At 43.1% G+C, this 1,146,212-nt stretch overlaps 13 protein-coding genes, 3 long non-coding RNA genes, 2 other non-coding genes and 4 pseudogenes across 63 annotated transcripts; 11 read left to right on the plus strand and 11 right to left on the minus strand.

Moving 5' to 3' along the window:
• Window positions 1-1,118: 1,118 nt before the first annotated feature.
• Window positions 1,119-82,900, minus strand: FAM107B (family with sequence similarity 107 member B). Of its 7 annotated transcripts, XM_078329524.1 has the most exons (5): window positions 34,802-34,942; window positions 32,913-32,946; window positions 8,593-8,776; window positions 4,444-4,594; window positions 1,119-3,879 (listed from the first exon to the last, which is right to left on the minus strand). In XM_078329524.1, the coding sequence occupies exons 3-5, from the start codon at window positions 8,718-8,720 to the stop codon at window positions 3,763-3,765; spliced, it is 396 nt and encodes a 131-aa protein (XP_078185650.1). In that variant the 5' UTR covers window positions 8,721-8,776; window positions 32,913-32,946; window positions 34,802-34,942; the 3' UTR covers window positions 1,119-3,762. The 7 variants fall into 7 exon arrangements, with proteins under 7 accessions (XP_078185650.1, XP_035162712.3, XP_008998213.3 ...); XM_035306821.3 differs by lacking the exons at window positions 32,913-32,946; window positions 34,802-34,942 and adding an exon at window positions 82,735-82,900; XM_008999965.5 differs by lacking the exons at window positions 32,913-32,946; window positions 34,802-34,942 and adding an exon at window positions 51,723-51,832.
• A 97-nt stretch (window positions 82,901-82,997) lies between these two features.
• LOC118155260 (uncharacterized) lies at window positions 82,998-121,101 on the plus strand. 3 transcript variants are annotated; one of them, XR_013519546.1, is made up of 4 exons: window positions 82,998-83,865; window positions 84,768-88,895; window positions 98,049-98,203; window positions 120,915-121,085. It is a non-coding gene; the product is annotated as an uncharacterized LOC118155260 (long non-coding RNA). The 3 variants fall into 3 exon arrangements; XR_013519545.1 differs by having other exon boundaries at window positions 84,768-98,203; window positions 120,915-121,101; XR_004745492.3 differs by lacking the exon at window positions 98,049-98,203.
• CDNF (cerebral dopamine neurotrophic factor) lies at window positions 90,895-301,588 on the minus strand. 5 transcript variants are annotated; one of them, XR_013519543.1, is made up of 8 exons: window positions 301,373-301,588; window positions 290,631-290,758; window positions 288,452-288,593; window positions 283,391-283,535; window positions 245,416-246,181; window positions 146,045-146,102; window positions 102,725-102,818; window positions 90,958-91,219 (listed from the first exon to the last, which is right to left on the minus strand). XR_013519543.1 is itself a non-coding variant. In XM_078329523.1 (5 exons), the coding sequence occupies exons 2-4, from the start codon at window positions 245,824-245,826 to the stop codon at window positions 102,730-102,732; spliced, it is 558 nt and encodes a 185-aa protein (XP_078185649.1). In that variant the 5' UTR covers window positions 245,827-246,181; window positions 283,391-283,528; the 3' UTR covers window positions 90,895-91,219; window positions 102,725-102,729. The 5 variants fall into 5 exon arrangements, 3 of the variants coding, with proteins under 3 accessions (XP_078185649.1, XP_035162720.2, XP_035162718.2); XR_013519544.1 differs by lacking the exon at window positions 283,391-283,535 and having other exon boundaries at window positions 90,944-91,219; XM_078329523.1 differs by lacking the exons at window positions 288,452-288,593; window positions 290,631-290,758; window positions 301,373-301,588 and having other exon boundaries at window positions 90,895-91,219; window positions 283,391-283,528.
• Window positions 295,090-295,205, plus strand: LOC118143312 (U5 spliceosomal RNA). The gene has a single exon (XR_004727540.1). It is a non-coding gene; the product is annotated as a U5 spliceosomal RNA (small nuclear RNA).
• Window positions 301,589-301,892: 304 nt separating the features above from the next.
• HSPA14 (heat shock protein family A (Hsp70) member 14) lies at window positions 301,893-333,214 on the plus strand. Its single transcript, XM_002750050.6, has 14 exons — window positions 301,893-302,045; window positions 303,492-303,572; window positions 303,667-303,749; window positions 312,584-312,632; window positions 312,761-312,866; window positions 313,679-313,769; window positions 315,165-315,269; window positions 316,330-316,491; window positions 318,051-318,206; window positions 319,763-319,865; window positions 328,653-328,865; window positions 329,288-329,461; window positions 332,071-332,141; window positions 333,002-333,214. Exons 1-14 carry the CDS (start codon window positions 301,989-301,991, stop codon window positions 333,078-333,080), a joined length of 1,530 nt encoding a protein of 509 aa, XP_002750096.2. The 5' UTR covers window positions 301,893-301,988; the 3' UTR covers window positions 333,081-333,214.
• MSANTD7 (Myb/SANT DNA binding domain containing 7) lies at window positions 303,490-334,673 on the plus strand. 6 transcript variants are annotated; one of them, XR_013519542.1, is made up of 14 exons: window positions 303,490-303,572; window positions 303,667-303,749; window positions 306,982-307,938; window positions 312,584-312,632; window positions 312,761-312,866; window positions 313,679-313,769; window positions 315,165-315,269; window positions 316,330-316,491; window positions 318,051-318,206; window positions 319,763-319,865; window positions 328,653-328,865; window positions 329,288-329,461; window positions 332,071-332,141; window positions 333,002-334,673. XR_013519542.1 is itself a non-coding variant. In XM_054258470.2 (2 exons), the coding sequence occupies exons 1-2, from the start codon at window positions 305,901-305,903 to the stop codon at window positions 307,503-307,505; spliced, it is 1,086 nt and encodes a 361-aa protein (XP_054114445.1). In that variant the 5' UTR covers window positions 305,738-305,900; the 3' UTR covers window positions 307,506-310,513. The 6 variants fall into 6 exon arrangements, 1 of the variants encoding a protein (XP_054114445.1); XR_013519539.1 differs by lacking the exons at window positions 303,490-303,572; window positions 303,667-303,749 and adding an exon at window positions 305,738-306,462 and having other exon boundaries at window positions 329,181-329,461; XR_013519538.1 differs by lacking the exons at window positions 303,490-303,572; window positions 303,667-303,749 and adding an exon at window positions 305,738-306,462.
• A 4,807-nt stretch (window positions 334,674-339,480) lies between these two features.
• On the plus strand, window positions 339,481-380,572 carry SUV39H2 (SUV39H2 histone lysine methyltransferase). Of its 15 annotated transcripts, XR_013519536.1 has the most exons (9): window positions 339,481-339,534; window positions 342,039-342,184; window positions 356,619-357,290; window positions 359,375-359,521; window positions 363,944-364,073; window positions 365,224-365,285; window positions 371,658-371,865; window positions 371,953-372,178; window positions 372,403-380,572. XR_013519536.1 is itself a non-coding variant. In XM_035306832.3 (8 exons), exons 4-8 carry the CDS (start codon window positions 356,622-356,624, stop codon window positions 371,730-371,732), a joined length of 1,083 nt encoding a protein of 360 aa, XP_035162723.2. In that variant the 5' UTR covers window positions 339,481-340,106; window positions 342,039-342,184; window positions 352,060-352,289; window positions 356,619-356,621; the 3' UTR covers window positions 371,733-380,572. The 15 variants fall into 15 exon arrangements, 11 of the variants coding, with proteins under 11 accessions (XP_035162723.2, XP_008998217.2, XP_054114442.1 ...); XR_013519534.1 differs by having other exon boundaries at window positions 371,658-372,178; XR_013519535.1 differs by having other exon boundaries at window positions 371,953-380,572.
• DCLRE1C (DNA cross-link repair 1C) lies at window positions 370,681-410,275 on the minus strand. 3 transcript variants are annotated; one of them, XM_002750054.6, is made up of 14 exons: window positions 409,849-410,275; window positions 405,485-405,536; window positions 401,793-401,877; window positions 395,038-395,097; window positions 391,536-391,591; window positions 390,408-390,509; window positions 389,096-389,168; window positions 388,773-388,913; window positions 387,238-387,339; window positions 382,258-382,394; window positions 381,291-381,345; window positions 377,523-377,611; window positions 374,638-374,732; window positions 370,681-373,230 (listed from the first exon to the last, which is right to left on the minus strand). In XM_002750054.6, the coding sequence occupies exons 1-14, from the start codon at window positions 409,955-409,957 to the stop codon at window positions 372,308-372,310; spliced, it is 2,079 nt and encodes a 692-aa protein (XP_002750100.4). In that variant the 5' UTR covers window positions 409,958-410,275; the 3' UTR covers window positions 370,681-372,307. The 3 variants fall into 3 exon arrangements, with proteins under 3 accessions (XP_002750100.4, XP_035162724.3, XP_078185644.1); XM_035306833.3 differs by lacking the exon at window positions 405,485-405,536; XM_078329518.1 differs by lacking the exon at window positions 391,536-391,591.
• On the plus strand, window positions 408,723-411,311 carry LOC144576881 (uncharacterized). Its single transcript, XR_013519547.1, has 2 exons — window positions 408,723-409,430; window positions 409,531-411,311. It is a non-coding gene; the product is annotated as an uncharacterized LOC144576881 (long non-coding RNA).
• A 4,333-nt stretch (window positions 411,312-415,644) lies between these two features.
• On the plus strand, window positions 415,645-426,983 carry MEIG1 (meiosis/spermiogenesis associated 1). Its single transcript, XM_008999974.5, has 3 exons — window positions 415,645-415,819; window positions 420,408-420,574; window positions 426,643-426,983. Exons 2-3 carry the CDS (start codon window positions 420,437-420,439, stop codon window positions 426,769-426,771), a joined length of 267 nt encoding a protein of 88 aa, XP_008998222.1. The 5' UTR covers window positions 415,645-415,819; window positions 420,408-420,436; the 3' UTR covers window positions 426,772-426,983.
• OLAH (oleoyl-ACP hydrolase) lies at window positions 426,643-472,084 on the plus strand. 2 transcript variants are annotated; one of them, XM_035306848.3, is made up of 8 exons: window positions 426,643-426,758; window positions 449,484-449,610; window positions 452,910-453,040; window positions 458,298-458,436; window positions 460,969-461,068; window positions 462,152-462,321; window positions 470,100-470,188; window positions 471,641-472,084. In XM_035306848.3, exons 2-8 carry the CDS (start codon window positions 449,531-449,533, stop codon window positions 471,781-471,783), a joined length of 852 nt encoding a protein of 283 aa, XP_035162739.1. In that variant the 5' UTR covers window positions 426,643-426,758; window positions 449,484-449,530; the 3' UTR covers window positions 471,784-472,084. The 2 variants fall into 2 exon arrangements, with proteins under 2 accessions (XP_035162739.1, XP_002750102.2); XM_002750056.6 differs by lacking the exon at window positions 426,643-426,758 and adding an exon at window positions 445,490-445,648.
• Window positions 472,085-473,761: 1,677 nt separating this feature from the next.
• On the minus strand, window positions 473,762-486,215 carry ACBD7 (acyl-CoA binding domain containing 7). Its single transcript, XM_002750057.6, has 4 exons — window positions 486,161-486,215; window positions 477,444-477,561; window positions 477,212-477,274; window positions 473,762-477,124 (listed from the first exon to the last, which is right to left on the minus strand). The coding sequence occupies exons 1-4, from the start codon at window positions 486,170-486,172 to the stop codon at window positions 477,051-477,053; spliced, it is 267 nt and encodes an 88-aa protein (XP_002750103.5). The 5' UTR covers window positions 486,173-486,215; the 3' UTR covers window positions 473,762-477,050.
• An 8,400-nt stretch (window positions 486,216-494,615) lies between these two features.
• RPP38 (ribonuclease P/MRP subunit p38) lies at window positions 494,616-498,739 on the plus strand. 2 transcript variants are annotated; one of them, XM_035306847.3, is made up of 2 exons: window positions 494,616-495,019; window positions 497,797-498,739. In XM_035306847.3, the coding sequence occupies exon 2, from the start codon at window positions 497,807-497,809 to the stop codon at window positions 498,653-498,655; it is 849 nt and encodes a 282-aa protein (XP_035162738.3). In that variant the 5' UTR covers window positions 494,616-495,019; window positions 497,797-497,806; the 3' UTR covers window positions 498,656-498,739. The 2 variants fall into 2 exon arrangements, with proteins under 2 accessions (XP_035162738.3, XP_002750106.4); XM_002750060.8 differs by having other exon boundaries at window positions 494,616-494,986.
• Window positions 498,740-502,227: 3,488 nt separating this feature from the next.
• Window positions 502,228-565,341, minus strand: NMT2 (N-myristoyltransferase 2). Of its 5 annotated transcripts, XM_035306841.3 has the most exons (13): window positions 565,132-565,341; window positions 538,583-538,718; window positions 538,147-538,189; window positions 532,180-532,324; window positions 528,826-528,944; window positions 528,632-528,723; window positions 528,396-528,512; window positions 524,549-524,719; window positions 522,410-522,518; window positions 515,074-515,244; window positions 506,663-506,830; window positions 503,558-503,695; window positions 502,228-503,072 (listed from the first exon to the last, which is right to left on the minus strand). In XM_035306841.3, the coding sequence occupies exons 1-13, from the start codon at window positions 565,157-565,159 to the stop codon at window positions 503,052-503,054; spliced, it is 1,458 nt and encodes a 485-aa protein (XP_035162732.1). In that variant the 5' UTR covers window positions 565,160-565,341; the 3' UTR covers window positions 502,228-503,051. The 5 variants fall into 5 exon arrangements, with proteins under 5 accessions (XP_035162732.1, XP_035162731.1, XP_078185645.1 ...); XM_035306840.3 differs by lacking the exon at window positions 538,147-538,189; XM_078329519.1 differs by lacking the exon at window positions 515,074-515,244.
• Window positions 531,982-532,102, minus strand: LOC118143497 (small nucleolar RNA SNORA26). The gene has a single exon (XR_004727704.1). It is a non-coding gene; the product is annotated as a small nucleolar RNA SNORA26 (small nucleolar RNA).
• LOC128932542 (uncharacterized) lies at window positions 533,478-536,235 on the plus strand. Its single transcript, XR_008482465.2, has 2 exons — window positions 533,478-533,677; window positions 534,718-536,235. It is a non-coding gene; the product is annotated as an uncharacterized LOC128932542 (long non-coding RNA).
• A 2,621-nt stretch (window positions 565,342-567,962) lies between the features above and the next one.
• On the minus strand, window positions 567,963-569,545 carry LOC144577182 (cytochrome c oxidase subunit NDUFA4 pseudogene; annotated as a pseudogene).
• A 42,121-nt stretch (window positions 569,546-611,666) lies between these two features.
• On the minus strand, window positions 611,667-767,371 carry FAM171A1 (family with sequence similarity 171 member A1). 6 transcript variants are annotated; one of them, XM_035306852.3, is made up of 9 exons: window positions 767,042-767,371; window positions 680,194-680,421; window positions 671,518-671,610; window positions 654,073-654,231; window positions 647,764-647,940; window positions 620,608-620,724; window positions 615,993-616,107; window positions 614,415-614,607; window positions 611,667-614,090 (listed from the first exon to the last, which is right to left on the minus strand). In XM_035306852.3, exons 1-9 carry the CDS (start codon window positions 767,136-767,138, stop codon window positions 612,921-612,923), a joined length of 2,349 nt encoding a protein of 782 aa, XP_035162743.2. In that variant the 5' UTR covers window positions 767,139-767,371; the 3' UTR covers window positions 611,667-612,920. The 6 variants fall into 6 exon arrangements, with proteins under 6 accessions (XP_035162743.2, XP_078185653.1, XP_078185654.1 ...); XM_078329527.1 differs by lacking the exon at window positions 767,042-767,371 and adding an exon at window positions 755,167-755,283; XM_078329528.1 differs by lacking the exon at window positions 671,518-671,610.
• LOC118143313 (5S ribosomal RNA) lies at window positions 631,292-631,410 on the plus strand (annotated as a pseudogene).
• On the minus strand, window positions 691,967-695,460 carry LOC108592461 (10 kDa heat shock protein, mitochondrial pseudogene; annotated as a pseudogene). Its single transcript, XR_013519548.1, has one exon. The product of XR_013519548.1 is annotated as a 10 kDa heat shock protein, mitochondrial pseudogene (transcript).
• Window positions 767,372-885,516: 118,145 nt separating the features above from the next.
• LOC100396558 (transcription factor E2-alpha-like) lies at window positions 885,517-888,004 on the minus strand (annotated as a pseudogene).
• Window positions 888,005-901,655: 13,651 nt separating this feature from the next.
• Window positions 901,656-1,095,772, minus strand: ITGA8 (integrin subunit alpha 8). The gene is made up of 30 exons (XM_002750061.6): window positions 1,095,416-1,095,772; window positions 1,094,619-1,094,752; window positions 1,061,172-1,061,272; window positions 1,057,308-1,057,431; window positions 1,053,128-1,053,189; window positions 1,052,000-1,052,045; window positions 1,048,115-1,048,240; window positions 1,046,432-1,046,476; window positions 1,041,530-1,041,573; window positions 1,038,952-1,039,008; window positions 1,035,342-1,035,394; window positions 1,018,159-1,018,364; window positions 1,016,348-1,016,539; window positions 992,274-992,319; window positions 989,489-989,596; window positions 983,564-983,619; window positions 983,007-983,161; window positions 981,616-981,753; window positions 981,061-981,128; window positions 978,691-978,838; window positions 971,749-971,841; window positions 966,149-966,228; window positions 960,683-960,763; window positions 952,927-953,032; window positions 949,417-949,575; window positions 939,594-939,722; window positions 930,057-930,170; window positions 918,455-918,556; window positions 906,951-907,073; window positions 901,656-904,909 (listed from the first exon to the last, which is right to left on the minus strand). The coding sequence occupies exons 1-30, from the start codon at window positions 1,095,622-1,095,624 to the stop codon at window positions 904,823-904,825; spliced, it is 3,192 nt and encodes a 1,063-aa protein (XP_002750107.1). The 5' UTR covers window positions 1,095,625-1,095,772; the 3' UTR covers window positions 901,656-904,822.
• Between the last annotated feature and the right edge of the window lie 50,440 nt (window positions 1,095,773-1,146,212).

Below are 1,146,212 nucleotides of genomic sequence, written 5' to 3' on the forward strand. Positions count from 1 at the left end.
GAATAAGCGAGTGCTCTTGGTACCACGATGAGGGGTAATTATCATTTTGCTAGAAAATCTAGGAGCAACTAGGAAGACGTTCAAAGGATCCCCGACTGACAATGAGACTGATAATGTTTTCTCATGAGACAAAACAAAAGCAGAAACTGTGATTGTTAGGCTAGCTCATAAAGATTTTATTTATCCGAAGACCCTGGAAGTAAAATACTTCATTTCTTATTATACTAGAAATGTATGTGGGGTAGTATTATTTTAATACTTCTAGTATTTTAAATCTTACTGAACACTTTAATTGCCCTGTCTTCTTTCAAACTATTACCAATACTATAAAACACACACACACACACACACACACACACTAGTGGTCCAATTAAATGGATTGACAGCCTCAACACGGTCACCGGGCAAACTGCCTAGTTATTAGGATGCAGCTACTGCTCAGATCATGTTTGTAATCTATCTTCTGCACTGGCTTTGGAGTTCACTGTATAACCTTAGAGATAGTAAATTTTTACTCTCCTGAGTAGATACAATGTTTTAAAAGAGTCCAAAGACCAAGAAGTTGGGTGATGAAGCTGGGTAATAATTTGTAGTTGAAAAATAAAGGCATAATTATAAAGAGGCTTGAACCTCCCTAGCATTTTAACCAGTAGTATAATACAATCAGGTGTATACCTTTCCAAAGTCTCTTCTTTGAGGAATAACATTAATTTAGTTGAATAAGCAAAAAAACCTCATAAGCACACTTCAGACAGGCCATAGGTACTGGGGTCAAATGCACTCAACAACGGCCCTTCCCAAACCAGGTCCTCCACTGTCCTACCAAACTACCTACAGTTCAGAATACTTTGAGCTGAGGACTGAGGCTGCTGCTAACAGGCCATATGGGCTTTTGCAAAGTGTAATTGACAGTGCCATAAATACCTGAGGATGACTCTGTTTGATATGATGAACTGTCAGCTTGACTCCCACAGGCATCGGACATAAGCAATTTGGGGGCAAGGTTGTCAGTTAGGACAATCATCAAAGGGAGACTCTGGACCCACCTCTCATCTTTGAATTGAACCCTGCCCCGTTCTGTTCCAGATGCCCACCTTCAATAGATCAGACAAACATGGTTGCATGGTCCAAGCATGTGGTGATTTTTATTAAGAATAACTTTGGTTCTAAGAATTCCACCCTCAATTCTTTAATACTTTCCGTTAAAAACAATTATACAAGAGCAAATACAAAAAATATTAAATTATGAAAAGCAATCCATTAAGGCTCCCTTTATATATATTATATACACTCAAACAAGTCAAGATTTTTCAGAGTAGAAGAATAAAGTTGACTGTTATAGCTTAGAAAGCAACACTACTATTGTGAGACTATAAAACACAACTATTTTAAGAAAACCACACTGTGGAAAAATGGAGCCATTTTTGTCAAAAAGTGGCTCAAAGCACAAAACTGCTCGGATGTTCAAGAGTCCTAGGGGTTTGCGCTGCACAGTATTAAGGGGTGAGAGGAGGCTGACAGCCTGTGTCAATCAGGCTTGTGAGCCCAGCTGATCTGACAACTTCAAAGAGCTTCCCTTCCTATACATTCCACCATTCAGCATAAGACACCACTTCATGCTATTTACAAGTCTCCTTTTGGCCAGATTTTATATTATGAATTACAAATAATTCTGCAGATTTGAGTGATATTAGCAAAAAAAAAAAAGCTTCTTAAATTAACTTTTTTCTTTTTCAGTGAAGAATGAATTCTAGTTAAGTTCTAGGAACAGAATTGGTCCTTCTAAAGAAGCCTGTCAGGGCCCCTTGTGAATTTGATCACGTGGCAGAATTGCTTCAAGAATACATATCTCAAGATCTGACATCTAGTTAGATAAAAAGATATGAGCCAGTCTCAAATTTGCATTTTACAAACAGCATCACTAGTCCACAGACAGAGCAACTGTAGTCAGTGTGCAATCAGAAGTGGACTTCTCAACACGATCTGTCATCACTTTCTTCTCTCAAAAGGAAGAACGGTAGAAAAAAATAGTTATCATTCCATTCTTCAAAACCAAATTACTATAGAGCAACAATTTTTCTTAAGCATCTCTTATTTTATTCAAATAATACTTGCTGATGAGATAAATAATCCATTTCAGGTGTAATCAACTAACACGTTTCTCTAACTAGCAGTATATTGTCATTGCATTTACTTTTGTTCCCATTCGGATTGAATACGGGCCTAATTGTCCACGGCTAACATTAAAGCATTGCCACAGAAAGCTCATTTCTACTATGCTATTGAAGGATTCCAAAGCTCTGGATCCAGCTTTCTGTGAGTTTTCAAAAGAAGTATGAGAAGAGTCTCCAATGCAGAAATGACTGGCTGAATTGTCTCTACAGAGAGAATATGAAATCCCCCCAAACTCTTCCGTATCATCAGGCGGAAGGTACCGTTGCCCACACCAGCAGTTTGAAACTAATTCTGCATGAGAATGCTGCTGCTGCTGCCTGCAACTCGGCCCCCTGTGAGGAGCGCGCTGTTAGCTGGAACCAGGGAACTCAGCAGCCCCTCCCTTCCTGCCGGCTGCTCCTGAGAGATGCAATGTAGTAGTCATCAACATCATCTGTGTCAACAGCGCCATCGCTGAGACAGTGGCAAAACAGTCTTTCTTCACAAGAGAAAAAAAAAAAACAAAGAAATAATGAGCATTAGTCAGAAACTTTCAAAGCTTGGATTCTAATGATATTATCATCAGACATCCAAATGCTGTATCTTCTGATGAAGCCTCCTTGAGACCAATCTACACTTATTTCACATTCAAATACCTAGAGAAATCCTCACTGGCCAGCTGGTCATGGGAACCTTCCCCACACTCCTCTGGGAAGAATGAAAGGACGTGGGGCCTTTTACTTTTGATACTGAAGCTGGGTTATAGGGGCTAGTTCCACTCTCTAAAGGACTGGAAGATTATTCCATCTAAATGAACTCGCTCAGCAAGAGATTTCAAAATAAAACTGAACAAAGACCCTCCTAGTAACCAAAGCAATAAATGAACGGACAGGATGTACCTTCTGGGAACTAGAATGTCACTATGTAGCCTACTGTTATCACACAGAGAACCAAAAGGAATCGAAGTCAAATCCAGATGGGTGTTTACAGGCTTTTAAACCTGCTCACCCTGTTTCTAAATTGAGTGCCAATGAGGGTAGTGGCTGTGCCCAACATAAACAACCCTGCTCTGCTGTGTTAACTTAGCACGGGTGAAACCACAAATTCAACAAGAAGATTCTAGATGCTCAAAATAAAATGACAAACAGTGGGTGCACAGATTAAACGCATTTCTACCTAAGAGATAACAAAAAGAGGAATTAAACTCTTTTTTTTTTAGCTTTTAAAAGAAAAAAGGCTCTGTGTCCCACTGAACTTGGACTAGAAGAAAAACCAAGTAGTGCAACTCTCAAGAACTGAGTCCAGTGTCTGCTTCCTTCTCTCACTTGTTTGCTTTGTTGGTTCTGGTATGTCTCTAATGGACACAGGTCCATCGTTCCAACTTGTGTGCGGGGCGCTGCCCTTCATTTGGCGAACAGGAACGGCAACTGTCACAGCAGGGCACCCACCCAGAGAGTGGGAAAATCAAACCAAATCCTTCGGAAAGTCAAGATTCTCTGCTGGCTGGAATGTTCTCCAGGGGCTTTTGCCCTGAGATTGAGGCGGCACCCACAGACAGCTCTGCGGGGTGACAAGCAGGGACATGCGGGGTCTTGGTGCAGCCTCGGCCTAGGACTCCTGGGCTTGGGCGACTTCTTGGCCTGTTCTCCTGAGATTGCCTTTCACCTTCACAAACTCAGGGGCATTTTCTTGTTCTTCTTGCAGTTTCTGCTTCTCAAGTTCAAGCTAAATGAAATTCAGAAAAGGAAAAATTACTGACAAACCAAGCAGCCTTTCAAAATGCTCCTCTCTCTTTTCAAAGTCCCTGACAACTTTTTACTTCCCTGTGGATGAAATTCTCTCCTAGTCCCCCACTTTTAAAGAAAAATGAATGAATAGAGTCTGGGTAATTCTGCACAGAAACAGAAGCCACTTGGTTGCCACTGCAAATAGGACCACGGGATGACAAGAGCTGAAAAGACAGCGCTAAGGAAACAAATCCTCAGGTCAACACACAGCTGCTCTGGAGTCTTCGTAAAGATGAATCTTGTTCAATTACTCCAGCAAACTGCGTGAATTCAGTGCCACGTCCCTGTTTCGCTTTTGCCTCTGGGATCTCTTTTAGGTCCTCAGTAGGATTCTTGTCACTGCCTTGAATGTATTTGACCCCATTTGCTGACATTTGTCTCCGATATTTCTTTCATGGTCTAAATGTACACACGAACATGTCTGGTAAATCCTGCCTGCTCCAACACTCCAACATTGGTCAGGACAAAAAAAAAAAGACAGCTTCCAGCCAGTCCCCCTTACCTGCTCCAACTTCTGCTGCCGTTTTAATAGCTCTATTTCCAAGTCTGATTTCTTCTTCTGTGCTTCTTCTTCCTTCTGCTTTATTACTTGGTCTCGCTTTCTTTTTTCCATCACCTTTTGCAACTCTGGTTTGTTCTGAGGAGCAAGACCCCTGCAAAAAAGCATTAACAACAACAACAAAAATTAATCTAATGGCTACATGTTTTATGAGCAGAAATTTAACCCACAATATCAACCACAGAAAAGAGGTCTACAGAATTAGCGTGATACCTTCACTAGGTTGCAGGAGGCAACACGGTGATCTCAGAAATTCACCAGGATGAAAGAAAAGCAAGAGGAGATCTCCAAACAGTACATAAAATCCATTCATTCAAGAGAAATGTACTGGCCACCTGCTGTGTGCAAGACACTAGGCTACGTGAAGGAGGGCAGTGAGGGTGGGGATGCTTGTATGATGACGGTGGTGGGTGCCATGACGGAGATGGAGACTGAGAAGCTCAAGAAATGAGGGGACTGGCTCTGCATGGAGGGGAGGCTTTCCCAAATCTAGCCCCTGATTTTTTTTTTTTTTTTTTTTTTTTTTTTTTTTTTTGAGACAGAGTCTCACTCTTTTGTCCAGGCTGGAGTACAGTAGCATGATCTGGGCTCACTGCAACCTCCACATCCCAGGTTTAAGCAATTCTCCTGCCTCAGCCTCCCAAGTAGCTGAGATTGCACGCATGTGCCACCACACCCAGCTAATTTTTGTTATTTTTAGTAGAGACGGGGTTTCACCATGTTGGCCAGGCTGGTCTCAAACTCCTGACCTCGTGATCTGCTCACCTTGGCCTCCCAAAGTGCTGGGATTACAGGTGTGAGCCACCATGCCTGGCCTCTAGCCCCTGATCTTAGGCACTAAAGACAGCCTCAAGACCAGCTAGCACAGAAATTTAGACAGTAAAATGGCCCTGGAAACATTCCCACCCTTCACTTTTCAGATCTGAAAGAGGGTTCTTGTACATTTAAAGGCACATCCAAGGTTATATCGTTACTGAAGGATATGGCCATGGAGAGCCTTGATCCCCTAACTCCCAGTCCGGTGCTCCTCCACCGAAACCCTTTCAGGTATCTAGTTTATTATTTACAGTGCAAGCAAGTCAGACTTGATATACGGCCAGGCAAGGTGGTTCACACCTGTAATCCCAGCACTTTGGGAGGCCAAGGTGGTAGATCACGAGGTCAGGAGTTCAAGACCAACCTGGCCAAATTGATGAAACCCTATCTCTACTAAAAATGCAAAAATCAGCCAGGCACGGTGACAGGTGCCCATAATCCCAGCTACTTGGGAGGCTGAGACAGAATTGCTTGAACCCGGGAGGCGGAGGTTGTAGTGAGCCAAGATCACGCTATTGCACTCTAGCCTGGGCAACAGAGCAAGACTCGGTCTCAAAAAAAAAAAAAAAAAAAACCCATCTTGATATAACACTACAGACAGAATTAAGGGATTTAAATTTTAGGATTAAGAATTTAAGAATTAAGCTATCTGAATAATTTAAATTTCAAGCATTTTTCTTTCCTTACATTTCACTGGCAAAATTAACTTCAACTATTGCTAAATTCTTCTGGATTATGCAAAAGCTGCTGAACATGTGACGTATGGCACATTCGGCGGACACTCTGTCGCAACCTGTGAGTGGGTTTCAGTACCGTACAGTATTCATTTCCCTAGCAAAGGTTTTATACAATAGTGACAGTAAGATAAAATATGTAGCAACAAAAAATTTAGGTAAATGCTGCTTGTATGATAAATACTCTCTACTTAGAGCAGTCAAGATGTCATAGAAGTTTAGTTAATATTTTATCACAGCGGATTACTTAACTTTCTGCGCTGAATGGAAAAAGTCAGGCATTGCCCACATAATTCTCTAAGTCTAAACGGAGCAGAGGTAGTGTCGACAGACAGAGATGAGCTTCTCTAAATTCTGTAATTAACCATGATACCATCCCTTGCATGAGAATAGTTGGTTCTCTTTAATCGATTCTGACATAACAGCTAACAAGCACTTTCAACCCCCTTATGACAGTATCACCCAAGAGCAATAGTAAGTTCCAAGTCGGCTTCTTGCTCAGGGAACTACCTGTGACTACTAAAGTGGGCAAAGCCAATTTTAAAAATGATAAAATGAGTAAGTACTCTTTGCAGAAAAAGGAAGGTAATATATCCATATGTTAAATAAAAAGCAAAAGCTCCATTAAACAAATCAGAGGAGCACCATCTCTACTGCAAATGTCCCATGTGAACAGTGGCCCCAAAATGAGACAAAGTAGGGGCCCTGTACCCACCAACCCCTACCTATTCCTACATCCAGAGATAAGCATCACCAACAGTGTGGTCTATGTTCCTCCACACTCTCTATGCCTGTGAATGTCTTAACATCTGCACAACACGTCGTAGTACAGGAGCGCCACAAGTCTGCCACACCCCACTGACAAACATCTACCTGGTTTCCAATTGTTCACTATTAAAAACAATGAGGCACTGAGCCTCTGTGGACACTTATAGCTGCACCCTTCTACGAGTATTTCTGCTGGCTAGAGTCATACGAGTGCAATTGCTGGCTAAGCCTCTGCACGTTGCATATTTTGATGAGTACTGCCAAAGCGCCCTACGAAAAGAAAAGGCTGGAATGATTTATATTCCCACCACCAGAGTATGAAACATACGGACACTTATTCTGCAAATATAGGTTTTACTCTGACCTCTATTTTGACTTGGAGCCCTGTCATAGGTTTCCTAGAAGAAAAAGTTTGAGCTAAAATGTTTCTTACAGAACAGCTAAGTCCCCTTCCTTATACTTTATAGAGAAGGGACCTGAGACCAAAGAGGCGAAGGTAATCTAAAAATCTGTGCGTGAGAACTGCTACTCTGTTCTGAAGTCTACTAGACTTGACCTTTCCACCAAAATGAAGACATGCCTTCCCAGACAGGATAGGATGGCTTCTCCATTCTGTGGTCTATTTTAGGAACTTGATAGTCTTATTTTGCTTTGGGCATAATAATACCAAATTCATGTATTCTTTCTTCTATTGTGTGACAAAGACAGATGGCAGCTAAACACTTATTAAAAATGATCACATTTGCATTCAATTTAATAAACATTAATCCAACAACTTCCTAGTACATGCTGGGGATAAAACAGGAGCGAGCCACATTCCCACACTCTAGAGGGAGAAAAGTATTTACAAAGAATTCTTGGGATACGAGTCATTAGTTCTAGCTGGAGTGTACCCTCAGGAGAGAGAACTGCCATAAAAATGCCCCCTTGATCCTCTTTCAAACATGTTGTTTAAGTTTAACCAGGCCTCCCTCCAAAAAATGACCCTAATGCTGAACTTGATCTGCATATCTTTCAGTTCAACAGTAGACCTTTCTTCACCAGGGCTCAGCAGAGTGGGAAAATGAGCCATCCATTACGAGATCTGAAAATAATCCTAAATGAAGCTTCCTGGTTCTTAAATTGAAAAGTAGCTTCGCATCCTCATTTCTCCTAGTCTCCTGTCCCGCCCAAATTACTTAAAAAGCAGAGCACACCAGCCCAACATCCAAAGTTATTTATGGCACAGATGGTCTGCAGAGTAGAAAGTAAATGTTCTCCTATCTTCCAAAATAGTTAATAATAAGAATTATGACAATAATCATTTAAAATGCTACTCAAAAACAAAAACATGAGTGGTGTCCTATCTACTAAGTCTAATATGGTTCTAGAGACTTCTCCCATCATTGACAAATGCCTGATCAGGCAATAGTTACGTGATTCTTACACTTCCCCCAATGGAAGGAGAAAATTCAGAGATTGTAAATTTAAGCATATCTTTCCCTTCTACTTGGGACATTCTCTCCTATTCTTAATCCAGCCTCTTCCATCGGGATTTTGCAATATGCATCCACTCTGGAAGGGCTTCAGGAGTCTGGAAGCACTGCCGGCCACTGCAGTGACAGCTGCCTCAGGGAGGGATAACCTGGTTCGAGGAGGTGAGAAGGAATAAGGAAGCTTTAACAAAAGGCAAGAAATCAAACACTCTTTGAAGTCTCTATAAATAAAACTAAAATTAAATATCATTATCTTAAAAGTCCCCTTAAAAAAGACTATGCTCAAGAAACCATTTTACCTTTTTTGATTCATAAGAAGTTCTCTGTGAAGATCTTGATGGTTCCGGGAGGTTTTGACAGGATTGACCAGTTTCTGAGGCCTAATGAGTTCAGGATTGTCATCTTCAATGTAGTCTGGCTCGGCCATGATGTTTCTCGGAATGAGATAGGAGTCCTTAGGGTCTGAATCCTCAGGTGGGCCGTCTGCAAGAGAAAGATGAGAAATACTCATTTGTGGTCTTTTCTGCCAGGGTTTCTCCCTCACATTCAGAGCTCCGCAGATCTGTGCTCACCATCTAACACACCCTCCTCACTGATACATCTTCTAAACCACTTGGAATGTAACTAGAGGGGATCGGGAAGAGAATGGTGGCCTGGTCTTGTCTTGCCCATGAATAAGGCCAAGGAGCCCTGTGGCCTGACTTCTATCACTGCCACTGATATGTCTTAAGTTCCAGTCACACAGGATGCTTCCTCCCACCCTGTCTCCATATCACTTCAGAGCAAGTACTTGAGTATGTCAGAAAAAAAGAAAGTTCAACCAGGTGCGGTGGCTCACACCTGTAGTCCCAGCACTTTGAGAGGCGGAGGTGGATTCATCACAAGGTTAACAGATCCAGAACATCCTGGCCAACATGGTGAAACCCCATCTCTACTATAAATACAAAAATTAGCCGGGCGTGGTGGCATATGCCTGTAGTCCCAGCTACTCGGGAGGCAGAGGCAGGAGAATACCTTGAACTCGGGAGGCGGAGGTTGCAGTGGGCCAAGATTGTGCCACGGCACTCCAACCTGGTGACAGAACAAGACTCCGCCCCTACCCCTCAAAAAACACAAGCAAAGTTCAAATGAAAATTCTAATGTTGGCCCACAATGGCTGCAGTTACATGCGTCAGGAAAGCGAGGCCTATAAACTAAAGCCAACCTCTTGCCTGTCTAACTGGAGTTTGTTAACTATTTCACTGACAGTCATTGGTTATAAACCTATTTAACAGATACAGAACAAAGACAGGATGGAATCGATCACCCTCCTCCAGACCCTAAGAGGCCTAAGCTTTCTCCTACCCACTCAGCTGCATATTTCCCTTACCTTATGCATAGCATTGCTGAGCGCCAATCACAATCACAGGACCTAAACTGCGGCTTCACTACGCTTCTCCCACCTCTGCGCCAAATGTATTCCTAATAGAAAATACCAGGCCGGGCATGGTGGCTCATGCCTGTAATCCCAGCAGTTTGGGAGGCTGATGTGGGAGGAGTGCTGAGGCCTGGAGCTCAAGACCAGCCTGGGCAACATGGTGAGGCCCCATATGTAAAAAAAAAAAAAAGGTTTGAAATTTCCTGGGCATTCTGGTGCATGCCTGTAGTCTCAGCTACTCAGGAGGCTGAGGTGGGATGATTGCTTGAGTCCAGGAGTTGGAGGCTGCAGTGGGTTATGACTGCGCCACTGCACTCCAGCCTGGGTGACACAGCAAGAGCAGGACCTCATATTACTAAAAGATTTTTTTTTTTTTAATGAAGAAGTTGGGCACAGTGGCTCATGTCTGTAACCCTAGCACTTTGGGAGGCTAAGGCGGACAGTTCACTCGAGGCCAACAGTTCAAGACCAGCCTGGCCAATACGGTGAAACCCTCTCTCTACTAAAAATACAAAAATTAGCCAGATGTGGTGGTGCATGCCTGTAATCCTAGCTTCTCAGGAGGCTGAGGCAGGAGAACTGCTTGAACCTGGAGGCAGAGGTTGCAGTGAGCTAAGATTGCACCACTACACTGCAGCCTGGGCAGCAGACCGAGACTCTTTCTCAAACAAAACAAAACAGAAAAGGAAAGGAAACGTGTATCTATTGTGCCTCCCATAACTTACTTTGAGACACATTCTCAGTGTACACTGAGTCTGTATTCCCAGGCTTAAGTAAGTCCTCAAAGCCGCCCCAGAATGAATCTGTGATCCTCTAAGTTTTAGTGCTTGTTTCACTTGCTGGTCAACAGGCACCAGACCCAGGTCCTTTACTGCTTCCTTCAGCCTCAGCAAATCAACCTATGCTACAAACATCTCAATGCTGACCCTGCACCAATGGCAGAGGTTTCTCGTGCCCGGCACGGTGCTTGCTGGCCTGTGACACTGCTGTCTCCTTCCTTAAGCACTGTGTGGGCTTCCACCTGCTCTTTTCCTTCCAGGTCTTTCCCCAAGCATCACCTTCTCAGAGAGGCCTGCCCTGCTCGCCGCGCGGCTGAAAAGTACGACCCTGCCCCCAGCACTTCCTGGTGGTACCTTCTGTCCACCAAACTACAGCAACATCTTTAGAAAGCTGACGTGAAAATAAAGAGAATGAGAATCCAAAGACTAAGTCAAGTAAAAAATAATGTAGCTGCAACATTTGTTTAAATATCTTAAGTATCACTGCATGATTAAGTCTCAAAATTATCAAACCATAAGGCATAGATAATAAATTACACCAAACGCTCCTCAGACACTATCTGCATTGATCTTCTAAAAACAAGAATGCCCGAAACCTGAAAATAATTGACAATTACAAACCTCGCAGAGGGTGACTGAGGGAACCCATCACAGCCAGCCTGACTTCAACACACAGTCCCATGGAAAAACGTGCTCCAAGGCTGAAATCCTAAATGCACACTACACACACCTCCATGCAGCCGCAGGAGTCTGAAAAACCAACCACAGTTTCACTCTAGTTAATCACAGATAAGAAGGCTGCACTCTTCCATAAAAGGCTCTGTATCTCTGCCCTACGCCATGGATAATCTCCATGATGTCACGGCCAAACAGACAAGTGCCTCTGACCTTGACCTAGCTATTATAGTTGGGGAAGAGACGGAGGGAATGTGACAGAAGAGCAGGCTGGTGATCAGCAGCGAGGGAAGAGGGCGTGCAAAGGCCATGGGGCAGGAGGGTGACTGGTGGGGATGAGGAATGGCAAAGCAGTCTGGGTGTTTGCAGGGGAGGGCGGGATGCTGAAGACAGAGAGTATGGGTACTTGAAGGCCAGTGCCGGCTGTGCTAGCATTGCCAGCACTGTGGTCGTCATGCTGAGGGCCATGGGGAGCCATTTCCAGGTTTTAAGCAGAAAAATGACAAGATCTGACTCACAGGTCCAAAGATTACTCCAGCTCCTAGGTTTAGAATGGGCTGAAGGCAGGCAGGCAGGGAATCAGGGTGATAGCTGCAAGGGTCATCCAGGCGAGAGATGCTTTAGACCTGCACAACCCTAGCACAGGTGGGGCTTGAATCACAGCCTGATTCAAGATGTATTTTAAAGGTGAAGTCTCTGGGACTTCCTGAAGGACTGGACACAAGGCGTGAAAAGCACAGAGGCATCAAGCATGACTCGGAGGTTTCTGGAACAACCAGAAGGCTCGAGTTGCCATGACGGGCAGCTGAAAGAACAAGTCCATCTGGATAGTGTTGAGTCTGAGATGCCTGATTGACATGGAAGTGGTGACAGCAAGAAGGCAGGCGCACTCAGTGCTCAAGCCCAGGCGACTCGCTCTCCTTTACCCGACTGACTGGCCCCCATGGTCTCAGGCTTTGCCCGCCCTCCTCTTTCCATCCCGTCATCCTCTGTCCCTCCACTCCCACTACTCCCACAACTAGAGATAGTGTAAGATGCCCAATCCCAGGCTTTCCTAAAAGTCAGGGTTGGTATACAAACATGCTGTGGGCCATGCCGTGGGAGGCTGGGCTTCCAGCATGCAGCACAGAACGGCTCTAGTTCTAAGTCCAGGAAACAGGCCCTCTCTTGGGACTTTTTTCTGACTTCTCTTTAGATTTAGTTACTTGGAAGTCTTTCTTCTCCCATAGGACCAGTGGGGCAAGGGGTGGTCGAGCCTGTCTCCTATTAGAGAGACACAGGCACTGGGAGCAGGTGCAGAAGTGGAGGGCTGTGGTAGACTTTTCAACCACAGAGGTGCCCTGCACAGAGGTGTGTGTAAGGCATTTAGCATTTCAGCCCAGGAGCAGCACGTTTTTCCATGGGATAGCATGTTTAAGTATATGTAAATGCTGTCAACACGGGCAAACATCTTCCTTCTTTTTCCCTGGTTTGTCCTTCTTCACAGCTGGAGCTGGGAAAGGGGGCACAGAAGCCCCTCAGTCTGAGTTAAGCATGGAGACCTAAGCCTGGCCTTGGAACAGGCAGCAGGGTCCCTGCAGCTCCTCATGCACAGGCCGCACTGGGGGCTGGGAAATGATCATTTAGTAACAAGGGGGCGAACGGGCCTGGAACAATCGATCCCAGAGTCTCTGTATTCAGGGCAGTGGCAGCGGCAGGAGAACCACGTGGGATCTGGGTTCCAGCTGCATCTCAGTGATACTCCACCATGGAGCTGTGACAAGCACACAATAATCACCCCGGTGACTTTCTCCACAACGCTCTTCCCTCTGCCAGCCATCTAGCTCACTGCTACCAACACTGGAAAATACAACTCTGGTATAAGGGAACGCTTGCATCTCACGAATCCTATCTTCAAATCAAACTGAAACAAATACTCTTCCTCCCCCGACATGCTCACAGCAGCAGGGCTCCCTCAGAAGGGAAGCTGAGCCTTTTCCCACCACAGCCCTAGATCTCCACGAAGCCAAACTCACGCATCCTGCAGATCCGAGTAAATGCCACATCTGCCTGATGCCTTCCCAAATTCTATGGAATGTTCTTTGTTCTCTTTTCCTAAGCATTCGTCGATCACCACCTCGTATTACAGCAATGTAGATATAAACCTTACCCTCTCTTCCCTGCAAAGAGCATGTCTGCTTTACATTCCTATTCCTTTGACCCCTTGGACCTGTTCAGTAAATATGACTTAAATGAAGTAACAAAGCCATGGGCTAATGACAGAGGGTGCCCCTGAGCCCTCTGGATTCCACAGCCACAGGCATAGTGCAGAAAGCGGGGCTGAGTGGCCAGGTAGATTCCACACTGAGCATCAAGGAACCCAGGACCCTGAGAGTAAAGACGCGGTGGAAATGTCTGGAGGTGCAAGTACTTTGCAAGCAAATGTTACGATTGACACGAGGCACGGTTTCTAGAAATAAACACAATGATAATCTTGCCACAGTCACTTCACTGGTCAAGTAACTTATTCAAAGTAATTTATTTTAAACGTATCAAGTCAATTAGGGAAAACCAGGGCCAGCTCAGTGACGGAGAAATAAAACTGGTTTGAGATCTTGGACAAAGCTTCTCTTCCCGGACCGCAGTTCTCCCATGTGTAAAATAAATGTTGTAAGGATTGAGTAAAACGTGTATGCAAGGGCTCTCTAAAACCCCTGGCACAAACATGAGAACTCAACAAAAAGAAGCTATTTGAAGCCTAACTATGTGACCAACAACATTACATATTTTGTTTAGGGGCCTGGGGAACTCTGTACAGGACGCTCTGCATCTCTGGGCTTTGCTTTATTCAAAAATGTCAGTTCAATTGAGTGACCCACAGATTTTCTCACTGATAACATTCAATGGTTCTTGGACCCATTCATGCAACTACCATAAGAAGCTTCTGGAAAGTATAAAAAGCTCTGTCCATCACCCTGCCAAGGTGCCACATGAAGTCCTGAATGGCTCCAGTCATTCAGAGTAGGGCAAGAAGCAGGCCTGATGACAAGGGCCTCTCATGCTGTTCTGAATGGAGCGAGATTTTTAAGCTGTTGAATAATAACAGAGAATCGTGTTTTAGACAGACACACCATGCACTGAAAAACGCTGCCTGATGAGAATTCTACATTTAATTTCCACTAAGCAACACATGGAAGTCATTATTCAACTCTACTACCCCAGAGGGGAAGAAGTCCCCTCCTTACGGATTGATTTCGAGTCTGCTTTTCATGTTTTTCCCTTTCCAAATTTCACTCCGGGCCCAGCTCTCTGGCCATCCCAGGTACTTCTGCTGACTGCTTTCCAGAGGTGAATTACCATTCGCTCGGAAACCTTTCACGACTGGGCTGATAAAACGAACAGACCGCGGCTGGCTTGCCCCGGCAGACTGCTCTGGCTCCACACCTGCGTCTTTCTACACCAAACAGATAAAATAAATTCAAAACCTAATCCTATAAGATTCAAATGTCAGAATTTAGAGATTATGCTAATTTTCATGTTTACCTAAATATTTAAGACCTAATTCTATCTAGAAGCGCTAATACTGAAATCCTTTTTTAAAACAATCTCTTGGCACATGACGACACGTACAGTTTACAGGTGTGCTACCACCAACCAAAGAGAAACAAACTTTTAAACGGCCACAACTTCCAGAAAGTCAGAAGTAATTCCAAGACATTTTTGGAGAATCTGTTTCCTAAGCTGTCTCTACAATTCTGGCAAGGCACTGTCTATTCCCTGAGAAACCCATGTTATATAAGGTGGAGGCAGCAGACTTCAGGCTGGGTCAGCTTGAAAAGGGAAAGACGCCTCTTGGATCCAAAGCAACTCTCTCAGCACCCACAGTTCCCAGACAGGCAGGAGCCTGAGTTCCAGTAAGAATTTTTTCCAAAGGGCAGTTGGGTTCAGCTGACAAACTCCTGACTTGCCTGGCACTAAGGCAAACCTAAAAATTCCACCTTAGACCAGGAGACAGTGGCATCAAAGTACTCAAAGGTAACAGACAAGTGCCCAGAAGACTCCTGTGACCACCTACGCTTAAAAACAACATCCCACCAGAGTCATCTGCGTAAGTGCAGAAATGTTACTGTTTCATACTCTGCCAAGCTCCACCACGGCTGCAGGACAGTCCCCTGTGGCTTCCCAGGACGGTCATTTAAAACAAGAACGAACTCAAGAACTTTGCCGCCAATATGCTGTTGGACAAATGCCCAACAGTGATGCTCTTGGGAAAGTATTAAATTCATTTTCTCATCAGTTTTTTGGTCCCCCAAAAATGTATTTCTACAAATCAGGCACATATTTTATATTTAGAAAATGGCAGAGGAGGAGGGAGTGAGTACTAAGGAGGGCAAGAAACAGCTGACAGACAGGACATCTGCCAAGATCAACCAGAAGCTGGCCCAAGTGAGGGGGGAGTGACCAGCAGGTGGCGACGGCTCCTCAACGAATGAGGCGTCCAGAGCCAGAATGGCAGGTCGGCTTTCCTTAGGACAGCCAGAGCAGAGCAGCCACGCCCACCCTGCCCTCCTGCACTGTGGTCAAAGCACACCCCAAAAGTCATTCAGAGAGATGCAGCAAAAGGCATCCATCTTGGAGTTGGTGCACATGTGACCTGGGTGATATATGTAAGCTTCCCCGGTCATTTGATCCTCATGTGGCCCATGAGGTAGGGGTCATGACTTCCCAGTCTCCGAATGAGGCTGACAGCTTCAAGAGCATAGGTTTGGGTGGGGCTGCCTGCATCTGCATTCCAGTTTCTTAACTTACTCTAAGTGTGATCTTGGGTAAGAGCCCTCGCCAGTTCAACAACCACAGCCAAAAAACAGGAGTGGCAGATCTCACTGCTATGAAGAGTAAATAAGAAACGCAGCCCACGCAGTGCCTGCACTACAGTAAGCCTGCAACACGTCACCTGCTATTAGCACTGTTACTGGCAACGAATGAGAATCAATAGTAACAGTAACACTGCCACCGCTGCCCGAAGGTTACCCAGCCAAAGGGCAGGACCAAGATCTGACCTTGAGTCTGTGTGATTCCAAAAGGAAGCTCTTAAGCATTCCATGGGCTGGGACGACAGATGGAGGAACCAGGCTTGAGTTTAACAGAATGACTTCCTGTCTCTAACAGGACTTCAGAAGCCTGCTAATATCACAGCTTAATCATCTCAGAAAACGTTTTGCAAAGGACGACACTAAAGTAAGATGGGAGGCAGGAAAGACATTTCACAAAAACATATTAACATAAATGTTTCTGTAAGAATGTTCATGGCAGTGCCATTCATGATAGTCCCAAACTGGAGGCAACTCAAATGTCCACCAACAGTAATTGGTGACGTAAATCACGGTGTGCCGATACAGTGAAATACCATGCAGTCATGAAAATGGACCGACAATTCTGCAAGCAAACCATAGCCGAATCTCACCAACACAATGTGGAGCAAATGAGGCCAGAGGCAGAAGAGTATATATTGCAAGAATCCATGTACATAATGTGCAAAACCAGCCTTTGAAAACCAACCTTTGATATTAGGTGTCAGGATGATGGTTATTTGGGGAGTGAATAGATGGCAATAAAAATGGGGCTTCCAGGGTCTGGATAAGATTGTTTCTGGAAAACACAGATTTTGTGACACAGGTGTGTTCCCTATGAAAATTCACCCTCCATTAGCACACTTTTTTGCATGCCTACAAACAGTACATGTTCCATAGCTATTAAAATTACTGTCCAGAGTCACTAGGTTGCGGCTGCATTCTGACAATTCTGTTATTTCATCCATCTTTAACTGTGTGCCGTCCATGGGAAGTCATACAGCATAGTGAAAAAAAGCGTCAGGCCTGAAGACCACCCATCTTGGATTAGAATCCCTGGTTAGGTCACTCATCGGTTATGTGATTTTATAAAATAGTTTAACCTGAGTCTTCATTTCCTCAACTGGACATGACAGCCAGTACATGTGCATGTGCACAGTTGTCTAAGCATTCATGAAAGCTCATAGAAAATATGTACCATCCACAGTACTTAGCCACATGGCAGATGCCCAACAAACTAATTCATGACTAACTCTCCGTTACCTAATGCTGCAGCAACATAAAAGTGAATGACCGTAGATCACAATTAACACTAGTTTAAGACGAGAAAGAATAAGGATGAATCCAATCTTGGCCTGTGTTCATTTTTCCAATGTGGACCGGGAAGGATGACAAAGAGGGGACAGGGAGGGAGAAAGTGTTGTGGAAGAAAGACAATGACTGGAGCTGGATCTCCGAGAGGCTTGTGCCAAAGCTGGGCACCCAAGACCCAGCTGCTGTCAGAAGAAAGTAAGGCTAATGGTCAACCAGTGAGTTTGGCTTGCTTTCCATGGAAACTAGTAAATCCCTCCTGCAACCAAATTTCTTCTGCCTTCCACCTCGCAAAGCCTGAATCTTGGTTAAAAAGAGGCCTTTTCTATACTGTCCAAATACATCGTGATCAAAGCCAAAGTTAAAAAAACAAAGCAGTTCTTGCATCATCTAGTTCTGCCAGAAAGTTGGACAGTCAAACAAACTTAGAAAAGACTGAAGACAAAACAAAGAGAGAAAATGAAAACATAACCAAACACTCTAGGGTGTGAGAACAGAAGTCTCTAGATAGAGGAAAACTAATATAAAATAAAGAAAGATTCATTAAATCCCTGGCTCAGGGGAGGAGGTAAAAATGGTTTAAGAGGTGAATAAAATCCTTCAAGGGCCCACAGCCAACTGCAACAGCCCCTTGTCTCAGCCAGAGGCTGATCCTTGGTGATTTTCTTCACTCGCTTGAAAGTGCTAGGTAAGACATAACCCTGCACACTCTTCCTCCACTCCTGCGCAGACTCTACAATTCCCTGGCAGGCTGCAGCATTACCCTCATCCCGTGAGTAGTTCGTGACGGGAGGGAAAATGTCCCCTAGGCTCAGCTGACAGCAGCACATCTATGTGAGAAATGAGGGCAACCAGATGCCCACCATCTCCACCATATGGAGGTGACACACAGCCAGAGCCAGCTCTACTCTGCAGTTCTGGATGTCCCAGCCTAGTCAGTCCCATCTGAAGCCCAAAAACAGAATGTTTATCAACCAAACAAGTGCATTTGGGCTTATTCCCAGGACAATGGCTGGGCCTGAGAACTATTCTAGTGAAATTTCACTCTGAGAAGGGCCTTGGCTAATGCTCCCCAGACCAACTGCTACCTAGGGGCTGGCAGTGTCACTTGGCCTGGCAGGTGCTTTTTCCAGTAAGAAGTACCTGTGCTTCTGGTCCTCAAGGCCTATCTCAACAGCTGTGATCCATGGTCACTTACATAAAACAAATGGCATTCTTTAACTATTCACAGCAAGCAGCATGTTCCTATCTGCCTGACAGTCCAATACGGGGGGCTTCCCTCAGGCCACCCAGGGCTCCCTCCTTCGGTGACACTCTCCTGGGCCTCTTCTGGGTCTGGGGCTGATGTCCATCTCCTTGCTGATGCAGAGGCAGCCCTGGACCACCCTCCCTCTGTCCGCCCCAGCTTTCTGCCCACGCTTCCTCTTCCCTCCCTTTAGTGCCACCAGCAGTCCAGGCAGAGGGCCACAGCCCTGTCCTCGTCTCTCAATCATGCCTCTGGAGACCCCACACACCTTTACCCCTTCTGCTACATGAGCTGTTTCTAAAGCGTGTATGAAGATCGTTCCCATCTTCCCGAGCTCTGGCTCTGAAATTCCAACTTCAATCTGGAATGTTCACCTCAGGATCAACAAGCGTCAAGTTGAGCTCCACCAGACTCGCCATTTACCGAAGGCTCCGAGGTGCCACACACTGCCCAGATGCTGGAGAGGACACTCAGAGGGCACAGCCGACGCCGCCCCCGCCCCCGCCCCCGCAGGGCTTACACTGTAGCAGAAGTCATCTAAGGCAAATTTGAGTTGGAGCTATTGTTTTTCAAAAGCAACAAAGAAGATACCACACACACTGTTCTTCCGCTGAGAAATAATCCCTCGCCATCTTCCCTTAACTTCCTTACTTTTCCCAAAGGTCCTACCACACAGGTTTCAACCCTGAGCACAGGATCGATCGTCAGTTCCCTTCCGTAGATGCATCTGAAAATCGTCCCTATCGCCAGTCATTCTTCTCTCATCCTGGGAATTGTGCACTTGGCTTCTCCATGGCCTCCATCCCCCCGGCTGCCTCTCCCCCTAATCCAGTCAAATCCAATGAGCTAACTCATTTAATCAGATCAGGGCCGCCAAGCCGAGCATCAGTTGTCACCTCAGGAGAGGATGCTAAACTGCTTGGCCTTCCGTGGCCTCAAACTTCTCGAGAGCAAGTCCTCAATTACCTTTTCACATGTGTGGTTCTTAACTTTCTGGCATCAACTCCAGTCAGCCAGTACACACTGAGCCCATGCGCATTCCCATCTCCACCGCTGCTCCCAATTTCCTCTTGGGCAGAAATCCCTGCCCCCAGCCAGTAAAACTCCAGGCACCTTGCAAAGACCAGCTCACAACCTGCCTCCCCCATCTTCCCCAGGCCTCTCCTCCGGGGAGATCTCCTCTGGTTTGAACTGCTATGGAACACCCCACTGGACGCCCCTTGCCCCTGGCACTTCCCTGGCCTGTGAGCTAATTTCCCACGTGTTTCCATGTTGTCTCCCCTTGAAGGGCACAGAAGTGAATCTCTGCAGAAGGGAAAAGACCTCTGAGTGACTTCCATCCTCTCCCCTCTGCTCTGGCATGATGACTTGTACATAAACCATACAAAGTAGCAGTGGCCACACAGTGACTAGCAAACACAGAAGAGCTAGGAGAAAGCTGGAGCCGCCGACTCCTTATGCCTCTGGCTGACCTCCAGAGGCCCTCGAATCTCTGGCCATTGCCTCCCCCCAGCCCCAGGCTATATGTCACACTATGCACCTTATTAAAATGTACTGAATGGGCCAGGCATGGTGGCTCACACCTGTAATCCCAGCACTTTGGGAGGCTGAGGCAGGCCGATCACTTGAGTTCAGGAGCTTGAGACCAGCCTGGCTGGTAAAAGGTAAAACTCTGTCTCAAATAAATAAATTAAATAAATAAATAAATAAGTATAAGCCAGGCATGGACCACCCTCTCCCTGTCCCAGCTGTAGTCCCAGCTACTCGGGAGAGGCTGAGGCATGAGAATTGCTTGCACTCAGGAGGCAGAAGTTGCAGTGAGCTGAGATTACACCGCTTCACTCCAGCCTGGGCAATGCAGCGAGACTCCATCTCAAAAAAAAAAAAAAATGTAGTCCCAGCTACTCAGGAGGCTGAGGCACAAGACTCACCAGAACCCAGGAGGCAGAGGTTGCAGGGAGCTGAGATCGCACCATTTCACTCCAGCCTGGGCAATACAACAAGACTCCATTGCAAAAAAAAAAAAAAGTATCAAATGAAAAGGATAGCATGGGTGGCTTAAAGTATCAAACGGGGGGCTCCCTCCACCAAATCTCCCCTGGCTCCTCCTCAGTGTCCCCCTTTACATTCCTGCAGGACTCCGTTAATGCCTCTCCAGGGACACCAAAGTCTGCTTCTGTTAAAATGAAATTTAAAGTTGTCTTCTTTCTCATGGTAAGCCCACAAAGGGAAGGCCTCACTCGCACTCATTTCTTATCCTCAGAAGCATATTGATCACACTTAGTGGTCAGCTAAAATTGACCAGATAATGCTCAAGTTATGCTCAGAAGGGCGGACATCAGATTTCCAAAAGGAGCCAAAACAGAGTCAACCCATGCTTTGCACCAATTCTCTGTCTGATTTTGAAAGACATCGGAACTAGTGAGACATTCATTCTTCTTAACACATACCAGTACAGAAAACCAAACACCCGTCTCTCTAACCAACAGACTTGCTTTCTCTTCAATAAGATGGCTCAAAAAAATCCTCACTAAAAGTCTGTAACATTAATTGCTATGTATGAACAGTGAGTCTTTTGCCAAAGAAAGGTAACTTAGACTTTTGTCTGGTGGGGATGGATACATGAGTACACTGGGTTACATAAACAGTCCCACGAAATAATCAGTGGTTCTTTAATACGCAGCACGGGAATCTTCAAAAACTTTTAGACAATTGAAATCCTGCCCAATTAATGGATTTATTTAATAACTGATTACCTTAAACTCATTGGCCTTAAAACTGATAAATTACACTTATCAAATAACATTTGATAGATGACTATTAAGTGATTTGGAGTTTCTCTCTCCTATGTAAAGTAGCTTGATGAAATCTGAAATTCAAGAACTCTTGATTTTACCAGTGAAGAATGTTTTGTGGTCTAACAGTGTCACCCAGTGGTAAAAGGCACAGCTTATATTCAGGGGAGCTGTTGCTTTTTAAAAGGAATAACTCTCATATGTGTTTCTTTACTAAAAGGAAAAGAAGAAAACACTTTTTTTTGAATTCCAAGAAGAAACCAGTTCAGGAGCAGTGCAGAAAGAGTTGAAATCAGCCCGCTCCCCAGGCCGAATGAGAGACCGCACTGTGTCCTTCCCGCTTCTCCTGTCCACCATGCAGCCACAACTCTCCAAAGTTCAGCTCTTCCAGAAAAAGGAAATAAAAAGCAGCCAATTCTGTTCACTAACTGATCCTAAAAATTTTTTTAAAAACTTATTATATGGTAAAGTTTAACTGAAATTATAAATTCTTAGCTTCCTTATCTGCAAAAAGAGAAGGCTGTGCCAGATGACCCTTGAGATCCCTTATTAGTGAAATGTTCTGATAATAAAGAGTTTGGCTTATCTGCTGGTCTCCACCACACAGGCTTATAACCAAGGGCTCTACAGCTCTTGTCCCACCTTGAGGGCCTGACCGACCTGTGCAGGGCCCCACCTTGGCCTCTACTCCCACTTACCCCTGTTCGCAAGAATCAGACTTCTCTACATGAAGCCTACTTTATCTTTTTAGGTACTGATGCTGAATTTCCCAAGCTGCATCCACCCTTACTCCAAGCACCCCAAGGAAAGCCTCAACTCCTTGGCCCAGGGTTAGAGGCCCACACAGGAAGGCAGAGTGGAGCAGATGTTATTTAATCAAAAGTCTCAATCCTGGGGCTCCCAGCTACCACAGTCAAGAAACACTAAAAAAATCAAGACCCTTGAACTAGCAGCAATAGCCACCCATACCATATGTAATAAATAAAAAGCAGCCAATGTTTATTCTTCTTTGCATAAAATCACCGATATCAAGTACACATTGGAGCACCATTCAGTTAATTCAAGTCTGAATCCCAGAAACTCCCCTGAAATTGAGCCACAGTTCAGCCCTATTATTCCTCTCTAGTTTTTCCTGCATACCTTTGCTTACTCTATAAATCCACGGATATTTTTCTTGCCTACTCCCACCAAAGCCCAAATACACATGAAAAAAGTTAACGATGAAGTTTTCTCCTTATTCCCTTACATTTAGAAAACCAGCATCTACTCTCATAGACTACTTGTAAGAAGATAAATTTCTGCTACTCTCTCGTTCTGAAGAATTTGTTGGCAGTATGTAGCAAAAGCCCTTATCATGAACACACCCTTGACCCTGGTAATTCCACTTTTTTATCCTAAAAAGACCAACAGAGATGTAGATAAGTGTATACAGAATAATATTTTTTCCAGCACAATCTATCATACTGGAAAAAAATGGAAACCATTTAAATATCTAATAAGGAATACAATGCAGCTTAAAATCATCTATTATTAGAATAAATAATGAAAGGGAAAATATTCACAATGCACTAAATAGGAGAAAAACATCAGGTTCCAAACAGCATGTGCTTTATTTAGTAAACTAAATGCCTACATGTGTCTGTGTGTACAAACGCACAGCATGCGATCCTCAGTGTCATCCCAGGGTCCGAAGCATGAGCACCACCCATGGAATTGGTTAAACGCAAATACCTGAGATGCAGTGAATCAGGGTCTCTAGGGGATGGGCCCAGCAACCTGTGTTTTCATGTTTGCTAAGTGTCATATAAACTTTGTGGTAGACATTGAATTTATTCCATTGGACAGATGGGGAAATTAAGGCCCAGAGAGGCTAGGTGACTTGCCTAAATCCACAAAGCTAATTAATTAAGTGTCAGCATCACGCAGCTAGCTCCAGAGTCCACGCTCTGAATCACTTTGCTACAGCGCCTCTCTATATTAACCCTCCGATTTGGATGCGTGCTCTGTGCTCTTTCTGCTAAATTAATGGCAGGATGCATCCCACTGTTGTGTGACCACCTTCATAGTGGTTCAGCACTTCTGTCACAAAGCTACTGATCTGGGGGCATCTTGGGCACTGTCACCAACAGCACCATTAACATACCTCTTGATGAATACCTGGTTGACATCTTTGAAGGGTAAAAAAAGATATTTAGATCTAAGTGCACATTAAATACCAGCGAATGTAAGCAAAAATTCGAATGCCCTCAGCAACAGCATGCAGCATGATACTGACTAAACACACAAGGCATTTGTTGCCTGCTGGAGTGGAGGAATCCCATACACAGTTTCCAAACCACCTGGTCACCAGCTTTGAAATGATAACAACTTCTGACTGACTTATTGTCCTTTTTTGGTTTTGACATGATTTCAAAATTTGCATTTAACAGAATCCTTAAATATTTATATTACATCATTGTATGGTCCCAAAATTAAAATCAGCAAAATAAAGTTATGGCACTTAATTCCTAAACGGCAAGTTCCTGAATAAAAAGTCTCCCTTGGTATTTTTCTCCTGTGTTATTTTCTGAGGAGAAAACACCGCAGTCATTCATCTCAGGAAACTACAAAGGGGATGGACTAAGAAGATGGTTGATTTAGGCCTAATCATGCCTGAGAGGAAGGAAAATTTCCTGCTGGACTAGCGTTCAAAGCCCTCGGACATTCCTGTCTTCATGAGCTGAATAATAATTCCATAATGTTTATGACCCGGCCCAACTGGCCAAACAAACTAAAGAACAGACTCTATCTTCAAACAGACTTAATGACAGAAGCTTTCGAAGGAACACAGAGACCATGTGTTCAACTTCCTCATTATGACAGATGAGGAAACTGAGGCCCAGAGAGATGAAATGACTAAGTTCAGAGAGTGGCAAAGACATTCTGGACCACACGGTGGCAGAGCTCGGACTAGGGCCAAGATCAGAACCCAGGCCACTCCACTGTCCAACGCTGCCTCAAGCTTCTGACTGCTCTTGTAAATTTCCTAAATTCCTTGTCCGCATTTTCCACTGATCTGGGGGTGTTTTGGCACTGTGAGTAACATCACCATTCACATTACCTCTTGATCAATAACTGGACAGCATATGTGAAGACTATAAAAATATATTCTAATTATAAGTACACTTTAATAACAGCTCGACAGTTTTTATCTGCTTCTACAGCCTATCAAAATTCAGCACAAAATCATTACGATGATTTTTAAAGCTTCTTGAGGTAGGAGAAAACTAACCATTTGTCTGTTTAAATTTGCAGTATTACCATTGAGCAGCTACAATGTTTAAAAAACAGTGACTGCTCAGATGCAGTTATTGAGATATCCTCTAGATCTCTATTTACCACTTTATCTTGCTCCTATTAAAACCTACAATTCCTCCCGCATCTGCATTCAGAATGAAATTAAGTTGGTGAACAAATTAAATTCAACCCTTCTGACCACCAAACCGACCCCAATATTCCCATCAGAACATAACAAATGCTCAAAAAACGACACAGACATGCGCACATTACTACCACGAAAATAACCAGATGCCCCCTTTTCTCACCAACATGTATGACCACAAATTCTTACTGAAGAGGACACTGTAACTCCACTTTAATCCCCTACCTCCTAGATAAAAATTGTTAGGATACCCAATCACTGAATCATCTCTGCCTACTGGCCACCTTCAACCCAGATCTGGCCCCAGTTCTCTAATTCTGCCTTCAAATCACTCAGTACAAGCACAACCCCAAGTCTGCCTTTCCAAAATAATCCCAGAAGTTTTGTGGGTACATTGGGCCTGGCTGACCAACTTCCATATAACCACACCTTGTGTTCCCAGTGGTTTCTGGCTGATGAAATTCGACACTGTTGTTAGAAGTAACTAGGAAGGTATGGCAGAGTATAAAGGTCCACAAACCTAAATCCTGACTTCACTTCTCTGGGTTTGTTTCCTTGCTAGTAAAATCACAGCCAGTCATCCTATCATTTTGTAAGCTTTTCAAATCAAATCCCTGTACGTTGGCCAAACTGTGGGTAGAATAGGTTTGTTTCTACGATGAATACGTTCTAACTTCCAACCACTCACTCAGGACAAGCTGAGCATCCCTTATCCGAAACACCAGAAGCGTCTCAGATTTCAAAGCTTTTCCGATTTTAGAATATTTCCAAATGTCTGGAATATTTCTGAATGTCTACAGTCTAAATGCTTCAGTAAGCATTTCCTCTGAGCAGCATGTCAGAGCTCAAAAAGCTTTGGATTTGGGATATTCCGCCTGTATTTTTCACTTCTAAAATACTGACTTAGTTAAGTGTTTGTCTGGAAAACTTCATTTTTCACTCTTAAAAAGAGAAAAGAGACCTTAATGCCAGAAACAATGGTGACAATGATGTGTTTTTTCTGGTTGCTTAGAATGTTCCATAATTAAAAGAATTTAAGTTGGCTCTTATTTGATTTCTGCTTCCGCAATGAAAACTGAGCGTGGGGATTGGGACGCATCTCTGTCTGTGTCTTTGGAGGATTGTCTGTCTCTAACCAAAACCTAGAGAACAGCTATTTCCATGGCCCAGGCCCTTTTAATTATAGTCTGTTTTCCCACTTCCCTTTCTTCCCGCCACCTCATGGGCTTTCTGTAAACGACCAAATAGGTAGGCTTCTTAGGGCACCAAAATCAAGAGAGGAGCAAACCAACCGCTGTCAGCAAGACCAGGACCCGGAGCACTGGCTGGGTGACTGAACCGGTCACTAGGTCACCATGTTTCCTACGGGGGAGCACAGGGTGGGCCTGAAGATAGAGAGGGAAACGAGACATGGTCCAGGCACTCCCAGCCTGGAGAAGAAGAGAGCAGACGCGAAAGACGCACCCAAGGGTCAACAACTGCAAATAGGGACACCCCGGGGTCCAGGGGGAGGCACAGGGAGGCCTCAGGGACCATATGCTCTTCCGACTGCACCTCCTGCCAGCTGGAGTGAAGGCACTTGTGCCCTGTGGACAGGTCCCTGAGGCTGCGTGGGGCACAGGTAACAGCACCTGGCTGAGAGTAGCAGGAAGCGCAGGGCTCCTCAGCAGCTCTGGAGAGTGCTGGAGTTAGCCCAGGGCGGCTCCAGCGCTTAGCAGGAGGGACCTGGGCTGTTCTCCTTGCCTTGCCTCGACCGCCCCAGGCACACAAGGGAGCGAGGGAAGGCACTCCCAGAAGCCCCCGGGACTTCCTCCTCCACCTCATTGGCCAGAACAGGGTCAGATGACCACTCTGCGCAAAGGGTGGGGGGAATGCAAATTTGCACCGAGCAGGGAAGAGAGGATGGCAATGGCTGTCAGGTGGACTCTGATCAACCCTGATCTACACATACACACGCACACGCAATGCACACACACTGTTACCAACTGAATGCTGAGTCCCCCCAAAATTCATATGTTCAAACCCTAACCCCCAAAGTGACATATTTGGAGGTAGGACCTTTGGAAGATAATTAGGTTTAGATGAGGTCATGAGGCTACAGCCCACATGATGGGATCAGTGTCCTTATAAAAAAAAGAGACCAGAGCTTTCTTTCTCAATCTCTCTCCCTGCACTCTCCAGCCCCAATGCCATGTGAGGGCCCAGTGAGAAGATGGCTGTCTGCAAACCAGGAACCCAACCTGCTGGCACCATGATCTGGGACTTCCAGCCTCCACAAGTGTGAGGAAATAACCATCTATTGTTTAAGCCACTATCTATGACATCTGTTACGGCGGCCTGAAAAGACTAAGACACATACAAAATTCAGCTGCCTTCAAAGGCAGGCCATCCTCCCGACAAAGGGAAAGCCAGGCGCCTCATTTAGCTACTCTGGATCCCAGCTCCAAGCTGAAAGGGAAACAAGAGCAATGGGAGTTTCTTAGAAATGCTGAGTAACACAGCATCTATAATGAAAGCTTCAAAAAGTAACGAAGAGGAGAGAAGTTTAGACCTTTTAGCCTCAGCTTTTCCATTTACATGAAGCCTCCCTTTTAAACTAAGGGGACTTTGGCAAACGTTGAAATGTAAACACATTTGTAGTGAGCGTGGGCAGTGGAATAACGCAATAAACGACACCAACTCTGAACCTTCTCTGATTCAACTCTGTACATTAATTCAACGCCCTCTGGAGGCTTGTGGTTCCAAGACACCAGGCCTTGCCATTTTGCCACAGGCTGCCTTGCCGAGTCACGAGTAAACAAAGCAAGGCAACCCTGGCTGCAGGAGACGCTCACTCACCATCACCAGTGAGCTCGGTCACCCCATCATAGCACACCCAAATCCAGAAACTCATCTCCCCACAGGACTCTGCTGAAGCCTTTCACTACCTGTACTGACAGTAACAGACACAGGAAAACTTAAAAGCAGCATGGGAAAATGACAGCATCCTCCTTGGCAAACAAGGAACACAGAACGATGAAAGCCTAAAAACAAGAGCTCACCGGTAAATGCCCAGACAGACATCGGGTGCCTCAAGGTCTACAGAGCATAACAGCCTTTTTTCTTATGGGAATGGAAAGGAAGCTGTTTAGAAAATATTCAACATTTCAAAAATTCATGTAATTCTAGAGTTAAAAGAGGCCTTGGAGAAATATCACTTCATTTTAGTGATGAGGATCAGGGACATCAGTCATAATCCAGATCCTACAGAAGTGAAGTGATCCGATTCATCTTGACTCAAACAGGATGCTTTTAAGGATCTTTTAAGAGACTGCAATCATCTCGTGTTTACTTTGTAGCTTCCATCCTCAAGTCAATTCTCTCTCTGTCTCTCTCAAAACAAAGCCTTAAGAGTCACTCCTCCTCCCACTACACAGGTCTGTGAGAACCACCACCATCTACCCCCGACTCTGCCACTCTAGTCCTCAGTTGTCTGGTATGAGGTCTTTTGCCCCGAGAACCAATACATCCTCCAAATTACTCATGCTGGCAATTCATTGCATTGCAATCAAGTCTGTTACTATCTAATAATTTTATGGTCAAGTAATGTTTCCCCAGTGTCTCAACACATCATCGAGAGATTTCTATTTTATTTATTTTTTGAGACAGAGTCTTGCTCAGCTGCCAAGGCTGGAATGCAATGGTGTGATCTCCGCTCATTGCAACCACCGTCTCCCGGGTTCAAGTGATTCACCTGTCTCAGCCTCCCAAGTAACTGGAATTACAGGCACCCACCATCATGCCTGGCTAATTTTTATCTTTTAGTAGAGATGGGTTTCACCATGTTGGCCAGGCTTGGTCTTGAACTCCTGGCCTCGGGTGATGTGCCCACCTCAGCCTCCCAAAGTGCTAGGATTAGAGGCATGAGTCACTGCACCCAGCCCATTATCGACAGATTTAAATCCTACAGCAGCAATAATGACTCGGGGAAAGAACAGAATAGGGGGGCATGGGAACCCTTAAGTAAATGCGCTACCTGATCCTAAGTCCACACAAGTGGAGAACTCTGCTGCTTTCCCTGAAGTGACCCAAGCTGTCAGGCTTTCGTTTCTTTTGTTGCAACAGAATTCATTACCCAAGAACCCAGCGTGCCATCAGCTTTGACCTCGCTCACAGCTCTTATCACAACGGTCAGAACTTTTTTAACAGTATCTTTGTAACATTTACATAAATAGCAGCTACTGGTTACTTTAAATGAAAAGGACAAGGACAAAGGACATGTCAACATATTCATAAAGAAAACTTTTACCGACAGCTGGATGTAAAGGAAATCATTAAACATTTCTGCAGGAACAATTACAAAATAATTTTCTAACAAGAAACCACAGATGTATCATAGCTAACTACTTCCTTTATGCTTTAAAAAAACTAACCTGAAAAGCTTAATTACAGTAGAATAGTTTTACCTTCTTAAATGGATTGAGTACTTAAAATGCAGCACAAAGGCTGTGAAAAATGAGAAATTCTTTTAAAATTTTCCCAAGCAACTCAGAGTTGACAGAACAAAATCCAAAAGTAACTCTCTAAATTTTGGTTTATAATCTTTTTTTGAGATGAGTCTTGCTCTGTCAGCCAGGCTGCAGTGCAGTGGCGCAATCTCGGCTCACTACAACCTCTGCCTCCCAGGTTCAAGCAATTCTCCTGCCTTAGCCTCCTGAGTAGCTGGGACTACAGGCACCCACCATGCCCGGTTAATTTTTCTATTTTATCAAGAGATGGGGTTTCACCATATCGGCCAGGCTGGTCTTGAACTCCTGAGGTCAGGTGATTGTCTGCCTTGACCTCCCAAAGTGCTGGGATTACAGGCATGAGCCACCATGCCCAGCCGATAACCTTACAAATGCCAAACTGAGTAAGATTTGAAGTATTTGTGAGTATACTTTATCCAAGATTTTAAAATTCAGTTTATAGTAGAAAAAACATAAACACAATGGTACACAGGACATGTTAATTAGGAAGGACATTATTTTCCTAATTTCATCTACAAATCTTTAGAATTGAAGACATAAACCTTATTTTTCACTTACAAAATACATTAGCTCTGGAAAAAAAAATCTCTGTATCACTATTACTAAAAACTGTTATACTTGATAACTATATTATCACCAATGTTAAGGGGTCTCTTTTCTCCTGCTATAGCTTCATCTACTGAAATGCCAGTCTCCACAATAGTCCCTATGTGTACCTTTCTGGCTTTATCAAATTCTCCCCAATTCTATGTTCAAGTAATGTTATTTATTTATTTATGAGACAGAGTCTCACTCAGCCTCCCACTGCAACCACCGTCTCCCAGGTGGCAGTGCCTTCTTGGCGGCAAGTAACGTTTGGGTAAACGTTACTTAACCTTTGGAGCCTTCTTTGTGGCCTGTGACACTAATTTTTCATATTTCAACCCTACAGAGGTTGGACTGTGCCTCCTGTCTACTTTTGACACACATTTAGCCTCTCACAGACCTGCCCTCCATGCCATACAGTGCAGTTCTATTGTAAAGAATCTTGAACTATTGTATTTAGTGTAGAGAAAAGAAAAATGACAGCCTTAGAGAAACAACATTTTTAATTTGAAAAGGACAGTTTGTGTGGTCACATCTACTCTGTGTAATTGTGCCTGTGACAACTGGCTTGGCTATGTGTGACTCTCCCACCCAGAAATGATGCTTGGGAAGATCTTAGTGGGAACCACAGAAGGAAGGAAAAACATTGTCGGCCGGGCGCGGTGGCTCACACCTGTAATCTCAGCATTTTGGGAGGCTGAGGCGGGCAGATCACGAGGTCAAGAGATCGAGACCATCCTGGTCGGCATGGTGAAACCCCGTCTCTACTAAAAGTACAAAAAATTAGCTGGGCACGGTGGCGCGTGCCTGTGATCCCAGCTACTCAGGAGGCTGAGGCAGGAGAATTGCCTGAACCCAGGAGGCAGAGGTTGTGGTGAGCCGAGATCACGCCATTGCACTCCAGCCTGGGTAACAAGAGTGAAACTCCACCTCCAAAAAAAAAAAGGGAAAACATTGTCACTGTGATGACCAAAGTCCTAAACCCTAAAAAGGGTCAGGATGAATCCACTCAATGGTGATGGAAATACAGCTAAGACAGACTCGGCTATAAGCACTTCCTCCTATACACAATTGGACTTGCTCCAAAAAACTCTGGGCCAGGCACAGTGGCTCACACCTGTAATCCCAGCACTTTGGGAGGCTGAGGTGGGCAGATCATGAGATTAGGAGATCGAGACCATCCTGGTTAACACGGTGAAACTCTATCTCTACTAAAAATACAAAAACTTAGCCAGGTGTGGTGGCACATTCCTGTAGTCCCAGCTACTCAGGAGACTGTGGCAGAAGAATTGCTTGAACCCAGGAGGCGGAGGTTGCAGTGAGCCGAGACTGCACCACTGCCCTCCAGCCTGGGCAATAGAAGAAGACTCGGTCTCAAAAAAAAAAAAGTCTGATAAACTTTCTAAAATATTCCAGATCAGAGGCTTTTAAATTTTTCTGTCTGTAACCCACTTTATTTATATACAATGGCCCAATACCCACACACACCCCACAATGGAAAAAAAAAATGAAGTCAAGCTTTGCAGGAGAAATACTTGCCTTCATGACATGTTGTGTACTCTGGTAAATTCATTATTTTGGCCAGGCGTGGTAGCTCACACCTGTAATCCCAGCATTTTGGGAAGCCGAGAACTTCCTTCTACCCATTGTTAATTTAAGCTAAGGGTTTGGAATTCTGTTCAGCTGCTTAGAAAATTATACAGGTAGAATTATTGTTTTGGCATTAAGAAACCTATTAACTGACTTTCACTGTGTTTTTTTTTAAATGAAGGAAAATGCATTTGAAGCTAATTTCATTTTACTTGTGGACAAACTGTTGGACCTGCCTTACAGAGTATGTTAGTAAGTGGGGGGAAACCGACTGTTTCAGTCCCGTTTATTCCCCAGCTTTCATCATGATGTAGGGGAAAAACATACTCACTGTGAACAAATATAATGAGTGAAGTCATCTTAAATTTGTATTCCCTTCCTTGTCCACATACAGGTAAAAGGATTTGAGATTATTTTTTAACAACTGGAGAAGGGTAGGTTAGAGATTAGGTGGAAGAGAAGACGATGTCTTACTATCAGTAATACTAACCCAAATCCAGCTGTTTAAATGTTTCCCATTTGGAAGGGATCCTGAAAGGTGGTGTACAGCAGCTTACCCAAATGTACATTTCTGTTGGACGTTTTCATGTGCTTTCACTAGTCTTAAGAGAGCTGCCAATTTATTGTGGCAAGCTTAAGAAGTGAATTAGGGCAGGATTTTTCAAGCTGCTGGGCAGTCTGTTAGTGGGTCATAAAATTAGTTTAGTGGGTCACAACAAGCATTACAACAAACTGAAATAATGAACTTTTTTTTTAAATAGAGTCTTACTCTGTCATCCAGGCTGGAGTACAGTGGCAAGAATTTGGCTCACTGCTACCCACCCATCCACCCCCCGAGTTCAAGCGATTCTCGTGCCTCAGCCTCCTGAGTAGCTGGGATTATGAGTTCTCCAGTCCCTGCTACCAGGAACCAGAGAGTCAAGGGCCATTTAACCCCACCACACAGGAAACTGGGCAAAAACAGCAGGGGAGACACTAAGAATTGAGGTACTTTTCTTCCTGACCAAAAGAGATAAGGCAACAGTTAATAGTATGACTCAAACAAGGAGCCTGAGCTTTAGAGTCTGAGAAACTCAGCCCAGCTCTGTCCCGTATCAGCTGCTCCTAGTTCAGCAACAAAAACAAGGAAAATAATTACTCAACTAATACTAGCTTTGAGCTGGGCAGTCCTAACTGCCATTATCTCAGTGAATTTTTACAACACTCTCAGGTAGGTTCTGAGGGCCAGACAGGCTAAGAAACTTGCTGAAATTCATACACTTAATAATGGGAAGGCCAGGCTTCAAATGCAGGCTGACTCATCATAAAGCCATTTGGAGGGGGTCAGGTGGCTTTCTGAGCTCGTTTTTCCTTGTGTTCATCTCCCAGGCTTGCTGCATGGATTGACGCCTCTGGCCCATCCTCAGAGGCTCAATATCATACATATATCATATGTAATTAATGTATAGTACACATGGACTCACCTTATCACAGGCATCTTAGGTTAGCTGGCCTCGCCTGTTTAGAGAGTTAGAAACAGGGTTTTTTCTTTATCTCTTTTTCCTCTACCCTCCCACTGCCCCACCCCACAAACATACCTCCCCCATGAATACTTTCCACCAACCTTACCATAGCAGGACCTAGTTCACAGCACTGCAGACGTGAGAAATTGACACCCATCATGAGTATGTTTACTAAAGGAAGGGAGGTGGGTGCTAGCATTGCGCAGACAGGGCAAAGGTACCAGGCTTAATTCAAAGCCAAGACAATGGCAGGCAGAGAGCCATAAGGGCCAGGCAGGAGGAATGTGCTGGAACAGTCACTAGATGAAACGTATTCACCCAACAAGGTCTTTACCACCCAACAGAAGGGAGGCAGGAGAGGAATGAAGGCTGATACTGCTGGTGTGGAATGGATTGGGCCACTTGTGACCTGGAGATGTCGCATAAATGAGAGGGACGGGGTCTCCATGCCAGGAGTTCTGCTTAAGACAATAAACAATCTCACAATGGAGTGTGGCACTGCATAAATACTGGTTTTGGAAACAGGAAGTACCAGTACTAAGCAGCTAGTAAGTTTCAACAGAATTTTTCAAAACAGGGTTACATGGTCCCTTTCTTTCCTGTGTACAGCAGTTGACAAATGCGATCCCCTCCAATTCTCTACTGAAAAAGCGGGTCAACACGAAGCAGTGACGGGCGGTCACTGAAGTTAACTGAAGTACATCAACTAACAGTTCATTTAACCAAGTGGATGAACGACAGGCCAATAATGCACCTTCACCTGAGGACTGAATCAGGCATTCTCTGAAGCAAGCGGAGAACAACTGTGAGTGTGCAAGCTCCGATAGTGTAACAAGTCACCTGTAATTGTCAGGCCTACATCATTTTCACAGCACAGTACACAACACTGCCTGCTCAGATCAGTCATAAGCAGTCCAGCTCCTTGTTTGACATTATAAATATACAACTAATTATTATAGAAACTATTTCCCAGGTATTAAGAAATCACTACCTTTTCAAACCAAAGGAATTTATAACCAAAGTCATAATCTTGACGTGGAGAAAAGTACCAATAAGCCTAAATGATGGAATTTATAAATGTTTGGGAAACAGGACATGGTTATTTTAAGGTTGTTTAATAATTTGAAGAGATACAATGTTTTTTTACCTCAAGAAAAAAACAGTGATTATAAAACTACTGGAATAAATAATATTATCTAACAAAGAAGGACTTATATCTAGTATTTTAATTAAGCTGTGATGACATTATGAACTTGGAATCATACCCCCACTGACATAATTTAATGCCTGATTACCAAAGTATTCTAAACATTTTACTTTTGTTTTTACTCTACTTTTATTTTGCTCACTCTTAGTTTCTTTAAATAAGTTGTTTCCACCCGATTAGCAAGAAACAAATTTTGTTTTCTCTTAAAATGTTCACTGCAGAGAAAAAAGATTCGCTTCAGTGACTTGGAAAAACTGGGCATTATCTGTTTCCTCACTGCATCTGCTGCTGCTCCATTTTCTCTGCAATTAAACATCATGGCTTTGTCAATGAGCACAGATCTAAACATCAGAAATTTCAGGCCCAGTCCTTGCTCTGCCACCCAAGAGGCTCTGTGCCTTCAGAAAGCAAGTTCACCCCTCTGCGTCAAAGTGTCCTCACCTGAGCCCCAGCCTAGGTGATGAAAGGTCCTCACTAGTTAGGACAGGCCAACGCTAAACTTGCAGACTTCCTTCACACACACACACACGCACGCGCACGTGTACCCACCACACTGGGCAGTGTAGTCAGGCCAAGCACGACAGGCCTTTCAGACCCACACACCCAACCCCCAAAAGGGGAGACATGAGAAATCTGATTTTACCTGTCTGCAGGTGTAATGCAGAATAACCAGACCTCTGATCCAGAGGAATCCCTGTGGAAGCTTGTGCGCTGCTGTCTGGGGCCCTCGGGACTGGCAGGTGACCCAGCACAGAGAGAAGGCAAACTGCGGTCACACAGCATTACATTCTCTTCTCGATACTCAATATAAATAGTGGCACTATTTGATTAATAATGATTAGCTCAAAGTGACTTTCCAGAGCCCTGGTCCTTCCTGTCATCAGAACTGACTGACTGAAAGGCCAGTAATTTGATATCAGAAATTTTCAATTGATAAAGTCATCGAAGGTGACTCCTCCCAAATGCATAGAAGATCTAGAAATGCTGATCTTAGGGTTTCTGGACTGTTCGGGGCTTGGCCAGGATTCTCTGGTTGAAAAAGGAAATATACCAGTCAGCACTCAACAGGCCAGATATCAGGCCAGGCCGTAATATTCACATTTGTCACAGACCCAACCTAAGGAGAGCTCTGCTCTAGACAAAACAAAGCCATGTGCAACCTCTAGACTTGACTAACACCTACCGTGTGCCCCACGCTGCTGTCCCTCACTTGAGGTCTCCCTGGCCCATCTGGGCCACAGGCCATACCTCGCTTCACAAGGCATCCTGCAATGGAATAGCAGGCGAAGATTTAGGTCACCTTGGCTGGGCACAGTGGCTCACGCCTGTAATCCCAGCACTTTGGGAGGCTGAGGCAGGTGAATCATGAGGTCAGGAGATCGATACCATCCTGGCCAACATGGTGAAACCCTGTCTCTACTAAAAATACAAAAATTAGCTGGGCGTGGTGGCGCATCCCTGTAATCCCAGCTACTTGGGAGGCTGAGGCAGGAGAATGGCTTGAACCCGAGAGGCGGAGGTTGCGATAAGCTGAGATCATGCCACTGCACTCCAACCTGGCAACAGAACGAGACTCAGTCTCAAAAAAAACAAAAAGAAGAAGGCCACCTCGGCAGAGTTTCTGACGTTTAGACCTCTGCTCACTTCTCAAAGATACACAGATAGTTTTGTGGCTAAAATAAATACAGTACCCATGTCTTCGTTATTGAATAGAAAAGGGTCAAAGCAGGAAACATGTACTAAGAATGGACTTTCTCCCCATGGGATTGTCAGGGCCTCTCAATCGCTTCTCCGATGCCCTGGCAGCGGCCCGCACTCCCCACCTGATCTCATGCCTTGTGCCAGTCTCTCCCCGACCTTGCTCCCTGCGCCTTAGCCACACAGGCCTGCCTTCATTCCTGGAATGCACCAAAGTCTTCCTGCGCTGCCTGTCTTGGTGCACACGATGTCCCTACCTGGAGCATGCCCCCGCAAGCCAGCCCCCTTCCCACACTTCTCCCGACCCCCAGCTCTTCCTCCCCTTCTCCATCTGTATTTGAATGTCATCTTCCTGGATCACCAATCCAACATGGGTCCCTCCACGGTCAATCTCTGTCCTAAGCTTGTTTCCCAGCTCTCACCATCTGTAATTGTTTAATTTATTGCCAGACCCATGTGTGCTATTTGGCCTTCTCCCCTCTAGATACTTAGCTGCCTGAGGGCCAGGGACATTTCCGGTTTGTACCTCACTGGATCTTCTCAGGGCTGGGAATACTAAATGTTCGATTATCATTTGTTAAAGTGATGAAATACCTCAATAAATTATGCATGGAGAAAAGACACAGCCTGTAAGCATGTTTATTTGTACTAAACTGGTCACGGTGCAAAAACATCTCTTCACTGGTAGGGAGCATGAGTCTTCATTTCTAGCCTCTATTTCTCCCTACTAAGTACCCACGCCGGTTGGGTCTGTGCTCTGCTGTAATCTCGGTTTAAATGGGATTCTTTGTTATTTAACTGTTTGAAACTGGTAATAGAAATGATATCACCAATGATGGTTTGGTTTCTCAGGTAATCCACAAAAATAAGCATGCTACTACTGGCTAGCATGCGAGTACTCACTGTACGCCAGGCCCTGCCGTAAACACTCGTGTATCATCTCAACTTCATGACAGTTCTATGAGAGAGGCATCATCATCCTTCTTGACAGAGGAGTAGCTGAGGCCAGAGGGATTAGCAACCTGCCCACGGTGACGTCATTGGAGGGGCCTAGCCAGGGCCCAGCTAGGTAGACCAGATGCCAGAGTGCGAGCTCTTATTCGACAGTTCATCCCTTGCTAAGGGAGCCCACAGGCTAGGAGGAAGAAGAGATGGGGTACAGCTGTCTCTTCCTGATTTGGAGTCAGGCAAACCACTTTTTAAAGTGTTTTTAGACTGAATTCATCTTTTGAGCCCCTCTCCCTGAGTCCAGGCAATTCCCTCCTAATCCCTCAAGCCTGCCCTCCCTGTTTCTCAGTTTCCTCTCGCTTCCCTGGACACCCCCATTAAATGCATTGCTAGGCTTGGGAATTCATGACACGGCCCATAATCATTAGCCTTCCCTACGTGTGTGTTTGTGTGTGTGCGTGTGTGGCTGCACACACGCACACACACACATACACATGCACGCACACACAGACTCAAAAGCTCCAATTTGCTCCCTCTAGTTTTTCAGAAGACACAGGGTAAATAAGTCGCCTAATTAAATTTTTTCACCCTGAAGTGTAAAAGGAAAATAATTCCTTGACCTTCCTAGAGATGCTAAAATGCATACCTTTTTTTTTTTTCTTTTTTTCTTTTTTTTTTTTGAGGCGGAGTTTCATCTGGTTGCCCAGGCTTGAGTGCAATGGCGCGATCTCGGCTCACCGCAACCTCCGCCTCCTGGGTTCAAGCAATTTTCCTGCCTCAGCCTCCTGAGTAGCTGGGATTACAGGCACCCACCACCATGCCCAGCTAATTTTATATTTTTAGTAGAGACAGGGTTTCACCATGTTGATCAGGATGGTCTCGATCTCTTGACCTCGTGATTCACCCACCTCGGCCTCCCAAAGTGCTGGGATTACAGGCGTGAGCCACCGCACCCGACTAAACACATAACTTTTAAAAGGTAACTTACTCACAAAGCACCGTTTGAATTATTATACAGCCAAAAAAATGACCAAAATTGGATGGCAGTTTCCAGAAGCATCCAGAAAGAGACTTAAATGGAGAAGCCATCTGGCCACTGCTCACCTGAGCTTGATTTTTTTTTTCACTGTATTCCTTCTCCATTTCTGAATTCAGCATCTAAGGTGCTCCTGACTGTGCCTCTGGTGAACCCAAGAAGGCCTGGAAAATGGTTGGGTGGGGAGTTGAGAGGGGCTTGCTAAATGTGTGGAGCTGAAGACCACCTATAGTTTGTGGCCAGATTTTTTAAAAAAACATAACACCTTAATATACTCTGCCAGGTGTAATGAAAATGTGCCTGATGAGTCTGAATTCTCATTTGCTTCCAAAAGCTCTATGTGAAAGGGAGCCCAAATTAGGAGAAGAAATGCAGGAGAAAAAAAAACAAACTTCAATTGCTGAGTTGTGTGGGCCCAACAGAGTAAGGGAATTATACATTCCCCAAAGCCACGCTGGTTTTGTGGAACCAACTGGCCGAAGGTGTCCTCCATTTCCCTTCCAAGGCCATCCAGCTGTGACTTTCAACCCTGGCTCACACATCAAAATCACCTGTGGAACTTCAAAAAAAAAAACTGGTGTCTAGCTGCAGCACAGGGAGCAGAGAAGGAGAATTGATCAAGATCAGCCACAAGGACAGCATGGCCTGTGCCACAACACAGCCATGTCCAGAGATCAATCAGGCTGGGGAGAAGGGAAAAAACCATTTGGTGGACTCATCTCTTCTCGCCCATCTCCAGGACCAAGTGCAGGAGCCAGCCACCCACCCATGCAGCCAGCCTTCATCAGCACAGCTTTGCCGGCGCTGCGATCTGAGTACCAGGGACATGGTGATGAATGGTCCTGGCAGACCAGCCAGAGCTTCCATTCTAGTGGAAACCACACCAGGGAGATGTAAATGACCCTGTTCTCTTTGGAGAAAAAAAAAAGGCAACTGAAAAGGGCTCCCTAACCAATTTCAACACCGAACTTCAGTCCTATGAGCCCCTGGCTTCTCACTGCGTTCTCAGAGGACTTTCTTTGCTTTTTTGTGTAGCATTGGATTAAAGGAAGTATAAGAGCCTTCTCTAAATGTGGAGATAATTATTCTAGTATAAACCTCAACCTCCTCCTCCTAATTTTTTCAATTTTCATACAAGCGCTGGATTAACAAACGCATAACCCTTGCTTCCTGCGTACCAGACACTATACAACCCGCCACTCTACTCAGCAGCCTGATCCAGACAATCAAACCGCCTTAGTTCAGTGGCCCTCACAAGCCCCACACTCTCAGCCTGGGTGACCGCCGCGCTAAGACCAACAGTTGCCCAACTGCATCCTGGGTGGCTTAATTTTTGTTTTCTTCTTTCCCATTTGGGACAAACACCCATCACAGGCTTAGGAGATATAAAAGATGTACAAGAACAGCTCCAAGATCCCTTTCAGAGTCTTTCATCTTTCTGTAAAAACTAAACCAAGATATATAACATATGAGTGTCCCATAATATCACATACTAATTCAGAAGCAAGCTATATGGCTTAGGAAAAACAGAGTGGCTGGCCTGGGAAAGCCCCAGGAGGCACGGGTCAGCAATGACACTACAGGGTATTTTTTTGTTCTTTTTGAAACAGAGTCTCTCTCTGTCACTCAGGTTGTGGTGCAGTGGCACAATCTGGTCTCACTGCAACCTCCACCCTCTGGGTTCAAGTGATTCTTCCACCTTAGCCTCCCAAGTAGCTGGGACTGCAGGCATAGCAGAGATGGGGTTTCACCATATTGGCCGTGCTGGTCTCGAACTTCTGACCTGGTGATCCATCCTCCTCAGCTTCCCAAAGTGCTGGGATTATAGGTGGGAGCCACCAGGCCAGGCCCACCGCAGGGTATTTTAAGGAGCACCAATGACCCGCAGCAGGGACAACATGGAGGAACCAGCCTGAGTCAAGGGGGACTCACCAAGTAAGGGCAGGAAATAGGGTTGAAGAGTTAGAATCAGCAGTTGATGTAGGGCTCAGAGGTCAGACATGGCTCATCTGCGACACAGGCCTCAGCAAGAGACAGGCATGAGGGACACTGTTTTAGGCACATGGATTAAAAACACAGCTGCCATCAACACTGATTGAGCCAATGTAAATGTCTGACGCACCAGTTTATTCTCAAAAAGAACTCAATCAGGTGGCTCTTACCTCCATTCCTATCATCAGAATGGTTCCAAGTATGCCGAAGTCCCAGAGTTTACAAACTAGAAATTTCACTCTGCTTCCTGACAGCATTCCTGGGCTTTTCATGTCCCTGTTTCTTCCCCTACAGAGCAGATGACTGTTCTGAGACACAGCCGGCAGGGATGAGTATCAGCAGCTGACTGTGTGGCCATCCCATTGTAATTCTGTTCCCGACACATCTGATTGTCAACTGGGTGGCAGGTGCAGGGTGCACCACTGAGATGAGCTGCAACGAAACCAGCCATCACTCTCTGTCTTTTGAAGGCAGCAGACACCTGGAGAACAAATGCCATCTTGTGCAGAGTCACCCACAAGAGGGAATCTGGAGAATTCATACTCCCATGAACTCATCAAGTATTTAGTCTGTGTCTGTTGAGTGCCAGGGGCACTGCTCCCAACAACATGGGCTTAGCAGCAAAGGACACAAAGCCACTGCCGCCTTGGAGCCTGCATTCAGGGGCAGGCAGGCAACTGACAAACCAAGGGAAATGTAATATCAGGCCATGGAAAGTGACATGTGGGGCATACAGGTAAGGCAACAACAGAGTGGCAGGCCGCACTACTGTGGATGTTCATGAAAGACCATGCTGAGAAGAGAGCAGACACTGAAGGAAGTGAGGGACGGAGCCACGGACTAACAAGGAGAAGAGCTTCGGGCAGACTGAGCCACAAACACAGAGGCCTGGGGCAGGTGGGGACAGCAAGAAGCCCGACCAGGACAGCGGCAGGGAGGCAGCATGATCAGGAACCAGGTTATAGTAAGGCTTCCAGATTTTACCCTCAAAACCATGGGGCAGGGGCAAGGGCAAGAGGTCCTGCGGTGGTGATGGCAATACAACACTAATAATAAGGTTCCTCGTTCCTTAGATCTGCAAACCTTCCCGGTCCAGTCTAATACATAAAAGAAAGAAATAAACGTAAATAGTGGTTTCGACAATAAAATGTATTTTCATTCCTTTTTTCCTTTTTTTTGAGGCAGAGGCTCACTCTGTCGCCCAGGATGGAATGCTCACTACAACCTCCGCCTCCTGGGTGCAAGGGATTCTCTTCCCTCAGCCTCTCAAGGAGCTGGGACTACGGGCATGTGCCATCACACCGGCTAATTTTTTGTATTTTTAGTAGTGGCAGGGTTTTGCCATGTTGGCCAGGCTGGTCTGGGACCCCTGACCTCAAGCGATCCACCCACCTTGGCCTCTCAAATTGGTAGGATTATAGACATGAGCCACTGTGCCCGGCCTTAGAGTGCATTTTCTACGCCAAAATGTTCAACTCATACTTACCGATGGAAAGTAAATTCAAATATTTTTAAATGTAATGATGATGTTAAGCATTAGGGATTCCCTCAAACATAATATCCTCAATTGCTTTAAGAAGAGGACAGAATGGCCTTTTAATCTAACAATATTAGAATATGCAATTAACTAGTCTTCCATCACAGTCTACACTTCAAACGGTGATGTACCTTCCTAAACAGTCTTGGGAGAGATTCTGAGAGTCACTGGCACATTTAATTAAAGCCACAGAACTAAACATTCCACTGGAGAAGCTGAAGTGATCACGTCCTCAAGCTTTACTACAAGTGGTAGAGACAAAGTTGTGAATTTCCTGCTCTGTGGGTGCTTTTTAGCTTCTGTAGATGTCTTAATAATCAATTAGATCATATCATAAGACATGTAAAACGAATAAATACAAACATGATGAAATCCTCCATTTGCAGGAAAACAGGCCATCATCACATCTGGAGTCCTGTCCACAGAGGAGAAAAGTCTGGAAGTAGCGATCCTTTACAACAATACCACGTCAGTCACATTACTAGTTGCAAACATCCTTTCTAAATTCAGGGGTAAGCAGGGAACTAATCCCCAGATGTGAGCTGCCCTTTGCATTTCTGAAGCCATGTGAACTTCCAGCCATAAAACTATAACACTCACACCACTGGCAAACAGCTCAGACACAATAATTCAGAAGCTGACTGTATGCTAATTTCCATGTTATTTCTCAACAATAAGAGTAGCTCTATTATCCCTGTCGGACAAGATGTCCTTTTGCCATTTCACTTGGATAAGAAAGAAATAGAGCTTGCCTGAGCTATAACAGACATGAGAAAAAGCAAATAATGTCTTCTATATGTGAAAGTTTATGCAGCTTTTCTTGAAAAAGTCAAAGTTTCTCTCTTGAATCAATGAATTGCTACTGAAATAAAGTAGAAAAATTGTGAAGCGTAAAACAGCCACAGAAAGGTTACAGTAGTCTGTTAAATAAATAAAAACTTGAAGGGGGAAAACAGACCCTTGTTACCCACTCAAACTGAAAAGACTGGGGTTTTACACAAAGAAGGCAACCTACAGATGAGGGAAACAGTTTAACAGACATTCAGAGAAATTTCTCTCACAATGAAAAATACTCATTTTTTTTCCTTCTGATTTGAGAAGCAATGTGCTGGTCACACAAAATTTGGAAAATACAGAAAAGTAACAAGAAAATTTCCCCCATGAATCAATAATTTAAAATATTTATATTTAGGTACATTTTCTTTTAACACAAATACACGCCTCTTTGCATTTTTTAGCAAAATTGGGATATTAAATACATAATTACATTTATAAGCAATTCACCTGTAATAACATTTTCAATATATGGCAGCAAAATATGCCATTACATGAATGTATTATAGCTGACCTAACTATTCCTCTATTGTCCTATTCAAAACACAACAGACTAATTTGAATGTAACAGAGTAGGGAAGATTATTGCTATGGCTTCAGGATACTGTAACCTTTCAGACACCACCACTTGTCAGGTTTGGGTGTGGTATCAAGGAAGAATGTCCATAATTATCTGAAAAGGCTATTTCAATTCTCTGACCTTTCCCAGTGGTATATCTGTGTGAGCCTGATTTTCTGCATAAACGGCCCCCAAAACCACCTATCCCAACAGACCGATTACAGAAGCAGATATGAGAACCCACCTATTTTCTATCAAAGCCGGTTATGAAACAGATTCATGAAAATGGAAAACAATGTCACTCTTCTCACTACATTTTTCATTTTCATTTTAAAAATCACTAAAGAGATATAAATAAATAAAACAACGTCAAACATTTGTCTCATACTTTTTTGTTTTAGGGAGGTTATTCTTCCTTATAAATGGCTTTTTTATTAGTATGTAACAACAGGTTTATTATTATGTTGTTACTGTTAACTGAACTTTTAAAATTCCTCAGTTTTAAATTTTAACATAGCAAAATATCAATAAATATAACCAAAAAAAGCTTTTTAAGATTCTCAAGTACTTTCTAAAACAGTGTAAAAAGACCCTGAAGTCAAAAAGATTGAGACCCAGTAGGTAACAGAATAAAGAGTTTCTGTAACAGACAAATAAATCCATTGACTACTGTATTTGCTTGTTACTGACTTCTGCTTAAAATGAGACTGCTCCGAGACCTTGAGAAGATCAACAGCTTTCCTGGGTAGAATTTTTCCTCTTCCAGCCACATTTAGTCTCTGAATAAATACTTAGGGCCCCAAATACCTGATCCATTTCACCATCTGTATCAGAATACTTTTTCAAAGCAGACATTGCAGGCCTGTGAGGAAACAGAGCCCCCAAGAACCAGAGATGCAGATCTCTTGCCACAACTACCTCACCACTTATGTTAGAAAAAAAAAATTGGATAAAATATTATGAAAATATTTTTGCTACAGTAAGAGCAAACTGACTCAGCAGACGGTATCAGCAATACACTAACCTTCACGGTTTATTAGCATCCACCTTTACTTCCTCCTGCCCAAACTGCACAAGTTTCCTTCCATCTGTTAGTACCCAGATCTCAACAGAAATAAGAAAATACCCGTTTATTTCCTGTTACAGCTTTACTTTCTAATCACTAACAATCCAACTGAAAGGCCTAAACTATTTCAACATTACAGATATTTCTAATATCTCAAGAACAGGACTCCTACTATACCAGCATCCTATTCTTCCATATATAGTATTTTCTACACTTTTGTTCTAGAAGAGCAAAATGGTCACACTTTAAAAATTGGGCTGGGCTGGGCTGGGCTGGGCATGGTGGCTCACGCCTGTAATCCCAGCTAACCAGAAGTCCGAGGCAGAAGGATCGCCTGAGCCCAAGAGTTCAGAACTAGCCTGGGCAACACAGCAAGACCCTGTCTCTAAAAATATCAATGTATTTATTTATTTATTTTGAGCGAGACAGAGTCTCGCTCTATCACCCAGGCTGGAGTGCAGTGGTGCAAACTCGGCTCACTGCAACCTCCACCTCCTGGGTTCAAACGATTCTCCCCCGTCAACCTCCAGAGTGGCTGGGATCACAGGCGCCCGCCACCGCTCCCAGCTAATTTTTGTATTTTTTAGTAGAGACAGGGTTTCACCATGTTGGCCAGGGTGGTCTCAAACTGCTGACCTCAAGTGATCCGCCCGCCTCAGCCTCCCAAAGTGCTGGGATTACAGGCACAAGCCACCACGCCCGGCCAATTTAATTTAATTATTTTTAAAACTGGGCTGAAAGTTAAAACAAACTCGTTCATTAAAACACATATTAACTGAGTGTATAGCATGTGCCAGGTGTATGTCTTGACACTGAGGATAAAATAGCAAAGCTCCTTCTTTCATGGACTAATTTATCATAGCTTATTTTCTGATGGGGGAAGCAGGCATCTGACAAAGGAGTAGCAATAAAGTGTGCTGGGTTTTGACAGAGGAAGCCCAGGTCACCATGAGACTAGACCGCGATAGTCCAGGGAAAGCATCCTGATGAAATGCAGTCCAAGGGGAGAACCCTCAGCAAACAGATGGCACATGGACTTGTAGCACAAGATGAGCCAGAAGAAGAAAGATGCGGCTGAGGCCTGGGGTTAGGGCACGGATACAAACCCAGACTCCCTGGATGAAGAGTGAGACCATGTGCAAAAATGGAGGACACTGAGGAAGAATCAGTTCAATGGATCAGAGAAAACAAGGAAATCTGTCAGAGACTCACTCCATTTTAGATACCTGCAAAGCATGCGGGCGAACTTACAAAGGATGCACCAACTCAAGTGCTTGAGCTAGGACGTTAGTGCAGGCTGGATACGTAGATGTGAGAGCCAAAATCCTACAACAAACAAAGCAGCTTGAAACTGCTGATATTCCTCAGCAGGGTGACAGAGGTGTCCTCAAAATGCCCAACTATAAAGGGGTGGCGAGAGGAAAAGGAGGCTGCCAGGAGGCTGCAGGGGATAATCGAGAGGGAGAAGAAAACCCAGGGGAGGGTGTCTCCGGTGCTCAGACACAGGGGATGTTTCACGGAGGAGGATGCGCTCCACAGGGGTAAATCCTGGCTGGTAAATGCTGCTGAGAGGGCAAGCAGGAGCACATCGGAAGGGCCCTGTGGAACCAGCAGCAGGGCGGACACAAGGCCTCTCTGCAGGGCTGGCTTTATAGGCGTGGGACCTTCACAGCCCCCATGCCCGAGGGCCCCACACTTCATCTAATGCTTTGCTGCTACCATCTTAAAATTCTTAATTTGGGAAAAAAGAACCCTGTATTTTCACTTTGCACTGGGCCCAAAAAATTCTGTAGCCAAGCCTGATCCTCTGGTCAGTTTCACTAAAGTAGCAGAGATAAAAATCTGAATATAGTGGATTGAGGAGTAAATGGGAAGTGAAAAAATAAGTAGGTGGCAGAGTGACTTGAAGGTGACCCCACATTCCTCTCCTCTTGTTCACCTGTCACCTGCTTCTAACAACAGAAGATGGCAAAGGTGATGAGATGTCACTCATGTGATGCCATCATGCCGGAATCTTCCACCCTGGCCAGCTCTGAGGAACCCACACGGTAGGGAAACACAGGCAACCAAGTCTCACACTGCAGGGAAATGAATTGTCAATAACCTGAGCAAGCCCAGAAGCAGATTCTTCCTCAGTTGAGCCCCTGATGAGACCACAGCCCTGGCACCTGCCTGGCAGCAGCCTGGTGACAACCTGAAGCATAGAAACCAGCTAAGCTGTGCCCAGACTCCTGACTCACGGAACTGGTGAGGGAACCAACACCAGGAAGAAGTGGAAAGGCGAGCAGCAGTGAGCAAAGGGAGCACATGGCTACAGAGAAGCCTCCCCTTGGAAGTCAGGTAGAATCTGAGGGATGTGCTATCCAGGCTCCGAGACTGCACCCTGAATGAGAAGAAAACAGGTGCACTAAGCACTTTGCGTGCGCCCAGTGCTCTTCCATCCTTAATACACATCACCACTGAACCTCCCCACACAGATGAGGAAACTGAGGCTCAGAGTTGTTTATGCCACAGAGTGTGGAATCATTTGCTGTGTGGCAATAGGTAATAGGACAAGGCAGAAAGCAGAACATGCTCTCAAAACGTTTTATCGAGGGAAGGAGAGAGAAAGTGGTCGCTGAAAGAGGAGAGTTCCAAGAAGGGCTGTTTTTGTCTAAAGACAGGAGAGACCTGAGCAGTCACAAACGTTCACGAGAAGGAAACAGCAAGAGAGAGGTTAAAATCAGATGTGGGAGAGAATGGTGGTGCAGAAATCAATTTTTAGAGAATACATGGGATTCCTCTTTCACTATACACAGAAAAATGAGAAAAGGACCAGTCTAGGAGCCGGCAGATTTGCAAAGGGGCGGTGGGAAGGTCAGAGAATGGCCTTGGCATAACTGTCCCATGAGCTGTGGAAAGATCATCTGCTGAGAGGGAAAAGCGAGGAGGAGGGATGAGCTGAGTATGAACCTGGAGACTGAAAAAGTATGGAGGAGGATGGAAAAGTCATTATGGAGGGGAAGAGGGTTGATGAGGAAAATGTTTGATTTCCAGGCAGTGCTGAGCCCTGGCGAGGTGGAGATTGGCATCACAGAGAGGCAACTGTGTAACTTTCTCTGGCAGAATTCAGAAGTCCAGGGACAGGGATGGGTGGGTGTCCAATCCTCCAGGACAGTGAAGGACGGGACTCCAGCCTGTGGACAAGCGCATCGCTGAAATGCCGGAATTCAAAAGCAGAGCCAAAGTCCAGCAGGAGCAGAGGGGTTGGAAAGGGACATGGAGTGGGAAAACTCTGATGCTCTTATGGTAATCTGTCAGCTGAGCTGAAGGACAGACGCTTCTGGCGAGTGGGATCTCTCGATTTCAGCTCAGAAGCAGTTCCTGGTATTAAGATCCACAATGGGCTGGGCGCAGTGGCTCATGCCTGTAATCCCAGCACTTTGGGAGGCCGAAGCGGGCAAATCACCTGAGGTCAGGAGTTCAAGACCCACCTGACCAACATGGAGAAACCCCATCTCTACTAAAAATACAAAATTAGCCAGGTGTGGTGGCGCATGCCTGTAATCCCAGCTACTCCGAAGACTGAAGCAGGAGAATCACGTGAACCTGGGAGGCGGAGGTTGTGGCGAGCCAAGATCACACCACTGCACTGCAGCCTGGGCAACGAGAGCAAAATTCTGTCTCAAAATAAGAAATTTAAAAAAAAAATACCCACAATGGTGACTCTTTAGGGTAACCCCCTCCTCCTAGTTTGAGCACTGAAAGTCCTGCATCCTGTGAAACTCCCTGGTCCTCAGACTGAACATCCCCATCCTGTAAAGCTCCAGCCGCCACTCCAATCTCAGGCAAACCAGGCTGCTGGCCACCCAGCTGCCATGGACTCCCCGGTGGGCTTTAACAAATGCTAACCCCTGCAGCAGATGACCATGAGCAGCCCTGCCTCTAGATCGCACAGTACATATGGGGTGGGAGAAGGTGCACTCCCATTCCCAAGGGAGCCAAGGCAGCAGTGAACTCAGAGCCCGGCTCTTGGTTAGATTAGGAAGTGAAGATACTGGGGGAGGAGGCTGGTTGATGATCCCAGGGTTAGACCAGGAGGTGAAGATACTCGGGTAGGAGGAGGCTGGCTGATCTCAGGATTACACCAGGAGGTGAAGATACTCAGGTAGGAGGAGGCTGGCTGATCTCAGGATTACACCACAAGGTGAAGATACTCAGGTAGGAGGAGGCTGGCTGATCCCTGGGTTAGACCAGGAGGTGAAGATACTCGGGTAGGAGGAGGCTGGCTGATCCCTGCATTAGACCAGGAGGTGAAGATACTCGGGTAGGAGGAGGCTGGCTGATCCCTGCATTAGACCAGGAGGTGAAGATACTCGGGTAGGAGGAGGCTGGCTGATCCCTGCATTAGACCAGGAGGTGAAGATACTCGGGTAGGAGGAAGCTGGCTGATCCCTGCATTAGACCAGGAGGTAAAGATACTCTGGTAGGAGGAGGCTGGCTGATCCCTGCATTAGACCAGGAGGTGAAGATACTCGAGTAGGAGGAGGCTGGCTGATCCCTGGGCTAGACCAGGAGGTGAAGATACAGGGGAAGGAGGTGGCTGGTTGATCCCTGGGTTAGACCAGAAGGTGAAGATACAGGGGAAGGAGGTGGCTGGCTGATCCCTGGGTTAGAACAGGAGGTGAAGATACAGGGAAGGAGGTGGCATGAGAGCTGGCTGATCCCAAGGCAGGAGCACAGCACCTGGCAGAAGAGGCTGGAAGGGAAGGGAGTGGGGGTGGGAGCCAGAGGGGGAGGCACAGAGCAGTCCCAGGAGCCTGGAAAGAGCCGGCGGGACAGGGTGTGAGGGTAGGAGCTACACCCCATGTGATTTGTGGGATCCTAAATCCCACAGTCGTCAGCGACATAATAAACGGTAACTCCAGGGGAGCTGGCGTCTGCCAATGTCTGTGGGACACAGTGCATAGGTGGATTTTAACACACTGAGATTGCTATTTGGTATAATGAGATGTTTAGCCTGAAGAAATGAAGTTAGAATTTTCTGAGCTACAGAATGAACTCCTTTTGGTCCTCGTCGGAAAGTCCTTTGCTCTTGGAACTCAATTCTCAGATGTCTGTTTCACAAATCATCATCCTCGTTCTGATACTTATTCAAATCTTTGCCCACCCTCGAGTCTATTTATTTTTCATATTCCACACATGATGTGTGTTTGTTATCTGAATCTAGAAAACCCTCACGGGTTTGCAGATATAACTGCCAGTAACTGATACAGAAATACAGAGTGTAGAAATTATTTCTTGACAATAAAAGCCAGAAGGAAGATTCCAGTTCTCCTATTCCCATGAAAGGAAGGGAAGGGTACATGCTGTGTTGTGGTGAGCTGTAGTCTGCACTGTACACGTGTTGTGTGCACGCATGCACACATGTGTTATGTTAAGATCATAACATCTGGTGATTTAAGTCCTAGGGATGCTAGAGAGACTCAACATATTGTTCCAGCAAAAACTTCCGCATCATTTAGAACAAAATACAGCAGAGAAAAAAATCGCTCAAGTAAGAACAATGCAGCTACTTCTGTTCAGCGTATCTAACCTTCCTCTAACGTCAGGAAGACGGAAATAAGCCAGGACTGGGGGTATGGAGCCCTAACACAGCTCACAGGTCAGCAGAAGAGACAGGTACTCCACACTTGAGACCTTGAGGGAAACTGAGGTTCCTCTGTTCCTTCTCCGACATAGAACTGAGTTCTTTCTTTCCTTCTCCCTCCTCAATGGAAGGCCGCACTTCCCCAAACAAGAACAGGGACTCTCATGCCTACTGAGACAGGCAGAGAGTCTCACAGTTGTCAACAGTTTCAAGAATCTTGCCCAGCCTCAGCCAACAACCAACCAGGCAGGCTGGGCAAGCCCAGAGGCTCCTGGAAACCAGAAACTAGGGCAGAAACACCCAGCAACTCAGTCCCTTTTCTAAAACACAGCTACCGATAAATATATATTCATAAATCACTGTTGTGAGCCATAGAAAGGGGATGCTTTTATAAATTAAAGCATCCAAATGTTAAACCAATATTACTTAGGACAGCATTTGCCATTGCTACAGAAAAACATTTTATGTAAATAAATATGAATGCATACAAGGTAAATAAGAGTCTTATGTTAATGTAAGAGTAACCTGTATTTTTTCTGACATGAAAAGACAATGAAAACACACCTACCAAAAAAATGTGGTATGTGTGTATGTAATCTGTTTGTCTAGGTCAACATTAGATTTTCACCCAATATCTGTGTACACCGAGGCCCAGCAGGGCAGGATGGTTACTCAGTTTATGTAGCAAGACAAGCCACAGCCGCTCTGAGAACGATTGCACAGGAGGAAGGAGATTGTTGAAATCTCCTTAGATAGGTACTGACAGGGACTGGAAATGATATTTTCACAGTGGACACCCAAGACACTCTCTCCCTAATCCTAACCAAGGAATAAGAAGCAAACTAAAGGCCAGGTATGGTGCCTGATGCCTATAATCCCAGTCCTTTGAGAGGCCAAGGTGGGCACATTGCTTGAGGTCAAGAGTTCGAGATCAGCCTGGGCAACATGGTGAAACCTCATCTCTACTAAAAATATAAAAATTGGCCTGGCGTGGTGGCGGTTCTTGTAATCCCAGCTACTCAGAAGGCTGAGGCAGGAGAACAGCTTAAACCTGGAAGGTGGAGGTTGCAGTGAGCTGAGATCGCACCACCACACTTTAGCCTCGGCGACAGAGTGAGACTTCATCTCAAAAAACAAAAAAGCAAATTAGACTCAGCACATATCAGTGTTCTGTTGTGGTCAGGGGTTTGGTCTTTTTTAAAGAAAATTTATACCTACAAGGGAGGAGGTGAAGGCAATGAGCGAACGCCTTCAAATCAAGCGCTATTTTACTAAAATCAAGTATGTCTTAGTCAGCTCAGGCTGCTCTAACAAGCTGCCATAGGCTGGGGGCCCTAAACAATACAGTCAATTTCTCATAATTCTAGAGGCTGGGAGGTCCAAGATCGAGGTGCCGGCAGGTCAGACATCTGGTGAGGGCTCCATTCCTGACTGGTCCACGTCCACCTTCTGGCTGTGTCCTCACAAGGTAGACAGAATAGAGAGAGAGAAAAAAAAGCTCTCCTGTCTCTTCTCGTGGAAGCACCAATCCCTTCTCAGGGACTCTGCCCTCGTGACCTAATCACCTCCCAAAGGCCCCTCGTCTTAAAACCATAACATAAGGGGTTGAGATTTCAACATATGCCTTTTGGGGCTGACTCAGACCATAGCAAGTACTTCAAAATGTTTTTATCAGGCCTACAATCTTCACTGCATAGTCACATTTTACCGGAAATAGACATCTTCAGAGAGAATGCATAATTTAATTATCAGGGTCCTAGACACTTAATAGAGCATGGATAAAATAATGCAGATAAAAGTTAGTGAATCCAAAAAGATTTCTTAAAAGGCTAAGCAAAGGGCGACTCATCTAGAGTTTGACAGACATGGTTGGCATCTGAAGAAACTTTAGGGAAAAAAAAACAGTTCACGACTGCACGAGACACAGGCTGTTAAAAAACTATCTTCCTGGCAAAGACACCTATTCAATACCACTCACTAGAACAACACGTAATTTTTATTTAGTCTCACACAGGTATGCTATTCTCTTAACAAGTCTAAATTCACACAACATTTTCTAGAGGACTCCATTATTCAACAGCCATAGAAAGATCCCAGTGTTTATTCTTACCTTAGATACCTATTTTACTGTTTATGTTTTAATCATGAGCATTCAAGGTGGTGAAAAATCATCCTTCAGCAAGAGAAGAGTTAGCCCAGGAAGTCATCCCCATCCCTGTCACCCATCAAGGCCTAAGTGACAAAAGTTACAGTGACTGACCTCACCTCAGTAGCTATCGGCAGGCTTTTCACACCCAAGGTGGCAAATAAAACAGTAGGAATGCACCTGCTGACTGTGGTCGTTTCTTACAGCAGTGAAGAAGAGAGTCCAAAACAAGAATTAACCATCCCCCCAAAGAGCTCTTTCTGAAAATCAAAAAAGCCACAGTTCAAGTTCAAAGAGAAAGGCTTTAGCAACTTCTGAAAGCAGGAACTGTGTGCAAGTGAATGACCTCATCCAACATAGAAGCCAGAGCAAACAATGAAAAGCAACCCGTACCAACTCTCGTACCAGTCAGCGACCTTCCAGACCAAAGGAACATGCTGGCGGCACTGACAAAATGTGCTTGTACATAACAAATCAGCTCCTCTACGTGTAAGCAAACATGCAGGCAGACCTCTACAGCCCAGGATGGGCACCATCCCCATTTCAACACTCACACAACCTGCCTGCAGGAAGCACGAGTGAGTTAACCTCCAATCGGAGGAGGCCAAGTTCTCACACTTGTGAGGGCCTCACCACAAGCCCCACAGCATGGAGGCCTGAGAGCAACCAGAATGGCCCTCCTGAGGCTGGGAATCAATGCATCAAAGCCCGCTTTATAAAATGTGCTGAGACTTTTCGATGGGGAAAGGCTGTGTTTAATACAGCAGAAGCCAGGTACGGTGGTGCGTGCCTGTGGTCCTCACTACCCCAGAGGACCACTTGAGCCCAGGAGTCACATGTAAACAGCCACTGCATTCCAACCTGGACAACAGAAAGAGCCCAACTCTTAAAAAAAAAAAAAAAAAAAGGAGAAAAACACATATTAGAGAGAGAGAGATAGACAGTGAGAGAGAGTGTGTGAGCGTGTGTGTATGTGTATTAGAGTAGAAAAAAATTACAAGCAGAAGGGTCTTGAGTTCCAATCCCAATTCTGTCCAACTATATCTGTATGACCTCTGGGCTAAAGGATCAAATCCCCTCTAAAACAAGGAGGTTCCTTCCAGTCCAGATTGTTATTACTAAATTATTAGGAAACAGCAAATATACATCAAAGCAAAAGTGTGAAATTACCATTGCAGAGGCACATACAGATGCCCATTTGGTGACATCTGGCCCATAAGTACATTTCAACTCCTGCACCAAGCCCAATGCAGGGCAGACGCCAGCCACCTCCCAGAGCCACAGGCCTGCTCAGTCAGTGCACTATGGAGAGAGACAGGCTTGGTGGAAAGCTCTGAGAACTGTCTGCTGTGGTTTGACTATGTCTCCCAAAGTTCACATGTTGAAACTTAATCCTCCTTGCAACAGTGCTGAGGTCATGCGGGCTCCACCTCATGAACGGATTAATGCCGTTATCATGGACATGGGTTAAAATGGACGAATTCAGCCCCCTTTCCTCCTCATGAACGGATTAATGTTGTTATCATGGAAGTGGGTTAAAATGGACGAGTTCAGCCCCCTTTCCTCTGTTGCCCTTCCACCTTCCACCATGCGATGATGCAGCAAGAAGGCCCTTGCCAGATGCAGGCCCTCAACCTTGGACTTCCCAGCCTCCAGAAACTATAAGACATACATTGTTGGCTGGAGGCAGTGGTTCACACCTATAATCCCAGCACTTTGGGAGACCAAGGCTGGAGGATCACTTGAGGTCAGGAGTTCAAGACCAGCCTGGACAACCAACATGGTGAAACCCCATCTCTACTAAAAATAAAACAACAAAAATTACCAGGGCATGGTGGAGCATGCCTATAGTCCCAGCTACTTGGGAGGTAGAGGCAGGAAAATCACTTGGACCCCAGAGGCAAAGGGGACAGTAAGTCAAGATCACACCACTGCACTCCAGCCTGGGCAACTCCATTTGAAAATAAATAAATTAATAAATGAGTTTCTTTTCTTTGTAAATTACCCAGTCTGTGGTATTCCCTTACAGCAGCACAGAACAGACTACGGCAGTGTCTACAAACAATGCTGTTTGACTCACACTTGGTTCACTTGTATTCTTTCCAAATGATCATCATTGTGAATATGTGACATTAAAATAAATAAATAAAATAAAATAAACTAGGGCCCAGGCGTTTATCTGCTCTTTATGCTCCTTCTCTCATAATCTATCCTTGCCATGACACAGGAAATATTTTGGCACTCTCAACATGAAATGCCACAAGACCAGGGTAGATATTTAAAGGTTCAGCTCCTCTCTGCTTATAAAAAATGTAAAATATCAGTCCAGTAAGAACAGAGTTTAGTACAATACACAAACACTACTGAATGTGCATGCCACCCTGACAAAAAATCTTGAATTAGTATTTAATAAACAGATAACAAGGTGATACTTCCCCAGGCATCCTAACACAGTTATTCCCAACTGAATCTGTAAGAGTGAACTGTTATTCTTTAAATTCTGTGCCCTGAGACATTACTCTATGCATGCATGGTGGATATAATCTATGCAATATCTCAAAACTGAACCATGGTTTTGTTGTTGTTTTAACCTATACGTTGTTAAGAGGGATCTTCAGTAGGACATTTTGCAGATGGGTATAAATGCCGGTCGAGGTCCTGCATCTGGCGAGGGCCTTCTTGCTGCATCAGCCCATGGTAGAATCCCTGGGCCAACAGCATTTGGGAAACATTGCTCCCACCTACACTTGCAGAGTTCCTGCCAATCAGGAGTTTCCACTGCCACCCAAGTCTCAGAACAAAGCCATTGTGGATGATCACAACCGTCCACCTCTTGGTAGCCAATCAGACTAGCAGGCCAGACATACTGTTTTTATCCATGGACAACAACCGGCCAAGAGAGAAGACTGAGAAAAAACAGCACACAGACCTCTCACAGATTATTAGGACATTTTAGTCAATTCCTAGAAAAATAATTAGGAAATCATATTGCTAGTATGAAGTGTAGGAAATAAAATTACATGATTTTTAATAACATTACATCACACTTTTCCCCAATGCATCTCCACCCACAACACAAGTCATACATGCCCCTGTAAATTCTGTATGAAGATGGTGAAATCTCTTCATAATTCGTGTCTAACCGGCCACAGCAAGCAAGTAACAGGATGCCTGAATCCAGGTCTGTTTTATTCCAAAAATCCTATTACCCTAGGCTATAGTGCACCCATCAGATAACACACCAGGAAAAGAAATATGACCTCCTTTTATTAAGTCTTTCATACTGACCTTCAATAAAAACACTGACTTTGCTGACCTTTGGGAAAGTAGCTCATAAACTACATTATCTGTATGAATCAATAATCAATAATAAGCAGTAAAGGGGATGAGCTTCTTGCATTGAAGAAAGCAGGTGGCATATTTTCTTGAATTTCTAGTTTAAGTACCTTTACTTCCCTGTACCTGGGAAGAAGCTTTTCTTTTCTACTTTTTTTTTTTTTTTTTTTTTGAGATGGAGTCTCACTCTGTCTACCAGGCTGGAGTGCAGTGGTGCGATCTTGACTTACTGTAGCCTCCACCTACTGGGTTTAAGCAATTTTCCTGCATCAGCCTCCTAAATAACTGGGATTACAAGCACATGCCACCACACTTGCTAATTTTTGTATTTTTAGTAGAGATGGGATTTCACCATGTTGGCCAGGCTGGTCTTGAACTCCTGACCTCAAGTGATCCACCCGCCTCAACCTCCCCAAGTGCTAGGATTACAGGTGTGAGCCACTGTGCCTGGCCAAGAAGCTTTTCAATGGAGAACAATAAAAACGCAGCAAAGAAAAAGCACTGTGTGATGGCCTGGACACTAAGGTAACACCACACATGTCACAAAGGAGCTCACAGCCACAGGGGCCTGGGGAAACCCCAACATCTAAAGAATCTTTAGGTAATGCCTTCCAAACTTTTCTGACAGCCACTGACAATCAGAAAAACATTTTACGTCACCATGCAGACAGACACCGTGTATACGGGCTTCACAAAACAATACGAATGCCTTGTGTGGACACACATTCCCTATTCTACTTTACATTTCAAAACGCAGGCTGTGACCCTCAGTGTAAACCCGATGAGTTAGATCCAGCAAGGGACAAATGGATAGGCAATGTGGTCTATCCACACAATTTAGGTATTTTTCAGCCTTAAAAAGGAAGGAAATTGTCACTTATGCTACCAAATGAATGAACCTTGAACACATCACACTAAGTGAAATAAATCAGTCATAAAAAGACAAGTACTATGTGGTTCCATTTATATGAGGTCTCTAGACGAGTCAAACTCGTAGAAAGTAGAGTGCTGGTTCCCAGAAGGTGGGGGGAGAAAGAAATGGGGAGGAATTGTACTATGGGTATGGAGTTTTGGTTTGGGAGGATGGAAAAGTTCTAAAGATGAACGGCAGAGATGGCGCCACAGCAATGTGGTTAAAATCATCTACTTTGTTACGTACATTTCACAATTGTTTTAAAAGCCACTAAGTTGGCCGGGTGCAGTGGCTCACACCTGTAATCTCAGCAGTTCAAAAGGCAAAGGCGGGCAGATCATGAGGTCAGGAGTTCGAGACCAGCATGGCCAACATGGTGAAACTCCGTCTCTACTAAAAATACAAAAATTAGCTGGGTGTGGTGACGCACACCTATAATCCCAGCTACTCAGGAGGCTCAGGCAGGAGAATTGTTTGAACTAGGAGGTGGAGGTTGCAGTGACCCAAGATCGTGCCACTGCACTCCAGCCTGGGCTATAGTGTAAGACTACATCTTTTAAAAAAAAAAAAAAAAAAAAAAGCCACTGAGTTACAAAGCAGTGAACAGTGGGAAAACTCTCCCAAATTTATGGCTTTCTGTACTATGTGATATTAGTAAAACTGGCACAATTGGAAAGAAACACAGTCGTATCCTGTGCTATTAGAATCCTAACAATGCAAACACATCTTTGTACTTCATCTCTTCCTATCTACAAAACAGGAATAAGGATATTTACTACAAAATTAAAGAAGATCGCAATGCCAAAAAGCATTTTGTTAGGGAAGTTGAGAATACCGTGAAAACCTAGTTCAGAACAGAAATGATCAGATCCCTAAACAGAGAAGGGATATTTTATTAGATTAAATCTTCCCAGAGTATTTGCAATTAGTAATGTGTTGCCTCTACTAAACACAATGAACAAAACAGAAACACTGATTTCAAGCAGATCTGAAAAAATATATAATCATGCACTGCTTTTTTGGATCAATGGTTACTTCTTCATATTGTCAAAGTATGCTTACAAAGAAGTCTCTCTACCAAACGCTTCCAATCACTGACAGAACACTGCTTATGATGAAATCTTACAGAAACATGCAAATGCCTTTCATGGTTAGATATGCCTCCCTGCCTTGTAGCGTCCAACTGTGAAAACATTCTAATTGCATATTCTCAATGTGTACTTACAAAGGTGTTTCTCTGTCAAACCCTTCCATTCCCTGACAAAAAACAGTTTATGATACATCTTAAAGAAAGGATGCTCACATTTGCATTTTATTGCTAGGTTTTTCTGCTTTGTCTCATGGGGCCCAACGAAGAAAGAAATTTGTTCTAATAATGTATTCTCGATGTGGGCTTACAAAGGTGTTTCTCTGTCAAATGCTTCCATTCACGGAAAGAAAACAGCATCACGTGAATCTTCAAGAAAGCAACCTTACATGTGCCTTTCACAGCTACATATGTAAACCTGCATAATACAAATTTTAAAAAGTTCTAGTTTTAAAAATTGTTTCTTTTAAAAAACTGTATTTCCAAAAGTACACAGATCGATATCAAAGGGTTAGCCCTTGATTTTCAGGTTGAGATCCTAGGATTTCAGCTCCCAGGAGGGCAGGAGAGGCCTTGTTCTTCAACTCTAATCTCAGGTCAGTTCCAAGCGCCAGACCTTGAAACTTAGATCTGTAAACCTCTGCTTATACACACAACGACACAAGTGCACATTAATAACCCTAATTAAGCAGCCCCAATGTTTTCAACCCCCAACGTGAACAAAAGTACTTATAATCTACAGTTTTTCTGTGCATTCTCCAATATTAAAGTCATTTTTTTCTCTAAAATAAACATTTTTGGACAGTTAATATTTCTGTAACTGCAGCCAGCCAGGAAACACCTTGAGTTACATGAGGGTTTTTTTATTATTATTATTCAAGGTAGTATAACTAATGCCACCTAAAAATGACTTCTTTCCCCAGTTCTTCCCAGTGGAACTTAGTCCTAAAGTTGACACCCATTTTCACGTTTAAATAAGAGCTTCACAGGCTCTCAACCTCTACATCCAGAGCCAGTGCATGTGGGTACAAAGCTTATTTTCCATTTGGAAAAGTTCATTAACTGAAATGGTAATGACTTTGCTTCCAAGCAGAATGACAACTACTCTGACATTTCTGTGAACTGCAAGCAGGTGCCAGCCTCCCTAATGATACGGAAGTTTCCTTAGGGCAAATATCCTGCACTTATCTGTGCCCTGGATGCCAGATCCTACATTTGGAATTGAATGAACATCAGCTGAATTAACACATTGCACAAACTCAATCCAGTCTCACTCATCTGTCTTCACTCTGCCAAAACTCTTTGAGTAATTTCCTCAACATTAGAAATAAAGTGAAGAAAAACCTATAATAAACAAGTTGCTTCCCTATTACAGATGCACATTTCCTTTGGAGATTCTGAAATAACATCACTGGCTTATGAATATGACAAGTCTTCACTGGGGGAGAAAACTCCATCAGACTTGCTGAGAGAGAGGATCTTGCCAAATTGCTCACTTTCTGGTCCTGTTGACAGAGTGAGTGAGAGCAGTCTTCATTTAAGACATTTTTTCTGGAGTCAGGAAGCAGCTAAAGGCCATTCAGAAGTCAAAAAGATCTCACCAACTGCACCCTCGGTCACGAGAAAAAATTATTAACTTGGGAATTCCTGTTCAACAAAAGAAAAACAGAACTATTTTAGAAGAGATTAGGAGGAGGAAGAATGAGGCAGAACATGAGTAAACACACCACGCCTGGCAAATCCCCGCTGGGAGCAAGCAATGACACAATCAAATTTTAATCTAAAGAATGCAGCTAGTTGGCTGGGCGCGGTAGCAATCCTAGCACTTTGGGAGGCTGAGGTGGGCGGATCACCTGAGGTCAGGAGTTTGAGACCAGCCTGGCCAACATGATGGAACCCTATCTCTACTAAAAACACAAAATATCAGCCAGGCATATTGGCTCGCACCTGTAATCCCAGCTACTAAGGAGGCTGAGGCAGGAGAATCGCTTAAACCGGGGAGGCGGAGGTTGCAGTGAGCTGAGCTTGCACTATTGCACTTCAGCCTAGGAAACAAGGGCAAAACTCCTTCTCAAAAAAAAAAAAAAAAAAAGAATGTGGCAAGTTTGCTCACCTGTGCTTCATCATTACCCCAAGTACTAATTACTCAATCACAGTCTCCAAAAAGTATAGCATGTTCTTGGTCAAATGCAGACTAAAAATGACAGCCTTGTTCACATTTCACTGTAACACTTTACCAAAATTATAACAGAAAAAAAAAAGCTACACTCCTTTTCTATTAATATATACAGGCCTTTCAGGAACGCTCCCCACCCCCACCCCACCCCGTGACAAACACCTAGAAAAGACTCATCTGTTGTATGAAGCACTAAGTTCAAGTCCATAAATTGATTTTCTAAGATGTTATCTTAATTTGCTTCTGAAACAGTTACCAATTTGACATACCAACTGTGAAAACTAGTTTCTTAAAATGCCAGCTTTTCCAAAGCAGGTTCAGCCATTTAAACATCATTTGGAAACACCCATAGGTTCAGCCATTTAAGCATCATTTGGAAACACCCATACCAATGAGTAGAATTCCTTGAATAGAGGAAGGCACTGAGTCAGTGAATGAAAACAAACTATACTCTTCTGGAAACGGCAAGGCTGAAGAAACCGAATTTGAATCTTCAGAAGCCAGTTAACCAGCTGCTGTAAAGCAGTGCGTATTTAAAGCCTCTACTGTAGAGTATCCAAAATCTCACGATTGGAATGAACAGCGGAGACCAGTGAGAGGGTTATCTCAAAACTGTTCCTGCCTCTCTACCCAGCTGGCAACTGCCCTAAAAGTACAACCCTGGGCTTTATCAAGCAAAGAAATGAAAATTCTATTTAAGCAAATCCAGAAATTTCTGTTAGTTTCATTACCCAAGTGAAAACACACAAGGGCAACCGAATTTCAAAACCAAGTTGGTTACTCAATACCCCATATTAGGAGATAAGAGGAGGATACAACTGTTCTGTCATTCACTAGTTCCTTCGGAAGAAGGTGTGGAGTATGTTAAAAGTCATGCACGTCTCATGCCTAACATCCTAGCACTTTGGGAGGCTGAGGCAGACAGATCACTTGAGGTCAGGAGTTCAAGACCAGCCTGGCAAAGGTGGGGAAATCTCATCTCTACCAAAATTACAAAAATTAGCCAGGCATGCAGGCGGGTGCCTATAGTCTCAGCTACTCGGGATGCTGAGGCAGGAGAATCGCTTGAACTCAGGAAGGAGCAGTTGTAGTGAGCTGAGATCACACCACTGCACTCCAGCCTGGGCACTGCAGCAAGACTCTGTCTCAATAAATAAATAAATAAATAAAAAGCCATACATGCAATTAGGTAAATAGAATTAGAAAGTCAAAGCTACTTTACAAAAGAAATAGAAAAAGTGTTATACACGAGAGCTAATATAATTGCTAGATCTCTGTATTGTGTTGTTTTGACCTTTCTGGGGGTCAGGACCAGAAATTTCTGGCCAGGACCAGAAATCTCTGTATTAAGTGTTGTTTTGACCTTTCTAGGGGCCAGGACCAAAAATAAAAAGATATATACTATACATTCTTAGAAAAAAATAAGTGTCCATCTTCTCAAGAAAAGAAAAAAATATGGCATCATTGTCTAAAAGTTTTCGATGTAGACTCTTACACAAGGAACAATGCACGATGGCATGAACAAAAAGCCTTTATTCATTCATGCCAAATAAAAGCACACTGAACACATGGCTGCTTATTTTTAAATAAAAATTGTTAAAGGCCAAAGGCATAGGATTATGCCTAGCCTTTAATTCACCGGTCTTTAAATCATTTTAATTCACTGAAAGAAAATGCTAACAGATCCTCACCCTGGGCCTCCCAGGATCCTAACTTCATTCTGTGATGGGGCTTAATGTATTCTGCAGAACGTTCTTCCCAGAGATCATTTCCTTCTGCCGGCTTATTGAGAAGATGGTGATTAAAACCTCCAGAACTCTTACTCTGTTGTTTTGGGAAGTTCAATAAGCAATCTCACCTGGCTGAGTGCGCCTGAAGTTACAGCAAATCAGAGCAAGAACTAAAGCAAGTCTCTGCTGCTGGAAACAGCAAGTACAAAACCCTAAGTCCAAGGAATGCAGGTTCTAGCGTCTGGGCCGGGGAGGAGGGGGCTGGGCAAATGCAAATGAGCACGCACGTATCTGCAATGAGTCTGGTGCAGTGTTCAGAAGAAAAACAACAGAGCTGAGTAAGACAGCACGCGGGTCAGACACTGCATTTACAAAGAGAGCGCGAGGATCAGACGCTGCATTTATAAAGACAGCACGCGGGTCAGACACTGCATTTACAAAGAGAGCGCGAGGATCAGACGCTGCATTTATAAAGAGAGCACGCGGGTCAGACACTGCATTTACAAAGGTGGCCTGGAGGCCTCTGCAGCACATCAGGTGCAAGCTTTCCAGAGACAGATGAGAAACCCAGAGGCCCTGGACAAGCACGTGAGTCAGTGCTCAGGGAAAACAGCAAAGAGGCCAGTGTGGCTGCGGCAGGGTGCCAGGAGGGAAGCGGCTGGAACCTGGGTCAGGCTCAGCTTCAGATGCATTCCACAACTCAAGAAGCAGTTAATTCAAGTCTCAGAGTTCCAGGCCACGGAATGCAGTGGAAAAATCAACTGGCCTGAAAGATGTTCGTTCAGAGCCATCCCTGCCACAGCCTCACCCGGCCATCAGGATGTTCCCAGGGACATCTAACTCTGGTTGCCATCACCAGCAGGTGTCCACACCAGAAGCAGTTTTAAAATCTATGCCCTGCTGGGCCCGGTGGCTTACACCTGTACTCCCAGCTCTTTGGTAAGCCAACACAGGATGACTATGTGAAGTCACAAGTTGGAGAACAGCCTGGGCACCATAGCAAGACCCCGTTTCTACAAAAAACATATTAAAACTCAGGTGAGCGTGGTGGTGCGCACTCAGTCTCAGCTACTTGGAAGGCCGGGGTGGGAGGATCACTTAGGTCCAGGAGTCAGAGGCTGCAGTGACCAGTGATCACATCACTGTATTCCAGCCTGGGAAACAGAGCAAGACCCTACCCCCCAAAAATACAATAAATACAAATAAAATCAATGCCCATTTACCATAAGGAGATTCTGCTGTACAAAATTTTTATTGTTTAAAATTGTACAGGATGCTTGCCCAAGATGACAGTTTCAATTCTGGTATATTGTTGACATATGCTTTGTGACAAAAGTTAACACTCCCAGTTACGGCATATTAGAATAAAACCCTGTCTTCAACCATAGAGAGCATCGGCAGCAGCCTGTTTGCCATGGGTTACCAATGGGATCCAAGGTTGCTACGACCCTTCAATTTCTTTCCTTTTTTTTTTTTGAAACAGTCTCACTCTGTCGCCTAGGCTGGAGTACAGTGGTGCAATCTTGGCTCACTGCAATCTCTGTCACCCGGGTTCAAGCGATTCTCCTGCCTAAGCCTCCCGAGTAGCTGGGATTACAGGCACCCGCCACCACACCTGGCTAATTTTTGGAGTTTTAGTAAAGATGGGGTTTCACCATCTTAGCCAGCCTGGTCTTGAACTGCTGACCTCGTGATCTACCCACCTTGGCCTCCCAAAGTGCTGGGATTACAGGCATGAGCCACCACGCCCAGCCAACTCTTCAATTTCAAATCTTTCTTTGCTATCCCTGTAAATGCACACGTATTCTCAAACAATTCACTCTGACCCAGATTAGAGAATAAAGTGTTACCACACCTCTAAGAGACAGATAATGGTCCTTCTAAAAACAGCACCAGAGTATGGAAATGTAAGTTATTGCCACCACATACCCACATGTTTTAACGCTGTACTGTACTGAGTGCTTATTCCCTGGAGGCACACCACTCATGCACCAACTTTATTACTGTATAACTTTATGAAGGAGGCACATTATTATCCCCATTTTATTGATAAGAAAGCCAAAACGCACGGTGGCTCCCGCCTGTAATATGAGCACTTTGGGAGGCCAGGGCCTATTACAGGCGGTCATGAGTTCGAGACCAGCCTGGCCAACATGGTGAAACCCCATCTCTACTAAAAATATAAAAATTAGCCGGGTGTAGTGGCATGCACCTATAATCCCAGCTACTGGGGAGGCTAAGGCAAGAGAATCGCTTGAAACTGGGGGGCAGAAGTTGCAGTGAGCCAAGATCACGCCACCTCACTCCAGCCTGGGCAAAAGAGCAAGACTCTGTCTCACAAAAAAAAAAAAAAAAAAAAAAAAACAGCAAGCCAAAACTCAAGCAGATGAGTCCCTTGCCAAAGATCACAAACCTGGTAAACAGCAGAGCTGTTACGTAGGCCCTACAGTCTCATTCCAGAGCATGGCAAATCAAACTATCATTATTCCTCCATTTAAAGAAACCAGAAAGAGAAAAATTCACCTGGCAGAAGTTACCCAGGGAGAGAGGAGAGGACACATCCCTTTCACTTGGCTAATAGGACAGTCTATGTCTTATTTAAGAGTCAGGGCTGGCCGAGCGCAGTGGCTCACACCTGTAATCCCAGCACTTTGCGAGGCTGAGGCAGGCAGATCACCTGAAGTCAGGAATTCGAGGCCAGCAGGGCCAACGTGATAAAACCCTATCTCTACTAAAAATACAAAAATTAGCCAGGCATGGTGGCGCATGCTTGTAATCCCAGCTACTCGGGAGGCTGAGGCAGGAGAATCACTTGAACCCGGAAGGCAGAGGTTGCAGTGAGCCAAGATTGCGCCACTGCACTCCAGCCTAGGCAACAAGAGCAAAATTCTGTCTCAAAAAAAAAAAAAAGTCAGGGTCCTGGCGGGGTAGAGTCAGAGATGCATACACTGCAGGGAAATTTGCTGCTGCTGCTCCTCAGTGACAGGTGACATAAAGCGCAGGACCGCAGCACAGACCACAAAATTCTGAAAACAGGACCCAAGCTCACCTCCGCGGGAAGTCTCCACCCACTCACCACCACCCTTCTCCTAGAGCTGAGTATTTTTTCACCTGTGCAAGTCACAAGCACGTGGCGTGGCTCAACATTCTTAATGTTTTTAAAAAGGAGACACGAAAGTTGTGGCCAGACACATCACCTCGCCCCAGTCATAAAGAGGGTGAGTGGGGATGGAGGAAAAAGAACAGGCTCGGCCTAACTAACCTGGGCACATCCTCACCAACATCTACTGCCATGAAGGAGGGGGAGAAGTTGACAGTGGAAGGAAGCTACAGGGAAAAAGGAAAAGAAACGACCGCACAAGGCCACAAGTTCATCCACTCACTGGAAGAATCTTCCTTACACAAACACTGCTGGCCACTCTCCTGGATGTCCCAAGGCCACCCCTCAGGACCCAGGGCCTGGGACGCCACACAGAGTACAAATCGACACCCTCCCTGAAAGAGATTCGTGGTCGCCGTTGTTTATGGGAGTGTTTCCTGGCAAGTCTTAGGAAAGAGGGTTTTGAGTTCAGGAAACATGGGACTAAAATGATACGAACACAGAAAGAAATGCTGCCTTTCTGCAGACAAAGTGTCAGCGGAAAACTTCTTTTAGACAATCATGCCATGATATTTTTTTCTTTTCTTTGAGAAGATGGATACTTACTTTTTTCTAAGAATGTATAGTGTATGTACCTTTTTATTTTTGGTCCTGGCCTCCAGGAAGCTCAAAACCACACTTAATACAGAGATCTGGAAATTATATTAGCTCTTGTGTAGAACACTTTTGCTGTTTCTTTTATAGGGTGGCCTTGACTTTCTAATTCTATTTTATTTACCTAGTTGCAGAATGACTTTTTTTTTTTCCTGCAACACCCATGCTGAAGTGCAATGGTGTGACCTCAGCTTCTCCTGGATTAGCTACTCCTGCAGATCCAGATGCGGAGGCATGCTGAGTCTGAAACCAAGACTGACGCAAGGGCCAAGCCAGACAGGCTTATGATGCCCAGCCCCGCCTAGGGCAGCAGCAGCACTCCAGGTCTGATCTGGGTAGCTTGTCGGTGTCTGAGCAGCGCAGCAGCAACGACTCGGGAAGCAGCACTTACTCCCTGTAGGACCTTAAGAAGACACAGAGATGAGGACCCCAGGGTCCCTGTCCTCAGAGCTGCCAACTAGATATGGAAAAACGCAGCGTATAACCAAGCGACCAGGGGAAAACCCAAAGGTGGAAAAGCGCTTCCCACGTCCAGCCGCAGATGAGAATTACACTTCCATTCTGCAGAATGTTCTTCCCAGAGATCATTGCCTTCTGCCGGCTTGTTGAGAAGACAGTGATTAAAACCTCCAGGACTCTTCCTCTGTTGCTTTGGGAAGTTCAATGAGTAATCTCACCTGGCTGAGTGCACCTGAAGTTACAGCAAATCAGAGCAAGAACTAAAGCAAGTCTCTGCTGCTGGAAACAGCAAGTACAAAACCCTAAGTCCAAGGAATGCAGGTTCTGGGGGCCCATGGCCCTCAGCACTCAGCGTACACTCATGTATAAATGCTCATGGATTTATGTACCAAAATATATTCTCATATATTTATTTAGAAAGAACTCCCATATTTATCCAATCACAGGAAGTTGCTCAGACCTAGAAGCCAAAATGCGGACAACAGACACAGTCGACAAAGATAGTTCTCATCCATTTAAATAAATGCCTGGGCTTTTGTTCACAGTATGATAACTATTTTCATGCTTCATGTTTTTAAGACTTTCTGTTAGTATGAATAAGAATTTGTGTTACACAAACATCCAAAAAAAAGAGTTTTTTTAGGATGACATATTTTAAACATTATTTTTTCTGCTATAAAATCGGCACCATGACCCTAGTAACTAGGAGGTTTTGTTTCCTGCCCTTGTTTTTATTCTTTTGTGGTGTCAAGTGCCAGCACGTGGGGTAGGCAGGGTGAGGCAAGGTGGGTGACAGCATAGGACACTGTGCTCAATTTGAAGCTATGGGAGGAGAGAGCTCTAGTCTCAGATTTGCACCGAGGAGCTTTCTGCTCTGAGTAATTCAGCGCCCTAGGCTGTCATTTCATCTATAAAATAAGACCGCTGGGTGTTCTCTGCCACCTCCTCCTGCATTCAGTCCTATGATAACTGTTGAAAACTCCAGCTTGGGCCAATTACTAGTGTGACACACTGGAGAGAAATGGTGGGCTGTGTATGTAAAGAAGACTACCTGATGACTCATCCGTGAGTAAAAAGTCCTTTACTTCCATTTTACAATCCTCATCAATTGACGTGACGTTAGCAGAGACAGCACCACATGTCTGACAGCGATTCGTAAGAGGATATAAATAGGCGGTTTCTGAAATTAGTCAGCTATGTGCTATGGTCCACCAAGAAGCACACGCAGGCAACATGCTCCAGGCTGTGCGTGCAAGCTGTTCTGTTTCCAGCACAAATGGAGAAAAACGGAAAAAACAGTTCTGGTAGATTCAGTCATCACATATTTCAGCTGTAAGTATGAAACAGGAAGCTCACAAAGAATCGTAATTTAGAAGCATTTCAAACAAAACAAACCTACTCCCGGCAAAAATACCAGATAGCTGCAGAGCCAACTGTGCTATTTAATTGTTTAAAGTCATTAGTGGGTCAAAGTACAAACCACGCCCACATGCAAGTCTCCCTGGATGCTACCAGGGTCTACCCATTCTCCCCTCCCTGTGAGCCTGCTTCCCACAGGTAAGTACGTCCCATAAACCCTCGGACGCACCCACATCCGGCTCTTTGTGGGCAGCGCAAATAGAGAAAAGGACAGTTGACCAACCATCCCAAGAACAAGAGGCTGACACTCAAAAAATGAACACCAAACACCCTCTCCCACTGCCACAGGGTGACTTCTCACCTCCTCTCCTCCCCGTCCATTAGCCCACACAGCTATCTCCCAAAAACACAGTGATCTTTATGAAATCTCAGCTTCAGGACTGCCCAGGATGTTACTGAAGGGGAGTGAAAAGGAGGAAGAAGACAGAGAATGAGGGCTCCAAACCCATCCCAAGTCGATTCCCCCATGATGTTTTCAAGAATTTAAAGAATAAGTGGTAAGACTGGACACAGTGGCTCATGCCTGTAATCCCAGAACTTTGGGATGCCAAGGCAGGCAGGCCACTTGAGGTCAGGAGTTCAAGACCAGCCTGGTCAATATGGTGAAACCCCATCCCTACTAAAAATACAAAAATTAGCTGGGCATGGTGGTGCGTGCCTGTGGTCCCAACTACTTGGGAGGCTTAGGAAGGAGAATCACTTAAGCCTAGGAGGCAGAGGTTGCAGTGAGCTGAGACTGAGCCACCGCACTCCAGCCCGGGCGACACAGAGAGACTGTCTCAAAAAAAAAAAAAAAGGAATAAGTGGTGACTTTCTTAAAGAATGGTCAGAGAAATTATTTTTAAAGCTGTGGGTTGGCACAGGACATTTATTTAAAGAAAAAAACTACCAGTTCAAACTTACCTAAATATATTTTAAGAGTCCTAAACCATCTATAATCTGAAAGCTTTTTCAAATACTAACAAGCCAAGCACAATGACCAATTATTAAGATAGTATTCATGATAGTTAGTGCATAACTTTCCATTGACTGTATGTGCAATAATTAGAGCTGGTGGGTTTTTAAAAATATAGATTTTAAGCGTATACAGAAAGTCCTTGAAAGGCAGTGTTTATAGGCTGTTAGGAATAAGGTACTCCTTTAACACGAAATAATGAATTTTAAATAGTGATAATAATAAAAAAGAAGAATGAATGAACAAATGAATTGAAAGACAGTACCAGAGGGTGAATAACAGTACATTCTCAGAGGATGGGGGGTAAGGGGAGAGAGAGCAGTAGGACAAATACCTAATGTATTCGGGGCTTAAAACCTAGATGATGGGTTGATAGATGCAGCAAACCACCGTGGCACATGTATACCTATGTAACAATCCTGCATGTTCTGCACATGTATCACCGAACATAAAGTAAAATTAAAATTTTTTTTTTTTGGGACAGAGTTTCGCTCTCGTTACCCAGGCTGGAGTGCAGTGGCGCGAGCTCGGCTCACCGCAACCTCTGCCTCCCAGGCTCAGGCAATTCTCCTGCCTCAGCCTCCCAAGTAGCTGGAACTACAGGCACACGCCACCTAGCCCAGACGATTTTTTGCATTTTTTAGTAGAGACGGGGTTTCACCATGTTGACCAGGATGGTCTCGATCTCTTGACCTCATGATCCACCTGCCTCGGCCTCCCAAAGTGCTGGGATTACAGGCTTGAGCCACGGTGCTCTGCCTAAATTTTTTTTTTTAAGTACATTCTCTGTAATGAATATATCTGAGTCCTGAGTGATCCTGGACAAGCTACTGAATGTCTCTATGCCTCAATATCCTCCTCAGAAAATAAAGCCAATTGCAGTCCTAAATCCCAGGGTTGTCGTGAGCATCCAAAAGTGATGCATGTAAAAAGCATGTAGCATGTTCAAAAGACATGCTTAAGTATTAATGGTCCTTGTTCCAGGATGAGTTTTGGTTCCAACTCTACAAATTATTAGCTGTGTGGTCTTGGGCAAGTGATTTAACATATCGAAGCATTGGTTTATTCACCAAAAATGAAGAGTCTTGATTAGACGACCTCTTTATTTCTATGGCTTCTCCAAGCTCCCGACCTCTCTGACAACAAAAGCATCATTTGTGATTTCCAGCTCTTTCAGGTTTCCAGTTTTCACATCTTTCTTTTAGTACTTACTGGTCACAGCCATGATTTACATAAAACCAAGTGTTCACTCAACAGCATGACTCTTCAGCATGAGACTGTGACTGTGAGAATCCTAGAACCTACATCATAATGATCCTTTTTATACTCGGCTTTCAAGGAACACATTGTGGCAAACGACAGTCTTGCCCGTGGTAGTTAGAATCAATATATTTCCACTCCGGCGGCCTTCAAATATGGAAATTGTCCCCAAATCAAACTGCAGGTGTAGGATGTCACCGTGCAGCCTGGTGCTGATGGAGCACATATAAACTAAATTCATTTGCTACAACCATGCTCCTTTCAAAACTCTCCATTTCTTTGTAACGGAAACAATGCAAGCATCTACCCTTTCCAGACAATCTTAACAATGAAGTCGAGAGTTGCCATTAAAAGATCTACTTCTCTGGTATTTTTGCGGAAGAAAACACACAACTAGTTCAGATGTAACATGCTCCTCTAGTGATTTTAAACTCATCAATGACTGATCTTTTATAAGAAAAGACTGAGCATGACTGTCTCCTTATATGTCAGAAAATTTTAAATGACAATTGCAAAAAATACTCTCTATCATGATTCTGCACCATCACGGGGATTCTATCTCCCAAACCTAGGTCTTTATCTCCTAACTAAGGTGAACAGGCACCCCAGTTATGTACACAACAGAGTCAGCACATATGCACAGAATATTGCTGTTACTCAGGACTTAAATAACAAAAGTAACCTGACATGGTAGCATCCATAGAAGACCGTGCAAATGGTAATCAGCGTTAATAACAAGAGGCTCTCACAAGGACTGCAAGAGCCAAGCCAATTTGCTTTTTTCTGTTAATTCTTTAGATGCCCCCAAGCTGTATCAATGTTGTCAGTTTTCCCTGATGCCCTGGTCAGTTTAAATCTCATCTCATGCTCACTGCCATCTCATTAAGAGAGAAGAACAGACTCTAATGAAATAATTAATTCAAACAACAGTCATCAATGAATGCTAAAGGCACTGGGAGAAAGATCGATGAGGAAATGAAAGGGTCAGGCTGCCACACACGACGGGACCCCAACGCTCAGTTTTAGAATCACTACACGTGAGACAGTCAGACCCTTTCCTAAGCTGATGCAACGTTAAGCCAGATGACACCACCAACAAATTAATCCTGCCAAAAACATTGTACATGAATCTGATGACGTTTTCATGCTAACTTCTAGTTTATAGAAATACTGGGACTAGTGGGATGAGTTTAAAAGAAAACTAGCACCCAAATCCAGAATGTGGAACATTCTACCAAACAAGTGACCTGATTCCTTCAACAAGTCAGTAGCATGGGGGGAAGGGGCAGGGGGAAAAGAACTGTTCTAGATGCATCCAGCTTTCAGAGGCATCACCATCAAATGCAATTTACAGACTTTGTGCACATCCTGGTCCTTAAGAAAAGCGATTTTTAAGTGAATAAGCGATGAAATCAATGCAGGGGAGGTAGGAAGTTCAACAGATCCCTGGGCTTCGCCCATCCCTTGCCAGCTGATTCCCCAAACTGCATGTCCAGCCACCCCTGAGTTGAGAAACCAGGGTGAAACTAGGCTACGAATGGCTGGGCCACACCCAGCTCAGGACCAGGAAGCCCTCAGGGAAGACCACTCAGGTTTGACAAAGAAAGAGGCAGTTCCTCAGGTTATTAGAGAGGAAATGTACAGGTTTCTCTGCTGGCAATTTTTGCCAATAGGTTCGTAGCAACCCTGCGGCTTCATGTAAAAGAGATTTACCTCAAAAGCATAAAATCACAGGTCTGTGCAGAGTGATTTTATCACATGAATCAAAGCAAGGCACCTCTGACAGGAGAGGGGAGAAAGAGAGACAACAGCCAAGGGGTGACTTAGACTTGGCATCTTTAACAGTGTCTACTCCAGGGTTTCTACCCCTGGGTTTTGTGGTTTGGCTTTGTTTTTGTAGATCTTTAAAAAATATATGTAATCAAGGCATAACCTGCATAAAATACACGCATTACATGTACAGCTCAATTTTTAGTTGCTGCAATTTCAATTTTACTTGGATCGGTTTTGCAGTATCTCCTCTCTTCAAGGCATGTGCCAATCATAAGTGATTCTGGAATGGAAAAAGAAACAGGCTGGGGCCTGCTTCCTTCCAACTCCTGCGCCTGCACACTGGTAGCCTGGGCGGCTGACATGCACCATCCAGCCAGGGCGCAGATTAAAGCTGAACAGAGTCCTGTAGCAATGGAAGAGAACAGCTTCTCCAATGCACCATTCCAGCCTCTACCGCTGCCCCCACATCCTCCCTTCCACCAGGTTTCTAGCTCAAGTCATGAAAATTTTTAAACTGCCACTGCACTGCCTGGAATTGCCCAAAAAATATGGAACAATAGTTGACCTCTTTCACTCATTTCCAAGGCCTACCATTCTACAGGTTAATCTTCTTTTAAAAAATGGCAGGCTTCCCTGCAATCCTAACCATATAAAGAGATTAACAAAGATTTGAAGAAAGTCTTTTTACATTAAAATTTAATATTATTAATTCTCAATTTTTATTCTAAAAACTAGGTATTCTAACATAAAAAGCTTTTTCATTTGCTACTTTGAACTGGTAAACTAGAATTACAATTAAAAATCCCTAAAAGTGAAAAACGTACTGAATGTGAAAAACTGGTTTAACGATATGCCGTAACTCCGTTTGAGAAAGTTTGGTAAGATGTGACACTGGTAAGAAGTGTTCTGCCAGAAACCAGGGTAGAACCCGGTGTCACATTAGTGCTTATTCCAAAAAATACATTGCTGGCCAGACGAGGTGGTACTTTGGGAGGCTAAGGTGGGTGGATCACTTGAGGCTAGGAGTTCGAGACCAGCCTGGCCAACATGGTAAAACCCCATCTCTACTAAAAATAAAAATTAACGACAGCAACAAAAAAATTAGCCAGGCATGGTGGTGGGCACCTATAATCCCAGTTACTTTGGAGGCGGAGGCAGGAGAATCACTTGAACCTGGGAAGCAGAGGTTGCAGTGAGCTGAGATCACACCACTCCAGGCTGGGTGAAAAGTGTGAGACCCCGTCTCAAAAAAAAAAAAAAGTATTGCTTATCATGACTAAAATTATGTAACCAGCTCTTACCAAACTACTTGTGTGTATAAGGTGTCTAAAATCTTTTCCAAAATTTCGGAATTCTTGTGATATACAAAGAACTCCTCTGCAATATGAAACATGCGATCTTCCAATATAGACTCTCTATGGGTAGGAAAAAATATTGTTTAGATACAGAATTGTCTGAGAGTAAAATGTATTAATATATGATACAATTAGATAAACATCTTGAAAAATGCATGATGCCTAATTAAATTCCATTCATTAATAGGATAACAGCCCTGGCATGCATTGAACAAAAATGGCATTTCTGGTAGACACAACCTTTAAAACACAACTCAGACACACAGGCTCTGCCTCGTCACATAATTACATGTTTTTAATTTGGAGCCAACCTGACACTATACCTAAGAAAACTGCTTCACAAATGGATCACCTTAAGATGCTATCTTCTCCATATGGTAACACCAAAATAAAAATTCAGTGCAAATATTCTCCTTAAAACTACAATTTTCAGCCTGGCACGGTGGCTCACACCCATACTCTGGGAGGCCAACACAAGAAGACTGCTTGAGGCCAGGAGTTCAAGACCAACCAGGCAACAAAGTAAGGCTCCATCTCCATAAAACGTCAAATTTAAAAGGCAGAGAGGTGAAGCACTCGGTAGTCCTAGCTACTCAGGAGGCTGAGGTCAGAAGATCCCTTGAGCCTAGGAGTTCAAGGCTGCAGTCAGTTATGATGGTGACACTACACTCCAGCCTGCATGACAGAGCAAGACTCTGCCAAAAAATAAAACCAAACCCCAAAAACTGGTAAATGCATTCTCCAACTGGAATCCCAATCCCTCTGGGAGGCTCCAAAGTCACAAGCCTGAAATACATAGTGAAGGGAGTGTGAAGGAGCAGGGGAGATGCAGCTCTGTGAAGGCAAGACCGGAGCCTGATCTCAGCTCTTCGAACCCTGAGCGAGCTTTCAAGCTCTCCATGCTTTGGTTTCCTCACTTGTAAAACACTGATCGTGGTACCTCTCATGGAATTACATTGGTTGGTGCCTCTCAAAGTGATTTCTAGAAATCACAGAAAATAATGGACATAACTGTGCCTGACATATAACAAATGCTCAGGAAATGCTGGCCACTGTTATTTTTATTCTCATCTTCCGGCGCATCTCAGGGGATATTCTTCTCATCAGCAGAGAACCTCTTATGAAATATGACAAACGCCAAGAAGGTTCCTTAAAGGCAGATGTCCAGGCAACAATGGATGGATCTGAAAAACACTATGCTAAATGAATGAGACCAGACACAAGAGGCCACGCTGCGATTCTAGCTGTACAAAGGCAAAACGTTAGACAGAGAAACGACCACTGATTAGCGAAGGCTGGGGGTGGGAGGGGGAGCTGACGGCAAAGTCTAAGACCGGAGGAGGCTGCCCACCCTTACCAATTTACTAAAGATAAATTTACTAAAAATTACAGAACTGTACACGTACAATGGGTGAATTATACCAAATATAAATTACCTGCAATAAAGCTATACTAAAAACAAAACAGATGCATCTCCCAAGCGTTTCTGCAGGTGCTTTCATACCAGTCTGGCCATGAAAGTAAATGCAGACATTACAGATACAGCAAAAATGACTGAAAATGCAAGGCTTGGGCATAGATCAGACTTGGATCCTAATCCTGGCTCAGCTTCTTCCTAGCACAACCTTTTTCTTTTTTTTTTCTTTTCTTTTTTTTTTGAGAGGGAGTCTTGCTCTGTCACCCAGGCTGGAGTGCAGTGGTATCATCTCGGCTCACTATACAACCTCCACCTCTTGAGTTTGAGCGATTCTCCTGCCTTGGCCTCCCAAGTAGCAGGGACCACAGGCATGCCTCACCACGCCCAGTTAATTTTTGTCATTTTAGTAGAGATGGGGTTTCACCATGTTGTTCAGGCTCAAGGGCTAACTTTTTACTTCTCTCCCCCTTGGTTTCCACATCTGTAAACTGGGAATCAAACAATACTAAGTCCAGAGGCCGACGTGAATATCATAAAGCTCCTCCTCCACCAGCCTCCCCAAATCAATCAATGGCAACAAAGCCAAAAGAGCAGGTGTCACTCGCAATGCCTTTCACTCTTGTATCAACTCCAATCCAACTCCCCAGCGGGACCCCGGCAGGTCTCCCTGCTTCCATTCCTGGCCATCTGCAGTCCCCGCTGCCCTCCACAGCCACAGGGACACACTCACAAAATGCAAGGCCAATCTCCTGCACGCCCTGCTCAGAACCCTCCTGTGGCTTCCTCATCAGCCACGTCCTGACCGTGGTCTGCAAGGCCTCCTCCGACCCCATGCATTTCTCTTCCTGCCATGCCCACTGGCTCCCACACGGGTCCTCTGGCCATTCCTTCTACAGCAAGATCCTGCCAGCCACTGGACTGCTATTTGCACCGGTTTCTGCAAGGCTGATCCCCCTACCTCACTCAGATCTCAAATTCTCCTCCTCGGAGGGGCCTCATCCTAATCAAAACACCCCCTGCTCTCCCACCAGACTCCAGCCACCTGACCTGAGCTAGTTTTCTTTACAGCACTGACCACGGGAATCACCTCATCCGCATGTCTATTTACTTTCTGTCACCCACTAGCATCTAAACTCCATGTAGGCAGGGATTCCGTCTGTCCCATCCACCATCCTAGCCAGGGATCCCACTGACCCCCAGAGCCTGGAACAATGGCTAGCATAGGTCAGCATTCATTAAATAGTGCTGAATGTATGAAGAAATGTCATGAAGCACTGAACAGCATACCTGGCCACATAGGAGGTGATCAAGAACTGCTCGCTGACGATAATAGTATTACCAGTATTATTACTGCATTTCACAGGTCAGAATATGGGAGCCCCAAGAGGGCAACTGACTCACCCAGGTCAAACTCTACGTCTGATGTCGATGACTTCTATGGTGCCTCCCATTCCACAGGCACAAAATAACAGAATTCACCCACCATGGCAGGAAACTAAAAGGTGATGTATCTGATTCTCTTGTGCACCCCGGGCCCTGCCTCCTCCCACCTTCCAAGAGTCACCTACCCTAAGGAGTGTTCCAATTCCAGAGCATTACCTAGAAGGACAAGCAGGCATAAAGAATGCCAACTTTTGACCTCATGTCAAGGCGGGCAGATCACCTGAGGTCAGGATTTCAAGACCAGCCTGGCCAACATGGTCAAACTCCATCTCTACTAAAAGTAAAAAATTAGCCAGGTGTGGTAGCATGTGCCTGTAGTCCCAACTACTTGGGAGGCTGAGACAGGAGAATTGCTTGAACCTGAGAGGTGGAGGTTGCAGTGAGCCAAGATCACGCCACTGTGCACCAGCTTGGGTGACAGAGTCTCTATCTGAAGAAAAAAAATAAAAAGAATGCAGGCTTTCCATCCCACCCTAAGCCAACTCTATGAGGTGGGTGACTGTGACTATTTCCATTTCACAGAAGATAACATTGGAAAACAGAAATAAAGGCCTGCTCAAAAGTTATATACTAATTCACGGCAAGCTTAGGCTTAAGATTCAGAAAACTTTTAAAGTCTAGACCTCTCTCTTTCCAATACACTACTTTACCCTGTACATCCAGTGACAAAAGAAACAACAAAAAAGAACCCTGACCAGTTTAACACGTTTCAAATAACATCAAGTTACAAGGGAAAGAATATTATAAAGCCCCCTCTACATGCGCATATGCACGCATGGCATTCTCAACGTCCTCCACGACATGGAGATTTTGATATACCTACACTCGATACTCATAAACCACTCGTTATTATTTATACTGTAGATTTCATGATGGGGCTATACTGTTTTTGTAAACTCATTAGCTTCCACCAGGCCCAGATACCTTAAAACCTGGATAAAGCGTGAGTTTTAACTTTCACAAAGTATGCTCTGTCTCATCTATTAATAATGACACAGAAAAGCTTATGCCGCAATCTGACAGCTCGCTTTCCTATACACTTCATTATGACACTTTAGGAACGGTATCAAAACTCATGTCCAGGAATAGAATAAAATATGCTATTTCTAATATGAAAACCCAGTTATCTTCAGAACTCTCCTGAAGGCATGAAGAGATACTGAGGAGCAGGTGGGGACAGGGACAAAGCTCCCATCCTCCCTCCCAAGTTTCCCTGTGTCCACATCTTGACATCACCACCGGCTGCGTTACTAACACTCTGAGGGGAGGTCAGGCGCGGTTGCCCACACCTGTTATCCCAGCACTTTGGGAGGCCGAGGCAGGCAGATCATGAGGTCAGGAGTTCAAGCCTGGCCAACATGGTGAAACCTCATCTCTACTAAAATTACAAGTTAGCCAGATGTGGTGGCACATGTAATCCCAGCTACTTGGGAGGCTGAGGCAGGAGAATCGCTTGAACCCAGGAGGCGGAGGTTGCAGTGAGCCGAGATGGCCCTACTGTACTCCAGCCTGGGCACCAGAGTAAGACTCCACGTCAAATAAAAATAAAACTCTGAGTTGAAATGTTGAAGTCCTTAGCATATTTTTGAGCTGGGTTCTTTGTTTTGTTACTGTTGATTTGTGGGAATCCCTTACACTTTTTAGATATTATCCGCTAATCAGATATGTAGTTCGCCAGTATTTTCCCCCAGTCCACAGGTTGCCTTTTCACTCTGCTGACTGTTTCTGCTGCTGTGCAGAAGCTTTTGACTTCCATGCAATCCTGTTTATTCCTGGGTTTGTTGCCTGTGCTTTTAGTGTCACAGCCACGTAATCACTGCCAAGACCAGGATCCTGAATGTCGTCCCCTGTTTTCTTCCTGGAGTTTTGTGGAACCTACTTCACCATTAAGGACAGAAGAATGGGTAAAGAAATGTGGTAATATACATACGGTGGAATACCAGGCAGCCTTCGAAAAGAAGTAGCTCCGCCACAAGCACCAGCATGCATGAACCTGGGGGACTAAGTGAAAGAAGCCGGGCACAGAAGGACAAATACCATGAGACCCCTGTTAGATTAAGTATCTAAGTAGCTAAATTCACTAACTCGAAGTGTGGAATGGTGGTTGTCAGGGACTGGGGTGGAGGAAAATGGGGAGGTACCAATCAATGGGCGTAAGGTTTCAGTTCAGCAAGAAGAATACGCTCTAGAAAGCTGCCCTACAACTCTGCACCTGTAGTCAGCAATAAAACATTGTACACTTAAAAATCTGTTAAGAGGGTAGATCTCGGCCAGGCGCAGTGGCTCACGCCTGTAATCCCAGCACTTTGGGAGACTGAGGCAGGCGGATCACGAGGTCAGGAGTTCAAAACAAGCCTGGCTAACATAGCAAAACCCCGTCTCTACTAAAAATACAAAAATTAGCCAGGCACCTGTAATCTCAGCTACTGAGGAGGCTGAGGCAGGAGAATCTCTTGAACCCGGGAGGTGGAGCTTGCAGTGAGCAGAGATCCCACCACTGCACTTCAGCCTGGTCTTGCTCGAGAGCAAGACTCTGTGGGGGCTGAGGCGAAGAGGGTAGATCTCAAGTTAACAGTAACATTTTGCAAAGACCATTTTTTTAAAGGCTGCAGACATGGACAACAGCATAAACGCCCCTCATTTGCCAAATTTCAGGGACCACATGTCCCTACCATGCAAAGGAGGTGCATATAACCCAGGCAACCTCACAGATGAGAATGCTAGAGCTCAAAGTGGTTCTGGGACTTGCTGTAGGTCACAGAGCCGTGCCTGGATCCTCACCCTGCCAGGCCTGGCTGGGACTCCAAACCTTTCCCCCACACCACATGAAGTGCCTTACTCCATTCAGCAACTCCACTCCTCCCACCCAGGGCTGTGGCAGAGCAGGGCTCTCCTGCAGATGCTCCAGAATCATCAAGTCAGCACTGACAACAGAAAGGACAGCAGAGAAGAAGGAGAGAAAACCCTCTAGCCACCTACACCAACCAGCCATGGTGGGAAGAGCCAGTCTGCAACCTCCATTTCTTCGACCTTATTTCTGCAGGAGACTTAACAACATATACATAACCTGAGGGTTCCTGGGGCTCAGTGCCTCCCAGGAAGAACTTCAAGACTTCTTAGTCTCCTGACTGCTATGGACTTGAGCAGCCCCACGAGGAAGAGCCCTGCTGAGCAGCCCAGAGTCCCCTGCCCTCTCACAGCCTCTAAAGGGGTGCTCTCCTTAGACCCCAGACTCTCTGCCACAGCAGGAACCCCAAGACTTTGCTGTGTGGAGAGAACATTACCGTCACCAAACCATGTGATCTAAACACAGACGCCCAACACCACTACAGACCACAGAGCCTGTTTTAGGACTATTAAGGTGCACTTAACTCACATACCTGGTAGGCCAGGCCTGGTGGCTCACACCTGTATTCCTACCACTTCAGGAGGCCAAGGCAGGACCCATCACTACATTTTTTTAAAAAGGTAGGCTTAACTCACATCTTTGGCAAAACAACTTTGATAGCGGAAAATAAAAGAATGTAGAATCTGCAGCTGAATAATGATTTTTGTTTCCACAGAACATACACACTCAAAACAATTCACTCCTCTCGGGGAAGCCTCTCTTATTTAACCCTCTCAGTGCCAGCATGTACCCTGCTGTGGGATCACTGCTAAAAAAAAAAAAAAAGATCTCTTTTCTATCACATACATCTCAGGAACCTCAGAATTCAATTTTACTCTTTAAATATTTTTAAAGCTGAAAGATTTATTTTCACTTAATAAAAGAAAGCCAGTCCCAAAGTCAAGAGTTCATCCAGTGTCAAAGCCACTGTCCTTCCTTTTTCTGCATTTCTCTCCCCGTTTCCTTCCTACAGCTCATCTGAGTCTGAATAATGTTCTTAAATAAGTCTTTTCACTCTTTCCCCACAAATCCCTCTTATCATTTCATCTGCAACAAAACCTCTGTGGGCACAGGTGTAGTTGGTGCCCCTTTCGTGACACAAGTCCTCCCTGCTGGAATCCAGGCCAGCTCAGGTCACCATGTCCCACCACAGCTGGCTTCCCAGGGCCACTGACCATGAGGTTTACCTTCAACCAGGACCCTGCAACAGAGCCATATGGTTTCCCGATCCACCTCAATTCCAACGACAAAGCATCCCAACCCCTCAGCCAAATCCCAGACAGAACTGAACAATCCACCTCATCTGTTCGGCCAAGGCCCTACGGCAGGCCCTGAATTGATGGGTCCTGAGCAAATCCACATGCAGCTCCATGGCCCGGCCCGCCCCACCCACCCACCCTGAAGTTTCCACCATCAGACACCCAACCCCATTCTTCACTGCCACTGACATCATTCTTTCTGAGCACCTTAATTCACAAAGCACTGCTTTCCCTTTCCAGCTGTTAACTGCAGTTAAACAATTTTTGTGTAATTTTGTATAATTCTTTTTTAAATTCTTTTATATATTTTTTTTAATGAGAGGCTCTCACTCTGTTGCCAGGCTGGAGTGCAGTGGTGTGATCACAGTTCACTGCAGCCTCGAACTCCTGGGTTCAAGTGATCCACCCGCCTCGGCCTCCAGAGCAGCTGGGTCTACTGGCACGCACTGGCAATCCCGGCTAATTTTTTAAAATTTGTTGTGGAGATGGGGGTCACTACGTTGCCCAGCCTGGTCTCAAACTCTTGGCGCAAACAATCTGCCTGCCTCAGCCTCCCGAGCACCTTCAACTACAAGAGCACGCCACCACACCCCACTAATTTTTTGTAGAGATGAGGGTCACTGTGTTGCCCAGGCTGGTCTCAAACTCATGGCCCCAAGCGATCCTCCTGCCTCAGCCTCCCAAAGCACTGGAATTACAGGCAGGAGCCACTGTACCCTGCCCAGTTCTTTAAGTATCTTCCTCACCTGCCTTGCAGTCTTGTTAACAGCAGTAAGCCCAGTGCCTGGCACAAGACAGGCACTAAATGTCTGGTGAATGGAGAGTAAATGACAAGCAAAGCCTCCCCGTTAACCTTAAAATAGCCCCTTGTCCATGCACCATGACTAAATGGCAATCTAAGCCAGCTTGCCAAATAATCTTATTTCTTTCACTGATGGGGGTACTGGCATAAGTGATAGGAGATAGGTAAGCCTGTCCAGTCCTCTTCAGCATGTTCCCTAAGTATTTATTGTGAGGGAACGGTCAGATGGATTAGGCTCAGTCCTTCTTGAACTAGAAAGGAAAAGGGGAGAAAAATGGTTTGCTTCAAGAAGGAAAAGCAAAAATAGGCCATCATTAGACAAGGGAACTATACAAGGAAATGCAGTAAGATCTCATAAGGTCATCCCAAGGCCACACTCAACCCCATGATGCACACGGAAGACATCCACTCCACAGCAGCTTTCCCACCCCCGAGTGTGCCTCGCAGCATGCTGGCACCCACAGCCACCTTCTCTAGGCTGAAAGAAGAGCAACGACTCCCCCAGATAGCTGGGGACTTCTACAAATGCTCAAAATCTAGATCTCAGGTACCCAAACTCCCCAACTCATTTTCTCAAAACACCTGCACACAGAATTCTGGAGGGAGGGGGCAGAAGTAAGTTAGAAATAGCATTAAGCCATATCCCTCATCTACTATGTTCCCTCTTTCCATCAGGAGAGAAGTCTTCTACCCCTCCACCATGCCCAAAGAAAATCAGTAAAAATCTTTTCCACCTTTACTTGTGACATTTTAAACAATTAAGAGTCAAAGGAATGAATCAATGATGCCCCGTCCTCCCACATCAGAACATGATTTCTCATGTCAATTTCTCAGAAGCGCAAACCAAGTCCACTTTTAACCATCCAAGGAATGGTATCTCCAGTCCCCTGGGGTAGGAGGTTGTGACATTTCTTATTGGACTTTTGTTTGACTTTTGCACGTAGAAAGGCATCATGACTCCTGAAGAAATGCCGATCCTTAGAGAGGACTGCGTGTATGACTCATTCACTCACAGGCCACTACTACACTACTACACTCCCTTAATTTGAGTGCAAATTAAGGAGCCCCAAGTGTTAGGAAGTGCAACAAATATGCACCTGAGTGTACATAACCCACAACTTCCTTCCTGTAAACTCTTCTAACTTCAAAAAGTATTGCATCATCCTAAGATCAACCTACTTCTAAACGGTTGTCTCAAGTCCTCTTTTTGTTTTGCATATTAGAGAATTCAAAAGTCCAAAAATGTTACAAGGGGAAAATAAAAGTATGTAATGACAGAAGCGTCCTGTGTCCAAATCTGTGGCTTAATAACGATTTTTTTTAAAAGAACATACGCACTCAACACAACTCACGACTCTCAGGGAAACCCTTCTTTTACTTTCTCAGTGTGAGGTCTTTAAGAAGCCAGCATGCATCCAGTTGTACAATCACAGCTATTCCCTGTTCCATAAACAAGAATTCCTTTCCATCACATATGTCTCATGAATCTCAACACAGTTTTACTTTTTAAATATTTTTAATGAAAGACTTAAATATTTAAATGAAAGATTTCATTTAAAGACAAAAAAGTCAATCCCAAATGACTCCTAAATTCAAAAATAGAGTCCATAAAACTTTTTTGTCAGCCCATTCTTCCAAATAAAGTGGAAATTTACATTGTCTTCCTGTATCTTTCTTCTCGCTTCTGTACAGGTGGTTATGTGCAAGTCTGTAAGAAAATGTATTTCCAAACAACTTGTCCGTATTAATCTTGGATGTAAGTGGTATACCAACATTGCAGAATTATCATGATTCAATGTATTTTAGGCTGATGTGGCTGGCCAGTAATGCTCTCATTTACCCACCCTCTCTCTCTCCCTCTCTCTTTCTCTTTCCCTCCGTCTTTCTCTAACACACACACACACACACACACACACACACACACAGTGGCTGCCAAGTGATAAATTAAGCAAAGATGCTTTCATCTTTAGAGTGTGTTTGGGTGGTGAGCTCATGAGTGATTTTTTTCTATATTTTTTCTATTAATTAACATATAAAATTTTCTAATGAAAAGTTTTAAGACAGAAACTACCAGCGCTAAGACACCTTCTCTGGACAGGCGGCCCAAACACTCTTTCAACTAAAAGCTATTTAGAATTTCCAAAGTGATGTTAGGAAAACGTGGCTGGAGGAGAAAACCGATGTACTTGATAGCAAGAAATCTCAAGTTTAAGAATGTGAAGTCGAACAGGCCTCGTTTCCTTTTTCTTTACGTCCTCTCAAAATCGCACCCATACTATCAAGTAACTCTGCTCCGCTGTCACTGAGGAAAATCTTTGGGAGGAAGGAAGGGGAGGCTTGGTACCTCGCAGCAGAGAATGAGATCTGCAATTCACCCTCTCAAACGTAATTCCTCTTGCAGATCTCACAAGCGGTGGACACCATCCCCTACACAACACTAACACTTGGCCATACGCATCGGTGCCACCTCCAAGTTCCTAAAGATGCCTGGAGGGAATTATGGGAACCCAATTTTAGGACCCCTCGTGTGTGTCACACCACCCCCTATGCTGGGTTCACTGGAACAGTGGAGAAAGAGAAGAGGCAAAAGGGGAAAAGTTACTTGCGGACTGGAGTCAGTGTCACGGCCACCTTCGGATCAGGGTATACCCCGCACGGCCCCGGCTTTGTCTGCCTGGCGGGGGCTGGCGTCGGGGCGCGACCCGGTCCACGCCGGGCGGCGCGGGGCGAGGGGTGCCGAGGGGCGAGGGGCGCCGAGGGCGGGCATCTGGCGCACCTAGCCGGGCAGCGCACCCCGCGGCCGCGCGGAGGAGGCAACAATGAGCCGGCCGGCAGCCGGGCCCCTTCCCCGCAGCGGCCCCCGCCTCCCCGGCGCCCCTCGCCCGTCCCCGCCGCCCGCCGGCCCTGCGCCCAGGCACCTCCCGGGCGCCACGCGGGGTGACCCGCGGTCCTCGCACGTCCCCCGCCCTCCGGCACACGGGGACCCCAGCCCGCCCGGCCGCCTGCCGAGAGGGTCCCCGGGGCCCGGGTCGGGCCGGGGCGCCGCCCGCCTCCCGGCGCCCCTCTTCTTTGTGTGCAAAGTAAGTGCGGGAGGCGGTGAACCTACCTCAGCGCGCACAAAGGCGCGCGGCTCCCTCCCGGCTCGCTCCGGGCGCCCGCGGCGGCGCCCAGAGACCCGACTGCTTGGCGGCGGCCCGAGGCGGCGCGAGGGCGGCTCAAGCTGCGGCGGCGGCGGCTCAGCCCTCAAGCCCGTCCGGCTCTGGGCGGCTCTTGCTCCCCGCGGCTCGGTGCGTCCGAATTAAGTGGAGGGGCGGGGCGTGGGGGAGGGGCGGGGACATCTAGGCCACGCCCCAGGCACGCCCCTCCCCCGCCTTCCTGCTCCGACTCGCGCGCGCCTGGCGGCGACCGCCAGCCGTCGGGCATCCGGGCCGGGAGGGGCGCCTGCCAGGCTTCAACGCTCGCTCGGCCTTGGGGACGCGGGGCAGCGAGAGCTGGAGGGGAAGCGCGGCGGCCCAGGACGACTGCGAAAGAGAGAAGGAGGCCGCGCTGGTCACAGCCACAAAGCGCCGGCGCGCTCTCTGCCCTCTCTCTTCTCACTGCCTCGTTCCCTCGCTCTCTCTCCCTCCCTCACCTCCCTCTCTCTCACATTCTCCCTTCTTATCTCCTTCTCTCTCCCTTAATCGCTTTCTCTCTCGTTCTCTCTCTCTCCCATTCTTTTTCACTCCCTCATTCTCTCATTTTCTTTCATTCTTTCTCTCTCTGTCCGCCTCCCCCCTCGCCCGCCATTCTCTCACACACACAAGTACCCAAGAGCGTCTGGCTCCTGGGTGTCCCGGCTCCTGTCCCCCGCAAGCCTGCGCTGCTCAGAGGCCGTCGCCAGAGAAATCCTGTCGATTCCTCTTGGAAGAAAGCGCAGACAGAATCAGGGAGGAAAAGGAGACATTTGCTATAATTGCACAATTTATAGTCAAGCAGGGCCCAAAACCCACTGACCTGGGGATTCACCCATTTTCCTCCCCTCCCTTCATCAAAGGGTAATTGGAGATTTAAATATGCAAAAAAAGAAAGGGCTTATTCTGCCTCTCCTTTGCCCTCTGATCTCCGTTTCTTCAGCTCTCTTCCAAGAGCTTCTCTGGCCAGCCCTAAGTATCTGAGATTACCATCTACTTGAATCACAGCAGGTACAAAACTAGGGACTCCGGCAGTGTCTGTTTCAGTGTAGCCAAAAGGACAACAGGTTCGTGGATTTTAGATGAGAAGTTTTTTAATTGTCTTGGCAACAGATGACTAAGGGCTTATTTACTGGGAAATTTTTCTGACTAAGACAGTTTGGGTCATAGTCACACAGAAAAGTTACATCAGTTAAGGATTTTGGTAAACAAATGACTTATTCTGAAGATATCTATCACATGCCATGCTCTAAGCCATAGCCCCCCAGCCGTGTAAGGGCCTGGCCAATCCCTGGGTCCCTGGAGCCCACTGTGGGGTGGAATCACAGCCAGAGAACTTTAAGAAGATCCTTCCCAGCTGAGCGTGGTGGCTCACGCCTGTAATCCCAGCGCTTTGGGAGGCTGAGGCGGGCGGATCACGCGGTCAAGAGATTGAGACCATCCTGGCCAACATGGTGAAACCCTGTCTCCACTAAAAATTAGCTGGGCCTGGTGGCGCAAGCCTGCATTCCCAGCTACTCAGGAGGCTGAGTCAGGAGAATTGCTTGAACCCAAGAGGCAGAGGTTTCAGTGAGCCAAGAAGGCGTCACGGCTCTCCAGCCTGGGTGACAGAGTGAGACTCTGTCTCCAAAAAAGAAAAAAAAAGCTCCTTCCCAGCTCAGGAAGCTGAACTGCATGAACTTTAAGCATGGTGTTTCCTGTGGTTCCTGTCCTTGAGTTGTGTTTCTGTTCTTGACAATGGCAACACCAGTCACCAAACCAGAACCTAGGATCCAGCCTAAACTGTCTCCCTCCCTCCCCACATTCGCACCAACTCCAACACCCATGCAATATGCACAATTCCTGGCTACGTCACTCCCCTCCGCTGGCATTGCCACTTTTGCCTTTGGGCTCTGTTACAACATGGTGGCAGGGGTTTCCTAAGTGGCCCAGTCTCTGATCTAACACGTGCTTTTCCTCTCAACTCCAGGTGCCAGTTGCTCAGTTTCCTCCTCTACTTGAAACACATCAATGGATGCCTGCTTCCTGCTACATGACCAAGTCCAAGCTCCCCCGCAAACACTCAAGACTCTGCTCAGCCAGACTGCCGTATTTGCTAAGTGGCCCTGCTCTCTGTGATGAAGACTGGGTGGAGTAATGAACACAGGGCCTTGTTTTGCTCTGCCATGGCTTCCCCTCTGCCTACCAGACCTTCACCAATCCCCAAGAGCTCCTCTCCTCTCTGAGAATCAGCCTTCTCTGGAAAGCCTTTCCTGACCTGCTCACACGAAATAGATCTTTTCTGCTCCTCCCATACCTGGCATGGCATTGTCATAATTGTACTATATCATAAATATGTGCCTCTGTGAGCCCAGAGTTTGTGCTTAACATATATGCATATCTTTATATCCACTTGCCTAATGTAATGTCTGGCATATGAGAAGTGTTATGGACTAAACTGTGTACCATGTACCCCCATAATTCATATGTTGAAGCCCTAACCCCAAATATGACTATATTTGGAGACAGGACCTATAGGGAGGTGATTAAGGTTAAATGAGGTCATAGTGTGTGACCTAAACTCATAGGTCTGGTGGCCTTATATAAAGAGGAAGAGACACCAAATACCTCCTTTCTTGTCTCTCCCTCTCTCCTTCCCCACTGTCCCTTTCCCCACTTGCCCTTTCTCTCTGCCCAAACACAGAGAAGAGGCCACATGAAGACACAATGACAACTACAAGCCAGAAAGAGAGGCCTCACCAGAAACCAACCCTGCTGCCTTCTTGATCTTGGACTTCCAGCCTTCAGAACTATGGGAAAATGAAACATCTTGTTTAAGCCATTCAGTCAGGGGTATTGTTATGGCAGCTCCATCAGATGAATACGAGAAGCATGCATTGGATTCTAGATTCTAACCTTTGTAAACCCCAACTCAACAGTGAGCCCGACTTCTCCATACAAAGTAGCCTGGACGATCATCTGTGATACAAGGCCATGTGCAGAGTGTCTCAATGTGAGAAGTGACCACGGTCATTTACCTCCCCCATGAGAGAAATGGAAACAAAGGCTCGTTACATACTCTGGGGTATAAATGCCTACAGGCTCAAAGTCACAATGCTACCTTTTGCACCAGGTACCATAATTTTTAAACAAAAACAAGTAAAGAGCAAATATTTACTTTGAATTTATTAATTCAAACAAAAGACAGGAGGCCAGTACCAATATATTAAAGCTGCTGTTTTGGGCTGAATATTTCATATCCCTAGGGAATCTTAGTGGGATTCTAATACAGGTAAGATCAAGTACCCAACTTGGTTTGGGACGCCTGGAGCCACTGCGGGTGGATCCCAGGAAATAAGACCTTGCAGGTTATGAGCTATGGTGATATTTCCGTTTGTATCCACACCATCCACTGCAGTGTCTGCAACATGGCACACTGTGTGTGATAGATGTTTGTTGAATGAATAAGCCTGGTACTTCCCAGGTTACACCAGGCAACACCAGACCTTTAGCACGAGTCTGATATACTGTAGATTTTACATTCTGAATGCAGACAGGTCTCTGGAAAAAGTCAGGGGAACTAGTGGCCTACATAGCCTGCTGGGCTGTATTTAAGATTTTGTTCGGGGCTGACACAGTGTCTCAGGTGGCTTAGAGGGTCTTTACTGATTTACTTTCAATACAAATACTGATTCCCTTACAATACAAAGGGAACACTCCTCTGAATGGTTTCTGAGTCATTTGGCCCATCACTGGTGATAGATTCTCTGATCTCGCATTACTGGAAAACATACATAATAATTTCCCGTTTCACAGCAGCAACCTACAGGGTCACCCATACACTCTGCTATGACCTCATCCTTTTGCTTCAACATCTGAGGACCTCGGAAATTCAGCCCTAAGGAAAACTGAAGAAAGCAGAAATGAATATTTGGGGATATAAAATGGTACAAAGCAAATCAACTTGGAATAAGACGTGTTGCTTTTATATCTTCTCCTTTCGTCATTCTCCTCATGCATAATCTTAAAATTGTTACTTTACACCCTAACCGCCAGGCTGAAGAGCTCCAGAGAGATGAGAAAAACTTAATACCCTAGAGGAGGGAAATGAGTTTTGATATGTACACCCTTTTGTATCTTAAGTTTTGCACTGTGCACATGGACATTCGAATTGTCATTCCATTCAAAAAGAAATAAAATATTGATTTTAAAATCCTATTTTTAAGCCATGCCCTCTGATTCTGGGTCAATTATTGATTGCTGTGTAACACGTCACCTCAAAACTTTAGTGGCTTAAAATAAGAATACACGATTTGCTCGCAATACTGTGGGTTGGCAATTTGGACATACTCAGCTGGGAAATCTTATTTCTGCCCCATGTGGTATTAGCTTGGCTCCGTCACGCGTTTCCAGTCAACTGGGAGGTTGGCCAGGAGCTGGCTTGTCCTGGGTGGCCTCAAAGTCCAAAAGTTGACTGCAGCCGTCAGCTCAGGCATCTCAGATCCCTTTCCATGGCCTCTCAGCGGGCTAGCTGGGACTTCCTCACAGAGCAGCCCTGTCCAGGAGGGCGAAAGAGGAAGTGGTCAGGCCCCTGGAGCTCTGGCCTTGCAGGTATAGCAGAATGATAGAATTCCGCTGCACTCTGTCATTAAAAATGTCACAAAGTCAGCCCAAATCCAAGGTTTGGGGAAACAGACCCCCATTGATGACAGAAGCAGTAGTCATATTGCAACAGGGCCTGCGTGCAGTAGTAGGAGAGGAAGGATTCTTGTGGCCATCCTTGCAAATAATCTTCCTCTGAAGAACTACAGACGTGAAGAACTACAGAATGGAGGGTAAAGTAACAGGTGCTAACAATAGTCTCAAGGGAAATCTTTCTGATGATAAGACAAAAGCACTTTGTCATTCAACATAAGACCCACAAGAACAGGTACTGGCCTCCTGTCCTCAATGGACAGGTCAAAGAAAGAGTTAATTTCTGCTTATTTGTTTTTGGTTTAAAAAAGAAAAAGATGGGGGCAAGGAAAAACAAAGGCTTTGGGACTCTAATGCAAGTAAGGTTGGCTGGGTTCTAAATCAGTGTTTTCGATTACCTACTGCTGCACAACATCTTACCATAGACTTCGTGGCTTATAATACCCATATACTGGTGCATCTTTCGTTCTTAATCCAGAAATGGCATGGCTCGGGTCTCTACTGAAGGCCTCCCAAAGCCAAAATGAAGATCTTGGCAGGGCTCATCGTTCATCTCGTCTGGAGCTCAAGGTCCTCTTCTAAGGTCATTCAGATTGCTGGCGGAATTCAGTTCTTTGTGGTTATAGGACTGAGGACCCGGTTTTTTTGCTGGCTGTCATCTGGGAGCCACTCTCCACTGACAAAGGCTGCCCAGAAACCTCATCCTGTGGCCTTCGCCATCTTCCAGTCGGCAGTGTCTCAACAAATCCTTCTATGCTTCCAATCTCTGACTCAACCGTCTTGGGTTCTAGACTCAGATTTAAAGTGCTCATGTGATTAGATCAGGCATACCCAGATCATCTTTCTATCTTGATAGGCAACTGACTTGAGACCTTCCTCACACCTGCAATCCCCAGATTAGTGTATGATTGAATAACGGGAGATGTGTGTACACCAGGGGCCAGGAATTGTGGAGGCTATCTGAGAATTCTACGATAGATGTAAGGATAGGCAGACAGAGGCTCTTCAATATAAACATGGAATGTGAGAGTGGACAGAAGGTAGAAGCCTTGGAGAGGAATCGGATGCAGCGCTTAGCAGTAAACCAGGAACCAGGCCTAAGAAGGAATTCTTACTGAGCAATAACTCAGCTGCCACGGGGTTAAATGGTTACTAAGTCTTCATTGAACCCTGATGACCTGAATACTGAAAAAAACAGGGAGAGGAAAACAAAGTGAAGAATATGGCATCCTAATCCTATCACGTAAACAGCATAATCCTGTGAATACAGTAGTATTTCCTTTATTTTGCACGATTTGTTTCATAACATTAACGCAATGTTCCATAACCCAGCAAGATAATGCTTTTCAATAAGGAGACTTAAGAACTCATTTGCGGAAACATTTTGTGAAAAGCTGTGTGGTCTGCCAAGCAAATACAGCACGTGAGTACCGTTTTTAATTAATAGTATTTAGCAAGGATCAAAATGATATGCCCAAATCTGAAAGAATGTGCTAGACACCAGATGATAAGCTGTTTCATTAAAAGAGCCTCCATGCATGAGCATTTGTGAGCAGAGGAATGAAATTACTTCATTAAATATGCTAACAGCACCAATAGTAAAGATGAATATTGTCCCCTGCGGTAGTTACCCGCTACAAAAGCATTTTGCAATCTCCAAAACAGAGCTGTATTTCACAACGTAACTGAGTACTTTGCCAATTCTAGAGAGTTTAAAAATTCAGGAGAGTTTTAATTTCCAAACATTTAATACATGTATTGATTGCCTAAAATACTTAATTTCATTTTTAAAGAACACTTGCTTTTCATTCTTCACAATTTTAAAATCAAAGGGACTCTGTGAAATGCTGGCTCTAATTTGTAACTGAACATCACTAAGAATCAGGAGAAACAGCTGTCACTCACATAAACAACTACTGAATATGCAAAGATCTGCATTGGATGTCTTTTTTTTTTTTCTTTACATGAATCCAAAACCAGAAAAAAGGATTTCCTGAGCGTCTTCCTGTGTATTAAAACTAAAATCTCTAAAAAGTTAAGAGAGGGGAAAAATCCTTAAGTGCTCATCCTGTCAAAAATATTAAGATACCTTAATGATTAGTGAGTAAATAAATCACCTCCGCATTTAAGCAATATAAAGGTAATTCCTGTAAATTTTCTAATTCAACTAACACATCATACAAATGGCCAAATTTCTGTGAACATTCTATAATTTGCTCCAACTTCTTCTTCTTCTTTCTGATATTCACTCTAGATACACACATTTCCATCAGCAGGAAGTATCCTTTGGAATGCTTCTATTAGTAATTACTAGTTGAATGCCAGTTATACGTATATTCACCTAACTTCCATTAACTGTAATAAAACAAGTTCATGGAAGAATGGAAGGGAGGCTAGGCTAGGACTAAATAGACCTTCCTGGTGACCTTGGATAAGAAACTTATCCAAAGCTTCAGTTTCCTCTGGATTTAACAGTAAATGAATTCGCAGTTATTTCTATAATCCAGAAATGCCATGGCTGGATTCTCTGCTCAAGGCCTCCCAAAACCAAAATCAAGATTGAGGCAGGGCTCTGAGTGCATCTCGTCTGGAGCTCAAGGTCCTCTCCTACGCTCATCCATTTATAAATAGATATAAAAATATAGATGTATATATTTTTCCTTGCTAGTTATTAGTTGGGAGTCATTCTCAGTCCCTAAATACATGTATTTATATATTTATAATCTCATACATATAAAACATTTATATGTGTGTATATGTATACGTGTGTGAGTAAAAATATACATATAAGTGTTTTATATATAAGTCCTTATACATATAAAAAGTTCAGCTTTAGTTGTGTTGCTGCCCAAATTCGGCTTACATGGGGGCTGTGTGATCCCCTCCAAGCTTAGAGGTAAAGTCCAAACCGCAGCTAATGTTACATTGTGCCAGAGAAGGTTTGCTTATTAAGTCTGCTAAGAGAAGTGCGTCACCCACACTTTTGAACTGCTAATGATTACTGGACTTTTTTTTTTTTTTTTGAGACCGAGTTTCGCTCTTGTTACTAGGCTGTAGTGTGATGGCGCGATCTCGGCTCACAGCAATCTCCGCCTCCTGGGTTCAGGCAATTCTCCTGCCTCAGCCTCCTGAGTAGCTGGGATTACAGGCACGTGCCACCATGCCCAGCTAATTTTTCGTATTTTTAGTAGAGACGGGGTTTCACCATGTTGACCAGGATAGTCTCAATCTCTTGACCTCGTGATCCACCCGCCTCGGCCTCCCAAAGTGATGGGATTACAGACATGAGCCACCGCGCCCGGCTGATTACTGGACTTTTTAAACTGCTTTTCAAGTGATAACATTCGTCTATTCCACCAAATTTAACACGAACTAAAATTCTAACGAATGTTAGTGTTAGGTGGATGCTGTTCATTTTAATAAAAATTTGACCTTTATAAGGAAAAAGAGAGAACAAATGAATGATGAAAGACAGAGTCCTTCTTGGGTAGCTGAGGGCAGATTCCGGAGAGGTTTTGCCATTCTCCTCATTCATCTCATGGCTGCCATCAGTACTCAGAACAAGCAGCCTCGTCCTTCCTTGCTTACCCTGTGCAAGATTCCAGCTCATTCTGGTGGCCTTCCTTTTCTAAGTCAGCAGCTGACACGACACACATCACAGGAAACCATACTTTCACAGGCACCTGCTTTTCTCAGCTCATTTCTCTTTGCAACAACTGCTTCAGCCATTTGCTGTCGTTTGGATCGCTTCATACACAATTATATGGATAAAAGAAAGAAATACAAAAACACGATAGAATGATCTTTGTCTTTGACAGACCAGAGAAAATAACAGACCTTTGTCCAAAATGTTCAGTGACGGACAGGCTGAGAGACAGACACACAGAGAAAGAACAAGGAAAAGAGATGGGGAATAAAAATATAGACATAACTGCAAATACCCCAAAACTAAAAAGAGCATACAAAAATACTATAAGCGACTTTGTCTGGAAATGTAGATGAAATAAAAATTCCTAGAAAAATACAACTTGCTACAAGTGACTCAGATGAAATAGGCAAACTGGAGAGTCTCATAAACTTTCATTCATTCAGTCATTCATCCATTCATTTATTTTGAGATGGAGTCTCGCTCTGTCGCTCAGGCTGGAGTGCAGTGGCTCGATCTCTGCTCAGTACAACCTCCACCTCCTAGATTCAAGCAATTCTCCTGCCTCAGCCCCTTGAGTAACTAGGATTATAGGTGTGCACCACCACGGCCAGCTAATTTTTTAATTTTTAGGAGAGACGGAGTTTCACCATCTTGGCAAGGCTGGTCTTGAATTCCTGACCTCAAGTGATCCGCCTACCTCGGCCTCCCAAAGTGTTGGGATTACTGGTGTGAACCACTGCACCAGCTTATAAACTTTCAATGAGTTGAATTGGTAGTTAAAATGTTCTCATAGAACAGGAGGAACCAGCCGGGCACGGTGGCTCACTCCTGTAATCCCAGCACTTTGGGAGGCTGAAGTGGGTGGATCATGAGGTCAAGAGATCGAGACCATCCTGGTCAACACGGTGAAACCCCGTCTCTACTAAAAATACAAAAATTAGCTGGGCATGGTGGTGGGTGCCTGTAGTCCCAGCTACTCGGGAGGCTGAGGCAGGAGAATTGCTTGAACCCAGGAGGCGGAGGTGAGCCGAGATCGTGCCATTGCACTCCAGGCTGGGTAACATAGTGAAACACCATCTAAAAAAAAACAAAAAACCAAAGAAACCCAGGAGGAACCTAATTCTATGGAAATTGATTTTCAGAATGATTTGCTCATGATCATTCTTAGCTTGATTGGAGAGATTCAGAATCTTTTAAGGGACAGTTTATCCATGTGACTAATGAAAAGCAGAACTTCGCTTTTTATTCGGAACTTCCTCACCCCTGTGCCCCCTTATTAACACTGACAGTTTCTTCACTGCACAAACTTCAAGATAATCTTAATTTCCTCACTTAAGCCCAACATCTACTTTGGTGACAAAACCAAAATATCGCGTTTTCTATCATTTCTCTCAAATCTACATTTTTCTCTCCATCTCTATCAAATTCTGCCTGGTCCACAGACACACAGTCCTCAGAATGCATTGCCGCTATTACTGTCTCCTTCCATCTACCCCCACACAAGTATATACATTATGACTCAAGTTGTCTCACAAGCAGGCCACATGAGCTAGGCTAATCTAGTAAAACAAATTATATAATCGTTTACCCACAAAGCTGGACCATTGGCTTTTCTTTTATTAAAATTCGAAGTCGGCTTGGGGCGGTGGCTGACACCTGTTACCCCAGCACTTTGGGAGGGCAAGGTGGGTGGATCACTTGAGGTCAAGAGTTCAAGACCAGCCTGGGCAACATGGTAAAATCCCATCTCTACTAAAAATACAAAAATTAGCCAGGTGTGGTGGGAGGTGCCTGTAGTCCGAGATACTCGGGAGGCTGAGGCAGGAGCATCACGTGAACTTGGGAGGCAGAGGTTGTAGTGAGCCGAGATCACACTATTGCACTCCAGCCTGGGTGACAAAGGGAGATTCCATCTCAATAAAGAAATAAATAAAATTCAAAGTCAGTTGTTTTTCCCCCCAAATAGTTAGTGACAGAGACTCCATCTCAATAAATAAATAAATAAAATTTAAAGTCACTTCTTTTCCCTAAATAGTTGTTGTCCCAAGGAACGAATGCAAATTGGTTCAGCTGAGCTGATGATTAAGAAACTACACAGAGGCAGAGGAAGTTCACTGTCATAGAATAATGTATTTTCTCATGAATTAACAGCCACGGATCAGAATGAAAGAAGAACTTCACACATCTTCAGAAAGAGTAGCTTCTTAAGGACTTAGAAAGACCTAGGTTTTAAGTATCATTATTTATCAAAACATGTCTAGATAATTGTTTCCAGATTAGCCATTTTCTTGATTTGTTTAGGATGAAATAGACAAAGCAAGTCATGAGGACTCTGAACATTTCTTCTTTTATAAAATTTTTCAGATGCTATATTACTTTGGATATTAAATTTAATTTAATTCCTGTTTCTTGTCTCTCAAAATAGAAATGAATCCCAGAATAAAACCACTAGTGTTCTATAAAATAAAATGTGGATTTGTAATTAATGTTATTTCACCACCCTTACTTAGTTTTGAGCAAGTTACAACTCTCAGTAATGGGAAAAAAATCATAAATTTTTTTCATTAAGAGAAGGCATCAAATAATATAATTTAAAATGCCTTAGAGAACACCACCATATCTATTTAAGATAAAGTGAAGAATGTTTGCTTTGCCTGTCAGAAGGGTCAGATATCATGGTAATTAGATCCACAGATCAACCAACAGATGTGAGTTTTTGCCCTATGTCCCCCAGCCTTATTGGCTGAATAACCTTTGCTAAGTTATTCCATTTCTCTAAGACTCAGTTTCCTCATCCATAAAATGGGGATCTACTCATTTATTTATTCACTCAACAAATCCTAGCCAGGCACAGTAGCCCATGCCTGTAAACCCAGCACTTCGGGAGGTTGAGGAAGGTGGATCACTTGAACCCAGGAGTTCAAGGCTTATGGGCTCAAGCGATCTGGCTTCACCCATCAGCATCATCTGACCTCCTCACCTGCCACCCTGTTTTGCTCACACTCTCAGCCATGCTGGAAAACATAATAAAACCCTATCTCTGGAAAAAAAAATACAAAAATAGCTGGGTGTGGTGGTGTGCACCTGTGTTCTCAGCTATGTGGGAGGCTGAGGTACAAACATGGCTTGAGCCCAGGAGGCAGAGGTTACAGTGAGATTTGCAGCTGAAATTTTGTGCTGAAACTGTACCACTGCCCTCCAGCCTGGGTAACAGAGCCAGACCCTGTCTCAAAACAAACAAAACAAACAAACAAACAAACATACAACCCCACCACCACAAATCCTTTTTAGTGAGCACATACTTTGTGCCAGGCATTGTTCTAATCTCTGAGAATACAGCAGTGAACAAAACAGAAAAAAATCTCTACCAATAAGGAATGTGTACTCTAGAAGAGTGAGTCAAAGAGAATAGAAAAGAAAAATCAGAAGGGAAGAAAACAAATAACAGAAATAGAAAGGCATATGGTAGTCAGAGAGCCTGCACTATTGTAAGCTCAAGGGAAAAATAAAAAGCTGGGAAGAGAACAGGAAGTGATAGGAGTGTGTCATTTTAAATAGGGTGACAAGGGACAGTTTCTTTCTTTGGAAAAATGGCTGTTGAGAGAACACCGGAAGAAGTCGGTTTCTTTGGAAAAATGGCTGTTGAGAGAACACCGGAAGAAGTCAAGGGCTGTTTGTGCAGGTACCTGGAGGAAAAGCTTTCCACACAGCTGGAATAGCAGGTGCAGAGGGGTTGAGCCAAGCACACGCTGCAAGTTCAAGGTCAGCATGACTGAGAGCGGGAGCAAGACGGCATGGCAGGTGATGAGGCCAGAAAAAGAATGGGGCAAGGGCCACAGATCGCATGAGGCCCTGTGGGATCTTAGAGGGTCTGAGCACAATCAGAAGCCACTGGAGGGTTTTGAGTGGAGGAAAGACCTGGTCTGATGGACATTTTCAGAGGATCATCTGGTAACTGTATTGAAAATAGACTTTACGAACACACAAAGATGGAAACAGAAAGACCCGTCAGGAGGCCACTGCACTTGTCCAGCAGAGGGAAGGAGGGGTCTGAACCAAGGTGATGAGAAATGGTTGCATAGTGGATATTTTGAAAGGAGAGCCAGAAGAATTTGCTAATGGACTCAATGTGCAATGGGAATAAAGAAGAGTTGGGGCCTGGCAACCTGGCTCACACCTATAATCCCAGCACTTTGGGAGGCCAGGGTGAGAGTATTGCTTGAGCCTAGTAATTCAAGACCAGGCTGGGCAACATAGTGAGACCTCATCTCTACTAAAAACTTTAAAATTTGGGAGTAAAGAGCTGGGCGCGGTGGCTCACACCTAAAATCCCAGCAAGTTGGGAGGCTGAGGTGGGCGGATCATGAGGTCAAGAAATTGAGACCATCCTGGCCAACATGGCGAAACCCCATCTCTACTAAAAATACAAAAATTAGCTGGGCATGGTGGCACGTGCCTGTAATCCCAGCTACTCGGGAGGCTGAGGCAGGAGAATCGCTTGAACCTGGGAGGTAGAGGTTGCAGTGAGCCAAGATAGTGCCACTTCACTCCAGCCTGGTTGACAGAGTGAGACTTTGTCTTAAAAAAAAAAAAAAAAAAAGAAAGAAAAGAAAAAAAATTGGGAGGGAAAAATAGAGTCCAGGGCAACTCCAACCATTTGGGCCTGAGGGATTGAAAGAATGAAGTGTTCTCTTCTGAGAAGGTGGAGGCTATGAGAGGAGCTGCCTTTGGAGAGAACATCAGGAATCCAGTTTTAGGTATATTGAGTCTGAGATGCCACCAGTCATTCAACTGAAGATACCAAGTAAGCAGTGGGATATAGGTTAAAAGTGAAGAAGGAGATCCAGGCTGGAGCTACAGACTCAGGACCCATCATCAGTGTGTGTGATACTGAAAGCCAGGAGCCTGTGTTCACCACCAAGGGAGAAACTGAGGCCTGTGCCCAGGACACCTTGGCATTTAGCAGTCAGAAAGATGCTGGGAACTGGCAAAAGAGATAGAGAAGGGGCCGGGTATGGTGGCTCACGCCTGTAATCCCAGTACTTTGGGAGGCTGAGGCAGGTGGATCACCTGAGGTCAGGAGTTCCAGACCAGCCTGACCAACATGGTGAAACCTGTCTCTACTAAAAATACAAAAAGCAGCCAAACGAGGTGGCGCGTGCCTGTAATCCCAGCTACTTGGGAGGCTGAGACAGGAGAATTGCTTGAACCCAGGAAGCAGAGTTACAGTGAGCCGAGATCGCGCCATTGCACTCCAGCCTAGGTGACACAGTGAGACTCTGTCTCAAAAAAAAGAAAAGAAAAGAGACAGAGAAGGAATGGCCAGTGAAAGTGAATGGGACCCAAGGGAGCTGTGAAACCTGGAAACCAAGGGTTTCAAGCAGGAGAGGATGGGCACCTTTGTCAAATGCTTCAGGTTGCATGAGGCAAGGGCTCTTTACCAACCCGAGTATCCCTCGGGGAGCAGAGCAGATGGAGACCTGCCTGCAGTGGCTTCAAGACATAATGGGAGGAGAGGAGACAGCTAGTATAGGCAGCTTTGTCAAGGGCAGTAGATGGAGAGAATGCAGGGCCAAGAAAGGTTTTGTTTCACTGTTTTGCTTGTTTTTAAAAATGACAGAAACTGCTGGGCATGGTGGCTCACGCCTGTCATTCCAGCACTTTAGGAGGCTGAGGCAGACAGATCACCTGAGGTCAGGAGTTAGAGACCAGCCTGGCCAACATGGTGAAACCCTGTCTCTACTAAAAATGCAAAAATTCGCTGGGCATTTTGGCATGCACCTGTAGTCCCAGCTACTCGGGAGGCTGAGGCAGAAGGATCACTTGAACCTGGGAGGTGGAGGTTGCAGTGAGCCGAGATTGCCAGACTGCACTCCAGCCTGGGTGACAGAGCCAGACTCCATTAAAAAAAAAAAAAAAAAGGCAGAAACAAATAGTTTTCTATAAGCTAATAGGGATGATCTTGTAGGGAGAGAATAAAAGGATATTTTTTGGTCTTCGGGACATTAAACCTAGCCTATACTGAAGTGAACTCTCTACTCCAGCCATTTTTCCCATGAGGCATAAACACAATCACCTCCACCTCCCCATCTTCATTCACAATGTTCCCTCTGGCAGAAATGCTCTTCCTCCCCTCTGTTAGCAGATCCAAATTTTGCCTGTGCATGAAGCTTCTGTTCAAATCTTACGTCTGCCATGAGACCTTCCTTAACTTTCACAACCTAGACTAAGTACTTCTTTAATTATTTTATAGCACTTAGTATTTATAAATTACTTATTATGTGTCTCTGTGTGGAAACAAGTGAGCTAGATTTGGAAACAGAGTAAGTTAAATAAAAATCACCATTCTATCTTCAAGAAGCTAACAAACTTCTCGTTCTATGTAATATTTCTTTGTACGTGTTCCCTAATTACCCTGTCAACCTTAAAGGCAGGTAAGAATCAATGTTTTAATCTTTTTCTAGGGTCTAGCACAATAAGAACTTCATAATCAGAGCCGGATAGATATTTATGAAATTAAATTTAAAATCAGTATGATGGAATGACTTAGGCATCATTGTATTACCCCCAATTACATAAAATAATCACAAAAACTTTCCTTAATAGCTTATTTCTTCAAACATTTTATGACAATTATTTTAAAACTTTCTAAAAAGAGGTAAGATATTTCCCTGCTGTGTTAAATAAAGAGCCTTAAGGACAGTGGTTTTCTTTAAAAATCATAATAATATTGATCTGCTTGTGGATGGCAGAACTGAGTATCTTTACTGGAAGTTTTGATAAAAGCTGAACGAAGGGCATGTTGCACATTTGTTGGAATGACTATTCTTAAGACTCAGTTTTATATACAGGAAAAAATCTGATGAGCAGTTCTACAGAGCTATTGGAAACTCCAGCTTCAATTTTCCTGGAAACTTTCATTTCCAGGACCACGGAAATGAAAAGACAAGGGGCATTGTTTTTATGGAGATTTCCATAATCCTCACTCCTCTCCTGATGTCATCAAGCAAACCCAGGGGACCATTAATGAGGGTGAAAATGAATATGAATGAGCTGGAGTCACACCAAGAAGCTGATAAAAGGTATTGTTCCATTGCCTAGGTCAGCCTGGTATTAAAAAATGGAAAGACCCAGTGGGTGTGTTATTGACAAGTTTGTGCAGACTTTCTTCTAAGTGTATTGGAGAACACAAAACTTCCCTGAACAAGAACAGCAATAATGAAAGGTACACTCGAAAGAGTAAGGAGGTGGGGCTCAGTGGCTCATGCCTGCAATCCCAGCACTGTGGGAGGCCAAGCCAAGCAGATCGCTTGAGCCCAGAAATTGGAGACCAGCCTGGACAACATGGGGAAACCCTGTCCCTACATAAAAAATACAAAAATTAGCTGGTTGTGATGGCACATATCTGTGGTCCCAGCTATTTGGGAGGCCGAAGTGGGAGGATGCCTTGATCTCTGGGAGGTCAAGGATGCAGTGAGCCATGATTGCACCAATGCACTCCAGCCTGGATGACAGAGGGAGACCATGTCTCAAAAAAAAAAAAAAAAATGAGGGCTGGACGTAGTGGCTCACACCTATAATCCCAGCACTTTGGGAGGCTGAGGTGGGCAGATCATGAGGTCAGGAGTTCAAGACAAGCCTGACCAAGATGGTGAAACCCCGTCTCTACTAAAAATACAAAAATTAGCTAGGAATGCACCTGTAATCCCAGCTACTCAGGAGGCTGAGGCACAAGAATCACTTGAACCCAGGAGGCAGAGGTTGCAGTGAGCCGAGATCGTGCCACTGCACACCAGCTTGGGCGACAGAGAGAGACTTCGTCTCAAAAAAACATTGAGAGAGAGAGTAAGGAAAGTAAAAATAAAAATAAGGCAGACAGGCGGGTGAATACGGGAAGGATGAGGAAGAGAAGAAAAAGGAGAAGGAGCAATAGGAGAAAAGAGAGAGGAGAAGGAGGACCAAGAGGAAGAACTAATCACAGACAAGAATGGGGTCGGAGCGAAGAAAAGGAAATAAAGAGGCTGGGAAGGAAAAGGAAATTGACCGACTTGAGATATTTTCAGTTTTTTTGAAGGTCACGCCCCAGTTTTCGCTGTAAATTAAAGACTCAGGAAACAAGCCTTTCCTGTTGAGATCTGTGTATAATTCCTGCTCTGTACCTTGCTAGCGATTGTTGTGTATTAAGATAAAAGGATCTGCAGAGAGAAGGGGCTTGCACCTGAAGGCGAGGGGCCTTACAGGTTTAAACCCCTGGGGACGACACATGTCTCTCAAACTTGCAACAGGAAGTGAGGGAGAGCCTGGGTCTTGCTCACAAGGCATCAAGCCACTCAGGAGACAGTCTTTTTAAAAATGGTCTAAACTGAATATGATTTAACATAAAATTGGACGTTCTGGCATCTGAAGCTTAAGACATCCTAATTTCATAATTGATGGCTGCTTAGAAGTGATGACACACAGAAGTGGCTATCTATATTTGAGCAGACACAAAAGTAAAACTGTGTGCTCAGAGCTTGACCAGATGTAAACCGAGAGAGCTGTCCTGTAGGGAAGGAAGGACACCACGACGTCCAGGAAGGTGCTGTCTTGTCAGGAGTAAAGAATTAGAACTAGGGACAGGCATGGTGACTCACACCTGTAATCCCAGTACTTTGGGAGGCTGAGGTAGGTGGATAATGAGGTCAGGAGTTCGAGACCAGCCTGGCCAACATGGCAAAACCCCATCTCCACTAAAAATACAAACATTAGCAGGAGTGGTGGTGCACACCTGTCATCTCAGCTACTCAGGAGGCGGAGGCAGAAGAGTCCCTTGAACCCAGGAGGTGGAGGTTGCAGTGAGCCAAGATAGTGCCATTGCACACTAGCCCAGGCAACAGAGTAAGACTCTGTCTCAAAAAAGAAAAAGTCATTGCAGATGACGTGATTAATTAAGATGAGGTCATACAGTAGTAGGGTGGCCCTTAGTCTGGTAGGTATCCTCATAGGAAGAGGAGAAGAGACACAGAAACAGACACACAGGAAGAAGATGGACATGTAACAAAAGGGGCAGAGATGCGAGTGATGCATCTATAAAGGGTGCCAAGGATTGCCAGCAAGCACCAGAGGTTAGAAGACGTGAGGAAGGACACTCTCCTATAAGCTTCAGAGGGAGCACCGTCTGCAGACCCCTTCATTCCACACTGTAGCCACCAGAAGTGTGACACGTAAATTGCTGTTGTTCTAAGCCACTCACTTTGTAATACTTTGTTACAGCAACCCTAGGAAAGTAAGGCAGCATGGTCAGTGTGTGTTTCACTCAACAGGCACTTTTTTCCAAAGTGCCCGTATTGACCTTCCCACCAGCAATGCATGAGAGTTCTGCTTGCTCTACCATCCATCAGCACTTGACACTAGCAGTGTTTTTCATTGTAGCCATTCCAGTAGGTGAATAGTGGTTTTGATTTGTATTTTTCTAATGGCTTCTAATGTTGAGCATCTTTTCATGCACTGTCTGCCCTCCATGTATCTTCCTTAGTGAAGTGTCTGTTCCAGCCTTTTATCCAGTTTTTATTGGTTGTGTGTGTTTTCTTAATTGTAAAGAGTCGTAAGAGTTCTTTTATCCTATATCAGGTATGTTTTCTAAGTATTTTCTCCATGTCTATGATTTCTATTTCCTTAACAATGCCTTTCTTTTCTTTCTTTCTTTTTTTTTTTTTCTGAGACGGAGTTTCGCTCTTGTTTACCCAGGCTGGAGTGCAATGGCGCAATCTCGGCTCACCGCAACCTCCACCTCCTGGATTCAGGCAATTCTCCTGCCTCAGCCTCCTGAATAGCTGGGATTACAGGCATGCGCCACCATACCCAGCTAATTTTTTATGTTTTTAGCAGAGATGGGGTTTCACCATGTTGATCAGGATGGTCTCGATCTCTTGACCTCCTGATCCACCCGCTTCAGCCTCCCAAAGTGCTGGGATTACAGGCTTGAGCCACCGCGCCCGGCCAACAATGCCTTTCAAAAAAGATAATTCTTTGAATTCGAAGGCTGATTCATCCATGTTTTCTGTTCTAATGTGTGTTCGTGTCCTAGCAAAAACAAAACAAAACAGAACAAAATTGCCCAAGCGAAGCTCCCAATTACTTTCTCTTATGTTTTCTTAAAAGTTTTATAGTTTTTGCTTTTGCATTTAGGTCTATGATATATTTCAAATTAATATTTTCATATAGTGCTAGGTAATGGTGTAAAGGTTGAACTTTTTTCATTAGCATATGGAAGTTCCATTGTTCTGTTTGTTGAAAGGCCCATGTTTTAGACATGGATGACCTTGGTAGCTTTGTTGGAAATCAACCGACTGTGTAAGTTTACATTTCTGGATTTTTTTATCCTGTTCCACGTGTCTATATATCTAACCTTTCATCAACACCACCCTGTCTTATATGTATTGCTTTATAGTAAGTCTAAAAATCAAGTTTCGTGAGTCATCTAACTTTGTTGTTCTCCAAAATTATTTTGGTTGTACTAGGCCCTTTGCTTTCATATACATTTTAGAATAACACTGATTTTTTTCAAAATGCTTACTGCATTTTTTATTATACTTTAAATTCTGGGATACATGTGCAGGTTTGTTACATAGGTATACATGTGCCATGGTGGTTTGCTGCACCCATCAAACCATCATCTACATTAAGTATTTCCCCTAATGCTATCCCTCCTCTAGTCCCCCACCCCCCAGCAGGCCCCAGTGTGTGATGTTCCCCTCCCTGTGTCCATGTGTTCTCACAGTTCAACTCCCACTTATGAGTAAGAACATGTGGTGTTTAATTGATGTCTTAATATATACTCTTCTGATGCATGAACACAGTATATCTTTCCATTTATTTATATCTTCTTAGATTTCCTCACCAATGTTTTGTACTTTCTAGCACACAAACCTTACATATATTTTGTTAAAGTCATCCCTAAGTATTTCTCGGGATATTATTGTAAGTTATACATTTTTAGAATTTCAATTTCTAATTATTTTTTGCTAGTATATAAAAATACAGTTGATTCCCACAGACCTTGTATCTTATAAACTTGACAAACTCACAGATTATAGTCATTTTCTAAATAATTCCTTAGGATTTTTAATGTAGATAATCATGTTATTTGCAATAAAGACTATTTTATTTCTTAGGTTCTCTGTTTTTTGTTTTTTGTTTTTTTTTTAATTGGGCCTTCTTTTCAGGGAATTCCAGAACAGGCATGTCCACAGCCAGTGAGGAGAATGAGATGTGGTTTCACATTTTGATGTTTTGAAAGCAGCATTAGACTGCTGTTTATATCACACAGATTTATTTCTCAATTTTTCTGTTAAATTGTGCCCCTGTTATTTGTGCTCTGTGACTGATTCCTACTGCAGACTCTTGGATTCTAAGATCTTAAGCGTTCAAACTATAATGTCCCCTTTGGATAAAATGTTTCCTCCTGTGGTCCACTTTTTAGAACATATATGAAATGGGACATTTCGTGGCTACGCATAAGCCGTTGCCACAGGGCAAGGAAAAATTAAAACAAGACTTTTGATTAAAGAGTGAAGACAAGGAATTAAAGAATATGAAAAGGACAGAAAGGAGCTAATTCTTACCTTAGTTAAGCTGCGGCTCTATTCAAAGAAACAGGATACATGGCCTTGAGAACTCCCATAGATTCCCAGACTAGAAGCATCTGTTGATTTGAAGCTGGGGAAGAGAGGAAGGAACATAAACAAGATTTGAAACAGGATTTAGATTTTCTGAGGCCTTCTCAGATAACGTGGGTGGCACCAGCCCCATTCCACAGCTCGCTTATTAGTTGCTGAAAGTGGGACATAACACTTGGAGAGCAAAAAGAAGGGGAAGGAAAAATTGTTCAGGGTAAAAACAGATGTACAAAAGTACCTTGCAGTTAAGAGAGGACCTGCCAAGTCAACAAACACTAACAATGAAATACATTCAAGTTGCTCTGTGATTCCAGGTCTTTTCTCTTTCACCTGGTCACATACATCTTAAACACCCCCGAAAAGGACCCCCTTATACCAACAAAGCTTTTCCACCATCTCTCCGTAAAGTAATATGCCTGCCTTTTCATCTTAGCTTTTCCATCAACACATTTAATAAAGTCCATCTTTCAACATTCATTCAATAAACATCGATGCATCCAACTGGGGCCAGGCAATACATCAGGACCTAAGAATATGAGGATGAAAAATGAGGTCACTGCCCTCATCAGGCTCACAGCCCAGCAGAGGAGACAGACAATGGAGCAAACATAATACAGTAAATGCTGTGATGGACAAGCACCTGGGAGCCAGGATGAGAGATTCATTTCTTTTTTTTGTTTGTTTGTTTTTGAGACAGAGTCTCACTCTGTCGCCCAGGCTGGAGTGCAGTGCTGTGATCTCAGCTCACTGCAACCTCCACCTACTGGGTGCAAGTGATTCTCCTGCCTCAGCCTCCCCAGTAGCTGGGATTACAGGCATGTGCCACCACACATGACTAACGTTTTTGTATTTTTAGTAAAGACAGGGTTTCACCATGTTAGCCAGGATGGTCTCAACCTCCTGAGCTCGTGATCTGCCTGCCTCAGCCTCCCAAAGTGCATAAGCCGCCAAGTCTGGCCAAGAGATTCTTAAACCAAGCCAGAGAGACAGTCTGAAAGCTTCCTAGAGGAGAAGGCATCTCAGCGGCACGTTAAAGCTTCTGTACACTAGAAACTCTCTTATTGGCTATTTTTGTTCAAGTACATGGTCAGTTACTCAGAACCGGAAATTATAGAAACATAATGTATGCCTTAAACACCTAATTTAACATAAACATATGTGGAGCATTTATGTCCCAGTTTATTTGACTGTGGGTGCAACATTTTCCTTTAAGCATAAACCTTTATTTAGAGTTTCCTGTAGAAATCACACTTTCAAGGCATTCATTAACTACATGATTTCTAGTTTTCCTCTTCAAAGGGGAGCAGGGATGTGGAGAGAATTGCAAAGCAAACTGAGTACAGCATCCTTCTTGACTGATAGTTTTGTTGATCAGAATGTTGCATGTGGCCGAGTGCAGTGGCTCATGCCCCTAATCCCAGCACTTTCGGAGATCTAGGCAGGTAGATCACTTGAGGTTAGGAGTGCGAGACCAGCCTGGCCAACAGGGTGAAACCCTATCTCTACTAAAAATACAAAAATTACCCAGGCGTCGTGGCAAACGCCTGTAATTCCAGCTACTCGGGAGGCTGAGGCAGGAGAATTGCTTGAACCCGGGAAACAGAGGTTACAGTGAGCTGAGATGGCACCACTGCACTACAGCCTGGGCGACAGAGTGAGATTGTCTCAAAAAAAAAAAAAAAGGAGTGTTGTGTGTGTGTGTATGTGTGTGTGTGTCTGTTCTGTGTCTGTGTACATGTGTGTGTGTGTTCTGTGTCTGTGTACATGTGTGTGTGTCTGTTCTGTCTGTGTACTACGTGTGTGTGTGTTCAGTGTCTGTGTGTGTGTTCAGTGTCTGTGTACATGTGTGTGTGTTCTGTGTCTGTGTACATGTGTGTGTGTCTGTTCTGTCTGTGTACTATGTGTGTGTGTGTGTTCAGTGTCTGTGTACATGTGTGTGTGTGTCTGTTCTGTGTCTGTGTACTACGTGTGTGTGTGTATGTGTGTGTGTCTGTTCTCTGTGTGTGTGTGTGTGTCTGTTCTGTGTCTGTGTACGTGTGTGTATGTGTGTGTGTGTTCTGTGTCTGTGTACATGTGTGTGTGTCTGTTCTGTCTGTGTACTACGTGTGTGTGTGTTCAGTGTCTGTGCACATGTGTGTGTGTGTCTGTTCTGTGTCTGTGTACTACGTGTGTGTGTGTATGTGTGTGTGTGTCTGTTCTCTGTGTGTGTGTGTGTGTCTGTTCTGTGTCTGTGTACGTGTGTGTGTGTGTGTGTGTCTGTTCTGTGTCTGTGTACATGTGTGTGTGTGTCTGTTCTGTCTGTGTACTACGTGTGTGTGTTCAGTGTCTGTGCACATGTGTGTGTGTGTCTGTTCTGTGTCTGTGTACTACGTGTGTGTGTATGTGTGTGTGTGTCTGTTCTCTGTGTGTGTGTGTGTCTGTTCTGTGTCTGTGTACGTGTGTGTATGTATGTGTGTGTGTCTGTTGTGTCTGTGTACATGTGTGTGTGTGTTCTGTGTCTGTGTACATGTGTGTGTGTGTGTCTGTTCTGTCTGTGTACTACGTGTGTGTGTGTGTTCAGTGTCTATGTACATGTGTGTGTGTGTCTGTTCTGTGTACTACGTGTGTGTGTTCAGTGTCTGTGCACATGTGTGTGTGTGTCTGTTCTGTGTCTGTGTACTACGTGTGTGTGTGTGTGTCTGTTCTCTGTGTGTGTGTGTGTGTCTGTTCTCTGTGTGTGTGTGTGTGTGTGTGTGTGTGTGTCTGTTCTCTGTGTGTGTGTGTGTGTGAATCCCTCCCAGCCCTGGGAATTTTTCAACCTGGCGTTAAATCTCTGTTTGGTTTCAGAGTCATCCTTTGTTTCTTCTTTGACTCTGTGATGGCACCTCATCTAGTCGCAAACAGTGAGCAGAGCTTGGTCCCTGCTCTGAGATGAAGCCTTTGTAACTGCTCCAGCCAGGGCCTGACAGCCATGAGTACCGCTGTCCTGGCAGCTCTGCAGGGAGCTCATAAGACAGGGAAACAGGAGGGACCAGCTCTGCCTGGCAGCTGTGACATGGTGTGCCAAATAGGCATTAATGTCGCGTGCAAGAGAAACAGGCGGAAGGGACAGAAGGATTTATCTCTTGTTAGAACTGAGCTGCGTTTTACAATCCAGATCAAATTTCTTGGTCACTTTTATGGTGAAATTCTCGTGGTTTCAGAATCCAGTGCTATTGCTTGGAAGGAAAAAAAATGGCATAGAATATTAAATAAATATTCAAGAGTGCTTTGGCCCAGACACACTCAGTATAATACAACAAGCAAAACCATCTGACCTTCATGCAGCTGCTCATGGATTAAAAAAAAAAAATCAACTAATTTCAACAGGGCTGCTGAATAATCAAGGCTTAAAAGGAGAGGTCCTAATGGAATCTGATCTGTTGCCTACATCGTTAGGGAGCATACAGCTTTGTACATGAAAGCAAAGCACACCCTCCTTCCTCATTACAGCCAAGGGGAGGCTTGGGACACTGGGTTCCCCCGGTACACTTGGGACTCTTTTAAGACCGTGGTTGTTTTGAAGCTGGCAAAGCAGAGAAGAGAAAAGCCATCTTCTCTTATGGTAATGATTTTATTTACTCTGCTTCGGGCTGGTCACTGCTGGTCACTGCCAGCCCCTGAGTCGCCTGGGATTTATAGAAGACTCCATACAGCATGAGTTCACCGAGATCACTCCCTGCTCCTCTGTCTTCAATATACACTTCATTACATAAACAATAAAAAACAATGCTGGTCTATATGTGAAGGGAATCGTACAGTTTTCAATCAGATGGTATAATTGTCTAAGAGCTGGAAATCTTGGAATTTAGGTGCAAAAGAGCATATTCTTCCACAACACTTCTGCTATTCAGTTTCTCATGCGGGTTGTTAGTTATCACAGGACCTGACTTTCATGGAAACAAAGTGTGTAATTTGAGATGGGTCATTTCATAGTATTAGTGATCTTGTGCTGCGTCGTTCCTTTAAGAGTCTCCAGATATCTCAGCAAAGCTCTTTGGCCGTGCATAAATAGAACTACAAAGCGCATCCTTGATGGCCTCTGATTTAGTGTTTGATGTGCACCTGAATGATCTGATTGTACCTCTTTCTATCTTTTGCGCACCTGGATATAAATCCGCATTTATTATCCGGATTTGCTTCTGCACCAAATGCCTATGTTCCCTCTTCTCATCAACATCTCTTCCCTCTCCGGATGCTCTGAATTAGATATGACCATAGCCTGAAGGTGAGCTTCAAACAGGATATTTACAAGACAGACACTGGTGTGCCTAGTCCCCGCCAAGCACCAATGACCACAGGGCCATTTAGGTAAATTACTATGTTTAAACAGCAGTCTAAATTGTGGTCATAAGATTAAAAAAGGAAAATTCCCTAAATGGATGTTATTAATTCTAAAGTATTGCAATCTGATTCTACCAAAACATACTTTCATCACAGTCCTCATTTTCTTTATCTCAAGCTGTTTAATACTATATTCAGAATATTATCACTAGAGTGACCATAGTAATGGACCATATGGATAAACAGGCAAAAGGACACATGTAAAATGTAGAGGATGTCATGTAAATACCTGTTAAAATCCTGCAAATGTCCATTAAAATAGCAGCTCCGCTAGATAGGAAGACAGAACGTAAAAAGAATGCAGAGCTGAGGCTGGGTGCAGTGGCTCACACCTGTCATCTCAACATTTGGGGAGGCCAAGGTAAGAGGATCACTTGAGGCCAGCAGTTTGAGACCAGCCTGGACAACATAGTGACACCTCATCTCTACAAAGAGATTTTACAAATGAGCTGTGATGGAGCACACCTGTACTTCTAGCTACTTTGGAGGCTGAGGCAGGCAGATCACTTGAGACCGCGAGTTCAAGGCTGCAGTGAGCTGGGATGACACATCTGCAACCTCACCTGGGGAACAGAGTGAAACCCTGTCTCTATAAAAAGAAAACAAATTCAGAGTAGAAATGAGCGTTTAACAGATTGTTTGTGCAAAGAGAGAGATCAGAACTGGGGTTTGGAAGGAAGGTCACAGGATGTCATTCACCTTAACCAGCAGATAAAACTGGGAGAAACTACCAAGGATCAGCGTGAACTCAAGGGCTTAGAGTAGAAGACATGGACTTGGAGTTCAGTTAGTATAAGCCACAGTTAATTATAAAAAAGTCAATACAGTGGTCTGTTGGTGAGAAAAGTATCCTGGAGGTCCATAGCTCTTTTCTTTTTTTTTTTTTTTTTGAGATGGAGTTTCGCTCTTGTTGCCCAGGCTGCAGTGTGGTGGCATGATCTCGGCTTACTGCAACCTCCACCTCCAGGGTTCAAGTGATTCTCCTGCCTCAGCCTCCTGAGTAGAGTAGCTGGGATTACAGGTGCCTGCCACCACACCTGGCTAATTTTTGTATTTTTAGTAGAGATGGGATTTTGCCATGTTGGCCTAGGCTGGTCTCGAACTCCTGACCTCAGGTGATCTACCCACCTTAATCTCCCAAAGTGTTGGGATTACAGGTGTGAGCCACCATGCCCGGCCCATAGCTCTATCTTTCCTACCCAGATGGCCTTTCTAGTTTATGTGCTGCTCAGTCTCTGAGAAGGTAACCCCAATGCACTAGGAATGGAAACCCCGCTTCCTTGGGGAAGTATTTTTAAATTTCTTAGAAAGATAAATTAAATGAATGTGGGATACTGTAATCGGTTATTTGGTGGGTAAATATATTTCAACCCCAGGCAAGATTAGATCCAAGTCAAGTCTAAAGATGATTAAATAAATCAAATGCACAGTAGTATTTGTGTGTTAATCCAGGGAATCGTTTTTATATGCCTTATATTTTAAATGTTTGTATTGTATAAAATAGTTTGGGAACTGGGTGTGGTGGCTTACACCTGTAATCCCAGCACTTTGGGAGGCTGAGGTGGAAGACTTGCTTGAGCCTGGGAGTTTGAGACCAGCCTGGGCAACACAGCAAGAGCCCATCTCTACAAAATAAAATAACTTGATATGACTAATAGATTTAGACTTATGCCTTTAGGTTCACAATAAAACCAAATCTGTAAACAGTACTGAAAATCTTAGGAGAATTAAAGTGTACACAAATACATATAAATATATTACATATATTAGCTTTATAATACAAGTCTCAGGAAAGCTGTGGTATCAAAAACTTGAAGGATTTAGAAAGAAAATTCAATATATAAAATCTATAAATATAAATGTAATTTAAGATGTTTAAAGGAGTTTAACATCTTAAGGTGAGCAAATCACTTGAGGTGGGCAGTGGAAGCAAATATTAACCAAGGACATAAAAGTGGAACCAAATATTCACCAAGGATGTCAACATGATTTTTAAAAAATTATACCTGGTACAATATAACATAAATATAAGAAAGATATCATAATTTTTACATTTACTTTAAAAAAAACAAGTATTAATACTAAAAAAAACATGTAAATCACAAAAGTGCAAACACACTTTCGACTTAAGATACGTGAAAATGGATATCTCTTCTTTGATGTGACACAATGAGCAATGTTGATCACATGCAACCTTGGCAGGGCTTATCCTCTTCCACAGGATGCTGGGTGTAAGTAGGAGTTTCCCTCACTGAACAATTTCCTGTTCTCTGTACTTCCATCTCAGTGCAAGAATCAAGAGTTTTAAGAAAACATGCAAAATGTCTTTCTCTTGCTTACTTGAGTAGTTTCACCTAAATTTAGGAAGCGCTTTAAGTCCCACACACAAGGTTAAGGCATGTTTATGCAGTTCACTATGCCTCACTTCTCTCCTGATGCTTAAAAAAAAAAAAAAGGAAACAGAATTGTAGAAAAAATAGCTGAATTGCAGGATTTACCCATGTGATCATTAACAAAGTATAGAATTGCCTACAAATGCCCACTGCTCCCAAAGAATCACGACAAACAAGAAAAAATAATGCACTTAGGCAGAGTTGAATGTTACATACGTAAGTTAAATATTTCTTAGTTTTCCTTTTCAAAACTATGTTTTGAAGTTAATTCTCTTTTAGTGCAGTCAGTTTTGCGTATTTGTTTTTTTTTAAATAATACTGGGCTGGCTCACACCTATACTGCCAGCATTTTAGGAGGCTGAGGCGGGAGGATCGCTTGAGCCCAGGAGTTAGAGGCCAGTCTAGGCAACACAGTGAGACGTTGTCTCTAAATCAAAAATACTCCCCAAAGTAGCCAAGCATGGTGGCATTAGCCTGAGTCCCAGCTACCTGGGAGGCCTAGGCAGGAGGATTCCTTAAGCCCAGGAGGTTGAAGCTGTGGTGAGCCATGATTGTGCCACTGCACTCCAGCTTCGGCGACAGAGGGAAATCTTGTCTCAAAAAATAACAATAACAATAAACAAAAATTTTAAAATAAAATAAAATAGAACATCAGTAAAGGACCTTCAAACGCTATCATGTGAATTCTATGAATATAAAGGGATCTAGTCAGTTTGAAATGACTTAACATTAGAGAAGTCCATTAGGACTTTAACTATTTTACATTTATTGAGAGCCAGCAAAACGATGAATAAAAAGGAAACAGAAAGGTATGAATTTGTCATCTAAGCCCTGCATCCCTTTCTATTGTACTGATTATTACAAAAACCTTCCTGGCCGGGTGAGGTGGCTCATGCCTGTAATCCCAGCACTTTGGGAGGCTGAGGCAGGTGGATCACCTGAGGTCAGGAGTTCAAGACCAGCCTGGCCAACATGATAAAAACCCATCTGTACTAAAAATACAAAAATTAGCCAGGCATGGTGGTGTGTGCCTGTAATCCCAGCTACTCAAGAGGTTGGTGCAGGAGAATCACAGGAACCCCAGAGGTGTAGGGTACAGTGAGCCAAGATCGTACCATTGTACTCCAGCCTGGGGGACAAGAGCGAAAAAAACCCAACCAAACCAAAAAAAAAAAAAAAAAAAAAAAAACCTTCCTACTGGGATAAACAGACACTCAGACACTTTTCTCCCCGGGACAGTTTGTAATGACCTCCTGTCTTCCTTCTCACAGATGAGTCTCAGAGTGCATCCACTGACTGGGCCAGGGCACCACCCTATCATACCTCCACTAGAGCGACATCACAGTTCTCTTTCTATTTCACTCTTCCGGGTTTTTTTTGTGAACCAGCACCATGACACCTCCTTACAAGTAACATCCATATAAAGTACCATGTCAGGACAAGATTTGCCGTGGCTGTCTTGGGGTAATCTTGTCTATCCTTTTCTATTGGGTTATCTGTTTAAACAGAAGAGATGAACCAGTGTGTAAATTCTATAGCACAACTTTTAGAATCCATCTATTTTTAGAGACAGATTGCTTTTCTGGAATTTGGCAGAAATTCCTTAAGAGATCAGAATTGACTGTGACCATTTGATCATTTTCCTGAATGATTTTTTAGAATTCTACCACCACGTCCTACCCCAAACTGAGCCCTGCAATTCAAGGAGATTTCCTGGAGAAAACTGAGCACACTAACGATGACCCCACTTTTCTCCTTCTCTAACCTCCGGGGCCCCACCCCAGTGACTTCATCATCAGCGCGGATTCTGCCCTTTTGCTCCACAGTGAATCGCACCCTCCTGACCCCATGAGTATTTCTCTCAAATGCCAGGCTGGCTACCTAGGTTGTGAGTTCCAGTGCAAAATGGAAATCTGCAACCCTTTGTCACCAAACAAGTAAGCATTTCAAGAGGGTGAAAGCAGACTGTTAAGCCAAGTGACAGCTTTTGTAAAGCAGGTTGCTGTACGACTGTTCAGGTTGTAGCCCATTAAAAAACATGCAGGTTCCTGAGCCATTAGGATCATTGGGATCCTGTGATAGAATTCAGAAATCTGGCTGGGCGCCTTGACCATGGCTGTAATCCTAACACTCTGGGAGGCCAAGACAGGTAGGTCACCTGAGGTTCAGGAGTTCGAGACCAGCCTGACCAACACCGGCAAAACTCTGTATTTGCTAAAAATATAAACATTAGCTAGGCGTGGTGGCACACACCTATAATTCCAGCAACCTGGAAGGCTGAGGCAGGAGAATCACTTGAACCCAGAAGGCAGAGGTTGCAGTGAGCTGAGATTGCACCACTGCACTTCAGACTCCAGCCTGGGTGATGGAGCAAGACTCTGTCTCAAAAAAAAGAAAAAAAAATTTCATAAAACTGCATCTAAGCATTGGGTAAAGAAAACCCAAAAGAGAGTTTTTCTCAGGGAAAGAGCGAGTACCAAGAAAGGGTGGGAGAGAATAGTTAGCCTCTGAAGTAGGGAAGGGGAGGGAGAGACACAAGATGTCACAAAGGGATTGACAGTCCTGACTAGCAAATGACAGAGACAGGGGGTACAGGGCAAGAAATGCCAACTAGGGAAGGGGCTCAAAGATGAGGCTGGACACCCATTTGCAGAAATAAACAATGATTCAAAATCATACAGCTGGAGGCCAGGCACAGTGGCTCACATCTGTAATTCCAGCACTTTTGGAAGCTGACATGGCAGATCATTTGAGGTCAGGAGTTCAAGACCAGCCTGGCCAAAATGGTGAAACCCCATCTCTATGAAAAATACAAAAATTAGCCAGGCATGGTGGTGCACACCTGTAATCCCAGCTACTCCAGAGGCTGAGACAGGAGAATCGCTTAAACCCAGGAGCAGAGGTTTCAGTGAGGCAAGATCATGCCACTGCACTCCAGCCTGAGTGATAGAGCGAGACTCTATCTCACCAAAAAAAAAAATTATACGGCTGGTCAGAGACACCTCGCTGAGTGATGGTCCCCTTGGAGAGATTATGTGTAATTTACATAAGTCTTTAATTGTGAAACAAACTAATGAAAAAGAGAATCTACATAATTCCTTAAGGGAAACAATACATATACAAACAAACTCCTGGTCTTCAAATACTACTACAAGGAGATATAATTGATGTTAAAACTATTCTGAGAAAACTTAATCAACCTAATACTGCAGAAGGCGTTCCAAGGTCTTGTAGTACCTTCTAACAGCCAGTAGGAATTTAATGATGGATTAAATCATTTCATTGATTCATTCCTGCATTAACTTAATTACATTCATAAACGATATTAATTTATTGATGAATGAAAGCATAATATACAAGCTAACCTATAATCCACAGAATACTAAATTAGCTTTCATTAGATAAACTCAATTAAATAATATTCAGTGGGGGTCTAATAAATTTTTGTTGAGGCAGTCAATAAAACATAAAGAAATCCCTTGTTAACCCCAAATCTCAGAATTATAATCTTCCAATCTGTAACTTTACAACTTTTTTTCATAAGACTGCTAGAGAAGATATTGATTCAATAGACACCTGATTTGCAAAATTAATCTCATTTCTTCACTACCTTCACCAATTAATCTGAGCGTCCTCATCCCCATACACCATGGGGGCATCCTATGCCCAATCAGAGTAGGGTGGATAAGCGCCGGATTTTGCCATAGTGTGACTCTTTTTAAAAGGAAGAAAACAAAAGCCAACGTTGATCCCAGGACTGTGTGTGAGAGAGAGCAAGGGAGAGAGAGCGAAACATCTACCTCTATGTGCCCGTAGAACTAAATATATGCATTCTGCCTGTTCTCTATAAACCTCTAGCTCTTGTTTGGGGGTAGTGTGTATGAACTGTTTAATAACTCCAAGTGATGATGTTGCATTTTAGAATAAGAACCAAGAAGTCAGATTTCAGTAGAAAAGCAAAGCATTCAACACGGTATCTCTTGAGTGTCCAAATATTCTCTCCTTCTCAGGACACCAGTCATATTGGATGGTGGTCCACTCTAACAGCCTCATTTTAACTCCGTTACTTCTCTAAAGGTCCAGCCCCAAACACAATTACATGGTGAGGCGCTGGGGTTAGGGCTTAGCATGTGAATTTTAGTAGGCGCAGTGGGTACAAAGAGAATTCAGCTCATAACACATATTGCTCTCTACTGAGTAAAGTTTTCGGAGGTCGAATCCCGCTGCTATAGCCTTGAACTCCAGCTCATTGTGGCTCGGCTCCTTGCAGGGTTTATAATTTGGAATTGCTTGAGTGGATGGCTCATGCAGCTTTTTCTGCTGGTATCCTTCCAAAGGATTGTGGGCATATCTTTCCAAAGAGGTTTTGAATTTGTTTTTGCCAGGTGTCCTGGAGGATTTACTGATCTAGGATGTTTTGTATGGTCACTTTTCAACTTAGAAAGTCATTATACTCTACAGGTGAACTTAAAGCTCAAACCCATGCACCAGATAACTTGTGATTATGAATTCTCAAGGGAGACTTTGTTCCTGCTCAGTGCTCATGCCGAGACAGACAAGCTTCATCACATCTCCCCACTGTTTTTTTTTTTTTGAGACATTGCCTAGGCTGGAGTGCAGTGGCGTGATCTCAGCTCACTGCAACCTTTGCCTCCCGGGTTCAAGCGATTCTCCTGCCTTAGGGATTACAAGCATGTGCCAGCACACCCAGCTGTTTTGTTTTGTTTTGTTTGGTTTGGTTTGGTTTGGTTTGGTTTGGTTTGGTTTGGTTTGGTTTTAGTAGAGACAGGGTTTCACCATGTTGGTCAGGCTGGTCTTGAACTCCTGACCTGATCATCCGCCCACCTCAGCCTCCCAAAGTGCTGGGATTACAGGCATGAGCCACCACACCTTTTAAAAAGGGTATCGTTCCTCAAGGTCTTGGCTTCACAAGGGTCTTATTTCTAAAACCATACCTCCCCTAGCACCCAGGCCTTTCCCTGTGGCAGTCAGATTTTTGGGGTGGCCCCCACAATCCCTACCTCCTGGTGTTCGTGTCCCTGTATAATACCCTCCTCTTGAGCATAGGCAGGACCTATAACTTGACTGTAACCAAAAGAATATGAGATCAGCTGCGGTGACTCACACCTGTAATCCCAACACTTTGGAAGGCTGAGGCAGGTGGATCACTTGAGCCTAGGAGTTCGAGACCAGCCTGGGCAAGATGGCGAAACCCGTTCCTAATTTAAAAAATACAAAAATTAGCCAGGTGCAGTGGCTAACTTTTTGTGGTGCCTGTAGTCCCAGCTACTCCAGAGGCTGAGGTCAGAGGATGGCTTTAGCCTGTGAGGCTGAGGCTGCAGTGAGTTGTGATCATGACACTGCACTCCAGCCCGGGCAGCACAGCAAGACCCTGTCTCCAAAAAACAAACAAAGACGTCAAGAGTGACAGGATGGGTGTGGTTCCAGCCTTGACTCCTCTTGCTGGAGCGGCTCACTCTCTTCCTGGCTCTGACAAAGGAAGCTGACATGTTGGGGTGGTCTGTAGTAAGATGCTCATGTGGCACTAACGGTGGTCTCCTAGCTGGCAACCAGGAAAAAACCAGAAGCTTTCAATCCTACCTACACCTGCAAAGCACTGAATTCTGCCAACAGGAATGGATTCCTCCCCAGTGGAGACCTCAGCCCAGCAGGCAGACACCTTGATCGCCATAGCAGACAACTAGCCATGCCGTACTCAGCCTCTTGACCGCAGAAACTGGAACATCATAAATACATGGTTTTTTTGTCACTAAGTTTGTGGTAATTTGTTATGTAGCTAAAGACAACGAACATACTCTCCCAACTCAGATGGTCACCAAAGGCCAAAGATGGCTGAGATCTGCCTCAAAGGCAGCGATAACAGCAATTTACAAAATTACTACTCTGGTTTTCAGTTTCTTCCTTGTTTTTGGTCCCTGGGAATTTCTACTATTTTCTTTAACAATTAGCTGTGTATTTACAAAAAGCTTACGCTGTATACAGCCTACTCAGGGGTTTTTTTTCCTCCTTAAACTGGATATGTTTCATGTTATAAAGTCCTCCATGTTGCTAGAAATGGAAGAATGCCTACATGGTTTCCAATCCTAGTGGAAGCATTATGCTGTCTTCTCTTTGAAGGAATTTTCTGTTCTCCGGAAAATCCATCTACTCCCATTGTTGGCATGTAACCTTTACGTTTGAGACTCTACTTTATCTCAAATGCTAACGTTTTCTCAAAATGTCAGTCCATATTTTTAGCTGCCTCTTAGAAATAGTTTTCTTTTGGAGGTCTTATGCTGACATTAAGCACCTTACCTTTCAAACTCCCCGCTACCTATTTTTGCCTGCCTTTCATGGAGATTATTTCCTAATCATTTCCCAATGTTCACCTTCACTCACCCCTTATCCAGTTAGTGACCAACAACTCTTTTTTCTCCCTTGTAATTCTTCTCGCAGCAGCTTCTCCTCTGGCCATGCTGCAGCCCATACCCCCGTGGTTTAGGCTCTCACCATCTCATGTCTAGATGTTGCACTATTTTCTCTTTAGTGCCCTTTCTTTTGCATTCATATTTTTTCAACTTTGCTCATGTGGTTTCTTTCTCCTAGAGAATTTGGCAGGCATAGTGCCGTGCACCTGTAGTTCAAGCTATTTAGGGGGCTCAAGTGGGAAGATTGCTTGAGCCTGAGAGGTCGAGATGCAGTGAGCAGTGATGGCACCACTGCACTGCAGCCTGGGACAGAACAAGATCCTGTCTCTAAAAAATAGAATTTTACCTACCTTTAAACATCCAGCTCAAAGACAGCTTCCTCCAGGCAGCTCTCTCTGACTAACAAAAAGCCAAAGACTTTTTCCTTCTAACTCAAACAAGACCAGCAACCTCAGTGTTAGGTACCACCATGCTTTACATCTTTATATCTGCTCTGAGTATAGCGCTTTCCATATAGCAAGTGTCAAATCCAAGTTAAAAGATCGTGACTCTGATTTGAAAATTTCCTGATTTTTGGTTCAGGAAAGGTGGGACTAGTCAGGAAATCCAGTATAAAGAAGTGACATGGAGCTGGGAAGCATGAGGTAAGCGACAATTAACAAGATTTCTCATTCCTCCCAAGACTACCTCCAGGATCCACCAGACCCTGGATTTGAGTTCAATCCCATTCCTTGACTTCCCTTCTCATTCCAATTCCAGCCTTGATCCAAACCTGATGGTTTCCTGGTTATGCCATTGTCCAGCTTAAAACACCTTCGATGGCTTCCATGGAGCATAGACTGCCCCCATCTTGGAGCCCTCCGTGACCTCACCTACTCTTCCAGCCTCGTCTCCCACCTTGCTTTCCCCTTCTCCTATACTCCAGCCACACTCAGCGCAGGCATCTGAATTTAAGCATGACTTGCACCTTCCTCCTTCAGCTAATGCTGCCGCTACTACCTGCAGTGACCTTCTCTCTTTGTCTAACAACAGCTTATCTTAACTTTAAGTTTCAGCGGAAATTGCCTCCGACATGAAATTCACCGTGACTGCCACCCCCTTCCTTCTGTGTATGCTGATGCTGATCTTGTCCATAGTGACATCTCTCAGAGATCCCATCTGTATCTATTAATAATACACAGCTTGGCCATGGTTACCCATGACCATCACTGAATACTCACAGTAAGCGTCAGTTACATGAATGGGTGCACAACTGAATGATTTCTCCAGAATGATAGAAGGTGATCAGCTGTTCTTTCCCATATGCCTTCATTGCTCACTTCAGCATACCCAGAGTAAACTCTGGATCCACATCTCTCAAGGAAGGTTCCCATCTGCTTGAGTTCTCTTGGAAACAAAGCAGATAACTGGTCAACCCTGGACCAATTCAGCTCTGAGATGAGCCCAACGTGACTAGCTGAGTGGCAAATACCGGATAATAAAGAGATGGTTTCCTGCAAGTGAAATAAAACCAGTGGATTTTCTTTCTGTCTGCTGGATTCCCTAAGATAGCACCTTGTATAAATCCTAGTTAATATCACAGAAATTGACAACTGGCATGACAGATGGTGCATCTCAACCCTTTAATTTAATGATAAGGAAACTGAGGCTCAGATAAGCAAAATGGTCAAATTGTTCACGGTCACACAGCTAATAATGATTCCTGGGCTAGAAGAGACAAAATACTCTCAAAGGATATTGGCACATTCCTTTTCTTCAAGGAGACTGCCCAATTCTCACATTTTTCCCTTTCTTTTTAATTAAAAAAAAATTGCTTTGAAAATGTTTTCACCTAGATTTAATTGTTTCCTTCTTAACGTAGCATAAATATCTATGGTTTCCACTTCCAAGTTGGCTTGGACTCAAATGAGTTATGGTGGCTCTATAATGTCCTGCTAGGTGAATGTTCTTTTGTCTCATAAACGAAGAGATTACTTTGCTTATCTTACTAGCAGCTTTAGCAGAAAGAGAAAATGTGCTTTCACCAAATGCGTTGGCTTAAATAATATAATTGATTATCAACAAAGCCCTACACCTCCTGTAGTTTCCTCTTAGGTGGATATGATAACCAAGCTGGTACTTTTCATTCCTAACAGCTACAATTTCCAAGCTATATATTAACTACCAATTTTGACAGATAAACAGATAAAATACAATTTGGTGTCCTCTGGCACATGAGAATTCTGATTAATTTGAGCCAATGTTCCTTTGCTGCATTGAGCTCTGTAATTGGACATCTACTAGAATAGATGGAAAACCAAGTTAGGCTAGTTTCAGATGATGGGCTCTCTTAGTTCAGGCTTCCATAACAAAATCCCATAGTCTGGGTGGCTTAAACAGCAGAAATTCTTTTTCTCAGAGTTCTAGAGGTTGGAAGTGCAAGATCTGCTTACCATTATGGTTGGGTTATGGTGAGGACTCACTTCTTGGCTTGTAGATGGCCACCTTCTTGTTGTGTTGTCACATGACAAAGAGAGAAAGAGAGAGGAAGCTCTCTGTTGTCTCTTCTTCTGAGGTTGCTACTCACATCATGAGGGCCCCCAACATCACCACCTCATCTGAACTTGATCATCTTCCAAATGCCCTATCTCCAAATACCATCACATCAAGGGTTAGGGCTTCAACATATGAATTTGCGGCAGGGTGGGATAGGGGAGACACAATTCAGTCCATAGCATTATAACCCTGGTCCCCCAAATTCATATCCTTCTTGTATGTGAAATATATTCATTTCATCTCAACAGCTCCAAGAATCTTAACTTGTTCCAGCATCAACTGTAATGTCTAAAGTCCAAAGTCTCCTTTAAATATCACCTCAATCAGATATGAGTGAAATTTGAGGTAAAATTTATCCTGAGGCAAAATTCCTCTCCTCACCAGATGTGAACTTGTGGAACCAGATAAATTATGCACTGCCAAAATACAACATTGGGACAGGCATAAGATAGTTGTTCCCACTCCAAAAGGGAGAAATAGAAGAAAGAAAGGGGTGGCAGATCCCAAGCAAGTCCAAAACCTAGCCAGGCAAATCCTATTAGATCTTAAGGCTTGGGAATTATCCTCTGGCCCAATGTCCCATCTGCCAGGCTCACTGGGGTGGCAGCATCACCCCAATGGCTCCAGGTAGGGGTTCTGACCCTGTGGCTCTTGCAGGCCCTGGGTCTTGTTAGAAAGTTGCATCCCCAGGGCTCCACTGGGTGGTCCTCCTGCAAAGCTCCAGGTAGGGGCTGTCCAGTGGTTGAAACTGAGGCCCTGGCCCTGATGAGCTCTGAATCAACTTCAGCATCATTTTTTTCTCCTCTGGGAGAACAGTGCATGTTCCAAGTAGCTCTACTTTCTCATCCAGTGAAATCGAAGAATTTCAATACCCTCACTTCATTTTGTCACATCTCCATCCCCTTCTGTTCAAACTGGCAGTGTTTCTGCTCATATAACCCTATAAACACTATTAAGCGATAGTTTGGCCATGCCCTTGGTGTTCTCTTCAGGACATGATTTCTCACTTTTTTGCAATGAAGTATTTTCCAAGTCTGCAAGTTCTTGTTTTTTTTGGCTTAATAATTCTTTCTTCAATTAATGTTTTTCTCCCACATTTCCCTATAAGCAATCAGGAGGAACCAAGCCATTCCTTCAACACTTTGCTTAGAAACCGCCTCAGCTAAATATCCAATTTTATCACTCACACATTCTGTCTTTCACAAAACACTAGAACACAGTTCACAAAACTTCTTTATTACTTTATGAAAAGAATCATTTTTCCTCCAATTTCCAGTAACACAATCCTCATTTCTGAGACCTTGCCAGAATTTTCCTTAATGTTCATATTTCTAGTGTGCACTCCCAAATTCTTCCAGCCTCTACCCATTACCCAATTCCAAAGCCTTTTCAACATTTTTAAGTATTTGTTACAGCTGCATTCCACTACTTGGTTCCAAAATTTGTATTAGGTTTCTCCAGAGGAACAGAACTAATTGGACATAGGTAGGTAGGTAGATGATAGATAGATAGATAGATAGATAGATAGATAGATAGACAGACAGATAGATGATAGATAGACAGATAGTTTTATTATAAGGAATTAGCTCATGTGATTATAGAGGATGAGAACCACGCCGGCTGATTATTTTTGTATTTCAGTAAAGACAAGGTTTCACCATGTTGGCCAAGCTGGTCTTCAACTCCTGTCCTCAAGTGATCTGCTATCTTCAACCTCTCAAAGTGCTGGGATTATAGGCATGAGCTACTGTGTCTGGCTGTCAGTCTGTTTTATGTGGCAAACGGACTCAAACATTAACCTCATCCAGAAACATCCTCACAGACACACCCAAAATAATGTTTGACCAAATGTCTTGGCACCCCAGAGCCCAGTCAAGTTGATGCATAAAACTTATCATCACACAGACCTTCAGGTACATTATTTTAGTACTCCGCAACCACTGCAGGCTTCTAGGAAATAATTCCTCCAGAAAGCAATTTTGACAACATCACTTTGGGCAAAGACATAAGAAAACAGCTGTCCAGTTTAAGAATTTTTATAGCTGCTATTGTATTACTTAGAAATTGTCTAATGATACCAATAATGAGAAGGAGAGATTGAGGGTAAGAATGAAAGATGTTTTCTCTCCCAGTTTGTATTCTTATTCTCTCTCACTCTGTATAAGTAATCCAGCTATTACAGTAAGATAGTAGAATCATGGAGGAAGAGACCAACATTTATTGAAAATTTACAATAATACGATAGTAATGATGACTAGCATTTACCAAACACTTACTATGTTCCAGGCAATCTTCTCATTTAATTCTCTATTCCACCCTTTACGATACCCAGCGTTTGTACATTTTGTATATTATATTGTGTTATCTTCACACCTGGCTGATGAAGTTGGTCATTTACCTATTTCCCTTATTTTACAGATAAAGATCTTTCCCAAAGTCAAACAACAAACCAGAGGTTGAGCTGGGATTTGCTTTCCGCACGGCCCATGTTGTTCTTTCATGCGTATGCTGCCTGCCCTGCTAAGACCCATGAGCATCACGTACATTTGTATGTTCGCAGAAATAAACAATACAGATACGTCCAGTGCTCCCCTCTGCACTGGAACTCAGAAAATGTGAAAATCTCATCTTGGTTTTGCTCCTCATTTGCCACATGACGTTAAGCATATCACTTAATTTCTCTACGACTCAATTTCTTTACACAGAAAGTGAATATTCTTTCTGTCCCATCCTATGTCAAGGCATTTTAATGACAGGTCTAAACTAAATGATTGTGAAAGGATTATGAAAAATGCTATACACAAATGCGGATATTGGTATGAGTGTGTTTACTACAAAACCACGAACACTTTTCCCCTTTTTGTGCGTCAGACAGAAGAGGTCTTTCTTAGATGCTTTCTCTACCCTATTATCTTTGTGGCCAACAGCACAAAGCAGGGAATAAATTGCCTCCTAATTATAAGAAGGGATATAGATAACATGCTTAGTCTAGTAGGTGCACAATAAATATTAATTTCCTACTTTGTGTGAATGGGCATAGGAGTCAAAGCCTGGTGCCTACCTGCTCACCAAGTGTCATGGGGAATCCATTTCCAGGATTCTAAAAATAATCAACCATTAATCTTTCTTATATGTGATTCAATCCAAAATTGAAAATACTGAGTGTGGTGGGGAGAGGGAACAGTTACAACAGGGCCCCCGCCTTGTGATTCAGGACACGTTGCTGGGGCTATCTGGTTCTTTTCATGAGTGGGACCTGACTCTCCTTTCTGCCCAAGGGTGCGCATCACTTATTTGGCTACAAAAAGCTCCTTTATTGCCTGTCTTGCATTCTCCACTTCATAAATCTTCCAGAGGTGTCAACTGCACAGAAGGCAGCGTCGATTTTCGTAAGTTTGCAACGATCCCCAAAGGCTTGTTGCCTGTATACATCAAGAATGGCTTTTAGGTTTCTGCTTCCCATTGTCTAAGCAACCCTGAGAAAGAACACACCATGGCTGTCTGATTTTGGTAGTCCTTTCTCACCCCCACGTCTCCATTCATTTGTAAGTCAGTCTTTCTTGTTCACCGAGACTGTGGTTGTAACTGAGCACAGGACCCTGGAGGGACTCAGCTTGTGGGGGATGTGGCTGTTAGAGAGAAAACCTCGCTCCCAGAGGGCTTGGCTACTGAAATGTATTTTTCTTCCTTTCTCATTTAGGAGTGGAAAATAACGCCTGGGAGGAAAATGAGACAAACAGTGGCAATTCAAGTTTCCCCTAAGCTAGGGTTTATTTTGTTATTATTCCCAGCTCCCAGATAAATTCTCTTCCTGATTTCTGTTATACATCACTTTGGCTGACATATGTCCAGTTTTTAACATTGATTTAAAAAAACCCATTGGGTGGAAATGAATATCATGATGCAGAGGGGATTTTACTGTTTTGTTATTTTAATGAATGAAAGGTTAACAACAAGAATTGGACTAATAGTCTTGGAAACAAGCCCTCAATTTATCTGCAGAACAGACGCCAGCTTCTCAGTTCTCCTCCATCCTCACCAATTGATCACCCTGCACGGTGGGTGACCCTAAAACTCCCACTGCCCTCGGGGGAAGAGGTGATTAAACAGATTGTAATACATGGCTTATATTTCTTTAGGCTTGATAGTCTCTGGTCACGTGTGTACCTATTTTACCCACTGTTTTAAAAATTGTTTTAATTTCAGTAGCTCTAGAGGTACAGGTGGTTTTCGGTTACATGGATGAATTATATAGTGGTGGTGTCTGGGCTTTTAGTGTACCTGTCACCTGAACACTGTACATTGTACCTAACAGGGAATTTTTCATCCCTCACCCCCTTCCCCTCTCCCTCCTTCTGAGCCTCCAGTGTCCACTATACCACTCTGTGTGCCCCTGTGTACCTATCGCTTAGCTTCCACTTAGTAGTTGAGAACATGCAGTATTTGGGTTTCCATTGCTGAGTTACTTCACTGAGAATAATGGCCTCCGGCTCCATCAAAGTTGCTGCAAAGACATTTTATTCCTTTTTATAGCTGAGTAGTATTCCACAGTATATATAAGCCACATTTTCTTTATCCACTCACTGGTCGATGGGTACTCAGGCTGGCTGTCTGTGATAAACATATGAGTGCGAGATGTCTTTTCGATATAACAATTTCTTTTCCTTCGGGTGGGTACCCAGCAGTGGAATTGCTGGGTCAAATGGTAGATGTACTCTTGGTTCCTTGAGGGCTCTCCATACTCTTTTCTATAGAGGTTCTACTGATTTACATTCCATTTGCTCCTCTTTTAAATGGAGATCTTCCTAAGAAAGGCCATTCATGTTTTTCCCACAAGACAAAACACAATGTCTTCCACATAGCAGACACTCAATTACAATTACAAATATCTGTTGGTTGAATGAATGAAGTAAATAAAATATTTTAAAAGGTACAGGGCCGGGCGCAGTGGCTCACGCCTGTAATCCCAGCACTTCCGGAGGCCGAAGCGGGTGGATCACGAGGTCAAGAGATCGAGACCATCCTGGTCAACATGGTGAAACCCCGTCTCTACTAAAAATACAAAAAATTAGCTGGGCACGGTGGCACACGCCTGTAATCCCAGCTACTCAGGAGGCCGAGGCAGGAAAATTGCCTGAACCCAGGAGGCAGAGGTTGCGGTGAGCCGAGATCGCGCCATTGCACTCCAGCCTGGGTAACAAGAGCAAAACTCTGTCTCAAAAAAAAAGGTACAGACAAGAGAATTCTGGGAGCTGTTATGTTCAATTATAATTTAGCTGTATGCTGTCACTCATCACCACAGTCTTGGCCAGATTTTCAGCGCTACAGATTGATACCAGCCAACTGGTAGGCAGAAACGTATAACCATCTTCTGTAAGATTGCTAATTCAAGCCAGGCACAGTGGCTCATGCCTGTAATCCCAGCACTTGGGAGGCAGAAGCAGGCAGATCACTTGAGGTCAGGAGTTCAAGACCAGCCTGACCAACATGGTGAAACCTTGTTTCTACCAAAAAAAAAAAAAAAAAAAAAAATTAGCCAGGCATGGTGGCAGGCACCTGAAAGCGCAGCTACTCAGGAGGCTTAGGCAGGAGAATCACTTGAACCTGGGAGGTGGAGGTTGCAGTGAGCCAAGATGGCACCATTGCACTCCAGCCTGGGTGACAAAGTTAGACTCCGTCTCAAAAAAAAAAAAAAAGATTGTTAATTCAAATAGCAATATAGATTGCAGTTTGAACGTGGAAAAAGACATTTGTAGTCAACAATTCCAGACTCATCTCAGAGTTGTATACCAAGGTCTGTACCAACGACCAGTGCCTCCAGCAAGGGCTGTCTCTAGACCCCAAGGGAACTCGGTAAACACCCTCTAATATTGCCCCAACCAAATCACATATTCAAATATATATTGAGATGCTGACATAGTTAAGGAAGGCAGAATATGTTTTATTTTCTGCAGAAAAACTGAAAGTAAGAATGAAGTGAGAATCCATTTTTTGGCAGAAAAAAAAGGCGATCTAAAATATTTTCTTAAGAGATTTAGCACATTTGAGCCGGGCGCGGTGGCTCACACCTATAATCCTAGCACTTTGGGAGGCCGAGGTGGGTGGATCACCTGAGGTCAGGAGTTCAAGATCAGCCTGGCCATCATGGTGAAACCCCATCTTTATTAAAAAAAAAGAAGAAGAAGAAGAAGAAGAAGAGATTTAGCACTTTTGAAAAGATGTGCCAAAAAAAATTCTTTTATTAATTCAATTAAAATGATCTCAGTCACTTCAGTCTTTTTCATTTCTGGTCAAAATCTAGACGACTAAGAAAGTGTGATCTGAGGTAATTATAGTCTAACCAGGAGCAAAACAGGCGCCAGACCTCACGCGGAGGCTTGACCAAAAGAGGAACAGAGCCCTTTGACTTAGTGAAACTGAACTGCGGGGGTCGAACTGACCCGCCCTAATTCGGAGCAGGTGCCATCACTCTGGCCGTTTGCCGACGGGCAGCGTGGACGACGGGAAACAAAAAGCCCGGAGAAGTACTGAGTGCTAAGAGGCTTTCAGAGGCGCCTGTTGCTAGGGAACCACTTCCTCCGTGTTCATACCCAGCGAACTCAAGCTATTCAGATATCACTGGAATAATCTCAGGCTCTGAGGGGAAAAGAAACAGCTCTCAAAACTCAGACGTCATGGTAACACTGGGAAAAGCCCAGCTTTTCCAGCAGACACCACCAAAGAGCCAGTGACGCCAGGCGAGAACCAGAAGTGAATGGGTGTCTTGTGTTTTATTGAGACACAGAGGACTGGACACCTTCTGCATGGCTCTACCCAGGTGTGTCGGTGGCAAACAGTGACACAGCCACATGCAATGTTATTATCAGTTCTTTGAGCATGAGATACTGTTCTCTTCATCTTCAGAACCCACACCATCAAGCCCAGTGCTTTCTACACTCTTCTCCAAGTTGGTTCAATTCAACTTCTTCATTCCACAAAGATTCATCGAGGACTTGGTTCTGTGTGCACTGCATGGGTGCTATGATAGAGATAAAAAGACACAGAGACAATCCTTCTAAAGAAGCTTCCATGTCTTAGAAACACACATGAGGATGAGGTTTGTCTTCAAATAATGGTAACACAAATAACAGCGGTATAAACAACATGGCAGGTTTTGTTCATAAACCAAATATAAACTTCTAAGCCACACAGCCAACTGAATGGACACCCTCCTATTGGCCAAGGGAATTCTAAAGTAAGCCTGAAACGCCAGTTCAGGCACCATGATGGGAATGTGTGATCAGACATGGTTCAGGTTACGTTGGAATTCCGGCACAGCTGACAAGCATTAGCATTAAAACAGAGACATACGACTGACCAGACGGACTCTTCATAAGATACCAACATGATAGACAGTAGGACCTGAAAGGAACCAAAGTATTTTATCCCAAAATATATTTCCTTGACACAGTTTGAAATGGCACTGCAAAGCCATCTCTTGTGGGGAAAACCTATATTTTATAGAGAATCCTCTTCCATTTGCAGGTCTTTTTCCTGATCCTGGCACCTTTTCAAGTCTGTTGAGAAATATTTACCATCTAGTCTCTCTGAAACCTGCTACTCCGAGGCTTCATCTACAGCAGTCTCTGGTACAATAGAAGGGAGTGTCTGCGTTGAGATAAGTAGTCTCCACAACTCCTTATCTTAACCCAGACACTCCCTTCTATCCTGCCTTTAGATAATAACACTTTCAATCAATTGCCAATCAGAAAATCTTTGAATTTACCTATGACCTAGAAACTCCCCTACTTCCACTTGTCCCACCTTTTTCAGGCTGAACCAATGTACTTGTTGCAAGTATTAATTTATGTCTTACGATTTTTTTTTTAAATGTATAAAACCAAGCTGTAGTCTGACCACCTGGGCACATGCTCTTAGGATTTACTGGAGCTGTGTCACAGGCCATGGTCACTCATATTTGGCTCGGAATACATCTCTTCAAATGTTTTATAGAGTTGATTCTTTTCATCGGCACATTGCTTGGCTGCTACACATCATGAGGGCCAGCGGGCAGGCAATGCAGAGGCGGTATTGCTGCTCTAGTCATCAGAGCTGCAGGCATCCCCTGTGCTTTTCCTCCGGTATCCTTAACCCACGTTTCATCTCTTGGGTCACAGCCAGGTCTGAGGTGGCTGCCATAATATCCTGTCAATGTTCCAGACAGGAAGAAGGAGGAAGGACATGCTCCCTGGAGGAAGCTTTCCAGAAGCCTTACTGTTGTCAATGCCACATTGGAAGTCTTCCTAGCAACAGCATGAAAGCCTCTTCACCTGCATTATTGTTTCAGGTTGTAAAACCAGAAATTGGTCTAATTTGTACATAGTTGTTTTTTTTTCATTAGTAAGGTTGTAGAAGCTAATTACAGAAAATTTGGAAAATAAATAAATTCATTCTTAACTCCAATACTTTTTTATTTTTGAGACAGAGTCTCGCTCTGTTGCCCAAGCTAGAGTGCAGTGGCACGAACTCAGCTCACCACAACCTCCGCCTCCTGGGTTCAAGCGATTCTCCTGCCTCAGCCTCCTGAGTAGCTGGGATTACAGGCATGTGCCACCATGCACAGCTCATTTTTGTATTTTTACTAGAGACAGGGTTTTACTGTGTTGGTCAGGCTGGTCTCAAACTCCTGACCTGAGGTGATCCTCCCACCTTGGCCTCCCAAAGTGCTGGGATTACAGACATGAGCCACTGCACCTGGCCTCTCGATACTAATTTAAGAGTAACAAATGCTTATTGCATACGTATTGTGCTAGGAGCCAGGACTGCAAAGGGGAGCAACTGCTGTGAGCACTCTGGTCTAGTTTCTCCATTGCATAAAGCTATGCATCAGTTGTTGTGTTCTGTACGTGCCGTTATGGTAAACCATTTTACATCCTACTTCCTTCTACACAGCGTTAAATCATTAGCCTTTTTTCCTATTTTGTTATATCACTAAACTTCAAGAAGTCATATATGCTCGTAGTAAAAGTGAAAATAATACTTTTTAAAACTCAGGCATATTCCCTTGTTCTTACCCTTACAGTGCACTCTACTCCGATTTTAGGATAAACTTGGAGTTAAGTGTTAATGATAGTGAAGGAAACTTCTAGCGTCTGAGCTACATCCCAGAGTTTCCCCAGTATGATGAAACTCCAGTCACCAAAGTGATTTTGTTCCTAAGAAGCAATGCTTTATTGACCTCCTTCTACTACTGATGCTTCCTGAGACAACCTCCAAATTAAGCAAGCTGTACTAGAATCCTTATCTCAGGGACTACTTCCGGGGGAACCAAATTAAGACACCGCTTGACAACTTCAGCTTGTATATCATTGGCCAGCTGTATCTCTAAGGAGGCTGGGAAATGTAGTTTTAGAGCTTGGGCAATTACTGCACTTGACAATATTAGGATTCTCTGGCTAAAGAAAAGAATATGAATATTCGATAAACATCTGGCCATCTCTGCCATGGGAGATAAAATATATCCACACATAGTCATAAATTATGAGCCATAAGAAAGGTACTGGAGAGATTACTCTTTTGTAGGTACTTAATGACTTCCTTCAGACAGTAGAATTTGACTTGCACCCTCAAGTCTAGGTTGGACTTTAATAGGTGAACAGATACTCTGACAGTGAGTGGTGTGTAGTGTTTATAAGAACAGGTAAAGCTGGGACACAGAAAGAAAGTTAGGAGACGATGAACATGGTTTGGGTATAAGAGAACAATAACCCAAACTAGAGTGTGATACAAGATTGGACAATTTGGAATAGGTATGAGAAATACAGCAAAGGAGCTCCATACAATTCATGTGGTGGTTAAGTAGAAAGAAGGTATCCAACATGACCTTGAAGCTTGAAGCCAGGATGGAAGGTAGCACCATAAACAGAAGTTGTACAATCAGAGAGAACAGCCAAGTAAGTTCAAGGGATATTTGTTGTCTTTGATTCTACCAGAGTTAAACATAATGTTATGATGGGGTGGAGACAGATTTAAAACATAGATATTCAACTTCAAATGTTAAAAAAAAAAAAAAAAAAAAAAGCAGTGATTTTCATTTCTCTACTTCATCTCAACCAAAACATGACTTTCTATGAGCAGGGAAAATTCCAAGAGCTCACCCTCCTGCAGAGCTCCTTCCTGACAGAAACCAGGAGGGTTAGGCTTTCCAAAGAGCACCAGATCCCAGGTCCCTGCTGATAAACTCACTAAGTCAGGACAAAATCAACCCTCTAACTCTAGAGAGAAATTCTCAACTCTGTCCAGAGACATACTGGTTTTCGCAGAGCTGCTGAAATGACAGGAAGTATAGGGCTTTGTACTCAACCAGGTCTGGACTGAGTCCTGGCTCCAGCTCTTTCTTGCCATGTGACCTTGGTTTAATTAACTTTTAAAGCTTGAGTTTTCTTATCAGCAAAGGGGAGATAACATAGAACTACTTTCTAGGGCTAAGAGGATTAAGTAAACAATCCATGTAAAGCACTTAGCATGGTGCTTACGCAATGCAAGCACACTACTTAGAAAACGTCAGCTATTGTTACTGCTGTAGTATCAAGGCTAGCATGGATACCAGACGTTTTGTGTTCCGTTGTGAAAACAGACCAATTAAGATAATATGTCCCTGAATGTGCTAAAATCAAATGTGACAGCTGGACTAGATTAACTCAGAATACCACCGAAGGATTAGAATTGGTAGGAAGCTGAGAAAGTTAAGTCACCTGAAGGAATTAATGCAATCACCCATTTTCCTTAAGCCTTCTCAGGTTGGGAGACACTCCATTCTGTAAGCCCACTTGGAGCAGGGCAGTCATGAAATCAGAAAGAATTGTGACATATCGACTTCTAGCCATCAGGGTTGAAGGCTATAACTGGCCTTGGCTGAACCCAAAACCAAGCAGGCAAAACTCACAATCCCTGAGCAGAGGGAAGGCTCCATAAATGCCTCATGAACACAGGGACCAATTAAACTTGTGACCAAATACTAAGGCCAAATACTAGAATGAGGCCTTTGCAAAATGTGCCCTAAGTTCTAAGACGTTTTGAGTCTTAGAACTGTTTTGTTTCCATAGCTCAGAAAAAGCCAAGGGCAGTTTGTTCCTGTTATCAGTTTCTCCCTGAACAGGAAAGCTGAACATTTCCATGACTACGATGCACACGGGAGTCAGTTTGATCAGTGTCTATCTAAAAGTTGCCAGGCCCATAGCCAGGCAGGCAAATGCTCTCAAAGGCCATTTCGCATCACCAGCCTTGCTGAGCAGAAGCAGGAGCTGTTCTCTCCAGCCTCTCAGGAGCACACAGTGGTCTCTCAGTTCTCCCCTTTGAAGGAAGAGCTCTGGGAGAAAAGCCCGTGGTTCTGGAACTTTTCCTGAGACCTCCAGGAAACCTGTGTCAGGTCATCATGGTACAAGCTAGAATTGACATTTCTAGCTGTGCAGCCACAGCCGTCCATGTGGTTCCACTTCCTGGTGGCAGTCTTCATACTTGCACAATATTTTGTAAGTATTCATTACTGAAATCACACAGAAAAGCCCCTAAACAGTATCGCATTAGCCTCTTACACACAGTAAAATGTAACTGCAGGAAACTTCAGGGAACTGAGTCAAGATCGCTGGGTGAGGTAACGCCCACCAGCTTGATGCCAGTGTTTCTCTCGTTTCCATAGCAGTGACCCCACACAATCCTACCTGCTCCTCAGACCACAGCCGAAGAAGAGATTTCTGATAAAGAAGCAAAAACACAACACCGTCCACACAACTATAAGTATGCAAGGAAGAGTTTCTTCTTGCCTGAAAACCGTAAAGTTTATTATTTGTTTGTGATTCTTCCTTTTATCTCTCATTTCTTCTAACGTCATAAGCCTGGCATTTAAACCCCAAATGCCTGCAGGGGCCAGGCAGGATGGGGAGGGACCAGCTAAAAAGGCAACTCCAGCTGATTTTTTTTCATTGCTTAGGAATGCAGGCCTGGTTTGGCTGGTTCTTACAACTTCTCAAGAGAAATTGGAACCTAGATTTTTACACGAAATTTTCCAGTTTTTAAACATTGGCAACCAATTTTCAAAAAATTGGCAGGCCACAAAAACACATCTACATCTGAGTGTGCTCTGTTTGTAGCATCAGTCTGAAATCACCTTTCTGGGTCTCCAGAATTCTTTCTATTTTCTGAATATCTGTGTCGAATGTAGACTGCAAATTAACCCTAATTAGGAATTATAGCTACAATGCACCACTTCCTTAATGGGAAAGCCATAATTCCTTGGAGAAAGGTCTTTATTAACATGTTGCTGCTATATTTCATTGTCTCTTGCTCTCATCATCTCTCTGTAATGAAGGAGAAGAAACCAGAGGTGATCTTAGCTGGGTTCAGTGAAGACTCAGCTGTTGTTTTTTTTAAAGGCTCAAAACAAAATATGTGATTATAGGGCTGGGCGTGGTGGCTCACGCCTGTAATCCCAGCACTTTGGGAGGCCAAGGTGGGTGGATCACGAGGTCAAGAGATCGAGACCATCCTGGTCAACATGGTGAAACCCCGTCTCTACTAAAAATACAAAAAATTAGCTGGGCATGGTGGCGTGTGCCTGTAATCCCAGCTACTCAGGAGGCTGAGGCAGGAGAATTGCCTGAACCCAGGAGGTGGAGGTTGCGGTGAGCCAAGATCATGCCATTGCACTTTAGTCTGGGCAACAACAGCGAAACTCCGTCTCAAAAGAAAAAAAAGTGATTATATATTCTAGTTTATACAAAACCAAACAGCAATTAACCCAAATATTTTGGCCCGCATTGGGGAATTCAAAAATAAATGATATTATGATTTAAATCCACTTTTAAGTTCAAGGTGAGTTCAAACACGGCAGTAACTACGTAGATAATGCTTTGTGACAGTCAACTTCAAGATGGAAAAATCTCGTTCCCTTTTCCTAATCATTAAATGTCCCTTAATGGATACATAGAATAGAACACTGTTCAGAAAAGGTCAGAAAACTGTGTTCAGAAAAGGATTTTAAGAAGCTTGAGAAAGCTACCATTTTGACCAGTCAGTGGGGTCGTGTCTTAGTCCATTTTGCATTGCTATAAAGAAATACCTGGCTGGGCGCGGTGGCTCACGCCTGTAATCCCAACACTTGGGGAGGCCAAGGTGGGTGGATCATGAGGTCGGGAGTTCGAGACCAGCCTGACCAACATGGTGAAACCCCATCTCTACTAAAAATACCAAAAATTAGCCTGGCATGGTGGCACGTGCTTATAATCCCAGCTACTCAGGTGGCTGAAGCAGGAGAATTGCTTGAACCCCAAAGGCAGAGGTTGCAGTGAGCCGAGATCTCACCACTGCACTCCAGCCTGGGCGACAGAGAGACTCCGTCTCAAAAATAAAAAATAGAAAGAAAAACAGAAATACCTGAGGCTGGGTAATTCATAAAGGAAAGAGGTTTATTTGACTCATGGTTCTGCAGGCTGTACAAGCATGGCACCAGCATCTGAGGGAAAGGGGGAGCTGGCATGTGCAGAGATTACGTGGTGAGAGGGGGTGCAAGAGAGAGAAGGAGGTGCCAGATTCTTTAACAATCAGAGCTCATGGGAACTAAGTGTGAGAGCTCCCTCAATCCATCAAGATTGGCACTAAGCCATTCATGAAGAAAGATCTGCACTTATCACCAAAACTCCCTTTAGGCCCCACCTCCAACACTGGGATCAAATTTCAATGTAAGTTTTTTGGGGGGGACAAATATCCAAACCATAGCAGATAGTAAGTAGTCAAAAAGAAAGTTTGCATTTAGTGTTTTAATGATTTTTGACAGGGTTTTATTTGTGATCAAGTCAGGCTCACAAATGTTTGTTTGTTTGTTTGTTTGTTTGTTTTGAGACGGAGTTCTTGCTCTGCCACTCTGTCGCCCAGGCTGGAGTGCAGTGACACAATCTCAGCTCACTGCAACCTCCGCCTCCTGGGTTCAGGCAATTCTTCCGCCTCAGCCTCCTGAGTAGCTGGGACTACAGGGGCCCCACCACCACACCCAGCTAATTTTTGTATTTTTAGTAGAGATGAGGTTTCGCCATGATGGCCAGGATGGTCTCGATCTCTTGACCTCATTATCCGCCTGCCTCAGCCTCCCTCAAAAATATTTTAAAATATGTTACAGTTGTGTTCAATATAGTGACTGTGCCAAGGGACCCTCTGTTAGTTCAGGTTCCCTCAGAAACAGACCCTGAGACAGGGATTCAGGGCAAAGCAGTTCACATGGGAGGTGAAGGAAGCAGGAGAGGTGGGGAGCTGGGATAGAATTTATACAGCTGGCTACTCCTGTGGGGACTGGGGCTTAACCCTGCTGGGGAGCCCTGGGAGCCAGCTCCACAGCTACCTACCCTACGGCAAGTGAGCTGTGGTATTTTTCACAAAGTTCCGTCAGGGATTAGGTGACAACTACTCCTCAGGGGACTGACGCAGGTTCTACGGTAAGAGGATGCCTTTAGGGAGAATCATGCAGGTGCCAGAAGTGGGGTCACAGGCACTGACGTGAAGGGCAAGGGGAGAAGGGCTGGGTGCTGAGTGTTGGCCATGCACCCAGCTTCATCAGCCCCTCCTCCTCCTCCTTGATTTAAACAATTGACATTATCTTATGTTCCATAAAGTGCTGTGCAGGGACGACTTTAGGACAAGTGCCTTAATGTCTTTTCAATCTGTTCTTGCCCCGTGCTCCTCCTAGATACAAATTCTGGAGCAGCAACTGATTTACCAGGAAACACTGAGATGTAGAGCAAGGTATGGTGCTCCCACCCAACCCAGAACCAGAAAGGGGGCCTGGGGGAAATAAACAGGCTGACTTCATGGGGAACTTCCAGGGCCAAAATTTCTCTTCATTTAAAGGTTTTCAGGAAAACATGGGTAAATAGCAAAAACAACCCAAATAACAACCATCTTTGAGATTTGTACACTTGGATATTCTCTCTTGGGAGCCTTTGTGACCATCGGTGGAAATTTCTAGATGACAGTTTCCACCTTCCACATCATCAGAATGGGAGGAGAGGTGCTCTCCAAGGAGACAGGAGATTGGGCATTGAGGTCCCTGGCACGCAATACAAGTTCATCTTTTTATTCCTACATGGGGGAAGGAACTGAGAAGTAAGAAGTGGGTAGAGTGATTCCTTCAGGAGGGAACCATTTAAAGACCATCACTTTACTTCCGATTTTGGATTTTAATGTCACCTTTAGACTTCCTCCTCCTCTCAGGAATTTTTACAAAGGGCCAACATTAAATTTTAAACAAGCAAATAAGAAAATATTAAAAGAAACTGAAATAGTATAGAAACACATCATGTGCCACACACAAAAAATTGGGCAATTCTGCCCCAATTTGTGCACACTGAAAATTTGATTCCTGGTAACTGGTTCACTTTACAACCTGGGGAAGCTTCTGGAAAGTTCCATGCCTCCATTCCCAGTGTGTTAAGAGGACATAGGATTGGTTGGAGCAGAATAAGTAATACTAAATGGACTACTGGGATGCCCCAGGGCATGTGGGCACAGCGTCAAGGCTAAACACCTTGCTGCACAGGTGCCGTTCAGCCCCACTTTAAGGCACATGTGCCCAGTCCATCAGCAACACATCAGGCTTACCTTGAATACAGAGGACTATATCAAATCCTCATTTTCGTATTTTTGTATTTTCCTGTCTATGAACAATAAATGGTCGGTTACATTTTCGAAATAGAAAAATCTGGAAACAATTCGCTCTCTGCGCACGGAGAGAGGGGAAAGCACAGATTGCTCTCCAGTGACCTTAAGAAGTCTGAATGCCTCCAAACCCTGGGTAGTGATACCACTTAACAGAGTCGGCCTAGGAAGGTGCTGAGTACTTGGAAACCCTATCTCGTTAGCCTGACACCTTCTCAAGGCAAAATGCTGAGGACTGGACACAGATTGGAACACCTTGAATAGGCAGGCCAGGAAGTCTCCCTTCACTTCGGACCCAGAGCATACCATTGCTGGCCTTCCCCTCCCAAAGACAGACACCTCCAGCCTCAAACCCCCACCCTACTTCTGGTCACTAGAGAAACAACTCCTTGGATTCTAGGGTGATTTCAATGGACTTAACAGGTGGGGAAAAAAACTTAGAACCTAAACAGAAAGCCAACCAACTTTCTCCTACTTAGACTTAATAACATAAGATCTACAAATGAGTTCTAGAAACATTTTCTCTCTGTGAATATATATTAGAGCCCGTGGCCTCTTGTTCACTGGTGTTTTCAGTTCTTAGAACAGGGAACATATCACCTTCATGTCTATATTCCTCTAGCAAATCTCCAGCAACAAGCATGTTGCCACCTTCACTTTTTTTTTTTTTTTTTTTTTTTTTTGAGTCAGGGTCTCACTTTGTCACCCAGGCTGGAGCGCAGTGGCATGATCCCAGCTCACCGCAGCCTCAGCAGCGCAGACTCAAGAGATCCTCTCACCTCAGTCTCCCAAGTAGCTGGGACTGCAGTGCACACCTGGCTAATGTTTTCTATTTTTTTATAGGTTAGGGTTTTGTCATGTCGCTCAAGCTGCTCTCCAGCTCCTGGGCTCAAGCAGTCTGCTCCCCAAGTGCTGGGATTACAGGTGTGAACCACTGCACCTGGCTAACATTCACTTCTTGGGAAGAATTTATATGACAGTGAATGGTGAGATTCTTCAGACTGAAATACAAGCTATGATAGTTGTCCTATAAAAGAGTTTAGAGACCAGGTCTTCACTGAGAGTCATGATTTCCAACCCCAAGGAGCATTTTCCCTAAGAAAAGCCTTCCTGTGACCCCACAGACTGTGTGTCCTAGGGTTAAGGGAGCAGAAAGAAAGTAAACTCAGGACAAATGAAGTACGTTTAGCATCCTGAAGACAAGACTCAGGTCTGACTCATCTTTGACTCTCGGTGGCTTACCATGGTTTGCTTTCTGTTTGTTAAGCATTCAAATTAACAACCGTTTTTATATCAAATGTTGTGTTGTAAACCAGACTCAGTCATCCATTCACACATCCATACTTTGGCCAAACAACCATTAATTTTCAGCTTTTACATCGTCCAAGCATCGCGCAAGGAGCTGGGGGTAGAAAACAAAGAGAAAAAGGTGCACTGTTCAGTTTGATTCATCTACTTCACTTGATCTTAGCCAAAAGGCCAAGAAGCGATCGATTCATCTACTTCCTTCAGCAAGTTTTTGAAAAGCAAGTATTCATTCCTCATTTAACAAATATTCACTGAGCGCCTGCTGTATGTCAGGCTCCCTCCTCGGCATTCATTATGTTTGCAGCAGGACACAGAATGGTCAAACAGCCCTGCCTTCGGGATGCTTACCTTCTAGAAGGGGAAGACAGACAAAAAGCAAGTGAATTATATAATGTATGGATAGTGGCAAGGAGCTTCAAAAACAACAGCAACTAAGGAGGTAAGAGTTGAAGGAAAGGTGCAGTTTTGCAGAAAGTGGTCAAGGAATCTCTCACTGGAACCAAAGACCTGACGGGAGGAGCTGTGCCGACCAGAAAGTCCCATGAAGGGTTTGGGGACCGACCAGGTGCCACCACACCCATAATCTCAGCACTATGGGAGGCCAAGGCAGGTAGATCACCTGAGGTCAGGAGTTCAAGACCAGCCTGGACAACATGGTGAAACCCTGTCTCTAGTAAAAACACAAAAATTAGCTGGGGGTGGTGGTGGGCACCTAGGTACTCGGGAGGCTGAGGCTGGGGAGCAGAGGTTGCAGTGAGCCAAGACTGCACTATTGCACTCCAGCCTGGGCAACAAGAGTGAAACTCCATCTCAAAAAAAAAAAAAAAGAAAGAAAAAAGTTTGAGGACCATATCTTCACTAAAAGTCATCTCCTACTCCTAGTAGCATTTTCCATAATAAAAGGCCTCCCATGAACCCTCAAACTGTCTTCCCTGGCTGGGCATGATGGCTCAAACCTATAATCCCAGCCTTTGGGAGGTCAAGGTGGGTGGATCCCCTGAGGTCAGGAGTTCTAGACCAGCCTGGTCAACATGGCAAAACCCCATCTGTACTAAAAATGCAAAAATTAGCCAGGCATGGTGGCATGCACCTGTAGTCCCAGCTACTCCAGAGGCTGAGGCAGGAGAATCACTTGAATCCAAGGGTGGGGCAGAGGTTGCAGTGAGCCGAGACTGCCCCACTTCACCGCAGCCTAGGTGAAAGAGCAAAACTACATCTAAAAAAAAAAAAAAAGAAAAAACACCAAAAACAAAAAACTGTCTGCCCGATATGGTTAAGGGAATGGAAAGAAAGCAAACTCAGGATAAGTTCCCCTTCTTTTTTTTCTCACTTTCCTACCTGAACAGTTTCCTGTTCATCTGTGGCCAGAGACTCAGCCAAGTCTGTATGGAAGATAAGCAACCCTTGCGTGAAATCAGAGGGTGTGTGACTGAGATACAGCGGGTTCTGGTGGAAACTGCGCTGTTGACTGTCCTCCCACGACATGAAAGCAAAAGCAGACATTTTATTTGTCTGAATTGTCAGAAAATGGGTCTGGTTTTTGTCACCTCCTGAGATGCCCAGCCAGAAGATCTGAACTCCAGGGTCATGGACCTTCCCGCAGAGGGGCTGGTCTTGTGAGTGCAGCAACAAGGCGCTGCCCAGTGGAACCCCAGTCTCACTTCCCCACAGAGGTTACAAAAATACATGTATGTTTTCCTCATTGCATCATTTTTAGGTAAAGAATTTTAACCGTTTGGGGTGTTTGTTACTTCAAACTTAAGAAATCTACAAACCACAGGAAATGAAACTTGACTAAACGCAGATGATACAGACAGCCAACTCCCAAAATATGCTGGGTGCCACTCAGTTCTAGACGACCTTTAGCAAAAAAAGGTGTTCTGAGGAAACCCTCTGACTGTAACCAACTGCCTCCCACTTACAGGATACTCCCCTCGTGTGACCAAGTGGTGTCAGCCTTGAGGCCCTGACAGCACAGGTTGAGTGAAACCTAAAAGAGAACAGGGATTCCACAAGGTCTTCTGGAATGGTCCACATGTTGGAAAGTTGTTTCAGCATTTGGAAAGACTTGGCCTATTTCTAAAGCAATGCATGGTTTAAGAAGAATGGCAAAATTCAGCCAACTTTTTTCAAACACATTTCACCTTTTTTTTTTAATAACCACTAGAAAGAATGTAAATTATTTTCAAAAAGAATTCTCTCAAGAAAGCGTAGTTGGCCCATTCATCTATCTCCCCGCTCACAAGGGAATGAATGAAAGAAGACAACATGTGCCACCTCTGAAAGACTGTTATTCTCCTTCTCTGTATAAAAGTGGTCCTTTTAATTGTAAAAAAAGTGGTCATGTAATTTCTACTCATTTGGTTACAGATGAAATTAGCAAAGGAAGGCTCTGTTGTTTCAGTATGTCACCTATAAACCTGAATCCTTTGTGCTAAAATTGTTCAAATGTTCAATTGAATCTTATTCAATACCAGTGCCTTTGTGTATTGTGTGTCGTATATACGCATGGTCCTTGGCTTGTTCTGAGAGGCATTTAGTGGAATAAGAAGAAATTACATGAAGCCTCATTCTAGCACATTCTTTCTGAAATAAAAAGGCAGAGCACCCATAGAAGGTTCTGGAAAAGGAACAGATACCATGTAAAGGCAAAAACGAAAGAGGTGCTACGCTACCCAGGTCATATGGTTTGGATTTGTGTCCCTGCCCAAATCTCATGTCAAATTGTAATCCCGAACATTGGAGGAGGGGCCTGGTGGGAGGCGACTGGATTGTGTGAGTATATTTTCCCCTATTTTTGTGATAGTGAGTTTAGAACTGGTTGTTTAAAGGCATGTAGCACCTCCCACTTCTCCCTATTCCTCCTTCTCCAGTCATGTAGGGCATGCCTACTTCCCCTTCACCTTCCGCCATCATTGTAAGCTTTCCAAGGCCTCCCCAGCCATGCTTCCTGTACAGCCTGCAGAACTGTGTGCCAATTAAACCTCTGTTCTTTATCAATTATCCAGTCTCAGTTAGTTCTTTACAGAAATGCTAGAACAGACTAATTCACCAGGGAAGTGTGATGGTTCATTCTCTGTGTCAAATTGCCTGGGCTATTCAGTGCCCAGATGTGCCCATGACAGTGTGTCCACATGAGATGAACATCTAAATCAGTAAACTCGATGAAGCTGATCACCCTCCTCAATGTAGGTGGGTATTACCTAATCTGTGGAGGGTCTGGATAGAATAAAAGGGGAAAGGGGGAGGAATTCACTCCTTCTACTTTCTATTTGACTGCTTGAGCTGGGGTATCAGTCTTCTCTGCCTTGTTCTGGGACTGACACCATTGGCTCTCCTGGTTCTCAGACCTTTGGACGTGAACTAGAATTTTACCACTGGTGCTCTCGGATCTCCACTCTGAAGAGGGCAGATCGTGGAACTTCTCAGTCTCCATGATCATGCAAGCCAATTCCTCATAATGAATCTCCTTCTATACTTATGTTCCAGTGGTTCTGTTTTTCTGGAGAACTCTGACTAGTTCAGGAAGAGAGTGATTTGGGGTTAGCAGCTGTTGAGAAGTGAGGCATACGCCCAGGTGAGAACAGGTAAACCAGCCACTGTCCCTGTCCTCAGCAACTTTGAATCACTGGCTCATCCTCAGAGAGTCATGTAGTGAGGTTTCAAGTTCTGCCTTTGTGCTGACATGCAGTTAGTTCTCTCTGCCTGTGGTGTTATGGCCTTTTCCTTGTCACTATGAGTCAAGGATATTTGTTCTATTATCAGAACAGCATCCTGGCCAAATCAAAGGAACTCTCAGGTGTGGAAAACTTTCCTCTGCAGAGTCTCCACCCTGTAACATATCACCATTTCCCCATTACCTCATTCTTCCTTCTCCCTGTGAGGTACAAACATAGCCCAAGTTCAGTTCTTTATCTTATTCTTTGTTTTCGCATTGAATAGGATATAGAAGGGATTGCAAATAACCTTGAAAATAGCGCCTTTCAATAAAGGACCTCACTTCACCTTTAAACAGAATAATCCCTGCTTTGGGGGAGCACACAGTCTAACGGAGTCTTCACTGACTGCTCCCATCATTCAGGGTCTTCTATGCCCAGGTGGAGAAAGTTACTAACCATGCAGGGTCACTGCTGCTGGAAGCAATTCTCCCTACATCTGTCTGGTTTTTTTTTTTTTTTTTTTTTTTTGAGACAGGGTCTCACTCTGTCACCCAGGCTGGAGTGCAGAGGCACAATCATGGCTCATTGCAGCCTCGACTACCTGGGTTTAAGTGATCCTCCCACATCAGCCTCCCAAATTGTTGGGACCACAGACATGCACCACCATGCCCAGCTAATTTTTTAATTTTTTGTAGAGATTGGGTCTCACCATGATGCCCAGGTTGGTCACTGTCCTTCTTTACCTGTTTGCTAATGTTTAAAATCCTTTTTTTTTTTTTTTTTTTTTAAGACGGGATTTCACCATGTTGGTCAGGCTGGTCTTGACCTCCCGACCTCAGGTGATCCACCTGCCTTGGCCTCCAAAGTGTTTGGATTACAGGCGTGAGCCACCACGCCCGTCCTTAAAACCCTTTCATAAGCACCACATCTTTTCATTCCATAAGTAGATAACTGAGGCTTAACATACCAATAGGCTGAGAGAGGTGACACAGTGCACAATGCCCTTCTGATGACAGAGAAACTGGGAAGTGAAAGTGTAGAGGAGGGAACCCCACTGTAATGGTTAATACTGAGTGTCAACTTGATTGGATTGAATTGAGTATCAACTTGATTGGATTGAACTGAGTATCAACTTGATTGGATTGAAGAATGCAAAGTATTGTTTCTGGGTATGTTAGTGAGAGGGGCACCAAAGGAGATTTACATTTCTGTCAGTGGATTGGGAGAGGTAGATCCACCCTCAGTCTGGGTGAGCATCATCTAGGCAGCTGCCAGCGTGGCTAGAATAAAAGCAGGAAAAAGACAGTGGCAAGAGCAGACTTGCTGAGTCTTCCATTTTCATCTTTCTCCTGTGCTGGAGGCTCCCTGCCCTTGGGCATCGGACTCCAAGTTCTTCAGCTTTTGGACTCTTGGACTTACACCAGTGGTTTGCCAGGGGCTCTCAGGCCTTTGGCCACAGAATGAAGGCTACACTGTCGGCTTCCTTACTTTTGAGATTTGGCGTTTGGACTGTCTTCCTTGCTCCTCAGCTTGCAGAAGGTCTACTGTGTGACTTCACCTTGTGATCGTGTGAGTCAATACTTCTTAGTCAATCCCCCTTCATATATACATCTCTCCTGTTAGTTGTGTCCCTCTAGAGAACCCTGACTAATCACTCACGGAGGAGGCTTGGGACACAGAAAGGGCAGGTGTGAGAAAAAGGCAAACTTCATCTCCCTGGAGAACCTGCCTGGCACTTCTCTTGCTGAAATGGGGCACCCATTAACAGCAAACCACAATGTATCACATTAAAAGGAACTTCTTATAAATGGGCTAATGTATCCATGAAGCTAGTATATCCACAGAGTGATGAAGAAATGCTACCTGATTCTGGGAAAGGCACTAAGGTTCTATCTTTCAATCACCTACTAAGAAAGGTCTCAAATGTACATAGGCACAATTATCTGAGGGCAGAAGACAGGTAACAATGGTGGGAAAGGCAGAGCACACTCCTAATTGGTCTGTCATTGTCACATGCATGGCTCCTGTAAGTATTAATACAAATTATAGACCTCAGGATAAAGTGTCAGATGCCCAATTAGATCATCAGCCAAAATGTGGGCTGAAAACTCCAAGTAGGTATCACCTGGAATTCTATTTACAGTATTTGGGTTTTGCTTTCTAAATACTCTGGCTGATGTGTCTTCCTTCACAAGTGAATTTCATCTCCGTCCTTCCAGGCCCAGCTCTTATAGTGCATTCTCTTGAAAAACTTCCTGGATTCCTTCAGCTGGGGTTCTTTCACCTCTTTAGTGCTCCCCAGCCCCCTACTCATGTCTCTGTTTTAGCGCATGCTGTATTCTATCTTTTTTTGTTTTGTTTTGTTTGTTTTTTAAATGCTTTACTAGAGGCATAATAAAACATTATAGGTAAAATGAAAGAAGTACATATATATGTAAGTTATACATGTTTTCAAAATACATTCGAATATACAAAAAAGTAGAAAAAAATTATTCAGTCTTACTACCCCAACACATCATGATTGGCATTCTGTTTTATTCCCTAGTGGTCTTTTTCCATTCATTGTTTTCCTCATGCATGCTCCTACCCTTACCAAAATACGATTCCTGGTATACTGTCCTCCCAATTCCTTCTTTGTATTTCAGATAGTGTTTGCCTCTTAAATCTTAAAAAGGAACTTTTTTGTTTTTTTACCAGATATTTAAGAGCCATAAAACCCAAATAGAATGTGTGTAACTTGTTTTGATCCCAATTCAGACAAATCAATGGGAGAAAGCAGGGAAATGTACTCTGTGGTTTTTTTTTTTAAAATACTTTAACAAAGAAAAATGATTGATAGTAGCTGAATCTGGGAGGTGAGGATGATGGGTTGATTGTGCTATTTACTTTCATGTATGTTTGAAATTTTTCACAATAGAAATAAAAATATTAAAGTAAAAAAAAAAAAGACCTGGACAAATGCTCTTAAGTACAGGTGACTAGTAACTTTGGAAATCATACTATTGAGCTAGGTAAAAATAATTCCAGGACTAATCAAAGGGCTGATACATTCATAAAGATTGCTAACCCAACATCAAGCAAAACAAGAATTGCATGGAACTGAACTGATGATGGACTAAAGTGATTTTTTTATTATTTTATTTTTAAATGTTAATCTATTTACTTGTTTATTTATTTTGAGACTGGCTAATTTTTGTATTTTTGGTAAAGATGGGGTTTCACTATGTTGCCTAGGCTGGTCTTGAACTCCTGGGCTCAAAAGATTCACCCACCTCAGTCTCCCAAAGTGCTGGGATTACAGGTGTGAGCCACAGTACCCGGCCTAAAATAATTTTTTTATGACTTTTTATTTAAAACATGGCTGATTCTTTCTGTTTTTTTTCCAGAGCCAAGAAAATTTTTTCTTCTAAGCTATTCATAACTTACAACAATTAGTATTCTATCTTTTATCCTAGAGCTCTGTATGGTCATGTTTTAAAGGCTCTATTTGACTTAAGTTCTATGAAGGCAAGACTTCCACAGTACTCTGCTTTCTCTAAAACTTACATTTTACCAATTTAAAGGCTACCATTTCGCTATAACTCACATTCTATCTGTCTAATGGTTGTGTTTCTCACTTTCCATAGGTTCTAAGCGGCATGGAGCCATGTATGTTGTATTTACCACTCTAAATACAGTCATGTGTCATGTAACAATGTTTTGCTTAACAGCAAACCACATGTGGAACAGTGGAACCATAAGATTCTACTATTGTACTTTTTATTGTACCTCTTTTATGGTGAGATATGTTTATATACACAAATACTTGCCACTGTTATAACTGCCTACAATTTTCAGTGTGATAACATGCTGTACAGGTTTATAGCCTAGAAGCAATAGGCTACACCAGCTGGCCTCAGGGTGTAGTAGGCTATACCATCTAGGTTTGTGTAAGTTCCCTCTGTGATATTTACACAGTGACAAAATTGCTAGTGACACATTTCTCAGAATGTATCCTCCTCCTCATTCTCAGATTCATGACTATATAGCATAATTCCTATTATAATATCTGGTATATAGAGGACATTCAGTAAAAGTTTTTTGAATGAATATAGTGTATATTCACACTTTTCAAATAATTCAGCAGACACAACTTATACCTAACAGGATTTTAGAGAATGGCTAATCAATATGGGAGATCTGGTAGAATGAACTAGAACCAGAGACAAGTATACCCAAAGCAAGATGCAATGCAGAGACACACATTTAGGAATAAATCCTGAATTAAGAAGAAGAGGCACTCTACAGCAAGCCCCAAAGTCAGTGGACCCAAGCATTTTAAAGAAATCATGAGAAACTGCATTTTCTGCTAGAAATTTCCATTTAGACAACAGCATTGTTAGGTGTTTTTGAAGAAAGTAAAGTAATAAGCCTTTAGTTCTTGTGTCAAAAATCTAAAACCTTACTGGATGATTACAGAGAAATTGGGATTCTATATGTCTACCTACACTTCGTGCATTCTTTTCTGCAGAATTATTTTCAAGGAGATGTTCAATTTCAAATGCATTTGCTGAGAGAAATCTTTACCACTTTGCTGCATCACTAGTAACACACACTGAGGGCCTGAGGAGCTGGGAACCCTAGCAGAATTTTTCAGAATGGGATGTCTAATTTCTCACCCTGAGGTGTCACAAAAGAACTCAGTAAAGTCATCTCATTTCCTAGAAAGTCTTCAGTGATTAGTGATGCCCTCCCAACATGTGTGAACAAATGTTCTCAAAATAGAGTGGGCACCATGCCAAGGGAACAAATAAAAGCATTTGTAACAGCAGCTGGGAATTTCATATCCTCTAAGTTGGATGAATTTGCATTGATGCAGCAATGATCATCCTCCCAGCCTTCTTCTCTAGCTGAGAAATGAAAGATCAAGGGCAAATGTGCAAAAGTGGTACTCAGAGCCATTTTCAAAGGTATAATATGTAAGTTCCACTGCTGCCCCTACTATGCCCCTATTATGAAAGTCACAGTAGGCTTTCAAACTCCAATCTTCATTACAAGTATCATCAACCGCAAGATACCTTCTTTGATCCTGCCTCCCAATGCAAATTGAATTGTTCCTTCCTCAGTGCTCCCAGCAGCACTTTGATTATACAGACATTTTCACATTATTTTCATATTGCAAACATAATTTGTTGTCTTGAGGGCAAGAGCCATGTCATATTCTTTTTTATATCCCAGAAATCTAAAATAGGCAGTGTTGGCCTACATCAAACCTACCCCACTGTACCCCCACTACAGACAGTAAGAGAGTGCCTTGCCCATAATGGACATGAGGGAGGCATTTCACAAGAATTTACTGAATTACTACTATGTACCAGGCACTGTCCAAGGTGCTAGGGATACCATTAAAGAAGACTGGTAATGTCCCCACTCTCTAAGAGACAATACTTTAATAAACCACAGATTAACAGAAATATAATTTTGGATTATGTATTAGGCCATTCTCATGCTGCTATAAAGAACTGCCAGAGACTGAGTAATTTATAAAGGAAAGAGGTTTAATTGACTCACAGTTCTGCAAGACTTAGGGAGGCCTCAGGAAACTTACAATCATCGCAGAAGCAGATGCAAACATGTCCTTCCTCACATGACAGCAGCAAAGAGAAGTGCAGACTGAAGGGGGAACAGCCCTTTATAAAACCATCAGATTTTGGAGAACTTACTATCATGAGAATAGCATGAGGGTAACTGCCCCCATGATTAAATTACCTCCCACTGGGTCCTTCCCACAACACATGGGGATTATGGGAACTACAATCCAAGGTGAGATTTAGATGGGGACACAGAGCCAAACCATATCATATTGGAATGAGCATAATGAAAAAAATCAAAATGTGAAATGGGATGAAGAGTGTTTTGGAAGAATGCCAAGATGCTTGGGAAAGTTTTCTCTGGGACAGGACATTTGAAAGGAGCCATCTGTACAAGGATCTGCAAGAGGAGAGTGTCCTAGGAGAAGGCACTAAACTAAAGCAATGTTGGTAATTGATGGGGATACAGGCAACTTGGGATGGGACAGGTGTAGAGGGAAAGGGTGGAGCTGATTAATTGCTCGCTCTGCCTCCTCCATCTGTGCAGGGTGCTACTTCTCCTCTCACTCTGCATGCTCTTTTCATTACCACTTCCAATTTCTTAATTCTTCTCCTCAATTACTATTAAATTACAAGAACATCAGCCTTTCCCAGCAGCAAACACATCTGGAGTCATCTTCTAACACTGAATCATATAAAACACCAAACTAAAAGCCGTTGGTAAATAGAGGCTGAGAGTATTAAGATTTAGCTTTCATTATTATTAGGCCCATTCAACTAATGTTTATTTTATGGCAATTACATCTCATTATCATTACAAACCTTAGTCATAAACTAAGTTATAAATTCACTCCTCATTTATTTCTTTCCACATTAGCTCCTAGGGTGTCCTATTGTGACATAAATCACTTTAGCAAAGCTGCATACTTGACCATATATGAACATAAAAAAAAAACCAGCGAACTTATCTAAATAATGTTTTCCAAGATAATCATACATATTTCAGGAAATAATGATACTTCTTAGTTTAGCATTACTGAATTGAAATTTTTTCATCATTATCATCATCTACTTCTTTGCAAGTATTTGTTCATCAAGAACTGTAATCAACAAAAGAAAGAAGAAAAGAAGAGAACAAGCTATTTTCTGCATGACGACCAGATTGCCCAGATGTGGCGCCTGGAACACATCACACATGACACTTCTAGTCATGTTTCCAATCATTTGGAACATACAGGTTTGCCTGTGCAATCTGCAAAGCTTCTGGATGCTCCAGGCACTGCTGTCAGCAACAGCAGCCAGAAAAGGAACCACACAGAATGTACTCTACCTGATGTCATCTTCTGCTCCAACTCGAGGCATTTAGATTCTTCTCGAAATTCTTCTTCCTAAGTACCAGCCCCCACAAACCAGAGAAGCAGGGAGAAAGTAAAAATAATGCATTAATGTAAGGCAATACTTTTTGCAAGCCTACTAATTAGTATCAGATCAAGACTTGAAAAAATTAAACCATTCCTTAAAGAACTGAGGCTTTGCACAAGCTACTACAAATCAACAATAGATGCTAAGTAGAGTAACTCCAGGGGTGTTGGGCTACACAACCCAGGGTGCCATTCACACGGTAGTATCTATGCATGTTGTCCCTGGAGTGGTACAGCTGAGGGGCCCCCTGTGACCGATACATTTAAAGGCACCCATGACTTAGAAATGATGGTGATTGGTTTTTCATAAGATTAAATGTCACCGGCATGTTTGAACAAAGAGAATGATGTTTTGTTTTTCATCATTTAGGGAACTCATTTGATGTAATGTTGAAAGCGACATCACTATTCAGTTATATCTTTATCTCTAAGAAGGTAGGTGTACACATTAGTCCGAGTGTGCACTGATATGATATTCTTTAATGCCAATGGCTGCCACTGTGGTAACACTGATAAAAGTAGACCCCATTCGAAATGAGGGAGATAAGAGGAATATCTAAATTATCCTTTTCTAATTTTGCCTGCAAGATGACTTTATACCAATTCATTTATTTATTTTTCATTTCATTAAACAAATATTTGTTGAGTGTCTTCTATGGGCTATTTCTGTGGGATCTTAAATCTTTAGGTAGGATACCTTCTGACATCTCTTGAATTATACGGCAGGAAGTTACCTACTCAGCTTCCTTCTTAGCCTGGCAGGAAGGCTACTGTGCTGACTTTGTTCTTTCCAAGAATTTAGCCCAATAGAAGATAGGCTAGACCTAGTAAAGTATACTGGTGTAGGTTTCCAGTAATAAAAACTGGGGCTATTCTATAACCAGAGTGGAAAAATGGAATTCAAAAACTGATATTATTCATTATAGGAAGACTCTCTCAAATTTGCCCTAAGTTTGCCACTTCTAGGTAATATCTCATCCAATTCAGAACCCACCCGACTCTAGAGCTCAGTTAGTAACATAATGTTCAGTCTGGGCGCAGTGGCTTATGCCTGTAATCCTAGCACTTAGGGAGGCCGAGGCAGGTGGATTCAAGACCAGAAGTTCAAGCTCAGGAGTTCAAGACCAGTCTGGGCCACATGGAAAAACCCCATCTCTACAGAAAATACAAGAAAATTAGCCGGGTGTGGTTTTGCCTGCCTAGTAATCCCAGCTACTCAGGAGGCTGTGGCAGGGGAACCACTTGAGCCTGGGACGCAGAGGTTACAGTGAACTGAGATTGCACCACTGTACTCCAGCTTGGTCAACTTGAGACTCTGTCAAAAAAAAAAAAAGGAAGAAAGAAATGTCTTTTTCAAAGGAAATTAGTATATCAAAAGGATATCTGCACTCCCATTATTCTTCCTAAGTGACAGCCCCACAAACCAGAAAAGCAGGGAGAAACTAAAAATAGTGCATTAGTGCATTACTTTTATTCAGCACTAGTCACAATAGCAAAGATATGGAATCCACCTGAGCATTCATCACCAGACAAATGGATTTTTTTAAATGCAGTAAATATACACAACAGAATACTATTCAACCATAAAAAGAATGAAATTCTGTCATTTGCGGCAACACGAATGGAACTGGAGGTCATTAAATGAATAAGCCAGGCGTGGAAAGATAAAGATCTGTTTGCCCTTCTCATATGTTCTTATTCTCGTTGCATGTTCTTACACGTGGGAACTAAAAAAGTTGATCTCATGGAAACCGAGAGTAGAATGATAGTTACCAGAGGCTGGGAAGGGTGTGCTGTGGGGAATGAAGAGAGGTTTGTTAAGGGCTACAAACATACGGCTAGATGGAAGCAATATATTCGAATGTTCACAGCAGAGCAGCGTGACAAACGACAATGGATTGCATGCTTCAAAGGAGCTACAAGAGAGGACTTGAAATGTCCCAATACATAGAAATCATAAACACACAATGAATACCCTAAATGCCTTGACTTGATCACACATTCTATGCATATAACAAAATATCACAAGTACCCCATAAATATGTAAAATATTATGTATCAATAAAAATGTTTTTAAAAAGAAATGTCCTTCCCGATTCATAAAAAGTGGTTTCATTAAATTGCCATAAGTATCAACTTATAAGTAAATTGATTTCACCTGTGTTGGGAACAAATGTTTTTCCAGAGATTAAAAATCATCTCCGAATACTCATCATCAGAGACCATTTCCAAAAATGTGCCCTACTTTTAAAATTCAAGGAATAGTACTGGCATAAGCAATTTGGATAAACAAGGCCTCAGTTCAATTTTCTCCAATGTATGTGTTATAAGAAATTTTAATGAAAATTGCCTCCAGAACTACATAATTGAAGGGGGTATGAATTAATAGAATACCAAAGAATGTGTAATCAACAGAAAAGCTCCATCACACAGCAAATAAATGCAGCAAGTCATTTCTTGTTTCACAGGGCCCAACAGAACAGTATATAATGAAAACATGAGTTATTTTATGACACAGTCACAGGAAAAGTCTCTTGAGATGCCAAAATATTCCAAATAAAGTTGTTTCCAAGATGAAAAGACTCTCCCCCTTGAGCCAATAAGACTGTTTACTTTTTCATTGCTCTGAATTCCAGAACTGTGAAATAACATAGTCCTTTAGCTCTTCTTCAAACAAATTTATGACTCTATCTTAAATAGCCCCTCCCCAAGGTTTCCCTTTGACTAGGGAGAGTTGCAAAGTCCCACCACAATCTGCAGAGGGAAGGATGAAATGCTCTTGGCTGGAGAGCTCTCAGCACAGAATAAATAAGCATCTGTCCTCAGTAGTATAAACTATGCTCTATTTAGAGAAAAGAACCTGAGCTCCTTCAATTCTTGTGTCTCTTCTATTCAGCGCAAGTCTGCAATTTGCTGAATGTGTTCATAGTGGCTTTTTCCCAGTAAAGCTAGAATAAAATGACAACAGTCCAATCGTAGTAGACAACAGTTGATTTTGCTGCTTGCTGTTCATTCACCATCTAGAAAGTGTGTCCTGACTTCCTCTTTATAGCCATCTTATCCCATTCTTAAGGAATTGTGGTTTTCTGTGCTCCATGATACTGATGCCTTCCCCACCACCCCACTCCAGGGGTGTAACATGTGAACCATCAGTCTGTGGCATTTCCCTCTAATTGGTAGAGTGGTCATGTTGTTGTAAGACTTTTCCTTAGTTCAGCTAAAGACAGGGTTCTTTGTCCCATGGCCATGAAAATTAAGACCATTTGAAAAGGCTTGACCACAATTTGAATGGTGAGCAAGATAGGGTTTTACCGGGTGAAAAGGAAGAAAAGGGGGAAACAGGGACTCTCACTAGGCCAGAGTCCCCACTAGAGCCCTTCCCCCCTGGCCATTGGGATCCCAGGTTACACATAAGAAGAGGGGCCAGGCTCCTCCCTGATGGAAAACGTGAACTTCCCAAGGCTCCACCCCAAGTGGGCAGGCTGGTTGGAGGTTTTCTGGGGACCCCTTCCCACCTCACTGTCACAATGTGACCTACTTAGGGTTAATGAGACATAATGAGGTTTTCTCTGGACTTCTGGGAGAATGAGCCCTGTTCTTACACACTGGCCCTGAACCCAGAGACAGGGGTTGCAGCTGCTACTGTAGCCACTACCTTGTTATCTTGCGCAGCTGAAACTGAAGCCCACACAAAGGAAGGCGGAGCCAAGAGATGGTCCCAGGCTTTCTTCTGTTGATATCAACTAAGCCTCCAATTCAGCCATGCCTGAAGCCAGCTTAACCCTGGACTCTTCCACATAAGCCAGTTAATACACTCACTTTTACTTAAAAAAAAAATCTATTTCTTTTTTAAACTAATTCCTATCAGGTTTTCTGTCACTTCTAAAACAATGAGTCCTAGCTCTGATCGACCAATATAAGAACCCTAGCTCTGGGAAGCCAGAAGTCAAGTGTGCTGATCATTGGTTCTGTACCTCACCTGCCATCGTGAGTTTTTTCTTTCTTTTTTGAGACTGAGTCTTCCTCTATTGCTCAGGCTGGTGTGCAATGGCATGATCTCAGCTCACTGTAACCTCCGTCTCCCAGGTTCAAGTGATTCTCCTGCCTCAGCCTCCCGAGTCGCTGGAATTACAGGGACCTGCCACCACGCCCAATTAATCTTTGGGTTTTTAGTAGAGACGGGGCACCATAGTGGTCAGGCTGGTCTCAGACTCCTGACTTCAGGTGATCCACCCTTGTCAGCCTCCCAAAGTGCTTAGATTACAGGTGTGATACACTGTGCCCCACCCCATCATAAGTTTTACAATGTTAAGTAAATTGAATGTGGCCATGATGATGTACCAAGAAGATGCTATTAAAATTTCTCAAACAAATGGACTTTTCACTTAGTCATGTGTTGCCACTTAATATGAATATATCCAGAAATGCATCATTCGGTGATTTCATCATTGTGAGAACATCACAGATTGTCCTTACACAAACCTAGGTGGTCTAGGCCTACTACGCATCTGGGTTAAATGGATTAACCTATTTTTCCTGGGCTGCAAACCTGTCTGGCACGTCAATGTACCAAATACTACAGGTGACTGTAACACACTGGTAAGTATTTGTGTTTCTAAACGTAGGAAAGGTACAGTAAAAAGACAGTTTATCGGGGCAGGCATGGTGGCTCACACCTGTCCTGTAATCCCAGCACTTTGGGAGGCTGAGGCAGGCAGATCACGAGGTCAAGAGATCAAGACTATCCTGGCTAACACGATAGTCTGTCTAAAAATATAAAAATTAGCTGGGCATGGCAGCACGCACCTATAATCCCCTCTACTTGGGAGGCTGAGGCAGGAGAATTGCTTGAATCTGGAGGCCAGGGTTGTAGTGAGCCAAGATTGCGCCACTGCACTCAAGCCTGGTAACAGAGTAAGACTCTGTCTCAAAAAAAAAGACAGTTTATAACCTGAGGGGACCACCATTCTCTAGGGAGTCTGCTGCTGACTGAAACATAGCTATATGGCTCGTGACTGTATTTCCCTTGAGGACTAATCCCAACGTGCCTCACTGAAATCAAACACTAGGTTTATACTTAGTGAGTTCAAGGTAAGATTTTGGTACAAATTAGAGTCTTTTCCTAAGATTCACCTGACTGAACATTAGTAGAAATAAAGAAAGAAGAAAGGGAAAAAACGGAAAAACATGAACCAAATACCTTCACAACACACGTCAAGTCACTTTCCTTTGGCCTCACAGTTTGGCAGCTCCAGGATTTAACATTTCACTCTACGGCAGTGAGTTTAGAAGCAAAAGGGCAGTTTGTTTGAAACAGAAATAGAATTCCTGACCAAGAATTAAAGAAGCCTGGTTCCATTCTTTTAAATTGACACAAAATAATTATACATATTTATGGGCACATGTGATATTTCAATACATGTATACACGTGGAATGACCAAAGCGGGGTGATTAGCCTATGTGTCACCTCAAACATTTATCATTTCTTTGTGTTGAGAACATTCAGTATCTGTGCTTCCAGCTATTTGAAAATATACAATAAATGATTGTTAACTACAGTCACAGCCGGGCATGGTGGCTCACGCCTATAATCCCAGCACTTTGGGAAGCTGGGGCAGGCAGATCACCTGAGGTCGGAGTCCTGACCAACATGGAGAAACCCCATCTCTACTAAAAATACAAACATTAGCCAGGTGTGGTGGCACCCGCCAGTAATCCCAGCTACTTGGGAGGCTGAGGCAGGAGAATCGCTTGAACCCAGGAGGCAGAGGTTGCGGTGAGCCAAGATCCCACCATTGCACTCCAGCCTGGGCAACAAGAGTGAAACTGTCTCAAAACAAACAAAACAACAACCAAAACCACAGTCACTCTGCAGTGCTGCAGAACACTAGAACCTACTCCTTCTATCTGGCTGTAATTTCGTTCTTCCTTCCCCCTACACTTCTCACCCTCCGGTAACCACTGTTCTCCTCTCTACTTCCAGGATACCAACTTTTTCAGCTCTCCCATATGAGTCAGAACATGTGGTATTTTTCTTTCTGTGTCTGGCTTATTTCACATAAGATAATGTCCTCCGGGCTCATGTATATTGCGGCAAATAACAGGATTTTATTCTTTTTTAAAATGTCTGAATAGTATTCTGTTGTATAAGTACCTCATTTTCTTTATGCGGTCATCTGCTCATGGACACTCAGGCTGATTCTATATCTTTGCTATTGTGAATAGTGCTGCACTCAACACAGGGGGTGGAGATCCCTGCCACCTCCCCTTCCCTTCAGATGCATACCCAGCAGTGGGATTGCTGGATCATATGGTCATTCTATTTTAGCTTTTGGAGAAAACTTCATACTGTTTTTCATAATGGCTGGACTGTAGAAGCTCCCCTTTCTCCACATCCTTTCCGGAGTTTATTTTTTGTCCCTGATAATCGCCATTTGAACTCGGCTGAGATGATACCGCACTTCGGTTTTGATTTGCATTTCCCTGATGATTAGTGATGGGGAGCGTTTTTTTCATCTACTTGGCCATTTGTATGTCTTCTTTTGAGGAATGTCTATTCCAATCTTTTGCCCATGTTTTAATCAGATTATTTTTTGTTTTTGTGTTGTTTGTTGTTGAGTTATTTGCATTCTAAGAGTCTCTAGGAAAAGGGGGTATCCACATGCAGAAGAATGAAAATAGACTCCTATCTCTCACCAGACACAAAAATCAACTCAAAATGCACCAAAGATTTAAACGTAAGACCCGAAGCTATGAAACTAGTAGAAGAAAACGTAAGGAAAGCACTTCAGCAGATTGGTCTAGGCAAACATTTTACGGATAATATCTCAAAAACAGCCAACAAAAGCAAAAATAGATAAATGAGATTATATCAGTCTCCAAGGCTCGTGCACAGCAAAGGAAGCAATCAACAGAGTGAAGCGACAACCTGCTATTCGGGAGAAAATATTTGCAAACTATTCATTGGACAATGGAGTCACATCCAGAATATACAGCAGCTGTGTTTTTAAACCCCTTCTCAGCACTGCTCCCTGGGATGGAGTCCTTCAGATTGCTTACGCGCCCTTTATAATATCAAACCACCACTTTTTTTCTCTGGAGTCTGGAGAGACATGTGTTTGCCAGTCCTTTCCTCTCCCTGAACTAGGAGATTTAGGACACAGATCCTTAGGTGGGTGTTCCAAGGGCTGTAGTGCTCAGTGTGAGCACAAACTCCTCTCAGGCTGGTGGCAGGTTAATAATTGACTGTCTCATTAACTCCCCAAGCAAGTTAGTTAAAAGCCAGGCCACCAGGTAGCAGCTACAGGTATGTTTTGTCAACTCCTTCCAAGGGGAAACAGAGTTGTTTGTTTTGTTTTGTTGAGACAGGGTCTTGCTCTCGCTCTGTTGCCCAGGCTGGAGTGCACTGGTGCAATCTTTGCCCACTCCCGCTTTGACCTCCTGGGCTCAAGTGACCCTCCCACCTCAGCATCCCAAGAAGCTGGGGCTATAGGCATGTACCACCACACCTGGCTAACTTTTGTAATTTTTTTTTGGAGACACAGGGTTTTATCATGTTGTCCAGGCTGGTCTCAAACTCCTGGGCTCAAGTGATCTGCCCACCTCAGCTTTCCAAAGTGCTGGGATTACAGGCATGAGCCATCTTGCTTGGCCATGTGTGTTTTTAAGACTGTTCTCTGCACTGATCCCAGTGGTATAAAGTCTCTGAAAATACTTACATGCCCATATTAAACTCCTAGTTTCTTTTGCTACACACGTGTATCTAATCCCCTCTGTTCTTGTGGTCGGTGCCTTAAGTGTTACACTGTGGGAAACATGGGATTAGGGCCCTTCATGTGGGGCTCAGACCATCCTCCCCCCAGGAATAAGTGGGGTGTTGGGAACTCCTTTCCCAGTGTTACAGCACAGTGGTCAGGGTGCGTACGGTGCCCAAGTGTGCCTCAGCTTTTCCTGTCCGTCTGATACCAACCTTTCTTCAGCTGTGTGGTGGGTAGGAGTCTCTCAACTGGTCTCTAACTTTCAGAGGAAATAGATCTGTGAGTCAATCCTTATTTGGTGTATCTGTACACAGAGGGAGGTCAGTAGTTTTCTGTTCCATTACATTCCCAATGTCACCCAAGGCCTGGTTCTGTTTGTCCACACCTGTCGCAACAAGTCTATGACCGATTAATGGCCTCAACTTCTTTCTTTTGGAAAATGGGTCCCAAATGAAACCCAACCCTTTCAAAGAAAATTGAATTTTAATTTTAAATAAATGTTTCTCTATCATGAAACACTGAAGGAGTTTTCAGATTCTTTCTATTAGGCGCCACATAACAAAGAAAACATCTTTCAGTGGTTAGCTTTTTATTTTATTTATTTTGAGACCAAGTGTCACTCTGTAGCCCAGGCTGGAGTGCAGTGGTGCGATCTCAGCTCACTGCAACCTCCACCTCCTGGGTCCCAGTTCAAGCAATTCTCCTGCCTCAGCCTCTCAAGTAGTGGGGATTACAGGCACAAGTCACCGTGCCCAGCTAATTTTTGTATTTTTAATAGAGATGGGGTTTCACCATGTTGGCCAGGCTGGTCTTGAACTCCTGACCTTGTGATCAACCTACCTTGGCCTCCCAAAGTGCTGGGATGACAGGAGTGAGCCACCACACCTGGCCACTTTTAATTTTTTCTCATTTCAAATAATTCTGGATTAGGGTCTCAAGGGTAGGATTCTGTTTCAAAGGACACAGGTGTTTTTGAGGCCCTTGACGTAGATTAAAAATTGCCCCCACAAATGTTCCAGCAAGCTAACGTGTTAAAGTACAGAGTTCCGTTACAACTTCTCCCGCAGCCGGTGCAGTGAATCATGCCTGGAATCCCAGTACTTTGGGAGGCCGAGGTGAAAGGATCGCTTGAGCCCAGGAGTTCAAGACCAGCCTAGGCAACGCAGTGAAACCCTGTCTCTACAAATAATAGAAAGAAAATACCCAGATGTGGTGGTGCATGCCTGTAGTCCCAGCTACTTGGAAGTCTGAAGTGGAAGGATGACTTAAGCCTGGGGATGTGAAGGCTTCAGTGAGCTGAGATCATGCCACTACATTCCAGCCTGGGTGACAGAGCAAGACCCTGTCTCAGAAAAAACAAAAATAAATAACATATCTAGTAGCAGCATCTAATTCCACATTTTGATGGATATGAAGAGTCTCTTATTGCAGGTGATTTAGAACCCAGTATCCAACACCCACCAGATTCCAGTACTGAGAGTCTTCCATACTGCCTTGCATTGCTACTAATAAAAATGTGTTTAGGCCGGGCGCGGTGGCTCACGCCTGTAATCCCAGCACTGTGGGAGGCCGAGGTGGGTGGATCATGAGGTCAAGAGATTGAGACCATCCTGGTCAATATGGTAAAACCCCATCTCTACTAAAAATACAAAAAGTTAGCTGGGCATGGTGGCGCCTGCCTGTAGTCCCAGCTACTCGGGAGGCTGAGGCAGGAGAATTGCCTGAACCCAGGAGGTGGAGGTTGCGGTGAGCCGAGATCGCGCCATTGCACTCCAGCCTGGGTAACAAGAGTGAAACTCCGTCTCAAAAAAAAAATGTGTTTAATTTTCCATGGAATTTATTATAGAAGCCAGCTGTAGCCCACTACATTCTAGGTTCTTCCACAACAAAAACTGTGCTTCCTTTTTCAAGCTTCATTCAGAGTCTGTACTCTCTCAACAGGTATTTATTAAACAATTGTAAAACGAATTCACTTGTTTACCCACTTGATTTCTTTTGCTTCATGCCCAACGTAGTAACATATCCCACAATAAAAATGCAAACATTGTTGTTTCTAGTAACATAGATAAGTCAGACATTCCTCCAAGAAAGCTTTCTGAAGCAGCCCCACCTCCATCTCAAAGTCTACCCCCTTCTATCTTTGAAGTATTACATTAGCTAAAATGACTTGCGTGCTGGCAGCGTGTCAGAGAGACCGCACCGTATGTATGCACTTAATCCTTAACAATCCTCTGTGCAGGTAATCTTATTATTCTTGGAGGAGTTGAGGAACTCACCCTGCAGTGGATGCTGTGATGTGGTACTTGAAAAAGTTGTCCCCTGCAAGATTGATTCTCAAAGCTATAAGAAATGCTGTTGACAGACAGCCCTCAGCTGTCAGCCTCCCAGGAGATTGCTGACTTGGTTGACATGGATGAAAGGCCTGGTCCCCTCACTCCAACTCAGGACAACCCTAATGGCCCTCCTCTCTCCCGAGCTTTCTGTGAGGTTGGCTGAAGCCTTCATCAAGACTTCACTGTAGCCTGATGCCTCCCCGTGCCCAGCCTTGCCCCTTTTTCTTCTCTTTCCATCTACAAGGGTTGTTCTCAGGAGCACTCCCAAATCAACATTATACCCGCTACTCTCCATTTCCCAGTGGCTTCCCAGGAGCTCATCAACACAGCCAAAGTGACGCTTCTCAAAAACGACAAAAACGAGATTCAAACCCAGATCTACTTGGCTCTCAAACCCATGATATAAACCACCACACGAAACGCTCTCCCTAATAATACCAATGCCTCTCTCTTGTTAAAGCTACTGGTGCCTGAACCCCACATCCAGAGATTCTGATCCAGGTAGTACGAGGTGGTCGGTGACTAACCGTCATGCTCAGGACTGAGGCGCTCCCCAGGACACAGGACTAACTGTCGTGCTCAGGACTGAGGCGCTCCCCAGGACACAGGACTAACTGTCGTGCTCAGGACTGAGGCACTCCCCAGGACACAGGACTAACCGTCGTGCTCAGGACAGAGATGCTCCCCAGGAGGCAGGACTAACCCTCTCAGGACTGAGGTGCTCCCCAGGACACAGGACTAACTGTCGTGCTCAGGACAGAGATGCTCCCCAGGACACAGGACTTTCAGTGCTAAAACCGGGAAAGTCCTGGGAAAACTGGGGCAAACTGGTCACCCTAATGGGGCTGTGTCCCTGGTATCTGCAATTTCAACAAGCTCCTTGGATGTTTCTGGTACACGCAAAAGCTTTAAAAAAGTGGTAATTGATAAAAATAAGTCCTAATGATGGGCGAGTGTTTTTCCACTACCATCGTCAAACTCTATTCCGTGTTACGCACTGTCTTGACAGGACAATCTGTTTACTAGATATTATCATCCCCATTTTACAGATGAGGAAACTAAGATCAGAGAAATCACGGAACTTGCCCAAGACCACACAGGCAAGTAAGTGATGGAGCCTGAAGACAAACTAGCTGGTCTGGGCCTATGCAGGTCAACCCTACCCCATGCTGAATCCAAAACGACTTATCCTGTCTACATTTCCTCCTCTGGAGATGGAGAGGATAATACCTCTGCCCATGGGTTGTCGTTAGGGTAAAATAAGGTAACATATATAAAGCACCCCCTTCACACCTCCCAGAGTGAGCACATATGTGTTCCCTCCCTTTGTTCCTTGGTGGGATGGTGGGTCCGTGTTTTCTGTCCTTTGGACACTAAGAAGAGGATTATATACAGAACTGTCCTGACTGAATACACAACTGTCAGCAGAACTGCCTCAAGGCAAAACTCACTTTAAGTCACCACACATTGACTGAGAAACAACGTGTTCATGGCATTCTGCTAGGAAAAGTGGGGACACCACAGAGAACAGATCGAATCCTGGGTCTCCAGGAACTCATCAACGAAAGGGAGAGATGGATTGCATGCACCTCAATCTTCCCAGGAAAAGAAAAACCCTAACACTAACAAATAGCTTCCTCTCCTCTCCTCTCTCTGTTCGCCTCTCTTTTCTTCTCCTCTTCTTCATATAGTGTGTAGAATATGCAGGATAAAAAGGAAAAGGAACTTCAATATGAGAACCTCAGAGAAAGAGAGTCTGACTAGCATGTTGGAAAGAGAGAAGGTGATAGAAATAAAATCAGCTCTTCTGTGTCCTCAGCCTTCATTTTCTGGGTGACTCCCTGGTGAACACAAGCATCCCCAGGTCTCAGCACACAGAGCAGCTTAGGTGGCAGACACATCCAGTCAATTCTAAAACGTGCTGAGTGATTCTTGTTTTAAGGAATTAACACAGCAGATACGGCTGTTGTGAAAAGTACCAAGAACTCCACAGAGCAGAGAGGGAAGCAAAGCCCGCTGGCATCCCACAGGGTGCTGGAAAGGACGTGGGCCTTGGAGTTAGGAAGATCAAGGTTCAAATCCTGGTCCTGCTGTGCAGAAACTGTGTGAACCTCAGTTTCCTCATCAAAAAGTCAAAGTACATTGTTTTCCTTTTTTTTGGAGACAGGGTCTCACTGTATTGCCCAGGCTGGAGTGCAGTGATGTGATCATAGCTCACTGTAGCTTCCACCTGCTGCGCTCAAGAGATCCTCCCACCCCAGCCTCCCGAGTATGTGGGACTACAAGCACACACCACCAAGCCTGGCTAATATTTTTATTTTTTGTAGAAACAGGGTCTCACTATATTGTACAGGCTGGTCTTGAACTCCTAGCCTTAGCCTCCCAAATTGCTGGGAAACAGGCATGAGCCACTGGACCTGGCAAAAAATGTTGAGGTAATTGTTAATGTCCTCGAAGGATTTCTGTGCAGATGAAATGAGGTGATGGACGTAAAAGTGCCTCCCTAGTCAATGTCACTGTGAGATAGGAGGACTCTCATCTGCCTGACTAACAGCCTTTCACCCTCTTCTGGTCAAAGTTGCTACCCCTTGGACACAAGGATGAACCCAGGCAAGATGGTATAACCTAATTCAAGCTAGGGGGTTGTGATGGTTTGTTGGTTAATATCGAGTGTCTACTTGATCGGATTGAAGGGTGCAAGGTATTGTTCCGGGGTGTGTCTGTGAGGGTGTTGCCAAAGGAGATTCATATTTGAGTCAGTGGACGGGGAAAGGCAGAGCCACCCTGAATCTGGTGGGCACCATCTAATCAGCTGCCAGTGCAGCCAGAATAAAAGGCAGAAGAACGAGGAAAGACCAGACTGGCTGAGTCTCGTGGCCTCCATCTTTCCCCTGTGCTGGACACTTCCTGCTCTTGAACATTGATTCCAAGATCTTCAGCTTTGGGACTGGGACGGGCTTCCTTGTTCCTCACCTTGCAGATGGCCTATTGTGGCACCTCACCTTGTGATCCTGTGTCAGTACTTTTTAATAAGCTCCCCTTTATATATCCAGCAATCCTATTAGTTCTGTCCCTCTAGAGAACTTTGATTAATACAGATTTTGGTGCCAGGAGTGGCTCTAATACAGATGACTTGGCTGGGACTCTTAGCTGGGCTGGTGAAGAAGTCTTATATTCTTGAGTTCCCAGGATGGAACCCTGAGCTGGCAACAGCCACAACCTATGAGAAAGTTATTAAGAGGATGAACCCAGGACCTAATGAGGAGACCAGACAAAAGGCAAAGAGCGGCCAGGCATGGTGGCTTTCACCTGCAATCCTAGCACTTTGGGAGGCCGAGGCAGGCGGATCAGCTGAGGTTAGGAGTTCAAGACCAGCCAGGCCAACATGGCAAGGCCCGTCTCTACTAAAAATACAAAAGTTAGCCGGGCATGGTGGCATATGCCTGTAATCCCAGCTACTGGGGAGGCTGAGGCAGGAGAATCACTTGAACTCAGGAGGTAGAGGTTGCAGTGAGCTGAGATCATGCCACTGCATTCCAGCCTGGGTGACTGAGAGAGACTACATCTCATAGAGGTTACATGTAATGTGGGATGATGGCATTCAAAACACTAAACAGCATGAATGGCATGGGATACCAGCTAAGCAAACAGGATGGGCCCCAGAGTCCTACGGTACAGGCTTAACCCTTTAGTTCCTGGACCATGCAGAGTTCAGAGGTCCACAAAGGGGATGATGAGGAAAATGGACACCACTAACCATATCAGAATCTCTGGGTGTGGGGTCCAGGTGCCTGTAGCTTTAACAAGGGAGAGGCACTGGTATTAGGGAGAGAGTTTAGTGTAGTGGCTTATATCATGGCTTTGAAAGCCAAGGGGGGGCACCTACACACCAGTCAAAACAAATAGGTTTCAATATTGTAACAGCCCAGTGTTCTCACAGATGCATACCTGTGGAATATTTTCAGCCCTGAGTGTCCTCTTAACAACCAGCCTTCTAGAACATCAGTGTGTACTGTGTAGGATGTTGGAGTCCTGCAAAAGCCTCTTTCTGGAGCACTTATTTTACTCAAATATTTGGGAGGGAAAACATCATTTACATATTAAAACAAATCGGATTACATTGCCCAAACAGTATGCAGAACAGACACAAATGTTTAGGATGAACATAAAATGTCAAGGAAGCCCAGACTGGGTGCGGTGGCTCACACTTGTAATCCCAGCACTTTGGGAGGCTGAGGCAGGTGGATCACTTGAGGCCAGGAGTTCGAGACCAGCCTGACCATCTCTACTAAAAATACAAAAATTAGCTGGGTATGGCAGCGCACACGTGTAGTCCCAGCTACTCGGGAGGCTCAAGCAGGAGAATTGCTTGAACCAAGGAGGAGGAAGCGGCAGTGAGTTGAGATCATGCCACTCCAGTCCAGTCCGGGTGACAGAGCAACACTCCGTCTCAAAAAATAGAAATAATATCGAGGAAACTTGAGTGTGGAATCCCTGATATAATGGGTAGTCCTGCAGCAAAGACTGCAGAGAACTGTCAGAGAAACTGCCAGGTAGACAGCGTTTATGTCCCCAGTACACAGTGTGGGACTGGCCGGGTGAAGGTGTGGTCTAAAGAAGCAATGTGTACTTTTAAGGGGAGCAGGAATCCACACCATCCTCCCACTCAGAGCACCTGCCCTCTCACCAATGTCGTGCTGCCTTCCTGAACCCTAGCTCCCTGCAGGTCTTGCTGGTGTTAGTTTGATTTTGGGGAAATCTAATCTTCAGTTGAAAGAAACGTTACTGAACAGCTCTCCTTAGTGAAAGAACTCACTGAGGAGAACTTTGAGGTAAGGAAGTGGGTGGGTGGTACAGTTCTGCAGTGGAATGAGCAATTGTTCCACACAGTTAGGGAAAGCCTTTGCAGAGACAAACCATTGTGTGTTTCAAGGTTTAGAGAGCCACAGGCCAAGAAAACCGCAGGAACAAACCAACATGCCTTGCAGGGTGGAAATTTCAGAACCAGTTGCATAGGAAAGTTTGACACAATCTTCTGGCTGCAATTCAACCTGCTGGTCCAAAGTTCAGAGTTGTAGGATGATTGCACAAAGATTTGCATTAAAGTAAACACTTATCAGACTCCTGGAAGATGGAGGGATAAGACTGGTTGTCTATACCGATGAGCTGAGAATCATTAGAAACTTCGAATGGAGATAGGGTTACAGATCCTAAGTGAGTGCCAACAGAATCACGACTCCCCAGCTACTTAGAGCATCGAACTTTACTCCACAAGTCCTCTATAAACACTTGTGGAATGAATGCATAAATGAGTGAATACACCACCTTTTTTTAAAGAAAAATGTTTCTTCCAAAAATCATTTTGCATGTAACGGAAGCTCCAGGAGGCTACACATGCATGTCCTCTGGCCTTAAGCTCTCCGGGCACTGTTATATATCTCTGGAAGACAATGCCCAGTTAAAGAGAGATGTCTGTCTTAGTCCATTTGGGCTGCTACAGCAAAATATTGCAGACTACCTGGCTTATAAACAATAGCAATTTATTTCTTTCAGTTCTAGGGGCTGCAAAGTCCAAGATCAAGGCAGTGGCAGACTTGGTGTTTGATGAAGGCATGGTTCCTTGTTTATAGATAGTGCCTTCTCAGCTGTGTCTTCATGTGCTGAAAGTTAACTAAAGAATTGCAGAGACGGGGCAGGGGGAGCCAATGGCTTCTTCTCCAGCTATCTCCTGAGCTCCACCAATGCACAGGGCACTTGCTATTCATAACTGTTGATGCAACTGTTTTTTTTTTGAGATGGAGTCTCACTCTGTAGCTCAGGCTGGAGTGCAATGGCATGATCTTGGCTCATTGCAACCTTCGCCTCCCAGGTTCAAGCAATTCTCCTGTCTCAGCCTCCCGAGTAGCTGGGATTACAGGCGCCCACCACTACGCCTGGCTAATTTTTGCATTTTTAGTAGAGATGGGGTTTCACCATGTTGGTTAGGTCGGTCTCAAACTCCCGACCTCAGATGATCTGCCCCCCTCGGCCTCCCAAAGTGCTGGGATTACAGGCGTGAGCCACCGTGCCCAGCAAATGCAACTTTTAAAGCAATATTGTTTTTGAATATATTTGTGCAAGTTCATTTAATTACAGTCATGTCATGTAACTCATTGCTTTTCAGGAATTTCAGGAAATGTTATGCTCAAAAAGCCTGGTCAAGAGAGGCTGAACTATTTCCTTGTTTCAGTAAAATAGCTCTCATCTTTCAGGCTGCCCCCAACACAACAATTATTTTCTAAATAATGTGCTTCGTACTAATTCTCGTTAACCTCATTCTAGAAAAGCAATGTCGTCTAATGGAAAACAAGAGTCAGGAGACCACGTTCCGGTACAACGTAATTATGTGAACCTGACCAAATTCACGCTTCCCTGGGCTTCACTTTCTTCTTAACACAACGGAGAGGACAACAGCTGTTTGCAACCTCATGGTCAAACAAACCTACAGATCAAATAAGGGAGGAACCTGAAAAGCATCCTGAGCTCTTTAGATGAACAGGAAGTTCAACACTCTCCTTATTTGGAAAGAGATTAATTATAAAGGTCAGTATGTATCTTGAGAATTTTCTTAATAGAACCCAGGCATTCGTGTGCAAATGAAAAACCAACACAATGCTTGGAACTCTGTCACCTTGTACGCAGTGATCACTGAGAAAATATTTGTTGTTTGTGGAGTGCTCTCACCCTGCAGACCATTTCAAGTCTGCATGGAGAATCCAGGAAAACACAGCAAAAGAAGAGATGGGTGGGCGGGGGAAGAGTGGGAGGGCTGGGGTCGGGGGGCAGGTGATAATGAAAAGTGCTCCCATGAGTTATTTTCTTCCATTCTTATTCCATTTCTGCCTCTAAATGTTTCTCTGCCCAGTTCTTTTTCCTAGATAGAGCCTGATAGAACCACTTCTAGACCATAAAGACTGGGTTAGCCTCTGCACACACACACAAACATGCATGGGTCCACAATCACACACACACACAAACAGCCACACACATGCACTGTGATGGTTAATACTATCAAGTTGATTGGATTGAAGGAGGCAAAGTATTGATGTTGGGTGTGTCTGTGAGGGTGCTGCCAAGGGAGATGAACATTTGGGTCAGTGGACTGGGAAAGGCAGACCCATCCTCAGCTGCCAGCGTGGCTAGAGTAAAGCAGGCAGAAGTTGGGAGGTGACTTGCTTTGTCTTCTGGCCTTCATTTCTCTCCTGTGCTGGATACTTCCTGCCCTTGAACATCAGACTTCAGGTTCTTCCGCTTTTGGATTCTCACGCTTACACCAGTGGTTGGCCACAGACCAAAGGCTTTACTGTCAGCTTCCCTACTTTTGAGGTTTTGGGACTCAGACTGGCTTCCTTGCTCCTCGGCTCCTGCATACGGCCTATTGTGGGACTTCACCTTGTGATCCTATGAGTCGAACCTCCTTCATATATCCATCGATGCTATGAGTCCCGTCCCTCTGGAGAACTCTAATACACACACACACATACACACACACATACACACACACAGGCATGCATACACACACATGCATGTACACACATAAATACACGCACACACAACTGACCAAAAGCGAACCAACAACAACAAACAGTAAACCCACTAAAAAGATTTCCCATCGTCCAGCCTTCCCAAGCCTCCTGTCCATGCTGCTGATCTTCGGAATGGGACGCACACCATTTGTTTTAGTGTCTTTTGTCAGAGCCTCCAGAAAGCAAAGGGATGTTGCCCAGCATGAGTGTGAATTTAAGTGGTGCTCAAGCTTTCTTTACAAGGAATTAGGAAACAGAGTTTTCATTTTCCAGACATGGTTCCACAGTCTGACCACCCTCTCCACCCACACCTTCCTGCTGATTTGCTGCTTCCCACAGCTGCTGCTAATGCAATCCAGATGTTCAAATCCATCAATGCCCTTTGACCTCTTTCTGAACATGCCTGCCACTCTAATGGAGAAAAAAGATATTTGCTGGGGCAAGGGGTTGATTCTGGGCTAGAAAACCAAGGGAGGACTTTATTGTCATTTAAGGGCAAGCATTCTTTCATTTCATGGGAAACATTTTGTTTCATTTATTCAACAAACATTGACTGAGATCCTACTATGTGCATGTCACTGGGCTAGAGTGGGAGATACGAGGAGAACTAACACATGGACCTTGTCCTCAGGAAGCTCCTGGTGGCCAGGTGTGGTGGCTCATGCCTGTAACAGCGGACAGACCACTTGAGCTCAGGCGTTTGAGACCAGCCTGGGCCACACAACCAAACCTCATCTCTACAAAAAATACAAAAATCACCTAGGCATGGTAGTATGCACCTGAAGTCCCAGCTCCTCAGGAGGGTGAGGTGGGAGGATTGCTTGAGTTCAGGAGATCGAGGCTGCAGGGAGTCGAGATCGAATCACTGCACTCCAGCCTGAGCAATAGAGTAAGACCCTGTCTCAAAAAGGAAGAAGAGGGAGAAGAAGAAGAAGAAGGAGAAGGAGAAGGAGAAGGAGAAGAAGGAAGAAGAAGCTCCTAGAGAAGGAAATTGATCATTGCAAACTTGGCAGTGCTAGGGTAGAGTTTAGAGCAATGCACTCAGGAGTCCTAAGAAGGACACCTCCTAGGCTGAAGGTAATGAGAGGTAAGTACAAGGAAGGCATCTCAGGGAAGAGGGCACACACCAGGAAGGTGGAGGTGGTGGCATCCACGTTGGGAACTACTTAAGGGAACAAAGCCTCTGATCATATTTTTCACTTTTAATTTTTGTTTAAGAAAAGATACCTTGACCAGGCGCAGTGCCTCACACCTGTAATCCCAGAACTTTGGAAAGCTGAGGCAGGAGGATGACTTAAGCCCAGGAGTTTGAGACCAGCCTGGGCAATATAGCAAAAGCCCATCTCTACATATTTTTTTTTTAATTAGCTGGGTGTGGTAGTGAATTCCTATAATCCCAGCTACTCAGGAAGCTGAGGCAGGATGATTACTTGAGCCTGGAGAGGTCGAGGCTGCAGTGAGCTGAGCTTGTACCACAGCACTCCAGTCTGGGTAACAGAGCAGGACTCTGTCTCAAAAAAAGAAATAAAGAAAAAGAGGAGAAAGAAGGACAGAAGGAAGGAAGGAAAGAAGGAAGGAAGGAAGGAAGGAAGGAAGGAAGGAAGGAAGGAAGGAAGGAAGGAAGGAAGGAGGGAGGGAGGGAAGGAGGGAAGGAGGGAAGGAGGGAGGGAGGGAAGGAGGGAGGGAGGGAAGGAGGGAGGGAGGGAAGGAGGGAAGGAAGGAAGGAGGGAAGGAAAAGGAAGGAAGGAAGAAGGAGGGAAAGAAGAAAGGAAGATAGGAAAGGAGGAAGAAGGGGAAGGAAGGAGGGAAGGAAGGAAAGAAAGAAGGGAGGGAGGGAAGAGGGAGGAAGGAAGGAGAGAGATACCTGGTATCTCATAGACAGCACATGTATCCAGCATCCTCCATGTGACCCATCCTTCTCCTCCTGGCTGTTGATTGATCATAGTTGGCAATGGGTTCCCTTGGCCTCTGGCTTCTCACTGAGTTTAGCTGATGGCGATCACTAGCAGAACTGAGCGAGGGAGGAGAGTGAGGTCAAGACACTTACTCCACCAGCTGTCACCTTCATGTCACTAAAGGTCAAGGCTCCCTTCAAGGCAGTCTTTCCTATGAAAGGCTCTGCTTCCAGTTCCTGTTTCTGCTTCCGGTTCCTGTTCCTGCTTCCTCCTGTCAGCCCTCTGGGTGTAGGAGTGCAGCTCTTTCACCATTACTAGTATCCCTGGTGGGTGTTCTGCATCTCACCCACACTTTCATAATTAGCCCCTTTATGAAGCTCTCCTTGAATTATTCTAATTTGAGGGCCATCTGTTTCCTGCTGGAACCTTAACTGATATAGACCAGGGAGAACAGGATACAAAAGCCATATATATCCTATGATGGTAATGATGATGTCTGACTGATCCATTCATAATTTCATGGGCATTTGTTGATTGATTGATTGATGGCCAACAAAGTACAAAACACAATGGCTAAGAAAACCATACTTCCTGGATTGTATGACACAGTGTTAGTGACAATATTACTTGTTATGATCAACCTTATTTTTAGAGACAAGGTCTAGCTTCCATGAAGCCTTGGTCTCCTGGGTTCAAGTGATCCTCTCACCTTGGCCTCCCAAAGTGCTAGGATTAGAGGCACGAGCCCCTGTGCCCAGCCCTAGGCTAGGTACTTTAATTTGGGGTTCAGAAAATATAATTGTGGCCAGGTGCCGTGCCTCATGCCAGTAATCCCAGCACTTTGGGAGGCCGAGGCAGGCAGATCACCTGAGGTCAAGAGTTTGAGACCAGCCTGGCCAACATGGTGAAACCCTGTCTCTACTAAAATTACAAAAATCAGCTGGGTGTAGTGGCATGCACCTGTAATCCCAGCTACTCAGGAGGCTGAGGCAGGAGAATTGCTTTAACCTGGGAGGTGGAGGTTGCAGTGAGCCGATATCATGCCACTGCACTCCAGTCTGCGTGACAGAGTAAGACTCTGTCTCAAAAAAAAAAAAAAAGTGATCTCAGTAGCTATGGGTAAGGGAAGAATGAGAAACATGGGATCTGAACTCTCCGAGTGCATAGGTTAGCTCAGTTCTGCAGAGTCCATGTTGCTAAAAGAAAAGAGCAAGTGGAGAAAGTCTGAGACGTGATCAAGTACCAGTCCTGCACGCTGCAGGTTGCTCTGTGGGCCAAGCTTTCTGCCTGCTGAGTGGTGACGCTGCTGCTTTGGGGTCAACGCTTCCATAATCACAAAGGCCCAGTATAAGCCAGGCGGTGAGCTGAAAGCTTTACACGCAATATTGAATTTATCTTTATAAGAACCCTATAAAACAGGCCTTGTCTTCCTCATTCAACAGAAGAGAAAAGTGAGGGTTAAAACATTAAACTTGGCTGGGTGTTGTGGCTCATGCCTGTAATCCTAGCCCCTTTGGGAGGCCGAGGTGGGTGGATGGCTTGAGGTCAGAAGTTCGAGACCAGCCTGGCCAACATGGTGAAACCCCATGTCCACTAAAAATATAAAAAATTAGCCAGGCGTGGTGGTGGGTGCCCGTAATCACAGCTACTCGGGAGACTGAGGCAGAAGAATCACTTGAACCTGGGAGGTGGAGGTTGCAGTGAACTGAGATCGTGCCACTGCACTCCAGTCTGGGCAACACAGTGAGACTCCATAGCAAATAAATAAATAAACTAGGAGTAGGCAGCATCTGGACTTGCACCTGCATCTGGAGCGAAGACCCTGCTCCTACCTACACCACTGCATCATCCTGGGAATAGACAGTCCTTGGCCAAGGCCAAAGGTGTTTGGTGAAGAAGGGACAATTACAGGTTTGGAGGCAAGGGCTATCCTGCAATTGTGGTTTAATCTCTGTTATTCCACCCACACAGTAAGAACCAGGCTGGGAAGGCAATCGAGGGGAGCCCTGTTTGCATTCTGCAGGGTACAGTCAGACATCCACCCACCATGTGCTCTGGGTGGAAAGAAGGGACAGAGGTCAAGCAAAACAAGGTATACCCCTGGGGCACACCAAAGAAAGCTCCCATGGAGGCTCTGCTCACTTGGAACCATCTAATCGTTATCGCTTTATTGGAGATTGGGGTATTCATAGGAGGGGTACTAAACCCATTTGGAATTTGAGGCTGTTATACTTGTGACTGGGGCTGAGGGTGGGGCGACTTCATCATGTACTTCCTTTAGGGGCAAGGGCAGACAACCTAGCCACACAGGAGGGTTTATATGAGTGGCAAGCAATACAAATGGTTGTAAATGTAAAGGACCCCATAAATTCTGTAGAATTCATATTTAAGACCCATTGATGCCCTCATAAAAATCTACTTTACTCTCCCTCTCTGCCGAACACGCCCGTATGTCATGGTTTACACCTGTCGTCTCAGTGTGACTATTAATGGTGTCTCCCATGTACTCTCAACAGTGTTGATTTGGATGATAAATTATCACTCTTCCTACATTATATGCAATTGATCAACAAAGAAAGGTGGGTGAGGCAGTGGGCTCTGAGCTTTGAATAGCCCGTGTGGTTGCAGAATGAATGCTGTCTTGCTGTGGGGCCAGGGTTATTCAATTAACCTCTCTGATCCTTTATGTGCCAAGCGAGAATAAAATATGTGGCCAGTGACTTTTACAAGCCATAATAAATCGAGGTGGTTCATAGAGTCATAGATCGTAGAGCTGGAAACAACCTCAAGAGGTGATTCAGTGCACGGGGCTAGGACGAGCCATGCAAAAGCCCCAGGGATGCACTCAGCCTTCACTAGGGTCCTCTGTTACCGTTTTGAAGAAATTACCAAGTCAATCCAGCCATCATAAATGACATCACAGAGAGCTGATGACTTGGTGACTTACTCTTTTATCAAGTGGAATTCTAACTTCCAACTAGTCTACATCTGTGTGTGTGTTTTCAAATATAACTTTTATTGTATATATTTAAGGTATGCAACAGGACACTACCGGGTACCTATGGACAGTCAAATGGTTACTATAGTGAAGCAAATTAACACATCTATTATCTCACATAATTACGCTTTTGTTTAATTTTGTGTGGCAAGAGCAGCTAAAATCTACTCATCTAGCAGGAACTGCAAATACAGTACAATTTTATTAGTGACAGTCTTCATGTCGTACATAATATTCCTAGACATGTTCATCCTATGTATCTGCTGCTTTGTATCCTCTGACCTCCATCTCCCCATCTCTTCTCCCCATCTACCCTTCCCAACCCTGGTAACCGCTGTTTTATTCTCTACCTCTGTGGGAAGTATCTGATTTTTTTTCCCCCACATGTGAGTGATCACGTAATATTGTAAACAGTATTAGATTTTCCACATGTAGGTGAGATAAGTGAGATGGTGTGTCTATATACAGTATTTGATATATTTTTTTAGATTCCACATGAAAATTAGATCACACAATATTTTTCTTTCTGAGTCTGGTCTATTTCACTTAGTGTATTGCCCTCCGGGTTCATCTGTGTTGAGGTAAATAGCTGGATCATCTTTTTAAAGGTTGAATAATATTCCACTATATGTATATACTACAGTTTCCTTATCTAGTCATCCACTGATGGACACTTGGTTGTTTCCATATCTTGGCTGGTAGGAATAATGCTTCATTGAACCTGAGAGTAAAGATATCTTCATGAAGTGGGGATTTCATTTCCTTTGGATATATGCCCAAAGAGGGATTGCTGGGGCACATGGTAGTTGATTTTTAATTTCTTTAGCACCTCCATATTGTTTTCCATAATGGCTGCACCAACCTACATTCCCTCAGTCCCTGAAAGGGGAGCTAGAAAGAGCTGCCTCGTTGCCCTGGCTGCTTCATCAGCTCATGGACGACAACTCTTTTTTCCTCCTCTCCTGAGACCCCCCCAGCCCAGCCTTCTCCCAATCTGACTGGGTCCCAGAAAAGGCAACAGAACAGTTCCTTCAGATTTTCCATGGCCTGGAATCCAGAATCATTTTCAGAGAAACGACCATGTGTTTTGGAAATAACGCAGGGCTCTGCGTTTATGTAATTGGAAAGTTTGCCATGCTAGCCCAGGAATTAATCGTAGGCCAAATTCTAATTTGGCTGCAAACAATTTGTAAACTACTGTGTCCCAGAATCTGTTTTTCTTCCTCTTACAATAGCCTTGAAGGAACAGGGATGGGAGAAGTAGAAACGGCCACTTTCTAAAGACTTTACTTCTAGGACAAACACAGAGGTGTTCTTGAAAGCTGTTTTATTCCTCTGCAAAATGCATTCATTGCCTGGTGCTCAGGCCTGTGCAGCTGCTGTCCTCATGCACAGGGAGTTCCTGATGTCTGTCTTTTATTTTTTGAGATGGAGTTTCGCTCTTGTTACCCAGGCTGGAGGGCAATGGCGCGATCTCGGCTCACCGCAACCTCTGCCTCCTGGGTTCAGGCAATTCTCCTGCCTCAGCCTCCTGAGTAGCTGGGATTACAGGCACGCGCCACCATGCCCAGCTAAATTTTTTTGTATTTCTAGTAGAGACAGGGTTTCACCATGTTGACCAGGATGGTCTCGATCTCTTGACCTCGTGATCCACCCGCCTCAGCCTCCCAAAGTGCTGGGATTACAGGCTTGAGCCACCGCGCCTGGCCCTTAACGTCTGTCTTGAAGGGGCTCTCCCTAGACTGTTTCTACAATTTTGTACCTTTATTGCTGTGAGGCCACTTGCCACATGGTGACCCAGCCCTACTTCAACTTTTGTTCTCGAAATACAGATACCAAGGGCTGGGCACGGTGGCTCAGGCTTGTAATCTCAGCACTTTTGGAGGCCAAGGTGGGTGGATCACTTGAGTCAGGAGTTTGAGACCAGCCTGGCCAACATGGCAAAACCCCGTCTTTATGAAAAATACAAAAATTAGATGGGCAAGGTGGTGTGTGCCTGTAGTCCCAGCTACTCAGAAGGCTGAGGCACAAGAATTGTTTGAACCCAGGAGGCAGAGGTTGCAATGAGCCGAGATCATGCCACTGCACTCCAGCATGGGAGACAGAGTGAAACTTCATCCCCAAAAAAATAAAAAAGGAAAGAAAGAAAGAAAAAGAAATACGAACACCAAGACTTAAAATAATGTGTGCTCAGAGTCATATTTATTTGCACGAAAACAAATCATTCATGCAGTAGTACTCCAAAGCCCACGAAAACAAATCATTCATGCAGTAGTACTGCAAAGCCCACGAAAACAAATCATTCATGCAGTAGTACTCCAAAGCCCACGAAACAAATCATTCATGCAGTAGTACTCCAAAGCCCACGAAAACAAATCATTCATGCCGTAGTACTCCAAAGCCCACGAAAACAAATCATTCATGCAGTAGTACTCCAAAGCCCACGAAAACAAATCATTCATGCCGTAGTACTCCAAAGCCCACGAAAACAAATCATTCATGCCGTAGTACTCCAAAGCCCACGAAAACAAATCATTCAGGCAGTAGTACTCCAAAGCCCACGAAAACAAATCATTCATGCAGTAGTACTCCAAAGCCCACGAAAACAAATCATTCATGCAGTAGTACTCCAAAGCCCACGGAAACAAATCATTCAGGCAGTAGTACTCCAAAGCCCACGGAAACAAATCATTCAGGCAGTAGTACTCCAAAGCCCACGAAAACAAATCATTCAGGCAGTAGTACTCCAAAGCCCACGAAAACAAATCATTCAGGCAGTAGTACTCCAAAGCCCACGAAAACAAATCATTCATGCAGTAGTACTCCAAAGCCCACGAAAACAAATCATTCATGCAGTAGTACTCCAAAGCCCACGGAAACAAATCATTCAGGCAGTAGTACTCCAAAGCCCACGAAAACAAATCATTCAGGCAGTAGTACTCCAAAGCCCACGAAAACAAATCATTCATGCAGTAGTACTCCAAAGCCCACGAAAACAAATCATTCAGGCAGTAGTACTCCAAAGCCCACGAAAACAAATCATTCAGGCAGTAGTACTCCAAAGCCCACGAAAACAAATCATTCATGCAGTAGTACTCCAAAGCCCACGAAAACAAATCATTCATGCAGTAGTACTCCAAAGCCCACTTAAATCATGGTGGCTTTGCTAGGAGAGAGGTCAGCGAGGTCAAAATCTGCTGAGGTCAGTTCTCTGTGTCTTTTTTTTTTTTTGAGACAGTTTCACTCTTGTTGCCCAGGCTGGAGTGCAATGGCAAGATCTTCACTCTGCGGCCCAGGTCCAAGCAATTCTCCTGCCTCAGCCTCCCAGATAGCTGGGATTACAGGTGGCCACCACCTCATCTGCCTAATTTTTGTATTTTAATAGAGATGAGGTTTCATCATGTTTGCCAGACTGGTTTCAAACTCCGGACTTCAGGTGATCTGCCTGCCTCAACCTCCCAAAGTGCTGGGATTACAGGCGTGAGCCACCGTGCCCAGCCAATAGTCCCTTTTAAAAAAGCAGCAGTGACAATTACGGTGCAGGCAGAGTGGCGGACTAAATAAGGACAAGCAAAGGCCAGGGGAGAATCAGCAAAGCACTGAGAAGTAACCCCTGGCTGGGAGAACTATTCTTTGAATTCTCTGGGCAATTTGTGCAGCTCCAGGAAATCGTTGTCACCATGAACAGCCATTATGCCTGTCATCGTCTGGGGAATGTTGAGGGTTGAGAGAACTCCTGGACCCCCAGCTTGTAACTTTCTGAACTCAAAAGGAATGCAGTGGGAGGTTTGCTTCCACATGGAAGCCTTACGGGTATTTCAGTGCTCGCATCGAATTTAACGCAGGGATAGTCATTAGTGACAGTATCAGGATTATCTCATATAATTCCCTCTAACAAATTTATTTTTTAAAAGCTTAATGCCGGGCAAAAACTCTTTATTTTATTCATTTATTATTGTATTTGGAGATAGAGTCTTGCTCTGTTACCCAGGCTGGAGTGCAGTGGGGCCACCTTGGCTCACTGCAACTTCCACCTCCTGGGTTCAAGCGATTCTCCAGCCTCAATCTCTTGAGAAGCTGGGATCACAGGCTTGCGCCACCACACCAGGTAATTTTTGTATTTTAGTAGAGATGGGGTTTCGCCATGTTGGCCAGGCTGGTCTTGAACTCCTGACCTCAGGTGATCTACCCACCTCAACCTCAGCCTCCCGAGTAGCTGGGACTACAGGCATGCACCACCACACCCAACTAATTTTGTATTTTTAGTAGAGACGGGGTTTCTCCATGTTGGTCTGCCTGGTCTCAAACTCCCGACCTCAGGTGATCCACCTGTCTCAGCCTCCTGAAGTGTTAGGATTACAGGGGTGAGCCACCGCACTCGAATGAAGTGTATTATTTTTAAAATTTAGTAGAAAGGCATGCATTTGGTGCTTTGCAACAGGAAGACCAGCTCTCCCTTTGCAGAATAAGTTTTGAGTTGAAGGAGCTCAGCAAATTCCACACGGAAACATGGCTCCCTTGTAAAATGTGTATTTGGCCCTTCAAGACCAACAGAAACCGGAAGAGACTTCTCCCTACCTACAGAAAGACCAGACAGACCCAAAAGGAATCGCTTTTCCTTCTCTCCCTGTTATCTCATTATCTATTGCAGTCAAAAGGACCAAGAATGTCACCAGACCTGACTGGACCCTGTTACAAAATCATGTTTGTCTCTCAGGCTCATTCAATTTCCTAAAATAACTATTTACAAGTTAATCTCTATACCCCCATCCATTTGTTCTCCCAAGTAATCATTTATTGCCCTTCAACCAAAGTACCTATATTCTGCATCTCTCACCTTCCTCTGAGGTGAGGCCATATAGGCACTTGGGCCGCACTGGGATATGGGGTCATCACTGTGACTCTCCCCATGTACGTGCTAATGAATGTGCATGCCTTTTCTCCTAATCATCAGTCTTTGTCAACCGATTTTTCAAGGAACCCTCTAAGAGCAAAGAGAAAGTTTTCCCTTTGCCTCTATGGGGTTTTCTTTTTCTTTCTTTCCTTTTTTTTTTTTTTTTTTGAGAAGGATTCTCTCTCTGTCCCCCAGGCTAGAGTGCAGTGGCATGATCTCGGCTCACTGCAACCTTAGCCTCCTGGATTCAAGTGATTCTTGCGCCTCAGCCTCCCAAGTAGCTGGGATTACAGGCGTGCACCATCACGCCCGGCGAATTTCCGTATATTTAGTAAAGATGTGGTCTCAACATGTTGGCCAGGCTGGTCTTGAACTCCTGGCCTCAAGTGATCCACTTGCCTTGGCCTCCCCAAGTGCTGGGATTACAGGCGTGAGCCACTGTGCCCAGCCCAGGTCTTCCTAAGTTTGAACAAAACACAAAACAAAAACTAATCTCTTAAAAGTGACACTGACTCATTTTTAAGTCTCCTTTGAATCAAAATGAAATGTGGTATCCAATTGTGCTTTAGCAATCAGTCAGGAAAAGTTTCCAGTTTTCACATTTACATCAGGACTTGATGTCAAACATGGTTTGAAAATCTTTTTTGTTGTTGTTCAGAAATGCTGTCTCAATTTTTTTTAAGGTTGCCATTTCTGAGAAGCTGAACCTAATAGACGACAATTTCTCCCCCAGTTCGGCAGTGGCTGAAGTGCTTGAGTAGAGAGCCAGGTATAATGACTGTAAAACAAACAAGTTTAAAGAAGGAGCGGAAAAGAAGGAGGAACATGCTAAAACGTTGGGACAGAAAACTCAGTTCCCCTCCCAGTGGGTATTAAGTGAACTTTGTGGGTTTTGCACAAACGTTTTGAGAGAAGCAGCAATTATGGTTCCCATTCTACAGACGGTAGGAGCCACCTGCTACGCCCAGTGACAATACACTCAGGTGGTCCATCTGCACATCCTCGAACAATGTGAAATGCCCTAGAGATTTTGAGGCTGAGAAGGAGAAATCCAATCACTTCATTTTCTCCTAAATTTGTAAATTATCAAAGAGGCTAATTGTAAAGGTTTAGGTAAACTGCGCGCTGCGCGCGCTCTCTCTCTCTCTACTATAAATAAAATAAATACAATAAATGAGTCATCCAAACACTCAGGAACAGGTTTTAACTAATAGCCAACAAAACGCTAAGTGCCATGGAAGAGTCCAATAACAAGTTGTTTCCAACCGTTTACTCCAAAAATGCCGTGTGCTTGCAGCGTATCTTCAAAAAGATGAGTCTACCCAGAGAGAGGCCCCTGACAAAATCTACAAAGTATAGAGGGGAGGCCTGGCCAAGACTGGGCAGCCTTCTAAGTTCAAGATGGTTAAAAATTAAACTGAATATGTCATTGAATCTGAGGTGAAATCAAAACAATATAACACACACAATGAAAGAAAATATTTGTAAATAATGTATCTGATATGGGTTTAATATACAGAATATTTAGAGAATGCCTGCAACTCAATAAGAACAAAACAAACAATCCAATTCAAAATAGGCAAAGGGGCCAGGCACCGTGGCTCACGCCTGTATTCCCAGCACTTTGGAAGGCCAAGGCAGGTGGATCATTTGAGGTCAGGAGTTCGAGACCAGCCTGGACAACATGATGAAAGCCCACCTCTACTAAAAATCCAAAAATTAGCTGAGCATGGTGGTGTGCACCTGTAATCCCAGCTACTCAGGAGGCTAAGGCAGGAGAATCACTTATACCTTGGAGGTACAGTTTGCCGTGAGCCAAGATGGCACCACTGCACTCCAGCCTTGGGCAATAGAGTGAGACGCCATCTTAAAAAATAAAACACACAGATAACTTCAATAAACATTTCTCCAAAGAAGAGACACAAATGCTAATAAGCACATGGATTACTGCTCCGAATCACTAATCATCAGGGAAATGTAAATCAAAACCACGATGAGATACGACTTTCACACCCATTAGAATGACTAATATTTAAAAAAAGAAAGAAAAAAATAATAATAAGCAGTGGTGAGAATGTAGAGAAACTGGAACCCTTGTACATTTCTGGAGGAAAGGTAACGGTGCAGCTGTTTTAGAAAACAGTACTCAGTCCTAAAACATAACTACACTTAGAACTACTCTAGGAGCCAGCAATTATACTTCTGCATATTTACCCAAAAGAATTGAAAGCAGAGTCTAGAACAGACATTTGCACACCCATGCTCATAGCAGCATTATTTGCAGTAGCAAAGGTGTGAACAACCCAAATTTTCCCTGATAGAAAGATGGCTGAACCAAGTGCGGTCTGGCCATACCATGGAATGGGCTTCCGCTTTAAAAAGGAAGGAAATCCTGACACATGCCACAACATGACTGGATCTTGAAGACATTATAATCACTGAAATAAGCTAGCCACAGAAAGACAAATACTATATGATCCCACTCCTACAAGGTCCCTAGCCTAGTCAAATGCATAGAGAGAACAAGCAGAATGGTGGTTGCCAAGGGCTGGAGGGAGAGGAGAGAACGGGGAGTTGTTTCATGGGTATGAAGACTCAGTGTTGCAAGATGGAAGATGGTGTCGGCTTCTGGAGATGGATGGTGGTGTCGGCTGCACCACAACGCAAATGTATGTGATGCCACTTGTCATCTGAGACACCAAAACAGACGCCCTTTTGTCAACTCAGAGAAAGCCTAAGGTTAAGGAAACAGAAGTTACCTAGAGGTCAAGGGTTTAGGACCCAGCTGGCAGGGCGAATTTCTAAATTCCCATGGCTATAAGAAAAACCACACTCTTGCTAAACTCCTTTGCACTAGGAGCTCTCGGGCGAATTATCCTACTCTTCCTAATTCTGGTTTACAGCCCAGACCACTACAACTCTGTGGGACAGAGGACTGGAGGGACAAACATTCTTTCCTGATGAACAACTGTAGACCTTACGCCAGTTTCAGCCCCTCATGGAGTCTGTGCACAAACTGTCTTTGTGTTCTATACATCACTTTTTGATATGTATTACCAAATTCCACCTTATTTTTTTATTTTATTTTAAGAGACACAGTCTCACTCTGTCACCCGGGTGGAAGTGCAGTGGTGCAATCGCAACTCACTGCAGCCTCAAATTCCAAATTTTGTTTTTTTCCAGACAGCTCAAGTGTCCCTCTTGCCTCAGCCGCCCAAGCAGCTGGCACCACAGGCACATACCACCACACAAGGCTAATTTTAATTTTTTTGTAGAGATATATTCTCATTATGTTTCCTGGGCTGATCTTGAACTCCTGGCTTCAAGTGATCCTCCCACCTTTGCCTTCCAAAGTGCTGGAATATCTGCCTCATTTTAATGCTAAAACCTCACCCCAAAGTGAACTGGGATGTATGTTACATGTATGTTTATCTATTGCATATGTGCTCAACCTCATCCTTATAAATACATATAGCTTTTCCCCAAATCTGCTGAATATGGATGACTGTTGTGTAATATAGACATCGTAAGGCATAAAACCCCACCTGCCTTTCCCCTCTTCAGAGAGTGAGCAGCTTCAGTCCATGCAGGAGTCTATCTTTTCCTGATTTGCAAATTGATATTGCCAATAACACTCTCCCCTCTGCTCTTCAGCCATCATGGTGGTCTTTTGGATGATGCACTGAACTATACAATTATAAAAATGGTTACAGTGGTAAATTTCTTTTTTTTTTTTTTGAGACGGAGTTTCGCTCTTGTTATCCAGGCTGGAGTGCAATGGCTCCATCTCGGCTCACCGCAACCTCTGCCTCCTGGGTTCAGACAATTCTCCTGCCTCAGCCTCCTGAGTAGCTGGGATTACAGGCACACGCCACTGTGCCCAGCTAATTTTTTGTATTTTTAGTAGAGACGGGGTTTCACCATGTTGTTCAGGATGGTCTTGATCTCTTGACCTCGTGATCCACCTGCCTCGGCCTCCCAAAGTGCTGGGATTACAGGCGTGAGCCACGGCGCCCGGCCTACAGTGGTAAATTTCATGTTATGTGTACTTTATCATCACCCTAACAAAAGAAAATTGAGGAAAGCTGATTTTAAGTGGTCTAGCTCTGATTCAATCAGCACCACCTCCTATGTGAGTCCAGGGGCTGTCTAACCTTCTTTCAACTACCCACCAATTGCGTTCCCACAGTGAAATTCTCAAAGATACAAAGAGAGACTACATCATTTCTCCAGCAGTTCAGAGAATTTGCGTTCCCAGGTACCTCCCTGAGATCTCTAATAAGATCTGAGGCAACAGGACAAAAAGAATAAGGATCATCCAGCGGGATGTCCCAACACTGAAGAGAGGTGAATCCGTGACTGCAGAGGAAAAGACCCTTCTCCCACTTTGCGATTTCTGTGGGCATTTATTGCAACTCAGAGCATGCTGGTCTCGCGGGACAGATTCTCCACTCCCTGCTGAGCTCTGTGACAACTGGGATAGATTAAGGAACCACATGGCTGCCTTGAGTGGGAGGGCCCAATTATGTATTCTCATTTTCTTTTGTATTCTTCATTCTGTTAAAATCACTTTGCTTTTTGCATCATAAACATGACTCCCAGCTCCATCATGCAAGTGAAATGTGCATATATTTAAAAAACCATGAGTCTTTCAATGAATCCCAGCTTGTGAAGGAGACACAAGCTTAGGAAGAAAAAAAAGAAAAATACAAATTCAGACCAGGCTGTGGAAGGCACAGCACAGGCTAAAACAGCTACGACTGGCTCTGTCTTCAGCCCCAAACTGTCTTAACAACTGTGTCCAACCCAGTGCTCTGTCTTCACCCTCTCCTTTCCATTTCCAACCCTGTCCGTTCTTTTTGTCTTAGGAGCACTTTTTTTTTTTGAGATAGGGTCTCACTCTGTCACCCAGGCTAGAGTGCAGTGGTGTGATCTTGGCTCACTGCAACCTCCACCTCCCAGGTTCAAGAGATTCTCCTGTCTCAGCCTCTTGAGTAGCTGGGATTATAGGTGCCCACCACCACACCTGGCTAATTTTTTTTTTTTAATAGAGATGGGGTTTTGCCATGTTAGCCAGGCTGGTGTTGAACTCCTGACTTTAAGTTATCCACCTGCTGAGGCCTCCCTAAGTGCTGGGATTGTAGGCGTGAGCCACCACACCTGGCCCACCTTAGGAGGACTGAACCCCAGATCACCCTGACCATTTCCCTGTCTCATGACTATGTGTCCATTTCAGACAGTCATCTGCTGTGAGGACACAACAGGGTATTTCCCAGTCAGGATCCAAAAAAATGAATTTCCCAGGGAAATACTTTGAGGCCAATGGTAAAGCAAATGTGCAGCCAGGCCATATTTACTCTTTGAGCATGGGATCTTCAGCCATATGTTTGAAGAAAAAAACAATTGCTAAGTTGGACTTCATTGAAATTAAAAATTTCTGATCTGTAAAAGTCACCATTAAGAGAATGAAAAGACAAGACTGGGAGAAGATATTTGCAGAGCACATAGCTGATAAAGACTTGGTACCCCAAATACTCAAAGAAAGAATGCTTCAAACTCAACAATAAGAAAACAAATAACCCAACTTAAAAATGAGCAAAAGATCTGAACAGACACTTCACCAAAGAAAATATACAGGTGGAAAATAAGCATATGAGAAGATGCTCAACATAGACATCATTAGGGAATTGCAAATTAAAACAATGAGATACCACTACACACCTATTAGAAAGGCTGGATTCCAAGACACTGATATCAACAGATGCTGTCCAGGATGTGGAGCAGTAGGAACTCTCATTCATTACTGCTGAAATGCAACATGGTGCAGCCACTTAGGAAGACAGTTTGGTAGCTTCTCACAAAGCTAAACATACTCTTACAATATGATCCAGCAATTCCACTCCTAGGTATGTAGGAAATGTAGGTTCACACAAAGAAACCTGCACAGGGATGTTTATAAAAGTTTTATTCACAATTGCTTATATTAGTTCATTTTCACACTGCCAATAAAGACATATCTGAGACTGGGCAATTTACAAAAGAAAAACGTTTAACAAACTTAGAGTTCCACATGGCTGGGCAAGCCTCACAATCATGGCAGAGGGCAAGGAGGAGCAAGCCACGTTTTACATGGATGGCAGCAGGCAAAGAGAGAGAGCTGCAGGGAAAGTCCAGTTTTTATAACCATCAGATCCTGTGAGACTTATTCACTATCATGAGAACAGCATGGGAAAGACCAGCTCCCATGATTGAATTACCTCCCATGGGGTCCCTCCCAGAACACGTGGGAATTGTGGGAGTTACAATTCAAAATGAGATTTGGGTGGGGACACAGCCAAACCATATCATCACTAAAATTTACAAGCAACCAAGATGTGCTTCAATAGGTGAATGGCAAAACAAACTATGGCACATCTAGACAATGGGATATTATTCAGCAATAAAAAGAAATGTGCCACCAAGTCATGAAAAGACATAGAGGAACATTAAATGCATATTGCTAAACGAAATAAGCCAATCTGAAAAGGCTATATACTATATGATTCCGAATATATGACATTCTGGAAAATGCAAAACTGTGGAGATAGTAAAAAGATAGCAGTTGCCTGGGACATGGGGGAGAGGAGAGAGAAAAGAATACAATAGAGCACAGGAGATTTTTCAGGACAGGGAAAGTACTCTGTATGATACTACAATGGTAGATACATATCATTAGACATTTGTCCAAACCCACTGAATGTGCAGCACCAAGAGTGACCCTAATGTAAACTATAAACCTTAGTGTATAATAAATAATGTTTCCATAACGACTCAGTAATTACTTCAAATGTATCACACTAATACAAGATGTCAATAACAGGGGAAATTAGGAGGACAGATGGATAGGAACTCTCTACTTGATGCTAGGTTTTCTTGTAAACCAAAAACTACTAAAAAATAATAAAGTCTACTAATGAAAAAACATAGTCAGATACCATCTCTACAAAAAAATGAAAAAATTAGCCAAGCGGAGGCAGGAAGATCTCTTGAGCCCAGGAGGTTGATGCTATTGTGAGCTACAATTGTATCACAGCACTCCAGCGTGGGATTAAAAAAACATGTATTTTTCTCAAGCCTGTAATCCCAGCACTTTGGGAGGCCGAGGTGGGTGGATCACGAGGTCAAGACATCGAGACCATCCTGGTCAACATGGTGAAACCCCGCCTCTACTAAAAATACAAAAAATTAGCTGGGCATGGTGGCGCATGCCTGTAATCCCAGCTACTCGGGAGGCTGAGGCAGGAGAATTGCCTGAACCCAGGAGGCGGAGGTTGCGGTGAGCCGAGATCGCGCCATTGCACTCCAGCCTGGGTAACAAGAGCGAAACTCAGTCTCAAAAAAAAAAAAAAAATGTATTTTTTTGCTGTTTCTAAAAATACACACACACACACACACACACACACACATGTTTAAAAATACCAATGCTTAGGACCCACCCCAGCGATTCTGATTTATAGATATTTATCTCATGATGACATTTCGGTCAGTGATGGGCGTCATTCACAACAGCGATCCCATAAAAGAATAATCGAGCTGAAAAATTCCTATCTCCTGGTGACATCCTGATGATCCTAACCCTGTGTCAGCCTAGACTAATAATGTGTGAGCTTGTCTCTTCGTTTTTAACAAAAAAGTTTCAAAAATTAAAAATATGTTTTAAAAAGAAACAAGATTATAGAAAACGGATATAAAGAAACAAAAAATATTTGCATAGAGCTGAACAATGTGTTTGTATTTTAAGCTAAGTGTTGTTATAAAACAGTAAAAAGTCTGAAAAAGTAAAAGGTTTATAAGGTAAAAGTTACAGTAAACTAAGGTTTTGTTGTCATTTTGTTATTTACATGGATTTACACACACGTACACACACAAACATATTCGTAACAAAATAAAGAGGAAATACTCAGAATAACTACAATTCTTGTTTTTGTAGTTGGTCATGTGGTCATAGATGGTACTGATAACTACGTTCTTCTATCACCCATTCCGTATTCCCTTTGCCTCCAGCAATCACATAGCTGATTACCTTTCTTTCCCTGGTAGAGTGACTTAAACCTTCATTGCTGAAGATCTAGGCTGTTAGCAGTCCTGCCTGGTTTTCCATTGCCATTAATTACAGGGCATGGTAGACTAAGAGACACGCTGGGAGAGCCCCTGTATGCCATACCTACTCCTCCTTATCTTCACTGTAGAATAGCAGCTCAATTTCCCCTTGCTAGCCAGGGTCAATCACCCCAGCCAGCACAGTAACTCCCTTCTTTGCCTGTTGATTCAGAGAAATGAGGAGTCCAAAGTGGCCAGGGAGCAATCTGAATTTTCATTTCATTGTTGTGTCTCCTGATAGAAGCATTCTTCCTTGGAGAGCTGAGACCTCTAGACCAGCAGAGCATGAGGTCATGGGAACAGGAAGCAAACATTTTGCTAGTGGGTCACTAAGGGTAATAGTGAGTGGCACCACTTCCATTTTTACCCTTGATTCCTAGACCCATAAATTTGGGCTATGAGAGAAATAGTACTATATGTTTAACAGGGATTCAGAGGATACAGAGTCTTTTGGAGAACCTTACCTTAGCCTTGCAAGGCATTCCCACCTGAGGTGGCACTGGAACTGAGGCTTCGAAAGGTCTTTCCACCATCTTTCAAGCCAACAGCTTCAAAATGTTGGGGAACATTGTAAGGCCAATGAATTCTGGGACATGGGACTTCTGCCTCACTTCTTTTGCTATAAAGTGAGTTCTGATCAGAAATAATGCTGTGTGTATGCTGTAAGGGTAGATGAGACTTTCTCTAAGTCCATGGATGGTAGTTTAGCAAAAACATTACATACAGGAAAGACAAATTCATATCTCCAGTGTCTGTTCCAGTAAGAACAAAACGCTTCACCATCTATGATGGAAGAAGCCCGATGTAATCAACCTGCCACCAGGTAGCTGGCTGATCATCCTGGAGAATAGTGCCATATCAAGGACTAAGTGCTGGTCTCTGCTGCTGTCAGTGGGTATAGCCAGGTCATCCTTGGAGAGTGGAAGTCCACATTGGGTTGGTTCCCAGTCTTTGCTATTGTGAACAGTGTTGCAATAAACATACGTGTGCATGTGTCCTTATAATACAGTGATTTATAATCCTTTGGGTATATACCCAGTAATGAGATTGCTGGGTCAAATGGCATTCCTATTTCTAGATCCTTGAGGAATCATCACACTGTCTTCCACAATGGTTGAGTGCATAGACAGGTGTATTATTTTTATCTCATGCTGTATTTTTACTATACCTTTTCTTATGTTTAAATATACAAGTACTTACCACTGTGTTACAATTGCCTACGGTATTCAGTACAGTCACATGCTATACAGGTAGCCTAGGAGCAATAGGCTATACTGTCTAGCCTAGGTGTGTAGTAGACGAGACCATCTCAGTGTTAGTACACTCTATGATGTTCACGTAACGATGAAATTGCCTAATGAGGCATTTCTGAAAATATATCCCTGGTTGTTTTTTTTTTTTTGAGACAGTGTCTCGCTCTGTTGCCCAGGCTGGCATGCAGTGGTATGATCTCAGCTCACTACAACCTCCACCTCCCAGGTTCAAGTGATTCTCCTGCCTCAGCCTTATAAGTAGCTGGGATCACAGGCACACACCACCATGCCCAGCTAATGTTTGCATTTGCAGTAGCGACTGGGTTTCACCGTGTTGGCCAGGCTGGTCTCAACCTCCTGACTTCAAGTGATCTGCCTGCCTTGGCTTCCCAAATTGCTAGGATTATAGGCATGAGCCACCATGCACAGCCTCAAGGTGTATCCCTGTTGTTAAATGATGCATGACTTTAATGACTGTTCAGTGGTATACATGGGCTTCCCTGTAGTAGCCTAAGGCCTAAACTCACAGGTTCTTGCCAAAGAGCAAGAAATCCCACAAGGTTACAAAGTCAAGAAGACAGGACTTTCAACCCTAACCAGTCAGCATCACTTAAGAAAAACACACAGATTTATTGATATGGTTTGAAGGTACAGAAGTTAGGATATTCAATTTTCCATGATGTGATTATTACACATTTCATGCCTGTACCAAAATATCTCATATACCCCATAAACATATACATCTACTTTATACCCATGAATATTAAAAAATACATTTTTTTTAAAACTTGGGGCAGGGCACGGTGACTCAAGCCTGTAATCCCAATACTTTGGGAGGCTGAGGTGGGAGGATCATTTGAGATCAGGAGTTCAAGACCAGCCTGGCCAACATAGTAAAACTGTCTCTAGTAAAAATAATAAAAAGTTAGCCAGCTGTGGTGACAGGCACCTATAATCCCAGCTACTCGGGAGGCTGAGATAGGAGAATCACTTGAACCCGGGAGGTAGAGGTTGCAGTGAGCCGAGATTGCATCACTGCACTGCAGCCTGGGCTACAGAGTGAAATTACATCCCTCCCGCCCCACCCCCATCAGAAAAAAAAAAAAAAACGGATAAAATGAATAATGAATAGAAGCCAAGAGCTTTGATGCAGTGAGTCTAAGCCTCAGTGAGTTACAAACCATTGCTGGGAAAAGGTTTCAAAAAACAACATGGTCAGAGGTTGAGATGAGAAGTGTTGTTGTTTTTTTCTTTGTTTCTTAAATTTCTTTTTCTTGGAACTACCCAGGAAGGGCTTTGTTTTAGAACATGAGTCCAAATTTTATATTTGCCTTGGGCTCTAGTTTCCAGCAATTTCCTTGATGGCGACTAAGACTAAAAGTGTGCTCACTTTTCACCCTAAGGCTTCTTGATTCCTTCCTGGGTCCTTCTTCCCACACTCGAAGCTTCTGCTGCAGCCCAGTCCTTGGTTACTGAGCCTTCAGGGTGACCCTGATCCTCCCCTCCCCTCTCCCAGGACTGAACTCCCTGATATGATTTGCTCTACTGTACGGGTTTAGAATCACACTCAAATTCAGGCTCTCTCTGGCTAATCAGATTAAGTAAACCGCATTGTTGCAATGGAGGATACCGGGTTATTATGTTACCTCTCTCGACAATGGACAATACGCGTCAAAAGCCTGCATGTCGTTCCTCACCCTTGACCCAGCAATTCCATAAATGCCAGCAAAGCTTTATCTAGAATGTTCATATTACAGCGGAGATAATGTTACATAGAAAACATTCTGAAAATATTTGACAAGTGACTATGCCTCAAACACAAACTTCCCTGTAACCATTCACCATGATGGCCCAAGACTGGAAAATTTGAGGAGAGGGAATGACATCAAGACATGGAGGAATCTGTGACCCAGGGATAGTCTTTCAGGAGGAAGAACTGGCACAAATCTCTTGCCATTCCTGGAAGAGGGGAAAGAGCGGAAAACTGAGCTGAAGGGGAAACAGACACTGGTATCCTCTTTTCCCTATTCTGCACCAAAGTTCTGGAAGAGGTAATAAGTGAATTGAGGGGAAAAAAAGATCAGGGTTCATGGTTTCTTAGCTTGTGGGCTCCTGCAAACATCCAGGAGAAGAAAATCATAATTTGATGTCTTTTGAAATAAAGCCGAATGTCAGCCTTGAAAACAACAGACACGTGCACATGTACGTTCATTGTAGCACTATTCACAATGGCAAAGACATGAAATCAGCCTTAATGCCCATCAACAGTGGACTGGATTAGGAAAATGTGGTACATATATACCATGGAATACTAAAGAATAAGATCATGTTCTTTGCAGCAATGTAGATGAATCTAGAGGTCATTATTCTAGGTGAATTAACATAGGCACAGAAAACCAAATACTACATGTTCTCACTTATAAATGGGAGCTAAACATTGAGTACTCACAGACACAAAGAAGGAAAAAAGAGGCCAGGCATGGTGGCTCACGCCTATAATACCAGCACTTTGGAAGGCTGAGGGGGGTTGATCACGAGGTCAAGAGATCTAGACCATCTTGGCCATCATGGTGAAACCCTGTCTCTACTAAAAATACAAAAATTAGCCAGGTGTGGTGGTGTGCATTTGTAATCCCAGCTACTTGGGAGGCTGAGGCAGGAGAATTGCTTGAATCCAGGAGGCAGAGGTTGCAGTGAGCCAAGATCATGCCACTGCACTCAAGCCTGGGCAACACAGCGAGATGTCATTTCAAAAAAAGAAAAGAAGGGAAAGAGATACAGAGGCCTACTTGAGGGTGGAGAGTGGGAGGAGGATGAGGATTAAAAACAACCTATCGGGTACTAGGCTTATTACCTAGATGACAGAATAATCTGTACACCATACCCCTGTGATATACAATTTACCTATTAACAAACCTGCGTATGTACCCCTGAGCCTAAAATAAAAGTTAAAAAAAATCTAGGAGAAGGCTCTTACTCAGCTTCATTCAACCTGGGGTTGGAATAGCATCGCTGTTAGGAGGGGGCTGGGCAGAGGACTCCCAGGCCATGTTCCTGGACCCCCACAGCCTCTGTTAGCTCAGCTCAGGGACTTTACAAGTTTCCCTGTACCTCAGCGTGGGCACAGAGGATTTGTGGACTGGCAGATGCCTTGGCTCAGGACATGGGGCAACAGTGTACCAAGACTTGAAAATAAGATGCAAATGGCTGGAACTATGACATCCAGTAGCAGGAGCCACCGGCAAGTTCAGAACGCTCTAAGATGCGGCCACACCCCAGTAGACAGCAGGCCGGGGACAAATCCAGATCTTCACCCTTCGTTAGCAGGCAACGAGAGTGCAGATGGCAGCACACCCACCCGAAGACGTTAATCAACACCACCGACCCCTTATATGTCCAGACTCAATCTTAGGGAGGAGCTGAGGGAGGGAGCAGAACCCTGAAAAACTGAGCATTTGTCCAGAGAAACCGCCCTGAAAAGGATGACTTCACCTGGAAATAAAGCTGCAAGAATTTTTATTTACTTCTCAAAATAGTGGCAGAGACCAGAGAAGAACGAGCAGATCAATGGAAGACAAATTATATATTTAAAGAGAGAAAGAGAGACAGAGTTTCACTCTTGTTGCCCAGGCTGGAGTGCAATGGCCCGATCTCAGCTGGGTGCTTGTGCAGTGGCTCATGCCTGTAATCTCAAAACTTTGGGAGGCCAAAACTGGCAGATCACCTGAGGTCAGGAGTTTGAGACTAGCCTGGCCAATATGGTGAAACCCCGTCTCTACTAAAAATACAAAAATTATCTGTGTATGGTGGCAGGCACCTGTAATCCCAGCTACTAGGGAGGCTAAGGCAGGAGAATCCCTGGAACCCGGGAGGTGGAGGTTGCAGTGAGCTGAGATCTCGCCACTGCACTCCAGCCTGAGTGACAGAGTGAGACTCCGTCTCAAAAAAATAAAAAAATAAAGTGACTGGTACATGGTAAGCACCCAATAAAGCAGAGTTATTATTATGAATATTGAGATGCCATTGGGTAAGGTAGTGAACATGTGGTTTATTCTGAAGTCCTGGCTTAGGCCCAAACAAAAACCCAGAAATCCAGCCAGAGCCCCTCTGCGTCAGTCAGGGTGCTCTAGAGGGCCAGAACCAGTCAGATCTATGTATGCATAAAAGTGAGTGTACTAGGGAGAACTGGCTTGCAGGATTGCAAGGTGAGGTCCACAATAGGCCATCAGCAAGCTGGGGAAAGAGAGAAGCCAGTAGCGTGGCTCAGTCCCAGTTCGAGAGTCTCAAAACCGGGGAAGCCAACAGTGCAGCCCTAAGTCTGAGAGCTCCTGGGAGGCCACTGATGTGAAGCCCAGAGTCCAAAGGCTGAAGAACCTAGAGTCTGATGTCCAAGGGCAGAGGAGGGGAAACAAGCATCCTGGCCCAGGAAGAGAGAGTGCGAGAGAGACTCAGCAAGCTGCTTCTCCCTCGTCTTCCGCCTGCCTCGTTCCAGGCATGCCAGCAGCCGACTGGTTGGTGTCCACACACATCAAGGTGGGTCTGCCTTTCCCAGTCCGTGGACCCAAAGGTCAGTCTCCTCTGGCAACCCCCTCCCAGACACACCCAGGAACAATGCTTCATAGCCATGTAGGCATCCCTGAATCGAATCAAGTTGACACCTAATATTAACCATTATACCCTCTCAACTGTCTCAGAAACAGATGGCTGAACAACTGGAATGCACCACTCTATCATTTTTGAATGATGACAGGGATTCTGCTTACTGCCCAGAGAAATCTGGAATATGGGTTTTATGAATTTGGAGGAAACTTATTAGCTAACAAAAGGTCATGTTGGTTCTTGGTTCCTGGCAGGTACAGGAGAAGAAATATATTTGAATCTTACTGGGCATGGGAGCTCATGCCCTGTAATCTCAGCACTTTGGGAGACCAAAGCAAATCACCTGAGGTCAGAAGTTCGAGACCAGCCTGGCCAACATGGTGAAACCCCATCTCTACTAAAACTACAAAACGTAGCTGAGCATGGTGGCACATGCCTGTAGTCCCAGCTACTTGGGAGACTGATGTGAGAGAATAGCTTAAACCTGGGAGGTGGAGGTTGCAGTGAGCCAAAGTTTCATCACTGCTTTCCAACCTGGGCAATAGAGCAAGACTCTGTATAAGGAAGAGAGAAAGAGGAAGAGAAAGAGAAAGGGAAAGAAAGAGAAGAAAAGAGAAAGGAAGAAAGGAGGGAGGAAGAAAGGAAGGAAGAGAGAAAGAAAAAGAAAGAAGGAAGGAAGGAAAAAAGAGAAAGAAGGAAAGAAGGAGAGAAAGAAAGAAAGAAATTTTGAATCTCCAACATCACAGTCTGAGTTAGGTGAGCAATAGGAAGAATGCATCAACCATCTGAAGACGAGACCATCTTCCAGACAAGGCTGGCATCCAAGGGTAACTAGAAGTCTAATTGGTTTTCCATTTACACTTCCATAGAAGAAACACATCTCTATAACCTGCCTGGCCTTTGTGAAATAGATTATGCAAGACACGGAAAAGCAGTACAGCCTTGTGTGGCAATGCTGGTTCCTGTCACGGCGGCTGATGAACATTATGAGGAATGCTAACTTGGCGTTGAGTGTGCCTCTTCATGTTGCACTGCCATGATTGCTTTTGACCCTCAACAACCTTGAGAGGTGGGAAAAGTCTACATTTCTATTCCCAGTTCTACAGATGAGGAAAGAAGATACTCAAAGAGATAATAGGACAGTCCTGAGATTTTACTGGTGCAGAACTAAGACTAGAGTTCAGGCCTTCTCCGGGTCTAGGGCCATTCCTATTATCAGCCCATCAAATGCATTTAGCTCGTGATAGGAGGGATGTGCCTCTGCAGTCAGACAGGCTTCAGCTGTCAGACCATGGGCTCAGAGCGGGACCTGAGACTCACTGATTTTCAGTTCACTGGACTAAGCCTGCCCAAGTAACACACACCCGTGCCTAGGCTCAGGCATCAGAGCTCCAGCCAGGGACTCATTCTCTCTTGGCCCTGTTTTCTTGCCTCTAAAATAAGAATCCTGACCTACTTCATTGGCCTGTCCTCAGGGACGAGATAACCATTTTTTAAATTGAACTAGAAATGGGTCTGTAAGTGACCCTAATACAACAAAATTAATACTTTGCCTTTAATGATGCTTTTTTTCATCTTGAGAATCAAAATGAAATCCATTCCTGTTCCTTCAACGAACATAAATATTTTGCGGAGAGTAAAAGATACAAACGGGCTAGTCATTTGTTCCGGGGAACACACGCCAGTCATTTGCCAATTTGTTCTCAGACTCATCCTGTTCCCCCACAGCGGACATTTCCCGTGCTCCCTTGCCTACTGCCTTCCTGCCAAGTAAGCCCAATGGGAGGCACTAGGGGATTGGAGGCGGAGAGAAAGGAGAAGCCAGGTTCTACGGTCCTGTCCCTCTCTGCTCCAGGCAGCGCTCCCTGCAGTGGCTGTGTCTCCGCTGTGGTTCCTCCTCCAGCCAGGTGACCTTGGCTCGTGGGCTCGCTCACACCATCTCTATCTTCTCTCTCTCCCGCTCCAAGGGTGGGAGCTGCTTCCTGCTGTTACTGATCTCTGTGTTGCTTTACCATGACCTGCAGGCTGTTCGGCTCTCTTATATGCCTTTGTCTCCAGTTCTTTGTGTTAGATTCTCTCTGTTAAATGCCATGGTGTGCGCTCTTTTCCTCCCTGGGCCCTGATGGACTTGGTACCCCACAGATAAAGTGTGTTGGGAAAATGCCTTCTCCTAGAAGGAAAGAGATCTGGGCCTGAGTTGGCACTTTCTCCAAGGAGTTGGTGACCTCAGGCAAGCCACACCCTCTTTGGGCTTTGGTTTCCTTTCCTGCAAAATGAAAGAGCTACACTAGATGATTCTTCCCATCCGTTTCACAGTTATCAAGTAGGTAGATGATTCCCTGACGGTGCCAGAACCCCTTCCAACCTGTTTCCAGTAAAAAGATATATGTTTTTGGTATCTTTTTTTCTTTGAGAAGGAATCCTGTGCTGCCGCCCAGGCTGGAGTGCAACGGCTCACTGCAACCTCTGCCTCCCACATTCAAGTGATTCTCCTGCCTCAGCCTCACAATTAGCTGGGATTACAAGCATGCACCACAATGTCTGGCTAATTTTTGTATTTTAGGTAGAGACCGGGTTTCACCATGTTGGCCAGGCTGGTCTTAAACTCCCAATTTCAGGTGATCTACCTGCCTCAACCTCCCAAAGTGCTGGGATTACAGGAGTGAGCCACCACACCTGGCCTGTTTTTGGTCTTTTTAAAGTAAATTTTAAAACTTGTAGTGCTTTATCAGCTCCATTTAATCAATCAGCTGAATGGTCATTTTGGAAATAGAAGAAAATTATAAGGAACAGAAGAGTTCCCTCAGAATCCTACCAGACACCATTGTCTTAAATTCTAGAAGTCCCAGGCACACATTTGAAGAACCAAAGTAATCCAAAGGACCTAGAATTCACTGAAAAACACTGCTTTCATCACCTTTCCCCTCCCTGTAGAAAATCACTTTTTTTTTTTTTTTTTGGAGACAGAGTCTTGCTCTGTCACCAGGTGTCAGTGGCACATCTCGGCTCACTGCAACCTCCACTTCCTGGGTTCAAGCAATTCTCCTGCCTCAGCCTCCCGAGTAGCTGGGACTACAGGCGCGCGCCACCATGCCCAGCTAATTTTTGTATTTTTTTAGTAGAGACGGGGTTTCACCATATTGGCCAGGATGGTCTCGATCTCTTGACCTCGTGATCCACCCGCCCAGGCCTCCCAAAGTGCTGGGATTACAGGTGTGAGCCACCGTGCCCAGCCAGAAAATCACATAATTTTAAAGAAACAGACTTTTTTATGGTTTTATTTTCTAAGTGTACAATTCAGAATTTTGTTACTGTAGTCACAAAATTGTGCAAACATCACTACTAATTCCAGAATATTTTCATTACTCTAAAAATAACCCTCACACCTATTAGCAGTCATTCCCTGTTCCTTCCTCTCATACAATCCCTCACAAACACTATTCGATTTTCTGTCCCTATAGGCTTGCCAATTTTGCACATTTCATAAAAATGAAATCACATGATATATGGCATTTGTGAACAGCTTCTTTCACTTAGCACAATGTTTTCAGGGTGTAGCCTGTTGCAGCCTGTATTCATACTTCATCCCGTTCATCTGCCAAATAATATTTCATTGTATAGATACAGCCCATGCTGCTTATCCATTCCTCAGTCGATGAATATTGGGTCGTTCTCTGCATCCTTGTCAAGAGCTGTTATTATCTGTCTTTCATTTATCACAGCCATCCTAATGGGTGTAAAGTTGTATTCTCTGCTGTTTTGATTTGCATTTCCCTGATGACTAATATTGGGAATCTTTTCATGTAATTCTTGACCATTTATGTGTCTTCTTTGAATAAATATCAACTCCCAAACACCTTCACACAAGTTCCCAGGAACCGAGGAATAGTGAGGGCAGGAAAAAGACTGAAGGAAATGACAGAAGCTCATCTGCATGGAAGAGTGGAGACATCCCCAGGCCCCAACACACCGGTCCTAAAGCACTGGACTCTAGTGTCTTCTCTTCCAGGGCCACTGGCTGTGAGGAAATGAAGCAGGGACATTTCTAGAGTTCATTTGAGAATGAAGGCTCAAAAGTAAACATTTGCAGAAAAATCCATAAGGCTTCCATAACCTCAAAAGGCTGCAAGGAAACAACATTGCTTTGAATGTAATGTAAATGAAATAGAAGCACATGATTTGGATTTTCACAAAAATAAATCCAGCTTTGCAGGGAGTAGAGAAGCAGCACCTGAAGACCAGATGCCTTTGGATAAGACTTTGTGTTTGTAGATCCACAAGCCTGCAGGAAAAGCTGAGACTCTCAGACCATCAGCATCCTCCTACCTCCCTGCAGAGCCAGGCTCATGGGGCTGGTTTATGGAGCTTGGCCGAGTTTTCTAGGTGCTAGAAACTGTACTTGCAACTAGAGACACTTAGCGGTCCCTTATAGAGAAAGGGTGGGAGAAGAAAAGGGAAGGGAATGGAGAAAGAGATTGAGACGTCTCCACAAAGGCAAGGTTCGTGAACCACAGAATGTCTTTTACTCTGCATTTTTTGTTCAATCAAAGTGCCTGTCTTAGTTGGTTTGGACTGCTATATCAAATATGCCATAGGCTGAAGGGCTTAAGCAACAAACTTATTTCTTAGAGTGCTGGAAGCTGGGAAGTCCGAGATTAAGGCTCTGGCAGATCAAGCGTCTAGTTCAGACTGCCTTTCTGGTTTGCACATGGCTGCCTTGTGGTCGCATCCTCACATGGTAGGGGGAGGCAGGGCGGGGAAGCTCTCTGTGTCTCTTCTTGTAATTTTCTGGTGTCTCTAATCCAATTATGGGGTTTCTACCTTCATTATGTCATCTAAACCTAATTATCTTCCTAAGTCCCTACCTCCTGATTTCATCATATTAGAGGTTAAGGCTTCAACATATATATTTCTAGGAAACCAAAGAGGTCAAATCCTTTTTGTTTTCACCCAAGCTGGAGTGCAATGGCACGCTCTCAGCTCACTGCGACCTCCACCTCTCAGGTTCAAGCAATTCTCCTGCCTCAGCCTCCCAAGTAGCTGGGATTACAGGCACGCACCACCACACCCAGCTAATTTTGTATTTTCCGTAGAGATGGAGTTTCTCCATTTTGGCCAGGCTGGTCTTGAACTCCTGACCTCAAGTGATCTGCCTGCCTCGGCCTCCCAAAGTGCTGGGATTACAGGCGTGAACCACCGTGCCTGGCCAAAAGCAGTCACATCTGGGGGAAATGAACACATAAGAATGCTATGCAGGAAGCATCTCATGTTACAAATTAGGGACAATGGTGTTGTATACCTGCCTCAGAGCCGAGCAGAACAGGTGCAGCAGGACAGGACGTCTGCACCAGGCTTGAGAAAAGAAAGAACCAAAGCCATAGCACAGCACAGCACGGAGCCAAACTTGAAACACAGTCAAGCATTTGTCAGGTTCCCCAAGGTTAAATGTGGGGGGGTAACATTGCAAGATAAAGATCAATAATGTCATGCTTCCCCCTGGAAGCCACGTCTAGCCACACAGCAGCTAGAAATCTATACAGCCAAATGTCTGCAAATGGCTTGATCCTATGCAGGAAGTATTGCCCAAAAGCACCAGGGAAGATTGAATGACTTTTCCACATTTCCCAAATTATCAGCTGCTTTCTTGTGCCTTCCCCGCCCTCCCCGAAGAGTCCTTTAAACCAGAGGTCCCCAATTTGTTTGGCATCAGGGGCCAGTTTCATGGAAGACAATTTTTCCACAGACTGGGGTGTGGGGATGGTTTTAGGATGATTCAAGTGCATTACATTTATTGTGCACTTTATTTCTATTATTATTACAGTGTCATATCTAATGAAATAATTATACAATTCAATTCAACATAATGTAGAATTAGTGGGAACCCTGAGCTTGTTTTCTTGCAACTTGATGGTCCCATTTGGGGGTGATGGGAGGCAGTAACAGATAAATGAGGATTTAGATTCTCATAAAGAGCAGACACCCTAGATCCCTTGCACGTGCAGTACACAATAGGGCTCATGCTCCTGTGAGAATCTAATGCCACACTGATCTGACAGGAGGTGGAGTCCACGTGCCAATGCAAGTAATGGGGAGCAGCCGTAAATACAGGTAAAGCTTCACTCATTTGCCCACTGCTCACTCTTGCTGTACAGCTCAGTTCCTAACAGGCCACAGACCAGTTCTGGTCCATGGTCCAGGAGTTCAGGACCCCCTGCTTTAAACTGTGACTTTGCCCTAATCTTCAAAAAGAGGTGCGTATTGTTCTAGAAATAGCACCATCATACTTGGGTTTTTGGCACACTGCCTGAGCCACGTCTCTGGATCTTAACCATTACAATGTGTTCCAGCCCGGACTTGCAACTGTCAGCAGCTGCATGTCTGTGCTATGACGAATCTTCTAAAGCCAAGGAAGACGACAGCCTGGACCTCCACTGGCTGGAAGTGACAAGCAATGAATACCTCCCAGGAGCAGCACTCAACTGATGCCTCCTGGGAATTGGTGCATAAATACCCCAGCTCCCTCACCCTCTGGGACAGTTCTGAGGCATATGTTTTACATGCTTTTCAGAGGTTCCCTATGGTATTAACCTCCAGTTGTCCACTGTGGCAGCTGACACAATAACAGACTTCCCTCCCTTGAATCACTTCCGCACTCTCCCACCAGGGCTTCTGGGGAAACCCACACTAAAACAGACATCAAGATGCTTCGCTAAATTTCCATTTTTTAATAGCTCACCTCACTTCCTAATTTTAAGTAAGAAACTTTAAAAAGTGATTTTAGGGAGTTTGGGATATATAGAAAAGTTCTATGCAGATGGAAAAAATGATTAAAATACATTTGAACAGCAAACTCCTAGATCCCAAACAAAGGAAAAGGGACTGGGCTACGTACGTGAGTAACCCTAACACCATATTCTCTTCTCTTCTCTCTCTCTCTCCCTCTGTCTCTTTTTTACTGCCACCCTCCTCCCCCCATATATTTATGGAGTAAGGAAGCCTCTTGAATAATCTAAAAAGTAAAATGAAATGTCCAGCCAACACAGTGTTTGTGAGCTTGTGGGTGGCCTGAGAGCTAGGCTGAAAGCCACGGCTTGGATCATGACTTACATTTTTAATATCAACTGCATTTGCATCATTTTTTTTTTAGTCAAAGTTTTTCCATTGATCAAAACTCACTCTAATCCATAAACTCTCTTGAAAAATAGCCAACAATGATCTTTCTCCCATTTTGATTATTTCTTTCTTTATATAAGGTTATATATTGGTATAAGGGTTATCGTGTGTGTGTGTGTGTGTGTGTGTGCGCGCGCGCACACACTTCCTTTTTAATTGCCAGTGATAGAAATTACAGTCTTTGAAAAATAAAGTCAGTGAGAGATATAAAGACAGAAGACATTAAATAGAAGTCAAGGGGAAAGGAAATAAGAACTACCCCCGGGGTGTCCATTCCAAGTGGCTATAGAAGTCAAGCTGGACCAGCAGGGGTAATTTTTGTGGGTTATCCATCACTGACGGCCTAAAGAAACACATCCTTCTCTTTGTCAACAGCTTCCCCACTCCAATATCTCCCTATAGATGAGAATACTGGGTTGGGGGTCATATTGTTTCCCTCTTACTGCATGGTGATTTATTTGCAAAACTGTAAGTCACAGATGGGCTTGCAAAGCACGTGCTTCCCGTATCCAGCCGCCAGCAAAACACTATATGCATTCACCTCCAGCCACCTCTGAACACTTTAAAGTCATGATCTTATTCAGCCTTCCTGGCTTATGAGATAAAGAGTATGTGGGCATTCATTCAGGTAGATTTTTCTCTCTAATTTCTGACAAGAGTAGGCTTTAGATTCAGACCTGATGAGGAAATGGCAGAATGTTCTTCCCTATTGATCTACCTCGTAATGAATAGCAAGTAAAATACAAGCCAGGCACTTTATGTCAGTTGTTCAAGTCTCAACTCTTCAATTTAGATAGGGGTATGTGTGTGTGTGTGTGTGTGTGTGTGTGTGTGTGTTTAAGTAGGGTCTTCCTCTGTGATCCAGGCTGGAGTACAGTGGTGCATTCTTAACTCACTGCAGCCTTGACATTCTGAGATCAAGCAATCCTCCCACCTCAGCCTCCCAAGTAGCTAGGACCACAAGTGTGCACCATCATACCTGGCTATTTTTTTTTTCATTTTTGTAGAGATGAGATTTAAGTTTGTTTCCCAGGCTGGTTTCAAATTGCTGACCTCAAGCAATCCTCCTGCCTCGACCTCCTAAAGCATGTAGATTACAAATGCAAGCTACCACACCTAGTCAAGTTAAATATTTTATCTCCATTTTATGAAAAACAAAAATAGGTCCAGAAAGGATAGGTAAGCTGCCCAAGGTCATTGCTGGATGCAACTGACATTAATTAAGCTTTTGCTATGTGCCAAACCTGGTCCAGGGTAGTAAGAATGCTAACAAGAATTAGCCAGGGTTTCTACCCTTGAGGAGTAGTGTGATGAGTGTCAGGGGAGTGTAGATATGGAGCAGACAAAGGGAGGGATCAACACAGTGATATGGGCAGTAAAAATTGTCATAAGGTCAAGGAAGCTTCACTGTAGACCAGTGGTCCTTAATCTTGGGTGCACCAGAATCACCTGCGGAGCTTAACAATATCTGAGGTCAAAATAGCATTTGACCCAGCAATCCCACTACTGGGTATAAAAAATATAAATCCTTCTACTGTAAAGACACATGCACGTGTATGTTTATTGCAACACTATTTACACTAGCAAAGACTTGGAACCAACCCAAATGCCCATCAATGATAGACTGGATAAAGAAAATGTGGCATATACACACCATGGAATAGTATGTAGCCATAAAAAAGAATGAGTTCATGTCCTTTGCAGGGACATGGATGAAGCTGGAAACCATCATTCTCAGCAAACTAACACAGGAACAGAAAACCAAACACCGCATGTTCTCACTCATAAGTGGGAGTTGAACAAGGAGAACACATGGACACAGGGAGGGGAACATCACACACTGGGGCCTATTGGAGGAGTGTGGGGGAATGGGAGGGAGAGCATTAGGACCAATACCTAATGTGTGCAGCGCTTAAAACCTAGATGACGGGTTGATAGGTGCAGCAAACCACCATGGCACATGTATACCTATGTAACAAACCTGCACGTTCTGCACATGTATCCCAGAACTGAAAGTAAGATAAATTAAAAAAAAAATCTCTGAGGTCTGATTCCATATTCAGAGATGGGAATTGGTCTGAGATGTGGTGTGGGCGTCAGGATATTTTTAAGTTCTCCCAGGTGAGTTTAATGTGAAACCAAAGCTGAGAACCACTGATCTATGGTGAAGGTGCCCTGACCCAACTATGGCCTGAGATGATACTGTTGGGCTGGGTTTTGAAGGCTAGAATCAGAGTTGTATGTAGATAAAAGTGTCAGGGCAATTCACATAGAAGCAAGAGCATGATGAAGCCCAGGTAGGGAAGGTAGAGAATATGTGTTTGGGGAACCAGAGAAGCTGAGAGAATCCAGAGATGAGGTTGTGGGGTGAGTGGAAGCCTGATCAACCCAGTGGTGTATTGAAGATTTGTAGAGACCCTGAAGGATTTTCACCAATGGCTCGTGTTTACAAAGATTTTTTCTGGCAATAGTGCAAGAATGGATTGTAGGTGAGAAAGCAGACTGTGCAGAGTCTACTGCAATAGACCAGGTGAGAAATTATGTGACCTAGACCTATGGTGACCAACCTCCCCAGTTTGTCCAGGAGTGTTCTGATTTTAGCACTGAAATTTCCATGTCCTGGGTCACTCCTCAGTCCCAGGCAAACCGGGACAGTTGGTTACCCATCTAGACCACACCAGTAGCAGCATGAATGGAGAGTGGACAGATCTTAGAGACGTAAGCGGGGGAGTTGACTTGAGGGGCAAGGGAGTGGAGGCAGAAAATCAAAGCTGACTGCCTGGTTTCTGGCTTGAGCACCTGATAGAAGGGTGTTGTCACCATGACTGGAGGCAGGGAGCGGGCTTAGTGGGCATAGGTACGTATTAGAGACTTTGTTTTGAACCTGCTTAAGTTGGTGTGTCTAAACCAAAATCCAAAATTTGGATAATGGTACCCAACTATCCAACAATCCACTGGTCCATTTATTGATCACCTACTAGGTGTCAGGTACTAAAAAAACAAGACAGAAAAGGTGTTTATCCTGTGGAGCTCTCAGTCCAGTGAGGGAGTAGGATTAAATCAATGAGTTTAAGGCCAGGCGCAGTGGCTCGCGCTTGTAATCCCAGCAGTTTGGGAGGCTGAGGCGGGCAGATCACCTGAGTTCAGGAGTTCAAGACCAGCTTGACCAACATGGTGAAGCCCCGTCTCTCCTAAAAATACAAAAATTAGCCAGGTGTAGTGTAATCCCAGCTACTTAGGAGGCTGAGGCAGGAGAATCATTTGAACGCAGGAGATTGATATTTCAGTGAGCCAAGATCGTGCCACTGCACTCCAGCCTGACTCTAGCGAGACTGAGAAACTGTCTCAAAAAATCACTCAATCAATCAATGAATGAGTTTACAAGAAGTTTTTTAAAATTTCTCAATGCACGCACAGTCCTGTTGTGCATAACGACGTTTGGGTCAACAAAAGACCTCATATATGACAGTGGTCCTATAAGCATGTAATGCCATATTTTTACTGTACCTTTTCTGTGTTTAGCTACACAAGTGTCATTGTGTTCCAACTGCCTTCAGTCTTCGGTACCATCATATGCTGTACAGGTTTGCTGCCTAGGAGCAATAGGCTACAGCATCTAGCCCAGGTGTGCAGTGGGCTACCCCATCGAGGTTTATGCGAGTACACCCTGTGCTGTTCACACATTGGCAAAATCACCTAACAATGCATTTCTCAGAACAGATCCCCACTGTTAAGCAGTGCATGACGGTACTTCTCTGATTCACCATTTGCCCTCCTGTAATGCTACTGTTTCTGAGATGACCGAACGTCTGCTTCCTCTGGAAAAGTAACAATTTCCACCTGCGATCCCTATGTCATTATTAATAACAACACCTTGCACTCTCAGAAGTGCCCCAGTTTCTATGGTGAAGTAGATAATGACCTAACTCTACTCCCTACCCCACCTCAATCACACTATTGATTTTCTGTGTTCATTTTCTTACAACGGCGATCTCTCCGCACAGACATCATCGTTCAGCAGGTATTGACTAATTCCAAACCCACGAGCAAGTGCGAGGACATGAAGTAGACCTATTTCTTCACTCTATAAGTCAGTCTCTCCCAGAGCTCAGCAATTGATCAGCTCCTCAGGGAGGCAGTGCCATGGGGTGGGGAAATATTGATTTGTCCAGGATTTCCAAGAGCTTTTTTTAATGGTGGCTTTGTCATTTGCTAGATGCCAGTTCATTTCCTGGCTCTCCAGTATGTGGCCTTATCTTCAAACGGAATAAGTATGTCTGCCTGGACTATCTTAGAGGCCTGTTTTGAGAAGCAAATGTATGTAAAAATATTTCTGAACTGTGAAGTGCTATATCAATGTTAAGTATTCTAAATATGAAACTCTAGGCTGGGCGCAGTGGCTCAAGTCAGTAATCCCAGCACTTTGGGAGGCCGAGGCAGGTGGATCACGAGGTCAAGATATCGAGACCATCCTGGTCAACATGGTGAAACCCCGTCTCTACTAAAAATGCAAAAAAAATTAGCTGGGCACGGTGGCGCGTGCCTGTAATCGCAGCTACTCAGGAGGCTGAGGCAGGAGAATTGCCTGAACCCAGGAGGCAGAGGTTGCGGTGAGCCAAGGTCACGCCATTGCACTCAAGCCTGGGTAACAAGAGTGAAACTCCATCTCAAAAAAAAAAAAAAAAGAAAAGAAACTCTATATTGCAATTGACATAGTTAATCCACAATAGAATTCTTGCTGATGGGAACGCAGAATGTCTGTGTGCAAAGTAGAAGTGTTTAGAAGGCATGTATAATAATAATATCATATAATTAACAATATTCTTTGATAACATCGTTAAACATGTAACAATATATTCTATAGAATACATTATACAGAATGTGTAATATATAATTCTATATACTACCTATATTATGTATAATGCATTCTATAGACTATACTATATCTAATTATATACTATAATATAGATTATGTATTATATATCTATATATCATAGATATATGTAATTATATCTAATACTTATTAGATACAATGTGGTCTATAGAATCCATTATACATAATATATAGCATATCTTTATATATATAAAATACTAGGTATTAAGAAACCAAATACATTATTCAAATTGCATACAGCATTTGAACTTCCTTGGCTGTCACTATAACTTCTGCCACAGAAAAGAACATAAGCTATACAGCACATGCAACCAACTTCACCTGCCTTTTCAAAATCAAACAGCCATAGAGTTGATCTAATGTGCCTCATTCAATTTTGCATCAATGGATCACATTTTATTTCAATTTTGTCAGCGTCATGCAAAGATCACTGAGATTTTTTTTAACAAAATGCCGTCAAGTTTCATACAAACCTGACTAAAATGATGTTAAGCAGAAATGACATCCAACAAGATAGGCTTGTTTTACCCATGATGATAAACCAGTTCCTAAATGCAGCTAGAGTGACACCAGTCTGTCTGTCTGAACCAGGAAATTAGACTGGCAAACGATATATCATGGGGCTCTTCAATATTAGAATAAATACCCTTAGCATTGGAGAAAGGTCATCCAAAATAATGACAAGAGAAACTATGGTTAATTCAGCTCCTATTAGCTAACTTACTTCTCTCACAACCCGGAGAGGCAGGTTTTATCGTTTTCCTTTAACAAAGAGAAATCGGCAGCTCAGAGAGACTACGCAACTTGCCGAAGATCAAAGAGTGAGCAAATAGCCGAGACTCGGGTCCAAGTCTGTCTGACTGCAGACCTCATATTCTTCCCGGCAAGCCACGTGGCTCCTCCACATGTCCTCTCTGAACAGGTTTTTCATTTGGCCGTATTAACTGCATAAACCCTTTGGAAGGATTTTCAATGAACGTCCTTGAAAAGAGTTTCTGGGCACCTGGTATTTAGAGAGGACTTTGGGAGGTGAAATGGTACCAAACCAATGTGTTCAACCCTTGAGCCACTGAATTAATAAGTGGGCAGCTAAATGCACCTACATAATCTTTAGATATGTTCAGGCTCATACATTTGGACTTCCTTTAACAGAAAAAAAAAAAAAAATTTCTGGTTCTGAAGCCGGGCGCAATGGCTCACACCTGTAATCCCAGCACTTCGGGAGGCTGAGGTGGGCGGATCAGGAGGTCAGGGTTTCAAGACTAGCCTGGCTAACATGGTGAAACCTGGTCTCTATTAAAAATACAAAAATTAGCTGGGCAAGGTGGTGGGCGCCTGTAGACCTAGCTACTCGGGAGGCTGAGGCAGGAGAATCATTTGAAGCCAGGAGGCAGAGGTTGCGGTGAGCCGGGATCTCACCAATGCACTTTAGTCTGGGAGACAGGGAGAGACTCTGTCTCAAAAAAAAAAAAAAAAAAAAAAGAACTTCTTGTTCTGAAAACAATGCCAATCAATTTGTAATGAGATTACAATGTTGCGATAATGAGGGAAATAAATGTCCTGCCACACACAGAATCAAACATCCATGGGATCATGGCTTAACAAGCCACTGAGGGGAAAGTGCATGGTTTCCGTGATCATGAGTGGGGCACTCATCCACACCAAAACTGTCCCAAGTCAACTACAGCCCAGTTGTATTTCCCTTACATTGGCCCGTCCTGACCTACAGGGGGTTAGAAGCATCTACTATCAAGCTTGTCCAACCTGCAGCCCACAGGCCACATGTGCCCAAGGCGGCTTCAGAGGCAGCCCAACTAACACACATTCATAAACTTTCTTGAAACATAATGAAATTTTTTTGCAATTTTTTTTTTTTTTTTTTTTTGCTCATCAGCTATCGTTACCGTTCATGTATTTTATGGATGACACAAGATAATTCTTCTTCTAATGTGGCCCAGGGAAGCCAAAAGATTGGACACCTTTGAATTATACTAGTGATTGCTAAGAATGAGCAGGACCTGTGCTCCAGAACTCAGGACACGCCTCCATTGCTCAAGCCGAGCGACAGTTTGGGTCCTTCAATGTATCCCTGACCCTGGCATTACTTTACAGCTTTGCGCTTTTAAATAGTTTATCTGTCAAGTACCTTGGCAGTGAAATGCAGTGGACACAGTTGTATGAATCCCTTGAAGAAAACAAATTGATATACGCAAACTCCTCCCCTGGCACACAGAAGCCCATCTGTTCTAGCTAAATCTGCCAGGTCAGCAGAGTGAGTCTCGAGCCAGCCTGCATCGGCTGCCACACATGCAGGCATCCAGCAAGATGTTGTGCACCTGCCGTCTCCAGGCTTCTCTTGCAAAGGTAGGTTATTGTTCGGTGTTCATTCCGAGGTCCTGTCCATTCCACCAGATAAAATAAGTAGAATGTATTCCTTAAGAGCCAATGGCCTTTTGTGATAGGATAGATCAAGCATGTCCAACCCATGGCCCGTAGGCTGCATGGGGCCCAGAACAGCTTTCAAGGCAGCTCAACACAAATTTGCAAACTTTTTAAAAACATTACAAGATTTTTTTTTGCAATTTTTTTTTTTAGCCCATCAGCTATCATTCGTGTTAGTGTATTTTATGTGTGGCCCAAGACAATTCTGCTTCTCCCATTGAGGACCCAGGGAAGCCAAAAGATTGGACACCTGTGGTAGATACTCAGCTGTTGGCGCTATTTGGGGGTGGCTTTTACTCAAAGCCAATTGCTGGCCTCCAAGATGACTCACAGGATGTCTGCCCACCCAGTAGAGGAGAAGGCGCTTGGGTTTCAGGTCCATTTTGGGGAAATGCATCATTAAAAGATAAGCAAGAACCTTTGGGGCAAAAGATAGTGTGCTTTAGAATGACTCTAGGAAAAATTCTCCAACTGCAAGGGAATAAAGCATTGGACTGCACTGTTCAGGGAGACCGGGAAAATGCCTTCCCCTAGAATTTAAAGAAGAAGTGTAGCCTCTCTGAGCCAGGGCATACACTGAAACGCCCTTTGTAGTCAACTCCCAGGGATCTGTGATTGTCCAGCTTTACTAAGTGGATTCTACAGTTCATCTCTAGGAAATGTAGCAACGGTCACACCTAAGATGTGAGGTCAGCATGACTACATTTCTCAAGGACGTTACTACCTTTCTACATTATTAAAATGTCCCAAAGGGCTATTATCTATCTATTATGTTTTATTATTACAAGAAATCTAAGAGGAAGGTAAGGCATGATTATATGTTAAATGCAATAAAATATCATGAAAGGTTTTATCTATGGCGCCTGTGAAAGGGGGAAAGAAGACAGGGAGGGAGCAGATAACAAAGATGGCAGTCCTCAAAGATGGCAGTCCTCAAAGATGGCAGTCCCCCTGTGTGGCAAACCCTCTAAAACAGCATGTACTTCCAGAATATATTACGGTGGCCACCCTTAAACTGGACAAGCTGAAAGGGAACTGAGAGATCTCCAGTTTTTTCTCTAGTTTTCAAGACACAAGCCCATAGTCAGGAAGTGATTAGGGCAAAGTCACATGTTGGGAGAGAGGCAGAGCTAAGGAAAAACAGGCAGAATCCAAAATTCATATTCTACCGGGTTGCCTAAGAAAGCTAACAGAGACAATATGTTAATATCAACCTCTCAGTCTATTTACAGCAGACCTCTGGTGATTTGAGTAGGTCACCCCAATCTAAGGGACAAGCACACCTGTGTGGGATGGCTTCCTTACGGACTCACAATGAAGACTCTATCCTTGGTATATTCTTTATCCTATGGCACGAAAGTGAATAATACTTTATATGAAAACAGTAAGTCTACTACCAAAAAATAAAAACAAGAAAAACACATTATCAATCAATCTCCTTCACTGGTTCTACAAATCAATGCTATTTTCTGAGTCCAAGGTCCATGAAAAACCTTCACTAAGTATAAACATCATAAATCATTAACTGATCATTTCCAAAAACCTACTTTAACTCTGGCCAGGGGTAAATATTCCTGGGATTAATGTCCAATCACAAGCATCCAAAATTATTTCAGCACTCTCAACACTAGAATTTTGAAAGGGTCATCTGAAAATAGATTCTCAATGACTGCAATATGAAATTGCGCCCACAGAACAACAGTTGAATGTTGTGGTTTAGCACCGCAGAGGGGCCCACTGCAGCCTTGATAATGTTGGCCTCCAGCACTCAGATAGGAAGCCGGCACCAGGCGGCCCTGTTGGCAGTCCTGGTAAGGCCACACACCAGACCTCACTGCCTGAGGAAGAGGGGGAGTGTGAAGGCTTGAGAGCCCAGAGACAGACAAGGAAAAGGGAAGGGGAAACGAAGGAAGCAAAAACAAGGGAGCTAAGAGGAGTTCTCAGAGCACCACGGGGACAGAGATCTCATCAGGGCTCTGAGAAAAAGCAGAGACTCTATTCATCTCTGCCTTACAGTGGGCTCTTTTGTTAGGCTTGTAGGGTTTCTCTTTTATTCGTATATTACAGAAGGGGAGTTGGAATGATATGGGGAGAAAGGGGAAGTGAGAGGGAAAGAGAGGAGAGGAGAAGAGGGGGGAAAAGCATTTCCTCTCTATAGAAAAAGCATTTTAGGCCAGGCGCAGTGGCTCATGGGGGCATTTTGGCAGGTCGAGGTGGGTGGATTGCCTGAACTGAGGAGTTGGGGACCAGCCTGAGCAATACGGTGAGGCCCTCTCTCTACTAAAAATACAAAAAGTTAGCCTGGCATGGTGGCAGGCACCTGTAATCCTGACTACTTGGAAGGCTGAGGCAGGAGAATGACTTGAACCTGGGAGACAGAGGTTGCTGTGAGCTGGGATCAAGCCACCATACTCCAGCCTGGGCGACAGAGAGACTCAGCCTCAAAAAAAAAAAAAAGGCATTTTATTTTCACAAGGAAATGCCATAAGAAAAACTTATCTTCCCCAACCAAGAGGCTCTGCTGAAAAAGTTTCCCAGGCTGGCCCGGCCCATGCAATGCTGTGCACTCACACTCTCTCACTCCCTCTCCTCTCTCTCCTTCCTCTTCCCCTCTCTCTCTCTCTCTCTCTCTCTCTCTCTCTCTCTCTCTCTCTCTCTCTCTCTCTCTCTCTCTCTCTCTCTCTCTTTCTCTCCTTCATAGGCTAAACTTGGACCAGCCACCAGCACTGTGCCTCAGTTCATTTATTTTTTTCTCCGTCTGAAAATGCAGTTCATCCCCCTGCCTGGTGATGATGTTATAAAATGTGCTGAACATCTTGGAACAACATGTATTCATGGTTAAAAGCTCTGTCTCTAGACGTTTCATTCCCCCCAGCACAGCAGTCACTAATGCCACCACTGTAGAGTATTTGCCACATGCCAGCACTGTGAGGACCAATTTACACACATGGTCTCATTGGAATTTACCATATTTACACATACGAATGTGCAGCAACCAGGGAGGAAGATTTCTCTATTCTACAATGAAGGAAGCTTAAATCCCAAAAAGTTAAGTAACTTGCCCGACACCCCTAAGGTAATAAGTGACCAGATTGGAACCCGAATCCATATGTGACTCCAGAGTGCAGGTTATCTTAAAATACTCCTAAATCAGATAAGATAAAGCTATCAGCATAGCAAATCTGTTAGGAGTGGGAGTTAGGGAAAAGATAAGGGGTAGTTCAGAGAAAACATGGTGCTATCCAGGTGACCACTGAGCTCATCCACTTATCTAGAGAATCAGTTATTGACTAGAAAGTGATGTAATTGGTGGTTGTCTTGAGTGGCAGGCCAGGCTTCCTCCTGACCACAGCCTCCTCGCTGAACCTCCTTAGGGCTCTTTAAATCTTAGCTCTAAAATGAGATAGTCTCTCAGGACCCTTTCAGATCCAAAAGATTCCCTTAGGATTCCCAGTGGCAACCTATTTCTGGGTACCCTGAAGCATGTCACACGCCACCTAAGAAAGGAGGTTAGAGGAGTGATTGCAAAATGAGGTCAACATCACCTGCAGGACTTCCTGCAGGCCTTGGGAAGGCCACGTATCCTCACATCACCACTAACACATGGACGGGCCCTTTGGGTCGGTGTGCTTCGTTTCCACTGATTATATGTGATACTAGTTGCTGTCTTTTTGGACATTGTTGCTGGATAGCAAGCAACCCCGAAACCAGCAGTTTAGAGCAAAGATTTTCTTTTGCTCACAATTTTGTGGGTCAAGAATTTGGAAAGGACTCAGCTGGGCTGTCTGACTCTCACCTGTGTGCACCAGCTGGGGCGGCTTGGGTTGAAGGGAACCCTTTCACCATGGCTTCCTTCTCCATGTACCTGGAGCCCTGTGTTTTCCACCTTTCCCAGCTTGGTGGTCTCAGGATATCCAGACTTCTAACATGGCTTCAAAGGGCGAGGGTAAAAGATGCCAGTCCTTTTAAAGGATAGGTCCAGAAATAGAACAAGTTTCATCATGCACATCCCATTGTGTAAAGCAATCACAGGGTGGCCCAGATTCAAAAGGAGGAGAAGCAGCCTCCATCTCTCATTGGCAGGAGTGCTAATCTGCCAACATGTCCCACCTTGGGATCTGACCAGAAAGGGTCAAGCCAACTGCTGGATTTGGAGAAATTAGAATAATCCAGTAATGGGAAACTGGAATGATACACAGAACTATACTCACCCGCAATGAGCAGGGCAGGCTCTGTGGACAGATTCCACAGTTGTAGATGGAGGACAAGGTATTTTTACCTGCCAGGCATCCATCCAGCTTTCTTCTGATAACAGCACCTTAGGGAAACTGACTGCCTCAGCTCTCAGGCCATGGGGTTTGGGTGAGGACCAATTTTACCCCTGGAATGTGTGACTTGGGCCTCAATCATCATCAGTGCCTGGCATATGGTAGGTGTTCATGATGAATGAATGAATGAATGAATGAAAAATATTTCATTCCCCAGGCCACAAGGATTGTTTTAGGGATAGAGACGTAATTTAAATTCTACAACTTGTGCTAGAAAGAGGTATTCTCTTTATGCTGAACTCTTAGTCATGGGCGTGTATTCCTAGAGCCACTGAGAGACACCATGAAGTGAATCCCTGCAGGAAACTGCAGCTGGCACAGGGGAAAGAAAAGCCAAGAGATAGAAGGAGCAAGATAGAGTCTTGATGACATCGTTTGACATCCAACTACGTCTAGTTGGTCTATCCCCTGAATTATTCATGTGAATGGCTGAAATGTATGCACTGACAACATCAAATGGTGGAGAAGATATGGAGCAACAGAAATGCTCATTCACTGCTTGTGGGAATGCAGAATGGTACAGCTACTTTGGAAGACAGTGTAGCAGTTTCTCGCAAAGCTAGACACAGGCTTACCCTATGATCCAGAAATTATGGTCCTTGATATTTACCTAAATGAGTTGAAAACTTGAAATCACACAGAAACCTACATATGAATGTTTATAGCAGCGATATTCATATTCGCCAAAACATGGAACCAACCAAGATGTCCTTCAATAGGTGAATGAATAAACACACTGTGGAACATCCAGACAATGGACTATTATTCAGGTATAAAAGTAAATGAGCTATCAAGGCACAAAAAGACATGGAGGAACCCTAAATGCATATTGCTAAGTGAAAAGCCAGTCTGAAGAGGATACATACTATATGATTCCAACTTAATGACACATTGGAAAATGCAAAACTATACAGACAATAAAATAATCAGTGGTGGCCAGAAGTCTGGGGTTGGGGGGAAGGAGAACAACTTTCAATCTCTGTTCTCTGGGTGGAGAACAGAAGATTTAGGGCAGCGAAACTATTGTATATGATACTGTCATGGTAGAAAAGTAACTTTATGCATTTTTTAAAACCCATGCAACTACACAACACAAAGAGCTAACCCTAATGTATACATGGGCTTTAGTTAATAAGAATGAACCAATATTGCTTTCTCAATTGTGATCAATACATGACATCAACACAAGATGTTAAAATTAGGGAAAATTGTGTGCGTGGGGAGGGGACAGTAAGAGGGGGTTATGGAGGCACTCTGTACCTCCCTTCAATTTTTCTATAGACCCAAAACTGCTCTAAAAAAATATCTGTTTTTAAAAGGAGCTAGACAGAGCCCTGATGATATCATTTGTTATGCAGCTGTGCCTAAAAATAGTCTAGCCACTGCACTCTTCAGCTGCAAGTCAATACATCCTCTTTTTGGCTTAAGCAAGTGTGGGTTCATTTTCTGTCACTTGTGATCAAAAATGTTCTGTTAAGTGCTCAGAAGAAATCCAGTTTGGTGGCCAGGAAACAATGTGTGAAGACTCCAGCAGGACCTGACTGGCCGCAAGAACAATCAACAGGTGACATTAGGATTTTCCAATAAGCAGGCAGCACTGGGATGGGGCTCCTTATGGCTCTGGGAGTCAGAGGCGTGGCTGGCAATTTGACAGCCAGAATCATGGTACCAGGTGAGGGTTTGGGGGCAGGTACCTGGGCTAGAGAAAGAGGAATGAAAAGAGCCAGGTAGGAGCTAACATACTGAACAGATTTGCTCAGGAAACAGCAAAACAAGAGTGGAGTAAGGATTGGAGCATCGGACTAGTGATGCCTAAAGCCGGGCACTTGAAAGAAGAGGGAGAGTGAGCCTAAGTGGGCTTGTTTGCCCCGCCTGAGAGCAAGAAGAGAGGAAGGCTGGAGAGGAGCCCCGTGTTTCAGGCCAGACAGAGAGCATCCACAAAGATCACCGCATCAGCCTACAAAGAAGTATTTGAAGGAAAGCAGCACTGAGTGGAGAAAGCTGTGAATCTCTGCAACTCCAGGAGGGATGGAGGATACCCTCTGCCCAGCCAAACACTAACCCCGGATCTCAGCCCCAAGGAGAGTCTGTTTTAAACACATTTATTGAAAATTCATCAATTCCTTCAAATCCAGTCACCAGCGCTGATTTTTTTTCTCATGTTACATGTGACAAAATGGTGTTATTCTTCCTCTTCTGTTCTTTCCATGCACAACTTTCTAAATAAATTCTGCCCCTGAATTAAGTGCTACAGAATTACCTGCAGGTAACATTTTCACATGTGTTTCTTGTTTGTTTGAGAAAGAGTCTTGCTCTGTGGCCCAGACTGGAGTGCAGTGGCACAATCATGACTCAACTCACTGCAGCCTCGACCTCCTGGGCTCAAGCAATCCTCCTACCTTGGCCTCCTGAGTAGCTAGAACTACAGTTGCATGCTGCCACACCAGCTCCTTTTTTTTTTTTTTTTTTTTTTTTTTTTTTTTTTTTCTGTAGAGGCAGAGGTCTCACTATGTTGCCCAGGCTGCTGTCAAACTTCTGGTCTCAAACAATCCTCCCACCTCTACTTCCCAAAGTGCTGGGATTACAGGTGTGAGCCACCACTCCCAGCTCAGTGCGTATTTTGACGTCAGATTATGCTAACAAAGTACATAATTAATGCTGCTTGCAATGGGCTTTCTGAGATCAGCAATCACTGTTTGTTCACTAACGAACTAAAAGCAGTGTCTGGGACAGGGTAGCTACTCACTAAATATTCATGAAATGCTAGATGAGTTATTTCTCTTTACCTCCTTGGCTGAGATGAAGGGAGAGAAACACAAGGGTGACAGTGGATTGAAAGCATCCAAAGACCAGTGTCTTCTTGGCAATAAGATACTGGAGAGGTAGTAATGGCCATGTTTTAGCAATTCTGCTGTGGACTCGATATCCCCCTTACCAACTAACTCCTGCCCTATCTTGTTTCTTCTTTTTCATAATCGAACTTCCTGAAGAATATGCTGCACTTCTGATCTCCTCTATTTGACTTTCCTTCTCTCCTTTACTTACTGTACTCTTTCTGGTCACCACTCTACTGAGACAGCTCTCACAGAGGTCACCAGTGACGTCTTTCCACGAAAACCAAATGCACACTTTTTAATCTGTGCTTCTTGATCTTCCTACTTCCTCTTTCTTAAAGTTCTCTCTTCTGTCGGCTTTCACTCTTCTGGCTTTCTTCCCGCCTCTGTTTGTTTACCATTCTCAGTTCCTTCACTATCTCCCTTTACTCTGTTTATTGTTGTTGTTTTTTTTTTCTTAAGACGGGGTTTCACCATGATGTTGGTCAGGCTGGTCTTGAACTCCCGACCTCAGGTGATCCGCCCGCCTTAGCCTCCGAAGTGCTTGGATTACAGGTGGTTAGGGAGTTAGGGCAACAGAGAAATACACAGAGGGAGGAGATTCAAGGAGCCCAAAGGGCATGGGTTATTAGCATTTAAAGTGGCTCTCCCTGCCTATTCTGTTCTTTAAATGTTAATGACCCATGCACTTTGGGCTCCTTGAATCTCTTCCCTCTGTTTATTCCTCAGCTGCCCTAACTCCCTAACCAGCCACTTTCATAGACTCCCAAGATGTTGATTCTACAACCCCTATCTCCAGCTTAGCCCACTTGCCTGAAATTCAGATTTGCATGTCCCTCTGGCCACCAGTTATCTTATCTCTACTCCACTGCCTCACAGGCATCTCAAATTCACTATTTCCAAAACCAAACACAACCTCTTTCCTCCAAAATTGTGAAGTCGCTTTCCACATAACTGCCCAAGCCATTAAGCTAGAAGTCATTTGTGACTTCTCTCCCTCTCATAAATCTCGTATTTAATCAGTTATCAGGTGCCACACTGTCTTCCGCACGGTTGAACTAGTTTGCATTCCCACAGCCTTGCTAGCAACCCTTGTTTCTTGACTTTTTAGCAAAAGAGAAACCATCCAACACCATTCTGACTGGTGTCGGATGGTCTCTCATCACGGTTATGATTTACATTTCTCTAATGATTGGTGATGCTGAGCTTTTTTTCATATGTTTATTGGCTGCATGTAGTCTTTTTTTTTTTTTTTTTTTGATAAGTATCTGTTCGTGTCCTTTGCCCACATTTTAAAGTTCTTTTTCTCGTAAATTTGTTTAAGCTCCTTGTATATTCTGGATATTATACCTTTGTCAGATTGATAGATTGCAAAAATTTTCTCCCATTCTGAGGTCGTCTGTTCACTCTGCTAACAGTTTCTATTGCTGTATAAAAGCTCTTTAGTTTAATTGGATCCCATTTGTTAATGTTCGCTTTTGTTGCAATTGCTTTTGACATATTTATCATGAAATCTTTGCCCATGCCTATGTCCTGCATGGTATTGCCTAAATTTTCTTCTAGGGTTTTCATAGTTGTGGGTTTTACATTTAAGTCTTTAATACTACCTTGAGTTAATTTTTGTATACGGTGTAAGGAAGGAGTCTAGTTTCAGTTTTCTGCATTTGGCTAGCCAGTTCTCCCTGCACCACTTATTAAACAAGAAATCACTTCTCCATTGCTTGTTTGTTGAAGATCACATGGTTGTAGATGTGTGGTCTTATTTCTGAGGTCTCTGTTGTGTTCCATTGGTCTGTGTGTCTGTTTTTGTACCAGTACCATGACATTTTGGTTACTCTAAGCCTTGTAGTATAGTTTGAAGTCAGCTAGGCATGGTGGCTCACACCTATAATCCCAGCATTTTGGGAGGCTGAGGCAGGTGGATCAAGGGGTCAAGAGATAAAGACCATCCTGGTCAACAAGGTGAAACCCCCTCTCTACTAAAAATACAAAAATTAGCTGGGCATGGTGGTGCACACCTATAGTCCCAGCTACTTGGGAGGCTGAGGCAGAAGAATTGCTTCAACCCAGGAGGCGGAGGTTGCGGTGAGCCGAGATCGTGCCATTGCACTCCGGTCTGGGTAACAACAGTGAGACTCCGTCTCAAAAAAAAAAGTATAGTTTGAAGTCAGGTAGCATGATGCCTTCAGCTTTGTTCTTTTCACTTATAACTGTCTTGGCTATATGGGCTCCTTTTTAGTTCCATACAAAATTTAAAGTAGTTTTTTCTAAGTCTGTGAAGAATGTCAATGCTAGTTTAATGGGAATAGCATTGAATCTATAAATTACTTTGGGCAGTATGGTCATTTTCACAATATGGATTCTTTCTATCCATGAATATGGAATGTTTTTCCATTTGTTTGTGTCCTCTCTGATTTCCCTAAGTGGTGGTTTGTACTTCTCCTTGAAGAGGTCCTTCTCTTGTTAGCTGTATTTCTAGGTATTTTATTCTTTTTGTAGTAATTTTGAATGGGAGTTCATACATGATTTGGCTCTCTGCTTGTCTATTATTGGTGTATAGGAAAGCTTGTGATTTATTTGCACACTGATTTTGTATCCTGAGACTTTGCTAAAGTTGCTTATCAGCTTGAGGAGCATTTGGGCTGAGATGATGGGGTTTTCTAGATATAGGATCATGTCATCTGCAGAGACAGTTTGATTTCCTCTCTTCCTATTTTAATACCTTTATTTCTTTCTCTTGCCTGATTGCCCTGGCCAGAACTTGCAATACTATGTTGAATAGGAGTGTTGTCATAGGACATCCTTGTCTCTGGCCAGTTTTCAAGGGGAATGCTTCCAGCTATTGCCCATTCAGTATAACATTAGCTGTGGGTCTGTCATACATGGCTCTTAGTATTTTGTGGCATGTTCCATTAATAGCTAGTTTATTGAGAGATTTTAACATGAAGGGATGCTGAATTTTATTGAAGGCTTTTCTGTAGCTATTGAGATAATCATGTTGTTTTTGTCTTTAGTTCTGTTTTTGTGATTAATTACATTTATTGATTTGTGTATGTTGAACCAGCCTTGCATCCCAAGGATAAAGCCAACTTGATCATTGTGGATAAGCTTTTTGATGTGCTGCTGTATTTGGTTTGCCAGTATTTTATTGAGAATTTTTGCACTGATGTTCACCAGGGATATTGGCCTGAAGTTTTCAATTGTTTGGAATTGTTTCAGAAGAAATGGTAAGAGCTCCCCTCTTTGTACCTCTGGTAGAATTCAGCTGTGAATCTGTCTGGTCCTGGTTTTTTGTTGTTGTTGTTGTTGGTGGTGGTGGTGGTAGTAGGCTATTTATTACTGCTTTAATTTGAGAACTTGATCGATTCAGGGATTCACCTTCTTCTTGGTTCAGTCTTGCGAGGATGTATGTGTCCAGAAATTTATCCATTTCTTTTAGATTTTCCAGTTCACTTGCATACAGGTATTTATAGCATTCTCTCATGGTTGTTTGTATTTCTGTGGGGTCAGTGGTGATATCCCCTTTATCACTTTTTATTGTGTCTATTTGATTCTTCTCACTTTTCTTCTTTATTGGTCTAGCTAGGGGTCCATTATATTAATTTTTTCAAAAACAAGCTCCTGGATTTACTAATTTCTGAAGGATTTTTTTTGTGTGTCTGTCTCCTTCAGTTATACTCTGATCTTGGTTATTTCTTGTCTTTTGCTAGTTTTGGGGTTTGTTTACACTTGGTTCTCTAGTTCTTTTAGTTGTGATGTTAGGGTGTCAATTTGAGATCTTTCTAGCTTTTGTATGTGGGCATTTAGTGATATAAATTTCTCTCTTAACACTACTTTAGCTGCATTTCAGAGATTCCAGTATGTTGTCTCATTTCATTATTTACCAAGGAGTCATTCAGAAGCAGGTTGTTCAATTTCCACGTAGTTGTGTGGTTTTGAGTGAGTTTCTTAATTTTGAGTTCTAATTTGTTTGTTCTGTGGTCTGAGAGACTGTTTGTTATGATTTCAGTTCTTTTGCATTTGCTGAGGAGCGTTTTACTTTCAATTATGTGATTGATTTTAGAGTAAGTGCCATTGTTACTGCGAAGAATGTATATTCTGTTCTTTTTGAGTGGAGAGTTCTATAAATATATATAAAATCCACTTGATCCAGAGCTGCGTTCAGGTCCTGAACATCCCTGTTAATTTTCTGTCTCAATGATAGTCTAATATTGACAGTGGGGTATTAATGTCTCCCATTATTATTGTGAAGGAGTCTAAGTCTCTTTGTAAGTCACTGAGGACTTGTTTTATGAATCTGGGTGCTCCTGGGTGCTCCTGTATTGGATGCATATATATTTAGGATAGTTAGCTCTTCTTCTTAAGTTGATCCCTTTACCACCATTATGAATGCCATTCTTTGTCTTTTTTTATCTTTGTTAAAGTCTGTTTTGCCAGAAACTAGAATTGCAACCCTGCTTTTTTCTGCTTTCCATATGTTTGGTAAATTTTTCTGCATCCCTTTATTTTAAGCCTATGTGTATCTTTGCACATCAGATGGGTCTCTTGAATCAGACACTGATGGGTCTTGACTCTATCCAGCTTGCCATTCTGTGTCTTTTAATTGGGGCATTTAGCCCATTTACAATTAAGGTGAATATGGTATGTGTGAATTTCATCTTGTCGTCATCATGCTACCTGGTTATTCTGCAGACTTGTTGAGTAGTTGCTTCATAGTGTCACTGTTCTTTGTATTTCAGTGTGTTTTTGCAGTGGCTGGTAATGGTTTTTCCTTTCCATATGTAGTGCTTCCTTCTGGAGCCCTTGCAAGGCAGGCCTGGTGGTGATGAATTACCTCAGCATTTGCTCGTCTGAAAAGGATTTTATTTCTCCTTTGCTTATGAAACTTAGTTTTGCCAAATATAAAATTCTGGGTTGGAAATTATTTTAAGTATGTCAAATATTGGCCCCCAATCTCTTCTGCCATGTTGAGTTTCTGCTGAGAGGTCCACTGTCAGTATGATGGACTTCCTTTGTAGGTGACCTGGCCTTTCTCTCCAGCTGTCCTTAACATTTTTCCTTTCATTTTGACCTTGGAAAATCTGATGACTGTGTCTTAGGGTTATCTTCTCATGGAGTATTTTACTGGGGTTCTCTGAATTTCCTGAACTTGAATGTTGACCTGTCTTGTTAGGTTGGGGACGTTCTGGATGATATCCTGAAGTATGTTTTCCAACCTGGTTCCATTCTCCCTGTCTCTTTCAGGTATCCCAGTCAGTCATAGGTCGGTCTTTTTATGTAATCCCATCACTCTTGGAGGTTATGTTCAGTCCTTTTCATTCTTTTGTCTCTAATCACGTCTGCCAGTTTTATTTCAGCAAGATAGCCTTGAAGCTCTGAATTTCTTTCCTCTGCTTGATCAATGTGGCTATTGATATTTGTGGTTGCATCGTGAAGTTCTTGTGTTGTGTTTCTCAACTCCATCAGGTCATTTATGTTCCACTCTAAACTGGTTATTCTGGTTAACAGCTTCTGTTTTGTTTTATCTTGATTCTTAGCTTCTTTACATTGGATTAGAACATGCTCCTTTAGCTCAATGAAGTTCATTATTACTCACCTTCTGAAGCTGACTTCTGTCAATTCACCCATCTCAGCCTCCACCCAGCTCTGTGCTCTTGCAGCAGATGTGTTGTGATCCTTTGAAGGAAAAGAACCACTCTGATTTTTGAGTTTTCAGCATTTTTTCATTGATTCTTTCTCATCTTTGTGAGTTTATCTAGCTTCAATCTTTGAGGCTGCTGGTCTTTGAATGGAGTTTTTGTAAGGTTTTTGTAAAAGTTTTTTTGTTGATGCTGTTGTTGCTTTCTGTTTGTTTTCTTTCACCAGTCAGGCTCCTCTTCCATAGGGCTGCTGCAGTTTGCTGGGGGTCCACTCCAGACCCTATGCACTTAGGTCCCTCCCACACCTGGAGGTGTCACCAGTGGAGGCTGCAGAACCACAAAGATGGCTGCCTGCTCCTTCCTCTGGGATCTCTGTCTCAGAGAGGCACCAACCTGATGCCAGCAGGGACACTCCTATATAAGGTATCTGTCAACCCCTGTTTGGGGGTCTCACCCAGTTAGGAGGCACAGGATCTGGAACCTGATTAATGAAGCACTATTGGCTGCCCCTTGGCAGAGGGGGTGCACTGTACCCCAATGATTCTTCACAATATTCAGAATAAAATTCAAATTCCTCAGCAAGACATGCAAAGCCCTTAGGATCTGTCTTTGCCTGTCCCCATCTTTCCTGTATCTGTGTCACTGGCTCTGACCTGACTTCTTCCAATCCAAGGTATGTCCCCTTCCCAAGACTGAATGGGAAGATGGCAGCTTAAAGCAGAGGAGCTGGAAACAGGGGGCACTAAGCAAATTTGAATTCCTGGCCCAATAACAGTGGTCTAGTGTAGCCAGCCAGCAGAATCAGAGGACCAGACTGCCACTTCTGAGGTCAAAGCTGCAGCAGAGCTGTCACCAGGCTAAGTCTGCAGCAGTCTGGGGTGTTGTCCAAGGATGTCAGCCCAGAGCCTAATTCTCCAGCGTCCTGGTGACTCCATTTCTATTGCTTGCAACTACAAACCCTGATACCCAGAGGTTCTGAAGGTACAGCTTGTCACCAAGATGTAGCATAATGAAAACCAGGTAAAATTCCAGAGTCCTCAAAGCCTGAGCAATCCCCAGAGAGACCATGTGGCCTCCTTGCTCAAGTGCCCAACTGGCCTGGATTTTACCCCCTTCTTCCTCAAAGCAGGGTACAAGAATAGATCTGATTATACCTTTGGGATCTAGAATAACTTTCCTTTAATACAAGAAAAAGAGCTAGAATGCTTGTCGTAGGGCCCAAGCCTGTGTGTTCTATCCTACGCTCAGAGTTCAGCACCGGATGAGAAAATCCAAGGGCGGCAAGATGGCTGGAGCTTAGTGCCAGCCACACTCTCTGTTAGGGATGAACTGCCAAGGTGGAAAGGATATGTTTGTAAGCCAGGAAACAATGCCACTCAGAAGAAACAAAAGCCCAGACTGTGTGATCTGCCAGACTCTTAAAAATCAGCTTGTCTGAGGACGCAGGGCCTGACTGAGACGCTGAGGGGTGGCTGGTGGGTGGAATGCTATGCCCTCCATGTAACCTAATGTGTCATGTGCCATCAGCTCAGTCCCACCACTGAGGTCCTCCTCCCCCCACCCCCAATCAATCTGGCTTCTGAAACACCAGTGCTTCATCCCTTCTTCCTGACTAAAATCTACTCAGCATATCAAAGCTAGACTGTGAGTTCATCCATTTACTAAAACACACAGTTCATTATATAACAATTTCCCCTGGCCCTAGCACCCTTTCTCCCTAGTCAAATGAATAATGTAACAGTCTTACTAGAACCAAGTCATGACCAAAGGTCACATCCCAGCCACAGAGAAGCCTTCACAGAGATGGGAACCGAGCCAGGAGCCCAGAAGCTGCTTATTCCATATCCCTCTATCTGGACCAAGTCTCCCATTGCCTTCTTCCATGCCAGGGAGCAGGGGTACCAAGAGCCCACCCATCCCAACATACCCTCCCTACTGTCCTGCTGAAGTCCCTAAAATTGCCAGCATCCATGTATTTTGAGAGAAGGCACGATTCCAAAAACACATTTTGCCATCACAAATGTGTTATGGCAGGGTCATGAGAACCACTAGCACATCCACGGAGAGTTCTTGAGAGAATGAAACCTAAGGTCAGAAGCAGGGAAGGAAGGAAAGGCCTAATCCCATCTGAGAATGCCAGGAAGGCTGGCATAGGCAAGGCACCTCAGAGGCCATCCTGAAGAGCCAGGGTGTGGGGCTTAAGGCATCTGGGAACTCTGGGAGATGGACAAGAACAGCTCCAGTGAGGAGGACACCCAGGAAGAAACCACCTAGGACCAGAACAAGCTGGAGGCAAAGCCAGGATGAAAACCCACTGGTAGCATCCTCAAGTCTTTCTTATGGAAGCAGAATTGCTCTCATCTGCAAGTGTCTTCTAACGGTATCCCCTTTAGACAACTGCCTGTGGCCACAGCCAAGACTTGGGGCATAAGGTATCTTTGGAAACTGGGGAGCCACATCATAATGGAAAGACATAAACACGAAACTCCCTGGAAAAGCATTTTTTTAAAACACTGCAGGCCGGGCATGATGGCTCAACCTGTAATCCCAGCACTTTAGGAGAACAAGGTGGGCAGATCACTTGAGGTCAGGAGTTTGAGACGAGCCTGGCCAACATGGCAAAACCCTGTCTCTATTAAAAACACAAAAAATTTTGGGTCTGATGGTGTACGCCTGTAATCCTAGCTACTCGGGAGGCTGAGACAGGAGAATCACTTGAACCCGGGAGGAAGAGGTTGCAGTGAGCTGAGATCATGCCACGGCACTCCAGCCTGGGCAACAGAGTGAGACTCTGTCTCAAAATAAAAACAAAATAGGCTGGGCGCGGTGGCTCAAGCCTGTAATCCCAGCACTTTGGAAGGCCAAGGCGGGTGGATCACGAGGTCACTTTGGAAGGCCAAGGCGGGTGGATCACGAGGTCAAGAGATCGAGACCATCCTGGTCAACATGGTGAAACCCCGTCTTTACTAAAAATACAACAAATTAGCTGGGCATGGTGGCGCGTGCCTGTAATCCCAGCTACTCAGGAGGCCGAGGCAGGAGAATTGCCTGAATCCAGGAGGTGGAGGTTGCAGTAAGCCGAGATCGCGCCATTGCACTCCAGCCTGGGTAACAAGCATGAAACTCTGTCTCAAAAATAAAAATATAAAAAGTAAAATAAAATAGCACTGTAAAGCTATCAGAGGCAAAACCATTTGAGTCTCAGTTGGATGTGTGATCTGCCAGATCTCCTAGTGCTCTGGGAGGCTGAGGTGGAAGAATTGTTTGAGCCTAGAAGTTTGAGACCAGCCTGGGTAACATAGTGAGATGCTGTCTCTACAAAAAAATGTTTTAATTCCCCGGGTGAGGCTGGGTGCGGTGGCTCATGCAGGCAGATCACCTGAGGTCAGGAGTTTGAGACCAGCCTGGCCAACATAGCAGAGCTCCATCTCTACTAAAAAAACAAAAATTAGCCAGGTGTGGTGGCAGGTGCCTGTAATTCCAGCTACTCAGGAGGCTGTGGCAGGAGAATCGCTTGAACCTGGAGATGGAGGTTGCAGTGAGCTGAGACTGCTCCACTGCACTCTAGCTGGGACAACAAAGCAACTCAAAAAAAGCAAAATTATCTGGGCAATGTGGTTCACACCTGCAGTCCCAGCTACTCAGGAGTCCGAGCCAGAAGGATGGAGTCAACCGGGCCTTTGAAAACCTGTAGTCCTGTAGTCGGGAGGATGGAGTCAAGCTGGTGCTCTAATGGCACCACTGGAGTGCAGTGGCACAATTATAGGTCACTCCTGGCTCCTCGATCCCAGGAGCTCAAGGCTGTAGTGAGCTATAATTGCATCGCTGCACTCCAGCCTGAGTGACAGAGCAAGACTTTGTCTCTATTTTAAAAATAAATAAATAAATGAAAAATACGTGGATCTATGAAAAGTACAAACACAGCATGCTACTTTTACTGATATTGTACAGGGGACACCACAGAGCTGTAAGACCTCCAATCCAGCCCTTAGACCCAGGCAACCAGGGCCTCCTCCCAGAGTGCTTAGCAAGAAAGAACCCCACTCAGAGTCCTCAGGGCCAGCAGACATGCCCACCCTGCACCTGCACCCCTTCTAAACCATGCTCCAGATAGTTGGGGCCCAGGAATTCCCTGACCAAACCACCCCACGTGGGCTCTCTTCCTCAGATGGGCTTCAGGCTCTTAGTGGACCTCACGCCAAGGGCACATGCTTCTAGAGGGGAAAGGGGCTCTGAGGGTGGCTCTTTGGAGAGGGATGGGACACTGGGGACCTGCAGGCTGTGGGGTACATGGGCAGGTGCTGGACATACTCACAGTGCCATAAGAATCAGGGGTGGGCATGATGAGGGAGCTTGGCCTCGGGCTTTTTCTCTCTCCCCCCAGTTCTGCAAACATCAGAAGCAGACCTGCCCAAGGCCTGGTTTCCATGACGGCACATCTGGGAGGGGCTGGCCCCATGTGCTGTTGACATCCGCAGGTAACGGGGAGGAGGAAGCGCATAGGCCCCAGCTGAGCAGATGGGCTCTGCACATCTGCTGTCTCCCTTCCTCATTAGGGTCCCAGGGGAGAGGTGGAAACCAGACACAAAGATCCCACCCCAGCCTCCCCGAGGAGGATGTGCCAGCACAGACCCTCACACATGGGTTTCCAACGGAACTCTCTTTGCTATTAAAATGAGAGAATGTTTTGGGAAAATGTTTGATGCTTGTACAATTTCTGATATACAGCCCTTGTCCTGCAAGGGGCTGAGAATGCTTGGACCACGCAGCATGGCCTGGGCTTGCTTTTGTGAGCTGAACAGTCAAGCTGACAAGAGGAGTCTGAAAACCTGAGCTGAGCAGCACTGCGCAGAGCTCCCAGGGAAGGCAGGTTGAATGGAGTGACCTTAAAAGGGTTTTTTTTTTTTCTTAGAGACAAGGTCCAGCTCTGTCACCCAGGCTGGTATGATCAAAGCTAATCACAGCCTTTATTGACCTCCTGCGTTCAAGTGATCCTCCCAACTCGGCTTCCCAAAGTGATGGAATTACAGGTGTGAGCCACCGCTCCCAGCCTCCTTATATGGAAATAATTTGAAAAAGTGTGAGGAGTCTTGGGATGTCCAGAGATCTCTAGACCCTGCACAGCTGCTTCTAGAGTTGTCTCTGAGCTCCATGTGCCTGGTCTATGGCTCTGAGAGCTGCAAGGTCAAGAGCACGAGTAAGTGCCAGACTGCTGAGAAGGCTGTGATGTACCTAGACTGAAGCTCAGGCCTGGGCTTCCACCTCTATCTCCACAGGAGGTAAAGGGCTGGGAATAAAACCGATGAGTTTCTCACATGGCTGAGAAGATGAGGAGGTTGCAGAATGAATGAAAGGAATCAGAAAAGAGGTTGATCTGGGTTTCCAGTGTTTTTGAAATACCCACTGTTTTCCCTATTGTGATATTTACTAAGCCATGGAGGATTTTTTTCCATTTCAGACTGATGTCACTCCCAGCTTGTAAGTTTCCCAATATCCCATCTGCTGAGGCAGCAGACCCCCTGCAGGGAGCCTGAGCTGCGGGCTCTGGCCAGAGAGGCAGGATATCCATCCTTCCTGTTTTTGTTCAGCCTGGAAAAAAGGACTCAATGAATGTCCCTGACTTCAGGGCTTCTTTGCTTTCACTCCTCGCTCACCTCTTCAAGGTGCAATCACCTCTGAGCCACCCTCCCAGGGAGGAAGGACGGGGTGCCTGGGGGATACAGGTTTGCTGCTTCTCAGTCCTGTTCCTGAGAGGTTTCCCTCTCCCATTCCACTGGCAAAACATTCAGCTGAGAGTTTTGTTTACTCTCCAGGGCCTAGGAGAGATACAAAGACATACAGGTTCTAGTAAACCCTGGTTGTGAATGAGAAGAGTTTTGGTATAGGACACAAGCTGCCGATTCTGATGGAGGTAAACCGTGCTGTGCGGTTTAATCACACTGTGTACAGGGGACCTCTGTGTAGGAGAGAAACTCTTGGCGACTGGAAAATGAATGCATCAGACTCATAAAAGCTGGCCAGGTTTGGTGGTTCACACCTGTAATCCCAGCACTTTGGGAGATGGAGCCAGGTGGCTTGCTTGAGCCATAGGAGTTCAAGATCGGGCTGGGTGATGTGATGAAACCCCATCTCTACAAAAAATAGCAAAGTTACCTGTGGTCACAACTACTTTGGAGGCTGAGGCTGGGTGACTGCTTCAGCCAAGGAGGTTGAGACTGCTGTGAGCTGTGATCATGTCACGGTACTCCAGCCTGGGCAACAGAGCAAGACCCTGTCTCAAGAAAAGAAAAGACTCGTAAAAGCTTAGCCATGCAAATAGCATATTGTGTAAGAGAAATGCCGAGAATGGGTCATTTTTATCCACCAAGTATAACTGTAATAAAACATAAGTGTTCCCAAAGTACAAAGCTGACACAGGCATAGCACACACACATGTTCACACCTGCACACACAGGTGCACACTCAGAAACACACACACATAAAAAGCTTTTAGGACCACCCTTTTCCCAACAACCCAAGCTCTACCACCAGCTCCTAGCAAGGATAGCAATGGCGACAAGGAGTGACGAATGGGAGCACAAAACCCCTTTCTATCAAAGCTGTGAGGATTAGACTGAGAAGCAGGTTCTCCCTCTCTATCCTGACACCTTCATTGGGGCAGGTCTTCCTCGAACTTTGGATGCTCAGGTGAAATTGACAATATGCAGGAAGAACTTCTAGATTTTACCAGAGAGCACCATCGTCATTATTCAGTGCTTATTAACTCCCAAAGCGAAATCAAGCTCATATTTTTCAGTTTTCCTCAGATCTGTTATTTATTTATTTATTTATTTATTTATTTAGAGACGGAGTTTCGCTCTTGTTACCCAGGCTGGAGTGCAATGGCGCAATCTCGGCTCGCTGCAACCTCCGCCTCCTGGGATCATGCAATTCTCCTGCCTCAGCCTCCTGAGTAGCTGGGATTACAGGTGCACACCACCATGCCCAGCTAATTTTTTGTATTTTTAGTAGAGACGGGGTTTCACCATGCTGACCAGGATGGTCTCGATCTCTTGACCTCGTGATCCATCCGCCTCGGCCTCCAAAGTGCTGGGATTACAGGCGTGAGCCACCGCGCCCGGCCCAGATCTGTTATATTTGTTGCATGTAGAGAGGTGGGAAGAAAATGAGGGGAAAGGAACAAAATAAAAAATTAAGGATAAATGTTTCCATGACTGACTTTTGTTTAATTTTTCTACTTCACATCTATTCTTCCATGAGAATAATAAATTTTACTGTTTCTCAAAGAAGAGAAGAAAATATGCTTCACATTTCCATTTTAGTAGCCAGAAAAAGTATTTTATGATTTGTTTCCCCAAATTTCAACATTCTCTTCCCCCATATAAAAGATAACAAATACAATGGCTAAAAAAAATCACCTTGAATTCGACTAACCAATTTTTTGTATCACAGATAAAAATTCTTTTTTTTTCTTTTTCTTGAGATGAAGTCTTGCCGTCACTCAGGCTGGAGTAAAGTGGCACTATCTCAGCTCATTGCAACTTCTGACTACTGTGTTCAGGAGATTCTCCTGCCTTAGCCTCCCAAGCAGCTGGGATTACAGGTGCCTGCGACCACGCCCAGCTAATTTTTGTATTTTTAGTAGAGACAAGGTTTTACCATGTTGGCCAGGCTGGTCTCACTCCTGACCTCAGGTAATCCACCCACCTTAGCCTCCCAAAGTGCTGGGATTACATACAGGCAGGAGCTGCCACACCCAGCCACCAGTGAAAATTCTTGAAGGGAAAATGAATGCAAATAATTTGTTAAATGCATCTGTCGGGGTCATTGAGCCTCCTCTGAGTCCACGGTGCCCCTGTCCTGCTGAATGGCAATGTGCTGTGGGAAAGACCTCATCACTTCCAGCTCCAGAGGTGACATCTGACTTGACTAATCCAAGCAGAGTGGTCTTATCCCTTAACCACGAGGACAGTAGAAGAAAGCCCATGACTTTTTCTATGGTTGGAAAAGAAATGCGCCCTCTCACTGCTAATCTGTCTCCTCCAGCTGAACGAGGATGTGAAGACACCCAAAACCCTAAGAACTACTGTCACCCACATGGCCACCACGAAGGGAGGGAGTCAGCTTCTAAAAGGAGCTGACATTGTGAAAAGCGGAGGCCACATGGAAGGAGCCGGTCTTCAGTGCCACCTTTAAGCCACCGTATCAAGCCACTGTGATGGCTGCCCTGACTCTGGACTTTTCAGTGGCAAAAGCTATAATTGCCTTACTCGCTTAAGCTGTGATTTCTGCCACTAAGATGCAAATGCACCTTGACAGGAACAGTGCGTCTGCTGTGTCTGCAACCATATGGGTCATTTTATTTTTCTTATTGCAATCCATTCACAAACTTCTTTCCTTTTAAAGTTACCGAGGCAAAGATGAAATACAGATCTGGGGAAAATGAAAAATGGTTCTTAACACCAAGCTTGGATTTGATTCCTAACTATATATCTGAGGTCATCTCTGCTTACCAGGGCCAGGACTTGCGTCAAGAGCTGCTTTAGTGGCAGTATAATTTATCTGACAACATTTTCACTGCCAGAGAAAAGCATACTTTAGATGAATAGAAACTTAAAAACCAACCATTTGAGCCAACTCAGCAAATATATTGGTTTCATCACTTGACACTACTAGGGAGTATTTAACACCAATCGTGGTCTAAATGAAACTTAAAATAATTCAGTGGTCCTGGAGAAATCTATTCTGAGCATGAACAAGTCACATTAGATAGCAAGCCAGGGTTGGGTCTGGGAGAGTAGAGCTACCAGCCATGGAATTGAAAGTAAGATTCCCTACCCGGGGTCAGGAGTTCAAGACCAGCCTGGCCAATATGGTGAAACCTCATCTCTACAAAGATACAAAAATTAGCCGAGCATGACGGCAGGTGCCTGTAATCCCAGCTACTCGGGAGGCTGAGGTGGGAGAATTGCTTGAACCCAGGGTGCCTGCAATCCCAGCTACTCGGGAGGCTGAGGTGGGAGAATTGCTTGAACCCAGGAGGTGAAGGTTGCATGAAACTCCATCTCAAAAACAAAGAAAAAAAAAGAAAGAAAGTAAGATTCCCCCAAGCAAAGGCTCTGTAACCACCATGCAACACCATCATTAATTTAATCCTGCCAATCAATTCCCTTGTAACTATTCTCTCTAAAAATCCACCCCTCAATTCCTTTTTCATCCATCCTTTCCAGAGAACACCTTTTCACTCACTGAAATGAAACTCTAGCACAAAATCCATAACCACAGGTGTTTATATTTGTAAGATGTTGAGGAAAGTATTCAGGATCCTGAATTATCTTGAAAGATTCCAAATTTCAGAGACAAATTACACATCATGGCCTATCTACACCCCATCCCCCAATTTTCAGAAGAGCAAATTTTGCTCTGAAAATTTAAGAGATGAGCTCAATATTCATTTAGAAAGTTGGTGCAGGGCTAAAGCTCAGGTTTTTCTGACTCCAAAACCCAGTAAGTACATACTATTATTATTTGTTTATGTGTCTAACTCTTTCACTAGACTAAAAATTTAAGGGCAGGGCTCCTTTTTTTTCTTTTTATCTATTATGACTAGCACCAAGAGCAAATACCTGGCACATAGAAAGTGCTTAATAAATGTTGATTGACCAAATTAAAGGATGGATCAATAACATCAAAATCAGGGGAAGCTTGATCGTACAGTGCCCTCATATATTCTTCTCATTTAATCTTTGTTTAGTATTGTGAATATTTTTGTGGCTCGTTCATTATTCTAGAAATTGATGAAAATATAATTATCCTCACATACTCTTTGTGATAGTTAGTCTTGGGTATCAACTTGGCTAGGATACAGTACCTAGGTATTTGATCAAATACTAATTCAGGTGGAGCTGTGAAAGCATTTTGTAGATACGGTTAACATCTACAATCAGTTGACTTTAAATAAAGCCTTGATCATGTGGGTGGGCCTCATCCAATCAATCAAGGGCTTTAAGAAGAAAGACTGGGGTTTCCCAACACAAAAGGATTCTGCCTCAAGACTGAAGCATCCAGCAAGGTTGTGGAGAAAAGGGAACATTTATCCACTGATGGTAGGTGTGTAATTTAGTTCAGCCATTGTGGAAGACAGTGTGGTGATTCTTCAAAGACCTAAAGACAGAAATACCATTCTACCCAGCAATCCCATTACTGGGTATACATCCAAAGGAATACAAATTGTTCTACCATAAAGACACTCATACGTATGTTCATTGCAGCACTACTCACAATAGCAAAGACATGGAATCAGCCTAAATGCCCATTAATGATAGACTGGATAAAGAAAATGTGGTACATATGCACCATGGATTACTACGCAACCATAAAAAGAAATGAGATCATGTCCTTTGCAAGGACATGGATGGAGCTGGAGGCCATTATCCTTAGCAAACTAACACAGGAACAGAAAACCAAATACCACATGTTCTCACTAATAGTGGGAGCTAAATGATGAGAACACATGGACACACAGAGGGGAACTACACCCACTGGGGCCTTTTGGAGGGTGGAGGAGGGAGAGGATCAGGAAGAATAACTAATGGGCACCAGGCTTAACACCTGGGTGATGAAATAATCTCTACAATGAACCCTAACCCATGACACAGGTTACCTATGTAACATCAAACCTGCGTTTGTAACCCTAAACTTAAAAGTGAAAATAAATAAATAATAAAGCATTTTTAAAAACCAACCAAACGAAAACCATGCAAGTCCCTCTGGGGTTGGGAGTTTTGTTTAATGCATCCTATGTACCCAATATAGTCCATGTTTCTTAGCAAATAATAGATTCACAACAAATATTTTTGCTGACTGGAAAACAACAGACTGTAGTGTCCAGTCCTGCCTGAGTCTCCAGGCTGCCAACCTCTCCTGTGAACACTGGACTTGCCAGCCCCTACAACTGCACGAGTCAACTCCTTAAAATTGATCTCTCTCTCTCTCTTTCTCTTCTCTCTCTCTCTTTCTCTCTCAGTTCTGTTTCTTGAAAGAACCCTGGCTAATAAACTATTCAGTGAGCCAGATGAAGCAAATCCAAAATTTCCCTGCAGAGAGTTGAGAGATCGAGAGGGCAGTCTGTGCAATGCAAGACACTACTGCCTAATGACTTCTGCAGGGAGATGGAGAGGTGAGAACGAGACCTCCAGGCTGCAATGTCACATGGTAAAGGCCAAGCGGGAAATCTCTAGCAGCTAAAGAAAAGGCGTTACCTTTGAGGATTTCTTAAAGTAGGCAGAGTCGTTTTTTTCCTAATGTCCAAGGTAAAAGAGAAACAAGATCTCCCATTGAAATCATTTGGTTGATATCTGTTCTGAAGAAGGAAGGATAAAACCCTTCTGCCATTTTTCTTCTTCATTCTCTTCACAAAACCATCTGCTTGGGTGTGTTTTTTTTTTCTTGGAGGGGACAAGTCATAGAGCTTGAAGTTAAGTTTTGAAAAATCTCCAATTAGTCACCAAGTATATAATTATGCTTTTGAGACTGATATTTGAAGGATGCCATTGATTCTCTTTGCAAGACAGGAGGGGAAATAGGTCTACATGCAGCACTCATAAGCAGAGCAATTTTTGTTTTAAGTTTCAAAGGAGATTTGACAGGGCATGACTTACAGATTGTGAAAGAGTCATTTAAAAACACTGAGCACTTAGGGAGGCCGAGGCGGGTGGATCATGAGGTCAAGAGATCAAGACCATCCTGGTCAACATGGTGAAACCCTGTCTCTACTAAAAACACACAAAAAAGAAATTAGCTGGGCATGGTGGTGCGTGCCTCTAATCCCAGCTACTCAGGAGGCTGAGGCAGGAGAATTGCCTGAACCCAGGAGGCGGAGGTTGCAGTGAGCTGAGATCGCGCCATTGCACTCCAGCCCGGGTAACAAGAGCGAAACTCTGTCTCAAAAAAAAAAAAAAAAACAACCAAACACTGAATACATTATAGAAACTTCCTTTTTTCCCTTCCTATTTTGTTCTGCCCTTGACTTGACAAAGGAATGGCCAGGAATCTTTCACACCTGGTAACAGGAACTGTTTTCCTTAAGGAACTTAGAAAATTGTGAGGATAGCAGAAGCCACTGCCTAGGATTTTTCATTGCCCATTTCACAGAAACCCTGCCAGCCACTTCTCAGAGCCTGGCTTTCACAAATCCTCGATCTCTAGGAGGTAGATCCGTGGTTCACAATTTTGGCTGCATGTTAGAATCACTAGAGGGAGCTCTTTAAAAATACGAATACCATAGTTCCACCTCTGAACAATTAAATACTAGTAAGTTCTGGGGTGTTAGCATTAGTATTAGTAACTTTTTCTTTCTTTCTTTCTTTTTTGAAATGGAGTCTCACTCTGTTGCCCAGGCTGGAGTGCAGCAATGCAATCTCTGCTCACTGCAACCTCTACCTCCCAGGTTCAAGCAATTCCCCTGCCTCAGCCTCCCAAGTAGCTGTGACTACAGGCATACACCACCACACCCAGCTAATTTTGGTATTTTTGGTGTCACCATATTGGCCAGGCTGGTCTCGAACTCCTGACCTCTTGATCCACCCACCTCAGCCTCCCAAAGTGCTGATGTGAACCACCACGCCCAGCTAGAATTAGTATTAGTAACTTTAAAAAAATTCTTCCAAGTGATTTTGAGCATCCAAGAGCAGGGCAGGGCCTGAGAGCCTTTGCAGGGGGTGGGAGTAGAGCATGGCACAGACAGCCCTAGATGGCCAGCATGGCTCCCCATCTGGGGCAAGTGCCATCAGGCCATCCCCTGAGAAATCCAGGAGCGTGAAATGTTCATCTTAAAAGTCTGGGGCTGGAAGTGCTCGCGCACCTGGAATCCCAGGACTTTGGGAGGCTGAGGTGAGAAGATCACTTGAGGTCAGCAGTTGCAGGCTCCAGTGAGCTAGGATCACCACTGTACCCCAGCCTCGGCAACAGAGCAAGACCCTGTCTCTGGGCTGCTGACATGCATTCTCATGAAGGTGAAAGAAGTATAGAAGAAACAGTTCCGGCAGATCGATTATGTTTTTTAAAATCTTTGTTCTTTAAGAGTTTTCATTTCAACACTGTCTGCTCATATAGCTACTGTTCTGGCCCCTTCTCTGCCATTCTTTTCTGACATCATCCCCAACATCCATTTCTGGTCTGACGCCCTCTCCTGGGCTGCCAGGCACTTGGTGCTTACCTCAGTTGAAGCACTTACTAAATGACACTGCTGTTTATTTTTTTCCTGTGTCTGACTCTCCCACTATCCGATGAAGAAATTAAGGATGGGGGCTCTGTCATTTTGTCTTTTTATATATTAAGATTAGCACCTAGAACTATGCCTGGCACCTAGAGGGCATTTAATAAATGTTTATGGAATATATTAAAGAATAAAACAATAAAATAAAAATCGGGGAGAAGTTCATGGTATGGGGCCCTCATCTTTTTTTTTTTTTTTTTGAGATGGAGTCTCACCTCTGTTGCCCAGGATGGAGTGCAGTGGTGCGATCTTGATTCACTGCAACCTCTACCTCCCAGGTACAAGCAATTCTCGTGTCTCAGCCTCCCGAGGACCTGGGACTACAGGTGCCCAGCTAACTTTTGTATTTTTAGCAAAGCCAGGGTTTTGCCATGCTGGCCAGGCTGGTCTCAAACTCCTGACCTCGGGTGATCCACCTGCTTCAGCCTCTCCAAGTGCTGGGATTATAGGTGTGAGCTAATACACCTGGCCAAGCCTTCATCTATTCTTATCATTTCATCTTCGTTTAGCATTGCTAATATTTTTGTGATTCATTCATTATTTGGGAACTTGATAGAAATAATTTAAGGCCATGTGGAAGAATAGGATCCAAGAAAAGTTTTTCCCTTGAAGAAGGAACTCTGTATTATTCAGATTTGAATCAAAATACTCAGAAAACTTTATTTTCAAGTGGATGGTTAAAGGAAATTGTTTCCTTGTGACTGTCCTCTTCTCCCATTTCCCAGCCCCTCACTGAAATTTCTTTCATGGCAAAGAACTAACCTCTTGATGCTCCAGTTTGCCTGTTTACAAAATGAGGATAATAGCTTTTATGACTGTAGCACTATATTAGAAAGAGCAACTGCTTATACAGAACTTTAAGCATTACAGGAGAAAATACAGAATACCAATAACATAAATAATGTTACCACTGAAACAGGAACAGAAGAAAACAAAGAGACGCATTCACCTGATTATTCTCTGTGACATTAACAGCACATGGAGAAGCATATAAATAATATTGGTCACATTAATGAGACACCTAACTATATTAAGCATATTGACAAGAAGAGATTTATGTTTTTTCACAATTCTAGCTTTACAATGCTTTTGGTTGAGGTTTTTTTTCTGATTTGCAGAGAGCTCAATATCTAAAAGATGTTTTTAGTTCATCTGATTTAAGTATGAAGGATGCAATCTTGTACTTAATGGGTTACTTTCTAAATAGGAGAGCAAAGCCAAAGCCATATATTATAGTTTGAGATAGGCAGATCACTTGAGGTCAGGAGTTCGAGACCAGCCTGGCCAACATGGTAAAACTCTGTCTCTACTAAAAATACAAAAATTAGCCAGACATGGTGGCACATCCCTGTAATTCCAGCTATTCTGGAGGCTGAGGCAGGAGAATCACTTGAACCTGGGAGACAGAGCTTGCAGTGAGCTGAGATTGTGCCACTGCACTCCAGCCTGGGTGAGAGAGCAAGACTCCATCTCAAAAAAAAAAAAAAAAAAAAAAAAAAAAAAAAAAAAAGACATATTATAGTTATGCTAGAGGGTGTTTCATGAGGAAAAAAAAAGAATTCTGATTTAATCAAATAATTTCAAATAGAATTTTGAGCAGGTTATTTCTTTTGTGCTTCCTCAGTGACTGGTGTGAAATCTAACTGAAGTGTTGAAGTCTTCACTCCTTCTCAGGGTAACAAACTGTGATGGGACCTAATATGCACTGAAGATGCTACGAAGAATCAAGCATTGGTTTCCCCTTTGAGTCACTTGTTAGGCAAGATGCCAGCCAAATCAGCATTTACAATATAAGATAATAAATGCTGGCTGGGCGCGGTGGCTCACGCCTGTAATACCAGCACTTTGGGAGGCCAAGGCGGGTGGATCACGAAGTCAAGAGATTGAGACCATCCTGGTTAACACGGTGAAACCCTGTCTCTACTAAAAATACAAAAAATTAGCTGGTCATGGTGGCGCGTGCCTGTAATCCCAGCTACACAGGAGGCTGAGGCAGGAGAATTGCCTGAACCCAGGAGGCGGAGGTTGCGGTGAGCTGAGATCACGCCATTGCACTCCAGCCTGGGTAACAACAGCGAAACTCCATCTCAAAAAAAAAAAAGATAATAAATGCTAAAATGGCACTTAATATTCATCTCATTTCTGTGGCTTATTGTTAAAAGTACTCATACAATTACACACACATTTTCTCTACATTGGAGCTTTTTATATGTGAGATAATACATCTGCATAGTATTTAGTTTGAGTAAGATTTTCTGGGTTTCGCCATGAAAAGCATGATAAGTAATACAAGGAGGAAGTTTAGGAAGGAAGTGTTTTTTTTCCTTTTCGAGACAGAGTCGATTTGTCACCCAGGCTGGAGTGTAGTGGTGTGATCTCAGCTCACTGCAACCTCCACCTCCCAGGTTCAAGTGACTCTCCCATCTTCCTCCCAAGTAGATGGGAGCACAGACGTGCTCCACCACGCCAGGCTAATTTTTGTATTTTTAGTAGAGACGGGGTTTCACAATGTTGGCCAGGCTGGTCTCGGACTCCTGGCCTCAAATGATCCACCCACCTCAGCCTCCCAAAGTGCTGAGATTACAGGCATGAGCCACTGCACCCAGCTGATGGCTCATTTTTGAACACATTGAGTTTGAGATGGATGTGAGGCCACCTAGAGATTTCCCAGGAGTAGTTAGGACTATCTGTGGAAAACAAAAACGTGTTATAACAGTTTTGGACTATTTTAAAATCCTTTAGCATAAGCACTATGAGTATCTCTACCCCAAGGACAGGCAGTGGTGCTTGAAGTGGTTACACGGCATCATGGAGGACCCAGGTTCTTTCTTGTCTTCTGCCATCCTACCTCAATTGTTTGCTTTTCCTTGCAGGCTTGTACTCTCATGCTCACGAGATGGTGACAGCAACATTGGGCTTCCCCTCCTCACCTAACAATGATCAAAAGGCAAATTCATGCACCACCTTCTTCCTCATTTTCCTACCTGATACCAAAGTCAGTTTTGGCATCTACACTCAGATGGTTAGTTAGTGATTGAAGAACCGTGTTCTAGAACCTGCACCCAGAAGGGACTACAGCAAGTGTTCCATGGGAGGCTATCTGAACCTGAACCGGAGGGTTTGTGAATTAGCATAAGAGATCTGGGACACCATTTTTCACTTGTGAGAAGAACAGTATTCAAGAGTCGTGACTGACTCACATCTTTGCCTTTGCAAAATGAAGTTTAAGATCCAAGGTGGGTGGATCACCAGAGGCTGGGAGTTCAAGATCGGCCTGACCAACATGGTGCAACCATGTCACAACTGAAAAATACAAAAATTAGCCAGGTATGGTGGTGCACGCCCGTAATCCCAGCTACTCAGGAGGCTGAGGCAGGAGAATCGCTAGAACCCAGGAGGAGGGTTGCAGTGAGCTGAGATAGTGCCACTGCACTCCAGCCTGGGTGACAGAGCAAAACTCCATCACCAAAAAGAAAAAAAAAGGCACATTCAGATGTCCAACTCCTCTAAAGAAGCATCCTGGATCTTGAACTTCATTTGGTCCTTTATCCCTGTTTGACTAGAAGCCTTGATGGTTTTGCCATTCGAATATTGTTGTATTCCTATATGTTAATTTGTTCATGCAATGAGCTACTATTTTAAAGAATGGGGGCCACGTGCGGTGGCTCATGCCTATAATCCTAGCACTTTGGGAGGCTGAGGGAGGTAGATCACCTGAGGTCAGGAGTTCAAGACCAGCCTGGACAAAATGGCAAAACCTCATCTCTACTAAAATATAGAAAATTAGCTGAGCATGGTGGCAGGCACCTGTAATCTCAGCTACTTGGGAGGCTGGGCAGGAGAATAGCTTGAACCTGGGAAGCAGAGGTTGCAGTGAACCAAGACGGCACCACTGCACTCCAGCCTGGGCAACAGAACAAGATTCCATCTCAGAATAAATAAATAATAAAAGGGCCGGGCGTGGCGGCTCACGCCTGTAATCTCAGTACTTTGGGAGGCTGAGGCGGGAGGATCACCTGAGGTCAGGAGTTCAAGACCAGCCTGGCCAACATGGTGAAACCCTGTCTTTAAAAAAAGAAGAAGAAGAAAAAGAAAAATAATAATAAATAAATAATAAAAGGACAGGATCTGGCGACTTTGTTCAGCATACAGGATCAGGAACTAGAACCCTTTTTGTGCCTGCCTGCCAGCAGATGTTTGTACCAGTGGCAGAATTCACAAGAGACATTCTTTATTGCAACATATCACCAGGGAGCAAGCTACAGGAAGGCAGACACGTAGCCCCCACGTGCCTCTAATTTTTGGTGGCTACCAATGTTTGCTGCATGGTTTTGAATGGTGGAAATACTTCAGGTGTTTGCAACATCACTGCACCAAATCACTTCTACCTATAGAGACACAACACCTACGCAGCCAGGTCAGATGGGTTCCGGCAGAAACTCCGTCAAAAGGGCCGTCCTCCAGAACCCTCAGAAAAGGCCTGGGGAGAGAGCCATCTGGGAGATCCATCACCTTCCCAAGTACCAGGATCTAAGCCGCTGGTCTCCTTGCTCTATGACTATCTCAAGTCTGTCCCCATCTGAAGTGCCTGAAGCGTCCAGCTCCATCACAAAGGAAAACGATTCCCAGATAGAGAGGAATTATTACTATTCAAGAATATATACATTGCTGCTGCTGAGGGTATACACTGCTTAAGGACATACACATTGCTATCCCCACTCAAGAGCCTCCTAAGACAGGGTTCCACCCTTCATTCAGCCTCTGTGCCCATGATTTTCTTTTCTATTCACAGTCAGAGCATGGTCAGGAACTCCTGGTGACCAGCAACTTCCCATCTCTCCTGCTGCCTATCTTCCCACCTTGAGTTGCTATGTCCGAAAGCAGACGGGTGAGAGTGGTTTTACGAAAGGGGTCACTTTGAATCAACACTAGGTGTTCATAAAGAGTTGGCACTTTGACACGATCATGCATTGTTTTATATCAAAAATTTCTTAAGTTTTCAAAGTCAGTTTCTCATTCGCATATTGCACTGCACTAATTATACTTAATAAGCGATGTGAGGCACATCTTACTACCCTCTTCTTTTTGTTGAGAATTGATGTTTTAAGTTACAGGACTGTGCAAGTAACTCATTTGCTGGGAAGTTTCTCTTTTTTTTTTGAGATGGAGTCTAGCTCTGCCACCCAGGCTAGAGTGCAGTGGCATGATCTTGGCTCACTGCAACCTCCACCTCCCAAGTTCAAGCGCTTCTTCTGCCTCAGCCTCCCAAGTAGCTGGGACTAAAGGTGCACACCACCATACCCAGCTAATTTTTGTATTTTTAGAAGACACGGGGGTGTCACCATATTGGCCAGGCTGGTCTCAAACTCCTGATCTCATGATCTGCCTACCTCAGCCTCCCAAAGTGCTGGAATTACAGGCATGAGCCACCACGCCTGACCAAGTTTCTCCTTTACAATAGGCAGTCAAATCCTGCCTACGTGCTTAGCTTCCAACAGTTGCCTCAGTTGTCATTTTCCATTTAACTAAACATGGAACACACACAAACCAGCTTTTCAGAACAAGAACATAAACACCTCCCACAGCATTCTGACACCCTCTGTGGAGGATTCCCCTTTCCTCTAATTGCCTAAAATTTCCAACCTCCAGCCTCCCCTGGTGCAGAATTACAAAACTAAGTGTGTCAACCTCATATTGGAAAAAGTGTTAACTTGATGAGCCATATTTTCTTTGGAAAGGAGGAGCTGCAAGTGGAACACTACAGGCAGTTCAGATCAGGTTAACCACATCTGTGGCTGGAAAAAAAATCTCTAGTTTCCCATAATTGATATAGCACATCCATTCAACCAGCCCCTGTGGTTCCCGAGCCATAAGACATTTTCAAGTTTCCAATATACCCAGTGAGTGGACTCGTGAAATTATTATTTTTTCACTGATGTACAATTGCAAGTTATTTCATCAAGAGACTAGAAATTTCAGCTATACACACATAGGTATTTTAGAAAAACAGGTCTTGTCAATAAATTAAAATCTCCCTCATGACTCTTTGGGTAGGCCCTCTAGGCCATTGCTGGTGAACAACATCAACCCTGAACTTGTATCTTCTACCTGTAAAAAATGGGGGCAAAGGAACAACCAGGTCATGGGCAGATTGGTAGATGTTTCTCTGACAAGCTGGAAATATAAGTGCTCCTCAAAAATCCGGGTCAACCTCTTCCCTTTGCCTCTCTCTCCCCACAACATAAAGACACCCACTTAGAGAACAGTCCCTATTTCTAACTGAATTGTAAATACAATGGTAACCTTGCTTGAAAATAGTGCTTTAAAATTTGATTAAATTATCCCCTCATCTTTTATTTCTTAGTCTGGGATATAAGTGTATGCCTTTCATCTCTGAATTGTCTGAAAATTTTGCATTCTTGCCACTCTCTGCAGACTTTTATGGAGAGTTGCCAATAACCAAATCTGCACCATGTAAATGTTCATGGTTTATGAGAGCTATTCATTTTCTGCATTCTAAGAGAAGCCAAGAAGTTGGCTCCCTCTTTTCCAGTTGGGATGCAACTGAATATCCAGATTGGAAAATTCCTGACTGGGTATATCATTCACGATCATGGCACTGTGTTTAACCTCTTTTGAAAGTAGAAACCTGGCATAGGAAAGGATCAGGGCTTAAATGGAATGCAATGGGATTCTCACCAGGTCATTCAAACATCTTCCGTGTTTGAGGAGGGAGGGACAGTTAGCAATTCTGCTCAGGAGAATTAAAAAAAAAAAAAAGAAACTAGAAAACTAATGTTTGATTGCAATAATCTATTATTTGCCATATATTTTAAAATGCTGATGTCAAATAACATGTTTAACAGAAACCTTCGCTAATAGGGCATTTGTTTTTGTAGGTAGGTTAGAATTCTCTCATCTTCTGTTCAGGCCCATAGGGAAAGGTAAGGCAAGTTTTATTGCAAAGAAATGCAGAAAAATTGGTTTGTATCAGAAAATGGAAATTTAGCCCAGCAGAGCTCTTCTAAGTGATGCTATTAGATAAGGGGGATGCAGAGCACAGGCGGGATGAGGGGGATGCAGAGCGCAGGCGGGTGAGGGGGATGCAGAGCGCAGGCGGGATGAGGGGGATACAGAGTGCAGGCGGGTGAGGGGGATGCAGAGCGCAGGCGGGATGGGGGGATGCACAGTGCAGGTGGGATGGGGGGATGCGGAGCACAGGCAGGATGAGGGGGATGCACAGTGCAGGTGGGATGAGGGGGACGCACAGCGCAGTTGGGATGAGGGGGACGCACAGTGCAGGTGGGATGAGGGGGACGCAGAGCGCAGGTGGGATGTGGGGGATGCAGAGCGCAGGTGGGATGAGGGGGATGCACAGTGCAGGTGGGATGAGGGGGATGCACAGTGCAGGTGGGATGAGGGGGATGCACAGTGCAGGCGGGATGAGGGGGATGCAGAGTGCAGGTGGGATGAAGTTGATGCAGAGTGCAGGTGGGATGAGGGGGATGCAAAGTGCAGGTGAGATGAGGGGTGATGGGTGATTACACATGAATTTACAGTAGGCTTCCAAGCAGCACTGACATCTACAGATGGTACCCCAAGTCTTGGTTTCCAGACAGCTCAAGACATTGAAATAAAAATCAATATATTGAGTATTAGTCACCGATATATATAGAGGTGAACAAGAGTTCCAAGAGCTTTTCTGTTAATAGATATCCAAGGAATCTCTCAAATACCAAATTTCAGTTAAGATGGCTTCAGGAGAACATGGTTTGAGTCTGCTTCTAACCAAGGAAGCTGAAACTGATTTAATGAAATGATCCCAGGTATTAGAAAAGACTGTGCCAAGAAAAGAGGAAGGACGGGCCTGGAGCCTAGACAAGGAGAGCAAATGAAAGGTTATTTAGTTATTTGCAGCATGAGTTCTGCACAGCCCACAGAAGTTGTGTGTGACCTGTTGACCTGAGTTTCCCATGTTGCTGGGAGGGTTATTGTTAGAGTGGAAATGGAGCAGACGCTTAGCCTCACTGAGTTCCAGTTTCCCTGTCAAGTAGAACAGCAGGAGGTGAGTTCAGAGACGTACTTTGTATTGGATCTATGGACTATCATAAGGACTTGATTTTCACCCTGAGGGAAATAGGGAGACTTTGAAGGGTTTTGAGCAGAGGAGTGAGTGGGATTATCATGAACTAATATTGCAAGAGGACTAGCAGGATCAAATGAGCTAAGCCATGTAAAGGTAAGGTACTTAGCACCATGCCTTGTCTATTAATAGTGCTCAATGGGTGGTACTTGTAATTGCCATAGCTCAGTGATGCTATCAAAGTAGCCCCTCTTCGCCAAAACTGATTCAGGAAGATACAGAAAATCTGAATAGTCCTACAACTGGTAAGGAGATTGGATCCGTAACCAAATACTGTATGACAATAACAACAGAAAGCCTTGGACTATACGGTTTCACTGATGAATTCTACCAAACATGGAAAGAATCTTTCTCAAACTCTTCCAAAGAACAACACTTCCTAATTCATTCTATAAAGCCAGCACTAACCTGAACCAAAAGTAGACAAAGATACTACAGGAAAAGAAAACTACAAAACAATATCCCTGATACAAAAAAAAATTTTTTTTGAGATGAGTCTGCTTCTGTCGCCCAGGCTGGAGTGCAGTGGCATGATCTCAGCTGACTGCAATCTCTGCCTCTCAGGGTCAAGTGATTCTCCTGCCTCAGCCTCCTGAGTAGCTGGGATTACAGGCCCTCTTCTATGCCTGGCTAATTTTTGTATTTTTAGTAGAGAGAGCATTTCACCATGCTGGCCAGGCTGGTCTCAAACTCCTGACCTCATGTGATCCACCCATCTCAGTCTCCCAAAGTGCTGGGATTATAGGCATGACCCACAGCACCCAGCCCCTGATGAATATTAATAGAAAGATCCTCAACAAAATACTAGCAAACAGAAGTTTACAGCATATTAAAAAGATTACACCATGACTAAGTGGGATTTGTTCCTGGAGTGCAATGATGGTTCAACATAGAAAAATCAATCAATGTAACATACCACATTAACAGAATGAAGGAAAGAAAGCACATGTGATCATCTCAACTGATGCAAAAACTTTTACAAAATTCAACACCCTTTCATAATAAAAAAATACTCAAAAAGTTAGGAATAGAAGGAAACTACCTCAACACAATAAAGTTCATATAAGAAAAACCCACCACTAGCCTCATGTTTAATAGTGAAAGACTGAAAGCTTTTAAACTAAAATCAGGAACAAAACAAGGATGCTTACTTTGCCATTTCTATTTAATGCAGTACTGTGTTTCCACCAGAGTAATTAAGCAAGAAAAAGAAACAGGTGGGGTGCAGTGGCTCACACCTGTAATCCCAGCACTTTGGGAGGCCAAGAGGGGAGGATCACCTGAGGTTGGGAGTTTGAGACCAATCTGACCAACATGGAGAAACCCCGTCTCTACTAAAAATACAAAATTAGCCAGGCATGGTGGCGCATGCCCATAATCCCAGCTACTCAGGAGGCTGAGGCAGGAGAATCACTTAAACCCAGGAGGTGGAGGTTGTGGTGAGCTGAGATCATGCCATTGCACTTTAGCCTGGGCAATAAGACTGAAGCTCTGTCTCAAAAAAGAAAGAGGGAGAGGGAGAGGGAGAGGGAGAGGGAGAGGGAGAGGGAGAGGGAGAGGCAGAGGCAGAGGCAGAGGCAGAGGCAGAGGCAGAGGCAGAGGCAGAGGCAGAGGCAGAGGGAGAGGGAGAGAGGGAGAGAGAGAGAGAGAGAGAGAGAAAGAGAGAGAGAGAGAGAGAGAGAGAGAGACAGAGAAGGCATCCAAATTTGAAATGAAGAAGTAAAATTATCTGTATCTTGATGACATCATCTTGTGTATAGAAAATAAAAAATATAGAGAGCTAAAAATAAATTTAGCTAATTATAGTATAAAGACCCTTGCATAAAAATCAGTTGCATTTCTATACACTAGCAATGAACGCTCTGAAAAGGAAATTAAACAATGTCATTTACAGTAACGTCAAAAATAATAAAATATTTAGGAATTAGCTTAATCTAGGAGGAAAAAGAAGCGTACATTGAAAACTACAAAATGTTCCTGAAATAAATTAAAGAAGACATAAATATAATAAATGGAAAGATATCCCATGTTCATGGATTAGATATAAGATGTCAATACTGTTCAAAGATATCTATATATTTAATGCAACCCCTATCAAAATCCCAATAATGTTTTTTGCAAAAATAGAAAAATTCATCCTAAAATTTATACAGAATCTCAAGAGACCCCAAACGATGAAAACCATCTTGAAATGGGAGAACAACATTGGAAGTCTCACATTTTGAGATTTCCAAGTTCACTACAAAACTACAGTAATCAAAACAATGTGATACTGGCACAGGCATATAGACCAATGGAACAGAATAAAAGCTCAGAGATAAACCCTCACATATATATGGTCAAATGATTTCAACAAGGGTGCCAAGACCATTCAATGGGGAAAAGACAGTGTTTTCAACAAATGGTGCTGAGAAATTTGCAAAAGAATGATGGTTGCACTACAATGTGAATTATATGCTTTAAAATAGTTACAATGGCAAAATTTATATTATGTGTATTTTATGACAATAAAATGAATCACTTTCCTTCCTCTGAGTCCATGCTTTCCAACAAAATTTTGGCTATCATTTCTCTTAACTTATGATTTTCCAATGGGGAGAATACCTGACTCAGTCAGCCCAGCCTTGCCCATTATTGCTCAAAGCTTACGACTAAATGGGCATTCTGACTTACACTTCAGGTTCATCTTCCTGCTGTCCCTATTAGGTTTATTACAATGGCCTTGATGCTCCAACCTTCCTGACTCTAATTCATTCTACACCTACCCATGGCTTTGCCCTGCTAAATGAACAGTAACTATAGATGTTGTCCCCACTGTGTGTTATCGGTTCTATTCTAATGCACCTGCTTGCCTTGAGCCCCTGCGTCCCATGTGTGACTAAAACAGAAAGATAAAATCAAATTGACCCTGCCATATCCAGCAACATAGGGTATCTCTATTCTCTAGAGAAAGCTGATTGACAAAACTGTGTTAGAGACAGCAATGCTGACGCTCAGACTCTAGAAATCAGCAACTGCCAGAGCCTGTGAATCTTCATCCAGGCCACTGCTGGGGTGCTAGGAAGTCTTGGTTACCACTTCTCTGCCTAGATGCTAAATCAAACTGCTCCAGAAATCAATGCAGTTGTCAACACCAAGATGGGCCCTGTTTCCCTTCGCTTTTGTACAAGCGTATTTTTCTTTTCTTCTTCTTCTTCTTTTTTTTTTTTTTTTTGAGACAAAGTCTTATACTATCACCAGGGACTGGAGTGCAATGGCATGATCTCAGCTCACTGCAACCTCCACCTCCTGGGTTCAAGTGATTCTCCTGCCTCAGCCTCCCAAGTAGCTGGGATCACAGTCACCCACCACCATGCCCAGCTAATTTTTTTGTATTTTTAGTAGAGACAGGGTTTCACCATGTTGGCCAGGCTGGTCTCAAACTCCTGACTTCATGATTCATCTGCCTCAGCCTCCCAAGGTGCTGAGATTACAGGTGTGAGCCACCGCACCTGGCCACAATTGACTTTTTATTTAAAAACCCAGAAATAATTTCCCAAACCACAATTAACGACTCTTCCTACGTGAGGCTGGCTACTCCCAGTTCAAGTACAAACTATATGGAACTTACAACTGCTATGGGAGACATTCTCAAAATACCAAAATACTCTGAAACTTTTAGTTGCTTAGTGTATAAACTCTCCCTTTCTCACCCTGCCTACATCATCAGGAGAGAAAAAAGTGAAACAACACCATTCAACTAGACAGGGCGCAACTAAACGTTGGATGCGCAATTCGAACAGAATATGATTGAAGCCCTTATATTCTAGTCTCCCCTGTCTTCTTCCCAAGGCTAAGCATGGAGCCCCTTCCTGTGTTACCATCCAGGGCTCATAAGCCCTCTCATACTGCACTGATTCTACCTGTTTACCCAACTGAACTTCCCATTCAAACATCAGCAACCCCGGAGACTGAGTCACTGTCGTCAGTGTTTCCCCAGGGCTAATGCCATCCTCACAGTGAGTAATAGCACAAAAATTTGGGCTAAAAAAATAAACAGCAGTATTGCTGAATTTCATTGAGTCTACAATTCCACCAGTGATAGACACTTCAACTACAAGACCACTAAGAAGGGAAAAAGTTATCATTAAAAGGTACCAGCGGCTGGGGGCAGTGGCTCAGGTTTCTAATTCCAGCACTCTAGGAGGCTGAGGAGGGTAGATCACGAGGTCAGGAGTTCAAGACCAGCCTGGCCAACACAGTGAAACCCTGTCTCTACTAAAAATACAAAAATTAGCTGGGCATGGTGGCATGCGGCTGTAATCCCAGCTGCTCGGGAGGCTGAGGCAGGAGAATCGCTTGAACCTGGGAGGTGGAGGTTGCAGTGAGTTGAGACTACACCACTGCACTCCAGCCTGGGCGACAGAGCTAGAATCCATCTATTAAAAAAAAAAAAAAAAAAGGTACTAGCAATTATAAGACACATTCCCATTTTATGGTTGTTATCACTTTGGTTTCAGGTTTGGAACAAGAAAGAGATAATGGATTCTACTTCTTCAATGCAGACACATGCACCAATAATTACACCAAACAAAAATGTTTCCTATTTGCTTAGCTTGCTTAGCTTCATTACCTCAAGCTTTTTCTCTTGAGCCAGATATTGTTTCAAATATAAATGAGCCAGCCTCCTGTCTGAACATCAAGTAATTAAAGATGGATTGAAGGACTTGTCCCCATTTCTTACCTATCATTATGTCAGAGGCCGAAATAAAAAAAGCAAAAAGTATTATTTGTGGCCTCTACCAAGGCAGCTTAAATAATGAGGATCAGAGCATCCAAAAAGGAAATATTTTTGCTGCCAGGCAAGATTGTAACAAAAGCATCTCATTCATCATCTGCTAAGGGAAAACAAGCTACTGCAAAATCACTTGGTAATGAAAATTCCGGCAGTTCTAAGCCACTTTTAATCAGATCTCAAAGCAATCCCCCACACTGTTAGCAACAAAGCTTTGTCACTAGCAGGATGCAAAATGGACAGGATCCCCTTCTGTGGCATTATACAGCATGAAGCTATGGTAGAAAAGCAAAGCATTAGCAAATGAATAAAAACAAATAATTTTTTGAATATAATTAAGAGGAGTTGGTTATTGAATACAAAAGTACAGTTAGAATAAATTCAAAGGCCGGGCGCGGTGGCTCAAGCCTGTAATCCCAGCACTTTGGGAGGCCGAGGCGGGTGGATCACGAGGTCAAGAGATCGAGACCATCCTGGTCAACATGGTGAAACCCCGTCTCTACTAAAAATACAAAAAATTAGCTGGGCATGGTGGCGTGTGCCTGTAATCCCAGCTACTCAGGAGGCTGAGGCAGGAGAATTGCTTGAACCCAGGAGGCAGAGGCTGTGGTGAGCCGAGATGGCGCCATTGCACTCCAGCCTGGGTAACAAGAGCAAAACTCCACCTCAAAAAAAAAAAAAAAAAAAAAGAATAAATTCAAGTATTTGATAGTACCACGGGGAAATTACACTTAACAATAATTTACTGTGTATTTCCAAATAGCTAGAAGAGAGGAACTGTAATGTTCCCAACACAAAGAAAAGGTAAGTATTTAAGCTGGCGGATATCTCAGTTACCCTGATTTGATTACACATTCATACATGTATCAAAATATCACATATACCCAAAAAAATGTACAACTGTGATATATCAATTTAAAATAACGACAAATAAAAATAAATTAAAAACAAACAGGCCAGGTGTGTTGGCTTACACCTGTAATCCCAGCACTTTGGGAGGCTGAGGAGGGTGGATCACAAGGTCAAGAGATCGAGACCATCCTGGTTAACATGGTGAAACCCCGTCTCTACTAAAAATACAAACAATTAGCCGGGCGTGTTCGCAACGCACCTATAGTCCCAGCTACTTGGGAGGATGAAGCAGGAGAATTGCTTGAACACAGGAGGCAGAGGCTGCGGTGAGCCAAGATGGCACCACTGCACTCCAGCCTGGGTGACAAAGCAAGACTCCGTCTTGAAAAAATAAATAAATAAAAACAAATAATTATATAGGCATCTACATATAAATATATGGAAGTAATTCATTTATTTTTGTAGAGATGAGGTTTTGTTATGTTGCCCAGACTGGTCTCAAACTTCTGGCCTCAAGTGATCTTCCCGCCTTGGGTTTCCAAAGCCCTGGGTGACAAGCATGAGCCACCATGCCTAGCCAATATGTATGATATTTAAATGCAATTGCAGGTCAAGTGAGATCACGTATGAATATTTGATCTTAAATCCTCAAACACTACACAATTAATTAGTAGTAGAAGCACATTATAATTCAGAGGATGGACTTTGGAGTCAAACAGAACTGGGTTCTGGGCTCCCGTCCTGTCTCTGACACATTCTCTCTTTGTGGCCTTGGGCAAATGTCTTACCCTCTCTAAGCCCCAATGTTCTCCTCTGTAAAATGGGCATCATAAGAATACGCACCTCACTGTCACCAGGGTTGGCTGAGACACCCCGCGTAAAGCACTTAGAAGAATGGCTAGCGGACTGCAAGTGCTGTGCACAGCTTAGCTCCTGAACTAGAATAGATGCCCATTTGCCCACAGCGCACCTTCTTCCTGCACTTCCTGGCACTGGATTTCTGTGTTTGCCTTCCATCACTCCCTGTCTGCTCTCACTCCTGCCACAGTCAAATGCTGCGTGTGCTGCCTCACGGAGTCTCCCCCACTTTATCTTCCTGTTGTTCCTCTCTGAATTATTACAATGCTCTGCTCCAGTCTTCCCAACTCTAATCCATCCTACACCTGCCCATGGCTTTGCCTTGCTAAGTGAACGGTAACTACAGATGTTGTCCCCAGTGTGTGTTGTTGGTTCTGTTCTAATGCATCTGCTTGCCTTGAGCCCCTGCATCCCCTGTCTCACTAAAACAGATAAAACCAAATTGACCTTACCGTATCCAGCAACATTGGGTGTCTCTATTCCCTCAGAGAAAGCTAACTGATGAAACTGTGTTTAGAGACAGCAATGCTGAGGCTCAGAACCCAAAAATCAGCAACCACCAGAGCCTGTGAATCTTTATGCAGGTCACTGTTGGAGGAAGCTAGGATGGCTTGGTTAGCATTTCTCTGCCTAGTTGCTAAACGAACCTGTTCCAAAAATCAATGCAGTTGTCAATTCCAAGATGGGCCCTGTTTCCCGTCACTTTTGTGCAACTGAATTTATTTGTTTATTTTTTTTTTCGAGATGGAGTCTCATACTGTCGCCCGGGCTGGAGTGCAGTGGCGCGGTACTCCCAACTGTAATACATCCTATGCTGTAGACTACCCATGGCTTTGCTCCTGCCAAGTGAGCACTAAACTCAGATCACTTTGTGTTATTGGTTCTATTTGAATTCACATGCTTGTCTTGAGCCCCTGAGTCCCACATGCAACTAAAACAAAGATAAAATCAGAGTAACCCTTTGTTCTTGCTGCTGTCTTCAGTAATATAGGGTGGTACTGCCTGGCTGGAATCTCTGCTCAACAGAAAGTCTTCCAGTTCATTAAAACTGTACGTCATTAGTTCCATGAATAGCCAACAAATGCAAACTTGGCTGTGAATTCTAATCAGCTACCTACAGTACCACCGAAAATATCTTAATCCGGATGCTGCTACAGGCTGAAAATTTTGGGTTTTGATTTAGCGTTGCTAGATAAAAACAATGTAGTTATTGCTGTAACAGAGGATTTGGTAAAACTTTCTGTCCAATTTCAGAATGCAGGCAACAGGGCCGAGCTTTAGTCATTTCATATAAACCTGCAGGGTGTCAAATGAAACTATTTTTAAAATGATGTTTTAACCCTATCTTTGCTGCTTGGCTGTGTTCATTGCTAACGAGGCTTCTTAGACTCAGTTAAGTAAGTCAGGCCAATAATTTGTTAAATGGATGTGGAAAAACAATTTTAAAAATCAGAATACTTTAGTAATGGATCCCCAAAGAATTCTCAATTTTTTAAGTCTGGTCCCAAGCTACTTGGCTAGGAAATGACCAAAAGTGCTCAAGAGATATCTTTGGAGTGTACCCTTTAGAAAACCTTTCCTCTACACTGAGTCTCCAAATTGGGATTACCAGGAACTTTGAAATAATCGTGCAGCTCAATCTAATCAGAATATTCAATAATTAAAATTCGCTGACGCCAAAAATGGAAAGAAAATAAGTAAATAACTCTTAAGAGCAGTGACACCATTTTTTCTCAAATAACTTTCTCCTCCTGCCTTCAACACTCCGAAGATTGTCACAGAAACACCCACATTATGAACAGTTTTCTAGGTCAGTTTCCCTCCACACCACTAGGCATGCGCTGATGATCATTTCCAAATTTTCCCAGACTGTTTTGATAGCATGTGATTCATTTTAAGTAGAGGCAGTTTTGTGAATTCCCTAGCCAAACTTTTTAGACTATGGATTTTCATATAAATAAATTTACAGAGCAGTTAGGGGAAATACAAAAAAGAAAATAATGTTTTTGCAAACTATCCTACTCCTAACGTTTTACTGAGTGAGCCATTGTTGGCTCAAAGGCACCCAAGCCCGTTAATTCAAGGTCATTTCAGCCATGGCTCCAGAGCTTGTTATCATTGCCTCATCCACATCTTTTTTTTTTTTTTTTTTTTTTTTAGACGGTGCCTAGCTCTGTCGGCCAGGCTTGAGTGCAATGGCTGGATCATGGCTTACTGCAACCTCTGCCTCCCCAGTTCAAGCGATTCTCCCGCCTTAGGCTCCTGAGTAGGGGAATTACAGGCGCGCGCAACCAGACTCAGCTAATCTTTGTGTTTTTACTAGAGACGGGTTTTCACCATGTTGGTCAGGCTGGTCTCGAACTCCTGACCTCATGATCCGCTCGCCTCGGCCTCCCAAAGTGCTGGGATTACAGGCGTGAGCTACCACGCCCAGCCTTGCCTCATCCACATCTTTTGAGAACACTCTGAGAATCTATGGCTTTAACACACTTCCGCTCACTAGTGAGAGTACCCCGCAATGCCTTATTCAGCAAGAAGGTTAAACGAGTTTGTTTGCTAATCATTTGCCAAACGATCCCAACGCTCCCTCCAGCTCCATTCCTCCTGTAATCGCGCAGCGAACACTCACTCACCTTGGGCGAGTCAATAATTGATGGTCTGGGGATGGAAGCCTGAAACGCCACTGCTTCACAGTCTGCCTCTTCATCCAGGGACCCGGGCACATCCTCGGGCGTCGCTGCAGGCTGGACAGCAGTGTGATGACTTGAATTCCGATTCGCACTGCCATTTCTCTCTGCATGACTGCCCGAATCTTGCCTTTTTCCTGGAGTTCCTTCTGCGCTTGGGTGACTTGGCTGTCTGCCTGCTTTGGCCACCGGCTGCGCACAGACGGTGGGATGAGTATCAGCTACGCCGGACTGGTTGAAGGAAGCACTCTCCCTCGTGTTCCCAAAACAAGTGAGCAGAGCTGAGCATGGAAACGGATGCATGCTTCTAGAGGGAGACTTCAGTCGTTTGGTGAGTCTTGCTTTCCACGTGGACATAACTTGCAGTGAAACATTGCAAAGTTCAAACGGGGCAAGGAAAGTTTCCAGGGGTCCACATCACCTCCACTTCCCTTACGGGAACTCCTTTCTTGCCCGAAAAGAGCTTGCTGGTGGTTGCCACTAAATAGAAGTCGAGATGGTAAAGCCACCTTCCCTGAGAGTCACTTAGCAGCTGAGCCCCCTTTGAAAGCGTCCATCCTGGGCAATTTCGCGCTCTTCCTTTTCTGATACTGTCAGTGGCTAAAGAAAGTTGTTGGGGAGGCATGTGAGTGGCTCGGGTTACAGTCCCTAGGCAGGGCAGAGGCTTCAGGGTAGGGTAGTGCCAAGTCAATAGACAATTGCTTCAGGTTACCTAGGAGGCATAAAGATAATGTAGCCTGATAGCATCTGCCATTATAGCGTCAGCCTGTGTATCAATAACATCATAACAGCAGCAAAACCTTCTTTGGTTACCCCCCTTCAAATATTTATTCCCCCAAACAAAACAAAAACGACCCAATTGTCCATTACACATGCAGACCCCTAGAGGGGCCACGACCCTAGCAGCTGTTTCATAATTAAAATAGGAGGTAGACTCAGTCTTTCACCTGAAGAGATCCATGTTTGGGGTGTAATGTGTTTTCTGAATCTTTCTGGATTTTTCGGGATCTTTCTGGAATCTTCCCCCACTCTCAAAACAAGCTTCCTGGTTTCCAGATCCATATTGCCCTTTCTGATAACTGTAAATGGGTCTTTGGTAATTTGATTTTTTTTTTTTTTTTTTTTTACTACTTAGGCTAAGTTCTTGGTTAGTTTCCAACAACACCAAATAAGAAAAAAAGAGAGAGCCTCACATTAACAATTATCCTTATGTTTTATGTTATTATGTGTGAAGAAAGTATTAGGTACATGTGAAGAAATACTCTACCTGTGGAATTAGCATATCACCTAAATTAGTGTATCACCTAATTTCAGAAAGTAACTCCCTTTTGAACATAGATCTTCCATTTCTCAACACATTAATATGTGAATGGTGAAAAAATAATAAATTATAAACATATTCTGAGACAATTCAAAAGCAAGACTTTTCCTTAGCCAACCATCTGCTAGGAATGTTATAAAAATGTAATACTGTAAGCTTGTACCATTAATAGTACCTTTGGGGTCAAGGTTTCGTGGCATGGTACCCACTCTTAATTTATTTGTTTGCACTGTCTTTTAATTTAATGTCAAGATGTGCTCTTCAGCCCAGACAGGTGGTAGTTATATTACAGCCATGATTTCCATTCTACAGAGGCAGAAACCAATTCTTTGAAATTTCAGGTGACTAAGGCAAGTTTACGCTGCTAAAAAGGGCTTGTTGGAAACCCAAGATCCTTGCCCTCCTATCTGGACTCTGAGTCTCATTCTATCTGACAATCATTTTACAGACGTAATGGTCACACTGGAAATACTGTTCTAAATGGACAGTCATATTCATAATACAAAAAGGCAGATACGGCTTAAAAAAGAGGGGATAAGGCAGGCTGGGCGTGGTGGCTTATGCCTGCAATCCCAGCACTTTGGGAGGCCAACCTGGGCGGATCAGGAGGTCAGGAGCTCCAGACCAGTCTGGCCAACATAGTGAAACCCCATCTTAACTAAAAATACAAAACATTAGCCATGTCTGGCTAATGTTTTTGTCTCAAAAAAAAAAAAAAAAGAAAGAAAGAAAGAAAAAGAAAGAGTGGATAAGGCATCAAATGCACATTTTATCTTAGTCTCTACCAAAAATTAGAAATAGAATTTAGAAAGCTGCCGTTTATTAGCGGTTACCACGTGGCAGGTCCCTTGCTATCCAAGCCGGTCCAGGCACCCCAGGGGTGTGAGCTCATTCTTCTTTCATTGTGTCCCAAGTCCATGCAGTCCAAAACCCCCACCCACAAGAAGTCAGGGGGTCCAGGCTTCTACCAGGATGCCCTCCAAGTATCCTGGGGATCCCTGAGACCTTCACTGTGTCTCCCATTTGGCTTGGTTGTTAGAGTACACTCAGGTAGGGTCATGCCCTGCTGTGCCTCTTCAAACACGCTTATAGTAAGGGGGGCTGTGATGGAGCACAAGACATTTTTGAAGCCTTGGAGGTCAGGAAGGGATTTAAAAAAGAAAAATCCACTTTTACACCTGGTTTCATTCACTCATTCATGTATTCATTCAATTATGTGCCAAGCCCCTTCTGGAACTGGAGAGACAGTGGTTCACAGTGCAGCTTTCGAGGGGCTACACTCAGGAGATCCCTGAGTAAGAAAGCTAAGAGCCACTTTCTAGGTCTGCTGAGGCCCTGGGCTTGCACCCCTGCTCTGAGAACCACCTCTCCGCCCTCCACAGGTGTGTTCGGAGGCATGCCTGAACTCATCAGAGTTCCGGCACCGACCCACTGAGAACGGTAGACTTTCTGATTAGTGTGGTTGCTAAGTCTGACCTAGAATAACACTCAATAACAGGCCATGGTTATTGAGTGTCTGGTATCAGACATAAATCTCAGCAAATTAACTCACTTAATCCTCACGACCCTAGGAGAAAGGTGATATTATTATTCTCATTTTTACTCATGAGAAAACCAAGACACAGAAACTTAAGTCACTTGCCCAAGGTCACAGCACTGCTTAAGGAAATGAGAAAAGGTTATGAGTCCAGCAACCTGGCCCCAGAGCTCATACTTTTCTCAGTAAGCAATCCGGCTTTCCAAATACACACACACCTGCACACACACACAGACGCACACTCCAAAGAGGAAATTTCCAATGACCTTGATCCAACACTCTTCCTCTAAGAATTTAGTCTGTAGATATACTTGTGCATAAAGGTATGTCCAAGAATGTTCACAGCACAGAGTTTGTAATCACATAAATGTTAATTAATAGAAGACAAGTTCATATATAAGAAAACAGGCCAGGCGCAGTGGCTCATCCCTGTAATCCCAGCACTTTGGGAGACCGAGGCGGGTGGATCGCCTGAGGTGGGGAGTTCGAGACCAGCCTGACCAACATGGAGAAACCCAATCTCTACTAAAAACACAAAATTAGCTGGGCAGAGTGGTGCATGCGTGTAGTCCCAGCTACTCAGGAGACTGAGGCAGGAGAATCGATTTTACCCAGGAGGTGGAGGTTACGGTGAGCCGAGATTATGCCATTGCACTCCAGCCTGGGCAATAAGAGCGAAACTCTGTCAGAGAAAAAAGAAAGAAAGAAAGCGGGGGTGGAGAGGGAGGGAGGGAGGGAGGGAGGGAAGGAAAGCAAAGTAAAGCAAAGGAAAGGAAAGGAAGGAAAAGAAAAGAGAGAGAGAGAAAGAAAAAGGGAGGGAAGGGAAGGGGAGGGGAGGGGAGGGAAGGGGAGGGAAGGGAAGACAAGACCATCAGCTGGGTGTAATGGCTCACACCTGTAATCCCAACACTTTGGGAGGACCTTTGAAGCTAGGAGTTCAAGACCCATCTGGGCAACATAATGAGGGCCCATCTCTACAAAAAAAGTTTTAAAAGTCAGCTGCACATGCTGGTAAGTGACTTTAGTCCCAGCTACTTGAGAGGCTGAAGTGAGAGGATCGCTTGAGCGCAGGAGGTGGAGGTTGCAGTGAGCCAAGATCGCCTCACTACACTTTAGAACCTCGGTGACAGAGTGAGATTCTGTCTTAAAAATTAAAAATAAAAAAAAATGCAGAGAGATCACAAAGCATCAGTAGGCATTTGAGAAGAACTGTTACCAGAAGGGAGTCCTGATCCAGACCCCAAGGGAGGGTTCTTGGATCTTGCACAAGAAGTTCAGGGTGAGTCCACAGAGAAAAGTGAAAGCAAGTTTATTAAGAAAGCAGAAGAATGAAAGAATGGCTGCTCCACAGACAGAGCAGGGCATTCCTGAAAGCAAGAGGAGGAACCACCTTAGGTGCAATGCTTGTTCATATAAGCCAGAATCATGAGGGAGATGTGCTCTGCTACAAGGCTTAATCTCTGTGTAATTACTGTCTTCCGCAAGAATCTGTATTGTTATCTTTAACTCAAAACTTATTCTTAAACCAAGAATGCTTTTGTTCTTAAGATATGGGGACATCACGACATTTCCTGGCTCTGTTAAGTCCTGGATCTCTTCAGTGAACATTATTAACTTGTTCCATTAACTGTAAATATTCTGTGGACTAAGAATGCCTAACCTCCTGGAAAGCAGCCCAGCAGGTCTCAGCCTCATTTTACCCAATCACTTTCGAACCAAAGTGACTCCATCTTGAATAGGAGCTGAGTAAAATGAGGCTGAGACCTGCTGGGCTGTATGCCCACTCCATCTTGAACAGTACGGCCTGTGACAGAACTGCAACATAATGACAACAGCCAAGGTAAACAAAAGAAAAGATCTCAGCCAGGAAGAAAGAGGAAATGGTAGCTGGACAGGCAACAGAATCTGTCACTCAGAGGATGGTGCAGGTGTGCAGTGAGTCACAGTGCAGACTGATTCCGAGCACAGATCCTGGGGAGTGTAAGGGGGAGAGAATCTTAGCAACTTGATACCAGGAACGTTCTCGTTGAGTGCCACATGACAGAATTCCTAGAGAATTTTAAAACATTAACTCACTCTGCCCTAAAAAACTGTTTACATAGCTGTAATCATATAAATGCTATCTACATTTTTTCAACTTTCAGAAAGAATATACAGGCCAACAGTTGCATAGGATGACTCTCAAAAACAATTTGGCCACCAGATGGATTTTGTTTGGCTTATGACATTTTTAAAAAATGACTGCACAGCTGTTAGGCCACAGAAACCATTATTCTCTGTATCTCTCACCACGTCAGTTCACAAATTTTTGTCATTAGGACCCTGAAGGCATTCAAGTTTGATGTCTTGGGTGGGCAATGCCTGCCCTTAGTCCCTGTTTAGGGACTGGAATGAAAACATGTGGTTCCAATCAGAATAAATCCCGAAACAGGCTGGGCACGGTGAGTCATGCCTGTAATCCCAGCACTTTGGGAGGCCAAGGCTGGCAGATCATGAGGTCAGGAGATCGAGACCAGCCTGACCAACGTGGTAAAACCCTATCTCTACCAAAAATACAAAAAGTAGCCAGGCATGGTGGCACGCACCTGTAATCCCAGCTACTCAGGAGGTTGAGGCGGGAGAATCGCTTGCACCCAGGAGGCGGAGGTTGCAGTGAACTGAGACCATGCCATTGCACTCCAGCCTGGGTGAGACTCCGCCTAAAAATAAAACCAAAAACCCAAACAGGACTACTTGGAAGAAACTTTCTCTTCCTCCCACTGGACTCACTGGATTTAAACCTGAGGAAGGGAACGGAAAAGCAGCTGCCAACATCTTGGCTATTTGGAGGACACTCACCGGAGCTGCCGCCAACACAAGCAGAATGTAAGAGCTGGAGAAAGAGAACCTGCGTCCTGATAACATTTTTGAATGAATCTTTACCTGAGGCCAAATCTATCCCTACATATTGCTGCTTGTGTTGTAAAGCAAACAAATTTCTTTTTCTGCTTCACTCACTTCAAGCTGAATTTTCTGTCACTTTCTACTAAGAGTCCTAATCAATATATGACTCAGGTGTACCAGCAAATCATGGAAATCTTCACTGTGGTTGCAGAAGAGAATGAAAATTGTATCAACCTTGCCAGTGGCAAAATAAAGGAAAAGCTGAAAGGTTTTGAAAGATAGGAAGGTTGCTGTGGAGGGGCGATATGAGCAAAGGGAAGGTTGAGTTGCTGATATTCTTATATTTCAAAGTCAAACGATGCTTCCTATGATTGACATGAAAAGCAATTGAGTTTTAAGTCTGGCGTCTGAGGTTGCCGAGGTGACAAGGGGAGGAACTGAAAATAAAGATGTATTCCCAGTACTGGGAAGAGATGGGGTGTAGTAAGTAGCTAAATGCTCATCTATCTTATTAGAAAATCAGTAGATAATGTCTAAAGTCGACAGATAAATAAATGGAGACATAAGCATATTTAGTTAGTGGGAGAGATCTCCATCTATCACAGTCAAATGTCAATAAATAATACTTTAAGTCAATGAATTAAGAAATGGAAATAGAAACATATTATTTATATTATAGGGCTATCTATAAAAAAACACTAAAGACAAACAATTATGAGAGGTTTCCTTTAGGAAGAATAGAATGGAAATGAGACAGAAGATGATTCCTTCTACGATAACCTCTTAGGTATATTTTATGTTTAAATCATATAAAAGTATTACTTAATACAATTTTTTAATTTAAAAGGAATAAAGTCAGTTTACATGGGGTAATATGGAAAATTACCAGGAAATACTTTGAACGACAAAAGCAAATTGAAAAGTTAAGCACATGTGGATATCTAAAAATACACCCATATAAATATTTACATGTATGTGCTTACTTTTATGTAGAAAAGCTTCAGAGGGACCGGGTGCAGTGGCTCACGCCTGTAATCCCAGAATTTTGGGAGGCCGAGGCAGGCGGATCACCTGAGGTCAGGAGTTTGAGATCAGCCTGGCCAACATGGAGAAACCCATCTTTTCTAAAAATACAAAATTTGCCAAGTGTTTTGGCACGTGCCTGTAATCCCAGCTACTTAGGAGGTTGAGGCAGGAAAATCTCTTGGAGGCAGGAGAATCTCTTTGAACCCAGGAGGCGAAGGCTGCTGTGGGCTAAAATGGCCCCATTGCACTCCAGCCTGGGCAACAAGTGCCAAACTCCGTCTCAAAAGGAAAAAGAAAGAAAAGCTTCAGAGGAATTACCAAGAAATCTTCTACCTCCGGAGAGGGGACACTAAAGGTCTGATCTGGGAGAAAGACACTTTCATGGTACACCCTGTTGTACGGTTTGACTTTTATTTTTAACCATGTGCAAACATTAACTTTTCTATTGGAAAAAATAGCATGGAAACCCTCCAAGGTGACAGTGCACCAACATGCTTGTTTCTAGGCGAGGTCTCAGATGAAAGTCAAACATGTGGCACCAATGATCTCTCCGAAGGGGAGACCAGCAGAGCAGATCTCAGCCATTCAGTGCCACTGTCAGGATGCCTTAAGAGGATTCGACGTTTTCCATAGAGAACTCAGAGAGAAAGCACTAACACCGGGACCCACGTCTTCAACATCATTGATTGCGAACCCACTACAGAGTAGGTTCTGAGTCAGGTACTGCTGTGGTGGGCCTTCGAGTGAAATAAGCCAGGATCCTGCGCTCTTGGAGCCCAAAGGCCAGTAGAGCACATGAGTGAGTGTGGAACCCGCTGGCTCCTGGAAATGAAATAATGACCCAAGTCAGGAAGCCTGGCTGACCCTGAAGCCCCCGGCCTTGTTCCCTGAGTCTCACTTTCCCTGTGGGGATCCCGTTCATCTCCCCCATGGCAGTGGCCTCGGGAGGCATGGCCCTCTGCCTTAAAAATCCAGCCCAAGGAAAGGGCAACTGTCCCTTCTCCCGCACAGTTCAGCAGATAATCATCTTTGCTGCATGACCAGATTCTGGTGATTACAAAAGGGAGTTATACCTCTCTAAAAATAAGTTTTCTTTTTTTTTTCTGAAATGTAGTCTCACTCTATCGCCCAGGCTGGAGTGTAGTGGCGCGATCTCAGCTCACTGCAAACCCTGCCACCCAGGTTCAAGCCATTCTCCTGCCTCAGCCTCCCGAGTAGCTGGGATTACAGGTGGCAGCCACAGTGCCTGGCTGATTTTTGTTTTTTAGTAGAGACGGGGTTTCATCATGTTGACCAGGCTGGTCTTGAACTCCTGATGTCGTGATCCACCGCCCCCCTCAGCCTCCCAAAGTGCTGGGATTACAGGCATGAGCCACCACACCGGCCAAAGTTTTCTTTTTGACTGTCTGCTGGGTAACATCATTGTCAGTGCCCCAAAGCCCCCAGATTATCCTTGCAGGGTCTCCCACGACTTCCTGTCTGTGGAGTTCCTGTCCAGTATCTGAGTGGCATAGAACATATTACCCCTCCAAGCTCACCTAGACTCCTAATCTAGGCTGAAGAGATAAGGCCCTGGGTTCCCTCTCCCTCCTAACAGGCACCTTGCTAGTCATTTCCTGCCCCAGGATGATTCATGCTGAGAACATCCTCTGCTCCAAGGGAAGAACTCCTTTTGTCCCCAGGCCTCAGCTTTGGTCCCAACAAGACAGTTTGCATCTTAGAATTCAGGAGTCAAACAGCAGCCCCCGAAAGTAACAGAAAGCATCATTGCTTTGTCAGAGTGGAGGAAGGAAGGTCGCCTAACCAAGACAGGAGGGGATGAGGAAGGGGCAAGAAACAGAGGATCTGGGGTATAAGACCCAGAAACACAGCAGTGGTTGTAGATAAGGCCAGGATGGGTGCCGCTGTCTGATTTCACGTCCTCTCCCTTTCCCCATATTTACACTCAGGCACCGCCTAATACTGTTCCTGGTCGACAAGGGACCTCATGCATGGCAGTGGTCCCATAAGATAATAATACTGAATTTTTACTGTTGCTTTTCTAGGTTTAGATACACAAACACTTACCTGTGTTACAGTTGCCTACAGGATGCAGTACAGTCACGTGCTGTCCAGGTTTGTAGCGGAGGAGTGACAGGCTATACCTAACGCCCGGGTGTGCCGTGGACTCTACCATCTATGCTTGTGGTGTTTGTACAATGAAATTGCCTAAGTTTACATTTCTCAAAATGTATTCCCATCGTTCACAATACATGACTGTATTTTTAAATCAAAGTGAATTTAAAATGGGGATACATTTCCATTTTTTTTGGTAAAAATTTCTTTTTTTGAGGTGGTGTCTCACTCTATCACCCAGGCTGGAGTGCAGTGGCGCAGTCTCGGCTCACTGCAACCTCCGCCTCCCAGGTTCAAGCCATTCTCCTGCTTCAGCCTCCTGAGTTGATGGGATTACAGGCACCTGCCACCATGCCTTGCTAATTATTGTGTTTTTAGTAGAAATGGGGTTTCACCATGTTGGCCAGGCTGGTCTTGAACTCCTGATCTCAAGTGATCTACCCACCTTGGCCTCCCAAAGTGTTGGGATTACAGGCATGAGCCACCACACCCAGCCTTTGGTAAGAATTTCGCAAACATTTTGAGATCGTTGTAAATGCCCTAATTTGTTGCAAAACTAGATTTGACTGTCATGGGATTTGCCTGGAAGCAAGACTACCCTGCCTTCACAATCTGGAATTCTCTTTCCTCCTCTGTTTAATCCTCACAGTGAATTCCCAGCTGATTACAATATCATCTTCCTTCAGGAAAAAGAATATCAAAAGCCTTTCCACTTTCTACCCAAAAGTGCCGCTGAAATGCAAACACCTGGTGAATCAGGTGGCCTGAGAAAAACACACCTCTCCTGTTTGATGCTCAGCAATGCCCCGACCTTCAGGAGTCTATTGACTTACATCAGTATCACTTTTTTTTTTTGAGGTGGAGTCTTGCTTTGGTGCTCAGGCTGGAGTGCAATGGTATAGTCTTGGCCCACTGCAACCTCCGCCTCCCAGGCTCAAGCAAGTCTCCTGCCTCAGCCTCCCGAGTAGCTGGGATCACAGGTCCCTACCACCATGCCTGACTAATTTTTGTATTTTTATTAGAGATGGGGTTTCACCATGTTGGCCAGGCTGGTTTTGAACTTCTGACCTCAAATGATCTGCCCACCTTGGTCTCCCAAAGTGCTGGGATTACAGGTGTGAGCCACCACACCCGGCTGTCAACAACATTACCACTTCTATGAATACTTCAGAGGAAATACTGATCAGGTTGATATTTAGCTTCCTTCAATGGACCTTTGTCCTTTGGGTGGATTCAGAGACCCCCAGATGTGCCCACTCCTCATCTCCTGTCACCATTCTTCTTGGCCCAGGGCCTGCATTCAGGGGGTAATTTAGCCCCCTGGGGTGCCCAGAAGAACAGGCAGGGGAAGTCAAGGCCAGCCCTGGGGTGTTAATAAAGGCAGATAGAATCCTATCCTTGGGACGGTGGCTAGGCCATCTCACTGCACAATCAGCACGATGTCTTATCTGCAGATAGTGTCCAGCTATCTATAAATTTTTGCTCCAGTCATTTCAGAGTGAAAAAGCATCTGCCTTAAGCCACATGCCCTGTATCCTTTCCCAATGGCTGTCCCTTGGCAAAGTGTTGTCCTGTATTCACATCCCACCTGCCCTAGGACTTCCAGCCCGTTGCACTCTTCATCCTCCCAGGGCCAAGTGTGCTGACCATGCCTGCCTTCCTGTGTGGCACACTATGAGCAAGTGGTGGTGAAGGAATGAAGAGAGCAGGCCCCATGGCAAGTTGGTCACAAATGAAAAATCTTCATACTGTATTAATTTTTAAAAGCAGATTATAAAGCATTATATATGATCTCATTTGTTAAAGAGCCATTAAAGTTTAAAGAAAAAGTGAATATCATTCCCGATATGGTTCAAAGCACTAATGCAAGTTCTAAATGACTAAAGGGTAAGATAATTCCACTGAAATAACAGTGCAATTTTTTTTTTTTTTGAGACAGAGTTTCGCTCTTGTTGCCCAGGCTGGAGTGCAATGGTATGATCCCAGCACACTGTAACCTCCGCCTCCTGGGTTCAAGAGATTCTCCTGCCTCAGCCTCCTGAGTAGCTGGGATTACAGGCATGCACCACTGTGCCCAGCTAATTTTGTATTTTTAGTAGAGATGGGGTTTCTCCATGTTGGTCAGACTGGTCTCGAACTCCCTACCGCAAGTAATTCGCCCACCTTGGCCTCCCAAAACAGTACAATAATTTAAAGGGTTTCAAATGATAATGATAAAGAGGGCAGAGGAAGAGGCAATAGATGACAAGAGACATAAATGGAAACTGGAAAAAGAGCAATAACAGACTTAGCTGAATGCAACCTATGCATCTGCAAAGAATACAAGGTGAGAAGCACATCACTGAACGCTACACACTCTCCCACTCCTACTCTTTCCCAGAGCCTTAGAAATCAGGGGCACCAGGTGATCTGGAGGTCCCGAGGGGTGGGGGATTACTTGAAAATTCACCAGAGTAACAGTTAGACACTGCTACAGTTGGAATGTTCATGTATGTTTGTTAGGTGCATACATGTTCATGATGATTATGTCCTCTTGCCCTTTCTGTTCTTTCTGATGATATATGAGCAGTCTTATATACTGTTTCTTATTTTGTTGAGTATTAAAATTGCTTTTCAAGTTAAAAGTTTGATGTCTTTGATTACTTGCACTAGATACATTTAAGATGGTATATACTTCTTTTTTGTTTTGTTTTGTTTTTGAAACAGGGTCTCACTCTCTGACCCAGCCTGGAGTGCAATGGCTTAATGACAGCTCACTGCAGCCACAGCCTCTCGGGCTTAGGTGGTCCTCCCACAGCCTCACAAGTAGCTGGGACTACAGGCATGTGCCACTATGCCTGGCTACTTTTTGTATTTTTGTATTTTTATTTTTCTTGTAGAGATGGGGTTTTACCATGTTGCCCAGGCTGATCTTGAACTCCTGGGCTCAAGTGATCTGCCTGCCTCAGCCTCTCAAAAGACTGGGATTACAGACATGGGTAAATACCGTGGTTTCCAAATACCATTCTTCAGTAAAAGAAAACAGGGCACTTTGGAGAAGTAGTTGGGGCAAAGAAAACATAAGATGAACCTGGAGACGTACTGTGGCACCAGAAAGTAAGGAAGTGCTGAGAAAAAAAAGAACGGGAATAGTGCCATGTCGAAATCCAACCCGAAAGAGTTCCCGGCGACCAAAGCTGAAACAAATTAAGCAACAAAACAAATTTTCTAAAGTACGATCATATAGAATTGGCCAGGTGTAGTGGCTCATGCCTGTAATTCCAGCACTTTGGGAGGCCAAGGTAGGTGGATCACTTGAGGCCAGGAGTTCGGGAGGAAGGCCAACATGGTGAAACCCCGTCTCTATTAAAAACACAAAAATTACCCAGGCATGGTGGCAGGTGCCTGCAGTCCCAGCTACTTGGGATTTGAGGCAGGAGGATGACTTGAGCCCAGGAAGCAGAGGTTGCAGTGGGCTGAGACCATGCCACTGCACTGCAGCCTGGGTGACAGAGTAAGACCTTGTCTCAAAAATAATAATAATAATAATAATAATAATGTAGAATTATAAACCAAAGAATGAAATCAATACCCACAATCCTAGCACTTTAGAAGGCCGAGGTGAGTGGATCACAAGGTCAGGAGTTCGAGACCAGCCTGGCCAATATGGTGAAACCCTGTCTCTACTAAAAAAATACAAAAAAAATTTAGCCAGGTGTGGTGGTGCAAGCCTGTAATCTCAGCTACTCAGTAGGCTGAGGCAGAAGAATTGCTTGAACCTGGGAGGCAGAGGTTACAGTGAGCCAAGATTGCATCACTGCACTTCAGCCTGGGCAACAGAGCAAGACTCTGTCTCAAAAAAAGAAAAAAGAAATCAATATTCACAAGAGCATATTGATTTAAATAAATACATGGGGAAAAAGCCTTTTATTACAGAAGAACGCAAATTAATAAAGATAGAAATAAGGAAAATAGAAAATCGACATTAAAACACCACATGGACTAAGGAAAATTACTATGGATGAATTATAATTCCCCAAAGGAACGGATTGTCCTCTATAACATTCACATTTTCCTAAGGCACTATAATTTTGTTATTATGTCAGTCAGGGTCTAAGTGTCGGTTGGGGTCTCAGCAGGCAACAAATGGTAGCTTCGAAGCATTATATTGAAAAGAATTTAATGAAGGACTCTGTACAGAGAGGTGGGCGGATTAAGGGAACCCACAAGAGAAGGCAAAACATCACAACCCGTGGGTCTGAAAGGTCAAGGGGCGGGAACCTGGAACCCAGAAAGAACTGGAGCTCATCAGCATCTAACAGAAGCAGATGAGACACATTGTAGAGAAATGTACTGCTGGAATTTCAGCCACATAAGCAGAGAATGGGGAAAATAAGTACCCTACCTTTCTCCCCTGCCCGCTGATCTGTTGATACCTCTCATTGGTCAAACCCAAGAAAAAGACAGAGACAGAGGAATCCACTCACAGAGTCCACAGAGGTCAGCCTCTGGGATACAGAGCAGGGCAAGAAGTGCAAAGAATGATTTCAGAGGGGCAAATGAAAATATGTTCACATGTATCAGGGGAAACCACCACGAATTTTAATTTTATGTATAGTGCTTATGTAAGTCGGGGGGAAATTTTAATTTTGATTTCTGTCACATGGGGAAAAAAATTGACTCAGTGAAACCCACAATTGTCCTGATGGTCTTTATATTTCACTTTTGGGACAGCAGCATTTAAAAATATATATATATTTCAAGGACTTATTTTTAAACCATATTACTTCCTAGGCTTTTTAATGTACCTCATCCATACTGCACAATGAGAATTGATATTGGCATAGGCATAGAAGGTTACAGAATCCTTTGCAACTCAGAGCAAATGATGCTGCATATACTTCATTTGTGCAGGAAATGGACTGATAATACATTATATATTTTGACAGTGAAGACTGGAATAGAATAGCTTGTTATATTTGCTCACAGTAAACCAAAAAACTAAAATTTTAAAACAATTTCTTAAGCAGAAATTTTTTGTTTGTTTGTTTGCTTCTAGAGACAGGGTCTTGCTCTGCTACCCAGGCTGGAGTGCAGTGAGTCAGTCATAGCTCGTTGCACTCTTGAACCCCTGGGCTGAAGCAACCCTCCTGCTGTAGCCCCCCAGTGCACTGGAATTCCAGGCATAAGCCACTGCACTCAGCTAAGCAGAAGTTTATTATCTTTATTACCTGAAGTTGTCCTAATTCTTTATCTCATGAGATGTTACTTTTACTATCCCCAGCATCCTATGTTCCTGATAGGGTGGCTGAAAAAGAAAGTCATTTGTAGAGTGAACCGGTGCAATAGCTGACTTCATACCCTATGGAGAGTAGCAAGCTAAATCCAAAAAGGAATCAAAAATGTTTTTGAGATTCCTCAATAGATTGCCCTCTGCTGGCTGATCACATTTCTGTATAAGCTTGTTTCTCTGACTACACCTCTGAATGATAAAACAATTGTGTTTGGGGCCATGAGGATGCATTTCAAAGAGTAGTGGGCTCTAAGTCACAAGTCTCATATTCTAGTCCCAACCCTGTCACCATGGTGCTGTGGGACCTTGAACAAATCATGGCTCTCTCTTTGCTTCCATTTCTTCCGATGGAAAATAAAAGTCCAGGGCTACACTCTTGCTATGGGGCCACTCTGAGAGGGTTTCTCTGTCACGTATTGGTGAGTTATGTATATTACTAAATAATCTGTAATTAACAAAATGATATTCAAATATTTGATCTGCAAACACAGCCTTCAATTGCTGTGATCCATGAGAAACTTGGGGAATTTGGACATGTGTGGATCATCAGATACTTAAGAAAGGCTTCAGAAGTAACCAACGGACCATGCCGTGCATGGAGGGTCACAGAAGGGTGCGTTGTCAAGAATAGTTCTGGGTTTGTCCAGGAGCTTCCCCTCTAGGAAGCTTTGCCTTCAGAGGCTCCTACTCCCCTTGCCTAGGAAGAGGCTCCCAGCTGCTCTGTTGGCTTCCCTAAGACCAGTTCATTCCACCTTAAGATTTGAGCCCAGAATGCAGCATCAGAAGCCCTCTTGCTTCTTTGCCTATCAATAGCCTTGGCTTTCTCTCCTTCGGCCTGAATTAATCATACTAACCAGAAGCATATTTAGGGGCCTTTAAGACTCAAGCAGACTTAGGCCAGCTAACAGACATAGGCTGTCGGTGGATGCAACTGACGCCTATTAGATATTCTCCCAGTTCCTCTTCCTGTGTTCAAAAACCCTTTTATTCGCTGCCCTCCTAAAAGTGATTTTCTCTGCATGTTGGAGGATGATTGCATCAGTTTCCTAACCATTAGTTATATTGGTGGTGGATGCCTGTAATCCCAGCTACTCAGGAAGCTGGGGCACAAGAATTGTTTGAACCCGGGAGGCGGAGATTGCAGTGAGCCAAGATCACGCCCCTGCCCTCCAGCCTGGGTGACAGAGTGAGACTCCATCTCAAAAAAAAAAAAAAAAGTGCTACTAGCTAGGCCTTTTGACATTTTTAGAGAAGTGGATGGCCCTGGCAGGGTGCAATGGCTCACAGCTATAATCTCAGCACTTTGGGAGGCTGAGGCAGGTAGACCACAAGGTCAGGAGTTCAAGACCAGCCTGGCCAATATGGTGAAACCCTGTCTCTACTAAAAATACAAAAATTAGCCGGGTGTGGTGGCATGCGCCAGTAGTCCCAGCTATTCAGGAGGCTGAGGCAGGAGAATCGCTTGAACCCAGGAGGCAGAGGTTGCAGTGAGCTGAGATCACACCACTGAACTCCAGCCTGGGCGATAAGAGCAAAACTCTGTCTCAAAATAAAAAGAAAAAATAAACAAACACTCTTCTTGCCATCCCCATGAATGAATAAACTCAAAATCTTACTCTTTTAAGTTCTTAGTAGTAATGCACCTTTTTCTAAATTTGTCTCAGGATTTAAATATATCTCTGTGTCTGAAAATGATGAAGTGCTCCATTGGTTTAGCCTTTTTGGATCTTGGTCAGCATCTCAGTCAGGTTACTTATTTACCTTTACTCACACATTAACAGACCCAGTTTCAGATGTTACCCATTATGACCAAGGTCATAACGAAGTCCATGCACTTGAAACTATTACCAAGAGAGGAAAGAAAAATACAATCAAAGGAAGGCTAGCAAATCCCAACTCTACTCTCATCCATACTAAGAAATTATTCTTCAAATATGCAAATAAACTCTTTAGCAGATAATGTGAGTCAAAGTCAATAACTAGTCACTCTAATTTTTGTTCCTAAAATATTAAAATTAACCTAATTTAAAATATCTGTTTTTTAGAGATTTATTAATTGTTTATTTTATTTTCATTTTCGCATACAATATGACTGTCTTCCAAATCAGCAAGAGAGCCCTTACCAGACACCAAACCTGCCAGCACCATGATGATGGAACGCCTGCCTCCAGAACTATGAAAACCTAATGTTTGTTGTTAAGTCACCCAGTCAATACTTGAAATACTTGAAAACAAGACATTTCAGACATCAGATAAGTTACCAAAGTTCCCTTAAACTGTGTCTATTCCTTTGTGACATCATGTTGCTTAAGACGATAACAGGGTGACAGCTCAAAATAAAACCATGAACACTCCCCACTCAAATATAACGGTAAATGGTTTTTTTTTTTTTTTTTTTTGAGATGGAATCTCACTTCATCACTCAGGCTGGAATGTAGTGGTGCGATCTCAGTTTACTGCAACCTCTGTCTTCCAGGTTTAAGTGATTCTCCTGCCTTAGCCTCCCAAGTAGCTGGAACTATGGGCATGTGCCACGACATGTGGCTGATTTTTGTATTTTTAGTCAAGACGGAGGTTTCACCATGTTGGCCAGACTGGTCTCTAAGTCCTGACCTCAGGTGATCCACCCGCTCCGGCCTCCCAAAGTACTGGGATTACAGGCATGAGCCACCACACCTGGCCCTACTTTCTTAAAGTATTAGATATATCTAGTCAGTTTAAAAGTTATTTATTATATACTTAACCATACACAGTCTTGGAAAATGGATATTAAAAATTTCTAAAGCTCAGGCCCAGTGGCTCATGCTTGTAATCCCAACACTTTGGGAGGCCAAGGTGGGCAGATCACTTAAGCCCAGGAGTTCAAGACCAATCTGGGTAACATGGCAAAACCCCGCCTCTACAAAAAAAATACAAAAACTTAGCCAGGTGTGCTAGCATACTCCTGTGGTCGGTCCCAGCTATATAGGAGGCTGAAGTGGGAGGATCTCCTGAGCCTGACAGGTCAAGGCTGCAGAGAGCTGAGATCGTGCCACCGCACTCCAGCCTGGGCAACAGAGTGAGACCTTGTCTCAAAAAAAGCAACAACCTGTAATTACACCATCCTAGGACTAACATAATTTCTAGTCTACATGAGAGAGTACTGTATATACGACACCGTCATCCTGTTTTCCTCGCTTATTATGGCATATTTTAGGCCGCGACCCAGTCCTCACATCACTGTGTTCAGTGGCTGCCTGGTGTGTGCTGTATGGCTATTCTCTGCTTTTCACTGGAATGGAGAAAGAATTTTTATGAATACAGGCTTTTCCCTATAGGAGAAAGAGAATCTTCATGATTCCCCCTTTCCCCGTATTTTAGATTATTCAATCAAGATATCAGCACAAAGAAGATAAAACTTTTCAAGTCTCCTAAAATTGCCAAATCTTTTCCTGAAAGAGTAAATCTTATCTCTCTTCAACAGTAGTCCCTGGACCTACCAGATAAGAAAGAAACACTGAGTAGAAGGTTGCAATGCAAGAGTCTGTTAGCCAATAACGCTTTTTTTTTTTTTAATGTGACTCAAATTCTAGGTTTTTGTGGATTGGAATTTTGTTAAAATGTCCGTATAACCCAAAGCAATCTACGAACTCAATACAATCCTCATCACAATCCCATAGGCATTTTTTTTTAAAGAAAAACAAATCTTAAAATTTATCTGGAACTGCAACATATCCCCAATTTGAGGAATAAAACAAAGCTGGAGACATCATACTTCCTACAAAATGTAATACCAAACTGTGGTAATTAAAACACTGTGATACTGGCATAAAGACAGACGCAGAGACCAATGGAACAGAATAGAGAGCCCACATATCTATGGTCAACTCATCATCAACGAGGATGCCGTGAATACACAATGGGAAAACGATGGTCTCTTTTACAAATGGCATCGAATATCCATCTGGATAAAACCAAATATCCAGATGCAGAAGAATGAGAATGGACGCATGCCGCACTTAAAAATCAACTCAAAATGTTTTAAAGATTTAAATGTAAGACCCAAAACTGTAAAACTCCTGGAAGCAAACATAGGAGGAAAGCTTTTGACATCGGTCTTCGCAATGATTTCTGGATGTGATAACAAAACCACCGGGAACAAAGGCAAAAAATAGACACGTAGGATTACATCAAACTAAACTGTTTCTCCACAGCAAAGGAAACAGCCAACAAAATAAAACGGCAGCCCACGAAATGGGAAAAGTGTTTGCAAACCATCCATCTGATAAGGGGTTATATAAATATATAAAGAACTCATACAACTCAATAGGGAAAAAATTAATGAAAAAGGATTTTAATATTTAAATAGACACTTCCCCAAAGCCATATGCATGGCCAACAGGTATATGTAAGGAGTTCAACATAACTAATGATAGGGAAATGCAAATCAAAGCCACAATGAGATACCACTTCACATCTGTTAGGAGGGCTATTATAAAAAGACAAAAGACAAATGTTGTCAAGAATGCAGAGAAAAGGGAACCCTCACACTCTTGGGAATGTAAAATGGTGCAGCTACTATTTTAAAAGTCTGGTGGCTCCTCAAAGAATTAAAAATAGAACTACCACATGATCCTGTAATCCCATTTCTGGGTATATAAACAAAAGAACTGAAATCAGGATCTTAAAGAGGTCTCTGCACTCCTGTGTTCAATGAAGCATTATTCACAAAAGCAAGATACGGAAACAACATACATGTCCATCACTGAATGAATGGGCAAAGCCACTGTGGTATATACATACAATGGGAAGTTATTCAGCTTTTTAAAAGGAGGAAATCCTGCCAGATGTGACAACATGGGTGAATCTAGAGGACAGTATGTTTAGTGAAATAAGCCAGTCACAAACACTGTGTGATTCCACTTACATGGGGGTATTTAAAAGATTATCATAGAAGCAGAGAGCAGAAAAGTGGTTGCTGGAGACTGGGGAGAGAAAGAAATGGAGAATCGCCATTTAGCGGGTATAACATTTCAGTTACATATTTTATTTAAAAAAAACATTTATTAGGTTTTTAATTTAGAGAAATAAAAAGGAAAAATAAACAAGCAAAATTGGCCCATCATTTACACGCTGAGATTACTGTCGTCAGCATGTTTTAATGAAAACAATAGATGTACTCAGAAAATGGAACTGCATAGGAAACAAGGCCACATAAAAAGTAAAAACCGAGACGGGTGGATCACGAGGTCAAGAGATCGGGACCATCCTGGTCACCATGGTGAAACCCCGTCTCTACTAAAAATGCAAAAAATTAGCTGGGCATGGTGGTGCGTGCCTGTAATCCCAGCTACTCGGGAGGCTGAGGCAGGAGAATTGCCTGAACTCAGGAGGCGGAGGTTGCGGTGCGCCGAGATCGCGCCATTGCACTCCAGCCTGGGTAACAAGAGCAAAACTCCGTCTCAAAAAACCAAAACAAAACAAAACAAAAAGTAAAAACCTCTGTATTCTGCCATCTTTCTCCATGAAGCTATTTACAGCTCAAATTTTAGTTCAAAATATAAAATCTATCATTTCTGTAAGCAAAGGGGAGAATTTGAAGCTCACAGAAGAATATAAAGCAAAGGGCTTCTTGCCTACATTTTAGAAAATAATGTATGTAGATGAGACGTTATTATCCCATAGAGTAGAAAATTGTGGCCAGGCACAGTAGGTCATACCTATAATCCTAGCACTTTGGGAGGCCAAGGCAGAAAGACTGCTTCAGACCAGGAGTTTGGGAACAGCCTGGGCAATATAGTGAGACCCTGTCTTTACACAAAATTTAAAAAAAAATTAGCTGGGGGTGGTGGTGCCAGCCTGTAGGCCTGGCTACTCTGGAGGCTGAGGCCAGAGGATCCCTTGAGCCTGGGCGGCCAAGGCTGTAGTGAGCCATGATCAAGCCACTGCACTCCAGCCTCTCACAACAAAGCAAGACCCTATCTCAAAAAAAAAAAAAAGAAGAAAAGAGAGAGAGAGAAAATGGAAGTAAAGAGCTAGAGACAATTCTTTCAAGATATGCTGCTATTAAGGAGAGCAGAGATACGGGGTAATAGTGGGGTTTGGGGAGATTACCGATTTGGGTTTTTGTTTGTGGGAAATAATACAACATCTTTGGTGTTAATGGGAATATCCAAATCAAGGAAGGAAGTCAAGGGTAGAGGAGAGAGAGGGAGGCAGGAACAAAGTTCCAGAGGCGGTGAGAAGGAATGAGCATTAGGAAGTCATTGCCTAACAGGAGAGAGAGAGAAGTCTAAGGGCCCAATGGCAAGGAGGTTGGTAGATTTTGTGGGGAAAGGCGGGGATGTTCTCTCATAATCACTTCTATTGTCTTAGTTGCACTGAGGGTCATCAGCTGAGAGGAAGGACCAGGGTAAGTGTCATCGGGAAAGGACAGAACATGTGAAGTGGTCCCTCTAAGTACAGAAGAGTCGATTGACTAGAGAAATGATGTAAGTCTACCAGAGGTAGTGAGGGCTCCTGGGGTTGAGAGCCTGTGGATGATGTGAGATAGTCTTCATGTTTTTCTCCAGACATGTTCAGCTGCTCAGGGTCAGGGGCAGAGCAGGCCAGAGATAGATTTCATTAGAGTTTGCCAGGAGAGTACTGGGCAGGGGTAAAGTAGTTGAGAATTTATATGCAAAGCAGTGATTATAGCATTGCTAATGGTAAGAAGGTAAGTAAGGAAATGGTGCAGGGTAGAGAGGGGCGATAGACTTAAACGGAAGAAATGAGCTATGCCTGAATGCTCGTCATAGGATGAAACTGGCAAACTCTGCAAAGTCACTGAGATGAAACATGGTTTCATCACTGGAAACTTTCCACATCCCCTTTAGTGGCCTCCACTCCATGTAGGCATTTAACCCTGATCCAGTATCAACTAATACACAGCAAGACACTCACAGACAAAGCCCAAGGGTCATTCGTGGGGGGTTTGTCTTGTTTTAATTTAATTTTATTTTTTTAGAGACCTGGTCTTGCTGTGTCTTCCAGGCTGCCATGCAGTGATGTGACCACGGCTCACTGCAGCCTCTAACTTCCAGGCTCAAGTGACCCTCCCACCTCAGCCTCCAGAGTAGCTGGGGCCACAGGCACGCGCCACCACACCTGGCTCTCATCTGTGTTTCAATCAGACACTTCCTTTTCGATGAATAAAACTTTCCAGACACAAAAACCTCGCATCGCTTAAAGTGGTGTTTCAAATCATTGACAGGCACTACATTTGGGCAAAACACCTACCACATATTAACATGTTTATTAAATGAATGAACATATGAAGATGACAGTACCAGAACAGGGGCCTGGACTGGTGAGTGGCAATGGACGTGCATGAGGAGAACATCCATAAATCCTCAGAGGAAATAGTCAGAGATGCAAAGTAAACTTGAACTTGGATGGGCATCCTTGCATTGGTTGGGTGATGAAAATGTTGAGAAAAAGCAGCTTTTATATACCACCCCCACGACCTTTTTCTCCCCAGGCACTCATACATGTTTTGTAATCTTTGAGAATACAGAAAAATATTTACAAAATGATCAAGCATGTAGTCAGCGGACCAGGTGACAAGCTGGGTCAACGTCAAAGAAAGGGCAAAGGGATGGGATGTCCATGAGCTAATGCGTGTACATTTCCTAGAGCTGTGATCTCCACCCAGATTTCACACCTACACACCCCCACATCCTCTGAATCTATTCTAGAGCCACGTTTGCCAGAGAAGCTTCAATGAGTAGCACTGGAATAGGAAAGGTCTGTACTGCTGTTTCCTTTAGGGTCTGGGCTCCAGCCAGCTTCCTCGGTAAACGACTCATTAAGATCAAAGAGTGAGGAAACCTGCTCCCTGGCCTTCTGCACCTGGGAAGGAAGAAGGGCCTCCTGTGAAGGAGGAGTTGCAGACAGAGGTGCCCACCAGAAGGAGTGCATGGTGCATCATCCACACGGTGCACACGTGGGCCCAGCCTGCCTGCCAACTGTGTTGTGAGGATATTGTACGGCTGGAGCCAGCCAGTGAGAGGTTCAAGAGAGTCAGGTAATGGCATCTGGAGGGAATCTGGTCCTCACTTTGCACAGAAAGAGAAGAGAGTGGGAACTCAACAGGATTAAGGAATTATAGCTGATATGCATAGAAACAAGACTGAAAGAATCTATTTCAAAATGGAAGCCACTGTTATTTTTATGCTGGGAGACTACCAGTGATGGCTATGTCTATTATCTTACTTTTGCTTATCTGGGTTTTCCTTTTTTTTTTTTAATTAAAAAAAAATTCTTTTTAGAGCCAGAGTCTTGCTCTATGGCCCAGGCTGGCGTACAGTGGCGTGATCATAGCTCACTGCGGTCTTGAACCCCAGGACTAAAACAATCCTCCAGGCACATGCCACCATGCCTGGCCAATTTTATTATTTTTTAATTTTTTGTAAAGACAGGTTACCGCTGTGCTACCCAGGCTGGTCTCAAATTCGTGGCCTCAAATGAGCCTCCCATCTGGGCCTCCCAAAGGGCTGGGATTACTGGCATGGATTACTAGTGGGCTTTCTACAGGGAATATGTATTATTTTTTAAAAGGGGCTGTAGGCGGGAGTGGGAAGTATTATTTAAATATTTCCCACTTCACGCACTGAGGAAGCTTTGATCTTCATACAATTCTCTGAGGTAGGGAAGCCCACATGAACATTCTCAGTTTGCAAACAAAGAAACTGAGGCCCCAGATGTACATTATTCTGCAGTGGGTGAGAATTATCCCAAGTGGATTGATGTGTGGGCAAGCCCCTTTAATACTTCCCTCCCCGCCAGCTGGTGCAGCCACATGCTACCTAAAGCCTCTTCAATGCTCCCACTGAAAGTTGCCACTCATTGCTCATCCAATGGATATTTGACAGGAGAGGGCAGAATCCTTCATTCTGAGACTCAAGATCTATGCCCCAGTTTGTCCAGGGTTGCATGGCTAGCAGGTGGCACAGCTATTATATAAACTTGACCTTCTGACTGCAGACACCTGGCACTCCACCATAATGTTTTTAATGAATCTTGATTATTTTCCTGAAGGGGCGTTTACTCCTGGTTAAGTGGCAGCTGGCACTTAACCACAAGTAAACGCCCCTTCAGTAAAATAGTCAAGAAACATTAGCTCCTGCTCTGCACTGGCCAGTAAGAGTCAGAAGCTCTGGGGTCTAAGACAACCACAATGAATGGGAGGTTGGTTGCATCCCAAAGAAAACTAATTGAGTAAATGGAGGATAAAGGCAGCCAGCTTTCTCACTGTTGAAGGGAGGTACAAATATGGAGAAACAAAGACTAGAATAACTTATGTGATGTTGGACTGTCATTGGAGGCAATAGTGTAAATGCAGCATTTCCAAAATATGTAGATATGGATAATATATGCATGGGTGTGTATGTGTGTATATAGCTGTGCCCACTCAGAGGGTCTGGGATCAATGACACCCTTGTAGCACTGAGCACTTTCAATACCTAAACATTGGTTTCTAAATACCATTCTCAACTAAAAGAAACTAGGACTCCTTGAAGGGATGACTGACTCCATGGCTAGGGCAGGAAAAATACAAGATAAGCTTGGAATTTCTTGGGGCAGGAAGTTGTCCAAGAATGATGAGGACTGAAAAGTTGCAGACATCAGCTTGAAAGGCTCTCACTGGCCAAATCTGGGTCAGTTTGATCTTCAAAGTAAAGAATGCTAGTAATTATGCTGAACTATAATTTATTCAATAAAATAGGAATCTATGACTTCCTACTGATTTAAATAAATAATAAGGGAATGTTGTGCCTTATAGTAGAATGCTAAACAATAATTGTAGAAGGGATGGCAGCATTATATATTTAATCAAGCATCTTAATATTTTTTTTCCAGTAAGAAGCCTCTGTGGGTGCCAAAATTAATGAGTGGAGGTTTAATAAACAACCAGATATTTATACAGTCTGAAACTGTCTCTTCACAAAACACTTATTAACATCTTAGTGTATACTTAACAACTCTTACCAATACCAAATACTTATTAAAATCCCTTCACTAAATACTTATTAACTTTTCTGTGGAAGAAACCTGACAGACATCATCTTAACCAAATGATAAAAGTTAACATTACCAGTAATAGGTTAAATGAACATCGTGTGCCTTTTGATAATATGGGCTGGGAAGAACACACCATCGTTTCTGAGATAGTCCTGAAATACACCTGAATCTAATCATGGCAAGATAGACAACCTCAACTTGAGGACATTCTTCAAAGTAACAGGCCTGTACTTCAAAAATGTCAAAGCCACAAAAGACAGACTGAATAACTTTTCCAGATTGACGATACCTAGACACATGCTAACTGTATGCAGTGCATGATCCTGGATTGAATCTTGGACCTCAAAGACCATTATCAGGATAATCAGCGAAATTTGGCTGGGGGCAGTGGCTCACACCTGTAATCCTAGCACTTTGAGAGGCCAAGGTGGGAAGATCACTTGAGCCCAGGTGTTTAAAGACCACCCTGGGCAACATAGTGAGACTCCATCGCTATGAAAATAAAAATAAAAATTTTAATTAAAACTGTTTTTTAAATTAGTGAAATTTGAGTAGGGCTCTGTGGATTAGGAGATAGTATTGTATCAATGTTAATTTCCTGCTTTTGATAGGTGTCTGGTGGCTATGCAGGGACTGTCCTTGTTTTAAGAAAATACACACTGAGGTATCTAGAGGTAATGGAGCATCATGTTTTTTGCAACGTTTTCTCAAATGGTTGAGGAAAGAAAATGTATCACAGAAAAAGAGCTTGGAAATTAAGAGGGACTGATAATGATCGGTGAATCTCCGGGAGGGTATACAGGACTTCTATGTACTGTTCTTGAAATTTCAAACGTTGTGTAAATTTAAAATGATTTTAAATAAAAGTTACTCAAGGCTGGGTGTGGCTCACACCTATAATCCCAGCACTTTGGGATGCTGAGTTGGGAGGATTGCTTGCATCCAGAAGTTCAAGACCAGCCTGAGCAACATAATAAAACCCCATTTCTACTAAAATATAAAAAATTATTCGGGCCTGGTGGGATGCCCTATAGTCCCAGCTACTTGGAAGTTTAAGATGTGAGGATCACTTGAGCCCAGGAGGTTGAGGCTGCAGTGAGCCGTGATCATGACACTGCACTCAGCCTGGGTGACAAAGTGAGACCCTGTCACAAAAAAGAACGTGTGTGTGTGTGTGTGTGTGTGTATAAATCAATGTTTCTTGGCCTCTTGGCTAAGGTCAAGTATAGTAAAAATATTAAATCATCATTCTTAGAGGTGTAAAAAAGTCCCCTGAGTTAACTGCAATGATTATTAAAACCACTTAAGAGGCCTTTTGTTTTTTCAATATGGTATTTACTCACGAAGGCCTAGGTTTCATTAAGGCAGTAAGTAGGCTTTTAGCCAAAACACATCCATAGATACCATTGATTTTTCCAACAATGTACTACACATTTTCCCTCCCTCCAGAAGAGAGATATATAACTTAGGGTGTGTACCAGTAAATGTATAGGTTAGAGGAAAATCAGTGATACTACTGTGCAAACAGGAAAAGAAAACAACCCTTATATTTTCTAACCTTTTAAACAAGTGGAAAAAAAATCTTAAAAATAGAATAGAGTATCACATTCTAATGTATTGTATTTTTCCCTAATAGGAAAAAATGTATATAGGAAAATGACTAACAGTAAAACTAGTTAAAAAACAAAAAATTAAAGCCCAGCTGGGCACAGTGGCTCACACCTGTAATCTCAGCACTTAGGGAGGCCAAGGTGGACAGATCACCTGAGGTCAGGAGTTTGAGACCAGCCTGGCCAACATGGTGAAACCCCATCTCTACTAAAAATACAAAAATTAGCTGGGTTGGTGGTAGATGCCTATAATCCCAGCTACTCAGGAGGCTGAGACAGGAGAATCACTTGAACCCAGGGGGCAGAGGTTGCAATGAGTCAAGATTGTGCCATTGCATTCCAGCCTGGGCGACAAAAGTGAAACTCTGTCTCAATTAAAAAAAAAAAAAAAAAAGCGCAACTCACAAAACGCTTTACTTTAGGTTACCAAGTTGCAAGAGTTTTAATAAGAAGTCCAGAGACATAGGCCGATGAGTCAATGCCTCAGGTGTTTCCAGAGAACTGGTTTATGTGGCTGTAATTAAAAGGTCCCTGAAGACATTCATTACTCTTTCTGTTGCTGGACACAACAGTTGACCTAAATTGTCCTGGATCTCACATGATGTAATAACATCATGGAGATGTGAAAAATTAAAGGGTGCTAAGAATTACTGAGTCACCCCAAATAAATGAGACGGTCCTTCACTGATCACAGCTGCCATTCCAGAACACGTCATGTTCACTACTTATTTATTTAATATTTTTAGGGTTACAAGTGGCTTTGGGTTACATGGGTGAATTGGATAGTGGTGAAGTCTGGGCTTTTAGTGTGCCTGGTAAGTATCCAATAAGTAATTTTTGTATCCCTCTCTCACCCTTCTCCCTCCGAGTCTCCAATACCACTCTGTATGCCCCTCGATTCCACCCATCTCCCACTTATAAATGAGAACATGCGGTATTTGGTTTTTCCTTGCTGAGTTACTTCACCGAGACTAATGGCCTCTGATTCCCTCCAGGTTGCTGCAAAATACATTATTTTGTTCTTTTTTTATGGCTGCAGTCACATTCCAATGTGTGTGTCACACACACACACACACACACACACATACATATATCATTTTATTTATTCACTCATCAGTTGGTGGGCACTCAGGTTGATTCTGTATCTTTGCAATTGTTAATTGTTCTGTGATAAACATCCGAGTGCACGGGTGAAAAACATAACGACTTCTTTTCCTTTGGGTGTAGTGGAATTGCTGGATTGAATGGCAGATCCACTTTCAGTGCTGTGAGAAATCCCCATACAAAAACTTCCATGGAGTTTTGCTAATTTACATTTCCACCACAGTGTCTAAGTGCTCCCTTTTCACCACATACATACCAACATATATTGTTTTTTGACTTTTTGGTAATGGCCATTCTGGCTGGGGTAAGGTAATATTTCATTGTGGTGTTAACTTATACTATATTTACTATGTATTTAATTCCAATTGCGTTAGGTCATTTTTATTTAACTGTTTCTTGCAATCCCTTTAAGAACTCAAAGGCTCGAAGTGTGACAATGTCTGCTTCCCGAAGAGCAATCACTTTAAAGTCCTAGCCTCCAAATCATCCAAGTGTTATCCTGAATTTCTCAGTCTTAAAGTTACAAAAATTCAAGTCAGGATACCTGAATTCATTTCCTGGCCTCGGTGGGCATATTACTGAATGTCACCTCTGCCTCACTTCGTCAGCTATGAAATGAGCCAATACTCATCTTTGCCTTCACGTAGAATGCTGTGAGAATCAATGAAGTCTTTGAAAGAAAAGCACCATTCAGATTCAGCTCATATTACTGAGGCGTCTGCCCCATGCTAGGTACTCTGTTACATATGTTACTTGTACTTTTCCATTTAATCCTCTCAATGACCCTATTAGGTAGACATCAATAACTGCATTCTAAGATGAAACACCTGGTAAGTATCCAGTAAGTGATTTTTGATTTTGATTTTTGTTCAAAGTGATTTTTGAACAACTCTTCACCTCACTCAGCACAACTACCCACAGTCAACCTAGGATTCAAATTCTAATTCAGTGCTCTCTCTTCGCCTCATTATTTCTCCTTCTATCTGTGTATATTCAGGATAATATTACAGTAATAATATTTTCCAGTAGAATGAACCTTTAGGAACAGGACACAGTGGCTCACACCTGTAATCCCAGCACTTTGGGAGATCAAGGCAGGCAGATTACTTGAGGTCAGGAGTTCAAGACCAGGCTGGCCAACATAAGAAACTCTGTCTCTACTAAAAATATAAAAATTATCTGGGCATGGTGATACGTGCCTATAATCGCAGCTAATTGAGAGGTTGAGGCAAGAGAATCACTTGAACCTGCGAGGCAGAGGCTGCAGTGAGCCAAGATCTCACTTTTGCACTCCAGCAGAGTGAGACCCTGTCTCAAAAAAAAAAAAAAAAAATCACCAACTAACTGTTAGAGAAAGCAGACTACAGAGCTCATGTTCAAAGTCTGTGTCTGAACCAGAATTTTGAGTACTCATTGCCCAAGGTCAAGGTGCTGTGACACTACAAACTTTCTGGAGAGGCAAAAGCATATAAGTATCTGGCAAGGAATAAAGTCTGCATTCCTTTCTGTAAGCAACAAGGAAACTCCTATTAACTTAGGATTGAAGAAGAATGGACATTTATAAGTAAATATTTAGCTGACAGGGGAAGTGTTTAGAAGTGAGGGGAACATGTGAATTCCTGGGATACACACACACATTCTTAAAAAAAAAAAAAAAAAAAAAAGATACTATATAGCAGGTAAGCAAGTTCACCGCCTACTAGAAACTGTTCAGCCCAAGGTCCCTCAGAATGTATTTATAGCTGCTCCGCCACTAAGGAGCCAACATCTGATCCGTTCTTTCCAAAATAGGTCTTAAAAGATTCAAAAGGAAACAAGGCTAGAGCCCTGTAAACAACGGCTTCTACAGTCGATGTAAACACTGCAGGTAGAGAAACTTAGCAGACAATTGTTTGCAAAGTCTGAACAAGGACGTTTTTTCCAGTCTGGTGAGAAACGAGTCGTGAGGGTGGGGGTGGCAGAAAAGAGAAGCAGCTGCTTATTTCAGCTTCTTAGCTCCCGCCACCTGAAGAAGAAAAACCACAGCTGACGTGCCTGAGTGGGGAAAGAAGCAACACGACGAGCACATTTCCCGGGCGCATAGGTCATGTTACCCTGCTCCATGCTCCGGGAAGGGAAATGGCCCAAATAAAGAAGTGAGGCACCTCAAGTCCTGGTTCCTGAGGCTGCGGGTGTTTTCCGACTTCTACAAGTCTATAGAATGATGGAAGGCAGAGGTTTTGCAAAAGAGCCCAAAGTCTCAATTAGTGATTACACCCAGACTGGTGTCACCGCAACCTCTCGTTCAAATCCTGAAATCTAGAAAACTCTGAAAATCAAAACTTCTTTTATGTAACTAAATAAGTGGCCCGAATTCTTCTGGCCACAAAACCTGACCTGGATTCTCGGGAGGGTGTCGCAGGGTGTTGCCCCGGCCTCATGGTGGGAGAGAGAGGGTATGTGATATGGGTATATGCCCCATACTCCCCTTCTGAAATACAAAAAACTATTAAGTCCAAGAACATCTAACTCCAAGGATTATGGTAATCGGATTGTGGGCCCATCTTCTGTCTTTATGTACTCTTTTTCTTTCTTCTTTTTGTTTTTTTTGAGATGGATCTTGCTCTGTCACCCAGGCCGGAATGCAGTGTGGCACAATTTCAGCTCACAGCAATCTTTGCAGCCCAGGTCCAAGCAATTCTTCTGCCTCAGCTTCCCAAATAGCTGGGATTATAGGTGCCCACCACCTTACCTGGCTAATTTTTGTATTTTAGTAGAGATGGGTTTTCATTGTGTTGGCCAGACTGGTCTCAAACTCCTGACTTCAGGTGATCTGCCTGCCTCGACCTCCCAAAGTGCTGTGATTACAGGCATGAGCCAATTTGCCCAGCCATTCTTTGGTTCTAAATATGGGTTAATCCATCCACTACTCAGCAGAGAGAGCCAATTAACAGTAACTTAATAAGCAGGTATATGTTCACAGAAGATGCACCACTTACCAGACCATGTATGTAACTTGCAAGGTCAACCATCAAACCTTGGGAGATCAAAACTGCAGAGATTGAGCTTCATATACCAAGTCACCACCAGGACTGTGGTTCTCAAACTTGGCTTCACACTAAAATCACCTGGGAAGCTTTAAAAAAAACACTGACCCCTGGACTCTCTCACTCCTCTTGACCACCACACACAAATGGAAGTTCTTGGTCTGGGGAGCAGCCTGGCCCTTGAGACATTTGAACATTCCCCAGGTGACTCTGCTACACAGCCCAGATTGAAAGCCCTGGGCCAGGAGGTTAACATCCACATTCAAAATGTGTGCTTTCAAACAGATCCATTTCACTCACAATGAACTGCCTGACCTCTGCCAACTACCACACTTAAAATTTTAGTTTGTCCATTTCACACAGCCCACTGGTGAATGTTAGAAATTCAGCCCCAGGTCTGCCTGTTCAATCCCAATTCTTAAAACTTATGCCAGTGAAAAACATACCAAAAACAAACTGCTAGCACATAATACATGCTACTCATTTCTTTTTCTGTCGATCTTTGTTTTGTGTTACCAGAAAATAATTATTATCAAGGGAAAAATAACTTCATGCACTTCAATTTTAAGTATAATCCCTTGTTGAAACTACAAACTTAAGATTTCCATATTAAAACAAAAAGGGAAGACACTAAAATAAACCATAGAGACTAATCAAAAAGTTTCTAAATTCATAATGATGGCGCACCCAAGAAGATTTCCCTTTGGCTATTCTACTTTAAACACACAGTGGAAGAATGGCTACCTGAGAATCATTTCTTTTGGATGAGACTCGAGATCAAAATGCACATCTGTCTGCTTAGAAATGACACCGATCAAGAGGTATTCCAACCCATAGATGGGGCCTTTGGATCATAAAATTCTCTCCTGTTTAGGGATCCACTCATTAATATTTTCTTGTCCTATATGCCAAGCTAATTTGGTCTAAATTTAAAACATTTTTTGGTGGAATGTGTATGACAGATTATCCACACCCAAATGAAAAACTACAAGTTTTAGATTGTGCTCCAAATGTTATATCTGCTCTGCCATGTTTATTTAAGAGCCAAAGTAAAGGGTCTTCTGCTTGGAATTTTTGAAATTGAGACTAGATCTGAAATAATGCCTGTCCCAGACTACTACTGTTAAGACAGGAGAATAGGGTCTGGAGACAGGCAACCTAAGGCCAATTCATGCTGATTTCTTAGAACTAAATCAAAAGGAAAACCCCAACTTTCCAAACCTAAGTAACAAAAAGACCAGAGGCTACTCCTTCTGCAACCACCCCCCATCCCCCCACCCCATTTCTGGGTGGCAGATGAAAAATTGGAAGTACCCCTGATTGGTTGCTTCCCACAACCAACCAGACATTTGCATAGCAGTGTAACTTTGTAACTTCACTTCAGCCTCTGATTGGTTACTTTCCACAGCCAATCAAACTGATTTGCAGGACAGTCTTCATTTCCATAGGAATGTAACTTTGTAACTTCACTTCAGCCTCTGATTAGTTGCTTTCTGCAACCAATCAGGCTGATCGTGGGCCACTACTTCATTTGCATGGGGTATATACCAAGTGGCCAATGGAAAACCTCTAGAGTATTTGGAGCCCAGAAGATCCTGTAACTGGGCCTCTTAAGCCTCTTGCTCTGGCTGTTCCCACTCTGTGAAGTGTACTTCCATTTTCAATAAATCTCTGCTTTTTTTGCTTCATTCTTTCCTTACGTTGTTGTGTGTTTTGTCCAATTCTTTATTCGAAACGCCAAAAACCTGGACACCTTGCAGTCAGAAGACCCTCTACTGGTAACACTGTTTAGATGAAAGGTTTTTGTTCTTTGGTTTTGTTTTGTTTGAAATGGGGTCTCGCTCTGTCGCCTAGGCTGGAGTGCAGTGGCGCGATGACAGCTCACTGCACTTTGATCTCCTGGGCTCAAGTGATCCTCCCACTTCAGCCTCCCAAGTAGCTGGGACTGCAGGTGTGCACCACAACTCACTCCCAGGTAATTTTTTATTTTTTGTAGAGACCGGGTTTCAGTATGTTGCACAGGCTGATCTTAAACTCCTGGGCTCAAGCAGTCCTTCCACCTCAGCCTCCCAAAGTGCTGGGATTGAGCCCCCACACCTGGGCTGGATGAAAGTTTTTTAGCCTAGAGTTTTGACACTTTTGTCAGAATGTCCGACTCCTAAATCTTGATTACTTAATGGATTGGGGGGGCGGAATACACATAAAAAATACATATACACACAAACACATGCACAATGAGAGGAGTAATGATTAAAAATTCAAATGGAAAAACAGTATGTACTTCTCATCAAACCAAAAAAGAAGGAAATGCGTAATTGCCTATATCTATGGAAGATGCAAAGAGCAAGGAGAGGCAAGAGTTATTGAGGGTATGCTAACCGGGCATTAGCACTGAGAGGCAGGGTTAGGAAATATTTGTGCTGTGTGGCAGAGATGGTTCGTGGCCACAGACAGTTTCCTCCTTCTTCCTCAGTAACAACAACAACAAAAATCTGATTTTATTTGGGTAGCAACAAACTCAACCAAAAGATGTTATTTCCTGAACTCCTTTGCAGCCACGTTGGACATGTGATTAAGTTCTGGTCAGTGACTTAACCTAGCAATCCCATTACTGGGTAGATACTCAAAGGAATATAAATCATTCTATCACAAAGACACAGGCAGCTAGGCACAGTGGTTCACCCCTGTAATCCCAGCACTTTGGGAGACTTGAGGCAGGTGAATCACTTGAGGTCAGGAGTTCAAGACCTAGTCTGGCCAACATGGTGAAATCCTGTCTCTACTAAAACTACAAAAAATTAGCTGGGCATGGTGGCACGTGCCTACAGTCCCAGTTACTCGAGAGGCTGAGGCAGGAGAATCACTCGAACCTGGGAGGTGGAGGTTGCAGTAAACCAAGATTGTGCCACTGCACTCCAGCCTGGGTTGCAGAGGGAGACTTCGTCTCAAAAAACAAATATTTTTTTAAAAACCTTTTTAATAGAAAAGCTCTGGTCAATGGCATATAAGCAGAGTGTTAAGTGGGACGTGAGGGTAGGAGTAGAGGCAGGTAGAGGGAGGCAGTCTCCCTTAAAGAAGTGGGCTCAGGGCCGGGCGCAGTGGCTCATGCCTATAATCCCAGCACTTTGGGAGGCCAAGGTGGGTGGATCACCTGAGGTCAGGACTTCAAGATCAGCCTGGCCAATATGGTGAAACCCTGTCTCTACAAAAGTACAAAAACTTAGCCCAGTGTGGTTGCAGGTGCCTATAATCCCAAGTAATCAGGAGGCTGAGGCACGAGAGTCACTTGAACCCTGGAGGCAAAGGTTGCAGTGAGCCAAGATTGTGCCATTGCACTCTAGCCTAGGCAACAAGAACGAAACTCCGTCTCAAAAAAAAAAAAAAAAGAAGAAGAAGTGGAGTCAGGTTAGAGGCAAGTTCTTTCATGCCTTCTCCCTTCTGAAATAGTAAATTCCAGCATCCAACTAGGCTCATGGGTTAGAAATGAAACTCACCACTAGAATGGGAAGCAAAAAGGTCAAGCCGAGTCCCTAATAACTTCATGAAGCTGCCATATTTACCCTGGACTGGCTTCTTCTGGACTTCTTTTACATGAAAGAATAAACTCCTGTAGTTTTTTGTTTCGTTTTGTCGTTGCTGCTGTTATTGTTTCATTCAACTCCATCAAAAACATAACTGATCAAGACTGGTGTGAAAGTCATGAGAATCAGAACAGAGTCACCAATGTCAAGAAAACCCCGAAAATAGAGCTGGGGGAGGCCATGAAAAGAGGATTCTCAGGCTTATGTGTCTAATAACACAAACAATCACAAAGGACTGTGAAAATCAATCCTGCACAAAAGTCATCACAACTTCACACAAGAAAATTCTTCTACAAGAGCATCAGCCTAGAAACTATCTGTCCAAACTCAGACTGGCTTCACCCTTGTGATCGATCTTTGTGGTCAAGGATCATTATTTCAAAATGGTTCTGTAATCCTCCTCTTTTTTGTTGCTGTTTGTTTTCTGTTTTTTGAGACAAAGTCTTGCTCTGTCAGCCAGACTGGAGTGGAGTGGCATGATCTCGGCTCACTGCAACCTCTGTCTCCCTGGTTCAAGCAATTCTCCTGCCTCAGCCTCCCCAAGTAGCTAGGATTACAGGCATGCATCACCACGGCCAGCTAATTTTTTTTGTATTTTTAGTAGAGATGGGGTTTCACCATGTTGGCCAGGCAAGGTTTCACCATGTTGAACCCCTGACCTCAAGTGATCTGCCTGCCTCGAACTCCCAAAATGCTGGGATTACAGGGGTGAGCCACCTTACCAGTCCTCATTTTTACCTTTAAAAACCTTTGTCTTCCTTACCTACCTTGAGTATGCCTAGTTTATTAAGGCTTGCATATTCCTATTACAATGCTGTACTCCCAAATAAACATCGTTTTTTAGAGAGCCTTTCTGTTTATTATTTAGGTTGACACTGGCAAAGGGAAAAAAGTATGTATCAATTGCAGGATCCTTGACCTAAGGCTTTGCTACTCAAAGTGTGGTCCTGGAAGGGCAGTGTGGATATCACCTAATAGCTTATTCAAATTGCAGAATCTCAGGCCCCAACCCAGACCCACTGAGTCAGAACCCATATTTTAACAAGACTGAAGCCAGGAGTGGTGGCTCACGCCTATAATCCCAGCATTTTGGGGGGCCGAGGCAGGTGGATCACGAGGTCAAGAGATCGAGACCATCCTGATCAACAAGGTGAAACCCGGTCTCTACTAAAAATGCAAAAATTAGCTGGGCCTGGTGGCGTGTGCCTGTAGTTCCAGCTACTCAGGAGGCTGAGGCAGGAGAATTGCTTGAACCCAGAAGGTGGAGGTTGCGGTGAGCCGAGATGGTGCCATTGCACTCCTGTCTGGGTAACAACAGCGAAAGTCCGTCTCAAAAAAACAAAAAAACAAGACTGCCTGTATGCACGGTTTTTGTTGGTTGATTTGTTTTTACTTTTCAGCTCTTTATTTTTTATTTCAATAGCTTTTGTGGTACAAGTGGTTTTTGGTTTCATGGCTGAATTGTATAGTGGTGAAGTTTGAGATTTTGGCTCGACTTCCTCCCACCCTCCCTTCTTCTTATATCACTCTTTCTGTGTCTGCTTACCCTGTAGCTTAACTCCCACTTATCAGTGAGAACATACTGGTTTATACGTACAGGTTTAGTTTTCATTCCTGAGTTACTTCACTTAGAATAATGGCCTCCAGTTCCAGCCAAGTTGCTGCAAAAGATATAATTTTGTTCTTTTTGATGGCTATGTAGTAGTACATGCTGTATACAGACCGCGTTTTCTTTATCTGCTTACCAGCTGTTGGGCACTTAGGTTGGTTCCGTATCTTTGCAATTGTGAATTGTGCTTGATAAACGCTGTATGCGCAATTTGAAAAGCACTGAGGTATATTCTCTTTAAAAAAACAGGCTAGGCTGCGCGCAGTGGCTCATGCCTGTAATCCCAGGACTTCGGGAGGCCAAGGTGGGCGGATCTCGAGGTCAGGAGTTTGAGACCAGCCTGGCCAACATGGTGAAACCCTGTCTCTACTAAAAATATAAAAATTAGCCGTCGTGGTGGACACCTGTGATCCCAGCTACTTGGGAGGCTGAGGCAGGAGAATCGCTTGAACCCAGGAAGCGGAGGTTGCAGTGAGCTGAGACCATGCCATTGCCCTCCAGCCTGGGTGACAGAGCAAGACTCCATCTCAAAAAACAACAACAAAAAACAGACTAAACACCATGGATATAAATGACTGGCTGGGCACTGTTTCTATTACCTCAGTTTGTATCCTGAATAAAAGACACAGAAATACAACCTGATTTTGAGGTTGGACACCAAACATAATATTTTCAAACAACACGTTTGTTCAAAATGCAAAAATAAAAACAAATATAAAGGTTATAAGAAGTTTTTTAAAAAAACTTTGGAGAGGCCAGGCATGGTGGCTCATGCCTGTAATATCAGCATTTTGGGAGGCTGAGGCGGGTGAATCACTTGAGGGCAGGAGTTCAAGTTCATCCTGGCCAACATGGCAAAACCCCATCTCTACTAAAAATACAAAAAAATTAGCCAGGCATAGTGGTTCGTCCTATAATCCGAGATACTCGGGAGGCTGAGGCAGGAGAATCACTTGAACCCGGAAGGTGGAGTTTGCAGTGAGCTGAGATTATGCCACTGCACACCAGCCTGGGCAACAGAGCGAGAATCTGTCTCAAAAAACAAAAACAACCAAAAAGTAACTTTGGCTTTTTGAAGATATAATTCAAAATAAAGTAGATGCTTTACACATGATGATCAAACTGCCAAAATTCAGAAACAATAATCACTTTGACCCTTCATTACACCCAAGCTTTTTTATTCTCACTTTTCAGTTACATCATACATATATTTCCTCAGGAACCACTGACTCCGACAAGTTCAGTTGCATGTCAACTGCCCAGCTGAAAATTCATTTACCTCTGCAACATTTAAAAGTGAAAATTATGCTTTCAATATATATATTAGTCTGAAAATTTCTCCTCCACTCCATGAAAAAAAAAAACCCCAGTCAGAAAATGCAATTCTTTGAATGAACAAGATGGGCTTTTTTTGATTTTTTATTTATTTCTGGTAGAGTTTTCCTCTGTTGCCCAGGCTGGAGTGCAGTGGCAGGATCATAGCTCATTGCAGACTCCACCTCCTGGGCTCAAGCAATCCTCCCACCTTGGCCTCCCGAGTAACTGGGACTACAGGTATACACTATCACGCCCAGCTAGTTTTACATTTTTTGTGGAGACAGAATCTCATTCTGTTGCTCGAGCCAATGTCTAACTCCCAGGCTCAAGCAATCCTTTTGCCTTGGCCTCCCAAAGTGGTGTGAGCCACTGTGCCTGGCAAACAAGCTGTGTTGAATTAATTAATTTTAGTTAATTTTCAAATAATTTTTCTACAGTAGTTTTTAAAGATATAATATACATACAATAAAATGCCCAGATCTTAATTTTTCTACCAGATGACAATCTTGTTAACCCATGTAATCCCCATGCCCATCAAGATGTAGGACATTCCCATCACACCAGAAAGTTCCAAGGAAATGTTTTTCTAGTATTCCCTGGCTCTACCTACTACACAGAGGCAGCCACTTCTACTGTGGGTTTCTTACCCTTATGTGGCCAGAAAATGGAACCAGAAATGATTTTACAACTGAAACCTGATAAAATAGCCTTAAGAACGGTAAAGTTCCAAGTTGCCTATGGGTGTTTTTAATATGCTTTAATCTTCTATCAAAAATGTATCTGATATGTGACTGTAAGGAATGAAAAAGACCTTGAGCTTGGTTCAATTAACAATGTAAATGTTGATTCAATTGCCAAACATTGGCTATACTCATATAGGTTCTTGATCTCTCTATTTTCTTCAAGCAGGATCGGAAACATTAACTTCAGATACCAAAAGAGCTACAATGTAGAGTGAAAATAGAAAATGTACTTTTAAAAAAATGTTCGATTATGTAAAAGTTATTATTTGGGATTGAAGTTGGGCATTAGATAAGCTAACTTTGTCTTTTGTTGTAGTCCAATATGCTTTAAAACTGCATCCAGAGAGGAGTCTCTGAATGCCCTCTTCTTTCTTGGAATCCATTTACTTCATCAATTTGTCAGTAGTTCACTTTTCCCAGTTTTAGGAGACAAGCAACGAAAACTGACAAAGTCCTTCCAAGAAACTTATGAGAAAGGGATTTTCAGGTTTTGGTACACTGCAAATGTAAGTTATCAGTAGTATTAGATTTACTCATAAACCCACATAACAAAATTCAACGACATTCTGAGGACTAATACCAACACAAAAATCATGAGACCAAATACGATGCATTCCTCTGTTACCCTCAATCAATATGTCCATATCCTAGAGAGCCATTTTTCTCTCTAATTACAAGTTACAACTGTGCTGGGGTTGGAAATCAGAGCTCTGCTTTGGGGTGTGTTGCTGCATACTTGGGGGCAAGCTCTTGGATCATATTCACATAGTCAGTTTTTTCTGCACAGGCCCTGCACTCCTCCCCCCAGCTATGCAGGATCTGTTTCAGCTCTGCCACTCTCATCTTCCTCAGGTCAACTGATGCCAAGTCCAATTTTTTTTCTAAATAACAAAAAGGAAAAGGCCAATTAGAAAACAAAAACAAAAACGAAATCCCTATGAATCACTTCAAAAGGCATATAGTTTGCTTATCTTGGTGCGATACCCTAAGATCCAATTTCCCCAGAAACCAGGGGAAATTGGGTGCACCGTCCCTCTCTATCTGTGGGTTCTGCATCGGCAGATTCAACCCACTGTAGATTAAAAATATTCTGAACAAATTAAAGATAACAATACAACAATTAAAAAATACAGACAGGGCCAGGCACGGTGGCTCACGCCTGTAATCCCAGCACTTTGGGAGGCTGAGGTGGGAGAATTGCTGGAACCCAGGAGATGGTGGTTGCAGTGAGCTGAGATCACACCACTGCACTCTAGCCTAGGAGACAGATGGAGACTCTATCAAAAAAAAAAAAAAAAAAAAAAAAAGACAAAAAAAACAGTATAACAACTATTTACAATGAATGATATGGTTTGGATTTGTGTCCCCTACCAAATCTCACATTTAATTGTAATCCCCACTGTTGGAGGAGGAACCTCGTGGGAGGTGACTGGATCACGAGGCTGAACTTCCCCCTAGCTGCTCTCGTGATAGTAAGTTATCAAGGGATCTGGTTGTTTACATGCTCTTCCTCCTGCTGTGGTCATGTAAGACATGGCTCTTCCTCTTTGCCTTTTGCCATGATTGTAAGTTTCCTGAGGCTCTCCAGCCATGCTTCCTGTACAGCCTGCAGAGCTGTGAGCCAATTAAAACTCCGTTCTTTATAAATTACCCAGTCTTAGGTAGCTCTTTATAGCAATGTGAGAACAGGCTAATACAAACACCATTTTCATTGTATTAAGTATTATAAGTAATCTAGAGAAGATTTACAGTATACGGGAGGGGAGATGTGCATAGGTTATATGCATACACTTAAGCATCAGAGTTTTAGTTTCCAAGTCCATCCTGCACAGGTAATGAAGGACAAAAGTGTAGACAAAGCTATCGGGGATAATTTGTGTTTTTAATTTAACTTTCTTTCCAAGAGATTATACTTGCTTCAAAACTAAGGGCCTATGTGGTTCCACAGTGTTTACTGCAGTTTGGAGCATTCTCAAGATCAGTATTCCTAAAACAAATGGCACTGTATCCAAATTGCTGCTGTTAAGGTAACAAGAAGGAAAGCAACAAAAGGCAATCAGTTCCTCTGGGATGGCCTTGGTTTGTGCCCAACTTGAAAGCCATAGACTGTCATTAACCAGCAGAAAGTTCTGGTTCACTTTTTCCAGGAAGATGTATCTTCGGCAAAGCAAATGAGCATACATGTGACACAGCACTATGGCGTTTTACGCAAAAACATAAAGAAATGCAAACGTGAATAAGATTAGGAATATTCTCGCTGAACCTTAATTGTTTTGGCTATCTGCTTTGAAACTCACCTGATGCCTGGCCCCTACTGGGATTAGCTTGCTAGATTATGGCAGCATATATAGCCCTTTGTGTTATTCCCCCTTCCCCAATGTTAGTGCTTTGGTGCCGGCCAACCTGGCTCCTAAAATTCTTGCCAATGATACTTATCACCAACATCTAACCTGCTCTAGCAAGACTACAATTTCTCTGTTTATACATTATGTGTAGAAAATATCAGGAACTCAGCTACTTCTCAACTGCTGAAAAAAAATAGAAAAAAAAAAAAGCCCAAAATAGAAAATTAAGCTCATCTGTAATATACCAATAATTATAACTTTCCTATCAGAAAGGTGTACTTTTCTTTCCAAAGAAACGTCTAGATGGGCATGATGCCACACATCTGTAATCCCAGCAACTCAGGAGGCTGAGGTAGGAGAATCTATTGAACGCAGAAAGTTGAGGTTGCAGTGAGCAGCGATCATGCCACTGCACTCCAGCCTGGGCAACAGAGCACGACTCTGTCAAAAAAACAAAAAAGTGTCTTTCACCCCTCCCGGCTTGTCCAGTGTTCACTTTGCCCATGAATACGACATTTAAGTTTATTTATGAAACAACTAATGACAGCTAGAATTTTTTCAGCTTGACTTCTCTTTTTTTTTTTTTTTTTTTTTTTTGAGACGGAGTTTCGCTCTTGTTACCCAGGCTGGAGTGCAATGGCACAATCTCGGCTCACCGCAACCTCCGCCTCCTGGGTTCAGGCAATTCTCCTGCCTCAGCCTCCTGAGTAGCTGGGATTACAGGCACGCACCACCATGCCCAGCTAATTTTTTGTATATTTAGTAGAGACGGGGTTTCACCATGTTGACCAGGATGGTCTCGATCTCTCATGATCCACCCGCCTCGGCCTCCCAAAGTGCTGGGATTACAGGCGTGAGCCACCGCGCCCGGCCTCCGCTTGACTTCTCTTAAAAGTACTTTCTCTTTTTCACCTCTGCATAGTAGATCACAGCAATTAAAAACATTAGACTATTTGTCAAATGATTTGTGAAAACTTTCCAGTAACTCTGTTCTAATTTAAAAGTTGGATGTTAAAAGCCTTTTTTATTTGGAGGGTCAGCTATACTCTGTGCTCTAGAGAACCCTTAAATTTTTATAGTGATTTCCTATCGTTTTTAAGCACAAAGTGAGCAAACGGAAACATTCTTTCAGATCAAAAACCAAATGACACCTTCCTCATTGAAAACATACTCCAAATCTACAGCTATCTTGCTTGATAATTTCATGGCTGATTTGACTGAATAGTTTTTTAAAGTAGAAACTTTTGCAGCCCAAATTATTCATTTTCCACAGCACAAAGGTCCCTGTTTAATCTTGTCTTTCCTGCTAACAATGGTGGGGAGGATAATTTAGAACTATTAGTCTATTCAAGTAAGAGGCGGAAGGAGAAAAATATTTGTTATGTCAATGTCAGTAATTTCTATAAGCTTTTCTGGTGTCCTCTAGAAAAATAATTTTAAAAAAAACAAAAAGTCCTAAATGCCCTAAAACTCCAAAGTGAAAGTCCATACAAAGATTAAAACTAGTTCGAGGCCAGATGCGGTGGCTCCTGCCTGTAATCCCAGCACTTTGGGAGGCTGAGGTGGGCGGATCACCTGAGGTTGGGAGTTCGAGACCAGCCTGACCAACATAGAGAAACCCTGTCTCTACTAAAACCACAAAAATTAGCCAGGCATGGTGGTGCATGCCTGTAATCCCAGCTACTCAGGAGGCTGAGGCGGGAGAATCGCTTGAACCCTGGAGGTGGAGGTTATGGTGAGCTGTGATCACACCATTGCACTCCAGCCTGTTCAACAAGAGTGAAATTCCTTTACACACACACAAAAAAAACAAAAACCCTGATTCATAGCTCCCCAGGGGCCTCTAGTGGCCATTAGGTAGTCATTTCTTCTCAGTAATATCTGATTCGTTTTTCTATGGTTTAAGGAGTCCTGTAAGATCTCTTGCATATAGGAAAAGTTATTCACAATAAAATTGCTGCACTAAAAAATCATCAGAGGTGTGTGATATTGGCTTTATTTTATTTATTTTAGTTTTGTTTTATCTGTTTATTTTTCAGACAGTGTTTCACTCTGTCACCTAGGCTGGAGTGCAGTGAAAAAAATTCATGGCTCACAACAGCCTTGACCTCCCAGGCTCTGGTGATCCTCCCTTCAGCTTCCTGAGTAGTTAGGACTATAGGCACTCAACACCACACCTGGCTAATTTTTGTATTTTTGTAGAGACGGGGTTTCGGCATGTTGCCCAGGCTGGTCTTGAACTCCTGGGCTTAAGCAATTTGCCTGCCTCAGCCTCCCAAAGTGCTGAGGTTACAAGCATGAGCCGCCGCACCTGGCCAGGTTTGTGAATATTGTTTATGTGGACTCAGTGATTTCCACCACTATTTCATGGCTTGGAAGCCAATAAAAAAGGGACGCCTACTCTAATAACTTCCCTGGAAGGTAGGGCTTATGCTTTGCAAGTTGAGAAGTAGGTTGTCTTTGGTAACTTCCAACCTGAAAGCTATTTAAAGCTAGCTATGTGGCTTGGTGCTAGGACTATTACCTATGTCGGAAAATAAGACTAAACTAACTTAGACGTGGATGCTAATTACTTAGGCAGTTGACAGTACTACACTGGGTATGTCACGTAAAACAATGACTTAAGCAAAAGAAATGAGTGGGATTTCAGGTGTAAAGAATAGGCTGAGGAAAGAATTTCCCATCCTTTTAGGATACTCACTCAATCTACCCAAATGTCTAGCCCAGCTACAAACCCACGATAAAAGAATAGATCTTTCCATGTGAAATGTCTGGGGCCAAGGATAACATTTTTAAATAGGACATCTCCTGACAAGGCAGGCGTAGCTGCTCTCTTTATATGTTGCTATTTTCCTTGACACACATGTCTGGCATTGCCTTGGTGTGTTAGGAGTTTAAACTCTGTGATTCCAGTGGTGATTTTAACCTAATGCTGATTTTTTTTTTTTTTTTTTTTGAGATGGAGTCTTGCTCTGTCATCCAGGCTGGAGTGCAGAGGTTCATTCTTGGCTCATTGCAACCTGGTTGTTCCGACTCACTGGTTCAAGTGATTCTCCTGCCTCAACCTCCCAAGTAGCTGGGATTACAGGCACGTGCCACCACGCCCAGCTAATTTTTGTATTTTCAGTAGAGACACAGTTTCACCATGTTGGCCAGGATGGTCTCGATCTCCTGACTCCATGATCCGCCCTCTTCTGCCTCCCAAAGTGCTGGGATTACAAGCGTGTGCCACTGCGCCCGGCCAACCTAATGCTGATTATGGCTGTACTATTTATTTGTCCTCCCTCAAAGAAACTCACATGGTCATAGGTACCATTCATCAGCCCAGCAAGTTAGTGGTGAGTAGTGAATTCCTTTCCTTCTAACACTGAACTTTTAGAAAACATGGCACCAAGTTTAGAGGTCTGGCAATCCATCGGACATATTGGGGAAAACACTGGGCTGTGTTATACCGTATTTCAGCTCACAGATCTGGCTGTCCAACTTCTTCAGCTTCTCACAAATCTTCATTGCAGGCATATGCACACTCATTGGGCGCGTGACTTCACTTAGGATCTTCGTGGCTGCATCTTTTGTGGCTCCTAGATAATAGCACTAAAGAAAAATGAAGAGAATTGAGTGTTCCAGACACTGAAGACAGCAAGGAATGCAAATACAGTATCAAGAAGTAAGAGAGAGGCAGGCTGAGAGTGGTGGCTCACACCTGTAATCCCAGCACTTCGGGAGATTGAGGTAGGCAGATCAGTTGAGGTCAGGAGTTCGAGACCAGCCTGGTCAACACAGTGAAACCTCATCTCTGCTAAAACTACAGAAATGAGCCACACTTGCTTGCTTGAACCCAGAATGCAGAGGTTGCAGTGAACCGAGATCGTGCCACTGCACTCCAGCTTGGGCGTCAGAGTGAGACTCCATCTCAAAAAAAAAAAAAAAAAAAAAAGGAAGGACCTCATTTTCTTCCTTTGAGAAAGAAAGGTTAACCTCATTTTCTTCCTTTGAGAAAGAAAGGTTAACCTCATTTTCCTGGTCCAGCTATTAAATTTTAACTTCTGCTGACTAAGCCGCCAGGAAACAAGTGACTCCGTTCTCGTGATCATCCTAATTAGAAGTGCCTACAATCCACGTGGTGTTAAAAGACTAATGAGAAGAGCTAACACTGAGTGTGTTCCCTGTGTCAGGTGCTGCTCTCAATGTTTTAAGGTATCAGCTTATTTATGCCTCACAACAGTCCTGTGAAGTAAGTACTATTATTATCCGTATTTTATCCCGAAGCCAACGGAAGACCCCCTATCTAGTAATAGAACAGACAGAGTTATAAAGTCCAACACACTGGCTCTAGAGCCCATGTCTTTTTCCATCAGGCAATTCTGACATTCACGTTCCCTGACTTCAGGATTTTACATTTAAAAATATAAACATTGGCTGGGCATAGTGGCTGGCACCTGTAATCCCAGCACTTTGGGAGACCAAGGCAGGTGGATCGCTGGAGTTCAGGAGTTCCAGGCCAGCCTGGGCTACAAGACAAAACCCTGACTCTCCAAACATAAATAAATAAATAAATCCAAAAATTAGCTGGGCGTGGTGGCATGTGTCTGTAGTCCCAGCTGCTTGCAAGGCTGAGGTAGAAGGATCACTTGAGCCTGAGAGGTTGAAGCTGCAGATGGCGAAGATCACACCACTGCACTCCGGCCTGGGAGACAGAGGGAGACCCAGTCTCAAAATAATATAGATAGAAAGACCTTAATGATATGGATAAATGGCATGAGCTTTACAACACATTCATGTGACCAGTCAACATGCAGATGTAATTGACAATCTGACAATATTAAGCAAAAAGGAATTGGCCCCAAATTGTCTTTAGTGGTATGAAACAGTGTATTGAAACAAGCCATATGTGTATACCCAGGAAACATCATATTCATCTCATTAGAAGAAAATATAAATACTTCATTAATTATGTATAAATAATAATGTAAAATATTTTGATAAGTTTGACTAATTGTCTTCGTAAGAAATGGAAAGCCCATTCACTCTTAACCCAGGATGGTAAATTCTCATTAGGAATGCAGTTTCATAATTTCATTTAAGAAAACATAGAATTGGGCTGGGCGTAGTAGCTCATGCCTGTAATCCCAGCACTTTGGGAGGCTGAGGCAGGTGGATCACTTGAGGTCAGGAGTTCAAGACCAGCCTGGCCAACATGGAGAAACCCTGTCTGTACAAAAAATACAAAATTAGCTGGGTGTGGCGGCACACGCCTGTAATCCTAGCTACTTGGGAGGCTGAGGCATGAGAATGCTTTGGACCCAGAAGGTGGAGGTTGTAGTGAGTCGAGATCGTGATACTGCACTCCAGCCTGGGCAACAGAGCAAGACTCTGTCTCAAAAAAAGAAAACATAGAATTGCTTGCCTGTGGTATACTCAGAAAGCGAAGTACAACTGGAAATATTCTGGATGAAAACACACAGAATTACATGTTACTGGAAGATGGATTTCTGCCTGCTGCATGCTCTACACTGGACATGCTTGAGGCAAACATGTAAGTAGGAGAACATCATGTCTAAGAAGAGAAATGAAACTATTAGCTGTTTTCTTCAAGCACACGGGAAAAATGAAAGGTGAAATTTACCATACCAGGCGGTTTTCTTTTCCTTTGGTAACCAAGCAAAAGCTGATCAATTCTTTCTCTATAGTGTCCAGCGAAAAGTCAACTCCTCTGTCTATCAGTGACTTGTAGAATCGGTTCAAGAATTCTTGACATACTAGAAGGAACAAACAAAATGTCTGTATGCACAACTTAACCACTACCACACCTATGCGTATGACCCACTAACCACATTAAAAAGTCCATATGGCTCAATGCCTCATGACAATGGATTCAACTGATTTTGGGCCCAGGCATGGTGGCTCACACCCGTAATTCCAGCACTTTGGGAGGCAGCAGCAGGAGGACCACCTGAGCCCAGGAATTTGAAACCAATCTGGACAATATAGTGAGACTTCTCTCTACTACAAAAAAAAAAAAAAAATACCAGGCATGGTGGTGCATGTCTGTAGTCTCAGATACTTGAGAGGCTGAGGTGGGAGGATCTCTTAAGCTCGGCATATGGAGGCTACAGTGAGCTATGATCAAGCCGCTGCACTCCAGCCTGGGTGACAGAGCAAAACCCTGTCTCAAGAAAATAAAAAATATAAATAAAAAGAATCATTTCAGGCCTGTTGCTATTAGTTTAGTATTAGGCCTAAATGCATGTCATATCAGCTTGTTGAATCAGTCAATCATTGGAACCAAGTGCTACCTAAAATGATAACTTTTTCACAAAATTTGGCTAACCCTAAAATTAAAAATAGCTATCTATAGGCGATCACCTTGGGATAGCATAATTGTAAGCACAGAGAAAAACCTGAATAAGAATCCTGAGTAAAGCCCCTTGGTGGTCTGCATTAGTCTTTATGTTCCAGCATTATGAGCCTAAAGTGAAATCAGGCTGGGTGCAGTGGCTCACACCTGTAATCTCAACACTTTGGGTATAGAGTTTGAGACCAGCCTGGACAATATAGCGAGATTGTCTTTGCACACACCTGTGGTCCCAGCTACTGAGGAGGCTAAAGTGGGAGGCTTGTTAGGTCATTTCTTCTAGTTCTACAAATAATGATGAAATCAAATATCATCATTATTTCGTGATGATATTTTCAAGCTTATTTGTATATCTTTAAACACACTAAACATGATTATTTATGATCCATGTCTGAAGTCTTCAGAGGTTTTTTTTTCCCTCTAGACAGAGCCTTGCTCTGTCGCCCAGGCTGGAGTGCATTGGCACATTCTCGACTCACTGCAACCTCCACCTCCTGGGTTCAAGCAATTCTCCTGCCTCAGCCTCCGAGTAGCTGGGATTACAGGTGTGCGCCACCACACCCAGCTAATTTTTTGTATTTTTAGTAGACACAGGGACCATGTTGGCCAGGCTGGTCTTGAACTCCTGACCCCGATTCGCCTGCCTCAGCCTCCCGAAGTGCTGGGATTACAGGCATGAGCACCACGCCTGGCCCAGAGTACATTTCTATTTGTTGTTGATTCTATAGTTTCTTGTTCCTGGTGTGTTCTTTATGTGCTTGCTTATTTTGTACTACACGATTCTCATAGCCCTCAAAACTTATTTGTGAAGATTGTCTGAAGCCGGAGATGAAGGAGCATTATTTCCAGCAAGGATTTGTGTTTGTATTTCTCAGGGTCTAAGGACAACTAGCCAGGCACTGCTTTAAACTAAATATATGGCTTGATGTTTTGGGACCTCTGATGTGAATTTTGGGAGCAGATTCAATTGAGGGATATTTTGTTGTTATCATCTATCAGTGATACGTATTTTTTCTTTTTCCTACTTTGCTCAGTGTCAAGGTAAATTTCCTTGTAGTCCCCTATGGGTAGGGAGGGGTTATGTTTATGTTCTATGTTTCTTTAAACATCAAAAACATAATTTCTGGGCCAGGCTCGGTGACTCACACCTGTAATCCCAACGCTTTGGGAGGCTGAGGCGAGTGGATCACGAGGTCAGAATATCAAGACCAATCTGGCTAACACAGTAAAACCCCGTCTCTACTAAAAATACAAAAAAATATTCACTGGGCGTGGTGGCACGCAACTGTAGTCCCAGCTACTCAGAAGGCTGAGGCAGGAGAATTGCCTGAACCCAGGAGGTGGAGGTTGCGGTGAGCCAAGATCGCGCCATTGCACTCCAGCCTGGGTAACAAGAATGAAACTCCACCTCAAATATAAATAAATAAATAAAAGAATAAATAAATTAATTCAAAACATAATTGCTATGCCTGATTATTCCAATACCTGAAGCCACTGCAGTGTGTGCCTCTTCTGTTTTTTGTCTCAACTGGCTATCACTTATTGTGCCCTTCTTATCTAGGGGTTCATGACTTTTTTAAGTAGGAGCTCTATTTCTTAGAACTTCAACTGTATAAATTATTTGAGGACTAGGTTGAATGTGGGTTCCTGTAAGTAAGATTTGTATTGTTGGCTCAGCTCAGTGGCTCATGTCTGTAATCCCAGCACTTTGGGAAGCCAAGGTGGGCAGGTCACCTGAGGTCAGAAGTTCCAAGACTAGCCTGGCCAACATGGTGAAACCCTGTCTCTACAAAAAATACAAAAATTAGCCAGGGGTGGTGGCAGGTGCCTGCAATCCCAGGTACTTGGGAGGCTGAGGCAGGAGAATTGCTTGAACCCGGGAAGTGGAGGTTGCAGTGAGCCGAGATTGCACCATTGCACTCCAGCCTGGGCAACCAGAGCAAAACTTCATCTCAAAAAACAAAATAAAAGCAAGACACATTTGCTGATGTCTGAGGTTATGATCTACTTAAAATCACTTTCAACTAAATTATCAGTTTAAGATATTTCAGATCATCCGAGTAGTGTGAATGGGGTCTTCAACCCCTATGTGAATGAGCTCATAATTACAAGTTGTCAAGAAAGAGTTGTGTTTTTCCTTTTATTCAGTAAAACGTTCAAGTTAAACCATTTCTTTTAGTCTCTAAAGATGGAAATAGGTTGTAGTTATTTCCAGTTCACCTTTTATAATGAAGGGCTTGGTCTTTGGGGCCCTGAATTAACTGGGAGAGGATCTGCTCTCGAACTCCTAACTTGGAAATGCCTGGGATTTGTCTTATTTAGCCCAAACAACAAAAACTTTAGTTCGGATCACCTCGCTAACAAATGTTCCAGGGTAAATCCAGCTTCAGTGCTCCCTTCAACCCACTGGACTCACACGTCCACTCTGTTGTTTGTTTCTGGGTATGCCCTCCCAACTCATACTTGAAAATATTTTCATGTTGTTTATTTTATCCAGTATTTTTAGATGACTGGCCAGTCATGTCATCTTTTAGAGCCTGAAGGTCTTATATATATATATATATATTATTTTTTTTTTTTGAGATGGAATCTTGCTCTGTCACCAGGGTGGAGTGCAATGGTTCGATCTCAGGTCACTGCAACCTCTGCCTCCCGGGTTCAAGTGATTCTCCTGCCTCAGCCTCCCAAGTGGCTGCGACTACAGGTGCATACCACCACCACACCCAGATAATTTTTGTATTTTTAGTAGAGACGGGGTTTCACCATGTTGGCCAGGATGATCTCGATCTCTTGACCTCGTGATCCACCCACCTTGGCCTCCCAAAGTGCTGGGATTACAGGTGGGAGCCACTGCACTGGACCCCTTATTTCTAATGCTATTAACATGAACAGAATACTAAATATAATAGCCAGTCACTGGTGTTTTAAACAAATATTTATTAAGCTACTAGTACATGCAAAACTGTATTCTAGTTCTTGAGATTCAGTAATGAAGAAAACAAAGTCCTTGCCCTTGAGAGTTACATCTGATAGAACAAATAAATGTATAGGTAGCCAAAAGGAAAGATAAACATGGTAAGGAGGATGGAGGGTGACAAGGTAACAGTTTGATTCTAAGTGGGTTGGTTAGGAAAGGTCTCTTAGGTAAAGTGATGTCGAGCAGACACCTGAAGGCAGTGGAAGAACAGTTTAAGTGGATGACTTGAGGAAGAACTCTGCAGGCAGAAGGAACAGCAATGCAAAGGCTCGAATGCAGGAGTGTCCATGGTGGATTCAAGGACCAGCCAGGGGGCCAGCGTGGCTAAAGTAGGAGGGAGGCAAGTAGCGAAAGAGATCAAATAGGCAGCAGCATGCCGGGGAGACCAGGGCCTTTCAAGCATGGTAAGGACTCTGTATGTCACTCTGAGAAGGGAAGCCGTTCAAGGTTTTGAGTAGAGAAGAGCTATGCTCCGACATGATTCATAAAGGATGTCTCTGAAGGCCGCTGGAGAATGAACTAAGAGGAAGCGGGAAAGAAAGCAGGGAGACCAGCTGACCAGTTTACAGGATCTCAAAACAGTTGTATCTCTTAGGTCAGGGTAATAGCTATAGAGGTGCTGGGAAGTGGTTGCACTCTGGACATATCTTGAAGGAAGTGCAAAAAGAATTTACTAATGAACCAGATGTAACATGTTAGAGCCGGGGAGAGCGAGAGAGAAATCAAAGATAATCCCAGTAATTTTGGCTGAGAAATTGGAAGTGTGGTTTCTCTTCAAATCGTATAAATATTTCACCTTTTACTAAAGATTTCCATGGAGAGGAACAATTCTGAGTCTTAATCCAATTTTTTGAGGCCCTGCCTCTGCAGGGCTGATTAAAAAATAAAAATAAAATAAAATAAAAAAGAAATTGGAACTGTGGAGTGGCTGCCATTTGCTGAAATGAGAAAGATTGCAGGAGAAGCAAGTTTATGGTGACAAATAGGAATCCAGCCTTTTTTTTCTTTTTTGAGATGGAATCTCACTCTGTCGCCCAGGCTAGAGTATAGCGGCGCGATCGCAGCTCACTGCAACCTCCACCTCCCAAATTCAAGTGATTCTTGTGCCTCAGGCTACTGAGTAGCTGGGATTACAGGCGCATGCCACCACACCCAGCTAATTGTTATATTTTTAGTAGAGATGGGTTTTGTTATGTTGGCCAGGCTGGTCTCTAACTCCTGACCTCAGGTGATCTGCCTGCCTCAACCTCCCAAAGTGCTGGCTTACAGGTGTGAACCACCACACCTGGCCAGAATCTGGTCTTGATATATAAACTTCAAGATACTTCTAGACATCTGTGATGGTTAATTTTATGTAGCAACTTAGAGGATGTTTTTGGATGACATTAACACTTAAATTGATGAACTCTGGGGAAAGCAGATTTCCCTCCATAATGTGGGTGGGCCTTACTCAACTAGTTGAGGGCCTGAATAGACCAAAATAGACCAGTCTCCCTAACCAAGAGGAAATTCTCCAGCAGACTCCCTTCAGGCTTCATCCATACCATGGGCTCTCCTGGGTCTCCAGCCTGCTTGCCCACAATGCAGACTTTGGACTTCCTAGCCTTCATAATCTTGTAAGCCAATTCCTTATAATAAATCTCTTTTTATAGAGATAAATATTATAGATATTAAGGAGATATATAGATATAGACAGATTATATGTTCTCTTTGGTCCTACTGGTTTTGTTTCTCTGGAGAACCTTGACTAATGTAACATCCAACTGGAAAGGGTGAGAAGGCAGCTAGATATATATAAATTTGGAGATCAGGTGTAAGATCTAGGATGAATAAATCTGCAAGTCATCGACATCCAAATGGTGTTTTTGAGATGAGACCACAAAGTAAGGAGAGATGGAAAAGAGACACAGTCCTGGACCACAGCCTTGTGAAACCCCAATGTTTAGAAATTGGGAAGACGGAAAAGAACCAGAAAAAGACTGAAAGGAGCAGCCAGTGAGGTAGGTTGAGAACGAAGAGTGAGTTTTATTCCAGACGGCAAGTGAGGACAGTGTTAAAAGGCATGTGTAATGGATCTGTGTGTTAAACGTGAAAAATGAGACCTCTCCCAATATGTATCTTGCTGAGTTTAATTGGCAAATATATCCAGTATGCAAAGAAGAAACCCACTGTAATGATCAATGCTACAAGTCATCAGAAATGATCCTCAGGCCAGGCACAGGGGTTCACACCTATAATCCCAGCACTTTGGGAGGCTGAAGTAGGTGGATCACTTGAGCTCAGGGGTTCGAGATCAGCCTGGGTGACATAGTGAAACCTCATCTCTATTAAAAATACCAAAAAATTAGCTGGGCGTGGTGGCATGCACCTGTAGTCTAGGTACTCATGAGGCGGAGGAGGGAGGATAACTTCAGCCCAGGAGACGCAGGTTGCAGTGAGTTGAGACTGTGCCACTGCACTCCAGCCTGTGCAACAGAGCAAGACTCTGTCTCAAAAGAAAAAAAAAAAAAGAAAGAAAAAGAAAGAAACAAACTATCATCAAAGTCTCCTAGGAACCTCTAATTCTTGTTTCCTACAACAAAAACCCCAGTATTGCAGTGCCTCATTGCTCTTACTGTATTTCCCACAGTATACCTTCATATGATTTCTGTACCTCAACTATCACTCTGCCAATGTATCATCCAGGTGATGAAGGTTAGAAACACCAACTTGTCCTTTTCAAGATCTACAGTTGACTCACTGAAAGATACCCAACATTTTAACACAGCATATACGCATACATTTCTTCAACAAACTGGGTGCCTACCATCCGCCACGCACTGTGGTAGCTGCTGGAAATGATGTGGTGAGAGAGCCTGTTTTGACTTTCAGAGCGCACTTTCAGGGGAGACCAGAACAATGTAAGAAGTGTATTCGATGCTGTGGGAAGACAAAGGAGAGGCACCTGGAGGAAACTTGGAAGCCACTGAAAGATACTAAATAAGGAAGTAGCATAATAGCCCTGCCAGGGGACTAGGCGGAAGGGAGACAGGTAGCAGGAAGAACACTGTTTTGACAACGAGCAGGGGAAAACTGGTGAAGATCTGTGTGTAAGGAGGTCCTGGACTTGGGTAAAGAGAAAAGAGAAGGGCCAGCCAGGAGGTAGAATTGACGATGCATGATAGATTTGCTGTAAGGGAAAAGGGAGAAAGAGAAGTCTAGAATCTAGGCTGGTTGACCCATGCTGTCACCGTAAGCATGACAGTAACAGGTTTAGGGGAGTAAGACAGGTTTTTTTTGACTGTTGATGTTGAGGTATATGATATCTAAGAGGGAATGTTCACTAGTCAATTGGATGCAAGGCCTGGGACTCTAGAAAGGTCGGTGGATATAAGGTTAGATAATTATTTATTAATTTTTATTTATTTATTTATTTTGAGATGGAGTCCCGCTCTGTCACCCAGGATGGAGTGCAATGGCACTGTCTTGGCTTACTGCAACCTCTGCCTCCCAGGTTCAAGTGATTCTCCTGCCTCAGCCGCCCAAATAACTGGAATTACAGGCGCCTGCCACTATGCCCTGCTAATTTTTGTATTTTTAGTATAGACAGGATTTCATCATGTTGGCCAGGCTGGTCTCGAACTCCTGACCTCATGATCTGCCCGCCTCGGCCTCCCAAAGTGCTGGGATTATAGATGTGAGCCACCACGCCCAAGCAAGTTTAGAGATTTATTAGACTGGAGGCAGGTTGGTTTGCGTGGAGAAGAGAGAAAAGCAGAGGGCAGAACCCTGGAACGTCTTAAGCTTCGGCTAAAGGACCAGAAGCCCACAAAGACACAGTGGACAGTGGGCACAGAGATAGGAAGGAAAAAAGCAGTATCATGACCATGAAGAAAAGACAGTTTCTGAAAGGGAAAGATGTTGATGGTGGGTGTCACACGCCACAGAGAAGTCGAGGTAAGAAAGGAAACTCATTTTTGGGACTTACTTGAAGAGCATAACCTCACCATAAATGCCCTAACAAATGAGTAACTTCTTCAGTTTCCCGGGATGCCTTTACTGCCAAAATAACCGCAGATAGCCATACTTCTTTTATTTATGTTGTGGGTTTATGTTTACTAAAGGTAATCCTATAAGTGAATCTATAATTATTTTAAAATAAAAAGTTGTAAAAAATAGTCCCATAATATAATCATTTAAAAGAGATTCAAAAACATTTACATTTTTTCAGTAAACCTCACATTAGCTAATGTGGTAAGAGGGGAGACCCCCCCCCACCTCCTTCTGTTTCCCAGTCTCCACCTCCTCTCTCCCTCCCTCCCCTCCAGATGGGAAGGAGGGTGCAAAAGAGAAAAAATAAAATAAAATACCAAAGAATTAGGAAGATGACTCCCTTTTCAGTTCCCAGTGTCTCTGCTATCTGTAAGCCTTGAAAGAGTTGCAAATGACTGTTACCCTACCGTCTGGAGCCTGTCACTGGGTCACGCCCCCACATCTGCATGGTCCAGGCTCCCTCCTGGAAACACCTCTGCCAACTAATAGTTTACTGCCTTTGCCTTGTCTCTGTAAGCCCCCTCCCCTGCCGGTTCCCGCTCACACTGCATATGAATTAGCAAATCAATAAAGCCAAAAGATTGTAAGGTCGGACGTCCAGCAAATGGATGTCCAGCAACAGTTTTGCCTCAGTTTCGCCTTTAGTGTTGTAAGCCTAGAGAAAAGCTGCTTCTCCGGGAGCTCAGGAAATGAGGCAGTAACCGACTCCCCCACGCTCCCCTAGCTCCTGGCCGAATAAAAAGCCACTTTCTTCCTCAGGTCTGTGTTCGAGAGGTTTGTTCCTCACTGTTCCTGCTTCGGTAGGACTCACCAACTTGAATAGCTACAGGGGCCAGGCAAGGAAAATGAAGAGTTAAGCAATTTGATTGGGGGCGGGGTAGGGGAGGGTAATAACTCAAAACCCAAGTCCTTTCTAAAAAGAGCAGCCAATAGCTGGTTCTCACTGTATGGCCCTATGGGCCAATCTTGCCAGGTCATCTAGTTTTTTGAGAAAAGCCAGAAATGTGAATTTTTACATAAAATCTCCCAATTTTAAAATGTAGCCAGTGAGTTTGATTTTTTTCAAAATACTTTGTAAATGTAACAAAATACATTGAGAAGAAATTAAGTTGTAAATAAAGGAGGCTGAGGAGGAAGGAACACTCATAAGCAGTAATAGAGCTGGATTCACGCCTGTAATGCCAGCACTTTTGGAGGCCGAAGTGGGCAGATCACCTGTGGTCGGGAGTTTGAGATCAGCCTGACAAACATGGAGAAACCCCATCTCTATTAAAAATACAAAATTAGCTGGATGTGGTGGTACATGTCTGTAATCCCAGCTACTCAGGAGGCTAAGGTAGGAGAATCACTTGAACCCGGGAGGTGAAGGCTGCACGGAGCCGAGATCGTGCCATTGCACTCCAGGCTGGGCAACAAAAACAAAACTCCATCTCAAAAAAAAAAAAAAAAAAAGAGCTGGATGCAGAACCTAGTTCTTCTAGTTCCCAAACTGTTATGTCTTTCCTATTTGATAATACAGCTTCTTTACCTAACAAATGACACACACACACACTAGTCAGACATACAAGTTAATAACCACAGCTTGCTTTAATAAATTTGGGACAGACAGCATAAGCTTGCCATTTAATTAATCCAGATGCTGTCTCTCTTAAAATGTTTTTAAGTGGGAGCTACAGACGAGTCATCAAATCAATTGTCTTTGCCTCACAAATTCTGCTTTAAAAGTACAGCGCACAATTATAGCACAGTTTTGAGCAAAATTATAACTCAGCTAAATAAATATCTTTATATCAAGTAATAACATCATGTAGATATTTTAAGTTTCTGGAGAAAAGTTTAATTATTGCAGAGCTGATAGAAAGCTGGACTCCAATTATTAAGACTTTAAGTACTGGGCGCTGTGGCTCATGCCTATAATCCCAGCTCTTTAGGAGGCTGAGGCAGGACGATCACCTGAGGTGGGCCAATCACCTGAGGTCAGGAGTTCAAGACCAGTCTGGCCAACATGGTAAAACTCCATCTCTACTAAAAATATGAAAATTAGGCGTGGTGGTGGCACCTGTAGTACCAGCTACTCAGAAGGCTGAAGCAGGAGAATCGCTGGAACCCGGTAGTGGAGGCTGCAGTGAGCTGAGATTGTGCCACTGCACTCCAGCCTAGGTAGCACAGTGAGACTGTCTCAAAAAAAAAATTTTTTTTAGTATAGACTATACCCATCCATTCATTCAACATATATGATGAACCTACAATTTCCTGTTCACTAGGGACAGATTTTCCAGCTCAGGGTATATACATCTAAACTAATTATTTTAAAGAAACACAGAGTGAGTGCTACAGGAGTCCAGAAGGAATGGGCTAGGGTAGCCACTGATCTTCTCCTTGTTAACAGATCTCTAAAGTGAAGTATGCTGATTTTGCAAAATCCAAAGTCTCAGAGCTAGTGGGCTTGGTGGGAGACAGACCCACGTGTTCTCACTGTAAGTCCACAGCTGAGATACCGTGAATAAAAAGGAATCACTTTTTTGTATTGTTCTCTCTCCCAAGGAGTCAATGTACTCCTTTGTAAAGTCACTTTCGCCAACAGAGTCCTAACAAATGTTAGCTTTGTCCTCTGATTTAAGCCACTCAACTCAATGTCATGTTTTGTTTTCCTTTTGGGAGTCACTAACTAGCTTGGACTTGAAAGACGTCTTCTGTGCAAGGGGAGGCAAATCTTGCTGGCTGGAAGCAGCAGAATCAATCTGGCGCCAGGATCATCTGAATTTAGCAGTCTTTACATAAACTCTAACCCAAATACAAACCCACCAGCTTTTACTGCTGAAGTTTAATATTCACAGCAACACCACAAAGTGGCCTTGCGTTGCCACTAGGCCCGGCTTGAGCTTTTGCTCGATCAGGGCCTGCATTTCCTGGGTGAAATGTTATTTATAGCCAGGGCCAGGAGAAGCAGACAGCAGCTGCGCTGCAGCGCGGGGCCGCCGCCATACAAGCAGGTCTCACACCGCTCACCTTCACAGTCGGCCCTCGGCTGCCCTCCGGTCTCCTGGCCCTGCACCAGAACCGGGTGAGAGACCCAAAGCCCGGCGCAAAAGGCCACCACGGCAGCTGGGCTCGCGCACCACATGCTAGACCAGCAGCTTCAATCGCCTCCGCCACCGGCGCCCACTGCCCACCGCCCACCGCCCACAGCCCACCGCGGTACTGAAGAAGGCTGAGGAGTAGAGTGCAAGATTGGAAAGAATCTGCCCTTAGTTGCCAGGACAAGTGACGTAACTGAACTGAGAGTTTCCATTGGCTCTCAAGGAAGGGGCAGGAAGGAGGCGGAGCGAAGAAGCCTTTCCCGGCCCTCCCCCGCTGCGCGTGCGCACGTGCAGTTCCCCCCCCCGCCCCCCTCGCCCCGAGAGCGTAGAGACGCGCTGAAGCTACTCGCCGACTGCGCGTGAAGAAAGGCCGAAACTTCACGCTGATTGGCGGCGACCCGGAGGCGGACGCGGCGGACCGGACGCAGGGGGCGGGAGGGAGGGAACGTGAAGCTCCGCGGCGCTTGATGGGGCCGTAGGACGGCCGGTAGCTGTCGCTATTGGGGGGGCTCGTTCATTTCTGCCGCCGCTGTCCCTCCCGCCTCATGGCGGCCATCGGAGTTCACCTGGGCTGCACCTCAGCCTGTGTGGCCGTCTATAAGGTGAGGGGCTGCGGAGCTGGATTACGGCTTCATGACGGCCACCCGATTCTCTGGCGCGGGGTCATCCACAGACAGGCTTGAGAGCGGCGTGTCGCCCGCCTAGAGATGTGAAGTGGCGAGGAGACTCCGGGGCTAGGGCCTGGCGGGCCCGACGTCGCCCCCGGCGCCTCCTCGGGAAAGTTCTCTGCTACGCGACGGAGGCTCCTGGCGACGCAGGCGCGCGGGGTCCCAGGGGCGTCAGGGCGGAGGATACCCAGAGGGGTCCCGCGGACTGCGGGGTGGCCAGGTGCCCGGGGGATCCCGGGGACGGGGGGGCCGCTGGGTGCCCGGGGGTCCCGGGGACATCGGGGCTGCGAGAATTTGGGGGGGGTCTCGGGGACGTCCTGGCCTCAGGATCCTGGAAGGGGTCTCGCTGACGTCTGGGCCTCAGGATTCTCGTGGGTGGGCCGTCCTAGGAAAGTCGTGGCCGCGAGGTACTTGGAGGCAGTGGTCCTGGGGACTGCAAGGCCGCAGTACTCGCCGCCCTGGGCCCTAAAGTCTAGGCCCAAGAGTGGCGGGGAGGCTGCAGTATGTAGCTGGAGCTGATGGTCCAGCGAAGCTGCCTGGCTGTGAAGCCAGTTGATTGTGTGTGCCCTACAGAGGTGGCCTTTCTCGAAGGGAGAGCTTGACAGGACTTGTGGCCTTTCTCTCATCAATGGAGATGCAGAAGGAACGATAATCATGAACTCTGCTGCCACTAGTCCCGCGTTTAAATGTCAAATGACTTGTTAGTAAAAGTCAAAGGGAATAATGGTAATTCATTTGTAGAAACAGGAAGAAAGGGACCCGGCGCGGTGGCTCACACCTGTAATCCCAGCACTTTGGGAGGCCTAGGCCGGCCGATCACTTGAGGTTAGGAGTTCGAGACCAGCCTGGCCAACTTGGTGAAACACCGCCTCTACTAAAAATATAAAAAAAAATTAGCCAGGCGTGTAATCCCAGCTGCTCAGGAGGCTGAGGGATGAGAATCGCTTGAACCCAGGAGACGGAGGTTGCAGTGAGCCTAGATCCGCCACTGCACTCTGCACTCCAGTCTGGGAGCAAGACTCTGTCTTTAAAAAAAAAAAAAAAGAAAGAAAGAAAGAAATGGTAAGTAGAGAAGTAGGAAAGGTAACGTAATAACAGGCTTCGTCTTGTGTACAGAAAGGTTATTATTACTTTTGATTCAATTGTTGACTTTGCAGAGCAGAATGAAAACATGAAGGAGTTCTTCATGGAATTATAGGCCTTCTATAAAAACTAGGAAATTAAATGGTAATTAAATCTGCAAATTTAAAATGTTAATAGAGTGGTATTTCTTTCCACACTGATGGCAAAGTAACACTGGTGCACACATGTCTGAATACATCTAATGAGACTGTGTATTTCTTTACAACAGAACTAATATAGTTGTGTTTTCTTCTCTAGGATGGCCGGGCTGGTGTGGTTGCAAATGATGCCGGTGACCGAGTTACTCCAGCTGTTGTTGCTTACTCAGCAAATGAAGAGGTACTAGTCCCCTCATTTTTGTACTTTTAAAATAATTTAAAATTACATGCATTGTTTTATACATATATATATATATATATGTTTTTTTTTTCAGATTGTTGGGTTGGCAGCAAAACAAAATAGGATAAGAAATATTTCAAATACAGTAATGAAAGTAAAGCAGATCCTGGGCAGAAGGTATGGAATCAAATGATACTTTTAAATATGGTAACAGATACATGTTTATAAATTCTAAGCATAATGTGAAATGAAACTAGAAACAGCATAGTTTGTTTTCTCATTGCTTTTTATGACTGAGTCATTACAGAGAGTACCCCCAGGTTTCTTTTGATTATTAATGTTGGATCTTCTCCAGTGCGGGAATCATTCAGACGTTAGTTTCTTGCTGACAGATCTGTTAATGTTGATAAATGCCAACATTCATTTAATTTTGGTAATTTGTGTCATTCAGAGGTAGTAATTTGGATTTTTCACATTTTTAGATTTTTTTAACCAAGAGAATTTCAGAGATTTTGTGAGAATTTGAAGACTTTTTGGCAATGTGGTTCAATTTTGCGGAATCTATTACAATTGTTTATAATTTATGTAGACACTATTGATTTTCTTAGGATCTTTTGTGACACTTTCTGGGAACTGACTTGTCCCAATGACTTACAAATTTAATGATTAGAGTAAGAGCTAAATTAACGTCTTATGTAAGAATCAGATTAATCATCTGTTGTAACTTTAATTAAGTTTTTTTAAGATTAGAAGAGGCTTGCTTCCCCAGACTTCTGTCTCCTCAAATTATAGATTGCTATAATAATTAGGGGTTTTCCTTTTCACTACTGTAGTAATGCTTGATAGAGTGTTTTTAAATTTTCAAAGTGCTTTCACATCTATTTAATCCTCTCAGCATCCTTATAAAATAGGCAAGGCAAATACTATCATTCTCCATTTATAGATGAGAAAATCAAGGTACAAGGAAATTGTGGCATTATTTTCAGGGTAAACTGGATAAGACTGCAGGTCAGATCTCACCCTCTGCCCCAGGTTCTTTCTTCCAACTTCTTTTAGTGAGAATTTAAGTAAAAATGTCCTTGTATTGATTTAGAATTTGGATATTAGAGATTAAATTTAATATTTATTTCTTTTATAGTATTTATGTTATATCTCTTACCTGTGTTCAATTAAATTGAACTTGATATTAATCTTTTTCCTTAGGATATTTGTGTACTAAGCCAAAAACTATAGTTGTTTGGAGAGAATTCAGTATTTGGTGACAATAAATATATCCCCATATCCTTTTACCTACTGACAGAACTTAGTACTGAGCGTATTAAATATAAGTTGGTGTCAAGTATTTTCATATCATAAAGCCTGACAAAAAGAGTTGTAGATGGGTCTTAAAGCCTGAATCACCGAGCAGCCAACAGTATGTTTGTTTTTTTTGATTAAACTTTTTGAATGAATTGTAGTTTCCCATGCTGCTGTGTAAGAAATAATGCAGAGACATTAAACTCATTACTGGATTCACCACTTCTCCCCGTGGTTACATCTTGCAAAACTGTAGTGCAATATCACAGCCAAGATGCTCACATTGATATAGTCCAGATACAGAACATTTCCTTAGATCGCTCCCCTGGTAGCCGACAATATGTTCCTGTTTCTTTTGTGCTGCTTTGTGGGGGCTGATGGTTAGAGTAGTGACGTGGCTGTCTTCTGCCATGTTGTGCAAGAAAGCTTTGTATTAGCAGAGCAGCTTAAACTCACTTTTCTGGCCCATTGTGACAGTCAGATGGGTAACAGAGAGCTGCAGTGTGCTGTGATTAGTGAAGGCTGAGCATCTTTCAGATTGCTATAGTGTGGTCATGCTTGGACTCCTGTAGAGTTAGCTGCCTGTGGTCCAGGTGATTTTCCCTCTCAGCCTATTTACTCACCAGACACGGGTGATTTTTACAGATCCATTGTTGTGCCAACTCTCAGCCATGGAAGCATTTGGCCCTTTTGTTACCAAGCCATTAAGTCCTTGGTGCGATGTCTACCTTTGGTGAACTCCCAAAGCTGGGCTTTTTCAGTCTTGGCCTCATGCCTATTTATGACCTACTCACAGGTAGCACCACTTAACTTGCTGCCAAAATTATCCTTACACCCTTCCTGTAACTCTCGTTCCCCTGTGGCCTTCCAGCCAGAAATGCGGTCCTTGGACCTGGCTTCTCGGCAATTATCCCTGACGGGGAAGAACCGGCTGGCTCCTGGAGATATCCTGAGAGCACACAGAGCTTCCCCACACCTTCAGACTTGCACCTTGCTGTCGAGAAGCTGCCCAGCCCTCCTTCCCAACCCACAATGGCCAGTGCCAATAGCAGCGCGGGCATCCGGTGGTCCAGACAGGAGACACGAACTCTTCTCTCCATACTAGGCGAGGCGGAGTATATTCAGCGCCTCCAGACTGTGCATCACAATGCAGATGTCTATCAGGCTGTGTCTAAGCGAATGCAGCAGGAGGGCTTCCGCCGCACCGAACGTCAGTGTCGCTCCAAGTTTAAAGTGCTAAAGGCATTATATTTAAAGGCCTATGTTGCCCATGCCACAAGTATGGGTGAGCCACCACACTGTCCATTTTATGATACGTTGGATCAGCTTCTCCGAAATCAGATAGTGACTGACCCAGACAACTTAATGGAGGATGCTGCTTGGGCCAAGCACTGTGATCAGAACTTAGTGGCCTCTGATGCCCCAGGGGAAGAGGGAACCAGCATTCTAAAATCTAAAAGGACTCAGGCAGCTGATCATCAGCCTATCTTGAAAACAGTTAAGGAATCAGATGAGGATTGTCAGCTAAGAATCAGTGACCGGATACGAGAAACCAGTGACCTTGAGGACTCCTGGGATGAATCCTCGGGTGCAGGTAACTCCCAAGCATGTGAAGGATTCGGGTCCCAGAGTCACGTGGCTCTAAAAAGCTGCGTCTGTTTGGATAGTGTCCTCTTCAGCATAGTTCCTGTTTCTGCCTCATTCTGTCTCACCCACCTTTTTAAAAACCTAATACTGAACTCAAGGGCTCCAGGTTTTCAAAACCTATGCCCCTAGCTACATAAGATATTAGAACTCTTTAAACCTAGAAATGCTCTTTAGAACCAAACCAGTTCTGGCATTATTTGTAATGCGTAGTTAGGAACTTGTAGGTCTAGAGTGGGCTGGATAGCTATGTACAAAGCGGTTCAGGGAGGCAAGGGAGAAGTTTTAGAGGTGAAATTAAATAGACCAAAATGTTCAGATTAAGGAAATGGATTCTTCCCAGTCCCTGGTGGAAAGAGGCCTTTCCATGAACAACAAGTTTTATAATTGTCTCTCAGCTCTGCTGCTGGCTCCCAACATTCCCTTAGCAGGAATGTCCTCTTTGCAACATTGTTGCTTTGTTTTTCAGGGTGCTCTCAAGGGACCCCCAGCTACAGCAGCTCCCACAACCTTTTCAGAGGTGCAGTTGCTCCCTGTCAGAGCAGCCCCATGGCCAGACTGGGTGTGTCTGGGGAGCCCAGCCCCTGCACCAGCACCAGCCACAGCACTCCTGGGGTAGCCTCCACTCCGCAGACTCCAGTCTCCTCTTCCAGAGCTGGTTTTGTTTCTGGTGGGGATAGGCCCTTGACCAGTGAACCCCCTCCAAGGTGGGCAAGGCGAAGAAGGCGGTCAGTGGCCAGGACTATCGCAGCTGAGTTGGCAGAAAACAGGCGATTGGCACGAGAACTCTCAAAGCGGGAGGAAGAAAAACTGGACAGGCTGATTGCTATTGGTGAGGAGGCCAGTGCTCAGCAAGACACTGCCAATGAGCTCCGCAGGGATGCTGTCATCGCAGTCAGACGTTTGGCGACAGCAGTGGAAGAGGCAACTGGTGCTTTTCAGCTAGGCCTTGAAAAATTGCTTCAGAGGTTGATTTCAAATACCAAAACTTAGGAACTGATTACAAAAGGCTCTGTTTCCTAAACTGGTAGAAGTCTAGTTCCAAAACCTGCCTTCTGAATCCCTGGCTCCTTTTCTGTGTCCTCAGAAAAAACATGGATGAACCATTATTATCCAGATAGTATGACTATACTTACTAGTTCGTTTTCCCAAGATTCTCCACCAAATGGAAGACCTTTCAGAAATGCAAGGGGTGGCCAAGTTCTAGAGAACTGGATTGTCCTAGCTTTGTCACAGATGTGAAGCAGTTTAGTTTACCTCTCTCCAACGGTTTCTTCATCTGTAAAATGGGAATCAATAGTAACTCCTGCCCTGCCTACCTCACAGGGTTGTTGTGAGGATCACATGACTCATAGATGTGAAAGGGTTTAAAAGTTTAAAAGCACTAAACACATTCAAGTTATTGATGTATATGGCCTTGGCTGAGGTAAGGCACGTTAGTTTACAAGAGACGGGAGTATGGATGTATACTGTGATTTCATTGCTTGAATCTTTCCTTTGCTGGTTTAACTTGATTGCTTCATGGAGTTTGAAATCTTAATTTTTAAAATCCCTGTGTGGCTCATTAGACTTGAATAGGCACAACCCATATTTGTACCTTAATCTCGTACGTTTCCATTGCTGTCTCTCTGACATATCTATTAGCAAGCACTCTTTTAATAGTCAAACCACTTTCTCTCCCTCGTTTTTCTGGTTCTTAGTCTCTAGCAATATAAGGATATAAGAAGTGACAGGAACCCACTATAGTGTGTTATGGTTTATATCGATAATCTTCAATATAAAACATTGGCCGTTTTATAAAATATTAAATGTAAGTAAATTCTTTGCATTTCATACAATTTGGGTCCCTTTAGATGCCTAAGTTACATCTTTTACATTTCAGTTGCCATTTGAACATTGTAGAAACAATTAAGATTATATCAGTTTCCAATCTGCTTTTAGCTGATGTCATTCTTTTCTGTTATTTTTTTGTCTAGTATGTTATACTAGACATGTTATACAGGGCAAGCCCTAGAAAAACTTTCCTTTTAAGGAGCTTTCCAAGGTTACTTTTCCTCAGATGTTGTAGACAGAAGTTTGTGTAGTTGATGGCATCTGGTAGAAGAGAAAAGCTTTGTTTCCTGCTTTAACTTTGGGAGGAGTAGAGGATGGTGTGGATAAAGAGTGTCTGCAATAGATGACTTCTTTAAAGCACTAGCCCTGAACAGATGAGTTCCCTCCCCTCCCCTAGACACACTTCGGGAGAGGTGAAGGTGATAAGCGACACTTTGGATTTACTCTAGAAGGGAAGCCATTATTGTCTGTCATTAATCTAACTTAAAGCTTTCAGTGGTTTACTCAGTACTTTTTGGAATACAAATAGGAATCTTTGGGATTTAAAAGTTTTCCCACAGTCTAGAAGCTGGAAAAATAAAAAAAGAGTGGGCATGTTGAAAGAGAGTTTATTTTCTATTTTTACAAGCTCGAATGCTTAGCTAAATGCTGGAAGTGCACTTGGGTGGAGAAACGGTCGGAGCAGCAGTAGAAACATACCCAGAACCATGAGTAGATGGCAAGCGGGCTGCTATGTCAACCCAGGGGTGGAGGTGTGAGGCAGCTGGCGTGGTAAAATGTGCTGGGATCTAGTTAGAATTCCTGGACTCAAATCCTGTCACAGTTTGTTTCATCAGGCAAATCACTTGCCCTTTTCTATTATCTTGTTTTTGAGACAGACTCTCACTGTGTTGTCCAGACTAGAGTGCAGTGGTGCAATCTCGGCTCACAGCAACCTCTGCCTCCCAGGTTCAACTGATTCTCCCGCCTCAGCCTTCTGAGTAGCTGGGATTAAACATGTGTGCTAATTTTTGTATTTTTAGTAGGGACAAGGTTTCACCATGTTGGCTAGGCTGCTCAAACTCCTGACCTCAGGTGATCTGCCCACCTTGGCCTCCCAGAGTACTGAGATTACAGGTGTGAGCCACTGTGCCTGGCCAATTCATGCCTCAGTTTCTTCATCTCCGGATTGAGGGATTTGTAGCAGATGATTTTTTTTTGCACTAGTACCTTCCAGCTCTAAAGAAGTTTGAAATAGCATAATAAAAGGCAACATGAAAGTGAAGTTTTAATTGTAATATTTTCTGTCACAGGAGCATATGTATATTTCAAATACTGGTAACAACTCTAGCATTCTCTGGTATTAGTATTTATTAATATGCTCATGAACTTGTAAGCACCACATCAGACATACAGACTCTTTGCTTTAAAGGAGCATATATTTAAGACATTAAAATACCTACAGCTATATTCCTTTTCTCAGTTGTCTTAGGCTACTATATGGAAAGATAGGTGTCAATTATAGGTAGTTAGGTAGATTTTTCTGGAAAAACTGAAGTGCTTGAAAGAGAGTTAGACCTGTATTCTATAATTCTATTAATGGTAGCAAAGTGCAGAGACAGGAATTTCTTTGAGATGAAAGGAGTCCTGAAGAAGAGAAATGGAATTAAAGTTTGGACATAGTATTGTGAAATTCAATGGGTAAAGTAACCTTAATGTGGGAATAAAAGTCAAGGGAAAGGTCTTGAATAAGTTAACAGAAAAATAGGCTAAAAATATTAAGGGGAGGCAAATTGCAATACAGGGAGACAGTGCGCAAGAAAGCAAACAACCAGGAATCTGCCTGTGTGGTGAACGGAACCGTTACTACCTGAACCCCCCTTTCAAGCATTCAACTCAGGTTCCTCATTTATAAAGTGGGAAACTCATAATTGTCCTACCTACCTCACAGGGGTGTTGTGAGGATCAAAGGAACCGACGGATATACGAGCACTTTCGGATGTGTCAGGCACTGCCACGTAATGAGTAGGGGGAGACTCTGGAGTACGAGTGATACGCAACCGTAGGATTAGCCGTGCCTGCTCAAGTCCATCATGTAAATAAGGTGCTATGTATAACAGCTTCCCACCACCTTTGTTTTTCTGTTCGGTAATTCCGGTGTGGACAAATAAAGTTTTCACTTGTATGTGGTTATGGGTCAGTCCGCGACTTTGTTATGATGTCTTTGATCCTTTGTTGCCTCCATTCTCTCCATTGCTTTTTTCTTTGCTAAGTGTCTTGCCTGTCTGTGACCTTTGGAGCTACATGTGCTTTCTGTCTTCAGATGACAGCGGCCCTCTTTATACGGCAATTGAGAAATAATTTTCCATTTCTAAGAGTTCTGTAAATTCCGTAAAATATTCTTGCTGGCACATTCTGTTGTCTAAATGGTACACAGCCTACACATAATAGTATAAATTGTCCTTGTTGACTTAAATTCTAAAGGAAATAGCACTAGTAAGTGCCATGCTGAAATTCTAATATTGGTGCAAAACCCACTATGAGCCACAATTTACATAAGAGTGTAAATTGTCCTGGTTGACTTAAATTTAAAGGAAATAGAACTAGAAATTCTAATATTGGTGCAAAACCCATAATGTCTTAAATATATACTCCTTTAAAACAAACTTTATCTTTTTTTCCTACTCATAAAGTGTTTGGGATATAGTTAATATTAAATACCGAGCTTAGGAAAAGAAAGAAGCAAAGAGTTTAATGGAAAGAATACTGAACTTTGTATTGAAGGTCTGGATGCCAGCCAGTCATGCCATTAGTTAGCTGTGTGACTTTGGGCAAGCTACTTAGTTATCTCCTGTCCTGTTGATATTTTAGGTGATAGAGAAGGAAGTATGAGGAACCTGTAAGTATTTCAGAATTCTAAGCAAAATGAGTCCATTTTAAACCCCTTTTGCCTGCCATTTTTTTTTCCTTTTTATTTATTTATTTATTTATTTTTTGAGACAGAGTCTCCCTCTCTCACCTAGGCTGCAGTGTAGTGGTGTGATCTCTGCTTACTGCAACCTCGCCTCCTGGGTTCAAGCAATTCTCCTGCCTCAGCCTCCCAAGTAGCTGGGATTACAGGTGTGCCACCATGCCCAGCTAATTTTTGTATTTTTAGTAGAGACGGGGGTTTCACCTTGTTGACCAGGATGGTCTCATCTCTTGACCTTGTGATCCACCCGCCTCAGCCTCCCAAAGTGCTGAGATTACAGGTGTAAACCACCACACCAGGCCTTCTTTGCCTCTTAACAAGTTAATGTCCCTAGATGCTCTGTAACCCTTCAGCAACTAGCCACTATTAATTTTCAACTTCTCTTATTAAACATTTAAGGCTGGACTCCAAATAGAATAGTCACAGCTCCTTGGAAAAAGAGTTTAATGGAAGGGTACTAGTCTATTTTTTCTTAATTTCTAGATGACATTAGGCCAAAAATCAGAGATTTCTATCCCTGCTCAAGGAACAGAAGTACTATGATCATATACAAGATTAGTGGGAGGCAACTTGGTAAAGTATGAACAATAGCAGCCTGATAGAGAATACCTATGCTAACTTACTGGCTCTGTTCCTTGTTAGCTTATAAGTCATTGCCCCGCTCTGAAGCGCTTTATCTCTGAAATAATACCTGCTATACACACCCCACTTAGGTGTTGTGAGGCTAAGGTGAGATAATGTACATGAAAACATTTTGTAGACTGCATAAGTTGCTTAAATCTGTTTACATATGCATATTTTTAGTACCCCACACCTTTCTATAAACAACATTCCTAGTTTTGCTCAGTCTTTTGGTTTCTGGAGTTGGTGTGTGTTCAGAAACCAAGCAACAAAGATGGTTTTAGCTACTGTGGTTTGCCCTTAGTTTGCAACCTTTCATCTCAGTGGTTGGGTCTTCAGAATCATAGGTGTGAAAGTACGGTATAAAATTGTGGCTATTATAAATAGTACTTCAAAGTATATAGCATCTATTAATAGCAAGGCCAGAACAAGAAAGCTACTTTTAAATGCAAAGATCAGCACTTTAGTAGAATTACTGTAACCCTTATAAATATTCCATTTCTATCTAATGTAACATTTGAAGACTTCTGGTATTAAGCAGCTTAATAATTTTGTTAACATTTTAATATTTGTTCAATGATATTGAGAAATACAGTCTACTTTAAACTTTATATATCTCCAACACTGATTTTAACACTTAGCTATCTTTATCTTTCTTTATGGACAGCTCCAATGATCCACAAGCTCAGAAATATATCACGGAAAGTAAATGTTTAGTGAGTATGGTTCTATTATTGCTTCCCTGTTATGCAGAGTAATTACCAAGGTCATAACATGTAATGTTGACTGGAAACTTTGCACTGTTACTAAAAATTACTTAGCATAATTATAATTTATTTTATAGGTCGTTGAAAAAAATGGGAAATTACGATATGAAATTTATACTGGAGAAGAAACAAAATTTGTTAACCCCGAAGATGTTGCCAGACTGATATTTAGTAAAATGAAAGGTATTGAGCAAAAGATATATGACAGTTACCTTTAATGATCTTTTGAAAGTTGACCTTAAAAAAAAAAAGTTAGAGGCATTTTTAGATCTTGGGAGAAGCAGAGTGATTGAACAGATTAAGTAAGGACACACAAACCATAGACTGGTTGGGATGCTAATTGGCTTTGTGCCCTTGCCTTCCCTGCCTTTGATTTCACTATAAGTCATATAAATTAATTAGGCCAAATAAGAGTTTTCAAAACATATTTAGCGGCCAAGTAAGCTTGGTGAATAGTGGCACTTCAAGATTGACAATATACTGTAAACAATAATTTAGGCAGATTAAGTAGGTCTGATTTTTATCAGCAATTTAGACAAAGGCTTTGAGCGAGTGGTATTCTGTGAAACAATTTGGGAAATTCTGGAATAGATTGTTTATAAGGCTCCCTTCAGCCCTGGAATGATGTTAAGAACTTGTAGGATGGAAGGCATCCTATTTAAATGTAGGGAACTAACATTATGATGTTGTGTCTTCACATGGATGCATTAGGAGCTCATCTCCATGGAGTCACTCTAATTTAGAAGATGGTTAACACTGCAGCCTAAGAGCCAGGCTCTTTGGAAAGCTAGTTCTATGTCTAAAAGATATCACCAAAACCGCAAGAAGTGCTTCATGATTTAAGAACACAGAGAAGAAAACTGACATGAGGCGGGAGGCGGGGCAAGCAAGTGCATTGGAAAATATGTTTAGTGAGATCTGTGTCATAAATTAATAAATCTCAAAGTATCACTTGTCATTTTTTTCATCAGAATTTTATATTTTTTTATATACAGAAACGGCACATTCTGTATTGGGCTCAGATGCAAATGATGTAGTTATTACTGTCCCATTTGATTTTGGAGAAAAGCAAAAAAATGCTCTTGGGTGAGTATACAGGGTTTATCTTACTGGCTTAATTAAAAGAAATACGATTTCACAAAAATCGCTATTTAGTAAAAGGTGTAACATATTTGAATGTATGTTAGGCAATAAAATTGTATTTATAAATAGTAAGGTGTAACGATCATTAATTTTTTTTTTTTTATGAAATGCCAAGAGACCAGGCATGGTGGCTCATGCCTGTAATCCCAGCACTTTGGGAGGCTGAGGCAGGTGGATCACCTGAGGTCAGGAGTTCATAGCCAACGTGGCAAAACCCCGTCTCTATTAAAATACAAAAATTAGCTGGGCATGGTGGCGGCGCCTATACTCCCAGCTACTCGTGAGGCTGAGGCATGAGAATCACCTGAACCCAGGAAGCGGACGTTGCAGTGAGCCAAAGTCACACCACTCCACTCCAGTTGGGCAACAGCAAGACTCTGTCTCAAAAATAAAGAAAGAAAAAAAAGAAATGCCAAGAGAACATAAAATTAATAGTGTACCCTCAGGCATTTTGATAGGAAACATTTTAAATTACAGGTTAAATTGACATTTATGAATCACTTTGCCTTAGTTTTCTGTAATTAAGGTTTATGTGGAAATTAAATGTACAGTTTTAGAAAATATTTGTAATTATTTCTTCACCTTAGATCTTAACATCTAAACAAAAAAGTTATATTTAGTTTTCACAGGTCATTATGCAAATGTATTGGTGAGCTTTTATGTCTTTGTTATGCAGGATAGAGTTTCACACAAGGCTCTGGGCATTGAAGTTGCTTCTGAGGCAGAGAATTGCTTTATTTACTTTTAAAAACTGAACACTAGGTTAAAGAAATTAGAACATTTCAAGTGTTTAATAAGTTTGTCTTTCTAAAGTTTTTGAATAAGCATTTTTTTCATTCAATAAATGTGTATTGATTACTGTTTAAGCCATGCTGTATTGAAGGTTGAGAAAATAGAAATAAATAAGACATGGTTTATGATGTCACAGAATTAACAAGATAATAATGATAAAGTGTGTCAAGTACTTTGAATGGGGACCTTCTGGATAGCGTGAAGACAGGACATCTGTCCTAGACTTCGAAGCCTAAAAGACTCATCTTTTGAACTTGTTTTTTTAACATGGACATTTTTGAGATCTTTATTTCTCTTATTCAGTATATGTGCTTTTTGTTTTCTTTGTCAAGAAAATGGGCTCTGAACATTATAATTTTAAACAGGAAGTGATCTCTTATAGTCATCCATTTGTTTTCTATATTCTTGTTTGATCATTATACGCCATGTTCTTATGAAATCTTAGTGGCTTTTGTATAAAATCTTTAGCAGAGCATTTCTAAAAATATACTGTAGAATTGAACGTGTTGTGATAAATTAAATTCATTGAAAGCAAATTGTTCACAGAGAAGCAGCTAGAGCTGCTGGATTTAATGTTTTGCGATTAATCCACGAACCATCTGCAGCTCTTCTTGCTTATGGAATTGGACAAGACTCCCCTACTGGAAAAAGGTAAAAATCATATTTTCAGTTTTAAGTTTTTTGAGTGCAGAAAACATTTTAGGTTATAGCAATTATATCAGTAAAGATTGTTACATAATGAGTGGTTCCCAACCTTTCTGGATGGAAAAACAGACTCTTGCCTAGAGTTTTTCAAATAGTTGAGAAAGATGTCCTAGGAAAGCACAGAAAGAACATAATGGAAGATTGAGCTTTTATGCCTTCGTCATATTGCCCTTATTTTGTCCTTGTTTTGGAGGAAGATTTGGAAATTCTAGGCCTGACCAGGTGCCAACTCAAGCTACGATACTGCTGATTTTTCTACCAATTCCATTATTAGACATGTTTGCAAACAATAGGTACTTTTATATACATCTGACCAGGCAGGTGATGGGAAATTTAGCATGAAGTTTTGAGACTTCTTTTAAGGTTGAAATACTAGGACATACTTTGGACATAATTTTCCCTAATACAGCTGTCAGTATGTCTTAATAGAATGAATAGTTGTTCAACCTTAGAGAAGTTAATTCAGATACAGTGTTAATTTTACATAATCATTTCACCTCATTATTTGTATCTCCCAGTTAAATAAATGCATAAAAATCACAAGGAAGAATTATTTTTAGATAAATGTAGGCATATCAAATTATGAGTTTTGATACATGGAAAATGGGGAATTAGCTTCTAATTTTGCATGTATCTACAGAACATGCAATTGCAGTAGTAACTTGCATAATATTAACACATAGAATTTCTATGTTCAGTTCTCTTAAAATTCACTATAATCACAAATCTCTTGATTTACTTTGAAAAGTTAGTGTTTTTAACTCCTTACTCAGAAGAATCCAGTTGCACCCACATGACAAAGTAAAAAAGAACTTTGACTTGGGTGCAGAACCATCTCTGTTCTAGGCTTGATTTGTCACTAAGTGACTAGAGACAACTTAATTATTCATCTGAGATTTTCTATTTCCTCATTTGTAATTTAAAGGGATTAAACTAAGTGACTTCTAATGTCCAACTTAGTTTTAAAATGTTATTCCCTGATAACTTACTTTATCTTCTCTTGAAGCAATATTTTGGTGTTTAAGCTTGGAGGAACATCCTTATCTCTTAGCATCATGGAAGTTAACAGTGGAATATATCGGGTTCTTTCAACAAACACTGATGATAACATTGGTGGTGCCCATTTCACAGAAACCTTAGCACGGTATCTAGCTTCTGAGTTCCAGAGGTGAGTATTAATGGCCTGAATAATACCTTCTGATTGAGGTTTTTTTCACATAAATCAATTTTTTTCCTAATTTATTTTAAATTACCCTGCTGCAAAGAAGGATGTGGTTTTTCATTGCTTAGAAACTGGATATTTTCATATCTAGAGTTATAATGTCCTGTCCAGGCAATTCAAAGAAGCAGAGTCCAGGCTGCCTAGTGCAGTGTGCTTGGATTTTCACTTGGTGTAAAGGGACCATCAGACACTGAACTGCATGAGCTTGGATTTTAATTCATCTTGTACTGCTCTTCTGTCTGCATAAAGGAGTGTATAGGCACTGAAGCTTCATTGCCTTCTGAACAGCTTTTAAAAGTTTGGCTCTGGTGAAGATTGCATTATGCTATCTTCATCTTCGAGGGAGTTACTGTCTTACGAAGTATTCATTTTAATTACTCATCTACTGCTAGGAATATTTCAGTCTTGCTACTGGATATAATTACTCCAAAATTCTAAGCCTTTTGGATGTAACAATATGTAAAGATTATACTTAGGGTATTGCTGCTCTAAAAAAAAAAATAACTGAAATGGTATTTTTGCCAGTTTGACTAACCTAATTGGTTGAAGAAGTCTTAAAGAAATTATAATGTCTCACTCGTTTGATAAAAACCTATACAGCTTTTGTTATAAAGATGTTATTTAAACAAATTCATCAATTACTACTTAGCAAGTAGTTTTGAAAATGAATTCATATTGGAGACAGCAAAATGTAATTTTACATATTTTGTTCTGTGTGTGAAATTTATTTGAAGAAGCACTTGTAGGGTTTTGTTCTTCTTAATGCTTATCCCATTAAACAGTGGTTGTGCTGTGATTATAAAAGGTAATATAGGAGACTTTGACCCAGTTCCATAAATCATCCATAACCTCTGTGTCTCACCTGGAAAAGAGTGATATCTACTCTACTTTCTTCAGAATACAGCCTGTTATTACAATTACATAATGCAGCAGTTCATGGTTACATAATGTAGCAATTCAGAGTATTAAGGAAATTGGTAACCCATTTTTCTTGAGGTGACTCTTTTAGTTGCACATAGTGTTTTAGGAAAGTTTAGAGGGATTAGAAGCAAAATACTGAAATCTGGAATAAAATATTGATTCACTAATTTATTTATTATTTATTTATTCATGTATTCATTTATTTTGAGACAGAGTTTTGCTCTTGTTGCCCAGACTGGAGTGCAGTGGTGCAATCTCAGCTCACTGCAGTCTCCACCTCCTGGGTTTAAGCAACTCGCTTGCCTCAGCCTTCTAAGTAGCTGGGATTCCAGGTATGCGCCACCACACCTGGCTAATTTTGTATTTTTAGTTTCACCGTGTTGGCCCTGGTTGGTCTTAAACTCCTGACCTCTGGTGATCCATCTGCCTCAGCCTCCCAAAGTACTGGGATTACAGGCATGAGCCACTGCACCTGGCCTGATTCACTAATTTATTGTGTTCTAATAAGGATTATCCAGATTTTAGTTACAATATTGTAAATGGCCCAGTAATTTTAAACTTCAAAGGCTATGTTTTTAATTTAGATCCTTCAAACACGACGTGAGAGGAAATGCACGAGCCATGATGAAATTGATGAACAGTGCCGAAGTAGCAAAACATTCTTTGTCTACCTTGGGAAGTGCCAACTGTTTTCTTGACTCATTATATGAAGGGCAAGATTTTGATTGTAATGTGTCCAGGTAAAACTGAAGTTCAAAAAACTTAAAAAAAAAATCCAACATACTTGTTTAGGTATAATTTTCTTAACTTGGGTTTTTTGTTTGTTTGTTTGAGATGTTTCAACCATCTATAATGTCTTTAGTTTTGGGGTCCAGTTTTTGTCAGAGTAATGGCTGTTACCAGAGTAATTACATCAGTCGTGATTGTTTGCCCTGTTATTTTATGGCTCCAATTAGGAGTGTGTGAAGGCATCCTAAAACCTTCAACCTAGATCCTACAAGTGATTATACCTTTACCCAGAAAGTACAAAGGGAAGACGTGCTGTAGTCTTTGTGTTACAGATTTGCTAATAATAATGATATGGCCTATGCAAACCTCCCAACAACATAATAGGTGACTTTGAAGCATACTGAAATTTTCTAGGACTGCAGTATCTTTTTTTTTTTTTTTTTTTTTTTAGGATTCTAGTGACTGTATTTGTTCAATTCTCTTTTTATCTGTTTAGTTTAGTTTCTTCACTTTCCTCTGGCCTTCATGAAGACTAGATCTGCACTGCCCAATAAAAGAGCCACTAATCATCTGTGGCTGCTTAAATTTAACTTAATTAGAATAACATTAAAAATGCAGTTCCTCAGTAGCACTAGCTGCAGTTCAGATGTTTAGTAGTCATGTGGGTAGTGATTGGCAGAAAGGTCTGTTGGACAACTGTGCTCTAGATATTAGAAGAAAGAGTTCAGGCTATAGAAAAGGTGTTGCATTGAATTAGAATCTCTTTGTGGACAGAGTTTGTGTATTTTTCTAGTTCCAGAATTCCTTAGGGTTAAGTGTGTCCAAGTCCTTGGTATATATTTGCTCTGTTAATCAGTAAATTAAGAAATGAAATTTATAATTTTTCATTAGAGCTATTTTGCCATTGTCACAAGTTTTCAACCATAAAAGTATGCTTTAATGTCTATAGGGATTATAGATACTAATAGACAACATTAATTTTTAAGCCACTCATCTGCATTTAAGAAGTTCTGTATGAAGATTAGGGAGTACATTTTTTATGACCATAAATTTTTTTTAAAACTTTATTATCTGACAGCATTTAAGTTTCTCAGGGAATGCAGAGGAACTAAACTTATGTACGACAGGGTCTCAAACTGTCAAGGAAAATCATTAGAACTAATTTTTAAAACTTTAACATATAAAAATGGCAGAAACTTCCAAACGATGATTTGATTAAGGTCAGTAGGCCTATTATTGGGAATGCTACATGCTGGGTATGTATTTTTGACGTTTTATTTTTTGGAAGCTTATAAGTAGGCCATAGGCAAGCTGGACTTTCACTTGAATTTGATACTATCTTCATACATATGTAGATGAATGACTTAGACCCTTCTTCCTCCATTATATTGTACTCCTCTTATTTAATACATTATTCTGATGGTAAACCTATCATTCAGAGAGCTATCATATAGAGTTTTGGCATTACTCTTCACAAGAAAAAGAAAAGTGAAATTTGTTTGATTGTACTAAGCCGTTTTGTTTTTCTCTTGTCTCTCTGTGTTTCTCCATGTGTGTATATGTACAGAGCAAGATTTGAACTTCTTTGTTCTCCACTTTTTAATAAGTGTATAGAAGCAGTCAGAGAGCTCTTAGATCAGAGTGGATTTACAGCAGATAATATCAACAAGGTAACACTTTTATATTTTTCTTCATTATTTTAGGTGTATCAGACTTGGACTCAAGGAAATAGCTCTTGGTGCTGAAAGAATATTTTTATGCATTTAGGTATTTTCTTAGCTTGTGTTAATGAATAAGGAAAAATTGATTAAATTTTTAGTAATGGCTCTGGTGAACTCATATTTATATGTTCAGTTTCCTAGCAAAACAGAATAATTCCTTTCCAGTGTATTTCTTACATGTAAGAAAGATATTTGAGTACTTACTATGTGCCGAGCACTGTTTCTAAGAGTTTTACACGTATTAACTTGTTGAATACTCACAGCAACTCTGAGGTAGGAGCTATCATTTATCCCCAAGGTAAGCACTATTACTTATCCCAGTTTTGTAAGTGAAGGCACCAAGGTACAGAGATTAATTAGCTTCCCAGAGATCACATGGTAAGTAATAGAGTCAAGATTTAACTCGGTATTCTTCCTGTGTCTACTCATAACTAGTACACCAGGCTGCTTCCCACTCCTTGCTTAGGAACATATGTTTAGACTTTCAAAAAAATTCAAATGTTTAGTGTTTTCTTTTTTTCCCCAAATTTTTTCTCTTCATTGAAGATACTGTTTTTATAAATTTAAAACGAACCAGACATGGTGGCTCATGCCTGTGATGCCAGAATTTGGGAGGCCAAGGAGGGAGGTTTGCTTGAGCCCAAGAGTTCAAGACTAGCCTTGGCAACATAGTGAGACACTGTCTCTACAAAACAAATTAGCCTGGCGTGGTGGTGTGAGTCCTCCGTTCCAGCTACTTGGGAGGCTGAGGTGGGAAGATCGGTTGGGCCCAGGAGGTCAAGGCTGCATTGAGCCATGATTCGTACCATTTCACTCCAGCCTGGGGATAGAGCAAGACCCAATCTCAAAAAGAAAATATATATGGCTTTTATTGATATAAGAAAATTCAGAAAATACCAAAAGGCAGCTATGTTTGCAACTCATCTAGTTTGTATGCTTAGGTTTGCTGGCTAGCTGTATTTTGGTGAGTTTTTAAAATAACAGTTATAATTCTGTATGTAGAGTTTTGAATTTTACCTAATTTGTATAATATAACCAATATCCCCCCCATATTACTATAGTCTATTAACACAATTTTAAATAGATTGCTAATGTCCTAAAAGAGGAAACGCACTGTCAGTTTTTCACTGTGGTCCTAACGTAGACACCTCGATTGGGTTTTTTTCTCCCTGTAAGAGAATGATGCCTGTATTTCTACAGAGGGTTTTATCATATTTATGTTACCTCAAGTTATTTTCCAAGAGAATTGAATTAACTAATCCCATCAGCAATATATAAGAGTATACATTTTACTGTAGCCTTGCTGACATGAGTTTTACTATTTAAAGATAAATTTTCAATTGACTATTGCAAAAAGATCTTTTCACTTACTAGAGGATTTTTAAAAATGGTTATTTAATTTTGTGTCTCCTTGTGTGTAAATTTTTATTTATAAGCTATCATGTACAGCAGTCTTCCTTTGAGGCATTTACTTTGCTGTTTAGTTTTGGCCTTGCTAGGGAGGAGAATGTTTGACTTACTCTGGATCTTTGACTCTGATTCCGCCAGCTGCTTTGCTTAGATGGATGGCAAATATGAAATACAGTTTTCTTTTCATTTGTCTATAGTTTGACAGTTTTATGTTTTTAGGGTTTTTTTGAGGTCTGCTATAGTGTGACAAATTTTTTTGCAATTTAGTTCAGTACGTTTTATTTTTTTTTTTGACACAATGTGGCAGGCATTTTGCTAGGTGTTTGAAGGCAGGGAGGTGGATTTTGAAAAATGAGGCATGTCGTGTGATGGTAGTAAAACAGTAGTGGAAGGTGCGTGGGCCTGGAGACAGACCCACCTGAACTGGAAGCCTCATGGTTCTAATAGTTCTAGACTGGGCAAAACACTTCATTTCCTGAGCCTTACTTTCTCTTCTGATGAGAGTGATAATACTGTAAGTATAACTTTCTCTGTAGGGTCGTTTGGAGGGTTAAATGAAACATCTGTGGCACAGCCTGTTGCATATCGTGATAAATAAGCATCATTTCCCTTTATTCATCAACTAGTCATGAAGCCCTGTCATTTCATTATCACTGATATTCCAGTTCTCAGTTGGTTGAATTGAGGGGAAATAGTTTTAGGTTTGAAATGTTGTTAGAGATTCCAGATATTTCTAAGATACAGGCTTTTGAGAACTTAATAATATGAAATTGTCTTCTTAGTTTGTTGACGTTGGAACAGTAAAAAAACAACCCTCACCTCTCAGCAGTTTTCTGCAACACTTAGGTTACAGGTGGGCAGCTGAAGTTGGCTGTGCTTCCACTGCTGGGGCTCTTTTCCACTTCTGTTCTGGGACCGAGGCCACAGGAGCAGCTGCCTGGGCCTCTGATGAGATAGGTACATGTCAGCGTGTTTGCATTCCATGTCACAATGTGTATGACAGTGGGGTAGAGAGATAGACTCCACCTACCAAGTTGTGGGAGTGGGTAGGGTGGGTAATCCTCTTACAGGGAAGGGGAAGTGAATGATAGGGATTTACATGCATTCAAACATTTAATCCTCACACGCTCCAGGAGGCAGGTGCTTTTATCTCCGTTTTCAGATGAGGAAACTAAGAGGTTTCCAGAGCGGTGAAGAATTTGCCTCGTAGTCCTGAGGCTGGCACTTACATGGTGAGGCAAGGATTGGAACTCAGGCCATCTGCCTCTGTCACCGTGCTCTTCGTGCTTGTGACCACTGCCTTCTCATTTGGGTATCTGGGGGTCTAGTATGAGGAGTGTTTGGCTTTTCTCAGAAGGAATTCTCTAATCTCTTGCTTGAGGAGGTCAGGTGTCTGGCCCGAGAGCAGAGAGCTTCAGGGTTCTGAGCTTCAGGGTTCCTGTCTTGAATGTGCGGACTTTTCCTTCTTCTCCTTGTTTCAGCACCATGCCCCATCCCTGTTGCTGCTATGTCTTCCTATCTAAGTCCCTCCCTGAGTGTGGGAGAAGGTGCAGGTGGCCTGTTTAGGTGAGGGAACAGCTGGGGGGTGGGGGCGGGGGCAGCCACTCCACACGTGTGCTTCCTTATGTTTTCACTTCTGTGCCTCACCATCGCTTTCTGTGGTGTTTGCTACCTGGAATCCTATGCATCAAACCACCCTGCCTCTCTTTGGTTATCTCAGACTTCATCTGCATTAAGACACTTACCTCTTTCCAGCTTCCAAAATTTGTTGACATCTCAAACTCAAGGTCTCGCTTCCATTTAGTTGGCCTTTCAGTCTTTGTACCGTCTTAAATCCCTTTGTTGTCAGCTTAGTGGGCCTCCTGGAAGGGAGCTTAGATAAATGGGTGTGGTTAATCCCTGCATTTTAACCAAGCTCCTGGGTTCTATAGCTGCAATTTTCATAGCTCCATAGCATTTCATTGCGTTGATGTACCGTCATTCATCATACCCGTTCTGTATGTTGGATGTGTGTGTTATACAACAGTCTTTGTGACTCAGTGGATGTCTTCCATTTCCTTAGGATACAATTCAGGAGTAAGTCCTAGATTTCAAGACTTTAGTATTTGTTAACAAATTGCTCACCAAAAAGCAGTTTACTTTCTGAGTAGATGTAAATCTTAATTGTTAACATTGAAATTTTAAAGTTCTCTGTTTACAGTTCTTTTTTTCATAGAGCTTTAGAATTATTTTTTCAACTTAAAAATAAAATCTCATTGTTATTTTGACACAGTTGCATTGAGTCTATAAAATAACGTGGGGCGATGTAATAACTTTATAGTATTTAATTTCCTAATCAAAAAGTTGGTATCTATTCGGATCTTCTTTAATCCTTCCTTATGTGTTTTCTTAATCCCATAGTGCTCAGCAATAATTTAATAGTAAACATTACTGCTCTTGTGAAAGAGATTTTTTTAATACTTTAGTCTTCTAATTTGTTCTTGCTGATAAACGAGGTCACTAGTGATTTTACTTATTTATCTTACATTTTGTCACTTTGTAAACTCTTTGGATTACTGATTTTTAATGAATTTCTGAATTTCCTAGGCATATATTCAACCTTGTTTACTGATTAACCCACAGATATTATTGAGCACCACACCTATTCTATGCTAGGCAGATTCTAGACACCTGGAATTTATTAGTAGTACATATGGCAAAGACTTCGCTGTCATAGAACGGACAATATAGTGAGGATATACAGGTAATAAGAAACATAAAATAATGTCCAATTGTGATAAATACTATGAAGAAAATTCAGCAGGATAAGGTCCTAACTGGTGACAGAGGGTGATTTTTTTAGGTCAGAGTCCCCTCTGAGGAGGTGGCTTTTGATCAGAGTCCTGAATGAAGTGAAGTGACAGAACAAGCCATGTGAATATCTGTCATTGTCCCAAGCAGAGGAGCTGCAGGCAAGAGTGTGAGTGGTGCCTGAGGACCAGCAGGGAGGGTAACATGGGCCAAACTGAGTGAGCCAGGGAGAGGGTGGGCAGAGGTGAGCTTGGCAAGGACGCTAGGGCCCAGATCTCTGGAAGGAGCACTCAGGACTCAGTGTGAAGAGTTCACTGTAGATGGACGTGGGGATCTGGATTTGGGGAGAGGGGTCTGGGCTGGAGACACGTTTGTCCCTCATGTGCTCTTTAAAGCCGTGAAACTGGACAAGTGTACCTACAGGGGAAGTAGAGCCACAACAGAGAAGAGATCCCAGGACAGGATCTTGGGACAGTTGCAAGCCAGAAGGGCATCCAGACCAGCCAGTGAGAAGGAAGAGAACCAGGAAGACAGGCAATAACATGTCCCTAAGGAAGGGAGAGAGCTGCTGGCCTGTGATGCTGGAGGTCTAGTACAGTGAGGCTTTACCTCCTTGAGGATTGGCCCCTGGGCTTAGCTGTGTTGAATGGCTGGTTAGAGGAATTGTAGGGGAGCTGTGGATATAAATGCCTTACTGGAGCAGGTTTAATAGTGAATGGAAGGTGAGGTGTTGGAGACAAGTACAATCAGCTCTCAAGTTGTGTTACAAGGGCAACAGGAAAATGGGGTGGGCTGGGGGTGCTGGGAGAAGGTATATCTGTAAGTAAGGAGACGTTTCTCTAATATGTGTCCCTTCTGTTTGAGACTCTGTCCAAAAAAAAATTTAAGTTCTGGGTCGGGCGCAGTGGCTCAAGTCTGTAATCCCAGCACTTTGGGAGGCCAAGGCGAGTGGATCACGAGGTCAAGAGATTGAGACCATCCTGGTCAACATGGTGAAACCCCGTCTCTACTAAAAATACAAAAAATTAGCTGGGCATGGTGGCGTGTGCCTGTAATCCCAGCTACTCAGGAGGCTGAGGTGGGAGAATTGCCTGAACCCAGGAGGTGGAGGTTGCGGTGAGCTGAGATTGCGCCATTGCACTCCAGCCTGGGTAACAAGAGTGAAACTCTGTCTCAAAAAAAAAAAAAAAAAAAAAAATTTAAGTTCTGATCATAGCAATCAAATATAAAACAGAAGCCCAGGCTGGAATGCTGTGGTTTGGTGCCACATCACTGCAACCTCTGTCTCCCAGGCTCAAGCAACCCTCCTGCCTTAGCCTTCTGAGTAGCTGGGACTGCAGTTTCGTGCCTTTTTGGATTTTTTTTGTAGAGACAGGGTCTCTGTTTGTTGCCCAAGCTGGTCTCAAATTCCTGGGCTCAAGCAATCCACCCACCTCAGAAGTGCTAGAATTACAGGCATGAGCCTCTGTGCCTGGCCAGAACTTAAATATTTTTATGAAAGCTGGCCTTCATTCTTTTGTTCCTTTTATTAGGGGAATACTGTTAGACTTCTACCAGCAAACATTGATTACTGGTAGTTGGTTTGTAGTAAATTTTATCATATTGAGAAAGCTCACTCTTTCATTTCGTTCTTTCTTGACAGATTCTCTGTCTTCTGTCATCCAGGCTGGAGTGTCATGGTGCAATTATGCCTCACTGAAGCCTCAAACTCCTGGGCTCAGGTGATCTTCCCGCCTCAGCCTCCCAAGTAGCTAGGACCACAGGTGCTTGCCACCACACCCACCTGGGCAATTTTTGTACTTTTTGTGGAGACGGAATTTCACCATGTTGCCCAGGTTGGTCTTGAACTCCCAGGCTCAAGAGATCTGCCCACCTCAGCCTCCTAAAGTGCTGAGATAACAGGTGTGAGCCACTGCGCTTGGCCTTTTCTATTTTTAAAGGAGTTTTAATATGAAGTGGGTACTGTGTTTTTACATATGTATTTTTGGACACCAGTGAGATGTTATGGGTTTTTTTATATTTATCTTAAAGCTATATAATGAATTAATAATTTTCCTAATATGGGACTATTATTGTGTGCCTAGGATATACCTTACTTGGTTATGAGGAGGTGTTCTTTTATTGCTTTTCTGCAATAATATATAATTTTTACATTATTTATGCTAAGCGAGCATGAAAGGTTAGATGGACCATTTCAGGCTTCTCTACCTTACCTATATTGTCTGAACAAACTGACCGCCCCCCCCCCTTTTTTTTTTTTTGAGACGGAGTTTTGCTCTTGTTACCCAGGCTGGAGTACAATGGCGCAATCTCGGCTCACTGCAACCTCCGCCTCCTGGGTTCAGGCAATTCTCCTGCCTCAGCCTCCTAAGTAGCTGGGATTACAGACACGTGCAACCATGCCCAGCTAATTTTTTGTATTTTTAGTAGAGACAGGGTTTCACCATGTTGACCGAAATGGTCTCGATCTCTTGACCTCGTGATCCACCCGCCTCAGCCTCCCAAAGTGCTGGGATTATAGGCTTGAGCCACCGCACCCGGCAAACTGACCCCTTTTAACATAAACGCTGACAAGGGGAGCAGTCCTTGTTTTTGGTGGCATTGGTCTAAAGGAGTGCCTTACCTGCTTGGCTCCAGCTCATCCTCTCATCCCTGGATGAGGAGCTGTCAGTGGCCTCTTCAGGACCACTGATTGAATATCAGTAGGTCCCAAGTTGCCTCTATAGGAGAATCAGAGGCATATGATTCTCAGGCATCATCTGAACAAGTTGTGTATCATAAGCTGAGTGTAACAATATTATCCCCTAAGCTGGGTTTAGTTCTTTTCTGATGTTTCCTCTCCCCACTTCCCTTCTTGTATCCACAGAGCATGACTTGCTCTTAATAACCTCTTCTAAGGTTTTGACATTCTAAGCAGAGACAAACAGTGTCTGCTGCATCTGCCCCTCCTCTTTTTTGCCTTCTCTGCCTCTCTCACTCTAATCCTCTTGAACAACTCCTGAGATGCACTCAAAGAAATAGGGAAGTTAATCCATTTTGACTCAGGTGCTGAACTTACTTAGAAGGCCTTATCAGTGAGACATCTCAGGAAGTAATTAAGGTTAATTGGAGTTATAGAGGTGGGCTCTGATTCAATAGAATTATTGTCGTTATGAGAAGAGAGCAGGCTCTTGCCACCCTTCCTCCCCCTCCCACCAAAATGTACCAAAAAAGAGGTTGTGTAAGGACACATTGAGATGGTAGCTACCTACAAGCCACGAAAAGAGACCTCAGAATGAAACCTACCTTGCTGGCATCTTAATTTTGGATTTCCCAAACAAAGTTGGCTGGGTGTGGTGGCACACACCTGTAGTTTCAGCTACTCAGAAGGCTGAAGCAAGAGGATCACTGGAGCATCACTGGAGCCCAGGAATTTGAGGCTGCAGTGAGCTATGATCACACCACTGCATCTCCAGCCCGAGTGACAGGGCAAGACTCTGTCTCCAAAAAAAAGTCAATATTTTCCACGGTTGGTTTTTTGTTTTGTTTTGTTTGTTTTTTGGATAGCACCACTTACTGTTTATTAATAAAGCTTTTTGATGTTAAATATGAGAAATTTGAAAAGGCATATTCTGCATTTTTGTTCTCCTGGTAGTTACCTGGGATCATAAAATTTTAGAGATTTCTCTTTTTGCTTACCTCCAAAGGGATCTTTTGAAGACTGTTGCCAAGAAAAACCTTTTTTAAAAAAAAATATATCCTTCAGCTTGCGCCTGGAGATGAACAGAGTATCCTCCTTCATACTGATCGTGAAAGAGGCCTAGCTTTCATCAGTTGGTCCTCTTCTCTGCTTCAGTGACTTTGATCATAAAGCCTGAAATAGGAAGTGTCTATTCATTTCCCTGCTTAGGTTATGTATTAATTCAATATTTTGAATGCCCATGGAATCAAGTGTTCGATGAGGATCAAGGAGGAATTTAAGGGATCTATAATTTAAGGGAACAATTTTATATGAAGTTATTCAGACAAGAGATTGAATCAGATGGTACCAGCAGCATTAAATGCCGTTTTATAAAACATCTCCTTTTCCTCAAGAAACTTAAAATATTCATCTGTGGTAAAGGCAAAGAAGTTTATGACATAGTTTTCACTAAGAGAGAATAGTAATTATTTGTCACAGAAAAATGCTTTAAGATTCAAACTTTAAAAACGTTGGACAGTACAAAATATTGATATATTTTCTATTCAAGTGACTATTTGTGGTTAAGCCTCTTATGCACAGTATTATGAATGACATATGTAGCTATACTGTATTTTCTAATAAGTGCTGAGATTTCCTCATTTTAAATTTTATTGTGAGTAAAGAATATGTTAAATATGTATAATATGTTAAATACAGATGTTTATAGGTTAAGTATAACATAACATGTTAATACATAGGGCTTTTTTTGAATTTTATCATTACACGTGATGATGATGACTCAGCCTATTACACTTAATTCTGAGAAACAGTATTCTTCTAAAAATAAACAACCGAAAATTATTTTTATTCTCTAGGTTGTCCTTTGTGGAGGGTCTTCTCGAATCCCAAAGCTACAGCAACTGATTAAAGATCTTTTCCCAGCTGTTGAGCTTCTGAATTCTATCCCTCCTGATGAAGTGATCCCTATTGGTGCAGCTACAGAAGCTGGAATTCTTACTGGGAAAGAAAACCTATTGGTGGAAGACTCTATTATGATAGAGTGTTCAGCTAGAGATATTTTAGTTAAGGTATGTAGCTTTTCTATACTTTCCATAAAAATAGTGCAAATTAATTGCTGTAAGTTTTTATACATACCATGATGTTACAATAAACCGTTTTCTGTATACTGGCAGAGGTTTTAAATTTAGGTTTATAATCCTACTTTAAATGAATGTCATATATTCTTTTAGTTAATATTTCTCTAACATGTTAGTGTTTTAGGAAAATAAAGGTTAGCTATAATATGAATCATAAGCTAATATAGATAGAGATACGTTTTAATATGTTTTTAAATAAAGTGAAATGGGATTAAGGATTATTTCTATTTTCTTCTCTTTGCATAGTGTCCTGATTATCAATAAGGAATATATATCTCATTTACAATGGGAAGATCTTTTTCAGTTGTAAAGATAAATACCAAAGGCTATGCACCTTGTTTCCTGCTAACTAGGGTGTGGACGAATCAGGAGCCAGTAGATTCACAGTGCTGTTTCCATCTGGGACTCCTTTGCCAGCTCGAAGGCAACACACATTGCAAGCCCCTGGAAGCATATCTTCAGTGTGCCTTGAACTCTATGAGTCTGATGGGAAGAACTCTGCCAAAGAGGAAATCAAGTTTGCACAGGTGAATACATAAAGTTATACACATTAAACTGTACAACTTTTCTTTCTGGATTAGATTCAGTTTAATATTACAAAATGTATATATATAAAGGACACCTAATACGTTTTTATGATGGATTTTATGGCTACGTTTTAAGGCTAGTTTATGAAAATGAGCTTCTGTCTACTCATTTTTGAAAGAGGGAGGGAATAGGCATTTTTAATGTGAAAGAGTTCTGGGTGTTTAGACTGCTTCTCTGATGTGCTCCTGGCCCACCTTGGAGTTAGGTAAGTGGAAGGGGAAAACTGCATTTTTTGGTTTATGCTAAAATGCACACAGATGATTCAGAAGTTGACCTGTCAGGCGGATCACAAGGTCAGAAGTTCGAGATAAGCCTGGCTAACATAGTGAAACCCCCTCTCTACTAAAAATACAAAAAAAATTAGCCGGGGGTGATGTCTGGCACCTGTAGTCCCAGCTACTCAGGAGGCTGAGGCAGGAGAATCGCTTGAACCTAGGAGGTGGAGGTTGCAGTGAGCCAAGATCGCTGCACTCCAGTCTGGGTGACAGAGTAAGACTTTGTCTCAAAAAAAAAGAAAAAGAAGTTGGCCTGTGATAGCATATACCCTTTATTTTCTTGGTCAAGCTAGGGTTTCTTACCAGGTTGGTTTCATTTCTGAGCCCATGTTCTTTCCATTGTGCCATGCTGCCTCTGAGACAAGATAGGTTTGCTTTTTTTAAAATGCCGCATGCATATTTCATACTATATGATCCTCTGTATGCTTTACAGAGAGTGAGGTCGAGCCATGTTATTTACTTAGAAACATGTCTGAGAAATGCAATTGCATTAAAACACATACACTCGGACTGCAGAACAGTGTTTATATCTGGGAGCATGAGTGCGTGTGAGGAGGTGGTGTTTGAGTAGGGGTGCATTTTCAGAAATCCATGCATTTATACTGAAAATATCTATAGATGCTTAAACCATATTCCAGAAACTTGACAGTAGGTAAATAAGTTAGAAGGTACCAAGAGGGTTTTTTTTGACTTTTGACACTTAATACTGAATTTTTTACAAAATGCAGAGGACATGCACATGAATTACTTTTACAGTAAAAATTAAATACAGGTAACAAGAATGTATAGTATTGTTTTTAAATAAATAAATAAATATATATATATATATATGCACATTCAGAGAAGTCCAGAAGCAGACTAAATGCCTAGTTTTTTTGGAGGAAGACAGGGTGTTTATTAGTAATGAGGGTGTGTGTGTGTGTGTGTGTGTGTGTGTGTAAAGAGATACATATTCTTAGCTCACACATTTATTTTATTTTTCTGTTGTTTTTGAGATGGTGTCTCTCTCTGTCACCCAGCCAGAGTGCAGTGGTATGATTTCAGCTTAGTACAAACCCCACCTCCCAGGTTCAAGCGATTCCTCTGCCTCAGCCTCCTGAGTAGCTGGGACTATAGGCGTGCACCACCACGCCTGGCTAATATTTGTATTTTTAATAGAGACAGGGTTTCACTATGTTGACTAGGCTGATCTCGAGCTCTTGACCTCAGGTGATCCGCCTACCTCAGCCTCCCAAACTGCTGGGATTACAGGCATGAGCAACTGTACCTGGCCATATATTTATTTTCTAAATCCAACAAGAGAATAATGAAAACACACACATGCATGACATGCCTGGGCTGCACCTCAGACTTAACAACTTGGAATCTATTAGTAAAGTTTTAAAAGCGCTTCCAGATGAATTGGTCTATGTGTGTCTAAGAACCTTCCCACGAGTCAAGTTTTTGAACTCAGATAGCAGTCCTAGTATTTCCTTAACTGTTCTCTCACACTTCCTTTACCTTTTCTCTTCACATCCTCTGAGATTCCACAGCTGCTGTAACTATATCCTAACTTAAAGATGCCAGGAGGAGAGTTAGTCATGAAACACTGAATTTGGAAGAGAATCTCAGAGTTCCTGTCTGTTCGAACCTTATTTTAGAAATGAGTAAAACAAGGTACATAGTAACTTACCTAAGGTCATTAAACTAGATCTTGGCAGAGCCTAAAAAAAATCACTGCAGAACTTTAAATCTGGTTTCTTGATATTCCATTCTTTAAGAAACTGAGGAATTTTATAATAAATTCATTACCGTCTCTTACTTACAAATCTTAGTTGTACAAAAGAGGTTGCCATGTTCTTTCAAGTAGGCGGTTTTTCAAGTGTATTTGAAGTGCTTGATTTTTTTTTTAAGTATACATAGAAGGCTAGCCAAATTACAATTTGCGTGTTATTGGGAATGGCTTACTTAACAGAAAAGAAAAGTAGCCTCCGTTTTCCGAGACTAATGGTACACCTTAGAAACAATCATTTTAATCTAGGACCTGACATTTAGAAGGGACAGATGAATTAGTTATTTTGTATGCCCTCCTTCTGGAAGAGACATTTCCAAGTTTACAAAGCGTCACTCCTGTTTTCTGAATTCTGTTTAAGTGGTAGGCGAAATTGAAAACTGCCCTATTTTTAAAAGTTTGTTTCAGTGATAAATAAGCTTTGATCCTTTGCAATAATTGACACATCAGTTCATTTATGTCAGAATGCTGAATTGTCTTTATATTATTTTTGCATAAACAGGTTGTACTCCAGGATTTACATAAAAAAGAAAATGGATTACGTGATATATTAGCTGTCCTTACTATGAAAAGGTAAAAGACTAAACTTCTGTTATTAAGAAAATTCAATTCTATACTTGACCATTTTTTGAGTTTGCTGATTTTTTTTACTCGTTGTCATTCTAGAAAAAAACGTTAAAAAACCTACAGAGGGTTTTTATCAGTGAATTACATTTTTTGCCCCAAAATTACTATATTTTACAAAGAAAAGTATTTCTCAAATCATTTGCATTTTGAGTATTTTAGGAACTCTTTATTTTGGCTGTCTTCAACCTAAGAAAATGATCTGTGCTAATTTGAGATGTAATTTATCAATTTCTAGTGTAATTTTCTAAGGTTTATATTACTGTTACTATTTGTCCTATGAAAGGGTAAGTTTATTTCTTTATTGCTACAGAAAATCTCTAAGAAAAAAACTTACTAATTAAATTCAGCTGTCGCCATTTTCCTAACCACAAGCCATCCATACCACTGTGTATTATGAGTAAATCCTTTCCAAATTAAGCTTAAAAGACAACTTATTCCATAAACGATACTAAGAAAGAATATACAATTCATCAGGGTGAGTTTGCCTTGACCTAGACTTGAAAATAGCATAATGCATCTTGAGTTTGTATAAAGTTTCAAACTTAAGATGTTTATCATCATGAGTTTTCAAGAAATATAACCATGATTCTTAGTAGTCTGGAAGGAAGTTCCTAAAAACAACTAGTTAAATATATGACTCTTACTAAATTTAAAGACACTGAGATTGTGTTTATTCTTTACCTCAATACCTTTCTTAAAAATTAAAATTAACCCTTGTTTACTGAAAGCCTGCAAGTAACTTGTTACAGACTTTATGTTTTTATAAAATGAGCTTATGAAATGTTCTTTACTTTTTATCTGTTTAGGGATGGATCTTTACATGTGACATGCACAGATCAAGAAACTGGAAAATGTGAAGCAATCTCTATTGAGGTAGCATCTTAGTGTTTAAGAGAAACCAAGAATTTTTAAAAATGAGAATATCAACATTTGGTTTTGTGTATAAGTGGTGTTTGTATTAAAACGTTTTTTCAATGAACTGTATAAACTGTTTTTATTAAACTACAGTAAATCAGTAAGTGTTGCAACCCTTGTTTGTTTTTGATGTACAATAACCTCTTGTTACTGGTAAATATAAGAAAGGTTTTTTATCATGAAGCTGTTTAGAATTAAATTGAGTTGGTTGAAGGAATTTTCTATAACATTCAATTTTAAAAAGCCTTCTGTTGATTTTTGTTAGATAACCAAGAGAACAATTAAAAGCCCTTGACATTAATTGAAAAAAATTACAGGACCGTATACAAAGTAAATGTCTTTTTGCATGTGTTTTTTTTTTTTTTTTTTTTTGAGAGACAGGATCTCGCGTTGCCACCCTGCCTCAAGTGCAGTGGTGAGATCATATCTCACAGAAGCCTCAAACTGCTGGGCTCAAGCAGTCTTCCTGTGTTAGCCTCCCATGCACCTGGGACTACAGGTGTGTACTACCACACCTGGCTTTTTTTTTTTTTTTTTTCCCCAGAGAGACAGGTCTTGCTATGTTTCCCAGGGTGGTCTCAAACTGCTGGCCTCAAGTGATCCTCCCGCCTTAGCCTCCCAAAGTGCTGGGATCACAGGCATGAGCCACAGCCATTTTTTAAAATAAATTGATAAATTCAACAACTGTGAGAGAGACGTTTACTTTTTACAGTTTTGTTTATTTATTTTCCTCCAACAAACACGTTTTTCTTTTGAAATTAAAAGATCTCTTTAGGGCCAGACACGGTGGCTCACACTTGTAATTCCAGCACTTTGGGAGGCAGAGACAGGTGGATCACTTGAGGCCAGGAGTTCCAGACCAGCCTGACCAATGTGGTGAAACCCCATCTCTATTAAAAATACATAAAATTAGTTGGGCATGGTGGTGTGTGCCTGTAGTCCCAGCTACTTGAGAGGCTGAATCACTTGAACTTGTGACGCAGAAAGTTGCGGTGAGCCGAGATCATGCCACTGCATCGAGTGAGACCCCATCTCCAAAAAACAAAACAAAACAAAAAAAACTCTTTGGTTTGAAGAGAAGGCTAGCCACATTCTGTTTACCAGAGAACATTGACTAGGACCCTGAGATTCTTAATGGGTTCCAATGAAAAACTTATTCTCTAAATAAAGCAAGAGAACTGATCTACCCATATTGAGGGAAAAACTGGAAGGTGGGCAGTGTACAGATCTAGGTTGGATTTAGGGAAGGAAAGGAATAGCACTGCTAACTTTATTGGTCAGCTTTGCATGTTTGTTTCGTTGTTTTCCCCAGACTTAACAGATTTGAAATTGTCATCAATAAGTCCTCTACTGCCCAATGAAATTCTTCATTCCTTCATACCCTCAGGTGACAAGTGATTTCATGTGTGAATTTTTGAAAGATTTGCCACAAAATTTTCTAGGGTTTTTTTTATTTTTCAAGGTGCAACTAGCTTTAAATATGTATTGTTAAATTAAATATGTATATATTTAAATAATGTGGGGAAAGTAGTCAAGTAATTAAAGTATTATATAAATATGCAAGACAAGGTTTGAAGAAGTCATTTTATTTTAGAAGTGTCAGTAATCCACTTCAGGGGTCAATTTTTTTATATAAAAGGCAAGACAGTAAGTGTATACATATTTAAACACTTTTACCGGCAAAAGTTTATTTCAAATTATAATTTTGCCTATTTACATCTGAAATGCATTTTTATATTTGGCTCAAGAACAGAGCCAAATATAAATTAGGAAGAAATACTTATAATGTGAAAGCCTCAGAATGTGTCTTAGTTTGGACCGCTATAATAAAGTACGATAGTCTGGGTGACTTGTAAACATCAAAAATGTGTCGTTCTGGAGGCTGGAAATTAGATCGGATACTAGCATGGCTGGGTTCTGGTGAGGGCTCCCTTCTGGGTTGCCAGCTATCCTCATACCTTCACTTGGAGGACAGGGCGAGAGAGCTCTGAAGGGTCCCTCTTATAAGAGTGCTAATCCCATGCGTGCGGGCTCCACTTTCATGACCTAATCACCTCCTGATACCATCACCTTGGGAGTGAGGATTTCCACACTGGAATTTCTCAGAGATGCAAACATTCAGTTCTTAACAGGAGGCCACAAAATATTCATCACGAATTGAAAGCTTTTATATGTATAAGAATTATTAAAAGTATCAAAGCATAAAAGTTCTATGGGAAAATCACAATATCTAAAATGATAATGAGTGACCATGTAACGTTTGCTTTAATTCATTATCTCATTTTAAAATTTTGATCTCACCACAACTCCACGAGTAGCTGTATTATTGTCGAGAGTAATGTGGAATGTGTTATTTCTGTCTTCCAGGTAATAGATTCAGAGCAATTAAATAAAGCATTCAGTGTCTCATGGTAAATAATTGGTGGATTTTGAAGTAACATTTAGATGCTTATTTTGCAAATTTAATTTTTCTTGACTGCTTACAGCCTATTACATGCATTATTTCATTTAAATTAAAAATTCACATTTTTAATGTAGTATCCATTCTGCTATTCTCTGCTTCTCAAAAGAGATCGTTTATTTCCGTAGAAGAGAGACACTAAAGAATCATGTGGTCTCTGTGAAGACAATACTGGCAAAGGGTCATGATTCTCTACTTTTCCCTTGAGGACCCTGGTGTATATGTCTCTTAATGGCTTTTTATTCTTTCCCCATTTATAGCCAGGATTTCCTGGGACTCCTTTATAGTCTTAAAAATAACATGTTGAGAACCCATAGAGCTTTTTGTTTGTTACATTTAAAATGTAGTTTTATGATAGTTACCTTATGGCAATTAAAACCAATTTTAAACTAATTTATTTTTAACAAAAAATGTTAACATGAATACAGTTTTATGAAAAATAGCTTTTCTAAGACAAAAGATTAGTGGCAAGGGTGATATTTGTTTTTTGTTTTTGTGTTGAGACAGGGTCTTGCTCTGTTGCCCAGGCTACAATGTAGTGGTTTGAGCATCGCTCACTGCAACCTCAAACTCCTGGGCTCAAGTGATCCTCCCACCGCAGCTTCCTGAGTAGCTGGGACCACAGGCATGTGCCACAATGCTCAGCTAATTTTTTATTAGTGTTGCCCTGGCTAATCTCAAGCAGTTCTCCTGCCTTAGCCTCCCAAAGTGCCAAGATTATATGTGAGAGCCACTGTACCTGGCAAAAGCAGTTTTGTATTTTTTCAAATCTCTTTAATGTCTGGCTTAACAGGATAACTATGTTTGGTACCTGCTTCTTTAATAAGTTGCAATATCCAAACTGTGTAACCTCTGGAAAAATCCCCTGTGTACTTATGAGTGAAGGAAGGCAGAGAACATGTTGGTCTGAAAATAGTTTTGTGCTCATAAGCCCTCTGAAGGGTCTTGAGGTCCCCATACCATAGTTTGAGAATTGCTCTATATAGTAAACACAGTGATGAACGTTGAAGAGACAGGGCCTAATCTATGCCCTGGAATGGATGGGATTCAAGACGAGAAACAAAGGAAACACTGGATTTACACAATAGTGTGATGCATTCATTACATTAGTTTTTACTGAAACTAATCAAGACCAAAAAACAAAAACCTGACAAGATAATTGCAAATTTTGATAAGTGCTTTTTAAGGATGCAAAGTAGGGCTAAACAATGAGGTAACATGTGAGGCCTCTGTCAATAGGTGGCGTTTAAGCTGAGACCTAAGTGATCTGAGTTAGCCATGTGAGAAGAGGAAGGAGCCCGTCCTCCGAACCGGAAAGTAATTTACAGCTGCCTTCAGTGATTTGCTTTATCTGCTGCTCCTCTCACTAGGAAGTCCGCTCCATGAGGACTGGATCTTTTGTCTTTCTTGCCCGCTGCTATATTCCCAGCACCTGTCAGGTGCCTGGCAGTAAAAGATTTCTGGATGAGTGGAGCGGAGTAAAGGCTTGGAGAATAATGAGTAAAGGGGAGAGTGGCACAAAGTGAGGTTAAAGAGACAGGGTTCACATCACAGAAGGCCCTGCAGGCCATCTGGAGGTTTGATTTTTATTGAGTGTGCTGGGCAGTATTTAAAATGGAAGAAAGGCATGTTCCACTTAAGTTTTAGGGCAATTTCTTCAGTTGCATAGAAAAATGGATTGAATTGGAGCAGTGGTGGAGTGAAAACAGTTCAGCTGTTGTAGGACTTCAGTTGACCAATGATGACCTGGACTAAGGTAATAAAAGTAGAGACAGAGGGCAGAGGGCAGAATTGAGGTATAATTCAGCTGGGTGGGGCAGAGGGCAGAATTGAGGTATAATTCAGCTGGGTGTGCTGGCGCATGCCCATAACCCCAACTATTCCAAGGTGTACTTTGGTGAAAGTATGCACAGGACTTGCTAATGTAATTAATTTGGAGAAGGAGGAGGAGGTGGATCAAGATGACACCCAGATTTTCTTAAATACCTGAGTAGACTGTGGTGCCAAGATACTGAGATGAAAAACCCGAGGGCCCTGGAGCAGAAGGGATGAGTTCTGGAGGCAAAAATCAAGGGTACTTTTCTGTGTTTAATTCGAGATGTTTGTGCAATGCCTAAGGGAGTTATGTCCATTAGGCGCTGTGGATATTCTAGCCTGGAATTCAGGGCAGAGGCCAGGGCTGGAGACACAGAGGAGTGTGTCAAGATGATATTGAAATCCATGGGAAGTGAAGCAGTCACAGAGGGAGAGGCCAGGAGAGAAAGGCAGTCCCAGGGCTACCGTCCCTTCCCTGAGGAACCCAGGTTGGACTGAGGAAAAGGCGCCAAAAAGGGATTCAAGAGTGGCCACTGAGTAGCGATGGGCGCTCCTTGGTGGGTTCTGAAAACGTAAAGGAGAGGCAATGAGTGCTTGGGGTCTGAAGAGGGAGAGATGGCTGGCGGGTTAGGCCAGTTAGGCCGGTTAGGACGTGGGGCTCTATCCAAGTCTTAAAGGGCCTGAAGGCATAATCCTAGACTCCACCTAGAAGGGCCTGGATGCTCTTCCAGGTGATAGGGTTGGATAGGGCCCTATATTCCTTATATCAAGGTCACGAGATGCTTGTAGAAAATGATTAAATATTTAAAAACAAGAAGAAAATCACTCCAAAAAGGCTATATATTTCGTTATTTTCCTATGTATTTTTTCTTCCATAGTCAAAACTATTTCAGGGGAATTTGTTTTGCTTTCGCTTAACACTAAAAGCTTCATGAACATCTTTTTAAGACGGCTAGACAATATTTTATAATGGAATCAAATCATCCATTTCTTTAATGGTCTGCGTTTATTTCTAGTATTTCGAATTTATACATACTGCTTTGAAACGTTTATGTAATTTTTTACATTATTTTTTTAAGTCCTTAGTAGATATCAAATGGCTTTCTGCCAGTTTTCGCTATTTGCTCTAAGATTTCTGCTTTAGGTTGTTTAGAACAATCATAGGAGGCGGCGTCAAGACCGGGGGGCGGGGGTGGAGACCAGGTGGAAGTCGTCCTTCTCCCGGCCGCTACCCGCCAGCAGGCCGAACTCAGGAGCTTAACAACACCGGAGCTCGGGTCCCCTCACAGACCTACCCAATCCCAGTGCATTAAAGTTGAGCCCAGGAGGTCGAGACCGCAGTGAGCCGTAACTGCGCCACTGCACTCCAGGCTGGGTGACAGAGTGAGAGCCTGTCTCAAAACATTCCAAGTCCAGCTCCCTGACCCCCGACGATCCGTAAGCCCCTTTAAGTGTGAGAAGCACTGCTTGAGACTGCTGGTTTCCGCTGTGCCACACATTAGGATCGGCTGGGAGCTGGCAGCACTCGCTGCCCGGGCCACACCTCACACCAACCAGTCGGAACCCCGGCGACGGGACCAAGCCAGCGGAACCGCTCCAGCCATGCCCACGAGCAGCCGCTTCCGAGGCCCGGTGCTCTAGGGGAGTGGTGTCGGGGGAACCCGACCATGATCGGCTGGGCTGCGGGCCGCGGAACCGGACTCGGCGGGCAGCGTCCCCGATTGCCTAGGTCCGCGCTGTCCTTGTCGGATCTCGTAGTGTGCGCGTGCTGCCGATGTAAGACGTCTCCAAAGCGCAGCGCGGGAAGGCCTGACTGACGTCCTCCCTCGTGAAGGCGCCTAACTGGCCGGGAGAAAGGAAAGGGCGCCGGACAGCACCCAGGGTCAGGGAGCCCGCGCGCTCGCCCCGCCCTGCTCCACGAGCTTGAGGCGCAGGCGCGCTGGCCGCCACGGCGGGGGCGGGGGTCAGCCTCCCTGACGTCAGGACGCCGTGCGGGTTCCATCTCCCCCCCACCAAACCCCGGCCCCCAAGTCCCGCGCGGGCCGGCCAGGGGCGGGGCGTCGGGCCAGCTGAGCTATCCCGTCAGACCGCGCCAGTTTGAATGAAAGCTCCACAAGATGGCGGCGGTCGGGGCTGAGGCGCGAGGAGGTGAGGCTGGAGCGCGGCCCCCTCGCCCTCCCCATTCCCAGGCATGCTCCCGAGGCCCGGGCGGCGAGGCGGTCCTGCGGGCCAGCCAGACTGTGATGTGGCGGGTACCTGCCCGCCGCGCCCCCGACTCCGGGACGCATGCTGAGGGCGCCTATCCTCCCCCAGGCCGCTGACCCGCCTCCCTGCCCCGCCGGCTTCCGCCGCGGAGGTGGGCACCTCGCGAGCCCGAGGCGCTCCGGCTGCGGAGCGTGGCCTCGCCGCCCGCTCGGTCTGGCCCCCTCTGCGTCGCCTGTGGCGGCTTTGGGCGTCGCGGCCGGTCCCCAGCTGGAGGTCTGGGGGTCCCGGCTACGACTGGCTCCTTTGTGGTGGTTCGAGCGGGGCGTGCGGCGTGCGCCCCAGCCTTTGAAGTGGGAGGCGGGAAGCGACGCCCGCCGCGGTGAACAGGACCTTAATATCAGAGGGGGAGAGGAAGTCGGGGCGCCTGTGTGCTAAGACAGGGAATAAGCGAGGAACCCCCCCCCAAGGCGGACACGCTAGGAGGTTGAGTGCCTCGTTGGAGATTCGCCCAGAAAGTGGGTATTTGAGGTTGCACCCTCTGGTTTACGGTAACTCTTCCACCCACCGGGAGCTTGGCGTTATTTCTGTGGACGCTGGGGAATTGGGCACCGAGCGCGCGTGGGTGTGGGTGTGGGTGTGGGCGTGGGGGGATGTCGGTGTCGCGCGCGCTTCGAGAACCTGGAACTTTTCAGTGCGTTGTGGAATGTAAAGGTGTTTGCAAGCCCGCCTCCTCTCCGCTTGGGTTATGACCTCATTATCCCTGAATTTTTCTTCCTTGGAGAATGGCAGTGGTGACTGAAGTAGCGGAACGTGTTTGTGGTGGTCATGAACTATTTAATTTTGTCGATGAAATCTTTTTCTACCTTCCTAGAGACTGTTGAGAGACGGTCGGGTTTTTTTAACCACGTGATTGCAGTTTTTTATGTTCACTTAAAAAAAAAAAATTCCCAAAGAGCGTTTCCGTTGCGAATTGTGTTTTGAACCTACGATCTGCGTAATGAGGTCAACTTTACACAAAACATCGTCTGGTTTTTTTGTTTGTTTTTGGTTTTAGGTGGAAGGGACTTACTGGGTCATTTCTCTCCCATCTCTGTCCTACCCCCAAACGACCACTCCAAAGCAATCAGCCTCTTCCCCCACATTTTCTGGGGGAAAATACCTTTCTCTTTATTGCTTTAGGATTGAGTCGTTTGCAGCCAGTGAGATGGTGGAAATTATGCTTAAGGGTTTCCGACACTGAAGTGTCTGTGTGAGGTGGGGAAGATGAGGAAAGGGGCAGGAAAGTTGCCTCTGACAAGTGTTCTCACTTCCCTGAAATTACCTCAAAACACAAAAGGTTATGCCAGCTACCTTGGAGAGCTACCAAGTGAAGCTTGAGCTTACTGATAGATTTTGTTTCGTAACGCCAATTTTCTCCATTTTTTTCCAGTGAATCTGACAGCCAGAAAGATTGAGACCTCACTAAAGTCACAGCTCGGTGGCCGAGTGATGGATTAGGGCAGAGAACTTTTGATCCTGTCTAGCACTTACCATGACACTAGCGCTAACACCAAATTTGTCCCATTTTCCTAAACGTGTTTGTTAATTTATACTTTAAATTCGGTGTTGTAGCTTGCTGCTTACAGAAATATGGGGGTCACATCTTCTGCAACACAATTAGTTTCTGGCTCTTGGAGGGTTGCTGATGATTATGTCTAATTTTCTTTGAGTTTGGTACATGGCTTATGTAAATTGAACAGTGTTTTAAAAGTTTGGCTTTAAAAACAATACAGTCAGTAAGTATTACAAAAAAATCGATATACTCTCCTTTTTTAAAATAACTCTTGAGTTTATTCACCTTGGTGACAATTTATTGCAGTATGAGTAAAATAAGTGGAATTAAAACGTCAAGCAGCATTTCAAAGAGAAAACTAGCATATAATGATAGGAGTTTGTAACTGTAGAAATATATTTTAGATTTCAGTTCATATTGTCCAGTTAAAAAAAATGAAAGTTACCTGTTAACAAATTATAAGACTGTTTTAAAGTATTTTAGGTGTGTTTTTAAGAATATGTGTCCTAGAGATTTACATTTTATTAAAATAGTAATTCTAGTCTTTGTAGAATACAGTGCAAGTAAAAAACATTACTTCTGTTGACCTGCATCTGTATATAATCTTAAGAAAGCTTATGGATATGAAACCTTTTCAGGTAACTTAATGGAAATTGCCTGATGTCAGTTAAACATAGTAGAATAGAAATCCATGAGAAAACCCAAGAACACCAGTTTAACAAAAGTTCCTTAATGTTTAACATTTTCTTGAAGACACGTAATTGGATTCTTGTCATAGGAATTTTTAGTCTAAAATTTCCTGTTGAAAGGTGGGCAATAGAGGTTTTAAGTTTCTCTTTTTTGTTTTAATTGAGTAGCTATTTCATTAGTAAAGAATTCTATTTTCTTATTGTAGCTTGGTGTGTGCCTTGCCTAGTTTCACTTGATACTCTTCAGGAATTATGTAGAAAAGAAAAGCTCACATGTAAATCCATTGGAATCACCAAAAGGAATCTAAACAATTATGAGGTGGAATACTTGTGTGACTACAAGGTAGTAAAGGTAAGGCAAATATCTAGCCCCTTACAAGAGACCTAATCAGACTTCAGTATTTCATTTTTCTGTAACATAAAAAGAACCTTAAGAGTAAGAAAAACTCTTCTTCATGTTTAAAATTCTAAGCCATGATAAATTTATATGTCCTATCATCTGTGTTGCCAAATAGCATTGAAAGGATTTTGAAGCATAAAATGTTCTTGCATTAGAATATTTTCAGTTGTTCGTATCACTCTACATCCAACTCTTGAATATCTCCCTGTGGATTACCAGAGCAAATGTTTGATCTCCGATTGTCTTTGTTTTGCTCCTGGATCATATTTCCCCACTATCACCTGAAATGAACGTACCATATCAAAGCAGTTTTAGTGTTACTGAATCTCAGGAACATCACCTTTGTATTTCCTACCAGCCTGTCAAACTCCAGATTTAGTCAGGTTCTAGGTGTAATAGAATGGCCTGGATTGCAAAGTCATTTCCAGCTTTTGTTTAGTACCTTAGGACTTAAGCTCACTCATTTAACTTCTGGAAGCCTTCCTTTATTGCTCTTAAAAAACAACAGAGTTGTTCTAAAAAGATTTCTTCATCTAAACTGTATACTTTTTAATAATTCGCCAGTCTATATAGCCTGCCTCTCTTTCCAAAAACTGTTTTGGACATTAATCTACCAATTCTATCACATAAGTGAATCGGGAATCCTGTAAGTTTTTATTTTCTTCTTTCATCTTCTGTATTGAATTAGTCACTAAATCCAATTCTTTCAGGTCCTTAATCCTTTAGTATCACTGCTCTTCCCCACTTAGTGGGATCTTATGCTCATGCATTTTACCCCGACTCTCAACATCTTTTAGCCCCAGTGATATGCCATCTCAGTTTACAAGCTGTGGACTGACCAGTCCAGCTGAGAATATTATACAATCATGCATATCAGTTCCGACATAACTTATTTCTGTTCTCACACTGCTCAATTCTACTTGACAAGCTTTTTATCTTACTTGCTTTTCCCATTCTTTTCAGCAGGTTTTCCAACTTGTATTACTTTTCTGGGCTTTTTCTTCTACCCCTTTCTCATTTTCCACTGAAGACCTCTCCTACCTCAGTGAAAAATAGGATCATTCATGTGTGAACTCTTCACCACCAACTGTTCACTCATTCTTACTTCCAGAGGTGTTACCATTTTTCTTTTTTCTTCCTATCCACCCCTTCTAGGAATTTTTTTTTTCTTTGAGATCTGGAGTCTTTACTCTCACCCAGGCTGGAGTCCAGTGGTATGATCTTGGCTCACTGCAACCTCCGCCTCCCAGGTACCAGCAATTTTCCTGTCTCAGCCTCCCAAGTAGTTGACTAGAGGTGCATGGCACCACACCGGCTAATTTTTGTATTTTTTAGTAGAGACGGGGTTTTACCATGTTGGCCAGGCTGGTCTTGAACTCCTGACCCGATCATCTGCCTTCCTCAGCCTCCCAAAGTGCTGGGATTACAGGCATGAGCCACCGCACCTGGCGGGACTTTTTTCATCTGTGGTGTCTTGTTTATATCAAGCTCTCTTTTTTTCACTGATACACAGTAAACATATTCATATCTTCCCTAACCTTCAGAGATCTTTTTGGCCTCTCCACTCATGCAAGTGTTTTCTTTTTGTACCACTCCACGTCCCATTAACTTTTTTAACAGCTTTGTTGACATACAATTCACATGATGTCATACACCTAATTAGAGTGTACAATTCAAATTTTTATGCTGGGTACAGTGGCTAATGCCTGTAATTCTAGCACTTTGGGAGGCCAAGGCAGGCAGATTACTCGAGGTCAGGAGTTTGCGACCAGCCTGGCAAACATGGTGAAACTTGTCTCTACTAAACATACAAAACTTAGCCAAGCGTGGTGCTGGGTGCCTGTAATCCCAACCACTCAGGAAGCTGAGGCAGGAGAATCCCTTGAACTCTAGAGGCCCAGGTTGCAGTGAGTTTACATAACACTGCATTCCAGCCTGCACAACAGAGCAAGAATGGGACTCAAAAAAAAAAAAAAAAAAAAACCCACAAATTTTTCAGTATATTCAGGGTCAATTTTAGAACACTTTTCATTATGCCAAAAAGAAACACAAAACCCCTTAGCTTTCACCCACTACCCCCAGACTTCTTCAGTTACCTTTCTGCCTCCGGCCCTAGGCAACCACTACATCTGTCTATCTCTGGAGATTTGCCTATTTGGACATTTCATATAAAGGGAATCATACCATATGTAGTCCTTTGTGATTGGCCTGTTTCACTCTGCATGTTGTCACGGTTCATCCATGTTGCAGAATATATCAGGACTTCATTCCTTCGTATTGCCAGATACTTCATTGTATGGATATAGCACATTTAACCTATTCATCACTTCATGGACATTTGAGTTGTTTCCATTTTGGAACTATTATAATGTTGTTATGAATGTTCGCCTACAAGGTTCTGTGTGCACATGAGTTTTCTTGGTTTTTGGGTATATACCTAGGAGTGGAATTGCTGGGTCATATGTTGACACTATGTTTAACTGTTTGAGGAACCACCAGACTCTTTTCCAAAGCACTGCATTTTACTTTTCCACCAGCAGTGTATGAGAGTCAGTATTTCACATCCTGGCAAATACATGTTATTATCTGACTTTTTGGTGATAGCTGTCCTAGTAGGTGTGAGGTGGTATCTCACTGTGGTTTTGATTTGCATCTCTCTGACTAATGATGCTGAAGATCTTCTCCTGTGCTTATTGGCCATTTGTATGTCTTTGGAGAAATGTCTGGTCATATCCTTTGCACATTTTAAAAATTGGCTTATCTGTTTATTATCAAGTTGGAATGGTTCTTCATATAGTCTGGATACAAATCCCTTATTAGGATGTGATTTGCAAAAATTTTCTCCCCTTCTGTGAGTTGTCTTTCCACTTCTTATTATCTTTTTAACCCACTTTATACTGATCTGTGCCCCTCAGTAACCTTTTAGTTGTCAAATTTGAAAACCTTGCATCTTATTCAACTTTTCCCCATTTAGGACTGTTGGCTACCTTTTCTTACCTGAAACTCTAGTCTGTGGAGAGATTGCCTAAACATTTTGGCTTTTGTTTATAAGTTGGGTGATCTTCCTTCAGCAGGTTACTTAGTCTTTCTTTCAGTTTCTTCATCTGTGAAAGAAGGATCATTATAGTACTATTCTCATAGGGTGTTACTCGCATTAAATGAGTTAATATAGATAGAACATGGAGAACAAAGAGCGTGTGGAAATTATACTATATGAGCATTTACTGTGGTTATTGTTACCACTATCCCCACTTTTTCCACCTTTTTTTTTGAGACACAGTTTTGCCTTACTGCCCAGGGTGGAGTGCAGTGGCACAATCTCTGCTCATTGCAATCTCTGCCTCCCAGTTCAAGCAATTCTCCTGCCTCACCCTCCCAAGTTGCTGAGATTACAGGTGCATGCCACCATACCCAGCTATTTTTTGTATTTTTAATAGAGATGGGTTTCATCCTATTGGTCAGGCTGGTCTCGAACTCCTGACATCAGGTGATTTGCTCACCTCGGCCTCCCAAATTGCTGGGATTACAGGCGTGAGCCACTGCCTCCGGCTCTACCTGTTTTTCTTACTGTTCTTTAGGAACCTCCTTTACTACCTCTTATCCGTCCCTCCTTTGAAATGTTAATAGTCTTCAAGGCCCTGTTTTTGGCCCTCTTCTCACCTTGTAGTTGCTCTGTAGGCAACCTCTTTCCCAGTGGTTTCCACTTGTATGTGTTTCGCTCATGATTCAGACTTTCGAGGCCTTGAGCCCTTTCTGGGCTTGATTTCAAACTGGATACCCTACAGGTACCCAAGTTCACATTCTAAACTGGACCTCTCTTCCTCCCTCATACCTGCATCCTGTATTAGTATTCTCTATCTTGTTTAACAGAAGCATAATTCTCCCACTTAACCTGATGATTTCGTATATCTTTAATTCTTCATTTCTTTTTGCCTCTAAATCTAATGGGTTATCAGATTATGCTATCTCTTGTCTCTGTCCTTTCTTGTTTGTTCCTGCTATACTTTGACAGAGAGGATTACTAGTAGTTACTTAGGGGTCTGTGCTTGCATTAAGGAAGCTACCAAGAATCTTGTACAAAATTCTGAATGTTGTAGTTCAGTTTCAGATCATCTTTGCTGTTTAGTTTGTTCTTAGTCATTCTTGCCAGTTCATCTCTTTTCTTGCTTCGGAATAAGTGACCTTCCTTGGCTCGCTTATGTCCTCAGTACCACACATACATCCCCCATTTCTTCTTCTACCTGGCACAGATACTGAATCTATAACCCAGCATTACTTCAGCATAGTACCTCTGTCTTTTTTTCTTTTTTCTCTTTTTCTTTTACAAATTCAGAGTAGGTGAAAGATCTTATGACCTTGTCTTTTTCTTGTGTGGCCCCCTCCTCTTAGCTCATGAAAGACATTGTCTCAGTACCATATTCCACCATGCCAATACAGTTGTTTCTTAAATCCAGCCATGATTGCATTCAAGCCTTGCTTTAGACCTTTTCATGGTTCCCAATTTCCCAGTCTCATCTCAGACACATTAGTGTGGGACCAAGGTTCTTTATCATCTGGTCACCCACCACCTTTCCAACCTCATCTCTTGTCATATATCCTATTTTCTGAAATTGTAATATTTATAGATTATTTCATTTATCGAAGATGTACTGAGCACCTATTATGAGCTAGGCACTGTTCTAAGCATTGGAATCATGGCTGAAGAACAGACACAGCTGATATTCTCATTCTTTGAACATATCATGCACTTTTGTGTCCCCTTTTCTCATCCAGTTCCCTCTTCAGAGTACTACCACTTCTCTTCCCTGCTTTGCAAAATATTACAGTTTGTACAATTCATTGCAAAGGTCACCACCTATTGGGGAACCACCTAACCTTTCACACTTCCAGCAAAATTTGTTGCTTTATGTTCAGGATTTACAAAGCACCATTCTTGCCACTGTTGTAGAACTTGTCACACTTCACGGCTTTGTTTGTATCTGATCTTCCCTGCTAAATCATCTGCCACTTGCAGCCTGGACTATGTCTCATCGTAGTCCTGGTACAGAACAGGTGTTTGGTCAGTGGTCATTTAATTGAATTGTCTTTTGCTTCAGTCATATTTCTAGGGCCTGCATTCACTGTTGGACTAGGCCTTCCTGGCTTCATGCTTAAATGATAGCAGCATTCTGTTGACTCATATCTCTTGTTTCTTTTTCTCATAGACTTAACAAATGTTTGAGTTTCTTCTGTGTTGCAGACACTACGTTAGGCACTGGGAATAGAAAGATTGATAAGAAACTCCCTCACTATAATGAACTCACAGCCTAGTGAGAAGGTTTGACAAATAAATAGTCCATTACAGTGTAGATGTATAAAAAGTGCTGTGGCAAACATCATTACAAGATCTGTGGGAGGTGCATTGGGTAGGTCACAGAAAGCTTCCCAGAAGTGATGTCCAATTGGAGCCTGAAAAGGCAAGTATTATAATCCAGTGTGGCTTCTGTCCAGAGAATGAGGTGGTAGGAAATGGACGTGGGAAAGAATGACAGGTGAGTGAAGGATCTTTCAGCCATCCGAAGGCAATGGGGAATTAGTTGGGAAGTTCTAAAGAGAGTAATACATCAGATTTGTAATTGAGAGAATGTTCTCTCTGCAAACAAGAAAGGGGATTTGTAGGAAGGGGAATAACATGTGCACGGCTGTATGTTCTATACAGCTGTCATAGTAACCAGGCCAGAACCAATGGTGCTTGGACTAAAGTATTAACAATGGCCAGGAAGAGTAGGCACATGGTTCTGTTTTGTTTTGTTTTGTTTTGTTTTGTTTTGTTTTGTTTTTAAATAAGGATGTAAAATTTATGTCTGTGGCTTGTGGTCAGAGGGTTAGGGTAGGGGTCTGGCAGTGAGGAAGCCAGGTCTAGGAAAATACAGATTTCTGATTTGGGCAGTGGTGTAGACAGTATTACTGTTCCCTAGGAATGCAGGAGAAGAAACTAGACTGGGCTTGGGGACCCATTTCCAGTTGGTTTAAGTTCCACTTAAAATGTGCCTCCCGTGTAGCTGGTATTACAGGTGTGCACCACCACGCCTGGCTAATTTTGGTATTTTTAGTAGAGATGAGGTTTTACTATGTTGATCAGGTTGGTCTCAAACTCCCGACCTCTGATTCACCCACCTCGGCCTCCCAAAGTGCTGGGATTACAGGTGTGAACCACTGCACCTGGCCCAAATGTACTTTCTTGAGGACATTTTAAGCAAAACAAACTAATTGGAAGTGAGGCTCAAATCAATAGTGAGATCTAACTGGAAACAGATCCTAAAGTAATTGGCAAAAAGATAGAGATGGAAGCCTTTGGAATGGATGCAGTTTCCTATTATGAACTCAACTGATGTTTACTGGCCATCTACCATGTTCTGCACTAGGAACTAGGAATCTGAGCAGTGAATGATGTTGGGGTATGGTCCTTGATGCTGTGGAGTTTATTGTTTAGTGAGGGTAGAAATACCTTAAATACAGTTGGACAAAGTACTTATTGTAGTTGTGGTAAGTGCTGACGTGACAGATCTGACTTATCCTGGAGAGATTGGGCAGGTATCCCTGAGGAACTGATGTTTCATCTTAGTACTAAAGGAAGAAAGGGATATGTGGGGGAGATTTTGAGGCAGAAGACAGCCTGACTTCTTCAAGGAGTAGAAAGAGGGCCTTCAAGGAATAGAGAGTATGAGTGGAAGGTAGAGAGCAGGAGGGAGTGTGATGAGGCTGGCAGGATGGGCAGGCCCCAGAGAGTGCAGCTCCTCATAGGCTGAAGATAGGATTTTGGACTTCCTCTTAAGGGCATAGAGAACCATTTAGTAGTTTTAAGCAGGGGAACAGCATGCTGAGATGTATCTGTTGAAAGCATGAGTCTGGCTGTTGGGCTCTCAATGGGTTGAAGGTGGCAAGAGGTGATTGGAGTAGCCCAAGCAAAGCAAATGTTTGCAGAGAACAAGGATGGAGGATGAGCCCTGAGGAGTAGGTGGGGACACTTGTAGGAAGAACTATCAGACTGAGACACACTAGCAAGAGAGGCCAGAAGATGCAAAGTGTAAATCATGGGAACCAGAGGAAAAAATGATACCAGCAGGAGAGTATTAGACAGCAAGTCAAAGAACTGGAAAGAATCTACTAAATTTAGTAATGGAGGGTTATTGATGCCCTTCGAGCAGCCTCTGAGAAGAGCTAAAAGAATGAATTGAATGAACCAGGCTGGGCACAGTGGCTCATACCTGTTGTAATCCCAGCACGTTAGGAGGCTGAGACTGAGTTCGGGAATTCGAGACCATCCTGAGCAACATGGAAAAACCCCATCTCTGCTAAAAATACAAAATTAGCCAGGCATGGTGGTGCATGCCTGTTAATGCCAGCGACTCAGGAGTGTGAGGCAGGAGAATTGCTTGAACCTGGGAGACGGAGGTCGTGGTCAGCCAAGATTGTGCCATTGCACTCCAGCCTGTGCAACAAGAGGGAAACTATGTCTTAAAAAAATAAATAACTGGAGTTAAGAAAGTAGAGTCAAGTAGTATGGAAAATTCTTCCGTGAATCTTAGCTTTTAAGAAAGCAGGGTTACTTACGTGGCTTATATGCGTGTTTTATAATTTAAAAAAATTTTTTTGAATAGACCAATGTGATAGTAATTTTTTGATTTTGAGGAGGTAATATATGCATGTAATTTTAAAAAGTCAACGTTATAAAAGGTCAGATACCCCATGACCTAGTTTCAGTCTCTCTTTCTTAGCAATTTAATATGTCTTTTAGAGATTCCCTACATATATAAGGGTGTATATCTCAAAGGAGGTTTAGTTTTATTTTGCTTTTAAAAAATTGAGCCTGTGTAAATGCTAGTGATAACCAGCAGAGGGAGATACTGAAGAGACAAGAAGCATTGACTTGAGAAAGTGCATCTCCTGTTTTGTCTGCATCTACCTTCTCTCTAGCTACATGGCCATGGAAGGCTGGAAGATAAGGCAGTTTATGCCTAGTGGTTTCCACTTTCTCTTTGCATTAGGAACAAAGGTCATACGCCACTGAAAATAACACAAGAGATAGGGGATGGAGACCTTGAGCAAAGTGGAGGAGGTCTGAAATAGCCAACTTTGGAAATGGAAAGAATTCCGTGGTGGGGAACAAAAGGGTTGTTACTATTAAGAATTTATATCAAGGGTCAAATTGGACTAAGGGTGTTATTGTAGTAGTACTTAGTCTCAGTGCAAGGTGATTTTTCTGCAGCATTGTTGTTGCTGCATCACCCCTTCACACAAAACTGTGGGTGTTTAAGATCGTTCAGTGAAGAACAGGGTCCTCTGTGCACATTGATGGACATGCACATAGCTTAGTAAGCTAAGCTAAGTAATAAATATTGCCTATAGCTTTGGTTTCTTAAAGTATACAGGTACTTTTATGTTTCGAGAACCCCCCTATACAGCATGGCACAAATTAACAATAGTCCACATCTGACAATAGATTAATATTCCTAAAACACTGATTGAACCTAGAGTGGGGAAGAACTAGAATAACATAGAAATCATTAGACTCTAATCTGTGGCTTAGAGATCAGGAAAACAGAGCTCTAAGAAAAGACTTTAACAATGTCCTGTGGCTCACATTTTACACTTCCTACTCTATGAGTTACTGCCATGAAAATTCAGCGATTTTCCATTGACTATAATAGTTCTGAAACCATGCTTCCCATGGAACTACTGGTGTTTTCATAATCAAATTCCAGTTACTTATTTAAAAATAGGGCCTCATTCTGTTGCCTCTTGTAGCCTGATCTTGGCTCACTTCAGCCTTGGCATCCCAGGCTCAAGTGATCCTCCCACCTCAGCCTCCTGAGTAGCTGAGACCACAGGAATGTTCCACCACATGCTGCTAGCTTTATTTTTTTTGTAGAGAAGAGGTCTCACTATGATGTCTAGACTAGTCTCCAACTCCTGGGCTCAATCCTCCTGCCTCAGCCTCCCAAAGTGCAAGGGTTACAGGTGTGAGCTGCTGTGCCCAGCCAGATTCAGGTTATTTTAATACTCATATTGAATATGATGATTATTTCAAAATTGGCAGAAAAAATTAACTAGTGGAAAGGCAAGTTTTTTGTTTTTTTTTTTGTCTTCCAAAGTTTTGGTGTTTGCTGCCACTTATTGGCTTATAGACAGGAGGTGACAAAACAAATATTGAGAAGCTATGAATTACTACCTCCGAGTTTATCAGCTTTTATTTCCTTTAAGAATTCATACAGTTACTGTTGTGATTTGTATATTGCATATCTTTTGGTTCTCAGATTTTTTTTGTTATATATTCAGAAACATTTAGTCAGAGCCTAAGATACAGTAGGCAGTTGTGCTCATTTTGGGCCTATAAAGAATAAGATTTCATCCCTTCCCACAAATAACTTAGAGTTTAAATTGGAAATTGGAACAAAAAGGAGTTGGCAGTGATCAGTTCTTTTTGGGTATGAGGAACAGGAAAGACTTCATAGAAGAAGTGATATTTACACTGTTTTAAAAGATGAGACAAGCATTCATTGGGCAGTGAGAAAGGCCCTCCTAATAAGAGAGAACTTTGTGAACAAAGCAGCAAAGGCATCAAAAGGACTCACATGTTGTTCATTGTGGCCAGTAGTGTGTGTTGTGTGAATGAGGCCATCACGGGAGATGGAGCCAGGGAGGCATCAGGGAGCAGTTTCAGAGTGGCTTGCTTTCTGAAAAGAGAACTTTGAACTTTATTCCTTAGGCAGGATAGAAAACCATTAACAATTTTTAAGCCAAAAAACAGCAGAATAACTGGTTCTGTGGATTTTTTGTTTTTACAGAAAACTATGGTAAAGAAGGATAGAGTGCTTGAAGCTGTAAGTCTGGAGTAGGAAAACCAGTGGAAGATTAATATAGTAATACAGGGAAGAATTGAGGGCCAGAAGTGACTGATGCTATAGAAATAGAGACAGGAAGAAGTCCACCTCTAAAGGAACTTGGTGATAATTGGATTGAGGAGAAGAAGGAATTGAGATAACCTGGGTTGTGGCTTGTGTGAGCAGGTGGACAGGTAAGATTCACCATGATGAGGAATACAAAAAGAATCCGATGTGAAAGGACAGTAGTGAGTTCCATGTGGACAGGTTGCTTTAAGAACCATCCGGTAGGCTATTGGATATATTGGGTTGCAGTTAAAACTTGGAGAGTCATCAGCATATAATTAACAATGAAATCCATGGGGCGATGAGGTCGTCTGAAGAGATCCGAGTAGGAAATCTCTAAACCCAGAATCTAAATATCCTGAAATTACCCAAAATGTTTTATATGTGGTTTTTGTTAGAGAAAGGTCCATTGCTTTCATCAGATTCTCAAAAGGGACAAACATGTTTATGTGAAAGGGGGCGCCAAACAGGGTCCTGAGTGTCTCCATCATGTAAGTGATGGGCTGGGGAAGCAGCCTCAGCAAGGAAAATACAGAGGAGCAAGAAGGAAGTCTAAGAAATGGTTAGATAGTGGCTGTTGCCTTAGAGAATCAAATAAGAGGAGGGCTGAAGAGTCCATGGGTTTGGCAATTAATAGATTTGTAAATTGTTGCTAACTAACAAGATGGAGTTAAACGTACTCCCCCAGAGGCACCATGGTTTCTGAGAACTTTAAGAACCACTGGTCTACAATAAAATTCAAGTGTCTCAGCCAAGGAAGTGTTATGGTTGTCTAAAATTTGCTCTTGCCTTAGCATTACAAATTTTAGCTTGTTTCAGCATTCCAAACCTTAAAGCTAGACATTTCCATCTCTTCACTATTTTTTGGTTATTTCATGCAAATCTTAGCTCCCAGCTTTTGCCCATGTTTTTCATCCTCTCTGCCATGTTCCCTACTCAATCAGTGCTCTCACTCCTTCACAGTGTAGTGTGTTCTGCTTTCTCTCTTCCCTTTTCTGATGGACCTGTATTGATTTCCCTCTTTATATTCTGGTGATAGTGTCTTACATTGCAATTTATTTCACATGTTACTGCTGCCTTTTCCCAATGAGGTTTTATTCCTAACGCCTAGTAATATATATATATCCTCAAACCCCCTTGTGGCCAAACTTTCGTATACTTACAGATTCTAAAATATTCGAATGACTTTAACTGACACCAAAGATGGGGGGAAATGTCTTTTTTTTTTGACAGGGAGTCTTGCTCTGTTGCCCAGACTGGAGTGCAATGGCATGATCTTGGCTCATTGCAACCTCCGCCTCCCAGGTTCAAGTGATTATCCTGCCTCAGCCTCCCCAGTAGCTGGGATTACAGGTGCCTGCCACCATGCCTAGCTAATTTTTTGTATTTTTAGTAGAGATGAGGTTTCATCATGTTGGCCAGGCTGGTCTCAAACTCCTGACCTCATGATTCACCTGCCTGAGCTGAGAAATGTCTTGGAGAAAAACTTCATATGATGTATTCCAAATTACATAGGAGTGATTTATAGATCATTTTTACCAGTTGGATTCCATTTCTATAGGTAATTAAGAGTTGATTACGTATCAGAATAAGATTGATATAATAAGCTTATGAACCTTTTGGCTTTTATTTGGCATTTTAGCCTGAAAAATTTTTCAAAGTGGAAATACCTTTTTTGGATTGTAAAAATAAAATATGCTTATAAAATAAAAGTTTACCAAGTTGAAGTAAAATCTTACTAATATTTCTCTACTATTCTGCCATAAGCATTTATATTTCGTATTTCCCGTTCATAAATTCAAATAGGTACTAATGTGATTAGCATACAAAATTTGGTCATTTAAAATGCATGTAATTCATCTAAAATTAAATACAATTAATTATTTTGGAAATAACTGCAGTGGCAGATGTTTTTAGTGTTCCTGGATGATTTAATCATTGGCTTTAATCCACCATTTCTATTTCTTTCATTGTTTGCTGGCAACATCTGGCATAACCCAAGGCTATGGTAGGAAAAACTGCAGCCAAAAAAAAAAAAAGAAAAAGAAGACCAGGATTGTATTGCTTTATTCTAGCATCAGTTTATAATTAAGAGGACTAGAGAGATTAGATGCTGCCAGTTGGATCTCATATCTGCTACAGTGTGAACAGATACCCACTAACAGCAGTACTGAATTGTAGCGGTGACTTGAAGGAGGGAGAAATCCTTAGGCCTTAGTGGGGTTCAATTTGAAAAATACTTAAATGCACGTCTAGGCTTTTTTTTTTTCCTGGAACCACAATATGTATTTCCACATACATATTGCACTTTTTGTGCATATCTGCACACCATCATTTAATCACATTTTGTAAGAGAAGAAAACTTTGACCCATTTTCAAAGCAAAGCAAAATTCTTTAAATTCACAAGGAATACTGCTTGTTGAATAGAATATAATGAAACAAGACATTAAGATGCAGATAGTGGGGATAAAATAAGCCCACTCCTGGGTGGGTGGTGCCTGGTTCCTGCACTCATGGTATTCCTCAGCCCAATTTGTGCCTCAGCAACATGGCAGATACCACATGGCTTAGACCTTTTGTCATTAATCTATTATGACTATTAAAACAAGTGTCATGGACATCCTTTATAATAAAAAGTGTCTTAACTTTTTCAGGGATAAGTAGTTATCTCAATAAGATTTTTCAGTGGCTTTGAATTAAAATAAGGTAACCGTCCAATGCTGTTTAATCACCTTTTTATTTCAGAAGATATTTTATGATTGAACGTTACTGCTTGGGCATGTGAATATGTTATTCCAGAAGACAAAGAATATCACTGAGACTTTCCTTCAAAATTTATTAGACACACTTGACTGCATTTATTTATTTATTTATTTTTGAGACAGAGTTTCACTCTGTTAGCCAGGCTAGAATACAGTGGCACAGTCTCAGCTCACTGCAACCTCCACCTCCTGGGTTCAAGTGATTCTCCTACCTCAGCCTCCCAAATAGCTGGAATTACAGGTTCCTGCCACCATGCCCAGCTAATTTTTGTATTTTTGTAATTTTGTCATATTGGCCAGGTAGGTCTCAAACTTCTGGTCTCAAGGGATCCACCTGCCTCAGACTCCCAAAATGCTGAGATTACAGGCATGAGTCACCATGCCCGGCCATAACTGCCTTTTTAAAAAGAAACTTAAGATGAACGTGGCATTGCTTTACTTCAAGGAAAGGAAACATAGTAATTGGAGTAAAAAGACAAGATACCATGCTGCCTTGTTGTCAAGGCATCGTGGCCAACACCAGTCTGAGGAATAAATCAGAATGTTCTTTGGTGGCTTAAGTGCCTGCTCTGTAATCCAGTCATGGGTGAGTCTAAATCAGCTAGAAGAAAGCTGTCCAATAGCAGTGTAGTGTAAGCTGCAGACGCCATTCAACATCTACGAATGTAACTGTCCATTATATCCAAAATATTATTTCAACCTATAATCAAGATTTTTTTTAAAGTTAGAAATACTTAATGGTTTTTGTTTTTTGTTTTTTTTTGTATAGTACTAAGTCTTCAAAATTCTGTGTTTTTTTATTACATTGTGTTTTGTTTTTTCGAGGCTGAGTCTCATGCTCTGTAGCCCTGGCTGGAGTGCAGTGGTGAGATCTCAGCCTCCAAGGTTCAAATGACTCTCATGCCTCAGCCTCCCTAGCACTGGGATTACAGGCACACACACCACAGCTTCCTAATTTTTGTGTTTTTGGTAAAGATAGGGTTTTCCTGTGTTGCCCAGTCTGGTCTTGAACTCCTGGGCTCGAGCGATCCACTCACCTCGGCCTCCCAAAGTGCTGGGATTATAAGCATGAGCCACCACGCCCAGCCTCAGTGTGTATTAAATTTGAAGCACATCTCAATTCAGACTGGCCACATTTCAAGTTTTCAGTAGTTACGTATGGCTAGTAATAACTGTATTGGACAGCTCATCTCTCTAGAACATCTAGAGAATGTATGCCCGTTATGTTGAGAAATGAGTTCCCTCGTATCTGGTGTATAATGCTAAGTTCTGGACATTAAGAATGCCTGCATCTATGCTGACCAAGTAAGCCACTAACCTAGGTCATAAAGAGTTAGCTAGCTTTGGGACCATCTGTTTCCGTGATCAAAATAAATACATCTCTATTTAACCTAAATCACCATTTAGTAACATATTCATAAGTTTCAGTACCTTTATCTTTTTCCAGGTAAAACTCTTTAGCCTCTTATCAAACATGTTATGCCATATCTAAATTCTATATTTTATGTAATAAGGAAAAATAGTTTTATTTGTATGATTTGTACTTCATGTGTTAGGAACCTGTTACTACATGTTCTGAACTATTAGTAAGAAAAATGGTAATGGATACCTTATTCTTTATGATTTTTAACTATTTTCAGTAAAACTGGGAAATAACCATCTGATTTGCATTTTATTTTCTTTTTTATTTTAAGGATATGGAATATTATCTTGTAAAATGGAAAGGATGGCCAGATTCTACAAATACTTGGGAACCTTTGCAAAATCTGAAGTGCCCGTTACTGCTTCAGCAATTCTCTAATGACAAGCATAATTATTTATCTCAGGTAAATAAAGGCAAAGCAATAACTCCAAAAGACAATAACAAAACTTTGAAACCTGCCATCGCTGAGTACATTGTGAAGAAGGCTAAACAAAGGATAGCTCTGCAGAGATGGCAAGATGAACTCAACAGAAGGAAGAATCATAAAGGGATGATATTTGTTGAAAATACGGTTGATTTAGAGGGCCCACCTTCAGACTTCTACTACATTAACGAATACAAACCAGCTCCTGGAATCAGCTTAGTCAATGAAGCCACCTTTGGTTGTTCATGCACAGATTGCTTCTTTGAAAAATGTTGTCCTGCTGAAGCTGGAGTTCTTTTGGCTTATAATAAAAACCAGCAAATTAAAATCCCACCTGGTACTCCCATCTATGAATGCAACTCAAGGTGTCAATGTGGACCTGATTGTCCCAATAGGATTGTACAAAAAGGCACACAGTATTCACTTTGCATCTTTCGAACTAGCAATGGCCGTGGCTGGGGTGTAAAGACCCTTGTGAAGATTAAAAGGATGAGTTTTGTCATGGAATATGTTGGAGAGGTATGTTAATTTGCCACATAGCAAATGATGGGTATGTAAGGTTTGTACTTTTAGAAAATTACCTTTTTATCTCTGTAACAGATTTGGTACATTTTGATATTTTCATTTGCAGATATGTAGAAATTCATTTTCAGATTTAGAAGAGTTCACTGGCATATTTAGAAATAAAAAATGAACAAAAATATATATTTTAACAATTCAGTATAGTCATCTTTCAACAAATATGCATTTCCACTCATGAAAGCTAGCATTTGTAAAATTTCTTTCTTTTTTTTTTTAAAGAGACGGGGTTTCACCATATTGGTCAGGTTGGTCTCAAGCTCCTGACCTCAGGTGATCCACCCGCCTCGGCCTCCCAAAGTGCTGGGATTACAGGCATGAGCCACCACACCCAGCCTGTAAAATTTAAAATATGACAACTTTTTTACCCAAAAGTCCTAAGAAGAAACTCAGATTTAAAACTTGAAAGTTGTAATTTCTTTCATCTATTTGACCAAATATGGTTAAGTGTAGTTGGCAGAACTCTGTTTTGTATCAATATGAAAGATAGTATATTGCATCCATAAGAAAATTAGACTGTGCATCTGTAACTCATTTTTGAACTGTGAAGACCATTCTCAAAACTACCAAATACTAGCAAATGTACTTTTATGCAAATCATATATATATAAATGTAAAAAATATTTATTTGCCACGTGTCACATACTGTTCTGAGCACTTGATGTATTAATTTACTAATCCTCTTCACAACTCAGGTAGTACTTTTTTTTTTGGGGGGGGAGATTGTACTATTATGTCCATTATTTTAGTGAAAGAAATCGAGCACCTTGCCCAAGGTCACATAGGTCACATAGTAATAAAATAAGCAAGATGCAAAGCTCAGAATCTTTGCATCTTGACCATATAGTCTTCACCATGGCACCACACTGCTTAGAACTGAAGGGTGAGTTAAGCTGTAACTAGAAGGATAAGAATGTGGCTGCAAATCTGAAGTTGTCAACTCTGGTTTTTTTAGTTGGAATTGGGTCACCTATAATTATCTGTATTCATCTAGAATTCTGAAATTAGATGTCTGTTTTAATTTGTTATACTTTTAAGACAGTGGTAAATTATTGTAAATTACTATTCAGTATACAACATCTTGCATAATCAAATTTTCTTTTCGTTAACCAAAATTTTAAGTTGCATTCCTAATGAGTGCAGCAGCCAAATTTGGTTGTTAACATAAAGTATTTTAGACACTTTTGGTTTCTTAAGCTGAGTATGTCATAAAACTGTGTTCTTAAGAGCAGAACTATAGATGATGCTTTTGGACTTACAGAATTTCATGAAAATAACCTATTCAACAAAACAAAGCTTTCCATTCCAGAGTTAACATAGCTTCTCCCCTGTATTTTTAACAATTTTCCATTTGTAACTGCATATAGATAACTTACAGGAAAAATGTGCCTGGATCATATTTAGACTATATACTTGCAGATTTAGTCCTTAACATTCAGTTGTGTCCTGTAGAGAGCTATAGCTTTTTGAACATCCTAATTATAATGAAAGTAATGCAGTGTCTCAAATCCTGCTTAAAAAGTCATAAATCATCTGGGTACAGTTAACCCCAGCACTTTGGGAAGCCAAGGCTGGAGGCTTACTTGAACCCAGGAGTTCCAGACCAGTGTGGGTAACATAACAAGACCCCCATCTCTACAAAAACTAAAACATTAGCTGGGTGTGGTGGTGTGCACCTGTGGTCCAGCTATTCAGGAGGCTGAGGCAGGAGGATCACTTGAACCCAGGAGTTGAAGGATGCAGGGAGTCATGGCACCACTGCTTTCTAACCTGAGTGACAGAGAAAGACCCTTTAAAAAAAAAAAAAAAAAAAAAAAGTAATCTTTTGCACTAGCATTTTTCCTCTCCTCATTTTCCCACCTCTTTCCATCTGATTCTTAGTTTGTGTGAATGTTTGCTTTGATGACCCTTGAATTTCTTACTTTTTAAATATTTGTAGGCATTCACATATTAATAGGTATGTAGATGAATGCTTCTTTAGTTCAACAATAGCTACATAATATACTATAGTTTTTTCCGTTTAGGTAATCACAAGTGAAGAAGCTGAAAGACGGGGACAGTTATATGACAATAAAGGAATCACGTATCTCTTTGATCTGGACTATGAATCTGATGAATTCACAGTGGATGCAGCTCGATACGGCAATGTGTCTCATTTTGTGAATCACAGCGTAAGAAGACATACATAAACTTTAGACACAACTAACAATTCAACCTAGTACTATTTTCCATAGCTACAGATTAATTGTCTTGAGGCTACATATCCTTTTAATTTTTCCAAAATATGTATTTTACAATGAGAGTGGCATCTGTTAAGTTATGGTATTTCGCAAAATAGCATGTATTGCTGTATTAGGAAAATTAAATATTTGAGGTACCTACCAAATATTAATAGCATGTATTTTGCGAAAGTCTTTACATGTGTTACTTCACTTAAACTTTGTACGGTAGGTATTATTTTTATATCACAATGAGCAGAGCAATTAATAGGTGAAATGTCCAAGAATCACACACAACTTTGTTTCTTAATGGAAGTTAACACAACTAAATTTTAGGATGTACAACTAAAGGTAAATGTATTTTTAAAAAATGTAAACGTTAACTTTTTATAAAATTTAAAGATTTGTAGAGTATTTATGTAGGGTTATTTTTCTAAATTATAAATTAGTATTCTTCCTTACCTTTTAATGTTTGAAAGCACTTAGAATATAGCTGGAACTTAACTGCAGAATCCTGGACTCTATAAAAACTATTTCTAAAAATTAGGGAAGTTAATAATTGTGGGTTACCTACTAAGTACCAAGTGGATAATGCAATATTGGGCTTGTGAGGTTGACATTATCTTCATTTTGTAGATACTTTTGAGATAATAAGGAAAATGTATCTCAGTAAGTAAGTTGTATAGCTGAACATATAAAGGAAGTAGACCGCATTAAACTTCTGATGGATTTCGTAGTAAGAAATGAGTGTATGATTAGCAGAGACCTTCTGGTCCCTTGTTTTCTGATTAAATGTAAAAGAATTTTTTCTTTTCTTTTTTTATTTTGTATATTTTAAAATTAATTTATTTACTTTAGGTACATACTATATCTGGCATTTCTCCCCATGTTATCCCTCCCCACCCACCCCTCCTTCCCCACCCCCTGCTGTCTCTCCCTGTCCCCCTCAACTTCCTCCAGTATGTGATGCTCCTCTCCCTGAGTCCACGTGTTCTCATTGTTCAACACCCACCTGTGAATAAGAACATACGGTGTATGGCTTTCTGTTCTTGTGTTAGTTTGCTGAGAATGATGGTTTCCAGATTCATCCAAGTCCCTACAAAGGACACAAACTCGTTTTTTTATGGCTGCGTAGTATTCCATGGGGTATATGTACCACATTTTCTTCATCCAGTCTATCATTGATGGGCATTTGGGTTGGTTCTATGGAAGTCTAGTATTTCTTTTTTTTTGAGACAGAGTTTCCAGTCAACACTCAGAAACAGGTTGTTCAGTTTCCAAGTGGTTGTGTGGGTTTGTGTGTGTTTCTTGATCCTGAGTCATAGTCTGACTGCGCTGTGGTCTAATAGACTGTTAGTTATGATTTCTGTTCTTTTGCATTTGCTGAGGAATGATTTGCTTCCAATGATGTGGTCAGTTTTAGAGTATGTGCAATGTGGTGCTGAGAAAAATGTATATTCTGTGGATTTGGGGTGGAGCATTCTGTATATGTGTATTAGGACCACTTGGTCCAGCTGTGCATTCCAGTCCTGGATATCCTTGTCAATTTTCTGTCTCATTGATCTAATATTGACAGTGGAGTGTTGAGGTCTCCCACTATTATTATGTGGGAGTCTAAATCTCGTTTTAGGTCATTAAGAATTTGCTTTATATATCTGGGTGCTCCTGTGTTGGGGGCGTATGTATTTAAGATACTTAGCTTTTCCTGTTGGATTGATCCTTTTACCATTATGTAGTGTCCTTCTTTGTCTCTTTTGATCTTTGTTGGTTTGAAGTCCATTTTATCAGAGACTAGGATTGCAAACCCTAATTTTTTTTGTTCTCCATTTGCTTGGTAAATCATCTTCCATCCCTTTATCTTGCGTCTTTGTGAGTCTTTGTATGTGAGATGGGTTTCCTGAATATAGCACACTGTTGGGTCTTGACTTTTTATCCATTTTGCCAGTCTGTGTCTTTTGATTGGGGTGTTTAGGCCATTTACATTCAATGTTAATATTGTTATGTGTGGATTTGATTCTGCCATTTTGTTACTGACTGGTTTTCTTTTTTTTTGAGGTGGAGTTTCACTCTTGTTACCCAGGCTGGAGTATAATGGCATGATCTCGGCTCACTGCAACCTCCGCCTCCTGGGTTCAGGCAATTCTCCTGCCTCAGCCTCCTGAGTAGCTGGGATTACAGGCATGCGCCACCATGCCCAGCTAATTTTTTGTATTTTTAGTAGACGGGGTTCACCATGTTGACCAGGATGGTCTCGATCTCTTGACCTCGTGATCCACCCGCCTCGGCCTCCCAAAGTGCTGGGATTACAGGCTTGAGCCACCGTGCCCTGCCAACTGACTGGTTTTCTTTCCCATTAGTTGCCTCATTTTCTTCATTGCGTTTTGGTCTTTGCCAGCTGGTTTGCTTTTGCAGTGACTAGTACTTGTTCCTTTCCATGCTTAGTGTTTCTTCAAGGAACTCTTGTAGGGCAGGTCTGGTGGTGACAAAATCTCTCAATAATTGCTTGTCCATAAAGGATTTTATTTCTCCTTCACTTACGAAACTTAGTTTGGCTGGATATGAGATTCTGGGTTGAAAGTTCTTTTCTTTAAGGATGTTGAATATTGGCCCCCACTCTCTTCTGGCTTGTAGGGTTTCTGCAGAGAGATCTGCTGTGACTCTGATTGGCTTCTCTCTGTGGGTGACCTGGCCTTTCTCTCTGGCTGCCCTTAGCATTTTTTCCTTCATTTCAACCCCAGTGAATCTGACGATTATGTGCCTTGGGGTTGCTCTTCTTGAGGAATATCTTTGTGGAGTTCTCTGTATTTCTTGAATTTGAAATTTGGACTGCCTTGCTAGGCTTGGGAAGTTCTCCTGGATAATATTCTGGAACATGTTTTCCAGCTTGGATTCATTCTCCCCATCGTGTTCAGGTACACTGATCAAGCGTAGATTAGGTCTTTTCACATAATCCCATATTTCTTGGAGGCTTTGTTCATTTCTTTTCACTCTTTTTTCTCATCTTCCCTTCTCTTTTTATTTCATTGAGTTGATCTTTAATCTCTGATATCCTTTCTTCTCCTTGATCCATCTGGCTATTAAAACTTGTGTTTGCTTCACGTAGTTCTTGTGCTGTGTTTTTTGACTCCATCGAGTCATTTATGTTCTTCTCTATCCTGGTTATTCCAATTAGCATTTTGTCTAACTATTTTTCAAGGTTTTTGGTTACTTTGCATTGAGTTACAACATGTTCCTTTAGCTCAGAAATGTTTGTTGTTAGCCACCTTCCGAAGCCTGTATCTGTCAATTCATTGCACTCCTTGCTCAAGTTGTGATCCTGTGTTGTTTAGAAGTTGTGATGCCTTGAAGGAGAAGAGGAGTTCTGGTCTTTGATGGTTTCATCATTTTTGTGCTTGTTTTTTCCCCTCTTTGTGGATTTACCTGGCTGTGGTGTCAGGGAGCTGCTTGATGAGGTTGCTTGTTTGCCCAGGAAGGCCGGGTTTCTGTAGTTCTTTAACACCACATTCCTTTCTGTAGGTCTTTAACACCACAGCAGAATATAAATTCTGCTGTGCAGTGTCCAGGCACTGCCACTCCTCCAGACAGAGTTCTATGACCACATCCCTAATGTCAACAGTTCCATTTCTAGGCTTCCAGGGGATCCTGGCGTCTTAGCTGTGGATCTCCAATACCTGCAGGTCACAGGACCACACAAGCTAGGCATCTAGGAGAACAGGACACACAGAAGAATTTTTTTCTTAATGATAAATTTGAGATAGAGATATTCTATCTCAAAATAGAGATAGTCTATCCAAGGACCATTAAACAGTTTTGATTTCTTAATATGACTCACTATATCTCTTTTCTTGCATATTAACAGTTTGGACCAAAAGTTTACGCAGTTCAACTCTGTGCAGTGTAAAATTTGAGTTCTGTAGTCCACATTTGATTTTATAACACAGTTATTCTAGTTCTTTAAAGTATATGCCTTACTGAAATAGTTACAGGTGAAATAATAATATCTGGGATTTGCATTGAAATTCTCCAGGAAAAAAAATGTTGGGACTAGATGAATAAGACTGAGGCACTAAGTTTGTCATCCTAAGGTCCACAGCCAATCTGACAGCTAATAGTAGAGCCCAGGTCTTCTAATTGTTGAGGTTGCATAGTGAATACATAGGGATTTCTTATTTTCTCTATTTTATGCTTGTCTCAGATTTTTCTAAGGGAAAACAATATTTTAAATGCGCATGCCTCAAAGACCTCTAAGCAATAAGCAACTTAATTTCCAGTGGAACTTAAACTAAATCTCTAGGAAAGTAAACATTTTATATGGCAGATGGAAGGGTTTGTTCACACAGTTTTTACTTAAATGTTTCTCATGTTCCTTTTTAGTGCGATCCAAATCTTCAGGTGTTCAATGTTTTCATTGATAACCTCGATACTCGTCTTCCCCGAATAGCATTGTTTTCTACGAGAACCATAAATGCTGGAGAAGAGCTGACTTTTGATTATCAAATGAAAGGTATGCTTCTCAAATAGTCTCATTGGTGTAGTTTCAATATAAGAACTAACTAAATCAGACTAGGAAGAGACCTTAGATATCTGAACCAAACTAATATTAAAGATGAAAACTTGAGACACTACGTTTGTTGTAGGGTCCAAAAGTAATCTGACAGCTAATACTAGAAACCCAGGTCTGCCTGACCTTTGGCTGATGAATGGTTCTACATCATGTTGCCTCCTTTTTTCAGAACTTGAGTTTTGGAAACGGATTCATTTATTACACCATCTTTTCTTTATACTACTTAAACATTTGTTTTTAATTGTGGGCTAAGCATGGTGGCTCCTGCCTGTAATCCCAGCACTTTTCAGCTTGGGCCTAGGAATTCAAGACAAGCCTGGGCAACATGGCGAAACCCTGTTCTACAAAATATGAAAAAACTAGCCAGATGTGGTGGCACGTGCCTGTAGTCCCAGCTACTTGGGAGGCTGAGGCGGGAAGATGGCTTGAGACAGGGAGGTTAAGGCTACACTTGAGCCGTGATAGCACCACTGTTCTCCAGCATGGACGACAGAGACCCTGTCTCAAAAAAAAAAAAAAAAAACTATAAGCCTACCTTTTTAAATTTTTACCAAGAGATATAATTCAAAAGATTGAAAATTATTTAAATCACATAAAAATTTATTCTGTTCCTACTTGAACCTGGCTTTTAAAAAGAACATTTAATTCTGTTTGCTTTATTGTGACAGTATATAAATGTTTTCTTTGTCTAAGAATGATGCCGTTTTACATATTGCCATTGCTTAAGCTCTTACATACTATGCTCATATACTGTGTGAAATGAAGGTGTATTAGATATTCCCAGTGGGTTTCATCATTTCAGAAATCCTTTCTCACAAATACGGGCTAACAACATAACCTTTACCTGTTAATAGCCCACACCATACTTTCAAGACAATTCATTATGATTTGACTCTGAATATTCACATTTATTTGTAAATATTTCAAAGGGAACTAACTACATTTCCTTGGGACTTAACTCACTCTAAAGGTCTTGAGCATTTAAGTACCCTCTAACACTAGTAATAAAGCTAATATAATAGAAAATCTCAAATTCATTCTAAATTGTCTTAACTCTCTTTCTCCTGTATATCTTTTTCTGTGTCTTCAGGTTATGGAGATCTGTCTTCAGATTCTGTTGACCACAGCCCAGCCAAAAAGAGGGTCAGAACTGTATGTAAATGTGGAGCTGTGACTTGCAGAGGTTACCTCAACTGAATTTTCAGGAAATAGAGCTGATAATTATGATTTTATTTCCTAATGTTCACATTTTTTAAAATATGTATTTGGGACTCTTATTATCAAGACTATACCTATGTTAATTTACAATTCGTGTTTCCAGACATTTGCCAAATGTATTACTGATGCCTCTGAAGAGAGGGTCCCTAGGTCTCACAGACTGATTTGAAGTCTACATATTTAATGCTTAGAGACCAAACTAATGGAAGGCAAACTATTTACAGCTCAGTTTATATGTACTTAAGTCTATGTGAACAGAGAAATGCCTCCTGCAGTGTTTGAAAGTGTTAAGCTGATAATTTAACAATTGCTGAGAGATCAAACATTCAGCTTGCCATACACCTCAAATTCGGAGAAGTAGAGTTGTTGGGCAAATCTACCAGTTCTGTTTTTGCTACTATATTGTCATTCCTGTTTTAATATTCACTGTATGTGTATTTGAGATAAATAGGTGATACTGAATTTTATACTCTATTTTCTACTTTTTCATTAAAATATTGGCAACTCAATGATATAGAAATTTAAGATATACAATTAAATGTAAAAATTAATTTCAGCTTCATTTCATATTTTGAAGCAATCTAGACTGCTGTGGTGAGTCTATGTCTGAACCTGTAATTCTTAAAAGACTTCTTAATCTTCTAGAAGAAAAATCTCCAAAGAGCTCTCTCTACAAGTCCAGAATGGCTAGCTGTTATGCTTCTTTGAAAGGACAGGATAGTGGGACCAGGATGGTTTTTTGGAGTACCAAGCAAGGGAAATGAAGCACTTTAAGGGCGCTTCTTAGTAACATGAATTAGGAAATGTGTCCAGTACCTCTGGTCTAAACAGTAAAACAAGCTGCCTGGAGAGCAGCTGTACCTAATAATACTGTAATGTACATTAACACTACATCCTCTCAGTTTCAAGCAGGTGTAACAGTTCCTTTCCACCAGATTTATTTTTATATTTCCTGCATGTTCTTCTTAAAAAGTAATCTATATTTTTGAACTGGTACTTGTGTTATACATGAATTTTTTTTAGATGTGATAAAGCTAAACTTGGCCAAGGTATATGCCTGAATTACGAGACCTTTTTATTAGTCGACCTGTGAAGACTAAAATAGAATATATTAGTTTTTAAGCGGGTGGGAGGGTTCCAGCATAGTATTAAATCTCAGTCAGGAAAAATTACGCTTGTCTGAGTCTGAGATTTCTAATCGTGTTGTCAAAAGTAAAGATAAATGCAGCAAATAAGTCTAGCTTTCAGTATTCCTAATTTTTACCTAAGCTCATTGCTCCAGGCTTTGATTACCTAAAATAAGCTTGGGTAAAATTGAACTGACTTCAAGAATGCAGTACTTTGTAATCTTTACCTTTTTCTTGGGAGAAGCTAGACTTTATTCATTATATTGCTATCACAACTTTACTCTTTCATAACATATAGGATAAATTGTTTTCATGTTTGTAGCCTCAGAGTCTGTTAACCAAAACTGCAGAATGGGGGGCTGGGCATGGTGGCTCACGCCTGTGATCCCAGCACTTTGGGAGGATGAGGCAGGTGGATCACCTGAGGTCAGGAGTTTGAGATCAGGTTGACCAACATGGTGAAACCCTGTCTTTGCTGAAAATACAAAAATTAGCTGGTCATGGTGGCCACATGCCTGTATTCCCAAGCTACTCAGGAGGTTGAGGCAAGGAGAATCACATGAACCCAGGAGGCGGAGGTTGCAGTGAGCCAAGATCATGCCACTGTACTCCAGCCTTGGTGACAGAGCCAGACTCTCACAAAAAAAAAAAAAAAAAAAAAATTTTTTTTTTTTTTTTTTGAGATGAAGTTTTGCTCATGTTACCCAGGCTGGAGTGCAATGGCACCATCTCAGCTCACCGCAGCCTCCACCTCATGGGTTCAGGCAATTCTCCTGCTTCAGCCTCCTGAGTCGCTGGGATTACAGGCACGTGCCAGCATGCCCAGCTAATTTTTTGTGTTTTTAATAGAGACGGGTTTCACCACGTTAACCAAGATTGTCTCGATCTCTTGACCTTGTGATCCACCCGCGTCGGCCTCCCAAAGTGCTGGGATTACAGGCGTGAGCCACCGCGCCCAGCCCAAAAAAATACTTTCTTAATAGCATTTGTGTTTTATGAAAACTCAGCACATAGTGTCCATGTTAAGAAAGAGTCGCAGGTTTACAGGTTGTCCCCAGTGGCCATACTTTGTGATTCTTGCGGGTTTAAAGATGTGATTTTTAAAAAATCAATGTTTTATCATGTAGTTATTTGATCATCTCCACTTTTTTGTGTTGAACAAAAGTGTAAAACTGGAAGGCAAAGAAAAAAGAGACTATTTTCAGTAAACATGTAGTTTTGTTTTATTAATAGAATGTAGGCCGGGCGCAGTGGCTCAAGCCTGTAATCCCAGCACTTTGGGAGGCCGAGGTGGGTGGATCACGAGGTCGAGAGATCGAGACCAACCTGGTCAACATGGTGAAACCCCGTCTCTACTAAAAATACAAAAATGAGCTGGGCATGGTGGCGCGTGCCTGTAATCCCAGCTACTCAGGAGGCTGAGGCAGGAGAATTGCCTGAACCCAGGAGGCGGAGGTTGCGGTGAGCCGAGATCGCGCCATTGCACTCCAGCCTGGGTAACAAGAGCGAAACTCTGTCTGAAAAAAAAAAAAAAAAATGTAATGGGCCTTTAGGATCTTAGGTACTTAGGTTATCTTTGTTATTCAGATGCTGAACTTAAGCAGTGAGAAAGTAGAAACTAAAGGAAGTTACTAAGGGATTTAACTATTTAAAGTCAACATTTAGCTTATTCATTATACTGGTTTCTTGAAGATGACAGAATTTGTTTTCAGTGTAAGACAAATATCAAAGGTAATAGATCAGCTGTAAAGTGGAACTCTACTGTACATATTATATTGATACCATCATTTTAAGGTTCTACATAAGAGGATTGTGATAGATAATTTAGTAATCTCAGGCTTTTTCTCCCATATCTGAAATTTAGACAATACTTGTTTCTCTTTTAGTTCACCAATTTCTCTTAGCAAAATAGGTTGGGCATTTGACATTCTATTTACCATGGCTTAGCTTTGTTTCTGTTTTACAGTCATTTCCAGTAAGACTATAAAAAGGGCAGAAAAATACTGATATATTCCTCATTACCTGCTAACAAGATTAACCAAAGGTTTATAAACAATTCCTTTAAATGTTACTTTCCTTTTTTTTTTTTTTTTTGACAGAGTTTCACTCTTGTTGCCCAGGCTGGAGTGCAGTGGCATGATCTAATCTGGCTCACTGCAACCTCTGCCTCCCAGGTTCAAGTGATTCTCTTGCCTCCCAAGTAGCTGGGATTACAGGCATGTGCCACCATGCCTGGCTAATTTTTTAGAAGAGACAGGGTTTCTCCATGTTGGTCAGGCTGGTCTTGAACTCCTGACCTCAGGTGATCCACCTGCTTCGGCCTCCCTGAGTGCGAGATTACAAGCATGAGCCACTGCACCCAGCCTTAAATGTTACTTTCCCTTTAAGATAGTTCATGGTTCATGCATTTGATATTACACTTGATGCTGGCTAAAAGGCCAAGGAGTGATGGTTCATGCATTTGATTATTATAAAAGTATAATTTGACATTTAGCTGGCGTAATGTGAATACTTCAGAAGTTCTTGAGCATTCTCACTCACCAGGTGTGTAAACATACTATGGTAAATACTGCCGGGCAATGCAAAGGAATTTTAGAATTCAGAGCTGATATTCACTGATGAAGTCTTTTATGTCTTTTATATGTATTCATGTGCTTCTCATGAACCTGTCAGGTTGGTATTATCCCTATATTACTCCTAAGGTAAGAAGCTTAGACTGTTAAGATAACATGCCAAGATCAACCAGTGAATAGGCCATAAACTTTTTTTATTTTGAAACCGAGTCTCTGTCACCTAGGCTGGAGTGCAGTGGCATGATCTTGGCTCACTGCAACCTCCATCTCCCAGGTTCAAGCAATGCTCCTGCCCCAGTCTCCCGAGTAGCTGGGACTACAGGCACGTGTCAGCATGCCTGGCTAGTTTTTTATATTTTGAGTGGAAATGGGGTTTCACCATCTTAGCCAGGATGGTCTCAATCTTAAACATTTATTCCAAGAACTCCTCTCCAATGTAAATGTGGCTGACTGGCAAGTGTCTTTGGTTATATCTTGTTACTTTGAAACTTCAGTTTCGGCGGGGCACAGTGGTTCATGCCTGTAATCCCAGCACTTTCAGAGGCTGAGGTGGGGGGACCACCAGAGGTCAGGAGTTTGAGACCAGCCTGACCAGTATGGTGAAACCCTGTCTCTACTAAAAATACAAAAATTAGCCAGGTTTGGTGGCACACATCTGTAATCCTAGCTACTGGGGAGGTTGAGGCAGGAAAATCACTTGAACCAGGTGGCAGAGGTTGCAGTGAGCCGAGATTGGGCCACTGCACTCCAGCTTGGGTGACAGAGACTCCTCTCAAAAAAATTTTAAAAACAGAAACTTTGATGTTTCCTCGTACAATTTATGATTATTGAAGTAAAAAGAAAGTAGCGGCTACAATGAGTCCTGCTCATGTTTATACTCTTTTGGAGAGACAATATAGTAGTTGAGAGCGTGGATTCTGAAGCCAGACTGCCTGTGTTTGAATTTTGCCTATGCCTCAGTTATGTGAACTAACCTCTGTGCCTTCATCTTCTCATTTGGACGTGAGGATTAGAGATGTATCTACCTCAAAGGCTGGCTGTGAAAATTATTAAAGGAGTTCATATGTAGTATGTAAAAAAGAGCATGATCAGAGTAAGCACCAAATGTAATTTCTGGTAATCACTATCAGTTTCTTGATCAAGTCTGTTATTGTGTTTAAGCCTTTATTCAGCCAGCATTTATAATGGCCAGACTTTTATATGTAGCAGTATGTAAGAATATGATTATAAAATACCAGGAATATATTCAGAGGAATGTTTACAGGCATTTTTTGGATCATAAGGTACACTGTTAAAACTAAGTCTTAATTATCAGGGAATATATACAAATGTGTCAGCTATGTCTTAACTCTGAGTCTTAATTGTTACCCTACTTAGTCTGGTAGCTCCAGTACTTCTTTTTGGTCTGATTACTGTGCAGCATCATGATAACACATATCAAGTGTTAGTTTACTGATCTGCAAATTGTGTTAAGTGATGTCTCTGCTTTTGCATCCATAATCTGTGAAATGTCAGAATACCAATGTTCGTGAATATTTCTTAAAACTTGTTAATCTCCTCATATGTAACACAAAAGCCTAACCTATTGATGGACTTCAAGGATGTTGAATGACTCACAGAACACACATATGCTTTAGTATTTTAAATTCTTTTTCTTGAGACGGGATCTTGCTTTGTTGTCCAGGTTGGGCACAATTAGCTCACTGCAGCTTCAACCTCCTGGGCTCATCGATCCTCCCACCTAAGCCTTCCGGATAGCTAGGACTCCAGGTGTATACCACCATGCCTAGCTAACATTTTGTAGAGACAGGGTCTCCCTGTATTGCCCAGGCTGGACTCAAAACCTTGAGCTCAAACAAGCCTCCCAAAGTACTGGGATTGCAGGCATGAGCTACTGTGCCTGGCCACCATTTCATTCTTGAGCATTTTCTTTTATATTCTAATTGTTCACTTTTAGTTTTGCCACCATATTCATATCAAGGTTAAGTGATTTAACATCTTTGGGGATAAATAAGGTGCTGATTTTACTATAGCCGTCAGTTTATCATAATAGAGCCAAGGTAAATTCTGTCAAAGATGTGGTCTGTCATGCCAAATGTTCCGTGTGTACTTCAGGAGATACATTCTGCTGTTTTGGGGTGAACTGCTTTATAAATGTCAGTTTAACAGTCAGTTTATGGTGATGTTCAGTTCTATTTTCTTACTGATGTACTGTATACATACTAGTTGTTACTAAGGAGGGATGTAATTGTACATTAGTTTCTCTTTTCAGTTGTTCTAGCTTCATAAATTTTTGGAGCTGCTGTTAGGTGCATGTACATTTAGGATTATTTTGTCTTCTTGGTGAATTAGACCTTTTGTAATTAGGAAATTGTCCATTATGTAGCCACTCCATCTTTGTTTACATGGTCTTTTTTCCATCCTGTTAACCTACTTATGTCACTTGAATTGAGTTTCTTTATAGTTGGCAGATCATTGGGTTATGTTTTTTTCCCGTCTCTCTTGTCATTGATGTGCTTAGACTATTTACATTTAATATAATAATTGATATGTATGGGTTTAGTTCTACCATCTTACTTGCCTTTTTTTTTTTTTTTTTGAGACAGAGTTTCGCTCTTGTTGCCCAGGCTGGAGTGCAATGGCACATTCTTGGCTCACTGCAACCTCCCGGATTCAAGTGATTCTTCTGCCTCAGCCTTCCGAGTAGCTGGGATTACAGGCACCATCATACCGAGTTTTGTTTTTGTTTTTCCATCTTCAGTATAAACAGGGTTTTACCATATTGGCCAGGCTGCTCTTGAACTCTGACATCAGGTGAGCCACCCGCCTCATCCTCCCAAAGTGCTGGGATTAAAGGCATGCGCCACTATGCCTAGCCTTCTCCTTTCCTTTTTAAAACAGGATCATGCTCTGTCACCCAGGCTGCAGTGCAGTGGCACAATCATGGCTCACTGCGGCCTCTGTCTTCTGGGCTCAAGTGATCGCCTCAGCCTCCTGAGTAGCCCACCACACCTGGCTTTACTTTATTGTAAGTAGAGAAACATCTCACTGTGTTGGCAAGGCTGGTCTCAAACTCCTGAGCTCAAGTGATCGCCTACCTCAGCTTCCCAAAGTGCTGGGATTACAGGTATGAGCCACCATACCCAGCCAGGTTATTTGAACATTTTTAAGTATTACATTTTCTCTGTTGTAATATTGACTGTCACCTCTGTGCAGGTTTTTTAGTGGTTGCTCTAGGTTGAAGCACTTTGAATTATTAAATATCTAAGAGTGAGCATTTTCTTTTTTTGACTACTATACTCTCACCAGTTGCCAGCTTCTCATACAAATATTGTAAATGCTCTCGTTTAGGTAGCTCAGCTTCTGGAGTTGAGGGAACTTCAAAATCAGAAGAGCTCTGGGAATCTACATTTGTGCTAAGATTTAGCAAACTTTTTTCCTCAGGTATGTGTTTCTCCATGCTTACAGTAGCTGGTTCTCCAGGACTAGGAACTATTGTTACATCTTGATCTCTGCTCTTCAAATCAGAACAAGTATCCTTTGGGCAAATTACATTTTGATCCATGAGAGAGGCAGGAATCTTCTCTTTGATTATTGGTCTGTATTCATCTTGGTCCAAGGAAGTAACAGCCCCACTGTTTTTCTCTTGGGAAGATAGCAAAACAGTATCAGATTGGCTGTCCCAGCCTTGACTTCCTTGTTCCGTTATGTGTGTTGACTGGGAAGAATTCTGGGAGGAGATGTGGGTTGATTCTCCATCAGAGTCACTGAAAAGCTTTGGTGACTGAGATCCTCCTGCCTCTATGGAAGAAGGGAAGTTTTCCAAACTCTCATCTGTGATTTCATCATTTCTTTTAAAGAATACTTCCCACTGCGGTACATCCCCATCAGCCTTTTGCTGGTGAAGTACAGAGCCCAGATCTCCTGGCAGTGAAGCTGGGATTTCTGATTCTTCTTCACTTTCGCTGTTGGATTCTTCACAATCTACAAAGTTTGTGAAACGAGAGCTTTGCATGCTCTCTGCTCTGCAGCATCCTGGGCTCTGTCTCTGTTTTTCAGGCTGGTTTTCAGATGCTGCAGTCATTGAAAATGCCTCAGGGTGAAAAGTGTTCTGGTATGAAACCTTGTGCCTTAAAGGTATTGGCAGAGGATAATCAAAGAGATCATCATCTTCCTCCTCTGTGGGACAAACAAAACAGGTTTATAGGAAACAAAGCAAAGGGAACCAGTTTGTAGCATTTACCTACATTTTTAATTCTTGGAATTGGAAGGAATAGGGAGGCCACTCTTCAGAGGGAAAATACCTTCTTGGGAGACGCTGAACAATTTACCATCCTTCAACTTTTTATAATGCTAGACTATTAGTAAAGAATATAGAGCAGTCACTCTGCTCTATATGTAAGCCTGGCTGATCATTACAATCATATGCAAAAAAAAAAAAAAAAAAAGCACAGGTTTCTCTATCTTATTCCAGACCTACTGAATCCCCAAAGAAGATAGGACCAAATAATTTGATTTTTAAGTTCTACAGCTGATTTCTGTTCATCAGCCAGGTTTGCAAAGCCTGTGTGCTCTGCAAATAGATGCTTAGTGAGCTGGCTGACTTAAAATTAAACTGCTTTTTATTAAGGTTTTTCTTCTATGAGCATCTTATTGACATCTGTTTTGTACACAAGGTTGCAGCAGACACTGGGGAAACCCAAGTTAAATCAACTTTAAAGCAAAATACTGAAAAAACAACATTATGTGTCAAAAACTTAAAATACAAAATTCATTCTCCTGATTTTTAAGTATTATTAAAATGAAAAAATCTTACTTGGAAAAACAAATATTTTCCCATCTTCTAATGATACCTAACCTAAGGAGGAAATTAAATGCACCCGAGACTACTGTGTATGGCAACTTCTTGTCCAACTGCTGAGTCTGGTGTCATAATAATCCACTTAAATGATAGGGCAAAGCACTCATATAACAGACCGTCATAGTTCCCACATTTCCAATGTGAAGCTAGGCCCAGAGAAGGGTCTGCCAATACACAGGCCCAACCTCATTTTTAAAAGTCCAGTGTTAGGACTTGGAACTGATCTTAGGGCTTAAGGTGACTAAGATATCTAACGACTGTATTTGGAATCCCTAGACTGCAAGATACAGCTTTACTTTAAGCCAAGGATAATATGAAAATACCAATGAAAAAAGGTATAAAGTATAGAGAAAATTCCATCTCTATAAACACTACTGATCAGCTTGATGAAAAGTTTCCATTGTCAGCATTCACGAGTATCTTAAGAAAATGTTCAAAGATAACAAACCAGCCACTCTATGGCCTCTACTAGTCTTAGGGCATATTGCTAGAAAGCTGAGAACACCACATATGATGGCACAGTCTCTACCACTTGTTTTAACCCAGGGAGCGAGAGCAGACTTGATTTTACAGGCTGAAGACAGGAAGGCAAAGTACTTTCCTGAGAGTGTGACAAGTCTGGCTTGTGGTGAGTCCCAGGTCCACTGTGTCCAAGGCCCGAGCTCTCTGGAAAGCAGTGTTTGCCGGAAGCCCACCCCTCTAAACCCAGGACCATCTTTTCTTACCTGAGTCTTGGTGGACTGTTCTAGCTCTCTTCAGTTTTCCCAGTGGTTTATACTGTGGCTCCATACTTTGGGAAGACCGGCATAAAGGCTTTAAGCTGAAATGAATCAGAATATTTGATTTTTCCTTTTGGGGAAGCTGTTAGAAGTTAAGCATCATTGATAGTGCAAAATTTTTTTATTTTTGTTTTTTAATTTGGATCCCCGTGTCTTTAACAAAATCTTGACTATAAGGGAAATCACACAACCATTTTGGAGGATTGAAAGCAGTTCTAAACTGATGTCATAGTTAAAAATCACTTCGACTTAATAAAGTGGTAAATATAAGCACTTAAATGCAACCTGGTAGATGCTTATCTTACTGTTATAGCTTTAGTAGACTAAAGCAAAACTTAGATCTTTGCTCCTGCATTGCAAAAAAGCAGGTCTCTATCCTGAAAACCTGTTAATACAGTGACATCCTTTGGCGTTTGGGATACAGTATAACTACCTGCTCCCCTTCCCTGTTTCAGTAGGGCTTACTCATATTTCACAGAAATGTCCACAGATTTATCTCATCATTCCAGGTCCTTAGGCTGAAAACTAAGACACAAACTAAATGCAAAAAGGCAGAGAAATAAGATTTGAAGGTGTCCTACCCCTTTCGAAGACCTCACTGCCAACTGCCTCCTCCTGGCAGATTCCTGGAAGCCTTTAGGATGATCTACAACATACCATATGAACAGGGCCATGAAGTGCCCAACCTGAGACTTATTTACAGCCACCCTCATTTTATATCCTCACCCCTGTTCCCACAGCTGTTCTTTGGATCCATCCCTTCAGCCCTTCCAGGAGTTGTCCGTGTCTGTTTACAGTCGTTTCAGCTATTCTCCTGGGATAACTTTTCAAAGTAAGGTCATCTTCCCCGACCTACCTAGAACAGAATTGCCTGCTAGAAATGCAGGATGGGGGCAGGGCACAGTGGCTCACATCTGTAGTCCCAGCACTTTGGGAGGCTGAGACTGGTGGGTCATTTGAGGTTAGGAGTTCAAGACCAGCCTGGCCAACATGGTGAGACCCCCATCTCTACTAAAAATACAAAATTTAGCCAGATGTGGTGGTGGGTGCCTGTAATCTCAGCTACTCAAGGCTTAGGCAGGAGAATCACTGGAACCAGGGAGGTGGAGGTTGCAGTGAGCTGAGGTCGCACCACTGCACTCCAGTCTGAATGACAGAGCCAGGCTCTGTCTCAAAAAAAAAACAGGAGGATGGGGGAATATGCATTTTAACAAGCACCTCAAGTGATTGCTAAGCACATCCAAGTTTATGTATATTCAAGTTTAGTTCCACAGGCATATTTAAGTCCCAGCTATTTTAAGATCAAGCCTCCCCATTTCTGTTGCCTCTAACTTTCCCTTCGCTGTCAAACTTTCTCTATAGCCTGTCCTCAGTATTTTCCATTTCCTCACTTGTTCCCATTTCTCAACTGAAATCTCACTTGTAACTCCCAAGTTTACTAAAATTGCTCTCACTGAGCACACACAAGTGACCTAACGACCAAGGTAACGGGATAACTGGTAGTCCCCATATTATGTGACTTCTCAAGACACTGCCATGGGCACCTTCTGCTTACCCTTTCCTTTGCTCTCATCCTGCTGTTTGGGCCACTCTCTCCATCTTGGCCCAGCTCCTCCTCCTTCACTCCTCCCTTAAATGTGCTGCCCAGGGTTTTGGCCTCAGCTCTGTGATCCCTCTTTTCGCTCCTGGTGACTTCTTCTGCCCTCAGGTTTCAGTTCTCACCTGCACTGCCAACTCCAAATCTGTGTTTCCAACCCAGAACTCTCTCCAGAGTTCCTCCATCCTCCTTTCCATCGTCATCTGCAAGCCTGGTCCTGTGTGTCCCCATCGGGATCTGCAAGGCAGACTCCCTGACATGGGGCCTCATTCCTTCCTGCATCCATTGCAGGTTGTGTGCAGCATGCCTGCCTTTGCCCTTGACCTCTCCAGGAGACCGGACCTGTGCTAGGACAGGGTGTGTCTTAGGCAACTTGGATCCCAAGTTCCATGCCCACCATATGGCTGGCACTAAAGAAATCATTGATGGGCCAGGTGCAGTGGCTCATGCCTGTAATCCCAACACTTTCAGAGTGTTGATCACTTGAGTTCTGGAGTTCAAGACCAGCCTAGTCAACATGGTAAAACCCCATCTCTCCTAAAAATATAAAAGTTAGCCAAGTGTGGTGGCACACACCTGTAGTCCCAGCTACTTGGGAGAATGAGATAGGAGAATTGCTTGAACCCAGGAGGTGGAGGTTACAGTGAGCAGAGATCACCCCACTGTACTCCAGCCTGGGTGAGAGAGAGAGACCCTGTCTCAAAAACAAAAACAAAACCATTCATGAATGAGTAAATGAAACCCAAGGAAGAGGTGAGAAAATGGTAACACTATAATAAAAGATATCCATAATGCTATAGCACCTCTCCTTTGGCTTTCAGTTATCCATTCAATAGACACTTGATGACCTACTTGGCATGCTGCTAGGTGCTTTTCTTTCTTCCCTGTATTATTTTTTTCGTATTTGAGAAGCCCAACAAGTAGGCACCAATATTCCTATTTTGCTGATTCAAAAGGACTAGCTCAGAGAAGTGATCTGGTCAAGTTCCTGTGGCACTGTTAGTAAATGGCAGAGCTGCGTTGCAACCCAGGAGAAGCTGACAACACTACCTATACCTTCTGCCACAAAGTGAAGTAAAGGAAAACTACAGGAAGAAATGGATAGAAGTATCAGTTCAGAAATGTCCCAACAAACAGATTCTAGATTTGAAAACACTGAGGCAAACTCTCCTTTGTATCCTAGCCAAGAGCCACAAAGGGAGACACACAAGTCCCACGAGCAGTGAATACTCACATTTCGACAACTTTATCCATAGTTGTGCCAACTGGAATGACATTTGGATAAGCATTCACAGGGCAGATGTAACTCAAGAAATCTTTAATCTAGAAAAAGGAAAATCCCATGGATCAACAATCTCTACAGTGAAAGGGGGATTGTTAGGGGAGATAACAGGAGGCTGGGGAAAGAGAAGCAGAACTCTGACAGCTGTGGTTTTCAACGCTGGCTGCATGTGGGGTCACTAGGGACCTCTTGGGGGAAGAAACACCCAATTCCCAGGCCTTCCTTCAAAGATCTCTTGAACACTGAATGCTAGTGGCCTTAGAAATCAGTAAATTTAAATGTTTCCCAGGTGATTCTGATCCACAGTAAAAGCTCAGAATCACTAATGGGACACAAAGATTCTGTATTTTTTTTTTCAGTATATTGCTTTCCTTTCCAAGAAGGTCAGCTGCTCATGTTTAACAAATCCCCTTTCAAATGAGTTAGAATTTAGCTAGGCATTAACTGTAATATACACAAAAAACAAGGTTTTAGAATTGCATTTCTTAGCTGGGCACAGCGGTACGTGTCTATAGTTCCAGCTTCTCAAGGCTGAGGCAGGAGGATTGCTTAAGCCCAGGATTTGAGGCCAGCCTGGGCAACACAGACCCCATCTCTAAAAAAGAACAACAAAAGAATTGCACTTATTTCCTCCTACAAATAATCATTAACGATGCAAAGAGAATTACACCTTTGAGGTTACCTGATTTGTTCAAATGGTTCATTCTTATTGGGCACAACACTAGGCACTGGTCACCAATCCCAGTGAAGGATCCAAACACTGCTCACTGTTATCTTGGTATCAGAGTCACCAAGGAAAACAGTGCAGTCCAGCACCGGATGGAACAATGCTTCACTTACTGAGAACAGACCAAATAAGATCAAGTCCAACAATGTGCACTGGTCCCCAGTGACCAGCGCGTCCCTCCCTGCAACCAACATAGGTCAACCTGCTTACAAGCACCCTTCTCCTGTCACACAGGAAGGAACCCCCACCCATGCTGTCTGAAATGCAGGCAGCTGAGGTGTGCCTAAGGGCCACTGACACACAGGCTTAAGCAGAACAAAGGAACACACATCAAGTATGAAGCAAAGATGTTTCCACATAAGGCACTGAGCTGCTGCAGGCTGTGTGCTCACCCACTTCTCTTGCTCTCTCAATAAGGAACTGTTCCATCCTTATGTGGCCAGTGGGGGTTGAAAGATTGCACGTAGACTACCTCTCCCAATGATTAATTCTAAACAAACAATTACATGCAAAAGCTTCATGAATACCTTGATTTTCTGCAAAGTTCAGAATGCTAAACAGAGGAACTCTGTCACTATTCCTTAACATGTTTCTACAACCTAGAGGAACTTCAGCTTTGTCTCTTATTAGACCTTGGTGAGCTTGTGATCTCAGTCAAGTTACCTAATGTCTCTAATCTTAGATTCTTCATTTAAAAGTATAAATGAGATTACACATGTAAAGTGCTTAGCTTGGTACCTGGTGAAACAGTCAATAAAATCATACATTACTAAGTTGATAATGAGAACACAAAGACTTTTATCCCCTTCTGCAAATGGTAAGGCAAACTAGGACCCAATGTAATTATTAGTATCCCACCAAATTCAAAGAGGCAGGAACTGAAGAACTGCCAATAACTCTACATAAAAATAAAAGGTCTACTTTAAGACGGGAAAAGCAGGAAGATCTACTCTTCAGATATTTCTCATAATATCTTTTGTACCTTCAGAGCAGGCATGCAAATAAAAGCCATTATCTGCCTGCCCAGCGCCTATTTTATTTGCACAAAGTTGAAGCTAGTAGAAATCTGAGACTTTTGAAGAGAATAAAGGATAAAAAAAGTAAAGACAAGCTTGTACCAGAAATGGTTCACTACTACTTTTCAGAGGTGAAGTGGCCCCAAGGAGATAAGACACATTAAAGGAGCACCCCCCTCACTTATACAAGTTGACTCCCTTTTATCAAATGCCTGCCTTAAAATGAGGTATCGATACAGAAAATTCTCTTTATTCCCAGTAGTTATACTCTATAGAGTCACCATAAATAGTCAATTAGCGAATACTGAACCATTGCTGCTAGGGGAAAATACAGGGTTCCTGCCAGCTTTTGTTGACATAGTTTTCATCAGCCAATTAATACATAACCTTGTTTTATGTGTGTTTCTGTTGAAAGAGACCTCATTTAACATATACTTTGGTTCATTAACTTTGAACTCATGGCCAGTAGCCCTATAACTCATGCCTATCTAACATACATATTTTCTCTAGAAGGCACATTACATTCTTTCCACATTTAGGAACACTGGATAGAACTTCAGTATAATGCTTAGTCACCATTTTAAATAACAAGATCACCAACAAAAAGCACAAAAATGTGAAAAACATGGCACTTCATAGATGACAAAAAGGACACTTTTTTTGAGATGTAATTTCACTCTTGTTGCCCAGGCTGGAGTGCAATGGCACGATCTCGGCTCACCACAACCTCCACCTTCTGGGTTCAAGCGATTCTCCTGCCTCAGCCTCCCAAGTAGCTGGGATTATAGGCATGCATCACCACACTCAGCTAATTTTGTATTTTTAGTAGAGTCGGGGTTTCTCCATGCTGGTCTCAAACTCCTGACGTCAGATGATCCACCCGCCTCAGCCTCCCAAAGTGCTGAGATTACAGGTGTGAGCCACCGCACCCAGCCAAAAAGGATACTTTCAATATGGTATGGCTGTGTCCCCACCCAAATCTCATCTTGAACTGTAGTTTTCATCATCCTGGTGTCATAGGAGGGACCTGTTGGGAGGTAACTGAATCATAGGGGCTGCTACCTCCATAATGTTCTAATGACAGGGAGTTCTCAGAAGATCTGATGGTTTTATAAGGGGGCTTTCCCCAGCCTTTGCTCTGCACTTCTCCTTGCTTCCAGCATGTGAAGAAGGATGTGTTTGCTATTATTGTAAATTTCCTAAGGCTTCCACAGCCCTGCGGAACTGTGATTAATTAAACCTCTTTCCTTTATAAATTACCCAGTCTCAGGTATGTCTTTAGAGCAGCAGGAGAACAGACTAATATACTTGACAGAATGAGAACTCAAAGAAAAAGGGAGAGAGTTGCCTTATTCGACCTGAACTGGGAATGTGTGCATCAGGTGACTCAAATTTTTTACCACTCTCCACGTGTCCACAAATGATCACAAAAGCACTAAAAATATTGATACTGGAGTTAAAGGGTCAGTTTCAGTGAGTAGGCCAACACATAAAAACGGAATCCATGAAGCCAGGCGCAGTGGCTTATGCCTGTAATCCCAGCACTTTGGGAGGCCGACAAGGGCAGATTACCTAAGGTTAGGAGTTCAAAACCAGCCTGGCCAACATGGTGAAACCTTGTCTCTGCTAAAACTATAAAACTTTTAGCTGGGCATGGTGTTGGGTGCCTGTAGTCCCAGCTACTCAGGAGGCTGAGACAGGAGAATCACTTGAACCTAGGAGGCAGAGGTTGCAGTGAGCAGAGATCACACCACTGCACTCCAGCCTGGGTGACAGACTGAAACATCATCTCGGGGGATAAAAAAAAAAAAAAAACAGAATCCATGAATAAGGAGTATCAACTACATTTAGGGAAAAAAAATGAAAGGAAATGAAACTTACATAGGAACATGCTTCTGAGGGTCAGGGGACTACTGTCAAACACCAAGGCTGCAGAACACTGAGGGTAAGGGTTATGAGTACATGAGATCCTCTTACCTCACTGTAGGAGGAGTGAAAAGAAAAACAAGCTCTGTAGGAACTCTCTCCAGTCCTAAAGGAAAATGAAAAAGTATAAAGGTCACTGCGCAAAACTAAACCAAGTTCTAAACTTTCGCCCTTTTCATTTAGGCTATTCTAGCATGAAACCACCCTAATGGGCTCGCTTCAGAAGCACATGTCCTGAAATCTCCCTAAATCAGGAATTTCTTCTTGGGATAGCAGGGAACTTTTTCCAGCAAGTGGAAACCTGCTGTAGACTGGGCGCAATGGCTCACGCCTGTAATCCCAGCACTTTGGGAGGCCAAGGTGGGCTGATTGCCTGACCTCAGGAGTTTGAGACCAGCCTGGCCAAAATGATGCAACCCTGTCTCTACTGAAAATACAAAAAGTTAGCCAGGCATGGTGGCGTGTGCCTGTAATCCCGGCTACTAGGGAGGCTGAGGCAGCAGAATCGCTTGAACCAGGAGGTGGAGGTTCTAGTGAGCTGAGATTGTGCCACTTCACTCCAGCCTGGGCGACAGAGTGAGACTCTAAAGAAAAAAACAACAACAACAGAAGAAAGGGGGGGGGAGAGGGAGGAAGGGATGGAGGAACCTGCTGCCGACATTCTGAATGGCCAAAGTTAAGGAAACGTTGCTAAAATATTGTGATCGTTATAGTCACTCCTCTGCTTCGCCAAGGGTTCTGTTCTCTATGACATCAGTTTTTTACTCTGAGCCAGGAACTCAGATGCCCTCAGTCTCCAACCATTTCATCAACCTGCCTAGAGGGAACCTCAGGATACACCAGCTGATGGGAATGCAACTGGTTTAGAAGTAGCATCCCCTCAGTTTAAAGTTTTAAGAAATTAATTATAATAATTATATTCTTGGGCTTAGGCTAGACCGTGCCTAAATGAAATAAAATCAGACAGTTTACTCAAAACAAAGTTTATCTCAGAAAACCTATGACATTGGTTTCTTACCTCACAATTACATTTGTTTTTCTGGTTCTTTCTCCAAACCACATGGTAGACGGCTTAATGCTAATTGTGTTAAGCGGAATTCTGTTTTTGGAAGTAATTCCACAGGGTAATTTGTTCCACTGAAAATATTCCTCTGCCTAAAAAAGATTTTAAAAACACAGAAAAACAGTTCTACATTTTCTACAAATCTGTTGTAGGCAGAGTCTCAAAAGTCTAAAAGTTTCCAGGCATGGAAATAAAAAAAAAAACCAACGCAGACATGAAGAAACAATGAGATAATTCCAAATGGGGGAATATTCTGTAAAACAACTGGACTCATCAAAACCATCAATGTGAGGACAAAGAAGCAGAAGATTCTACCCTTTAAGCCTGACTGACTGAATGCAATGCGTGACCCTCAAATAAATCCTGGAGGCCCCTGTTCTCCTATTTCCACAGGCTATGGAGGGCACTATGGGAAGAACTGGAGAAATGTGAGCATGAACTGCGTACCAGCTAACTACTGTATCAACACTAAACTTCCTGAGTATGAGAACTGTACGGGAGAATGTTCTTATTCTCAAGAGACACAGACGGAAGGATTTGGCATGAAGTACCATGGAGTCTGTAACTTTACTCTCAAATGGTCTGGAGTGGAGAGATGGTTCTACAAACAGAGAAAGAGGAAGAGAGCTGCAAAGTATTAACCTTGTAAATCCAGATGAAGGGTATATGGTGTTCCTTATATCAGTCTGTCTTTCTCCTTTTTCTATTTCTCTTTTTTTTCTTTTTGAGACAGAGTCTTGTTCTGTGGCTCAGGCTGGAGTGTAGTGGTGCCATCTCAGCTCACTGCAACGTCTGCCTCCTGGGTTCAAGAAATTCTCATGTCTCACCCTCTCAAATACCAAAAATTATAGTTGCACACCACAACGCCCAGCTAAATTCTGTGTTTTTAGTAGAGACGATTTCCACCATGTTGGCCAGGCTGCTCTCGAACTCCTGACCTCAAGAGATTTGCCCGTCTCAGCTTCCTTAAACTGCTGGGATTACAGATGTAAGCCACTGCACCTAGTCCCTCCTAACAGTCTTACAACTTTACTGTTTAAAAAGTTTTCAGGGCTGGGCATGGTGGCTCATGCCTATAATTCCAGCAGTTTAGGAGGCTGAGGCAGGTGGATTATTCGACATCAGGATTTGAGACCAGTATGACCAACAGGGTGAAACCCCATCTTTACTAAATATACAAAATTAGCCAGGCATGGTGGCACATGCCTGCCTGTAATCCCAGCTACTTGGGAGGTTGAGACCAGAGAATCGCTTGAACCCGGAAGGCTGAGGTTACAGTGAGTCCAGATCATGCCATTGATCTGCCCAGCCTGGGCAACAAGAGCGAAACTCCATCTCAAAAACAAAATTTTAAATTAAAAAAAAAAGTTTTCAGCCTCAGCAATATAGTAGGATTCTGTCTCTACAAAAGAATTTAAAAATTAGCCAGGTAAATCCCAGTTATTCAGGAGGCTGAGTCAGGAAGATCACTTGAGCCCAGGGTGTCAAAGCTACAGTGAGCCATGATTGCACAACTGCACTTGAGCCGGAATGACAGAGCAAGACTGTCTAAACTAAATTAACTAATTCAAATTACAAAGTTTTCAAAATACATTAGGAGGGAAAAAACTAACCAATACAAATGTTTTTAAAAGGTTGAAAAATAATAGCACAACTTTTCCAAAAGCATAATTTTTAAATCCAGAACCTTCCAAACCATTACCATTCTATCCCACTCAAATTTCTTCGGGGTGCCTTTGGTGCTATTTCTTAGGAAGCCAGAGATGAGAGCTAAGACTGGGCCCTGTGAGCTGTGACCTACCAGTTAGTATTCTTAAAGGCTGCATAACCTAAAAAAATCTCTTAAGCTACTAGAAATGGTGTCTCAAGGAAAGTAGCAATGACAGCAAAGGATTACTAATTAAGCTACTTCGTGGGATGTGACAAAATTCACAGCAAAAAGAAAATTGCCAATTCAAAGATTCATGGAGCAAGTGGCCCAATACTATGAGTCCAATGGAAAAAAGAAAAAGGTTTATATTTTATTTATTTACTTGCAACGGGCTTTCACTCTGTTACCCAGGCTGGAGTGCAATGGCACTATCTTGGCTCCCTGCAACCTCCACCTACCAGACTCAAGCGATTCTCCCACCTCAGCCTCCCAAGCATCTGGGACTACAGGCATGCACCACCGCGACCAGCTAAATTTTTTTGTATTTTTTGTAGACGGGTTTCAACATGTTGCCCAGGCTAGTCTCGAACTCCTAGACTCAAGGATCTGCCTGCCTTGGCCTTCCAAAGTGCTGGGATTACAGGTGTGAGCCACGCATGCTGCCCAGGTTTATGGGTTTTGTTTTGTTTTTTGGGGCAGAGACTTGCTCTGTCACCCAGCCTGAAGTGCAGTGGTGTAATCTTGGCTCACTGCAACTTCCACCTCCCAGGTTCAAGTGATTCTCCTGCCTCAGCCTCCCAAGTAGCTGGGATTACAGGCGCACACCACCATGCCTGGCTAATTTTTGTATTTTTAGTAGAGACAGGATTTTGTCATATTGGCCAGGTCTCAAACTCCTGACCTCAAGTGATCCACCCGCTTCGGCCTCTCAAAGTGTAGGGATTACAGGCGTGAGTCACGGTAGCCAGCTGGTTTATGTTTTATATCTGCATTTTATCCATCCAAGAATCCACTGGATATGTGTGTGTATATGTGAATATATATATGTGTTTATATAAGCATACACACACAATGAAGAAATAAATACCTGAATGCAAGTTAGAATATGCAGCTTACCAATCAGCAATAATAATTTATATTGCAGCTCTCACAATGGCCTAAAGGAAAACATTCCAGGCTGTGGATCAGAATTCTTTCTTGTTTGAAATTATGCTTTATCATAAGGGTTAAGCAACTGTAGGCTTTTGGCTGACTGAACCATTATTACCACCAGAATAGTGAGCTAAATGAATAAATACAATGTTTACTAAAAATATTACACAGGATTTAATGCTAAGGTATTTTAAAATTTAGAGAAAAATAATGATCACTCAAACCACTGCATTTAATGATCACTCAAACCACTGCATTTAATGATCACTAATTAGCCTTAACAATTTAGTATTTATTTTTATTTTTTTGAAACAGAGTTTCACTCTTGTTGCCCACGCTGGAATGCAATGGCACCATCTCCGCTCACTGCAACCTCCACCTCCCAGGTTCAAGCACTTCTCCTGCCTCAGCCTCCCGAGTAGCTGGCATTACAGGCATGCGCCACCACGCCTGTCCAATTTTGTATTTTTTTTTTGAAACGGAGTTTCGCTGTTTCCCAGACTGGAGTGCAATGGCACGATCTCGGCTCACCGCAACCTCCGCCTTCTGGGTTCAAGCAATTCTCCTGCCTCAGCCTCCCGAGTAGCTGGGACTACAGGTGCACACCACCATGCCCAGCTAATCTTTTATTTTCAGTAGAGACAGGGTTTCACCTTGTTGACCAGGATGGTCTCAATCTCTTGACCTCGTGATCCACCCGCCTTGGCCTCCCAAAGTGCTGGGATTATAGGCATGAGCCACCGTGCCCAGCCTAATTTTGTATTTTTAGTAGAGACGAGCATTCTCCACGTTGGTCAGGCTGGTCTCAAACTCCCAACCTCAGGCAATATGCCTGCCTTGGCCTCCCAAAGTGCTGGGATTACAGGTGTGAACCACCGCGCCTAGCCTAGCCTTAATAATTTGAATTTAAAAAAAGATTTTTTAAAGCAAATTCAAAGTGAAAGTCTTGTACTTGGTGTTTGACAATAGAAGGAGGTTCTGTGTTGGCATTAGAAAACAAAAGACGTGAGTTGCAAAGAAACTGGAAACATCCATTTCAAATAGAACCATCAGTACATGAAACTATTTTAAAGTGTAAAAAAATGTTATGTGTATATATTTATCTCAAATAAGTAGAAGAAAAGTAAAGCTTATAAACATGCTCATGTCACGAGTCTCAAAACTAAATAACACGGGATGGGTGCAGTGGCTCACGCTTGTAATCCCAATACTCCGGGAGGCCGAGGAGGGCAGAACACTTAAGGTCAAGAGGTCAAGACCAACCTGGCAAGCATGGTGAAACTGTGTCACAACTAAAATTACAAAAATCAGTCTGGGTGCAGTGGCTCACACCTGTAATCCCAGAACTTTGGGAGGCTCAGATGGGCAGATCACCTGAGGTCACGAGTTCAAGACCAGCCTGGCCAACATCGCAAAACCCTATCTCTACTAAAAACACAAAAATTAGCCAGGTGTGGTGGCGCATGCCTGTAATCCCAGCTACTTGGGAGGCTGAGGCAGGAGAATCACTTGAATCCAAGAGGCAGAGGTTGCAGTGAGGCAGGATGGCGCTCAGCCAGCCTAGGCAATAACGCAAGACTCCATCTCAAAAATAAATGAATAATAGATACGTAAATAAAATTACAAAAATTAGCCAGTAGTGGTGGTACATGCCTGTAGTCCCAACTACTCAAGAGGCTGAAGCAGGAGACTCACTTGAACCTAGGAGACTGAGGCTGCAGTCAGCCAAGATTGGGCCACTGCACTCCAGCCTGGGCAACAGAGCAAGACTATCTCAAAATAAATAAATACACACATACATAAATAGCACAAATGTTTCTTTAAGTTATAAGCTATAACCTATTATGGATTTCATTACAAATAAATTTGAATTATCAAACGTGTATAAATAGATTTCACTGGAAGACTAAGGATCTGTGTATTTACTATTATGAGAAGTACGGTAATGGAATACAGTAATACAATATATTACTGTACATTGTATGTACAAGCATGGCCTTGAGCTAACAACTTAGGATTGTAGCCTCTGGTTTCACATTTGTAACGTCAGAAACCTATAAATGGAACTCTTGACCTTTCTTCGTTTTCACAGATTACACAAACAATACGAGAGGAATAATTTACACACGTACGTTGGGATGGCGACATGCGTGAATCTGCGTGCTGCGGTCCGTTGTGAGATGATGAAGGATGTCAGGCATGTTCCTAAACATGTCTAGCTTATCCACATGAACCTAAGGAAAATAATATGTATATGCAAATTATTTGCAATGTATTTCCTATAAACTGTTCAGGGTTAATTATTCTGGGCAAAACAGTTAATGAACTAGCTCTCTCTTCATTCTCGAAAAGCAGTTTTTCGCTATTTCAGTGCATACTGGTATTCTGCCAGGATGTTAAACAGGCACAAGGCCAGCTGGCCAGGGTCACTGCCATCACTGATGGCAATAAAAAATTATGGAGACTCCACTCCTGGATGTCATTTAATGATGCTAATATTGTCCTACAGTCCTTCAAGAGAAATTCAATTAATATTCCTTGTACACCTACTATGCATCGAGCTTTATTCTAAATGTTAGAAATATAGCACTAATCCACACAGACAAAAACAAACAAGAATCATCTACCCTTGGCCAGGCACAGTGGCTCATGCCTGTAATCCCAGCACTTTGGGAGGCCGAGGTGGGCGGATCACTTGAGGTCAGGAGTTCAAGACCAGCCTAGCCAACATGGTGAAACCCCGTCTCTACTAAAAATGCAAAAATTAGCTGGGTATGATGCACATGCCTGTAATCATACCTACTTGGGAGGCTGAGGCAAGAAAATCGCTTGAACCCAGGAGGCAGAGATTGCATTGAGCCAAGAGTGCGCCACTGCACTCCAGCCTGGGCGACAGAGCAGGACAGCCTAAAAAAAATAATAATAAAGAATCATCTACCCTTAAAGGCATACACATGACGTGCAGCAGAGGAGCATGTTCTGTAAACAATACTCTCCTTGTTTACATTTGTTTTCAATGCTGGTCACAATTGCTAAATTTATTTCATGACCCAAAGTTTGGGAAAAATACTTTTTTTTTTTGTCTATGGGGCATTTCACACAAGGCCATTGTATGCCATTTGGGCTTCTGTAAATTTTCTCCCACGAGGATGCAAGTGAACTAAGATGATCTACCACTTCAGAGGAGCCGCCAACCTCTGCCGCAGACACATCTTGATAGGGTGCTTCCATCTGTCACTGTTTGCAGTTATGTGGGGGGCAACGAGGGAGAGGAAGCTGGGAAGATGGAAAGCTGGTGAAGCTAGGAAGATGGAAGGGAGCAAGAGAAAAGAATGAACAGGCTGGGAGCAGTGGCTCAGGCCTATAATCCCAGCACTTAGGGTAGCCGAGGCAGGCAGATCACTTGAGGTCAGAAGTTCAAGACCACCCTGGCCAACATGGCGAAACACTATCTCTACTAAAAATACAAAAATTAACCAGGTGTGGTGGTGCACACCTACAATCCCAGCTACTCCGGAGGTTGAGGCAGGAGAATCACTTGAAACTGGGAGGTGGAGGTTGCAGTGAGCCAAGATTGTGCCATTACACTACAGCCTGGGTGAAAAGAGCAAGACTCCATCTCAAAAAAAAAAAAAAAAAAAAATGAACAGTCAAACAGTTGCCATACCTGGATTCCAAATTCTTCACTAAGGTTGGTGAATAAATATTCATAGCCATAAGCTGCTTTGCAGTTTAGCCACACAACGTGGTACGGGCTCCGAGTGATCCAGCTTCCAACCAGCTCTAAGATTCCACTTAAACACTCCTCCTAGACAGGATTTTAAAGAGACGTTTAACAGGCAGAGAGCCACACAGAGCCTTTTCCTTCCCAACATTCACAGGTACTCACACCAATGGGGACAATTAGGATCTGACCTGTCACCCTACAGACTTCCTACTAAAAACACTGGCATGCCTAGATTATCACCCTCTTTCTCCAAGCAGACTTACCCGACTTGGAATTTGGAAAAATCTTGGATCGAAGAAAGTAGTATCTAAATAAACACTTTGGATGTCTTTGACTCTAAAAAGAAAAAATAATTGATGTTAGCCATCCAGTGTGACATAAATTATGTATAACTTTTTTTGGGGGGTTGGGGGAGATGGAGTCTCCCTCTTGCTCAGGCTGAAGTTCAGTGGCACCATCTCAGCTCACTGCAACCTCTGCCTCCTCGGTTCAAGCGATTCTCCTACCTCAACCTCCCAAGTAACTGGGATCACAGGTGTATGCCACCACATCTGGCTAATTTTTCTAATTTTTAGTAGAGACAGACATTCAATGTGTTGACCATGCTGGTCTCAAACTCCTGACTTCAAGTGATCCACCCACCTCAGCCTCCAAAGTGCAGGGATTACAGGCATTGGCTACTACGCCTTGCCAATTATGTGTAACATTTAAACTCTCAACTATTTTACAGGGTGTTCCATTCCTTTTGGAATTTTTTTTGTTCATATTGTTGGGAAGTGATTTCCACACAAAAAAAATTTCTAAGATATTGAATAAATGATCTATTGAATTTTTACAAACTCACTGTAACTACTACCCTAATCAACAGAGAACATCCCATTACCCCACTTCAAGAAGAAAAATTTGTTCTACTATTACAAATATTATAATCGTGTTTGATTTTTAATAGAAACAAAGGTTTATGTTTAATGGGAAAGGAACAACTTTTTTTTTTAAAAAAAAGCGTTTCACTCTGTCATCGACTCTGGAGTGCAGTGGCACGACCTCAGCTCACTGCAACCTCCTACCTCCCAGGTTCAAGCGATTATCCTGCCTCAGCCTCCCAAGTAGCTGGGACTATAGGAGTACACAACCATGCCCAGTTAATTTTGTATTTTTAGTAGAGATGGTGTTTCGCCATGTTGCCCAGGCTGGTCAAAACCGTTATTTGCCCCTTGTACAGTTCTTGCGGTTATGACTGAATAAAGTTTTATTGTTTTGACTGGGTGTGGTGGCTCATGCTGTAATCCCAGCACTTTGAGAGGCCAAGGCAGAAAGATCACCTGAGGTCAGGAGTTCAAGACAAGCCTGGCCAACATGGTGAAACCCCAACTCTACTAAAAATACAAAATTAGCTAGGTATGGTGGCACACGCCTGTAAACCCAGCTACTTGGGAGGCTGCGGCAGTAGAATCATTTCAACTCTCTGGAGGCAGAGGTTGCAGTGAGCTGAGATCGTGCCACTGCACTCCAGCCTAGGTGACAGAGCAAAACTCTGACTCAAAAAGAAAAAAAGAACTGTACGAGGCCCAGTACCTGCCCCCAGAGTGCAGAAGCTCCATTCTCGCGGCTTCTCCTTTTGCCAATCTGAAGTCTCCCGTGTACAAGACAGTTCCATTATTGCCCTGAAATAAAAACCTGAAAAGGAAATGTATCTCAGTGACTTCTGGGTCTCATAAAATCCCAATAAAGGCAAATACATGCGAGATGCATAGTAAATGCTTCCTGCAAACGTATCCATTATGATATAATGGTAATGATAATTACCACGATAATTAGAATCTCATGGTAATTAGAACCACACCAGGCACTCAGCTGCTACCTCTTCCCTTGGGTAGAAAACAACAGAATGGAGATGCTATCCAGTTTGTAACAGATGTTCCCTGTGATATGTTAGCGCTTTCAATTATATGTTGAGATCATTCTTGCTTATGGAGAGAGAAATCCATGTGGTGATAAACTACAAGGTCACTGGGGAAAGAGCTGCTGAAGACTTCGACTTATTTATTTATGTCTTGCTCTGTCTCCCAGGCTGGAGTGCAGTGGCACAATCTTGGCTCACTGCAACCTCTGCCTTCTGGGTTCAAGCAATTCTCTGCCTCAGCCTTCCAAGTAGCTGGGACTACAGGGGCATGCCACCACACCCAGCTAATGTTTACATTTTTTGTAAAGACAGGGTTTCACCATGTTGACCAGGATGGTCTCAATCTCTTGACCTCGTGATCCACCCACCTCGGCCTCCCAAAGTGCTAGGATTACAAGCGTGAGCCACCATGCCTGGCCATGAAGACTTCCACTTTATAAGAAAATCGTTTTTCAAATCTGATCTTCACCTCAGTCTCCTAGCTCAATTTGGGAACAAATGTATTTTAAATGGCTAGAAAAATAATCAAATCTTTCTAAACATAGTATTATTATTATTATTTTAAAGACAGGGTCTCAGTCTGCTGCCCAGGCTGCGGTACACTGACATGACTGGCTCCCCGCAGCCTCCAACTCCTGAGCTCAAGCAGTCCTCCCACCTCAGCCTCCCAAAGCACTTGGATTACAGACATGAGCCATTGCACCCAGACCCCTATTAATTTTAGACCCTAAAAATTTATTTCTACAAATACAGTATCTATCTACATATAATAAAATGACAAAATAAATGAGCCCCCTTACATAACTGATCCCGGGCAGTGACCAGCTGGTAAAAGAGTCACGACAATCTCTTCCTTCTAAAAAGAAAATAAAGAAAAAATAGTAATGGAAGCAGTGATTGTTAGGACCTACCTCAACAAAGCCCTCCTTCAGAGAACACATTTATGTACCTCCTAAGAATGTGCCTTTTCTCCCAATTTCCTCACTCTCCAAGTCCTAGAAAAAAGTGGAATCCTTGTCTACTCAATAGAGTTGCCGTAAGACTAATTTCACCACTAGTTTTAGAACCAAGAGAAATGAAAACCGATGGCTACACAAAAATGTGTGCATCAGTGTTCACAGCAGCATTCTTCACACCAGCCAAAAGGTGGAGCCAGTTCAAATGTCTATCAACTGAAGAATGAATCAGCAAAATGTGGCCTAGCCATACAATGAAATATTATTTGGCCATAAAAAGAACTGACACTTGCTACAGTGTGGATGGCCCTTGAAAACATCCTCAGTGAGAGAAGCAAGATGCGAAATGAACATGTTATATGATTCCACTGATAGGAACTATCCAGGATAGGTGAACCTACAGAGAGAGCGAATCAAATATGGTAGTGGTTGCCAGGGGTTGGGGAAGGAGAAAATAGGGAGTGATTCTAGTCAGTACAGGATTTCTCCCTTGGGGTGCTGAAAATATTCTGAAATTGACTATGGTGATGGATACACAAGTCTGTGACTCTGACTTCCATTTCAATAAAGCTATTTAACAATTTTTAAAGCCTGGGCCTGGTGCAGTGGTTTATACCTGTAATTCCAGCACTTTGGGAGGCCGAAGTAAGCGAATCCCTTGAGGTCAGGAGTTCAAGACCAGTCTGGCCAACATGGTGAAACCCTGCCTCTACTAAAAATAAAAAAATTAGCTGGGCATAGTGGTGGGCACCTGTACTCTGAGCTACTTGGGAGGCTGAGGCAAGAGAAGCACTTGAACCCAGAAGGTGAGACTGCAGTGAGCTGAGATGGCACCACTGTACTCCAGTCTGGGTGACAGAGTGAGACTCAGTCACAAAAAAAAAAAAAAAAAAAATTGTTTAAAGCCTGGGCACGGCCTGGTCCCAATTTACAGTCCCCATCATACTGTTTCACAAGGGCAGAGCCTGCAGGCACTACTGCCTCTCCAGCCATTCGCAAGTCGGGAGAGCTCTGCACACAACAGATTGCTGCTCAATGACAGTGACCCCTCATGGAAGTCTCCGTTCATTATGGGGGACCCTTTCAAACGGCTCTCCCCCTGGTTGGAGCTGGATAAACAATGCACAAAAGCCATGGCACACAAGAAGAAACAAAAAAATCAGAGTTGGGACAAGACTGCTCAAAACCCTGCCTGCTGTTAGCCCCCCAGCTTGGGGAATGCCTTTCACCAGTATCCCTGACTGTGACAAGGCCAGAAGCCAATCACACTATTCCCCAGAAAAGCAGTCCAGGATGATATTTACAAAGGTCCACCTATCCTTTTTTCCCCCCTTTTTAATCCTCCCTAAACTGGCTCTGTATCCTCCCTCAGGATAATCTGATGAGAGAAATACCTCTTTACCTCTCTGATCTTCTCCAAAGAAGAAATCTCTGAAAAGGTCAGTTTCTGTTCAGATCACATTCAAACAATACAAGACACCCTCAAAGCAGTGTGCTGTAATCCAGCTACCAAACAAGTATTGACCAAAATAGGAAAATACCTACTAGCTGTAAGATTTTTTTTTAAAGGGGTAGGGGGCATGTCTATAGTCCTACTTACTATTAAAACCATATATTCACAAAAGTACTACTTCAAAATTTAATGAGAAAGAAATTCTTTCCACTTGGCAGTGCCCCTGTTTTGAATAAGGGTTCAGAAAAAAATTACAATATACATGAATTTGCTACAAAAATATTAATCACCATTTTAAATTCTGAACATTGTAATAAACTCAGTAAATGTGACAATGACATCATGTAATAACAACAACCAGGGTCCCCATCATAAGCACATAATAAGGAACAAATCTGACAAAAAGTAAACCATGCCTAATCCTTTACAATACAGGAAATAAACGTATCTCTGTTAAGAAGTGAACTATAAGGACACATGTACACGAATGTTCATTGCAGCACTGTTTACAATAGCAAAGACCTGGAATCAAACCAAATGCCCATTGATAATAGACTGGATTGGAAAAATGTGGCACATATACACCATGGAATATTATGCAGCAATCAGAAATGATGAGTTTGTGTCGTTTGTAGGGACATGGATGAATCTGGAGAACGTCATCCTCAGCAAACTGACACAAGAACAGAAAATGAAACACCGCATATTCTCACTCATAGGTGGGTGACGAAAAATGAGAACACATGGACACAGAGAGGGGAGTACTAAACACTGGGGTCTATTGGGGGGAAAAGGGGAGGGCCAGTGGGAGGGGGAGGTGGGGAGGGATAGCCTGGGGAGAAATGCCAAATGTGGGTGAAGGGGAGAAGGAAAGAAAAGCACACTGCCATGTGTGTTCCTACGCAACTGTCTTGCATGCTCTGCTCATGTACCCCAAAACCTAAAATCCAATAAAAAATTAAAAAAAAAAAAAAAAAGAAGTGAACATTCCCAATCGAAAAGTCCGCAACTACACAGACGACAAAAAAAAAAAAAAGAAAAGAAAAAAAGAAGTGAACATTCTTTTCCCTCCCCCAAATTCCTGTGTTGAAATCCTAACCTCCACAGTGTTTTTATTAGGAGGCCTGTGGCAGGTGATTAGTTGTTGAGGGTAGAGTGAATGTCATCACTGCCATGTGATAACATCACTGCCCTTACAAAACAGGCCCAAGGGAGTTTGTTTGCCCCTTGACTATGGGAGGACACAGAACAAAGACAGCATCTAAGAACCAGCAAGTGGCCGGGCATGGTGACTCCTGCCTGTAATCCCAGCACTTTGGGAGGCCAAGGTGGGTGGATCACTTCAGATCAGGAGTTCAAGACCAGTCTGGCCAACATGGTGAAATCCCCTATCTACTAAAAATAACTACTGGGCACTGGTTGCTGTGGTAGGCACCTGTAATCCCAGTTACCAGAGAGGGTGAAGCAGGAGAATCGCCTGAACCAAGGAGGTAGAGATTGCAGTGAGCCAAGATCTCACCACTGTACTCCAGCCTGGGCTACAGAGTGAGACTGTCTCACAAAAAAAGTAAAAAACCAGGAAGTGGACCATCTCTGCCGGAGCCTGGATCTTGGACTTCCAGTCTAGAACCCTGAGTGATAAGTGTCTGTTGTATAAGCCATTCAGTCTATGGTAGTTTTGTGAGTACAGCCCAAATGGACTTAGGCAATCACAAATGGATTCTTTTTGCCTCTAAAACCCCACTCAATTACTAGACTTTTATTTATGGTTAAAGGAGTATTCAAAATCAAAGAGAAAGATTAAGGGTCGAGCATTTGACTGCAAAGCCAAAGAGGAAGATAAGCAACCATTTTAGCACATTTTTAAAAAATCAATATTTAATATTTAGTTACCTCTCCTGATGCTTCATCCACTAAAGATATCTGGGTAGGAGTTTCGATTTCAATAGATATCTGTAAAAATAAAATAAGAGATCATGTATATAATAGTTTTTCATGGCTTTACATGTCTTTGCCATCTGAAACACAGAAACAGGGCAAAAAAATTTCAGGCTGTCTACATACACAATTCTGATTACATTGTAATAAATATTTTAACAGTTTGAAAAAACGGTAAAGCAAAAACAATACCTGTCTTGAGGCAGATTTGGCAATATGTAGTAAATGCCTTATAAATGCATATAATCTGGGCCGGGCATGGTGGCCTCCCAAAGTGCCTGTAAGCCCAGCACTTTAGGAAGCCCAGGCAGGTGGATCACCTGAGGCCAGGAGTTCAAGACCAGCCTGACCAACATGGAGAAACCCTGACTCTACTAAAAATAAAAGTTAGCCAGGCAGGGTGGTGCATGCCTGTAATCCCAGTTACTCTCGAGGCTAAGGAAGGAGAATCACTTGAATCCAGGAGGTGGAGGTTGCGGTGAGCCGAGATCAGGCCATTGCACTCCAGCCTGCGCAACTCCATCTCAAAAAAAAAAAAAAATGCATATAATCCTTTGATACAACAATTCTATTTCCATGAATTCATTTTCCTCCTTCATTTCCCCATCTCTACCACTACCATTCCCCTCTCCCTCTGAATTCTGTCTTTGTAAAAACACCTGGTCATGTGTCCTGTGTATAAGTAGGTTTTGTGCCTCAGAATGGGTCCATGACAAGGATGCCTCGTACACTGGTTCTTTTTTTAGACCGAGTCTCAATCTGTGGCTCAGGCTGGAGTGCAGTGGTGTGATCTTGGCTCACTGCAATCACCGCCTCCCAGGTTCATGCAATTCTCCTGCCTCAGCCTCCCGAGTAGCTGAGGTGACAGGCGCCTGGGATTACACAAGGCTAATTTTTGGTATTTTTAGTAGAGATGGCGTTTTGTCATATTGGCCAGGCTGGTCTCAAACTCCTGACCTAAGGTAATCCACCCACCTCGTCTTTCCAAAGTGCTGGGATTACAGGCATGAGCCACCCCACCCAGCCCCATGTACCCATTCTAAGTGCTGCAGAACTCTCGCTGGTATATTTCCCCCTGCCACCAGAACAGAGACTAGCATGTTAAAGACATTCAGTAAGTATCTGATGAATGCATCAATGTGATTTTTGAACTTTTTAGTCCACTAATGCCCCAAAATTTACAGTGTCTAAGGTTTGGATGTTAAAATATTTTTCTATTTCTGCAATAAAACATCTTATTCATGATTCACTAATACTGCTAGATTCAGTTATTATCTTTATGAGGATTCTCACATGTTCATGTATGAAATGGCTTTTTCCATGTTTGCTGTTTTTGAGATATGGTCTCGCTGTCGCCCAGGCTGGAATTCAGTGGCACAACCCAGCTCACTGCAGCCTTGGGCTCAAGCTGATCCTCCCACCTCAGCCTCCCTAGTAGCTGGGACTATAACCATGTGCTTCCATGTCTAATTTTTTAATTTTTGTAGACATGTGGTCACACTATGTTATCCAGGCTGGTCTCAAACTCCTGGGTTCAAGCAGTCCTTCCACCTTGGCCTCCCACAGTGCTGGGATTATAGGTATGTGCATCATCTCTTTGGCTACCAAAGTTAAGCTGCTTATCTTTCTATTATTTCCTACAACAACTCATCTAATATATGGATTATTTCTTTTTTGAACATTTGGTAAAATGCACCTATAAAACCATCTGGACCAGAGGCTTTTTAAAAATAAAATCCTTGATAATTGTTTACATGTCTTTGTTTTGTTTTTGAGACAGAGTCTCACTCTGTCACCCAGGCTGAAGTACAGGGGCACGATCTTGGCTCACTGCAACCTCTCCCTCCCGGGTTCGAGTGATTCGCCTGCCTCAGGCTCCTGAGTGGCTAGGATTACAGGTGCCCGGCTAATTTTTGTATTTTTAGTAGAGATGGGATTTCACCAAGTTGGCCAAGCTAATCTCAAACTCCTGACCTCAGCCTCCCAAAGTGCTGGGATAACAGGCGTGAGTCTCCGACACCTGACCCTTGTTTACATTTAATGGTTACTGATATACTCAAGTTTCCTACTCTTCTTGCCTCAACTTTGTATTTTTCTATTTTTCCAGATATTTATCTACTTTGTCTAAATTATCAAATATACTAGCATATTTAATTTTGCAAAAAAATGGGATTGCTGCTGTTAGTAGTTATTTTTCCTTTGTATTCTTCTGTATTGTTATATGCATTTTTGTTTAAAAAAAAAAGTCAGGCCAGGCACGGTGGCTCAGACCTGTAATTCCAGCACTTGGGGAGGTCAAGGACGGCAGATCACTTGAGGTCAGGAGTTCGAGACCAGCCTAGCCAACATGGTAAAACTTCGTCTCTACTAAAATTACAAAAATTAGCCAGGTGCGGTGGTAGGCATCTTTAATCCTAGCTACTTCGTAGGCTGAGTCAGAAGAATCACTTGAACCCAGGAGGTAGAGGTTGCACTGAGCTGAGCTAACACCACTGCACTCCAGGCTGGGTGACAGAGGGACACTCCATCTCAAAAAAAAAAAGAAAAAAATCAAACTCAATCTTGGCAGAAATTGCTTTCTTTCCTTCCAGAACCAGCTTTTAATTTTGTCAATCCTCTTTTATTTTCTACTGTAGCTGTCAGTCTGTATACCTTAAACGGCTGCTTTTCTCTCTGTTCTGTCTTTCCTTAGGCTTGCTTTGTTCTCCCAATTCAATCTTACTAAGTTGAAGATTTCTTTATTTATTTTTGGGCTTTTGAGATGGAATCTCGCTCCGTCTTCCAGGCTGGGGTGCAGTGGCATAATCTCAGCTCGCTGTAACCTCCACCTCCCAGATTCAAACAAATTTCCTGCCTCAGCATACCAAGCAGCTGGGACTATAGGTGACCACCACCATGCCCTGCAAATTTTTGTTTTTAGTAGAGATGAGGTTTTGCCATATTGGCCAAGCTGGTCTCAAACTCCTGACCTTAGGTGATTCACCTGCCTCAGCCTCCCAAAGCACTGGGATTACAGGCGTGAGCCACTGTGCCCAGTCTCTTTTCTAATATATCTATTTAATGCTATCAATTTTCCTTCAAGTGCAAATTTAGCTGTGTTTCACACATTCTGACATGCCACATTTCTACTGTCCATCAGCTCCTTCCCCTCCCTACCATCGAGATGGAGTCTTGCTCTGTCAGCCAGGCTGGAGTGTAACGGTGCCATATCGGCTCACCGCAATCTCCACCTGCTGGGTTGAAGCGATTCTCCTGCCTCAGCCTCCTGAGTAGATGGTATTACAGGCACCTCCCACCACACCTGGCTCATTTTTGTATTTTTAGTAGAGACAGGGTTTCACCCATGTTGGTTTGGCCACGCTGATCTCAAACTCCTAACGTCGTGATCCACCCGCCTTGGCCTCCCATAGTGCTGGGATTACAAGGCATGAGCCACCACGCCCAGCCTCCTTTATTTTTTTGAGACATGCTCTGTGTTAGCCAGCCTGGAGTGCAGTGGTGCAATCACAGCTTGCTATATCCTCAAACTTCTCAGCTCAAGTGATTTTTCTGCCTCAGCCTACTGAGTAGCTGGGACTACAGGCACACACTACCATACCAGGCTAATTTTTAAGGTTTTTGTTTTTGTTTTTGTTTTTTAAGAGATGGGGGCTTGCTGTGTTGCCCAGGCTGGTTTCAAACTCCTAGATTCACACGATCTTCCCACCTCGGCCTCCTGGAGTGCTAAGATTAACACGTGAGCCCCGAAACCTGGCCACATCAGTTCTACATATTATGTTTTCTTTATTGTACAATTTCCTTTTTAACCTAAGGGTTAGTTATTTTACCCATTTAGTTTCCATGTGTCTGGGAAGATTTTAGCTGTCCCTGTATTTCTGATCTCCAATATCACTGCATTCTATTGTGACATAGGACATGGTCAGTTTCTGTAAATGCCATGGATACCCCAAAGTATTGTCTTCTCAACTCAGTATAAAGTTCTGTTTATTTGTCCACATTTATACGTTTTCTGCATCTTCACTTATTTCCTGCCTCCTGCTTTTTTCAGCATCTGGGAGGAGCATGTTAAGCTCTCCAGTGACAATTGGTGATTTCCTATTTCTCACCCTGATTCTGCGGTGGCCTCGTACTGTGCCAACTCATCTATGCTGGAACTATCTGCTAGAAACCCTTTCCGGGGTTTTGGGCAATGTTGTTGTCCAAAAGAAACATTCAGACAGCAGACGTGAACTAGCAGGCTACTTTTAGTGCTCTGAAGGGCACCGGAAATGGTACCAGCTCATGAACACTGTTGACCGTCTGGCTTAACTCAGAGACTTGGGCAGGGCCACAGCAATGCCAGCTTCTGCTAGGTGCCTCTGTGAAGCTTCTCTGAGTCCTGGGGCAGGTCCATGTGCCTCAGAGCCAAAGCAGGAGACCCGTGCTATTGAGGCTGGAGGAAGTGGAAGACAGAAGGGGGTTTCCATCTGTCCTCCCAGGCTTAGTGGACCATTTTGCATTCCAGTTTGTCTCTGCTCTCCTCCGTTTCTCTTCCAGCTTTCCTTCCTGACTGCTGGCCAGGGTGACTAGTAGCAACTTCCAGCCAAATGCCAGAGACAAGGGGAACAGCCTTGCTGTTGTAACTGCTCTGCAGAGGGAAACAAACCCCCTTCCCACTCAGAGGTTAGGTATTGAGGAGGATGATAGCAAGCATGAAAACACATGTGCGCACATACTCATACATGCGTGCACATACACACACTGAGAGAGGATGAGAAGAAAGCCTCTGTCACATGACAACACTTTTGGGGAGGGCAGCGTAGTCCCGAAGCTGGAGACAGAAGTGTCCCCTGCGGCTTGAGAGAAAACAGGAGCAAGCAGCCCTTTCCAGTGTGGTGCAGGGTGGGCCTGGGTATGCCTGGTTTAAACTTCACCACAGTGCTAAGGCAGACAGAGGCCTTTTTGCCAGCTTGCCCAAATATGGGCAGGAGGGAGGCACTGGCCTTGACAGCCATAAGCAATTTAACAAACAGAGGCCGGGGGCAGTGGCTCACACCTGTAATCCCAGCACTTTGGGAGGCCAAGGTGGGCGGACTACCTGAGGTCAGCAGTTCTTAAAGACCAGCCTGGCCAACATGGCAAAAGCTCGTCTCTACTAAAAAAATACAAAAATTAGCAAGGCGTGGTGATGCAGGCCTCTAATCCTAGCTACTCGGGAGGCTGAGGCAGGAGAATTGCTTGAACCTGTTAGGTAGAGGTTGCAGTGAGCCGAGACCACGCCACTGCACTCCAGCCTGGGTGACAGAGTGAGACTCTGTCTCAAAAAAAAAAAAAGCAGACTCTTTGTGACACGTGGGACAAACTGCTCTCCCAACTCCCACAAAGATTTAAGACCTACGCCACATAATGAACTCACATTCTGTTTACTACGGTTCTCCTCAGATTAAGCACCGGGTGACAGGGTTCACCCAGTTTCAACTTCAGCTGGAGGCTATTTTGTCAACTGCACATACGTCCATATGACCCGTGGCTTCTTTGAACAGTAACACCCTCCTCCACCCTTATCTTCTTTTGCCTTCTTTTGCCTAGTCTACTTTCTCTGATATAAAAACTGCCACTCTGGCACTTTTGGCTTCTAATTGCTTAGTAATTTTTTCCCCTTTTCCTTCCCCTCAAATTTCATTTTTCAACCTATAGTTATCCTTCTGTTTTATTTATGTCTCTTGTAGACTAATACTGATGCATTTGTCTAATTTTTTTTTTTTTTTGGAGATGGAGTCTTGCTCTGTCACCCAGGCTGGAGTGCAATGGTGTGATCTCAGCTCCTCTCACTGCAACCTCTGCCTCCCAGGTTCAAGCAATTCTCCTGCCTCAGCCTACCAAGTAGCTGGGATTATAGGCACTGCCACCACACTCAGCTAATTTTTTGTATTTTTAGTAGAAATGGGGTTTCACCCTATTGGCCAGGCTGGTCTCCAAGTGACTTCAAGTGATCTGCGCACCTCAGCCTCCAGAAGTGCTGGGATTACAGGCGTGAGCCACTGTGCCCAGCCAGATTTGTCTAATTTTTTTTTTTTTACTTAAACTGAGAATTTGTCTTTTGACCAAAGGTAGAATTAAATCCTCTCCTATATGTAGAAATTACTGTTAAAATCGGACTTTCTCTGCCTTCTTTGCATTTTCTATGCACCAGACGTTTTTCTCCCCTTGACAGCCTGGACAGCCATAAGCAATTTAACAACAAACAGAGGCCGGGGGCAGTGGCTCACACCTGTCATCCCAGCACTTTGGGAGGCCAACGTGGGCGGACTACCTGAGGTCAGCAGTTCTTAAACACCAGCCTGGCCAACATGGCAACATTACCTCACATTAGACAAATGCATTTTGTTCTGCCAAACGGAAAGTTACCCATTCAGCCAAGCACAGTGGCTCACACATGTAATCCCAGCATTTCAGGAGGCCGAGGCAGGCGGATCCTCAGGTCAGGAGATTGAGACCAACCTGGCTAACACAGTGAAACCTCATCTCTACTAAAACTACAAAAAAATTGGCCAGGCATGGTGGCATGCACCTGTAGTCCCAGCTACTTGGGAGGCTGAGGCAGGAGAATCACTTGAACCGAGGTGGCAGAGAATGCAGTTAGGCGAGATCAAGCCACTGCACTCCAGCCTGAGCAACAGAGTGAGACTCTGTCTCAAAAAGAAGGAAAAAAAAAGAAAAAGAAAACTTACAATTCGTTTCTCCCAAAATCTGTATTTCGGGCTAGTTAACAGCAACTCCTTAGTCACAGGTGAACAGTATAGGCAAACCTTCAAGCTGAAAGGAAAAAAGAAAACACTTTCAATAGAATCCAAAATGAGCCCTTTTGGTGACTCGGAAATCTATTTCATCATACATCAGTGTTCTGTAATAATTCAGAAATTATGCTGGCACAGAACCTGTGAGAGTCACTTCCAGCATACTATGCCCACCATTTCAGTGCCATCAGGAGCACAAGGTGTGGGTGGAAATATGGTGTTCCCTGGACCTCCTCCAACAACGATCCCTCACCACTGTTACTTAGAAATACATGCTTGCATGTGATAGCTGTGTCTGTAAAGATAATGCCACACATTACACTATCTCTGGAAAAGGTGTGCTGGGAACAGAAACTTCTGCTTTTTACTGTATATGTCCATTCTTTTTTTTTTATTTTTTTTATTTTTTTGAGACTGAGTCTCTGTCGCCCAGGCTGGAGTGCAATGGCGTAATCTTACCGCACTGTAGTCTCCGCCTCACAGGTTCAAGCGATTCTTCTGCCTCAGCCTCCTGATTAGCTGGAACTGCAGGTGCGTACCATGATGCCTGGCCAATTTTTGTATTTTTGTAGAGATGAGGTTTCACCATGTTGGCCAGGCTGATCATAAACTCCTGCCTGACCTTGGGTGATCTGCCTGCCTCAGCCTCCCAAAGTAATAAAATTACAGGGGTGAGCCATCAAGCCCAGCCTTTTTTTTTTTTAATGAAAAGAAATTAATTTCCTACTAAACTTTTTAAAAATGTAATGCTATGATTTGGAGGTTAGAAATACAGTCCATGGTAGAATGAATTTTCCAAAGATGGCCCATCCATACATGCTCTCCTTACAAAATAGATATTAAAATTCCTCCACTGACTGGAGGGGTCTATGTTCCCTCCCCTTGAACCTAGCCAGTTTTCTCTAATGACCTTTCCCATAGAATGTGGTGGAAGTAATTGCATGGCTTTTGAGGTCAGATCTCCAGGTACCGTAACTTCCTCACGGCTTTCTCTCAGGAAACACACTCTTTTTTTTTGGGTGGGGTGGGGGGTGTTCTTTTTTTTTTAATTGCATTTTAGGTTTTGGAGTACATGTGAAGAACATGGAAGATTGTTGCATAGGTACACACTTAGCAGTGTGATTTGCTGCCTTCCTCCCCTTCACCTATATCTGGCATTTCCCCCCATGCTGTCTCTCCCCAACTCCTCACTCCCCGCTGTCCCTCCTCTATTCCCCCCTACAGACCCCAGTGTGTAGTGCTCCCCTCCCTGTGTCCATGTGTTCTCATTATTCAGCACCCGCCTATGAGTGAGAACATGCGGTATTTCATTTTCTGTTCTTGTGTCAGTTTGCTGAGAATGATGGTCTCCAGGTTCATCCATGTCCCTACAAAGGACACGAACTCATCATTTTTGATGGCTGCATAATATTCCATGGTGTATATGTGCCACACTTTCCCTGTCCAGTCTATCATCGATGGGCATTTGGGTTGGTTCCAGGTCTTTGCTATTGTAAACAGTGCTGCAATGAACATTCACGTGCATGAGGACACACACTTTTTAACCCTGGGTCTCCATTTAACACATCTGGCTACGCTGATGGACGCATGCTAAAAAGACTTTTTGGTGGGGACTCACTCTGTCACCCAGGCTGGAGTGCAAGTGATCCTCCCACCTCAAGAGCCTGAGCAGCTGTGACTGCAGCACACATCACCACACCTGGCTAATTTTTCATAGTTTCTGTAGAGAAAAGGTCTCCTTGTGTCATCCTGGCTAGTTTTCAAACTCCCAGGCTCAAGTCATCCTCCCACTTCGCTTCCCAAAGTGCTGGGATGAGTAGCCCGAGCCACCATGCCTGGCCTAAAGAGACTTCTAGAGATAGAGATGCCTAATGCATGTAATCCCAACACTTTGGGAGCCTGAGGCAGGCCAATTATTTGAGGTCAGGAGTTTGAGACCAGCCTGGCCAACATGGTGAAAACCTATCCCTACCAAAAGTACAGAAAGTAGCTGGGTGTGGGGGCAGGCACCTTTAATCCCAGCTACTTGGGTGGCTGAGGCAAGATAATCACTTGAACCCAGAAGGCAGAAGCTGCAGTAAGTTGAGATCGCGCCATTGCACTCCAGCCTGGGAAACAGAGCAAGACCCTGTCACAAAAATAAAATAAACAATAAAAAATTATAGGCCAGGCACAGAGGCTCATGTCTGTAGTCTCAGTGCTTTGGGAAACCAAAATGGGAGGATTACTTGAAGCCAGGAGTTTAGGCCCAGCCTGGGCAACATGGTAAGACCCTGACTCCCCCTCAGAAAAAAGAAAAAAAAAGAATTGAACTAAGAAATACACAATGCCCAGATCCATCAAGTATTCAATAGATATTAGCTATCATTATTAAGAACAAAGACTAGTGCTACTGATCAGCAGAGAAACCTGACATCCACTGGCCCTTTGCAAATACATATTTTGAGAACTGGGAATTTAGATTTAGGCAGTGGCTGCAATAAAAGCATCTAATAGTTCAGCTTTAAGAAAAAACCCAGTACTGGCCAGGCGCGGTGGCTCACACCTGTTATCCCAGCACTCTGGGAGACTGGGGCAGGTGGATCACGAGGTCAAGAGATCGAGACCATCCTGGTCAACATGGTGAAACCCCGTCTCTACTAAAAATACAAAAAATTAGCTGGGCATGGTGGCACGTGCCTGTAATCCCAGCCACTCAGGAGGCTGAGGCAGGAGAATTGCCTGAACCCAGGAGGCAGAGATTGCGGTGAGCCGAGATCATGCCATTGCACTCCAGCCTGGGTAACAAGAGGGAAACACCGTCTCAAAAAAAAAAAAAAAAAAAGACTATCCTTAGATGTACTTTTCTGTACAGATATTATCTCTTAATTAAAATGTTTGCTCTGTAATCCCAGCTATTTGGGAGGCTGAGGCAGGAGAACTGCTTGAATTGGGACCATGAAGGTAGAGGTTTCAGTGAGCCGAGATTGTGTCACTGCACTCCAGCATGGGCTACAGAGCGAGACTCCATCACACACACACACAAATGTTTGCTAAAAAACACACACGGGACCGGGTGTGGTGGCTCATGCCTGTAGTCCCAGCACTTTGGGAGGCTGATTTGTGTGGATCACCTGAGGTCGGGAGCTTGAGACCAGCTTGACTCAACATGATGAAACCCTGTCTCTACCAAAAATACAAAAATTAGTTGGGTGTAGTGGTATGTGCCTGTAGTCCTAGCTACTTAGGAGGCTGAGACAGGGGAATTGCTTAAACCTGGGAGACAGGGGTTACAATAAGCCAAGATGGCGCCATTGCACTCCAGCCTGAGTGACAGAGCAAGACTCCATCCCCCCAAAAAAAATCACACATGGCTGCGTGCAGTGGTTCACACCTGTAATCCCAGCACTTTGCGAGGCCTGGCTGAGATGGTAAAACCTCGTCTCTACTAAAAACACAAAAATTAGCAGGGTGCGGTGGCAGGTGCCTGTAATCCCAGCTACTTGGGAGGCTGAGGCAGGAGAATAGCTTGAACCTGGGAGATGGAGGTTGCAGTGAGCCAAGATCATGCCACTGCACTCTAGCCTCCGTGACAGAGCAAGACTCCATCTAAAACACACACACACACACACAGCAAAATAAATTACCTGCACTCCAGCCTTCTTTTCAATGCAGGGGCTCTTAATCCCTTCATGTGATCTAAAAACAAAAGAACCAAAATTCATAAATATCTTCTTTTCCAGAGGATTACTTGGCCCAAAGCAAACAGTTGTCTTTTCAGCTTCCTTTTAAGAGAAAACCCATGAGGACTGCTTTTATAAGAATGGATTCACATGGGCTATGGTCTCTGTCTTCTGCAAGTGAAGAATCCTTCTGAGAACAGGACAGGCTGCCAGTCTCTGAGCCATGGAGATCAATATAAAAAGAGTGTGATTCCCTGTAGCATGGGGCAGAGTTTAAAATCACTCTGGGCAGCCACAGAAGAAAGAGATCCACTTCTAGCCCTCCACTCTCTTACTTCATTTCAATTCAACCATCCTTTCAGCCTCGCTCTATGTGACCTATATTCACTTCCTGCCACTTAAATCAGTCTATCTAGAAATTCAAGCCCGTGACCACGAAATCAGCTAGGAAATCACTCAGGCACAGAACAAGCATTTCATCATTTTTTCAGCTACTGTGATGATGGATTGAAAGGAAAATATTAGTATCCACAAAGTCTTGCTCCGGAGCCTTCCACGTGAACAGACACAGAAAGGTAACAATGAGACTAGTACTCTAGTATGTCACGCATTCCAATATATTCTGAATCTTTAGCATGCCAAGGCCTAGACCACAGGGACTAAACACTTCTAATTTGTTTAATTAAACCAGCTGGGTGCGGTGGCTCATGCCTGTAACCCCAGCACTTCGGGAGGCTGAGGCGAGTGGATCATCTGAAGTTAGAAGTTTGAGACTAACCTGGCCAACATGGTGAAACCCCATCTCTACTAAAAACACAAAAATGAGCTGGGCATGGTAGCAAGTGCCTGTAATCCCAGCTGCCTGGGAGGCCTAGGCAGGACAATCACTTGAACACGGGAGGTAGAGGGTGCAGTGAGCCAAGATCACACCACTGCCCTCCAGCCTGGGCGACAGAGTGCAACTTCATCTCAAAAACAAACAAGAACGACAAAGTGTTTAGCTAAACCAAACCCGTTCTAATTACCACCAGCACCACCACACATACAAGCACACCCTCGATTTATGTGTGGCCATCATTAGACCTAGTGAAAACAGAGCAGTCACCCCACACCACTGGGCAGCCCTTGACTGGAAACATGCCTCCGGGAGAGTCCACCTGTCTCCCAGTGGGTGAATTCCCTCAAGGTTTACCCGGTCCAGTCTTTTAGGGTCCAGCCTATGGGTATATCGGGGGCAGGATTCTCCAAAACTAGGGTTTCCAAAGCTTCTGCCATGGCAAAGAGGAGGCTGGATCTGGACTCTGCTCGAAGCTCCCACACTGACTAAGCAGGAAGCACCCCACATGGTCACCTGATCCCTCCTCCTCACCACCCCAAGTCTCCTCCCAACTGGTCAGAAGCACTGGGTGAGTCTGCTTTGTGCTGCTGGACCTGCACCCAGGGTCTACTTTTCCAGGGATGTTTTCCTTTTCCTTGGCCACAATAAATTATCTGAAGTTGCCTCCTCAGGGGGATTTCCCCAACCCTGGGCCACTGTCTTAGGCCTCAGGCCTCAGGCCTCGGGTGTCCTCTCATCTTCCAGAACTTACTGATGATACTTGGTAAAGCCCACCTGAGCACAGCACTGGCTTCCAGATGGCCCACAAATAAGCATCAGGTGGGTCCACGGCCTACTCTGAATTATATCAAAATGCAATGTGGGCTGGATGAAGGTGCCTCACACTTGTCATCCCACCACTTTGGGAGGCTCGGGCGGGTGGATCACTTGCCCCCCGGAAGTTCTATACTAGCCTTGGTAACATGGTGAAACCCCATCTCTATAAAAATACAAAAATTAGCCAGGCATGATGGTGCATGCCTGTAGTCCCAGCTACTCAGATGGGAATGCTTGCTGAGGTGGGAGGATTACTTGAGTCCAGGAGGTGGAGGCTGCAGTGAGCTGTGATCCTGCCACTGTACTCCAGCCTGGGCGACACAGCAAAACCCTGTCTCGAAAAGAAAAAAAAAAAAGTGATGTGGATGGGTTTACATGCATTTTTTTCTAGCAAAAGAGTTCATATGGTTTCTCCTGCTGGAGCTGCTGTAACAAGATACCACAGATACCATAGTTGGCCTTCACACCAACCCTATAAAGAAAGGCAGTGTTTTGGTTGCCTTATATACCAGAAAAGTATTTCTCACAGTTCGGGAAGCTGGGAAGTCCAAGATCAAGGCGCAGGGTGATTTGGCTTTTGGGAAGGACATGTTTCCTAACTTACAGACAGCCACCTTCTCACTGTGCACTCACATGGCCTTCCTTGGCATGGATGCATGAGGACAGAGTGCCCTTTCTCTTCCTCCTCTTGTAAGGGCAATAAGCATATCCCAGTAGGACACCACAGTATGACCTCACTTAAATTTAACTTCCTCCCAAAAGCCCCAGCCCCAAATACAGTCACTTTGGGGGTTAAGGCTTCGACATATGAATTTTGTGGTGACAGTCCATACCATAATCAAAGAAGCCTGTGTCCCAAAGAGGTTAAAAGGCAACAGAAGGCAATGTTAGAAACCTCCAAAAGCAGAAGTTGAGTTTCTGGCCCTTGACGAGTTTATGTGCTGGTTGAGTAAGCAGATCCACACGTGGTTAGGGAACAGAGAAAGTTGTTATAGACTGTTCAACAGCAACCAGGAGTCCATTCTCCCTCAATGCAGGAACTGATGGTGGTGATTGCAAAATTCCTTTAGAGGAATTATTTCTTCAAACTCACTAGTCCTGAACATGAAGTGCAAGCTTCTAAAGTATACTTTCATCCTGGCTCGCCCATTGTGAGTTCAGAGACTCCAGTGAGGCTCCACACAGAAAGCACAAATAGGTGCATCCTCGTCCAGCAATGGATTCTCAATGAAAAACAAAACCAGAAATCTGCGAGGCACGGTGGCTCATACTGGTAATTCTAGCACTTTGGGACGCTAAGGTGGGTGGATCACCTGAGGCCAGGAGTGCGAGACCAGCCTGACCTAGATGGCAAAACGCCGTGTGCACTAAAAATACAAAAATGAGCCAGGCATGGTGACTCACTCCTGTAGTCCCAGCTACTCAGGAGGCTGAGATGGGAAGACCCTTTGAGCCCAGGAGGTCAAAGGCGCAGTGAACAGAGAGCACATGCCACTGCACTCCAGCATGGGCAACAAAGGGAGACCTTGTCTCAAAAAAAAAAAAAAAAAAAAAAAGACAGACACTCAAAGAGGTGCATGGTGCTAATATGGCAACGCACCAGGGGAGGTCCAGATTTTCTTCATTAAAATCACTGGTGGCTTTGTGCAAAAAAAGCAGGGACATTTCCCAGAAGTAGTAATTTCAACAATTTATAGTCCAAGTGATTGATTCTACATACAAGACAATAGTTGGCCTTCACACCAGTCCTGTGAGGAAAGGCAGTATTTGGATACATGTAATTTTCTTTAAAACACTTTCCCACTGTGCATGTGCGGATGGGTTTGTTACACTGATTGACTTCCACAGGGTAGTGGGAGCATCCTGCTCCAGCACTCTGCAAGGGCACACAGCAGGAGGCAGCAATTCCAGCGATTCAACTGCTCATTTTCTCCAATTAACACTAATGGCCGAGCACAATGAGCATTAAAACTGTTTTCACTGGTAAAAGTGACTTATCAGCATAATAGAAGCGAAAATGAACAATGGTTGTGAAATTAGCTCCAATCTCTGCCTGGAGGATCTAGCCTCGAGCTCCTAACAGCGGCACTCTAACCTTAATCCCCTAAATCGGTCCCGCTGTGAAAGGATCCAGCTGTAAGCCTGATACCATCTAGAAAGGTAAAATCCTGCCATCCTAGACTGGAGCAAAGCTTTCATATCGCATGTGAGAGAACATCCAAAGGCCAGGGAGCTTGTACTTCATGGAGTTCTCAGGTGGGCTGTTTCATAATTGTGTGTGTCTGAGTGTGCCTGCTTGCTAACCAATGTTTGAGGGTGTGGTCAAATGAATCTAAAACTTGTTTTCTTTATACAGGGTGGCGAGGCTCTGGCGGAAGAACTAACCCTCGCCCATCTCTGACCATCGGCCACCAGCAGAGCTACCAAGGGAACCTACTAGGAATGCCTGATCAAGCCGGACCTGGGCGCAACGGGCAGGCGCCTTTACGTCGCGTTGCCCAGATCCGAAAATAGATGAAGCCTTTGAAAGGCTGAAGAACCCGACGGGGACAAGGTGTGCTGGCCCCTCCCTCGCTGGCCTCCCACAGGCGGCAGTCCCTTGCTCCAGGGCCGGACCCTCCCGTCCTATCTCCAGCCACCCGCGCCCTAGGAGCTGGCGGCGCGCAGCACTCACCCTTGTGGCAGTGGGACAGGAAGTAGGCGCGGGCCCTCAGGTTCTCCCTGTCGAAGCGGTCTATGGAGATGGTTGGATACTCGGCCATCTGTCCCTCGAAGGAACTCATAGTGCCACCGATACCAACGCCGTGGACCCCACACCCGCAGATGAAGCCCAGGCCTGTCCCTACCGCGCCGCCACTTCCGGGAAGCCGCGCGCCGCTTCGCCATTGGCCGGCCGAACGCAGTCGTGTTCAATAAGAGAAGCCAGGAGACCGGAGGCAGAGCCAAGAAGCTTCCGGTCGCGTTCCAGGCGCCGGCTGCATGGGGTTTAAAATCACCCGCGCTGCGCTGCACGCGGTGGGCCCTGAGTCCCGCCCAGTGCGAAGCTCATTCCCGCCAAACAAACGCAGGTGTCGCCCTGGTTAGGAGTTGCCGGTGTCTGCGCAGGTGCAGTCGCGCGAACGGAAACCGAAACTCCCAGATCTGGCGGCCCCAGCCAATGAGGCGAGCGGGCTGCGGAGCTGCCCTTAGAAATCATTCTTGGTTCCGCCTCCGTAGAAACCACAGTTCAGTTCCCCCCTCTTTCTCTTCTCTTCCCAATTTCTAACCTTGTGGAATAACCGTGAGGATTGCATGAGAAAGTGTGTATCTAACTCGCGGTAGATTCCGTAACTATTAATTCTCTGTTCTATTTATATAATCTACAAACTGAATAAGCTGTCTCTGCGTGATCTTGAGGCAAATAAGATTCCAATAATGTCTTAGTTGCTCCCTCTCCTCTGCCCCCGCCCCACCTTTTTAAAAGAGCTATACTTTTAGGAAGTTATTGATAGGAGGAAAAGTCAAAATTTTTTTGACAACCAAAGCAACTTTATGAAAATGTTTGTTAAAGTATTGTACTAAAATTCACCAAATAACCACAATTGAAGAGAGTTAAAAACAGCAATAATAGTAAAAGCAAAACTTCATCATTTGTAGTTGCGATATAGTGTGCTGTTTAATAGAAAACCTAACCCCCAGCTCTACTTAAAATTAACTCCCTGTAAAGCCTGTCTTATCTGTTCTCCCCACATTCTCAGCAAAGTTCCCAGGCAGCTCAAGACTCCAGTTTTTCTTACTGACCAGCTGCAAGATCACAGGGCAAGATAACAAACACCCAAAGAATGTACAATGCATGTTACTCAAACATAACATACATCACAAAACATGTTACAAATTAATTAACTGTTCTTTGTTCTGGCTTCTGTAAACCTGTTAGCTGCTATGTCATCCTGGATGTATAAAAAGTGCCCCGTTTTCTTTCTCCTTTGCTCAGCCTTGGGATGCTAATTTGCTGAGCCGGTGGCCACCTTCATAAAATCCTCCCGTTTCACCCATTGGTCTCTTTGGTCTCTTGAATATTCTGCAACACAATGATGTTTACTGTGCTCCTTCCTATCAAATCTCCTTCGACAGTATAATTAAACAACCCAGAACACATTGATTGATGTATTTGTTTGTTTATTTATGTATTTATTGAGTCAAAGTCTAGTTCTATGGCCCAGGTTGGAGTGCAGTGGTGCAATCTCAGCTCACTGCACCTCCGCCTCCCTGGTTCAGGTGATTCTCCTGCCTCAGCCTCCAGAGTACCTGGGATTACAAGTGCCTGCCACCACGCCCAGCTAATTTTTGTATTTTTAGCAGAGACGAGGCATCACCACATTAACCAGACTGGTCTTGAACTCCTGCACTCATGCGATCCACCCACCTTGGCCTCCCAAAATGCTGGGTTACACACATGAGCCCTGCCAGGCCTCCATAACACTTGAAGTCCCATTTTGTGCACAGCATGGTCACAAGCCTTTGGGTAGCATTCAATCTATCTGGAGACAACATGTTTGCAGAATATGGCAAACAAAATCAGAGACGCAAAGTAACATGAGAATAAATCCAGGAACAAAGATTTCTGACCAGGGAAATCAGGAATAATAATTCCATCCTGCACGGGCTTCGCCTGTAATCCCAGCACTTTGGGAGGCTGACACGCGTGGATCACCTGATATCAGGAGCTCAAGACCAGGCTGGCCAACATGGTGAAAACCTGTCTCTACTAAAAATACAAGAAGTCGGGAGTGGTGGCACATGTCTGTAATTCCAGCTACTCAGGAGACTGAGGCAGGAGAATCACTTGAACCTGGGAGGCAGAGGTTGCAGTGAGCCGAGATCATGCCACTGCACTACAGCCTGGGCGACAGAGAGAGATTCTGTCTCAAAAAACAAAATAAGGCCAGGCTCAGTGGCTCATGTTTATAATCCCAGCACTTTGGGAGGCTGAGGCAGGCAGATCACCTGAGGTCGGGAGTTCGAGACCAACTTGACCAACATGGAAAAAACCCCTCTCTACCAAAAATACAAACTTAGCTGGGTGTGGTGGCACATCTCTGTAATCATAGCTACTCTGTAGGCTGAGGCAGGAGAATCACTTGAATCTGGGAGGAGGAGGTTGCAGTGAGCCGAGATTATGCCATTGTACTCCACCTTGGGCAACAAGTGTCACAAAAAAATATATTTAAAAAATAAAAGGGAAAAAAGAATGTCATCCCTAGTGAATATCACCTTGTTCCTGCAATCATGATACTCAGAGTTCTATTCAAATACAGATTCCCATGAAATCTTGAGGAGGGGGAGGAGAGGTGACGTGGAGAGGTATAGACAACATAATCACTAATTTAGGTAAAATATCCTGCTAGTATACTACCGGCAACACCTTTGAGTCTGTCTTAGAACACGTGTGAACAATTGCCTGGCAGAGTTTTGGAGATTAAACAACAAATTCTGTTGTGAGTCTATTGTCTGAAGAATCTCACAGACTTTGGAGCTCCAGGAAAGGCAGGTCAAAATAATGCTCATGATATTATATATTTGCTCACTTTTTTACCTCCTCCTCTTTCCATAATGGATGCAGTACAGACAAAGGGAAACAGAGTCATGACAAGGGAAAGATAGGGTAGACAATAGGCAAGATAGGTAAGCACAGCCCAGACCAACCTAGTGAATCAGAAACTAGGAGAGTAGGACCTGGCAATCTGCAGCTTAACACATGCTCTAGGTGATTCTGATGGATCATAAAGTTTGAGAACCACTTGATTTGAGTCTAAAGAACATTCAAGGCCAGGCATAGTGGCTCACACCTGTAATACCAACACTTTGGGAGGCCAAGGCGGGCAGATCACAAGGTCAGGAATTCCAGACCAACATGGCCAACATGATGAAACCCCGTCTCTACTAAAAACACAAAAATTGGCCAGGTGTGGTGGTGGGTGCCTGTAATCCCAGCCACTTGGGAGACTGAGGCAGGAGAAATGCTTGAACCAGGAGGTGGAGGTTGCAGTGAGCCAAAACTGCACCATCGCACTCCAGCCTGGGCGACAAGAGTGAAACTCCATCTCAAAATAAATAAATAAGAACACTCAGGAAGTCTGGGGCAGGAATCCAGGTAGGAAGCTGCTGCAATACTGCAGGAAATGTGATGATGAAGCTTAATTCAGTCAACAAATATTTTATTCATTGACCATCTACTGTGTATCAGACACTGTTCTAGACACTAAAGATACAGTAGTGAGCAAAGCAGACAGAAAATGTGGCCCATCCTGGTGGCTCATGCCTGTAATCTCAGCCCTTTGGGAGGCCAAGGCTGGCGGATCACTTGAGGCCAGGAGTTGAAGACCAGCATGGTGAAAATCCATCTCTATTAAAAATACAAAAAAATTAGCTGGGTGTGGTGGTGCACCAGTAATCCCAGCTACTTGGGAAGCTGAGGCATGAGAATTGCTTGAACCTGGAGGCAAAGGTTGCAGTGAACCAAGATGGTGCCACTACACTCTAGCCTGGATGACAGAGTGAGACCCTGTCTCAAAAAAATTTTTTAAAAAGCAGACAAAAATCTCTGTGGAAGTGGGAGTGTATATGCTAATGAAAGTAATTATTGTCTACCATTTAGGTAGTTCCAGATGTTATCAGTGTTTTCCACTGACTATTTCATCCTCACATCTTACCTACTGATCAGACAGGTGCAGTTTTTGTCCTCATTTGACGGTTGACAAAACGGAGGTTAAGTACCTTGTCCAAGGTCATGTTTCTAGTAAGTAAAGCCCAGATTCAAAAATCCAAGAAGGCCACCACACTTTTAGACACTGTGCTCTTTGACAACACACTGCTAGCCACCGTGCTATGCGTCCTCCACAGCACCAGAGGGGCAGTGGTGACATATACTCATTCAAAATATATCCCTTTAGCACCTACTGTGTGCTAGGCACTGTTAGGCAAGTGTGGCTGCAGCAGAATGATCCAGGGCTACAGAGGAAGGAGGGAGGATGTTGTGTGCAAACCTTATACAGCTTTGCTTACCCTGTAAAGCCTCTGGTTTTCACTCTGCATAAGATGGGAAGCCACTGCAGGGTTGTGAGCAGAGGACTGACGTTTTTGGGTTTTTTTTTTTTTTGAGTCTTTCTTTGTTACCCAGGCTGGAGTGCAGTGGTGCCATCTCGGCTCACTGCAACCTCCACCTCCTGGGTTCAAGCGGTTCTCCTGCCTCAGCCTCCTGAGTAGCTAGGATTACAGGTGTGTGCCATCATGATTAGCTAATTTTTGTACTTTTAGCAGGGATGGGGTTTCACCATGTTGGTCAGGCTGGAAGACTGACATAATTTGACTTAGGTTTTAAACGGATTGCATTGGCTGCTGTATTGACAACAGATTATAAAGGGGGCAGAGGGAGCTGTTGGGAACTGTTGTAATTACCAGAGAAGAGACAAATGATGATGGCTGGGATGTGAGTAGAAGCTATGAAGGCAGCAGGTTGCACTGATGGATAAGGAGAGAGAGGGCTCTATGCCTCACCTACTAAAAGACATGAAGAAAGAGCAAGGTTTTTGTTTTTGTTTTAGTAGGGAGGTGTTTGGGGAGGTTGTTTTGGAAAACCAAGTGGATGTTGAATATACACTGGATATACAAATCTAAAGTTCAGAGAAAGATCGGGCTGAAGAAATAAATTTGGGAATTGTAAGTAAATAGTTGTGTTTTTTTATTTTCAGTTTTACTGTGTTGCCTTTGTTTTAATATGACTCGTTTATTTACAAGTTTATATAATTTAATTTGTAATATGGCTTGTGTGTGTTTTTGTTTTGTTTTGGGCAGGTGCCCCAGGCCTTTGTCATCTTCATGCTCATGGCTTGTATTTAAAACTGGCTCAAAAAATTCCTAAAAATTTAATTACCGAGTCAGGAGAGCTCTAATGAGCTGGCTCCAGCCCACAGCTGTTCCTTTCTTTCATTCAACAATTTCACAAATCCTGATGGCTCTATATTCAAAACATGTATCTTGAATCTGATCATTTTTCGATAAAATAGATAGTTCTGTACTACAGTAATAGATAATGCTAGAAAAAATAATTAAAGCTATAGATCCCATTTATTGTAGGTTTACTAATTGTCAAGCACTACGGCGCCTCTCTGGATTGATTCATTCCCTGCAAAGAAAATAGATAGGAGATATGTCTACGAGGAACTAGAAACGGCAGTAGTCTCCGTGCTGTGATCCGCTTTCCTAGGGAATTTTTTCTGGAATTCAAGCAGCAGCAAGTAACCCATTTCGCCCTCCGTCTCTGCTCCAGGGTAAGCCCTGGCAGTATTCCTACCTGGAACCTGCATTGGCATACCAAGCTGTGCCCGCGCTCGCTCCAGCCCCTGCGCACACGCACAGAAGCTCGCTCCCGGGGGCGGGGCCTGAGGGAGATGGGCGGGGCCTGAAGCCGCCGGGAACTCCTGCAGACCGCGTTGCTAAGAGACGCGAGGATCGCAGAGGCCACAGCACTTGGCCTCTCGCTGGCCCTGCCCGCTGATCCCGAGTAGAGAACGCTAGCACCGCCGCGCCCGCTTGCGAGCTCCCAGGCACCCCCGGCCTCTCCTGCTCGGCGAAGAGAGGATAACCCCGGAGAGCCGGCCCCAGGAGTGGGTGGATGCGTCGCCGGGCCCTCCCCGCCAACCCCTGTGCCCCGGCCGTAGCCCCGCCCCGGAAGTCCTTGCCCCGCCTTCTCCGCTCTGTAGTTCTCTGTTGTCTACTGAGGTTTGCCCATGTGATCTCGTGGTTTTCTAGTCTCCTCCGTATTTTTCAGGGTGGAGGGCCTTCCAGAGTCTCAGGGTTCGGTTCTCCCGAAAGTTTCCCGGCTGCCCCGCGATCCCTTTGGCTTTAGGGGCCGCGACTCGGAGGGCTTTCTGATGCGGGCCCTTGATTTTGGAATACTGCGCTTTGTCCATCCCAGCTTTCTCCAGGCAGATTTCACCTTCCACACAGTTGGTGGTTTGTGGCAGAAAGGAAGTTGGAGGGATGGGGACTGCTGGTTAGCTCTGGGGGCCGGGAGGGAGCGGTTTTGTGCTGCACACCTGCAGGTTATCACGCCCAGAGCAGGGACCACCAGGCTCGCTTTTGGGAACCACTTTTGTCTTTCAAATGAACTCCCAACGACAGCGGACGGGACTTTAGGACGTTAGAGACCATCTAATGCTTCTCTTTCAGTTCAAGAAACAGGCACAGGCGTGTTCATGGCCTTGTCTAAGGTTACCTGCTAGTTACGGGTCTCCTGCTGCCTCTTACGAACAGGAATAATCTAATAGGAGAAAAAAATGAACTATTAGGGAGGCTAATGTTCTTGAGGTTTTAATACTACTAAAGGTAAAAGCACTTTTCAGAGTGAAATGGAAGTACAGAGGGAATTTGGGATGGCTGACTACATCAGAAGCCTGTGTTACAACTTTAGATTGTCAGGGATTTGAGATGGTGGGTTTTTATGTCCTACACGAAAACCTGCAATAAATGCTTCTCGATTTAACCATGGGGTTATGTCCCAATAAAGTCATGGTAAGTCGAAAATGCATTTAATGCACCTAGCCAACCTTAAACGTCTTCAGAACACCTTATCTAGCCTGCAGTTGGCAACATCATCTAACACCAAGCCTGTTTTATAATAAAATGTTAACTCTGTCATGTAACTTATTGAATACTGTATTCAAAGTGGAAAACAGAATGGTTGTATGGGCATTCGAAGTACAGTTTCTAGTGAATACGTATTGCCTTTGCACCATAGTAAAGTGGAGGTACGAGCTGAATCATTATCTGTATGCATATAAACCCTAAGTGTTTAATACAATTCAGTTTCACAAACCAGAAACTCAGGCAATGCCGTTACCTGTTTGTGGAGATACAACTTGGTATTTTAACATAACACGTATGTATGTGTGTATGCATTTTTTTTTTTTTTTTTTTTTTTGAGGCAGGGTCTCTTGTCTCCCAGGTTGGAGTGCAGTGACTCGATCACAGCTCACTGTGGCCTCAACCTTGGGGGCTCAAGCAGTCCTCCTACCTCAGCCTCCCCAGTGGCTGAGACTACAGGCATGGGCCACCATACCCAGCTAATTTTCTCTTTTGTAGAGACGGTCTCACTATGTTGCCCAGGGTGGTTTTGAACCGTTGGACTCAAGTGATCCTCCCCGCTCCCTCCCTCTTTCCCCCTCTTGTCGCCAGGCTTCCCAACCGCCCCTTGACTCTTCTCTCCCGCTTTTCCGTCGTTTGGTCTGCTCCCGGCGGTAGCCGGTGACCTCGCGGTAGGGGTCCGCGGAGGCAACACTACGGGCTCTTGGGACCGTCAAGCGCCCCCTGCCGGCGTCTAAAGCCATATCACCCTGATCTCGGAAACTAAGCAGGGTCGGGCCTGGCCAGTACTTGGATGGGAGAGAGCCTGGGAAAACTGGGTGCTGTAGGCTTTTGGCTCCCCGCTCCCTCCTACTTTCCCTCTAGTGTCTCCGGGCTTCCCAACCGCCCCCGTCTCTTCTTTCCCCCTTTTCCACCCGGTCTCAGAAAGAGCTGGGATTACAGGCATGAGCCACTGCATCCAGTCATTAAATGTATTTTTTAATCAATTTTTTTTTGGCACAATTGCCAGTAAAGAAGCCACTCAGTCTCCAAGTGCTCAGTATTACTACTAGCAGAATTAGTACTGCCACTGAATTCCTAGAATCATTGAAAAATTTAATCAAGGAATTATAAGTTGATCTTTCCTAATTTTAGTTTCATTTTGTTTTTTAAATAAACTGAAAGGCAAAAAAAAAAAAAAAAAAAGAATTTGCACCACCACTTCACCACTTATATAGCATAGTTATAGTAGTCACTAGAGTTCCTATGATGGTGAAATTTACATTCGTATTCTCTTTAAGTATTTTGGGAAAATAAACTTTTGAAATGCTTACTAGTAACGGGAAAATGTCTATTTCTACTGAGAAAAGTGGTGATTTCCCCCAAAGTCCAATTGAACACTGCTTATTTTCTACTTTTCTATTAAATGTAGCATTTTTATGTATAGTTGACATCATTTTTTGAGCTGAAAGTGACAAAAGGTTATATAGATGACATTCAAGAAAATACGTTTTGAGTGAATATGAGCAAAAAACCAAGCCTAAAGCAAAAAAAGCTTTGATAAGACAAAAATTAAGATTGTATTACTACTTTTCGGAAATGTGCTTCATCTGTAAAAGTCCTGTAAGTAATGGCCACTAAACTCATATACAAATATGACTTTGAAAGTATTTTAATACAATGAGTTCACTTTTTTTTTTTTTTTTTTGAGACGGAGTTTCCCTCTTGTTACCCAGGCTGGAGTGCAATGGCGCGATCTCTGCTCACCGCAACCTCCGCCTCCTGGGTTCAGGCAATTCTCCTGCCTCAGCCTCCTGAGTAGCTGGGATTACAGGCACGCACCACCATGCCCAGCTAATTTTTTGTATCTTTAGTAGAGACGGGGTTTCACCATTTCGACCGGGATGGTCTCGATCTCTTGACCTCGTGATCCACCCGCCTCAACCTCCCAGAGTGCTGGGATTACAGGAGTGAGCCACCGCGCCCAGCCCACTTTTTAATTTACTGTTTCTTAGAACCTGTTTCCTCTGTAATATATACACATTTTTAAGCCAGAGTTTCACTCTTGTTGCCCAGGCTGGAGTGCAATGGTGCTATCTCATCTCACTGCAACCTCTGCCTCCAGGGTTCAAGAGAATCTCCTACCTCACCCTCCCAAGTCGCTGGGATTACAGGCATGCACCACCACTCCTGGCTAATTTTGTATTTTTAGTAGAGACAGGCTTTCACCATGTTGTCCAGGCCAGTCTCAAACTCTTGACCTCAGGTCTCCTGACCTAAGTCTCCCAAAGTTCTGGGATTACAGGCCTGAGGCACCATGTCCAGCCTTTCCTTTTTATACTTTAATCTATTTCTTGAATATCTTGACTTTTTAACATAATAAGCATTTGTCATTGTGATTGAAAAAATTTCAAAAATATTAATTTATTTACAAGATCTGACTTTAATGTGTTTCGGCCAATAGAAATATTTTATTTATTTATTTAGAGACTTGCTCTTTAGCCTTGGCTGGCGTGAAGTGGCACAACCTTGGTTCACTGTAACCTCCACCCCTCGGGTTCAAGCGATTGTCCTGCCTCAGCCTTCCAAGTAGTTGGGATTACAGGTCCCTGCCACCATGCCCGACCAATTTTTTGTATTTTTAGTAGAGACAGGGTTTTGCCATGTTGGCCAGACTGGTCTCAAATGCCTGACCTCAGGTGATCCACCTGCGTTGGCCTCCCAAAGTGCTAGGATTACAGGTGTGAGCCACCTCTCCCCGACAGAAATATAATGGGAGAATAGATTCAAAGAATCATGATGAAAATTTTGGACACTTTATTTCAGTTAAATGACTAATATATTTTGATAATAGAAGAAATCACTGAGAAAACAAGTGCAATATTATGCCTTTGAAAATCTCGAAGTTTGGTGAATAGACGATGATATGAACTAAAGTCGTATATTTGACTTTCTAAGACTATTAGTGACCTCTTACATTGTTTTTAAATCCATGATCTCAGTACTGTGACAGCCATGCAGTGTGCATGGAATGTGTATTAGTCTATCTTCTCACATTCATTCATCAAAGAATCAGGCACTACAGTGACCTCAGTACATTAATTGCAGCAATTGAGATGTCTCCAAGTAATTAAGAATTGAAAATGAATAAGCCCTTCCTTCCCAGAAACAGGGAAGAGAGTGAGAAGACAGATCTTACATTCCTTTTTTAAGAGAGGGAAAGAGAGATACAGTGTGGAACGTAACTAAATGGAATGGTGGTGGATATTTTGACAATCTACTGAACATATTACTGGAACTCTAGTATTTGTATACAAATATACAGCTCTTAGAACAGCACTCCATAACTACAACTCTGACTGCAATTTTATTGATAAAGAAATAAACAGTTTTCTGTGTATCTTTCGGGGACTTGGGGTTTTTGTTTGTTCATTTGTTACATTTTTATCTCCACAAAATAGAGCATGAATCCTTCTCAATCTTGGAACTGTATGTCTAAAAAACTAATATATTTAATGGGATTCTTAACTTTGTATATAATTTTTAAGTGTTAGTTTTGTTTATTCTTAAAGGGAATTTCAAAATTGGCATTATTACATTAACTGCTAATGTTGTTTTAACATCTTTCAGAAATTATTGGTAATAAGGCCCCTGTAACCATGGCTAGTTCCGACGTGAAACCAAAATCAGTAAGTCGCGCCAAAAAATGGTCAGAAGAGATAGAAAATCTGTACAGATTTCAACAAGCGGGATATCGGGATGAAATTGAATATAAACAAGTGAAACAAGTTTCTATGGTAAGAACAAACCTGAACTCAAAGAGTTTCTTAGATGCTGAAAAGTATTTTATAAACAACCAGACAATAACTGAAGAGAATTCTCTCCAATTCTCTCATTTTATTTATTTATATTTATTTTATTTTATTTTTTGAGACAGTGTCTCATTCTGTCACCCAGACTGGAGTACAGTGACACAATCTCGACTCACTACAACCTCCACCTCCTGGGTTCAAGGGATTATCCTGCCTCAGCCTCCCAAGTGGCTGGGAATACAGGCGTGCACCACCACGCCTGGCTAATTTTTGTATTTTTGTAAAGACAGGATTTTGCATGTTGGCCAGGCTGGTCTTGAACTCCTGACCTCAAGTGATCCACCTGCCTCGGCCTCCCAGAGTGCTGGTGATTACAGGGGATAGCCATGGCGCCCGGCCAGACTCTCTCATCTTATTAAGTGGGAGAGGCCCAGAAGGTTGATTTGCAGGTAGAGTCGGGGAAGAGGTGTTCATTCAGCTGGGCACATTCAGAATTTTCTATGTTTTATTGAGCAACTATGCTCTGCTAAATGAATCTTTTATGGTAGATCACAAAAGCAGAATCTTTTTCCTTCACTTGGGTAATTTTATTATCAGATAATCAGTTTGTTGTGTAACTATTATTTCCTTCCTGTTACTTTTTATTTTAACCATGAATTAGAAAGAGGTTAAAATTCTGTTTTTTTGTTTTTGTTTTTGTTTTTTGTTTTTTTAAGACAGAGTCTCACTTTGTCACCAGGCTCCAGGCTGGAGTGCAGTGGCACGACCTCGGCTGACGGCAACCTCCACCTCCCAGGTTCAAGCAAGTCTCCTGCCTCAGCCTCCCAAGTAGCTGGGACTACAGGCACGTGCCACCATGCCCAGCTAATTCTTTTGTATTTTTTAGTAGAGACGGGGTTTCACCATGTTGGCCAGGATGGTCTCAATCTCTTGACCCCGTGATCCACCCGCGTCGGCCTCCCAAAGTGCTAGGATTACAGGCATGAGCCACCGCGCCCGGCCAAAATTCGTTTTTTTTGTTTGTTTGTTTCTTTGTTTTGTTTTTTATGGCGATTATACCTTATAAACAAAAGTGTCAGAAAACAACTCCTGACTTTAGGAGTATATTCCAGGCTTCCCTCAGAGAGTGGAGACCTAGTTTTGCTTTATGAAGACTAGAGCAAAGTCTCGATGTGCCTCCCGTTGACACCGTGTGGTTCTTTTTAACTTATTTATTCTGTTGGCTACTAAGAGATGGATTTTTTACAAATTCAGTTGACCCCTTACCAATACAGGGAGTAGGAGCTTCAGTGCTTCATGCAGTCAAAAATTTGTGTATAACTTTTGACTTCCTAAAATAACTACTGGGGGTAACTCCCCAAAATAACTATTACTTCCTGTTAACAGGATGACTTGCCCATTGATCAGCCCAGGGATACACTAATATCTTTATATATTTTACACATTCATGACAAACCTTTTTCTTATTTTTTTTTTTATATTTCTAGTCTATGTGGTTTGCAAGTTTTTTCAAATTGTTGCAAATCTCAAAAAAAAGGTCAACATATTTTTTGAAAAAAATCCATGTATGAATGGACTCCCCAAGTTCAAACTTACGTTGGTCAAGGGTCACCTGTATTGCAGAATATGACATAGTATTTGTAAGTATATTTGCATTTTTAGTTTGGGGTTATAACAGTGTTTATCAACTCCATTGTTTATTTTCATTACTTTTTACTAACTCATTTTTCAGAGACTAATGTGTGGAGTTTGTAGGTTGCTATGATCTCGTTTCTTTTTCTTTTATACTACTCTTGACCTCTACTTAAAAATTGCTTTAAAAGTACATAGGAGGCTTGGAGCGGTGGCTCACACCTGGAATTTCAGCACTTTGAGAGGCTAAGGTAGGTGGATCACTTGAGGTCAGGAGTTTGAGATCAGCCTGGCCAACATGGTGAAACCCTGTCTCTACTAAAACTACAAAAATTGACCAGGCATGGTGGTACGCACCTGTAGTCCCAGCTACTCGGGAGGCTGAGGCAGGAGAATCACTTGAGCCCAGTGGGGGAAGGTTGCAGTGAGCCAAGATCACACCACTGCACTCTAGCCTGGGCAACAGAAGAGGACTCCATCTCAAATAAATAAACAAATAAATAATAAAATAAAATGGAAGAAAAGTACATAGGAAAAAGGGTGGAGGCAATACAGAACTAAAATGGAATTGCCTTTTTAATAGACATTAATTTAGCAGACATTGTTGAGGTTGTATAACAATGAAATTTAAAATACTGATCAAATGAAGATTGATTACTATGATTTTCATATATCTGTCTTCTCAGCCATTTTACTCTATCCCCATTGCCAAGGATAATTTTCATTACTGTATCATCTATGGCTTTTAAATAGATAAAACACAAGCATTATCATTTTTATGCTTTTTAAAATAAGCTTCATACCTTGCCTTAAGATTGGGAAGCCCCTAAAGATATACTAGCCTCAGTCGTAGGTGGCCAGGTGTGGTGGCTTACACCTCTAAGCCCAGTGCTTCAGGAGGCTGAGGCTGAAGGATCACTTGAGGCCAGGAGTTCAAGACCAGCTTCAGCAACATAGTGAGACCCCATCTCTACAAAACAATTTTTTTATTTAGCCATGCATGGTGGAGTGTCTCTGCAGTCCCAGCTACTGGGAGGCTCATGTGGGAAGATTGCTTGAGTGCAGGAGATCAAGGCTGCAGTGAGCTGTGATCACATCACTGCACTCCAGCCAGGGTGACAGAGCAAGATCCTGTCTCAAAAAAAGAAAGAAAGAAAACAAGTCAGAAGAATTTAATGTAATCTCATTTTAAGTGCCTGACATTATAGTGCTCATAATTTGTTGGGCTGGGAATGGTGGCTCATGCCTGTAATCCCAGTACTTTGGGAGACCAAGGCAGGTGGATCACCTGTAGTCAGGAGTTCGAGACCCGCCTGGCCAACATGGTAAAACCCCCTTCTCTATTAAAAAATACAAAAAATTAGCCAGGCATGGTGGTGCACACCTGTAATCACAGCTGCTAGGGAGGCTGAGGCAGGAGAATCACTTGAACTTGGGAGGCAGAGGTTGCAGTGAGCAAGATGTCACCACTGAACTCCATCCAGCCTGGGCAACAGAGTAAGACTCTCCTCCAAAAAATTTGTTGACTGAAGAAACAGTAAGTGTTTAGTGAATGGTAGCTTTAATTAATCTCATCATCTTAGAGTCTAAGATAAGTAACAAGAATAATAAAACCTTATACAAGTCAAAGCATATGTGCCTTAACAAAAAGAAGCACAAGGATTTAGAGGAAAACAAAATCACTTCCTTTTGGGGACAAACCCCAGAGAGGGCTTCACGTCCCCAGTGGCATTTGCAGTGGGTCCTCAGGGACAGATAGGATGGTGACTGAAGGCTTGCTTTGGCTGGGATGTTTCTACCAGTGTGCAGTGGTTTGAGAGTTTGAGAGTTGTTTTTCTGTAGCTGGTGGTACTGTGCTTGCTGACCTTCCCTCCTGAAGAGAATATCCTTGAACTTGAGAATCTCATTCCATTCTACCACAGGCAAGTAGGTTTCCTAGACCAAATGGAAATGATTAAGTTCAAAGTCAAGAAGAAAAAAGTTCAGGTGTGCCAAGGGGTATCAAACGGAAAAATGTTTCTGGGTGTGGTGGCTCATGCCTGTAATCCTAGCACTTTGGGAGGCCGAGGTGGGTGGATCATGAGATCAGGAGTTCAAGACCAGTTTGGCCAAGATGGTGAAACCCCCTCTTTATTAAAAAAATACAAAAAATTAGCCAGGCATGGTGGCAGGTGCCTGTAATCCCAGCTACTCAGGAGGCTGAGTTAGGAGAATTGTTCGAACCTGGGGAACGGAGATTGCAGTGAGCTGAGATCGCACCACTGCAGTCTAGCCTAGGTGACAGACTGAGACTCCCTCTCAAAAAAAAAAAAAGTGTCTAGAAGTCAACAAGCCTAGGACCAACCTAGCTGTCCTAAGGATTATCCCATAGAAAGTAGCTTCAGATGATCGGAAGAGGCAGTGGTTGCACTGTTTCCTCACTGGATGAGATGGTTTTCAGGATCCAAGTAGAGAATCTGCTCCTGGCCGGGGATGGGAAGAGGGCTGTAATGGAGTCTTGAGAACACCTCCTTTCCCTGCTGAAGGCGTTGGAAGCCACACAGGCGTGGCCTCAGTGATGGAAAGGACTGCCGGTTCTCTGTAACTTATGTCATAGGGCCCGCCAAGGCTTCTCAGAGATGCTATTACCTATTCTCCCTAATTAATTCATAACTAAATGAGACGACACCAAGAATGAAGATGTGTTATTAGAAAATAAAAGACATGGGGACACAGATGGTATATTCCTCTCTACTTCCTACTGAAAGCTGAGATTTATTAGTGGGGAATAGAACAGGTGCAAGACTGCCTTACAGGTCGTGTTGAAGAACAGGATTTGGTTTTCTAAAACCTGGATAATGAGTTTTTGATCATGATAAAGATTTCACAAAATCTGAAAGGAACACATTTGACAGTAGCAAAATACATGAACATTACTAGGAAGGCATAACATTGAAGAGGAAGCGGGGAGACAGATCTCCAAATTAGATCAAGCCAAACGATAAAGTAAACAAACCAATATGTTATACAAGAAGGAGTGGTAGGAGATGGCTGGGCACATGGCTCACGCCTGTAATCCTAACACTTTGGGAGGCTGAGACAGGAGGATCACTTGAGCCCAGGAGTTTGAGACCAAACTGGGCAACAAATGATAATAATAATAATAATAATAATAATAAAGAATGGTAGGAAAAGTAAAAAAGGATTTTTGACACTTTGGGAGGTCAAGGTGGGAGGACTGCTTGAGGCTGAGTCTGAAACCAGCCTGGGCAACATAGTGAGGCCCTGTCTCTCCAAAAACAAAAAGAAACCTTATCTGGACATGGTGGCGCATACCTGTATTTCCAGCTACTCTGGAGGCAGAGGCTGGAGGATCCCTTGAGCCCAGGAGGTTGAGGCTGTAGTGAGCTATTGATCACACCACTGCACCCCAGCCTGGGAGACAGAGTGAGACTCTGTCTCAAAAAAAAAATAAAAGAAAAAATGTCAAGGCGAACTTGAAGTTGGGGCAGAAGGAAATGTGTCTACACCTTTGGATAGTTCCTGAGTTGCTTGCTTTATTTTACTCACTGTGTAGTTACCAACAATCAGCAGGCAGTGCTTTCAAAGTGGGGCCTGGGCTTAGACCTGATGTCCTCCTGGGGTGTTAATTTTAGAAGTTGCAGTGTTTGCAGTCTTTTGTAAACATAAGAAGAATGAAGTTTAGATTATTTTGAGTGTTTTCTCTTACCATGGCCACAGTATGGAAATTTAAATCTAGAAACTGGAGCTGGGTACAGTGGCTCAGGCCTGTAATTCCAGCACTTTGGGAGGCCGAGCTGGAAGGATCACTTGACCCTAGGAGTTTGAGGTCAGCCTGGGCAATGTAGCAAGACCCCATCTCTAAAATAAATAAAATAAACCTAGATATCGGGCTATAGAGAAAAGCGCTGAATTAGCTGTCTTTTTTATTATTATTATTTTGTGACAGGGTCATGCTCTGTCACCCAGGCTGGAGTGCAGTGGCACGATCTCAGCTCACTGCAACCTTTGCCTCCTGGCTTTAAGCAATTCTCCTGCCTCAGCCTCCCGAGTAGCTGGGATTACAGGCACCTACCACCATGCCCAGCTAAATTTTGTATTTTTAGTAGAGATAGGGTTTCACCATGTTGCCCAGGTTAATCTTGCACTCCTGACCTCAAGTGATCCACCTGCCTCAGCCTCCAAAGTGCTGGGATTATAGGCACGAGCCACGGCACTCGGCCTGAATTAGTTGTCTTATAGTATGAGGCTGCAATGTAAGATGTGTCTTGTGGGTATAACACTTTAAAAGCTCAAGCATTTTAAAATCTAATCTTATACTTTGTTGGTGTGAGTCATACTTTTTAACTATTTGATAGGAAACTATGAGATAAAAATAAAGCTGGTGTTACAAAATTTGTATTCTGGTTCTTGATGCGCAGGTAGACCGCTGGCCAGAGACAGGATACGTGAAGAAACTTCAGAGAAGGGACAATACATTCTATTACTACAACAAACAGAGGGAGTGTGACGACAAGGAGGTCCACAAAGTGAAAATGTATGCTTACTAGCCTGTCTTCTTTGTGTTGCTTGTCGATTACATTTTAAGAATTCATCATTTCCTTCTACATCGTGTAAATGTTTGTCAGTTTATGAAATAATGCAAAATGCAGTCTTCAGTTCAATGTTTGGTGAAACACAAAAGCCATGAGAATCGGTATCTGTTAATCACTTGTTCTGTTCTAAGAACTGGCTGCAGACGCATTAAAGTTGTACCTTCTCAGTCCTGCTCTTTCTGTCCATTTCATTTTATTTTGAGACAGAGTCTCACTCTGCTACCCAGGCCGGAGTGCAGTGGTGCAATCTCAGCTCACTGCAACCTCTGCCTCCCGGGTTCAAACGATTCTTGTGCTTCAGCCTCCCAAGTAGCTGGAATTACAGGTGTGTGCCACCACACCCAGCTAATTGTTGTATTTTTAGTAGAGAAAAGGTTTCATCACATTGGCAGGTCTCAAACTTCTGACCTCAAGTGATCTGCCCACCTCAGCCTCCCACAGTGCTGGCATTACAGACATGAGCCGCCACGCCTGGCCTCTGTCCATTTTAACTGTGGTGTGTTCACCATTATGTTTGAGAAAACACCTTTGAAACCATCCAGATGGTTAGCCTAGCAGTATGTTTACTTATAGCAGATAATCTTAGCGTTCCACCTATACCCGCTCCCAACATTCACTTCTTTACTAGAACATCACTTTGAGATGCCAGATCTGGGTTTTGTGGCCCAAGGTCTTTTTCTTGCCCCTGGAGTCCTTTGCCTCTTGCTAGGCAAACTGGAAGTGCCAAGGAATAATGCCCCCCATGGTAGAAGTCCTCCACTAATGACTGATGGGAAGTAGAGATAGAAATCCCCCAGCAGGCCAGGCACAGTGGCTCATGCCTGTAATCCTAGCACTTTGGGAGGCCAATGTGGGTGGATCACCTGGGGTCAGGAGTTCAAGACCAGCCTGGCCAACATGGAAAAACCCTGTCTCTACTAAAAATACAAAAATTAGCCTAGTGTGATGGCATGTGCCTATAATCCCAGCTACTCAGGAGGCCAAGGCAGGAGAATCGCTTGAACCTCGGAGGCAGAGCCTGCAGTGAGCGGAGACCCTGTCTCTCAATCAATCAATCCCCCAGCAACCTCACAGCTCAGGAGGAATAAGTCTGAGGTATATATATGACACTGGCTCCAGGAGCTTCTCCAGGAGGAGTTAAGCTTCGATTACCTGTCATAGTATCCAGCTGGATAATGTACTGTGTTGAGTTCCTCCCTGCCTTGCCGCTTCTTCCACCCTTTACCTATAGTTCTTTCCCTCCCGAATAACCTCCCTGTACTTGAAGCCTTATCCCAGCGTTGGCCTCTAGGTTCCCCCACCTAAGACAACGAAATCCCAATGCTTCCTGGAATCGCTGTAGAAACAGCCTACATGTTGATTCAAGAGGCTTTCTGAATCAAGGCAGGCAATATTAACCTTTAAGCCTAAGAAGTCCTCTTCTCAAGAATTAGTGCATCTTCAGTGCTTCGAGATCAGCTAGATACAATATCCCTTTTATTTGAACTACTTTTTCACTGCAAGTTCTGATCTTTAAATAGATTTTTGTCTATTGGGGTTTTTATTTTTTTGAGACAAGGTCGCCCTCTATCACCCAGGCTTGAGTGCAGTGGCACATTCATGGTTCACTGCAGCCTCAGCCTCCTGGGCTCAAGGGATCCTCCCGCCTCAGCCCCTCAAGGAGCTGGGACTACAGACACATGCCATTATGCCCAGCTAATTTTTTTTTTTTTTTTGGTAGATATGGGTTCTGCTATGAACTCAATCGATCCACTCACCCTGGCCTCCCAAAGTGCTGGGATTGCAGCATGAGCCACCGCACCTGGCCTGAACAGATTTTTGGATAGGAGCTCGTGTTAGTCAATTTATTCAACTTTAGCTCCCATTTTCCAGAACCACTGTCTTTACACTGAAACCCCATTAGTTTTCCCAAATCAAACTCCTGCCTTTTCAACCGCCTTTTCTTTTCTAACACACATCATGGTAAGGATGGATAGATTAGCCAGGTTCTTTTATGCCCTTCCCAATACAGTCTGGAATTAACTGACTTACCACTTCTCTCAGGCCTCTCTGGTCATGATTTTTATCACCTTCTTCCTGATTTGGCAGATGCTAAGGTTTGAATGTGTCCCCCAAAGTTCATATATTGGAAACTTAAGCCCCAGGGTAACACTGTTGAGAGGAAGGGACTCATAGGAGGCACTAATGTCATTACCGTGAGAGCGGGTTTGTTATCATAGGAGTGGACTTGTTTCAAAAGTGAGTTCGGGCTGGACGCGGTAGCTCACACCTGCAATCCCAGCACTTTGGGAGGCTGAGATGAAGAGGGAAATTAAATAATAACAATGGAAGTCTGTAATTGCTGCATAATAAAATAAAGTTTATGTGCTGTGTTGGATATAAAAGCTAACTCCCATCTCTGGTTAAGATTAACTCCCTGTAAACCCTGTCTTATCTGTTCTCCCCACATTCTCAGCAAAGTTCCCAGGCAGCTCAAGACTCCTGGTTTTCTTGCTGACCAGCTGAAAGGTCACAGGGCAAGATAACACCCAAAGAATGTACAATGCGTTTCTCAAAATGCTATTTTTCAAATGTAACATACATCACAAGACACTTTACAAATTAATTAACGGGTCTTTGCTTTGGCTTCTATAAACCTATTAGCTGCTAGGTCACCCTGAATATATAAAAAGTACCCCATTTTATTTGTCCAGCAGATACTAATCTGCTGAGCTGGTGGCCCCCTAATAAAATCCTCCTGTTTCACCTATTGGTCTCTACAGTCTCCTGAATATTCTGCAACAGAGGTGGGCAGGTCACCTGAGGTCAGGAGTTCGAGATCAGCCTAGCCAACATGGTGAAACCCCATCTCTACTAAAAATACAAAAATTAGCCAGGCATGGTGGTGTGCACCTATAATCCTAGCTACTCAGGAGACTGGGGCAGCAGAATTGCTTGAATCCAGGAGGCGGAGTTTGCAGTGAGCCGAGATTGTACCACTGCACTCCAGCCTGGGTGACAGAGCAAGGCTCCACCTCAAAAAATAAAAACGAGTTCAGCCCCTCTTGCTTATGCTATTGCGCTCTCTTGCCCCTCTGCCTTCTGTCATGGGATCAGAGGCAGCACAAAGGCCCTCACCAGATGCCAGTACCATGCTCTTGGACTTCCCAGCCTCCAGAACCATCAGCCAAATACACTTCTATTGTTTATACATTATCCTGTCTCAGGTATTCTGTTATAGTGACACTAAACAGACTAAGCAGCAGACCTGTAGGTGCTGATCATAAGAGGTCTTCTAAATCTGATGATACTTCCTTTTTCTCTTGGTAAAACCCACTGTAATAGGTGGAATAATCACCCCTAAAGATGTCCAGATCCTCATCCCTGGAACCTGTGAATATGTTACCTTGTATGACAGAAGAAACCTTGCAGATGTAATTAGGTTAAATAACTTGAGATGCAGAGATTATGCTGAATTTTCAGGGTGGGTCCATAAGGGTTCTCAAAAGGGCACTGGCTGAGTCGGAGTGAGAGAAAGTGATGTGATCATGAAACCAGCTGTCTGAGTGACGGGAGGAAGGAGCCATGCGGAAGCAAGCAGAAAGCCTCTTGAATCTGGAAAGGGCAAGAAGACAGAGTCTCTGCCTAGAATCTCCAGAAGAAACCATACCTTGTTTTTACCAAATAAGACCCATTTCAGACTTCTGGCCTTCAGAACTGTAGAAGAATCAACTAATGTCATTTTCCTCTACTCGGTTTGTGTTCATTCATTGAAGCAGCAATCGAAGGACACCTACACAGATCAGACGGAGCAAATAGCCATCCTCAGTCTTGAAGTCAACATAGCTTCAATCATGGGCTTCCATATTTTGGCCGTGAACTAAATTTTGGTTACAGATAACATCCATTCCAAGGAAGTTGGTCAGGCAGTCTTTTTTCCTGTAACAGTCCCAGGAATTAGCTTGAAAGTTCTAAATGCCACATCATCTTTCTGCAGCAAGTCTAATCACCTGCCGTTTGGGGTCCTTGTGACCAGCGTTTTCCCAATGTGTAGTATGACGGGCATAGCTGGTATTTTCGCATCATGCCAATCTTTCTCAGAAGATACACTTTCTTCTCGGCGCCTTTGTGGCCACCTTTTATAAAATGCTTGTCTCTACTCACTACAGTTCCTGGTGCTATCGAGAGGGCCAGCGACGCCCACTGCCAGATGCTCTTAGTAGATGGGTTTCTGCTGTGGTGTGGGACTCCGCCCACAGGCTGTGGTCCATAATGGCAACAGCCTCCCTACCAAGAAAACAGCCCAGTCCTGCTGCATGCCAGATGCTGGCGTTCAGCTTCAGTTATGGGTTTTCTTACTCCCAGTGGAGCACGCTGCAGTTTCACACTGCAGACTGAAGCAGCAACAGGGCCAGAGTGTCAAGTTTTGGTCCCAAACCAGGAATGAATGAACACTCCTGAAGAACTTCTTTTGCTCAGGGGTCAGAAACCTTTGAGTTTGCTCCCCTTTCACGGTGACACACATCAAGCCAGCAATTGCTCTTGACCCATACATTCCCCAAAGATCAGTGCTTCTCAAACCTGGTTGCACACTGGATTCTAACAAGGAGCTTTTTAAAAAAATTTATTTATTTTAGACAGAGTTTTGCTCTGTCACCCAGGATGGAGTACAATGGTGCAATCTCAGCTCACTGCAACCTCCACCTCTCAGGTTCAAGCAATTCTCCTGCCTCAGCCTCCCAAGTAGCTGAGATTACAGGCACCTGCGACCACGTCTGGCTAATTTTTTATATTTTTAGTAGAGATGGGGTTTCAGCACGTTGGCCAGGCAACTCCTGACCCCGTGATCCACCCACCTCAGCCTCCCAAAGTGCTGAGATTACAAGAGTAAGAGATTAAGTAAGTAATTACTGTGCCTGGCCACAAGGAGTTTTTAAAAAAATACAAATGTCTAGGCTCCATCCCCTTACAGTTAAACCACAGTATCTGGAGGTAGGACATTGATTTTTATGTTTAAAAACCAAAAGCAAAATCTCCCCAGGTTATTTAAATGGTTAAAAGCAACAATTGAGATTGAAATCTACTGCCCTGGATTCCTGCTTTCTATAGAATGTTGAGCCAAAATCCAACCATCTCTGGGCTGCCACCCATGGGTCTAGATCCCAGGTAAGTACTTGGAACATACAAAAACATTTTCAGGCATGCCTGCGGGGAAGCTTCTCTGGAAGAGTGACTGTGCAATTCATCGTGAGTAACATCTTACTGCCCCAGTCATCTATCATGAGTGCGTGGGGTTGAGGCTCTTGGCCAGCACATTAAAGATAAATTGCAGTAGGGTTTATAAGGTTCTCTGGCTGATTTCTATAAATCAAAATGATTGAGTTTTTCTTCTATGAAGGTCATCAAATTTGAGACCTCCGCTACTTTCAGCAGTGCCTAAGTAGATAGCCTCCCCAGGACACGAGACTTTATGAAACTAGGAAACACTTACCATCTTGTCTAGGAAGGTGTCCTAGGAAGTCTGTCATAGAACAATTTGCATATTATGTCAAATGGCTTCAAGGTCCCATTTTCCAGTATTTAATATATATATATGAAGGTATCTCCCAAGTAGCTGAGATTACAGGCACCCGCCACCACGTCTGGCTAATATATATATATCTGATCTTGTAAAAACTGGACTTTGATCTCTGGTTCACAAAGTTTTTCTACTGAGGATGTTATAATCCTATTAGCAAAACCCAGCCCTCAAGGTGGGCAGTAAAATCAGGGTTGTCTTTACTGCAATAAAATAACCATATATATATATGGTCATATATATATACATATATATTTTATATATTTAATGACCTTCATATGTATATATAATATATATATATATATGTGTGTGTGTGTGTGTGTGTGTGTGTATATATATATATACACACAATACTTGAAGTCCTGGGGTACATGTGCAGATCTTGCAGGATTGTTACATAGGTATAAATGTGCCATGGTGGTTTGCTGCCTCCATCCCCCTGTCACCTACATTAGGTATTTCTCCTAATGTTATCTTTCCCCAATCTTCCCACCCCCTGCTATCCCTTCCCTAGCCCCCCAACCCCCAACAGACTCCAGTGTGTGATGTTCCCCTCCCTGTGTCCATGTGTTCTCATTGTTCAACACCCACTAATGAAGGACAACATGTGGTGTTTGGTTTTCTGTTCTTGTGTCAGTTTGCTGAGAATTATGGTTTCTAGATTCATCCATGTCCCTGCAAAGGAAATGAACTCATCCTTTTTTATGGCTACATAGTATTCCATGGTATATATGGGCCACATTTTCTTTATCCAGTCTATCATCTATGGGCAATTGGGTTGGTTCCAGGTCTTCGCTATTGTAAACAGTGCCGCAATGAACATACGTGTGCATGTGTCTTTATATTGGGGTCTAGAATTTCAACATATAAATCTGTGGGGAGCAAAAAAAGTCTATAGCAAGGAGTAGTTCTCTGCTTATCTTGATTTTTATCTATGACACAGCGAGGATGAAATCAGGATGAAAGTGTACTCAGCAAAGAAGCAATCGTTTATATACGTCAGGAGGAGGTGGATGTTCTTTTTGTGGTTTTCACTGTGTTCTTGTTTCTGTTAGTGTTCAGATATGATTATGAGATGGTCTTTTGTATTACCCAATAACAGGCGGAGTGGCGTAATCTGATGTTGGTATTCTGGGAAACGGAATTATACAGGGAACACCAAGGCCCTACCTGTGAATCACATCCAATATCGTTTGACATCTAAGATGCTCATTTATTTCTCAATTTGCCCTTGTGACGGAGGGCAGGTAGTGCTGGGCTATAAGACACAAATCTTATTTGTCTTTGTAGCTAGGTGTGTCCTATTGTGTTGAGAGTACGCTGATCAGAAAGTTGTCTGAGAATGTCTGTTTCTTTGATTAAAGGATGAGATGTTTATTGATGTCTCCTTTTATGTTCCTGTTATTAATGTCTGTGCTTCTTACTAAAGGTTGAATAGTGTGATGTGGCAATGGCTATGAACAGAAGGTACCAGCCAGCTGCAATACAGGCAATTACTAGAAGCAAAATGGTTATCAACATTTCTTTTTTTGAGACAGAGTCTTCCTCTGTCACCCAGGCTGGAGTGCAGTGGCACGATCTCTGTTCGCTGCAACCTCTGCCTCCTGGGTTCAAGCAATTCTGCCTTAGCCTCCTGAGTAGCTGGGATTTCAGGTGTGCACCATGCGACATGGTTAATTATTATATTTTGAATAGAGACAGGATTTCACCATGTTGGTCAGGATGGTCTCTAACTCCTGGCCTCAACTGATCTGCTCACCTCAACCTCCCAAAGTATTGGGATTGTAGTAAGCCACTACACCTGGCCTCAGTTTTTCAACAGACATTAAAGCCAGAGGTCTAGATGACCAAACGACCAAACCCAGGCTGTCGGAAACATTTCCCCAAGTCCAGTGGGGTCTATTCTAGACAATCAGGTGGGCTTTTTTTTTTAGTCTAATCACAGATTGCTTATCTGACTGGTAGTAATTACATCAGTGCAGTAAGTAGTCTTTGAGTATGAAGCATCCCTGCTTAGTGAATTTGTCTAGTAACTCGGTCCCCCAGACCAAAAATAGTAACCAAATAAGTAGTAGTACTCTACAGGGGTACAGACTCTTTGGAAATAGCAGTATTGCTTTCCTAAAAATAAGGCCAATGATTGTTCCCTTCCAGCGGGGTTAGATCTTCTGAATGGAGTAAAGCGGGTTCTGCAAAGTCAGCTGGAGTGTCTCTGAAGGAAACTGATCATTTTTTTTCTAACAAGTTTATCTTCTTCTTTATTTTATTACATGAGTTAGTTCTTAAGTGGCAATTTCTGAGATTTTGGTGCACGCATTACCTGAGCCTTGTACACTGTACCCAATGTATAGTATTTCATCCTTCAGCCCCACAAACTGATTTTTTTTTTTTTTTTTGAGATGGAGTCTCACCCTGTCACCCAGGCTGGAGTGCAGTGGTGTGATCTTTGCTCATTGCAACCTCCACCTCCCAGGCTCAAGTGATTCTCCTGCCTCAGCCTCCACAGGAGCTAGGACTACAGGTGCCCGCCACCATGCTGCCTAATTTTTGCATTTTTAGTAGAGATGAGGTTTCACCATGTTGGCCAGGATGATCTCAAACTCCTGAACTCAAGTGACCCGCCTCCCTTGGCCTCCCACATTGCTGGGATTATAGGCATGAACCACCATGCCCTGCCCAAACTGGTTATTTTATTGTGATAAAGACGACCCTGATTTTACTGCCCACTTGTGATGGGCTGGGTTTTGCTACTAGGATTATAACATTGTGAACCAGAGATCAAAGTCCAGTTTTTACCAGAGCAGATTTTGAGCTTAATGATGTGTGGGAAATCTCAGGGCCAGAAGGAACCTGTAGTGGGAAATCGATTTCCTGACCTAGTTAAAATAACTTTTAAGTTTTTACTGGCAGCACCAGGTGAGTGATGGTAACTCCACTAATCAGTTAAATTGATTTGTTTACTTACTTATTTTGAGCTACCAAGCCCAATACATGTTTGTATTTTTAGTAGGGATAGGATTTCTCCATGTTGGCCAGGCTGGTCACGAACTCATGACTTCAAATGATCCACCCACCTCAGCCTCCCAAAGTGTGGGAATTACAGGCATGAGCCAACATGCCCGACGATGTAAATTTTTTAAACCAGGAAACATAAATTTAAGACTTGATCCCTTGGGGACCATGTATGGTGGCTCATGCCTGTAACCCCAGCATTTTGGGAGGCCAAGGATTGCTTGAGGCTAGCCATTCAAGACCCGCCTGGGCAACATAGTGACACCCTGTCTCCACAAAAAATATAAAAATTAACTGGGCACGGTGGTGTATACCTGTAGTCCTAGCTACTCAGAAGGCTGAGGCAGGAGGTTCCCTTGAGCCCAGGAGTTGGAGGCTGCAGGAGGCTATGACTGCCTCACTACACTCCAGCCAGGGTGGCAGAAGAAGACCATGTGTCTTAAAAAAGGAGAAAAAGCAAGACTTGGTCTGGTGCAGTGGTGGCTCACAAATAGGATTGCCTATTCCCAGCACTTTAGAAGGTCGAGGAGGGCAGATCACCTGAGGTCGGAAGTTCGAGACCAGCCTGATCAACATATAGAAACCTTATCTCTACTGAAAAAAAAAAAAAAAAAAAAGCTAGGCTTGGTGGCTCATGCCTGTAATCTCAGCTACTCGGGAGGCTGAGGTAGGAGAATCACTTGAACCTGGGAGGTGAAGGTTGTGGTGAGCCAAGATTGTGCCATTGCACTCCAGCCTGGGCAACAAGAGCAGAACTCCATTTCAAAAAAAAAAGTAAGACTCAAGCCCTTGGAGTGCTGCTGTTGTGCCAGCCCCTAAAAGTCCCCAATAACCTCTTCACTATCAAGTCTTAGTGCAATTTTTTTTTGTCTGGTATATTTTCAAATGCCCACAATGTGGCTTCCCAATGGTCCCAGGGCACCTATTCCTGTGCAAATAATTGGCAGAGTCCTTGATTAATTTGGAAGTGACACACACTCAAAAGAATATTCAGTCCGGGCAAGCTTGCTCAAGCCTCTTATCCCAGCACTTTGGGAGGTCAAGATGGGCAGATTACCTGAGGTCAGGAGCTCGAGACCAGACTGGCCAACACTGTGAACCCTGCGTGACCATTAATACTAAGTGTCAACTTAACCAGAGTGAAGGATGCAAAGCGTTTTCCTGGGGCTATTTGTGAGAATGCTGGCAAAGGAGATAAACAGGTGAATCCATGTGCTGGAAAAGGCAGACAAACCCAAAATCTGGGTGGACACCATCTAATCAAGGGCCAGAGTGGGTAGAATATAAGCAGGCAGAAAAATGTGAAAAGAGAGACTGGCCTAGCCTCCCAGCCTACAACTTTCTCCCATGGTGGATGCTTCCTGCCCTTGAACATCCGACTCCAAGTTCTTCAGTTTTGGAACTCGGACTGGCTCTCCTTGCTCCTCAGCCTGCAGACCTCACCTTGTCATTTGTGAGTCAATTCTCCTTAATAAACTCCCCTTTATATACATATATCTAACCTATTAGTTCTGTCCCTCTAGACAACCCTGACTAATATGCCCCGTCTCTACTAAAAACACAAAGAAAAATTAGCTGGGTGTGTTGGAAGGCTCCCGTACTTCCAGCTACTCAGGAGGCTGAGGCAGGAGAATCGCTTGAACCCAGGAGACAGAGGTTGCAGCGAGCCAAGATCATGCCACTGCACTCCAGCCTGGGCAAAAGAGAGAGATTCAGTTTCAAAAAAAAAAATCCCACAAAGTGATACGTGCATTAAGTTTCTCACTATTGCTTTATTCTTGGCCCAGGAGGTAATTTCCGAAATGCTTCTCAGAAGGCAACAAAATCAGAATGTTCTTAAATTCAGAGAAGTGTGGTAACTTAATCTGGTCCTACATTTCTGCCTCTGACAAAAAAGAACTTCCTTAATTCTGATGCCTATTGATGAAGAAAAGTTTTTTGTTTTATGGTTTTCTTTTTTTAGACAGAGTCTCCCTTGGTAGCCCAGGCTGGAGTGCAGTAGCACAATCGCGGCTCACTGCAACCTCCACTTCCCAGGGTCAGATGATTCTTGTGCCTCAGCATCCCAAGAAGCTGGGATTACAGGTGCCTGCCACCACACTCAGCTAATTTTTATGTTTTTTAGTAGAGATGGGGTTTCACTATGTTGGCCAGCCTGGTCTCGAACTCTAGACCTCGAGCAATAAACCCGCCTCAGCCTCCCAAAGTGCTGGGATTACAGGCATAAGCCGCTGCACCTGGACAATGAAAAGTATTTGATTCATTCAGCAATTTTACTGATTGTGGATTTTATAATTAGTAGGAAAAATGACTAGAAATCCATGGTTCCCTAATTTTTAAGGCACATGTTTGAATTTCTAGACTGACTTGAGATAATGCGTGATTGTAAAGGGGAAATCCTGTGATGACTTAAAATCTAGGCATATCAGCAAGATTATTTCCTTTCTTATTCTTTGCATATATATAGTAAGAAAGAGCAAGGGAGGGATTGGATAGGGAGAGAAACAGAGAAAGAAGAGAAGGAGGAGAGAGGAGGAAGGAAAAGGAGAAAAAAGAGGAGGAGAAAAGAGGTGGTGTCTTGCTCTATGCTGCTGTAACGGTTACTTGCGATTGGGTAATTTGTAATTAACAGAAATCTACTGGCCCACCGTTTTGAAGGCTGGGAAGTCCAATATCAAGGCATCAGCAGTTCACGCGTTCTGATGACAAGATGGCACAGTGAATATGCATCCTCTGCAGGCAAAGAAGGGGCTGTCTTCATAGGGTGGAAGATGAAAGGGCAAAAAGAGAAGGCAAGAAGGAGCTGAACTGACCTTTTTATAAAGGCATTAATCGCACCCCTGAAGGCAGAGCCCTCACTGTATAATCATTTTCCCAAGGGTCCTAGCTCTTAATATTACAAAGGCAATTACGTTTCAACATGAGTTTTGAAGGAGACAAATGTTCAAACTATAGCAGGTGGGGAGAAAAGTAGGAAGGAAAAGGAGGAGGAAAAAGAGAGAGATGAGTTAGGAGGAACTTTAGCAGAAGCAGCAGTTCTGCCAGGTGGAGATGGAAACTGCCAGGAAAGAAAGACAAAGAGATGGAGGAATTTTTTTTCTTATTGTACTTTAAGCTCTGGGGCACATGTGCACATCCTGCAGGGTTGTTGCATAGGTACACACATGCCATGGCGGTTTGCAGTCTCCATCCCTTCATTGCCTACATCAGGCATTTCTCCCAGTGTTTTCCCTCCCCAGCCTCTCCCCCCCCCACTGTCCTTCCCCTACTCCCCTACCCCCCAACCTACCCCAGTGTATGATGTTCCCCTCCCTGTGCCCACATGTTCTCATTGTTAAACACTTGCCCATGAGTGAGAACATGCAGTGTTTGGTTTTCTGTTCTTGTGTCAGTTTGCTGAGAATAATGGTTTCCAGATTCATCCATGCCCCTACAAAGAACATGAACTCATCATTTTTTATGGCTGCATAGTATTCCATGGTGTATATATACCACGTTTTCTTTGTCCAGTCTATCATTGATGGGCATTTACATTGGTTCCAGGTCTTTGCCATTGTAAACAGCGCTGCAATGACATAAGTTTGTGTGTGTGTGTTTATAGCAGAATGATTTATAATCCTTTGGGTATATACCCAGTAATGGGATTGCTAGGTCAAATGGAATTTCTATTTCTAAATCCTTAAGGAATCACCACACTGTCTTCCACAATGGTTGAACTAATTTACACTCGAGGTAGGGGAATTGTTATAGATGCCAAGGAGCCTCCTAAAGGAAAGGGCAGACTCCATCCAATTTTATTTTTTTTTTTTGAGACAGAGTCTTGCTCTGTCACCCAGGCTAGAGTGCAGTGGTGCAAACTCAGCTCACTGCAACCTCTGCCTCTGGGGTTCAAGCAATTCTCCTGCCTCAGCCTCCTGAGAAGCTGGTATTACAGGCAGCCACCACCATGCATGGCTATTTTTTGTATTTTTAGTAGAGACAGGGTTTCACCATGTTGCCCAGGCTGACCTCAAACTCCTGACCTCAGCTGATCCACCCACCTTGGCCTCCCAAAGGACTAGGATTACAGGAATGAGCCACCATGCCTGGCCGGCTCCATCCTTTTTGAACATTATTAGAACTTCTTTGATGGGCAAGAAAGGATACCAAGGAACTCCAAAGGAAATAGAGTGAGGAGGGAAGGACAAGGACTTACTGGGATCTGATGCCTTCACAACAGGGCCCAGATGATGATGAGAGATGACTATCCCTTTGCAAGGGGTGCTGAGGCTGGAAGGGGTCAGCTGAGGCTGGAATGGCCCCACCACTTTGTTCTTGCAAGTGTGCTCCGTGATAGACTAATAAGTTATGGTCTTGGGAGCTCACACTGGGTTCCACTATGGTCTCTGCCAAAATCAGAGGGTATCTTGAACAGCCCATAAAAAAGCATAAGACTATAGGGTAGCCAGTTTTCTAAAAGTGAAATGCTGAGAGTTAAAAGGCTGGGGTTGTTTACTGAACTCCCAGAAATAGGAGTCTGCTGGCAGAGAAGCCAGTCGTGAGTGGGGAGGGCCGTTTTAGAAGCAGAGAGAAGCAAAGTTAGAGAAAAGGAAGCCACGGACCAGGGAAGGCCTGGCGTATTCAGAGCATGACTTCCAAATCCCGAGCCTGGTGCAAAATAGCACTGTATTTGGCTGTTCTTGCTTTGCTATAAAGAAATGCCTGTGACTGGGTAATTTATAAGCAAAGATGCTTAATTGGCTCCTGGTTCTGCAGCCTGTACAGAAAGAGAAGCTCTAGCATCTGCTTCTAGGGAGGCCTCAGGAAGCCTTTACTCGTGGCAGAAGGTGAAGTAGGAGCAGGCGTGTCCCATGGCAAAAGCAGGAGCAAGAGAGAAAGTTGGATTGGGAGGTGCCATAGCTTTCAAATGACCAGATCTCATGACAACTCACCATCACTAAGATAGCACCCAACCATGAGGGATCTGCCCTCATGGCCCAAACTCCTCCCACCAGGCCCCACCTCCAGCATCGCGGATTACATTTCAACAGGAGATTTGGGTGGGGACAAATACCCAACCGGTATCAAGCACTACCTCCTGTGCTCCTAGTTTTCTCCCCAGTCAAAAGCATTTTATGCTTTCTTCTTGGGGCACTGCATTGGGACCCCATGAGAAAGCACAGAGATAGACCTGGCCCTCGGGGAGAAAGGGGAGCAAGGGCAAATGGTGCGCCATTTCCACCTTAGAAAGTGACCAAATGGGCAGGCTCAGTGGCTCACGCCTGTAATCCCAGCATTTTAGGAGGCCGAGGCGGGTGGATCACCTGAGGTCAGGAGTTTGAGACCAGGCTGCCCAACATGGTAAAACCCCATCTCTACTAAAAATACAAAAAATTAGCTGAGTGTGGTGGCAGGTGCCTGTAATCCCAGCTACCCAGGAGGCTGAGGTGGGAGAATCGCTTGAACCCAGGAGGCAGCGATTGCAGTGAGCTGAGATCTCACCACTGCACTCCAGCCTGGGCCACAAGAGTGAAACTCCACCTCAAAAAAAGAAAGAAAGAAAGTGTCACAGAGTGTCGAACTAAAAAGAGCCAGAAGTGGTTTTTGTGCATGTGCGTGTGTGTGTGTGTGTGTGTGTGTGTGTGTGTGTGTGTTGGGTTTTGTTTTGTTTTGTTGAGACAGAATTTCACTCTTGTTGTCCAGGCTGGAAGTATAAGAAGTGTAAATTACTATTTGTAACCATGGAGGCCGGGCACATCAGGGGCCTAACTCATGGCTGGATGGCTTCCTGGATGAACCATGACCCATTTCTTGTGAGCTATCCACAGGCAGCAGAGTGGAATGGGACGGAGGAATAGTATAGGAACTCTTAAATCACTGGTAGAACTTAGCCTGAATTCTCTATGTATAGGGGTAGGAGCCTCATCAATGTAAGCCCTGTTCTTTATATAACTGGCAGCAACTTCAGCCAGAAATAAGAATAGCCAAGTGCTGTCCTCTGTACCATCAAAAGCAAAGAAACACAGGCCAGGAACACTGCCAGGATGAACCAGGAGAAGCCCTGCCCCAGCCCTCAGGGTAGAGTGCAGGTGCTTATGAGTCTTGGGCAACCTGAGTGGGGTTGGAGACTGCATGAAACTCTGCATGAAACTCACACATCTTGAATCAGTGTGATCCAGACACAAGAAATGGAATCAGAGGAGGTCGTTTAAGGGCTTTAAGATTTGACTGCCCTGTTGGATTTTGACTTGCATGGTGTCTGTAGCCCCTTTGTTTTGGCCAATTTCTCCCATTTGGAATGTCTGTATTTACCCAATGCCTGGACCCCCACTGTATCTAGGAAACAACTAGCTTGCTTTTGGTTTTACAGGCTGATAGGCAGAAGGGATTTGCCTTGTCTCAGATGAGATTGCAGACTTTTGAGTTAATGCTGAAATGAGTTAAAACTTTGGGGGACTGGTTTTAAAATGTAAGGACATGAGATCTGGGAGGGGCCTGGGTGGAATGATACTGTGTCTCCACCCAAATCTCATCTTGTAATTGTAACTCCCACAATTCTCACGTTGTTGTGGGAGAAGCCTGGTGAGAGGTGGTAGAATCATGGGGGCGAGTCTTTCCTGCACTACTGTTGTAATAGTGAATGAGTCTCATGAGATCGGATGGTTTTAAAAATGGGAGATGCCCTGCACAAACTCTCAGTTTGCCTGCTGCCATCCATGTAAGACGTGACTTGGTCCTCCTTGCCTCGTCAGCCACGTGAGTTGGAAGCCCATGAAACTCTTTTCTGGCATAAATTACCCAATCTCAGGTATGTCTTTATTAGTAGCATGAAACTGGACTAACACAGAGACATTTCAGAGAAAATTGCAGGGATGTGTTAAAACTCACTGAGAGGGCATGCGGGAGAGCACGGATCAGTCTTTGGGGCATTAGTACCAGTACTGCCTTGAATTCTTGCAAATATGTTCAGCATCTTGACTGGGAATTGCACCTCAGGCTGGGCGCAGTGGTTCACACTCGTAATACTAGCACTTTGGGAAGCTAAGGCAGGAGAACTGCTTGAGGTCAGGAATTCGATACCAGCCTGAGCAATATAGAGAGACCCCCATCTCCACAAAGAAACTTAAAATTAGGCAGTCGTTATGGTGTGCACCTCTATTCCTAGTTACTTGGGAGGCTGAGGTAGGAGGATTGCTTGAGCTTGGGAAATTGAAGCTGCTGCCGTGACCTGTAAAAGCACCCCTGCACTCCAGTCTGGGTGACAGAGCAAGACTCTGTCTCTCTCTTTAAAAAATAAAAATAAAAAAGGAATTGCAGCTCATAGAAAAGCTGGAGTTTAGGCTGGGTGCAGTGGCTCACACCTGTAATCCCAGCACTTTGGGAGGCCAATGTGGGTGGATCACAAGGTTAAGAGATCAAGAGTAGCCTGGCCAACATAGTGAAACCTATCTCTACCGAGTATGGTGGCGGGTGCCTATAATCCCAGCTACTCAGGAGACTGAGGCAGGAGAATCACTTGAACCTGGGAGGCAGAGGTTGTAGTGAGCCAAGATTGCACCATTGCACCCCATCCTAGGTGACAGAGCAAGAATTTGTCTCAAAAAAAAAAAAAAAGAGAGAGAGAGAGAGCAAGAAAAGAAAAGCTGGAGTTAAAAATCTCCCTAGAAGATTGCATTTGTGGCTGGGAAGAGTGGCTCATGCCTGTAATCCTAGCGCTTTGGGAGGCTGAGGTGAGTAGATCACCTGAGGTCTAGACCAGCCTGGCCAACATGGTGAAACCTCGTCTCTACTAAAAAATACGAAATTAGCCAGTTGTGGTGATGCATATCTGTAATCCCAGCTACTTGGGAGGCTGAGGCAAGAGAAGTGCTTGAACCTGGGAGGCAGAGGTTGCAGTGAGCTGAGATTATGCCACTGCACTCCAGCCTAGGCAGTAAGAGTGAAACTTCATCTCAAAAAGAAAAAAAAAGAGAGAGAAGATTGCATTTGTACGTGACTTATGAGATGCTGAACTAGCACCCTCCTCCCACGGCTGTATCTTCACTCACTGTAAGCTTACGGGCAGCTGCTGCTGGAAAGAGGCCTGTGTGTGTTTGGGCAAACAGTCCCCCAGAAAAAGGCAACATTTCAGGAGCTGGCCAACAGCAAGACTGTGCAGTTATCAGTCTGGAAAACAAGGTACCACGGGGAGAAATCACTGTATCCCCTACAAAGAAGGTCATCACTTAGGATTATTTGTTATGAAAAATCGATCCCTGTCTCATGAGGAACCAAAGAAATGTACATTTCCTGCCATCTTTAGCTCACTTCCCTGTGCCAAGGAACGTACATTTCCTGCCATCTTTAGCTCACTTTGCTTCTGAACCCCTGAACTTCACAATCCCCACAAGAGCCCATGCTTGGGTCATTTTTCAGAGTTGTCTCACCCCCTAAAGACTCAGACTTTGAATCCACCTTTCCACTGCAGCCACAAACATCTTTCCCATGCCCCATTCCTTTTCTCCTGTGGACTTACTCTTATCCCCAACACAACTTCCAGTTTGGGGGCCTCTTTTTCCTCAGAAAAAGGAGCCCTCTCTTGCTGTCTCCTTGTCACTCCCCAGCCATAATCCCATTACATCCTTTCTGGTTATGGGGCACCGTCAATTCTCTTTTCCCTTTGGTTTCTATCCCTCCAAACTGCCAGTTCATTGCCTGGGCCAACCCAGGTCCGCTCTTTGTTTCTGAGCCAACGCTCGTTGCTACAGATCAGGAAAGCTGGCTGATTACCAGCGGTAAAAGATGCTGATTTCAGGCTCAGCTATTGGCAACTGCAGATTTAGCCTTTCCAGTTGCTCCCACTATTGACCATTCCAACTTCCTCTTAATCACCAGTCATCCAATAATTGCCCAATGTTCTCTCTTACATTTCTGGGGAAAGAGGCCATCTGTCTAAACTCTAACCTCTGCTTCAGCCTCAAAATATCTCCATAGCATCATTCCTTCCTTTCTTCCCTTCCTTCGATCCTAGATGAACGAGTTTCACTATGCCTTTCTAGTGATAACCACTACCCCATCTTCTGCTCCTATTCATTTATTCATTGTTCATTCCAGCGTGATAGGAATTCCTTGTTCTTTCTTGCATGGTAGGAGTTCATTGTTTATTCCTGCATGGCAGGAAGCAAGGAGGATGCAATTGTGAACAAAACCACCAAAGCCTCCACGCTCAAAGAGCTTACGATCTAGCAGGGCAGAAAATCAGTGATGATTACAAAAACCCTCTTTCTACTCCAGGACTCTGCTCCATCTCAAAGGGATGGTCTCAAAGTCATCCCTTTCTTCTTAATTTTCTTCATTCCTGCCTCCCTCTTAAACACTGTGTTCCTTCCTCAACCATCAGAGTATTCCTGGCCAGCTCGCTCAACTCTCATGAGGTTCCTAAGGCTTCTCTGTTGATGCCAGTGAACAACGTTGGTGCTCAGCCCAGATTCCCTGTTGACTAGAGTGGGTACAGCCCAATCTCAGCAGCAAACCCCAGAGAGGTTCCCAGGCTACTGGTGCTTTTTCCACGGGCAAAGAGAAGTCCCTGAAGCTTCCCTTTAGAGTGGGTTAGAATTATCCCATTATCATCAGCACGAAAGGACACTCTCAGTTCTTGTCTTCCTTGATCTCTTAGAAGCATTCCACACCCCCCCCTTTTTTTTTTTTTTTTGAGACAGAGTTTCACTCTGTTGCCCATGCTAGAGTGCAGTGGTACAATCTTGGCTCACTGCAAACCACCTCCTGGATTCAAGCGATTCTCCTGCCTCAGCCTCTCGAGTAGCTGGCATTACAGGTAAGCATCACCAAACCAAGCTCATTTTTGTATTTTTAGTAGAGGTGGGGTTTCACCATGTTGGCCAGGATGGTCTCGAACTCCTGAACTCAGGTGGTCCGCTGACTTCTGCCTCCCAAAGTACTGGGATTACAAGCATGAGCCACCAAGCCCCACCAGATTCTTTTCTTAAGATCAAGTCCAAACTTCTTAAAATTGCTTGCTTATAAAGTCACTGGCAATCTGCCTCCTATTGTCTCATTTCTTCTTTTATCACTTGCTCTCCCACATTCTGCCTTCCAGTTATATGTAACTTCTTTCATTTTCCTAATAGATGGTGCATTGTCTCTCTTCTGGCCTCAGCCCACGCTGTTCTTCCTGCTCGTTGTTATCCTCTTACTGTTTGTTCATAATGTTCTCAGGTGGCCTCATTTTCCGTGAACCTCTCTCCTTCAGGTTGTTTGCTCAGAGTTCATCTCAAAGCCTGGCAAGTGAGTATTTTATATTTTAAATTATCAAAAAATCATAGAGTAATACTTTCACAGATGTGTCTCATAGGCGCAACCTATAATTGGATTTTTTTAAACTAATATGTCAATATTGCTTTGTAACTAGAGAATTAAGTCTGTTAATATATAATCCCTGACGTGGGATTTAATCTGTCACCTTGTACTGTACTTTTTTTTAGCTTTACCTATGTTTGTTTCCCTTTCCTTTCCTCAGTTCTCTTTTTGATTAAGTAAACATTTGTCTCTTCCAGTTTGGATGATTTTCGCTCTGTCTCTGTTCGTAGGGCTAGCCAAGGAAATTAAGGCATGCATATTTACACAATCTAAATTAAGTAAAACCTCATAGTTAATGTAAGGATCTTTCTTTGCCCGTTCCTGATTTTGACATTATTTTTGCCTGGTATTTCAATTTCGTATATATTTTAAGGCCCACTAGACATTACAATTACTATTTTATGTAATCAATGTTCATTTATATTTGCTCACCTATGTATCACTGTCTTTGTTTTTCATTCCTCCTTGCATCTCATATCTTCTATCTGGGATTATTTACTTTCTGCTCAAAGCATATCCTTTCACATTTCTTTGAAAAGTGTCTCCTGGTGATAACACTTAGTTTTTGCTTGTCTGAAAATGTCTTTATTTTGCTCTGTTCCTTAAAAGCTGTTTTTCCTGGGTATAGAATTCTAAGTTGGCAGTTCTTGCCTCTTTGTGCTTGAAGATTCCATTCTATTCTCTTCCATCTTTTTACATCGCTGTGAGTCCATGCCCAGCTCTCCTCACCTCCTGGCTCCTTTTAATGGTTTTCCTTTGTCTTTATTTCTCTGTTTTGCAGTTTCATTGTGCTGCATCTCTATACAGATTGCTTTTTTTTGGTGATCTATTCTACCTGACATTTGCTGGGCATGTCTTATCTTTGAACTAGTACCATGCATCAGTTCCACAAAAATCTAAGCCATTATCTTTGGAATATTTTCTCTGTCCCACTCTTGCCCTTCTCTTGTCTGGTACTTCAATCAAATGAAAGCATCTAGTGGTTTAACCTTGAGGACAGATCACTTATTTATACCAGAGGATCCGTCCAGTTTTGAAAACAAAACCCGCTCGGGCATGGTGGCTCACACCTGTAATCCCAGCACTTGGGGAGGCCAAGGTGGGCAGATCACAAGGTCAGGAGTTCAAGACCAGCCTGGCCAACATGGTGAAACCCCATCTCTACTAAAAATACAAAAAATATTAGCTGGGCATGGTGGCACATGCCTGTAATCCTAGCTACTCAGGAGGCTGAGGCAGGAGAACTGCTTGAACCCAGGAGGTAGAGGTTGCAGTGAGCTGAAAATGTACCACTGCACTCCAGCCTGGGTGACAGAGTAAGACTTCGTCTCAGAAAAATATGACATTTTACTTAACTCAGAAAATATTTCTTGAGTAAACTTGGACAGTGGTTAAATGTTTAATCCTCCCAGGTATAAGTAATCATAGGCTATGCCAAGTCAAAAAACACAAAACAAGGTTTTTATCTACTTCATTTAGAAAGAGTTGGAAGAGTATGCCAGGCACGCTGACTCACACCTGTAATCCCAGCACTTTGGAAGGCTGAGGAGGATCACGAGGTCAAGAGATTGATACCATCCTGGCCAACATGGTGAAATTCTATCTCTATTAAAAATACCAAAAAAAAATTAGCTTGGCATGGTGGCATGCACCTATAGTCCAGCTACTTGGGAAGCTGAGGCAGGAGAATCACTTGAACCCAGGAGGCGGTGGTTGCTGTGAGCTGAGATCGCACCATTGCACTCCAGCCTGGCAACAGAGCAATACTTCGTCTCAAAAAAAAAAAAAAAAAAGGAAAAGAAAGAGTTGGAGGAATTCAACCCAATTTTATAAAAACTTTGTAATGCTCCATAACAACTTTCAGTTATCAACACCAAAAATGTGTATCCCACCTCTGACTGCCTAGTTTCCTTGGAAGAAGTTTCTGTCTTTTTCTGCCTTTCATATCATTACCTAAGAAGGGACTATTTCCATGTAAAGTCAGTGAATTTTTCAGGTGATTTTTCTCTGAGAGTTGGCTCAGAGAATTCAGATGGCTCTGGCCCAGAATTACTAAGAAAAGGCTCTAAGAAACAAGAAGATGGGCTCTCCACCCTCTGTACTCTGTAAACTTTCTTCCTCTACTTAGGCACACCTTTCTGTTCCTACAAATGCCCTGTACTGCATGATAAAACTGTAGGCTGAGGAATTCACCTGGGCTCCCTGGAACTGCGCTTAGAGTCACAACTGAGCCTGCAAAGTCAACTGTGGCCTTACAATGAATACTTGGGATCCAAGGAGCTCCTAAGAAATAAGATAAAGACATTTATAAATGACAGATGTGGGCCAGGTGCAGTGGCTCATGCCTGTAATTCCAGCACTTTGGGAGGCTGATGTGGATGGATCACTTGGGATCAGGAGTTTGAGACCATTCTGGCCAACATGGTGAAACCCTGTCTCTACTAAAAATACAAAAATCAGCTGGATGTGGTGGCAGGCACCTAAAATCCCAGCTACTTGAGGCAGGAGAATCACTTGAACCTGGGAGGTAGAGGTTGCAGTGAGCCGAGACTGAGCCACTACCCTCCAGCCTAGGCAACAGAGTGAGACCCCATCTCAATAAATGAATGAATGAATGCATAAATAAATAAATGACAGATCTTCTAGTAGTCATTTTTCTTCTGTTTTCTGACTATTTGAAACTTGCAAAATGGTAAGTTTGGCACAGCAGTGAAGACTTTGTTAGAATCCCTTTTCTGGAGATTTATTTTATTTTTTGAGATGGAGTCTCACTTTGTCACCTAGGCTGGAGTGCAGTGGCGCCATACCGGCTCACTGCAACCTGTCTCTGGGTTTAAGCTATTCTCCTGCCTCAGCTTCCCGAGTAGCTGGGATCATAGGCATACACCACGTGTCTGGCTAATGTCTGTATTTTTAGTAGAGATGGGGGTTTCACCATGTTGACCAGGCTGGTCTGGAATTCCTGACGTCAAGTACTAGGAGGAACCACCATGTCCAGCCACTTCCTTGAGATTTAAAAGAAGACAACTTTATAAACATGTAGAAAGCTAAGACATGTCTGTTGCCAAAGCAAACATCCTGTACCCTTATCCTAATTTTCTAGTGGAATTTCTGTGGAATGTTTTCTGCTCTTTTAGGAGCAGGGTTGTTTCATGGCTTAAGTCTGGAAATGTTGCATCTTTGTTTTTTCTGTATATACATGGGAAGTCCTGTTAATGGAAGCACTATCTGCTAACTGCAGATGAATGGGGAGAGGGGTGGCTCCTTATCTGAATTACCTCGGTTGCATTGCTTCTAACACAACCTGTAATCCCACCATTTCTTCTCCTTTGTTATCGCCACTGTGTCTTTGTTCTCCTCTGTGTTCTCCTTCCTTTTTGTCTAAACTTCCTCATTTTTTTTTTTGAGATGGAGTTTCGCTCTTGTTACCCAGGCTGGAGTGCAATGGCGCAATCTCGGCTCACCGCAACCTCCGCCTCCTGGGTTCAGGCAATTCTTCTGCCTCAGCCTCCCGAGTAGCTGGCATTACAGGCACGCGCCACCGTGCCCAGCTAATTTTTTGTATTTTTAGTAGAGACGGGGTTTCACCATGTTGACCAGGATGGTCTCAATCTCGTCTCTCGACCTCGTGATCCACCCGCCTCGGCCTCCCAAAGTGCTGGGATTACATAAACTTCCTCATTTTTAACAGAGGTTGGAGCAGTGAATAAGAGTCAGTGCATTTAACACGAAATCTATTTACTCCCTTTTCTGTGTATGCAAGGCTGAGCGGAGGTTTTACATCTCAAGGGGAACTGAGTGCTGCAGAGCATGGAACATACCGAAGAGACCAGCAATCTTGCACTCTCACCTCACAGCATGGAGAAAGGAGACCAAGCTGGGAAAACCAGGTAGGCCACCCCTTGTACCACCGGGCTCTTCCCCTCTCCCAGATTCTGGAGAAGCTCCAAGATTCTGCCTTTGTAAGGCTCCCTTTTTAGTTTGAAAGAGGCTTCTCCACCAGGCGCAGTGGCTCACACCTGTAATCCCAGTACTTTTGGAGTCTGAGTCAAGTGAACCACCTGGGGTTAGGAGTTCAAGACCAGCCTGGCCAAAATGGCAAAACCCTGTCTCTACTAAAAATACCAAGAATCAGCCAGGCATGGTGGCACACGCCTGTAATCCCAGCTATTCGGGAGGCTGAGGCAGGAGAACCGCAGGAACCCAGGAGGTGAAGGTTGCAGTGAGATGAGATTGCACCACTGCATTCCAGTCTGCATGACAGCGCAAGATTCTGTCTCAAAAAGAAAAAAAAACATAAGCAGGGGAGCTTCTCATGGAAGAGGAATTTGGTGGCCATTGCTGCTAGCGCTAGCACAAACCATGGCAGCTTCCCTTTTTCAGGTACCTGTGGTCAACTGCAGTCTGAAAATAGGTGAGTACAGCAGAAAAAGATGTTTTCTGAGAGACAGACCACATCCACATAACCATCGTGTTTTTTTTGAGACAGAATCTCACTCTGTGGCCCAGGCCAGAATGCAGTGGCACAATCCTAGCTCGCTGCAACCTTCACTTCCCTGGTTCAGGCAATTCTCCTGCCTCAGCCTCCCAAGTAGCTGGGATTACAGGAGCACACCACCACACCCACCTAATTTTTGTATTTTTAGTAGAGACAGGGTTTTGCCGTGCTGAGGTCACTCCTGACCTCAAGTGATCCACTTGCCTCAGCCTCCCAAAGTGCTGAGATTACAGGCATGAGCCACTGTATCCAGTCCTAGACTTTTCAAAAAAATGAAGTTCAGAAAAGTTGTCCATTTGCTCTGTAGTTCTTATCAAGCTCTACTGAGGGCTTTTGCACTCCTCAAATAAGTGATTCTATCATTTTTCAAGAAGATAATAGATACACATGAAATGCTCATTTAGGACTGCTCTATTATCAATGAGTTTGTCGAAGATGAGTTGGTTTGTGGGAACACAGCATCAAGTACAATGTTATTCTTCAAAGAGAAATATTACATATTAGTCTTTTTTAGCTGGGCACAGTGGCTCACACCTATAATCCCAGCATTTTGGGAGGCCAAGGCGGAGAGATCACTTGAGGTCAGGAATTCAAGACCAGCCTAGCCAACATGGTGAAAACCCATCTCTACTAAAAAATAAAAAATTAGCTGAATGTGGCAGTGCATGACTATATGCCAGCTACTCAGGAGGCTGAAGCAGAAGAATCAATTGAACCCAGGAGGTTGCAGTGAGCTGAGATCGTGCCACTGCACTCCAGCATAGGTGACGGAGTGAGACTCCGTCCCAAAAAAATAAAAATTACTTTTTGCCTTTTTCTTTAAACTAGTAATTATTAACATAAGTGCCCAGGTAAAACTCAGGGAGTTTATGTTCAGAAATTATCTCCCTTCCCAAAAAGTTTTCATCTGTGCCTAGGTTCATATAAAATCTCTCATTTTATGAGTGTTCTCAATTATTTTGTTATGAAGAACAAAATCCTCTTTACCGAACATGAGTTAACCTCAACTGATCTCAGCTGGTGTCAGTTTTAGATGCTTATAGAGATCAACTTTAGATGCTTATAGAGAAAATGAGAGATGGGGTATAGAATATTTCATCATTATATTAGGGTTTAGAACCTCACATTCGGGAATATTATACATCTTTGTAAGGAACTTAATGATCAATTTGGAAACTTTATAGAAAGCATTTAAATGGTGGCGAGGACAAATGTATACAAATAGACTGACTTTTTTAAAAAGAACTTTTCCTAAGATCACCTGATTGGATACTTGAATCCTGGGATAAAATTCCGGTGACATTATAAGTAGATCTGTTTGTTTGTTTTGAAACAGAGTTTCACTCTGTTGCCCAGGGTGGAGACCCGTGGGGTGATCTCGGCTCACTGCAACCTTCGCCTCCTGGGTTCAAGTAATCCTCCTGCCTCAGCCTCCTGAGTAGCTCAGATTACAGGTATCCACCGCCACACCCAACTAATTTTTATATTATTAGTAGAGACACAGTTTTGTCATGTTGGCCAGGCTGGTTTCAGACTCCTGACCTCAAGTGATCTGCCTGCCTTGGCCTCCCAAAGGGCTGGACTTACAGGCATGAGCCACTGAGCCCGACCTCTAATAAATTTAAAAACCACTCTTTACAAACATGCAGAAGGAAGTCAAAATTATATGCTCCATAAAACACTTGAACAGTGGCTCTGGTGATCATGAAGATACCAAGATCAAAGCTGCCTATGAACTGTTTGGATAAAATTATTCTCCAAATTGTGAAAAAGACAGTTTCTAAATTCACATTTATGTAACTTTAAGTGTGCATATAAAATGCACTTACTGAACATTATGTATAGGTATTTGACTATTTCACCTACATCCCTACAAATTTATTTCTTTAATTTAAAAATGAGACAAGATGCCACTCTGTCAGTGAGGCTGGAATCAGTGGTGCAGTCATAGCTCTCTGCAACCTCAAACTCCTAGGCTCCAGAGATCTTCCTGCCTCTGTCCCCCCAGGTAGCTGGGACCACAGGTGTGTACCACCCTGCAAACCTCATTTTTAAATTTTTTGTAGAGATGAGGTTTCACTGTGTTGCCCAGATTGGGTTGAAACTTCTGATTGCAAGTGATCCTCCTGCCTTGGCCTCCCAAAGTCCTAGGATTACAGGCATGAGCTACTATGCCCAGCCCTAAAAGTCTATATATTCAAATTGTTAACACACACCATGAAAACCTTTTTTGCCCTTTCTTATGGTAAAAAAATTGCAATCACTTTATATTTGAATATACGTTTCTCTCCCTTTTTTTTTTTTAAAGACAGAGTCTCCCTCTGTCACCCAGGCTGGAGTGCAGTGGCACGATCTCACTACACTGCAGTCTCCACTTCGCTTCCTGGGTTCAAGTGATTCTTCTGCCTCAGCCTTTTGAGTAGCTGGGATTACAGGCGCCCACCACCAGGCCTGGCTAATTTTTGTATTTTTAGTAGAGACGGGGTTTCACTATGTTGGCAAGGGTAGTCTTGAACTCCAGACCTCGTGTTCTGCCCTCCTCAGCCTCCCAAAGTGCTGGGATTACAGGCGTGAGCCACCGCTCCCGGCCATGTTTCTTATAATAAAGATTTCCATTAAAACACAAGGAATTCAATATGGGGAACTTAACTGATATAAATAATGTCAAATATATTTTAATTTTCTCCCTAGGAATGAGAAAGTTCTCAACTGCTTATACAAAAAGCCTGAGGCCATTTTTAAGCTGATTTGCTTTCCTTGGGCAGGAGGTGGCTCCACTCATTTTGCCAAATGGGGCCAAGACACTCAAGATTTGCTGGAAGGTACGTTCACTTTCAACACCATTTAAGCAATTTATAAGGACAGATAACATAAATGTATTAGAATTTGAAGTTCGGTCAAGACTTTACTTCTTGGTAGGTAATTAATAATAAATTTTCAAGATTACACTCCAATAGGGTGACTTTTATATTTCTTTCTTTTCTTTTCTTTTCTTTTTTTTTTTTTTTTTTTTTTTTGAGACAGAGTCTCCCTGTGTCTCCAGGCTGGAGCGCAGTAGCGCGATCTCGGCTCACTGCAACCTCCGCCTCCCAGGTTCAAGCAATTCTCCTGCCTCAGCTTCCTGAGTAGCTGGGACTACAGCCCAGCTAATTTTTGTATTTTTTAGTAGAGAAGGGGTTTCATCATGGTCTTGATCTCTTGACCTCATGATCTTCCCGCCTCGGCCTCCCAAAGTGCTGGGATTAGAGGCGTGAGCCACCGCGCCCGGCCGACTTTTATATTTGTAAAGTAAGTTGCCTTTACTTCGTTATTATCGTTAGAGCTGGAAGGACCTTTTAGGAGAAGACATTCTAATACTGCATTTGTCTGTGGTACAATTATTGACATGGTGGAACTGAATCTACCGTCTTACAATTCTTTCCTATTTGTCCAATGGTATGTTCTATTTTCCCTTTTTCTGCTTCTCTTTTGAATTAACTGGGAGTCTAAAAGACGGGTATAAATCCAGGCACAGTGGCTCATGCCCGTAATACCAGCACTTCGGGTATAAATCCAGGCACAGTGGCTCATGCCCGTAATACCAGCACTTCGGGAATAAATCCAGGCACAGTGGCTCATGCCCGTAATACCAGCACTTCGGGAATAAATCCAGGCACAGTGGCTCATGCCCGTAATACCAGCACTTCGGGAATAAATCCAGGCACAGTGGCTCATGCCCGTAATACCAGCACTTTGGGAATAAATCCAGGCACAGTGGCTCATGCCCGTAATACCAGCACTTCGGGTATAAATCCAGGCACAGTGGCTCATGCCCGTAATACCAGCACTTCGGGTATAAATCCAGGCACAGTGGCTCATGCCCGTAATACCAGCACTTCGGGTATAAATCCAGGCACAGTGGCTCATGCCCGTAATACCAGCACTTCGGGAATAAATCCAGGCACAGTGGCTCATGCCCGTAATACCAGCACTTCGGGAATAAATCCAGGCACAGTGGCTCATGCCCGTAATACCAGCACTTTGGGAATAAATCCAGGCACAGTGGCTCATGCCCGTAATACCAGCACTTCGGGTATAAATCCAGGCACAGTGGCTCATGCCCGTAATACCAGCACTTCGGGTATAAATCCAGGCACAGTGGCTCATGCCTGTAATACCAGCACTTTGGGAGGCCGAGGCAGGAGGAATGCTTGAGGCAAAGAGCCTAAGACCACTTTGGGCAACAGAGTGAGACCCTGTCTCTGTAATAGTAATTACTTATTTATTCATTTATTTATTTACTTTGAGTTGGAGTCTCACTCTGTCACCCAGGCTGGAGTGCAGTGGTGCCATCTTGGCTCACTGCAACCTCCACCTCCTGGGTTCAAGTGATTTTTGTGTTTCAGCCTCCCAAGCAGCTGGGATTACAGGTGTGAGCTACCACGCTCAGCTAATTTTTATATTTTTTAGTAGAGATGGGGAAAGTGTTTTCATTGGCTGGCTGAAAAACTTGGATTTATAATTTCTAAATTTTGTATGATAAGTTTATCTTTGTTTACCATCAAGTGTGTTAGATTTTCTTGTCCAGCAAGAAAAGGTCATTCCACTGGGATTCAGGGGGGGTTGCTTAATTTCTGAGTTCAAGAGTGCCCTCTTCTGTTGCTCTAGTGAAGTGCAGTTTTAAAAACCACCTCGTTTGTGTGGGTGGGGGTTCTTTAATTCTGGTTCTTTGATATTTTCATGTTTCTGTAGGACTCTTATCTCCAGCCCCTTCCTTCTTTATTTTTAACCATCAAGGTTCCCAACACTCTACCTCTCTATTCCTCAAGCTTTCCAAGTCTCGTCCTTTCCACATGCTGGTAGCCAATACTCTGATATCAAGTCTCAAACAAAATAATCCATTCACTGGAAGAAGACAGCCCTGTAATTCCTAAATGCCTCTTTAGAAATTATTGGAAATACTTTTATATGAAGTATTTAATCAATACCTGATGGTTCAATTTAGACAATTAAAGGCCACTCCTTTAAACAAATTTTCAAATAGTTGATTTATAAAAATTTGTACCATAAACTTAACCATGTCCACTGCTCCACTTGTAGAGTAAAACAGTGTGGATATAATTGAAGTCTCCCTCACCATTTGTGGCCTCCCCAAACACTGACTCAAGCAAAATATAGCATAATCTCTCATATTTCTAACTTTATGTTTTGAGACAGAGTCACACTCTGTCCCTCAGGCTAGAGTTCAGCGGCGCCATCTCAGCTCACCGCAATCTCCACCTCCTGGGTTCAAGTGATTCTCCTGCCTCAGCTTCCCAAGTATCTGGGATTACAGGCATGTGCCACCCTGCCCAGCTAATTTTTGTATTTTTAGTACAGACAGGGTTTCACCATGTTGGCTAGGATGGTCTCGAACTCCTGACCTCAGGTGATCCACCTGTCTTGGCTTCCCAAAGTGCTGGGATTACAGGCGTGAGCCACCACACCTGGCCAATATGAATGTTTTATACTATAAACATTACACTGAAACTTGCTTTTCCCTCAGTTTATTTTTTGGGATGCATCATGTGGGTATGTGTATCTCTATTCCATCAGTTTTAAACGTTTTTTTTTGTATCCTACTATGTGAATATAACATAATTTATCTATTCTGTTCTCAGGCATCCTGGTCATTTTCTTTTTTTTTGCTATTAGTGTAAACAGTGCTTCTATGAGCATCTTATTCATGTCTCCTTACATACATGTACAAGACAGTCTACATCTAGGAGAGGAACTTCTGGGTGATAGAGTATGAACATCTTCAACGACATAAAATATTGTCAAACTGTTCTCCAAAGGAATTATAATAATTTATACTACTGGCCAGGCTAACATCTGTAATCCCAGCACTTTGGGAGGCTGAGGTGGGCGGATCACAAGGTCAGGAGATCGAGACCATCATGGTTAACACGGTGAAACCCCGCCTTTGCTAAAAATACACACAAAAAAATTAGCCGGGCATGGTGGTGGGCACCTGTAGTTTCAGCTACTTGGGAAGCTGAGGCAGGAGAATCGCTTGAACCCGGGAGGCAGAGGTTGCAGTGAGCCGAGATCATGCCACTGCACTCCAGCCTGGGTGACAGAGCAAGACTTCGTCTCAAAAAAAAAATTATAATAATTTATACTACCAAAGTGACATAGGAAAATTCTCATTGCTCTATATTGTTGACAATACTGTTGTAATTTTTTGCTACTCTGTGCTGAAATTATTCATTAATCCTTATTACAAGTAAGATTGGGCATCTTTTCAGATATATATTAGCTCTGAATATTTTCCTTCCTGTGAGCTTCTTGTTAGTATCTTATGTTCACTTCATTTGATTGCTTTTTTTCTCATTGACATGTAGAAATTCTTTCTTTCCTTCCTTTCTCCCTACCATTCTTCCTTCTTTTCTTCCCTCCTTCCTTCTTTCCTCCCTCCCTCCCTCCCTCCCTCTCTCTCTCTCTCTATCTCTTTCTCTCTCTTTCTTTCTTTCTTTCATTTTATTTTATTTTGAAGACAGAGTCTCATTCTGTCATCTAGGCTGGAGTGCAACGGCCCCATCTTGGCTCACTGCAACCTCTGCCTCCTTGGTTCAAGCGATTATCCTGCCACAACCTCCTGAGTAGCTGGGACCGCAGGCGTGTGCCACCACACCCAGCTAATATTTGTATTTTTAGTAGAGATGGGGTTTCACCATGTTGACCGGGTTGGTCCCCAACTATTGACTTCCAGTGATCTGCCCACCTCAGCCTGCCAAAGTGCTGGGATTACAGGTGTGAGCCACCATGCCTGGCCAATATGCTTAATTTTGGATATTTTCTTTTTCTATGTTTAAGTTCACTGATCTTTTCTTCTGGGTGTCTTCTTCCTTCTGTCCATCCATCTCACTCTGTCTCCCTGGGAGGATGAGGTATCTGCTGTTAATCCTGTCTGGTGTCTTTTTAAAATTTTTCAGATCTTATATTTTACATCCCTACAAGTTCCATTTGGGTCTTTTAAAAATCCTTATTATCTGTTCTTATCGTGTTCATATTTTTGTTTACATTATTGAGCACATTTGCTGTTTAAAGTCCTTGTCTACCAACTTCACTGTTTGTTATTTCCTGTCGGTTTCTCACGTTTGACGCTATCCCTGGACCTGTTACAGGTCATGTCTTCCAGCTTTTTGGCATGTCTGGTGAGTGTTGATTAGATGTTAGACATTGTGGGTTTTACATTGTTGGGTCCTGGATTTTGTTGTATTCCTTTAAAGTATGTTAGACTTTGCTCTAGCAAGCAAGCCAATAAGTTATTTGGGATCAACTTGATGTTTGCTCTGGAGATGCTTATGTTGTGTATTTATTCATTAAGAGATGACATGTCACTGTTTCTGTTAGGCATCACAAAGTGCTACTTGCCCAGGATCACTTTGAGTTATTTTTCCAGCTTCATTTTCTATAAATTTGAAGAGTGTTTATGTTACCTGCACTCCAGTTTAGCAAAGTAACATAAACACACTTCAAATTTGCATAAATACAGGGCTTTGATTAAAAAAAAATCTAAGGGCAGACTTTTTCCCCCTTCCAGAGCCAAGACAGAATTAGAAAGTTCTGCTTTTCTCCTTTGCCATTTGGAAAATATATATTTGTAGTCTAACTTTTCACCAAGGATCTAGAAATTAGGGTTTATTGGCTTTATGTAAAGGACTCAGTTCTAACTCTCAAATTTAATGCATTCCAGTGCCTTATCTCCTGACACTCTAGGTCACCCTTAAACCTGCTGTTTTATTTTCCTGATATAGGTAGTGGTTGTTGGGGTAAGCATTTCATCAGCACATGATCATCAATGGAATTTTCAGTTCCTTTTTTTTTTTCCTTCTAGGTGTTTTCTTTATCTTATTGTGAGCAGATATTTAGTCTGCTGTATTTTGTGCCCTTGCTTTTATTATCAGCAAATTCTAAAACTTTATCTCACTGGACTTAACTGTTATCATTTATTTCTTTGAATTTTTTTCCATCAGGTAAATATAAGCCCTTTTATAACATCACAATATCTCATTCACTCTCTGTATGTGTTCACCTGTGCTTCTCCATCTTCAGTGCACGCCATAAGGCTTCCTGGAAGAGAAAGCCGAACTGGAGAACCTTTGGTAACTGACATCTACCAGATAATTGATGAAATTACTTGTGCCATGCTGCCAGTCATCCAGGGTAAACCATTTGCACTTTTTGGCCACAGGTATTTGAAATCTGTTTTAAAATTCTTCAGGGGAGTTTCTTCTATCCCGAGTCTGTGGTTAATGTTGCTCACAGTGTCTCGTAATGGTTAGACAGCATTTTGAGTAATTGTGACCAATCACAACTTTTACAGTTCACCAGTTTGTATGGTAAGTATACCTATTTTTTTCCTTTTAGGCAAAAAAATAGTAAATACTTGTAAAACTAAGACTTTAACAGCAGCTTACATTCATTTTTCAATAAAAAAATGCTGCAAAGAATATTTGTTTCTTAAGCTAGGTTGTATAATTCTGAGGTTAGATCAGAGACCCTAGGGTTCTGGTGATCTCTTATCAGTTGTAGGACCTTGGGAACATTTCTTAGGCTTATGAGTTAGTTTCTTTTTCTATAAGGCTACAATAACAATAGTTCCCACTCGTGAGGCTTAAATGAATAGTGATCTTAAATAAACTGGTGTATAATAAGGACTCAATAAACGTTGGCTATTATATAAGATTTATAAATATGGCCAAGCAGAAATTACAAAATAAAAAGTACTCATCATCCTACAACCCAGATAATGCTTTACAATTCTGATGTGGTTTCTTAGTATTTTTACATAGTGGGGTCTGGTTTTATATATTTACTTGACCTTTTTCACTTAAAAGCAATGTATACTTATAGGATGTGAAAGATATTTATTGGTATATTTCTATTATAGTAATTAAATTAATATTAAATTAAATTTATTTATCATATTATTGCTATAAATATCTTTCACATCCTGTAAGTATATGTCACTTCATGATTTGTTTAACCTCCTTCTGTGGATATGAGTTATTTCTATCTTTTTCTATTACAAACAACAGTCCAGTGAACTTTTTTTTTGAGACAGAGTCTCACTCTGTCACCCAGGCTGGAATGCAGTGGCACGATCTTGGCTCATTGCAACCTACACCTCATGAGTTCAAGCAATCTTCCCACCTCAGCCTCTCAAATAGCTGGGATTACAGGTGCACGCCATGATACCCAGCTAATTTTTATATTTTTAATGGAGATGGGGTTTCACCATGTTGACCAGGCTGGTCTTGAACTGCTGACCTCAAGTGATCCACCTGCCTTGGCCTGCTAAAGTGCTGGGATTACAGGCGTGAGCCACTGCACCCAGCCCAGTGAACGTTCTTATAGAAAATTAAGTGTAAATCTCCTATCAGTTTTTTAGGATAAATTCTCAGAATTTATCTTAAATAATGTGCACATAGTTGAAGGTCTTTTCCAGACAGGGTCTCGCTCTGTCGCCCAGGCTGGAGGGCAGTGGTACAATGATAGCTCATGCACCACTGCAACCCCTCGAGGGACTCTTCTACCTCAGCCTCCCACGTAGCTGGGAGTACAGGAGCATGCCACCAGGTGCCCCGCTAATTTCTTCTTGTAGAAATGGGTTTCTTTTTGTAGAGATGGGTTTTTGCCATGTTGCCCAGGCTGGTCTCCAACTCCTGGGCTCAAGTGATCCACCCACCTCCGCCTCTCAGAGTGCTGGGATTACAGGCATGGGGCACTGCATCAAGCCCGTAAAAGTTCTTGATATTTATTTCCAAATTACTTGTACTTTACACTCCATGTGCAATGAATATGGTGCTGAGTGTCCCTTTCTTTCATAAAATATACACCTATGCAATTTACAAATAAGCAACCTCTGGCAGTTTTGTCTACCAGATATATCTACTTAATATCAATACAGTCCACAAACATTTTTGGTTCCAGTACTCCTTTATACTTTTAAGATGCACTGAGGAACTCAAAGAGCTTTTGTTTATATGTGATATATCTGGCAATATTTACCTTACTGGAAAGTAAAACTAAGAAATGCTAAAGATATTTATTTATTAACTGATCTAAAAATAATATTAACAAAACTATTATACATTGATATAAATAATACATTTTTATTAAAAAAACTGTAATTATTTTTTTAAAAATTGAGAAGGTGAGAAGAGTGACATCATTTTACGCTTTTGCAAATATGTTTAATGTCTGACATAATAGAAGGCTGATGGATTCTCTTCTCTGTCTCTTCATCCACCTGTCACTATATCACATGTCATATAGCTTCTGGAAAACGCTACGGTGTACTCATTATAGTAAAAAAGGAAAATAACATTTTAGTATTTATCCTGAAAACAGCTTTGATCTCATGGACCATCCATTAGGATCTCATAAATTTCCAGGGGTCCCCAAACCGTATTCTGAGAACTGCTGATATTATACCATCAAAGACATAGTGATACACATCTTTAGGGAAGAAAAGGAAATTTAAATTAATTCGAAGATAGTGTGGAAATCAGTACTAAATCTTAGAGTGAATTATCCAGGCTGTCTTTGAAACACTTTTTATGCTGACATAAATCATTGAAAACACAGACTTATTAATCAACTCACACTTTTGACTATTCCATGACCATGGTTGCATTTATGATACTGTTCCTATTGACTCAGAGGATCGTCATGAGTTTTGCTTAATAGTTCTTGTCATGTTTTTCTTTCCTGAATTTAGTATGGGAGCCTACATTGCTTTTAAGACTGCACTGCACCTAAAAGAAAAGCATAAACTAGAACCACTGCATTTATTTTTGTCAAGTGCCTTTTCTCCACAAGTAAGTAATTTAGCTTATTCCTAGGAAGGGTAGTGGAGAGCAGGGAAATGGGAATAAAAATTATTTCCCTATCTGATGAATTTTGGTCCAGTATGGTGATGATGGTGGGGATACTATTAGGTTGGTGCAAAAGCAGTTGAGGTTTTGCCATCACTTTCTTTTCTTTCTTTTTTGAGATGGAGTCTCACTCTGTTGTCCAGCCTCAAGTGCAGTGGCACAATCTTGGCTCATTGCAACCTCCATCTCCTGGGTTCAAGTGATTCTCCTGTCTCAGCCTCCTGAGTAGCTGGGACGACAGGCGTGTGCCACCACACTTGGCTAATTTTGTATTTTTAGTAGAGACGAGGTTTCACCATGTTGGCCAGCTTGGTCTTGAACTCCTGACCTCAGGGGACCCACCCGCCTTGGACTCCCAAAGTGCTGGGATTACAGGCATGAGCCACCATGCCCAGTCTGCCATTACTTTCAATGGCAAAAACCACAATTGCTTTTGCACCGACCTAATATTTGCTGTTGAACAGTCCCTTAAATCTCTTTCAATATCATTATCTCTGTGTTTCCCTGAAATGTGCTCCAACTGTTCCCTGCTGGCACTATTCCTGGCATCTCTAAGCTAATGCTAACTATAGTGATTTTTCCTTCATTCTGGGTCAGCTGGGAACTTAACCAACTTTGGGCAAAGTAACTGGATCAGAACGAGGAAAGACTCTTTGGAATTTAAAAAGGGGATAGTGATGTCAAATTTTTAGAACTACAGTGGCTTTTTAAACCTGGTGCTGCTTGTTCCTTGTTCCTGCTGCTCTTCCTCCTACCTCTTTGGTCTTCCCCACTTTATCTGGAGAAAGATCCTGCCTGTCCCAGGATTCTAAATCTACAAAGTCATTTTGGTGGCATTATAATGCTGCAGTTATCACTGATGAGCCTTTCTGCTTTCAAAATGAGATAGTTCTTCCCTGAAGCCTGTAGATAAAGCAGTCCACTTCCCAGCCTTGGTTTAATGACTTTTCCCTTAGATCAACAGTTTTCAGTTTATGAGCAAATGCGTTATATGAAATATCAGGCCTGTATTGTTCATGTTTCAAGGCAAAGGCCCAGATTCAAATTCTTATAGATAAAGCATTGTCAGATGAACAAATTTGTCACTACCTTGCGGATTTTGGAGGCACCCCCATGAATTTTCTTGAAGACAAGGAACTTCGGCAACAATATATGCCCATTATGATGGCAGATGTGAACATTGTTAGTAGATGCATGTAAGTAACAGAGAAAAGCTTTCTTTTTTTTTTTTGGTATAATTATTTGTAGAGAAAACATAGATTGGCAGTGCTCTGAGGCTGCTTAGATGGGAAGACAAAATTCTAAGAGTTTGTTTTAATTTCCTTTGGGGCCACCTACAGTATGTATACTGGTTTAGAATGGAGCCTAGGCACAGAAATTGTGTCTATAAAAGATGTCTAGTATGTCCAGGCACAGCAACTCATGCCTGTAATTCCAGCACTTTGGCAGACCCACGCCGGTGAATCAATTAAGACCAGGAGTTCAAGACAAGCCTGGCCAACATGGCAAAACCCCATCTCTACCAAAAACACAAAAATTAGCCAGGTGTGGTGGTGCACGCCTGTAATCCCAGCTACTTGGGAGGCTGAGGCAGGAGAATCACTGGAACCGAGGAGGTGGAGACTTCAGTGAGCCAAGATCACACCACTGCCCTCCAGCCTGGGCAACAGAGCGAGACTCCATCTCAAAAAAAAAAAGTCTAGCATATATTTTTCTTTTAAAAATATATGATTAGACATGCATATTTTATTACATAACATAGTAAATATTTGTTGAATAAATTAAGGCCAAAGCATATTCATCTTCTTAGAAGGGTCAGCAGAAATAGATTGTTACTTATAAGTGTGGGGAAAAACCAGTGGGGAGAAATTTGCTAGGTTTACATTTTTGTGAATTTGGTTCCAGAACTCATTAAGTTCTATGACATCTCTCCACTCCCTTGTCTAACGGGATGTCTGTATTGACACTTGATGCTTCTGACAGAACTGAAGTCCTGATACTCTGTAAGTCCCTTTTTTTTTTTTTTCCAGGATGGAGTGCAGTGGTAAGATCTCGGCTCACTGCAACTTCCGTCTCCCAGGTTCAAGTGATTCTTGTGCCTCAGCCTCCCAGTAGCTGGGATTACAGATGTGTGCCACCAAGCCCAGATAATTTTTTTTATTTTCAGTAGAGATGGGGTTTCACCATGTTGGCCAGGCTGGTCTCAAACTCCAGACCTCAGGTGATCCGCCCACCTGGGCCTCCCAAAGTGCTGGGATTACAGGCATGAGCCACCACGTCCCCTAATAATCTGAGCCTACAAATGGCTCTTCCTGGCCTAACTTCCCCATCGTCATTGTGGCACCATGATTAGTCCCTTAGTCACTGTTGTATACTGTCCTTTGTTTTTTCTATTTTGCTTGGGGCTTGTCCCCTTGGTGTAAGTTCCTTGCAGGCTTGGGCCTGTGTTTCTTTCATTTCCTCCACAAGGTCTGGAACTGGGCATTCGGCACCATAGACAGTGCTTGCTGCTAGAAGCTTACACGAATAGCTACAAAAAGGTTAAGAGACTCGCAGCACCTTGAGAATGGAGACAATCCATTCATCTTTGACACGTTCTTCTATTCACTGTTCACGTCCAGTCCAATCTATCACAAGCTACACGACTTACCTTCAATATCTCAAGTCTAGCCACATGTGTCCATTTCTATCCCAACCATCTTAGCTCAAATGTGATTCTCCTAAGGTTAAAGCTGTCTTGTGTTTCTGGCTTATTGTAGAGCGAGGATCAAAGAAATACCAGTTTGGTATCAAAAGAAAAACAAAACCAGAAACCTGATATGTTTTAAAGCTGTGATCATCTCACATGTAGTGACACCCATAGGCTCAAAAGAAAAGGACAGAGAAAAATCTACCAAGCAAATTACAACACAAGGAAGGAGGGGTTGCAATCCTAACTTCAGACAAAACAGATGTTAAACCAACAAAGATAAAAGAAAGACAAAGAAGTGCATTACATAATGGTGTAGGGTTCAGTTAGACAAGAAGAGTGAACTATTCTAAATATGTATGCCCCCAGCACAGGAGCACCCAGATTCATAAAGCAAGTCCTTAGAGGCCCTCAAAGAGACTTAGACTCCCACACAATCATAGCGGGAGATTTCAACACCCCACTGACAGTATTACATAGATCATCAAGGCAAAAAAATTAACAAAGATATTCAGGACCTAATATGACACTGGATCAAATGAATCTGATAGATATCTACAGAACTCTCTACCCCAAAACAACACAATATACATTCTTCTCATTGCCACATTACATAGTATAAAAATGACCGCATAATCAGATAGAAAACACCCCTCAGAAAATGCAAAAGAACTCAAATCATGACATCTACTCTCTCAGATAACAGCACAATTAAAACAGAATTCAAGACCAAGAAAATTGCTCAAAACCATACAATTGCATGGAAATTGAACAACCTGCGCTGGAGTGACCTTCGGGGAAATAATGAAACTAAGGTAGAAATCAAGAAGTTCTTTGAAACGAATGAGAACAAAACATGAGATCATGCCCTTTGCAGGAAGTTCACCTTCTGCAAATGGAGCTGGAGGCCATTATCCTTAGCAAACGAACACAGGAACAGAAAACCAAATACCACATGTTCTCACTTCAAAGTGGGAGCTAAATGATGAGAACACATGGACACAAAGGCGGGAACAGCACACACTGAGGCCTACTTGAAGGTGGAGGATGGGAGGAGAGAGAGGATCAAAAAAATAACTAATTAGCCATGGTCCCAGCTATTTGGGAGGCTGAGGCATGAGAATCACTTCAACTGTGGAAGCGGAGGTTGCAGTGAGCTGAGATCACACCACTACACTCTAGCCTGGGAGACAGAGCAAGACTCTCAAAAAGAAAAAAAAAAAGAAAAGAAAAGAAAAGGAAAAGGGAAAAAAAGTTATGGTAATCAAAACATGATTGTAATGTCATGAAAACAGACATATCAAGCAATGGAATGAAACAGCCCAGAAGTAAACCCATGCAATTGTGGGTTTTTTTCTTTTTTTGGAGACAGGGTTTTGCTCTGTCACCCAGGCTGGAGTGCAGTGGGATGATGGGAGCTCATTACAACTGTCTCTCTTTTTTTTTTTAATGTAGAGATGGGGTTTCTCTATGTTGCCCAGGGTGATCTCAAACTCCTGAGCTTAAGTGATCTTCCTGCATCAGCCTCCCAAAGTGCTGGGATAACAGGCATGAGCACCTCTGTACTTGGCCAGGAATAAGCTTTTGAGATCTACTGCACAGCATGGTGACTACGCATGTATAATTCAAAATTGCTAAGAAAGTAGATTTTAAGTGTGCACGTCATTTTTAAAAGTTAAATATATGAGGTGATGGATATGTTAATTTGCTTGACTTAATCATTCCATTATGTATACTTATATCAAAATATCACAGTATACCTCACCAACATAAACCATTATTGGTGAATTTAAAACAACACTGAAAAAGCTAAGAAGCAATCCAAATCGCTATGGACATTCAATGCAATCATGTATGCAAAAGCTGGCTTTTAATAATTAAGCCTTGACGGTCGTGGTGGCTCATGCCTATAATCCCAGCACTTTGGGAGGCTGAGGCGGATGGATCACGAGGTCAGGAGTTCAAGACCAGCTGGGCCAAGATGGTAAAACCCTGTCTCTACTACAATACAAAAATTAGCCCGGCGTGGCGGTGTGTGCCTGTAATACCAGCTACTCAGGAGGCTGAGGCAGAGAACTGCTTGAACCTGGGAGGTGGAAGTTGCAGTGAGCTGAGCTCACGCTACTGCACCCCAGCCCGGGTGACAGAGGGGGACTCCATCTCAAAAAAAGAAAAAAAATTAAGCCTTGCACAATGATGAAACATGCCATCTTTAGAGTACACTTAGCAGATTGAAAGCCTCTGCGTTTTATTCACTGTGAGATTCTGAGCAAGTTTCTTTAACCGTTTGTGTCTCGTCTGTCAAGGAAGGGTTAATAATAACAGCTCTTCAAGGTGTGGTGTGAGAATTAACTGCTTGGTAGAGGGGAGAGTCTGGCACACAACAAACCACAAGCTTTTTTTTTTTTTTTTTTTGAGACGGAGTTTCGCTCTTGTTACCCAGGCTGGAGTGCAATGGCGCCATCTAGGCTCACCGCAGCCTCCGCCTCCTGGGTTCAGGCAATTCTCCTGCCTCAGCCTCCCGAGTAGCTGGGATTACAGGCACGTGCCACCGTGCCCAGCTAAGTTTTTGTATTTTTAGTAGAGACGGGGTTTCACCATGTTGACCAGGATGGTCTCGATCTCTTGACCTCGTGATCCACCCGCCTCGGCCTCCCAAAGTTCTGGGATTACAGGCTTGAGCCACCGCGCCCGGCCCACAAGGTATTTTTAAAAAAGAAAACACAACCAAAAAACTCACAACTGATGAGTCTTTTTCACTCCAAAGAAACCTCCCAGACACCAAACATGAAGCATTAACATACGTCACTCATGGGGATATTCCACTCACAGAATGTAGAAGACGGTAACCTACTCACCCTTTCTCCAGCAGATCAAATTGCAGTAGTTACTCACAACTTTTAACTTCCTCTCTCCAGATTTCAAAAACTCTCCGAAATCCTGCCCTCCCGCTCCTTCTCCTGTTCAATCTGATCTCTCGCCTTTCCTCGTTGTCTCCCAGCTGTTTCCAATATAAATGAAATCAGGCCTTCAGAGTTTTCCCCAGTCCTCTCCTTCGCCATCACTACCACCAAAGCTCAGAGCTGGCAGTCAAAATGGAAATAGTCTGCTGAGACGTGCCCGAAGCTGTGACTACTTCAACTCATATAAACTGTCCTCCTCTCTTGCTTGGGACTTTTGTGTTACTGTTCCTCCTCTGGGATCCTGATGCCATGTATATTAAGCTGTTTCATAACTGATATTGTCCCAAATGTCTTGGAAGTTCCGTTTTGTCTCTTTTTAAAAAAATTTCCTTTGTGTTGCAGTGTAAATAATTTCTTCTGACGGTCAAGCTTCCTCAGCTGCATCAGGTCTACTGATCAGCCTGTCCAAAGACTTCCTCATTCCTGTTCTTATTTCTAGAAATTCCATTTGACTCTCTCCAGTCTTTGCCTTTCTAATGAATTCCCCAGGTGTTCATGAATGTTACCCACCTTCTCCACGAAATCTGTTGACAAATGAATCCTACATATTTAAGTCCCTGTCTGAGAGTTCCAACAGCTGGATCTTATGTGCAGCTGATTCTTTTGACTGCGTTGCCTCTTAACGATGGTTATTTCTTGCTTTCTTGTGTGTCTGATAATTTTTTTAAAATCAAAAGCCAGTTATCATGCATAAAACAGCAAAGACTGAAGGTAATGTTTTACACCTGACTTTGAGCACGTCTCTCCTTTTGCCGGGTTGTTAGTGTGCGGAGGTGAATCAGTCTAGTCTGGGCTTGTTGCTGCTGTGATCACCTCCAGTGCACCACCCGCTCTCAAGTCGTCTAGTGTAATTACTCTGTGTCTGGTTGGGATCCAGTTGCAGAAGTTTTCTCAGTGGTCCTGATCCACGCTTCAAGTTTAACGTTCCCCGTGACTCACAGAACAGCCTCTCTCCCTCCTGTTACCCTCCCCAGTGTAGACAGCTGTGGCTTGTTACACAGCTGTGGGTAACACAGGGAGTTCTTGGACATCCTACATAGTCTGAAGTGTGAATTCCAGGTAGCCCCTGAGCCTGGGCTCTGTGAGTGGGGCTTTCTCAGCATGCCTGCTCCTTCTCTCTTGCAAACACGTTTTTGCCTTGTATCTGTGGTGGCCTTTGCAGAAGATTCCTGCCCCTTTCCACAAGCAGCAGAGCTCTGCTTGGTTTTGCTGTAGAATTGTTTCCCATCCCTTCCCCAGAGGGGGAGGGCTTATGCTTTTATCCTCCCCCCAGCAGCCACAGGGCTTCACCTGCACCCTGGGAGTGAGAGGGTTTCATGTCCCTTCTCCAGCAACTTCAGGCTCCTGCTTACAGTGAGAGCAGACCTGGTCAGGTTGCAATCTAGTGCCACTCCAGTTGCCACAGCTAATTAACTGCCCGTGGAGGTGTCTCTCTAGCCACTTATCTAATCCCTAATCTTTCTCGTCAACCCCTAGTGAAGGCCCATAGAAAGGAGGCTGTGTGGCCAGACACGGTGGCCCATGCCTGTAATCCCAGCACTTTGAGAGACCAAGGTGGGTGGATCATTTGAGGTCAGGAGTTCAAGACCAGCCTGGCCAACATGGTGAAACACCATCTCTACTAAAAATATAAAATTAGCTGGTTTGGTGGCAGGTGCCTATAATCCCAGCTACTTGGGAGGCTGAGGCAGAAGAATCACTTGAACCCAGGAGAAAGGGGTTGCAATGAGCTGAGATCACTCCATTGCACTCAAGCCTGAGCAATAGAGTGAGACTCCATCTCAAACAAACAAACAAAAGAAGTCAAAAGAAGCTGCAAGTCAGTGTAAACTCCACCTAACACAGCGTTTGGCCCCACCTTTCTAACGGGAGTCTGCCCTCCTTGGAATTTGATTTCTAGCTTGCGTTGCAAGCACAGCTCCCTGCTGGGTTCAAGACAAGTCATGATGCTGTAGTTTCCCTGTTTGTTTCTTGTTTTTCTTTTTTTTTTCCTCATTGTTAGGATGGGGCATGGTGTGCTGCTGGTTTTCTATACTCTGGGCAGGAACAAATCCTTGCCTGGACTATTGCAAGAACCATTCACTTGGGCCGATCACATACACTTGGTCCTGCCCTGATCCATTCCCCACACTCTATCCAGAGGGTAAGACTTGAGTTTGATCATGGCCTACCTTGTTTTAGGTCTTTTTGGCGATGTCCTCTCACTCTTGGGATAACCAAATTCCTTTCTGTGGCCTAGACTTGGGCCTTGCATACCTCTTATACCTTAATTTTCCCAAGTTTCCACTTTGTTCTCTGAACAATACCCTTTTGTTTTGTTTTGTCTTGATTTTTGAGACAGGATCTTACTCTGTTGCCCAGGCTGGAGTACAATGGTGCTATCACAGCTCACTGCAGCCTTGACCTCTGGGCTCAAGTGATCCTCTCACCTCAGCCTCCCAAGTAGCTAGAACTACAGATACATGACATCACACTTGGCTGATTTTTTTATTTAGTAGAAATGGGATCTTGATATGTTGCCCAGGCTGGTCTCAAACTCCTGGCCTTAAGTGGTCCTCCTGCCTCGGCCTCCCAGACTGCTGGGATTACAGTATGAGCCACCACACCTGACCTAGCCCTTAATTTATCATCTTTCTCTTCCCTCTTGCCCTGCTGGCTCTCTGCCCTTGGACCAGTTCTTCTCTATTCATTCAGGTTTCAGATCCTCTCTTCCCCAGGAGACCTGCCTTGATCCTGTCCCCACCTCCACCCTCCTGCCAAGTGTTCTCCATGCCCCTAGACTTGTGGCACTTCCATCTCTCTCTAGTTGTCTGTTTCCGTAATGTCTGTCTCCCAGACAGTCTCTCAGCTGCAGCAGGGCAAGGAGTGTGCTTGTTTCTCCGTGTGCCCCTAGTGTCTACTGCAGTACCGAGCCTCTGACTCAATAAACACATTTGCTGCTGTTGTGAGTTTCTGTGCATAGCAACCCTTTGCTGGGCCAGCGAGAGCTGCGAATTACCAAAGAGGTCTTCATTTCTGATGAATGACAGTTTAAAGGAGTGGTTGCACCAGCCTCACCTTGAGTTGAACTGGGTGCCCCAGTGCCATCCTGCTGCCACTTGTCACATCCTAGAAGTCAGATACTGGAAATTAGTCTCCACACTGAGTCTCAGGAGGGCTTTGACAGGTAGAAGTGCCACTGGTGAAAAACGTTTACACTGTTAGAAGTAGCCAAGGGAAAAGAAGTGAGCCCACCCAGTTTCATTGACACGATGTTAGGAACAGGAAAGGATTCTGGGACATTGATTTTGAACAATTACTAACTAGCTCTTTATGTTTACAGCTCTGAGAGTCCATCTAAGACTATTCTTTCTTGTGACTTAACATGTTTTCGTGGATCTGAAGACATAGACATAGCAAAGGACACTGAAGGTGAAATTATTTTTAGTCTCGGGTACTGTATTGAAATATATGTTCAATGGCTTAAAAATTTTTTTTAATCTTTAATTTTTTGGGTACATAGTAGGTGTGTATACTTATGTTTGATGGTTTCTGACCAGTGTCCACTAGCAGTTACTGCAATGAGTAAGAAAGTAGTTGAGGCCGGGCGCGATGGCTCAAGCCTGTAATCCCAGCACTTTGGGAGGCTGAGGCAGGTGGATCCCAAGGTCGAGAGATCGAGACCATCCTGGTCAACATGGTAAAACCCCATCTCTACTAAAAATGCAAAAAATTAGCTGGGCATGGTGGCGCGTGCCTGTAATCCCAGCTACTCAGGAGGCTGAGGCAGGAGAATTGCCTGAACCCAGGAGGCGGAGGTTGCAGTGAGCCGAGATCGCGCCATTGCACTCCAGCCTGGGTAACAAGAGCGAAACTCTGTCTCAAAAAAAAAAAAAAAAAAGTAGTTGAAGTTGTATTTAGTGCAAAAGGAGAGATGTTGGTTTTATGTAAAATGAGAATTGCTGTGTACTGATATGTCTCAAAGAAATTAAAAATGCAGGACACCTAGTGTAAGAGTTAAACAAAGAAGAAAGAACCATGAAACATGGCTTAACAGTCAAAGACAGGTTTTCTTAGATAAAACCTGAGCGGGCCTCATGGCCGATTTCAGTCAGGAGCACTTTCTCTTACAGACTTAGAGTATATATTGATTTTAGGATGAGGGGGCTTAACACAAGCTTGGAATGTTTCTGTGTGAGGGAGAAGTTTCATGGCAGGGTTGGAATGTCTTTGGGAGAAGGGGAGGTTATCTTGGGGCAGACATCTTTCCAGCCGGAGCGGCGTTAGCTCAAGCTTAGCATCTTCCCAGCCAGGAGTTTGGAATGTTTCTGGTTGGAGATGTTATTTCTGGTTTACAGTCGTGCTGACCTTAGCCATTAGGCTGATGCCCTTTGGATTTAGGTGGTTTTTTATTAAGGAGAATTTTATTTATTTATTTGAGATAGAGTCTCGCTATGTGGCCCAGGCTGAAGTACAATGGTGAGAACTCAGCTCACTGCAATCTCCGCCTCCCAGGTTTAAGCAACTCTCTGCCTCAGCCTCCTGAATGGCTGGGATTACAGGCACATGCCATCATGCCCAGCTAATTTTTTGTATAGTAGAGGCCATCTTGTCCAGGCTAGTCTTGAACTCCTGACCTTGTGATCCACCCACCTTGGCCTCCCAAAGTGCTGGGATTACAGGCGTGAGCCACTGCGCCTGGCTAAGGTGAATTTTAGAATGAGGGGCTTGTCTAACAGGGCAATGCTCCTGTTCTGTCACCTAGAACATAGACCTTGAAAGTAACTGTACCCCAGGGTGTCAGCTCTTAAAGAAATAATGTCTTGAAGTGAATCTTTAGTTGCAGTTGGTGCTGTTATTGAATATAACCTTGTCTATTTTCAGGATGGAAAGATGTAACCACTGGAAGTATAAACATCCATGAGCTTCCAGGAGATCACTTTTATTTTAAGAATCCTGCTAACGAGAAGTTCATCAAGAACTACATAACCAAGTGTCTAGAAGTATCATCGCTTGTCGATTTTTAGATATTTTTCCTTTCCACTTTTAAAATAATCAAAGTGATATGATATTCTTCTCAGTTATTCAGATGTGGCTCAAATGAGAAATGTGGCTCAAATATTAGAAATGTATAATTTCTAATATTCCAGTATTCGAAATTATACATTTTCTACTGTCAGGGAGATTCGTTATATAAATATATGTATGTATCTAGGGACAGAGGTCTACCAGTAAAGAATACTTCTGGTAGAGTCTTGTGTCTTCATATTAAAATCTCACTTGATTCTGCTTGTTTGGAAATTTGTCAATAAAATTCATGATTGGTAAATTATCCAATTTTCCCTTTAATTAGTTTAATGGTATAGATGATTTCGAGGGGAAATGCTTGAAGTAAAATCTCATCTTTTCAAATGTAGAATAGCCCCATTTAATAAGAAAACACAAATCTACTGCTTTGTTAAAAGAAGATAGCCCTAAACAAGTATTGTCACTTGTACAGGCAAGCCCTCAGAATGCCTGTACCCCAGCCCTGCCACCCAGCATCACTGGCTGGGACCTGGGTCCAGTCCTCCCAACGAACAACCAATCTAGAGCCTGGCCCGTGACAAAGGGAGTTGCCAAGCACAAATGCCACGCCTAAGAGGCTGCCTCAGCCTCACGCAGCAATAACTTGAACTTGACTCAGGGAGAAAGCACAACAGCTGGAGGCAAACAAGAACCAAGAGAAAAAGAAAAGCAGAAATAGGGGCCAGAGGCAGTGGCTCAACACCTATAATCCCAGCACTTTGGGAAGCTGATCGGGAGGATGATTGGAGGTCAGGAGTTTGGGAGACCCTTGTCTCTACAGAAGATTTTAAAAATTAGCCAGGCATGGTGGTATGCACCTGTAATCCCAGCTACTTGGAAGGCTGAGGCTGAAGGATCACTTGAGCCCAGGAGGTAGAGGCTGCAGTGAACTAGGATCATGCCACTGCAGTCCAGCCTGGGTGACAGAGTGAGACCCTGTCTCAAAAAAAAACAAACATAAGGTCTTAGTAAATAAGATTAAGGAGTTCATATAGTTGGTATTACCCACAATTTATCACTGTTTTTAAACAAAGTACGAATAACATAAGAATAACTATTTGGGGGAGACACTTTGAGTTAGAATTCATGTCATAAATTTAGACTACAAATAGCCTCAAGCAAATTATGTAAAATGTGTAGTATGTGTGGTACTTTATCCTTTGATTTGATACTATTTCCAGCGCTCGCTTACTGAAAGATTGGTACAAAAGTAACATGGAGGCTGGGTGTGGTGGCTCACGCCTGTAATCCCAGCACTTTGGGAGGCTGAGATGGATCACCTGAGGTCAGGAGTTAGAGACCAGCCTGGCCAATGTGTCAAAACTCCATCTCTACTAAAAATACAAAAAAAATGAGCTGGGTGTGGCAACAGGTGCTTGTAATCCCAGCTACTCAGGAGGCTGAGGCAGGAGAATCACTTGAACCCCAGAGGCGGAGGTTACAGTGAGCCAAGATTGCACCACTGCACTCCAGCCTGGGCAACAGAACGAGACTGTGTTCAAAAAACAAAAAAAAAGAAAGAAAGAAAAGAAAAAGGAATGTGGATTTGTGATTATTAATTTGCAAAATGTTTAGTCAAGATAGTCTGCAAACTGAAGTTTCAAGATGGAACCGATGCGAGGCTTTGGGGGCGAGCTTTTCCCCCTGCATCTCTATCTGGGGGAGGTAAAGTCCACATGGGAACAACTGTTAGGTGTTTTCAAGCCCTCGACCGTAAGACACCAGGTCTATCATTGCTGATATCTTCTCTTTGAAGGACTTCGGCCTTGATATCATTGTGGAAGACTTCCATCATTAGGCGAAATTTAGAAAGATAAGAATTATCTCGATGGCCAAAATTGTCCCTATGAGAAACCAACCTCGATTTTTAAAATTAAACTTTTTGAGCTAACTGCAGATTCCCTTTTATTCATAAGAAATAACACAGAGACATTGGTGTAGCCTTTACCCAGCTTCCTTTAATGGTGACTGCCATGCAAAACCAGTGTAATATCACAATCAGGTACTGGTGTTGCTACGATCAAGACAACATTCCATCATTGCAGGATCATCCCTCCTGCTGCCCTTTTAAGCCACACTCACCTCCCTCCTCCCTGGAAACCACTATTCTGTCCTTTGCATCTGTAAATTTGCCCTTTCAAGAATGCTGGCTGGACACAGTGGCTCATGACAGTAATTTCAGCACTTTAGGAGTCCGAGGCTGGTGGATCACCTCAGATCAGGGGTTCCAGACCAGCCTGGGCAACATGGTGAAACCCTGTCTCTGTGAAAAACATAAAAAATAGCCAACCACGGTGGTACGCGCCTGTAGTCCCAGCTACTCAGGAGACTGAGGTAGGAGGATCACTTGAGCCTGGGAGGCGGAGGCTGCAGTGAGCCTAGATCGTGCCACTGCACTCCAGCCTGGGCAACAGAGTGACATCCTGTCTCAAAAAAAAAAAAAAGTTTCCAAAATGGAATTATACATGTAACATTTGTCGATTGGCTTTTTCTGCTCAGCATAACTCCCCGGAAATTCGTCTAGTGGATCTACAGAGTTTTGCTGCTGTAGTAACACGAAGACAATCTATTCCTCTTGGTCATAGCATTCCAAACCTACGTTTTTATGCAGGGAATAGAGGTACGCTGTTTTGGGAGATATTTATTGTTGTATGAGATCTCATACAACTTTTGTTTGATAAGATATTGTTGTATGAGATCTCAAACAACTTTTTGAACTGTTAACATGAGACTACCTTCTTTCGAAGAGCTTGTGTACGTACCATCCAGAAAGACTGAGTAGGAGGCCAACATTATATTCCAGAATCTATTTTTACTCTGATAAAACTGAACATATGGGGTACAGTAGTGGTACAGTTTATCTGTAGATACATTTTAGTTTGCTTTTTTTATATTTGTCTTAAATGTAAAAATTTAAAGAAAAACAGACATTTCTATGGTGGCTTTTTAAATTTCTTTAAACTGCTATGGACAGACTTATACATTTCTTTAAAAAATCATTTTCAGGGCTGGGCACAGTGTAGCTCACGCCTGTAATCCCAGCACTTTGGGAGGCTGAAGCAGGCAGATCATGAGGTCAGGAGATCAAGACCATCCTGGCCAACATGGTGAAATCCCACCTCTACGAAAAATACAAAAAATTAGCTGGGTGTGGTGGTGCACTCCTGTAGTCTCAGCTGCTCAGGAGGCTGAGGCAGAAGAATCGCTTGAATCCGGGAGGTGGAGGCTGCAGTGAGCCGAGACTGTGCCACTGTACTCTAGCCTGGCGACAGAATGAGACTCTGTCTCAAAAAAAAAAAAATCATTTTCAGCTAATTTGTTCTGTTTTATATAACATTTACTCCAATACAAGGGTAGGATGATTATAGCTACCTCTTTCAATTCTTAGAACAGCCCTCTGAGGGTGATATTATTTTCCCTCCTCTAAAGATGAAGCTTAATAAGGTTAAGTAACTTGTCCCAGGTCACCTAGCAAGTTCACAGAGGAATGAGGACTGGAGCCAGGTATGTTCTCTGGGTCACAGTCTCTGTATCATGGTGTAAGGAAGGAACGGTCTTGCCACTGATTCTTTCTTTTTTTGTTCTTTTTTCGAGAAAGAGTCTCACTCTGTTGCCCAGGCTGGAGTGCAGCGGCATAATATCCGCTCACTGCAACCTCCGCCTCCTGAGTACAAGTGATTCTCCTGCCTCAGTGTCCCAAGTAGCTGGGATTACAGACATGAGCCACCAATGCCTGGCTAATTTTTGTATTTTTAGTAGAGATGGGGTTTTGCCATGCTGGTCAGGCTGGTCTCAAACTCCCGACCTCAGTGATCCGCCCACCTTTGCCTTCCAAAGTGCTGGTTAAGGCTTGAGCCACCTCGCCCAGCCTTGTCATTGATTCTTAATAACCTGTTTTTAATTCACCAGTAACATTAACTCATTGTAGCAGAACAGATGAGCCAAAAGAACAAACGGCTGTCCAGATCTGTGTACATATTACTAGGGCGAGACTTCCTAAAACGTCAAAAAACAACAGATGTGGAGAAAAGGGAGTTACACACTTGGTGGGAATGTAAATTAGTATAACCTCTATGAAACATAAACAGCATGAAGATTTCTCAAAGAACTAAAAATAGAACTACCATTCTATCCAGCAATCCCACTGCGAGTATCTACTTAAGGGAAAAGAAATCATTACATCCAAAAGATACCTGCACCTGTATGTCTACTGCAGCACAATTCACAATAGCAAAGATACGGAATCAACCTAAGTATCTACCAGGGGATGACGGACGAAGAATATGTGGTATATGTATACCACGGATATTACTCAGCCACATGGAAAGAATGAAATTATGGCTTTTGCAGCAACATGGGTGGGACTGGAGGCGATTATCTTAAGTGAAAAAACTCAGAAAAAAAGAGAAAATAATGATAAAAACCCCCTCAGAAATAAAAAGTAAAATACCACGTTTTCGCTTGTAAGTGGGAGTTAAATGGTGGGTATACACGGTCATGGAGTGTGGAAGAAGAGACACTGGAGACTCAGAAAGGTGGGAGGGGTGAGACGAGAAATTACCTTTTGGGTACAATGCACACTGTTTGGGTGACAGATAAAAGCCCAGACATCCCCACTACACAATATATCCATGTAACAAAACTGCAGTTGTGACTAGGTGCGGTGGCTCACACCTGTAATCCCAGCACTTTGGAAGGCAAAGGTGGCAGGTCACCTGAGGTCGGGAGTTTGAGACCATCCTGGCCAACATGGCAAAACCCAGTCTCTACTAAAAATACAAAAATTAGCCAGGCATTGGTGGCACATGCCTGTAATCCCAGCTACTCAGGAGGCTGAGGCAAGAGAATCGCTTGAACTCAAGAGGTGGAGGTTGCAGTGAGCCGAGATCGCACCACTGCACTTCAGCCTGGGTGACAGAGTAGACCCCTTCTCAAGAAACAAACAACAAACAAACAAACGAGCAAACCCAAACTGCAGTTGTACTCCCTAACTCTATCAAAGTAAAAAAACAAAATGCTTTTCTAAAAGAACTTTTAAAGACACCTGGTTAAAGCAAGTACAATTGAGTTAACTATATAGTTTCAGTAGACTCCTAAGTATTACAATGCATGCTAATAGCAAAAATATACATGAAACATCAAGTTAACAGTGCGTCTCTCCCTCTAAATGTTAGGTCGTGATAGCATTCGGAAGGCTTCAAAAGGAAAATGCCTCATATGCTGTATTCTAAATCCCATATTTTTCTATCAGCTCCTTTGCTTTAGAAATATAGGCAGTCATCGCATCTTCCGTCGACAACCCTAGAAAGATACAAACAGGTTATCTCCCTGATTGGCGCACAGGGAAATTAGGAAAGTTTGCTTTAAACTTGTGAAAGACTAAAAAACCTTTTTGGAGGTTCCATGCTTCCCATTTGGCTTTGCCTTTTAAATCTAGCATTCCTGGGCACTCTGGCAAAAGAAGTGAGATGCATTTGCAAGTTAATGTTTCACTGTGCGCTTCTATAAACACTGTTGGAGTATATAATTATTTTGAGTGATGATATATTATTGTCATAATTATAATTAATATATTAACTGTAATGTATTAATAGATTAATATTAATGATATATATAATACCAATATTAATGTCTCCAATTGTTGCTTGTTTGTAAAGCCCATAGAGGTCTCTCAGTTCTCCATCATCTGGTCTTGCTTTCAGCTTCCTCACTTCTTCTGCAGCCTTGTCAAATTCGGCCTAAAGGGGAAAAAAAAAGGAATAGGGACTCAAAGAGCAGGAAGAGGAAGGCTTCGAACAGAAAGGAGATTTTGCTGCTCCGGTTCTATCAGAATGATCTCAATTTACTTGAATTCCTAGGAGTTCACCTCTCCTGGGACTTACCTAATATATAGGCAAAATATGAGGTTTCCTTTTTTTTTTTTTTTTTTTTTTGAGCCAAGGTCCGGCTGTATTGCCCAGGCTGTAGTGCAGTGACGTGGCACAGTCTTCACTCACTGCAACCTCTACTTCTGGAGTTCAAGCCTCCTACCTCAGCCTCCCAGGTAGCGGGGACTACATGTGCGCAGCACCACACCTGGCTAATTTTTTTTTTTTTTTTTGAGACGGAGTCTTGCTCTGTTGCCAGGCTGGAGTGCAGTGGCGTGATCTTGGTTCACTGCAACCTCCGCCTCCCAGGTTCAAGTGATTCCCCTGCCTCAGCCTCCCAAGTAGTTGAAACTACAGGCATGCACCACCACACTGGACTAATTTTTTGTATTTTTTCACCATGTTGGCCAGGATGGTCTCAATCTTCTAAAGTGCTGAGATTACAGGCGTGAGCCACAGTGCCCGGCCAATTTCTGTATTTTTTGTAGAGATGGGATTTGGTCATGTTGGCCAGGCTGGTCTTGAACTCCTGACCTCAAATGATCTGCCTGCCTCAGCCTCCCAAAATGCTGGGACTACAGGCGTGAGCCACTGCACCTGGCCAGTTTGCTTTTTTTTTTTTTTTTTTTGGCATTATTTATACTCGATGCAGTTTTCTGGGTCACCTCACGAGTGCACGCAGGGGCTTTGCTACCAGCTGACGCCATCGTCTAGGGCGGTTCTCTTCCAGTGCCCTCGTGCCTACATTCTTCAATATCAGCATTATTTAGACCTAGCCAGTTTCTGCAAGTAATCAATATTCCTGATTTGGCTGAATTGCTGGTACAGATTCCTTTTCACGCTAAAACCTAAATTATAAGATTTATTGCAAATAAATTCTGGAGAAGAGGCGTTGCTTAGCCAATTTAGAACTGATTAGAGAAACTGTATAAAATATACTTGAGTAGTACGTTTGTAGACTTTCTGGAAACTTTTTAATTATTATTTATTTTTATTTTTATTCATATATATTTTTTGAGACGGAGTCTTGTTCTGTCACCGGGCTGGAGTGCAGTGGCGCTATCTTGGCTCACTGCAACCTCCACCTCCTGGGTTCAAGTGATGATCTTGCCTCAGCCTCCCAAGTAGCTGGGACTACAGGTGTGCGCCACCACACCCAGCTAATTTTGTATTTTTAGTAGAGACAGGGTTTCACCATGTTGGCCAGGATGGTCTGATCTCCTGACATCGTGATCTAAACTTTGTATACAATGTACTTAAGCCTGGCATAGTGGCTCATGCCTGTAATCCCAGCACTTTGGGAGGCCAAGGCAGGGGGAATCACTTAAGGTTAGGAGTTCGAGACCAGCATGGTGAACATAGCAAAACCCTGTCTCTACTAAAAATACAAAAATTAGCAGGGCATGGTCACACATGCCTGTAATCCCAGCTACTCAGAAGGCTGAGGCACAAGAATTGCTTGAAGCTGGGAGGCAGAGGTTGCAGTGAGCTGAGATAGCGCCACTGCACTCTAACCTGAGCGACAAAGTGAGATTCTGTCTTGAACAAACAAACGACAACAAAAAAAAACCAACAGGTACTTAAGCAGTAATGCTTGACCCGAGTCAACTCTGAAAAGTGGGACCTCCTCAACTCCAAAAGACCCTCAGGGTGGCCCAGGGTTCAGCCGGTAGCTGAAATATACAAGGAAGTCCACTCTACTCCGGAGCCTGAGCGTTCCCAGATACTTCATCCCTTTCTCCTTCTACCCTCTTAGTTTATACTCACAAAGGGCTTCTTGATTATTTTCCTTTATAGATTTTTCAAATAAACTGTGTTTTATCTTGTGTTATTTTTAAAAATTTGGGATAAGCAGGAATTGTCAGTAGCCTGGCTATCAAACAGGGAAATTCAAGGACGTACACTACCCGGACCCCCATATTTCTGATGCCAGATCTCCCCTTGGATCCAAAGGCCTAGGAGAGAAAGTGGAGAGCCCCATTGTAACCTCAGTACCCTGTGGGCTCTGCAGAGTCACTGGGTCAAGTTTCCTTCCAGCCCCAAAGACAGGCAGTACTGTGTGGCAGGCCAGGTCTCCCTAACGGCTGAACGGGCAGGCCTCTGTAACAACTGCTTTGGCATTGACTGAGAGGTTAAGTTAAATATTAAAAGCGGAAAGAGGCAGTGTCCTCATACAAAGGCTGCAATGTAACAAAAATCCACCGGGGTTGGGCACAGTGGCTCACAACTGTAATCCTAGCACTGTGGGAGGCCAAGGTGGGCGAATTACCTAAGGTCAGGAGTTCGAGACCAGCCTGACCAACATGGAGAATTTGTATTGTAACTCCATCTCTACCAAAAAATTACAAAAAATTAGCTGCGCATGGTGGCACGTGCCTATAGTCTCTGCTACTTGGGAGGCTGAGGCAGGAGAATCACTTGAACCTCGGAGGCAGAGGTTGTAGTGAGCTGAGATTGTGCCATTGCACTCCAGCCTGGGCAACAAGAGTGAAACTCCATCTCAAAAAAAAAAAAAAACCCACCAAGAGTTTTGCTCAGGCCCTTCCTGGTCCTTGAGGCATGGCAAGATAATGAAGGAATTCTTAGCAGGACCCATTTAGGACATTTAGGATTAAATGAGTTTTATTGGGGTCTGAAGAAAATCCCCAGACCTCCGCAAACAGGTTTCCTCCAGGTCTTAGCAGGAGACAAGATAAGCGTAATCACCCCAGCACTTAGAACATCTAGATGGAGTAAATTTACTAAGGCTCCAGAGGAAGGTGTTCAGGGCTCAGCTCTTAGTTATAACGAGAAGAAGTTACCCACTCGAGTCTTTAGATGAATGCACACTTACACGCCGACATATAACTTAGAAGGCATATAAGCTCTGGAAAACTTCGTAATTTTGAGTTGGTCTGGCGATAATTTCCAGGCCTTCTCCTTGTACCCAGTTACAGAAATAAACTCTCTTCTCTCCCAGTTCGTCTGCATCTTGCTACTGAGCAGAGAGAATATGCAGTCTGACCCTTGGTTTGGTCCAGGAATAGTCCACAACCAGAACAGCTGTTTCGTGAAGAGCAAAAACCACCTGTAAGTTGGAGATCAAGGTCTTCAGCCTAAATAACCTTGAATATGGTCCATCTCCTACCCAGTTCCCATGGGGGACTGAGAAGCATGGAGCATGGAACAAGGGATGCCTCGTCTTCTGCGTGTCTTCCTAAGAAACTCTCAGCTACTTTATATGTAATGTAATGGTTAAGAACATGGCTCTAGAGCCAGAGTGACTTGGTTTGAATCTCAGCTGCATCACTTAACAGCCTTGGGCAAGTGACTGCACCTCTCTGTGCCCGTTTCTTCCTCTGTAATACAAGGCAATAACAAAACCTATTCACAAGGTTGTCAGGAGGATTTAAATCAGTTAATAAGTAGATAAAGTACATAAAATCATGCTTGGCATACAGTGAGTGCTCAGTAAAGGCTAGCTATTGTTATATTTATGATAAGGCTTTTTTGGGAGAGAAAAGCAAGTTCTAGAAAAGACTTTAAAAAGTATTTGCAATACATGGTGAAACCACGTCTCCATGAAAAAAATACAGAAATTAGCTAGGTGTGGTGATGAGCGCCTGTTAATCCCAGCTACTCTGGAGGCTGAGGCAGAAGAATCACTTGAATCCCAGAGGCGGAGGTTGCAGTGAACCGAGATCCTGCCACTGCACTCCAGCCTGGGCGACAGAGCAAGACTGTCTCAAATTTTTAAAAAGTACTTGCAATAAAACAAGACATAAGAAATACTTTTAGTTGGCTGGGTGCGGCGGCTCACACCTGTAATCCCAGCACTTTGGGAGGCTGAGGCAGGTGGATCACAAGGTCAGGAGTTTGAGACCAGCGTGTTCAAGATGGTGAAACCCCGTCTCCACTACAAATACAAAAATTAGCTGGGCAGGATGGTGGGTGCCTGTAATTGCAGCTACTTGGGAGGCTGAGGCAGGAGAATCACTTGAACCCATGAGGTGGAAGCTTCAGTGAGCCGAGACTGTGCCACTGCACTCCAGCCTGGGCAACAGTGTGAGACTCCATCTCAAAAAAAAAAAAAAAGAAATACTTTTAGTTTTAGTTTATGATTGAGCAAAGAACACAAATTCTTTTTATACAGTCAGCTTTGTAAGTTGTGTAGAAAAAATACAAACTAGAAAGAAGTATACTAAAAATATGTAAATAGTAATTGCCTCTGATTATTGGTAAGTTACGTAGTTTTAAAATGTTTTTTGTACTCTCCAAATTTTCTATAATGTGCACAGATTGTGTTTATAATAAGAACAAAATTAAAATGCTACATGAGTGGCCAGGGCTTCTGGGGCAAGGCTATTCAGAAGGGGTGGAGGACCTTCCTCTGCAGGTTTCGAGGCCATCTCAAGTATTCTGTTTGCTGTAAAGTCTCACATTATATTCCAATGACAGCAACTCGACTCCTTTTATGTGCCAAGCCTTAATTAGAATTCTAAGCCTTCCTAAAAAACCGTATGAGGCTGGGTGCAGTGGCTCACACCTGTAATCTTAGCATTTTGGGAGGCTGAGGCAGGTGGATCACTTGAGGTCAGGAGTTCAAGACCAGCCTGGCCAACATGGTGAAATCAAGAATTTAGGTGAGGGTGGTGGCACACACCTGTGATCCCAGTTACTCAGGAGGCTGAGGTAGGAGAATAGCTTGGACCCAACAGTGGAGGTTGCAGTGAGCCAAGATCCTGCCACTGCACTCCAGCCTGGGTGACAGAGCAAGACTCCATCTCAAACCAAAAAAAAAAGAGAGAGAGAGAGAAAAGAGATCTAATGAAAGTCTTGGACCCTCTGCACAGAAGAGCTGAGCCCTGACACAGTTTCCCATGCCATTTCAGGGGTCCCCGCTCTTTCTCCCTCCCCAGGTAGGGAGGAACCCACTTCTAGAGCAGTGGCCAGTATCATTCTCTCTGCCAAGCTGGTCTGGTTCTGGCACCTCAATGCAATACATTCCTGCCGTGAGGGGCTGCTCTGATGTGCCTTCCTGCAGGAGGCCTTTCCCATCGCAGCCATGATGAGCTGGAGTAGAAACAACACTGGCCTTGGCCAGGATACTCAGGTTTCACTAGCAGCTTTGAGGCACACTACTCTGGGACTCCATGCAAGAAACAAAGCTCCTCTGAGATGCAGCTTGCACCACAAAAAGATAATATCTGCCTCACTGGGAAGGTGCCAGTGTTAAGGATGATTAAAAACATAGTTTTGTTTTTTGTTTTTGAGACAGAGGCTCACTCTGTTACCCAAGCAGGAGTACAGTGGCACAATCATGGCTCACTGCAACCTCCGCCTCCTGGTTCAAGTGATCCTCCCACCTCAGCCTCCCAAGTAGCTAGGATTCTAGGCACGAGCTACCACGCCTGGCTAATTTTTTTGGTATTTTTAATAAAGATGGGGTTTTGCCATGTTGGCCAGGCTGGTCTCGAACTCTTGACTTCAAGTGATCTGCCTGCCTCGGCTTCCCAAAGTGCTGGGATTACAGGTGTGAGCCCTCACACCTGGCCAAGAATATAAAATATTTTTTATTTTGTTCTATGAACTCTGCCCTCTGCCATCTCACATTTCATACTAATTAGCAAACCTACTGAACAACTCCGATAGGCCAGGCCTTTGCCAGGCAGCCGGGAATGAACAAGGCAGTTTGCTTGAAGGCGCATAGCCTGGTGGGAGATGAACAGGGCAATGGGGACCACATGGGACTTGCTAGAAATAAGATGCAGCAGTTGCTCTGGAACACAGAGGAGGTTAGCACAGGGGGGAAGGTACGGAAAAAGTCGTCCCTGAGATGAGATGGTGATTGTGCTGGGAGGGAGTCCGGTCTGTGTTTGCTGGGTGCAGAGGGGCAGGGAAAGCTGCTCCCAGCAATATGGACAGAACTTACTAGAGCGCAACATAAAGGCTGTGTGGGGTTACACAAGTACTCATAAATAAATAAATAATCAATAAACACATTGGCAGCACCCACAGGGCCTCACGGACTACTGGCAGGTGGCGTGAACCTGGTCTGAGTCTATTAAGTACATCCTTGTTGGATGTAATGAGCAAGCAGACTTTAGGGGGATCAAAAAGTTATCATAGGTGAGATGCAGCTTTAAATAGAGCTAGCACAATGAATTCCAAAACATTCTTGTTACCAGTGGAGGGTGTCCAAGTTCTTGGCGTTTTGAACAACAAATTGGACAAAATGCACAAACAAAGCAAGGAAAGAATGAAGCAACAAAAACAGAGATTTATTGAAAGTGAAAGTACACTCCACAGGATGGGAGCCAGCCGAGCACAGGGGCTCAAGAGAATATTCTGTGGCTTAAATACCCTCTAGAGGTTTCCCATTGGTTACCGGGAGTGCATCCTACATGAGTAGTGGCCGGCAACCAGAGGCTAAAGTGAAGTCACAAAGTTACACCTCTATGCAAATGAAGACTTGGCTTGCAATCAGTCTGATTGGTTGGGGAAAGCAAAAAAAGAAAAAAAAAAAGAAATTAGCCAGGTGTGGTGGTGGGTGCCTGTTGTCCCAGCTACTTGGGACGCTGAAGTGGCAGGATTGCCTGAGCCCAGAAGGTTGAGGCTGCAGTGAGCCAAGATCCAGTCATTGCACTCCAGCCTGGGTGACAGAGTGAGACCCTGTCTCAAAACAAACTAAATGTTCCCACACACGCTTATCCTAATTGAACTTTTACCACATGCTAGACATTGTTTTAAATGCGTTATATATATAACTCATTTAATATATCTCTCCTCCTTTTCTAAAGAAACTGAGGCACGGAGAGATTAACTATGTCACAGGCTAAACAGAAGTGAGGCACAGATTTGAACGCAGATGACCCTGGAGTATGTATTATAACTTTTACCCAAGATAATATCTTGCCTGATTGAAACCATTAAAGAAGTGAGCCATGTTCTTTCTATGAAATTTTGTGCATGTAAAAGATTACATTTTAGAGGCCAGGCACGGTGGCTTAAGCCTGTAATCCCAGCACTTTGGGAGGCTAAGGCGGGCGGATCACTTGAGGTGAGAAGTTGGATACCAGTGTGGCTAACCCAGTAAAACCCCATCTCCAAACAACAACAGAAAAAGAAACCCCATCTGCACCAGAAATAGAAAAAAATGCCCGGGCGCGGTGGCTCACACCTGTAATCCCAGCACTTTGGGAGGCCGAGGCGGGTGGATCACGAGGTCAAGAGATCAAGAACATCCTGGTGAACATGGTGAAACCCCGTCTCTACTAAAAATACAAAAAATTAGCTGGGCATGGTGGCATGTGCCTGTAGTCCCAGCTACTCAGGAGGCTGAGGCAGGAGAATTGCCTGAACCCAGGAGGTGGAGGTTGCGGTGAACCGAGGTCGCGCCATTGCACTCCAGCCTGGGTAAACAAGAGTGAAACTCCGAGCCAAAAAAAAAGAAAAGAAAAAGAAAAAAAATAACCAGAAGCGGTGGCACACTCCTGTAATCCCAGCTATTCAGGAGGCTGAGATACGAGAATCTTTTGAACCCAGGAGGCGGAGGTTGCAGTGAGCCGAGATCACACCACCGCACTCCAGACTGGTGACAGAACGAGACTCTGTCTCAAAAAAACAAAACAAAAATTAGACAGGTGTGGTGGCGTGTGCTTGTAATCCCAGCTACTGGGGAGGCTGAGACACGAGAATGGCTTGAACCCGGGAGGTGGAGGTTGCAGTGAGTGGAGATCGCACCAACTGCTCTCCAGCCTGGGTGACAGAGTGAGACCCTGTCTAAAAAAAAAAAGTTACATTTTAGAACATTTAATGATGAGAAATTGCCTCTATTACTGTCGTGTCTTACTATATATACACACAATAACATCATAGGTATATATGTAGACATATGTCATACACAGACACACATGGGAAAAACCATACCGGGGGGAATTACCCCACAATGTCAGCAGTGGTTATCGTCAGCGTGAAGGAATTCCTGATGATGATCATTTACTTTATTACCTTTTCCAAAGTTTTCCACCCTTAACACTTTTTTTTAACATACCAGTAAAATAGTATTTTTAAATCGGAGCTTCACAGATCTGCTCAGTATGACACTAAAAGAAGTCTTGGGGGTCCCAACGAGCAAGGGGGCTGGCTGGTGGGGAGGGTGAGACCCAGTGATCTGGACTTCCTCTAAGAGACTGAGAGAGGAGGGCGGAGGAGGCCGGCTCCGTGCTCCCAGGTGCTTGTGCCTAGCCTGCCTTTTCGCTCCCGGTCGCTCACCGGCCCCTGGGTCGGGAAGGGTTGCCCTGGGAGCCCCGGCTAGCCGTCCGCAGGCACAGGTGCGGTCTACACTGTCATTGCGGGCGCTAGGGGAAGCAGCGGGCGTGTTCCCTGGGTCACTGCCGCGCGCTCCCGGCGAGGGGGGAGGGTGCCACGCCCACCACGAGCCCCACTTGAGCAATCCCTCGCGAAGCGTCCCTCCCCACGTCCCGGGTACCTGCAGGGCCATGGTAGCATCAACCGACTGCACAGCTGCTGTCGCCCCGGCACTCGGCCCCCTCCCGCCCCCGCCGCTTCTTAAAGGGCCGCGTCTCCGCCAGCCGCCGCCACTGGTCGCGCTCCCGGCCCGGCCGCCTCCCATTGGTCGCAGGCGCGGGGGCGGAGCTGGGCTGTGAGCCGCACCGCGCGCCGGGTTCCCCAGGCTGCAACTGGAAAGGCGAAGAGGAGAGAATTTAAATGAGTTCTCCCCTGCGCTCTTGGCTCGCTCTTCTATTCTTTCTCAAGAGATTCTTTACAGAAAACCCAGAGAGGTCTCCCCGGGGCACAGGCCTCCCCTGGAATGCCTTCTTAAAAGTAAATAAATAAATAAATGTATGTTTGCGTGTGTGTGTATACACACATATATGTGTATATATATGTATATATATACACACACACACGTATATATACACATATATATACACACACATAGCTAGAGAAACACCCAACTCTCTTAAAATCTATGTGTAATTTAAAAAAATTTAAATATATATAAATATATATTTAAAATTTTATAAATTAAAATTTCATAAATTAAAAACATACTTTTTTAAGAGAGGTGAGGGGTCTTGCTAGGTATATATATTTTATTTTTTTCTCTAAAAAATTTATATATAAGATGATAATATTTAAAATTTTATAAATGAACACTTTTATAAATTAGAAATATAAATAAATATAAACACATATATAAATTTTTTTAAGAGAGCTGGGGGGGGCGGTCTCGCTAAGTTGCCCAGGCTGGTCTTGAACTCCTGACTTCAAGCGATCCTCCCGCCTTGGCCTCCCAAAGCACAGGATTCCTTCTTTATATATACTTCTCTCCTGTCCCTTATTCCTAGAAATGTGGATGATTTATGCGTGTCCCCCATGCTGCCTCTAGGCTGGTTATCCTGAGTGAAAGTAGCCTGTGGTTTGCACCTTTTCTCCTCTTTATAAAGCAAAAACACCTAAATTCTGGACACATGCTGTAACCAGCCTCACTCGTTTTTAATTATGGTAAAGGCACAGGACTGAACACCTATTCAATTTGGCCCAGTTTTCCAGAGGAACAGACTCAATGTCACTCCAAGTCTGCAGACACACCGAATACAGCTGTGACTTGCATTTTATTACATTTCCAAAGGACTGGAACCAAATCGGCTGGTCTTTCCGGGAGCTCATTTCCGACGCTTGGCGTGAATAGCAGCATTGGTGGAGAAGGGTGATGCGGAGAAAAAGGAAACTCAATGTCAGCAAAGCGACTGAGCTGGAACGCACAACAATGCACCAAGCAACCTTTCAGCTTGTTTTTGCATACAGCTACATTTTTTCCCATGAAAATCTTTTTTTCTCTCCTCACAGATATTTTCGTGGTGAAATCAATGCATTTCCAAGTAAAGGACAAAAAGCAAAATGCTGGAAAAACCTACTAGGCAGTTGTTTGTATTTGAAGTCCTGGATGATGGGAAGTGTCTAGTGGGGTACTGAGGCCAAGAGCAGCTTCAGCACAGCCAGTGCTTCCTCTCTTAGCCTAGCCCTGGCTGCCGGGCAGAACCCTGTCCGTGGTGTTTCAGAGGGAAATACTGCGCTGTCAGTCCATATCTTCAGCTGAGACATTCTGGCATTATCAATGCTATAAGAAACCAGAAGAGGCAGCAGGGCACAGTGGCTCACGCCTATAATCCCAGCACCTTGGGAGGCCAAGGTGGGTGGATAACGATGTCAAGAGATCGAGACCATCCTGGCCAACATGGTGAAACCCCATCTCTACTAAAAATACAAAAAATTGGCTGGGCGTCGTGGTGCGCACCTGTAATCCCAGCTAATCGGGAGGCTGAGGCAAGAGAATTGCTTGAGCCCCTCCATCTCAAAAACAAACAAAAAAATGGAAGAGGTGAGGGATGGATGCTACATTGTCCTCTGCTTTCTTCTCTAAATCCAGAATCTTCTTTAAAGACCTCTTTGAAAGTATTTTCTTCTCCTGGGTTGCCATTCCCCATATCATTGACAAGCCATGAGTGTCTTGTCTCAAGACGCAAGAAATGGCCAGGTGCAGTGGCTCACACCTGTAATCCCAGCACTTTGGGAGGCCGAGGTGAGTGGATAACTTGAGGTCAGGAGTTCAAAACCAGCCAGGCCAATGTGGCGAAACTCTGTCTCTACTCAAAATACAAAAATTAGCTGGATGTGCTGGTGGGCATCTGTAGTCCCAGCTACTTGGGAGGCTAAGGCAGGGAGAATTGCTTGAAGCTGCCTTCAGCCAACCTTCCCCTGGGAGGGGAGGTTTCAGTGAGCCAAGATGGCGCCACTGCACCCTAACCTGGGCAACAGGATGAGACTCTGTCTCAGAAAATAAAAATAAAAATAAAATAAAATCCATAGCATGAGTTTCAGAATAGATTTTTCTTTGTCTATAAAGAAACATCCATTGGGATTCTGATAGGGATTTTGTTGAACCTTTAGTACTGTCAAGATGAACAGTTACCTGGAAAAAAATATTTTTTAAAAAATTCAGTTACCTGGAAAAAAAGACACAACCCCCAATCTGATCCATAATTCCCAGCACCGTGTTGATGTAAGGGCTGTGGGGTTGGTTTTGCTCTCTTGTCTGCATGGGTAATTTAGCTCTCCTTCTCTGAATAATACATGTGGTCCTCCAGGATGGCCCAGGTCCTGCTGACCTCTTCAACCACATCTCTTGCTGCTTTTCTTCCCACAGGCAGGGATGCTGTACATGTAACTGAAGGAATTCAAGCTCACTTTCTCCAGGTTTGTAGATACTGTCTGGAACACCCTTTCCCCACTTATTTTCTTCTTATTTTTTGTTTTTGAGATGGAGTCTCGCTCTGTCACCCAGGCTGGAGTTCAGTGATGCGATCTCGGCTCACTGCAATCTCTACCTCCCAGGTTCAAGCGATTCTGCTGCCTCAGCCTCCTGAGTAGCTGGGATGACAGGTGCGCATCACAATGCCTGCTAAGCTTTGTATTTTTAGTAGAGACAGAATTTCACCATGTTGGCCAGGCTGGTTTTGAACTACTGACTTCAAGTGACCCACCTGCCTTGGCCTCCTAAAGTGCTAGGACTACAGGCATGAGCCACTGCACCCAGCTCCTTTTCCCACTTTCTTAACTAGCCAACTCCTTCTTCAAGACTCAGCCTATGTGGCAACACATCCAGGAAGCCTTGGAGACAAGAAATAGCTTTAGTCTGGTCTATGAGCCTCTGGTCATCTCTCTCCTTCTGTTATTCTCACCAGCTCCACTTGGCCCTTTTGCTGTTCTAACAGGCTCATCACACTCCTGCGCTCCCGTCTCTATCTCAGAACTCTTCCCAGGGTCGGCCTGGCTCAGTGCTTCTGCCCCTCCAAGTCTTTGCTCATCGGTCATCTCTCGGGAGGCCTTTTATCACCCATCCCAGCACCCTTCTTCTCTTCCCTGCTTTTTCGTTTTTGTCGTCGTTTCTGACACAAAGTCTCACTCTATCACCCAAGCTGGAGTGCAGTGGCAGGATCTCAGCTGGCTGCAACCTCCACCTCCTGGGTTCAAGCGATTCTCCTGCCTCAGCCTCCAGAGTGGCTGGTTCTACAGGTGTGCGCCACCACGCCTAGCTAATTTTTGTATTTTTAGTAGAGACGGGGTTTCACCATGTTAGCCAGGCTGGTCTTGAACACCTGACCTCAAGTGATCCACCTGCCTCAGCCTCCCAAAATGCTGGGATTACAGGCATGAGCCACTGTACCTGGCCTCCCCTGCTTTTCTTCTGTAGTGCTTTGAATCATCTGACAACTTCTATCTTTCACATTCTTTGTTTACTGTTTCTCTCCTTTAGAACTCTGGCTCACTGCTTTATCCACAACACTTAGAATTCAATGAATATTGTACCTGTGGGAAAGGGGGAGGAAGAAAGGGAGGAAGGGGACAAAAAGGAAGGATTAAAACTCTTTCAAATTTCCCTGTTTTCATAAAACAGCACGCCGAGCTGCCGAGCTCCCTGACAACCTTGGCCACCTCCACATAGCCATGTAGGCGAGGCCTGGCTGCCATCTACCTTGAGACCTGGCAGAATGCCCTGTGATTTTCCTGGGAGCAAACCTTCCCTATCTTTTTTCTTTTTTGGCTGAGCACAGGGGGCTTTCTTGATGGTACACGACGAGGTGGGACTCCCTAGGCACCTCCCTCTCCGGGGAGTCTGCGTGGGAACTGTGAGGAGGGGAGATTCTCAGTGCGGTGGGGCTGAGTGAGGGCCTCTCTCTGGCTCTCATGCTCTCGCTGGGGCTGGTGGTCCAGGGGTCTTACTCCTCGGAGGCCATGTGGGCAATGGGGTCCATCAACCTGTTACTATAACCAAATTCACTGTATCAGGAAATGTGCTTGACAAAGCAAGTGGTCATTGAGGGCAGTGCCAGCTCCGGCATCGAAGGTGAAAGAGTGGGCGTCCCTGTTAAAGTCCAAGGAGACGACTTGGCGCTCAGTGTAGCCCAAGATGCCCTTGACCGGCCCTCCGATGCCTGCTTCACCACCTTCCTGATGTCGTCTTATTCGGCAGGTTTTTCCAGACGGCACGTCAGGCTTACAACCGACACGCTGGTGGTGGGAACACAGAAGGCCATGCCAGGGAGCTTCCCGTTCAGCACAGGGAGGACCTTGCCCGCAGGACTTCCCTATTTTGTGGGAGAGTCTCACAAGGGTGTTTCTCATCCATGTCCCTAGTTCAGTTGAGACTAGGGCTTTCCATCTCCCCTCCTTTCTCTGAACTCCCTACAACCTGCTCCACTTTACGATGGAGTCGCAGGCTTCTGCCTAAGTCTATAGAATTGCCTGCTGAAGTTTAGAGTTTGTTGCTCCACAGTGACCCACCACGCATAACACCTGCCATCTGACCTTGGAGACTAGCAATGTTGTCCCGTGGCATTAGAACTGCAGGGAGCTGACATCATGTTGGTCTTGATTTTGGTGTTTTGTGAGGCCTGCGAGTTGCTTAACTGCTTGAAACTCCAGACGTTCACACTGTGTCTGTGGACACAGATACTGTTTGGAGTACTATACACTCCTGATTAGCAGAGCTTTCAACATTCATTTTATGGCTCATCATTAAAGTTTATTCTTAGTAACTGAATTAAAATAACCGATTGTTGTTTACATAACAACTATTGTTATATATGATCCCACAATCACACACACACACACACACACACAGCTAAGGTCAGAATACCATGAAGAGAAAGAAGAATCCGGTGGACAATTCCCTTACATTCTTCTATTGACAAATTTTCTTGTTGGAACCTTCGTTTATTTCATCAAAAGATTGTGGCTAATGATATAATGTATTAATCGGTCTTTTAATTATTTATTTACTTGTTTTGGAGACAGGGTCTCACTCTGTTGCCCAGGCTGGAGTGCAGTGGTATGGTCAAAGCTCACTGTAGCCTCCACCTTCTGCACTCAAGCAGTCCTTCTGCCTTCATCTCAGGAGTAGCTGGGACTACAGGTGCACCCACTACACCCAGTTTATTTTTTTGTATTTTTTGTAGAGACAGGGTTTCATCATGTTGCCTAGGCTGGTCTTGAACTCCTGAGCTCAAGCAATCCGCCTCAGTCTCCCAAAGTGCTGGCATTACAGGTGTGAGCCACCACAGCTGGCCATCACTCAGAATCTTAAATCATTGTCAAATAATGGAAAGTATACAAATCAAAAAGTAGTCCAATTCTAGAATTAATATAAAAGAACACTCTAATATTCAGAGAGCAAACATTTTACAGGTAAAACAACAGTTATTAAAAAGTAAAACTGGCTGGGTGTGGTGGTGCACATCTGTAATCCCAGCACTCTGGGAGGCCAAGGTGGAAGCACTGCTTGAGCCCAGGATTTGAGACCAGCCTGGGCAACATGGCAAGACCCAGTCTCACAAAACGTACAAAAATTAGCCAGGCATGGTGGCACGCTCCTGCAGTCCCAGCTACTCAGGAGGCTGAGGTGGGAGGATCACTCGAGCTTGGGAGGAGGTTGCAGTGAGCTGAGATGATACTACTGCATTTTAGCCTGGGCAAAAGAGCAAGACCCTGTTTCCAAAAATGAAAAAAAAGTAAAACTGATTCTTCAGTATAGGATATCAAATATGTAAAGTAATAACTTGAGAAACACAAAAAAGTGTTATGTGGAAAGAGAATCAGAAGATTTAATCTGTACTATTTTAAGGTAAAAGCATGCACACATGTGAAACAAAGTAGAAGGGCATGCTAAGGAAAAAAATGAGCATGGGCGGGGCGTTGTGGCTCATGCCTGGAATCCCAGCACTTTGGGAAGCCAAGCCTGGTGAACCACCTGAGGTCAGGCAGTCAAGACCAGCCTGACCAACATGGAGAAAACCTGTCTCTACTAAAAATACAAAACTAGCCGGGTGTGGTGGCGTGTGCCTGTAACCCCAGCTACTCTTGAGGCTGAGGCAGGAGAATCCCTTTAAGTCAGGAGGCAGAGGTTTCAGCGAGCCAAGATCGTGCCACTGCACTCCATCCCGGGCTACAAGAGTGAAACGCCACTTCAAAAAAAAGGTTGGGGCGTGATTGGGTCATGGGAGAAAGCTTTTTACTTTTTGGTTGTAATGTTTGCATGATATAAGAGGGAGAGAAATTACTTTCAAAATGTACTTGTTGATTTTAGCAAAATGTTTGTGGAAATTATACTGCTAGTTTTAAAATAAAACACAAGCACCAACATAATAGAGGTTATGTTTCATTTTTATTAACTTGGTTGAGTCTGAATTCACCATAGTTCAATTTATCAAGCACGTAACTATGTGCCCTGCACATAACAATCATCTTAGCACACAGGATCATCTCTTCTAATCCTCACAATAGATACTATTTTTATCACTTCATAGAGGTTAATAAAGTTGCCTAGGGTCATAAGCTCTTCAGTGATGAAGTTAGGATTTCAGCCCAGAGCCAAGTAATGTAACGGCTGATGGTTTCCAGAGAGAAAATGTAAGCCAAGATAGCTCAAACTATAAATCTGGAACCTGAGGGGGTCAGAAACGCATGGACGTTTCCTTCCCATTACTTTAGCATTTTAATTAGACGCGTGCGTGTCACTAATTGTCTTTGGAAATGCAAGCTGCTTGCAGTTCATAACAGCGAACTCACCCGATTCATTTTATGAAACAGAAGCCTATTCTTACAAACTCACTGTAATCTCTTTTCTTTCTAATTGTGACAAAAATCGCATTGCACTTTACCCTGTGTAGTGTAACCTCCAATGATCTTTGACCAAAAGTCATATCGTTTTATTTTGTTGTGTTTGCTTTATGGCCAGTTAGGTACTTCATAGGTATTTAAACATGAAATTTAAACAATTTAACATTGAAATCACAGAGGCCGGGCGTGGTGGCTCACGCCTGTAATCCCAGCATCTTGGGAGGCCGAGGCAGGTGGATCACGAGGTCAGGAGATCGAGACCATCCTGCCTAACACGGTGAAACCCCGTCTCTACTAAAAATACAAAAAATTAGCCGGGCGTGATGGCACGCACCACTAGTACCAGCTACTTGGGAGGCTGAAGCAAGAGAATCGCCTGAACTCGGGAGGCCGAGGTTGCAGTGAGCCGAGAACGCGCCAATGCACTCCTGCCTGGGCAAAAGAGCGAGACTCCGTCTCAAAAATAAATAAATAAAAATGGTATTCGGCCTCTTCATCACTTGTCCCGGACTTTGCAGCGACTCCGATGGTAACCTGAGTCTTCACTGGGTGGAGCAGTCACAGGGGACACTGGATAGGATATTCTGGGCAGCTGTTGCTGAATTCAAGGCAACTCTTACTGCTTTTCTCTTTTCAGGGCTCAAGAGTCCCTGCATTATTGCCTATAGGCTTGTGTTTTACCCAATACTCCTCCCTTTTATCTTGATTTTCATGGTGCTGGAGAGTCCGCAGGGATTCTATGGCGACGGGCTCACTGGGACAAGGGCTGGAGATGTGCGTCCTCAAGGCAAAGCAAATACGGAAAAGCGAACAGAGCTAGAGGGCTAAGACTCCAAGGCATTGAAAGGTAGAAACTGGGTTAGAAGACAGAGGGGAGCACAGACTGGCTCCAGAGAGCCAGTCCTTTGGGGCCTCTGAACAACTAGGCGGTCCAAAGCCTGAGCGTCTGGTTACCCGAGCAACCGCCTGGTGTCGTGATACCGACCTTGCGCCTGCGCACTGCCGCTGTAGGGGGCCAGTCCGGAGCTTCCACCCCGGGGCGTAAACTCGTGTCTAAAAGATGCGGCCTCAATATGTAGTTTCTGGGCCACGGGACGCTCTGAGCCGCTTTCCCCTCTCCAGAGTGAGCTAACGCAAGATAACGGGGCCACGCTCCGAGCAACTTCCGCCCCGCCCCACGCCACGCCGCGTCTGGAAGGCGTGGCCGAGAGGTGAGGTCTCCGCGCACGCGCGGAGCAGGCGCGTTTGGATCCGGGGCTGTCGCCTTCGGGTGACGGCGGAGTTTCCCTTTTGAATTCCAGGTAGCCACGCGGAGCGCACGCCGGGCATTAGGCCTGCCCCAGAAGGATCTGGCCCGGGACTCCGCGGATTCTGGAGGCCGAAGCCCACGCGCACGCAAGGCCTCCGCGGCTTCTGGGCCGCCCAGTCCCGGGACGGGAGCGCTCACTCAGAGCTTCCGCGCCTCTCCTCGGGTTCCTCTGCTGGATTGCAGCCCCGGCTGGGCACCAGGAGTACACAGCGAAAATCCCACGCCGATCCTTCTGTTCTCCACGGTCTCCAAGGAGACACGGACAACAGAACAGTTCCGTGTGCTAAATAGTACAGCACTAAGGTACTCGATCCAGGGGCGGCGTGCAGTGGGGAGGTGAGCTTTGGGTCGGCCGTTGCCCCTCGGCTATGGCGGGATCCAGAAACCGGGAGTCACCCCGATACTTTCAGCTTTACTCCCAGCTGGTCACTACTGCTTCGGGAGATTCTACCTCCTTTTCCGACTAACATGTACTTCTCTGCAGCCCTCTCTGCGGCGCCTCTAGAGCAGGCTACCGCCATTTCTAACCTGGACAACTCCAGGAGCGTCTGTGTTGCTCAAGGACCCTTCCCTTGCCCAGATCCACAAAGATCTATAACGATCTTTCTAATCATGACGCCTCTGTTTTAGACGTTAAAGTCGCTTCCCACTGGAAGGTTTGCAGGTCTCCACTGTCTGGTTCTTACCCACCTTTCCTAGTTTCTCACCGTTGACTCTAGCATCTCTGACCCAGCCACATTAACTTACTTGAACTTTTTTTTTTTTTTTTTGAGACATAGCAGTCGCCCATCTGGAGTGTAGTGGCGCTATCCCGCCTCGCTGCAACCTCCGCCTCCCAGGTTCAAGTGATTCTCCTGCCTAAGCCTCCAGAATAGCTGGGATTACAGGCGCCTCACCACACCAAGCTAATTTTTTGTATTTTTAGTAGAGACAGTGTTTCACCATGTTGGCCACATGTTGGGGAATTGTATAGGAATGCTGCAAGAAGCAAATAATCCATAGAGAGAGTGCTTTATACAGTGATAAACTGCACAGAAGCACTTGGCTTCAGCATCAGCCACCAGCCTAGTAAGTGGAAATATAAATGGAAAGGCATAACTTACTGTAGTTTTGCCAGGTGGGGTCCCTGTGGTTCTAGCTGAGCCCCAGGAAGGAGGGAAAGAAAACTGAGGGCAGAGAAAGTTGTAGTTGCCCCCGGGAGATAAACAGGATTATGTCTTCTGGACCAGTAGTTTATAACATTTTCCCATTAAGCATCCCTATTCTCATTTTTCCTCAGTGGATTAATATTTTAAAATTTCATTGCATTTCCCTAGTCTTCATGAAAATACCAGCCAGAGAAGTTAGCTCGGGGGCTCCGATAAGGAGGCATAGCAGGGCACAGTGGCTCACACCTGTAATCCCAGCACATTGGGAGGCTGAGGTGCGTGGATCGCCTGAGATCAGTAGTTCGAGACCAGCCTGGCCAACATGGTGAAACCCTGTCTGTACTAAAAATACAAAAATTAGCCAGGCCTGGTGGCAGGCTTCTGTAATCACAGCTACTGGGGAGGCTAAGGTAAGAGAGTTGCTTGAAATTGGGAGGCAGAAGTTGCAGTGAACTGAGATCATGTCATTACACTCTAGCCTGGGCAACAAGAGGGAAACTCTATCTCAAAAACGAAACAAAAAAAAGGGAGAATGTATGCCTGCATATGTATCAAATGCTACAGGAAGGATATTCAAGAAATGTAGGGCTCTTGGTGGGGGGAGACTTAGAAAAGTGGACATGACAGTATTATTTGAAGTTTTCATCATGAGATGACTGTTCCAGATCTGTAAAATATCACCCCCCCAGACTCCTTGCAGATTGTAAGCTCTCTACAGGTGGATGGTGGGGCTTGTTTACTGTGAGTCCCAGGACCTAGAACACCACTTGCACACTGGAAATGCTCAGATAATTTTTTTTTTTTAAGACAGAGTGATGAATTACTGGGCTGGAGTGGGGTGGCATGATCACACTCACTGCAGCCTTGACCTCCTGGGCTCAAGTGATCCTCCCACCTCAGCCTCCCAAGTAGCTGGGACTGCAGATATGCCCCCACTTAGATAATTTATATATTTTTTTGCAGAGGGTTTCTCCATGTTGCCCAGGGTGGTCTCGAACTCCTGGGCTCAACTCATCTGCTCACCACAGCCTCTCAAAATGCTGGGACTGAAGGCATGAGCTGGCCTAGAATATTTGTTGAATGAATGAATGGAAGCCCACCTAGACAACAATTTGGAAAACAGTAACAAGTTATAAGATTAATACCATACAGTCACTAAAGGGTTAATTATGAACAAGTAGAAACAGAATATTTTAAATAAATGAATAGACAGAATTGCCCTATGAGTGTAATAATAAAGCATTCACATATTGCTTGTACAAGAATAAAGACAAGTCATTTGAAAAAAATATGGGGAAATTAAACAGTGGCCATCCATAGTACTGAATTTTCTTTTTAAGATGGGGTTTCATCATGTTGGTCAGGCTGAACTTGAACTCCTGCCCTTGTGATCCAACTGCCTTGGCCTCCCAAGTACTGGGATTACAGGCGTGAGCCACTGTGCCCAGCTAGTCTTGAGTCTTCTAAAAGGCCACGGTAAAACATTCAAAATGGGGTAAGAAAAGTGGGGAAAAATAAAATTACTTAATCTTTAAGAAGAGGGTAAGTGTATACTCACCTGATTGGACTTACATAATCAGGCTTGCTCTAGTTTATGCAGAGTCAGAGGACAGCTGGGTGCGGTGGCTCATGCCTATTATCCCAGCACTTAGGGAGGCCAAGGCAGGTGGATCACCTGAGGTCAGGAGTTTGAGACCATCCTGGCCAACATGGTGAAACCCCATCTCAACTAAAAAAAAGTACAAAAATTAGCTGGGCATGGTGGCAGGCACCTGTATTCTAGCTACTCAAGAGGCTGAGGCAGGAGAATCACTTGAACCCAGGAGGTTTAGGTTGCAGTGAGCCGAGATTGTGCCATTGCATTCTAGCCCGGGTAACGAGCGAAATTCTGTCTCAGAGTACAACGAAAATATTCTTAAGTGTAGTTAAGATGAATTTTTCTGTTGTCATTTTGTTTCTTGGGAGGATTTTCCAAATGGCTGCAGCTCCTCAGGTACCGGCGCGGGGATCTGTGCGTAAGACGAGACCTTTGGTTGTGAAGACGTCCTTGAACAACCCCTACACTGTCTACTGGAGCGCTCTGGAGAGCGAGGATATGCACTTCATCCTGCAGACGCTGGAGGACAGGTTTAAAGCTATTGGACTTCAGAAGATTGAAGACAGGAGGAAAAAGAACAAAACACCTTTTCCAAAAAAAGAAAGCAGAGAGAAGTGCAGCCTCGCCGTTGACAGCGAGGATCTGAAGGAGAAGAAAGCAGATGCTGAGCAGCAGGTGTCAGGGTGGACGCCCGCGCACGTCAGGAAGCAGCTTGCCATTGGCGTTAACGAAGTTACCAGAGCCCTGGAAAGAAGTGAGCTGCTGTTAGTTCTGGTGTGTAAATCTGTCAAGCCTGCCATTATCACCTCACACTTGATTCAGTTAAGCCTCAGCAGAACTGTCCCTGCCTGCCAGGTCCCCCGGCTCAGCGAGAGAATCGCCCCTGTCATAGGCTTAAAATGTGTTCTAGCCTTGGGGTTCAAAAAGAACCCCAGCGACTTTGTGGACGAAGTAAGAGCCATCATCCCCAGAGTACCCAGTCTAAGTGTACCATGGCTTCAAGACAGAACTAAAGATGCTGGGGAAGATTTGCAGACTGAACCTGTGGAAATTCAAGACAGAGAGCTTTTGGACACTGCATTTGAAGATCTGTCAAAACCTAAGAGAAAGCTTGCTGAAGGTCGGCAGGCTTCTGTAACATTACAACCCCTTAAAATAAAGAAACTGATTCCAAACCCTAATAAGATAAGGAAACCACCCAAAAGTAAAAAAGCTACTTCAAAATAATCTTGCATAAACTTGTCATGTCATAGTTTGTAAAAGGACACCTATGAAGAAGCCTTGAAATGAATAAAATGAGTATATTTACATATATTCCTAAGGTCCTGTTTGGTAATATTCAAATGTGTAAGAATATTCAAATGTGTAACTATGGCACAGATATGCTGAAGACTGAAAACACTATTAAGTGTAGAGAATATTCAAAAATAGGAATATCCAAACAGAAATTTATTGAAACTAGTGCCCGTGCGTGTATAAACTGCCTTTTTCAAAGGCTGGTAGAGTGCTTGTGAGCAAGAATATCTGTGCCCTACAACACTTAGCATTTTCCTATCAAACCTGGAAAATGAGGCTGGGCGCGGTGGCTCAAGCCTGTAATCCCAGCACTTTGGGAGGCTGAGGTGGGTGGATCACGAGGTCCAGAGATCGAGACCATCCTGGTCAACATGGTGAAACCCCGTATCTGCTAGAAATACGAAAAATTAGCTGGGCATGGTAGCGCATGCCTGTAATCCCAGCTACTCAGGAGGCTGAGGCGGGAGAATTGCCTGAACCCAGGAGGCAGAGGTTGCGGTGAGCCAAGATCGCGCCATTGCACTCCAGCCTGGATAACAAGAGCGAAACTCCGTCTCAAAAACAAAAAAAACCTGGTAAAAGTGCCATAGTAAATGTTCTAATCAGTCAGGCAGATAGAACTGGATTGGGGAAGCATTATCACTTTTAAAGCAAAGATCCCAAATGCCAAGCAATCCCATCTTCAGAAGCAATATGTCATTTTTTACTTCATGTCAGCTTGACTTTTAGGTAGGAATAGACATGGGCTTGGGAGAAAGTCTTAATATTTAGAAGAAAAGGCTGGGTGCAGTGGCTCACACCTGTAATCCCAGCACTTTGGGAGCCCAAGGTGGGAGAATCACCTGAGGTTGTGAGAGACCAGACTGACGAACCCCATCTCTACTAACAATAAAAAATTACCTGGGCGTGGTAGTGCGCGCCTGTGATCCCAGCTACTGGAGAGGCTGAGGCAGGAGAATTGGTTGAACCCAGGAGGCAGAGGTTGCGGTGAGCTGAGATCTCACCATTGCACTCCAGCCTGGGCAACAAGAGCAAAACTCAAAAAAATAGAAAAAAAATATTAAAAACATAGAAGAAGCCAGATAAGGTATTTTGACTGGGTACAGTTCACCTCCATTACATGATTCACTTACCTCCTTGGAAATCTAACATGTATAAAGGTATTATGGTAATCGGATGAAATGTGACCAAAAGATTAAAAACACTCAGGAGCTTGGGTTCTCAGAGGCGGGTCTGTGGCAAGTGTCCTTTAGGTTAGGAAATAGAGCATAACCAGTGCTCTCTGTTGAGTGCCTGCTGTTTACAGTGTGTTTGGAAAACTTAGTTTCTGTCATTTAGAAGGAATGTGTTACTAAAGATTTTTCCCGCTGAAAGAAAGTCTGGCTGACTCATGGATTATACCACTTCTTCATTTAAATTTTACTTAGTGCCATCTTGGTCAAAAGGGGAAAAAAAAAAGGATACCTTATTGAATAGAACATTTTCATTACAAAGTACAATGCAATGAAGTTTTTTAATCTTCAAGACACTATATATTGCATTTAAATTTTGTTTTAATAGCTACTTCGTAAGCAAGCAGTTTAATTCTCTAAAACGTTAATTAGTAATCTGCTTCAATTATAGTGGCAATTGTAGTTATTACTCTATTTAAAAGTGATTTATAATTTGACAAGTTATGTAAATGTCTCTTAAAAGGAACAGTGTAACTATCACCATGAGGTAAGCTCATGACAAAATTTCCAATTGGCAATTCTGCAATTATTTTAGAGATGGTGTCTCACTCTGTTGCCCAGGCTGGAGTGCTGTGGTGAGATCCCGATTCACTGCAACCTCCACCTTCTGAGTTCAAGCGATTCTCCTGCCTCAGCCTCCCAAGTAGCTGGGATTACAGGCCTGTGCTACCACCTTCAGCTACTTTTTGTATTTTTAGTAGAGATGGGGCTTCACCATGTTGGCCAGGCTGGTCTCAATCTCCTGACCTCAAGTGATCTGTTCCCCTTGTCCTTCGAAATTGCAAGGATTACAGACTTGAGCCACTGTGCCCGGCGATTCTGCAATTATTTGAAAGCCTACTTTGCATAAGACTTTGAGCCATGAAAATGAGTGGAACATAAATTCCTAAACCAGAGCCTTGACTCCAGGTTAAGTCAAAATCTCCTTAACTTAATGCTGGTGTCTCAAAGCACGTTCCAGTGAACTAGAACTGTTTTGTTTCTTCAAGCCTTTTTCTTGTTAGGAAATAATGCTAATGTAATTAGGGTGGAACCATCTGAAATGCCAATTCTTTCATTAATGAGTCTCCAAGAAAGGTCCTGATTATGCACTACTGTGGGGCCCACATCGCCCTCTGGTGGTAGTCTCAGGGATGCCACAGCTGTGGGTTGGTATTTAAAATAACGGCAAGCTAAAGGAGACTTCAACTCCTTTGTAGAGACCAGGGTCAACACACTTTCTGCAAAAGCCCCGAGAGTAAATATCTTAGGCCTTGCAGGCCACACAATCGGTCACAACCACTCAACTCAGCTTTGCAGTGTGAGGCAGCCACAGGCAACATGTAAATGAAAGTGTGGCTGTGGCCAGGCACGGTGGCTCACATCTGTAATCCCAGTACTTTGGGAGGCCAAGGCAGTAGGATTACTTGAGGCCAGGAGTTAAAGACCAGCCCGGGCAACATAGCAAGACCTTGTCTCTATAAAAAATGAAAAAATCAGCTAGGTGTGGTACCATGCATCTGTAGTCCCATCTACTCAGGAGGCTGAGGCAGGAGGATCATTTTAACCCAGGAGGTGGGGCTACAGTGAGCTATGACTGTGCCACTGTACTCTAGCCTGGGCAACAGAGCAAAATCCTGTCTTAAAAAAAAGTATGGTCATGTTCCCATAAAACCTTATTGAGGGACACTGGAATTTGAATTTTGTATTATTTGCATATGTCATTAAATGATGTCATTTTTTGGCTTTTTTTCCCTCAGCTATTAAAAAAAAAAACCCATTCTTAGCCTATAGGCTGTACAAAAACAAGCCATGGGCTGGACTGAGCCCACAGGCCATAGTTTGGTGGCCCCTTCCTGGTATAAGGTATGATTGGTTTCACTGGACTCATAACTTGGAGGAAATCCCATCCTGTTGTGTCTAAAACAATTAACTTTTTCTGCACGGAACATCCTAGGTGCTGGTACCAAGGCAGGAAAAAGCATCTACTCCGTGGTATCTGAGTCGAGGCCCGGCTATGTGGCTTTGGTTGGCATCTTATTCCCCTTGGAATACTGGCAATATAAACACACATCTGTACACCATGACAGTTTGTTTTTCAAACTCTAGATAAAAACACGATAACAAAATTATGAACACTTATTTACAAATAAGACATTTTCCATGAGCGTGACTCATGACAGCTTTCATGAGAAAGTCAGCGTAGAGGACTATGTGCAATCTTGTACAAGTAATAAAAACATTCAAACAGCCCATGTCCTGATAGCACAAATAAGTTCCACCAGGCATCTCTTTTGACTTTACACCTTTTATTTCCTTTTCCTCATATATCCTTGACGTTGCAGAGAAGAAACTGATCTTTGCAGAAGAGCAGACAAGTCTCATTAATCGCGGGCACAGGCTCTTTCGGAGAGCATACTTAGTGAGCGCTTGCACAAAACTTTGCTCTTGAAGCAATCCACTGACCTGGTGAAGATGAACGTCCAAACCTGTGTGTTTATTGATCTGGCAACTTCACTCATGGAGAGATACATGTGCTGGTTGGTCACCAGGATATTTTAATATTGCTCCACACCTAAATATCCACTACTTGTCACTGACCTATGGAAGTGTTGATTCCATGAATGTTCTCAGTGAAACCATGTAAGGTAGTACCAGTAAAAAAATTTCCAGATGGATCTTTTGTTCTGTTACATGGACAAATATACCATCACTTAAGAAACAGAAATGCAGCAGTTTGTCTCCAAACAATAGCAAAGATTTTCTTAACATGATTCTGTAACTTCTGTTTAGTTCATAGAAAAACAGTCCCTTTTCTAAGAATGGAAAATACCTCTCTTCAAGAGACAGCCAGAAGTTTGAAGGTGACAAGAATGTGCTCTTTGTAGCCTTCATCCCTCCCACAAATGGGTCAAGAGTGAAAAAAGGATGAAGTTTCACGTTCTAGCTAGAAGTGTGTACAAATGTCACATGTGGACATTCGTCCTCTTTTCTGATTATCGACTACTTCAATTTCACTTAAGTTGTGCTTTTATTCTTCTTTGGAATGGCAGTTCCAGGCATCATTAAATATTAACAAATGATGATATCAGAGTTCTAGAAATAAAAATACCCATCTATTGTAGTACTAGTCCAACCTGAAGAGAGGGAAGAAATGGAATAGTAAGAAAAATTAGATTGCAACGTAGTATGATAGATATGTCTTTCTAAAAGCTGTCTTAAGGCTGGAAATGGTGGCTCATGCCTGTAATCCCAGTACTGTGGGAGGCCAAGGTGGGTGGATCATCTGAGGTCAGGAGTTTGAGACCAGCCTGGTCAACATGGTCAAACCCCATCTCTACTAAAAATAAAAAATAAAAAAATTAACCAGGCATGGTGGCAGGTGCTGGCAATCTAAGCGACTCAAGAGGCTGAGGCAGAAGACTCACTTAAACCTGGGACGTGGAGGTTGCAGTGAGCCAAGATCACGCCACTGCACTCCAGCCTGCATGGCAGAGCGAGACTCCATCTCAAAATAAATAAATAAAATAAAATAAAAGCTATCTTAAGCCTAAGTGAAGCAAGTATGAAATTGGGTAGATACATTTGTTGAGTTTACCAGGGCTATATCCACTTCACTTACCTTTTCAGAATCTGTACCCGGACACCTCCAGTTGTACAGGTAATACTGCAAATTGCCATCTCCTATACCAAACTTGAGTTTTTCCAAGAATGTCTTATTTTCCATCAAATCCAATGCATTGAATACATCAAATCCTTTCTGCCAATGTAAAAAGGATTTACCATTTAAAACAAAAAACTAGAGTGTTTTCTATATTACATATCTCAGTGTAACAATTCTACTAATAGCTCGAATATGCATTTATAATAGAATTTAATGTCTGTGAAGTAGAGCACAGATCAAGAATTCGGGGCCGGGTGCTATGGCTCATGCCTGGAATCCCAGAACTTTGGGAGGCCGAGGTGGGTGGATCACTTGAGGTTAGGAGTTCAAGACCAGCCTGGCCAACATGGCAAAACCCCATCACTACTAAAAATACAAAAATTAGCTGGGTGTGGTGGCACATGCCTGTAGTCCCAAATACTTAGGAGGCTGAGGCAGGAGAATTGCTTGAACCTGGGAGGTGGAATTGTAGCGAGCCGAGATGGCACCACTGCATTCCAGCCTGGGAGACAGAGCAAGACTGTCTTTTTTTTTTTTTTTTGAGACAGAGTCTTCCTCTGTCACCAGGCTGGAGTGCCGAGGAGCGACCTCGGATCACTGCACCCTCCACCTCCTGGGTACAAGTGATCCTCTTACCTGAGCCTCCCAAGTAGCAGGGACTACAGGCATGTGCCACCGTGCCCAGCTAATTTTTGTATTTTTAGAAAAGATGGGATTTCATCATGTTGGCCAGGATGGTCTCGATCTCCTGTCCTCATGTCTGCCCGACTCGGCCTCCTAAAGTGCTGGGATTACAGGCATGAGTCACCGTGCCTGACCCAGACTCTGTCTTAAAAAAAAGAAAGAAAGAAACAATTCAGTTTAAAATTGTCTTATGAAGCTGGCAGTGTTGCTGGATGTGGGGGCTCATGCCTGTCATCCCAGCACTTTGGAAGGACACGGTGGGAGGACCATTAGAGCCCAGGAATTTGAGACCAGCCTGGGCATAGGCTGTAGGTGTAGGTGTAGTTATAGGACACTGTCTCTACAAAAATAAAAAGATTGGCTGGGCATGATGGTGTACACCTGTGGGCCCAGTTATGCAGGAGGCTGGGGCAGGATTATGTAAGCCCAGGAGGTGGAGGCTGCAGTGAGCTGTGACTGTGCTAGTGCACTTAAGCCTGAGCGACAGAGTGACAGCCTGTATCAAAAAACAAACAAAAAACTCGTAGTGAATCCGATGAAGTCAGCGAGATTAACTCAGAAGTGCTGAATCTGAAAAATTAAAAATGTAGTATGACAGCTGCCACTGGCATAAAAGTACTACTTATTAAGATTTCAGAAATTATTTTGTTCCTGTTTTATTTATTTTTAATTTTTTTTTTTTTTTTTTGACATGGACTGTCACTCTGTCACCCAGGCTGGAGTGCAGTGGCATGATCTCAGCTCACTGCAACCTCTACCTCCCGTGTTCAAGTGATTCTCCTGCCTTAGCCTTCCTAGTAGCTGGGATTACAGGTGTGCGCCACCACGACCAGCTAATTTTTTTTTGTCTTTTTAATAAAGACAGGGTTTCACCATGTTGGCCAGGCTGGTCTCCAACTCCTGACCTCAAGTGATCCACCCGCCTTGGCCTTCCAAAGTGCTGGGGTTACAGGCATGAGCCACTGCGCCCAGCCTTGTTCCTGTTTTAGAAGGGAACAGTTGTCAAGATGGTTTCATCTCCAGGATTGTTAATTGTCAGTCTTTCAAGTCCTAGCTTGGCTGAAGCTATTGCCCAGGATGGAAGTGGTAAAGACTTGTGATACTATGTTTGTCTTGGGCTGATAATGGGAAATACATTTAAGGAAAATTTTAATGGTAAAAAATTAAATTGCTTTAAAATGTCAGACAATAATGGTATTCAAAATGGGATATAGAAGAAGCACTTTTATTTCTCAGGGTTTTTACCTTAAATAACTCATTACTGGTCATATTTGGGAAGTATTGAAAACAAGCAGACAATCTGAGGATAATTTGACTTGGGGATCCAAAGGCACAGGTAAGAGATTTTTATTTTAATTAATTAATTAATTGGAGACAGGGTCTCACTCTGTTGCCCAGGCTGGAGTGCAATGGTGCGATCTCAGCTCACTGCAGCCTCCAACTCCCAGGTTCAAGTGATTCTACTGCCTCAGCCTCCCCAGTAGCTAGGATGACAGGTACATGCTATCACACCTAGTTTTGGTAGAGATGGGGGGTGGGAGTGGGTGAGCAGTGTTCCACCATGTAGCCTGGCTACAATTAAATTTTGAATTTAATTCCTTTAGTTTTAAATTCCTTTAATTTTAAAATTCAGAGACCAAATTTTATTTGATTGAATAAAAAATTGCTGCTAGTTATTCACTCCACAAAAATATTTACTCATGTATTAATATTTTCCTTATATTATGGAAGCACACCTTTTTTTATATTCATTATATTACTTCCCAATATTATGGGCTTTATATAAATATATATGTGTGTGTGTGTGTGTGTGTATATATATATATATATTCTTTTCTGACACAGTCTCTGTTGTCCAGGCTGGAGTGCAGTGGCGCATTCTTGTCTGACTGCAACCTCCACCTCCTGGGTTCAAGCAGTTCTCCTGCCTCAGCCTCCTGAGTAGCTGGGATTGCCACACACCACCAAGCCTGGCTAATTTTTGAATTTTTAGTAGAGACAAGGTTCCACCATGTTGGCCAGGCTGGTCTCAAACTCCTGACCTCAGGTGATCCACCCATCTCGGCCTCCCAAAGTGCTGGGATTAAAGGCATGAGTCACCATGCCCAGCCTTATATATTCTTCTATTACATAAGAGGTAAACATTTCTAATTTGTACATTTTGTCTTTTCTGTTAAACTGCAATAGAATGGATGATGAAAACAGCCACTAACGTTTGAAACTCTTATCAAAATTCTTCCTTTGACCGATGATGAATAGGTTTTTAAAAATCTCGCACACATTCCACCGGTGTGGAAGAGAACCCAGTCAGATGTCTTCTGTATTTTGGCATATACATTTGGAGAACCAACCCGCATGAACAGGAAGGAGTCGGCTTACCGATTTAGCCAGGATAAGCGCATCACTCATGAGGTCCAGCAGGGGTGTCTCTGTGTGGATGTTGTAGAATGAGTAGGCGGCCTTGAGGCTCTTGTGAGCAGGGTGATGCATGACCGTCGAGGGGAGCGTGTAGAAGCTCAGGAAGTCAGTCAGTTTACCACTGGGGCTCTAGAAGCAAAGGTGTTGTCAGGCAGAGATCTCCTTGAACCAAGCACATTTCCGCTAACTCTGATCTCTCCCTTGCCCCATAACCTTCTCTTAGAACGCAAAGCAACAAGTCATCCTTCTTTCTCGGCAGTCCAATTTGGGGACCCTTATATTGTGCTGGGTAGAGGCCTAGAACAGCCTGGAGTTGGAACAACAGCCTAAGTGCCTGTTGGTGATTCGCACAAAGTTCTCAGGAAACAGAACATCCTACAAGGAAAGCTTCCCTCAGGCTGACCCATGAGTCAATTCTCTAGACTCAGGGAACAGTGATAAAAGCAGATTCACTGTTTTTGTAGAAATAAGAGCTTTAAGGATTAGACGGCTGCCTTCTCCAACTAAAAGATACTGTGTACTATCTCACACTTTCTTAGCACATGGCGAGAATTCTATCAGGCTTAAGTGAGGCTAGGTGGAGTCTGGTAGCTATTTGGAAGCCTGTGAAAGGTCCTAATACTGCATCAAAATATAATGTGAATAACTGGAGAATTTTGCAGCAATTGGTCCAGGCACGGTGGCTCACGCCTATAATTCCAGCACTTTGGGAGGCCAAGAAGGGCAGATCACGAGGTCAGCAGATCGAGACCATTCTGGCTAAGATGGTCAAATCCCGTCTCTACTAAAAATACAAAAAATTAGCCAGGCGTGGTGGTGAGCGCCTATAATCCCAGCTACTCAGGAGGCTGAGGCAGGAGAATTGCTTGAATCCAAGAGGAAGGGGTTGTGGTGGGCTAAGGTAGCTGCACTGCACTCCAGCCTGGGTGACAAAGGGAGACTCCATCTCAAAAAAAAAAAAAAAAAAGAATTTTGCAGCTATCAAAAATAAGGGATGTGATAGCATTCATTTCATCATCACTGGCAAACCTTCCAATGCAAGAAATTAGCCAGAATTGTTCAGGTTGATGCACTTGGCTGTGGTGGCCTTGCTGACTTTTAGAATACAATGTGTTTGAATCGCACAGCTGAGGAGGCTGGACCACACACGTGCCATTGCTAGTATTTCTTTCAGCAGAAAAGGAAATTCCAGAAGGATGTATGGTCTGGTTTTCAAATGCTTCTGAGTCATCAGACCTTTCATTAGCCAGCAAAAACTTAAAGGGATTAATCTACAGAGATTCCCTATTGCTCTGTATTAGCAGCTCAATATTGGAGATGAATTCAACCTTCAGTGTTAATAAGGATTTTAGATTCTTCTAAGAATTTCTCACATCCATCTCATACACCGAGTTACTACAGGCACCTGCAGAACCTGATTAGCTTCCCCACCCCTTTTTCATCCTCTGCTTTCAGAAAACTACTCCTTCACATTCATATCGCTGGTAAAATTACTCTTTCCTCCTTTGCTGTTAAAATGGTCTGAGAATTACCAACTGCTGGGGAAGAGTGGGACAGTCTTCCCATTGTCCCTCAAACCCCATCAACTGTAAAGACTGATTTAAAAAAACACACTCACAAAAAACCCCAACATGGCACCATGTCTAGGTGGCTTGTAGGTAACTTCTAACAACTTTCAAGAAACAAGTAATCCTTATATTACATACATTGTTCTAGAGAAAAGAGAGGACAAGCTCTTTAACTCATTCTAACTTTGGTATCAAAATAGGACAAGGACAGGGTAAGAAGGGGAAATTAATGGCCAACCTCAGTTGTGAGTATAGAGGAAGATTCTCGATAAAATATTAGCAAACTAGTGCTGGGTGTGGTACCTCAGCATGTAATCCCAGCACTTTGGGAGGCCAAGGAGGGTGAATTTTCTGAGCTCAGAAGTTCAAGACCAACCTGGCCAACATGGTGAAACCCCGTCTCGACTAAAATACAAAAAATTATCAGGGCGTGGTGGTATGTGCCTGTAGTTCCAGCTACTTGGGAGGCTGAGGCACAAGAATTGCTTGAACCTAAGAGGCGGAGGTTGCAGTGAGCCGAGATCACGTCACTGCACTCCAGCCTAGGCAACAGAGCAAGACTCTGTCTCCAAAAAACATTTTAAAAAATTAGCAAACTAAATCTAAAAACGGAGGCAGTCTCACACAAATGGAAACCAAAAGAATGTATCACTAGCAGACATACCCTTGAGACTGGCGAAAGGAATTTCTTCAAATAGGAAGGAAATAATAAAAGAAGGAATCTTGAAGCATTAGGAAGGAAGGAAGAATAACAGAGCAGAAATCTCAGTTACATATAGTAAATTATGCTTATCCTCAAGCATCATTATAAATCAGTGTTACAAATCATACTCGATGATTAAAACAAAAATCATAATACTATCTGATATTTAAGACAACATTTGAAAGCGGAAAAGGTAAAGTGACCTAAATAAAAGTAAGGTGACTCAAAGTAATAAATGTTGTTACCAACAGACTATGGTAAGTCACACATATATATTGTAACACTCACATCGACCATCGTGAAGACTATACAAATACACTGAAACGCACTATAATAAAAACAGAATCCTAAAGTACATTCAAATAACCCACCGCAAGGCTAGAACAAAGAAACAGAGGCTGGGTGCGGTGGCTCACGCCTGTAATCCCAGCCCTTTGGGAGGCCGAGGCAGGTGGATCACGAGGTCAAGAGATTGAGACCATCCTGGCCAACATGGTGAAACTCCATCTCTACTAAAAATACAAAACTTAGCCAGGCATGGTGGTGGATGCCTGTAGTCCCAGCTACTCGGGAGGCTGAAGCAAAAGAATCACTTGAACCCAAGAGGCGGAGGCTACAGTGAGCCGAGATTGCACCACTGCACTCCAGCCTGGCAACAGAGCCAGATTCTGTCTTAAAAAAAAAGAAAAAGAAAAAGAAAGAAACAAAAGGGCCAGGTGTGGTGGCTTATACTTGTAATCCCAGCACTTCGAGAGGGCGAGGCGGGCAGATCATGAGGTTAAGAGATCAAGACCATCCTGGCCAAGGTGATCTTGGTGAAACCCCGTCTCTACCAAAAGGACAAAAGTTAGCTAGGTGTGGTGGTGCGCACCTGTAGTCCCAGCTACTCGGGAGGCTGAAACATGAGAACTGCTTGTACCCAGGAGGCAGAGGTTGCGGTGAGCTGAGATCGTGCCACTGTACTCCAGCCTGGCAAAAGAGCAAGACTCTGTCTCAAAAAAAAAGAGAAAGAAGAAAGAAAGAAAAAGAAAGAAGAAAGAAAGAAAGAAAGAAAGAAAGAGAGAGAGAGAGAGAGAGAGAAAGAAAGAAGGAAAGAAAGAAAGAAAGGAAAGAAAGGGAAGAAAGAAAGAAACAGGAACAAGGACCAGAAGAAACATAAACCAAATAATCAAATCACTGACTTGAGCTCTAACATACCAGTAATGACCTTAAATGTAAGTGGTCTAAATACACCAATCAAAAGAAAGATGGGTAGCATGGGTAAAGAAACATGACCCAGCTATAGGCTGTTTCCAAGAAATGCACTTCAAATTCAATAACATGAATAGTTTGAAAGTAAAAGGATGGAAAAAGACCAAACATTCAATTTTAAAAAGCAGGTCTGATTATAGTAATATACAATCAAGTGTACTCCAGAGCAAGGAAAATTATTGCAAAGAGAGGGATTACATTATGATAAAAAGATCAATCCACCAGGGAGACATAAAGACCCTAAATATACATGTGAGTATCAAACAACAGCCCCAAAAGACATCAATCGACAGTTACAGTTGGGGATTTCCACGCCCCTCTCATCAAGTCATAGAACTGCTAGACAGAAAATCAGCATGGAAATAGAAAAGCTGAATAACTCAATTAATCAGTATGGTCCAATTGGCATACACAGCACAAGGCACCCGACAGTAGTGTGTACACGTTTCACACACCCACGGAATATTCATCAAGACAGACCATATTCCAAGTAACCATAATAGAATCAAACTAGAAATCTGTAATTGAGAGACAACAGAAAATCTCTGTTGAACAGCACAATTCTAAGTAGGGGTAGGCTAGAGAGAAAGTCTCAAAGGAAACTAAAAAGTACATAGAAGTGAATGAAAATGAAAATGCAACTTACCAAACGATGTCAGAAACAGCTAACGCAGCAAGGCAAGTGCAGAGGGAAATTTATAGAACCAAATGCTTACTAGTGACAAGGAAAGGTCTCAAGTCAGTAAGTCCCTCCCTCAAGGAACTAGAAAAGAAGAGCGAAATAAACCCAGAGGAAGGAAATAATAAACACAAGGCTAGAAATCAATGACACTGAAAATAAGAAAACAACAGGGAATATCCAACAAAAGGCTGGTTCTCTGGGAAACAAATCAATAAAATGACACAACTCTAGCAAGACTGACAAAAATAAAGAAGGAGAAGACAAGAATCACCAATACCTGGGATGAAACAAGAGAGATCAGTAGATTTCACAGCCACTAAAAGGACAGCAAGAGAATACAATGAACAGCTTCACACTCATACATTCAGCAATTTAGAAGAAATGGACAAAATCCTCAAAGACTGTTAAAACTCAGACACGGTGAAACAGATCATCTGAATAGTGCTATATCCATTAAAGACATTTAGTTCATTATTTTAAAACTCCAGCTAAGCTCTGATCATTTCAACTGGAGAATTCTACCAAAGAATTAACACCAATTCTCAATTTCTTCCAGAAAATAGAAGAGGAAATAATACTTCCCAACTCCTGTAATGAGACTAGTATTATCTAGAGATCTAAACCAGACATAGACATTACAAAAAAGACACTCCAGACAGATAGCGCTCATGATCAAATACCCTTCCAAATATTAGCAATCAATACAACAATGTATAAAAAGAATCATGCACCCTGACCAAGTGGACTTTTTCTAGGAGTCTAAGAGTGACCCGACATCTGAAAATCAATCAATGTAATCTACCATATCAACAGATTAAAGGAGAAAAATCATATGATTACATCAATTGGAGCACAAACAGCCTTGGACAAAATCCAATCCCCATTCATAAGAACTCTCGGCGAGTTAGAAACAGAGGAGAATGACCTCAAATTGATTAGGAGCACCCACAGAAAACTTACAGCTAACATCATACTTCGTGGTGAAAGAGTGAATGCTTTCCTCCCACCATCAAGAACAAGATGAGGATGTCAACCTTCCCCACTCTTACTCAACAAAGCACTGGAAGATCTAGGTCCTGCATGAATGCAAGACCAATAAATAAAGGCATAGATTGGAAAGGAAGTGATAAAACTGTCCCTATTTGCAGATGACACACTGTCTATGTAGAAATCCCAAGGAATCTACACATAAACTCCTGGAACCAGTGATTTTAGCACTGTGGCGGGATACCAAAACACAGAAGAAAGCATGTCTACACGCTAACAATGAACACGCAGAAACTGAAATTAAAAACGCGAAACCATTACAATCACCCCAAAGGAAGTGAAATACTTAGCTATGAACTTAAAACATTTACAGGATCTGGATGTCAGGTCTCCATATGCAAGCCTGGAGCCTGAAAGTCTGAAGTTCTGCTTGCCTCGGCTGAAGTCTCCCACCCACTGCCTCCCACCCTCTCACCATTGTCCCTAATCGCCCAGAGGAGCTTCCCTGGGCAAGCCCCTCACCCAGCCCTGCCATCTTAACTGTTCTTATGTTAATGTAAATACCTCTCACCCAACCCCACCACTGTAACTGAACTTACTCTGCATCACCCCCGCCCCCGAAAAAACTACCCAAACCTAAAAAACCAACTCCTATCCCACTGCCCTTTGCTAATGCCCTTTTTGGCCTTAGCCCACCTGCACCCAGGTGAATAAACAGCCATGTTGCTCACACAAAGCCTGTTTGGAAGGTCTCTTCACTCAAAGCGCACATTTTTCAACACTGGATGCTCTTAGAGAATGCTGATAAAAGAGATTTCAAAAGACCGAAATAAATGTAGAGACGTTCTGTGTTCATGGATTGGAAGACTTTTCAATTATCCTCAAATTAACCTATCAGTATAATGTAAACCCTATCAAAGTGCCAGCAAGGTTTTCTGTAGACAAATATAAGCTTATTCTAAAATGTATACAAAAGGCAAAGGAAATAGATGAATTAAAATGATGTTGACAAACAAGAATAAAGTGGGAGAAATTACTCTACCTGATACTAAGACTTCCTATATAGCTATGGCAACCAGGTCAGTGTGGTATCAGTGAAGGGAGAGATATGGAGATCAATGAAATAGAACAGAGAACCCAGAAACAGAATACAATACAAAGTGTTAGTATTCAGCACACCAAGCCTGTAATCCCAGCACTTTGGGAGGCCGAGGCAGGTGGATCACGAGGTCAAGAAATCGAGACCATCCTGGTCAATATGGCGAAACCCCGTCTCTACTAAAAATACAAATAATTAGCTGGACATGGTGGCACATGCCTATAATCCCAGCTACTCAGGAGGCTGAGGCAGGAGAATTGCTTGAATCCAGGAGGCAGAGGTTGGAGTAAGCTGAGATCGTGCCATTGCACTCCAGCCTGGGTAACAAGAGCGAAACTCCATCTCAAAAAGAAAAGAAAAAAAAAAAAACCTCTCACAGGCCATGCCTGGTGGCTCAAACCTGTAATCCCAGCACTTTGGGAGGCAGAGGCAGGTGGATCATCTGAGGTCAGGAGTTCGAGACTAACCTGACCAACTTGGTGAAACCCTGACTCCACTAAAAATACAAAAATTAGTTAGGTATGGTGGCACATGCCTGTAATCTCAGCTACCCGGGAGGCTGAGGCACGAGAATTGCTTGAACCTGGGAGGTGGAGTTACAGTGAGCCAAGATCGCACCATTGCACTCAAGCCTGGGCAACAAGAGCAAAACTCCATCTCAAAAAAAAAAAAACCTTTCACAAATCAGTAAGAAGACTGTGGTCACAAAGTAAATAGCAAATTCAGAAAAGAAATAAACATGGCTAACAGATTTACAAGATACTCAAATTCACCAGTATTGAGGATAGCAATTAAAAACAAGATTCTGTCCCACACTCATCAGGTGGGCCCGAATTTACAATCTGACTGTAATCACGTGTTGTGAGGATGTGACGGGACAGGAGCTCTCTCTTTTTTTTTTTTTGAGGTGGAGATGGAGTTTCACTCTTCTTACCCAGGTTGGAGTGCAATGGCACAATCTCGGCTCACCGCAACCTCCACTTCCTGGGTTCAAGCAATTCTCCTGCCTCAGCCTCCTGAGTAGCTGGGACTACAGGCACGTGCCACCATGCCCAGCTAATTTTTGTATTTGTAGTAGAGAAGGGGTTTCATCACCTTGTTGATCAGAATGGTCTTGATCGCTTGACCTCGTGATCCACCCGCCTCGGCCTCCCAAAGTGCTGGGATTATAGGCTTGAGCCACCGCACCCGGCCGGGACAGGAACTGTCTTATGCTGCTCAGGATCTACAGTGGTGAGCTATGTGGCAGCTTCTAATAATGTGAAAGACGGGTCTGACCACAGACTCAGCAGTTCCAATTCTGTGCTCCGGGCAGCAGTTCTCAACATGTGGTCTGTGAACCCTGTGAAACCTGAGACTCTTTCAGAAATCTGTGAGGTCAAAATTATTTTCATAACACTAAGAAGCTGTGTACCTTGTTGACGTGTTGCCATCAGCATCAATGGCGCAAAGCAATGCTGTGGGTAAAACTGCTGGTGCCTTAGCACAAAACAAGACACTGGCACCAGACCGTACCCATGGGCACCTTATCCTTCAACACCACCCTCACGGTTCAACAAGTATCATTTTCACTTAAGCATGTCCTTGACAGAGTATTAAGAATTATTAATCTTATTAACTCTCAATCCCTTAGTACCCATCTTTGTTTTTTGTTTTTTTGAGAGGGAGTTTTGCTCTTGTTGCCCAGTCTGGAGTGCAATGGCGCAATCTCGGCTCACTGCAACCTCTGCTCCGGGGTTGAAGCAATTTTCGTGCCTCAGCCTCCTGAGTAGCTGGAATTACAGGCGCATGCCACCATGCCTGGCTAATTTTTGTATTTTTAATAGAGACGGGGTTTCACCACGTTGGCCAGGCTGGTCTCGAACTCCTAACCTCAGGTGATCCGTCCGCCTCGGCCTCCCAAAGTGCTCAGATTACAGGCATGAGCCACCACACCCGGCCGAGGACGCATCTCTGTAACGTTCTGTGATGAAATGGAAGGAAGTATGTGTAAATACTTCTGCATGTGTAAATACTTCTGCCGCACACCGAACACAAAGGATGCTTGAAGGAGAAGCTTTATGTTTATCACCTTGTCTTTACCTCCACTACAAACGTGTCAATAATGTGCTCGCGGGGGAGGAACCAGTGGGCTACTTCCTCTTCATCCATCACTGGAGCCAGGTGAAACTGCTTCAGGTAAGCGTTGATTAATTCTCGAACTGATTTGATATCTTTTGGTTCCATCGGTCTCAAACCTGAAGTCTTCGTAACCTTGTTAGAGGAAAAACAAAAATCCACACGTTGCGTACGAGACGAGTGAAACTTCGAGCACTCTGTGCTCAAAGCGTGCTCTGCAGACCAGCCGAATGAGCAGCACGTGGGAGCTTGTTACAGCTGCAGAGCCTGGCCCTGCCCCAGTTGTAATGAATCAGAATCTGCAACGCAACAAGATTCCCCTGGGATTTGTACACACACTAAGGTTCGAGAAGAACTGGGTAAAACACAGGTGAGACAGACATGTTGTATCTTATCTGTGGGGCAACTCTTTGGTCACTATTGCCCGTGGCCCAAACAAAATCAAAGAAAACACTACAGATTCATTGTGGACCCCAGTGTCAAGAGTACACCGGTATATACACCAATGCCAAGAATGTCAACAGCCTACTTGATGGGACATAGCAATCTTAGCATGACTTCTGGAGTACAGGCCGCCCTCCGTATCCATTGGTTGTGCATCTGTGGGTTCGACCAACCTTAGATGGAAAATATTCAGGACAAAAAGAACTGGATAGTCGCATCTGTACTGATCATGTACAGACTTTTTTTCTTATCATTATTTCTTAAAAATGTAGTGTAACAACTATTTACATAGCATCTACATTGTATTTGGTCTTATAAGTAATCCAGAGAGGATCTAAAGTATACAGGACAGTGGGGCATGGTGACTCATGTCTGTAATCCCAGCACTTTGGGAGGCTGAAGCCAGTGGATCAACTGAGGTCAGGAGTTCGAAACCAGCCTGGCCAACATGGCGAAACCCTGTCTCTACTAAAAATGTAAAAATGGTTGGGTGGGATGGCTCACTCTTGTAATCCCAGCACTTTGGGAGGGCGAGGCGGGTGGATTACGAGGTCAGGAGATTAAGAACACCCTGGCTAACATGGTGAAATTCTATCTCTACTAAAAATACAAAAAATTGCCAGGCATGGTGGCACGCACCCCTAGTCCCAGCTGTTCAGGAGGCTGGGGCAGAAGAATCATTTGAACCCAGGAGACAGAGGTTGCAGTGAGCCAGGATCTCGCCACTGCACTTCAGCTTGGGCGACAGGGTGGGACTCCATCTCAAAAATCAATTAATCAATCAAGGTCTACAGAAGGATGTGTATACATTATATGCAAATACACAAATGCTATGCCATCTTATATAAGGGTCTTGACTACCCATAGATTCTGGTATCTGAGGGGTCCTAGAACCAATCCTTCATGGTTTCTGAGGGATCATGCTTTAAAACTGCCAAGTCTTACATTTTGGAAAACACAACTGAGCAACTTGTTTTATTATTCAATAGCCCATGAAAAGTGTGTGATTTTGTAAATCATATCAGGCTGGATAAGAAGGCAAGCATTTTTAATAGCCAAGTATTTTCTAAAGGCATATGGGTTTACGGCCATACCACCCTGAAAGTGCCCATCTTGTCTAACAGCAAAGAGCTGCCAGGCAGCCTGGCCTTTCCTGCCACATCTTCTGGGTAAAGGTGATCAGGGTTAGGTGTTTAATCACTACTCCAGAGCTTTACAATTTAAAAATTAAGCCATAGGAATCAAAAGCCTGAAAGTCAGGACAGGTCCCCATTTGAATTCATTCAACTCTTGTCCTCATCAAAGCTCCTGACATCACTTGGCTCTCCTGAACTGTTCAGGGCCAGGACACTTGAGACTAGAATTCAGGAAGCCCAAAAAACAGACAATTTTGAAACTGAGAAATACACTTTTTTCTGTAAACCTGAATTTCACCGCCGCCCCCAGCTTGGAGAAATACTAGATACATTCTAAGAGATGAATAACCTGTATATAAATATTGCTACTCTCATGAAAAACTTCCAGTAGAATTAGGTCATCACAATCCCTGCATGCCCCCAGGTGGAAGCCCAAGGGGGAAAACAGGTTTTTTTTTGAAATCAAGTCTCACTCTTGTTACCCAGGCTGGAGTGCAATGGTGCAATCTTGGCTCACTGCAACCTCTGCTTCCCGAATTCAAGCAATTCTCCTGCCTCAGCCTTCTGAGTAGCTGGGATTACAGGTGCCTGCCACCATGCCTGGCTAATTTTGTATTTTTAGTAGAGATGGCGTTTCACCATGTTGGCCAGACTGGTCTCGAATGCCTCAGGTGATCTGCCTGCCTCAACCTCCCAAAGTGCTGGGGTTACAGGTGTGAGCCACCACACTAGGTCAAGAAAAATAGGTTTTCTCTTGAGTACCAATTCTCATCAACTATTAGCTGTGCTGAGGTTTCTAAGCTTCAGCGACACACTGTGCTGACTGATGATAGATTAGGTGGGGAAAGGGTAGTGCGCCATATTTACAGAACAAACAGCCCTCAGCTAAATATTTACTATGAGCCATTCTATTATGATTTATGTCATCTCTAAAACACTGCAGCTAAAATACCATTTAATAATTTAAATGTAGAGAATTTAAGTCCTTCACATTGAACAGGCAACTCACACCTTAGTGTTTTGGTAGCTCTCAAAGCCAAAGTGTAAAATATCCAGGTCTCCACTGGAAATAAATCAAATAAATAAGCACTTCTAAATGTCAGTGGGAAGACCAAAAACATATAAAATATATACTGCAGTCATTTAAAAAATTAGTTTCGGCTATGAGGCAGACTCAGTTTGATAAATTTCAGATAGCCTTTCTCAATATCGTAATTTTTTTTCTTTTGTTACTGGGTCAGTAATAATCAACAATATCAAGCTGTTAGTTGAAATTAATGAAAGCCACAGGACATATGATACCTGTTAATATAGAACATTCAGAAATAAAGAAAAAAATTGCCAACTTCCTTCTAGAGCAAAATATTCTTCTGGAGCACAAATCTCATTCACTGAATATCCAACTGTGAAAGCACTAAAGCAACTGCCCAGCAGGTATCCTTAAAGCAGCAATTCTCAAATATTTCGTTCTTTTACATTCTTAATAATGACTGAGAACCTCCAAAGAGCTTTGCTTATGTGGGTTAGGCACATCCACACTTATCACATTCAAAATCAAAACTGAGGTCATTTGGAAACCAAAGACTCAAGAAATACACATGTCACATGGCCTCTGGAAGACTTCACAGTACCCTCAGAAGAGAATGAAAGTGAAAAAATTAAATATTGGTGTTATCATGAAAATAGTTTTCAAAAATGACTTCATGGATTCAAAGATCTTGGGGGGACTTCCGGAGGTCCCTGGGCCACACTTTGAGAACTGCTATCTTAGGTCTCTAAATGTCAGAAAAATAAGCAGAATTTAGACAAGGAGTATGGTGTCTAAATTTAGGTAGAAAGTATCATTAAGTTTTGCAATGTATGAGCATTTTGAACAAATTTTTACAGAAGCATTACAGCATACAAGCAGACCAGGATGTATCAGCTCTAAAAGATAGAAAGTCCTAGAAAACAGGGTAAGAATATTTACATTTGCTGACTAATGGCTAAAATAATCTGTATAAGAATGAAATAACTTTTGAAAAGCAATGCAAACACTCAAAGTATAGCTGTTGTCCTCAGAAGTAGAAGGCTGTCGGGCTTAGATTAAAATGGCTAGCTTCCATATAATCCAGTAGTGAAGTGGTCATGTTTTCTGTCAGTTCAATAAAACACAGAGAAGCATTAGCAGTAACTGAGAAAAGTCTCAGTTTCAGAAGCAAACTGTGTGTCTGAATCAGGTATCCTTTCCCATGGCCCAACTAATATCCATGATTCACTGGCCTCTATTAGATTGAAATCTGTGTAAAATCTGCTTATAAGTACATAAGGAAATGAAGCTCAGAGCTCTATTAAAAAACAGTAGTGTTGTTATCTGTCAAATATGTGGTGTAAACCATTTGAGAGCCAAGATTCCAGAGTAGAGATGTAAGCGGTGATTATAGTTATTTATATGATTAAAAAAGGAGGACGCAGAATGCTAAACACTAAAAGAAGCATCTAATGCCACTAAACATAGAACACTTTATATGGCAGGACGTGTCTTAGCAAGCACGACCTCCCTGCAGCACGACGCTAAGACCTTAGTGGATCATTCTCGGACTTCTCCTGCTTTTTACTGACATCGAATTACCTTTCAGGTTATTGATACAGATACACAAAATCGAACTTGGAAATACTCAACACCAAATTAAAAAAAAAGCCATCCCAAAATGCTGAAAGGGTAGGGAGGCATGGTAAGACACGTTTTTTTGGGGAAACCCTGGTATTTAGATAAAAGCTGTGAATGGCACAGGCCCTGCGACAGCTCTGCTTCTGGCCAGCAGACTGAGCCAGTCTATCTTGTGTACCCATGGCCCTTTCTGTGCTATGCGGATAAAGAGCCACCCTCCTGTGGCTGTCATGATTAGTAAATGAGACTACAGCTGTTACATGTCTAGCAAAACACTGGTCACAATAAATGTTAGCTCCTATATTCAAAAGTCCATGAAGGAGACATAAAGCTGGCACTACTATAAGCAAAAACAGTAGCAGTGAAGCAGAAAGTGAGACTGATCCATACAGCAAACGATGTATTCCGGAAGGTTGCTTTTACTCTGAATGGTACAAAAATGTTCCTAAGCGACGGACTGCTAACAGTGCTATGACCCATCTGGGCCCATCGGAGAGAACGGGGCATCTTGTAGATACAGTACTTACCCTCCAAGTTCATAATATCTGTACTTTCATCTCTCTTCTATTAATTTACTCATTTTCCTTTCCTTCCCTGTGACTTAAAAGGGAGAAAGGAGACGGGCAAACCAATGAGACCTGTTTGCACCTCGACAATCGTCTTTTTCTGCCTTGCTTTATGCTGCAATGTACCCACAGCGAGCCATTTAGTGGGGCTGAGCCATGGTGCCCCCACAGCAGGTCATGTTAGAGGGGATGGCAGAGGCAGAGGGGCCTAACAGGGAAACACAGAAGTCTGGGGCTTGCATCCCAAGCCCTCCACTTAGTGATATTAATACACCCTCGCCCATGAGCCAACCTTCATGCACCTCAGTTTCTTCATCTGTAAAATGGGGAGAAGCAACACTAACTTCAAAAGGTTGTTGTGAGAATGAACTGAACAATGTATTTGAAAGCATTTCATAAACTTCAATTACGGGAGGCGGGGAAGGCAGTCACTACCACAGCATGACCAGAATAGGACGCTCTCTGGAACCCAGGAGACCTGGAAGGAAGATGCCAAAGTCTGGTTTCATAATCAGTGCCTACACCCATGAGAAGATTGATTCTTATGCAAAAATACTAAGGCTGATTAACGGAGTCAAGTCAATTTCAGCACCTTAGAAAATAATCGTTGAGTAAACCAATGACAGCTGCTAAAACTCCTTACTCTTCACTCCGCTGTAGGCGACCTACATGTAAGTGTGTTTTCCTTGTGCATAAGCTAGGATGCTTGAGGTTCAAGAAACCGAAGTTGAGCGAGACCAAAGCGGAATGGCATTTGCCCACAGGGAAGAGTGTAGGCATGCTGGAAGTGTTTGTTTCAATTCACATGTGGCAACACTTCAAACAAAAGATCCCATCAGTGGCGCACAGATTCTAAGATGGCCCCCAGTGATCCCACCTCCTGGGGTTCAAGCTGATGTTATCTGCTCCTGCTACGTGTGGGCAGGACCTGTGATTTAGTTCTAACCAATAGAAATGGCAATGGCAGCCGAGTGCAGTGGCTCACCCCTGTAATCCCAACACTTTGGGAGGCCGAAGCGGGTGGCTCACCTGAGGTCAGGAGTTTGAGACCAGCCTGACTAACATGGTGAAACCCTGTCTCTACAAAAATTAGCCGGGTGTGGTAGTGCCTGCCTGTAATCCCAGCTACCTGGGAGGCTGAGGCAGGAGAATCGCTTGAACCCAGGAGGCAGAGGTTGCAGTGAGCAGAGATGGTGCCACTGCACTCCAGCCTGGACAACAGAGAGAGACTCCCTCTCAAAAAAAAAAGAAAGAAAGAAAGAAAAGAAATGGCAATCATGACTGGATGTCACTTTCATGAATCGCCTGCATAAGGTTCTGACTTCCATCTTGCCAGCAGATTCTCTCTCTAGACTCTCTCTCACTGGCTTTGAACAAGCTGCCATGCTGTGAACTGCTCTGTGGAGAAGCCCACATGGCAAAAAACTGACGCCCTTGGTCCAACAGCCAGTGAGCAACTCACTCCTGCCAACCACAGGAGCCTGGAAATGGATCCGTCCCTAGTCAAGGTTCAGATGAGACCCCCACCCTGGCTGACACCTGGTGGCAGCTTTAGGAAAGACCTGGAATGAAGCACAGGACTCAGCTCAGCTGCGACTGGATTTCCAGCCCACAGACACCGTGTGAAAATAAATGTTGTTTTAGGCAGCTCAGTTGATGTTCATTCTTCACATGGCTATAGATACATAATATACCAGTCAAGCACCAAATAAAGCCAAGGCTGGAAAGCACATTTATATTTTTTTGTCTGGGCACAGTGGCTCACGCCTGTAATCCCAACACTTTGGGAGGCTGAAGCAGGCGGTTCACTTGAGGTCAGGAATTTGAGACCAGCCTGGCCAACATGGTGAAACCTCATCTGTATTAAAAATACAAAAATTAGCCAGGAGTGCCTGGAGGGTGCCTGTAGTCCCAGCTACTTGGGAGGCTGAGGTGGGAGAACTGCCTGAACGTGGGAGGTGGAGGTTGCAATGAGCCAAGATCACGCCACTGTACCCCAGCCTGGGTGACAGAGCCAGACTCTGTCTCAAAAAACAAACAAACTACAAAAAAAAAAAAAAAAAAGAAGAATGACAGCTTTCCACATTGAGAACTAGATAGTTTTAAGATGATCATTTAATGAGACACTATTTCTTCTCCATGGGTGTCTCCTCTACACTGAATTCTTCAGTTCCAGTGCATTAAGAAATCAGCAGCCTGAACTCTTCTTCCTTCTTGCTTAACAGACCATACATTCCCCAAATTTCAAAACTGACTTGCCTTGAGTTCAGTCTCATCCAACTACCAATGGAAGAACTTTAAGAGCCTTAGGAGAAAAGGAAAGACTGGCATTTCCAAACAAACTCCCTCCTTTCCCTAGTTCCTGAGTTCCATGAAATCTCCTTCACTCATATTCACCTCCTCAGATACGTGAGTCAGTTTTTCGACTCCTGCAAATAATTCTTTTCTGCATTAAAAGCTTCAGTTGTTACAGCTTCAAAAAACTGCAAGTCATTTTTACTTACATCTGGAAGTCTGTATAGCTTCATTGTTCTCTGTAAAGTCATATTTCTACTCAAGTGAGAAAATTTCACTTCTACCAATTTTCTGGGGTTTAGTGATCGATGCCAGTATCTGAAATACAACAAAGGTTTTAAAATCTAATTTATTTCTAACTCTACAAGTTTCACTCTTTGTCTCAGCTTGGCTGTTACAGAAGCATTTACTGAATATGTATGTTGTATTAAACAGAAGCCCTCATCCTATGTAATCATTTTATCAGTCAGTTTTTTTTTTTTGAGATGGAGCCTCCCTCTGTCACCCAGGCTGGAGTGCGGTGGCTCAATCTCAGCTCACTGCAACTTCTGTCTCCCAGGTTCAAGTGATTCTCCTGTTTCACCCTCCCGAGTAGCTGCGACTATAGGCACCTGCCACCATGCTTGGCTACTTTTTGTATTTTTAGAAGAGACAGGGTTTCACCATATTGGCCTCGCTGGTCTCAAACTCCTGAACTTGTGATCTGCCTGCCTCAGCCTCCCAAAGTGCTGGGATTACAGGCATGAGTCACTGCGTCCGGTCTCTATCAGTTAATTTTTAATCTCTAAAATACATCTTGAACACCTAGTTATGTTCCTCTGGAGTTTATGACCTTTCATCTTTTTCACTAAAGAGGAATCTTAAAATTGCAAAAGAAAAATTAATCGGCTGGGCGTGATGGCTCATACATACCTGTAATCCAGCACTTTGGGAGGCTGAGGTGGGCAGATCACTTGAGGCCAGGAGTTCGAGATCAGCCTGGCCAACATGGTAAAACCCCTTCTCTACCAAAAATACAAAAATTAGCTGAGCTTGGTGGCACATGCCTGTAGTCCCAGCTACTTGAGAGGCCAAGGCAGGAGAATTAATTGAACCCAGGAGGTGAAGGTTGCATTCATTGCACTCCAACCTGGGCAACAGAGCAAGACTGTCTCAAAAAATATATATTAATCATACCCAGGTTTGCAAGTGTTTAAAGCCCATCACTGATACTAAAAAAGGCAAACCAGAAAGTTTAAAAACATAAAAATAAAACCCCTCAATCAGTAGCCTTTACTCTTACAGACTACAAACCAAAGAAAACAACTTGTTGAGAAACGAGCTTAAATTTCTTAAGTGATTCCAGCTTGGGCTCTGGGATAAATGATCTGTATGAAAATATACCTGCAAAGTCCAATATTCCATTTACTTCATGAATGTAATAATTTAATAGGATACAGAAATTTCAAGTTTCATCCTATTTGAGTCAATAAAAACAGTGGTTGGGGGTAGGGAGATAAACTCTGAGGTTTTAGGAACAGATGAGTCTTGTGGCAATCTGATCATTTTCTCACTGAAATAACCTTTGAAAGCTTGACCAGTGCAGATGACGTTGTAAAGACAGAGCTTAAGTTTTCTTTGAACAAACAAATACATCTGAGGCTTTTCAATGGATGCTTATCAGACTCTCCAGACACTTTGGTGGTGCTGCAAAGGATGGCAGAAAACTGAGCCTTAGGGCAGAAAGAAAATGGTACAACATTGGAATTTTCAGGTTATAACGTCCTACGTTTCCCATGCAGAGATAGCACTCATCTTTCACATGGAGTAGACTTAGAAATACAGACTCAGCATCATTAGCAGGAAAACGGCAAAAACTTTTTTTCTTTTTTTTTTTGGCTGGGCACGGTGGCTCACACCTATAATCCTAGCTCTTTGGGAGGCCAAAGTGGGTGGATCACCTGAGGTCAGGAGTTCGAGACTAGCCTGGCCAACATGGTGGAAACCCTGTCTCTACTAAAAATACAAAAATTGGCTGGGTAAGGTAGTGGGTGCCTATAATCCCAGCAACTTGGGAGGCTGAGGCAGGAGATTCACCGGAACCCAGGAGGCAGAGGTTTCAGTTAGCCGAGATCATGCCACTGCATTCCAGCCTGGGCTACAGAGTGAGACTCCATCTCAAAAAAATAAAGGAAAAAAAAATTTTTTTAATCATGTAGTAGCAAATGATATACCAGAAATATATCAGAAAGAATACTGAACTTGGTGATTCTAGGTTCTAGTCTCTGTCTCTACTTCTAACAGAACCGTGGTGAGGCTTAATATGTTTGATAAGGGGAGGACCTGAGGTAGTGATGTAGTACAGGTACCTGCACGTGGCCACTGGCTTAGGAAGAACCACTCCCGCGGTGTACACTGCCTGGAAGATCCCTTCCAGGTTCACTCTTCTGGTGATCTCTCGGATTAGCACTGGGGCTACCCGTTTCGATCTCAATTTCTTATGAACACAAAGAAAGTTGATTTCTACCATCTTCTTCACACTAAGAAATAAAGATGTTGAAGATTAAGAGTCAAAACAAGATTAAAAATGAAGAGTCAACACATTTTAAAAAAATAAGACGATACCCAGGAAATATCCAAAAACAAGAATGCGGGCTGGGCACAGCGGCTGTCACCTGTAATCTCAACACTTTGGGAGGCCCAGGCAGGTAGACTACTTAAGCCCAGGAGTTTGAGACCAGATTGGGCAAAACTCAGACTCTTGTCTCTACAAAAAAAATAGAAACATTAGCCAGGCACGGGCACATGCCTGTGGTCCCAGCTACTTGGAAGGCTGAGGTGGAAGGATCGCTTGAGCCCGGGAAGTAGAGGCTGCAGTGAACCACGATCACATCACTGCACTGCAGCCTGGGCAACAGCATCTTTTTTTTGTTTGTTTGTTTTTTGAGACAGAGTTTTGCTCTGTCGCCCAGGCTGGAGTGCAATGGTGTGATCTCAGCTCACTGCATCCTCCACTGCACAGATTCAAATGATTCTCCTGCCTCAGCCTCCTGAGTAGCTGAGATTACAGGCACCTGCCACCATGCCCAGCTAATGTTTGTATTTTTAGTAGAGGCAGGGTTTCACCATGTTGGCCAGGCTGGTCTTGAACTCCTGACCTCATGATCCACCTGCCTCAGCCTCCCAAAGGGCTGGGATTACAGGTGTGAGCCACTGTGCCTGGCCTGAAAGCCATTCTTTAACACAATATTTAAGAAGAGTATTCTATCACTTAGACATTTTACAAATTCACACAGTAACACTATTGCCCATATCTCCCCACTGAAATGACTGCAACGCACAGAGGTTCCAACCCTCTTGTTCTAAACACATTTTAGGACTTTGGTCCATTATAAGTTTTCACATTAGAAATTAGATCAGCTGTGCCTCTTTAAGCAGCTCCTCCTCCCCTCTCCATCCCCTCTCCCTCCCCCTCCCCTCCCCTCCTCTCCCCTTCCTCCTCCTCCTCCTCCTCGTCCTCTTCCTCCTCCTCCTCCTCCTCCTTCTTCTTCTTCTTCTTCTTCATTCTCTCTCTCTCTCTCTCTCTACCTTTTCCCTTTTTAAGATGAGATCTCACTGTGTTGACCAGGCTGGTCTCAAACTCCTGGCCTCAAGCAATCCTTCCATCTCAACCTCCCAAAGTGCTGGGATTACAAGCGTGAACCACTAGGCCCAAGCCCTCTTTCAGATTCTAAAGCTGTTTTTCCTATAATGTGTATAATTACGGCAATAACTGGGTCATCCCAGTGCAGAATCTCATAAGATGTGGCTCTGGAGTATGATACAAGCCACCAGGATCCCCGAGAGGGGCCTTGACCAGACCAGAGCTGGTGCTGCTCTGAGCAACAATCAGCCTCCTAGATGTTTAAAGCCTGTTCCCGGCTCTGCTTCCAGGTACAAAATATTCCTTGAGATCAAATGCTTTTCTCAGTAAATGAGCTAAGCTGATACGCTGAAAAGTAGAGGCCAATTATGTATGACGTCTCTGACTTTCAGAGCTGGATCTTTGACTTTCTGGGCTGGAGACCCAGAGTAAAAATGCAGTGTATCCTATGGAGAGAAACCTTTATCTCTCCCCAAAAAATTTTCAGTAATTTTTCTTTAGTTTTCCAGACGGAGTTTTGCTCTGTCACCCAGGCTGGAGTGCAGTGGTATAATCTCAGCTCACTGCAACCTCTGCCTTACAGGTTCAAGTGATTCTCATGTCTCAGCCTACCAAGTAGCTGGGATTATAGGCGCGTACCACTATGCCCGGCTAATTTTTTTATTTTGAGTAGAGATGGGGTTTTGGCATATTGGCCAGGCTGGTCTTGAACTCCTGACCTCGAGTGATCTGCCAACCTCGGCCCCTCCAAAGTGCTGGGATTACAGGCGTGAGCCACCGAGCCCAGCAAAGGCTTTGTTTATTCTGATACATACATGTGTATGCATGTATGAGATTGAGAGGCAGAGAAAGAAAAAGAGAAAAAGAAACCATTGTCCTTTAGTTTTGCTCACAGTCTAGTATTTTTTTTCTTTACTACTTAATAAACTGTGGGTAACCCCCATATAGGCACCGAGGAATGAGAGCCAAGCAGAACCCTGGCACAGTTAGGGCTTGAGGAATATCTCACTTTATAGTGTTACTACTCAGCTATTTCCTTTTATATAATCCTTTACATAATCATATATTAGTTTATAGAAATAGGGCTTGAAGAATCCCTTTATATAATCCTCTCTATATAATCATATAATAGTTGATAGTGTGAGTGCCTAAAGAATATTCCCTACATATATACCTATCATTATATCTTAGTTCATTTGGAGGAATGCCTGGAGTGGACACAGTACAGAGCATGAATTAAGGAATAAGCAGCTTATAATCAGAGGAATATCTAAGAGCAGACACCGTGCAGAGCATGATTTAAGGGAAAAACAGTTATGCCAGGACAAGAATCCATGGCCCAGGTGGCAGCGTTCAGTATCGTAAAGATACCCGCTGTACAGCAGGCTTGGGGCGAGAGCCACTCCTCCTGATAAAGGAGTTGTAGGACCTCGCTCCAGTTCTTGTGGAAGGCTGCCCTCAGACTGGCAACCCACCTTGGTGACTGTGAACTCTATCTGCTCTTGCTACTGTGCTGCTTGAAAAGATCTTCCCATAGAACCCATTGGAAGCTGCCAGAAGGTGGCGGTAACCTTCACAGCTCTGTCACTGCTATGTGACTTAAAGCATCCTCCTATAAATCTTCGAAGTAGTTTGCCCATAGATAGAGGTATTGCACACTGCACCCTCTTCACTGCGCAAGGCCTACCTTCAAGCCTCGGTGACCTAATGCGGGTGGACCCCTTACTGCGCACGGCCCTTGCCTTCATGGGAACAGGCCCCTTGCTGCATACTGTCCACCTCCTGGCCTAGGTGACCTAATGGGGGTGGACCCCATGTTTTGTTGCTCACAACCCTATCACTATCCTTAAAGATGATTTCACTCACTGCCCTGCCCGCTAACCTATACACAATAAATACTCATGCTTCTGGACATTCAGGGCCTCGCCTGACTCCACTCAGAGGTGGCGTGGTCCCCTGAGCCCAGCTACATTTTTTTTGTACTTCTGTGTCCTGTCTCTTTATTTTCTGGATCCTGTGTGCACAGCATAATGCACACCCCTCGACCCTGTGGGGCCCTTAGCCCTACAATAAACTTTATTTTTTAAAGCAGTTTTAGGCTTACAGCAAAACCGATCAGAGAGTTTCCATAAAGCCTCTGTCTCCACACATACACAACCTCCCTGACCATCAACAGCTTACTTCAGTAATTTTTTTTTTTTGAGACAGAGTTTCATTCTTGTTGTCCAGGCTGGAGTGCAATGGTGCCATCTCAGCTCACTGCAACCTCCACCTCCTGGGTTCAAGTGATTCTTCTGCTTCAGCCTCCTGAGTAGCTGGGATTACAGGTACCTACCATCATGCCCAGCTAATTTTTATATTTTTAGTAGAGACAGGGTTTCACCATGTTGGCCAGGCTGGTCTTAAACTCCTGACCTCAGGTGATCCACCTGCCTTGGCCTCCCAAAGTGCTGGGATTACAGGCGTGAGCCACTGCACCTGGCCTGCATTCAGTAATTTTTAAAGGCCTATTCTAAGTGCAATTCTTGGAAAAGAAACACATAAAAACGGTACGGACAAGCTTAAACACATACCTGTCATAAATCCGAATGTTTGCTGGGATGGCGCTTATGAACCCGACCAGTTTTTTATTTGAAGACACTCTGACCCCACAGTGCCACTGCAGGAGCCAGCCTGGTGGACGCAGAGCCCTGAGGTCATGGTAGACAAGAAAACAGGCACCAGTTATTGTCCAAGAATACAGGAACAGAGGTAAGAGTCCCCAGTTCAACAGCACCGATGCACGACATCTGTGACCGACGAAACTTACCACAATAGGAACTCCGGTGAATAGTCAAATCGGAACATATTGTCATCATCTTCTACGTAATTCTCATTTAACAACGTGTATAACTCCTTGAGCTATAAGATAAAACAAGTGTCCTATCCATGGTGCTCAGAATCAACTCAGAAGCAACCTGTGTGAAGGCAGGAGTTGAATTTAAGAGGTTTTTACTCACTCACCACTTCGGCATTACTCAAGTCTAAAGTGTCCCACATAAAACCCTGCGGCAAAGAATATGGTTCTTGGCGAACGTTGTCTTTATCTGGTTCAATTGCTCCGTGAGATGTTATGACTTCATCTGAAAAGGGAGAGAAAGAGAAAAAAGAAAGGCAAGAAGAGAGAATACTTAATGACAAAGTATTCTAACCATCCAAAGTGGTCAGTGACATAAGCAAATGAGACTGAGGGCCCTTGGGTTTCATATAGTCTCTTTTTTTTTTGAGACAGTCTTGCTTTGTTGCCCAGGCTGGAGTGCAGTGGCACAATCACAGTTCACTGCAACCTCCAACTCCCGGGTTCAAGCAATTCTCTGCCTCATCCACTTGAGTAGCTGGGATCTCAGGCATGCACCCCCGCACCCCGGCTAATTTTGTGTTTTTAGTAGAGATGGGATTTCCCTGTGTTGACCAAAGCTAGTCTTGAACTCCTGATTGCAGGTGATATGCTCGCCTCAGCTTCCCAAAGTGCTGGGATTACAGGTGTCAGCCGCCTGGCCTGGGTTTCATATAATCTTTAAAAATATGCTATTACATTAAGTGCCTTTGAACTGAAACAAGAAAGCTAGGTAGTGGTGTGAAAAAATTGCTGTTTCATCAATTATTTTTCTTTTCTTTTTTCTTTTAAGATGGTGTCTCACTCTGTCGGCTAGGCTGGAGTGCAGTGGTGCAATCCTGGTTCACTGAAGCCTCCAACTTCTGGGCTCAAGTGATCCTCTTGCCTCAGCCTCCTGAGTGGATGGGACTAGAGGTGTACACCACAGTGCCTGGCTAATTGTTTAATTTTTTTGTAGAGATGGAGTCTCACTATGTTGCCCAAGCTGACCTCAGATTCCTGGGTTTAAGTGATCCTCCCACCTGAGCCTCCCAAAGTGCTGGGATTATAGGTAAGAACCACCATGCCTGGCCTATTTTGTCAATTAAATAAAAGGAGAGGCCAGGCGCAGTGACTCACATCCCAGCACTTCAGGAGGCTGAGGCGGGCAGATCACCTGAGGTCAGTGGTTCGCGACCAGCCTGGCTACATGGTGAAACCCCATTTCTATATAATATAAAATATAAAAAATTAACCGGGCGTGGGAGTGGGCTCCTGTAATCCCCAGTATTCCGGAGGCTGAGGCAGGAGAATCACTTGAACGCAGGAGGTGGAGGTTGCAGTGAGCCGAGATCGTGCCATTGCATTCCAGCTTGGGCAAAAAGAGTGAAACTCCATCTCAAAATAAATAAACAAAATAAAAGGAGAAATCCTTTGTCATACAATGACAAAGATGATATTACAAGACAAAACCTTCTCTGAGTCTCAAGGCCTACAATGCAGCCTTATCTACACACTGTCCTAGGCATCGTAGGTTTCACATGACAGCCTTGGGAGGTTTGCTCTTTTAACTGCATTTCCACAAACTGGGAGAGGCAAGGGCTGCAGTGACCTCTGCCCCCTCCCGGCAAAACCTGAAAATAATTTCAAGACTGGTTACTTGTCCCCATCTGAACCCGTAGCACAGTCCAGGCCATCACAATTCCTGGTGATTTCCACCAAGATGTCTTTTCCAAGTCATTCTCTGCAGAGCTTCCTAACACAGCAGGACTGAAACCCAGGCTCTTCCCCACGACTGCTGCCTGCCTCTCCACACCCTCCCTGCCCCCTGCTCCTAGTGATCTGGCCATGCTGCCCGGGGCTGGCCTTAGCTCAGGGCGTTCCCTCAGGTTAAGGCCCTCTGGTCCCCAAGGGACTGGCCCCTTGGAATTCGCAACAGAAGCTACGTGTCACATGTCAGTTTCTTGCAGTAGCTGTTCCCAACTAAAGTCTTTCTCTACCTCAGTAGGTCGCCCCTCCACCCCTGCCTGGCCACCTTTTGTCCTTCATTTCCACCACTGTTTCCAGCTGTGTGCACTGGACAGTGTGGGGCATTTAATAACAGTCAACAGATACCTGCAGCATGAGAAACCCTCAGGGCCCAGTCCTTCCATCACGGAAGCTTACATACATTTTTAATACTCTAGGCCGGGCACAGTGGCCACGCCTGTAATCCCAGCACTTTGGGAGGCCAAGGCAGGCAAATCCTGAGGTCAGGAGTTCGAGACCAGCCTGACCAACATGGAGAAACCCTGTCTCTACTAAAAATAGAAAATTAGCTGGGAATTGTGGTGCATGCCTGTAATCTCAGCTACTCAAGAGGCTGAGGCAGGAGAATTGCTTGAACCCAGGAGGTGAAGGTTGCAGAGAGCCAAGATCACGCTACTGCACTCCAGCTGGACAGCAAGAGCAAAACTCCATCTAAAAAAAAAAAAATACTCTAATGGGCTGGGTGTGGTGGCTCACGCCTGAAACCCCAGCACTTTGGGAGGCCAAGGCAGGTAGATCACCTGAGCCCAGGAGTTAGAGACCAGCCCAAGCAACGTAGTAAAACAGCATCTCTATAAAAATATATAAAAGTTAGCCAGGTGTGGTGGCATGCACCTGTGGTCCCAGTGACATGGGAGGCTGGTGTGGGAGGAGCGCCTGAGCCCAGGAGGTGGAGGAGGCTGCAGTGAGCTATGATCATGCCATGGTACTCCAGCCTGTGTGGTAGAGTGAGACCCTATCTAAAAAAATAAAACAATAATACTAGTAATGTTTCAAATGTGGGGAAATTGGCTATTTTTACTGGGATAGAAATTGAACTAAAATAATTGGTATCAAAAGCTCATGTCACTACCTGATACTTATATTTTAAGAAGAAAAATATTGGGCTGGGCGCGGTGGCTCAAGCCTGTAATCCCAGCACTTTGGGAGGCCGAGGCGGGTGGATCACGAGGTCAAGAGATCAAGACCAACCTGGTCAACATGGTGAAACCCCGTCTCTACTAAAAATACAAAAATTAGCTGGGCATGGTGGCGCGTGCCTGTAATCCCAGCTACTCAGGAGGCTGAGGCAGGAGAATTGCCTGAACCCAGGAGGCGGAGGTTGCGGTGAGCTGAGATTGCGCCATTGCACTCCAGCCTGGGTAACAAGAGCGAAACTCCGTCTCAAAAAAAAAAAAAAAAAAGAAAGAAAAATATTACTGCATAGATTTCAAATCTGTGGTATGAAACAAATGACATATGTGACATTAACTCTCTGTGTTTTTCTTTTTTTTTTCAGGTGTGACTCCAGACAGGATCCAAAGAGGAGATTTCCAGTCTCTTCTCTGGGTTTTATGGAGACTTACTGTACCCTTCTGTGTTAGCCTCTTAAAGCACTGGGTCAACCTTAAAAGGCACAGGAAAGGGCGTGTGCTTGTCTGTTGTTCATCCAGCTTTGTTTCTGGGGAATAAAAAGGGAAAGCAGAAAAGCATACCTAGTTTAGGTACCGGCTGCGTGTCCCAAAACTGGTATCTGTGCTTCGCAGCCTCCTCAATGTTCCTGGCTGGGCCCTGGCATGCGGATAGCAGCTCCATTGCTCTCTGGATATCCTGCAACTTCTGCATTGGGACACTGGGATTCTATGACAGCAAAGACAGACACACAGAACATGAGAGAGCAGCTGCTGATCTTAAACTCGGGCAGATGCCCGTGGATCTGCCTCAGAGACTACAGTCCCTAAACACTAACAATCCTCCGCCAAGCCCGGTCAAGGCCATGGGCTTGCGTGTTACACATGAAAATAGAAGCAAAACTTCTGTTAAGGCCAACAGTTGTAGAGTTTCAGTGGGGCTCTGGCAGTTTGGGGAATCTAAATGGAAGCATGCTTTGCTTCAGTTTCCCATCCATCTACAAATGGTCCCCAGTATTATTCCTCTGGGGAAGACGTGCAATGCATGCATTACTGTCATCCAGCAGCCAGGCAGCCACGAGACTTGGGGGCACTGTCAGCGTAAATGCTCTGCAGAAGCAATGAGGGGAGGAGGGAAAGAACTTCTAGAATGGAAACACAGGGATTCTACAACAGCAAAGACAGACACACAGAACGTGAGAGAGTGGCCGCTGATCTTAAACTCGGGCAGATACACATGGATCTGAGAAGAGAAGAGAGGTGAGGGGAGGAGAAGAGGGGAGGGGAGGGGAAGGGAACAGGGGAAGGGAGGTGAGGGGAAGGGAACAGGGGAAGGGAGGGGAGGGGAGGGGAAGGGAACAGAGGGGAAGAGGAGAGGGAAGGGGTAAAGGGGAAGGGAAGGGGAGGGGAAGGGGGAGATTGTAGTGAGCTGAGATGGCACCATTGCACTCCAGCCTGGGCAACAAGAATGAGACTCTGTCTCAAAAAAAAAAGAAAAAGAAAGATGGAAGGAAGGAAGGAAGGCAGACAAGCAGAAGGCAGGGGAGAGAGAGAGGGTGGGGGAGGGAGGGAGAGCGGTGGGGAGGGAGGAGGAAGGAAAGAAGGAAGGGAGGAGGGATGCAGGGAACAGGGAGGGAGGAAGGGAGGAAGTCAGAGGGAGGGAGGAAGGAAGGGAGGGAGTGAGGGACGGAGGGAAGGAGGGAGGGAGGAAGTCAGAGGGCGGGAAGGAGGAAGGAAGGGAGGGAGTGAGGGAGGCAGGGAGGAAGGAAGGGAGGGAGTGACAGAGGAAGGGAGGGAGGGAGGAAGGAAGGGAGGAAGGAAGGGAGAGAGGGAGGGAGTGAGGGACGGAGGGAGGGAGGGAGATCTGAACTCAGTGCTGAACTGGGATGAAAATGATCAAGAAAGGAAATCTCTCACCATGCCCCTTCCTCCTGGCCACACCCTGCCCTTCTCCTTACCCTCCTGATCTCTAGACACAATCTCTCCCACCAGAAGGATGAGCAATTTCCTCTGTACTTCAGATCCTGGGCAACCATAGCCTGTCATTCCCAACCCAAGTGTTTGAAACTGGACTACTTTTTAGGTAAGACAGCACCTTTAAATTCTAAAGTTCCTTTCTGAAAGCCAATACTTCTGCAGCCTCTTGAAGATTCCCCAGTTCTTTTTTTTTAACTCCTCAAATAATGTAATAATATATGGAACACGACACTACTTGAAATGACAGGGCAGTGCAGAGGACTGAATATGGAAATCAATGACATTTTTCAGTATGTCAAATTACTGAGATATTATAGAACGCTGATACCATGCAAAGAATATTCTTTGCTGTGATTCAGAAAGTGGTTAGAAGTTTCAGAATCCTTTGGTTTTGCTGTATGTCAACACAGGGTGGACACCGTGGAAAGGTACAACCAACCCTTAGAAGTTTATAAACAGCAACTCCGGACTTCTGTTCACTTGGAATCTGAAATCTGTGGTCTGGAGCAAATAATTTTACCCTGGGAAGCTTACTCGTCTTACACAGCACAGAACAGGGTTTGTTTCATACAAACACTGTGCAGGACCCCAGGGAAACAAAGTTCTGAAGTGTAATTGGAGGCAGGTGAAAGTCTTCTTGTCTCTGCTTGGAAGTCTAACAGCACAATCCAAAATGGCCACAGGTTCTGTAAGCTGTTTATCTTACATTTGATTAGCACCAAAATCATAAAGGTCCTACCTTAATGACACATACAAATTCCACAAAATACTTTTCCTGTTCTCCTTATTCCATCTTTGGATGACTTCTTTTCCTTGGGTGTCTTTTAAGTCTCCAACATTAAAAGGAGCAAATTTCTAGCAAAATGAAATTCACGTGTATCTGAACTCCAACAACACAATTAGATGACCTTACAATTGAAATAAGAATTGAGATCACTGCATAGTTCGACTAATAATGCTTAACTGTGCATTCATTTAGCTTAACCTGGCAAAGCTGAGGCCAATCTTACAACAGTATATCTACAATGACTATAATGAATGTCATGGTAATTTTTCTTTCTTGATTTTTTTTTCTCTTGATTTCTTTCCTGATTTCTGAGTTAAATCTTCTAACACTAATACATGAAACAAACTATTTTGCAACAGGCATGACTCAGCACCTTTGTTCCATGTGACACAATGGCCAAAATGACCAACTCCAGAGGAAGACTTCAGAGTGGCTTATCTTCTCTGCGTACTGAGCTCATCAGGTCAGCCAGCACTCTCTACATGAAACGTCTGTTTGTGAACTATTGATATCCCAATGCTCACTATTTAAATGCTTTCTTTCTTCTTTTCCGTTTCTTTTTTTTTTTTTTTCTTTTTGAGACAGAATCTTGCTCTGTCACCCAGGCTGGAATGCGGTGGCATGATCTTGGGTCACTGCAACCTCCCAGGTTCAACCAATTCTCCTGCCTCAACTTTCTGAGTAGCTGGGATTACAGGCATGTGCCACCACGCCTGGCTAATTTTTGTATTTTTAGTAGAGATGGGGTTTCACCATGTTGGCCAGGCTGGTCTCGAACTCCTGACCTCAAGTGATCTGCCCACCTCTGCTTCCAAAAATGCAGGGATTATAGGCGTGAACTACCACTTATGGCTCTACTGAAATGCTTTCTGAAAGTAGATGCAAATAAAATTTCCAAACCCACAGGGACAAAGCAGGAAGAATAACTCAGCTATGACAATTTCTTCTGTCCATTCACCTTCCGTAGTAGCACCCCTTGGGGAAGGATGAGTGTGTGTCAGGCCAGATGAGAGGAACACCCGCCCTGCGTTAACTTCCCACAATTGCACTCCCATGTAAGAGACAGGTCTGTCCTCTTCTTCCACACGTGTTCTCTGTGGCATACTAACTATCAACTATACTCTTTACCCATTAATTTTCCAAATGTAATACTTTGGAAAAAATATCCAAGTTTTATAACACAAAGAAGCCTACAAGAATCCAGACAAATATCATTTTTATTTTTTTCCTGTGTGTAGACCAGAATATTCTGTAATACAGTCCACTGTAATTTACAGTGCTATCTAGAGCTGGCATAAACTTAAAGGAAAAGAGCCCCAGATATTAAAAATGCAATGGAGAAAATCCCATCTTAAGATATTACTGACTTGCTCCTAATTAAGAAAGGAAATTCCCTACTGTTGATGGTTAATACTGAGTGTCAACTTGATTGAATGAAGGATGCAAAGTACTGATCCTGGGTGTTTCTGTGAGGGTGTTGACTGAATTGAAGGATGCAAAGTACTGATCCTGGGTGTTTCTGTGAGGGTGCTGACTGAATTGAAGGATGTGAAGTACTGATCCTGGGTGTTTCCGTGAGGGTGCTGACTGAATTGAAGGATGTGAAGTACTGATCCTAGGTGTTTCCGTGAGGGTGCTGACTGAATTGAAGGATGTGAAGTACTGATCGTGGGTGTTTCCGTGAGGGTGCTGACTGAATTGAAGGATGCAAAGTACTGATCCTGGGTGTTTCTGTGAGGGTGTTGACTGAATTGAAGGATGTGAAGTACTGATCCTGGGTGTTTCTGTGAGGGTGCTGACTGAATTGAAGGATGTGAAGTACTGATCCTGGGTGTTTCTGTTGTCAAAGGAGACTGACATTTGAGTCCCTGGGCTGGGAAAGGCAGACCCACCCTTAATCTGTGTGTGCACCATCTAATCAGCTGCCAGCGCGGCCAGGATGTAAAGCAGGCAGAAAAATGTGAAAAGAGAGACTGGCCTAGCCTCCCAGCCTACATATTTCTCATGCTGGATGCTTCCTGCCCTCAAACATCAGACTCCCAGTTCTTCAGTTTTGGGACTCAGACTGGCTCTTCTTGTTCCTCAGCCTGCAGACGACCTACTGTGGAACCTTGCAGTCACGTGAGCTAATACTTAATAAACTCCCATATATATTCCATTAGTTCTTTCTCTCTAGAGAACCCTGACTAATAAACCTATCATATACCAAAGATCCCCACTGCTTTGCTTGGCTCTAGTTTCTCACAAGTGACAGAGAGAGGGGAAAGGCTCACAATTTCTAGATGTGGAAGGGATGGGCAGAGACCGATGGTGATGCTGGAAGCAACAGGAGGTGTCCACACTGTAGGTCAAGGACGCCGTGTTTATCTGACAAAGCAACGTTTAGAAACGGGAAGGGTATTTCACAAGCCTCTGGTGGTGTTCGCTATGAGTTACCTTGGAAAACTATGTCTACTGGGTAGAATATTTATTACCTGAGAACCAAGCTGAAAGCTAGGGAGGAAGATTTCATTTTCTTCTCACCCTGTAGTCAGGGAAAAAGTGGGGCAAGTCATTTTCCTTCTCAGTGATTCCCGGTCCTTTTGTGTAAAACAGGGGACAACAATAACAGAACTACCTACAAGGCTCACTTCCTAGAACACGACAGAAACTCTGCACAAGAAAACAGGAAATCCACAAAGCCTGCAGAATGGTAACAACCACCATACATATGTACACATATATATGTATGCACACCGTTTTAGAACGTAAAAACTCTTGAATAAAAATAATCAAACTGGAACCTCAAGATCCAACTGTGAGTAAGAAAGAAGAAGGAATGGGCTGAAGGAGGGCAGTACCCGAGCGAAGGCACACAGCTGGTGAGCCGGGGGCAGAGACCAAGCTCAAGGTCTCAGAAGTCACCTCTTGAGCTGTTTCCACAACACCACATGCTACTCACATTTATTTATTTGGAGACATCTCTCACTCCATCGCCCAGGCTACAGTGCAGTGGCGTGATCTTGGCTCACTGCAACCTCCACCTCCCAGGCTCAAGCTATCCTCCCACCTCAATTTTCCAAGTAGCTAGGACTGCAGGTGCATGCCACTGCACCTAACTTTTTGTATTTTTAGTAAAGACAGGATTTCACCATTTTGCCCAGGCAAGTGTTGAACTCCTGGGCTCAAGTGATCTGCCTGCCTCGGCCTCCCATAGTGCTCGGACTACGGGCATGAGCCATCATGCCTAGCCTACTCATAATCATTTATTTGTAGGTACAATCACCAAAATCATCTCTGTTTTGTGATATTTCTAATTCTACCCCTTTTCTTTTTCTTTTTCTTTTTTTCAAAGCCAGAGTCTCTTGCTGTTGTCCAGCATGGAGTGCAGTGGCATGACTGGAACTCACGGCAGCCTTGAACTCCTGAGCTCAAGGGATCCTCCCGCCTCAGCCTCTCAAAGTGCTGGGACTACAGGCGTGAGCCACCGTGCCTGGCTGATTCTACCCTTTTCATCACTGTGAGTTTCTTGCATCAAGAGGGCTTTGTTTCCCAGAGGCCCAGCACACCGGGTGCCAGGGGGTTGGTTCCACAGACAGGGGTGCCTGCCATCTGTGCCACCAGACAGACACCCACACAGTACAACCAGCCCTCTTCTTGGCCAGCCATCTGCCAACGTGGGGCCCAGCTGGACAACTTCTGGTTTGGTCTAAACTAGGAGAATGTGAAGAACTATTTCCCACCCTTGGCACGAGAATGAAGAACGACCGCTGCAAACTGCTTTGATTCAAAGTCAAAGAGAGACTTACCCACGGCCGCTCCCGCTGAAATCTGCTGCCAGATGGTGTTGTGCTATTCAGGTAATTAGACAGACACCCAGAAAAATTACAATGTGAATATCTTCTGAACGAAAAGTAACCAAATATTAAAGTGTAATTTCAAAAAACCCTAACAACTCACATCGAGACTTTCTTCTAAAACAACAATCTAAATACAGATTCACTGAGAAAAGGGAAGAACACGGCAGGTATCCACACACACAAAAAAGCACAGTGTACCCCTTCATTATTTGGGTGCCAAAGTCTGTTTTAAGGAGGCTGTCAAGAGCTTCCAGTTACTAGTGCTATTCAACACACAGTCACAACAAAGTCCCTACACATCTGATCCAGCGGGGCGCTAAGCTGCATAAACCCACTCATATGCACAAGAAACCACAGAGGGGAAAAAATAAAACAGAGCTCTCACTTTCGAAGGCTGCTGAATTTTAATCTCCTGGGAATCAGACGCCGAGTCTGACTTGGTACCTCCAGAATTTGGTTTCTCCTTTTTTCTCTTCTGCTTCTTCTTTTTCTTTTTGGCTCCCAAATACCCTCCAGGACTTCTGCGGGAAATGCAAAGATGGTGAAACCAACCAACAAACAGAAATTATTAAATGAAATTGATGAAATTGATTGGCATACAATTAATCATTTGGCAACACAGATGTTATATGCTGTGGGAAAAAACTGTGTTAGGATGTAAGTGAGAAATAAAAGGTAGTCGAGTTAAGGCATTAACAGGCCACACAGAAGAATATCGGTCCCCGCTCAGTCATCCTGCAGGTGCTCAGATGTTGCCGAAGCAGAAGACTGAAGAGAAAAACCACATTTTATAACTGAAGTGAAATTGTTGCCACAGTTATCGCTACTCTCCTAATCTACTTTTAAGTCAGCTTTCTGGAGGAGAGATATATAATATAAAAAACTCCATTGTAAAGATCTCTTGGGTACAACAAAACACTAACCTTGAAGTAACAGAACTCAGCAAACTGCTTTTCTGCAGAGGAGGAAATGTTTCCTGATAGAGATTTTTACTAGGAAGGCTAATAATGAAAAGCTCTAAGTGTGTAGCTACAGAGAGAGACCCTGTTTCAAACAAACAAACAAACAAACAAAATACAAAGGGCTAGTTTTGCTATTCAACATCTAGATTATAAAGAAACTTTTCTTTCTACTGGTTATTCATATTTTACAGTAATGAACTTTTCTATTGATTGATTGATTGATTGAGACAGAGTTTCACCATATTGGCCAGGCTGGTCTTGAACTCCTGACCTCGTGATCCACCCCACCTTGGCCTCCCAAAGTGCTGGGATTATAGGTGTGTGCCACTGCGCCTGGCAGTAATGAACTTTTCAATTTAAAATGGACAATTCCTCTGTAAAGTCCAAATATGAAAGGCATGTGTAATAGTGAGAGAAACTGTTTAAGAACTAAGCACTTTGTTGGGGACAGTGGCTCATGCCTGTAATCTCAGCACTTTGGGAGGCTGAGGCCGGTGGATAGCTTGAGCCCAGGAGTTCGAGACCAGCCTGGGCAATAAGAGGAAAACTAGCCTCTAGCAAAAAAACAAAACAAAACAAACCCAAAATAAAAAATTGCCAGGTGTGGTGGTATGCCCCTGAAGTCCCAGCTACTCAGGAGGCTGAGGTAGGAGGATAGCTTGAGCCTGGGAGGCAGAGGTTGCAGTGAGCCAAGATTGTGCCACTGCACGCTAGCATGGGCGACAGAGCTGGGGAAAAAGAAAAAAGAACTAAGCCCTTGAGGTATAGATTCATATTTCTACTCTTATTCTAAAATAGAAAAGAGTGCTTATTTTTGGAGATACATTAAGACCTTGTCAAGTAGTACCCTAGGGGTCTAAAAATAGTAAGGCTTTCCCACCTCACAATGAGCAGTCTATTTTCATCAATAGAATCAAATTTGTGCCATCGTGATGTTTATATTTAAAATTTAAAACCATCTGGTGGCCAAGGACATACATCAATATCTAACTAGCAATCAGACTTAAGCAAACAATTCATAGCTAGGTATGGGAGCTAGAAATACGCCGTAGATACATTCGGTTTCGTCTGTTCTTTGGTTTGGGAGTAGGACTATTTTAGGCTTTCCTCTCTAATGTTCCTGCTGCGGGCACCCTTTGACACCCTGTGAATCGGTGAATCTGTTGTACTGTTACAGTGTGATTTATGTATGCATTTGGATGTGATACTTAAGAAATCTATTCATAATCGCACCCCTAAGGTCTCCAATGCCTCACACCAGTACACACTAATACAAATGCTTGTGGAATGAATGAACGGGTAAGTCTGGCTCTAGAGGTGGCGACATTACATATTCCCAGGCCATAAAATACTTCCAAAAGCTACCATTGTCCCAGCCTCAATGGTAAAGCCTACTGCAACTCACTACCAAGTATTTATTGAACATATACTATGTGTTCAGCATTATCTTGGAGCCAGAGGCTGGGTGGGAGGGACCAAAATCATGGTGGAGACGCCCGTGACTTCGCAACCCAGGCAATTCTCCCTTCCCAATCTCTACCCTTTATTCTAATGCTGCTGGCTGTGCCTTTCTAGAAACCACTAGGAGGCTGGAACTTCTTAGCTCTTCTGTATAATACTTCCATCTTAAAATATCTCCAAATTTCCAGGAAGCTTGGTTACAGAGATGCAGAATAAGAGGCAGTGACTGGTAAGGATGCTTTAAGGTAGATGCCTACCCAACTGGATGAAAATATATTTGTACTGAGTGTAGGTTAATTTTCTCAGCCAGGCATGGTGGCTCATGCCTGTAATCCCAGTGCTTTGGGGAGCCAAGGCGGAAGCACTGCTTGAGCATAGAAGGATAACTTAAGACCAGCCTGAGCAATATAGTGAGACCCTGTCCCTATAAAAAGTAAAAAATTAGCTGGGCATGGTGGTGTGCACCTGTGGTCAGCTACTTGGGAGGCTTAGGTGGGAGGATCACTTGAGCCTGGGAGGCTGCAGTGAGCCATGATCATGCCACTGCACTCCAGCCTGGGCAACAGAATGAGACCCTGTCTCAAAAATAACAACAATATTCTCCTCAACAGATAAAGACAAACTCATAGAAACTTGAGTGGATCTAGAGACATTAAAAAAATTAAAACATGAGACTATTTCTCCAACTATTTCCCCAATTCCTTAATGAGTTTATATCGCCTATTCCATAACTTACAAGACTTGATCAGTGAGGTTTCCTGTTAATTACATTTTGTGAGTTAACTGATGCTACACACAACCTTTTTTTCCCTTCCAAACGGTGTTGCTAAAATTTATTTTCTTATTTTGGCACAATGAAAAAAGCGTCATCATTTTTGTTTACTCTAGTTCAGCAAGAGTTTTTCTTTTTCTCTCTTTCACCTGAACTTTAAATTGACAGGGAGCTACAGAAATGGACACTAAGTTGATTGTCACAGCCTCCAAATTCCCAGACATGTCTGATCGTATTTACACAACGATGAGAAGCAGAGCCTCCCAGCCCTTCAGTGAGGAAGAGCTACTTTTCCATTTCCAGAGGCCACGAAGGAAACAAGAATTTGAGAATAAAGCCGACCAGTGCACTGCATGATACCCATGAGGACAATTATAATCAAAAAGAACTAGTCAGTGTCGGCGAAGATGGAGAGACACTGGAACCCTCATACACTGTTGACAGGAATGGAAAACGGGGCAGCTGCTTTGGAAAACAGCTGACAGTTCCTCAAAACACTGAACACAGATTCCCTGTATAACCTACCCATTACACTCGTAAGTACATAACCAAGAGAAGTGAAAACTTACGTCCACACAGAAACTTGTTCACAAACACTCATAGCAGCATCATTTGTAACAGCCAAAAAGTAGAAACAACACAAATGTCCATCCTCTGATGAACTGAGACAGGAAATATGGCCCATCTATAGGATGGATTATTCAGCAATAAAAAAAATGAAGCACCAATGAACGCCGCAACATGACGGCATGCACCTTGAAAACACTACACTAGGTGAAAGATACCAGTTGTCGAGGACTACGTATTGCATAATTCCATGTCTATAAAATGCACTGATGGGCAACTCCATAAAAACACAAGGTGAGTGGTGGTCAGCGGCTGGGAAGATGGCAGGTTTGGGTATGATGATTACAGGATGTAGGTTTATTTTGAGGGTGATGCAAATGTTCTAAAATTGATTGCAGTGATGGGTGCACAACTCTGCGAATATACTAAAAGCCGCTGAATGGTATGCTTTATTATTTTTTGAGACATTCTCACTTTGTCGCCCAGGCTGGAGGGCAGTAGTGCCATCTCAGCTCACTGCAAACTCTGCTTCCTGGGTTCAAGTGATTTTCCTGCCTCAGCCTCCCAAGTATCTAGGATTACAGGTGTGCACCACCACATCCAGCTAATTTTTGTATTTTTAGTAGAGGCAGGGTTTCACCATGTTGGCCATGCTGATGTCAAACTCCTGACCTCATGTGATCTACGTGCCTCAGCCTCAGAAAGTGTTGGGATTACAGGCACGAGCCACCATGTCCAGACTGAATGGTACACTTTAAGCCAGTGAATGGTATTCTATGTGAATTATATCAAATGAAACAACAGTGTTGACAGGTGATACTCCTGTCCCTGGGAGTGACAGGATGATGTTACGGCCAGAGCAGATCAGTAGTCAGCTGCGGCTGCTTAGCCGGGGGTCTGCATCCCACAGGAATCCAGGGACACTGGAGGGATACACATGACAGAAGGAGATGCCATCATGCCTGTGTGGGAGAGGTGCTGAGCGGGCTTCCAGATACTGAAGGAAAATCCATGCCCAAGAGAAGACTCTCCCTGGAAATCCAGTGAAGAAAGACTCATTCAGACTCCCAATACTCGAGGCTGATTACCGAGTTACAGAAATTCAGCCCTACATATCATGGCCCTTTTATAAAGATTCCTCGGTCTTCAGGAACACAAGTCCCACCTCCCTCTTCCCCAGGGCTTCACATGAAAGGTTCACAAAGAAAAGGCTCTCAGTGTTGCCACCTCCAAAAGCCCAGACACTTCAGCCTTCGTCTAGAGCGAATCAGTGGCATGTTCAGACCTCAGGTGGAAACGATTACATTCCTTCTCAGCCATGGAAATGGCAAATACTCAACAAGCACATGCAGCAAATCTCTTCCAAGAGTATTCATGGAAACTACAGACAAGACTTAATGGGATAGCCAATGTAACAGAGCCATGGAAATACTTTACAGGTGGTCCAGGATGATACCCACAAAACCCATCATTCCTCCCTCTGGACTCACAGCTGGACAGCACTTCCCAGTGGCCAGGTGTGGCTGCTGACTGGGTTCCAGCCAGCGGGAGTGATGTGTGTCGCTTCCTGCTGCTCAGAAACTCTCGTGGGTGGCTTCTCTATGCCCTTCCTGTCCTTTGTGATGACTGGATGCAGACATGGGTGAGACCCTTGAGGATGGCAGAGCCACATGATGGCACAGTCTGGACCCTGGATGACAATGAAGGAGAGCTCCCTCACCATCTGTCAGAACATGTGCCCAGGGCTGGTACATGGATGACAGAAAACTTCCGCTGCATTGTGCAATCACGTATTAGGGTCTATTTACTACAGCAGCACAGCCTAACGTAACTAACAACTAATCTTTTCTTTTTTCTTGTACTTTAAGTTCTTGGCAACATGTGCAGAACATGCAGGTTTGTTACATAGGTATATGCGTGCTAGCACAGCAATCCTAAAGGGTGACGTGCAGAACATGCAGGTTTGTTACATAGGTATATGCGTGCTAACACAGCAATCCTAAAGGGTGACGTCGGGCTGGGCACTGTGGCTCACGCCTGTAATCTCAGCACTTTGGGAAGACAAGGAGGGATGATTGCTTGATCCCAGGAGTTCAAGACCAGCCTGGGCAACATAGAAAGACCCCCACCTCTACAAAATAATTAAAATTAGCCAGGTATGGTGACAAGTGTCTGTAATCCCAGCTATCTGGGAGGCTGAGGAGGGAGGATCATCTGAGCCCAGGAGGTCGAAGCTGCAGTGAGCTATGATGGTGCCACCGAATTGCAGCTGAGCAACAAAGAAAGATCCTCTCTCTCAAAAAAATAAATAAAGAGTGACATCAAAGAAGCTCAAATTTTGGTATGTGAATTCCAAAGATAAAAAGCGATTTTAGATTTTATCAGGCACCACCAGAGAGATAACTTAGCTCCCTCCCCTCCACTGTGAAATAGAAGACACATTAGTAGTTTGAGACTAATTATTCCACAAATATTTCCCCCCATGATTTTCAAGCTCCTGCGTGGAAAATAGCTGGGAATATCGCTGACTGCAATCTTCTGCCTTGCACTGTCACCCAGTTTTGAAATGGTGCATAATAGTCACAATACCATTGTAAGGAAAACATCACTAAAACACAACAGAACCGAAGAACAGATAAGAAGGTCCATGAAACGCAACAGATGTTATCAGTAACAACGCATGATAGTAAAGAAACTTGAAATATAATAAAAATCACATCATAAATCAGTGAAAAAAGCTCTTTCGTACATAGCATCAGAAGAACCGAAGTCCCATATGCAGAAAAATAAAATTAGTTTGCTGCCTCCCCCAATATTAAAAAACAATCCAAATGAGCGAAAGACCCAAACTTGGAAAAGGAAACCTTCAAACTGAAGGCAGTGTGTTTGTCCGTTTAGTTCACATCTTTCTAGAGCCTGGAACCGCGTCTGACATGTAGTAGATGCTCAGGTAAACATCCTTCAAATGAATAAGTGAAAGAATTAAATGGTAACTTCATAATGTCAGTAAAGAAAATAATCACTCCAACCAGGACTCAAAAGCACTAACCATAAAAGATAATCACTTTTGACTACACCAAAGTTAAACATTTCACGATAAAGTGATTACAAAAAAATGTACATTACAGAATAAGGTTAGGCATTTGTAACACAAATGAGAAAGTATTACCATCCAGAATATATATATACAAAGCTCTTTTCTCCTTCACGTTTAATCTCTAGAATGGTATAGAAAGACAATCTTTTTTTTTTTTTTTTTTTTTTTTTGAGACGGAGTTTCGCTTGTTACACAGGCTGGAGTGCAATGGTGCGATCTCGGCTCACCGCAACCTCTGCCTCCTGGGTTCAGGCAATTCTCCTGCCTCAGCCTCCTGAGTAGCTGGGATTACAGCCACGCACCACCATGCCCAGCTAATTGTTGTATTTTTAGTAGAGACGGGGTTTCACCATGTTGACCAGGATGGTCTCGATCTCTTGACCTCGTGATCCACCCGCCTTAGAAAGACAATCTTATATTCTGGCCAGGACTGCAGGCATTAACTAGAGTTTGACTACATGGGTTTAATTCTGAATCCACGAGTTCCTAGCTGTATGACTTTGAGTTTAGTACTTAACCCCTCTGTGCTTCAGTTTCTGGAGCTGTGAAAGGATGATGTTTTCAATAAACAGTATTAGGCCAGGCATGGTGGCTCCTGTCTATAATACCAGCACTTTGGGAGAACAAGGCAGGAGGACTGCTTGAGTCCAGGAGTTCGAGACCAACCTGAGCAACGTAGCAAGACCTCATCTTTACAAAAAATAAAAAATTGGCTGAGGAGTGTGGTGCATACCTCTGGTCCCAGCTACTTGGGAGGCTGAGGTGGGAGAATCACTTGAGCCCAGGAGTTTGAGGCTGCAGTAAGCTGTGATTATGCCACTACACTCAGCCTGGGCAACAGAGTGAGACCCTGTCTCAAATAAATCAATAGTATTAGAAAAAAATGTGAGGATAAAATGAGTTCATACATGTAAGAATTTAGTACAGTAGCTGGCACACAGAGATCATTCAGTATAAGCCAGCTATTGTTATAATTGTAGCTGGAATTGTATTATTTGTCTCTAACTAGAACATAAGATCCATAAACCAGTGTTTTTCATTGTATCCCTGGCACCTAAAATACTGTCTTACATATAAAAGATCCTCAATAAGTATTTGCTAGATGAAAGAGAAATCAATTTAAAAAATCAATAAGAAAAAGACAGAAGTCTGACAGAAGAATGGGCTGCGGATATGAACAAGCACTTCACAAAAGAGGCAGCCTTAACAGCCAATAAGTTTATGAAAACATGCTCAACTTTGCCCACTGATTTGGCAAACATTTTAAAGTCTAAGAATATCAGAAGAATGTGAGGAAAGGGAACACTCATATGCTGTTTAAAATGTAAACTGAACCACTTTGTAGAGCAGTCTGGCATTGCTGTCGTCACTGCTACCACCACCACCACCACCACCGTCAACCATCATCACCATCATCATCATCACCACCGTCACCACCATCGCCACTACCACTGCCATCACTGCCACCATGATCAACATCACCATCATCACCATCACTGAGAGGGGAGACCCCCTCGCCTCCTATTTCACCTCCTCCCTCCCTGCTTCCAGATGGGAAGGAGGGTGAAGAAGAAGAAGAAGAAAAATAAAATAAAATACCAAAGAGCTGGGAAAATGACTCACTCTTTAGTTCCCAGCATCTCTGCTATCTGTTAACCTTGAAAGAGCTGCAAATGAATGTTATCCCTGACAGCTGGAGCCCGGCACTGGGTCACGCCCCCACGTCTCCACGGACCAGGAAACACCTCTGCCAACAAACAGCTTGTTCCTTTTGTCTCTCTGTAAGCCCCCTCCCCTGCTGGTCCATGATCACACTGCATATGAATTAGCGCATCAATGAAGCCAAAAGACTGTAAGGTCAGACTTCCAGCAAATGGACAATGACAGAGTTCCACCTCAGTTTCCCCTTTAGCATAGTAAGCCTATAAAAGGGGAGAGAAGCTGCAGCTTGGGGAGCTCAGTGAATGAGGCTGCAACCCCCTGCAGCTCCCAGCCAGATAAAAAGCCACTTCCTTCCTCAGTTAGATGTTTGAGATGTTTGTTCCCTGTCATTCCTGCTTCACGACCACATCATCAGCACCATCACTATCATCACCATTACCGCCAGCACCACCATCCTCACCATCATCATATCATTACGACCATCACCATTATCATCACTATAAGCACTACATCACTGCCACCATCACCACCATCATTACCACCATCATCACCACTATCATTACTACCATTATTGTTGCCATCACTATTATCACCACTACCATCATCATCACCATCAACATTATCACAATCATCATCATAATCACCATCATATCATTACTACCATTATCACCATTATCATCATCACCACCATCACTGCCACCATGATCACCATCACCACCACATCACACCACCATCACCAACACTATCACCACCACCGCCATCACCACCACCACTGCCATCACCACCATCACCATCATATCATTACTACCACTGTCACCATTATCATCACCATCAGCACCACCGGTGCCACTACTATTGCCATCACCACCATCCCTGCTGCCATCATCATGACCACATCATCACCACCATCACCACATCATCATCACAACCACATCACCACCACCACATCATCATGAGCACCACATCATCACCACCACCACCACATCATCATCACCACCACATCACCACCAGCACATCATCATCACCACCACATCACCACCACCACCACCACCACCATCATCACATCATTGTCACATCATCGTCACCACCACCACACCATCACGACCAACACATCATCACCACCACATCATCATCACCACCACATCATCATGAGCACCACATCATCATGAGCACTACATCATCAACACCACTACATCATCATCACCACCACATCATCACCACCACCACATCATCATGAGCACCACATCATCACCACCACATCACCACCACCACCACCACATCATCATCACCACCACATCACCACCACCACATCATGAGCACATCATCATGAGCACCACATCATCAACACCACCACATCATCACCACATCATCATCACCCCCACCACATCATCATCATCACCACCACATCATCACCACCACCACCACATCATCATCATCACATCATCATCACCACCACATCATCACCACCACCACCACATCATCATCATCACCACATCATCATCACCACCACATCATGATGAGCACCACATCATCATCACCACCACCACCACATCATGATGAGCACCACATCATCATGAGCACCACCACAACCACCACATCATCATCACCACGTCATCATCACCACCACATCATCACCATCACTATCATCACCTCCAGCATCGTTATCATCACCATCACTACCATAATCATCACCACAGCAGGTAACACTCTGCAACACTTACTATGTGTCAGGCACTGTACCAAGAACCCTACAGATATCAGCCTCATACTGTCAAACTCAGAAGTAAGTGCTATTATTATTCCCATCTTATAGATGAGGAAACTGAGATATAGAGAGATTAAGAACTTGCTGAAAGTCTCGTGGCTAACCATGGCAGAGACAGGACTTGAATCCAGGCAGTCCAGTTCCAAAATCCACATAATTACTACCCTATGTTGTCTCATTTATGTACTTACTTGGGTTGACCATTTTTCAAATAATTACTGGCAATGTTTAGTCTTCTTTTGTAAACTGCCTAATTGTGATCTTTGGACATTTTTTTATTCGACTATTTCATGGAATTGTAATAGATCTTTGTGTTACATGTGTGCACATAGCCTGGTGTTCTGGTTGGAATCCCAAAACACTTCACTAGATGGAAAAAAAATATGACTTTTTGGTACAGTTGATAAAAAACAAAGGTAACCCAAATGTGCGCACACTGCCTGCTGCTGGTGAAGAATCACACCCACAGCTGGGGAAGTTGGTTAAGGTTGACTCAGCTTATCAGGGTGTACTGGCCAAAGTTGGTCCTCATCCTAGATCAGAAGCACCCATCTTATTTACGTTAATCATGTGACCATCAGATTTGATAACGGATTTCACCTGCAGGTCAGGGTTTGAAGAAGTCACACAAATCAGTTTGTTTTTGTCAGTGACTCATTTGTGTAATTCCAGGATTAGTTTCTTCACTCTTTTTTCCCAAGTATAATGCAGAGGCCAGAGCAGGAAGCCAGCCTTCTAGCTGTCATCATCTGGCTGCATTATAGCCTCATCTAAAGTAGGATTTCAGCTCCATCATGGGTTTGGTAGCTTCAACCCATACTCAGTGTGCCCCTTCTCCTCTTGGGATTGATGTAGGGAGTATCTACAAAGCAACATCATCTCTGCGCAAAGCAGTACGTCATGGACAAGCCCGAGAAGGCTCAGAACTCAGAGCTGGCCCAGAAGTTTATGGCCAGGGAGGGACAGAGACCATCATCAAAGATCCATCAAGCAGGCAGGTGGCTGCAGCTACTGAGGCTAAAGCTTTGGATAAAGGTGACTGTGAGACTAGCCAATAATTTAAATATTTACAGGGTGCCTAGCTCTAGGCAATGACCAAATGAGCCCTGGAATTAATACAAGCGTCCCTGGAAGAGAGGAATCTTGATGGTCCCCTTTGCAAGCTTCTGTTCCTGTTGACTAGTCCTTCCTCGCTAGCTTCTGGTCTGGTTTACTAGTGAATCCCTCTTCTTGCATACTGAGTTGTTCGAAGTTTTTGGTTCTTCTAAAGCTGTACTGTATTGGACATGTGGGAATGTATGTTCTATCTCATTAGCGTCCTCCTTTCATAATTAGTTCATTATTATCAAACAACTTTGGTGTCTACATCACATAGAAGCCCAGTTTTGCTGAGAGGTAATGTTAAACTACATTAGAACTTTCATACCACACTCATTGGCCAGAAACACGTCTCCCATGAAGTTTAGTTTGTGAAGTAAGACCTGTCTTTGTAGATAGCACCAGATCAGAATAGAGGAAGAAATCTTTTAAATGCTTTAAAAAGGTGTTATTTACATATCTTGAAGATCATTATATATAATTGAAAATGAAATTCAAATTATTCAGCTATCTGAGAGACCAAAGGAGACAGATCTGTGGCTTAAGAGCCTCAAGGAAACTGGTGGCTCAAAAGAGCAGAATTGTAGATGGTTTTAAAAAGAAAAAAAAAAGTTGACCAGGCACGGTGGCTCATGCCTGTAATTCCAGCACTTTGGGAAGCTGAGGCAGGCAGACCACTTGAGGTCAGTAGTTTGAGACCAGCCTGGCCAACATGGTGAAACCCCATCTCTACCAAAAACATAAAAAATTCACTGGGTGTGGTGGCATGTGCCTGTAATCCCAGCTACTTGGGAGGCTAAGGGAGGAGAATCACTTGAATCTGGGAGGCAGAGATTGCACTGAGCTGAGATCATGCCATTGTACTCCAGCCTGAGTGACAGAGTGAGACTCTGTTTAAAAAAAGAAAAAAAAAGTTGTAATAGTCAAACATAGACACGAGATAGCTTGATCCAAGGCAGAGGCCTATGATAAGAGCCTGTGATATGTTTCCAAGGGCAAAGGCCAGAGATGAGAGGCAGAGAAAACAATTTCTATGAGCAAAGTCAAAGGCCAAGGGCAAGTTGGTGAGGCTGTACAAATGTGCTTTCCACCAGGAATCACAAAGGTGAACTTGGAGTCCTCAAACACAAAAGGAAATGCACCTCCTGGATCCAAAAGGGAGCCAGAGTTCATGGTCCACTCCAGGATGGTAGAGAAAAGAAAAAAAAAATTTTTTTAAAGCAGAGACATACCACAGAGCTCTGAGAAGTTGTCCACAAGACAAGGAGCAAGTGGCAGTGTCTAGACGGATGGCTTAAAGCTGTGACAGGCAGGACTGGGGTTTCTCCTTTGCCAAAATGTATCTTTTCCCCTTATCTTTAGGAAGTGACAACAAAAAGTCAACTCAAGAACCCTGGAGTCAGAGGGGTCCCTGGTGCATAAAGCCTGTGGTCTTCTCAGCGCCATTCCCTCTCAGAACCTTCCCCGGCCTTCTGTTATCCCTGAGGATGGGGTCGAGCCCTGGACAAAGAACACTTGTCAAATCATGAGTTTTCAAGCCAAATGGCTCCTTTTAAGCAGTTTTTTTTTTTTTTTTTTTCCATTTACCAATGAAGACACATCCTCAGAGGGTTAAGTGACCTCCAAAGTCCAAGTGAGGGTTAGTGAAGGAAGCTTCTTGGTTCCTTTTTTGTTTTTTGGTTTTTTTTGAGTCGGAGTTTCACTCTTGTTACCCAGGCTGGAGTGCAATGGCGCGATCTCGGCTCACCGCAACCTCCGCCTCCTGGGTTCAGGCAATTCTCCTGTCTCAGCCTCCTGAGTAGCTCGGATTACAGGCATGCGCCACCATGCCCAGCTCAAGTTTTGTATTTTTAGTAGAGACGGGGTTTCACCATGTTGACCAGGATGGTCTCGATCTCTTGACCTCGTGATCCACCTGCCTCGGCCTCCCAAAGTGCTGGGACTACAGGCGTGGTTCCTTGACACTCATCTCAACACACTACACTGCCTTCCTGAAACTTAACTGAGAGAGATTTTAAAATATTCATTGGGAAACATTCTGGAGAGGTAATACACATACAAGGATATTAACTTCAGCCCTGTGCACTAGCACGAAAGAATGAAAACTACCTCACTGTCTACTAACACGGGGCAGATTAAAGAGGTAATGGTGTATCCATTCAATGCTATAATATAGAGCTCCCTCCCCTTTTTTTTTTGGAGTGAAAGTTTAATAGTCAGAAGAGAAGAGAAAGAAAAACTGCTCTCTTTATAAAGAGAGAGGGGTCTCTGAGTAGAAAGGACCCATACACAGCCTTTTCAAAAAGGAGGTTGGAGCTGAACGTGGTGGCTCTTGCCTGTAATCCCAGCAACTCCAGAGGACGCTTGAAGCCAGGAGTTCGAGACCAGCTTGGGTAACACAGTGAGACCCTCTCCAGCCATCTCTAAAAAAATACAATAAAACTAAAAGGAAGTTGATCTATGTATTGATATATAATGACTTCCCAGATACGCTGTAAGTGAAAAATCAAGAGGCATGCTGCCATTTGTGCTGAAGGCCTGTGCAGGCACGAGTGTGCGCATGTCCCCCTCCTTGCTACCTCTGGTAGGACACGCCAAGAGCCGGCAACAGGAGCTGCCTGTCGGGGAGAAATTCAGTGCAGGGAGAATGAGACTTAACTTCACTGCATCCTCCAGATGCCTTTTGAATTTTGTACCATGTATCTGACCTTTGAATAGGTCACATTACTTATTCAAAAAATTACATAATGAACACATGAAACTGTCTCTAAGGCCGAAGCAACACACAGATGTTTTGTTAGTTAGTATACAGGTTGAGCTGTGTGGGCTCCAGCCCTAAAATAGCAGCCGGTCACAACCCAAGCACATTTATCTTTCGTGAAAAGGTCTCTGCATCCCTCATTGGGGAACCTGTGTTCTAAGATGACTGCAGGGCCAGCTGCCTCTATCTTCTCCCCCACACCCAGGATGCTGGCTTGGTACAGGCGCTCTGCGGTGATTTCCTACCACGGGTACGTACCTCCCAGCCAGCGGGAGGGATGAGTGGGGCCCTCCAAGTGCCCAGGGCAAACATTGTCACCATGGAAGCAGGGGGTCACTGGCAGCCTTGGCCAGAGGCTCCAGCAATGGGGGATGAAGTAAATGATGGTACCCTGTATAGAACCACACGATGGGATGGCCAGCCAATTCCCCGGACTCAGGTGCAGGCTGTGCCATGACCTGGAAAGACATCCGTGGCCTTTCAAATGTCAACAGATCAATACAAACAGTATGCAGTGGTATTCCTTATCCTCAGAAGGATGTTCCAGGGCTCCCAGGAGATGCCTAAAACCGTGGCTAGTGCCCACTCCTGGACTACAGAGCCTATGCACAAATGTATTTTTCCTTTTCCACAATTTTATGGGTAGATTATTTTTTGCTGCTTTTTTTAAGAGACTGGGTCTCACTCTGTCATCCAGGCTGAAGTGCAGTGGTGCAGTCATAGCTCACTGCGGCCTTAAACTCCTGGGCTCAAGTGATCCTCCCACCTCAGTCTCCTGAGTAGCTAGGAATATAAGCGTGTGCAATCATGCATGACTAATTTATTTTTTCTATTTTTGTATTTTTTTGTAGAGATGGGATCTTGCTATATTACTCAGGCTGATCTCGAACTCCTGGCTCAAGTGATTCTCCCACCTCAGCCTCCCAAAATGCTGGGATTACAGGCATGAGCCACTGCACCTGGTCCCAAAGATTCCTTCTTACAACCACAGTATATGATCTTCTTTTCTTATTGAAAACTCTCACCTTTTCACTTAAGAAAGTACTTTATGTCTTCTCTTTGGAGTATCCAAATTGCCAGTGCCACTCCTCCTGCGCTTTGGGGCTATGAGGAAGTAAAGTAAAGGTGACTTCATCACAAGCACTGTGATTCCAAGACAGTGAATCTGATCAGAGATGGCTACTAAGTGACCTGCCGGGGGGACGCTGGACAAAGGCAGGAGTTGCATCCAGGGCAGGACAGGATGGAATGGCCCCAGATTTCATCACACTACTCAGAAGGGTATGCAATTTAAAACTTATGAATTGTTTCTGGAATTTTCCATTAAACATTTTCGGACCAACGTTGACCAAGGGTAACTGAAACTGCAGAAAGCAAAATCACAGACAAGGGGGGTGATGTGGTTTGTCCCCACCCAAATTGCATATTGAATCATAGTTCCCATAATCCTCATGTTATGGGAGGCACCCAGCTGGAGGGAACTGATTCATGGCAGGTTACCCTCTTGCTATACTCATGATAGTGAGTTCTCATGAGATCTGATGGCTTTAGAAAGGGCTTTCGGCCGGGCACGGTGGCTCAAGCCTGTAATCCCAGCACTTTGGGAGGCCGAGGCGGGTGGATCACGAGGTCAAGAGATCAAGACCATCCTGGTCAACATGGTGAAACCCCGTCTCTACTAAAAATACAAAAAAATAGCTGGGCATGGTGGTGCGTGCCTGTAATCCCAGCTACTCGGGAGGCTGAGGCAGGAGAATTGCCTGAACCCAGGAGGCAGGTTGCGGTGAGCCGAGATCGCGCCATTGCACTCCATCCTGGGTAACAAGAGCGAAACTCCGTTTCAAAAAAAAAAAGAAAGAAAGGGCTTTCACCTGCCTTGCTCTCATTCTTCTCTCTCCTATTGCCATTTGAATAAGGATGTGTTTGCTTCCCCTTCTGCCATGAGTGTCATTTTCCTGAGGCCTCCCCAGCCATGCAGAACCGTGAGTCAATTAAACCTTTCTTATAAAAATTACCCTGTCTAAGGTATGTCCTTATAGCAGCATGAGAATGGACTAATATGGGGTACTCCTATGTTTGCATTTTTGTAAATATTTATGATTAGGAAAATGTATGTATCAAGGCATGGAGTTTTTGCTTAGTGATTCATTCTAACGTTCTACATTAAAAATGTGGTTTTGCAAAAAGAATTTTTTAAAACCTTCATTTGGAAACCAAAACAAGCACTCTGCTTTCAATGGTTCTTTCGTTTTCTTAAAATGTTAATAAATACCCTGAAGTAATGAAGAACAAGAACAAATATCCCCCTGCCCTCCCATAAAAAGAAACTCTAAAGGAAAAAACTATGGGAAATTCTTAACATTAACTGAATCGCCATCCTCCTCTGGGAAAGCACTGTATGAACTGGAACACTGCGGGAACACAGCCGTGGGAATAAAGAAGTCCCTATTTCCCCGGGGCGTGTAAGTTTCAGCCAGGAACAGAAGTGCACTAAACAAAACAGAAACTGTGAAGGTGAAATCCTAATTCTGTCCTTGACGCCAACCAGGTTTTCTCCTAAGGCTGGGAAAGCATGACAGGACACTAACTTACTCAAAGCACCCACAAAGAGCCACCCATCAAGGGTAGATGGGGTATAGGCCACAGCACTGGCATACAGGTGGGCTGAAGTGGGTACCACCTGGCAGCACTTTCACCCAGGAGACACAAAACCAGATTCCCTACATAAGCAGAATATGTAAAGAAAAAAAAAAAAGAAAGAAAGAAAGAAAGTAAAAAAAAAACAGATTCTGTGGGCCATGTCGCTTCTCACAGGAGCCTGGCTTCATGGAACTCTGAGTGACGGTGATGCTGGGGCAGGGGACAGAGGCTCCAGGGAAAGGGGTGCTGATACCTATAAGGCTACAGGTGAGGCAGCCAGAAAAGAGATCATTCAGCCATGAAAGAAGCAAAAAAGAAAACCTTGTAACTAATTACACTGATAATATAAAATAAAAGGAGTCCTTTAAGGGACTAGTGAGAATAGAGTTCCCAATTATTGATTTGCAATATTCTTTAAGTAAAGAAATGTCTGATTTTTAAAAAATCAATCCATTGACCTATTATACTGGTGAATTTTGGCTCCAAAGGTGCTCAGGTTGGTAATCAATCTATGACTTATAAATAGACCTTGAGACATTATCAAATCGCTCTTATTGAGGGTCCGTGGGACTGTAGTTTAGTGAAAAGAAACAGATTTACAGTCAGATAGACTCAAAAGCTAAGTTTGAATTGGAGTTATGGCCTGGATAAGTTATGAAAACCGGTAAGCTTCAGTCTCTTCATTTGTTACTGTATTGAGTCAACAAGGGAAAACACACAAAGCCGGGCACGGTGGCTCACGCTTATAGTCCCAGCATTTTGGGAGGCCAAGGAGGGCAGATCACTTGAGGTCAGGAGTTCAAGACCAGTCTGGCCAGCACGGCAAAAACCCATCTCTACTAAAAAATACAAAAATTAGCCGGGTATGGTGGTGGGAGCCTGTACTCCCAGCTACTTGGAGACTGAGGCAGGAGAATCGCTTAAACCCAGGAGGTGCAGGTTGCAGTGAGCCAAGATCATGTCACTACACTCCGGCCTGGGTGACAGAGAAAGACTCCATCTCAAAAAAGAAAAAAATATGCCAAAAGTTAAAAAAATTAGCTATTGTTTAAAAATGTTGGGCCCCATACAGTACAACCAAACTAAAACCTCCATAGCCAAAGTCCACTCAATGAGAAGGAAAAAAAGAAAAGCCTTCGCGTATTTTTAATGCATATAAAACAAAGACAATTTGAAATGAATTTGTCAATGGGAATTAAGAGCTATTGGAATCCATTCAGCAAGTCTTTAGTAAGCTACAAACATGTGCAAAGTACCAGACAGCATGAAGACCAGAGACTGAAAGCGCCGTCTCCATGCGTGCAATCCACCTGTCTGCAGACAGGCAGACACACCACACGCTGTGTTCTACAGACATGTTTTGAGGTGTGTCTTAGTTCAGGCTGCTATTACAGAATATGATAGACTGATTACCTAAAGAACAGACATTTATTTCTTACAGTTCTGGAAGCTGGAAGTCTACCAAGGTCAGGGTGCCAGCAGGGTCAGGTTTTTGGTGAGGGCTTCATTCTGGCAGATAAAGAAAGCTCTGGATTCTTTATCACTTTATAAGCACACATTGATACTATTCAGGGGGGCTCCACCCTGATGAGCACCTCCAGACACCATCACATTGGGGATTTAGGCTTCAACATAGGAGTTGGAAGGGATACACAATTCAGTTCCAGCAAGGTACCAGCACCGTTCACTATGTCCGTCCCTAAAGACTCCCTGTGCCCACAGATCCCACCAAAGGTGTGGCCCTGAGTGGCCATATGATACCACACAATACTCTCCTACCCCCTCTTCCCATTCTCCACCACAGTGGACTAGATCATGCCTGGATAACCCCTTTCTTGGCCAGAAACCAGTGAGATCCTTTCTGGAGAATGTGAGCTAAGGAAAGATGCTGGGGGCAAGCTAGGTGACAGAGAGGGAGACAGAAAAGGAGAGACGTTAGAAAGAAAGATGGACCTTGGGTACTTGACTTTCTAGGGTCTAATTCTAATAAAGTCCAGCCACACTTCATTTTCAGATAACCTACTGTATGTTTAAATAAAAACCTTTTTTTGGGGGGTGGGGGGATGGAATCTCACTCTGTTGTCCAGACTCACTGGAGAACAGTGGCACAATCTCAGGCTCACTGCAGTATGTGCTTATAAAAGTGATCTCTGCCTCCCGGGTTCAAGCGATTCTCCTGTCTCAGCCTCCCAAGTAGCCGGAATTACAGGCATCCATCATCACACCAGACTGATTTTTGTATTTTTAGTAGACACAGGGTTTCACCATGTAGTTCATGCTGGTCTTGAACTCCTGACCTCAGGTGATCCACCCGCCTCAGCCTCCTGGGGTTACAGGTGTGAGCCACCGCACCCAGCAAAATAAAACCCTTTACTTGAACTTGTTGGTAGATGTTACACACACATTGAGCAACAGACACAAAGACCCACATTCCCCATTTGTGACTGTGGACAAGCCACTCACCTCTAGGAGCCACAGCTTGGGGCAGGAGAACAAGGGTCTGCCCAAGCAGAAGCCTGGGGAGAGAGGGTGGGAGTAAGTGGGAAAGATGTCAGGGTAAGGATACACTCACTAAGAGCTACAGGGCCTCTGGCAGGGGTCAGCACCTTCGGTCGTCATGACTGCAAAAGGCATCATGAAAGAAACACACGTGGGCTGACCTTGATTTAGAGAAGAGGAAAAGAAAGATGAGGGGATGTTCTCAGAAGCAGAGAAAGTCATGACCACAGAGAGGCATGGGCAGTAACAAATTCCTTTTGGTGAACAATGATGTCTGACGCTGAATTCAAAGGTGTTTTCTGCCCTACACTATAATCAGACTTCCCTCCCTCCCCATTAGCCACAAACACTTCAGCAAACCGTGTGCACAATAGCTGGATTTTAGTGATTCCTGGGAGGAGGGTGGTGAGAGAGACAGAACTGAAGACAGCCGAGTTCCACCCAAGGTCAAACGTTGAAGAAAAAGAGCATCCTAAGGACACAGAGGCATGAGGAGCCCAGTGATGATCAAGGTGGCTCAGTGTGGATGTGCTTGAGGACCATGAAAACTTAAGACTCCGAGAAACCCCATGAACATATATTAGCTTGGGCCATTTCGTTTAGATATGAAAGAAAAGGTGCCAGGCACGGTGGCTCACGCCTATAATCCCAGCACTTTGGGAGGCCAAGGTGGGTGGATCATTGAGGTCAGGAGTTCGAGACCAGCCTGGTAAATACGGTGAAGCCCCGTCTCTACTAAAAATACAAAAATTAGCTGGGTGTGGTGGTGAGTGCCTGTAATCCTGGCTACTCAGGAGACTGAGGCAAGAGAATCACTTGAACCGGGGAGGCAGAGATTGTAGTGAGCTGCACCACTGCATTCCAGTCTTGGACTCTGTCTCAAAAAATAAAAATAAAAATAAAGGGAAAGGTGATCTTAGCATGTCAAAGGACATGGAAACCCTTTGGTCACAGATGAACAGGGATAAAATCCCAGAAGTTTCTAGACTGAAAACAAGTTACAACAGACAAAAAGAATAAGGTTACCTATAAAAGAAACAGAAGCAGATTTTTAGAGAAAACAGCATCTGGCCAGGCACAGTGGCTCACGCCTGTATTCCCAGCACGTTGGGGGACTGAGGTAAGTGGATCACCTGAGGTCAAGGGCAGGAGTTTGAGACCAGCCTGGCCAACATGGCAAAACCCTGCCTCTACTAAAAATACAAAAATTATCTGGGTGTGGTCATGGGCACCTATAGTCCCAACTACTCAGGAGGCTGAGGCAGGAGAATCACTTGAACCCAGGAGGCAGAGGTTGCAGTGAGCTGAGAACGTGCCACTGCACTCCAGCCTGGGTGACAGAGTGAGACTCTGCCTCAAAAAACAAAAACAAAACAAAAAAAGAAACATCTGTACCAGTAAATGCTGGAAGATTTAAAACCATGTTTATGGAGTTTAAAGAAAAACAGTTGTTATCACTGAGTCACATGCACACCCAGACTATGCATTATGTGGGAGGGAAAAGAATGGCATTTTCAGACACGGAAGAACTCAAAATATATCATCCACACACTCCGAGAAAAAAAATCATACGAGCATGCGCTTAAAGAAGAAAAAGAGAGGATGTGTTTTATTTTTTATTTTTTGAGACAGAGTCTTGCTCTGTCACCCAGGCTGCAGTGCAATGGTGCCATCTCAGCTCACTGCAACTTCCATTTCCTGGGTTCAAGAGATTCTCCTGACTCAGCCTCCTGAGTAGCTGGGATTATATACATGCACCCGCCACCACACTTGGCTAATCTCTTCTGTATTTTTAGTAGGGATGGGGTTTCACCATGTTGCCCAGGCTGGTCTCGAATTCCTGACCTCAGGTGATCCGCCCACCTCAGCCTCCCAAAGTGCTGGGATTACAGGCGTCAGCTACCTCGCCAGGCCAAGAAGATATGTTTTAAAAGAAACAACAGAAACCTATAAAAACAGTAAAGCCGTCAGAAAAATCTAAAATGTCTTTGATAACATGGATGTGAAATATCATATAATGGTCAAGAAAAAAGTCTCTAGCGAAACAAGGGGAAAATGAAAGAATTACAATTCTAGGTTATTTCAATAAAACCTGGGAAATGAAAAGAAGTCAAAATACCCTATATATTTTTGTCTTGTGAAATGGTAGAATATTTGAAACAGTGGTTAATTTTTTGATATGGCTAAAGAAGTATGGATGAAAACATGCTTGTTGAACATGTACAGATCGCCAGGTGCGGTGGCTCATGCCTGTAGTCTCAGCACTTTGGGAGGCCGAGGTGTGTGGATTACTTGAGCTCAGGAGTTTGAGACTAGCCTAGACAACATGGTGAGACCCTGCATCTACGAAAATCCAAAAATTAGCCAGGTGTGGTGGTGCATGCCTGCAGTCCCAGCTACTCGAGAGGAAGAGGTAAAGGATCACTTGAGTCCAGGAGGTCAAGGCTGTAATGAGCTGAGATCATGCCACTGCACTCCAGCCCAGGTGACAGAGTGAGATCTTATCTCAAAAAAAAAAAAGGGTACAGATAATCCACAGAAGAAAAATAAAGAATGAAAACTAGACATATTCTGCCAAAGGCAGGAAATAAAATACAGAAATATTTTGAGTACCAAGAAAGCTTTTAAACAAAATTCACACTGAATATGATCTGAACTGTCCAGTATCATAGGCACCAGTCACATGGGGCTATTTAAATTTAAATCAACTCAAATAAAATAAAGCTTTCAGCTCCTCAGTCACACTTTGCCACATTTCAAGTGCTCCATGTGCTGATGACTGCCAGCTAGATTACTATCACCCCAGAAAGTTCCAGCAGACAACACTAAGTACCAGTGAAAGATACATGGTAACAAACACACCCGGGTACAGCAAGATCCCAGTGCTGCTAAACACACAACACCTGTTAAAATGTGAGTCTAACTGTTAGTGGTTGCATCTTTAGGCAATTAGGTGACCAGGGGCTTTCACTCTACTTTATATACCTTATTGTTTTATATATACATATACATACATATATATATATATATATTTACCCCTTTATATTTATATCTATTTGATATACCTATGTTTGATATTATCTCTCTATATATATTTGATACTATATATCTCTATATAATTTGATATTTATATATCTATATATTTGATATTTACATATGATAAATACATACATATAAGATGTATAAATATATATATATATGTATATTTTTAGACAGAGTCTCATTCTGTTGCCCAGGCTGGAGTACAGTAGTACAATCACAGCTCACTGGGCTAAAGCGATCCTCCCATCTCAGCCTCCCAAGTAGCTGGAACGACAGGCTCATTCTTTATTTTGTAGAGATAGGGTCTTGCTATGTGGCCCAGGCTGATCTTGAACTCTTGGCCTTAAGCAATCCTTGGCCTCCCAAAGCACTGGGATGACAGGCAATGAGCCACCACAGCTGGCCCTATTGTTTGATTTCTGAATAAGCATATTTTTCCCTTATCACAGATAAAAGTTATTAACATGTTTTCAAATGAAATAACAAATCAGTTTCTTGACCTTGGAGTAGAACTTGGTTCAATTAAAATAAAGTGGTTTTTAACTAGTATAGATGTACACTGTACATTTGTGCTAATAAACAAAGATGGCAAAGTATGTGTCCCATATTTAGACAACCCTGGAAAAAGTTTATTTTGGGTCAAAGGGTGACAACACCAATTCAGATGCAAGTCTTAGCAGATATTTGATCATTTCAAACTATAGTTCTTGAGTTGAGGAGGTTCCTAGGGCAAAGACTGTTGTTAATCCATTTTTCCATTTAGATGTATACAGTTGATAAGAGATCAAATTTCAGAAAGGCCAGCTTTGAGTTATCCCTAAATTTTCCACAAGAAAAATCTATTGCAAGTCATAATACGTTTCTGTATTTTCCCACAGATCCCATACAGCTAAGGGGGAGTTCCCAACTTAATTTCAATGATAGATAGTCAGATAAAACAACATAGTGTCCAAAGAAGAACTTCCACTTTTTTTCCCCTGAACTGGCGGTGGTAAAAGACAGGTTATGTTCTTTGTGAATAGAATTCCAAAGTTTCATCTTTGTCCGATACCAGATCTTCAATCTTTCTAAAACAAAAAAACTCTTAAAAACGTCTTAACTCTTAAATACTAAAACTATTTCATGTCTACTCCAGGGACTAACTTAGTCTCATATTTGCCAACAAAGACATACTCATCTATGTTTATTTTAGTTCTTGTATAAATCTTCTTAGAAGCTGCTTCCAGTGAATATTGAGGGGAAAGCTCTCATAAGGGAAAGCTGTGAGAAACATCTATTTGACCGGAAGTATGCACGCTGGAAGTCAGTGTTGGTAAAGCAAGGCGAGAGATGTGGTTTTGTTATGAAAACACCAGTTATATTTCACTCTGTCTCCAACAATGGACAATAACATTAGCTCAGTAAGAGACCATGACCAAGACCAAATGTATTTTACAAATGGAGAGGCCGTACATCAAAAGGACAGTGAGAAGAAGAAAGTAGGTTTTAAATGATTCAACGATTTGCCCTGTCCTCAGTGGTTTCCCTGAAGCCCTTCAGAAGAAAGTAACGGAAGGCAAGAACACAGCAAAATGAGGGAAGTATTAAAGATCCTTGAGCATCCTAACCTCAGATCCAACCGTGAAAGCTCCTGGGAAATTCACCCTCCTGGCTGGGGGTAGTAACTCACACCTGTAATTCCAGCACTGAAACACCAAGGTGGGTGCATCACTTGAGGTCAGGAGACGGAGACCAGCCTGGCCAACATGGTGAAACCCGATCTCTACTAAACATACAAAAATTAGTTGAGTGTGCTGGCACGTGCCTGTAATCCCAGCTACTCGGGAGGCTGAGGCAGGAGAATTGCTTGAACCCAGGAGTCGAAGGTTACAGTGAGCTGAGATGGCACCACTGCACTCCAGCTTGGGCGACAGAACAAGACTACATCTCAGAAAAAAAAAGAGTGTATTTTTCATGAAAAACAATATATAAACACAGTGAGACTCAAGTGTTTTATATAATTATGCCATTGCTTTAATTAATCATAAAACATCTTATATTTCATTCATGGACTCAGCATTATCTATGAAACGAAATATGCTTTTTAGTCGATGAGGAAATTCCATGATAATAAAAGAAAAGCATATGCAGTTCTACATATTTACATATATATTTTTTCGTATAAAACAGTACTCTAATTAGGTATTTTGCTCTTATTTGAGGCTCTAGTTTCAACTTAATATATCTAAAACGACTAACAAATACATGATGGTGAGTGGTGGGGTAAATGAATCCTTTCAGGCCTCAAGGGCACTATTCAGTAAATTACCGCTCTGCACTGGCTGCTGCCTGGTGGCCTCAAATTGACAAACTGCCTTTAAAAGGTGAAACATGTTCTTACTGATTCATCCAAAGGCTCATTATTTGTTATTTATTTAAACTGATGGGAATGAAGAGGCCAAGTAGAGAAAGAGTCTTTCAAATTTTAACATTTCCAAAGTTGAGCTACTTAAAGAAAACCTAGGTTTGTCCTGCGATATCATCAGTAAAAGAGCCGAAGAAAACACAACTACTCCCCCAGACTTGGCACACATTGTCTAAATTCAAACCCAAAAAGGCAATCCAGCAAGAGCAGACATGGGAGTTTTCTTACTCTCCTTACATTTAAATAGAGTACAATATAACCATTATGTCAATCTTTTCCCACTAGAAGCTATTAACGTTATCTGCTATTGGTAAAAGCATTTCAGTCCATGGGGCATCCCTCAATTTTGATTAACCTTGCTAATATATAATGAATGTGCTAACAGACACAACTGAAAATTCCTGCAGGCAGCACAGATGGCTCTGGGTGCTGCTACTCTGGGAACTTTATTTAGCTTCTTGAAAGGTGTCAGGGGACAGGTTTAGATCAATGGGCACACAGATGAGGAATTCTTTGTACCATGAACATTTGTAACAGTGTAAGCAAAGAAGTCCTAATCAAGCCCCGAAGCTAGAGTATCAATCAAAAGAGTAACAATAAACAGAAATTACAGTAGAGAAAACTTGACCAGGGTCTCTGCAGAAAGGTAACACAGGTACTGAAGTTAATCCATCAGCTTGCATCTGCACCAGGTCCCATATCTGGCACTAGAACTACTGTTTCAAAACATATTTGTATTTAGCTGTCTGTCACAAGCAAATTTCTATCGCTGCACAAACAGAACTCAGGTTCAGATTGCCGTCCAATTTCCTTTCCTCTCTTAAAAAAAATATTCTAGACTCGAACATGCCTTTCTTGCAGCTGCCACTTAAGTATTCACAGCAAAAAAAGAAAAACTTGGAAATGGGAGATACACATAGTTTTTATTTTCCTTGATTTCTTGTGACTATTTTATAATGAATTAGAGGTCAGTAAAAAGTCCACTTCTTTAATATTTAATAAATATTAAATTTTTATAGACAAGTAGAATTTTAATATTTATAGACAAGTAGACAAGTAGAATGCAAGGGATTTACACTTTCAATCATCAATCATTTCAAAAATCTCTCCATGAACTAAGCCATCTGGGACTCAGGCCTCCCTATCATGTTTTTTAAGCTGACCCACTTCTCCAACACTCACCATGGTTTGAAAAATCTCACTTCTAAGCGTGTAAGCAAGAACCGCTCTGGACCAGTGCATAGTTTGAATCCAATAGGGTAAAAGGGTAATGCAAACACCACTTTAAAAGGACACCAGTTTTTATTTAAAATGACCCCCTGCCCCTAAAAAGAGCATCAGCACCGGCCTTCACCTGAAGCAATCTTTTCTCTAACAGAAGAGCAAATCAAGTCTGCAGGGGAGAAAGGGGGCAAATGCAAACGATTAAGAAACCCAATCGAGTGTGAAAAGGACTGGTGAATTGAGTTTGGGAGATCAAATACCAGCTTTGCAAACTGGATGCCGCCAGGTCAGCGAGAGCCGGGTTTAGGGGGTCGGCCCTGCTCTGAAGAGCTCTAGGGACACCCGAGGCGTGCAAAGCCGGGTGTCCCCAGCAGGAGCCGGGCCCAGGATCCCTTCGGCTCCTTCGACCCGGCCGAGGAGGCAGAACTTTGCGCAGTTCGCCGCCGGCAGCTCAGACACCACCAGGGGCACCTCCATGCCGCTCCACCCTCACGTTTGCCCATTCGTTTCGGGTGGCGGCTGCGGAAAGGGAGTCTGAAGGGACTTAACAAGGATGGCAGGGGGCAGAGGAGGGGGACCTCCTACCCCAGGCTGCGTCCACCACAAAGGGAAGGGCGGCGCGCCTCTCCTCCGCGCCCATCAGTGCCACCCGCGGGCGAGGTAGCACGCGCCTCTGGGGCCAGGCCGCCAGCGGGGATGGGCGAGGCCGGCCGGGGGCGCGCGGCAGGTGACAGTCGCGTCGGCCGTTCCCGCGCGGGCCCCAGCCTCCCCGCCCACCACGGGCCTCACCTCCCCGCACACTGTCCTCTTCCGGAGCCGCGCGCCCCGGACCTCACCATGGGCTCCGCGCCGCTGCGAAGCCATCGCGGGACGGAGCGGCCCAGGGGCCCCCGGTCCTGGGAGCCGGCACCCGAGCGGGAGCCCCTGGCGCGCGCGGTCCCCGCCCTGTCGCGCCCACTGCGCCCGCGCACCGCCCCTACCCTTTGGCGTGCTCCGTCTCCTCCTCATTGTCCCCGTCTATCCCACACGTGTCCTGGTCGTCCAGTTCCAGGCTCTGCTGGCTGGCCGCAGACTCGCTGTCCTCCGCCATAGCGGCGGCACTGGCTGGGGAGGCGGCGCTCCGGGCCCGGCCGGCGCGGCTGGGCGGGCGCGGCCGCAGCTCCCTCTAGTGCCGCCCGCCGTCCTGCTCCGAATCTGAGCCGGGGCGCCGCGCCCCGCCCCGCCCGCCGGCCCCGCCCACTCCCTGCCCGCCTACCCCGCCCTTCCCCGCGGGCTTCAATCCCGCTCTCTAACCCCGCCCATTTCTCCAGCCCCTCCCCATCCAGCCCCGCCTCTCCCCGCCCCACCGCCTTCAATTCCGCCCTCTAACCCCGCCCACCGCTGCGGCCCCTCCCCTCAGGCCCCGCCCCGCCAGCTCCAACCCTCCTCACCTTGGCCATCTGGACCCCGGGCAGATCCCTGTTAATCCAAGCCCGCGCGGTACCTCTGCCTGGGGTTCGGCTCTCAAGGCTGCAAACGTGCAAGACTTGCCATCATGAGTGGCGGCATTTTTGGAACACAGGCCATAATATTTTACTTCTGGATGAGTTAGGGAGCGCTCCCATCCGTGCAGGGGTTTCCCACTCAGGAGTAGGCGTTCAGGTCTGGGGCTTTGCAGAAGCTCTTCCCGCCCTCTCAATACATGCTGTTAACAGTTCCATTTCGCATCTGACTATCCTTCTAATAAGTTATGAAATCAAATTCAAAGTCAAAATAGAGTACTTCCAACCTTCCCACCACCACGTTCCTACTAGGCTTGCAGCCCTAAAACTCTTGACAGAGAAATTCTTGAGCTACCCCTGCTTTCCCTGAACACTACGGACAGCTTAGATCTGAACAGACATCTTGAGGGACATGGGGATGCATCCACGATGCTGGGGAATTGGACCGTTTCAGGTAGGCCACTCTGGCTTTCCCAAGGTCAAGGTCATGACCTAGATGTCCAAGCAAACGTGCACGGCCTTCTGGGTGAAATCGTCCTTTGCCTCTCTCAGAAAAGGAAAGGGATGCACTCTGTAGGACTGCCAAATAGAAGGCCGGCAAAGTTCAGCCTCTCTTATCTGCTATTGCGTTCTGAACAGAGCAGCCCTGTCCTTTGCTTTGCTTTGCTAAGATGATCTTGTTCAAAGGTCCTGCCAGGCCACCGGAAGTTTCTGGGGTGGTTTTGCAAACATAGTCATCAGAACCCTCTGAGTGAGGAACATGAGACTTTAAAGAATCACCTGAATTTTTTGGGTGGGTCCTTTATTTGCAGAAGATACTAGGAGCATTCTGTGGCTTTTTTCCCCAAGGGAGCCTATGTTTTTAAAACGCAATGAGCTAGAAGTATCAAAAGATGAAAATTGTAGAACGATTTCAAAGTCCATCAGCTGTTTGGCATAGAGACAAGTAAAATTCTGTAAGAAGTGCAAATGGGGCCAAAACACAAAGGAAATACAATATTGTCCTTAACAATTGCAACTCTTTCTGAGGCAGAATGTCACATATCACCTCTGTGAAACTTTAGGATAAAAGCAAGTACAGATCAATGAGGTTCCTGCAGCTCACCTCTATGAACATGGGTTTTGGAGAACCATAGCCAGCTTCAGTAACCAATAGAAAACTGGCCAGGAGCAAGCCTATCAATCAGATCAGCAACTCTAACCTGTCAGAAGGTTTTCCAAAAGAGTTTTTTTAAACATAAGGCGGCTGCATGCGGTGGCTCATGCCAATGATCCCAGCACTTTGGGAGGCTGAGGTGGGCAGATCACCTGAGGTCAGGAGTTCGAGACCAGCCTGACCAACATGGAGAAAGCTCATCTCTACTAAAAATACAAAATTAGCCGGGCATGGTGGCTCATGCCTGTAATCCCAGCTACTTAGAAGGCTGAGGCAAGAGAATCACTTTTACCCGGGAGTTGGAGGTAATGATGAGCTGAGATCACACCATTGCACTGCACCCTGGGCAAAGAGAGCAAAACTCTGTCTCAAAAAAAAAAAAAAACCAACCAAACAAACAAACAAACAAAAATAAGGCAAAGGAAACTCAGTATATATATATTTATTTGAGTTTTCATAAGTTTTGACTAAGAACTGCTCAAAGAATTAAAAAAACAAATAATCCTGGAGCAATAAAATGACGTTATCAAAAACCAGTGAAATACTAGAAAACAACTAACAGGGAACTTGTGTTCCCCGGAGTGGAAAGACGCTGGTCTAGACGTTGGTACAGTACTGAAGTATTACTAATACAAGTGTTTTACAGCATTCATCTTTGGAAGGAGGGAAAAGTTTGCAGATAAGCCTGGGGCTTCCTAAATCCTACTGTCCTGTATGGAAACACTATGTTTTTAAAAACTTTTTACTTCTTTCCCTGGCTTAATTCCAAAGTTTGTAGAATTGGAACCAAGTGGCATCTTCTGGCATCTCAGATCTAAAGTTTATTCGGGCTGGGCACAGTAATCCCTATACTTTGGGAGGCCAAGGAAGGTGGATCATCTGAAGTTAGGAGTTCAAGACCAGCCTGGCCAACATGATGAAACCCTTTTCTACTAAAAATACGAAAAATTAGCTGGGCATGGTGGTATGTGCCTGTAATCCCAGCTACTCAGGAGGCTGAGGCAGGAGAATCACTTGAACCCGGGAGGCAGAGGTTGCAGTGAGCTGAGCACTCCAGCTTGGGCAGCAAGAGCAAAATTCCATCTCAAAAAAAAAAGAAAATAGTTTATTTGGTGGATGGGAGCACTGTAGAGTGGTTGCCAGTGTATTTTTTTTGCTTTTCAAGTTTCAGTTATTTATTAATCGGTGTAATCTCCAATAGATGACATCAACATGATTTTATGCATTTAGAGGAGAACTATTTCCTGGCTAAGGAGAAAACGGTGTGGATGGCTTCTGGAAGACTTTCATTCTAAAGCAGCTTTATAGTGAAACATTTCATTCAGAAATCTGGAGCTTCTTTCTTGAGTTTGCTGTAGTCCACATTGACTGAGTAGAACCTGTATCGATCATCGGGACCCAGTTTGTCCCAGGGCGCTGGGTTATTCTTTCTGTCCCAACTAACATCTGGATTGAACAATGCCAGACGCAAGAGATACAGTGCTGCTCCAGTACCTCCAGCTCCAGTAAATACAAAGAGGGCATCAAGCTAGGATGCTTCTCCGCCTGACCGATGATCTGGCAGAGTGCGTTTGTGCGAGAGGCATCGGATTGGAAAGGAGAGAGCCAGCCTGGCCACCAGGCCCCGGGCTAAGTGGTATCTCACCAGAGTATTTTAAAGGGCCTTTGGGAATTTTCTATTCTGCCTGGCCCACTCCTACTACAGATGTCAGACTATAGTTGTGTACTTGGTCTTGTTTTAACTTCTTTTTTAATTTTGGTAAAATACATACAACATAAAATATACTATCCTAACCATGTTTCTTTCTCTTTTTTTGAGAAGGAGTTTTGCTCTTGTTGCTCATGCTAGAGTGCAATGGTAGATCTCAGCTCACTGCAACCTCTACCTCTCAGGTTCAAGCAATTCTTCTGCCTCAGCCTCCCAAGTAGCTGGGATTACAGGCACCTGCCACCACACTTGGCTAATTTTTGTAGTTTTAGTAAAGATGGGGTTTCACCATGTTGGCCAGGCTGGTCTCGAACTCCTGACCTCAGGTGATCCAACCACCTCAGCCTCCCAAAGTGCTGGGATTACAAGTGTGAGCCACTGCATCTGCTTATCGTAACCATGTTTAAGTGTACAGTTTAATAGTGTTAAATATCCTCACATTGTGGTGCGAGCAGTCTCCAAAACTTTTTCATTTTGTAAAACTGAAACTCTACACTCATTAAACCACAATTCCCCTTCTCTTCTCAGGCGCCGGAACTCACCATTCTACTTTCTGTTTCTATGAGTCTGACTACCCTAGATACCTCATATAAAGAATCCGTCTTGTCCAGGTGCAGTGGCTCACATCTGTAATCCCAGCACTTTGGGAGGCAGAGGTGGACGGATCACGAAGTCAGGAGATTGAGACCATCCTGGCCAACATGGTGAAACACTGTCTGTACTAAAAATGCAAAAAGTAGCTGGGCGTGGTAGTGGACTCCTGTAATCCCAGCCACTCAGGAGGCTGAGGCAGGAGAATTGCTTGAACCCTGGGAGGTGGAAGCTGCAGGGAGCCGAGATCATGCACTGCACTCCAAACTGGTGACAGAGCAAGACTCTGTCTCAAAAAAAGAAAAGTGTCTGTCTTTTGGTGACTGCTTTCTTTTACTTAGCACAGTGTCTTCAAGGTTCAACCATCTTGTAGCATGCGTCTGAAATTCCTCACTTTTTAAGGCTAAACAATCTTCCATTGTATGTATTTACCACATTTTACTTATCCGTTCATCCATTGACGGACATCGGGTGGCGTCCACCCTTTGTCTATTGTGAAGAATACTGTTTTAAACACGTGGGTACAAATATCTTTTCAAGACTCTGCTTTCAATTCTTTTAAACATATCTTCCAGAAGAACTGCTAAGTGATACGGTCATTCTGAGAGTTTTTGAGGAACTGCCACACTGTTTTCCACAGTGGCTGTGCCGTTTTACAATCGCACAACAGTAGACAGGAGTTCCAGTCTCCCCATTTCTTCAACACTTGTTATTTTCTATTTTTCTAATAGCAGTAATTCTAATGGGTATGCAGTAATACAACTTCTTTATATAATCAAGCCCTTACATGTAACCACTGTTTCTTCTTATGAAGTACATTGTTTTAGACCAAAACAATAACAAACTTTTAAAAATAAAATATAATACAGGAATACATTGGGGATAGTTATATTATTTATAAGAGAATATGCAATTACAATGAGTATTATGCTTTTTTTTTGAGATGGAGTTTCGTTCTTGTCACTCAGGCTGGAGTGCGATGGCACGATCTTGGCTCACTGCCACTTCCGCCTCCCCAGTTCAAGCCATTCTCCTGCTTCAGCCTCCTACGTAGCTGGGATTACAGGCACACACCATGAAACCTGGCTACAATTTTTTTGTATTTTTTGTGGAGACAGGGTTTTACCACGTTGGTCAGACTGGTCTCAACCCCCTGACCTCAAATGAACCCTTTGCCTTGGCCTTCCAAAGTGCTGGGATTACAGGCATGAGCCACCAGGCATGACCTGCAATTACTTTTAATTGCAAAAGCATCTAAAAAAATAATAGCTAACTAGAAGATAAAATCTGAGGAAACAGCCCAGAATGCAGTTCAGAGGAATGGAAAGACAAGCAATGGAAGGAGTAAAGAGCCATGGGTGACAGGGCAAAGCCTGGAGTGCTTCCTTCCCGCCCCTCAGAACAACACCCCACCATGAACACAAGCTTGGGTTGGCTGGCTGCATGCAGGGCAGCACCGAGCTGAGCCAGCCTGGGCCGTGGGGACTCTGCAGTACTCAGTCAATCCACCAGCTGACCACAGACACATCGGAGAGCCCACCCAAGTGGTCAGTGTAACTTCCCAGCTGGCCTGCAAACGAGAAATAATTAATGGTTGTTGTTGGGCCGAGAACAGTGGCTCACGCCTGTAATCTCAGCTCGCTGGGAGGCCAAGGCAGGCAGATCACGAGGTCAGGAGTTTGAGACCAACCTGGCCAACACGGTGAAACCCCCTCCCTACTAAATATACAAAAAATTAGCCAGGCATGGTGGTGCGTGCCTGTAATCCCAGCTACTCAGGAGGCTGAGGCAGGAGAATCACTTGAACCCAGCAGGCAGGGGTTGCAGTTAACCGAGATTGTGCCGTTGCACTCCAGCCTGGGATACAGGATGACACTCTGTCTCAGGAAAAAAAAAAAAAAAGTTGGTTGTTTTAAGCTATTAAATTTTGGAGTGTTTCTTTTCATTTTTTAAAGTTAATTAATTTTTTTTTTTCCGATGGAGTCTCACTCTGTTGTCTAGGCTGGAGTGCAGTGGTGCCATCTCTGCTCACTGTAACCCCCACCTCCTGGGCTCACGCAATTCTCCTGCCTCAGCCTCTGGAGTAGCTGGGATTAAAAGCACCCACCACCACACCTCACAGATTTTTATATTTTTAGTAGAGACTAGGTTTAACCATGTTGGCAAGGCTGGTCTCAAACTCCTGACCCCAAGTGATCTGCCTGCCTTGGCCTCCCAAAGTGCTGGGATTATAGGCGTTAGCCACCTCACCCGGCCTGGAGTGTTTTATTCTGCCATAATAACTAACCAATCTTCAGAAAAACAAAGACCAAAAGAAATCCTTAAAGACACTCATTTTTTACTATTGCAGTTACTATCTGTATACCTGGGTACGTCCGAAAAAGATGATCCCAAACCGTTAGTTTGCACTCTCCATTCTGGGCTCACAAAAGCAAAGCCCATTACTTTAGCAATATACTGGCTATTCTTCCTAGCTGGTTTGCTTTAGAGGTGTGTTTGCTGGGTTTTATTTTATTTTTTAAGTGACTATTTCTTTCTAATTGTTGAGGAACCCTGTAACTACCCTGCACCTTTTGCAACTGTGCATTGGAGGAGCATTTCTCGTGGTCACTGTGAGGGTAATTTTCACCCCCCGTTACTTGGTATTCTGCAGAAAGGTTTTCATACTTGTTCAAACCATCAGGTTGGTGCCACGGTGAGTATTGCAGGTCAGAACTTCAGCTGCGTTTCAGAACTTCACAATTGGTGAGTCTGCATCTCGTGCCAGTAGCACAAGTTGAGGCTTGAGGGTGATGCCAAGGAAAATTCTAGAGGATATGGGATGATGCCACAGCAGATGGAGGTATGTGTTCATTTAGGAGCTGGAAGGTGCCTCCGTTGTATAAGTGGGGTCACCTTGAAACTACACTGCTCGCCAAACTCCTTAATGTGTTCAGGCTTTCTCCACACATGCACCACTGGATAGTTGGATAGTTTACTGCCAAAGTCCATTAGTTCTTTTTTGATAAGGATGATATATTCTGGAAGTACTGCCTCATTGGACATTTTTACCAGAAGTAGAAATACTACAGGAGGCAAAAGGATCTATTCTAGCCTGTCCGTGATTAGAGCTCCTGGCCCTTTCATGAAGAAAGGATGGAGGAAAAAGTAACTGGTAGAGAAAGTGAGGGTAGGAGGTAAAGGAGAGGAAGGAGATAGAGGAAAGTCAGGAGAGGGAGGAGGAAACAAAGGGGGGCAGAGGTGAGCGCCAGCTGTATATGTGACAAGGGCTGCAGTGCTTCCAGATGTCCGGTCTCCCTATCTCCAGGCTTCACTGCTCTTTTCAATAGTGCTGCTTGGAAAATTCTTCCATAGCAATCTGAGCATGCTCATCCTCTGACTTAGAAACTCTGTGGCTCCCAGTTGCCTTCTGCATCAAGTCAAATCCCCCTAGGTTGTCTTTCAAGGCCTTCCACACCCTAACCTCACCATACCTCTAATCTTAGGTCTGACCTGAGCCTTTCCAGGTTCTTCATTTGCCCTGGGCCCCCTTCCTTATCTCTGGAGGCACCAGGCCCTTAAATGCCTTTCCTTACTCCCACCATCACTAAGGACACAGCTTCTGTGTTGCCTCCCCTGCCGAGGGTTTATATGCTTGCCATCATCCCAACACTGGCCCAGCAGCTCCTGAAGAATCATACGTCATGTACTTCTCTCTGTATCTCCATCACCCAAACAGTGCCTGAAACCAAGAGGACCCTTCCTAAGAGCTATAGAATGAATCAATGAATCCATGGCCCCTAGTTTCCCCGTTTGCCAGCCCAATACCTTTTTAAAGGTGTTTTTAAATTTTATTTTATTTGTATTATTTCAAATGGGATCTCACTCTGTCACTCAGGCTGGTGTGCAGTGGTACAGTCTTAGCTCACTGCAACCTCTGGCTCCCAGGTTCAAGCAATTCTCCCACCTTAACCTCCTGAGAATCTGGGATTACAGGCACGTGCCACCAGGCCCGGCTAATTCTTGTACTTTTTAGTAGAGATAGGGTTTTACCATGTTGGCAGGCTGGTCTCAAACTCCTGACCTCAAGTGATCTGCCCACCCTGGACTTCCAAAGTGCTGAGATTATAGGCATGAGCCACCGTGCCCGACCTTAGCTGTTTTTTTAAATTAAAAAAAATTTTTTTTTAAGACAGGGTCTTGCTCCATTGCCCAGGCTGGAGTTCGCTGGCAGAATCACAGGTTACTGCAGCTTCTAACTCCTGAGATCCTTCAAGAGATCCTTCCACCTCATCCTACGGTTGTTTTAGGAGGGCAACTAATAATACAACCCATAGAATTTACAGGCTGTGGTGTGTTAATTCAATACATACATATAATGTATATCAATCAAATCAGAGTAATTAGCAAAAAACATCACTTCAAACATTTATCCTTTCTTTGCAATGGAAACATTCAAAACCCTCTCTTCTAGTTATTTGAAAATATATGATAAATTGTTAACTATCATCCCCCTATAATGCTATAAAACACTAGAATTTATTCCCCCATCCAGCTATAGTTTATACCCATTAACGAACCTCTCTAGTCCCCTCCCCACCTCCCTTCCTAGCTGCTAGTAAACACTGCTCTACTCTCAATCTTCATGAGATCCTTTTTTTTTTTAGTTTCCACATGAGTAAGAACATGAAGAATTTATCCTCCTGTGCCTGCTGTATTTCACTTAACATAACATCCTCCAGGACTTTTTTTTTTTTTTTTTTTTTTTGAGACGGATTCTCACTCTGTCACCCAGGCTGGAGTGCAGTGGCCCAGTCATGGCTCACTGCAGTCTCTACCTCCTGTGCTCAGGTGATCTTACTGCCTCAGCATCCAGAGCAGCTGGAACTACAAGCATCCACCACCACGTCCAGCTAATTTTAAAAATTATTAATACTTTATAGAGATGGGGTCTCTCTGTGTTGCTCAGGCTTGTCTCAAACTCCTGGGTTCAAGCAATCCTCCTGCCTTGGCCTCCCAAAGTGCTAGAATTATAGGTGTCAGCCCTTGCACCTGGCCCCGGATCTTTTAATAGTCTAGCTGAAGAAGTATTCAGACACAGTTTCTCCTTACCATAGGTTTTCCTAAAAACTCAAAGTATAGTGAGATATAGCTTTACTTGTTTCTTCTAAAAACAGGGATTTCTTCCAGGAATTATATGTGAGCAAATGGTGTTCCCACTCCTTCAAAAGCAAAGTATGTGACAGGTGAAGAGAGAAAAAACCTGATAAAAAGCAAAAAAAGCCAGGTGCAGTGACTCATGTTTGTCATCCCAGCATATTGGGAGGCTAAGGCAGGAGGATCCCTTGAGCCCAGGAGTTTGAGACAAGCCTAGGCAATATGGTGAGATCTTGTCTTTATAAAAAATAAAGATAGAGCCAGGCACAGTGGCTCACACCTGTAGTCCAGCACTTTGGGAGGCCAAGGCCAAGGCAGATGGATCACTAGGTCAGGAGTTCGAGACCAGCCTGGCCAACACGGTGGCCATCTCTACTAAAAATACAAAAGTTAGCCAGGTGTGGTGGCGGGTGCCTGTAATCCCAGCTACTTGGGAGGCTAAGGCAGGAGAATTGCTTGAACCTGGGAGACGGAGGCTACAGTGAACTGAGATCGTGCCACTGCACTCCAGCCTGGGTGACAAAGCGAGACTCCGTCTCGAAATAAATACATAAAAATAAAAAATTAACTAGGTGTGGTGGTGCATGCCTGTAGTCCCAGCTACTAGGGAGGTAGAGGCAGGAAGATCACTTGAGCCCAGGAGGTTGAGGCTTCAGTGAGACATGATTGCACTACTGCACTCCAGCCTGGGTGGGTTTCAGTGAGACCCTAACTCAGACAACAACGACAACAATACACTTACAGTGGTATGCTGGAGCCGGCTCTCACAGCTCAGAGAACCAGCTGTGTGTACCTCTTCCCAACTCTGAGTTCAGGGATGTCATCTTGACATGCTGATACTTGGCTGTAGTGGGAGTATTTACAGGACAGAAATCCACAAAGGCTACACATCAGGGCTTTCCTCCTCCACCCCCGGTGGGCCTGCTGTTATGCATTTAATAGCACACTACCGCAGCTGTATGTTTTGAATGTCCACCGATCATGAATACGTAGACGTATGGACAGATGGGCATATGTGTGATAAAGCAAACACAGGGAAAATGTTACTTGTAGAATATTAGGCTGGGCGAGGTGGCTCACAACTGTAATCCCAGCACTTTGGGAGGCCAAGGCGGGAGGATCACCTGAGGTCAGCAGTTCAAAACCAGCCTGACCAACATGGAGAAACCCTGTATCTACTGAAAGTACAAAATAGCCGCACATGGTGGTGCATGCCTGTAATCCCAGCCACTTGGGAGGCTGAGGCAGGAAAACCACTGGAACTAAGGAGGCAGACGTTGCAGCGAGCCGAGATCGCACCATTGCACTCCAGCCTGGGCAGCAAGAGCAAAACTCTGTCTTAAAAAAAAAGGAAAGAAAAAGAACTGTAGAATATTAATTGGTGGATCTATAGAGGTTCACTATGCAATTAGTTTAATTTTTCTCTATTTGAAAATTATCCTATGAGATATCATCACAACCCAGTTAAAATTGCTTTTATCCAAAAGTCAGGCAATAACCACTGCTGGTGAGGATGTGGAGCAGAGGGAACCCTGGTACACTGTTGGTGGAAATGTAAATGAGCATAGCCACTATGGAGAACAGTTTGGAAGTTCCTCAAGAAACTAAAAATAGAGCCGCCGTACGATCCAGCAATCCCACTGTTGGGTATATTCCCGAAAGAAAGGAAAGTATATCAAAGAGATAACTGCACTCTCATGTTTACTGCAGCACCGTTCACAATAGCCAGGATTTCGAAGCAGCCTAAGTGCCCGTCAGCTGATGGATGGATTAAGAAAATGTGGTGCAGAGACACAATGGAGCACTATTCAGCCATAAAAAGGAATGAGATTCAGTCATTTGCAACAACATGGATGGAACTGGAGATCATTACGTTAAGTGAAATATGCCAGACACAGAAAGACAAACTTCATATGTTTTCACCTATTTGTGGGATCTAAAAATCAAAACATGGAGGTAGAGAGTAGAAGGATGGCTACCAGAGACTGGGAAGGGAGAGGAGAGTGGGGGAAAGAGGGGATGGTTGATGGATACAAAATACATTTAGAAAGAATAATAAAACCTAGTATTTACTAGCACAACAGGGTGATTCTAATTAATAATAATTTAAATCTACATTTAAAAATACCTAAAAGAACATAATTCGATTGCTCATAACACAAAGGATAAATGCTTGAGGGTAAACCCTTTTACGCTGATGTGATTATTACCCGTTGCATGTCTGTATCAACATATCTCATGTTAGACCAGGCGCGGTGGCTCATGTCTATGATCCTAGCACTTTGGGAGGCCAAGGCAGGCAGATCACAAGGTCAGAAGTTCGAGACCAGTCTGGCCAACATTGTGAAACCCCATCTCTACTAAAAATACAAAAAATTATCCAGGTGTGGTGGTGTGCACCTGTAATCCCAGCTACTCAGGAAGCTAAGGCAGGAGAATCGCGTGAACCCGGGAGGCAGAGGTTACAGTGAGCCAAGATGGTGCCATTACACTCCAGCCCTGGCCACAGTGTAAGACTCCATCTCAAAAAACAAAACAAAACAAAAAAATTCATGTAACCCATAAATATATGTACCTACTATGTGTCCATAGAAATTAAAAATTAAAGGAAAGAAAGAAAATTTTTCTAATAAAATATTAGAGGAAAATATTTTAAAAATGTAAAAACATCGGGCCAGGCGCACTGGCTCATGCCTGTAATCCCAGCACTTTGGGAGGCCGAGGCGGGTGGATCACGAGGTCAAGCAATGAAGACCATCCTGGTCAACATGGTGAAACCCCGTCTCTACTAAAAATACAAAAAATTAGCTGGGCATGGTGGCGCGTTCCTGTAATCCCAGCTACTCGGGAGGCTGAGGCAGGAGAATTGCCTGAACCCAGGAGGCGGAGGTTGCGGTGAGCCGAGATCGCGCCATTGCACTCCAGCCTGGGTAACAAGAGCGAAACTCCATCTCAAAAAAACAAAAAAAAAAGTGAAAACAACCACGCAAACCCTAAACTCACAAAGGATAAAATAAACCACTTCTTTGTCTGAACTTGAGCAATTCAGTTTAACAAATGCTCAGGAGTGCTGAGCTACAAATCCGTACTTTACTGGGCCCAGCTCCCTAAAGGGCAAAGTTCCAGGAGGAAATGCTCCCCAGAAGCTTCAGGAATAAACAGCCAGGAGGAAACTGTAATTTGAGAAGCATAGTTCCATCTGATCTACAGCCAAACCAGCCACTTGCAAAATCCGGAACAGTTCTCTGATCTCAGGTCACAACAAAAAAACTCCTTGCAAAATCAGATTATTTGCTAAACTTGACATTGCTCTCATTGAAAGATAAGTAAAACCAAAAAAAAAAAAAAAAGTGATTTTTATATCCAGTTTTTCCACCTTTAACAATAATAACTACTGTTTAACAAAGTCTTCTGGTGTGTCAGACATCTGTTTTACACATTATTTTAAAAATCTTTTTTGTCTAAGAACTCTTTTTTTTTTTTTTTGAGATGGAATTTCACCATTTTGAGCAGGATGGTCTCGATCTCTTGACCTCGTGATTCACCCGCCTCAGCCTCCCAAAGTGCTGGGATTACAGGCGTGAGCCAGTAATAACTGGCAGAGCAGTTATTTGTGAACCACCACGCCCTGTTGCCAGGCTGGAGTGCAGTGGCGTGGTCTCGGTTCACTGCAACCCCCGTCTCCCAGCTTCAAGCAACTCTTCTGCCTCAACCTCCCAGGTAGCTGAATCACAGACGCACATCACCACACCCAGCTCATTTTTATATTTTTAGTGGAGATGGGGTTTCGCTATGTTGGCCAGGTTGGTCTCAAACTCCTGACCTCAAATGATCTGCTCACCTCAGCCTCCCAAAGTACTGGGATTACGGGTGTGAGCCACTGTGCCTGGCCTTATTTATTATTTTAATTCTTTATTTTTTGAGACAGTGTCTAATTTGCTGTCATGTCTGGAGCATAGTGGTGTGATCACAGTTCACTGCAGCCTTGACCTCCCAGGCCCAAGTGATCCTCCCACCTTAACCTCCCCAGTAGCTGGGACTACAGATAAACACCATCATGCCTGCCTAATTTTTTAATGTTTAATTTTTTTGTAGATGGGGTCTCATTATATTGCCCAGGCTGGTCTCCCAAAGTATTGGGATTACAGGCATTAGGCACCACACCTGCCCCCTCGTCTTTTCCCCCCAGAGTCTCACTCTGTCACCCAGTGCAATGGCGCGGTTTTGGCTCACTGCAACCTTCACCTCCTGGGTTCAAGCGATTCTTGTGCCTCAGCCGCCTGAGTAGCTAGGATTACAGGCAAATGTCACCATGCCCAGCTAGTTTTTGTACTTTTAGCAGATAAGGGGTTTCAACACGTTGGCCAGGTGGAGATGCCTGGCCTCTTAATAGATTTTAAAGTGCTTACACATGACAGTATTATGAACTGCAAGCAGAGTCTTGTAGAGCAGATCGTTAGCACTTACTCATCTTGCATAAGAGAAACCTTAAACCTGTTGATTTTTCATCCCTACAATGGTCTGCAAAGTTTACCTTACTCTTCCTGGTTTTCAAAGAGAAAACAGCGCGAGAGAGGTTAAACAATTTATCCAAACTCACTAAACAGATGCCTGAAACAAAACACAAACCCAGGTCTGTGTATCCCTAAAGCCTACAGGCTTCTCTTATTTTGCTCGGTACTTTTTTGTTTGAGCTAGATTCCTGCTCTGTTGCCCAGGCTGGAGTGCAGTGCTGTAATAATAGCTCACCGTAACCTTGAACTCCTGGGCTTGCGCCATCCTCCCATCTCAGCCTCCCAGTAGCTAGGATTACAGGTAAGCAGCTTATTAGACAAAACATTTTCTTTGTAGACATGGGGTCTCACTAAGCTGCCCAGGCTGGTCACAGACTCCTGGCCTCTAGCAATCCTCTAGCCTTGGCCTCTCAAAGTTCTGTGATTATAGGCCTTGCCCAGTACCGTCTAAAGTGTCCTGAGAAAATGTTCTTCTTGATGTTAGTAAAAACTCCTTGCTAATAAGATTATATTGTACAGTACATAGAGTGATTATATTATGGCTGGGTGCAGTGGCTCACACCTGTAATCCAGTGCTTTGGGAGGCCGAGGCAGCTGGATCACCTGAGGTCAGGAGTTTGAGACCCGCCTGGACAACATGGTGAAACCCTGTCCATACTAGAAATTCAAAAATTAGCCAGGCGTGGTGGTACACACCTGTAATCTCAGCTACTCAGGAGGCTGGTGCAGGAAAATTGCTTGAACCTGGGAGACGGAGGTTGCAGTGAGCCAAGATTGTGTCATTGCGCTCCAGCCTGGGTGACAAGAGTGAAATTTCACCTCCAAAAAATATATAAATTATATATTACATTATTGTATATTATATATATTCTGTAATAGTATAATAAATAATTTCATATAATTATTACTTTAATAATTAAATTGTATATAATTATGCTGTTAAGCTTGAGGGGACTTATGTCCCTTTCCTAAGATAAAAACATACACATCTTTGGGGAGTCAGATCCAGACCCTGTGATCCTGACTGCCAGCACCTCTCTGTTTCCACCAGCCCCACATCCTATCTGCAGCCCCCACGTTTATTATCAGGGGTTGCAGCGCTATGGGAGTGGCATTCCCTGACCCTGTCAACCCTCGTTCCAGCATTTGCTAACAAAGGCAGTGATAGAAAAAGTATCCTCCAAGTCCGATGGCTCTTAATCTTGAATACACAGTGAATTTCATAGTGTTTAGTCGGACTCTCTAGAGCAGCTCAAGTACATTGAGGTCTCACAGTCCTTTTGAGGGACTTGAGTTTTAAAAGGGGGAAAAAACAGAGAAAGAAACATAAAACGATTTGGAATCGAGAGACACAACTTTTCTTCGAAGATATGCTGCTGCTGGCTTGGAGAGGAAGGGCTTCTGGGGAGTCAGCAGATGAGGACACATGACATTGTGAATGAGCAGTTCTAGAGTCAGGGTGGTGCCCCGGGTGCCTGGAGGATGTCAGAGGTCCCATGTTAACTAATTCTGGACACATATTGTGTGCAAAGAGGGTCTTTCAGCTGGGCACTATGGCTCACGCCTGTAATCCCAACATTTTGGGAGTCTGTGGTGGGCGAATCACCTGAGGTCAGGAGTTCAAGACTGGCCTACCAACATGGTAAAACCCCACCTTTACTAAAAATACAAAAATTAGCTGGGCTTAGTGGTGGGTGCCTGTAATCACAGCTACTCGGGAGGCTGAGGCAGAAGAATTGCTTGAACCCAGGAGACGGAGGCTGCAGTGAGCCAAGATCGTGCCACTGCATTCCAGCCTGAGTGACAAAGACTCTGTCTCAAAAACAAAAAAAAGAGAGAGGGCCTTTCTCTGGTGGACGAGAGTGCTGTGTAGAGACAAGGTTCTGCTGCTTGCTGGTGTGTCAGCAGCACCTCTGTGGTGAAGCAGCATCACTGGAGGTGGGATTAGGAGGCTCAGTTTCACCACCGTCAGCAGCACAGCACGAGCTCACTTCTAGGAGCCCAGTTTCATCAACTCTCACCCTCTGCCCCCGTCTCATTCTGGCCATGAGGCAATTTGAAGCATTATTTTCTTTTTCTTTCTTTTTTTTTTTTTTTTGATATGGAGTCTCGCCTGTTCCCCAGGCTGGAGTGCAGTGGTGGGATCTTGGCTCACTACAGCCTCTCCCTCTTCTGCCTCAGCCTCCCCAGCAGCTGGGATTACAGGTGCTTGCCACCATGCCCGGCTAACTTTTGTATTAGTAAAGACAGGGTTTCACCATGTTAGCCAGGCTGGTCTTGAACTCCTGATCTGCCCACATCAGCCTCCCAAAGTGCTGGGATTACAGGTGTGAGCCACTGGGCCCAGCACCCATGAGGCAATTTGAGATAAAGCACAATAGCTGGCAATAGATCCTCAAAATAAGTCTTCTCTTCCTTCCCTTTCCCCTTCCTTTTCTTCTCTCTTCCATCCTCCCTCCTTCTTCCTCCACCCTGTCCCCAAAGAAGCTTGATATTTGACACTTTCAAATGTCTACAATGGTGCATTCATCTGGCCTTTTGACCGAGTGAGCTGGTCCTTCCAATCAGAGCTCTCTCCTGTTTCCAGTTGAGGAATGTCTAGCTGGGGTCGGGGAGGATGCTGGGAAATGGATGCGCTCTTGCAGCGTGTTGGAGTGCAAACTGCTGCAACCTTTCTGGAAAACAATTTAGCAACGTCTATGAGTAATTCGCCCTTTGGCCATACTCTCAAAGACAGACGTACAAGGACACGCATTACAACACTGTTTAACAGGATGCCAATGGGACATGGCATGTTGTCTCCAAAATGAGGCCACAGCCCTAAAGCTGAGAATAAGAGGTGCTGAGCTCCCATATTTGAAGGACACCTACCAGCTGGCAGGACCAGTCCTTTGACCGATAATCCCGTCTCCTCCCCATCGTATAATAACTGAAGTCCAGGCATTAGAAAATCTCTCAAGTTCAAGGTGAGAGCTCCTCTTTTCCTCCCCCGTGAAGCCACGTGAGTGGAGCTTCAAGACAAACTTAGCGACTGAGGATGCTTGCAAGAAGGGAGGACTGACATCTCAGTCCTGATCTAGAAACCTGCTTCTTAAAGCAGAAACTCATGGGGTCCACACAGGCTCTCATGTTGTTGCAGGACTCAAAGAGTTCTTGGGAAAGCCAGATCTGTTTCTTCAGAAAGCCTGGGAATAGACAAACAAATAGAGACTGTTCTTTGCTTCTTGCCTGGATAATTTTGGAATGAAAGGCTTGCTGGAGCAATCAGAGTTGTGTGAGTGTCCCAAGGGGCAAGCAGATACCAGGAAAGGTGGCTGGGCTTCAGTTGTTTTGCTGGCATCCTGCCCAAGAAGGCCGGCCTCTTGCTGGAGAAGGGTAGTGTCTATGACCAGGTGTGGGTGGTAGAAAAGATTAGAAGTCAGAGCACATCAGCCAGGGAACTTTTGGACCATCCAAAGGACTTGTGCAAAAGCTCCATGAGAGAACCAATATTTGGACACCTGCCATTGAGCATGCATGGATAACTGAGAGAAGATGGTATCTGCATTGACTCGGTAAAACAAGTTATACTGGTCAGATGCAGTGGCTCATGCCTGTAATCCTAGCACTTTGGGAGGCTAGGGTGGGAGGATGACTTGAGGCCAGGAATTCAAGACCAACCAGGGAAACAGTTAGACACTGACTCTATAAAATAAATAAATAAATCAGTGGGCATGGTGGCATGTGCCTGTAGTTCCAGCTACTTGGGAGGCTAAGGCAGGAGGATCTCTTGAGGCCAGGAGTTGAAGGCTATAGTGAACCATGATTATGCCATTGCACTCTAGCCTGAGGGATGGGGAGTGACAGAACAAGGCTCTGTCTCTAAATGAAAAAAAAGTGGCTGATGCCTGTAATCCCAACACTTTGGGAGCTGAGGTAGGTGGATCGTTTGTGCCCAGGAGTTCAAGACCAGCCTGGGCAACATGGTGAAACCCTTGCTCTACAAAAAAATTAAAACATTAGCTGGGCATGGTGGCCTGCACCTGTAGACCCAGCTACTCAAGAGGCTGAGGCAGGAGGATTGCTTGAGCTCAGGAGGTTGAGGCTGCAGTTAGCAATGGGTCACTACACTCCAGCCTAGATGAAAGAGTCAGATCTTGTCTCAAAAAAAAGAAAAGAAAACAGTTATACCATTTTCATGAATCTGTCTTCCCAAAACATCTTGTCTCTGGAGGAACAAGAAGCCCCAGAATATGGGGAGGTCCCATAAGCCATTGGAAACTCCAGAACTGAGGGTGGGTGTGGGCTTAGCACTGGGTGACGGATTGAAGATTTGTGACTGGCGTGAATTTTTAGTAATGGCGATGGTGGATGTGTGGAATTGCTATACTCGGCATCACACCAAGCATGGAAGAGTTTATATTCCAGATAAAAAGGTTTACCGCTGTCTCTTGGTTTTTCAGACTGTGGAAGGCCAAGTGTTCAGATGGTCTTGCTTTGTGGGACAGATAGGACTTCACACCATTGCTGGTGCAAGTTTTCTGGAGGAAGTGGGCTCGGAGATGAATTCTGAATTAAAGGAAGAATTCTTGGATCTTGGGTAGAGTCACAGGCGCCTCTGATGACAAGTTGTAGGAGAAAGAAGGAAACCAAATGTCTTTTTGCATAATTGGCAGGGAAAGGATCCCTAAATGGAACTGGGAGGTGATACAATCAGGGCTAATTTGACAAAGAGTCTGGTAATCAAATGGGACTAGATTGACTCCACCGCAGAAGCATCCACTGATCACGCTCTCAAAGATGCATGAGAGCCATGGATTTTAATGACAGTGTTTTGAACCATTCCTAAGGAAGGGAGTATGACGGGAATACTGCCAGCTAATGTGTTTTATTTCAGATGAGAAATAAATCCAGATTTTCCCGGGGAATTTTGAGTGGAGGAAAAAAAAGAAAAACAAATTAAAGCCAAACCCAAAATCAATAGTATAGCTGAGCCAGTTGCAGGAAGAAATGGCAAATTATTCTGAGGTTCCTACCTGAGGGAGGGAAACAATGGGTAATTAGTTGATCCAGGGAGAATGCCTTCGAGGCTTCAACGTAGTTACTTAGCTTTCTTTGAAATACAATGAAGCGTGATTACATTTTAAATTAATTCCCAGGCTGCCAGGCTTTGAATTTTTCATGTTTACTTTTACTTTGCATGTAGACTTGATTTTCCTTCTTTTTTACAAAGAGCTAGTAAAATTCGAGAGGATGATGTTCCAGATGAGCAACGTTTATTTGGTTAGCAAGTATTTATCGTGCATTTACCCTGTAGGAGGCGAGGAGGAAGGAGCCAAGTTGTGTTCATTGCCTATCAAGTACTGAAATAGAGACTTTCTTATACATTATTTCATATTAAACTATACAACACCTCTGTGATATAGGCACTATCATTCTCATTTTTCATTTTAGGAATCTGACCCTCAAAGAGGTTATGTGACTTATCCCAAATAGTGTCTTCTTATCATGCTGTGTGTTCTCATGCTGCTAATAAAAACATAGCTGAGACTGTGTAATTTATAAAGGAAAAAGGTTAAATGGACTCACAGTTCCACAAGGCTGGAGAGACCTCACGATCGTAGCCGAAGGTAAGTGAAAAGCAAACTCACATCTTACATGGTGGCAGGCAAGAGAGTGCGTGCAGGGGAACTCCCCTTTATAAAACCATCAGATCTCATGAGACTTATTCACTACCATGAGAACAGTCTGGGGGAACCGCCCCTATGATTTAATTATCTCCACGTGGCCCCACCTTTGACATGTGGAGATTATTACACTTTAAGGTGAGATTTGGGTGGAGACACAGCCAAGCCATATCAGTGTCTTAGCAAATTACCACAGTGCTTGCAATACCATGCTACAGTTAACTGTTGACTTTGCAGGACAGACATTTGCCTACACAACGTCCCACCATCTCCCTTGTCGTTAGGATCCACTTTCCTCTGTTGACATTGTATACACTGGCTACTTACTCCACCAGCTTCTCTTGTAGCTAGAGGTGAGACTGTGGCTCTCTTTTGTCAAAAAGACATCATTACACTTCCTGAGGGTGGGAGTAGGGGTGCGTCAAGAAAATCTTTAGATTTGATGTATTCATTGAACTGTTGCAACTACTGTCCAGCCACTTGGCAGATGGAAAGATGTCTTCAGTGGGATCGAAGAGCCACTGAGTTCTAGGACCAACCACCTGCAGGCTTCTTGCCATGGAAAATGAGCTCCCAGCAGTAGAGATGCCTTGCATGCAGCTATTCTGTTGGAAGCAGCTGAGTACATTCTGGCCAATACAGGCAGGGCAGGCTTGCTTCAGTGTGACTGGATTCTCACCACCCCCTTGCAGGAAAAGGGTCCTGCCCACAGGTCACTACCAGGTCCTGGCAGGCTGGCAGGACCATCCAATAACCCTATATGAAAGCAGCCCTTCAAAGAGGGTCTGAAGACCAAATTAGATTCTCGCTTTGGGGAGTTTGAACTGGAGATATAAGGAGATGGTTCTCATTTAGCAGAGGAAGAAGAAATAGTCAAGGAACAAACAAAAAGGAGAAAACCACAGAGGCTTGGAGGAAAGCTGAGTTACCTCCTGGCAGAGCAGATGCCCCAGTAAATATCCATCCATAATCTCCCAATGCCCAGGGAGGACGGGACCACCAGAGGTGACCACTGTGTGTGCCAGTTGTCCTTGTTCAAAGCCTCAGCTCCTCCCTAGGCTAGATTTTGCTGTTTAATGCTGCTCTGTTGTCAATTTTATTTTTAGTTTCTGGGGCAAACTGGCTGAGGAGGGAGCAGGCTAAGCGGGCCCATGCTGAGAGCACTGCTGGATGGGTCAGGTCTGCCGTTTGCACCTTGAGCTTTGGAGAGCTTAGGAGAGCAAGCCTTGCTTTCGGGGGCTTCATGAGGGCTTTGGATTCTAGAAAAACCCCCGATCGATTTGGGGCTGATGCACCCTCACGCCATGGTCTCGGGGACCACATTGTCTCCCTGTCAAATCGACTCAATAGGTCCACACTGACTTCAGTAGCTTCAGACTTACCCATCACTTGTTACCTCGGTCTCCCATCGACCCTGTCCACCAGTTGCTACCGATGCTCTGGACACAGAGTGGCCATCCTGTCCCTCGACTCCCCCTGTGAGGCCTGGCAGTGAGGCCAGGTTCCCGAGAGCCTGCTTGCTTCATGATCACAACAGCTGCAGAAGCCCCTCAGCAACCCAATATGAACTGAGATAGGTCCCGCAGACAAAACAGCCTGCGCTGCCCAACTCACCTGTTCCTCCTAAGCTCTGATCTCCCTGTGTCTTAGCTCGGGCTGCCATGACAGGTACCGCAGTTAGGGAGCTTAAAACAATAGACATCTATTTCTCACATTCTAGAGGCGGGGATTCAGTTTCTGGTGAGGCATCTCTTCCTGACTTGCAGGCTGCTGCCTTCTCACTACGACTTCACCAGACCTTTCCTTGGTATGTGTTCCTGGAGAGAAATCATTAGCTTTGGTGTCTTTTGTTTTCTCTCTTAAAAAGTTTTTGTAGAGATGGGGTCTTACTATATTGCCCAGGCTGGTCTTGAACTCCTGGGTTTGAGCAATCCTCCTGCCTCAGTTTCCCAAAGTGCTGGGATTATAGGTGTGAGCCACTGCACCTGGCCTGTCTCTTTTTTCTTTTTCTTTTCTTTCTGGTACCTCTTCTTATAAGAATACTAATCCTATCATTTCAGGGCCCCACCTGGATGACCCATGTAACATCCACTACCCACTTAGAGGCCCTATCTGCCAATGTAGCCACGCTGGAGGGTATGGCTTCAACATATGAACTTGGGGGGACACAATAAGGTCTGCAGCACCTTGAAAGCAGTAGCCACACCTGATTCAACTTTTCATTCTCCCATCAGAGCTCAGTTTCAACATACCAGAGTGTCCAATAAATGTGAATTCAGAGGAGTCTTGAATGAAATGGCAGAGCTGGTATTTTAACCCAAGTCTTTGAATCACCAAATCAAGCACTGGACGTCATAGCTGGGCACCTAGGGGGAATTAAAGAAAGAATACACCATGGTTTGCCCTCTGACACCGTGTGGTGTGAGCTGGTGAGAAGGTGAGGAAGGGGGTCCGGAAGGGATGGGAAGTGAGCTAGCCCTAAGAGGCTGGTTTGCTTTGGGGTTTAGGAGTAGCAGGGAGGGGCGGGGGGGGCAGCTTCAGCCAGAAAACCTGGGATCTGAGTTCTGAGTTTCAGCATGGTAGCCTAAGATAGGATCAGAGTTCAAGAAAAATCGAAGGTTTGGAAAAGCTTTGGAAGGTCTGAACCAAAAGATGGCATTGAAAATACCCTTGCCAATCTATAACATATAACTTCAATCAAACAATAGTTCTCATCTTTTAACCAACCATTTAAAAGTTCAAGTTTGGTGGTTCATGCCTGTCATCCCAGTGCTTTGGGAGGCTGAGGTGGGAGAGTCACTTGAGCCCAGTTGAGACCAGCCTGGGCAACATAGTAAGACCTTGTCTCCACAAAAATAAAACTAAAAAAAATTAGCCAGGGCCCGGAGGGAGCAGTAGGGGGCTCACCCCTGTAATCCCAGCACTTTGGGAGTCCGAGGTGGGTGGATCACTTGAGGTCAGGAGTTCAAGACCAGCCTGGTCAACATGGTGAAATCCTGTCTCTACTGAAAATACAAAAAAATTAACCTGGTATGGTGGCTCATGCCTGTAATCTTAGCTACTCAGGAGGGTGAGGTGGGAGAATTGCTTGAACCTGGGAGGTTGAGGTTGCAGTGACCTGAGATGCCACTGCACTCCAGCCTGGGCAACAGAGGGAGACTCTATTTCCAAAAAAAAAAAAAAAAATTAGCTGGGCATGGTGGTGCATGCTTGTAGTCTCAGCTACATGGTAGGCTGAGGCAGGAGGATTACTTGAGCTCAGGAGTTAGAGGCTGCAGTGAGCTACGATCATACCACTGCACTCTAGCCTGTGTGGCAGAGTACGACTGTCTTTAAAAAGAGAAAGAAAAAGAGTTAATAAAAAATGTAATATTTTTCTTAGTAAAAGGAATTGTCTTATGGCTATGATAATTAATGGTGAACAGCTTAGGAAAGATTTTTAACCATATGGATTATGGATGAGTTTGTGCAGAAATACTGCCATTTTAAAATTAAAATCGCATCCAGTATTCATGATGAAATTGTAAGTGAATTATTTAGACAAGTAAGTTTATCTTTTCATATTTTTTCAATGAGTATATTGGATTGTTTAACACCTACAGTTACGGTTCACGTTTGGTTTTCCACAAGTATTTATTGTTTGGAACAAGCAAACTTGGGGAAGTTTAAAGTTTGTCTTTTAAAGATCATGCACATCTCCAAGATTTTCATATATATATATGTGTTTCAGGAGAAACCTCAACAATACTGTGTTTTTAAAAACAAGTAACATGAAAGCATGTCTGACTATGAACAACTCCTTAGCAAAACTCTGGGAAACCACACCCTCTCTTGAGAAAATATTCATAGCATGTGCAAAAGTGAACTGCTCTTTAAATGTTAAGAAATGCAAAGCTGAAAGGCCACTATCCTCCCATCCTCCACTGTCTCCAGTGTGTCACCATATCCGCCCCTCCAGCATCCCTGCCACGGGTCTGCCCATGAACATGGTGATGTTGGAAAATTACTGTTGAGATATTTCGAGTTTTAAATGGAAACTTCAGTTAGCCAGTAGCTTAGGGAACAGCTTTTCCTGAGTGTGTGTGTAGCCTCTGACTTCCTGAAATGACGACATGAGAACGATTTTTGCCTTTTTTTTTTTGAGATGGAGTATTGCTCTGTCACCCAGGCTGGAGTGCAGTGGCATGATCTTGGCTCACTGTAACCGCCACCTCCTGGGTTCAAGTGATTCTCCTGCCTCAGCCTCCCAGAGTAGCTGGGACTACAGGCCCAGACCACCACGCCCAGCTAGTTTTTGTATTTTTAGTAGAGTTGGGGTTTTACCAGTTGGCCAGGATGGTCTTGATCTTCTGACCTTGTGATCTACCCTCCTTGGCCTCCCAAAGTACTGGGATTACAGGTGTGAGCCACCGCACCAGGCCAAGACCACTTTTTTACTTGTACCTTAAGATGGTCCTGTCGATGTAGTTACACAACTTTCCAAATTTTGTTGATTGGTTGTTACATTCATTCTTTTTTTTTTTTTTTTTTTTTTTTTGAGACAGAGTCTTGCTCTGTTGCCAGGTGCCAGGCTGGAGTGCACTGGCGCAATCTCGGCTCACTCTAATCTCTGCATCCTTGATTCAAGCAATTATCCTGCCTCAGCCTCCCTAGTAGCTGGGACTACAGGTGTACGCCACCACACCCAACTACTTTTTGTAGTAGAGACGGGGTTTCACCATGTTGGCCAGGATGGTCTCAATCTCTTAACCTCGTGATCCGCCTGCCTCGGCCTACTGAAGTACTGGGATTACAGGCAGGAGCCACCGCTCCCGGCTCATTCATTCTTTCAACATTGGAGTGCCTGTCATCACCCCAAGTTTGGTTTTTAAAATTTTAATTGGTATTGTTTTTAATTTATTTTGAGGCAGTATCTCACTATGCTGCCCAGGCTGGAGTACAGGGACGTGATCATAGCTCACTGCAGTCTCAGCCTCCTGGGCTGAAGCAATCCTCCCACCTCAGCCTCCCAAGTAGCTGGGACCACAGGTGCGCACCACCACACCTGGCTAATTTTTTTTAGTTTTTGTAGAAATGGGGTCTCACTATGTTGCCAAGGCTGGTCTTGAACTCCTGGACTCAAGCAATCCTCCCATTCCTGGGCTCACTTCAACCTCCCAAAGTGCTGGGGGAGGGAGCCACTGGGCCCAGCTGTCACCCTAATTTTTGGCATATTTAGAGCATAGGACAGCAGCTACTGGGACTCTAAGAGTCAAACTAAACCCCCTTCAGACTTGAGTTTAGTGGGGGATTTTGGATCGAATGCTTTGTACCCCATTTTTCATCAGGTGCTTTCTTGCTTCCAAGCTTCCCCTTCATTCAAATCAGCACCGGGTGGCCCGGCTAGCCTTCTGCACTTAGCCTCCTTTCTCTTTCTTTCTCTCCATTTGGGTAAGGTTAAAATAAATGATGTATGTATGGCTTTACCTTTCAGGGATTTTTCAGGAACCAACCTCTCTGGAAGGCAAACACAGTATAAGATAAAGTAAAGGCCAGGCTGACTGCATTTGAAAGTCTGGCTTTCACCTGGTTCACCTGTGAGTTCTCCCATGAGGTTCAGAGCATCTGACTTCTCCAGCTCAATACTTACAAGTCCTTTTGTCTAATGGCAGAGAAAGAGAATGCGATTGCTTGGGTTTCACAGGAAGCTAAATTATCAGAGTTTTGAGGAAGCTAAAATTCTAGTTCCCTTTCCAATTTCTGGAATGTGTGTGTGTGTGTTTTGAGACAGAGTCTCACTTTGTCACCCAGGTTGGAGTTCAGTGGTAAAATCTCATCTCATGGCAACCTCCACCTCCCAGGTTGAAGCGTTCTCCTGCCTCAGCCTCCCGAGTAGCTGTGTTTACAGGCGTCCGCCACCACGTCCACATAATTTTTTTTATTTTTAGAGTTGGGTTTCACATGTTGGCCAGGCTGGTCTCGAACTCCTGATTTCCAGTGATCCACCTGCCTCAGCCTCCCCAAGTGCTGGGATTACAGGCATGAACCACTGTGCCTGGCTGAAAATCTCTTAATTCTTGGATGAGTAAAGGAGAGCATGCTGAGTTGATGAGTGTAGATAAAAATGCTGGCTTAGAATTGCCACCAGCAGATCAGCCTGTCTTGTTGTTTTACATCCTGCTTGGGCATTCACGGTTCCTAAATGGGCCCTAGCTCTGCCTTGTCACCTTGAATTTGGACCACGAAGTCAGGGCCATTTCATTCCTGGCTCTGCACTGCTTGCTCTTCAGTTTATTCCTGTCTGATATCTTGCAACGGGCTTTGATTCTGTATTTCACAACCTGATACGGGTTCCTTTCTCCTCATCTTCTAGCCTAGATTTTCCCCTTGCTCTTCTACCTTCTCAGCCTTGGTTTCAGACAGACCAAGGCTGAGAAGCTTAACTGTGTCCTTAGGGAGTATGTGCTCCTGACCTCTTGTACCAGAGGCTCCTGGATACCGCCAGGCAGAAGCAGTTGGTCTCTCAGGCTCAAGTCTCAGTTCTTCTAGACAAGAGGATCCACAAGTATTTGTGCCTGGTCACAGGCTCCCCCAGGTCACCAATGAGCCTTTGGATGGGCACTTGAAGTTCTAGCATTGTCAGCAGAAACCAGGGCAGGAAGAATATGTCCAGGAGGCTGTAGACTACCTACCTTTTGGCTGGTGGCATCAGCCTGTGAAGGTCATCCTTCTGCTTCCGGATTAGCATCACGACTTGGCTGTACTTAGGATTTTCCTAGGCAGACAGCTCCTGCCCCAAGATGACGTTCTGCCACTTTATGGACAGGACCACTCCTGCCTCCCTCTCCCCTTCTCACAGCGGTGGCCTCCCTGCCAGTCTTGTTTTTTCTCAGTTGTGAAGATTCAGTTAGGCTGATGGGAAAATTTTTAGTTCTAATAGCCACCAACCCTCTTGGAAGGCCCGAGGTGATGGGGGAGTTTGCAGAAGCTCCAGTAATAAATCTGGTTGAAGGCAACCAGAGCATCTTTACAGGAGCCAGAGAGATGAGGGCCCAAATACGAAGGAGTGCGGAGTAGCTTACCTAGCTAGCTTGTTTATTCATGTGATCCTAAGACTGACCTTTGGTTTACCGCGGGTGCTTCATTGCTTTCTACTCAGGAAGTCTACAATGTCAATTACCCTCTAGTGGTGTTGACGCAAGCCTTTGTCAATTAACTTTACTGAAGAAATGAGTGTCTCACTGGCTGGTGAGGGCTGGCGGTGGCAACTGTTTACAGCACTCTCCAGGGAGTCTGTAAGCAGCCTGGACACTCAGTTGAACTGCCAAGCATAATATCTATGTGTCAGTGTACTTTATTCATCCATCGATGAGTCAGGGTCTGCAGGATAGACCCCCGAAGGGGGTGACCCTGACACTCAAAGCTCACGGTCACTTTGCTTCATGGATCGTATAGCCCTGTATTGCTATACTGTTGTTTTGTTTTGTGGGTATTTTTTCATAGCTAACAGGCCCCATCCATAGGTTTCACTCACTTTATTTATTTCTAGACAAGGTCTTGCTCTGTTGCTCAGGGTGGAGAGCAGTGGGGCTATCAGAGTTCACTGCAGCCTTGAACTCCTGAGCTCAAGTGGTCCTCCAGCCTCAGCCTCCTGAGTAGCTGGGACTACAGGTGCATGCCACCATGCCCAGCTAATTAAGAAAAAAAAGTTGTACCATTTCTTCCAGGCTGGTCTCAAACTCCTGGGTTGAAGCCATCCTTCCGCCTAAGCCTCCCAGTGTGCTGGGATTACATGCGTGAGCCACTGCACCCAGCCTCTTTCCTAACTTTAAATACTGCAGAGAAACACTGGGGTATGGGTTTCCATTCTTTCAATGGGCCAGAACCTTAAGTACATTACACTATTACCCGGGAAGACAATTTTGCCAAGCCAAAGGTAATAGATCCTACTAGACCTTTCTCTTAGGACAGTAGATGCTACATGCCTTACATTTCTGCAGCTTAAATAATTATTCCAAGAATTAAAAAGGTCTAGGTCTAAATTACATCTCTATCTGTAGTCATTACAGTAAGCAGGAAATTTACATAAGTTTGTGTTCTGCTCCATCAAGCACATCTACACATCCACAGAATGCTTTCCCTCTGCCAATTACCAGAGAAGATAGATCTGAGTCTCCCCCAGCATTTGTGATCTCTATATTCCTTTCAAATTCTCAAACTCTCTCTCTTTTTTTTTTTTTTTTTTTAAGATAGCCTTTCACTCTGTTGCCCAGGCTGGAGTTCAGTGGTGCGATCACAGCTCACTGCAGCCTCAACCTCCTGGGCTCAAGCCATCCTCCCACCTCAGCCTCCCAGTAGCTGGGACCACAGGTGTGTGCCGTCATGTCCAGCTAATTATTAAATTTTGTGTAGAGATGGGGGGTCTCACTATGTTGCCTAGGCTGGTCTTGAACCCCTGGGCTCAAGTGATTCTCTTGCCTTGGTCTCCCAAACTGCTGGGATTACAGGTGTGAGCTGCTGTGCCCAGCCCCTTTCTCTTTTACAAGCAATAGAGTGCTCTTTGTGTCTGGCTGTGAAAAGAATAAAGCCTTTGGGCTCTGGTAATTAGAGATGAGGAGAAAGGTTTATTTCATCAACACTTTCTCAATTACCGGTTGTACTGATAGCTCAAATCACACCTCACTTTCTTTTTCAATAACCAGGATGAGCTGTCACGAAGCACATTCTGCACACCTCCATGATGGCATTCCTGAGTTGCCCAAACACATTTGGGTGGCTCCTGGGGGCTCACGTGAATAATTTCCATTCAGTTTCAGTTCTCCCTCATACACCCGAGTGTCTGAATCAAATGAAGCACTCTTTAATCCCAGGTTTTTTAAAAAGAAAAGAAAAGAAAACATCTATTTATGGCGTACATGAACAAAAAGAAAAGAGAAAAACTGCAGATTAAAACATTGGTCAATACCAACTTCATACCCATGGTTTTCCCCCATAGAAGATTCTCCAAGGCCAGGCATTTCTCCTTAGGAAAGATTTGGAGGGACAAGGACGCAATAATGCTGATAACTTTCTCAAGCCAGGACTTGGCTGGCCTTGTGGCTGCACTCTCAGTAGCTCTTTTGTTCTTATGAAAGACCCAGAAGGGTCAAGGTCAATTTAAAGATATCTGAATAAGGTGTCAGCTGCAGCAGCTGAGTTGGCGCTCAGCTCTCTCATAGTCTTCTCCCCGCCCAAATCCTTCAGAGGATCTGATAGGGTTCGGCTGTGTCCCCACCCACATCTCATCTTGAACTGTAGCTCCCGTAATCCTCTGGTGCAGATAATTGAATCATGGGGGCGGTTTCCTCCATACTGTTCTCGTGGTAGTGAATAAGTCTCAAGAGATCTGATTTTTCTGGTTTTTTTGTTTTGTTTTGTTTTGAGCCTTGTCAGGCAGGCTGGAGCACAGTGGCATGATCTCGGCTCACTGCGACCTCCGCCTCCCAGGTTCAAGCAATTCTCCTGCCTCAGCCCCCCAAGTAGCTGGGATTACAGGTGCCCACCACCATGCCTGGCTAATTTTTTGTATTTTTAGTAGAGATGGAGTTTTGCCAGGCTGGTCTTGAACTCCTGACCTCAGGTGGTCACCCACCTTGGCCTCTCAAAGTGCTTGGCTTATAGGTGTGAGCCACCATGAGGGGCCAAGATCTGATGATATTATAAGGGGTTTCACCTTTCGCTTGATTCTTATTCTCTCTTATCTGCCGCCATGTAAGATGTGGCTTTTGCCTTCTGCTGTAATTGTGAGGCCTCCCTAGCACGTGGAACTGTAAGTCCATTAAACCACTTTCTCTGTGTCAGTTACCCTGTCTTGGGTATGTCTTTATCAGCAGTATGAAAACGGACTAGTACAGGATCCCACTGGGCTTTTTTCCCTAAGGCTGTTAGAGCAGATGGCGAAAGATGGCTTCACCCTTACGATCCCATACATTTTTACATAGGCATACAACTTTTATTTATCCATGTCAGGCCTCAGTGCATCTCTGTACGTCTTGTACTGACCTGCACAGTCCTTGGAATGGCTTGAACATTTCTATCTGCAACCTTGTCATCAGCATGACCATACAACTTACAATCTGAAATTGTTTCACCTTTTGTGGTTCAAACAGGCTGAGATAATCCCAAACCAAACTTGAAAATTATCCATCAGCCAGGCGTGGTGGCTCACGTCTATAATCCCAGAACTTTTGGGAGGCTGAGGCAGGTGGATCATGAGGTCAGGAGTTCAAGACCAGCCTGGCCAACATGGTGAAACCCCAACTCTACTAAAAATACAAAAATTAGCCAGTAATCCCAGCTACTTGGGAGGCTGAGGCAGAGAATTCCTTGACCCTAGGAGGCAGAGGTGGCAGTGAGCTGAGATTGTGCCATTGTACTGCAGCCTGGGCGACAGAGTGACTGTCTCAAAAAAAAAAAAAAATATCCATTACACTTATTGCTAGGACTCCCTGCATGACTGAGCTATGAGGAGGGAGCCCTGTTGTACTTACATCTGTATCTCCAGGACTTTGTTTTGTGCTTGTGTTAGGCTGTTCTTGCATTGCTCTAAGGACATACCTGAGACTGAGTGATTTATACAGAAAAGAGGCTGAATTGGCTCACGGTTCTGTAAGCTGTATAGGCGTGGCTCTGGCATCTGCTTGGCTTCTGGGGAGGCCTCAGGGAGCTTTTGTTCTCAGTGGAAGATGAAGTGACAGCAGTCATATCACGTCGCAACAGTGGAAGCAAGAGAGAGAGGGCGGGCATGTGCCACACTTATTGATTGATCGAGACAGAGTGCTGCTCTGTCACCCGGGCTGGAGTGCAGTGGGACAATCAAGGCTCACTGCAGTCTCGATGTCCCAGGCTGAAGCAATCCTCCTGCCTCAGTCTCCTGAGTAGCTGGGACTTTGGGCACATGCCACTATGCCCAGCTGGTTAAAAAAATATTTTTTTTTTGAGATGGAGTCTCACTTTGTCACCCAGGCTGGAGTGCAATGGCGCGGTCTTGGCTCACTGCAACCTCCGCCTCCCGGGTTCAGGAGATTCTTCTGCCTCGGCCTCCCAAGTAGTTGGGATTACAGGCACCTGCCACCACGCCCGGCTAATTTTTTGTATTTTTAGTAGAGAGGGGATTTTACCATGTTGGCCAGGCTGGTCTCGAACTCCTGACCTCATGATCCACCTGCCTCGACTTCCCAAGCAGTGGGATTGCAGGTGTGCCCACCGCTCTCAGCCGGGTTTTTTTTTTTTTTTTTAATTTTTAGTAGAGATGAGGTCTTCCTGTGTTGCCCAGGCTGGTCTCAACTCCTGAGCTCAAGTGATGTACCTGCCTTGGCCTCCCAAAGTGTTGGGATTACAGGCGTGAACCACCGTGCCCGGTCCATGTACTTTCAAACAACCACATTTCACACGAAAGAACTCACTATTGCAAGGATGGCTCCAAGCCACAAGGGATCTGCCCCAATGACCCAAATACCTCCCAGCAGGCCCAACTCCAACACTGGGGATTACCTGCAACACAAGAACTGAGTGGGAAAAATATCCCACTCAATATAGTCCCACAGACTATATCAGTGCTTATTGCATCGCTAGTACTTGAGACATAACTGCTAAATAGGGCATGACACCGAATAAATTAAAACAGCACTCACTATCGATAGGGGCTTCATCCTCTCTGACATCAGCCTTTAAAGATCTGGATATGAGCAAGGGGAGTCAATGGAAATACCAGCAAGGTGACGATGAATTCAACCTAACTCTTACTCAACAGGAAATTATTGCTTAAGAAAATTCACCCACATTCGCCAATAAAGGAGGGAAGGGGAAATAGTTAAGGCAGATCCAGATTAAAAATAGTAACATGTAATTCATGCATAGATATTTTTCAGCCATCACGCCCCCACATATCTGGTGCGGAATGCTTTGGATAGCTGATGCCAGGAAATCCATATGTAGGGCAAAAAGCATGGGAAAAGATTCCCCAGTTATTTCATGCTCCTGATGTATTATCTCTGAAGGTCCTCAAAATAATTCTTTTCTCAGAGTAGAAAATCCACTTTGAAAGTGCTCCTCCCCTGGGACTGGGCTGGATGCTACTGCATATCACCAGTGAAGGTCACCTCTCTGTGGACAATGATGCCAACCTCAGTTTTAACCTTGCATTAAATCTGCAAAGGAGGAGACTGCACCAGGTGACCTCTGAGGGCCTTCTGGCTCCACGTTCTGTGACAAATAAACCCCTATTGTCACTGCCTAGGAAAACGGTTTTCAAACATTACTATCTTCTTTTTTTTAACATCTTTTTCTCTTTCCTTCTTTCTTTTCTTCTCTCCTTTTTCTTTCTTTTCCTTCTTCCTTCTTTCCTCTCTTCCCTTCTCCTTCTACCTCCCTCCCTCCGTCCTTCTGTTTCTTCCCTCCCTCCCTCTCTTCTCCCCTCCCTCACCCTTCCATCTCCCCTCTCTCTCTTCTCTTCTCCCCTCCTCTCCCTCTCCCTTCCTCCCCTCCTCTCCCCTCCCCTGCCCTTCCTTTCCCTTGTCTCACTATATCACCCAGGCTGGAGTGCACTGGTGTGATCAAGGCTCACTGTAACCTTGACCCCTCAGGCTCCAGTGATTCTCCTGCCTCAGTCTGCTGAGTAACTGGGACTGCAGGTGGATACCACCACATGTGACTTTTTTTTTTTTTGGTGGAGTCTTCTCTGTTGCTCAGGCTGGTCTCCAACTCCTGGGCTTCAGTGATCCTCTTGCCTCAGCTTCCCAAACTGCTGGGGTTATAGGTGTGAGCCACCATGCCTAGCCAACATTATTTTTTTCTAAAAAAAAAGTGGGCCGGGCGCGGTGGCTCAAGCCTGTAATCCCAGCACTTTGGGAGGCCAAGGCGGGTGGATCACGAGGTCAAAAGATCGAGACCATCCTGGTCAACATGGTGAAACCCCGTCTCTACTAAAAATACAAAAAATTATCTGGGCATGGTGGTGCATGCCTGTAATCCCAGCTACTCAGGAGGCTGAAGCAGGAAAATTGCCTGAACCCAGGAGGTGGAGGTTGCGGTGAGCCGAGATCGCGCCATTGCACTCCAGCCTGGGTAACAAGAGTGAAACTCCATCTCAAAAACAAACAAACATACAAAAAAACAAAAAGTGGAATCACTTTTGAAACAGTAATTGCCTAAGACCCGAATACATGACTCAATAAAGATTGGAAGATGTCACCTGCCCAACTTATCTTCCCATCCCCAGCACCTTGATGCATCTCAGAATAATTTTAAAATCAATTGCTCTGGGTACTGAAGAAATGAGGAATATGAGAAAAATAAGCATCAGTGGAAACCGTCTGCCTGCGCCCTTAGACATCACAAATGTGTGGTGAAAAAAAAATCAGACCAACTTGGGCCTGCTTTTAAGAGCGCTCTTCGGTTCTTTCATTTTCCCTTTTGTATTTACGGATGCATTATGACCTGGGTCAACCAAAAAAGAAAAAAATAAAGTGGAGCAGGAAGCCAAAGACTGAGTCATACAGAATGATATCTTTACCAGAACTAGATCCACTTAAAATAATGATGAACAGCATGTGCCAAGCATCACAGCATGGGGCCGAAGTTAAAGAAACAAGCTCTGCTTCAGTGTACCAAGAATAGCGTCATCTTCACCCAGCCCGTAACCAAAGCCAGATAGCATGCCTGGCGTAGTCTTTGCATCTGGAACCATCTTTTTGCAAGCTGGGCTTTATCCATTCCAGCCCTTCATTTAATGGCCAGGCTTCCATCTTGGCTTCTGCCTCAGGGAGATTAAAAATGGTGGCTAAGGATGGGGGGGTACAGGCACACAGCCCGCTATCTGTGCCGCTGGAGCCCCTGTCTCTATGTTTAGCAGGGAGGATCATGCCTTGCTTGAACTCTTCCTCTGCAGGACAGGAAAGGAAAGAGTGAAGGTAAGTATGGTTTTTTTTTGGAGACTGTCTCTCTCTGTCACCCAGGCTGGAGTGCAGTGGCGCAATCTTGGCTCACTGCAACCTCTGCCTGCCAGGTTCAAACAATTCTGCTGCCTCAACCTCCTGAGTACCTGGGACTACAGGTGCATGCCACCATGCCTACCTAATTTTTTGTATTTTTAGTAGAGATATGTTTTCACCGTATTAGCCAGGATGGTCTCAATCTCCTGACCTCGGGATCCGCCCACCTCGGCCTCCCAAAGTGCTGGGATTACAAGCATGAGCCACCACGCCTGGCCGAGTGTGGCTTTTTCAACCACATCAGGCTCCAGGTTTTTTGGTTTTTTTGAGACAGAGTCTCGTTCTGTCTTCCAGGCTGGAGTGCAGCGGTGTGGTCTCAGCTCACCGCAACCTCTGTGTCCTAGGCTCAAGGCATCCTCTTACCTCAGGCTCCTGAGTGCCCAGGACTACAGGCATGCACCAACACACCTGGCTCATTTTTGTATTTTTGGCAGAGACAGGGTTTCACCATGATGCCCAGGCTGGTCTCAAACTCCTGGGCTGGAGCCATCCACCCACCTCAGCCTTCCAAAGTGCTGGGATTGGAGGCGTGAACCTCTGTACCTGGCCTTCATGTGCATCTTGAGTCAGGATCTTGCAGCATCCCTGCTACAACTTGGAAGGGATGTTGGGAAGCCATGCTCCTGACAGTCTGCTCTGAATAATGGCATGGTTTTCCCTAACAACCAGAATTTGTCTTTCCAAGATGCTTGCGCTGATCTTAGCTGTAAGATCTCAGACAGTCCTAAGAGCAAGGCACGTTGAATCTGCCCATTTCCTATCCCCACAATCTTCTAGGGTTCCAGGGCTTTAACCCCGAGTGAAACCTACACTGCTTATTCCCTTTTTCATTTTTACTGACTGAAGTCAAAATTCAGTCATCCTCTGAGGTGGAGAAGTTTCATACAGATTTTGACATCTGATAGTCTATCTGCTTGCACTGTTAAATTTTTCAAATACATATATTTGTTTTCTCAGCAAAATTGTAAGTTTATTGGAGAAATGAAGGATCACAGTTCATCTTTCCATGGGAAGGAGGCAGCTCCCCTGTGATCTCAGCGGCTTCACTGGTGAAGAGGGTGGGAACACTTTCCCCCTAAGCAGAGGCTGCAGCTGCAGGACTTATTGGTGACAAGGACAAGGATAGGTCAAGACTTCTATAACTTGAAGCAAGGAGGCGAACAGGAAGCTCCTGGTGCTAGAATTTCCTATTCACATCTTCAAAACTTCAAAACTTTTATTGGCCAAGTGCAGTGGCTCACACCTGTAATCCCAGCCCTTTGGGAGGCTGAGGCAGGAGGATCGTTTGAGGCCAGAAGTTCAACAGTAGCCTGGGAAACCATGTGAAGCTTCATCTCTACAAAAAGAAAACTAAAATAAAAATTAGCCAACTGGGGTAGCATGCACCCGTGTTCCCAAATACTTGGGGGGATGAGGCAGGAAGATCACTTGAGCCCAGGAGCTTGAGCCCAGGTTCAGTGAGCTGTGATCGCTGCACTGCTCTCCAGCCTGGGTGACAGAGCCAGACCCTGTCTCAGAAAAGAAAATCACACTTTTTTATTGGGGCTTGATATGACTTGGAATAAAGAAGCCACCACAATGGCGTCGGTCTGTTGTTACCTAGACTAGCAGCATACTAGTGATACGAATCATAACAAAAGTGTAATATGATTTTACCTATAGAGTCACACGTTGAAACAATTGAAGCGACCTTATCAAAGGAAACAGATAACTGATCATCACACTTGTGAATAATTTCACAAAGAATGCAGTGACTTCATGCACCAAGGATTTCTGGAATCTTGAATTCAAGGTCAGTGGTAAAGCCTCGGGGGACAGAGGGAGGAAAAGGACTGAGTCATACCAAGGCAGTTTTCTAATTATTCCGAAGGTTATTCTCAAGTGGAAAACACAACAGCACCACTCTGATGGTGATGGAATTCCTGAAAATCAAGAGATTCTAGTTCGCGCAAGAGACTCCATCATTTGACGGTGGTCACAAAGGATTAAATATTTTTAAAAATTATTCAGCTGAAATAATTAAAGTTTGGTTGAAAAAGTCAAGATGTTATATGGGGGCCAGGTCAGCTCTATATTTTTTAGTTACATCAATCTGGAGTCTTAGGCACAAGGAACAGATATCCAAAGAAATCCAACTCGTAGGCTGGGCATGGTGGCTCACGCCTGTAATCCCAGCACTTTGGGAGGCCAAGGCGGGTGGATCACGAGGTCAGGAGTTCAAGACCAGCCTGGCCAACATAGTGAAACCCTGTCTCTACTAAAAATACAAAAATTAGCCAGGTGTGGTGGCACCTGCTTGTAATCCCAGCTACTCAGGAGGCTGAGGCAGGAGAATTGCTTGAACCGGGAGGTGGAGGTTGCAGTGAGCTAAGATCATGCCATTGTACTCCAGCCTGGGTGACAGAGCGAGACTCTGTCTCTGTCTCAAAAAAAAAAAAAATAAGAAAAAAAAAAAAGAAATCCAACTTGCAGCCAGGTGTTGTGGCTCACACCTGTAATTCCAGCAATCTGGGAGGCCGAGGTGGGAGGGCTGCTTGAGGCCAGGATTCTAAGACCAGCCTGGGCAATGTATCTATTGATGCTCTTATCCCAGTGATGCTCTGGGTGAGCTACCTGCAGTATTACAGAAAAATTACATCTTTAAAATATGGCTGTCTTTCATATGAGACCCTCAAAATGCTCTCTGGCCAAGAATTGTCTCTGTTCTCTATTGCTACTTGTCTGAAGATGTGCCTTTTCAGCTTTTACCCTTTAATCCAAACAAGGCAAACCTCCTCCCCCAGAGAAAGACCTTATATTCCTCTTCTCTTACTCAAGAAGAAATGATAATTTTCTGTCCTCTGTCCAGGAAAAATGTAATTGATCTCCAATGCAATTTGAGTTTTTCTGTGTTTCCAAGTAGATACTTTATAGTGGCCATCATTGTGCCCCATTTATGGGTCTTACGAAATGCAATGTGAAATTTCTCACTACTGGGTATTTAATCTCATTTTAACCTTTTCTCTTACCTTCTCTTGCCTTTAAAGAGTGACTAATGTCAGCCGGGCTCATGTCTGTAATCCCAGCACTTTGGGAGGCTGAGGCAGGTGGATCACGAGGCCAAGAGATAGAGACCATCCTGGTCAACATGGGGAAACCCTGTCTCTACTAAAAATACAAAAAATTAGCTGGGCACAGTGGCGCGTGCCTGTAGTCCCAGCTACTCAGGAGGCTGAGGCAGGAGAATTGCCCGAACCCAGGAGGCGGAGGTTGCGGTGAGCCGAGATCACGCCATAGCACTCCAGCCTGGGAAACAAGCGAAACTCCGTCTCAAAGAAAAAAAAAAAAAAAAAAAAAAGAGTGACTAACATCATAGAACTCCAAAATAACGACCTCAGAGGGTAGCTATCAAGTTATTTTTCTGAGGCTCACAGAATCATTTGACATCACTAACCATTACTGTGTTTCTGGAAGACATGCTTAGCATTCTGGGAAACAAAACTTGTAGCTTTCCATAACGAAAGCAGCTCTACTGAATAAGCATTGCAGAGTGGCAGAGACGCAGTTCATAAATGAAGTTACTCTGCTTCTTTATTTGTCTGTGAAATGACAGAAGAAATAACCTCACTAGGTGACCGTGAGGACCACAGGAGGTGCTTAGAGACCTCTGGAAGTGTTGGAGGTGCTAAGTGTTAGCCATGATTCCCATCCCTGGAATTTGTCTTTCCGAGGCAGCTGTGTGGGGTAGAGAGAATACTGCACTTCTGAACACAGCATGTGAGTTTCTATGCAAATCCTGGGTCTTTGCCACTGCTTTGGTAAGAGTTCATTTCAGTGTCTTTGAACACAAGAGTGGATTAACATCACCTGCCTTAGCTATACAGCATGGTAGCTGTGAGAATCACAACACAATCATGTAGTACGATGCTGGTCATGGTGGCTCATGACTGTAATCCCAGCACTTTGGGAGGCCAAGGCGGGCAGATCACCTGGGGCCAGGAGTTCAAGACCAGCCTGGCCAATATGGTAAAACCCCATTTCTACTAAAAATAGAAACGTAGCCAGGCTAGCCAGCCATGGTGGCGCATGCCAGTAGTCCCAGCTATTTGGGAGGCTGAGGCAGGAGAACTGCTCGAAGCTGGGAGGTTGCAGTGACCCGAGATCATGCCACTGCCCTCCAGTCTGAGTGACCGAGGGAGACTCTGTCTCAAAAACAAGAGAATGTATTATGAAAGTAGTGGGTAAATATGAAACCCTCCAGGGAGTTTTTATTATACTTTGTCTTTTACGATTGGTTCCCTGGTTTTGAAACTGCCTTTGCAAAAACAGAAAATTTTGACAGTGAAAGAGATCTAATCCAACCAGCCGCCATCTTGCCTTTAACCTCCAAACTGCGCATAGTAATTCCGGGGCTTGGGCCAAGCTGCCTTTGGGAGGAATTTAGTTTATGGTTTCAAGGATAATATCCCTTTCCCCAAACTGAAGTACCTTTGTAAAGCTAATGAAAGACAATCAGGTTAGGAAGATGAGAGGAAACTGAACTCTGCCAGGGTGTAGACATAAAGAGTTACCAGCCATTGTCTAGGAGGTCACACGGTTTGCAACTTCCCCAGTCACTCCTGCAAATAGCGTCATATTGTAGAATTTAAGATTGGCCTTTTGAGATGTCCTTTTGGGTTTTTACATTTCTGACTACTGACCAATGGCTTCGCCTTTACCCAACAACCAGTCCTGTGGCCACACCCAGACCCAGACTCAGGGCTCCCAGCGACCATTTCTCACACCCCTATGATCGCGTCCCCAGCCACTCAGCAGCACCCATTCCCTTGATTGCTAAACTATCCTTGAAAAACCCTAGCCTCTGAATTTTCAGGGAGGCTGATTTGAGTAATGATGAAACCCTGGTCTCCTATTCTGCTAGCTCTATGTGGGTAAAACTCTTTCTCCACTGCAATTCCCCTGTCTTGATAAATCAGCTGCATCTGGGCAGCAGGCAAGAAGAACCCACTGAGAGGTTAGTTTCACTTCTCAGGTCTATTAACCAGGTTTTCCAGAGAAACAGAACCAATCAGCATGTATATAAAAGATTATGAGGAATGGGCTTACAAGATGACGGTGTTTGAGAAGTCCCACGTTCTGCCATCTTCAACCTGAGACCCAAGAGAGCTGGTGGCGTAACTCAGGCTGGAGTCCTGAGAGACACGAGGCCCACAGGGTAAGTCCAGTCCAAGGGCAAAAAAAAAAAAAAAAAAAAAGAGATCACGCATCTCAACAGCAAGGCAGAAAAACAAAAGGAGGCAAATTCCTCCTCTCTCTGCTTTTTGTTCTATTTGGACCCTCAATGGATTGAATTCACAAGACAGAAACCCCCAAATTATAAATTTCTGAGATTATATAGGAACTACACCATAGGGAGAGAAACCCTAAACCCTAACTTTTTTTTTTTTTTGAGACAGAGTCTCACTCTGTCGCCCAGGCTGGAGTGCAGTGGCGCGATCTTCACTTACTCCAACCTCCGCCTCCCGGGCTCAAAGCGATTCTTCTGCCTCAGTCTCCCGAGTAGCTGGGTTTACAGGCATGTGCCACCACGTCTGGCTAATCTTTTTTGTATTTTTAATAGAGACGGGGGTTTCACCAAGTTGACCAGCCTGTTCTCTAATTCCTGACCTCAGGTGATCCACAAGCCTGGGCTTCCCAAAGTACTGGGATTACAGGGGTGAGCCACTGTGCCCAGCCAGAAACTCTTAACTTTCTAATGGAAACAAATCGTCTTTGGGAAGAGAATGGGAAGGCTCTGTGTGTTACAGCGAATGTCAGTGCAGATCAGTGAATGCAAAGGCATAGCTGCAGGGGAGATAAACCTGCAAATCTCTCCAGAGTAATTCACAGTCTCTGTTTTCCAGAATGATTACTATTCCCTCATCCTCTAATCCAGTGTTAAACTAAGTTTAGCCTAAAGCTGCCCCCTTTTAAATTTGGCCTAAAGGTTTCTTCCACATAGGGACCTATGAACCACAGGAGGTACACACAGACTGGCAACTGCTCTTATTAATCACCGAGTTCCAGCCAATCAAAAGGGGTCAGTTGTTTAAACCACATTCAAACGAGACAAATGGCAAGCGGTAACCAGTCCGGCTATTTCTGTACCTCACTTCACTTTCCTTTACCTCTGACACTGTGGCAGTGCCGGAGCCTCTCTGAACCTATTCTGTTTCAGGGTGTAGGGTCCGCGCACCTGGCACTGATAACTTGAGTGTACCCTGAGAGGAACCCTGTAGGGTCAGACACATCTGAATGTGTGCTCAGAGTTCCATGCTAGGGAATCTGGGAGGGGCCCACCCAGAGATTCATTCCTTTTCTATGAAAAACATCTGATCCCCCAGCCTGGCCCGTGGAATGTGTGCCGTACAGGGGATTGAGACGCTTTGTTGTGGGTTAAATGAAGGTTGCCAGGTGGAATTTGTAGAGGCGGGTGTTTAGTGAAAATGCTATCTAAACTGCATGCATTTTGTAAGCAGCTGCAGTTTTCCTGCTTTCCCACCACCACTGGACTCTCTCCCCTGTGTGTGAGCCCCCAGTAAAACCCATGTCTCCACCGGGTGTGGTGGCTCACACCTGTAATCCCAGCACTTTGGGAGGCTGAGACGGGCGGACCGCTTGAAGTCAGGAGTTCGAGGCCAGCTTGGCCAACATAGTGAAACCCTGTCCCTACTGAAAATACAAAAATTTGTGGGGTGTGCTGGCATGTGCCTATAATCCCAGCTACTTGGGAGGCTCAGGCAGAATTGCTTTAAGCTGGGAGGCAGAGGTTGCAGTGAGCTGAGATCACACCATTGCACTCTAGCCTGGGCAACAGAGTGAGACTCTGTCTAAAAAAGCAAAACAAAACCCCCAAAACAAAAAAACTCACATCTCCTTTGCTGGTGCGGGATCTCTTCTTTGGCCTCTTGTGCCTGGTGCCATCCCTAATGAGGTTATTAGGGGTCTGGCATGAAGGGGGCTGCGATTGGAGAGTTTTCTTTGCTCAATTAAACTGTTAGAGTTTTTCATACTAGGTTGTCAGTAACTTTTGCTCAGGAAACTCTGGCTATGCAGAAACATGAAAACATTCACATTGTTTCCTGACAGCAAGTGGAGTCGATAGAAGTTGCTTGAATTTGTGGGGTGAGGTTGGCAGATGTTTGTAGGGGGACTCTGAGGTTTCTGGCCAAGGAAACTGTATGGTGAAGGCATTTACTGGGATAGTACACAGGCAAACACTAGGAGAACTGGTTTTTCTGATTTGGTGGGGAGGAGGGAATTCATGGGACAACATATGACACAAATGGAGTTTAAGGTGCTTGGGGAGCCTCGGTCTGCTGTTTGAACTCTGGCAGGTGTGGGCTGCAGATACGGATGTGGGAGTCCCAAACAGGCAGTGATGTGAAACAGCGCGGGTGAGAGGGCAGGGATAACCCAGACCTTGGGAAGAGGACGGAGGGTGGAGCCAGGACATGTCAATGCAGTGTGTCCACCTTCAGCTTTCAACAGACCACTGTGAACAGGAGCTTGACATACTATTTCAGACAAACGCCTCCACAACTGTAAATCTGGGGCATAGCTGCTAATTGACCCGAGAAACAAAGAGGAAAATGAATCATTCCCTGAGGCACCCACTGGAAGGTGCTACCAGACTGTAAGTAAAGCAGCTTCAGCATTTCTAATGCAGTGGGCTACAAGCCTATGTAAGAGAATCAGCTAGGGAGTGGTGGTGTTTGTTTGCTTTGTTTTGAAACCAGTTTCATCCATAGAGACCTTGATTCAATCAGTCTGTGGTGGGGGCCAAATGCTTTAGTAGCTTTTTCCAGCTCCCAGGTGATGCTAACACGTACCCATGGTTTGGATCTGTGTCTCTGCCACATGTCATGTTGAAATGTGATCTCGGTTGGGCGCTGTGGATCACGCCTGTAATTCCAGCACTTTGGGAGGCCAAGGCGGGCGGATCACGAGGTCAAGTGATCAAGACAGTGAAACCCTGTCTCTACTAAAAACACAAAAATTAGCTGGGCATGGTGTCGAGTGCCTGTAGTCCCAGCTACTCGGGAGGCTGAGGCAGGGGCATCGCTTGCACCTGGGAGGTGGAAGTTGCAGTGAGCCGAGATCCTGCCATTACACTCCAGCCCGGGAGGCGGAGTGAGACTCCATCTCGGAAAAGAAAAAAGGCTTAGAACAATAAAAATAAAAAACAAAGAGCAAGAGACTAGGCTTTAGAGTCAGGTAGACCTTTGTTGGTGTGCTGTTCCCTTCTAGCAGGTGGCGTCCTGGAATGGACTTAGGACTTAGGCATCTCCAATGCCAGGGATTTTACAGGTCAGTTACTAGACATAATCATTTTTAAAAATCAAATATTACAAGTTCACAATTAAATATACCAAAACAAAGGTAATTACTTAAAAGTCATTTCCTATTTGAGATTATCAATGATTATCCGCCGTAGTTATGTTCTATAAAGTTGCCGCGAACACTCAACTAGTGAGTCCAATACTAGAACCCTTGCTTCTGGGGGAACTACACAGAAGAAGGTATTTCCTGTGAAGGTTTTGTCCAGGCATGCAGTTCCCTAGGCTGTGCCGGAAAGGTGGGGGCTTCCCGAAAGCCTCGGAACACAGTATTTCCATCAAATGCTCAACATATAACCTTGTTTTGTATGTTTCCGTTTAAACATGTCTCATCTAATATATATATACTCGGAACATGAGCACTGCACTCAGGGCCAGCAGCACTCGGGAGGCTGAGGCAGGAGGATTGCTTGAACCTGGGAGGCGGAAGTTGCAGTGAGGCCATGCTCAAGAACACCCTTTCTCTGTAAGGCACATCATGGCTTTCCCACGCTTAGGAATGCCAGCCAGTACTTAAGCACTGTGCTTGGAGGCCATTTTAAACATTGAGATCACCACAAAAAAAAAGCACAGCAATGGGCTGGGTGTGGTGGCTCACACCTATAATCCCAGCACTTTGGGAGGCCGAGGCAGGTGATCACGAGGTCAAGAGATTGAGATCATCCTGGTCAACGAAGTGAAACCCTGTCTCTACTAAAAATACAAAAATTAGCTGGGCATAGTTGGTGCACGCCTGTAATCCCAGCTACTCGGGAGGCTGAGGCAGGAGAACTGCTTGAACCCAGAAGGCGGAGGTTGCGGTGAGCCGAGATCGTGCCACTGCACTCCAGTCTGGGTAACAACAGTGAAACTCCGTCTCAAAAAAAAAAAAGGCACAGCAATGTAGAAAATGAAGCACAACAGACTGTGGAAGGGACACCTGTTTACAGCGTGAGAGCTGAAACAAGAAGGCAAAGTGTTGCCTTGTTTCACCACAGCTGAAACATCTGGCACTGCATCTTCCACCCCTCTACACATCTCCATAGATGACCATGAAAACACCATGAGTATTGATTTTGGGGCTGCAAACTAAACTAAAACTAGCAAGTAGGGGAATGCGCGAAGATGGAATCCATGAAGACCCAGGCTCAACTGTGTATTTTATTATCTAAGGTTATTTCCCTGCCTCGCATCTGTTTAGTGGAAATAGAACTGGGCTACCATGGATTTCTTTCCAACTCTTGTGTGTGGTAACCCTAGTTACTTGTAATTGACCACAGCGGGAGTAACCCTAGTTACTTGTAATTGACCACACCTAGTTATTTGTAACTGACCACTTCCATAATTTACACTATGGAAGTTGGCAAATGCTACACAGTGGGGCTTTGTTGATTTTCTCCATCACTTTATTAAACCTAGACAATGTTAATAATGCAGATTCAGCTTAAAACTGTATCATATCTGGAGCCTTTATATTGCAAATAATAAAAGAAGTTGAGGAAATGTGTGAGACACATTAAGTTTACTCTGCCCCCGTGGCTCCCTTGTGGAGAATACCTTTTAGTTTGCAATTAGGGGTAGGTGGGTAACAGCTGCCTACTTGGTATATTTTTGAGTTATGAGTAAATACAGAACACCTGTTTATTAATAAGAATCACCTGTTAAGAGACTAAATACGTGGATCAGAATCTGCTCAGCGCCTTCAGGCTGGAATGCTGTCAGCCCCCGCGTCTCTCAGCTTGGAAGGCTGCTGGCCCCCGGATGGACCCACTCTTGTTCTATCTGGGTGTCTGCCTCTCATTACCTTCAGCACCGCCTGGGTGGGGGTCTCCCGACTGAGCTTGTACTCGGCAGAAATGTTCCAGTATCCAAAAACTACTGAATTCTGATTCAGCAAAGCAGTCACCCCATGACTGATGAACAAATGACATTCTGATGGTTTCAATTTCACCTTAATCATTAACACAATAAAATGACAAAATCAGGCTGGGCGTGGTGGCTTATGCCTGTAATCCCAGCTCTTTGGAAAGCCAAGGCAGGTGGATCCCTTGAGGTCAGTAGTTCAAAACCAGCCTGGCCAACATGGTGAAACCCCATCTCTCCTAAAAAAAAAAAATACAAAAATTATCCTGGCATGGTGATGTACACATGTGGTACCAGCTACTTAGGAGGCTGAGGCAGGAGAATCACTTGAACCTGGGAGGTGGAGGTTGCAGTGAGCTGAGATGGCATCACTCTACTCCAATCTGGGTGACAGAGTGAGATTCTGTCTCCAAAAAAAAAAAAGACATAATCATGTCAGAGCTACATTCTTGTCATTCATAACAAGACTGGCTATGACAAAAATCTACAAAAGCATTGTGAGGACCAATCATCAAAGGGAATTTATATTACGTATTTGTTTCTTTTTTCTTTTTCTGTTACAGAGTCTTGCTCTGTCACCCAGGCTGGAGTGCAGTGGTGCAATCTCAGGTCACTGCAACCTCTGCCCTCCCTGGTTCCAGTGATTCTCCTGCCTCAGCCTCCCGAGTAGCTGGGATTACAGATGTCCACCACCATGGCCTGCTAATTTTTGTATTTTGAGTAGAGACAGGGTTTCACCATGTTGGTCAGGCTGGTCTTGAATTCCTGACCTCAAGTGATCCACCCACCTCTGCCTCCCAAAGTGCTGGGATTACAGTCCTGAGCTGCTGTGCCTGGCCTTTTGTATTTTATTACACAGATTATGTATTCTGTTTGTAAGTTGTGTCCTATATATCCTTTATCAGAAACATTTATAATTTAAGTGCATTCATTTAGAGAGAGCTGGCTGTTTAAGCCGTGCACCACTGTTTCTAGATGAGTGACCTCAGTTACTTAACCACTAAGCCTCAACTTAAGCCTAAAACAAATAAGAATAAACATTTCTTCCTTGAAAGATTTTGAGACTTGAATGCAATGATTGTTTCCAAAGTTTGTTTCCAGGTAGAGACTCCAGGAGCCTCAGCCCCCTTCTCCCCACCCGCCTCACCTGGGGACAGAGCCAGTGGCGGATTCATCCCTGTGCACTCCCACACCCACTTTCCCAGAGTGGCCATGGGGAGCTGTGTCAGGACTAAACTGTCACAGGTAGGGAAATCTCACCACTAGGGGGCAGGAGCAAGATGCCTTTGATGGCTGAGGTCCTTCAGACCGTGTAACTGATTAGGAATACTGTGATTATTCACCCTCCCACCCTCTGAGGGCAGAGAAGAGTGTGTAAAGTCTGCAGCCATGGTGCTACATCCAGAGATTTCCACTCTAGTGATCAGCGCTGGCACCCTGAGAAAGTAAGAATCCCTGAGCCCCAGTTTGGACAACTGTTAAAATGCAACAAAAATCTTCAGTGAACCCAGTTCTCCTTTTGCAAACCCACCTGCTTGTTGTCCTAGGCACATGGCATGTTGTGACTGTTGCTGGCTGCTTAACGGATCGGGGCCATCCAAGTGAGCCTCACCTAAGGAGAAGTTAGCAAAGCAGGCTTCTCCGCCCCATCTTCCTGCCAGCTCTCTCAGGATCAGCGCTTACAGTTAATGTGCTACCTCACTTTCCCAGATAACATGCATTAAACGAGGCTCTTCTCTGAAACTGATGTTTTAAGGAGGTGATTCCACTGGCAGCAACCTTAGAGCAAAGGACTGGGGTCAATGAGAGCAGAGAGGTCTTCCAGCACTTCCTCCGTCACCCCTCCTCACCAAGTCCTGGCCCTGGATTTTCCTGGAGGGGGAACTTCCTTTTTCTTTTCAGGGGAGGTGACCAATGCCTTCTCCCTGAATTCTCAGCCAAGCCTGCAAGGATGCCCCTGCCACCTGCTGGTGGGATGTCCACTCCTGAGCAAAGGACGCCTCATTCCTTAGCCCCCCAGGCTCCCATCTGGCTAGCTGTCCCACTGTCAAGGATCTTCTCAACTATTTTCCCCCTTATAGGCCAAATATTCAACATCACCACCTGAAGAATGAAAATAATTAAAACCACCATGATTAGTTTTCTGCCTGTGTGGAATTCACAAATACTGATTTTGTTGACTGTAAACATAGGTGGCTTAATTTATGTCAGCTAGTCTATGTCCCGACACCTCCATTAATGGTTTTACTTTGATGAATAGTTTTACACATCTAGAAGGATTCTGGTCATTCTAATGTTATCTTCTTGAAGCTCTTCCAAGATGAATCAATACTGACCATAAAACATCAGATTCTTGGAAAGTGCAGACATCCCTCTTTACCTGAAACAAAGCAAAATGTTATTTGGTGCTCTTGAACAAAACTAAAGACAAAGGTGGAGTTTTACAGATTTTAACCCTAGAGGAAATTCCTAGGTGTCTAGGTGGTGGGTTTTTTTTTGTGTGTGTGTGACAGTTTCGCTCTGTCTCCCAGGCTGGACATGATCTCGACTCACTGCAACCTCCACCTCCTGGGTTCAAGTGATTCTCCTGTCTCAGCCTCCGTGTAGCTGAGATTACAGGTGCCACCACCACAGCCAGCTAGTGGTGGGTCTTTAAATGCAAGTCTGACAACTGCATTTCAGACTGCCACCAAGGAAACAATGACAAAGACTATTTTGTTTTTGTTTTTTTTTGAGACAGTATCTGCCCTGTCACTCAGATTGGAGTGCAGTGGTGTGATCATGGCTCACCACAGCCTCCGCCTCCTGGGCTTAAGTGATCCTCCCACCTCAGCCTCTCAAGTAGTGAGGACTACAGGCATGAGCCACTGCGGCCAGCCAATTGAAAGAAAATTAGACACGGGGTCTCAAATCCTGAGCTCAAGTGAGCCTTCCGCTTTGGCCTCCCAAAGTACTGGGATTACAGGTGTGAGTCACCATGCTCGGGCTGACAGTCTTAATAACAACTTTGAAACAGATAATGGCTGAGAATGAATTCAAATGACCACAAAGACAGTTTTCCTTTTCTTCAGAGTTTATTTTGAATTTTCATTTTTGGATAACCAAGCAGCTCTTTAAGAAGAATGCACAGAAGAGTCATTCTGGCACTTTTGGATAGTACATAAGATTTTTTAAAAATTTTTTTTAATAGTCACATTCAGCCCACTTGCTCAATCCAGTCTCCCACGTTGGGTGAGCAAGATCAGCCCATAGGATTCCAGAGTTAATACGTAACCATATATACAAACAGCCATAAAACCATAACGGTGCCACAGGGATGGAGCAGTGAAGGGCGTCTCCGAAGTGCCCTCTAGTCTCCGCTAAACAGAACCCACGTTACCCATGATAACTAGAGAGCACACTGTGTTGAAATGAGGATGCTGACCCCAAATGGCACTTGGCAGCATGCAGTTTAAAGAAAAAGGGACATCCTTTAATAACTTTATAAAATTCAGGCAGTTCCATTAAAGGGGTTAAGAAAACCAACAACAAAAAGCGAGGGGCTGTCTGTTGTCACTGTAAAAAAGGCACTTGGAGTTAATGGGACCGGGATTGGAGGACTCTTAGCTGATACAAATTTCAGGATGATTTCATTAAAAGGCTTGGATGTTAAGAGAGGACACTCAGCAGTTTCTGAAGGGAGACACTGAAATGAACCGCGGGGAAGTGGAACAGATGAACACAAAGGAGTCAAATCTTTACAACCGAACTGCATTTAAGCGACAACAAAAAAAGGCAAACCCCCAAACGCAACCTAACCAAAGCAGAGTCGAAGCAAAATCAGACGACGGAGCAGCGGTGCATAGCTTTCCTTTGAGAGAACGCATACCTGGAGACACTGCGTGCCAACCTAAGTTCTCAACGACAGCTTCACAGTAGGAGAATTGGGATAAAAATGGATTCAAGCGATGCAAAAAAGTTTCATCTGTTCCCAGAATTGGAGGGAGAACTGAGGTGATCGTGAGAGTAGTGACGTCACGTGCGGCTCCTCAATGTTCCCGGTGGTGGATATGTCAAGTCCCCTGAAGGACATTTGGACACTATGTTTAGCCACCTCCTGGCAGGGGCGACATCCGCCAAAGTCATCCTTTATTCCGAGCAATAACTTTAATTTCTTTCTAACATTTACACAGCAAACAGTAATGCAGTCAACGTCCACGTCCGTCCCACGGCGGGTCTGCCGTTCCGTCTCCTCCACGAACAGGTACGCGCTTCCATGAGAAAGGATATTTGGCAATTTTATATTTCAGTCACGGGGCTCTGCGATAGCTCATTTGATGTTAAACGCCATCAGGGGCCTCTCCTCCCGCTTCTGCCAGGGGCTTTTCTTGTCTTCTCCTTGGTCATCATCATCATCGTCTTCCTCTTCCTCGTGGGCAGATCTTCTCTGGTGGGGGCTGGCTGCTGGCTCCGAGGGGGCGTCCGGAGTCCGTTTGGTCGTCTCCTCCTGCAGGCTGGGCAGCTGGCCGCCACTTCTCCGACTCGACCCCTCCAACAAGCATCGCAGGGCACTGTCCTCAGGGGTACAGACCGTGGTCCCACACTCGCTGCCACTCTGCTCCACGTCGTCCAGGTACACGAGCTGCGTGTAGGCCGTGCTGTCTGGGGCCCGCGGCTCCTTCTGCTGGTGCTCCTGGACGGGCGGGTAGTTCTGCTGCAGAGACAAAGCGTCTCCCCTTCCCTTCCGGGATGATTTTGGTTCATTCATATCTACGCCAGAGTCCAAGCTGGCATCATTACTTCCGTTCCTTCCAGCTCTTTGGAGATCAATGTACGAATGTCTAACATGAGCGTTGGACCTGCCATCCAAGGAGACGAACCACGCCCGGGGGTGCGGAAGCGGCTTCCCACCCCCAAGCTCCATCAGCGCCTTTTCCGTCAGGAGCTGCACCTCACTGTTCATCTGAGCCAAAGCCGCATCGTTCAGGGAAGCTGGGATGGAGAGAGACTCTGACATGGATACGTTCTGAGGGCTCCACTCCCGGGTACCCGCGTCCTGCAGGTGCTGCTGAGAGATGGCCTGGGAAGACAGGGGCTGGGGCTGGATCTGCGAGGATGGGTGTGGGAAGATCCCGGCGTGGGGGTTGGACAGCTCGGCCTGGAGTCTTTCTATTTCAAGCTGCTGATCAGCTGGGACGACCAGAGGCTGGCTGACATAGGAGTGGTCCCCGGGGAGTTTCATATAATGAGCCGGGATGACCAAGGCGGGCAGCACTTTCCTGTAGACGCTGTCATTGACCTGGTCGACAGAACTGCAGCAGATCAACTGGCCAGGCCGTGGGAAGGATGTGGGTCTCTCGAGGTGATCTACGGATCGCGACATCATACATTCAGTGGGTCTGCGGTCCAGCAGCTGTTCTTTCTCAGGCGATGAAGGCGCGGGATACAGATGTTCCTGAATGGTGAGTTTGCTTCCCGTGGAGGCCGGACCTTCTCTGTCCTGCTTTTCAAACAAAGGCTGTGAGAGTATGGTGTTGTAACTAGCCCTGTAGTCATCGTTGCCCGGGGACTCGTAGCCTTCCCTTTCTATAGATTTTCTTGACTTTAAGGGAAAAATCTCCACTGACTTATGGTAGTCTTTCCCCAGAGTCCCACTTGGTGTGAGGTTATCAAAGGAGATCTGGCTTTTATCTTCTTCCTTGCAAGAGAGGAGCTCCTCCCGGGAGCTAAATTCCTGGGAGGTGCTGTAGGAGAGCTTCAGCATGGGGGTGTGCAGGTCCCCCTCGCCGCCTGGAGACAGCATTTCCAAATGAACCCCACTCACCAGTTCTTTCGTGCCAGGGGCCTCTGGGCGGCTGTGGCTGGTGACGGACAGCGGGCCAGGGAATTCTGATGCTCGGCGCGAAAACAGCAAGTTGATGTGTGACATGGACGTAGACTGGTCTCTTTTGGAACTCTCCAGTGCTGCAGGGAGCTGCAGTTTTCTGTGGTGCTGACGAGGTTTCAGGCACTTCCTCCTGTGACCAGAGACACAATCCAAACCCAGATATTAGTGATTCTCACAATGGAAAAGTTTCAAGTTTCAGGTAAAAATCCTAATCCTCAATTTCTACAGGGAGAAACAAGACAAAACAAGTCATCAGCAGCCAGAAGCCTTCTCACCCCACACCCTATTCTTTTTTTTGAGACAGTGTCTTGCTCTGTCACCCAGGTTAGAGTGCAGTGGTATGATCAGAGCTCACTGCAGCTTCAACCTCCTGGCCTCAAGTAATCCTCCCACCTCAGCCTCCCAAGTAGCTGGGACCACAGGCACACGCCATCATGCCCAGCTAATTTTTGATTTTTCAGTTTTTGTAGAGATGGGGTCTCCCTGTGTTGCCAGGTTGATCTTAAACTCCTGGCCTCAAGCGATCCTCCCCGGCTTGGCCTCCCAGTGTTAGGCCACCATGCCTGGCCCTTATCCTTATTTTAACCCAGAGTAGGATAATCCAGAGATTTCATCACTTCCTGTCTGGAGAGCCCTTTGCCTAAATGATTTAAATGTATGACATACATTTTCTATGACTTATAAAAGTCACCAACTTAAGAAGAGTGTCAAGTGTGACTAAAATACTTTGCATTTTTAAAAATACAATTTTCCTCTATAATGCCTTTTTAAATAGCTAACCTTAGAGGCTTTTATAAGCCAAGTTACTTATTTCAAAGGAGTTACCCAATAAATATTCTTGCAAACTCAACAAACAGGGCATCCAAATAAGAAGAGTTCAGTTTTTTTTTTTTTTTTTTTTTTTTGAGATGGAGTCTCACTCTGTTGCTGAGGCTGGAGTGCAGTGGTGCAATCTTGGCTCACTGCAACCTCTGCTTCCTGGGTTCAAGTGATTCTCCTGCCTCAGCCTCCCGAGTAGCTGGGATTATAGGCATGTGCAACCATGCCCAGCTAATTTTTGTATTTTTGGTAGAAATGGGGTTTCGTCATATTGGCCAGGCTGGTCTTGAACTTCTGACCTCAAGTGATCCAACCTCCTCAGCCTCCTAAAGTGCTGGGATTACAGGCGTGAGCCACTGTGCCTGGCCCAAATAAGAGTTCTGCTTTGTTTTTGAGAATATCATCTCTTAATCAGCATTTAGGAATATGCTGAATAAATCATATGATTATTGTTAAACTCTTTTTCATAATTCCCCTTCTAAGCAATGTTATCCACGCAGCACGCTCTACACATTCTATTTGTTAAGTTGCAACTTAGGTCACAAATGTGACTTCTTAGATACTTTTTCATGGAAGAAAAAGTATCTTCAATTTAGAAAAATTAAAGAAACCCACCTCCATATCAATGCTTCTAAGTATCAATTGCCCAGGAAATTCTGAATTGAAAAAGACATTGCCAAAATGGTAACACTTTACCTGCAATAATATAAAAGGAGACACAGCAAAACCAAAAGTATGAAAGCCATTCCTCCTAAAATGGCCAAAAGAAACACCGTGTGATACGTGGTAATGTCCTGTGTTACAACCGGACCTGGAAGGTCAGAAAATGGCATTTAGAGTTTTGAACACCTGTAACTCAAAAGCGGGATCATTCATTGAGAACACAGTGTCTTGTGCTCACTCTTCTTGGCTGGGGCATAGAGTAGAGGCCAGAGGAAAACACCCTTGGATCAACACATCTGGGGTTCCAGCAGCATTGCATTAACGCTTAGCATGACTAGTATGGAAGCTCCCATGGCCAGGAGCACTTTGAATGCCCCAAAACAAGATGTGTTATGTCAAGGGCCCCTCCTAAGTGGAGAAGTGCGCCTCACTTAGTAGCCTTTGTTGCATTTGAAACACATGACCTTTTTATTTTATTTTTATTCTTTTTTGAGACAGGGTCTCATTCTGTCACCAAGGCTGGAGCGCAGTGATATAACCATGGCTCACTGCTGCCTCGACCTCATGGGCTCAATCGATCCTCCTGCCTTAGCCTCCCAAATAGCTGGGACTACAGGCACGCACCACCACGTCTGGCTAATTTTTGTATATACTTTTTAGAGTCAGTGCTCTCACTCTGTTGCCCAAGCTGGCCTTAACTCTTGAGTTCAAGCAATCCACCTACCTCAGCCTCCCAAAGTAATGGGATTAAAGGCATGAGCCACTGTGCCCAGCCATGTGATCTTTTAATAAGAAAATGAACACATGATGATGTAACAACTGGGACTCTCAGCTTCAGAAAGATGCCTTGATTATCTGGGAATTCTATATTGCAGGGAAAAAAACCCGTAATGTTTTATTCTCGCTTTTCCCGGGCAGTCAGTCATTAGTGTCTGGACAGCCCACAGCTTAAAAGAATTTTTTAAATGTATGATATAAATTTCCTGTGACTTAAAAAAGTCAACAACTTTTAAAATTTAATACAGGTATCAAATATGACGAAAATGACTTCCATTTTTTTTTTTTTTTTTTTTTTTGAGACGGAGTTTCGCTCTTGTTACCCAGGCTGGAGTGCAATGGCGCGATCTCGGCTCACCGCAACCTCCGCCTCCTGGGCTCAGGCAATTCTCCTGCCTCAGCCTCCCGAGTAGCTGGGATTACAGGCATGCACCACCATGCCCAGCTAATTTTTTGTATTTTTAGTAGAGACGGGGTTTCACCATGTTGACCTGGATGGTCTCAATCTCTTGACCTTGTGATCCACCCGTCTCGGCCTCCCAAAGTGCTGGGATTACAGGCGTGAGCCACCGCGCCCGGCCCAATGACTTCCATTTTTAAAAATAAAATCTTTCTTTACAATTCCTTTTAAAAATAGCTAACCTCACATGGCCACAGATCTCTTTAGAACTTACACATAAGGTTACCAAAGATAAAAGTATTTTAAGTTTACGTTGTAAAAAAATCCCAAGAGGTAGCTTAACTCGCATTTTATGCTCCACAGTAGTACGAATCTATCTTAATGTGACTGACAACAGATCAATGACTACAAAAACCTCCTCAAATTCTAATATTTAAGTATTTATTGGTGTCTGAGTTTCCTGGCAGCGTGCAAATACATGGGATGAAACAAACTGGCTTGATATTATTTCAGAGTAGCAGAGTTATGATTACTAAACACTACAAACACCCATTTGCTTATTTTTGATTTTGAAATCTAAGACATAGATTTCTTTAAAAATCTTAAAAGGGCAAATCTCCTAATTTAAGAGCTAGATAAACGCAAGACTTACCAGTGTTTGAAAATAGTGATGTTACTTAAATTCACAAGAAACACTATTCTCTTTCAGATGTAATTACTTCAGTGGAGTGGGAGGAGGGGGTTAAAGTTTGCAAAAACTGGAAAAATAACTGACAATTCGATACTGGCTTACTTGTTTAGAGAAACAATTTTTTATGCAAAGACATTCTCCACGGATGTAGCAAAGCTTTGTCAGGAGTCACCGAGAAACTTAGGGTTCAGGTAAAAGTCATTTCCTTTCTAAATACCGATTTAAGTACTCAAAGCATTATTGTTTTAACCTCTACCATTGCAATTCTTTTTTTTTTTTTGAGAAGGAGTTTCGCTCTTGTTGCCCAGCCTGTGATCTCAGCTCACCACCAGCTCTGCCTTCCAGGTTCAAGTGATTCTCCTGCCTCAGCCTCCCAAGTAGCTGAGATTATAGTCATGCACCACCACGCCTGGCTAATTTTGTATTTTTAGTAGAGACGGGGTTTCTGCATGTTGTTCAGGCTGGTCTCAGACTCCTGACCTCAGGGGATCTGTCCGCCATGGCCTCCCAAAGTGCAGGCGTGAGTCACCAAGCCCGGCCAAACGGTGCAATTGTTTATAAAAGTTACAGCTATACTTCACTTCCTTTTTGAACAGGTAATTAAGGAACATAGCCGAAATTATTTTCTTTTTGCTGGTCAGTTCATGAAAGCCCAACATTAGTGTAATTGATTTTAATAAAGGTGGATTGTGAGATGACTGAACTATGTATTCCACATTGAATACCCTCAGAGGCTGTGCTGGGTATGCTTTGTGTTATTATTGAGGTGGGGTCTCTGTCACCCAGGCTGGATTGCAGTGACATGATCATAACTCACTGCAGCCTCGAATTCCTGGGCTCAAGGGATCCTCCTGCCTCAGCCTCTCAAGTAGCTGGGATTCCAGGTAAATGCTACCATCCCTGGCTAATTAAAACAAATTTTTTTTTTTTTTTAAAGAGATGAGGTCTTGCTGTGTTGCCCAGGCTGGTCTTGAGCTTCTGGGCTCAAGAGATCCTCCTCCTACCTTGCCCCCCAAAGTGTGGGGATTACAGATATGAGCTACCATGCCCTGGCCTGTGTATGCTTTTCATAGCTTTGAGTCTCTTCCTTCACTGGTAGGAAGCTCTCACGGGGACCTACAACTGGTAGTTGCTTCATTCTGCCTTATAAAAGCATGTGCTGGCCAGGCCTGGTGTGGCTCACGTCTGTTAATCCCAGCACTTTGGGAGGCTGAGGCAGGTGGATAACCTGAGGTCAGAAGTTCGAGACCAGCCTGACCAACATGGTAAAAACTCCATCTCTACTAAAATACAAAAATTAGCCAGGTGGTGGTAGGCACCTATAATCTCAGCTACTCCAGAAGCTGAGGCAGGAGAATTGCTTGAACCCAGGAGGCGGAGGTTGCAATGAGCCGAGATCACGCCATTGCACTCCAGCCTGGGCAAGAAGAACAAAACTCCATCTTTAAAAAACAAATAACAACAACAACGCCACCACCAAAACACACAAAGAAAGCAAAAGCATAAACTAATCTATGGCATGATGGGAAAACTGGTAGCTAAGACTGTTTGAAATACATTTAAAATTAAGGTTCACTTTAAAATGGGCTTTGTGGCATTTATTTTGGTACTTAAGTTTCTTTTCCTTCATTTATTCCTCTTCAGTCATAATCTATGTATTTTAGATTCAGAGAATGGGCATTTCTGTACGTGGTTCCTGCTTATATCACAACAAAAACAATATCAGCACGGGAAATACGTTACTTTTAAAACAGATGTGAAGTGTAAATGTTCTTCGTATGGGGATATAAGGTCAACGTGACACATCTTTCGACAGCTGTTTAGCAAAGACCTCCATCAGGTCGGTTAACTTGTGAGTGTAAGTGCCAATTCCGGTGATGACCCCGTTGCTAAAGTATCTGAGCTTTCATCTGAGAACTGCCTTCCTGGTTCATTTGCAAGAGACACCTTCTAATTGCAGCGCATTTTGACCCAGCTCAGTCACCTACTTTATTCACCAGTCTTGAATGCGCATGACTTTTAGATGTGCTTAAAAGAAAAAATTATAAAGATTTGCAACCAGGGAAGAGATTCACGAACGAAGGCGGAAGGCGGTCCAAGTAAGATAGATTGTAAAGTCAGTCTGAGCAACGCAGCCATTGCTGGAGATAATTTTCTTAAGATGACTATTTTGAAAAACAAAAAAACAAACACACAAACAATTCTAGAATACTCATGAGGGTCATATAGGTTAAAAATTAGACCATTAGTCACATTCTGAAAGATATGCCTTAAGGCACATATCCTAGACGAAAGGGGAAGATTCTCTTAGATATAAAGCAACTGGTTTACATTTAAGCCTTTGTGGAAATGCCCCACCAACCTTTTTGCCCCCAGTGGTGACTTCCCGCTAGCATCTCTGTGGAGTGTTTTTCCCTACATGTGCGCCTACATCAGGCCACAGCTGTTTCAGGAATTAGGGAGGAGGTCTTGCTGGTCTCTGTGGGCTTTTGATGAAGAATTCTCTATGGCAGCTGTCTGAACAAAACAGGCCCACAAGACTATTTTCTATGCATTATTCTTACCCTAGATGGAAGATGTCCAACCAGAAGTCCCCCACTCCTGTGAAATACCTTCTTGACAACATTTCATCTTCAGACTTTTAACCATTTGTGAATAAGATGTGATCTCTTACTAACTGTTATCAACCGCTGAAGTTGTTTTCAGAAGCATACTTAGCTCGAACCCTCAAAGACCAAAGCCACCGATCTGCATCATCACAAGTGTTGGCTCCGTGTTACCTGGGATGGGAGGGGACATGGCGGCCACCCAGTACCCCAGCTGGGGGGCAATGTACGTCCACGTCAGCTGGCTGCCTTCCTGGTGCACAAGACCCAGACCACTCTTTAGCCACGTTCCTGTGGAATTGAGAAAGAGATATTAGCTACAAGCACACCGAGCTCCTTGGTAAGGCTTAAGTATATTGTAAAAGTCATCTTAAATGTCATGTTTATGACCTATAAAATAACCAATATGCCAAAGTGTCCTCTAGGGATCCCAGACAGCTTTTTGGAGAAGGTCTTCAACTTCCCTTCAGGGAGAGATGAGCAACTTTATTATTCCTTTGCCTTCTCAATTCAATTACTTTCAGCCACTTTATCAAACGCCCCTCCTTCTAAACACAGATGCTTTGAGCAGAAGTCTTTGGAAGCTCAGGAGCAGAATAAAGGCAGCATGATGGGGGCCGGTGAGAGTGAAAAGAGAGGGGGAAATCTGGTTCCGTTCATGCTCTTTGTCCTTGAGCAAATTTTCTATCCAGAATTGCAGACTGGCTATATCAGAATTACTAGGGGTGTTTTGAAAAAACAGATCCCTTGATACCATCTTTGCAAATTCTGACCCAGTAACCCTGGCTTCAGTGAGCATTTTTAAAAAGCTTCCAGTTTGTTCCAATGCGGGGAAACACCACATAAGTCAAGGTCTCTGCTGTATCTTCCAGTTATTCATTTAGCTAGCATTTGAGAGTAAGGAGCACATGCTATGCACCAGCTATTTGCAGCCTAAGTGTCTTATCGTGCGCTGCCTACAATTCTCACCACAACACTGAAGACTGGTGAGCTGACTTTTCCAAGGCCTCTTGGTGGCAGAGGGCAGAGTGGGAACAGAACCTGGGGCCACTTGACCTCAAGGCTGTGCTATTTCTTCTGCTCTATCATGCTGCATTTCCTAGAAATTTGATTCCCAGCATTTGATCGCATTTTTATTTTGTGAAGTTTCTAGGAGCAGACTCACTGAAGAGGATGAACTTGCCCAAGGTTGTTGGGCTATTTCTCAGCCAAAAATGGGTGCCTTCTACTGGGCTCACTTGCTGAGAGCCTTGCTCGGAGGCCTGCAATGGCAGCTGTGGGCAGAAGGCAAGGGAGAGGCCTCTACACCGCCCTCATGCACCCACCCTGACCTACCAGCATGGAGATGTAGTGGCACACACAGGGCTTCTGTGCAGCTCACTTCCCTCCTATAATCATCCCCATCTGCAATGCCATGTCGGCAACCCTGTGGCATGAAGGCCTAAACAGACCAGCTGTGCACCAAAGGCAGGCACGTGTCATTTAATAGGGATGCATTCTGAAAATTCATTTTTCCTTGCTGTGCCAACATCACAGAGCATCCTTATGCAAACCTAGATGGTACCCCTCCTGCACACCTGAGCTACATGGTCTAGCCCATTGCTCCTAGGCTGCAAACCCATACGCCATGTGGCTGCACTGAACACCGCAGGCAACTGTAACAGTGGGAAGTAACTGCGTATTTAAACATAGAAAAGGTACCGTACAAATACAGAACTATAGTCTTATGGGATCACCATTGTATATGTAGTTCATCGTTGAGCCAGTCATCATCCTGTGACGCATGACTCTATTCTACCCAAATGCTTGCCTTTCTTACCTATACACCTCATGCAGAGGTGGCAGTAGTGGATTTTTTTCCCCTGAAGAAAGAAACAACACGTGGGCTGCTTTGAGGCCTTATCAGTTGTCATAGCAACATTCAAATGCAGTGGGCGGAAAGATACCCTTGGTGATGTTTCCCCTGGCAGCCACTTCTCTGCTCCCATGCAAGCTGCACATGGGGGCAGGTGGGAGAGGTCGGGCACCAGTGAGGGCTTGGCATCCCCGCCTTCCCATGACACAGGATGGATCACTGTGCCAGCAGTGGGTTTGGGCTTCAGAAAGAACAGAATGGAAGCAAGGTTTTGCAAATGGGTATGAGGGCAGGGATGCCTGGTTCTGGCCCATTTCCCGAAGCACACCCTCCTAGAGATTACCTTTTCCTACAGGGCTACTGCACTAAGGGAGCAACATTGTAAGACATTTGACACATTGAGGAAAAGGGGCCGGGCATGGTGGCTCATGTCTGTAATCCCAGCACTTTGGGAAGCCAAGACAGGAGGATCACTTGAAGCCAGGAGTTTGAGACCAGCCTGGGCAACAGAATGAGACCCCGTCTCTACAAAAAAAATTTTTTAAAGTAAGAAAAAGGGTTTTTCTGATGGTAAGAAAGTTTCCCCGAAGGTAGAGAATGTTTGCGACTCCTAGTCCCGCTCCGGGCTCGGCGCTTGTTCAGCTCATGACTTACACATCGGATCCCCTCCCCAAAGCTGGCCCCTATAGTGATGCTCTCGGCCTCTCTGCATCAGCCAGGAAATGGCTGAGCATTCTCTGGTTTGCTGTTTTCCCCACATTAGATTCTTGAGTCACTGCTTGTCAGAGCAGATTCTGGGTTAGGCTAAACGGGACCCAGAGGTGAGAGCTGGAAGCTGAGTTTAAGCCCTGCTCATTCATCAGTGCACACCTGTCTTTCTCCTGCCTTCCTCCCTAAGTTGCCCTTCCCTTCTATAACACATGATAGTCAATTGAAACAGACTTTATAAAATACCTCCACACTGGCTGGGTGCGGTGGCTCACGCCTGTAATCCCAGCACTTTGGGAGGCTGAGGGTGGTGGATCATTTGCAGTCAGGAGTTTGAGACCAGCCTGAGCAACATGGTAAAACCCCACATCTACTAAAAACAAAAAAAATTAGCTGGGTGTGGTGGTGGGTGCCTGTAATCCCAGCAACTATGGGAGGCTGAGGCAGGAGAATTACTTGAACCTGGGAGGCAGAGGTTGCAGCAAGCCAAGATTCTGCCACTGCATTCCAGCCTGGGTGACAAAACAAGACTCCAGCTCAAAAAACAAAACAGAAGTGAAAAGAACCCTCCACAGTACATTTCGGACAAGTCTTGTAGGTGACCACATATACAGACCCCACCTGCCTAATGAGTTCCCAAGTTCACTCTGGAAGACCCACAGTCCAGCAGAGGTGCTGGGGGAGGCCAGAAAGGCTACTGACTGAAGAAGACATAGCTGCCTGGAGAGTCAGCGAGCGAACGGCTCCACCTGCGGCGGGTGTAGAAGGCATGGGATGAGCAGTTTTGATGAACAGGCCGGGGTTGTCAGTGATGGGGAGGGATGGGGCAGGGTGGGAGCCAGGAGAAAGAGGAGGAGAACATTCTTCCTAGGGATCGGTGTGCACAAAGGCCTGGCATGGTGGGCATGGAAGACATTTGGGGATGGGAGCACGGAGGTCCCGGGTGAACAGGACGGAACAGCAGCATCTGGGCTGGAAAGGAGCCTGGCATCCATCTGGGACGGGCTTCACTCCCCATTTGCTGCAGGAGGCCATGGGGGACCTGGAAAACAGAGGCACATGTGGTTGGAGCTTCTCCCACCTCCTTCCTCTGTTCTACCCGATATGGTTTGGCTGTGTTCCTACCCAGATCTCATCTTGAATTGTGCTCCCACAATTCCTGCCTGTGGTGGGAGGGACTCGGGGGGAGATAACTGAATCATGGGGGTGGGTCTTTCCCATGCTGTTCTTGTGATAGTGAATAAGTCTAAAGAGATTTGATGGTTTTATAAGGGGGTTGCTCTTTACAAGTTTTCTCTCTTGCCTGTCACCATGTAAGACGTACCTTTTGCCTTCTGCCATGATTGTGAGGCCTCCCCAGCCATGTTTGGAACTGTGAGTCTGTTAAATCTTTTTCTTTATAAATTTCCCAGTCTCAGGTATGTCTTTATCAGCAGCATGAAAAAGGACTAATACAATCCCCAAGCCCTCATTTAGTTCCTTCCAAGCAGTCTTCGCAATGCAGACTTCTAGGCAAGTCTGTTACTTTTGCCAGCAAATGCAGCTCCAACCTCATGTAGTTTTTCTCTCTCCCAAAAATCTACCCAGCCTTGCAAGATTCAAATCAAGCCCATTGTTCTTCCAGAGGCCATTGTTCTAGGACACATGGTCTTCCATGTCCTGGCACATCTTGGGCAAGTGTTACTGTATCATTCATCTGCCAAAAACACAGGGTGCCTTCAGTGGCTAGCCAGTGGTCCTAGGTCTTTTTTTTTTTTTTTTGAGACGGAGTTTCCCTCTTGTTACCCAGGCTGGAGTGCAATGGCGTGATCTCGGCTCACCGCAACCTCCACCTCCTGGGTTCAAGCAATTCTCCTGCCTCAGCCTCCTGAGTAGCTGGGATTACAGGCACGCACCACCATGCCCAGCTACTTTTTTGTATTTTTAGTAGAGACGGGGTTTCACCATATTGACCAGGATGGTCTCGATCTCTTGACCTGGTGATCCACCCACCTCGGCCTCCCAAAGTGCTGGGATTACAGGCTTGAGCCACTGCGCCTGGCCAAGGTCTTATCTCCTTTCTTAGACTGTAAGCGCCACGGGTGTGGCCCGTGTCTTGTGTTCCTTTTGTCTTCTCAGCACCTAGAGATATGCATAGAGTAGGAACTCCAGAGAACTTCAGAATGAGTGGAAGCTACAGGTGCAATCAAAAAATAATAACGAGTAACCTGTGAAAGGCTGGGTGCGGTCGGGAGGGAAGGATATCTCCATGGCAGCGTGGCCAGGCTTGGGATGCCGCCCTTCAAACTAAAGGGAACAGAACCAGCTGTGGAAGAGCCTACCGTGGCTAGAGTGCGATGCTGTCTGGGGGTTCAGCAATCATGCTGTTACTGGCAAAAGCATTTTAAACTTTCCGTGTTTTGTGGAAGAAAATAAGCTACAGGGAGTATGGGAATTAGTGAATTGTGTACTAGAAACACAGGCTTCTCATGGTGGGAATCCTGACGCCGCTATGGGATGCAGACAGTTTCCCACTGGAGCAGTGGGCACCAGGGCTGCCATTCTTTATTGGTGGTATCAGATGGCAGAGCACATAGACCTCTGCAAAGTCTCTTCTGTTGAATATGAGATCACTGGGTGCTGCCACCAGGAAGGGTGTCCTTTTATCATGTGGTGGGAGCCTCGGGCACTGCTGAGATAGAGCAAGGGAGGAACCAGGTTGCTCCTACTGCGCGGACCAAAGAAAGCTCCACTGCAAGGCCCCTCAAGTTGGCCCACCCGCCCCTGGGTGTGGAGGCCTCGGGATGCTCCTGGGTGAGGACATCTGCCCAGAGGGCTGTCCTGCTTGAGCCTCCCTCCTCGGGGTCTGACAGACAGCAGGTCCTAATGTTGTGACAGCAGCCCAGCTGGGCTATCTGCTCAAGCCCACTTCTCCCTGAGCTTCTCTTTCTGCCCTTTCCAGCCTTTTCCAGGGGCTTACCACTGCCCCTCAGTGTCCTGTGCACAAGCAGGCAGCTGAGGCAGCTGCTGGGACTTGCAGACTCAAGGCAAGATCATGGGGTGAAGGCAAGCAGGACCCTACAGCCTCCTCCTGCCCTGCCCCAGAAACCCGAATTTCTTCCTGCAGAAGCTGCACCGCAGCAGCTGTACCAACCTGGTCATGCAGCAGCCATTTTGGGAGGTGGCTGGACAATGATATGTGCCTCTCTGGTCCAACCAATGCCTAAGGCCGGGCCTATTACCATGACTGTGTGTGTTTGAAGGTTACAGGGGATCTCTCTGGCAGCATCAAGGAATGAAATTCAGCATTACTGAAATTTCTAGATCATTGATAGTCAAATAGTTTTTAAAGCATTTGAACTCTCCCTTTAATGGATTCTTAGGTGGAAACTAATATATGAAACAGATAAAAGGTAAGCTTCTCTACATGAGGGTAAAGAGACGTCTCCCTACCACCCCCACCATAGCAATCCCCTGAATACCTCCTGAACCGTCTGGAAGCTACTCTTCTATATAACCAGACTCTTTGCCAAAACTTGAAAAGGTCATTTATAACAATTGTAAAAAGCATCATTTCTTCCTGCCCTGTGAATGTGAATATAATTTTGACTTTTCTTGATCCTTCGGGGTCCTAATTATGATCAACTACAATGCTAGGTTCTGGCACATGAACGTCCTTAAGAATGCAGAGGTGGGGATTAGAAGTTGTTTGCTCCTGTGCTGACTGCTTTCACCTACCCTCATGTTTATTTTCCTTTTCCTTCTTCCTTATAACTTATCAGTGTTCTGTTATCAATCTGCTCCCCGACCATCAACCACCCCCCAGTTTCCCACCTGAAGCTGTATGCTATTGGGAAATGCATGGCCTTGTTACAATTGTGCTTGAAATAACATACACAGGCAGTAGGAGGGACAGGAGGATAAAATCAGATGTGAAACAGTGATATATATGTATTATTTGAGACGGAGTCTCACTCTGTCTGTCGCCCAGGCTGGAGTGCAGTGGTGCAATCTCAGCTCACTGCAACCTCTGCCTCCTGGGTTTCAAGCAATTCTCCTGCTTCAGCCTCCCGAGGAGCTGGGATTAGACACCTGCCACCATGCCTGGTTAATTCTTTGTGCTTTTAGTAGAGATGGAGATTCACCAGTTTGGCCAGGCTGGTCTTGAATTTTTTTATTTTAAGTGACTTATCTGCCTCGGCCTCCCAAAGTGTAGGAATTGAAGCTGTGGGCCAGTGCACCTGGCTGGAATGGTGATATTTGAAATCCAAGTTCAGTATTTTCTTCCACACTACACTCTCAGATCAGTTTTTGTCTGAACTGTCATTCTCTCTCTTTTTCTTCTGAGACAGGGTCTTGCTCTGTCACCCAGCTGGAGTGCAGTGGTGTAATCGTGAATCACTGCAGCCTCAACCTCCTGTGCTCAAGGATCCTCCCATTTCAGCCTCCCAAGTAGCTGGGACTACAGGCACGTGCTACCATGCCCAGCTCACTATTGTATTTTTTATAAAGACAGAGTCTCAATATGTTGTCCAGGGTGGTCTTGAACTTCTGGATCCAAGCGGTCCTCCTGCCTCGGCCTCCCAAAGCATTGGGATTATAGGCATCAGTCACCATGCCCAGCCTGGAATTATCATTCTTCAGTGTTATACCTTACACAATGGAAAGACTCAGATATTTTCAAGAATAAACAACTTCTTGAAATATCTTACTAATTTTTCAGTAATGAGTAATGCATTCAGCTGGCAAGGTTGATTGTGTATAAAAAAATCATGCATTCTTAATATGGAAGTTACATTTAACTACAATGATTATTACACATAACAAATGACAGGCAGGGAAAGCTGTGTCCTGCGGGATCTGATGAGTTCTCCCAGCAATCACCAAGGGTGCTGCTTTCCCGCTTGGCTACCAAGCAGTCATGAAATCAACTTTTGTTTGCAAAGTATAAAGAAAAGTGAGTTCAAAAATTTAACAAACGGCTGTCAAAAGAGAAAAGAACTCTAAAATATGAAAAAGAGCCCAAAACACAGTGTCTAATTTGAATTTGACCTAAGGAGATCAGAGTTACCTGGACTTTCTAGGAGGCTGAGGCTGGCACGTTTATTCTGCCTAGGAACTCCCCTGTAGTAGCCAGTTACCTTCTCACCGTTGGGTAAGAAGCAGACAGACCTGATATTACAAGCACTGTTGATTTTGAAAAGAAAACCTACCTGAAACTCACATGTTAACAGAGCATACACTGGAGCTGACACCCGCTAGCCAAAGTCCAAGAACAAAGCGGGAGTATTTTTTTTTTAAGAGACTGGGTCTTGTTCTGTCATCCAGGCTGGACTGCAGTGTTGCTATCTTGGCTCACTGCAACCTCTGGTTCCTGGGCTCAAGCCATCCTCCCACTTCAGCCTCCCGACAGAGTCTCTACTAAATGTTTCACCATGCTGCTCAGGCTGGTAGCAAACTCCTGGGCTCAAGTAATCCTCCTGCCTCTTCCTCCTCCCAAGGTGCTGGGGTTGCAGGTGTGCACCCCGTACCAGCCCGAGCGACTGTTCTTACACTGAGATTTGTTAGCATGTCAGACCTCAGAATACTGGGCAGATGAACACCCAGCAGTACAAAGGGTCAATGGCCCACACAGATGACTTCCCTGGATTGACTAGATCCTAAACGTGAATTCCAAGTCTGCCACTTCTAGTTGTGTGTGCCAAGGACATGCTGAGGATGACACAGAAGAGGAGCCGAATGTCTCTGTGACATAGCTGAACCACTGGTGCAATCCTAGAGCCACCTGCCTCATGTTTCTTTGCCATGTAAACAATAAATGGCCTTGTCATTTAAATGCTTGTAGCTGGGTATTCTACTACTTGCAGCTAATATATTCTAATGAACATATTTTTCCAGAAAGAGGCTGGAGTGAATTCTACTAGGTCTATAAGCTGGGACTCGGGAAGAAATTCCACAGCCACTCAGAAATCCCAGCGCTAAAAGTTCTATCAATAAAGATGTGACGGTCCACACTGTGTAGCCATTTCTACTCCTACAGCTACGTTCGCACTGTGAAAGACTTGGGAACATTTGCGGGGGGCGGTAAGGTCACCTGTGCTGGTGCAGGCTGGATCTCAGATGGGGGAGCCTGCTGTTGTTTCACTTCTCAGCTGTGGGCTCTGCCTAATCACTAGCTCTCTTGGGCTATCATGGAGTGAGCATTAGCTCGTTTGATGAATAATCTTCTTAAGAGGTATGCACCTCTCAGATCCACAGCAAACATGCATCATCATCATCATCAACATCATCGTCATCACCACCATCATCAGCATCATCACTACCACCATCACCATCATCATTGTCACCGTCACCATCATCACCATAGGCCTTTCCAGATCCCTGAACATGCTAGATTTCTCTAGAAAACACATGACTTGCTTCCTTGGGCTTTCACCTGCATTAAGCAATAATCTCTGTAAGTTTCTACCAACTGTGCATATAGAATTATCAATACCTAAGTCTATGTTGTGTGCTTTAACAAAATCAGCACAGAATCACATTAAAATCAAATAAAAAGCTATTGGCCCTTAAACCACATTCTTCAGTATGTCAGAAACTGTGACAATTTCTACGTTTATGACATTGTGGGGTAGTCCTCTTTTTTCCATATTAAAGTCTGTGGCTTTGAGCAGCTAGGTTTCCTTCTCTGGAATTATTTTTCTATGAAATATGTCAGGAGTAAACATTCCTTGTTAATTATATAGCAAAGTATTTGCCCGGTGGTCAATTATCTAATCATTCTTGTTGAAAGCAATCAAACTGAAGAGCAAAATTTATGTACAGATGGTTGGATTCTCATAGCTGTGGGCAAGTACATTTCAGGACTAGTTTAAACAAGAATAAAATTAAGGGCAACTCATTGTAACCAATGACCTTCTGTTTGAAGCATGAAATCAGGGATGTGTTGAATATCAGAAATTAAAACCATGGCTGCCGTCAGCTGCAACATATTCCCTGGGTATTTTTAGGGTCGTTTTGGAGGAAGAGATTCTTAAATCTAAGCAACTGATTTTTTTAAAATTTAAGCCTTAGCTGAGCTATCATGAGACTTACTGAAACAAGTTTTACGAAAGAAGCAGTTGTGGGAAACCATAAAGATCCTGGCAGACTTAGAGAAAGCGTATTCCTTAAATAGATAGCCAGAGGTATTAGGATATATAATAGCATTAATAAAATTTAATGAGAGAATTCTGAATTTACAATAGATATATAAACATTTCCAGAAAGTAGGTCAGAATAAAAGCTAATTAGTCCCATCTGGGGAAAAATTACCCACTGATGCCAAAACCCATATTGCAATTACGTGTCAGAAGGGACAGGGTGGGGAACGCACAAGGATTGTGGGTGGCACAACCATTAGTCCCCAAGCATTGGAAATATCCTCAAAATGGAAGACAGCATAACAGATAATTTATAGAGAATAACTGGGTATTCTCATAACAGAGAAATTACAAATCAGATGCTTACTAAAGAGCTTGTTGACACAGAGATCTTGCTAAGAGCAGGTTCTGATCCAGAGGTCTGGAGGAAAGCCTGAGAAGGCAGTTCCTATTTTATTTTTCGAGGAAAGGTCTCTCTCTGTCACCCAGGCTGGAGTGCAGTGGTGTAATCACAGCACTGCACCTCTGACCTCCTGGGCTCAAGCGATCTTCCCACCTCAGCCTCCCGAGTACCTAGAACCACAGACATGCCACCACGCCTGGCTAAATTTGTTTTTTATAGAGATGGGGTCTTGCTATGTTACCTGAGCAGGTCTTAAACTCCTGAGTTCAAGCAATCTTCTCGCCTTGGCCTCCCAAACTGCTGGGACTACAGGTGTGAGTCACTGTGCACTGTCCCAAGAATGCAGTTCTGACGAGCTCGGGGTGATGTGGGTGCCGCTCATCTGCAGATCTCACTCTGAGTAGCAACACCTCTCTAAATTATTTGCCTTTTTATGGGTGTGGCAACTCTTTGTCAGACAGAATTGTTACACCTGTAAAATGCCCTTATGCCATTTCCCACCATGTGGCTGTAGCGCGTTCACTAGGTGGCCAGTGCTTGAAGCAACTTCAGAAATATTTCTGATATATTCAAGAAGGAATTTGGTCACTTCTCAGACTACAGGCTAGGGCTCAGCACACTCAAATGCCCACAGATGGCTGGGTGTGGTGGTTCATGCCGGCCATCTCAGCACTTTGGGAAGCCAAGGTGGAAGGATCTCTTGTGCCTAGGAGTTTAAGATCAGCCCTGGTAACACAGCAAGACCACATCTCCACAAAAAATAAAAAATTAGTCCATGGCCACATCACCCAGAACGCGCCTGATCGCATCTGATTTTGGAAGCTAAGCAGGGTCAGGTCGGGTTAATACTTGGATGGGAGACCGCCTGGGGATACCAGGTGCTGTAGGCTTTTTTTAAATAAATATTTTTTAAATTGTAAAAAAATAAAAATAAAAATAAAAAAATTAGCTGGGCTGTGGTGGCGGGTGCCTGTAGTCCCGGCTACTTAGAAGGCTGAGGCAGGAGGATTGCTTGAGCTCAGGGACTCAAGGCTGCAGTGAGCCATGGTCAAGCCACTGCACTCTAGCCTGGGTGACAAAGTAAGACCCTGTCAAAACAACAACAAAAATTTCAAATGCCTATAGATGCCATTGTGTCCTTGCTTAGAGGGACATGTTATTTAGTGACCTAGCTGGTTCCAAGTTTGAGACCTCTGCAATGACCATGGTCCCTGCCCAGGACGTCCTACCCCAAAGATAAGCCCACACTAGGATTCTTGGTGTTAGCATCTCAGCTCAAATGTCCCTTCTCCAAAGGCTCTGACCAGCTAATGACTCTCCACCATCACTCTGCTTAAGTGTTTCTCTGCCATCTGAAAGAAACTGGCTCACTGTCTGTTTCCTTCTTCTAGAACAACAGCTTCATAATTGCAGGGCCCTTCCCCGGCTTGTTTTGCCGTTGTTTTATCCCAAGAGCCTACAACAGAGTAATGTCTGGCACAAAGAAAATGTTCAATAAATCTTTGCTGACTGAAGGATTGTTTGATTTTTATTTTTCCCTAAGCGAAGCCAGGAATAGAAGCCCATGGGAAATCTTGCCATTTTTTAATGTGAGCAGTACATTCAAACACAACAAACATCCCCAGACCAACTGTATGGAGCAAACAAAACACATCTGGGAATGGGTGGTTGTTCTCAATTCCCAGATCAGCCCGTTATTCCATTCAGCCACATTAAGTCTTGGCATTGAAGCAGGAATCCACAAAAATCGAATAAACTGGAAAAGGAAGGAGATCTGGAGTCTGAAGGAATCATGTTTTGTATCTCCCCCTTCCCTAGGATGTCCCAGGAATGTGGGAAACACTCTACTGAGCAAAAGTTCCTTTCTGATAAAGACTGGAGCCCTCGCCTCCAGGGTTGCATTGAGAATAATGGTGTAAAATGCTGGTTTATAGGAATACCTGTTTTCCTAATGGATAAGCTCAGCTAAGAATGAATAGATAAAAACCCTTCTTTTCTTTTTTTCTAAAGGATCTAAGTTGTGATCCTGTTTTTCTTCCCCTTCCATTTAGGAAAACTTCAAACTGCATGCTAGAAATGGCTGGGCTGCCAGATAGCACCACATGTGCACGGCGTACTGCAGAGGCAAGCCTGATGCTGTGGAAGCTTCTAGTAAAGCACATTCTGCACCTGCCTGGTGTATTCAGGGTGTGTGTTTGTGCATGTGTGTGCGTAAAAATACTTTTAAAAGGGTGATTCAAAGGAAAGGGCAAGAAGAACCATGACATTAAAAATGTGATACATGGCTGCCTGTGTGCCTGGTGCTTGAGGTAAATGATCACCCTTAGGTCTTAGGCAACCTTGGAGGGGAGATTTTACAGATCTCATACTTGAGCTCAGAAGCATTAGGTCCAGAGACATTAGAAATTTGCTCAAGGACAGGCTCTCTCCTGACATTTACAGAACTTGAGACGTTTCAGACCTGATGAATGCACAAAACTACATTCAAAAGGAAAAAAAAACATACAAAGTGTTGCTCTTCTTTTAAAAAATCACATGTTGAGTGCAAATATATGAGATTATAGCTCATACAAAAGCATAAAACCAAACTTACAAAAGAAACAAGAAACAAAGCTACAGTTTCCAAATAAATTTCTTTTTTTTTCTTTTTTTTTTTTTGAGACGAAGGTTCGCTCTTGTTACCCAGGCTGGAGTGCAATGGAGCGATCTCCGCTCACCGCAACCTCTGCCTCCTGGGTTCAGGCAATTCTCCTGCCTCAGCCTCCTGAGTAGCTGGGATTACAGGCATGCGCCACCATGCCCAACTAATTTTTTGTATTTTTAGTAGAGACGGGGTTTCACCATGTTGACCAGGATGGTCTTGATTTCTTGACCTCGTGATCCACCCGCCTCGGCCTCCCAAAGTGCTGGGATTACAGGCTTGAGCCACCGCACCTGGTGTATAAATTTCGAATTAAAAACATCAACTTAATGGTGTACCTGATGACGTACTGTTACCTGTTGAGGGTACCTGTCTAGGTTTCTGGCGTTTTGAACAAAGAATTGGACAAAACGCACAAGGAAGACAGCCAAACCAGAGGTTTAATTTAAAGGCGAGTACACCACCGAGTGGGAGCGGCTGCTGCAAGTGGTTCAGGAGCATTGTTTACAGAATTTTCTGAGGTTTAAATTCCTTCTAGCAGTTTCCTACTGGTTCACTCTAGTAGCCCATGACCAGTCTAACTGGTTGCGGGTGGGGACCCATCAGAGGGCCTTTCATTTTCCAACAGCCAGGCAGCAACTGCCATGTAGAGAAAGGAGGAGTTAAAAAATAGCTTCTGGGCCATAAAAAGTAGCTCACGCCTGTAATCCCAGCACTTTGGGAGGCCGAGGCAGGAGAATCACTTGAACCTAGGAGGCGGAGGTTGCAGTGAGCAGAGACTGTACCACCACTCCAGTCTGGGCGACAGATCAAGACTCAAAAAAAAAAAGGAGCCTCTGGGCCAGGCGTGGTGGCTCACACCTGTAATCTCAGCACTTTGGGAGGCCCAGGTGGGCCAATCCCCTGATCTCAAAAGTTCCAGAAGAGCCTGGCCAACATGGTGAAACCAGTCTCTACTAAAAAATCAGCTGGGTGTGGTGGTGGATGCCTGTAATCCCAGCTACTTGGGAGGCTGAGGCAGGAGAATTGCTTGAACCCGGGAGGTGGAGGTTGCAGTGAGCTGAGATCACACCACTGCACTCCAGCTTGGGCAAAAAAGTGAGGCAAGACTCCATCTTTAAAAAAAAAAAAAGAAAGAAAAGCCTCTGATATCCGGTCAGCTGAGTCAGCCTTAGCTTCTCTACCCCAGCCCGATTCTCCTGCCTCAGTATTACTGAACTGAACTTGAACTTGCAACATACACATGAGATCCATGGTTAGGTGGGGCTTCTTCCCAGCTCGGCAGGACTATGATTCAATTCTTCCGCCACGTTTCTCAAACTGAACTGTAAACCATTCAACACACTTCAATTCCACTTGTCCTTATTATGCTGTTGCTATATCATGTGCACATTACATCTACCATGGTTCCTTCTCATTTGTCCTATTCTATCCAACAGTGTGTTCATAAATGCAGATCCAGGCAATAATATTATCTGATCATTTTAAATTTTCATGTTAAGTTTTGAAAGATCATGATCAAACCCCAAACTCCAAATTTGAAAATCCTTGCAGATAATTCCCAGGCCTCAAAGAAGTGGTCTGGATCTATAGGCTTCAGTGGGAAACACTGAATCTTACTGGTAAACCTCGGATACCTGGGAGTTTCATCTCTCCCCTGTACCCATCCTCAGGGTCCTCACCTGCAAGGTGTGGATAGCACCGGGTGCTGAAAAGACGGTGTTCAGCCAGGAGAAAGGAGAGAGCAGAGCCGGGTAGCACATTAGGCCCACACACACTAGACAAACACACCAGAGACTTATGTTCCTGCTGTTCCTCTATTCTGAACTTTAAAGTTATTTGGAAGTTCAATCCCAAACAATGATATTTCCAAATACGGAACAGCTGGTCAGGGATGGGCCCCGGCCAATCACACTGGCAGGGCCATTCCAGCTAGATAGCAGCCTTGGGTGAGACTGGGATGTTAAATTTAAAAACATTAAGGCTTTCCTGTACCTGTCCTCTTATCATGCTTCCAAAAAAATCACAAACTGCACATGGGCTAAATAATAGCAGCGATGATGCTGATGAGAGCAGTGAACACATACAGAGCCTTTCCCAAGGGCCAGGCTCTGCTGTGGGCACTCTCTATGTGAGGGAGGGGCTGGGGCTATTATGATCCCCATTTTATATATGAGAACACTGAAGCCCAGCGAGGTGAAATGACTTGCTCACAACCACACAACCAGTAACCAGAGGAGAAGCCGGCATCCAAGACTGAGCCGGCTCAGTGGCTGGGCTGCATGCTGCCTCTATTCTCTTCACAAACGTTATCAGCTGGATCTCATCCAGTGCGATATATACATCTATCAAAAATATTTCTACCTTTTAAACGCCCACTCAAGTGGAGGCAACTGGAAACAGGTGATATTTAAAAGTACTGAATTCTGAAATATAGTGGCTTTACTTTCCCAGTTATTTTTCACCCAGGTTAATATAAGAATGAGTGTATTTGATGCTGTCCTTAAAATCCAGGCCTGGCTGGGTGCGGTGGTTCACTGCCTGTTATCCCAGCACTTTGGGAAGCCAAGGCGGGAGGATAACTTTAGGCCGGGAGTTCGAGACCACCCTGGCCAACATGGTGAAACCCCCATCTCCACTAAAAATGCAAAACTAAGCTGGGTGTGGTAGCACATGCCTGTAGTCCCAGCTACTTGGGAGGCTGAGGTAGGAGAAACACTTGAACCTGGGAGGCAGAGTCAGACTCTAACTCAAAAAAAAAAAAAAAAACAAAACAGCCAAATAGCAGCAAACTAAGAGGGCCTTGAGGCATCTGGGTGATGGGGAAAGCTTTCAGGAAGACACAAATTTGCCAAAATGATCCGCGAAGTGAATACTCCGTAAGCGGTAACTAAGACTGAAGTGTAAATAAAATCTCTACACTCCAAGACCACAAAAGCTACACCAAGCATGGGAAATTCTAGTTCCACAGAAAAAGATATGTTAAGGGACTGAAGTCCCAATGAATAGAGTTTTTAAACAAAAGCACCCCCTGAACCCCACTATACAAGGGCTAATATGATGCTGTTATTTTCTGAAAGTTCTCATTTTTGGGGGAGATGAACACAAAGGCTTAATGATTCCTAGGAATGGACTGATAACACAAGATTGTTTTTTGCGTTGCTAGGCAACACTGAAAAATAAATGTCAATGTTCTGAGATCACAGCTTGGTTCTTCTCCCAGGGTCAGGAACAGGGTTCCCCAGTCTTCCTCCGCTCCACCCGGAGAACAGGAGCGGTACAGAGCCACTGCCATGCTGAGAGTCCACAGTGGCCACAGATACCAACTGGCATTTCCAAGGACAAATCACAAGTTGACTGCCTGGCTGCCAAGATCTTCGGCGAGACAAAGTTTTCACTTACCTGTCATCACACCCAGACAAGTCCCATGTTCTCAGTGTTCTCTGCTACCTGCAATCACTTCAATCGCTTTTTTTGGAGGTAAACTGCCCCTCTTCCCCCTGGCTGTCTCATTAAAGCACCATTCACTCCTAAGAGTGATTTTAACATTTGGGAAAGTACAGACATGTTTCCTGGGAGTTAATTATTTCTAAGCATTAGCTTTGACTCTGAATATTTCCACTGTAAAAAGGCCTATTTCCAATCACATCTTTCTCACGGATATATTGATATTTTCTTAGCTGAGTTGAATTCCTCCTTGAATGCTCTGAACTTCTGCATCTATTGTTTTCCAAAAAATTCAAGATGATGTCTGGGGTTCTAAAATCACATCACACATCTAGGCACATACTTGTTAGAGAAATGAACTCCTGTTTTTCATTCTAACTTTCGCCCACACAGTGTAGGATGGTTTATCTCTATAAATCAATTAACCACCTCAGTATTCCCATCTGGGTTATTTCACCTAGACATGTGGCTTGTCATATATATATAGATAAAGATAAGCTAATATTATAATAATTATTTCATTGAAGACTATTTTTTTTTTTTTTGGAGATGGAGTTTCACCCTTGTTGCCCAGGCTGGAGTGCAATGGCGCGATGTTGGCTCACTGCAACCTCTGCTTCCGAGATTCAAGCGATTCTCCTTCCTCAGCCTCCCGAGTAGCTGGGATTACAGGCATGTGCCACCACGCCTGGCTAATTTTTGTATTTGTAGTAGAGATGGGGTTTCTCCATGTTGGTCAGGCTGGTCTCGAACTCCCAACGTCAGGTGATCCACCCGCTTTGGCCTCCCAAAGTGCTGGGATTACAGGTGTGAGCCACTGCTCCTGACTGAAAACTATTTTTTAAAGAGCAGATTTAGATTCGCAGCAAAACTGAGAGGAAGGAGCAGATAACCTGCACACAGCTCGGACTCCCTCTTGATCAATATCCCCTATGAGAGTGGTACCTTCGCTACAACTAATGAGCCTGCATTCACACCCAGCCCATCATTTACATGTTCAATAGTATTTTCATTTTAAGTTGTGAACATAATCTTGTGCTTTAAGAACTCCCACTGTTTGCCGCCCTTCCCCCAGCCCAATAAAAAACCCAATGAAATGGAAAAACAATCTTGGATTTGTATTTGAAATCAAGCTCCATCTTCAACAGCAAGTTATCTGTGACTTAGGTAAAAGGACTAATTAAATAAACTCGGCATGGCTGTAATGTTCACCATCTGAAGTGGAGACAAATCTACTACACACCAATTATGAGTGGGTGTTCCTGAGAGCCTGATACATATGCAGCGTACATGGTAAGAGGCTGGTTCAGTAACCACCATTTCTATAGCAACCCACACACACTCGCATGCTGCGTTTTGGGAAGGCAGTTAAAACTGGATTCTACAATGTATCTTCACTCTTGGAATATGCTTTTATCTCTATCATCTTAAAAGAATGAGAGCATCCAAATCATATAACCCAAATTGCCATTAAACAGCAGAAATTTTTCAAATATGGGATCCATAAATCTTGATTTTTTTTTTTTTTTTTTTGCCACTTGATGTCCATCGTTTTAAATTCAAACCACTGACCTGATTTGTTTGTGACCATTCCCCAGGGCAACAAATCAGATGTCAGTCTGACAACCTGTACATTAGACAGCCATCTGCTGCCCCAGTTACAGGATAAAGAAAGGGTAAATGTCTGTAAAATAGAGCTGACATAATCATCTCTTACTGTCCAGAAAGGCTCAGCTAAGAGGCATTCACCATGACTAACAAAACTTCCTTTGCCAGACATGGGAAGGAAGACAGCTTCTTTCAAAGGTCAAACTGGCCACTGTACAATAAATACTCACTTTATTGATTTATTTTTATTTTTAAATTTTTTTTGAGATAGAGTCTCACTCTAATGCCCAGGCTGGAGTGCAATGGTGTGATCCTGGCTCTCTGCAACCTCACCTCCCAGGTTCAAGGAATTCTCCTGCTTCAGCCTCCCAAGAAGCTGGGATTACAGGCACCTACCTACCATGCCTGGCTCCAGCTAACTTTTGTAGTTTTAGTAGAGATGGGGTTTCACCATGTTGGCCAGGCTGGTCTCAAACTCCTGACCTCAAGTGATCTGCCCACCTTGGCCCCCCAGTGCTGGGATTACAGGTGTGAGCCATGGCACCCGGCTACATACTCACTTTAATTCCTTCCCCTCACATACATCTGGACACCCAGGACACAGAGAGGGCACAATTGGATCCGAACATTTTCCGCTAATTCTTTAAGGAAAAGAGATACACTAAATAAATACTCCCTTGCTCTACAAATCAAAGCATTTTAACAAAATAGCTTTAGCAAAACCTGTAAATGTGACAAAATTCTCAATTCCAGTATGAGTATCCTTTATCCAAGATGCATTTTGGATTTTGGAATATTTCATTATACTTACCCATTGAACATACTTAATCTGAAAATCCAAAATCTAAAATGCTCCAGTGAGCATTTCCTTTGAGCATGACCTTTGAGTATCGTGATGGCCCTCAGAAAGTTTTGGATTTTGGAGCATTTCAAACCTTGGATTTGGGATGCTTAACTTACATATACTACTCATGCTTCTTAAAAAAAAATCATTTCATGCTGGGCTTGGTAGCTCATGCCTGTAATCCCAGCACTTTAGGAGGCCAAGGCAGGCACATCACTTGAGGTCAGGAGTTTGAGACCAGCCTGGCCAACATAGTGAAAACCTGTCTCTACTAAAAATACAAAAATTAGGCTGGTGTGGTGGCAGGCACCTGTAGACCCAGCTACTTGGAAGGCTGAGGCAGGAGAATCACTTGAACCCAGGAGGTTGCAGTGAGCTGAGATTGTGCCACTGCACTCCAGCCTGGGTGACACAGTGAGACGCCATCTCTCTCTCTCTCTCTCTCTCTCACACACACACACACACACACACACACACACAAATCATTTTTATCGAGGGTCCATATAGCAATTAGACAACTCAGGATTGTTGTAACATACTAAACAAATTCAATGTTACTTGTTTTCTAAGATGGTGTTGATCTAGTAGACCACCTTCTAATGAATATACAGGTTGAAATATGAAGATTCCAATTTATAGAATGGGAAATTCTTTGCCTGTTCCAAAAGAAAAAATTATGATAACCATGATACATGGCAGCATCAGAAACGGATTCCACTCTCACAGGTTTTGAAAGGGAGCATTTCTAGTTCTCTCTCCTAAGAGGAAACTTTCAACTACCTGACAGTCAAGGATTAAAGTTTGCAAGTTAGCGTTAAAACATGGATATACTGAGTTAGTGTTAAAATGTGATTTTGAGGCAGGGTGGTGGCTCACAGTCATTGTAATCCCAGTGACCTGGGAGGCTGAGTTGGGAGGATCACTTGAGGGCAGGAGTCTGAGACCAGTCTGGGCAACATAGCAAGACCCTGTCTTTACAATTTTTCTTTTTTTTACAAATTAGCTGGGCATGGTGGTGCACGCATTTTGTGCCAGCTACTCAGGAAGCTGAGGTGGGAGGATTGCCTGAGCCCAGGAGTTCTAGCTACTATTGTACCATTGCACTCCATCCTGAGTGACAGAGCAGGATCCCTTCTTTAAACAAACAAACACTACCACATGACTGTATCGTTTGAACAGAAGTCCCAATCAAACCATAATAGAATTTCATCTTTCTTTACAGAGTTTGAGGTCTGGCGCTGCAATGAAGGTGCTGTCACTCTCAGCATCAACTGTCAACCCTGGCAAAATACAGGGGGGCTGTCAGCTAACAGGCAATATGAAAGCTGTGGCTGTCTGGGCACCCCCTTTGCTCCTGTCGTGTGTGGAATACACTTGCACTGTAATATTGGAATGGAAAGAACTTTCTTTTGGAAACCATTTAGACCAGAGGTCTCACAATTTTTTTTTTTTTTCTGTAAGAGGCCAGATAGTAAATATTTTTGGTTTGCGGGGATGTAAGTCTCTGTTGCAGTGATTCAACTCTGCATTGTGGTGCAAAACACTCACCGACAATATGCCAGCAGATGGGCCTGGCAAGGTTCCAGTGAAACTTTATTTAGGGATGCTTACATACGAATTTCATAGTTTTCATGTGCCATGAGCTATTCTTCTCCTTTTGATTCTTTATTTCCCTCGTATTTATTGACGTATAGTTGCAAAATAAAAATTTTATATAATTAGGATGCCTGACCTGATGTTCTGATATATACATTAAGCTAATGAATATATCCCTCACTTGACAGTTACCATTATTTTTTCATCTTCTTTTTCTTGGTGGTGAGAACACTTCGAATCTACCCTCTCAGTACATTTTAAGTATACAATACAGTTGTATTAACAACAATTACCAGGCTTTGGATTACATCTCTGGAACTTAATTACCCTTTGATCAACATTCCCCCATTTGATTTTTTCCTTCGATCATTCAAAAATATAAAAATGAGGCCAGGCGCAGTGGCTCACACCTGTAATCCCAGCACTTTGGGAGGCTGAGGTGGGTGGATCACGAGGTCAGGAGATCGAGACCATCCTGGCCAACATGGTGAAACCCCGTCTGCTAAAAAAAAAAATTGGTTGGGTGCCTGTAGTCCCTGTGACTCAGGAGGCTAAGGGTGGAGAATCACCTTAATCCAGGAGGCAGAGGTTGCAGTGAACCGTGATCACGCCATTGCACTGCAGCCTGGTGACAGAGCAAGACTCGGACTCAAAAAAAAAAAAAAGTAAAAATGATTTTTAGCTTTCAGGCCACAGTTGTTGGCCAATGCCAATTTGGATGATAAATTATTAATAGATTCACAAGTTGCTATCTGTGCTATTTCTGGCTGTTAAACAACTTGGAAGTAGCAATTATTTTAATTTACCTCAAAAATAGATAATTTGAAGTATTAAATAATTTGAGGTGATTACTGTAATCATAAATAGCAACTAATTATTAAATTGTTTTATGTGCTTAAGATGTGTTCGTGCATTCCCCATTTTTTTCCTGATCTATAATACTGTCTTTAGAATTTTTCAACTAAAATATTTTAATTTCTACTTAGATAATATTATTATTAATTAAATGTAATAGCAACAAAAGCCTTATGAAATATGTGGGCTTCCATTGAGTTTAATAAGTTAAAAAACAGATGGTTTCTTTGAAATGCCTATCTTATCTTAAAGCTTTCAGTAAAACATACCTTAATTCATTTGGTTATTTTTGAATGACTATCCACAAACGTTGACTTTTTCTCTGCATACATGCAATCTATTACAGTCAGGAATTTGGCAGTTACATTTTTCGCAGTAAATGCAAAGTTAAAAAGACCATTTAGGCTGGGCATGGTGATTCATGCCTATAATCCCAGCCTTTTGGGAGGTAGAGATGGATCACTGGAGGCCAGGAATTTGAGACCAGCCTGGGCAACACGATGAGACCTTGTCTCTACAGAAAATAAAAAATAAAAAAATTAGCCAGGTGTGGTGGTATGTGTAGTCCCAGCTACTCGGGGGGCTGAAGGTGGGAGGATTGCTTGAACCTGGGAGGTCGAGGCTGCAGTGAGCTGTGACTGCACCACTGCACTCCAGTCTGGGCAACAGTTAAGATCTCATCTCAAAAAAAAAAAAAAAAGACCATGGTGAAACCCCATCTCTACTAAAAATACAAAAAATTAGCTGGGCATGGTGGCGCGTGCCTGTAATCCCAGCTATTCAGGAGGCTGAGGCAGGAGAATTGCCTGAACCCAGGAGGCGGAGATTGCGGTGAGCCGAGATCGCGCCATTGCACTCCAGCCTGGGTAACAAGAGCGAAACTCCGTCTCGGAAAAAAAAAAAAAAAAGACAACTGAAGTGGAAATAGATCAGCTATGCAATGAAGATTCCCAATAAAATAAATAATAAATAAAATTTAATAATAATTAATAAATAAATAATAAATTTTAAAAAGGACCCATTCTCATGAGTATTTTTTTTCTAGAGAGGAATCAGAGAATGGGCTAACTATACTTCAGAGGCTTCCTAACAATGCACGCACCTCTGTCTTCACCAACGTCTGTATTGCATTTCTTTCCTATTGCTGCTGTAAAAAATTACCACAAATATAGGGCCTTAAAACAGCACAGATTTACTTTCTTACACTCCTGGAGGTCAGAGGTCTAAAATCAGTTTCTCTGGTCTCAAGTCCAGGAGTCCGCAGGGCCGGTTCCTTCCAGAGGCTCAGAAGGGAGAATCCCTTCCTTGCTGTTTTTGGCTTCCCGTGGCTGCCTGTATTCCCGCATTTCCAAAGTGCGTGGCTCCAGCCTGCACTCCCGTCATCACCCTTCCGTCTCCTCCTCTGATTTTGGCTCCTCTTGCATCCTGCTCTTAAGGGCCATTGTGATGGTCGTGGGCCCATCTGGGAAGTCCATGAGAATCCCCCCATCTCCAAATTCTTCATCACTTCCTCCAAGTCCGTTGACCATATAAGGTAATATTCACAGGGCCCAGGGATTAGGATGCAGAGATATTTCCAACTGCCATGTACATCAGAAACTTTTTAAAGTAAGGTTGTTTGTGAACTGTATATAAAGCCCACCAAGGAAAGCAAAGATGCTTCTTTTATACAACTGTGCCATGTGGTTGTGGTACACGTGACCCACACAGGAATCCCTAGGAACGGCTTCCTCGCAGTAGGAGCCCCAGCCCTATTCCTCCATATTCAAATACACTCATTAAAAAAGAGACTGCGAAAACGAGAAGGAGAATACAAACAGCAGGGATGGAGGCTCCAAGACGGAAGAAAATCCAATAGAACTGCCCTCCCTCTAAACAAGAGCTTAAAGCATCATCCTATAAAGGGCACGTATACATAGATATATAAAGGTAAATTCTACGTATAGAGTAAACCTAAGTACAGATGTTATATCAGAGTATCTTAAATTGCCTTTTAAAGATAACTAAATTGACTGGGCATGGTAGCTCACACTTGTCATCACAGGACTTTGGGAAGCTGAGGCGAGTGGATCACTTGAGCCCAGGAGTTCGAGACCAGCCTAGGCAACATAGTGAAATCCCATCTCTACTAAAAAAATTACAAAAATTAGCCCAGAGTGGTGGCAGGTGCCTGTAATCCCCGCTATTCGAGAGACCGAGGCATGAGAATCGCTTGAACCTGGAGGAGGAGGTTGCAGTGAGCTGAGACCTTGCCACTGCACTCCAGCCTGGGTGACAAAGTGAGACTCCAACTCAAAAGATCCCCCCAAATTAGCTGGGCATGGTGACCACACTTGTGGTCCCAGCTATTCAGGGGGCTGAGGTGGAAGGACTGCTTCAGCTCGGGAGATCGAGACTGAAGTGAGCTATGATCTGTCACCACTGCACTCCAGCCTGGGTGACAGAGGGAGACCCTGTCTCTTAAAAACAAAAGAAAACAAAAAACCCTAAAATAATTCTTGGGTGATTCAACCATTCAAGAGACATTTTAGTGGGTACCTAACATTATGCCAGAAACTGTTCTTGATCACAAGCATTCAAAGATAAATAAGACTCGGCGAGGGCACAGCGAGTAACCAGTACCCGAGTAGACTCACGGAGGGTGCAGGGAGTAACTTGTACCTGCACAAACTCAGGTAGGGCAAATGGAGTAACTGGCAACCGTACAGACTTGGCAAGGTTGCAGGGAGTAACTGGTACCAGCACAGACTCAGGAAGGGGACAGGGATAACTGCTACCAGGATGGGCGCAGGGAGTAACTTGTTCCTGCACAAATTCAGGTAGGGCAAATGGAGTAACTGGCACCCGTACAGACTTGGCAAGGTTGCAGGGAGTAACTGGTACCAGCACAGACTCAGGGAAGGGGACAGAGGGTAACTGGTACCTGGATAGACACAGGGAGTAACTGGTACCCGGATAGACTCAGAGGGCACAGGGAGTAACTGGCACCCACACAGACTCAGGGAAGGGGACAGAGGGTAACTGGTACCTGTGTACAATGCCCTTGCAAGGTATGCAATGTGCTCAGGATGAGGCCGGAGAGGGGCTGAAAAGGATCGACTGTGCTTGTCAAAGTGACCAGCTGTGAGGGGATGTCAGCAAGCCCAGAAGGGGGAAACATCTTGTCTGGTGGGAATGGGTTGGGTCTGAGACAGTGGCTAGGAAGAGCTGGGAGGCTAGTGGGGCGTCTCTGAAGACACCTGTGGGTCCTGCTATGGCATCTGGGCTTCCTCACAAGGAGTTGCCCTTAGATATTCTCACAAACGAAAGTCATTTGTGTTTTTTTGTTTTGTTTTTTTTTGTGGAGACCAGGTCTTTCTCTGTTGCCAAGGCTGGAGAGTAGCAGTATAATCTCAGCTTGCTGTAGTTCAACTTCCCAGACTTAAGCAACCCTCCTGCCTTAGCCTCCCAAGTAGGCCCCTGGCTAATTAATTTTTTTGTTGTTGTAGAGACAGGATCTTTGCATGTTGCTCAGGCTGGTTTTGAACTCCTGGGCTCAAGTGATCCACCCACCACAGTCCCCCAAGTACTGGGATTACAGGCATGGGCCACTGTGCTTGTCACAATCAGCTGACTCTGAATGAAGCAGATCACTCTCCACGGTGAGGGAGGGCCTCATCCCATCAGTTGAAGGCCTTAAGAAGAACACCAAAGTCCCCCGAAGGAAGAGGAAATTCTGCCAGCTGACTGTCTTTGGACTCAAATTGCAGGATCAACTCTTCTCTGAATCTCTAGCCTGCTGGTCTACCTTGCAACTGGGGACTTGCCAGCCTTCCCAATTGTGTGAGTCAATCCCTTAAAATCAATCTCTCTAAATATAGATATCTCCTGTGGGCTCTGTTTCTTTACGGAACCCGGAAACACTCATTATAACGACAGTGGGTACTATTATTATTGCCGCATCACGGTGGAAGAAATTAGTACAGAAACGTTAAGTAACTTGGCCAGGGCCACACAGCCAGTGGGTGGCAGAGCTGGAACTCGGCCCCACTGTATGCCTAGACTCCCTCTTTTAGCCACACTCCCCGCTGCTTCTCAGTGCACTGATCTGGGTGTGCCTGTGTCCCCCTGGGAGGGCAAATGGGGACAGGCAGAATATACAAGGGGGTGTATATTCATACCTCTTACAAATGCAAATACAGGTATGTAATTTGTCCAAGGTGGGACTTACAGTTTTTGGTTTTTTTTTGAGATGGAGTTTCGCTTTTGTTACCCAGGCTGGAGTACAATGGTGCGATCTCGGCTCACTGCAACCTCCACTTCCTGAGTTCAAACAATTCTCCTGCCTCAGCCTCCCGAGTAGCTGGGACTACAGGCACGCGTCACCATGCCCAGCTAATTTTTTTTGTATTTTTAGTAGAGGCAGGGTTTCACCATGTTGACCAGGATGGTCTCGATCTCTTGACCTCGTGATCCACCCGTCTCGGCCTCCCAAAGTGCTGGGATTACAGGCGTGAGCCACCACGCCCAGCCCGGGACTTATAGTTTTATAAGTAGCAGAACCAGGTTTTCAGAAAACAAAACACAAGCTCTTTCCATTCTCTTGCCCACTTTCTCTGTGTGTTTTTTAAATCCATTTTCTTCCTCCTTTTAGAATTTCTGCATTCTTCAGAGACTCTCGGTCATAACCCCTCAGGCTGCTCCCTCCTGGATGACCTTGATGCCCTCCAAATGACCAGGCTTGCAGAGAACACACACCATCGATAAAGTGCCCATCTCACCTAGAGCAGGATATGTGAACAGACAGCATCGCGATCCACTTCACAATGTCAAGTTCACTACGGCTGGTAAAATCAATGCATTCCACACAAATAATTAGAGTCTCTACTAATTACTTGGAAAGTAAAATAAAACAAAACAAAAATGCCCCCGGCCCAAAAGCCCAACAGGTATTTCTTTTCAAACATAATTCCTAGATCTCTGTTTTAACTGATTCAAGAAATTAGGTATCTTTGAAAATACACCGATATCAAAAATCTCCTAGTTAACTCCATGCATGGTCTAACAGTTTTAAATTCTGAACTGGGTTATTTGAAAACTGATATTTTCTTTTTGTTGAGACAGAGTCTTGTTCTGTAACCCAGGCTGGAGTGCAGTGGTGCAATCTCGGCTTACTGCAGCCTCCGCCTCCTGGGTTCAATCGATTATCCTGCCTTAGCCTCCTGAGCAGCTGGGATTACATGTGCCCACTGCCACACCTGGCTCCGGCTAACTTTTGTATTTTTAGTAGAGATGGGGTTTCACCATGTTGGCCAGACTGGTCTTGAACTCCTGGCCTCAAGTGATCCACCTGTCTCGGCCTCCCAAAGTGCTGGGATTACAGGTGTGAGCCACCGTGCCTGTCCTACTATGCCATTTTAATTTACTCTTGGATCACTTGCTCAGGGGAAAGCAAACTGCTATGTAGTAAGCAGCTCTAGAGAGGGGCCCACGTGGCAAGGAGGTAAGCCCTCTGGGCAACAGCCGTCAAGGAAGTGAGGCCTGTTTTCAGCCGTGTGAGTCACACTCACTGGCCCCAGCTGAACCTTGCTGGAGGTGACCACAGCCTTGGCTGACAGCTTGACAGCCGCCTTGTAAGAGACTCTCAGCCCTACCACCCAGCTCAGCAGTACGTGGATTCCTGACCCCCAGAAACGGTGAGATGCTGGAGCTCACTGTTGTTCTTAGCTGCTAACTGTTAGGGTGGTGTGTCAGACAGCAGCCGGTCACTAATGCCTACGTGCACTGTGAGAGCCCTAGAGAGACAGAATTCAAGATACATGAGTGATTTTCTCTAGGTGGTAAGACTTACCAGGAATTTTTATTTCCTTTTGTTTTGTACCATTTTGGCAAATATTTTCCCTTTTTCAGAAAACAGGAAACACACACACACACACACACACACGACCAAGAGCAACCACATGACCTTCCAATGAATTAAAGGATAAAGATTAGGAAAGCTAGTATTAGCTCCGATAACCTTTATAGATTCTTTTCAAGTAAATTAGGTTAAATGTGCAAAACGAAAACGACAAACAAAAAATGAATTCCCAAGAGAGAACCCGAACGGCATGGTGAAGGGCGCCTTCCCCACGAGGAGCCACACAACGCAGCGTGAGCAGCAGCACTCACTGACTTCAAGGAAAGGAGGCTTCCATGAGCTTCTTAGAAGGAAAACCGAACAGTTAACGAAGCCATCTGGCAGCCGATCGTCAGCATAGAACTCTCGCTTACCCAGCTTCTGGTCAAACCGCCACGCCGCCACATACGCATTGTGCCTCAGGCTGCTCTGCGTGGCCAGGGGCACAGTGACATAGATGGGACCATCCACCAGCACTGGTGTTCCATTACTGCTCAGCAAGTGGACGCTGACGGCTGTGACTGGAGTCAGGTCATGCCTGGTGCTGTTTCCTAGAAGGAAGAGGCATTTTCCATCATTTGCATGTAAAGTACCCATGTGGGGCGGTGGAAACCTTTGCAAAAAAAGTAGTCGCAGCTGAGTATAGCTCCCCCTATATGCAGGGACTGCATTAAGCACTCTATATACATAACCCTCACCACAACCTGGGAAGCAGGTAAAATCCTCATTTTACACATAAAGAAACCTGCTCAGAGCGAGTAGTAATGGTAGGTGGTTTAAGGGCATACACTTACTCCAGGCTGAGCTGGAATCTAGGCTCAGGTTTGCTAATTTTTTTTTTTTTTTTCTTGAGATCAAGTCTCATTCTGTTGCCCAGGCTACCGTGCAGTGGCAAGATCTCAGCTCACTGCAATCTCCACCTTCTGGGTTCAAGCGATCCTCCTGCCTCAGCCTCCCAAGTAGCTGGGATCACCACTCTGCCCTGATAATTTTTGTATTTTTAGTAAAGATGGGGTTTTGCCGTGTTGGCCAGGCTGGTCTTGAACTCCTGATCTCAGGTGAACCTCCTGCCTCAGCAATCCCAGGACTGCTAGGATTTGCTATTTATAATTATTGTGTTTTGCTTTCAAAAGGGATCTCAAAAGAGAAGGATTTTTCTATAATGTGAGACAAAGGTGTACGTGGAAATCACTGGAAATAATTTCTACACAAAGTGAGTCCCATGCAGGTGTTTAACTGCTTGGCAGATTACCTTCATGAAACCAAATGTTTTAGAGTAGAGGCTGCTTTTTTTTAAACATAGCAAATTTCTTCAAGGATTGCCTCAAAAATATTAACTTCTGCTAAAAAACACGCTACTGAGGACTGGACTTGAAATAGTTATGCATTCTTTTAGTTGCCATTGTTATTTTGGTCTGTTTAAAAGGACTCCAATATACTAATTATTCTCCATTAAAGGCCTTTGGTCCAAGCCAAAGCTTTAATGACTGCCTGCAGATAAATTAAGAGAATGCTTACGAGACCGATATATTTATGCACTCGAGCGATCCATTTTACATTTTCCTCCAGTGAAATACGGTATCACACAAAATATGCCATAACTTTACATCTTTCTTTGAGCAGAATGACAAAAACACAGTGACAAAAAATTTAAGCTGCGTATAATCTATATGACTTTTTATTTAGCTACTTACATACTTACCTACCTACCAACCTGAGCTAATGTAAACTTCCAATCTGGTCTAAACTTAAACATTTAAAGCAAACGTAGTGAATTTTAGAGTCTCAACAACAAGTTACATCTAAATCCTTTATAGAGCAATTTCCACACAGCTAACACCACTCTACCTTCTACCATTCATGTCTGTCTCTTTCTTAACAAAGGCCAAGGTTTGGGAATAGCGATTTCATGGACAGATCCAAGTTGGAATCGCAGGTCCAAGATTTGAAATCTTTTAGTCTGGTTATGTCATTTTATAGTTTAAAAAAACAAAAAAAGGCCGGGCGCGGTGGCTCATGCCTGTAATCCCAGCACTTTGGGAGGCCAAGGCAGGTGGATCACAAGGTCAAGAGATCGAGACCATCCTGGTCAACAAGGTAAAACCCCATCACTACTAAAAATACAAAAATTAGCTGGGCATGGTGGTGCATGCCTGTAGTCCCAGCTACTTGGGAGGCTGAGGCAGGAGAATTGCTCGAACCCAGGAGGCAGAGGTTGCGGTGAGCTGAGATCGTGCCATTGCACTCCAGTCTGGGTAACAACAGCAAAACTTCATCTCAAAAAAACAAGCAAACAAACAAACAAAAACAAAAAACCTCAGAATTCACCATGTTTCTGGTCCAAAGATTGTGTGGCTTGAGACATATATGCGTGAGCTGCTCAAAGGTGATGGGGAAGCCAAGCCAGGTCTACACTCTACTGCTCTAAGTTCTGTTAGAACGTCTCGAGAAGATAGAACTTACAACTACAGAAAAGCTGGCCAGGCGTGGTGGCACACGACTGTAACCCTGGCACTTTGGGAGGCTGAGGCAGGTCACTTGAGCCCAGGAGTTCAAGACCAGCTTGGGAAATATAGTAAAACCCCGTTTCTACAAAAAAATTACAAAAAATTAGCTGGGCATGGTGGTAGATGCCGACAGTCCCAGCTACTTGGGAGGCTGAAGTGGGAGGATGACTGGAGCCCTGGAAGTGAAGGCTGCAGTGAGCTGTGATCACACCACTGCAATCCAGCCTGGGTGACAGAGTGAGACCCTGTCTCAAAACAAAACAAAAAGAGAAACTAAAGAAGTGTTAAGTAAGTTTACACTTACTAGACTGTGTAAACAACTGAGAGATAATGTTTTCCATCAGAGAGTGCTGTTTTCTTTCATCAAACTCTAGACAGGATGTCCAAATAGGCAGGTAGCAGGTAGGAGGCAGGTAGAGGAGAAAAGCGCTAGAAATGGTGTCTCCCTTCTCTTCCCTCCTCCCCTTGCAATTCTCCCTTCCCGCACATTCCCAGCCAAGGAAGACCGTGTCCCGGTACCAGATCTGCCACGAACTGCCTATGTAATCTCCGAAAGTCACTCCATTCCTCTGGGGGTCTGTTTTTCTTACCTTCAGAACCAAGGAGGGTAGACTAGATGCCTTCCTGCACCTATGGAAATAAGTATCCTCAGCTTGAAACATTCAGAAGTAGAGCATTGCAGAAATGAGCGTATTAATGGACAGCAATATGCATTAGGTTCCTGGAATTTGTGTTCCTTTAATGTCCTCTAGCTGTCTTAAGACATTGTGGGCATTCTATCTGCCTTCTTGAGGCTTCTGTCCTTCCTCAGGGCTCCACTAAACGCCTGCTTCTCTATGCCTTCCCAATGGTTGTCCCTCTATATCCCATTTCTTTATTCTGCAACAGTTTTTTTTTTTTTTTTGAGATAGAGTCTTGCTCTGTTACCCAGGCTGGAGCACAGTGGTGCAATCTTGGCTCACTGCAGCCTCTGCCTCCTGGGTTCAAGCAATTTTCCTGGCTTAACCTCCCGAGTAGCTGGGACTACAGGCCGGCTAATCTTTTTTTTTTTTTTTTGTAGTTTTAGTAGAGATGAGGTTTCACTATGTTGGTCAGGCTGGTCTTGAACTCCTGACCTCAGTTGATCCACCTGCCTCAGGCTCCCAAAGTGCTGGGATTACAGGTGTGAGCCATCATGCCTGGCCTATTCTGCAACAATTCACACTTTGAAGGGCTAAACTATTTTCCTTCTCTCTGTTACAAAACTCTAATTTTACGCAAAGTACTGAGTTCTATACAGAAAGTGGTTTTCCTTCCTGTTTCGTCTGGATGTTGCCTGGCTCCCTTTAAAGTCTGCACAAAGATAAGCAGGTGTCAGGCCAATGCCACAGGACTGGCATTTGGGAGATGGAACGCCACTGGCCCAAGTAAGGAGAGGAGTTGTGTAACCTTGGGCCACCCGTGGTCACTTGTCACACGACAGGTTCTGCTCAGCTGACATCTAAGGTTCTGTGGGGCTCTATATTCTACCAACTTTTTGGAATTGCAGGAAAAGTCTGCACCTGTCATTTTCTTCACTCCTCTCTGTCTTCCTGGGGTTATCAGTGCAAGCAATTTTTGTAAAACCCCTTGGGAATGCCACGGAACAGTTCTATGCTTTCTCAGCAACCGGGGGAAGAGTGTGATGCTCTCTGGTGAGGGGAGGGGGCTCCCAGGAGCTAGAGAAAGAGAAGTGGCAGAAACCTCCAGGCAGCCATGCTTCTTTACTTACAACTCTGGACCCCCCTCTAAACCAGAGGCACCCCCACAGAAACAGCCTTCATGGCACCACCAGAAAACAGTCTTTCGGAGCCCTTTCTAGCCTCTTCTGCAGACTCTCTGTTTCCATCCACCTTCACTGAACTCTGGGTATGACTCTAGTCTAGATACCTCCTGTATCTTCAGGAGATGAACTTGTGTCATCTCAAAGACACGTCTGGTCCAGGCACCCTCTCCTTAGGATGCGAGCTCTTAGATGCCTTTAGTAGAACAGGAGGCAAGTGACTGTGAGGAAAAGACAATCTGTGTGCAAACTGAACCTGGGACCAGCGTGGAGCTGGTGAGTCACTGAGGTGTCTGTGCTCAAGGGAGCCCAGGTTCCTAGTCCCCGAGGGTGCATGTGAATGCACTGTGGGTAGATATCTTCACTGCTAGGTCTCCGAGAAAGCCTGGTCATTTCTAGGTCAAGTCATCCATTCTTTCAGTGGAAGCGAAGTTTCATGTCACTGTGCAAAGACCTCTTCCCTCTGAACTCACGGAATGATTTTAAAATAAACTCTAAAATCAATAGTTCTGTGTCTTTGTGTTCTGCTTCCCCCATTTTCTCAGAATGCATAATTTATTCAAGAGCTACTGGAAATGGGGCACAGATAAAAATTAATGAGTCCCAAGGATGAATGCTCCAAGTTAGGTTTTGTGGATCATGCACCATTTTGTCCCGGACACTGGGTGCTGGTTACGATGATTTTAAACCACTTTTTTTCTTTTTTTTAGAGAGTCTTAATCTGTCGCCTAGGCTGGAGTGCAGTGGCACAATCTTGGCTCATTGCAACCTCCACCTCCTGGGTTCAAGCGATTCTCCTGCCTCAGCTTTCCGAGCAGCTGGGACTACAGGCACCTGCCATCATGCCCGGCTAATTTTTGTATTTTTAGTAAAGACAGGGTTTCACCATGCTGGCCAGGCTGGTCTCAAATTCGTGACCTCAAATGATCCACCCACCTTGGCCTCCCACAGTGTTGGGGATACAGACACGAGCTGCCACACCTGGCCTTAAATTACTTCTTCATGCTCCCCATAGTAAGACTTTTCTCCCAGACTGGCACATTTCAAATAATAGTCAACATTTTTTTTTACTAATAATGTTTATTTGAGATGACTTCTATGCCATCTTTCTGATGACAAATTACTGACATGTTAATCGCACTCTCATCAGCACACAAAAATTAAAGAAGAAACGTTTTATAAAACAGAGGGAAGAAAAATGAGTAACAAGTCACCAGGTTACCTTTAGTCTAACCAGAAACTTTTTAATGTGCTACAAAATGGATCAAATGTTTCAGGTTTAAAAGCTTTTTCAGAATAATGGGTTTACGTAAAGTACTGGAAAATTAAGTGAAATTCAATCAGAGTATCCCTGGAAAACGCTGTAAGTTACTTGCGTAGCAGAATGGAACTCAGAATAGCCTCTGATTTAAAATTTTAATGCTGTAATTAGTCTAAAGTGTGGGGAAAAGGAAAGCAGGGTAGATAAGAAAATAATTCAGGACTCCAGAATCCTGACACCTCTTCTACCAGGAGGACTGGGACCATTCCAGTGCTGAGAGCTCCAGAGAATGGTGCGGTTACACACGGAGTGAGGTGTAGGGTACCCGTCTTGGGTCTTTCTCCGCTAAGGAATTTCACCTGTTTTCTGGTGGGCAGCTGTTAGTTTCTCTGATCGTTTAGCTGTGGAATGCAGTAGTGATACTGACCAGGCTGACTTAGAGACCTACCAGGAGAGGGCGGATTCCAACGCTTTTTCAAAGCCTAGCCACTCTACGCCCAGTTGAGAGCAGAGAGAGCAAGTGCAGAGAAAGAAACGATGTGGGAAAGAGCTGGGAAGACATGGATGGCAGAGGGCGGAGGCCCCCCCATCTTAGGTGGTCCCCCGGTCTCTGAGTTGGACAAAGTGCCACCTCTTCCCCTCTTGGCTGCAGCATGGGTGGGTGGGGTTGTGCGTCTCTACCAGCCACACCCACCCACAGGCTACTCTCTCAACTGGGGGCTCATGGGAGACAGAGGGCAGCTGTGCTGAATCCCTAACTCTAATCTTATACTTAAAAAAAAATTGCAATTTCAATGTTAAGAATTTCTCTGAACTGGACATATTTAGTTCACCAAAGGAGAGCTCAGTGAAGGTGCTTAAGGCAATTGGTAACAGCAGAAAAGCTCAAGGAGACAATGCACAAACATGTAATTCTGTGGGGTTGCAGGCTGAATTCCCTAAATGTACTGACTTAACTCACTTTCAATGCACTTGAACTTGTACCAAGAGTTCCCTTCTGCCACTTCAGTGCCTTTCTCCCACAATGGGCTAACACTTCCAATCATACCTAAGATCCACACGTACCGATGAAAACACAGAAACCCCGACTGAAAAGAGAAAAGACTCAAATTACCTGTTCCATTTCCGTCTAATCCTCGCAAATAGGGAAAACTGTCCACCTCCGAGGGGGAGCTGGCGGCCGTGAGAAACGCGGTCAGGTCACTGTAGCTGGTGTTCTCAGGCAACCTCAGAGCCCTTCTCTGGAAATGAACACGAGGCTGTGGCCGGGCACCTGCAGAGATTAACCTCCAAGTTACCTCCCCAAGGAGCGGTTTCTGTTTTTAGAAAATGCAAAACCAGGAAGTGCCTCTCTAAGGTTTCTGCATGCCTCCCCCACCCCACTCCCTCTCACAAGGCCTCCCTTCCCCCATTCATGCAGGCCGCAGAGATGTGACAACATGCTATTATGGGGAGAGAAATAATAGCCCATTGTCACATTTGTTTTGACACAGGATGTTATTTAGGTTTTTAACAAAAAGCTTTTTCCAAGTTCTATGTGCGAGCAGTCTTTTCACTGGCCGGCACTGGCCTGTGGATCTGGGTAGCATTTGGGGAAAGTCCGTGTAAATGAAACAAGTAGATGACATTAATCTCTTTACGCAAACAATGTAAGAGATACTCTGATACCGCTGCAAGCCCATCTTTAATCTCCCTGGAAAAATCTGGTTTAACGCCATGAGCCAAACTGAAGGAGGGCAAGGGAATTAACTGTGCAGCCTTGGAAAGAATTGCAAACAATACCCCGGCGGCAATGACTCTTCTTTTTCTGTGGAAGCTGCCATTTGTCATCATCCAGTCTATTCCGGAGGCGTGCTTCCTACTTGTGACGGATTATGTCACAGAATTTGTGATGAGACTTTTGAGATGATGCAAAATGATGTTTCTTCACCAAACTCAACTCCTTTGTGTAGGAAGACGGGTTGAGCCGACAGGCCCTAGACGGTTGTGTTGTGCTGTCATCTGCAGCTTAACCTTGCTCCAATTCTTTTTTCTTTTCTTTTTTTTTTTTTGAGATGAAGTTTCGCTCTTGTCACCCAGGCTGGAGTGCAATGGTGCGATCTCGACTCACTGCAACCTCTGCCTAACAAGTTCAAGTGATTTTTTGTATTTTTAGTAGAGATGGGGTTTCATCATGTTGGCCAGGCTGGTCTCAAACTCCTGACCTCAGGAGATCTGCCTGCTTCAGCCTCCCAAAGTACTAGGATTACAGGCATGAGCCTTCTGCGCCCTGCTCAGATGTTGTTTTGATCATAAAATGTGAACCTGTTTTACCTAATGCTGTGGTGATATTCACAAGACGTAAAGGTGCTAGGTAATTTTGTGCAAACCTGGCAAAAGCATCGTTAAGAAAAAAACCTGTAGATCCAACCCCAGGCTTGAGGCAGACCACATTCCACCTGTTGACTGGCTTAGAGTTCCTTCTCTAGACCTGTTCTAGAATAAGGGAGTTTTAGAGCTCTAAGAATCTACTAGTTCAAGTCTCTCTTCTTACAGGCGAGGCCCCTGAAGCCCAAAGGGATTCCACAGACTTATGTCTGGGCAGCCTGTCTTGGCGACATATTACCTAACGGGCAGGGAGTCACAGTGCTCCCACTTCCTCCTAAAAAGCACCAGCTAGACTTCTCCTCCAGGGGCTGGTTCTCCACTCTGTGAAATCCAGGCCCAGGTTTAGGGCCCAGTGAGCAGATGCCCAAAATCCTGAGAGTCCTGTCTAAGCCTGGTCCCCTCTGCTGAAACTAAACAGATACAGACACTGGACCACCCCAAACCATCAGTTCTCTTTCCTCATCCCTAAAACAAACCCACAGCGACACCCAGCCTCTGGGGATCTGAATATTTTTTTTTTGAGATGGAGTTTTGCTCTTGTTGCCCAGGCTGGAGTACAATGGTGCGATCTCAGCTCACTGCAACCTCTGCCCAGGTTCAAGTGATTCTCCTGCCTCGGCCTCCCAAGTAGCTGGGATTACAGGCATGTGCCACCATGCCCAGCTAATATATATATATATATATATATATATATATATGTATGTGTGTGTGTGTGTATCATATATATCTATATTTTATATATAGATGTATATAAGATATAGATATCAATATCTATATAATATATATGATATAGATATCTCTCTCTATATGATATATATATATAGATATATATGATATAGATATATATATATATCTTTTTTTTCTTTTTTTTTAAAGAGATGGGGTTTCACCATGTTGGCCAGGCTGGTCTGGAATTCCTGACCTCAGGTGATCCACCCGCCTTGGCCTCCCAAACTGCTAGGACTACAGGGTGAGCCGCCCCACCCGGCCTGCCATTCTTCTCTTCCTAGTGTGGTCTTACTTTCCTTCAATTTTGCAGAATACTGATGTCTTATTCCTGCCACCAACTTGGTCTGCAGAGGATTCAAACTCCTCAGGTGCCCCACAAGTGCTCCGTGTCCTGCGGGGGCTGTCTTTACCCAGCCCCTTCTCCCCCTTGCCCATGCACACGGCACGTGGCTTGCTTTTGTTCTCCCTTTCCACGCTGCCCTCCGGGATGGAAGGTCAAAATCAGCACTCTTTCCTATTGCCTCACTCCGGATGACATAACATCCATTGCTTCTCTTATTTTTTTCAATGATCAGGAAATAAACGTTTTTTCCTGGTTTTCAGGTTAAATAATGCTGCTGATGGCATTCAGTGAACAACGCCCTGTGTAGCAGCCTGGGTCTCACACAGTGGAAAGGTGAAGCACTCTGCTAATAGGAAGAGGAGAACAGCGAGTCTACATGTGATGAGCAGAGAGGGAGCCTGTCCTCATGAGGGTCCAGGCAGAAGCAGAAGCTGTTCTGGATTGGTGACCCCAGAACAGGAAAGGGAAAGTGCACCCCTCCAGGCTGTAGAAGGAGTCCCTGTGAGATGGGCTGGCAGAGACCTGTGTGAGGGCAGTGAGGGGCAGAAATCTCCTCTGACTGGACTGAGGGTTGCTGAAGACAAAGGGAGCCTGGGAATGTGCCCAGGATATGCAGCCTAGCCAGGACTTACGGGGACTGGCCTGGGACCCAGAGAATCAGAAACCCAGGCTGCTCTCCTCAGCTCTTGGGGCCCTGGTGTCTCACCTGGTCTTCTCCATCTCATGCCTTCTCAAGCAGATCAAGTGTTACATGCATTTGGGTGGACAACACATCTCTCTCCCCTCCCTGCCTCTGCTCTGCCTCTCTCCCCACTTGTGCAGGAGAATTTGGACCCTGTCCACACATCAGCATCTCTCTGCTGGGGCTGGGGGCTGGGGGCATGTAGCGGGCTATGCAGGGGCAGATCCTCAAGGAAGGGATATGGGCAGCGCAGCTTATGACACACCCTGGGACTGGCGTGACATGGGTACCATCCATGAGGGGCCAAACACCCTACTGCACAGCACAGGCAATGCCCATGGTGACAAAATGACTGAAACGGCACCTGAGGAACTTAAGGGTGCAAGCTCTTCTAAGCCAGAGCACAAATAAAATCAAAGAGGGTATGTGTGGGGCTGGGGGGGGCAGTCACATGCCTGAGCCTGCCTCTGTGTACTAAAGCTGCCAACCAGTCTTACACTTCAGAAAGGAATAGGATTGGGTGGGGGTGGCAGGGTGGGCAGTGGATAAGCCTGTAGGGCTCCGTCCCCATCCCCAAAATGCTCAGACCCTGCTTTCCTGAAAATGCAGGGGCCCCTGCTTCCTCTCTCTGCATTTCAACATCTGTTCTTCCGTCTTCTCTTCCGCCCCTAACCACCTCCAAGGTCAATCCAAGCCTCTAATTTAACTTTTGCTTATTCATTGCAAGACTTGGCTCAACTGTCTGTTCTTGCCGTTGTCAGCACGCTCTTTCTCTATAGGCCTTTCCTTCCCAACAAACAAAAATGCCCATTTCTTCCCTGTCTAGAACAAGAACAAGCAAACATGACTTTAATTTTGCTATCCCTATAAGCGAATGCCTTCTGTCCCTCCACCAAGCTCCAGTGATGTGGCTTCTACCCGCAATGCATGCTGCCCTTGGAGACGTCGACTGATCTGCAAACCCATGACCATGGCTCAGCCTCCAACCTCGCCGACCTCTTCACAATGGTTGACACTGTTCACCACTCCTGCCCACGATCCCTCTTCCTCCTTGGCATTCGTGGTTCTGCACTCTGGTTCTCTCCAGTGTCTGCCTGCTGTTTCCTTTGCAGGTTCTTTCTTTTTCGTCCTGCCTCTGGATGAAACAGCTCCCAGAGGGCTACCACCCATCGCATCTGCCATTTCTGTGCTCTGCTCTCTCCCTGTGGGCTCCTTCCACTGCTAGATACTTGGCTGGTACCATCCCCTCCAGCCTTGGATTCTTTTCTAAGCTCCATGCCTGCATTCTCCCCTGCTTTCTAGATACTTCTACCCAGATGCCCATCTGGCACTCTAAAATTATCATCTACCTTCTCTCTTACCTAACAGTATTCCAGTCTCCCCAACACCCAGTTTTGACTCTGGGTCACCATCAGCATTCTCTCTGTCATCTCGCACAGTCACTCAAGTGCCAAGACTGGCCAGTCCCCGCTTACCAGCACTTCTCACATCATCTCTCCCTCCCTCTTTTGCATCCAACAGCATATGTTACCTTATGCTGTCTCTCACCTCAACCACTCCAAAGCCTCCTACCTAGCCCCTCTGCTTTAGCCTCACTCCCTTTTCATCTACTGACACTGTGACTGTTCAAAGATACCACTCTAATCATGTCCTTTCCCTGGCCAGAAACCATCCATGGCTCTCTCCCACTTACCAAATTCACAGCGATGACAAAAACATCAACAACAATGAATAGACCAGGATAGACCCGGACTATGACTACACCTCTTCTCTAAATGAGAGGCACGGATCAGTGCTTTAGAATTTACAAAGTACACCTATAAAAATATGTTATTTAATACTTACAACATCCCTGTGAAGAAGGAACCCCCTTCTGTCTTTATAGATAAGGAATGACAGCTCAAAGAGGTTAAGTGACTTGCCCAAAGCCATTCTGCTTGTGAGAGGTGGGAAGGAATTATTTAATTCTAACTCGATCCCTTCCCATCGCACAATGCCTTCCTCAAAATAGATGCTCCACCTACTGCCAACCAATTCTCATCCTCTGGCCAAACAGGATTACATGACTAAGTCTGTTTCTTTACGTCCTTTTTTTTTTTTTGAGACAGGGTCTTGCTCTGTCACCCAGGCTGGAGTACAGTGGTGCCATCACAGTTCACTGTAGCCTTGACCTTCTGGGCTCAAGTGACCTTCCCACCTCAGCCTACCGGGTAGCTGGGAATGCAGGCACACGCCACACACCTGGTTAATTTTTATATATTTTTTGTAGAGATGAGGTTTTGCCACGTTGCCCAGGCTGCTCTCAAACTCCTGGGCTCAAGTCATCTGCCCACCACAGCCTCCCAAAGTGCTGGGATTATAGGGTGGAGTCACCACACCTGGCATCTCTGTGTCTATATATACATTCATGCTCATCTCCATGTCTGCAACTTCTCACTTATCCTCCACCTCATCCAAAATGCATGTCAAAAGCCACCTCTGCTACGTAGCCTTTGTTAATCGCACCCTAAGCTCTAAGCTCTACTTGAATCGGGCTTACAGCCTGCTCTTCATGCCGGGTATTATAATTATTTGCATTTGTTCATGTCCCTAATCAAAAGCATCATGAGAACTGGGTGGTGGCATCACTTAGCTCCGGTTTAAACGCTTCCTCTACCCCTTCTAGTTGAGTGATTTGGGCTTCAGGTTCTTTATCTTCAACATGGGTAGGAATCATGCCTGTCTCGTAACATGGCTGTTGGGATGCTGGTTCAGAACACATATGGACGATGTCTAATAGCATCTCCTGGATAAGCCCTGCTTTCCTGTCTCCTCTTCCCCTTACAGACTGAAGCTCCTTAAACCAGGTGTTCTGTGAAATGCATGGCACCATGTTCTGTATACAGTTGGTGCTCAATGATACTTGTATGAAAATGAGTTAAACTTGGCAACTCACCATGTTCCAGTAATGCTCTGTCTCCATTCCAACTAGACCAGGTGGTCCTCCATCTCAGCACCATTTACATCTTGGGGCAGGCAGTTCTTTATTTGGGGGTTGTCCCGTGTATTTCAGCATGTATAATTGCATCCCTGACCTCTACCTACTAGATATCTGTAGCAGCCCCCAAATACTTCCAGACCTCACTAAATGTCTCTGCGGGGCAAAATCGCCTCCATTTCTGAACCACTGTACTATACATCCTGAGCATCTTCACGAAATCCAAACACTCAGCGCTGAGAATCTCCCTGCAATGCATCTAGACTGCAAAAGGAACAGGGAAAGCCTCTGTATTCATGGAACTCAAGAGACAAGGCATTTCTCTGTGTCTCTGTCTCTCTCTGTATCTAACTGTGTCTCTCTTTCTGAATGTCTGTCCCTCTCTCAACCTATCAGATGAACAAAGAAGCTTAAAAGGAATGCTAATAGTAAGTTTTTGGAGGGCATGAAGGTTTCCAACTCAATGTCAGCAGCTGAAGTTTAAAGAAAACCCAAGGTTGGGCTCGGTGGCTCACGCCTGCAATCCCAGCACTTTGGGAGGCCAAGGCGGGTGGATCACGAGGTCAAGAGATCGAGACCATCCTGGTCAACACGGTGAAACCCTGCCTCTACTAAAAATACAAAAAATTAGCTGGGCACGGTGGTGCATCCCTGTAATCCCAGCTACTAGGAGGCTGAGGCAGGAGAATTGCCTGAACCCAGGAGGCAGAGGTTGCGGTGAGCCGAGATCGTGCCATTGCACTCCAGCCTGGGTAACAAGAGCGAAACTCCGTCTCAAACAAAAAAAAAAAAAAAAAAAAAAAAAGAAAGAAAGAAAAGAAGACCCAGGGTTGCCACCTGAGAGGAAAGAAAACAAGCCGGAGGGTTGCGGTGGTTTTCTGTTTTCCGCCCTGGGGCTCTTTCTAAGATGCCATTTAGCTTCCTTAAATGGATCAGGGAAGACTTGAGCCAGTAATCTTAGGGATAACGGGTACTTTCTCTTCCTCTTTGAATCAGAGTCAAGGAAATATCTTCTCAGAGCTCTCATCACTTCTGGATGAGGTTATCACATCATCCTCCTTTTCTTACAAGTTTAACTCCCTAAAATATCAGTAACATTCATTACACCAAAAAAAGAAAAGAGTCAGAAGGCAGTCATGGAAATGGCTTGATTATCATAGTGTTTTAAGTGCTAGAATAAGAGAGTAATGATAAAAGAACAAGATAAACTTCAAGAGAGAGAGCAGCCAGCTGCCCAGGAGTAAAGAAGTCCCCGGGCTGGTATTTGTGAACTGCATCTTGAAGGTTGAGAGGCAGAGGAGAAGAGACGGCATCCATGAAGGCACACAGATGGAAAGGGTCTAGCATGTGTGAGGAAGGGGAGAAACTCTATGAGCTGTGTGGGGTCCAGGGGGCAGAGGGGGAGGTTTGCGAAGAACACAGCAAATCCCAATCAAGAGTTTGGGGCTTGGTGTGGTGGCTCTGTAATCCTGTAATCCCAATGCTTTAGCAGGTTGAGGGAGGAAGAACGCTCGAGGCCACGTGTTTGAGAATAGCCTGGGCAACACAGTAAGACCCCATCTCTACAAAAAATTTAAAAAGTTAGCTGGGTGTGGTGGCACATGCCTGAAGTCGCAGCTACTCCAGAGGCATAGGCAAGAGCATCATTTGAGCCTCAGAGTTTGAGGCCACAGTGAGTTATGACTGCACTACTGCACTCCAGCCCATGTAACAGAGTGAGACCCTGTCAATCAATCAATCAATGAGTTTGGACTTTCGTGGAATCCAAACGCCTGCAGGGGAGAGTGAGTGGGAGTTACTGGTACAGAAGTGAAAGATTCTGATTTGTTTTTGCCCAATTCTGACAGCAGGTGGAGTATGGCCGTGGGTGCAGTGAGTCTGATGTCAGAGCGATCAGCCAGGAGGCTGCTATGAAATTATTCAAGTGAGAAACGATAAAAGTTCCAAATAAAGACAGCAGCTCTGGGGTCCTCACCGAAAAGGCAGCTGGAGTGGAAAGCTATTTCTGGGATAAGAGACAGGCAGGGCAGGAAGAACCCACAAAGGAGATTGAGAAACGATGAACAGAGAGATGGCAGAGAAAGGATGAAGACATCCAGGAAGGCGGGACCGGGTGGGGTGGTGAAGCTGTGGGGAAGTCATGAAGGAGAAGTGGCTACTGGATCACGTAACTCCAGCTCTGCTGAGCTCAGCAAGAGGGATTTCTAAAGAATCGTGTGAAGCAGCGTAAAAAGGAGTTTAAAGACATGTGTATGGTGAGGGGAGGTGTCTCCAAGGTTTGAGAGAAGATTGTGACTTGAAGGAGAAACAGGGTTTAAGAAGGGGTTTGCTTTGAACGGCAGAGCTTTTGGTGATTTTGAGAGCTGGGAAAGAACTAAGAGATAAAAGATTCAGCGTGAATGCGAGGAGGTGTGAGAGGAGGTGATAAGGAAAGGGCTCCAGCGTGAATGTGAAGGGCTTTGAGGTAGGGCAGAGCAACTGCAGGGGGACATCACCGCGTCCTCTCAGGAAAGGGAGCAGGAGGAAGAACACTGGAGAAGGTGTGCCTCCCAGCGGCCTGCTTTCCCTGTGAAACCAGCCGCAAGGGCACTGCTAGGACAGCATGGAGGTGGGGCGAGGGGCATGTGGAGTGTGGTGGGAGAGGCTTCCTGCAGCAGCTCCCCTGGAAACAGGAAAAGGAGCTTCTGGGCAACATGAGGAGCCCAGCAGGCAATGGAGACCACGGACCTATGTGGTGCAGGTCGGCCTGATGACAGCTCCCATGGGCGGTCGGGGCATCTCGTCTGGATCTGCTTACTCACTCTCATCACGTTCGGAGTCGTTCTTTCTGAGACAGCGTGAGGGCCTTCTAGAGGTGCTGGGAGCCAGCGCTGCAGGCTGGCTCCCCCAGTCTAATCTCTGGCATTCAAACAATGCCAGCCTCCCCCTTTATCCCTTACCAGAAATAATCTGAGATTTAATTTATGGATTTACCACCAAACCCCTCCCCACGAGATTTTGATGGAAATGTGATCTTCAGCAAAGGACAAAACACTCTCCAAGAAAATGATTCTTCTTTGTAAGTGTTCTCTCTTTCCACATTCTTAACATCTTACAGACCAGTATGGAAACAATTTGCCAGCGTTTTGTGACACTGAGTGCATTTTTCAGACATAGCCTATTCCGGGGAAAATCCCTCTTGCTGACCAATTACTGCGGTGTCATCTACCACTGCAGAGAATATGTGTGAGTCTTCTGGCCCTTCCCCTTCACCATCCTGTTATCCTAAGACAGTCCTGGCTGGCTGCTTGCCTATCTACCTCTGTATCGATCAATCATCTATCTATCTATCTAATCTATATCTATATCTTATCTATCATCTATCAAATCTATTATCTATAGTTTATCTAATCTATCAATCATCTATCAATTTATTTTATCTATCATCTCTCTATTCTATCTATATTCTATCATCTATCCATCTAACCTATCTATCTATCTATCTGTCTATCAATCATCTATCTATCTAATCCATCCATCCATCCATCCATGCATCCACTTACCTACCTAGCTACAAACCAACCAAACTACCTATTTATTTGAGACAGGGGCTTGCTCTGTTGCCAGGCTGGGTTGTACCGGCACAATCATTGCTCACTGCAGGCTTGAACTCCTGGGCTCAAGTGATTCTCTCACCTCAGCCTCCAGAGTAGCTGGGACTATAGGCACACAACACCACACCTGGCTAATTTTTAAATATTCTTGGGGTCTTGCTGTGTTGCCCAGGCTGGCTCAAACTCCTGGGCTCAAGTGATCTTCCCCAAAGTTCCTTGACTTTGGACTCCCAAAATGCTGGGATTACAGGTGTTGAGCCACTGTGCTTGGCCCAGGCTTTGTTTATAAAACAATGTCAACAATAACATGTTAGACCATTACTTTCCTCACTTTTAAAATGGAACAAAACTGGCCAGGCACAGTGGCTTACATGTCTAAGCAGGCAAGAATTTATTTATTTTTCTCCTTTGACTCCATTTAAAAAAAATAAATGCAACTAAATGTGACCAGTCTGAGAATGCAATTTTAATATATCATTTATAAATTCAGTATTGTATTAGTTTTGTAGAAAATAACTGCATTGGGCATCTCAGCACTTTGGGAGGCCAAGGTGGGCATAAGGCTTGAGTCTAGGAACTCCAGACCAATCTGGGCAATATGGTGAAATCCTGCTTCTACTAAAAATTTAAAAAATTAGCCAGGTGTGGTGGTATACACCTGTAGTTCCAGCCACCTGGGAGGCTAAGGTGGGAGGATCGCTTGAGCCTGGGAGACAGAGGTTGCAGGGAGTTGAGATCTAGTCACTGCATTCCAGCCGGGGTGACAGTGGGGCCCTGTCTCTTAAAAGAAAAAAATGCATTAAGTAAATGGTAGTAAAGACCACCATTTATTTATCTACATGGTAAAGATGACCATTTTTTAGCTACATAGTAAAGATGACCATTTATTTATCTGAACAGTAAATATCACCATTTATTTAGCTACGTATAGCTTTCCTTCCACAGTGGGAAAACAGGAAACAAAATGATCCATTATTATCATTGCCATTCCTTAATTTGACCGAGACAAGAAATCATATAATTAAACGTGATTAAGCTCATGAAGCAGGGCACATTTAAGCATTAACAAAATTTAGTAATTTTCAAAAGCTGGCATGGAAATGAGATTATAAACAGGTGTTCTGGTGACGTACAGGAGGCAGTGATAGAATATATGCAATAAATTAACCACAACAAAAACTACCAGAAAGGCTTACTCCTCGGGCTGATTTATAATATGCTCATGCTTCTTGCTCCTCAGAGAGAGACAGAGCTGTTCAAGTACTCGTGTGTGTGTGTGTGTGTCTGTAGTGTACTGTATTTTTTTTAGCTTTCAGAACAAAGAAAATAAGTGGGCTGGGTGTGGCTGCTCATGCGTATAATCCCAGCACTTTGGGAGTCCAGGGTAGGACGATCTTTGAGCCCAGGAGTCTGAGACCAGCCTGCACAACATGGTGAAACTCCATCTCTACAAAAAATCAAAAATTAACCAGGCGTGGTGGTGCGTGCCTATAGTCCCAACTACTCAGGAGGCTGAGGTGGGGGAATCACCTGAGCCGGCGAAGTCCAGGCTACAATGAGCTGAGCTGGTGCCACTGCACTCCTGCCTGAGTGAAAGAGTTAGACCCTGTCTCAAAAAAAAAAAAAAAAAGACCATGGAGTAAGTAGTCTCTGTAGGAAGTACAAAAAGAAGCTGGATTTTGATATTTTGGGTATTTGTTAAACTCAATTATTCAATGAATTACTCATTGGGTATCTACCATTGGCAGGCATAGGGCCAGGAGCTGGCGGGACCAAAATGATGAAGATGTAGTCCTTGGCCTTCTGGTTTTCCAGGAGATAAGGTTTTTCTCCTTCTGAAAAACCAGAAGGAGATAAGGTGTACTCCCAAATATGGCAGAAAAATGGGGGTATCGTGGAAACATCCAGAACCCCCAGCTGGCAGGTTGTTTATTCTGCTGCTCTTGGTTACTGATAAGGACCCGAGGCACAATAAGGGAGATGAGGACTTGTGGCTCCTAGAACAGCAGCCAGAGGTTGCAGAAGGCACAGGAGGTAGAACTACCGGTTCTGGGTTCAGGCAGCTCTCGGACCACTCGGCAGGAGTGCGTGCATTACCCTGTAATGCTGGGCCATGAATGGAACCCCGTGGATGCCCAGTCTGCTCCTTTCTGACCCACTCCAAGTGTCTCTTCTGCTTATGCCTCCTTTCTGTTCTTCAACCTGGCTCACAGGTGGCCTGGCACAGCCTAGCCTGCCTCTCAGGACCATTCAGCCACGATTCTCAACCCCTGCTGGCTTCTTAGTTCAATCCCAGAAAAAGAAAGGGGACAAGAGCTATTGGATCTCACCTGTGGCCACCCTATGGATTGGTTACCCCAAACTGGGTACCAACTCCAAAACAAACAGCCATGGCCTGGAGGGAGGGGGTTACAGGACATGAGCCCCTCGGCTGCCAGGGGAAGGCAGTATGATTCCCATCTCCAGCGGACGTTCAGGAAAGACCTCCAAACCATGTGGCATCCAGGCTGCCCTTTCTGTCCAGGAAAGGTTTGAAGACAGATTGACAGAGGAGGTGGAAGGTTCCAGGTGGAAAACAGAAATCGAGGTAGACCAGAACATAGCACCGGAAGGAGAACATTCAGAAGGGAGGTGAGGCCAGCTCACACCTGTAACCCCAGCACATCACTTGAGGTCAGGAGTTCAAGACCGGCCTGAGCAACATAGTGAGACCTCATCTCTACTAAAAATAAAACTAAATCATTTGGGCATTGGGGTGTATGCCTGTGGTTACAGCTAAACAGGAGGCTGAGGTGAAAGGATTGCTTGAGTCTGGGAGGTTGAGGCTTCAGTGAGCTGTGATTGCACAATTGCAATTCAGAATGGGTGACAGAGTGAGACTGTTTAAAAAAAAAAAAAAAGAGAGAGTGAAAGAGGTTGAGGCCACATCCTGGAGACATGTGAGTGTGAGCTGGCAAAATGAATTTTACTCTATAGGCCAAGGGGAGCCAGGAAGGGAGAGAAGGAATTGGAGCTCACCTCAGGAAGATCCAATGGGCAGTTTGGTGCCCACTGTGTTACAGAGCAGAGACTCAGGCAGAAAGTCTAGCTTCTCCTTCTGAAATCTGGCTCCAATCCTAATTCAAACGCTAAAGACATGTGCCCCAGAGGGGGGCTACTGCAGTGGTCTTGGTAGAGATTGCCAGGGCCTATGTCAGGGCATGGGCGTGGCAATGCTGCGGGCACACACAGGCAGGGGAAGGAATGCCAGCATGCATGGGCATAGAACTGACGACTGTGAAATCAGGCTTGCTACAGCCACATTCCACTCAATATAAGATATAAGAAGGGGAGAAGGAGGTTGTGCGTGACTGCTGTGTAGGCAGGAGGAGACTGCTGGCAGAGGGCACCCCACTCAGGTGCTGGGTCCTGGAGGAACCCCACAGAGCTTTGAGAGGAGACAGTGAGGTGTCCAGCTGTCAGGGCCAGAAGGGCGGCCATAGGAGAACAGGCAGCGATGAGGAGGTTGGGCAGCCACGATGCACCCAAGTGTGGGTGTCGCTCCAGGCCCTGCAGTTCAAGCTCTCATCACAAACACCTTGCTAAGAACAGTGCCGCCCCCCGAGAGAGGGACAGTAAAACCACACATTTCCTCCTTCAGCATCTTAGTAAAGGGAAAGGTGGGGACGGTGGCTGTTGAAGGTGGCTGTGAAGGAGAAGACAAGAGGCCGCCAGTGAGCGCAAGGGTTTAAAAGCCATGTCTGGTGGACGAAGGGGTGCAGGCAGCTGGCCGTGTGGGAAGCCCTGTGTATAAGCAGTGAGGACCTGGATAACAGCAGGAGCTACCGGAGGCCCAGGGCCAGGGGACCGTCTAGCCCTGAGTGGAAGGGGTTGGATTTTATTCCAAGTACTTTGGGAAAACCACTGAAGAACCAAGAGAGGTGACTGGGTCCCCCTCATTTTGTGAATACTCGATTACTGCTTTGCAAGAGTGAAATGGGATAACCAGTGCAAAACCTACTGCAGTGCCTGAGGGGATGTGGTAGTATCCTCGATTTGTGAGGCAGCCATGCAGACGGAGACACTAGGATCATCCAAAGAATGAGATTCGAGGAGAGAAGAACCAAGGACAATTCCTCGAGTTCTGGCCTAAGTTTACAGTGGTATCAGCTGAGGTAGATGTTTATACCATTTATCATGGGAAGGCCAAAAATATTGAGCTCTATGTGTCCATATTGAGTTGGAGGTGCCTGACAGGCCTCCAAGCAGGGGTGTGAACCAAGCCCCCATTTCAGTGGGGAGGGTCTGGGCTGGAGAGATGGAATTGGGATTTGTTGGGAACAAATGCTCCATGCTGCAAAGAAGAATCAGCACTGAAATGAAGGATCTCTCAGCAAGGCAAAGTTACTTTCTGCAGAGAGGGTGCTACTCGCAATGGAGCGATGGTGAGGGCACACTGAACAAAGGAGGGAAGGAGTTTTTATTTCTAATGCAGCTCATCCCTGCTACTGTGTCCTGTCTCCATTGGCTGAAGTTGGACTGTACAATCTAAGCTGAACCTGGCTGGCTAACTTGAAAAGTGCAGGAATACAGTTATATTAGCAGAGAGTGCAGTTTCGGCAGGAGGAACTGTAGTGACGGGAGAGGTAATCTATAGAGTGGGTAGCAGATGTAGAATGCAATCTCTATAGATAAGGACTGGCGGGAAGTCTGTTTACTAGGGTAGGGGACACAGAAAGTAAGGAAGTCTGGCCTTGAAAAAGGGAACAAACAGCAATGATGCTGAGCAAGTTAACCTTTTTAAGAGGAACTCTTTTTGGATCTAACAATCTCAGAGCATTGGAAGCCAGGGGCCTAGATGAGCCAGAAGGAAGAGGTGTGGGCCCATGACAGGCACTGGAGCCTCCTGAGAAGGGACCAAGAGACAGAAAGAAAGTCAGGCCAGGCATGGTACCTGTAATCCCAGCATTTTGAGAGGCTGAGGCAGGGGATCACCTGAGGTCAGGAGTTCAAGACCAGCCTGGCCAACATGGTGAAATACCGTGTCTACTAAAAATACAAAAATTAGCTGGGTGTGATAGTGTGTGCCTGTAATCCAAGCTACTGGGGAGGCTGAGACAGGAGAATCACTTGACCCCAGGAGGGACAGGTGGCAGTGAGCCAAGATCATGCCACTGCACTCCAGCCTGGGCGACAACAGTGAGACTTCGTCTCAAAAATACAAAAAACAACAAAAGTCACGGGAGAAGAGTGTCAAGACAGAATGACCAGTCTTCTCTGTTGAATGTGGGGGAGGCGTCAAGGGGGATGGAGAAATACCCTTGGGGCTGGGCAATAAAAAGGCGATTCTAACAGGAGAGCTAAGAAAAGAAAAATCAGAGGCTACCATGGCCAGTGGGCTTAGGCCATGATGTAGCTCTATCCTAAAATGAAACTGAGGGTGCAGGCTCAGCTCTGTTCTCTCTTAGAGAGGATAATAAGAGGGTAATTTACAGCTCTTACTGTGCAGATGACACCAGAATCTGTATTTTGATTCCTGTTTTCTCTTTAAACTTGAGTTAGAAATGTCACCAGTCGCTTCTGCTCATTTTCTCTTCAAATACATTCTCTAACAGCGGTGGCTACACGTTAGACTCTTCCCGTTTCCCACAGCCACTCAGAACGGAGTGAGTTCACCTCACTTGCAAATGGTACATGAATTTGGTTCCATAGAGAACAACGGAGGTACAATGGCATTACAATAATGAATAAAGTAAATAAAAAATGAATCTCACGAAACATTCAAAGCCAGGAAACAGGCCAGGTGCAGTGACTCATGCCTATAATCTCAGCACTTTGAAAGGCTGAGGGAGGCGGATCTCTTGAGGTCAGGAGCTTGAGACCTACCTGGCTAACATGTGAAACCCTATCTGTATTAAAAATACAAAAATTAGCTGGGCATGGTGGCGGGTACCAGTAATTCCAGCTACTTGGGAGGCTGAGGTATGAAAATCACTTAAACCTGGAAGGTGGAGGTTGCAGTAAGCCAAGATTGCACCATTGCACTCCGGCCTGGGTGACAGAGTGAGACTCCATCTCCAAAAAAAAACCAAAAACCAAAAAACAGAAAATGAAACAAACCAACCAAACAAACAAATAAAACAAAGCCAGAAGTATCACTGTAGGGATACGATCATGGCTCACTGCAGCCTCGACCTTCTGGGCTCAATTAATCCTTCTGTCTCAGTTTCCTGAGTAGCTGCGACTACAGGCGTGCAATACCAGACCCAGCTATTTTTTTATTTTTGGTAGAGACGGGTGTCTTACTTTACTGCCCCAGCTTGTCTTGAATGCCTTGTCTCAGGTGATCCTCCTGCCTTAGCCTCCCCAGATGCTGGGATTATAGGTATGAGCCACTGTGCCTGCCAGGCCATGATTTAGATGGAATACTATGTTCATTTTTTTTTTTTTTTTTAAAGATGGGGTTTCACCATGATGGCCAGGCTGGTCTTGAACTCCTGACCTCAGGTTATCCACCCACCTCAGCCTCCCAAACTGCTAGGATTACAGGCGTGAGCCACCATGCCCGGCTGAATAGTATGCTCTTATCACAGAAACACATTTTACACAGCATTCTCAATTCTAACCCAGTATCAGGAAAAGCACAGTCCTTCAAATCTTCTTTGTGAGCTTCTCTGTGAGAGCAGAAGGGACAAGATCATGTTTACAGACATCACAACTTGTGAGACAGAAGAAAAAACAAGAGGGCAAGAGAGAGGACAAAGCTGCACTGGTCTGTTTATTAGTCCTTGGGAGTGACCTTGTCCACTTGTGAGGCACAGGCAATGGCCTGGATCTGACCCAAACCAGAGGAACATGCTCTCCCCTGGAGAGCAGAGGGACGGTGGTGGGCAGAGTGCAACAGCCCCTCTTCTCTCACACACTTAGAAGATTATAGTCAACCGATGGTTTAATCAAATTCAAATGTGGTGTGCCTCACAGGGAAAAGAGATGCTATGTCCCAGCTGTGGATACATTCGCTGATGTCACCGACTGACAATAAATGGATCCCGTGTAAGACTTTTTTTTTTTGAGACAGAGTCTCACGCTGTCACCTGGGGTTGGAGTGCAATGGCACAATCTCAGCTCACTGCAACCTCCACTTCTTGGGTTCAAGCAGTTCTCCTGCTTCAGTTTCCTGAGTAGCTGGAATTACAGGCGCCCACCACCAAGCCCAGATAATTTTTAGTAGAGACAGGGTTGCATTATGTTGGCCAGGCTCGTCTCGAACTCCTGACCTAGTGATCCGCCTGCCTTGGCCTCTCAAAGTGCTGAGATTACAGGTGTAAGTCACCGCGCCTGGCCAGATTTTTTTTTTTTTTGAGATGCAGTCTTACTCTGTCGTCCAGACTGGAGCGTAGTGGTGCAATCCTGGATTACTGCAACCTCCCCTCCCCAAGTTTAAGCAATTCTCCTGCCTCAGCCTCCTGAGTAGTTGGGCTTACAGATGAGTGCCACCATGCCCAGCTAATTTTTTTTTTTCTGTATTTTTTAATGAGATGGGGTTTCACCATGTTGGCCAGGTTGGTCTCAAACGCCTCACCTCAAATGATCAATCCACCTCGGTCTCCCAAAGTGCTGGGATTGATTGAGCCATTAGATTTTAGTAGGTGGCCCCAAACTAACTATTGTTTCTCTTTTTAATTATTAAACATGTCAAAATAACAAAAGGGTACATTTCAAATGTTTCACCAAAAAAAGTGTTAGGTAAGTGAGGTGGTGGATAGGTTAACATGCTTGATTTAATCAATCCACCTTGTACACATACATCAAATCACACTGTACCCCATAAATGTATGCAAGAATGCATCCATCAAAAATAATAAAGACTGAAAAAATATTAAACATACCTTGGAATCCTGATACTATTTGGACGATATCTTCATACACCATTAGAGTGGCAGATCGTTCTGGAAGCAGACCAAGGCTCAGAGAAGAAAATACTGCAGGAAAAAGAAATGGATAGAAGGGGATTTTGATACTTACATCTAAGTGCTCACTCTAATTTTTGGGATACTTTGCAGTTTTTGTATCTTCTGATTTCAAATCAGTTAAGATTAATTTTTAGTTAGATTTTGAAAAGACCTTCAAAATGCTACATGTGTATTGCAAAATCTCCTATAACAATTACCTACCCCACAATGGTCAACTTTTTTCATTTGTTGGATGTTTTCGGTGAAGTCACTGAGCCTGCTCACATTAGGAGTATATTAAAGTTATCATGTACACACTACATGGATGTAGACTAAGTAATGTTAGATGTTAACATTGAGAATGGCTTAAAGGCCGGGCGCAGTGGCTCACGCCTGTATTCCCAGCACTTTGGGAGGCTGAGGCAGGTGGATCATGAGGTCAGGAGATCGAGACCATCCTGGATAACATGGTGAAACCCTGTCTCTACTGAAAAATACAAAAAGTTAGCCAGGTGTGGTGGCAGGTGCCTGCAATCCCAGCTACTCGGAAGGCGGAGGCAGGAGAATTGCTTGAACCTGGGGGATGGAGTTTGAAGTGACTCGAGATCACACCACTGCACTCCAGCCTGGGCGACAGAGCAAGACCAGGTTAATGTGTACCTCATGATAAAAGAATATTCCCCCAACCCTGGGAACTAACAACATGATAGAAATCGTGCTTTTCATTTCTGTTTTTTTTTGAGACAGGGTCTTACTCTGTCACCCAGGCTGGAGTGCAGCGGCACGGTGATGGCTCACTGCAGCCTCGACCTCCCAGGCTCAAGTGACCCTCCTGCCTCAACTTCTCAAATAGGGGACCATGGGTGTGCACCACCACACCCAGCTAATTTTTAAAATTTTTTGTAGCGATAGGGTCTCCCTATGTTGCCCACATTACTCTAAAACTCCTGGGCTCAAGCGATCCTCCCACTTTTGCCTCCCAAAGTGCTGGGATTATAGGTGTGAGCCACTGTACCTAGCCTAGTTGTGCTGTTTTTAAACTCTTGCTTAAGTACCTGGATTTCTAAAAAATTTTAGAAACTCCATAAATTTCTGGGTAAAACATGAATTTAGGAGAAAAACAAATAAATGCATTCTAGAGTAATAATCATCACTCACATTACTGAAAGTTTACTAACAGGACAAACATTATTCTAAGTGCTTTAGTTTCAGTAATTTATTTAAGCCTCAAAACCGCTCTGTGAAGTAAGCATTATTATCATTATTTTTGAGACGCAGTTTCACTTTTGTTGCTTAGGCTGGAGTGCAGTGGCGCAGTCTTGGTCACTGCAACCTCTGCCTCCCAGGTTCAAGACATTCTCCTCCCTCAGCCTCCCGAGTAGCTGGGATTACAGGCACCCGCCACCACGCCCAGCTAATTTTTTTAAAAAGTATTTTTTTAGTAGAGATGGAATTTCACCATGTTGGCCAGGCTGGTTTCAAACTCTGACTTCAAGTGATCCATCTTCCTCAGCCTCCCAAAGTGCTAGGATTACAGGTGTGAGCCAACGTGCCTGGCCCCTGAAGTAGGCATTATTAACACGCCCATTTTACAGGTAAGGAAACGGGTTTATAAATGAGGAAGTAACTCGCCCAATATCCAACAGCTAATAAATGCCTGGGCTAGGATTTGAACTCAGGAGTTCTCAACCACTATGAGACATAGAAAAGTTGGCGTAGAGAGGTAAATGACATTCTGGGAAAACATCAGGATCTAGAAGATAAGTGTGAAGATCAATCACACAGTGCTGGCTCTTTTTTTTTGTTTTTTTTTTGAGATGGAGTTTCACTTTTGTTGCCCAGGCTGCAGTGCAGTGGCGCAATCTCGGCACACTGCAACCTCTGCCTCCCTGGTTCAAGTGATTCTCCTGCCTCAGCCTCCTGAGTTGCTGGGATTACAGGCATGCACTGCCAAGCCTGGCTAACTGTGTATTTTTCGTAGAGATGGGGTTTTGCCATGTTGGCTAGGCTGGTCCTGAACTCCTGGCCTCAAGGGATCTGCCTGCCTTGGCCTCCCAAAGTGCTGGGATTACAGGCGTGAGCCACCGTACCCAGTCAAGCAGGGCTGGCTCTTAATAGTGCCATAGGACACCAGTGAGGTGGCCATGGATGTGACCTCTTTTCACTAATCCTCCACACAGTCAATTTATTTAGCTGTCACCATATACAAGGCTCAGATCTAGATCCTGGGTGGAACAGATCAGTGTTAGAAGTAGCCTGTGCCTTCTAGACTCATGCATTGCAAGAAAGCTAGACTTGAAATAAATAGCTGTACGACAAGCAGAATGGGACAGGTGCCAGGAGGACAAGAATAGCAGCTTGGTGCTGCAGAAACAGCCTGGCAGTTCCTCAAATATTAAACACTGAGTGACCCCAGGACCCAGCAATTCCACTCCTAGGTATAAACCCAAGAGAACCAAAACCTACATTCATTCGGAGACTCACACATCAATGTCTGCAGCAGCATTATCTGTAACAGCCGGAAAGTGGAAACAACACAAATACATGTCTATAAGCTGCTGAATGGATAAAGTGTAGGGCTGTCCATAGGAGGGAATACTATTCACCCGTGGAAGGAAAGGTGGTACTCACACGTGCTACAACATAGATGAATCTTGGAAACATCAGGCTAAGTGAAAGATGCCAGACACAAAAAGCCACGCATTACAAGATTCAAGTTATACGGGATGTGCAGAATAGGAAATCTAGAGAGACAGAGGGTAGATTTGTGGTTGCCAGGGGCTGAGAGGTGTGAGAAACAGTGCGTCGATGCTAATGGGTACGGGGTTTTGAGGGTGAGGACATATTCCGCAATTAGTCACTGTTGGGAAGAAACCTAACTTAGGTAAATCCCGCATGATCACTTGGAAGGTAAACTATTATCAGCGACCCTTTCACCTAAGGGCACATGGCACCTCCTGGAGAGGAGGAAAGGGCAGGGGTGTCCTAGCAGATCTGCTGGTAGAAAGCAGTGCACCTCAAAACCCGGGCGAAGGTTACATGCCACGCCCTCCTAAGTGAGGATGCCTGGGCCTTCCCACTCCATTCCAGAGCTCCCACAGAGACTGCAGGCATTTACAAGGCCCTGACCATCTCTGAGCTGACCAGTGTGTGGGGCTCAGAGCTCCGAAATCACCTGTGGTTATCCCCGAGAGGTGCGTGACCATCTCAGTGTGTTTTGAAAATGTTTCTCACCTAAAATATTTGGTACTTTCTTATACAAGGCAGCTGCTCTCGCAAACTGTTTCTGAAACCTTATTTCCTAAAGGAGAAAAAAAGGATTCCTTGTTTTAGTTTTTCAGGCTCTTTCTTCGAATTCTAACACACATGATTTCTTGTAAGAAGCCTGGCACTGGCAGGGGCTTCCCAGGGCTGAGGGCAGGGACTAGAACTGCAATCAGTCCAGTGCCCAGGTGGGTGGAGGCGGCAGAGAGACGGAGACGTGCGGGCAGATGCTGCTTTTTCCCGTCACAGAGGGGAGGTTGACTATGCCTGGAGGTGGTCTTCATACCGAGTGCATATATATATTTTGATACCTAGATGGAAAGGAACATCTCATTCTATCCAGGAGAGGCAGGAAGATTTCTTGAGGAAGAAAACAGTCCAGCTGGACTTTATGGGATAAAAGATAAGTTTCCCAGCCAGGTACAGTGGCCCACACCTGTAATCCCAGCACTTGGGGAGGTCAAAGCAGGCAGATCACCTGCGGTCAGAGGTTCGAGACCAGCCTGGCCAATATGGTGAAACCCTGTCTCTATTATAAAGACAAAAATTAGCCAGGTGTGGTGGCATGTACCTATAATCCCAGCTACTTGTGATGCTGAGGCAGGAGAATCACTTGAACCCGGGAGGCGAAGGTTTTAGTGAGCTGAGATCATGCCACTGTACTCCAGCCTGGGCGACACAGCGAAACTCCATCTCAAAGCAAAAAAAAAAAAAGCCAAGTTTGCCAAGAGAACAATGCAGATGAACACAGACAGGGCATAAATGCCAGACTCCAGAGAAGGACACATTGCCCAGGTGGCAGACTATGAGATACAGAAGGGAGACCGGGGAGGAGGCTCTGTGTCATGTTTATTTCCTCCTGAGGCCACCAAAGAATTTTACACAGGGACATATTTTAATACACGAACTGCACACATCTATTTTAATACACAAATGCTCAGTCATATGGTGGGTGGTCTATGGGGTAGAACAACCTGCTAGAGGCTGTTGCCATAGTCTTGTACCATCACTAAGGACCTGGGCCAGGGCAATGGCTGCAGAGACAGCAATAATTAACAGGTTGAATGGGCTGGGCTGGTGGTTCAAGCCTGTAATCCCAGCACTTTAAGAGGCCAAGGTGGGCAGATCGCGAGGTCAAGATTGAGACCATCCTGGTCAACATGGTGAAACCCCATCTTTACTAAAAAACAAAAATTAGCTGGGTGTGGTGTTGTGCACCTGTAGTTCCAGCTACTTCGGAGACTGAGGCAGGAGAATCGCTTGAACCTGGGAGGCAGACGTGGAAGTAAGCCAAGATCACACCACTGCACTCCAGCCTGGTGATAGAGCAAGACTCCATCTCAAAAAACGATGTAGAATGATGACAGCCTTTAGCGGACAGACTGCCTGTCTCGTATGGCCAAGTTTACTCTTACCTGCCTCCACAGCTGGAGGGTGTTTTCCTTATGCTGGGTTCCTCCCTCTCCTCCCTTCCTTGAAAGGGAAAAAAACCTCAACACGTCCTCCAGGAACTATTGTTAAGGATGAAAAAGGAAATCCATCCCCAGATCTCATAAGAACACTCATGCAAACACAAGCAGCATACTGCACACGTGTGGAAAAGAAAGTGGTTTTTAGTTTCAAATTTTCAATGTATTTTAGAAGAGGCTCCCAGTTCTTCCCTCTTCCTTGCCCAGTTATCTGAAATACCAGAAGCGTGAGCCTTCCCCTCCACAAATATTCACAAAAGCAAATTGGCCCTGCTTTTCACAATAGGCCAAATTTTCTTGTCTAAATTGTGGTGAGGTTTCCTGTTAAGTTCTAGTTAAGAGTGTAACAGGGTGTGGATGTGCGTCCCTGTCCAAATCTCACGTGGAAGTGTAATCCCCAGTGTTGGGGAGGGGCCTGATGGGAGGTGATGACATCATGAGGGCAGTTTCTCATGAATGGTTTAGCATCATATCCTGGTGCTGTTCTTGTGATAGCGAGTGTTTGTGAGATCTGGTTGTGTAAAAGTGGGTAGCACCTCTCTCTCTTCTTCCTGCTCTGGCCATGTGAGACATCTGACTCTCCCTTTGCCTTCTGTCATGACTGGAAGCTTTCTGAGGCCTCCCCAGAAGCAGAAGACGCCAAGCCTCCTGTTTCTACCCCTGAACCATGGGCCAGTTACATTAAACTACCCAGTCTCAGGAAATCTTTATAGCAATGTGACAATGGACTAATACAGAGTACATATATTATATTGAAAAGGCAAGCACAGAAAAATAATCCAAGATATGAGAAGATTCTTAGAAATTATTTAGACTAATTAACTTGATTTCAGAAACAAACACAAGCTCAGAAAGTGCTGATGGGCCGACATGTGTGGGGCCAGCCAGGAATGGGCAGGCCTGAGACCCACCTGTCTTCACACCTTATCCAAAACTCAATTAAACTTCATTAATCCCATGACTGACTCATTTAAAAATACAGATACCAGCCAGGTGCAGTGGCTCATACCTACAATCCCAGCACTTTGGAAGCCTGAGGCAACTGGATTCCCTGAGGTCAGAGGTTCGAGACCAGCCTGGCCAACATGGTAAAATCCTGTCTCCACTAAAAATACAAGATTAGCCGGGTGTGGTGGGGTGCTCCTGTAATCCCAGCTACTCGGGAGGCTGAGGCAGGAAAATCACTTGAACCCGGGAGGCGGAGATTGCAGTGAGCTGAGATTACACCACTGCACTCTAGCCTGGGCAACAGAATGAGACCCTGTCTCAATAAATAAATAAATAAACAAACAGATACTGTGGAAATAGTTTTTCCACAATGATCATGTTAACAGCGTCAAAATGAGTGTGATCGAAGTGCAGCAGATGCTCATTATTCACCAATCCTGTATTTGTAAACCTCTCTACTTGCTATAACTTATTTGTAACCCCCAAATCTATTCAGGGCCACGCTCTTTACCGTTTTAAGCATTCTGTTGGTGATTTTGCTATTTATTTATTTGTTTTTAGAGACCGCATCTCACTGTGCCACCTGGCTGGAGTGCAGTGGCGCCATCCAGCTCACTGTAGCCTCCACCTCCCAGGCTCCAGCTCCTCTCGCCTCAGTCTCCAGAGTCGCTGGGATTACAGGCATGATTCCCCCATTTCATATGGCCCCCAGCACAGTGCTGTCTAATGTTCCTAAGCAGGAGGAGGTTGTGATTATGCCTTATAAAGAAAATACGTGTTTTTGATGAGCTTTGTTCGGGCATGAGTTATGGTGCTACGGGCTGTGAGTTCAATGTTAATGAATCAACAATCTATATATCATAATAAGATCTCTTTCTCTTTTTTTTAGACGGAGTCTCGTTCTGTCACCCAGGCTGGAGCACAGTGGCACAATCTCAGCTCACCACAATCTCCACTTCCAGGTTCAAGTGACTCTCCTGCCTCAGCCTCCAATTAGCTGGGATTACAGGCATATGCCACCATGTCCAGCTAATTTTTGTATTTTTAGTAGAGACAGGGTTTCTCCATGTTGATCAGGCTGGTCTCAAACTCCTGACCTCACGTGATCTGCCTGCCTTGGCCTCCCAAAGTGCTGGGATTACAGCTGTGAGCCACCACGCCCAGCCTAAGATTTCTTTAGACAAAGACACACATAAAACAAAGATATGTACTCCTGATTGATTCATGAAAATGCTGGGAGCAGAGGCTTGCAGGAATCCAGCCCTGCGCTTCCCTCGTAGCAGTGGTTCAGTATCTGCTCACTGAATGTTTGAGATGACTATGGACCGTAACTACTATGAATAATGGGAAGTGACTGATGGACTTGGTGCAGCTGTTCTCCTGAAACAGGCAGAGACAGCCTAAATGTCCCTGGGTTATCTCCAGTGACCTCTCAGCATAGGCCATTGGAGGGTCAAATGCTTACTCTGTTTGAATTTATTTTATTATTTTTTGAGACAGCGTCTTGCTCTGTTGCCCAGGCTGGAGTGCACTGACGCCATCTCAGCTCACTGCAGCCTCGACTCCAATGTTCCCTTGGATGTAACCGAGTAGAGACCACCTGTCTTGTTGTGCGGGCCTTCCCGGGGTCCTGTCTCAGGCCCACTGTCCTCCACTCTCTGCTGGAGCTCATAGTGAACACTGCTGACGAGCCAAACTAAACCTCTAGCCCATCTCTCTCTTGAACCCCAAGTTCATTTCAAACTAAAGGGGCAAATATGCTCACTTGGTATCCCAGAGGCAATTTCAACTAAATATATCCTAAAGTTAGCTTATCACCAATGACCCCACACCTGTTCATCTCCTCCCATTTCCCCAAGCTCTATCTGTGTTTGCCTAAGCCTGGAGCTTAGGGAGGGAGGAAGGGAGGGAAGGAGGGAAGGAACGTCTTTAACTCACGCCATCAGTGCAAGCAACTTTAGGGAAACATGGCATGGCCGGTTCCCCAACTCCACAGCTTGTTCCTGCAGGGACCATCTGCTTTGTCACCAGCTAGAAAACCCGAGGTCCAACTCACATTCCTTCTCTGTCAACATTTTCCTTCCCTCTCTCTTGTCCATTCTCCAAGACCTGCTAAACATCTCTCGGGTTTATCCCCTTTTCTTAAAAACTTTCCTAAACGATCTCCATTGTATACATATCAAATCTACTTTCCATAGCTCACAAAGCAGTGGCCTCAAACTTTGATAAATATTTTTATTTTTTGAGACGGAGTTTCGCTCGTTACCCAGGCTGGAGTGCAATGGCGCAATCGCGGCTCACCGCAACCTCCGCCTCCTGGGTTCAGTCAATTCTCCTGCCTCAGCCTCCTGAGTAGCTGGGATTACAGGCACGTGCTACCATGCCCAGCTAATTTTTTTGTATTTTTAGTAGAGACGGCGTTTCACCATGTTGACCAGGATGGTCTCGATCTCTTGACCTCGTGATCCACCCATCTCGGCCTCCCAAAGTGCTGGGATTACAGGCTTGAGCCACCACGCCCGGCTGATAAATATTTTTATTCACAGTATCTGCTGGAAAGGGAGTGGGGTTTGCTTGTTACAATGCAAATTCCCCTCCCCATATTGAATGGTGGAGTTCTGGAATCTGGATGTTTTTATTTATTTTATTTCACTTTATTCTTGAGGCAAGGTCTTGTTCTGTTGCCCAGGCTTGAGTGCAGTGGTGTGATTATGGCTCACAGCAGTCTCGAACTCTCAGACTCAAGCAATCCTCCCAAGTCAGCCTCCTGAGTAGCCAGGACTATGGGTGCACACCATGATGCCTGGCTCATTTAAAAATTTTTTGTAGAGATGCAGTCTCACTATGCTGCCCAGGCTGGTTTCAGACTCCTGGCCTTACACGATCCTCCCACCTGGCCAATGCCCTCTGTGTTAGATGAAGAAGGCCTTACCAGGTAACCGGATTGGCTTCCACGGGGCGGAGTTTGGCACGTAGGCGTGCTTCGAGGCAGTGACGATCAACTGACTGCCCAGCTTATACTGGAACTTGATAAAGGCAACACCATCGGTCCCCGAGGTGCCAGAGGCGATGGAGGCCTGGTTGATGAAGATCTCGATGAGCGCGTCTGCTATGGGCTGGTGGGTGCTGGCGTCGCTGACGTGCACCTTCAGCGTCACCTCTGGAGGTAGAGAAAGCACAAAGAACAGCTGCTATCAGTGGAAAATGTTCATAGCCACTCTGCTAGGACTGTGATGGGAGGGGGAAGGAGGGCTACGCTAAGGACGTCTAGGTGGACATTCAAAATACGCAGTTTCTTCCAGGGACATTTTCTTCTTAGAGGTCTCTTTTTACCTCACACAATTTCCCATTTTCAAAACCACAGCCTGTCCCAAACCACTTTCTTTTTTATTTCTTCCTGCTCACACCAACAAATGATCAAGAGAAAAATGCTATACTTTAAGACATTGGGTAACCAACAATACTGTGTGTGTGTGTGTGTGTGTGTGTGTGTGTGTGTGTGTGTGTTTTAAAACAGGGTCTCGCTGCTGCACAGGCTGGAGTACAGGAGCGTGATCATGGTTCAGTGCAGCCTCAACCTCCTGGGCTCAACTGATCCTCCCGCCTCAGCCTCCTGAGTAGCTGGGTGTGTGCCATCATGCTGGAATGATTTTTGCAGAGACGGGGATTTGCCATGTTGCCTAGGCTGGTTTCAAACTCCAGAGGCTCAAGTGATCTGCTTCCCTCAGCCTCCTAAAGTGCTGAGGTTATAGGTGCGCCCCACCGTGCCCGGACAGCAATATTCTCTCAATGGCATTTGGGCTGCCACAGGAGGAACACAGTGGGCTGTGCCATTGGCAGCCGTGTCCTTCTCTGGTCCTGGCAAACGTGGGCAGAAGTCACCCGGGATGTGCACTGGTAATCACAAAGACGGGGCTGAAAAGACGGGAAAACTACTGTTAAAAGGGAGGATCCAAACCACAGAACAAGAGAAGATCAGAAAAAGGAAGAAAGAAAGCAAACTTTTACGAAGACAGATGAAGTCAAGTTAGGAATATTGGCAAAAGCAGATCATGAATGTGGGAAACAGACTGTTAAAAATTGCTAAAAAATTAAAATAGAATGGCTAATTTAAATAACTCAGGGAAGGGATAGTTATTGACTACTCTGTGCCTAGAACTGTAACTGCACAGCTACAGTGAAGGAGAAGACGTGTGAGTAAATGAAAAAGCACCACAGCTGAGGGGGAACAGCATGTGTGAAGGCTCAGAGGCAGGAGGGCGCCAGGCTTCCTGGAGAAACAGTGGCAGGTTCTGAAAGCTGGAAGGAGGGTGGGAGAGGGGTGGGAGCTGGAGAGGCAAGTAAGGCCAGATGAGGCAGCAAAGACGTATTCTTTATTCTAAAGGCAATGGGAAGTCACAGAGCTTTCAAAAGGGGAGTGGAAATCAAATTTGTTATAGAAACATGTGGCTCCAGCTGAAGAATGGGCTGAGGAAGAGGCAAGGTGGAGAATAAGCATTCAATTAAGGACTCTGTGATAACCCTGGACTGCGATGGCGGTGGATCAGACTCCAGCAGAACAATCACATCAAGGGTGCTGATTCCAGAACCGCATGGGGAGTAACTCAGAAATGCGTCCTGCTCCCATTAACCCTATTTGCTTAGAGAGGAAGGGAGCAGCTGGTGCCTGAAGATGTATGCCCACCTGACCACTTGCAGGCACCATGCGCCATGCTTTCTAAGCTGCCTTTGATCTGAAACACTTGGGATAGGAAGGTGGGGCAAGGACTAGCAGAGAATGAGGAGGTGGCCAAAGAGGCTCGTGTTCATAGAACCTTTTGGAGTGGGGCTCAATGGAATGCCCAATAATAAGCCTGCTGCAGGCTGGCTGGGTAGAGAGCAGCCTGAGAGCGAGGATGAGGAAGGAGTGTTGGGTTGACCTTGCAAGTATTGCCCAGTGGCACATGCTCTGGAGTTCTGCCATTCTCACTGGAGGCTTGAATCTTAGCTCCACCATGTGCTAACCATGTGGCCATGGGTGTTTTATCTTCCCTAGGCCTCAGTTTCCCTACTGTAAACTGGGAATGATAAACATGCATAGTTCAACATATAGGCAGAAACAGTGTAACGTCTGGCAGAGTATGCACCGACAGGAGCTGCTACAATTGTGTCATCTAATCATGATGCTTGCAAACGTTCCAACATGTGCTTGGGGATACCAGGTTTGGGGTTCAGAAAGGAGAGTTAAAAAAGAGAAATATGGCCAGGCACGGTGGCTCATGCCTGTAATCCAAGCATTTTGGGAGGCGGATTACCTGAGGTCGGGAGTTAGAGACCAGCCTGACAAACATGGTTAGTAGAGAAACCATCTCTACTAAAAATACAAAAATTAGCCAGGAGTGGTGGTGCATGCCTGTAATCCCAGCTACTCGGGAGGCTGAGGCAGGAGAATCTCTTGAACCCGGGAGGCAGAGTTTGCGGTGAGCCGGGATCACGGCATTGCACTCCAGCCTGAGCAAGAAGAGTGAAACACCATCTCAAAAAAAAAAAAAAAAAAAGAAAGAAAAGGAAGGAGAAAATATATAAAACAAAAGAGACAGACAACCTCTCAGAAAGTATTAATACCTTTTTTCTAGATGGAGTTTCACTCTTGTCACCCAGACTGGAATGCAACGGCATGATCTTGGCTCACTTAACCTCCGCCTCATGGGTTTAAGCAATTCTCCTGCCTCAGCCTCCTGGGTAGCTGGGATTACAGGTGCCCACCATCATGCCTGGCTAATTTTTTGTGCTTTTAGTAGAGACGGGGTTTCACCATGTTGGCCAGGCTGCTCTTGAACTCCTGACGTCAGGTGATCCACCCGCCTCAGCCATCCAAGATGCTGGGATACAGGCGTGAGCCACTGCACCCAGCCTATTAATACCTTTATATGCACGGTTCTATCCTATCCTGGGGCAAACACATGGAGACACATTTTGGTTTGAGAATCTCCACGTTGGTAACTTGCCAACTAGCTGTCTCAGGATACTAAAGCAGTCTTTTCAATACTGCAAATTTTAGTTAGTCAATCGTTTTTCACCCATTTTTTCACATGGTGACTTAATACATTTCTTCAGTACATAACCACAGACAAGACCTAGAGAATCCTGGCCCTAGTTAAAGCATCCTCCTGCCTTTGAGGAGCTTTGAGCTATAGGTGTGTGCCACGTAAACCTTTTAAAATGTTTTAGAAAGAACAAACAAATGCTATAGAAACAAACCTTGGCTACTTCATACTACAGGAGAAAACTAATACCCAAAAAGGGACAAATCAGACTCATGAAAATCAAGATGATATTATAAAACACATTCAGTCACCTCACCCCAATCTCATCAGTGTCACCTTAATGTGGACTTGCAGGATGTATATGACACGCATGCATATTTTCTTATGTGACATGTGTCCTCTGTTTCCTAAGTAGTATACTATTTTTAAAATTTTTAAATTTCTTTATTTCCATGTGTTTTGGGGAACGGGTGGTGTTTGCTTACATGAGTAAGTTCTTAGTGGTGGTCTGTGAGATTTCAGTGCACCCATCACAGCCGAGTGGTGTATACTGAACCCAAGGGGTAGTCTTCTATTCCTCATGCCTCTCCCACCCTTTCCCTAAGCGCTCAAAGTCCACTGTGTCATTCTTATGCCTTTGCATCCTCACAGCTCAGCTCCCACTCACGAGTGAGAACATACGATGTTTGCTTTTCCATTCTTGAGTTGCTTCACTTAGAATAATGGTCTCCAGTTCCACCCAGGTGGCTGCAAATGTAATTATTTCGCTCCTTTTACGGCTGCTCAGTATTCCATAGTATTTATATACCACATTTTCTATATTCACTCATTGACTGACGGGCATTTGGGCTGGCTCCATACTTTCTGCAATTGCAAACTGTGCTTCTATAAACATGGGTGTGCAAGCATCTTTTTCATCTAATAACTTCTTTTCCTCTGGGTAGACACCAGTAGTGGGATTGAAGGATAAAATGGTAGGGTTTTTTTTCCCATAGAAGAACAGGTGGTGTTTGGTTACATGAGTAAGTCCTTTAGTGGTGATTTGTGAGATTCTGATGTACCCATCACCTGGGCAGTATACACTGAACCCAATGTGTAGTCTTCACCCAAATAGTTTACTAAATCATAACATAAATTAACTCATGGTGCATTAATAACCAAAGAGCAAAAACCCTGCACTAATGATTTATGCAATTTTATGAAAATGCAACATTTACTAATAATTGGGATTACAAGGTCTTCACTGTTTGCTAAGAAGGCAAAAACTGCTGAGATTTCAGGGAAAAAAAGATTTATGAATAAACAGAGAAAGTGGGAGATTTAATCAACGCCCTAGATTCTACCACTTGAATTTCTTCTAATATGGGAAGCATACTTTAAGTTCTACAATTACACACTTTGAAAGAGATTGTTTAGTTCTTCGCTGGGTATGGTAAGAGTGAACAAAATGTCAGCATGATTCGGTAATTCTTACAGCCCACAGGGGCATCACTGTTACAGAATAACACTGAGAATGAGACTCGCCATTCAACGGCAAACAAAACTATCCCTAACTCAATGACAACCAGGGCAGCTGTCACCTGACTACGGGAGGAATTAGTTACTACATGACTCTTGTTTGTAGGAAGACCCCATCAATGGCCCCAGACCTAAATATGCCCTAAGATACACTATAGTTCTCTGCTGCTCAGTGAGTGCTGAGGACCCTGCTGAGTTGGTCCCTGAAGACTGTACTAAACCCAGGCTGGGACATCATCCTCTGACTTCTTAACCTGCACATCTCCGTCACCAAAGCCTACTCATTTTGACTGCAAACTCTGCATTTCAAAGCAGGCCTTTCCTTTGCATCCTCAGAAACACAGTCCTATTTCCAGGCCTTCACCATCCATCACTCACACTACTGCTCAGCCTCTTTAGGAAAACCGTCATCCTCTTCAGACCTGAGCCCTGAGATCCCACTGAGGCCAGAGGGAGCTATTCAATACACTCAGCTGACCTCTCTCTATCTCCCTCAAACCCTCTGATGCACCCCCACTGTTACCTGTAGCAGGGGTGGCAACTTCAGCCCGGCCCTCAGGCCAAATGTGGCCCGCAGCCTGCTTTTGTATATAGTCCATGAAAGTTACCTGGAATTTAAATTTCAGTGCCCAGAAATGAAATTGTATTGGAACACAGCGACGCCCCATCATTTGCATCTGGTCTATGGGCTGGTTTTACATTACAACAGCAGAAACTTTAGAGGCTGCCATGGAGACCATAGGGCCGGAAAAGCCTGAACTCTGTACTTTTGGACCTTTAGTGAAAAAGGTCCAGTGTTTCATGCCTGTAATCTCAGCAATTTGGGAGGCTGAGGCAGGTGGATCACAAGGTCAGGAGTTCGAGATCAACCTGGCCAACATAGGGAAACCCTAAATTTTTGCTAAAAATACAAAAATTAGCCAGGTATGGTGGCGCATGCCTGTAGTCCCAGCTACTCTGTGGGATGAGGCAGGAGAATCGCTTGAACCCAGGAGACGGAGGTTGCAGTGAGGCGAGACCGTGCCATTGCACTCCAGCCTGGATGAAGGAGTGAGACTTCAACTCAAACAAACAAACAATACAAACAAGGCCGCCACACTCAAGGGACAGGATCCAACCCAGAAGCTTCCTGTCCTGCAACAGCCGCCCCACCTGACCCCACGCCCTGCCCTTGGCTCCTCCTTCCCGTTCCTTTCTGCTGCAGCTCCTCCCCTTTGAAGACAATGCTTTTCTACACTTCCCTTCCATGTTGCTAATTCCACTTTTTCCTTTAAAAGACCTTAGCAAGGTGAATTCAAGAAAGTGCTCCAGCTGGACTCAGCAACCCTACATGCCCTGGAGGCTCTCCAGACACATGGACTCTGTTTCTCGTCCATTTCCATTTCTGTCTGTTTCACCTCGGACCAACTGTGGGGGTGTATGATGCAGACCAGACCCCTGACCTTCAGGAGCTTTAGTTGTAGAGATTAAATATATACTGAAGTGTCGTTCTGAACTGGGAGAAGTGCCCCAAGGAAATCTGGTGACACAAGGCAGAACGGGGAACCTACTTTCAACTGGGTGGGTCAGGCCTTCTTGAGGAGATGTCATTTAAGCTTAAGCCGGGAGGAGACACAGGGACCAACCACGCAAAGGGGCATCCTGAGATGAGAATGACCAGGTTGTTTACCACTGAATCAAAAACCGCATGGAGAGAGCTTGATGCAGGGTCCCTCGTACCTGAAGATGAGGGGTCTGGGACACCCATGTATCACTGTTTTGTTTTGAGTCATAGCTCACTGCAGCCTTGACCTCCCAGGCTCAAGCGATACTCCCACCTCAGCATCCCAAGTAGCTGGGACCACAGGCTACATCAAGCTAATTTTTGTATTTTTGTAGAGATGGGATTTTGCCATGTTGCCCGGGCTGGTCTCAAACTCCTGGCTCAAGAGATCCTCTTGCCTCAACCTCCCAAAGTGATGGGATTATAGGTGTGAGCCACGGCGTCTGGCCATACCACCATTTTAGAGTGTCTGGTGTGGCCTAAGTGTCCCTCAAGAGTAGGGGCTCATTTTAAAAAAAATTCAATTTATAACCTGAAGGCATAGTTGGTACCTAGAGCCAGCAGGTGGTCAATCAAAGTTTGCAAAAGAATGCTGGGGTGAAAACTAACCACCTCCTAACACCACCCTCTCTGTATGGGGTCACTAGCCACAGCCACATGTGAGCATACACATTTGTTTACATTAATTAAAATTAAATTAATTTAAAAACCGAGCTCCCTGGTAACACTAGGCTCATTGTAAGTGCTCAACAGCCATGACTGGCAAGCGGCTCCTTCATGGGAGAGTGCAGACTGGACATTTCTTTTTTTTTTGAGACGGTATCTCGCTCTGTTGCCTAGGCTGGAGTGGCATGATCTTAGCTCACTGCAACCTCTACCTCCCAGGTTCAAGCCATTCTCCTGCCTCAGCCTTCTGAGTAGCTGGGATTATAGGTGCACGCCACCATGCCTGGCTCGTTTTTGTTTTTTTTTTTTTTTAGTAGAGATGGGGTTTTGCTATGTTGGTCAGGCTACTCTCAAACTCCTGACCTCATGATCTGCCCACCTCAGCCTCCCAAAGTGCTGGGATTACAGATGTGAGCCACCCCATCTGGCCCAGACTGGACATTTCTATCACTGCAGAAAGTTCCTTTGGACAATTCTGATCTTCAAAATCCATGGCAACCAAATGCATCAATGAACTCCCAAGGAAAATCTCTTTGAGCATGATTTAGAAGTAGTGTCTCAGCGGCCCGAGTGGATCAGACCTTCACTCAAATCCTTCAGAGGCTGAAAAGGCTCTTTGTGATCACTTCCCATCCCTCCTCCCCAGCTGTATCACCTCTTGGCCCTCACCTGCTACACTTGCCCCATTCAGGGATGTAGGGCTGTTGGCCTCACAGGGTCATGGGGTATACCTTATGCTGTGCTGAGGTGCAGGATCTGAGAAGTAAAGAGACGGGCCACTGAAGAACTGGGGAAGAGCATCTGGACTCGGGGGCCACACCACCTATGAGCAGGGACAGGTGTGGCCCTGAACGTCCAGAAGCATCTGTATTTATTAGGTACAAGCAGGGGGAAGGGTTGTGAGTGAGGTCATCATCTATAGGCTTAGTCACAGAGTATACATAATCACATGAGTCACAAGCGAGGGGGCCACCCCATTATGTTACCTAGGCAGAGAGGTGGGCCGTGCCATGTGTAGTAGAGGGTCGTGTACAGAAAAGGGGTCCACCCCCATTAGGTCTCTGAGGCAAGGAGGTGGGCTGTGTGCAACAGGTATTGCGTGCAACACTTCTTATCTGGGGGCTGGAGACTTCAAAGGATTTCCAATAGAAGGATACTGTAAGCCAATGCAGTGGGAGCTGATAGACTTATGCTATTCTCTTAAGATATTTATGGGAGGATGATTTGAACTAGCACAGAAGCGAGAAGAGACTGACTGGGTGTACAGCCACTGTGACTGGTCACACCAGAGGGATTCGTCTCCCTCGGTTTTTTCTAGGATCTCATGCCTAAGGCCTACTTTGCACAGGAACTGGATGCAAGGTACTATAACTCCTTTATCAGGAGGAGAGGCTCTTGCTCCAAGCCTGCCATACAGCGTATGCCTTTTCAGGCAGGGACGCCACCACCTGGGTCTTTGGTTCTTGTTCTGGTCTGGCTGTTATCCCATGTATTACTCCTGTTCTGTGACTGCTCCAGGCATTCCTCCTACTACAAACTAGTACGTGGTTATATGGAAGAATTACATAAATCAGCACTAAATGTGTCAGGACAGCTCCGACTACATCCATTATATGATTATATAGAAAGATTATATGGAACTAAGTATGATTATGTATATAAGCTAGATATAGTAAGCAGTAAGTTATTATATGATTATATAGAAAGAGTGTATGTGACTATGATTATATATATAAGCTAGATATAAGTAAGCAGTGAGTTATACTTCGGGCACTAATTGTGCCTGGGGTCTGCACAGCTCTCCTTCCTCGGTGCCCATGGGGGGTGTTACCCCAAGGGACTTGCAGGGAGGCCAGGTGTGGTGAACATGCTCTGTACTGACTGGGCCCTGGCTGGGGCGGTCTCCCCCAGACGCCCATCCGTGCAGCTCAGACCCACACCTCCCTGTCTTGGCTTCAGTACCACTTCCTCCATGAGGCTTCCTACCACTGATGACTCTTTTTTAAAAATTTTCAATATGGAAATTCTAGAACGCATATATTTTTGTTTATCCTGCTATAACAAAATTCCATAAACTGGGAAGCTGATAGATTAAACAACAGAAATTTATTTCTCAAGCTCAGGTAGCTGGTTAGTCCAAGATTAGGGCACATTTGGTCTCTGGTGAAGGCTCACCTTCTGGCTTATAGATGGTGCCTTCTCCCTGCAGCCTCACGTGGCAGAAGGGATGAGGGGCTCTCTGGGATCTCTTAAGCACATGAATCCCATGCTTCAGCGGTCCACCTCCATGACCTAATCACCTCCCAAAAGGCCCCATTTCTCATACCTTCACCTTGGGGGCTAAGATTTCAATATGTGAACTTGAGGGGAAAACAAACATTGAGACCACAGAAACACAGAATTAGGAAGAACAGTACAAGGAGCCCCCTCCCAAACCTGCACTGCTAAGTTTCAAACGGTGCCATCTTTCTACCGTCTTTCTTTCATTCATCACTCCCTCCATTCCCACATTTTTGCTGGAATATTTTGAAGTACATACTTTACATCATATTAAGTTATATCATTTCCCTGTACATTTTTTTTTTTTGAGGCAGGGTCTGGCTCTACTGCCCATGCTGGAGTGCAGTGGCATGGTCTTGACTCACTGCAACTTCCCCTACCCAGGCTCAAGTGATCCTCCCACCTCAGCCTTCCAACTAGGTGGGATTACAGGAACACGCCACCATGCCAGGTAATTTTTTTGTATTTTTAGTAGAGAGGCGGGTTTTACCACATTGTCCAGGCTGGTCTTGAACTCCTGGACTTAAGCAATCTGCCTGCCTCATCCTCCCAACATGCTGGGATTATAGGGTGAGCCACTACACCCGACCACCATAAATATCCCACTTAAAACAGATAAGGATTTTTTTAAATTTCCACCGAAACACAGTGATCATGCCTAACTAAAGTAACGATCTTCTTATATCATCTGATACTCAGCACAGATTCAATTTTTTTGATTTCCTAAAAATATTTTTAAAATAATTCTTCCTATTCTGTCTAAAATGTCAATCCCAACCCCACCCCAAACTTCTTTTTTTTTTTTTTTTTATTTGTTAGTTTAAAAATAATTCCTAGGATATGTATCTTACTTCAAAAGACCTTCAAAAACCTTGCTATGACATCAGCACATTACCTGTCTGATATGAAAAACAAAATCAAAAAATATTTTTCCTGTTTTCTTTTGTATTTTTATAATTTTCTTTTCTTTTTTTTTTTTAAAGAGGGAAAAAAAGAAAAAGAAGGGGAAAAAAAGAAAAAGAGGGAAAAAGGAATATTACTTCATTCCTAAAATGGGTTTCAATAATGGCCGATCAATATTTTGAGTGTTTAAAGTGGTTAATGCATATTTTATGTGTTTAAAATGGAGACCTCTATTGGGTTTATTTGTTCTGACTCTGAGTTCAAGTCCTGGATATCGTTATCAATTTGTTGTCTCGTTGAATCTAAATCTCATTATGTGTCTTATGTATCTGGGTGTTAAGATCTCTTATTGTTACATTAATCCTTTTACCCTTGCATGCTTGTAGCTTTGGAATCTATTTTGTTTAAGTGTGAAAATTGCAACTCCTGCTTTTTATTTATTTATTTTTGCTCTCCATTTGGTTGGTGAGTTTTTTTCCATCCCCTTGTTTTGAGTCTTTGTATATCTTTAGATATATCGTTAGATTTTGTGGATAATGTATATTTTGTGTGTTTAAAATGGAGAGCTCTATTGAGTTTATTTGTTCTGGATCTTAGTTCCAGTCCCAGATATCGTTATCAATTTTCTGTCTCGTTGAATCTAAATCTCATTATGGGTCTTATGTATCTGGGTGTTAAGATCTCTTATTATTACATTAATCCTTTAACCCTTGTATCCTTGTAGCTTTGAAATCTATTTTGTCAAATGTGAAAATTGCAACTCCTGCTTTTTAGTTATTTATTTTTGCTCTCCATTTGATTGGTACGTTTTTTTTTTTCCAATCCTTTATTTTGAGTCTATGTATATCTTTGGATATACCGTTAGATTTTGTCTGTATCTTTTGATTGGGAGATTTGGTCGATTTAAATTTAGGGTTGCTGCCATTTGATATTAACTGGCTATTTTGTCCTTTCGTTGATAAAAATTCTTCTTTATGTTAATGCTCTTTACTTTTTGGTGTATTTTTAGAAAGGGTCATACTGGTTGTTCCTTTCTGTGTATAATGCTTCTTTTAGAAGTTCTTGTAAAGCAGGCCTGGTGGTAATAAAATCTCTGAGTACTTGCTTGTTCCTAAAAGATTTTATTTTTCCTTCAAATGTAAAGCTTAAATTGGCAGGATATGAAATTCTGGGCTGAAAGTTCTGTTGATTAAGTATATTGAATATTGGCCCCCACTCTCTTCTAGCTTGTAGGGTTTCCGTTGAGAGATCTGCTGTAAGCCTAATAGGCTTACCTTTATGGGTAACTTGATCTTTCTCTCTGGCTGCCCTTAATATTTTCTCCTTCGTTTCGATCTTGGTGAATCTAACGATTATGTGCCTTGGGGTTGGTCTTCTTGAGGAATATCTTTGTGGTGTTCTCTGTATTGCCTGGGGTTGAATAGTGTCCTGCTTTGCTAAATTAGGAAAATTTTCCTGGATAATGTCCTGGAGAGTATTTTCCAGCTTGAATTGATTCTCTCCGTCACATTCAGGTACACCAATCAAGCGTATATTAGGTCTTTTCACATAGTCCCATATTGCTTGGAGACTTTGCTCATTCCTTTTTATCCTTTTTTCTCTATTCTTGTCTTGTCGTTTTGTTTCATTAAGTTGGTCTTCGACCTCTGATACCCTTTCTTCTGCTTGATCCATTCGGCTGTTTAAGCTTGTACATATTTCACTCAGTTCTCGTGTTGTATTTTTCAACTCCATAAGTTCATTTGTATTCCTCTCTATATTGTCTATTCTTTTCAACATTTCATCTAACCTTTTTTCCAAGTTCTTAGTTTCTTTACATTGGGTTAGAACAAGTTCCTTTAACTCCCAGAAGTTTCTTATCATCCACCTTTTAAAGCCTGCTTCAGATAATGGAACACAGTCCTTTTCCATCAGGGCTTGTTCCGTTACTGATGAGTCCTTTTCCATCAGGGCTTGTTCGGTTGCTGATGAGTCCTTATCCATCAGGGCTTGTTCCATTGCTGATGGGTTCTGATTTTGAGTATACTCGGCCTTCTTAGGCTGTTTTTTTCCCTTCATTGTAGATGAACCGCCTTTCTAATTAGGTTTCTGAGTCGACGTCCAACTTATTGATTCCCAGTGCTGGGATCCGAGCAACCCACTGTGGCGGCCTAAATAGCAGCGATAAGACTGATGGTGCTCTTCTGCCCGGGAATCTCTGGTCTGGCTTCCCTCTTGAGTCCGCAACAAGCGGCTCTGATTTCCCAGAGCTCCAAACTCCGGTCAGTAGGGGAAGCAGTCCCGTTGGCTCTGCATGAAGAGCTGCTGCGCCAAGACGCCGGCAAAACCGCTGCGGCGGCCACAAGAGTCGCACTGGCGACCCATGGGGCTCCTCCACTGGGAATCGGCTAATCGGTGAGTGATGAAAATTCGCCTAAAGATGTGGCGTTGTCTCGTTCTCTGAGCTTTCACTGGGAGCTACAATCCTGAGCTGTTAGTGGTCGGCCATCTTGGATCCAGATCCCACCCCAAACTTCTGATGTTCTCCTGCTCTGCTTTCGCTTTTCCATGAATGACATTGATCGATTATAACATGCTTATAACTTATATGTTTATTGAGCATTGAACTCTACCAGATGGAAACTTCGAGTGATTTTGTGTTTCTTTTTCTTCTTCATTCATGCATCCGAAGCATACAGAATAGTGTCTGGCACACAGTAGGTACCGAATGTAGATGCTGAATGAATCTCTAAAATGAACAGGGATTTCTGGTATCTTCTGATCCAGGACTTAGTATTCCTGGTGCTTTCTTGTTGTTCCATTTATTTTAACTACTTTACAAATAGATACTATAAAAATCCATTTGAAAAGTATTAATCAATCCAGATAACTAGCTGTAATTAATCGGAAAATAATTATTGACCAGCCCACTGTATGCTTGGCATGATATGAGGTACTGCAGGCAGATCAAAAAGGAACAAAAAAAAGACATGGCTCCTGATTTAAGAGGTTTATAGTTACGTGGGGAGCAAAGACCAACCCAAGTGCCAGAAAGCAAAAGGAATGAAACTGGCTAGAAATTTGTAAAAAAATATATATATAGCAAAGATGAGGTTAATGCGATCTGGAGTTTCCGCGCAAAAACAGAATCAAAGACACAAACCAGATCTGAATGCATTCACAGAGGTGGGGGAATCATGGAAAGATTTAAGGCAGGGTAAGGTGTAACACTGATGCTACGAAATGGCTGTGACTATCTGGGTACTCACTGCATGCAAACTGGCCCCGATTGTGGTTTACGGAGGTCAGTGGGGAATGCTTCTTGGAAGGTGCTGGAAGGGTGGGTACCATGGGCAGATGAGTCTTTGTGGCATCTTCTGAAATAGATTTCCTCCCTTTGAGGAATTCCAGATGCTCATTTTCCCAGCCTACCCTGTAGCTAAGAAGGAGGAAGAATGGGCTGTGGCTCTGCTAAGCTGTGGCTCTGCTCATTCTGGTTGGCAGAATTTGATGGGGAAGCCAGAAGCATGAAGAAGCCGGGCTTTTTCTGACCAAAGGGGCTACGGAGAAGGCATCTGGTTAGGGACAGCAGGGGTGCTCCCGTAAGAGTCATACCACATGGCTGAGACACTGTTCTGGCTGTGAGCCTTGTCTTCCCAGAAGTTCTGTGAGTTACCCAAAAGCTGTAATAAATGTCTTTTCTGACTAAACCAGGTAGATGGGCAGTGCTGCTTGCCCTGCTTGGGTTCTGTGCTATTCCTGCATGATTCTATCTAGCTGGGGACCATCTCTTGGAAACTGCACCCCATGGCTCTCCTTCCAGCCTGTACCTTCCTTCTCAGTAGCTCCACTTCTGCCTGCCCGAGGTGGGCGGACCCCGGGAGTGTGTGGCACACCTCTTCTTGCTACACTCTCATCCATGAATTTATTTCACCATCAGGAATTCAGCCATCGCCTCTAGCGCATTCTCCAATTTTTATCAGCCAGTTGCAGAGCCAAGAAGGAAGAAATGAGGGCTCAGGAATCCTTCCCCTACCACAGTTCAGAGCTCCTCGGCTCTTGGCAAACATGAAGAGTGTGGCTCTGTGGGCACAAACTGGTCCATTTTAAGTAGTACAAAGAGCATCTGCTTTGTGGGTAGAAAACTAAACATCATCTTTTAGTCCAGCATTATCTTTTAGTCATTTCCTTTCTGACTGTCACAGATTTAGAACTAAATGCAACAAGCCTGTTTCAAATTGTTGGCTTGGGAGGAGGCGCCTCTAAATAGTGAGTTAAGAGCAAACAAGAGGAAGGAATTAGGGTGCATAATTTACAGGCACATGGAAGCAACCCCCAGCTAGTATTTGACAAAACTGCGGGCACACACTGAGAGACCACGTGAAAGCATGCTTTGTTCCCCGCCCCCGCTCCAGGCGGAATTTCGCTCTTGTTGCCCAGCCTGGAGTGCAATGGTGCGATCTCGGCTCACCGCAACCTCTACCTCCCAGGTTCAAGCCATTCTCCTGCTTCAGCCTCCAGAACAGCTGGGATTACAGGCATGCACCACTGCGCCCGGCTAATTCTGTATTTTTTTTTTTCATCAGTTACCATTCGTTTATTATAATATAAAAGAGATATGGAAATTATTTACATGATGAAAGATTTCAGAACTTCAGTGGAATGAGCAGCTTCACATTGATGCCATTTCAATAGTGACTTATTTCAGTCTACGTACTTTCCAAGAATGTCACCATCTCTAAATAGGAAATAGTCCTTGTCATCTAGAACTACTTTGGTGCCTCCATATTCTGGGAGAAAAACTTTATCTCCAACTTTCACGCTAACTGGTTGAATCTCTCCACCCTTTCCTTTAGAACCCCATCCAACAGCAACTACTGTTGCTTGCAATACTTTTCCTTGAGATTTTTCTGGAAACATATGCCTCCTTTGGTTACAGTTTCAGCAGCACTCCTTTCAACCAATACTCGGTCAAAGAGTGGGAGAAACTTTCTAAACGCCTATCCTGCCATGACTCCCTCAGCCTCAGACTCGTACTCTGCTCTGGCACACGGCGGCAAGGAGAGATCCACGATACGGCCCTCGCGACACGTGCAAATTTTGTATTTATAGTAGACACGGGGTTTCTCCATGTTGGTCAGGTTGGTCTCAAACTCCCAACCTCAGATGATCCTCCTGCCTCGGTCTCCCAAAGTGTTGGGATTACAGGCTGAGTCACCGCACCCGGCTGCATGCCTTGTTTTTAATCCTCACTTCGTCAAATAATAGTGTATACCTGTCATTATTTTTCTGTAAACAATAGGATGCATTTATAACTTCCCCTCCGGACTCCAAAACGTGGACTATTCCAGAACATGAAGTCTTTTGTGGTTTTCGCTGGGACCAGAGCTGGGAGTACAACTTTCACCTGCTTTCTGCACATTCTGCCCTTACCATTTCTCACATCTATGCTAACGAGCTCTGGCTCGGTCATAAAAGGGAAAGTGAAGTTTGTGGGCTCCATTTTTAAAACTTGTTTGTTTGGTTGGTTTGTTTCCGTGAAGTTTTTGGCTTCCTCCAACTGCTTTTCATTCCCTTTTCTATTTCCTCAAATTGGCCTTTGTTCTGGGATTTTCATTTCTTCTTTCCTTTTGGTTTTTAGAGCTGTTGGTTTCCACAGCAACCCACCCTAGTCGTGGGGAAGCCAGCATTTTATGGGTTGGCCACGGGGACTGGGGAGAAGAACAGCCCTTTCCCACCGGGCAGGCCATGCAAAGGCTCTCACCCCAAGTCGCCCGGGGCTCCTGCAGCTGGCTGACAGAGAAGCCGGCTGAAAAGGAGTCACTCTCCTTAGCACCTGATTAGCTACATTTAACCCCAATTTAGGGGAGTTACAATGGCATTTCACTTCTTAAATAAAACACCAGAAAATTGCTTGATCACTTAAAAACATTCTCAAAATAAGAGGTTATTTTAAAAATGTGACCTGACCTTTGCACTACGAGGTTTTGCCCAGCATTACTTGGTGCTAGCATTTTACAGTATCAGCATGTGCACTGAATCTCCACGTCTTTATAGAGCATGTTCCAGGATACCTAATGTGTGAAGGGGCGGCTTTCTATTTATATTTCTTTTATAAACATAAGAGGTTTTACTTTGTCATCTGATGAAATGAGGATGTACTCTGCTACGCTAGAGTTTCTGTGTAATTTTTTCCAGACTCGCATACTGCACATGTGCCTTGTATTGTTTTATTTTATTTTATTTTATTTTATTATTTTTTGGGACGGAGTCTCGCTCTGTCACCCAGGCTGGAGTGCAGAGGCGTGACCTCAGCTCACGGTAAACTCTGCCTCCTGGGTTCAAGTAATTCTTCTGCCTCAGCCTCCTAAAGTAGCTGGGACTACAGGCACGCACCACCACGCCCAGCTCATTTTTGGTAGTTTCAATAGAGACGGGGTTTCACTATATTGGCCAGGCTGGTCTTGAACTCCTGACCTTGTAATCGGCCCACCTCAGCCTTCAAAGCACTGGGACTAGAGGCATGAGCCACTGCTCCCAGCCTCTATTTTATTTTCTACCTGAAATTTAGCCAATCATGTCCTCCAAGCAAATTACATTTATATATTTTTAAAGACCGGTATAATCTATATGTTATGTAACATATAACATATTATTTAATATATATCTCATAATATAGCATATACTATATTAATATATATCTCAATAAAAATCTGTAACATCTTGTACATCCCAGGACTCCCTTATCTCTAGCTGCACTAAAGCATTTGGCAATCCTGGTGTGTGTTTAATTCTGAAAACGACATTCAGTTGGATATTTTTCTGCAATGACCAAAACTTCTGTCACCCAGAAGAGAAAGGACCATGCCACACACTTCAGAGAGGCGAATCTGCTGGGCACTAGAAACCCCCTGGCTCTCCGGGTCCCCTCTCCACGTGGGCACTTTCACTCTTGATTGCACCAAGAGGTGCCCTGAACCTCTCTACGGATCTGCGGTCCCAGTGTCTGATACAGAATTCCCACCTATGTGGGGCTCGTTTTTTGAAACATGTTCCTTAAATTTCAGTGGAAGATTACAGTCTCTAGACATCATTTGAACAGCCTCATAGGAGACACATGGAAGAGATAAGTGTGCTGGAGCTTAGAGTACTATTGTGTGCCTTTCTGTGTTCTACCATCTCGGCAACTGACACTTATGAAAAGTCAAAAGGCAACCACATGGTAGCCTCGATGGCTACAGCTTCAGTTTCACATAGAAGGAGAAGAGACCACAGCAGAGTGCTATTTACACGGGTGGGTCCTACCGGCTGCCTAGCTTCTAAAGGGCATCTGTTTAGAACTTCCTTCCTTCCGCCTTCCTTCCCTTCTTCCTTCTTAGAGTCCTTCCTTCCTTTCTTTCTTCCCTCCTTCCCTCCCTCCTTCCTTCCTTCCTTCCTTTGGCTCACTGCAACCTCCACCTCCCGTGTTCAAGCAGTTCTCCCTACCTCAGCTTCCCCGGTAGCTGGGATTACAGGCACCCACCACCATGCCCAGGTAATTTTTTTATTTTTAGTAGAGACATGGTTTTGCCATGTTGCCCGGGCTGGTCTCAAACTCCTGACCTCAAGCGATCCACCCACCTCGGCCTCCCTAAATGCTGGGATTATAGGTATGAGCCACGATGCCCGGCCGCCATCACAGTCTTGATAGAACTTGCACATAACATACTCTTTCTCATCCCAATCCCTGCATCTCTCTAGCCCTCTAATGCATAAACTTTTGTCTTGGCAGCACTACCAGGATATCTCTGGGCAAACATTCAGTGGATTTCTGCCTCATCCCCTAAGAAATCTGGATGAGGAGCAAATTAATGATCATCTCATTAATAATACTTAACCAACAGCACCATGTTGCCAAGATTGTTGAAATATACAGTAACAAACATTCACAGAAGCACAGCAATTACAGAGATCATGTTATATACATACAGATATACACTCATTTTCTACTTTTTTCAAGTGATGGGACATCTTGTCCTCATTTTAAACACTCTGTAACGAAAATTGAAAATGTAATACTCAAATACCAACAATCTCCTACAGTTTTGTGGATAAGAATCCTGCGACCCTAATAAGTTCAACAGCTGAAGTCCATTCTCTATTACTGGACCTGGTATAAAATGAGGTCTTCTAGTATACAATGCTAGAAGAGCAACCATAAAATAGCTATGTTCCTGCAACTAATCAAGGGGTTATTTAGGTAAATATCCCAGGATAATTTGAAAACTATTGCTGGACTTACCTGCTCTAAGTGTACAACTTACACATAGAACCAAGTGTTCACAAGCAAAATTAATGACAGAATGTTCCTACAATCTCATCTAAAAAAGTTATCTCATGATATATATATATATATATCCAATAGCAAACTAAACTGACATAATCCCAATCTTCTTTTTTTTTTTTTTTTTTGAGATGGAATTTCACTCTTGTCACCCAGACTGGAGTGCAATGGCACAATCTTGGCTCTCTGCAATCTGCAACTTCTGCCTCCCAGGTTCAAGTGATTCCCCGTCTCAGCCTCCCGAGTAGCTGGGATTACAGGTGGCCCGCCACCATGCCCAGCTAATTTTGCATTTTTAGTAGAAATGGGGTTTCACCATGTTGGCCAGGCTGGTCTCGAACTCCTGACCTCAGGTGATCTGCCCGCCTCGGCCTCCCAGAGTGTTGGGATTACAGATATGAGCCACTGCACCTGGGCATGAATTAACCAATCTTCTTGATGTGGTGTCAGAAATACTTAGATGTAGCTTTAAAGGACTATATGAAAACAGAATTACTGTACTCATCTGAAGAAGCTTCTCCAAAATATTCAAACCAATTTAAAATAAAAGAATGTAACTGTTCAAAAGAAGTAAGAATTGAAGCACCAAAACGATGCTACATGTGTCTCCAAAAAACAAAAGCAAAAGGTGTGGTTCCAACTTTTAAGAACTTGTCCATAAAAACCAATGCATATCCATAAAGTAAATATCCGCACTTTTCTCAGATACAGTCAAGTATCTAGTGACTATAACATGGAAATGTAAATACGGTAAATGTGTTTCCTGAGCTTCCTACAATACCCTGCTCTACTGAACAAGAAATCATGGTGATGCAACGCTGTGGCGATCAGAGGACCCACAAGTGTTTCTAAAGAAATCCCACAACCCATCCCAACATGCTTCTGTTTTGTTGGTATTTTATTTATTTGTTTGTTTGTTTTGGGACACAGTCTTGCTCTGTCACCCAGGCTGGAGTGCAACGGCACGATCTCGGCTCACTGCAACCTCCGTCTCCCAGGTTCAAGTGATGCTCCTGCCTCAGCCTCCCAAGTAGCTGGGATTATAGGCATGCACCACCACACCTGGCTAATTTTTGTACTTTTAGTAGAGACGGGGTTTCGCCGTGTTGGCCAGTCTGGTCTTGAACTCCTGACCTCAGGTGATCTGCCTGCTTCAGCCTCCCAAAGTGCCGGGATTACAGGTGTGAGCCGCCGCACCGGGCCAGTTTTGTTGGTGTTTTAAATTTTTCATGAAGGCACAAAGTCCTCTTATGAGAATCTGGAACAATCTGTGAACTGCTAAGTTAATGAACAGTATTAAGCATGTCAATGAAATTAATGTACACACTGTAACCAAGCTTCAAAGATCTGTTGGAAGACACCAGTGGAGCGGTTGCCAAGCCAACCTAACCTGGTGGGGGAAAGATACTGTGTGTCTAGTGTGTTTCCAGATCTGTCTCTAACTACAGATACGCATTTAACAGTTGATTTTTATTTTTTATTTTTTATTTTTTGGTCTAGGGCTGGGACAAGAGCAACATTACATATTTGTTTTGAAAGAGGAGCTATGAGATAATGATGATGATGATGATTTTTAGTGAGTCATTTCTCTCTCTGGAAAAAAAACAGTTAGAAAGTGCTACATGGGAGCCAGTAGTGAAGAAACTGACTCATTAATTATTTTAGAATTTTAAAAAATGGGCAAAAAGAAAAGCTGCAGGGGCTTGCTGGCAGGCTATGAATGACCTAAGTGTGTGAAGCTCTCTGACACTTGAAGCATTGCAAAACAAGATAAGGGTCTCTGAAGCAGCTGAAATTCAGTCAGTGTGGCGTTTAAATCATGTACATATGGGCTTATCTTTTCCAAGAAACAGATACTAAATGAGCTACAGAGAAGCTATTGTTAAAGTTTTCTTTTCTGTTTTAGATGAAACTGAAATATTTTAGGGCATTTACGTTACAAACATTCCTCCAGGGGATTGTGCACAGAACACACATTTCATGACCACATGATCTGGGGCTGGTTTCTAGGCTCCTCACTTAACCAGTCACGTGGTCTTGGCCAAGTTCATAGCCTTCTTGACCTGTCATTTCTGAGTCCAGAAAACATGGATACCAACTATCTTGAAAACACTGTAAGATTGGTGGGCGGACTGCCTGGTGGTGACTTTGTAAGGTGTCTGCTAGCAACAAAAGTATTCTTGATCTTGCCCACTTGCAATATTCCACTAACTTTATTTGGTGGAAAAAAAAAAAAAAAATCTCCAGGCCAGGCGTGGTGACTCACGCCTGTAATCCTAGCACTTGATTTAGAAGGCCGAGGCTGGTGGATCATGAGGTCAAGAGATGGACACCATCTTGGCCAACATGATGAAACCCTGTCTCTACTAAAAATACAAAAATTAGCCAGGGGTGGTGGTGTGTGCCTGTAATCCTAGCTACTCGGGAGGCTAAGGCAGGAGAATCACTTGAACCTGGGAGGTGGAGGTTGCAGACCATACCACTGCACTCCATCCTGGTGATAGAGTGAGACTCCATCTCAGTAAAATAAAATGAAATCTCCAGAGCACCCTTTCCCCCTAAAAGTTTCTCAATTAAGAACCCCCCCCTCCAAAAAAAGAAAAGAAAACGTAAAAAGATAGTATCCGAGTGCAGGGCTTTGGACTGACAACCTATACTTGATGGTCATCTCTGCCTCTTCTGGCTTGCTGCTCTTAAGCAGAGTTTTTTCATCTGTAAGAAATGGGGTAATGGCCCTGCCCATAGTAATCTCAGAGCCCTAGTGAGATCACAGGGTTCACTGCTTCCCACACACTGCAGCTGTGCACAGTGAGGGCTTAATCACTGCCAGCCATTTTCATAATTAGCTGATTGTTTCCTCCCTAACATTTGACTCTTGAATGAGGATCACTAAGGGTCTACAGAAAGCTTACAAAAGACCTCCTGAAAAAGTTTATGGAAGAAGCTGACCACGCCTGCCTATGGTTCTTAAGGATTCTTTTTTCTCTCTTTCATACCCACTGCGGACAATTCCCAAGGACACGGATAACTGGAGGACCAGAAGAAGCCACTGGCGAGACAGAATTCTCCGTGGGTCTCTTAAGTACTTCTGCACATATTGTGGGCTCGGTCCCGATGTGCTCTCTGTTCTGAGCTATCTCTTCAAGGATGTTTCTTTTTTTGAGACGGAGTCTGACTCAATTGCACAGGCTGGAGTGCAGTGATGCGATCTTGGCTCACTGCAACCTCCGCCTCCTGGGTTCAAGCAATTCTCTTGCCTCAGCCTCCGGAGTAGCTGGAATTACAGCCGCCCACCACCATGCCAATTTTTGGGGGTTTTTTTTGGTATTTTTGGTAGAGACCGGGTTTTGTCATGTTGGCCAGGCTGGTCTTGAACTCCTGACCTCAAATGATCTGCCTGCCCCAGCCTCCCAAAGGACTGGGATTACAGGCATGAGCCACGGCACCTGGCCCTCTTCAAGGATGTTTCTCCAGTGAACAGCCATGCAAGACAGAGAGGTATCTCCCTCTAGAGCAAAGGGCGGGCATGCTCAGTGACCCTTGGGAAAGATATGAATCCCTGAAGCTCAGGGTTTCTCTCCTATAATGTAAACCATTGCATGTGCAGGTATCCTCTGGCCCCCTTTGCATTTCCCCTCTGGGAAATGGGGTTCAGGGAACTGGAGCAAGAATGCTGACACTCTGTCTACTACTGCTGCTGTGAGTAATAAACATCCCTTATCTCTGACCAGGAAGAATCATGTCTCCACCAACTTCTATGAAACTGTACCAGGCTGACTCATTAGCTTCCAAGTTTGGCAGAATCTTGGGTCACTAAGGAACCCAAGGAACTGTAGGAATTATGAAGACACTTAGGCAGGAAAGGAGTAGACAAGAGTCCTGGAGAAGAAACAGGGAAGTCAGAGAGAAAACAGAGATAAGACAGTCCCAATTTTTGAGTAATGTCTTTTGGTTGAAGGAAGTGGCTTTTCTAATTCTTGAATCACCCTCTGATGAGGATGGCCAAGATTGCCCTTTTCCCTTGGTAAATTCTAACTATTCACACTGCACTTGGTCCCCTGCCTGCCAGCCACTCTGCTCCATTAGTTTAGCCTGTTGTTCTGGGCAGGTATGGTGGCTCACACCTGTAATCCCAGCACTTTCCGAAGCTAAAGTGGGTGGACCACCTGAGATCAGGGGTTTGAGACCAGCCTGGCCAACATAGTGAAACCCGTCTTTACTAAAAATACAAACAATTAACTGGGTGTGGTGGCAAATGCCTGTAATTCCACCTACTGGGGAGGCTGAGGCAGCAGAATTGCTTGAACACAGGAGGCGGAGGTTGCAGTGGGCCGAGATCGTGCCACTGCACTCCAGCCTGGGCAAGAAGAGCAAAACTCCATCTCAAAAAACAAAAGTGTTCTTCTAGGATGTGTCACATGGGTCCAGCCTTCCAGGAAGCAGAATCAGAGGGTTTTCCACTCCAAGCCCGAGTGGGGGTTTTGTTTGTTTTTACAACACTCATCATCTCAGTTCGCTTTTAAACCTGAAGGGCTGCAAAGCCACATTTAGGTCATCACAAGCAGTAACTGAGGAGCAGAATTAAAGTGATACACTAATTAGTTTGCCAGTTGCCACTCATTTAACATTCAAAAATGTACATATGTTTAGTGAAATACCATTTCTGCTTTCTACATTTGATTGAATAAATTCTGTATTAATGAGACAGTATGCTGATGCCTACAAGTCATGAAACCTTACACTGTCCTGATTCAGGCCGGGCGTGGTGGCTCACACCTATGATCCCAGCACTTTGAGAGGCCCTGGCAAGTGGATCACCTGAGGTCAGGAGTTTGAGACCAGCCTGGCCAATATGGTGAAACCCTGTCTCTACTAAATATACAAAATACTCTACTAAAAATACAAAAATTAGCCAGGCAAGTTGGTGGACACCTGTAATTCCAGCTGCTTGGGAGGCTGAGGCAGGGGAATCGCTTGAACCCAGGAGGTGGGGGTTGCAGTGAGCTGAGATCACGCCACTGCACTCCAGCCTGGGCGACAAGAGCAAAGCTCTGTCTCAAAACAAACAATGTCCTGATTTATCTCAATATTTATGAAATCCAATTTATAGTTTTCTAAGAAATTTAAAACACAACACAACTGAAATTTCCTGCTTCATCTCTGGGGGGATAAAACTGAACTATTCTGAACAGCACAGCACTGGGCCTGGTTGTTTTTTCCACAGTGAACATCAACATACAATATTTTCCACACAGTTTAAGTTTCTAGAATGGTTCTTAGTTCGTGTCAAATGGCACAAGCTTTCACCTTTTAGCCTTTATAGCTCATGTCCTGGCAACAAGGTCAATACGGGGGCTTGATTTCCCTGTCTTGCCTAGAGAAATACAATTCCAGCCACCCCTTCACTGCCATCTGAAGTCACAATGCTGCAGCGTACAATGGAACGTTGTTTTTCTGACTGGCAGCACAGAGGCTCTATCATATTTTGTCTTACACGTGCAAGTCAATGCTATAAATGATCCCTCACACTGGTGTTATTAAATGTCACCTGCCAGATGGCTCACAGACATATATACTCTACCAAATAATCACTTGGCTCAGACCAAGAACTGAAGTGAGGAGAGTTGAGGGTCAGTGATGACGTCCCCAAGAGCGCCTATCAGTCAAAGGAGTTAGGAATGCAAGCGTGGGCAGAAAAGTCCACACATGAAAGAGAGTAACTGGCTCATGCCTGTGATCCCAGAACTTTGGGAGGCCGAGCTATGCGGATCATGAGGGCAGGAGTTCAGGACCAGCCTGTATTAGGCTTATTAGACTTATTAGGCTGCGTGAATAAACAGCAAATTCTAGATCACAGAAAATATTTATCTAGAGAGAGAAAATGTCTGGTTAGGTAAGCACAATAAAAGACTCAGTATCACGCTGGGCGTGGTGGCTCACGCCTGTAATCCCAGCACTTTGGGAGGACAAGACATGTGGATCACGAGGTCAGGAATTCAAGACCAGCCTGACCAACATGGTGAAACCCCATCTATATTAAAAATGCAAAATTTAGCTGGGTATGATGTTGTATGCCTGTAATCCCAGCTACTCAGGAGGCTGAGGCAGGAGAATTGCTTGCACTCGGGAGGTGGAGGTTGTAGTGAGCTGAGATTGTGCCATTGAACTCCAGCTTGGGCAACAAGAATGAAACTCCGTCTCAAAAAAAAACACAACAACTCAGTGTCTGACCTGATGAACCTCTAAAGTCATCTTCCCGACTCTGTGATGTCCATAAAGGAACCGAACGGAGGGCTGGGTGCCTCGGCTCATGCCTATAATCCCACTAACTCAGGAGGCTGAGGCAGGAGGAGAGCTTGAGGCCAGGACTTCAAGACCAGCCTGGGTGAGATCCCATCTTTACGTAAAATTAAAAGCTTAGACTGGTGTGGTGTGCGTGCCTGTAGTCCCAGTTACTCAGGAGGCTGAGGGGGTGAATGGCTTGAGGCCAGGAGTTTGAGGCTGCAGTGAGCCGTGACCACAGCACTGTACGCCAGCCTGGGGGACAGACTGAGACCTGTCTAAACAAACAAACAAACAAACAAACAAACAAACCAAATGGGTCAGAGGAGTGAATGAAAAATTTCAGACTTTTGACAGCCAAGAATCCTGAAGATTTTTGAGCAGCGAAGTGGTTAATCACACATTCAATATGCAAATTGGACTGCCACAGAAGGACACTGTGGGGTGAAAGGAGTTAGGAGACATGATGGAAGTCCAGACCTAACATCAGAGAGAGGCTTGCTGGTAACTATGTGCCTGTGCATCCAGCCGAGATTGCGCCACTGGACTCCAGCCTTGGCGACAGAATGAGACTCTGAACACAGGGACAGACACAGGAGGAAGACAAACGTTAAACTCCTAGACAGGCGAGGAGAGTGGCCTGGGCAGAGCTCTTAGTAGATCTGCTCCCAGAATATCATCAGGGCGGGGTCTGACAGCGTGGATATTATCATACAAAAGAATTGCACAAATAGAGTATGATCCACGGCTAACATGATTAATGAATCACAGGCATGGGTCTTGTATGCAACTTGACTGTATGTTTCTTGCTGGGGCAGGCCCCTATCTTGACATTCAGATGTGCATTTATCCGAATCATGTGATTCAGAAGATTTTAAGTTACGAATTTCAATTCAGGTGTTTCACTGAGGCTATACAGGTAAAGTATTTGGGGGTCTTTGAAAAAGTCAAATATTTAAATTGTATAGAGGAAAAATGCTTACCTCATTGTCATCAGTATCAGTCTGTGTAATTTATTTAGCCCTTTAGGATTAGCCATTCTTTTTTTTTTTTTTAAAGACAGAGTCTTGCTTTGTCACCCAGACTGGAATGTAGTGGCATGATCTTGGCACTGCCACCTCCACCTCCCAGGGACAAGTGATTTTCCTGCCGTAATCTCCCAAGTAGCTGGGATTATCGGTGTGCTCCCGGCTCAGTTTTTGTATTTTTAGTAGAGACAGAGGTTCACTCCTGTTCACTCGGGTGATCGACCTGCCTTGGCTTCCCAAAGTGCTGGGATTACAGGCAGGAGCCACTGCACCTGGCCTAGCCCTTCTTTTTAAATGGACTGTCAAGACCATCAGATTTAAGATGAAGAATCTCAAGGATGACCCCCACCACCAAATTTAAATGAGGGCAGTGGCTGAAAGTCACATCTTAAGCACAACTATCTGCACCTGGAAAAGCATTAGTTCCATCCGGATTCTTTTTCTTCTGCTCAATTAGGTCCTATCCACCTTCTCACCAGAACTAAGTCCAGCTGACGCCCATCATGACTAACACTCCTGCCAGACCAAGCTCCCTAGAGCACGCCCTTGCATCACGCCACATGCCCTTCAGAAACACTCAGTGATTCTAGAGTGAGATGCGGGACCCCCTGCAGGGCTTTCGGTCACTGCAGTTCATGGGTGCGGATATCCACTTAGATTCAGGGTACTGTCAAAAGGCTCTCTGTTGGGTGACCTTATTTCCTGCTTCCATCTGCTGACCCAGGAGAATGGTGACACCATCAGCCCACCTGCAGGAGGGCAAATACCTTGACTTGTTTTTCAGAAAGTTGGAATCTGCACAAACCTGCAAATTCCCGTTTGCTTGCAGGGTGCAATTGCATGTCATATACACAGACCATATGGGGGCTGAGCCTGCAACCCTGACCGACGCAGATGAGATTCTAACAGGCTGAGCTAACAGGCCATACACAGGATCAAATAGTGAAGATTTCATCTTAAAGTAGAAAGCAACTTGAGGCTGGGCGCCGTGGCTCACACTTGTAATCCCTGCACTTTGGGAGGCCGAGGCATGTGGATCACCTGAGGTCAGGAGTATGAGACCAGCCTGATCAACATGGTGAAACCCCGTCTCTACTAAAAATACAAAAAATTAGCCAGGCTTGGTGGCAAGTGTCTGTAATCCCAGCTACACAGGAGGCTGAGACAGGAGAATTGCCTGTACCTGGGAGGTGGAGGTCGCAGTGAGCCGAGATCATGCCACTGCACTCCAGCCTGGGCAACAAGAGCAAAACTTTGTCTCAAAAAAACAAAGTGACTTACAGAAGATCTCAAAACAATTCTACCACCACAAAACCGCGGGTATGTTCTTCTAATACTGTGATGTTTCCTTTCTAAACAACCAACCAATGTCTTATTTCGGAGCACAGAGGCAATATGGGGGAATTAAAACCTGTATTTTTTTTTTTTGAGAGAGGGTCTTGCTCTGTTGCCCAGGCTGCTGTTCAGTGGCTGTAGCTCACAGCAACCTCAAATTCTTGGGCTCAGGTGATCCTCCTACCTCAGCCTCCCAAGTAGCAGGGACCAGAGGCACACACCACCATACTGGGCTCATGTTTCTTTTTTTTTTTGTAGAGATGAGGTCTGGCTATGTTGCCCATGCTGGTCTTAACCTCCTGGCCTCAAGTGATCCACCTCGGCCTCCCAAAGCATTGGGATTACAGGCATGTGCCACTGTGCCCAGAAAAATTTTACTTTCATAGGAAATGGTAATCAATGTTGTCACTCTCATGCTGTCCACATTAACATCTGTCTTTCAAAATCAGTGGTTGTCAGGACAACCCAACTGCAATACGTTACACTCTACTTGCGAGTATACAGTCGGAACATGTAGGGTTTACTTAGGAAGGGCATAGACTCTAATGCCAGAAAGCAAAAGCCAAGTTGCTACCTTATTGTGAAAATTAATAAATGCTAGGGAGAGGTTATAAAAGGAAATCTTGTAAATAGACAAACATCTGCTAACACTGAGTTTTCAAAAGCAGGAAGTTTTTAAAGATACAGAACAGCTTGGACATCTTATCTTGACAAACTCTGTCTTTTTTTTAATTATTATTATTTTTTGAGATGGAGTCTTACTTCATTGCCCAGGCTGGAGTGCAGTGGCATGATCTTGGCTCACTGAAACCTCCGCCTCCTGGGTTCAGGTGATTCTCCTGCCTCAGCCTCCCTAGTAGCTGAAATTACAGGCACCTGCCACCATGCCCGACTAATTTTTGTATTTTTAGTAGAGACAGGGTTTCACCATGTTGGCCAGGCTGGTCTCAAACTCCTGACCTCAAGTGATCCACCGACCTCAGCCTCCCAATGTACTGGGATTATAGACATGAGCCACCGTACCCAGCTGATAAAGTCTATTTTAATTAATATTTCCATAAATTGTTACTTTTCAACTTAAAAACAAAAACAAATATAAAAGCATGAACAACTATTTCTTATTGCAAACCTGGCCCTACTTTGTATTTTGAATATTTGGTTTTCTTGCTCATTTCATATGATGTAATCTGTTAGCAATAAATTAATGGATGTACATGACATAACCATGAACTTAAACATAATACAAACTAGAAACAAGTAGAAACCAAATTTAACTTACTATTATTTTTGAGACAGGGCCTTGTTCTGTTGCCCAGGCTGGAGTGCAGGGGCACAATCATGGTCCACTGCAGTCTTGGCCTCCCAGGCTCAAGCTATTCTCCTATCTCAGGCTCCTGAGTAGCTGGGACTAGAGGCACACACTACCACGTCTGGTTGTTGTTTTTATTTTTACAGAGATGGGGTCTCACTATGTTGCCCAGGCTGGTCTTGAACTCCTGGTCTTATGCAATCGTCTCGCCTTGGCATCCCAGTGTTGGGATAACAGGTGTACACCACTGTGCCTGGCCAAGTTTATCTTATTTTTCTAATGCACATATTTACTGAAATAACCAGTGAGCTGAACATTGGCTTAGAACTGATTTAAAAGCTATGTAAAGCAAACCACAGCATTCAAAGTCTTGGCTAACAATTCCCCATACTTAAAATGAAATACTCAATAATACATGAACTTGAATCTACAAAGAAAACAACATATTTGGAGGTGAAGAATCTAATCCCACTAACTTCGAAAGGCTTTCTTCAGGACTTGCAAGAAATTTGCATTTTCTATGCCTTCTTTTCTCCAATGTGAAAAACAAAAGCGTTAAAATCACAGGAAAGATTTCTCTGTGCTGCTAATCTTTAAACACGGCAGACTTTCAGTGATCATTAAATGATTTCTGCTTAGTGATTGGGTAAATGTTCAGTTAGGAGGAAAGAACACAAAAGGTGTGTTTAATTTCCAAACTCTCATCTCCAGCTTTTGTAGGTTTCTGGTATTTGTGGTTGAGCCACAAATACAAGTGGTCTTTGGGTCTAGGACGCACTGGCCCAAAAGGAAAAGAGTTGGGCTTAACTAGCCAGTGATACTTGATGGTTTAATTTTCCTTCTGGCCTCGAAAAACCAAATATATAAAAGAATGGCCAGTTTCCGGTTTCTGTGGATGCCTGTGTGGGTGCAGATGCAGACGGGGGGAAAGTGATGAGGGAGAAATGTGGCGGGGAAGAGGAACAGTTTTTTCTTTAATTCCCAAGCAACATCCTCCATATGTCCAGGAGAATCTAGTTTCCAAGAAAGCATCACACGGTTTCTCTTATTTGATCTTAATAGTACTGTCACCACACAGGTTAGGGCAGGTGATGCCCTTGGGTTGTCGTAAAGGAGAGAATGACCTAAGAAGGTTAAACATCCCCTACAGATGGCAGAGCTGAGATGCAAACTGGTCCGGTCTTGTGACCCACTGCCTTGAATGCAGAGTACCGTGACCGGCCTGGCCCCTCTTCCACAGCCTAACCTGTTCTGCAACCCAACACCAAATGTTCTCTCCAACTGACCTGTCTTTCAAATGAAAACTCCTTCTAGTATAAAGACCCACTGGGGCTGGGCGCAGTGGCTCATGCCTGTAATCTCAATATTTTGCAAGGCCGAGGCAGGCAGATCACTTGAGGTCAGGAGTTTGAGACCAGTCCGGCCAACATGGTGAAATCCCATGTCTACTACAAATAGAAAGATATAATTAAGCCAGGTGTGGTGGCACGCACCTGTAATCCCAGCTACTCAGGAGGCTGAGGCAGGAAAACCATTTGAACCCGGGGGTGAGTGGAGATCGCACCACTGCACTCTAGCCTGGGCAACAGACAGAGCAAGACTCCATCTGGGGAAAAAAAAAAAAAAAGACTCATTGGGTTTAAGCCTGAAGCCTCCAGAGGTCTCCTCCTTCCCTTTCCATCTCTCAGTACCTGGAAAGCAGTTCTGTGGCAGGACTGACCCCCAAGCAGGTGCATCTTGGAGGAGGACTGCACAGAGAAAGCCCCTCGGCTAGCAGGAGGTACAGGGGACCTAGGGCTGCCGGAAGGATGGGCTCTCGGGGTGTACCCCTGTTCCAAGCCTTATCCCTGTTCTTAACACAGTTACAGACTAACAGGCCCACCCATGGGCTGCTGCCCCCTACTCCTCAGACTATACACATACCCTGGGATTCCCCTTAAATAAGCTCTAAAGCATTCCTCTGGGTGGCTTAGTATGAAATGCAGTCCAGCCAGGTACAGTGGCTCACACCTGTAATCCCAGCATTTTGGGAGGCAGAGGTGGATGGATCATGAGGTCAGGAGATTGACACCATCCTTGCCAACATGGTGAAACCCCATCTCTACTAAAAATACAAAAATCAGCCAGGCATGGTGCCATGTGCCTGTAGTCCCAGCTACTTGGGAGGCTGAGGCAGGACAATTGCTTGAACTAGGGAGGCGGAGGCTGCAGTGAGCTGAAACTATGCCACTGTATTCCAGCCTGGTGACAGAGTGAGATTTCGTTTCAAAAAAAAAAAGAAAAAGAAAAAAAGAAATGCAGTTCCTGATTTCTTCCTGCTCCGTACCCTACCTGGAGCCAAAGAGTGCTCTCATGATAAAGAAGGAGGAATCATAGTTTCCCCCCCCGGAAGAACAGAAGCACCTGAGGCCCAGGAAAGAAAGGAGAGTTCTACTCTGCCTCACCTTTTCTGTGCAAGTGACAGGGTATTTTCTCTCATTCAGTCAATATGGCTTTGATAACAGCTCCAAGAAAAATGATGTCTAGACAGTGCTAGACCCAGGTGCCCGTGAAACTGAAGGCCTCATCCTCCATGTAAATGTTGCTCACATATATTATTTGATCATTTCCTTTTTTTTTTTTTTTTTTTGAGATGGAGTCTCACTCTATTGCCAGGCTGGAATGCAATGGCATGATCTCCGCTCACTGCAATCTCCAAATCCCTGGTTCAAGTGATTCTCCTGCTTCAGCCTCCCAAGTAGCTGCGATTACAGGCATGCGCCACCACACCCAGCTGTTTTTTGTATTTTTAGTAGAGACCCCCGTCTCCTCCTTCCCTTAGCTAGTCCCATTTTTAAAGACAAGTAAGCTGGCTCAGAGAAGTGGAGGGACCTGCCCACAGCACACAGCTGTCACTCAGCAGAGCTGAGATTCAAGCATGTATCTTCTCAATCTTGTGTATTTCCTATTACACCAAAGCTGCCTCCCACTCAAGACCCAGGCACAGCCTTTTGAATCTGACCAGATTGGGTCATCAAAAGAGAGGATCAAAAGCCCCCTGCTTATAAAAGTTAGCTTGAAAGCAGAATAGGAAAGAAAATATGCTTTAAGTTCTAAACAAAGCCTCAAGGTTAGAAATGGAGGGGATGCTCACCCCGACTGTCACTCTGAGTCTAAAGCCCTGTTGCTCACTTGCGCTGAGCTCCAAAAGGACTCCGCTGCTATGGTGGGGAGCTTTCCAGTGTTTGCTAAGCCTCTGAACCCTTTAAGATAGAATGTTCTGCTGATGCTAAGTAAAAGTAGAGCTTGCTCTGGTTAGAGCCAGGGGGCAACACTGGGGGTATGCACAAGGCCTGGGGGGCTCCACCTTCTCTGGGACCCTCCCCTGTCCCTCCACACCCCCAGGGCTGTGCAGCTCAGACCGTGGCTCACAGAAGTACCCAGCTGCAAACTGAACCGTTGGTTACTTTTTATAAAAATGTGGCTTGGCTTATGCCTATAATCCCAGCACTTTCAGAGGCCAAGGCGGGAGGATCATGAGGTCAGGAGATTGAGACCATCATGGCCAACATGGCGAAACCCCATCTCTACTAAAATGCAAAAAATTTGCCAGGTGTGGCAACACGAAACTGTAGTTCCAGCTACTCGGGAGGCTGAGGCAGGGGAATCACTTGAACCCAGGAGGCAGAGGTTGCAGTGAGCTGAGATTGCACCACTGTACTCCAGCCTGGTGACAGGGCAAGACTCCATCTTAAAAAAAAAAAAAAAAAAAAAAAAGACGGGCGTGGTGGCTTAGGCCTATAATTTCACTGTACTCTGGGAGGCCAAGGTGGGTGTATCACGTGGTCAGGAGATGACAGCATCCTGGCCAACATGGAGATGAAACCCCGCGTCTCTACTAAAAATACAAAAATTAGCTGGCCGTGGTGGTGCACGCCTGTAATCCTAGCTACTTGGGAGGCTGAGGCAGGAGAATCTCTTGAACCCGTGGCGGGGAGACTGCAGTGAGCCAAGATTGCACCACTGCACTCCAGCCTGGTGACAGAGCAAGACTCTGTCTCAAAAAAAAAAAAAAAAAAATTGGCACCAGGATGTAAATCAACTATTGGACTGAGTTCCGTACTTTTTCTTTCTTGAGACGACATTTTGCTTTTGTTGCCAAGGCTGGAGTGCCATGGTGCAATCTCAGCTCACTGCAAACTGTGCCTCCCAGGTTCAGGTGAAACTCCTGCCTCAGCCTCCCAAGTAGCTGGGACTACAGGCACCCACTACCGCTCCTGGATCAGGAGGTCAGGAGATCGACATCATCCTGACCAATATGGTGAAACCCCATCTCTACTAAAAATACAAAATATTAGCCAGGCGTGGTGGTAGGTATCTGTTTAATGTTTGTATTTTTAGTAGAGACGAGGTTTCACCATATTGGCCAGGCTGGTCTTGAACTCCTGACCTTAGGTGATCCACCCACCTCGGCCTCCCAAATTGCTGGGATTGCTGGCATAAGCCACTACACCTGCTTTAGAGTGAGATGTTCTTGATGAAGCAAGCAGACCCCTGATTTCCATTCTGGCCTGGGCTCTGCATCTCCCCGTGTGCCAGGAACAAAGCTGTGGCCCATAAACCAGCTCCAGAGAGACGGAGAATCCCATGGCACAGGATGGGAGTGTGGTTCCTCCTCCGTGGACGCACTCCAAGAATTCCCACTCTGACCAGCAGCGCAGGAGCACCCTCCATGTGGCTTTGCGGCAGTAAACTTCCCATCCCAGGACGCAGCAGCCTCAGGAGGCAAAACTCCAACACTGGTGGCTGAACTGCTTTCAGGGTCTGCCGCTCACTCCCCGGTCCTGGGCACCCGGCCCATTCCGTGCCTGGATGGCTCTGGATATTAGCAAATCCTTTCTTTCCTTGACCTAAAATTTTCCCTCTTGGAACTTCTCTGTTCTTGTTGTCCTAACTCTGGCATCAAGAGCCCAAGATTAACACTTCATCTTCCTCCTAAAGAACCAGCCTAGAAAGAACTTGAAGATGAAGATCTATAAACCATGGACTGCCTTTAAATCAATTAGATACACTGTATGAGTCAACTTTCTTACGATAAAGAAACTGACAACTTTTAAAATGCAGGAGAGATCTGAGCACTGGTAGATTTCTAACTTGTGAGTTTCTGCAGATTTCCAAGTCTTTGATAAGAAATCACCTCCAAATGCCAAGGAAAATGAAGGTGCATATGTAAACATTCCGAGGGTGAAGGAAAACAGCTCCCCACAGTGAATAATGCCATTCACGGTTCATAGTGTCATTCTTCATTTGGAAGAAATAAAATGTGTTTATGGAAACTGCTTTAAGATTTGCAAGAGGGTGTGATCAGAGAAAAGCAAGCCTCCACCTTCCCCAGGCGAGGGCTGATCTGTTTCCTGCCAGGACAGAAGAGAACCTCGCGTGAAGCCACAGACTCTGTGCAAGGCGGAATCACTCCCCACTTCCTCGGTCTGCACAGTGCAAGGCAACGACGCATCTGGCCTCTCCTCCTGTTATCTTTCCTGAAGCCTTTTCTGTGTCGCTGGCAGATATTTCCTGTTGACACTGCACCTCCCCAGTCATTTCCCACTGCCAGAACTCCATAATGTGAAGCGTGGCACACCAAGCATCTGGTCATGCAGTATCTAGTAGGATCAGCTGCCACCCTACAACTGGGAAAGGATTTCAAAACAGGAGGCCACGTCGGGTGTGATGATAACAGGCCTGAATGCACGTCACCATTACCACTGAGATCTTAACATTCCTAGCAAAAAAGAAAAAAAAAAAAAAATAGAAATCTCCCTGTGGCATGTTTTCGAGCTCTTATTTAAGCTGACTGACCAAATATCCAATTCTCAAACACAGCAGACCCCCGGCACTTGCAGACTTTAACTTTTGCAGTTTTATCTATTTCTATGTCTTTTTGAGGCTGGCCATACGGAGAAGACTGTCATTTGCCTGGGGTGTGAATCAAGCCCATCGTATAAGGAACATGCGTTACTGGATCCATCTGGCCAGCTGTCCAGTACCACTGGCCTGACCTGAAACTGTGAGCGGGATGTCCTCAATGACGCAAGCAGACCCAATTTCCATTTTGGCCCAGGCTCTGCATTTTCCTGCGTGACAGGAACAAGTAATGGTATGTACAGTTTTCCATATCCCGTTATTTCTGGGGAAAGAGTTCAAGGGCCCCAGCAGTCTTCTTCTTTGCTGGGGCAGATCAAGGCATTTCATCCCAACTCCAAAGACGCCAACCCCCAAATGGCGTGGGTTCCTGGTGTGGCCAGGTCGGGGTTGGGGAGCATCTGCCACAACATTCCCGTCTCTTCTCATGAGCCCGGGGCACTCCCAAGCCAGCCCCCCTGCCACCCCGGCCTGGCCTGCAGCCGCAGGGAGGAGGAGGCTGGTTGGCGCTGTCTGGGCTGTGCCTCTCTGGTTCCTCCAGGATGGGTGGGTGAGTTTTAGCTGGGCCTTGCCTTTCCTCATATCAGAATGGTAAAATCTCAGACTCCAGTTTGGAATTCAGGAAGAGGTCACCTTCAGGCCTTTTTATTATTTTTTAAAACCAACTTCACTGCCTGGGTGCAGTGGCTCATGCCTGTAATCCCAGCACTTTGGGAGGCCGAGGTGGGTGGATCAGGAGGTCAGGAGATCGACATCGTCCTGGCCAACATGGTGAAACCCCATCTCTATTAAAAATACAAAAAATTAGCCAGGCGTGGTGGTAGGCGCCTGTAGTCCCAGCTATTTGGGAGGCTGAGGCAGGAGAATCGCCTGAACCCCGGAGGCAGAGGAGGCTGCAGTGAGCTGAGATTGTGCCACTGTACTCCAGCCTGGGCAACAGAGCGAGACTCTATCTCAAAACAAGAACAAAAAACCCTGACTTCCTTGAGGCACAATTTAGATATAATAAAGTCCATCTATCTTAGTTAAGTGTAGAGTTTAATGAAGTTGGACACATGTATACACCTGTGTAATCCCTACCACAATGAAAACAGACAGAAACGTTTCCGCCTGTGCTTGCATGCACCTAATACGGAAAGGCAGAGTGGTTCCACTCTGGAGCCAAGCTGCTCTGTCGTGTCCTGGCTGCGATGGGCGCCAGTCATCTCACCTCTCTTTGACTTGGTTCCTCCCATCTCCAAAACGCTTAACACTGAAAACACTGCATTTGAGTGTTGGTCGCAGTTTGGGATGCGTGGAACGCTCACATCTGTGCAGGACTGTGGCTAGCCTTTCAGTGTGGGCTGTTGTAAGCATCACCATCATCATGAGAAATGGCTGAGCTTCCTTCTCAGTGACGATTTCTCCACTGCAGAGGGTGCTTGTGACAGTACCCTGAAACTGTGAGCGGGATGTCCTCAATGACGCAAAAAAGAAAAAAAAAAATCACCTTTTAATACCACATGATCCCCTTATTCTAACAGACTTAGCACCTGCATCTGTGCAAATATTTATTCACAAAGGTCTCAGCAAATCTCTTCAACCCAAAGAGTTTACTATAGTCTCACTAATTAAGATCACAGAGAGCTTGATTAGGCTAGCAAGCCAACGCTCACCTCCCTGGTGTCCCCCCAGCTCCCGAGTCCCAAGCTCAGGACATAAGGAGCTCTGATGTCCTTTTTATTAAGGACAAGGAGGAGCTGGAGGGGTGCCTGATTTTTGCCTCTTTCCCCTGCCCCCTGACCATCAATATAAGGTAGAAAATACAGAAAAATATAAAGAAACAGAAAGGAAAATAAATCCACATACACAACCCCAGGTCCCAGAAGCCAGTAAACCTAGCATCTTGGTATATTTCTCCCAGGTGTGTTTTTTGCAATTTTTCTTTACATAGCAGGAAGGTTATGTTACATGTACATATTTACATTTTTAACTTCAATTTTGCACATCATTATTTTCCCTTGTCCCTAAACCTCATGTTACAGATAGCCTACCCTTTCATCTTACGGATAGGTCGTCTAATTATTCCATTTTGAACTCACGGGCTGTTTCCAGGTTTTCGTTATTGCAAGTTTACAACAAGCACCCTTGTGCATGATGGTTTATCTTACTTGAACAACTGGCATTTCCGGGTTTGCTGAGCAGCTGTATTTTCCATTTAGAGTGTCAGGCTGCCTCTGGAATGCTTCAGATGCACCAGGGTAGGTGCCCTGGGAAGGGGAGCACGTGGCTTCCTTCCCTTACGGGCCATTCATGCTGCGTGTGTTTGTTCTGTGGCGTCCCACACGGTAAAGTCAGCAACTGTCAGGTGATGAGCTTTTTGCGATCTTCCTCGAAGGAGGAGAGCATTCCTCGGGATTAGTCAGTGTGTCTGGCTACCTTCATTCTAAGAAACCATTCTCGTCTGCAGGCTCCAGACCCTCCAAGATGCTGACTTAGTGATGACAGAATGCACAGGACACCTCCATTCAATCACTTTTGCGCTTTCCTTTCAATAAGCAGGAAAGCGTAGGTGAAACCCCAGAAGGCCGTTGCTTCTGATCTCAAAGGCGAGATGTCAGGCCCGACTGGCAAAAATCCAATGTTGGATCATATACCATGTTGGCATAACTGTGGAAGATGGGCACTCAACGTTCACTTCCGGTAGGAATACCAGTGTGAATAACGTCTCCTCGGGGATATCTGGCAACACCTTCACCAAGCCACCGATGCATATGTGCTTTGACAAGCAGTTTTCCTTTAAAAGATTTCTTCTGCAGACAGACTCACACACCCTCCAGCACAATGAAAGAACGAAGACAGTTCTGGCCATCCGTAGCCCCACAGCGGGTCAGGGGACACGAGGAATGAAGAGTTCACCAGCGCTGGAGCCTCCTCTGAGTCCAGTAGGACAGCTTCCCAGACAGATCTCCTCTGGGAGAGAAAAACAATCACAAAGTGGCAACAGTTATGTAGGGAAGAGAGGCCTTTCCTAGTCATGGAAACAGGACACAGGGAGGGGCCACCAGACAAAGAAAAGAGATGCAGAAAGAAAGGCGTACGCTGGGAGCGGGATGTGCAGGCGCTGAGGAAAGGCAGGGCCAGGAAGTCATGACCAGAGGGAGGCAGGGGTCGCATTCCACTTTAGAGACTTGAATGCCACAGATAAGGGCTGTGTTTATCCTGCAGGCCAGGGGTCACTAGCAAGAAACAGAAAACTACTTGTAAACACTGCTATCTAAAAATGTAGTCTGGTTGCACTGATATTTATTTATTTATTTATTTTCAAGACAGAGTCTGGCTCTGTCACCCAGGCTGGAGTGCAGTGGTGAGATCTTGGCTTCTGCAACCTCCGCCTTCTGGATTCAAATGATTCTCCTGCTTCAGCCTCCCGAGTAGCTGGGATTACAGGCATAGGCCACCACGCCTGGCTAATTTTTGTATTTTTAGTAGAGACGGGGTTTCACCATGCTGGCCAGGCTGGTCTCAAACTCCTGACCTTGTGATCTGCCTCAGCCTCCCAAAGTGCTGGGATTACAGGTGTGAGCCACCGCACCCAGCCTGGGCTGATATTTTATACAGGCATGTCTGGCATCATGTAATTCATAATATACACCCACTAGGACCCATGCTCAATTTTATTTATTATTATTGATTCATTCACTTATTCATTTACTTTTTGAGACAGGGTCTCGCTGTGTCACTCAGGCTGGAGTACAGTGGCATGGTCATGGCTCACTAAAGCTTCCATCTCCTGCCTCAGTCTCCTGAGTAGCTGGACAACAGCCATGTGCTACCACACCTCGCTAATTTTTAAAACTTTTTTTTTTAGAGATGGGGTCTCCCTTTGTTGCCCAGATTGGTCTGGAACTCTTGGGCTCAAGTGATCCTCCCACCTGACTTCCCAAAGTGCTAGGATTACAGGTGTGAGCCACCGCACCTGGCCTCACACTCAACTTTATCACTAGAGATATGCAATCACAAATTCTAGAGCCACATGGTCTTGGCAATGGAGACAGCTGAAACGTGAGCAGCAGGAAAGGGATGTGATGAGATGTGATGTTAGGAAGACCAGCAGGAGCCAGAGATTCTTCAGGAGCCAGAGAGTCTTCCTTGATTCCCAGAGTCAGTGAATCCAGAGAAAGAGATTCGGGAATCCTCCTGGGTGGAGCTGAAGTCCTGCTTGGTCCTTCCTGGAAGGGAACAGCTACTGAGCTCAGTGATCAGTCCCAGTTCGTCTATCAGGTTTTCTGTCCTCACCCTCCTCCCACCCTCCACTCTCAAGCAGGCCCTGGTGTCTGTTCCCTTCTTTGTGTCTATGTGTACTCAGTGTTTAGCTCCCACTTATAAGTGAAAAGATGCGGTATTTTGTTTCCTGTTCCTGAATTAATTCACTTAGGATAATGGCCTCCAGTTGACCCACATTGCTGCAAAGCACAATTTCATTCTTCTTTATGGCTGTGTAGTATTCCATGGTGTATATGTACCACGTTGTCTTTATCCAGTCCACCATTTCTTGGGCATCTAGGCTGATGCTACATCTTTGCTACTGTGAATAATGCTGTGATGAACACATGCGTACATGTGTCTTTATGGCAGAACTTTATACTCACTTAGGTATAAATGAAATGGGATTGCCCGGTCCAATGGCAGTTCTGTTGAAAGTTCTTTGAGAAACCTCCAAACTGAAATTTCCAAACTGCTTTCCAGTAGTGGCTGAACAAATTTACATTGCCACCAGCTGTGAGAAGTGTTCCTCTTTCTCCACAAGCTCGCCAGCGTGTTATTTGTTAATTTTGTAGTAACAGCCATTCTGAGTGGTATGAGATGGTATCTTATGGTGGTTTTGATTTGCATTTATCTAATGATGAGCATTTTTTTCATCTTTGTTGGCCATGTGTTCGTCTTCTTTTGAGAAATGAGATTGGCCGTCTTAGATAACACAGTAAGTCTGCACATAGAACCTTCATCTAATTCTAACAGTTGTATAACATGATGCAGTAGATATACTGCATAGTATCAATGAAAAGTATGAAAGGCTTTAGGCAATCCAGACAACGTTGACTATGTCTAAAATAAATAATGCCTCGGTACTGTATCTGAAGAGAGATTAATGGGGATGTAACATGGGTAAATTCTGTGTCGACCTTGGCATTCAAAGCCAGGATCATGGTCATGTTTTCATTGGCTTATTTGAATTCTGGTCATCTGGGGCCTGATTGAAGAGAGCCACCTAGAAGAATATCCTTCTATGTTCAAGCTTGCTACTTTGGAAAGATAATCAAAATAAAGACAGCATATGTTTTTTTGAATATTCAAAACACAAATATTAAGTGCTTTAAATAAGAGAGAAGATGGTGCACATGCATTCCCTGCAGGAGAATTTCTGCTTAGGAAAGTGCAGGTTGAGTGGAAACCCCAGTAGACCCTGGGCCTTGATTTCCTGAAAGTGAACTCATATTTGTGTTCAGGGGTCTTGAGAAATAAGCTGTGTTCATGGGTGGGCTCTCTGCCCTCTCCCATTCCTAGAAGGACACCGCTTTGAAATACTTACACTTAACAATGAGAAGCCCACGGTGTCAAAACACTTCATGTCTCGCAAGCTACCAAACAGCTTTTTTACCACTGAAAAAGCCTGGTTTCACAGTCAAATAGTGGGTTTCCGGTTTTGTAACACTTTCACTAAAATAAAAACTTTTTTGGCAAACACCAACCACAAAGAAAAACCAAAAGAGAAACATTTTGAGTTTTTCTAAGCCTAAAATTTTGATATATGCAGATACTGGCATTCCTGGTCAGAAGCCTAAACCCTTTAATGAAAACAGAACAGAAAGCTGAGGCTTCCAAACCAAAATGGTCTGAGCATTCAGTCAAAAAGCAAGACCGTGTTGCCTGCGTTTGATATCATTACAAGCTCATAAAACTTTACCAGTCAAAGCTGCTCCAGAAGACAAAATGTTTAAGATAGAAATTCACCTGAGAGCGGTTTCCAGCTCTTCAGTTACACAAAGAACACACACAGCACTGGTTTTTATCTTAGATTATTTGTCATGTAGTTGAGAAACAAATAGTAGATACTGTTGTTGACTTTGAGCCAAGGCAGCCACATATGATTATGTGCCACGGCGCTAAATTCTGGAGGACATAAAATTCCAATGGCTCTAATTCCTTTCACATGGACACTCACTGTGTCTCCAGGCTCTGTGGTAACCTCAGGCCTGACACAAGCATGGGTTACGGTATCCTTTAAACCCTTTGCAGAGATTAGAGGGCTGCAGAAAAATACCACTGGGGGTTAAAAACAGCTTTCTGAAATTGTTCTAAATGGACAAATAATGCGGTGCTTTCTTTGACAGCTGTTCAATAACTGAATACAGCTGGAAGGACGGCCGGCTGCCAAGGGGCTTCTATTTGGTTCACGACCGGGTTTCTTTCCCAGAATGCTTTCCAGCACTCAACTAGTCTTGTTTATGTTAAGTGTATTTTTAAAAGATGAATTTATTTTAATTATTTTCCATCCTGCTCCATCCATGATGAAGTAGTCTGCGGATTTAAAGGAAATGTCTTAAGGATTTGCATTTCCCTCACCTGAACTGTAGCTGGAGCTCGGTGCAGTTGGGGGTGATTATCTCTAAGGGACCCCCAGAAGGACACTGCATTCATTCAGCTGCACTGATCTCCAGCTGGTACTATCAGTCATTATTCACACACCCATTTAATAGCGACTATTCATGTTTCAAACCAACAGCCTGAAGGACGACAGGGTTCTTCCAGACATAGCAAGGAAGCTGTGCACCAAGTCGCTCTCCAGAGTGGGGTCATTTTGGGAAATTCACCTCAGTGTCTGGGGTCTGGTCCTTAGCCCTGATGGCGATCTTGCCCCCAGGATGGACGTATCTTCATCAGGCATCGGAGACTGATGATGAAAACAAACATCCAAAGTCTTCATTTGGAATGAAAAGCACACCGTTTTTTGGCTGGGGGCAGTGGCTCACGCTTGTAATCACAGCACTTTGTGAGGCCGGGGTGGGTGGATCACTTGATGCTAGGAGTTTGAGACCAGCCTGGCCAATGTGGCGAAACCCTGCCTCTACTAAATATACAAAAATTAGGCAGGCATGTTAGTGCACGCCTGCAATCCCAGCTACAAGGGAGGCTGAGGCATGAGAATCACTTGAACCTGGGAAGGGGAGGTTGCAGTGAGCCAAGATCATGCCAGTGCACTCCAGTCTGGGCAACAGAGCAAGACTCTGTCTCATTAAAAAAAAAAAAAAAAATTAAAACTTAAATTACAAAATAAAGTACATCTCTTTTTAAGATGGCAATGGTATCATCATACGATTAGTACGTTCTCTTCCCTGCAGGCAGATCTATTCAAGAAGCCAACTTATAATCAGAAATGGACTTGGTGGGCACATAGAATTAGAAAAAGGAGAGCTAATTATAGGATCCAAAACATTTTAATGGCATCAGGCTAAAATAACCCGATGCATACACTTCCACAATCAGAACAGTTTTGTGAAAAGGTTCTGGCATTTTATACCCTCTGTGTTAGGATTTTCCTTACAGTAAGTGAGAAGCAGTAAGAGTCGGGAGGGACACAGTTTTAGAATTGCAGTGCCGGACAGCGCCTAGTCTACTTTCACCAATTCAAGAAACAATCCTTAAACACAGCGCAGTTTAAAAGTCATAGCATCGACTTGCCAGGAAAGACTTCCACTTTCAGTGCCACTAAAAATATGACAGTGACCAAGTCCACAAAGAGCACAAACAGTTTCAAATGGAGCGTGGAACATGGAAGGGATGCTGGTTAGCCCATTTGCCAGCCCTGCAGCCACGCAACTTTTAGCTCCAGTTCCTGAAATTCATAAATAGATGGCAAGCAAAGTGGCTCTTAGCAAGATAAATCTGAGCCTTAACCTCTACCCCAACATGTGTAAAATTTAGGGTGGAAATGAACACTCCTAATGCCTGCTTCTGATTAATAGAGCATTTCACACCAAGGCATCTATTTGCTGCATGCACAACTGAGACCCAACTTCCTTCCTTTCCCCATCTTTTCCTAAAGGAAGATGGGGTGATTCAAGCAGAGAGGTCCATGCTTAGCAGGGCTTGCATGGGAGACCCTCCAGGCAAACAGGTCCTTCCTCCATCCTCAAATAACACACTCTTGAGGAGCGCCATCCTATTCTTTCTTTGGAAGGAACATTCTTCATGTATTGCAACCAAATATATTCTATCCCCATAACATATTGTGAATGTTCCTTTTTTTTTTCTTTTTGAGACAGAGTCTTGCTGTCGCCCAGCCTGGAGTTCAGTGGTGCGATTTAGGCTCACTTGCAACCTCCGCCTTCTGAGTTCAAGCCATTCTTCTGCCTCAGCCTCCCGAGTAGCTGGGACTACAGGTGACTGCCACCATGCCTTGCTAATTTTTGTGTTTTTAGTAGAGATGGGGTTTCACCATATTGGCAAGGTTGGTCTTGAACTCCTGACCTTGTGATTCACCTGCCTTGGACTCCCAAAGTTCTGGGATTACAGGCATGTGCCACCACGCCTGGCGAATATTCCAAATTTTTCTCATCTTCTCCAGGCAATCAGCTACCTCGAGACTACACTGAAGCATTTTTGGTGGCATCAGTTCCAGCCCCGTGCACTAGCCAACCATCTGCACAGTCGGCTGAGATTTACTGCTGATTTTCAGGGGTGCATTTACTGACACTGCACACATCTAACCAAGGAACATTTACAGGTTTCCTACTGACCATCTGAAAATCTTCTTAATCACCGGCGTGGATTAAAAAGCCTTCGATTCAGGAGCGGGGGGGGGGGGCAGGGGAGCGGGGGGAAAGAGTCCACAAAAAAAGGCCAAAAAAAAAAAAAAACCAAATGAGCCCCACCATCAGTATCTTTGTTGTCATGACAGGAACCACAACTTAGTCACGGATTTAGTAACAAATCACAGCAGACCAACTTCTACTAAATAAAGGCTTTTACACTTGCAATCACTGAGTGGAAACATCTGCACGGACTCGTGACAGCCAGCACTTGCACTCCGCATCTGAGGATTCCGAACAAAAGCCATGTGAGTGACAAGACTTGCGAAAAGCTGGAGGCACATCATATGTGTGTCTAATGATAAACACCTAATGGGAACGAACTGGCTAATAGCAAGATGAACTCCTGGCTCCTTTCCTCCTTCCCTGACAGCTGGGGAGTTCTACGTCCTCTGTTGTGCAGAATGTATGCACAGGAAACACTCTACAATTTCCAGTTGCTCTTTCTGAAGCAGACTGAGAATTTTTAAGGACACTTTAAGGCCAGGCCCAGGGCTCACACTTGTAATTCCAGCACTTTGCAAGGCCGAGGTGGGCAGATCACTCCAGGAGTTCAAGACCAAGCTCAAGATCAGCCTGGGTAACACGGCAAAACCGCGTTTCTACAAAAGATACAAAAATTAGCCAGGTGCGGTAGCCCATGTCTGTACTCCTAGCTACTTGGGAGGCTGAGGTGGGAGGATCACTTGAGCCCAGGCAGCTGAGTCTGCAGTGAGCTATGATGGAGCCACTGTACTCCAGTTTGAGTGATAGAGCGATACTCCATCTCTAAGAAACAAAAACAAAAAAACTCCATCTTGGCTGGGTGTGGTGGTGGCTCATGCCTGTAATCCCAACATTTTGGGAGGCCAAGGTGGGCGGATCACCTGAGGTCAGGTGATTAAGACCATCCTGGCCAACAAGGCGAAACCCAGTCTCTACTAAAAATACAAAAATCAGCTGGGCATGGTGGCATGTACCTATAATCCCAGTTACTCCGGAGGCTGAGGCAGGAGAATGGCTTGAACCAGGGCATCGGAGGCTGCAGTGGGCCGAGACTGCACCACTGCGCTCCAGCCTGTGACAGTGCAAGGCTCCGTTTCAAAATAAAAAACTAAAAAACAAAAAAAATGCTCCATCTTTTCTTTGCTTCCTTTCTAGCCATTCTGTGGAGCCCAATACTTCTAGCCTATGTCAGGGGCTTCCCGTGATGCTGGAACTCACTTCCTGAAAGCTTACTGTGTCCTGTGGGTTCCATGAGTAGAATCAAGGTTTGATATTGGCTAAATTCTGGCATGTGCATCCCATTTCTTTGTCTTATCTCCATATTACACAATCATCTTCGCCCTTGGCCGTGCCTGGCTTCCCCGTCCAATCAGGCCAGGGAGTGAATGACCGGCCACACTGAGTATGAATGCAGTAGGAAGTGCTGTTTCACTCGGACCTGGGTGAAGATGAGTCATTTGCAGCAAGAAGAAAGGGCTCTTCCAAGCCCATCATTCTATCCTCTCGCATTCATTTGTAAACAATTCTGACTCCTACTCATAAACCACATTTCTGACTTCAACCTAGTACAGATTAAACATCTCTACATCAAATCGCATTGTAAATACCCCCAGGAGGTTCAAGATTAGGAAATCTATGATGAACTGTTCAGCAAAAGAAATAATCATTTTCCTCTGCAGCTAATTACTCCCTAATTTATCTGTTGGGAAAGTTTGGATTCTTCTATTTTATGTTCCATTAATGGCTCAAGGGTCGCCAGAGGACTTAGGTTCTCCCTGCCTCCCGTGTAACCTGTCATTTCACTCGGAGTCATTTCACTCATAGATCATTTGGTGAAGTAGGCTCAGGAAGTAATTAAAAATTAGTCTCAAACGGCTGCCTGTGTTGAGAGGAACGGTTTCCTACAATTCTTTTTTCTTTTGGGATGGAGTCTTGCTCTGTTGCCCAGGCTGGAGTGCCATGGCATGCTCTTGGCTCAGTGCAACCTCTGCCTCCTGGGATCAAGCGATTCTCTTGTCTCAGCCACCTGGGTAGCTGGGATTACAGGTGCATGCCCCTTCTCCTGGCTAATTTTTGTATTTTTAGTAGAGAACTCCTAACCTCAGGTGACTGCCCACCTTGGTCTCCCAAAGGGCTGGGATTACAGGTGTGAGCCATCACACCCTGCCACCTTTCCTTTCTTGTTTTTTGTTTTTTGAGATGGAATCTTGCTCTGTCACCCAGGCTGGAGTGCAGTGGCGTGACCTTGGCTCACTTCAGCCTCCATTCCCCAGGTTCAAGCAATTCTCCTGCCTTAGCCTCCCCAGTAGCTGGGACTACAGGCACGTGCTGCCATACCCAGCTAGTTTTTGTATTTTTAGTAGAGACAGGGTTTTGGCATGTTAGCCAGGCTGGTTTTGAACTCCTGACCTCAAGTGATCCATCCACCTCGGCCTCCTCAACTGTTAGGATTGCATGCGTGAGCCACCGTGCCCAGGCTACAATTCTTGTTTTTGTTGCTCAGGAGGACAGAGCCACGTGTTGTGATTTTTCACCACCAATATGTGACAATAAATATACACAAATGGCCAACCATCTCTCTCTTCACTCAAGGACTGATAAAAATTAATGTGCGCTGTAAGTCTTAGATCAAGCATTCCCTTAAAAAAACTAACCAAGATCGAACCCCTAGGAGGTAGTATATATAGTATGGTGGTCAACAGCTCTGGAGCCAGACTACCTGGGTTCAAATCCCAGCTCTACCCATTATCAGCTGTGTAAGCTTGAGGAAGTTACCTACCCCTCTAGGCCACTTACCTCATAGATTATTAGGGGAATAAACAAGTCAATGCTGAAAACTGTGTCTGATGTGCTAAGTGCTCATTAGATGCTACTATTATTATCTCCATAAGAATATCACAAACATGGCTGGGTGTGGTGGCTCACGTCTGCTATACCAGCACTTTGGGAGGCCAAGGCAGGCAGATCGCTTGAGCCCAGTAGTTTAAGACCAGTGTGGGCAACAGGGTGAAACCCTGTCTCTACAAAAATCACAAAAATTAGCTGGGCATGCTGGCACGTGCCTACAATCCTTGCTATCCAGGAGGCTGAGGCAGGAGGATCACCTGAGCCCAGGAGGTTGAGGCTGCAGTAAGCTGTGACTGCGCCACTACATTCCAGCCTGGGAGACAAAACAAGACCCTGTCTCCCCCACCGCCCCATCCTCCCAAAAAAAGAAGTATGACAAATACCACATGTTCTCCCTTATAAACGTAAGCTAAACATTGAGAACACATGGATGTAAAGACGGGAACAACAGACACAGGGGCCTGCTTGAGGCTGGAGGTTGGGAGGAGGGAGAGAAGGTACTATGCCTGTTACCTGGGTGACAAAATCGTGTGCACGCCCAACGCCCCTAACCCTGTGCGCACAATTTACCCATGTCACAAACCTGTACATGTATCCCCTGCACCTAAAATCAAAGTTAAAAAAAAAATCAGAGATTCCTGAATTGGCTCCTCTCAGCCCGAACACGTGCCTCACAACACTGTAGACAGAAATCATGATACAGCCGTTGCTTAAATCCACCAGGTACTTTGCAGCCTTCAAAAAAACCCAAAAACAAAGAACAAGCAAAAATATTTCTAAAAATAAATATTAAATGACTGTTCTTTCTTTTTTGTTTTTCGAGACAGAGTTTTGCTCTTGTTGCCCGGGCTAGAGTGCAATGGTGCAATCTCAGCTCACTGCAACCTCCGCCTCCTGGGTTCAAGCAATTCTCCTGTCTTAGCCTCCCGAGTACCTGGGATCACAGGTGCTCATCACCACACCCGGCTAATTTTTGTATTTTTAGTAGAGACAGGGTTTTACCATGTTGGCCAGGCTGGTCTCAAACCCCTGACCTCAGGTGATCCACCCGCCTCAGACTCCCAGTGTTGGGATTACAGGCAGGAGCCACTGCACCCGGCCTGTTGTTGTTGTTTTGAATCAGGAACTGAACTATTCTGAACAAGATGCCTTGTCCTTTAACCCTTGACACCGAGTGACACAGGTGCCTGGAGAACCGCGGGGGCGACGTGCTGTTTCTGTAGCGGGCTCTGCTCACGTAACAGCATTAGCCCAAGCTCAGCTTTTCTTGAGCAGGAGTAGTACGGGCCTCTGGCTGCTTCTACTTGGCTGATGTCACTACTCTTCTTTCATCAGCTTCCTTGACTTCCTCACCTATTTTGGGGGCCGACTCCTGTCTAGCCTCAGGGATCTGGCAACCTCACGTTCAAACAGCCCAGGCCCTGGTAACCTTCCTCACCTCAAGTTTTAGGACCTGGCAAATACAGGTATCCCCAGGGCAGGCACCTCCAGACTTGGCCAGCCTTCATCCTGCCCCTGACTACCAGGACAGAGATCGGAAGCCTCGTGTCCATCATTAGGTTTCTTTTGACAGATACGTCATCCTGGCAAACATTCCAAACAACTCTGTAAAGTGCGTAAGTTACACTGACAGCCTGTGGCTCAGCAGTTCAATAATCCACTGTCAGTCATGCTGCATATAAACAGCTCTGGTGAAGCCACGGGGCAGCGGGTCACCGCTGCTGAGGGTGACGGGTGGGAGGATGCCCTCCGATGTGGCGATGTCGGGAAGAAGGTTGAGAATCACAGTGTTAAAGAACTCTGTGAACAGCCAAGTACTACATTTCTTTTTGAGATGGAGTCTCACTCCATCACCAGGCTGGAGTGCTGTGACGCAATCTCGGCTCTGCAACCTCCACCCTTTGGGTTCAGGGGATTCTCTTGCCTCAGCCTCCTGAGTAGCTGGGATTATAGGCACCTGCCACCATGCCCAGCGAATTTTTGTATTTTTAGTTGAGACCATCTTGACCAAACTAATCTTGAACTCCTGACCTCATTGATCCATCCGCCTTGGCCTCCCAAAGTGCTGGGATTATAGGTGTGAGCCACCATGCCTGGTCACTACATATTTTTTAATAGATAATCATGTGTACATTTAAAGGAGGTATACTAATTTGAACTACAAACCAAAAGCTTATAAATAAGAGTGCTGGCCAACCAGCCGGAAGCAGCAGATGCAGACTGCAGGGAAACCTCTGTTGACCTAGTCACCAGTTTCCACTTGCAATTCTTCTATTTGGCTCCAGAGGTGAAATTCAACTCAGAATGCGCGGAGCCAGGCCAGGCTTGGTGGTGTGCACTTGTAATCTCAGCCCTTTGGGAGGCCAAGGCCGAAGGACTGCTTGAGCCCAGGAGTTCAGACCAGCCTGGGCAACATGGTGAAACCCTGTGTCTGTCAAAAAAACGCCAAAATTAGTCAGGCACATCCATGCACATCTGTAGCCCCAGCTACTCAGGAGAATGAGGTGGGAGGATCCCATGAGCCCAGGAAGATGAAGCAGTGAAACGTGATCGGGCCACTGCACTCCAGCCTGGGCAGCTGGGCATGGCTGTCTCATTAAAAAAAAAAAAAAAAAAAAAGAATGAGCTGACCCTATAAGAACAAATAACACAACTTTTTCAGGGAGTGCTGGGGACAGGGATACATATGACCCTATTATCCTATGGGAACCCATTTTCAGATCACAAGGGGAGTCTGCCCTAGAATAAAATTGATACCATTTGAAAACAAAGGAGACAGAAAGAAACCGGAACCTTCCGTGACACTGCTAAGCCCTCCAGGCTTCGTCTGGGGCCCAGCACACTGCCTTCTTAGTCTCATACATCAGTGCTCCCTTTACTATTTAAGCAACTTATAAGTTGTTTCTGACAAACTTAAAGAGTCCTCTTGTGGAATGCAATTAAGCACTTTCTCGCATAGTATGGCACTGGAAATCACTGAACGTTGTAAGGTTAAATCTCCCCTTAAACATTTTCCCTGCCAGGACTGGGCGTGGTGGCTCATGCCCGCAATCCCAGCACTTTGGGAGGCCGAGGCAGGCAGATCACTTGAAGTCAGGAGTTTGAAACCAGCCTGGCCAACATAGTGAAAGCCTGTCTCTACTAAAAATACAAAAATCAGGAAAGTGTGGTGGCACACACCTGTAAGCCCAGCTACTGGAGAAGCTGAGTTGGAGGAATTGAAACCCAGGAGGCAGAGGCTGTAGTGAGCCAAGATGGTGCCACTGCACTGTCTGGGCAACGGAGCAAGACTCTGTCTCAAAAAGGCAAACAACAATAACAAACCATTTTCCCCACCAGAAATGGTGGGTATAACTGATACGTTTCAGACTATTGCAGACTGAGTTATTTTACCATGGTGTCAAAATCATGATCCTCATATATATATATTTACCTTCAAAGCTACTGCAAATCAAGACCCTCTCATATTTTTTCAAGGAAAACAAATGCATTTCTTTGGGAATAATGGAATAGGTAAATGCAAGTAAAAGAGAAAAAGCAGAAAGGCTTCCATGTGACAGTCAAGGGTAGAGAGATGACAGATATTCAGATTTCATAGATTAGCACAGAACTTCTTTCGGTCCTAATTAATAAGACTGCCCTAATAATAAAATAAGTGCTGTGCAATCAATTGAAAGCTGTTGAGTTTCTTTCTGAAACAAACGTAAATGTCACCCACAGGCAGCCTCTTACTCACCTCCTCCACTGTGGCCTGAAAAGCATGCCTGCACACCTGGGCAGTTTTTTTGTTTTGTTTTGTTTGAGATGGAGTTTCACTCTTGTTGCTCAGTCTGGAGTGCAGTGGTGCGATCTCTGCTCACCGCAACCTCCGCCTCCCAAGTTCAAGCGATTTTTCCTGCCTCAGCCCCCGGAGTAGCTGGGGTTACAGGCATGCACCACCATACCTGGCTAATTTTGGATTTTTAGTAGAGACCGGGTTTCTCCATGTTGGTCAGACTGGTCTTAAACTCCCGACCTCATGTGATCCGCCTACCTCAGCCTCCCAAAGTGCCGGAATTACAGGTGTGAGCCATTGACCTGGACAGAGTTGAAGCCTCTGAAGCATATTTTTATTTTCTTTCTTTCTTTTTTTTTTCTGAGATGGAGGCTTGCTCTGTCACCCAGGGGCTGGAGTACAGTGGCACAGTCTCAGTTCCTTGCAACCTCCGCCTCCTGGGTTCAAGTGATTCTCCTGCCTCAGCCTCCTGAGTAGCTGGGGTTACAGGTGTGTGCTACCACACATGGCTAATTTTTTATTTACTTACTTTTTTGAGATGGAGTAACGCTCCATCACCCAGGCTGGAGTGCAGTGGCTCACTGCAACCTCCATCTCCCGGAGACGGAGAATTCAAGCAGTTCTCCTGCCTCAGCTTTGCAAATAGCTGGGATTATAGGTACACACCACCATGCCCAGCTAATTTTTATATTTCTAGTAGAGATGGGGTTTCACCATGTTGGCAAGGCTGGTCTCAAACTCCTGACCTCAAGTGATCCTCCCACCTTGACCTCCCAAAGTGCTGGGATTACAGGCGTCAGCCACCGCACCCAGCCTGCCATATGTGTTCACAGGCACGTGTGCACATATGATTCCCCTGGAACCTAAGAGCATCCCTGTAGAGAGGAGTCGTCACCAGGCAACTGCAAATGAAGAAACTGAGATCTAGAAGAGTTGAATATTTTCCTTGAAGTCACAGACTCAAAAGTTGGAGGACCCAAAAGTTGGCAGAACCAGGTCTTCTAACTGAACTTCAAAGGACCTTTTACCACACCATCTGGCCTCTTCTGGACAGTTCTGGAAGCATTTCCCACCTATGAACACAGATGGGCACAGCAGGCCTGTGCTGGACACCAAAGTAGTGTTTCTGAGACCTTATACAAGGGCAGAAGATTAAGAAACAGGCATTCTGGACAATCTAAAAACTGGAACCACGAATAACAAAACATTAAAACTTGGCTCTCCAAACACTCTTTCATCATACTCCTGGTTCCAGCAGCCACTCCTTATCCCTGAGGGCATAAAGCTTTGGGGAGTGCCTAGAATACCCCACACCCAAAAGACAAACACAGGCCGATTACAGGACCAATGTTATTGTTTATTTTTATTTGTTTGAGACAGAGTTTCGCTCTTGTTACCCAGGCTGGAGTGCAATGGCGCGATCTCAGCTCACCGCAACCTCCGCCTCCTGGGTTCAGGCAATTCTCCTGCCTCAGCCTCCTGAGTAGCTGGGATTATAGGCACGCATCACCATGCCCAGCTAATTTGTTGTATTTTTAGTAGAGACGGGGTTTCACCATGTTGACCAGGATGGTCTCGATCTCTTGACCTCGTGATCCACCCACCTCGGCCTTCCAAAGTGCTGGGATTACAGGCGTGAGCCACCGCGCCCGGCCTGTTTTTTGGTTTTGAGACAGAGTCTTGCTCTGTTACTTAGGCTGGAGTGCAGCGGCACGACCTTGGCTCACTGCAACCTCCACCTCCCAGGTTCAGGCAATTTTCGTGCCTCAACCTCCTGGGTAGTAGCTGGGATTACAGGTGCATGGCACCACGCCCAGCTAATTTTTTGCATTTTTAGTAGAGATGGGGTTTCGCAGTGTGTTTTCCATGTTGGTCTCAAATTCGTGAGCTCAGGCAATCTGCCGGCCTCCACCTCCCAGAGTGCTCGGATTACAGGAGTGAGCCACCGCGCCAGGCCAGGACTTGCGTTTTGAAGCACTTGTGTTTTATGCTCACCGTTTAAGAAACATTAGCCAAGCCACAATCCAGCATTTCCCTTTCTCAGACATGCGATACAACATTTGGTTTACTTGGAATTTGAGTAATGCCCAATGGTTCTCTTTTGTTTTTTTAAACCAGTGAGTTTCTATACTTCTCAAAGCTACATGGGCACCAACAGTAACGGGCCTATATTCTTCCATAAAGGGACAGGTTCTGGGGGCTGCTTAGCAATGCTTTCCCTTGTAAAATCTATCAGTGGTTTTCCAATCAACACATAGAAGCAATGATAGAAATATGAAGTCTTCATATGATAGCGCTTGTCAGCCTGTAATGACTAGTGTCATGTATTAATACATACATGTAGCATTTCTCATAGAAAGCAGATTGCAAAGATTCATTGCACTGATAGAAATATGAAGTCTTCATACAATAGCATTTGCCAACCTGAAATGACTAGTGTCATGAATTAATGCATACATGTGGCATTTTTCATAGAAAGCAGGTTGCAGACACTCACTGCACTGACGGCAGTGGGTCCCGGGCAGTGCGACTGCTCTGTTCTGTTATTTGCAGTGATCTCCCTTTTTTCTCTCCTCCAGACTCTCTTCCAGAATTGACTTGAGAAATGGGTATACTGTGAGCAAGGTATTTCGGCGAATCTGTCTGGGAATGTGGAGGAAGCAAGAGCTTGGAACCCCTGGGCAATCTAACGGTATTTATGAACATGAAGAGCGAACACAATATAAGTAAAGAATGTTCCAAGCAAAGCAACATCACTCCCAGAGCCTGCACACCAAATACCTCCTATGGGGCAACTCTTCACTTTACCATCACCAATCCCATCAACCCCATGAGACAAGAAGAATGGTTCACCCTTTACACCTCCTCTTGAAAGTCCACAGCTACTCTCCTTACAGTCCTGAGTCCCCATTCTCAGCTCCTTTCCGAGTCTACTCAGCATCTTCCTTTCTGGGCTTCTGGCTCTTGGGTCCTGGGAATTGGGGCTGCTCATATTTCAAATATGCTTTCTGGGCTGGGTACGATGGCTCACACCTGTAATCCCAGCACTTTGGGAGGCCGAGGCAGGTGGATCACCTGAGGTCAGGAGTTTGAGCCTAGCCTGACCAATATAGTGATGATGAAACCCCATCTCTACCAAAAATACAAAAATCAGCCAGCTGTGGTGGCATGTGGCTGTAATCCCAGCTTTGCAGGAGGCTGGGACAGAAGAATTGCTTGAACCCGGGAAGCAGAGGTTGCAGTGAGCTGAGACTGTATCACCAGACTCCAGCCTGGACAACAGAGTGAGACTCCATCTCAAAAAACAAGACAAAACAAAACAAAATAACTCTCTGGCTAGACATAGTGGCTCACACCTGTAATCCCAGCACTTTGGGAGGATGAGGCGGGAGGATTGCTTGAGGCCAGCAGTTCAAGACCAGCCTGGCTAATATAATGAGACCCCACCTTTACAAAAAAATCGAAAAACTATAGCCAGGTATGGTGGCATATGCCTGTAATCAGTCCCAGCTACTCAGGGCACCAAGGTGGGAAGATTGCTTGAGCCTGGGAGGCAGAGGTTGCGGTGAGCCATGCTTGCGCCATTGTACTCTAGCCTGGGTGACAGACTGAGACCTTGTCTCAAAAAAGAAAAGAAAAAAAATGACTTCCATTGGCTCCTCTACCCATACTGGCCACTTTTCCCTGCTCCTGTGGGGTCATCTCAGAGCTCATGGTCTTGACATCAGCCTTCCTTCCAGAATCACTAGCCCAGGCTTTCACTGTTGCCTCTTGAATCTCCCAAGCCCCTTCCCCCAGCGAGTGTCTCCTCCCAGATCTATAGCGCCTGACCCTCCAATGTATTCCCTAAACATGGACCTGCAGGTGAACTCGCCCGGATGTCAAAGTGCCATTACTCTGGGCTAGGACTAGGACTTTTCTTTACCATAACCCTTTTCTCTAGCCCCCTCCTGCTTTTTAATGAGAAATAGTAAAATAGAAAACTTCTTCTAACCTTGGGTTTTTGACCTTGGCTCTGCGATGATAGAGGAGACATCATCATCTCCTCACATGCCATTTACTGGCTGGGACATAGTCCAGCATCACTGCTGCTCTGGGAATCAGGAGATCTGAGGGTAACTAACCTAAAAAAACTTCAATGAATGAAACATTGAGTGATTAACCACTAAAGTTATTTACCTTACTTTTGCTTATAATCTGCAGGAATAGTTAACTAAAACTAACCCAACTCAGTGGTACGCTTACAGAACATTCAAGCTTATTGAAAGAAGCCAAACAAACAAAAAAAATGTCAAATCCTCAAGGTGCGTTTCCCAAAGTGCCTTCCTAAGACATCAGTAGCTACGAGAGCTGGGGGAAAGTGTACATATACATCTGAGAGACCCCGGGTTAAACAAAGATCTTTTTCTTGGAGGTGGCACCTCTCAGAGATTTCAGTACACCAATGGGCGCTGTGAAATCTCACGAGCTTCTAAGGCAGGTTCAAAGCTGTTTCTATGATATCATCTTGAGTCTCCAAAATGGTGTTGAATGTACTGCCGGCCTCCAGAGAGTGGCTGAATACGCTTTATGCTACAGAATTGTTTCTTGAAGACTGCAGGAGTTGAGAATGTGCAGCTCATGAGCAAGGCTTCCCTAAGTGCCTTCCAAGTTGCAGCACAGATTGTACAAAATCTTGATTCAATGTACACATAAAGACCCAGTGCAGTGGCTCACGCCTGTAATCCTAGCACTTTGGGAGGCTGAGGTGGGCAGATCACTTGGGTCCAGAAGTTTGAGACCAGCCTGCGCAGCACAGTGAAACCCTATCTCTACAAAATGTACAAAACTCAGCCATGCGTGGTGGCTCGTACCTGTAGTCTCAGCTACTTGGGAAGCTGAGGCTGGAGGACCGCTTGACCCCTGGGAGGTGGAAACTGCAGTAAGTAGAGATCATGCCCCTGCACTCCAGCCTGGGTGACAGAGTGAGACTGTGTCTCAAAAAAAATAAAAAAAGCACAGATTTAAGCACTGTGATAAGAAATCAACACGCACATCCAAACACGTTACCTCATTTCAACAGTATTCACATTACTTTTTAAGAAGAAATATAGCCAGGCATGGTGGCTCATGACTGTAATCCCAGTACTTTGGGAGGCTGAGGTGTGTGGATCGCAAGGTCAGGAGTCCGAGACTAGCCTGGCTAAGATGGTGAAACCCTATCTCTACTAAAAATACAAAAATTAGCTGGGCACAGCGGCAGGTGCCTGTAGGCTCAGCTACTCTGGAGGCTGAGGCAAGAGAATCACTTGAACCCAGGAGGCAGAGGAGGCAGTGAGCCGAGATCGCACCACTGCACTTCCTGGGTGACAGACCAAGACTCTGATTCAAAAAGAAACCGAAAAAACAAAGAAATATAATTGAATAAACTTACCTAAACAAACGCTGCTTTCAAAAATCTGTTCAATAAGTATGCACAAAAGAAAAGGTTTCCTGGTATTAAATAACCACAGTCCTAAACTGCCTTATCAGGATTTTCAAATGGAAGGAAAACACAACATGGGCCAAGGGAGATTATTAAATTTTAAACAGCAGGGAAACATTTTACAAATAGAGTGCTTCTATTTAGCAATAATGTGGACATTTGACAAACAAAACGCTGAACTTGTTTGATTCACAGCCTGAAAATGACAGGGGACCTTCATCCTCCTTCAATTTTGGGCCAGACTCCAGAACACATTCTTTGTGTGTTAGTTTAACTTCTCAGCAAAGGCAAACAGTGTGTACAACCCATGCTTTATCTCTGTTTCCATGAAAATAGAGTAAAAGCGTGTGTGTACTGATACCCTGCTTTTTTTCTAATGCAGATTAGAAAGGGAAGGAGGAAGTAAGATACATTCTTAAGACTGACAAGAAAGATGAGGCTCATTTTTATCTTCTGCCCAGACTCAAGTTTCTGACTTGCCTCAGCTTTCAGCATTTACCTTGCGAAGAATTCTTTAATCCCTGCGACTGCCCTCAGATTTTTTTTTAACCCAATAATCAGAAACTTAATGCAGCATCTGGTGTCAGAGGTCCTTATGAGTGACAACTGTGAAATCTTTGATTTATACACAAGTCAACAATGCTGTATTCCGAGAGAGAAGAGAACAACAATGAAAAGGATGCCGGCAGCTTTTCAGATCATGGCACCCTCAGAAACAGAGTTTAGGGACAGAGAAACCTAGAACCATGCCAGGACGAAAAGCCACCGGCTGTGTGACATCTGCCACCTCCAGATTGACTGGGCTTGTGGTATGAGACACACGTTCCTTCTGGGGCAGTGCTGGGCTGAAAAAGACCCAGATGTTTTTTAAAAGAACGATCAAATAGGGCAGTTTTATCATAAAATATATTTGTCCTCTACATGTGAAATGGAAAACGCTCTAAGCTCATACTCTAAAATCAGTGGTTGGCAACATATGGGGCTGTGTTTGTAAGGGCACAGCACAAAACCATACACAGAAACATTTTCTAAGGGCTGCAGCAGTCGGTGTCCCAGGTACTTCCTGAATTTTAAGATGTAGCTTTTTAATTTCATATTAATGTTTCTGAAATGGGGGCATGTTTTATAATCCACGTGGACATCGGATGCGGTTGTGTCTGGCCAGAAACACTTCCTTAGAACCAAGGAATTACTGGACATGTCACCTATTATTTTCAGCTCCAGAAAAATGTTCCTAGCTAATTGAATGCCAATTAAATATAAAGGATTACGGGAGACGGAGGTCGCTGTGAGACGAGATTGCGTCATTATGCTCCAGCCTGGGCAACAGAAGTGAAACATTGCCTCAAGCAATCAATCAAAAGCATTAACACACCGACAGAACTAAGATGTTTTCTCATAGAACTAACAGAAGAGACTTCCGTCCTCAACAATACCATGATTGCAATGACTAAATGACCATGGGCCACCTATAAACTGTTTTGATAATAGGTTCTTAAAGTCAAGAACTGAGGATCATTGTCCACCATGAATTTTCTGTTTCTTTTTGAGACAGGGTCTTGCTGTGTTGCCCAGGCTGAGTCCAGTAGTGTGATCACAACTTACTGCAGCCTCCATCTCTCAGGCTCAAGCCATCCTCCCGCCTTAGCCTCCCAAGTAGCTGGGACTATAGCTGGCTATGTCTTTTTTTTTTTTTGTAGAGGTGGGTGGGGTCTCACTATGTTGTCCAGGCTGGCCTTGAACTCCTGGACACAAGCAATCCTCCTGCCTCGGCCTCCCGAAGTGTCAAGATCACATGTGTAGCTACCAAATCTGGTTGCTATTGTCTTTATACAAAATAATTCAGGTCTGTGTTTCAAGGACCCAGAGGTGGAACAATTAGAGGCTAAATCCCTAAGAAAGAAATAGAAGCAAATGATATTCTATATATAGTTTGATATTATAACTTTAAATTGTCCTGGTATCCTAAACTATAGTTCATTTCATCCTCTTGGTGGCTCGAACTGAAAAGATAGTAAGAGTATCTTTAGTTTCACTATATCAGAGTCCTATTGGAAATAGGGAGCAAAACCAGCATTTTAATAAGCAGTAGGGGCCAAGTGTGGTGGCTCATGCCTGTAATCCTAGCACTTTCAGAGGCCAAGGCGGGTGGATCACTTGAGGTCAGGAGTTTGAGATCAGCCTGGTCAACATGATAAAACCCGGACTTTACTAAAAACAATACAAAAGTTAGCTGGGCGTGGTGGTGCGTGCCTGTAGTCCCAGCTACTGGGGAGGCTGTGGCAGGAGAATCACTTGAACCTGGGAGGGAGAGGCTGCAGTGAGGCAGGATCACGCCACTGCACCCCAGCCTGGGTGACAGAGCGAAACTCTGTCTTAAAAAAAGCAAAACAAAAAACACTTTTCCAAGACTGTTACAGCTCACTAATCACAGTGCCAAATAAATAAATTCCTCCTATTTAAAAAACAAAGCATTCTTCTTAGCAAGCATACTACAAACAGTGCAATTAAACGCTTTACTTCGGAAACCTGAGGTCTGACCCAGACAAGGACGATCTGATCAAAGCTTTGGAACTACAGGAACAAAGTCTTCACCGGGATTTTACATTTTCAAACATGAATTTAGTACGGGGGAATTTAATAGTTCTATATTCTTAACATAGTGTTTTGGTGTCTCTCAAAACACTAGCAGATTAATCTTGTTCTGATTCAAACCTGGAAGAGTTGAGAAAAGTCCCTGATTTGTATGCCCTTTCTCAACAGTATGAAAATAAACAATATACCTTACGTGCCTGTCAAACTACAAAAGGAACACCAATTAATAAAGGAAACGGCAATTAGCAAAGTCATTAGTTTACCTTCCTTCTTTTGCTTCTGCTGTCGTGGCTAATGATCTGTTTTGACATCTTTCACCTGTATTATACTTAACACGCTGATAAATGAATTCACAATAGAGACCTAGTATTTTATATCAATTTTATCTGAAATAAAAGAAGACCCAGGATATCTGTGAGGAATATAGTCTCATAGCATTAAGAGACCCAAAATTCAAATAGAGCATGTATTTTCTGCTATAAAACCTGTATTTTTAGCTAACAACCAACAGATGGAAAAACCTCTTCATTTCCACCCCAGCACTGACAGTTAGTTTTCTTCTCAGGATTTATTTGTTTGTTGCCTCTGTAATGGGAAATTTTATTTTATTTTTTGAGACAGTCTCTCTGTTGCCCAGGCTGGAATGTAGTAGCGTGATCTTGGCACCCTGAAACCTCCACCTCCCAGGTTCAAGCAATTCTCCTGCCTCAGCCTCCCAAGTAGCTGGGACTACAGGCGTGCACCACCATGCCTGGCTAATTTTTATATTTTTAGTAGAGACGGCATTTTGCCATGTTGGCCAGACTGGTCTTGACCTCCTGACCTCAAGTTATCCACCTGCCTTGGTCTCCCAAAGTGCTGGGATTACAGGTGTGAGCCACCGTGCCCACCCTTGGGTTACAGTTTTGAACGCAGCTGCAAAGGTCAAAATTTTTAAGCCCTTAAAGGACTCAATTTTAAAACATCTGTACCTGGAGGATATTTTATTTTTTAACAAACTTCCAAATTTAGAATAGTTTTTGATCTACAAAAAAACTGCCAAGAAAATACTGAGAATTCCTATATACCTTTCATCCAGTTCTGCTTATTAATATTTTACATTAGCATCTGTTGCAATTAGTGAACCAATATGGATGTATTATTGTTAACCAGAGCGATACATTATTCAGATTTCCTTGGCTTTTCTCTCCCGTTTCTTTTTCTGTCTCAGAGTCCTCTCAGGACCACATACATTTAGTCGTCATGGTGCCTTAGGCTCCTCTTGGCTGTGAGAGTTTCTTGCACTGTCCTTGTTTTTGATGACCGTGTCAGTTCTGAACAGCGGTGCTCAGGTAGATTCTAGGATGTCCCTCAATGTGGGTGTTTTTCTGACATTTTGTTTATGATTCGACATTGTGACAGACTGGAAGACCCTGGCGGTGAGGTGCCATCCTCATGACATTGTCTCCAGGGTCCTACAACCCACAGGATTCACTGCTGCTGTGCTTGACCCTGATCACCTGGCTGGGGTAGTGTTCATTGGGCTTTTCCACTGAAAAGCTACTCCTCCCAAACCCCACCCCTTTAGGAAGGCCACACTTAAGGGGGGAACACTTATGTTCCAGGCTTTAGTCCGCCTTCAGGCTGCTGATAAAGACATATCCGAGACTGGTAATTCATAAAGAAAAAGAGGCTTACTGGATTCACAGTTCCACGTGGCTAGGGAGGCTTCACAATCATGGCAGAAGATGAAAGGCACATCTTACATAAGAGAGAATGAGAGCTGAGCAAAAGGGGTTTCCCCTTATAAAACCATCAGATCTCGTGAGACTTATCCACTATCATGAGAACAGTATCGGGGGGGAGGGGAAGCCCCCATGATTCTTTATCTCCACAGGCCCCTCCCACAACAGGTGGGAATTATGGAAGCTACAATTCAAGATGAGATTTGGGTAGGGACACAGCCAAACCATAACATTTCCCTTCTTGAGGGCAGAGTACAGACATGCATTACTTGGAATTCTTCTGTGTAGGAGACTGTCTCCGCTCCCCATCCGTAAATAGGGAGATGAGTCGCTTATTTCTGCTCGCACAGAATCATGGATACCCACAGTTAAGTAGGAACAGGGATGAAGGGATTTTGTTGCTTGTATATGTGCGTGGTGGATACGCCAAGGCTGGGGATGACAGAGGCCTGTTGATGGGATGCGGGAGAGTCACGAGCCCCCCTCTACCTAAAAGGCGTTGCTCACACACTGGTCTCTTGCCCCACTACGTTGAAACTTCTGTCTCAATAAACTTATAACGTAGTGTGCATTGCGGAACTTTGGGTTCAAACTGTAAATGCTGAACCCACTATGTCAAAGGCCCAACTGTCTGCACGAGTGCCTCACCGTAAACCCCCACCTGTGCGCAGCCACAGATCCCATGTGTGATACCTTCATGCACCGTGAGCTGGCATCCTGTTAGGAGGATGTGGCGATTCACAGCCCACTCCACAACCTCCCTCCCAGACCTGTGCATACTTGGACACATGCAATAAACGGGTTTTCGGTCTGAAGAGTGGATTTGGAGTAAACAATTCTGCAGGTCTTGATAGTGAGTGTATTTGGATACTGAGAGCAGAGCAGCAAAAGGTACCTCCCTATAAGATGAGAGAGGCGCCATGCAGAAGCCGTTCCGTGAGCCCAGAGGAAAATATGTCACTCAGGAGTTGACAACTGAGCTAGATGTGAGATGACGGCCTACACCAACAAGGAAGGGTGTGAGATAGAGGGTGGGGAGGGCACGGATTTAATGACAATGATACCAACGTTTTCATTGTCAATAAGGCCCTCTCAGAATGAAGTCTAATGCTTTCCAGTTTGCAGTCTTGTCTATGCCTATGCCTCGAGCTTTTTTTCCCCCTCCGAGACGGAGTTTCACTCTTGTTGCCCAGGCTGGAGTGCAATGGCGTGATCTCGGCTCACCGCAACCTCCGCCTCCCAGGTTCAAGCGATTCTCCTGCCTCAGCCTCCCAAGTAGCTGGGATTGCAGGCATGGGCCACCACACCTGGCTAATTTTGTATTTTTAGTAGAGATGGGGTTTCTCCATGTTGGTCAGGCTTGTCTTAAACTCCCAACCTAAGCTGATCCGTCCACCCCGGCCTCCCAAAGTCCTGGGATTACAGGTGTGACCCACTGTGCCCGGCCACCTCAAGCTTTTTAAGTGGCAGAACACCTGGAAGTGATAGTAAGACTGGCACGGACATCGAACATAAAGAAGTTTACAATTTGGGGTTGGACAGAATTTATTTGTTGGAAGGTTCTAGTAGAGACACGCACCATGGACTAGAAACCTGTGTGGAGACAAGAGCTTTAAACTGTAATGTTTCCCAGGACAAACTGGGACAGCTCCCCCTAAATTCCACTTTGAGTATCAGAACACCTCTGCTTGGCTTACAAAAAGTCCTATTTGCGAACTGCTGGTTTATACTGCTAAGCCGTGTAACAAATCTTGTTTTCAGTGGACTGAAGGGTACGCTTTAGAAGCCACTCTCTGACTCAATCACTACAAAATCTAAATGAGCAAAGTAGAAAATAGAGGTTTCATAAGACAGATCTTTAAAAACCTTATTCAAGAGTTTCCTTTTCTCCTCCCCGCAACTGCTGGCAATAGCCACTGTTCTCTGTTAAGCTCTACGACGCATGAATGAAGATTTCTGATCAGATCAATAGAATTATTTAAGAGTTTAACGTGGAAGACTTTTCTCATGGTAAAAATAAATTAATTAATTCAATCTGCCTTCAAAGGAACAGGAAGAAAGTATCAAAGAGGGAAAAGTGATACCATCCAGCATAGGAACAAGACCAGCTGTGCGAAAGTGATTGGCGAGTATGCAGAGCTGGAGATAAGCCTACAGGGAAACCTGGGGCTGCTGAGGATGCTCTTAATATCCTCAGGTGGGACGATTGCTTAAGTCCAGGAGTTCAAAGCTATGGTGAGCTATGATTGCCTCACTGTACTCCAGCCTGGGCGACAGAGCAAGATCCATCTCTAAAAATAAGATAAAATGCTCCCCAGGTAATTATAATGTCCCAGGCTTGGGCCCCAAAAGGAATGTTTTTCTTCCTAAGACAGTCTCAAAAGTGTGCACTGTTTCCCCTGCTCTGCCTAACAAATGGAATGCTTAATAAATTATTGCCGAACCCAGGAGGGGGAGGTTACAGTGAGCTGAGATAGTGCCACTGTACTCCAGTCTGGTGAAAGAGTGAGATTCCGTCCCCCCCAAAAAAAGTTTAGGGTTGAGAATTTGGCTAAAAGTGTGGCTGAGATTTAAATTGGCAAAAACAGGAGCTTCCACCAAAGAGTAGGCTCTCTGTCTGAAGCATCACCAGGATTGAAAATTGAGAGCTAAAAACTGTTAATTCTAGCAACTGTCTTCTGCCAGTTATAAGGGTTGCTATATTTGAGCCCAGGAGTTTGTGACCAGCCTGGGCAACATAGCAAGACCCAGTCTCTACAAAAAATAAACAGAATTAGCCAGGCATGGTAGCTTACCTCTATAGTCCCAGCCCCCAGCTACTTGGGAGGATGAGATAGGAGGATCGTTTGATCCCAGGTCAAAGTGAGACAGAGCAACACTGTTTCCAAAACAAAAACAAAAAAAGGATGCCCAGGTACATTCGAATTTCAGATGAACAAATAATTTTTTAGTGTAAACATGTTTCATGCAATATTTGAAATATGTTTATATTAAAATTTTATTTGTTTCTTATCTGAAATGCAAATACAGCTGCTGTCCTGTACTATAACTGGCAACCCTAGGGATAATAGCCCCAAAATAAACCGTCTAGCTATGTTGTCCTGTGTTTCAGACTTTGTTATTCTGTCTCGGTGGAAAAGGATGACAGTATTACAGGATACAAACATTTGCAAATCTCATGTTTATTTCCCAACAAAATGTTCCGATATTCATAGGCATAGGGGCCATCTGTGAATCAGCAGAATATCCCTCTCACAATTACTTTTCAAAGAGTGGAGTTCGTCAGCCCTGAACAAGGGACACAGTAGAAAGGAAACACAGCTGAGCAAATCGCTGGAACAAAGGCAGCATTCAACGCACACCTTGCATCGTACATGCACAAAACTCAAGGAATATGCAGAAGCCAGAAATGATGATGAAATCTGATCTGTTTAATCTTGTAATTATGAAGTTTCACTTTCTATTTTTTGCTCCTGTGGGAGGTGAGGGGAAGACACATGGTAGGTAGAACTCAGGGAGAGAAGAGGAGGAAGGAAATGGGTACGATCACGTTGACTTTTTCAGAAAACACTGAGGAGGACCAGATGAGTGAGTGGCAGTTGTGGCCCTGAGGAGAGACAGACACGAAGCTGCGCACCGGCCACTGCAATCCAGGGCGGGAAGTGTCTGGACCTCTGCACCTAGAACAGTGCTTGGATCACTGTGCCATTCCATAAATATTTTCTGACTAAAGAGCAAAGCTAAGCACACAGACCTGGGCTGGGAGAACCAGAGGGAACAACACCCAAAGGGAATAACACCTGAAAATGACTCAATTGAGCAAAAGCACCCTGGAGGAGTGGCCCATATAAAAGGCAGGGAGCGGGGAGAGTGAGGATCTATGTCATCTGTGCGGACATCCAGACAACAGCTACCATACCGGTCAGTGGTCAGTGGATTAGGGACAGTTTTGGGTATCCATCCAGGAGGGGTCTGGGAACTGAAGCCCCATTGCAGAGAGGATGCTCTAGAGAGGTCAGGCATGGGATCCTAGGGCCATGTCTTCCTCGAGCAAAGGGCAGGGTGTCTACCGGGAAAGATACAGGTTCCTGGGCTCTAAAAAGCCGAGGAGGGCAAGGGTGCAAAGGAGAGTAAGAAATGACAAACCCGCCTCATGAGGAAAGCCTAGAGAGGTCCCTGCCTCGGACAGCAGGACAGACTCCTGGGGTGACGGAGGCTCCAGTGTCCAAGGAGAGCGGACCCAGATGTGTCTGCTGGATTCGGAGAAATGGGTTACCGTGAAGTGATAGAGATGGGACAGACAGCAGAGGGCTAAGGCACGAATCCCCCTTAAGCAAGACTGTGTAGACAGGTAGGAAAATGATGATGCAGCTCCTGAATGAAAGCTCAAATGCTCTGAGCAAGAACTCCCAGATCCTTTTCCTCAACTTCCCTTCCCTGGCATTCTGTCCAGGAGATCCAGATACCCTGTAGCACAAGCAAGCCATGGTTCATTTGGACTACAGCCCACTCCCGGGGCCCAGGCTCTTGTCTGACTGAGTGACTCTTCTAATACAGAAAGCGTGGAAGCCAGCGTTTCAAGAGGCATGGGTTCAGGACACCCAACTCCACTTAATTCATTTAAAGACACAGAACAAAAATCTAAGCCCTGTGAACCAGGAAGACAAGTGCTCACAAGGATGGCCATTTAAGTGGCTCCTCCAGAGTCTTCTGAGAACCTGCCAGCAGCCGAGAATCTCCAGGGAGATAAATTACTAAAAAGCCACTGGAGAATCCCGCCGCCTCGGCAGTGCCTGAGCCACCTTCTGCAGAGGGACAAAAGACACGGAGAGAGGGGTAGCTGGCAGAGCCAGCCACTGTGCTGTCGGGGCGTGGTGCAAAAAACATGACTTTTTGCTACTTTAACTGTAGTAAAAGAGATCTCAGGAAGACCTGGTCATTCATTAAACAATTTTTTTAAAAGAATGGGAAAATCAGACATTCTGCATCTCTGAGCAACAATAGTCAACCATTATTTCTTTAAATGAGCCCCAAAGAGCACCCATAAAAGACTTATTCAAGATGTCATTTGCACAATCCTGAAAGATCACACGAACAGAAACCCATGAAAATGTGCACGCTTTACAGAGGACAACAGTCAAACTCCATTTAAAAAGAAAGAATGTGAAAGAGTGGTTCAATATGAAGCACAAACTGAACGCTTAACGGCAGCAGGATTTCTGTTGCTCCCTGAAGCAGTTTTCATTGGGTCAGAAATCTATGCAGTATGACTGGAGGGGACCTAAAAGCAGATTAAAGATAGCCAGGCCAGGGCCAGGTGCGCTGGCTAACGCCTGTAATCCCAACACTTTCGGAGGCCGAAACGGGCGTATCCCCTGAGGTCAGGAGTTCAAGACCAGCCTGGCCTACATGGAGAAACCCCCTCTCTACTAAAAATAAAAAAAAAAATTAGCCAGGCGTTGTGGCAGTCACCTGTAATCCCAGCTACTGGGGAGGCTGAGGCAGGAGAATTGCTTGAACGTAGGAGCTGGTGTCGGAGTCGGACATTGCAGCGAGCCAAGATCGTGATGTTGCACTCCAGCCTGGGCGACAGAGCGGAACTCTGTCTCAAAAAAAAAAGCCAGGCCAAAAGTCCACAACCAGCATTGGTAAGACCTATGGAGAGTTTCTGATGCATATAAGTATGCAGTAAAATATTTTTATTGTTATGAATGGAGTCACCAAGTATTTGCCTAGAAAAAGCTACAGAATTCCTTCCATGTGATTTGTGTTCTACCCCAATGCTTGACATACTAAATTTACCATGTCTCTTGAAGCTAGGTTTTAAATAAAGTGAGAATGACATTTTCTTTCTTTCTCTTTTTTTTTTTTGAGTCAGAGCTTTGCTCTGTCACTCAGGCTGGAGTGCAAAGGCATGAACTTGGCTCACTGCAATATCCGCCTCCCAGGTTCAAGCGATTCTTCTGCCTCAGCCTTCCACGTAGCTGGGATTACAAGTGCCTGCCACCATGCCTGGCTAAATTTTTCTTTTCTTTCTTTCTTTCTTTTTTTTTTTTTTTGAGACAGAGTTTCGCTCTTGTTACCCAGGCTGGAGTGCAATGGTGCGATCTCGGCTCACCGCAACCTCCGCCTCCTGGGTGAGTCAGGCAATTCTCCGCCTCCTGGGTTCAGTCAGGCAATTCTCCTGCCTCAGCCTCTCGAGTAGCTGGGATTACAGGCACAAGCCACCATGCCCAGCTAATTTATTTTTTCTATATTTAGTAGAGATGGGGTTTTACCATGTTGGCCGGGCTGGTCTCGAACTCCTGACCTTGGGTGATACACCCACCTCGGCCTCCCAAAGTGCAAGGATTAAAAGCATAAGCCACTGCGCCCAGCTGAGAATGACATTTTCTAGGTAGCCTTTTTTGTTTGTTTATTTAATTTAAAGACAGGTGTCACCATGATGCCCAGGCTGGTCTTGAATTCCTGGGCTCAAGTGATCCTCCTGCCTCAGCCTTCCAAAGTGCTGTAATTACAGGTGTGAGCCCCCATGCCTGGCCTCTAGGTAGCTTTCTTTCTTTCTTTTTTTTTTGAGACAGAGTTTTGCTGTTGTTACCCAAACTGGAGTGCAATGGCACGATCTCGGCTCACCACAACCTCTGCCTTCCGGGTTCAAGTAATTCTCTGGCCTCAGCCTCCCAAGTAAGTGGGACTACAGCCGTGCACCACCACGCCCAGCTAATTTTTGTATTTTTAGTAGAAATGGGGTTTCACCTTATTGACCAGGATGGTCTCGATCTGATCTCTTGACCTTGTGATCCACCCGCCTCGGCCTCCCAAAGGGCTGGGATTATAGGCGTGAGCCACCGGGCCCGGCAGCTTTCTTAAATTGAGATGTTAAAGTTTAAGGGAAAGAAGTAGCTTGTTTACCTGTGGGCAGAACTTACTGCAGTCTAACCAAGGCCCCTTACAGTCACTGGGGTCTTTGATGGTGTCCTGGTTCTGCCCCTCTCTGTCCCTAACCATCAAGCCCTGATGTGCAGCCCAGCGGCATCGGCCTCACTGGGGATCTTGATAAGAGCACAGGCTCTCAGGTACAGTGCCGGACTCTGAATTTGAATCTGCATTTAACAAGATCCCCAGCTGATTCCCATCGATGCTTTGCAAAGCAGTAGTTACAGCAGCAAGATAAGCTGGCTGTGTGAATTGCTGCCGCTGTCCAAAGAACCAGCTGGAGAACCCGCAGCAGCTGCAGAAAGTGACTTTCACTGCACTGTATTTCATTTGATCTCGCTTTCGTTTTATTTACCTTTTCTCTAAAGCAACAGAGCTGTCTTCCTTTGTTTTCTTCATAACTCTTAATTTTTAAGAGTAGTCTTGCTTCCTGCTACCATCTCAAATTGTAACAACTTTAAGTCATTGACATGAATCGGGCTGGAGGAAATGGAAAACATTATTTTTCACATTCGATTTAGATCCGATTATAGAGTTTTTTTTTCTTTTTTCACAATAGCTGTTAACTTGTTAGCAAATTTGTGTTTTCACAGCAAGCTAGGAAGTCCCTTAGATGATTATCCAGAAAAATGGCCAGTAATGAGAACTTTGAAGTAAGGTGCCCTATGAAGTACAGGTCCACACCTGCAGACAGGTGTTCTACAACACGGCTAAGTGCATATTTGTCCACCTGGAGCAGCAATCTTGCTTACTGAGTAGTTAACTGTATGCAATAAATTGTGACCTCAGGAAGGGTGAGGGCCATCCACATAACTACTACTGCCTGACGAAGAGTAGGAGGGGTTCAGTAAATATCCATGAATGAGTGAATCGATGCGTATCACTTAACACAGGCTCTTCCCACCGCACTCTGTGCCTTCCCTTTCGATTTCTGTAAAGGCCAGAATATTAAAGGAGCCTCCAAGTCATTCTTGATTGCTAAGAGGCCACTTGCCACACTGAGATGGCTCCTCTAGGGTGGCCCTCATGAGGACCACTAAGGGCTTTTCCCACCAGGAAGTAAATCACTCCTATGCCATCATTAAAATGTTTGGCATCAGCTTCCCTATCTTGAACAAAATCTTGGCTATCTTTTTTTGTTTGTTTTTTTTGAGACAGAGTCCCACTCTGTGTCACCCAGGCTGGAGTACAATGCACGATCTTGGCACGCTGCAACCTCTGACTCCAACTCCTGGGTTCAAGTGATTCTCTTGCCTCGGCCTCCCCAGTAGCTGGGATTACAGGCAACCACCACAATGCCTGGCTAATTTTTTTGTATTTTTAGTAGAGAGGGGGTTTCTCCATGTTGGCCAGGCTGGTCTCGAACTCCTGACCTCAGCTCCCCTATCTTGGAAGGGCACATGTGGCACTGATCTGGGTGTAAATGGCTTCACTCAACAATTTTCATAATCTCTCTCTGCCCCCGCTGAAATTCTCTTGAAAGAGGTGGAACTTTCTATGCCCTTTCGGTTGCTGTGATGTGGACACTCTGGTTAAGTGAAAAGGCAACAACAAGAAGGAGGAAAGAAAGTAAAAGAGAAAAGCCACAAAGACAACCAAGGGTGTTCTAACAAACCACATGAGATTAGCAGAGGAGACCAGGCTGAAGGAAAATACTCATGCTGGAAAAGCCTGGTGTTTTGATGTCAGAATATCTGGCTGAAGATGAACCAACTAAGCAGAATAACTGGGTAAAGAAGAATGATAATAATCTGTGAGAGGGAGATAGAGCAGACATGGCACCCAATGCACAGAGTTAGAACAACACCCCTACTCATGATGCCCCCGTGGTATGAGACCTGGGTTTACTAGCAAAAGCTCAGCAACCCACGGATAATTTTGAAAACAAAACAAAACAAAAAACCGAGGTGGGTGGATCGCCTGAGCTTAGGAGTTTGAGACCATCCAGGGCAACATGGTGAAACCCCGTCTCTACTAAAAACACAAAAAAATTAGCTGGGCTTGGTGGCATGCACCTGTAGTCCCAGCTACTCGGGAGGCTAAGGTAGAAGAATCCCTCGAGCCCTGGAGGTGGAGGTTGCAATGAGCTGAAATCACGCCACTGTACTCCAGCCTGGATGACAGAATAGGACTCTGTCTCAAAATAAATAAATTAAAAAATTTAAAAACAGAAGGAAAGGGTTGATGTGTCTAACTTCAAGTGTTGCTGGTCCATTCTCTCATGGACTCTGAGAAGTCTGACTTCAGAAATAAGAAGGTGAAACAGGAATGCCCCCCCCACCGTTAATAAAACATCTAATGAGTGCACATAAATAATACCCAGCGTCCAAAAGCTAGGGCTCCTCCCTCATGTTTACTTAGCATTTATGAAGCATTTTAACATGTATTGATTTAGAATGCCCAAGTTTAATATTTAATGCGGCATCTAATAGATTCCCATCAAGACACAGAAAGAAACATTCTAACAGTATAGGCAGTGATTTTGTTTTTAAGTTTGAAATAAAGGCAAACGGGTTCAAGTCGGTAAAGAGAATTGTTTCAAAAAAGTCGTGGGGAAAGTACACAATGAAAGCCTTTTGTCTATTTCAAATCCACCTAAAAACACAAGTTACAGCACAAGAATCAATTCTAAAGAGAATACAGTGTGTGTTAAAAGCCACTTGAATGGTCTGCTCTGCCAAGAGGTGAATAGGCTAAAAGGCTCACTCTCGGAGTTTAATTTCCCCATGTAGTCTTTAGGTGGAGAGGAAAGGGAAGCAAATGTATCCATAAAACTATGCACTGAACATATGCACTGCTGCGAATGAAGTCACTGAGAAAGGAGAGACTTAATTTTGCTACCAGCAACATTTGGACAATCGGTAGAAGCAGGGCCTGGAGAGCAGAGCCGCGTTTTAAAAGGGCTCTCTGTGCTCCGGCAGATGGGCTACAAACTTGACCAGGCTGCAGCCACCGTGTCTCCCACTTACACCAGTTGCATACATTGACTTTTCTATTCCTTAAGCATACGCCTGGTCGCACATTCAGAAACATAGCCAGCAGATGGTAGGTAACAAAGAGGGCGAGAGGTGAAAAACCTTGCTCTAAAGGAGGTGTCTAAAAGCCCATCACCTCCAACCTCTGATGAGATGAGAATACTGTAAATCATCACATGCCTTTAAACCTCAATAGTTTCTTTGACGCCACCCTGAAGAAGCAGATATTGACTTTTTGTATCCCAATACTTGGAATAACACGAACACATTTTTCTAATACTGTTGTGTTTTCCTAGATTGCAATAATCACAGGTTTTCTTTCTTTTTTTTTTGAGACGGAGTTTTGCTCTTGTTACCCAGGCTGGAGTGCAATGGTGTGATCTCGGCTCACCGCAACCTTTGCCTCCTGGGTTCAGGCAATTCTCCCGCCTCAGCCTCCTGAGTAGCTGGGACTACAGGCACACACCACTGTGCCCAGCTAATTTTTTGTATTTTTAGTAGAGACGGGGTTTTACCATGTTGACCAGGATGGTCTCAATCTCTTGACCTCGTGATCCACCCGCCTTGGCCTCCCAAAGTTCTGGGATTACAGGCTTGAGCCACCGCGCCCGGCACAATCACAGGTCTACTTAATACCATAAATATTGACATAATAACAGATTGACTGGCAATCTCCAGAATATGACTTCCTGTCGCATGAAACCCTAAACAGACGTATGGTTCTATAATGAGAAATCAGACCGAATAAATGTATATCACGAGCACTGAAGCAAGGAAATGTTCTAAGTTCAGAAAACATCCTCTTTTTATAAAATCTCTATTTGACGATAAACAACAGAAGGGCTGTTTACACCACTAATTCTGTCTCCATGCAGAGTCCAAAAAAGCCTGACAAAGGGCCTGGGAAAGAAAAGGGCAGTAGTGTAGACGGCAGGGGAACGGCTCCAGGTGCCATCGTTCTCTGCATGGTACAGTTCCTGCAGTGCACGCGGCTCAGAAACACAATAGAAGTTAAGAAAGGCCACAGGAGAGAAGAAACAAGACGGAAGAAAGCAAGGAACCTGAAGTAAAAAGAGGGACCCGACTCCAACACTCCATTCTGCCCCAATCCCAAACATGGACCCTGAAAACAGCCCAACTGCACTGAATCCGCCCATGGGCACACTCGTCTGAGATGTCAAAGGCCATGATCACATGGCAACTCAGAATGAATGTCATCAACACCAGGCACTGTCCTTCCAAAGTCCCTTCTGTGACATTGGACAGCCCAGGTGTGTGCCTGCTGAGCCGCTGATCAGAGTGCAACCGAGTCACACCTGGTGGCCCAAGACTCTCGCCATGCTTGCATGCCAGGTCCCTCCGTACCTCTGTAGCGGCTCCCGGAGCTCTGCATAAAAAGTGGTGGGCAGGCCAGGCACAGTGGCTCACACCTGTGATCCCAGCACTTAGGGAGGCCGAGGTGGGCGGATCACCTGAGGGTGGATGTTTGAGACCAGGCTGGCCACTAAAAATACAAAACTAAGCCAGGTGTGGTGGCACACGCCTGTGATCTTAGCTAATTGGGAGGCTGAACCAGGAGAACTGCGTGAACCCAGGAAGCAGAGGTTGCAGTGCACTAAGGTAATGCCACTGCACTTCAGCCTGGGTGACAGAGCGAGACCCTGTCTCAAAAACAGAGGTGGGCAGTGGAGCCTTCAAGGTAATGAACTTGGCAACTGTCGCCCTTCAAGTCTTAGGAAGAGGCCTGGGGAGCCAGGCGCAGGGAAGCACCAAATCTTTCTCCGACAGCACTTCACATAAAGAGAAGAAACAGGCTGGGCAATGGCTCCAGCTGACCCAGCACCACGGGCATCAGAACTGCTTTGGCATCATCAACTTTCGTTCTACAACAGGCTCTGCTCCTGGAATAACGATTACTTTCACTAAGACTTGTCAACAGACAGTGGGTGAATGGTACAAGCAGAGGAAATAAGGAAACAATCCTATCCTGTCTAGCTTTATACATGAGAGACCTGAAGAAGCTTTTTCAATCTGGAGGCATTTCACTTTTTCCAGTACACCGTCTCCTGATACGCTCAGTGCTGAGTCACGTTTTCTGACTTCTGGAATAGATATGCTTAGAACTTAACTTTTAAAAGTTATTAGAATACTTTGAAGAAATGACTCAATACATTAATGACTCAAAAGAGTTAATGAAGTGTCTCAAGTAACATCTAGAAGCTTCTTAGGCATTAAGAGACACTAGTTTTGCCTGTTTGTTTGTCTGTTTGAGACAGGGTCTTGCTCTGACACCCAGGCTGGAGTGCAGTGGCATAATCATGGCTCACTACAGCCTAGACATTCCAGGTTCAAGCAATTCTCCTGTCTCAGCCTCATGAGACAGGCATGCCACCATGCCCAGCTAATTTTTGTATTTTGTGTAAAGATGGGGTCTCACTATGTTGCCCAGGCTGGTCTTGAACTCCTGGGCTCAACTGATTTGCCCACTTCAGCCTCCCAAGGTGTTGTGACTACAGGCATCCCCCACCAAGCCCAGCCCTGGCTCTTGTTTGTATATCAACAGTTGGACCTTCCAAATGGCAAATGGACTAGGGTTTCCTTTAAAGAGGGAAACAGGACCAGGCATGCTGGTTCACACCTGAAATCCCAGCACTTTGAGAGGTGGAGGTGGGTGGATCACCTGAGGTCAGGAGTTCAAGACCAGCCTGGCCAACATGGTGAAACCTTGTCTCTACTATAATACAAAAATCAGCCAGGTGTGATGGTGGGTGCCTGTCATCCCAGCTACTCAGGTGGCTGAGGCAGGAGAATCGCTTGAATATGGGCGGCAGAGGTTGCAGTGAGCAGAGATGACACCATTACACTCCAGCCTGGGCAATAGAGTGAGACACCGTCTCAAAAGGTAAAAAAAAAAAAAGGGCAGGTCACAGTGGTTTATGACTGTAATCCTAGCACTTTGGGAGGTTAAGGCAGGTGAATCACCTGAGTTCAGGAGTTCAAGACCAGCCTGGCCACACGGTGAAACCCTGTCTCTACTAGAAATACCAAACTTAGCTGGGTGTGGTGGTGGGTGCCTGTCATCCCAGCTACTCAGGAGGCTGAGGCAGGAGTATTGCTCAAATCTGAGAAGCAGAGGTTGCAGTGAGCCCAGATTGTGCCACTGCACTCCAGCCTGGGTGACAGAGCAAGACTCCATCTCCAAGCAAACAAACAAACAAAAACAAATGGATCGATCTCAGAAAATCCATGGAGAATAAAAGAAACCAGAGTGCGAGTACATACTTCATTTATATGACGGTCTAAAATAGACAGAAAACGAATCTGTAGTAGAAAATAATCAGAACAGTGGTTGCCCTGAAGAGTAGAGGCAGGGATTTATTAGGAAGTTAATGAGGAACCTTTTTGGAATGATGGAAATGTTCGGTACCTTGATAGGGTTTTGAGCTGCATATGGGTATGCCTAGGTTAGCACTTAGTATTTGTGAATTTCCTGGTAAGTAAATTTCCCTAAGAGGAAAAAAAAAGCATAGGAAATATGAAACACGAATTAATGAGATAAGTGCTGAAGTGTTTATTTAGGGAAAAGGCACTGACACCCGAGACATACTTTAAAATGCATAAAATATGATTAATGGATGGATAGAAGGGTGAATAAATGAGTAGGTAGGTAATAAGGCAAGTATAATAAGGTGTTAATTATAGAGCCTTAGCGATGTGTATGGCTATTCACTGTAAAATGTTTTCCATTTCTTTGTATAACTGACACTTTCATGAGATAAACTGGAAAAACAAACCTCTTACAGTCCCACAATACTATCAGCTTAAAATTAGTATTCTGAGTCTTTGCACCAGCAAAGAGGAAGTGGAAAGCTGTTTATTTTTTGAGACCAGGTCTTGCTCTGTCACCCAGGCTGGAGTACACTGACATGATCATGGCTCGCTGCAGTCGCCAGTGACTGGGCTTGAGGGATATTCCTGCCTCGGCCTCCCAAGTAGCTGGCACCACAAGTGCCTGCACCATGCCCTGCTAATTTTTTTTTTTTTTTTTTTGAGACGGAGTTTTGCTCTTGTTACCCAGGCTGGAGTGCAATGGCGCGATCTCGGCTCACTGCAACCTCCGCCTCCTGGGTTCAGGCAATTCTCCTGCCTCAGCCTCCTGAGTAGCTGGGATTACAGGCACGCGCCACCATGCCCAGCTAATTTTTTGTATGTTTAGTAGAGACAGGGTTTCACCATGTTGTCAAGGATGGTCTCGATCTCTTGACCTCATGATCCACCCGCCTTGGCCTCCCAAAGTGCTGGGATTACAGGCTTGAGCCACCGCGCCCGGCCCGCCCTGCTAATTTTTAAATTTTGTGTAGAGATGAGGTCTCCCTATGTTTTCCAGGCTGGCCTTGAACTCCTGGGCTCAAGCGATCCTCCTGCCTTAGCTTTCCAAAGATTACAGGCGTGAGCCACTGTGCCTGGCCAGCAGTTTTTTTTTTTTAAGGAAAGAAAAAGATTAAACTTTTACAAGTTCAAATACCAAATAAATACTGGTAGTTCACACTTACTTCAGAGCAAAGAAAGCACTCACTCTATGCCAAAAGGAGAAAAAATGCATCTCGTGATGCCCTTGAATCCAATCATACCTGAATGTTTTACATATAACCTCATCCTTCCCTACCCCAACTCACGCATCGCTAGGTTCAAACACATTTCTATTTTTATATAAACAGTCTGCCATATAATGAGCTCTGAACACACAAGCCAGAAGATTCCCCCAATCCTAGCTGGGTATAAACCCAAATCCCACTCTGTTCTATTGGACCTCCCCAAGAGCTCACGATAGTTATCTGTGGGAGCTTCTTATCTCTTGTACACATCTGGACCCTATGCAGTAGCAAGTACCAAGCTTTGCTCATAAAAGATGCTCAAGGTCGCTTTCCGTGGTTCAAGGGCAAACAGGAACCACACATGGGGTGTTTTCATCTTTGTTCATAAAAATGACCAGGCCCATGAAAAGCCCCTTATTTATCTTGGTAAAATGCTGAGGATCAACATGGTGTGAAATGATAATGTAATTATCGAAGTCACAAAGCAGCACAGTTCAGGGGTGAAGTCCAGGCAGTCTCACACAAAACAGTAGACTCTTCCAATTAATGTTCAACTTCAGGTAAGTCATTTAACGTCTTTGCACCTCACAGTCCCCTTCTATAAAGGGAGAATGATATTTACACTGCATGCAATTGATGCGAAGATTATGTAAGATTATCTGTCAAGCTCCTTTGCATACTGCCTGGCATGTAAGAAGCACGCGGCACATGTTTGCTAATTGTCATTGTTAGTTTTATGTGTCCCGGTGAATGAAGATGAGAGTGCCTGTCTCTATTGTATCAATTTAACATTAAGTACAGCAGACAAATCAATATTGACAATTCAGAGAATTTAATAAATCACAGTTATCTAAACAAACTTCACTCCCGGGTCTCAAAGTCAACATACCAAAACTCAGCACCACTTTAAATACAGCTTCCAGGACTGCATAAGCTGCCTGTTTTCCTTGCAATGTGTGCTCATGGTAGGTTCTAAAGTCTCAGGGAGGGAAGGGACCGGGAAGACACTTGACCAGAACCCGAGAGGACACCATCAGCAGTCTTCTTCCTCCTTTTCAACATACCCAAGGGCAGAGAAATTGGCCTTCCACTACAATGGTCAGAGAATCCATGATCCATCCTCCATATTTTCGCTGGGCAGGTAGAATGAATCCTCCAAAGACATCCACGTCCTCATCCCCGGAACCTGTCAATATGTTGTGTTAATAAGGAACAGCAGGACAGTTGCAGTGGCTCACACGTGTAATCCCACTACTTTGGGAGGCTGAGGTGGGTGGATCACGAGGTCAAGAGATCAAGACCATCCTGGCCAACATGGTGAAACCCTGTCTCTACTAAAAGTAGAAAAACTTGCTGGGCATGGTGACATGTGCCTGTAGTCTCAGCTACTCAGGAGGCTAAGCCAGAAGAATCACTTGTACCTGGGAAATGGAGGTTGCAGTGAGCCGAGATCGCGCCACTGCACTCCAGCCTGGTGACAGAGCGAGACTCCATCTTAAAAAAAAAAAAAGTCAGCAGGGGGCCGGGGGTGGGGAGAGGGACTGCAGAGGTCATTAGGGCTACAGATTTTGAGATAAAGAGATTATCCTGAATGAGCCCCTAAAAGCAGGGAACTTTCTCCACCATAGCCAAAGAGACATGGCAGAAGGGTGAGTCAGAGCAAGTGGGCATGCAGGAGCCCTGGGTGCACTCTTGCTGGTTTGGCAATGGAAGGGACAAGGTGACAAGGAATGCAGGTGGCCTCATGGAGGTCAGAAAGGCTTCTGGCAGAGACAGCAAAGCAATAGGGACTCACTCGGTCCTGAATTGGCAAAGAACTGAATTCTAACAACTTGGTTGAGCTTGTAAACGGATTCTTCTCCAGAGCCTCCAAAGAGGAACATGGCCCAGCTGATGCTGTTTTTATTTTTTTACTTTTTGAGACGGGGTCTTGCTCTGTTGCTTAAGTTGGAATGCAGTGATGTGATCATGGCTCACTGCAAGCTCCCAGGCTCAAGCGATCCTCCCACCTCAGCCTCCTGAGTAGCTGGGACTACCGGTGTGCTCCACTGTGCTTGGCTAATTTTTTTATTTTTTGTAGAGATGAAGTCCTGCTATGTTGCCCAGGATGGTCTTGAGTGCCTGGGCTCAAGCAGTCTTCCCATGTTGGCTTCCCATAGTTTTGAGACTGCAGGTGTGAGCCACTGCACCCGGCCCCAATGCTTTGATTTTGACCTTGTGAGACCCTAAGCAGAGACTCGTCTGAACCATGCTGTCTGTACCCAAGCTGTGGCCCACGTAAATGGTAAGACAATAATGGGTGGCTAAACTGCTTCACTTGTGGCAGCTTGTTAAGGTAGCAATGGAAAACAAATGCAATGAAAATATTGAAGTTCCCTAACTTGTTTCCCTAGCTTTTTCCCTCTAGATCAAATACTGTCTGGAATTGAACCATCTTTCACAAACAGGACTTTGAAGCTACCCCTTTAGCAGCTACGCTTAACAAAAAATTCCTGGATTTCTTCCTTCTGATTAGCTCAGTTCAGGGCTGAGCTTGTCATGACCAGGGACAGTGTCGTTCCTGTCACAGGGATGGGTGGGCCCAGAAGCGTGCCAGTCCAGCCCAGCACCAGCAAACATCATAAATGGGTAACAATATCACATGGACAACCAGAGCATGCAACGCTAGGAGACCTGATTTCAAGCTCTCCTTTGAACGTGTTGGTCATCTGGGACCAACGACAATCACCTACGTATCGTCAGATCAGCTCATGACACAGTAAGACTATGCCTCAGTCTGCTTTCTGGAAACCACGCCTTCATCAAGGCGGCCCAACATTACCCTGGCAGTGCCGGTAACCAACCCTCACTTTGGACTTTTTACTCAGTTAATGTTATAGTCACCTAAGAGATCTAAGTCTTTTTCCCATGGATTAAGATAAAATTAACCCATTCTATGCTGCAACTTTGTTATTGCCATAGTTACTGCCTACAAAGGGTTATTACTTTTTCAATCTAAATTTGAATCTAACTTTTGCAAGCCCTATTTTTACCTTTGTTTTATAAGAAATTATAATCAATGTCCTTATCCAAATCATTAATAAAATATGATTAATTATAATAAATTATTAATAATTAAGCAACTAAGACAATAGTAAATGTTACTTATAATAAAATGTTAAGATACAAGGTACATGTGCTTTAATTCTCTCTGTTAATATACATTTCCCTTAGAATACACTTCTTATTGACTCCTCTGTGAGAGAAGAGATTTAAGCCATAATCGTGGTGCAAAGAAACCACACCACAACCACACTCAAATAATGTCAGAATAAAGAGGAAGAAAGTGAACGTCATTCATTGGGACGGGGCTACTAATGGCTGTTCTTGAAATCAGAAGTCTTGTCAGGTGCGGCAGCTCATGCCTGTAATCCCAGCACTTTGGGAGGCCGAGGCAGGTGGATCACCTGAGGTCAGGAGTTCCAGACCAGCCTAGACAACATGGTGAAACCCTGTCTCTACAAAAAATACAAAAACTAGCCAGGTGAGGTGGTGTGCAACTGTAGTCCCAGCTACTCAGGAGGGTGAGGCAGGAGAATCGCTTGAGCCCGGGGGGCAGAGGTTGCAGTGAGCTGAGATCATGTCACTGCACTCCAGCCTAGGCGACAGAGCAAGATTCTGTCTCCAAAAAAAAAAAAAAGAGAAAAGAAAAGAAAAAGAAAAAAGAAATCGTAAACCTTACTGATAGGATTCACTTTGGGAATGGGGACAACTTTAATCAAAGTATTTAGTGCTCTTCATTCAGCTCTGTCAAAATGACATTAAAAATCTCTCCAATACAAATGCAATCATTTTCCTATTCAAATTCTGAGCTCAAAATAGTACATCCAAGAAAATAAAAATGTTCATCTGATTTGGAACTAGCTGACTCTTTTCTCATTAAATATATACCTCTCTATCCTTATGGGGTACAGATTAAAGCAAGACAAACAAAATAATAATCTCTGGTAAACTAAACTCTCGCTTCCAAGGTATCTTTTCCTGAGCCAATTGCTACTTCCCAAAATTCCAAAAGATCTTGGTAGTTCTCACATTTGAGGGTCCTTATACATTTCATATAAAATTAAGAGTTCAAAATATGGATGAACATATGAAATCCACATTTGATCATCTTATTTTCGAGTCCAGTTTAAGGAATATAAGACATCATTCTTCCATCATTATTATTCAGAGATTCCCAATGATGATGAAAATCACTGAAGCACCAGTATCGTCCAAGTCTTTGCTGTAGCTGCTTTAAATATCTGATCAACTAGGGCCTCTCCTCTTCCACTTAATTTACAACTTTTAGGAACACTCACTGATGAACTGCATGCTTACGCTCCTTGAAATAAGACTTCTGTGTCCCACTGCGTGTAGCTCCTTGAAATATCTAGAAATAAACATTACTGGCTGGTGTGGTGGCTCAGACCTGTAATCCCAGAACTTTGGGAGGCCAAGGCAGGCATATCACCTGAGGTTAGGAGTTTGAGACCAGCCTGGCCAATATGGTAAAAGCCCATCTCTAGTAAAAATACAAAAATTAGCCAGGCGTGGTGGCATGTGCCTGTAATTCCAGCTACTGGGGAGGCTGAGGCAGAAGAATCACTTGAACCCAGGAGGCAGAGATTGCAGTGAGTGCCACTGCACTCCAGCCTGGGTGACAGAACAAGACTCTGTTTCAAACAACAACAAAAACAACAACAAAATTACCGATAACCAGAGGCTGAACCTTTTTTTAGTCATATAAGGCCAAGGCAGGCGGATCACCTGAAGTCAGGAGTTCGAGACCAGCCTGGCCAACATGGCGAAAGCCATCTACTAAAAACACAAATATTAGCCAGAGTTGGTAGTACGCACCTGTAATTCCAGCTACTGGGGAGGCTGAGGCAGGAGAATCACTTGAACCCAGGAGGCAGAGGCTGCAGTGAGCTGAGATGGCACCACTGCACTCCAGCCTGGGCAACAGAGCGAGACTCCGTCTCAAACACTAACAACAACAAAATGATAGATAACTGGTAGCTGAACCTTTTTTTAGTCACATAAGAGTTAGTTTCATGTGAATCAACAGACTCATGCCTAATTACATAAAAACTACCATCTAGATGTCCTTCTCACTTTAGGCATTTATTTTTCCACTTATTTTCCAAAAGGACTGTAAACCTTCAGAGGTAAGAACTGCAAAACAATCAAGCTCATGCAAAAAATATAATGCCCCCTCCTGGACAGACCACCTCTTTTTGTCCGATAAGTATTTGGCACACTGTCTTCATACAGCAGATGCTAAGATTTAGGAACTTGACTTCAAGAGCAGAAGAGAGGACAGCTACAGATGAAGGAAGTAACGGTGTAGAGCAACCATGGAAAGGAGGATAAAGGAATGTCCTAGAGACGATTTGAACTGGTGAAGAACAGGAGACAGAGGGAAAGGCACGTGAGGGCAGGCACAGAGGTCACAAAGGCCGGGTTCCATCATCTAGGCTTAACATTTTGGGCAAAAGGGACATACTTCGCATTATTCTGCAGGACAGGAACGTGAATTAAATGGTGCTTGAAGACAGACAATGTGAAAGAGAGTTTTGAGTTGAAAGAACAAATTAAAACTGAGAGAGATGAAGACGATGCTATCTTTAGCAAGTACCTGTGAAGGACTAAGATAGACATGGAGTGGAAATTAGGAGAAATGAATGAATACTATGTCATAGCCAGGAGAGAGACGAGGATGCTACCTTCACCTGTGACAAGGTCATCAGCCTTAAAATAACTGAGTGATTCTTTCCCTTCCTCCATTATTTATTTACCTGTTGGCCAAAGCCCAGAAATCGAGAAGGTTCAAGCTTCTCTGCAGCCTTCAATTCAGTTCGTTGGCAGGAGGCTGATGCCAGGACAGTTCATCATCTCCCCTTCTCCTAGGACACGAGGTTGGATGGAGTCCCATATGACTCCACCAAGGCATCAGCGACCTCTTCAGCGTCTGTTCCAGACCCTCCCCGAATGTCACCTGTCTCCCCTCTCTGGGCCCCGCTGAACCTGATCCTTTTCCTCCCAAATGAGATGGAAATTGCAGGAGAGCAAGCAACTTCCCCCTTCCTCTATTCCCCAACAGATGCAGTGTCAAGGCCTGTCCAGGGTTTCCATAGTGCTCCTCCCTCATCAACACTGGGGCTTCTTTGATTGTTCAAATGGCCCTGGGCCCAGGAGCTGCTGGGCTGCATTTGCCTAAGACAGGTGGAGAAATCTCAGAGGGGCTATGCCGAGTCTTGGGGAGGACAACTGGGAGGCCATTAAAGTTGGGTGGGTGGAGAATGGGGGGTCCCTAACATTTCATTACATAAAGGCATCAGGGACTATGGCGACAACCCATCCCAGCTTTCTTTGAATTCATTTGGTTACTAATACATGTTTCAACAAAAATTAGAGGACAGCTAAAACGCCAGCAAGACTTCTGAAAGTGGCTTTTGGCAGGAGTTTCAGAGGCTACATGTTCTCCCTGCAGATGTGAATCCCAGCTCTGCAGGGAACACAGCATACTCCATGTACCCGAAGAAAAGAAAAGTTACAGCCTCATCTGGAAGGAAAACAGTTACTCTGGCGACGGTGGGTGTCCTTGAGGTGGTCCCCAAGGATCCTTGTCAAGGCTCCAGTTTGGCAGAATTTTGTTACACCGACGCAAGGACTCCATGCATTTTTCCGAATGTAACTTCAGTAGCTTGGTTCCAAAACGCAGTCCATGCTACACCCCTGTCCTGCCTGTGTGGGTGAAACTCTATTCACAGTTCTTAGGGCTTAGGGTCTGTGTGAGTTTCCTCTCGCTGCCATAACAAATGATCAAACACTCAGTGGCTGGAAACGACACACGCTTGTAATCTCACAGTCCTGGAGGTCCGAAGTCCCGAATCAGTTTCACTGGGCTCAACAGCCAAGCTGTTAGCAAGCCTGCATTCCTTCTGGAGGTTCCAGGGGAGAATCGGTTTCCTGGCCTTTTCTGGCTTCTAGAGGCCATCTGCATTTCTTGGCTCCTAGCATCTTCCTCCATCTGCAAAGCTACCTGCGCAGCGTCCTCAGTCTCTCTCTGCTTGGAGCCTTTTTCTGTCAGCACATCTCCCCTGACTTTGACCTTCCTGCTTCCCTCTTGTGATTGATTACAAGAGGCCCAGCTGGACGATATTTCAGAATAATCTTCTCATCTCAAGATCCTTAACTGAATCACCAGGGCAAAGTCTCCTTAGCTAGGTAAAGTCACATACAGGTTCCAGGGATTAGGACATGGACATTTTGGCGCCATGACTGTACTACCACGAGGTCTGTGTGGCCGGAGAGCACAATAACTTTAGTCACCTGGCCTGGGTTTCCTCATCTCCAGAACAAGGAAGATCAACCCGATCCCCATGATCCTTCTGGCACTAACATTTGCTATATAAAAGAATCTATAAGATTCCTACTGTACGGATTTCAAGGGAGGGAAGGGGGTGAGCAGACACTCAGATTTCGAGTCTGGTTAACAGAGAAGCAGGGATGCTGGGCTGCAGAAGAAGGAAGGACAAGGAGCTTGAGGTAAACCTGGAGTGCTAAAGTGGAGGTGTCTACCAGCTTGCTGGACATAGAAAGATGTAGCTATGACATCAACTAAAGATGGGAAAGCCAGAGTCAGCCATACAGAGGGGCTTAATTCCTAGAATTTGCATAGATTAAGTTCTGAAAAGGGTAAATGAAAGAAAAAAAAAGGACCCGGTGTGGTGGCTGATGCCTGTAATCCCAGCACTTTGGCAGGCCAAGGTGGGCGGATTGTCTGAGGTCAGAAGTTCAAGACCAGCCTGGCCAACATGGTGAAACCCAATCTCTACTAAAAATACATAGAAAATTAGCCAGGTGCAGTAGCACACACCTGTAATCCCAGCTACTAAGGAGGCAGGAGAATTGTTTCAACCGGGAGGTAAAGGTTGTAGTGAGCTGAGACTGTACCACTGTACTCCAGCCTGGGGGACAGACTCTGGCAGAAAGAAAGAGAAAGAAAGAAGGAAGGAAGGAAGGAAGGAAAGAAGGAAGGAAGGAAGGAGAAAGAAAGAAAGAAAGAAAGAAAGAAAGAAAGAAAGGAAGGAAGGAAGGAAGGAAAAAAGGAAGAAAGGAAGAAAGAAAGAAGAGCAAATGTTTGCAGATGGACAGATGTGAATCTCGGAGTAAGAGGAGCTGGCAAATGAAACAGAGGCTTGACCAGAGAAGGTGAAGTCATCTTACATATGCTGACTCAGCTGTTCAGGGGAACTTATCCTGAAGCTCTTTTTAAAGTGGTTAGTTGCCTCAAATTTTGCTTATTTATTAGTTGGATTTATTTTTTAAATAATGGTTTTCTTAATTCAGGGAATGCTATTACACTGTAGAGTGTCTCTTTAAAAAACGGATATTTCATACATTCATTGGTTGAGTACTGAAACTTAATTTCTTTTATTTATTTATTTGAGATGGAGTTTCACTCTGTTGCCCAGGATGGAGAGTGCAGTGGCGCAATCTCTACTCACTACAACCTCTGCCTCCCAAGTTCAAGCAATTATCCTGCCTCAACATCCCAAGTAGCTGGGATTATAGGCGCCCACCATCACGCTCAGCTACGTTTTGTATTTTTAGTAGAGATGAAGTTTCACCATGCTGGCCAGGTTGGTCTCGAACTCCTGACCTCAAGCGATCCACCCACCGCAGCTTCCCAAAGTGCTGGGATTACAGGCATGAGCCACTGTGCCCACTTGAAACTTAATTTCTAAAACACATTTAAAATGTATTCACTTCTGTGTTTCTTGGAATTGAGTAATTTAGCTAGAACTGTTGCCTTTATGAGTCCTGAAGTCATATTTGGTGAGGTTAAGTGAAAATGATTTGTTTAAAAAAACTTCTCCATAACTTGATCAAACGATAACAGCATTACTGATATGTATAATTTCCACTAAATATGTTTCACAAAAAGTACCCAAGGTATCTGTCATCACAGGACAAACTCCTCTCTCTCTCTCAATCTCTAAAATATGCTTTATTCAACTTTTTCTTCACAATACAGCATTATACACACCTGCTGTCTATGTTTTCTTGGTAAGCAGTGTTTACTAAAAGTAGTAAATTAATATTTACTAAACGTTCCAAATTAGTATTTGCCAGCCACAGTAAAGATGCTCAGTTCTACTTACTGAGATGTTGGTAATTTGTTTAAAATAAAGAATTGAAACTGAGAATGTATTAATACTGGAAAGCTATTTGTTTAGAAATGCAGGTACTATTTTCCTTCTTTAGGATGTTAAGGTAACAACCTATAAGTTGCAAAGTATTGTAGACAAGTACAAATAAGATACCAAAATAATTAGTGAGGTCATTTCAAAGACTTTTCCAGAAGTTCCCTAGAGATTACCCCTGCTCCTGCATGAAGCCCTCACACCTGGCTTGCAATGAAGCCCAGCGGCCTCTATGAGTCCAGTGCCTGCAGTTTCCCAGGATGTGAGCCCATGAGTTTTATTTAGATGTCATGCACTTAATATAATGTCACCATAAGTCAGGCTTGCTGGATGACCCGCCTGATACCTTACACGGCTTCGTGGTCTTTCAACAGATCCCAGTGTTCTAATAACTGAAGTTTGAGTTTGGCAAAGAATAGAACTCTTAGAGAAGAGAGGGAGCCAATCATTGGCCTCAAATGTTATGAAAGATTGCAGCTTTTCAAAAGGCCCGCCCATCACTGCAAAACACCTTGCCTTTTGAACACCAGGTTTACTTCAAACACCTGCTAAATAAACGCCATCCAATAAGACATCTGAGCACGACGTTCTTAACCTAGCTCTGACCTTCCTTTTGGCACATAAATAAGAGCGCTGAGCTTCAAAAATACATCCCTAAAGAGTACATCTGCACTGCTTCCGGCTCTTCTAGGACAGCCCTCTCTATTGAACCAGCCTCATTACAGTTCGTAAAAGAGGTGAAGAAAGTCAAAATGGGTCAATACTTCTGAACAACAGTTTCTGAAAAATTCCCCAGAAAATAAATTAGATACTATAAACGCTCCAGAGCAACCGAGAGGAAACGCTTAATAAAAACAGCCATAGTCTAGAGCTAGGTCAGATTCATGATGGACAAAGCCAGGCCTCCCTGCACAATCGACTGTGGCAATGGAAACCACTTTGCCGGTTCAAAGCAGCTACGGGAAGAGAGCCTGACGCCAAACCTCCAATTTTATCTTGAATATATAAAAAGCAAAGTCATGCCAAGAAATTTTGCAGATGTTAGTTTCCTCAAATGACATGAAGACTCACTTAATAAAAAAGATGTCGTTTAGTTCCAGCAATCTAGTTGGAACACTGCAGTATTATCATTTCACTATGTTTGCGGTCTCTAAGTAGTTTTACCAAAGTAATTTCCAAATCCTGTCGGTGCACAAGATGTATGTGCAATGCTTGTTCAAAGAATGATTCAAACAACAGATTCTACATAAAAGCAAAACGCCTACAAATTAGCTTTTAGAGAAGGTAAACATTGGACTTTTCTTCTTAAAATGCATGCCAATGGTCATGACTAAAAGTTGCCTTATGGGGTAGTTATTAGCTAGCTTTGATGCTTACCTACTCAGCACCATCTGAGCACCAACTGTATGCAAAACAACCTACACCCCACTGTGGGAAATGCAAAGTGAAATCAGAAACAGCATTTGTCTTCATTGTGTACAGGATCCAGGAGAGTGGAGAACACATGAATTTTAAAACAACGCTCCAATATAGCAAGTGGACGTCAGAATGGGTTGAAGAGCTCAGTGAGTTGGAAGTAACCTTCTAATGTCAGAGGAGAAATTGTCCATTCCCTTAAAAATGCTGCTAGCTCAAAATCCAGATGCCAGGTAGTGAGACCTGATTTCTAAGAGAGCTCCTGGGCTCAAGGCTTTAAAAAGCCATCCTTAGAGTAGATAAGAACAAAGGAAGTAACCCAAGGGGAAAACTGTGCCAAGATACTTGATCTTCCACTGCAACCATACCCCACACTAAGCCACCACTAGCCAGGGCAGAAATCTCTTCTCACCTTGACCATTTCTCTCCTACTTCTCAGAATATGCCATTTGTCAGAGTTTGGTTCCCCACATATATATACACATATATATACATACACACACATATATATACACATATATATACACACACATATATACACACACACATATATATATATACACACACACACATATATATGAAACTGAAGTCATGCCTTCCTTTCTCTATTTTAGAAGCGCATGAATTTAATATTTCCTTATATTGGTATTTCAAGTGCAAAATGAAAAATGCAACTTGCTCTTTAAAATTAACGGCCTCACTGAAGAGCAAATATCATCTCTAAAATAGCTAATGCAAAAAGCAGTAGGGTATTAATAAAAGAAGCTACAACGCAACCCTGATGATCTAATGTCCTAAACATTTGTTTCCTACACCAAGAGACATATAGGTCTTTTGTATTTTGTGGCTGTCCCCTCTTCCATGATGTGCATGACTAAAACTACAACACAATTCATAACGGTCATATTCTACCATGGCTGTAGCAGCAGCAATGCATTTCAGATACACCAGGAAATGATACTGCAAGTGCTGGATATGAAAACCTTCAACTCAACATGTAGGCAACAAACTCAACCCAAAAGACTGTTGGCAGAGCCTCTCCTCCCCCTGGCAACAGGCACCTTGGACGGGTTAACCGAGGAAAGAGGGTCCCATAGGGTCCCATGAAGGAGACCCTCGGATGCAGCCCTCCTTGTTTCTTCGGCCTGCAGGGCGGACTTTGCAGGACACACAGCCTTCTTCGAGGATAGGCCTCGGGCTCGGAATCCAGGGGCTCTACAGGGCTGCAGGGAGCTCTCTCGCGGAGACCTGAGCCCCCAGCACGAGCCCAAGCAGCGGTGCCCTGGGTGAACGCAGAGGCTCATCTGCGGACCTCAGTCGCCCTTTAGAAAACGCCAGTAACAGAGAAACCCTTGACGCTGTCCCCACAAAAATGTGCCAAGGAAGCTTCGCGGGGTGTGGGGAACGGGGGAGACTCCCTCAAAAAACGCTTATTTTAAAAACAAAAGGCAGGCTCGTGGCCATTCTCAGAGGCGAACACATTACTCCCGGGGCTGGAAAGCAGATTTGCGAGGCCAAAGATGAGACAAAAGGCACAAGCTGGCGACAAACAGACCTGGAAAGGATTTTTTTTTTTTTTTTTTTGGGAGGGGGGGTGTTGCGACGAGGGCCTCCCAGTTCAATTCTTTCTCCCCTTCCAGAGAAAATCCTGGGCGGCTGTACAAATCCGTTATGGTCTGGAAGAGACGTCGGATAGGCAGGGGGAGAGAACCCCCAAAACTTTCCCAAACTGCGGCAGGCTGGTGGCTGGTGGCAGGCAGTGGCCGCGGACCTCGGGGTCCCAGGACGCAGGGGGCACCCCGGGGCCACGGCCGCCCCCTCCCGCCACAACAATAGGGCCCAGCGCAGCCCGGAGCTGGGGCTTCCAGGACCTGAGCCCGGCGCAGAGAGCGCGGAGCGGGAAGCGCGATCGGGCGACGCGCCCTGGGCGGCCCCTGTGTCCGCAGCAGCAGCAGAGACGGAGCCGCGTGTCCGAGGCGCAGCATAAAGGGGACCCCCGGCGCATCCAGACGAGCCCCCGCCGCAGCGGAGACAGCAGTTGGAACGGCCCGCTCCCCCGCCCGCCCCGGCCCCCGGTCCCAGGAGCCTCCGCCCGGGTCACCCCGCGCCCCCGGCTCGCGCCGCCCCCTTCGGAGCGCGATGCGGGGGCTGCAGGCCCGGAGGCTCCCGCTGCGGCTCGGGCTGCGCCGCCACCACGCGGCCCGGGACCCTCCCGCCGCCGCCGCCGCCGCCGCCTCCGCGCCAGGCTCGGCGCGACACAAAGCCCCCGGCCCCGCCGACGCCCACCGACCTTGCGCTCCAGCGCCGGGCTCCCGCAGCGTCTTGGTCACCGCCTTCCAAACGTGGCAGCCCAGCAGGCACAGCAGCAGCGCCGTGGACCTGCTCATCTCCGCCGCGGGGCCGGCGGCGGCTCGGGCTCGCCGAGAGCGGGCCGGGCGGCGGCGCGTCACGGGCGGCCGGGCGCCGCGCCCCCCTCCATGTCGCTGGCTCCGCGCGCCGGGCCCGCCGCCCGATTGGCCCTGCCCCGCCGCCCCGGCCGCTCCCTCCCGCGCCCCGCGCCGGGTTTCCCCGAAGAGCCGCGGCTGAGGCTGCGACTCCGCCAGCTCCTTAACCCCTTCCTGCCCCGCCCACCGCCGCCGCCGCCGTCCGCGCCCAGGCCCCGGGCCCGTGGTGCCACCTGGCGGCAGCCGCGCTAAGGGACGAGGGAGCCCCCGCCCGGCGCCCCTGGCTCATGCCTCCCCCCACCCCGCCCGGCCCCCCGCGACGAGGCCCCGGCGCGCCCCATCCCCGCAGCCCCGCAGCCCCGCAGAAGGAGCCAGACCTGCCTCTCAGGGCGGAGCCCTTCCCATCACACCAGGTCACCCGAGGGGCGGCAGGAGACATCATGTCTGGGTGTGACACCCCCCCCCCCGCCCGTGCCATCTGAATCCAGCTGCGTCCCCCAACGTAGATTTGACACCCAGCGTTCAAGATCCTCCAGAGCACTGCCTAAGCCAGCATAGCCTTCAGTGGCTACGTGTTGGCGAGTGGATAGCTTCAGGAGGAGTGGTGCTTGGTTAGTCCTAGGGGTTAGGGTGGGAAGGAAATCCACATCTTTTCAGGCCCTAGGTGCCTTAAAATGTTGGTCCTATTAAAGAAAAAAGATTATTCCGTGACACAAGTTAAAGCACAGCAAAGAAGACCCTTGGTGGAAACATCGCAATAGCTGTAGGGCCTACCATGGGATTATGCAGTGGGGGAGAAAAATTGGGCTCAACTCTGAATACAGCAGAAGCAAGTGGGAATTTATAACTGAGGACCAGGGTGGGAGGCGGGAAATGGAAAATTACTAAGAGGAAACATCAGGGGGAAGGGGGATTCTAACAGGATTCTTGAAGATCAGACATCCCCTGGCAGGGCTGGGGTGGGATGATCAGATGGGGAAGCTGGTCACTTACACAGGGTGGGGGGTTCTTGGTAAACTGACTTAGCAGGGTTCTTCCTGAAAGTAGATTTTACAAGGAAGTGCACAGATGGGCCTAGAAGAAGGTTCAGGAGACTGATGGTAGTTTCGTCAAGCAGAGACTCTTTGTCCATCTTCACAATACAAGATCTAAGAAGTAGGAATCATTATCCCCATTTACAGATGAGGAAAGAGGCTAAGGAGGGCTATGGAATTTGTCCAAAAGTGCACACCTGGTCAGTGGCAGAGCCAAGATTCTAATAAAACAATCTGACCCCAAAGTTGAAACTCTTCACAAAAACCTCCAGACTTTGCTGGGTGTGGTGGCTCACACCTGTAGTCCCAACACTTTGGGAGGCTGAGGTGGGTGGATGGCCTGAGTTTAGGAGTTCAAGACCACCTAGAGCAACATGGTGAAACCCCATCTCTACCAAAAATACAAAAAATTAGCCAGGCATGGTGGCCCATGCCTGTGGTCCCAGCTTCTCAAAGGCTTGAACTTGGGAGGGCGGAAGTTACAGTGAGCCAAGATCGTGCCACTGGACTCCAGACTGGATGACAGACTGAGACTCCCATCACAAAAGAAAACACACAAAACAAACCTCTAGACTTTCCTTGAGCCTAGAGACCCACTCCGTGCCAACCTCAACTTTTTTTTTTTTTTGAGACAGAGTCTCACTCTGTCACCCAGGATGGAGTGCAATAGTGTGATCTCTGCTCACTGCAACCTCTGCTCCTGGGTTCAAGTGATTCTCCTGCCTCAGTCTCCCGAGTAGCTGAGATTTCAGGTGCGCGCCACCACGCCTGGCTAATTTTTGTATTTTTAGTAGAGACGGGGTTTTGCCACATTGGTCAAGTTGGTCTTGAACTCCTGACCTCATGATCCACCTGCCTCAGCCTCCCAAAGTGCTGGAATTACAGGCATGAGCCACCGTGCCTGAACCAACTTTTCTTTCTCTCAACGCCTCCTGTCTGTATGCCTTCATGTCCACCTGCCTCTCTCCACTTTCTCTTCCAACTAGCACTGCAGTGACTTCTGACTTCCACTGGGGACCCAGGAAAATCCACCTCAGACCCATCATCCACCCAGCACTGCTTCTGGAACACCAGGCCAGAAGGAGGGTTATTACTGTAATTTTATTAATTGAGCATTAAGACATGGCAGGCACCATACCAAAAAACAATGAAGGATGGCAGTTGCCCAGTTGGCTTATAAAAGACAAATGACTGTGAGAAAGGAGAAAAACTAGGACGTGCAGAAGCCCAAATGCGCTGTACAGTCAGCCTCAGGACCAATGCTGTGATGTGTGCAAACCGTACACCTGTGCAGGGAGGCAGGTAGGAAGGCAGAGAGAACCCCACCATTAGGGACTGCCGGACTCCCTCCTTCTTCTGACTCCCACATCAAAGCCTTGCCATGGTTCCAGGGGCCACCTGGGAGTCGGAGGAAAGAAACAAATGGGATGACAGTCTAGCTCAGCCCACAAGTCCAGCTTGGATGCCAGCCTGCAGGGACACAGAGAGTCTACGCCAGCAAGATGGCTGGGTCAAGGATGGCCTCATGGAGTGTAGTGGTCTTGAAGTTTTCAAGCCATTTTCTTGGCGGGGGCGGGTAGAGGGCTGCTTCTAAGAGAAGTGGTATGAAGGTCAAACAGAGTTGACACTTCTGATTTCACATCCATAGGAAGTGATTTTGACACAAACGTTGGTTAGTTCTAAGAGGCAAGACCAGTCTGAGCAAAATAACAACCCTAACAGTCATAATCAAGAACCAGGTTGAGGCTGGGCGTGGCCACTTTGTGCTTTGGGGGACGGCAAATTCACTTTCATCCCAGCACTTTGGGAGGCTGAGGCAGGAGGATCACTGAGCCCGGGAGCTTGAGACAGCCTGAGCAACAAAGTGAAACCCTTGCTCCGAAAAAGAAAAAAATAATAATAATAAATTAGCTGGGTGCAAGGGCATGTGTTCGTAGTGCCAGCTTCTCAGGAGGCTGAGGCAACAGGACTGCTTGAGCCCAGGAGGTTGAGGTTGCTGTGAGCTGTGATTGTGCCTGTGAATAGCCACTGCACTTCCACCTGGGTGACAGTGCAAGACCTTGTTAAAAAAAAAGGAAAGGAAAGGAAAAAGGAAGAAAAAGACAAGAAACAGGTTAATTATTAGGAGAGCACCTACATCTCCTATAAAACTCTGAGATATAGTGTGGTCTTCTGTGGATGCCGGCTTCAGGATCTCTCTCCTTTTTGGACTAACTGTTGTATACCTTCCATGCACTACTGATTTATATATTTGCCTGTAACTTTTGCTTTTCTAAAATGTATAAAACCAGACTGTAATTTTTAACTGCCTTGGGTGCACTTTCTCAGGACCCCTTGAGACCGTTTCCCAGGATTATGGTCACTCCTATTGGCTACTTAGAATAAACCTCTTTAAAATACCAAATAATAATAATAATAATAAAGTGTGGTCTTACAAGGGAAGAAGAAAGCTAGTATTTAGGGGTTCCCAGTATATGGCACTGACTGAACTGGAGGTACTTCCTCATAACAGCTTACTTGGTAGGTATTATTATTTCCATTTCACAGATGAGCAAATCAAGGCTTGGTGCCATTAAACAACTTACCCAAAATACAAAGATCTGGTAACAGCAAATTCCCTCTACTGTGTTACTTCTGAGAATAAATTTCATGCAAACAACTCAAATTACCTCTAGGAGAGTGCCAACTGTACAACTTGTTCTAGTCCCAGCGAGGTCCGAATTTAGTGAAGAGTATGGCGCCAATGTTCATTTCCTGGCTTTGACAGTGTACTGTAGTTATTATATAAGATGTTACAATTGGGGGAAGCTGGAGGCAGGGGAGATGTGACTGCTCTGTACTATTTTTGTAATTTCTTATGAGTCTGTAATAATTTTAAATAGAAATATTTAAAATAGAATATTTTAAAATATTCTATTTAAATAATATTTAAAATGTTTAAATAGAAATATTTAAAATAGAAAAAAATCCCATTCGACACCATTTTTCTTTTCTTCTTCTTTTTTCTTTTTTTTTTTTTTTGATGAAGGCTCACTCTGTTGCCCAAGCTGGAGTGCAGCGGTATAATCTCCACTCACTAAAACCTCCGCCTCCCAGGTTCAAGCAATTCTCCTGCCTCAGCCTCCTGAGTAGCTGGGACTACAGGTGCATACCACCATGCCCAGCTAATTTCTGCATTTTTAGTAGAGACAGGGTTTCACAATGTTGGCCAGGCTGGTCTCAAACTCGTGATCTTGTGATCTGCCACCTTCAACCTCCCAAAGTGCTGGGATTACAGGTGTGAGCCACGGCACCCAGCCCATTTTTCTAAGTTTCATTGTTCACTCAACACTGGTGTTTGTGATCCTAGTAGAAAGTTCCAGAACATTTCAGGGTGGAAGAAATCTTAATACACTGAATCAAGTTAGGGTCACAGTGTTAACTGTATCAAGCTTGTCCAACCTGCCTTCTTTTGTTGTCATTATTGTTCTGTTTTGTTTTAGACTTTTAGCTGCCTAAAGCCATCATTTTCATTTTTAGTTTCCATCTCTAGGGGCTTTACTGGCCCAACCAAAAATAGAAACGAAGAACCCATGACTGTATTCTCTCCCTTGGACTCCCCTGTGAGAGCTCAGGTCTGAAGGCAGTGGTTGTTGATATCCTGTGTGTAACAATACTTCCTAGGACGAACCAGAACTTTAGGAGCAGTGTATGTACCCTCACAGCAACATGAAACTTCTCTAAATAGCTTCTTCTTTCCCTCTTTTTCTTGCTTTCTTTCTTTTCTCTTTGTTTCTCTCTCTCTTTCTTTCTTTTTCTTTTTTTTTTAGATGGAGTTTCACTCTTGTTGCCCAGGCTGGAGGGCAATGGCGTGATCTCAGCTCAATGCAACTTCTGCCTCCGGGGTTCAAGTGATTCTCCTGCCTCAACCTCCAGAGTAGCTGGGATTACAGGCATGTGCCACCATGCCCAGCTAATTTTGTATTTTTAGTAGAAACGGGGTTTCTCCATGTTGGTCAGGCTGGTCTCGAACTCCTGACCACAGGTGATCCACCCACCTCGGCTTCCCAAAGTGCAGAGATTACAGGTGTGAGCCACTGCGCCCAGCCGCTAAATAGTTTCAGAAGCACCGCTCCCGTGCCATTGTGCAGATGCCCTTATGAAACAGAAAGACATTAAGCAATTTGCACAGTAGATACCGCAGGCCAGTCTCAAAGCCAAAAACAGGACTGGGGCTGCATGGAATATTCTCTCATCACATGGGTATTTTCCAATTACCTGGGTGGGAGGCTGTAAGAAACACAGATTCTGCCACATCACTCCAACAAACACACTTGCATATTATGAAGCCAGAATTATGTAAGAATCACACTTATCCTTTACTGGAATAAAAAACATGGTTTACCTTTTCTCTGTTCCAGCCATGATGGTCACACACCCACTCAGTAACTAAGGGAAAAAATTGCTTGCGGGGGAGGATTTGCAGAACAATGGGAGTTAGAAGTGTTCTTTCCCGCTAGAACTTTTCCTGTTGCTCATTGTTTGACTAGAGATGAATTATGACTGTACTTATTTGAAATTGCTTAGAAGTTGCTTGACTGTGCAGCATTTGATTTCAATTTTCCAGGCCTGTGCCAAAAAAAAAAAAAAAAGTCATGCCATATACTAAAGTTTTCCAGTCTGAATTTTCCGGAGACCTTGATTTCAGAGGCTCTGTGTCAAGGTTTCTTAGCTCAGGATTATTTATTCTATCGAACTCTTCCCTGAAGTTGGTCTCCTGTGGTGGATTGTTGCCCAGGCTGGAGTGCAACGGCGTGATCTCAGGTCACCACAACCTCTGCCTCCAAGGTTCAAGCAATTTTCCTGCCTCAGCCTCCCAAGTAGCTGCAATTACAGGCATGTGCCACCATGCCCAGCTAATTTTTTATTCTTAGTATAGACTGGGTTTCTCCATGTTAGTCAGGCTGGTCTCGATCTGCCTGCCTCAGCCTCCCAAAGTGCTGGGATTACAGGCATGAGCCACCGTGCCCAGCCCTGTGGGGGAATTTTAATTGTCTGGGTTTGCTTGGAGAGGTATTGTTCTTCCTTCTCCCCTTTCTCCTCCCAGCCCCTCCCCCACTTCCCCTGAGTGAGAAGCTTCCAGTAAACAACAGAATTTTATGAGGATTGTACGGGTCAGGAAGGGTGTCACGGCCATTGCCACTTCTGTTTGCTGGAGCTTTTTTATTAAACTTAGACAGAATGTAGCCACAGATGGAAATTGTGACGGCCCAGCATTTTTTTGAAGCCATTTGCATCCATATAAAAAAGAAAAAACAAACCAAAAAATAAGGTAAGAAAATTACTGTCAACGGTCTGATGTGTCTGAGTGACCCCAGCCCTCCTCTTCCTCATCTGTGTGATTCCGCTCTCATATTTCAATCTCTGTGACTTTCCAACAAGCTCTTTCAAAAGCATCCTTCAATTTTTCCTATAACCTCCCTTCTCTTATATGGGTTTTCAGCCAGGAGACGCCTTTCTTTCTTTTTCTTTTTCTTTTTTTTTTTTTTTGAGACAGAGTCTCACTCTGTCATCTGTCACCCAGGCTGGAGTGCAGTGGTGTGATCATGGCTCACTGCAACCTCCGCCTCCCAGGTTCAAGAGATTCTCCTGGCTCAGCCTCCTGAGTAGGTGGGACTACAGGCGTGTGCCACCATGCCCTGCTACTTTTTTTGTATTTTTAGTCGAGATGGGGTTTCACCATTGGCCAGGCTGGTCTTGAAATCCTGACCTCAAGTGATCTGCCCTCCTTGGCCTCCCAAAGTGCTGGGATTACAGGCGTGAGCCACCGCACCCAGTCCAGGAGAGGCATCTTATTCAGGAAACAATTCTGAGTCACGTGGGAGATGCTGGCAGTGTACATCAGCCTGCAGGATGGAATTTCCAATTACGTCATTTGGTCCTGTGATTTCAGATCCCTTGTCTTAACGTTCAAATTTTTGTGCCCCCTAATAACTCAAAGAGTCTGGGACACATCCCAGGCACTCGATCAATAAGTTTGGCTTTTGGAAAGAGCATTCGGAGGCTAGTGGCTAATGGAGAATTGAGCTGCTCAGCACTTCATTTCAAGCCAATATGCTCTTTTGGCCAGCCTGTTCCATTAGAGCAAGAAGTTGCCAGCTCTATTCTTTGCTGACCCATTGAATTTTTAAATTTTATTTTATTTATTTATTTATTTTGAGATGGCGCCTTGTTCTGTCGCCCAGGCTGGAGTGCAGTGGCACAATCTCGGCTCACTGCACCTCTGTCTCCTGGGCTTAAGCAATTCTCCTGCCTCAGTCTCCTGAGTAACTGGGATTACAGGCACGTGCCACCATGCCTGCCTAATTTTTTGTGTTTTCAGTAGAGACAGGGTTTTACCATGTTGGCCAGGCTGACTTCAAACTCCCGACCTCAAGTGATCCACACTTCCAAAGTGCTGAGATTACAGGTGTGAGCCACCATGCCCAGCCAGTTAACCCACTGAATTTACTGTCATATAGACAAAAAGTGCAGGCAAGGCAGTGGGCTTTCATGTTCTTGGTGGAAGATGTGTATCTGTGACTACTATGTCTGTCTTCATAAAAACCGAAGGGACATGAAGAAAGGCAGAGAATAGAAAGTTGGGTTGTTTTTTTTTTCATAGAAAACTTAGAAGAATCCGGGAAAAGAGAGGAAGATAATGGAGAAAAGGAGAATGTAATTAGCATCAATTGAACTTCCGTTGTGTGGCTGACTCTGTATCTGAACCAGGGGGAAAGTTTCAGAAATTCCATGTATCTTCCATCAGTTTTCAAGTTCAATCTTTGAATGATACTTTCTTACTCTTTTCTTTTCCCTTCTCTTCATTTCTTCCCTGTTTAATTTTAACGCTTTTGACTCTAAGCTGCCTACTGTCAGAACCTTTCTCTTAATACCCTATCCTGTTTAATTACTAAACAAAGAGAATCCTCCATTAGAGTACCCATAAAAATGGAAATGTGGGTGAAGAGGTGATTTTTCTGGGCAAATTATACAATAGGTTTAGACACATTTACTTTGCATACACATGGGCCTAGGAGAGCCGTTTATGTATAGAATGAGTCTTAACCAGGAATGCTTTGGCTACTGGTGTCATTTTCTCCTAGCTTTGCCCAGCCCCGCCTCCCCCTTTTTGAGACAGGGTCTCGCCCTGTCACCCAGACTGGAGTGCAGTGGCATAATCATAGCTCACTATAACCTGAAACTCCTGGGCTCAAGTGATCCACCCACTTCAGCCTCCCAGGTAACTGGGACTATAGGTGTGTGCCACCATGCCTGGCTAATTTTTTTAAAAAAATTTTTTATAGAATGGGAGTCTTGCTATTATGCCCAGGCCGGTCTTGAACTCTTGGCCACAAGCAATCCTCCTTTCTTGGCCTCCCAAAACGCTGGGATTAGAGGTGTAAACTACCAGACCTGGCCTACTATTTTTTCTTTAGTCTAAGACTTTAGTGGATAAGAGGAACTTCATTGGTACATATTTTAAAGTTTCATAAAAATTTTAGTTACTATTTTATGATTGTATTCTTCTATTAATAAAACCTTTAGAAACTAAGCCAAAAAGGAGACAAAACAAAAAAAGTAATAACATTGGCCCAGACGTCCTACTTTCCTTTTTGGGAAGCACGAGGTGAAAACCAATAGTATTCCTCAAAAAAGAAAGAGGAGGGAATCAGTCCCTCATAATCCTTGAAAGGTCTGTGTGTGTTTGTGGTTTTTCTTTAGACAGAGTCTTGCTCTGTCCCCCAGGGTGGAATGCAGTGGCACCATCTCGGCTCACAGCAACTTCTGCCTCCCAGGTTCAAGTGATTCTCCTCCCTCAGTCTCCCGAGTAGCTAGGACTACAGGCACATGCTACCACTCCTGGATAATTTTTATATTTTTTAGTAGAAACAGGGTTTCACCATATTGGCTAGGCTGGTCTCAAACTCCTGACCTCATGATCCACCCACCTCAGCCTCCCAAAGTGCTGGGATTACAGGCATGAGCCACCGTACCTGACAAAAGTTCTGGTTTTATGTATGAATTTGAGTCCTTGGTTTTACAAATGGATTTTCTGTCTTGAATGTTTGTAAGTCAGTGGCATTTCTCATTTAATTTTATAAATGCTGGTTGTTAACCCCTCTGCCCAGTAATGTGTTTGAATATAGGGCAAATAGTTCCAATCTAAATATACCTGAAGCCTTTTTATAGTCTTGGGATAAGCAGAGGTCCTTCATGTGGGGAGCTGCAGTTCCTGGAAACTGTGGATCTTCTATTGATTTGGAACCAAAGATGTAAGTAGTACCTTTTTTTTTTTTTTGAGATGGGGTCTTACTATGTTGCCCAGGTTGGGGTGCAGTGGTGCAATCACAGCTCACCACAGCCTTGAACCCCTGGGCTCCAAGAATCCTCCCACCTTAGCCTCTGCAGTTGCTGGGACTACTCCACCATGCCTGGCTAATATTTTTTATTTATGTTTCTTTGTAGAGTTGGGTCTTACTACATTGCCTGGGCTGGTCTCAAACTCTTGGGCTCAATCGATCCTCCTGCCTCAGCCTTCCAAAGTTCTGTGTTGACAGACGTGAGCCACCATACCTGGCTAGTGCATTTGAAACTTAATCATGACAGTCTGAAAGAGTTTTTGCTTTTTCTGAACATAGGTTAACACCTCCATCAGTAAGGTCTCGAGTGGAGGAAAGAGAAACCTCTCTAACTTCTTACACATTCTACAGGGAATTAGGTACTTACAAAATCTGTGAAGGGAACGGAGGAGGGGGTCTAGGGAAACCTTCCAGAACAGCCCCCTCTCCTGGGCTCCTGGGGTGCTGCTTCCGTGCCCCAGTCAGAAAGGTTGGACAACTGGGCTGTGCTTCAGATGTCCCCTCCCCTCCCCTTCCTTTCCTTTTTTGAGACCAAGTCTCGCTCTGTCGCCCAGATGGGAGTGCAGTGGTGTAATCTTGGCTGACTGCAGCCTCTGCCTCCCGATTCAAGCGATTCTCCTGCTTCAGCTTCCTGAGTAGCTGGGACTACAGGCATACGCCACCACGCCTGGCTAATTTTTTGACATTTCTAGTAGAAGTGGGGTTTCACCATATTCCCCAAGCTGGTCTCGAACTCCTGGCCTCAAGCAATCCGCCCTGGCCTCCCAAAGGGCTGGGATTACTGGCGTGAGCCATGGCGCCCGGCCTGCAGAGGTTTCATTTAGGAACCTGCATCCTTGCTGAGGGCAGGGATCAGAAAGCCAGGCTCCTGCCACCCTCCCTGCCGGCGACTAGACACAGGGAAGCGAACCCTGTGGCCCAGCACATCCTGCAGCAGGGAGACAGCCTTGCCTCTGGTTTGCTTTCCAGAACTCTACTGAGAGCATCCACTCAGCAGAACGCGACTCCCATCCAGAAGCCGAGCTGCAAGGAAGCCTGGAAAAGTCATTAAAAAGGGGGGGAAATCCAGCGTCTGGAGCATAAAATGGCACGGGGAAGAAGCAGGCACCGATTCTGAATGCCAGCCCAGACCTCCCCAGAGCCTCAGAGGCTAGTGCCTGCATGTTGTATCTTGTCTGTCACCCCAGTTCTGGGTACCAGGACAACGACAAACACCCAGTGACCCTTTATGATGGCTCTGAAGTCCCTCTCCCCCTCCCTCTCCCTCCCCTTTCCTTTTTTCTTTTCTTTTTTTTTTTTTTTTTTTGCGATAGAGTCTTACTCTTGTCTCCCAGGCTGGAGTGCAATGACATAATTTCGACTCACTGAAACCACTGCCTCCTGGGTTCAAGTGATTCTCCTGCCTCAGCCTCCCAAGTAGCCAGGATTACAGGCATACACCACCACACCCAGCTAATTTTTGTATTTTTAGTAGAGGTGGGGTTTCACCATGTTGGCCAGGATGGTCTTGAACTCCTGACCTCAGATAATCCTCCTATCTTGGCATCCCAAAATGCTGGGATTATAGGCGTGAGCCACCGTGCCCAGCCTTTCCTGCATTTCTGAACATGAAAAACAATGACAGGAATCATGGAATCCCAGAATGCTAGAACTCAAAAGAATTTGAAAGAACTGGTCCATCCCCACCATTTCTCAGATAAGAAAGTAGAAAATTAGAGCAGGATGATGGAGCAGCTAAAGATCACTCAGCTAGTCTAGATGATACAGGCTACCTTTGCAGAAGGGAGGAACATACTCTTTTAGCATGTGCCCTAGACGAGGTATCTCAGACCCAATAATAAGGGCGTGGTCTGGCACTCAAAGTCCTCTTGGGCCCTTGTGTGTAGGGGTAGGGGTATTTATGAGTTCGGTGTTCCTTCAGAGCTTTAGTTTCATCATGTCACTTTTGTAAAATTTGGGAAGCGGGGTTAGGAGGATCACTTGAGCCCAGGAGTTCGAGAACAGCCTGGGAAACAATGGGAGACCTCCTCTCTACCAGAAAAATAAAAAAATTGTTTGTTTTTCTCTTTTTTTTTTTTTTTGAGATGGAGTCTCGCTCTATCACCCAGGCTGGAGTGCAGTGGCATAATCTGGGCTCACTGCAACCTCTGCCTCCTGAGTTCAAGTAATTCTCCTGCCTCAGCCTCCTGAGCAGCTGGGATTATAAGCATGCACCACCACACCTGGCTAATTTCTGTATTTTTAGTGGAGATGAGGTTTCATCATGTTGGTCAGGCTGGTCTTGAACTCCTGACCTCGTGATCTGCCTGCCTTCGTCTCTCAAAGTGCTGGGATTAAAAAAAAAAAAGTTGTTTTAGATAGCTAGGCATGGTAGCTTGCACCTGTGGTCCCAGTTCTTCGGGAGGTTAGGTGGGAGGATCCCTTGAGCCCAAGAGTTTAAGGCTGCAGTAAGTTTTGATTTCGCCACTGCACTCCAGCATGGGTGACAGAGGGTGACCCTGTCATACACACAAAAAAAGAAAGAAAATAAAGAAAATCCTCCTGGCCATCCCATCTAAAGTAACCCTCCTCCTCCCAGTTATATGACATCATTCCATGGTCTTCCTAACAATCTCACTGTCTAAGCTGCTCTTCATTATTCGCTTGTTTATTCAGCTTCTTGCAGTCTGCTACCTGGACTTGTACTAAAGTATCAGCTCCATGAGGGCAGGGCTTTTGTCTCTCTCTCGGCCATATTTCCAGTCCCTAGAAAAAAAGGTTTGGCATAGAGTAGATGCTCAAGAGATTCAGCCAAAGTGGAAAATCATGCCCAACCTTGAAGGACTGTCTCCTTTCAGTTAGTCTACACATGCCTCTGAGCTCAAGACCAGCCTGGCAACATAGACAGACCCCATCTCTACAAGAGATACAAAAATTACCTGGGCATGGGGGTGCATGTCTGTGGTCCCAGCTACTCAGGAGGCTGAGGCGGAAGGATCACTTGAGCCTGGGAGATTGAGGTTTCACTGAGCAGAGATGGTGCCACTGCACTCCAGCCTGGGTGAGAAAATGAGACTCTTCTAAAAAAATTAAAAAATACCTCTGCTACACTGGGTTAATTAACAAATCAGCAAGTATTTCTTGTGAATAACGATATGGGCCCAAAGTTTAAAAAGGTAACCCAAGACCCTCTTTAGTCTGAGCTCATCCCAGAGACACCACTTCAGATAAGCAGGCAGTACATTTTGAACCCTGAATTGACCTTGAGTTTTCCCACTTCAGGACCTTTGCCGATGCCCCCCTTCTTCCTGGTCTGCCTTGCCTGTGCCTTCTTGTCCTTGAAGTCACACCTGTGCTGTGACCTCCATAACGCTCTGTGATCTATGGCAGATAAGGCTCATTCCATGCATTAACTACTTTGTACAGTTAGTATCATTACAGGTTGTCACTTGTTGGAAATAACTGCTTTATACATATAGGTTAGATCATGTACAGAAAAGATAGTTAGCCAGGCTGGGCGCAGTGGCTCATGCCCGCAATCCCAGCACTTTGGGAGGCGGAGGCAGGAAGATCACGAAGTCAGGAGATCAAGACCATGCTGGCCAACATAGTGAAACCCCATCTCTATTAATAATACAAAAATTAGCTGGGTGTGGTGGCATGTGCCTGTAATCCCAGCTACTCAGGAGGCTGAGGCAGGAGAATCGCTTGAACCAGGGAGTCGGAGGTTGCAGTGAGCCAAGATCGTGCCACTGCACTCCTCCCTGGTGACAGAGTAAGACTCTGTCTGCAAAAAAAGAAAAGAAAAAGATATCTAGCCAGATTCTAAACTGAGGTGGGGTCTACACTGCCTAAAATGCAGGCAGTCTGTCTCTAACGCTCAAAAACCGTAACATCTGGCCCTCCGATCTGGGAGTGTCTGCATAAACCTGTGACCTCTGAGAGTACAGTATTCTTGGGTTCTGACATCAGTATCTAGTGTAAAGGTTTGTGGATGCAGTAACTTTCTAAAATCTTCTTAAAAAGCGGCATCCCTCATTCATTTACAATAAACTGAAAATAACCACGTGCTCATTCCTGTAATCCCAGCATCTTGGGAGGCCAAGGCAGGAGAGTCCCTTGAGGTCAGGAGCTTGAGACCAGCCTAGGCAACATAGCAAAACGTGTCTCTATGAAAAATTTACAAAATTAGCCAGATGTGGTGGCGTGTACCTGTGTTCCCAGCTACCCAGGAGGCTGAGGCAGGAGGATCAGTTGAGCCCAGGAGTTTGAGGCTACAGTAAGCTATGATCGTACCACTGCACTCCAGACTGGGCCACAGAGTGAAACTCCAACTTTAAATTATAATAAAAATAAAACAATGTATCTGAAAATGTGACTTTGGTATCTTTTACGTATCAAGGTTCTTTCTTTCCTACTGCCAATCTCATGAAGGGACCATCTTTCTCTCCCTCTCTGTGGCTTCCTCAAGATCTCAACAATGCCCTGTCCAAAGTTGACAACTTTCTTTTTTCTTTTTTTCAGACGGGATCTTGCTCTGCCTCCCAGGCTTGAGTACAGTGGTGTCATCTTGGCTCACAGCAACCTCCGCCTCCTGGGTTCCAGTGATTCTCCTGCCTCAGCCTCTCGAGTAGCCGAGATTATAGGTGCCTGCTACAGGGGCCTGGCTAATTTTTTTTGTATTTTTAATGGAGATGGGGTTTCACCCTGTTGACCAGGCCGGTGTCGAACTCCTGAACTCAAGTGATTGGCCTGCCTCAGCCTCCCAAAGTGCTGAGATTACAGGAGTGAGCCACCATGTCTGGCCCAAAGTTGACTTTCAATAATGCCACTGACATACCTATTGGCTGGTATAAATAGATTTCATTAATAAGAAACAATTCAGACCAAATGTAAATTGTCATGTGGAAAACCAGATATTGGTGCATGTATGATCTTATTCAGGAATAAGTCTTTCAACTCTATCTGAAGAAAAGTATTATATAACAGCAACACCTTGTCCAATTGAAAGTATTTTCCTGGCTAGGTGCGGTGACTCACACTTGCAATCCCAGAACTTTGGGAGACAGAGATGGGCGGAACACCTGAGGTCAGGAGTTCAAGACCAGCCTCACCAACATGGAGAAACCCCGTCTCTAAAAAATAAATAAATAAAATAAATAAAAAAGTATTTTCTTTCAAATAAATATTTTTGATTCATCACTCTGTAAGAATTAGGCGATGCCTCCTTCACTCCATCTGTCTAGCCCCTCCTCCCAAGAGTCTGACCTTCCTTGGGGTGAGGGTGTTGGCAGATCTATGGGAAGTGGTCCAGGGTATATTTCCCTGAAGAGAATGGTTTGTCCTGGCAAAGATGATAGGAGAGAACGACTTAGGGGAATGTAGTCCGAAGGCAGAGGTCCCTGAACAAGAAGGGGACTAGTCTATCTGACTTAGACCCCATTCTCAATTTGCACCAACCAACAGCTGACTCCCAGGAACTCGATGGGAAAACGTCCAACAGGAGCATAAACATACATGGTTCCTGGCAGGGCGTGGTGGCTCATGCCTGTAATCCCAGTATTCTGGGAGGCTGAGGCGGGCATATCACTTGAGGTCAGGAATTCGAGACCAGCCTGGACAACATGGTGAAACCCTGTCTCTCCTAAAAATACAAAATAATTAACCGGTGGAGTCTGAGGCAGGAGAATTGCTTGAACCCAATAGGCGGAGGTTGTGGTGAGCCAAGATTGAGCCACTGCACTCCAGCCTGGGTGACAGAGCGAGACTCTGTTTAAAAAAAAAAAAGTATGATTTCTAAGGTGTTATTCCTGAAACTCCTAGGTGCCAGGAATGAATGAAATTGATGCCTCCTTGACTGCAGGAAGGTGGAAGTCAGTAATCTCTGAGCACCTCTCCTCGGCCTATGGAATTGGAGCCCCCAAGTAAGACCAAGGCTGAAAGAGTAGCCAGGCTTTAAAGTACAGGCTGAGGGCCAGCAGGAAAGTCAGGAGGGACAAAGGCATTAGGACCACAACCTAGAGTCTTTACTGTTAATTGATTTACAAATTCACGTTTTCCTAAAAAGCTTAAGTTGTCAAAATGTGAGAATGATTGTCCTCTTAACGAGGCCACAGAAAGTGAAACGTAATCTTGAATTGGTTCTTTTATAAATATCATTACCCAAAATGTGTTATAAATTAAAGTTGGAATACAGGGGGAAAAATAAAGCATTTAATTTTCTTGTTGTCCTTGAAACTTTATGTGAAGCCTTGGCTAAGCATGTACCTGAGTTCTAGAGCAGGTACTTGGGAATGGCAGAATCTTGAATGTGATTGCTACAGTGTGTCTTAACTATGGACTTCCAAATTACTGCTATTAACCTTTGCCCCCCACAAACATTCATATCCATGCCACAAATAAATTTACGGTCTAGCTTTTTTTTTCCCCTAAAGTGTGCATAAGTATAAAGTATTTCAAAATCTGGGAGAGATGGAAATAGTACTTGGAGAGGAGAAGTTACACATGAGTCACAAACAGGCAGAAATGGGCCCAGCCACCCAGGAGGGAGGATGGGAGAGACTTTAACTGGGTGAATTGAATTTCAAATCTGTCTTGGAAGTTTTGGAACAAATCTGCATATGTCAGAACAAACTGGTCAACTTCTACTCCATGGGGCTCTACAGCTGTGGCTTGGGAGCTGTTCTACTTACACAGCATCCTATTCTGTTTTATTTGGTAATGGAACCCTTATTTCCCTAAAGGATACACCTTCGCTTTCCTCCCAACCAGGTGGCTTAGGGCTGGTGCTAAGGGTGCGCACGGGATCCAGGTCTGGCCAATTAGCATGCACCCCTCTGTCTCCAGGCACATTTCAGGCGTGGGAGTAAGATTGAGTCCAAGTCACACTCAATTCCAGAATCTATTTTTTTTGTTGTTGTTGTTGGAAACCCTTAAGAGAGAAGCAGACTTTTCCAAATGGAATTAATGAGAGGAGGGGATAAAAGCTGGCCAGGTCCTGGCAGCCCTCTTGCCACCATGAGGTAAGAATATAAACCATGGACTGCAAATAGAGGAAAGCAGAAGGAGGAGATGCAGAAAGGGAGAGGAGCCCCTGAATCCTGCTGGGATCTGAAGCTAGTTTTCCTTTGGATTTTCATGTCGAGCCAATAAATTCCTTTTTTTCCCCTTAAGTGATTTGGAATTGGGCTTTCCCTACTTAAAATAGAAAGCATGTGGCTATGAGGTTGGGAGAACAGAGGTTGGGGCGCCCACAGCTTGCTAGTTCTTGGTGATGCTTGCAGGGTGAGGTGGCATCTGCTGAACTTCCCGTTGCCCGTGGACTGTGGGTGTCATTGCCACAGGCAAGAAGCAGCTCCTTTTATGCATAAAAGTGAAGGTGCAGACAGACATCGAGTTAGATAACAGAACAGCCAGGCGTCGTGGCTCATGCCTGTACTCCCAGGACTTTGGGAGGCAGAAACAGGAGGATCGCTTGAACCCAGCGGTTTGAGACCAGTCTGGGCAACATACTGAGACCTCATCTCTACAAAAAATAAACAAAATTAGCTGGGCATGATGGCACATGCCTCTGAACTCAGCTACTCAGGAGGCTGAGGTGGGAGGATCCCTTGAGTCCAGGAAGCTGAGGCTATACTTAGCCAAGATTGCACAGTAAAGAACTTTCCAGAAGACTAGACTTTTTCTGTGAGGCACTTTGAGGCTATCTCCCATGTAAATAAGCTCGTGAAAGACACACAGCAGGAATACCAGCAACGCTGAATGTGGTAGCCACTCACTTCTTTCACTCTTACTTCCCACCAGGTGAAGAAAGTCCTCAAAAGCATAAGGATTCTTGTGTATTAGACTCCACATTTTTTCTTTTTTGAGTCAGGGTCTCACTCTGTCACCCAGGCTGGGGTGCAGTGGCACGATCACTGCTCACTGTCAAGTGATCCTCCTGCCTCGGCCTCCTGAGTAGCTGGGACTACAGGCATGCACCACCACGTCCACCTAATTTTTATATTTGTTAAAAAATAGAGACAGGCTTTCACCATGTTGCCCAGGCTGGTCTCGAACTCCTGGGCTCAAGTAATCCTCTGGCCTTGGCCTCCCAAAGTGCTAGAATTACAGGTATGAACCACTATGCCCAGCCTAGAGTCAAAATTTTTTACGTGGTGTAAAATTTAACCTGCTTAGCATCACTTTCTCTTTCTGCTTCTCATACATACTTATCTGTCGCAGACACCGTCAGTGACCCATCTGCCCCTTCACTCCCATCATGGGAACCTCAGTGTCTTCTCTGCACCTGACTTCACAATACACTGCCACTTGTGAGCTGCTCCTGGGTCACAGAAATGAGTCTTTATTTTGTGGGGGTAAATCACAAAAGCCAGACCTAAGATGGTAAATATTCTAGACTCCAACCTTCACTAAAAACTAAGTTTCAAATATGAATGTGAACCCTGGCCAATAAAAATAGAGATCGCCATAGAGGCGTTAATTAAACATAATAAACAGACAGAACAGGAAGCTGCTATTTTTCCTGTCTCCAAAACTTCTATTACGGAGGAAGGAAACTCTAATCTGCAAAGAACCAGGAACACGAGGAGAATAGGAGGCTCGATAGCAAGCACTGGTGTTTGGCAGAGAAGAAAAAGCAAAGTCACAGATTTAATCCTCAGTGCGGGGAGTTTCAGCCCCCACCTGGTGGGAGGGGAAGGGAATAGAAAACCGCGTTCATGCAGATCAGTTAGCTACAGAGTTTATGATGTGAAATGTCAAAGTTTATGGTTATAACATGACACTGGGATTTGTGCGTAGGTGTCCCCAAGTATGCAGGGAAGGATATTAATGGAGAAAGAAGATGGCTGGAGGGAGGAGAGGGGACTATGGATGAAGATTAGGAAGTGAAATCTTCCCAGTGTTGAAGCTGAGTTAAAGACAACTCATTTTAAACCAAAAAGAAAATGCACTCTACCCCAAAGATTTAAATAGTCCTGGGATCGCTTTGGAATTGCTTAAAAAGACTAAGTATCAGAGCGGACAGAAGGCTGCAGTGGCTCAGGCCTACAATCCCAGCACTTTGGGAGGCTGAGGCAGGCGCTTGAGCCCGGGAGTTCAAGACCAACCTGGGCAACACACTGAGACCCCATTTCTACAAAATATGCTAAAATTAGCGAGGAGCGGTGGTGCATGCCTGTGGTCCCAGCTACTTGGAAGGCTAAGGTGAAAGGATCTCTTGAGCCTGGGAGGTCGAGGCTGCAGGGAGGTGAGCCACTGCACTGCTGACTGAGTGACCAGAGCAAGACTGTCTCAAAAACAAAAAAGTGGACAGATTTCTCCATGATTTTACAAAGATCCCATGCCCTACTCCCAAATACAGACTCTCACAAAGGTCAGTATGGGCAAGACAAGTGTGAAACAAGAAGGGAATCATCTTTCCCCAAGTCTGGAAAATTCCACACACGGCACGGCATTTGAAGGGTGGCTGCAGGACGACCAAGACTGCCCTCTGCTAAAAGTGAGGCTGCTGGGATGCAGGAGCAGGGCACATGTCGCCTTCCCTGGGGACAGACCTTGTGCTTCTCCCCGAAAACCTTAAGATAGCAGCTCACATCTGCTCCATTCCTCCCCCACTGAGTGTACCATCTGTCCCTTTGATAGAAGAAGAGAAGCCCAGAGAGGAAGGCAGAGAGGAACAGCCACAGACACAGCCCCACAAGGATTGCAGGGTCCCGCTTCCGAGGAATAAACCCTGGGAATATGCCTCGTGCTCAGTTGGTCAATGTGAAGTGAGGAAGAGGGATAAAAACACAGTCTTTCCTGTAATTTTGAAACTTGTCTCTAACCCCTTGTGCTGAGGTCCAGAGAGCTAGAAGGCAGGTAATTATAAAGACAAGGAGGCTTACAGAAGATCTGAAGAGAGAGAAGGGCAGAATGAGATTTTACCACTATAATACATGCTGCATTTATTTATTGCTGCATCAGAAAGGCAGAAAGAGACCGGGCACGGTGGCTCACGCCTGTAATCCCAGCACTTTGGGAGGCTGAGGTGGGTGGATCACGAGGTCAGGAGATCGAGACCATTCTGGCCAATATGGTGAAACCCTGTCTCTACTAAAATATAAAAAAATTAGCTAGGTGTGGTGGCGTGTGTCTGTAGTCCTAGCTACTCAGGAGGCTGAGGCAGGGGAATTGCTTGAGCTCAGCAGGCAGAGGTTGCAGCAAGCTGAGATGATGGTGCCACTGCACTCCAGCATGGCGACAAAGCAAGACTCCATCTCAAAAGGAAAAAAAAAAAAAAAAAGAAAGATGCAGGTTAGCTGGTGAGAATCTGACAGAAACTGCAGCCATTTAGGAGGAAAAAGAAATCTAGTGTTCTATGATTGACCAAGAAGCAGCCATATTTATTCAAAAAAGTGAAGATGCAGATAGATACTGAGTTATGAGAGAATGGCTGGGCACAGTGGTTCATTCCTATCATCTCAGCACTTTGGCAGGCTGAAGCAGGAGCATCAGTTGAACCCACGGATTTGAGACCAGCCTAACCAACATAATGAGATCTCATCTCTACAAAAAATAAACAACGTTGGCTGGGCATGGGGGCATTCGCCTGTAGTTTCAGCTACTCAGGAGGCTGGGAGAGGAGGATCACTTGAGCCCAGGAAATTGAGGCTGTAGTGAGCTGAGATGGCACCACTGCACTTCAGCCTGGGCAACAGAGCAAGACCCAGTAGCAAAGAGAGAGAGAGAGAGAGAGAGAGAGAGAGAGAGAGAGAGAGAGAGAGAGAGAGAGAGAATGAAAATAAAAGAAGAAACAAGAATATTTAAGCAAGTTTTAGTGTTGCAGTAATTCAAATAACCATGTAAATAAAATTGAAAGAGAAATTTAGGTTTAAACCTCCCCCATCCAAAGCAGCATAGCAGCCAAAGCAGAACTGGTTGGTATGTGAATATGTGAATTCTTCTTCTTAATATTGATTTGATTGATTTTTTTGAGATAGAGTTTCTCTCGTTGCCCATGCTGGGGTGCAGTGGCACAATCTCAGCTCACTGCAACCTCCGCCTCCTGGGTTCAAGCAATTCTCCTGCCTTAGCCTCCCAAGTAGCTGCGATTACAGGTGCCCACCACCATACCCGGCTAATTTTTTTTTTGTATTTTTAGTAGAGGTAGGGTTTCACCATGTTGGCCAGGCTGGTCTCAAACTCCTCACCTCAAGTGATCCACCTGCCTCAGCCTCCCTAAATGGTGGGATTACAGGCGCAAGCCACCACGCCTGGCCTGTGGAGAATTATTTTTCAAGGAAGTGATGACAACACTGAATTGGGTTGTTCAACTACTTTGAGAGGTTCTCTCTTCCCAGCTTCTTTGGGAGAACTGGAGCCAGAGGCCCTGCCTCCTTTGTATGACTTTTGTGAGGTTCCTTTCTCCTTCAGACTCAGTTTCCTCATTTCTGAAAAATGGGAAGCCAGGTACCATAGCACACAGCTGTAGTTCCAGCTACCCAGGAGGCTGAGACAAGAGGATCGCTTGAGTTCAGGAATTGGGGGCTACTATGCTCCATGACTGCGCCTATGAACAGCCACTGCACTCCAGCCTGGGCAACAGAGCAAGACCCCATTTCTTAAAAAAATTATTTATTTTTTTTGAGACAGAGTCTTGCTCTGTTGCTCAGGCTGGAGTGCAGTGGTGCCATCTCAATTCACTGCAACCTCTGCCTCCTGGATTCAAGAGATTCTTATGCCTCAGCCTCCCGAGTAGCTGGGATTATGGGCATGTACCACCATGCCTGGCTAATTTTTTGTGTTTTTAGTAGAGAAGGGGTTTCACCATGTTGTTCAGTCTGGTCTCGAACTCCTGACCTCAGGTGATCCACCTGCCTCAGTCTCCCAAAGTGCTGGGATTACAGGCATGAGTCACCGTGCCCAGCCTCACAGAAACACTGTATATCTGCTTATGCCCTATGTGTACATCTGCTTATGCATAAAAACAGTAAGATTTTTTGCTCCTTAAGAACTACTTTCCCCCACTTGGAGGTAATACTGTCCCCAAGAGTTATGTTCTAAAGGGAGAATAGGGGTCTATGTACAGAAACGTAGTCATCCTAAATCATCTCAAACTTACTTAGGTGTCCTATTTCATTTCTTCTTTTGCCTGATTTATTTGAGTCTTTGCATGTAACTACTTGGCACAACCTCAAACTACTCTTCTACTATCTAAATTCTCTGCAAAGGGCTGGGTGTGGTGGTTTATGCCTGTAATCCCAGCACTTTGGGAGGCCTAGGTGGGAACACCACTTGAGCCCAGGAGTTCAAGACCAGCCTGGGCAACACGGTTAGATCTTGTTTCTATAATACAAAAAAAATAAAAACAAAAATTAACCAGGTGTGGTGATGTATGCCTGTAGTTCCAGCTACTTGGGAGGCTGGGGTGGGAGGATTGCTTGGCCCTGGGAGGTCGAGGCTGCAATGAGCCAAGATCAATCATGCCACTACACTCAGCCCTGGGAAACACAGCAAGACCCTATCTTGATCGATCAATCAATCAGATAGATAGACAGATGATAGATAGATAGATAGGTAGATAGATAGATACTCTTCAATAACTCACTTCTTTTGAGAGGCTGAGGGGTATAACATGAGTCTGGTAGACTCACACTTGTCCAGTCTTGCCCTCCATCCTTCTGAGCACCTGTTAAGCCCTACAACACTCCCCAGTGCAATGTCTACATCCTCATCTCCACCGGAGTCTGCCTTCCAGGGAGCGCTGAATCCACAATGCAGGTTACTATGTAGATGAGGCTGTCCAGAGGCAGACTCTGTTTTTCTTTAGGGAAATCTCAGTTCTGCTCTTACGGCCTTTTAATCGAGTGAATCAGGCCACCCAAATTATCAAGGATAATCTCCCTAACCTAGAGGGAACTGATGATGGATTTATAATCCCATCTCCAAAATACCTTCACAGCAATACCTAGCTCAGTGATTGACTGAGTAGTGGGACTGTAACCTGGCCAAACTCCAGCATGAAATTGGCTATCCATCTTTCCTCAACTTGACACCCATAAATATTTCCTTAAGCCATACTCAATCCCTAAACAAAAACAACGACAAGCTCATTCTTCTGCCTAACATGAAACAACCAACCTGCATAAAACCAAAACACACGAACCCTTTCCCCAGAAGATGATGCCAAGTTCCTGAGTGATGTCGACTCCTCTGCCTTGATATCTTGTATCTTAAATACTATGATATGAAGTTAAATATTATTAATACACCTTATGTTAGATGATAAGGAAAAACATGAAATATTTGAATATAAACATATGCATGCCAAAATAAGGAAGAAATACAACAATTATAAACATCATTTCTGCAGCTGGTCATAGCTGGTATTGATCACTACCTTCTCCCACTACCCATTCCATATTCTCTTTACCCTCAGCAAACACCTCAGTTAGTCATGGTTCTTTGCCTGGTAGAATGTCCCAAGCCTTGATTTCCAAAAGGTCTGACTCATTAGCAGTCCTACTGAATTGGGTCGTTATAATTTTCAGTGGACTTTTATCACAGGATATGTTGGCACCGAGAAACACCCCAAGGAATTGCCTGTATTCCAGACATTCCCTTCCTTCCCTCTATTGTGTGCCCGCAACCCGATTACCCTTGGAAATCAGAAAGGATCTCCCCAGCCAGAACAGTAACCCGTTCTTTTCTGGATGATTCAGAGACGTGGGAAACCCACAGTGACCTGGTGGCAGTCTCAGATTCAGTTCAGTGGAATCATCGTTGTGTCACCTAGTGGAAGAAAAGAACCATGAAATATAGGATATGAGCATCTGGACTGATGTCCCTGAAAATCTTGGGTCTTTGTATGTTCCTGAACCCTCCGACTTTGCAGAAGTGGTCTGCTCCTCTCTAGCAAAGGCTGGTGTTTCTCCATGAAACTGCACCGGAGAACTATGTTGCATGGGAGAGCCCGAAGGACACGCTATTCAACAAAACAGCAAGGAACATAGTGCTGAGGGTGGTCCCAGAATCTGTGAAGCTCAGTGGTTGGCTTTCTTCTTAAAGACCAGGCTGATAGGGGACGCTGGTGGAGAATGGGGTTCTCCAGTAGAGATTATACAGGTCAAATGGCAGCAGGTAGCCACTGGGACCCAGGTAAGCATCTTCTCTTTTTTTTTTCCTGTTCTTTTTTTTTTTTTTTTTTGCAGAGTGTCACTCTGTTGCCCAGGCTGCAGTGCAGTGGCACCATCTTGGCTCACTGCAACCTTTGCCTCTAAGGTTCAAGTGATTCTCCCACCTCAGCCTCCCAAGTAGCTAAGATTACAGGCGCACATCACCGCGCTGGCTAATTTTTGTATTTTTAGTAGACACGAGGTTTCACCATGTTGGCAAGGCTGGTCTTGAACTCCCGACCTCAAGCAATCTGCTTGCCTTGGCCTCCCAAAGTACTGGCATTACAGGCGTGAACCACGACACCTAGCCAGCACCTTATCTTAATGAATGGTAAGGTCAGAGTAGCAGCCAGGGTGGCGTGGCACCATGCTTGTCCTGCAGTGAAAAACTGAGGTCCCAAAATCTGCTGTGAGGCCCCTGCCTGTGACCAGGCTCAAACTCACTCCTAAGTGCATTCTACCCCATACAAATGAAGTAGGGTCTGTTTGCCACCAGTTAGTCTCCAGTATTAGAAGCAAAAGCACACTTAATTTCTACTTTCTTCCTTTTCTTCATCATCTTCTTCTTTTTTGTTCTTAACTTTTATTAACAGACCCAAAGCATAGAATGTTGTTCCAGTTTGCTGAGGATAATGGCTTCTAGCTTCATCCATGTTCCTGCAAAGGACATGAACTCATGCTTTTTTATGGCCGCATAGTATTCCATGGTGTATCCATCCTGTTCTAATAGCAATATCGATAATAAAAATAAAACAAACTGCTTTATCTTGATTATGAGATAAACTGTAATGATTTCAAGACTAAAACACTTTTGCAGCAGATCGGCAACGACCAGAACAGTTTGGTTAAATTTTATTCATTTTTTAAAAATCATAATATATAAACACATTGGCAAAACTGACATTTGTTCTCCCAGGGAGAAATGATCAAGGCAGAATTTTGAGAAGTTCTCTGTGCATCTAGGGGAGGAGGAGAGAACAGGAAACAGACAGAACCATTATGAAGCAATTTCTTTTTTTTTTTTTTGAGACGGAGTTTCGCTCTTGTTACCCAGGCTGGAGTGCGATGGCGCGATCTTGGCTCACCGCAACCTCCGCCTCCTGGGTTCAGACAATTCTCTTGCCTCAGCCTCCTGAGTAGCTGGGATTACAGGCACGCACCACCATGCCCAGCTAATTTTTTGTATTTTTAGTAGAGACGGGGTTTCACCATGTTGACCAGAATGGTCTCGATCTCTTGACCTCGTGATCCACCCGCCTCGGCCTCCCAAAGTGCTGGGATTACAGGCTTGAGCCACCGCGCCCAGCCTGAAGCAATTTCTTTTTGCCCTGTCTGAGAAAGCCAGAAGAATTTACCAAAAGACAGTCTTCCTGAAGGACTAACTCACTGGCTCTCCTCCCCGACGCTCTGCCTTTTCTCCTGTTCATAGTACAGCCTATTGCTCTCTGGTGCTTTGTGAGTAATTTCCATGAATGGGGTTGAAGAACTCAGTGAATCATACCATTCTCTCCTCTGGGTTCTGAAATTAAGAATACACACAGGAATCAAACAGGATACATTGGTAAGCATTTTCTCTGTGCTTGGGCCTGTGGTATGAGTGGGCTTCTTACTGTTACTTCCTAGGCTGAGCAAACTCACTGGATCCCAGGCAGGGCATGGGATGACTGCAGGCTCCTCCCACAGGGCAGGGCTACTCGAATGTGCATTCTGCATGGACGATGTGTGGCCCAGCTAAGTTGACACATACAATTAACCATCACAATGTGTGTGTATACATATATGTACAGTTGTATATATACACGTGTGTGTGTGCTTGTGCGTGTGTGTATACACATATATATAAAGGCCAAAAAATACAAAGAAAAACGAAGTAATGATAGTTTGTGATTTCGGAATGATAGTCATCTCAGCTGAGGGGAGGCAGAAAGAAGAGATGGGAGAGGACCACGTAGGTTACGGTTGGGGTCTGGCTCTTACTTTGGGTGGTGTGTTCCCAAGTGATTATTATATTATTAAAAATAATAAAATAAATATAAGCAGGCCATGCTAGACCAATGCTGAGCATGTCTGTCAGGAAGCAAGGATTAGTCAAGCCCATTCTATGCAACTGAAGTCACTGATTTTTTTCCTTTATATTTTTTCTACATTTCCTAAAATTTCTACAAGGAGCAGGTATATCCTGTAGTCAGAAGATATACTAATATGTTGTTCTTTTAAAAATCCTGTGCTGGGCCAGGCGCAGTGGTTCATGCCAGTAATCCTAGCACTTTGGGAGGCCGATGTGGGTGGATCACAAGGTCAAGAGATCGAGACCATCCTGGTCAACACGGTGAAACCCCATCTCTACTAAAAATACAAAAATTAGCTGGGCATGGTGGTGGGCACCTGTAATCCCAGCTACTCAGCTCAGGAGGCTAAGGCAGGAGAATCACTTGAACCTGGGAGGCGGAGGTTGCAGTGAGCTGAGATTGCGCCACAGCACTACAGCCTGGGTGACAGGGTGAGACTCCGTCTCAAAAACAAACGATAATAACAAAAAACTTATTTTTCTGTATGAAATGTTTGGCTTGGTACATACCATTGGATTTAATGTAATTTAATCAAACAAGTACAATTTGAAGGCTTATTAGGATAAATCTTTGAGGTCAAATAACAACATCCTATGTTCTTAAATAGTATGGGGGACTGGTGATGTGGATTTAGATTTCCCTCTATGCCCACCTAAGCCCCTACCTCATTGGTGATTGGCAGGATCCTTGCTCAAAGGCTAAAGAGTTTAGAATACTATAAACAGGATCACTAAGTCCTCCAGGTTTTACTTTGTCTTTTATAGGTGCAAAATCTTCCTCTTTCTTTTATCCCCTGTTATTCTTGTGATGGGGTAAAACACCTGAACAGCCAAGATCAGGCACTGCTTGTCTCTTTGCTAGGGTTCTAACCGGAATTCCCCTCGTGTGATCCTCTATACAACAGAATAGTTAACAGTTGCCTGGCTTCATGTTTTGATGAATAATCATTAGATAAGAGATATTTCTCTGAAATGGAAAATATCACTTACACTTTCTACTGGAATTGGCTGGCAGTTTCCACAGCTGCTCAAATTCTTGCTGATTACTCCTGAATAGAGCCTTTTGTTTTGCCGGCTCTCCTTATGTAAACCGTCTTTATTTTCATTGGAGAGTCTATTATAAGTACAATTACCTGTTAATATTAGAATAATTTCTTATTCCAGCTGGCAGAGAACTAACTGATGATTCTCTTCTTTTTGGCTTCTACGTGCTAATAAAGTGTACACAGCCTGACCTAGAATTGTGGACTTTTTGTTTTGAGAACTGTAAAGCGTTGAATGTCTCTAGTGACTCAAGAGAATTCTTCATGCTTCTCAAAACACCATTTTCATTAGAGGAATCTCCTGTCATTTCCTAAATTAAAGCATGGATTTTCTTCTTAAACCAATAAACTTACTTATTTCGTTGAATCATTTAATTACAAAACATAATGTTGCTTCTGTTTTGTTGTCAAATGATTCAATATTTAAACTCTTTCTATGTGAAATAAAAAAGCTATTTTGATTTACTAAAACAAATGGTAGTTTCTGAATTAAAAGAAAGCGGATTAAAAAACACAAACAAAAACCACATAATTGTTGTTTTGGCAATTTACACGGCCATCCCTCCAAACGTGGTTTCTTAAAATTTTCACTTTCCAAACAATATTGAGTTATCTTAAATGAGACAACTAAAAGCTAAGACAATAGCTTTGATTCTGTCAAAATGTATTGGAAATTCTCTCTCTCCCCGCTTCCCTCCCTTCCTTCCCTCCCTTCCTCCCTCTCCCTTTCTTTCTTTCCTTCCTTCTTTCTCCCTTCCTTCTGTCTCCTTCCTTCCTTCCTGTCTCTCTCTCTCTCTCTCTCTCTCTCTCTCTCTCTCTCTCTCTCTCTCTCTCTCTCTCTCTCTCTCTCTCTCTCTCTCTCTCTCTCTCTCTCTCTCTCTCTGTTTTCGACGTTTTGCTCTTATTACCCAGGCTGGAGTGCAATGGCAACTTCCACCTCCTGGGTTCAAGCTATTCTCCTGCCTCAGCCTCCCAAGTAGCTGGGATTACAGGCACCCGCTAACATGCCAAGCTAATTTTTGTATTTTTATGGGAGACGGGGTTTCACCATGTTGGCCAGGCTGCTCTTGAACTCCTGACTTCAGGTGATCTGCCTGCCTTGGCCTCCCAAAGTGCTGGGATTACAGGCATGAGCCACTGTGGCCAGCCTCTTCACTCTTTATTGGCTTTTAAGGAGAAAGGACGTAAGGACTACTTGGGTTTACTAGTGGGTTTTTGTAGTACTGTTGGAAGATGGGCACAGAGGATCGGAAGATTTCTAGAGAATTTTGAATTTAGATGCACAAGAAAGTGCATAGAGACCAGATGTGGTGGCTTATGCTGGTAATTCCAGCACTTTGGGAAACCAAGGCAGGCAGATCACTTAAGGTTAGGAGTTCAAGACCACTCTGGCCAACAGGTAAAAGCCAGTCTCTACTAAAAATACAAAAAAATTAGGTGGGCATGGTGGCACGTGCCTGTAATCCCAGCACTTGGGGAGGCCGAGGCAGGCAGATCACCTTCGGAAGCTGAGGCACGAGAATCACTTGAGCCAAGATCATGCTGCTGCACTCCAGCCTGGGAGACAAAGCAAGACTCCATCTCGAAGAAAAAAGAAAGTGCATAGATACTCAGCAGAAATTCTAAGATATTCATAAAAATATCTTAAAAAAAGAGTTTCAAGGGGCTTTTCATTTTGTATTTTGAGGGGAGAAGGAAAAGATAAGGGGAAATGGTAAGCAGGTGTCATGAGAAGTGGGACTTCAGGGTGAGAAATGAATTAAGAGAATTTTAGAGGAAGCTTTTGAGTGTATAATGTAATTTCTCCTTTGCTGCCTCCTGCGGGGATGTTTAGTAAACACTCATCTTTTCTAATCTCTTTGGAGTTATTTATGTTCCTTTTCTTTTCTTTTCCTTTTTCGTTTTTGAGATAGAGTCTTGCTCTGTTGCCCAGGCTGGAGTGCAGTGACACAATCTTGGCTCACTGCAACCTCCACCTCCCAGGTTCAAGCCATTCTCCCGAGTAGCTGGGACTACAGGCGAGCACCACCATGCCCAGCTAATTTTTATATTTTTAGCAGAGACGGGCTTTCACCATATTGGTCAGGCTGGTCTTGAACTCTTGACCTCACAATCTGCCAGCCCTGACCTCTCAAAGTGCTGGGATTAGAGGCTTCAGCCACTGCACCTGGCCTAATTGTTCCTTTTCTTTGGCCAGTCTGCTAAGACCAGCACCAAGGTGGCCTGGTTTAATCAGTTTCAATTTAAGATTTCTCATCCTATTAGTTTGTTAGAATTGTGAAAACAAAATGTGGCAGACTGGGTGACTTAAACAACAGAAATTGATTTTCTCACATTTCTGAAGGCTGAAGGTCCAAGATCAAGGTGCACACAGGGTTAGGTGCCTTTGAGGCTCCTCTCTCTGGTGTGTCAAATAACCACCTTCTTTCTGCCTCTTCACAAGGTTACACATGCACCCCTGGCATCTCTTTGAGTCCTTATCTCCTTTTCTTATAAGGACACCAGTCAGATTAGACTAGGGCTCAGCCTAACAGCCTCATTTTCACTCCATTATCTCTTTCTAGGCCCTATACTCAACTATACTCATGTTTTGAGGTACTGGGGATTAGGGCTCCAACATATGAATTGTGGGGAAACAGAATTCAGTCCATAACATGGTCCTCAGACCAGTGCAGTGGCTCACATCTGTAATCCCAGCACTTTGAAAGGCCAAGGCAGGTGGATCACTTGAGGTCAGGAGTTTGATTCCAGCCTGGCCAACATGATGAAACGCCATCTCTACTAAAAATACAAAAATTAGCCAGGCATGGTGTCAAGCACTTGTAATCCCAGCTATCTGGGAGGTTGAGGCAGGAGAATCATTTGAACCTGGGAGGCGGGGGTAGCAGTGAGCTGAGATCACACCATTGCCCTCCAGCTTAGGTGACAAAGCAAGACTTCGTCCCCATCGCCAAAAAAAGGAAACATATCGTTCATAGAAATCTAGGGCATTCCCAGCACTTTGGGAGGCCGAGGTGGGTGGATCACGAGGTCAAGAGATTGAGACCATCCTGGTCAACATGGTGAAACCCCGTCTCTACTAAAAATACAAAAATTAGCTGGGCATGGTGGCGTGTGCCTGTAATCCCAGCTACTCAGGAGGCCGAGGCAGGAGAATTGCCTGAACCCAGGAGGCAGAGGTTGTGGTGAGCCGAGACATCATGCCATTGCACTCCAGCCTGGGTAACAAGAGCGAAACTCTGTCTCAAAAAAAAAAAAAAAAAAAAAAAATCTAGGGCATTTACTAACCAATTCAGGAGCGTGGATTATTAGAATTAGAAGAAATCCTGAAGAACATCTAATCCACTCTCACCGTATCGCTAAGAAGTATAATGCAGTAAAAAGTCATGAACTGCCCAGGTTTACCAGCTACCCCTCTGTTTTCCCCAGTGTGATTTTGAATACTTATTTTATTCTTCATAATTCAGCCCAGTCATTGTCACTTTCTATAATTCCGTTTCTGACCAACTTGCTTAGTTTTTCTTTGTGCTATCTCTCCAAACATGATTTTTTAAATCAAAATTTGAATATGTTTGCTTCTGTGTAGGTTTTTCACAACCTGCAGAATTTTCAATAAAGTCTTCAGGAATTTCTAGACAATCTAAGGCATGCACTAAAAAACTTCACTGAACTTGCCATTTGGGGATCAGACAGGAAAAAATGCCCCTTAGTGTCTATATTACTTATTTAGATAGAATGCTTATCTCGGCTGGGCGCGGTGGCTCAAGCCTATAATCCCAGCACTTTGGGAGGCCGAGGCGGGTGGATCACGAGGTCAAGAGATCAAGACCATCCTGGTCAACATGGTGAAACCCCATCTCTACTAAAAGTGCAAAAAATTAGCTAGGCACAGTGGCGCGTGCCTGTAATCCCAGCTATACAGGAGGCTGAGGCAGGAGAATTGCCTGAACCCAGGAGGCGGAGATTGCGGTGAGAGGAGGTCGCGCCATTGCACTCCAGCCTGGGTAAGAAGAGCGAAACTCCGTCTCAAAAAAAAAAAAAAGAATGCTTATCTCGTGCTGTTTATTTCTGTGGAGTAGGGGGTAATTTTAATTCTCCAGGAGGAAAAAGTATAGGAGGAACTACTGCCTGCCCTTTTATCTGAGGGAGGAAGTGACTTATTGAGTCAGTGAGACTGGAAAAGGAACTGACTGAATAACTGAACGATTTCCCTCTTCCTCTGGCTTACTTGCCCAAAACTGTATTGGTTTCTGCCTCAGTTTCTATGAGGCAAGCACACACAGTTTACCTTCTAAATTGTGGAATTGTTTCCCTCTTTCCTCACTCTTATGGTTGAATATGTGTTAGGCAGCACTTCGGAGGAAAAGTGCCTGCTCTGCAGATGAAAATTTTTCTTGGAAAGTTGTCCCAGGGTCTAGACTTCAGGTAGAACGTTAGAAAGCTCTTTTTAACCCTTTTCCCATTTAGAAAAAAAGTGCAGCTCACTGCCAGCACTCATTTGATTTTTTTTTTGAGACGGAGTTTCGCTCTTGTTACCCAGGCTGTAGTGCAATGGCACGATCTTGGCTCACCGCAACCTCTGCCTCCTGGGTTCAGGCAATTCTCCTGCCTCAGCCTCCCAAGTAGCCGAGATTACAGGCACGTGCCACCATGCCCAGCTAATTTTTTGTATCTTTAGTAGAGACGGGTTTCACCATTTTGACCAGGATGGTCTCGATCTCATGACCTCGTGATCCACCCGCCTCGGCCTCCCAAAGTGCTGGGATTACAGGCTTGAACCACCGCGCCCGGCCGGTTTTTTTTTTTTTTTTTTTTTTTTGGTAGTGTCTCACTGTATCGCCCAAGCTGGAGTGCAGTGGCAAAGCCTTGGCTCGCTGCAACCTCCGTCTCCTGGGTTCAAGTGATTCTCCTGTCTCAGCCTACTGAGTAGCTGGGACTACAGGTGCCCACCACCATGCCTGGCTAATTTTGTATTTTTAGTAGAGATGAGGATTCACCATATTGGCCAGGCTGGTCTCAAACTCCTGACCTCAAGTGATCTGTCTGCCTTGGCCTCTCAAAGTGCTGGGATTTCAGCCATGAGCCACGGTGCCTGGCCTCATTTGATTTTTTATTTTTATTTTTATTGAGACAGAGTTTCGCTCTTGTTACACAGGCTGGAGTACAATGGCGTGATCTCGGCTCACCGCAACCTCCGCCTCCTGGGTTCAGGCAGTTCTCCTGCCTCAGCTTCCTGAGGCACGCACCACCGTGCCAAGCTAATTTTTTTTTTTTTTTGTATTTTTAGTAGAGACCGGGTTTCACCATGTCAACCAAGATGTTCTCGATCTCTTGAACTCATGATCCACCAGCCTCAGCATCCCAAAGTGCTGGGATTACAGGCGTCAGCCACCGCTCCCGGACCCTCATTTGATTTTACATAAACATATTCCTTGAAGTTGAAGCCAATCTGATCAATTTTTAATGTGAAAATAAAATATAAAAACTGTTCTTGAAGTTATTTCTAAACAGAACTAACATTAAAATGGTCTGAATCATCAGAATTGTCTGTTTTAGAAAAATCGGATTCATCAAATGTATCTGTGACCAACAACTATTGTAGAACAATGTGACCATCATGCATAGGAACTCCACGTTTTCTAGGACTTGACATTTTCAGTGATTGAGAATTACTATGTTTCGTAAATGAACATACCATTACTAAAACCAGAATGCTATAAATAGAATAATGTCTTTTGTTTCCAAGGTGGATATACTAGAGCTATGTGAAAATACTAATAAAAGCATATTTCATGGCAGAATTATCTTAGGGTAAGTGCTGCAGTTGCAGGAGCTGCCAGAGAGTATTTTCAGGGCAAATGGAAATTGGGTTAATCTGAGATTAGATATTTTTCTCAAACTCAGCCTTATCAGAAATGAAGTTATTATTTTTTCCTGTTCATTTTATTTTTATTTTTTTCCTCTCCACCGACAGTTTTGTTTAAAACATACTTTGTCAGGAATTTCTTTCTTTCTTTTAAGACTAGTCAAGTGCAGTAATGAGAATGGGGGAAAGAGTAGAACAAGGAGTTCGATCTGTAACTGACTGTGAACAATCAACTGAGTTCACTCACCACCTTCGGACCAGCCTGTCAGGAATTCCTAGAGGTATTTAGCTTTCTTCATGTTCTGTCAGAGAAAACGAACATGTTTCAGGGCATCTGTAAAGTCTATGAGTACAGGGGAATAGAACCTTATTGTGCAGATATTATGCTTATTCAAGGTAAGAGTATCTTCTTAAATTCTGGATTTCTTCCAGAGTTCTATTCTGAAACATTTGGCTTTATTTCAGTGAAATTATAGTATGTTGAATAACTTGTGAATCTGGATATTCTGGCCGGAATTAATTTTACTGAAGTAAAGGACTGTGTTAATCAAAGCAGCTGAAAATAAGTAACAATAACAATGAATTTTCAAAGCAAGATTTGTAATACACAGAGGTCATAGTTCAAATGAGACCAAGACATGTCCAAATTGGATTTTCAAATACGTATTTATAAATGTGTTTGTAGTAAATGTTTTGGAATTTAATAATCAGTTGAAGGAAAGCATTTTTTTTTTTTTTTTTTTTGCTTCTAGTCCTGGGAACTTTTCTGGGACTAAGATAAAACATCAGTCAGTTTTAATAGTCGGAGCCAGCTAACATTATTGAAGTTACTATATGAAACCCTATCTCTCTAGTTACATTCTCATTTCCCCCTGAACTCCTATGTGGGAAGAAATGTTTGATTCAATATACTCAAAGTCAGAACAATTTAAAAGGAAGCAAAATAAATTTCTATGTTTCTACTGAAAAAAGACATCAGGCTCAAGAGGCATTATAAACCCCTACTGGAAGGTAAACACAAAGGAAACCATATCCAGGCAAAAAATAAAACTGCTAAAGAAAATAGAAAGTCAAAAAGAAAGGCCTAAAACCAGCCAGAGGATAATAAAACATATGACCCTCAAAGAAGAAACAATAAGACTGACAGCTGACCTCACACCAGAAACAATGAAAGCCATAATTTCACGCAATGTTATTTTCCTAGTGATGAAAAAAAAAATAACTGGAAATCTAGAATTCTATAGCTGGTAAAAATATCCATTAAAATTATTATAAAATAGTAATTCATTTTATAATTTATTATAAAATACAGATATTTTGAGAGAGACTGTATTACCAGCATATATGTACTAAAAGAAAAAAGACTAATAAAATGAATCAATCTCTGGCAAGACGGATCAAAGGAAAAGTGGAAGAAACAAAGAGAGAAAAAGAGATAAGGAGAAGGTACAACCAGGATCAAGAAGAAAAAGCGTACATCACCACAGATCTTAAGAAATATTAAAAAATATGTTGACAGAAACTTATGTACAGCTTTTTAGCAATAAATTGGAAAAAGTATGTAAATACCCTGAAAATCCTAGCTTACCTAAACGGACAGAATAAGTAGTAGAAAAACAAAATAGTATTATGTTTGTCAATTACTTGGAATCTATCATTTAAAACCTTCCCATAGGGTTTTACTAGTAAACTATTGCAAACATTTAAGAAAAAGGCAATACTAATCTTACACAAACTCTACCAGAGGACAGAAAAGGAAATGTTTTTCAAATTTTTAAAATAGTCTGGTATAGCTTTGAAACAAAATCTGACAAGGACATTACAAGAAAAGACAATTGCAGGCCAACATTTTCATGAACACAGAAGCAAAAATCTAAAACAAAATGATAGCAAATTTAGTCCATTTCTATAAAGAAGAATCATAAATCTTGACCAAGTGAGGTTTATTTCTAATTTTAAGCAAAATTAGCTTAAAATTTTAAAATCAACCTATGTAATTCAGTAAATTAACTAATAAAGAAAGAAAACATATGATTATCTTAATATATATAGAAAAATCATTTGATGAAATTTCTGGTTAAAGAAAATCTCAGTAAAATAGGAGTAGAATGCGACTTTCTTAATCTGGTAACAGGCATCTACAAAAAAGCCCTACAGATAGTATTAGACTTAGTGATGAAATCATCACTGCTTTCTCCCTGTAGGGGGATTTCTCCACTAACATTTCTCTCCACCATTGTACTGGAGGTCATAGCCAATGCAATAAGTTATGTATAAGGTATAAAATAAGAAATCAAAAGTATAAAGATCGTAAAGAGAGAGCTAAATTGTCATTTTCACATATTACATGGTCATATATAAAAAGCAATCCAAAAGAATATCACTGAGCACTCTTCATGCTATTCATCAAAGGGCATGAATAATGAGCTCTTTGATGCATACAGCAACTCATAAAAAATTCATTTTGTATAACAAAATTCATTTGTTATACAAATTATTAGACATAATATGTGAATTCAACCTTTTCTCTTTTTTTTTTTTTGAGATAGGATTTCATTGTTGCCCAGGCTGGTGCGTAGTGGTGACCTGGTTTGGCTGTGTCCTCACCCAAATCTCATCTTGAATTGTAGCTCCCGTAATTCCCACCTGTGGTGAGAGGGACCTGGTGGCAGATAACTAAATAAATAATGAAGGTGGTTTCCCCATACTGTTCTCACTGAAGTAAATAAGTCTCATGAGATCTCATGGTTTTATAAGAGGAACCCCCTTTAGTTTGGTTCTCATTCTCTCTTGTCTGCCTCCACATAAGACATGCCCTTCACCTTCTGCCATGATTGTGAGGCCTCCCCAGGCATATGGAACTGTGAGTCCATTAAACCTCTTTTTCTATAAATTACCCAGTCTCAGGTATGTCTTTATCAGCAGTGTGAAAATGGACTAATACAAGTGGTGTGATCATAGCTCACTGCAGCCTTGACCTCCCAGAGTTCAAGTGATCCTCCCCCCTCAGCCTCGGATGCTGCTCAGGCTCATTGTTAACTCCTGGGCCCAAGTAATCCTCCCACTTCAGCCTCCCGAAGTGTTAGGATTACAGACCTGAGCCATAGCACCTGACCCTAACAATTATTTAACATGTGAATTTAACATGTTATTTACGATTTGTAATTAATCAGCGACTTATTTATTAAATATAGAAAGAACTCCTACAAATCGATAACAAAAATATGCGTATATACCTACAACCTGATAGAAAAAATGAGCTTGAGTAGGTACCTCAAAAAAGAACACATTTAGTTGGTCGGTGAAAATATCAGTATGTGTTCATCTCGTTATTAACCAGGTAAAAAAATATAAAACCACAGTGTTGTTCGTCTATATATCTACCAGAATGGTCAAAATCAATTTGACCAATTTGATATCATTTATCAAATGTTGGCAAAGAAATAAAGCAACTGTATCCCTTGTATGCTGTTGGTGGGGATGGACATTTCAACAATCCCCCTGGCAAACCTTCAGTATCCTCTAAACCTGAACATGTGCATTCCTGTGACTAGGTGACTGTGATCTGGTTTTTCCTGAATGGTTTTAGTTTATGCATACTTTCTCAAAATGCTCTTCAGTTAAGTATTTGTCCTGGACTTCTTCATTTTTAAATAAAATTTTGTCATCAATGGTTGCATTAAAATAATCCAGGAAATGTTTGGTGGACTTTGATTTTATTCTTCTAACTTTTGCCATGATCTTGTGTAGTAGTATGGAATACACGTGCAGTTTACATAGAGTTGATACTTAACACAATGCTTTCTCTTAAAGGCAATCAGAGATAGCATGCTTTTCTTTCCCTATCTCTCTACTGTTACCACATAACTAAAATTTCTCTTTGAAATGAATAGCATGAAGCCTGCTCAAAAAATAAATAAATAAATAAAAGATTCTAGCGGCACCTAAGTGTAGGATAATAATAATGGAGGGTTTCTTCTTCCAGTCTTGAATTATACTGAAAGAAGTTCTTGAAATGCTGTCCCTGCTGGCCATTTATATAACAACAGCCAACTGTGACAGCCTTTACACGTTAGCCTGCAAGAAGCTGGAAGTCATTAAACTGCCATTGGAATAGACAGCAGGCAAGTTGAGAAACTAGAGGTTAGACGTATTGAAATATGAGCAGAAAGTGGAGGCTGAGCCATCCTGTTAAAGAATAAATGAATAGTAGACATGATTTTGCTATGGTGACTTTGTTATGTGTCATACAGTGTAAATCTACAACTGTTCATTTATTTATAGCATTATTTGGTAATACTTTTTAATTTCACAATAAATTCTCTTGGGTGCAATAAGATCAAATGAGTGGAAATGCATATTTAATAAAAAATTAAGTACTACGTTTCAGTTTCTGAAGGAAGTTGATGATGAATGTATTACAGTGGGTCCTGAAATAAGGTCATTCTGTTCAACATCCTTGTAACACTGATGAGGAAAAAAATGGACTCCCAGCTGGGGCTATTGTCGGTGTAGAGTCTGCATGTTATCCCCATGTTTGTGTGGGTTTTCTCTAGATGCTCTGACTTCCTTCCGCATCCCAAAGATGTGCACATTGGGTTCATTGGTTTGTCTATACAGTCCCAGTCTGAGTGAGTGTGGGTATGTGTTTGAGTGTGGCCTGAGACAGAATGCCATCTTGTCCAGCAATAGTTCCGACCATGCATCCTGAGCTGCTGGGATAAGCTCTTACCACCTGTGACCCTAACCTGGAATACTTGAGTAAATAATTATCCTGTTTGCTTTTATTAATCTGTCTTAAATGTATGTATAGGTCACATTTATTTCAATGTTTAATATTAGTACATTGGGGTCTTTATTTAGAAGTTTGATGATATTTTTTGTTTGTTTGTTCGTTTTTGAGACGGAATCTCGCTCTGTCTCCCAGGCTGGAGGGCAATGGTGCGATCTTGGCTCACTGCAACCTCCGCCTCCTGAGTTCAAGTAATTCTCCTGCCTCAGCCTCCTGAAGAGCTGGGATTACAGGCATGTGCCACCATGCCCATCTAAGTTTTTTGTATTTTTAGTAGAGATGGGGTTTCACCATATTGGCCAGGCTGGCCTCAAACTCCTGACCTTGTGATCCGCCTGCCTTGGCCTCTCAAAGTGCTGGGATTACAGGTGTGAGCCACTGTGCCTGGCCATTTTTTTTTTTGAGACAGAGTCTTGTGATGATGTTTTGTAACCAGAAATATGCCATAGGAACTTAATTCTTGTTCATTTCAATTAGCCTACGGTCAAACCGGTTTCGTTTTATGTCATTTTGCTTAAAGTTGCTGTGTCCAAGAACTTATTGATGATGTTAAGTAAAAATTTACTGTATTTTCACAAAACATTTGTTGACCTCAACTATCCATCCTGGGGCATCACTGATCACACAACAACCTGAAGAAACAAATGGTCTGAAGAACTATTCTACATATTCGTATACTGAAGTGGTAGCTATCTTAGGAAGGATACAAGAAGTTACAAAGGGGAGTTTACAAGGCGGTCACGAAGCATGACTTTGCACAAAGATCAAGTGACCATTGCAAATTAGTTCCACTCCTTTTGCCCTGGCTGGAGAGCAGTGGCACTGTCATGGCTCACGGCAGCCTCAACCTCCCCAACCTTCTCGGGCTCAGGTGATCCTCCCATCTCAGCCTCCCTTGAGGTTGGGACTACAGGCATGTGCCACCATACCCGACTAATTAGAGACAGGGTCTCACTGTGTTGTCCAGGCTGGTCTCAAAATCCTGGTCTCAAGTGATCAGCCCACTTTAGCCTCCCCAAACGCTTAGATTACAGGCGTGAGCCACCATGCCTGGCTTTTACTCATTTTTAAATTTCAAATGTTCTTGTGCAAACACAAAAAGGGAAGTGATAGCTGTCAGTGAGATAGCTTCATTAGCAGAACAGAAACTTTGCAAACAGTTAAATGATGTTTGTTTTATAGCAATGTCAGCAATATCTCAAATAGAGAATGATTTTATTAATGGCTAAATTTTATCTCTAATCACAGAATCAAAGTAAAGCTTTGAAAATTCATTCTATCAAAAAGAAATGATATGATATGATGATTAATGCTACTATAAATTCCTTTAAAACATTCAGCATCAAGATAATATTTTCACAGTGATAACAGATATGAATTTTGATGGAGCATTACATTGCGGTGAAAACAATATTCTTATTAAGAAGCCTGTAAGGTAAAAATGTAGCTGGAATTGTTTATAGTGCACACATGATTTGTTAATGTGTCAAAATGTGCTATTCTATTGTGCATAAAAGGAAACTATTAAGAGAGTGAAAAGACAACCAGCAGAATGGGAGAAAATATTGTAAGTCATATATCTGATAAAGGATTAATATCCAGAATATAAATAACTCCTACAACCCAAGAACACCACCAAAATAACCCAATTCAGCATATTTTTGAATTGGTTTATTTTGTTGTTGTTGTTCTTAAGTTGTAGGAGTTACTGGACTTGGACAGGCATTTCTTCAAAGAAGACATCCACATGACCACTAAGCATATAAACATCAGTTGTCATCAGGGAAATGTAAACCACAGTCACAACAAGGTGCCATTTACCACTCATTAGTATGGCTATTATGTTTTAAATGGAAAAGAGTAAGTGTTGGCAAGGATGTGGAGAGATTGAAATTCTCATATACTGCTGGTGGGACTGAAAAACGGTGCAGCCACTGTGAAAACCAGTATGTGGGTTCGTCAAAAAGTTAAACAAATAATTACCCTATGATCCAGCCATTCTACTTCTAGGTATATACGCCCAAAAATTGAAAGCAGGAACTTAAACAAATACTTGTATACAAATGTACATAGTTGCATATTTACAGACGCCAAAACATGGAAACCATACAGTGTCCATCAACAGATAAACTAATAAACACAATGTGGTCTCTCCTTACGATGGAATATTATTGTCTTTAAAAGGAATGAAACTCAGATACATACTGCAACCTGGATGAATCTTGAAAACATTACGTTAAGTGAAAAAGCCAGATATTAAAAAAACAAAATCTTCTTTGGCCACGTTTATGAAGTATCTACAACAGGCAAAGTTATGACAAATAGAATAGAGGTTACCAGGCACTGGTTGGAGGGGGAAATAGAGTTAGTGTTTAATGGGTACAGAATCTCTGTTAGGGAGGGTGACAAAATCTCTGTTAGGGGAGTTCTGGAAGTAGATAGCGGCGATGGTGAACACCACCATGAGTATACTTAACCCACTGAATTGGTATGGTAAAAATGGTAAATTTTTTGCATGTGTATTTTACAACAATAAAGAAGTGCTTTTCTACCAATCTCTATGGAAGATTAACTTGTCAAAATTTTATAGACATAAACATGATCTTTCTCTATTTGCTGTCAATTAAGTTCAAGTTTTAGAAATGTTTGTGCATTTGAATAATTACATTGTCGATAAACCTAACTGTCCTGCAATACCATTAGACTTTTTGGAAGAGAATTTCTGAATTTTTTTGACTTCTGTTCAGAAGCTGTTGGAAATCTTAATGGAAAGACTCAAAAATTGATCACCAAAACCTCTTAAAAGCATAGCAAATTGTGATTATTGAAAATCAGGCTCACTGCTCATTCCTGTAGCCCCAGCTACTTGGAAGGCTGAGGTGGGATGATGGTTTGAGTCCAGTCTGGGCAACATAGAGAACCTGCTATTACAAAACGAAAAAAAAAATTAAGCTTATACCTGGAAAGGCACTGAAATTCATTCCCGTAAAAGCAGTGGGAGTGGGCCGGGTGTGGTGGCTCAAGCCTGTAATCCCAGCACTTTGGGAGGCCGAGGCGGGTGGATCACGAGGTCAAGAGATCGAGACCATCTTGATCAACATGGTGAAACCCCGTTTCTACTAAAAATACAAAAAAAAAATTAGCTGGGCATGGTGGCACGTGCCTGTAATCCCAGCTACTCAGGAGGCTGAGGCAGGAGAATTGTTTGAACTCAGAAGGCGGAGGTTGCAGTGAGCCGAGATCGCACCATTGCACTCCAGCCTGGGTAACAAGAGCGAAACTCCGTCTCAAAAAAAAGCAGTGGGAGGGAGGAGAATTGAACAAATTCAATGATGAGAACGCAAATGTTGAATAAGATTTAATTTTGAAATTCTAAAACATTATTTTGGACATAATGATATGTTTGATGAAATTTTTATTTTTAATTGGATATATTTATATTCTATATCAGAAATAAATGGAATTGGCCAGGCATGGTGGCTTAGGCCTGTAATCCCAGCACTGTGGGAGGCCAAGGTGGGTGGATTGCTTGAGTCAGGGAGTTTGAGATCTGCCTGAGCAACGTGGTGAAACCCCATTTCTACTAAATATACAAAGATTAGTCAGGCGTGGTGGCACATGCCTGTGGTTCCAAGTACTCAGGAGGCTGACTGAGGTGGGAAGATCCCTTGAGCCTGGGAAGCGGGGGTTGCAGTAAGCTGAGATCATGACTGCAAACTCCAGCCTGGGTGACAGAGTAAGACCCTGTCCAAAAAAAAAGAGAGAGAGAGAGAGAAAGAAAAAAATGGAATTGAGAGAGGCCTGTAATTTTGCTGCAAATATATGTGGCAAAATAATCAAAAGAATTATAAATAGAGACAACTTATTTTCTAAATTTTGCTTATAAAAGTATTTGTTGAGGAAAAGTATTCTGATAGAGACAAAAGACAGAATCCGTGGGAAATACTAGGCATAGATATTTGTACATTTCAATATGACAAAGACTAAAATTGAGATTATCCATCATTTCAAAGACTTTGTTCTCAGTTTACAAGGTATTGTAGCACCCACAGAGAGAGCATTTTCTGAATTAAAAACACATTGTATGGAGAAGAGTCAGTTGAAGGTGTCAACAACCAAAATAGTAAGCATAAGATGCAACTTTGATAAAATTTTGCTAGCAATTTTACAAAAATATTAATAAGACCACATTAAAATATATATATTATTCAGAAAAAAATACTAGATTTGGCTAGAATTAATTTATATATGTGAATGTGTATTAAGAAGAGTCGCAGCCGTTGCAGGTGAGCTGAGATCAGACCACTGCACTCCAGCCCAGGCAGCAGAGAGAGACTCCGTCTCAAAACAAACGAACAAACAAAACAACAACAACAACAACAACAAAACACTGGGCACAGTGGCTCACACCTATAATCCTAGCACGTTGGGAGGCTGAGGTAGGCGGATCACGAGGTCAGGAGTTTGAGACCAGCCTGAGCAACATGGAGAAACCCAGTCTCTACTAAAAACACAGAATTAGCCAGCCGTGGTGGCGCGTGCCCGTAATCCCAGGTACTTGGGAGTCTGAGGCAGGGGAATCGCTTGAACCCGGGAGGCAGATGTTGCAATTAACCGAAATTGCGTCATTGCACTCCAGCCTGGCACCAGAGCGAGAAAAAGTCATTGGGGGTTTTTTTTAATCAGATTTTCAATATAAATAGTTTTTAAAATTTTGCTTTAATCTACACGTATTTAGGCTCCTTCAGTACTCTAAAAGGAATGTTAATTTTGAAAACCAATTTTGAATCAACATCTTTATATAGGTCTACCAGTGTATTAAATCAATATGATGGTCAAAAAATAAATATTAATTACTTTATAAATCACCCTTTACTTTCCAGAGTGTCTCAGTTCGGCTGACTTAAATATATACTCACTTTATCCATGACCCAGTAATTCCATTTTAGCTGGGTATAGGCCCAGATAAAATGACCACAAGCAAGCAACAGAAGACGTGCCTAAGGATGTTCATAGCAGGTTATTTCTAATAATTCTAAACTGGAAACAAGCAAATAATCACCAAAAGAGACGATGGGTGAGGAGATTATGGTCTTACCTGTGGCTGCACATCAGCATCAGCTGGCAGGCTTTCAGACCGCATCCCAAGGCTTCCTCCCTCAGCCTTGGAGACACACTAACTCCCTCCTTCGGAAGTTACCGGAACCCTGGAGCCCGGGCCTCCGCCTCCTCAGCATCCTCTTCATTAAGACCGCGCGCGGAGTGGAGCCAGACACAGACTTGCCCTGTAGAGCCGAGCCATCACATCACTTCTGCGTCCCTTCTCTTCGCTGGTCCTTTTCGGATCCCGCTACTAGCGGTGCAGTTTTGCGATGAGACACACCTGCCAGGCCAGATTCCACCTCAGCTCCTTGAGGGCGGGGACTAGCTTGTATCATTCTGAGGTCCTTATTCATTAGGAAGGATTAGGGCAGACTTGAAAGGAAGAACTTAGATTTTCCTCCAATGAGTGTAATCAATTCTTTTCGCAACTTTGAATCTGGCGAGCTCCTTCCCTCCCAGATGTTACTAACAACAGCAGCAGCACCGCGTCCTCTAGCACCCTCCCGGAACAGAGAGGGAGGGTATTTCCAGTTCCCGTTTAGGCCCAGCAAGGGAGGGGCTGCTGGGAGTTTGTTTGTTTAAACAAACTACTAAACTTTTGCCAGTTGCTACACTACTATATTTTTACACACACAAAGACACTTTTAAAATATCCTCGGTCCTTCAACACAGACAGACCTTAAGACACCTTAAGAAGGTCTGGTGCTGCTCTCCCAGTCTTCATTTACCAAGGAAAATTTTTGTTTATGTAATTCGAAAATATCATAGTGATGATTAGGCTGGTGCAGAAGTGATTGCGGGTTTTGTCATTATTTTAATGGCAAAACCCGCAATCACTTCGGCACCAACCATATGTTTTCCACAGATTTTTGGAAAAAATAACGTTTGGAACTGCAAAGTGATTTGCCGTTTCAGTACCTACTCCACTGGTAACCTGAGCACTTGCAAAGGTATTCTGGAGCCAATCAGTGCCATGGTCGGTGACGCCATGAGGAAATGGACACCTGTGGGAGTAGTGATGCCGTGTTGAAATTGACAATGGTTAGGATATTCACACCACAGAAACAGGCAAATGCTACAAACTCGGTTCCTGCTCCCCGAAAGCGCTTGCTAAGCATCTGCACCATTTTGAAGTAAAAATATTTTGAGAGTGCCTCTGTGAGTATAAATAGTGTGGCAGTTCGTAAAAGTTTAGTAGTTTGTTAAAAAACCTCTCATGAATTGAAATACTGCTCACTCATTATTGCTATGTTACACGTTCCACCTTAATATTTTAATTAGTGTTAAGGAATAAAATAAATATGTTAATTATAAAAGTTCTCCTGAGGCTTATATTGTGCTTATATTTTATACTTCAGCCTATTTTTCCCAGAGTAGGACATTTCCAAGTTTCTGTGTAGAATTAATTAAGGTTCAGTAGATGGCGCTACTACACTGTGTTTTTAGTAATTTCAGACTTAAATGCTTTCTGGGATACTAATGGGAACCTTTTAACACATACGGAACGGGAGTGGGGAAGGAAAGCCAGTCTCTTAACTAGTTCTAGGCTGGTTACGACTAGGACTCTAAGTGTCATTTTTTTCAAACTCTAACATTCTACACCTGGAATATACAGATATATTGTGAAAGTATCTGTGGATGGGCATTTACCTTTGATATCTGTCATCTGAGCATCTGAAGGTGCTCTGCCAATATATTCTCTCCAGGTCTTGTAGTTTAGATGAGTAGATGAACCCTCCCACAAATCCTCCACTGCTGTTTTTACACACGAAGTAAAAAAGCCCAGAGGGGTCCTGCTATCTGCAAATTAAATTTTTACACCTGGAAAGCCGCCTTTCGATGAACAACAATAATTGATATCATAAGAAAGATAAACTCTTTTTGATGAGTGAGCATGTGTCAAGCCGACTGGCTGCAGTCTCTTTCTTGCTCTTCCTTGGCCCATCACTGAAGCTGGCTAGTAGTTGTCATCTTGTTCATTTTTTCATTTCTTATTTTGTTTTGTTATGAAATATTTCAGGAATACAAAATAGGGTAGAAAAAACATAACAAATATATATGCAGTTACCACGGAAAGAAAAAATGTCACATCTATTGTAACACCCCGTGGATTAATTTCACATGCATTTCACAGTCCTTCCTCCCTAGTAGAGTTTACTTTTTTCCATTTCTGTCTTTGTTATTTATCATACTTAATTTGTCTTTTCTGCAACTTACTTTTCTTCGTTCAATATTATGTTTTGGGAAATTATCCATGTTAATTCTTATTTTATTCATGTTTATATTTGCACAGTATTCCACTGAGTGTTTCATACTTCATTTAAGCCGTTCTTTCATTGATACATATTTATATTGCATCCAATTTTCCATTATTACATACACTCTTGTTTATATAAGATAGTCTTATAAACCTATATGTTTTATGTCCCTTAAATATTTCATAACAAAAAATATTTACAATTCTTGCAGACAGTTCATCTTCACATTGCCTCGTTAAATGTAATTTGTGTTATTTTTGGTGGTAGTGTTGTTTTTTGTTTTTGAGACAGGGTCTCCCTCTGTCACTCAGGCTACAGTGCAGTTATGCAATGTCAGCTCACTGCAACCTCCGCATCCTGGGTTCAAGCGATTCTCCTACTTCAGCCTCCTGAGTAGCTGGGATTACAGGCAGGTGCCTCTACAGCCCACAGTCTGGTGAATTTTTGCATTTTTAGTAGAGACAGGGTTTCACCATATTGGTCAGGCTGGTTTCAAACTTCCTACCTCAGGTGATCCCCACACCTCGGCCTCCCAGAGTGCTGGGATTACAGGCGTGAGCCACTGCACCTAGCCTGTAGCTTGTGTTACTTCTTATAGGAGTCAATGATTCAAAATATTAGAAGACAATAGGCTGGAAGCTCAAAAAGCCATTTTGAGGGTAATTCAGCATCTTAGAGCTTCAGTCTTTTAAAAACCTAGAAGTGGTGTCTCATGCCTGTAATCCTAGCATTTTGGAGGTCCAGGCTGGTAGATCACTTGAGGTCAGGAGTTTGAGACCAGCCTAGCCTACATGGTAAAACCCCATCTCTACTAAAAATATAAAAATTAGCCAGGCGTGGTGGTGCATGCCTGTAATCCCAGCTACTCGAGAGGCTGAAGCAGGAGAATTGCTTTAACTCAGGAGGGTGGAGGTTGCAATGAGTCAAGATCGCACCACTGCACTCCAGTCTGGGTGGGACAGAGTGAGACTCTGTCTAAATAAATAAATAAATAAATAAATAAATAAATAAATAAATAAGACCTAGAAGTGAAATGGTAGCATTAGGTATTCACATATTCTACTTCAAAATGCCAACTAGCTCTTCAAAGTAGTGGCAACAATCTCTACTCCTACTTGTGTTTGAGAGCTCCAGGTGCTCATCAATCATCCTCCCCAGACCCCTGCTTTTAAACTGTTTTGTTTTTGTTTGTTTGTTTTTGAGATGGAATCTGGCTCTGTTGCCAGGCTGGAGTGCAGTGGTGCGATCTTGGCTCACTGTAACCTTCACCTCCTGGTTTCAAGTGATTCTCCTGCCTCAGCCTCCTGAGTAGCTGGGATTACAGGCACATGCCACTCTGCCTGGCTAATTTTTGTATTTTTAGTGGAGTGGGGTTTTGCCATATTGGCCAAGATGGTCTCCATCTCTTGACCTTGTGATCTGCCTGCCTCAGCCTCCCAAAGTGCTGGGATTACAGGCGTGAGCCACCGCACCCAGCCCTTAAACTTTTTTATATTGAAAATTTTTGAATATATACAATAATAGAGAGATTAATGAACTTTTAGGGTCCTGCCATTTGATTTGAACAGTTATTAATTCACAGCCAGTCTTGAATCACATATACCCATCACACTCCTGCAGGTTATTTGAAGCAAATCTCATCATTCCAGGATAATACTCTGAAGATAAGGACTCTTTATTTTTACTTTTTGAGACAGAATCTCATTGTCACCCAAGCCACCATGCAGTGGTGTGATCATGCCTCACTGCAACCTCAACCTCCCAGGCTCAAGTGATCCTCTCACTTCAGCCTCCTGAGTAGTTGGGGCTATAAGCACATGAATCCATGCCCTGCTAATTTTTTAACTTTTTGTAAAAATATAGTCTCACTATGTTGCCCAGGTTGGTCTGAAACTCCTGCACTCAAGTGATCCTCCCTCCTCAGCCTCCCAAAAGTGGTGTGATTACAGTCATGAGCTATTGCACCATACCAGGACTCTATTTTAAATGTAACCAAAACACCGTGATTACACTTAAAAAACAATCATCAATCTTTCTTTGTTGAAATAAAATAACCAGCCACGGTTCAGATTTCACAATTGTCTCATAACATTTTTATGGTTGGCTTGAGTCACATCTAAAATAAGATCCATAAATCGCAATTGTTAATATGTTTCTTCAATGTATTTTAAGTCATGGGTTCCCTCCCCATCTTACTTTTTTCCATTGGTATTCATTTATTGAAAAAAGAAAACAGGATTGTTTGTTCTATAGAGCAGGGGTCCCAAACCTCAGGCCACAGACTGGTACTGGTCCGGGGCCTGTTAGGGATTGAGCTGGCACAGCAGGCGGTGAGTGGCGGGCGAGTGAAGTTTCCTCTGTATTTATAGCCACTCTCCATTGCTCACATTACCACCCAAGCTCCGTCTCCTGGCATTAGATTCTCATAGGACTGGGAACCCTATTGTGAACTGTGCATGTGATGGATCTAGGGTGCCTGTTCCTTATGAAAATCAAATGCCTGATGATCTGCCGGTGTTTCCCATCACCCCAAAATGGGACCGTCTAGTTGCAGGAAAACAAGCTCAGGGCTCCCACTGATTCTACATTATGGTGGGTTATATAATTATTTCAGGATCGTCTGAGGTCAGGAGTTCAAGATTAGCCTGGCCAACATGGTGAAACGCTGTCTCTACTAAAAATACAAAAAAATTAGCTGTGTGTGGTGGTGGCACGTGCCTGTAATCCCAGCTACTTGGGAGGCTGAGGCAGGAGAATCACTTGAACCCTGGAGGTGGAGGTTGCAGTGAGCCAAGATCACGCCACTGCACTCCAGCCTGGGTGACAGAGCAAGAATCTATCTTAAAACAATGACAAAAATTATTTTATTATACATTACAGTGTAATAATAATAGAAATAAAGTGCACAATAAATGTAATGCACTTGAATCATCCCAAAACCATTCTCCCCAGCCACCACCCACACCACCCATTGGTCTGTGGAAAAATTGTCTTCCATGAAACTGGTCCCTGGTGCCAAAAAAGTTGGGGACCGCTGCTACAGAGTTTCTCACAGCACGGATCTCAGTGAGTACACGGTGTGTAACATGTGCCTCTCTCTGTGTTCTGAAAACTAGTGTCAGATTTTGGTCAGATTTGTGTTCAATGTTTTGATCCCATAGTTTGCAAAGTGCTCTCTTACTTCCTTTCAGAAAGCCCTTCCTGGAAGGGAATTAGGATTCCCTGCAAGGACAAGACCATGCTTCAAATGATGAGAGGCAACATCCTCAGTTATACATACACATGTTTTATGTGATTTTTCACTTCTTTCTTTTCCTACGTTTGATGACCATCTTGGGGAGTGGGGGGAGTTGTCAGGTTGAAACATTTACTGCATCAAAATAATAATTTTGAAGCCAAAGCCAACTCCCCTTGTGCTCTGGATCCTGCTCCTTCTCCAATGGTAATCTAATTTTACTTTTGATTTCATCCAGTACATTCATGATTGGAGTCCAGGAAACTGAAAAATTATCTTGTATTGTTCTCTTTAATTAATAAAAAATAGACCAGACATCCTTCCAAGTTTCCAGGCTGTTTGATTGGGTTAGGAGAAGGCAGAATAAATACAGTGAAAGCTAATTGCTCCAAAAAACAAAGCCCAAACCCAGGAAGAAGTGTTATAGTATTTTCTCACTCCATTCCTGGCTAAAATTCAGTCTCAGTGAACAATTTGTTACCAAGGAAAATTGAAGTTTTTAATATTGTTGAAGTTTCATTTATGTCGTTTTTTTCTTTAAATTTATCTGTCTCCTTTTCTTCTTTACGTTTCTCCCTTAAATTTTGGATTGAGAATTGACAATTGATTTCAGAAATGGAAGAAGCATAAAGGAGAAAAGGAGCCTTTTGGTTTAATTTGATGTAAAGTTCATAAAGCTGGAATGAAACTGTACTTTTCATGCTTGGTTTAGGCATCTAAGAGATTTTAAATGATCACTCAAATATAAATAGAATGGGAGAATCTCTCTATTCTTTTTTAAGCCTTGGATTGGTTTCTGGGGAAAATTAACACACATAGACTACAGACTCCCTTTACAAAGCTGGGCATTTTCACACATGCAAATAGAGTTTTGCGGGCTGGTGAGCATTATTTGAGTGGTTGCTTGGTATAGTTTTAAAAATAATCATTTTCTTTCTTTTTCATTTTTACTTTTTTGTAGAGATTTTATTTTTTTTCTTGCTCTGTCACCCAGGCTGCAGTGGTGTGATCTTGGCTCACTGCAACCTCCACCTCCCAGGTTCAAGCAATCCTCTTGCCTCAGTGTCCCTAGTAGCTGGGACTACAGGTGCCCACCACCATGCCTGGCTAATTTGTTTTGTATTTTAGTAGAGACGGGGTTTCACCATGTTGCCCAGGCTGGTCTCAAACTCCTGAGCTCAGCCAATCAGCCTGTCTTGGCCTCCCAAAGTGCTAGGATTACAGGTGTGAGCCACCATGCCCAGCCTAAAATAATCATCTTCAATTATCTTCATTTATCTATTTTGTTTTTTAGAGACAGGACCTTTCTCTGTCTCCCAGGCCAGAGTGCAGTGGTGCAATCATAGTTCACGGCAGACTCCAACTCCTGGGCTCAAGTGATCCTCCTGCCTCAGCCTCCCTAGTAGCTGGGACTACAGACACACACCATGCTTGGCTCTTCTTGTTTAAATTCAGTTCAGTGAAATATCTTTAAAAAAAAGAATCTAAATATTTAATAGTAAATAATGGGATAACATTGATTAAAATTGTGTTTAACTTCAAAGCCAATAAGTGTATACAGAAACCTATAAAGAAAGTATTTTGCAGGATGGATGGCGATATTAACCTTCTTTGTGACTCAGTGATGAGCTTTCCAATATTATGTTAGCTAAATGATTGATGAGTTTCATTGATAGAAATTATGCAACCGCCCTTGAATACACAGAGTTAGCTAGCAGGCAAGCAATCCATATTTCACACAACTGAAAGATGTGAGGAGATAAGGAGTAAAGGCTGTGGTGTGTTTATCCCACTGATGAGCACACAAACTTCATTCAGATTTGAGAATGTGTTAAAACAATTGTTCCCCTAACTTTTCAATTGCATAGTTTACTACTGACGTTACAGTGGAATCACCTTTTAGAATGGCGGTGAGCAACTTAAACTTAGAATACTATTGATAATTCTTCAGTTTTGTAGGTCAGCCACCAGAGGGCAATATTTTTCCTCTCTTTTTCTTTCTTCCCCTCCCTTCCCCACTCTTTCTCTCCTATTCTCTTCTTTTCTCTCCATTTCCCTCCCTTCCTCCCTCCCCCTCTCTCTCTGTCTCTCCCTGTTTCTTCTTTCTCTCCATTTCCCTCCCTTCCTCCCTCTCTCTCTCTTTCTCTCCCTGTTTCTTCTTTCTCTCCATTTTCCTCCCTTCCTCCCTCCCTCTCTCTCTTTCTCTCCATTTTTCTTTCTCTCCATTTCCCTCCCTGCCTCCCTCCCTCTCTCTCTCTTTCTCTCCCTGTTTCTTCTTTCTCTCCATTTCCCTCCCTTCCTCTCTCTCTCTCTACCTCTCTTTCTCTTCTTCTCCCTCTCTTCATTGCCCTTTCTCCCTCTTTCTCTCTCCCCCCTTTTCTCTTTCTTTCCCTCTCTCTCCCCATCCCTCTCTCTCTCCCATCTTTCTCTCTCTTCTTCATCCCTCTCTTTCTCTCCCCCGACTCTCTCTCTCTCTCTCTCTCTCACACACACACACACACACACATACACAGATTGCATACTTCATGGAGATAACTCACCCCGTAGCAGGACTGACCTGGTTCTGCCTGTTCCCAGCACCCCGCCTCACTTTCTACCTCCATGTGCTCCAGGCTGTCCTCAGAGCATCCTCTTTGGTCTTCTGGATTCTCATCTCCCAAGATGCTGCCAGGAGAGATATTTTGACCACTTATCTTTCCTATTTAAGATTCTTCAAGGACAGAGTCTCTCTGGGATTCAGGGACATTTGGACATGTCTCTGTCTTAGCCATTTATTCCATGGAACTGGGATTTATCCCATGATTGAGTTATGTGCCCATCTTCCACACTGGCCTAGGAACTCCTCTAGGATAGAGAGCTGGCAGCAAACACGGTTTTTGAGGGCCTCACCTGTTAGCATGATGCCGGACACAGCATGCTGTGGACTAAGTGAGTAACCACTCGTAGTTGAGGAACTCTATGTATCGACCCTGTTGCATTTTGTCAAATACATATGCATTGGCTCACCCTCTCTGCCAGGTGTCTGATTCACACAAAATGAGGCTAAGGAGGGGCCTGAATCCCCGCATCAACCGGGGTTCCCCTCATCATATCCACTTAAAGAGGGCTCGAGGGTTAACCATTGCTTTAAACATACATTTATAGACTTTAAAAATTAGGCCAAATGCAGTGGCTCACACCTGTGATGTCAGCACTTTTGGTGGCCGAGGTGGGAGGATCACTTGACACCAGGAGTTTGAGACCAGCCTGAGCAAAATAGTGAGACCCCTGTCTCTATTAAAAACTTAAAAATTGGCTGAACATGATGGTACATACCTGTAGTGCCAGCTACTCAGGAGGCTGACGCTGGAGGATCATTTGAGACATGAGATCGAGGCTGCAGTGAGCTATGATCATGCCACTGCACCCCAGCCTGAGCAACAGAGCAAGATCTTGCCTTAAAAAAAAAAAAGAGGGCCAGGCGCGGTGGCTCACACCTATAATCCCAGCACTTTGGGAGGCCGAGGCTGGCAAATCACAAGATCAAGAGATCAAGACCATCCTGGCCAACATGGTGAAACACCATCTCTACTAAAAATACAAAAATAAGCTGGATGTGGTGGTACGTGCCTGTAGTCCCAGGTACTTGGGAGGCTGAGGCAGAATCGCTCGAACCCAGGAGGCACAAGTTGCAGCGATCTGAGATTGCACCACTGCACTACAGTCTGATGACAGTGCGAGACTCTGTTAAAAAAAAAAAATTAAATAATAAAATATAAAAATAAAAATGGACCATCTTAGCAGGGATTAGTTGACAGCTGAGAGCAGGAAGGAGATCTGGGCTAGAGACTGAGAAGGTTGGGGTGTGCCTGGGAGAGGCTGGGGTTGGGGGCAGGGGGACAAAGTATCCCAAAGGAAGTTTCCAGCGAAATCTTTAATGCTTACCACCAAAGCAGTGCTGGACTTGGTTTCACCAACAGCAGCTTTTCCTTGACCATTTGACACATGTGCTCTGTTTTGCTAACTCTTGAACATGAAAGTTAAGATATATGGTTTGATTTTAAAAGGCATAGTTCTTTTTTACCTGGCAACACACGCACATTGTAAACCAAAGTCCAAACAATACAAAGAGGGTAGCATAAAAGTTGTTTTAAAAATGGCAAGCAAGGCTGGGTGCAGTAGCTCACGCCTGTAATCCCAGCACTTCGTGAGGCCAAGGCAGGTGAATCACCTGAGATCAGGAGTTCAAGATCAGTCTGGCCAACATGGCGAAACCTTTTCTCTACTAAAAATACAAAAATTATCTGGGCTTTGTGGCACACGCCTGAATGCCCAGCTACTTGGGAAGCTGAGGTGGGCGGATCACTTGAACCCAGGAGACGGAGGTTGCGGTGAGCTGAGATTGCACCACTGTGCTCCAACCTGGACAACAGAGTAAGACTCTGTCTCAAATTTAAAAAAAGGGCGGGGGTGGGGGGTGGGGCGGGCAAGCAAAATATCTCTTGCTTTAATTTGTCTATTTCATCTTGCTTAGTTTTTCTTTTTCTTTATTTTAAATGCCTCCCCAAAGCTTGAAACAATTTTATTTTCAAAAACATTGTTCTAGAACCGTAAGAGTTTCTAAGACATCACTGAGGAGCGTTTTAAAGACGTCACATCTTAAATGTGGTTACGCAGTCATTTGTATCTCCTTCTCAAGTCTGGGTAAACAAAGCGCATCAGAGCACTTACCAGAGGCAGTGGAGAGCAGCTGGTATAGGGTGTGGGTCAGAAATGAGTGCGGCAGGTGAATCAGATGTCTACCATTTGCACCACCTGCTGCAAACTCAGAGCTAGAAACCCTCAGAATGGTCGAGCCGAGCTTGCAAACTTTTCCTTTTCACATCTTGCTGGCAAGTGTTATTCAGGGTGAAAACGATCTGGAAGAGAGCAAAAATGATTGCTCTGTTTTGTCTAGATGTGGCAACTCTGCCCTAGACTCCTTTGGGTTTAGAAGAAAAGGTGAAAGTTATTGCTAGATCTAAATAAGTCACAGTTGGGAAAGATCTCGAGACAAAAAAATCTTCATGGCATGTTGATATTTCAAAGATGTCATATGAGGAGACTTTTATATTTTGGATTCGAATGAGTACAGTCACTTCATATTTACACCATTTTTAGCATATAAATTCTTAAAGGGTGTTGACAATTTAAATATTTCTTAATGTGATCTCAATTGCATTATTTAAAAAGCTCTTGAAATGGAAAAAAGAGTTCAGACTGGAGACACGTCGAAGACCTAGAGAAAAATCCAGTGTTCAAAGACATGCGATAAAATGCATGGGAAGGATAAATTAGGAAACAAAAACCAAAGAACCCAGTGTGGAGGAGGACTTTGGTGGCCATCTGAAGCTCCAACAGCATGCTGATGTGAACAGTTACGGCCCAAGGTGGACGGGTTCAGTACGCTGCTCAGTAAACATTGTTGGTGATGAAAAGTTTATTATGGAGAAAAGGGGAATTTTCCGAATGACCAAAACAAAAATTGTGAGGCAACATGTTCAAATATCTTAAAAGGCTGCAGAAAATGTTTTGAAATATAAAGAGTGAAATATTTTCTCCGAGTATACAATAAGAATTTGGAGTGATGACCTTTGCAAATAATTTAATTAACTTTTGCCTAAAACATTCCAAGCAAAAGTAACTATTTATAGCAATTAAAATGTATTTACACAAACTGTTCAGCGATCCACATCAACCTGGTAAAGACATATGTTATTAATAATTATTCAGACATGGGCTGAGGCGGGAGGATCACTTGAGCCTAGGAGTTTAAGACCTACCTGGGCAATGCAGGGACCCCTGATTCTAAAACATAAAAATAATAAAGTTATCTGGGCATGGAGGTGCCTGCCCACTTGTAGTTCTAGTTACTCTGGAGGCTGAGGCGGGAGAATCACCTGAGCCCAGGAGTTTGAGGCTGCAGTTAGCTATGATTCTGACTGCGCTGAAGCCTGGGTGACAGGAACGCCCCGTCTCTAAAATAGTAATAACAATTATTATTATTCAGACTTGGTACTGAATATTTACCATGTTTTCTGAATGCTCACATGTTGAGTATTCTTGAAGAATGCTTCAGCTGGGCACGATGGCTTACACCTGTAATCCTATCACTTTGGGAGGCCACATCAGGAGGATCACTTGGAGCCAGGAGTTTGAGACCACCCTGGGCAACATAGCAAGACCCCCATCTCTACAAGGGAAATTTAAAAATTAGTCAGGTATGGTGGTGTGCACCTGCAGTCCCAGATACTCGGGAGGGTAAGGCAGGAGGATCACTTGGGGCCAGGAATTTGAGACCAACCTGAGCAAAATAGCAAGAACTGATCTCTATGAAAAGAATTTTAAAAATTAGTCAGGCAAGGCGGTGTGCGCCTGTCAGCTAAGCAGGAGGCTGAGATGGGAGGATCGCTTGAACTCAGGAGTCTGGGAGTGCAGTGAGCTATGATTGCACCACTGCACTCCGGCCTAGGTGACAAACCAAGACCCTGTCTCAAAAAAACAAAAAACAAAACCAAAGAAGAAGAAGCCTCTTAAAGGTGGTTTCTTCCACTGGTGTCCTTTTTTCCAGGGAGCATCCCTATTGTTCCAATATTTACATGAGGATGATGTCTTGCTGCTTTTCCATTTTAAGTGAGCAAAATTTGTGGTAGGGGAGTCCAGAATGAGAAAAACAATGACAGTTTGAAAAGCAGACCTCCCTTATTTTAGAACTTTGCCCTGGATTTCCTTTTATGGCCAAAGTCCAGCTGGCCAACCTCTCTTTCCCTGCACTGTCTTCTGTGACTTTGGGATGAAGGATCAGAGGAGACAGTTGGCAGAGAGCTGACTTTGAGGCCAGCGGCAGGGCAGGGTGGAGAGAGCGCTCCCCTTCCCTTCACCACGGGAAATGCAGGCAAATCCCACACTGGTTTGTTTTCATTCTCACTGATGGCAGAAGAATTCCTATCCCTTGGGGTTTACACTCATTTTTGTGCGCTCTCCAAATCTCCCCACTTATCTTTAGACCGACTTCCAACAACCCTCTGGACAGAACTCCAAAGGAAAGAGTTCATGGACCCATGTTGTGCCGGGGAGTGATGCTGCTCACTTTTTCACAGGAGGGAAATCTGGGAAGTGTTTAGTCAGTTTCACAGTGACAGGCAGGATATCAGCAGGAACCAGGTCATGACAGAATCCACACCCCGCTCTCCTCCCGTACACAGTAAGAAGCAAGTCTCAGCCAGACAGTGTAGACTCAGAAACAGAGGGTGAGGAACAACTCCAAGCACTGTTTTCTTTCTTTTTTTTGCACAGTTGAGCTTATAGAAGTGGGGTAGGAGAAGAAAAAGAGAGAGAGAAAAAGAGGTGAGAAGGAACGGGATCTAAGCTTCCAGGGCTTAAGTAGCCGCGGCGGAGGTGAGGTTGCTAGGTAATCAACAACACTTTCACTCGCTCTTCAGTTTTTTGAATTCGTTAATTGAAAAGGTATTTCTTGAACGGCCTCTTATTGCCAATGTTCTAGGAGCTGGGGTTACAGCAGCGAAAGGTCAAGGTCCTGGTATCACGGAAGCTCGGTTATATTATATAGAATTCTGTCATATCCTGGGAAGGAAGACAAACAATATCCAAGGAAACAGATAGTCCATGCAATTTTAGCTAGTGGAGGAGAGTGCTGTGAAGAAAAGCCAGGCAGGCTCAGGGAATAAGTAGTTTGTGTGCATGTGAATTTCAGACAAGCAGTCGGGGAAGGCTTCCAGGAAGATGTGATCTTTGAACAGAAGATCTGGAATGAGGTGGGGAACAAGTTTTGTGAACAATTTATTAGTACAGCTGAGGACTGCGCTCCTCTTTCTTAGCAGGTTGCACTTGTGTTCGGTTTCCCCCAGTGGGGAACACAGCCCCACTTCTCGAATCATAGAGAGATCAGGGAGTTAAAGAGAGCCATCTTCCAGGCCGGGCGCGGTGGCTCACACCTGTAATCCCAGCACTTTGGGAGGCCGAGGTGGGTGGATCACGAGGTCAAGAGATCGAGACCATCCTGGTCAACATGGTGAAACCCCGTCTCTACTAAAAATACAAAAAATTAGCTGGGCATGGTGGCGCGTGCCTGTAATCCCAGCTACTCGGGAGGCTGAGGCAGGAGAATTGCCTGAACCCAGGAGGCGGAGGTTGCGGTGAGCTGAGATCGCGCCATTGCACTCCAGCCTGGGTAACAAGAGCAAAACTCCGTCTCAAAAAAAAAAAAAAAAAGAGAGCCATCTTCCACCGCAGAGGAGTGGGGTGACCAATATCAGAGCTGTGGCTGGACTGGGAGGTTTGGCCCTGAGATACAGTGATGCAGGGTGGGGGGAGTAGCATAGCCTCTAATTGTCACCGGGCTGCTGCCCAGGATACAGGCTTGGCTGGGGAGGGAAGGGGTGTAGTTGGCTCTGGAAGTGCAGTTTGGACCCCAGCATGGCTACTTATCACCTTGGTGCCCTAGGCACATTATTTAACCACTCTGGGTATTAATTTCTTTGGAGAGAGGAGCTCATAGAGGTCCCTCTGCCACAGGGTCGTTGGATTAACTGAGCTGCTGTACATGTGGGTCCCCAGAAGACTGCCTGGCATAGAATCAATTCTACATAAGCGCTGGCTGTTATTCACACATGTCTCACTGTAGGGACCTTGAGCTCTTCCCACTCGCCCACACCTCTACATCTACTCCTCAAAATACTGATTATTCTTCTTATAATAGAGCCATTCTTCTCCTCTCTGGAAGCCACTTCTTCGGGGCCTCCACAGGCTCCTGCACAAAGGGCCGTGGCCTTGAACCTAAACACATAGGCCCGTGACTTTTGCCTCCTGGACCATAACATACCCTAAGGACAGGTCCTGCAGGTGCCTCCTGGCAGCCGTTCCCACTCTTGCCATGACTTCTTTTCTGGAGCTGGAGGCAATTTCTGGCCTCTTTCTACCTAGTGCTAAGGCAAAAACATTCAAATGTAAATTTCCTTGGGGAATCTAGCAACATTAAAAACCTGTGCCTTTAAATCCTTACGTGGAGAACTGTAGTCAAGAGCACGTAGGAAAGTGCAAAAGAAATGAAGATACTGTTTGACCTGTGGGATAAGACCTAGCGTTTGAGAGAAATAAGACCAAGTATTTAAAAGATCAGGAGGGTGACTGTGGTTGACAATAATCTATTTTATATTTTCAAATAGCTGTAAGAGAAGAATTCAAATGTTATAACATAAGGAAAAGATAATATTTAAGGTGATGGATATGCCAGTGATACCTACTTGATCTCTAAAAATTATATGAATGAGGCCGGGTGTGGTGGGTCAAGCCTGCAACCCAGCACTTTGGGAGGCTGAGGTGGATGGATCACGAGCTCAAAAGATCGAGGCCATCCTGGCCAACATGGTGAAATCTCATCTCTACTAAAATAAAAAAATTAGCTGGACGTGGTGGTGCGTGCCTCTAGTCCCAGCTACTCGGGAGACTGAGGCAGGAGAATCACTTGAACCCAGGAGGCAGAGGCTGAAGCGAGCGGAGATTGAGCCACTGCATGCCAGCCTGGTGACAGAATGAGACTGTCTCAAAAAAAAATTATATGAATGAATTAAATGATTACATTTACCCCCAACTATGTACATCTATTATGTCTAAATAAAAAATAAACTTATTTCAAAATCAGAAATAAAAACAAAAGGAATGGAGAACATAGCAATTGTTTAGAACGCCAATCTGGTCATGACGATTCCCTGCATAAGGCATTTTACCATCGTAAGTGGCCCATTGCCCACTGGATCAAGTCTAAACTCTGGCTTGAGTCCAGGTACAGTGGCTTCTGCCTGTAATCCCAGCACTTTGGGAGGCTGAGGCGGGAGGATCACTTGAGCTCGGAAGTTCAAGACCAGCTTAGGCAACATAGTGCAACTGTGGCTCTACAAAAAATACAAACGTTAGCCAGGTATAGTGGTGCATGACTGTAGTCCCAGCTACTCAGGAGGTGGGGTGGGGGACAACTTGATCCAGGGAAGTCAAGGCTGCAGTGAGCCGTGATCATGCCACTGCACTCCAGCCTGGGCAACGGAGAAAGTTCTTGTCTTAAAAACAAAACGAAATGAAGCAAAACTCTGGCTTGAGAACTTTCCTGCTCTGCCTCTACTTACTTTCCTAGCGTCATGACTCCACACTGTTTGCTTATCTGGGAATCCCAGCTTTACTGAACATTCAGTTTCTGCAGCCAGCCACGCTCTTTATGGCCTCTGGCTTTGCTGCGTGCTGCTTCTCCTGCCTGGCACTTTGCCCTCTGTCTCCAGCCCCTGCAGTCCTTTACCTGATCCGCTCTGACTGATCCTCCAGTCCTCGGGCTGAGTCACTCCCTCTGCAGGGAGGCCCTCTTAGGTTCTCCTCTGCGGTGTGGCCTTAGCATCCTTCGCCTTCTCCACAGTAGAGGGCATGGCCCTGTTCCTCATGGAGGCCTGACCACCTTATTACAAGTGTCCCTCCTTGTTCCACCCTCAGAGGCAACCAGAATAGCAACCAATGAGTTTATTCATTATGTATTTATTTTTTTGAGACGGAATCTCTCTGTCGCCTCAGCTGGAATACAGTGCGGCGATTTCATCCCGGCTCACTGCAAACTCCATCTTCCAGGTTCAAGCAATTCTCCTGCCTCAGCTTCCCAAGTAGCTGGGATTGCGGGTGCCTGCCACTGTGCCATGTTAATTTGTGTATTTTTAGTAGAGACGGCATTCACCCTGTTGGCCAGGCTGGTCCTGAACTCCTGACCTCAGGTGATCTGCCCACCTCAGCCTCCCAAAGTGCTGGGATTACAGGCATAAGCCACCGCACCCGGCCAAGTGTAGGTATCATTTTGATGTATTGATTTCTTTTCTTTTGGGTAGGTACCCAGTAGTGGGATTGCTGGATCGAAGGCTAGCTCTATTTTTAGTTCTTTGAGAAATTGCCACACTCTTTTCCAGAGGTTGGACTAATTTTCATTCCCACCAGCAGTGTATCAGCATTCCCTTTTTTCTGCAGCTCAATGAATTTATTGACTGAAGGCATGTTTTTACTTTCTAGGAGTTTAGAATCTATTTTATGAAAGAGCTGAAAATGGCGTAGAATAAATAGAACTATAAAGCATGCAGCTCAGTGAGTTCCTCCAGGGAGTGAATTTCTGTAAAGATCCTGCCAAAATTTAGCTAGAGCCTGGGAGACGGTAGAGAGTGTTGTGAGATGAGAAGTAAGCAGGGGTCCAATTATGAGGCCTTGGTGAGCAACTTGAAAGAGTTTGATGTCATTGGAGGACAATGAGAAGACAAGGAAGAGCTGTCAGCAAGGGAAATTGACCATTCTTAAAACTAACCACGACTAAACAATTACACACACCCCCATCTGTAGATTCCAACACTAATTAGCCTTTTTCCCACCAGGTACTGGAAAGCCTCAAGGTTTTCAGACTCATTTGGATTTGTCACAGCCCAGCTCTGCCCTTTATCCACTGGGTTGACCTCATGCAAGTTAGTTAGGATCTGCAAGCATCAATATCCTGGTATGACTAACAGGAAGAGCAACAAAACCAACTTGATAGGGATTTGTGAGATTTAAAAGAGATAAGCACAGTACTTAGCAGGTGACTGAAACAGAATATAAAGGTAAATGATAATGGCAGCAGTCAGTAATAGTTCTATTATAGAAGCAGCAGTAGCAGTAATATTAGTAATAAAAATGGTGATACAGATACTCTTAACATAATAGCATGTATGAGCTGCTCCCAGGACTGCTACCCTGGGAGTGTGTATTTGCACATACCAAGTCCTGAGGGCAGACTGCTGGGAAATCTCCTCTCCCTGCTTCCTCCTTCACTGGCTTGGGATTGACAGCTGTTCAGCAGGAGATCATAGAGCTAGGGGACCCACGTGAAGAAGTGGGATCTGGAGTGAGGAGGAAAGGGGAGGATCAGAAGAGCCTGGAAGTCTAGGGAGAAAGAGGCTTTTCTTCCTGCATTTAGTGGTTAGCCATGTTTGCTCCCGGCATAGCTGGCATGCAGGCACCCATGTTAGCATGCAAGATTTCACATGTACACACATACACACACACACACACTCACACACACACGGTCACACACCCCTGAAAAGATCTGGGGGAGAGACTTTTACGACAAAGTCCAAAAGCTATTCCTAGCTATCCCTCCTCCCCATGTGGACCATGTAGTAAATTAAAATGCACTTTAAAGGTAAGCTAGAGGATGAAATTTCATGCATTTTCCCGTGCACTATTTGAGGGTGTGCATTTGGGCTCATAAACACTGTTCCCCTATCTCCAGCACTGCAGGGAGGTAGTGTCAGGCATGTTGTTATACTGCCACTGTTCTTGATTCCATGTGGATGCAGGAGGGGCCCTCTACTGAAGTGACTAGAGTTCTGGATCTCCTTGGGTGATCAAAGTGGAGGCACCAGGTGTGAATAATGGAGGTCAACTTGGAGTCAATCCTCCCTGGAAATGTGTTTCCATATTTGAAACCCACCTTATGCAAAGAACTATGAGAAAAGGCAGCCATTCTTGGACCCTAGGCTGCACACCCTCAAGGCTCTATAACCTATTAGCCTCTCCCCATCTTTACACATCCCCCCAACAAAGTCATTAGACTCTTCCTTACCTCTGCTATTTAGCTATGAATCTTTTTTTCTTAAGAGATTGGCACAGAGAAAGATTATTGGATCTATTTTAGTTTCTTCCCCCTTAGGAAGAAAAGCTCAGTGTGCTTTTGTCTTATGGCCCATTTCAGTGTGACATCATTGTGGATATTTCTGGCTTGACACCATTCAGAATTGTAGCAAAGGTGGAGTTACTTCCAAGCACGAGAGTAGCAACTTGCTCTGTGCTCAGCTTGCAGAAACAACTCTCCTTTCTCTCCAAATTCAGTGCCAGTGACTTCCAAGCTCTGGAGATGAACTGCGCATGGCATGGTAAATTAAATGAGAAACAGGGTGTGTTGAAGCCATAACATGCATTAAAGCAACATAAGGATAGGAGGCCTTGCACGAGAACTTTTCTGGGGCACCTCAGGCTTCAATATGATTTGGGGACACAAGTGTCAAAGTTTTAAAAGATAAAAAGATTTTAACATAAAATGAAATCAGAATATATATATATATTTTTAGAATGAGTGCTAAATTCCATGAGTTCTTTTCCTTTTATCCAAATTGATTTAATTTTCAATTTTGATTTCAAAGCCTGCAGTGTTTGCATGTTTGAGTGATGTCATGTTGAATACACTTTTACTGAGAACCCCGCAATTGCTGTGCCAAATGAAGAGGAGCTGCAGAGGACTGTCCCCGGCAGGGCTGACTTGCCTGTAAGAGCTTTTGGGAAATGTTTGGTACTTCGAAGACAGAGGAAATTAAGCTCTGGTTAAAGTACTTGCACAGAGAGCATCTAAAAGTACAGGGGCAACCTAGAGATGCAGCAGTCAGACTATTCTAGAATAAGAGATTACTTCTGGTTTACTGCCTGCTTAGGAAACTATGGGATGCACACAAACAGTGATGAGGCCAGGCACAGTGGCTCATGCTTTTAATCCAGCACTTTGGGAGGCTGAAGCGGTGGATCACTTGAGGCCAGGAGTTCGAGACCAGCCTGGCTAACATGGTGAAACCTCATCTCTACTAAAAATACAACAACAACAAAAATTATCTGGGTGTGGTGGTATGTACCTATACTTGGGTTGCTGAGGCAAGAGAATTGCTTGGATCTGGGAGTTCGAGGTTGCAGTGAGCTAAGATTATGACACTGTACTCCTGCCTGGGCAACAAAGCAAGATCCTGTCTCAGAAAAAAAAAAAAAATCATTCCTGATACTTTTCTTATCTATTTATTTTGAGACAAGACCTTACTCTGCCACCCAAGCTGGAGTGCAGTGGCATAATCTTAGCTCACTGCAACCTCAAACTCCTGGGCTCAAGCAATTTTTCTGCCCCAGCCTCCCTGAGTAGCTGGGACCACAGGTATGCATCATCACGCCTGATTAATTTTTTTTTTTGGTACCCAGTGGGTAAAGGCCTGACCTTATCTTGCCCTCATTGTCTTCTCTGCAAGCTAGAGTGCAGACAAGATGGGGCAGCCAACTGAAACCAGGGGATAGAAGCAGAACACCAGAAAGAAAAATCGGGATTCTTGATGATTGTACAGTCTCCATTCCAGCCCTGGATTGCCTTCCTGGATTTTGATGCGAGCAAGAAATAACCTAGTAGCTTTGCAAAGTCACAGTGAATTTGGATCTCTCACAGTCAACGGCCAAACCATGGATAGAAACTGTGGCTATTCCTTTTGCTCAAGAGAGGACAGTGGCCTGTCTTGCTTTTCTTTTGCAACACGTATCAGACTGTCCAACCTGAGGGACTATTCAGTTGGAAAAACAATTAATTCAAAACCAATTGATTTGGTTGTTTCAATTTTAAACAAAAATGGTTGATTTTGGTGTTTTGCTCCTTTGGGGTAATTAGATTTCTTACTATTTACTAAGAATAGTAAATAGTATTCTTACTATTGGTAGGCAGTTGCCAATAGTAAGAGATGTCTGTATTCCTCTGTGATGAATTAATGACCCTGTGGATTCATCTTTGAAGGTTGACAAGTCCATGTTCCAAACTAGACTGACTCCTGGGTTTAATGAACACCACAAAACAAAATATATCAGTAGCAAAAACGAGCTGTGGTGTGCTGGCAACTACTTTAGTTTGCTGAAAGGGAATTTCTAGGAGGAAAAGGTAGAGTTTTAAGCCAGACTTAGAAAATCACTTTTCAATTTTCTTAAATTTTGATTTTCTAACCCAGCTTACTATAGTATAGGCAAGGAAGAGAAATAATCATCTATCTGAAGGATGCTCCACTCAGAATTTCAGCTTTATGTGAGCATTAGACAAATAACTAAGATTCTCTGAATGTTTATGTGCCCAGAGCAATGCTAGTGAAGTGGCGTCATTGTCTGGGGTAAATACCTAGGGTTTGTCCTCTCGAGTCTGGGCAACATGGCGAAACCCAATCCCTACCAAAAAATACAAAATTTAGTCGGGTATGGTGGTGCGCGCCTGTAGTCCCAGCTACTTGGGAGACTGAGGCAGAAGAATCACCCTAGTCCAGGAGTTGAAGGCTGCAGTGAGCTGTGATTGTGATTGTGCTGCTACACTCCAGCCTGGGCAATGGAGCAAGACCCTGCCTCAAAAAAAAAAAAGAGGCAAAGTTCATGCCAATGAAATGTTCTTTATGGATCAAATGCTGTATTGGCCTTTTGAAGGAAAGTTTCCTGGCAAAATATCATTTAGAAACAAGACTAGTGAATAAAGTGAGGGTACAAGCTAGAGAATTCTATCTGACTGTTTAAATGAAGCCTAGTAAAGTAATGAGACTCATTTTCTTAGGTTGTGAGTGGCTCTGAGGATACAGTTCTAGAAACCTTTAAGCATGAGAGTAATACTGAAATAATTGTAGTTTTCTGATAACAACCTTAAAGGAACATTGGGATAAAGGGACCTTTGGGATGCTTATCTTAAAAAAGTAACAAAATGCAGAAAATGAGTTCATAGGCAGCATAATTGTAGACACTGACCCCTTCCTTTCTGGATAAAAGTCTTCCATTGACCAAATTGCTTATCTATTTGCATCTCAATTAGTCCCTAAATAGCCAGAGGAATTCCTCCTCCTCTTTTTCTACTTCTCTATTTTAGACTTTAAAAACTTCAGCATTTTTGACTTTGTGGCTCCTAAAGAGTTACTGGTCTTCCTGTTTTATTCTCTGGTGTTCTGGGAAATACGTGAGATTTAAAATTTAGTGATAAAGAGACATGACAGGCATCAGAAGAGGTGTCACGCTCCGTTTCCAAAGGGCAGACTACGAGACGTATGCTATCCTCATTCCAAGTGTGGGACAATGGTGTTGCGCCCATTTTGACATCTAAGACCAACAGGACAGCCGAAGAGAATGGTCCCTGATAAGAGTCAGTTCTCTGCCTGCAGCCATCTGCAAGCTGGAGTCTGTTGATAAGCACCCCATAAATTGTAACATGAACAACCCATCCTCCAGTTTTAGAGGGAAGTCAGCTTACACCAATTGCACAGATAACAGGTTTTCAAGGAGAGAAATGGTTATGAACGCACTCCCTTCTTTCTTCCTGAGCTCCCTGCTGTGCAGGGTGAAGTGGCAAAAACAATGACAAATCGTCTCGAGTTTCTGCAAATCACTCTCCCTAAGAGCTAAAATCAACGGTGCAAACCCTTCCAAGCTACAGAGTAGTGTCATGTTTAAACCATTCATCACTGTCCCTTCCACTGGAGGAGTTTCTTGTGGATGGTGTTATTTCCTGAGCAAGCCTTTTCACTGTCAGCAAGATTTATGCCATATTATTCTCTTGGCTAAAAGATTCCTCAAATTTCCTAAGGTCTTTCTCTTCCAACAGGATGAGTAGGAAGAGGACAACTCCCATTCAGAGCTGTGCTTTTTTTTTTTCTTTGAATTGTGAGTGATCTATGCTCTTCCTCCTCTTCAATTGTCACCATAATTGATGGGCTTCTAGATATATTGGTTCAATGAAGACTTCATCCACATGACACCGACTGGGGCATTTGGTTCAGTTCTTGAAAAATGTAGTTAATTCAATGCGAGAAAACATTAATTAAACTGAGGATTGATTGAATAGAATTTGTCAGAGTAGCCCCTGAATCATGAGCACATACCCAAGGAACATGCTACTACAGTGTTACGGAAAGAAAATCTGGAAAGTTTTCAAAATCTCTCCTTAACTGGGTGCCTTCCTCCCACACGCCCCTGTGGCATAGCAATTCTAGTCTTATTTCTGCCAAGTCAAATGTGCCTGTAACTATCCACTATTTTTTGTGAACCAGCTTTCAGACTAAGTTAAATATTAGATCTGAGAGCTTAGTCCTACCCACCCCTTTTAATGAATGCCTAGTCAACCATGTTCTTTGGGCCTTATATCATAGACTATTCAACCTGAGGAACCATTAAGTTGGAAGAGTAATTGACTTAAAAACCAACACAAATGCCATAGCAGATGCTGTAGGTGGCCTATTATCATCTTCATGGCCTCCTTTACAAACAGAACCCCAAGATGTTGAGGCATATGGTTGCAATGTGCTTCATGGATCTTCCACTATGCCAGGTCCTAGTGAGTGCTGACATCCTTTCTTACCCAAGGTGGAGGTATGGGCTTGGTGCATAACTGTAGTCAATGAGACATGAGAGGGAATCTGCTGGGAACGTTTTGAGAATATATTTCTGCCCTAATAAAAATGGATGCAAAAGCAACTTGGGCAACATGGCAAGACTCCATCTCTACAAAAAAATTTAAAAGTTGGCCGAGTGTGGTGATGCACATCTGTGGTTTCAGCTACTGGGGAGGCTGAGGTGGGAAGATCACTTAGCCCAGGAGATGGAGGCTGCAGACAAGCCTGGGCAACACAGCAGGACTTTGCCTCTAAAATAAATAAACAAAATTGATACAGAAGAATAATGATCCTTTTCTGCTTCTGGACAAGTCTGTGTGTTTGGAAGCTGCTGTAGCCTTTTTGCCACCATTGGTGCAAAAAGAATGGGGCCAGGCAGTTCCAGCAAGGTGAGGATGACAGAGGAGAAAGTGAAAAGAAACTTCTACCTTTGAAGGTATCACTGAAGTGCTGAATTATGCTGGAACCACCTTGCCTTTGGATTTTTTATTGTAAATGATAACTAGCCTCTTATTGTTTAATGTGCCTTCAGTTGAGCTTTCCGCAACTTGCAGCTGAAAAGCATTCTAACAGACACAAGCACAAAAGCCGCGTAGTGTTACAAACAGAATCATGAAGTCACGTGTGGTGAAACCTTGAGCAACCCAGTCTTCTCAGCTCTACTGTGATTGGAAGCCCCATCAAAGAAAAAAAATAATGAAGTTCTGGATTAAATATCAAAAATCAGGGGAAAGACTCTCTAATTCACAAGGAAATCAAATCTAAAACTTAATGTGAGGACAGAAATCATATTGATGCTCACCATCAAGACTGAAATAAAGAACATGCATTATGCTAAGTAAAGGAGGCCAGACGTAGAAGGTCACATACATGTGACTGCCATCTCAATTGATGATACAATCTGGTTTGACCATTGTATACATTTGTTCAGTTTGGAAAGGTGGGACAACTCGAAGCAGGGAGGTTTCCAGGTCACAGGTGGATTCAAAGATTTTCTGATTGGCAATTGGTTGTAAGAGTTAAGTTATTATCTGAAGACCCGGAATCAACAGAAAGGAGTGTGTGCCTCTTTAAATAAGAGGCTGTGGAGACAAGGTTCCAATGCAGATGAAACTTCCAGGTAGTAGACTTCAGAGAGATTAGAAGGTAAAGCTGTCAGACTCATAGTTAAATCTCTCCTGGATCAGGAAAAAGACCTGGAAAGGGAAAGGAATTCTCTACAGAATGCAGATTTTCCTCACAAGAGACAGCTTTGTAGGACCATTTCAAAATATGTCAAAGACATATATCTTGGGGTAAAATACTTTGATTTATTTCAGGACCTGCTGCCATGTGTTATGGGATGCTATAGTAGAGTCAGGTTGGCATTTGGTATCTTATTGCTACCAAGAGTCTGTTCCGTTAAGTCTCAAGATCTCTCTTTTAACGTTGGCATTGGTCAGGAGTGCCCGAATTTCCAAAGGGAGGAGGGCATAATGAGACACGTCTGGCCCACTTCCCATCACGGCCTGAACTAGTTTTTCAGGTTTACTTTGGTAACCCCTTGGCTGAGAGGAGGGTCCATTCAGTTGGGGGAGGTGCGGGGGGCTTGAAAGTTTATTTTTTCTTTACATTTTCTTTTGCTGTTTTGGAGACAGTTTCACTCTTGTCGCTCAGGCTGCAGTATTCTTCTGCCTCAGTCTCCTGAGTAGCTGGGATTACAGACGGCTGCCACCACACCCAGGTAAATTTTTTTTTTTTTTTTTAATATTTTTAGTAGAGACAGGGGTTTCACTATGTTGGCCAGGCTGGTCTCAAACTCCTGAACTTGTGATCCGCCCACCTTGGCTTCCCAAAGTTCTGGGATTACAGGCCACCGAGCCCGGCCCCTACATTTTCCTATCTTCATATATGTATGGTACCTAATTTTGACAATAGCTCTCTGAGAGGGTGTGTGTTGTGACTTTCTAAATGTGGATCAGTATTGAAGAAATGTGGATCATCATTGTTGAAATTGTGTGTGTGTGTGTGTGTACTGATTCAGTCTTCCAGTCTTCTCTCTCTCTCTTTGTGTGTGTGTCTGTGTGTTAAACTGAAGAACCCTAGAAGGTGTGATATAAAATGTGCCTTAGATATGGGGCAGAGGAAACTATTCTGATGCAAATTTGCCTGTAATGGGCTTGGCCTGTCAGCTCATAAAATTAAGGTCCTGTGATTTAGAAGAGACCTTGGGGTAAGATGTTTTATGGAGTCGTAGAACTGCTGTAGATCAGCAAACACAAGACTGGGAATCTCAGTGGCGTTGGGAAAGATTATTTCAGAATGACATTATTTCTTCTTATTTTGGGACAGAGGTGTGATGAGGGGATTCTCTGTGGTTGAATTTCTGAATTTGTGTTTACCCAAAGGGAAGAGAGAAATCTCTGAGCTGGAGATTCACACCCAGTGTTTAGTCATTTTCCAGCAGGCATTTAGATTCTGGTCACAAATCTCCAAAGAAAATGGTCTCCTTCCCTCAGCCTCACTTACTCAGACCATTAAGAGGTGGGAAGCATCCCTCAATTTTCTCTGCCCCCCTTCTCTTGAATTACTTGGTCTGGCAGAGCGAGAGAGTACAGCTGACAATCTGTGTTTTCTCTTGTGTGGGAGCAGTCTCCCTTTGATCGCAACCCTTGACTTGATGGCGGCTGGCCACATCCCAGAAAGAAGAAACAGGATAGAGTTAGGGTAGGTCATATTTATTTTAGAGGAAACAAAATGTGTGGGGAGAACCTTCAGCAGATGAACACATATGTCATGGGGCAGAACAGGCAGAAGCCTGGAAAATGTAAGACAGAAAGAAAGACAGGATTGAAAGACGCCATCATCCCAAAGTATCACTGTTCATAAGGACCAGAAACACCACCAGGAAGGGTGCACAGGCTTTTGTGAGATTTTGTCATGGCTGGGGAAGGGTGGCTAGAAATCAAAGGATTCACTTTCCTCACCGGCACAGTTTCCCAGTCCTGAATTCCGTGCGCGTGATGATAAATAGATTCTTGTTTAATTCCTTGCAATGCCAACACCAACACACACGGTGCATTAGGGAAATAATGTAAATAGGCTTTCTCCCAAACAGCTGCTTCTTGTCTTGTTTTGAAAGCATAACCTTATGTAAATCAACAGGAAAATCCCTCTGCCCATCTCCTAGAGTGGGGAGTAGCCCTGTAACCTCCTTTCCATGAGGCAGAACTGAAGTCATTGCATATGCGCTGAAGGACCCTGCCGTGGGCCCTCAGGGAGCCATCTGTTCGTTGGAGGATGGGGTGGCCTTTGCTCTGGGAGACACAGATGGGTGGGTATTTGGCTTTTAGACCAGGTCAGGTCACTAAGCTTGTTTCCTCTGTGATTGTAATCAAATAACACATGCCTGACTCTGGTTAAAAAACATATTTTTTTTGAGATGGAGTCTTGCTCTGTCCCCAGGCTGGAGTGCAGTGGCGTGATCTCAGCTCACTGCAACTTCCATCTCCCAAGTTCAAGTGATTCTCTTGACTCAACCTCTCAAGTAGCTGGGACTATAGGTGTGTGCCAACATGCCCAGCTAATTTTTGTATTTTTAGTAGAGACGGTGTTTCACCATGTTGGCCAGGATGGTCTCTATCTCTTCACCTCGTGATCTGCCTGCCTCAGTCTCCCAAAGTGCTGGGATTACAGGTGTGAGCCGCCATGCCCAGCCTGGTTAAAGAAGTTTTTATTTGGAAGATGTTTGCTGTCATGGGAGGATGCTGTGTAGGCTGCATGCATCTCATTGCTCACCTCTGATTTAGAATTTAGAGATCCTTCAGAGATTTTTGATTTGGTTGGATGCTCCATTTTTCGTTTCTGGACAGGTTGACTTGCTGTAAATATAGTGAAATAATTTTCCTCCCAATGGCTTTTTTTTTTTTTTGAGATAGGGTCTTGCTATATTACCTAGGCTGGTCTTGAATTTCTGGCCTCAAGTGATTCTCCCTCCTTGGCCTTCCAAGTAGCTGAGATTATAGGTGTGAGCCATTATGCCCACCTTGGTTCTCTATCTGAATGACAAAAATGTGAATTACTGAACCTACAGTAAACTGGGTTAGAGGAATTAAAAGGACCCCTTAATTGCTAAACAAATAATTCCTACAAGTAAAATTCCTTCAAGAGATTCTGGAGGACTATTGATGAATTCTATCTTTTTTTTTTTTTTTTAAAGATGGAGTTTCACCATGTTGGTCAGGCTGGTCTTGAACTCCCAATCTCAGGTGATCCGCCCACCTTGGCCTCCAAAGTGCTTGGATTACAGGCATGAGCCACCACATTTTGTTAAGTATTGAAAAAATATGTCCTGGACTGGCAGAGCCAAGATGGCCCTTTAGGAGCAGCTCAGGATTACAGCTCCCAGTGAAAGCGCAAAGGGTGAGTGGACGCTGCATTTCCAGACGGATCTTTATTGCCCACAGACCAGGAGATTCCCAGGTGGAGGAGCCCTACAGGTCGCCAGCATGGCTGTTTTGCTGATGCCGCAGTGCCACGGCTCTCTGTACAAAATACACTGGTCTGGTTGCCCTTTAAAGCTGGCAATTGGCGCTCTGAGAAGGCAGATTCACCCATCCAGCTGATTAAATGGGTCTGAAACAGGGAGCCAGGCCAGGAGATTCCCAGGCAGCGCTGTTGTTTCAGCTGGTGCAGTGGGTCACCACACGGGAAATCACACAGATCTGGCACCCTTTCAGCAGGCGACTGGAACACCTGGGAGAGAGTCAACCATTCAACTTAAAAAAAAAAGGCTCTGAGGCAGGGAGCCAGGTGATCAGGCATGGCGGATCCCACCCCCACAAAAACAAAAAAACAGCAATTGGAAACACTCGGGGTTGAGAGTTTCACAGCAAGCACAGCTGAACCCAGGATGGTGAAGCTCAGTGGGGGAGGGGCGCCCGCTATTACCGAGGCACTCCACCCCTACGGAGGTAGTCTGCCATTGCTGAGGCAGCCTGCTGTTGCCGAGTCAACCTGCCATAACAGAGAGAGTCCGCCATTACAGAGGCAGGCCACCATTGCCGAGGCAGTTCTAACCACATCCGTATAAACAGGACTACAGGGAAGCTCATGCGGCAGCAGGGCGGAGCCCACAGCAGCTCACCAAAGCCTCTTCAGGCAGACTGACTACGCTGCCTCCTTGCTGGGCAGGGCAGCCCTGGAAAAAAAAAAAGGCAGCAGCACAACAGATACTCATAAATAAAGCCCTAACTCCCCAGGACAAAGCACTTGGGGAAAAAGGGGGTTTATGAGTTCTGCTGTAGCAGACTTAAATGTACCTGCCTAGCAGCTCTGAATGAACAACGGAGCTCACAGCTCAACACTTGAGCTCCTATAAAGAACAGACTGTCTCCTCAAACAGCTCCCTGACCCCCATATATCCAAAGAGTCACCTCACAAAAGACTGATCAGACTGACATTTGGTGGGCATCATTCTGGGACAAAGATAGCAGAAGAAGAAACTGGTAGCAACCCTTACTGTTCTGCAGCTGCTGCAGGTGATCCCCAGGCAAGCAGGGCCTGGAGTGGACCTCAGCAGTCCTACAGCAGAGGGGCCAGACTCTTAGAAGGAAAACTAAGAAACAGAATTAACTTCATCATCAACAACCTGGACGTCCACTCAGAGACCCAATCTGAAAATCAGCAACTACACAGACAACAGTTGGATAAATCCACAAAGATGGGAAGAAACCAGTGCAAAAAGGAGGAAAACACCTGAAACCAGAACACCTCTCCTCATACAAGGGATCACAATTCCTCACCAGCAAGGGAACAAAGCTGGATGGAGAATGAGTGTGATGAAATGACAGAATCAGAATTCAGAAGGTGGGTAATGAGAAACTTCCATGAGCTAAAAGAACATGTTCTAACTCAATGCAAAGAAACGAAGAACCTTGAAAAAAGATTTGAGGAAATGATAACAAGAATGGACAACTTAGAGAGGAATATGAGTGAATTGATGGAGCTGAAAAACACAACACAAGAACTTCGCGAAGCATGGACAAGTTTCAACAGCTGAATTGACCAAGCAGAAGAACGGATATCAGAGGTTGAAGATCAACTCAATGAAATAAAATGAGAAGGCAAGATTAGAGAAAAAAGGCGCAAAAAGGAATGAACAAGGTCTCCAAGAAATGTGGGACTATGTAAAGAGACCTAATCTACGTTTGATAGGTGTACCTGAATGTGACAAAGAGAATGAATCCAAGCTGGAAAATACTCTTCAGGATACTATCCAGGAAAACTTCCCCAACCTAGCAAGGCAGGCCAATATTCAAGTCCAGGAAATACAGAGTATACCACAAAGATATTCCTCAAGAAGAGCAATCCCAAGGTACATAATCATCAGATTCACTGAGGTTGAAATGAAGAAGAAAATGCTAAGGGCAGCCAGAGAGAAAGGTCAGGTTACCCACAAAGGGAAGCCCATCAGACTCATAGCAGATCTCTTGGCAGAAACCCTACAAGCCAGAAGAGAGTGGGGACCAATATTCAACATCCTTAAAGAAAAGAACTTTCAACCCAGAATTTCATATCTAGCCAAACTGAGCTTCATAAGTGAAGGAAAAATAAAATCCTTTGCAAACAAGCAAGTACTCAGAGATTTTGTCACCACCAGGCCTGCTTTACAAGAGCTCCTGAAAGAGGCACTACACATAGAAAGGAACAACCAGTACCAGCCACTCCAAAAACATACCAAATGGTAAAGAGCATCAACAAAATGAGGAATCTGCATCAACTAATGGGCAAAACAGCCAGCTGGCATCAAAATGGCGGTATCAAATTCACACATAACAATATTAACCCTAAATGTAAATGGGCTAAATGCACCAATCAAAAGACACAGACTGGCAAATTGGATAAAAAGCCAAAACCCATCAGTGTGCTGTATCCAGGAAACCCATCTCACATGCAAGGATACACAAAGTCTCAAAATAAAGGGATGGAGGAAGATTTATCAAGAAAATGGAGAGCAAAAAAAAGCAGGAGTTGCAATTCTCATCTCTGATAAAATAGACTTTAAAGCAACAAAGATCAAAAGAGATAATGAAGGACATTACATAATGGAAAAAGGATCAATACAACAAGAAGAGCTAAGGATCCTAAATATATACAGACCCAATACAGGAGCACCCAGATACATAAGGCAAGTTCTTAATGACTTACAAAGAGACTTAGACTCCCACACAATAATAGTGGGAGACCTCAACACTCCACTGTCAATATTAGACAGATCAACCAGACAGAAAGTTAACAAGGATATCCAGGACTTGAACTCAGACCTGGAACAAGCAAACCTGATAGACATTTACAGAACTCTCCACCCCAAATCCACAGAATACACATTCTTCTCAGCACCACATCACACCTACTCAGAAATTGACCACATAATTGGAGGTAAGTCACTCCTCAGCAAATGCAAAGAACGGAAATTATAACAAACAGTTTCTCAGACCACAGTGCAATCAAGTTAGAACTCAGAATTCAGAAACCAACCCAGAACCACACAGCTTCATGGAAACTGAACAACTGGCTCTTGAATGTTGACTGGATAAACAATGAAATGAAGGCAGAAATAACGAAGTTCTTTGAAACCAACGAAAATGAAGACACAACATACCAGAATCTCTGGAACACATTTAAAGCAGTCTCTAGAGGAAAATATATAGCTATAAGTGCCCACATGAGAAGAGTAGATCCAAAATTGACACCCTATTGTCAAAATTGAAAGAGCTAGAGGAGCAAGATCAAAAAAACTCAAAATCTAGCAGAACACAAGAAATAACTAAGATCAGAGCAGAACTGAAGATGATAGAGACATGAAAAACCCTTCAAAAAATCAATAAATCCAAGAGCTGGTTTTTCGAAAAGATCAACAAAGTAGACAGACCAATAGCCAGATTAATAAAAAAAAAAAAAGAGGGAGAATAACCAAATAGATGCAATAAAAAATGATAAAGGGGAAGTCACCACAGATTCCACAGAAATTCAAACCATTATCAGAGAATATTACAAAAACTCTATGCACGTAAACTAGTAAACCTGGAAGAAATGGATAAATTCCTGGACAATTGCATCCTCCCAAGCCTAAATCAGGAAGAAGTTGAAACCATGAATAGACCAATAACAAGATCTGAAGTTGAGGCAGCAATTAAGAGCCTATGTCACAAAAAAAGCCCAGGTCCAGATGGGTTCACAGCCGAATTCTACCAGACACACAAAGAGGAACAGTTACCATACCTCCTGAAACTATTCCAAATAAACCAAAAAGAGGGAATCCTTCTCAAATCATTTTATGAGACCAACATTATCCTGATACCAAAACCCAGCAGAGACTCAACAAGAAAAGAAAACTTCAGGCCAATATCCATGATGAATATAGATGCAAAAATCTTCAATAAAATACTGGCAAGCCAATTGCAACAGCACATCAAAAAGCTCATCCACCATGATCAAGTAGGATTCATCCTGGGGATGCAAGGCTGGTTCAACATGCGCAAGTCTATAAACGCAATTCACCACATAAACAGAACCAAAACCAAAAACCACATGATTATCTCAATTGACGCAGAGAAGGCATTTGACAAAATTCAACAACCCTTTATGCTAAAAACCCTCAGTAAACTCGGTATTGATGAAACGTATCTCAAAATAATAAAAGCTATTTATGACAAACCAAAAGCCAATATCATACTGAATGAGCGAAAACTGGAAGCATTCCCTTTGAAATCTGGCACTAGACAAGGATGCCCTCTCTCACCACTCCTATTCAATATAGTACTGGAAGTTCTAGCCAGAACAATCAGGCAAGAAAAAGAAATAAAGGGTATTCAAATAGGAAAGGAAGAAGGCAAATTGTCTCTATTTGCAGACGACATGATAGTATACCTAGAAGACCCCATCGTCTCAGCCCAAAAACTCCTGAAACTGATAAGCAACTTCAGCAAAGTCTCAGGATATAAAATCAATGTGCAAAAATCACAAGCATTCCTATACACCAATAACGACTTAAAGAGAGCTAAATCAAGAACAAACTGCCATTCACAATTGCTACAAAGAGAATAAAATACCTAGGAATACAACTAACAAGGAATATAAAGGACCTCTTCAAGGGGAACTACAAACCACTGCTCAACGAAATAAGAGAGGACACAAACAGAAGGAGAAACATTCCATGTTCATGGTTAGGAAGAATCAATATTGTGAAAATGGCCATACTGCCCAAAGTAATTTACAGATTCAATGCTATCCCCATCAAGCTACCAATGACCTTCTTCACAGAACTGGAAAAAACCACCTTAAACTTCATATGGAACCAAAAGAGAGCCCGCATAGCCAAGTCAATTCTAAGTAAAAAGAACACAGAGGGAGGCATCACACTACCGGACTTCAAACTATACTACAAGGCTACAGTAATCAAAACAGCATGGTACTGGTACCAAAACAGAGATATAGACCAATGGAACAGAACAGAGGCCTCGGAGGCAACACAACATATCTACAACCATACAATCTTTGATAAATCTGACAAAAACAAGCAATGGGGAAAGGATTCCCTGTTTAATAAATGGTGTTAAGAAAACTGGCTAGCTATGTGCAGAAAGCAGAAACTGGACCCCTTCCTGACACCTTACACTAAAATTAACTCTAGTTGGATTAAAGACTTAAACATAAGACCTAACACCATAAAAACCCTAGAAGAAAATCTAGCCAAAACCATTCAGGACATAGGAGTAGGCAAGGACTTCATGACCAAAACCCCAAAAGCATTGGCAACAAAAGCCAAAATAGACAAGTGCAACCTAATCAAACTCCACAGGTTCTGCATGGCAAAAGAAACAGTCATTAGAGTGAATCAGTAACCAACAGAATGGGAAAAATTTTTTTTGCAGTTTACCCATCTGACAAAGGGCTGATATCCAGAATTTACAAAGAACTCAAACAGATTTACAAGAAAAAAACAAACAAGCCCATTCAAAAATGGGCAAAGGATATGAACAGACACTTTACAAAAGAAGACATACATGAGGCCAAGAAACATATGAGAAAATGCTCATCATCACTGGTCATTAGAGAAATGCAAATCAAAACTACATTGAGATACCATCTCATGCCAATTAGAATGGCGATCATTAAAAAATCTGGAGACAACAGATGCTGGAGAGGATATGGTGAAATAGGAACAGTTTTACACTGCTGGTGGGAGTGTAAATTAGCTCAACCATTGTGGAAGACAGTGTGGCGATTCCTCAAGGACCTAGAAATAGAAATTCCATTTGACCCAGCAATCCCATTACTGGGTATATATCCAAAGGATTATAAATCATTCTACTATAAGGACACATGCACATGAATGTTCATTGCAGCACTGTTTACAATAGCAAAGATCTGGAATCAACCCAAATGTCCATCGATGATAGACTGAACAGGGAAAATGTGGCACATATACACCATGGAATATTATGCAGCAATCAAAAACGATGAGTTCATGCCCTTTATGGGGACATGGATGAACCTGGAGAACATCATTCTCAGCAAACTGACACAAGAACAGAAAATGACATACTGCATATTCTCACTCATAGGAGGGTGTTGAACAATGAGAACACATGGACACAGGGAGGGGATCACTACACACTGGGGTCTGTTGTGGGGAATAGGGGAGGGACAGTTGTGGGTGGGGAGTTGGGGAGAGATAGCATGGGGAGAAATGCCAAATGTGGGTGAAGGGAAGGAAGGCAGCAAATCACATTGCCAGGTGTGTACCTATGCAACTATCTTGCATGTTCTTCACATGTACCCCAAAACCTAAAATACAGCAAAACAAAGAAAAAATATGTCCTATTATTGTCACCCTTCTAACATTGCCTTTTTGAGTAACAGACATATAGAAACATTTCTACATCAGTACATTTGAATTTAATGAATGAGTAACATTTGGGTGAAGTGTTTTGTTTAGGTATTCTTCGTGCTCACTCCATGGTAGTATAAACCAAAAATAAAACCCTAGGCCCCCCATCTAACTGAATAGACCCCTTCTCTCAGCCAAGGGGATTCTACAGAAAATACTAGTTCAGGCCATGATGGGAAGGGAGGGTCAGGCACGCTTCATTCTACCCTCCTCCCTTCGGTATTCAAGCACTAGTGACTAGCCTTAACATTAAAACTGATCTTAAGACTGACAGAACGACTTCTGTAGCAATAAGATACCAAATCCAAACCTGACTCTAGTATAGCATCACATGACAGATAGCAGGCTCAGAAAGAAATCAAATTATTTTTAATCCCAAAATGTATTTCTTTGACATATTTTGAAATGGCTCTGCAAAGTTGTCTCTTGTAAGGGAAACTTACATTCTGTAAAGAATTCCTTTCCCTTTCCAGGTCCTTTCCTGATCCTGAAGAAATTAGCTGAGGGTCTAGCACCTTTTAAATGTCCAAATAGAAAACATTTGCCACCTATTGCCTCTAAGAGTGGCCACCTATGAGATTTCAGCTACAAAATAAGAACCTCAGTCTCCACAGCCCCTTATCTTAACCCACACACTCCTCCAGGTCTTTAGGTAATAACTTAATTCTTTCAATGAAGTGCCAATCAGAACGTCTTTGAATCCACCTATGACATGTAATCTCCTCCCCTGCCTGGCTACTTAGAGTTGTTCCACCTTTCCAGATGAACCAATGTACACTTTAGTATTGATTGATGTCTTATGTCTCCCTAAAATGTGTAAAGCCAAGCTTAACCCAACCAGCATAGATACATGTTCTCAAGACCTCCTGAGGCTGTGCCATGGGTCAGAGTCCTTACCTTTGGCTCAGAATAAATCTTTTCAAATATTTCACCGACTTCGACTTTGTGTGTGTGTGTGTCAACAGTTACTATGAAGAAAAGAGGTTACAAACCCAGTGCTCATTGTGTCTTCATCGTGGACAATTTCTGTGCTCGAAGTAGAAGAATCTGGATGTGATGTCAGAGTCTAAACTTATGAGATTTTGTACTAGGAAAGCAGAAAGTTTGATATGCTTTGCAAAAAAGATTGTTTGCTTTATATGTTTATTAATCCTGACATTTAATTCAATAGTAAGAACTCACAATACTATTTTATTTTTTATAATGTTACTGGCATGTACTTATTGTAGTGACATATAGTTACTGCAAAACATTTTAAAAATTTGAAAATATAAAGAAAAGAGTAAATGCTACCAGCAATCTGAATTTCCAGAGGTAAGCAGTACTAAAATTTTGCTATGCTTCTTTTCAATGTTTTTATATACACATAAATAATCACAAAATTTAGACCATATTTTATATATAACTTTGTATTCTCTTATTTATTAATAATCTTATAGTCCTTTTAAATTATTATTTAATTTTGAAGAAAACTTTTGGGAATTATTTGTTGCATGAAATCATCTAATAGGATACCCGTAATAATCTAGTAGATTAGTTAACATTTGTTTCTACTGCTTTGTTAGACATTATTATCTGAGACAGGGTTTTGCTCTGTCACCCAGGCTGGAGTGCAGTGTTATGATCTTGGCTCACTGCAACGTCCACCTCCCAGATTCAAGGGATCCTCTCACCTCAGCCTCCCAAGTAGGTAGGACTACAGGTGCATGCCACCATGCCAGGCTAATTTTTGTATTGTTTTTGTGGCGGTGGTAGAGACAAGGTCTCACTCTCTTGCCCAGGCTGGTCTCGAACTCCTGGGCTTATATGAGCTGCCTGCCTTGGCCTTCCAAACTGCTGGCATTACAGGAGTGAGCCACTGTGTCAGGTCTTGTCTACAATATTTAAAATCAAGCCGTGTTGTTTAACTATTCTCCCAACACCCACCTACAGGTTATGTGTCAAGATTTCTTTCACCTCAGCTATACTTTCTCTAATCTCCAGGCTCCTGTTTCTTGACCCTGTAGTAATCAACACCTTAGGGCTTCTATTGGCTGCTCTCCAATCCCTAGTAATTTCCAGTAGACCTAGTAAGTCTTTCAAGAGTTCAGCAATCCCTCACCTTCTCCCATGTGTATGAACAACCTGGTGTCTGGCTCCTGGGCTTGGTCTAAGTGAAATCTAATATTTTTAGGCTAATTCTGTTATCAGCAGTGTCATTCCCTCTAAAGTGTTGCCCAGCTGGGAAAAATCATCTTTGACTCTTTTCCTCTAAAAAGACAACAGGAAAGGAAACATCCAAACAAGTTGCTCTTCTGTTATCCTTTAGTTTAATAAAGTAAAAATTTTCAAAGATGTGTGTGTGTGTGTGTGTGTGTGTGTGTGTGTGTGTGTGTAACTTTGGGGCTTTATCTCTGTAGAAGTTTTTTCTCTCTCAGAAGCAGTCAATATTTTTATAATACAAATGTTTCCACTACCTGTGCATTGGGACTTTAGGAAGTCAATAATTAGCACCTCTCTCTTCCTTGATTTTATTTTATTTTAATGTTAAAAAAAATTTTTTTTTTGAGACAGGGTCTCGCCATGTTGCCCAGGCTGGAGTACAGTGGCTATTCACAGGTGTGATCCCATTACTGATCAGCACTGGAGTTTTGACCTGCTCCGTTTCCGACCTGGGCCGGTTCACCCCTCCTTAGGCAACCTGGTGGTCCCCAGCTCCCGAGAGGTCACCATATTGATGCCAAACTTAGTGCGGACACCCGATCAGCATAGTGCACTACAGCCCAGAACTCCTGGGCTCAAGCGAAGCTACCACCTCAGCCTCCCAAGTAGCTGGGACTACAGGCACGTGCCACTGCACCCGGTTCTCTTCCTTGATTTTATAAGCAATTGAAAGATAGACTCAGGAGGCAGGTGGGTGCATATAAAATAATTTTTTGTTGTTGGGGAACTTGATGGAAGAAGATGGCTTAGGTTTGCAGCCAAGTAGGGTTGCTAAGACTTCACCTGGAATTCCATGTACTTTTTACAGAGCTACTGGCCCAGCTGGACAACCATAGACCTCCCATATAGGGTCGAATACTTTCCCTTAGCAGAGAGCAGGTCAAACACAAGTCTCTAGAGAGGAAAGGAAGGGCTTGAAATGCAAGGCTTAGTTCCTTCTTCCAAATTTACTAATCAGATCCTTCAATACTTCACTCAGAGAGAAGTGAGAGACAAAGAATAAAAGACAGAATGTCCAGTGTTTACAGTATTTTAGTAGATGAGTTTTGTCCAGTTGAGGAATATGGACCAATGCCAGTCAATCATAAGTAGGTACCCTTCTCCTATGACAAGAAATGAATAAAGGATGGGCCAAGAGGCCAGAGTGCTCCTCTGATGGAGGTCCCTCCACAGGGAAACATGTAGAGTAAGGGAAAAAAGTTCTGTTTAACAGTGGGCTCAGTCGGTGCTTCACACCAAAACAAAGCTTTGAATTCTTGGGTTAGAATCCCAGAATCACCATCAAGCTGCCAAAAATGCCAACATTATTAGGGCTAGAAGGACACTTTGAGTTTAACATTGACTCTTTACTTAGGACTTTTCACTACTGCCAAATTATATCATTCGGTTTATGACTGACCTCATGAAGGAAAACATTTCCCTGTATCCATTTAGCTAAGAAAAACGATTACCTTTATTATTTCTTGGCATGTATATTTTTATGTGACTTTCTAAATAGCATTTGAAAATCTTTAATTTTTTGAGGGAGTCTGTCAATTGAAGTGAGTCATGTGAGATCATCAGATGATAGATTATATCTGGAGTCTATTAGGACATTCAGTTTATGTTTGTAAAAGTTAAGAAAGCGTATGATTCTGTGTTTTGTGAAGGAAGCCTCCATTACTGTCATTTCCTTAATAAAACAATAGTTATGGAGATCCAATGTCTTTTCCATGATTTTATTATTTTTTTCCTAAAAGTCACTTAACATAACCTTTGAACTTGAAATTCTTAAGAGACATTCACTGAAGTCATATGAATTAATTGTCCTTGTTCTGAAAAATATATTTTTTGAAATGAGGTTCAAGCAATAATTCATTGCTGTCTGAAGTTCACACAAAATGGCCTGACCCAAATCCTGACATCCAGATTGCCTCCTGGTTAAGGGAAAACCTCTACCAGGGCTCCAAGATCCTGTTTAAGCTATTTGCAGGAAGGGCCTTGCCTAACACCCAGATCATCATAGGAGCTCAAAGAATGTGAATGGCATGACTGAATAGCTTGCTTGGCTTATAGAAGTTGAGGGCATCTTCTGCCCTCGAGGAAAGAAAAAGAGGTAGAAATGAACAGAGAATCAAAGAGAGAAAGAAAACATCGAAAGTAGAAACTAAACAGAAAGAAGTTGTAGTAGCTATTAAATATGTCTACAAATTCTTTAACACTCCTACTTTGGGTGGTGGGGGGTATCTATGTCCCCTTCCCTTGCTCCAGGCAGATTCTGTGACTTGCTTGTAATTAATAGAATGCAGTAGAGGTGGCACTTTTAAATTTCGAGGTTTGGTCATAAGAGGAAGTGCAGCTTTCACCTTGACTACTGGGACATTTGCTTTTGGAGCTCTGCCATGAAGAAAATGTGACCACCCAGAGGCAGCCATGCTGTGAGGAAGCCCAGATTACTGGGGGAGGCCTTGGCTGTTGGTCCAATCAACATTCCTAGCTGAGGCCCAATGGACCACAAGCTTCAACCCCCTTCAGGTGACTGAAGACAGACACCCCGCTTGATTCCAGGCTCTAGCTGTCTAGTCGTTGCCAGTGCTTGAGTCTTCACATTTGAGGCCACAGGCATCTTGGAACAGAAACTAGCCTCTGTGCCCCTTTTGATTTCCTGATTCCTAGAATTTATGAGCATAATAAAATGGTGGTTTTGCTCCACTAGGTTTCTGAGTGGTTTGTTACACAACAATAAATAGAAGGGAAACAAAGAAATGGATTGGGTCTGGGGGTGGGATATGGAAAATCTTCCAGAGTATATTTCTCTCTGAACTTGTTATGCAGTAAGTTGTCAAGGAAAACAGAAACAGTGAAAGAATTTTATAATATAGAAGAATCAACAGTGCTTGATTATGTTTCTAACCACCTCAATCATCTTTTTTTTTTCATTTGAAATGATGTGAAATGTATCTCTTATTTAGTATATCTATTATTCATAATAATAACAAATAAAACAATTTTACAGGCTAATTGTTTTTTTCTTGTTTAATACAAGAAAAGGAGACATCAGAGGTTATTATGTAAATACTCAAAGAGGGTGTTATAGGAGCACAGAAGGCCTAATGGAAAAAATAAATTAAAAAAAAAGGGTGCTATTTGGGATGACAAAAATATTTAGTAATATCTTCTAAATTTTCTGAGTGGAAAAAGAAAATTAAGACCTTAAAATTCTGCTCCTTACGTTTATACGTATCTTTTATTGAGTACCCACTATATGCCAGGTTTTCTGCCAGGTGTGGGGGCTACAAAGATGAATGGGAAATGACCTCTGTTAATTATAGCAGGCATTGGCACTATGGTTAGCATTCCCTTTAAAAAATATCTGCCCTTTTTACTCTATAACTCAGATCAAATCTACAGCTCATCTTTTTTTAGAAATAATAAACAAAAGCATTGACTTTGACCTGTCACAGCCCAAGCATATCTAAGTCCATCAGGTAATTTGGGTAGAAGATAAGGGCCTGTGAGCCTTCTTTCAAAGCTCTAGGAAGAATTGCAAATCATGTTTTTTGAGTAACTGGACTGAATGTTTGCATTTCTCCTTCAACCAAATTCAGACGCTGAAATCCTAACTGCCAATGTGAGGCTATTTGGTGGTGGAACCTTTGGGAGGTAATTAGTTTATTTGAGGTTGTAAGGGTAGGGCTCCCATGATGGGATTAGTGCCTTATTATGAGGAATGGACACAAGGAGCTTTCACTCTGCACTATGTGAGAATACAGTGAGAAGTTGGCTGTCTGTAAGCCAGGAAGAGAGTCCTCTCCAGAACGTGGCCATGGCAGCACCCTGGTCTGTATATGTAAGGTCTATAAGAACGTGATCAGGGCTCTTCTCCTATTTCCATCCCAGAAAGAGTCAGATAGAGTGCCTGGCACCCAAAAGGTTCTCAAGAATGATTTCTTAAATGAAATTATTCCTGCTATTTTTATACTTTATTAAAATAACAATAGCATTGGAGAGCCTTTCTTCCTTTCTATGTTCTTTCCTTTTTCTTATTTTATGAAATATTTTATTTTTGCAAATAATTTAAATTTAACATTAAATCTACTGTTTATAGATGTAATACACGCACGTTTGTTTGAAAGCTGGAATAGTGTCAAAAGACTTACAACAAAACAGTGGGCTGGTGATCCCACCTCCATTTTTCCCTCCCCACACCGCTTCACAGAAGCAATCACTTTCAACTTTTGAGCTCTTTCATGTGGTTTCTGATAAGAGGTGCTATTCAACTTCAGTCCCCTTTGATATTGCCTTCTGTATATAATCCTAAAGTACTATAACCTTAAGCAATGACTTATAAGATAATTTTATATTTGATACTAAAAGTAGACAAACTGAAAGATGTAGAAAAGTAAAAACAAACAGTAATTCTATTAGCTAGCAATAATTTTGTCTACATATAATGGTGTGTTTCCTTCTCTTTAAACAAAATTCAGATAACATATACTTTGATATAGACACAATTTGAGATATGTACAATTTGAATCATGTCATTAAAATTTTTTTCCAGAACTTTTTTTTTGGTGATCATATATTTCCTTAATTTAAGTCATAAACTCAACGTTGAGGATTTTTAGATCGTTTCCAGATTTTCCTGGTCCTAAAAATGCAATCATAAATATCACCATCATTATATGTAAGCCTTTCTTCAGTCTTATCTTTTCCCTGAGATGAGCTAGAGTCCTAGAAAGAAGACTCAAGGGGATGTCACTGTGCCCTGTTCTGCTCCAGGGACGGTATGCAACAGATTCTTGCTTGGTATTTCTAGATTGCTTTCCAGTGAATTTACACCAAATTACACCAAAGGAAATGGTGTGACTGTTTGGCTCCTCAAGAGAATGATGGCACTGAGGTATATATTAGGGAGTAGTCATCATCCTCGAATATCCTGAGACTGTAGCCACAGAGCTTCATATCAACCACAGGGTAAGATTGGAGAAGTGGATTATTAAAGGGATGACTTAGGAGTTGTCAAAAGGAAAGTAGTGCTCACCAGCATCTGTTCCCTAAGAACAAATTGGTCATACTAACTTCTTTTGGTAGCAGGGTTTGTAGGGAATGATATAGTGTTTCTGGATTTCAACAAGGGAAAACTCATGGGTGAAATGGAGGAAAATAGTGAAATACAACCCTAATAAGAAGAATGTAATTTTTACACTCTAGAACTTAACTTGAGAAGAAGTCATATGGAAATCTATTTTAGCTTAACATTAAGACTCTGTGAAAGGCCGGGCACGGTGGCTCATGCCTGTAATCCCAGCACTTTGAGAGGCCAAGGTGGGCAGAACATCTGAGGTCAGGAGTTCGAGACCAGACTGGTCAACATGGTGAAACCCCATCTCTACTAAAAAATACAAAAACTAGTCAGACATAGTGGTGGGCATTTGTAATCCCAGCTACTCGGGAGGCTGAGGCAGGAGGATCTCTTGAACCTGGGAGGCAAAGGTTGCAGTGAGCCAAGATTGTACCACTGCACTGCAGCCCTGGTGACAGAGTGAGACTCTGTCTCAACAACAACAACAACAACAACAAACAAGACTTTTCATGTAGAAGCAACGGCTCCCAGGGGGAAAAAACTCTGTCCCTGGAGATAATTAAATGCAGGTTGACTAATACTTCTTCAGGGAGTCCTAGAGGGGATGTGAGTACTAGATACATGTTAGAATCCAATGACCTTTGAAGTTTTTTTTTTTGGAATTCTTAGGATCTGTGATTTTTTTCTTTTGAGATGGAATCTCACTTTGTTACTCAGGCTGGCTTCACTGCAGCCTCAAACTCCTGGGTTCAAGCAATTCTCCTGTCTCAGCCTCCTGAGAAGCTGAGACTACAGGTGCACATCACCACGCCTGGATACTTTTTAAATTGTTTTGTAGAGAACGGGGTCTTGCTATATTGCTCAGGCTGGTCTTGAAACTCCTGGCCTCAAGTGATCCTCCTGCCTTGGCCTCCCAAAGTGCTGGAATTACAGGAATGAGCCACTGCACCCGGCCAGGATCTGTGATTTTCACTACAGCCAGAGGCCTGGTTGGGTGAGATATGTCCCCAGTTCCCAGATATAGCTTGTGCTACATAAGTAAACCATGTTTTCAGAGGCAAGTCACCATGGGTATTAAAAAAGAGTGCCAGTGGATAAGGGCAAAGTCGTCTCACTGTCTCAATCACAGGAACAGTCACAGATGTCCTACTCACAGGGACTCAACATTTCATCACACTAAGTCTGGACAGCTTGGATGTAGTTAAAAGCCATTTTCCTGGGTGGGTCACCAGGCTGGTCAGCAGGGGGAATACAGCACAGTTCAAGAAGGCTATAATGTCACCCTAACATCACAGACCAGTCAAGGTGATCTTAACCTGAAGACAGAAAGATGCACTCCAGAGGTTGTGTCAGGTTCCTATCTCTCGTAATTCCAAGGCACAGTAACTCAGTGACCCAGAAAAAACAAGGATTTCCCCTGAAACCAGGGCTCTGAGCCAAAGCTGACCACCCACTGTCATCAACTCTCTTGAGAAGAGAAGCAACGTTCTCTGTCTCCTAATCCTACAAGCCTGGCCTCTTGGCCTCAGAGCTTCTGCGTGTGCTCTCTGAATGCTTGGGGAGGAAACAGTTGGCCTGAACTTTGGATGTGGCTAATAGCATTCTCATGACTTTCTCACTAGAGGCCTGCCCCATTACCCGTACTGATTAGGGCTGGAAGTTTGGAGTCTGGATGGCTGGCTTCCTGCAGACAGGACTGAGAGACTGAGCCACAGCCAGCAATTCATGGAGGTCACCAGGTCATTGTTCTCTTCTGTTTTCCTGTCCCCTGAAGCAGCATTTTGAGTAAACAGCTCTTTCCTCTCACAAAGAAGACATGAAAAATATTTCTGGGGTTCAGCTTGCTGCTTTCCTGATCTGGTTTCCTATGCCCTGTTCATACATTCCCTCTGATTTCTGTCCTTTTGGGGCGTATCATCATGACAAATAGAAATAGAACAAATAGGCCACAACATTAATACTATTCCATTTCAGGAATGGTCTAAGTTACAGGAATCTTTTGTGTTTGGAAAGATACTGTGTTTTCTTAAAGGTGTTTTCCTTGCAGTAATCAAGATTTCAAAAAATTCCACAAAGAAATATTTCCATTCTTGGTCATGCTTGAGATCATGCATCATTTAGAATTAGATGAACATAATTAAAACAAGCAGGAGATTCAAATACATGCAGGAATATCAAGCCTTCTGAATGCCAGTGCAGGAATATAAAGTTGGCGTCTCTCATCAGCAATGCCTCTGTTCTGTTTCCCCAACTTCATTGACTCCATCAATGGCTACACACGTCTGCACAACCAACAGGCCGGCGTACACTACTCAAATATGCAACTGCTAACTATACACAGATCCCCAGATTTTTGATGATGATGATGTCTTTAGGACAAACAAACATAAAATGCTTGGAGGAAAAAAAATGTTCTTAGAATGTAAATAACATTTGCATACCAGTCTGGCTGCTGTACTGATTAAAACTCATTCTGTTTTCTTGTTTATTCCAAGTTCATTGCTTAGAAACCACTGAACCAGGAGATGCAGAATAAGTTATCCACTCTTTTAGCCTTCTCTTTGGGAGTCATTTATGTGATTCTTTTCTTTTTATTTTTACTTAATGTGTGTTTCCAGAGGTGGAAAAATTTGGTGTTGTTTATCCTGTGTCTCCTAGCCCATTGATCTGAACTCAATGACAATGATTTCATTATTTTGAGCTTAAATTCCTGGGCAACCTGGCTTCATCCAAGCTACTATTATTTCTTGCCCAAATGTGTAAGTGTTTTCATAACAGTTCACCAGTATATAAGTTGTTTTTCTCTTGATATTTTTAAGACTCTCTCTTCGTTTTTGTCTTTCAACAGTTTGACTGTGATAGGCATACATATGGATGTGTTTGTATTTATGCTACTTGGATTTGTTAAGCTTTTTGGATCTGTAGACTAATGTTTTTCATCAAATTTATGAAGTTGGTGGCCATCAGTTTTTTGAATATTTTTTCCTGCCTCCTGCCCCACTTTTTTTCCCTTTTTTCTTCTTGGACTCCCAATAAACGTATGCTTAATATTGTCACCCAAGTCTCTGGGCCTCTGAATATATATATTTTTTCAATCTCTTTTCTCTCTGTTCTTCAAATGGAATAATTTCTATTATTCTATTTTCACGTTTATTGATTCTTCTGACATTTCAAATATTCTGCTGAAGCCCTCTATTAAATTTTCATTTCAGTTATACTTTTCAACTTCACAATTTCCATTTGGTTCTGTCTTATAATTACTTAAATCTCTTCATTGAGATTTCCTGTGACCTGAGTCATTGTCCTCATACTTCCTTTTAATTTTTTTAAACATGATTTTCTTTAGTTCTTTAAGTATACTTATGACAGCTACTTTGAAATTTTCCCTGCTAACTCCAGCATCTTGGGGTGCTCAGATACGGTTTCTCTTGACAGCCCTTTTTTTCCTGAGTATAAGCCATGTGTTCTTGTTTCTTTGCAAGTCTCATAGGAATTTTGACTTTTCTTCTTTCTGAGGGTTTGTGGCAGTGGTGATGTTGCTGGTTTTTCTTTAGTAACTTGCCTTGAAGGAATTTGTAAATTCTGTCCCCCCAGCATTGTACAGACACTGACATTTTTCTTGCTTTTATTTGTAAGTCTGGTTTTGAAGAGTTGCTCCTTTGTTTGCACACCTTATGGTCCAGCTGAAGATTCACCAATGATTGTGCTCCAACACCTCAAGCCTATAAGAAGCAAATTCAGGCTGGGCACGGTGGTCCCAGCACTTTGGGAGGCTGAGGCTGGAGGATCACTTGAGGTCAGGAGCTCAAGACTAGCCTGGCCAACATGGTGAAACCTTGTCTCCACAAAAATACAAAGATTAGCAGGGTATGGTGGTGCACACCTGTAATCCAAGCTACTCAGAAGGCTGAGGCAGGAGAATAATTTGAATCCAGGAGTCAGAGATTGCAGTGAGCTGAGATTGTGCAACTGTACTCCAGCCTGAGTGACAAAGAGAGACTCTGTCTCAAAAATAAATAAATAAATAAAAATAAAAAAGCAAATTCAAACTTGAGACTATGCTTACATCTGCCTGGGCTTTTATTCCTGCATGCTCTTTTATGTCTCCTCTGGGCATGTTCACAGGATCTGTTCATTGGCCAGAGATGTGTGGATGGCTTGGGTTCTGGTCTCTGCTGTACGTTCAAACGACTTCTTGTCAAGGTGGGATATATGGAATGCTTGCCAAATCTCCTAGGGCTGTGTCATCTCTTGGAAATCCCTGTTAAATCCCCAAGTAATCTGCTGACCTGTTGTTGTTCCTAAGCCAGACATCAACCTTAGGCTACTGTAGTCACTGGCTCTTCCTTTCACTTGTCAATGCAAACAAAGTCCTGTTAACCGGCGATGCTTCAGGTCAGGGAAATTTACTCTGAAGGGAACTGCAAAGCTGCTGGTTTCCGCAGCATCTGAAGAGTTTGGGGTGGGGAGAGACGGTAGCAGCCCTGGCCAAGAATGCCACTGTTCTTTTCCAGAAGTTAGTAGTATTCACAATAAATGCTTTACAATGTGCTGCATGCCTTTGATTAAGTTTCAGAATGCAGGGGTTGGTGGTTTTTGCCTGTTTTGTCCAGTTTTATAGTTGCTTTTGAGGCGAAGCATTTGTTAACTGGTCCCTCTGTCACGCCTCTCTCTGGCTTCACGTTTACCACTTTGCCCTCATTCACTGTGCTCTGGCTTCACTGACCTTCTTCTATATGTTGAACATACTAAGTCGATTTCTCCTGCATGTCTTTGTGATGGTAAATTTCATGTGTCAACTTTTCTGAGCAAAGAGCTGCCCACAGTGCTTGTAAAACATTATTTTTAGATGTGTCTGTAAGAGTGTTTCCAGGAAAGATTAGCATTTATATCTGTAGACAGAGTAAATAAGATCCCCTCTCACTAATGTGGCAGAGGTGGGGGGCTGGGGAGATCATCTGATTGGTTGAGGGACCCAAATAGAACAAAAAAGTAGAGCAAGGGCACATTTTGCCTCTCCTTTGTTAAGTTGGGCTACCCACCTTCTCCTGCCCTTGAATACCAATCCTGAACCTTCAGATTCTGGGGCTTAGACAGGTACTCTGCCTCCCTGCTTCTCCCCAATTCTTAGGCCTTTGACCTCAGTCTAAGAGTTACATCATATGGACTCCTCTGGTTTTCAGACCTTTAGGCTTGGACTGAACTATCTAACTGGCATTCCTCATTCTCCAGTTTGCAGGTGACATATTGTGAGATTTGGTCTTCATAACCTCATGAACCGATTCCCATAATAAATCTCTCTGTCTATCCTGTTTTTTTTTTCCCCTCTGAAGAAACCCGAGTAATACATCTTTTACATTCTAAGTTTCTGGGAATGCTCTTTCACCACATCTTACTTGATTATTTCTTTCTCTTTCTGATTATTCAGATTTCTGTTCAAATGTCACCTTCTCAGAAAGGCCTTCCTTAATCATCGTCTTTAAAATAGCCTTTTGCTGTCTTCAGATCCATCTCTTTATCTTGCTTTATTTTCCTCATAAGAAGCATCAATATTATGTTATTAATTGTTTTATAGTTATGCTTTTCTCAAGCTTCAAAAAGTAGGAATTTTGTCAACATTTACAGCCATATCCCCAGCACTCGGAGCAATTCCCAGCATGCAGTACATCTCAACGAGCATTTGTTGAAAGAGGGAGTTGAGAATGAAGTTGAACTTTGTGCTCTACATATGAGCCTCTTCTATTTTTTCCTGCCTCCTGCCCCTCTTCTCATATGTAGAGGATAAAGTTCAATGCATGCCTGAAAGTCATTTTCCTTTTTCTCCTTCTGAAAATGTTTGCTTACATCCAGTCTTAAAATTGGAGGACTTTCAGAACACCGCAAATGTCTTCATAGACAATGAGAGTTTTTTCTCAAGTATAAGGCAAGTGGGGCTGCACTAAGGAACGGAAAACTTGTGCCGCATTGATTGATAGTAAGATGCAGGAGACCATTCACTTGAGCATCCTTAGGTGTGATGTTGTTTGTAAAAGTGGCCAGAGACCTACCTTCTTCCAGAGCTTACTGTTCTGTTTCTTCTCCTTTTCCTTCCCCACCCTCAACTCTGGCATATAAACAAATCCACATTTCACTAATCTAGGTTGCAATGGAGGTTTCCTCTAAAGACAGATAAAATGACATGGACACACTAATAGAAAGATTTACAGAACAATCAGAGAGACAAAAGAGAAACTGAAAGAGCAATTAAGAGGAAGGGCACAGTTAAGAGGAAGGGCATTTGGATGATGGTCAAGATTCTTTGCACAGGGTAGGAACGTACCTGTTTTCTGAATGGGCAAGGCAAGGTCAGAATAGGAGGGAAAGGTGCTTTTATGACAGTGGGAAGAAAATCATATGGTGGCTGGATTAGTCCGTTTTCACACTGCTGTACAGAAATACCCGAGACTTGGTAATTTACAAAGGAAAGAGATTTAACGGACTCATGGTTCTACATGGCTGGGGGGCCTTGGGAAACTTGCAATCATGGCAGAAGGCAAAGGGGAAGCAAGCACCTTCTTCACAGTGTGGCAGGAGAGAGAAGAATGAAGGAGGAACTTCCAAACACTTAGGAAATCATCAGATATCCTGCGAACTCACTCACTATCAGGAGAATAGGGAAAACTCTCCCGTGACCTAATCACCTCCCTCCCTTAACGAGTAGGGATTACAGGTCCCTCCTTCTACAAATGGAGATTACAATTCAAGATGAGATTTGGGTGGGGATACAGAGTCAAACTGTATCAGTGGCTCACTGAAGGGGGTCCTGATGTGTTTTTCTTGGTGGAAGGAGTTTAGGAGGAAGACAGATGTTTCCAAGAAAGTCGAGCCTGGTGTGAATTCTGGAGGATTGGCTGGGGTTAGCTGTGTTTGGTGGGGAGCCAGAGGTAGGATATTCCAAGTAGAATGAATAGGCAGCAAACAGCAAGGAAGAAACAATCCCCTAAGTAATTGCTTTTCAACACTGGTTTTCAGAATTACGTTTGTTTAGTTCAATCTGATCTGTGTCTTAGCTCTAAGCACACAGCTGCTGAACACGAGAGGCAAGGACCCCAGACAGGCTACAGGGTGAGGGAAGCCAGCCTAAGTTTAAAAAGGGGTCATATTCTGAAAGGTAAATTCACAGAGATATTTGAATGATGCTTGCATTGACATTTTATTATGAAATCTGTATTTCACACACATTTGCGGAGATGATTTCTCTACCATTTCCTATGGGAAGGACATACACAGTGTTTTTGGTTTGTTTTGTTTGCCCCAGTGAATTGTTATACGTTTTGTCTATTCATTTAGATGAGATTTTACCAAGGCAGTTGACCATTAAAATAAGTAAAAAAAATAGGGAAGTATGTCCAGAGTAGTCTGGTGAATTTTGATTAAATGAGAAATTAAGCTGGGGGCAGTAGTGCATACCTGAAGTCCAGGCTACTCTGGTGGTCAAGGTGGGAGGATTGCTTGAGGCCAGGAGTTCAAGGCTGCAGTGAGCTGTAATTATGCACTGCACTCCAGCAGTCTTGGTGACAGAGCAAGACTCTGTCTCCTAAAAAGTAATAATAATAATAATAACACATGAGAAATGCTACTCCAAGAGACCCCTGAGTCATTGCAAAACCATCTTGGCCTCAAGCGAGGGTTGAGCATTAGGGAAGTTCAGTACTGTCGCCTTCTAGTAATGGCATCTCTCTGTCTCTATTCGTCATCCAACTGCAGTTAAAACAACGTCAATTGCTATCTGCTTAATGTTCTAGAACAGATCATCAGGAAGCTATTAAAGCAGAGAAAATGGTAATTTAAAAATCAGTGCGATGTCCTAACCAGTCTTCCCCCTACTTGCTGTAATTGGTTAAAGGCAGAGGAGATACCATATTAAGCTGCCTCACGCCTGTCCTGAAGTGTGCAATTGGAAGCATGAGCTAGAGAGTTAGAGCCTGAAAAGGATCTTGTCTAAAGAGGCTTAGGAGTGATACAGACAGGGACTACTGGGGAGAGCCTGCTACTGGAAATCCAGGAATTTGCGACTCCAGTGAATTTCCGCATGGAGCTGGATTGGGGAACAGTGAAAATAGGCTGGTATCAGCCATGTTTCTTCCCTGTGCAATCTTCCCTTCCCTTCTCCCTTCCCTTTTTCCTTCCCTTTCCCCTTTCCTTCCCTTTCCCTCTCCTTTCGGCAGGAAGGAACCCTGAGCACTCATTTGTTTCACTGCTTTCTCCTTAGGAACCAATGACATTGCTGACTGGGAGACCTCAGGATGGGAGCTGCCTGGCTTCAGCCTTGTCTAATAAGCCCCATTTCACCTAATTTCATCTTCTTTTCAATAAGTGTTCTTCACATTTAACCCACGGTGTTTTCCACTATGGAAAACAGACAGCAGTCTTAAGACCACGTATCCAGACATTGCTTTTTGAGTTGCCAACATACAGATTCTTCCTTCCATCTGCCTCCTACAAAGAGTATTTTGGGATAATGAATTGCACATGGCATCTGCTCAGATGGCCCCACCGGCTCCTGGTGGCAGGCAGATCCCTGGGAGATTTGGGTTAGATGTGACTCACCATGTCCTATGGACTGTGCCTTTGAAAGGGCTCTCTCATTTTTTCTTTGGAATGTTTCTCTTCTCTTCCCCTCTCTCTGTTGCCATAACCACCCCTTTTTCATGTCGACTCTCATTATCTGTGCCTGGATTTCAGGACTAATCTGACCAGCTAGCTGGCCTGACTCCCTGCTTAGAAATGTGAGGTGGCTTCTTATTTTCTCATCATTTCCTCCTGCCTCGATTTCATGTCCTTCCTTGTCTGACCTATATTACCCCTCCAAGAATAGTACCAGTATGCTTCATCACAGACCCTCTGCTTTGACTGGACTGATGGTCTCACTCACCCCAGGTCCTTTCCCTCAAAGCCTTACTTGCTGTCTTATTTTATCTTGGGGGTGAGATGTTTTTTTTCCTTCCCTTCTGCCTAGTCAGTCACAGCTTTCTCAGCTTTTGAGACCCCATCTTCCAGGAGGCCTCTGTGGATATCCCTGCTTCCATTCACCTGTGGATTTCTCTGGGGCTTTGTGACGATACCAGCAACTTCATGCAGTTTTGCATTGACTTCTGTTGCTCTCTATGTGTTTCTGGAGCTTGGTTTTTCAATTTTAAAATGTTATTATTGACGATTCTAGTATGCACTTAGTCGGTGTGTTAAAAGTGTCCCCAATGGTCCTGGGCCCGTAATAATTCTCAATAAATGCTCGCTACTTGATAAGTCTGCACTTTTCAGCCCTAAGGAAGACTGTAGTCAGTTGCACAAATATATCACTTCTTTCCTTCTTCGTGGTTATGGTAAGATACTTTTAACATCTATAGGGGACTGTGTGTTTTGGATGACAGGGGCAGGATAAAGTGGCTTGAACTATTCATTTGGAATTTGTTTTTAAGATACAATCTCTCTTGTGACCAGAGTCCTTTCATTTCCTCTAAATACCACTGAGATGTCCCCTCCCCTTCTCTCTTGCCCACTGCATGCTAATACCTCTCAGGTGAGAATTTCCACCTAAGTATGGTGCCGCGTTCATTCCATTCTTCTCCATGGTTATTTCAGTCAAAACATGTACATTGAGTTTAAAAATAATCCACGTCATTATGCACGGATTCAGGTACTCCATGTCGATTCACAAACACCACAAACACTGAAACATAACAAGGGCATTTGGGTTTCATGGGTTTATCATCCCACAGGCCAGTGAAGGTTTTTGTCCCAGTGCCTGTTTTACTAAACAAAACCTGGATCTATATTGTTCTCAGGTCACTGGAATTTAGTTTTTCTGTTCTATTGAATTGGAGGTGAAAATTAATTGACTTGTAGGGAGCAGGAAAATCACATTTTGTTAAGAGGAACAGTTTCATGAATCCCCCCAAATCACATTTTGTTAGGAGAGACAGTTCATGAATCCCCAAGAATTCCCAATCTTTGATTTCTCTGTTTTACAGCAAGAATTCACCCATGAATTTCCTAGGTTTTTTGACTCTGTTCCAGTCTCGCTCATGCTTTTGGAGGTCTGTGTTTTGTGTTATTTTCAATCAGATGTAGAACTTTTGCTGCGTTAGAACATCGCACCTCTAATTCCATTTTGTTTCTCTCTGGGTTTTCTTTAAATTTTGTTTCCTTTCTTTGCTCTTCATCTGCCAGGTGATTAACAAAGATGCCTCTAACGGTCACCTCAAAATGGTCTTTCTCAAATGGTCTCTAATGGTCTTTCTCAAAAGAGTTTACTCTTAATTAATCACCAGCCAAATTTCTCAAGAAAACTACATAATGTATTTTCTCATTCATTTTATCTTCAGTTAAAAATCTTAAAACCGATTGAACTATTGAGACAATAATTTCACACTAATTTCTTTTTTTTGAGAGAAGGAAAGAAAAAAAATGAGTAAAGGAGAGGAAGAAAGAGGAAGAGAAAGAGGGAGGGTGAACGGAAATATTGCTTTATTCTGAAAAAAAAAATGGGTATTAATAATGGCCAATCAATGTTTCATTTAAACCTATGAGTAGGTGTGATGTGGTATTGACAAGAATGTATATTTTGTGTATTTAAAGTGGAGAGCTCTATAAATATTTATTAAGTTTACTTGTTCCGGATCTGAGTTCGAGTCCTTGATATCCTTATTAATTTTCTGTCTCATTGAATCTAAGTCTCTATGTATCTGGGTGTTAGGATCGTTAGCTCTTGTTGTTGCATTGATCCTTTTACCACTATATCTTTGTTGCTTTAAAATCTATTTTATCCAATACAAGAATTGCAACTCCTGCTTATTTATTTATTTATTTTTGCTCTCCATTTGGTTGGTAAATCTTTCTCCATCCCTTTGTTTTGAGTCTTTGTGTATCCTTGCATGTGAAACAGGTCTGAATGTAACATACCGTTGGGTTTTGGCTGTGTCTTTTGATTGGGGGATTTAGTCAATTTAAATTTAGGGTTACTGCCATTTGATGTTAACTGGCTGTTTTATCCATTCGTTGATGTAAATTCTTCTTTATGTTGGTACTCTTTACTTTTTGGTATATTTTTAGAAAGGCTAATACTGGTTGTTTCTTTCTGTGTGTAATGCTTCTTTCAGAAGCTCTTGTAAAGCAGGCCTGGTGGTAATAAAATCTCTGAGTACTTGCATGTTCATAAAAGATTTTATTTTTCCTTCAGTTATGAAGCTTAGTTTGGCTGGATATGAAATTCTTGGCTGAAGGTTCTGTTCTTTGAGGATGTTGAATATTGGCCCCCACTCTCTTCTGGCTTGTAGAGTTTCTGCTGAGAGATCTGCTGTAAGTCTGATAGGCTTGCCTTTGTAGGTAACCCGACCTTTCTCTCTGGCTGCCCTTAGTATTTTCTCCTTCGTTTCAACCCTGGTGAATCTAATGATTATGTGCCTTGGGGTTGTTCTTCTTGAGGAATATCTTTGCGGTGTTCTCTGTATTACCTGGGGTTGAATGTTGACCTGCTTTGCTAGTTTAGAAAAATTTTCCTGAATAATATCCTGAAGGGTATTTTCCAGCTTGGATTCATTCTCTCCATCACATTCAGGTACACCTATCAAACGTAAATTTGGTCTTTTCACATAGTCTCACATTTCTTGGAGACTTTGCTCCTTCCTTTTTATCCTTTTTTCTCTAATCTTGTCTTCTCGTTTTATTTCATTAAGTTGGACTTTGACCTCTGATATCCTTTCTTCTGCTTGAACAATTCGAGTGTTTAAACCTGTGCATACTTCTCGGAGTTCCTGTATTGTATTCTTCAGTTCCATTAATTCACTTATATTCCTCTCTAAGTTGTCTATTCTCAATAAGATTTCATCAAACCTTTTTTCAAAGTTCTTAGTTTCTTTACGTTGGGCTACAACATGTTCTTTTAACTCACAGAAGTTTCTTATTATCCATTCCCTGAAGCGTGATTCTGTTATTGGGATGTGCTCATTCTCCATTAAGCCTTGTTCCATTGTTGATGTGGAACTGTGATCATCTTTAGAGGGGGAGGCATTCTGATTTTGAGTATTCTCAGCCTTTTTACGCTGGTTTCTTGCCATCATTGTAAATTTATCCTCCTGTCGTCTTTGAAATTACCAACTTTCAGATTAGGTCTCTTGAGTGGACGTCCAATTTGTTAGTTCCCAGGGCCAGAACAGCGGCGTTAAGACTGATGGTGGTTCTCTGCTCAGGATTCTCCTGTCTGGCTTCCTTCTTGTGTCTGTAATAGGTGACTCTGCCTTCCCAGGACTCCAAACCTCGGTGAGAAGGGGAACCAGTCTTGTTTACTCTGCACCGAGAGCTGCTGCGCCGAGGTGCTGTTACAGCTGCTGCGCTGGCCTCAGGTGTCATGCTGGGGGCCCGTGTGGGTCCTCCAAACCTCGGTCGGAAGGGGAGCCAGCCCTGTTTACTCTGCTCCGAGAGCTGCCACGCCAAGGTGACGGTGAAATCGCTGTGCTGGCCACAAGAGTCGCCCTGGCAACCCGTGTGACTCCTCCACTGGGGATCTTCTGCTCCATGAGCGACCAGAATTTGTCTGAAAGTGTGGCGTCCTCTAGTTCTCTGCGCTTTCACTGAGAGCTGCAATCCTGAGATGTTAGTGATTGGCCATCTTGGATCATTCCCAATTTCACACTAATTTCATACTGTTGGACTACTGGATCTTATTGTACTGTCCAGGTTAAAGAAATTATCTTAACATTGATTTCTCAGAGATGAATATTGCTTTTAGTTCACCTGCAAAACAACAAAGCATTTCTGAAAGATTTTCTGGAGATGTAAATAAATGAGATAAAAGGATTTGAGAGGTTACCTTTCGGGGAAACAATCCATCATATAGAATATGTGATGCATCTCAAATCCTCAAAGTTGGTTAGGAGCATCTTGTTTCTCCTTCACCATTTCTTTGTAAAATTCAGAAAATTTTGTAGTCCCAAAAGTGTTGTTCTGTTTCATTCTCTTCTTCTTTCTTTTTTTATTTTTTTTGGAGTTGGAGTCTTGCTCTATTGTCCCTGCTGGATTGCAGTGGTGCGATCTCAGCTCACTGCAGCCTTTACCTTCTGGGTTCAAGTGATTTTCCTGCCTCAGCCTCCTGAGTAGCTGGGATTACAGGTGCCCGCCACTATGCCTGGCTAATTTTTATTTATTTTAATTGATTAATTAACTTATTTATTTTTTTGAGATGGAGTCTCCCTCTGTTGTCCAGGCTGGAATACAGTGGCTCAATCTCGGCTCACTGCAACCTCTGCCTCCTAGGTTCAAGCAAGTCTCCTGCCTCAGCCTCCCGAGTAGCTGGAACTACAGGGGCAGGCCACCACACCCAGCTAATATTTGTATTTTTAGTAGAGACTGGGATTCACCATGTTGGCCAGGATGGTCTCAATCTCTTGACTTCGTGATCTGCCTGCCTTGGCCTCCCAAAGTGCTGGGATTACAGGCATGAGCCACCACACCTGGCCTAATTTTTGTATTTCATAGAGACGGGGTTCCACCATGTTGGCCAGGCTGGTCTCAAAACTTCTGACCTCAAGTGATCTGCATGCCTCGGTCTCCCAAAGTGTGTCTCATTCTCTTTTTAATCACTAACTATAGAATTCCCCCTTCCCCAACAACCACCACTCGATTTCTTCCATTTCAGAGGATTTGCAATAGAGTTTAGATTTAGAAAGAATACTTTTGGAAGAAAGAAATTGCCCCCATCTCAGTGGGGATAGAATCCCTTACTTCTTAGTGAGCCTGAATTACCAAATCTTGTCTGAATGGCATGTGGGGAATGTGGATATTAGCAGGAGATTTAGGTTGTGAAATGGGAGTTTGCACAGTGGCCTCCCCTTAGTAGGGTGGGGAAAAGGAGAGTGTGTATTATTGAAGCATTCACGGGTGACTGGATAAACTGCATGGAGTTCAGCAGGCTAAAGAGATAAACTCCTTCATTCCACATGCAGACATCCCGCTGCCACCTAAAATCAATAGCCTTGTGTTTTTAGGCATCTCTGCCCAAGACTGTATTTTGGTGGTATGGTTGTTTATTTTGGAGATGTAACAATAAATAACTGCAGAGGGGATATGAGACAAGGCCTCCTTGGGAAAGGCTACAGATTCTTTGGGGACATAAAGCCTCATGCATGTGGCCTCTGATGAGAGGAAATCACTATATGATAATATTTGCTTTTTCTACATTCCCTAAGGACAATAAAATAGAAACAGGAACAAGCAGTAGAAAAAAAAATTTGTTTGTTTGCCTAGTCAAGCCTTCTATTTTAGTAATTTTGCTTAAACAAGGGAATAAGGACGCTCGATCCTGAGTTGAGTAAGTGCCCTAAGATGCACCAGTCAGATCCGCTGAACACCCAGGAGTTAGATGGTTATATCCGGTGGGGTGAGACCCACTCTCGCACCACAACAGCAGCAGCTCTTTGAGAGACTTGGCAGGACCGTCCTGCATTGATTAGGTCTCTGGCCCATTTCATCTGCCACCATCTGAGAATGCCTGGTATAGACTTTGGAGACAGGTTTGCAGCTGTGACGAAGAGGAAGGAAGAGTGAAAGTCTGAATACCTCCCTCTCACAATGGCATGTACTTGTTTGCCCACATGCAGGGGGCTTTATCGTCCCTAATCTCTTTGAGCATTGCTCTGTATGGGTTTTGGCCCATGCACAACCACCGCCACAAGAATCCACAAGCCAGAGCCAAATCTTACATCACCAGGAAGTTGAATCATTCCCCATGCAAGACCTGCAGCCGCAGAGTCCATTGCTCAGGGGAGAGAAAGGCGTTCTGACTGCATCCTAGGGGGTGGCCCTCCCCAGGACCCGTACCCCTTACCTAGAAGAGGAAATGTCTCCCAAGGAGTCCCTGAATTACTCAGAGCTCATCAAAGAAAGAACTACTTCCCTGGAGAGTTGTTTATTTTTCTTCCTCATTACAATGCGTAATGGTATCTTTTCTGAAATGTTGATTCGGAGATTCTGAACTTATTTGTGAGGCTGCTTTCATTGTAGCTTGCAAAAGAGTTAGATTCTAAACAGCCCAGCAGGAAGGAACTTGGAGTCTAATATCCTTAACAAGGAAGGGGTAGTGCCAGAGAGTCAGGGAACAGTTACATTACTGACATTTTCAAAGGAATTATTAAGGTGGACAAAGATGGACAAATAACCATGAAAGCCTCGAGCCACTGCATTAAAAATAGAGAGCTTTAATGAGCAGCGGTCCCCTACTCATCCAAAAGAGCAGGGTGGGGGGGAGTCACACTGGAATTAATTATACTTTAAATCTCAGAGGAAGATTCCTGTCATGTTGTAGTGGACAGAAATGAAGAATGAACTTTATTATCTGATCAGAGGTGGAGTCAGAATTTGCTGAGGCAATACATATGGCTGGTGGGAATGAAGAAAAAAGGGCAAGTTTAAAATCAGCCCAGAAAAGGCTTATTTTCATTTATTTATTTGGTTTCAAAGCAACTGAATCCTCCCCAGTGTGGACTGCAATTGACATTTGTTTTACAAAGAAAGAAAACAACAAGAAAGAAAATATAAACCAGGTATCCAGGTCCCCTGAGGAGCTGTGACCCCCAGGACTCACCCTCACAGTCTTTCTAAGCGAAGGTATACTTTGTGGGGCCACTGACATGCTGGGCTAGTCTGGGTCCTCTGGGAAAGAGACACCAGGATGAGGTCAGTGTGGGTACGGGAGGCACCTTTGTGAGAGAAAATAGAGCGGGAGCCATGAGACCCCTGGTGAATGCCACCCACAGTGAAGGAGGCCGAGAAGGAAGAAGGTTGGATTCAAATATCCAAGAGAGCTGTGCAGTTCAAGGATAGTTCCGTAAGACCACTGGGGAAGCCTTCAGTCAAAGTCAGGTCCCACATGTCAGAGAAGTGTCAGGTTTCCCAGGGGTGCTCCGCTGTGCTCAGCCATTGGCTGGGTTCGGCTCATAAGAAGGGTGACCTTGATGTAAATGCAACTGTAGATTTCAGGATGTGCTGCTGACCCCCTTGGTCGGTTACACTTCCAGGAGTTGGAGGTTTGCAAGATGCATTCTTGTGGTCACTGCCGTTCTTCCATGGAGCATTCTCAATAGCAGGATTATCCTCCGTGCAGTTGGAAGCAAACTTGAAGATCATTGTTCCAACGGTCTCATTGTGTAAAAAAAAGACTCGGATGCATGGGGCTAGATGATTTCCAGGACCGGGAGACCCTGGAATGGGGGAACTAATTTTTTCTAAACCTGGATGTTTCTAAAAACATCTAAAAACAGGAATCATCTAAAAACATTAATCTAAAAACACTGGAATCAGACAGATTTGAGTGTGAACCTGAGCTTGGTCCTTGTACAGTGGTCCTTGGATGACAATGAATCAGTTCTTCAATCTCTGTGAGCTTCAGTTTAATTACCTATCCTAGGAATATCCCCCCAAAGAAAGGAAATCAGTATTCCAAAAACGTCCAGGCTTTTAGAACTCCAGAACTACTCCTTCCATTGAGCTAACTATACTAACAAAGTTGTGTGCTAGGTCACAATTTTTTTAAAAAATAAGGATTATATTTCTGATGATAAAAATGTATACATTCTAGAAAATTTGGAAAATAAACAGAAGTAACAAGAAGGGGAAAATATTATTCAGAACACATCCAGCCAGCCCCTCAAGTTCCTAACTATTTGGTGTATTTTTTTATAGTTTTTTTTTTTTCCCTATGCCTTACATGAAACTTGAATCCTGATTTTTTTCACATGCCATCATGACCTCAACGTTTCATATGTTGTAAACATTTCAGAAACTTAATATGGATGATTATACAACTTATTCATCTTTTGATTCAGCCACTGTGAAATATCTGGGCAAACAAAGGAAAATTTAGGGACATTTAAATTGAGTATAATCTTATAAGGAAAAGTTTCTGAAACTTACCGTCTGAACCTGGGATATTTATCAGGTGGACAAAATTTGTAACAACGCTTCTAGTGTATATTTTGGAATATCCTTCCTCTAACTTTTAAAGAAAAATATTCAGATTGGTCTTTTAAAATTCACAGTACTTTTTGACAGGATATTATTTCTCAATTGTTTCAATATACCTGATTTATGTATCTACTTGTTTGTGTTTAGAGTTTTTGTTTTGTTAGCTCTTCAGAAGTTGAAACGGGTTTGCAGTTTTCAGACTAAGTGACTTAGTGAAAGAGAAATCTTTCAGGCAAGACTTTCTTAGTAACTGAATTTCAGGAAACGAAGGATGTCATAAAAGTGGTTAAAAGCATGAGCTTTGGAATCAGATAGATTTGAGTATGAACCTCAACTTGGTCCTTGTACAGTGGTCCTTGGATGACAGCGGATCAGTTCTTCAATCTCTGTGAGCTTCAGTTTAATTACCTATCCTGGGAATATCCCCCAAAGAAAGGAAATCAGTATACTAAAGAGATATCTGCACTCCTATGCTAATTACGGCACTGTTCACAATAGCCAAGATCTGGAAGCAACCTGTGCCCATCAACACATGAATGGACAAAGAAAATGTGGTACATATACACAACGGAGTACTATTCAGCCATAAAAAAAGAATGAACTCATATCATTTGCAATGACGTGGATGGAACTGGAGGTCATTATGTTAAGTGAAGTAAACCAGGCACAGAAAGGCAAACTTCACATGCTCTCACTTATTTGTGAGAGCTAAGAATTAAAACAAAATAATTACAATTTTTTGAAATTTTCATTCTCATTTTAATTTTAATTTTATTCACATTTCATAGGAAATAGACCATAAATCTCATTTGACTTATGTAAAGATCAAAAGGATAGAATGCAAAGAAAGTACTTCACACAGATGTGTGAACTGAATACAGTTGGGTACCAAACAAAATGACCATTATTATTGTCTCAAGCTTTAGTCTGTTAATGTCTTGTTTACCATATTTTTTAGTCTGTTTTAACCTGAATGATGTATCTTGTTCATGTAGTAAACCCAGACATTTCCTTGCTTTGTCATGACAGTGACAAAGTCCTTTTATTAACACCTATCTCTAATTGATGTCCCCATTATCAATCAATCAGATGTGGTTTGTTACTGCACATATAACAACACTTTTAGAGGAAAGTACCGAGTATTCGGTTTATGCCTTATTTACGCTTGAGCTATTAATTGTGATTAGTGTCTAATCACACTTGCTCTGAAAAGTTGAATCCTAAGCTCCTAGCACAGGTAATGGAAGAAAGTCTGGTTTAATCTAACTCAAGGCCCTAACCCACAGCTTTCTGACACACAGGGATCCCATATGTTCCCCAGATTCTGGTGACAGAGTGAGCTATCCTGTCCTTTGGTGTCCTGTCCTACCAAGTTGTCCTAGCTTGGTATCAGCTTGGTTCTGGCTACAGAAGTAAGCTGGCTGTGGCCTATGCTCCCCTATAGCTGGGTCAAAGTCCAGTTGCTTGAGTACCTGTAGTGGCTGTGAGTGAGGTATTTTGTCCCAGAATTTTCCATGTTGCCTGAGGCTGCTGCAGTAGCAAAAGCCCTGTTTCAAGGGTCCTTCTCTCCACTTTGTTAGCTAGATTGTGTCTTGTCATGATATTAAAAAAAATCTCATGCAGATATGAGAATACCTTTGAGTTGCAAAGAGTATAAAGAACAATTTAGTTGTATTTAAAAATCTTAGATTACAACCTTACCCCACTAAAAACTCAATAGATAGGCTGGGTAAGGTGGCTCACGCCTATAATTCCAGCACTTTGGGAGGCTGAGGCAGGTGGATCATCTGAGGTCAGGAGTTCAAGACCAGACTGGCCAACATGGTGAAACCCCATCTCTACAAAAAATAGCTAGGCATGGTGGTGGGCACCTGTAATCCCAGCTACTCGGGAGGCTGAGGCAGGAGAATTGCTTGACCCCAGGAGATGGAGATTGCAGTGAGCTAAGACCACACCATTGAACTCCAACCTGGGCAACAAGAGTGAAATTGCCTCAAAAAAAAGAGAGAAAAATTACAGTAGCATTGAACACTACTGTAATTTTTATACCATTGTTGAGAAATATTATTCTTGCTTGGGTGCTTAAAGAATTGTTAAAAAGTCCTATGAGCTAGAGATTTTACTAATCTCTTCCTATTCCCTAATGCTTCATAGAGAATGCTTTATCCTTAGCCCTGTGGGACAGCTCTAATGACTGTATGACCCTGCTCTTTTGGACACAGATAATGGGCCACGGATGGATAACTGACCAGAGCTGGACCATTAATAATCTTATCCAGAAATCTGTAACTGGGGAATTAGACGGAGTTTGCTGCAGGAAGTTGAATTCAGAGATAGTGTAGACTCAAGTGCTGATGTTTTCTTTGGGGCAGCCATTGTCAACCATGTAAAAATAAGTATATAAGCAGAGAAGCCAGTTTGTAGAGAAAGTTGAATGAAGCAGTCATAGAGTGAAAGTGAGAGGTAGCTGTGTGTGCGTGTGTGTGCATGTGTGTGTGTGTGTGTGTGAGAGAGAGAGAGAGAGAGAGAAAGAGAGAGAGAGAATACCCACTGGAGACATTGCCAGAGAACACATTGTAGGGTGCAGTATCTTGAGAGTAAAGAATTTTCTTCTTTGTAACTCCCCTCTTTACTGACTCCAGCAACTCTAGCCAGCCAAGTGCCTGGTCCCATCTGTGCATGTCTAGGGGAGAGCAGATCTGCTGCTTCCTCTTGGATGAACTCATGGCCGTGGGCCTCAGTGGCACTCAGTGTAGGGCTTTAGAGAGATGGGAAGGCAAGTTGGCCACTATTCCCCTGATGAGGGACCCTTAGCCTTGCTTTGGCATGGAATAGCCTTTGGAGCTATCTCAGAAGAAAGAGAAGCTGGGGTCTGGAATTTGGGTACAAATGCCTTAGAGGCCATGAGGGGCTGAGGTGGTTAGGAAAGTGATGGAAAGTGAGAATCTCCTGTACCTTTCAGATACTGGATTTTTCTAAATCCAGTGCCCTGCTTTACTCCTTCTTAAAGACCATGTAACAGTGAGAGATAGGGGATTTGGGGAACTTCGATGCTGAGGCAGGAAAGTCAGGGGCTCCTGTTGGCAGGTTAGGAGTAGAGTGTAAAAGAGAATGAGGGCTTAGTGGACCCAATCAAGCAATTGAGAGTCTGAGCTCTCAGTAACACCTCCCAGTCCATTCACACTCTTCACATCTAGAGAATGTTGTTTGTTATAACCTGAGCCAAAAGGTTTAGAAAGGATGAGACCCAGTGAAACAAAAGGCAAGGAATCATTCCCTTCACGCCCCAGCTGATCACTGGACACAGAAGCACAGTTTCCTCGTTCCCCTCACTGTTTCCTGGAATGAATTAATAAAATGGCACCATGGGTGGCGGCTCTCCTTATCCTAGCCAGGGGCAAGAGCTCTGCTGGAGTCTAACTGAGCTTGGGGAACATTGGGTATAGGATTTTGGCCCTTGTTGGCAGATATTTCACCTCTACAGAAAGATGCCATAATCTCTCCATAGAGTGTTTGGATCTCTGCACATAGATTTTTTTTTTTTAAAGGAGATGATGGGCCTTGGAGAATGTTTCAAATCTCTGCAAAGCACTAAAAGCATTGATGGGAGCTGTCTGCATGATGATCTGTCTGCATGTTTAAAAATTATGTCACAGATCATGAGCAATTCCAAAGTCTCAATAATTATTGTATCCCAAATAGCTTTGTATTCCAAATAGCTGGCTTATTTCTAACTGAGAGAAGACTGAAAAGCCATTCAGTGTCTTGGGAAATTCAGTCAGAGTTAAAAATTAAGCTTGCTGTTGAGGAATAGAGAAGTTGCCTAAGTCATTCAGCAACAATGGAAATTATATCTCTAAATTGTATATGCTATTGAGAATACTACTTAGTCTTAAGTGCCAATAAGGTTAACAGCCCAAGTGACACATGAACTATTTAAATTATCTACATATAGCTTCAGTTTCTTGTCAAGCCACAGAGACTTTACAAAGTGGCTCTGTTTTCTTACATGGGAAGAACATCAATGAATTAGTGCAGAAGTTACAGCAATTCCAATGGTGTTGATTTGTTTCCCTGGACATACAGTAGGATCAAATAGCTTTTGCCTATATGGTTTTCATTATTTAAGGCTAAAATCAGAATAAAGTCACTTCTGAAATGAAAGATTAGATTTGACAAAACCAAAGTATTCTTAGCTACTGAAATCATCATCTTTACCTCTTTGATCTCTTTGACTTGTAAAGCGTGAAAGGTCAAGGAAGCTAAATGCAAATTAAAAGCGTTTGGTACAAAATGTGAGAAGACATTATAAGGTATTGTATTGCCTCAGTTGTGCATGTCCATTCAGCTAAAAAATTTGTTGTGCACTTACAATATGCCAGGCATTTAAGACATGTGTTCATTACTGTATAGGGGTACAATGGGGAAGCAAATCCAAGGTTCTTCCTTCCTGAAACTGACATGTAATAATACTAACAAAGAACTCATGTAATATGAAATTTTACCATGGCCAGTGTGACTTGGTAGTTGACAGCCCTGGGTGGTAAATTAAGAAACTAGATTTTAAACCAATGGCATGCCACCCAAAGAGCTATGTGTTCTCAGGAAAGTACTTGATAGTTTCCATTCTACTGCCCTAAATCTTCTAAAGGGCAGGGCTAGCATCTGACTTGCTGAGGTTCCCTAAATTGCCTAACAGATTCCTCTGTCTGATAGATGTGCAATAAATGCTTGGTGAATGAACAGATCTCACATTCTCTGACATTTCTATCGTTCTATTCATTCTCCATGGCAGATTGCTTTTGCCATGGGGGGTCAAGCTCTCCATCTCTGACATGCCAGGTTTTAGACTAATCCCTTAGAAAAGGAATGCAGGAGAGATGTCCTTCCTTCCTTGCTCCACACACATATGAAAAAAGCCATTCACTCTTTGAACTGGTATTTCCCTATCTCATCTATTCTGGCCACAGTGCTTCTAACCAGGATGAATTTCACTGGTCGTCCGGTAACTCTTCTTATCTGTTTACTGACTAGGGTCATCCAGCAGCCATCTGCTTGATGCTCTTAATCCCAGTATGCAGGTTACCTCCCTGCAAATGTCCCTGTAAACAATGACTAAGTCAACTTTAAAATCCTGTATTACAAGTAAATAGAAGACTTCTTCAAGAATGTCTTTTTCAAGACTTTTTCAAGAAGGGGAGAATAAAAGCAATGGCAAAAGCTGCAATTACTTTTGCGCCAACCTAAATTCTGCACTTTATACTTACCTAAATACTAATGTAGATATTTACCTAAATACAACTATACTTACCTTAATACTATAGTAATACTTACTATACTTTTACCTAAACACATTCTGCAATTACTTTACTCTGAATCTTCATGGGCTCTGCACGTACAAAAGTATTGCTCAATTACTTTTGCATGAACCTAAATACATGCAGAGCCAATGAAGATTCTGATTCCTTGGTAGCTGTTTCTCTTTCATTCTGACTCCTCCTCTCCTGGCTCTGCTGACCCCAGAACCTGGGACCTGGTCCGTCTTGCATATCACTTGTCCGAGGACAAGTCTACTTGCTGAACAAATGAATCAATGCCTCCAGGCTCGGTCTTTTTCTTTTCTATTTCATTTTCTTATATTTCTGTGTGCCTCTCTCAGTTAACAACCAGTTTATTAGTCTTACTTAACTATCATGTTTTGAATCATCACTATGTTACATTTTGGTATAATTTCAGTGCTGGCATCTACATCTAAATCTAAAACTAAGTGGAACTAAAGTCTTTACCCAAACAAGGCAAATATATTGCAGCTATCATCTAAATAAGTCATTGACAGATGCTTTTGAAACAATTGGTGAGACTTGGATATGGAGGAGTAGCTATCTATAGAGAGTTGGATATGGAGTAGCTATCAGAAAATTATCAATAATCTTCTTAGTAGTAATATTGTGATGATTATGTAGAAGAATGTCTTTAAGGAGATGGATAATTATAATATTTAGAAGTCATGATGTCTTTCAAGTGACTTGAAATACCCGTTTATTGTCTCTCTCTCTACCGCTTATCTAGATAAAACGAATACAGTCGGGCACAGTGGCTCATGCCTATAATCCCAGCACTTTGGGAGGCTGAGGCGAGTATATTGCTTGAGTCCAGGAGTTCGAGACCAGCCTGGGCAACACGGCAAAACCCTGTCTCTACAAAAAATGCAAAACTTAGCCAGGCATGGGGCAAGCACCTGTAGTCCCAACTACCTGGGGAGACTGAGATAGGAATATCACTAAAGTCCAGGAGATCAAGTTTGCAGAGTGAGTTTCTATCTCAAAAAAACAAAACAAAACAAAACACTCCAATATGGTGGAGTGTTAAAAATTGTGATTCTTGATGATGGATCTATGTGTAATTTTCATTCTCTTCTTCTATATGCTTGAGAATCTCCATAAAAGTGTTTTAAAAAGTGACATAGCAGATGTTTCTGATCTTGGGGACAAGTATGAACTGATCTTGCTCAGGGTCGCTTCCCACCAGAATCACATTTGAACCCTGAGTATTGGAGAACAATCTTTCCTTCAAGAAAAAAGTCCCCCATCTTCCCTGGCAGCCTATTCTGTATTTTCATCATCTTTGCAGTCAAGAAGTTCTTTCTTCTGCCTATTTCAAATGGTAATGGAATCAGTTTGGCTCTCAGCTATTTAGGTATCTTCTGATTTTATAACTTGAGCGTTTGGAGAATGTGTTAGATTTTGACTTTTCTTCAAGATTCATGTTCCCATGGGCATTCTGGAATGGCCAGTAGGAGAGATTTCTCTCCAGTGTCGTCTGATATTTCTTTGGAAACTCTGCAGGGAAACAGCACACTGGACTCTGATGCTGAGCCACACAACCACATGGCTGTCCCTCAACTTCATTCATTCCCTCCTCTGTGTGTTCTGTCTAAAAGAGCATCGTATTACTCTGTGTCTGTTTCCTTGATTTATTTTAATTTTTTTGAGATGGTGTCTTGCTCTGTTGCCCAGGCTGGAGTGCAGTGGCATGATCTTGGCTCACTGCAACCCCCGCCTCCCAGGTTTAAGCGATTCTTCTGCCTCAGCCTTCTGAGTAGCTGGAAGTACAGGTGCATGCCACCATGCCCAGCTAATTTTTGTATTTTTAGTAGAGACAGGGTTTCGCCATATTGACCAGGTTGGTCTCGAACTACTGACCTTGTGATCTGCCAGCCTCGGCCTCCCAAAATGTTGGGATTATAGTCTTGAGCCACTGCACCAGCCTTACTATTATTTTTTTTAATTAGCATTGGTTGCTGCCTTATGTTACATATTAGTTTTTCTTTTCTTTTCTTTCTTTTTTTTTTTCTGAGATGGAGTCTTGCTGTCACCCAGGCTGGAGTGCAGTGTCGTGATCTTGGCTCACTGCAAACTCCGTCTCCTGGGCTAAGGCTATTCTCCTGCCTCAGCCTCTCAAGTAGCTGGGACCACAGGCATGTACCACCATGCCTGGCTAATTTTTGTATTTTTAGTAGTGAGGGGATTTCACCATCATGGTCAGGCTGGTGTCGAACTCCTGACCTCAAGTGATCCGCCTGTCTCAGCCTCCCAAAGTGCTGAGATTACAGGAGTGAGCCACAGCACCTGACCACACATTTCTTATTTACTTATTGTCTTCCTGTTCCATTAGCATGTACACTGTGAGGGTGTGGCCTTGGTCTGTGTCAATTTGGACTTCAATTTGGACTCAGTGGTTTGAGTTTGTAGGGTGTTTCTTTTTTGGCTTTGATGTCTTCCTGGGATGCTTATACTTCATGAAGGATATTTCCTGCTAGTCAGTTTCATTCTAAAGGAGCCACCATTATAAGAGACACTTCATTAGGAGTTCCATGCTTAGGGGCATCCAGGCAAACACCAAGAGGTCATTCTCCAATCGTATTTAATTTCTAGGATCTCCTAGAAACAGAATAGCTTTAGCTAAGTGCCCCCAAATACTTTCCTCAAGTGAAATGTGATTGCATTCTACTAATATGAACAAAACATGCTTTCCTCCCCATAGAGAACTGGGTTACTGAACTGAGTACCAGAGAATAGGAACAGAACAATCTTAGGTATTATTATTAGCAATGTGCTATCTTTGTGAAAAACCATAGATTCCAAATGACACAAGTGATCTAATCTTCCTTGGAATTATTCTGCAGTGGACAGTTTGGTGTTTAAGGGACCTAGGGAAAATTGAGAAATGTGCCCTTTCAGAGGTGTATTTGTTGTTCAAGTGTTCAAGACTTTGTGTGCACATGCCCTGTGGTAAAGATACGTTCTGGTCTGAAAATGTATGTGTGTGCATATGTATACGCATGGACACATACCACATACAAAAACACATACATACACACACAGAGGCACCAACTAAATACATGAGCTTGCACACTGGAATCCAGGCTGAAAAAAGCTGCTCCATCCTGGATGTGCTCAGATGGCTGGGGGAGAGTGGGGATCTGGTATATTTTTGAGGTTCTGTTTTGGTGTCAGATTGAGTGGCGATAGAGCAGCCATTAATTTAGCAGAGCATCTGGGATCTTTAAAGCCAGGAAGAGCTATACAATTTATCAATCTTAATTTGCTCTCACTGTTGTTAGACAGAGAAGATCTCTGGGAAACTGTGACAGGCCCCAGATGTTCTCCATTCGGCTGATATCACACACACCAGCAAAGGCTGCTGTGCCCCCACCCCCGGCTTCCTCAGTCTCCCTTAAGCCTCATCCCTTGCACTTGGGCTTTCTGTGCTAGTGCCTGGACAGTATTTAGTAGCAGAAATGCTCTCATTCAGTTAGAACTCACTGGGCCACCCTCCTTGCAACAGGACACTATCCTGTTGGAAGCCACTGGCACTGAGGGCCAGGGTGAAACTTTCAATCAAGAAAACATTTGTGTTCTTAATTAGAGAAATGAGAAGAAATGAGCCAACCCACCCAGAAATGCTCTCCTGGGTCAGCCATATCAGAGGAACCATGGAAGAGCTACAATTGTTACTTGGTTATTTTAAGTTCCTTGAAGGTAGGACTTGAATGTAACATGCAATTTATCTTCCTACAGTTTCTCCTATTATGGCATATACGCCAATTTTCAATTAATGTACACTGGATCACTGGGCTCTCACCAACTTATCCATTTTCATACATTCTCCTTGAAAAGGAGGGTCTTAGTTCTGCAGGGTGAAAAATAAACAAACACATTACTCTCTTCTTTAGGTTGTTCGTTTCCAACTATGTGTACCATCCTGGGTGAACAGGAGATAAGACAGACAGCATTTTTGGCTCCACAAACTTTAAGGTCTGGTGGTTGAGATAGAGAAGTAAACAGCTGCTACACACAGAGTGATAAAATTAGAGGATTGGGGAGGGAGAAGTCCTGGGTTTTCTGAAAGAGGATAGCTGATTTTTTAATTCTCGCTTAGGGGTTGGGAGGAGGAAGCCACATTTATTTTGATTCTTGAAGCATGAGAAATGAGCCAGGTAAAGATGAGGGGTGACTCTTGGCACAAAGTTTACAAAAAAGCTGAGCATGGCATTTTGTTGTTGTTGCAGTTGTTTAGATGCCAGGGGGAGAAGGAGTGATTTCCCTTCATTTTCCTGGTAGTGACCTAGGCATGGAAAAAGGAAGTGACACTTCTGCTACACATAGGCATCAGCTTCTTGGCATATGTACTGTTCCTTTGAACTAAGTCATTCTATTTCAGAAGGCTTCAGTATAAATGGAAATGCTTCCAGAGAGAGGTAATATAAATTACCCATTAGCAATTTCAAATGACTTAAATTATTTCTTGATGTTTTCTAGTCACTTTTCTGGGCTCTGATGAAATGAGCAATGTGGATATTGATTTTAGTTATTTCTTTATTTTGAGAGAGAGTGTTACTTTTGTTGCCCAGGCTGGAGTGTAGTGGTGTGATCTCGGCTCACTACAACCTCCACCTCCTAGGTAAGTATAGTAGCAAGTGATTCTCCTGCCTCAGCCTCCCAAGTAGCTGGGATTACAGGCACTTGCCACCACAACGGACTAATTTTTGTAATTTTAGTAGAGACAGAGTTTCACCAAACTTGCTGGGCTGGTCATAAACTCCAGACCTCATGTGATCCTCCCTCCTTGGCATCCCAAAGTGCTAGGATTACAGGGATGATCCCCACGCTCAGCCATGAATTTTGAAAGGAAGGAGTGAAGTTCAGAAGAAGGAAGGAAAAACAGAGACGGTAAGGTGTTGAGTTTCCCCAGTTGGGTTTCAGGAACTCTATTTCAACCTGGTGTTGTTAGGTCTGACATTTACTCCTCTCAAAAGGTCCCATGCTAAAATAAGTTGGGAAAACACATGTTTAAAGGAAGTGAAAGTTTATTTATAGTAGGCATTTTTGGAGCTTTCATTTTGGCCAAAAATGCAATGTGACTCTTCAAGAGATGTTATATAACATTAAACATCTTCTAAATGTGTTTGACCTCAGAATGTCTCTTTTTTTGGAAAGAAATTAGTGTTTCAGGCAACACACGTTGGGTGATTGTGGTCTGGTCTATGGAGTAGTTGAGAGGATGGACAACTCCTGGAAGGGCCTACGCTGTGTCATTGCAATGGCCAAAGCACTGCATGGTGGAGGGTGTTGGGCTGACTCATTTGTACCCAAGATCAGACTGATTTCTTGCATGAATATATGTTTGTGCCTTTCGATAACCTAGTGTGGATTTAAGAATATGTTAGTTCTCTAAACAATCCTCCCCCAATTTATTTATTTTTTGTGATTTATTATTATTTCGAGATTAAAAATTTTCCATTATGCGCCCAAAAATGAGGTAGATCCCCAGAGTGTCTGAGCTCTCATGCAATAGCTTTCCGGCCAAATGTGCAAACTTCTTCTGTAAAAGTACCAGGCAATCCATCTTGTCCACTTGACCTCATTTATCTTGCTTCATTTATCAGTTCATCTTGGAAACACACTTTCACCAAGCTGACCATGACTATTTATATACACTTGGAAGACATTCCACTAGAAATTACTTTCCAACTGCTCTGTTCAGTATAGCAGGGAAATGGTAATAGGACCCTGCTGTTTCATCACTATGTTTTCCTTAAGATAGTTTCCCGTGGTGTTATCAGCTGGTTAAAGATTAAGAAAATCTCCTGCAGGCATTTCCAAACTTCCTTCCAACTCTTTTGGTTTCTTCTAGAGCAAGAAAAATTTATAAAAGATGAGAAGGCAAAAATCTAAGAGAGGAAAGAGGGGGAGAGCTATTTGTTTTCTTTATTTCAACTGTTTAGATATCTACTATGCACAGGAGACTGTTGGACATTGCAAGAAGTGGAAAGGGCTATGATGTAGCCATGTGGTCCTTGCTATTAGGAGGTTGACAAGAGAGGAAAACAAGATAGCTGCATAATTGATGAACTATCAGGCAGCTAAAGGCAAATACGAGATAACATCAAAATGCCGGAGGGGGAATTTTCTGTAAAGACTTCATGAGAGGCTGGGCATGGTGGCTCATGCCTGTAATCCCAACACTTTGGGAGGCTGAGACAGGTGGATCACCTGAAGTCAGGAGTTTGAGACCAGCCTGGGCAACATGGTGGCACATGCCTGTAATCCCAAAGCTACTCAGGAGGCTGAGGCAGGAGAATCACTTGAACCTGGGAGGTGGAGGTTGTGCTGATCCAACATCGAGCCTCTGCACTCCAACCCTGGCAACAGAGTGAGACTCCACCAGAGTCCCTGGGTCTAGTGCTGGCTCAGACTTCTGGGAATGCCAGAAGTCCATACTGTTCTATAGCAGGGAAGGTTCTAGGGATTAGGTATGTCCTTTCTGAAGATTGATTGCCATGCCTTGCCGAGGGCACGAATAGTGGTGAGAGAGGGCCAGAGAAAGTGTGGCGGGCTTTTGGTCTCTTTCATTCTGATTTATATTCAGTACCAGTCCACTTCCTATAAAAGGAAAATTTCTACATTCAAAAAATTATATACCTATATTGTTCAATTGCTCTTAAAATAAGAATGTGAGAAATGACTGACTGCAAATATGAGACTAGGACACGGTGTGAAATGTTCATTTTCGGAAAGAATGAGACATTGTTGGTGCATACCATGAAATGCTTTTAATATTTTTAGGGCCAGGAGAAAAGGGACTTTTACCCTGGTACCAGGCATGGGTCTCATTCCCACCCTTTCTTAAAGAGAGTGCACTTGAGTTCACCCTGCTTTCATTCATATGTTTGTGTGCTTCCAGCCACTGAAACTGTCTAGCTATTTTAACTCAATCCAGTCCCCCAAAATACCACTCACCAGAAACAGATCAGGAAAAACAAGAAAGAAGCAAGGTTTAGATTAAGCCTGTGAGGTGGGGGAAATGGTTACACAGGTCAAATTCCACTGAGGCAAGATTTGGGCAAAATCTACTATGGTCTGCATTTTCCTACTGATTGATAGTTTTCCTGAAGTAGGTTTTCTCTTTAGGGTGCAACCATCTTGCATTATTGTGCATTTCTGTGGTGACCAGAGTTAACCTATAAATAGAACTTGCATGACTTTATTCTTCTGGGAATTAGGAGCAAATCGGCCCTAAACTCAGCTTTCATAGGTGACTTCTCAAATTATGGTCAATGTACAGTTTCTGCTTCCTTTGTTGGGAAACAACACATTTTTGCATGATGAGGCATCAAAAACTTTGCAGTACAGGGAATTTCCCTAAAATGCTGTGATTGTGTTTAAGGATGTCTTCAGGCAGCTGATTTCTGCCCTGAGTTTGCAAAATGAAACCCAGATTTCTTTCTGGAGGTGTAAACAGAATTACTCCTATGGAGAAGCAAGGCCAGGGCATGTAAAAATGAGTACTTCCTTAGTTTTCAATTATGTTTTATGATTTTATGTGTCTGCATTCTTGAATACAAGTGGTCCTCAGGAAAGTAAAAATATGAATCTTTCAGTTTAACTTCTAATATGGGAAAATACCTTGTTTGACCATGAATAGTTAAAAAGAAAATCAGTCTGGCCGGGTGTGGTTGCTCATGCTTGTAATCTCGGCACTTTGGGAGGCTAAGGCAGGAGGATCATGAGATAAAGAGATCAAGATTTTCCTGGCTAACATGGTGAAACCCTGTCTGTACTAAAAATACAAAAATCAGCTGGGTGTGGTGGCACATGCCTGTAGCCCCAGCTACTCAGGAGGCTGAGGCAGAAGAATGGCTTGAATCGGGAGGTGGAGGTTTCAGTGAGCTGAGATCGTGCCACTGCACTCCAGCCTAGCAACAAAGTGAGACTTGGTAAAAAAAAAAAAAAAAAAAAAAAGTCAGTTTTCCCAAATCAAAACGAGATTGCATGTACAATGAACACATCAATGCAAATCTGACATTTTTTGCTTTGCTTCATTTTTTTTTTTTTTTGACTGGCAGCTTGTCTTACGACAAATCCCAGGAGGCTACAAAACCCCCTTAGTGGTGAACACAAGACATTTATTGAGTGACTAGACAGGCTGAGACACAGTGATAGGCTCTAGTGACACAGAGTGACACTTGGACACTTTTCTGGTGACACTTGGCAAACAAAAAGTCCTTGTCCCAAAGGCTGACAATTGGGGAGATGGTGAAATGAACACAGAATGAGTGTGCATGATACTAGGAGAAAAAACAGGGAGCCAAGTAACCCAGATGAGGAGAGTTGCCAGAAGGTCACAGAGCCTTTCAGGAGGTCATGATGTCTGAACTGACTCTGGACAGAAAAGTAGACGTAGGTCAAATAAAGAAGGGGGATTAGAATGGTGTTCCAGGCAGGGAACAGCACTGGCAAAGTCACAGGAGCAAGAGAAGTAATCCAGTGTGGGAAATAGACAGTTGCTTGTAGGCAGGAGGAATGTGGGAGGAAAATGGGCAAGGCTGGTGTTGTGAAGAATCGCCTATGCCCCATCCGGAGGGCGACGCATGGTCGCTGAGAAGCAGACAGGGGGGTCAGGGTGAGGGGCAGCTGCATGATCAGATTTGTGAGATGGGAGGTTGGTCTGGAACTCCTGACCTCAGGTGATCCACCCGCCTTGGCCTCCGAAAGTGCTGGGATTACAGGTGTGAGCCGCCACCACTCCCAGCCTACGCATACTTATAATAGCAATCATGTGTGCATATTCACAACTGCATTTGTATGCATTTTTTAAAAAAAACATGTGTTTCAGAGATCTTTCCATGTTGTTAGTTATAACCACCACGGCAGCTGCAGCTAACATTTATTGAACACTTTGTATGTGTAGGGCACTGTTCTGAGATTTTATTTAATTCTCACAACAAAGTGGGTGTTGTTAATTCTGCCTTTCAGATGACACTGAGGCATGGAGAGGTCAGGGGTGCCAGTCACACAAATAGTAAGTGGTATAGTTTCTGAGATCTGCCAGTCCAGCTTCAGTGTCTGTGAGCTCAAGAGTCTATCAGTACCATGTGATACTGCCTCTCAGGCTTCTCAACTATTGCAGTGTTTCTACTGCCTCCAAGACTCTTGAAGAACTTTAAGCTCCTTTTTGGTTATATACTTAGAATTTAATTGGGCATTGCAAGCTCAAATGCACTAAGAGGCTAGGCAGGCATTGTAAATAAAAAATAATTAGAAACAATGGGACCCATGAGAAAATGGAGATTGTGTGCCCCAGTAGAGGCTTCCAAATTTGAAACTGTGATAAATACCATGGTCTAACAAAACACATGTCTCAAGGCTGTATTGAGCAAGTGAAGCTGTGGGTGTGTGGGTGTGGAATGTTTGCTAAGTAATCCCCTCTTTAAAAACTGTACTATGTTTTAAAAAACCATCAATACTAATTGACTTTAGGTGGTTCCAAAATCTTATTATTACAAGTAAGATGACCGGGATATCTTGGTACATATATGCACAGATTTGTGTAGATTAGATACCAGGCAATGGACTCTGCTGAGTCACCAGCTAATAGATATTTAACATTTTATTATCTACTACCACATAAGCTCTACCAATTTGTATTCCAAACCAGTCTATGAGACTGCCTATTTCTTTGCCAATACATGATTACATTCTTTTAGTTTTTGCTAATCTTTTAATAGTTAAAAAAAGATGTCTCATTAAAAAATTTTCATGTTCTTAATTACTAGTGAGGTTTTGTATGCTGGTCATTTATATTTTCTCTTCTGTGAATTGCCCACTAAGAATCTTTGCTGAGTTTTGTATTGGGTTCTTTGTTTTTTTCTTATTAATTTTGGAATTTCTTTATATATTGTGAATATAAATTCACGGTCTCTTTCAAGTAACATTAAAAAAAATGAGAGGGGGGCAGGAGCCGTGGCTCACGCCTATAATCCCAGCACTTTGGAAGGCCGAGGCGAGTGGATCACCTGAGGTCAGGAGTTTGAGACCTGGCTGGCCAACATGTTGAAACCTTGTCTCTACTAAAAATATAAAAATTAGCTGGCTGTAGTGGCTCATGCCTGTAATACCTGCTACTTGGGAGGCTAAATCAGGAGGATGGCTTGAACTCGGGAGGCGGAGGTTGCAGTGAGCTGAGATTGTGCCACTGCACTTTAGCCTGGGCAACAGAGTGAAACTCCATCCCTCTTGCTCCCCCCTATGAAAAAAATGAGAGGTGGCATCAAGTGTGGGTTACAAGTCCATGAAGCGAAGGTGTCTGGATTTGAATCTTGGCTGTGCCACTTACTAGCTGTGTGATCTTGGTTGAGTGACTCAACCTCTCTGTATCCGAGTTTCCTGGCCTGAAAAGTGAAAAGGATAATAATAGTGCCTACTTCACACTGTTGTAGTAGTAAATGAATAAGGACCTATTAGGTTGGCATCTGGCACGTAATTAGCAGCATTTCAAGCAGTTATTACTGTATTATGGTTACTTTGTGCAAATATCTTCCTATCTGCTGTTTGTTTTCAACTTTGTGCTGGCTTTAGTATTAAGCAAGTTTAACTTTATATATAGACAGGGTCTGTCTCTGTTGCCCAGGCTAAAGTACAGTGGCATTTTCATAGCTCACTGCAGCCTCCAACTTCTAAACTCAAGTGATCCTCCTACCTCAGCCTTCTGAGTAGCTAGGATAACAGGTGTGCACCACTATATCAGGCTAATTTTAATTTTTTTTTTTTTTTGTAAAGATGAGTTCTTGTTATGTTGCCCAGGCTGATTTTGAACTCCCAGCCACAAACAACCATCCCACCTCAGCCTCCTAAAGTACTTGGATTACAGGCCTGACACACTGCTCTTGGCTGGAAGTTTGAAATTTTCGAATAGTAAAATCCATCAGTCTTTCTCTTCCAAGCTTCCGAATGTCATGTCTTTTCTGAAGGAGGTCTTCTCTATCTTAAGGTTATTTGTGAACAAATTCTGTTCATTTTATTACCTATGTTGCATTTCCCCGCTGTTTAATCCATTTGGAAATCATTTTCGTGTGTAGTGTGGAATAGAACTCTACCCACTCCATGAAGGAGGCATCTAATGTACAGTGTCTACCTGGTTCTCCTCCAGAATGTTGCCATATCAGGGGCTTGGTTTGGTCTCTGTTGGCTGATGGGTACTCCGCCGTGGTGGTAGCCTGGCCAGTCTTGAGGAGGGAAAGTCAATATTGTTAAGCTGGTGAATGGCTTCCACCCCACACCTTGTCAACCACTGCACTTACTCTGTTCTGTGCCCCAGGGAGCTGACTACATTAGCCTGTCTTGGCCTCTGTCATCTGCTTGAGTCTGGCCAATGACAGATAATTGGTGGGAGATCAGAAGACAGAATGAAAGAGAGGTCAGGGTGTTGATTCTACTTGCTCTTTCCCTGACTGGCCATAGATTTGTCCTCTGTAAATAATCCTACTTTTAACATGCTTCAGTCCAATTTTTTGAATGTTCTCTAAGTGTCCTGCAGAGACTTTGATTCATAGAGCAATAGGAATACAATGAATGAAAATGTGAAACAACAAAGTTTTAGATGGAAGGAAAGCAGACAAGGCTGACACATACAAATAGAATTTGATAGCAATTCAGCCAAAAATCTGTGAATGATAAGGAAATATACTGAATGAAATCTTGAGTTGATGACCACTCTAATTTTTTTGCCCATTTGGGGGGAAAGTTAACTGTTTTAGCGATTGCTAGTTGCTTCGGTACTATGGAGTGTTTAGCTGAGATTTAAAGTTTGCTGTCATGTGTTACAGCACAACATGATCTCCCAGGATGAATATTTATGTTATTTCTGTTGGGGGAGGAGGAAAGAATCCTGGAGAAGGAGGGAGTGGATGGTGCTACTGTCAACACATAATTCAACAAATTTTTTCAAGGTCCTGTGTTTCAGGGACCTATGATTCCAGTGCGATAACAAGGATAAAATGTGGCTTGAGCTACAGAAGCTTTAGAAGAATTTTTAGTGATTGTATAAAAAACCATTTGACCCGGGTCCTACCACTTGCCCCATGCTTTAAAATCCTTCAAAAACAGCCTCGTAAGAGCTGCGTGAAGGATGGCTGTATTTTTACCTACCTCCTATAAATCAGGGCACCGTGCTATAGACCTGGTCAAGACAAAACCGTAGAAAGGTTGAATTAGCAACTCAGTACACCTTCTGTAATGGTATATTAATTAAAGATGAATAATAGTTACAGAGTGGAAATCCATCCTACACAATTGTGATTATCTCCTTTTTTCTCATTTAACTGACTTATACAAACTGCCCATTTCTCCCTCTAATTTGTTTCGGGCAGTTTGGTACTTCCTGCTGATTCAACTACCAAGAAGTTAGCAGGAAGTGATTAAAATCTAAATACCAGCTGGGTGAGGTGGCTGATGCCTGTAATACCAGCACTTTAGATGACCGAGGTGGGCGGATCACAAGGTCAGTAGATCGAGACCATCCTAGCCAACATGGTGAAACCCGTTTCTACTAAAAATACAAAAATTAGCTGGGTGTGTTGGTGGCACATGCCTGTAATCCCAGCTACTTGGGAGGCTGAGGCAGGAAAATCGCTTGTACACTTGCTCTGGTCGGGGGAGAGGAATGTGGGATGGGGGAGGTGTTGTCGTTTAGGGATTTATGTGTAGAGTGGTGAGCCACCTGATTCTGTATCATGGAAATGTGTTCCTGCTGGACTCCAGGCAGAAGATCCATTTCCCATCCATCATGTCCCTGCGAAGGCTGTCTCCTTCAGTGTCTTGGTCACCTACAGGGAATGTACACGGAGTTCAGTTAGAAGAACAGAGAGCAATAGAATTTTCAAGACACAGCTAATATTTTTCAAACCAATTAGGAGAAAAATAAAGCCTCCATAGAAACAAATAATAATGAAGTATTTAAATACTACTTATTGATTAGCTTATTTATGGTCTTTTCATCCACAAAATTGTAAACTCTGTGAGAAAAGGGAACATCTTCTTTATCAGTCTATAGAGGGTGCCTAAGCAGTGCTTGGCCTATGGTTGTTACTCAATGGCTATTTATTAAACGAATAAGTGAATGAATTCAAGAGCAAGGAATTAGGACAAAGAACTCTGAAAAATGCAGGCATCCCTAGCACACAGTGCAGGGTTAATTAGATTACCCTGAGATGACACAAGGTAATTAATTCAATTTGTACCTTGTGGTAGGCAAAATAATGGCCTTCCGAAGAGTCTTTTTTTTTTTTAATACCCAATGTTCATTTTCCTTAAAAAAATATTACGCATAGGCACAATTTGCTGGTGGCTTTTGAAGAGTAAGCCAGGTTTCCACAGCATCTCCCTAGAGTGGTATGTTTTGATTTCTCCACATTTCATAATTAAGGCATTTTTTTTTTCTTTTCTGACAAACATATGTTTTGTTGCTTGCTTTCAGGTTTTGTTTACTGAAAAAAAAAAAAAAAATGCTCCCGTCAGCCCAGGCAACAGGGCCAAGATGCAGTTTCAGGATCCATGGGGCAGGTTATAGGGTGGCTGAGATTTGGGGGCAGGGGGAGTGAGACCAGAGAGGGGAGAGCCGAGGTTTCCAGGGAGCTCCAGGTCCCAACGTTACCTTCATCGCCCCCATCACTCCGAGCCTCCTTAGGTCCGCGTTGGCTCCATGCTGACAACAGGTGTGTGAATTGTGGTTGTGGATGAAGCCCGGGGCCTCGAGTGGCCGCTCTGGGCCCAGTGCACGGGGCTGAAGGCGGGGGGCTTGTCCCACAGAGACGTGGCTTTCACATGTGCCCGGTAGGGTTTTGTGGGCTTCACTCAGGCCAGCGCGGGCAGCGGAAAGCACCATCTGGGGGTCTCTGACCACTCCCGACACCTTTTCCTTTTCTGGCCATTTCAAACAGGCTGCTTTGGGGTTCAGGTTCCGCTCTTGCACCTGCTGCTCCAGGCCCCAGGATGACCTGAACGCCTGCTACAGGATGAGCAGCTTGGTCTGTGCCCTGTGTGACCTGAGGTGCATCTGGCACATGCGCCCCAGCTCCCAGAAGGCCTCATTAATACTGCGCATGCGCACCCGCTCCCGCGCGTATCTGGTCTCCACTTCTGGTCCCTCAGGTGTTTCTCCTCACAGCACCTCCTCAGTCCTGCTGGTGCGGGCCCAGGGGGTCTTCAGCTCCTTCTTCTTCTCGTCCGAGTGGTCAGCCGTGGACGTGTCGTGTTCTCCTCGTCCTCCTTCTCCTCCCGCTTGACTTCGCCGGTGGCTGCCGCGGCACCTGCTCACCCTAGCCCACTGTAAGAGTCCAGAGGCAGGAGAGGTCGGGGAGGGCGCCTGGCTGGCTGGGGAGGGCCGCGTGGTTGTGTATGAGGCTGGCGCTGCCCGCAAGGCCGTCCTCTAGGTGTCCGCCTCTGACCAGGCCTGTGTGTCGCCGGCCCAGCGGCATGGGGGTCAGTGAGGCCCGAGGCCAGCGCCCCATGGCTGGGCAGCGGCGTATGCACACTGCTCGCCGTACCCATGGCATGGCTGCGGAGCACGTGGATGGCGTCGTCCAGGTGGTCTTGTCTCACTCTGCGGGCCGTGGAGAGCCCCGTCGGAGCTGGGCGATGAGGCACCGGGGGTCCCTGCTCCGGGCCACTGCGACGTCCCTGCCAGGCCCTTGGGGAGCCCACGGAGGTGGAGGGACTGGATGAGAGGTTATTGCTTGAGTGATCTGGGGACTAGATCGAGGCCAGTACCTTCCCGAGGGTGTCCCCGGAGCTGCCGGCTGTGGTCCCTCGGAGCCCAGGAGGTTGTCGGCTCCATTTTCAGGCGGCGTGTGACTGGAGACGCCACCATACGGAGCTTCGGGGGCCTAGGAGGAGGTGGCAGCTGGGAGGGCGTCGTTCGCCTCTGCTCCCTGCGGCTGGTAGCCCATGCGCTCCTGCTGGTGCAGGCCACCAAACGTGCTGCTGCCTCCGCCACTGGCCACAGGGCCGCTCCCTGGCAGGAGGAGCAGGGGGGATGAGCCCCCGCCCTGTTTGGGCCTGAAGCCCACCTGGCCCGGAGGGACTTCAGAGCTCGGCTGAAGGGTGCAGGCTGCCATCTGCCATTTAAAGGGAGAATTAAAGTTTCAGATGGAACTAAGGTTGCTAATTAGCTGATCTTACATTAAGGAGTTTATCCTGGATTTTCCTGATAAGCCCAGTGTAATCATAACAGTCCTTTACAATAACCAAGGGAGGCAGAAGAGGTCAGAGAGAGATTTGAAGATTTGCTGGCTTTGAAAATGAAGGAAGAAGCTACAAGCAAGGAATCCAGGCAGCCTCTGGCTGGTGGAAAGGCAAGGAAACATCTCTGCTGTGAAGCTTCCAGAAGGAACACAGTTCTGTGAACACCTTGACTGTAACCCAGTGAGACCCATTGCAGACTTCTGACCTGTGGAACTGGGAGGTAATAAGTCTGTGTTGTCTTAAGTCATGACCTTTGTGGTGATTTGTTACAGCAGTAATAGTAATCCCCTTATGTAGTAGATATTTGTTAATTTTCACCTGTCTCCTGTGAACAGTACCTTCATTCTTCTTTGGGGAGCTCCCTATCTCAACCCTCCAGGGACTTTGTGTAAAGTCAGTTTCCTCCTTCATATTGGTTGTGAGCATGTGATTCAGACCTGGCACTTGGGAATGTTGTGTTTGCCTGGTGAAAGTTATTAGTTAAGGGATGGTCATATCTGAGTCCTGTAAAGCAACCATGTTTTTCTCTGGGATCTTGGGTAGCAAGGCTTATAGGCTTGAACTCTGGAGATGTGGGGAGTCATCTCACCACCATGGAGATCCTAAAACTGAATGCGATGTGGAGGAGCTCAGAGCCAAGAGAGGGCAACTGGGTCTTCAGACCAAGCCACTCTTGAATTGTTGTATTACATGAGCCAATAAGTTCCTATTTCTGCATAAGCCAGTTAACTTTTGCTTTTCCAATTCTATTATCAAGTTTTAGTGGGGAGACATAGGAAAGTGAGAGAAATAACTCTCTTTTATAGTTCACATTTACATATGCGTGTGTGATATAGTTTGTATATTTATCCCATCCAAATCTCGTGTTGAATTGTAATTCCTGATGTTGGAGGTTGCAATGAGCTGAGATTGTGTTACTGAACTCCAGCCTGGGCGACAGGGAGACTCTGTCTCAAAAAAAAAAAAAAGACTGTATCAGAAAGACAGTACCCTCTTATGGAAGTATGCTGTAACACATTTTAATTCTGTCTTTGCATGTTCCACATTATAATCATGCTTAGCATAATGAAACTTCATCATTTGAAAACATTGGCTATGAAAAGTCTTAAGTATTACCAGGAGGTTATTTTTAAAGTGCAATAATTTTTTTAATGGTTTGTCTTCACTAAATAATTTCACTTGATTTTCTCAATATTTAACTAATTTAGTTCTTTAAAAATCACCAACTTGCATTCTGACACATCAGTAGCTTTATTAGTTGAGGCTTTTCTTCTTGCTGAGTTATTCAGCATCAAAGAGTAACATTTTCTCGCTGATGGTGTGGGAGCCTCTTGTAGGAGGCTTCCTTCTAGGTTTAAGGCTGTCATTTCTTTACAGAGGCGAAACTCACCAATTTAAGTACCCAGCATGGCCAGGTGGGTAACTAGTGAAGTGGGTTGAATGGGGACTGTGGTTGGTCAGAAACCACACCTCTGTAGGGCTCCTGCCACTCAGAACCATTGCTTGTTCTTGCAGAATGTAGACTCCATTGCTGATCTTTTAGATTTTCAGCAGAGGCCAGAAATCTGGGTATGTATGTACAGCTCTAATAGGATGCAAATTAAAAAAAAAAAAAAAACTACATAGGTGAAATAAATCCTAAAGAAACAAAAAAGCCATGCTCATGGGTTTTATTGTGGCCCCAGGCCACCAGTTTTTCCCTCCAGAATACATTGACTCATCTGTGCATCCACAGATGTCATGAGCCTCACTTTGATGGTTTGTCTCATTGTGTTTATAGCACTCTGGCTTCATTTTCAGGTGTGTTGGGACATTATTAATCTTGACATAGCAAGTACAGATGCAATGAATGTTGAGAACACTAGCGAGGAAAGGCATACATTTATGAGGGAAGAACATTCAAGAGAAAAAAAAACTGCAAGAAAATGGTGAGAAAAGAACTGAGTTGTGCATATGTACTAGATGAATCATTAGGGAGCTGGCATGATTCTGAAGGAGAAAGAGAATCCTACAATGTGTGGAAAGTTCATGCCCATGCAATCTACAAAATTAGCAAGAAAAGAAGAAAAGTGATTGAGATCATTAAAATCAAAGTATCCTTGACTATAATATTTAGTCTAAAAAGTAGACGCCTAGTAACCTAACATTAATTCGGAAGCCTAGTAGTTTGTTGAAGAACTTAAAAATTATGAATACCTTGAAAGTCCTGCTGATATAATTTTTATGGTAACCCATGGTTATGTCCGTTGGATCAAGGTCTATTTGGGGATGAAATTATGAATATTGGAGCTATTAAGAAGTTTTCTGTGACCTTTGTGGATGTCACGAATGAAGATTTATTTGCCTCAGCAGATTTTCAATACTGATGAAGCTATTTTTAAATTGTGATAAAAAATATATAACGTAACATTTGCCATTTTAATCATGTTTAACTATACAGTTCAAGGGCATTAAGTACACCGGCACTGCTATGCAACCATCATCGCCATCCATCTCCAGAAATTTTTCATCATCCTCAACTGAAACTCTGCACTTACTAAACATTACCTTCTTATTCTCCCTCTCTCAGATCCTGGTAACTACCATTTCTTGTTCTGTTTCTATGAATTTGACTAGGTATTTCATGTAAGTGGAATCATACACTATTTGACTTATTGAAGATGTTTGTGGCCAGGCACAGTGGCTCATGCCTGAAATCCCAGTACTTTGGGAGGCCGAGATGGATAGATCACTTCAGGTCAGGGGTTCGAGACCAGCCTGGCCAACATGGTGAAACCCCATCTCTACTAAATTATCCAGGTGTGGTGGTGGATGCCTGTAGTCCCAGCTACTCAGCAGGCTGGACCGGAGGATCGCTTAAGCCTGGGAGGCAGAGGTTGCAATGAGCAGTGATCTCACCACTACACTCCAGCCTAAGCAATAGAGTAAGACTCTGTTTCAAAAAAAACCAGAAGATGTCTTTTTTACAAAAAGATTAATTCACTTAACAGATAATTGTTGAATTATCTGATTTACTTGCTGAGGAAATGGTGGTGAAAACAATAGGCATGGTCCTTACTGTTGGGGTGAGGGTTGAAATAAACATAAAGTAAATAAGATAATTTCATAGTATACTTTGAATATGTAAAATCTATAATGCTGGTTGGGCACAGTGGCTCACACCTATAATCCCAGCACTTTGCAAGGTGGAGGTAGGTGGATGGCCTGAGGTCAGGAATTTGATACCAGCCTGGCCAATGTGGTGAAATCCATCTCTATTAAAAACATAAAAATTAGCCAGGTGTGGTGGCAGGTACCTGTACTCCCAGCTACTCGGAAACATTGGCAATAGAGCTGAGGCAGGAGAATCACTTGAACCTGGGAGGTGGAAGTTGCAGTGAGCTGAGATCCTGCCATTGCACTCCGGCCTGGACAACAGAGTCAGATTCTGTCTACAAAAAAAAAAAAAAAAACCCTGAAATGCCTATTAGGTGTCCAAGTGCAGATGTTGAGGAGACAGTGGGGTGACAGATGCACCTGTCAGTACATGACTGGAGATACATAATTGGAGTAATTGTCATCCACGGACCTGTGGAGGTAATCCAGAAAGAGTATAAACATATTCAATGAGAGAGCGTAGGATAGAGCATGACGGAGCCTCACGTTTGGAAACTGACCAGTGGAGAAGGAGAGACTCAGGCAGAACAGTGAGCAAAGGGTGAATGCGCTGATGTAAAAGCCAAGAGATGAGAATATTTCCAGAAGGACCGAATGGCTGGGTGAGCTGAATCCTATGTGGAACTGGGGAAGATGAACAAGAGATGGCCGTTGGCTTCTTGGATTCTAACTTACTACCTTTGGAAACTTTTCATTAATTTTTTTTTTAATAGAGTTGGGGTCTTGCTATGTTGCCTACACTGGTCTTGAACTGATGGGGTCAAGTCATTCTCCCATCTCAGCTTCCCTAAGTGCTGAGATTACAGGCGATCCTAACTTATTTCTAAATAAAGGACTGTCTCTAAACAGTTATCTCTGGTCAAGCCTAAGAAGAGTTTAAAACATTTTAGCAATTTTTTTTTCCTCTGAGGCGACTTGGGGCAGTGATTTGCACAGTAGGTCATGTTTTAGCATGGACAAATACTATTTTATACTCTGATGGGAATTTAATACTCTTTTATACTCTGATGATTTGATATGCCAGATTATTATTTTTTCATTAATCAAATGGTATAGGTAGACAAGAGAAAGGATGAGAAGTTCTCAGATGATTTTAATAAAGGCACAGAGGCTGGGGGATGATAGTCCCTGGCCACAGTCAAGGTTGTTAGTTACCGTCTCTCTGTGACATCAGCCTGGATTATCAGAGCAGACATCACAGGGAAATGATATATAAACACTTACGTTTTCAAACAGTTTAAAAGAGATTGTCCACAAAATCTCATCAAAAGCTCTGTTTGTGCCCAGTAACTAACTGCTGTACAAGATTTAGGGTTTCCCTAAGACCTCCCAATTTTAGTTAACAGGATCTTCCTGGTCAATAAATTTAGGCCAAAAAGTGGTTTAACAGCCTAAATAAACTGTCGAATTTCCTCTCTGAACACACACTGTTTTCCTTCCGTCTCAATAAAACCCACAACCATTAGAAAACATGCCCACTTCCAAGCTAAAGCAAAATGGTCACACTAGGGAAGTCGCCACATGACATCCTCTGAGCTGCTTTTGCGGCCACACAACTTAACTCTCTCCAGATGTAACTCCTCATTCCTTCGACCTCCTCATAATTTTTGTCTTGAGTGAAATTACTAAAGGAGATTTTCTTTTCTTATGTGAACTCAAAAGTAGGAGATACTGAATTGTAACTTCAGGGATAAGTATGTGATAGAATGGGCTTTATCTCCTGACCCTGGGATGTACATATAAGAGTAATGGTATTATGAGGAAAAAATACCTAATACAGATGGGTCAAAAAGACTAGATTTTAAAAATCATGATAACTCATATACGTCTATGGGCTGGCAGGGGATCAGCTCATCTATATTGGACTTGGGAGGAGGTGGCCCTGCTCGTTGTACCTCTAACTTTTATTCTCCTCCTAGGAAAAGCAGCATAGCCCTGGCATGTCCTTTTCATGGTGACAGTAGAGGTGAAGGAGACCAGGCTTCATCTTGTACATGCTTTTTCCAACATATTTGCTTTCCATTTGCTAATATCCCACTGGCCAGAGCATGCCAGGTGGCTGAACTCAGAAGCAAGGGTCAGGGAAAACTAGCTGGCCTTTTGATGGGAGGAACAGCAAAGCCATGTGGCCAAGGGCTTAGATATAGGGGAGAGTGAAGGATTGGGCTGGTAATACAACCTACCATTTAGGGGCATATCCAGTTCCCCAAAATGAGATTACTGAAAGGCATTGCAACACAGGAGGAAAAAAGTTATAACCTTCATGCTACATATTCCTTCCCCATTGTCCATGAGATGAAGCTCTTTGCAGGGATTTTTCTTCTTCATGGCTCCCCTGTCCTTGACTTGTCACTGTATAAACCTGCCCTTTTCCAGTCTCATGCTGTCAATCTCACCTGCATTGAGGGAAACTCCCTTCCCTCTCACCAGACCTCTCCGTAGGGTCCGTTCCTCTCCGAAACACTACATTTCTCCACACCTGAGCATCTAAGCTGATAGAATGTTCCTTAGGATGCTTGATGGTAGGTTTTGACTTTCTATGTGACCCCTTTGAGGTTTCTCTATAAGCATGCATCACAGACTTTATTCTTCCTCCACATATATATTATCTCTTTCTCTCTTACACACACACACCTACACACCCACACTCACCACCTTCACACATATTCCCCTAAAGTCCTAAGGATAAGTATTAATTATTGAAGACAGTTTGGTTTTCATAAAGAGACAGAATAATGTTTTCTGTATTTCTCTCTCTTTCTGTCCAACCATAATGAAATGCTGTCTGTCCCAAGATGGCTTCACATCCCACATCAGGCAAAGCCACACCATCACCTTTCTTTCTTTGAAGAAAGTTTTCAAGCCAGAAAGGATGATTATTTTCTCCCCCTCTCCATTTATCACATAAATTCAGGTTTATGTGATATTGAAATGCTATACACATCTTTTTAATGAAGATGCTGTGTGTAGAATTAGAAGAACAAATTTCTCCTAACTCTCCTTTATAAAACTTTCAGATCTCATGAGACTCACTCGCTATCACAGGGGAAATAACAGGGGAAAGACCTGCCTCCCATGAGGCCCCTCCCATAACATATGGGAGTTATGGGAGCTACAATTCAAGATTAGATTTGGGTGGGAACACAGCCAAACCATATTATCGTATACCAAAATTTTTAGGTGTCAAAGAAAGTTGAGAATGTTTAATTGTATGCATGAATCTAAATAGAATTCTGAAAGTAGAAGAGGGCAAAATGTCCGTGGTTCTCATTCCCAACTCTTTGTAAAATAAAGGAAGGATTCAGCTTTATACTTCTGTATCTAGCAGCCCTTTGCAGATGTTAGCTCCTTTTATTCTCTGATTCTAAGAGAATTTAAAAGGGATCATTGAGGTCATGGCAAACCATTTCAACCTCATTATTTTAAATGGTTCCTCCTCTGCTTTCAACATAAATCCAGTAGGAATTCTCCATATTTGTTACTAACGGCAAGTTATAGGATCCTGGTCTCTGGAATTAGGCAGACCTAGATTTGAATGTCAGTTCTGCCATTTGCTATGGGGCAAACCAGCAAAGTAAGCCACGTACTCTGTCTAGCCTGTGATTCAGCAGCAAAACAGGGATCAATTCCATATTGGCAAAAATTCTTTCCTTGGCCAAACTTTTGTCAGGCTTTTCTGAGCTCTCTCCTTGACCAGAGCCAAACCTGGGCTTTCATCTTTGTCCTTGTAGTGTCCTGTTTTAGCAAGAATCCTAAGTCCATTTGGAAAGAACTCCCAACCTTCACATCTGACCAAATTCCTCCTCTATGCCTCAGCTGATATCTGATTACCTTAGTCTGCCTCAGCCTTAGCCAGAATTGCCTGACCTCTGATGTTTCCTCTTTGTGATTTTCCATCCACCAACCCCCACCCTCCACCCTGCTCCTTGCCTATAATCCCCACTTTTTCTTGCTGTATTCAAAGTTCAGCCCAGTATTTTTGCCTACTGCAAAACCCCATTGTCGTGGCCCCTACACTCATGCCGATGGTCCTGAGTGGTCTGCCTTACCATCTTACTAAGTGTCAGAATAAATTTTTCTTGGATAGTATCTGTCTCATATGGTTGTGTTGAGGATTAAATGGAAAATGCACATAAATTACATAGTGGAGGGCTTCATACAGAGTGGATACCTAATGCATTTTCATTCTTATTGCTGTTGTTTTTATGTTGTTTTATGTTGTTTTTATGATTCCATCCTCAACTCCTTCCTACTTTACTTCATCTTCCTCAGAATAGTCTGTTAGGGACTTGGGGGTCAGTGTTTCCCCCAGACAGTCTCCTCTCCAGTTTAATCAACCCCAGGTGACTCAGCTATTCCCTGCGTGGTGTGGTTGAGGCATCTCCTATTTTTGTTGTTTTTCTCTCAATGATGAAATGCAGCCAATATCACTGATGCCTGGGGCTCCTGGGCCCAGAGAGACTCCTTAACCTGAGTGCGGGGTGAGAGGCCACTGGCCAAAGGAATATATTTAGTACCCTTCACCTGGAGCTGGAGCCACTCTACATATAAATCAATGGAAATTCCCCAATAAATACTTGGAAAGAAGGTGGTGCAAAGAGCAGATAGGTAGGTGGAAGCAAGAGAACAGGCTAGCTTAGGGGACATGCAGGCCAATTGTGATGTCAGCAGGTGATGTCTGTAGGCAGGTACAGTTCATTCCCAACTGTGGCACCAAGGGCCCTGCCTACTTATGTTCGGTAAATTCACTTCTACCACAAGTGTGTGGCCCAGTGCCACATATATGTGCCCAGAGAATGTTCATTATCTTTATTTTCTTCATGCTGTCACCCACTGTGGCAACTGTTTTTCTCAGCTCTGGATCACTGTAGATGTAAACGCTGTCTTCTCTGTGTTAATAGTGGGCTGGGGACGAAGCCCTGCAGCCCCAGTACAGGGGCCTCCCCCCTGCTTCCCACCAACTCAGCAGTCAGCTCCCTTTGGGTTCTAACCAGCGAGGAATCTACTCATTTATATCATAAAACTCAGATTTATGCCTATTGCCCATGAGAATAAAATGATTATTTCAAGGGACAAGAAGAGTGGAGAAAGAGAATATGGTTGCTAGTGGTAAGAAATTGCAAAGCCAGGCAAAGATGAGTAAACTATATGAAAAGTGCAATTGTCTTCATCTTGTAATATGTGCATAGAGGCAGTAAGTGAAGGGAAAACATAAATATGTATAAATCTATTATGCAGTCTGTAATACAAGCATATTACCTGGGTGAGCAGAAATCAAAAGACTGATACAAAGATATCCTCTTTAAAATCTTCAGCCTATCCTTAATTCACATGCTTAGAAATTTTTATTATTATTAGAAACAGGGTCTTGCTCGATTTCCCAGACTGGAGTGCAGTGGTGCAATCATAGCTCACTGCAGCCTCAAACTCCTGGGCTCAGGTGATCCTGCCAGCTCAGCCTCCCAAAGCTCTGGGAGTATAGGTGGGAGTCACCATGTGCAGCCTAGAACAGACACTTTTGAAGGGGGATGTTATGAGTTGAGTTGTGTCTCCTCCAAAAGATACGTTGAAGTCCTACCTTCTGGTATCCCAGAATGGGACCTCATTTGGAAAAGGGGGTCTTTATAGAAGTAATCAAGTCAAAATGAGAAAATTTAGAGCTGACCATAATTTAATATGATTTATATGTTCTTATAAAATGTGAAAACATGGACCCAGGTCTACAAGAGGGAAGACGATGTGAGGACACGTGGGAACACCATGTGATGAGGGAGTATCCATGTGCTGCATTTACAAGTCAAGGAACACGGGAGACTCCCAGAAGCTAGGAGAGATGCCTAGAAACAGGTGCTTCCCTAATGCCTTCAGAGAGAACACAGCTCTCCCAACACCTTGATTTTGGACATCTGGTTTCCAGAACTGTGAAACAATAAATTCCTCTTGTTTCAAGCCATCCAGTTTGTGGAACTTGTAGCCCTAGAAAACTAATACAGAAGAAAATGACGGAGTTTAAAAAAATTAAAAATCCTCGTAGAAATAAAAATTGTAGTTACACATGTACCTTACAATCAATGAAGTGAATGAAAGTGGAAATACAAAACATTAAATCCAGGAGAGTCCACTGTTACTTCTTAAAAAATCAATCCAACCTAAAGGTTGGTTAACAGGACAATTTGCTAATGACTTAGTTGTTTCTACAACACAATGCACAATCCAAATAAGCCACAGCATGGAGAGATGAGGAACGATTTCTACTGTGTCATATCATGGCACCAAAAGAAGTTAAATCCTGTTGGGCACAGTGGCTCATGCCTGTAATCCCATCACTTTGGGAGGCTGAGGTGGGTGGATCATTTGAGGTCAGGAGTTCAAGACCAGCCTGGCCAACATGGTGAAACCCCATCTCTCATAGGATACAAAAATTAGCCAGGTTTGGTTGTGGGTGCCTGTAATCCCAGCCACTAAGGGGGCTGAGGCAGGAGAATCACTTGAACGAGGGAGGCGGCAGTTGCAGTGAGCCAAGATCATGTGCACCACTGCACTCCAGCCTAGGCAACAGAGGAAGACTCCATCTCAAAAAAAAAAAAAAGAAAAAAGAAAAAATTAAATCCCAGACTTTTTATTGTCAGGAGGCCCTGGTATCAGGATACATTTCTATATGGATTTTGGCCAATAATCACAAATAATGAAGAACTTGCTCATAAACAATCCCAAAGGCAGATGGTATTTGTGGGGTTGGGAGGGTTTAAAATGGCAAGCAGACTTATACCTAACACACACTGGCCATCCTGAATATGCCATTGACTTATGCATCACTGGGGGAATTATCGTTTTACTTGGTTCCCAAAATGAGCCTAAAGTTCCAATGCTTTAAACATCTCATGCTAAAGAAATCAACATTTTAATGTAATCAGAGTGCTAGAGGAGAAAATCTGCTATATTTGGGGAAAAGAAGATTAGACCCTAGGGAGCTACTGTCCTAGCATTCATGGACATCAACCAAAGGTTTTCATGTTCTAGATCTTCTTTCGGGCACCAGAATGAATGTTATTTTCTCTACTGGTAACCTGTGAGGATGGTGCAACATTTTCAGAGGAAGTGTGCAATCCACAAGAGTATTCTACCTTGTTAGAATTCTGCAAGGAGTGATCCTTATCTCATTTGCCCAGTCTAGGCACCCAAATCTCAACTCAACATTTAGGAAGTACTGCCACAGTTAAGCTTCTATATATAAAATGATGGGAAGTGGCAAAGAGATAAACAGAATTCATTGAGAAGACTGAGCTCCCACCTCGTTTGTCCAGCTACAGAGCATTTGACTACTATGAAAGACCTCATAGGAGTTCCTCTTCTTCTTTATGATGAATATGTGCAGGCTTTAACCAGTGGGACTGGCCAAGATGGCGCCTTCTCATGTATGTCTCATGCAAGTCTTGCTCCACACAGGCTACTTTATACTGGTTGAGTGCTTTGCCCTTCGGCATCAGGCCAGGCGTGGTGGCTCATGTCTGTAATTCCAGCACTTTGGGAGGCCAAGGCGGGTGGATCACTTGAGGCCAGGAGTTTGAGAGCATCCTGACCAACATGGTGAAACCCTGTCTCTGCTAAAAGTACAAAAAATTAGCTGGGCATGGTGGCATGTGCCCGGATTCCCAGCTACTCTGGAGGCTGAGACAAAAGAATCACTTAGACCTGGGAGGCAGAGGTTGCAGTGAGTCGAGAGCGGAGTGATCGTAGCTCACTGCAGCCTTAAACTCCTGGGCTCAAGCAATCCTCCTACCTGGGCCTCCTGAGTAGCTGGGACTACAGCTATGCACCACTACACTTGGCTAATTTTTAATGTTTTTTTTGTTTTGTTTTGTTTTTCTGGTAGAGATAGGGTCTCATAATTTTGCCCAGGCTCATGGCCTCAAGCAGTCCTCTCATGGCCTCAAGCAATCCAAACTCATGACCTAAGCAATCCTCTTGCCTCAGTCTCCCAAAGTGTTGGGATTACAGGTGTGAGCCACTGTGCCTAGCCAGGTGTGGGTTTTGAAGTTTGAGTGGTATATAATACAAAGTGAAGGAGTGATCTTACCGTTTGCTGTGGGTGACAGGGAAAGCACTCAGATAAGTTGTTCTCACTGGGATTCATGAATGCCAGAGAAGTGGCAAGTATTTAAATATCTTATGAGTTAGGTGGGTGATGAAAAATGAGAACACATGGACACAGAAAGGGGAGTACTAAACACTGGGGACTATTGAGGGGAAAAGGGGAGGGCCAGTGGGAGGGGGAGGTGGGGAGGGATAGCCTGGGGAGAAATGCCAAATGTGGGTGAAGGGGAGAAGAAAAGCAAAGCACACTGCCATGTGTGTACCTACGCAACTGTCTTGCATGCTCTGCTCATGTACCCCAAAACCTATAATCCAATAAAAAATTAAAAAAAAAATAAAAATAAAAAAAATAAATATCTTATGAGTTATGAGCAATAAATTGGTTTGTATTGAGTAGCTGACAGATATTAGAACTCAAAATTAAATGTGTACATTAAATTTACTAAATTGTAATAAGATATATATTAACATAATGGAACATTTCAAAACAATTACCAAACTATTTAAACCATGCTGACAGAATTAGGAAGGAAATGGTACATTTAGGTTAATGCAAATTAACTCAGTCCTTTTAAGAGCAACACGTTATTGAGAGCTACAAAACTCTTCATATACTTTGACCAAGCAATCTCATTCTTGAGAAATTCATTCATTGAAATAAAAAAGAAACCCTAAGTATGTAAATATGAAAGTATTCAATTTAATGCTCCTCTCTCCTTTTCCTCCCTCCTCTTCCTCTTCTTCCTGTTCCTCTTCTCCTCCTTGTTCTTCTTCCCACCTTCCTCCTCCTTCTTCTCTTCCCTCCTCTTCCTCTTCTTGTTCCTCCTCTCCTCCTCCTTCTTCCCCCTTCCTCCTTCTTCCCCCCTTCCTCCTTCCCCCTTCCTCCTCCTTCTCCTCTTCCCTCCTCTTCCTCTTCTTGTTCCTCCTCTCCTCCTCCTTCTTCCCCCCTTCCTCCTTCTTCCCCCTTCCTCCTTCTTCCCCCCTTCCTCCTTCTTCCCCCTTCCTCGTCCTTCTCCTCTTCCTCTTCTTGTTCCTCCTCTCCTCCTCCTCCTTCTTCTTCCCCCTTCCTCTCCTCCTCCCTCCTCTTCCTTTTTTCCTCCTCTCCTCCTTCTTACCCCCTTCCTCCTCCTTCTCCTCTTCCCCCTCCTCCTTTCCCTCCTCTTCCTTTTCTCCCTCCTCTTCCTCGTTCTTCTTCTCTTCCTCCTCCTCCTCCCCCACTGTCACCCAAGCCGGGCTGCAGTGCAGCTCACTGCAACCTCAACCTCCTGGTCTCAAGCTATCTTCCCACCTCAGCCTCCTGAGTAGCTGGGAATACAGGCACGTACCACCATGCCTTACTGATGTTTTGTAATTTTTTTGTAGAGATGGGATTTTGCCATGTTGCCCAGGCTAGTTTCAAACTCCTGGACTCAAGTGATCTGCCTGCCTTGGCCTCCCAAAGCACTGGGATTAAGGCCTGAGCCACTGTGCTGGACTTTTAATGCTGTTCTTAATATAAGAAGCTGTGAATAGCTATTCCCATTAAGAGGGGGATGGCTAAATGAACCATAGTTCACTAACCGAATAGAACATTAACTATTATAACCCCCTGGTACAAACATTGTAACAAGGAAGATGTACACATATTTCTCTGTGGCTGGTGCTTAGTAATGAAAGGGAATGATAAAAGCACATGTTCACCGTGATTATGACTATGTGTGTATGTGTATTCATGCGTTCATTCTAGCAATTATTTTGATCACTGATTATATAACAGGTGTTAGTGCCAGGTATAGGAAACATACTGAGGAAGCAATATGGTTTCTGCTCTCAGTGAGGGTCAGTCAACTGGAAGGTGGCCATGGGAACAAATGGAAAATTATAGAAATTTACAAAACGCTATTCGAGGACAGTTAGGCAAAGATGACGGGAAGGCTTTGTAAAGGAGCTAAGATATATCTACAGTGGAGAAATCACTTGGATAAGGGTGGAGGTACTAGAAGGTACTTAAAAATTCTTAATGTCTTTATTGAGCTGTAATTCTCATACCTTAACCGTGCTCATTTAAAATACACACTTTAATAATGTTTACTATACTCATGGAGTTTAATACAAGCATCACTGAAATCTAAGTAGAAGATTTTCGTCTTCCCAAGGCGCACTGCATTTTTGCTCTATTAAATTTCTCCCAGTGTTAAATGTTTTTCTAGTAAGGAACTAAGGTGTAGAGACAGAAACCTCTGATGTCTGGCCAAGACAGGGAAGCTTCTGTCACATGAAATAAACCGTAAGTATGCCATCATGTCTTTCATTTTTAATTTTATTAGTGACAGGGTAAATAGGTACATGAAAATCTTCACAGATATCTACACACATATTTAAATAAAACAAGAGTTGAGTTCTAAGAATGGAGTTTCAGTGGTGACTAGTACATGTTATTTTTTAATTTACTGTATAAAAATCTCCAAGTTTATAAAACTTAATTTGCCCCTATTCTTGTGTTTTAAAACCCAGCTGCAAGAATTCAAAAAGGGAATTATTTGAAGAGAAATACAGATAGACCTTAAGAGGAGCACAGCATTTTATGAATTATGAAAGTAATCGGCAATGCTCTAACTAGAAGCAGATACACTCAGTGCGTTGTCAGTGTCTTCTCTGGACAGAACTGATTGCTGGAAGGTTCAGCGGACCTCAGTTTCCTTCCTTCCTCCATTTGCTTCCATATTCTTTTTTTTTTCCTTTGAGGCAGAGTCTTGCTCTGTTGCCCAGGCTGGAGTGCAATAATGCGATCTCAGCTTACTGCAACCTCTGCCTCTCAGGTTCAAGTGATTCTCCCTGCTGCAGCCTCTGGAGTAGCTAGGATTACAGGTGCCTGCCACCATACCTGGCTAATTTTGTATTTTTGGAGAGATGGGGTTTCACCATGTTGGCCAGGCAGGTCTCAAACTCCTGACCTCAGGTGATCCACCCACCTTGGCCTCCCAAAGTGCTGGGATTACAGGCATGAGCCACTGTGCCCGGCCTTTGCTTCCATATTCTAAGGGGCAGAGGGCCACTGTGTGCATCTGCATGTGAGTAATGGCCCTCTGCAATTCCCATAGGCAGCAGTGCCTGTGCGCCGGTGGAAGGTGCCTGTCTCTCCAAGAAGCGACCATCTTGGCTGAGACTCTGGGATGGTGCAGTTCCCTTGGAGCCCTCATGCCTTGCTTTGTTCTGTGTCTCAGTCTTCCTCCTGCTGTCTCTAGTTCCTTCCAGAAGAGGCATAAACTATCTCAACAGGACTCTGTTTATGTAGCCCTAAGAGTTCTCATTTCCTTCACAAATATTGGCTTAAAGACAAGGGGTGCATTTTTTTCAGGGACCTTTTTAGGACCTCAAATCCGAGGAGCTAATCACTACTGGTCCCAGATGAGCCAGGATCACCAGAGTTAGGGCATTATCTGGGGGCAGAGAGAGCTGTCTGGCATCACTCACATCATATCCTATAGAAAGCCACCTATTTGTAACACTGGCTCTACCTGGAGGACTAACACCAAAGACCACCAGAGGCTGCTGTGGACCCCTTAAATTCTTTGAGGCAAGTTCAGTGCTCATCCATAGCCACACAGACCAGCCTTGAGCTCCTGACAGACCCAAAGCTGCTACCAGGACAGTATTCAATTCACAGGCAGGAAGAGCATGAACTGTAACAGCATGCTTCCCCATGTGCCTTTGATTTGCTCCTCAGTGAAGTTCTGCAGCTGTGGCCAAATGGCTCTGCTCCAGGTTATGGCATGACATAAAATTTAATGTCTGTTAGCTTGGCTCATCCTTCAAATAAAGCGTGATTGTTGAAATCAGGACACAAATTTTTCCAACAGCTTTGTAAACTAAAGGATTTGGGTCAGCTTGTTCTATCATACTTAACATTTAGGAAATTAATTTTAAAAAATAACTAACGCCAGTGTAAACATGCTTCAGATACATAGGTCTATGAAATATTGCACATAAAAATTCGTTCAGTATTTCTTCATAGTAATTTCTCATTATTACAAAAAGGATACAAGATTGTGCAGACTATAAATTTGGCTGGTCAATTTTACATCAAAAATGATATTACACGATTATGAATTATTTACAAGAGTTTTAAACATAAAGAATTTGTGATGGTTAAATTCAAGATGATGGGAAAATAGCTTAAATAAAAGATTATTCTCCAAAGTTATGCACTATAAAGATTAGCCGTAATAGTAAGTAGTAAAGTTGGAATCAGCAATTTTAAGTAAAATCTTTAGGAATCATTTTCCCCAGTTTGGCTCATACCTGTATAATTTTATATGTTCGTCTAAGTTATGTTCAACATGCTTTCTCTGTATATACAAGTACAAGGCATAGCAGGAGAAATAGGTATTTAATCCCCAAACTAAATATCTATAAGAAATGTTATTTCTTATAGATACTAAAAATAAGATTTACCCATATTGTTAAATTGCTTTTTAATTAATGAGCTCTAGACATTTTACCATTCGTTACTTTTAAACACTCCAAAGGATAGAGAGTACCTTGAAATTCATGTATTAACTAAGTTAATGGAAAGATATACAAGGAAATATAAATGCAACATCTTGCAAAGCTACATTAAGCAGATGTGAGTCCCTGGGTAATGTGAGTGAATGGAGTTTCAGATTGAAGGCAGCAAGGTATTAAATAGAACTGATTCCTAATGTCAATCTTCCTTTCCTTAGCACTGCCTAAATTCTGAAGAAGCTCTGCTAAATGAGTTATCTGCACACAGTGGTTCTTAGGAGGAAACTCAGTGAGTGATTTTGAAAACCAGCTAACCAAATCTTAATTTCCAAATCCTCTAGATGACCAGATTCTCAACCTAGAGACATGGAAAATAAATAAATAAACTGTAACTCTCACTCACAAGATTATTTTTGTCATTTCAAAAGTACTTTCACAGTACCAACAACATATTGCTTATCTCCCTGAGCCATAATGTCATTAGAAATGTTTCTTTTCCATAGGGAGGTGTCAAATGTTCCATTGGATACAGTAGTGTTGGAGAGTTTGGTCTTGGTTCTAAGTTCTATAGTAATTCAGTCATTTCACCTTAGTTCACCTTCTAAATTCTATAGTGATTCAGACATTTCATCTCTGCAACTTAAGTTGGATTGATCTGGACTGCAACTTACGTGCCCATACCCATTTCAAAGTGTCTGCCAAATACAGAACGATTAAAGCAAAAGAGATCTTCCACAATTGCTGATGGCTTCTCCAGTGTTGGTGATTCCTTTTCCAACCTGCTCATGGGGCACCCATGATAATTTCTCCAAAGTGTGGTATAGATGAGGTGATGTTTTCAGGGTCTGCTCCATTTCCTAGGTCACTGTCAGGTACAGGAAAGCCTTGACTTTTAACCCTCATGTTCTTTCTTTTTCTTTGAACAGTACCAGTGTTTGAGATCTTTGGTCTTTTTTTTCCTTGTCATGCCTCAGAGGTCTTGTCATTTGTCAGCTGTTCCCTATCAGTCATGTCCTCCTGAGGAGGTCTGGCTCTGTCAAAGAATCCACACTACAAAGAGAAAGATGGACTATAAAAATCAAGTCATTCTGGGAACCTGTCAAACCCCTCATTCAATGAATTTTCAATTCATGTATGTATGTATGAAACAGAGTCTTGCTCTCTATCCCCCAGAGTGGAGTGCAGTGGTACAATCTCAGCTCACGGCAACCCCCACCTCCTGGGTTCAAGCGATTCTCTTGCCTCAGACTCCCAAGTAGCTGGGATTACAAGCATGCGCCACCACACCTAGCTACTTTTTGTATTTTTAGGAGAGACAGGGTTTTGCCATGTTGGCCAGGCTGGTGTCAAATTCCTGACCTCAAGTGATTCACCCACCTTGGCTTCCCAAAGTTCTGGGATTATAGGCGTGAGCCACTGCACCTAGCCCTTTATGTATTTTTGAAGGAGCCTGGAGCTCTGCACATATAATCAGCCCATTTCTCCCAATTAGGAGGTGATAGCAGAGTGTTTGTTTCTTGCAGAGAGGAATTTATTGCATAGGGCAAGGTGAGCAGGAGGGCAGAGCACTCAACACCTTTTCTCCCGCCCTGTAGTGGGAGTAGCAGATGTCCCTCTTTCATACAAACCATTTATGGACCTTGGATATTTTTCTGAGATCACAGCAATATGTCCCAAGGATTTCCCACATGCTTAGTGGAGGAGAAGCACTAACTGTTGACCAGCAAAGCAAGATTGTATAATGTATACTGCCGGCTGCTTTGGGGTAGATTATAGGAAGAAGTGAAGAGATGGCTGCATATCTCTTGGTGCTTGGTGGAACATAGAGCACATATAGAGGGAGAGTCTATTTGTCATTTATTTCAATGCCAGGTAGGCACAGAATCTTAGTGACTTTCCAAAGATTAGTCAGAAACTCAGGAAGGGGTGACTCTAGAATTTTCCTCCTCTTTAGTGTCAAATTAGTACTTTGCCAGTTGAATTATATCTTTTCCTAGAAACCTGGAACCTCAATTCTTACTTATGTTTCTCATGTTGGAAATCAATTAACTGGGTTTGGCTTATAGACATCGAAATATCTGTCTTTCCCAGAGCTACTGGAATATTCTGTCAATTGGCACACATGACTGTGTTTTATATTCACTGGAAATACAGTTACTATGAGTGACAGAACAATACAAAAGTCCATTCTAAAGATATGCCTTAGACCACATGAGTGTAGGATGGCACTAACAGCTGATAATGATCAGAAACACTATTCCTTAACTTAAAGCCAAGGTTTTCTCAGTTTATAAGTCTATTAGTCATGCTGCATATTGTTTCAAAATAAAAATGCACTATGATTGTAGGGAACACACTGTAGTTATCAACGATGTGATGGGGTTACTCTCATAGTCATGTAACTGGGACATCATTTCCATTTTGGAATGGAAGGCTCCGTGAAACTTGGCAATTGTTTAGGTTGGTGGGCCAGAAATTCATTCCTCTTGTGGACTTTTAGAACAAACCTCAGTAAAACACATCAAAGACTAACTTCAGGCTTCCCAGTGGAGACGAACTAATTGACAAGGTTAAAAACCAACTCCAAGCATTCTATAACGTGCATGATCTTTTTGGCCTCATTAATAGTTGAAATGAAAAATCAGAATTGACCTATAGGTCATTAATTACATCTGTAGAGTGCTTATAAAAAAATCTCAAAGGATTGATGATAGGGCCATGTCAATAAAAAGCTTATGATCTTGGTTAATTAAACAAGAAAAAGAAGTCTTCATTAGAATATTATCACTTGAAGCATATTGGAAAGAAGATCACAGGTCTTAGTTAATACAGCCTAACTCTCTCTATATTTATTTACAAGAAATCTCAAGATGAAAGCAACATTAAGCACACCCAGTCATCTTAAATGTCAGCTACACAAACATTAAGTATGCCAAAGCAAACAAGACATGATTTTTCCTTTATAGCCTTCAGACTGTTCAAAATTTCCACAAAGCCTCCACAATTGTCTTTTAAAGTCCCTAACCATATCCCTCTCAATTCCCTCAATATCCCCTCTAGTGTGAAAGGAAAATAAAGTAAATCCACTTACCTTCCATAAAGCTAAAGTTAAAATGGCCAGAACCAATAATCCAAGAAGTATTGCTAGTATTATTACCCATAATGGGATTGAGAAGGAAACATTCGGGGTTGCCCAAATAACTGATGTCTTAATCTGAAATGGAAAACAAAGAAAATGAGCTCTAATGGGGACACTGTGTGGTGAAATAAATGGCAACTACCAATACAATATTGGAAGTTGATCTGAAAGATCCATATGACAATTGGAATCATCTAGGGGAGATCTGAGAGGTAGCACTTGAACATGAACTCTTAAAAGCTAGCATGTTCCAAGATCTGCCTAGTCCTGTGAAAGTCTAATTAGAGATACTTGGTGGGTGAGTGACTTCTAGCCACGGAAACCCTAGAATAGAATTGATTGGGTCAGGAATCAACAAGGTGGAAAGGAATGGCCTTAACTTGCACCAGACATTTTAATGGGAACAATGGTCAAAATAGACTTAATAGAAAACGGAATGAGTCTGTCTACCATGTTTCTCCTTAGAACTCCGCTAGCCTCACTGAGAAAGGTAAGTCAGCAACCATGAACCCTTGGATGTGCAAGAAAGGTACAAACCATCTCATCTAATCCCTTCATTTTACAGATAAGAAAATTAACTCCCAGAGGGGCTAAGTAATTCATTCACACAATGAATTAGTGTCAATACTAGGTCTCTTTATCCCTAGATTCTGTGCTCTGTCAATGAAGAATATCCCAGAGCATGAGGCTAGGCATCTTGTATTTTATGGAAGTACCTGCAGTGTGCAAAGCAAATGTTTAATTGTCCTGATGTGTTGGAGATGACTTTCATCCTAAATTTAAAGATCAGGCCAGCGTGGTGACTTATTCCTGTAATCCTAGCACTTTGGGAGACAAAGGCAGGAGGATTGCTTGAGCTCAGGAAGTCAAGACCAGCCTTGGCAACATGGCAAAACTCCATCTCTATTAAAAATACAAAAAATTAGCTGGGCATGGTCACACACACCTGTAATCCCCGGTACTTAGGAGGCTGAGGCACAAGAATTGTTTGAACATGGGAGGCAGAGGTTGTAGTGAGCCAAGATCAAGCCACTCACTCCAGCTTGGGAGGCAGAGGTTCCAGTGAGCCGAGATCGTGCCACTGCACTCCAGCCTACACAACAGAGTGAGACTCTTTCTCCCCCAACCAAAACAAACAAAAACAAAGATCAGATGGGGACTGGAGCCCATTTCATCCCCCAGTATTGTAAGGGATCTTAGAGGAAAATGAGACCTTCCCAACCTGGTTCCATGCTCAGTATCTATGAACCACTCCCTCTGTGAGCAGAAGCACTTTTATTGCTCCTATGTTGGAGGCTTGTGCCTCCAGAGCCCAGACAGCAAAGAAGCTGCAGATGCCCAAAGAGAGACCCAGCCATGCTGCTACAACCTTTTTGTCAAAGAAAAGAGCAATCAATTATTCTTAGATGCAGATGTTAATTCACTAAGATAGGCATATCTGTTTTTAGCAGAGTGGCAAGCATTGCCTCCACTCAGTCTAAGGGCACCTAGTTTTAAATGGGTTGGTTGAAAGGTTCATGATTTCAATCCTGAAACACACTCAAGAACTCCAGGACACATTCTATATCCACCCATCAGGAGAGGCTGAGACTAATGACTAAGGATGGCGGCTCTGAGATTTGCTCTGGCAGAAAATGTATGGGTGTTTTCACAGCCTGAACCCTGGCACTGAGCCCTAACCATGTTCACTTTGTTGCTTCTATCTTCTTTTGTGTATGTGTTTGTTTGTTTGTTTGAGATGGAGTCTCACTCTGTTGCCTAGGCTGGAGTGCAATGGCGCGATCTTGGCTCACTTCAACTTCCACCTCCCAGGTTCAAGCAATTCTCGTGCCTCAGCCTCCCCAGTAGCTGGGATTATAGGCGTATGCCACCATACCCAGCTAATTTTTTATTTTTTGTAATTTTTAGTAGAGATGGGGCATCACCATTCTGGCCAGGCTGGTGTAGAACTCCTGGTCTCAATTGATCATCCTCCTCAGGCTCCCAAAGTGCTGGGATTATAGGCATGAGCCACTGCAACCAGCCGCTTCTGTTGTCTTAACTAGAGTTGAGCATCCTGATGGTGCTCTTCTCAGCTTGTCTTGGTTTTTATTGCTCCTTTCTTCTTGATCTGAGGCCCCCATGCAGCAGACACTGATGACTCAATTCACTTGATTCATCAACCCCAAATGTTATGTATATCTACACTAATAAAGGAATTGACAGAGGAGTGAGACAGGGAGGGAGTCATTCCACCTTGACAGGAATGTGCCAGGGATGTTAGATGTTCTTCATGAGAAAAAGGCTGGCTTCAACCTACTCATTATATTCTCTTTCTTTGCCTGTTAACTTTCCTTACTAGCATTATCCTTATTTCATCTGACACATCAGTGTGAAGTATGACAGTCCATCACCACGGTGACATTACATACACCCTGTTAGCCACTGTTTAAGGATGAGACACGTGGTTCATATGTGGAAGAAACCTGTTTCAAGGACTTGCCATGGTTTCAATGGCCGCCAAGATGCTATAGCCTAAGTAATTTATTCTGAAATAATCTAAGTAATGTATTCTGAAATGATCTAATATTACACATCCTCATTCATACATGGGAGCTAAAAAAAGTGGATCTCAAGGAGGTAGACAGTAGAATGCTGGTTACCAAAAGCTGGGAAAGGGTGGGGAGGGCTTCATAAAGACAGAGGTTGGCTGACAAATGTTAAGTTAGGTGGAAGGTGTAAATTATAATGTTCAATAGCACAGTAATTCAATAGCACAGTACCCAGCTAATTCTAATTAACAATTAGGGTGATTCTAATTAACAATAATTTATTGTCTCTTTCAAAATAGGTAGAAGAGATTTGAAATGTTCCCAACACAAAGAAACAATAAATGTTTGAGACAACAGCTATCCTAAATTCCCTGATTTGATCACTATATTATGTGCGTGTGTTTCAAAATATCATGTGTACTCCACAAATATGTACAATTATGTATCAATTGAAAATAATTCTTTGCATGTATACAGCTGCATGAGCAAATCAAGAACAAGATTATTTCTCTTTGTGTACCCTTCCTTAGTTAATTACATCTGATGACATGTATGAAGTCACTACTGAATCCTAACATTTTACTGTACTCAGAGAATGGGCATGAAGTGATATTTCAAGATGAGCATAACATTCCTGGAAGCAGACTCACACAGTTTTGATAATGAGAATTCCAGAATTTTGGAAATGAAAGGGCAGTAGTGGTCATCTACTCACAGGCCAATTACAATGACCCAGGAGAGAGAAATATGGAGCCATGGAAAATTCTAAGGTTTCATGTAAATGTTACTTCCTCATAAGCCCCAAGTCCACTGAGAACACAGTATAGTTTTAGTCCCTATTTTGAGCATATGTCAGAGCTCACCAAAATTTTCTAATAGGTAATTCAGGGTGATACAGGTGATGAATCTTTCCTCTCCTGGTTTACCTAATTAATATCTCAAGCCCGGGAGCAGTGGGTCATGCCTATAATCCCAGCACTTTGGGAGGCCAAGGTGGGTGATCACCTGAGGTCGGGACTTTGAGACCAGGCTGGCCAACATGGTGAAATCCTGTCTCTACTAAAAATAAAAATTAGCTGGGCCTGGTGGCAGGTGCCTGTAGTCCCAGGTACTTGGGAGGCTGAGGCAGGAGAATCATTTGAACCCAGGAGGCAGAGGTTGCAGAGATCTTGCAACTTCATTCCAGCCTGGGCAACAGAGCCAGCCTGCATCTCAAAAAAAAAAATTAATATCTTAAGTTGTCGCCTACTATTTTGTGTAGAAAATAGAAAAGAGTTCAAGTTTTTTAGGTTAGAGAAAACACAAAACATGCTAAAGGAGTTGAAATAGCTGCTATAGGTTCTTTAATTGTTAGTTTAATACAAAGAAATGGGATGTGCTGAGTGGATGCCCACTGAATACTTTGCTCGGTGACTTTGCCACTTGGTTATTGCAGGTTTTGATGTACCATCTATAAAACTGGCCTATCCAGAAATAAGCAGAGAAAGTCACTTACAAAGACCTAATAAAGACATGTGAAGTTTTCTTTTTTTTTTGGTAGCAGTGATGAAAAAGTAAAATGAAAATGTGAATTTGATGAAGACATGCTTCTTAGGGTTTTTTGAAGCAGAGGAAAACTTTATAGGGATAGTTACAGAACCTACTGGCTTTGTATTTACATTTGCTTCCAAAGAGCCTGACAGCAAGGTCTTTAAAAGGTCTGTGGGGAGATGATTCCCATGCAGTGATCACAAATTAGAAAATTATCTTTCAGTTCCCAAATTCTGAAATTCTCATCATCAAAACGGTTGCCAGTCTGTTTCCGGTAACATTAAATTTGTTTAAAAAAATACCACTTCAGGCCAGGTGCAGTGGCTTGTGCCTGTAATCCTAGCACTTTGGGAGGCTGAGATGGGTGGATCACCTGAGATCAGGAGTTCGAGACCAGCCTGGCCAACATGATAAAACGCTGTCTCTACTAAAAAATACAAAAAAAAAAAAAAAAAAATTAGCCAGGTGTGGTGCATACCTGTAGTCCCAGCTACTCAGGAGGCAGAGACAGGAGAATCACCTGAACCCGGGAGGCAGAGGTTGCAGTGAGCCAAGATTGCACCAATGAACTCCGGTCTGGGTGACAGAGCAAGACTGTGCTTCAAACAAACAAACAACCACTTCATACCCTTTCTCTGATGTTAGAATTATGCATGTCATATACACTTAAGATGTATGTATGTCATATACATTTCCTACAGGTCATCATTAGAGAGAATTCATTCATGCAATTTGTTAGAGGGAAGGAGTACACAGAATCTTAAAAGAAGGCAACCTCTGAGTGACTCTCCTGCCATGCCTGCTTTCTGCTTTCCTGGTCCTTTTACCTGTAGGACGTCCATGTTGTACGAAGGCTGCCCAATCTTCTCAATCTAAAATGAGCGCAGCTGCAGAGACCTTCCTTCACCCTTGGTGTTTTTCTAAACGTATCTAGGCTTTTGCAAAATAGTCCAGAAGCCACTACAGTAAGAACAGTAGAAATACAGAAAACCAACACAGCAACCCAGAGCATTTCTTATGGCATCCAGTGCAGAGGAGATATTTGACTCTTAATGGAAAGAGTTAGACAAGGAGCCAAAGGTAATATTCAAATAATTGAAGAATTTCTTTCTGCTGCACTGTAATGATTCAGTATTCAGTTCTATTTTGCTGAATCAGGCAATCTTGTGCTTGCCTCTGAACACAACATCATTAGAAGTCATGTATATATGTCGGAAAGAAAGATCCTTCTGGGAATAGCATGATGGGGAGTCATGTGACATTCAGGTCTCTAAATCAGTAAATGGCAATGGGGCATCCATGTGCAGATAGAAACCAGTAAAGCAAAACTTTTCTTTACATTCCGTGCTCCCTATAGATAAACTAGAGATTTGACTGCACAGGCAAGCTTAAGAGAAGAGTACTTAACAGATCACCTTTACAGGACCAAAGTTACTTTAAGTATGTGCTAGTGCTGTGGGATTGCAGGCTACTTTTGGGGAAAGCTCGGCAAGAAAGAAAATGTTGACAAATATCAACACTTTGTTATTTGTAATATCTATATTTGTCTTATAGCTCATTTTCACAAGCCTACAGGAAGCTTACACTGAATTATCCATTGGATAATAAGTAATGAGGAAAAATAAGTCCCAAAGGTTAGAGTTTCTCATGACAAAACACTGACATATACTAAGAATCTTTCATTCATTTCAAATATTATTTATTTATTTTTAGAGACAGGGTCTCACTCTGTTGCCTAAACTAGAGTGCAGTAGCATGATCTAGCTCACTGAAACTTCTGGGCTCAAGCAATCCTCCCGCCTCAGCCTCTTGAGTAGCTGGGACTGCAGGAGTTCATCACCACACGTGGCTCATTTCAAATAATATTTATTGAACACTCCATGTTCTCCTAAGCTCTGTAGGTATTATCAGCTCAAACCCATAACCTTGCCTTTGATCAGCACTGCCCAATAGAAATAAAAAGCAAGCCACAAGCATAATATAAAATTTTCTAATGGTTGGCGGGGTGCAGTGGCTCATGCCTGTTATCCTAGCACTTTGGGAGGCCGAGGTGGGTGGATCACGAGGTCGAGAGATCAAGACCATCTTAGCTAACACGGTGAAACCCCGTCTCTACTAAAAATACAAAAATTAGCTGGGCGTTGTGGCACGTGCCTGTATTCCCAGCTACTCGGGAGGCTGAGGCAGGAGAGTCACTTGAACCCAGGAGCAGAGGTTGCAGTAAGCTGAGATTGCACCACTGCTCTCCAGTCTGAATGACAAGAGCAAAACTCCATCTCAAAAAAAAAAGCCCAACAAAAAAATGAAGGATTGAAAAGAAGCTGTGGATGTTAATTTTAATAACGTATTTTATTTTCTCTAACCCTAAATATCAACTATTATTTATTAATAATGAAACTATTACTCTTTCAACATGTAATTGATATAATTTACATTCCTTTTTTTACTAAGCCTCCAAAATCCAATGTGCATTTCACGCTTGCAGCGCTTAAAAATTGTTAAAGTGAAATGTAGTCCTATGAAAACAATACAACTATGTTTAATGGGAAGAAATACTGTCTACTGCTTCAGCTTTTAAGTTTACATTAAAATGTGTGAAAATGAAATAAAATCACAAGTTCTTCAGTTTCACTAACCACATTCCAGGCACTCAATATTGACATGTGCCTAGTAGCTACCATATTGGACTGCATAGTTCTAGAACATTCTGTATAATTTCATGCAATGGTGCAATTGCCTGAATTACCCAAGTAATTATAAGATTATTTTACCAAGAAAGTGAACTCAGGGCAGAAGATGAAATGTATTTAGGACTAAAGGTTTACTTTCAGCATGGGGGCTTGTGATGAGATATTTCAATTGCTTTAGGAAAGAAGTTTTCATTGTTTAACACCCACTTATGGGTGAGAACATGTGGTGTTTGGTTTTCTGTTCTTGTGTCAGTTTGCTGAGAACAATGAGAACACATGGACACAGGGAGGGGAACACCACACACTGGGACCTGTCGGTGGGTTGGGGGCTAGGGGAGGGATAGCATCAGGAGAAATACCTAGTGTAGATAATGGGGTAATGGATGCCAAACCACCATGGCATGTGTATATAAACCTGCACATTCTGCACATGTACCCCAGAACTTAAAGTATAATTAAAAAAAAAAAGTTTCATGTTGAGTAACTGGAGTACTTAAATTTAGGGAGAACAGTCTTGTGCCAAGTAGTCAATAAACTATTTTAATACATTTTTATTTATCAAGAACTTCTAGCTATTTTAAAAATAGCTTTAAGTAAGTTTAACAAGTCACTTTATTGTAATTATCTGTAATTTTAGAAAGTAGTATTCACAAATTGTAAGTGGTTTAGATTTTCTTAAAATGATTCTAAGTAGGGAACATTTAATCTTACCTTCATCATGTCATAAATCTTGTTGTTTTTTTATTGTGGAGGAAAGACTATAAATAAACCTTTAATATGCCTACATTTTATTGTAGACATTTATGATATGTTTTTGTATATTTTGACAAAAAATACCAAGGTAGAAGGAGAAAACTCCCTTGTATTTGCAGTGGTAATTAATGTTGACGTTTGTATTTATGTATCACAAAATCTTGTGTAAACATACTTCAGTGGGGTCAGAAGAATGTTTTAAATAAACGTACCAAGACGCCCTACCTACAGTGCCATTTAGAACAAAATAATAACATGAAGTGGACTAGCTGAGCCCACATTTTGACAACATTTAAACAGCTTCCCTATGAGACAAGCAGTTCCCATCATAAATTTCAACTCCAAATAATTGTTTAAGAGTTCCATATTAAGCCGAAGTTTTGCTAACAATTCTGAACACCAAATGGGTTCACAGTTTACATAGGAATTTTTAAATAAGGATTTTCAAGAAATAGTTTGCAATAATCACCTTTGGGATTACACTAGACAATCCCACTCTCTGTTAGATGTAAATGATAGAACTGAGTATTAGTTGCATGATATGCAAAGGCCAAACTTCCTTGGTGAGCTAAAAAAAAGTGTTCAAATAATTGAATTTTAATGTCTTCCATTGCACTGTAATGATTCGGTGTTCAGGCATATTTCTTTGAATCAGGCAATCTTGCCTTTTGCACATGATGAGCATCACATGACATGGGGAATTTTATTTGTTACAAACACAGATACTATGCAAGTAGCAAATGGGAACTGTGATTTTATCCATAGGTAAAACTAATATAGGACTCAAGAGATGGCTGAATTATGATTGTTGAAAAGGGAGTATAAACAAACTAATCATCACACAAAATGGTCTAGGAAAACAAGCAAATAGTAGTTACTCTCATTATAGAAGAAGGAACAAAGAATGACTTTCCTCAGCGGCAGATTAGTGCTCTCATGCTTCTCAAACCACCAGTTCCAATGGATTCCACCACCTTAAAGCAATTCCCTTTTTGCTGGGATTTTTTTTTTTTTTTTTTGAGACAGGGTCTTGCTCTGTTGCCCAGGTTAGAGTACAGTGGCACGATTTCAGCTCACTGCAACCTCTGCTTCTGAGGCTCAAGCGATCCCCACTGCCTCAACCACCCGAGTAGGTGGGACTACTGGCATGCATCACCATGCCCTGCTAATTTTGTGTGTGTGTTTTGTAGAGACAGGGTCTCACTATGTTGCCTAGGCTAATCTCAAATTCCTAAGATCAGGCAATCTACCTGCCTTGGCCTCCCAAACTGCTGGGATTACAGGTGTGAGGCACCCTCTTGACCCTGCTGGGCTTCTTTGGAGAGAAGAATGACAAGGCCTTTGAGAAGAGCTCACTATAAAAAAATGTCTGCCAGCTCCACTCAGAGTCCCTCTCACATCAAGCCACAGTAAGGCAGAGTTTTCCTGTGTGCTGCATCGCTAACTTTGCACTAGCAAGGTCTTCTCCAGTTAGTCAGATACTGGAAGGCTTCAAAGTGCTTCCATTCCCGAATCTTTTTCCAATAACCTTTGCATAAATGATGTGGTAAATCACCTACATCAGATAAAAAGTCTTTTTTTTAAAAAAATTCAATAACAGGGGTGCCAGGGCTGCAGAAAGCATGTATCGGATTATTTTGTGGATCTTTTAAGATGAGTTGAGAACAGCAGGCTGTCACCTGTGGCCAGCGCAGAAAGATGCAATCCTATTGATGGAATCAACTGTAACATGTGTTTCTGTTAGGGAACACGTGCTTGGGAAAAACAAAAGGACCTAGATTTATTTCCCTTAGCGCTATAAGCCTTTGAACGTTTTTGGATGAAACTTCTATATTAAAATTCCAAAGCCTCTGTTTTCTAGTTTGAACATAAATCCAAAATACAGAAGACATCACTGGAAAGAAAGAGAGGTGGTCTAAATGAAGAAAGATGGGGTGGTGCTTGCTTTAAATACCACCAAAGTTTACTGAAATATTTTTACTGTGCACATCTATCTTTCTTGCTTTTTTTTAAAGAGATGAGATCTCGCTTTGTTGCCCATGTTGACAGTGGGTGTGATCATAGCTCACTGTAACCTTGGACTCCTGGGCTCAAGCGATCCTCCCACCACTGTGCAAATCTGTTTCTTTTTGAGATGGACTTTCCTTCTGTCCCAGGCTGGAGTGCAGTGACACCATCTTGGCTCACTGCAACCTCCGCCTCCTGGGTTTAAGCGACTCTCCTGCCTCAGCCTCCTGAGTAGCTGGGACTACATGCATGCGCCACTACACCCTGCTAATTTTTGTATTTTTAGTAGAGATGGGGGTTCACCATGTTGGCCAGGCTGGTCCCTACCTCTTGACCTTCTGATCCACTTGCATCGGCCTCCCAAAATGCCGGGATTACAGACATGAGCCAACATGCCTGGCCTGTGCAAATCTTAATTGCCATTTTCAATTTGGACTTACTAGACTTAGTGAGAAGGGGAGATATTTTGAGAGGTTACTCCCACTTATCGAGATTTGAGACTAACTTGTTCCAGGTACAATGCTAGAGATTTACACATATAATCTTATTGATCTTGTTAACAATTTCATCAGGTGGATGTGGTTGACAGTCTCAGGGAGATAAAGTGACTTCCCAAAGGTTTCCTAATTAGAGCAAGGCAGAGCCAGAATCAAGCCCAGGTGACTCTATCTTGAAATCCTTGGATTTTCCTCTAGGCCACTTGCCTGTTCTAGACGTTCTCAACCCTGGCTCTGCTGCAGAATTGTCCCTCATAAGACTTTTAAAGCACAGTGTCAGGGTCCCAGGTCCCACCTCCAACCTGCTCAATATTTGTGGTGAGGTCTTAGCATGGATATATTTTTTAAGTTGCATGATGATTCTGCTGCATAGTCAGGGTTGAGAATCACAAATCAAGTGGTAAATTTAAATCACTGAAAGTAGCCTAGGCTAGAAAGATTCAATGTTACAATTAAGTTTATGATCTAGGCTAGAAAGAGATAACAATAGCATCAATTTACATACCATCCAAAGCAGTGCTTCTCAAACTTCACCATGCCTAGGAATGCCCTGATGATTTTGATAAAATGCACACTCTAACTCAGTGAGTCTGGAGAGGTCTGTTTCTGTATTTCTAATAACCTCCCAGGTGATGCTGATGCTGTTCATCTGCAATCACATTTTGAGTAACAAGGTTTAGGGGACCAAGAGTTCAAGCTGTGGATGGGAAATATCCACTGCCTACCAAGGGATGAAGGTGGAAATCCTAATATTGTTTTTTGGAGCACTGTGTTTTTGACAAGTCTCCCACCACCTTCACAAAGAACTGAAAAGGCAGAGTTTTGGTGACGATCCCTGCTGGTCTCGTCATCCATTCCTTCATCCCCTTTGGATGCCTTGCTGGGTTGCAGAGGATGATCAGAGTTGTTCTGTGATAGATATTTGGGTGTCAGTAATCTTTAGTAGTTTCAATTTTAAAAAAAGATGTTTCATTCAACTGAAGCTCAGAGTAGACTTTTTATTCCCCTCCAGGTCAAAATTCAGGTTCTTTGCATAGCAAGAAAAAATGACTGTCCAAAGCCATGCTGCTGTTCCATGGCCTACTCTCCCTAAGAGAATTTCTTCCCTTCTTACTCGACTCACCGTGCTGTGTTTAAAATGAAAGAATCAGTACAATTTCATTGTAATGATAACTGCTATCTGAATCTCTCTGAACAAAATGTCTTAATTTAAAAATGGTATTAGTCCTGCCCTGTAATTTTTTGGGGTAGACATTTATATTGAAAGTTCAAAAACCAGATCAAAAGGCACTAGGAAATTTCCAGACTAATGTAAGAAATTAGTGAGCTGAAGAGGAAAACTTTTCTCAAGTCAGTGTAAACGTGAAAGCCTAGCGCAAGCTGGACAGTGATTAAAACAATGATTTCAATTAAATTGTTTGTACCTATATATATTTAAAGATACTCACTGCCATGCTTCCTTCTGGGAGTTTTGCTGGCTGATCTTTATAAGGCATCTTCTTAACTTCAAAGGACACCAGGGATGCAAGAGCATAGGGATCATTTTTTCTCTGAAAGTAAAAGTATTTATCTTAATAAATTTCATATAAAGTTTTTAAAAGTTATACTGGCAGCCAGCCAATTATTTTTGGTGTTTCGTATTTCAAGCCAAGATTTCCTCCTTCCTTATTTTCTCTGTTTTAACTTTTTTCCTCCCATCCAGGCATTTATCCATCCACCTGCACATCCATCCAAGCATGCATGCATCCATCCATCCATGCATCCATCCACATCCATCCATGCATCCATCCATCCATCCATCTATCTATCCAAGCATCCGTCTATCCAAACATCCACCCATTCATCCAAGTATCCATCCATCTATCCATCCATCCATCCATCCATCCATCCATCCATTTATCTCCTACCTGTTTCTAAGGAGAATTTGTCTCATTAAAAAAGACTGTGTATAATAAGGTTAAAATAAAAACAGAAAATCAGAGTCCTAAAAAGGAGTTAGCAAATAATTAATGTAGTTATTGATAGTGAAGGACAAAGGAGAGACATGATGGGTTATCAAATTCTTATCAGATAGAGGGAAATATTTTAGGGGAGAAACTGGCAGTAAGTTATAAAGAAATGTATTGGCCGAGCATGGTGGCTCATATCTGTAATCCCAGCACTTTGAGAGGCTGAGGCAGGCAGATCACCTAAGGTCAGGAGTTCGAGACCAGCCTGGCCAACATGATGAAACCCTACCTCTACTAAAAATATAAGAAAAAAAATTAACTGGGTGTGGTGGCAGGTGCCTGAAATCCCAGCTACTCAGGAGGCTTAGGCAGGAGAATGGCTTGAACTCAGGAGGCACTGGTTGTAGTGAGCTGCCACTGTACTCCAACCTGAGCAACAGGAATGAAACTCCATCTCAAAAAAAAAAAAAGCATTACATTTCACAATTTACACAAGACCCGCAACAGGGTTTCTTGGGCCTCATGAGTCCAGTTTAATCATCAGACTGTAATAATTTTATTTAAATTTTTTTTACAAAAGTTTTTTTCCTATGGTGGATTTTTTTCCCTCCATTATTTAAACAGTTTTCCCTCTACATGGTAAGGGCAGGACATAGTACGTAACTTTTATATACTTAAACTTACTGTATCTTTGGATGTTTCTTTCTTTGTACTCCCACCCTCTGGAATAAATAACCCTACTCATTTGGGAAAATTGTTTTTTGGATGTGATTCTAATGTGCGCTTCTCTCTTGGCATTTCCATTTTAACTAAAAGTTGGATTTTTGTTTGTTTGAGAAGTGTTTTTATAAAATTCAAGAATTTTTGCTCATGAAATCTTGTGTATACCTGGTGATTTCCATCTAATTTCCTTGCCATCCTGACTGATAGAAACAAGAGAAATTCTAGTAATTATATCTTGTGTGTAAGGATTATAATTATATTCTCAAATGCATTTCCATGCTCCCAAACCTCCAATGAAGTTTTCTTTAATCTCCAAGTTCAATAGAGAATTGATAGAAAATATTACTGTTCTTGAAGTCATGTCTTTGATAAGCAAATAGGCTGAAAACCCCATCTCTGCATGAAAAGCTTTCTAGATGGAATGCTTTGTTCTTACAGATTCTGCATTTATAAATAGGAAAGTGTCTTATGCATCATAGATGGCATTTGAACTCTAGGATGTAGGATGTGAATTAACATGTTTCTCTAAGGGAATTTTCTTTCACTTCCTTCCTTTGCCCTTCCTCTGTTGCCAAGGCTGGAGTGCAGTGGTGTGGCTCGGCTCACTGCAACCCTTGCCTCCTGGGTTCAAGTGATTCTCCTGCCTTAGCCTCCCAAGTAGCTGGGACTACAGGCTCACGCCACCACACCAGCTAATTTTTGTATTTTTTAAGTAGAGTCAGGGTATCACCATGTTGGCCAGGCTGGTCTTGAATTCCTGACCTCCAGTGATCATCCTGCCTCAGCCTCCCAAAGTGCTGGCGTTACAGGCATGCATCACCATGCCCAGCCTCATCACCAATCTCAACTGTCATTTCTGGTGGTTCACAGACCACTCTGCTTTGCTGAATTTCAGACGTACCTGAGAGCAGCCTCAGAGACTGATTCAGTAAGTCTGAGATGAGACTGTATCTGACATATTTTTTGGAAGGTTCACATTGTTGTTTAATTTTTAATTTTTCTCTATTACTTTTCTCCCCAACTAGATGATACAAAAATGGAAGGCATATTCCATGGAATATAATGTCTCTATCTTCTACAGACTCTAGAACAATGTGCACAAGAGAGCTAATCAATATAGATGTCCGACCACATGAATGAAGGGTGAATAAACACATCTAATGCTTTGGTCATTTGACGACCCTCCTGCTCCATGTACCATCCATATGTTGCCAATTATGAAAGATCTTTCATTATTGAATTGGACATCCTTTCTCCCTTTAAGTAGAGTAAAGAGTTCAGAAAGTTGTAAAGGGTGGTAATAATATAAAATGAGGGCTACAGACCATGTGAACGGGATATTGACATGCTCTCACCTCTGCAATGTAATTCAGACATGTGCACAGATGTAGCCTGGGGCACTAGCAAATCATGAGGTAGGCAAACAGCCTGTAACATCACCTCTCCTGGATCAATCTGCTTTTTGTTTTAAATGTATTTTCATAGCAAAAATTTCCATAGCCCCCCAAAAATACATTTTTGTTTCAAATGTATTTTCCCTTCCACACTTTTTGGAAGGAAAAAAAAGTACATCTTCTTCACTTTTAAAGAATGCTCTGGAGCTCCAAGGAATGGAAAGTGCGGTTTATTACACTGATCAGCATAGTCAGCATCAAAGATACCCAAGTCCTGTGTTGGAGGTCAGAGGCATGGCACAGGTGAGTATTTAATAACTCTTGAAAAGCAATCATAGGCAGAGTTGTAATAGTGATTCCACTTCCAAAGTTAAATGCTTCCAGTTGTGCTCTTTATGTAACAATGATATTATTATGTTCAAAATAATCTCCTCTCCCATACAGCAATCTACTCATGTAATAGCAATCACTGCCATAGTGTAGGCAATTTAGAATTGAAACACCAGCTGGGGTTAATATTCCTTGGCAATATTGTGGACCTTTGTCTTGCCCCAGCTAGCTATTAATTCCCAGAAAATGCCTCGCTCCTCTGTCATTACTGCATCATTTAAACCATGGTTTGTAGCTCACTGGCTAGAAACCATGTCTCTATGATGTATTTTTGCACTGGCTTATTTCACTTAACATAGCAGCCTCCGGTTCAATCCATGTTCTCTCCTCAGTTTGGAAGCCTTCTCATCTCAACCTGGAGAGTTTCAGTTTGAGAGATGTAAGAAAATGAGATGCTCGCCTTTGCCTAAAATGCAAGAAGTCTTCGCTAAACTCACTAAATCAGAACAGCTTGTGGCTTGAGGGAGGATGAGGTACAAGGATTTGGGAGAAAAGCCGAATGTTATCACAAACATGAGCCCAAGCTCCTCACAGAAGATTCTTCTGCTGAATGAACTGGCTGGCCACAGATGTCAGCATAGGTGCATTCCTGGCTGCACCTGTGCTTTTGAGCTATGGGCCCAGCAGGACTTCTTTTCTGGTTGCAACCCTGATGACTAACACAAGACCTGGTACAGACAGGATGAAGGGAGGAAACTGACTGAAGGTAGCCAGTAGCTACTAAAGCAATCCCTAGCTGCCCTCATTGCTCATCAGCATAAGACACTTCTGCCAGCACCAGGACAGTTTGCAAATGCCATGGCAACAACCCAGAAGTCACTGCCCCTTTCCATGGCAACAACCCAGAATTTACTGCCCCTTGCCATGGCAACAACCTGGAAGTTACCACCCCTTTCCTAGAAAGTTCTGAATAACTTGCCCTTCAGTTTGCACTCACCCACCCCTTAAGTTGCATATAATTGAACATGGGTGTAAGTGGATATAAATAGAGTTGCCAAGAGTCCACCAAGTCCAGCTCTGGGTGTGCTGCCTAGGAGTTAGCACGCTCCTCATGGAGCAGGTCCAGTTCAATAAAAGGTGGTTAAGATTGTGACTTTCCTTACCTCCTCTCTTAAAGTAAGAATGAAGCCCCTTTTGCCCCATAGCAGTGTCATCTGTCATCTGAAAAGGCAATATAAAGTTGCTTAAATTCTTTTCTGAACGATGCCAAGAATGCTTATGGGCTAAGCCCGAATTTTGGGGTTCACCTGCCCTGCATTACTTTTGCATCTCAAACCAAGTCATCAAGGTGGCATTTCTAGAGACCCCAGAAAAAGGCATCAGAAAGCACTTTTGGTTCCTTTTGTTCAAAGGTATCACAAGTTTTTATATTTCCAGAATATCAGCTGCTTCCTGGGTCACTCGCCTTAGGCCATGAGGGATCATTTGTTGTGATCTCATTTGCTAGTTTGACTGCTTTCATTCTAACTCTACAAGGACTTGTAGACAAGCCAAGACTAGCATTTGGCCTGAGATTTTTCATTCATTAAAACATCGTGAGTAGTATCCTGTGTCAGGTGATACAAGGGCTGGGAAGAAGGTTCAAAGACAAGAAAACATTCCTCCTGCACTTGAGGAGCTTACCCTCTGGTGTCAGCTACAGATATATTTTTGGGAAGATTCCTCCATTTCCCTTTCCAAAACAACTTCTTAATACAACCTCACAAGATTTTTTTTCATTGCATATGGCAGAATTTCAATATTTTATTCACTCAGCAGATCTGAACCCAAAAGTTTACTTGTATGGTTCATGCTTATATCTAAGTTTTGAAGTACATTCTGCCCCTTGGTCTACATATCACGTCATTTTGCTGCCTTTGCTCCCTACTCAGGACAGCAAGCAGGAGGCTGTTGTGTTTATTCAAACCTGTAACCTTGCACTTAAGGAAAAGTAGATTCCTGATAGAGGTTTTGCCTTCTGAGGTGGCCAATGACACTGTTATGGGGGAAAGTGGGCCTAACTCTTACTTTACGAGGGGATATAAGGAAAGTCACAAAGCTAACATTAAACACAATCCAGATCTATATTCGTAGATATAATAATTGATTGTATGATCAAATCCTGCAATTTTGAATGGAAATATACTTTCTTAACATTCTAAATGGTACTGTCCCATAGAATTTTCTTCAGTAAGAGAAATGCTCTTAATTGTCATGGACCAGTGCAGTAGCCACAAGCTATGACTCTTAAATACTTAAGGTGTGATCAGTGAGACTGGGGAAATGAATTTTAAATTTTAGTCAAATTGAAATACTTTAAATAGCCATATGTGACTGTTACTACTGTATTGGATAGTATAATTCAAGAATCAAAAGATATTTTCTTTTGGATTCAGAAACAGCATGCTATACTATTTAAATATCTTGAAAAAGTTTAATACATGGTATTTAAAACCTTTATATAGTAGTTATAGTGTAGTCATCCATAATACAGGAGTTAATAGTTTAGCCATCTCTAGTACAGTGATGGTAATATAAAGTCTACAGAGGCTGCTATAGTAATCTTTAGTTCAGCAGTCTAGCTTAGTAACATACATAGGGTAAAAGCTCAACATTCTCCCTCTTACTATCTGTGTGACTTGGGAAGCCCACATAATCTCTGTTTCAGTTTGCTTATCTGTGAAATGCAGCTGACAATAATAATACATGTCCCATGGGATGGCTTTAAGAGTTAAATGAGTCATTCATATACAAGCATGGAACATGGTGCCTAGCTACATGGAAAGCACTCAGTAGTAACCTATTTGCAGACAAACGGGCCTCTTTGGAAAGACTGGCTGGCTGTTCCTTAAGCATAAAGAGCCATTTAGATATAATCTGTTCTCAGTCAACCAAAGCATCAACACAATACAAAAATAGACAGCATACAGAGTTCTTGCTGGCTTACGCCAAATAGAATAAACACCATAAATTACTTGTGAGCTACCCATTGAATCAGTGAATTTTCAGGCATAAAAGGAACCTTTAGTCCAATCTCTTCATTTCACAAATGAGGAACTTGAGCCCCATGAAACTTAAGTGCCTGAACACAACCAGGAAGGAATGGAACTGAGCCCCTACATCCTGACTTGACCTGGTATCTACCAAAGGGAGAGAAAACAGACTCTGTCTAGTTTCAATTATGGTCACTGATCCTAGAACTTGAATTTAATGTATGTCTGTAGTTTCTTGCACATCACTTTGCTAATGGGCAGTTTTCACATTCACGAAATTCAAAAACATGCTCACCCCTGTGTTTACATATACACTTTTGCCAATATTTACCAAGACTCCAAGAGCGTCTGCACTCTTCTGGTTCAAAATTTTGCCCAATCAGTGATAATGTCTGAGAGTAGATGGAAAATGTGTGTAGTAAACAGAGTCATAACAAAAACAACTGAAACCCTAATTTATTACTTCCCTCTCATACTAGTAAGGTTGATGAAGTATTTTAAGGAGCAAATTTACTAGATTAAAGAAATTTGTGCAATACTGTGGCAAAACAGAATCAGGCTTTGCTAGTGGGGATCGAAGATTATTGATTGTAAGGAGCTGAATAATGTCTTCCCCAAATTCATGTCCACTTAGAATCTCATTATATGACCTTGTTTGGAGTAATAGTCTTTGCAGATTTAATTAAGGTAAGGTTTGAGATGAGATTGTACTGGGATTAGCATAGGCTCTAAATCCAGTGAGAGTATCCTTATAAAAAATAGAAGACACAGGGACACAGAGACTCAGAGGAGAAGGTGATGGGAGATGGAAGGAAAGTAGAGTGATAGCCTACAAGCCACTGAATGACCAGGATTACTGGCAACCACCAGAAGCTAGGAGGGGCCAGGCCTGGTGATTCATGCCCATAAGCCCATTGCTTAGGGAGGGCAAGGCAAGAAGATTGCTTGAGGCCAGGAGTTTGAGATCAGCCTAGGCAATAGAGCAAGATATCATCTCTACAGAAATAATTAAAAACTAATCCTGGCATGGTGGCAGGCACCTATAGTCCCAACTACTCAGGAGGCTGAGGTGGGAGGGTTGCTTGAGCCTAGGAGTTCAAGGCTACAGTGAGCTATGATTGCACCACTTCATTCCAGCTTGAATGACATAGTGAGACCCTGTCTCCACCAAAAAAAAAAAAAGACCAAAAAAAAAACAAACCAAAGAACAAAAAATACCCACAAAAACCAAAAAAACTTAGAGGGAGGCATAGCATAGTTTACTCCTCAAAGCCTCCAGAAGGAACCAACCCTGCCAACAGATTGGTTTCAGATTTCTGGTTATAGACTTTGAGAGAGAACATTTCTGTTGTGTTAAGCCACTTAGTTTGTGGTTCTTTGTTGCATCAGCCCTAAGAAACTAATCTATTGATCACAATAATATAACTTACTTCCAGCTTTCATCTGACTAGAGAAAAACAGGATTTATAGTTTATGCTTTCAGACAAATTTCATCTAAAAGTAGGAAAGTCAAGAGTTGGCTAATGATCAGTGGTAGCAAGTCTCCAAGATGGCCACCAGGGATTCTTCCCTTCTGGTATTCATACCCTTGTGTGGGTGCCTCTCCTACTGAATGAATATGGCTGATATGTGCAAATGATAGGACATCGTGGAAGTGACAGAAAGTGGCTTTCAAGGCTAGGCCATGAAAGACATAAGAGCTTTGCTGTCTCCTGGCTCACTTCCCTGAGGGAAGCTAGTCATCATGTTAGGAGACTGTTCAAGCACCGCCATGGGGGGGGCCACATGGTAAGGCCTGCTGTGCATGTCTCCAAGACATGTTGTGAACAGAGCCTCCGGCCCAACTCAAGCCTTCAGATGACTGCAGCCCCAACTGACAGCTCAGCTGTAACATCAGAAGAGACACTGAACCAGAATCACTCAGCTAAACCATAGCCAGATTTCAGACTCAGGAAGACAGGATGAATGTCTATTGTTTTAAGCTGCTAGGTTTTGGGGAAATTTGTCAGGGCGGCAATAGATAACTAAAACACTGTTCAGAACAGACCTCTTGGTTTCTTTTCCTGAAACAGTGTTCCTCCAAGTCTTCCTCACCATTTGGCTTAGGCAAAAAACCTTGGAGTCAGTCTTGATTTCTCTCTTTATCTCATTTTCTCACAATAAATTCAACAAGTATAGCAAGGTATGAGTCTGGATTGATTTTGGAGAAAAAAATCAATCCAGACTCATACCTTGCTATACTTGCTTCACTGTTTTGCTCTGAATTAACTCAACACCATTTCCCTCTGGACTATTGTAGTAGCTTTCAAACCCAGTGTTTCCAATATTGCTCTTTCAAAGCTGTTTTATTAGATGATGAGTAAACATATATCATTTATAGCATATGATGATAGAGAAAGAAGCCAAGTTGAATATGCCTACCCCTGACTTTAACGAAACATTTCAAGTACCTTTGAAACATTCTCTTTGTTTCTTGCTAAATGTCTTCTACTCTAAGAGGCTACTTACTACTCTCTTGAATTTTGTGCTTTCATTTTCTTGTTTTCCTCTAAAGTTCTATCAACCTACTGCTTAGGTTGCCTGGTTTTTTTTTGAGCTTTATATAAATGGAATCTTAATTGACTTGACTTTAAAACTCAATATTATGTTCCTGAGATTCATCCATGCCAATGTGTCTAATTCATTCCTTTTTATTACTGTGTAGTATTGCTTTGTTAGAGTATGCATTAATTTATTTACTCCTATTCTCTTAAAAACATAATTGTCACATCACTTCTTAGATTAATTTTGTGGTGGTCCATTGCACTTAGACTAAAATCCAGGCTCCTCTCTATATGGCATGTAATTTCTATGTCTATCTCATCTGTGGTAATACAGACATGCTGGTCTCCATTTATTATTTGAACAAGTCTAAAGTGTGCTGGCCTCAGGGCCTTGGCACTGCTGGTTGTTTTCTGTCTGGAGCTCTGCCTGCAGGTCTTCCCGTCTGGGGTCTCAGTTCCATAGCACCTCCTCCTAGGGCTCTCCTCTGCCCATCCTACCTGCAGAAGCAGCCCTGCTCTCTACTCTTTATCCCACTACCCTGATCTCACCACCCCATTCTACTTCCTTCCTGGCATGGATGCATTGGTTTACCTGCTCAGTTTCTGACTCCCTCCCCTAAGATAACAGCTCTGTGAAAGTAGGTGCATTGTCTGTTTTGTTCACAGCTATTTCTCCTATAACTAGACCCTGAAGCAGCCCTTGGCACACAGTAGGTCTTCCCTACATATTTGTTGAGTGAGTGAATATATAATGGTTTGATTTTAAAAAGAGTCAAATAAATTGGGCACTGTGCCTCTCCTTAGGTCACCAGTTCAAAATGGGATGATCTTGTCCCCCGAAGACATTGGTAATATCTGGAGACAATTTTGGTTGTCACACTTGGGGTAAGGGTGCTGCTGATACCTACTAGATAGAGGCCAGGGATGCTGCTAAATATCTTGTAATGCCCAGGGTGGCTCCCAATAATACAGCATGATCTGGTCTAAAATGTTAATAGTATAGAGATTGAGAAACTGTGCCTTAGGAGAAAAGTAAGAAAAGAAGGAAGAAAGAAGGAAGGAAGAGGAAGGAGAGAAAAAGAGAGAAAGAAAGAAAAGAAGGAGAGAGAAAGAAAAGGAAAAAGAAATGAAAAAAATTAAAAATGAAAGAATGGAAAGAGGAAGGAAGGAAGGGAAGAAAGGGAGGAAAGGGAAGGGAGGGGAGATGGCTTTACAATTACCTTAAAAAAAAACCTTTAATTTTCCTTATGTTTATTTTAAAAACAAAAACAAGATTGATGAGACTATAGAGCATATTAAATCATAGAAAACATAAAAATCTAGAGATTAAAATTCTATATTTGTAAATAGACTCAAAGGGAGTTGACCCATTGATTTTTCAAGACACAATAAACCAAATGAGTTTGTTTAGTAGTTAAAATGTGAGCAAGAATGCGCAGATGTAAGGGTTAATTTAAGATTAAAAAAAAAAATCTTCCCCAAACAATAAGGTTGTAACACAGTAGAATCATTTAAATAAACGTGCTTTCCAAAAGGAAGCTCTCATTTTCTTAGCATAAAATAAATTTTGAACTTTTAAAATGCACACAGTTGGCCAGGTGCAGTGGCTTACCCCTGTAATCCCAGCACTTTGGAAGGCCAAGGCTGGTGGATCACCTGAGGTCAAGAGTTTTCTGGCCAACATGGCGAAACCCCATCTCTACTAAAAATACAAAAATTAGCCGGGCATGGTGGTGCACGCCTGTAGTCTCAGTTACTTGGGAGGCTGAGGTAGCAGAATTGCTTGAACCTGGGAGGAGGGAGTTGCAAAGAGCCAAGATTGCACCATTGCACTCCAGCCTGAATGACAGACCACACAATCAGTGGAATGATCCCTGGCTGTTGTGGGATGCAGAGCTGATAACATGAGTGGTGTGTAATCTGTAAATCATAGCACATACCTGGAGCTTGGCTAAGGTTGGAGCCCATGCTTCAGGATGACCTGACAAGAGGAACTTTCTAGAACAATCTCCCTTTGCGCTTCTAAATTGGTTTTTATTTTAACTTCTCTGGACATATATGTCTTGAATTATGTTCTTAGATGCACCATGCTGCCACTGACTAATAGTTACTGTGCCCAAACACTAGCTATATAACCAGTGCACTAAGTATATTTTCTGAATCTACTATTGAGGTCTTAGGAACTCAGGATATTTAAACTGTCTTCACCTGCTGGGAAAAAGGACCAGTTCATCTTGCTCAACTCCTCCACATAAATTTTATTTATTTATTTTTTTTTGAGACGGAGTTTTGCTCTTGTTACCCAGGCTGGAGTGCAATGGCGCGATCTCATCTTACTGCAACCTCCGCCTCCTGGGTTCAGGCAATTCTCCTGCCTCAGCCTCCTGAGTAGCTGGGATTACAGGCATGCGCCACCATGCCCAGCTAATTTTTTGTATTTTTAGTAGAGATGGGGTTTCACCATGTTGACCAGGATGGTCTCGATCTGTTGCCCTCGTGATCCACCCACCTTGGCCTCCCAAAGTGCTGGGATTACAGGCTTGAGCCACTGCGCCTGGCCTAAAATATTTTTTTAAATGAAAACTTTCACATTAAAAAGTTTTAAGTTTAAAATTCAAGTTATAAGAAAATGGAAAAATTTTTAAATAAAAAATTGAATAAAAATAATTTTTTAATTAAAAATCTTTTTTTTTGAGGCAACATCTCACTTTGTCACCCAGGCTGGAGTGCAGTGGCACGATCTTGGCTCACTGCAACCTCTGTCTCCTAGCTAGGTTCAAGGGATTTTTGTGCCTCAGCTTCCCAAGTAGCTGGGACCACTGGTGTTCACCACTCTGACTATATATAGTTCACCACTATATTTTATAATAAAAAATATAAATTTTTGTATTTTTAGTAGAGAAGGGTTTTCATCATGTTGGCCAGGCTGGTCTCTAACTCCTGGCCTCAAGTAATCCACCTGCCTCAGACTCCCAAAGTGTTAAATTAGAAATCTTATTTAAATGAAAAGACTTCCCTGAGCTTTTGTGAAGCAGTTCCTAATGAGCAGTGTGTATGTGCTTCTGTGGGTGTTTCTTACCTGGAGGAATGTGTGGGCCCATAGTCGTGACCTGACTTTCAGGACTGCACTTTCTCCTCCCTCGAGTCGTCCCACTGCACAGGAGATTTGTAAACACTCGATATTTGTACAGTTCTGCAAACAACAGCAGTGGGAACACATCAGAGTCTTTAAATCATGGTAGAGACTGAATACTGAAGTTAGCTTATTTATATTCTATTTCCTTATAATAAATTATTAATTTAAATAAAGAACAATAAATGCAACAATCAAGAAACCAAGAAAACACAGTTTAGTGGCAAGGATGTATCAACTTTAATGGTAATATAGACATAAAATGGAACACAAAATACAACATACAAAATACAATAAAATTTAAGCTCTTTTCTAATGACTTTAAAACAATCTTTCTGCAGCAGTGACTGAATTGTTCTGTTTCATTTCCTCAGAACCAGGGAAGACACTGCTCACAGATATTCACAATACCTGATGCTGGGTTCAGCAAGTCTGGAAGGGGTTGCAGAAGGCCCCTGAGCCCTTATTATCTCAAAGACCTACAGTTACTGACCCATTGACATACATTTGTTCCATAATGTTCTTCTGTCTAAATTATTTCCTGTTTATAAAGAAGAGTTTTCTGCAGCTTTCATTCATTAGGCTTTTTTTTTTTTTGAGACAGAGTTTTGCTCTTGTCACCCAGGCTGGAGTGCAATGGCGCAATCTCAGCTCATTGCAACCTCTGCTCCCCAGGTTTAAGTGATTCTCTGGCCTCAGCCTCCTAAGTAGCTGGGATTACAGACACCTACCACCACGCCTGGCTAATTTTTTTATTTTTAGTAGAGACAGGGTTTCACCATGTTGGCCAGGCTGGTTTTGAACTCCAGACCTTGGGTGATCCACCTGCTTCAGCCTCCCAAAGTGCTATGATTACAGGCATGAGCCGCTGTGCCTAGCCTCAATAGGCTGTTTTTTCAACCAGTTTCTAGAATTGACTAGCATATGATGAAGAACCTTTAACATTAGAAATGCATGTTCCTGTAAAGGATTCATTATAAAGACATTCTATCTATCAAATCAGATTTTCTTTTCTTTAAGACAGAGTTTTGCTCTTGTTACTCAGGCTGGAGTGCAATGGTGCTATCTGGGCTCACTGCAACCTCTGCCTCCCAGGTTCGAGTAATTCTCCTGCTTCAGCCTCCTGAGTAGTTGGGATTATAGGCACCTGCCACCATGCCCAGCTAATTTTTGTATTTTTAGTAGAGACAGGGTTTCCCCATGTTGGGCAGGCTGGTCTCGAACTCCTGACCTCAGGTGATCCACCTGGCTCAGCCTTCTAAAGTGTTGGGAATACAGGTATGAGCCACCATGCTTGGCCTCAGATCAGATTTTCTAATCAGATTCCAGCATGGAAATAAATGAACACAGCATAATCATAATTTTCTGTGTGCCATGCACAGAATGATACTTCTCTAATTGTACTCCCTCATGGATTTAATTTTATCTTGTGGCCCATGCTTATTCATTTTTCATATCTCAAGCACCCAACTTTGGCCTATTGGTGCTCAATAAAAATCAATATGTTGGATATTATGTGAAGTAGTTGACTGGGACATTTCATTTTAACAAAATGGATATAACAGAATAATCCAAGGAACATATTACCATAAGAACCTTTTTTAAGATCCTTAGAATTCTCTGCAAAGGGGTTAGTAATATATTATCTGATAAATTGCTGTAAAGTTCAATTTCTACAGATTATTTCCAAAGGCAGGTGAATGGGCTGTCCTTGGGCTATTAGAGTTGGGTGCTGAGGTGCTGATATGGTTTGGCTGTGTCCCCACCCAAATCTCATCTTGAATTGTAGCTTCCATAACTCCTATGTGTTGTGGGAAGGACCTAGTGGGAGATGGTTGAATCATGGGGGCGATTTCCCACATTCTGTTCTCATGGTAGTGAATAAGTCTCATGAAATCTGATTGTTTTATAAGGAGTTTCCTCTTTCTAATGGCTCTCATTCTCTGCTTGACTGCCACCATGTAAGACATGTCTTCTGCCTTCCACCATGATTGTGAGGCATTTCCAGCCATATGGAACGATAAGTCTATTAAACCTCTTTTTCTTTATAAATAACCCAGTCTCAGGTATGTCTTTATCAGCAGCATGAAAATGGACTAATATAGGTGCCCACAGCAGGAAAAGGAATTCTCAAAACTCTGTGGTTTGTGGTCCTTTCAAGGACTCTCATGTTGACCTGTGCTCCATGGCTGACATGCGGCTTACCACTAATCCCTCCGTTAGAGACAAGAGGGGCATCAAGGTCAGGAGTTGCAGACTCCCTGCAGATGGGAATCCCAGTTAGCCAGCTCTGTTGGAGGGTTCTGGAGAAGATGATTCTTGGAATGAGCCATGAAGAGTATGAATGGGAGGTCACCTAGCAGAATGGAAGGTGTGGCCCATGGTTCTGTTGTACGAGACCAGGGAATGCTCAAGAAAGGGAAGGGCAGGGTCTATGAGGGTGAGATAGACAGATGGAAATAAGATAGCAATGAGAGAAAGTCTACATGAAGAGTCTTCCTACGCATGCTAAGGAGTTTAGATTTTATTCAGAAAGTGCTGGGGAGCCTGTGATGTTTTCAAATCCAGGGGTATTGATCAGGTTTGTATTTTAGAGGGATGGGTAATATGAGAGAAAAGAGGAGAGGGAAGAGTAGGTGGCAGAGTGTGACAGGGGCCTGTTACAAGAGCCACTGGTGAGTGATGCTGAAACCTGAATGGAGGCAGTGGAATGGAGAGAGGAAGATAAAATTTGGAGAAGTTTAGAAAATAGAATAGAAATATGATGACTACACAGAGGTTGCATGGAGAGTGCTCTTTTGAGAAGAGTGGGATGGATGGGTGCTGGCAATACTGAGACTGGGGATTCTAGAGAGGAGATACATTTGGGGAGTCATGGAGACAAGGGTTTTGGGCAAGTGAGGACTGGGGTGGCTCCTAGACATCCAGATCATGCCTTTAAAGCTTGAATACAGTAAGGGAGGGCTGAGATGACAGGAGGCACCGAGGAAGGACTGGAAATATGGTCATGCAAAAAATTAAATGGATGGGAGGAAGGGGAGGGGACTGGGATGGAATCCTGAGGCACAGGAGCATTGAAAGGACGGGCAGAGAACAATCTTAGAAGAGAATTTCTAAGAAGGGGCCATCCAAATGGCAGAAAGAGAACCAGGAGGAGATGTTTTGGGGGGAGTTCAAGAGATGTGAGAGTTTTAGGAAGTGGCCAGTAGTATCAAATGCTGAAGAGGCGTTAAGAAAGGCAAGGTGGCTAGAAGCTGGGCAATGAAAGGGAAGACAGGAAAGTTTGGAGAGGAGGAGATGGAGGTGATAGCTACACAAACAGCGGGGGCCTGGGACGAGAAAGGGGAGGGTATTCTTAGGCAGAGGAGAAATGATTTTTCAATGTTGTAGATACAGATTTTTCCCATGCAAATTGGAAATTATGATCCCAACACAGGATGTTGGCATTTTGCACTTTCAAATTCCTCATCAGAAATGTGATTCAGTAAGTTGGTTTTAACTAAACAAAAACTGTAGGAGGGCTTATTTCACTTTTGATTTTAGAATAAATTTTGCATAATCACTTTCTATCCAGAGTTGTTCTGACTCCAGGACATGGGGAGGCATAGGATTTGCAATTTTTGAACAAATAAGAGAGAGAGTAATATATGTGTTAACAAAACCAGATATGAAAATCAAGAACTGCCTTAGCCTTCATCTGAGAGTTTCTTCTTTTTTTTTAATGATCATTTAACATTTTATTCAAACACCAGAAACCACAAAGCACAAATTAGTCACTTTAACTAAAACGTTAAAACTCTCTACATGGATAAAAACAAGAAAAAGCAAAACAAATGACTAACAGTATGTAATACTTTTAGCATATTGTCTATTTTTGTATTAGAATATTGATCTTTTTCTGATATTCTTTTTTTGAAACATGTGTCTTGCTCTGTCTCAGCCTGGGGTGTAGTGGGATAATCAGAGCTCACTGTAACCTCAAAGTCCTAAGTTCAAGTCATCCTCATGCCTTGACCTCCCAAAGTGCTGAGATTACAGCCGTGAGCCACTGTGCCTGGCCTCTGATATACTTTTAAGGAGCTACTTATTTATTAGTAAGATTAGCCCTTTGTTTATGATCTGAGAGTAAGTTTCTATGATATTTGGAAGTTTAAAATTATCTTATATCAATACTATTTAAAGAGAAACAATAGAAGGAAAAAAATAGACCCTGCAACACAAATATACACAATTTTCAAAAAATATAGTTATTGATCTCTACTGTCTCAGGGTACTCATGAGGCATACCCTAAAGTGGAAGTTAAAAACATACTCGAACTTTGATTTTTCAAATGATTAGTTCTGCATAGGTTCGGACACTGGTTTTTCAGAGGGCTTCTCCCATTAGTACTGCATACTAGAATTCTATAGATGTCTATATTTTATTATTTTTTATTGTACTTTAAGTTCTGGGATACATGTGCAGAAAGTGCAGATTTGTTACATAGGTATACATGTGCCATGGTGGTTTGCTGCACCCATCAACCCGTTATCTACATTAGGTATTTCTCCTCATGCTATCCCTCCCCTAACCCCGCATTGCATGACAGGCCCTGGGTGTGTGATGTTCCCCTCCCTGTGTCCATGTGTTCTCACTGTTCAACTCCCACTTATGAGTAAGAACATATGGTGATTGGTTTTCTGTTCCTGTGTTAGTTTGCTGAGAATGATGTCCTTTTCTGTTCTATTGTTCACCAGGGGAGCTTTAAAAAATTATAATATACAGAGCTTTATTAACTTATCCTAAAAGGAATAGTATATGAATTCCCTACTATTACGTTTTTTAAACATTACAGTGTCATAAAAATTTACTTGAGGCCAGGTGTGGTGGCTCATGCCTATAATCCCAGCACTTTGGGAGGCCAAGGCTGGAGGTTGACTTGACGTCAGGAATTTAAGACTAGCCTGGCCAATGTGGTGAAACCCCATCTCTACAAAAACCACAAAAAGTAGCCGGGTGTGATTGTGGGCACCTGCAGTTCCAACTACTCGAGAGACTGAGGTGGGAGAATCACTTGAATCCAGGAGGTGGAGGTTGCAGTGAGCTGAGATCATGCCACTGCACTCTAGCCTGGGTGACAGAGCGAGACTCTATCTCAAGAAAAAAAAATTATTTAAATTACAATCTTCCAATTGCCATAGTTTTTTGTCTTGTAACTTCAGGTACATCTATCATAATAAATGCTTCATTTGACTTAAGTTTAACTGATTATTTAAATAAGATTTGTTTATTATATTTTTCTGTCAATTTTTATAGTTCAAACATTTTCTACTGTCAAGATGAAATACATGAATGCCAAAGAATGTTTAAGACACACCTTTTAAAACCTATTTTAACCATTTTAAAGTTAGGTGTACAGTTCAGTGGCATTAAGGACATTCACAATGTTGTACCACTGTCACCTCCATTCAACTCCAAAGCTATTTTATTATCCCAAACTGAAACTCCTGAAAACTTTTGCATCAATGAGACACAGAACTATGATTTGTTTACATCACTTTCATCCTAATATTCTCTTTGAGGGCTCTTTATTACGGCTTAAAAAAGTTATCCGGCTGGGCACGGTGGCTCTTGCCTTTAATCTCAGTGCTTTGGGAGGCTGAGGTAGGTGGATCGTCTGAGGTCAGGAGTTCAAGACCAGCCTGGCCAACATGGTGAAACCCTGTCTCTACTAAAAATACAAAATAATTAGCCAGATGTGGTGGCACATGCCTGTAATCCAAGCTACTCAGGAGGCTGAGGCAGGAGAATCCCTTGAACATGGGAGGCGGAGGTTGCAGTGAGCTGAAATCGTGCCATTGTACTCCAACCTGGGCAACAAAAGTGAAACTCTGTCTCAAAAAAAAAAAAAGTTGTCCATGTGATGGGTGACACATTTGGGATTTTCAGGAGTATGATTAATTTAATATGGTGTTATTCTACTTTACTGGACTGAAATAAATGATTGTCAGAGATTTCAAATACTCTGCTATGAGTCTGTCTTTAAAAAATAGTTATTTCAAAGTAAATACAGGAGTGCAGGAATGGAAAGGAAGTTGATTTAGGACTTGTCCAGCTCCCCCCTTTGCACCCATTTGTCTTCCTTAAAACTCATGAGCCTTCTCTGTATCATCTGATAACTCCTACCAGCATCCCCTAATGAATTACCTTGAGCTCAGAACTGAAGGAGGGGCAGAGCCTGTGGGGTGGAGGGGCTGTTCTTCTGGGTCCTTGTACCCTAAGTCTATGGATTACAGAAAACAATGAATTACTCTTTTGGGCTAGTGCCTCTCTGTCATGAAGCCATGGTCTCATGGGTGCCTTTAGGCTGCCCAGATCCACCCCTTGCATCATCCTTCCTGAGTCTTGCCTCCTGTATGGGAACCTCTGCATCCTCCCTTCCCATTATGTGTGCACTTACACACTTGCACACATGCGCACACACACACATCCCACAGATGCCACTAAGTGGGCTGAGAGAGTAGAAGACTATCCTTAGTGCATTTTCTGCTTTAGTTGAAGGGACAACTGATTGTTAACATTCACTCTCACTGTCACTACATTTTATCTTTTGCAAATCCTTTCTTAAACTTTAATTTTTCAGTTACGTAAATCAAGCATATGAGTTTCAGTTCTACAAATGAGAATATCAGGGATTCAATTTCTCTAGCACTGATTTCCTTTCTTCAGTGATAGCTACCTTGAACTATTTCAGTTTCATAACTGGCTGGAGCAGTTCTAGTTCCCAAAGCAGACTTGAACATTGTCATAAAAAATGGCTGCTTTTAATTATTTGTTATATCATAAGTAAATAAATAAAATGACATAAATAAATAAATGCAGCCATTTTATTTGGAATTCAGCAGCTCGGGTGGCTAATGAATTTGGTCACTACCATTATCTTTTAAACAGCTTGCAGTATATCATTTGCTTATAATTGGATTTGGGATTGAGAGCCTTTAGGTTAAGAACAGGTAGGTAGAAGGGCTCACCAGGGAGCATTTTAGAAGGTGACTCCAGAAGCTATTAGCAGTGCCTGTGATGAGTTCATTCACTGTGTCATTCACACATTTGCTCAACAGATGAGCTGGTCCTGTGCTACATGTTGAGAAAACAACAAGAAAACAAAACATACTGCCTACCCTAATGGGCTGTCAGTACTGTGGATAGGTAGGGAAGGAGGATGCTCCCTTGGGCCAGTTCACTGTGGCTCCTGGACAAGTCTAGGAGATATTCTAAGTTTTGGGGATGATCCAGTCTAGAGAGGATCAACAGCATAGGTAGGTTAGGTGTCTAATGGCTTTCAATGCAGCCAGGACAGTGACTGCTGCCCCTACAGAAAGAACTCTAGCTCTTCTTCCAGTTCTGCCTTCACCTTCCCTTTCTTATTTCTCATTTGCCCTGAGGCCTTCTGCCAAGGGTCTTTCTCTTTCTCTCTCTCTCTTTTTTTTTTTTTGAGAGTCTCACTCTGTCTCCCAGGCTGGAGTGCAGTGGCACCATCTAAGCTCACTGCAACCTCCACCTCCAGGTTCAAGTGATCCAGTCTCCCAAGTGGCTGGGATTACAGACACCTGCCACCATGCCTGGCTAATTTTTTTTTGTATTTTTAGTAGAGACAGGGTTTCGCTATGTTGGCCAGGCTAGTCTTGAACTCCTGACCTCAGGTGAACTGCCCACCTCAGCCTCCCAAAGAGCTGGTGGTATTCTACACTGAGCCACTGTGCCCAGCCAGGTCTCTCTCTTTGGCTTGTCTTTTTGGATGGCCAATCCTGGACTTGTCACGGTGGCCTTTGATTCAGTGTCACCACAAATCACTGCATCTTGCAAGGACTGAGCTTCTGAACTGCAGCTTTGGGGCAGAAAGTACCTGCTCGGTCTGTGCCCCCATGCCAGACCCAGTGTTCCCAGCCTGTCCCTGCCCAAAGCACGGAATGTTTGCTTTCTTGCTTTATCTTTATTTTATATATCTATTTTAATTTTTATGGTTACATAGTAGTTGCATATATTTATAGGATACATGAGATATTTTGACATAGGCACACAATATGTAATAATCACATAAGGGTAAATGGGGTACCATCACATGAAGCATTTCTTGCTTTGTGTTACAGATGTTTCAATTATGCTCTTTTAGTTATTTTTAAATGTACAATATATTGTTGACTATGGCCATTCTGGTTGTGCTATCAAACAATAGATCTTATTCATTCTATTTAACTACATTTTGTACCTGTTCATTATCCCCACTTACCTCGTTTGCTTGCTTTTGAGAAGGGTATTAGCTTTTGAGGTGATCTCTGATTACTTCTACACAGCTGGAAATGTGCATGTAGCTTCCTACTTTTTATGGAGATGGTCTATAGAACACAGATGAAACCCTGACATTCACATTGAACCCTTGCCACATAGTCAGGGAAGAAGATAGCTATTCACATGAAAGCATAAAGCACTAGAAGCTGCTGAAATAGGATGAGTAGGAGAACAAAATCAAAAACAAAATCTGGCTGGGCGTGTGGCTCATGCCTATAATCCCAGCACTTTGGGAAACCAAGACGGGCAGATCACTTGAGGTCAGGAGTTCGAGACCAGCCTGGCCAACATAGTGAAACCTCATCTCTACAAAAATACAAAAATTAGCTGGGCATGGTGGCATGTGCCTGTAGTCCCAGCTACTTGGGAGATCGAGGTAGGAGAATGACTTGAACCCGGGAGGTGGAGGTTGCAATGAGCTGAAATTGCAGCACTGCACTCTAGCCGGAGTGACAGAGCAAAACTCCGTCTCAAAAAAAAAAAAAAAAAAAAAAAGCTGACTCATGAATACTGAAGATTTGCTAAGGGCTTCCTAAGCTCAGGCTTGAGCTGCCACAGACCCCAATGCTAAGACTCAGCAAGGGTTTTGGCCCAGGAAACCTGAAAACAGCATGTCTTTTTAAAAAGTAGAGGCTACTATGTTGCTATGTTGCCCAGACTGGTCTCAAACTCTTGGCCTCAAAGGATCCTCCCATCTTGGCCTCCCAAAGTGCTGGGATTAAAGCCACCACACCCAGCCCTGAACACACCATTCTTGCCTCTTCCAGATAAGCAGAGGGCTCAGATTCTGGGACAGGTGTAAAACCCCAAGGGCCCATGCTCACTTCAAACTACCGCAGCTCCGCATCTATGCATGGACTAACAACTGAAACTGTATGTTCCTGAAATGGACTAAGGTCAGAGTTAATGTTTCCACCATCATTCTCCAAGGTGGCCTCCACGGCAGCTTTAGAAAAGTGAAAAGGTTATATTGCAAGTGCTCCTTAATTCTTACAGAAAAGTTGCTTTTCATTCTCACGATATATACTGCCAAAAAACATTAGGAATATCTGAGTGATACTAAGAACAATCCTTGAAGTTGAAACCATCTGTATTTGGGAGTTCTGTCCAATCCACTCATTTCCCTCAGTTCTATGCACACTGGGATAACTCACCAGTATTTTTGCAGGGCTTTGTCTGTGGAATTCAACCACAGGCACATCCCTCTTCCTGACAAGATGAGGAATGGTAGAGTTTCGCAAAAAGGCGCTGAGCTCAGGGGTGTCCTCTGGGGAGGCAGCAGGCTGCAAAAATGAAGCAGGAGATACCATGTACAAATGCATGAACAGTTGCTACATTTTCATTAGCCTTGAACTCTAGGCAATTTTTTTTTCTCAATGGAATATGATTCACATGAGAATCCAGACATGTTGTGATTACCAGCAGTGTGTTTGACAGTGACATGACCTGCACGCACAAGGAACGATCTTTTCCACTCTCCAATGACAGGAATTCATGAAGCAAGGGGAATGCATTCCCAGGAAGTTTATCTTGCAAGGAGAAGATTTTAAGCAGAAGTCATTTCCCCAAAAGGATAGAAAACATGCAGATGATGTTTCAGACATGAGGCATTCTTCTCTCATTACTTTTCTTTCATTGTATAGTGGGGCCAGTTAAACTGAGGAACATTCTGTATGGGGAGATGAATCCTGAGGTGATAGAAACGTGAGGTGCCGACCTCATTTGGGGAAACAGCCTGATGTGATCAAGGACCCGACATCCACATGGCTGAACTCCACGTTCCTGCGCTCCTTTAGGAGAAAACTCTGACCTGATGAAAATGACTTTTCCAAAGCATGCTACATACCCACTGTGCTGCAATGGGTCTGTTTTCAGCCCTGAGTTGGTTTTGTATATGTTCTAGAACTTACTATCTTATCTCAGGTTCCATGCTGGGTCCATCTGCTGGCTGGACAAATATTTTGAGAACTCCAGTAAATCACACAGCATATCCCATTAACATTCTTTATTTTAGACCCACTGAATACAGAGACCTAATTTTCTGCTCCCCACTCCCACCCTTGAGAATTGTGACTTCTTTTACAGTTTCTCTTTGTAGTCACAGGGGCAATAATAGTATGCTCATCTCTATGGAATGAATAAAGAAATTTCTGCATTGCAGAGGTAGGCTGAATCGCAAAAGATGAAATGAAAGTGCTAAGTTATGTCATAAAACCTGGAAAAAACTACCAGACAAACAGAAGGATGGAGTCCAGACTCCCTAGTGTGGCATGCACAGGTCCTCGCATGCTGGCCTTGGCCGGTTTCTCCAACCTCTTCTATCACCATGAACCCTAAGTCCCAAGCTCCAGCATGCACAACTGCTCTCCAGTCCAGATGGCCCCAGGCACACTCACTGAGCCTCTGTTTGATGTTCTGTGCGCTTGGTCTGCGGCCCATCTGTGCCTATCCAGCTGTACCTCAATTGCCTGGTAGCTGATCTGCACTGCCCAAGGAGAAAATGCAAAACCCAAAGCACAGAGTCACTTAGAGCCTCCCAGGAAACAGGGAGACAAAAATGATCTGGAGAGGAAAGCTAAGGCAGGGAAAGGAGATGTAGAAGGTAATCAAGGAAAGCGTGGCTTTTACAGAAGCCCGAGGAAAAGAAAGTTGCAAAAATAAGAGAGTGACAAAGAATGCCAAATCCTGCAGAGGAGTAAAGAAGGGCAAAGACCTTTATGCACTAACTTGGAAATTGTGTCATGCCCTTTGCAGGGACATGGATGGAGCTGGAAACCATTATCCTCAGCAAGCTAACACCAGGAATGGAAAACCAAACACCACATGTTCTCACTTGCAAGTGGGAGTTGAACAATGAGAACACATGAACACAGGGAGGGGAACATCACACACTGGGACCTGTTGGGGTAGGGGGAATGGGGGCTGGGGGAGAGAGAACATCAGGAAAAACAGCTAGTGTATGTTGGGCTTAATACCTCGGTGGTGGGTTGACAGGTTTAGCAAACCACCATGGCACATGTTTACTTATGTAATAAACGTGCACATCCTTCACATGTACCCTGGAACTTAAATTACATTAAAAAAGAAATCATGGGCCAGGCTTATGCCTGTAATCCCACCATTTTGGGAGGCCAAATCAGGAGGATCTTGACTCTAGGCCAGGTGTTTGAGACCAGATTGGGCAACACAAACATTTGTAAGTGGTCTCTCAATAAAACACAGGGCTTTTGTAAGTGGTCTCTCAATAAAACACAGGGCTTACTTTGAGCTAGAGAATGAGAGCGCCACGTGGCAGGGGTTGACGGAACACATCTCTTTCTTTTGTGAGACTGTTTTACAAATAGAAGAATGGCACTCTTAAACACCATAGTCAAAAGGTCTCCAAATAGCTTGCAAACCCGCTTTCTGAAATGGCATTCCAGAAATTATTTTATGAAAAACAAAACGAAAAGCAAGGAAGAAGTTATCCAAGAAATGTAAACAACAGTTAAAGCCCATTTTCTCCATGAACATTTGGAGTCTCTTTCACAATTGACCATGAACCCACAGGCCATGGCTTCCCAAGGAGGGTGGAGGAGGCTGGCCTTTAGCACCCATGATAGGCACACAGTTCCCAGGACAATCTGTGAAGTGCTAGGAGAAGCTGGTGGTAACCATGAAAAATGTCTTCTGCAGAACAAATGAAAATGACTTCTTTCTGCAATAAGGAAATAACTGTTGGTAAACATGTTTCTTTCCACAGCTGCTACTCAGAATTTGGGTCCAACAGGAATTTCTGATTTTCATAATTCTTTACCCAACTCTTCACTGTGGCATAGATTTAAATTTATGGATTAAAGGGATACTATGCAGCCAAAATGTGCAATACAGTTGGAAGTGCAGCCTTTGAAGAAAGGGTTTGGGTGAAATTAGATTAAGGGCCCTGTGAAGCTAAATGGAAGCAATGCACACTATCTTTTTCTTGTTGGTAATTTGTTTTTGGATTTCAAATATTCCTAGCACACAAGAACCAACAGACAACTCTCATGTACTTTATCTATAATTATACCTACGTGGAGACAAGGCCGGGGGGTCAGTCCAACATGTAATTTTCTTTAAGACATGAATGTTGAGGATTTGTAGGGAAAGAAAAACCCCACTTTTTTTAACCTCCTGAAAAGTTCATGCAAAGCATAACTAAAAGAATCAACTTACTATATATGCAAACCTGAAGACCATATCAAAGGGAAGATAAAAATCTCAGAATGTATAATTCTGTCTTTGATGGCCAAGAATTGGATCTTCAAGCATCCAATTTTTTTTTTTAAACCTTGTTATCTGCTATGTAGCTATTCAGGCACTTTTAAGAGTAAAAGGCGAATACAATTCCTCTATCAGAGGTAGCATTCCCATAAGAAAGAGAAAGTATTCCTAGGACAGACTGGCCAGGTCCAGGGGCAAGCTATAGATGTCACTAGCTCATCACAATTGTAGAGGAAGTAAATTAAAATTGGCTACTGTTCTCCTGATCAGACCTTCTGAAATAATAAATAGCTAAGTTTATTTTTTCTCTGCTGGGAGGAGAGTTTATAGAAGACAGCTGAGCACTAAAGCAGCAAGTAACAGACATCAAATAATGCTTTAGCTAGGACATAAGTTACAGCTCCTGATGTCAAGACTCAAAATGATTCCAAAAAGAAATCCGCGGTTAATGGTAAAGATATACTAAATCATCTCCATCTTTTCATATCTTGATTTTTTTTTTTTTTTTGTCCTGAGATGGAGTCTTGTTCTGTCACTCAGGCTGGAGTGTAGTGACACGATCTCGATGACTGCAACTTCTGCCTCCTGGGTTCAAGCGGTCCTTCCTTATCCTTCCAAGTAGCTGGGATTACAGGTGCCCACCACTATGCCCAGCTAATTTTTGTTTTTTTTTTTAAATAGACACAGCATTTTGCCAGGCTGGTCTTGAACTCCTGACGTCAAGTGATCCTCCTGCCTTGGCCTCCCAAAGTACTGGGATTACAGGTATGAGCTACTGGCCGTATGTTTTGATTTTTAAGGGTGTGTGTGTGTGTGTGTGTGTGTGTGTGTGTGAGAGAGAGAGAGAGAGAGAGAGAGAGGGAGAGAACCAAGAACTATTGTGCTAGGAAGTGCCTGCATTCTGAATAAAGGAAAACCAGTAAACAAAGACAGGAAGAAAGAAAGTACACTCCAGGACAAGACACAACCATGCAAATATGCCAAACCACTGTCTGCGGACCCACTCATTCTAAAACATAACTCTAAAACTCATCCCTAATGAACGATGGTTTCTGTCTCTGCTTTCCACGTTTGTACTGTCTGGTTGTAATTTGGACTTCCCATGGGACTGGTCTGGTTCAGGAGACATTCTCAGCGGCAGCCTCCAGATTTCCGTGGCACTCACAGCAGTTTTTACAAACAGCATTGGCTTTCTCATGTTAAGCTCTTCCTTGTCTATGGACTCTTTTAGGCCACTTTTATCTCCAGATGGTTTTCTTGAACTTGGGCCCAAAATGGTGTTCCATGGTCTTAACACAAGTGATATGTCGCATCTTATTGGTCTTCCTCTCCTAGGTACAGTCTGACATCTAAGCCTGTTTCCGCTGCACTTGGCTATTTATTACAAAATCTTGCCAACTAAAGAAAAATCCTAGGCCAGGCATGGTGGCTCACACCTGTAATCCCAGTACTTTGGGAGGCTGAAGTGGATGGATTGCCTGAGCTCAGCAGTTCGAGACCAGCCTGGGCAACATGGTGAAACCCCATCTCTACAAAAAAAAAGATACAAAAATTAGCGAGGCAGGGTGGTACAAGCCTATAGTCCCAGCTGCTTGGGAGACTAAAGTGGGATGATTGCTAGAGCCTGGGAGGCAGAGGTTGCAGCGGGAAGAGATAGCACCACTGCACTCCAGCCCATACAACAAAGCCAGACCCTGTCAAAAAAAAAAAAAAATGGCTAGGTGCAGTGGCTCACACCTGTAATCCCAGCCTCTGGGAGGTTGAGGAGGGTAGATTACCTGAGGTCAAGAGTTTTGAGACCAGCCTGGCTAACATGGTGAAACCCCGTCTGTACTAAAAATACAAAAACCAGCTGGGTGTGGGTGGTAGGGACCTGTAATCCCAGCTACTCAGTAGGCTGAGGCAGGAGAATCATTTGAACCCAGAAGGCAGAGATTGCAGTGAGCTGAGATCTCACCACTGTACTCCAGACTGAATGACAGAGTAAGACTCCATCAGAAAAACAAAGAAAGAAAGAGAGAGAGAGAGAGAAGAAAAAAGAAAGAAAGAAAAGAAAGAAAAAAAAGAAAGAAAGAAAGAAGAAAGAAAGATCCTCTACTCATTATGAAACTTTTGGCTCTTCAATAGGTTTTACTTCTTCAACCTCATCTAAAGATCACAGTCTGCATGCAGGACTCTCCAAACTCTAGGATAAAGCCCACCAAAATAAGAAAATTGATAGTATGAAATGATTACTGTACTGCCTTTAGATTAGTTGAGAAATACTTTACTCAACTCCAAAATTTTATTCCAAGAAGGATCTGGAAAATATTAGCCCGCATGGATTGCTTTGGATGCTGCAGACAGCTGAACCATTTCAAAATGTTGTAGAAGGTACGATGTGAATTAGGTGCTGTGTTAAAACCTCTACCTCTGACCTAGACCATGAATCCTGGAGGGAGACCCTCCCTGGACATCTGCTTATGCCCCTAAGTTTACAGAAAACACAGCTGAACCTGATGAAGCAGAAACTATCACGGGAAAAAGAGAAATTGAAAAGAAGAAACATTTTCATTGGGAGGCAAAAGAGAAAGTGGGTCCCCAAGGCACTTCCATACCCCTATGCTGACCTCAGTTGGGCCTTGGGGCCAACTCACAGGGGAAAGAAACATCGGTTGTGTGGCTCACCCAGCCTTTCCTGATCCACTCCAGCCCCCCACCCCTTTGCCTAACCCTGATTCCACCTTCCCTCACACCCTGAAGTTTTAAAATGTTGACAAACCAAGCTGAGTGAATCCCATGAACCCTGATACAAAAAAGTATACAAGAGGCAGGATGTCATGCTGTTGCCCAAGCTGGAGCACCATAGTGTGATCACAGCTCACTGCAGCCTCCAACTTCTGGGCTCAAGTAATTCTCCTTTCTTAGCCTCCTGAGCAGCTAGGACTCCAGAGACTATGGGCACGTGTCATAATGCCTGGCTAATTTGTTTTTATTTTTTGCACAAATGGGGTCTTGCTATGTTGTCCAGGCTGCTCTCAAACTCTTTGCCTTAAGTGATCTCCCCACCTCGACCTCCCAAAGAGTTGGGATTACAGGCACCTGGTCCAAGACAAATATTCAGAATAAGAACTCACTGACTTCTAGAAGCATCCGTGTGTGGTCGCCAGTGCCCCACCCCAATTTAGTTGCTAAAGCTCTGTGTTTGGGCAACAAGCGAGGTGGTTGTGGGTGAGAACTTTTCACGAGTGTTTTCTAAAGCAGCCACAGGTTACAGAATGATCTCAGCAGTAGCTTTCACAAGTAGTCAATGTCTCCTCCTGAAACTTTGGGGACATCAGGGTAATTTGCTAGATTGACCAAACTGTAACCAGTTTCTACTGTGAAAAAAACCCTCAACCTTTTTGGGTCTTATCATATGCTGAGACTTATGTGAGAAGATTTTCAGGGTTTTGTTGTATTTGGAGTGCATACCCAAGTTACAATCTGGTTGTATTTCAGAAGGTTTTAGGCTAGATGTTTGGCACTCAGAATGCATTTCTCTTTAGAAATGGTGTTTTAAATGGTGCTTCAGTTCTCAAGCCAATCCACAAAAACCCAACTTAATCCTCAATAGGGCTTTGATGCTGTAAAAGTACGTATTTGTAAGAAAAATAACAATGTCCAGGACTGCTGCCATATGAGTAACTTAAAAAATAGAAAAAAAAATCCATTTGTTAAGTAAATTACATTTAGCACTGATATTTAGGTGGAAATAAGTTTAATTGAGGGAAATGAAGTATGTGGGAACTTGTCAGGGTTCTCAGGGTGTATTTGGGAAGTTCTGAAGGCTTTAGAGTTAGTGGCAATGGTTCCCCGGAGCGGGTGACCTTGAAAATACTTCTTAGGAAGTCTGGATTATTTTTCACAAGTTTCCCTAGAGATCTGTGAGGGGTTAGGAAGAGGTAATGAAGAAGAGAGCGTCTTTCCAGTGGGACGTGGGCAACATGAGAACACGTAAGAAAGGGGGACATTGACTACAAAGTGGATCTGAACACCACGGAAAGGGATTTTGCTGAAAGGAAATCAATGGAATGACTGAAGAGGAAAACATAGGAAGAAAACGGCAAATCCCTCAGCTTAGAAAGCTGGAGTGAGAGCTCCCCTCTGGGTCCATGGTAGCCTGGGACATTTTGGAGGCTAGTCCAGTGGGGACTGGAGCATCCTCAGAAAGGGAGGACTTGTAGACATGAATTGCTCATAGATGCAGCTGTTTTATGAGACATTTGCTACCTATATCACTCGTATGAAGAAATGATAGAACCAAATAGTCAGGAATTGAACCTTAGTTCACTTCTCCAGTAAGTAAGATTGGATACGGAAATTGAATTCTTGCCTTTACAAATGTTATTTCTGCCTCCTCCCTGTTCCTTTTCATAAGCCCATCCTCTCTCTGCTTCCTACTAAAAATAAAACTATACAATTTTTTTAAAAAGAGATGGAGTCTTGCTATGATGCCTAAGCTGACCTCAAACTCTTGGCCTTAAGTGATCCTCCCACCTCAGCCTTCTGAGTAGCTGCAGACACACATCACTGTGCCTGGCTATAGCACAGTTTTGTTTTTTTAAGAGCAATTCATTTTTATGCTAATTTGAATCTAAAATTGTTGTTAAAATGAAAAATTTCTCAGATCTATTATGTTGAAGACAACAACAGGTAAGAGATTGTTTTTCACTAAAGAGCAAGTCATATTTAAGACCAAGAAAAGATTATCTTTGCATTCTCTAGGAAAAATTAAATTGCCAAGTAAGTTAGTAACAACTTCACCAAAAAATTATTTATTGTTATAAGAGGAGAATAATTTTCAAGTAGTCTCAATTTGTTGCAGCCACTAATATATAAACTCTCTTGATTATCTGTTTTTTTAAATGTCTATTAATAGAAGCTCTTTTAGACTCTCTGGAGCATTTATGAAGTATAGGTGAAAGGACTTTGAGAAACTGAAAGTAATAACATTTCAACTTCTCTATAAATTTAGAATTTCAAGAATTCACACATTGCTATGATTAGTTATTTAAAGGAGATATTATTTCATATTTTATTTAAATCTTATATTTAATTTCCACAGATTGAAAGTTTTAGGAAAATTAATATAATTGGATTGCATTTTAAAAATTATTAGCCTCAGACAGAATTTTACTTCAAGTCTATACATTAAAGAATAAGTGGAGAGCGGGGAACACCAGGTGCTTCGTATATACTATTGCTCAGTTTCCAAGAATCTATCAACATTTAAGACAAGTCATCTATTAGTACTATTCCAGTCACCGTATGCCCCAAAGAAACAAATAACTCACAACCAACATGGTGTATATTAAACAAGTTACATAATATATACAAACATATATAAATAGTGTCAGATACAAACTAAACATCACACTCAAAAAGAGTTAGAAGTTTCTGCAGAATCACGTGCTCACAGAATCTATGACTGCAAGTACATGTTAAATGCAGTGCAGAATATGTAAAAGTTTTAATTATTTAAATGTTACACATTTGCATTTGCAGATGTTATTTTATAATAAGCTTACTGTCCTTAAAGAATGTAAAATCATCTCAATGAAGAGCAAAGAGGAAATGAGAAAAAAAAAATCCAGGAAGGAAGAATTTTAAAGAGTCTCATGTAATACAAGTGGCCTTATTTATTATTTCCACATAAAGAAGGAGGCTGTTGACCTATAAGTCATTTACTAATGAATCCCCGTTTAGTCTTCCCTTTGAATAGAAGGCATGTTGGGTTGAAAAAGAATGGCTTTCATAATGATCAGTGACCCAGTGCCACTGGCTGAGGTAGGGGCAGACCTGCTGTGTCCTGGCTGGTGGTGTTGGTGTTCCGTGAAGCCTGCACTGCACCATTTCTAACAGAGACACTGTGTCCTGGTAGCTACTAGGAGAATGTTCCATCTTACATGAAGTTCTCTCCTGAGGACAACGTCTGACTACAAGATGTTTTTGTCTTTTGTTTTTCTTTATACAAATGTGGCATTTTCAAGGGCTTATGTTAATTCATATCTTTCTTTCCCAGAAGGACATTAGAGCCAAATTTGGATTTTAATCTGGATGGGATCAGATGAAATTCAGGCCCCACAGACTGGCATCATGTACAGGGGGGCGGGAGCTTATAGAGAGGCAGAATCTCAGGTCAAACCCTAGACCCTGCATTTTAACAGCCAGGTGATTCCGATGCAGTTTGAAAAGCACTGCTCTGGGCTTTAAGCTTCAATTATAGAATAGGGTCCAGAACATTCCATTCTGGGAGTTCTCATGGCCCTTGGCAAATTATCACAGTTCACCGCTTGCTATGGGCTGTAGCTGGAAGAGCCTCTTTTGGCAAAGATCCTTATGAAATTTGGCAAGAGACCAAAAAGACTTTAAAAATAGCAGTTTTTACTAATTCTCCCAGACTTGACATGTCTATTTATGATTTTGGCTTGGGCATGCTGCTAATGGAGCCAAAAATAAAAGATGCCTATTAAAATGGGTGAAATAAATAACAAGTCCCAATGAGCAATAAAACTAAAATAAATTTAAGTTGTTTTAGGAGTGATATTTTAAATTAGGCTTGATGTATTAACTGTAAAACGAAAAGGTCTGATCAATGATCATCGAAGCAACTTAAAATGATTTCACTCTTCTCTTTTAAACAAGCCCAGTTTGTATTTTTTCCATGTTATAAAAATAAAATCAATGAAGCCACTGATTAGATCAGACTCCTACCTTTAGATCCCGTGGATTGATATCAGGATTTGTCTGACACTGCAGAGGTCCCAGAGTTTGAATATGGAAAATATAGAGAAGAAATTCATCCCGGGCAGAGAAAGGCCAGCCCACCTCCAGGATGGTGTCATTGATCGTACTTGGTCCAATATTGTGCAGCTGTAAACAAGTGACATGTTATATAATGACACAACCAAAGGCAGAGAGATGAAATCAAACTCCATACACTCTACACCCATTTAAAAAAGCATATATTGTTGGTTTTAAGTCATCTGGACTATGACTGTGGAAAATAAGAAAATGCAGTCTATATGGCAAGAAACATTCTGAAAACATCGTGAGCTGGTGTTTAGAGAAAACTCTTCAATCCATGAAGCTCTAAGAATGGATTTCCTCAGTGAAGACCATACTAACCTTGTTTGATAATTGTGATGCTCGCTTTAAATTTATGTTAATTCAATCATACAACTGGAAATTTTAATTTTGATTGTATGCCTCAAAACATAATGACTCCTTCTTTACATTGAAATCTGCCTCCGCTTTCTTGACTACTGACTGTCAATTGCAACCATATGTGATGCACTCTCTTTCACCCTCTACAAGAATGTCCATCCATCAAGCGCCAAGGCAGGCCCATGATCACCACAGTTCATTCCAAGTGTGCGTTTCAAAGCTGAGCTCCTTCTGTTTCCATCAGCAAATATCAAGGCAAGAAAGGCCACATCTCATAAAGATATGAACATTTTTTGACATATGAATCCTGTACTTGGAGGACACAAAAGTGTTTGCCCAAAACACTAAGTACATTTACATTTATTACGTTTTTTTTAAATTTACTTTAAAGACGGAAGGGATCTTCTGTCTTTTTCTTTTTTCTCACAGTTCTGAAAATTACAGTGATCTATACAATAATGGATAATTGCTTTTGCTTACTAGATGGCCTGTTTAATTTACCTTATCAAAGAAGCATGGCAACTGTTGATATAGTATATTTTGAGTCATGAAATTAGCAATGTAAGAAATATTTGATGATTGCTTTTAGCATTACCACTAATTATTCTAAACATTTATAATCCATGCTAAGATTTGAGGCAGGACTGCCCTGAGAATGACTGAGTCTGAATATGTTCTCAAATTTTAAAGTTTCACCATTCTTGAGCAGAAACCAACATATACAGTTTTATTAAATTATTTGACTTCTTTTTTTCTTTTTTCCAGTGAGATTCTTAATCAGAGTGACTTTGGAGACTGTGTTATCCTTTTGCTATCAAAAGAGCTTAAGACAAAGCTTTGATCCAGCTTTGGACAAGGCTCCTGAATCAGAGCCTCAGGTTGGGCAGATGACAGAAGTTTTCATGCTGATGCTGCCCAGGAGTTGAGGCATCTTCCCCACGTTTGTAAACAGTTCATCAGTTTTGAAAAGGCTTTATTGTTAATCTTAGGGGATGTTATTCATGTGCCTTGTAGCCTGAGATGAAAGTCATAGTCAGAATTACTAGATTAGAGGCATGAGAGGCATGAGTTACATAGGGAAGGAACAGAAGGCATGAATTGAGAAGGAACCTCAAACGGAACGCCTTGGAACAATGGTTTTACCAAAATTCCATGCCTGGTCCCTTGAAAATGAATAGAAATAACTACTCTTGACTTTATTTAAAAAACGATACAAAAAAAAAACAACAGAGCAAAACAAAACAAAAACCCGAACAACTACTAAACTAACCCTTTGCTATATATTAGTTTCTTTTTTAAAAAAGTATTTATTTTTATTTCTTTATTTATTTTTGAGATTGGGCCTTGTTATGTTGGCCAGCCTGGTCTTGAACTTCTGGCCTCAAGTGCTTCTCCTGCTTCAGACTCCCAAAATACAGGGATTATAGGCTTGAGCCACTGTGCCCAGCGATATACGTTGGTTTCTAACTGAAAAAAATTTAAATGTTTCAGGTGATGGGTCAACGGACCACCTCCCTGTTTACAACGTAATGCCTCAAATGGGAAAAGAACATCAGCTCCCTTTTATGCGTCACTGGTTTACTTCTGAAAAATATTTTACTAATCAACAAACTATTTAAAATCTCAGAATAAGATATTCATTTCCAATTTGGATTCTTTGGATGAAACGTAAAATTATTTTTATCTATCTACCATCTACTTATCACATATATTATATGTGCCTTTTTTTTTTTTTTAGCACAATAGTGAATAGTTCATAATGTTTTCTGACTGGTACCTTCTAGTTGGTGACCTGCAGTTTAAAAGATGGGTGGGTTGGCCGGGTGCAGTGGCTAATGCCTGTAATTCTAGCACTTTGGGAGGCTGAGGCGGGCAGATCATCAGATCAGGAATTTGAGACCAGCCTGACCAACATGGTGAAACCCCATCTTTACTAAAAATTCAAAAATTAGCCAGGCGTGGTGGAGTGTGCCTGTAGTCCCAGCTACTCAGGAGGCTGAGGCTGGAGAATCACTTGAGCCGGGGAGGCAGAGTTTACAGTGAACCAAAATCTTGCCACTGCTCTCCAGCCTGGGTGACAGAGTGAGGCTCTGCCTCAAAGAAGAAGAAGAAGAAAAAAAAAAGATGGGTGGGTTTTAAGAATATCTCAAAATGTAGGAAAAAATGAAATAATTTAGGAAGCTAGCCATTTTTATGTCTAGGTTGTCCAAATATTAAAAAGGAAATAATTCAAAATGACAGTAACAACAACAGTAGTAAGATAAAGTGTTTTTAGCCTGTAATGGCTCTCATGCTAAGGAACAAGTGATTATATCCAGAATTACCCAACAGAACACCCATCACACCCCACTGCAGTATGATAGCATAACAGCAAGAACCTGTGCAGTACATACAGCTCAGAACTTTGGCTGATTTGTTTTAAAATGCTATCTACTGCGGTCCTAGCACTGTGAGGGGCTCAGGTGGATGGATCGCTTGAGCTCAGGAGTTTGAGACTAGCCTGGGCAACATGGAGAAACCCCGTCTCTAGAAAAAAATATAAAAATTAGCCAGGTGTGGTGGTGTGCACCTGTGGTCCCAGCTACTCAGGAAGCTGAGATGGGAGGATTGCTTGAGCCCAGAAGGTCGAGGATGCCCTGAGCTGTGACTGCACCACTGCATTCCAGCCTAGGAGACACAATGAGACCCTGTCTCAACAACAACAACAAAAAAGGGGCTGGGTGTGGCTCATGCCTGTAATCCCAGCACTTTGAGAGGCCAAGATGGGCAGATCACCTGAGGTCGGGAGTGACCAGCCTGACCAACATGGAGAAATCCTGTCTCTACTAAAAATACAAAATTAGCTGGGTGTGGTGGTGCATGCCTATAATCCCAGCTACTCAGGAGGCTGAGGCAGGAGAATCACTTGAATTGGGTGGTAGAGGTTTAGATGAGTGAAACTCCATCTAAAATAATAATAATAATAATAATAATAATAATAATAATGCTACACAGAATTTGTTTGCACAGAGCTTAAGAATAAACTCCTAACACAACTTTAACACAGACAACAGCTACCTCATAAATATGTTCCACCAATGGTCCAACCTCCTCCTCTTTGCGGGGTTCTTCTTCTGGTTCCCAGTTGTGAATGGGCAGAACAATCTGTGGAGGGTGCGACACTCTGAAACATGAAATGCCCTGTTAATTGTTGGCAGTGGCCCAGATAAAGAATCTTTCACTAGTGGACAGTACACTAACAGCAGCAGAAGAAAGTGGTTTTCGATTCATTTGAGTAGATATTGCCTACAGGGAAAAATGTTGAAAGTCAGGTCCAGCAGAATGATGACAGTGATGGTGAAGGATCTGAAACTGCTACTGCAGGCTCTCCAGCCCAGAGGGCGACTATTTCATAGCATCTCATTTTGTGGGCACTAAAGAAGAGTGGAGAGTGTTCCTGAGTTGAGATGAATAACACAAACTATACATATACAAATATGTACATCCATCTGTTTTGCTTGTGAGGTGTGTGTGTGTGTGTGTGTGTGTGTGTGTATTTAACCCCTACTTTCAGCCAAATCAAGAAATGGGACTCTTGGCTGGGTAATCCCAGCACTTTGGGAGGCTGAGGCAGTCAAATCACAAAGTCAGGAGTTTGAGACCAGCCTGGCCAAGATGGTGAAACCCCATCTCTACTAGTAATACAAAAGATAGCTGGGCATGGTGGTGCCCACCTGTAATCTCAGCTATTTGGGAGCCTGAGGCAGGAGAATCATTTGAATCTGGGAGGCAGAGGTTGCAGTGAGCCAAGATTGTGCCATTGCACTACAGTATGGGAGACAGAGCGAGACTCTATCTCAAAAAAAAAAAGGAAAGAGGCGACTCTTTTTTTGCAGATAAAAAAAATCTAGGATGCTGTGTGTTGTGTCAAATGTCCAGTTTTGAAGAAATACAGTTTCTGGTTGAAGATATCGGAGTAGAAGAGCGGCCATGAAACATTCCTCCTTCCTATATTTCTTTGGCTTCCTGGGAAAGCCAGGCCCAGAGCCAGAACAAAATAAAGTGTGATTGAGTTATGGAGTGGTCTTCCAGATATCTCAAGTGTGAGAGGGACACACAGAGTTAAATGGTGTAATCATGGAAGTAGGATATTAACTTGACATAGGATTATTTTTTCCTGTAACTTACACCTAGAAAATGAGCATTGGATAAGTGTCATACAATACATGGCATTATTCCATATAAAAAGTTGATTACAAACTAAATTGTTATTTTTATACTCCTCAAAACAAACCAATGTTTTCTAGCAGTTTTTAGGTAAAAGGTAGCTTTAAAAGAATTCCTAGACTTTTGACTAAGAGTAACCGCAGCTGAAAACATCTCTTTTGGCAATCAGATGTCATAGTGCCCCTTTAAAGGTATCCAATAATTAGCATGGCCTCTGGCAACTTCAAATGTTAGCAAAATTTGTTGGGTTATATTCTGACTCTAGGGCAAACAATTTAATTTCTGTGTATCTCTCTTTCTTCATCTGGAAAATTATGATAAACTCTTTGGTTTGTGTACCACAAATGATTGGAAAACATCTCAAATGCTTTTTGGTCAAAATTAATTTGGCTGCATTGCTGCATTGTTTTCTAGGAATGAGCACATTTTAAAAACAGACAACCCACAGAAACGTTGCTAAACTGCATAACTCTTCATATATATCCATACTGTGCAACTGTCAAATAAGTACAGGGCATGACTTTGCTGGGCTGATACCACAAGCATTTCTACCTTTATACTGATTTCTCATTATGCTATGCTTCATTTTCTATCTGGGTTTGATTAAATCATGACAGACTGCTTTCATCTGAGAGAAGCCCAGAGAGCCTGGATTTCTATTCCCATCTTGACAATCTCACCACCCAAAGCTCTACTTTGCTCTCAGCTTGGCACAACAAAGAGTTGAGTTCATGTTCAGTTCAATAACTGTTATCCATTGTAAGGTTCTAGGGAAACTTTATTTATTTATTTATTTGTTTGTTTGTTTATTTATTTATTTATTTATTTTTGAGACAGAGTCTTGCTCTGTCTCCAGGCTGGAGTGCAGTGGCAAGATCTCAGCTTACTGCAACCGCCTCCTCCCAGGTTCAAGCAATTCTCCTGCCTCAGCCTCCTGACAGGTGTGCATCACCACACCCACAAATTTTTGTATTTTTAGTAGAGACGAGATTTCATGATGTCGGCCAGGATGGTCTCGATCTCTTGACCTTGTGATCCTCCTGCCTCAGCCTACCAAAGTGCTGGAATTACAGGCATGAGCCACCAGTCCTGGCCAAAACTTTTATTTTTATTTTTTGCACAGAGAACAATACAGCACATAAGCTGAACAAATTTTCTCTGAAAATTTTTGTTTTTATGGTCATTAATGCATAGGACTGGCCATAAATTCCCTAGGGTCATAGAATCATATGTATTTAGACCTCGACCAGTACTGTGGAGATGATATGGTCAAAACCCCTCATTTTATACATGAAAAGAAGACCGTTGTACAGAGAAGTAGAGGGTTAGTTTCCGGTGAGATCCAGAAGTCAGATTTCCTAAGTACCACCTACTCTACTTCTAATATAAAATGCACCATGGGGGAAGCCTAAGCCACAGTGGTATTTAGTGAATACAACTTAATGAAGAAACATATCATCTATTAAAACATCATGTCAAAATCGTTTCAAAAGCATGCCTCACAAAACTCAGTTATTTACCCACTGAAGACTACTTCAATCCAGGGAAACCACGGTAAAGAATGATTTTATAAAGAGCTCAACTACATCAGTGAAACAGTGTTCATGGTTTTCAAAGTGAATTTTTTAGAAAGAAGGAAGAAATCAAGCAAGGAATACAGAATATATTGAACTAATTTGCCTAGGATGAACAGCCAGTGTGGTAATCTTATGACCCTCACTGCATAGCCCTCCATCCTAAGAAGGAAGATAGAAGGTTATCCCATTGAGACCCCTAGGTAAGAAGAATACTGGGGAACTATTAATTGTAACAACAAACATGAGAAGTGAATTTTGGGAGAAGCAAGGGATTCGTTTTTTTTTTAAATTAAACCTTATTTTGAGATAATTGTAGATTCATATGTAGTTGTAAGAAATAATATGAAGAGATTCCATGTACCATTTAGCAGTTCATCCAGTGGCAACAGCTTGCAAAACCAAAATGTGATGTTGTATATAATATCACAACCAAAATATTGACACTGACATAGTCAAGAAAACTTCTTTTATCACGAAGATCCCCTTTTATAAGAAAATCAATTCCCTCTCTCCCTATCTCCTCCATATCTCTTTGCAACCAGTAATCTGTTCCTCATTTATATAATTCTGTCATTTCAAGAATGTTATATAACTGGAATTATACAGGATGCAATCTTTTGGGACTGGCTTTTTTGACTCTGCATACATCTCTGAAGGTCCAGCTGTCTGTCAATTGTTCATTACTGTTTATTGTTGAGTGATATTCTATCCGATGGATGTACCACAATTTCTTTAACTGCCAACCCATCAAAGGACATTTCAGCTCTTCGCAGTTTTTGGTCAGTATTAACAAAGCTGCTATAGAGATTTATGTACGGATTTTTGCATGAACCTGTTTTCATTTCTCTAAAATAAAGGAATTAGATTTTCAGTAATTTGAAGTTTATACACAATCAGGAAATTCAAATCTGAGGATTTAGTAGTATGTTGTGAATCCTATTTCAAATCCTTGTTTTCAAACCCTATCATTCCCAGACTGCAAAGACTGCTGTGCATTGTATGGAACAGTATTGACTCTACCTGCTGTGGACAGTATCCTGAGCAGACCTTGGCTGTTCATGTTTATGGTCTCTCTTAGTACATAGCTATTCAATCCTGGTTGTTTTACAAAATCTGCAATCTTATTACTCTTCATAAGCTCAGTATATGTGGTCTCTTATAGCCAAGTTTACTTCTTAGAGACATGTGCTAAACGGATCCTCTATACCACAAAATGCATGCAAGTCTGCTTAAAGATGATGTTATCTACCTTTGAAAGAAATGGAACAATTATCAGTATTTTTTCCCACTCAAATAAATCCGTTTTGTTTATTTTTTAATTATAAAAAACCAGTAGATAAAAACTGCTTAAAATAATGCATGATAAATTACATCAGAATAAACACCATCCACCAAAAAAAAAAAAAAAAGAAAAGAAAAAAAAAGAAATTTCCAGGAGACTCAACATGGAAGATTTTCAACAAAGTAGCTGTTTGTTCTTTGAAGTACTAAACATTGAAACCAATGTTTTGCTGCATATTTGCAGGAAAGAGTTTTACTATGTACATGGCTAAAAAGAATTTTAACACAGTCTTAGAGCATAAACTGTGGTCAATTGTTGGACATTGATCTAGCTATTAAAGTAACTACATTCATATGAGAAATTCAATTTTAATAATCTGTTTTGATTATTGGCAAAGTGAATAGAAATTTTCTTCTAACTGTAAGTAAATAATATTGAAAATATTAATCTCATAAAGTGGATATTGAGAATAAAGACAGTTATATTCAGCTATTAGCTATCTTGGATTTAGTTATGGCCTAACAAATAGAAACATTTCCCAATCTTAAATTTATTTTGGAATTAAAAAACAGTTTCAACTTATTTTTTGGCTAGAAAAACTAAGATACACTAAGCTTAAGGAAAAAGACAAAAGTTAATATACATTAATTGTAAAGTTTGAAAAGATATAAAAATAAGATAGTAAAAAATAATGTTTGTGTTTTTTCCTCTGATTTTTAAAAATAGCATTTTTCTCATTGAGAGAGATATGAGAATGAAATTCGAAGTCAACAAAAATAAAACATCTAGATTAGCTCCAAATACCTGTAAATTAAACAAGTCACTTCCCATGAATCAACTCATGACTAAGGAAGAAATCACAAAGAAAACTAGAAAATGTTTTCAGCTGAGTTATAATGAAAACCCATCGTATCAACATTTTGGTATGCTGCTAAATTTATAGCACTAAATGCTTATATACAAAAAAACTCTCCAATCGAGCATACGATTCTGCATAGAGGAACTAGAAATGGGAGAGAAAATCAAATCCAAAGAAAGCACAAGAAAGGATAACAAGAAAAGCTGAAGCCAATAAAATAGAAAAAATTTAAAGAAAAAATTTTAATAAAAATAAACAAATTTTTTGGAAAGATCACTAAACTCCAGACAGACTGATCAGAAACATTAAAAAAAAAAAAAAGGAGAAGATATAAACTACCAATGAGAAGAATGATGGAGAAGGCATCACTAGAAATCCCACAGCTATTAAAAGGACAATCAAAAAACATTATGAGCAACTTTATGCCAATACATGTCACAACTTAGATGAAACAGATAAATTCCTTTAATAAGAAACTACGAAAGCCCATTCAAATACAAATAGATATTATAAATAGCCTTACATCTAAGAATGAAATTGAATTATTAAAAACCGTCCTACCAAAAAATCCCCCCAAAATCCTCTAGACTCAGAAGCCTTCACTGAATTTTAGAAAAGATTTAAGGAATAAACAATACCAATTCTACACAAATTATTCCAGATAATAAAGCAGATGAAGGAATACTTCCAACTCATCTTATGGAGCTAGCATTCGCCTAGCTCCAGAAAAAGATATTCCAAGAAAAGAAAACTACAGATCAGTACATCTCACAAATATAGATGTAAAAGTCACTAACAAAATTTTAGCAAGTTGAATCCAAGAATATCTAAAAAGGATAATTATCAGGACTAAATGCGATTTGTCTCCAGAATGCAAGTTTGGTTTAAAATTAAAAAACAAAAATTAATCAGTTCACCACTTTAATGGGTAAAAAAGGAAAACAATTTAACCATCTTCATATATGCAGAAAAGCCATTTGAAAAAAATTTAAACATACATTCATGTTAAAAAAATTCTCAAGAAAAGTAGAAATAAGAGGGAACATCCTCAACTTGATAAATGGTGTCTACAAAAATCCCGCAAGTTGGCATCAAAGTTAATCGTAAAGGCTAAATGGTTGTTCAAGACCAGCTTGTCCAACATGGTGAAACTCTGTCTCTACTAAACATACAAAAATTAGCTGAGCATGGTGGCGCATGCCTGTAATCCCAGCTACTCAGGAGGCTGAGGTACAAGAATCGCTTGAACCTAGGAGGTAGAGGTTGCAGTGTGCCAAGATCGTGCCACTGCATTCCAGCCTGGGTGACAGAGTGAGACCTAGTCTCAAAATAAGTTATAGTATAGTTTTATAATGTAACACTCAGGCAATTGACATGAACGAATTACAGGTACATGCACCAAAATGAATCTCAAAAACATTGGTTTGAATGAAAAAAAATCAGAAATATACATGAAGTATGATTTTATGTATGTAAGGTTCAAAATACTATCTCCCAGGCAGGATAGCATGATCATTTCTGAGCATGAGCTCTGGGAGACAGGTGCCTGTATTTACATTCTGGCATTTTCTAGTTTAATCTTCAACAGTTTAATGCTGCAATCCCTTATCTGTACAAGGAGGACACTAGTTCATTTTAAGATGTGTCAACCTGGGGTAGCACCCAGAAAGGAACAGTAAAGTTTAGACATTGCTATTATTCTCTAAGCCACTAGGGGGCGCTCCAGCGGCACCAGGACAGCAGGGCAGGCCCCATGGCGACACTGGCTCTGCCTGCAAAAATCCCAGCGGTCATCACGGAAACTTGTAAACCACCGTGGAAAAGGAAGGGAACCAGGATTCTGGAACCCCAGTTAAATTTGATTCAAAATACCAGTTGACATTTTTAGCCAAATCCATGATTGTTCTGAAAAACCAGAATCATAAGAAAAAAATCAATGAAGTCTAACTTCAAGCAAGATAAGAACTACACACAAGCCATTTCTGAATTCTTTTTCCCCAAGGCATGGATTTTGCAGCTGGTAGTCATTTCCTTGACCCTTTCCCCCCTGTCTCTCAATTGATTGTTTATTGGCACCTTCCTCAAAGAATAGGACCAAAGGAAAAAGATATAAAATAGAGATTCATTCGACCCTTGCATCTGAGAGTCAGTCATTTATTAAACTCCAGATGTGTGGTAGGGCTAAAATGTCATCATGCTAAAATAATTATTGGAGAATTGAGGGTTTTTTTTCAGGTAATCACATGGTGGTCTATTTTATCTGGCTTCTTATCAACTGGTTTTTATAGTTTGATTACTGAACTGTCAATTTGGGGAATAAAGTGAACTGAACTGTCAATTTGGGGAATAAAGTGTTTTTTTTTTTTTTTTTTTTTTTTTGAGATGTAGTTTCACTCTTGTCATCCAGGCTGTAGTGCAATGGCACGATCTTGGCTCACTGCAAACTCTGCCTCCTGGGTTCAAGTGATTCTCCTGCCTCAGCCTCCTGAGTAGCTGGGGTTACAGGTGCCTGCCACCATGCCCAGCTAAGTTTTGCATTTTAGTAGACACAGGGTTTCACCATGTTGTCCAGGCTGGTCTCAAACTCCTGACCCTCAGGTGATCCGCCTGCCTTGGCCTCCCAAATTGCTGGGATTACAGGCGTGAGCCACTGCACCCAGCATAAAGTGATTTCTTGTTTTGATATTTTTGGAGTTATTATTTAAGGTTTTCTCTACTTTCCAATGGAAGGCTAATAATGATCAGTAGAAAAGAGTGAAAATTAACATCCAAAATGAACTGTGATCTCTAATGCATTGGGAAAATTCCAGATTGTTTTCACTAGCATTTTATCTTAAGCCTACATACAGAAGGCTGTTATACTATTACAATGTGTTGCTTACTACTTACCCTCTTATTTCCACCTGTGCCACAGCAGTGATGTTGATTTGCACGCTCACAGAATTGCTGTCTGGATTGTCCTTGTTGGAACTAAAACACAGGGAAATGTGATTTAAATATATTTGCTCAGATGTATTATTACAATATATGGTCATAAAAAACATTCTGTATATCACAGGAGCAACACATCACTAACCTGATCATTGAGAAAACAAGTGTATTCATTCTCCAAAATCATAACCATTTGTATAGAGAAATGCTAAGATCTTTTATGATCAACAGTAATGTGACAACTTTCCATGAAGAGACACTTTCATGGAAAGTGTCTGGAAATACAATAGGTATCTAGAAAAATGAACACTTTTTTAAATGAATGAACTAAAAAGGCACTGAACTGAGTTCATTTTTGCAGCTTCTACTTTGGACAAATTCCTTACATCTCTGTGCATATCATGTTCATTGCCCATCAAATAGGAAATGACAGCTTAGCCAACTCCTGATTTTCCTTGCTAATAAAGAGGAGAACTGGCATGAATAATGCAGAGAAACACATAATCGAAACAGCATTGGTGTTTGGCTCTGGGACGCATCATACCATATATTGGCAGCAATTTCATCTTCCTTACGGTTTATTTCTTAAGTTAGTACTAAAATAAGCGTCCATTCACTGCATACTCACCAGCTGACTAGGACAAGGAGTTGGAGGGAATTTTAAAAGACTGGTTTAAATAACACACTTTTCATTACCCACAATACCCTGAACATATATAAATAGACCCAAGGAAGTTGGACAGTTCATAAACAGCCAATTAGGAGATGACGTGGATATTTACAAAATGCATCAAGAATCTCTAGATAGAAAGTGTGTGTTTAACAATACTTCTTTGAACAGTGGCAAAATTATTTTTTAAGTTTGCTGGGCTTTTTTTCCGTCTCCAGCAAATATAATTAGATATGAAACAACTTTTAAAAATGCGTGTGTTTCGAAATGCATGTGCTGTAAGGAAAATAAAACATACTTCACAAAGAGGCTCAACCAGTAACTGAGTTTTAGAGGCAGCTTCCATCTGCATTTTATAGTCCTATTATGCTTTCCTTGAAGTCACTAAAAACTTAGCAAACTGAGACACGGCCACATCACCACTAGCAGGTCATGTTTATATTCAGGTGTCATTAGGAAGAGAAGGCTTCCTCTTTTTTCCCATCCAAGTACTAACCAGGCCCGACCCTGCTTAGCTTCCGAGATCAGACGAGATCGGGCGCATTCAGGGTGGTACGGCTGTAGATGCTTCCTCTTTTTTCATGATCAGATCTCACCCAGATTCAATGGGCAAGCTCCAGCACCAAGAGGATGGTAATGGGGTAGGCTCTGGCCAGCTTTTGAAGCTTTCCAAATGCGAGAGCTGGAAAGGATATAATAAAACTGCTTTCAAAGCAGGAGGAGGCAGAGCTGTTCCCATGATGCTTCTGAAAAGTCCTGGCCGATTTTATATACTGATAAGACAACTTAAACTGCAACCACACATAAAAGATATAAACAGGCAAATGTCAGGCTCATTTCCTGGAATGGAGCATCACCACAAAGCCTGTGACTGAGCTGAAGGGACTTGTTCACCAGAGGCTGAACCCCAGTTTCCAGACCATTTTGTTAACATCACATCTGGGGAGGATCAGTCAACTAAAAGGTGGGTGTGTGTGTGTGTGTGTGTGTGTGTGTTTAAGGCAGTATTCTGAATTCTAACCACTAAGAAATAATTCAGTAATTGTATTTGTTGCAGACTTTACGGTTCCAAACACATTATGAGTAATTCTTTAGTTTGGAAATTTAAATATAGTTGTGCCACAGATGAACCGGACTTTTTTCTATTTCCAGTTCACTACTTCTTTGCAGCCATGGAAATTACAGCTATGAAAAAGCAAAGTTTCATTTAAGTTACTGCATAATTCTATTGTATTTTGTTCCCAGGTGGTTTAAATAACATACTTTTCACTACCCACAATACCCTGAATATGTAAACAGACATTGAACATTGAAAGCATTCTTGAACACAAGTCTCACACGAGGCTTTTCAAGGCTGTTTTCAAACGCAGCAAGAACAACAGCCGATGCTGAATCCAGACCTTCTGTCACACAGACTTGCTGTGACACTTGCTCCTGCCTACCAGTGGTGTCAGCAAAATCTCCTGGTAAGATGGGAACCAGGCTTGATAAATAACTTAGATGCTACCTTGACCTCTTTCCTGAAAGGAAAGCTCCCTCACTAATACCACTGCTACATCCAAACAAGCCATCCCTCACTGCCAGGGAAGCTGAACTATTTAACCCGTTGGTGCTGGTTCTATACAAGAAATGATGGATTTCCTCTTTACAACTGCACCCTATGGTGCATACTATGGATAGCCATGTTTTTCACTTTATTACTACGCGGCTATGTTCTTTTTCCTTACTGTCTCCTATTTCCTATTTTCTAACATTCCCTCTATGCCTTCTGTGGTCTTCGGAATGTCAGCAAAGATAACACAGTGTTCGTCTCACCATTACTAAGGAAGCAACTCTGAGTATGGTCACAAAGACCTATTTGTATGTGACAACTGCAATCTGAGACACGTACACAAGGAGGAAAATGTTTGTGTCGTGTAGAACAAGGGCATGGAGAGAACGCTTAAGGCAAATATTTGGTAACAGAAAATATTTTAAGTTTATTAACATATAAAGCCCATTTCTTTTTTGACTTCTATTTGTGAAAAAGGGATTCATTAAATACAGGTCATGGCAGGCAATATATGGTTTGCAAGAGTTTAGACTTTGGAACATTTGGTTTAATTTATTTTTGGTTTAAATATATTTAAACCAAATGCAAAAGCATCCATCTACATCCTTATTTTCAGCTTTGGAGTCAGCTAGCAAAGCATGCAGATAAATGCTCACCTCTCAAATACCCTAATATTTGAGTACTTACAGTGTTTTGACAGTTTTTACAATGTACACTGTAAAACTCAAATACTAATATTCTTTTTTTTTTTTAAACAGAGTCTGGCTCTATCACCCCAGGCTGGGGTACAGTGGCACAATCTTGGCTCACTGCAACCTCTGCCTCTGGGTTCAAGCTATTTCCCTGCCTCAGCCTCCAGAGTAGCTAGGACTTCAGGTGCATGCCACCACAAAATGCTGGGATTATAGACATGAGCCACTGTGCCTGGCCTCAAACACTGTATTCTTGTTTTTATATCTATAAAGTATGTTTTGGGAATTTAATGGTGTATGTATATTCCAGTTCTTTCTGCATTTCTGCATTTTTATATTTTTTAGAGTAATGTTAAAATAGCCACGAGTAGAAATGGAATGTAATCATTCATGACCCATTGTTTAACATGAAGGAGAATGTTTAAAAAGTGGCCATTACTATTTTACAGCAAATTCAGCACTTCATTACCAAATTTGTTATTTAGGGAAGGCATCTAGAACACCACCTAGTGTTTTGGTGTGTTTTTTTTTTTTGGAGACAGAGTCTCACTATGTTGCCCCGGCTGGAGTGCAATGGCGCTATCTTGGCTCACTGCAACCTCTGCCTCCTGGGTTTCAAGCGATTCTCCTGCCTCAGCCTCTGGAGTAGCTGGGATTACAGGCGCCCACCACAACACCCGAGTAATTTCTTGTATTTTTAATAGAGACGGGGTTTCACCATGTTAGCCAGGCTGGTCTAGAACTCCTGACCTCAGGCAATCTGCCCACCTTGGCCTCTCAAAGTGCTGGGATTTCTCTTGCTTCTTAAATGAGCTACTAACTGCATCCATTCTCTTTTGTAACTTCAACCAAGAGTGAGGAGGAAATATCAATGAATTTGCTTTGTACCTTTGTACAAGACTTCCTTTCTACATAAAGGTTGTGTATTTTATGAGAGATGTCTCTTCCCAGGTGACACAAACTTCATGTCACTGGAGGATCAGTGGCACAGACAATGATAGAGAGGAACAGAAACTTCAAGTTACTATCTGGAGGGATGGTGGTTCTTTGCCATGACATGGTTTTTTGGTCTTTGTTTTTAAGATACTTAGAAATATCAACAAAAGATTTCCAAAATAAAAATATTTAGGACTACCTAAACCTTCAAGATATTTTTATAGATAGAAAGAAATGATTTAATATGCTTTTGGTAAAATGAAGGAATATTACAGAAGAATTCTCTCCATCTGTATCCTATCATTAAACTGTATCCAAATTTAAAAAGCCTAAAATTCAGCAGAAAATGTTTAAGTTAAATTCAAGAAAGACTTCATTAAGCTTGGAAATGAACACCTAAGGTAAGCTAAGAAAACCTTTCTCCCAGAAATCTATCAAAAAGTTTGGCCTGGGAGAGTGATTTGTGACACAAATTGCAGATTTTTAAAAATCTGCTACATTTTTATGGAATTTATATATATTTTTTAAAAATCCTAAAACTTTTATTGAAATATCTATTAAAAGGTAACCCATTGAACAGAGTCATTATTCTAAAAGTCATCACACTCTAATGATACTTCTTGCAAGATATTAAAATAAAATGAGAGATTAACCATCTTGCACCCAACTGTGGTTACGGACTTCACAGACATTTTAATACTTAGAGCAAGGGTTCACCATGCCAGGCAAGCTCTAAATAAATACAGAAGGCCTGTATGTCCTGTTTGCATCTGTGTTTTCAAACTTTTTAAACTGGAGACCACAAAAAATACATACATCTCACTGGACATCTTACTATACATATTTATACTTACATGTATAAATATAAAATATAACATTTCATGAACCGTACTAATATATATTATATTGTATGTTACTTTCCTTTTAATATTGGTCTAGAGACATTAAACTGATTCCATTACCCAGCTAATGGATTGAAGTCCACAGCTGGGAAGACTTTCTGCAGGTCTTCCTGTTCATGAAATATTTTCAGCCACAAAGAAGCAAACAGAACAGGTGGTAAGAGGGTAAAATTACAGATGAATTCTAGAACAGCGTCAGCCTTAGAGAAGAGAGGCAGCTATCTACATGGCTCAGCTTATCATTGCTAGAGAAGGGTTTGCCCTCAAAACAGAGTATCTCGCCTGCATCCTGCCACATTGCAAATGTGAAATCTATGCTTTTTTTGCACAGATTTTGTTCTCAGGGACTAGGTGACATCCAGTTGAGAGCATAGGAGTTAGGGTGGGGGAGGGTATGTGCTTTGGAATGAGGAAAAGCAGGAGTAAAGCAGGTGGGCAGGTACCCAGGACAAAATTTTGCTATCTCGTAACTTCAATCTCTTTTTCAAAACCCCTAAAATGTTGAAATAACTGAAACAATGGAGAAAAACAAAGAAGAAATGAGCTGTGAAAGTCTGGGTGCTAATTTCAGAAGAGCTTTTAAGGCGAATGACCCTGACAAGTGGCATTATTTCACTGTGGATCTCTTTTCTGTTAAGGGCTGTCAATAATGCAGGCATGTAAAGGTCTAACCTTCTGATTTGGAGATCGAAGTTAATGCTCATGTTTGTTTTCTCAAGACGTGGAACTGCAAATCGGAGGCCCAGAGAATACTAAAAAATAAAATAAAATCACACAGGACACAAAGTTATTACATGAGAGTAGCTCGTACACATCATAAAAATATTTAGTAAGTCATTCCTTCAAAACGCCGCCCTGGATCACCGTAACTGCTTGTTCTGCTTCTACCCCAGGTGGCTGAGAGCTGAGAGAAGTCATACAAAGAACTGCAGGGCCCAGAAGATTCAGGTCACGGTACAGTTTGGTTCTCTCTCTCCGTTTAGTCCTGTACTGCCTTTTCTCCTGCCACCTTTTTGTGTGTTAAATTGAAAACAATCCAAAGCTATGAGAAGAAACTGATTGACTGATGAGACAGGGTCTCATTCTGTCACCCAGGCTGGAGTGCAGTAATGTGAGCATGGCTCACTGCAGCCTCAACTTCCCAGGCTCAAGTGATCCTCCTTCCTTAGCCTCCCAAGTAGCTGGGATGCACACCACCATGCCTGGTTAACTTTTTTGTTATTTGTAGAGACAGAGTCTAGTCTGCTCTTGAACCCCTGGTTACATGCAATTCTCCTGCCTCGGCCTCCCAAAGTGCTGGGATTACAAGCATGAACCACCACACCTGACCAGAAATTGACTTAGAAAACTATGATGATTCTATTTGATGGACATTTATATAGTCATTGAAATTATAGCTGTGAAGTCAATGCAACAATATGGAAAATGCTTCTAATGTAACAATCAACAATGAATGAGGGCTACAAGGTTTATGTGCAATGCATCTCAGCTATGGGTTTAAAATCTATAAACTGAAAAATTCATCTACAGTACAGGAGTGCAGAAGTACTATAGGAAAATGTTTCAGAATAACATGTTCTAGTTGAGGTTACAGTTATATGGATTATTTTCTCCTTTTTTATTTTTCTAAAATTTTTAAACTTTTTATCATTTTTATAACCTGGAAATAGATAAAAACATGGGGAAAATAAATCCAGTGAGGATATAAATAAGGAAGTAAAAATAATAGTTAACACATCTGTATATTATGTTACTTTCTTTACCAAGCACTGTACTATGCCTTACACACGTGCTCTCACGTAGTCCGAAAAAGCACTCTGAAGTAGGGGCATTATACAATTGAGCAGCAACCTGAGGATTAGAGAGATGAAGTACCTTGCTCCAGGTGGAGTGCAAATAAACCACAGAGCTAGAATTGAAATCCCTGCAAGCCGACTTTCAAATCTGTTATCACAGCTGCTGCAGTAGCAGAATCAAACCATTAATGAAACCTCATATTCGTATGAATCAGTAACAATATGAGCTAATAATCAATCATCTCTTTTGTCATAAATCAGCAGCAGCCCTTACTGAATGTGTTCGCCAGCCCGTACTGAATGTGCTTTGAGCCATGTACTGTCCCAGCAGCTTTACATTTGTCCTATCATTCATTGCTCCAAACAGTCCCACAGGTGGGTGTTTTCCCATTTCAATGTAACTTGCTCAAAGTATCATAGCTGATAAAAGGCATAGTTGGTATTTAAACTCAGATGTGTCTTAATTATAAGCCATTATGCAAGGATAATTTTTTTTTTTTTTAAACAGAGTCTTGCTCTGTCACCCAGGCTGGAGTGCAGTGGCATGATCTCAGCTCACTGCAACCTCCGCCTTCCAGGTTCAAGCAATTCTCCTGCCTCAGCCTCCTGAGTAGCTGGAATTACAGGAATGCGCCACTATGCCCAGCTAATTTTTGTATTTTTAGTAGAAATGGGGTTTCACCATGTTGATCAGGCTGGTTTCCTACTCCTGACAGCCTTGGCCTCCCAAAGTCTGAGATGACAGGTGTGAGCCACAGTGTCTGGCTGGATGACCTGTTTAATGATTTCAAAGGAGCAATTTCTATCAGGCGTCTGCACATGCTCTTCTCTTTTCTTTAGAAACCTTTTGGCTTTTTCTTGCCTTTTCTACTTGAAGAAACTCTAACTCATGCCTCAAAGCTCAGGACAGGAGACATCTCCTGCCATACCTCCTGTAATTCTATGGGCTAGGTCAGGCAGAATTGTTCTCATTTGTATCCTCCATATGTTTTTTACCACTCAAGTTATGACACTGCTAATTTTGAGTTTCTTATTGAATGAAGATGGTATGTTTTTATCTTTATATTGCTATTCAAACTTGGAAGGCCCGGTGGCTCAAACCTGTAATCCCAGCACTTTGGGAGGCCGAGACGGGTGGATCACGAGGTCAAGAGATCGAGACCATCCTGGTCAACATGGTGAAACCTCGTCTCTGCTAAAAATACAAAAGGAAATTAGCTGGGCATGGTGGCGCACGCCTGTAATCCCGGCTACTCGGGAGGCTGAGGCAGGAGAATTGCCTGAACCCAGGAGGCAGAGGTTGCAGTGAACCGAGATTGTGCCATTGCACTCCAGCCTGGGTAAGAGGAGCAAAACTCCGTCTCAAAAAATAAATAGATAAATAAATAAAAATAAAAAAATAGAAGCAGTGCAATAAAAATTGCTAAAAGAATGATGAGAGTGGCCAGGCACAGTGGCTCCCACCTGTAATCTCAGCACTTTGGGAGGCTGAGGTGGGTAGATCACAAGGTCAGGAGATCGAGACCATCCTGGCCAAATGGTGAAACCCCATCTCTACTAAAACTACAAAAAATTAGCTGGATGTAGTGGTGCATTCCTGTAATCCCAGCTACTTGGGAGGCTGAGGCAGGAGAATTGCTGGAACCTGGGAGGCAGAGGTTGCAGTGAGCCGAGATCACGCCACTGCACTCCAGCCTGGTGACAGAGTTAGATGAGGGTGTGTTCTTATTTGCTCATTTCCAGTGATAGAAATCTTACTGTATTGCAATAGAGGCTACCTAATGTTGGTTTTCCTTATATAACAATCAGCATGGGATGATGAAGACCCAGTGAAGGTGTGACAATTTCATACTGGTAAGAGGCACATGTGTCCTTAACTAGTACCAAACAACAGATCTCATGGCATTGATTTTAAAGTGCTTTCATTGACTCCACCATTTAAAAAAAAAATCTTCCCATGAGAACATTTGCAACCTGTTATGAATCTTATTGGCATATAAACATCTTATATTACTATAGCTACTCTATGAAAATGACTTTACTGTTTAGAGATCAGAAGTAAAGCTTCTGAAGACTACTTTGAATATTTTGTTAAGTTAAAATACAAAGTCACTTGAAAATGATTTTTAAAAGATATTAGATGGAACTAAACATTCCCAGCAATTTATGATGCTTTTAAAACCTTTAGCACTGCTTTTACATTTGGAATTTTACCACAACCCACTGAGAGTATTCTTTTTAAAGTACAAAATGAAGAGGAAAATAAATCAAAGTGTTTTATAACAAAACAGAATGCAATAAAATTTGATGTGTTTAAGGGCATTAAAGAATGAGATAAGAAAGCTATTAGGTTTCTTCTACTATGGCCCTAAGAGATAAATGAATATAAACAATTTACTTCTCTGACTTCTAAGGATTATTTGCTGGTAAAATGAATTGGCATTCTTTCACATAAACACATTTGTAGTTAAGACCACACTGCGATTTTTCCCTCCATTTTTAAGGATATTGGTGGCCAGTTTTGTTCCAAGATTACCTTTAGATGGCCTCTGGTCTAGATGTAACACTTCTAATATTGAAAAAAGAATGAATGACCAGTCACCTACAGACGCTAACACTATTCTACCACATCCATTCATTTCTCTTTTGCCTTAGGTAACTCTTCTTATTAAATTAGGTGGTTGGATTTTTCTTAAAAACTAGCAAAACGATTCATTAGCTTCTAGATAAAAGGACTATTATAGTGAAAAATGTTCTAATATCTCAGTGTAGACATCCCATGCTCTTTTTCATGGCTTCATTTTAAAGTCTCATCTGTTATTCATTAGTTTTTATCCAAGGACTTTTCACCATGTTGCAGACCAGTTAGAACATAGGCTTTGCGGTAAGGCTTGGTTTGAATCTTGGTTCTAACCTTTACCCTCTGTGAGGCTTTGCCCAATTCATTTGACTTCTCTGAGCTTCAGTTTTCTCATCCATGATATAAAGAAAATACTTGACACATCGGCTTGTTTTGAAAATTCAATAAAGTAACATTAAAAAAAGCTCCCCTCCTCCCAGTGATGAATTGATAACCTAGAGGGCAATCAATTCAAGGTAACCAACAAAAAAAATCTGTTATAGGAATGTACTTGTCATTTAAATATTTATTTTGCCCCAAGAAGTAAGTTTACTATAACTTCAGCGCATTTTTGAATACCCAAGATCAATGCAACATGAATGCATAAAAGAGCAAAAATATCATTGTAGCACAATAGTCTAACATGAGAAAAGTTTCAAATGCTCAAGTAAATGTATGAAACATCAGGCTAAAAGGTTTATTAATTGAAAGACTTATCAGCATCTTTAAAATGCAAATACATACCTGAATCTCCCAAGGAAGAACATGACATTCAACAGTGACCATCGAACTCCCTTTTAAAGGCTGCTCTCAAGGGACTAGCACTCTTTGGAATACACTTTGGGAGGTGGTTTTAATACAAACCTACATAATCACGATTTTCCGTGAAGTTTCTTTGAAACAGGCTACTTCATTGGTAATAATAAACATCTAATTTTGAATAGAAGAATATGTATGTTCAATTTATGTTGCTAGTACTTTTAGAGTTCAGAATTTTTTTTCTGATTTACTTCATAAAATAATTGCTACTGTAATATCTATTACAAGTCACCATGCATATACTTCACTGTAATTGGATAAAATTAATTTATTGTCTGAAAGTAATCCTGAACGAAAAGTTCCTAAACTTGGAAACAAACAGGAGAAATACAAGAAAAAGAAGGAGGAGGAGGAGGAGGAGGAGGAAGATGAGAAAGAGGAAGAGGAGAAGGAGGAGGGGAGGAGGAGGAGGGGAAGAGGAGGAGAACAAAGAGCTATTTTTTCTCATGCACATTGGAGATCATTATTAATCTTTATATTTTTCCCCTTGCTACAAAGCTACAGTTTTCTTTATTATTCTTCAAGTAAAGTAATGGAGAATATAGACTTGGTGAAGCTGATTCAAAAACTGGATTATGACAGTATTTTAATTTCAAAATACTGTGAATGATATTCATACAGGAGTTATATTTGAAATGAAAGTTAATTTAATTGCCACTGCTAAGACCTTTGTTCTAATTTGGTTATTTTTAAAGTCTTTACTTACATTGCATTTCTTATTGAGTTCAAAGAAAAATATTTAAAGAAAATATCTGTGGTGAAAACAAAATCTGCATAGATTTGTTGCAACTAAAAGACACCCAAGAGTAATGTCTAAAGAGAAAGCATAGAAGAGCATGCATCTTTCTGTGCTTAGCCTGAGATGATTCACTCTGTGTAGGTTATAATGTGAAATCCCACGACTCTGGCAATTTCCTGCCTAATTTGTTGTTGCTACTAGATGCTGAGTTGCTGAGTGGTAACTGGAGAGCTTTCCATTTGTTCCCTGTAAAATCCAGTTAGAAGGAAATCAGTCCATATTTCTGGTTTTCTCTTACATTTGTTCCAGACACCATAGGGTTCCCAAGGTCACACACCACCATCCTGGTTACATTTTCCATCTTATACTCACAGCTCGGTGGTCGAAATCCCTACAGTGGGAAAGAACAGGGGGGTTAGGGGGCAGAATAAATGACATCCTGACACAAAAGCCATGCTTGGGGCCTGGGAGCTCCCCTGCATCTCAAACACCCACGAGGGCAACAGTGCACAAGAAGTGATTGATGACCCCTAACTCGGAAGAGAAAGTGGAGAGAGAAAAGTAGAAGTTAAATTTTAGAAGGAAATGTGTTGGGTGGGTAAGCATATTTATCGTGTTTCATTAAGGAAGACAATGCATTATATAGTATTTATATCAATAGTTTAGACATTAGCTTCACTAGTGTTAATGTGAAACTCAGGGCATGAAAATCACAAATTATTAAACACGAGTAAATAAGCGGATTCTTATGTAAGCCTTGCAAAAACAAAATGGCCATAATATGAATAGATTATCATAAGATTCAATGACCACTGGCCAGAGAACTGCCTGGAACACAATTTCTGTACACCATGGTCCCTTTTTGAGATCATGCAATCGACTTTGTTCAGTCCTTCAATATTTCAGATGTAAAGAGACCACTTCTATGATTAGCTGCACTTCCTATTTCCTTCCCTCCCCCCCGTATCCTATTCCAAGTAGAGTTCATGTGAACTGAAGTTTGAAGAGGTTCTTGGAGCTATACACTGGAGAAATTCTCAAGGTTGAGCAGATGAGAGAGGAAACGCAGGTTTGCTTTGGAACTGTTGCCTTTGGTTCCCAGCTCCTCTTTATTTCCACATGCTATTCCCAGCTGCTGAGAACCTCACCCCTGGCTCTCTACCCTATTCTCTTTCCATACCTCAAACCCTATGGTACCATTCTGCATTTGGCCATAGCTACTTATGCTTTTCCATTATTTCACTCTAACTTGTTATGTGCCACCGATATATTACCCGTCACCCTTGTTCCCAAAGATAAGCTTGCAATATGCAGGCTTTCATAAAGGAGCAAATTTTGGGGAATTTCTGTCCCTGTGATAGGTTCAGAAGAGGGTTCCCAATATAATGACCATTTATGCATCTGTTAGCTCTATGGAAATTTTATTTTTGGGCCCTTTTTTGTTACCTATTGAAATTTTAAATAAGAAAGTAATGTAAAGTTTCAGAAATGATCCTCCATTCCCTTCAATTTTTTAACAAAAGCCAAAACCCAAGCAAAAAAACACCAAACATTTCCCCAGACATGTAGCTAAAGCATTTCATAAGTAAATTACACACTTTGAGAATATAAGCTTCGAGAAGGCAGAGGTTTTTGAGTCTGTTCTAGTCCCAATGCCTAGAGCAGTCTTGGATACAAAGTAACTGATGGTTCGAATGACAGGGTACACCGCTGACACTTTCTCCTAAAAGAAAAGGCTACAATGAAAGAGACAAGTATGCAACTAAGTCTAAAATCCTGCTCCCAGAATCACCCAGACAGACAGACACATGGAAAGATCCGTCCTAATTACTGAGAAAGGGATGGATCACTGATATATGGAGGCACAATTTATTACATTCTCTCTCCAAATATCCTGAATGACAGTTACTTATGTTGAATGAGCTAAGAAACAACTTTTCAAAAAGGTGGTAATGGTCTTTCTTCTCAAAGATAGCTCGGTATGTATTCAGCTTCTTAAGGATCCATAACAAACCCCTAATCATACAGAGATGCTTTGTGTTGGGATTATTAACTCAATCATGAAAACAGAAAAACAAAACCCAGAAACACCTTTCATAAGTGCTCATATGTCCCTTGAATGTAGTTCAAGAATTTAGTTTCTATAGTAAATATATATTTTAAAATCTCAGCTACAGGTTAAAAGTTACATATACATTCTTTTCCCTATTTCCTTTTCTGGAAATAGTTCGTTGACATCAATCAAAGAGCTTTTTCTCCCTTTCACATCCCCTCCACCCTTTTTCTTTTTTTAAAGCATCATTTCCTCTCTTTAATAAGAGGAACAATGACTGTTTTTCTGGACATTTCTAGATTATTTTCCTCTGCAGCTCCAGGGACATTCTTGGTCTAATCCATTTATAGCTCTTAGAGTGGCCTTCACTCACTGAAAATATTAACTGTACCCACTATTTACCAGGCCTGACAAATGAGACACCTTGTCTTCACTGAATTCTTAATTATTTTAACAACTGTAACAAGTAATTCTAAGCAATTGTAAAGCTTAGAATTGCTTTACACAATTGCAGTGGAGTTGAGTAAATTTTGTGATAGGATAAATAGTGACAAAGGAGGACCTGCACATAGATCCAAGCAATCAGAGAAGGCATCCTGAAGGAAGTGGCATCTAAGCTGATGGGGACAGTGCATATCAGCGGTTAAGAACAGGGGCCCAGCTGGCCATGGTAGCTCACGTCTGTAATCCCAGCACTTTGGGAGGCTGAGGTAGGCAGATCACCTGAAGTCAGGAGTTTGAGACTAGCCTGGCCAACATGGTGAAACCCAGTCTCTACTAAAAATACAAAAATTACCTGGGTGTTGTGGCAGGCACCTGTAGTCCCAGCTACTAGGGAGGCTAAGGCAGGAGAATCACTTGAACTCAGGAGACAGAGGTTGTAGTGACCTGAGATTGCACCACTGCACTCCAGCCTGAATTACAATGACACACTGTCTCAAAAAAACAAAAACAAAAAACAACCCAAAACCCGGACCTAAAGGTTGATGCTTGAACTTGCTTCTGCTACATAATAGCTGTATAACCTTGGGCGTGTTACTTAATTTATTCTTATCTATAAAACAGGGATAATGGCTTCTCTCTAACACTGTTATAAGAACTAAAATACATTCAAGAACTCAGAGAATTACCCAGCTCATAGCAGTTGTTCAATAAATGTTAGCCACCTCAATTATTATTCTCCATTCCTCAGTTTTTATTAAGTCTCAATTATTATTTGAAGGATTAGTAGAAAGAATTGAAAAGAAGTAAGATAGATAAAGAGGATGAGGGAGAGAGTTAGTGTGTTAGGAAGAGAAACGGCTGGAACAAGTTCTCTGTGTCATTACAGGAATGGAAAAGGAATCAAGCCTCCTGCTGGAAGCATGAGCATTTAGCAATGAGGCAGAAGAGGTGAGCGGAGGTGATATGATCAAGGGCCTCATGGGTCATCTGAAGGATTTGGATCTTATCCTCAAAGCAATGGGGAGCTAGCGAGGCTTTGAAGAGTGTCAGGTTCAGATTTGCAATTTAGAAAAATGGATTTTTTTCTAGGTTAGAGGTAGGGAGTTGGCAAGAGGAACTAGGAAGACCGCTGCAATAATCTGGGCAATGAAGGTGGTGATGGTGGCTGTTGGATGGTCTCAGTCCACAGTCTCACTAGTTCATATCCTTCTCTCCATCCAGCTGCCACTGTCACCACCCTCATCCAGATTGGCATCATTTTAGGTGTTAGAAAACAGGGGATGCTGGCATCATTTTTGTACATAGAAAATAAAAGACAAGCCAGATGTGGTGGCTCATGCCTGATATCCCAGAATTTAGGGAGCCCGATGAGGGCAGATTACCAGGTGCAGATTTCAAGACAAGCCTGGCCAACACGGTGAAAGCCCATCTCTACTAAAAATACTAAAATTAGTTGGGCGTGATGGTGGGCACCTGTAATACCAGCTATTTGGGAGGCTGAGGCAGGAGAATCACTTGAACCCAGGAGGAGGAGGTTGTAGCGAGCCAAGATCATGCCATTGCATCCAGCGTAGGCAACAGAGTGAGACTCTATCTCAAAAAAAGAAAAGAAAAGAAACTGAAAGGGAAGAGGGGTGTCAGCGGGAAGGCCAAAAGTCTAGATGCAGGCATGCGGAAGGTGAGGCAGCTGTGAGAGATTGAAGAAGAGGTGAGAACAGGTCCCTAGAATCACCAAATTCAGAGACAGAATGTAGAATGGTGCTTACCAGGGCCTGGGGAGAGGGAGCAAGGGGGGAATGATTTTTAAGGGTTGGAGAGGTTGAGTTTGGGATGATGAAAAAGGTCTGGAGATGGGCAGTGACGATAGCTGCACAACCATATAAACATAATGTCACCGAACCCTACACTTCACAACGGCTAAAATGGTCAATTATATCTTAACATGTATCTTGCTACAATCCTGATGATGATCATGATAATAAATATAAAACTCATACACTTTCTTCACGGAAAAATTAAGGAGCAAGGTCACCAAAAGCAAATACAAAGTCTGGCTCATCTAAGGTTTCTAGAGCAACAGATGATAAGCATTTACATTTTCTAAAAAGATGCATATTTTCGACAAAAGAAGAGCCAAACTCACCATCAGATAATGCCTAATAGTTTTCCCCTTGAGGAAAAAATGGTTAAAAAATCTTGAACTGAGTTGAAATCAAAAGATACACAAACCTCAAACTGTTTCAAAACAAGGAAGAAACAAGAATGTGGCTTAGTCATGCAAAATTTAAAGACTGAGCGAAGTCTCTGTCCAGAGGAAACTGATGGAGCAAAGAGTAGTGAAGGGATCATTTGAGATTACAGATAATGTCCTTTGTAATGTTTATAGCCAAAGAGAGAATCATAAGTGCTCTCTCTCCCGTGTTTTCTGTGTAACAAAGTCAACAGTAAACTGGATGTTTTGCTAAAAGAACATTTGAGAATAGGCGCTTTGTTTAGCGAAGTCAGGGGTGGAGTGGCAAGAAAGGAATTGAAATAAAAATATGAGTGGAGCCCTGGAATATTACAAACAAAACATACTTGAACTTCATGCTTGCGTTTGATTATGCACTACCTGCATCTAAGTATTTATAGGTGACACTTTTCTTTCTGATTTTGCTTATAGAGATTTTATTCTAAAATATCTTCAAATCAAAATGGTTATCAAACACCATCTTTGTAAGCTGTGTGTACAAATGCTCCATTTATTCTTATTTACTTTTATCTTAAAGTGACTTTAATAGATAAATGAAGAGGATTTTTTAAAAATCACATAATTCGCCAGGCAAGGTTGGCTCATGCCTATAATATCAGCACTTTGGGAGGCCAACGTGGGTGGATCACTTGAGCCTGGCCCCATGTTAAAGACCAGCCTGGGCCACATGGCAGAACTCCCTCTCTACAGAAAATACAAAAATTAGCCAGGTGTGGTGGTGTACACACCTGCAGTCCTAGCCACTTGGGAGGCTGAGCTGAGGGGATTGCTTGAGCCCAGGAATCAGAAGTTGTGGTAAGCTATGATGATGCTGCTCTACTCCATCCTGGGCAAGAGAGCAAGACCGTGTCTCAAAAAAAAAAAAAAAAAAAAGTCAATTCAAGAAAGAAGAAAATGAGATAATTATAAACCAGTCACTGGAGAAATTAGGTTTTATATTGATTTTCATGTTTGAAATAACAGGGAAGTGAAAGCTGACTGGAGAGCTGTGAACACTCTTGAAAAGAAATGGAATGATTTTTCATCTCTGTCCAACCTCACTGCTGACATGGAAGACTTAAGAAGAATTTAGGACTATTTTTAAAAAACGACTTTTTAAAGCTATGACTGGCATACACAAAACAGCAGTACACATTTAATGTATACCATGTGATGACTTTGGAGGGTTTTTTTCCTACAAATTTCTTCAACAGAAACTCATAAGGATTTTAAACAACGATCAAAGATGCTCCATCATCACCCATTTTTAATTTTTTTTTGTTTTTTTACTAAGATCATTCAACTAAAACAAAAAAAGTGAGACTAGAAGTATGAATAGAGAATTTTATATTCCATACATTTTTAAATGCTGTTAAAATACCAACATCACAACAAGAGTTTGTAAACATCTCTTTAGAAGAATTACTTTTCATTACATTATTCAATCATTAAGACGGTCAAGGTCCTCAGGGGGTGTGGTATTTGGAAATTAGTACACATTTTGTACATTTTAGCTAAATGAAGAAAGTTATCAGCAAGTATTTAAGGAACACCTATGCTACACCTCATCCTATGAAGGAAACGTGACACTTGGGCTTCACCCTTAATTGTGAGTTTGTGTATTTCCAACACTGAGGGACTTTCTCTGCTATTCTGCAATGTATTTGTAATGGTTTTCTAGATCAAGTGATTAAGGACACTGCAGAACTGGAGGATACTTTGAATGGGAAGATTCATGGTCTGATAAGGAAGGGGAAGACTGTAAAGAACAATGTTGTTGTTTAAACAAATAGTGGCATTGAGGAATGACAAATGAGGAAGACCAGGCTCTTCCTGGTTGTATTTCTGGCAAGCTGGACCAAGCAGAAAGGAAAAGGACCTTGTTTCCCTTCTAGTACCTGTCCGGACTGTTATCAATACTTAGCAGGGATTGGTTGGACCTTCTTCCCTAACCAATAATGAAAACCAGGCTTCCTGACATGTGCTTGAAACTGAAAGGGACTCAACACAAGGGTAGAAAACCCAGCGAAGACAGGGAGTTAGCTTGGGAGGTTAGCTTATGGATCACATTGGTAAGCTTCTTCGTTCAGCCAGTCTAGTCCTCTTTTTTGCTTTAGCTTTCAATCTTTGGCCAATTTATCTTTGCACTGTGGCAAAGAAAGATATTAATACTGTGTAATTCAAGTCTCAAGTCACCTTTCACTTCCCTCCAGTCAGCTTTGACTTCCCTGTTATTTCTAACATGAAATCAATATAAACTCTAATTTCTCCAGTGACTGGTTTATAATCATCCAATTTTCTTATTTCCTGAATAACACAGTATTAATATCTTTCTTTGTGTATTCCCTGCCCCCTACTTCATGGCTCATTGTCGTTATGATTTAACAAAAGAAGATACCATTTTGCTGCCTTTTACTAAGGAAGAAACTCTCAGCTAAGATGGCCCTTCTTAAGATTTACTTGACTTCAAAAATATACTTAGCTCTTGACTTCAAATAATTTGCAGACATTACCTTGTTGTTGCGTTCAATCCCAACATAATCTGCCTCTTCTGGTATCATTACAAAGAGTTCAGCTTCATAGGCTCCTTCCCCTTCATTTCTTGCATTTATTATGAGCATCAGGTGATTTTCATCTCCAATGATTACCTGATGCTTATCTCTAAAAATGACGTTTAAAAAGAAGTATTAGGTACTCTACTTCTTGGCTTTGTGAATATTTTACTTAAGGATTTATTGAAGAGAAAAGAAAAATGGCAAATGCCAAATAAAGAAGACAGACCATCATGAAGAGAAGGTAGGAAGAGGCAAGAGAATCATCTCTGGGTAAAAAGGGTAGGAAAACATGCAGTAGTATGTTGGTAAATGTTTAACAACCAGTTCTTTTAAAAAAAGTATTGATTTATAGCATTTTTAGATTCCAGTGGTGTAAATCCATGCACTGTGGTCAACTTCAAGCTACCAACATATTTAATAATCTGCCAACAAAATCCCTGCAAATTTAACATTTCACTTACAACCCAGAATGAAGCAGCTTCAGCATGTTACTGAAAACATACATAAGTAAGTGAATGGGCAGTGGAATAAAAGGAAGAGAGATGGTTTGGAAAGTAAGAAGGAGAGATTAACACAAAGGAAATACTGAGAGGGAAGAAGTAGGCAGATACAATAAGATCTTAAATCACCAGTAGAGGATTTCAAGGTATTTTTAAGAAACGTAGTTCACTTAGAACTACAAATCAAACCAATATTTGGAAATGCCTATTATAAGGCCAGTTGCCTCGTGGGGAGCTCAAAGACCCTCAACCCTCTCCACGCCTGAAAACTACATCACCAGAATCTGCACTCAACACACACCCACTTCTGCACTCTGCACCAGAATCTGCACTCAACACTAAACTCTGCACTCGGCACCTAGCCCGCCACTGGAAAACCCCGCCAAAATTGAAAAGAAGCCCCGCCAAAACCTGCCCAATAGCACATTGCCCCCATCCAGCCCGCTCACCGGATATCCCGCCTACCTACCAAAGCAGCTCGCCCCTTCCACGTCCTGTTTCTCCACAGCCAATCAAACGCCTTCACTCCCTATAAAACCCTCGCGCCAGAGTCAGGCGCTACTTCTCCGGCCCTTTTCCCCGGGACCACAGAACCCTGTCTGGGAGTTAAATAAATTGGCATTTAATTGTTCTTATTCTGGCCTCGGTTTCCTCATTTTAAACTCGGCAATAACCCTTACACCTATTCCACTTTTTCTTTTTTAAAATTTAAAACACAGAGAGACAAAGGAGAAGGAGAGAGAAACAGCTAACTCTCACACTGAGTGAGAGAAAGAAAGGCTGCTCTCACACTGAGTGAGAAGGGTTCCCAGAGGGGGAAAACCTGAGAAGGAAAGCTCCTCTCACAGTGAGTGAGAGAATCCAGAAAGATGGAATCCAGGAGAGGAAAGCAGTTTCCACACTTGAGTAGAAGGGAATAGAGAGAGAGAGAGAGAAACAGGAGAAGAAGAGAGAAACCTTCCATGAGAGAGAGAGCGTGTGGAAGCAGGACCGCAGAGGGGAAATCCAGGAGGGGAAAGAGAGCTCCCACTATGTGGGAGGGGATTCCAGAGAGCTAGAAATCCCCTATTCCACTTTTTAACCTTACTCAAAGTGATTGCATTGAAGTTGATAAATTATGAAATTTGGTGGAAGAGCCTTTGAGAATTTACCAAGCAGATTCCAAACACTGGCAGTGAGATAGTTCCTTGGGGGGAAAGGAACACAAACCTGTTTATTGACCACAAGATGCTTTACATTTGAGTCTATGTCTTCCCATAACAGAATGCAGTGCAATTTCCAGTGCTGGAATGGGGTGTCCATTCCTGGCAACTCTGCAGCCCTTTGATTCTTACTTGATTTTGTGACACCTTCTGCTTTACTCTAGAGAGTGCTATTTAAGTTTGTTTTTTCAGTAAGTTATAATTAATTATGTTTTGACAGTTTTAAGAATGCCTTTGAGTCATGGAGTGCTGAAAAACAGTTTAGTTAAGGTGTAGATGGAACCTGCCTGTCAGAACCCTTTGTCTACTTGACTGAGGCAAGTAAATACAACCCAAGCCAGCCCATCAACTTTTGTTGAGTTTACTTTCAACAAAAACATGTTATTTTTTTTGCTTTTGATGAAAGATGAAATGGCCCAGGCAAAATCTTAAGGTGTGTCATTTGACACCAATGACAAATAGCTGACCCAATCCACAGGCTAACCCAAAGTGTAGCCAAGCTGAAGAATTTCACGCAGCATAGTTTTTGGTAGTCATCGGAAGTGTAGACTTTCTGCAGAGAACCTTTAAGTTACTACTTGTAATTCCATTAGGTAGAATGTACATGTTTAGTTATTTAAACTCACGGTCTAGCTGACAGCTTCAACTCAGGAACACACAGATTGTCTTCTCCACAGTCCACCAGAATGTGAGCCTGTGTTGTAGAAACATGCATCAGGAACAATCTAGGAAAACCTGAATCACATCTTTTTTCTTGAAAAGTCTGAATGCTGCCACAAATGGAACAAGAGCTTTCCTCTCACTATGCATGACTCTACCCAAGCCCTACATTTCACTGTGACCTCCCAATATAGGCTACTTTACATGATAGCCCCATTCCAATGCACTCTGAAATATCTGCAAAGAATGCAACTCTGGCAATGTCATGAGGATTACAGGCTGTATTGCTTCCATTATAGCCACATTTTGAACAAATTAAATCTTGGTTGCACAAGAGGAAAGGCTTCCGAAAAACACAATCATGCAGTGTTTCAGGAAACATGGTAGGAAAACTCCCAAATGTTCCATGCCTGCATCCAGAAATAAAAAGGAAAGGAGCTGGCTTTAGTCTTAAAGCCCTAAGAACAACACCCCAGAGAGCCTGCTTGAGCAAATGCCATCAAAGACCACCAAGGGCTTACCTGTTCACTAACAACGTTTTCTCTGTAGTAGTTCAGTATTGGTTTCACTTCCAGGCCTTCTTTAAAGGTGGATTCATCCAAACTGTAATTCAAACTAATGTTGATTGGAGATAATTTATCTCGGAATTCAGTTTCATCCTAGAAAAAATAATCACAAACTCAACAGAGGCTCCATGAAATAGCTGCAAGATGTCAGTCCGCAAAAATCAGGCAACACTGGAATTTACTCAATGAAAGTGAATGATGAAACAATTATCTTTGCAACAGGCTTAGATGCAGGCTGATTTATGTGGCATATAGTAGCCAGCATACTCAATATATGTGCAGTGATGAAATCATTTAGAGCTGTGGCTTCATTGAAATATGCTTCTGGAGCCAAACTTTGGGTTCTCCAGACATTTGACAGCTCACACAGAATTGGTCAAGTTGCAAAGTAAAAGATTACACTCATATACCATAAATGTCACAAAAACCATCATGGATTTGGATTTTTGTTTCCATGAGGTTGCTAGGATTTGTATGTTCGCTGGGGCTCAGAAGAAGAAAACATCTTGATTTTCTTCCTCTCCTCATTTTTTAAAACTCTTGCTTGCATGAATTTCAGAATGCCTTCAGGACATTTGAAGTTCTCTTGGAAAAAGAAACAGAACTCCTTTAGCAGGGAGGGGTAAGCGCCAAACAGCAAGCACTAAACACACAGTGGATGTGTCACCCTTCAATTGCATGCCAATCACGGGTCATATATCCAACTTTTCATTCTTAAGTGTGATTGTGAACCTGTGATCTTCCCTAGGGCGGCCCTTGCTAAGTAAGTCTCCTAATGGAAAAGAGAAATTTAGTCAGTTATCACAACCTCACACTGCCAAGGTGAAGATAGGTAATTGTGTTATAAACATTTTTACTTTGTAAATTTTGGTAGGTTTTGAAGTCACTGTAAAAATACGTTACTTTAAAGAAGGTAATTATAAATTACTTCTAATAAAATCTTTGAGTGCCTAAATGTTTTCCTGAGTTGGCTCTGAAATGTGCATTGATAAAATCTAACAAGACATACTCACATAGGAGAAAAATTCACATAAATTGCGTTCCACTTTTATGTTTTTTGGGGAGGAGGCGGGTAGAAATGAAAACCATGTGAGTTTAGAAGGCTATTATAGAGATTTTGTTCAAAATGAAAAGAAGCCTTAGAAATTAACAGCAACACATCATTAGGTTAGTTGAAGTCAGGGTCAAGAAGAGCTTATTTGACCTTAAAATAGAGTTTCCTGCTTTGAAAATGAAAACAGACAGATGGGGGTCTATGCAGACAAATATGTTGATTAAATGGAGAAGGATGGTTGGAATTTGGATATGAAGGTGAGTGGCCAGAGGAGTCTTTCTGGAATACTTACTCGAAGGTAAACGATGAAATCCTGGCACTGGTGAGATTTCTGCCGTTTTATCACAAGCGGGAAGACGCGATGAGCCTGGTGGTTATCAAGGAAGAGCGTCCGTTTAATGGCCCCTTTCTGTTTCAGGGAATCTAATTGCACGTCTGCCATCAAGACTAAAGGACAGAAATAAAGTAGAGAAAAAGTACTCAGTGAATGTGGTGCTCTATCAGATAGATGAATTTCCATTTCGAGTTGCTTATTTAGGAAACATTTATTTTTCATAGTTGAGATCGAGCATGATAAATGAGCTGGAAAAATGTTATAATATACTCTCCAAGCTAAAAATGTTTTATAATGGTTTTATAAAAGTTGTTATTTTCCATATAATTATATGTTCTTATAAATAAGAGTATTACCAAGTATTGAAGTAATATTTTTGTAGAAGGTTCTATATGCAAGAGAAACCCTTGGTATTCATCAAAGTGTCTTTCCTTTTATATGGTCTGTGCAGAGAAAATTTTACTATTCAACTTTCTGAGTAGAGTATACGAATGTAAAAATGAAAACATGCTTACCTATTGTGTTCGAAATGCTCTGGCCTCTGACAGACGCACATACTCTCAAAGAAAAGCTATAGAAAATAATAGTTAGTAATTTATTGGTTAATGAATTTTCAAATTTAAAGTAGAAGTCTTCCTTTATCTCATCCCAGATAAAGAATATCATTTTCTCTCTATATTTCTAATTATACACACACACACACACACACACCTTCTACCACACACACACACATCCCTTCTATACACACGCACACACACCCCTTCTACCACACGCACACACACACACACACATATCCCTTCTACTACACCCACACCCCTTCTACCACACACACACCCCTTCTAACACACACACACGCCCTTTTACCACACACACACACCCCTTCTAACACACACACATCCCTTCTACTACACACACACCCCTAACACACACACACACATCCCTTCTACTACACACACCCCTTCTAACACACACATACCCCTTCTACCACACACACACACCCTTCTACCACACACACGCATCCCTTCTACACACACACACGCACACACACCCCTTCTACCACACACACACACACATTCCTTCTACCACACACACACACCCCTTCTACCACACACACACCCCTTCTACCACACACATACACACACACCCTTCTACCACACACACATGCACACACACACACACACACACACACACACACACACCTTCTACCAATTGGTCTCAACATTAATACAGTTAAGACAAGTGACATTATTATTACATGGAAGGTAATATTGGAAAATAGTGCATATTAACTGATTTACTCAATTGCTTAATTAATCAATTAATCAAAAAAATGAATTAGTTGCTTTTATTCAATAAATACATGCAAGTATCTTCCGTGTACCAGGGAGGGAAAGATTAGGCAGCATGGCAAGAGGACAGCTAGAAGTAAAATCTGGAGGTGAGTAAGAATCTGGACCCACTTGAGGAAGCTAAAGAAATTCACTGTGGTTGGGCACTGAGCAAGATGGCAAAGTTGCAGGAGGGGAGGCTGGCTTGGTGGATCGGTGAGGAACTGGGCTTTGAAAGTCAGGCTAAAAAATAGACTTAATCCTCAGAAGCATGGAGCACTATGGTATGCTTAACTGAAAACACCCACTCTGCATGGAAGGAGATGACATTTGGCAGAACCTTGCTAGAGTTGGGGTAAGACTGGAGGTAGAGACAAGAAGAGGGAAGGGAGAAAGAACAAGGAAGCTTAGTGTGGCTTTCTCAAGCTATGTAGGCACAACAATACAGGCATAAAGACAATAATGAGAGAGCAGATGTCCATGTGAGACACTTTGGAGTTGTGCCTTCACTATCAATGTCTGCACTGGCTTATAGGATGACCACACTTGGTTTTGGTCTGTGGCCACAGATGGAACAAGAGATGGCTGACTCCCTGGCTGCCTTTGTTGAGTGAAGGTGCTCACCTCTCCCTGAAAAATTCCAAGCCCTAACAGCCATCACTAGAGATGAAGCCCTTTCACGTTTCTAGGAAAGTGAAAATATAAGAAAATGCTTAAGTATTATTTAATGACAACCATAAACTTTTTACCAGTAAAACACTATAGTATGATTTGAATATTTCTACAGAATTCAAAGGGAGTAAATAATCCCCAATCATACTTGAATTATGTGTCAGCTTCCTGTGTCAAATGTAATGAAAAAGTGTCACATCTGGGATTCATCTATCTGCCGTGACCTCAGTCAATGTCTCCCCTCAGGGTAAATAATTTGCCACATACCATTAAGCCAAAAGTTTCCTGAAACGTCTATGCTATTACAAGTGTTTATTCCACTTCCCCAGAGAAATCACAGATTCCAACCCACTCTGCTTCAATAAGAATTATTCAAGAAAGATGAATAGTTAATCACATCTTTCAATTCTGTAGTAAGTCTGGCTTTCAAAATTAGCATTTTCTGTGTCCAACTTTTTTGGAAGTATTTGAACAAGTATTTCAAATTGGTCAATGATCTTTTTTCTATTCATCATTAACTGTGTAGACAAAGGTCATTAGCTTGCACAAAATAAATTCCTATATGTAACGAAATCAGCATATATACATTAAAATCATTTTGGATACAGTATTTTTTAATACAGACAATTCAAAAGCAATAACAAATTTTTAATAAAAGAATAAAGTTCTAAGAATGAACATTTTTTTCTTATGTATATGGTTGATAAATGATGTTATCAGCTAAAAGGTTACTATTGATTTATGTATTACATATAACTATTTGCAGGAATCTCTGTTTCTTTCTTAGTTCTCCCTTTTCATTTAATGTTATCTGAATATCATTAACAGCTGGATGACTTTAACTTTCTTTCGTACTAGTTTTATATCACTGTTACAATTTACTGAATTATCAATAATAGCACTCCAACCTAAACCTGTCAGTTCATAGATTACTTCAGCAGAAAAGTATCTGTCAAGCCATAATTTTTCAAGCACTCTCTCCCGATATATAAAGAAAATTTCTAGACTATCGTAGTGGGTGGATGTATTCACTCTGAAGTTAGAAAAACATATATATACTGTATTACACATAAACACACATACATGATGGGTCATAGAGACCATAGAATTAGGATAACTTGCAGGTCTATAGCTAATTACAAAGTATACTTGGGTCTTTAGGGAAAGCTATAAACTTTTATTAAATTAGAATTAAAAATTTAAACTAGAAATATTAGTCATTTTCAGTATGGCCCATTAGTCTAAATAGACTGATTGGAACAAAAAAATCTATGAAATCAACACAGCTTCTTTATTACATAAATTGTAAATGAAACTATTTGTGGACAGTGCTTTTGATATGGCCAGAAGGCAGGGCGATAGACCACACGATCCTCTGAGGCCAGTCCCAACCCAGGCATGGTTGGAACGATTCTGCGTGACTGTGCTCATAGCTGTCTATGATGAAGAGAAAATGAGATAAATGTGAAACATAATTTGAAAGTACAAAGAAATTTATTTTACGTTCTCATCAGTTTTCAGTCCGATTTTGGTGATAGCAAATAGCAGGTTTCACATAGTCACTCAAATCTGACACGTTTTTTAAAATCAGGTTTGACGGGTGGGTAGTTACTGACTCTTACATTTCTAAAATTAAGCTTTCCACTAAATAGTTTTTCTTTTTATAATTGGTTAGTTACCAATTATATTAATATTTATTGAGCTAGCTTTTTTTCTTGTTTTACTTACTTACAAATGCCAATAAAGATAGATACTTTCTAAAACTACGTGGCTGTTTGAAAGACACAGAAATCCACATCGATGGAAGTGAAGAACTATTTGCCAAGTAGAGTTTATGTGATAGTTTTCAGATGTATGATATACGGTAATATCAAATACAGACACAAATAACAGCAGAGAAAATAAACAGAGACTTTTCAATCATTTTGGAAAAACTAAGTATATTCCTAAAATAAAGAAAAAAGAAAATCAAATCTATTCCAGACTGAACCAGCTGTTAACTTACTGTCTTCTGAGACTCTGAGGCACCATTCACAAATTTTGCATGTGAAAATAAGACCTCTTCCAGAAAAATGTATGCAATAGAAACAAATATAATTGTAAAGGGATATACATTTGTCCACATAACAAATTGGACGTTATCTTAATAATATGACTAAGTGCAGTAAGAAAATGGCTCATGAAAAGAAAAACATTGTCTTGTTAAACAGTAATATTCTTTTCATACAACCAAACAGAACTCTTAATCTGTTAACAAAAAACACTTCAATCTTATAAAAATAGCCATTAAACTAAAAACCCTTAGAAACAGTTAACTAGCTCAAAACAACAACATTCTATATCAGAGTGTACCACATGTGATTAAAGGGATTCAGCCTAGAAGTCCATTCAGTTATGGAGGTGTGAACATGGGTCCATTTGGGGGAAATACTGAAATTTTAATACTCAGGAACAAGTAGCAACTCGCCCAGTTCATTGACTGCTCATTTAATCACGCAAGAGCAAAGAGAGATGCTGCCTTTTCACGTATTTTTCAGATCGGGTTTTCATTATACTATTTCATGGTTTTAAACCATTTAAAAATGTGCCCAGGGCAATTTCCAACATTTTTCAAAAGCAGTTAAAGAAGAGGACACTCTCAGCCACAATCCCCAGCAGCCAGCAATAGGATATTTTTCAAAGAATTCTTCAGGGTCCTCTACATCCCCACCCTCCACCCTCAAAAGCTGTCACTCCAGTATGAACTCCTGTCAAAAGGCCATCAACAACATGTTAAAATTGGCTGGAAATAACTTCTCTGGGTCAAGACTGGTTCGTTCTGCAATTCTGACATTCTCAGAAACCAAAAATACTGTCTGAGTTAGACCATATCTCCTGAAAAATAAGGGCAAAACATTAAACACCCCAAGCGTTTGTTGATCTTTCAGAGGATATACCCTGATGATATTAACCAACACAGTTACTTCTAACCCTTGAGGACCTACATACTGGGAAACAAAGTGGTATTTTCTTGAGCCGTGTTACAGTCGAGTTCCATCTTGTACTTCCTCCAGATGGCTAACGAAATTCACAAGGAACACTTTCAGAAGCTGTATCAGCCAGTTTCTGAAAGTCCAGGCAAAGCCTCATCATCAAGGCAAAAGGAATAATTTAATCCCTATTCTTAATGACAGACACAAAAATACAGTTTATGGCATGAAAATCTTTACTTTTAGAATGTGTTCCCTCTGTCTAGTTGTATATGCTAAGTTACAAAACTGGCATCTGTTGTCAGCACAGAAAACCTAGTAAATGAACCCAGTAAATTGATGAGTCAGGGGACGTTGGCTGGGCACGGTGGCTCACAATTGTAATCCCAGCACTTTGGGAGGCTGAGACAGGTAGATCACCTGAGGTCAGGAGCTTGAGACCAACCTAACGTAGTGAAACCTTGTCTCTACTAAAAATACAAAAATTAGCCAGGCATGGTGGTGGGTGCCTGTAATCCCAGCTACTCAGGAGGCTGGGGCATGAGAATTGCTTGAACCTGGGAGAGAGAGGTTGTGGTGAGCCGAGATTATGCCACTGCCCTCCAGCCTGGGTGACAAAGTGAGACTCCGACTCAGAAAAAAAAGAAAGAAAGAAAGAAAGAAGGAAAGAAAGAAAGGAAGGATATTGTATGTGCCTGAAAGCAGTATAGCAGTATCTATAAGCATATGGCAAAATGTAAGAGTCTAGATATTTTGTTTTATATATATATATATATATATTTTATTATTATTTTTTTTGAGACAGAGTTTCGCTCTAGTTACCCAGGCTGGAGTGCAATGGTGCGATCTTGGCTCACTGCAACCTCCGCTTCCTGGGTTCAAGCAATTCTCCTGCCTCAGCCTCCCAAGTAGCTGGGATTACAGGCACGCACCACCATGCCCAGCTAATTTTCTGTATTTTTAGTAGAGACGGGGTTTCACCACGTTGACCAGGATGGTCTTGATCTCTTGACCTCGTGATCCACCCGCCTCGGCCTCCCAAAGGGCTGGGATTACAGGCATGAGCCACCACGCCCGGCCCGATATTTTGTTATATTTTTACCTTGACTAGTGTTTATTTTAGTATACCAAGAATCTAAAAGTGATCTCCAAGATCTGTTTCAATGGGAATTTCTCCAAATGTTTTTATACCTCTCATATTACCTAGAGACTGTAGATTAGAGAATTATTAGCCTTTGAATGATAAGCCGATAGCCAAAGAACAGCACCATATCATATCTTGAAAGACTAATTCCTTGCCACTCAAACTTGGGCCACAGAACAGTAGCATCAGCATCTCTTGAAGCTTTTTTCTAGAAATGCAAAATCTAGGCATCACCCCAGACTTACTGAATCCAAACCTGTGTTTTTCACAAGACACCCACATGATGTGAATTCACACTGGAGTTTGAGAAGCCCTGGACTAACTCACCAGGCTGCGGAGGTCATAGCGTCTGGAATCTGGCAGGTTTTATTTTCAAGACTGATAATCACTGGGTTCAGCAGAAGCTGGGCATCTACAGTCACAACTGGTCTTGCTCTGCAGGGAGAAAATGCAGGGTTTGTTTGAATAAACCACATAGGTGGCAGGCAGGAAGAAGCCCACTTTATGCAGACTGAGCTCTGCAGTGGACACTTTCAGAGGCCATTGCCAACGTTCCCAGCATTTGTGCCAAGAATTTTGCTCACTGCATGAACAGGTAGGCACCACACTCAGCTAATTAACTCAAAACACATCTGGAAGTACACAAACACAAAGAGTGCTGTAAGTCTGTCAAGCAAAGTTGCATACACAAATTTAATTTCTTTACGAAGTGGGCCTCCAGTATTATGGCAATATTGCTGTGAAATATTGCTCTGCCATCTGCTAGCATTACCTATATCTGTATCTGATGAAATACATCTTCTTACAGCCATTTGTGTCTGTGAACACTGGAAGTTTGCAAAGTTTGTTGCATCCTTGATGATTTTTAAATTTCCATTGATAGTTTTCAAGTTGAGCTTTGCAAATTTAGCTAAACACATGAAGGTGGGTTTTCAGAATAATTCTGTACATCAGTCAGAGATGTGGTTCTCAATCCTGCCTGCACAATATAATCACCCAGAGAGCTTTAAAACGAATTCTATGCCCAGGCCCTGCCACACCAACTGATCCAGAACCTATGGGGTAAGGACCAGACACTGGAATTTTAAATTCTCCAGGTGATTCTAATATGTAGCCAAATTTGAGGAGAGAGACTGATAGGGTGTAAGTAAACTCAATTTCAGCCAACCAGATGAGGATACCAAAAGAAAAAGTATGAATAAATCATGGGGGAAGGGAATGGAGCAGATTTTATAGCTTGGTTCCAAGATATGACAGTTGGAAGCCAACGTCCCCAAATGACAGGGAGAAATGATGCCATGTTGGATAAGTTTTCCCCCTACAAGAGGAAGGGCTATGTCTTGGGGCAGAATGGGTTTGCAGTACCGCCTTAAACAATAAACAGTGCACCTGCTGGGATTTCTCCTAAGTTCCTTCTGCTACTTGTCTGTGTTTTGTTTCATAATTTTGCTTTCAGTACTGTGTTAGTTCCACCCCTTGGAAAAACAGATGATAAAACAGAACTGGATATGCAGAAGATGTATTGGGGTCAAACATCTATGAGGAAAAGCGGGGAGAGAATGGAGGGGGCTGGGAGTTCTGATCCCTTGTAGGATCAAGGGAAGGACAGAGGACTAGAGGAGAAAGTTCTGGCCTGAGCAATGGAGAGTGCTTGAGCTAAAGTTGCCCACGAGAGGAGTTCCATGTCTTGCAAAAACAGGCCTGTATTTGTGCTCTTGTTGTCCCGCTAATTGGCTGGGAGCAGCTCATAGAAAACACAGCCTTGGCATGAAAACTCATGGAAAACACGGGCTTGGCGGATTGGATGCACAGCAGCTGAGCTCTGTGTTCATTCTGCTCCAGCAGCTCTGAGTGGTGCACTCCATGGCCACCGCAAACCTAAGCCCCATACTTCAGACACCTTGAGGGTTTCAACTGATTCTCTAGAACCTGAAGCAGTACATGGTTGGTACAAATCAACCCTCTTTGAGTTTGTCTGGAACTGGTGAAGAAGAACACCTCACCTATTTGAGGAAACCTAACCTTTGAACCTCTTTGGGAGCGGACTAGGTTAACTCTATACGCCTAGTACACCCAGGTATGCCCTCAGCCTTTTGTCTTGATATCCTGACCTAGTGTCTTGAATTCTCATAAAATGTTTTTTTTTTTCCTTGAGATGTAGTCTCTCTCTGTTGCCCAAGCTGGAATGCAGTGGCACAATCTCTGCTCATTACAACCTCCATCTCCCGGGTTCAAGTGATTTTCATGCCTCAGTCTCTTGAGTAGTTGGGATTACAGGCATGCGCCACTCTGCCTGGCTACTTTTTGTATTTTTAGTAGAGATGGGGTTTTGCTGTGTTGGTCAGGCTGGTCTCAAACTCCAGACCTCAAGTGATCCGCCTGCCTCGGCCTCCCAAAGTGCTGGGATTACAGGTGTGAGGCACTGTGTCCTGTCATAAAACATTTTTTTTTAAAAGGCAGCTAAAACTGAGCAACACCCCTCTCCCAGTTACTATTCTGTGTATGCCACATGCATATTCTTATTGAATCCTTTGAACAGAGGTAACCTTGTAAATATCGTTATCCTTCATTTACAGAGCAGAAATCTGAAACTCTGAAAGTTATAAGAACTTGCCCAAGATTACAAATCAGTGAGTGTATGGAATGCCCAGGCTTGGAATCCATGGCTGTTGTATTTGATTGTTTTCAATACTTGTCTTTGGAGGCTACCTACTCCTGGAATGTTCTGTTCCTTAATAAGTGTCCAGTTTGATTATAGAAGCCAGGATAAATAGTAACATTCTTCTACCCTGCACTCTTTATATACAAGTGAACATTTCAATGCATTTCCAAAGCAAAGATAATAAATAAAATACAGTAACCTCTAAAAAGTGGGTTGTTTTGTAAGACCTGCTTCATTTCGTATCTTATTTAACATTAAGTTTGGTCATGCAATATGAGAGTAAAAATACAAAGGAAAGAAAGAGTGAGAGCAAAAAATCCCTCTAGACTTTAAAAAGAGCATCTAAATATTCACCAGAATAAATGCTGAAACATGCTCTTTAAGGCAAAACTAACAGGAAACTGTATTTGAAACAATGAGGAAAACATTTGAATGCTACCAACCACGTACCTGTAAACAGCGACTTTTCCTGTTCCAAATGCACCAACAATCAGATCTTAAAAAGACAAAAACACAAGCATGACTCATATAGAAACAGTTTACTAAGTTCATAATCATAAGTGGCACATAGAAGATGCCACATGCTGACTGTATGAGAGTCACAAAATTAGAAGAGGAAATCACACCTTTCCTAAGGCATTTTGGAAAGGATATTGGAGTTTCACTATAACCCACTTGATAAAACAGCAGTCAGTACATCTCAAACCTTTCTGTGCTTAGGAAGGCAAATTTCTTCTTTCTTTTTTTTTTTGAGATGGAGTCTCGCTCTGTCACCCAGGCTGGAGTGCAGCGGTGTGATCTCGGCTCACTGCAACCTCTGCCTCCTGGGTTCAAGCGATTCTTCGGCCTCAGCCTCCTGAGTAGCTGGGATTACAGGTGCTTGCCACTGTGCCTGGCTAAGTTTTTGTATTTTTGGTAGAGATGGGGTTTCACCATGTTAGCCAGGATTGTCTTGATCTGCTGACCTAGTGATCCACACAGTTCAGCCTCCTAAAGTGCTGGGATTGCAGGCGTGAGCCACCGCACCTGGCCACGAAGGCCAATTTCTAGAAACTCATCATCCCATCACTTTCCTATCCTCCAGGTTCAAGGCACATACCCGCAGGGAAGGAAAGGGGAAAAGTCACAGGCTCATCACACATTTTTCATATTCTCTCTCTCACCAGCAAATACCCTATGAGGAAGGATTATTCACCCAGAAGTGCGACATTCTGATCGTCATTTTGACACAACCGTTTGCTCTTTACAATTAGTATGGGTGGTGGTGAGTATACCCTGGCAAAGCAATCAATAGTATATATAACATATTATAATAACCTTAAGTGACAACAGCAATGTTAACAAAAGCACAGGAAACAACACTCTACGCCAGGTGTCCTTTTAAAGGATTTCCTTTAATTAATTTTTAACAAGAAGGTAGGAGGCCTTTATTATTAGCACAGTTGTGCAAATGAGTCAGTTGAGACTTGAGAAGGCTAAACTATACATTTCCTAACATTCACACAGGTAGGTAAGTGATGGAACTGAGTGGCTGCAGTTGAGCAGTTCTGGACTAGGTAAGAGGGAACGCTCACAATTATTTCAGTGATTGGCTAACATAGAGGTCAAACTGTCGACTAATCTCATTTACAGTGGCTGTCCCTGGTAGAATTAATCAAACACAGTAAAACATGACAATGGCTAAATCTGCAGAGCAAAATTTAGATGCAAGAAAACTGCACATCTATGGAAAAACCTAAGTGTCCATCAACAGTGGATTGGATAAAGAACATGTCATACATAAACACCATGGAATATTATGCAGCCATAAAAATGAATGAAATCATGTCCTTTGGAGCAGCGTGGACGGAACTAGATGCCATCATCCTAAGTGAACTCAGAAACAGAAAATCAAATATTGGATGTTCTCACTTATAAGTGGGAGCTAAAACAATGAGTACACAGAGACATAAAGATGGTAATGATAGCCACTGGGGACTCCAAAAGGGTGGAAGCAGGGAGGGTGATAAAGGTTGAAGAATTACCCACTGAATCCAGTGTTCAATGTCTGAGTGATGAGTACACTATAAACCTAAACCCCTTTAGGCAATACCCATGTAAAAAGCATGCACATGTACCCACTGAATCAAAAATAAATTTAAAAAGAGAAAAAGAAATCTGGACTTGGTAGAAACAAAGGCCACAGAAGAAGACTTACAACTGTTGAAACTATAATTGGTTAATTCCAGCAGAATAGGAATGAAAATAGAAAAACAAAAAACGAAGGTAGAGGAAGGTCCTATTTGGCCACTCCATATGGAAAACGATTCAGGAATTAAATTGGTGTAATGGAATTTGCACAGAAAAATGACTTACAGCCGTATTTCCTTGGCACTCACCTTTTGCATATATGATTCTGTGTGTCAACTTGACTGGATTGAAGGGTGCAAAGTATTGTTCATTGGTGTGTCTGTGAGGGTGTTGCCAAAGGAGATTAACATTTGAGTCAGCGGACGGGGAAAGGCAGACCCACCCTTAATCTGGTGGGCACCATTTAATCAGCTGCCAGTGCAGCCAGAATAAAAGCAGGCAGAGGAACGAGGAACAACTAGACTGGTTCAGTCTTCTGGCCTCCATCTTTCTCCCATGCTGGATGCTTCCTGCCTTCAAACACTGAACTCCAAGTTCTTCAGCTTTGGGACTCAGACTGGCTTCCTTGCTCCTCAGCTTGCAGATGGCCTATCGTGGGACCTCACCTTGTGATCGTGTGAGTCAATACTCATTAATAAACCCCCCTTCATATAATAAGATATATACATCTATCTTATTCATGTAATAAGATATATACATCTATCTTATTAATTCTGTCCCTCTAGAGAGCCCTGACTAACAGACCATGCCTGTGAACAGAGACAGATTGTGATGATTCTTCTCTTGAGGGCTTAGTGTCTCTGGGAATGGCTTTTAGTCAGTTACAGTCAGGAATTAGAAAGTAAGTGGTCCAGCTTCCTTATCAGTCAAGTGGGATAACTGAGGTCTGTTCTCTGATTCTTTGCTTTTCCCAGCAAGATGGGGCCCTGATTGCCCATAGTGGCAACTAGCTTGATGATCATCTTTACTGCATTCTTCTTTTCCATGTCTCTCTTTTCTACTCTTACCAGTATTTCTCGGAATTACTTAAATATACTGCTCGTTAGGCCGGGTGTGGTGGTGCACACCTGTAATCCCAGCACTTTGGGAGGCCGAGGCGGGCAGATCACAAAGTCAAGAAATCGAGACCATCCTGGCCAACATGGTGAAACGCTGTCTCTACTAAACATACAAAAATTAGTTGGGTGTGGCGGTGTGTGCCTGTAGTCCCAGCTACTCCAGAGGCTGAGGCAAGAGGATCACTTGAACCTGGGAGGTGGAGGTTGTGGTGAGCCAAGATCATCTGACTGCATTCCAGCCTGGGCAACAGTCAAGACTCCATCTCAAAGAAACAAAAAACAAAAATAAGGAAACACTGCTTGTTTTCTCATCTTTGTCTTAATGCCTGCTCTGGGACAACCCAATCTTAGACACAACAATACTTGTTAAAAGTTTTGTTTAAAAAAAAAGATCTGAAAGTTCTCCAGGTCAAAACCACTGTCAGATGTCTTCTGTTTTATGGATCCAGAATCAGATTCAGTTGTTAGACTTGGAATTTGACTCCAGCGCTTCATATTTAAAAAGCTGTGCATGCTGATGCTCAAATAAGTTAAACAGAAGACATTTAAAGAGCTCCGTACTTGTGAAATTAAAGAACACATTAAGCAAAGGTCTACACTTTGGCCACCTGTGGTTGGTGGAATAAAACATTCTTTTGTAAGCGTTTAAAGCTCCAAAGCCAGATGCCAAAGCTTCTAAGTTTACCAACGTTTAAAGTTATAATGATAAATTATATCAGACTTTCAACTTGTCAACTATTTTCACGTGTATTCTTTCTGTTACATTTGTCTCTTCTAGCAGATCAGTGCATTTTTTTTTTTTTTTGCTATGTCAGAGAAAAAAAGAGCTACTGATTGGAAGAAACATGAGCTCTGTTCTTCCTGCTTGATTACAAACTCCAATATTTAGACAAGTGTAACACAGGTGGCCCTGGCCTGAATCCCTGTCTGTTGACATGACACCAGATAGGAGAGCTTCCTTAGGAAAACTGATTCACGAGGAGTTATGTGCTTTGTTCTTGACTACAGATAAGGTGAAATATTTACATGATAAGATTAGACATTTTATAAATAATAGGCAAATGTTAAGGATTGGTTTTCTGGAAAAGCTAAAGAAAATAAGATTGTAAGCCCTTCCAGGGCAGGAATCTTTACGTTTGCACATCCCCAAATCTTCATGGAATATACGGGTTGAAATAAATGAAGAGGGCTGGGCGCGGTGGCACACGCCTGTAATCCCAGCACTTTGGGAGGCCGAGGCGGGTGGATTACGAGGTCAAAAGAGCGAGACCATCCTGGCCAACATGGTGCAACCCCGTCTCTACTAAATACAAAAAAAAAAATTAGCTGGGCATGGTGGCACATGCCTGTAATCCCAGCTACTCAGGAGGCTGAGACAGGAGAATTGCTTGAACCCAGGAAGAGGAGGTTGCGGTGAGCCAAGAATGTGCCATTGCATTCCAGCCTGGGTAACAAGAGCGAAAGTCCGTCAAAAAAAAAAAAAGAAATAATCTTTTCATGCACGTTACCAGGTGCAGTGCCAGATACAGAACAGAGACTGTATAAATGCCTGATTAAATAAAGATAAATAATAATGAGTGATAATTAACTAAAGATAATAGAGATGAAGAAAATGAGACAATTAAAAGCTACTACTCACAGCTGCAGCTAAATTCTGCTGGAGTTTTGCATGTATACTTGAAGGTGTTGAGATACACACACACACACACACACACACACACACACACACAACAGGTTCCAGGTTTAGAAAGTAACGTAAAGTCTCCATCACAACTAGATTGTCATTATAAGTGAGAATTTGAGAGACACCCTCTCAATGGTAATGAGACATGGGCTTTTCCCTTAGGAACTTGAATTCCTGTGCCTTAGAATGGGAATTTATCCTACTCTGGAAAAATAAAATAACTGGTAACACAGGCCACAATTTTCTTCATGAGAATGTGGTTATAGTTATTCGGAGGCCAAGAAAACAGTTATCTACCACAGAAGTATGTTTGCCTTCAGAGACCCTGCCTTGGGATTATGCCTGCTAGAAAGAGCCAGAAGCACTTATGCTCGGGACCTTAAAATCATCAGATCTCTCCAGGGGAGGAGAATTGATTCACTGGTTTGTGTTTTGAATGAATTTCTCTTTTCAAAATATGTGGTTGGTTTTGGAAAGCACTACGCTGTTTCCATCTAGACACACATACATATACAAGTTTGTATATACGGTGTATCTGTTATATATGTGTTCAATTACACACACAGATATTCATATTTATGTTGGAGTGTGTATGTGTGTGTGTGAAATATTTAAATAATACTCAAAAATAATACTTAAAATATTGCATAATTCTGTGCTTAGGAATCTAAATGATAATCTGGAGACAAAGTAATTTTGGTGCAGATATTGGGTTTCTGACACTTGAAACATTGTTTTCTCCCTTACTTTGAGATAACAGGTCTGAGATCATTATCTATGTTTACTTCCTTTCTATAAATGCCTCAAGGGCAAATTCTGAAAACAAATAAAAACTTTGCCTTTCTCTATACATAGACACTTAAGCTGGCTGTTTTCTTTTTTTTTCTGGAGGAAATAACTGTCAACTAAAATTGGTTCTTTCCTTTCAATCAAAAAATGTTCCCGAAGTGCTGGAGGCCTTTGCTGTTGCCTCACATTGCCTGAGAAACATAGTTTATTTTCTTTTTGGGTTTTGATGAAACAACTGAGTACTTTTAAGGAAACAAAAAGGGGACATTAGCAGGAATGTAGGATCATTGGCAAGAAAAAAAAAGCCCTAAAAATGCGAGGTCGTAGGAGATGCATTACACCTATGTTTTGTATTTTATTTCTTGCAAATTGTTATTTTTAAATGAGGAAGAAGAGCCAAATCTTTAAAGTGGTGCTTGGTTTGCAGAGTCTGATTTCACTAACTTGGGAAGGAAATTTTTGTGTTGGAAGAAGTTCTATTTGAAAACATCAGCTTTGTTTTGAGTGTGGATCTGAGGTTTGGATTAGGTGGGCAGGAAACAGTGAGCGGAGGGATAGTGGAACCCTCCTAGGGAAGGGTCGGGTCAAAGGGGAAGACGAAGAAGAGCTGACAGTGTCAGATTAAAGAATTAGCCAGGCATGGTGGTACACAACCTATAGTCCCAGCTACGTGAGAGGCTGAAGTAGGAGGTGTGCTTGAACGCAGGAGTTTGAGAATGCAGTGAGCTATCATGCGCCACTGTACTCCAGCCTGGGCAACACAGTGAGACCCCATAAAAAAACAACAGCTGAGCACAGTGGCCCGCACCTATAATAAGGTGGTACACAACCTATAATCCCAGCATATTGGGAGGCTGAGGCAGGCAGATCACCTGAGGTCAGGAGTTCAAGACCAGCCTGGTCAATATGGTGAAACCCCATCACTACTAAAACGACAGAAGTTAGCCGAGCTGGGTGGTGCATGCCTGTAATCCCAGCTACTTGGGAGGCTGAGGCAGGAGAATCGCTTGAAACTGGGAGGTGGAGGTTGCAGTGAGCCGAGATCCTGCCACTGCACCCCAGCCTGGGTGACAGAGAGAGACTCCATCTCAAAACAAAACAAAACGTACAAAACACAAAACTGAGAATCACTCAGAATCATTTTAGGGGAGAAGTCTCTGTGGCCACCCAAGTGCCTTCTTGTTACTTCCTAACCTAAGTCACCTTCTTCCTGGTTCCTTCTTCTCACCTCTTATGCTCTTCTTCTTGATAGATATACTAATTTTATAACTTGCCAAAAATGCCATCAGACATCTCCTTTGTTTTGGAATTAAAAAACATTTACTATTTTAGAATAATTCCAGACAATGAGAATTGCCACCAGAAGTTTCCAAACAAATGTGAAAATGGAAGTGTATACCTTACAGTTGTATGAAAAGATTGTGAGGAATCAAAAGGGAAGTCCCTATCTCTTGACCTCGTGATCCACCCGCCTCGGCCTCCCAAAGTGCTGGGATTACAGGCTGGTCAATATGTTGAAACCCCGTCTCTACTAAAAATACAAAAAATTAGCTGGGCATGGTGGTGCGTGCCTGTAATCCCAGCTACTCAGATGGCTGAGGTAGGAGAATTGCCTGAACCCAGGAGGTGGAGGTTGTGGTGAGTCGAGATCGCGCCATTGCACTCCAGCCTGGGTAACAAGAGCGAAACTCCGTCTCAAAACACACACACACACACACACACACACACACACACACACACAAAGGGAAGTCTCCTTAAAGATGACCAAAAATTTTAAAATCTAAACTACTTTTATAGCAAAAAAACACATGAGCAAGGTTGAAAGAGAAACAAAAGCAAACAGGGTGAAATGTTTCTGATGTATACACCTGATCAAATAGTAATTTTTTCAATTCTCAGAAGAACGTTTGTCACTTGGTTAAAAAAAAAAATAAATGTTAACCGTTAACTATTATGCCTTATCTGTAACAAATTCATACAAATTAATAATAAAACTACAAACTTTCTAATAAAAAGATTACAAACAGGCAAGTGACATAAAAATAAATACCTGTGACTAATAAATATACAAAATGCGTTCAACTTCACTAGTCATCAAAGAAATCCAAATGAAAGGAACATAGAGATGTCATTTTTTTGACCTTGTAAATTGGAAAACATGAGCATCAGGCGGTGTTGGGTAGGGGCAGAGGCATGCTCTTAGGCCGTCTGTGGGAGCGGAAATTGGCACTATTTTCATGCGCAGAGGCATGCTCTTAGGCCGTCTGTGGGAGCGGAAATTGGCACTATTTTCATGCGCAGAGGCATGCTCTTAGGCCGTCTGTGGGAGCGGAAATTGGCACTATTTTCATGGAAGGCAGTTTGTTGATATGTACGACTGTGTGCACCTCTGATCTAGTTTCTACTTCTAGGAATTTATCCTGAGGATATACTGGACAGTTGTGCAAACATAGATCAAATAAAAGCTAATATTTTTGATATTTTAAATATAATGGCTCCCTTTAAGTGCTACAACAGTCCTATGAGGAAGATACTTTCATTATCCCCATCTTAGAACGAGAAAAATGAGGTACAGAGAGTCTGAATACAGTAAGTCACAAGATCAAGTTTAAACCCAGGCAGTCTGGCTACTGAGCCATGTGGAATCCTTTTCGCCACTGCCTTCCAGGAGCTGTTGTTTTTTCCCCCCTCTCCTTAAACCTTTAAAAAAAAATTAAAGATATGATAGCTCCTGTACATAATCTTAGCATTTTGAAAGGTTGCGATGGGTGGATCAATTGAAGTCAGGAGTTCAAGACCTGCCTGACCAACATGGCAAAACCCCATCTCTACAAAAAAATACAAAAATTTAGCCTGATGTAGTGGCGGGTGCCTGTAATCCCAGCTACTTGGGAGGCCGAGGCAGGGGCATCACTTGAACCCAGGAGGCAGAGGTTGCAGTTGGCTGAGATTGCAGCACTGCACTCCAGCCAGGGTGACAGAGTTCAACTCCATGGAAAGAAAGAAAAACGAACGAACGAATGAAAGAAAGAAAGAGAAAGGGAGAGAGAGAGAGAGAGAAGGAAAGAAAGAAAAGGAAGAAAGAGGAAGGAAGGGAGAGAAAGGAAGAGAGAGAAAGGAAGGAAGGAAGGGAGAGGAAGGAAGGAAGGGAGAGAAAGGAAGAGAGAGGAAGGAAGGAAGGAGGAAAGAAAGAGAAAGAAAAGAAACATTTTACTACAATAAATTGTATCCCTTTTTAGTAAGCTGATCTAAGAGCTTTGATAAGTGCACCCAGACCTGTAACCACTTCCACAACGAGACAGAGAGCAGTTCCATCATGCCCAAATGTTGCCCATGCTGTTTTGTAGCCAAGCCTGATCTGTCTCTAGCCCCTGAACTCTACTAATCTATTTTCCAGAATGTCATATAAATAGGTCTGGCTTCTTTCACTCAGCTCGGTGCATTTGAAATTCATGCACAACATTGTGTGTACCGGGAGTTCATTTTATTTTATTGCTGAATTGTATTCCACTGGGTGGATGGCGCATAGTTTATTCATCCTTCCCTGGCTTGGGAGCTCCCGAGGTTTTTCCAGTCTTTGCAAAGTCACCATAAACATCTGTGTACAGGTGTTTGTGCATCGACAGGCCAATTTTGACTTGCTCGTTGTCTCTCTTTGAATCTCTCTAAAACCTTTGAAGGCTTCTTTGAAACAGTGTTGTATGTCAGATGGAAAATTACTGAGCGGCGGCTGATAGATAAGCAATTCTCAGCTCCAGTTCACTTTGCTGCTGGCTTCTAAATGGCATTGGACAAGTTGATCTTCACTGCGGAATCTCTGTGGTCTTTAAGAGTCTCTGGATGAGAAGGCCAGGAGCTCAGTAACATTGGTTGGGCTGATGACTGGATCCCGTGTACTTTGATGTATAATCGAGGACTCTGCTTTGCTTTTGCACTCAGCTTTGTTCCTGCAGATTTAGGGACTCCTTGTGGCTCCACTGAGAGACAGCCGATTTCTGGCTTTCTCCCTGGCTTCACCAGACTGGACCTCCTCCCATTTGCCTTCATAACTCAGCTCTACAGACGCCTGACTCCCGTCTTGGCAATACCACTGCCCACAGCTCACAGAATCTCCTCCAGGAACTGCCCATCACTGCCCAGGTTCCATCCTGCCAGTCCTCTTCCCACAGCACCCAAATGTTTTAAAGACGAACTAAGGCCGTCAAGTATAGTTGTTTATATAAATTAACCCTAGGTTGGCTGACTTTCATACAAGGATGACATTAAGGGAAATAAGAGGATTCAAGCTAATGTGTCCAATGGTGGGGTTACAGATGGTGTGTACATCTGGCAATGTCCGCTTCTAAGTGGGCTATGACATTGGCTTAAGTGTCTGGCATTGAGAACACAGCTTATGTCTGTGGAAATCCAGCATTCAGATAAGTCTCCTTGACGTTGGCAAATGTGTTAATCTAAAAATAGACAGAGGTTGCCTGTCTGCCTTGCTTTTTTATTGCAACGTGCAAAATATTACTGAGAGGAAGGTTATGAGCTGAGGAAGAAATGTTTGAAAAAAAAAGCATGATTTTATCCCAGAAGGTAATAATCCTAACAATCTGTCTGAAATGCTTCCAAATGAACTCTGAAGAAAAACATTTATGAGTTGGAACGTGGCATTAGGTTGCAACATTCTAATTTACGGGGGGATTATTTTCCTTCAAAAAAAAAATCCCCACAAAAAAATGAGAGCAGAATATCGAATGGTGAGTCTGCCTTGTGAAAATAGTTTTCTGTATATTATTAGCCTCCTGTGGCTACAAGAATGATCCTTCCCCCTTCAATTGTTTGATCCTCCACTTGTTACATTTCTTGTCACTGTGTCAAAGGCATTTAACTTTATCCTTGTCATGGCCACACTGAATCACAACATGTGCGCCATCTGCGCAATTGCTGAAAGCCGTGGAGGAAGGTTTATTTCTTCAGCTAGTGTCACTTATACGTAGCTGCCTCTTGGGAAGGGCTTCAGAGTCTCCAGAAGAGGCCAAGAGCTCACCAAGATGCTTCCCTGACATCCAGACTGACAGATAAACTCCTTTTGATAAAAACCTAATAGGACTTGATGCCTTTGCTAAGTGTTTTAGGCAGAATTGTGTCCCCCACAAAAAAGTCATATGTTGAAGTCCTAACTGCCAGCACCTCAAAATGTGACTATATTAGGAGATAGTGATACAGGAATTAAGAAGAAATTGTTTAGGCAGATATGGGGGTAAGGAAGTCCCCAGTAAGGTTTTCCTTTTAATGAAAAGCAGTCCCCAAATCATTTTTTTTTTTTCTAACAAAGAGCAGCCTATAAAATCGAGCTGCAGACATAGACAAGCAAGCTAGAAGCTTGTACAGATGAATGCCGGCATCTGTGCCCACAGGAAAAGGCTGCCTGGGACCAGGCATGTTCAACAAGGAGGCTCCATCTTCCCTCCTCTCTGTCAACCAGGTATACAGTAAGGAACGGGCAACATGGCACCTGCCAGGCAAAAACTCCATTTGCATAATAAAATTAGGGTAGGGCAGCCAGTGTCCTTATGTGTTATATAAATGTCACGCCTGGTCCAACCAATCTGTGGGTCCTATGTAAATCAGACACTGCCTCCTCAGGCCTGTCTGTAAAATCCAGTGCATTTCAGAGAGAGAGCTGTTCCCTCCCTCCCTCCCACCTTCCTTCCTTCCTTCCTTTTTTTTCTTTTGAGACAGAGTCTCACTCTATTGCCCAGGTTGGAGTGCAATGGCATGATCTCGGCTCACTGAAACCTCCGCCTCCCAGGTTCAAGTGATTCTCCTGGCTCAGCCACCTGAGTAGCTGGGATTACAGGCACGCACCACCACACCCAGCTAATTTTTGTATTTTTAGTAGATATGGGGTGCTCCATGTTGGCCAGGCTGGTCTAGAACTCCTGACCTTGTGACCTGCCCACCTCAGCCTCCCAAAGTACTGGGATTACAGGCGTGAGCTACAAAGCCTGGCCTCCTTTCTCTTTCTTTGGCCTATCAAACCTCCACTCCTAAACCGGGTTCTTGTGTATATCTGCATCCTCAATTCCCTTGTCATGAGAAAACGAACCTCAGGTATTTACCCCAGACAGCTTTGCTGATTCAGCAGAGTCTTTAAAGAGGTAATTAGTTTAAAATGAGGTCATCTGAGTGGACCCTAATCCAATAGAACCACTGTCCTTACAAGAAGAAGCCAGGACACACATGTGCATGGAGAAAAGTCAACGTGAAGACATAGGGAGAAGATGTCCATCTACAAGCCAAGAGAGAGGCTTAGGGGAAACTGACCCTATGACACCTTGATCTTGGCCTTGCAGCCTACAGAACTGGGAGGAAATATATCTCTATTTGAGCCCTCCCGTCTGTGGTGACATGTGATGGCAGCAGCCTTGCCATTGACAGAGTTGCAAGGGAGGTGGAGAGGAAGGGAAGAACATTTACATTGGTGGTTCCCTATACTGGGCGCCCTCATCTAACAAGTCTTCACTGAATCTCCATGATGAGCCAGGTCCCACCCTAACTGCCCAGTATCCAGCAGGGTCCTTTAACACAGACACTCCCCTGCCTTCCAGCTACTTAGAGTCTGTCAATCAACTCACTGAGGGGTCCATGTTAAAAACACAGGTCAGGATCCACTTTCCCTGGATCACTCACATTCTGATGAGAATAAGGTCATTAGATCCTTCCCTTTCACATGTTTAAGAAGAGGAAACTGTGTAAGTTTCTGCAATTGGTATGCAGCGGCCCTCAGGGACAGAAAAGAAAGGAAACAGGATGAGAGGGGCTGAGCATTTGCTAAATAAGCTTCACCTGCTTCACTATTTCGCCTGTGGTCTGGAGGGACAGCCAGCTTTCAGGCTTACGCTGGTTCTCTCGTGAACTTCTCTTAGGGTTGATAGTTTTTAGGTAACCAGCTATTAATGTATCATTGTAGGAAAACCTCAATGAGAAAATCTAAAAGGATTGGCATATTGAAAGAAGAGCATCAAATGAACAATACTTGCAAATAGGAAGGACAAAAGAGACAAAAGAAGACTTTGTTATTGTATTAATTATTTTGAAAACCTCCCATCTGTCATCCCATAAGAGGTTTTAGACAGAGATTCCACAAGTCAACATCTGATGGCATAGGCCTGGGTCTGGGGCACAGAACCTGGACCCTCAGCCTTAGAGCTTGTTTTCATGCCTCCCACTGTCAGAGGCATTTGAACCAGAGCAACTCCATCTTGAATAGGGGTTGGGTAAAATAAGGCTGAGACCTACTGGGCTGCATTCCCAGGCTAGTAATTCTTAGTCACAGGATGGGATAGGAGATTAGCACAAGATACAGGTCACAAAGACCTTGCTGATAAAACAGGATACAGTAAAGAAGCCGGTCAAACCCCACCAAAACCAAGATGGTGATAGATTGGACAAAGAAAATGTGGCACATATACACCATGGAACCTTAGCCTGGGTGACAGAGCAGGACTCCATCTAAAAAAAAAAAAGAAACATGAGTATTTTTGCAGCCATAAAAAAGGATGAGTTCATGCTTTTGCAGGTACATGGATGAAGCTGGAAACGATCATTTTCAGCAAACTAACCCAGGAACAGAAAACCAAATACTGCATGTTCTCACTCATAAGTGGGAACTGAACAATGAGAACACATGGACACAGGGAGGGGAACATCACATGCCAGGGCCTGTTGGGGGTGGGAGGCTAGGGGAGGGATAGCATTAGGAGAAATACCTAATGTAGATGATGGGGTGGTGGGTGCAGCAAACCACCATGGCACATGTATACCTATGTAACAAACCTGCATGTTCTGCACATGGATCTCAGAACTTAAAGCATATTAAAAAAATAAAAAAGAAGCCATAGCCAAGTAGATTCTATGGCATAATGGATAGCCATTGGACTTCTAGGCTTAAAAAAAAAAATTCATGGCTAAGCCACAGTTTCTATCAACTGTATTTTTAAAAGCAAGATCAAGTATAAATAATATCCTACCATGTTCACTGGGTTTCAGAAAGAAGCCAGTCTCATTATTTGGAAGGAAGTTAGTTCAAACTTAAACCGACAAATGATGTGTGGCATATAAATCTAATAGCCATATGGTTAGATTTCTTTAATCTGGTGAGGGAAATTTGCTGTTACTTACTACCTATGAGTGGGACACAATTTAAACCTGCTTTGGGACAGAATCTGGATTCTGAAGGATATATTATTTGTGAAGTAAGGAGGATTTATTATCTGTGAAAAGTTTTATCTGAGAACCTGATTCAAGCGTGGGGAGGGAAGGCGTTCAGGTGAGCGAGGGCGTCCTGGCTTCACATTTAAGGTCATTGACATAGCTGTGTAGATAAGGTCCACTGTTTCAATAGGGCTGCCTCTTCAAAGGAGAGTGAGAAATAAGACAGATGGACGTACTCACAGGTTTTCATAACATACTAAGCAAAAGAGAAATATCTGAGAGATATGACAGTTCCTACCTTTTCATATCTTAATCTAAAGCTGAAAAAAAGTCAGCATATTATGTTACTGGACTTGAAAATGACTAAACTTTATTTTGGTCTTTCGTGAATGCAGCTGTGAGTACGGACAACAGTCATTCCCAGCCCGGGTCTGTGAATTTCTGAAAATAGTAATTCCCCCTTGGAAACACATGCCACAAATAGGAGATTCGTGTGATTGTGAGTCACTGGGCAGAAGCAGGTACCTATTTCAGTTTCATTCAGTGATACAGATAGCAGTTGTAGAACTCACCACGTCAGAGTCAATACAGCTTGAAATCACTCATGGTGAGGATATTAACACCATGGAAATCAGAAAATGCTACAAATCTGGGGAGATAGCATCAGTGAATTTCAGAGTTAAAAAGACCCTGGGAGGAGCAATTCGTGCACCTTTGTCACTTCTCGAAGAGGAAGGGAAGACCCAGAGAGATGGAGTTACTAAAACCAAACATGGGAGAGCTGGTTCTAGAACTCAGGCCCTTTCAATTTCCATTCATTTTCATTTCTACCTGACAACATTCCTCAATTCAAGCGCAAGAGCTCTTTCAGTTGAATTACCTCAATTCGATCTACATGCATGAGATATTTTTAGTCAAAAATTTAATAATCTAATTTCTAATGTGTTTATCATGAAATTATAAATATCATAATAAGAATGTCGTGTTTTGCTTTTCCCACAAAACTTGAGTAGCAGTTTGAGAAGTGAAAATAAACTTTGGCTATAAGATTTGAACCTAGTTCAACTAAACTTCAAATTAACAATTTCAAGGAGCTCAAAGTTTAATTAAAATGCGTTATTCCCTCTGGAGAAAGCCTCTTTTCATGTGTGGGTTCTGTTACTTGTTTGGTTGTGCTACACACACACACACACACACACACACACACACACATTCATTAAAAAGATAATGGGTTATTTTATTTCATCGAGTGTAATTGTCTGAAATGGCTGCATGAGATAATCATATATTAGGGGCCTGGATGAGACAATGATAGTCTTGGCCTTCTGCCCATGTTTTCCTCCAGTTTTTATTGCCTGTAGTATTTCTGCTCCTCAACAAAATCTGCACCTCCCCTCCTCCACCTTCTAATGCGGGCTTCGCGTTTACCAGATGGTGTTGTTTTACAATCACGTTTCACGGGATTAGGGTAGATCATTGGATTTCAGGATTCCTGACTATCACAGCTGTTTCTCGTCTAAAATGCTCTCAATTAATGTATGCAAGATACTCCTCTGGTCAATCCTACTTTCCCAATGAACCGCAAAACAGAGACCTGAACACATCTACATTTTGAATCAGAAAGTGAATTTTGATGCTAGAAATAAAAATGCTTATGACTCTAGGTATTCTATGTGTGCCAGTGACATCTTTGTTGTAAAAAGCTTAAAAATGTACTGGGTGGTTAATGTTAGAAAAATTATTCTACATGTTATTTCTGCAATCAAATCTGTATATTCTCTAACAAAATCCTCCCCGCCCCCATCTGTCCATGATACCATCCTTTTCTTGGATACACTGAATTCAACTCTGAGTCATCTTTACACTCACCTCTTCCTGACCTCCTGCCACCTCCTCTCCCATCACTGCTAGTTCTTACAAGCTTTGTCTATTTTCCATTTACACTGTTGTGTTAGTTCCCTCGCTTCAGTTTCCCCTGTCAACACCATACTTCAGGCTGAATTTAGAGGAATTTAAATACCTTTAAATGGCTAAAGCTCAGAGAGGGAGTAGCATGTTTCCTCTCCGGTACCCAGTAAGGCACAATAGTGAAAAATGAAAGAGGCCGGCCATGGTGGCTCCCACCTGTAATCCCAGCACTCTGGGAGGCTGAGGTGGGTGGATCACTTGAGATCAGGAGTTTGAGACCAGCCTGAGCAACATGGTGAAATCCTGTCTCTACTAAAACTACATAAATTACCTGGGCATGGTCGTACATGCGTGTAATCTCACTTACTTGGGAGGCTGAGGCAGGAGAATCCCTTGAACCGGGGAGGCAGAGGTTGCAGTGATCTGAGATTGTGATACTGCACTCCAGCCTGGGCAATAGAGTGAGACTCTGTCGAAAGAAAGAAAGAAAGAGAAAGAAAGAAAAAAGAAAAAGACAGAAAGAGAGAAAGAGGAAGAAAAGAAATTCCTGGTAGAAATAAATCCCTGATACTTCATCTCCCACTTAGAAGTAGGTGGAGGTGGGCGAGTGATTAATTACATCGTGGTAGAGCAGCAGCATCAGGCTCCCATTCAGTGAAGCATTTAGCGAAGGTCCGGCAATGAAAATTGTATGCCTGGTTCTCAACTCAGCAGCATCTCCGTAAGTAACTCTGTTCTAACTCTCATATTCCTATTTGCCTGGGGCAGAAGCAGCAACTGAAAAGCTTTAAGTTAAATTTGGAACCATGGAAGTTGATAAGCAAAAGAAAAGAATATGGACTTGTGTGCCTGGCAAAAAGAACGCCTCCAGAATATAGGAGGTGTTCAAAAGTTGATTGAAAAGCTGACATTTATTAAACTATGGTCTGCATAATCTCATTTTAAGTTTAGTATACAAATAATCTCATTTCATCTTTATACCAGTATGTGCTTATATGAGTTTTCAGAGAGGGGAACGGAAGTTCAGAGAGGTTAGGAGATTTTCTCACTCTCATACCACTCGGAAGCAGTGGGATCCGATTTTAAACCAAGCCTGTCCCTCTCCAGCATCCTAGAATGCATTTTTTTCAGAATCATGTGGCCCCACATGACTGTGAGGTGAAGTAGCTTATATTTTCTTCAAAATCAGCAAATTGATTTCCTTTCCTGTTCTGAGCCATTTGGCAGCATTCTGTAAAAATCCTCTCCCAACCCAGAAAGTGTATGGACACACAACCCAGTGAAGTAGGTATCATGAGCCCCATCATACCAGATAAAGAAATAAAAGCTGAAAGTAAGTGATTGCTATGCTAAGTAAGTAAATGTTATGCTAATCAGTATTCAATGGGAATCTGAACTCAGGGAGTCTGATTTTCCTTCCCCTGTTCTCACAGACTCTTTCCTTCCTCTGTTCTCACAGACTTTTCATTAACTTTTTTTTTATTTTTGAGACAGAGTCTCACTCCTGCAGCCCAGCTGGAGTGCAGTGGTGCGATTTCAGCTCACTTCCTAGGCTCAGGTGATTCTCCCACCTCAGCCTCCCATGTAGCTGAGGCTGCAGGCACACTCCACCATGCCTGGCCAAGTTTTTGTATTTTTAGGAGAGTAAGATTTTCGCCACTTGCCCAGGCTGGTCTCAAACTCCTGGGCTCAAGTGATCCACCTGCCCCGACCTCCCAAAGTGTTGGGATTACAGGCATGAGCCACCAACCGTCCTCATCTATTAACTTTAATGTAGTTTTTAAAATCGGTTTGATGTTTTCCAAAAAGAAGTGAGGTGTTACCCAATCTTACCCTATAAACTCTCCTGCTGTGTACATACATATGTACTACATATAAAAAATACACACACACATAGATGTGTGAATATATGTATCTGTGCATTAGAGGGATTCAGAAATAATATTCTACAATATGCACTATTTACCTTCTATGCAGTGGCTGGCATGCTTTGGACTCTTAATTATTAGTAATAATTAGTACAATTGCAAAAACATTCACAACGTAATAGACTCTATGACTGCACTTTGCTAGCATTCTTTCCTCCAAAGACAGGAAAACATCTGTAACATGCAGAACAGATCGTGTGACAATGAATAAATATAAACCAAACCACCGTTTACATGTCTGTGCTTTTGGTTTTTGAGGTGCTGTGTGAATTTATCTTGAGTTAGTCTGGAAGATGAAACAGCTATAATGCACACAAAGTACACACAAAACATCACAATCAGCCCTACTCTTTCTGTCTGTGAAAGGCAGCCAGGTTGTGTTAAGAATATGTAAAGTGTTCGCTGCTATCTGTGAATGGGGCAATGCGTACGCCCTGCCGTTATTAAAGGTAGATTTCATGATAGGCTGCTTAGAAAAGGGTTTACAGCAGACAGTGAAAACCAGGAGACGCCAACACTGCCCAGGCTTTTAGATAGAGCTGCTAAGTATTTGGGCACCTGAAATGAGGAGAAAGTGTTCATCTCAAGAATGGGAAGACCAACCCCATCATAACCCCATCAGAAACCATGGCTGTTGGTAAGCGTGGCTTCTCATGGATGCTCCATTCCCTAATCACGCTGAGTAGTCTGAGTTATTTCCATTTAGCATTTTGAATATTTGTCTTTGCACTTGTTTACTCTCAAATTCTGCAGGTAACCAGGTAGATAAAGTGACAGTTTGGAATTTTGTTTCTGATCCATTTTAAATGGAGAATTTGAAACAAGGCAGCCGAAAGCCTGTATGTCTGTGAGTGAATTTTAAAAGGATCCCAGGCACGGTGGTTCATGCCTGTAATCCCAACACCTTGGGAGGCTGAGGTTGGAGGATCACTTGAGGCTAGGAGTTTGAGACCAGCCTGGGCAACATACTGAGACCCTATCTCTAAAAAAAAATTAGCCAGGTGTGGTGGCAGGCTCCTGTGGTCCCAGCTACTAGAGAGGCTGAGGCAGTTGGATCCCTGGAGCCGAGGAGGTCAAGGCTGCAGTGAGCTATGATTTGTGCCACTGCACTCCAGCTTGGATGACAGAGAAAGATCCTGTCTTTAAAACAAAACAAAACAAAAAGTTGCCCCTGCCCCTTCCTGAGTGGGGTGTGCCCAAGCATCACCACGGCAGTAACCACACGGAGGCAACATTAGAGAAAAGAGCTGCTGGTGGCTTTGGCAATGTGACTGCTGTAGATCTGGATGCAGAGCCACCGAGATTCTAGGGAGGTGTTGCTCAAAGTGGGGTGCTGGGGAAAGGCCAGATCCCTCAGCCCCATCCCAGAGCCAGTCACCAAGTATCTGAGGGAGTGCTGTGCATTTGGCCTCTGTTAATAGGCCTCACAGATAACGTGCATGCACGCTGAGTCTCAGCCCCCGCGGTGTGAAGTCCAGCAGGGAGGGCTGAACCTTCAGTGAGGAATCTGGCCCCACTCACTCAACCTCGGCATCAGGATCCCAGTTGATGAACACGCCCAGGCGAGCTGTCTGCACAGTCAGCCGGCAACACTCCTCTGGAGGACTCCTTCCCAAAGTGCTGCACACCATAATCACCAGGGTCACTTAAACACGTCACTATAGTCTGCGCTCCAGCCTGGAGAGCCTAATTTACTTGGTTTGGTTTGGAGAGTGACCTGAGCATTTGGAGGTTTTTATTTTTATTTTTGGATGGAGTCTCACTTTGTCACCAGGCAGGAGTGCAGTGGCACAATCTCGGCTCACTGCAACCTCCGCCTCCGGGGGTCAAGCGATTCCCCTGCCTCAGCTTCCCGAATAGCTTAAACTAAAGGCACGTGCCACCATGCCCAGCTAATTTTTGTATTTTTAGTAGAGACAGCATTTCACCATCTTGGCCAGGATGGTCTCGATTTCTTGACCTCGTGATCCGCCCGCCTCGGCCTCCCAAAGTGCTGAGATTACAGGCAAGAGCCACTGCACCTGGCCGCATTTGGAGTTGTAAAAGTGTTCCAGGTGATTTTAATGTGCAGCCAAGGTTGCGAACTCCTGTTTATAAAGGCTGATGAGATAGATTTCAGATGGAGGAAGCCAATTTGTTGAATAGATTGTGACACTAGGAAGGCACAGGAATCTGTGTTGCATCAAACCCCCTATCAACGCCAGCGGAGATGGCAGAATATTCAAGAGGCTGAAAAACAGAGTGAGCAAGTGAGACATGAAATTTCACTGAGGGCCCCGGTCCGGGGGAGACAGTCCAGAGGTAGAGGGCTGGGCAGGAGAACTGCAACCACCTGCAAAAAGCGTGCGGTTTGTAAAGCATCTTTGCTTAGTCTCCTGCTGACAACCTCCACCAGGCCACCTTCATTTAACCCAAACACAAAGGGCCTCAGTCCCCTCTCTGGCCCGCATTCCACAGGACAGGCCCAGGTTTCAGGTCTTCCTCACAGACAAGGAATGGACTCTGGGCTGGCCACTCCCAGATTCCCTAGCTCGGATTTCCCAACCGCATTCAGGTGTGCCTGCCACCCAGGGTCATTCTTGGGGTATGCCGAGGTTATTGCTCTCAGGTGCATTTACTTCACAGCGTGAAAGTCGAAATGCTTTTGATTCGAAAAAGCAGGACCCCAGCGTGAAAGAAAATTCTCTTTTTACGTTCTAAAAAGCACTGGTTTGGAAAATCACAAAATAAGTCATGGGGGCCTAGAACATACTGTTTATCAAGTGAACTATAGGGTTTAGAAAGCATGCCACCCCATTACCTTTAGGGGAAAGAGGGCTTTTGGTACTTCCCAGACAACACAGCGTAAGACTGCTGCTCAGTCAGTGGCTGGAGCAATGAGATGCCTGGGTGGAAACTGGCAACAGCTAAGGAAAATCTAGGTGGATCAGCCTGAGGGCAATCACAGAAACCTGAATACGCAATCTGTGAGCGTCTGAGTCCTAACAGTGGCTCAGAAGCATTTGCTGAGAGGGGACTGAGAGAGGCTAAAAGAGGATGATGAGGGCCCAGGACACAGGAAATGTTTGAGCAGAGGTCACTACACAGACAATGGAACAAGCCACAGAAGCGTGAGCAAAGCATCAAAGACCACAAGGGACTGAGCTACTCTTTAGTCTGAAGCCGACGGTAGCAGGTGATGGATATGAGTCTGTTAGCGCTTCCCGATCTCTGGACAACAGGTATACTGCTTTCTACTCCATTCCTTGGGAGGGTGGCTACACAGGGTGGAAAAAAAGAGTTTTTTTTGGGGGGGGGGATGGAGTCTTGCTCTGTTGCCCAGGCTGAAGTGTGGTGGCACGATCTCGGCTCACTGCAACCTCTACCTCCTGGGTTCAGGCGGTTCTCCTGCCTCAGCCTCCTGAGTAGCTGGGACTACTGGTGCGTACCACCACGCCTGGCTAAAGGGGTTTGAATCTGAATAAATATTTACCTAAATAAGATTAAGTCTAAACCTAGAAGTGATTGCAAGATCGACATTTTCTGCCATGGTGGAAATGGAGGCTTTGAAAGCTAAGTGGAATTCATTCCTAGAAAAATGAAGTTACATGTCTGATTCCTGAACTATGTCTGCAGCCTTCAATAAACTAGTTAAGAAAATCTAGTCACCTGCCTATTAGGCAGTTTCTTTGTAAGTCCTGGGATTTTGCTATCAAGTTAAAAAGGCTTCTTTGAATTGCTTTTTTTTTTTTGCTAGAGGATGAGGATCAGGGAAAAATATTATAGAATCACGAATCACAAGACATCCATATTCCTACCTTAGAGGCAGAATTGGGGCTAAAACCCAGGTCTACTAACATGCATGGATGAACTCGGAAAGCCTTAAGACTCTCCTGAGGGATAAAAATTCAACCAAGCAGCACTGACGGGCCCACTAGTAAAGAACATTTATTTCAGAGACAGACACACTGCACTGACATCTCTGATTACTATAATTTGCATCAGACTCAGCAGATAAAGTTGTTGACTAGCAAATGGCCTCAAGTGAACATTGCTGATCGATACGAAAAAAAGACATAATTAAGAGGTAATTGGTTGGATGTGGTGGCTCACACCTGTAATCCCAGTACTTTGGGAGGTTAAGGTGGGCAGATCACAAGGTCAAGAGACTGAGATCATCCTGGCCAACATGGTGAAAGCCCGTCTCTACTAAAACTGCAAAAATTAGCTGCGCCTGGTAGCATGTGCCTCTAGTCCTAGCTACTTGGGAGGCTGAGGCAGGAGAATTGTTTGAACCCAGGAGGCAGAGGTTGCAGTGAGCCGAGATTGTGCCACTATACTCTGTCTAAAAAAAATATAAAAAGTCCAGCGCGGTGGCTCACTACTGTAATCCTAGCACTTTGGGAGGCTAAGGTGGCTGGATCACGAGGTCAGGAGTCTGAAACCAGCCTGGCCAATATGGTGAAACCCTGTCTCTACTAAAAATATAGAAATTAGCTTGCCATGGTGGCCTGTGCCTGTAGTCCCAGCTGCTTGGGAAGCTGAGGCAGAAGAATCACTTGAACTCGGGAAATGACAGAGCAAGACTCTGTCTCAAAAAAAAAAAAAAAAAAATAGGTAATCAATTATTAACAGTGCACAGCCTTCCGTTTCTTTTCCTTTTCCTGCTGCTTTTAATTTTTTCTTCCTAAAGGGAACATTCCTAGGGAGAAAAGTTGATTCATGCCACTCTCCTTCCTGGCTCTGGTTTGGGATATGTTTAGCCTTCAAAGGAAGTTGATGGGCTGACCACGTGATGGATACATCCTCTATTTCCTTTGCCTCATTGAAGGCACAGCCTTTCTGTCAAGTTTCATGGTACTGAGGGTAGGAAGGAAACCTATGACTACCATAATAAATAGCAATGATTTTCTAATTGTTTACCTAAAATGCAACCCAGGAACTGAATTTCATTAATCACCCTGACATTTTGGGGTGGGAACGACTAAGGGACCTAGATTCTTCAATTATTTTAAATTTGGATATATTATGTATGCACACCTCCCCGCAGTAACAACTAACCACCATTGATTAGCATAGCATAACCTAAGAAAATAAATTTAACTAGATGTTCTCGAAATCGCCACAGGTAGAAAGCATTAGCGTATGATATAATACCAAAGCCACTTGGAGCCTGCTATGACATCTCCATTAGTGTCATGAAAGGTTTATGGTAAATTTATAAGAATACCTTGCAGTATCCCTTTTTGTCTCACCCCAGGGGAGGCAAAGCCAAAGACCCGAAATTAATGATGTTTATTTATGCAGTGAGCTTATTGCACTACTGCCCCAAACCAAAAAGTAGCTCCACACATGGAAAATTCCCAGTTAGGGGAGGGGCTGGTGGAAAGAGACAGGGTTTTCATAAATAGTTGAAGCTGTCATTTAACTATGAATGATTTCTAAGTACTTACTGAAACCATCTTAAAATAACAGAAGTGAAAACCATGAAACCAAGAAGTCTGATGTTCCCGGCTTAAAACTCTGAATAGTGAAATCATCTTTTAAGACAAATCCATGTCTTCATACAGCATGTGCAAACCATAAATTATCTGTGCTTTGTGGCTCTCCATGTGCCTTCAGTATGAATCAGGTAAATCAAGAACAGTTTATGGGCCAGGTGCAGTGACTCATGCCTGTAATCCCAGCACTTTGGAAGGCCGAGGTAGGTGGATCAGAAGGTCAGGAGATCGAGACCATCCTGATCAATATGGCGAAACTCCGTCTCTTCTAAAATACAAAAAACTAACCAGGCATGGTGGCACGCACCTGTAGTCCCAGCTACTCAGGAGGTTGAGGCGGGAAAATCGCTTGAATCTGGGAGGTGGAGGTTGCAGTGAGCTGAGATCACACCACTGCATTCCACGTGGTAACAGAGTAAGACTGTCTCAAAAAAAAAAATAGTTTATAATTCCTATAATGAACCAGTTCTTTTTTCTCCACTTTAAAATGTATGTTTGGAAAACCACAAAATATGGCTGGAAGATATATATATAATATATGTACATATATAAATATATATGTTACATATAACATATATTTAATATATGATTTTGTAATACATAAATATGTATATTTTTTGAGACAGTCTCACTCTGTTGCTCAGGCTCAAGTGAAGTGGTGCTATCTTGGCTCACTGCAGCCTCCACCTCCCAGGTTCAAGAGATTCTCGTGCCTTAGCCTGCCAAGTAACTGGGACTACAGGTGCGCACCACCATGCCCAGCTAATTTTTGTATTATTAGTATAGATGGGGTTTTACCATGTTGGCCAGGCTGATCTCGAACTCCTGACCTCAAGTGATCCACCCATCTCGGCCTCCCAAATACTGAGATTACAGGCATGAGCCGCTGTGACAGGTCAAGCTGGAAGATGGTTGTGCTTTAAAAATATAAGCTTTGTGACAGAAATGCTGAGGTTCATACTATAATACGAGCTATGAGCTCAAAAGCATTAAAATGAATTGCTCCATAAAGGATGAAAGCTGTCTGTGTCAGGGCAGGCCGTGGTATTGAGGAGTTTCAAATGAAAACGTGGGTTGTGAAGTTGACAAGTTTTACCTACAATGAAGATTTTTAAGCCATTTTGCCTTTCTGTCATTTTCTCTTGACAGGAGAGGGAAGTGTGTGTTTATCTTTCTTCAAATTCTCATGAAGGTCACTCTGGAATCATACATTAAAGAAGCCCGGGCCACACTTAAGCTTCAGCCTCATCTGTAGGAGAAAACTGCCTTCGCATGATGCCTTTTCCAGAGAATGGGCTCTCTTCAGGACGTAGACTCACAGGTGGGAAAAGAAAGAAGACCTTACCTGGGTAATCATTCTTGTCTATGTCTGAATCTCCTCTTAAAGTAAAGCCAAATCCGGAAGGGACAGCCTGTGAGGCCCACACTCCTTGCAGCACTTGGGAAGGCTTGGTGTTTAAGCCTCCCTTGTTCCCGTTATAAATGAGCACTTGGCCTCTTTGATCCTTGCCTGCAAAGGGCACGCTGATGGCAATGTCTGAAAACAGAGACAGAAAAGCCTAGTTTATGTGTGTATGTATTTACTTCATTTATCCATTTTAGAGACAGGACCTCACTCTGTCACCCAAGCTGGAGTACAGCAGTGGGATCATGGCTCACTGCAGCCCCAAACTCCTGACTCAAGTGCTCCTCCTCCCCCAACTTTCCCAGGAGCTGGTGCTACAGGTGCACAACACCGTGTCTGGCTACTTTTTTTTTTTTTTGGAGAGATGGGGACTTGCTGTGTTGGTGCAGGATGGTCTGGAATTCCTGGCCCTGAATGGTCACCCCACCTCAGCCTCCCAAAGTGTTGGGATTAAAGGCATGAGCCACTGTGTCTGGCCATAGAGATCTTTCTTTTTTAAGTACAGAAGAATTGTTTAGAAATAGAGTTTGGCATATTCAAAGAGCAGTATCAAAAAGTCTAAAGGGTTTATTATGTTTTCCATGAAAATCCTTTAGTACTGCTGCAATGACAAACTATTTATTGCCTTTATCTATCGAACAAATATTTATTAAGAGCCTACTATGTGCTGAATATAGTGGGTACAACAGCAAATTAGACACTTAAAGCTCCTACTTTTAGAAAGTTATATTCTAGTACAGGTAGTTGACAATTTGAATGGAGAAATAATCAAGAAATTATCAGAAGCAATAAATGCTATATAGAGAATCATTTATTTTTTTAAGATGGAGTCTTGCTCTGTTGCCCAGGCTGGAGTGCAGTAGCATGATCTCAGCTCACTGCAGACTCTGCCTCCCAGGTTCAAGCGATTCTCTTACCTCTGCTTCCCAAGTAGCTGGGACTACAGGCACATGCCACCATGCCTGGCTCATTTTTGTATATTTAGCAGAGACAGGGTTTCACTGTGTTGGCCAGGCTGGTCTCTAACTCCTGACCTTGTGATCCACCCACCTCAGTCTCCCAAAGTGCTGGGATTCCAGGCATAAGCCACCGTGCCCAGCCCTGGAGCCATAAGCTTTTTACACGTACTTTGTTTTATGGCGCTTTAAAAATGACTAACCGTATGCTACTGAGAACTGTTTTATCAAAGAATGTGTAAGAGCACAGTAACATTTGCCAAATATACTAATCGATACTAATCTGATGTGAATACTTCCAAGCCTACTCTGTTAGAGCAGGATCCTGTTACTTCCTTGACTTCAATCAAGAAACCTACTATACCTAGGTTCTTAACTTAAAGGTTCCGAAAATGTATGAAAACTTGTGTGTGAGGAGAGGGTACTTGGACAGGTCTCATAAATTCTAACCTAAAGAACTACAAGCCTGGCTGGACGGGCGTGGTGGCTCACACTGGCAATCCCAGCACTTTGGGAGGCCAAGGCGGGTGGATCATTTGAGGTCTATGTTACATTGTAACATAGACATTTGAAAGAAAAATTTTCAGAAAGGTGAAAAGGGAAGTTTCCATGTAATATTTATGTTAGTTGAAACATATAAACTTAAAGCTACCTTGAGATTTGTGATAGTTTATTAGAAATCAATAATAACAACTGTACCCACACACACCATATTGAATACTTTAAAACAGGCATTGTTTCCCTTATGCAATAGTGATGACACATAAATGACTCCCACACTTTGGTTTAAGTTACCATTGTATCCATCTTGGTTCAGGTCTCCTAAATGCGCCATAGCACTACCGAACCTCCCAAACGTTTCTGTGCCAGTGAGGATCTGGGGGTCTCTGAAGAGGAGAGAGCTCACTTGCAAATACAGGTAGATTTGCCCTACTTCTCTGGGGTTACTCTCAAATTCACGCTCCATAAAGAGAGGTGCCCCAACCAGGACGTCATCCAGTCTGTAAGGAACAAAGGAAGCAGTTCAGCACACTGGCAGAGAGGAGAGTCATTCTGGGTGTGTTTGTAATCAACTAGACCAGTACATTTCTATTGGTATGTTTCCTCTTCTGAGGGTCATTTTACGATCATTATATGTCTTTTACTGCTTTATGACTATGGAATAGAATACTGTAAGAAATAAGAGTTGTTAAATTTTCACACTGAACATCTTAGCTATGTTAAAAATGTCTACTGTAAGAAAATCACAGATATTTCACCATCTTCAGCTTTTTAGTACATTTTCAGAAACTGCAGTTATACAAAGAAAACATATCAAGAAAGAACAAAATAGCTTTTTGTAAAAATAGATTAGAGTTTGTCTGCAATTAATATAACTATACATTTAAATTACTCAGTTTTTATGCAGTAATCATGTTTAAAATCAATTTTGTCCTTCTCTTTCCTTTGTTAGCTCAATTTAAATAAAACAGAGATTAGAGAGGTGTATCAAGCTGGCTAGAAACGTAGCAAACAACTTTTCAGCCCAAATAAAAATTTATATTCTTTGGATTTGTAGATTATAGCAAAAAACTAATATGTGATTTTTAAGGTTAAAAAAATTTAGGAGACGTTCAAGCAAATAATTTTGAGAGAAAGATATAACCACCTGGAGAAAAAAATCAAAGAGTGGTTACAGGTGTTTCCTTCACAGAGCCAGATGGGCAGGAAGAGGACTAGAATGAGAACTTTCACCTTGAGCCTTCTAAGCAATTTTTAAAAAAAATGTATAATCTGTAATTTTTATTTTAAAAATTTAAGTCACACCAACCAAAAAAAGTATGTGTGTGTGTGTGTGTATGTATGTGTGTGTGTGTGTGTGTGTGTGTATATATATATATATAAATAAAATTTGATCTAAATTTATAGTCTCTAATAAAGTGTGCCTGCAGATACCCTGTCTTGGCAGATGCAGTAATCTGAAGGGTGACCTGAGACAGGAATATATATTTGCATTTGACTTTTATGCCTATGTAGTTTAGGTAATATGGTGAAGTTTGCCAAGCAAACTGATTAAAATATTAATATAATTTAGCATTATATATTAGTATTATTATAATTTATATAACCATATGAAGAAAAAATATGTATAAAATTATATAACAATGTATATTAATACTTTATGAAATATATAAAATTATATAAATTCAGTATATTATATAGATAAAAGCAATACTATATTAATATATATTAATATCTAAAAATTAAGCTATATCAATAACATTGATACATGTATAATAAAATCAATAATATATTAATATGTATAAATAACATATATTAATAACAGATTCCATATCAAGTGTCTCATATACATATTTAATATAATTAATATCAAAAGGCAGGAATGAAGTGGGAACAGTTACTGAGAACCAGAAACTTTCTTTAAGATCTGAGCAGTCTAAAAGACACTCCAACATCACTCTGACCTACTCTCTCTCCAATTTCTGGCCTTCTTTGTGGTATTTATCTAGGGTCTTCAGTCTGAATCAAAAGACATTCCGTGTACTTCTTATGTTTAAGATACTTTGATACCTATGTTTAAATAATGTAACGATGACGATTAGGTCAACCAATTCATTCCCTAATAACTTACAAATGAGGTTAAACTACTGCCCATATTACTATAAACAAGGCAGACTGGGAAAAATAATATGAGGCAATCAAATTGATGCTGGGTATCCTGGACCAAGGAGAGGCTGGGTGCTTGGAGGGAACTAAGGAAGTTTCCATGGAGGAGATGGCATTGGACCTGGGTGGGATTCTGAAGTGGGCTTTCCAGGTGGAGTTGTTGTGAGCCAAGGCAAGGGTCCCTGAGTAGAGTCAGAGTAGGGTAAGTGTGTAGGCATGCTCAGTGCTAGGGGCATTTCAACTAATTTAATTGTGAAAGTAAAATGTACAAAGAATTCTTAAAAATCAGCCAGATCAAGAAAAAATATGTAACAAGATATATCATTATATATTATATATTATTACAATCGATATTATGTGTATATGATATAGAATAAGAAGAAAATAAGCCAATTAAAAATTGGGCAAAAGATGTGAATGGACACCTCATCAAAAAAGACAGATGGCAAAGAGGCTTATGAGAAGACACTCAATATGATAGATATATCATGAGGAATTGCAAATTACAACCACAAAGAGATACCACTAGACATCTCTTAGAGTGGCTAAAATCCAAAATGCTGATGGCACCCAACGTTGACAAGGATGTAGAACAATAGCTCTCATTCATTGCTAATGGGAATGCAAAATGACACAGCCACTTTGGAAGACAGTGTGGCAGTTTCTTACAAAGCTAAACATAGGCTTACCATGCAAGCACAAAATCGCTCTCATTGGCAGTTACCCAGATGTGTTTAAAACAGAGATGCATACAAAAAGATGCACACAAATGTGCATCGAATAATTGCCCAAACTCAAAAGCAACCAAGATACTCTTTATTTTTATTTATTTATTTATTTATTTATTTATTTATTTATTTATTTATTTTTGAGACGGAGTTTTGCTCTTGTTACCCAGGCTGGAGTGCAATGGCACGATGTCGGCTCACCGCAACCTCCGCCTCCTGGGTTCAGGCAATTCTCCTGCCTAAGCATCCCTAGTAGCTGGGATTACAGGCACGCGCCACCATGCCCAGCTAATTTTTTGTATTTTTTTTAGTAGAGATGGGGTTTCACCATGTTGACCAGGATGGTCTCGATCTCTCGACCTTGTGATCCACCCGCCTCGGCCTCCCAAAGTGCTGGGATTACAGGCTTGAGCCACCTTGCCCGGCCCAAGATACTCTTTAATAGGTGACTGGATAAGCAAATTGTGGTACATCATATGAGGCAAAGTATTCAGCATTGAAAAGTGAGCTATCAAGCCATAAAAAGACATGGAGGAGCCTCCAATGCACACTGCTAAGTTAAAGAAGCCAATCTGAGAAGGCTACATGCTGTCTGATTCCAATTGTGTGACACTGGAGAAGACACACTGATGAAGGCAGCAAAAAAGTCACGCCTGGGTTGAAGTTTTATGCAACCTAACAGTGTACATAAGTTGCTATGCTTTTAATGTGTCTCCCAAATTTCATGTATTGGACACTTAATCTTCAGATGCATATATTGATGGCATTTGGAGGTGAACCTTTTGGTAGGTAATGAGGATTAGATAAGGCCATCAAGGTGGAGCCCCAAGATGGGACCTATGGATTTATAAGAAGAGGAATGGGATACAGAGCTGGAATGCTCTTGCCCTGTTTGCCATGTGATGTCTGGCACCGCCTCAGACCTCTGCAGTGGGTCCCCAACAGCAAGAAGGCCCTCACCAGATGCAGCCCCTTGACCTTGGACTTCTAGCCTCCAGAAGTATAAGAAATACATTTTTTTCTTTATAAATCATCCAGTCTCAGGTATTCAGTTACAGCAACAGAAAGCAGGCTAAGCCATATGTTGTTTTAACATAGAAACTTTTTGGTTTCTTTTTTTTTTTTTCCATTAGTACACTTTGCCTGCTAATGCCATGACTAATTTTCAGAATTTAGTTATTAAAAGAATACACATTAGTGGACTATGTAGTAGATATCAAACCAACCTAATTGATAGGCAAAAACTAACATCACTTCAATTACATTACAGAAATTAATTTATAACCTTTTTATGGTTGAATTTTTTTAGATTTTCTACCTAATTCAATCATAATGATACATCCTGTATGAACGAACATACTTGGACGAAATCTAGGATAAATATATAGTTCCCTAAGCTGTTTGCTTTGAAACATTTTTCTATAAATTGTTCTCAAGTTAACTGCTAAGAATCTGTTTAAATTTGGCTCCTTTTGGTCCTGCAGAGGTTAGAACCAATAGTCTTATAGAAAGCATCCAATGGATTAAATTGTAATTCAGTGAATTTCTGAAGCAGCATAACTATTATAAGGCTCAAGAGCCATAAGAAAAAAGTACGTGCTTGCTTAGGCATGAGATAAAAAACATCATCCATTTGTTGTTAACAAGTTTGTCCAGAAATTCCTAACAAAGCTGACACTGACAGAGTTTGTAGTACTGGAAGTCTCAAGATACCAAACTGAAGATAATTTCCCCGGCTTGTTTATAATTTCATCACTGTCACAGGCTTGACAGCTTGAACCATCAACCAGCATGTACACAACTGTTGAGACGAAATGTTGGCAGTCCAGTCAATCATACTGGGAGATTTTTCTTAACAGAAAAATAGTGGGGAAAATTTCCACTACTTAGCTTATTTGGTCACTTTACTTATTGACGCTGTCTTTTTGCTTTTTCCTGACAATAAGATTTTAGAGCTTTTTTAGGGATCTCGTTTCTGTTGCCTAGTTTTCAAAGAGTATGTGTTTTCTAAGAATGTTCACTAGAGAGCCTCCTGCATAAATGAACTTAATTGTCTCCAGCTTGGGGAAAGTAGAGGCTGGTTCAAGCCCATAAACGTGTGTGCGCACGGGAGTCCTCACTTCCGAACCATGAGCAATGATCTAGCCACGTGATTTTTTTAAACCCAGTGAAATATCTTGTACATATCATCATTATTGTAATTTCAGACTTCACTTGAGCGGTTATCTGGCATCTTTATTTGGCCAATCTCAATTACTTCCAGAGCATGCTTAAAATAGAACCTTGAATTTACACAGCATGTAAGTAACTTAAAACAGCAAATGATATACTGAGAACTGTGGGCACTTTATGAATGGCATTAGTAAGTTAATGGAAATATTCTTCAATCTAGTCTAAAGAATTCAGAAAATACTATATAATAAAAAAATAATATGCATAGCAACTTTTAAGAACATCAAGAAAGAAGAAATTATTACTTTAAAAAGTATGGAACCAAAAGAGAGCCCGCATAGCCAAGTCAATTCTAAGCAAAAAGAACACAGCGGGGGGCATCACACTACCGGATTTCAAACTATACTATAAGGCTACAGTAATCAAAACAGCATGGTACTGGTACCAAAACAGAGATATAGATCAATGGAACAGAACAGAGGCATCAGAGACAACACAACATAGCTACAACCATACAATCTTTGATAAACCTGACAAAAACAAGCAATGGGGAAAGGATTCCCTGTTCAACAAATGGTGCTGGGAAAACTGGCTAGCCATGGGTAGAAAGCAGAAACTGGACCCCTTCCTGACCCCTTACACCAAAATTAACTCCAGATGGATTAAAGACTTAAACATAAGACCCGGCACCATAAAAACCCTAGAAGGAAATCTAGGCAAAACCATCCAGGACATAGGAGTAGGCAAGGACTTCATGACCAAAACACCAAAAGCATTGGCAACAAAAGCCAAAATAGACAAATGGGAACTAATGAAACTCCACAGCTTCTGCACAGCAAAAGAAACAGTCTCTAGTGTGAATCGGCAACCAACAGAATGGGAAAAAATTTTTGCAGTTTACCCATCTGACAAAGGGCTGATATCCAGAATTTACAAAGAACTCAAACAGATTTACAGGAAAAAAACAAACAAGCCCATTCAAAAGTGGGCAAAGGATATGAACAGACACTTTACGAAAGAAGACATATATGAGGCCAACAATCATATGAAAAAATGCTCATCGTCATTGGTCATCAGAGAGATGCAAATCAAAACCACATTGAGATATCATCTCACGCCAGTTAGAATGGCGATCATTAAAAAATCTGGAGACAACAGATGCTGGAGAGGATGTGGAGAAAAAGGAACACTTTTACACTGTTGGTGGGAGTGTAAATTAGTTTAACCATTGTGGAAGACAGTGTGGCGATTCCTCAAGGCCTTAGAAATAGAAATTCCATTTGACCCAGCAATCCCATTACTGGGTATATATCCAAAGGACTATAAATCGTTCTACTACAAGGACACATGCACACGAATGTTCATTGCAGCACTGTTTACAATAGCAAAGACCTGAAATCAACCCAAATGCCCATCGATGATAGACTGGATTGGGAAAATGTGGCACATATACAACATGGAATATTATGCAGCAATCAGAAATGATGAGTTCGTGTCATTTGTAGGGACATGGATGAATCTGGAGAACATCATTCTCAGCAAACTGACACAAGAACAGAAAATGAAACCGCATATTCTCACTCATAGGCGGCTGATGAAAAATGAGAACACATGGACACAGAGAGGGGAGTACTAAACACTGGGGTCTATAGGGGGGAAAGGGGAGGGCCAGTAGGAGGGGGAGGTGGGGAGGGATTGCCTGGGGAGAAATACCAAATGTGGGTGAAGGGGAGAAAGCAAACAAAACACACTGCCATGTGTGTACCTATGCAACTGTATTGCATGCTCTGCACATGTACCCCAAAACCTAAAATGCAATAAAAAAAAACAATAGTTATAGCAACATATTGAGATAGATAATATAAAAATATGTAAATTGAGACCAAAAAAAAAAAAAGTCTGGGCTGGGCGCAGTGGCTCATACCTCTAATCCCAGCACTTTGGGAGGCTGAGGCTGGTGGATCATGAGGTCAGGAGATCCAGACCATCCTGGCTAACACAGTGAAACCCCATCTCTACTAAAAATACAAAAAAATTAGCCAAGTGTGGTGGCCGGCACCTGTAATCCCAGCCTCTCAGGAGGCTGAAGCAGGAGAATCTCTCGAACCTGGGAGGCAGAGGTTGCAGTGAGCCAAGATTGTGCCACTGCACTCCAGCCTGGGCGAGAGAACAAGACTCCATCTTAAAAGATAAAAATAAAACATTCTGTCTTTGTTACTACCATTTTTTAAAATAAACTTTTAATTTTAGAACAGTTATTGATTTACAGAATTATTGCGAAGATAGTACAGAGAGCTCCCCACACCCAGTTCCCCTGTTATTAGCACCTTATGTTAATGTAGTACATTTGTCATAATGAATGAACCGATAATACATCATTATTAACTAAAGTCCATATGTTACTCAGATGTCCTGAGGTTTTCCTTAAAGTTCTTTTTCTTTTTTTTTTAAATTGCATTTTAGGTTTTGGGGTACATGTGCAGAACATGCAAGATAGTTGCATAGGTACACATGTGGCAGTGTGATTTGCTGTCTTCCTCCCCTTCACCCACATCTGGCATTTCTCCCCATGCTATCCCTCCCCAGCTCCTCCCCCACTGTCCCTCCCCTATTCTCCCCAATAGAACCCAGTGTATAGTGCTCCCCCGCTGTGTCCATGTGTTCTCATTGTTCATCACCCACCTGTGAGTGAGAATATGCGGTATTTCATTTTCTGTTCTTGTGTCAGTTTGCTGAGAATGATGTTCTCCAGATTCATCCATGTCCTTACAAAGGACACGAACTCATCGTTTTTGATAGCTGCATAATATTCCATGGTGTATATGTGCCACATTTTTCCAGTCCAGTTTATCATCAATGGGCATTTAGGTTGGTTCCAGGTCTTTGCTATTGTAAACAGTGCTGCAATGAACATTCGTGTGCATGTGTCCTTATAGTAGACTGATTTATACCCAGTAATGGGATTGCTGGGTCAAATGGAATTTCTATTTCTAGGTCTTTGAGGAATCGCTGCACTGTCTTCCACAATGGCTGAACTAATTTACACTCCCACCAACAGTGTAAAAGTGTTCCTATTTCTCCACATTTTTTAATGATCGCCATTCTAACTGGCGTGAGATGGTATCTCGATGTAGTTTTGATTTGCATCTCTCTGATGACCAGTGATGATGAGCATTTTTTCATAAGTCTGTTGGCCTCATATATGTCTTCTTTCGTAAAGTGTCTGTTCATATCCCTTGCCCATTTTTGAATGGGCTTGTTTCTTTTTTTCTTGTAAATCTGTTTGAGTTCTTTGTAAATTCTGGATATCAGCCCTTTGTCAGATGGGTAAACTGCAAAATTTTTTCCTATTCTGTTGGTTGCTGATTCACTCGAATGACTGTTTTTTTTTGTTTTTTTTTTTTTTGCTGTGCAGAAGCTGTGGAGTTTGATTAGGTCCCATTTGTCTATTTTGGCTTTTGTTGCCAATGCTTTTGGTGTTTTGGTCATGAAGTCCTTGCCTACTCCTATGTCCTGAATGGTTTTGCCTAGATTTTCTTCTAGGGTTTTTATGGTGCCGGGTCTTATGTTTAAGTCTTTAATCCATCTGGAGTTAATTTTAGTGTAAGGTGTCAGTAAGGGGTCCAGTTTCTGCTTTCTACACATGGCTAGCCAGTTTTCCCAACACCATTTATTAAACAGAGAATCCTTTCCCCATTGCTTGTTTTTGTCAGGTTTATCAAAGATTGTATGGTTGTAGATATGTTGTGTTGCCTCCGATGCCTCTGTTCTGTTCTATTGGTCTATATCTCTGTTTTGGTACCAGTACCATGCTGTTATGATTACTGTAGCCTTGTAATATAGTTTGAAGTCCAGTAGTGTGATGCCTCCTGCTATGTTCTTTTTGCTTAGAATTGACTTGGCTATGCGGGCTCTCTTTTGGTTCCATATGAAGTTCATGGTGGTTTTTTCCAGTTCTGTGAAGAAAGTCAATGGTAGCTTGATGGGGATAGCGTTGAGTCTGTAAATTACTTTGGGCAGTATGACCATTTTCACGATATTGATTCGTCCTAACCATGAACATGGAATGTTTCTCCATCTATTTGTGTCCTCTCTTATTTCGTTGAGCAGTGGTTTGTAGTTTTCCTTGAAGAGGTCCCTTACATTCCTTGTGAGTTGTATTCCTAGGTATTTTATTCTCTTTGTAGCAATTGTGAATGGCAGTTCATTCTTGATTTGGCTCTCTTTAAGTCTGTTATTGGTGTATAGGAATGCTTGTGATTTTTACACATTGATTTTATATCCTGAGACTTTGCTGAAGTTGCTTATCAGTTTCAGGAGTTTTTGGGCTGAGACAATGGGGTCTTCTTCTAGGTATACTATCATGTCGTCTGCAAATAGAGACAATTTGCCTTCTTCCTTTCCTATTTGAATACCCTTTATTTCTTTTTCTTGCCTGATTGTTCTGGCTAGAACTTCCAGTACTATATTGAATAGAAGTGGTGAGAGAGGGCATCCTTGTTTAGTGCCAGATTTCAGAGGGAATGCTTCCAGTTTTTGCCCATTGAGTATGATATTGGCTGTTGGTTTGATGTAAATAGCTTTTATTATTTTGAGATACGTTCCATCAATACCGAGTTTATTGAGGGTTTTTAGCATAAAGGGCTGTTGAATTTTATCAAAGGCCTTCTCTGCGTCAATTGAGATAACATGTGGTTTTTGTTTTTGGTTCTATTTATGTGGTGAATTACGTTTATAGACTTGCACATGTTGAACCAGCCTTGCATCTCTGGGATGAATCCTACTTGATCACGGTGGATAAGCTTTTTGATGTACTGTTGCAATCGGCTTGCCAGTATTTTATTGAAGAATTGTGCATCTATGTTCATCATGGATATTGGCCTGAAGTTTTCTTTTCTTGTTGAGTCTCTGCCAGGTTTTGGTATCAGGATAATGTTGGTCTCATAAAATGATTTGGGAAGGATTCCCTCTTTTTGGATTATTTGGAATAGTTTCAGAAGGAATGGTACCAGCTCCTCTTTGTGTGTCTGGTAGAATTCGGCTGTGAACCTATCTGGGCCTGGGCTTTTTTTGTGTGGTAGGCTCTAAATTGCTGCCTCAACTTCAGACCTTGTTATTGGTCTATTCATAGTTTCAGCTTCCTCCTGGTTTAGGCTTGGGAGGACACAGGAGTCCAGGAATTTATCCATTTCTTCCAGGTTTACTAGTTTATGTGCATAGAGTTGTTTGTAATATTCTCTGATGATGGTTTGAATTTCTGTGGGATCTGTGGTGATTTCCCCTTTATCATTATTTATTGCATCTATTTGGTTATTCTCTCTTTTCTTTTTTATCAATCTTTCTTTTTTATCAACTTGAAAGTTCTTTTCTTTAAGGATGTTGAATATTGGCCCCCACTCTCTTCTGGCTTGTTGAGTTTCTGCTGAGAGATCTATTTTGTTGATCTTTTCAAAAAATCAGCTCTTGGATTTATTGAGTTTTTTGAATGGTTTTTCATTTCTATATCTCCTTCAGCTCTGCTCTGATCTTAGTTATTTCTTGTCTTCTGCTAGGGTTTGTGTTTTTTTGATCTTGCTCCTCCAGCTCTTTCAATTTTGATGTTAGGGTGTCAATTTTGGATCTCTCCACTCTTCTCATGTGGGCACTTATAGCTATATATTTTCCTCCAGAGACTGCTTTAAATGTGTCCCAGAGATTCTGATATGTTGTGTCTTCATTCTCATTGGTTTCAAAGAACTTCTTTATTTCTGCCTTAATTTCATTGTTTATCCAGTCAACATTCAAGAGCCAGTTGTTCAGTTTCCATGAAGCTGTGTGGTTCTGAGTTAGTTTCTGAATTCTGAGTTCTAACCTGATTGCGCTATGGTCTGAGAGACTGTTTGTTATGATTTCAGTTGTTCTGCATTTGCTGAGGAGTGATTTACTTCCAATTATGTGGTCAGTTTTAGAGTAGGTGTGATGTGGTGCTGAGAAGAATGTATATTCTATGGATTTGGGGTAGAGAGATCTGTAAATGTCTATCAGGTTTGCTTGATCCAGGTCTGAGTTCAAGTCCTGGATATCCTTGTTAATTTTCTGTCTGGTTGATCTGTCTAATATTGACAGTGGAGTGTTGAGGTCTCCCACTATTATTGTGTGGGAGTCTAAGTCTCTTTGTAAGTCATTAAGAACTTGCGTTATATATCTGGGTGCTCCTGTATTGGGTCCATATATATTTAGGATTGTTAGCTCTTCTTGTTGTATCCATCCTTTTACCATTATGTAATGTCCTTCTTTGTCTCTTTTGATCTTTGTTGCTTTAAAGTCTATTTTATCAGAGATGAGAATTGCAACTCCTGCTTTTTTTTGCTCTCCATTTGCTTGGTAAATCTTCCTCCATCCCTTTATTTTGAGCCTTTGTGTATCCTTGCATGTGAAATGGGTTTTCTGGATAGAGCACACTGATGGGTTTTGGCTTTTCATCCAATTTGCCAGTCTGTGTCTTTTGATTGGTGCATTTAGCCCATTTACATTTAGGGTTAATATTGTTATGTGTGAATTTGATACTGCCATTTTGATGCTAGGTGACTTTTTGCCCATTAGTTGATGCAGATTCTTCATTTTGTTGATGCTCTTTAGCATTTGGTATGTTTTTGAAATGGTTGGTACTGGTTGTTCCTTTCTATGTATAGTGCCTCTTTCGGGAGCTCTTGTAAAGCAGGCCTGGTGGTGACAAAATCTCTGAGTATTTGCTTGTTTGCAAAGGATTTTATTTTTCCTTCACTTATGAAGCTCAGTTTGGCTGCATATAAAATTCTGGGTTGAAAGTTCTTTTCTTTAAGGATGTTGAATATTGACCCCCACTCTCTTCTGGCTTGTTGAGTTTCTGCTGAGAGATCTGCTGTGAGTCTGATGGGCTTCCCTTTGTGGGTGACCCAACCTTTGTCTCTGGCTGCCCTTAGCATTTTCTCCTTCATTTAAACCCTGGTGAATCTGATGATTATGTGCCTTGGGATTGCTCTTCTTGAGGAATATCTTTGTGGTGTTCTCTGTATTTCCTGGACTTAAATATTGGCCTGCCTTCCTAGGTTGAGGAAATTTTCCTGGAGAATATCCTGAAGAGTATTTTTCAGCTTGGATTCATTCTCTTCGTCACATTCAGGTATACCTATCAAACGTAGATTAGGTCTCTTCACATAGTCCCACATTTCTTGGAGACTTTGTTCATTCCTTTTTGCACTTTTTTCTCTAATCTTGGCTTCTCATTTTATTTCATTGAGTTGATCTTCGACTTCTGATATCCTTTCTTCTGCTTGGTCAGTTCGGCTGTTGAAACTTGTGCATGCTTCATGAAGTTCACGTGTTGTGTTTTTCAGCTCCTTCAGTTCACTCATATTCCTCTATCTTTTCCTCAAATCTTTTTTCAAGGTTCTTAGTCTCTTTGCATTGATTTAGAACATGTTCTTTTAGCTCACGGAAGTTTCTCATTACCCACCTTCTGAAGTCTGATTCTGTCATTTCATCATTCTCATTCTCTGTCCAGCTTTGCTCCCTTGCTGGTGAGGAGCTGTGGTCCCTTGTAGGAGGCGAGGTGTTTTAGTTTCGGGTGTTTTCCTCCTTTTTGCACTGGTTTCTTCCCATCTTTGTGGATTTATCCACCTGTTGTCTGAGTTTGCTGATTTTCCGATTGGGTCTCTAAGTGGATGTCCAGATTGTTGATGATGAAGTATTTCTGTTTCTTAGTTTTCCTTCTAACAGTCTGGCCCCTCTGCTGTAGGACTGCTGAGGTCGACTCTAGGTCCTGCTTGCCTGGGGTAAACCTGTAGCAGCTGCGGAACCGTGAGGGTTGCTACCAGTTTCTTCTTCTGCTATCTTTGTCCCTGAATGATGCCTGCCAAATGTCAATCTGATCAGTCCTTTGTGAAGTGACTCTTTGGATATGTGGGGTCAGGGAGCTGCTTGAGGAGACTGTCTGTACTTTATACTTGAGGAGACAGTCTGTACTTTATAGGAGCTCAAGTGCTGAGCTGTGAGCTCTGTTGTTCATTCAGGGCTGCTAGGCAGGTACGTTTAAGTCTGCTGCAGCAGAACTCATAAAGCCCCTTTTTTTTCCTCAGGTGCTCTGTCCTGGGGAGTTAGGGCTTTATTATGAGTATCCATTGCACTGTCCTGCGCAGCAAGGAGGCAATCTAATCACTGCCTGCCTGTAGTGGTTATGCTGAGCTGCCATGGGCTCCGCCCTGGTGCTGTGTGTAATTCCCTGTAGTCCTGTTTATATGTGTGGTTAGAGCTGCCGTGGTAATGATGGCTCACCTCTGTAGTGGCAGACTCTCTCTGTTATGACGGGTTGCCTTGGCAACGGCAGGCTGTGTCAGCAATGGCAGTGTACCTCCGTAGGGGTCGAGTGCCTCAGTAATTGTGGACGCCCCTCCCCCTCCGAGCTGCACCATCCTGGGTTCAGCTGTGCTTGCCGTGAAACTCTCAATTGTGAGCGTTTCCAAGTGCTGTTTTTTTTGTTTTTGTGGGGGTGGGAGCTGCGGAGCCTGATCACCTGGCTCCCTGCCTCAGAGCCCTTTTTTTTTTTTTTTTTTTTCAAGTTGAACGGTTGACTCTCCCCCAGGTGTTCCAGTCGCCTGGTGAAAGGGCACTGGGATCTGTGTGATTTCCTGTGCAGCAACCCACTGTGCTGGCTGGAACCATGTTGCTGCCCGGGAATCTCCTGGTCTGGCTTTCTGTTTAAGTCCCATTTAATCAGATGAATGTGCTAATCTGCCTTCTGAAATCTCCAATTGCCGGTTTAACAGGGCAACCAAACCAGTGAATTTTGTACGGAGTGCCGCTGCGCTGCGGACCCGGCCCAAACAGCTGCACTGGTGGCCTGTGCGGCTCCTACACCTGTGAATCTCCTGGTCTGTGGGCAATAAAGATCCATCTGGAAATGCGGCGTGCACTCACCATCTGCGGTTTCACTGGGAGCTGCAATCCTGAGTTGGTCCTACAGCGCCATCTTCTCTCTCCCTGTTACTACCATGTTTTGGTCAACAAGAAGCCAATGAGGTCCTTTTCTCACAATTTGTTTTTAAAACATGACAAAAAAAGTACTATAAATGTTGTCACAAAACTTTGCTATAGACTATGCATGTTTCCAGGAAGAACAGGTGCCCCGCAGGGCATACGGCGAAACTTGGGAAAAGTTCCGAGGATTTAAAACAGGAGTGGGCCGTGGAAGAGAACACATGGAGTGGAGCCGTATAGCAAGGGAAAAGCCCCTGGTGCTTGTATGTGACCGTCTGCAGGGAGAAACATGTCTATGCATATTTGAAAGGCCGCAGTGGGGTCTTTTGTTTCCCCTGCAGCATGCGTTCAAGAAATCTGGACGGTATGCTAGGTTTGCCTTCAAGTCCTTCTTCAGCTGTTTTCTTTCCAAATGACTAAAAGGCTTTGATTACAAGTACAGTCCACCTAAGTTGGAAATCTTGAATGACAGTCTTAATGGCTACTTTATTTTTACAACTTAGATATGTGAAGATGAAGGCAATTTATTTTTAAATTAACTGCTTCCAGGGTAAGATTGAGATTCAACTATAACTTTGAAATACATGCAGAGTGCAAGCTGCCATCTCCTGCCACTGCTGTTGTGCATACCGAGTCATTTCACTGCCCTCCAAGCCGCTGTCCTGCCTCCCCTGGTGCATGGCAGGAGGCTTCCAGAAGGCTCGGTGGCCATCTAGAGCTGGCAGACAGAGCACAGCTGATCACACTGAAGCCTGAGCAGGTACTGCTCACCTGGAATCCCTGTGGTTCACAGGACGTGTTAGCCTTCTTGGAAGTGGACTTGTTGTAGTCGATGGGAGAGTTTGTGTGGCACCGTGTGTGGTGGTTTGGAGTAAATGCAGTGACTCGCACACCTTCATGATCCAGTTCCCCAGGGTTCACTCTTCACACCTCTCCACTGATTCTTGAATATGCCTGGAGCTCCCCACTCAGGGAATACGCACCTTTTGCTCTTCCACAGGGAACACTCCTTTGTCCCCCTTACATCATCATGGCTGGCCCTCACCTCCTTTAGGTGTTTCCTCAGCTGAAATATATATATATTTTTTTTTTGGAGACAGAGTTTTGCTCTTGTTGCCCAGGCTGGAGTACAGTGGCATGATGTCGGCTCACTGCACCCTCTGCCTCCCAGGTTCAGGCAATTCTCTTGCCTCAGTCTTCTAAGTAGCTGGAATTACAGGTGCCAACCACCATGCCTGGCTAATTTGTATTTTTAGTAGAGATGGGGTTTCACCATGTTGGCCAGGCTGGTCTTGAACTCCTGATCTCAGGTGATCCACCTGCCTCAGCCTCCCAAACAGCTAGGATTACAGGCGTGAGCCACTGTGCCCGACCCTTCAGCTGGAATATTAGACCTTCACAATCTACCCAACTGGGGATTCCATCCCTTCAGATACTCCCTATCTCTCCTCTCTATTTTAACAAGTTTATTTAATAGACTTTATGCTTTAGAGTGGTCTTACATTATTTAGATTCAAAGCAAATTTGAGCAGAAAGTATAGGATTCTCCCATTACCCTCTCCTTACACTACAAACTTCCACACCATCACATCCCCCACCAGAGGTGCACATTTGTTCCAATCATTGATCCTACATTCATACATCATTGTCAGCCAAAGGCCATGGTTTACATTGAATTCACTCTTGGTATCAACCTTCTATGGGTTTACCAAATATATAATAAGGACATGTATCCACTATTACTGTATCATACAGAGTCATTTCACTTCCCTAAAAATCCCCTGTGCTTCACCTGTTCATAGCTTTCTCTGTCAGAACCCCTGGGAAACATGGCCTTGTTACTGTCTTTCTAGTGTTACCTCTTCCAGAACTGGAATAACATAGAATGCAGATCTTTCAGACTGTCATCTTTCACTTCACAATATGCACTTAGGGTGTGTGTGTGTGTTGAGACAGAGTCTCACTCTGTAGCCCAGGCTGGAATGCAATGATGCAATCTTGGCTCACTGCAACCTCTGCCTCCCAGGTTCAAGCAATTATCCTGCCTCAGTCTCCCAAGTAGCTAAGACTACAGGTACCCACCATCATGCCTGGCTAATTTTTGCATTTTTAGTAAAGACGGGGTTGGACAGGCTGGCCTTGAACTCCTGACCTCCTCAGGTGATCAACCTGCCTCAGCCTTCCAAAGTGCTGGAATTACAGGCATGAACCGTTGCGCTCAGCCCCTCTGTGTGTTTTCATGACTTGATAGCTCATTTCTTTTTAGCACTGAATAAAATTCAATTGTGAGGATGTATCAGAGTTTATGGATTCATCTACTTGGTTGCTTTCAGCCCTTTTGTTTTATTGTCTCCGTAATACTTGCAACTATCTAACATAGTTTACTCAGTTAATTCTCGTACTGCCAACCTTCCTAACTCTAGTATAACTTTCATGAAGTTATGGGTTTCTCTGCACCTAGAACAGTGCCTGCTAGTGCATTGTAGAGGCTTGAGAAGTTTATATTCAATGAAAGAATAATAGAAAGGTATTTCCCAACAGGAATGAAAGGTATGAGATTTATCTCCAATTAAATGCCATGACAACATAAATAAAGTCAATTGATAGCTATTTGAAGGCCACATAAAATATCTAGCAAAGATAGAGCTAAAGTGTTTAACCCATTGCGTAGAACATAGTAAGGATTCTTCAGATATTTGCTTTCTGTGAAAATGTGAGCTCCCTGAGAAACCCCATCTGTCTTATTTGCCTGTGTATTCTGGGCACCAAGAACAAAGCCTGGCACATGGTGGGTGACCCAATAACATTTTGGGGTGGATAATCAATATAGCTCATTCTAATGGTTTTTTATTTAATGATTCATTAATCTACCTGTCAGGTGCTTTTAGTGAATCAAAGAGGTGTTTAATCATAATTTATTTTTGAAATAATGACTTAAACGCAATTTTACTGTGCTGTTTGGTCCATGTTCAACTGTAATTTTACTACTGTAATCTGAAAAATAACATTATAATTTCATCTTTTCCATGAGTGTTAAAGCAATGTAAAAAAGGAACGTTTATGCGTAAATGTTTTGTGAATGTATCACATGCTGGGGAAAATTCTAAGAGTGAAGACAGATACATGAATGTCCTCAGTGGCTATGGATTTTGAATGGCTGAAGACTTTGTAAAATGAAAAGGAAATAAAATAGTCCTCTTCTAGAAGCAGCAGATGTGGAAAGTCAGCAGAGACAAATCGGGTGGCAGAGCATTGTTTAATAGATGCATCCTCTTGTCGTGAACCAAAAAAAAGTTGAGGACAAGAGAGCCTTTATCTTGTTGAGGCAGTAAGGAATGACATATTTTGTGAAGGGAAAATACACATCTTTATGGATGAATATAACGTCTTATATATGAGGGAGGTCTAGAAACTTACCCATCGCTGTTTACATCTGATATGACCACGGTATATCCAAAATAAGATGCCATCTGCAAAGGAAAACCGGGAGATGACATTTCATGTCCAAAAAGTCATTTTTGTAGTCACGTTTCCATTACCCCTGAAAGATTCATCTCATTGTGGTGAATTTTTTGCTTTTAAATTCATAGACTCTTGGGCATGGCCAGGGTCCTTGAGTCATTTAGTTTAACCCCTGACGCAGTGAATAATTTTCCCCATCATAACTCGGACATCTGCTTGGACATCCTCCGGGATGTCCAACAATCAGCCCATTTAGTTTGTGGACTCAGCTGTCAGAATGTTCACTGCTAAATTTGGCCCTTCTGCGACTTCTAGCACTTAATCCCACCAAGTTTTGCAATCTCGAATCTCACAGAAGGAATCTAATTCCACTTCCATATGATGTTTTATGAAAATATTATCAGGCCAGGTGTGATAGCTCATGTTGGTAATCCCTGCACTCTGGGAGGCCCAGGCAGGAGGGTTGCTTGAGTCCAGGAGTTCAAGACCAACCTGGGTAACATAGTGAGACCACATCTCTACAAAAAATAAAACACAGTTAGCAGGGCATGGTGGCATGTGTGGTCCCAGCTACTTGGGAGGCTGAGGTGGGAGGATTGCCTGAGCTGAGGAGGTCAAGGCTGCAGTAATCTGAGATTATGCAACTACACTCCAGCCTGGGTGACAGAAAGGTCCTGTCTTAAAGAAAAGAAAATAATTTTCACTTGGTTCACCATCCAACTTCTCTGTCTTAGAGAGATGATGCGTGTTACCAAAACACAGATGACACTTGCAAGTGCGCTGATGGTAAGAGAAGAGTTAGGTAGGATTTGCATTTCCTGCTTTGGAGGAAGTATAAAAAGTTTTCATGTTGGGGAAACCCACGTCTCAATATCAATTTGTATTGTGCTTATAGTCAACAAAAGCTCCTAAATCTTTTCCATGAGTATACGTAGTGTACCACAGTCTCCCCACATTTTGATTTTATTTTTTATTTTTTTTGAGATGGAGTTTCACTTTTGTTGTCCAGGCTGGAGTGCAGTGGTGCAATCTTGGCTCACTGCAACCTCCACCTCCTGGGTTTAGGCAATTCTCCTGCCTCAGCCTCCCAAGTAGCTGGGATTACAGGTACCCACTACCATACCCAGCTCAGGTGATGCCTGACCGCAGGTGATCCACCTGTTTGGCCTCCTAAAGTGCTGAGATTACAGGTGTGAGCCACTGTGACTGGCTTCCCTGTATTTTATCTCTGAAGTTTTTTTTTAACCTATGTTTTTGAATTTATAATCTTTTCAGGATTTATACTCTCATCAGATTTGACCCATAGTTCCAGCTTGCCAATTTTGCTTCCATAGTGTGCCAGGCAGTGTTTTAGATGACATAGCTTTCTGTCATGTCCTCATGTAATGAACATATAACCCCTTAGAAAGTGTGTTCCCCAGGGTGCAGAGGCTTTGGTCTGTGTGGTTTGCTGTTCTATTTGAACTTCCTGAGCGGTGTCTGGATTAAAGTAGGTGCCAGGTGCCAAATACTCTTTGCAGAGAAAATAAATACGTGAGTCAACAAGTGGCATGGAACCAGTCAATTCTCACACCTCTTTTCTCTGTTCCAAATATACACAGTGAAATTCTTTTTCTTGCTGTGGCGTTCTGTGGCTTTCCCTCAGAGGAATTTCATCATTTATGCATTAGCTTCTGAGATTCAGGATTACAGAACTAGGTGGTATTGAGGACAAGAAGTTATAGAAAGGCTAAATGTAGCAATGTGTAAAAAGTTTCTAATAATAAAGGAGTGCAATAATCTGGGCAAAGGAGAAGCATTGCTAGATTCTCATTCACTTATTAATTACCACCACTTAGAAATAGTTGTTCAATGTCTATTCAATTTAAGTCTTACTTCTCCAAATCTTCCAAAAGAATATCAGGAGATGTAAAATGCTTTGTTGAAAATTTCAGAGTGATAGACTAAAACCCCACATTATAGCAAAAAGATGTTAAAATTATTTTGTGTTTATTTTAAAACCTGCTGATTTCTTTTTTTTCTTTTTTCTTTTTTTAACAGACACAGTGGTCTCACTATGTTGCCCAGGCTGGTCATGAACTCCTGGCCCCAAGCGATTCTCCTGCCTTGGCCTTCCAAACTGCTGGGATGACAGGTATGAGTCACATTTCTTTAAATACTGAATTGGGAATTTAAAGGGAATTCACATCTAAGGGAAGCCAGTTGTGAATTGATTTTGTTTCTCCAGACAATCGATTTTCTCTACTCTTCAAATTAACATGGTTAATTTTAAATTTATTACTTTCACAGTTTGTACATATTTAGTTTTAAATTAACTGTGTAGTTCTGTTTGTAAATAGTCACATGTAAGTTACAAACACAAGGAGTTCATTTATTTTAGATTTGTCCTGCATTCAAACATGGAGACCTGAGTCTCTATATTACTGAACTAGATATGTAATGGTATATGTATTTGCGTGTATCTCAAATTATAGAAGATTTAGTGGCACATGGGAATTTAGTGGCTTTCGTTTAATCAAAAGGAAGGAGACAGGAAATGGGATGGAAAGGAATTAACATTTCTTGTGGAGTTGTTATATGCCAGGAAATCTTCTAAGTAATCTACAATCCTTGATTTATTTCATTCTTAAAGGGAGCTTGGAAGAGAAACATTTTATTCTTATTTTGCAAAGAGGCTCAAAGAGGTCAGGTGATTTTCCTGTGGTCTCACATGGCTCATGAGCGGTGCAATGGGCAATGGAAGTCTGATCTGTCACCTGCAGAAGTCCAGGCCCTTTTTACAGTGACCTCCTTCCCATATCTTACATCAACACCTTCAGGCATTTATAGACTATTGAAAGATTAATTTAACATAAAACTACTTCCTATTGTTCTTAGAAAAAAATCCCTCGTCCCAAACACAGCCCACCTTCCCAACTAGTCTCCCTTGAGTAGCCCCCAACCCCCGTCCTCAGCTCCTACGTCTCTCTTGCTTATAGAGACTATGACCTTCGCTCTGCTGTTCACACATGTCCCGCTGGTTCTTGTTTGAAAGCATTCATATTAGTCTTCCCTTGCCTGGAAGGCTCTGAATAAGATGGCATTGTTGGCTCTGTCATGTCATTCACATCTCAGCTCAGACACTGCCACCTCAGAGGCCTCCCTGATTGCCCCATCTAAGGGCTTTTTTGACACCTTCCTCCCAGCTTATATCACTCAGTTTTATTTTCTTTAAGTCATCGTTCACAATCTGAAATTATCATGAACATTTATTTGCTTGTTAATAAACTGTCCCTTCCCCACCCTCCCCTGCCACCTCACTGCTGCCTGAGAGCTAGGTAGGATCTGCCTGATGCATGCTTGCATCCTCAGTGCCTAGGACAGTTTCCAGTGCATAGGAGCTGCTCATTAAGTATTTGTTGAATGGATGAATAACTGATATGAATATTACAGTCTACTAGTAACCCAGAGTGATTTTACTTATTTGGTGTAGAAATGCCATTCTAACTGGCATTCATTAAAAAATCTGGAAACATTTAGTATGCACCTAAATTTAAATAAATAAAATTTAAAAAAATATTTCTACCTGTTCGCCAGTGAAATTCTGAATAAAGGTCATATCTGTAGAGTTAATGATTGAAACCTGAAATCATAGAAATTAAACAGGTTACACCATTTGATGTAGAATTGGAGCCATTTTTAAAAATTACAACTTGAATCATTTAAATTTTTTTGTAATGTGTGATAAGTGGTTAGCTAAATGTAAAACAAAAATGGAAGCCCACCGAATGATCTTATTTAAAAAAAAAAGCTAAATGAACTTTCTGTTTATGGTTAAGTCTGGGATGCTTTCAGACAAAATGTATGCTTATTAATCTGAGCTGGAGAAATAAAAGTTGAATTCAAGAATATTGAGGGCAATTAACTTGATAGTTGATTTAATGAGGATTTTTGGCTAAATCCATTTCTGTTCTTATGGTATTATAAATGGATAATTATGGTTCTTTGCAAGAAAACTTAGATTTTAAAATTTTGTCATGCTATCCACATGGCAAAAATATTCCTTTTAATTCTACTTAGCCAACCATGATGCTTGCTAGATACTTTTGTAAATGATGAACTTTATTTCAAATATGGTTTTCTTTCATAAGATCTATTTAGTTGCTTTTCCTAATTTCATTGTAATGGGTTTGAACGATATTGCCCCAAAATTCATGTCTACCCAGTACATCAAAATGTGACTTTATTTGGAAATAAGGTATTTGCCGATGAAATTAGTTAAGGATCTCAAGATGAAATCATCCAGTAGGCTCTAAATTTGATGACTGATGTCATCATTTTTATAAGGACAACTGATGTCCTTATAAAAGGAGGAGAAGACACATGTAGACACAGAGGGCAGAAGGCCACACAGGGAGGGCGGCAGAGACTGGTGGGATGTTGCCACAAGCCAAGCAATGCGAGGGACCGTCAGAGGCTGGAAGGGGCCGTCTATGATAGAAGCCTCCTGTCACAGATGCTCTGGTGAGAACTTGGTTCTGCCCACAACTTGATGTCAGACTTCTGACCTCCAGAACTGTGAGTGAATGAATTCACGTGGTTTGAAGCCATCCAGTTTGTGATTCTATGTTATAGCAGTCTTAGGAAACTAACAGATAATAAATTCACAATTAATTACATTGAAAGTTAAATCAAATAATTTAATTAATTAAAATAATGGAAATAACAGTTGCTTTTATTTCTACTATATGAGATGTATTAAGGTATTCATCATAACCATGGCATTATCATAGGTAGGATGAGCTTTGTGGGTTGTGACTTGCACAGTCACACAAGGCCCTGGGCTTAGATCGGTCCCACCCTTGGTTTAATGCACTGCTGTTGCTGTTCTGAAATTTTTAATAATTTTTGAACAAGGGACCTGTGTTTCATTTTGCAGTAAGTCTCATCAATTATGTAGTTGGTTCTGCACATGGATCAGAACAAATCTAATCTCACGTGTTTTCCTTCCTTTTTTGTCAGGGAGCAGCATGAATTGTGAGGAGGAACTCCTTTAAAAACTCCAGGCTTTTTTTTTTAAATTATACTTTAAGTTCTGGGGTACAAGTGCAGATCATGCAGGTTTGTTACATAGGTATACACATGCCATGGTGGCTTGCTGCATCCATCCCCCCGTCATCTATATTAGGTATTTGTCCTAATGCTTTCCCTCCCCAACCCCCCAACCCCTGCTATCCCTCCCCTACCCACCTCCATCCTGACAGGCCCCAGTGTGTAATGTTCCCCTCCCTGTGTCCATGCGTTTTAAAAGACCTAAAGGTTGCATAAAACAAAACATTTCTTTGAGTATACAGAGGGTCATTAAATTATGATGGTTCAAGTGACAATGGTTCAAAAGTGATAGACATTCTGTAATAATCATACTTCAATTTTGAGTTTTGATCTTTTCCTAGACTAGCAATATGTGATATGATGCTCTTACTTGAGATGTCAATACTTCGGTATACGGTAGGCTTCGTGTGGGATCTTTTCATCCAACTGTGGACTAACGCAAGTGTTCTGAGCGTGTTGAAGGTAGGTTAGGTGGACTAACGCAAGTGTTCTGAGCGCGTTGAAGGTAGGTTAGGTGGACTAACGCAAGTGTTCTGAGCGTGTTGAAGGTAGGTTAGGTGGACTAACGCAAGTGTTCTGAGCGCGTTGAAGGTAGGTTAGGTGGACTAACGCAAGTGTTCTGAGCGCATTGAAGGTAGGTTAGGTGGACTAACGCAAGTGTTCTGAGCGCGTTGAAGGTAGGTTAGGTGGACTAACGCAAGTGTTCTGAGCGCGTTGAAGGTAGGTTAGGTGGACTAACGCAAGTGTTCTGAGCGCGTTGAAGGTAGGTTAGGTGGACTAACGCAAGTGTTCTGAGCGTGTTGAAGGTAGGTTAGGTGGACTAACGCAAGTGTTCTGAGCGTGTTGAAGGTAGGTTAGGTGGACTAACGCAAGTGTTCTGAGCGCGTTGAAGGTAGGTTAGGTAACCTATGACACTTGGTGGGGAGGCGTACTCAATGTGTTTGTAACTTACAGTATTTTCCATTTATGATGGGTTTATCAGGATGTAATTCTGTCTAGGAGCATCTGTACAAGAAAATATCCTATTCCTATAATGTATTTTCAGTACTCACATATCCAAAATTCTGTGCTCCTCTTGGAACTCCAGCAACCAATTCTGGGGATGAAAATAGTCATTTAGAAGGGACAGTACATACATGTAATCATATAATCATATAATCATATAATAAATTAGTAGTAAAGACAGTGCTTTTAAAATGAGTGGCTATCATATAGAGCAGGGGTTCCCAAGTCCCAGGCCACCAACCAGTACCAGTACCCGTCTGTGGTCTGTTAGGAGCCCGGCTGCGCACACAGTAGGAGGTGAGCCACAGATGAGCCAGAACAAAGCTTCATCTGTATTTACAGTCACTCCCCATCGCTCTCATTACAGCCTGAGCTCCGCCTCCTGTCAGATCAGTGGATGCATTAGATTCTCCTAGGAGCTTGAACCCTATTGTGAACTGTTCATGCAAGGGATCTAGGTTGCATGCTCCTCACAAGAATCGAACTAATGCCTCATGACCTGAGGTGAAACAGTTTCATCCCAAAACCATCCTTCACCCACCCCCATTGTCTGTGGAAAAATTGTCTTCCATGAAACTGGTTCTTGGTACCAAAAAATTGCGGATTGCCGATGTAGAGGCTTGGAAGTTTGAAGTAAGGGCTTTGTATTTACAGAAAACCAGAAGTCATATGTCGTCATACTTTGAGATTTGTGTCTTCATTAAGAGTCTCTCTGCATCTCGGTCTTTAGATCCTGAGTCTGGCTTCTTGGGTCTGCAGGTGGTTTATAAGTTAGATCTCTTACTCTGATTCTTCCAGCTTTTGCTATGGTGACATCTTTAATCCTAGTGTAAAAATTACAGTTCTGGTTCCAGAACTTAGAGTCAAGGGAGGGAATGGGATCAGGTGCGAAGCAGCGAGGGGATTCTTGGACAGGAATGTGGATGATTCATCTGCAGCAGTAGGAGGGCGGGGGAAGCTTGCTCCTAAATCATAACACAGGGTTCAGAAAAACAAAGTCACCTGGATAGATTGCCAGGAACGTCGACGGAACTGGTAGTACCCTGTCCAGTTTTCAATAATCTTTATTTGGTATAAATTAAGTTCTCTTGGCATGAAAAACAATCAGATATAATAAAGTTGATTGATTGCACGGTCAGGCCAGTTGGTGAGGACAGATCCTAGAGGACATTTGAGAACATGGCAACCACGACTTCTCCCATCCCACAAACATCAGGAATTTTGTTGTTAAAATATCAGTCATCATCCCACTTAGTAACTGTGGAGTCTGCAATCTCATATGACCACAAACAACACTAAGGAGTTATCAAATGTAATATTGAGTAAAGATGCTCACAATTTTTTAATAAATGGGGTCTAAGGCAAGTCTGAGCTGTCACTCAACTATAAAAATATTCAGTTGGAAGGAAAAATAGACTTTTCCCTTTGAATAACTCAAGGTAAAATCTTCAGGAGTTTTATTTTTTTTAAACAGGGTCTCACTCTGTCACCCAGACTGGAGTGTACTGGAGTGTAGTGACACAATAATCATGGCTCACTGCAGCCTCAACCTCCTGGGCTCAAGCCATCCTCCTACCCCAGCTTCCTGAGTAGCTGGGACCACAGGTGCATGCCACCATGCTTGGCTAATTTTTGCATATTTTGTAGAGACAGGATTTCACTATGTTGCCCAGGCTGGTCTCAAACTCTTGAGCTCAAGTGATCCACCTGCCTTGGCCTCCCAAAGTGCTAGAATTACAGGTATGAGCCATGGCACGTGGCCAGAAGGTTTTTAATATTGAAAATAATCAGGAAAATTTTAGATCCTTGACTTGACAACACGTGAATTGAGTAGCACACTGACTAGTGAGAAGCAAAAATATTTCCTTCATTTGCAACTTAGCAAGGTTCTATCACAGTGGAACTCGTAATTGGTGAGTAGTACAGGTCGAGAATTGACAGCGAAGTCACCATTCTTTCCAACACATCAAATTACGTTCCTGGAATTGGTTAGGGACGGATTCCTTTCTTGAGTTTTAGTTCACTACATCTCACTCTAAAGTGATAACAAAGGCTCTTACCCTTTTCTGAGTCACAAACATGTACGAAAATTGGAAGAAAGCTATGGATTTTCCTGTCAGAATCTTGCATGTAATTGTTAGGGGTTCCAGTCCAGTGGAGCCCATCCAGGTACCACCTAGCAGTGTGAGGATCCATATTAAGAACCCACTGTCTAGAGGACATTGAAGTGGTCACTGTTTTGTTTTGTTTAAATATAATTCCAATTCCCCGTTGTCTAATTAAGTAAATCGTGAACATGCCCAGTCCTAGGTTTGTAGTGGTCTGGTGAGCTGATTGTGAAGTTCCTTGATAGTGCTTTTATTTGAGATATCCTCAAAACACTTAAAACCCAAATCTATTTTTCAGATATTTCTGATATCCGACGGAAAATCACTGTTCTACCATCTTTCCCTACAGTGCACTCTTATGCATCATTATTTACTTTCGTGGGTCAAAACTGAATGCTGTCCTGGAGAGCTTTCCAACAAGACTGTTTTGTTTGCTTGTTTGTTTTGAGATGGTGTCTTAGTCTCTCACCCAAGGCTGGAGTGCAGGGGTGAAATCATGACCCACTTCAACCTTGACCTCCCAGGGTCAAGCGATCCTCCTGCCTCAGCTTCCTAAGACTGACTCCACAGTAAGTAGCAGGGACTACAGGTGCATGCCACCATGCCCAGCTAAGTTTTGTATTTTTGAGAGGAGGTCTCACTGTGTTACCCAGGCTGGTGCAGAACTCCTGAGCTCAAGCAATTTTCCCATCTTGGCCTCACAAAGTGCTGGGATTATAGGCGTGAGCCACCACACCCTGTCTAACATACTCCTAATGCCACATTTTAAAAAAACAATAATTTGTCATGTTTTACAGTCTCCTTTGTTACATTTTTAGTGATTTTAAGATTTGGCCATTTTTCAAGGTACTAGTTATTCAGTACTATCTTTGCTGGTTCCTAATTCAGTTGTTCTTATTACAGCCAAGAGCACTTTTTAGATAGCAGGCATTGCCCTTTCTTATGGATACTAAGAGTTACGTCATTTAACTTAACATAGGTTCTCACAAGAACCCTATGAGGTAGACAGTAGTATTCGCAACGGAAACATTGGAGGCACTAAGATGCTAGGTAACTTGTCCAAGGTCACAGAGATAGTAGGAACTCAGGGTTTAAACCCAAGAAGTCTGGCTCCAGAGTCCAGGCTCTTAAGCGTTACAATAAACAAAATGCTTTTTAATACCTTGAGAAAACATAACAAAAGGACAAGTTCTTTATGAATTAGTTTGTACCTAAAAGAAAAAATGTTCTTTCAGAGAAAAAAAAAAAAAACACCCAATTATCTTCAACCTGAACTGTAAAACTTTATGATGTTCTGCTTTGCATATCTTGTCAACGTGAAACTATGAAAAGATCTGTGATGATTCCTAGAGGTGACCATATTTCATTTACTCCTAATTATTTGTGAATGAAACCACTTGCATTAGTGAAATGCAGTCAATGTTCATATGAAACAAGATGGAAAATGGTAAATACTGATTGATGATTGACTCATTCAATAAATATTACCAGTTAAGTAAAAGCTCTAATTTATTGCCTTGTATCGAGGTATTTTTCATGCATTAGCTCATGCAATCTTCAGAACATTATTTTGAGTTAGTTAATATTAGTGTCATTTAAAGGTAAGCAAATAAGAATCAGGGAGGTTGTCATAGCCTCAGGAATAGAAAGTCTGTACAGTTAGAACTTGAACCTATGTGGATCTTGATTCCAAAGATTCAACTTATTTCTGTCAGGCTGTTTTCCATACGAGTCTATTCAACATATGGTCTAGTCTTTGTAAGGAAGATAAATAAAAACAATATATAACAATACATCGATCTTGCCTTGAAGAAGGGGGACATGAAAAGTAATACATGTGATATCATTCTTCCTTACTCTCATCTCAACCAAATCTACATGAGGCAGCCAGTGTGATGTGTTCTCTTTTTTTCTTTTAGAATATGAGCATAATAGTATCATATTTACTCCTCAGCTTAAACCTTTCATGTCTTCTCCCCTGCATGTTGGATAGATCCCAGGATCATTTCCATGACCCATAAAATCAGACATGATCTGAACCCAGACCTTTCTCGAAGCCAATCTCATTTCACTATCAAAGTCTGGCAGTCAGACTGAGGTCCTTGAACACCCCCATTTTCCACATACTTTAGAATATAGAAGTTGGCTCCTGCCCCTATGCTTATCCACCTCTTCCCCCCATCATTCCAGACTCCGTTCAAATGTTTTCTCAGCACCAAAGCTGTCCTTCCTCTATCTTTATAACTTTATCCTAGCACTTATCATAATTTAATTAGATATTCTGTGTTCATTATTTCATGTTGATCAGCCCCAGTAAAAGACAGTCACAGCAAAGCAGAGAAGACAGGGCATAAGGGGTCTCTAGGAGATAGGGATTCATTTGTTCTGTTATTTGGGGTTTAGGTATGTTCCAAGAGGAAAAGGAAATAAGGCTGGGATGTTGGATTGGAGCTGGTTGGGGAGAGTAATTTTGGACGTGTCTGATATGAGAGGTATGAGAAATGAAAGTTAAAAAGGGGTCTTAATTTCACAAATTTGATCTGTCACTAACAGCACAGCATTTAATCATCTGTATTTTTCATTCATAACATGGGACTATGGCCCTAATTTTTGACTGCCTAACTAGATTTTATAAAGTTGATATTTATTCTTATGAAATTATTTGAGACCTAAAATGCTGTACCAAAGTATCTTTTCTACAAAATATTATGTACACTCTGGGATTTCGTTAATATACATTTTGTAAAGCAAACAAAATCACATTGATAGAAAAAACTTTTTATGTCATTTTACCATTTCCCCATGCTTTGTAAGTGATTTAAACTCAACAATGTCTCTCACCTTGCTGAGAATCCCCAGTAAACTCCCCAGCAGCAACTGAATATCCTGTTTTAAAGAAAAGAAACAAGTTGGTGGAGAGTAAATTAGTTCATCCATTGTGGAAGACAGTGTGGCAATTCCTCAAGGATCTAGGACTAGAAATACCATTTGACCCAGCAATTCCATTACTGGGTATATAACCAAAGGATTATAAACCATTCTGTTATAAAGACACATGTACACATATGTTTATTGTGGCACTGTTCACAATAGCAAAGACTTGGAACCAAACCAAATGCCCATCAATGATAGACTGGATAAAGAAAACGTGGCACATATATACCATTGGAATACTATGCAGCCATAAAAAAGGATGAGCTCAAGTCTTTTGCAGGGACATGGATGACACTGGAAACCATCATTCTCAGCAAACTGACACAAGAACAGAAAACCAAACACTGCATGTTCTCACTCATAAACAGGTGTTCAACAATGAGAACACATGGACACAGGGAGAGGAACATCACACACTGGGGCCTGTCAGGGGGTTGGGAGTCTAGGGGAAGGACAGCAGGGGATGGGGGGATAGGAGGGTTAGCATTAGGGAAAATACCTAATGTAGATGATGGGGTGATGGATACAGCAAACCACTCTGGTATGTGTATACCTATGTAACGAATCTGCATGTTCTGCACATGTACCCCAGAACTTAAAGTATATATATATATATATATATATATATAAAACACACTAATCACACTTGATGACATCACCAAATTAGTTATATCTAGAAAAAGGTAAAAGGGCTACCATGGTACTGCTTTATTTAGAAATCTCTACACATATTATAAAATAAAAATTAAAGATTCTATGATGGAAAAATTAATCACACCACATTAAACACTTTTATACTAAATCTTGAATGTATAATAGATCATCTGCTACTTATCTTAAGAGCATAGCAAAAAAAAAAAAAGAGAGAGAGAGATTCTGAGGTCAATTTTAAAAGCACGGATGCTTCATAATCTACCTTAAGCGTAAATGGTGGCCGTTGCATTTTAAGAGCTGCTGATTCAAAATAATCAGACAGAATACTCTGAAAGCATTCCTTTGGGCTCAGGTTTTGTTATTTCTGGTCACCAGCAAGACCTCCTTCCTAATACGTTTCCTGATAGTTTTCCACAATTTCCTTTAGCTCTCAAGTGAGGTGCTGGCTACATTGACAAAACATAGCTACATTTCTTTTTCAAACTCATCAAGCAATCAAAAGGCCACTAGGCTACCAAAGGTGGGAAACAGTAATGGTGAAGTGATATTGTGTGGTTCGCACATAATACAGTTGGAGAATATTCTAGCAAATGGAACTTCTCTTGTGCTGCTCTGTAAACTGGAGAAGGTTGCTATCATGCTGTCCCTGTCACAATGGTAGCAGCCCTGCTTATAATGTCTGCTACTGATGAAACAGTTCATGTGGAAAAGACTGCTGTGGAGCCAACAAAATAGCTGCACAAATTGTGTATTCCACATCATGGCTGGAAAAATAGCAGTATTAAAAAGAAAAGAAAAACCAAGTGTCCACTCTCATAAGAGAACATTTGTATAAGATGCCAAATAACACGGAAGAAGTCAGGGATAAAATCTGCATCTACATTTACTAGGCTTGTCTTTTGAAAAACCACAAATATCTTCAGCAAGGGGTCTTACCAAGGTAACTGTCATCATATGAAGCTGGAGCCACTTCTGTCTGCTTTTCTCCTGCCAGTTTCCTGAGAATATCCTTGAAGGAGTAATTTGCAATGATATCTGCAACACTGGCAGTGATTACTTGACCTGCGTTTAAACAAATTAATATGTCAACTAAATGAATGCAAGACGCAGGCCCTCCCTGAGCAGACACACATTCCCTTGAGAGCTATTGTAGTATTGCTTGCTTTTTTGATGATGAATTTTCCTGCCTGCCACTAGAACTCCAAGGCACAGTTAGTTACAACTGGGTAGAACTTTCCATTCTGACAGAAGACCAGAGATGAACCGCAATATTGCATTGGTCTTCCTGCTTTCAACATACACACACTCTCTACTTCCAAATGATAAAAGTGTCTAAGAGTGGAGGCCAAATTTGCAGGCAACATTTATGTGATGTAATTTTTATTCTGGAATATTCCAGTTGGAAGGAAGCTTTGAGATCATTTAGTCAAATATAGCCTATCCTAGGTGGAGAAACTGAGGCCCAAAGGGCTAGAGTGCTTTCCTTAAGGTCACATGGTTTTGCAAGTAGGATATCAGGCATTACAACCAATGTCTCCTTTGGCATTCTAATAAAACTTCTTGTGCTCTTTCTTGCAAAGTATACCTGTTGTATTAAATCTAAATCACGTATTCTGTTACTAGATGATAAAATGTGTCAGCTAAGTTAAATGAAGGAATTACAAAATCTCTGAGCCATCTGCTTTTCTTGTTAAAATACAGAGAGAGCATAAAATTATGACAATGGGACGCAGCTAGATCCAATGAGATCCAAAATTCAGCAAAAGAGAAATCCATCAGCACCAACATTGATATGATATGAACTTTGGCTAATCTCACTTAAAAGTTCCTCTCAGAAGTCCTGAAATAATATTGCATTGGGGTAGACAGGTATCTAAAAGACAGCCAGCAATTTCCACTGCAATTTCTATGCATTTCCAATGTTTACCATGGACAGCTAAAGAAAAAGTGTGATGTCATGTTCTGTGGGAGAAAACTGAAGAAATGCTTTCAAAAGACTAACATGTAACATTAATTGAAAGCCAAATTAGTCTTTGGGAATTGATACATAATTCCCACAGTCTTTCTGTTGGAGGTCCACAAAGAATAAAGGCATGAAAGCAGATTATAAATATTTCCAGGTGATTGGAACTGAAATGACTATTCTGATACTAAGACAGAGGTATTTACACATGAGTTTCTGAACACTGTCTGTAGAATCAGCCAGTTTTCTCTGGGTCGGAACTGAATACCGTTTCCTCCATCCCACATACACACTGCGATTGCTGTTTCCTTTACCTGTGTCGATCAACATTATAATCTTAAACCTGAATAAAATTATAAATCCTATGTCTCAATCGTCTGTTTGTATGTGCCATTGCTGTGGCAAATTTTTAGCAAATAATTTGTCTCAGACATTTTTTCAGTTTAAGGAAAAGAATGGATTATGTGAAATTAACCACGTGAATTAGAAGAAAACCTTCTTTAAATATAATTTTAATTTTGTAGCCATTTGTTGTATTAAATATGTAGTTTTTCAGTTTGCAAAGTAATTTTTAAATACGAAAATGTTAATTATTGATGCTTATAATTGTATATGCATGAATTGAGCTTAACATTAAGTTCATATAAAATTTCATCATAAATCGGCCAGGCACAGTGGCTCACGCCTATAATCCCAGCACTTTGGGAGGCTGAGGTGGGCAGATCATGAGGTCAGCCTGACCAACATGGTAAAATCCCGTCTCTACTAAAAATAAAAAATTAGCTGGGCATGGTCTGTAATCCCAGCTACTCAGGAGGCTGCGGCAGGAGAATCGCTTGAACCCGGTAGGCACAGGTTTTGGTGAGCCAATATCACATCACTATACTCCAGCCTGGGTGACAGAGCAAGACTCGGTCTCAAAAAAAGAAAAATCATAAATCTATCTCTCTTGAATCTTTCTCATTGGCTTATAAACATGATCAAGTTTCTTCCCTTAAAAAACTTCCTCCCTCAACTATTAATCTCAGATTCTACTCTGTCCTGAACTTTACGGCCCAAATTACAAAATATTCTCGGTATTCTCTCTCTTGGCCTCCCATCCATAGCTGTGGCCTCGGTTATAACCAGTATGCAAGTAATGAAAATTTAGATTTTGCTCTAGATGTCCTCTGAGTTTAATCCCTAAATACTTAGGTGAACCCTTTAGGTATTTCAAATATTTTCATACCCAACAGAACAGAAACTAAACTCATCATCTTCCCTCTCCAACCTGGTCCAAACCTGGCCTAAACCTGGCCTCTTTCAGTGTTCTATCTCAGTGAGAGCATTCAGTTGCAGACTTCAGAAACATTCCCTTACCACCTCTCTTCCCTTACCACCATATGGCCAACCCATCATTTAGGCTGCTTCTTTTGCCTCCAAAATATTTCTCAAATTTCTCTTCTATTTCAGTCTGTACCATCATCATGCTAAGAAACAGACATGTTTACCTGAAACTTACACAGCTTGTTTACCTTATAAACATAAAATTAGTTTATATCCTTGTAACAGCCTTGGAACTACTTTTGCTGATATTTCACCTTGGCTAGCTTTTACTTTGTTTTCTGTAATGCAGCCAGAATGATCTTTTCAAAACATAAATTCGATTGCAGCACTCCATGCTTAAAATTATTTCAGGTTCTCACTACACTCAGGACAAACAACACCTTCCTACTCTAGCTAGAGCCATCTATCTATTTACACTCTTAAAATCCCCCAGTGGTTTCCCCTAGTTTTTATTCTACAAAAATTAGCTGGGCATGGTGGCAGGGACCTGTAATCCCAGCAATTCAGGAGGCTGAGGAAGGAGAATTGTTTGAACCTGGGAGGCAGAGGCTGCAGTGAGCCAAATTGTGCCGTTGCACTCCAGGCTGGGTGACAAGAGTGAAACTCTATCTCAAAACAAAAACACAAACAAAAACAAAAATACCAAGCAGAGAATACAAATCAAAATGATGCTTCTGCTCTCACTCATATGTGGAAGCTAAAAAAGTTGATTTCATACTTAATGGTAGTTACTGAGGCAAGGATGAATAGAGAGTCAGGGATAGCCAGAGTTTGGTCAGTGGATACAAAAGTACAGCCTGGTAGGGGGAGTAAGTTCTAACATTCTATAGCGCTATAAGGTGACTATAGTTAACCACAATTTAATGTGTATTTTCAAATAGCTAGTAGAGATTTAAAATGTTCCTGACATAAATGATCAATGTTTGAGGTGATAATTATGCTAATTACCCTGATTTGATCATTACACATCATATACATGTATGAACATATCACATGTATCCCATAAATAATATTAAAAGCAAAAAATACATGACACTTCATTTGAGAAACTATGAATAAGGACATAAAATTAAGGTAATAGAAAGTAAATATTTGGCCGGGCATGGTGGCTCATGCCTGTAATTCCAGCACATTGGGAGATCGAGGCAGGTGGATCATGAGGTCAGGAGTTCAAGATCAGCCTGACAATCACGGAGAAACTTTGTCTCTACTAAAAATACAAAAATTAGCTGGGTGTGGCGGCACAGTACCTGTAATCCCCGCTACTTGGGACACTGAGACAGGAGAATCGCTTGAACCCAGGAGGCAGAGGTTGCAGTGAGCTGAGATTGTGCCACTGCACTCTAGCCTGGTGACAAAGCAAGACTCAATCTCAAAAAAAAAAAAGGCAAAAATAGAAATGATGCTTCATTTGAGAAACTGAATAAGGACATAAAATTGAGGTTAGAAAACAAACATTTAACATTACTTCTGGGTCCATTCTTCTGTTAGTAACAACAATTGTGCTTTTCTGCTCTGCCAGCAGAACATACCTTGCCAGTAGAAACTCCCCGGTCCCCCTACGATAAGGTCTCCATTCTACAAAACAGAAACAGCAACAGCAACCAGATTTGGAAAAGAAACACTGAGCATGTTTAAAGGGTGATAAATCATTGTTGATAAGCACTGCTCTAACAATTTGTTACATATAAAAAGCAATTTTTAAAAGAGCCTTCTATCTGAAGCCTGCAGTTTATTTTGTTTCCTCTTTTGCTTTCAATTATTTAGTGTTATATTAAATAATTTTAATTTGACTCAATTAGGTAATTGAACGCTCTCCCTTGAGAGAGATAAATTCTGTTTTCTGGCACTGCCTGTGATAAGCAAAATCTCAACATGTTTAATGCTGTGCTGTTTTGCAGACATCGTCTTTTGAGGCTTGGTGATAAAAAGACAATTCTGTTCCAATTTATTTCAAGGCCATAGTAATGTCTATTTTTCCCCCATATATCTGGAATACCACCCCCTTCTCAGCAGAAAGAGCAAACGCTCCAGACTAGCACATATAAACATTTTCTCATCAATTTGCATCCTCACCTTTCATGTCTCATATCTTTACTTCTCAGTGGAAACATCAGAACAGAACAAAAAAGCAATGATAAAAAGTACGATGAAAGACAGTCGACAGTTTATATAGTGATGAAATTTTTCTCTACCATTTTCAAAACCACACAATCTTTCCCCTCTACATTCTTACCAAACACCTCCCGTTTTTAATTTTGTGAAAGGATATATGAATTTTAATATTAAATGTAACTGGTCAATTATAGTTAACAGATAAAAGAATGAGTAGAGTTTTGTGATCTCTTTCAGAAACACTTCTCTACTGCGTTTTCAGGATTTTCATTTCAAAAATTATTGTCACAAAGTGTAAGAAGAAAGGCTGTTACTTTTTATCATGCCTATTTCTCTATTTAATAGGCTGCTCTGTGCATAACTTACTTATATAAAAATTGAACGGAAAAATTGTTTTAGAATTTGCCTGAACAGGCTAGGTATGTTCCTCAAGATTCTTTGGTTCTTTGGTGGTGGTGGTGGTTTTTTTTGTGGTGTGGGAGTGAGAGGCAGAGGGGAAAAAAATCACATTAAATATTAGAAGCTGCAAGACCAAAAGAATTCACCTTGTAAAAATCCAGACTAAATCCGGCTTGACAGTAACCCTGGCCTTCTGGATCAGCATTGCCTAGAATGATCAAAACACATAAACGTTAGGACATCACCATTCCCAAGATATTTTTTAATAACCAATTCAGGATATTATGTTATTTTCTGTAGAGCCTTCAAAATTAAAAATGATCAATATGTGTTTTATGTTTATTTTTTAAGTGTATTCCAAGTAATTTATTAAACATATTTCCATCTAGTTCCTTACCCCAAGTAGCATTGTGATTCTCTAGTGAGATCAACAGGAATAACAGCCCCTTTGGCTATTATAGTTGGTTTTATGACTCATGGTCATTTGAAGAAATAAAATCTCTATCTGAGTATGTTCCAAATTCCCCGTGAGGCAGTAACATGTCTCTACTTTGCCCCCTTGTGCTGAGTGAAGGGAGATAGGTCTGTCATTTCTAACAGGTGACACCTTGAGGAATAAGGAGCAGTACAAGATGACCTTTGTGGATGCCATCTTCTGGGCCACCAGTAAGGATTTCTGCTGTTTTATGCTCTTTGACAGGAAGTTAATTTTAAATTATCCTATTATGACTGGGCATGGTGGCTGACACCTGTAATCCCAGTACTTTGGGAGGCTAAGGTGGGTGGATTGCCTGAGCTCAGGAGTTCACATTCAGCCTGGGCAACACGGTGAAACCCTGTCTCTACTAAAATACAAAAAATTAGCCCAGCATGGTGGTAGGTGCCTATAGTCCCAGCTACTGGGAGGCTGAGGCAGGGGAATCGCTTGAACCCGGGAGGTGGAGATTGCAGTGAACTGAGATTGCATCATTGTATTCCAGCCTGGGTGACAGAGTGAGACTCTGTCTCAATCAATCAATCCTATTATAATAAGCTAGGTAAATCAAGAAATTGCGTTTCTGGTCACAGTCTCACCTGGACATTGCAGTGTTAGCGTTCACAAAAGAGAAAATTCTAGTAGTGGCTTATCTTGCTTTCCCTCCTGTATGACTCACTAACTCAATGACCCATAGTATCTCATGGTATAGTTGTAAACTATAGGCAGGCCAACATGACGATTTCAAGGCTATTGTTATCAAAAGTCCCTAGGGCATTAGGACCAGGAATTTACTACTTGTAACTTGTATTTTAAAAGAGTTTCTACAAATTCTCACATGCCTAAAATAGCCAAAATGTAGTGAATGTAGTAGAGGGAATCTCAGTCCTGCATAGTTAAATTTGGACATGTAAACAGTGCCTTTCTTATCAAGGATATTTCTTAATGAAAACTGAACTAAGAGAATGGAAAAGGAAATGCGCATCATCACAGGAAATAGTGACGGCTGGGCACGCGCCTGTTCAGAATCTTTTTGAAATGGAGCTGGCCTTTCCAGCTTCCCTTAGAATGTCTTCTGGTGTTTTCTTTCCTTTGGTCATTATTTAGCTAATTTTAGCGCTAGCATCATTAATTTTTTCCAGATGCTCCCTTTATTTTTAAAAACACTTTTTGGCCTCATGCACTGTATTTTAACAAAATTTGTTCCTTACTATACAACTATATTTCATGATTTATGGTTACGAATCCTATAAAGTTATCTAAAGCTTATCTCTATAATCTGGAATGTCTGAGTACCAATTTTCTAGAAGCTCATATGCATAAATATTTATATGCATTCAGAAATATATATGAATGCATGAGATATTACTCTGAACATATATGTGTTCATATACTGTTCTTATATGTATTTTTCCATGCCTAAGCCTTTTAACAAGTCCCTTTTAAATTCGACCCTGACTTTTTATTAAGATTGCAAATTATTCAAAAGGGAAGAAACATGACCAATCTTTGAAATTATTTTGCTTTAAAACAGGAGGCTGTAAAAACTTAAGAGAAAACATTCTTTCTTTATAAAATTCATGAGAAAATAATCAGCTCCAAATGTTTATTAAGTGGCAATCATAATAGAGTGTGAGGTTCTTTCCATTGCAAAGTCATTTTTTTTCCTTCTTGAATCATAATTTATGAGAGCTGAAGGAATCTTTCCTCCTGGGACTTGAGAGCATCTGTGAACTTGATAATTATGTCCCAGAGTGAACTCGGGAATCCAAGGAAGCATGTGGATCATTTGCTACTATTCGTTGACATCTTATCCAACAAATGGAAGGGTGTATGTGAACCATCCCCACCTGAATTCTGAATGACTGTAAGGACCATAGGCAGATCGTCCATATGAATAAGCAGGTAATGGCTAATAATAGCAGAGTGGGTTTGTGGTGTAAAATTAACATGAAGTGCTTCTTTGCATTCTCTTTTGAAAATCATATTGCTGATGTTTCCTGTTCTGGGATATGACCATATGCTCATGAACGAGCTGGCTTTGTGTTAATGATCTGTGAACTTGGCCAGGATGGGAAGTCTCCTTCTTGGAAGATCTGAGTAAGAAGAAGTGCCCGTAGGAATAGCGAGACCAGGAGGATGTGAAAGCTGTGGCTATACACACCAGAGAGGAAAGAATTCATGGCAATTTATTGAGCTGTTCTGCAACTCAACATGTGCTCCCTTTTATCTTTGTGGAGCTATTCTTTTATTTAGGAAAAGAAACTAGTATCCTACTGTGTCCATGTAGCTTAAGATGCCTTCATATGTAATTTACATTTTTAGAGAGTGGTTCAAACTCACTCTGAAACTTCTCCCCCAGAAGTCTATAGTTCATGTGCTGTGTTTTGATTGAGCCCTCACATCTCATGCAGGTAGTCAGACAAAAAGGCAGAACAAGGAGTGACTAGATTTATAAATGATCATCCTTGATGGCAGTGGGAAGAATATCCTACATTATCAAGGCAAAAGGCACGTGAGGGATGGGCTCATCTTTTTAGTGACAGTTGTTTGCTGTTTGTTAACAAGCTAGCCAGTCTGTGAGCATATGGTCAATATCACAGAACAGGAACACGGGCAAATCATGGAGTATAGGATGTGGATGGGTGTAAACAAGGATGAAACAAGTTCAGTGATGAATCTCTCACTACCATTAATTTTCTAAATATACTTGGGATATCCTTTGTTATTGTGTGTGAGATTTTATCTTTAGCATAACAATATTGACCTCTTAATAAACCCAAGAGCACAGCACTTTGAATGGAACACGACACTATGCCTCATATTGGTTGCTGCCTGAGTCTGAGGAGTTTCTCTCCTTTCCACTCCAGTAATCATTTATCGTCTTGTCTAAAATACTCCTCCTCCCTTGGATTCCCCAGCACGGGTCTCTCCCTCCTTTCTTGTCTTGCTGTATTTTCAGTAGCACTTTTCATTGGCTGACATTGTATCATAAACACATTTATTTACATATTTACTGTCTAGAGCCAGTTCCTTGAACAGAGGGCTTTTTTCCTCTTGTTCTTCGCTGTATTCCCTAAACACAGAAGAGTTAGTGCTCAATGTGTGTGTGTGTTTTTTTTAAAGAAATCCTGCATTGAATAAATAATTGAGTCCCATGATCTACAAAGAACCCCTACTTTAAAGCTATTTAAAATAAAATCCTTGTTCCATGGACTATCCATTCAGCTGACATTCTGTATAATGTGAAGACGTGTCTGATTTACTTCAATATTTTTAAACAGAAAAGCAATAATCTCCTCCTTGTTAAAAATCCTTACCAAAAGCCATCAGAGTTAAAATGTTCAAGCCAGGTACAGTGGCACATGCCTGTAATCCCAGTACTTTGGGAGGCCAAGGTGGATGAATCACTTGAGCTCAGGAGTTCCTGATCAGCCTGAACAACATGGCAAAAATCCCTCTCTACAAAAAATACAAAAATTAGCTAGGCATGGTGGCACATGCCTGTGGTCCCAGTTACTTGGGAGGCTGAGGTGGGAGGATTTCTTGAGCCCAGGAAGTCGAGGCCACATTGAGCCATGATCACACCATTGCTTTCCAGCCTGGGTGATAGAGTGAGACCCTGTCTCAAAAAAAAAAAAAAGTTTTACTCCCAGTTCTTTAGGTTTCTAAATCTCAGCGGCCTCTTTGTTAACCCTCTAATATCACTATTCTCTCTCCTCATTTATTTATGCCATTTGATCATTTTCTTGCCTACATTAATCAGTGGTGTTTTGAGCTTACCTGTACTCCTGTCTACAATAGAAAAGCGCTTGGGCTAATGTCAGTTTCAAGGAATACAAGTCACTTACTGTTCCGGCAAGGAGAGAACTCGGCGTAGGCACTAAAGTTCTGAATTGCTACATAGCAGGTGCCAACTGGATCCTTTTCTGGTGTTGGCTTAAGAGTTCTCCAGTGATACAAAGGAGCACAGGCCTAGGAAACATGAAAGGTAAAAAAGCACATGTTTGATGTAAGTTTCTCAAACTGTAGTTTTATTTGAATTATTGGTATAACAAACTATTAAATTATTAGGTGAATTAATTGGCCTCTAGCATGCTGATGAATACGTTGGTCATCAGAGGTAATTAAATTTTCAAAGCTAATTTTTAATGTTAATATACTGTAGAATTGGTGAAAATTAAATATGTACAAAAAAATGAGTTTTCTCTTTGATTTTTTTTTTTTTTTTTTTTTTTTTTTGAGACAAGGTCTTGCTGTCACCCAGGCTGGAGTGCAGAGGCATGATCGCAGCTCACTGTAGCCACAACCTCCTGGGCTCAAGTGATCTTCTTGCCTGAGCCTCCCAAGTAGCTGGAACCACAGGCACACACTACCATGCCTGGCTAATTTTTGTTTTGCTTTGTTTTTTTGTAGAGACACAGTCTCACTATGTTGCTCTGACTCAAACTCCTGGGCTTAAGTGATCTCCTGTCTCAGCCTCCCAAAGTGCTGGAATTACAGGCATGAACCACAGTGCCTAGGTCCCATGGAAGTTTAAATTATTATTTTTTTGCTTCCCAAAGCAAGCAGAAAATAATTCCTAAAAACAAATAACTCATATTTCTTTTCTTGTTTTTTATTGGACCTACATAAAAGCAAATGATCATGGAAACAGTGAGTTAATCAGTGTGATGTCTTATGAGAACGAGTTCCTTTCTGTGTCTAATTATTGCTTTTAAGAGATGGCTTTCAAATCAAAGGATGCAAAGAAGCTAGTAAACCTGTTTTGTGACACCCCCTAGTTTACCGCTGAAGTCGCATCTTAGGGCTTTTAAACAGAAACTTTCATCTGGACGCGCCACTCCATTTTCACAGTGTTTTTGGCTTGGTTTTTCATGTCATGGTTTCTATTCCTGGCAAAACTGAAAGCAAAAGCATTTTATGCTTGTTTTAGCAATTTTATCAGGGATGATCAAAAAGTCAGTAAGAGAGCATGTTAATGAGCTAAAGCATTTTCAAGGCATTAAACCCCACAGGTGAAGTAATTCAAGTCTCTGGCCCTCCTTGTTATGGAGAAATTTATTGCGATAAACCCCAAAGATGTCAGACAATCTTTTTGAGCGAGGAGAGTTATCCAAATCATTCCATAAATGCCCTTTCCATTCTAAGGGGGCAAAACACCGAAGGGTTAGAAACGAAATGTCCCATGCTTCTTTCCAGCTAACATATAGGGTGGTAAATAATGTTGCATATTGTACAAATATCTGCTCATACTTTGGAACCTGTTTTGGAATTGATTTAACTTCCTTTTTCAGAAGTTTAGATTCTTTGTTCTTTTTTTTTTTTTTTTTTGGCAGAAGTTTAGAGTCTAACAAGAGCACTGTATGGACTAATAGAAAATCCTCTTCAAGTAAATGAAATCACATTTTGTTAGGAATGAGAGAGGAAATAGACATGTACAAAACATGATCATGGTTTGAACTTCTGTTTTGCTTGCCTGAGTCTTCTGTAAATAGTGTACCCCATTCTCCAAATACTCATCTGGCAAGACAGAATCCTAGAACCCAGAGCTGCTAGCCTGCCTTCTAATTTAATGGCATCACACTTAATTCCAGAGAATTGAAAAAAGATCCTAATTTGAAAGTGGTCTATGCTTCCAAATGTGTCCTTGGTAATATGGCCCAATGTATAAGTACTTTTAGTAAAGATAACTTCTAGTGTTAAATAAATTAGCCTTCTACAACTTAAGTTGTTTGGTTTTGCCTCCTATATACTGTAAAGTCTTGGCCAATTCCTCAAAACTCTCTAACTCCTCTAGGTTCCCCAAGGTATCTGGTTCATAAATTCAACGTAAGGTTCAGATGGGGAAGTTCAGGGAAATCTACGTAGTGAAGCATTCACTTGTGTGACTGGATCTTATCCAACTGGCCTCACCTTCTGTTTCACCAAAAGGCATTTCGTGCCATAAAAATTCTCTCTAGTGTTTGCCTGATGTTAGCTCTAAAAAGTTACTCTGTTTCAGTCTGCTCAGTTTCACATTGATGTGAAACATACTGAATGTGATATATTTAGGCTTTGACCCAAACTTGATATGTATACCCATGGTTCCTGGGTATACAAAATGATACTTCTGGAGGCAGCATTTTGCAGTTATAAAAGTTATGTCATATAGGAGATAATTTAAATGTTTATTCTGTTAACTTTCAGCACTCAAAAAGTTAGCTTGAAATACACTCTATATTATCCTATTTCCCATCATATATTTTAGAAAATGCAGGCATGCCAAAATTAACCATTTTTTTATGAACATGGTGTATTATTTTCATTTCCATTGTTTTGAGGGTTTCTACAATTATTGAATAAATATGGAACTATTACATGTTACAGATAAAATTTCAAGACACAAAAAGCTCAAAACAGCATCCAAAAGATTTTCTAAACGCCAAACAGTTATTACACAGAGTTAAATTTTCAACAATTCCCATATGTCATACACGACCTTAAAAAGTTCTTACGAGGCTGTGGCTCATGCTTGTAATCCCAGCACTGCTGGGAGGCCAAGGTGGGCAGATCACAAGGTTACAAGTTCAAGACCAGCCTGACCTATATGGTGAACCCCATTTCTACTAAAAATTCAAAAAGTAGCCGGGCATGGTGGTGCTCTCTTGTGGTCCCAGCTACTTGGGAGGCTGAGGCAGGAGGATAGCTTGAACCCAAGAGGTGGAGGCTGCAGTGAGCCAAGATCGTGCCACTGCACTCCAGCCTGGGTGACAGAGCAAGATTTTGTGTCAAAAAAAAAAAGTTCTTATGAATTCTGGAATGTGAAAAAATCATACTAATGCAAAGACAACTCTACAAAAACTATCTTGTAAATGCTGGATTTCTTAACTAGAGAAGGCTATATATACTTTATACATTACCTGTTTTATGTCAAAATCTTTTTGGGGTTAACCACAGTCTAAATAAAACAAGGCATTTCCTTTAGATACTGATTCTTATTAAATCATAATTCCAGTAGCTTTCAACAAATCCTAAAAGCCAAAGTTATTGCTTTATTGTTGTAAGGAAATTAAAGCCAATAGGTTGAAAAAATTCCCCAAACTAAAAAAGACTTCCAGATTACTTCAATAGTCATTTGCTTCTCGATGACTTAGACATGTATCACGGCTCAGAACAACAAAATAATAGACTTATAATGTCATAGCGCTTTGAAGCTGAAAGAATATTTGGGAATCAGTGTTTTTACTTTCAAAAGTATTAATGAACTCAGAGAATCATGCAGTTAGTCATTTACAAATTATTATGAAAGACAGCTTTTCTTTAGTTGTAGAAAGGATCAATGAAACCACAGCAAATTAACTTTTTCAGTATCCTTATGGGAATTTCAGTCTGATTTCTCTGGTCAGACTTGTAGTAGCCCCTCAGCCCGTCTTAAGCAATACACTATTTTACCGCTTTAAGATTTAGCTTTTACTTTTCTTTCTTAGTTGTTTTGAAATATTTGGAAATAATTAACTGCTCTTCTGGAAAACAGGGTTTATTTCCTAGAACTTTAAACACTAGAATACATTCTTTAGTTTTAAGCATTCAGTTTCTTTTAAAATGCCAACAGGCTTATCGTTGAAAGTCTAACATGTTCATGTAGGAAAGAGCTTTCTTAAACATGAGCTTGAAAACACTCCAGTGCACACCACACTCCAAAGCAGCAACACAGGCCCACGGTTCATACTCACCACCACTTTTCCTCTGTGAGCTTTCACTGTTGCTCCAAACCACTGATTCGATTTAAACTCAATAGGTTCTTTGGTTCCATTAACTCTGATCTTTCTGTTGTCTGACAAGGAAGATATGAGTAGTTAATAATTTGTGTAACATAGCAGCCAATTAAAACACGTAATTTGCACATCAAAAATATTTGAACGAATACCAGTCCTTCTCAAACTTCCAAAGAAACTGAAGAACGGCTGGGTACAGTGGCTCACATCTGTAATGCCAGCACTTTGGGAAGCCGAGGCGGGAAGGATCACTTGAGTCCAGGAGTTCAAGACCAGCCTGGGCAACGTGGTGAAACCCTGTCTCTATCAAAAAATACAAAAAAAAAAAAAAAAAAAAAAAAAATAGCTGGGCGCGGTGGCTTGTGCCTGTAATCCCAACTACTCAGGAGGCTGAGATAAGAGAATCACTTGAATCCAGGAGTGGAGGTTGCAGTGAGCTGAGATCGTGTCCCTACACTCCAGTCTGTGCAACAAAGTAAGACTCTGTCTCAAAAGAAATGAAACAAAACTTTGAACAGAAGGAAATAATTCAAGGGCCAGCATTACCCTGATACCAAAACCAGAAAAGGTCATTACAAGAAAATTACAGGCTAATATCCCCCATAAACATGAATGCAAAAATCTTCAACAGAATGCTAGCAACCCAAATCAACAACATGTTAAAGCGTCATCGACCGTGTTCAAGTGAGGTTTATCCCTGGGGTGCAAGGAAGGATCAACATAGAAATCAATCAATGTGCTACCCTGTATTGGTAGGATATGGAATCATCTTAGGTGTCTTTCAATAGATGAATAAAGGAAATGTGGTATGTATATGGTGGAACACAATTTAGTCTTAAAAATAAATCCTCAGCTGGGTGTGGTGGCTCACCCCTGTAATCCCAGCACTTTGGGAGGCAGAGGCAGGCAGATCATGAGGTCAGGAGTTTGAAACCAGCCTGGCCAACATGGTGAAACCCCATCTCTACTAAAAATACAAAAATTAGCCAGGTGCAATGTTGAGTGCCTGTAATCCCAGCTACTTGGGAGGCTGAGGTAGGAGAATTGCTTGAATCTGGGAGGCAGAAGTTGCAGTAAGCCAAGGTCACACTATTGCATGCCAGCCTGGCACTAAAGCAAGACTCCGTCTCTAAAACAAAAAACAAAACAAAAAAAGAAATCCTCTCATTTGCCACAACATGGATGAACATGAGGATATCATGCTAAGTCACAAATAATTTTGTGCCTGAAACAAGCTAGGCACAAAACCACAAATACTGCATGAACTCACTTATATGTGGAATCTAAAAAAGTCAAACTCATAGAAGCAGAGAGGAGAATGGTAGTTACCAGGGGCTGGCGAGAGCAGAAGGGATTGGGGAGATGTTTGTCAAAAGGTACAAAGTTTCAATTGGGATGAATAAATTATGGAGATTTATTGTACGGAGAGATGACCTAGAGAATAGTTTTTAAATGTTCTTAATATACACACACACATGCGCAAAAGGCAGCCACGCTAGGTGATGAGTATGTTTATTAGCTTGATTTAATCATTTCACAATGTTTAACTAGATCAAAACATTACATTGTAAACCATAAATACATACAATTTTTTTGATACAGGGTCTCACACTGTTGCCCAGGCTAGAATGCAGTGACATAATCACAGTACACTGCAGCCTCAACTTCACTGGGCTCAAGTGACCCTCCCACCTCAGCCTCCCGAGTAGCTAGAAATACAGGTGCATGCCACCATGCTAGACTTTTTTTTTTTGGTAGAGATCAGGTTTTGCTATGTTGCCCAGGCTGGTCTTGAACTCTTGAACTCAAGCAATCCTCCCGCCTTGGCATCTCAAAGGGCTGGGATTCCAAGTGTGAGCCATTGTTCCCAGGCTTATACAATTTTTGTCAATTAAAAAAATTTGAGCATCAATTTTCATATAAAGGGGGATTTCTCTTTGATTAAGTCTAAGTTAGAGCATGACTCCCATTAGATAAATATAACATGAATATATGTATTCATCCATTACATTTCATAACTTAAAAGAAGCATTTTCTTAAGATTTGCATTTCAGAGGTAAATGTCTTGCAAACTTAGTGTAGACTTTGTATCCCTGAATCTATGCTTCAGTTATTGGTTTAATATTGAAGACCATAGATTTATAATTGCTCTAAATATTTCCAAATCTTTCCCAATAGTAATCACATGAGATTTTGCCCCCTCTGAAGAACAGAGGCTTCTCAGCATGTGTTTGCAGGAACCAGCATGAAGGACTCCAAAGTCCGATTTCTGAGTAACACATGACTACACAGCCACAGTAGATAACACTCCAACACAATTATACATATACTTTGTAGATGTCAGCATAAGGGGAGCCATCTGGGTAGAAATTCAACCCAATTATAACACACTTCAGGTCTTAATAAAAGCATGCATCTTGGCCAGGTGCAGTGGCTCATGCCTGTAATTCCAGCAATTTGGGAGACCAAGGCAGGTGGATCACTTGAGGCCAGGAGTTTGAGACCAGCCTGACCAATATGGTGAAACCCCGTCTTTACTAGAAATACAAAAATTAGCTGGGCGTGGTAGCGCACATCTGTAGTCTCAGCTACTCAGGAGGCTAAGACATGAGAATTGCTTGAACCTGGAAATGGAGGTTGCAGTGAGCTGAGATCGTGGCACTGCACTCTAGCCTGAACAACAGAGTGAGACTCTGTCTCAATAAAATAAAATAAAATAGAAAAATGAAGCATGCATTTTTTCCTCCACTGTTGATTTCACGTTCAACTTATTTCACACGTGGTTCTAATTGCATAGTTTTAACTAGACCTTTATCAGTAATAGCTAATGAATTTCTGTAGATATTTGTATTAGGGCATCTTATTTGTGTTTCTTGTGGTATGCACTTTTTCTTCCTTGACCTTATAAAAACACATTACAAAATAAACTTTTTGTTCCTACTAAATGATGCCAAAATAAACATGTAATTAAATTTCAGTTGAGTTTACTTATAATTACAGACTGTTTAAACAATAAATTGAACATACTCAGTCTCAACCTAAAATTTACATTTTGACATGTTAGTAGAAAATCGTGAATTTCTCTCTTAAAAATCTTATGCTTTTGATGTTTCCAGATGTTTTTAAAAAACAAGTTCTGGAAATCCTCACCCAAAGTGCACATGACTAACAGAGCATTACAGTGTCTTACAGTGTATAGCTTAAACTGGAAAATACTGACATTTCTATTTGTGTCTAGGCAGCGTGGAAGATTACAGAATTTGAAGTGGAAGGTTCTTGCCATCACTGACTAGGTGACTGTGAGCAATTCATTTTATCTTTTGCAGTTTCCGATTTCTCCCATAAAATGAGGCTGAGAATAGCTTCCCCTGTTCCTCCTGCACAGTCCGTCATAAAGTCACGAAGGTTCCATGAGATCAGTGAACATGAAAGTTCTTTGTAAATTGGGAAGTCATACAACAGAAATCTTGTAGTGATACACCTGAAGGTCCATAGGTTTTAAAAAAAATCTCTTAAATAGAGAGAGCTTAAGATAGTTTAAGATAATTTAAGTCTGTGTTTTGGCATCATATCTTGATATCACCAGCTTAAGGTATCCCTCTTTAAGCTAAGAGGTTGATGTTGTACTACAGAAGTCTTGTAGCAATACAACTGCATGAAGGTCTGTGGCTTTAAGATATCTATACTTTTAAAAATCTATCTATTATAGATATAAAACACAGACATCTCTCTATATATCTGCCTATATATTATAGATATGAAATATATCTATATATACAATATATATCTATATTTATAATATATCTATAATATATAACATCTATAATGTATTATAGATTTATAATATATAAAATAGATTCATATTATTACATATATTACCTATAATTACATATAATATATTACATATAATATAATTGTAATTATACATAATTATAATTATATAATATGTAATTTAGTAAATATATGTATGTATATATTTCTATTGCATACTATAATATTAATATATAATTATATAATGTGATACATAAGATATAATAATATATAATTATATAATATAATATTGTATCTATTCTATACATATATATGTGTGTCTTAGGAACCTAGAAATTCAACCTAGGTCCAAGAATTCAAAAGAACCTCCAGACACACAAGTATAATATATTGTTAGTAGTGACTTGTGGCACTCAGGAATGAAATTATGACACCTTACAACATTGTTGATGTGGCTTTTATTACACACAGGGAGAAAGGTCTAGAGTGGTCTTGAAATTACTAAACTGTGAAAAAGTCATGAAAAGAAGACCAGAGCCTCAAAAATTCAAACAGTTAAAGGAGATCCCAAAAGGACTTCAGAAAAGCGGGTTTCATTGAGGAAGGAAAAAAGAAGCCAGCTCTGAACGGGATCTTCCTTAGTTGTTAAAATGATGTGATTCTGCTGTGTGATTCCCGAGATGTCTTTTCTGCCATTTTGGGGTGAACTGTTTAATAACTGGCTTGCAAGTGTCAACTGTGCTATTTTCAGCAATATGTTTCTTCTCAACCAAGGGTACAAATGAATGGGCTTCATTAATTTCATACCCAATCGGGGATTATAACAGCAGAATTCCACTGTCCCAAGTCTCTATGACTGAGATGAGTTTTAAATCTCTCACTGATCTTTGCAGTCAACAAATCACCTTTCCAAAATTGTTTTATCTTTTTAATAAATGCTCTGACTTTGAATCTAACATTGTAATTTAATAAAATTTCAAATAAGTAAGATGTATGGGGGTTGATTGTGAAGGTAACTTTCCCTAATTTCTTACTTCCCTTTTCTCACCATGGCTCTTTCATGCCAAATAAGCTGACACAGTGCTCAGTACTGTGTCATCCTAGTGCTCAATGAACCTTTGATGCAGGGAGGATGTTTTTGATTTCATTTGATCTGACCTTTAGTGAAAACTGCTTCCAAGTAATGTCTGTGAATATTCAGCACTACGTCCGTCAGCCCGTTAAGTCTCGTCTCTTTATGGCAGGGACTGAAGGTATGGAGAATACATTTCCCAGACTTTCTAATGGGCAGGATTCTGAATGAATGAGAGGCTCAGGAGAGATTTGAGAAGAGGGAAAGAAAGAGAAGCCATTATTTTCTGGCGACAGCCACAGGAAGCACGTGGGCAGGAGTGGTGACAGATGTGATGTTCTTCCAGCAGGTCCAAAGTATCCTCCTGACAATCACCTCTCCGGTCCTTTGGACAGCAGAGATCAAGTCCTGTGATCTCTGAACTTCCAGATTCCTTGATCTGCAGGGAGCAACTTTCCAGACTTCCACACCCTATCCTTGCGGATGTTCATGAAAGCCTCCCAGACTCTGTGTGAAATTTCTTCCTAGTTGTAATACTCAATGTGCTTTCTGTTTTCCTCACCAAACCCGCCGACTGACATGGGGCCACACATTTAGTGTAGGGCCACATGTCCTCTGAAGCAGAAGAAAGGCATTGGGTTACCTGGGGAGCACTGTCAACGCCACAGAACTCAGAAGGACCAGTGGTTCCAGGAGAGGATAAAGCCCATTAGTCATACAAGCAAGTCTCTCAGCAGACCACAAACTGTGGTGAAAGCAACGGCAAAGGCTGGAAAAGCTTTTCTAGTGACTGCATACAATGTCAAGTTTTCTAAGTGGCAGGAGCCAATTAACAAAGCTAATAAAAACCAAAGTGAAAACTTTTCAAGAAAAGGAGCAATATATGTAATAGGTAAGAGTCCCCAAATCAATGAGAAAAAGACTAAAATTCAATAGAAAACAATTTCTAAGGATCTCAACAGGCATTACAGGTAAAAATAAATTAGCCTGAAAATTCAGGGAGACAACCTGAGCCTCAGAGCATTAATAACTTACCACTGTCACTTACCGATTTGGCCCCAAGTTAATAAAATTTTCTCTAATTTGAGATAATACTTTGATGCTGAAGTTTGGAACAACCATTTGGCAGCATGTATCTAAATTTTAAATGTGTATTTCCTTCTGATCAGAAATTCTGTTGGTATTTTGTTCAGTGGAAATAATAACACAAACAGTGGCTCACGCCTATAATCCCAGCACTTTGGGGGACCAAGGCAGGAGGATTGCTTGAGGCAGGAATTCAAAGCTGCAATGAGCTATGATAACACCACTGCACTCCAGCCTGGACAACATGGCAAAACCCCATCTCTTGCCAAAAAACAAAAAACAAAAACAAAAAAACAATGAACCAGGTATGCCCATGCCTGAGTGGGAGGGTCACTTGAGCCTGGGAGTAGAGGCTGAAGTAAGCCAGGATTGTGCCACTGTACTCAGCCTAAGTGACAGAGTTAGAGCACCCTGTCTCTAAAGTCTCAGAGTAAGTGCTCTCTTGCCTCTAAAACACACACACACAATATGAAAATATTGCTACACTGTTTGTGACACCAAAAACTGGAGCAACTTAAATGTTTACAAACAAGGGACTGAAAAAGAAATGTCTGCTATCTATAAGATAGACTAAGATTCAACTGTTAAAGACATGTAATAGATTTGTATGCGCTGAAACACAATAATGAGATCACACTGACACTGAATAGTGATTCACAAGCATTCACACCTGTCCTCCGTTCTATTCCTCGTCTCTCCTCCCCTTCCAGAGGTTGCCACCATCATGAATTAAATATATGTGTTTCTGGCCTTTTGAAAAATATGCCATGAATAGTATAGGGCTGTAGTCTACAGTGATTTCCTGTAGAGGACTAGATAAATGTTTTAGGCTTTGCAAACTGTAATCTTTGTCACAACTACTCAGTCCTGCCCTGTAACAAAAGTAGCCAGTAGACAATATATAAAAGAATCAGCTTGAGCTCTGCTGTGTTTCAACAGAATTTCATGTACGGAAATCGAATTGAATTTTATATAACTTTTATATCTCATAAAATATTATTCTTAGAAAACATTTCTCCAGCCATTTAAAAATGTAAAAACTACTCTCAGGGTATAGGCTGTGCACACACAGATGGTTAGTTGTAGTTTGCCAATAATTGATAGAGTAGTCTTTGGTACAGTCTTACAAACTAAAGAAAAACAGTATTATATTTTCTTTTTTTTTCTCATTAAACTCTATTTAATGGGCCTCAAAATTCAGTGACAAATTTTTGGTCATGTTGTTTCCATTAAAAAGTACTGATTTTGGCCAGGCGCGGTGGCTCAAGCTGTAATCCCAGCACTTTGGGAGGCCAAGGCGGGTGGATCATGAGGTCAAGAGATCGAGACCATCCTGGTCAACATGGTGAAACCCCATCTCTACTAAAAATACAAAAAATTAGCTGGGCATGGTGGCGCGTGCTTGTAATCCCAGCTACTAAGGAGGCTGAGGCAGGAGAATTGCCTGAACCCAGGAGGCGGAGTTTGCGGTGAGCAGAGATTGCACCATTGCACTCCAGCCTGGGTAACAAGAGCGAAACTCCGACTCAAAAAAAAAAAAAAAAGTACTGATTTAAAAAACTAATATCTTAAAACTGCCACATGCAAAAAAGAAAACCTTTTTGCAACATCCACACCAACATCTTTTTTTTTTCTTAATAGACATTCCTGGAGGAGTGAGGTAGTATCACATTGTGGTTTTGGTTTGCATTTCCCTGGTAATTAGCGATGTTGAGGATTTTTACATATGCTTCTTGGCCATTTGTGTATCTTCTTTTGAGAATTGTCTATTCATGTGCTTAGCCCACTTTTTGATGGTATTGTTTGTTTTTTTCTTGCTGATTTGTTTGAATTCTTCGTAGATTCTCAATATCAGTCCTTTGTCGAATTGTGAAGAATTTATCCTGCTCTATGGGTTTTCTGTTAACTCTGCTGATTATTTCTTTTGCTGTGCAGACGTTTTCCAGTTTAGTTAAGTCCCAGCTATCTATCTTTGTTTTGGTTGCATTTGTTTTTGGGTTCTTGATTAAAAAGTCTTTGCCTGAGAAAAACTGGCATTTGGCTAGACACAGTGGCTCACACCTGTTATCTCAGCACTTTGGGAGGCCAGCAGGCAGATCACCTGAGGTCAGGAGTTTGAGATCAGCCTGGCCAACATGGTGAAACCCCGTCTATGCTAAAAATATGAAAATTAGCTGAGCATGGTGGCACATACCTGTAGTCCCAGCTGCTCAGGAGGCTGAGGCAGGAGAATCGCTTGAACCTGGAAGGCAGAGGTTGCAGTGAGCTGAGATCATGCCACTGTACTACAGCCTTGAAGACAGAGTGAGACTGTGTCTCCAAAAAAAAAAAAGAAAGAAAGAAAAAGAAAAAAATGGCATTGTATTTTCTGTACTTAGCAGTCTGTACTTGTGTTTTACTCTCGGTTTTATGTTTGTTAGAAATATCCATGAATAGATAGATGGCTAGCTAGCTAGATACATAGTTATATAGAAACATAGATGAGTAGATGATAAATAGATACATACATAGATCAGTCAAGCTTATCCTTTTTAACTCCTGTATAGTATTGCATCCTACTGAATAATAGTCTACATTTTATTTATCCATTCCATTTACATGTGAACATGTATGTTTCTTTCCAGTTCTCCCACTTCTACTGTGAGCTCTGACCATTCATCTATATCCACCTCCATGTGCCTATGTGCAAAGGTTTCTCTCTGGCACCCACACTAGAAATGACATTGCTGGGTCATAGAGAATGATCATATTCATTTAATCAGACATGCCAACTGATCTCCAAAGTAGCTTCAATTTTATGCCCACTAGCAGTGCAGGAGAGAGGTATTCTCAACTTTTGTTATTATAAGGGGACTTTCCTGACTTTCAGTAAGGCTGGTCATCTTTTCATGTTTGTGGACCATTCACTTTTCTTCTGTGAAGTGCCAGTTTATATTATTGGCTCATTTTCTGGGTTAGTTATTAGTTTTATTCAGTAGTAATTCAATATTTTGGCTATTGATTCTCTTTCCCGTATAAATGTTGTAAGTATCATCTTCCAATTTTTTTCTGTTCTTTTAACTTTGTTAATTGGATTACTGTTCATCTGGAATTCATTCTTGTTTATAAAGTGGCAGAGACACCTTTCTTATTCCAATATGAAAAGCCACTTGCCCCCACAGCACTCATTGAACAATCCGTCTCTTCTCAGTGATTTGTAGTTCCACCTCTGCAACAATAAATCCTGACTTGGTCCAGGGGGCCAACATAGTCTGGCCCCTGCTGGCTTCTCCAGTCTCAGCCCTTCCTGTCTTCCCATGCTCCTCCACCTGCAGACACACCAACTTCCTGTCCTTTGAACACACCCAGCATTTTCAGTCTTGCCATTGCACTTACTCTTCCTGGAATGCTCTTCCTACAGTGTTCTACTTGGCTGTCTTAATCTCATTACTCAGGTTTTAGCTCCAGAACTACATCCTCAGAGACCCATTCCTGAGCCACTGGCTCTGTCTACTTATTGTCATTCGCTCTCCCATTACCCCTTTACATTCTCTTCATAGTGCTTACCACTGTCTGAGATTATCTTATTTATATGTTTACTGCAATAGCATTCAATACTACACAGAAGTTAAAATTCTTTCTTTCCTTCTTTCCTTCCTTCCTTCCTTCCTTCCTTCCTTCCTTCCTTCCTTCCTTCCTTCCTTCCCTCCCTCCCTCCCTCCCTCCTTCTCCTTCTCCTTCTCCTTCTCCTTCTCCTTCTCCTTCTCCTTCTCCTTCTTCTTCTTCTTCTTCTTTCTCTCTCTCTCTCTCTCTCTCTCTCTCTCTCTCTCTCTCTCTCTCTCTCTCGCTTTCTTTCAATGGAGTCTTATTCTGTCACCCAGGCTGGAATGCAGTGGTGCTATCTTGGCTCACTGCAACCTCCACCTTCCAGGTTCAAGCGATTCTCCTGCCTCATCCTCTTGAGTAGCTGGGACTACAGGTGCGCGCCACCACATCCAGCTAATTTTTTATATTTTTAGTAGAGTTGGGGTTTCACCATATTGGCCAGGCTGGAACTCCTGACCTCATGATTTGCCTGCTTTGGCCCCCCAAAGTGCTGGGATTACAGGTATGAGCCACCATGCCTGGCCAAAAATCTGTTTTTATATAGGTAGTATCTACCCTTTGAGAATATACCTAGGTTCCACAGAGATGTTCTCTCATTTACCTCTGCATTTTCCAGTGCTTAAAACATAGTAGATCATCAGTATTTGTTAAATGAATAACCAAGCTCTCATCTATTCATTTAAAGGTTTGTCAAGAGTACATTGTTTAGTATGATTCCACTTTTATTTAAAAGTCACATATTCTACACATGGGTGTGTACGTGTGATTGTGATTGGGTTTGTGTGTGTATATATTGACACTAGACTGTGAGTGATAGTTATCTTGAAAGCAGGGAATATACAGGTGTCAGTGGGTTTTATATTTCTGTGGAGTGTATTTCTGTATTGTTTGACTTTTTTACTGTGAGTATTAGTACATCTATGATCTGAAAAAGGGAAAACCTAAAGATAAACTGAAAAAATCTGTAGGTCAACCCAGGAAGTTTAGTTGAATTATAACAATACAACTGATTTGACTCATCCTCCATTTCTGGCTTTTGAAGCTGTCTCTCTGAAATTGGCAGCTTTGTTCTCTGGGCAGTCTGGCTGCAAATCCCAGTGGGTGGCAAGCCTACTAGCTTTTGGTTCTTTTTTATTCATGGGTATATGCATTTCAGAGCAGGAGTGAGGGGATGTGGAATATGGTGCACACGTGGGCTATAACCAGATTTTTCTAATCTTTTAGCCGAGTGAAATGAGAGGAATTACGAGAAGTGAAGTGAGATCACCCTGGGAGAGGGAAGAGAAGAGTTGCACCTGACACAGGTGTGACCAAACATTTTGGCAGACAGGGTCATTTTTGAAAACTTTATAAAGCATTCGACCCCATATAGAAAATGGTAGGTTTTCCTATAACCTTCAGTCATCACTTTGAGTTCGTCTCCTTGGGGATTTTCTTAAAGCTGCTGCAGGAGCTATCCAGACATTTTTAATCAGGAAAAGGGTAAAAGAAATCCTTAACCGGCTGTTTATAATGTTTATCATAGTCAAATTTATGCTGTAAAAGTTTCTAATTGGAACTCTGCATCTGAGAACAGGGATAGTCATGTGTAAAATATCCATGGCCAGAGAACTGCTTGTCTAAAATAAACATATCCAAGAAAAGGACCTGGATTGATTTTTATGTCACAGAAAATTAAACTTCCAAATGCCTGGCTCCCAATACTCCAAAACCACTCTGAAAAACCTTTAAAGAATATCACACTAATTCACTTTTCCTTATGATGTTTGAAAGATGTGTTATTTTGATTAAATGAGTATTTTGTGATTTATATCATATATGTGTACTATAAAAAATGTGCATGTTTACACTCACATTAAATAATTTTCTTGTCTTTATCTAACAGATTAAATATAAATACTCTGTCCTCCACACCTGATGATCTGTCCCCCACAGCCTGACCTCTGGGTATTGGGCTTCCTTTCTGTTTGGGTTAACTTTCTTTCTTTTTTTCTCTCTTTGAGATGGAATCTTGCACTGTCACCTGGGTTGGAGTGTGATGGCGTGATCTCGGCTCACTGCCATCTCCACCTCCCAACCTCTCCTCCCTCAGCCTCCCAAGTAGCTGGGGCTACAGGCACCAGCCACTATGCTCGGCTAATTATTTGTAATATAAGTAGAGACAGGGTTTCACTATGTTGGCCAGGCTGGTCTCGAACGCTTGACCGCATGATCCACCTGCCTCGGCCTCCTTAGTGCTGGGATTACAGACGTGAGCCACCGCCCCCAGCCTGGGCTAACTTTCTTTCTGTTCCCTGTTGAATCTCATTCCAAGACCTTTCAGACATTTCTTTTGTGAAATTCCTTTTTTGCTTGTCTGCCAACCTGTTCAAATCAGTCCTTAAAAGCCCATTTTAAAATGTAGCGCTCAACACTGTATCTTTTCAAATTGAAATTATTTCAGATTGTTGTTTCAAATTTTTCAAATAGTACAAAGTAACAAAACTGGTATAAAGAATTATATCAAGTAGCAAGTGAAAGGCCATTAGAATTCAATTCCCTGGACCTAGTCACTGTTCAGATTGGTAAACTCATTCAGAATTTAAGAAGCTTCTAGCCTATTTCTCCAGTTTATAGAGAAATAAACTATTCTTTCCTGGAAATCACGCAACTTCCCTTTTAAATTATTTGTTCATATCACTATTTAAGTATTCAGTTTCATATATAACCAAATACTATGATAACAAAGCTAAGTGAGTTAAATGCATGCTTTTAGAGTTTTAATCATTTTCATAAATATGGGCTTGTAATAGCAACAGTACAGATTGTATTACAATCTGCCTATTACATACTTTTTCTGGTCTGGATGAGAATATAAATTTTCTCCTGTAATTATTTTCATGTCTAGACTGCCTTCCTTAAGAAGAGAGATCACTTTTCTAACTTCCTGTCTTGAATAACCCATAGTGCCTAGCCAGTGTTCTTCAGACATTTGTTTGGTAGTAAATATAAATGGCTTTTCCACATCACATACTATTATTTGGAATGTTTTTCATATGTAAGTTGACTAAGTAGTAGGTATGATTTCGTCAGGAAATACCTATGGATTATACGATGCAAGTAATATTTTAGATACAATGTGAAGGAAATTGGGAGTTGAGAAATGAAAGCATTGTCTCTTCTAAGTGAAATGAAAAGCTACCTGTGGCAGATCAGATTAAAAACAAAAACAAAACTCCCAAGTATGGTGCAACAGTGTGAAACAGAGCTGGTTACAATGAATTGTATCAATCGAGACAACTCTGACTTCATCTACAACTCACTTCACTACATCCACACAAGCTGGAACACTTTTCCTCTCATCTGTCCATCCCAGAGACAGACATGCACACATGCACACATAGGCATGCTCACACACACACACACACACACACACCCCACTCTTGAGCTCTGACCCTTCATGTGGTACTGCCTGAAAAGCCTCCCCTGACACACAGAAGCCCCCCATTTATTCAAGCACAGGAGTCTTTATTTTGCACACCTGAAGCCTTCTTCACTTTCTGCTGTTACAGCACTTAAGCCTGGATTAGAACTGCCAGGCACTAGCATCGCATCAAAGTTGAATATTGTGAGATCTGAGGATGTCTGTCTTGTTCACTATTTTTACCTAAGACAATGGTAACCCCATTAACCAAGCCAGAACCTTGGAATGGATTCTTGCCGATCACCAATCTTGCACTCCCAAATTTCAGTGAGTCCTCAATTCTTCTTGATGCTTCCTTCTAATATCTCCCAAATCCACCTACTTCTTTCCATCCAGGTCGCCATCTCCCTAGTTATGCTCATCATTTCCCTTAGCCTCCATTGCTGTGACAGCTTCTGTCCCATTGCCCTTCCTCCAGCATTGCCACCTTCAAATTCATTCTCTCTCCTGAACCCAGAGCTTTTTCTCAAATGCAAAACCAGGTTTAGAAAACCCTTCCCGTGCCAGTATCATCTTTGTCATTCTCAGCCACCGTGGTTTTCTCGCAGCTTTCTTCGTACTTGAATCTTTCATACATTCTCTCACCTCTAGATTTTTTCACACTTGGAATAATTACTGAGGATCACATATCTTAGTTGTAGGTACAGCTGGGGAAATAAGACCTCTCAATACGGCTTCAATGTCAACTTCTGATAGTCAGAACACAGCATGCTTCTGTTTAGTACCCAATCATCTATTTGCTTCAAAAAGTAATGAAAACCTCTCAGCATGGGCATCCTCAGGAAGGTGACTCACTGACATAAATTTCTTCAAGATGACCTCAAAGGAGTGCTTTCAAATACAGGATATGATTGGGTTTCAGGATGAAGGCTATACAAACTTGCCTCCCAGTAGCACTAGAAAATGTATTTACACTACCTCCTGTTACATGGCCCTTCATTCCTAAGAATCTCATGCCTGCTGCCAAAAGATATAGTAAAGGGTCCCAACCTTTCACCTAACAGAACAGATCATATTGTGTTTTAAAACAAAAGTCACCATTCCCAATGTTACACAAAATAGTACACTGCAGAATTAAACCCTCTGTGTCTGTAATTTATCCTTAGGGGAGATTAACCCTCGAGAGGGAATTATTCTATGGGAAATCACCTTAAATCCTACCCCAAGCAGGTAGGACCACGCTATAGGCTGTGCAGAGACAAAACATTATTTACCCAACTCATTGCCTGGTAATCCTATTAATTCATGACCCAACTTATTCTGCCACTCTGTCACTACTCTTTGAATTTCCTTTTCTCCCCATCTTCTCTTTGACCTCCTCAACCTCAGATGGTGACTTTGCTTCTTATTTCAATGAGACTATGCAAGTAATGAGAAAAGCTCATTTTCTTCCTCCTGCCGTGCAATCCAGCAATCCATCCTCAGTTGTTTCCTGGCTCTGCCTGCCCTCCTGACACTGCAGATGAACTGCAGTTCTGCTATTCTAACACCAATCCTTCCATTTGTACAAGAATCTCCTCCGCTCCCTTCCACTCATTTGTTCCTGAGTATGCGCTCTCTTAGAGTCAGCTGAACTTGGTAATTGCTATTAGACTATAATCAAGCTGTAATACCTTTTTAACTATTAAATTTCTCTGGTCTCATCCTGGTCAATATGGTGAAACCCCGTCTCTACTAAAAGTACAAAAAATTAGCTGGGCATGGTGGCACACGCCTGTAATCCCAGCTACTCGGGAGGCTGAGGCAGGAGAATTGCCTGAATCCAGGAGGCGGAGGTTGCAGTGAGCCGAGATCGTGCCATTGCACTACAGCCTGGGTAACAGCAGCAAAACTCCGTCTCAAAAAAAAAATTTCTCTGGTCTCATTTATAACAAAACCCCTTTAAAAATGGCTACACATACTTGCTGTCCCCTGCTGGTCGTCTCCCATTCTCTCTTGACACGCTCCACCGCAACTGGATTTTTCAGTCATGAGGAACCTTCAGCTGCCAAATCAAATGTTTCCGATTTCCAGCCTCATTTCACTCCACCTGACATGGCTTCCTTTGTTGGCTTCGTGGCTTTCTTTTACCCAAAGAAAGTGACTTCTTCTTCATGTTTTGTACGCTTCCTCCTCACATCTCTCGTACTTCTGTAAATGTCATGGTGCCCCAGGACTCCATCTCATCCTTGTTCTCATCTCTTTTCTGCTTTTGTCTCTTGGCCTCACTTTTCCTCTCACCTCCTCTCTTCATCCACACTCACTCTCTAAGTCACGGCCTTCAATATGATCTTTGTACGCATACATCTTGCCTGAGCTCTGGGTTTATTTATCCAACTGCCCATTTGACATCTGCTGGGAGGTCTAATAAGCATCTCAAATTTCACATATCTGGACTCAACCCTGGGTATTTCATCCAAGACGTGCTCCTTACTAAGTCCTATTCCTTCAGTTACTTGAGCCAAAATTTCCTCTTTCTCACTCCTCACCTGATCCATAATGATAACCTGCTAACTGCATTTCCAAATAAACCCTCAAACCAACCATTCCTCAGGTCTAACTACTACCGCACAATCCCAGCCATACTTCTCTGTTATTGGAAAAGAAACAGTCTTCTATGTCGTCTTTTTGCTTGCTTCTCTTCTGCCTTGTCTATAGTCTATTCTTCAACAAAAGCTAGGCTGATCTTTTTTTTTTTCTCCTGTCACTCACTGTCTTAGGCTGGAGTGTAGGGACAAAATTATAGCTCACTGCATCCTCCAACTCCTGGGCTCAAGTGGTCCTCCCATATCAGCCTCCCTAGTAGCTGCACTACAGGTGCACACTACTGCACCTGCTAATTTTTTTTATATTTCTTGTAGAGATAGGATCTTGCTATGTTGCCCAGACTAGTCTCAAAGTCTTAGTGTCAAGTGATCCTCCTGCCTTGGTCTCCTAAAGTGCTGGGGTTACAGATGTGAGCCACCGTGCCTGGGCAAAACACGTAAATCAAATGATGTTACTTTCTTACTCAAAACCCACCACTGGCTGCCCACCACTCTTAGAATAAAATCCCAAATCCTGACTCTGGCCATGAAGGTACTATACCATCTTGCTCTCTGGCCTAATTTTCTTTTTTTAAAAAAATTCAATTTAAATTATTTGTAATAAAGTAATTATAATTATAAATTCATATTTAATTATAATAATTATTTAATTTTTGTACTTTCAGTTCTGAGATACATATGCAGAATGTGCGGATTTGTTAGGTAGATATACCATGCCAGGGTCATTTGCTGAACCCATGAACCTCTCATCAACATTAGGTATTTCTCCTCATGCTATCCCTCCCCTAACCCCCCACCCCCTGACATGCCCCAGTGTGTGATGTTCCCCTCCCTGTGTCCATGTGTTCTCACTGTTCAACTCCCACTTACATGTGAGTGTGCCATAGCTAACCCAGAGTTAGAAACTAAGCAATGCCATCTTAAACCCTGTACCCTGCAAGCACCAAGGAAAACAGTTTTTCCAAAAATAAGTTGTAACCGTTGCCCCATTTCCTTTGTGATAACTGCTTGCTGCCCTGTTTTCCTTGCAATAACTGCTGACCTTGGCTTCTGTAAATAAAAACAGCTAGCTTGCTCTGCAAAATGCTGATTGAAAAGTAAGAGCAGAAAAAAATTTTCTGTTGTAATGTTTGACTTGCAGCTCTCCACCAGGGACCACTTAGAATTTCCCCAAATTCCAGGAAGCTCGCTATGTAAAGCTGCTTGCCTTTGCTTATCAGAAACTGCCAGAAATCGCTTCTGTAAAGTTGCTTGCCCTGCATCCCCTCACTCTCTTGGTCCTAAAACCAGGATGTTTTAGGATGTGGTTTTTCAGCTTAAAAACCCTGCTCCCCGTGAGCTCGGGGCCACAGGTTGGAGAGACGTGAGTCCTCCATGGCCACCGGCAATGAAGACCCTGCAATTTGGCATACTTTTATCTTGGTGTTGACTTTCTATGCTTGTTCCAGTACAACATGTGAACATGTAGTATTTGGTTTTCTGTTCTTGTGTTAGTTTCCTGAGAATGACAGTTTCCAGCTTCATCTGTGTTCCTGCAAAGGACATGAACTCATTCTTTTTTATGGCTGCATAGTATTCCATGTGGTATATGTGCCACATTTGCTTTATCCAGTCTATCACTGATGGGCATTTGGGTTGGTTTCAAGTCTTTGCTATTGTGAACAGTGCTGCAACAAACATATGTGCATGTGTCTTTATAGTAGAATGATTTATAATCTTTTGGGTATATACCCAGTATTGGGACTGCTGAGTCAAACAGCATTTCTGGTTCTAGATCCTTGAGGAATCACCACACTGTCTTCCACGATGACTGAACTAATTGACACTCCCACCAACAGTGTAAAAGCATTCTTATTTCTCCACATCCTCACCAGCATCTGTTATTTCCTTACTTTGTAATGATCGCCTTTTAACTGGCATGAGATGGTATCTCATTGTGGTTTTGATTTGCATTTCTCTAATGACCAGTGATGATGAGCTTTTTTTCATACATTTGTAGGCCACATGAATTTCTTCTTTTGAGAAGTGTCTGTTCATATCCTTCACCCACTTTTTGATGGGATGGTTTGTATTTTTCTTGTAAATTTGTTTGCATTCTTTGTAGATTCTGAATATTAGCCCTTCGTCAGATGGATAGATTGCAAATATTTTCTCCCCCTCTGTAGGTTGCCTGTTCACTCTCATGACAGTTTCTTTTGCTGTGCAGAAGCTCTTTAGTTTAATTAGGTCCCATTTTTCAATTTTGGCTTGTTGCCTTTGCTTTCAGTGTTTTAGTCATGAAGTCTTTGCCCATGCCTGTGTCCTGAATGGTATTGCCTAGGTTTTCTTCTCAGATTTTTATGGTTTGGGGTCTTATTTTTAAGTCTTTAATCCATCTTGAGTTAATTTTTGTATGAGGTGTAAGGAAAAGGTCCAGTTTCAGTTTTCTGCATAAGGCTAGCCAGTTTTCCCAAAGCTATTTATTAAATAGGGAATCCTTTCCCCCTTGCTTGTTTTTGTCAGGTTTGTCAAAGATCAGATGGTTGTAGATGTGTGGTGTTATTTCTGAGGACTTTGTTCTGTTCTATTTGTCTATAGATCTGTTTTGATACCATGCTGTTTTGTTTACTATAGCCTTACAGTATAGTTTGAAGTCAGGTAGCATGATGCCTCCAGCTTTATTCTTTTTGCTTAGGATTGTCTTGGCTATACAGGCTCTTTTTTAGTTCCATATGAAATATAAAGTATTTTTTTCTAATTCTGTGAAGAAAGTCAGTGGTAGCTTGATGAGGATAGCATTGAATCTAAAAATTACTTTGGGCAATATGGCCATTTTAATAATATTGATTCATCCTATCCATGAGCATGGGATGTTTTTCCATGTGTTTGTATCCTCTTATTTCCTTGAGCAGTGGTTTGTAGTTCTCCTTGAAGAGGTCCTTCATATTCCTTGTAAGTTGTTTTCCTGGGTTTTTGTTTCTCTTTGTAGCATTTGTGAATGGGGGTTTACTCATGATTTGGCTCTCAATGTAAATGGGCTAAATGCCCCAATTAAAAGACACAGGTTGGCAAACTGCATAAAGGGTCAAGACCCATTAGTATGGGTTATTCAGGAGACCCATCTCATATGCAAAGACACACATAGGCTCAAAATAAAGGGTTGGAGGAATATTTAACAAGTAAATGGAAAGAAGAAAAAAAAAGCAGGGATTGCAATCCTAATCTCTGATAAAACAGATTTTAAACCAACACAGATCAAAAAAGATGAAGAAGGGTATTACATAATGTTAAAGGATCAATGCAACAAGAAGAGCTAACTATCCAAAAATATATGCACCCAATACAGGAACACCCAGATCCATAAAGCAAGCTCTTAGAGACCTACAAAGAGACTTAAACTCCCACACAATAATAGTGGGAGACTTTAACACCCCACTGTCGATAGTAGACAGATCAACAAGACAGAAAATTAACAAGGAAATTCAGGACTTGAACTGAGCTCTGGACCAAGCTGACCTAATAGACATCTACAGAACTCTCCACCCCAAATCAACAGAATATATATTCTTCTCAGCACCACAATCACACTTATTCTAAAACTGACCACATAATTAGAAGTAAAACACTCTTCAGATGCAAAAGAATGGAAATCATAACAAACAGTCTCTCAGACCACAGTGCAATCAAATTAGAACTCAGGATTAAGAAACTCACTCAAAACCACACAACTACATGGAAATGGAACAATCTGCTCCTCAATGACTCCTGGGTAAATAATGAAATTAAGGCAGAAACAAACACGTTCTTTGAAACCTTTAAGAACAAAGATACAATGTACCAGAATCTCTGTCACACAGCCAAAGCAGTGTTTAGAGGGAAATTTATAGCACTAAATGCCCAACCAAGAAAGAAAGAAAGATCTAAAATTGACACACTACCATCGCAATTAAAAGAACTAGAGAAGCAGGAGCAAACAAATTCAAAAGCTAGCAGAAGACAAGAAATAACTAAGATCAGAGCAGAAATGAAGGAAATACAGACACAAAAAACCCTTCAAATAATCAATGAATCCAGGAGCTGGTTTTTTGAAATGATCAACAAGATATATAGACCACTAGCCAGACTAATAAAGAAGAAAAGAGAGAAATAGACACAATAAAAAATGATAAAAGGGATATCACCACTGATCCCACAGAAATACAAACTGCCATCAGAGAATACTAGAAATACCTCTATGCAAATAAACTAGAAAATCTAGAAGAAATGGATAAATTTCTGGACACATATACCCTCCCAAGACTAAATCAGGAAGAAGTCAAATCCCTGAATAGACCAATAACAAGTTCTGAAACTGAGGCAGTAATAATAGCCTACCAACCAAAAAAAAAGCTCAGGACCAGATGTATTTAGAGCTGAAATCTACCAGAGATACAAAGAGGAGCTGGTACCATTCCTTCTGAAACTATACCAAATAATAGAAAAAGAAGGACTCCTCCCTAACTCATTTTATAAGGCCAGAATCATCCTGATACCAACACCTGACAGAGACACAACAAAAAAAGAAAATTTCAGGCCAATATCCCTGATGAACATTGATGAGAAAATCCTCAATAAAATACTGGCAAACTGAATTCAGCAGCACATCAAAAAGCTTATCCATCACAATCAAGTTGGCTTCATCCCTGGGATATAAGGCTGGCTTAACACATGCAAATCAATAAATGTAATCCATTACATAAACAGAATCAATGACAAAACCCACATAATTATCTCAATAGATGCAGAAAAGCCTTTGACAAAATTCCACACCTTTCATGCTAAAAACTCTCAATAAACCAGCTATTGATGGAACGTATCTCAAAATAATAATACATATTTATGACAAACCCACAGCCAATATTATACTGAATGGACAAAAGCTGGAAGCATTCCCTCTGAAAGCCAGCACAAAACAAGGATGCCCTCTCTCACCACTCCTATTCAACACAGTATTGGAAGTTCTGGCCAGGCCAATCAGGCAAGAGAAAGAAATAAAGCGTATTCAAATAGGAAGAGAGGAAGGCAAATTGTCTCTGTTTGCAGATGGCATGATTGCATATTTAGAAAACTCTAACATTTCAGCCCAAAATCTCGTTAAGCTGATAAGTAACTTCAGGAAAGTCTCAGGATACAAAGCCAGTGTGTGAAAATCACAAGCATTTCTGGCCTAATTTTCTATCACTCTCACCCTGACTTGCTTTTCTCTAGCTCAGCGACCTTTCTCCATTTCCCAGCACACCCATATCTCCAGACGCCAACACCGACACTCCCACAATGTCTCCCTTGGATACCACCTGGCTCCTTTCCTCACTCACGTTAGGCTCTTGCTCGGATATCACCTCCTCAGTGACAATTCTTGTGACCACCTGTGATACACAAGATAATAACACCCGAGAGGGCTACATCTGAATCTCCCCAAATAGTTGACTATATGAGGCTACACGGCAAAGGGGAACTGACATTGCAAATGGAATTAAGGTTGCTAGTTAGCTGATCTCCAAATAGGGAGATTATCTTGGATCAGACAGGTGGGCCTGGTGTAATGATAAGGGCACTATCAGGTAGAAGAAGGGGTTAATAAAGGAGATCCAGAGATAGGCAGTGGAAGAAGACGTTGCTAGTTTTGAAAATGGAAAAGAGCCCCGAGCCAAGGAATGTGGGTGACCTGTAGTATCTGGAAAAGGCAAGGAAGTAGGTTCTCCCAAGAGCTTCCAGAAGGAAAGCAGCTCTGCCAACACCTTGATGCTAGCCCAGGGAGACCCATTTTAGACTTTGGCTTCAAGAAATATAAGATAATCAAGGCTGGGCACAGTGGCTCATGCCTGTAATTTCAGTAGTTTGGGAGGCCAAGTCGTGTGGATCACCTGAGGTCAGGAGTTCGAGACCAGCCTGGCCAACATGGTGAAACCCAGTCTCTACTAAAAATACAAAAAATTAGCCAGGCATGGTGGTGGGAGCCTGTAATTTCAGCTACTTGGGAGGCTGAGGTGGGAGAATCACTTCAACCTGGGAGGCTGAGGTTGCAGTGGGTCAAGATTGTGCCACAGCACTCCAGCCTGGGAGACAGAGTGAGATTCTATCTCCAAAAAAAAAAAAAATAAAATAACCAACAATCAATTTGTGTTGTTTCAAGCCACTAAGCATGTGGTAATTTGTCATAGTAGCAATGGAAAGCAAATTGCCTGCTCAAGCTAAACCAAATATGTGTGCGCGCGCTCACACACACACACACACACACACACACGCAATTCTCTGTCCTCTTGGTCTTCGCTTATTTTTCTCCACTTGTTGCTTACTGTTACTACAAACCGTATCCAAGAGGGCGGGGCCTTAGGCTTTGTTCATGGACATACTCCCACGTCGGGAACATCTGCCTGTGCAGTGTTGCCAATCGCAGTCCCTGAAACTTACTTTTACCGTTTGCTAAAGCTTTATTTTCAACTCTCTTTTGCCCCCTTAGATGATGCTTCTATAAGTAAAGATCTGTTAAAATTAACCCAAGGGTGATTCCTGGGAAAAAAGATATTATGATTTAATAATATGTCACCTGAGGATCTGGAGTAAAAGGAATAAGGTCATCCAGTCTTCCCACATAATCTTTGTGGTGAAGAATGGATAATCTATCACAGGAGCAGATAAAAGGGAAAAAAAATCCAATGGAGACCATATGGAACAGGTTGGGAACTGAGTGTTGGTATACAAGTCTCACTCCTGTCTTTGAATCTGTTGACAAAAATATCTCCTTGCCATGTGTCTGTTCATAAGTGGAGGGGTTGAGACTATGGCCCCAAATAACTGTGTATTTGAACTATTTGAGTGTCCTAAAAACATACCCTACAAAATAAAAAAAAGACACTTTTAATCGCATTTCCCAAAGACAATCTGTTTGAGTGCATTTCCTTTCTCATGCTCTTTTAAAGATGGTAGATACAATTTTGATAGGTGCAGATTAGTGAGGTTTTCCATAGTTAAACAAGTTGGCATGGCAGACCTCCTAGGCATGGTTTGGTCTGCAAAACCTGTGAAATAATAGATGTCGATTCCAGGTGGAAGCTGTAACAGACAGTGTGCGACTGGGTACACCCCTTTTCCAATTAGGGTGATCTCAGATAGCCATGTCAATAAGGAATCTCCATGAGGCTGGGTCCCTGGGTGGTTTGAACTGGCCAAGCCTCCCTATCAAATCACACCGAACCTAACAGTGTGAGCAAGAAATAAACCTTAGATGCGTTAATCCAAAGATACAGGGTCATTTGTTTCCACAGCCATTTGGGTGTGCTTTGGCCTCATGAATGTGAGGAGAAATAATGAATGTCAACAGATGTCCCATCCTATGAATGCAATGTGTAAATCTCATAGAAAGGGAGCAAATGCAGCCATTTGCAAACTCATTTGACATGAAATCTCTTTTGTTCATGTTCACACAAAAGAATAATGCGCAAGAGATTTTCAGGAACGCTGCTCCAGCTTTCACTCTGTCAGTTCTCCGTCCCAAAACTTCTCACTTTTTTCTGCTTAACCGAGATTGTTGGCAAGTGTGTTGACATACTCTTTACTTAGTAAACAGACACGCCTTTACAGAACATTTATAAACCTTACTTGGTACTGAGTAGAATGGTGCAGCCCAGAAGAAACGCTCTAAATAGATTTTATAACTCATCCTTGGCACATATATAATGTTTTAAAGGGAAAAAATCTTCTTATTATACATAACAGAGCAAGAACTAAACACCAATATATGCTGTGATTTTTAACACTGCTTCATGAGTTTATCTGGATGTCTTGACTCTATCCAATGCCTTCCATATTTTAAGGTATATGGGATTATCCGGACCTATGGTCACTCTTGATTTCTTTCCAATGGGCCCTTATAACAAGTTCCGTGAACTGATTGCAGTATAAATAGATTGTGAATTAACTTCTGGCAAGCTCATCTTACTCAGACGCACGTAAAAGCTGTCCTACATACAAACAGCTCTCGAAACTGCCATGTGGGAACAAATCTATATTTCTGTTAATTTAGAGACAATCTAAAATGAAAACAGGTGAGACTCCACATTGCATCTTCTTATTTTTACACATATTGTTACTGAAAATACCTTTCATCTTTTGTATTTTAGAACCTAGATACCTTATGTAAATGAATGCATTTCTAAACCAGTCAACCATCAACTCCCAAGACAAGAGAGAGAGCACCTAAGATTGCCGTCTTCCAATCCAGAGCGTTCATTCTGATCTTTTATTGTTATTCTTTACAGCACTTCAGTGAACTCCATCACTGCATTTAGAATTTTTTGCATGTTTCATTTTTTCATTATTTTTCCTGATCACAAATAAATACTTTTTTATGGTTTTGAAAACAAGAAAAAAAAAAAACTGCATGAGAAAAAACCTGTTTTAATCACATTTCCCAAAGAGAGTCTCTCATTAGTTTCCTTCTTACACTCTTCAAGAAGGTGTAGACACAATTTCGAATTTTCTGTTTTTTATTTACCATTGAAATGAAAGCATCTTCCCATGTTAATCTTGATTCTGTGTTGGCTTCATTTTTAATGGTCATATGCTTTTTAGTCATACGCTTTTATGCCCTGATTTGATTCACTATCCACTTATAGGTTGTTCAAAAACATTATATTTTTTAGTGTTGTACCCCATTTCTTTATCTTTTAAAAAAGAATTTGTAGTTACTTTAGAATTAATTCTGAAACATGTATCCTGATGGGACTTGTAGGAGGAGAGAAGCCAGAAGTACAAGAAAATCATTCTGGAGGATAAGATGTCCTGTGCAGCTGAGAAGGCAGCAGAACACGGTACAGGGTGTGAGGCAACACATGTGTATGCAGGAGTTGTTTGCTGCACTCAAGAGGGACAAGCTGTACTGTGCTGTGCAACACAGTTATAAAGAGATCAGTGGTGTAACCAGTGCGGCAAGAGGGGGCAGGCATAGGCTGGAGACATCTGGGGAAATTACAGGCTCTGACAACAGAGTCAGCTGGAATAGAGCTACAAGCTGGCCACAGGAGGCTGGCTTCCACTGCTATACCTGGGGCGAGATGCTGCGTCTAGTGGTCAGGTTTTTGAATAAACCTATTCCTGTAGGAGTGGTGTGTGCCCTTCTGTGTGGTGTCAGTATGTCCCAGAAATCAGAGCAGATCGATACAGGGATTTTTTGCAATATCATATTCAAGTCTGTGTCCATATGTCAAATAGCAAAGCCGAAGACGAAAATGGACCAAATGTTTCTAAGTAAGTGCCCTGCAGTGCCATTATACTAATTTTCATAACTACAATCATGTGTTTAAAGTGAGCTCTTTTCAGTGACTGCCAGTGAGGAAACTGTGTGCCTGGATTTCATAAGGATATAGGAATGACACAGTACAGCTCTTCACTGCATAGATACGCAACATGTTTGCATTCACTCTGTTCTTATCAGACATATTCAGAACATAGTATCCTCTATTTAAACAATCTTAAAGAGGTTCCTACATGATCTCACTAATCGTTCAGCCTTATTTAGGAGCAGTGGCCTATGCTTCTCAGGGATATGTGTCTTTATACCCCCAGGGACTGCTGCGTCAGACCGCATAGTCTAAGAGCTTACTGTCCACGAGCTCAGAGCAACAGCCACAAAACCACATTTAATCATTGTATCACACATGTACTAACTAATAATTAGTCTCTTGCAATCTCCATAAAGCTTTTTTTCTCTTCATCTTTTTGTTTGTACTTGTACATATATTTACATATTGTTATATTAATATAGATCATTTCATTTACTTATATATTTATAAAATCCACTTCTGGTGATGTACAACAACATGGATTTTAATAAATACAGGCAGTCATGTATCCACCACCACAATCAAGATACAGAAAGTTCCATCAGCCTCCCCACAGTGAATTCCCTTCTATTACACCTTCGGCGTCAACTCATGTCTTCCACTCCCAATGCCTGGAAATCACTTCTTAAATACGTTTTTTGTAATCCATACCTTAATTTTACCAATTAAGAAAAAGAAAAGGAAGAAAGGGTAAAGCATCACTTTCTCCAGTGCTTATGAGTCTAGGATATTTTCTCAATTTGCAGATCTTAGGGCTGATATGCTAAACACCACAGACTTAAACTCTGGCCTTTCAGCAGGGTTAGGTGGAGCTCCACTCCTTCCAGACCATCTAGTGACGTTCTTCTTTTTTTCTTTTCTTTTCTTTTTTTTTTTTGAGACGGAATTTCGCTCTTATTACCCAGGCTGGAGTGCAATGGTGCTATCTTGGCTCACGGCAACCTCCACCTCCTGGGCTCAGGCAATTCTCCTGCCTCAGCCTCCTAAGTAGCTGGGATTACAGGCACACACTACCATGCCCAGCTAACTTTTTCTATTTTTAGTAGAGACGGGGTTTCACCATGTTGACCAGGATGATCTCAATCTCTTGACCTCGTGATCCACCCACCTCAGTCTCCCAAAGTGCCAGGATTACAGGCGTGAGCCACTGCGCCCGGCCCCTAGTGACGTCCTTCTAAGAGCTGCCGACCTGAATTCTATAGCAGTGCATAGCTGGTGCATTAGATGTATTTGGTTTTAAATATAAATCACTTAGTCACAATTAGCTTGCATATATTAAATCTCCTTATCATGTAACAGAATTGAAATACTTTAATCTATTTTAGGATTTCATTGAGGAGGAACACTTTGCTTTTTGCAATAAATTGTTCTTTATAAACATGTATTTAAGCTGAATTTTGAAAAATAAGTATTATTTTAAAATGCTTTAAACATGCTTGTTGATTAAAGGACAAATAAGTATTGTTAAACAAAACTAATAGTCTTCCAACTATATTCCTCAAAAATCCATGTTCAACGGCCAGGCATGCTGGCTCACACCTGTAATCCCAGCACTTTGGGAGGCCGAGGCCAGTGGATCACTTGATGTCAGGAGCTCAGGACCATCCTGCCAACATGGTGAAACCCAATCTCTTCTAAAAATACAAAAAAAAAAACAAACAACTAGCTGGGCATGGCAGCGGCCACCTGTAATCCCAGCTACTTGGGAGGCTGAGGCAAGAGAATCATTTTAACCCAGTAGGCAGAGGTTGCAGTGAGCCAGGATTGTGCCTCTGTACTCCAGCCTGGTTGACAGAACAAGGCTCCATCTCAAAAATAAAAGTAAAAATTAAAAAAAGAGCTCTGAGCTGAGCTTTTTTATAAGGTTGGCAATTCTCTCCACCAGTGCAATTCAAGATACAGGACTCGTTATACACTAACAGGTAAAGTTTGAATGTGCACATCTCAACTTGTCAGCCTACATGTCAAGGTGCATTTTCTCTTTTGGAATAATTTCAAGCGATTTCTCCCAGCACGCTGCAGAGGCTACATGGAATATTCTCCTGCCAAGAACCTCGAAGCCTGTTCCCTCACACAGACTTCCAGCTTCTTGAAAGAATTTTGCAGATTAAGCAACGGGCGCCGAATGCTCATACTGCTCCACTAGTCACATGGCAGATGTTTCCCATTTCTAGTTGGAGTTTCAAGGACTTCCTTTTTCTAATTGCTTCCTCGGTTGCGATGGACTGTAGAGACCACTGCCTCCTCCCTTCTCACAGCAAGATTCAGTTCTGTTCCGTTGCATGGAAGTATGAGCCAACTGAGAGAAATTTAGGGATGACGGTTCCCTCTGTCATGCCAACATTTCCAGGCATAGTAGCCATCATGAATTGCTTCTAGAATAATAAATAAGACATCCAGCTAAACCATCTTTGATGACCCAACTGAATCAGCACTTAACGGAGAAATATTTCTGCCAATATTGTGGTGTGTGTGTGTGTGTGTGTGTGTGTGTGTGTGTACACACACTACCTTTTTTCTGAGTAGCAAAACTTATTCTCATTGTTAAGTCTTAAAAAGAGGAGGTTGTCTTTGGGCTTCACTCTTTCCCCACCTTTGTAACCTTCCAGTTAAACTTATTAGAGCACAGATTTCTCCTGTCTTTGAGTCTGTAACATGTATGTTACTTCCTCTGTCATTTACTTGGGCAGCTCTAACCCACATTTTTCTCCTCTTTGTTCCTGAACAAAAACTGATTTCTTTCTGGGGAAGCTGGAAAGGCCAGACTTATGCGGCCAATATGTTTCCCAACCCTCACATGAGAAAAAGGGCACAGCCAGCACTATCAAAAAACAACCCTCTGCCAGTCGCAGAACCAGATGCTTTAAGCTGCTTCTCATTGTGGGATCACTCGACACAAAATAAAACAGACCCCCCAAAACAAAGGCTTCCGGTCTCCGGCAATTCCAACGAAAATCTTGTCATCAGAGCTTTGAAATATCCTAACCAAACTGTCTTCCATTTTAAGTTTTCTTTTCTTTTTAACAAAGAGATACTAAGTTGAGGCCAGGCAAAAGATTTAGATGTCTTTCTCAGATGACATCTAAATCTCAATGGCACCTCCTACCTCTTCCTGTCTGCTTTTTATGTGGGTTCCTAATGGTGACTGGTTCCCAGCTATATTGCTTCTCTGTCATTATTAGAGGTATGATGATTTTCATCATTAATTAACACACATTACCTTTCTTCTCAAACATTTTACTTGAGCATTTAAAACAATCAAAATACTTGTGTGCTATACTCTGGAACTCTGTTGCAATTTGCTCTTCATTATTCCAAAGGTGAGAGTCCTTTTCATTGTCTCATTCATTCTCCACCCCCACCTTTTTTTGAGAAGGAGTCTCACTCTGTCGCCCAGGCTGGAATGCAGTGGCGCAAGCTCAGCTCACTGCAACCTCCGCCCCCTGAGTTCAAGCGATTCTCCTGCCTCAGCCTCCTGAATAGGCTGTGTGCCTCCACTCTTGGCTAACTTTTGTATTTTTTAGTAGAGACAGAGTTTCACCTTATTGGCCAGACTAGTCTCAAACTCCTGACCTCATGATCTTCCTGCCTTGGCCTTCCAAAGTTCTGGGATTACAGGTGTGAGCCACCTTGCCCGGCCTCATTCTCCCTTTTGCCAAAGGGTTGCAATCTAACAATCCTTAATTAACCAACATATTGGTTTGGAAATGTAGCAAAAGAAGAAAGGGAACCTTGGAGTAGACACAGAAGTGAGGGGCATGAATTAGGCAGATGTGATGTTTTAAAGTGTTTAAGACATGGGGCATAAAGAGTTCCTGAGACAAAAGTGAAAGAAATCAACTTGGTGATGGGAAGAATTTTCTTCTATTGAAGTAAAGAGGGAAAGACAGAAGGGAAATGAGAGAAGTGCTCTTTCGTGGAACCCCTTGATTTTGTACAGAGCAGGAAAATGATCTACTCTTGCACCTCCCCCACTACATATGCTTATAGTATTCATGCATTTGAAGTGCTGGGCTATTGCAAACTTCCTCTGTTTCTGTATTTATCATGAGAAGTGTTAAAAAAATCAAGTTATATGGTAAGATAAACAAAAAGTCAATAGTGATTATTTCATGAAAAACAACAACGAAAGGCAGTTTTTAGAAAATGGCAATTGACCTTAAATAAATGAGGAACAGGATCTCAACTGGATTTGAGGACTCACTTATAGGGCTGTCTCCCTCAAAGTCTAAGCTGAGAGAATTTACTTGGTTAGCAGAGCAGATCACCCAATTGCAGACACCCCAGGGACATGAACAACTTGAAACAACTTCATTGAAAGGTGAAATTTACTTAGGATGTCTTGATTTCAGACTTCGTAGCAAAAATAGGGTAAAAGGTTAGGAAAGTCACTGATGTCTTGACAGATGAATATTTGCAATACACATTTTCATGCCTGACACATCACACTACTTTATGTGGATGTCAATTTGTGGCCACTACTTAGTTAAGCAGTGAAGTTTTCTTCCTTTTTGGGGGAGATCCATATATTACTGGCACTGGGCAGAGAGTAACCCAGGAGGCAGCTTATGGAGACTGTGAATGGGCATTCTGTGGGAGTTTGAGCAAACCAGGGGCATGTACAAATCACCATTCCCACCAAGACAAAGCCTGCTTCTACAATGCTTCTACCAAAACTGGCTTTCCCTTTCAACTCTCCTCTGGAGAATCATTTAAAATGGAATTTGTAAACCACTGTTGGGGTGGGGAAATGGTGTGGGGGTGGGGGGGTCAATAGAGCCTTCCAGAGCTCCTTGGCGCTTCGTTACAATCTTCAACTTGCAGTCTGCTAGAGTCAATCCTCTCCCATTTCTGGAAGGAAAGCAGGTGAAGAAGCAGGCTTTGAACTGGGCAGACCTCTATTCCAGTCTTGCTTCTGCTGCTTACCACTGTATGGTCTTGGGTATCCCTTTGATGTCAGTTTCCTTATTTATTGAATGAGTTTTACATAGTTGTTTTGATTTGTCTTATGTAGCAGAAACAACGCGTGCATAGTGTCTGGTACATAGTAGCAACCTCTAAGTGGGACACCTTTGGCAACACCGACTGCAGGACCCAGACCCAGTGATGTCTGTTTCCACCTTTTATCTTTGCTTCTAACATCCACATTGTCCACAAAACTGATGTTCAGGCTGGAAATAGCTAAACTGGCTTCTGCTGTGCCTTCTTTACATGCAGAGCTTTGCACCAAGGGGCAGACACTGCCAGTTCTACTCTCTGAGGGGATAAGGATAAAGCAATTGGCACAGATGAGGTATAGAGGGTGGGTACCCACTCGGTAGCAAATACCTGGGCTGTGGGGCTGTGGCTTCTTTCTCCACACCCATTTTCAGGTCATTCCCACTGGCAATCAAGGTTTCTGGGCCCACAGTACCCCCTGATGGCCAACATGGGGAACTTTCTTTTCTCAACAGTTCTTTCTCCTCTCCTAGTGGAACCCAGTCTTTCCCAGGTCACAGCTCTGTTCATTCCGTCATGGACGATTCATTTCTCAAAAGCTTTGTGTAGCCTTGCTTACCTTGCTTTTCTATGTTTTTTAAATTTCCTGTTCAATTATTTCAGGAACATCTATTTGCCTCCCTCTTTCTTTCCCTTACTTTGTTCCATTTATGAATTCTGAAATTATTGTGATTGTAGTTGATAAGTAAAATAGCAGGAGTAATGCATTCATCTATTTATCAGGTAAACTCCCATATATTTAGAAGTAAAATAAGACACAATTTGGAACGAGCAGCATCAATCTCTAATGCCCTTTGAGATATCCAGATATCTTCCTAACCTACACAAAAGAGGACATTGCATTTCTCCAAGTAACACTGATCTTTTCTCAACATTATTTTTCTATTTATTTAATTGCCGAAATTGTTCTCATTTGTCCCCTTCTGTTTTACTGCAAATATAATTCCATATTATTCAACTGTACAGTAAGGGTTCAGTACATTCTTGTGGGCTATTCTGGAAACCAAAGCACATCTTTTAGCATTAGTTCTGTATGGGAGAGTGAATTCACACTTCAAGCAATTGCTTTAGAATGAGCTTTGGAAAATATTATCTATTGTAATTTTTTTTTTTTTTTTGAAGATGGAGTCTTACTCTCTTGCCCAGACTGGAATGCAGTGACACAATCTCAGTTCACGGCAACTTCCACCTCCTGGGTTCAAGCGATTCTCCTGCTTCAGCCTCCCAAGTAGCTGGGATTACATGCATGCACCCCTACCCCAGGCTGATTTTGTATTTTTAATAGAGTTGGAGTTTCACCATGTTGGTCAGGCTGGTCTCAAACTCCTGATCTCAAGTGATCCACCTGCCTCTGTCTCCCAAAGTGCTGAGATTACAGGCATGAGCCACCACACCTGGCCCACCTATTGTAACTTAATGCTGAAAATTTTCAGCTAGGAGTGGTAAATTTTTTAAAATATGTATTTGACATCTGGATTTGCTTGTTTTTAATCTGTTGGCCTATAACACCTATTGGGAGGAATACTTACAAAGTAAGTCAGCTGTAACTTATCTCGGCAGACACTGATTCTTCTTTTATCAAAAGAAAAATGTGCTAATCAGATCCTGATTTGATATGTATGAGACAATACAAGAAGATTATTAAATTCTTTTCCATGACTATAGATTGCTTCTTGGTGAAAGCACATCAACTATGTCTCAAAACATAAATGTTTCTTTTCCTTAGTGTAAATTCTAATAATGTCAATGATTCATGTCTTTATTTGGCCTGGGCTTAAAATACTTTCAAAAATACAAATGATTTGGGCATGAATTATTAAAATGGCATGAATTTCATATTTAAATGTTTAATTCTTCTGATTTAGGAAGCTTGTTCTTAAACCCAGAGGGCAGTAGCTAGAAAGCATCTCAAGTCTTGATAAAACAACTAATTAAAGGATTTCTGTCACAAATTAACATCAAAAGGTTTAATCTTCCTGGTTGCGAATACTCAAATTTAAAAGTAAAAGCTTATAAAAACTGGTATAAAATAACATAATTACTTAATAAAATGATAAGCTATTGTGACCATAATAGGTAGCCATAATAAAAATATAATTTTTTTATGCTTTTATGAAATACTTTCCCAGGCTGGGCATGGTGGTTCATGCCTGGGATTTCAACATTTTGGGATGCCGAGAAGGGCAGATCACAAGGTCAGGAGTTCAAGACCAGCCTGGCCAACATGGTGAAACCCCATATCTACTAAAAATACAAAAAGTATCTGGGCATGGTGGTGCATGCCTGTAGTCCCAGCTACTTGAGAGGCTAAGGCAGAATTTCTTGAACCTTGGAGGCAGAGGTTGCAGTAAGCTGAGATCACACCATTGCACTCCAGCCTGGGCAACAGAGAGACTCTGTCACCCGCCCTACCCCCCCAAAAAACTTTCCTAATTAGGTCATAATTCAAGGTAATGCTTGTATAGTATGTTTTGCTTTGAAATGATTTTCATATTTATAGAACTGAAATTGTTTTTGCCTCTAAAAAGATAAAAATTAGATATAGTAACAGGTAAATAAAAATTAGATGTAGTAACAGGTAAATATTACCCAGCCAATTTCATCAAAATTCTGTGAAAATATTCTGCATAAATTCTATATACACACGAATCAAACAATTTTAAAAAACTCAAAGAAATCAAGTATGAAATCATAAAATAGTTGTGTGGTGCAAAGGTGTTTTAAAAGATTATCCGACTATTATTCAAGCTGGCATGTTCACATTTTTCTGGAAAGAGATATTTGCTTTCTCATAACATATACCTTTTGATTTCATAAAGTTTTGGTGGTACAAATTAAAGCACTCAGCGTTAATGTTTTTGAAAGCATTGCATTTAAATTATTTTCTCAGGCCCTAAAGAGAAAACACAAAAGGAAATATAACCAGGCTGAATTGTTTAAAATGTATTTTCCCTTTAATTAAATAAGAAACATCTGTCTAGGGATTTTGGAAATGAATGTAATCCATCCACACTCTGCCTGCACTAGCTTGCATCCAATGTCTAATATTTTGAAAGAAAATTCTTTCTTTCTGTAAAGAATTAAACAGCAACACGGAGCGATGTCTGAGTCTGCGGCAGCTAAGTCCTGCCTCCGGAGTTTGGGCACTGGAAATGCTCAGGATCTCTCTTTTTCTACGTCTGTCCTTGAAAAGCAACCAAATTCTCTCCACGGTCAAGGTTAGAACATAGCTTTCGTATTTCTCCAAAACATCCACTCACCCTGAAAATGCTCATCCCAGAACAGTAGGGAAACAGGAGTTGCCAGGATGCGTCCAAACGCTCAGGGTCAAAGTAGTGTCCCTTCTATCGGGTTCACTAAACATCTACCTCGACTTAACTCAGAGTTGAAAAAAACTGATTTTCTCTGGGGACCCACACAACCCACAACACTGACACATCCGACGGGCGAAACGAGCACCGCAGCAAGACAGTGGAAATTCGTCTCTGGGTTGGCCCGGTTCTTCCAAACCCAGGCCCGCAGCTTAGAAGGACAAATCTCACTTACTGGTGGTGTCAAACGGTATCTGCCTGCACTGCGCAGACCCCTCCGCGGGCCAAGGACAGTAATAGACGGCTCCTCCTTCCACGATATTGGGCTGGCTGGTGTTGGCTTTGGGTGCCCCCACCAAGACACTCGCTCTGCAAAAGAGTTGGAGAAAGTCACTCCTCGGGCGTCTCAAAAGCGTGCGCAAGCAATGCAGTCTCCACAGCCTCAAGCCCAGGGACGCTGGGGCAGGCGTGGGGGACAGGAACGTATTTATGATGAGGACCGACTGTCAATCTTGATTTCCTTTTGGAAACCTATGGGCGTCCGCAACCTGGTTTGCAAGAGTGCAAACGCTCCTACTTCTCTAGGTGGAGCTCTGTGTGTGCAGTGAGAAGAGAGAAGGGGGTGGGGTGGGAGGAAGCCAAGGACAGAGCCCAGCTGCTGGTAGCCGACAGCTCTTGCGCCCAGACGCCGTCGTTCCAGGCTATGCATAAACAGACTGCACTGTGGTCGTGGTTTTAACTGGTTTGGGTCTTCTGCGTCCTGTTCTCTCCTTTGTAGGATGCGTGCATCTTGGTGCTGGGAACACCCAGGACTGGCGTGTTCTATGCAAGTGGCATGTCTCTAGCTCAAAGTTCGCAAGGCTCATCCAGCATGGCAGGGGAGAGAATGGGCTGGTGGCTGGAGAGGGACGGGACCCCGGGAGGGCGGCAGGATGGGGATCCCAGACTGCGGGGACTGTGCGGCGGAGCGGCTGGGACCGGACCCGGGAACGCGTTCGCCCCGCGCGCACCTCCCTGGGCCGGGCGACTTACGTGTGGGCGTCGGGTATGTAGAAGTCCACCGCGTAGCCGAAGTAGCTGCCCTCGGGACCGCTGTACACCGTGAGCTTCTCCACGTCCAGGTTGAACGCTTGTGAGGCGGAGGACCACAGCAGCATCCCCAGCGCGGCTGCAGCGCAGCAGACGGATGCGATCGGCGGCGCCCGGCTTCCCCGGGGACCGCAGCTGGCCCTGGGCGACATCTCTCTGCCCCGGTGGCTGCTACCCCTGAGCACTAGCTGAGGACCCCAGCCGGGCAAGGGGCGCGGGCGGAGCCTGGCGGTCCCCAGATGTCCGCCTCCCCCGTCGGTGCGCGTGGCGCACCCGCTGTGACAGTGCCCGGCGTCTGCTGGCGCGCGCCCGCCCGCCCGGCCGGCTCGGGGGCTGGCCCAGGCGCTCTAGCCCTCCTCCGGCCGCGGGCGGGGACCCACGCTCTCGCGGCGCCTCCTTGCGGTGGGTCCCCAGCCGGCGACGCCCAGGCGGCCCCGCTGGTGGCTGGCACACGGGGAGCCTGTTCAGGCTGCCCGGATTTCTATTGCAGTCCCATCTCAGGGACAATCAGTTTCGCCTGTCACCTCAAGCTATTTATTGCTTTAGAAGCAATACTCCGTGGAGCGAGGGCTTGCTCCAGTTTCCCCCAAATGCGCTGCTTGGATGGAGAATGTGAAAACCACCAGGAGGGGCACGGAAATTATCTCTGCATCACCTCTGCAGCCTGACCTCAGCGCTCGTGGTTTTCGCTTCTGCGAATGAGAGTTAAAGTTGAGATGCCCCAAGACTCTCCTCCCCCAAGTCCATCCCACCTCTCAGCAGGGCTCACCCATAAGCAAGAAAGCCTCGATGATTTTTTGCTTTTGGGTGTGTGTGTGTGTGTGTGTGTGTGTGTGTTTTCTTGTTTGGTTGGTTTCCTTTGTTTTGTTTTTTGTGTCTTTCTTTCTTTCTTTCTTTCTTTCTTTCTCTTTCTTTCTTTCTTTCTTTCTTTCTTTCTTTCTTTCTTTCTTTCTTTCTTTCTTTCTTTCTTTCTTTCTTTCTTTCTTTCTTTCTTTCTTTCTTTCTTTCTTTCTTTCTTTCTTTCTTTCTTTCTTTCTTTCTTTCTTTCTTTCTTTCTTTCTTTCTTTCTTTCTTTTTTTTTTTTGAGATGGAGTTTCGCTCTTGTTACCCAGGCTGGAGTGCAATGGTGAGATCTCAGCTCACCGCAACCTCCGCCTCCTGGGTTCAGGCAATTCTCCTGCCTGAGTAGCTGCCTCCTGAGTAGCTGGGATTACAGGCACGCGCCACTGTGCCCAGCTAATTTTGTGTGTGTGTGTGTTTTTAGTAGAGACAGGGTTTCACCATGTTGACCAGGATGGTCTCTATCTCTCGACCTCGTGATCCACCCGCCTCGGCCTCCCAAAGTGCTGGGATTACAGGCGTGAGTCATCGCGCCCGGCCTTTTGTGTTTTTCTTTTTAGAAATAGTGTCTCTCTTTGTCGCCCAGGCTGGAGTGCAATGGCGCTATCATAGCTCCCTGAAACCTCAAACTCCGGAGCTCAAGTGATCCTCCTGCCTCAGCCTCCTGTACTACAGAGGACACATCACACCTGGTTAATTTTCTAATTGTGTTTTTTTTTTTTTTTTTTGAGATGGAGTCTCCACATGTTGCCTAGGCTGTTCTGGAGCTCCTGGCCTCCAGCCATCCTGCCACCTCAAGTTGACTTCAGATTTCTTTCTTCCCTCCTTCCCTCCCTCCCTTTCCTCCTCCTCCTCCTCCCCCCCTTCTTCTCTTTCTTTCTTTTTTCTTTTTCTTTCTCATTTCTTTCTTTTTTTCTGCCTTCCTTCCTTTCTTCTTTCTTCCTTCTTTTTTTTCTTCTTCCTTTCTTTAGGGGGGGGTCTATCTATGTTATTCAAGTTGGTCTTGAACTCCTGCACTCAAGCAATCCTCCCACCTCAGCTTCCCAAAGTACTGAAATTTCAGGGTGAGCCATTGTGCCCGCCCCTTGGGTTTTTATTTAAATCTTTCTTAAAGGCATCTTGGGCACATTAAATGACTTAGGAATAAATCTCCATCCTGGGTCATTGTGACAACGTTTGGCAAAGTTAAGAATGTTGGAATTTACAGCTTGCTTTCTGCAAGGGTAGAGGGTGAACTGCATGGTCTACAGGAGTTCTACTTCGGTTTTGATCCATGGGTGTTGTCAGTCTCCTCCCATATCTCCTGTGTAGCGGGGGATGAGACACAAGTAGGGTGAGGACAGAGAAGAGAAAACGAGTATAAATGCCTTTACATAACACACGGTCATTCGTTAATAAACAACAGTCAGCATGAACCAGAAGGGTTCATGAGGTTAAATAGAAGTGAAGTTTACAGACAGAAGACGGAAGTTGTTTCTGAAGCCTTGTAAGGGGATTTGGGCAGGATGATGATTTAGGCAGGAATTTGAATAGAGGGCTTAGATTTGGGCATTGCTGGGGGAGAAGTTGAGGAAAAGTATTAATGCTTAGCAAAGACAGAGATGAAATGGTGGTGCATGGGACTGGAATAAAAGGGGTGGGTTAGGGAGTGATGGAAATAGGGCTGAATGGGTCTCAGCAGGAAAAGGATCTTAACAACAACATTTATTGAGGCAAAGGGAGCCAGTTCTAGAGCAGAGACAGGACATACCTACAGGGGTTCCAAAAGTTCAGGGGTGGGGAGTGGGGGGTAGTGGTTGGAAGGAAGGGAAAACAAAGCAGGTGTTGCCCAGATGCAGTGGGAGATGAAGACTTCAACCTGGTTAACAGAAGGAAGGGGACGGCCATAAATGCTAAAGAAAAGCACAAAAGTCAGAATGTGGATGACAGGCAGAAAGAAAGAATTCAAGGTGTCTCAAGGTATTTACCTAGAAAAGAAGAACAGTGAACAGTAGTAGTGGGGCTAGGACAGCAGGTTTAGGAAGCAGAAGGTGAGTGAGATGCTAGGCTCATTGATTTGAATTACTGGCATGGGATTAGCAACACAGATTGCAGTTTAGGGAGTGGTCTGTCTCTTCACTGATTTGAAAGTCTATCCAGGGGGGTAAAAAAATCTCTGAATTTACTGAAATACTGGACTTCTTGTCTCCCTTACATCAGAACCCACTCGGTAGACTGATTTGAATGTTCTATCTTTACTTGTCTTGCCCCTGTAAAAATAATAAACATAAATAAGCTATTAAAAATTTCTCTGGCAAATTCCCACATCTGGATACTTTCCTAACTGAATACTCCTTTCCCGGATAAAGGCTTAGGAGTAGATGGTAGAAGACTTGCTTCTCAGTTTCAAAGTTCGTTTGTGTTGAACTTGGGGTCTGCTACTCTGATCAAGTTACTGTTGTTCATAAAAGTGATGTTCCCTGCAGTCATTTTCAATGAGGAATTCACAGGTAGCATACACATAGGAATGTTGAGAACCGTGCTGGACACTGTGGTTAGAAAAATAACCTCAACTCAATCATTTCCTGACACTGGCATGCCAAAATTTGGAAATCTGTCCTGTTGCAAGCTAGCCTGAGGTGGACAGAAACATCTAAATAGGCGGAAGATGACTGCATGATCCTAGACATGCATCTGAGCTGTGTACTGACTTGCCAGGTGGAACTAGCTGTATATTGCACAATGCTTTGATTTGCATAGGGAAGCCCATCACCAGGGTATCCCCGGTCATACCGATTTGCTGATTTCCCTGGCATATTTCTTAACATTTTTAGTCTTTTTGTTCAAAAATAGAGTGGAAGGCTGTGCATGGTGGCTAGTGCCTATAATCCTAGCACTTTGGGAGGCAGAAGCAGGTAGATCAACTTGAGGCCAGAAGTTCAAGACCAGCCTGGCCAACATGGTGAAACAGTCTCTGCTAAAAAGACAAAAATAAGCTGGGTGTGGTGTCACATGCCTGTAATCCCAGCTACTTGGGAGGCTGAGACAGGATAATTGTTTGAACCTGGAAAGTGAAGGTTGCAGTGAGCTGAGATTGCCCCACCGCACTCCAGCCTGGGTGACATAGTGAGACTCTGTCTAAAAAAAACCCACAACAACAAAACAGAAAACAAATAGAGTAGCTAAAGAAAAAATTCTGTTTACTAACACATTATTAGGTATATTCTTGTTCCTGTGTTCTAAAACACACTTGCTGTTGACTTACACAAGTCTATATTCTTAATGTGGTCACTTTCTACTTTATAGATGAGGACATTGAAGTTTGGGAGGTACAATACTATGCGGTTTACAGGACAAGCAAGTGGTACCACTTTAACCCTAGCAAATGCCCAACCCAGTTTCTCATGCTACTAGGTGAATAAGGAATCATGTTTTAAAGCTATGATAATAATGAGAAGCCACCTTTCTAGAGGCAGTTGGCTCTTCTGGGCTGTGCTCTGGGCATGCCTACAAGTAGTCCTTGAGAGATGGCTTGAAGCTCCTGTGTACTTTTCTAAGAGGTCATGGAAAAAGGTTTGGTCGCACCTTGGTATTTTGGAAGGAAAGCAAACTAACTCCAAGATCTTTGACCTCACTGGCAGGGCAAATGCCTGGGAGAGCAGTAAACCTTCCAAGAAGCCAGGAAAAAAATGCCCAACTGCGATAATTGCAGAGAAGGGATAAGTCTGAATAGGCATCTTGTACATTTCATCATTCTGACACATGGGAACCATGCCAGTTGGTAAGATCTGGGGAATCATCAGAGAAACACACAGACAGTGACAGCTCTCATGCTGAATGAGAAGTTTGACATTTTAAAGATCTACTAGCACTGATTGATTTGTCAGAAAAGCAAGTCTGGGAGTTGTTTATCATCCACGTGAGCATGTGTGTATGCTTCATCCTGGGAAAGGTATACACAGTTCTTTCCCTAAAAAGAAAAGAAAAGAACCCAAAGGTCAAAGATGGAATAGATTTAGCCCAAACTTTCTAAAAATAAACAAGTAAAGAGTACCACAGGGGGAAAAAATGATGTCTGAGTTGTAGCTGTGTACGAAGTACTTAAAAATAGAAATGCTGGATCATTTAACACACAGTTAGTGCATACTTTTTCTTTATTTTTTTTGAGAGGGGGTCTCACTCTGTCGCTCAGGCTGGAGTTCAGTGGCAAGATTTCGACTCACTGCAACCTTTGCCTCTCAGGTTCAAGCAATTCTCCTGCCTCAGCCTCCCAAGTAGCTGGAATTACAGGTGCCTGCCACCACACCCAGCTAATTTTTGTATTTTTAGTAGAGGCAGGGTTTCACTATGTTGGCCAGGCTAGTCTCGAACTCCTGACCTCAGGTGATCCACCCGCTTTGGCCTCCCAAAGTGCTGGGATTACAGGCATGAGCCACTGCTCCCGACAGAGTGCATACTTTTTAATCAAATACATGCATAACTTAATGAACAATTGTAATTTCTGATTGTGTTTCAGTCTATTTCTTTACATGATGAGATGTGATCATGCCTTAATATCAAGAGGTAAAATCAAGAGGAATTATGGCATTAATATAACCATACTTCAAATAAGTTGACTATTTACAGAATAAGCCACCGTAAATGCAATGTATGCGCAGAGGCTCCATCAGCTTTAAAAATGAACGCACCAGAAATGGAAGGTAGCTTTTCAGTCTCTTCTTGTAAAATGGATAATTGAGGTGATCTCAGTTTTTCTTTTGGTCTGAACTCAGCTTTCCTGAAATATTAGAAACAACTGATGAGTCAAAACTGGATGGTTAAACTTAAGGATGGGAAAAGGCTTTAAAATGTTTCAGATTCTCTGCTGATGTCAGCTCATGTCTGCAAACTTTCTATTCGGTCCCTGGAGGGTAAATTTCACCATAGTAAAACCTTTTTTTTTCTTTTTGATAATTTAGTTTGTAATTCTCTTTTATGGTTTTCCTTCACGATTTTATTAGCCACTTTTAACTTAAAAGTGCTTCAGCACTGGCCCCTGTATTGGCGGGAGTTCAACAGTTGGTTTCACTGAAGGAAAAAATTCCCACTAGTCAAAACCAGATCTCCGATTTGATCTCTTTTTAGAACAAGCCTTGAAAAACAGCTCTGCTTTAAACAAAAATAAAAGTAAAAGAATTCTTCCTCCGAAGGGAAGGTAACCGTGGAAAGCTATGTTCTTCCAAAGCATTGACATGTGAGGATAAATCTTCCTTGGATTCACAGCCCTTGCGGGTGGGGAGGGCTGAGTTTGTAATCAGGATGTTGAGTGATTTACAGGTTTCAGTTAGGGCCAGTTCACTCAGAATGCTGAAAGACCTACACGCATATGTTGGGTTGGGGATGGATCATTTAGTCACGATTGGTCAAAATGACTAAGGGAAACTTTTGAGAGCATCTAAGTCGTAAATTAGGAGTCTAGCAATCGAGAATTCCAATTCCCCAAGGGGCTCATGTCTGAGTCCAGTGCAAAGTGGGGGCTGCAGGAATATTTAAGGTTTTTATTTTATTACAAAAATCTAGGTCTCCAGAAAGAGCTAGGGTTCAGAGCAGCACCAACCTTGTCCTTGAGAAAGAGGGTAAAATGGGAAATGGGGCATCCCTCCCACCCCTGCACATGCCAGGATTTGAAAGCGTAGGCCGCTGTGAACACAGGGTGTCAGACACCTTCATGGGCCCCAGATAACAGCAGCAATGGATGTGGTTCCTGGACAATCAGGAACCTATTGTCTTCTATAGCAGCCAGACACCACTTTACTCAGCTCTTGGGAAAGGCTACAGGACTCAGATGAGACAGCCAAGGCCTCCTACAAATAGGTGGAGACGTCCTTCAACTGCAGGAGCAGGTGAAGGTTGGAGCATCTGATGTATTGATAAGAGTGTGTTTAAAAGCCCAGGCTAAGTTGCTGTGCTTATTTTGCCTTTAGGAGTAACACAAGAGTGTCTAGGACTGCCCTCTAGTGTCTGCGATCCTATTCAAGTGTGTGGGATTTTCCATGAATAATAGAAGGCTTCCTTGTGAAAAATGATTTAGCCTTACAACAATTTTGATGATTCTTACAAATGGATTTTTAAAAATATTTTTCGTTAAAAAGTTTTCAAATATTCATTTGATTTCTCCCACATTAATTATGATTTTTATTTCCTTGTTACATCTTTGCAAATCATTAGGTGAAAAAGAAAAAAGAAGAAACAGAGAAAGGAAGGGAAGGAGGGAGGAAAGGAAGGAATGAAAGAAGGAAGACTGGCATGGAGGGAGGAAGGAAGAAAGAGAGGAAGGAAGGGAGGGAGGGAAAGAAGGAAGGAATGAAAGAAGAAAGACTGGCAGGGAGGGAGGAAGGAAGAAAAGGAAGGAGGAAGAGAGGGAGAGAAGGAGGGAAAGAAGGAAGGAATGAAAGAAGACTGGCAGGGAGGGAGGAAGGAAGAAAAGGAAGGAGGAAGAGAGGGAGGAAGGGGGGGAGGGAAGGAAAGAAGGAAGCAAAGAAAGAAGGAAGGAAGACAGGCAGGGAGAGAGGGAGGGAGAAAGTATCCCATAAAAATAAAAATAATATTTTCCCAACTAACGACAAAGTCCCGATTAGATGTCACTGACATCCATGTCCTACTCAACTCGCTTGTCTTCCTGATTTTGATTTACTTACTCATTGCTTTTTTCCTTTTACCAAATATGGGCACCAACTTTGTCTTAGGCACCATGCAAGCACTGGTGACAGTGTTAATCTAAAAAGATGTAGCTTCTCCCTTCATTGAGCATACGATCTAGTGAAGTGCTAGGTGGTCAACAGTAAAGCAAACTGAGCAGAATGTAATTAAATGGATAAATGCCAGGACTGAACTGACAGGGTGTGGTGTGACAGAATGATGGGGCTGGAGGTAAGTTGGAGAAGCCTTTATGAGATTTTTTTCATCAGAGAAGACTAAAGCCATGTGATAAGCCAGAAAATAAAACAAACTGTTCATGGCATGACTTAAAAAATATATGTATGTGATTGTAACACTCCTTACCCAATCCAGGGAAACAAGGAATTCTATGGCTTGTCTGGGGCCACTGATTTAGGAAAGTTCAACTTTAGTAGAATTCATCTGAGAACATCAAACCAAGTTGATGTGGTTTGACTGTGTCCACCCAAATCTCATCTTGTAGCTCCCATAATTCCTATGTGTTGTGGGAGGGACACGGTGGGAAATAATAAAATCATGGGGGGCAGTTTCCCCCATACTACTCTCATAATACTGAATAAGTCTCATGAGAGCTGATGGTTTTATAAAGGGTTTCCCCTTTCACTTGGTTCTCATTCTCTCTTGCCTGCCGCCATGTAAGACATGCCTTTCACCTTCTGCCATGATTGTGAGGCTCCCTAGCCACGTGGAACTGTGAGTCCATTAAACCTCTTTTTCTTTATAAATTACCGAGTCTTGAGTATGTCTTTATCAGCAGCATGAAAACAGACTAACACACAAGTTAAGACATTTACTGTGCCCATAAAATGCCATATGCCACCTATGCCGTCAGCATTTTGTTGTATGTGTAACTTATGTAAAAAGGCTTTTTACTTAACCATAAAACAGTCTCCATGGTGGCATCTACCTAAGTTATCCATGACGATGGCCTTGATCATTTTAATTTTCTCCTTGTAAGAATGTCTTAGCCTGTTTTTAGAGCCAGAAGTCTTTGAACAACTTGAAAGTCGGAAGTGAATTTCTTGTCTTCTGCTGAGTTTGCCTAAAACATGACTCATTGACTTAAATGGGTCTTTCTTGTTTTTATTGTGTTAATGTATTAAAAACTGGGTCCTTTTCCCAAAGGCCCCTGGTTCCAAGTACAAAAAAAAAAAAAATAGAAATATGACACATTAAATTCAAACCAGAAGATGAAAGTCAAAACACCCACAAAAAGAAAAAAGACACCAACTAGCATTACCAGAAGGAGAAAAAAAATAAGTCAAATGGATTGAACTTAGCCCATTTTTCAACTGATTTTCCAGGAGGACTTACTCAAAGTAGATGTTAGAGTGACTTCCTACAAAATTCCTGAAAAACTATTTGCCACTACATATTATCACACCAAATCAGCATAATGATGGTAATCCCAGAGACAGAAGGGATCTAAATTGTAATTCTTTTTATAGTAAGGTCAGGATGGTCTATCTAGCTTTTAGTCACTGTGTGATCCTACTTACCTGCATCTCACTCATGGGAGGTAACAGGTGAACTCAAAACATATGAACTTTCTTTCTCTCTTGAGCTCTAAATCCTGCCCAGTGTAGTCATGGTGTGATACTGTTTGGAAACCAGTGCTGCTCATCCTTGGAGAGGCAATAGAGCATGACCATTAACAGCATGGATTCTAAAGCCAGATACTTGATTTCCCGGCCTGTTTTTGCCACCTTCCTGTAGGACCCTAGGCAAGTTACTTACCATCTCTATCCCTCAGTTTCCCCATTTGTAAAATGCAGGTACAGGTTGCATTTTACAAGTACATTTCTAATCCAAAAATCCCAAATCTGAAACATTCAAAAATCTCAAACTTTTTGAACACCCAACATGACATCACAAGTGGAAAATTCCATACCTGATCCCATCTGATGGATCACAGTCAAAATGCAGTTTCTTAACACAGCTTATTCAGCCTTCCCGAGGGAGAAATACAATCACCGTCAGGCTGTGAGTATAAGGTGTATATGAAACATAGATGCATTTTATCTTTAAACTTGGTCTTATCCCAAAATACCTCATTATGTATATACAAATATTCCAACCCTCCCCCACCAAATTCCAAAATCTGAAGCTCTTCTGGCCCCAAGCATTTTAGAGAAGCGATACTCAACCTGTGCTAACAATAGATCACACAGACTTGTAAGGACTAAATGAATGAAAATGTATAAATCTGCATAAAAATCCATAGGAAAAGCAATGTGTTAGCTAGTATTGTCATGTGGATTTCTAATTGGCTATGGATTGCTAATGGCATAATGTTATTGTTTGCTTTTGATTGTCTGAACTTGCCTGTCCTTCACCAGGGTCAAGTGCTTACTGTTTGCCAGAGGGTAGCCTGGACGTTGTCATACTCTTGAGTACCGTTTCCTGCTGTCTTGGTCAAGCCTTCGCAGTTAATCCTCCTCTGTAGTGGTCCCCACTTCTCTGTGACTTCATTTTATGCAGTTTCAGTTACCCACAGCCAATCGCAGTTTGAAAAAATACTTATATTTTGAGAGAAAGAGATTACATTCACATAACTTGTATTACAGATTTTTATAATATTCCCATTTTATTATTTCCTATTGTTGTTAATCTCTTACTGTGGCTAATTTTTAAATTGAACCTTACCTTAAGCATGTATGTATAAGAAAAAAAACATAGTGTATATAGGGCTCAGTGGTATCAGTGGTCTCAGGCATCCACTGTGGGTCTAAAAACGTATACCCTGCAGATAAGGGTGGAATACTGTGGCAGGTTGCAGGGAGGTTACCACAGTATTTTGAGTATTTGGGGGGTAAAAAAATGGGTAACAAATGTTGTATAAACATTAATCTGACAGTTATGTGAATGAGGGAAAATGGAAAATAGTTATTACATACTTATATTTGTATGTGAAAAATAAAGGTTGGAATTAGGATGGTGCAATGCAATGGAGATGGGCAGATATGACGGCCATGAAGGAAGATGTAACTGAGCTCTGTGATTTGCTGGCAGGAAAGAGAAGGAAGAGCAAGCAGGAGGTGTTCTCCTTTTCATTTTAAACTTAAAAAAAACAACAACCTGAAGCACAACAAAAACGAGAACAGGGCACAATATAAATGTAATGCATAATGGATTCCCACAAAGCAAAATACCCCAGTAACTACCACCCAAATCAAGAAAGAGAATACTCCCTGCATCCCAAAAGCTCCCTTAGGACCACTTCCCGTCATACTCCCTCTCTTCTCAAACTCTATTATCCTAACTTACAAAGCATAGCTCAGTTTTGTCTGTGTTGAACTTTCTATCAATGGAATCCTACAGTATGAACCTCCTTTGTTCTTGTTCTTTTATTTAATAGTTTTGAGGTTCCTCCATATTATTGTTTGTGGGTCATTATTTTATATTGATAAGTACTACTGCATTGCAAAAATGCACCATGATGTATCCATTTACCGATTCATGGACATTTGGATTGTTTCCATTTGGGGGTTCCTATAAATAGTACTGCTATGGTCAGTTATGCATATGTCTCATAGTACTCATCTGCATGCATTTTGGTTGGGTATATATCTAGGCATGGAATTGCTATGTCATAAGTATTGTTTAGTGCTGTTTGTGTTGAATTTTTTAATCTGGATGTGACTGTACTAAGTAACTCACAGGTAGATTCTATTGTTTTAACCTATCTGTTAGTCTTTACCTTTTAGTTGGAACATTTGGTAAATTTACATTTTTATAGTTATTAATCAATTTTCAATCTAAATCTACTATCTTACTATTTACTTTCAATTTGTTCTGCCCACTCTATATTCTTTTTGTTTTCTTTTCTTGCCTTAAACTGTTTTTTTATTATTTTGCTTTTTCCCTCTATTAGCTTTATAATTTCACACTTTTTTATGATTCTTTTAGATGCAGATTTGCTTCATATTAAATTCTACTATAAATCAATATACATTTCACTTCTTTACAGAAAATTTCAGAGACTTTTGAATACTTTAAGGCCATTGATTCCCTCCCAGCTTATATGCTACTGTTATCATATATTTTAATTCTCAAAAAAATGTAACTCCATAAGATGTTACTATTACTTTATACAAACAATGTTTATTTACATCTGCTGATATATTTACTCTACTTTTTGCTCTTAATTCTTTCCTGAATTTCTGAGTTTCCACTTGTGGTCTTTTGCTCTCCACCTGAAGAGTAACCCTTAGTCTTTGCTGGGGTTTACTGGTGATGAGTTCCCTTGGTTTTGGTTTATCTGAAAATGGCTTCATTTCGCCTGCATCCTTGGAGAACAGTTTTGCTGTGTATAAAATTGGGGATTGACAATTTTTATTTATTGATTGATTTATTGATTTCATTTTGAAGTTATCATTTTATTGCCTTCTGGTTTCTATTTTGTTGTTGATGTTAAGATGTCAGCTGTCAGTCTGACTATGGCCTTGAAGGTGATTTTTTTTTAAACTGCCTGCTTTTAACATTTCTCTTTGCCTTTGGCTTTTAGTGATTTTAATACAATGTGCCTAGTTTTGACTTTTCTTGTTATTTATTCCTCTTGAGATCCAGAACTTCTTCTACCTGTGGGATAATACTTTCATAGTTTAAAAAATTATCAGCTAATATAATTTTCTTCAAACAATATTTCTTCAAATACTGTTTCTGTCCCATTAGCTCTCTGATCTTTTGAGAATCCAACTGAGGTATTAGACAACTTCATAGAATAGCTCATATTTTGACTTTTACATTTTTCATCTGTTTAATTATATGTGTTTTGTCTCAATATTTTCTTCAGCTTTATCTTGTAGTCTGTTTATCTTTATAGTTGTGACTAATCTGCTGCTAAATCAGTCAAGTTCTAAATTTTAGTTTGTATATTTTAAACAGTAGAATTTCCACAGGTTATTTTATTTTTATAGTTTCCAATTTTCTGCCAAAATTCTAAACATTGCTTTTTATTTCACTGAACATTCTCAGAGTTATTTTCAAGATATGTCTATTACTCTGTCTATTGTGTGCACCCTGGGGCAGGGTATGTTTGTATTTTCTGTTTCTCTTGTTTTGTTCACACTATCTTGTCTTCTTGTGTGTTTTTCACATAAGAACATTTAAAAAATTAAATGTCAGATCCCATATATGAAGAAAATGTATGAAAAATTTAAGCCTAGAATGATGGAGTTTAACATGTATTTCTGGCAAGTTGCTATGAACACTAATACTATTCATCCACTTTAGTCAGTTTTCAGGGATTGAGATGGTTTGAAAGTGGGCTTCAGTTGCTGGAAGAGCCAGTGTATTTCCCATCCATCTTTGGCCCTAGACATAGACCTTTGGGGTCTCAAGCCTAAGTGTGAGGTATTTATCACTGAATCCTTACAAGACCCTGGATTACAATTTTTCTCCCTTTAGTGCCACAACCCCTTCCCACTCCCACCTCCAAGTACTTTATTTCAGTAATAGCATAGAGGCTTCTTACAGATAAAAATAACTCCAAATAGGCTGGGCGCGGTGGCTCAAGCCTGTAATCCCAGGACTTTGGGAGGCTGAGGCAGGTGGATCACAAGGTCAAGAGATCGAGACCATCCTAGTCAACATGGTGAAACCCCGTCTCTACTAAAAATACAAAAAATCAGCTGGGCATGGTGGCGCGTGCCTGTAATCCCAACTACTCAGGAGGCTTAGGCAGGAGAATTGCTTGAACCCAGGAGGTGGAGGTTGCAGTGAGCCAAGATCGCTCCATTGCACTCCAGCCTGCGTAACAAGAGCGAAACTCCACCTCAAAAAACAAAAACAAAAAAAACCTCCAAATATTGGCCTCTAACTCTAAATATCCTTCTTCCTTTAGAAATTGTCCTTACAATTGTGTAGTGACTTATAAATGTTTTAGGGTCTTTAAGAGCATTAAAAAAATACTTTGTGAATATTTTCTACTTGTTCACAGAAAGAGTATTAGTCTGAAATATCCAGTTTGACATTACCAGAAGCTAAAGACTTTGAGTCTGAAAAACATCAGTGAATTATTGTGCTTCCATTAGAAATGTAAAACTCTAATATGAGACTTGTTTAGCAAAATAATTTAGCTTTAAGTGTTTTGAATTTGAAGTAACATTTATACAACCATGTGGCATTATTTCATACAGGTTAGGTATTCCTTATCTAAAATATCTTAGATTTTGGATTTTTTCAGAATTTGGAATATTTGCATTATATTTATTGATTGAACAATCCCAAATCTGAACATCTGAAATCTGAAAGGCTCCAAAATATAAAATATTTTGAGCACTAACAGAATACTTTAAAAAATTCTCATTGGAGCATTTTGGATTTCAGATTTTCAGATTTGGAATGCTCAGCCTGGAGTTGGTTTGAAATACAGAACATAATCTCAATAAATAAGTCAGCTGACTCTTGCATTAGATTTTACATGTGAAGAAACATATTTACCAAAGCAATTATTTCTGTGAAAGGTCCAAAGTGAAGAAAGAATAGGTGACCCTTTTATACTAAGGGGTTGCTAATATTTATTAGTCATGAGCTTGTTTTATTTTATCCTTTATATACGTAATATCATTTAATATGTTTTAAATTATTCCGTTTTTAAAAGGATAAGCCCTTGGCTTGAAAGAGTTAAGTAACTTGCAGGAGGTTCCATGTCTGCTAAGTGGCAACATCTAAGGGTAAATCACAGAATGTCTGTGTTTTTGATGATTCCATTTCTGTTTTGTAAGTTTGGGACAAGGTGCTACCATCAGACCTTGAAAATTCAAAATAAGAAACGTTAAAACAAGGTCTACCAGCTGGGTAGTGGCTCATGCTTGTAATCTCAGTAATTTGGGAGGCCAAAGTGGGAGGATCACTTGAGCATAAGTGTTTAAGACCAGCCTGGGCCACATAGTGAAACCTCATCTCTACACAAAATAAAAGGAAAACAATTTAGCCATGTACAGTGGTGCTTGGCCTCTTGTCCCAGCTACTCTGGAGGCTAAGGCAGAAGGATTGCTTGAGCCCAGGAGTCTGAGGCTACAGTGAGCCATGATCATGCCACTGCACTCCTGCCTGTGTGGCAGAGTGAGACCTGTCTCTTTAAAAAAAAAAAAAAGTGATACCACTGAGTGAGCCTAGAAGCAACAACACCCCAGTAGCAAAAAGCACAGCCAGGACCGAGATCTTAGTTCCTAATACCATTCTCCAAAAACAGGATCCAGGTCCCTCGGAGAAATGGCTTATTTTAGGGCTGGGGCAGGTAATATACAAGTTTAACTTGGTGTATCTTGTAATGCAGAAAAATAAAGAGGGCTCTAGAAACAAACTGATGGGGTATTCCAAAGGAACACAGGCGTCAACTAAAGGAGCTCCCAATGGCCAGAGCTGGGACAGCAGGAACAGCACCAACAAAACATATAGAACTGGCTTATAACCTAAAATATAAAATACGTATCCATAAATCCACACATATAAACAAGCCAATAAAAAGTAAATAAATGGGGGGACAAGAGACAAATTCCTACATAGAAGAATTTGAGGGAACTTGTGTAGGTACTTCCCTCTCAAGGAGATGGAACATTAACTCCCCACTGCTTAACTGCGGGCTACTGTCTTTAGTAGAGACTGTCTTCTAAAGAGGGTGCCATGGAGAGGGGCTACATGTGATGAATATTAACATCACCAGCGAGAAGTCATGTTGATAATGTGCCCTTAGACACGATGTGATGAGAATGGCACTTGACCCCTGCGGTGTTCCTCCCCCAGTCTACTGCCCCAGTCTAATCAAGAGGAAAACATCAGACAAACACGAATTGAGAGACACTACCAAATATCTGACCCGTATTTCTCAAAAGTACTAAGGTCATCAGAAAGAAGTGAAGTTTGAAAAACTGTCACGGTCCCGAGGAACTTAAGGAAACAAAAAGACTAAATGTTATGTGGTAACCTGGATGGAATTCTAGAACAGAAAAAAGGACTGACCACATCTGAATAATGCATGAGCTTTCCCCATCCTGCTGCAAATGAGGAGTAAGAAAAGGCGTGAGTCTCAGTTGTAATCCCAGCACTTTGAGAGGCTGAGGTCGGCAGATCACCTGAAGTCGGTAGTCTGAGACCAGCCTGACCAATATGGAGAAACCCTGTCTCTGCTAAAAAGACAAAATTAGCCAGGCATGGTGGCCTGTCTGTAATCCCAGCTGCTCGGGAGGCTGAGGCAGGAGAATGGCTTGAACCTGGGAGGCAGAGGTTGTTGTGAGCTGAGATTGCACCATTGCACTCCAGGCAGGGCAAAAAGAGTGAACCTCTGTCTCAAAGAAGAAAGTAGTAATAATAATAATAATAATATACCATTTCTGGTTCCTTAGTAGTGGCAAATGTATCATACTCATGCAAAGTCTTAACAGGATACTGAGGCAGGATACATACAGAAATGACCTATATTTTGTAAATTTTCTGAACATCTAAAAAGATTTTAAAGCAAAATATGTACAGCAAAAATGCTAAATTATGTAGTTGTTACATCTTACAGATAATTTATCTTTGATATTGTTTCTCTGAATATTCCAAAGAGAATATTTATTGCTTTATCCTGGGAACAAAGTTGAATTTTTGTTTTTGTTTTTTTCTCATTGAGCACGTTCTATCCTGCTTTTTTTTTTTTTCTTTCTTTCTCCAAGACAGCTCATTTTGTCACACACGCCGGAGTGTTGCATGATTATGGCTCACAGAAGCCTCAAAGTCTTGAGCTCAAGCAATCCTCCCACCTCAGTCTCCTGAATAACTGAGACTACCGGCGTGCACCACCATTTCAGGCTAATTTTAAGATTTTTTTTTTTTTTGTAGAGACAGGGTCTCACGATGTTGTCCTCGCACCTCCAAGTCCTGGGCTCAAGCAATCCTCCCGGCTTGGCCTCCCAAAGTGCTGGGATTATAGGCTTGAGCCACCGCGCCTGGCTTGCATTCTTGTTGTCAATATTCTGCCACATGTTGGCCGAAGCCTGGGAATAAACGGAGGCTTAGGGGAGGGCAGGACCATCTGAAATTGTAGTGTGTTTATCTGTGTAAATGAGGAAGTCCTGTAGGCATCTTTTAAGATGAATGCGCAGTCGCCACATAGAAAACCTCTCCACGGTTGTATCCCTCTCTCCCTTGGTAGACAGCTTCTTTTTCCTTTTGTAGAGAATCTCTGAAAATCCCTGACAACAACATTTGCTTTTAGATGTTTTGGATTAAATTCTCTATTGTCTTTTTCCTTTGAATCCTCTCTCTCTCGTTTCCCACAGAGAAACTCACAGGATTTTCACTTTAAGATTATGTTACTGAACCAGATGACCCATCTTGATCCTTTGCTTCTCAGGAAAAAAAAAAAAAAGCCTGCCCATGCTGGGAGATTAAACAAACACTACTCACTACGTCTTCTCTTCCAGATCTTGTCAGCTGCACTATTCCAATCACACTCACAGCAGATCCACAACTCCAAACCCCATTCCTGCTGGATTTTACTGCTGGCCTTCCACCAAGAACTTGCTGCAGCTGCGCCTGCTCTCTGAGTGCCTTAACTCTTTCGTCTTCTTTATTCTCATCTTGAGAGTTAGAGATGGAGAAAAGTTTCACCCATTCTCCCCGCAAGTGTTTATCAGTCATTATTATACACCAGCCACACTGTGCCAGGCATTGAAGTTCTGGCAGTGAAGAAGGCAGGCGAAGTCCTCATCCATAGAGAGGTCACATTCTAATGGATGGATAACAATCATGGAGCACTTATTATTTTACAATAACGCCTGCATTACTGAATGCAGTCCTTATGATATAGGTGGTGTGGTTATTCTCATGTACTGAAAAAGAGATGTTTGCTGACTCACGCAACGTCATGCAATTGGTAACTGATGGAGGTACCACTTAAATCCAGGGGCACAGCCTAGGCAACGAAGCAAGACCTTGCCTCTACTAAAAATAAAAAACAAATAGCTGGGCTTCGTGGTACGTGTCAGTAGTCCCTGCTACTTGGGAGGCGAAGGCAGGAGAACCACTTGAGCCTCAGAGATTGATGCTGCAGTGAACCACTGATCACACCACTGCACTCCAGCCTGGATGACAAAGTGAGACCCTGTCTCAAACACATACAAATAAATACGCAGGGCGCAGTGGCTCTTGCCTGTAATCCCAGCACTTTGGGAGGCCAAGGAGGGCAGATCACCTGAAGTCAGGAGGTCGTGACCAGCCTGGCCAACGTGAGAAAACCCTGTCTCTAACTAAAAATACAAAATTATCCAGGTGTGGTGGCATGCGCCTGTAATCCCAGCTACTCAGGAGGCTGAGGCAAGAGAATTGCTTGAACCTGGGAAGCGGAGGTTGTAGTGAGATGAGATCACGCCACTGCACTCCAGCCTGGGCTACAGAGGGAGATTCTGTCTCAAAAAAATAAAAAATAAAAACAAATGAAGCCAAGAACTTGGATCCCAGAACACTAGGATTCCTAATCACTATAATATTGATAAAATTGTTCTTTTAGGGTTGATAAATACTACTCTATTTCTAGCTTTCTCTTTCCACTGAAAACATTGTATGATGCTTAAAATAGATATCTGCAGTGTTTCCTTATTAAAATTCTAAAAGCAAAAGCAGGTTTTTCTTTTTTCTTTTTTTTTTAGAGGAAAACGGTGCAGTTGGCATTTACTAGCTGGTTTTGTAGAGTCCATCACCTCTCTTTCTCATTTCTATGGTGAAGCTCTCTTTCCCTTCTTTTCTCCTTGCTCCTTTAGAGAGCATCCAGGTGAGATGTACCCACCATCAACTCTATGGGTGGGCTCTGATTGGCATAAGCCAAACAACATGCTGTATTCCTTTGGCCACAATGATTGGTAGGGATACGGATAGTGCTTCGGGCATGAACCAATGAGTGCCTGGCATTCAAATCACCACCACGACTGGTTCAGACTCAAATAGCAACTAGAGATTGTGAGAGGTGAGCCTCTCCTTCTCCTGATTGTGAAGGAGGGAGTGTGCAACCCCAAAAACTGCCAGCAGCCATCAGGAGGAGCGTGGAACGTGAGAGCAACATGGGTAAGTAGAGTCAGCATTGTCATTGAACCACGCCTCATTTCTGCCTGGTTTCTGGACTCTTCAGTTATGTGAGTCATAAATACTCTTTATTGTATTTGTATAAGTCATTTTGAATTGAAGTTTCTTATACTTTCACCCTAAAGTACACCATCTGATTACAAATAATTTCTTATATTTTAGGCACATACATTCTAAATAATGAAGTAGGTTTTAAAAAAACAAACTCACAAGAAACTGAAGAAAAAAATGTAAATTATCCAGGGGGCTTCAAATATCTAGAGAACATTTGCAAATAAATTTGGATCTCTGACTTGTGTGCCAAAAAAAATAATAAGAAAACAAAAGATACAGTAAAATAAAATACCCACAGCTCGGGTGATTCGTTTGCTTCACATATGAAGACAATAAAGATTGTGAGCTGGTGGTTTGGGGCCAGATGTAACAGATGCTCACTTAATTGGCCCCCGGCATCCTGCTTTCAGATTGTCCCGTACAGTTGTCTTGGATTTTGTTGCTAAAAACACTCCTGTTTTTGCCAAACAATCCTGTTTTGGAGGTTTGCCACCACAAACAGAGAGCTTGCTGTGATGAAGATTTGTTCTTTTTGTGGGACGACAGAATACCACTAGATTATAATAATGTGCGAGGGAGGACATCGGCCTGTGTTTATCACACACTGCTCACTAGATTTAAAAGCACCGTTTTTTCTCAATAGCTAGCCACCAAGAGCGAAGGTCATTGTGATGGGATTGGGCTTTTAAAATGCATAGGACGTTGCGTTCTATCGGAGTCTGTACATGTCCAGGGACATTCCTTCCACAGTCAATTTAATGTTCCGTGGAGACCTTAGCCTATGCAGGAGAGAAGGCCAAAGCGAATCGAGAATCGGGATGTAGCACAACAAAGCTCAGCTTTTACCCAGCTGGGGAGACGAGTCTGCAGAGGAGTTTGCGCTCTAATCGGAGACATCCCATTATGTTTTCAGCTTCCCCATTCTCTTTGTTGGCCAAAACCGGGCAGCTTTTCGCTCTGCTTCTAGAACAATATTAAGAAAATAGAAGTCGGCCGGGCGCGGTGGCTCACGCCTGTAATCCCAGCACTTTGGGAGGCTGAGGCAGGTTGATCACGAGGTCAAGAGATCGAGACCATCCTGGTCAACATGGTGAAACCCCGTCTCTACTAAAAATACAAAAAATGAGCTGGGCCTGGTGGCACGGCCTGTAATCCCAGCTACTCAGGAGGCTGAGGCAGGAGAATTGCCTGAACCCAGGAGGCGGAGGTTGTGGTGAGCCGAGATCGCGCCATTGCACTCCAGTCTGGGTAACAAGCCGAAACTCCGTCTCAAAAAAAAAGAAAAGAAAATGGAAGTCACTTTGTGAGGCCAAAGTGGGTGGTTCACCTTAGGTCAGGAGTTCGAGACTAGCCTGACCAACATGGTGAAACATGTCTCTACTAAAAATACAAAATAATAGTAATTAGCTAGGCACGGTGGCAGGCACTTGTAGTCTGACCCGGGATTATGCCACTGTACTCCGGCCTGGGCAGCGGACCAAAACTCCATCTAAAAAAATTAAAAAGAAGTTGGTCTGACAATGCTAAAAATAGAAGATTTTCTTTCCCATTTTCATTTCTGTTAATATTAACTACTGTATCTGACGTGGGATGTAGATAGACATAAATCATAAATTTATTCCCTTAGGAGTAAAAGACATCTGGATCTCTATTAAAATGAATGAGGATGAAACTCACATCGAGGGTGAGTATAAAAACATCCTAGGCAAGCTCAGCCCAGGCTCTAGACAGACTGTGCTCCCAAAGTCAGCTTTTATGGGTTGCATGGAACTTGGAGTGCATCTTCCGATGCGAACTAACACGATGAGGCTCAAAAAGTCAGCCTGCTCGGTTTGTTCATCATGGCTTCAACAGCGGAAACAGTACAGCTCTAAGCTCAAACACAGGGTGTCAAGGTTGCTTCTGGGGGGAAATGGTTCGGACTTCACACTTGGCTTGCTGTTCATCCTGGCTGCACTGAGCTTCGGCGTTCCTTGGCAGCTCTACAGGAACTTATGTAGAGCACTGTGGGGAGGGTTGCTGACGACTGGGAACAGACCAGGACTCAGGTGTGGAGGGAACTAGGATCGAGGGAATGGGAGCGTTAGCCAGTCAAGGGATGAGAAAGTCCAAGTCACCTAACAGCATAAATTGTGAGGTCTCCACTGGTAACTCATCTCCCTTTTAAAAACTCTTACCTTCGGGCCGGGCGTGGTGGCTCAAGCCTGTAATCCCAGCACTTTGGGAGGCCAAGGCGGGTGGATCATGAGGTCAAGAGATCGAGACCATCCTGGTCAACATGGTGAAACCCCGTCTTTACTAAAAATACAAAAAAAAAAAAAAAAAAAAAAAATTAGCTGGGAATGGTGGCACGTGCCTGTAATCCCAGCTACTCAGGAGGCTGAGGCAGGAGAATTGCCTGAACCCAGAAGGCGGAGGTTGCAGTGAGCCGAGATCGCGCCATTGCACTCCAGCCTGGGCAAGAAGAGGGAAACTCCGTCTAAAAATAAAAAAAACCTCTTACCTTCAAGGGCAACATCAAAGAGGCAGACCTTGCCTGAGGTCACTTCATTGACAAAGGAAATGATGGGGTATTAATTCAACTCCAGTAATTACAGGGGATGTCGCATAAGCTTTGGACTCTTCTGACACAGTGAGATTTAGAATTCTGATTCTGGGACTACCACAGAGTGGTATTGGAATAATCCTACTTCTCATCATAATGTGAGCAGAATGTTTTATTTTTTATACATCTTAAGTTCCTTTTTTTTTTTTTAGAGATAGAGTCTTGCTCTGTCACCCAGGCTGGAGTGCAGTGGTGCTGTGTCAGCTCACTGCAACCTCTGCCTGCCTCCCAGATTCAAGCGATTCTCCTGCTTCATCCTCCAGAGTAGCTGTAATTACAGGCATGTGCCACCATGTCCCACCAGTTTTTGTATTTTTAGAAGAGATGGGGGTTTCCCCATGTTGGCCAGGCTGCTCTTGAACTCCTAACCTCAGGTGATCCGCCTGCCTAGGCCTCCCAAAGTGCTGGGATTACAGGCATCAGCCACCACACCCAGCCACTAAATTCAATTTTTATTTTAGGAAGTATACCTTAATGTTTTTATGAAAATCATAAGTATGCATCTTCTGTATAATTTGTGTATGTCAGCAAAACTCATTTAGAATGAAATAAGTTATATAAACATTTTTTTTTTTTTCCTGAGAGAGGGTACCTACCTTTCATCAGCTCTTCAAAATGCTGATATCCCTGGAAAAGCCAACATTTACTGTTCTACAGGGAATGGGGGTAGTCATTAATTATGGGTACATTTATAGTTAGAGAGTTTTTTGGAAGAACTAGAGATTTTTTTAGCAGCATCCAAATGATTAGTTTGGGGCATATTCATTTGAAAGTACTAATGTCTCAATTTTAAGATAACAAAAGCAAAATATAAATACGAGACTTGTGAGGTTTTAATTGAATGATCTTGCAGTTTTTTAAGAAGAATGCGGCTATAAATACATAATTATAGGTGTTATTTAAAGGAATGTGAACATACAAATTATCAGAGCTGATAGTAATTTCTGATTATGATAATTTTGGGGGGGGATTAAGTCTCACTGCCTCACCTAGGTGAAGTGGTGCAACCTCCGCTCACTGCAACCTCTGCCTCCCAGGTTTAAGAGATTCTCTGGCCTCAGCCTCCCAAGTAGTTGGGATTATAGACGCATACCACCATGACCAGCTAAGTTTTTGATTTTTAGTAGAGACGAGTTTCCCCATATTGGCCAGGCTGGTCTCAAACTTCTGACCTCAAGTGATCTACCTGCCTCGGTCTCCCAAAGTGCTGGGATTACAGGTGTGAGCCATCATGCCCTGCCCCGATTATTTAATGATTATTTCTTGCTATGACACTTTGTCCAGGTGGTTAATGAGAAAGTATGGTGTGTGAGTTCTTTGAGATTGGGAGTTCTACCTTGCTTGTTCCTTTTTCCCCGAAGACCCACTGTCCTGCCCTCTGTCTTTTTATATCTGCCCTAATTTATTCCACAGCCAGGTAGGATAAGTACTTACTATGGGGCTAGTTCTCTTGCTTGCTGTTCGTCTTCCTCCTGCCTCCACATAACCAACATCTTAGTGATTCTCTTCAGGTGTTACTCCTTTCGTCAATATCCTCTGCTACTCCTCTAAATTCTCTGATTTTTTTCTCATATTCCATTGTAATCTTTGCCCACTTTACCAGCTTTCTGTTGTCAAAGGCCTCCTTAAATTCCCCCATGCTCCAATGCATTTGCTTGGCAAGAAAGACCAAGAACTTGAGCATTCAACAAGCATCCCTGAACACACTCTGGTTTGTGTCAGGCAGTATGCTGGGTGTGGCGATGAGAAGCACAGTCTCTACCCTCAAGGAGTTAAAATCCAGGCAGGTTAAACGGTCTGGCAGGCTCTCCCAGGACCTTCTGTCCTTTAGCAAGGAAGGAGGGGCTGTTGAAAATGAATAGTTTGGGTGCCACCCGTTCTTCCATATTTATCCCATGATGCCTCTGAACTTTGTATGGGTGCTAAATAAATAAGCCATTTCTCAGTCTGGTGTTACAGAAGAAAAATGAAACTACACAGATGGTGACCATTTCACAAATAAATTCATTTTTAAAAGGGTGGACGCCGTGGCTCACACCTGTATCCCAGCACTTTGGGAGGCAGAGGCAGGCGGATCACGAGGTCAGGAGGTCGAGACTATCCTGACTAACATTCTGAAACCCCATCTTTACTAAAAATAAAAAAAAAATAGCCAGGTGTGGTGGCTCATGCCTGTAATCCCAGCTACTCAAAAGGCTGAAGCAGGAGAATCCTTTGAACCCAGAGGGCGGAGATTGCAGTGAGCCAAGATTATGCCACTGCACTCCAGCCTGGGAGACAGAGTGAGATTCCATCTCAAAAAAAAAAAAAAAAAAGGTCATCCTGAGAATATCCCAATTTTCCCCTACCACCTCCAAAAAAGCCCCATTCATTTTCAACCATTTGAAAATACATTAATACTTTTTTTTCATTTTTGTTTTTTACCTAAAAAAAATTTTAAACTTTTATATTTAACTCAGGGGTACAGGTGCAGGTTGGTTACATAGATAACCCTGTGTCATGGGGGTTTGTTGTACAGATTATTTCACCACCTAGCTATTAAGCCTAGTACCCATTAGTTTTTTTTATTCTCTCCCTCCCACCCTCCAAAAGGGCCCAGTGTGTATTCCCCTCTGTGTCCATGTGTTCTCGTCATTTAGCTCACACTTATAAGTGAGAACATGTTGTATTTGCTTCTCTGTTCCTGCGTTGTTTGCTAAGGATAGCAGCCCTGCAAAGAAATGATCTCATTCCTTTTTGTGACTACGTAGTATTCTACGATGTCTGTGTACCACGTTTTGTTTATCTTTATCCAGTCTATCATTGATGGGTATTCAGGAGGATTCTGTGTCTTTGCTGTTGTGAATAGCACTGCAATGAATGTACGCATGCACGTGTCTTTAGAATAGAATGATTTCTGTTCCTTTGGATATATACTTGAGTATATAAGTATATATTACATACATATATATGAGTATTATTTAAGTATAATATACTTACATATATATTATACTTATATGTAAGTATATACATATAATGTGTAAGTATATATAAGAATATTTAATATATGTAAGTATATTATACTTACACTTACATATACTTATATACATATGTATGTATATAATATATACTTATATATTTGTATTATATGCTTACATATACTTATATATGTATTATATACTTACATATACTTATATTATACTTATATATACCTATATAATATATATATATATACTTCATAATATACATATATACTTAAATATATTCAATCCATCAGTCAGTCAACAAATGTTTACGGAGCACAGGTTGTCAGGTGCCAGGCACTGAGGACACAGCAGAGGCCAAGACAGAACCGCTGCCCTGAACAATTTGGGATGTAAGTGGAGACAGCAGATGGGGGATCTGTTCCATCACTACTAGCCTGGTTTCCCTTAGGCCTGGTCAGTTTCCTTCAAGTTTGATAAGTCCTATAAATAGCTGGTTTGGTTTGCTCAGCGGAACCAAACTTGAACTCCTGATTTCAAAGCCCTTGGGGTGTGGTGAGGCCCCTTCAGGTGCCTCCCTCAGCTGCAGAACAATGACCTGTCTGCTGTTGCTGATTTCACTGACTGGTGGGATCACTTTTCAATGGAGAGACGGCTGTAACCTTAACCACACTGCACTGAGTCACAACAATATCTTCTCTGCCAAATCCTCCAACAAGAGAGGCTGTCTCCCACTCCTGCGTACTCCTGTGAAACTCATAAAGGTGGATGTCATTCATCATATTACTAAGGCTTTTTCCAGAAATATCTTCATTTGATTTCTGGGAAAACAAATGAAGCAAGCTTTTTCCCTCAAAAACATGGGATACAGGGCCGGGCGCCGTGGCTCATGCCTGTAATCACAGCACTTTGGGAGGCCAAGGCGGGTGGATCACGAGGTCAAGAGATCGAGACCATTCTGGTCAACATGGTGAAACCCCGTCTCTACTAAAAATACAAAAATTAGCTGGGTGTGGTGGCGCACGCCTGTAGTCCCAGCTACTCAGGAGGCTGAGGCAGGAGAATTGCTTGAACCCAGGAGGCGGAGGTTGCAATGAGCCAAGATTGTGCCACTGCACTCCAGCCTGGTTCCTGGTGACACAGCAAGACTCTGTCTCAAAACAAAACAAAACAAAACAAAAACAAAAACATGGGATACAGGCTTCAAAGCACCTAAAGGCAAACATCCCATCAGAATGAGGTTTTAACCATGTGAGATTCCATACTTCCCTTTACCCTACACAATCTATACTTTGCTCCAATGCTTTGAGACCTGACACACATTCCTCTATTCTCATTCAGGCCCGTAGACTAACATACGCTGGAGATGACAAAGGCTTTCTACAAATGACACCATTGGTCTTTCTAGTTCTTTCCAACATAAGTAAAGAATACCATTCTGGCCAGACTGATGTCCCTACAGATTGAGGGTCCGTCTGTACTCAGTTCTTTCAGCCATCCCTCTAAAGCCTAGGTGAAGGACGACACCCTGTTGCTGACTCCCTGTGCCTGTCTGTTACTCTCCAGTGCTGGGGGTGGTCTTCTGGGCCAGTGAGGGCACCCACTTAGCACCAAGACTGATGGTTTGGTCAACAGATGTCTGGGCCAACAAGATATCCTCACAGGGATTCCTTAGGTCCCAAAACGTAGATATTGTAGATCTGGATAGCAGATAGGTTTCTTCAGTATAGTGGCCCTGGCTTGTGATAAGAAGGCAGTCACAGAAAGTGGAGAGTGCAGAGGAGAGGTTGGGGAGTGTGTCAGGCAATTTTTACATTGCTATAAAAAAATACCTGGGGCTGGGTAATGTATAAAGAAAGGAAGTTTACTTGGGTCACAGTTCTGCAGGGTATACAGGAGGTATGGCGTCGGCATCTGCTTCTGGCAAGGGCCTCAGGAAGCTTCCAATCGTGGCGAAAGGTGACAGTGAGCAGGCACATCACATGGTGAGAGTGGGAGCAAGAGACGGAGAAGGGCGGGCCTCAGACTCTTCTAGACAAACAGATGTCAGGTGAACTGAGCAAGGACTCACCACTAAGAGGGGCTGGTGCCAAGCCATTCATGAGGGATTCGCCCCATGATACGGTCACCTCCCAGCAGGCCCTTCTTCCAACGCTGGGGATAATAGTTCAGCATGTGATTTGGAGGGTACAAAGATCCAAACCGTAACAGGGGGAGAGTGTGGCCCTAGGTACCAACCAAAGAGGCCCAAGCCTAAGTACTTGACCTGCATCATAGCACTGTACCCACTGACCACTGGGCTGGTTTAAAGCATTAAATGTGATCCAGGAGACTTTTGGGGGACTTATGTCAGTCATGACATTTCAGCATGCTGCCATCTAGTGGACGTGTCTGGATTGACTGAGTAGTTAGAGGAATTTGGACCATTGGGTCTTCTTCCCCTTGATCAAACTGAGCACTCAGCATGGGAACTTTGAATGAAATGTGACATCTTATTGGAAATTGTAGTAAAAGAAGGAAGTGGTGACAACAATGGACTGTCTACGATCCAGTCTTCTGCCGAAAGCTCCCTAGGAGGATATTTTCATGGGTGCGATGCAGGTGGCTGGCACATGATATTAACAATCCCCTTGTGCTTAGCTTGATGGCTGCTGTAATACCAGTTTTTTCTTGCTTTCCCTAGGGAGAAATCTACTAAAGGAGTTGTGTCTCTTTATCGATGTGTTCCCTGAAGTGGTATCATTCTCAAAGGGCTCTACGTTCTTAGAGCGGCCACTTCTCCTCCTTCTGTCCCTCCCCTTTCGTAGCAAGCAGAGCAGAACCTCACTCTCACTGAAAGCTCTTCTTGTTCGGATGGAAAGTCTTTATGAGCCATTGGCCTGTTTATTAAAATCCAGTCAGAAGATAGTGATCCAAATCCTATTGATAAAACCTCATTTAACTTAGGGAATTAAATACTTAGGACCAGAATAAGATTGCCTATGATCGATTATATATTTTAATATATTATCAACATCTAAACTTAAACATTTTCACTGTGACTCAGTTCTCTTCCAACAGAAATATTAATAATCCAATAATATTCTTTGGGAAATAACCTGAGCACAGACTAAAATTTGTTCTTCTCTCCCCTTGTACCTCCTGAAGTGAAATAATCTCAAATGGAAGTAGAAGTCATTGCACATTCACGCTGTGGCAAAGATACAGTTATCTCCCCCATCTCTGTGTCACAACTGCCACCATGTCTGTGTAGATGGTTTTCTGCCTCCACAGATTTCCTATGCATAAAACACTTCCACAGATGACCTGGCTTCAACTTAATGGACCACATAATATCAGAAATCAGCCACCATTTTGCCTTTCCATTTGGGAAAGCATTGTTCTACAGTGGAGGTTTCCATCCCCCAACTGTGCCTCAGAATCACTTGAGGAGTTTTAAAAATGTACATGCACCATAATCTGACACCTGAATATTCGGATTCTGTAGACTGAGGATGGGGCCAGTCATCTGTAGTCTTCGCTCCCACGATTCTGTTGTCAGAACAAACAGCAGACTGTTCTGGACCTTCCAAGTCGAGTTGCACAGTTTACCACCGCTTGTGTACAGACCATCAGCCATATGGAATGGATCAGTTCATACTCAAATGATAACTTCAGAATAGCACCTCTTACTAAAAAAAGACAAATCCTCTTTGTATTCCCAACAGAATTCAGTTGTGATGACTCACCACAGTTCACTGGCCAAAACACTCCCTTTGGTATCCATCACTCTCCCACTTCTACTGGTCCTCCGCCACCCCTGGCACCACTGTGACCCCAGCAGCTGGTCAGTATTAAGCTGTCGTCATATACATATAAGGAATTCAACAACTAGTGCTGGGCCCTAGGGGACTAGAGGGAGATTTGTGAGTCTGGGCTTGGCTCCAGATAAAATGCACATTTTGCCCAAGCCGGCTGCTGGAAGACCACAACTTCTGACTCTGCAACAAAACAACAGATGTTATCTTCAAGGTCTTTACACCCCAAGCTTTCTACTATTGCTCATCCAAGACTCGAGTCTCCCTTCTGTACCTTGAATCCTTATGTATGCATTAGAAGAGGTTCTGGGAACACAGTGGCTTTAAAATCAACCACTGGGTCAAACAGCTAGGCAAAGAAAAGTGTCTTCAACCTCAGAAATGTTCTAGGGAACACTAGGGACTGCCCTGCATGGAAGCACCATTCCTCTTTTTTTTTTTTTTTTTTGAGAGAGAGTGTTGCTCTGTTGCCCAGGCTGGAGTGCAATGGTGCGATCTCATATCACTGCAACCTCCTCCTCCCAGGTTCAAGCCATTCTGTCTTAGCCTCTCAAGTAGCTGGGATTACAGGCACCAGCCATCATATCTGGCTAGTTTTTGTATTTTTAGTAGAGACAGGATTTCACCATGTTGGCCAGGCTGGTCTTGAACTCCTGATCTCAGGTGATCCACCCACCTCAGCCTCCCAAAGTGCTGGGATTACAGGCATGACCCCTGTGCCTGGTCAAGCACAGTCCCTCTCTTGTTAGTGGGAGGTGGTATCTGAATTCAGTGAGCCCCTTGTATAATTCATCCTACCAAACCCAAGGGTGCAATTATGTTTAATAAAAGCTACTCACTGCAGCTGTTTTCTGTGACTTGGGGAATGTTCCCAGACTCTGTGCCCACCCCCTGGTTCAAATCTTTTCACTGACCCTGGTTTCCTTGGCTTCTAGCTGGTGGCCTCCCTCACACCTGTATTCTCTCTCTCTCTCTCCAGTCCTACCCTGGGATTGCATTCTGGATAGGCTGTCCTACTGGGTTCTCATTTAAAATGCTGCTTCCTGGGTCTGCAGTGGTCAAGCAGCATTTTTTCCCTAACATCCTTTCCAGTCTCTTGGAATAGAACATCCATGGCTCAGGCCTACTACCCAACCTCCAATTTTTTGAGTAGGTAGAGGGACTAGCCCCAAGAACCCAGTAAGAAAAATTAACACCCCTTCCTGAACGTAGGGAAGGAACTGCAGAAGAACATCTAATCCCAGTAGGGGTCTTCCCTTCAATTCCTCAAGCTGTGACCACCAGTCCTAAGCTTGCTCTCAATCACTGCATCATTTTAATTTCATCTGACTAGATTGTTAGCTCTCTGATGGCAACAGCGCACCACGTAAACTTTGTTTCCTCATAGTATCTGGTGTAACCTTTTACTTCAAAAAAGGGGACCAAATACATATCAATACATATAGATACTATAAGTATGCAAACACACATCATTAGTGCTCTCTCTACACAAAGATAGAGGTGAATGTGAAGGGTTTGGGGATTTCTGTGGTTTGGGATAAGATGTGCTGGTTGGGTAAACAGGCTTCTAGAGGGAATCAGTGACAGGGAGGGACTACTCACCTCTCACCGGTTGGAAAGTGTATTAATTCATTTTCACATGCTGATAAAGACATACCTGAGACTGGGTACTTTATAGAGAAAAAGAGGTTTAATGGACTCACAGTTCCACATGGCTGGGGAGGCCTAACAATCATGGCAGAAGGTGCCACAATCACATCTTACATGGCGGCAAGCAAGAGAGAAAATGAGAACCAAGCAAAAGGGGAAACCCCTTATAAAGCCATCAGCTATCATGAGCCTTATTTGCTACCATGAGAACAGTATGAGGGAAACTGCCCCCATGATTCCATTGTCTCCTGCCAGGTCCTTCCGACAATGTGTGGGAATTATGGGAGCTACGATTCAAGATGGGACTTGAGTGGGGACCCAGCCAAAGCATATCAGGGAGAGCATCTGACAAATGCAAAGGAAGGATTTCCTGAAAATGACTGAGTTCATATCCCAAATGGGAACCATATGCAATTTCCTATAGATTTTTCTAGATCTCCCCCTCAAAGCAATAAGGGGCATCTGCTGGATGGCTGTAACTATTTTCAGTTCTTCCTCATTCATGAACCTGTGAGGGCTTTCACCCATGCGCTGGGCTCAGACTCTTGCATGGAATTTTTTTTCCAGCCCTGGGCTTTGTTCTGTACCAGCTGTGCTGTGAGATCTTTTATTTTTCCCCTTCAAAGTCCACATGACTAAGCACAGAAACTGGTCTTTTCTGATGTAATTGCTTTTAGCACAGCCTGTAAGTCATGAATCTTTACCTGTTGATTTTTAGGAAAAGGATTTTTCCCCCCCATATGTTCTGCAAAATGCTGGCTATCCTCTCTTCAAATGAGCTTTGCATCTTTCTGTCTTTCCCTACCTAGATGAACTTCTGCTTGGGTTCTTTTTGTTAGCTTTGTGGGCAAGAAGGATCTCTTTGCCCAGTGAACGTACTGTGTGTGGTTGTTTTACACAGCTCTGGTGGGTGCGGCTGCTGCATGCTTGCAGTCTGAAAAATGGAGTTTCCTCTGTGCTGCTGTGACACTCCCTGTGGCCTGGAATGAAACAGTTCCAAGTCTTCTCCCCATCCACTCACTGTGGGCTCTGTGGCGGGCCTGCAGGAGGCATGGTTAACAGGATGAAGAGAAGGGGAGTTGCTGCTGCTGTTTGTAATTGCAGGCTAAGGTTGTTTGATGGTGAGAGTAAAGAGTACATAGGAAATATCTCTATAACCCATAACCAATCTGATGTGATCACTGTAAAGCCAGTAATCGTTTCTGAAGACAGGGGTACCAGCTGTGAGAGGGCACAGGAGGAAGCAGAGGACAGGAAAGTTGGTGAGGAATTCATCATGGGGGCAGCTGGGTCTTATGTCAGCATCATGTAAGAGAAAGGAAATACCTGGGAATGAAAGGAATGAGAGAGGAAAGATTAAGTACTTGAAACCTCAAAATAATCTTTTATTGTTTTGAGATAAGGTCTCGTTCTGTCACCTGGGCTTGAGTGCAGTGGTGTGATCATGGTTCACTGCAGTCTCAACCTCCTGGGCTCAAGCAATCCTCCCACCTTAGCCTCTGAGTAGCTGGGATTACAAGGGTGTGACACCATGGCCCGCTAATTCTTTTTTTGGAATACACAGGGTCTTGCTATTTGGCCATGCTGGTCTCAAACTCCTGGGTTCAAGCAATCCTCCTGACTCGACCTCCCAAAGTGCTGGGCTTTCGGGCATGAGCCACCATGCCTAGCTGACCCTCAAAAGAATGTTGACACAACTGCCAATACTCAGAAACCCTGAAAAGTTGGAAGCTGGCTCTGAGTTAATGACCTGAGTTTATGAGTCTTTTTAACAAGGGGTCAGCTGCTGTGCTCCTGGACTCATGAGTTACTCTGTCTTGGGTTCTTGAGTTGGTCCTGAGCCCCAGACCGTCCCTGTGGGCACAAGTTTTATGGACTTATTGATCCCCTGTGATTGCTTATTTCCTTCAGACTTTCTACCGCCAGTTCATGGAAAACTCTGCTTGCTGCCAGCCTGTGTGTATCTTCAAGGGCTGCAGTGACTTACTTTCTGCTGTGGTGCTATTAACAGAAGGCTGTATCTTCTTTAGGTGGCTTTTTCACATACATCTCAGGCAGCTTCTAGAAAAATCATAATGGTGGATGTAAAGTTTTGTAGAAAGTCTTAAAAAATATTCTACCTGCTGGCATTCTTTTTCATTTGCATTAGGAGGGGACTGAAGGCTGGGTGAGGGAGTGAATAAAACAGACAACTTGGGAGACAGATTTTGGCAACAGAAAAGGAGTCTTTTCTGGTGTGTGGCTTGGCCTTTTTTTTTTTTCTTGGAGACGAGTCTCATTCTGTCGTCCAGGATGGAGTGCAGTGGCACAATCCGGCTCACCACAACTTCTGCCTCCTGGGTTCAAGCAATTCTCCTGCCTCAACCACCCAAGTAGCTGGGATTATAGCCGTGTACCACCATGCCTGGCTGCTTTTTGTACTTTTAGTAGAGGTGGAGTTTCACCATGTTGGCCAGGCTGGTCTCAAACTCCTGACCTCAAGTGATCCACCCGCCTCAGCCTCCCAAAGTGCTGGGATTGCAGGCGTGAGCCACTGCGCCTGGCCTTCTTACGTTTTATTTTTGAAAGCAATAAAGTCTAAAGCTCAATTTGTTTTTCATTAGCTGTAGTTGCTGAAAAGAAATCCTCTGTCTTGCATTATGAGGTTCTCAATGCAACAATAAGAGCTAACGATCCTAACACCCAGATACATAAGACCTATAAAGAGACTTAGACTCCCTAGACTCCCACACAATAATAGTGGGAGACTTCAATATCAATATTAGATAGATCAACAAGACAGAAAATTAGTAAGGATATCCAGGACTTGAACTCAGATCCAGAACAAGTAAACTTAATAAACATTTATAGAGCTCTCCACTTTAAATACACAAAATATACATTCTTGTCAGTACCACATCACACCTACTCATAGGTTTAAAGGAATTATTGATCGGCCATTATTAAGCACAATTATTGCCAGAAAAGAGGTTTTCAATACCCATTTTCAGAATAAAGCAACATTCCCGTTCTCTCTCCCTCTTTTTCTTTCTTTTTTTCTTTCTTTTCTTCTCTCCTTTCTTAAAAAAAGAAAGAAAGAAAGAAAGAAAGAAAGAAAGAAAGAAATCCTTTGTCTCCAGCAAATACAGAGAGGAGGAGTCTGTGTAGCAGTAATGTGCTCACTGATATTTGGTGTGGCCTCCATAACAGAGGACACCAGTTAGAAGCAAAGGCAGTGCTCTAGCAGAGGCTGAGGCATTAGCAGATAAATGAAAACTGTGCTCCATTCAAAAGATGGGATTTGGGAGGATGAGGTAGGTGAATTACTTCAGCCCAGGAGTTTGAGACCAGCCTGACCAACATGGTAAAATACCAAAAAAAAAAAAAAAAAAAAAATTAATAGGGCGTGGTGGTGCCCAGTTGTGATCCCAGCTACTCAGGAGGCTGAGGTAGGAGGATCACCTAGGCCCCAGATAGGTTGATGCTGGAGTGGGCTGTGATTGTGCCACTGTACTCCAGCCTGGGCGACAGGGCAAGACCCTATCCCACAAGAAAAAGCAATGGAATTTTGAATACATCTGGAATGATGGCTGAGTCATCTCTTGTATTGTAGGTGAGCCATTGAAATCAGAGGGCCTGGGTTCTGAATATGGCTGAGCTACATCTGTTCTTATGAGGTTCTGGACAGCATCTGCATGTGCGTGCGTGTGTGTGTAGCTTAGTTCTAAGACATAGAGCTAGGGTGTTAGAGGCTGTCTTACTGTTTTTTTTATCTTTTGGTGTTACAGAATAAGTTTTTATTTTTATTTTTAGACAGATTTCCACTCTTGTGGCCCATGCTAGAGTACAGTGGCTCACTGCAACCTCCGCCTCCAGGGTTCAAGTGATTGTCCTGTCTCAGCCCCTGGAGTAGCTGAGATTACAGGCGTACACCACCACGCCTGGCTAATTTTTGCATTTTAGTAGAGATGGCGTTTCATCATGTTGGTCAGGCTGGTCTCTACCTCCTGACCTCAGGTAATCTGCCCATCTCAGCCTCCCAAAGTGCTGGGATTACAGCCGTGAGCTACAGCGCCCCACCAAGAAATTATGTGTTTTCACAACAAGGACATTTTAGGGCTCATGTGAAAGCATTCAAAAATGCAGTCACTGAAAAGACTTTAGTCAAGCCGTTGACAGCTTCTGGCACAAAATAAGGAGCTGAGAGACGATCTCATTGGTCCTGTGAACATTTGTGTGGACCGAGAAGCTTTTCCTAGTCACAGGACAAGGCTGGCTGCCGTGCAGTTCATCCTCCGTGTGACATCTGTCCTGCACACAGCTGGCAGCTCCCGTGAGCTGCACCCTGAAAGAACAGCCAAACATCCTTCGTTTCTCACCAGAGTTCTTCGGCAACTCCCCTTCTTCCCCGACCCCTCCCAGTTCCACGCATATATTTAAATCGGGAACACTTCATATTTTAAGAAACTAAAATACATAAAAAGTTTAAAAATCTCAATACAAGTATAAATCACATCTGTCATCATGCTGCCAACTCGCTACCATAACCCCATAATCCTGGCAGTCAGTAGACAGATTTGAAACACGTCAGTAGGTCTTTGAAGTTGTGACATCATACATGCAATTGTACTGAATGGAACCGATTCATGGAGAATCTCCCATTTTTACTGATGGCACCAAAAACATTATATGCTAATATAATGGCATGACTCACCAGTCATTAAGGCACTTCTATTGTATTTCCAGTGATAATTGTCAAGGCATGAAAGTGCTGAACGTACTCCCGGGGAGAACTTCTGAGTGTTGGCAAATTAACACCCTGTCATGTCTTGGGGGTCAAAGATTTTCTTATATCAGCTGTCTTGCTAGGATTTGACTCCATCAGTATTTGGGAAGATTTTCTACACATGTTAATAGTTGCTGAGCTGTATTCCATTTTTTAAGATCCAATGGAGAGAAATGTATTTTTATTATCTTAAAATCAACACATATACTCAAGGAAAAATTAAAATATACAACTAAGCATTAAAAAAAACCTCAATGCTATTAATGCCTTGGTATATGTTTTACCAGGTCATCAGCTGTGTATGAGTGTTGCAGAGTGACTAACTGTGGCACTTTGCCTGGCACTGAGGACTGTCCCGGGTTACTGGGCTCTCAGTCTAAAACCAGACATTGTTGGGTCAGCTGGGAGAATTGGTTCATATAGACAGACTCCTTGTGTACAGAAGGATTTACCCACACCGTAATAAGTGAAATTATTTTACTGAGGACTCCAGCACAGGGCCAATACTAAGTTTTTTCTATGCATTATTATTATTCTCAGTTTTCAAGACAGAAACCAGCTAGGCTCATGCCTGTAATCCTGGGAGTTTGGGAGGTCGAGTCTTCAATTGCTTGAGGCCAGGAGTTAACCAGCTTGGGTAATGCAGTGAGACCCGGAATCTACAGAGAATTCTCTGATTGTGGTGACACACACCTGCAGTCCCAGCTACTCATGAGGCTGAGGCAGGAGGATCACTTGTGCCCAGCAGTTTGAGACTGCAGTAAGCCATGGGTGAAACACTGTACTCCAGCCTGGGTGACAGAGAAAGACCCTGTCTCTTAAGGAAAAATAAAAAAGGAGGAAAACAAAGGCTTAGGATGGTGTTACACATTTTTAAGAATTTTATTTATTCATTTATTTTGAGATGGAGTCTCGCTCTGTCACCCAGGCTGAAGTGCAGTATTGCGATCTCAGCTCACTGCAACCTCTGCCTCCCAGCATCAAGCAATTTTCCTGCCTTAGCCTCCCAAGTAGCTGGGATTACTGGTGCCCATCACCATGCCTGGCTAGTTTTTTTATTTTTAGTAGAGACGGGGTTTCACCATGTTGGCCAGACTGGTCTCGAACTCCTGATTTCAGGTGATACACCCGCCTCGGCGTCCCAAAGTGCTGGGATTACAGGCATGAGCCACTGTGCCCGGCCAGAACGGTGTTTTTAAATTAGTGAACTTCCCTTTATAACGTCCAGTCTGCTCTCCTGTTGCAGTGGAGTTGTGATGTAAACTCTTACCCACATACATGTATGTTCTTTCCTAGTTTGTCATTAAAAAAACGTTAGTTGGGGTTTTCTATATACAGACATTATATCATTTATGTGTCAGTACAATCATTTTCCTATTTTATGTGATGCTTAGAAAGTCTTTTTCCCTCCCAAGACCGTATGCAAAGTCACTTGTAACTTTTTAATCTGAATTTTTGGGTATCAAATGCATTGGGGATATACTTTAGTATAAGATAAGAGGTAGGGATTTAACTGAGGTTTTTTTTTCTCATGGATACAGATGGACACACAAATCCATCCCTTTGATTTAAAATTCACATATTAAACACATACAGGCATGCATATACACATGTGCACATACATGAACACATTTCTGTACCTTCCATTCTTTCTGAAGCTGTATCCCACTATGCTAATTATTATAGCTCAAGGATAAGGACAGGATGGGAAGAAGTATTACTTGTGTAGGTGCGGTGGCTCACACCTGTAATCCCAGCACTTCGGGAGGCTGAGGTGGGTGGATCACCTGAGGTCAGGAGTTTGAGACCAGCCTGGCCAACATGGTGAAACCCTGTCTACTAAAAAATGCAAAAATTACCTGGATGTGGTGGCAGATTCCTGTAATCCCAGCTACTCAGGAGGCTGAGGCAGGGAGAATTGCTTAAACCCGGGAGGCAGAGGTTGTGAGCTGGAGATTGCCGTGAGCCAAGATCACTCTACAGCACTCCTACCTCAGCTACACAGCGAGACTCCATCTCCAAAAAAAAAAAAAAAATTAACCTTAACCCTAGGAAATATGAGCGTAAAGATGAACCTGTAGTTAACAATTTAGCCATGAAAACTTTCCTCCAACTTAACCCTCCCGTAAGTATCTGGTGATGTTCCCTGGGAGAAACAGTCTATGATTCAAAGTCATGTGTTGATGATTTGCAGTTCCCATAGAGACAGGCCTTGGAGAGCTACAATAAGATTTAACCTTGTAAAGCTCTTAATTGCCATAACAGACAGTTTTTAGCCTTTTGTCTGTTTTATTGCTACAAAACACCAGACAGGGATGGAACTTACAGCATTCTTTCATGTAGAGGGCTTGAAGCGCTTCTCTCTTTTTTTTTTTTTTCCTTTAGATTCCTTCTATTTTGTCGCTACAGTTTTGGTGTGAAGGGATAATGAGGACAGTGATACCAGTGATACCGAAACTGCAGAGAGCAAATTGCTGCAATTTTCAGAGTATCGCAAAATCTGCGATTCTGGTCCTGTTCTCAAGTGTCTCAATGGAGTATTCCAAGTTTTCTTTTTTCATCTTAACTGTGGTGCCAACAATGATTAAAGATAGAAATAAAAAAAATCAGTGACACTGCTTCGTTGTAGTGATAGATGGTTTCCTTGTTTAGTGGTGCTCATAGACCCTAAAGCTGTTTTCTTTCTGTTTGCTCAGTAATCGTAATTTAAGCTATTTCATGTTTTGTTTTTTTTTAAGGCGCTGACCAAAGAGACAAATGATGTCTCATTTTCCTATAAGTTCTTAGTGATCGCAAATTGACGTCTTACCCAAAACATGCTTGGCTTGTTGGCAGTTTGCTTTGTCTATTGAACCACTAATAACAGTAGTTTGAAAAGTGTGCCAGGTTTTGATAAACATGATCATTGTTTTGTGTTGGAGTCTTTGAGAGCGGGTGGAATGTTTTGTTTTGTTGTGTTTTTTTCACTCAGATGCAGTGATGTAGTCCACAAGCAGAGGAATCTGAAAATAGCCTAAAAGACAACGAGCTGCAGCTCAGGCTTTGCTGGAGCTTATAATCAACTGCATGCCTCCTGAAAAGCTTCATTTAGTTGGTGAAGACTGCATTAAGCCAATGAGGTTTAAAAGTCAAATATCAATGAAAGGTATAAAGTATAAATTAGGTTGGGCAGTCAGTGCCCAATAACCAAAATAGGCAGGAACTTCCTTCATAAAATAGTGGAATGTGCCATTTGTTCTAAAAGCATGTAGCAGAACTGTGCTAGGAGACATTCCAGCAGCCTCTCTTGCTCACTTAGTGTTAGCTAAGCAAAAAAAAAAAAAAAAAAAAAGTTGAATGAATAAATGTATTTGAGACTGAATGTGCCCCTCAACTCATCCTCACTCCTTCTGATTCCCGATGATTTTTTTCCTTTAATAACATTTTTCAACCCCTGAAATAAATCAAATTGGAATCATCTTTATGTCCTTCTCTTTGTACCCTGTATCCAATGAGAACCTCAAGCCCCCGTCCGGCTGATCTTTCTTTCCTGTGCTTTTTCACCTGCCTTCTTCCCTTCCCTAGTCAGGGGCCTCATCATTAGTATATTTTTCCATCTTTGGTCTTTCTTTTCCTACCATTCTGATAAGTGATGCCAGACGGATGTTTCTAAACACTCATTTTCAAATTTTGTGCCCAAATAGCATCCAGTCCTTTTAGGAATTGGAAGCATGGACAGAGATGTCACTCACTACAGCTGATGCAAAGAAGCAGCTTCCAGATTTGAATGTGATTAGCTATTAGGGTAACGAATCGACTGTGAGGCCATTATGTGCATATTTTGTGGTTGAAACCAGTATCCTTGAAATTCTTCCAGAAACCACTGATTTAAATTTGAACTAGTAGAAGACGTGTCCCTGGTTAGCTGGTGATATTTAATTCTGACATCATAATTGCCTGAGATCATATTAACTCTTGACAGAAATTTTGAAGGTGAAACCTGGTTTCTTGGTCTGTTGTACTGGAGGTTCGTTGTATTGACTCTAATTGCCCGTTTCAGTCAGTGAGATGGAAACGTTCCTTAACCTAGAGAATGGTGAAAACACCCAGCATCACTGGCTTGCTCTAAGTGTCCTTTTGACCACACAGTTTCCTTTTTACCATTTATTTGCTCACCAAACAGCCTGTAATCTTGTCTCTTACTGCCCCTCACCTGTCACATGCGCGTCGATGGTTCTGAGTTTTGATGTTGGCATATTGTCTTCTTTCTTTTCTTTCATTTTCCTTTTTTCTTCCTTTTCTTCCTTTTTTCCTTTCCCTTTTCTTTCTTCCTGTCCTTTCCTTCCTTTCTTCTCCTTCCTCCTTTCTTTCCTTTTCTTTCATTTCACACCCCTTCCCATCCCTCCCCTTTCTTTTCAACAGTGTTGTTCTGTGGCCCAGACTGGTCATGATCTTGGCTCACTGCAACTTCTGCCTCCCAGCTTCAAGCGATTCTCCCACCTCAGCCTCCTGGGTACCTTAGGTTATAGGTGTGCACCACCATACCTGGCTAATTTTTTTTATTTTTAGGAGAGGTAGCATTTCACCATGTTGGCCAGGCTGTTCTCAAACTTCTGGTCTCAAGTGATCTGCCTGCTTCTGCCTCTCAAAGTGCTGGGATTACAGGCATGAGCCAACATGCCCAGCCCAGATCTTGGCTTATTTTCTAAGAAAAATCGAGAAATTGATACTGTCTTTTACAAATCTGGCTTTTGCAAAGTTGTCTGTATGAAAGGATCTCCTGAATGAGTTCACAATTGGGTAACGAGATGAGTTTGAGATTTTGGATGTTGAATCTGTGGTGTAGACACTCCCTGAGATAGCGTGTGTGTGACTTTGACGGCCCCCAGTGACCCATACTCCTTGGTTCTCACGTCCTGGCATGGTCATCTCCCTCACTGACTCTGAGCTTGGCCATGTGTCTAACCTTGGCCAACGGAACATCAGCAAACATGACGCATGTGAAGGTGGGCTTGGCTCTTACACTTCAGGACTTGTCCTCTTGGATCACTCCCTTCCAGAATCCAGCTTCTGTGATGTGGGGAAGTCCATGTGAAGAAGAACTGAGGACCCTAGATGCAACCCCAGCTGAACTACCAGCCAGCAGCCAGGGCCAGCTGTCAGCTGTGCAAACAAGGCCATCTGGAACTTTCCACCATCCCAGTGACTTAGCCTTGACAAAGACCTCTCCATTCTCAAAATACCATTGATGTTCATGCCATAATTTCAATTATAGTATAACAAATAATGATAACAGGCATAACAGCAAACCTTAATGCCACATTTGCTGCCACAGTCACACGGGTAACTAGTTGATTGTGATTGCAATTCTGGTGGTAAAAATACTGTTTATTTTTTTTCCTTGATCACTGACTTAAACCATACTTTATCAAATTTCCTTTACCCGTCTTTTGACCAGTTCTTCACAGGAGCAATTCATTCCACAAATACTTACTGAATTTCCACTGTGCGTTAAACACAGGTGATACGGTAGTGAACAAAATGAGCAACATCCTCGCCTTCAGTGAGTCTACATCCTGGTGGAAAATACAGTTAATAAACAAAGACTGGATGAGTTAGCGTGAAATTAGTTATCTACTGGAAATACTCTTTTTTTTGTTTTGTTTTGCTATTTGAGACAGTCTCCTTCTATCACGCAGGCTGGAGTGCTGTGGTGTGATCTCTGCTCACTGCAACCCCTGCCTCCCGGGTTCAAGCGATTCTCCTGCCTCAGCCTTCCAAGTAGCTGGGGTTATGGGTACTCTCCATCATGCCTGGCTAACTTTTTATTTTTATTTTTTTAGTAGAAACAGGGTTTTACCATGTTGACCAGGCTGGTCTCGAACTCCTGACCTCAAATGTTCCACATGCCTCAGCCTCCCAAAGTGCCGGGATTATAGGCATGAGCCACTGAGCCACTGCCAGAAATATTCTTTGACTTAGAGAATGGTGAAAACGCCCAACATCATTAGCTTGCTGTGAATGTCCTTTTGACGACGTAGAACTTTCTTTTTTCTGATTCTTTTCCCAATAGACAACCAGTAATTTGGTCTCTTACTGACTCTTACCCACCGTGAGGACCTGCCACGTGCACATAGATGGTGTAGCCTAAATAAAGCAATGAGAGTTTATGTGACCAGGTCCTTGTAGGCCAGCTGCAGCTCTCATCCTATCATTTTCAAGGTTAGGGAGAAAGCCCTTCCTGGGATGTGCTGGTCTCACAGCAGAGGGAAAGAGAGGTGATAGAGCCATAGGATGGCTTTGCAGCTTCTGCTTAGGAGAAGCATGCATCACTTACTCTCGCATTTCATTGGCCAAAGCAGGTCATATGAACACTCCTGATTGGCTGGGAAAACAAACAGTTGTGAGCACAAATGTATATTCTACCACAGTTAGCAAAACATGCCAGATGTAGATAAGGGTTAAGTGGTTGGGGGGGTGAGGAAATGGAGATGTGGAGAGGAGAAGTTCAGTTTTAAATTGCATGGCCAGGAGTAGACTTCTTTGGAAGGCAATATTTAAGCAATCTGAAGCAGGTAAAGGGAAGAGCCTTGGAAAAGCTGAACAGAGAGTTTCAATAGCTGGACATGGTGGTGGGTGCCTGTAATCCCAGCTACTCAGGAGACTGAGGCATGAGAATCACTTGAACTCAGGAGGCAGAGTTAGCAGTGAGCTGAGATCTCACCACTGCACTTCAGCCTGGGTGACAGAATGAGACTCTGTCTCAAAAAAAAAAAAAAGGAAAAGTTGCAGAAAGGGGGAAAGCAAGTGCAAAGGCCCTGAGGCAGCATGCGTGGTGATCTGAAGAACAGCAGAGAGGCCAGTTGTAGCTGGAACATATGGATGTCTTTGTGGGGTAGTTCCTGGAAATGGAATCTGAGAAGAAATGAGGGTGGGTGAAGATCATGTGTAAGACAAGCCCAAGAGGGCTTTGAACAGGAGAGTGACACAATCTGACTTGTGTTTAATAGGACCATTCTGTCTGCTGTGTTATAAATAGACATAGCAGTACAAAGTGGGAAGCCCTAATATAAGCGGCGTGGTTGGGGGGGGACGCTTTTTATAGTCACTCAGGTGATAGCTACGGTGGCTTGTACCACTATGGAAGCAGTGTGATGGTGAGGAGTGGACGGATCATGGATATCTTTTGAAGGGAGAACTGATAACCTCTTTTGGTGGTTTGACTGTGGGATGGAGAGAGGGATTGAAGATGATGCTAAGGTTCCCTAACTTTCAGCTCACTTAACAGTTATTAAAATCACCTTAATCTAAAGCATCAGTTTTAAATTGTCAGCCTCAGCTTCCCCCATTTCCCACCCTGCCTCGGTTAGTACAGGCCTGAAGGGGAAATTGGCTGCTGGGATTGAGGGTGGGGGAAGTGCTTGGGGTGGATCCAGGAAACCACCTCTTACACCCAGTTGATCTTCTGATGTGCCAGGGTTAGGAGGGAGGAGAGGGAAGGCGATGCATCTTCTTTCTGGGACTGGAAAGTCTTGCAGTCCTCTCTTAGGAGGTTTTTTCTTTTCTGGCTAACAATGAGCCACCGTTGGTGTTCTCTGTTCAGTGGGTTCCCAAATGCTGCTCTCTCAGGTGGGTACCCAGTCAAGTTCTTTAGGATGTGCTGAAGGGCCTCCCTTCTGCACAGGTTTTCAACATGTGAAATACTAGACTCCTGGTTGCCTGCTGTCCCAGCTGGACGACCTGGAGATCAGACAAGCATGGCTCCCTTCCCTGGGGCCCTAGAAGGTCGAAATGCAGCCTGCCCCACTGCCATGCCATGCCTTCTTCAATTCTCTTCCTTCCTGTTCAGCAGGGCAGACCCCCTCATCTGTTGTCTAAGAAGGCCTTTTATTCTTGCAAACACCCACTATCTCAAAAAAGTGTTTCTTTTGATGCATCCCTCTTAGTTTCAGGGAAGGGAGGCAACCCACTGGCTCCCAAACCCAGGATGCATAGGGCGGGCATGGTCTCTCACCATGAATATTACACTTGCACAAAGGTGACAATCCCAGAGGCCCTCTCTGCTCGTCCTCTTTCCCCTCTGATTTTCTTACACAAAGAATGGTGGGTAGAACCCTGGTTGGTGAACCAAGAAGCAGAGCTGAACCAGAAGAACCAATTAGGATTTTTTTCTTTTCTATTTTTTGTTTTTTTATTTTTTTAAAGACATTCTCACTCTGTCACCCAGGCTGAATGGAGTGCAGTGGTGCGACCTCAACTTATTGCAGTCTCTGCCTCCCAGGTTCAAGTGACTCTCCTGCCTCAGCCTCCCAAGTAGCTGGGATTACAGGCATGTACCCCTATGCCTAGCTAATTTTGTAATTTTAGTAGAGATTGGGTTTCACCATGTTGCCTAGGTTGGTCTTGAACTCCTAGCCTCAAGTCATCTGCCCACCTTGGCCTCCCAAATTCCTGGGATTCTAGGCGTAAGCCACTGTGCTTGGTCCCAGTTAGAATATTGCATGTCCAGTTGGCAGGGAACTGACTGCAGAAGGAAAAATCATAATCTCATCTGTCATGAAGACTCTGGACTCTCTACTCATCAGTTTCACCTTGCACTGGGCTCAAGGACAAGTAGGTCCAGTATGCTAGTTCCTGGGGCCTTCACCTCTGGGTTTTACTGTCTCATCTGTGTTATGGGGATGCAGCATGGACTCTACCAAGTACTCCTGGCCTCCCTTTCTAGCTAGCCCCCTCCTCCCTGCTGTTTGGAAACTCCCCCATCTCAAATTCCACCTCTTTGGGGCTGTCTGGTTTTGACTTGACTACCCTTGATCTTGCCTGTCCTGGTTATGATATCCTTTATTCTTAAAATATTGAACTAGGTGCTTGCCTTCTCCCTCTTCCTGTCTTGCCAATCCTTCTCCCTCTTCCTGTCTTGCCAATCCTCACCTCCTTTCCTTGGCAGCCTCCTGAGACATCTGGGTACCAGCCAGGCTCACGCTTACCTCCAGTCCTCTGTGGAAGTGTGCCATGGGCCCCATGTCATCCTATTCCACTGTGATCAAACCCCTGTGCAGCCAGAACTAAAGCCTCAAGGTGTGGCTCGGTGTTAGGAGAGAGACAGCATCCTTTCACCTAAAACAATCTTCCCTATCTCATTGCCAGAGGTTTTGACCCAGCCTTGCAACCCACCCTGAAAACCACCATGTCATGTGTGTACCTATGCAACAATCCTGCAAGATCTGCACATGTACCCCAGAACTTAAAGTACAATAAAAATCTCACCAATGAAGATTCATTGGAATCACTCAATATTGTCATTTTGGGGCATAGGGGAGCTGGAGTCAGTTGTCTTAGTATGTCACTTTCATTCCATGCTCCTCTCCTATCCACAGTTATTCCAGCTGTTATGTTTACCCAGGACAGGAAAACTCATATCCCCAGAGTTTGATAGAAAAATCAGTTCATGAAAATCTCTTCCAGTGAATGAAGATTATAATGGTTAAAAAAGGGTGTTAAATAACATTTCAACATGCCACTACTGAGTCCAGTTTTGTTTCATGAAGTGTTACTAGAGCTATAGATGTAAAGAGATCGGGTTGCTGCATCTGAGAGGCTCCAAACTTATTGCAGCGCTTGTTAACATTGTGAGAGCACAAACCCATTTTTAGAAATATGCTGGAAACTGTTGCCCTCTTCACCCCATTCCCTAAAATGTTGGATTGTTGGAGAGCTTGAGTATTTTATTTTGGAACTCATTTGTCCAAGGCTGGGTAGCTAGGATCTCTGTCTGTCAGAGATCCACTCTGACCTCAGTCGTCCACTATGCTAACTTTTAGCTCTAGGCGCTTGCAAAGAAATGCTGTGTATTTCAATTAGGATTTCAGTACTCTGCCAGCTAAGAAAAGACAGTACCAACTTTCTTGAAATTTTAAAAATAAGCAGATTAAAAAGGCGTGACAGTAAGTAAATAATACTGTATAGGAAATGCAGTAAATAGAAACACTACTACATTGTTTTTTCCAGAGCAGTATGATTTTTAATGGGACATATTTCTTCTAATAAATTTTACCATGTATAATGTATACATGGTATAATAAATAGATGTATTTATAGACAAAATGTTTTAGTTTCACAAGGCAGATGGAAGTTGTTCACATTGCTTTTCGTTTAGAATTAGTCAATTGATTTAATATGTAACATTAGTTAGTGCGAACAAGATGTGCAATTGACAGGGAGGAAAAATTTACTGTGCATATTAAATCCATAAACAATGTGTTGATAGAATGATTTGGTGTTCTTCAGTATAGATGTTTGGTACTAACGCTGGTTCAGAACAGAGTGAAAACATATTTGTTCTGTTGGTTTAAACTCAGATCAAAATTCCTTCATAGCAGATCTTTTTCATGCTTAGAAAATTCAGTTATATAATCTGACATGAATTATATAACTGTACTATGTTACATGTCAGTGAGCCCTGTATGTATTTTTCTATTGATACTGATTTTCCATAGACTGAGCTGGTGTAAATTTTGTGTGCACTTGGAAGTGTCTCCTAGGTACATGTGGCAACATCATGTCTTCTCCATTCTATCCGCTTCATGAGGAATAGACAAACATTTGCTGACCAGCTAATATGTGCTAGAATAATTTATGCTTAGTTTCTTATTTAGTATGTACAGGCATGTTAATTTAATTCTTGTGAAAGAATAAAGATGAATGTTATTTTCAACTCCATTCTATTTATGGAAGTGTTCAGTGAATCACCCAAATTCATACTAGGAAGGAGCTGGTCAGAGGTGAGTCTCACCTCTGGTCTGGTCTTCATTGCTTCGCACCTTGCAAAGTTGCCTGATTTTTGAAAGTGTGGGTGACGTTGACTGTCCTCAGGGCTTGGCACCACACTGTGGTTCACAGGAACTCAGGGGGCAGAGTATGGGGACTGTCCAGCTGGCCTCGTGTGTTAGCTGCCATGTTCTGATTGTGTGGTTCTGGGCATTAATTCATTTTCTGCACTTCAGGTGTGCCACTAATAAAACAGGGACACTCATGCCATGGGACTGTGGAAAGGCCATGGGGCAAACCTACTTACTAACTCAGAGGCACTGTAAGAAATGGTATCTGTACTGATAAACCTAAGACTGACAAAGTAATACTTGACAAACTGGGGGAGTTAATGCTGATGTTTATTATAGTGTGGCGTGTTTTTGATGGCCTTGCTTTTATGTCTTGTGTTTTTCTATTTCTTTGTCACGTCCCCATCGATTTACACTTCCTGCCCATCAGGTGTCTCTTTATTGCATCCTGCTCTGTGATTGTGAGAGGGGACATTTTAAGGTGTTGTGTCCCTGAAACCACCTCTTTGACACCACAGTTCTTTTAAATTTGCATGTAATTTTTTTTTTTTTTTTGAGACAGGGTTTTGCTCTGTTGCCCGGGCTGGGGTGCAGTGGTGCAATCGTGGCTCATTGCAGGCATGATTACTCTAAATCCATGCTCTCACTCTTGCTTGCTAAACTGCCACTGAGGCCCCCACTTTAAGTGTTCACTAAGAAACAGGCACCTCAGTGGCAGTTTAGTGGAAACCCTGAGTAGGAATAAATCCAATGAATGACCTGCAACTTTCTATACTGAAAACTAGAAAGCATTGGTAAAAGCTATTGGAGTAATATACCGCATTAATAGATCGGAAGAGTCAGTATCACAGAGTCAATTCTTCCCAAATTGAGATTTAAATTAAATGAAATCCTAATTAGAATCTCATTACGGTTTTTTTTTTTTTGTGGATTTAATGATCTGATTCTTCAATTTATATAGACAGTGAAAGGAACTGAAAGTAGCCAAAATAATCTTGAAGCAGAAAAACGAACTTGGAGGAATTAATGTCTCAGATTTCAAGATTCTATATAGCTGCAATAATTAAATGTGATGTGTGTACAAGGAGAGATGAACCAGTGGAACAAAATGGTTCGGGAACAGACTTGCAAACATCTGATTTTTAACAAAGGCTCCACTACAATGAAATAGGTTTGTTTTGTTGATAAATATTGTTAATCAGTGTTTATTTGAAAATAATGGGTCTTAGACCTGTCTTATTTCATACACAGAAATTTAATTTAAAATGGATAAAAGACCTAATGTGAAAAGTAAAACCAGAAGTTTCTAAAAACTAGGATAATAATTTGTGACTTTTCAGTAGTCAGAGATTTCTTTTAAAAGATGCACAAAAAATACCATTCATAAAAGAATGATAAATAGAAACTTACTGAGAATTTGTTCATCAAAATACAACATTAAGAGAGTAAAAAGGCAATACAGAGACCAGAAAAAGATATCTTCATTTTATATATATATGAGACAAAGGACTTATATTCAGAATATATAAAGAACTCCTACCAATCCAAAAGAAAAAGGCAACCAAATGTAAAAATAGGCAAGAGACTCACATCAGTATTTCACAAAAAAAAGAGATCCACATGATCTGTAAGCATTGAAATGGCACTTAATTAGCAAGGAAATGCAAATTAAAACTACAGTGAGATAGCACCACACCTTCAGCCAAATCAGCTAAAATTAAACGGACTAACAATACAAAGTGTTGGCGACGATGTGGAAAAACATGAACTCTCGTATTGCTGATGGGAGCATAACCTGATGCAATCTTTTTGGCAAAGCTACTTAGCCGTATCAGCTGCAGTTGAATATACTCATACCTCCCTTATGACTCAACAATTTCACCCGAGTTTCTTATCAACAGAAATGAGTGCTACATTCACCAAAAGTCATATATTATAAATGTTCAGGGTTATTTTCTTTATAAAAACCCCAAACTGGACATAAATATCCACCAACATATCCCAAATAGTATTATGAATTCATACAATGGGCAACTACAATGTAAGAAATAATCTGATGCAACAGATGGGAGAATTTCACAGATACAATTTTTAGCCAAAAAAACACAAAAAGAGTATGCGTGTTATTCTAATTATATGAAAGTCCAGAACTGGCAACATTGACCTATGACACTCCAATCTGAATAGTGATTACTTTATTAGGTGGTGTTGACTAGGAGAGGGAAGGAAGGAGGCTACCATGTTGCAGAAACATTCTCTATCTGGGCAGAGGTTACATAATATGTAGTTATCCATTGTATGAATTCATATTCCTAGGTATGTGGGCGCTTTTAATATTACTGAAAATGGTTAAAATTTTATTCTCATTACCTGTTTCGTGTCTAAAACGTTTTTGTACATTTATCTTGTATCCAGTAAGTGGCTGAATCTCATTATGAATTCTAAGCATTTGGGTGGATACTTTATTTTTTTCATTCTTTTTTCGTTTACTTTTGTGTATCTATGACTCATGTTATCTATGAATAATGACACATTCTTTTTTCTTTCCAATCATTTGATATTTTATTTTAATTGCCTTACTGCACTGGCCAGAACTTCCAGAGGACAGTGCTGTGCAGAATGGGGAAAAGGACAGTTGTCATAATCCTGAACTTGGGGAGAAAGCATTTAATATTTCACCATTAAGAATGTGTTTTTTTTTTAAACACTCTTTATCGTATTGAAAAGCTCCCTTCTAGTCTGTTTACTGAGATTTTTAAAAATCATGAACAAGTTTTTAATTATATATCAAAATGTTTTTTCTGCCCATTGAGAGAATCATGAGGTTTCTCCGTTAATGTGAAAGATGCTTATTTTTAATACTAAACCAACTTTTCACTTCTGCCACAATCCCCACTTAGTCATGATGTTATTATACACACAAACATGTATATACAATTTATACATGTTTCATATTTGATAGGATTTTTGTTCCTCTGATCATGGGGAGTATCTATTTTTCTTTTTTTTAAATGTCTTTGTGAGGTTTTAGTATTATATCAGGGTCACTCTGGATTCCTAAGATGAATCATGAAGTTATTCCTTCTACTTCCTGGAAACATTTGTTTCAGATGGGTATTATTTTTTCCTTAAGTGTTTGAAAGTATTTGCTAGTGAAGTCACCTGGGCCAGGGAGTTTTCGTTGAGGGAAGTTTTAAAATTATTAAATTTCTTTAACAGATACAGGATTTCTTGTGTCAGTTCTGCTTTTGTTTTTCAAATTGTCTACTTGATCTAAACTGTTAAATTTAATTTGGCGTAAGATAGCTCATTATCTCCTCCAGTTATTTTAATAGCCAGATGTTTCCTTTTTGATCCTGATGCTAATGCTTTCTCATTTTTCTTGATCAGTCCTGTTAGATTTATTCATTTTATTTTTTCCCAGAGACCTACCTTTTGGATTTTCTATTACATAATCAATTTTCTATATCATTGGTTTCTCCATCTACCTTTTATTCTCACAATTAAGTGTCTTTTAAGGATATTCAGAGTTGTACAAACCTCACCATAATCTAATTTTAGAACACTGCATCACCTCCAAAAGAAATTCCATAAACAGTAGCAGTCACTCCTCAGTCCTGTTATCCTACTCTGTCCCCTCTCCAGCTCCTGGCACCCGCAAATCCATTATGTTTGCCTATTCTGGACATTTTGCATAAATGGAATCATGCACACAGCCTTTTGTGACTGGCTTCTTCCATGTAGCATATTTTCAAGGGTCTTCTATGTTGTAGCCTGAGTCAGTAATTCATTCTTTTTAAATGTCAAAGTTCCATTGTATATATATATACACACAGATGCTCTTTGACTTACAGTGGCATTTTGTCCTGATTAATCCATTGTAAGTAAACATATTGTAAGCCAAAAATGCATTTAACACCCTGATATACCCATTGTAAGGGTTGAAAAATTGCTAAGTTGAATCATTGTCACTTGGAGACCATCTATACTATATTTGTATATCCATCTATTAGTTGATCAACAAGTTGTTTCCACTTTGTGGTTATTATGAATGATACAGATATGAACATTCACGAAAAGTTTTGTGTGAATATATTTTCATCATTTCTCTTGGTGATATACCTAGGAGTTGGAATTAGTGAGGCATGTGCCATCTCTGTATTTTTTTTGAGGAACTACAAAGCAGTTTTCTGAAGTGTCTTTACCACTTTACATCCCTGCCAGAGATGTGTGAGCATTCCAGTTTCTCCCCATCTTCACCAACACTTATTTTTGTATGTGTTTTTTATTTTGGCCATCCTAAGGACTACAATGTGATATTTCACGGTTTTCATTGATATTTCTCTAAGGACCAAGTAAGTTGGACATTTTTTCCTGTGTGTATTGGCCATTTGTATATCTTCTTTGGGGGAAATGTCTCTTCAAATCATTTGTCCATTTAAATTTTTGTTGTTGTTGTTATGAGTTCTTTAAGTATACCGTATTCAAACTTCTTCAAATATTTTGCTAACACTTTTCCATTTATGGGTTGTCACTTCACTTTCTTGAGGGTGTCCTTTGACACACACATTTTTAAGTCCAGTTTATCCTTGTTGTCATTTGTGTTTTAAGAAACCATTGCCTAACCTAAGGTCATGAAGATTTTACTCCTTTGTTTTCTTCTAGGGCTTTCACAATTTTAGCGTTTATAACTAGAGATATTAACCAATAATTTTAAGTTACTATTTGCAAATGGTGTGAGGTAGAGATCAAATTCATTCTTTTGTATGTGGATACTCTTTGATTTACTTCATCTTATTTTGAGTTTGTTATTGAGATAAAAGCTTAGGTTCCCGATTTCCAAATGTTTTACTTTTCTAATATACAGTATTTATTTAGTGCTATACATTTTTTTTTTTTGGCTGTCATATTTTCATTAACACTCAAGTAAAAATTATGTTCTAATTCTCATTGCATTTTCTCTTTGACCCTTTGGTTATTGATTAGTGGTCATTTAATTTCTAAGCTTTTGGGATTTTGTAGACTTACTTTATTGCCAGCATATAATCTAATTTGGTAAGTAGCCCACATGCATGTGGGAAGGAAATGTCCCCAGGGCTGTTTAATGTAGTGTTCTACAGCAGTCAATGAGATGAAGCTAAGGTCCAGTCATGCCTGCCATGTGATTAGAGACAGTTTCAGATGATAATTCTAGCTTCCAGTTGCTGACTGAAGCAGACAAGCCATGTATCCCCACCTTGCCCTGTTTAGACTCCTGAGCAAAGAATTTGTAAGTTTAATTCAATGATTGTTTTATGCCATGAAGTTCTGGGATGATTTGTTATGTAGCAATGGCAAGAGTACCATTCTATTTCATAGGCTTGATATTTACGAGAAAATCTATGCTTTTGTGTAATGCTTAAGGAATTGGGGATTATTAAACCAGAGTTTTAGAAAACAAATTCTAGCACAATATATTTTATACACATTTGGAAACAGCCAAGACTAGA

This window comes from Callithrix jacchus, chromosome 7, assembly GCF_049354715.1.
Source record: "Callithrix jacchus isolate 240 chromosome 7, calJac240_pri, whole genome shotgun sequence".
Taxonomy (NCBI): domain Eukaryota; kingdom Metazoa; phylum Chordata; class Mammalia; order Primates; family Cebidae; genus Callithrix; species Callithrix jacchus.

Coding starts and splice junctions, on each gene's coding strand:
- ACBD7 (XM_002750057.6), bottom strand. Junction 477,275..477,443: donor AATTGGAGACATTAATATTG/GTATTATATATA, acceptor TTCTTTTGCCAG/AGTGCCCAGGAATGCTAGAT. Junction 477,125..477,211: donor AGCATGGAACCTCCAAAAAG/GTTTTTTAGTCT, acceptor GTATCTTTCTAG/GGTTGTCGACGGAAGATGCG.
- NMT2 (XM_035306840.3), bottom strand. CDS start 565,241: ATGGCGGAGGACAGCGAGTCTGCGGCCAGCCAGCAGAGCCTGGAACTG. Junction 528,945..532,179: donor GCAGCCGGTACCTAAACTAG/GTATGCTTTTCT, acceptor CTCCCTTTTCAG/ATGAAGTCATAACATCTCAC. Junction 506,831..515,073: donor TTGACACGTTTGTAGTGGAG/GTAAAGACAAGG, acceptor CTTTGCTTCTAG/AGCCCCAGTGGTAAACTGAC.
- OLAH (XM_035306848.3), top strand. CDS start 449,531: ATGGAACATACCGAAGAGACCAGCAATCTTGCACTCTCACCTCACAGC. Junction 453,041..458,297: donor CACTCAAGATTTGCTGGAAG/GTACGTTCACTT, acceptor CTCCATCTTCAG/TGCACGCCATAAGGCTTCCT. Junction 461,069..462,151: donor CAAGTGCCTTTTCTCCACAA/GTAAGTAATTTA, acceptor TCATGTTTCAAG/GCAAAGGCCCAGATTCAAAT.
- RPP38 (XM_035306847.3), top strand. CDS start 497,807: ATGGCTGCAGCTCCTCAGGTACCGGCGCGGGGATCTGTGCGTAAGACG.
- MEIG1 (XM_008999974.5), top strand. CDS start 420,437: ATGGCTAGTTCCGACGTGAAACCAAAATCAGTAAGTCGCGCCAAAAAA. Junction 420,575..426,642: donor AAGTGAAACAAGTTTCTATG/GTAAGAACAAAC, acceptor CTTGATGCGCAG/GTAGACCGCTGGCCAGAGAC.
- DCLRE1C (XM_035306833.3), bottom strand. CDS start 410,060: ATGGCGAAGCGGCGCGCGGCTTCCCGGAAGTGGCGGCGCGGTAGGGAC. Junction 390,510..391,535: donor CACTGCCCGGGATCAGTTAT/GTAAGGGGGCTC, acceptor TTTCCTTTTCAG/GTTTTTATTTCAGGGCAATA. Junction 377,612..381,290: donor TTCACTCCTCCTACAGTGAG/GTAAGAGGATCT, acceptor TCCTTTTTCTAG/ATTAAAGATTTCTTGAGTTA.
- SUV39H2 (XM_054258467.2), top strand. CDS start 339,504: ATGGCGGCGGTCGGGGCTGAGGCGCGAGGAG. Junction 339,535..342,038: donor CGGGGCTGAGGCGCGAGGAG/GTGAGGCTGGAG, acceptor TTCTTATTGTAG/CTTGGTGTGTGCCTTGCCTA. Junction 342,185..356,618: donor GTGACTACAAGGTAGTAAAG/GTAAGGCAAATA, acceptor TTTTATTTTAAG/GATATGGAATATTATCTTGT.
- CDNF (XM_035306827.3), bottom strand. CDS start 301,487: ATGTGGTGCGCGAGCCCAGCTGCCGTGGTGGCCTTTTGCGCCGGGCTT. Junction 288,594..290,630: donor AAGGAAAAGAAAACCGCCTG/GTATGGTAAATT, acceptor ATTTTTCTTTAG/TGCTATTATCTAGGAGCCAC. Junction 283,536..288,451: donor GATCTGTGAGCTGAAATACG/GTATAACACAGC, acceptor TTTGTTATTTAG/AAAAAAAATTGGACTTGGCA.
- MSANTD7 (XM_054258470.2), top strand. CDS start 305,901: ATGGCCAGTGCCAATAGCAGCGCGGGCATCCGGTGGTCCAGACAGGAG. Junction 306,463..306,981: donor GGATGAATCCTCGGGTGCAG/GTAACTCCCAAG, acceptor TTTGTTTTTCAG/GGTGCTCTCAAGGGACCCCC.
- FAM171A1 (XM_035306850.3), bottom strand. CDS start 767,138: ATGAGCAGGTCCACGGCGCTGCTGCTGTGCCTGCTGGGCTGCCACGTT. Junction 654,232..671,517: donor AATAGTATCAGGATTCCAAG/GTATGTTTAATA, acceptor TAATCTCTGCAG/GTGCCCGGCCACAGCCTCGT. Junction 616,108..620,607: donor CATGTCCCCTCCCATCCCAG/GTAACACGGAGC, acceptor CTGACCTTCCAG/GTCCGGTTGTAACACAGGAC.
- FAM107B (XM_008999963.5), bottom strand. CDS start 11,171: ATGGGACTGTGTGTTGAAGTCAGGCTGGCTGTGATGGGTTCCCTCAGT. Junction 4,595..8,592: donor CTTCTTATGAATCAAAAAAG/GTAAAATGGTTT, acceptor GCTTTTTTGCAG/GGGTCTTGCTCCTCAGAACA. Junction 3,880..4,443: donor GGCAGCAGAAGTTGGAGCAG/GTAAGGGGGACT, acceptor AATTTCATTTAG/CTTGAACTTGAGAAGCAGAA.
- HSPA14 (XM_002750050.6), top strand. CDS start 301,989: ATGGCGGCCATCGGAGTTCACCTGGGCTGCACCTCAGCCTGTGTGGCC. Junction 303,573..303,666: donor CTTACTCAGCAAATGAAGAG/GTACTAGTCCCC, acceptor TTTTTTTTTCAG/ATTGTTGGGTTGGCAGCAAA. Junction 303,750..312,583: donor AAGCAGATCCTGGGCAGAAG/GTATGGAATCAA, acceptor CTTTATGGACAG/CTCCAATGATCCACAAGCTC.
- ITGA8 (XM_002750061.6), bottom strand. CDS start 1,095,624: ATGTCGCCCAGGGCCAGCTGCGGTCCCCGGGGAAGCCGGGCGCCGCCG. Junction 1,016,540..1,018,158: donor GAACCAAGATGGATACAATG/GTAACTTAAACC, acceptor CTCTGTTTTCAG/ACATTGCCATCAGCGTGCCC. Junction 983,162..983,563: donor GAGCATTTCGAACACAATAG/GTAAGCATGTTT, acceptor TCTGTCCTTTAG/TCTTGATGGCAGACGTGCAA.